The sequence below is a fragment of the Pan troglodytes genome, chromosome 15 (genome assembly GCF_028858775.2).
Source record: "Pan troglodytes isolate AG18354 chromosome 15, NHGRI_mPanTro3-v2.0_pri, whole genome shotgun sequence".
NCBI classification, from domain to species: domain Eukaryota; kingdom Metazoa; phylum Chordata; class Mammalia; order Primates; family Hominidae; genus Pan; species Pan troglodytes.
In genome coordinates this window covers 67,577,403-68,706,351 of record NC_072413.2, presented here as the reverse complement: position 1 = coordinate 68,706,351, position 1,128,949 = coordinate 67,577,403, and the positions used below count along the sequence as shown (strand labels likewise).

The 1,128,949-nt window shown below is 42.7% G+C and overlaps 13 protein-coding genes, 8 long non-coding RNA genes, 3 other non-coding genes and 2 pseudogenes across 85 annotated transcripts; 15 read left to right on the top strand and 11 right to left on the bottom strand.

Moving 5' to 3' along the window:
• Positions 1 to 8,693: 8,693 nt before the first annotated feature.
• LOC104002093 (uncharacterized) lies at positions 8,694 to 23,515 on the bottom strand. Its single transcript, XR_002939310.3, has 4 exons — positions 23,357 to 23,515; positions 21,998 to 22,203; positions 18,319 to 18,411; positions 8,694 to 10,143 (listed from the first exon to the last, which is right to left on the bottom strand). It is a non-coding gene; the product is annotated as an uncharacterized LOC104002093 (long non-coding RNA).
• Positions 23,516 to 46,876: 23,361 nt separating this feature from the next.
• On the bottom strand, positions 46,877 to 80,690 carry TTC9 (tetratricopeptide repeat domain 9). Its single transcript, XM_016926274.4, has 3 exons — positions 79,745 to 80,690; positions 54,518 to 54,700; positions 46,877 to 51,176 (listed from the first exon to the last, which is right to left on the bottom strand). The coding sequence occupies exons 1-3, from the start codon at positions 80,148 to 80,150 to the stop codon at positions 51,097 to 51,099; spliced, it is 669 nt and encodes a 222-aa protein (XP_016781763.1). The 5' UTR covers positions 80,151 to 80,690; the 3' UTR covers positions 46,877 to 51,096.
• A 300-nt stretch (positions 80,691 to 80,990) lies between these two features.
• Positions 80,991 to 113,362, top strand: LOC134808372 (uncharacterized). The gene is made up of 3 exons (XR_010151193.1): positions 80,991 to 81,281; positions 88,424 to 88,520; positions 110,810 to 113,362. It is a non-coding gene; the product is annotated as an uncharacterized LOC134808372 (long non-coding RNA).
• Positions 113,363 to 121,423: 8,061 nt separating this feature from the next.
• Positions 121,424 to 137,895, top strand: MED6 (mediator complex subunit 6). 3 transcript variants are annotated; one of them, XM_510038.8, is made up of 8 exons: positions 121,424 to 121,529; positions 124,364 to 124,523; positions 125,439 to 125,530; positions 128,764 to 128,846; positions 129,154 to 129,262; positions 130,746 to 130,861; positions 136,337 to 136,364; positions 137,182 to 137,895. In XM_510038.8, exons 1-8 carry the CDS (start codon positions 121,508 to 121,510, stop codon positions 137,310 to 137,312), a joined length of 741 nt encoding a protein of 246 aa, XP_510038.2. In that variant the 5' UTR covers positions 121,424 to 121,507; the 3' UTR covers positions 137,313 to 137,895. The 3 variants fall into 3 exon arrangements, with proteins under 3 accessions (XP_510038.2, XP_063649694.1, XP_009426345.1); XM_063793624.1 differs by having other exon boundaries at positions 129,133 to 129,262; XM_009428070.5 differs by lacking the exon at positions 130,746 to 130,861.
• Positions 137,896 to 140,778: 2,883 nt separating this feature from the next.
• On the top strand, positions 140,779 to 202,650 carry ADAM20 (ADAM metallopeptidase domain 20). 5 transcript variants are annotated; one of them, XM_063792750.1, is made up of 3 exons: positions 140,779 to 166,575; positions 178,464 to 178,609; positions 193,383 to 202,650. In XM_063792750.1, exon 3 carries the CDS (start codon positions 193,409 to 193,411, stop codon positions 195,737 to 195,739), a length of 2,331 nt encoding a protein of 776 aa, XP_063648820.1. In that variant the 5' UTR covers positions 140,779 to 166,575; positions 178,464 to 178,609; positions 193,383 to 193,408; the 3' UTR covers positions 195,740 to 202,650.
• LOC107968202 (uncharacterized) lies at positions 176,885 to 192,003 on the bottom strand. Of its 2 annotated transcripts, none has more exons than XR_001709228.3 (3): positions 191,903 to 192,003; positions 178,645 to 178,714; positions 176,885 to 176,989 (listed from the first exon to the last, which is right to left on the bottom strand). It is a non-coding gene; the product is annotated as an uncharacterized LOC107968202 (long non-coding RNA). The 2 variants fall into 2 exon arrangements; XR_001709227.3 differs by lacking the exon at positions 191,903 to 192,003 and adding an exon at positions 180,944 to 181,044.
• A 19,460-nt stretch (positions 202,651 to 222,110) lies between the features above and the next one.
• LOC112205542 (U6 spliceosomal RNA) lies at positions 222,111 to 222,214 on the bottom strand. Its single transcript, XR_002939480.1, has one exon. It is a non-coding gene; the product is annotated as a U6 spliceosomal RNA (small nuclear RNA).
• An 11,956-nt stretch (positions 222,215 to 234,170) lies between these two features.
• On the top strand, positions 234,171 to 249,489 carry LOC467495 (disintegrin and metalloproteinase domain-containing protein 20-like). 2 transcript variants are annotated; one of them, XM_054666673.2, is made up of 2 exons: positions 234,171 to 234,859; positions 247,020 to 249,489. In XM_054666673.2, exon 2 carries the CDS (start codon positions 247,148 to 247,150, stop codon positions 249,341 to 249,343), a length of 2,196 nt encoding a protein of 731 aa, XP_054522648.1. In that variant the 5' UTR covers positions 234,171 to 234,859; positions 247,020 to 247,147; the 3' UTR covers positions 249,344 to 249,489. The 2 variants fall into 2 exon arrangements, with proteins under 2 accessions (XP_054522648.1, XP_009426343.1); XM_009428068.5 differs by having other exon boundaries at positions 246,945 to 249,489.
• A 7,494-nt stretch (positions 249,490 to 256,983) lies between these two features.
• On the top strand, positions 256,984 to 264,870 carry LOC107968201 (uncharacterized). Its single transcript, XR_001709225.4, has 3 exons — positions 256,984 to 257,872; positions 262,984 to 263,054; positions 264,424 to 264,870. It is a non-coding gene; the product is annotated as an uncharacterized LOC107968201 (long non-coding RNA).
• ADAM21 (ADAM metallopeptidase domain 21) lies at positions 258,506 to 300,332 on the bottom strand. 2 transcript variants are annotated; one of them, XM_009428067.5, is made up of 2 exons: positions 300,113 to 300,332; positions 258,506 to 261,063 (listed from the first exon to the last, which is right to left on the bottom strand). In XM_009428067.5, exon 2 carries the CDS (start codon positions 260,910 to 260,912, stop codon positions 258,744 to 258,746), a length of 2,169 nt encoding a protein of 722 aa, XP_009426342.3. In that variant the 5' UTR covers positions 260,913 to 261,063; positions 300,113 to 300,332; the 3' UTR covers positions 258,506 to 258,743. The 2 variants fall into 2 exon arrangements, with proteins under 2 accessions (XP_009426342.3, XP_001145699.3); XM_001145699.8 differs by lacking the exon at positions 300,113 to 300,332 and adding an exon at positions 266,139 to 266,278.
• Positions 300,211 to 350,707, top strand: SYNJ2BP (synaptojanin 2 binding protein). Of its 3 annotated transcripts, none has more exons than XM_009428050.5 (5): positions 300,264 to 300,401; positions 328,586 to 328,722; positions 336,003 to 336,050; positions 341,440 to 341,535; positions 344,094 to 350,707. In XM_009428050.5, exons 1-5 carry the CDS (start codon positions 300,338 to 300,340, stop codon positions 344,232 to 344,234), a joined length of 486 nt encoding a protein of 161 aa, XP_009426325.2. In that variant the 5' UTR covers positions 300,264 to 300,337; the 3' UTR covers positions 344,235 to 350,707. The 3 variants fall into 3 exon arrangements, with proteins under 3 accessions (NP_001230053.2, XP_009426325.2, XP_009426324.2); XM_009428049.5 differs by having other exon boundaries at positions 336,000 to 336,050; NM_001243124.4 differs by lacking the exon at positions 336,003 to 336,050 and having other exon boundaries at positions 300,211 to 300,401; positions 344,094 to 344,234.
• A 5,393-nt stretch (positions 350,708 to 356,100) lies between these two features.
• LOC112205514 (U2 spliceosomal RNA) lies at positions 356,101 to 356,297 on the bottom strand. Its single transcript, XR_002939460.1, has one exon. It is a non-coding gene; the product is annotated as a U2 spliceosomal RNA (small nuclear RNA).
• A 780-nt stretch (positions 356,298 to 357,077) lies between these two features.
• On the top strand, positions 357,078 to 390,924 carry COX16 (cytochrome c oxidase assembly factor COX16). Of its 4 annotated transcripts, XR_010151186.1 has the most exons (6): positions 357,078 to 357,672; positions 363,982 to 364,098; positions 374,477 to 374,548; positions 388,030 to 388,092; positions 388,983 to 389,099; positions 390,751 to 390,924. XR_010151186.1 is itself a non-coding variant. In XM_009428065.5 (5 exons), the coding sequence occupies exons 1-5, from the start codon at positions 357,604 to 357,606 to the stop codon at positions 390,865 to 390,867; spliced, it is 438 nt and encodes a 145-aa protein (XP_009426340.1). In that variant the 5' UTR covers positions 357,150 to 357,603; the 3' UTR covers positions 390,868 to 390,924. The 4 variants fall into 4 exon arrangements, 3 of the variants coding, with proteins under 3 accessions (XP_009426340.1, XP_009426341.1, XP_003952582.1); XM_009428065.5 differs by lacking the exon at positions 388,983 to 389,099 and having other exon boundaries at positions 357,150 to 357,672; XM_003952533.6 differs by lacking the exons at positions 363,982 to 364,098; positions 388,983 to 389,099 and having other exon boundaries at positions 357,337 to 357,672.
• Positions 373,815 to 461,667, bottom strand: LOC104002090 (uncharacterized). Of its 6 annotated transcripts, none has more exons than XR_010151188.1 (7): positions 459,189 to 459,533; positions 441,815 to 441,879; positions 425,633 to 425,722; positions 403,343 to 403,397; positions 402,780 to 402,879; positions 401,962 to 402,073; positions 373,815 to 374,534 (listed from the first exon to the last, which is right to left on the bottom strand). It is a non-coding gene; the product is annotated as an uncharacterized LOC104002090 (long non-coding RNA). The 6 variants fall into 6 exon arrangements; XR_010151191.1 differs by lacking the exons at positions 401,962 to 402,073; positions 402,780 to 402,879 and adding exons at positions 451,661 to 451,714; positions 454,662 to 454,706 and having other exon boundaries at positions 459,189 to 459,523; XR_010151189.1 differs by lacking the exon at positions 401,962 to 402,073.
• LOC129136930 (uncharacterized) lies at positions 418,170 to 424,819 on the top strand (annotated as a pseudogene).
• Positions 459,664 to 478,774, top strand: LOC104002086 (uncharacterized). The gene is made up of 4 exons (XR_001709221.4): positions 459,664 to 459,751; positions 460,417 to 461,141; positions 477,381 to 477,558; positions 478,424 to 478,774. It is a non-coding gene; the product is annotated as an uncharacterized LOC104002086 (long non-coding RNA).
• LOC467493 (disintegrin and metalloproteinase domain-containing protein 21-like) lies at positions 469,424 to 471,590 on the top strand. Its single transcript, XM_016926273.4, is given in 2 exon segments — positions 469,424 to 471,294; positions 471,296 to 471,590. Coding segments are annotated over 2 exon segments (2,166 nt in total).
• Positions 478,775 to 478,803: 29 nt separating the features above from the next.
• LOC104002089 (histone deacetylase complex subunit SAP25-like) lies at positions 478,804 to 493,352 on the bottom strand (annotated as a pseudogene).
• Positions 493,353 to 493,554: 202 nt separating this feature from the next.
• On the top strand, positions 493,555 to 511,034 carry LOC107968200 (uncharacterized). Of its 3 annotated transcripts, none has more exons than XR_001709220.4 (5): positions 493,555 to 493,642; positions 496,125 to 496,185; positions 504,405 to 504,729; positions 506,494 to 506,585; positions 510,925 to 511,034. It is a non-coding gene; the product is annotated as an uncharacterized LOC107968200 (long non-coding RNA). The 3 variants fall into 3 exon arrangements; XR_001709219.4 differs by having other exon boundaries at positions 510,866 to 511,034; XR_008539261.2 differs by lacking the exon at positions 504,405 to 504,729 and having other exon boundaries at positions 510,866 to 511,034.
• An 18,846-nt stretch (positions 511,035 to 529,880) lies between these two features.
• Positions 529,881 to 675,033, top strand: SLC8A3 (solute carrier family 8 member A3). Of its 11 annotated transcripts, none has more exons than XM_009428038.5 (8): positions 529,881 to 530,644; positions 550,504 to 552,349; positions 655,324 to 655,430; positions 663,434 to 663,451; positions 667,133 to 667,257; positions 668,140 to 668,239; positions 670,212 to 670,484; positions 672,927 to 675,033. In XM_009428038.5, exons 2-8 carry the CDS (start codon positions 550,566 to 550,568, stop codon positions 673,301 to 673,303), a joined length of 2,784 nt encoding a protein of 927 aa, XP_009426313.1. In that variant the 5' UTR covers positions 529,881 to 530,644; positions 550,504 to 550,565; the 3' UTR covers positions 673,304 to 675,033. The 11 variants fall into 11 exon arrangements, with proteins under 11 accessions (XP_009426313.1, XP_009426314.1, XP_009426312.1 ...); XM_009428039.5 differs by lacking the exon at positions 655,324 to 655,430 and adding an exon at positions 658,313 to 658,416 and having other exon boundaries at positions 529,883 to 530,644; XM_009428037.5 differs by having other exon boundaries at positions 529,883 to 530,644; positions 670,209 to 670,484.
• Positions 675,034 to 686,848: 11,815 nt separating this feature from the next.
• Positions 686,849 to 836,132, bottom strand: SMOC1 (SPARC related modular calcium binding 1). Of its 8 annotated transcripts, none has more exons than XM_054666670.2 (13): positions 835,771 to 836,132; positions 766,840 to 767,005; positions 765,611 to 765,723; positions 743,388 to 743,487; positions 741,237 to 741,284; positions 726,735 to 726,791; positions 724,728 to 724,808; positions 718,464 to 718,511; positions 708,261 to 708,453; positions 707,640 to 707,722; positions 705,716 to 705,821; positions 695,765 to 696,009; positions 686,849 to 688,970 (listed from the first exon to the last, which is right to left on the bottom strand). In XM_054666670.2, exons 1-13 carry the CDS (start codon positions 835,867 to 835,869, stop codon positions 688,957 to 688,959), a joined length of 1,353 nt encoding a protein of 450 aa, XP_054522645.1. In that variant the 5' UTR covers positions 835,870 to 836,132; the 3' UTR covers positions 686,849 to 688,956. The 8 variants fall into 8 exon arrangements, with proteins under 8 accessions (XP_054522645.1, XP_016781757.1, XP_016781758.1 ...); XM_016926268.4 differs by having other exon boundaries at positions 686,849 to 688,973; positions 726,735 to 726,824; positions 835,771 to 836,018; XM_016926269.4 differs by having other exon boundaries at positions 726,735 to 726,824; positions 835,771 to 835,959.
• A 63,400-nt stretch (positions 836,133 to 899,532) lies between these two features.
• Positions 899,533 to 988,381, bottom strand: SRSF5 (serine and arginine rich splicing factor 5). Of its 20 annotated transcripts, none has more exons than XR_010151174.1 (10): positions 948,330 to 948,641; positions 947,328 to 947,472; positions 946,936 to 947,006; positions 946,714 to 946,812; positions 946,359 to 946,428; positions 945,070 to 945,143; positions 944,504 to 944,614; positions 944,065 to 944,415; positions 903,482 to 940,897; positions 899,533 to 900,363 (listed from the first exon to the last, which is right to left on the bottom strand). XR_010151174.1 is itself a non-coding variant. In XM_009428026.3 (9 exons), exons 3-9 carry the CDS (start codon positions 947,451 to 947,453, stop codon positions 944,148 to 944,150), a joined length of 819 nt encoding a protein of 272 aa, XP_009426301.1. In that variant the 5' UTR covers positions 947,454 to 947,472; positions 948,330 to 949,473; positions 988,021 to 988,381; the 3' UTR covers positions 943,601 to 944,147. The 20 variants fall into 20 exon arrangements, 7 of the variants coding, with proteins under 7 accessions (XP_009426301.1, XP_063649691.1, XP_009426302.1 ...); XR_008539260.2 differs by having other exon boundaries at positions 899,533 to 937,730; positions 940,773 to 940,897; XR_010151176.1 differs by lacking the exons at positions 899,533 to 900,363; positions 903,482 to 940,897 and adding exons at positions 945,568 to 946,099; positions 988,021 to 988,381 and having other exon boundaries at positions 943,601 to 944,415; positions 948,330 to 949,473.
• Positions 911,201 to 911,327, top strand: LOC112205496 (small nucleolar RNA SNORA11). The gene has a single exon (XR_002939448.2). It is a non-coding gene; the product is annotated as a small nucleolar RNA SNORA11 (small nucleolar RNA).
• SLC10A1 (solute carrier family 10 member 1) lies at positions 918,377 to 939,581 on the top strand. The gene is made up of 5 exons (XM_510035.6): positions 918,377 to 918,732; positions 929,266 to 929,476; positions 936,242 to 936,420; positions 937,072 to 937,268; positions 939,214 to 939,581. The coding sequence occupies exons 1-5, from the start codon at positions 918,377 to 918,379 to the stop codon at positions 939,318 to 939,320; spliced, it is 1,050 nt and encodes a 349-aa protein (XP_510035.2). The 3' UTR covers positions 939,321 to 939,581.
• Positions 988,382 to 1,000,088: 11,707 nt separating the features above from the next.
• Positions 1,000,089 to 1,103,740, bottom strand: SUSD6 (sushi domain containing 6). Of its 5 annotated transcripts, XM_063793619.1 has the most exons (8): positions 1,103,371 to 1,103,609; positions 1,056,573 to 1,056,773; positions 1,046,080 to 1,046,196; positions 1,044,778 to 1,044,969; positions 1,011,635 to 1,011,832; positions 1,010,488 to 1,010,626; positions 1,006,137 to 1,006,564; positions 1,000,089 to 1,004,293 (listed from the first exon to the last, which is right to left on the bottom strand). In XM_063793619.1, exons 4-8 carry the CDS (start codon positions 1,044,821 to 1,044,823, stop codon positions 1,004,268 to 1,004,270), a joined length of 837 nt encoding a protein of 278 aa, XP_063649689.1. In that variant the 5' UTR covers positions 1,044,824 to 1,044,969; positions 1,046,080 to 1,046,196; positions 1,056,573 to 1,056,773; positions 1,103,371 to 1,103,609; the 3' UTR covers positions 1,000,089 to 1,004,267. The 5 variants fall into 5 exon arrangements, with proteins under 5 accessions (XP_063649689.1, XP_063649690.1, XP_016781756.2 ...); XM_063793620.1 differs by lacking the exon at positions 1,046,080 to 1,046,196; XM_016926267.4 differs by lacking the exons at positions 1,044,778 to 1,044,969; positions 1,046,080 to 1,046,196 and having other exon boundaries at positions 1,103,371 to 1,103,740.
• Positions 1,103,676 to 1,128,656, top strand: LOC112205387 (uncharacterized). The gene is made up of 2 exons (XR_002939304.3): positions 1,103,676 to 1,103,767; positions 1,127,134 to 1,128,656. It is a non-coding gene; the product is annotated as an uncharacterized LOC112205387 (long non-coding RNA).
• The last annotated feature ends 293 nt before the right edge of the window (positions 1,128,657 to 1,128,949 follow it).

Genomic DNA, 1,128,949 nt, shown 5'->3' with positions numbered 1-1,128,949 from the left:
CACCACGCCCGGCCTCTTTTTACTTTTTAATTAAACTGAAGGCCATGAGCCTCTCTCCTCTGTTTCCAGCCTGCAGGTGCTCAAGTAACTGAGCTGTTTCCAGGGAGTTTTCATATGTAGGAAAGAAAGAACTGGAGAAAGACGGAAATGCTGTAGAAAAGAGGAGGTGGGTGAGAAGCTTCTCTGAGGGTCTAGGAGCCTCCAGCAGGACCATGGGAGCCTTTGTGAATGATGGTGCTGAACGGTGCAGTCTCTGCTCACAGTTGATTTTCACACAGCTCGTGGATTTTGGCTTTCAGAGCCACTTGTGAATATGTGCTGTCTCCTACTCCCTACAACTAACCATGCTGACATTCCTGGTGAAGTTGTGAATGGAGCTAAGAGGACAAACAGATGGAGTTATAGACATGTGAATAGGATTTGCCGGCTGTGAGTCACAGATTCCTTGTAGCTCTGATGCTCTTAATGGCACTCGTGAGCTGTGTGACCTTGGCAAGGCACTTAACCTCTCTGGGCCTCTTCTGGAGCAAGCTGATCACAAAGCAGCCTTTGTGCTCTCACTTTCCGTGATTTTGTGTTAGGTGGGGATGAGGATAAAAGCAGACAGGATGAATCTTGTTTGAGGCCATTCTTCACTGCTTGAATCCTCTATTTCATCACTCAGCTACATGTGGAAGAAAACGACTTCTGAACTTAAATATTCAGACACCCTCGTGTGAATGCTGTAACCTTTCATTTCTCTCTGACCTCTTTACTCTTTTCTCTGACACCTGGGGAGGGGTGACTCCGAGGTGGGGTTCTGTGCTGGATGCTTGGATTGTGAGGGCAAAGCTGACCTTTTGCTGAGCCTTGAGGTTAGTTTGACCAGGATCCGGATAACCTTTGTAAAGCCAACTGGGCAAAAATGAAAAATTGACCAATCTCCTTGCTGGTGCCATATGGAAAGGTGCCATACTATTTTTGTTTTGTTGAGACAGAGTCTCGCTCTCTCACCCAGGCTGGAGTGCAGTGGTGCCATCTCAGCTCACTGCAACCTCCGCCTCCTGGGTTCAAGTGATTCTCATGCCTCAGCCTCCCCAGTAGCTGGGATTACAGGCACATGTCACCATGCCCAGCTAATTTAGTATTTTTAGTAGAGATGGGGTTTCGCCATGTTGGTTAGGCTGGTCTCAAACTTCTGATCTCAGGTAATCTCCCCACCTCAGCCTCCCAAAGTGCTGGGATTTCAGACATGAGCCAGTCACCCGGCCAGGCACCATATACTGTTAACATGTATACAAATTGCTGCATGTTTCTGGAAAGCAGCTTGGCCATATGGTATTAAAAACTACAACACAGGCCTAGTAATTCTGTTACTACTCTATAGTAATAAAAACTAGTTTAATGTGTCAACTGTTGCACTAAGACCTGACCTATGTCATCTCATTTACAATATTTCAACATCTTTAAGAGTACATCCATTATTATCTCCATTTTACATTGAGGAAAGTGAGGGCCGGAGGGTTGAGTAACATGCCCAAGACCACACAACTGGCAAATAGTGGAGCTGGGACTTGTCTGATTCTGGCATCTGCGTTTGTATCATAAGATTGAGTTGGGGCCTGGCGCGGTGGCTCACACCTGTAATCCCAGCACTTTGGGAGGCCAAGGCGGGTGAATCACGTGAGGTCTGGAGTTTGAGACCAGTCTGACCAACATGGTGAAACCCTGTTTCTACTAAAATTACAAAATTAGCCGGGTGTAATGGCACATGCCTATAATCCCAGCTACTCGGGAGGCTGAGGCAGGAGAATCGATTGAACCTGGGAGGCAGAGGTTGCGGTGAGCCGAGATCGCGCCATTGCACTCCAGCCTGGGCAACAAGAGCGAAACTCCCGTCTCAAAAGAAAACAAACAAAAAAAGATTGAGTTGGATGCAGACAAAGATTTACAAGTCATCCCAATGTTATTTACAGGATCATTCAAGAGACTACAAATGACCCAAATAAGAATGCGGGTCTTCTGCCAGCCTCTTCCTCACCCAACAACATGGAATCTGATATAGTGAGAGCAAGAAGGCTCTCTTTACAAACTAGAAAACTGTCTAAATGCCTGACAACAGGAGGTTGCTTAAAATCTGCTGCTTTTCAAGGCATTTATTGAGTACCTTCCTGTGCTAGGTACCATCTGGACACTAGAGATTTGCAGCTTCTTTAGCCAGGTTCTCAAAGACTATATTGTCTGGTGGGAAAGACCAAAATATGAAGAAATCTGTTTAATATAATGTAGTCAGCGCCATGATGGGGTGCTAAAGGAGCACTGTGGGCTGGGTTTAGCCTGAGCTGGGGCTTCACCTCATGGAGGAGACAGAACCTGAGCTGAGTCCTAAAGAATAAAAGATACCAAGGCGGGAGATGGTGAGATGCTCCCTCTCCTCTCAGGCAGCACAATTCTGTGTCCACCTTTTTAAAAAAGTGAACCTTGTAATGCCTCACCCTGGGTTCCTAGCGCTGATTTTATCATGGACCATGTGAGATATTTTGTGGCCATTAGATTATTCATGAACAGGTTATTCATGAAGCTAAATTTTTCATGAATAATTAAGAAAATGTGAAAATGCTCATGATAAGCTAGATGGTAGGATATAAAAAATTTCAAAAGCAATTGGATCCCTATTATATACAGAAAATATATTTACATTTAAAAAAATACACACCTGATAGGCTCAGGAAAAAGACTGGGAGAAAGTCAGCTATCTTTGTGGGGAGGTATCATAGATGGTTTAAAAATGTTCTTTTGGAATTTATTAAACTTTAAAAAAAAGAATATATGTTACTTTTCTATTCAGCAAAACAATGGCAAATAAAATAGTTTGAGGATGCTTTCCCATGCTAACCAGGTTCCTTTGCAGGTGTTCCAGAGGCCACTGGCTTCAAGGTTGTCCCCTGCCCTAAGCAGTATAACAAGGTGATTCCAGAAGCCCTGCTTATGGAAGGTAGAACTGGGGCCAACTTCCTGGTCCCCCTCACCCCTTTCTTCATCCCTTCCCTCCAGTGGAGAGATGGTGCTGGAATGGTGAGCACCTGCAGACTGCTAGCAGAATCCAGTGAGGGCACATGTACAGAGAACGTTCTAAGAAGGAGGTGCTGTGGGGGTTTCCTAGGGGCACAGCTGGTTAGGGATGTCAGGTCCTGCACAGGCAAATAGCACGTTCCTACAACACAAGTGCACACCCCTCTGTGAAAGGAGCTGCGCCAGGCCTGCGTCCACCACACCCTGTTTACGTGCCTATGGAATGTGGTTCATTCAAGGCTGGGGCTGATGTCCTAATCCTCTGAGCCCTTGGTCCCCACCCGATCTAGTCCAACTAGCTCAAGCTGGAGAACATGTTTTGGCATAAGGGGGTGGGGTGGAGATGAGGGTGGGGGTCTGCCACTCTGTCCCCTCCTCCTCTCAGTCATTGGTCACACTGCTGCTATCCAACCAGGAGTGCCTGTTATGGGGTCTCAGTGGGAGGCACTGGACACTTCTTTGTGACGTAAGGACAATGGGGAGGCTTGAGAAAGATCAGCCTAGGAAATGTGCTCATGGAACACAGGTTGGATCACGCCACGCCCAATGTCTGCAGGAAAGGATCCACATTCTTGAGCACGGCCTTAAGGGCCCCACCCAATCTGACCTGAGTCTACCTTCCCAAATGCCCACCACAATATCCCTGCCTCCAGTCCTTCCCCATCCCTAAGACTCAACACTTCTCTGCTTCCTGAAACACTTGATTTTCCAGGAATGGAGGCCTCCTGCTTGAAAGAGTATTATCCTCTTTATGAACTGACTTTCTGGCTATCTACCTAGGTGTCTAAGAAGACTGCAACCTGTAAGTGGTCACCATGGGTGCCGTGGCTCACGCCTGTAATCCCAGCACTTTGGGAGGCAGAGGCGGGTGGATCATCTGAGGTCAGGAGTTCAAGAACAGCCTGGCAAACGTGGTGAAACCCTGTCTCTACTAAAAATACCAAAAAAAAAAAAAAAATTAGCTGGGTGTGGTGGCATGTGCCTGTAGTCCCAGCTACTCTGGAGGCTGAGGCAGAAGAATTGCTCAAACCCGGGAGGCAGAGGTTGCAGTGAGCCGAGATGGCACCACTGCACTGCAGCCTGGGTGATACAGTGAGATTCCATCTAAAAAAAAAATAAATAAATAAGTGGTCAAATGTGAGGGAAAGAGACAAGGCAAGATGGGAAAGAGAAGAAAGGAATAGAGATCAGATTTCATCCCCTAGAAGATGATAGTCTCCCTGGTGAGACTGAACACACTAGGACGCAGTGGAGAAGGGTACCAAGCACCACGGAACACCTGTAGATGGAGGGACATCCTGAGGGCCATGGCTAGTGTGGAGTGGCCCGATAACGTAGCACCGATTCCCACCTAGTTCTATACTTTACCCAACCTGAAAAGACTCATCCCTCCAATCCTCTGACAAATGGTTATCGAGGGATGACTCTGGTCCCAGTTGCAGTGTGACTGGCAAATTCCAGTTCTGTGTGGGACCAGACAGGTCAATGAGTGAGGCACTCTTATGACAGTAAGACGCAGTGGGGAATGGTGCTGTAAGGAAAGGCATTCCCCATCTAAAAGCATGTCCTTAACTCATGCTCAAACACATCATCTCTGTGTTTTAAAACCCCTGAGGGTGAATGGGACAGAAAATGACTGCCACTTTTTTGGAATTTGCCATCTAGTGGGAAAATCAGCTTACCCAACAATTAAGGCACTATGATAATCTATATTTCAATATCTATCTATCTGTTAATGTCTATCTCTGTCTCTATATCTGTATTTCCTATATGGAGAGAGGGAGCGAGATAGGCACAAATAGGCAGACAAGAGGTGAGAAGTGATGTCCCAGTTGAGACCTGGAAGATGACTAAGACTTAAATAGTCCTGGGAGTGGTGTTAATGGGGAAGCCAGGTGTTGGGAGCAGCTGTGTGAAGGGGATTTTATCCTCTGCCAGCTCACTTATCTTAAATTCCTTATCTCACAGAGCACTTTGTTCTTGCAGCCTTTTCTTTGTGATAAGCACTAGTGTTAGGCGATATCTGGTAGGGAAAAAAAGATTAATTTTTACATAGGTGGGAGATGAAGAGGGTGCTTCCAGCTGGGTTCTGCCTGTGCTATTTAGTTTGCCCTGGGGTAAGGAAAAAAATGTGTCTCTCAGGACACATTCTATGCAGAATCAGAAAAGGAAATGGAAAATAACATGTGGGGTGAGAGGTTTAGGAGATAAATTTCAGGCATAGGGGATCTTTTCTATGCTCCTGTCTCTGAGCAAATGATATTAAAGTCAGAATATAACAGCCCCTCCCTCCTTCCTCCTACAACCCATCTTGGGAGTTTTGTCCCAGTAATGTAACAGTTTTCAATGTTTGGCCCGTTGATCCCTGGAGATAGGTGAGGTCAAAACTATTTTCACAATAACACTAAACTGTCGTTTATCTTTTTCACTGTGTTGACATTTGCACTGAAAAGCACGGCAGGTCAAACTCCTGGCATCTTGGGACAGGCAGAGACAGCAAATGGGACAGCACTCCTTGTATTCTCCATCACCAGGCACTTGAAGTAATGGGAATGCCAGTTTCACTTAAGAATGCCCTTGATAAAGCAATAGTTACTTAGTAACATTACTATGTTAATTAAATCCTGACTCTTGCTTAACTATATCTTTTTAACATTCTCTGAGATGAAATGTGAAGTCACGTCGTCACATCAAGTATTTCTGCTGTGTATTGAACTACAAGGTTGCCTGGAGGAAAAGCACATATGTGATTGAGTTGTGAGCTGAACTAGCTGCCTTTTTTTTTTTCCTTTTTCTTTTTCTTTTTTTTTTTTTTTTGAGACGGAGTGTCTTCCTCTGTCACCCGGCTGGAGTGCAGTGGTGTGATCTTGGCTCACTGCAAGCTCTGCCTCCTGGGTTCAAGCGATTCTCGTGCTTCAGCCTCCCAAGTAGCTGGGATTAGAGGCACGTGCCACCACACCTAGCTAATTTTTGTATTTTTAGTAGAGATAGGGTTTCACCATGTTGGCCAGGATGGTCTCGATCTCCTGACCTCGTGATCAGCTCACCTTGGCCTCCCAAAATGCTGGGATTACAGGCGTGAGCTACCGTGCCCAGCCTTTTTTTTTTCTTTTTTAAATGAAACACTGTTTTTACTTGAAAGAATAATTGTCAAGCAAACTATGGTTATTCAGGATTGAGTATTTCACAGATATTTTCTTGCAAGTGAACAAAGTTAGCCTGTCACTTCACTGAAAACAACTGTATTTGTTGCCAACGATGAAATTCAAGCTTTCAATTGAAAATTAGAATTTTGGAAAATTTTTGTCTATCATGAACTTGACCCTTCCCTTCCCTTTCTCCCTTTTTCCTCTCTTTTTCTTCCCTTTTTCCTCCCCTCCTTTCTTCCTCCCTGATAGGATCTTACCCTGTCACCCAGGCTGGCGTATAGTGGCATGATCAGGACTCACTGCAGCCTTGACCTCCTGAGCTGAAGCAATCCTGTCTGAGCCTCCAAAGTAGCTGGGACTACAGGGACTGCAGGCACACGCCACCACACCTGACTAATTTTTCTTTTTCTTTTCTACTTCTTTTTTTTTTTTTTTGGTAGAGATGGGATCTTGCTAAGCTGGTCTGGACCTCCTGGAGTCAAGAAATCCACCTGCCTCAGCCTCCCCTGCTGGGATTACAGGCATGAGCCCTCACCATACCTGGCTTTGGCAGTTTCTTGGTACCTAAAGATTTTTTTAGGAAATTGGTAACAGTATCAGTCAATGTGATTTTTTGATGTCATATAATGAAATGTGTCAACACTGAAGATCTGTATAACTCGAGGAAGCAGTATTTCCCAAATGGCAGTGAATGAGATTACAAAATCATGCATGCAAAAATGCATTCAAAGTCGAAGATAGAACAGCAGGTTTTAACATAACAGTACCAAAAGTTCATGGATGTGGTTTCAGATTCTCCATTCCAGCTAACTTTTAAGAAACCATAACTTGTGGAGTTTTGGAATAATATCAAAGAAGAATACCCACAATGATCTTAAAAGGCTATTAAAATACTCACTTCTTTTCCAACTACATATCTGTGTGAGGCCAGATTTTCTTCATATGTTTCAACTAAAACAAGATATTGGAACAGATTGAACACAGAAGCAGATATGAAAATTTAGGTGTCTTTTAAGTCAGACATTAAAGAGATGTGCAAAAATGTAAAATAATGCCACTCTTCCTAAATTTGTTTTTGTTTTGGAAAATACAGATTTTTAAATTAAAATTTGTTATTTGTGTTAAGCATTTATTATTGTTATTTTTAAATGGATCAATAAATGTTTTCCAAAATTTTTCAGTTTCATTTTTCTTTTTTTCTTTTTAGAGATGGAGTCTTGCTCTGTCGCCCAGGCTGGAGTATAGTGGCACAATATCAGCTCACTGCAACTTCTGCCTCCTGGGTTCCGGTGATTCTCCTGGATTGAATGCATTTTGAATGCATGATTTTGTAATCTCATTCACTGCCATTTGGGAAATATTGCTTCCTTGAGTTATACAGATCTTCAATGTTGACACATTTCATTATATGACATCATTTCATTATATGACATCCATTGATTCTCCTGCCTCAGCCTCCCGAGTAGCTGGGATTACAGGTGCCTGACACCGTGCCCCACTAATTTTTGTATTTTTAGGAGACACAGGGTTTCACCATGTTGGCCAGGTTGGTCTGGAACTCCTGACCTCAAGTGATTCGCCCACCTTGGCCTCCCAAAAATGCTGGGATTACAGGCGTCAGCCACCGTGCCTGGCCAGTTTCATTTTTGAATAGGATAACTGTGATAGATATGACACATACTCAGGTGCTCTTTGGGGTCTTCAATCTTTTTTTCTTTTTTTTTTTAAGGGTACTGAAACATTTGAAACACCACCAGATGGCGCTGATGAGACCAAAGAACAGATTTTGTGTGCGTGAGAAAGGAAAAGATGGAGAGAGGGAAAATATGAAAGTGGGATCATAGTAGTGAGTTTTATGATGTGAAATTTCCTAATGGCAGTGATATTTGTAGTCGCTATAGGGAAAAAGTGACAGGCTTGGGAACCTAATCAATAGGTTTCTACAATCTAAATTAGATGAGTAGATTTATGCCAAATAATATGTTGGGCTTTTTTTTTTTTTAACTTCCTCTAACAAAAGCTAAGCACATTCCTTGGAGGAGTTCCCTGCAGCCTCAGAAACTCAGCAGATTAAACTGAAAGGGTTCAGTCTTTTCCATTTTGTGTTGCTAATAAGATAACATGAATCTCTGAGGCTTAAAGGTGAAATGTAGGCAGAGTCATTCCAGGAAGGAGTGTACTATAGAAACCTCACAGCCTGCAGCTTATCCTCATGGGTCCTTGGAAGCCCTAAGTGGGGAGGAGGAAGTTGGAGTGGAGGCTGCTGAGGTGGGGACGGGAGAGGCTGCCTCTGAGACAGAGTTAGCTGGGTCTCTGGGTGACAAAATTGTATAAACGGCGGAGCTTTGTGTGAGGAACTATAAACAGGCATGGGAAAACTTGGAGCCAAATTTATTTTTCTTTCAAGGGCTGTCGGAAATAGCTGACAAAGGCCAGAATTCTTTTCCAGAGCTGAAGTTTTTATTGGCAATGCTCTTTTAAGGGCCACTAATAAGAAGAAAAGCAAGAGTCTGACCTGAAGGCTGGCTTCATAAGTGGGTTTATGAGCTGCTGAAGAAGTGGGTGCAGTGGGGTATCAACCCTCCCTCCCCTGCAGGCTGGGGGGGTACTCACATATTCACAAACACTTTTGGGAAACCCACTATGTCTGCACTACGCACTATGCAAGGTGCTGGAGCTACAGCGGAGACTGAAATAGACATGGTCCCTACCCTCAAGAAGACTTGTTTGACAAAACAAAGTCAATACTGAAGAAATCTAAACACTTTCATGCCAATGCCCCCACCCCCTACCCTGCCCCACAACTGAGATTTAAAGTGTTTTCCTAGTCCACTCGGCTCATTCTCCGGTAAAACATAATCAGTGCAACTGGCCAAGTCGAATGGCAGGTTTTCCACACGAAGATGAGAGTCAGCATGATACTGAAAGGGGCTCAGAAGGGCAGGGGTGCTGCTTCACCTTGACTGCCTTTTCTTCTTGCCCTTCCCCCTTCCTGCCCTTCTTCTTCCTACAAATATTTATTGAGCATCTGCTAAGTGGTACATGTTGAGACAACAAAGTTGGACAAGACATACTTTGTCCATAGCCCGGTATGTGGAGCTTACATGTATGTAAATGACAATAAGAAGGGAATTGCAAATTGTGGTTAGAGGTATGAAGAGCATAGGGGATGGGAACCAATTTGAGATAAAGATGGTCAGATAAAGTCACTACAGGAAAGTGATTTTAAGTCAGGATTTCTTAACTTTGGCACTTCTGATATTTTGGGTCAGACAATTCTTTGCTATAGGGGACTATTCTGTGCATTGCAGAATGTTCAACAGCATCCCTGGCCTCTGACCGCTGGATGCCAGTAGCACCCCCTGACTTCCACTTATGACAACCAAAAATATCTCCCAACATTGCCAAATGTCTCTTAAAGGGCAACACTGCTCCCTTTTGAGAACCGCTAATTTAACCTGAGACTTAAAAATGATGAGCTCATCCAGAGAGGATTGCACTGAGGGTTTTATAGGCCACAGTAAAGAATTTGGGGTTCATTCTAAGTAGAAGGCAATCAGCATTTTCCACTGGGGTGTCATTACCTACTGTGAATTTTGAAGAGATCATTCAGGCGGTGGAGTGGAGGATGGATTAACTGGAGTCGTAGAGAAAGTCACAGCAGTCATAGGTGGCTGTTGCAATTGTCCACCCAAACCCAATAAATGATGGTGGCCTCAGTTGGGTGTTGATACTGGAGATGAGGAGAAGATTAATGTTCAACATTTTCAATGTTTCACATTTCCAAGAACATCCAGGTCTTGCCAATGGATTTGATGTGGAGATTCCATCCCTAAGAATACCCCCACAGTGTTCTCTTTGCTCCCTGAGTTCATGGTGCTCTGTCCCTCATGATTCTGCTTGATAGTGAGTATCTCTTAAGCAATGGTTTCTGCTCATAAACCTGGAAAGGTAGAGAAAGCAGCACTGATTAATGAATGAAGGCCAATCACGGCTAGATCCCGATACTTCACTTCCAACTTTCAAAGCCACTGATGAGGCAAAATCCACTCAGCATCCCCAATGTAGTTGAGGAATCTTGTGTTCCTCAGTAGGGATTAATGGAGGCATAGTTATCTGGAAGCTCAGAGTGGGAATAAGCAAAGCTGTTGGTTTGCATGACACTTGGCCATGGGCCTCTTGACAGAAGCTGGAGGGTGACTGACAGGCATTTGGGATGTGGGGACTGAGGCTCTTTGGTGAAAAGCAGTGTTCCCAGGAAAGTGGGTGAGCAGCAGGGACAAACTCTTAACAACATATTAGAGGCACAAGTAAGGCCTGTTTGTGAGTTTGTTTTTAATTGCATAGAACATGGTTGCCAGGATTTTAAATTGTAGTGCTCTAAGCATGTAATTAAGCGAGAAGGCTTAGTTGGCACCAGTTGGGATCCCAAGTTGTTGATGCAGCTTATGATAATGATCTTCTGATATTAAAATTCAGAAGCTGACTGTGTGTATGTCCCAAGCCCTATTTGTATGTTTTTCCTCTGGGCCTCCAAGCTCCAGGTAAAAATAATCAGGCTCCTTAAGTGTGTTTTTCATTGTTGGTGTGAAAATCCCTGTCTAGGTCTCGGTCTGGCTTGTGGCAGTGAGGTTCAGGTGAAGAGGTTTCTGGATCTGAAATAAAGGTCGATCATCTCAGCCCAGTCATGAGCCATCCCAGTCACTAAAATGCTCCATGCAATCTCTTCTTCTGCCTAAAATCACAGGATTTTAGAGCTGGGTGTGAACTGAGCAATTATCTTCTCATTTTCTATATGAGAAATCTGAGGGCCGGAGTAATGAACTGACTTCCTCAAAGCCACTCAGCTGATGCATGGCATCAAGAAATAAACAGGGGCCAGGTGCAGTGGCTCACACCTGTAATCCCAGCACGTTGGGAAGCCAAGGCGGGTGGATCACCTGAGGTCAGGAGTTCGAGACCAGCCTGGCCAACATGGTGAAACCCCATCTCTACTAAAAATACAAAATTAGCCAGGCATGGTGGTGGGCCCCTGTAATCCCAGCTACTCGGGAGGCTGAGGCAGGAGAATTGCTTGAACCCATGAGGCAGAGGTTGCAGTGAGCCAAGATCACGCCATTGTACCACTGCACTCCAGCCTGGGTGACAAGAGCAAAACTCTGTCGAAAGAAAGAGAGAGAAAGAGAAAGAAAGAAAGAAAAAGAAAGGAGGGAGGGATGGAGGGAGGGAGGGAAGAAAGAGAGAGAGAAAGAAAGAAGGAAAGAAAGAGAAAGAAAGAAAGAAAGAGAAAGAGAAAATAAAAGAATCAGGCCTGGAACCCAGCGCAGAGTCCCTTCTTGTGTAACCCTGAGGTCCCTCACTGAGCTCCAGAGCAGTCTCTCTCTTACCCTCCCTCCCCTACCTCCTTCCACATAAATTTGCACCCTCTTTGAAATCAGTGGCTTGTTTTCCCAGTCTTTCTGCCGGAAGTGTGATGGCGACCCTGCTGCAGAGGTTTCACGGAGAGAAAGAGGGAGCATCACAGCTCGGTAACCAAAATGCAGTGTGAAATGGTAGGAGACAGTTCACTCTTCAAGTCATCAGGGAGACATTTCACCTGGCACAAAGGCAGCTTACTTAGTGGACCATAATGGCCTGGAAGAGTTCCTGCCCCTCCCTGAAGTGAGCAATTTCCTCTGTTCAGCTCTGTCTGCACTGGCCCATTATATCCTAAACACACGGTGCGTTTACCTAGCAATTATCTGGAGTGGGAGCCAGCCCTTTCAAGAGGTCCTCTTTGATCCTTCCTAGGAATATCCTGGGAGGTGGGTGGGCAGACGGAGGGCCTCTTGCAGGAGGAGGGAAAGTAAGGCACACAGAGGGTTCCGAGAGTGTCCCGGAGTCAGGACTGGGTCTCTGGGACCCCTGGCCACCTAACCCCCACCCCTGCATTCTGCCCTCTTGGACTTCGCTGCTGCCCTGGCAGGTAGAGGACTTTAAAGAATCCCAGCTTGCTCCTCCCCAGGCCAGTGAAGGAGGTGCTTCTTATTAGAGGTGGATAAAGGTAAAGTGCCTGAGGATCTTTCGGATGGAAAAGCTTTTGTGCTCATTCGAGGTCCTGGATATCTTGGATGCCCTACGTTCAAATGCTCTGTTCTACCTGCTTGTAAGTTCATGTACTTATTGAAATTTATATTCTGATTTTTGGTTCCGAAGATAGAGACATTACACTTTGAAATGGAATTCTTCACCCCCACTACCTGGTACCCAGTGTTGGACCACACAAAACCCTCTCTAGAAAGAACAGAATCAACTCAATCACACCAGCCTGTCATCTAGGGTGCCTGCAATGGGGCTGAGCAAGGACTTGGGAACTAGTTCTGAGTTTGAATCTCAGCTCCCAGCACCATAATTAAGGGTGTTTTCTAACTTCAGCGCCCATGGCTCCTCCCTGCACTCCTGTTTCAGAGCACTCGCCTCCAGGCTCTCCTTTGCTTGCCTCGGAGCCTTTGCACGCACGCTTACTTTTCTCTGGAATGCTCTTCCCTGTGAGAGCCACAAGCCTACCCCCTTCCCTTCCTCAGACCCTTGCTCAATGCCATTGTAGCGGCGTCATTTGTCTGGGGTAATATGCGAGCTTTGTTGCCTCACACCAGGGAAATCAAGGACGCAGATGCACAAGAAGTGAGTTTAAGAGCAGACATTTAATAGGCGAAAGAAAGAAAAGAGAATAGTTCTCTCTCTCCTACAGAGAGAGAAAGAAGGACTCCTGAGTGGGTTTTCTGGTTCTGTGGTGAAATGCACGGAGTTTTATAGGCGAGCTTGAGGAGGTGGTGTCTGATTTACATAGGGCCTGCGAGATTGGTAGGACCAGGTGCACTATTCGCATAGCGCACAAAGAAGCTGGCCATCCCACCCTAATCTTTTATTATACAGATGGAGTCTCTACCTGGCTGGCATGGGTTGCCTGCCTTTCTACTTCACATGTGGTTACAAAGAAAAGGGAAGAGGGAACCTCCATGTTGAACACACCTGGCCCCCAGGTAGCCTTTTCCTATAGGCACAGCTGCCGGCATTTACCTATGCAAGCTTCCAGCTTGCTTATTTATGTCTGCAGATTGATTTTACAGGTGGCTCTTTGTTAGAAAAGAAATGATTTGGGGCCTGCTTTTTGTTAAAAGGGAAGCCTGACTGAGGACTCTCTTACCCTCATCAACTGCCTAAATAATTTCTTTTTAGCTTCTTTATCAGCATCATGTGGAGGCTTTCCATGACCACTCTCTCTAAAACTGCAACCCTCCCCTCCCTCTCTCCATCATCTCCCTTGTTTTATGTCTCTCAATGACACTTATCTCCCTCTGGCATTTCATATAATTCACTTGTACTTTTTGTTGATTGTCTGTCTGCCCCAACTACAATGAAAGCTCCATGAGGGCAGGGATTTTTGTTGCCTTTATTCATTGCCATATCCCCAGAGTCCAGAATGGAATCCAGCCCCTTGGTAGGAGCTTAACAAATATAAATGAATACATAAATTCGAGCAAGTAACTTACCAAGCTCATGTCCTGTCTCTCTTAAAAGGATGGCATGAGAATTAAATACAATATCATTGCTATAGGGAAAAATAATGGCCAACATATATTGAGTGCCTATTCAGTGTCAACTTTTAAATGCACTAAGTGCTTTACATAAATCACCTTATTTAGTCCCCACAAAAATCCTATGAGGCGAGTATTCTTTTAACCTTCATTTTACAGGTGAGGAAACTGAGGCTTAGAAAAGTTGGGTCACCTATTCAAGGTCACGCAAAATTCAGACCCATATTTGTATGAGCTCAGAACCAGTATTTTTTTTTTTCTTTATTATTTTAAGTTTTGGGGTACATGTGCAAGATGTGCAGGTTTGTTACATAGGTAAACGTGTGCCATGGTGGTTTGCTGCATCTATCAACCCATCACCTAGGTACTAAGCCCCACATGCATTAGCTATTCATCCTGATGGTCTCCTTCCCCCACTGCCCCCAACAGGCCCTAGTGTGTGTTGCAGAACCAGTACTATTGACCCCAACAATGTATGGCCATGGCCTTGTGTGTAACCATAGCTTGACTAGTGCTAATTCTCTTCTCCAAAGCACATAGCACAGCAGACCTGCACTGTCTGTCTGGCCTCTTCTTTTGGGAGCCTGTTCCTTCTACTGAAACCTGACATCTTGGAAGCATCCCCTGGTCTCAGGAGGCGGTGTGGTGTGGCAATGAGATGGCAGGTTTATTAACTGGGTGACCTAGGTTCTAACACCTCCTTTGCCCCCAAATTACTGTGTGATCTTGGGCAATTGCTTCCCCTCCGTAGGCCGGGTTCTGATGGTATAATGAGCACTGAGGTCCCTCCCAGCTTGAACAGTGCTGGGACTATTGGAGGACTCCACAGGGGTGTGTGGTGTGTGACTCATCTCAGAGGATCCTGCCCCCCCGGCTGTGGCCTTGGCCCAGATCTGCTCATGAATGTAGAGTCTCCTGCTTTGATGATTGCTGGGCTTTCCCTCCCACACCTCTTGAGCTTGAATTTCAGGTTGCTGGATTTGAGTGGGAGGTTGGAGGAAGTAACCATCTAGTGATTTTCTAATCCCTTCTCTAGGGGAAAGCCCAAGAGAAAGAAAAGGGAGGCATGAGAATCATTCCCACCCAACATGGCACAGAGTCATTGCAGGAAATACAGTTCTCTCTGGGGAGCCCAGCACCCTGCAAACCTCAGGGACTGCTATAGCAAAGGACATCTGCCCAACAGCCTCTTTCCCATTCCCCAGACCTGCCTTCTGCCAAAAGCGTCCCAAGGATCCCCTTCTTCACTGACCCTAAAACTGTCTCATTTGAATTTCAAGTTCTTTTGTTGTTGTTGTTGTTTGTTTGAGACAGGGTCTCACTCTATCACCCGGGCTGGAGTGGCATAATCACAGCTCACTGAAGCCTCGACCTCCCAGGCTCAATTGATCTCCCCACTTCAGCCTCCTGAGTAGTTGGGACTACAGGCACACGCCACCACCCCCGGCTAATTTTGGTATTTTTTTGTAGAGAAGGGGTTTCGACATGTTGCCCAGGCTGGTCTCAAACTTCTGGGCTCAAATAAGGTGCACACCTCGGCCTCCCAAAGTGGTGGGACTACAGGTATGAGCCACCATGCCAGACCGAGTTTCAGGTTCTAAACTGAGAAATCATTTTTTTCTCATTGTGAAATGGAGGATGAATAAGCCAAGCTAGGCAATGGCTTGAGTTGTTTTCCTCAATTCATTTATTCATTCATCCATTCATTCAACATTTATGTGCTAGAATCTTTGCCAGAAACTAAAAGAGGAAATTAATTGGGTCCTGGCAAACTTAAATTGGGTAATTGGTAATTTGAGGAGAATTTAATAAAGAGACTATTTTCAAAGGGGAGGGCAGAGTGCAGGAAAACAAGGGGTAGTGCCGTCTCTTGGAGCCAGTAACATCAGGAAGATATTATCAAGCCTAGGCTGAAGGGATAAAGGGAGAGACAATTCCCAGAATCCAGAAGTAATGAGTCAGATGGAGAGGGCCACTGGGCAGAAGCTGTGCTTTGGTTGAAGGGCTCATGTAGCTGGTGAAATGATGACCTTGACCTTGACTTCACCCTCTTCTCTGCAGTGGCTGAATTCCATTTATGTATTTACTGCAGGTCAGCCTCCTGGGGCTCACAGGAGGGCAGAGAAGGGCAGGGAGGGGATATGGAAGAAAAAACAGATGACTTGTAGCACAGAAACCAGACAGTTTCTGTCCCCAAGGAGCCTGCATACAGTGGGGGAGCAGCAGTACAAAGCTGAATGAATGCTTTAATAAATATATGAACACAGTATAAGAGGAGCGCAGGTGTTAGGAAATGAGCTGTCAGGAAGGGGTTAATGTGCCTGAAGGTGAGGGAGACAGTTGGTTCCAGGGAAGAAGATCCAGAGGAATTGGTTCTCAAAGGCTGATTAGGTTTCTTCAAGGAGGTAATGTCTAAACTGAGATTTGCAATATCAACAGAAATTAGCCAGGAGGCGTCCAAACATGGTGAAAAACGTGTAAAAGCTGGAGGTTGAAAGAGAGTATAGAGCTCTTTGGGAAACTGTAAGTGAAGAATAAAGAGTGTAAGGTGTGTGGGGGGTGGGCGGGAGATGAAGTGGAGTAGAGAAGAAGGACCCAGGGATGAAGAATTATTTTGCCCGACTAAGGACTTTGAAAATGTGTCTAAGGCCAATGGCAAGTTTTTAAAAGGTTTTCATCAGAGGAGTGGTAGCATTGTGTTTATGTTTTAGAAAATCACTTTGATTGAGGGGAAAAGAGTGGGTTAAAGACAGGTGGATTAGAAAGAATATTGTTTTTTAATCTAAATGAGAGATGACAGCAGCCCAAAGTAAACTGGTAGAAGAGGGGATGGAAAAAAGGTATTAAGAAGTCAAACTGGATGGGATTTGGGGATTGAATATAGGAATTTAGGAAGACTTTAGTTCTGGGGAGATGGTGATATGGTTCACTGAGATGACGAGCTTAAAAGAAGGAACAATGTGTGTGTGTGTGTGTGTGTGTGTGTGTATTGAGGAGGAGAGTGAATCATGGTGGAGAAGATGTAGGGGATTGATAAATTATCCAGTTTAGAGCATATTGAAGTGATGATACTAGGAGGATAACCAAATAGACCTGTTAGTGCTTTTTTTTTGAGATGGGGTCTCACTATGTTGCCCAGTCTGGAGACCAGTGACTATTCACAGGCATGATCATAGTGCCCTGCAACCTTGACCTCCTAACCTCAAACAATCCTCCCTGCTCAGCCTCCTGAGAAGCTAGGATTATAGGTGCACACCACCATGGCTGGCTCTGTTAGTGCTTTGGACAAGCTGTTTAGAAGAGGTGTGAGTGGAAGCTATGGATTTGAGAACCATCAGATGCAAACAATGATTGCAGCAGTGGAGTCCATGAGATCACCGTGGAAAGAGCTTAGAGTGAGGAGAATAAGACTATAGAATGCTGACTTTTAAAGGATGGCCAGAGGTAGAGGAACTCAGGAGATGAAGGAGTGGCCTGAGAAGAAGGAAAAGAACTTAGAGAGAGTGGAGTCTTAACAGCCAAAGAGAATATTGAGTTCTAAGGGGAAGCAAGAGGAGGAGTAACATGTCAAAACATTGCTGAGTGGCCCTGTGCACAGGAGTTAGTTAACAGTATGATTAGCCTTTCTCTTTCTGAGTCTTTTAATCTGATAGATAAGAAGTATTTCCTGGGCATCTACAGTATGCTTATTATGGGCTAAATTGTGTCCCCCCTACAAATTTATAGGTTGAAGTCAGAACCTCCTGTTCCGCAGAATGTGACTGTTTGGAGGTAGAATCTTTATCTATATGCTTGGGCTGCCGTAACACAATACCACAAACTGGGTGGCTTAAACACCAGAAGTGTATGTTTTTCTCAGTTCTGGAGACTGGAAGTCCCAGATCAAGGAGTAGCAGGGTCCATTTCTGATGAAGGCTCTCTTCTTGGCTTGTAGATGACTGCCTTCTCTTTGCGTCCTCACATAGTGGGTGGAGAGTGAGTGATGTGTCTTCTTTATTTTTATTTTTTAGGACAAGGTCTGGCTCTATCGCCCAGGCTGGAGTGCAGTGGCGCAATCTCAGCTTATCGCAACCTCTGCCTCCTGGGCTCAAACGATCCTCCCACCTCAGCCTCCTGAGTAGCTGGGACTACATATATGCGACACCATGCCTGACAAATTTTTGTATTTTTTGTAGAGATGGGGTTTTGCCATGTTGCCCAGGCTGGTCTGGAACTCATGACTTCAAGCAATCTGCCTGCCTCAGCCTCCCAAAGTGCTGGGATTGCAGGCATGAGCCACTGAGTCCAGCAGATGTCTCTTCTTATAAGGACACTAATCCTATCAGAGAAGGGTTTCACCCTCATGACCTCATCTGACAATAATTAATTCCCAAAGGTCCTATCTCCAAATGCCAGCAACATATGAATTTTAGTGGGGATACAAACATTCAGTACCTAACATTTCCCAATATTTGTTCTCTGATCTGCGATAACAGAAGGTTCAGCTGGGCACTTTGCCACATAACTAAAGATATTTCTGGGCCAGGTGCAATGGCTCACACCTGTAATCCCAACACTTTGGGAGGCTGAGGCAGGAGGATTTCTTGAGCCCAGGAGTTTGAGACCAGCCTGGGCAACACAGCAAGACTCTTTCTCTACAAAAGAAAAAAGAGAAGAAAAAAATTAGCCAGGCATGGTGGTGCATGCCTGTAGTTCCAGTTGCTTGGGAGGCTGAAGTAGGAGGATCACTTGAGGTGGGAGGATGGTACCACTGCACTCCAGCCTGGGTGACAGATCAAGACTCTGTTTCTCAAAAAAAAAAAAAAAAAAAAAAAAAATATATATATATATATATATATATATATATATATATATATAGTTAGAGCATATTGAAGTGATGGTACTAGGAGGATAACCAAATAGACCTGTTATTACTTTTTTTTTTTTTGAGATGGGGTCTCACTATGTTGCCCAGTCTGGAGTCCACACTGGCATGATCACAGTGCACTGCAAACTTGACCTCCTAACCTCAAACAATCCTCCCTGCTCAGCCTCCTGAGAAGCTAGGATTACAGGTGCACACCACCATGGCTGGCTCTGTTAGTGCTTTGGACAAGCTGTTTAGAAGAGTTCTGGGTGGAAGCTATGGATATATATATATATCTCCATGGATATATATATATATCTCCATGGATATATATATATATCTCCATGGATATATATATAATATAGCTATGGATATATATATAAATATATGTATATATTTCGCAGTCTCCTTTGTAGTTGGGTGTGATCATGTGACTAGGCTCTGGCCAATAGAATGTGAGTGGAAGTGATGTGTACAGCACCGCAATGGTACCCACATAAGGAAAGAGGCATATTCCCCCCTTTTGCCCTTCTTTCCTTCTTGCTGCCTGGAAGGGCAGACATGTGGTGGTGGGAGCTGGAACAGCCATCTTAGACCATAGGATGGAAACCTTGTGTTGAGGATGGCAGAACATGAAGCTGGAAAGAGCCTGTACACCAGACACCACGTGGGCACTCTATCAGCCAGGACTGATTTTATGTGGACTATTACTTGTTTAATCCACTATTATTTTGTTCCTTATAATAACAAGTAAATGGCTATTCTAATATATCTAGGATGGGGCTAAACCATGGTAGAATCTCCGGTTTGTACTGTACACAATGGGCCCCATCCCATTGTGCTATTATCATGTGCTAGGTATTGTGTTAGGTCTGTGTTACATATTAGAATTATTTTATCTAATTCTCCCAATGGCTCTGTAAGGTAGGCATTATTAGCCCTGTGTTAATGTTGAGGAAACTAGGCTTCAGAGAAGTTATGTCATTTACCCAAAGGAGCTCTGTCAGTAGGTGACAGAGTCAGGGGTTGAATCTAGGTCAGTGGTTCTTAACCAGAGGCAATTTTGTCACCCAGGAGACATGTGGCACTGTTGAGAAATTTTTGGTTGTCACAAGTAGGAGTGGGGAGGGATGCACTCAAGGGTAGCAGGAATGCTGCTGAACATCTAAATATGCACAGGACAGGTCTCACAGTGAGGAATTATCTGGCCCCAAATATCAACTGTGCCAAGGCTGAGAACCCTTGAGGACCCGTCTATGAAAAACTCGGGCTCCTTCCATTACACCAAATTGGGAAATGGAAGTTAAAGAGGGAGTTATGAAAAATAATAGAGAATAATGTCGTGAAAATAATATTTTAGGAAGCTAAACCTGGAGTGGTGAGAGGAATGAGCTGGAGATGGGAGAAACTGAAGCTAAGAAGACTATTATTGGAAGCCACAGACTGGTCCAGGTGAGAGGCAGGAAGGACCTGGTGGGGTGGATGGCTGAGGTCCATAAAGGGAAGACAAGTTAAGTGCCAGTGGCAAGAACTTGACTGACAGCAGGTAAAGGATGCGAGAGGCAGGGAGAAGTGAAGGCAGACAAGGCAGTGGTGATTTCTCTTCTCCACGTGCATCCCCTCTTCCTCCCCTTCCTCCTCCTCCCCTTCCTCCTCCTCCCCTTCCTCCTCCTCCCCTTCCTCCTCCTCCCCTTCCTCCTCCTCCTCCCCTTCCTCCTCCTCCTCCCCTTCCTCCTCCTCCTCCCCTTCCTCCTCCTCTTCCTCCTCCTCCTCCTCCTCCTCTTCCTCCTCCTCTTCTTCTTCTTTCTTCTCACCCCTCCTCCTCTTCCTCCTTTCCCCTCTTCCTCTTGTTCCTCCTTCTCCTCCTCATCCCCTCCTCCTCCACTTCTTCCTCCTTTTCCCCCCATCCCTCCCTCTTCCCCCTCTTTTCCCTACAGCTCCCTGCCCCATTGGCATCTGCTTCTATCTTCCTTCTCGCTAACCCCTTTGTCTAATGGGCATGCTCTGTTTTCCGCTGACCCCTAGTTCTAGGCCATGGGTCCCACCCCCAGCAAATGCATGGAAAAATCTTGGTTTCCTCAGCTTTGTTCACTGTGACAAGAAAGAGTGAGCTCCCACAGTGACAGCAACAGACTCTGACACATCTTTTCAATCTTTCTTCTCTTTCCATTTCCTTTAAAACTTTTGGCCTTAAAAACTTTGACGAGTGTGTAGGATTGTTATAGAGACAGACAAGTGGTCCAGGAAAGAAACTCAGGGAATTTCCGACGTGAGGGAAGAGGAAGGAAATCCTTTGTCTCACATTTGTTGTTTCCTTTGGAGTGTTTTCCAAAGGACACTGGCCTGTTGACAAGGCATCCCAAGGGCTTTGGGGCTGGCCCTTCCTTTTCCTTGTCCCTGGTCTATGTCTGTCCTTGTAGCCTGGTGCCTGCTTCAGGGCTGGGAGCTGGGGTTGCCAGATGTGCTCTGAGCCCTGCTAGCAGAAGCACTTGTGTTTGGCCTCTGTCTCTGCTTCCCTGCCCTTCTCTTCCCCAGGTCCTCGGTAGCCCTGTTGAAAGGCCAGTGGCTTCTCATGCCTTCAGAAAAATTTAGACAATAAAGAGGCTGCAATGATGAGCTGATTGCTTTCAGGCTGACAGCTAAAGTCTGTGACAGCCTGATTGCTTTCAGGGCTGACAGCTAAAGTCTGTGTCGGCACTGAGTCAACCATCAAGAGGGAAGGTGAGCACCTTCCAGCTAATGCTGGGTTCCCAGCTCCTCCCATTGGCTTGTGAGACATGCTATGTCCATTTTGTCTCTTCTCTCCCTTCAGCCTGTGTGCATTCCTCTCCTCTGGGCCCACTGCTCACCTGCTCTCATTCTGTTCTTTAGTATTCTGTTCTCTCTCTCATCCCACACTATCTTCAAAGAGAGCCAGGCCTTGGAGAACAGAGGGAAGTCCAAGTTCCCCTTTGGCTTCTGACTCCCAATGTCCCCTTTCTGTGCCCTTTGCTCACCCTCTTTCCAGGATCTGCCTCCTCCATGCTTCTCCACCCATAGCATCACTGCCTATTCCTAGGAAGGATTTGGATACCAGTCATCTGTATCTTCAGCAGCCTCATGGCATGATGTTTTGGAACACACATGCACTTGGGAACTTAGTAGCTTGGGTTGAAATCTGGGCCCTGTTCCTTACATGCAACTTTGAATATGTTAACAAAAGTCTCCATGGGCAAGTTTCCTCAATCTGTAAATTGGGGGTAACAGTATATATCATGTGATTGTGAGGATTAAATGAGTAATGTATGTAAATACTTTGGACAGTGCCTGGCACTTGAGGAGTTTTATAAAAATTAGGTATTACTACCATATGAATACAAATGAATGTGCTGTACCTCAATAAGGAGATCGGTGAGTAGGAGAGGCCCCCTTCCGTGCCATGGCAAGCTCAATCAAGGGCCACCATGGGGTGACCAGGCTGTGGGAATGGCCAGATCCATGCGTGCTGCCATCAGCATGGCCAGGTGAACGTTGGTGATGACCAGAAAAGGCTGAGCCAAATGCTCAAATCAGCACAGTGGGCTTGAGACTTTGGGAGCCACTGTGGAGAAGAAGAGCACAGTTGAGATAGGGAATGGAAGGTAGGTTCTGCACAGGCAGGCGTGATGTCATTCCTCCTGTCACTGGGCTGCAGGGTGAGCATCAAGCCAGCCATGCAGGAGAACAGAAAGTGCACCCTGCTGTAGAGGGGTGTGGGGGTGTGTGCATGGCCAAATAGAAGACGTGTTGCTTCCCTAGGAACCTGCTAGCGGACTGGTAGGAGGGACCGCAGTGTGTGGAGCACTGATTGCCAATAAAAACCATTTCGTTGTGACCTCCCTCCATATCCTGTGCCCTTGTTCTGGTCCTCAGTGCAATTCATAGGCTTTTCTTTCCCCTCCCAGGAAAGGTCCCTGGGCAAAGCCTGTGACCACAGCCACACCTGTAGGTGTGTGAATTACAGTCTTCTATGTGTCTTCTTTGCTTTCTCTAAAAGGGAGGGATGGAAAGCTTTTTTTTTTAATTTTTATTTTTTTGACAGGGACTCACTCTGTCTCCTAGACTGGAGTGCAGTGGTGTCATCATAGCTCACTGCAGTCTCTGCCTCCTGGCTCAAACGATCCTCACACCTCAGCCTCCTAAGTAGTTGGCACTAATAGGCACATGACTGCCATGCCCAGCTTTTTTTTTTTTTTTTTTTTTTTTTTTTTTGTAGAGATGAGGTTTCTCCATGTTGCCCAGGCTAGTTCTGACTTTTATGAAAGACACAGTATCATTACCCAGCAGGATGACAGATGTTAGAGATCCAGGACCTCCTCCTCGTGCTCCCTGGCTCAGTGGTGGGGCTATCTTCCCAAGGGAGGAGTGGCAGATGGCACACAGGGTTCCCCCGCTCAAGGCTTTGGGGGCACCGTTCATCCTGGGGCATCACTCACATCTGCAGTCCCAGGAGTTGCACAGGGTGCAGATTTGCCCGGGGACCCCAGCCTCAATTGGGGTCAAAGGGACTCTGCCTCAGGATCCCTTCCTCCCTGTTCTTGGCTGTCTTTTGTGAAGAGCTGTGGGTGGGGGAAGGTGACCGTGGGGACTGAGAGCAATCAAATTGAAATGCAGGGCTAAGAGAGGCCATTGCTTTGGGCAGAAAGAGAAAATTCATGGCAGAGGGAAGAGCAGGTCCCAAGCTTCCCCACCACCCCCCATGTCCCCGGTCTCACCTCAAGCTTCAGAGGGCAGAATCCTGCCTTGGAGATGATGTACCAACACAGCTACCTCCCCACCAGTTCATTAGGAAGACAAATGCCTGAGCCAAATTCCTTAGGATTTGCCAAGAACCAATTCCTTAGGATTCTTTTTCTGGCAACTTCCATAGCATTGCCAAGCTAATGGAGGGATCTCAGGGATATATCTGATGCCTGGAGCAACAGGAAATGCGGGAGCCCACAAGACGATCAGTCAGGTGTGTGCACCTAGCACAGTGGCAATGCCCAATGTCCTGATACAGACTTTTGTAGTTCCCTTGGGCTCAGGAGGAACCATAATGCCAAATGACACAGTCACATGGAAGGGCAGGGCTGCAGCCACAGTGACTCAGCAGGAAAAGAATTAGTTCCCCAGAAGGATCTAGCTTGAGGAATATCTGAGGCCAGAGTGTAGTGGTTGGTGTGTTTGCTTTTACATTCTGCAACCCATTTATTGATAAAACTGTTGTGTTTTTCAATGTTAAGTAAAATGCTATGCAAAAGTATCCTCAAGCCAAGTCCCCTAGCTCCAGGGGTGATTATCAAAATAATGCCAGAAATTAATCCTTTTATGCAAGGATGTCGAGGAGGTCCTGAAGTCCAGGGGAAGGGGCCTTGGGTGGTTCAGGGTAGTGCCATTTACCAGCCTGGAGGAAAAGCAGTTTAATATTTTCAACAACCTATATTGATACACACGTGTTGGCTGAATGTCAGCCCTGCCTAGCCCTCACCTCAAACTGACCCTCACCTCAAATTGAAGCTTTATTGCATAAGCATTGTGGTACTTACTCTTGCCTGAATATTGAAGAAACCCCATTCCTCATCTCCAAATCCCTCATATGGCTGTTTCTCCAATGTGAGTTTCAGAAGACTCTGAAGTGTGAGAAATCTCTCTGCTTTGACCAGTCTTTTGGGCAAGGCCTCATGTGTCAATAAGGGTGTGTCTCCTTCCTTTCCAGCTCAGTCCCAACTATTTTCTTTCATATAACACGTACTGTCCAGTGGAACTTCTTGCTCTTTCTTTTCACACACACCCTAAGCATTCATGTCTGTAAGCCTTTGCTCCTGCAGTTTCCTCTACCCGGGTGCCTTTTTCTCTTCTCTCCTTGTGTCCAACTCATGGTCATCCTTTAAGGCCTTTGCAAATGCCACCTTTTCCATGAAAGTCTCCAACTATTCCTCTCTTCATAAATGATCTCTCTCTGTCCTGTGACATCTTAAAACAATTTTTTAAAACTTCAGTATGGCACTTTAGAATTTTGTCATCATCATTACTGACATCATCAACATCATCATTATTTGGCTGGATTCACTGAGAATCTACTATGCGCCATGAAAATATTCTGTGCCCTACAGTCTCATTTGCTTTTCTGTCTTGTAAAAATAATTATGTATGTATGTATGCATGTTTTCTTCCTTTCTAGCATACAGTAATAAAGCAAATGGAATTTGGAATCAGATTTGGGTTTGGACCCGAGTTCCATTATTTGGTTGTAGGACTTTAGGCAAATTACTCAGGCTTCCTAAGCTTCAGCTTTCTTGTTGGTAAAACACTGATAATAACACTTACCTCATAAAGGGTAATTGTATTACATCAAATAATAATAATAATTGCCAGCATTTGTTCAGTGCATACTATATGCTGGGCAGTGCTCCAAGTACCAATTCTGTATTATTTAATAATTTAAATCCTCACAGTAACCCTATGAAATAACTAATAGTACCCTTACTGTACAGAGGGAGAATCTAAGGCAAAGAAGCCAGTCAGTGGAAAGCTAGAATAAGAATTTTGACTTTAGAATCCTCACTTTTGTTTTTTTTTTTTAACTGAGTCTCACTCTATTGCCCAGGCTGGAGTGCAGTGGCACTACCTCAGCTCACTGCAACCTCTGCCTCCCAGGTTCAAGCAATTCTCCTGCCTCAGCCTCCCGAGTAGCTGGGACTACAGGCACCCACCACCATGCCTGGCTAATTTTTGTAGAGATGGGGTTTCACCATTTGGCCAGGCTGGTCTCAAACTCCTGACCTCAAGTGATCTGCCCACCTCGGCTTCCCAAAGTGCTGGAATTACAGGTGTGAGCCACCACGCCTGGCCAGAATCCTCCCTTTTAATCATTACCAACAAATGCCTCTGTAGGGTGGATGATACCTGGCCTGGGCTGGATATTGGATGGTACGTAGCCCAGTATCTGGCAAGTATTTCAAAATTGGCAGCTGTAATTCTTATTCCCATTCTTACTGCTCAGGGCTGGGGTCTATCCTGTGCATCTCTGTTTCTCCACAGCACCTCATAACACTAAGAGCTTGCATTTGTTTAGCATTTTCCATGTGCCAGGGACTGTGCTAAGCCTCTAGCCCTAGCAAATGAATAAATGAGTGATTGAATAAATGAATGGATGAAAAGATTAGACAAAAGCTCTTGAACAGTGGGCAAAGACTATCTGAAAAGAGGATTCATCCCTTCCAGTTTACTTGCCAGGCAAAAAGATGAAGGGATGGAGGACAGGCCTCCCAGGGACCTGAATAACTCCCAGTATTCATCAGTATTTTCATTAACGACTTGAAAGACGGAGTGCAGAGTATGCTAATCAAATTGGTGAAGCCTGCGAGGCAGAATAGAAGCTGAGCACTTATGAGGGAAGCTGGAGCTTGCAGACAGTACTTGACAAATTGGAGAAATAAACAGAGTTAATAAACAGAGCTTCAGGAGCTGCAGACTTCAAGTGGCTCCAAGGGATCAGCTGTCACTAATGGATTTGCCCAGAGAGATCTTTGACCTTCTTTTCCTTGGTCTTTGCCTGGCTTGACTGCATCTTTGGAGCAAGCCTGCCTGAGGGGTACACAGTTTCCTTGATGAGGGGACTTATTTGGGCCTGGAAGCCTGATGGGCAAAGTCCCCACTTCAAAGGCTAAGCTGTCCCCACACTTCTTCCTGGACTGTGCCTTGCTCACCTAACCCATCTGCCTGGCTGTGTCTCCATGGAGAGAAGGGGCTGGCTCCACCTGCTCCCCAAAATAATCAAGACTCAGTAAAACCATAAACTGACCCCACGTTGCCTGACCCCTACCCACCAAAACGGTGCTGCCCTTCTCTACTTCCTGTACATTCCTGTCGTCAACTTCTTTTCCCAATTGAGGCTGCCCTGGAGGTGATTCTGACCTTGGCTTTTCTTGGGAAAATGTACTGGCGTGAAAGGAGGGGAAATGAGACGGTGCGATCTGCTGGGGAAGCTCCACCTCTGCCCTGCCAACCTCTAGGAAGAAGACAAAGTCTGAGTGGTTTGGCAGTTATAGGAATGTGCGGGCGTTAGAGTCCCAGCTTCATCCTTCTTAACTTACGTGGTGTTAGGTAAGTTTTTTAGCTTCTCTGAGTCAAGCTCTTTTGGTTACAAACAACTGAAAGACACTTGGTTTATCTTTTTTTTTTTTTGAGACGGAGTCTCGTTCTGTCGCCCAGGCTGGAGTGCAATGGTGCAATCTTGGCTCACTGCAGCCTCTGCCTCCTGGGTTCAAGCAATTCTCCTGCCTCAGCCTCCCGAGTAGCTGGAACTACAGGTGTGCACCGCCACATCTGGCTAATTTTTTGTATTTTTTGTAGAGACGGGGTTTCACCATGTTGGGCAGGATGGTCTTGATCTCCTGACCTTGTGATCCGCCCATCTCGGCCTCCCAAAGTGCTGGGATTACAGGTGTAAGCCACCTCACCCGGCCTTCTTCTTTCTTGATTGGCCTCAGGGTGCCTATGACCAGACACTGATGTTCCAGTCCCACCTTTATGAAGAGGCTAACAGGGAGGACAAATATCTCTGTATCCAAATCCATATTTCTGGGAAAAAGATACTGACTGGCCCCACTAGAATCAGGTTTCTACATTGGCCCAATCAGTCAGGGCTGGCCTGAGGAGTGGAGGGTGGTGTTGCTGGGTACCAACAGGCCAGCAAGGGCCCATCTTTGTGGGTAGGTGAAAGTTCTCAGAGAAGAGAAAATCACCCAATTAGGTGTTCAATGCAGTCTCTGAGCCTCAATTTTCTCTTGTGAAAAATGGGGATAATATTACATGTCTCATAAGAATTGAATAAAATATTCTATGTAAAATGCTTAGCATAGTGGCTGATACATAGTAAGGGCTGCCAGTTGAACAATTGCTCTTTATTCAAGATAAACCTCACTGGAGTTGGTAGGAAGATCCCTGAGGTAGTGTGGGCTTGGGAGGGGAAGGGTAGCACAGAAGGCACAGGCTGGAGTGATGAGAGTGTGGGGAATGCATCTCCATTCATTTGTCCACTGGGGGAAACAGGGTTGTAAACCATCGGGGATGTGGACACGCAAATGTTGTTCCTTCAGGAGGCCTGACTCCTAATTCCCAGCTGGAGAACAGGCCAGTGCTACCATGTCATGGGTTTAAGCACCCAAACCATCCGTTCATTTATTCTTTCATTTAACAGATATCAATTGAATACCTACTATGTGCCAACCTACTAGTTGCTGGAGATATAGCATATTTGCATTCTAGTAGGAGAGAAAGACAGTAAATAAAGATAAACAAGTAAAATATATGTTACTGGCAAGTGCTAAGGAGAAGGCATAAAGTGGGAAGAGGTATGTGACATGTCAGCCAGGTAAGTGAATGTTAACATTTTAAATGGGGTAGCCAGGGAGAGCCTTACTAAGAAGGTATCTTTTGATTAAAGACCTTGAAAGAAGTGATGGAGCTAGTCATGTTGTCTGGGGGGTGGGTGTTAGGGTGGGGAAAGATAATTTCAGGTAATGGGAACAGCCAGTGCAAAGGCCCTGAGGTGGGAGCCTGCTTGGCACCATTAAGGAATCACAGAGAGGCCAGTTATCACTGAAGCAGATGGAGAGAGCAGGTCAGATTATTATAGGACCCAATGATGTTGGACCCTGTAGTTCATAGTAAAGTACTTTAGCTTTTACCGTGAGTGAGGGGGAAGCCATTGGAGGATTTTAAGCAGAGGAGTGACATGATCTGAATCAGGTTTAACAGGATCGCTCTGGAACAGAGTGCAGGGGTCAAGAACAGAAGTAGTGAATCCAGTTAGAGGGTAATGCTAGGGGAGCTAGAGTTATGTCTTGGAGTGGGGTGGTAGTAGGAGTGGTAGAAGTAATCAGATTCCAGATATATTTTGAAGTTAGAACTGACAGAATTTGCTCAACTACTGCTTTGGCCTGATAGCAGTGACATCAATTCCAATTCCGGGCCCCCAAGGTGTAAGTTGGTACACAATCCTTCTTCCTGCCACCCGGTCCTTCCAAAACATGTCTGTCAAACACTCTCAGAGGTCACCCCCATTTCCATGGAGACCTGAGGTTTAGAGGACTCCCTGGGGTCACAGCCATGGCTACTGGAGTCAGGAAGCTCTGAAGCTCTCAAGAAGCATGAGGGATTTTGATGGTGGCTGCAGCTCTCTTTCAATTTAGTGACCTGACGGTGGTCTCCGAAAGTCACATCTTCTTTCCCTTTTTAGTTTTGGGGTGCCTATTTAGGGGTCCCAGGATTGAGTTGCCAACCCAGGAACAAGTTGCCAACCTAAAAGGGCATGGAAGAACCAAGAACCATTAAGAAGTACTGAACTTGGAGTCTCCAAAAAATCGGTTTGTGTCCCAGCCCTGTCACCATGGGCCTTAGTCTCTTTAAAGGGGGTCCAATTAGATGAGCTTCTTTCAAGCTCTAAAGGTCTGTGAAATTTGGGCAAGAAAAATGTCTTGTTGGCCAGGTGTGGTGGCTCACGCCTGAAATCCCAGCACTTTGGGAGGCCGAGGTGGGCAGATCACCTGAGGTCAGGAGTTCGAGACCAGCCTGGCCAACATGGTGAAACCTCGTCTCTACTAAAAATACAAAAACTATGGCCGGGCGCAGTGGCTCATGCCTGTAATCCCAGCACTTTGGGAGGCCGAGGCAGGCAGATCACCTGAAGTCAGGAGTTCAAGACCAGCCTGGCCAACATGGCAAAACCTCATCTTTACTAAAAATACAAAAATTAGCCAGGCGTGATGGTACATGCCTGTAATCCCAGCTACTTGGGAGGCTGAGGCAGGAGAATCACTTGAACCTGGGAAGAGTAGGTTGCAGGGAGCCAAGATCGTGCCATTGCACTCCAGCCTGGGCAATAGAGGGAGATTCCATCTCAAAAAAAAAAAAAAAAAAAAAGTTTTGTTATCGGAGATATTTACATCTGTGGACTTTGGCTCCATCAGAGTCCTCATTTTTTCAAATTGAGCCTCCTATACATCAAGAGAGATAGGTGAATTGCATTTTTCTAAAATGGCATGATGACAGAGAGGATGCCTTCCAGCTAGACTAGCAGGCCTGGGCTAGGAAAGCTCATCACGCTTCCGTCAACAGGCCTCACTTCTGAGCTGGAGATGCTCATCTCGGAGGCCAAGGAGTGAGTCAACAGAATGAGGAGCGCGGGAAGGCGACACCAGCAGTTTCGTTTCCTTGTTCCTAGTTGCCTTTACTCTCATGTTTCTTGTGAGTTGCCTTTTCAGAAAACAAACGAAACTTTGTGATTAGCCCCAGGGCTGTATGCACGACAGAGGCACTGGGAGAGTTCTTGGGAAGGGAGCCTGTCTGTATTTTTGGTGCCACCAGGTCATTCTCCTTTCACTAGCTCTTTTGGGGCATCTGTCTGATGGGGGGAGCTGTAGAGAATTTGAGCTCTCCTAGCTTTGGACAAAGGGAATCCCTCTTTTATGACAACACAGGGCCTGCCAGCCATCTTGAAACCAGCTTGGGAGTTGCTCCTTCAAGCTAATGACGTGAATGCCCCAATTCTCCCTTTGATGCTCCCGAACTGGTCATCATGGCCCTTAAGACTGAAAACTAAAAAAAAAAAGTCCTAAGCCCCTCAACCATATGAACAGAACCCCTCTTGGCCAAGGGAACCCTAGAGAAACCTTAAAAACTGAGTTCCCAGCCAGGATGGGATGGGAGGTCAGACACGCCTCCTTGTACGCCCTCCCTTTTGCAGTTTAGACACTGACCAACATTAATGTTAAAATAGAGACCATGGCTGGGTGTGGTGGCTCATGCCTGTAATCCCAGCACTTTGGGAGGCTGAGGCGGGCGGATCACGAGGTCAGGAGATCGAGACCATCCTGGCTAACACGATGAAACCCTGTCTCTACTAAAAAATACAAAAGAATTAGCCGGGCATGGTGGTGGGCGCCTGTAGTCCCAGCTACTTGGGAGGCTGAGGCAGGAGAATGGTGTGAACCCGGGGGGCGGAGCTTGCAGTGAGCTGAGATCGCACCACTGCCCTCCAGCCTGGGCAACAGAGTGAGACTCCATCTCAAAAAAAAAAAAAAACAACAACAAAAAAACAAGAGACCATAAGACTGATAGAACAGATCCATTGTGGTAATAAGATATCAAGTTACAGGCCAGGTACAGTGGCTTACGTCTATAAGCCCAGCACTTTGGGAGGCTGAGGTGGGTGGATCACCTAAGGTCAGGAGTTTGAGACCAGCCTGGCCAACATGGTGAAACCCCGTCTCTACTAAAAATACAAAATTAGCCAGGCGTGGTGGCACGCACCTGTAATTCCAGCTACTCGGGAGGCTGAGGCAGGGGAATTGCTTGAACCCGGGAGGCAGAGGTTGCAGTGAGTCAAGATTGTGCCATTGCACTCTAGCCTGGGTGACAGAGTGAGACTCAATCACAAAAAAAAAAAAAAAAAAAATAGATACCACGTTATAAACAGGACCTAAGGCAATGCCAGGCAAGATTAAGTCATTCACCCCTACATTTAAAGAATAAACTATATCCCAACTGCCACAAGGGTTTTCTTCTCTAGTAATCAAGCACTGGCCTCTGGATAAGCAATATTGAAACAACTGTAGCTTGTCCACTGCCAGATGCTAATGGACTGACCTGTTCCACAAGCCAAAACTACAGCTTTGATTGAACAAGAGGCTGATTTCAGTAACTTTCTCCTGATAAGTGCCCACTCACCATGGACTGGTTCTGGCATTTACAGAGCCTGTGCACTTGTGTGACATCGTGTCCCTGCTTCAACTTTTGGACATATAGGGCTTAATTGCAGTGCATTTAAATGGTACGTCTCCACCCCAAAATGAACATGGGACACATGTAAAATGCATGTTCAGTATGCATGCATCAGGACCCCCTTCATGAATATTTATAGTTCCTCCCATTACTTATTGAATATATACACTCAGCCAAATTTATCCTTCAGCATAAATTTCTGTTCCAACTTCTCCTCCCTTGAAGTGCCTGCTAACAGTCTCTGCCGAAGGCTACTTTCCAGCTTGTCAGGTTGGCCACCCTGCAGGCTGTAAACCTGTACCAGAAATAAAGCCTCTTCTCCAAACTTAGAGATCTCATGATTTTAAACCTGACAAGACCATATTTCCTGAATGGCCCCCGAATGAGTGATGCGGGCTTGCTGATGATGCTGCTTGGGTGTCTTGGAGGAAGATTCATGTACCATAGAGTTGTTTTTTTTCCCAATTGAGACTCGGTGAACAAACTATGTCAGAATTACAGCTCACTTAGGGATTTTGCTTTATGATGCAAAAGCTGGGATGCTTAGACAATAATGAGATGGGTGAAATGCAAAATGAGAGCAGTGGAGGCTGAGGAAAGGAGAGGTTTTCATTAGGGCAACTTTAGGGCATAGGTCTGCCCTCGTCTTAAGCTTTGTGCAGGAGTAGGTGAAGCCGAAATGGCTCTAGCTATTCAACTTATTTTCTTTGCCCTTAATTTTTACTGAAACTCTTTTCTTTTTTGTGACACAGGGGCTCACTCTGTTGCCAAGGCTGGAGTGCAGTGGTGCAATCACAGCTCACTGTAGCCTCAACATCCCAGGCTCAAGCAATCCTCCCACCTCAGCCTCCTGAGTAGCTGGGACTACCAACATGTACCACCATGGCCAGCTATTTTTTAAAATTTTTAGTAGAGATGGGGTTTCACCATGTTTCCCAGCCTGATCTTGAATCCCTGGGCTCGAGTGATCCTTCCACCTTGCCCTCCAAAAATGCTAGGATTACAGACATGAGCTACTGCTCTGGGCCTATTGTAAACTCTTTCCCCTGGCTATTCACTGTTGAGATCTCAGTGGTTTATGAACACTATTATATGCCTATCACCAAGGATGCAAAAATGAGTAAGACACATGGTCTTACTGGGCCTAATAGCATGTGCCTGTAATCTCAGCTGCTTGGGAGGCTGAGGCAGGAGGATTGCTTGAGCTCAGGACTTCAAGACCAGCCTGTGCAACATAGTGAGACCCCATCTCAAAAAAAAAAAAAAGAAGACACATGGTCCCTGCCCTTGAACTTTTGTCTAATGTGACAGACAAACATGTAAACTAATAATTAGATGCTCAACCCTTGGCTGAATAGCCAGAGATTACCTTTTAAAAATTCAAGTTTGTTGTTCTTAGAATAAGCTAATTCTTATTCAGGTCACTGCCCAAATATTTTGTGGATGAACCTTTCTTTTATATTTTTAGCAAGATGCTATACTGGTTAAAAGACTTCGTTTAAACACTTACCCATACTCTTATCCCACACTTGCCTATGTAAAAGCTCAAAATTTCCCCTCTGAACACCCATACTAACACCCCCATCTTGCTCTTTGTTCTTTTGAGTAGGCCCTTACCAGTCAAACGGTTTTGGTTCCCACCTCAAGATCATGGTATGTCTCAGTAGATGATAAAGAACTATTTGCTCCAGCTCCTATTATTGGCCTATACCTATGATCACAGCTTCCCAGTGCATCCCAGGTTCCTCTTCCTTAGTCTTCTACATTCCATTCTGTTCTGGTCTGGTCTACACTATTCTTTTTTTGAGACAGGGTCTCACTTTGTCGCCCAGGCCGAGCGCAGCTCACTATAGCCTCGACCTCCTGGGCTTAAGCAATCCTTCTCTCAGCCATCCGAGTAGCTGGAACTACAGGCATGCACCACACCCAGCTAATTAAAAAAAAATGTTTTCTGGCTGGGCGCGGTGGCTCACGCCTGTAATCCCAGCACTTTGGGAGGCTGAGGCAGGTGGATCATCTGAGGTCGGGAGTTCGAGACCAGCCTGACCAACATGGAGAAACCCTGTCTCTACTAAAAATACAAAATTAGCCGGGCGTGGTGGTGCATGTCTGTAATCCCAGCTACTCAGGAAGGCTGAGGCAGGACAATTGCTTGAACCTGGGAGGCAGAGGTTGCAGTGAGCCGAGATTGTGCCATTGCACTCCAGCCTGGGCAACAAGAGCGAAACTCCGTCCCAAAAAAAAAAAAAAAAAACTCCTAACTCACCCTCCCAAAGTGTTGGGATTACAGGCATGAGCCACTGTGCCTGGCTGGCACTATTCCTATTTTTTTTTTAGATTAGGGTCTCACTATGTTGCCCAGACTGGTCTTAAACACCCGAGCTCAAGCAATCTACTTGCCTTATCCTTCCAAGTAACTAGGATTATAGGCACATGGCTGTCACACCAGTGAGACCATGTGTCTTCCCCACTTTTGCATCCTTGATGATAGGCATATGATAGTGTTCATAACCCACTGATCTCTCACCAGTTAGTAGCCAGAGGAAAGAGTTTAGAATACAGGCCAAGGGCAAGGAAAAGAAGTGCACCTCGAAAGCTCTTTTTTTTTGAGATGGAGTTTTACTCTTATTGCCCAGGCTGGAGTGCAATGGCGCGATCTCGGCTCACTGCAACCTCCGCCTCCCGGGTTCAAGCGATTCTCCTGCCTCAGCCTCCCAAAGTGTTGGGATTACAGGCATGTGCCACCACGCCCAGCTAATTTTGTATTTTAAGTAGTGACAGGGTTTCTCCATGTTGGTCAGGCTGGTCTTGAACTCCTGACCTCAGGTGATCCGCCCGCTTCAGCCTCCCAAAGTGCTGGGATTACAGGCGTGAGCCACTGCACCCGGCTATTGAATACTGTTCTATTCAGAGGTGCAAAGCCATCAGCCAATTCTAGACCCCTTGAGCTGCCTGAAATTTAATGAGAAGCTGATTTTGTTACCGTCTTCTTGCTTGTTTGCTCTTAGAAAAGCATCCATAACTTCCCGTAACTCAGACAAGTCAAGGGGTTGAAAAGTGAGGCAAGAAAACGGAGCTGCACAGAGACAATGGGTAGAGCTGCCAGGTTATGAACTAGGCCAACATGTGACCTTCCCAGCAAAGCTCAAGATTCTGGTTCCCATTCCTGATAGGGCTCCAGAGGTCAGAGGCCAGACCCCAATCATTATGCAGCAATTCCAGACGGAGAAACTGTTTGGGGGCCTGAATAGCCAAATGTGCCAGTGGGAGGGTAAAGGAAGCACCTCCACCTTATTCTCTTAAAACAAGCACCTTTTGGTTGGAAATCATAGCTTTTCTTTTGTTTAAGTGGTAACTGGTAGAATTTTTATATTTACTTTTAGATTAACTATTTAAAGGAAAAATCAACTCATATGGTCAGGGGAGGAGAGAAGACACATATTATGGTTTTTAAAATCCAACTGTCTTTTCTTAGAGTTGGATAAAAGGCAGGAAGGGAGGCCAGAGGTTTTGCAGGGAAATCCCTTAAATATGCCTCTTTTCTTTGCTTTGCTTCATCAGCAAACATTTATTATGATATGCATATTACAATATGCAAGAATAGGTCCTTCTGCCTGAAATATCCTTCCTTCTCCTCCTTTCCTTTACAGCTTGGGCCTAATCAACAACCATTTATTCTTCGGACCTCAGCTCCCTGAGACTTTTCTCCCTTGAATAGTGATAAGGCTTAAAATGCAAACTGCCCCCAAAACCTCAAGTACGTGGAGGTATTATTAATCATTTGTAGATTTTTTGCTGAAGGCACTTTTGATGTGGAAGGGAGGAAGGGTAGAGAACAGGGGCTTGAAGTGAGTGGGAGGTGGGGGCTGTAAGGTGGTCCCGTAGAGGGTAGCAGGGAGGTTTAGGAACGGGAAGCTGGGGATCTCACAGATTAATTTGGCCAACTTCTCAAGTTCTGAGGATGCTTGAAATTTAAATCAGATTTTTATCCTGGACATTCAGAACCTGATGTGGTTTTATTCCAGGTGAAGGAGAGATTAAAGTAGTCAGAGTGGGTTAGTACCAGATACAATTTAGGCTGAGAAGAGGATGTGCAAGCCCTTGACATCCTGGGGAGAATGGAGTGCTCACCATCTTGGGAAACAGTTTCCAACATCACAGTGGGCCAAGAATGTGGGCTTCAGAGTTGGACAGCCTGGGTTCACACCTTGGTATTTCCACTTATTAGTTGTAAGACTCTGGGCAATTTATTTGATCCCTCTGAGTCTCAAATCTCTCATCAGTAATATAGAGGTTAGAATAATAAGTACCTCATAAAGTGACATTTACAAACCCAATAAGGATAGCAAAAAACAGTTCTGGCACACAGTAGTCAACAGATGTTTTCTATTATAGGATTGGATTATTCTGTAGGGAGGAAAATGGGGAATGAAATGGTAGGGTTGGGGGGACGGATTATAAGGGATGGATTAGGGTTGTGCAAAGAAGGACTTAGAGTTTAGTCGGGGGCAGGTGGTTGGAGGCAAAGGTGGTGTGTGGAGTCCTTACCTTGGTCCTCAAGATTTTTGGAATGGTGACATGCCAAAAGCCTTAGCGACACTTAAGAATACTGTGGTTTATTTATAAACAATATGTGGCTAGATAAAGGAATGGTCAGAAGGAGTATCTGGATACAGGGCTGGGGATTAGCTGACTCTGCAGGCTGTCGGCCTGTGCTCAGGAGTCAGGCCACTCTATCCCCTCCTGCTTAGTGTGGTCCACAGACCAGCTGCATAGCACCACCTGGGATCTTGTTAGGCAGAGCCTTGGGCTCTGCTCCAGTCCTGCTGAATCAGAATCTGCATTATAACAAGATTCCCGGGTGATTCATGCATATATTTAAGCTTGGGGGAGATGTGTGAGCTGCTGAGATTTAAAAACTCTTTACACCAGGACAGAATGCCATCAGGTGATGCTAAGAACCTGATTACATTCTAATTGTAAACCAACTTTATACTTTAGTGGGCTCATTCTTGAATAAAATCTTTGTATATGGACCAATAGCAGGAGGAAACCATATTACCAATGTGCCTTTGACATATTTAACCTTCTTGACCCTGACTCACGTGGGTACGCACACATGCATGCATGTACACACACGCACGCACACACACACACTATAACATCAGCACTATTCAGCATGAATTTTGATTACCAGACATAATTCCTGTATTAGTGATTCACTAGACATTCTCTAATGCATAATTTCTATTAATAGTCTTATTAAAAATTCCCCTATTGCCACTTACCAGGGGAGGCAGGAAATCAATTCAAACAACCTTCAGCAGTCCTGAAGGGAAACTTTTAGGTCTCTGTGCAGAGAATCCAATCCCAGAAGGACTGAGAGCCAGGTTAAAGAGTCTCTTGCTGTGTCCAGCATGGTTCCTTGAATACACCATTGCTCTGTGCCTCAGTTTCTCTTCTCCAAATGAGCCACATGATTGACAAAGAGGGTTTTAGCTTATTGAACAGACTCTCCCTTTCCTCTTTTGTTTTACTCTTCCTTTTTCTGGGTCCTAAAGAGACCCCAGGTTCTTTTAACTAGATGCTGGTGTCAACCTGAGAAGGTGTAGATTTAGACTCAGGCTAAGACAGTGAGGCTTAGAGGCTCAAAAAGTAGTTTGGTTACAGGGAGTGAAAGGGGAATAGAAGAAGCTAAAGGATTTAGTCCTTCTGCAAGCTCAATGCCAGCTCGGATGATACTTAAGAGTCCTAAATTATCTCATGCTCAAAGGTTTACAGTTCAGTCCACTGTGGATGAGGTATAAGTACCTTGCTTACACTGAATTACATGCCAAATGGGCCACTGGAATGCCTTTTTAATTTCTTCATTTCTTTATCATAGATGTTTCCATAAAATGAAGTCTACCAAGAACCTGTAACCATGCCTGATAGTCAGATACCCTGTCCCCATTGTTCTCACCTCCATCCCTTCGTGTTTTCTCAAGCCCCTTTACATGGACCGGGAAGGATCAATTCCATATGGAGTTACCTAGGATATCCTACCACGTATTTATGGAATATTAGGACTGTAAAAGACTTTACAGTTCAGTAACTCCCAAATATCAGTTTATGAACCAGTACTGGAGTTCTAGCTTCTAAATAAAATAGTTTCCTAGACCCCATCACATATATTTTTTAAAATGCTGGCTGGCTGATTCTGACACTCTGACAGATTTCTGACTCACCTTTTCCCATTTATAGGTGAGTATAAGGCCTGCCACAAGCTCAAATCCCACAGCCAGGGATGGCAGATCCAGGTTCACACTTCCTCAGGTGTGGGTCAGGTGCCTACCTGCATTTCTAAGCCCATGTGTGTGTCAGAGAAGCAGAAGCCCTATAATGCTGAATCAAAAATAATCAAAAAGTAAAAATGTAAGGAACATTTCGATAAGGTGGCCTTGACTTTACCAGAGTTCTCCCCTGAAAGAAGGGAAGATCGATGTGTTTCAAACGTCCCTCCCTGACCCCTGCCCCCAGCCTGTACTCTGCCTGTCCCCGAAGCCTCACTGCTCCGAGGTTGGGGGAGTGAGGGAATGGACTATGTCTCTCCATGATTGCACAATTTCAGTTACTTCTAAATCTAGAAATATCATCTGCCTTATAGGCTGCCAGACTCCACTTAGGACTTATCAAAACAAACAAAGCAAAGCAAAACATAAAACCAGACCAAACAACAGCTTTCACTCAAGACTCCTCAGATGACCTTGGAAACCTTCGAGGCCCTCTCTTGTAGGTGACTGACCCAGCCCTCGGTTCTTCCCTTTGGGAGCTCTTTTCCTCCCTCCACATTGGTAACTTCTATGCAAGTGACTCTCAGACCTTCTTCTGAGCCGTTCCCCTTCCCTAGCACACATCCCACCAGGATGTCCTGTCATCACCTCCCTCTTTACTGCATCCTAACAGAACACAGCCCTCTCCATCCACATGTGTTATCTCCAGGTGCCCCCATTTGGCTGGCGCTTTCACAATGCTTCTCATTTCCTAAGCTTGAAAATTGAAGGGAGGTTTCTAGTTAAGTACCCTGGACTCCATCATTGGTTTTGTCTTATGTTGGATAAAGGACAGAAGGAATTATTAAGTCTGTAGGTGGCATAAAGTTAGGGAAATTAGCAGATATGGTTGGCAGAACCAAGATCAAAATGTTCACAAGAAGCTATGAGGAAATATGGAAAGCAATATGATTATATTTAATAGGAATGAAATTGTATTGCATTAAGATAAAAAAGTTACAATACTGTATTTTTCCACTTATGTGAATGTCAGAAACAATTTTTGTTTTTGTAAAATGAATCTATAGGGCTAGAAATCAGAATAGTGGTTGCCTCTAGGAGTTTGAAGAGGAGATTGACCAGAAAGGGACATGAGAGAAGTTTCTAGGGTGATGATGATGTCCTATATTGTGATTGGTGTATTGTTGCAGGAGTGTATTCACTTATTAACTAATGCTTGAGATCTGTGCATTTTATGGCACATAATTATAACTCAGTAATACAATATATGAAATTTCTTTGGAGTAAATATTGTTTTATTATTATTTTATATTGCATTATTCTTTAAAAAGTCATGGTATAAGTAAGAGATGGGGCCACAAGCATGCTACATTCCAACTGTGGAATGATTGGATAAAAAGGCAAGGCATTTTGCAATCCAGAGGTAGGGAAATGATGATGGTTCCCTGTTTTCTGTGCTGGCCAGTATAGTTCTGTGTGCCGTATCTAAAGAGGGACACTAGGCCAGGTGCAGTGGCTCATGCCTGTAATCCCAGAATTTTGGGAGGCCTAAGCAGGAGGCCTGTTTGAGCCTAGGAGTTTGAGATCAGCCTAGGCAATACAGTGAGACTCCCATCTCTACAATAATAATAATAATAATAATAATAATAATAATAATAATAATAATTAGCTGGGTGTGGTGGCATGTGCCTGTGGTCCCAGCTACTCAGGAAGCTGAGGTGTGGGAATCCTTTGAGCCCAGAAGTTTGAGGCTGCAATGAGCCGTAATTGTGCCACTGCACTCCAGCCTGGGCAACCTCATCACAAAAAAACAAAGGACACTAATAGACTGAAAAACAAAGCTCAGAGCTGAAAAACCTGTTAGGAGAGGAGTTGAAGGAACTGAGAACATATAGACTGGAAACTAGGAGATTATGAAGACAGCTCAGATGACTGACTGTCCTTAAATATTTGGAACAATGTTATATAGAGGAGAAGACTGTCTTTCCCTGGGCAGGGCCAAGGCGATTGTGGATAAAAGCTACTGAAAGGCAGATTCAGCCTGATATAAGAAGGTCCATTCTATAAGGCAAAACGAACTAAATATGGAATGTGCTGTCTTTGACATAGGACTCCCTGGAAGTGTTCAGGCTGTGGCTAGAGAGCCAACTGTTGAGGACATCATAAGATTCTAATGTGAAGACCTATGGTTTCCTGAGAATCTGCTATGTGCCAGGCACTCTGCTAAAAGCCAGAGACAATCAACACCATAAGACATGGCAAAATAAATGAACAAATAAATAAAACAAAAGCCAGAGACAAAAATTAATGATACGATTATTATTCCCCAATAATTACCTAATATCAAATAATGCTTACTTCGTACCAGACACCATCCAAAGCAGTTTACATACATTATGACATTCCATTCTCAAAATAGTTATGAGGGAATGGTACTATTACATTCCTATTTTCATAAATGACACACACCACTCATACATGTTGAAGTCTGAAGTTGAACCTGACAAAGGGTGTGTGCACCAGCACGGGGACAGAAGTGGAGGCTCACCGCACAGACCGTGGAGCCTTCTTCCCCGCTAGGACTCTCTCTCATGCAGACTGCAATCTTGACTCTGTCTTGATTCAGCGGCAGCGGCTACAGAAAGGTCTGGGAGTGGGCGCACTGGACATTGCATGAAGGAGCTGGGTTAAAAGAACCAGTTGGCCCCACCAATCTGGTAACTGTTTGGTCTTCATAGGATCTTCCTGAAGGCTGTACAACTTTGGTGTCCCATATGATAGCCACTAGCCACATGTGACTGTTGAGCAATTGCAATGTGGCTAGTCCAAATGGAGATGTGCTGGAAGTAGAAATTACACATTGGGTTATGAAAAAAAAAAGTAAAATGTATCATTTGTAGTTTTTATATTAAGGATATGCTGAAATGGTAATATTCTAGGTATATTGGGTTGAATAAAATATATTATTTAAATAGTTTTATTAAGACATAATGCACCATTTAAGATGTACACTCCCTTATGCTTTTAGCATATTTACAGAGTTATGCATTCATCACCACAATCAAGTTTAGAACATTTTCATGACCTCAAGAAGGAACCCCGCACCCTTAGCTACCACTTCCCAGTCCTCTCATCTCCCTGACCCCTTCTGCTAGGCAACCACTAATCTGCTTTCTGTCTCTATGGATTTGTCTACTGTGGAGATTTCATGTGAATGGAATCATAAAATATGTGATACTTTGTGCCTGGTTTCTTTCACTTAGAATAATGTTTTAAAAGTTCATCCATGTTGTAGCATGTATCAGTACTTCATTCCTTTTTATTGTGTATAATATTCTGTTGTGTGGATATATACCAAGTTTTATGTATTCATTCATTGTCAATGTTGATGGGCATTTTGTTTTTTTTCTCTTCGACTTTGATGAATAATGCTGCTATGAACACATATATATAGGTTTTTGGGTGGACACATGTATTCAGTTCTTTTGGGTATAGACTCAGGAGTGGAATTGCTGGGTCATAGGGTCACTCTATGATTAACCATGTGAGGAACTGCCAGACTCTTCCACAGTAGCTGCATCATGTTGTGTTACCACCAGCAGTGTATGAGAGTTTCAGTTTCTCTACATCCTCACCAGTACTTGTTACCTGTCTTATTCATGACAGCTATCCTAATGGTTGTGAAGTGGTCCTGCATTGTGGTTTTGATTTGTATTTCTCTAATGGCTAATGATGTTGATGATCTGTTATTGTGTTTATTGGCCATTTGCATATCTTCTTTGGAGAAATGTCCCTCAGATCCTTTTCCCATTTAAAAATTGGATTGTCTTTTTTATTATTGAGTTGTAATAGTCCTTTATATATTCTGGACACAACTTCCTTATCAGATGTGGGATTACACACATTTTCTCTCCTTCTGTGGGTGGCCATTTCATGATGGTGTCCTTTGAAGCACAAATATTTTTAGTTTTAATAGATAAAAGGCCTAGTTTTTCTACTTTTTCTTTTGTAGCTTGTGCTTTTAGTGTCATATCTAAGAAACCATCAACTAATCCAAGGTCATGAAGATTTATACCTATGCTTTCATCTAAAAATTCTATAATTTTAGCTCTTACATTTAGGTCTTTGATCCATTTTGAGTAAATTTTTATATATAGAGGTAGGGGTCTAACTTCATTCTTTGGCATGCAGCTATCCAGTTGTCCCAGCACCATTTGTTGAAAATACTCCTTTTTCTCCATTGAACTATCTTGGTACCCCTGGAGAAAATCAATTTACCATAAATACTAGGGTTTATTTCTGGGTTCTCATTTCTAGTCCATTGATCTACTTATTGTCTGTCTTTGTGCCAGTACCACACTATCTTGATTACCGTAGCTTTGTCATAAGTTTTGAAATCAGGGAGAGTGGGTCCTCCTACTTTGTTCTTTTTCCATATTATTTTGGCTCTTTTGAGTCTCTTGAATTTCCATATGAAGTTTAGGATCAGTTTATCATTTTCTGCAATGACATCAGTTGGAATTTTATAGAGACTATGTTGAATCTGTAGGTCAGTTTGAGGAGTATTGCTATCTTAACAATTAAATCTTCCAATTCATAAACATAGGATATCTTTCCATTTAATTTAGGTACCTTTAATTTCATCCAACAATCTTTTGCAGTCTTCAGAGTGATAGTTTTGCACTTATTTTGCTATTTATTTCTGAGGTTTTTTTGTTTGGTTGGTTTTTGAGAGACAGAGTCTTGCCCTGTTGCCCAGGCTGGAGTGCAGTGGCGCTATCTCGGCTCACAGCAACCTCCACCTCCTGGGTTCAGGTGATTATCCTGCCTCAGCTTCCCAAGTAGCTGGGACTACAGGAATGTGCCACCATGCCCAGATAATTTTTGTATTTTTTAGTAGAGACAGGGTTTGGGTTTCATTATATGTTGGTCAGGATGGTCTTAAACTCCTGACCTCAGGTGATCCACCCACCTCAGCCTCCCAAAGTGCTGGTATTATAGGCATGAGCCACCGTGTCTGGCCTATTCCTGAGTATTTTATTCTTTTTAAAATTTTATTTTAAAGAGACAGGGTCTCGCTCTGTCGCCCAGGCCAGAGTACAGTGATGTGATCATAGCTCACCATAGCCTTGAACTCCTAGGCTTAAGGGATGTTCCCGCCTCAGCCTCCCAAGTAGCTAGGGCTACAGGAATGCACCACCATGCCTGGCTTATTCTTGAATATTTTATTCTTTTGGTTTGTTTCCATAGTTTTATTTTCACATAGAATGTATTATTGAAAGAAATTTTCTGTATTTCTTTTTACTTTTTAAAATGTGACTATTAGAAAATTTAAAATTATATAAGTGGCTCACACCACATTTCTAACGGGAAGCACTGCACTAGAATAAAAAGGCTGAGATTAGAGAAAACAAAGGAACATAAAATAATGGGATATATTCAAGGTACTCATGACATTATGCCCCTGGAGCTACATGTGTGAGCTAAACTTGGTCTAGAATTTTCCCTATTATAGAAATCACAAATGTTGAAGGGTTCTGACTGCACTCAGAGAAAACACACATAGCCGCTTGTTCCTATTCTACGTGGAGACGCTTTAATCAGATGTAACCTGCAGGGTCTTCTGTGATTTCTCTGCTGTTTGGGCTTCCAAAGGTAGTAAAAGTGACATTGCTTGAGCCCAGGCATGAAAAAACAGAAAAAAAGTAAGAAGACAGCTCACGTGATGTTTCTCTCAAGTCTTTTCACATTATATCCAGGAAAAGGAGTACTAGTGTATTGTCATAGGCACCAGTCTGAAGCTTACTTATCTCATCGCTCCTGCCCGCCCCACCCAGTTGGCTCCCCTCAAGAAATTCTTCCTGGAACCTCTGGAGTTGGTATAGATTCCCTTTTCTGTGTGTTCCCATGATTTTTTTTTTTTTTTTTTTTTTTTTTTTTTTTGAGACAGGATCTTGCTCTGTTGCTCAGGCTGGAGTGCAGTGGTGTGATCTTGGCTCACTGCAACCTCTACCTCCTGGGCTTCCATGATCCTCCTACCTCAGCCTCCCAGGTAGCTGGGACTACAGGCATGCACCATCATGCCTGGCTAATTTTTTATAGTGACAGGGTTTTGCCATGTTGCCCAGGCTGGTCTCGAACTCCTAGGCCCAAGCGATCCGCCTGCCTCGTTCTCCTAAAGTGCTGGGATTATAGGTGTGAGCCACCGTACTGAGCCTCCACGATGTTTTCTAAAACACTTCCTACACAGAACTGACACTGCTCATTTACTTTTTGCTTCCCTATACACTGTAAGCCCCTCAAGCAGAGACAACACCTTGTTACCAATGAACCACCTAATGAAGTGATTGGAATAAGTACTGAGTGCGGGAGTAAATAAATGAGTACTATGCTCCTTCTTTCTTTAGAACAATTTTACAGCATACACACACACACACACACACATATATATATACACATACGTACACACATATACATATATATGTGTATATATATTTTGGAAGTGTACTTTGGTTCAGTGGAAAGAGTATTGTTTGTTGTCAGGAAACTGACCTGAGTTCCAGTTCAGATTTGCTGCTTACTATCTGTGTGACCTTGAATAAATCTCTTAATCATCTCTGGACTTGATCTCTCATCTGAAAGAAAAGAGGGTTGAACTACTGAGCTTCAAGCTTCTGTCCAGCCCTAATATTCTGTGAAACTTGGAAAACAAGGCAAGTCTAGGGGTCAAACGTAGGCTCCCTTTCAGACAGGCAACTCAACGGAGCAGCTGAGATGCCCAGCCTTTCTCAGGGGCTTCCACCGCCTCCCCCTCCTCCGTGTCTTAGCAAATATTAATAGTCAAGGGCCTCGCTGAATGTGGTTTTTAATAGAATCCAATTTCAGTCCATTTAGAGTGGGACTTTTCATGCTGACTTGGTAATTTGAACTATGCCACGCCTGATGGACTGAATGCATTTTCCCTGCCTCCACTGCCCGCCCTGGGCTGCTGTGGAGAGAGTGCTGGCACTGGGACCAGGGAGTGGGGCATCTTAAAGCAGCTGCTGACCAGCTATTTGACCTCACAGCCAGTCTTGTCTTTCCTGCCCTGAGGCATGTGATGAGGATACCAAGGGCACTGGAAGGGGAGTGGGCAATGGCTGTTCTATTTCCCGGCAATTGCCGTCTCCTTGCAGCTCAGAGGCTGCTGGCCTCTGGGTGGACTGTTAGGAAGAAAACAGGGTTTATCGTTGGATGTGACTGGAAGACAGCTGATTCCGAGAACCGTCAGAATTTTTCCAACTGATTGCTGTGGAGTCTCTTTGAAGCCTGGAGACGCATGGGTTGGAGTATGAAGCTTCCTCTGTCTTTATACTCCCCACCTCCAAGTACTTGTCCTGCTTGAGCAGAGAGTAACCCAAGGGCCTCTTGGAAGGTTCCCTTCCTTCTACAGTGCAGAGAGGGGGAATGTGGAAGGTGAATGTGCAAGTATTAGCAGCCACACTTTAAACAAGGAAACTGAGGCCAGGGAGGGTGGGGGAAGGAAATAAATGTTTTTTCTGTGCTTATTCTGTGCCAGCCACTGAGCTGGGAGATACTTATTTCTTAGTCCTCCCCACACCCTTTTAAGGGATAAAACATTTTCCCCCAGCCTGCCCAAATTGGTGAAAGCCTCTCTCTACTAAAAATACAAAAATTAGCTGGGCATGGTAGTGTGTGCCTGTAATCCCAGCTACTCGGGAGGCTGAGGCAGGAGAATTGCTTCAATCTGGGAGGCGGAGGTTGCGGTGAGCGGAGACCGTGCCACCACACTCCACCCTGGGTGACAGAGCAAGACTCCGTCTTGGAAAACAAAACAAAACATTCTCCCCATGTATGGGCGAGGAAAATGAGGGTCAGAAAAGTTAAACAACTGCACCAGGGTCACACAGCTAGCAGATGTTAAAGCTGGTATTCAAACAAAACTCCATCTATCCACTGTAAAATGTTACATGGTTTGAAATGGTGGAGCGGCGTGCTCTGAAGTTTGCTGGGCCTCAGCAGTGGCCCCTTAACCTGGCTGGTTACCTCACGGCATTCAAAAAACTATCCTGAACACTATTCCTGTGAATCTGATTCAATGGGTCTAAGGTAGAGCCTGAGATTATGTATTTTTAAAAAGCTCTTCCAAGTGATTCTGATATCTTGGAAAGCACAGGGCTGCAGCACGTGGCTTCTCTTCTGACCCAAGTCTCTTAGGAGATCTTCATTTCTCAGAAGCACAGATCTAGTTCAGCCCTGCATTTACCTCCAGTAACATTTGCCACTGAACCCATTATTCCTTCATTCCAGGCTGAATGCTCAACGTTTTCTGAGTACCTACAATGTGCCAGGCATGGTGCTCGACATTCTGGCTGCAAAGATGAATATACCACAGTGCCTGCCTTGAGGGACACCCAGGGTGTGCGGGAGATGAATGTAAACTAGAAACTCTAATTTGTTGTAGCAAAAGCTAGGCTGAGGTAGGCTTGTGTTGCTTTAAGAATTCAGACTAAAGGACCAAGGAAGGCTTTCTAGCAGTGATCCTGAATTAAGGCCTATAGGAGTTAGCAAGGTAGAGAGGACTGAAGGGCTAAGGAATAGCCGATGAGGCAGAGGGAAGGAATAGCGTGGAAAGGCCCAGAGACCCAGCACAATGGCTCAGGGCAGCACAAGAAGCTGCACAGCAGTGGAATGTAGGATACTTTGGGAAGAGGACCAGGAAGTGAGGCTAGAAAGATCAGTGGAGACAAAATATGAAAGACCGTGTGTGTTGTTAAGGAGTTTGGACTTTATCCTAAAAGTGACGAGGCGCTACTAAAGATTTTATTTTTCCTGAGACAGAGTCTCACTCTGTTGCCCAGGCTGGAGTGGAGTGGCGTGATCTCGGCTCACTGCAACCTCTGATGCCCAGGTTCAAGTGATTCTCCTGCCTCAGCCTCCTGAGTAGCTGGGATTACAGGTGCCTGCCACCGCACCCAGCTGATTTTTGTGTGTGTGTGTATTTTTAGAAGAGATGGGGTTTCACCATCTTGGCCAGGCTGGTCTTGAACTCCTGACCTTGTGATCCACCCACCTTGGCCTCCCAAAGTGCTGAAGTTGTGGAGTGACATGGTCAAATTGTGTTTTGGAAGGGTCACTCTGATAGAAATAAGAGAATGAACTGTAGGCAGGAGAAGCTGGCAACAGAGGAACGAATTAATTGCAGAATTAAGAATTTATGTATGTCAAAAAGCACCATAAACAAAATTTGAAAGCAAAGCACTTGGAAAGCATATTTGCAGCATTTCTTGACAAAAATAATATTCTTAATAAAATTACAAATTGATAATAAACATACCAATATCAAATAAATAGAAAATTCACAAAGAAAGAAGTACAAATGGTCAATAAGCATATGAAAATGTTATTCGCGAAGAATCAAAGAAAGTTAAAATAACATTGACATACTATTATCCCAGCTATCAAATTGGCAAAGATTTGATAAGTGATGATACCTAGTGTTAGGGTGCAGGAAACAGGGTACTCTCTAGGATCCAAATAGGAGAGTGTTTTGGTACAAACTTTCTGGAGGGTGGTTGGCAACATGTATCAAAATTCTTAAAAATAGCCAAGCAAGTCTCTTCTTGGAGTTTATCCTAAGGAAATCGTTATAGACATGTGCAAAATTTAGCTACAAGAATGTCAGTTGCAACACTATTTACAATAAAGATTGGGAACAAATGAAATAATCACTATTTTGGGATTGATGATAAAAAAAAAAGGGTCCATCCATATAATGAAGATGCTGTTGAGAAAGTTTGATATGCCAAAAATGTTTGTGATATTATTAAGTGAAGGAACAGAAGGAGCAAAAAACAAAAAGTGTCCAATATGCTGCCATTTGTGTGTGATAAAAGAATATATACATATGTTTGACAATGTGTAAGCATCTCCACTAGGATACAAAATAAATTAGAGGGAAACTAGATGCTGGCAGACGGGGTAGGGAGAAGATTTACTTCTGACTACAGAGCAGTTTGTACTTTTTGAATTTTGTATCTGTGTAGTATTACATATTCTAAAATATAAATACACATTTGAAAAGTTATTAAAGAGTATATTCAGTGTATCCAGTTTTTGTTTAAAAAAACCCACAACTGTGTGTGCATGTGTACATTTACACCAAAAAGAACTAAAAGGTATATTCAAAAGAATACACGTTTGTCTTGGGTGGTAAGCTTACGGATTGGATTTTGTCCTTTTTTTCCTAAAACTTCTACAATACACACATGATGCTTTCACAATAATTAAAAAGCGTTAGTTTTTCCCCCAAAGAGTCCATCGCAAAAGTCCAGGCAGGGGATGACAGTGCAGGTCAGATGCCTGATTAGTACTCCAGCTACATAGGTCAGCAGTGACATCTGCAACGTATGGAATTAAATCACAGTTCTTGTTTTGGGGGGGATGAGGAGAAGGAAGCTGAAGATTTGGTAGGGAGAATGAACCTGGTTTTGTGCTCTAAAGCCTTTGTTGGACAAATGCACAGAAAATTCAGCCCTATCACCCCAAACATCAACCAATACCCCAGGTAGCTTTTTTTCTTTGGGATTATTTAACTTCAGGTCACAGTGAATGGAGTTCCAATAAGCCTGTATATCTAAGTCACCAAACAAGCAGATGACCTGGTTCTATGAGGTTGTTCTATGAGGTTCTGAGAGGCTGTCTTCATTTCGTTCTGGTTTTTGATCTTTCTACATGGGATGGCTACAATCATATCCTGGATTGTCCAGCCCTGCCCCAGCACACTCATGTAAACAAGACCTCTCTCCTGTCTCTGCATAGGGAATAATTACTCGGAGTCCTTCCTGACGCACAAAGACCAAGGGAAGACCCTGGCAGTTTGAACTCATTCTCCAGGTGACCTCTGCCCTTCTCTTCATCCTTCAGATCCTAACAAACCATCTGCCAAATCACAAACGTTCTAAGTTGGAGGCTTGGGAATGGGGGTGGGGGTGGGGGTCGGGGGGTTTGAACACATTCCCGTGTGGGGCCATAGGGTAGTTTTGGGTTAGGGTCATGTAAAGCCAGCTAGGAGGAAGAGGAAAGACAGCATAATATAGTAGGGATTGGGGAGAATGTGGCAGCTGAAACAGCTTCTTCCTTTTCCTCTTCTCCAGAGAGTGAGCTCTAGGTGAGTAATGGCAGGCCCCTCAATATTTCTAGCACCTTCCTGTAGCCCCTGTTGAAAGCCCTTGGGGAACTATGTGAATATAACTTACGCTGCTCTCTTCTGGGCCCCTCGGCTGTGATTGGATCCTGCCGTGGTGGAGCATCTGCTTACATAATTAACCCATATTTAACTTTGTGTTTCCTTTCGGTCTTAATTGTGACCCTTTCCCAATGCTGGGGATGGGTGATGAATGCTAGGTGAGTTGTTGAGATACATGCTGGCTCCATCAGTAAGTAGAATGAGCAATACACAGACATAACTATTGGACCTCAGCTGCCTTTTTCTGACCTGTCACTGCTCTGACTACTAGGGATTCTGGCCTCTGGTCTTTTTGGGCCCTTGAGTAAATACATAAGGAGGCCATGTACTATCACTGACATCATGAACACTTTTCAGGTTAATACATACTGTCCTGTTCTCAAATGGTTATAATTGCCCAATATTATACTTATAGAGAGGCAACTAAGTATAGCATAGATACTAGCCAGAGCTCTGGAGTCAGGCAGGCCTGGTTCAAATCCTAGCTATGCCACTAAAGGCCATGCAACCTTGGGATAATTAATTTTTCTGGTTTTCAATATTCTTACCCATCAAATGGGAACAGTATCCCAGAGTAACTGCATGAAAGAAATGAGATTATACATGTAAAGATCTGAAGATAATGCATTTAATAAATCCTAACTATTCACATTATTGCATCTGTATATATTTTAATTTTGTACAACATTGTCTTTTTCACTAGTCACACGAAAAATACATGAAAGTGCTCTGATAATTTTAAAGCATCATATAAATTAAAGGTGTCATTGGTAATAATCTCATATGCATTTCTTAACCCTTCCATTTCCTTGAAGACTGAGACGACATCCCATGTCCCACAGCATATTGCACAATGATGGGCAAACAATACGCCCTCAGTAAGTGTTTCTTGTTTGACTGAAGCAACATGGCATAGCATAACGAGCACAGACATCAGGAGACTAGGCTGGGATGAAATTAGTTTAAGGCAGGAGAGCCAGTCTGCAGTCATAATTTATTCATTCAACAAGCATTTGTTGAACACATTCTATGTGCTAGATGTTGAGTTCAGATAATTTCATCAAAAGAAGATTGTACAAGTTCTGACAAAGCCAAGCCCCTGGGCAGTCTCCACAATCCCAGCCCACTCTTAAAAGCACAAAGGCTGTAGCCACCATTGTCTGCCACTGGACAAACGGCCAATTGCTTTGGGGAAAGCCCCATCCTGCCTGGCTGTAAGTAGCTCTGATTGAGGGTTGGAGGAAGGAGTAAAAGTGAGGGAGTGGGCTGCTTCCAACAGAACTGACAGGAACTACTACCTGTTAATTTATTTTTATTTACACTGAATCAGTCCACAGTTCAATCCCCTAGCCTATATGATGCTCTTTCCCCTGGCCATCATCTTTCCCTCCCTGTCACCTACACAGTCAACCTGTCCCAAACCTTGGCCCACTTCATCCTGCCCTTCTGCGGTCACAGCTGCCTGCTGGGTGGGAGTCCGGGGGAATGGTATGTGTGGTCACCAGAGGGCACTGAGTGGGCTTCAGTGGCATGTGAATCCTGGCAGAGTCTCAGATCCCCGATGGGGAGAGGAGAAAGCACAAGCCAAGACAACGAGTGGGGGAAGGAGGCAGGGGCTAAGTGACGGGTGGGGGGTGGGGGTGGGAACTCCAGTGTACACATTGACAGTCTCTATGTTGGCTTCACCAGCGCTTCTGCTGTTTGTCTCGTCCCTGGATTTCTAACAGTTGCCTCCAGATGCTCTGGTTCTGGTCTGTCAGGAAGGTGTGGAAGGATCCAGCCCATGGGCTGTGTGCCTGCTGCCTGTGGGATGGTACACTTGCCAGGCTCCGCCTCTGTCAGAAGCACTGGCCAAAGTCAAAGCCACAACAGCATCCCAGCCCATGAGACTCCTCTCCAGCTGTCCCAGCAGAAGTCAGGCCCCTCTCAGTCGCTGACCTGCTAGAGGAGAGGATGTCTCCATTGTCTGGGCGACCTACCAGATTCCAAATTTGCATCTCTCCTTTTCGTACTGGGAGGAGACAAAGAGCTGGGGTGCAACAGGAGGAAAAATGAGGAGCCAGAAGAAGTGGGGAGAAAGGGACAGAACCCAGGACGGGGCTCTCTGCCAGGGGATGCCTGGAAGTCCCCGGTCAGGCGTGGGCGCAGCTCTGGAGCTGCTTCCTGGTTACATGGCTTCTTTTTCTCTCTGGGAGCATCGGCTGAGTTTCATCTCCGTCAGCTGGATATACCGAATCACGTTGGTGTCTGTGAGGAGAGAAATAAACCTTAGGGAACACCAGGTGAGGGCAACTATCACATTTACAAGGAATTAGCAAAGGCTGTGTCTGCAGACATCCAACAGGCCAGGCTCACTCAACCAAGGTCCCTTCTGCCTATCCATGGTGGCTGAGAGGGCAACTAGGTGTCGACCCTCTCCTTCACTGTCTCCCCTTAGCAAATGTGGACAGGTTGGCATGACCCAGGGGATGTGAGAGAGAATGGGTGGGAGAGGAGAGAGAATTTCTCTCCCTCTTTCTATGCAGCAGCGTATCCCAGTGGTTTCCCAGCCGGCGCAGTTAGTTTAGTGAGACCCCAGTTGGAGTTTAACATCAGGCAAGTTGCCAACTTCTCTGAGCCTCCTGTACCATCTGCAAGAAACAACCTCTATTTTTTTTTTTGTTTGTTTGTTTTTTGAGATGGAGCCTTGTCCTGTTCGCCAAGGCTGGAGTGTAGTGGTGCAATCTTGGTTTGCTGCAAACTCCACCTCTCAAGTTCAAGCAATTCTCCTGCCTCAGTAGCTGGGATTACAGACACATCCCACTGCGCCCAGCTAATTCTTGTATTTTTAGTAGAGACGGGGTTTCATCATATTGGCCAGGCTCGTTTCGAACTCCTGACTTTAGGTGATCTGCCCACCTTGGCCTCCCAAAGTGCTGGGATCACAGGCGTGAGCGAGCCACCGCGCCCAGCCAACAAGCTCCATTTTTGAATGCCAACCTTGTGCCAGGTTTCCAACCTTCATGATCTCATTTAATCCTCACTACAATCCCGCAAGGTATGTATCCTTCTCCTCACTGTGACAAAATGGAATAGGGACCTAGCGAGATTGAGTCAGATGCCAAGGAGACACAGTAAATGGTGTGTCTGGCTGCAAAGCCTGTCTCTCCTGAGGACTGTAATACCTGCCTCATGAAATTGCTCTGAAGCCCAAAATAGGTAAGTCTAAAAGTGCTTAAAACAATGATCAACAAATATTAGTCTAATGTAATTTTTTTAAGCTTGAAGAGTTTAAAATGACTTTGCTTTATTGTCTTATTTTTGTCGTTATAAGCAGGGTCAGATGACCACCTCACCAAAACTGGGGCATTTCTTCCCAGTTCCTGTTATTAGTGAGGATGGCATGGCAGGGAACAACTGCTAAGTTCCACAGACACCATAACATAAGAGTGACAGGGCTGCCTGGAATAGTTACTTCTGGAAGTAGAAATGAATACTATATCATGCTAAAAAATGCCAGGCGTATCCTCCAGAACCGTGCTGGCAGATAGCAGTGCTCCAGAAAATTCTATCGAATGAGTCCAATGCTTAGTCTTCAAGCTGCTTACAGTTGGTGGAACACGATTTATGTACAGAAAATAAATCAACAACAAGGTGTTCTTTAAAAAGATAAAAAAAGTATACATTTGGACATTTGTGACTTGATTCTAAAGTTCTTTAAAGACTTTTGAAAGGAAGATTGCGTTTAAAATTAAAAAAAAAAGGCTGGGTGTGGTGGCTCATGCCTGTAATCCCAGCACTTTAGGAGGCCGAGGCAGAAGGATTGCTTGAGCCCAGGAGTTCAAGACCAGCCCTGGCAACATAGCAAGACTTCATCTATACAAAAAATAAAAAACATTAGCCAGGCATGGTAGTGCATGCCTGTAGTCCAAGCTACTGGGGACGCTGAGGTGGGAGGATCATTTGAGCCCAAGAGGCGGAGGTCGTAGTGAGCTGAGATCATACCACTGCACTCCAGCCTGGGCGACAGAGTGAGACTCTGTCTGAAAAAAGAAAAATTATTAACCATATAAACAACAAAAATAGCAACATCAAGTCAAAGTTGTTTAAATGTTACTTCCTCAGAGAGGCTCTTTCTGATCACTTGGTCTAAAATAGCTCCCCCCTCTTTACTCTTTTTTATTTTTTTTGAGACAGTCTCGCTCTGTCACCCAGGCTGGAGTGCAGTGGCGCAATCTTGGCTCACTGCAACCTCCGCCTCCTGGGTTCAAGTGATTCTTCTGCCTCAGCCTCCTGAGTAGCTGGGACTACAAGTGCGTGCCACCATGCCCAGATAATTTTTTGTATTTTTAGTAGAGACGGGGTTTCACCATGTTAGCCAGGATGGTCTTGATCTCTTGACCTCCTGATCCACCCACCTTGGCCTCCCAAAGTGCTGGGATTACAGGCATGAGCCACCGCGCCCAGCCTTACTCTTTTTTTTTTTTTTTTTTTTTTTAGACAAGGTCTTGTTCTGTCGCCCAGGCTGGAGTGCAGTGGTGCCATCTTGGCTCACTGTAGCCTCCGCCTTCCAGGTTCAGGTGATCCTTCTGCCTCAGCCTCCCAAGTAGTTGGGATTACAGGTGTCCACCACCACACCCAGCTAATTTTTGTATTTTTAGTAGAGATGGGGTTTCACCATGTTGCTCAGACTGGTCTTGAACTTCTGAGCTCAAGCGATCCACCTGCCTTGGGTTCCCAAAGTGCTGGAATTACAGGCATGAGCCACCACGCCCAGCGCCCCCATTTACTCTTGATCTCTTTATTCTGCTTTATTTTCTTCACAGCGTTTATTACTACTAAGTATTTCATTTGTTTACTATTTGTTTGCTTGTTTACTGGTTGACTTCTAGCGATCCCTTGGTAGAGAGCCCCTCCCTGGGTTCTGTCCCCTCTCCACACTTTTTTTTCCCACTTACAATAGACAGTGAGCCATTATAATATAAGCTCTTTGAAGGCAACAACTTTCTTTTGTTCACTACTATATACCTAGCAATATTGTACCCCCTCAATAAATATCTGTGGAATGAATGAACGAATGACTGGTGGATATGATCTAAGTGAATGCTATAGATAACACATGTCCTAAGGAATAGCATCTGACTGGAGAAGTCAGAGCATGCTTCCTGAAAGGTGCTGGGCTTAGCATCAAATTTGCCTGTTTGTATTCTGTGTCATCAACCAGATGTGAGCTCCTCATGGGTAGCGGCAGTGTCTTTTCATTGATTCCCTTGGTGCTTAGCACAAATCTTGGCACATAGTATGAATTCAATATATATATATATATTTGTTGAATAAGTGAAGACAGCTGGATTCTGAGTTGAAAAAGATGAGGAATTCTATACTCTATTTGAAGAGAAGAGGGGCCTGTGCCCCCTGGAACTCAAACCCTAGGCAAATGCATGGGCTGTGTGCTCCTCTTACTTAGGTCTTATCATATATATCTGATCACTAATTTTGCCATCTCTGTCCCTGCCTGGCCCTCCTAGCCAAGAAAACTGCTGAAATGAGAAGGTCCCAGGAGCCACCAGAGCAGGGAGGAAGTAAGAAAACAGCTATTTCCGCCTTACCTGTTGGTTGTTGGGTCCTTGCTTCTTTCAGGTAGTAGAGTGCTTTGTCATAGTCCCCAAGGTGGTAGAAGGCCACACCAGACCGGTAAAGGGCCTTGAAGTTCTCCCCTTCCTTCTTCAAGACTTTGAGGCAATATTCCTTGACTCGTTCATAGTTTACCAGCTCAGCCTGGAGCAGGCAGGCTATGGAGGAAGGGAGGGAAAATGCCATCAGCACAACAGTGGCCAGCTCTGCATGTTTCCCTTGAGTTGCTTCTCTCCAGAGGTTTAGCAGGGTTGGGGTTTTCCACTGGGGTTTACATCTTGGGATTTGTCTTCCAATAATCCTAGCCTCCCTGACCAGTTTCATCACTAAAAAGCCATGTTAACAAGGCTTGAGCAAGTCACTTAACCTTGTATTATGGGTTGAATTATGCCCACCCTTCCACCACCAAAAGATATGTTGAAGTCCTAACCTGCAGTACACAAGAATGTGACCTTATTTGGAGACAGGATCTTTACAGAGGTGATCAAGTTGAGGTCATTACAGTAGGGCCTAATCCAGTGTGACTGGTATCCTTATAAAAAGGGGAAATATGTACACAAAGACAGACACACACAGAGGAAAGACGACATGATAAAACATGGGGAGAAGAGAGCCATCCATAAGCCAAGGAATGCCTGAGGCTACCAGAACCTCACAGAGAGGCATGGAACAGATTCTTCCTCACATCTTTCAGAATAACAACCCACCAGCACCTGGATCTTGGACTCCTAGCCCCTGGAACTGTGAGATCATACATTTCTATTATCTCAAGTCACCCAGTTTGTGGGACTTTGTTGTAGGCAGCCTTAGGAATAAGCTACCAGAGGCAATCATCATCTCTTCATCATCATCATCACCATCATGGCCAATATTTGTTGAGTGCTTACCTTGTACAGATGCTGGTCTCATTGTTTTACATGTATTACTGATATAATCCTCAGAATACTCCAATGTGGGTACTATTACTGTTTCAATTTTATAGGTGAGGAAGCTGAGGCCCAGAGAGCTCAAGAAATTTCCCAAGTCCACACAACGTGAAAGAGACAAAGATGGGATTTAAGCTGAAGCTGTCTGGCTCCAGAATCCAAGTCCTTCCTAATCTAGTTGTTGGAGGGATTATATAAAATAATGGCCATAAAGTACTTAATGTGGGCTTGGCACATAGCAAGCATGAAAAAAATGTTAGTTAACATTCTTAGAATTCTTTTTAGTCTTGTACCAGTAACATCTGCCTCTGACTTCCCTCAAGTTCCCTTTCATGTCTATTTGTCTCTGCAGTTCCTGAGAGAGGGGGCTTTCTGGTAGGCTAGTGACCAGCTCATACAAGCCACATGTCTGGACATGAGAGACCTAGGTGTCCCAGGCAAGAGGAAGCTATGGCAGGCAGGTCTCATGGTGGAGAGCTTCCCCATCCCACAAACAGCCATCTTTGAGTAAACCATGTCCCTTTGAGCTTTCCCTTACCAGCCCTGAGCCACAGGGAGCCACAGGGCTGGGACTAGAGTGATGACACACCTGGAGGATGACTAAATGGCCTTGAAGAATGATTGAAATTTCGTGCCCTAGGCACCTCCCTCTAATCCCAACCCTGCTGAGCCACCTCGCCTCCATTTAACCACTCAAATATCTAGTAGGCATTGACCAATGGCAAAGTATGTTGTATACTTTGGAGGGAGTACAAAAAAAGAGACAGGAAAAAGGCACCTGTCTGCTTCTTCAAAGCAAATAAAAACAGAGACTTAGGAGGCAAAACTGGTGCTTCTGTTCACAACCCGGCTGGGTGGCTGGGGGAGAATGCTGATGCTCTGTTCCTTCTTTGTGCCCAGACTTTTCCACACTGACAGAAGACACCTCAGGATAGAGACAAGTCACTGATTTCAATCTTCAGGGGTCTAACGTCAGTCATTCTGACCCCTTAAATAACTTCCCAGGTATCAGAATTGCTGAGATTTTTTAAGAGACTAGATTTTTTTTGAGCATTTAGGACCAAAAAACTCCATTCTTTCACAGAATGAGGAGAAATACACAGACTGTCAAGATGAAGGTATGAGAACCAGGAAGTGAAAGAGAATCAGCCCAGATCTAGAAACTGACCTGTCAGGTTTCACTGGCTGCAGGGCAGAAAGCCAAGTCAACAGAAGCAACAGGCTGCTAACCCCCAAGGGCAGCTCTTGTTCACCCAGGACTACAATCTTCTGGTGCACCAGGGGGTCCTTCTGATAAGCTGATGCTACAAGCCCCCCTCCCCTCTCCTCCCTCTCCCTCCATGGTAGGGTCTTAGGCCCTTCTGTCCCCTTCCTCACCTGCATGTTGTCAGAGCCTGTGCTGGTGCTTATACAGCTGTACAGAGAGAGAGAGGGGTTTCTGTAAAAAGGTTCCTGGATGTGAACCTCACTGACTGCTACCTGTGTGTGACTTGGCTCCAGCACCTGCTCCCAGAGCTAAAAGCTGTCCTGTCCACAGCTTCCACGCTCCCTGCCTGAAGTCCTCTCTGACCGGGCCTAGCAGCCCTCTTCCCGTCCAGCCCTCCCTCTTAGAACAGACACTTCTGTTTGCTGACCCTGGCAGTCTAGGAAAAGGACCATTTAACAAATAAAAATAAAAATAAAATAAAATAACAGTTTTTGAATGCATAAAATGGTGGTGACAGGGGCAGGGGAAGCAAAGAGGCCTGGAAATGGGGAAGCCTCCCCCTTCCCACAAAGGGTTAAAGGAACCACAGCAATCAATTTCTGGCACTTATTTGGTAAAAATATTTCTAGTTCCCCTGCAGATCCGGTGGGAACTGGCATACCTGGCTGTGGACCAGGGTTCAGACTTTGGGGGAGGCAAGGGAGGCAGGGCTAGGCTGGTTACAGGGTGTGGAGCCTCAGCTGACACCACAGACAGGGCCCAGAAAGATGGAGAAATAGCTGGGCCAAGAGGTAGAATCTGGATAAGAAGTTGGGGTGCTAGGCCAGGACTCTTTTTTTTTTTTTTTTTTTAAATGGAGTCACGCTCTATTGCCTAGGCTGGAGTGCAGTGGTGCGATCTCGGCTCACTGCAACCTCTGCCTCCTGGGTTCAAGCAATTCTCCCGTCTCAGCCTCCCAAGTAGCTGGGACTACTACAGGTGCCCGCCACCATGCCTAGCAAATTTTTGTAGTTTTAATAGAGACAGGGTTTCACCATATTGGTCAGGCTGGTCTCGAACTCCTGACCTCTGGTGATCTGCCCGCCTCAGCCTCCCAAAGTGCTGGGATTACAGGAGTGAGCCACTACACCCGGCCCAGGCCAGGACTCTTAAGGGAATCCAGGGGTGGAGGGGGTGACAGCCAGGCTGGAGGCTGGCCCCAGCGCTACCTGCAGGTGATTTTTAGGCACCTCTCTGCTTTGGGTGGGTGGCTACTGGTACATCTAATAAGCCCATGGGATAGGTAAGATGGGATGACAGCAGGCACGTGTGAGGGCTGAGGAAGTTAAGACGACGTGGACTGGCTGCCTCCTGATTGCTCCTTCCCCATCCCTGTAGCCATTAGCCAGGACCTGGGGTTGCAGTGGACCTCAGGATAAGTGGCATCGCCCCACAGTGTGTCCTCCTCATGGTTATTAATCCCTTCTCTGGTGTCAGAGGTGCTAAATACTTCACATACACTATGTCTTTTAATCCTCACATCAACTCCATGAAACAGGTTCTATTTTTATCCTTCTTTTATAGATGATGAAACTGAGTTCCAGAGAAATGAAGTAACTTGCTGAAGGTCACCCAGCTGGAAGGGGGTAGAATTAGGATATCAGCCCACTTCTGTCAGGCTTCCAAGACTGTGCACTTGACCTCTGGGGTGTCTGTGGGGATGCATTTGAAGCCATCGGAAACCCACACAGCCCCTGGGGAGAAAGAGAGGTCATCTGTGGAAACTCCCTTCTGCTGTGTTCCAAAGCTAACAAGCAAAAATTGATGCCTAACTGCTGGGCACTGGGCGGGGCAGTGGGATCAGCTGATGAGCTGACACCCGCCCCCCCACCCACCTGGGGCTAACAGATGGGCAGGGAGGGCAGAGGTCATGTTATCTCAAATATTCACATGTGGGCTAACTGCTATGAAGGACAAAGGTAGAGAAGGAGCATACCCAGGCAGGAGGGGCCTTACCTCGATCTAAAGTATAATGGGAGGCCTTCTTGGAAGAAGTAGCATTATAGCTGGGATCTAAAGATTGGGTATTTCTCAGCCTCGGCACTATTGACATTTTGGACTAGATGATTTTTTGTTACATGAGGATGTCTTGAGCCTTGCAGGATGCTTAGCAGCTCCCCTAGCCTCTTCTCACTACATGCCACTTGTGACAACCAAAAAATGTCTCTGGAAATGGCCAAGTATTCCCTGGGTGGTGGGGTGGTGGTAAAATCACCCAAGTTTGGGAATCACTGATCTGGGTGAAATTGTGACTTTTCAAGGCAGAGCCAAGAAAGAGAGGGAGCGAGAGGGGAATGGCCTATTTCAGAAAGTTTGGAAAGCCATGCATGCCAGGTTGGGGCAGAGAACCAGAGGGAAGGGTAAAAAAGGTGAAGCTGGAAAAGAAAGAAACCATGACACAGAGACCCTTCTGGTCCACGTAGAGGATCTGGGACTTCATTGTGAGGCAAGAGTGGATTTGGATGATGAAATGATGGTGACTCAGGTGACCAGAGTGGAGGCGGATAAGCATGAAAAACGGATCAATGTAAGTGGCATCCAGGAGGCAGAGGTGACCAGCAGCAGGGAATTTCTGCAATATTTTCTCTCTGCTGTCCACATTTGCAAGGTAGAGCCGTTCATCTGGGAGATCTTTATTGTCATTTTGGATTTCCTGATTGTCGAGAAGTGTTTCTCCATGTTGTGGTGACCTGGTCTCTGTTTGAATTAAGGATTATCATGTCACAGTCTCTATACTCTGCCATTTGGCATGCATCGATATTTTAAAGAGCACTGAACTAGGAATCATAAGAGCTGGATTCTAGTCCCATCTTTGCCACTAGCCAACATTATGAAAATTACTTTCCCTTTCTGGGCATCTGCAAAATGAGAGATCTAAATTTTACTAAATGATCTCTACCGTCCTTTCAGATCTCACAGCCTCTAAATACAAATGTTTGCCACTTAATAGAAGGACAAAATTGTTTCACTGGCTCCTCTTCAAAAGGATTTCCTTTCTCCCTATTAATCAAGGTCAGGTATCTTTTGTTGGGGAGGACAATCAGACTGGTAAAGCAGTGATCAAGAGGGCTTCTGTAAGACAACAATTAGATTCCTGCTGTGTGGATTTTTTTTTTTTTTTTTCGGCATAGAGATTGGATTATGTTCTGATGTGGGTCTTCCCAAGTCATGGCACTGGGGTGAGACCTTCCCTGAAGGGAGTAAACATCTCCACCATTAGTCGTCATGAGCAGAGGAGGCTGTTGAGTTGGAAAGGTAGGTTTTGGACTGACTGGCAAGGGAGCCTGGCCTGGACTCTGTGGATATACTTGGATTCAAAGATGTAGTCACTTGGCAGCAGAAGAGGTACAGGGTGGAAGATGCATGGCAAAGGGCCTGAGCTCTCAGACAACCATATCTAGAGGCTCCATTGAAAGAAGTATTATTAACTTTCTGGCCTTTGGGTCTTCTGAAAAGGCTGAATAAATGCAGTGGCCTGGAATCAGCCAAATTGTGGAGAATGAAGACAAGCCTCTATCAAGGCGTGGGAAGAAGTGCTAGAGGAGAAACAGCCTTCCTTGAGCCAAACAGGGTGATAGCAGAGGTGGCCAGTGAACTTACAAGAGAAAGGCAAATCTGGGGGACAAGAATTGAAGCTGCAAATCTCCAACCACCCCTCCCAAGTACAGATTCCTCCACTGCCAGCCTTAGGCGGTTAGGGTGTGATCTTATGAAAAGAATTGGCAGGCCTTCTGAGGCCCACAGAGGGGTCGTGTTTAGCAAATAGAGAATCAGCTACTCAAAGAGCCCCCGGGACACTCATGCACACAGACGGAAAATCCTAAGTGTGATGTTCCCCCCAGCAACCACGCTGAGACCTCAGGCTAAAGCATGTTGAGTTCTCACTCTGGCACCTGTTTTGTTTTTGTGTTTCCTGGTGCATGCAGGGCAAAACGCCACCCACTGGCATGAGATAAAGGGAAACCAGATGAAAGGAAGAACAAGTTCATGCAATCACTGGTTTTCTTCTTATAGCTAACTCACTATAGTTTGCTTTTACCTGCTGAACAGAAGGGAAACATGGGCTAAATGGAAGGAAGACCAGACTCATCTGGGGCCAGCAGCGAGAAGGAAGAACCTACTCTACAAGGCTGCCTCACTGTTTGGGGTTGCACCGTATCCATTTGTACAGGATACGTTACAGTCCTCACCCTCAGTACCTAAGAATGTCACTTTATTTGGAGACAGGGTCTTTGCAGAGATGATCAAGTTAAAATGAAATCGTTAGAATGGGCCCTAATCCAATTTGACTAGTGTCCTTATAAAAAGGAGAAATTTGGACACAGAGACAGATACAGAGTGGAAAGATGATGCAATAAGATCTAGGAAGACGGCCATCTACAAAGCCAGTGAGTGCCTGGGGCTACCAGAAGTTAGGAGAGAGGCTTGGAACAGATTCTTCCTCACAGCCCTCAGAGGGAACCAACCCTGCCGACACCTTGATGTTTCACTTCTAGCCTCTAGAATGACAAGACAATGAATTTCTGTTATTTTAAGTCACCCAGTGTGTGATATTACAGCAGCCTTAGGAAACTAATATACCTTGCTAGTCACTGCTTTGTGAGATGGGCCCAGGAAATGGCCATTGGGTTCCTAGGGGAAAATTTTCCCAAAAGTTTGCCAAATTATTTGATTTGCTTTCAAATTTATTTCAAGAAGCAATGACATAGTAGTAAAGTGGAAGAAGTTTGGGATCTGGACAGAGCTGATATTAAGAATATTGAATGACTGGTATAGATCATAACCAAACCAAATAGGCAAACAGTATTGTACCAGCTCTGGGTGCCCTGGCTGAAGACTAATGCTGGGTCTAGAGATACAGTCTTGAGCTGGAATCTGAGCTCTGCCACTCACTAGCACAGGCCCGAGGGCGAGTTATATGATCACCCTGGGTCTTATTCTTCCCATGTTAAATAGGAACTTTGGGGGAACGCTTATGATGATGAAATGAGATAATTAATGCACATTACATGCTTCTCACAGTGCTGGGACAAAAATGGATTCTCATAAATACTAGTTCTTTAGAAAGCCACTTATCAAATATGGTTTGCCCAGCAATGTGTACATGAATTGGAGAAAATTTCCATCTTGAGTCCTATATACAATATGTGGTACATAAACAAAGCTACAGCGTAATTTAAAGTAGATTTTCTATCTAAAGTAGATTTTCACCCACTACCCACAAGGGCAGACAGGTATCAGATGGCCAAGTCCTAGAGCTGGAAATCTGCAAATGTGTGCAAATAATTGTTCTCTGTTACGCTGTCAACTTGTGACATCTGGATACTTCTCTTGTTAGCGATTTGAAATATTCCCCTGGAGAATAAGAACCCCGGCCAAGGAGATGGGGAAAAGGAGCAGAAGGATGAGGTGCTGCATGATGCACTCAAGAGAATATGGCCCTGCACCAGTGGACAGTATCCATCCATCCTCCCAGAAAGGGAATAAGAGGAAGAGCAGGTCATCTTTATTTAGCATGAATGGGCCAGGCACTGCTCTGAGCATTAACTCATTTAATCTTGACAGCAATCTATTCTAGCTTCTAGTATTTTGCCCATTTTTTTCAGATAGGAAAATGGAGGCCCTAGGAAGTCAAGTCACTTGCCCAAAGTCACAATGCTAGTAAGTGTCAGAGCCAGGATTTGAATTTAGGTCATCTGGCACCTGAGACTGTGCTTTTAACCATCACACACACTGCCCTCCTAGGATGCTTACCTGCCTGTAATGATTCTAACTCAATTCCTTCATTAGACATATTTGAGGCATGGGTACTGCTTCCTGTAGGGCTTAAGTGTGAGACCCTAATTGTGCCAAACTGTTCTCACTTTATACGTAAATACTTCTCATCCGGAAACTTCCTATATAACCCTCCAGAACCTTCTCTCCCACTAGTTCCTTTACATTCAGAGAGAAAAACAAAAAACAAGCAAACAAAACCAACTGCAAAGTTTCCCCTCCTCCTGCTGCGGCTGCTTTTTTTCCTAAGTTCTAAAACCACCAGCATCTCCAATTCCATTCAGAGTCTACTGTTATCCTAACAGGGCTGACATGACACGTTTCTGGTTTCTTCCTGAAACAACACCTATCTTTGCTTAGCTAGTGCTTGCAAAACTAACCCCCCAATTATTATTTTTTACTTGAAACTTTTATTGTGATAATTGTAGATTCACCTACCGTTGTAAGAAATACTACAAAGAGACCTCCCATACCCTTTACCCATTTTCCCTTAGCGCTAATATCTTGTAAAATGATAGTACAACATATTGGCTATGATATTGACACTGATAGAATCCACAGATCTTATTCAGGTTTCCCTAGCTTTACTTGTACCCAGTGTGTGTGTGTGTGTGTGTGTGTGTGTGTGTGTGTGTGCGCGTGTGCGTGTGTGTGTTTAGTTATATACAGTTTAGTTATATACACAGTTATATCGTGTGTAGGTTCCTCTATCATCTCCTTCCTGTCCCACCACTTCCTCTTTAACCCCTGACAACTGCTAACCTGTTCTCTATTTTTAAAATTTTGTCATTTTGAAAATATTATATAAATGGAATCACATAGCATGAAATCCTTTGGAAGGCGCTTTTTACACTCAGCATAATTTCCTTGCAATGCATCCAAGTTGTTGCATGCACCAATAGTTCATCCTTTTTTAATTGCTCTGTAGTATTGCATGGTATGGATGTACTACAGTTTGTTTACCCATTCATCTGTTGAAAGATATCTGCGCTGTTTCCAGTATTTGATTATTACGAATAAAGTTGATAGGAATAGTCAGGTATAGCTTTTATTTCTCTAAGATAAGAGCTCAAGAGTGCAATTCCTGGATCATAAGAGAAAGAATTCCATTTCTTGTCATCAACTATGATGTTGGCTTCAGTTTTTTTTGCAGATGCTTTTAACTGAGATCAGGCAATTTTGCTCTATTTCTAACTTGCTAAGAAATTATTATTTTTTAAATATCTGTGAAATTATAGCACATCCTTGCCTAATGGTAATGCTTTGCAGAACCTGTTAGGGGGTCTCCCTAATGAGTCAGATCTACAGGTACAATCATCAAATGTGCCCTTTAGTTTTACAAAGAATAAAATTATTTTTCATAGCTACATTCTCAAATCAGGATCATTACTGTTCTTTATGAAATGCGTCTCCCTTGCTCTTTCAGACAAACATCTCTAGAACATCTTTAAATTCTCACACAGCACCTACCACAGTGGTTATGCCCAACTGGCAGCAAGACCTAACATATATACGGTGTTTTACAACTCATTTAACTTTCATGGAGACTCCGGGAAATAGCTATTATTAGCTCTGCTTCCAGGAGCTGAGGCTTGGGGAAGTTAAGTGACCCGCTGAGCCCACTTAGCTCTTATGGGGAAAGAGCTAGTGCTACTTAACCCCAAATCCCATATTGGTTCCAATCCAACAGAGCTGGTGGTAATGGTGGAAACCCGGACTGGCTGATCTCTGAAGGTCTTTATCAAGTCTGAGGACTGAGAACTCTGGCTCAGAGAGTTAGCACCCTCCAAGTGGCTGTTTCTTTGTTTGTTTGTTTGAGATGGAGTCTCGCTCTGTCGCCCAAGCTGGAGTGCGGTGGCACTATCTCAGCTCACTGCAACCTCTGCCTCCTGGGTTCAAGCGATTCTCCTGCCTCAGCCTCCCAAGTAGCTGGGATTACAGGTGCCTGCCACCAGGTCTGGCTAATTTTTGTATTTTTAGTAGAGATGGGGTTTCACCATGTTAGCCAGGCTGGTCTCGAACTCCTGACCTCAGGTGATCTGCCCGCCTCGGCCTCCCAAAGCACTGGGATTACAGGTGTGAGCCACCGTGTCCGGCCCACAAGTAGCCGTTTCTTTGTTCACTCCAATACCAATTTCTCCTGCCTGCTGCCCAGAGAGTCTCCCACTACTGCTGCTGCTATTTCTACTGCCAGGAGCTGTTTGGCTTTATCTAGGGGGCTAAATCTCCTTTGATTCCATTCACATTAATTTCTGACCTTCCACTTTTCCATTCTAGTATGTGCTTGCACTAGATTCAAACAAACACTGTCAAGTGTGTCTTTTGTTTTCTTTGTTTTAGCAACACTGTCTTTGGAGATCTCTCCTTTTCATCATAATCAAGCTGCTCCCTTGAATCCCTCTGATTCTTCACATGGATGCCCCACCTTTGGGATCACTACCAGAGCTGCTGCTTCCCACGCATCATCACTACACAATTTCGGGTAGGCACTCTTAGTAAACTTAGTCAATAAGGATTCACTCATCGTGGCCTGTGCCCAGGGCTTCATAAGGAATATGGAAAGCATTCAAGAGATATTGATATCTTCAAGGAGTTTATATTCTTTTTAATTACCCTCTGTTGGCAAAAATAGCTGTCAAAGTGGCAGGTAAAAGAACTGCATGGAAAGTCAGTATAAAATCCTGTAAGCTGAAAGCTTACATTGACAGTCCTTTAAAGCATATAGGAATCTGCCCAAGGGAGTTGTAATGCCAAAGCTTAAGGTCATCTCAGCCCTTTGGCACCAATCTGGGTGCTATGGCAGAACACTTAGAAGTTATCCCACCTATGGCCCCTTACTCTCACTCTTGACTTTGGTGTAGTAGACAGAGAGGGAGAAGGCAGTAGTGAAAAGTTGGTAGGACAGAGCTGTTGTTTGCTGGAATCTTCATTAACACCCCTTCCTCAGTCTGGAAGCGGGACTTTGGAGTGGCCAGATTGGCCATTTGGAATGTGAAGATGAGTGTATTCCCAGAAATATTCAGAAGAAACCCATCGCCCCATATTATCTTTTCCTTCTCAGCTCTGGCCAAGTACACACGTCACGTTCATTGGCAGAAACTCTAAGCCAGAATGGGAAGACCTTAGAAGCCAGAGTTCTATCCTGTTCTCTTTTTGGACATTAAAGAACGTCTCCCCCGTTTCAATCCCCTCTCCTGCCCCAGAGACATGTTCCCTGTTCCTATTGCCTCTCCCACCATCTTTCCCTCATGTCCTCAGATGTGTTTGGGGATAGGATAATTAACAGGCACATGTATAGTGGAAAGAGCACGTCTTTGGCAGCATTGTGCTGTAATCACAGAATGCTGGAAATAACCTAAGTATCCATCAGTAGATTAGTTAAATAAATAATGGGACATTGGTGCAATGGAACATTACACAGCCATTACAATCATGCTGTGGAACGTTGAAAAATATTTTCAATGAAAACACTGGTGGAAAAACATGAAGGTTGCTAAAGTTTGTACAGTATAAACCTGAATGTTGTGAAAAATAAATGTGTGTGTGTGTGTGTGTGTGTGTGTGTATCAGGGTGAAGAATTATTTTTTCTTTTAAAAGTTCTGCTCCTTCTGTATGGGTGAAGAATTTGTAATATCTATAGCAGAGTTTAAAGGAATAAATTATCTTTTTGGAGGAGACTGGCTTCATCAACTGCTTCAGGTGGGGAAGGTGAAGCTTAGAGGTCAGTAGCAGGCACACACGTAGATGAAAAGATGCCCAGACTGCTTTGTATATGAAATGAAGGGAATCTGAGAGTGGGGAAACCTAAGAAGCTGAGAGGAGCTGGCGGGGAGAAAGAGTCCAAGCAGCATGGCGGGGAGCTGGAACCTGCCAAAAAATGTGAGTGGTCCATTCGAAATTCCTGGTGGTCTGATGGCCAAATGAATTTTAGGAGGAAGAATTTCTACTATTCAACTTTTGAGATGTAAACTCCTTCTGCATCTCATAACCTTCAGTAAAGTCTAGTGAAATTATACATCTGGGTGTAGTGGTGCCGTGGAATGTGAAAAGGAAGTAGCAGCAACAGGAAGTCGAGTGGCCCCTTGGTTGTCATGCAAACAGAGTGAGCAGCATCCTGTGGGAGGGGAGGGGAGAAAAGACAGGAGGTCCCTGCAGTGGCCCCAGCCCACATGAGAACAACCCCTTGTTTCCTAAATACAGTGGGAAAGGTAGACCTGAAGGGGGTTGGCTGATGTTTGTTTTACATATAAATGATCATACACCTAGACGGAAGAAAAACGGCAAGGAAATAAACCAAAACGGTTAACTGTTGTCATCTTGGGGTGGTAAATGACAGAGTTTTACCTTCTTCTTTGTTTTTTTTTTTTGTTTGTTTCTTGAGATGGAGTCTCGCTCTGTCGCCCAAGCGACGCTTGGAGAGCAGTGGCGCGATCTCGGCTCACTGCAACCTCCGCCTCCCACGTTCAGGCGAGTCTCCTGCCTCAGCCTCCCGAGTAGCTAGGACTACAGGTGCACGCCACTGCGCCTGGCTAATTTTTGTATTTTTAGTAGAGACAGGGTTTCCCCATGTTGGCCAGGCTGTTCTCAAACACCCAACCTCAGGTGATCCACCCACCTCGGCCTCCCAAAGTGCTGGGATTACAGGCGGGAGCCACTGAGCCTGGGCTTCTTCTTTGTAATTTCTTATATTTTCAATGCTAAATTAAATTTAGCCTAAAGCTGCCTCCTTACATATTCTAAGTTTGGCCTAAAGGTTTCTTTGTACATAAGGAACCATAGTAAACTGAAAACTAGCTGGATGTGTAAACAGTCTGCAACCTACTCTTATGCCAATCAACTGAGTTTTAGCCAATCAAAGGCAACCAAGTGTTCAAACTGAGTTCAAATAAGGCAAATGCAGAGCTGTTAAGTATCAGCTGTTTCTGTACCTCGCTTCCATTTTTTTGTACGGTGGCTTTCCTTTTTCTGTTTCGTAAATCTTCTTCCACCATGTGGCTGCACTGAAGTCTCTCTGAGCCTATTCGGGCTTGGGAGGCTGCCCGATTCACGAGTCATTCTTTGCTCAATTAAACTCTGCTAAATTTAATTTGTCTAAGGTTTTTCTTTTAGTATCAATACCTTCTGCAACTATGATGCTTTACTTTTGTAATTAGAAAAAAAAATTTTTTTTTTTTGAGACGGAGCCTCACTGTTGCCCAGGCTGGAGTGCAGTAGTGCAATCTCGGCTCACTGCAACCTCCGCCTCCCAGGTTCAAGCAACTCTTCTGCCTCAGCCTCCTGAGTAGCTGGGACTACAAGCATACACCGCCACGCCCGGCTAATTTTTGTATTTTTAGTAGAGACAGGGTTTCACCGTGTTGGCCAGGCTGGTCTCAAACTCCTGACCTCAGGTGGTTCACCCACTTTGGCCTCCCAAACTGCTGGGATGACAGGCATAAGCCACCACTCCCGGGGAGAAACTATTTTTAAAAAGTCACCACTAACCATTATCATCCCTTCAGAGAGAGCTGGGGGATGAGGGGAAGAGGAACTTGGGAGGAGAGGTGTGAAAAGGGATTCAGAAGGGTTTCCTAGGCAGAAAGCACTGCCTCTTCATGGGGCACTGTCCTGGGGATGCTTAGGGTCATGAGGGACCCTGGGTGTTTTGGTGGAGGAGCAGCTGTGAGCGGATCCAAGGGACACACCTGCTAGTGCTCTCACTCCCAAGATGCCTGATTAAGCCAAGGACTTTCTTCATCCTACCTCAATAAGGAAGCTCAGTAAGCTGGCATCTGCCTGATGCACAAGAGGGTGGGTGGGGCAGGCCCGAGGCTGCCAGCCCCATGGCTTCTCTGTCGGATGTCTCCTTCTACGAGCCTCTGCCATCCTCTGTTTCTCTTCTCACCAGAAAGCCTTCTTTCTTGTTAAGCTCCCCTGGGGACTCAAATGATCACAGCATGTATCTTCTCTTCCCAGCAGGCAAATCCTTATTTTCCGCTGTCAGATTCTCAACTGGTCTGACTTGTGAGAGTGCCTGAAGTTCTTTCCCTGCTGTTTCATTTCAAAGACAGGGTCAGGGGGAATCCTGGGGCAAAGTGTGAAAAGTGGCAGAGAACAGGCACTGTCTAACTGAGCCTTATTCACTTGGAGAATCTCAGGCTGGAGATGATGTGTGCCTAGAACCCACAGTTTCTAAGTGTTTCTTAGACTGACCCAAATCCTGAGAAGCTGGAAGGGGCATAGACCCCTGACCCATGGGTTCTTTCTTGGTCATGGTGGAACTCTGTGGTCTTTCAACTAACTGATGAGTTATATGTTCACTCAGCCTCCCTTGACCAGGAATACACCAGGCATGGTGGTAGACAATGTCCACACCAAAGGCTGTTGGCTTATACCTTCTCACCTCTCCTGTCTTGCAGACACTTACGGAGATGGCACTCTTTCCCCTGGCCCCTGTTTTGTCCTCACCTTTTTGCTCACTTGCTTCCCGTGTTTCCCCATAGCCTTCTTTGCTGCATTCTTTCCCCCTCTCTTTCCCTATATTTTCCTCTGTCTTCATGCATACTGGAGTAGGAGTTAGATTCAAATATTAACTAGCATCTGTTAAGCATCTGTTATGAGCCAGGCACTGTGCTAGGCATGTGTGCATGTATCATTAATTTAATCACTATAACAATCCTATGTGGTACATTATTATTACTCACATGCTGTCATGGAAACAGAAGCCACAGTGGCTGGGTCCTGTCCAAGGTTAATGAAGGAAGAAGTAGGGAAGCTAGGATTCAGATTCAGATTTCACTATGTAAAGACCTGTTTCCATTATGCCACATTACCCCTCAGGTTTTCTGAGGTCTAGGTTGCTTCCTGTCTTTTCCTGTGTGTTCTATCTTCCTTCCATCCTCATGGGCACTCATGGGATACCCCCCTCTCTGTATAGGCATCAGAGTCCATTCAAGTTTCCAATGGTCCTGTGGTCTCCACAACCTGGAGGTGCAGATCCATTAGAGAAAGGAGTGCAGTTCTGATTGGATATAAGCAACAGGCCCAGAATCACATCCCCAAATGCTCAGATCCAGCCCAGAATCCCCAGGGCTTTCCAGCCTTGAGCCATGGGTAGGAACTCTCTGAGATGCTAGAACTTAGCCAGCAACTGTTCTCTCAAACTCTTGCCAGTCTGTTTATCAAAAGCTTTTGTTTTGTTTTGTTTTTTGTTTTCACTGCTACCAGTACTTCCTGGCCTAATACAGCTGGCATTGCCAGGTTTCTGATGCTGAATGGCTGCTTGATTAGTTGAATTTGGGGATAATCTAGGGAGATACAGCAGCAATGAGTACTATTTGGTGCCATCAATTTAGATTCCAGGGCCCAGATAATATTTTACATAGGCTTCAATTCCTACTCATTTTCTCTCAGAAATCCAGTGCCTGACTGTATCATCCAAGGAGGCTTTGACGTCCATTTGGTTTACCCCCAGATTTGCAAGGGTTGCCTTGGAAATCTCATTGGGATCATTTAATACTTATTGTCAGCACATACCAGTAAGCTGGAATAAAAGAGAGCTTGTCTCCTGTTTCCTTCCCCAAATCCGACTGCTCCCAGAAAGATCAAGGCAGGGAGGGGGTTGCTAGAAGCCTTTTGAAATCCTGGATAGTTCAATGCTTCTGAAAGAAAGCTTGGCAGGAAGCTGATCTAACCCCCAGTGTTTACAGATGGGGAAACTGAGGCTTAGCAGGATGTGACTTGCTCAAAGTCACAGAACAAGTTAGCAGCAGAGCCTGGACTAAAACCCTGGTCCCAACTGCCCCCACTCCATGTATTTTTTTTTTTTTAAACCAGAAAGGATTTAGATTTGGGCTGTGGAGAGACATAGCGAGTGTCCAGTAAAATCCAATGAATGGAATGACTGAGCTTCCTTCCGGGTGCTCCGGCTGCTCTGGCTGAGCCTCCAACATGCGGAATTTCTAGACTCAGGAGCTAACAAGAACCTTGGATGCTGAGCACCTACACCATGCCTTCCTCGACACCAGAGACATATGACTAACATTCAGAACCAGTTTACATCACAAGTGCTGACTCAACTCTCTTCTTTGCCTCACCAGAAGATTCAAACTGTCACTAATGTGCAACAGAGTCTAGGGGGCATGCTCCTACTCTGTGGGGTACCATGCTGCCAGGATCTAGCCCTTTGTGTGGACTGGGATGGTGGCCACTGCAGAAAGGGAGACAAGTCTTTTTATGAGATATTAAGAGAAAGTTTGAGGCATTCAAACTTTTTTTTTTTGTGGGATAATGTTGCTCGACAAGTATAGACAGGGCATGATAATACCCAGAATGGCATTAAAATTATGTTTGTAGGTTATGTTTTCTTCAGGAATATTTTTAAAATGCAAATTACTCATAATTTCTCTACACAGATAACCCATGTCATCATTTTTCTTAAAAAAAAAAGTAATAATGTATGTAGGTAGAGAAGTCAAACATTACAGAAAGATTTAAAGTAAAAAGTTAGGTCGGGTGCAGTGGCTCACGCCTGTAATCCCAGCATGCAGGGAGGCCAAGGCAGGGGGATCACTTGAGGCTGGGAGTTAGAGACCATCCTGGCCAACATAGCGAAACCCCATCTCTACTAAAAATACAAAAAGTTAGCTGGACATGGTGGCGCACGCTGGTAATCCCAGCTACTCGGCAGGCTGAGGCAGGAGAATCGCTTGAATCCAGGAGGCAGAGGTTGCAGTGAGCTGATAACGTGCTACTTACACTCCAGCCTGGGTGACAGAATGAGACTATGTCTCAAAAAAAGAAAAAAAAAAAAAGTTAAAATCTCTCTGTCCTATTCCTTGCCTAGCCTCTTTTTTCAAAGGTAACAGTTAACTGCTTCTCTGGTATGACTTGAGACAATTTTCTTGAATGCGAACACTGTACTAGCATATGTGTTTATTCTCTTATTAAAATTCTACACAAAGAAAATCATATTAAAGACTGTTCTACACTCTGCCTTTTCAAGTAATATAGGTTTTGGAGACTAGTATCTCTAAGCACACATAGAACTTCTCTATTCCATGTAATGGCCACACAGTTCAGAAAGAATGATGTGGAGAATTTTTCTTTAAGACCTGGAAAGGAGATTAGAGATCTCAGAATTCAACCCTTAATTTTCTGAAAATCAGAAAACCATGGTCCAAGAGGTAAAATTCTTTGATCCAAGGCACACAGAAAGTTAGAGACAGAACTTGCAGTCCAGGTCCCTTTTCACTAAGCCCCACTTCTGCTACGTTCTTAAGAAGATGTCTGAAGAGAATTGGGGAAATTTTAGCCTTCAAAGAACACCCCTTTTATTTTCCTCATCAAGTATATTCTTTTTTTTTTTTGAGATGGTGTCCTGCTCTGTCGCCCAGGCTGGCGTGCAGTGGTGCAATCTCGGCTCACCGCAACCTCCGTCTCCCAGGTTTAAGCGATTCTCCTGCCTCAGCCTCCCCAGTAGCTGGGATTATAGGCACGCGCCACCATGCCCAGCTAATTTTTGTATTTTTAGTAGAGACAGGGTCTCACCATGTTGGCCAGGCTAGTCTCAAACTCCTGACTTCAGGTGATCTACCCACCTTGGACTCCAAAAGTGCTGGGACCACTGCCGTGAGCCACTGTGCCCAGCCAAGTATATTCTTTAATGGCTGAAATGAACTCCTACTATTCACATTTCTACTTCAATTTCTCAAGACCTCTTAACTGGAATTCACACACCCTAAAGCAAGGGAGGAAGAAAAGAGGAGAGACATGGGCGGGGATTCTGCAGTCTCTATGTTCGTTAGAAATTATGACTCACAGGGCTTCTCACTCCCCACTGTCCATACAAATTCAGGTCACCTTCCTACTGACATGGCAGGACCTAGGGAAACAATGACCTGGTTTCAGAACACAGGACACTTTCCCCTTAACCACCCAGGATGGCCATGGAATGGAAGTCCTAATCACACAAGGCACGTTCACAGTAAAAGGATGTCTAACCGCCAGAAGGAAAGACTGGAAGATGGGCAAGAGAGTTACCCTAAAAATGTCAAAGCTTGTCTTTGCTACAGAGATGATATATACTCTGTGTTGCTTCAAAGAGTAGAATATTGATGGATTAAAAGAAATTTCAGTGAGACAAGTTTTATTATCTAAGGAAGAAACCCCTAAAGATGGAGGTGGTAGGGTGAATGGCTAAAACTGCAGGCTTTGGAATTACAGACCCAGTGGTTGAGAGATCCCAGTTTGCCATATACCACTATGTGACCATGGGCAAGTGATTTAACTGTTCCAAGGTTGACTTTTCTGTCTCACAGAGTTGTACAGATCAAATGAAATTATATATACATAAGTTCATGTAAGGCGGGGATCTTGTCCTTCATATTAACTGCTCTATACTCAGCCCCCAAGCCTGGAGTCTGGTGTATAATAAGTGCTCAATAAACGTTAATGGAATGATTGAATTTATTGGATCCCTAACAAGAGACAGATGCTGGGAAAAGCATTTCCATTCATTTCAAACACATTTGTGGAACATCTACTATGTGCTGGGCTCATCATGGTAATCCTTTCTGTCATTACTGATACCATTATTATTATAGTTGTTTTGGTGGTGGTGGTTGTCAAAAAGTTTGCTTCAGATGGTGGTGAATATCCCTATGATTGGAAATGCCTAGCTCATGTGGGATGACAAGCTGGTAGTATTGACAGGTGAATCCACGTACCTATATAGGGTTTGGGGTCATATCCAAATCCAAAATCAAAATTCTGATTTTACAGAAATCTTGAGCTTGTTAGTACCACTTCACACTTTTGGTGGGGATATGACATTGTATGTCTGTATAAGATAGTGAGCTTTACAGTGGTAATAAATAATTCCAAGGCCATATAAATACCACAGTTAGGCTAAACTCCTTTAATCCCTGCAGCATTATCTTTGGCTTTTTTAAGTCTGGTACCATTGTCCGAGCTAGACCTTAGAGTTGCTGCTCCGTGCCTGGGCCACACTAATCATCTGGGTGAAACGGAAAATTTTGTTCCAAATATGGACATCTGCCTTCCCAAAGGGGCTTAGGAAATCTCTAGTTGGTTGATTGAAACATTCAGTTTTCATCCTAGCTGTTTGGAGTAGGCACAGTCTGGTGGTGAAAGAGAACAGCTGTGAGGAGAGGATTTCCTTATAGTGAATCTGGAGGTCACCCACAACCAGTGAAAGCTCTGGGAGCTGCTTTTGGCTGCTCCACATCTTGGCCTTCCTGTCTGCTTTGCAGATGAATTTCCTTGCCTTGGAGGGGGCACTCCCATGTATTTTGGCTCTAGGGACTCTGATTTCAAGATGTCCTAAAGAGTTCCTGGCTAAAAGCCACCTGACTTATTTCCCTTGGAGGTGGACTAAGGAGCTTCCAAATCCACTTTAGGAACTCAGCCCAGTGTCTAAATTTGTAATGTTCTTCCCAGTACCTTCCTTGAAAGCATTCTGCAAGTTTCAATTCTCACTTTCTTCCTTGGAAGAAGGTATTACAAGCCCCATTTACTTGACCCTTAAGATTTATTGGTCAAGGTGCTACCTAAGGAACAGCCCCAGGTCAACAACAGCTTAGCCAGTCAAGCTCTCCCATCGGGATGGCAAGATCTTGGCTGAGCATCTTGGCATGAGGCCTATATTCTTTTCCCTTCTTTTGACCAATCCTTACCCTAGGAATTCATCCTCTGACTGCAAGGTTACTGCTTGTCTCTAGCCCCTGACCTCCTTTTCACCACTGAGTTTTTAAATTTGTAATTCATCCATCTTTACACCAACATCTGTTGAATACCCTTTGTTCTTAGACTCTGCCTTAGAGTCTGTATCCAATTTTGTCCACCTCAGATGTATCCATCCAGCCATCTTCTGGTGTCCCATTGAGGGCTGGCTTCAAGGGTGGGCAACTTGTGCTGTTGCATAGAGCCCCACACTCAGAAGGAACCTGTACTTCATTTAATACTCTGCTATTGCCTTCTTGAAATTCTTAGTCACTTTATCTTTAAACTTGTGTTTTGTTTAAGTGAAGTCTGATGGGATAACACAGCATGAGCAGGGACAGAGGAGATGGGCACAATACCACTCTCTGCTGCCCCATTTGCATATAGCATTCACAATGCCCCAGGAGCAAAGAATTCTAGGAGCCCCATGATGCGTGAGAGTTCATCAAGACTTAATTATGCCCATAACTAAATGAATATGCTGCCAGTCCCAAACGGCCATTCTTTCCATTCAAACTAGAAATGGCTTCAAACATGGAAAAAAAAATAATGTTCTCAGAAACACAAATAATCTAGGAACCCTATCATATCCTTTCCTACCTATGTTGCTTTCCCATATTAGCCAACCACTCATGCTGAAAATGATGACACAGAAGGAAAGGGTAGGGTCACGTGTATTCCCTTTTCCTTTCCTGGCTCATCTGAAAGCCTGGTGGAAAGTGCACATATGAAGTATGCATATAAAGTACACATATAAAAAAGTGAAATAAAAATAGTTTAGTTTATTTGGTGCAGCATTTCCACTGTTCTAGTAAGAATAAATACATATGCATGTATGAGCTACAGAAGTATAAATTGTATAATTTTTATAATTCCTCATATAAGTGTTCTTATAAGTTCATTTAAAACTGGCACCACACATCATAAAGAATAGTAAAATCTATGCTAATAATTAAATTTTAAAATTTTTTATTTGCAATGACATCAAATAGCAAATACAAAACACCATGTCAAGTCGAGAGAAAGAGAGAACAAAAGAAAGAAAAAAGCTTTATCTTTCAGGATCTTTAGCGACACTTCCTCCCTGCCTTTTCAACAAAGAGTCCTACATTTCATTTCATGCTGGGCCCTGCAAATTATGTGGCTGGCTCTGATCCCATGGCTTTAAGACATGTCCACAAGCACTGAAAAGCTTGTTTCAAACCAGCACCATCCCAGGCATTTCCCAGTGTGACTTCCTTCTAGGCCTTGCCACATCCCTATCCCAAGGCTTCAATTGGGATCAATGGATATTAGCTGCCCCTTTGGTAAGATCAACAAAAATCTCCTAAACATAGCTCTGAGTAGATGGGAAAATGGAGGTAAAGTAAAATGGCAGGGGCTTATCCAAGGTCACAAGGTATCCCAGGGACAGAGGCACAAGCTCCTAGCCTTCAGGTCCAATGCCATGGTTTGTTGATTTCCATCTCTACTGCTGGCATTCAAGCCTTGAACATCATTTGAAAATACCAACAAAGTTATTGTGTGTTGTATCCCTTTGATCACACTTCAGCTAGGGCCACCACAGCCCCACAGGAACAGATGTAGGGCAAAAGACTCTGCCCTTCAAAGGGTTCTACACTGAACATTCCAAGGCCCCAGGGGAGTCCTGTGTCTTGTTCAATGTCAAGAAGAGTCCATCAACAGGCCAATACATGCTTCCTTTGTAGCCTCTGTAAAGATCAGATTCCTATGTCTCCCCAGGAAGGTCAGGATATCTTTTCTAATCATTGTATCAGGATCATTCAAAATTCCGTAGAAACAGAACGATCCCTACCTATTTCTTTGAATTTCTTGGAAAACAAGATATGCAAAAATCACATCCAGGGGCCCAGCACAACTGGCCAGATCTCTTCCAACCAAAAGGAAATCCCAGCCAGAAGAGACCACAACCTGGTGCCCTTTGCAAATTGCCTGCACACCCTTCATGCATCCCCTCAAGTCATCCAAATAGGTTTTTAGACTGACATCTCTTAGCACATTCTAGCTGTCCTCTTGCTATTCTTTTGGAGGCTTCCATGTGGAGTACAAGGGTTCACTGAGCCTAGATGTATTCCAGAAGCCTCATAACCACCCTTGTTTGGAGCAGCGATGCCCTTAGCAACACAGCTTAATTTTCCAGGTACTTCTGGGCTAGTAGTCCAACTTCCTCCTAAAACCCAGTCCTGTCTCTCTATGCACAGCTTTGTGTAGAAGGAGGATGGATCCTTGATTAAATATATTCAGACTCCCCCAGAACCTGGAGCTTGTTGGGCTACTCAGCCGGTGCTGCAGACCTGGTCGAAGGGTCAGCGGCCTTTCTTCCAGAATAAACCTCCAGTTGCTGGTCTCCTTCCTTTTAGCAGGCACACAGGGGAAAAGATATCTCATGGGCCATGCTGCACTGTTCTGGCTCTAACAGCAATACCAGTGATCATCTTTCCTTCCTTTCTAGCCAATGAGAAGTATAAATACACATGTAAAACTTTTCTGTTGCTATTTAAAATAATCTTCATGAAAATATTTTCATGAAATGTGAAAATGCTTCTGACATAAATAAATGGGATTAAAAGCAGGATACCTGATTGTATACACAGGAGGACCTCAGCTTTGTAAACTGTTTACATTTATTCACAGAAAAAAATACAGGAAGGAAATACACCACAGTGGGTTTCTAACTGGATTAGAGGTAATTGTGTATTTTCTTCTTTAAACGTTTTAGTGTTTTACAAAAGAAAATACATATTATAGGCATTGATTATTTTGTAATCTGACAAGAAAGGATACTTTCCTATTAGCTGGGACTTCTGAAATAGTCATCACTGATTTTATACATAGCCCTGAAGGAAACAAACATAAGGCTTCTACTTCTCCCCAGAGTGACTTTTTTATTTTTTATTTTTTATTTTTTGAGACGGAGTCTCGTTCTGTCGCCCAGGCTGGAGTACAGTGGCACGATCTCGGCTCACTGCAAGCTCCGCCTCCCGGGTTCATGCCATTCTCCTGCCTCAGCCTCCCCAGTAGCTGGGACTACAGGTGCCCGCCACCACACCCGGCTAATTTTTTGTATTTTTAGTAGAGACGGGTTTTCACCGTGTTAGCCAGGATGGTCTCGATCTCCTGACCTCGTGATCCGCCCGCCTCGGCCTCCCAAAGTGCTGGGATTACAGAAGTGAGCCACCGCGCCCAGCCCCAGAGTGACTTTTAAGTTGAACCATCCTCCTAGCTGAATTTTCTATACAGGATACAGATTTTGGCTTTGACAAAATTGCTTTGCTTATAATCACTCTTTTCTTTCTTTTGTGAGACTTGACATTTGGAAATAGCCCGTTAGAGCCTTGAATCAAAGTATTCTATTTCTTTCTCCTGGTTACCAGGCCTGAGATCTCCCAAAGGAATTTCCAAAGTGCAAGGCTTTGGAGCCCACCTGAAATTGGGCTCAAGTGAGACAGAGGCCCAGAGGATGCTGACTTTGTGCATCGAAGTATGATGACAAGAACATTGCCTTTGGAGAAGAATGGCTCCGGAGCCTTGAGCTTTTTCTCTGCAAAACTGATGATCATATTTCTTTTACATAGATTATAAAGATTTAAAGAGACAATGTATGGAGGATGCCTAACAGCACACACAATTAATTATTAATATAAGTGGTGAGCACTGGAGAAGGCAGCAGAGGGGGAATATCTGCTATTGCTACTTTCCATTCTCTCACCGTTGAAGTTTTCCAGTGTGTGAGGTGAGGATGGGAGTGGTGGAGCTATCCAGATTTCAGTCCCGCCCTGACTGGGCTGGCCTGACCAAGGACACATCTTTGATTTCACCATGGAAAAGTAACCACGTCTGGGGTGGAGGGCAGGCAGTGCTAGCCACTGGTTGGCAGCCCTAGAATGTCCATGGATAATACTGACTAAATATAAGATTCCATTACCACTCCAAAGTCACCGCATTAGCAATCCACAGTGCCTCGTTCTCCACCCATGGCTGCTCTGCCCTTTAACTATTCATGGGGCAGCAGCCAGTATGCCAAAGACTTACAGGAACTAAAGGACTCAAGCTGTATCTTATAATGGATTGAAAGAGTCCATTTTTGCTGTACTACAATTTTATCTGCTACTATTACTGCTAGTATTGCTATTAGCACCACCACTCCTCCAACTGCTGCTACTACTACTCTATTAATCCTTTAAGTCTGTAAAGTACTTTACAATTTACAAAGTGCCTCCGTAGCCTGGGTTTTACCCGATCAAAGATGAGACTGGGCATGGCATTCTGGGAAGACAGAGGTAGGCTGGTACTAGAAACCTCAGAGGGAACAGAGAGATCTGCATTTAAGAACAGAGCAGAATTGCCAGTATTTATTTTTACTCCCCCACCACTGCCTCGGCTTCAGACACATTCACCATTCCCTGCCACACCCAGTCACTCTTCCACCCCTACCCTGCTCTAACTGTCCATAGACAGTTTAGGCAACCTCACATGTCAGGAACTAGGAGGAACTGCCCTTTGTTTGGTCGGAGAAGGTTGACCATGCCAGAATCTCACCAAATGGGGCAAGAGAAGAGGAGAGAATGCTTTTCAAGTTGCCTTTGCCAACCTCTCCCACCTTCTCCCAGGAAGGCCCTGGCAAGAGCCAGACTCTTCTTTTTTTAAGAGACTTTAAATATTCCTGCGCCTAAATTAAACAATTTTTAAATCCCTGATTTTGGCTCTTATCCCCAAAGGGAATGTTGGAATGTACACCTTCTTTGCCCAAGAGTAGGGCCCCCTTTTCCTTCACCCCTAGCAGCCAGCTGGCGTGAGGACTGATGCTACACATAGTGAGAAACGGGCAGGGAGGAGAGGGAGAATGCAGCATAGTTCAAGCCCAACCATGAACCAAGCTTCTTTTGAGATAGAGATCTTCACCTGGCAACCGGGAGCCCCAGCAGAGCTCAGAGAGAAGAAAGTGGCATTCTGGAATCCATTTTGCTCAAGATGCTGAAGGCATGGTGTCAAACTCCCCTTTGCTACTGGGGCCAAAAAACTTGGGGAAGATCTTACCTACAGGGATGCGGTTAGTTGGGTAAAAGGCGAGGACCAATCCTGGTGCTCATGCTACCCAAGGAGAGCAGACAGGTGCGTGGCCTCCCTTGGGACCCACCCGCAGGAAAAAGCTGGGCTAGCGGTGGCTGCGGGGGCCCACCCCGGGCGCTGCTTCCGCATTTTGGACCCAGGTCCACTGGTGAGCAGTAGCAGCAGCAGCCATAGCCAGGCCAGCTGGGTCCCCTTCTATCTATCCAGTCATTTCTAGGTGAGATTTACGATGTATGCTAGCGAAGGGACAAGAGATGACTATGGCCTTTGAAAGGCATAATCCTGAAAGTCACACTTTTTCCAAAGCGCCTCCCTCCCGGGTTCTCCCCAGAGCAACACAGTCACAGCAGGAGAATCTGCACCGCGGAAGCGCCGCAGTGGTCCGCGGAGGGACCGGGCCAAAGAACGGGGACCGCGGGATCGGGGGCGCGGCGCGGCTCACCTGCCAGGCTGTTGTAACAGTCGATCTCGATGGCTTCCACCGTCTTGCTCTGCTCCTCCGAGAGGCGGCCGGGCTTCAGGGCCCCAGCCGGGGAGGCCGCGCGCGAGTCCCGCTCCCGTTCCCCGGGGGGCGGCAGCAGCCCCTTCAGCTCCAGCAACGCCCGGTGGTATTTGCCGATGGCTTCACGGAATTTCTTGTCCTTGTAGCACTGCGCCCCTTGGCTTTTGAACTCGTGCGCTCGTCGGATGAGCTCGGCCGGCTCGGCCGCCGCCCCGACCTGGCCCCTCGCTGGGGCTCCTCCGCCGCCGCCCGGGACGCACAGCGGCGGCGGTGGCCGCTGCCCCTCTCCGGCCGCGGGCGGGCTCGGGTTCCCCTTGGCCCCGGCCGCCGAGCCCTTTCTCTCCATTCGGCCGCCGCCCCGGCGCCTGGTGCGCGCCGCGATCTGCCCGCCGCCGCCGCCGCCGCCGCCGCCGCCGCCGCCGCGCCTTCCCGGGTTTAAAAGCCGCGGGCGCCGGCCCCGCGCCTCGCAGGCTTCGTGGCGGCCGTGACACCCCGCGGCGGTTTGGCGCCCCGCACTCCCATTCTCCCCGCTGCTGCCAGAGGCTGCTCCAGCCGCCGCCGCCGCCGCCTCGGACGCCGGCCCCTCCCCCGCCTCCCGGCTCCGCGCCGCCCGCTCCCGCCCTCCTCCCTCCGCAACCTGCGGGTGGCGGGGGCCGGTGCTCGCGGGCCCGGGACTAGCGCTGCGGGGGGACCGTGGCCCCGAGTGGGGTGGCGGGGATGGTCGCTGACCCGGAAGAAGCTTGGCTTGCCCGAAGGAGGGGAGGATTAATGACAAAGACGGCCCCGCTCTTTCCCATTCAATCCCGCTCTGCGAGGCGCGCCTAGTCTGAAAGGAGGTGGGGGGAGGGGGGTAGGTGTAGGGGAAGGGGAGTGTGTGTGTGTGTGTGTGTGTGTGTGCGTGCGTGTAGGGATGGGGGGCGGCGGCGACGAAATGCGTGCAGAAATAGATTTCTTAACTGCAAGAAAAGGTGCGGCGGGGAACAAGGGGCGCAGGCGCAAGCCGTAGCTGCTAGTTCTTTGCAGTAAGGTGTTAGTATTTTTTAAGGGGGCAGGGCCTCCTTTTTGTGGATCCAGGTTGTCGCTGAGGTGTGTCTCGGTGTGTGTGGCCGCCGGGGCGTCCAGAACGCAACGTGCTGTACAGCGTGTGGGGCGCCGTATTCTGGGAGCCTGTGTATGCGTGTGCTGTGTGCGCGCAGCTGTGCAGGATGAATCACAGACATCAGAGATGGAGAACACCTGTTACTGTGGGTCATCGGCTTGGCGTGCGTCCGGTCTAGTTTCCATTTACAGGACAGTTCTGTGCCCTTCCTCAGGAGGTCCCATTCCTTCCTTCTTTTGGTCGGTTCTGAGTGTCAGCTGTCTACTGGGGATCTGCTAAGGCTAAGAGGCAAAGATAGGCAAGTCACTCCCCTGACCTCAAGAAACTCCCAGTCTACAGGCGAAGATACACCACCCACCGGTAGAGTCGCTGGACCAGGTACAGATGGTGCCTGTCATTGGGGAGGAACGAAAAGTGCTGTGCAGCCCTGAGGGGGGGAGGGAGAGGTAGCTTTTTGAGTAGTGGTAGATCAGGAGGCTTTATGGAGGAAATAGCATTTGAGGACCTTGAAGGCTGGGTAGGATTTGGCATGAAGAAATAGAAGGAAGTGGCATAGCCGGAGTGAGGAAATCCAGCGGCAGTCCTGATGTTTGAAATCTCAGGTGTGTTTAGGGCATAGTGGTTTGATTTTATAGCCTAATGAGAAGTAGTGGGAAATGACTGGGTTGGATTATGGGGGCTTTTGGATGAAGAGTTTGGATTTGATTTTGGAGGCAATGGAGAAGCCTGACATATTTTTTAGTGCCCTCCCTTCCTTAATGTTAAGAAAAAGAAAGATTCTAGAGCACCGGTTGTCAGAGTGCTGTCCCCAGACCTGCAGTGTCAGCATCACCTGGGAAACAGTTAGAAATGCAAATCCTAGGATCCTACTCCAGACTTAAGAAATCAGAAACTCTGAGGGTGGGTCTCAGTTAACCAGTATATTGGTTCAGATATGCTGCTTTAAAACCTTCCTACTCAAAGTGTAGACCTTGGGCCAATATCATCAGCATCACAGGAGAACCTATCAGAAATGCAGAATCTGAAAATCCCACACCTACTAACCCAGAAGCTGCATTTTAACGAGCATACTGGGTGATTTGTTTACCTATTAAAGTGTGAGAAACACTGCTGTAGAGACTTTGGAAAATACAGTAAAGTATAAAGAACCCCCCAGTCTACACCCAGTTGTATTCTTTGTTAATATTTTGATGTAATTCCTACCAGTTGTTTTCTAGGCATCTATATTTGTAAAAAGTGCTCTTTTAGCCAACGTAAGTGGTATGGAACAATATACACAATTCATTTACTGTTTGTTGTTGTTGTTGTTGTTTTCTTTTCTTTTTTATTTTTGAGTCAGGGTCTTTCTCTGTCACCCAGGCTGCAGTGCAGTGGCATGATAATTGCTCACTGCAGCCTCAAACTCCTGGGCTCAAGGGATCCTCTCACCTCTTACTTTAGCCTCCTGAGAAGTTGCAACTATAGGTGCACACCACCACCCCTGGTTAATTATTTTTTTTGTAGAGACAGGGTCTTGCAATGTTCCCCAGGCTTGCTTCCTGTGCTTTTTACTTTACATTATATGTAATTAAATATTCTTTTAAAGCCTAATTTTTAATATTCTGTACAATATTCCATTGTAAGTGGCCGGGTGCAGTGGCTCACGCCTGTAATCTCAGCACTTTGGGAGGCGGAGGTGGGTGGATTACCTGAGACTAGAAGTTCAAGATCAGCCTGGCTAACATGGTGAAACCCCATCTGAACTAAAAATACAAAAACCAGCTGGGCATGGTGGTGGCTGCCTGTAATCCCAGCTACTTGGGAGGCTGAGCAGGAGAAACGCTTGAACCTGGGAGGCAGAGGTTGCAGTGAGCCAAGAGCGTGCCATTGCACTCTAGCATGGGCCGCAGGTATCTCAAAAAAAAAAAAAAAAAAATTCCACTGTAAGTGTACCATAGTGTACTTAAGCATTCTTCTATAGTCAGAAAGATTTTGCCATTATAAATAACACTGAGATAAAAATAATAGATATCACTTACATATAGTATTTACATTGTGCCAGGCATTGGGTTAAGCACTTAACATATAATAATCCACTGAATCTTCATAATAACTTAGTGAAATCAGTGCTATTGTTATCCTCATTTTAGACACCAAGTCACAGAGACTTGCCTGAGATTACACTGCTAATGAGTAGTGGAGCTGGGACTTAAACCCAAGAAATTTGGCTCCAGAATCTATGCTCTTAACTATCTTTATACTCAAATTTTTTTCCTAATTTATTTTTTCTTACAAAACATTATTTCAAGTTTTAATAAAGTCTCGAAACACATTGTCAACTTGCTTCTCAGAAAGATTGTACTAACTTGTGCTGCCACCAGCAATGTGCTAGTTTCACCACCTCCTTGCCAACATCAAGGGTGAGCTCTTAAGAAATATTTTCTAATTTGATAAATTAAAAATGTATATAGAATTAAATGAGATAGCTCTAATTATAAAGGTGAACATTTTTCACATATACCGTTGTCATTTATAGAGAACCTAGGGCTTTTAGTTGGACACAATTTTAGCGTGCTAAATTATATCTTGCATTTCTTTACTTTCCTAAATGCTTTGACATTTTTCATCTCATTTGATCCTCACATTATCCCTGGAGAGGGGGGATGATTCTCTGCTCACACAGTGCGTTTGCAGTGGTATCTTACAAGTGAGACATCATATAAGTTCAGTGGTTAAAAGATTCTAGACTCAGACAAGTGTTATCTGGAATTCTATCTTGACTATTTCCTGGGCAAGTTATTCAACTTCTGAAAACTTAATTTCCTCATTCATTAAATGGGACTACTGCTTACTTCATAGGGTTGTTGTGAAGCATATCATAAGTGCTCGACAGATGGTAACTTTAATTATTGCTCTTAAATCCTGTCATTGTTGGATCCCATAAGAATGTTGTGACAGAACTCCAGTTAATTCATAAATATTTGCCAACTGCCGGCTCTTTTTACTTTAAGGTATTGCATCAGGTAGAGCAAAGAGAAGAAATTAGAGGTCGGGCACTCCGAATTTTTGTTGTTACCAGTCCTTAAAATAACTTAGATAGGACAGGCTACAGGAGGCAAATATTGGATAAAGACCCAGGCCTGGGATTTGGCTCCTGTCAGAAATAAGACATGAATTGGGTCACAGTGGTCACAACCATTTAAAGGTAAGAAATATTGACATGCCAAATTGCTTTTTATTTTCCCACTGTGTGCTGGCTTAATGGTGCAGTATCTTACTCTCAGATTTTGGGTTTGAGGACACGGCTCTGAGAAACATGGAACCCATGCATTACTAACCTGTGTATGAAGCAGAACTCAGCACAAGAGCTTAGTAGTAGCTCCGATAAAGGCGAGCATGAACGAGGAAGGGAGGGAATATTAAGAGTGGTAGCATGGAGTGAGAGTAGAATTACTACGCCCATCTGTCCTGTTCCACAGAGTTGTCTGTGTAGGTCTAGAACCGTTCTGTTTGCTTGTTGTTAGTATGCTTCTGTCTCTGTTTAAGCCACTCATTGGTAAACGTGTTTTGGCTTCCCAAAAATGGTCTTCTTCCTTCAAATGGAATTAAATAAATGCCAACAAGAATTTCTTAAATGTTCTTTCATTAACCGTTGGCCATATGCAGAGCACTATTTTAGGAAGTGAGAAAAGACCCAAATGACAGAAAATCTGAGCATGAACTTCAGAGTCAGAAACTCAGTGCTTCTCCATGCATGTTTATAGCAGCACAGTTCACAATTGCAAAGATGTGGAAGCAACCTGTGTTCCCATTGACTAATGAGTAGGTAAATAAAATGTGGTGTGTATATACCATGGAATACTGCTAAGCCATCAAAAGGAACGAAATAACGTCTTTTGCAGCAACTTGGATGGAGTCAGAGGCCATTATTCTAAGTGAAGTAACATAAAAGTGGAAAACCAAAAACCGTATGTTCTCATATATAAATGGGAGCTAAGCTATGAGTACGCAAAGGCATACAGAGTGGTACTTTAGAGACTCAGAATGGGGAGAGTGGGGAGGGCCTAGGGATAAAAAAAAACAAAAACAAAACTATACATTAGGCACAATGTATACTACTTGGGTGATGGGTGCACTAAAATCTCAGAATTCACCACTATACAATTCGTGTAACAAAAAACCACTTGTACCCCAAAAGCTATTGAAATAAAAAAATACAAAAAATATAAAAAAGAATCTCAGTGCTTCTCAAACTTTAATGTGTATATGAATTGCTTGGAGATCTTATTAAAATGCAGTTTTCTGACTCTTAATTTAGGCTGGGGCCCAAGATTATGTTTCTTTTTTTTTTTTTTTTCTTATTTTGAGACAGAGTCTCGCTCTGTCACCCAGGTTGGAGTGCAATGGCATGATCTTGGCTCACTGCAACCTCTGCCTCCTGGGTTCAAGCGATTCTCCTGCCTCAGCCTCCCAAGTAGCTGGCGCTACAGGCACGTGCCACCATGCCTGGCTAATTTTTTTATATTTTTAGTAGAGACGGGGTTTCACTGTGTCTTGATCTCCTGACCTCATGATCCACCTACCTCAGCCTCCCAAAGTGCTGGGATTACAGGTGTGAGCCACTGCGTGCGGCCCCAAGATTATGTTTCTAACAAGCTGTCAGGTGCTGCTGATATTGCTGGTCCATGGACCACATTTTGAGAAGCAAGTGTTTAGAGGGAAGGGAGTGTAGGATACAGTAAATTCCTCTTCAAAGTTTAGCCTGTTAACTCCCTTTAAAATTCAAGAGGGAGAAAAATTGTTAAGTACAATGAGTTCTGAGTTCCTCTTCAAAGAACCAATATGTCAGTATGTTTAGCTTCCCTGTTCTTTGTTTTCCATTTTAAAGTTTAACTTCCTTGTTCTTTATGCCTCTTTGCCCCTAGTTTCAGTAAACAACCTCCTCCTAGCCTCTGTCACCTCTTTTGTCTGTAGTCATCCTTAGTCACCTGTTCTGTCCTTAGTCATTCTTAGTCATCTGCTCTGTAACCATCCTTCCCATGGAAACTACTCACCTTGCCAGTCCAGCTTGTACCCTCACTCTCTTTAAAATAGGCAATTGGAATTAGCTTAGACTTTGTGGTCCAACCCTAGCCAATAGGGGAAAGACACAGAGGTAGGGACTAGCTGCGTTAGGAATAAGACCGCCTTACCCTCCCTTGTCCGGTGTGCTCTTGCCGTTGCTCCATCTGTGAGACGCAGCCTTCTATAGAAGTAAATTGCCTTGCTGAGAAAACTTTTGCCTGAGTGCTGTTTTCACTTGGCGGCATTGAGCGTTTACTTCCAACAGGAGGCTCAGTATCTTCCCTTCTTTCCTAATCTTCACCTTTTCCCAGAGAGGGGTTGTTTACAGATTGGCCAGATTCTAGGGAATCAATTGATCCATGTTTAACATGAACAGAGTTATGAACCTCCATTCAGCTTTCTCTTAGTGCAGCAGGAATAGGTAAGCTGAATCAGGGCCTTCCCTTGGGATCTGGCCATGTTTTTTCTTCCTCAAATGCATAGCTAAGTGTACATTTTTTGCTTGCATCTTGTCTAATGTGGCAGGAAAGAAAGTGAGATTTTGGTATGTCACAGGGAGACGAAGGCCCTTGTAGGCCTTTAGTATAGGCTGCTTGCTCTAACTTTGTTTTTTTGTTTTGTTTTTTCAGAGACTGAGTCTTACTCTGTCGCCCAGGCTGGAGTGCAGTGGCATGATCTCGGCTAACTGCAACCTCCGCCTCCTTGGTTCAAGCAATTCTTGTGCCTCAGCCTCCCGAGTAGCTGGGATTGCAGGCACATGCCACCACGCCTGGCTAATTTTTGTATTTTAGTAGAGAGGAACTTTCACTATGTTGGCCAGGCTGGTCTCGAACTCCTGACCTCAAGTGATCCGCCCACCTCAGACTCCCAAAGTGTTGGGACTACAAGCATGAGCCACTGTGCCCGGCCTCTAACTTTGTTTTTAGAAGAGTTCTACACTAAGAAATTGGGCATTTATTCAGGTAACTGTAAAGTGGTATTTTAATTTCTCATCTGTCAGTGGCACATGCATATATGGATTCTTCATGAACCTCATGAAGCAGAAAGATGACTGGGCCACACGGCAAGTTTCTAGTACTCATGGTACTTTGGCCCAATGTCATCAAAACCTGTTTCTTGTTTCCTGACAAGCTAGCCTTGAACACACCAGTGAATCCTGTGGATGCTCACACCACTAGCAAACAGCTCATTACTGCTGAGATATGCTGGAAGATTTCCTAGAGAAGTGTGTGGAACTGTTTTGAGGGAAAGACCTTTGTATGGTCAACAGTAGAAGGCACAGTGTTCCTTTACAGTCTTCAAGCATTGTGTCTGCCCCAGTTCTGGATCTTGTTTCTGCCTGTTGGAGTCTTTGACTCTTCTGCTACCCACTGGTCTTGGAAGACTGGAGGCCCCTTTCTCTCCACACTCACTCTGGAGCTTGCGTACCTTCTAAACAGATGGCTTGTGCTGCTTTGTCTCTTCCTTCAGCTCAATCTCTTGAGCATATGTGAGACATGTATTTGAATATCTTTTGTACTAAGCTAAGCTAGTCAGGGTTTGGTCACATGACAACCAAATCAAAGCTGTTTTGGGGATGTTTTTCTAATTGCATCAAACATTACAATTTACCTGAAAAATTATAGCATTTTCATTAAAAGTTGTTATCCATATTCAATCTTCAAATATCCCTCTATGGGAAAGCAGGAGATTTTTGAGTATTTTGTGTCCAGATGTAGCTAATGTGAGATTCATATTTTCATTCTTTCTACCTTCTGCTCACAACCCCAACCCAACAACAAATTTCTCTATGATTCCAGAGCCTGATTCAGCCTGACCTTATTTAGAAAAATAAGGCCTTTCTACCTATCTCCATTGTCTCCTACCACCCAATCCATTCTCTGACTGCCTCATCTCCAGTATCAGCTGAAGCCCTCCTTGGGGCCATGATATTTATTTGGATCAGCCACCAACCTTCCTTAGGACACTCTTCTTTCCCCTATTCCATGTGGTCGGGTGGAACTGTCAATCATGGTGTCCTCTAGCTCCCTACACTGCCCCTATCACCTCCCCCCGACTTGCTAGTACCTATTCCAGGCTTGAGCCCATTATGTTATTCTGTCTTCCTACACCATAGTGATTGGTTTCAGGGAGAAGCACATGGACCAAGTAGAGACAATCAGAGCTTTCTCTGAGATTTATATATATAGACATTGGAAGAGAGAAATTCTTTTTTCTATTCTTTTATACTCATTAAAACATAGTTTATTAATTTATTCTTAACTTTGTATTATGGACAAATTTAAACATACACACAAAAAAGAGTAGCATAATGAATCTTTAAGAACCTATCACCCAGCTTACACAGTTACCAACAACCAATATTTATTGCCATATGTTTAGTTTTCCAGATGTACTATTCTTATATCTCTATGCCTTTGTACTTACCGTTTCCTACATGTTTCGTGTTTCTGTATTTCTCATTTGCTTGCTCTTAGAATATTAGGTCTTCCCGTCAAAGTCACCCGGATTTGCCAAAAGACCTGGCACAAATGTCACTTCCACTATGAAGTCCCACTGACTTCCATATACAAGGTTGGTGTTCATTCTGTTATGTTCTGGTAGCTCCCTTTTCATGCTTTTATACTGCATAGCACTTATTTATTCAACATTCATTCAACAAACTTCTATTGAAATATTTCACGTTTTAGGTGTTGGAGATCAATGAATTAAAAAGGCAAAAATTGTCACCTTTGTAGAATGAGGGAAGACTGAAAATAAACATCATAAATAAATAAATTACGTAGGCTGTTAGAATGTGATAATTGCAGTGGGAAAAGAGCTTAAGTGGAATTGGATGTGTGTGTATGTCTTCACATTTTAAATAAGGAAAATAAGATAAGCCATACTCATTACACTGCATAATGGTTATCTGCTTGCTTTTTTGTCTTTACAACTAGACTGTAGCTATTTGAAAGCAGAGATTGTGTCTTATTCTTTTTGTAGCCACGCACCTAGTATATATATTAGCAAGCATTCTGTAATGGTTGTGGAATAAATGGAAAAAATAGAAGAATACAAGACACCAACTCTAAAGACTCTTGGTGTCAAGGAAGGTTTTTTTTTTTTTTTGAAGTGGAGTTTCACCCTGTTACCCCAGGCTGCAGTGCAGGGGTGTCATCACTGTAACCTCCAACTCCCGGGTTCGAGTGGTCCTCCCACCTCAGCCTCACAAGTAGTTGGGATTATAGGCATGTGCCAGTATGCCTGGCTAATTTTTGTATTTTTAGTAGAGATGGGGTATTGCCATGTTGGCCAGGCTGGTCTCAAACTCCTGACCTCAAGTGACCCGCCTGCCTCTGCCTCCCAAAGTGCTGGGATTATAGGCGTGAGCCACTGCACCTGGCCTTTTTAATTTTTTTTTTTAAGGATAGTATAGGTACATGGGAAAAAATTCAAACAGTATTCTATATAATGGAATATATATTAAAAATACTATGTGTTCCTTCTCCCCTGGCCCCAGCCCTCCAAAATCTTTCTCAATGGCATCCACTATTACTTGTTTTTTATGTATCACTCCAGAGATAGAGATTATCTGTCTCTCTAGCTTTCAATGTAATATATCTTCAATCATAACTATTATCTTGGAAATCACTATATTTCAGTATACAGAACTGCTACATTTTGAAATATAGCTATATAGTATGTGTTTTTATGAGTGCATCAGAATGTATTTCATCAGGCCTCAGTCAATGGGTATTTAAGTAGTAACAAAGATGTTTTGATGAACCACTTAACTAGTTGAAAAGTTAGGTTGCAGTGTGACTCTGATGCATCAAATCTTTCATATTTAACTAAGTCAGTAGCTTACCTGTCAGGGAGAAGGCCAGTCTCCACACCTCTGTGTATATCAGTTAATTTCACCCATACCCATGAGGTTGTTATTCTGAGGCTCAACTTAGAAGAAGCCTGAGGTTTTCAGAGGTTCGGTAATTTGACCAAGGTTACACAGCTTGGAAGCAGGTGTGCCTTACCCCAAAGGTCATGCTTTTTGCCTCCCTTAGAGTTTTTGCTATTCCTGCAATAAAGAGGATCTCTGCAGAATGCCTGGATGATCATCCTGGATGATCTTTGATTCTCTCCAATCCAAAGATGCTCCAACACTGTGCCACCCTCTGCTGTCCATTCCCTGTTTTTTCTGTTGGCTTTATGTCCTGGGAGGTTGACCTCTGCACCAACTGGGCTCTTTGCCCTCTTATTGAGCGTCAGCTTTGGCAAAAGGGAGGCACCAACATGAGACCGGAGGATGAGAGAAGACAGATTAACATTTTTTTTCCCACTTCCTCCCTGCTTTGGCACCAAGGTTTTGGCAGCGGTCGATTTTTTTTTATCACTATTATAACTGGGGGGCCCTTCCTCCTTGAGTCTACCTCTTAATGGGTTCTGGTAATACAATTTATTTCTCTCTCTCTTTCCCTTCCCTTCCCTTCTTCCCTTCCCTTCTTTTCTTTCTTTCTTTCTTCCTTTCATTTCCTTCCTTCCTCTCTCTCTCTTTTTCTTTCTTTCTTTCTTTTCTCTTTCTCTTTCCTTCCTTCCTTCCCTCCCTCCCTCCCTCCTTCCTTCCTTCCTTCTTTTTTTGCCTAAATATCTTCCCTCTCTTGCTAATCTCTGGATACTTCAACATTCTTTCTTGGTTTCTTTAACCATGCCCACACTTATATAAATAGTCTTTGTATCAAAAGTCTCTTCAGATGAACCATTCATTAGTTAGATTTTTGTCTTCTGTCATAATCCTATTATAAATACTATTTTAAGATATAATCCCATCCAGGAGAACTTTAAAGACCTGATGCTATAAGGTTCAATGACATTAATCTCTAATGGTAAAATTTCAGGCTAATTAAGGGTAATTGGAACTTTTAACTCTCAAATTCTATCTACTTGGCAGCAGCCTATTTGGCCAAGTGCTAAGACTGGCTCTGCTGTTGGTTATATGTAGATTTTTTTGGTCATTGTCTTGTTCCTCATAAATTTATATGAAACTCTGATCCTGTAACCTTGGGTTTCCATTAGCAGGCATTTAACATTTTAGCAGTCTTTTTTAAATCCCCCAATCCCGCCAATCACACAACTTTTTTTCCTACAGAATTGCTAGAGAGATATCTTAGTTATCTGTAGCTGTGTAACACATTACCCCCAAACTTAGCAGCTTAAAATGTCATTTATCATTTTCAAACAATCTCATGGTCTCTGTAGGAGTCTCTTAGTTGTGTAGTTTTGGCTAAGTTATTTTAAGATGTTGCAGTCCAGCTGTTGGCCAGGACTGACATTATCTGAAGGCTCCACTAGAAGAGATTCCAGCTCCAGCCTCAGTCACGTAATTGTTGGCAAGCCTCCGTTCCTTGCTGGCTATTGGCTGAACATCTTGGCATCTTGATGATCTACTGCATCATAGGCCCTGAGTGTCCTCACAATATGGTACCCAGCTTCCCCCAGAATAAGAGATCTAAGAGATCCATAATCTTTTAAAACTGAGTCTTGGAAGTGATATATCATCACTTCTGATGTAAAGTTGACCCTTGAAGATTGGGTGGGGGGGTGGTTAGGTGTGCCGACCTCTGTGCAGTCAAAAATCCTCGAACAATTTTTGACTCCCCCAAAACTTAACTGAGAGCCTACTGTTGACCAGAAGCTTTATGATAACACATAAACAGTTGATTAACACATATTTTGTGTTATATGTTTTATATACTGTATTCTTACAATAAAGTAAGCTACAGAAAAGCTAATGTTATTAAGAAAATTGCAAGGAAGAGAAAATCTATTTACTATTCATTAATTAGAAGTGGATTATCATAAAGGCCTTCATCCTTACAATCTTTATACTGAGTAAGCTGAGGAGGAAGAAGAAGAAGAGGTGTTGGTCTTGCTGTCTCAGGCGTGGCAGAGGAAGAAGTGGTGGAGGAGATGGAAGGGAGGTAAGAAAGGCAGACACACTTGGTGTCACTCTATGGAATACATCATAATTTTTATCTGACATTTTTGCTTTTCTGTTTCTCTAAAAATGTTTCCCTGTGGCACCAATGCTTCTTCAATCATTTGCTTTATCTTCAGTGCCTATATCATGGAAGGGTCCCTGTGGTGAAAGAAGTCAAAGACAGTCTTGAATAATTGGAAACCTTCTCCCAGATTTTCTAATGTCAATTAACTTTCTCGCACTGCTTCTTCTATTATGTCTTCTTCCTCATCATCTAGCAGTGATTTGGAAGCACTCAGCTCCATCAAGTCATCTTTATTAATTCCTCTGGTTTGGTATTTAATCACTGTTGAATTTCTCTGAGATCCATATCTTGAAACTCTTTATCCCCTACTTTTTTTTTTTTTTTTGCCATATCCACAGTCTCTTTTCATGATTTCCTCGACTGGCTCTGCTGTAATTCTCGTGAAGTCATGCACAGCATCTGGACACAATTTTCTCCAGCAGAAATTTATTGTTCCAGGCTTGGTAACTTTCACAGCTTTTTCTGTAACACTGATGACATCTGCAATGGTGTAATTCTTCTAGACTTTCATGATGTTCTCTCTGTTGGGGGTTTCTTCCTCAGCACTAACAATCCTTTCCATAGAGTACCATATTTAATAAGCTTTAAAGGTCCTTATGACCCCCTTATCTAGAGGCGAAATTAGCAACATTGTGTGTGTGGGCAAGTAGGCCACTTTAACACCTGTAGTGTTGAACTCATAGGGTTCTGAGTGGCCAGGGGCAATGTCCAATATCAAAAGAACCTTAAAAGGCAGTCCATTACTGGCAAGGTGCTTTCTGACTTCAGGGACAAAGCATCAGTGGACCCAATCCAGAAAAAGGGTTCTCATTATCCAGGCCTTCTTATCAGCCAAAAGATTGGCAGCTGGTGTTATCTTTTCCTTTCAAGGCTCAGGGGTTAGCAGGTTTATAGGTAAGGGCAGTCATGATTATAAACCCATCTGCATCTCCATAAAACAGTAGAGTTAGCCTATCCCTTCCTGCCTTAAATTGTTGTGCTCACTTCCCTTCCTTACTAATAAATGTCCTTTGTGGCATTTAATTTTTAAATAGGGCACTTTTATCTGCATTAAAAACCTGTTCAGGCAGATATCCTTTCTCCTCAATGATTTTCTTTCTTTCTGGTTTTTTCTTTTTTGTTTTTTTGGTTTTTTTGTTTTTTTTTTTTGAGACAGAGTCTCAGTCTGTCACCCAGGCTGGAGTGCAGTGGCACGATCTCGGCTCACTGCGAGCTCAGCCTCCTGGGTTCCCACCATTATCCTGCCTCAGCCTCCCAAGTAGCTGGCACTACAGGCACCTGCCACCATGCCCGGCTAATTTTTTTTTGTATTTTTAGTAGAGATGGGGTTTCACTTTGTTAGCCAGGATGGTCTCCATCTCCTGACCTTGTGATCTGCCTGCCTCGGCCTCGCAAAGTGCTGGGATTACAGGTTTGAGCCACTGCGCCTGGCCAGTATGAGTGCCACATTCATAATGACATAAGTTCATCTAGTACTTTGTGGCTTATCAAGCATTTTAGCCTCATTTAGATCCTTACAATACTACCTCAATGTGTAAGGCGAGGCAGTTTTTTATTTGTTTGTTTTTGTTTTTTTTTTCGAAATGGAGTTTCACTCTGTCTTTCGAGATGGAGTGCAGTGGCGCGATCTCGGCTCACTGCAACCTTTGCCTCTTGGGTTCTCCTGCCTCAGCCTCCCAAGTAGCTGGGATTACAGGCGTGTGCCTCCATGCCCAGCTAATTTTTGTATTTTTAGTAGAGATGGGGTTTCACCATGTTGGCCAGGTTGGTCTCAAACTCCTGATCTTGTGATCCACCCACCTTGGCCTCCCAAAGTGCTGGGATTACAGGTATGAACCACTGCACCCAGCCCTGAATAATATTTTATTGTATGTAATACTTTTGCTTATCTGTTCATCTGTTGATGGATATTTGGATTGCTTTCCCCTTTTGGCTATTGTAAATAGTACTGTTGTGAACATGGGGGTACAAATAGCTCTTCAAGACCTTGCTTTCAGTTGTTTTGGATTTATACCCAGAAGCTGGAGTGTTGGATCATATGATAACTTTATTTTTAATTTGGTGAGGAAAATCCATACTGTTTACCATAGTAGTTGCACCATTTTACAATCCACCAACAGTGCACAAGTGTTCCAATTTCGCCACATCCTTATCAGCATTTGTTATTTTCTAAGGTTTTTTTTGTTTGTTTTTTGGCTAGTAGCTAAATATTACTGGGTGCTCAGTAATATCTCACTGTGGTTTTGATTTGCATTTCTCAGATAAACAGTGATGTTGAACGTCTTTTCATATGCTTGCTGGTCATTTTTATATCATCTTTAGAGAAATATCTATCCAAGTCCTTTGCCTATTTTTAGTTCAGTTATTTGATTTTTTGTTGTTGAGCTGTAGGAGCTCTTTATATATTCTGGCTATTAAGCCCTAATTAGATAATGATTTGCAAATATTTTATCTCATTTTATAGATGTCCTTTTCACTATGTTGATTCTGACTTTTGATGCACAAAAGTTAAGTTTGATGTAATCCCAATTGTCTATTTTTGCTTTAGTTATCTGTGCTTTGGGGGTCATATTTCAGAAATCATTGCCAAGACTAATGTTAAGAGATTTTTCCCTATGTTTTCTTCTAAGAGTTTTATAGTTTTAAATCTCATGTTCAAATCTTTAATCTATTTTGAGTTAATTTTTGTATATAGTGTGAGACAGGTTTCCAACTTCATTCTTTTGCATGTGGATATCCAGTTTTCCCATCACCATTTGTTGAAGACTGTCATTCCCCCATTGAGTGGTTTTGTCATTCTTGTCAAAGATCATTTGACCGTATACATGACAGTTTATTTCTAGGCTCCATATTCTATTTCATTGTTTTGTCTGTCTTTATGCCAATAGCACACTGTTTTGATTACTGTTGCTTTATAATATGTTTGGAAATCAGAAAGTTTGAGTTTTCCAAATTTGTTCTTTTTCAATTTTTTTTTTGTTGTTGTTATTTGAGGTCTCTTGAAATTCCATATGAATTTTAGGATGGATTTTTCCATTTCTACAAAAAATGCCATTAGGATTTGATAGCCTTTGCATTGAAGCTGTACATTGCTTTGGATAGTAGGAACATCTAAATAATATTAAGCCTTCCAACCATGAACAAGAAATGCCTTTCTATTTATTTCTATCTTCTTTACTCTTTTCAGCAATGTTTTATAGTTTTTAGTGTACAAGTCTTTCACCTTCTTAGTTCATTTTATTCCTAATTTTTTTTGTTTTTGATGTTATTATAAATGGAATTGTTTTCTTAATTTCCTTTTTGAATTTGTTCGTTGTTAGTGTATAGAAATGCGACTGACTTTTGTGTGTTAATTTTGTATCCTGCAATGTTGCTAAATTTATTGATTAGTTCTAATAGATTTTCTCTCTCTCTCTCTCTCTCTCTGTGTGTGTGTGTGTGTGTGTGTGTGTGTGTGTAGTCCTTAGGGCTTTCTATGTATAAAATTATGTCATCTGTGAACAGAGGTAATTTTACTTCTCCCTTTCTAATTTTGATAACTTTTATTTCTTTTTCTTACCTAATTGCTTTGGCTAGGATTGCCAATCTATGTTGAATAGAAATGGAGAGAGTAGAAATCCTTGTCTTGTTCCTCATCTAAGAGGAAAAGCTTTCAGTATTTCACCACTGAGTATGATTTAGCGGTGAGCTTTTCATAAATGACCTTTGTTTTGTTGAGGCAGTTTCCTTCTATTCTTAGTTTGTTGAGTTTTTTTTTTAATCATGAAAGTATGTTGAATTTTGTCAAATGCTTTCTCTGCATTGAGATGATCATGTGTTTTTCCCCTTTCCTTCTGTTAAGTGGTGTATTACATGGGTTGATTTTTATATGTTAAAGTATTCTTACATTTCAGAAATAAATCCCACTGGGCTATGGTGTGTAATTTTTTTTAACATCTGACTGAATTCAGTTTGCTAGTATTCTCTCGAGGATTTTTGCATTAATATTCCTCCAGGATATTGGTCTATAGTTTTCTTTTCTGGTGGCTTTTTTTTTTTTTTTTTTGGCTTTAGTCTCAGGGGTAATGCTAGCCTCATAGCCTTATAGAATGAGCTTGGAAGTATTCCCCATCTGCCATTTCTTAGAAGAATTTCAGAAGAATTGGTGTTAATTCTTTAAATGTCTGATAGAATTATCTAGTGAAGCCCTCTGGTCCTATACATTTCTTTGTTTAGAGGTTTTTGATCACGAATTCAACATCTTGTTGTTGATCTTTCATATTATCTATTTCTTCAGTATTTGATTCAGTCTTGGTAGGTTGTATCTTTCTAGGAATTTATCTGTTTCCCTAGATTATCCAATTTGTTGGTGAAAATTGTTCATAGTATTATCTTATAATTCTTTTCATTTCTGTCATATTGATTGTAATGTACCCCCTTTAAAAAATTTTGTTATGTGAGTCTTCTCTTTTTTTTTTTTTTAGTATATCTAGCTAATGGCCTGTCCATTTTGTTGATCTTTTCAAATACACATTCTTAGTTGTATTGATTTTTCCTATTGTTTTTCTATTCTTTACTTTGTTTACCTCTGCTCTAATCATATTATTGTTCCTTCTCATAGCTTTGGGTTTAGTTCTTCTTTTTCTAGTTTCTGAGTGTAAAGTTAGATTGTTGATTTGAGATCTTTATTCTTTTTTAATGTACGCGTTTACAGCTATAAACTTCTGTTGTGCTGGACCCATATTGATTCTATTGATTCATATTGATTCACAGAGGCTGAAGAAGAGACCAGAGCCAGCGAACAAGACATAGGGTTTATTGGGGACTTATGCACACAGTGGTCCAGGACCAGTGAGCTGGACAGGCAAACCACTCCCATTTGTATCATGCATGTTATACCACATTTTCATTACACTCCCATGTAAATCAAGTATGTTATACCACATTTTCATTTAGCAACCTCCACTTAACAACCTCCACTTGGTAACATCCATTTAACTCAAAACAAAGGGCCTTGATCCCCTGTACAGCCTGCATTCGAAGGGATGGACCAAGGGTTTGGATGTTCTTCATAGTCAAGGAGTGAATTTCCAGGTTGGCCACTCCTGAATTCCTTAGCTTGAAACTCTGAACACACATTCTTCCTAGACCATAGGGTCATTCTCAGGGTATGCTTGAGTTATTGCTGTCACATGTGTCTGCCATACAACTTCCCTCTTAGCACTGTTTTCACTGCATCCTGTAAGTTTTTGTATGTTGTGTTTTCATTTGCAGTTTTCTCAAGGTATTTTCTAATTCCTCTTATGATTTATTTTTTGGCACATTGGTTGTTTAAGAGTGTGTTGTTTAATTTCCACACATTTGTACATTTTGTACATTTGTGGTTTTTTTTACAGTTATCCATATGAACGACTTTTTGTTTTTTTTTTTTTTGAGGCAGGGTCTTGCTCTGTCACCCAGGCTGGAGTGCAGTGGCAAGATCTCAGCTCACTGCAACCTCTGCCTCCCAGGATCAAGTGATCCTCCTGCCTTAGCCTCTTGAGTATACGCATATACTATAGGGACTATAGGCATGCACCACCACACCCAGCTAAGTTTTGTATTTTTGGTAGAGACAGGGTTTCACCATGTTGCCCAGGCTGGTTTTAAACTCCTGGGCTCAAGCAATCCTCCTGCCTCTGCCTCCCAAAGTACTGGGATTACAGGTATAAGCCACCATGCCTGGCTGAAAACATTCTTTGTGTGATATCAATGTTATTGAATTTGCTAAAACTTGTTCTGTGGCCTAATTTATAGTCTCTCCTGGAGAATGTTCCACGTGCATGCAAGAAGAATTTATATTCTGCTGTTGTTGGATGGAGTGTTCTGCTTATATCTGTTATGTTCAATTGGTCTATAGTGTTGTTCGAGTCCTCTTACTGATGTTATTGATGTTATTTGGTTGTTCTACTCATTATTGATGTTATTTGGTTGTTCTATTCATTATGAAAGTGACCTTTCTCCTTTTAATTCTGCCAAGTTTTGCTTCATATGTTTAGGAGCTCTGATGTTTGGTACATAAATATTTGTAAGTTATATCTTCTTAGTGAATTGACCATTTTATCATTACATAATGTCCTTCTTTGCCTCTTGTAACAGTCTTTGATTTAAAGTCTATTTGGTCTGATATTAGTATAGCCACTGTTGCTCTATTTTGATTATCATTTGCATAGAATACCTTTTTTCATCCTTTCACCCTCAATCTCTGCATGTCCTTAGATCTAAAGTGAGTCTCCTGTAGAAAGCAAACAGTTGGATCCTATTTTTAAAAACTGATGTAATCAATTTCTGTTTCTTGATTGGGGAATTTAATCCATTTACAGTTAAAGTAATTACCCATAGGGAAGGACTTACTATTGCCATTTTGTTCATTGTTTTGTGTATGTCCTATAGCTTTTTTCTTCCTCATTTCCTCTGTTATTGTCTTCCTTTTTATTTCATTTTTTTTTGGTAGCAATATGATTGGATTTACTTCTCATTTTCTTTTGTGTATATTCTATAGCTTTTTGTGGTTACCATTGCAGTTATGTAAGGCATCTCAAAATGATAGCCTTCTACTTTAAATTGATAACAGCTTAACTTCATTGCAGACAAAATTCTGCTCCTTTGCAGCTCTACTCTCCCCAGATATTACTGATGTCATACACTACTTCTTTATACATTGTATACTCATTAACACAGATCTATTTTTAAAATATTTCTGTCATTAATATTTTATGCACAAAAATTATAACAGTATAGGTTTCTATATTTGGCTATGTACTACCCTTACCAGAGAACCTTCTATTTTCATATGGCTTTGTGTTGCTCTCTACTGTCCTTTCATTTCAACTTGAAGGACTCCCTTTAGTATTTCTTATAGAGAAGGTCTAGTAGTAATAAATTCCCTCAGCTTTTGTTTATTTCAAAGTCTTAATTTCTTCGTAATTTTGGAAGAACAGTTTGCCAGATACAGTATTCTTGGTTGACTATTTTTTTCCTTTCATCACTTTGAATATATCATGCCACTCCCTTCTAACCTGTAGTTTCTGCTGAGAAATCTACTGATAATCTTATGGAAGTTTCCTTTTATGTGACAAATTGCTTTTCTCATGCTTTCAAGTTACTCTCTTTGTCTTTGACTTTAGAGTTTGATTACAATGTGTTTTGGTGTGATTCTTTTTGGATTTATTCTGGTTAGGGTTCTGAATTGAGCTCTTGAGTCTGTATGTTCTTCTTTTTCCTCAGATTTAGGAAGTTTTCAGCCATTATTTGTTCATATAAGCTCTCTGTCCCTTTCTCTCATTCTTTTTCTGAGATTTTAATAATACATATATTAGGCTACTTGATAGTGTTTTGTAAATCCCTTGGGCTGTCTTCACTTTTCTTCATTTTTTTTCTTCTTGCTCCTCTGACTCAGTGACTTTACATGATCTGTCTCTGAGTTTGCTATTTCTTTTGCCTGATCAAGTCTGCTGTTGGATCCTTCTACTATTTTTTGTACCGTTATTATATTTTTCAGCTACAGAATTTGTTTGGTTCTTTTTTTATAATTTCTATCTCCTTGTTGATATTCTCATTTTGTTCGTGCATCATTTCCCTGATTTTATTTAGTTGCCTATCAGTGTTCACTCGGCCCAGTGTTTGTTATCTTTTAGATAGCATCTTTATGATAATGTTTGTTATCCTTTTGGTAGCATCTTTATGATAGTTATTTTAAATTCCTTTTCAGGCAACTAGTAGATCATATTTCTTCAGAATTGATTTCTGGAGTTTTATTTGATCCTTTGTGCCAAATTTCTCTGTCTCTTTGGATGTCTTAAAATGTTTTGCTAGAACTTGGCCATTTGAAGACCTTTCCTAGTCTTTGGCTTCATACAGGGAAAGACCTTCACCAATCAACCCTGCTGGAGGATCTAGGACCTCTCAAACCTTTTCTGATCTCTTACTCCTTCTGGTGTCTGCCTGTGGAACTGCGACTCTAACCTGCTACTCACCTCTGTTTTTAGTGGCTTCCAAATGCTTGACCTGGTCCTGTCAGCACTGATTTCTGTTAGGTGAGACAGAAACTAATCCCTTGGGCAGCCCCCAGATAAGCCAGAACATTCAATGCATGGCTCATTCTTCTGTTTCCATCCCTGAGGGTGGAGCCTTGGAGTAAGGGGTTTCTCCAAAGTTGCTCAGGTTTATGCCACGTAGAGGAAAGGACACAGATGGGCATGCCAGATGTTGCAAAATTGTCTATCCATTTTGCCAGAATCTCTTCTTGGTTTTACAATGACCTGGGTGCTGTAGCTTTTCAACCTGTCTCTAGAGTTCATTCTGATCTGTATATTGTTAACTCAGTGTCCCTGTGGGGAAAGGAGGGCCTGTATCTTCCTATTCCACCATCTTGCTGACAACACTCCCTCCCGCTAAAGTCTTTCCATCAATTCCCTTTGGATTTGAGTACCTGAATGGTATAATGTGGTTCCTTTGGTGTCCTAATGTTGAAACTAGGATATCATCAAGGTTTGATGTGTGAAAGGGGCATTTCAGACCCAGTAATAGAGACCTCTTTCTGAACAGATGGCTATTTCCATGTTCCTCAGATCACTCTCTTGTCTACCACACATGTTTGAATTGTGTGGGATAGCTCTGGTTGCCCTGTGAAAACTATGGAATATGCGTTCATAATCATGGAGCTCCTGCATATGGCCAGATTTCCTTTCCCTTCTCTTTTACCCAAGATCTTTTCGGATCTGCAGAATTGCATCTGAACTCCTGCAGATTCTGCTAGTGCTACAACAGTCTGTCACCAGCCAAGCTAATCATCCATTATTTATTCCCTGTTCTTGCATTCTGCCCCAGCCCTCCCATAGGTAGAGATGCTGAGACTTTGTTGGTAAACTCAGGACTAGAGTGTGGGCCAAGGAGGAAGGTATTTGGGCACAAGGGTGGGTAGGACAGAAAGAAAAAACTAGGATGAACATACAGCTTCATTTCCTCTTAACTCTCTTACATGAACCAGATAATCTTACACTAGGAATGTAAAATACCTGACTTGTCAAAACCAGAAACTCAGGGCTCTCTAAACTCCTCTAGTAAATAAAAGTTTAGGCTCACTGGTGGGGATTAAAGAGGCTGTTTAAGGATAATATTAAGAGAACCATAAAAGTACATATTATACCACAGACAGAATTTATTAACAGTTTCCCTTCTTTCTTTACCTCTTTCTTTTTTCTTCTTCGAGTTTTTTTTTTTTTTTTTTTTTTTTGAGATGGAGTCTTGCCCTGTCGCCTAGGCTAGAGTGCAGTGGTGCAATCTCGGCTCACTGCAACCTCTGCCTCCCGGGTTCAAGCAATTCTCCTGCCTCAGCCTCCTGAGTAGCTGGGATTACAGTTGTGTGCCACCACACCCAGCTAATTTTTGTATTTTTAGTAGAGACAGGGGGTTTCACCATGTTGGTCAGGCTGGTCTCAAACTCCTGACCTCATGATCTGCCCCTCTAGGCCTCCCAAAGTGCTGGGATTACAGGCGTGAGCCAGTGACCGGCCCAAGTCTTTCTTTACTTTGTATTTGCCAGCAACTAAGTTGCGTCTTAGTTGATAGATACATTCTATCTTCATTAAGTACTTTTCTGTGCTAAGAAGTAAAGAGACTGCATTGTTTTAAGTTGGCTGTTACTTAAGTTTCAAAGTGAATTCCCTCTCTTCTTCTACATACTAAGTTGGCTCTGATAATGCTACTACTTTGTAATATGGGTTCATAATCATGGAGCTCCTGAATATGGCCAGATTTCCTTTCCATTCCTATTACAAAGTAGGAATGCTACTACTTTATAGCATTATCAGAGCCAACTTAGTATGTGGAAAAAGAGAGGGAAGGTCTAAAGAAAAATTCAGAATCAGAATCGTTAGATCTGAATTGTGGGGCTGAAGAGCAGTTCAAAGTTGTGGGAATTGGGGCCTATCAGACAGTTAGAGGGAAAGTATAAAAAAAGAGGCCAAGTGTTCATTTTCTAGTCTAACCCATTAGCTTAGAGACTTTGGGGAGTACCATGCTCAGGATTTATTTAAAATATTTTTTAAAAAATTATGGTTACTTCCTTTACCAATCCTCTTTCAGTTAAAAAAAAAAAAGCCAGAGAAAGGTGAAATATTTTTCTTTTTTTTTGTCCCGATATATCTGGGGTTTGGAATTCTTCCTGAGCACTAACAAGGAAATCTAGCCAGGCTTATGCTTCTGTGAGCCAAAAGAAGAGCCAATAGAATACTGCTTGGTGAAGCAGAGGCTGCCATTGGCAAAGGAGGCTTCTGCTGTATGGAAAGGTGCTAGATTTTTCCAGAATCTAGCTAGGGAGTGTGGGGTGACTCAGCCCTTTTCCTGTACCTTTAGGGTTGAAAAATAAACCTTTCTGCCTCATTTTGGTCCTGAGCCAACCTGTGATGGTTCACCTGCCCCTTCCTTCTCAGCTACTTCCAATGATTAGGCCAAAGAACTTGTTAAACCAAGTTGAATATAAAGTTTCTAAACTTAAATATCCTAATATTATAAAGTCAATATATAATTCAAAGCCATAATTTTAGCAGTATATCTTATGTGAAATGAAGTGTGATAAGCCACCTTGGTACAGGAACACATCACGGAATCTTTGTATAGATGGCCGGGGGTGAGTAAGAGAAGAGGGTCCTTAGAGGTCACCTAGGCCAAAGTGTGGTAAGTACAGTGAAGTCTCTGAAGTTAGACTTTTCATATTCAAATCCTGGTTCTACCACTTGTCACTTGTGTGCAATTGAGCAGGTGACAACTTCTCTAGGCTTCAGGTTCCTTGTCTTAAAAATGGGGACAATTGGCCGGGTGCAGTGGCTCATGCCTGTAATCCTAGCACTTTGGGAGGCCAAGGTTGGCAGATTGCTTGAGCTCAGGAGTTTGAGGCCAGCCTGGGCAACATGATGAATCCCCATCTCTACAAAAAATGCAAAAAAATTAGCCAGGCATGGTGGCTTGTGCCTGTAGTCCCAGCTATTTAAGAGGGCTGATGCAGGAGGATGAGTTGAGCCTGGGAGGTTGAGGCTGCAGTAATCCATGTTTGTGCCATTGCACTCCAGCCTGGGTGACAAAGTGAGACCCTGTTTCAAAAAATACAATACAATACAATACAATACAATACAACAAAACTGTTGGGAGGATTAAATGCTAAAATCCTTGTCAAGTGTTTTCATTGAATTTCTAGGGCATAGTAAATACTTCACACAAGTTAGTTATTGTTGAGGTAAGTATTGTCACTGACACAAGTAAAAGACAAAAAAAAGGAGCCAGGATAACATTGTTGTTAGAGTATCGGCTCTGTGACCTTGGGAACACTATTTAACCTCTCTAAGCTCCAGTATCCTCTCAAAGCATTGTTGTAAGGCTTACATGAGAGAATATTGTCTCTATTTAGTTTAATATCAGCCTAACATCAGTGGTTACTATTTAGTCAAAACTGAGACATAGAGAGATTTACTGCCAAACTAGAAAAACACTGTAGTGTTCCCTAAAAATGGAAGTAGGGGCAGGGGGATGTAGAGGAGGTGGTGTTGAAGGAATCCCACTAAAGTTTTGTGGTCAACCTAACTTACGTTTAGGCAAGGGCTTGCCACCATGCTAGTCTGGGCTGGGCTCTTCTTCCCTGGAAGAATGCCTAATTTTTTTGCAGTGATGAATTAGCATTAGAGAAGGGAGTTCATGGGACTATTTATGTGTCTGTGGCAGCTGCAAAGAAAGGAGAGGTTTGGGCATTACCCTAGTTCAAACACTTAAAAAGCCAGCTGCTGTTGTTTCTTAAAAACAAGGTAACCTTCATTACCACTCTCTCTAAGTCACTTTTTTCAAATATAGCCCAGTGTAGCGATTACAGTGAGGACTCAGTGATATAGTGAGCTGCCTGGAATGAAAAGCATCTAGAAGAGCTTGGCAGATAGGACTTGCTTCGTAATAAACACCAGGTTTTGGGAGGTCTTCATTTAGCAAAAAAGGCTAGGATATCAGAAAAGTATTTTAACTCAGGCCCACAGCAAGACAATAAAAAATATCTATACAGCCGATTTCCTTTCATATTATTGACTCAACCACCACAGTGTTCCACTATATCCTCAGTGGCTGCTAGGACTCCTAAGTTTATATATGGGATTCATGGATTTTTCTTAGTTATATTTGTCCAGTTGACATCTTCACTTGGAGGATCCACTGGCACTTCAAACACAACACACCTAAAACTAAACCCAACTATTCTACCCTCTTTTCCAAATTGCTCTTTCAACTGTTTTGTATCTCAGTAAATCACCCAATTGCCAAGCTAGATATTTTGAATTCTTTTCCTCCTCACCCCATGTTTTTCGCCAATTCCTATCCATTCTACCTCCTAAATATCTATCATTTTAGTTCATTTCTTTTTACTGTTACTGTTACTTACTTAGCATAGGTCATCGTCTTTTCAGGCTTAGATTATGATAACACATTTCTAAATTGAAATCTTGCCTCCTTGTCACTTGCCTCCTTAAAATCTTTCTTTAGTGTCCCACTGCTCTCAATTCCTTGGCATAGTTTACAATGATCTTACTTCTGATTTCTGCGACAATCTACTCTCATCCAGTCTTCTCATATATTCGATGTTCCAGCTATTCCGAACATTTTCCATTTTCTTCTTCTCTCTTGCCTCTTGGCTTTGGTTCATGCTCTTCCCTCTGCTTGCATTTTCTTACCTCTCCTTTTCATTTGGCTAACTTCTACTAGTCTTTCATTGTTTCTGCTTAAACATCCCTTCCTCTAGGAAGCCTTCCCCTTTCTCCCGTATGTGTTTAGTACCCTCTCCTCATGCTCTCAGACTACTCTGCTTCCTCCCTCATAGCTCTGATTACAATACGGTTTATCAGTGTTTTTGTCTGTATCCCTCGCTAGACTGAAATGTTGAGACTATGTCTATCTTAGTCACTGCTATTTCTCCATCACCCAGCACAGTGATTGGCACATTATAAATACTTTTTGAGGTTACATCATAACTATTTTTTGAATGAATGAATAAATAATAACACAAAAATATCCTTTTATATTGCAGGGCTTTTAAGGTTAAATAAGCCACACTTAGTAATGTTAACATGTAATCAGAAATGGAAAGATTCTGAAGTTCTCTCTTGACCTGCATTCCCTGCAAGTTCATCATTGGGAATTATCATCCCATCACATGCTCCGGTGCATGTAACCTATAGACAAGAGGGAGTGAGCCAAGTGCGTGATGCCTGAGTCTTGGGTTATAACAACAGCTTGAGATGTCAAAAGTTTTCATTTTATACAGATTCAAGAACCTACAAAGTCACTGAGATTCTCATGAGAAAACTTGGAAATGACATTTGACCCACTATTTTGCAATGAATCACCAAGAACTATTTACTGAATGTGTCACAGTATGTGTTGCACCATATTCCCAATATCAGACAAAAATCCTGGCCTTTGAGCTTTTATTCACACACAAACACACACACACACATACCTTTTATTTTATTAAAAAATTTAAATTTATTGTTTTAATTGATATATTGTTATTGTACACTTTTATGAGGTTTATTTTGATGTTTCAATACCTATTTATGTTATAGAATGATCCAATTAGAGTAGTTAATGTATCCATCATCTTATGTATTTATCATTTCTTTGTGGTGAGATCATTCAGAAGCCTCTCTTCTAGCTATTTTATAATATATGATATTTTACTTTTAACCATATTCACCCTACTGTGCAATAGATGACTAGAATTTATTCCTCCTATCTAATCGTAACTTTATACCTATTGACCAACCTCTCTTATCCTCCCTTCATCATTTCTCTCCCCAGTATGTGGTAACCACTGTTCTGCTGTTTCTATGATACCAATTTTTTTTTCTTTTTTTTTTTTTTAGATTTCACATATGAACCATGCAATATTTCTCTTTCTGTGTCTGGCTTATTTCACTTAACATGATGTCCTCCAGGTTCATCTATGTCATCACAGATGACAAGATTTCATGCTTTTTTATGGCCGAATAATATTCCATTGTGTCTATATTATACCACATTGTCTTTTTCTTTTTCTTGTTTTTTTTTGTTTTTGAGATGGATTCTCGCTCTGTCACCCAGGCTGGAGTGCAGTGGCACCATCTTGGCTCACTGCAACCTCCGCCTCATGGGTTCAAGCCATTCTCTGCCACAGCCTCCTGAGTAGCTGGGATTACAAGCACCCACGACCACGCCCGGCTAATTTTTTTTTTTTTTTTTGTATTTTTAGTAGAGATGGGGTTTCACCATGTTGGCCAGGCTGGTCTTGAACTCCTGACCTTGTGATCCACCCGCCTCAGCCTCCCAAAGTGCTGGGATTACAGGTGTGAGCCACTGCGCCCGGCCTTCACATTTTCTTTATCCATTCATTTGTTATTGGACATTTAGGTTAATTCTGTATCTTGTTGAATTCGGCTGTGAATCCATCTGGTCCTGGACGGGGATTTTTGGTTAGAATTTTAAAATTACTGATTCAATGTCATTACTCATTATTGGTCTGTTCAGGGTTTCTATTTCTTCCTGGTTCAATCTTGGAGGCTTGTATGTTTCCAGGAATGTATCAATTTCCTCTAGGTTTTCTAGTTTGTGTACATAAAGGTGTTCATAGTACTCTACGAGGATCTTTTTTATCTCTGCGATATCAGTTGTAATACCACTTCTCACATTTTTGGTTGCATTTATTTGAATCTTCTCTTGTTTTTTCTTGTTTAACTAGAAGTCTATCAATTTTGCTTATCGTTTCAAAACACTAGCTTTTTGTTTTGTTTATCTTTTGTGTCATATTTTTGGTCTTGATCTCATTTAGTTCCTTTCTCATCTTTGTTTTCTTCCACTAGCTTTGAATTGTTCTTGTTTTTCTACTTCCTTGAGGTGTGACATTAGGTTATTAATTTGAGATCTTTCTATCTTTTGATGTAAACATTAAATGCTATAAACTTTCCACTTAACACTGCTTTTCCTCTATCCCAGAGGTTTTGGTATATTGTATCTTTATTTTTATTTCTTTTGAAGATTTTTTAAAATTTCTGCCTCAGTTTAATTGTTTACCCAAAAGTCATTCAGGAGCAAGTGGTTTAGCTTCCAAGTTTGTGTAGTTTTGAAAGTTCCTCTTGCTATTGATTTCTAATTTTATTCCACTATGATCTAAGAAGATACTTGGTATGATTTAGTTTTTTTTTTAAATTTATTGATACTTGCTTTGTAGCCAAACATATAGTCAATTTGGGAAAATGTTCTGTGTAGGGATGAGAAGAACGCAAATTCTATGGTTGTTGGATAGGATGTTCTTTAGATGTCTATTAGGTCCATTTGGTCTAGAGTCCAGTTGAAATCCAGAGTTTCTTCATTGATTTTCTGCCTCAGTGATCTGTCTAGTGCTGTCAGTAGGATGTTGAAGTCCTCCACTATTATTGATATTCTGTTGAAGCAGCACAAAATGGATTAAGATACCCCCAGTATCCAAACATAGGGAAATGCTTGCAAAACTTTGAATATGTCGGGATGCTTTATGCTCACATATTTCTTTTCCTCTTCCTTTCTCCTCTCTTGTTCTCTCTCAAATGTCATCTTGTATATGAAACCATTGCTGAAAACCCCACCTCGTTGCCCTCATTATTTCCTAGGTAGAATATTTTAATGCCTAGAGTATAGTAATTGTATAATAATAAATATTCACAATGACTAATTTTCGAACAAATAAACAAATGGGTATGCCCCTCATTCACTGGTAGGGAAATTTTTGGCAGGAGCAGTGGCTCAAGCCTGTAATCCCAGCACTTTGGAAGGCCAAGGTGGGAGAATTCCTTGAGTCCAGGAGTTTGAGACCAGCCTGGCAACATAGTGAGAATCCATCTCTACAGTTTTTTTTTTAAAGTTAGCCTGGAATGGTGGTGCATGCCTGTAGTCCCAGCTACTCAGGAGGCTGAAGTGGGAGGATTGCTTGAGCCTGGGAGGTTGTGGCTGCTGCGAGCCATGATTGTGCCACTGTACTGTAACCTAGGTGACAAAGTGAGACACTATCTCAGAAAAAAAAAAAAAAAAAAGGAAAAGTTGTTTGTTTGTTTCTAAGGCTACACCCCTGTCTAGGAGAGCTCGTTCCTTCCTAATGGGTTTCAATTACCACCTCTACACAACTAACTTCTAAAGAAGTTCCAGTTCTATATCTCTTATTGCTTGACAGATATTCTGGTGGGAGAAATAAACCAGAAGCAGGGATAGTAATCAGGAGTCTATTACAATAACCTAAGTGAGAGGTAGTAAGAATGAAAACTGGGGACATGGCCAGGCGTGGTGGCTCACGCCTGTAATCCCAGCACTTTGGGAGGCTGAGGCGGGCGGATCACGAGGTCAGGAGATCAAGATCATCCTGGCTAACACAGTGAAACCCCGCTCTACTAAAAATACAAAAAATTAGCCGAGTGTGGTGGTGGGTGCTTGTAGTCCCAGCTACTCGGGAGGCTGAGGCAGGAGAATGGCGTGAACCCGGGAGGTGGAGCTTGCAGTGAGCCGAGATCGGGCCATTGCACTCTAGCCTGGGAAACAGAGCGAGACACCGTCTCAAAAAAAGAAAAAAGAAAAGAAAAGAAAATTGGGGACAGGTTTAAGAGATATCTGAGCTATGAGTTGCCTCCAAGGCAGACGGTGGAGACTCTTGCCAGCGCTCTGAAATTACACAGTATGTGCTGCTGCCTACTTTTCCTGTGGCGAAGACTGACACAGTGAATGCTGACAGGACTGAGGAAGGTCAAATATTTTCAGAGCCCCATTCTTTTTTCCTTTATTTTTCTTTTCAAAGTCTGACGGGTAGGGAATCAGCAGAGTTAGGAAATGAAAAAGAAAATTTCAGTTTCTCTTTTCTGTACCCAAGCCCTGGGTCTGATGTTTGGTCTTTGCTTCCCAGATATATAAAATCAAAATAGCCAGTGCCCCTAGAAATTGCCTGACATTAAGCCAAAGCATTCCCTTATGCTTTTTATTCACAATGTATGGCTTTTGGCAGATTGGCATGCAGGACACCTGAATCCACCTCCATTTATTACCAGATATGGATACTCTTGGAGTGTGAGTCCAGGACTCAGTCCCATGTGTGATCTTTCAGGCCCTCCACAGGCAATTACAAGGTGATGCATGGCAGGCCTCATAGGAGAAGCTGCTCTCCCCACATCTGACTTGTTGTACCACCAGTGCCTTGTAGTTTTCTGGAGGGAGTTGCAGTTGAGGACCTAGGCCCCTTTGAGCTGCAATGCTAGTATGCATAACTGCATTCCCAGCTCAGGCACCTCCATTCAGAAGCCTCTTGACTGGGGCCTCTCTTGAGACACTTCCCAGGCACCTTTGCTGAGACCTTGTTATTGTGGGCCTTGGCTGAGACAGTTTTATCCACTTTGACTCCAGACCTTTTCACTCCTAGTCCTTCTCCCACTTTCTTTCCATGGCCCTATAAGTCCATAAAAAGCAGGAATCTTTTGTTTGGGGCTCCTTGGTAATGAAATGATTTCCCTTACCTGTGCTTCCATTTGACTATTGCCTGGCACTGTTCTATTGGGAAAAAACACTAGGGAGCCAATGCCTTTCTCTTTTGACTCTTGCCTGCACTGTCACAACAAATGAATTGATTGTTATTTTCAGTTTGGCTTGTTGTCTTAATTGGTCACCTCAACACATGGTAGCTTGGCACACATCTGTTTGGTTTCCCTGTCTTTTAAGTAGGAATAAGAATATTCCATTTTAACCCTCTTCTTTTTTTTTTTTTGAGATGGAGTCTCGCTCTGCTGCCCAGGCTGGAGTGCAGTGGCGCGATCTTGGCTCACTGCAAGCTCCGCCTCCCGGGATTTTAACCCTCTTCTATTATGGGCTCTGTGCTCTTTGAAATGAGAACTTTAACTATTATTATTATTATTACTTTGAGACAGCGTGTTACTTTATCACACAAGCTGGAGTGCAGTGGCGCAATCACAGCTCACTGCAGCCTTGACTTCCCCAGGCTCAGGTGATCCTCCCACCAGACTCTGGAGTAGCTAGGGCTACAGGTGCGTGCCACCATGCCCAGCTAATTTTCTCATATCTATACACACACACACACACACACACACATATATATACACATATATATACACACACACATATACACATATACATATATATACATATATATGTGTATATATACACACACACACATATACATATATATGTGTGTATATATATACACACACACATATATACATATATATGTGTGTATATATATACACACACACACACATGTATATATATATATATTTGTGGAGATGGGGTTTTGCCACGTTGCCCAGGCTGGTCTCCAACTCCTGGGCTCAAGCTATCTGCCCACCTCGGTTTCCCACAGTGCTGGGATCACAGGCATGAGTCACCACACCCAGCTGAGAACTTTTATTGAATATACCATATATTCTACTTTATCTTTTCATTTTAGTGAGATTCAAATATTTCAAGAAAAGGAGAACGAAGAATTCAGATGTACATTAGACTACATTTGATTGTATAATAAAACCTCTAAAATGAGACAAATATTTTTCTTGGCTCACAGAATAATGTGACTAATTTTAGCCAGATGGAGTATGATTATGAATTAGCTACATGTAAACGAGATTTGAGACACTAAGCAATGACCCACTTTATAACTTTAAATTATACAGATGAGAGTCTTTGCCCCATGGTGGTTTAATTATTTTCTTGGAAGATATTACACATCTTCATTCAGAAACTTAATGAATTTTACAATTACTCTTTCCTCCGAAGTCACAAGTGATGATGCCCCATCTGGATTGGTAAAGAACTCACAGCAAGAAAAATCACTGATGTGGAAAAACTCAGGACAGCATTCTTTTGCTGACCACTTACCACTTTTGCACGTACCCAGCAGCCCACTGAAGTGCTTGTACCTGTGTGCCTGGGGAAGATGGGGAGAATATTTCTTCTTTTACCCCTCCAAGGTCTGTATCTTTATTACTTTGATAGTTCCTGCCTTAGTTTAGTTCACCATCACCTCTCGTCTGGATTATTAGGAACTATTCTTAATATACATCCAATCCACCCTCCACACTGACATCTGAGTTCTCATTCTCCAAATGCAAGCCTTCATTGACTAGCCAATGCCTTCAGGATCAAGTCAAAATTCCTAAATGCAGAGGAGCCCTAACAAACTCGACCCAAGTGTCCCTTCCAGTCTCATCTTCCAGCACCATCACACTGTATGCACAAGGCACCATGTATTTGCTCCTCTTGGAAGAAAATCCCTCCCACTTCTGTGACTCTTTACCAGCTCCCTGCTCTCCTCCAGCCAGAGAAAAGCAACCTTTCCCTTTCCTCTACCAGGAAAATCATACTCGACTTTCAATACCTAGTTCAAATTTCAGTTGCTGTGTTCAATATGTTAGAGGCAGAACAGCAAAATGGGAAAGAGTAAGGATTCTGGACACGTGTGCTCCTCCATTGATCACATTTGTAAGATTGAGTGACTTGTTTAACTTCCTTAAGCTTCTGTTTTCTTATATGTAAGTTGGAGATTTAACAGTAACTACCACATCAGGTTATTGGGAGGATTAAATGTGACAATATTTCTAAAGCACTTAGGACTGTGCCTGGCATATCAGAAGTACTTAACATGTAAACATTAACTATTATTCTAGTTTTGCTGACATTTTCTCAACCCAGTTATATTTTGGCTTAACTGACTTTAAGAAACTTAATTTAATTAATTTATTTATTTTTGAGACAGGGTCTCATTATGTTGCCCAGGCTGGGGTGCAGTGGCTATTCACAGGCACCATCCCACGACTGATCAGCATGGGAGTTTTGACAGAGGTTTCCAACCTGGGCCAGTTCACTCCTCCTCAGGCAACCTGATTGTCCCCTGCTCACAGGGGTTCACCATATTGATGCCAGACTTAGTGCAGACATCCAGTGGGCTTCAGGCACTACAGCCTAGAACTCCTGGACTCAAGCAATCCTCCCCTCAGTCTCCCAAGTAACTGAGACTACTAGCATGCACCACTACACCCAATTAAAACGGCTTTTATACCTAGAATTATATTAGCTTGGGTGAATTGAATAACCAAGGTAACCGCGTTACCCACTCTAGTTCATTTATTCCTTAATATTTACCACAGCTGCATCTCATGGAGTGTGGTTTGAACAAGTTATATTGAACTGCCATGTGGCCGTGACCCTTGTAAGTATAACTCTATCAAGAACTATTAATCTGGGCTCCAGCTTTTGTATTTTGGGAATTCTGAGAGTCTGGTCAGGTATTTCTAGTGCTTTGCTTTAATAATAAGCAATATGAACATCACCAAATAATTTAAAGATTCTACCTGTTCCATGAAAGGGCAAAGCAACTCCTAAATGCCAAAGGAGATGAAAAACCAAAGAAGGAGGTGAACAAATCCACTTTGTTGGTTTTGGGTAATTTATTATGGGGAATTTACAGGCACAAGTGTGGTTTGGGGCATACGCAAGATAGGTAGATCTCCGTACCTCAAGCCCCCAGACCCAGGGCTTATATGTTGAGAAGAAAGCATACATGCTCTGGAAGGAATGTGTAGCCAGTTTTGGGCATCACAGCCTGTAATTTCTGTGATAACAAGCGTTGTTTTGGAGGAAACCTACAATAAGTGGATGTTTCTACATAAAGAGTAATACATCAGCTAGCCATTTTGGAGGCATTCCCCACCTCCTGGTTAATTAGAAATTGCATGGCAGATTTGCTTTTAAAATAAAGTAACTCTTGTCCCCATAATACCTTTGTAAAATCTTTCCACCTATGTTTGCTATGCCTGTAGGGAGACAAATACTTTTATTGAATTTGTACATACAAGGCTTATTTTCATTACCACTTTGAACTTATTCAATCTAATTTCACATCTGATTTATTTCCATTTCAACTATACCTCAAAGTCAAATTTATTTTCATTCTATATTAAAATATACAATGATCACTCTGATTTCCAATCTTGCTTTTGAGATCTGACAAATTCTTATGTGTAAATATAGTTTTCTGGTAAGGGGAGTAATAGATTTGCAACAAAAATTATGAATTACTTGTTTTATCTTTGAGTGTATATACGTATACGTGTATGTCTTATTTATCTAAAATACAAATTTAAGCATGTTAAGAATAGAAGCCTTTCCCATTATTCCACACCTCCATGGGGGCTTTAGAACTGACTGATATTCTGTAAACTGATAACATCTATTACATCACTTTTCACTTTGTATTACAATATTGGATTATATGGCCATTCTGTACCCACCCACAACTGAGAGCTGAATGCATAAATAAATGAAGACTGCAAATTGTTTGTTTGAGTGATTTGTCCATGAATCAGACAAATATTTTCAGGTTTGTACATAGAATTTTTTTAAAGCCCTGAATGTTAACACATATACAATATGGTTTTACATTGTTTACATGGGTTTACTGTATATCCAAAAATTATATACATTGGTACTCTTCATTTGCTTATAACTTGAAGATAACTTATAGCACAAACTGGAGAAAAGAAAAGACACTGTATTATAAAATCTATTATTTTCAACCTTTTTTTCCCTGCTGCTAAGGTTTATTTGGCTGATAGTGAATATTTAAAATCTTCTTATATTTTTTATTTTTATTTTTATTTTTTGGTTTTTGAGACAGAGTCTTCCTCTTTCACCCAGGCTGGAGTGCAGTGGCACGATCTCAGCTCACTGCAACGTCCGCCTTCTGGATTCAAACAGCTCTCCTGCCTCAGCCTCCTGAGTAACTGGGATTACAGGCATGCACCACCATGCCCGGCTAATTTTTGTATTTTTTAGTACAGACAGGGTTTCACCATATTGGCCAGGCTGGTCTTGAACTCTTGACCTCAGGTGATCCGCCTGCCTTGGCTTCCTAAAGTGTTGGGATTATAGGCATGAGCCACTGTCCCGGCCTAAAATCTTCTTTTAACCCTGATCTGTGAAATGACATTGAATCTTACTCTTGACCACCCACAGAAATGTAAAGAATTAGCTCACTTTATGTATGGAAATCACATAAAGCCACAGCCACAGGGACAGACACTGGTGGGGGAAGGGTCACTTTCTTCTGGCAGGAAATGGAATAAAAACCCAGAAATTTTCTTCCTATTAATAAATATCTTGTAAATGTTCTCATATAAATATACACTATACATGAGCCTATGAAAATAAAATATTTCTTTACGTCCACATATTGTAGGTTTAGAAATAAATGTAAACTTCAGGAAAACGCAACAGGAGATAATTATAAGAGAATACAAACAACATAATTACTAGGAAGACAAGCCTGGGATCAGGGTTACCAGGTGACCAAACCCAGGGGAAAGTAACATGAAGGTGAATTGGGATATAGAGTCATCCATATACAGTTATCCAATTAGCCAAGTGCCTGGGCAGCTAGGTGTCTGAGAAGAAGTGGAACTGAACATGATATTTTATGGTGGCTTAAGAAAATTTCCTATCAAGTCAACACAGAATTGATGAAGAGAAGGGGACTATTTGCTGACATGTTATTTCCTGTTTCCTGCCTTATCCCTACCCACCTATTTGTCTCCAACTAAAATTTCATTAATCATCAATTGTCAACATCTACAGAATAACAAACTTTTTTTTAATTTTTTTTTTTTTTTTTTTTTTTTGAGACAGAGTCTTGCTCTGTCGCCCAGGCTGGAGTGCAGTGGCACGATCTCGGCTCACTGCAAGCTCCGCCTCCCGGGTTCACGCCATTCTCCTGCCTCAGCCTCCCGAGTAGCTGGGACTACAGGCGCCCGCCACCACGCCCGGCTAATTTTTTTGGTATTTTTAGTAGAGACGGGGTTTCACTGTGTTAGCCAGGATGGTCTCGATCTCCTGACCTCGTGATCTGCCCACCTTGGCCTCCCAAAGTGCTGGGATTACAGGTGTGAGCCACTGCACCCGGCCAGTTTTTTTTTTTTTTTTTACATAGTCTAATCTTGCTTGCACATGAGTAGAATTTTCCAGATAAATTTATGTTTGTGTGTATGCGTGTGTGCATACACATTTGCTCTCTTGTGTGCTGGGTTAAGGGTGTGAGGGAGGATAGAGACACAATAGCATTCCAAGTTTCCAGGTAGAACCATGTCCAAAGACCTAGAGATATAAACATCTCAGACAGTCTGGGGATCTGTGAGAAGCTCAGTGTTGCAGGAGTTCAGTGTGTGCAGTGGTGATTTGGGGTTGAGAGATAATGCTGAAAAGTAGGTTGGGGCCCATTTACATTTCATGTTGTGGGCTGAAAATAGAGTCGGTAAAGCTTTTAGAGCAAGAAAACACTATTTATGGAAAAATTACCCTGGCAACAATGTTCAGGCAAGACAGAATGGGCACTGGGATGGAAAGAATAGCAGTGGAGATGCAGAGGAGAAGCCCGATTCAAGAGAGGAGCCTGAGAAGAATGGACAAGACTTGGCACTAGATTAGTGTGGGAGGTAAGGAAGAGGGAGTGGCAAGGTTTCTTAGTAAGATCAAGAATACAGGTAAGAGTGAATCTCTTGTACTTTGAAACAGAACAGCAAGTTGGAGCTATCCAGTATGCAGTTACAAATATGTTCCTGGGACTCAGGAGAGAGGTCTAGATTAGGCTGTTTTGTGAGCCATGATAACATAGACGAAAACTGCAGCCACAGTGTGAATTAAATCATCCAGAGAGGAGAGTGAAAAGCAGAAAGATAGGAAAGATGAGGGGTGGGTCTGAGGATTAGAGGTCTTATAGGTAAAACAGAGGAAGAGAAGCCAGTGTAAGGAATAGGAAAGGAATAGTCTGAGAGGTGGCAGAAATACTAGTGGAGGGTAGTGCCATGGAGACCAAGAAAAGACAGTATTGAGAATTTGGGGTGTCTAACACTGCCAGATTCTGTATCCAGCACTTAGAGAACGCATTGCTTTCTTAAGCACACATGATCATATAAGGCATGAAGCAAAACCAAATAAAAATTAAAGAATAGGTATTATGTAGAACATGTTCCTTGAGGACAACGCAATTGAGTTAGAAGTTAATAACAGGCCGGGCATGGTGGCTCATGCCTGTAATCCCAGCACTTTGGGAGGCTGAGGCAGGTGGATCACCTGAGGCCAGGAGTTCGTGGCCAGCCTGGCCAACATGGTGAATTCCTGTCTCTACTAAAAATACAAAAAATTAGCTGGGTGTGGTGGTGCACGCCTTTAGTCCCAGCTACTGGGGAGGCTGAGGCAGGAGAATTGCAATGGAGCGAGACTCTGTCTCAAAAAAAAAAGTTAACAAAAAGATAAATTTTAAAATTCCATATACCTGGAAATTAAAAAAATAACCCACAAATCAAAGAAAAAATCAAATCAAAACTTAAAAAACACTTAGAACTAAATGATAAAAGAAATACTATACATCAAGACTTAAGGTATACAATGAAGGTGTTTCTTTGGGGGAAAATTTATAGCCTTACATGCTTACTTAAGAAATGAATAGAAGGCTGGGAATGGTGGCTCACGCCTGTAATTCTAGCACTTTGGAAGGCCAAAGTGGGGGCAGATCACTTGAGGTCAGGAGTTCGAAACCAGCCTGGCCAACATGGTGAAACCCCGTTTCTACTAAAAATACAAAAAAAATGGCCAGGCACGGTGGTGGGTGCCTGTAATCCAGCTACCTGGGAGGCTGAGGTAGCAGAATTGCTTGAACCCCGGAGGCGGAGCTTGCAGTGAGCCAAGATTGCACCACTGCACTGCACTCCAGCCTGGGCAACAGAGGGAGACTCCGTCTCAAAAAAAAAAAAAAAAAAAAGAATAGAAGCTGAAGATTAATTGATTAATGTTCATCTCAGTAAATTAGAAAAAGAACAACAGAATAAAGCCAAAGGAATTAGAATAAAAATATGAACAAAAAAATGAACAGAAATAAGTGAAACAGAAAAAATACAATAGAATGAATTAATCAAGAAAAAAGTTCATTCTTTAAAAATACAATCAAATTGGATAAATCTTTGGTGACATTCATCATGAAAAAAAGAAGAAGGAAATATAATTAAAAAGGGAGATGTGGGTTTAGATATAGCCCAGATTAAAAGGACAATATGAGAATACATTGAGCTACTTTATTACTGTTAAGGTCCCAGAATTACTACTTTCTTCCCTGCATTTTTCTTCAGGAAACTGTCTAATCCTCTATCCACAGATCCTTAAGAGTAAAGCAAGAACTACCAGCAGATTTCCAAGATACTGCCACAGCCACCTCCCTTTTGGGGTTTGCTGGGATTGTTACTTCAGATACAGCAATTTGACTTTGAGCCCCTACCTGCCGTATTGAGTTGGCAGTCAAGGATCTTCCTTGGGATGCTTCTCTTTGCTCTCCTCCAGAATTAACCAAGCATCTCAGGGGCATACTCACCCCAAAGAATGTGGGGGTTATTAAATATTTTCTAATGCCATACTGGAATATGATTATCTAGTTTGCCTTTGTTATTGCTTTTTGATGCCTTGATGGAGTCTTGCTTAAAGTTAGTGCTGTGTAATCTCATGGGCCCTTGACAACTATCCTGCAATGAGAGGAAAATCCACAAAGGTTCTTTGAGGGAAGATAATTCTGTTTGGACTAAGCTTATTTGTACTCTATGTTTAGGATTCTAGGGTTAAAGCTTTATGAGTAGATTTTTTTTGTTTATGATTACAGCCACTTCCGAAGGTGAACAGCTGCTTTCAGAATTACTGCCACAGGTCAGGTTTTGGCATTTGCCTTAAGGGGTTGTGTAGCTTTTCTTGTAACCCTTAAATCACAAAAAAATTGGTACCATACCTCTCCCTAGACCACTGGGGCCAATCTCAGAGCTTCCAAGGTAACTTTTCAGAGATAATTCCTCAGTATTTCTAAGGCAATTTTCTGCTTTGTATAATGAAGTAGCTGGACTTTTCCTCACTAAATAAGAAGGAAAAACACCCCACACATTTGTCATTTGCTAAAATACTTTCCTGATAGGACACCAAACAAAATATAACCATGTTGTTTTTATTTAGAATATTAGTATAAATAAAGTTGTGCGTTTGGCATCATTCTAACATCAGGAGAGATTTTAAGAATTTTCTTATAACTTCCCATAAATCAATTTCCATTAACAATTTCATATTTCATTTATTATTGAATTAATGAAGTTTATTATTTATCTGAGGGCCATCATATCATCCATTCATTTATACATGAATTTGTTCATTCAACAAATATTTGTTGAACACCTACTATATCAAAAACACCCTGCCAGAGACTAAGTAAGTAACACCAGGCAAACACAGACATGACCATGTCCTCACAGAGTTTACAGTCTAGAGAATTTTTTTTTAGAAAAGAGTCTGAATTCAGGCCAGGCAATTATAGAGGTATTCCTATAAGGAAGGGCACACATTTCTATAGGTACAGAGTGGGATGACATGACGTGTAAATTTAGAATATTGGAGAGAATGTTAGAGAAAGAAAAACGTAGTAACGAGGATCATGGTGTCAGGTATTTAAAGGGAGCGTGTGTGAAGGAAAGCTGTTTTTCTAGATGGTGATCTTATGGAGGAAGATGAGTACCACACATTATCAATTATCCATGAGCATCATTTCATCTTTAACCAATCAGAAATCATTCCCACTTCCATACTGAAGATCTTGTTTTTTCTCTTTTACTTGCATTCTGACACTTACATATTAAATTATCTAAGTTTCCAAATCCTAAAGCCTCAAAAGGTCATACTGTATATAGTGGAGGCAGGTACACATTTTAATATATCCTACAGAAAATAGATTACACCAGTATTACTGATTTTATGGAGGAGACAGTACATAGCAATTTTGTGTGCATGTGTGTGTTTTAACATAATAAAATCTTATTTCTTGCTTTGGATCCAGTTTAGGTCAGCAAGGTGGCTCAGCACCTGTGGTCAGTCATTCAGAGACCCCAGCCCCCCAACTCCCCATCACCACCACTTTCAATCCATGACCTTAGGTTTTTCTGGCATCTAGCTGGTGAATACAGAGAGAGAAAGTGAAGATGGAACCAGTGTTTTTCACTGTCTTGGCCTGGAGGTAACACTTATCACTTCCATTCACAGTCCCTTGATGAGAACTGGCTACGTAGCTCCATCCAGGTGCAAGGGTGGTGGAAAATATAGCTTAGCTGTATACCCAAGTAGATAATAAGTTTGGTGAAAAGCTAGCTCATCTGCTTCAGTCCGTCTCCTCATTTAAAAATGGGAGTAATAGCTTCTGCCTCATAAAATTGTTTTGAGGGAACAACTAGATAGTTCGTCAAAGTGCTTAGCACAGTGCCTCGTCCATAGTAAGTGGCTCAATAAGCACAACAAATACTTTTGACATCCATAAACAAATTTCCAGTCAGAACCTTTGTGGCATTCTACTCATTCAAATCTTTTAATAGCTTCCTATGTTCTTTGAATAAAAAATAAATTATTGACCAGGCTCTCTATCATCTGGCCCCTGCCTTCATTCCCAGTCTCTTTTCCCATCATTCATCCTTCACTCATACAACCCGGCTTACACTGGCCTTTCTGTGGTTCTCAGACCAACCCCTTTCCCACTGTAGGGTCCTTGGTCCCCTCTGTCTGATACGCTTGTGCCCCAGCTCTTCACATGAGTGATTTGCTTTCATCTTCCAGGTCTCATCTCAGGTATCACTTCCTCAGAGAGGCCTGTCCTGACTGTCCTACCCAAAGTGGCTTCCTCCCTATCTTGTCTTCTCTTGTTTTTGTTACCACACTTTTTTATTTATATTTCTTTATTAATTGAAACAATTAATATAAAAGAAATAGAGATGGGATCTCGCTATGTTGACCAGGCTGGTCTCCAGCTCCTGGGCTCAAGCAATCCTCCCATCTTGGCCTCCCAAAGTGCTGGGATTACAGGCGTGAGCCACCTCGCCCTGTCTTCCTCAAGTTATCTTTCTAAAATGGAAGCTTGATCACATTTCTCCCATTGCCTACAAAATAAAGGTTGAGCTTCCAGGTCTTATTTACCATGCATACCATATGTTTTATTATCTACAGATCTGCATTCTGTCACTATTCTTCCTAATCTCCTTCTAGCCTAATCAAAACACAAGGAAACAAAAAACTAGAAAAACAAAACAAAAAGCTTTATGGATCACACTTTTTATTGGATACGATACTCCTCCTTTTTGCAATGTCCTCCCACTAGGCTCCCAACCAGGCCCTCCTGAAAAATTCTCTCTCAAAACTTTACTCTGTGCATGCACATACTTCTGTTGGGACACCTATTTTATACATACCATCTCAGGCAGAAAATTCCCAAACTGAAATGTACAGGCAATGTACTTTTATTCTACGGAGTTAACAAATTTTTAATTCCTTGTCTATGAGGTTGAAAATCCCAATTAAATTTATGGTCTTCCCCTCTTGCTCCTGGGTTGTGGTTAAATTCTTGGGGAGTCTTCACAGTACCTAAGTTTTGGAGAAGATGTAGGCACCCGCCCTCATCCCTCCTTCAGATTTTGGCATCCTCTTCCTAGTATCTGTGTGTTGTTTTCATATTTCTGTATCGTTTTGCTTTTACAGAGCCACACTGAAGCTTGAAAATCTGAGGCTTTCTGTAGCTTCCCCGTACACAGAATCATTCCCTCTTTGGAGCCTTGCTACCTACTCCAGACTACTTGGAATGCAGACATTTGCTCATTACTCTGGGACCCAGGGGTATTCCCTTTCTCTTAATCTTATTAATATTTCACTTCAGAAGCATTTCCTGTGTTGTGAAATTTTTCTCAGAGGCTTCTTTAATTGGTTTAGATTTTTAATGGATTTAGTCACATAAAAGCCAATGACTCCCAAATTCTTAAGTCCTGTCCCATCCCAATACCTGAGGCAGGGAGAAAAATATAAATGACCATCGTTCCTAAATCTGATAGCTCAGTGGATACACCCGGGGAGCTTTTAAAATTAAAGAGACACTCCCAAGCACAACTCTACAGCATCAGAATTTGTTTTCTTGACGATCACAGACGATCAAGACAGAATTCTTCCATCAGTGGTGGGCGTGGGGCGGGACTCAACTCGGTCTTTCTGTCCTCTAAGTCTTCTAATTTTTTTCCCAGTAATCCGCCCTCCCGTTCTCCTTCTTTGGCCCATCCCTCTTCTAGTCTTTCCCTGCTCCCCTGCACCAACCTTTCTGCGTCCCGTCCCCTCCCATCCCCTCCCATTCCCCTACCCCACCCCACCCCATCCCACGTTTCCCGCCTCCCGCGCCTCTCCCGCTTTCCGCCCCCTCGCCTCTCCTCCCCTCCCACCCGCACCTCCACCCCCTGCCTCTCTCCTGCCCGCCCCGCCCCCTCTTCCGCTCTACGTCCCTCCTCACCCATGCGCACTCTCTTCAACCCGCTGCTTCCGGCGGCCTAGGCTTACGTTTACTTTGCGCCGGAAAGAGAACCTGTAAACGCTTTCGGAATTATGGCGGCGGTGGATATCCGAGGTATACTGTATTGCTATATTTTGTCTCTTGATTGTCTATGGACTAGTTTGGGATGTTATAGCTCGCGGTTTCAAGGTTTAGGTTCCTTTGTGTGAGGTCTCAAGCTTTTTTGAGTGGTTTTTGTGGACAACCCAAGGCTGTGATCTAGCGAAACGTTGACGAGTTTTTTTTTTTTTCTAAGTTCTTGGAGCGTCTCTTGGAAGCGTCGGAGAGAAGGGGTTGGAAGAAGCTCTGGGTTTTGAACTTTCAGAGCTGGAGTTTTGTTCTACACACGTATCTCTGCAGCAACATTAGGGCTATTCTATTGGAGTGAAGGAATGGCGTTTAGGCAGAGAAGGGAATGGGGTAATAAGCCAACTTGATTTGATTCATCTCTTGGGACTTGGCATGGTGGCTGCCTAATTCTTTAGACCGCGCCACACGGGTCCCTGAGCATGAATCCCAGATATTTTCTTTTTTTTTGAGTCGATAATACTTTACATCGAACGTCCAGCAATTATTATGGGCGGGGTCGTATTTTTTTCACAGCTGAACTGTAGAGGTACTCAAATATTGAATCAGTCAGTGAATAAATGTATGGAGATGTCACCCCTTAACTGCTGCTTGATCTTGGGGAGCATGTAGAGTTGTTTTTGTGTATATAGTACTTGATTTTTAAAGGGAGATGTTTGAGATGCCTTTTTTAAATATTAACTGGATTGGGGTCTAACACATTTATTACAAATACTCTCATTTATAGTTGTCTGGCGATCTGCAGCACTTCTGGATCATGATTTTACATACGTGTCTTTCATTATTTATTTCATCACTTGCTGATGGTTAGAATGCTGTTAGAATGCTTGGGCTATGTCAACATGTTGCCTTGCTACAGAATAAAAAAAAGAAATATTTAGTTTATAAAATGTTTTACTTATAATTCAGATTGTTAGGATCATGGCAAAGACTCTAAAATAAGAGTGTGTTTGGTGTGTTAAAGGAACAGCAAGGAGGTCAGTGTGGCTGGAGGGTCGTGAGAGAGGATGTGGGAAGGAGATGAGGTCAGAAAGGTGTTGAAAGCTATGATAAGGTCTTTGGCTTTTCCTCTGAGTAAAACGCAGAGCCATTGGAGGGGTTTCCATCAGAGGAATGATGTGATCTGACTTTTTTTTAGGACTACATTGGCTGCTGGGAACAGTGTAGGAGGGCAAGGGTAGAATTAGGAAAACCAGTTAGGAGGCCATTTCTGAAAATGTTATTTCCTGGCCTGTTGTGTATTTGGTTATTGCATGATCCAGTTATGATGAACTATCTAAATGGTCTATACTAATTATTTGGTTATTAACGCACTTCATCTGTCTCCTCCTTTATTTTATAGCACACAAAGTACATTTTACCTTTATATAATTTTTCTCGGTTGAGTCACTTGGCTCAAAACTGCCTGTCACCTTGAATTAGGTCTGACTTCTTTGAAGATGCCTGAGGTAATGACAGTATAAGAGAGATTGAAGTTTTTCAACCAGTATTGTATAGGCATTTTGATGTTCATGATTTACACCTAGTGGTGTTCAGTACAGTCAGTGGTATGAAGCATCATGAAAGCCAATAGCCAATACAAGCTCATTTATTAAAAGTATCTAGCTCTATCATGTCTTTTTAAAAGCTATGATTTAATTCTATGCTAAATATGAAACCGTGTGGCTGTAGTTAAGGGAACTCTACTTCCTGTTTATCCCTTAGCTTTTACATCATTATCATCTCATCTACAATAATAGCTTCCTAACTTCTCTATCCCTAATTGAGAGATCTCAAACTGGTAGCTATAGATGTGTTCTCTTGGGCATACATGTTATTTAAAAATTTTGAATTCCTTGCCAGCATTAAGGATTTCCAATAAAAAAAAAGTCCTTTCTAAATTTTAAATCTTATCACTTCTTCACCTAATGAAATTATTCTCTAAAGATATAATATACTTTATATTTTTACACCTCTGTATATACATTCTCTCTGCTTGGAATTACTTTGCCCTTTTCTCTGTGTAAGTTTCTATTTATTCTTTAACATATCGTGCTAAAACCCACCTTCTCACCACATGAAAAATGATTTTCGTTTCCCCAGGTCCTCTGTAGTCTCGTAACACATTTCTTCATGTCTTTTTTTTTTGAGACGGAGTCTCACTCTGTCGCCCAGGCTGGAGTGCAGTGGCGCGATCTCAGCTCACTGCAACCTCCGCCTCCTGGGTCCAAGTGATTCTCCTGCCACAGCCTCCCGAGTAGCTAGGATTACAGGTGTCCACCACCATGCCCGGCTAATTTTTTGTTTTGTTTTTTTTCTTTTTTTGAGACGGAGTTTCACTCTTGTTGCTCAGGCTGGAGTCCAATGGCGTGATCTCGTCTCACCACAATCTCCACCTTCTGGGTGCAAGCGATTCTCCTGCCTCAGTCTCCCAAGTAGCTGGGATTATGGGCATGCACAAACACGCCAGGCTAATTTTGTATTTTTAGTAGAGACGGGGTTTCTCCATGTTGGTCAGGCTGGTCTCAAACTCCCAACCTCAGGTGATCCACCTACCTCAGCCCCCTAAAGTGCTGGCATTGCAGGCGTGAGCCACCGCACCCGGCCAGAATTTTTTGTATTTTTAGTAGAGACAGGGTTTCACCATGTCTTTATCATAAGACTTAATCATGTTATTGCTTTCTTGCATAATCTCTTCTGTTACATCATGAGAGTGTGTTGGTTAGGATCTTTGTCATCCTTATATTCATAGTGCCTACTACATTTGATGTATAATAAATGTTTGTTGGATTGGATTCTTTGTATTTTTCTAATCCTTTATCATTTTGTTTTCTTTCCCATAGACAATCTGCTGGGAATTTCTTGGGTTGACAGCTCTTGGATCCCTATTTTGAACAGTGGTAGTGTCCTGGATTACTTTTCAGAAAGAAGTAATCCTTTTTATGACAGAACATGTAATAATGAAGTGGTCAAAATGCAGAGGCTAACATTAGAACACTTGAAGTAAGTTATTTTAAGAAGGTAGCACTTTTTCCAAATACAAGTTTTGCAATGAACAGTTCTTTCAAACTGTGGATCATGAAGTGCAGAGTAGAACTTTTAGAAGAAAAACTGGAGTTTTGTTTGGGTTTATGCAAATTTGACATGCAGGGTAACTATTAGTATTCACTTTTAACAGAGGTCTTTTCTGTATAACTTCATAATGTTTAATTACAATATAACAGGTTTAGATTTGGATCTGATGAGTGATTTTGGCAATGCTACTGTTATTCTCAACCAGGCAACTATAATTATTGTCTCTTTTATATCTAGTTTATATTACAAAAGTATTTGAAACAACTGTTGATATAATTTTCCTGTTAGCTACATATTGAGGAGGAGCTTATAAAATTAAATATCTGTTATATTTTAAATGGCTTTTGTTATGGGGCAAATACAGCTATTGAGACAACTTATTGTTGCTTTTAAACATAATCTGTCAGGTAAAAAAATTTGTTGGGATGAGGATAAAGTTTTTGATGTTTTCTAGTTTGGTAGTATATATAGTTGTGTCTTCATGTTTATTTTTATATTTTGTATGTATTCGTAGATTTGGTCAGGAAGCATCATGGCATTTTGATTGCCTTTTTGAAACGGACACTCTTTGGTGTACTTTCCTGACTGAAAATACTTAGATTTAAATTTATAATACATTGTTGTAGAGAAATTTTGTTGTTTAGAAACAAATCTTACTTTATCTATATGCCACCTGTCTGGGAAAACAGCCAATTTTACTGAACAGCCAGATTATAACACCAAACATAGGCAGTTTTAATCCTATTTAAAGTGTTGCTGCATTTTTATATAATAATTTGAATGTCTTATAAAATTATTTGTAGGGCGTTTATAGATCTTTGGATGTCTGTGTTCTGTTTTCAGTCAGATGGTTGGAATCGAGTACATCCTTTTGCATGCTCAAGAGCCCATTCTTTTCATCATTCGGAAGCAACAGCGGCAGTCCCCTGCCCAAGGTAAAATGTGTAAACTTTAGGCATTGTTTTCTTTTTAAAATACCATAATTTATTTACTTCCTGACCTAACTTGTTTTTTTGATTGGTTTCTGTTTGGGGGGTCTCCAAGACCACATACATGTTCAGTACTATGCTGGAGGACTCACCAGACTTAGCATATGGTTGTACTTACAGCTAAGATTTGTTATGACAACACAGTAAGGGTACGCAGCCAGATTAGTACTGGAAAAAGACATGTCAGGTGGGGTCTGTAGGAATCCATGTGCAAGTTTCTTATGCTTTCTCTCTTGCTTGTGAAGGGCCACAGAGTGTGCCCTCCATCCAGCAGTGAAATGCAGCTGCATTCAATATGTCTGCTCAGGGAAGTCCATATAAGACTCTGAGCCAGGGATTTTTATAGAGGGTTGGTTGCTTGGACATCCTCTGCCCACCAGATTTTTAGATTTTCCAAAAGAAATCTGGTGTCTACTATAATCACATTGTTTGTACAAATTGTCTGCAAAGGCTGGTACAACCAGCCTAACTATCATATAGGAAATGTTTCAAAAGCCAAGTTCCACTAGTTGTATACTTGGATACCAGGACTCTTCGAGCACGCCCAAGGACAGCTCTTCAAGCACTAACAGTCAGAGCGACTCACTGCATCAAAGCTACCTCTTTCTGTGAGCACAGTTGGTATACCGACTGAACGTCAAGCATCCTAAGTAATTTTGTTTTGTTTTTTGACCTCTGAACTTTTTATTGGCCTCCTGCTCCTCAAAGGGTACCCTGCTTCTGCTGGCTTAATGTCTCAGAATTTTGATGTTGTTGGTCTCAGACACCACTCTGCCATCCACTACCTGGCGGGTGGGGTCTTTTGGATGGTTTGCATGGAGTTGCTGCTGTCCAGGGCATCACCAAGATTGAAGTCCTGGCTGTCTTCCAGCAGGCGGCGGTAGGTGGTGATCTCAGCCTACAGCTTGACCTTGATGTTCAGCAGGGCCTCGTACTCCTGGGCCTGGTGCTGCCTCTCTGCCCCGGCCTGTGCCAGCTCCAACTCCAGGTACAGCAGGATCCTGTTGAGCTGCTCCATCTGCAGGGTATAGCGGGCCTCCACCTCCCTCAGGCTGTTCTCCAAGCTGGCCTTCAGATTTCTCGAGTCCAGGTCAGTCTCCAAGGACTGGACCGTACCTCTCAGCTCTGTGAGCATCACCTTAGCAACCCCAACCTTGGCAGACTGCATAGTGACCACTGTGGTGCTCTCCTCAATCTGCTGAGACCAGTACTTGTCTAGCTCCTCTCAGTTCTTCTGAGCCAGCTCTTCGTATTAGGATGTCTCCTGTGATCTTGGCGAGGTCCTGAGATTTGGGGGTATCTACCTTCATCATCAACCCAGAGCTGGCAGTCTGGGCTTGTAGGCCTTTACTACCTCTTCACGGTTCTTCATGAAGAGCAGCTCCTCTTTGAGAGCCTCAATCTCTGTCTGTAGCTGAAGCCGAGTGACATTGGTGTCATTGACCTTGCAGAGCCCATGGATGTTGCTCTCCACAGACTGATACATGGCCAGCTCTGTCTCATACTTGACTCTATCAGCAGCAAGATGGGCATTGTCGATCTGCAGAACAGTGTGGGCATTGTCCACAGTATTTGAGAAGATCTGAGTCCTCAGGTCCTCGATGGTCTTGAAGTAATGGCCCCAATCTCTGACCTGGGGTCCCTTCTTATCCAGGTGCTCCTGGATTTTGCTCTCTAGCCTCTGGTTCTCGGTCTCCAGGCTCCTCACTCTGTCCAGGTAGGAGGCCAGGCATTGAACCAGGGTAGGTTCAGGCTTTGCATGGTCTCCTCCTCGTTCTGGATGCCTCCCATTCCTGCTAGAACCCTGGCCATCCCATGGCCAGGCTCCTGTACCCCAAGCTGCCCTGGAAGCCGGTGGAGCGGGACACGGAGATCTGGGAACCAGAGCCTCCGGTGCCTGTATAGACGCTTGCCGTGCTGCTGACTGGCTGGGTGCCGCAGCTGGGCACCTGGATGGAGCCCAGGGACCAGTAGTTGGAGAAGGTGGAGTGAGTGGTGAAACTCATGCTGTCTGGGGAGGAGAGTGAGAGGACAGGACTCAGGCTTTGCTGATGACCACAATTAACTTTTTTTTTCACCTCAGTCCACTGAGTTAATTCTTTTACAAAATGCATGGTAGATCTGGTCATATCAAATTAATAGAGGATCAGTTGAAAATCCTCAGTGATGCATTCAACTAAAAGCCTTGCGTGGGTTATACTACCTACTGAAAGCTTGGTTTAGAAACAACACTGAAGAGTGTAGAGTCCAGATTTGGTTTTGAATCAAAGAGCTAGACACCTTTTCCAGCGATGACCAGAAATTGAAGACATTAGAATCAAGCCAAGACCATGGATAAAGTCATACTGAAGAGAAGATTCAAGATAGGGGAGCCAGATGAATGTTATTCTAGCTACATCTCTCAATTAGATACCCTCATTAAGACATTTATGGACAACCTTTAACTTGGCATTGTTTTCAGAGAATGACTTGATAAAGAAGTTGTGATTCTGGAATCCAAAATCAGTTACAAAATCAAAGATCTAGAGTCCCTGCCCAGAGTAAAAGAGAACCTTAGAACCAAGGCAAACCAGCGACAAGACAAGATTTCCATAGTGAGAGGATTCAAGGTGTAAAAATTACACAAGACGGCAGTAGCCTCACTAGCAGCTATCTTATTCCTTAGGACCCAGCACTGGGGCACAAAAGCAAGCTCATTGCATTTGATATCTTTACACTGGACCCCCCAGTCTGTCTTGCTCCAAGGTCTTACTCCCTTAAGTAAGGTTGACTGACAACAGTATTGGCATCTTTTGGGAACTCGTTAGAAATGCACTATCCCTACTGAATAAGAATCTAATTTTAACAAGGCCCCCAGGTAATTCAGATGCACATTAAAATTTGAGAAGCACTGCTAGAGGGCAACAGTGGGCATACTTTTTCTGAAAAGGGCCAGTGACTAAATACTTGGGGTTTGTGGGCCTTGTAGTCTCTGTGACAATGCTCAATTATTGCCAGAGCAGCCATAGATAATATGTAAATGATTGGATGTGGCTGTTTTCTAGTACAGCTTTACCAAAACAGTAATTGCTAAACCCTGCCTTATGGGAAAATGTCAGATTTTATTTCTTTTTATGAGAATCTGTTTAGCAGTTTGTGTCCATAGCTGTATTTATAAACCTTTTTTCCCACTGTTTTAGTTATCCCACTAGCTGATTACTATATCATTGCTGGAGTGATCTATCAGGCACCAGACTTGGGATCAGTTATAAACTCTAGAGTGGTAAGTGTCTTCACATTCTTTAAGCACTAAAGAAAACTTTTAATTAGCTACCTTGCTTCCAGTAATCAAACTAGAGCTCCTCTGCCTTGTGTAAGTTGCTATAAAGTATTGACTATTAGAATGTCTTGAACTTTGGTTACTGTGAGCCAAGTCGGTGCTCAAAGTATATTTCATAGTCTCAATTATATAGTAATTTAGGTTCTGAAAAATAGGTTCTGTCTTTGCATATGTAATATTTTGTGAGTATTTACTTTGGAAAGTTTGGTCGACCTAATGATAAATTTAGAATTTATTTTCCTTTTACAAGCTTACTGCAGTGCATGGTATTCAGTCAGCTTTTGATGAAGCTATGTCATACTGTCGATATCATCCTTCCAAAGGGTATTGGTGGCACTTCAAAGATCATGAAGAGCAAGGTAAGTAGAACATCCATACCCTCCTAAAACACTTTTTGATCCTCTGAGAATGAAGCTGTTTTCTTTAGGAAAATGGCTGTTGATCTTTTCTAAGTGTGTTTCACTTTTTCATGGGATGATGGCTTTGTTGCAGCTGAGATTCATGTAACTAGATGTGGTAATAATAGCTTTCACATAGGAACAGATGCAAGTTCACTCTGTTAGGTAACTGGTAGTCTTTGTTAAGGTGATTCAAGGTTTTAAAATATTTGGGGCCAGGTGTGGTGGCTCACTCCTGTAATCCCGGCACTTTGGAATGCCAAGGCAGGTGGATCACCTGAGCCTAGGAGTTCAAGATCAGCCTGGGCAACATAGTGAAACCTGGTCTCTACAAAAAAAAAAAAAAAAAGGAACATAGGAGAGACAGTGGTGTGGAATGAGCAGAGATGATATTCCTTTCTTACCTGACTGTTGAGTTATCTTGGTATCTGGAACTCTTTATTCCTCCAGTCTTCAAAGCAGAGGAGATGAGAGAGATTGCTTTTTAGAGCCCTATCCCCAGATGGCCAGTCTGTTTTCTGATCTTTGCATCTCATCACCTCTTGTGGCTCCAGGTCCTCTAAGTTTCCATGTAATCTGCTACTGTCTTCATCATATTTTACTGTTCGACTACCTCCAGAAATGTGCCTGTAACAGCATACTTGTATTCTCCATTTCCTTTTCTGAGAAATAGCAAGTCAGAATAAATTACTGAGGGAAACAGCATTTGTATAGAATTCAGACCTGTATCTTCTTAATAGTAGGTATAAGCAGGAACATTTGATGAAGGAAAGTTTGCCTTTGTTGACTAAAATTGGCCCAGTGGCTCTTTTCCCCTACGATAACCAAGTGTTCGGAGTAACACTTATCTGGAATCCTTTGCTTAGAGACAGTTTCCCAATACACCTCCCTCCCAAGGGCAAATCCCACATGTGATAAACTTCAGAATTTCTCTTTCAGGTTCTTTTCTTTTTTGTCTTCATAATTTTCTGTTTTATTATTTTTTTTTAGTGAATTACAGTCTTAATAATTGAATATGGTAGCTTGAGTTTGTGAAACCTGCATTTCCATTTGTTGCTAGTAGGTTTTGTGAGAAAAGACCATTTAATACACTTAAAATAACAAAGGTAATTTCAAGCCAATAATTTGGATTGTGATTTAGGTAATTATGAAAAACTTTAGCTTTAAAACTCTTACGGTTGTGCGTGCTTATATACCAAAACTGAAGTATCTTTAAAAGACATATGTATCAGCTTAAGTGTTAGAATTTAACTTCAGTTAAGAGGGAGAGTTAACAACACTTCTGTATATGTGCTGTGTTTACCTTATTTTGGGAATTATCTTTGGTATAGCAGCCATTAAAAATAATGAAGTTTGGGTATATTCATGGTGGATAAAGATTTGTAAAATATGAGACACCAAACTAAGTAGGCAATGTTTTGATTTGGACTTCGTATTTTAATAGATAAAGTCAGACCTAAAGCCAAAAGGAAAGAAGAACCAAGCTCTATTTTTCAGAGACAACGTGTGGATGCTTTACTTTTAGACCTCAGACAAAAATTTCCACCCAAATTTGTGCAGGTAATGAGAATATGTGTGGTTAATCTTGGTTTGACACTTCTTTATGGCATATATATTAATTTTTAATTGAGAACTGTTTCAGATGTGACCTAAAAGTACAATTTTCCTCATTAGTTAAAAAATGATCTCTGTATCAAAGGAAAGGTTTCGAAAGACTTAATGGAAGAAATGGGTAAATGGAATGGAATTAACACTGTTTTGTGTTTCTTACTGAATCTTCACAAACTATGAGGACTGCATGTAGATAATATTCTCATTCAAAAGGTTGCTGAAAGTGTCACAAGTGGTAACAAAACTAGAATATGAAACTCATGCTCTTTTTACTCTACGTGCCACCTTCCAGCCTGATGTAGTAGATATCTGAACAACCTAAATGATAGAATAGTGAACACTTGTGTAACAAAAAGAACAGAACATCTGAGGTAGAGTGTTTGGCATAATAAACAGAGGAGACAGGAGTGATGAATAGAGATACCCTATGTTGGGGTTTTAAGTTATATGAATTCCACTGTGTGATTTGGAGGGGCAGGGAGATTTCTAACAGCAATAGCAAATCCACCTGCCATTCTACTAAATGAGCTTTTGGAGTCTAGTAGATATGGAATGGAATAGATGAATATGCTGTTCTCATGGCTAGTCTCAATTCTTCTGGACCTTTACAATGTACATACAAGATCATATACCCTGTTTTTGTTAGGAGCTCTTTAAGGGATTTTCAAGGGAAATTTTAAACTAATTGACATTTTTCACATGAGATGACTTTAGAACAGGCCTCCCGTTTTCTCTTCCCTGACTCTGCTGTAGTGAGAGATAGGTGCTATTGGAATTGTGATGTAGTGGTGAAGAGAGCAGAGGACACAAGACGGAACTCAGGACAGGAAAGCCAGTTTAGAGGAATCTCATCAACTGTACTTGAAGATGGAACATAGTCTGTTGAATAAATAAATAAATGAATTATAGCTGTAGTAGGGTGATGAGTGACCTCTACAGAATGTAAGAAGTTAGGTGTAGTTGACCATTCATTTGGTGAGTACATAGTGTATGCTAGGTAGGCCAGGGGAAGACACCTAGACATGTGCTGTCCAGTACGGTAACCACGAGGCACATGTGACTATTAGCATTTGAAACACAGCTAGCCCAGATTGAGTTGTGATGTAAGTGCAGTATACATACTGGATTTCAGACTTGTATGAAAAAGAATGTATGTAAAATATCTCAGTAGTTTAAAAATATTGATTATATGTTGAAATAATATTTTAGGTATATTTGGTTAAATAAAATACATGTTTCTTTTTAAAAATGTGACAAGAAAATTTAAAATTACATGTATAGCTTGCATTTGTGGCTCACATTTCTTTTGAACAGTCGTGATCTAGAAAACGGTAATAGAACATGCAAAACCAGAAACATGAGTTAGTGAACATATGTTCAGAAACCAGAAGAATCCTCTGAAGGTTTACTCTGTGTTTGTGGAGGGGAAGAGTAATGGAAGATGAGACTTAAAAAATGGATTAAGGTCAGTTGAGAAGGATTTTGTATGCTATGCAAAGGAGCTGGGATTTAATCCTGGAGGCCTATGTTTCTTCTCTATTTTAAACTTACAACCCATTACCACTCCCATAAACATAACAGGCCTCCAGATGCATTCAGAGTTATTTTAAGTTTTAAACCAATAGCTATCATAACCAAAGGCAGACCAAACCAGGAGAAATTTTGTATAATGTTTTTCAAGTATATACTCTAGGAGTGTATTCTCACTAAAAACTCCTCTATCTCATCTTCAAGTGACTAGTTGAGAATTATTGCTGATGGTGATAAGGACCCATTGGGTATTTAAAAGTAGTTGCAAGGGAGTGGTGTAGTCAGTTTTGTGTTTTAGGAATGTAACTAGTAACAGTATGGGGGGGATGCTTAGCAAATCACATGTGAAGTTTGGAGTCAGGGCACTTAAATTGTGGAAAACTTGAATTCTGTGGCCATAGGATAGAGAGGAGACAGATTCAGGAGGTATTTCGAGTCAGGATTGCTTTAATTTGGTGGTTGGATTTGGAGAGATTGGACAAAGGGTGATTCTGGGGTTTTAGGCCTAGAATTAGACTAGGTATTGTTAACTAAAATTCAGAATACAGGGAAAGAAACAGATTTTGGTTGAAATAACAGTTGTTAGGGGTTTGGTTTTCATTGACCGACCTAAAGAACATTCGGTAGTTTGCTGTTGTATTTGAGTCCTGAGGTACTCCAGTGAAAGACAACTTTTTTTTTTTTCCCCCCTGGCTAGGGATGCTGCCTTGATTCTGTTTGCTGTCCTGTCCTGGTGAGCTAGGCTAGACGTTACAGAAAGCTCAAAGACTCTCTTGATTCTTAAAATAAAAACTCTTTACTTTATAGAAAAGTATGGTAATTTTAAAAACATGAAAGCAGAGAGAATAATTAAAAATGAAACCCCCTCTACCCTTTAGCCTGCCTCAACAGTTATCAAAATGGCCAAGCTTGTTTTATCTCTTCTTCCCCTACTTCCTCCCAATTATTATTATTATTATTATTATTATTATTATTATTATTATTATTTTTGAGATGGAGTCTCACTGTGTCGCCCAGGCTGGAGTGCAGTGGCACGATCTCAGCTCACTGCAAGCTCCACCTCCCAGGTTCACGCCATTCTCCTGCCTCAGCCTCCTGAGTAGCTGGGACTACAGGCACCTGCCACCACACCCGGCTAATTTTTTGTATTTTTTAGTAGAGATGGGGTTTCACCGCGTTAGCCAGGATAGTCTCAATCTCCTGACCTCGTGATCTGCCCATCTCGGCCTCCCAAAGTGCTGGGATTATAGGCATGAGCCACCGCGCCCGGCCCCTCCCAATTGTTTTTAAGCAGACTGCAGATTTCATATCATTTCAGTGAGTTTTTTACCTTTTTCTTTTAAAGGTTTAGCCACATTCATACTTATATCATCATATTCCTGAACCATTTCTTTTACCATCCAAGGGCCAAAAACCAACTCCCAAAGATAGAGTATATCCAGCTCTGTGTAACATAACTAGGAGAAAGATGGCTTTCTCTAGAACTATTAATAATCTTTTTGCTTTTCCTAACAAAAATTTTTCCAGCCTCAGATCTAGAGAAGAAAATAATCTACTTCAAGTCTCCCAGAACTTCTTTTAGCTCATATGAACTCCTCTTTACCCATTGCATCCTCCAGAACTACCTGTAGTTCGGATAAGGATACAGCAGGTATTCCTACTAATCAGTTTTATCGAGCAATTGGGCTTGTGGTACCCAGGGATGTTGCCCCTGTAAGGGGATGCTCAGGAGAATATTGGAGAAGTCCTGTCTGCTTCTTTGAAGCTCCTTTTTCCATATTTTAATTCTTGTTACTGCTGGAAGTTGCACTAATACTGATGTGATGAGAGTTTCGGTCCTTGGAGCCTTTTATGAGGACTGTCTTTTTATTGCTGGTTTTAGAAGCTGCTAGAATACCATAGGATATTACTTCAACTAGGATTATCTAAACCAAAGCCACCTGATTAAATTTGCTCCAAGAAGTACTCTTGTTATATATCCCCATCTCAGACCATGTTCTACTAGTCTGGCAGGATTTACTAGAAAAGATTAGATAGTGTATTATGTTGGGTAAATAATGACATTATTCCAATGTCCAAATATAGTTCAGTGTCCAATATAGTTTAAATGTAGTTCAATGCTGACAGCAGAAAAATCCCCCTTTTCAAATTTTTTACTCTCCTCAATGTTCCTCCCTATGTTTCCTCTCCTATTTTAAAGAAAAACAATTTATTCCCTCAAAATTACTTTGGACATGTTAAGTATTGATATTTTCACAAGATAATGTGATATGTGGCTTTGTTGGGGGTTCTCATGACGACTCCCGTATTTGGGGATTGCTAGCAGGACTCAGAGGACTCAGCATGTAGTTGTACTCAGCTAAGATTTATTGCTGTAATATAGCAAGGATATATATAGCCAGATCATAAGGGAAAAGGACACAGCAGAGTCTGGAAGAATCTATGTGCAGGCTTCCTTATACTTTCTCCTTCCCTTAAGAGGTTACACAGAGTGCACTCCTCTCAACAGTGAAAATGCAGCAACATACGTGTGATATTTCTGCCCAGGGAGATCCATTAGAGACCTGGTACCCAAGGTGTGTTTTTGGAGTTGGGGGAGCTCTTCATGTAGGTATCCTCTATCTGGCACATACCAAAATTCCACAACCTCTGAAGAAAGCAGGTATTCAGCCTAAATTGCATTGTTTGTACAGTCTAGGCACAGTGAGCCACTATTACCAGGGAATGGTGGGAACCCTCCAAAAATCCAAGTTTCTAGACACTAGCCAAGGGCCAACCTTGCAAACAGGCCTTTCTAAGTATAGCAGCCTCAGGCCTTCTGTGGTAACCTTTTTATTGCACAGTGGATAATAATGTGAAGCTCAGTTTTGGTCTTGTTAAGTGTAAAGATTCCCAGGACTTGCAGTTGGAGTAGGATAGTTGGCAGTTGTCAGCATGAACCTGGAACATGTAATATCAGAAAATTTTGTAGTTGTTAGAAGTGGGAATAGGTAAGAAGGCCTAGGGAGGGCATGTAAATCCAGAAAGATTCAGCACACAGATGGAGGCATTAGAAATGAAGAGACTGCTTTTTTCTTCTAAGGTGATATGGAAGTAATAAGGTATTTTAAATATATATGTGTATATGTATATAAAGTTATAATAAGTTTGAAGGTAGATGGTAAGGAAGTTGGTGGTGTTGGCATCCTGGTTTTGTTGTTGTTGTTTTTAAACATGGGAGACAGTGTCATCGGATGAGGGGTAGAAGAAGACAAGAATGTCGTAGAGCATTTAACTTGGGGAATGGGGCAAAGGAGATGACAGAGCTTAATCAAGTGAAAGAATTGCTTGCAGAGTGAAGGACCTGACCTTGTTTCTAACCTCTAATGCTCTTATCTTTTTTTCCTATAGATTGGTTTTTAATAATAGACTCATCAGAAATCTCTTTTCCCTCCAAATTTCCCATGCCTGCCAACTTTAAAAGTCATGGTTCATCCATACTTCATTCTCCCTTCCCATAAGTCATAACCCCTAAGGAAATAAGACTCTGGAGTATTGAAAGACTTATTATTTCTTCCCATTGGATTCTACTGAACTGCTTTTTATAAAGCATTGTAGCCTGGGCGTGGAGGTGGAAGTCTTTGTTAAATGTTCAAGTGTTTTTGTGGTTGGTTGACTATCTTGTTCTAGTTTTTGATTTGTATCTTTTCTGGAATGGGGAATAAGAAGTAGAAAATGATAAATTTACTTTATAGTACATACATAGTAGCTTTTCTTCACAAAGTCATTTGAAATGTAATTTGAATGAAGCTTTCATTTTATTAATATGACATCAGGAAGAAGAAATTTTGCCAAGTTGACCTGTTTTCTTCTTTTTCCTCTTCCTCTCCCTCCCTTTTTTCTAAAAAATTATAGCTAAAGCCTGGAGAAAAGCCTGTTCCAGGTATGGTTCATGTAATATTCTTATTAAGCTTGAAATAAGGTCAAACAGCTTGTAAATCAATAACAACTATAGCATGTGAAATGAGCTGTGGTCATTTTGTCCTTCTAGAGCTGGGGCTGGGTCTCATTGGAAGAAGAATTGTCTTGGGTCACACATAAAATAACACTAATGATGGCTGATGAGCTGAAAAAAAAGAAAAAAAAAGTCTCATAATGTTTTAAGGAAGTTTACAGATTTGTGTTGGGCCACATTCAAAGCCATCCTGGGCCTCATGCTGCCCGTGGGCGGTGGGTTGGACAGTCTTGTTCTAGAGTCTCCCATTGTAGTTTTTTACTCTTAATCTTTGAGATCTGCTGAACTGTCAGCAGGTGGTGCCATTGTGGTAGTGATTGTGGTAGTGAAAAGATGAATTGGGAGGGAAAAAGTAGGTATTGAGGAGGTGTGAGGAAGCCACTGTAATTCGAGGTTTCTTCATCAAATCTGTATTTTTACACAATGATGTTTTCTGTTACATTATTGAAAACAGGTATTGAACCATCATGGTACTGGGTTAGAATAATTATATATCTTGTTTTTACATACTGTCTTACTTAAATGCTATGTAGTTTTGTCTAGTATCATTAATTTCCTTGAGTTATCAGGTTGTTAGGTTTGTAACTGGGTTCTTGTATACATCTGCCTGGGGAAACAGCTAGATCTAGAACTTGAGATAAGCAGTTAAAAATGAATTTGAAAATGTGAGCCATTCATATTAACCATTTATCTCATTCCCCCCACCCATATCTCCCTCCCAAAAAAATCTACTTTTGATATCTAGTGGATCAAACAAAGAAAGAGGCAGAACCTGTACCAGAAACTGTAAAACCTGAGGAGAAGGAGACCACAAAGAATGTACAACAGACAGTGAGTGCTAAAGGCCCCCCTGAAAAACGGATGAGACTTCAGTGAGTACTGGACAAAAGAGAAGCCTGGAAGACTCCTCATGCTAGTTATCATACCTCAGTACTGTGGCTCTTGAGCTTTGAAGTACTTTATTGTAACCTTCTTATTTGTATGGAATGTGCTTATTTTTTGAAAGGATATTAGGCCGGGTGCGGTGGCTCATGCCTGTAATCCCAGCACTTTGGGAGGCCAAGGCGGGTGGATCACTTGAGGTCAGAAGTTCAAGACCAGCCTGACCAATATGGTGAAACCCCGTCTCTACTAAAAATACAAAAATTAGCCGGGCGTGGTGGCGGGCGCCCGTAGTCCCAGCTACTCAGGAGGCTGAGACAGGAGACTTGCTTGAACCCGGGAGGTGGAGGTTGCCTTGAGCTGATTATCATGCTGTTGCACTCCAGCCTGGGCGACAGAGCGAGACTTTGTCTTAAAAAAGAAGAAAAGATATTATTCCCATCATGATTTCTTGTGAATATTTGTTATATGTCTTCTGTAACCTTTCCTCTCCTGGACTTGAGCAACCTACACACTCACATGTTTACTGGTAGATATGTTTAAAAGCAAAATAAAGGTATTTGTATATATTGCTTCATCATGACTTTTTTCTTCATCATAACTGATATTTTTCAGATGCACTTTGAAGACACAAAGGATGTTAAAGTAGTAACTAAGCATATTTCTTTTTGTTCAGTTACATAATCCTCAGTATTAAACAGTTGCTGACATTTTGGAAGATGAAGAAAAGGAAAAACCTCACTCACCAATACCATTACCCTATAAATACTGTAACAGTGTTGTGAATTTTAATCTTATTCTGTGTGTAGATACTTCTTTTTTCAATAAAGAAAAGGAATTTTATTTTTTTTAAAGTTATGGAGGCTGAGAAGTCCAGCATTGATTGGCTCCATCTGGTGAGGGCCTTCTTGCTGGTAGGAAGTCTGCAAAGTCCCTAGGCAGCACAGGGTATCTCATGGCAAGGGGGCTGAGTGTGCTTGCTGCATGTAGATGCTTTTAAAACTGTACTTTAATCATTCCTTTCGTACAATTTTACTTTATTATATCTGTTGTAAGCTTTTCCCCATATTTATGTAGTTTTTATAGACTGTTTTAGTGTCCGAATTTCTGTAAATGATTGTATCTCAGTTTTCTTTCTGTCTTATATTTGAGATTTTTTCCCAGTTTACATTATTTTAAATAAGACTGCTGTGATTATATCTTTGTATAATGCCTTTTCAGTGTTTGGTATTTATTTCCTTAGGATAGAGTTCCAGAAGTGGAATCACTAGAGTCTCTGCATTTTTATTGCTCTTAGTCCATATTGCTAAGTTGTTCCTCAAAATGTTGGACTAGTGATCACTCAAACAGCGAAGTTTGAAAGTATGTATCAGGTTTTCCAGAATTGCTACCACTGAATTTTGTCATTTATGTTTTTAGTGTTAAGTAGCAAAAGTGGTATTTTAGTATTTAAAGTAGTTGAAGAATTTCTCATCTTTTTCTGCTTTTATGAAATGTCTAATTTTATGTATTGCGTGAGATTTTTATCTTTCAACTTCTTATTTCGACATAATTTCCGGCAAACAGAAAAGTTGTAAGAATAGTACAAAGAATTCCTATATATACCTTTTACCCTACTTTTCTATCTGTTACCATTTTTCTGTATTTTAGTCTTTATTTCTCTCTTTCTTCTGTCTCTGACTCTTGCTCTCCTGTCACTTGCTGTTTCTCTCTTTCTCTCTCTCTCTTTCGATGTGATTTGTGTTTCACCAGTGGTGCCAATAATGTCATTTACAACAGAAGAAAATCCTGAGTTATGGGCCACATTTAGTTGTCCTGTCTTTTCAGTCTCCTGTAACCTGGAATAGTTCTTTAATCTTGCTTGTTTTTCATAACCTTGATATTTGTAGTTGAAGCCATGCATTTTGTGGAATGTCTCTCAATTTGGGTCTGTTTGATATATTCTCATGATGAAATTCACCTCATGCATTTTTGTGAGGAATGCCATAGAAAAGATGCTTACGGAGGCACATGCTGTCAATTTGCTCTGTTTCTGGTGATGTTAACATTAATCACTTGGTTAAGTTAGTGTCTATAAGGTTACTCCACTGTAAAGTTATTTTTCCTTTTATAAGTATCTTGGAATATTTTGAGGCTCTGAGTATCCTGTTATTTCTCAAACTTTTACCCACTGGCTAGCCTCCATTGATAAGTCTTGCCGAATCATTTATTACTCTGATGGTTGCCAAATGGTGATTTTCTGATTTCATTGTTTTATGTTATTAGTTAGCTTCCTGCTATAAACAGCTTTCATTTCTCCTTCCTTTCTAAAAATATCTTTGTGGACTCCTGGATTCTTATTTTCTTCAGTGTGTATATTTCTTTACTATCATTCATATTGATGCCCAAATTGTCCTAAATCAGGCCAATGGGAGCTCCTTCAAGCTGATCCTGTGTCCTTTTGATATGACTTAATCATCCATTGAATGATTTCTTTGCTGTTTAGCACAATCAGATATTCCAGGCTCATTTCAACGCTGGAGCCAGGCACTTCTATTTCTTTTAGTGGAGAATAGCATTTGGAAATCAAGATCTGTGTGCTGGGTATGTTCATTGCTACTGGGGTGTCATTGCTTCTAGGCCTTTTCAACTGACAGGGTCAGTAATGGAGTAAAACTCATTGTAATCGTGTAACTTATGTGGGTTAAGAAATTGAACTTTGCTAGTACCCCAGAAGCTCCTTTATGTCCCCTCCTGATTTTAACGCTTAATCACCTTCATCCTCAGTTTTATGGTAATCACTTGTCTTTGCAGTTTTAGTCTGTAACCATGCATCCCTAAATAAATGTTTAGATTGCCTATTTTAAAAATTTAATATAATTGGTTCAATGTGTGCATTTCATGTATGACTTCTTTTATGTCTGTGATGTTCATCAGAGTTGTTTCATTTGTAGTTATTTTAATTTCTGTGTAGTATTATATTGCATGAATATATTACAACTTTAGAATTCATTCTAATGGTGATAGACATTTGTGTTGTTCATAGTTTCTGGCTATTAAAATTGCTTTTATAAATATTCTATTTTTATGAACCTGTAAGATGCAATTTCAGGAATATTCTAATCATGTGAATATTATATTGCTTTTTGGTGTATATTATGGGCTGAATTGTGTCATCTTCTTCAAACAAGGTATACAGAAATCTTAACCCCCAGTACCTTAGAATGTGACCTCATTTGAAAACAGGGTAATTGCAGATGTTATGGGTTAAGATGAGGCCATACTGGAGTAGAGTGGGCCTCTTATCTGATATGACTGGTGTCTTTATAAAAGGAAAGCTGTGTGAAGAGACAAAGGGAGAATGCCATGTGAAGATGGAGGATCGGAGTGATGCGTCTACAAGCCAAGGAATGCCAAAGATTTCCGGCCAGTCACCAGAAGCTAAGAGGCAAAGAAGGATTCCCCTACAGGTTTCAGAGAAAGCATAGCCCATATCCCTGCTGACACTTTGATTTTGGATTTTCAGCCTCCAGAATTTTGAGACAATAAATTTATTGTTTAAGTCCCCCAGATTGTTGTACTTTGTTAGGGCAGCTCTAGGGAACTAATGCAGTGTACATAGGCTCATTTTACTATTTTATTCAAATTGCTGGCTCATGAAGCTCCCTTTATTCAACTTTAGTTGATGATGTGAAAATACTTACCAAAGTGGTTATACCAGTTTATACTCCAGCCAGCAGAGAATAAGGCTCCAGTTGTACCACACCTTTGTTGACCCTTGATATTGCCAAGGAAAAATTTAGTCATGTGTTCAGTGGTATCTTTTTGGGGCTGCAGTTTACATTTCCTGGTAATTGGTGATGAACATTTTTTCCTATGTTTGGCTACTTGGATACTCATTTTTGTGTTTTCAGGTCTTCTGCACATTTTTTTTATTGGTTCATCAATGTGAAGTACATTCATGTTGTACTTTCACTTCACCATTATTCATCTCCAGAACTTTGTTATCCCAAATGGAAACTCTGTACCCATTAAACAGTAACTCCACTTTCCCTTTTTCCTCTAGCTCCTGGCAACCACCATTCTACTTTCTGACATTGACTAGGTACCTCATATAAATGGAATCTTACAGTATTTGTCGTTTGACTTAGCATGATGTCTTCAAGGGTTATTCTGTATTGTAGCATGTGTCAGAATTTCCTTTTTAAGGCTGAGTAATATTTCAGTATCTGTGTGTGTGGACACACGTCTTGTTTTGTTTATTCATCTTTCAGTGGACATTTGAGTTGTTTCCATCTTTTGGCTGTTGTGAATAATGCTTCTATGAACACTGATGTACAAATATCTGTTTGAGTCCCTGCATCCAATTCTTTTGTGTGTGTATTCAGAAGTGGTAATTCTATTTTTAACTTTTTGAGGAACCACCATGCTGTTTTCAATGGCAGCTGTACCATTTTACATTTCAACCAGCAATCCCTGAGGGCTCCAGTTTCTCCACATCTCACCAATTCTTGTGATTTTCTGTTAATACCTATCCTAATAGGTGCAAGCTGGGATCACTCTGGTTTTGATTTGCAATCCCTAATGACTAGTGATATTAAGATTTTCATGTGCTTATTGGCTATTAGTTTAGCTCCTTTTGAAACATCTATTCAAGTGCTCTGAACATTTTTTTAAATTTAATTTTTTAGACTGGATGTGTGTGTGTGTTTTATTATTGTTTATTTTTGTTGACTTTGTCAAATATCAATTGATTGTAGGTGTGTGGCTTTATTTCAGGGGCCTCTATTCTGTTCCATTGGTCTATGTGTCTGTTTTTTTACCAGTACTATGCTGTTTTGGTTACTGTAGTCTTGTAATATAGTTTCAGTTTGGATAATGTGATGCTTCTGACTTTATTCTTTTGTTTAGGATTGCCTTGGCCAATCCATGAGTGTGGAATGCATTTCCATTTATTTGTGTCATCTGTGATTTCTTTCAGCGATGTTTTGTGGTTCTCATTATAGAGATCTTTTGCCTCCTTAGTTGGATGATGTATTCTTAGGTATTTTGTTTTGTGCCTATTATACATGGAATTGCATTCTTGGTTTGGTTTGCAGCTTGAACATTATTGGTGCATAGAAATCCTACAGACTTTTATATGCTGATTTTGTATCCTGAGACTTTGCTTAAATTATTTATTATGTCTAGGAGTCTTTGGCAGAATCCTTAGAGTTTTCTAGGTATAGAATCATATTGTCACTGAAGAGAGATATTTTGACTTCCTTTTTTCCCTATGTGTATGCCTTTTAATTCTTTGTCTTGCCTAATTGCTCTGGCTAGGACTTTTTGAGCAGACACTTCCAAAAAGACATACAAGCAGCCAAAAAACGAAAAAAATGCTTAATATTACTAATCATCAGAGAAATGCAAATTAAAACCACGATGAGATACCATCTCATGTCAGTCAGAATGGCTGTTATTAAAAAGTCAAAAAACAGATGTTGGCAAGGATGTGGAGAAAAGGGAACACTTACACACTTGGTGGGAATGTAAATTATTTCTGCACCTGTGGAAAGCAGTTTGGAGATTTTGCAAAGATCTAAAAATAGAAGTCCCATTCGACCCAGCAATCCCATTACTGGGTATCCTACCAAAGGAAAGTAGCTCATTCTACCAAAAAGACACCTGCACTTGTATGTTTATTGCAGCACTATTAACAACAGCAAAGACATGGAATCAGTCAAGGTACCCATCAACAGTGGATTGGATTTTAAAAATGTACCTATACACCATGGAATACTATGCAGCCATAAAAATGAATCAAATAATGTCCTTTGCAGCAACATGAAAGCAGCTGGAGGCCATCATCCTAAGCAAATTAACACAGAAATGGAAAACCAAATACCACATGTTCTGACTTACAAGTGGGAGCTATACATTGAGTGCACATAGACACAAGGATGGGAACAATAAGCACTTAAGATTCCAAAAGTGGGGAGGGAGGGGGGCAAGCGTTGAAAAACTTATCAAGTACTATGTTCCCTACTTCGGCAACAGCATCATTAGAAGTCCAAACCTCAGCATCACACAATATACCCTTGTATCAAACCCCCATGTGTACCTCCTGAATCTAAAATTTAAAAAACAGGCATCTGTTCATGTCCTTTGCCCACTTTTAATGTTATTTGTTTTATTCTTGTTCATTTATTTAAGATCCTTATAGATTATGGATATTAGTCCTTTGTTGGATGCATAATGTGCAAATAATTTCTCCCAGTCTGCAGGTTGTCTGCTTATTCTGTTGATTGTTTCTTTCGCTGTGCAGATGCTTTAGTTCAAGTGAGTCTCATTTGTCTATTTTTTGTTTTTGTTGCATTTGCCTTTGAGGTCTTAGTCATAAGTTCTTCACCTAGGCCAATGTCCAGAACAGTTTTCCCCAGATTTTCTTCTAGGATTTTTATAATTTGAGGTCTCACATTTGAGTCTTTGGCACATCCTGAGGTAGTTTTTGTATATGGTGAGTATTAGAGGCCCAATTTCATTCTTCTGCATATACCTAGTCAGTTTTTCCTGCACCACTTACTGAATAGGGTATCCTTTCCCCAGCATTTATTTTTGTTGACTTTGTCAAAGATCATTTTAAAAAATGATTTTTTTTGGTGGTTTTGAATTGTAGAAGTTCTTTTATATATTCTGGATGTGAATTCAGTATTAGTTTTATGATTCACAAAGATTTTCTCCTATTCTGTGTGAGTTGTTTTTCATTCGGTTGATAGTGTCCATTGATGTACAAAAAACTTTAATTTTTCTAACGTCCAATTTGTTATTTCTTCTATTACCTGTGCTTTTGGTGTCATCCAAGAAATCACTGCCAAATCCAATGTCATCAAGTGCTTCCCTTATGTTTTCTTCTAAGTGTTTTCCAGTTTAAGCGCTTACATTTAGTTCTTTGATCCATTTTGAGTTAATTTTTGAATATACTGTAAAGTAAGAGTCCAGCTTGTTCTTTTGCATGTGTATATCCAGTTTTCCCAACTCCATTTGTTGAAAAGACTATTTTTCCATTGAATAGTCTTGGCACTTGTCAAAAACGATTGACCTTGTATTTGAGAGACTCTATTGTATTCCGTTGGTCCATACGTCTGTCTGTATACCAGTACTACACTGTTTTTGATTACTGTAGTTTTGTGGTAAGTTTTGAAATCAGGATGTGTGAGAACTCCAATTTTGTTATGTTTCAAATGAATTTTAGGGGTTATAGTTCTGCGCCAACCATTTTTCTTTCAAGGCTTGAAAGTAGTTGTTTCATATATTTGTTCTAGTGTTCTAGTTCTTATGATGTGAGGACGTATTTGGTGCCAGTTACTCCACTGTGGCAGACAGTGGAAATCTAGTAGTTTTCAATTTTATCAAACACATTTTATATGTACGTTTTTGGGAGGAGCATCTGTTGAGATAACAGATGATACTTCTCTTTTCTTCTGATAAGATGATGGATTACACTGTTTTCATTTTCATCCAAATGTTAACCGATGTTGTGTTTCAGGAATAAACCCCACTTTTTCATGATTTTTTTTTATGTACTATTGAGTTTAATTTGCTGAGATTTGGTTTAGGATTTTACACTTGATTTAACACTTAAGATTAGCCTGTAATATTCTCTTTCCTGTAAGTTCTTTTTTATTTTGGTAACAAGGTTACGTCAGCATCATGTGAGTTGGGAAATATTCTCTTCCATGAAAGAGTTTGCATACCAAACAGTGCGGTTCCTGGAAGGGCTTCTAAGACCTTTATGTGTTTGAATGCTTGTTCTTGTACCTAGGCTTTCTTACCCTTTTCTTTGCCTTCCTTCTTCTTGCTTATTCTTCACAGCCCAGCTCAGGGAACATTTACTGTGGGAAACATTTCCTGAGTTTTCTGGTCTCACTGGGTTGTGAATCCCCCTTCTGTCTATTGTGAAGGCAGCTTAATCCTAGCTCTTTCCCTAGTGGGAAAACGTTAGCAAGTCATTCTATTATTTATTTTTGTAAGTGTTTCAGTGGCATGCTTAACACAGGGCACTGCTAATACCTGCTACAAAGCCCATTCTCCTTCCCCCTCATGTCCCTCTTCAACCCTCTTTATGTACCCTACGTAGTTCTGAACTCCTTCTGTTACCCTGCTCTCTGTGAATTACTCCATGCACATGGCACATGTCGGATATTACCATCTGCTTGTTAGTATCCACTGTTGATCTTGAGTTTCTGAGGGTCAGTTGTTTATGGCTATTGAGTACATGAATGAATGAATGAGTTTTCTTATTTCTTTCTCCAATGTGGTAGAATCTAGCAATGAAACTTGTATTATATTTGGATAGAAGACTTTTAGTTGTAGATTAATTTTCTTTCCTATTCAGATTTAAAAAAAAAAATTTTATCAGCTTTTGTAAATTATATCTTTCTAGTTAGTAATTTGTCTATTTAAATTTAAAGTAATTTGTCTATTTAAATTTAAAGTTAAGGCTAAATTAAAGTTAAAGTTAAGGCTAAAGGTTGTTTGTAATAGTGTGTGATATTTGAACATCTGCAGAAGCTGTTATGCCCCCTTCTAAAATTTCTGACAGTTGCATTGATAGTTGTCTCTTTTTCCGATGAGTGTTAGTAAAGTTTTACTTTTTTTTTCTTATCTTCAAAGAACAAACCTACACTTTTGTTGATATCTTTGTTTTATTTTATTAACTTCGGATCTTTATTATTGCCTTAATTCTACTTTCACTTATTTTAATTTTTATTCTTTTTAAACTTTTTGAGATGGATACATAGCTTGTTGATTTTGCCAGCTTGATTTTCTTTTGCAGTTTTAGAATTGAGTTAAACATGCTAACTGCATTCCGTAAGCTTTTGTTACGGAAATACATTCTGTTGTATTTTCCTTAACATGTAGTTTTAAATATTTTTGAAAAATCTCACGCAATACTATTAATTGACTCTACTTGGGTCTTCTGTCTATCCATATTGTATATTCAAATTTTTGTCTCCTTTTTAAGGCTCATTTTGAAATGCAACCTTTTCTGAGAAGCCTTTCCAGAAAACTTTCCCCCTTCTAAAGATCTATAGTTGTCTGGTAATACCTTCCTTATGACACTTATTTTTACCTAGAATTATAGTTACTTATGTATATCTCAGATCTCACTTTGAACAGCATGTCCCTTGAGAACAAACTCTCAACTGAAAATTTTAATAATATGCATATGTTTTAGGTTTACTGAGGTATAATTTTAAACAAAATTTTACAACTTTAATATATATGTCTTGTTTAGTTTGTATATATGCATATACTAGGTGATACCATTACCACGAACAAGGTATTAGACATATCTGTTGCCTCTAGATTTTTTTGTGTGTTCTTTTGTGGGTATGGGTGTGTTGTAAAGAATAGTTAACGTGGGATCTATTCACTTAATGTATTTAAAAGCAGACACGGGGTTTCACCATATTGGCCAGGCTGGTCTCAAACTCCTGAAACCCCATCTCTACTAAAAATACAAAAATTAGCTGGGTGTGGTGGTGTGCACCTGTAGTCCCAGCAACTAGGGAGGCTGAAGCAGAAGAATCGCTTGAACCTGAGAGGTGGAGGTTTCAGTGAGCTGAGATCACGTCACTGCATTGCAACCTGAGTGACCGAGCAAGACTCTGCCTCAAAAAATATATATATATTTATATTTTATATATATATACATACGTATATTTTAAAGTACACAATACAATATTGTTAACTGTAGGTACTATGTTGTGCAGCAGATCTCTAGAACTTATTTATCTCGTGTTACAGAAAATTTATACCAATTGAAAAACAATTTCATGTTTCTTCCCCCTCTATCCTCTGGCAACTGCCATTCTACTCTCTGCTTCTGTGAGTCTAGTATTTTTCTTCGGTGCTTCATTAAAGTAGATTCATCTAGTATTTGTGTGTGTTTGTGATTGGCTTTTTTTACTTAGCATAATGCCCTCTAGGTTCATCTATGTTACTGCAAATGGCAGGATTTTCTTATTTTTTAAGGTTGAATGGTATACCATTATATATATATGCTGCGTTTTAAAAATTCACTTGTTTCATTTTTTTTTCTAGTCTCTATTTCATTTATTTCTGCCCTGATCTTTGTTGTTTCTTCCTTTTGCTAACACCAGGCTTCATTTTTCTCTAATTCCTTGAGATGTAACATTAGCTTGTTTATTTGAGATCTTTCTTCTTTCTTTCTTTCTTTCTCTCTTTCTCTCTTTCTCTCTTTCTCTCTTTCTCTCTTTCTTTCTTTTTTTGAGACGGAGTCTCGCTCTGTCCCCCAGGCTGGAGTGCAGTGGTGCGATCTCGGCTCACTGCAAGCTCTGCCTCCCGGGTTCACACCATTCTCCTGCCTCAGCCTCCTGAGTAGCTGGGACTACAGGCACCCGCCACCATGCCCGGCTAATTTTTTGTATTTTTAGTAGAGACGGAGTTTCACCGTGTTAGCCAGGATGGTCTCAATCTCCTGACCTCGTGATCTGCCCACCTCGGCCTCCCAAAGTGCTGGGATTACAGAGCCACCGTGCCTGGCCTCTTCTTTCTTAATGTAGCATATATTGCTATAAAGTTTCCCCTTTGTACTGCTTTTGCTGCCTGTTATAAATTTTGGTATGTGGTGTTTTCATTTGTCTCAAGACATTTAAAATTTTTTTCTTTGACCAACTGGTAGTTCAGGAGTATTAATTTCCACGTTTGTGAATGTTTTACCTTTCCTCTTATTGATTTCTAGTTTCATATAATTGTTGAAAAAATATTTCAGTCTTCTTTAATCTGTTAAAACTTGTTATGTGGCCTAAGGTGATCTTCTAAAGAATGTTCTGTGTGTGCTTGAGAAGAACTGCTGTTGGCTAGACTGTTCTGTATATAATCTGTTAGGTCTATTTGATTTAATGTGTTGTTCAAGTCTGCTGTTTCTTTATTGATTTTCTGTCTGGATGACCTTTCTATTGTTGAGAGTGGGCTACTGAAATCTGTTATTGTATTGGTATCTACTTTCCTCTTTGTTCTATTAATATTTGCTTTATATCTTTAGGTGCCCTGATGTTGGGTATATGCAATTGTGTCTTCCTAATGAGTTGACCTTTTTATCATTATACAATGATCTTTTTTGTGTCTTGTGACAGTTTTTGATGAAAGTCCATTTTGTCTGATATAAGAATAGCCACCTCTGTGCTCTTTTAATTACCATTTTCATGAAATATCTTTTCTATCCCTTCACTTTCAGCTTAAATGCACCCTTATAGCTAAAGAGAGTCTCTTGTAGGCAGCATCTGGTTGGATCTTGTTTTTGTAGTCACTCAGCCACTCTGTCTTTTTTTAAAAAATTATAAATTCAGGTGGTGCTTGTTACGTTGGTGTATTGGGTAATCCTAGGGTTTGGGCTTCTAATGAACCCGTCACCCAAATAATAAACATAGTACCCAATAGGTAGTTTTTCCAACTCTTTCCCATCTTCGTCCCCCACCCTTGGAATCCCTAGTATCTATTATTTCTATCTTTATGTCTCCTGTGTATCCATTGTTTAGCCAACTGATAAGTGAGAGCATGCAGTATTTGATTTTCTGTTTCTGCATTAATTCTCTTAGGCTAATGGCCTCCAGCTGCATTCATGTTGCTCCAAAGGACACAATCTCATTTTTTATGGCTGTGTAGTATTCCATGGTATATATGTACCACATTTTCTTTATGCAATCCACCTTTGACAGAAACTTAGGCTGATTGCATGATTTTGCTATTGTGAATAGTGCAGTGATAAACATACAAGTGCACATGACCTTTTGATAAAATGATTTCATTTCCTTTAAGTATATACCCAGTAGTGGGATTGCTGGGTCAAATGGTAGTTCTATTTTAGTTCTTTGAGAATTCTCCATACTATTTTTCTGCAGGGGTTGAACTAATTCACATTCTCTACCAACAATTTATAAGCATTCTCTTCTCTACAGCCATACCAACATCTATTTTTTTTTTTTTTTACTTTTTAGTAATAGCCATATTACCAGTGTGAATGATATCTCATTGTGGTTTTAATTTGTATTTTTATCTGATGATTAGTGATGTTGAGCATTTTTTCATGTTTTTTGGCTGCTTGTATGTCCTTTGAGAAATCTCTGTTTATGTCCTTTGCCTACTTTTCAATGGTTGTTTTTTTTCTTGTTGATTTATGTTCCTTATAGATCATAGATATTAGTCTTTGTTAGATGTGTAGTTTGCAAATATATTCACCCATCTGTAGGCTGGCTGTTTACTGTGTTGAAACTCTTTCTTTTGCTATGCTGAAGCTCTTCAGTTGAATTAAGTCTGATTTGTCTATTTTTGTTTTTGTTGCATTTGTTTTTGAGGTCTTAGTCATAAATTCTTTGCTTGGGCCAATCCAGAAGAGTTTTCCCTAGGTTTTCTTCTAGGATTTTTATAGTTTGAGGTCTTACAGTTGAGTCTTTAATCTGATTTGAGTTAATTTTTGTATATGGTGAGAGGTAGAAGTCCAGTTTAATTCTTCTTTATATAGCTAGCCAGTTTTCCCAGCACCATTTATTGAATAGGGAGTCCTTTCACCATTGATTGGTTTTGCCAACCTTGTCAAAGATCAGATGGTTGTAGAGGTGTGGCTTTATTTCTGGGTTCTCTATTCTATTCCATTCATCTATGCATCTGTTTTTGTAGTGTAGCAGTAAAATTTGAATTTGGGTAATGTGATGTCTCCAGCTTTATTCTTTTTGTTTGGGATTTCTTTGGTTAATCAGGCTCTTTTTTGGTGCCATGTGAAGTTTCCGTAATTTTTTTGTAGTGCTGTGAAAAATGACATTGGTAATTTCATAGGAATTGTGTTGAATCTGTAGATATCTTTTGGCAGTTTGGTCATTTTAGTTATATTGATTCTTCTAATCCATGAGCATGGAATGTTTTTCCGTTTGTTTGTATCATCTATAATTTCTTTCAAAAGTGTTTTGTAGTTCTTCTTGTAGAGGTCTTTTGCCTTCTTGGTTAAACATATTCCTACTTATTTTTTGTGTGTGGCTATTTCTAGATGGAATTGAGTTCTTGATTTGGTTCTCAGCTTGAATGTTATTGCTGCACATTCCACTGATTTTTGTACATTGATTTTTGTATCTTGAAACTACTGAATTTGTTTATTAGGTCTAGGAGTCTTTTGGATGAATCTTTAACGTTTTCTAGGTACAGGACTATGTCAACAGTGAACAGAGATAATTTGACTCCCTCTTTTCCTATTTTGATGTCTATTGTTTCTTTCTCTTGTCTGATTGCTCCAGCTAGGACTTTCAGTACTATGTTTTATAGGCGTGGGGAGAATGGATGTATTAGTCAATTCTGATGCTGCTTATAAAGACATACTTGAGACTGGGTAATTTATAAAGGAAAGAGGCTTAATTGACTCACAGTTCAGCATGGATAGGGAGGCCTCAGGAAACTTACAATCATGGCATAAGGGAAAGCAGACACATTCTTCTTCACATGATGGCAGGAAGGAGAAGTGCAGAGAGAAGGTGGCGGGGGAAGCCCCTTATAAAACCATCAGATCTTGTGAGAACTGATTCACTATCCCAAGAACAGAATGGAGGTAACCACCCCCATGATTCAATTACCTCCTACCGGGTCCTTCCCACACCACATGGGGATTATGGGAACTACAGCTCAAGTTGAGAGTTGGGTGGGGACACAGCCAGAGCATATCAGTGGACATCCTTGTCTTGTTATCATTCTTAAGGGGAATTCATTCAAATTTGCCCATTCAGTATGATGTTAGCTGTGGGTTTGTCATAAATGGCTTTTATTATTTTGAGGTATGTTCCTTCGATGTCCAGTTTGTTAAAGGTTTTTATGAAGGGATGCTGGATGCTATTGAATGCTTTTTCTGTGTCTGTTGAGTAATCATACAGGTTTTGTTTTTAATTCTGTTTGTGTGGTGAATAATATTGATTTGTGTATATTGAATGATCCTTGTTTCCCAGAAATAAAGCCCACTTGATCATGATGAATTATCTGGTTGATATGATGTTGAATTAAGTTTGCTAGTATGTTATTGATGATTTTTGCATCTATGTTCAGAAAGTATATTGACCAGTAGTTTTTTTTTTCTGTGTCCTTGCTAGATTTTGATACCAGGATGATGCTAGTTTTGTAGAATGAATCAGAGAGGAATTGTCCTTGATTTCCTATAACAGTTTCAGTAAGATTGGTGCCAGCTTTTTGAACATTTGGTAGAATGTGGCTGTGACTCTGTCTTGCCCAGGGCTTTTTTTGGTTGGTAGATTTTTTATTACCGATTTAATTATCTAACTCATTGGTCTGTTCAAGATTTCAATATCTTTCTGGCTCAATCTTTGGAGGTTGTGTTTTTCCAGGAATATATCCATTTCTCCTAGGTTTCCTAGTTTGTGTGCATAGAGATGTTCCTAGTAGTCTCTGGTGATCTTTTTTCTTTCTGTGGTATCAGTTGTAATGTCACCTTTATCATTTTTTATTGTGGTTATTTTTCTTGAGTAATCTTGCTAGCACTCTATCAATTTTGTTTCGATGAACCAACTTTTCATTTTGTTGATGCTTTGTTGTTGTTGTTTTGGTCTCAGTTTCATTTAGTTCTCTAATATTTCTTTCTTTTTTTTCTGATACCTTTGGATTTGGTTTGTTTTCCTAAGTCCTTTAGATATGACCTTAGGTTGTTAATTTGAGATCTATCTTTTCACGTAGGCATTTAGCACTATAAACTTTCCTTTAAACACTGCTTTTGCTTTACTCAAGAGGTGTGGGTGTGTTGTCCAAGAAGATACTTGATATGATTTCAGTTTTTTTGCATTTATTGAGACTTGCTTTATGACCGAGCTTGTTGTCAAATTTAGAGAATGTTGCATGTACAGATGATTAAAGAAGTGGGTATTTGCGGTTCTTGGGTGGAATATTCTGTAGATGTCTATTAGGTACTTTTGGTCAAGAGTCCAGTTTAAGTCCAGAGTGTTTTTTTTGTTGTTGTTAGTTTTCTGCCTCAGTGATCTGTCTAATGCTGTCAGTGGGGTAGTGAAGTCCCCCACTATTATTGTTTCACTGTGTATCTCTGAAGTCTACTAGTATTTGTTTTATAAATATGGGTACTTTGACATTGGGTGCAGGTATAGTTAGGATAGTTAAGTCTTCTAATTGATTGAATTGAATGTTTTATCATTAAATAATGCCATCTTTTTCATTTTCTTTTTTTAGCTTTGTTCATTTAAAGTCTGTTTTATGTGCTACAAGAATAGCAACTTATCCTGTTTTTTGTTTGTTTGTTTTCCATTTGCATGATAGATGTTTCTCCATTTCTTTACTTTTAGCGTGGGAATGCCGTTCCCTGTGAGATAGATCTATTGAAGGCAGCAGAATACTGTTTTTTAAATCCAATTTGCCACTCCGTGTCTTTTGAGTAGGGTATTTAGACCATTTACATGTAAGACTAATATCGATATGTGAGGTTTCATTTCTGTCATAGCTTTCTTAGCTAGTTGTTTTGTAGTCTCAATTGTGTAATTGTTTTGTAGCATCTGAGAACTTTGTACTTATGTGTTGTTTTATGGTAGCAGTATCATTCTTTCGTTTCCATCTTTAGAACTTCTGTGAATATTTCTTGTAGGGCTTATCTGGTGGAGACAAATTCCCTTAACAGTTGCTTCTCTAATAAAAGCTTTATTTCTCCCTTATTTATGAAGCTGTTTGACAGGATATGAACTTTTGGCTGCCATTTTTTTTTCTTTAAGAAGGCAAAAATAGGCTTCAGTCTCTTCTGGCTTGTAAGGTTTCTGCTGAGAAGTCTGCTGTTAGTCTGATGGGACTTCCTTTATAGGTAATTTGGGCCTTTTCTCTAGCTACCTTTAAGGTTTTTTTTTTTGTATTAACCTTGGGAATGGTTGTGTTGTATAGTATCTCTCAGGTGTACTCTCAGTGTCTTATATCTGGTTCTGGACCTCTCTAGCAAGATTAGGGAAATTTTCCTGAATTATTTCCTCAAATGTGTTTTCCAATTTGCTTGCTTTTTCTTTGTATTTCCAAAGGCTTTGTTCTTTTTTTTGCTTTTATCTGGGTTAATTTGAAGGACCAGCCTTCAAGTTCTGAAATTCTTTCTTCGGCTTCGTGTAATCTGTTATTAAAACTTCCAGCTGTATTTTGAAATTCCTTTAGCAAAATTTTCAATTTCAGAAGTTCTATTTGTTTTTTTCTTAATACAGCTATCTTGTCTTTCATATCCTGAATTATTTTTCTAGTGTCTTTGTATTGGATTTCAACTTTCTCTTGGATCTTACTGAGTTTCCTTGATATCCTTATTTTGAATATTTTATCATTTCAAATTTTTCAGTTTGGTTAGTATCCATTACTAGAGAGTTGGTGCAATCCTTTGGAGGTGTCAGGACATCCTGGCTTTTTATACTGCCAGAGTTCTTGCTGATTCCTTCTTGTCTGAGGAGCTGCTACTTCTCATTTTTGAGTTTGCTGTCATTTGCATGGGATCTTTTAATTTTTCAATCCTTTTTTCCCTTGAGGGTATGACTGTGGTGTATGTTGTGTATGATCTTTTTGTTTCATTTATTGGTACTTTCAGTGGGCCAAGGCTGTATATGGGTACGTTGGTTGCGGATAGCCTCTGTGTAGTGACTTTCTTAGATGCTGATTGTTGTAGCGATGTATTGAACATATGAGCGGACACTCTATTTCCTGTGGGATTGAGAGTGCAGGTGCATAGGTCTCAGGAAACTTATCTCAGACTAGCACTAAGCCCTTCTGGTAGCAGGTTTTTTGTTTGGTGGTGCAGTTCAGGCTGTAGTCCAGTAGATGGAGATGACACTTAAGAGTAGGAGACAGCTCATGCTCAGGCTGATGTCAAGTGGTAGCACCTGTGTTGACAGGAGGCATGAGAGGGCTTAGGGGGCCAGTGGGAACAGGAAGCAATCTTGTTGGGGCCCGCTGAGATCTTGGAGGAAAGGTTGGGGAGGTGCACCAGGTCCTCATCCTGAGTCAGCAGGAATGCCATCTGCTTCCCTATCTTGCCCCTGTTGCAAAGCTCACGACCTTAGTTCATAAATACTTTTGGTTCCTGGTTGCAGAGCAGCTGTGGGCCACCGAAACACCCTCTTGAAGGCTGGGACAGAGTCTCTTACCCCAGTTCAGGGCAGGCAACTCTGTGATTTCTCTGTTCTCTGTTGCTGGGATGCTGCCATTCTGTGTAGGGAGGGCGAGTTAGGCCCTGCCATTCGAGTAAACCCCACGCAGCATGGGCTTACTTTGAGTAGGGATGGAGCTGCCATGAAAAGCTTAAAAAATGCTTTCTCCGAATGCATTCCCCAGCCCCCAGTGGGAAGAACCTCTGCTGTGTCTGCAATAGTGTATGGCATTGGATGGGTGGGAGATGTCCCTCTCTCCATGTTCATTTCCTGGTGTTGGCACTGCCTCCTTCAGCAATCAGTGCTGCATCCACATTCCCTTTGTCCTAAGGGGACTTTGGCAGGCTGCACTCCCTTGTTGGTAGCCCATGCTGGTGGTTAGATCTCCAGGGGCCTCACAACTTCCTGGGGGCCCATCAGTCTCCTGTGCTTGCCAAAGCCAGAGTGGGTTGTAAGTTATATTTGTGAGGGTTCTGGTGGTGTGATGACTCAAGGGCGGAGAAACCCTAGGCAGGGCAGAGGTCCACTAGGTGTCTACACCAGTATTGCACCTGTCATCTCAGTTTGGGTCAGGGGAGTACATGAATTCCTACAGGAGCTAGCCAGCTGGTTCTCTATCCCTGGGAAATTCCCAAGTCACCACCAATAGCTTTGCCCTAGGTCATGAGGACAGAGGGGTTCCCAACAGTTTAGTGGTCAGCAGATTGTCAGAGGGGTGAAGGGAGCAGAGCAGCATTCCCACCTCCTTTTTTTTTTGAACGGAGTGTCGCTCTTGTTGCCCGGCTGGATTGCAATGGCATGATCTTGGCTCACTGCAACCTCCGCCTCCTGGGTTCGAGCAATTCTCCTGCCTCAGCCTCTTGAGTAGCTGGGATTATAGGCACCTGCCACAATGCCTGGCTAATTGTTTTGTATTTTTAGTAGAGATGAGGTTTCACCATGTTGGCCAGGCTGGTCTTGAACTCTTGTCCTCAAGTGATCTGCCTGCCTCAGCCTCCCAAAATGCTGTGATTACAAGTGTGAGCCACCGCGCCCGGCCTCCCACCTACTTTTTCTGCAGGACTCCAAGTTTCTCTGGGTTTGATCTCTGCCAGATTCTTCCTCTTTGTCTTTTGTTTGGGGAATTTAATTGATTTACATATAAAGTAATTATTGATGGGTAAGGGCTTACTATTGCTATTTCATTAAATTTTTTCTGTCTATTCTGTAGTTCTTTTCTTTCTTTCTTCTCCTTCCCCTTTTGTCTTCTTTGGTGACTTGATTTTTGTAGTGTTATGCTTTGATTTTTTTCTCTTTCTCTTTTGTGTATCTCCTGTAAGTTTTTTCCTTTCTGGTTACCATGGGACTTACATAAACATATTCTAACAGTCTATTTTAAGCTGATAACAGCTTAACTATGCTCACATACAAAACTACCCATTTATTCTCCCTTAATTATTTGTTATTGATGTCACAATTTACATCTTAAATTGTGTATCCATTAATTGTTATAGTTCTTAGTACTTTTGTCTTTTGACATTTATATTAGGGTTAAAAGTGACTTACATACTTTACAATATTAGAAGATTCTATATTTACTTATATATTTACCCTAACCAGTGAGTTTTATACTCCTGTGGTCTTTCATGTTGCTATTTAGTGTCTTTTTGTTTCAACTTGAGCAACTTCATGTAGCGTTTTTCATAAGGTAAACATAGTGGTGATGAACTTCCTCAGCTTTTGTTTGGGAAATTTTTTCTTGCCTTCATTTCTGAAGGACAGCTTTGCTGGGTATAGCACTCTTGGTTAGTAGTTTTTTTTTTTTCTTTCAGCACTTTAAATATGTAGTGATCCCCTGGTACCTGTGGGGTTATCCAGGAAACTCCACAGATAATACAATCCACAAATTCTAAAGTCTGTTGTATAAAATAATGTATTTGCATATAGACCATGTACATCTTCCTGTATACTTTACATCAGCTGTAGATTACTCATTATACCCAATAAAATGTAAATGCAACATAAATATTTGTTCTAACTATATTACACTTTTTATTTAAATTTTTAATTGTTAGATTGTTTTTTGTTTTGCTATACAGTTGCTTGAATCTCCAGATGCAGAACATGTGGATATGAAGGGCTGACTGTATATATCATCTCACTCTCTTGGCCTGCATAGTTTCTGATGAGGAATCTGCCAGTAGTCTTATGGAGCTCCTTTGCCTGTAATGAGTCACTTTTCTCTTGCTGGTTTGAAAATTCTGTAGTTGTCTTTGATTTTTGACATTTTGACTATAATGTCTTGTTCTAGACCTTTTTGGATTTATTCTGTTTGGGCTTCATGAATCTGGATGTTCATTTCCATGCCCAGATTTGGGAATGATTGAGTCATTATTTTTTTAATTAGGGTTTTTACTGCTTTCTCTTTCTCTTCTCCTCTGGGCTTTCCATAATGTATATATTGGTTTGATGGAGTACCATGATTTCCTTAAGATTTCTTCACTTCTTTTAATTATTTTTTCATTTTGCTGTTCTGACTGTAATTTCAAATTGCCCATCCTCGAGTTTTCAAATTCTGTCTTCTGCTTGATAAAAGTTTGCTGTTGAACCTCTCTTGTGATTTTTTAAATCCAGTTATTCTTTAATAAAATCCAATTTTCTAGTATTTTAAAAATTTAATTATATTTATTTTATTTTATGTTATTTTTGAGATGAGGTCTTGCTGTGTTTGTTGCCCAGAGCTGGAGTGCAGTGGTGTGATCATAGCTCACTGCAGATTCAAACTCCGGGGCTCAAGCAATCCTCCTGCCTCAGTCTTCTGAGTAGCTGGGACTACAGGCATACACTATCATGCCTGTCTATCAAAAAAAAATTTTTTTAGACAAGGGGTCTTGCTGTGTCACCCAGGCTGGTCTTAAAATCCTGGCTTCAAGCAGTCTTCCCACTTCAGCCTCTTGAGTAGCTGGGATTACAGGTGTGAGCCACTGTGCCTGGCTAAAAAAAAAAAAAAAAAATTGCGTCTATCTCTTTGTTGATATTCTCAGTTTGTCCATGTTTTATTTTTTGATTTAATTTAGTTGTCTATCAACATTCTCTTTTATCTCACTGAGCTTCTTTAGGATGATTAATCTGAATTATTTTCAGTATTTGAAAATTCCCATTTTCACTTCATAAATTCCCATTTATTTTGGGTGAGTTGGTAGAGATCTATTTTCTTGCCTTTTTTCAATGTTTTCTTGATTCTTCATGTTTCTTATATGATTGTATTCATGTCTGCACATTTGATGAAACAACACTTTTTCCCTGTGTTGCAGAGCAGTATAAGCTGTAGAGAGGCACCCTCCCTTCGTCTCTTGTTCCTGGCTGGTCCAGTCATTTAACTGTCCCAGGCATCTAGATTCTACTGTTTTTAATGCTAAGTATGAGACAAGATAGAAATCAGGCCCTTGGAAATGCACTGAAAGTTTGGGGACAAAGCTCAGTTTGTTTTTCCCACTCACTCCTGAAGAGAAAGCCTTAGTTCTCTGACTTTTACCAATCTTGCTCAGCAGCGCTGGTGTAAGAGTTACCTGCCCCCTCTGTTTTGCTCCTAGTTGTCTCAGGCTCACAGGCTCTACCAGTCTTTCAGTGCTTCAAATGTGAGATGACAGAAATTAGCCCTTGGGGAGTACACTGAAATGGCAGTAGGCCAGGCAGCTGGCACACTCTTCACTGTCTCCTTCCCACTCATGGGAGAAGTCATGGGCTGAGGTGATCCTCTGGCTCTGAACTAAGCCAGTTTGGGGGAGGGACTGATGTGGGAAAATTAAGTTTGCTGTTTGTATTAGGCCCTTCTTTCATTGCTATAAAGAAATACCTGAAATTAGGTAATTGATAAAGAAAAGTGGATTAATTGGCTTATGGTACTGCAGGCTGTACTAGAAGCTGCTGGCATCTGCTTGGCTTCTAGGGAGGCTTCAGGGAGTTTTACTAATGGCGAAGGTAAAGTGGGAGCTTGCATGTCACGTGGCAAAAGCAGGAGCAAGAAATAGAGTGGTGGGGGGCAGGTGCCACACTTTACAGCAGCCAGGTCTTGGGAGAATACACTCACTATTACAAGGATACCACAGAGCCATAAGACATCCAATCCTGTGACTCAAACACCTCCTAACAGGTTCCACCTCCAACGCTGGGGATTACATTTCAACATGAGTTGCAGGCGGGGACAAATGTCCAAACTATATTACTCTTCTTCCTATGTTGGTTGCAAGTTTTCTCAGCTTTGTTCTTGTGTAGAGTAACACAGTTTTTAAACTGGATTAAAAGTTTCTCACACAGGTATTTCAGTCCAAATATTATTTTTGTGTTTCTGAGGGTAAACCAACACCAGAGTTCCTGCTCTGCCATCTTGATGTCATCTCTACACATCTACTTTTTTTTCCCTAGAATGTCTCTCTCCCCTGCTTGCAATATAGCAAACCTTTTCCTTTGGGGAATTGTTCATTTCTGTGTACTCCAGTCATGTGGTTGTAATGAGGGCTGCTAATTACCTGTCACTCTCCTTCTGGCTTCAGGGAAGGGTGTGTGGCTTAGACCTGGCCAAACGGGTCATCTCATTTGGTCCAGTTATGGTCATGTGACTCAAGCAGTGACAATGTGTTCATTTCTGGATTTCTAAATGGCAATTGTGAGAATTCTTTTCTTCTCATATTGCTAAGGAATATGAATCCAAAGCTGATTGAAAGTTGTCAAGTTTCGTTAATGAATATCCTACTGTAGGGAGTATGGTTGGCAGACATTGAAATAGATGTAATTTAGAGAAATGACAAGCTACCAACATTGAGAATTCTTACTCAGAAACATATATTTCTCCATTTATTCAGAAGTTGTATTAGTTTGTTCTCACACTGCTATAAAGAACTACCTGAGACTGGGTAATTTATAAAGAAAGGAGGTTTAATTGACTCACAGTTCCACAGGCTTAACAGGAAGCATGACTAGGAGGCCTCAGGAAACTTACAATCATGGCAGAAGGCGAAGGGGAAGCAAGCACTTTCTTCACTTGGTGGCAGGAGAGAGAGAAAAAAGGGGGAAGTGCTACACACTGTTAAACCATTGATCTTGTGAGAACTCACTCACTATCATGAGAACAGCAAGGGAGGAATCTGCCCTATGATCCAGTCACCTCCAACGAAGCCCCTCCTCCAACATGAGATTTGGATGGGGACACAAATCCAAACCATATTATTTCACCCCTGGCCTCTCCCAAATCTCATGTCATTCTCACATTGCAAAAATACAATTATTCCTTCTCAACAGTCTCCCAGCCTTAACTCATTTCAGCATTAACTCAAAAGTCCACAATCCAAAGTCTCATCTGAGACAAGGTAAATTCTTTCCATTTATGAGCCTGTAAAATTAGAAACAAGTTACTTCCAAGATACAATGGAGATACATGCTCCCATTCAAAATGGGAGAAATTGGCCAACACAAAGGGGCTATAGGCCACATGCAATTCTGAAACCCAACAGGGCAGTCATTAAATCTTAAAGCTCCAAAATAATCTCTTTTGACATGATGTCTCACATTCAGGGCATGCTGATGCAAGGGATGGGCTCCCAAGGCCTTGGGCAGCTCTGTCCCATGGCTCTGCAGGGTACAGCCCTCCTCCCAGCCGCTTTTGTGGGCTGGCATTGGGTGCCTCTGTCTTCTCCATGTGCTCGGTTCAAGCTGTCCATGGATCTGCCATTCTGGGGTCTGGAGGATGGTGGCCCTCTTCTCACAGTTCCACTAGGCAGTGCCCCAGTGGGGACTCTATGCGGGGACTCCAATCCCACATTTCCTCTCTGCATTGCCCTAGTAGAGATTCTCCATGAGGGCTCTGCCCCTGCTGCAGACTTCTGCCTGGACATCCAGGCATTTCCATACATCCTCTGATACCTAGGCAGAGGTTTTCAAACCTCAACTCTTGCCTTCTGCATCCTGCAGGCCCAACACCATGTGGAAGCTGCCAAGGCTTGGGGCTTGCACTCTCTGAAGCCATGACCCAAGCTGTACTTTGGCCCCTTTTAGCCATGGCTGGAGCTGGAATGGCTGGGATGCAGCCATTCCCACGTCCCAAGGCTGCACAGAGCAGTTGGGCCCTGGGCCTTGCCCACAAAACCATTCTTCTCTCCTAGGCCTCCAGACCTGTGATGAGAGTGACTGCCAGGGAGGTCTCTGAAATACCCTGCAGACATTTTCCCCATTGTCTTGGCTATTAACAGTCAGCTCCTCTTTACTTATGCAAATTTCTGCAGCAGGCTTGAATTTCTCCCCAGGAAATGTTTTTCTTTTCTGCTGTATGGTCAGACTACAAATTTTCTAAACTTTTATGGTCTGCTTCTCTTTTAAATACAAGTTCCAATTTCACACCATCTCTTTCTTCATGAATATGTGCATACACTTTTAGAAACAGCCAGGTCAAATCTTGAATGCATTGCTGTTTAGAAATTTATTCCACCAGATACCCCAAATCATCTCTCTCAAGTTCAAAGTTACATAGATTTCTAGGGCAGGGGCAAAATGCCACCAGTGTCTTTGCTAAAGCATAGCAAGAGTGACCTTTACTCCAGTTCCCAATAAATTCCTCATCTCCATCTGAGACCACCTCAGCCTGGACTTCATAGTTCATATCACTATAGGCATTTTGGTAAAAGCCATTCAATAAGTTTCTAGGAAGTTCCAAACTTTCCCATATCTTCCTGTCTTCTTCTGAGCCCTCCAAACTGTTCCAACCTCTGAATGTTACCTAGTTCCAAAGTCACTTCCACATTCTTAGGTATCTTTATAGCAGAGCCCCACTCCTGGTACCAATTTTCTGTATAAGTCCATTCTCACACTGCTATAAAGAACTTCCTGAGGCTGGGTAATTTATAAAGAAAGGAGGTTTAATTGACTCACAGTTCTGAAGGCTTAACAAGAAGCATGACTGGGAGGCCTCAGGAAACTTACAATCGTGGTGGAAGGTGAAGGGGAAGCAAGCACTTTCTTTACATGGTGGCAAGAGAGAGAGAGTGAAGGGGGAAGTGCTACACACACTCTTAAACCGTCAGATCTCATGAGAATCATTATCATGAGAACAGCAAGAGGGAAATCCACCCCATGATCCAATCATCTCCCACCAGGCCTTTCCTCCAATTCAACATGAGATTTGGGTGGGGACACAAATCTAAACCATATGTTTTCTGATTTTTGAAAAAATTTTATAATTTTTTTCTATGAGTCTGTCACGTTTCTTTTCAGGTTTACTCATAGGTGTTTTATAATTTTAGTTGATATTGTGAATAAGATCTCCCTCCCTACCCCCATTACATTTGCTAAGTGGTTTTTGATATGTTACTGGAAAGCTGCTGGTTTTGGAGTGTTTATTAGCATCTTTATTCAGCCATGTGCCTGGACCATTATAAAATCTTTTTTGATTGAGCCTTTTTTGTATTCTAGGTAGACTATCAGAAAGTTCATAAATAGTGATAGTTTCATGTTTTTATTTCTATTTCCTTTCTGTTTTAGTAATACATTTAAGATTGCCATTAAAATATTGACAAACAGTTATTCCAGGCAACATCTTTACCTCATTCATGAATGTCTTTTAATACTCCAGATTATTTTCTATGAATATTTTTTATTCACAGCTTTTAATAAATTTTATATTGGATGAGTATTGAGTTGGATGAAAACATATTTTGAGAATGCTTTAGATTTTCCTACATTTTCTCCCCTTTATTCGTAATGTAGTGAATTAGGTTAATGGATGACACAATAACATAATAATTATTATTAACACAGCAATAATAGAATAACCTCCCTATCTTGGTCATAGGCTAGTCATTTAAATACATTCCTTTATTCAAATGGATTTACTTCATGGATCATCCCTCCCTTGCTTTCTTCTTTCCTTTCTTCATCTTTACCTCTCTCCTGCTTTCCTTCCCTCCATCTACACAGGTCAAAGGAGCAGCAAGAATAAAGACCCTGAGGTGGGTGTATGCTTTGGTCTGTTAGTGGATCAGCAGGGAGACCAGCTGAAATGAACAAAGGGAAGAATAAATAGGACATGAATTAGGTAAAAAAGGAGAGAGCGATAGTGATGGCAGGAGGTATATTGGGTACAACCTTGTAAAGCATTGTACAGACTTTTACTATGAATAAGATGGGAAGCCACTGGAGCATTCTGAGCAAAGTAATGATATGATATGACTCATATTAAAACAGAATTTCCCTGATATATGGGAATTGAGTGTCGAGTATAAGAATGGATGCAGGAGACATGTTAGGAGGCTAAGGCAATAATCAAGGTGGGAGACAATGGTGAATTTGACCAGGGTGATAATGATGGGGATGGTGAGAAGTGATTAGATTTTGAAGGTTAAAACAACAGGATTTGCTGACAGATCGGTTGTGTGGTATGATGAAAAAAAAAAGGAATTAAGGATGACTGTAAGCTTTTTTTTTTTTCTAGGCAACTTGAAGGATAGAGTTGGGATTAACTGAGATGGGGAAGGCTGTGTGTTAAGCGGGTTTAGGGAGGAGGTGGTGGGAGGAGGGAGCTAAAGAATTCACTTTGGACATATTTATTTTCAGATGCCAATTAGACATTTCAAGTGATGATGCCATGTAGGCAGTTTTTAGGTTGAATTTAGGTTTTACAGAAGTCCCAGGCAGGAGCTATACATTTTGGCATCATAGAATATATATGGTCTTTAATACCATGAGATGGATGAGATCATCAATAGAATGAGTACAATAGAATGAGTACAGAGAGAGTTAAAAAGATGTCCAAGGACTGAGCACTGGAACTCTAACAACACTTAGTGTTGGGGAAGATAGGGAAGATATAAAATAATAGCAAATGAATATGAGAAGTAGCAGCTACTGAAGTGATCCCATGGAAACCAAATGAAGAAAGCAATTCAAAGAGGAAGAAGTCATCAACTCTGTCAAATGCTTAGTTTTTTGTTTGTTGTTTGTTTATTTGGCAAATGTTTTTCCCTTTGCCTGAAATGTGTGTATTCTGCCTCCCCACTTTTATTTGTATATTTGATTTATTTTTACTTCATTTTCATGTCTCCCCTCCAATAACTTGTACTTCCAAGAACACTGTGCACACCCATGTTATAGCATTTACCCCACTCCATTGTAGTTCTGTACTCTTATCTGTTTCTCCCCACTGGACAATGAGCAACTCTGAGGGCAGGAGAGTCTCTACAACTCTGAACACTGTACTTGGCACCACACACACACACACACACACACACACACACATTCATACATGTATAACACACAGACACACAGATATATATGTTTGAAAGTTAAGTAATTCACCAGCATCATTATCCAGACATCTAATTGGCAGCTAACAACAGCTAGAATCTCCAGGTTTCCTTTCTAGTAGCCAGGGTAGTAAATATCAAATCCGATCTATGTATGTTTTCTTACCAGATTCCTTTTTGAAACTACTTCACTGGAGATCCTGGGCTTTCTACAAAATCCTTGTATTTGACTACAAGACTTTTTATATCTCTTTATAATTTTTTGTCCCTTTATGGCTATTTTGTTATTCTTTGCTTTGATTGCTTCTACCATTTCTCCTTCAGATTTTACAAAGGGAAGCTGTACCTGTCAATATTCTGTCTCTGTGATTGTGCCACACACTTGTTACCTTATATCTGGTTAAGGTATCCACAGAGCTAATATGATAAAAATAGTGGAACACATTCCAGGATTTCCTACTGAGTGCAATCCTACCTTAAATGGAAAGAAATGAGTCCTTTTTAAGGACAAGATGTTTAATTTAAAAAATTCAGTGCCTGTTTGTCTTTCAATTAAATACAAGGAACCAAGAAAATCTGCCTTTGATCATATCTTCTTAATCAAGGGTGTCCAATCTTTTGGCTTCCCTGGGTCACACTAGAAGAAAAATTATCTTGGGCCACACATAAAATACACTAACAATAGCTGATGAGCTAAAAAAAATTGCAAAAAAAAAATCATGTTTTAAGAAAGTTTATGAATTTGTGTTGGGCTGCATTCAAAGCCATTGTGGCCCACATGCAGCCCATGGACAAGCTTGTCTTAATTAATGACCTGGAAGTCACTGGACAGTGATCATGCACTATCTTCTCTTTCCAAAAATGTTTTCTTTGAATAAGTGAATACTTTGTAATACTTCTATTTCCTATTTAAATCCTAATGACATTTTCTTGAGTAAAAACTTTGTTGAAAGCAGTACTCTGATAAAAGTGTAAGATAATGAGGCAAGGCAAAAGAGTGTGAATAGAATTACGGTGCAAAGAATTGTTAATAGTTGGGGAAGGAGACTACCCCATAGAGCTGAACCACTGTTTGAGCTTCTTCCGTAGCCGGTAAACTCACAGTAGGTAGGGTCCACCCATATAAACCGTGGCAATCTTATGACATTTCTCCAATTTGCAGTCATATATAGAATAATTGACATAGCTCCTTCTCATATATATCTTTTCTAGACCACACAAAGTGCCATCTTTTACTTGCCCAATATCAACTGTATCCCTTCCAAAGTAATAGTTCCCCAACACCTGGGACCATTAACTGATTTTTTAATTATAGCATTATGTTGTTTTACCTTGGAAATTGTTTATATGTTTTCACAGTGCACTCTCACACAAATTATTTGACGAAGGGCATCTTTTGTATATTAAACCTTCCATGCCACAGGGACTGAAATGATCTTCTTGTATATTAATTTTTATAGCAGCTCAGAGAGGCATTCCTTGCTGTCTGGCCAAAAATATATCAACATTGTTTATTGTGACTGTTGCATATTTTATGATAGGAGTAGACACTGTAGACCACAAAGTGTCCTCTCTGATACACAGGGATCCTCAGGGCACCACCTTGCACTTTCTTTTTTTTTTTTTTTGAGGTATACTCCCATGTATACCTAAATCCATGCATACTTAAGTCTTGTAGTTGGCCCTGCAGAACCTGTGTATACAAAAAGTTGGTTTTCCATATATGTGGGTTTCACATTCTGTGAATACTGTATTTTCTGCATCTGCGTTTGCGGAGGGCCGACTGTATTTATTGAAAAAATCGCACATGAGTGGGCCTGTACAGTTCAAATCCACGTTGTTCAAGCGTCAACTGTATTTCCTCTTTTGTTAAGCCAATTTCATGGCGACAATTGAATCCTATCTTATCTGGTGTTCGAACATATGTGGTAAAATGCCTTATGGGCTCGATTTCATAAGTTTGCTTGGTTATCTGTATCTGTGCATCCCTCCATAGTTTTCCAAAGGGGTGCTGAGAACTCCCAGAGACTCGGGGCTGGGGCTCCATATAACCGTGATAGTAGCAGTCATCTTGGACAAAGGGCTTTTCCTCGTGGGGAGCGTGCTGCTCCGTGCAGGTGAACACTAGGAGGTGCCTGGAAAGGAAGAGCCTTTTAGGCCTTAAACGAATGATGTGGGTATGGCGCCGCAGGTGCAGGCCATTAAGACAGCCCTCAGACTTGTTGAAGGCCCTACTTCGCCGGGGAAAATTCTGGGGAATCACCACTTGGGCGGGGCAGAGCGCCAGTAGGGCCTGGTTTGTGCGCCGCTGGCAGGGGCCAGGAGCGTCTCCCGAACAGCAGGAGAGCGTCCTGCTGCAGCCTTCCGGCTGCCCATGTTTCAGGCAGCTGCCTTCTGGAAAGACTTGGTTGGTGACTGCTAGGAAAGTGGGCGTTGGAGACTAGGTCGGAAAATGCTCTTCGGAGGAGGGAGCCCTGCCTCGTGGGTTTGTTGGCCGCCACCCCATCCGGGGAGTGGTTTCTCGTCCTTGGTCCGTTAAAAGGAACTGTTGCAGGTAAGGCTGGGATTCTAGGGAGAGGAAGCTGGCAGGAGAGAGGTTTAACGGAGAAAGTAGATGGTGAAAACAAGAGGGAATTGAACCAGAAACTAAGTGGTTTGAAAGGGAGAAGTAAGAGGGTGCAGAGGGACGAGTAGAGACAGCAGAAAAAGTTGGACTGAGGTGATGGAAATTAAAGTAAATTCGGAAGAGAGAAACGTAGGGAATCTTGGCCACACTGTAAGAGGCTATGGAAAATTAGAGCCAAGGCTGGTTCACGCCTTAATGTCTGTCGTGAAAAAAAGAAGGTAAAACTAAATTTTCAGTAAGTTGTTTCCACAGAGAACTGATAAAGGTTTGCTAAATCTAGCTGCTGGCTGTCCGTAAAAGGGATTTAATGCAAGAGTTTCCCAAGAAAGACTAAGAGGGTGTTCGTATATTTTCACCAAATTCCTGCAGTAAATAGTGTGCGTGTTATAGAAAATTCTCTAAACAGTGTGATTTTTCACCTTTTTAAAAAAAATTGACAGTTAAAATTGTATATATTTAAGGTATACGACTTGATGATTTGATATACACTTGCCTTATGAAGTAATCACCACAGTCAAGCTAATTAATGTATCTACATCTCACACAGTTATCATTTCTTTTCTTTTCTTTTTTTTTGTGGTGCGAACACATCAGATCTACCTGCTTAGTAAATTTCAAGTATAAAATACAATACTGTTGACGATAGTCATATTGTTTGTTGTACATTGCATTTCCAGAACTTATTCACTTTCGTTACTGAAACTGAGGCAGGTAAATAGGGTCTGAAGGCCAGGAACATAAGGGCGATTCACACTTCAGCTATAACTGGAAATATTCTCTCCATCGGGCGTACACCGTAAATGACTTCGTAACTTCACTTCATCCTCTCCATTTACATAGGGCATACCCGAAGCAACCAATGGAATATTCTAGCGGGTATTTAAACTCCTAAAAATTCTGTCACGACGCCTTTGAGCCCCCATGCTCGGGCCCTCTCCCACACTGTGAAGTGTACTTTCATTTTCAATAAATCCGTTCGTTCCTTCCTTGCTCTGTTTGTACGTTTTGTCCAATTTTTCAAGATGCCAAGAACCTGGACACCCTCAACTCTTAACAAAACTTTGTACTCCTTGACCAACGTCTTCCCATTTCCTCCTACCCCTAGCTCCTAGCAACCACTATTCTATTCTCTGCTTCTGTGAGTCTATTTTAGATTCCACTTACAAGAGATCAAGCAGTATTTGTTTTTCTGCATCTGGCTTATTTCATTTAGCATGATGTCCTCCAGGTTTATCTATGTTGTTGTAAATGGCAGGATATTCTTCTTTGTTAAGGCTGAATAATATTCCCGTGTGTGTGTGTGTCTGTGTATGTGTGTCTATCACAATTTCTTTATCCATTCATCTGTCGACAGACATTTAGATTATTTCCATATCTTAGCTATGTGAATAATGCTGCAGTGAACATGAGAGTGCAGTTATCTCTTTGAGATCCTGATTTCAGTTCCTTTGGATATATATTTATAAGTGGAGTTGTTAATTGTTCTAGTTAGTAGGTAGTTCTATTTTTAATTTTTTAAGGAATCTCCATACTGTTTTCCATAATGGCCATGCCAATTTACATTCCCACCAACAGCGTACAAGGGCTCCATTTCTCCACATCCACACCAACATTTGTTATCTTATATTTTCCTGATAGCAGCCATTCTATAAGGTATTTTATTTTATTTGTGGCTATTGTAAATGGGATTACTTTTTTATTTCATTTTCAGATTGTTCACTGTTATCATATAGAAATGCTACCAATTTTTATACCCAGCAATTTTACTAAATTTATCAGTTCTAATAGTTTTTTGGTGGAGTCTTTAGGTTTTCCGAATATAAGGTAATATCATCAGTCAACAATAATCATTTGACTTCTTCCTTTCCAGTTTGGATGCCCTTTACTTCTTTCTCTTGTCTGATTGCTCTAGCTAGGACTTCCAATACAATGTTGAATAACAGTGGTGACAGTGGGCATCCTTGTCGTGTTCCAGACCTTCAAGGAAAGGCTTTCAGTTTTTCCCCATTCATGATGCTAGCTGTGGGTCTGTCATATATGGCGGCTTTTTTTATGTTGAGGTATGTTCCTTTTATACCAGTTTTTTTTTTTTTTATCATGAAGGGATGTTGAATTTCATGAAATGCCTTTTCAGCATCAGTTGAAATGATCACATGGTTTTTGCCCTTCATTCTGTTGATATGATGTACCACGCTGATTGATTTGCATATGTTGAACCATCCTTACATCCCAGTGATAAATCCTGCTTGGTCATGATGAATGATCTTTTTAATATGCTTTTGAATTTGGTTTGCTAGTTTTTTTTTTTTTTTTTTAGGATTTTTGCATTAATATTGATTAGCGTTATTGGCCTGTGGTTCTCTTTTTCTTGATGTGTCTTTGGTTTTGGTATCTGGGTAATACTGGCCTTGTAGAATGAGTTTAGAAGTATCCCTTTCTCTACTTTTTGGAACTATTTGAGCAGGATTGGTATTAGCTCTTTAAAGCTTGAGTAGAATTCAGCAATGAAGCCATCACATCCCGGATTTTTCTTTGCTGGGAGACTTTTCATTGTGGCTTAAATCTCGTTATTTTTTATTGGTCTGTTCAGGCTTTGGATTTCTTCATAGTTCAATCTTGTAGGTTGTGTGTGTCTAGGAATTTATACATTTCTTCTAGATTTTCCAATTTATTGGCATATAGTTGCTCATAGTAGCCACTAATGATCCTTTGAATTTCTGTGACATCAGTTGTGATGTCTCCTTTTTCATCTCTGGTTTTATTGATTTGGGTCTTCTGTCTTTTTTCCTTAGTCTTGCTGAAGGTTTGTCAATTTTGCTTAGCTATTCAAAAAACCAGCTTTTTGTTGTTGTTGTTGTTGTTTGTATTTTCTTCATTTCAATTTCTTGAAATGTTGATCTTTTGTATTTTCTTCATTTCAATTTCATTTATCTTTGCTCTGATCTTTGTTATTTTTTCTTTTACTAATTTGGGGTTTGGTTTGCTGTTGCTTTTCTAGTTCTTTAAGAGGCATTGTTAGGTTGTTTATTTGAAGATTTTCCTTTTTGTTGATGTAGGTGCTGTGAAAGGAAAGTATCTTGGACCCCCAAAATCACTAAGCTAAAGGGAAAATTCAAACCCAGAACTGCTCAGGGCAAACATGCCTTCCATTCTATTCAAAGTCATCCCTCTGCTCACTAGATAGATGCATATTCTGATTGTCTCCTTTAGAAAGGGTTGTCAGAAACTCAAAAGAATGCAAACATTTGTCTCTCACCTATCTGTGACCTGGAAGTCCCCTCTTTGCTTTGAGTTGTCCCCGCCTTTCTGGATGGAATCAATCTACTTCTTACATACATTGATTGATGTCTCATGTCTCCCTAAAATGTATAAAACCAAGCTGTGCCCCGACCACCTTGGGCACATGTCATCAGGACTTCATGACACTGTGTCATGGGTGCACATCCTCAAACTTGGCAAAATAAACTTTCTAAATTAACTGAGACCTGTCTCAAATTTTGGGGGTTCACAGTGCTTATATCTGTAAACTTCTCTCTTAGTATGGCTTTTGCTGTGTCTCATGGTTTTTGTATGTTGTGTTTCCATTACCATTTGTTTCAAGAAATTTTTCAATTTTCTTCTTAATTTCTTCATTGATCACAGTGGCCATTCAGGAGCTTATTGTCGAATTTCCACATGTTTGTACAGTTTCCAAAATTCCATTTATTATTGATTTCTAGTTGTATTTCATTGTTGTCAGAGGAGATATTTGATGTTATTTCAGTTTTTTGAATGTTTTCAGACTTGTTTTGTGGTCTTGTCCTTGAAAATGATCCATATGCTGAGGCAAAGAAGGTATATTCTGTAGCCATTAGATGAAATGTTCTGTAAATGTCTTTTGGGTCCATTTGGTCCATACTGCAGGTTAAGTCTGATATTTCTTTTTTATTTTCTGCCTGGGAGATCTGTCCAATGCTGAAAGTGGCGTGTTGAGGTCTCCAGCTATTATTGTATTGGAGTCTATCTCTTGCTTTAGCTCTAATAATATTTGCTTTATATATCTGGATGCTCCAGTGTTAGGTGCATATATATTTACAATTGTCATATCCTCTTGATGAATTGACCCCTTTATCATTATGTAATGACCTTCTTTGTCTCTTCTTTTTTTCTTGAAATCTATTTTGTCTGATATATGTATAGTGACTCTTGCTCTTTTTCGGTTTCCATTGGCATTGCATATCTTTTCCCATCCCTTTATTTTTAGTCTCTGTGTGTCTTTATAGGTGAAGTACATTTCTTGTAGGCAGCAGATTATTGATGCTCCCTCTTTGGGCAGGTGTCAGGTGAGCACAGCCCAGTTCTGCTTTCTGCCGTGATAGGGAAGCACTGAGTTCAATGCAAAACCTCACAATCTCTGCACTATCCCTCTCCCAAGTGCGCAGATTCTCTGTGCCAGGTGGGATGGGGGAAGGGTCATGTCAGCAATTCAAGATGGTCTTTCCTACCCTCTTCAGCAATAAGAAGTCAAAACGGGGCACTGTGAATGCTCACCTGATTTTTGGTTCCTATGAAGGTGCTGCCTTTGTGTAAATAGTTGTCAAACTTGGTGTTTCTTCAGTGGGGATGATCAGTGGAGCTTTCTATTCAGCCATCTTGCTCCACCCAAAAATATTTTCATTGTATTTTTAAAGGTGTTTTCTCATGTTGCTTAAATTTTCAAATTTATTGCCATAAAGTTGTTCCTTAGTACCTTCTCATTGTTTTGAAAATATGTATAGGAACTAATACTTACAATTTTTGATTTCCCTATTAATATTGATCAATATTGCTAGATATTCATAAATTTTATTATTCCTTTCAAGAACCAGCTTTTGTCTTTGATTTTTAAATATTTTTTTAAAATTTAAACATCTATTAATGTTGAAAATTTATTTTTAATTGACATGTAATGACTATACATATTTATGGGATATAGTGTGATGTTTGATATATGTTTATAATGTGTAATAATGAAATTGGTGTAATTAGCATATCTGTTACCTTAGACATTTATCATTTCTTTATGATGAGAAAATTCAATATTTCTAGCTATTTTGAAATTTACATTATTGTTAACCCTACTGTGTAATGAATTATTTTGTACTTTCATTCTTAGTTTTTATTTTATTCTGTTAAAGGTTTAATTAGGTATTTTCTCTGTTATTTTTAAAAATCACTTTTTATATAAAATATTTTCAGTCTTTCTCCTTTCTCATATATACCCTGAAAGCCAGAAATTTCCATGTAAGCACTGCTTTAGCTGCATCCTACAAGTTTAATATGTATTTTCCTTACTAGTTATAAATTTTCTATTATGCATTTTGAATATATTTGGACCATGGTCATTTAGAAGGATGTTCTTTAATTTTGAGGCATGTAATTATTTTCTACCTGTAAGAGTTAAAAAGGAAAGAAACATGAAAAGCGGCTCAACAGTCAAAGACAGGTTTATTTTGGAGAATAAACCTGAGAGGGGCTTCTGGCCGATTTTGGTCAGGAGTGCTCTCTCTTACAGACTAAGAGTTTCTATTGGTTTTAGGATAAGAGAGCTTATCACAGGCTTGGAATGTTTCTGTGTGGGGGAGAAGTTTGTGGCAGGGTTGAAATGTCTCTGGTCGGAGGGGAGGTTATCTTGGGGCTGACATCTCTCCAGCTGGAGGGGAGGTTATCTCGGGGCTGGCGTGTCTCTGGTTGGAGAGGGGCTTATCTTATGGTTGGAATGTTTCTGGTTGGAGATGTCACTTGTGGTTTATGGTCATGCTGACCTTAGCCATTAGGCTGATGCACTTTGGATTTAGGCAGTTTTTGATCAAGATGAACCTTAAAATGGCAGTGCTTGTCCAAGATGGTGATGCTCCTGCTCTGTCAATCCAGACCGTATAGTTATAAAAAGGACGAGGGATGGCGTGTTCTTTCTGGCTACTTCCTGTGGACAGGGGTGGGAGAGTTTTCTGGTCTCAGAGTGACTGTAGGAGTAATGCCATCTCTAGATGTTTTTGAGTAGTTGTCTGTGAAATGGCCATGATCCTGTCAGTTAAAAATCTTTGAAAAAGGTTTAGTAGGCAGGGTAAGAACATTAGTCCTAGGCATATTATTAGGAAAGGGCCCAAGAATGGGATGACCCATGCTATTATTTTGTTCCCAAACCAATAATCTATTTGGTTGTTTTGGTATTCCTTTAGCTTTTTAGCCCTTTCTTTAAATTATATAGCAGTGTTTCATACTAGACCCAACTGGTTGAGATAGAAACAACATTTCTCACCCAATAAGAGGCAGAGATGCATGTTTGGAAAGGCCCATGTGTTATTTTCTATTAGTAATTGTTATTCCTGCTACGAGGATAATAATTAAGCAAAATGCTACAGTAATTGAGATTCTGTCTGCTATTCCACCCTAAGGGTGCTACAGTATATAGTCCTACTGCAAATAGTAGAGTCGGTAAAGCATTCCCCCAAGGGTAGCATAGTAAATAATTTCCATTAAAAAGTTTTAATATTTGGCTTAAAAAGAGAGGTAGGAATGACAAGAAGTATTTGGTGAGGTAGGGGGTATTGGAATGTAATTTAAACAGTAGAAAATAATAAAAATTGAAGAACATTAGGCAACACTAGAATTTAGCAACAGGTGTGCAATAGTTTTTGAAACATAATTTTCTTTCTCCAGTTTCCCATTTTTATTAAAAGACAAATCACAGTAGGACTGGTTTGCTTTATTATACTTGGTTTAATTATTTGCATACAATACAGCAAGAATAATTATTTGTTACATAGGCCTCTTTTTTTTTTTTTGAGATGGAGTCTTGCTCTGTCCCCTAGGCTGGAGTGCAGTGGTGTGATCTTGGCTCACTGCAACCTCCACCTCCCGGGTTCAAGCGATTCTCCTGCCTTAGTCTCCCAAGTAGCTGGGATTACAGGCATCTGCTATCACACCCAGCTAAGTTTTGTATTTTTAGTAGAGACAGGGTTTCACCATGTTGGCCAGGCTGGTCTTGAACTCCTGACCTCAGGTGATCCGCCCACCTTGGCCTCCCAAAGTGCTGGGATTACAGGCGTGAGCCACCATGCCTGGACATAGGCCTTTTAAATTGGCTTTGACGGAACTTTGTTCCATAGTTGGAGTCTGATAAGACCATTTTAAAGCCAAGCCCAGCCATGGATTTGTACCATCAAATACCTATGAGTTGGGTGAATTCATCTCCTCTTGAGGTTCCAAGATAACTTGGGGTTCCTGGCCTGTCAGAAAGTGACATTCTTTACTTAATCACAGGTCAGAAACCCTGTACAGGGACTGTGTACACAAAATATGAGGCCAGTTTCCAAAGGGGTTTATTAGCTTCATAAGTCAAGTTTGATTCCTTAAAGGAAAGCACACCATTCCATTCAAAGCCTTGGTAAAAATAACCAGTTTTTCCAATTGTGTCCTCTTGTAAAAGAAAACAGATTCGTATTGAACTTATATATGTAACTATATTGCCATAACTTAAGAATACTCACAGATAGTTTCCAAATTCTGGAGAAAATCAGGTAGAGAGAAACAAGTATGCTCCAAATTTTGTTCATGGGAGTATACTAAATTTTAAAAGCTGTCAGTAGCTCAAAAGGAAAGTTTATTTGACTTTGAAAAGCAAAACAAAGGATTAGCAATATTTTAAACAAAACATCAAAAAGATCACTCTAGTCTCCCTATTAGTTCAGTTCATGCAGTTAATTCCTGTCCTACTTTTTATCAAAATCCTTCATTCAAGGGCACCTGTTAGAGCTTCACAGCAGTTATAAAACCACTTATATAAACCAGACAAGAATTGTTTATGGATGACAAAAAGTTTTAGGGTAGCCAAAGTTAAAGACACAGTTACCTTTGTGGCACACAATAATTTGAACATAACAATTATAATTATTACTGTACTGATAATGTATAGTGTAATTATTACTGATAATGTACAGTAAGATATCAGAATTATAAGAGTCTCCCATAACTTTGGAACACATACCAATAACATATTTATACAAATATAGTCCAAAGAAAACCAAACACTATTTTATATCTGACAGTGCTTCCTGTATGCTTTTATACCAAATAAGCCAAGTTTTACCTTTATATTATTATGCTATTAATGTTAAACTCAATTTTTAATAAAACCTTTTAGACACATGTACCTCATTCTAATGTTTGACCGTAAGGTAAGATTTTTATAGACCTTTTTTTAACCCTGTATAATTTTTGTAAAAGAGCAGGTTAGTGTTTTTAAAAAACCCATTGTGCTTTTAATGCTCAATTTACAGAATTTCCTTTACAATTAACTTTTCAAAACTCGCTTAACCCTTCATTTTTATTTTATTCAACTTAAAACAATTCTTTAACCTTTTAATCTAGGTAAAAATGTGTCCTAGGTCTTACCTAGCTGCAAACCGTGCAAATTGTACAGCTAAGCTTATTAGTGGCATTTTATAAAGCATTGAGGAGGCCTAATCACTTTTAAATTGTACATTTCTTGCATAAATTGCCTTTTATAAAATTTTTCGTGACCTTCAGACAATCTCTCACATGCCTCGAATTTCTGACTTGTTGTAAACATTCCTTTCCTTAACCAGTTAATTTACTTTAGGACAAGAATTTACCATATAAGATTATTTTTTGCCTGGGCGTGGTGGCGCACACCTGTAATCCCAGCACTTTGGGAGGCTGAGGTGGGTGGATCATGAGGTCAAGAGATCGAGACTATCCTGGCCAACATGGTGAAACCCTGTCTCTATTAAAAATACAAGAATTAGCTAGGCGTGGTGGCATGTGCCAATAGTCCCAGCTACTCAGGAGGTTGAGGCAAGAGAATCTCTTGAACCCGGGAGATGGAGGTTGCAGTGAGCCAAGATCACACCACTGCACTCCAGCTTGGCAACAGAGCAAGACTCTGTCTCAAAGAAAAAAAAATTACTTTTTATATAAATTCTCTTTAATATTAAAGATGATGATAGTCCTTTGCCAAAGCAAACTTCCTTCATGTCTGTGGACTAGACTGCCTAAGGCCACAAGATTAGAAGTTAGGGCATTTCACTAAATAGTTCAAGATGTAGCTATCTTTATTAAACCAATATTAATGTTTCATTTGTTAAAAAAATTACACAAGCAAAGATTATTCTGTTTGGGCTGAGTTATAGTCTTGTAGCCTCTATGACAAATTTTGATACCTTATAGTATTTGGCAGAGATAAGTATAAAATTGCTTGATCGATAAATGCAAATAAAAATATATGGTGGCAACTCTTAAGACATTTCTAATCTTACTGTGCCAGTAAGTTTTAAAGGTTAAAGTCATGTGAACTGAAAGTTTCCATGGCTTTTACTTTTCCCTTAAAAATATTTGGTTTAAGCACTTATTTTTCTTAGGCCAATTAATTAGAGCTTTTTAAAAATAGACATTGCACACATAACACATATATAGCCACACACAGACAACCAGAAGAAGATCCAATAGTTATAATTTTTTTTTTGGCTAATTACCCAATTGGATTATTGGCCTTCGGGTGAGGCCCTTTAAGAACAGGGCTAGGGGCCAGGCACAGTGGCTCACGCCTGTAATCCCAGCACTTTGGGAGGCCAAGGCAGGTGGATCACGAGGTCAAGAGATTGAGACCATCCTGGCCAACATGACGAAACCCCGTCTCTACTAAAAATACAAAAATTAGTTGGGCGTGTGTTGCGGGACCTGGCCAGCATCCCACAATGCAACAGGGCTCTCTCTTTGTTCCCAGGCGGATCGGCAGGTTGAGAAATAATAGACACACCCAAGATAGTGAAAGCTGGGTCCAGGGGGGTCACCGCCTTCTGGTCCCATGGTGCTGCCAATGCACTGAATATACTAGCATTTATTATTAAGTTTAGTGAGGGCAGGGGTAGGTTAGTGAAGGATTTATGGTCATTTGATTATGAGGTGAGATGGTCACATGGGGATGAAGTAATTCTTTAACATAACATCTGTATGCAGAAGTACAGTATACAGAGATAAGAATTTACAATATAGTGTGTGCATCAGTAATTTCTAACAGAGCCTTAAAACAGAAACACAGTCTTTCCATAACCTATGATTAGCAAGATATTAATCAGCAGTAACAGTTGCAGCAAAAGCTGGTTACAAACAATCCATAGAAACAGGATGTGAAGCTAGACAACCAGTTAGACCACAAATTCTCTGAAGGGAGTATGCCTTAACCCTAAAGAGGCCTAGAAGAGCCGTGGCAAGATGAGGGCGTTTATAGCCCTATCTTATCCACATGGACAGGCGCCCCTCATGCGTCCATTTATAGGCTCCCCACAAGGGTCGCATTCCATTCCCAGAGCTATGAACATCTGCTTTTCTAGGATAGGAATCTTGGTGATGTGAAACCTCCCTGACTGCACATCCATTCATAGGCTCTCTGCAGGGGGAAGCACATCGCGCGTTGTTGGCTCGTCTGCCAGGCCAACCTGGCATTGTCTTTACACAATCCTGCATGCAATTTTGTATTTACAATAATCAGGAGCATTTCATCTTTTATTCCATAGCAGTAGTTTCAGGGGGTCTCCCTACAGGAATCGGTGATGTGAAACCTCTCTGGCTGCACGTCCATTCATAGGCTCTCTGTGGGGGGAAGCACATCATGCACTGTTGGCTCGTTCTGGCAGTCCAACCTGGCGTTGCCTTTACACAATCCTGCATGCCATTTTGTATTTACAATAATTAGGAGCATTTCATCTTTTATTTTATAGCAATAGTTTCAGGGAGTCTCCCTACAGGCATGGTGACATGTACCTATAGTCCCAGCTACTTGGTAGGCTGAGGCAGGAGAATCACTTGAACCCGGGAGGTGGAGGTTGCAGTGAGCTGAGATCGTGCCACTGCACTCCAACCTGGTGACAGAGCAAGACTCCATCTCAGAAAAAAACAAAACGAAACAGGGCTAGGAAAACAGTTTCCAGGGCCTAATAAACAAGTATAGCTGGAAGACAAAGATGATTTTGAGAAGTACTTATCCACCTCTAATTCCAGGGGTTCTGTGAGGAAAACATTTTTCCTGAAACAGGATTTTTGGTGCCTTTTCTGTTTTCCCAATGAGTCCCAGGACACCAGAAGTCATTTTAGTGTTCTTCATACATGCACCAAGAATGGGAAGACAAAGTGGACAAAAGTAATTCAGTTAACTGGGAAAAAACCTTTTCCAGGAAAACAAGATTTATGAAGAGAAAAACATAAAGGCCTTTTGAATATACTCAGCTTGGATATTCATTTTAATTAAGCTGAGCACTCTTTTTCATCGGGGTGAGGGTGGAAGTTAGAATTATATAAATATCATGCCAAGTTAAATGAAAGGATTAGGTTATGTGCCAGGAATTCCCTGAGATAATGAGGGGGATTTTCAGAGAAAGATCCCAGATGCTGTTTGATCTGTGACAAATCAGATATGGAAAAAGGCATATGAATGCGAGCAGTGCCTTCAAACCTAGCCACTTCTCAGAAACAGAGAATAGCAGAGATGGTTTTTGAATGGGTAGCAGGTGGAGAAGGAGGAGGAGTGGGATTTGGGGCTGAAGGCTTGGGGGCAGGGCGGGACACCGGGGCAGAGAGTTCAGACAGATGAGGAGCATCATGATGCAGGGGGATGAGAATACGGAGGGGATTCATCTGCAGGGTCAAAAGGGATTTTGGAGGAAGGAGTTTTGAAGGAAGAAGTTTTGGAGGAAGGAGAGACCCAGGGAGGGTTTTCATTAAGAAAAAGGATTTCATGAGGGGTACAAGCTTGACACAGGGAGGGTTGGGATCTAAGGTAGAAGAAAGCCTGAATATAGAGAACCTCTTGCCGTTTACTGTTCCTGGTTATAAAGTTGTCAAGGTCCCTGAGAATTTGAAAGTTAAAGGTGCCATTTTTGGGCCATCAGCTGTCATTATTTAATTTGTATTGGGTCCAGGCCATGTTGCAATAAAAAACTAAATGCATATGTCAAGTTTGGCGAGGTTGTGAAGGAGACAGCCCAGTGGAGAGGATAAGGAATGTGGGATTGTTTGGCACCCATGTAGACTGGCAAGAAGAAGCTGAGGGTGTCTGTTTTTGTTCCAGTTGTCCCCAGACAAAAGACAGAAACCTGGAATCCTCTTTCTCAAGAGGACGTCAAGCTGAGAAGAAACTGGACATACCCAAGATTTCTTCCAGCTTAGTCCCACTGATCCTCCAAGGACTGGGACAGCAGACCTGACTTTCCCCAGGTACTGTAAGAACAGCAGGTGAGGGCAGATCTTACCAGCTGGCTGAATTAGTGGCCGATGTTGGATGTTGCGGTTGGAATCAGCAAAGGGCCTCTTGGACTGGAGCTGTACAAGGAAGAGAGTGAAGGAAGTATGAGGAAAGAGGAGAGGAGAAAGCGAAATACCTGTTATGGGTGGTCAGAGGTGGATTCCTGAGACCTGAGGATTTTGAGGGCTCACTGGAGAGTAGCCCCAACCTGAGCCCTCACAGTCCCCTTGAGGTTAGTTGTCCTCCTCATGCAAATTGCTCAAAAAGTGAAGTGAGAGACAAGATGAGGTAGGTGGCCAGAGACTCTCAGGATCCAGCGGGATGAGCAGCTGCTGTCCACTGCTTCCTGGGTTGCATGACAGCCTGTATCCCCAACACCCATCCCAGGTTTCAGCACCAAATGTAAGAAGTAAAGAAAGAGAAAAGAAACATGAAAAGTGGCTCAACAGTCAAAGACAAGTTTATTTTGGAGAATAAACCTGAGAGGGGCTTCTGGCCAATTTTTTTTTTTTTTTTTTTTTTTTTGGTTAGGAGTGCTTGCTCCTATGGACTAAGAGTTTTTATTGGTTTTAGGGTGAGAGAGTTTATCACAGGCTTGGAATGTTTCTGTGTGGGGGAGAAGTTTATGGCAGGGTTGGAATGTCTCTGGCTGGAGGGGAGGTTATCTTGGGGCTGACATCTCTCCGGCTGGAGGGGAGGTTATCTTGGGGCTGGCATGTCTCTGGTTGGGGAGAGGTTTATCTTATGGTTGGAATGTTTCTGGTTGGAGATGTCATTTGTGGTTTATGGTCATGCTGGCCTTAGCCATTAGGCTGATGCACTTTGGATTTAGGTAGTTTTTGATCAAGGTGAACCTTAAAATGGCGATGCTTTTATAAGACAGCGATGCTCCTGCTCTGTAAATAGCTCTTTGTAGTTATATAATTTTCTTTTTAAATTCTGTAGTCATTAAGGGACATACACTGTGCAATTCTTTTTTTTTTTTTTTTTTTTTTTTGAGACAGAGTTTTGCTCTGTTGCCCAGGCTGGAGTGCAATGGTGTGATCTAGGCTCACCGCAACCTCTGCCTCCTGGATTCAAGCAATTCTCCTGCCTCAGCCTCCTGAGTAGCTGGGATTACAGATGCCCACCACCACGCCTGGCTAATTTTTGTATTTTTAATAGAGACAAGGTTTCACCATGTTGGTCAGGCTGGTCTCGAAATCCTGACCTCAGGTGATCCACCTGCCTCAACCTCTCAAAGTGCTAGGATTACAGGTGTGTGAGCCACCGTGCCTGGCCCCAATTCTTATTTTTAGGATTTGCAGATACTTCCATTATGCCCATGGATATTATGTATTTTGGTATATGTCCCATGCACATTTGAACTTCATAACTGTGCTGCAATTGTTGGATGTTTTTACATGTGTACATTAGGTTAATTTGATTAACATTTCTTAAGTTTTCTATTTCCTTACTAATTGTTTTTTAAATTGTTCTATCAGTTACTGAATGAAGCGTGTTATACCAACAAGTAGACTTTGAAGTTTTCTATTTATCCTTTTATATCTCTTACAATTTCGTTTATATATTTTGAAGCTATTTTGTTAAATACAAATTCCTGTTGAATTTCATTCTATAAAGTATATCCACTTTATTTTTGTTGCTGTTTCATCATTTCTGTTATTAATATGGTTTCTTTGGCTTTCTTTTGCTAATATGAATTAGTAAAATGTTGCAAATATTTTGGAGTAGAAGTTATTTCCTTCCAATTCAGATTTGGAACTTTTTGCTCTGGAGCGTGTTGAGATCTGATTCTTCTTTGCATCTAGAGACAATAAGGAGTGGTAGGAGTATGTCTTGAGGAGTCTAGGCATCCGTTTTCAGGATAAGTTCCCCAGCTGAGCTCATTGTAAGGTCTCAAGCTTGAGGTGCATAGACTTCTCAGACAGGAGAGCTCTGGGCTCTTTCACTAGTAAAGGAGACTAGGGGATATTTTGGAGTGTTTACATGTTCAAAATCATCCAAATTCACCAGGAATTCTCTATTTCAAGTCTCAAGGCTTTCCCCCTTCCCAGTCAGTTTCTTCCCTTTCCCTTGACATATCTATGTATTCAACTTATGTTGTCACTCTGCAAGCATTTCAATTAAATTTTGTTTTCAGTGAGCTTGGTTGTATGGTTAAAACAAAGGAGAGATTCTTTTAGGTCCACCATTATAAGCTCCCTGTTTGAACTGTGAATTTCAAGCCTTTGGCCTCATCATGTAAATTTCCCAGTTTACATTAAATTAGCTTAATTACATTAAATTAAATATAGCTATTTCACCTCTCAGTCTTTGAGGTACTCATAGTAATTATCACAGCAGTCACTTCATCCTCTTACACACTTGGGTCAATAGGGCAGTTCACTGCAATCAACATTGAGTAGTAACTAATTGTGATGTCATTACATGCCATTCTCCATTGGATGGGAGTTCAGCAGTGTGTTTAAGACTAGGGTCATGCCCACATCAATCTCAGATTCCCATTTTATCTTTCTTTTTTGGTATCACTCCTAGTACCAAGTCTTGTGTCTGTCAATATCCTGTCCAAAAAAGAAAAACACACCAAGGAAAATTAATATAGGAAAAATTTAAAAAGTTATTAGAGGACTGAAAATATAAAAATGGAACACTGAAAGACACAGAGGTAAGATTTGCTAGAAGGAGCTACAGTATTATTAATTATATGCACATTATTGTACAGCATACCTCTAGAACTTTTTCATCTTGTATGACTGAAATTATATATCCATTGAACAGGAACTCCTCATTTCCCTAATCCCTCAGCACCTGGCAACTAACATTCTATTTTTTTTCTTCTAAGAATTTTACTACTTTAGATACCTTGTAAGTGGAATCATTCTGTATTTGTCCTGTGACTGGCTTATTTCACTTAGTATAAAATTCTTAATGCTCATCCATGGTGTAGCATATGACAGGATTTCCTTCCTTTTTTGGGCCATGCGTCTGTTGGGAAATATTTACATTTTTTTTCCACCTTTTGGTTATTGTAAATAATGCTGCAGTTAACATGGGAATGCAAAGATATCTTCAAGAGCCTGATTTTGATAATTTGGATAAATACCTAGAAGTGGGATTACTAGATCATATGGTAGTTCTATTTTTAATTTTCTGAGGAACCTCTATATTGTTTTCCATAGCAGCTGTGCCATTTTACTTTCCTACCTCCAGCATTGGAAGTCACATTTTTTTTAAGCATGAGAATTTTATGTGATACATGGGAAGGCTTCTATAAGTATAAAATAAAACATAAAATAATTTAGGATAAGATTAATACATTTAAGTGTTTTTGTGTGCGTGTGTGTGTGTGTGTGTGTGTTTTTTTTTTGAGACAGGGTCTTGCTTTCTCGCCCAGACTAGAGTACGGTGGCCCGATCTTGGCTCACTGCAACCTCTGCCTCCCAGGCTCAAGTGATTATCCTTCCTCAGCCTCCTGAGAAGCTGGGACTACAGGTGCCCACCACCATGCCTGGCTAATTTTTGTATTTTTAGTAGAGATCGGGTTTCACCATTTTGGCCAGACTGGTCTCGAACTCCTGACCTCAGGTGATCCACCCACCTTGGCCTCCCAAAGTGCTGGGATTACAGGCATGAGCCACCGTGCCCAGCCTGAATGTTATTTTTTCTAAGAGGGTTTTTTTTTTTTTTTAATTTTAGGTTCTAGGATACATGTGCAGAACGTGCAGGTTTGTTACATAGGTATACATGTGCCATGGTGGTTTGCTGCACCCATCAACCCATCAGCTAGGTTTTAAGACCCACATGCATTAGGTATTTGCCCTAATGCTCTCCCTTCCCTTGCCCCCTCATCCCTCAACAAGCATTGGTGTGTGATGTTCTTCTCCCTGTGTCCATTTGTTCTCATTGTTCAACTCCCACTTATGAGTGAGAGCATGCAGTGTTTGGTTTTCTGTTCCTGTGTTAGTTTGCTGAGAATGGTGGCTTCCAGCTTCATCCATGTCCCTGCAAAGCACATAAACTCATTCTTTTTAATGGCTGCATAGTATTCCATGGTATGTATGTGCCACATTTTCTTTATCCAGTCTGTCGTTGATGGGCATTTGGGTTGGTTCCAAGTCTTTGCTATTGAAAATAGTGTTGCAGTAAACATACGTGTGCATGTGTCTTTATAGTAGAATGATTTATAATCCTTTGAGTATATACTCAGTAATGGGATTGCTGGGTTAAATGGTATATCTGGTTCTAGATCCTTGAGGAATTGCCACACTGTCTTTCACAATGGTTGAACTAATTTACACTCTCACCAACAGTGTAAAAGCATTCCTATTTCTCCACATCCTCTCTAACATCTGTTATTTCCTGACTTTTTAATAATTGCCATTCTAACTGGCATGAGATGGTATCAGAAGTCACATTTTAACATGAAATTTGGAGCGTACAGAACATCCAAGCTAGAGGTGAGATCTCTTTGTGGTTTTGATTTGTATTTTCTCATGATTAGTGATGTTGAGCATCTTTTCATGTGTTATAACATTATTCATAAATGGTGTTGGCCATATATATATATTTTTGGATAAATGCCTATTCAGGTCATTTGCCCAACTTTGTATTTTGAAAAAACTTAATTTATTGCTTTTGAGTTTTATGGGTTTCTTATATATTTTGGATAGTAACCCTTATCAGGTATCAGATAGATGTTTGGCAAATACTTCTCCCGTCATGTAGGCCACTGTGAATTTAGGGCCTTGGGCCTTATCATGTAAAATGCCAATATAGTTAAGTATAGCTATCTCACTCCTCCATCCTTGACGTACTTATAATTACAGCAGTCACTTGGTCACCCTACATACTTGCATCAATAGGGAACTTAATCACAATTAACATTGGGTGGTAATTTAAATAATTATGATGCCACTACATGCCCATCTGTTTCCAATCTGTTGATTGTCTCCTTTGCTGTTAAGAAGATTTTTAGTTTGAGGTAGTCTCATTTTTGCTTTTATTGCCCGTGCTTTTGGTGTCATGCCCAAGAAATCATTGCAAAAACAAATGCTGTGGAGATTTTCTCGTGTGTTTTTTTTTTAGAAGTTTTATAGTCTCAGGTCTTATTTTTATGTTTTTATTTCATTTTGAGTGATTTTTGTGTTGTATAAGGGTTCAATTTCATGCTTTTGCATGTGGATATCCAGTTTTTCCAATACTGCTTATGGAAGAGACTATTTTTCCCCCATTGTGTAGTTTTGGCACCTTTATCAAAGGTCATTTATTCATACATGTCTGGGTTTACTTCTGGGCTCTGTATTCTGTCTATTTTTATGCCAGTACCATGCTGTTTTTATTACTGTATATTTATAATATATTTTGAAGTCAGATAGTATGAGGCTTCCAGCTTTATTCTTCTTTCTCAAGATTGTTTTGGCTGTTTGGGGCCATTTGTGCTTCTTTATAAATTTTGAATTGTTTTTCTAATTCTGCTAATAATGCCACTGAGATTTTGTTAGGGATTCTATTGAATCTGTAGATTGCTTTGGATAGTGTGGACATTTTAACAATATTAAGTCTTCTAGTCTATGAATGAGATGTCTTTCCATTTATTTATGTCTTCTTTAATTTTTTTCAGCAAGGTTTTGTGATTTCAAGTGTACATGTCTTTAATTTTTTAAATTTAAGATTATTCCTAAGTATTTTATTCTTTCTGATGCTATTGTAAATAGAATTGTTTTCTTATTTTTCAGGTGATTTATTGTTAGTATATAATTATGCACGTGACTTTTGTAGTTGATTTTGTATCCTGCAACTTTGTTGAATTCATTTATTAGCTATAACAGGTTTGTTTTTTTAGAATCTTTAGAGTTTTCTACAGATCAAGTCATCCGGGAACATAGATCATTTTACTTCTTCCTTTCTGATATGGACATTTTAATTTCTTTTTCTTGTCTAATTTCTCTGGCTAGGACTTCCCATACTGTTTTATAGAAGTGGATAAAATGGATATTCTTGCCTTGTTCCAGATCTTAGAGGAAAAGCTTTCAGTTTTTCATCATTGAGTACAATGTTAGCTGTGTACTTTTCCATACATGCCTGTATAATGTTGAGACCATTTTCTTGTATTCCTAGAATGTCAAGTATTTTTTATCAAAAAAGTGTGTTGGATTTTGTCAAATGCTTTTTCTGCATCTATTGAGATGATCATGTAATTTTTATCCTTCTGCCTGTGAATGTGATATATCACAATGATTGGTTTTTGAATGTTAAACTATCCCTGTATCATAGCAATTTCTTTTAGACCTTTTTATTTTTAAGTCATTAGTTATAATGTCTCCTTTTTCATTTCTGATTTTTGTTTTGTTTTTCTCTTAGCTGCTCTAGTTAAAGGTTTGTCAATTTTGTTGATCTTTTCAAATACCAATTTGTATTGATTTTTAAATGGTCTATTCTCTATTTTGTTTATTACTGCTCCAATGTTTATGTCTTTTTTTCTGTTGACTTTGAGCATAGTTTTTTCTTCTTTCCTTCTAGTTCCTGAAGGTGTAAAGTCAGGTTGTTTATTTGAGATTTCTCTCTCTCTCTCTTTTTTTTTTTTAATGTCAGTATTTATCTCTGTAAACTTCTCTTTTAGGACTGCTTTGCTGCATCCTATAAGTTTTGGTATGCTGTGTTTTCATTTTTATGTCAAGATATTTGCTAATTTCCCTCTTAGTTTCTTCTTTGACCCAATGGTTGGTGTTGTTTAATTTCCATCTGCAGATGAACCACATAAGAATGTTTTGGGCAATGATGGATCGCATATATGACAGTGGTCTCATATTACAATGGAGCTGAAAAATTCCTATTGTCTAGTGACTTTGTAGCCATCTAATGTCACATCGTAATGCATTACTCATGTGTTTGTGGTGATGCTGGTGTAAACAAACCTATGCATTACCAATCATGTAAAAGTATAGTACATGCAATTATGTGTAGTACATAAAGTTGATAATGATGATAAAAGATTTCCTATACTATACTTTTTATCATTATATTAGAGTATACTTCTACATATATTTTTTAAAAGTTAGCTAACTGTAAAACAGCCTCAGGCAGTTCATTCAGGAGGTGTTCCAGAAGAAGGCATTGTGATCATAGGAGATGACAGCTCCATGTATGTTATTGCCCCTTCCAATGGGACAAGATATGGAGGCAGAAGACAGTGATTACTGATGATCTTCACCCTGTGACGACCTAGGCTAATGTTTGTGTTTGTGTCTTAGTTTTTAACAAAAAATTTTAAAAGTAAGAAAAAATAATTTTAAAAATAGAAAAAGCTTATAGAATAAGGATATAAAAATTTTTGTATTTTTAGTAGAGATGGGATTTCACCATCTTGTCCAGGCTGGTTTCGAACTCCTGACCTCGTGATCCACCCGCCTTGGCCTCCCAAAGTGCTGGGATTACAGGCGTGAGCCACCATGCCTGGCTACGATGTAAAAATTTTTGTACAGCTGTACAATGTTTTTATGTTTCAAGCTAAGTGTTATTACAAAACAGTCAAGAAGTTAAAAAATTAAAAGTATATAAAGTAAAAAAGTTACAGTAAGCTAAGTTTAATTTATTATTAAAGAAATTTTTGTTTTTTTTGCTTTTTTTTTTAATTATACTTTAAGTTTTAGGGTACATGTGCACATTGTGCAGGTTAGTTACATATGTATACATGTGCCATGCTGGTGCGCTGCACCCACTAACTGGTCATCTAGCATTAGGTATATCTCCCAATGCTATCCCTCCCCCCTCCCCCCTCCCCACCACAGTCCCCAGAGTGTGATATTCCCCTTCCTGTGTCCATGTGATCTCATTGTTCAATTCCCACCTATGAGTGAGAATATGCGGTGTTTAGTTTTTTGTTCTTGCGATAGTTTACTGAGAATGATGGTTTCCAATTTCATCCATGTCCCTACAAAGGACATGAACTCATCATTTTTTATGGCTGCATAGTATTCCATGGTGTATATGTGCCACATTTTCTTAATCCAGTCTATCATTGTTGGACATTTAGGTTGGTTCCAAGTCTTTGCTATTGTGAATAATGCCGCAATAAACATACGTGTGCATGTGTCTTTATAGCAGCATGATTTATAGTCCTTTGGGTATATACCCAGTAATGGGATGGCTGGGTCAAATGGTATTTCTAGTTCTAGATCCCTGAGGAATCGCCACACTGACTTCCACAATGGTTGAACTAGTTTACAGTCCCACCAACAGTGTAAAAGTGTTCCTATTTCTCCACATCCTCTCCAGCACCTGTTGTTTCCTGACTTTTTAATGATTGCCATTCTAACTGGTGTGAGATGATATCTCATAGTGGTTTTGATTTGCATTTCTCTGATGGCCAGTGATGATGAGCATTTTTTCATGTGTCTTTTGGCTGCATAAATGTCTTCTTTTGAGAAGTGTCTGTTCATGTCCTTCGCCCACTTTTTGATGGGGTTGTTTGTTTTTTTCTTGTAAATTTGTTTGAGTTCATTGTAGATTCTGGATATTAGCCCTTTGTCAGATGAGTAGGTTGCGAAAATTTTCTCCCATGTTGTAGGTTGCCTGTTCACTCTGATGGTAGTTTCTTTTGCTGTGCAGAAGCTCTTTAGTTTAATTAGATCCCATTTGTCAATTTTGTCTTTTGTTGCCATTGCTTTTGGTGTTTTGGACATGAAGTCCTTGCCCACGCCTATGTCCTGAATGGTAATGCCTAGGTTTTCTTCTAGGGTTCTTATGGTTTTAGGTCTAACGTTTAAATCTTTAATCCATCTTGAATTGGTTTTTGTATAAGGTGTAAGGAAGGGATCCAGTTTCAGCTTTCTGCATATGGCTAGCCAGTTTTCCCAGCACCATTTATTAAATAGGGAATCCTTTCCCCATTGCTTGTTTTTCTCAGGTTTGTCAAAGATCAGATAGTTGTAGGTAAGCGGCGTCATTTCTGAGGGCTCTGTTCTGTTCCATTGATCTATATCTCTGTTTTGGTACCAGTACCATGCTGTTTTGGTTACTGTAGCCTTGTAGTATAGTTTGAAGTCAGGTAGTGTGATGCCTCCAGCTTTGTTCTTTTGGCTTAGGATTGACTTGGCGATGCGGGCTCTTTTTTGGTTCCATATGAACTTTAAAGTAGTTTTTTCCAATTCTGTGAAGAAAGTCATTGGTAGCTTGATGGGGATGGCATTGAATCTGTAATTTACCTTGGGCAGTATGGCCATTTTCACGATATTGATTCTTCCTACCCATGAGCATGGAATGTTCTTCCATTTGTTTGTATCCTCTTTTATTTCCTTGAGCAGTGGTTTGTAGTTCTCCTTGAAGAGGTCCTTCACATCCCTTGTAAGTTGGATTCCTAGGTATTTTATTGTCTTTGAAGCAATTGTGAATGGGAGTTCACTCATGATTTGGCTCTCTGTTTGTCTGTTGTTGGTGTATAGGAATGCTTGTGATTTTTGTACATTGATTTTGTATCCTGAGACTTTGCTGAAGTTGCTTATCAGCTTAAGGAGATTTTGGGCTGAGACGATGGGGTTTTCTAGATAAACAATCATGTCATCTGCAAACAGGGACAATTTGACTTCCTCTTTTCCTAATTGAATACCCTTTATTTCCTTCTCCTGCCTGATTGCCCTGGCCAGAACTTCCAACACTATGTTGAATAGGAGCGGTGAGAGAGGGCATCCCTGTCTTGTGCCAGTTTTCAAAGGGAATGCTTCCAGTTTTTGCCCATTCAGTATGATATTGGCTGGGGGTTTGTCATAGATAGCTCTTATTATTTTGAAATACGTCCCATCAATACCTAATTTATTGAGAGTTTTTAGCATGAAATTTTTAAAAATAAATGTATTATAGCCTAAGTGCACAGTGTTTATAAAGTTTACAGTAGTGTACAGTAATGTCCCAGGCCTTCACATTCACTCACCATTTACTTACTGACTTACCCAGAGAAACTCCTAGTTCTGCAAGCTCCATACATGATGAGTGCCCTAAACAAGTGAACCATTTTTTATCTTTTATGCCATATGTTTACTGTTTCTATGTTTAAATGTGTTTATATACACAAATACTTACCATTGTATTCCAGTTGCCTATAGTATTCAGTATAGTAGCATGCTGTACAGGTTTGTGGCATAGGAACAATAGGCTATCCAATATAGCCCAGGTGTATAGTAGGCTATACCATTCTAGGTTTGTAGAAGTACACTCTATGATGTTTGCACAATGACGAAATCACCTAACAACACATTTCTCAGAATTTGTCCCCATTGTTAAGTGATGAATGAGTGTATTTGTGAATTTTTCAGATTTCATTACATTATTGATAGCTAGTCTCATTCTATTGTGGTCAGAAAGATGCTTGGGGTGATTTCAATCTTAAATTTGTTAAGACTTGTTTTATGACCTAATATGTGAACTATCCTGGAGAATATTTTGTGTGCCCTTGAGAAGAATGTGTGTTCTGATGTGTTGGGTAGAATGTTCTGTGTGTGTTTGTTAGGTCCATATGGTCTATAGTGTGGCTCAAGTCAGTTTCTTAAATTGATTTTCTGTCTGGATGTTCTATCCATTATTGAAAATAGGGTATCAAAATATCTTACTATTATTGTGTTGCTATCTATTTCTCCCTTAAATTATGTCAATGTTTGCTTCATATATTTGGGTTCTCCAATGTTGGGTGCGTATATTTCTAATTGTTATATCTTCCTGATAAATTGAGCCCTTTTATAATTATATAGTCTCATCTTTTGTCTCTTGTAACAGTTTGTTTTGCTTTTAGATGCATATGAAATTATTTTTACTACAAACAAGATGTAGTCAAACCTGCTTTAGGAAGCTTCAGTCATTGTCTAACACAGATGTTCCAGGTGATTGCCCATTCTGTCAGACTCAAGGAGGTTCTCTCTTCATGTGGCCATCTATCAGCCTGTTTATAGTTTTCTCTTCTTGATAGCATCATCTACTGTGTCCTTGTCAAAACCTTTCCAGGTTTGGGTTTGTGTATTTTCCCAAGCCTCTCATTTCTTGGACAATTTCTTTCATCATTGTCAGTCAAATCTGGCATGGTCAGATTATCTCCACTAAGCTCTGGAATGAGGAAACCTTTTTGTTTAACACATCCTAAGAAGGATTCTCCAATTCTACCTGGACATATGGAACAGTTCAACCCCCTATACATTAGGGGAAACCTATGTATCCAGCGATTAATATAATCATGAAAAGAAATAAAGTATCCAGTTATTAATACAATCATGAAAAGAAAATGAAAAGGACTTTCTTAGAAGATGGACCTTATCTATTCACTTTCTGATCCATTTCCTCACAACCATATCTAAAAAAGAAGATAGTAGATGGCAAAGATGTAAAATTGTCTCCCAATTGTTGTTCCAAACTCCCCCACCCACTGCAAGTGCATCATCATTCAGTTGCTTTTAATATTGTATTGAACTTCACATTCACCTTTGTTTTATGCAGGTTTAACATAATTATATTAAGGATACTAAGCTTTCTTTAGCCAAAAGTATGAACATTTTATATCAATAACAATATTTCTGCTATATTTTTCTACAAAATTATAGTTTAACTGGTGATGTGGTAGAACCACACATAAAAAAGCAGACCATATACATAAATATTTCAAACACAGGATATGATGCTTATTCAGAAGTTTACAGAATATTAATGATGCAAAGCAGAAGTTGAATTTAATCTAAACATTGAAGGATACTATAATGTGGTTCAAGAATGAGGAAAGGTTTAGATGATTTAGATAAGGGTAGAGCATGAACAAAGTTCCTAAAGCAGAAGTGAGCATATGCTGTGTGTGGAGCTCATAAGATGGGGTTGAAGAGGCTGACCTGACACTTGCATGTAGGGGAGGGATAGAAAAAGAAAACTGGATAGAGGTGGTGGAGGCAGAGTCAATTGACTTTAAGAGCCACATGGTGTGATCTGTAACTGAGAGGACCTTGTTGCTGAGCAGCGAGATTAAGAACTTAATCCTCTGTGAGATCTACAGAGATTTGTTTACTTTTGACATGTGAGATGTCAGTTCTTATATTTGTTTTTTGAGAGGGGCAATACAGACCACTGATGAGCGTGGCCATTAAAAGAACTATGGGCATAATTGTTCAGTTTGCTGGTAAGTGATTCTTGTCCATTAAAGAGAGAAAGTTCTAGTGGCAAGGTGGTAGCCATGGGAGTATGTGAGAATAAAGGAAGATAAATATTTTAAGGTTAGTAGAGATTTGAGTATGTTCATGTACTGGAAGTAAAGAGAAAGTAATGAAGGAAAAGTTGAGGATAAATCTGACAGTTGAGTCAATCTTCAAGTAGGTAAGGCTATAGGATTCATAGCACAGATAGAGGGGCTATGAGCTGGAACTGGAGGAAGATACATCTTTCACTGAAATTGAATCCAAGATCCCAGGGAGAGATAAGAATGACTGTAGTTTCAGATAGGATTTTATTTTCAGCAAAGAAAGAGGGACAGAGTTTTCCCCAAAATCTTTCATTTTCATTATTTGGCTACTGCTCTTCCAGTGGATTTTGACTGTGACCCACAATAAGAAATTTAGCTTAGTTTACATTGAGACTCAGTGAGCATGGGAGTGTGCAGATACAAACACAGACACAGAAAATTAAATATAAACTCTGGTTACAGTGTTTGAAGGTCTTGCTAAGGATCTGTGTAAAACCCTCTGATATTTTCAACACAGTTGTGTTTCCTTTGGTTGTGGCCCACTACATTGATTTACAGTTTGTGACCTGAGTTTGAGAAACACAAAATTAGGCTGTGACTGTGAGTGAGGGGAGAGATCATAAGATAGGGTGTTGATGAGTTTTAAATTGTTACTGGAATTAGAAGAAAGAGTTAATTACTGATGCAGAGGAAGATTCTCACAGTGGTTGAAATCCCAGTAATATTAGAGGAGAGGCCTTCAGAATACACCCGTTCACAAAATTAATGGGAAGGCAATGTTCCTTTAAGACTTGTCTTTGGAGTAATGCATTGATGACAAGGACTGGCCTATCACAGATTCTTTGGAATAAACTTTTGTATTATAACCTCATCATATTTCTGACTATATGTAATATAGGTTTTATCTTCTCTACAAGGCTTTTTCTGTCATGATCCTCTCTCAATTCACCCATTTCCATCTTAATGTTCCAAACTCTATGACACATACCAAGGATATTATGAGGAGAGCTATGGAGAGGAAATCTAAATTGGGATTTCACCTCTATCAGATATACTTTACCTAAGAGGTCTCATCTAGTGATCCTGATTTCCTCTTGTGGCATCCGGTGGCCATCCATTAGTTCTGGACACCCACATGGAGGGATACAGGTTTTCTTGACATCATAATGCTAAGGATGTTGCACATGCTCATTTGTGCTCTTAGAATATTGAGGCCACCAGTATGTGTTAACAACGTGTCTCCAAATTTCTTTTAACATTTTGATTTCAAATATGAGCAAATCATTAACAACATTTTTAAGTGAAAGTCAGGAACTGAGCAAAGTTAGCTTTTACTTGAGCCAAAATTTGTTTTCAACAGTAATGAGGTTTTTAAGTCTACTCAAATTGTGGTCTTCTGAACATTAAAATGAATGGACTCTAGGCTTAAGCTCCTCTGTGTAGGCTTTCTTTGGAACATTGAGATTGAAATGTGTAGATCCAGGTAACTCATCAGCCATGTGAAAAGTAGAATCAAATCTGTATTGACATGACCAGGAGGAGCCTCTTACGATAGAGATCATGATGCTAGTTGGCTGTGTGCCCTGTCCCAAAACAGCTGCCTCACTCCCTGTTACCCCATCACATGCCTTCCTTCCTTAGAATGCCCAGGGCTTTTCTGCAGATAAGAATATATTATAAAATTAAAAAGTCTTGATTGGAGGAGGTTTCTCAATACTAGTAAGCCCTTTTAGTGGGGCTTTTTTGACTATCAATTTAGAGCACAATTAGGTATACATAAAATGTCTGGGATAGAAGAGCGGAGATGGAGCAAACTACATGAATAAAGGAACAAAGAATGGTGGATTTTGGATGTGTTGTCCATATACTTATTGAATGTGCAGGTTGCCAGTAGGTTTTTGGTTGGAAGAAAGATTTGTGTCAGAATCCAGTGTCTTTAAAATGAACAATTTTGCTCGGTATGGCAGCTCATGCCTGTAATCCCAGTACTTTGGAAGGCTGAGACAAGAAGATCACTTGAGACCAGGAGTTTGAGACCAGCCTGGGTAACATAGTGAGACTCCATCTCTATCCCCGCAAAAAAAATCAAAAAGAAAAATTAGCTGGCTGTTGCAATGCATGCCTGCAGTTCTACTTGGAGGCTAAGGTGGGAGGATCTCGTGAGTCTAGGAATTTGAGGGTGCAATGTGCTGTGATTGTGTCACTGCACTACAGCCTGGGCAACAGAGCAGTACCCCATCTGTAAAATAAGGAAATAATAAAAGAAATACATACATTAAAATAAAATGGAAAATGTCTTGCCATTTTACATATTTTAAGAACAGTATATAATGAATCTTTAGGTATCCATCATGAAAATTTGGTAATAACTCACCTATGTGCAATCTCCCCTATCTGGAAATCTTCTTGGCCATATGTATTAAGAGAATCCTAATGCATTTTATTGCTTCAAATATGGTCCAAATGCAGGAATCACTTTGCCTTTTTTCTCTCTCTCTTTCTCCCTTTCTATCCCACCCACCCCATCCTGGCTCTTTCAGTTTTTATTTTCAGCACTGCAGCTCTGATGGTCCAGCTCCACCAGGACACAGATCCCCAGATCCCTAAAGGTCAGCCATGCACCCTGAACAGCTCAGAGGGAGGAGCCAGACCAGCAGTGCCTCACACCTTGTTCTCTTCTGCTCTAGACAGATGGCTCCATAATGACAGCTTCATAATGGCAGTGGGTGAGCCCCTGGTGCACATCAGGGTCACTCTTCTGCTGCTCTGGTTTGGGATGTTTTTGTCTATTTCTGGCCACTCTCAGGCCAGGCCCTCCCAGTATTTCACTTCTCCAGAAGTGGTGATCCCTTTGAAGGTGATCAGCAGGGGCAGAGGTGCAAAGGCTCCTGGATGGCTCTCCTATAGCCTGCGGTTTGGGGGACAGAGACACATTGTCCACATGAGGGTAAATAAGCTGTTGTTTGCTGCACACCTTCCTGTGTTCACCTACACAGAGCAGCATGCCCTGCTCCAGGATCAGCCCTTCATCCAGGATGACTGCTACTACCATGGTTATGTGGAGGGGGTCCCTGAGTCCTTGGTTGCCCTTAGTACCTGTTCTGGGGGCTTTCTTGGAATGCTACAGATAAATGACCTTGTTTATGAAATCAAGCCAATTAGTGTTTCTGCCACATTTGAACACCTAGTATATAAGATAGACAGTGATGATACACAGTTTCCACCTATGAGATGTGGGTTAACAGAAGAGAAAATAGCACACCAGATGGAGTTGCAATTGTCATATAATTTCACTCTGAAGCAAAGTTCTTTTGTGGGCTGGTGGACCCATCAGCGGTTTGTTGAGCTGGTAGTGGTCGTGGATAATATTAGATATCTTTTCTCTCAAAGTAATGCAACAACAGTGCAGCATGAAGTATTTAACGTTGTCAATATAGTGGATTCCTTCTATCATCCTTTGGAGGTTGATGTAATTTTGACTGGAATTGATATATGGACTGCATCAAATCCACTTCCTACCAGTGGAGACCTAGATAATGTTTTAGAGGACTTTTCTATTTGGAAGAATTATAACCTTAATAATCGACTACAACATGATGTTGCACATCTTTTCATAAAAGACACACAAGGCATGAAGCTTGGTGTTGCTTATGTTAAAGGAATATGCCGGAATCCTTTTAATACTGGAGTTGATGTTTTTGAAGACAACAGGTTGGTCATTTTTGCAATTACTTTGGGCCACGAGCTTGGTCATAATTTGGGTATGCAACATGACACCCAGTGGTGTGTGTGCAAGCTACAGTGGTGCATAATGCATGCCTATAGAAAGGTGACAACTAAATTTAGCAACTGCAGTTATGCCCAATATTGGGACAGTACTATCAGTAGTGGATTATGTATTCAACCGCCTCCATATCCAGGGAATATATTCAGACTGAAGTACTGTGGGAATCTAGTGGTTGAAGAAGGGGAGGAATGTGACTGTGGAACCATACAGCAGTGTGCAAAAGATCCCTGTTGTCTGTTAAACTGTACTCTACATCCTGGGGCTGCTTGTGCTTTTGGAATATGTTGCAAAGACTGCAAATTTCTGCCATCAGGAACTTTATGTAGACAACAAGTTGGTGAATGTGACCTTCCAGAGTGGTGCAATGGGACATCCCATCAATGCCCAGATGATGTGTATGTGCAGGACGGGATCTCCTGTAATGTGAATGCCTTCTGCTATGAAAAGACGTGTAATAACCATGATATACAATGTAAAGAGATTTTTGGCCAAGATGCAAGGAGTGCATCTCAGAGTTGCTACCAAGAAATCAACACCCAAGGAAACCGTTTCGGTCACTGTGGTATTGTAGGCACAACATACGTAAAATGTTGGACCCCTGATATCATGTGTGGGAGGGTTCAGTGTGAAAATGTGGGAGTAATTCCCAATCTGATAGAGCATTCTACAGTGCAGCAGTTTCACCTCAATGACACCACTTGCTGGGGCACTGATTATCATTTAGGGATGGCTATACCTGATATTGGTGAGGTGAAAGATGGCACAGTATGTGGTCCAGAAAAGATCTGCATCCGTAAGAAGTGTGCCAGTATGGTTCATCTGTCACAAGCCTGTCAGCCTGAGACCTGCAACATGAGGGGAATCTGCAACAACAAACAACACTGTCACTGCAACCATGAATGGGCACCCCCATACTGCAAGGACAAAGGCTATGGAGGTAGTGCTGATAGTGGCCCACCTCCTAAGAACAACATGGAAGGATTAAATGTGATGGGAAAGTTGCGTTACCTGTCACTATTGTGCCTTCTTCCTTTGGTTGCTTTTTTATTATTTTGCTTACATGTGCTTTTTAAGAAACGCACAAAAAGTAAAGAAGATGAAGAAGGATAAGAGAAATGGGAAAAAGAAGGAGACTAAACTTTATACTTCATTTTTAATATCCAATTTTTTAATAGAAAAATATGAAGGCATGTCTCACTGTTTAAATAAAACTTCATGGACATTTCATGTCAGGATTGCAAGCATTAGCTATCACAGCAAAGGATTCCTAGCCTATTCTTACTTACTCTACAGTGTCTTAAGCAATATTAAAGGTTCCTTTTCCCAGAAGTTGTGTCTTTATGTTTCCTGAGCAAAGGCACAGAAAAGATAGTTTCAAGCTGTTGTCCCTCATTGTTAACTCTCCTCTCTCTCTCTCTTTTTTTTTTTTTTTTTTTTTTGCTGTACTATGTAATGTTCAGGATGTGCCTGTACACAACTCATTTCTGTTTGGCACATTCAGCTGTGCCAAAGGGGGCAGTAGAAGTAGCCTGGAGTGATGATGAGGGAAGAAGGGAGCTTTCTTTCCTGTGTGCTTACCATGAGTGTCACCATTATTTTGGCTGGGGCCATTCACTCTGGCAATTATATTTGGTTTCAGATTCCAGTTCTGTTGTCACTTTTAGAACCACCCTCATTTTTCCTTAGAAATACCAGCAGCAGTTGGACACTGACCTCCTCAGGGGTCCGGGAGTGAGCAGGGTTGTGGTCCTCTGAGTTCTTGAAGCAGCAGCAGCTGTTCACTGTGCCATCTTTAGAGGTCTGGGTCCTTGCTCTGCGGGGAATATTCTTTAATCATCGCCACTCTAGTAAACCCAACTTCTTTCTTCTGTTCTCCTGGCCCTAGGAGTGTTAGGTGCCTTCTGTAGCTACTTTGTTGTTGGTTGAGTTCTCCGGAAGCAGATACTGAATTGGAGTTTCAAGTACAAGATTTTGTTAGGGACCAACAGCTGTGAAAAAAGGCAAGGAAGTTGGTTGTGCAGATGAGAAATACAAGTACAGGCGTACCTTGGACATAATATAGGTTCAGTTCCAGACCACTGCGATAACAGGAATATCACAATAAAATGAGTCACACAAAATTTTTGGTTCCCAGTACATAAAAAAGTTATATTTACACTACACTGTAATCTGTTAAGTATGTAGCATTATGTCCAAAAATGCAATACCTTAATTAAAAATCTTTTATTGCTGAGAAATAGTAACAATCCTCTGAGCCTTTAATGAGCCATATGTTTTTGCTGGTGGAGGTTCTTGCCTCATTGTTGACAGATGCTGACTCTTCAGGGTGGTGGTTGCTGAAGGTTGGGGTGACTGGAAATTTCTTAAAATATGACAACAATTAAGTTTGCTGCATCGATTGACTCTTCCTTTCACAAATATTTATCTAGCATGTGATGCTGTTTGATAGGATTTTACCCACAGTAGAACTTCTTTCAAAATTTGAGTCAGTCATCTCAAATTCTACCACTGCTTTATCAACTAAGTTTATGTAATATATTAAGTCCTTTGTTGTTATTTCAACATTGTTGACAGCATCTTCATCAGGAATCAATTCCATTTCAAAAAACCATTTTCTTTGCTCATCTATAAGAAGCAACTCCTCAACCATTCAAGATTGATCATGACATTATGGCAATTCAGTCATATCCTCAGGCTCCACTTTTAAGTCTAATTCTCTTGCTATTTCCACAACATCTACAGTTCTTTCCACCACTGAAGTCATCTGTGAAGGTTAGACTCAATGTCTTCCAAACTCCTTTTAATGTTAATATTTTGACCTCCTCACATAAATCAGGAATGTTCTTAATGACATCTAGAATGGTGAATCCTTTCCAGAAAGGTTTCAATTGATTTGCCCAGATCCATCAGTGGAATTACTATCTATGGCAGCTATAACCTTATGAAATACATTTCTTAAATACAAAGACTTGAAAGTCAAAATTACTCCATCCATGGGCTGCAGAATGGATGTTGTGTTAACAGGCATGAAAACAACATTAATCTCCTTGTACATCTCCATCAGAGCTCTTGGGTGGTCAGGTGTATTGTCAGTGAACAGTAATATTTGAAAAGATGTCATTTTTTTTTCTGAGCAGTAGGTCTCAACAATGGGCTTAAAATATTCAGTAAACCATGCTGTGAACAGATATGCTGTCATCAAGGGCTTTGCTGTTTCATTGACAGAACACAGGCAGAGTAGACTTAGCATCATCCTTAAGGGCCTTCAGATTTTTGGAATGGCAAAGGAGCATTGGTTTCAATTTAAATTCACCACCTGCATTAGTCCCTAACAAAACCGTCAGCCTGTCCTTTGAAGCTTTGAAGCCAGGCATTGACTTCTCCTCTCTAGCTGTGAAAGTCCTAGTCTCCTTCCAATAGAAGGCTGTTTCATCTACATTGAAAATCTGTTGCTTGGTGTAGCCACCTTCATCAGTGACCTTAGCTAGATCTTCTGGATAACTTGCTGCAGCTTCTACATCAGCACTTGCTACTTCATCTTGCACCTTTATGTTATGGAGATGGCTTTTTCCTTAACCCTCATCAACCAACCTGTGCTTGCTTCAAATTTTTTCACCACAGATTCCTTACCTCTCTCTGCTGTCATAGAATTGGTGAAAATTAGGACCTTGCTCTGGATTAGGCTTTGAGTTAAGGGAATGTTGTGGCTGGTTTAATCTTCCGTCCAGACCACTCAAACATTCTGTATATCAGCAGTAAGGCTGTTTTGCTTGCTTATCATTTGTGTGTTCACTGGAGTAGCATTTTAAATTTTCTTCAAGAATGTGTCCTTTGCATTCACAACTTTGGCTGTTTGGTACAAGAGGCCTAGCTTGGCTTTTGACATGCCTTTCTCATTAAGCTTAATCATTTTTAGCTTTTGATTTAAAGTGAGAAATGGAAGACTCTTCCTTTCACTTGAACACTTAAGCTATGGTAGGATTATAAATTAATGGGCCCAATTTCCATCTTATATCTTAGGGAATAGGGAGGCCCAAGGAGAGGGAAAGAGATGGGGAAATGGTCAATTGGTGGAGCAGTTGGAATACACATAATTTTTTTTGCTTAAGTTTGTCTTCTTATATGGTTGGGATTTGTGGCACCCCAAAACAATTATTATGGTAACATCAAAGTTGACTGATCACAGATCACCACAACAGATATAATAATAATAAAGATTGAAATATTGTGAGAATTACCAAAATGTGACACAGAGACACAAAGCAAGCACTTGCTATTGAAAAAACGGTGCCAACAGATTTGCTCAACAAAAGATTGCCACAAACCTTCAATTTGTAAAACAAAAGCAAAAGAGTATCTGTGAAGCACAATACATTGACGTGTGATAAAATAAGGTATACTTCTATATTGCAGCTTTGGCCAATCTGGCAGTGAGCTCCGGACTGAATATTGCTTGACAAATTTGTCTGAGTTGGGCCAAAATGGTCTGGTCTTCATCCCTTCAGTTTGTTCATTCCCTTGGATGTGGGAGAAGGGCATGAGCTTGGTAGGATGCCTCTTTGTAACTGAGGCTGACCCCAAAGAGCTAACATCTGGATGCTGTCTTCTGATCATAATTCCTGCAGACGGTCAGCAAGTCCTCTCTTGAAGGAGGATCCAAGGGGCATATTTGTGTATTCTACAGTCCAATATTTGCACTGCTCTGACCCACTTTTTTGAATATATTGTGGGAACAATGCCTCCAGGATTATGGTGGACATCCCTTTCTGTGGGGAACCTTAGGAGAAGGAAGTTAATGGGATAAACCATAGTCCCTCTGTAGCATTTGGGATTGAGGCTGAAATGGATACTTATTGTCTCACTCCTCCACTGTCCATTCTAGTTTCCTTGACTGTGTGATATGACCCAGGTCTTTATCTCCAAAAGCTCTGAGCACCAGAGCACCTTCTCAGGCTGTGATTGCTGAACCTGTCCATTTATATTCACAATCAGGCTGGGGAGTACCATTAGGCACCTAAGGAGATCACCTGGGTTCTACACATACACTCTTATGTTTCCATCTTGTGACAGAAGCCCTGCCTCCTCCTGATGATTAGAGTCAATCACTTCTGTCAAGAATGTGATCATCTTCTTGGTTGGTGCAAGGACACAGTGAGTTCTAGTGGCAGCTTTAGCTTATAATTTATTGGGACTCTAGCTTTGCCCTGGTGAAAATATAACCCATTTGGGGACCAGGACCTTTGAGCCACAGAGTCCGGAGTTGCAGTAGGCAAGAAGCACAAACCACCCCAATGAGTCACTGTGAGTGACAGTAAGTGGGGCCACTCCTGTTTCCAGGCCTTGGTTCCCAGACCCATGTAAAGATCTGTAGTTCAGTGCACACAATTCATTCTGTGAAATGGTAGTATATTGCCTCTGAACAAGCGCTTCAGCTTTAGCTCAGTTGCACCATCAGTAGATATTTCCAATGCTTTATTAGGCTGGCAGCCCCTAGATTATGTTGTCTGATATACAGCCAGTATATACCATGTTCTTTGGTCCCCTTCCAAAACTTCTTCACTGTAAAGTGGTACCTTGGTCTGATATGATATTATACAGAAACACCAGACCAGTGGGTCAAATACTCCAAATGTCTTTGAATATTGGTGCTCACTGAGGCTCACTGCCTTACCTCAGTGAGATAAGGCAAATTCATATCAAGAATATGTGTTTATTACTGTACGAATGAACCACTGGCCCTTCCAGGATGATAATGACCAATTGTAGTCAATTTCCCTCTATGTGTTCTTCTAGAAATTATGCCAGATTAGGGGATCAGCTTGGTCTTTATTGTTAGTTGGCTGATGGCATGCCTCTGCTGCAGAATCCCAGAGGCATACACTGTGATTCTTTCTCTGGGGCTTACCACAAACTCCACCCAACAACCTTTTCTGTCACAGACACTTTCAACATCATAGGGTCTACTAGGGAGTATGACCCCAGTGGAAGTCTGTTTGCATCACAACCTGGACCTGGTGCAGAGCTCTTTCCTTCTATGGTTTCCACTCAAAGATGACATCATTATATGTTACCAAATATAAGGACCAGAGTTGTGGTCCTAGGTATCAAATTTGCTGCCTCCAGGAACCAAAGCAATCCCCAGGCATTGTGTTTCCTTCTTCATGATAGGAGATGCAGAAAGGAATAATTTGGCCTTACGTTGGAAGGGATAACCCAGCATATTCCTGGCTCTTAGAAAACTAAAAATTTTACTGACACATCATGTCCTTGATTACAATGTATTATTTTTCACAGAGCTTATCTTCCATTTTCTGAGCTCATGTGTTTTACCAAGGCCTTCAATGTCATTACCACCTCTTGTACACCTGGCTTGATCAACATAATGTCATCAATGTACTCGATCAATGTGATGTTATCTGGGATATCCAGACAGTCCTCTCACTATACTATGTTATGACAGAGGGTAGAAGAATTATCATAGCCCTGTGTCCATAAGACCAGTAACCCACTGTAAGTCAGAGTGTTGCTAAGACTTTATTTATTACCCTGTCCTCATATATGTCTTCATTCTAACAGGAAGGTCATCAAAATGTTTTGAGTACTTGGACATTAATGTCAACTCAGTCCCTGTGTTCAATAGTCCTTGAAATGTATAGATATTCCCCCTTCCTTATGCACAGCTATGTAAGTGGCCATAGTTCCCTTTGGTGAAGGGCTGGGGGAATCATTATTATTTATATATTTGCCATGGTTTTATAGCATCCTGGGCCCAAGGCTCTGTCCACGTCATCAGGGAGTGAGTTCCAGGTTTGAAAGAAGTTCAAGTCCATAAACTGGAAAAGTGATTAACTTTTGGGGAGGCAACTGCTTTTTGCTTCCCAGTCATCTATCTTTGGCTTCTTCTATTGGCATAAAGTAAGTATCCTTGTTGGCTGCCTATCTATTTTACCCTTAAGGATTCTAGAATCCTTCCACTACCATCTCCTTAGGTCCTGGCTGCCATTCTGACCTTGCCAGTCTTTATGACAATTGCAACTTCTTATTCTTATTCCTTGGGATGGTTATGTATTGCTCGCTGACCTCTAGGTGTCAGAGTCATATTATCACCAATGCTATCAGCAAGCAAATTTCTGTAACACCCTCTCCTACTCTGAGCCTGGCTTGCAAAGACTTAATAATGGACCTTTTGGTAATGCCAGTGCTTCCTCTTATTAGCACATTCTTTATGCCTTTGGTAAATGGTGTATTTTCTGGACATTCCTATGGAACATTGTCATCTGAAGGCCATGTATAATTCCATTTCAGCATGCCCATTTCCATGAACCTTTTAATCCCATAATCATTATGGCAATTCTGGCATTTTGGCTTCTCTGTATGAGCATTACTTTTTCCATGCTTCTAGAAGACATCCCAGGAACAAATTTACACCATGCCCTAGGGTTCTTGCCAAGATGTAAAATCCTATATCTTGGGAGAGTGAACATTTTTCCCTTCCCAATTTAATGTTTGTTATTTGATTTTGCATCTCAGAATGGAGTGCCTTTTCTCTGAGCATGCTGAGCACTTTTCCAGTTGATTATGCTGTGACTCAATCCTAGCTTTATGCCTAGTGGCCAAAAAAGGAGGTGGGGGAAGACTCTGCAAAAGACATCTATAGCCTCATGGTGGAGTGGCATCTGCATTCTCCTTCACTATACAGGGGTGAATCACTCCCGTGGATGAGTATATGGAGCGTGAGTGTTCAAAGGATCTAGTCAGATGTTCCCATCCTGTGTGTCAGAGTCTCAGGTTTTCTCCACCAAGGTCCTGATTACAGCGCTCCCTTGATTGGGCATTTAACTTTTATTTATTTATTTATTTTTAGGTTCAGCCACTTGGATTTCTTTATCCTCCCCTGGAAGGAAATGAGGGTCACTTTGTATGCAGTCAGAGAGGATACTGACATTCATGCCTGGATTTTAATTGCCTGTTGCTCACCATCAGCTGTTCACTATCTTGCTATAGTATATCGAAGGCACTTAGCAATCCAATGCTTTTATTATTCTAGCTCCGATTTCCTCCTTACCTCTTGTGGCAGGCAGAATTCTAAGATGCCCCCGTTGCATCCCATCCCCCTGGTATCTGCCTTTATGTATTCTTCTCCCCTCAAGCTTGAGTGAGACCTGTAACTTGCTTCTAACCAGACTATCGCAAATGTGGGAATTTTGCAGATGTCATTAAGGCCCTTAACTAATTGACTTTAAGTTAATCAAAAGGGAGATTTTCCTGGGTAGGACCAGGTGATCCCTTTTAAGAAGGGTCTGGAGGTAAGACTTAAAGCTGCAGACACTTCTGTTGGTGGCTTTGAAGAAGCCAGCGGCCATGAGTTCTACAACTGCCAGAAAATGAAACCCGCAACAACCTGAGTGAGCTTGGAAGCAGATCTTTCCCCAGTCCAGCCTTTGATGAGAATGCAGCTCAGCTGTGCCTTGATTGTAGCCTTGTGGGACCCTGAGCCAAAGACCTAGCTAAGCCTGCCCCAACTCCTCACAAATGGAAACTGTGAGATAATAAATGTATTTTGTTTAAGACACTAAGCTTGTGGTAATTTGTTATATAGTTTAGAAAATGAATACAACTCAAACCCTTGCCCTGTCTCATCTGTCAGTGATTTCTTCCTCAGTGGCACATATCCCTAGTCACTACTTATGAGAGTTTTAACCATTGGAATGCCCACCTTGTGCCAGGGGCTGTTTGTGCTCCACCTATCACCAGAAATAGAGTCCTTGTTACCAGTTCTTGGGGGCAGGCTAACTCACTGCAGCTGTGTCAAACCGTGAAGTAGCTGAAAGCTCAAGTCTGGCTGCTGACCCCTGGGGACACCTTGTCCTTCCATGAGAGAGAACCTGGGCTTCTCATCTTCTGTTATGTTTTTGTTATCTTAGTGTTTACTTTCCACGTTTCAGTCCTCTGATACTTGTTTAGCCACTTTTGTATTTAACCATTCTGTATGTTGAATTATTGCTTTTAAAGTAACTGACATGCTGTGGTTTTCCTATCTGGGTAATGACTCATATAGCATCTTGAATATATTCTTCCAATTTTTAGCAGGCATGATGTCCTTTTGTCACTCTTTGGCTTCATGGTGCCCTCATGTAATCCTTGAAGTCTACAGACAGACATGGAGAATTGGCTTCTGGGAAGCCTGTCATTAGGTAGCTGGGATTCACCCATTCAGTTCTCCTCAAAGTTGATATGTAACTGAAGCTGATAGAAGTACATAAGTCTTTAGTTCCTCAGAGGTCCTAATCTTAAAGTGACTAGGGTACTGGTGTCATAACCTTGATGGAGACTCAAGCACAGAGAGCAAGGTAGAACCCCACTAGTCAACATTAGGGAACAAGCTAGCCTCTAATCTCAGGAGAAAGCAGAGAAAATAAAACTTACACATGAGTGCAAGGAACAGCTGGCTAGGAGGAAGAGGAATTTTATATCGAGCCCAGGATGTTAGTCTAAAGCTGTTTAGCCAACATCAGTCTCCATTCTAGAAAGAGGTGCCAGCGTTGGACCTTCCTGCTTGGGTTACGGCTGGAGCTACAGGAAGAATGCAGAGACTGGGGAGACAGGGACTGACGGAATAGGGAAACCACTCACTTTGGACATGGGTATAGGTGGCTAAGTGACCAAAACAAAACAAAACAACAAAAAACCTTCCCTTCCATTCTCACGTGAATTTCTTTTTAAAAAGTTTTTATTTAGATTCAGGGGGTCCATGTGTATGTTAGTTACATGGGTGTATCTCATACTGATGGGATTGGGCTACTAGTGTACCCATTAGTGAACATTATACCTGATAAGTAACTTTTCAACTCACCCCACTTCCATCTTCCTCTGTTTTGGAGACCCTGGTGAGTATTGTTTCCATCTTTATGTCCATGTGTACCCATTGTTTAGCTCCCACTCATAAGTGAGAACATGCAATATTTGATTTTTTGTTTCAGTTAATTCACTTCCTCCTCCCTTTCACCCTCCGCTTTCTTTCTCCTCATCCTATTTTTCCTTTTTCTCCTCTGGCTTCCCTTTCTTCTTCCTTCTGTTCTTTACCTTCCTTACCCTGTTCCTCTCTGTCTTCCCTGTTATTTTTTTTTATTATACCAGAAGTAAAGACATGAACATTCATTTTGTGAAACATTAAAATTTTGTAGATAGAATTGTAATCCCATTTTACTGTTCGCCTGTCAAGAGGAAACTTTATCAGCTTATTTGGCAAGATTCCAGACTATTTCCTTTATACATACATTACAAAATAATACATAATTTTGATGGACATGTAGATGTCCATTATTTGGATGATTTTTGTTATCGTTATAGATTTTCATAGTAACCAGACTGTTCTATTTTATACTATCTATGCTTTTTCACCAAATTAAAAAATATCCTTTACTTTGTTTATAGTGATAGAATTTAAAATTTGTTAAGTAGTTGTATTTATTTTCTCTAACACTGAACTTTTTAAAAAAGATTCTTAGACAAGAATTTTTTTTTTTTTTTTTTTGAGATGGAGTCTCACTGTCACCAGGCTGGAGTGCAGTGGCGCAGTCTCAGCTCACTGCAATCTCCGTCTCCTGGGTTCAAACGATTCCCCTGCCTCAGCCTCCCGAGTAGCTGGGACTACAGGTGTGCACCACCATGCCCAGCTAATTTTTTGTATTTTAGTAGAGACAGAGTTTCATCATGTTGGCCAGGATGGTCTCAATCTCCTGACCTCGTGATCTGCCCCCCTCGGCCTCCCAAAGTGCTGGGATTATGGGCATGAGCCACCACGCCCAGCAGAAATATTTTTCTACCCTCAGATCATAAAGACATTCCTTATTTTTCTAGTAGTTTAAGAGGAGTTTTTTTTTCATATTTAGGTCTTTATTCTTTTTGAAATATGTTGTGTCTCTGTGATGTATAGATAGAATTTTATTTTTCCATATGGAAAGCCAATTTTGCTGAACCCTGGTTTTATATGTGTGTGTATATATATACATGACTATTTCTAGTGATTTAAATCTTTTTTTTTCTTTTTTTAGGTAGAGTCTCACTCTGTTGCCCAGGCTGGAATGCAGTGGTGAGATCTTAGCTCACCACAGCCTCTACCTTCTGGGCTCAAATGATCCTTCCACCTCAGCCTCCTGAGTAGCTTGGACAGCAAGCACATGCCACCACACCCGGTCAATTTTTCATATTTTTAGTAGAGATGGGGTTTCACCATGTTGCCCAGGCTGGTCTTGAACTCTTGGACTCAAGTGATCTGCCTGCCTCAGCCTCCTGAAGTGCTGGGATTACAGGTGTAAGCCACCTCACCCGGCCTACATTTTAAATCTTGTTGTATGTTTGTCTGTTCCTATACCAATTCCACATTGTTTTAATTATCATACATTAAAAATAAATCTTGATATGTAGTTGGTATAGATGCCAATCCCCTTGTCTTGATTTTCTTTTCAATTTGTTTGGTTTTTACTTAATGTTTTACTCTTTCAAATATATAATTTTAATATTTTTAAATTTTCTTCAGGTTTTTTGGGGCATGATTGAAAAAAATTGCATGTATTTAGGGTATACAATGTATTTTTTTTTTTTTTGAGACAGAGTCTTGCTCTGTTGCCCAGGCTGGAGTGCAGTGGTATGATCTTGGCTCACTGCAGCCTCCACCTTCCGTGCTCAAGCGATCCTCCCACCTGAGCCTCCCAAATAGCTGGGACGACAGGCATGCACCACCACACCTGGGTAGTTTTTTTTTTTTTTGGACTTTTGTAGAGATGGGGTTTTGCCCTGTTGGCCCGGGCTGGTCTGGAACTCCTGGGCTCAAGTGATACACCTGCCTCAGCCTCATAAGGTGCTGGGATTACAAGTGTGAGCCACCACACTCGGGCTGATGTTTTGATATAGGTATACATTATGAAATGATTACCACAATCAACTTAATTGACATATCCATCACCTCACATAGTTTGAGTAAATTTGTCTATCCTATGAAATATTCCCTTGGGATTTTGACTAGAATTTGACTTGTTTTAATCACCAATATGATACATATCTCAATTTCCCCAGTTCTTTTTTGTGCTTCAATAGTGTTTTAAAATATATGTCTAAAGGTATGTACATCCTTTTAAAAAATATTTATTCCTCAATAAGTTAAGACATTTTATTTTGCTAATGTGTGTATTTTTTCTACTGCATTTTATAATTATCTCTTGTGTATAATAATGGTATTTACGTTTGCATGTTGGTCTTGTATTTAGGAAATTTGTTTAGCTCTCATTAGTTTTAATGGTTAGTTTCAAGCTTTTTCTGTTTGATTTCCTATATGGACAATCATATTATCTGCAAATAATGATATGTTTTCCTTCCACTGCAAGCATTATACCCCGTTTTGTGTTCTTGGCATGTTTGTCAAAGGTCAATGGACCATAAATATGTGTTTATTTCTAAGCTCTCTATTATGTTCCATTGGGCTATGTGTCTGTTTTTATGCCATTACCATACTGTTTTGATTACTATACCTTTGTAGTATATTTTGAAATCAGGTAGTATGATGCCTTCTTCAGCTTTGTTCTTTATGCTCAAAATTGCTTTGGCTATTCTTTGTGTGTGTGTGTGTGTGTGTGTGTGTGTGTGTGTGTTTCCATACAAATTTTAGGGCTGTTTTTCTATTTTTATGAAAAATGCCATCAGGATTTTTTTTTATTATACTTTAAGTTCTGGGATACATGTGCAGAACATGCAGTTTTGTTACATAGGTATGCACGTGCCATGGCGGTTTGCTGCACTCGTCACCCCATCATCTATATTAGGTGTTTCTCCTAATACTATCCCTCCCCTAGTGCCCCCACCCCCCAACAGGCCCTGGTGTATGATGTTCCCCTCCCTGTGTCCATGTGTTCTTATTGTTCACCTCCCACTTATGAGTGAGAACATGAGGGGTTTGGTTTTCTGTTCCTGTGTTAGTTTGCTGAAAATGATGATTTCCAGCTTCATCCATGTCCCTGCAAAGAACAGCTGAGAATGATGATTTCCAGCTTCATCCATGTGCCTGCAAAGGACATGAACTCATCCTTTTTAATGGCTGCATAGTATTCCATGGTGTATATGTGGCACATTTTCTTTATCCAGTCTATCATTGATAGGCAAAAAATGCCATTAGGATTTTGAGAGGGATTGCATTGAATCTATAGATTGCTTTGAGTAGTATGGACGTTTTTTAATTCAATTCATGAGCACAGAATATCTTTCCATTTATTTGTGTCTCCTTCAATTTCTTTCATCAATGTTTTATAGTTTCCAAGGTACAGATTTTTTTCACCTCATTGGTTAAATTTATTCCTAAATATTTTATTTCTTCATAGCAGTTGTAAATGGGATTGTTTTCTTGATTTATTTTTCAGACAGTTTGCTGTTGGTATAAGAATGCTACTGATTTCTGTATGTAGATTTGTATCCTGAAATTTTATTATATTCATGTATTAGCTTTTGATGAAGTCTTTGGGGTTTTCTGTACATGAGATCATGTCATCTACAAACAGATAATTTAACTTCTTCCTTTCTAATTTAGATGATTGTTTTTCCTTCGTCTGATTACTCTGGCTAAAAGTCCCAGTACTATATTGTACTGAATTAGCGAGGGAGGGCATCCTTGCCTTGTACTGTATCTTAAAGAAAAAGCTTTTAGTTTTATCTTACTGATTATGATGTTAGCTGTGAGCTAGTTATATATGGCCTTTATTGTGTTGGGGAAATTTTCTTCTATATCTAAGTTGTTGGAATTTTTAATCATGAAAGGATGTTGAGTTTTGTCTATGCCTTTTCTGCATTCATTAGAGAATCATAGTTTTTACCCTTCATTCTGTTAATGTGATGTATTGCATTTACTGATTAGTGTGTTTTGACTATCCTTGCATCCCAGAGATAAATCCCACTTGATCATGGTGAACAATCCTTTCAATGTGCTATTAAATTTCGTTGGCTAGTATTTTGTTGAGCATTTTGCACCCATGTTCATCAGATATATTCGTCTGTAATTTTCTTTTCATGTAGTGTCCTTAGCGGGCTTTGGTATCAGGGTAATGCTGACCACATAAAATTAATTTGAAACTATTTCCTTCTCTTCAATTTTTTTTTGAAGAGTTTGAGTAGCGTTGGTGTTAGGTCTTTTTACATGTTTGGCGGAATTCATCAGGGAAGCCATCAAGTTCTGAGGCTTTGATGGGAGATTTTTTATTACTAATTCAATCACCTTACTTATTGGTTTTTTTCAGATGATCTTTTTTTTTTTTTTTATAATTCTGTCTTGGTAGGTTGTAATGTTGTAGGAATTTATCCATTTCTTCTAGGTTATCCAATATTTTGGCTTATAATTGTTCACAGTAGTCTCTTATGATCGTTTGTATTTCTGTAGTACCAGTTGTAATGTCTCCTCTTTCATTTTTGATTTTATTTATTTGAGTTTTCTCTATTTTTTTTAGTTAGTCCATCTCAAGATTTGTCCATTTTGTTTATCTCTTCAAAACCCAACTCTCAGTTTTGTTGGTCTTTTCTATTTTCTATTTAATATATTCCAGTCTCTATTTAATTTATTCCTCTCAGATGTTTATTATTTCCTTTCTTCTGCTTGCTTTGGGCTTAGTTCTTGTTTTTCTAATTCTGTCAAGTGTCAAGTTAGGTTGCTTTTTCAAAATCCTCCCCTTTTTTGATAAAAGCATTTATTGCTATAAACTTCTGTCTTAGAACTGCTTTTGCTGCATTCCATAAGTTCTGGTATGGTCTGTGTCCATTTTTGTTTGTCCCAAGATATTATTTAATTTCCCTTTTTAATTTCTTATTTGAAGAGCCATCAGTTGTTCAGTAACATGTTTAATTTTCACGTATTATGTAAATTAAAAAAAATTCCTCCTGTTATTGATTTCTAGTTTTATTTTTTATTTTTTTAAGGATTGTTAAAAATTTCATAATGGTTTTAACATTAATATGTCTTGTCTTTTGGATACATTTACTTTTTTCTTTATTTATTTATTATACTTTAAGTTCTGGGATACAAGTGCAGAACATGCAGGTTTATTACATAGGTATACATGTGCCATGGTGGTTTGCTGCACCTATCAACTTGTCATTTAGGTTTTAAGCCCCACATGCATTAGGTATTTGTCCTAATGCTCTTCCTCCACTTTCCTCCCACCCCTGACAGTCCCTGGTGTGTGATGTTCCCCTCCCTGTGTCCATGTGTTCTCATTGTTCAACTCCCACTTATGAGTGAGAACATGCGGTGTTTGGTTTTCTGTTCCTGTGTTAGTTTGTTGAGAATGATGGTTTCCAGCTTCAGCCATGTTCCTGGAAAGGACACGAAATTCTTTTTTATGGCTGCATAGTATTCCATGGTGTATATGTGCCACATTTTCCTTATCTAGTCTATCATTGATGGGGATTTGGGTTGGTTCCGAGTCTTTGCTATTGTGAATAGTGCTGCAATAAACATACATGTGCATGTGTCTTTATAGTAGAATGATTTATAATCCTTTGGGTATATACCCAGTAATGGGACTGCTGGGTAAAATGATATTTCTGGTTCTAGATCCTTGAGGAATTGCCAGACTGGCTTACACAATGGTTGAACTAATTTACACTTCCATCAACAGCATAAAAACATTCCAGTTTCGGCCGGGTGTGGTGGCTCACGCGTGTAATCCCAGCACTTTGGGAGGCTGAGGTGGGTGGATCATGAGGTCAGGAGATCGAGACCATCCTGGCTAACATGGTGAAACCCTATCTCTATTAATATACAAAAAATTAGCCAGGCGTGGTGGCAGCTGCCTGTAGTCCCAGCTACTCGGGAGGCTGAGGCAGGAGAATGGTGTGAACCCAGGAGGCGGTGCTTGCAGTGAGCCGAGATCGCGCCACTGCACTCCAGCCTGGGCGACAGAGCGAGACTCCGTCTCAAAAAAAAAAAAAAAAAAAAAACAAAACAAAAAAAAAAACAAAAAACGTTCCAGTTTCTCCACATCCTCACCAACATCTGTTGTTTCCAGACTTTTTAATGATCACCATTCTACCTGGTGTGAGATGGTATCTCATTGTGGTTTTGATTTGCATTTCACTAATGATCAGTGATGATGAGCTTTTTTTCATATGTTTGTTGGCCACATAAATGTCTTCTTTTGAGAAGCATCTGTTCATATCCTTTGTCCACTTTTTGATGGGGTTGTTTGTTTTTTCTTTTATATATATATATATTTATTATACTTTAAGTTCTAGGGTACATGTGCACAATGTGCAGGTTTGTTACCTATGTATACATGTGCCATGTTGGTGTGCTGCACCCATTAACTCATCATTTACATTAGGTATTTAGGTATATCACCTAATGCTATCCCTCCCCCCTCCCCCCACCCCACAACAGGCCCTGGTGTGTGATGTTCCCCGTCCTGTGTCCAAGTGTTCTCATTGTTCAATTCCCACCTTTGAGTGAGAACATGCGGTGTTTGGTTTTTTGTCCTTGCAATAGTTTGCTGAGAATGATGGTTTCCAGCTTCATCCATGTACCTACAAAGGACATGAACTCATCCTTTTTTATGGCTGCATAGTATTCCATGGTGTATATGTGACACATTTTCTTAATCCAGTATATCATTGTTGGACATTTGGGTTGGTTCCAAGTCTTTGTTATTGTGAGTAGTGCCGCAATAAACATATGTGTGCATGTGTCTTTATAGCAGCATGATTTATATTCCTTTGGGTATATACCCAGTAATGGGATGGCTGGGTCAAATGGTATTTCTAGTTCTAGATCCCTAAGGAATCACCACACTGTCTTCCACAATGGTTGAACTAGTTTACAGTCCCACCAACAGTGTAAAAGTGTTCCTATTTCTCCACATCCTCACCAGGACCTGTTGTTTCCTGATATTTTAATGATCGCCATTCTAACTGGTGTGAGATGGTATCTCATTGTGGTTTTGATTTGCATTTCTCTGATGGCCAGTGATGATGAGCATTTTTTCATGTGTCTGTTGGCTGCATAAATGTCTTCTTTCAAGAAGTGTCTGTTCATATCTTTTGCCCACTTTTTGATGGGGTTGTTTGATTTTTTCTTGTAAATTTGTTTAAGTTCTTTGTAGATTCTGGATACTAGCCTTTTGTCAGATGGGTAGATTGTAAAAAATTTTCTCCCATTCTGTAGGTTGCCTGTTCACTCTGATGGTAGTTTCTTTTGCTGTGCAGCAGCTCTTTAGTTCAATTAGATCCCATTTGACAATTTTGGCTTTTGTTGCCATTGCTATTGGTATTTTAGTCATGAAGTCCTTGCCCATGCCTATGTCCTGAATGGTATTGCCTAGGTTTTCATCTAGGGTTTTTATGGTTTTAGGTCTAACATTTAAGTCTTTAATCCATCTTAAATTAATTTTTGTATAAGGTGTAAGGAAGGGATCCAGTTTCAGCTTTCTACATATGGCTAGCCAGTTTTCCCAACACCATTTATTAAATAGGGAATCCTTTCCCCATTGTTTGTTTTTGTCAGGTTTGTCAAAGCTCAGATAGTTGTAGAAGTGTGGTATTATTTCTGAGGGTTCTGTTCTATTCCATTGGTCTATATCTCTGTTTTGGTACCAGTACCATGCTGTTTTGGTTACTGTATCCTTGTAGTATAGTTTGAAGTCAGGTAGCATGATGCCTCCAGCTTTGGTCTTTTGCCTTAGGATTGACTTAGCAATGCGGGCTCTTTTTTGGTTCCATATGAACTTTAAAGTAGTTTTTTCCAATTCTGTGAAGAAAGGCATTGGTAGCTTGATGGGGATGACATTGAATCTATAAATTACCTTGGGCAGTGTGGCCATTTTCACAATATTGATTCTTCCTATCCATGAGCATGGAATGTTCTTCCATTTGTTTATGTCCTCTTATTTCATTGAGCAGTGGTTTGTAGTTCTCCTTGAAGAGGTCTTTCACATCCCTTGTAAGTTGGATTCCTAGGTAGTTTATTCTGTTTGAAGAAATTGTGAATGGATGTTCACTCGTGATTTGGCTCTCTTTGTCTGTTATTGGTGTATAAGAATGCTTGTGATTTTTGTACATTGATTTTGTATCCTGAGACTTTGCTGAAGTTGCTTATCAGCTTAAGGAGATTTTGGGCTGAGATGATGGGGTTTTCTAGATATACAATCATGTCATCTGCAAACAGGGACAATTTGACCTCCTCTTTTCCTAATTGAATACCCTTTATTTTTTCTCCTGCCTGATTGCCCTGGCCAGAACTTCCAACACTATGTTGAATAGGAGTGGTGAGAGAGGGCATCTCTGTCTTGTTCCAGTTTTCAAAAGGAATGCTTCCAGTTTTTGCCCATTCAGTATGATGCTGTGGGTTTGTCATAGATAGCTCTTATTATTTTGAGATACATCCCATCAATACCTAATTTATTGAGAGTTTTTAGCATGAAGGGCTGTTGAATTTTGTCAAAGGCCTTTACTGCATCTATTGAGATAATCATGTGGTTTTTGTCTTTGGTTCTGTTTATATGCTGGATTACGTTTATTGATTTGCATATGTTGAACCAGCCTTGCATCTCAGGGATGAAGCCCACTTGATCATGGTGGATAAGCTTTTTGATGTGCTGCTGGATTTGGTTTGCCAGTATTTTATTGAGGATTTTTGCATCAATGTTCATCAGGGATATTGGTCTAAAATTCTCTTTTTTTGTTGTGTCTCTGCCAGGCTTTGGTATCAGGATGATGCTGGCCTCATAAAATGAGTTAGGGAGGATTCCCTCTTTTTCTGTTGATTGGAATAGTTTCAGAAGGAATGGTACCAGCTCCTCCTTGTACCTCTGGTAGAATTCGGCTGTGAATCTGTCTGGTCCTGGACTTTTTTTGGTTGGTAAGCTATTAATTATTGCCTCAATTTCAGAGCCTGTTATTGGCCTATTAAGAGATTCAACTTCTTCCTGGTTTAGTCTTGGGAGGGTGAAATTTATCCATTTCTTCTAGATTTTCTAGTTTATTTGCATAGAGGTGTTTATAGTATTCTCTGATGGTAGTTTGTATTTCTGTGGGATTGGTGGTGATATCCCCTTTATCATTTTTTGTTGTGTCTATTTGATTCTTCTATCTTTTCTTCTTTATTATTCTTGCTAGCCAGTCTATCAATTTTGTTGATCTTTTCAAAAAACCAACTCCTGGATTCATTGATTTTTTGAAGGGTTTTTTTGTGTCTCTATCTCCTTCAGTTCTGCTCTGATCTTAGTTATTTCTTGCCTTCTGCTAGCTTTTGAATGTGTTTGCTCTTGCTTCTCTAGTTCTTTTAATTGTGATGTTAGGGTGTCAATTTTAGCTCTTTCCTGCTTTCTCTTGTGGGCATTTAGTGCTATAAATTTCCCTCTACACACTGCTTTAAATGTGTCCCAGAGATTCTGGTGTGTTGTGTCTTTATTCTCATTGGTTTCAAAGAACATCTTTTTTCTGCCTTCATTCCGTTACCCAGTAGTCATTCAGGAGCAGGTTGTTCAGTTTCCATGTAGTTGAGTGGTTTTGAGTGAGTTTCTCAATCCTGAGTTCTTGTTTGATTGCACTGTGGTCTAAGAGACAGTTTGTTATAATTTCTGTTCTTTTACATTTGCTGAGGAGTGCTTTACTTCCAACTATGTGGTCAGTTTTGGAATAGGTGTGGTGTGGTGCTGAGAAGAATGTATATTTTGTTGATTTGGGGTGGAGAGTTCTGTAGATGTCTATTAGGTCTGCTTGGTGCAGAGCTGAATTCAATTCCTGGATATCCTTGTTAACTTTCTGTCTTGTTGATCTGTCTAATGTTGACAGTGGGGTGTTAAAGTCTCCCATTATTATTGTGTGGGAGTCTAAGTCTCTTTGTAGGTCTCTAAGGACTTGCTTTATGAATCTGCATGTTCCTGTATTGGGTGCGTATATATTTAGGATAGTTAGCTCTTTTTGTTGAATTGATCCCTTTACCATTATATAATGGCCTTCTTTGTCTCTTTTGATCTTTGTTGATTTAAAGTCTGTTTCATCAGAGACTAGGATTGCAACCCCTGCCTTTTTTTGTTTTCCATTTTCTTGGTAGATCTTCCTCCATCCCTTTATTTTGAGCCTATGTGTGTCTCTGCACATGAGGTGGGTTTCCTGAATACAGCACACTGGTGGGTCTTGACTCTTTATCCAACTTGCCAGTCTGTGTCTTTTAATTGGAGCATTTAGCCCATTTACATTTAAGTTTAATATTGTTATGTGTGAATTTGATCCTGTCATTATGATATTAGCTGGTTATTTTGCTTGTTAGTTGATGCAGTTTCTTCCTAGCATTGAGGGTCTTTACAATTTGGCATGTCTTTGCAGTGGCTAGTACTGGTTGTTCCTTTCCATGTTTAGTGCTTCCTTCAGGAGCTCTTGTAGGGCAGGCCTGGTGGTGACAAAATCTCTCAGCATTTGCTTGTCTGTAAAGTATTTTATTTCTCCTTCACGTATGAAGCTTAGTTTGGCTGGATATGAAATTCTGGGTTGAAAATTCTTTTCTTTAAGAATGTTGAATATTGGCCCCCACGCTCTTCTGGCTTGTAGAGTTTCTCTGAGAGATCTGCTGTTAGTCTGATGGCTTCCCTTTGTGGGTAACCGAACCTTTCTCTCTGGCTGCTGTTAATATTTTTTTCTTCATTTCAACTTTGGTGAATCTGACAATTATGTGTCTTGGAGTTGCTCTTCTCGAGGAGTATCTTTATGGCATTCTCTGTATTTCCTGAATTTGAATGTTGGCCTGCCTTGCTAGGTTGGGGAAGTTCTCCTAGAAAATATCCTGCAGAGTGTTTTCCAACTTGGTTCCATTCTCCGCATCACTTTCAGGTACACCAGTCAGACGTAGATTTGGTCTTTTCACATAGTCCCATATTTCTTGGAGGCTTTGTTCATTTCTTTTCTTTTTTCTCTAAACTTCTCTTCTCGCTTCATTTCATTCATTTGATCTTCAATCACTGATACCTTTTCTTTCACTTGATCAAATCGGCTACTGAAGCTTGTGTATTCATCACGTAGTTCTTGTGCCATGGTTTTCAGCTCCATCAGGTCCTTTAAGGACTTCTCTGCATTGGTTATTCTGGTTAGCCATTCATCTAATCTTTTTTCAAGGTTTTTAGCTTCTTTGCAATGGGTTCAAACTTCCTCCTTTAGCTCGGAGAAGTTTGATCATCTGAAGCCTTCTTCTCTCAACTTATCAAAGTCATTCTCTGTCCAGCTTTGTTCTGTTGCTGGTGAGGAGCTGTGTTCCTTTGGAGGAGAAGAGGCGCTCTGATTTTTAGAATTTTCAGTATTTCTGTTCTGTTTTTTTCCCCATCTTTGTGGTTTTATCTACCTTTGGTCTTTGATGATAGTGACGTACAGATGGAGTTTTGGTGTGGATGTCCTTTCTCTTTGTTAGTTTTCCTTTTAACAGTCAGGACCCTCAGCTGCAGGTCTGTTGGAGTTTGCTGGAGGTCCACTCCAGACCCTGTTGGCGTGGGTATCAGCAGCAGAGGCTGCAGAACAGTGAATATTGCTGAACAGCAAATGTTGCTGTCTGATCATTCCTCTGGAGGTTTTGTCTCAGAGGGGTACCTGGCTGTGTGAGGTGTCAGTCTGCCCCTACTGGGGGGTGCCTCCCAGATAGGCTACTCGGGGGTCAGGGACCCACTTGAGGAGGCAGTCTGTCCGTTCTCAGATCTCAAGCTCCATGCTGGGAGAACCACTACTCTCTTCAAACCTGTCAGACAGGGACATTTAAGTCTGCAGAGGTTTCTGCTGCCTTTTGTTTGGCTATGCCCTGCCCCCAGAGGTGGAGTCTATAGAGGCAGGCAGGCCTCCTTGAGCTGCGGTGGGCTCCACCCAGTACAAGCTTCCCGGCCGCTTTGTTTACCTACTCAAGCCTGAGCAATGGCGGGTGCCCCTCCCCCAGCCTCACTGCCACCTTGCAGTTTGATCTCAGACTGCTGTGCTAGCAATGAGTGAGGCTCCGTGGGCGTGGGACCCTCCGAGCCAGGCATGGGATATAATCTCCTGGTGTGCTGTTTGCTAATACCATTGGAAATGGGCAGTATTAAGGTGGGAGTTACCCGATTTTCCAGGTGCCATCTGTCACAGCTTTGCTTGGCTATGAAAGGGAATTCCCTGACCCCTTGCACTTCCCGGGTGAGGCGATGCCTAACCCTGCTTCAGCTCATGCTTGGCGCACTGCACTCACTGTCCTGCACCCACTGTCCGACAAGCCCCAGTGAGATGAACCCGGTACCTCAGTTGGAAATGCAGAAATCACCCATCTTCTATGTTGCTCATGCTGGGAGCTGTAGACTGGAGCTGTTCCTATTCGGACATCTTGGAACCACCCCGCAGGGTTGTTGGTTTTTTCTTGTAAATTTGTTTCAGTTCCTTGTAGATTCTGGATATTAGACCTTTGTCAGATGGATAGACTGCAAACATTTTCTCCCATTCTGTAGGTTGCCTGTTCACTCTAATGACAGTTTCTTTTGCTGTGAAGAAATTCTTTAATTAGATCCCATTTTTCAATTTGGGCTTTTGTTGCCATTGCTTTTGGCGTTTTAGTCATGAAGTCTTTCCCCATGCCTATGTCCTGAATGGTATTGCCTAGGTTTTATTCTAGGATTTATATGGTTTTAGGTTTTATGTTTAAGCCTTTAATCCATCTTGAGTTAATTTTTGTATAAGGTGTAAGGAAGGGGTCCAGTTTCAGTTTTCTGCATGTGGCTAGCCAGTTTTCCCAGCACCATTTATTAAATAGGGAATCCTTTCCCCATTGTTTGTTTTTGTCAGGTTTGTCAAAGATCAGATGGTTGTAGATGTGTGGCATTATTTCTGAGGCCTCTGTTGTGTTCCATTGGTGTATATGGTTACTGTAGCCTTGTAGTATTGTTTGAAGTCGGGTAGCATGATGCCTCCCACTTTGTTCTTTTTGCTTAGGATTGTCTTGGCTATACAGGCTCATTTTTGATTCCATATGAAATTTAAGGTAGTTATTTCTAGTTCTGTGAAGAAAGTCAATGATGGCTTGATGGAAATAGCATTGAATCTATAAATTACTTTGGGCAGTATGGCCATTTTCACGATATTGATTCTTCCTATTCATGAATATGGAATGTTTTTCCACTTGTTTGTGTTCTTTCTTATTTCCTTAAGCAGTGGTTTATAGTTCTCCTTAAAGCAGTCCTTCATGTCCCTTGTAACTTGTATTCCTAGGTATTTTATTTTCTTTGTAGAAATTGTGAATGGGAGTTCACTTACGATTTGGCTCCCTGTTTGTCTATTATTGGTGTATGGGAATGTTTGTGATTTTTGCACATTGATTTTGTATCCTGAGACTTTACCCAAGTTGCCTATCAAAGTAAGGAGATTTTGGGCTGAGATGATGGGGTTTTCTAAATATACAATCATTTCATCTGCAAAGAGAAATAATTTGACTTCCTGTCTTCCTATTTGAATATGCTTTTTAAAATTTCTCTGACCTGATTGCCCTAGCCAGAACTTCCACACTATGTTGAATAAGAGTGGTTAGAGAGGTCATCCTTGTCTTATGTTGGTTTTCAAAGGGAGTACTTTCAGCTTTTGCCCATTCAGTATGATATTGGCTATGGGTTTGTTAGAAATAGCTCATATTATTTTGAGATATGTTCCATCAATACCTAGTTTATTGAGTGTTTTTAGCATGAAGGGGTGTTAAATTTTATCAAAGCCTTTTCTTCATTTATTGAGATAATCATGCGGTTTTTATCATTGGTCCTGTTTCTGTGATGGATTATATTTATTGATTTGCATATGTTGAACCAGCCTTGCATCCCAGTGATGAAGCTGACTTGATCGTGGTGGATAAGCTTTCTGATGTGCTGCTGGATTCTGTTCGCCAGTATTTTATTGAGGATTTTTGCATCGATGTTCATCAGGGATACTGGCCTGAAATTTTCTTTTTTTGTTGTGTCTCTGCCAGGTTTTTGTATCAGGATGATGCTGGCCTCATAAAATGAGTTAGGGAGGAGTCCCTCTTTTTCTATTGTGTGGAATAGTTTCAGAAGGAATGGTACCAGCTCCTCTTTGTACCTCTGGTAAAATTTTTCTGTGAATCTGTCTGGTCCTGGGCTTGTTTTGGTTGGTAGGCTATTAATTACTGCCTCAATTTCAGAACTTGTTATTGGTCTATTCAGGGATTCAACTTCTTCCTGCTTTAGTCTTGGGAGGGTGTATGTGTCCAGGAATTTATCTGTTTCTTCTAGATTTTCTAGTTTATTTGTGTAGAGGTGTTTTTAGTATTCCCTGATGGTAGTTTGTATTTCTGTGGGATCAGTGGTGATATCCCACTGATGGGGATCCTTTTGTAGGTGACCTGTGCTTTCTCTCTAGCTGCCTTTAACATTCTTTCTTTGATTTCAACCTTGGAAAATCCTTGATTTTCGGAATGATCTTATGTAGAATCTTGCAGGAGTTCTCTGTGTTTCCTCAATTTTACTGTTGGCCTCCCTAGCAAGATTGGGACAATTTTCATGGATGATATCTTGAAATATATATTCCAAGTTGTTTGGTTTCTCCCCCTCCCTTTCAGGGACACCAGTGATTCATAGATTTGGCCTCTTTACATAATCCCATACTTCTCAAAGAATTTGTTCACTTTTAAAATTCCTTTTTCTTTATTTTTGTCTGACTGTCTTATTTCAGAGAATCAGTCTTCAAGTTCTGAAATTCTGTTTGTTTTTGTTTTTTGTTTTGTTTTGTTTTGTTTTGAGACAGTTTTGCTCTTGTTGCCCAGGCTGGAGTGCAGTGGTGCAATCTTGGCTCACTGCAACCTCTGCCTCCTGGATTCAAGCAATTCTCCTGCCTCAGCCTCCCAAGTAGCTGGGATTACAGGCACCTGCCACCATGCCCAGCTAATTTTTGTATTTTTAGTAGAGAGGGGCTTTCACCATTTTGGCCAGGCTGGTCTCGAACTCCTGACCTCAGATGATCTGGCTGCCTCAGCCTGCCAACATGCTGGGATTACAGGCGTGAGCCACTGTGCCCAGCCTGAAATTCTTTCTTCAGCTCGATTTATTCTGCTCTTAATACTTGTGATTGCATTGTGAAATTCTTGTGTTATTCAGCTCTGCCAGACCTGTTAGTTTCTTTTTTATACTTGTTATTTCATTCTTCATCTCCTATATCACTTCATTGTGATTTCCATTTTCCTTGGATTGAGTTTTGCCATCCTCCTGAGTCTTGGTGATCTTTGTTCCTATCCATATTCTGAATTCTATTTCTGTCATTCCAGCCAGTGCAGCCTGGTTAAGAACTGTTGTTGGAGAACTGCTGCAGTCATTTGGAGGAAATATGACAGGTACCGAAGTTCTTACCTTGGTTCTTTCTCATCTGTGTGTGTGAGTGTTCCCTTAACTGCAGTGCAGATGGAACACAGTCAATAGATTTCTTTTCTGGATGTTTTCACTGGACCAAGACATTGTGTAGGGTCTTTATTTGAAGCTGACTTCTTGTCTCTGATTTCAGAGGGAGGTATGTTAATGAGGTATTTTTGGTGTTGAAGCCTTGGGGTGTGATCCAGCAGGTGACACTTAGGCTTATTGGTCAGTTGGTAGACTCTTGCCCCTTTGTGTGGCTCCCCTGTGTTTTCCTGCAGTTGCAGTCATGTTCCCTCTCAGTGCTCTGAAAATGTGGTTCCTCTCCCCCTTAAGTACAGGCTGTTGTTCACGATTTGGCAGTCCTGGGCTGCCCACTGCAGCTCTTGGGTGATTTCAGTGTTTATGTTCTTTTCCCAGCTTAGCGGCGCAGAGGAAGAGATCTTAGTAGTGGTTGTGGCCAAGGGTCATTTGCTTGATTCCTTGGGACTCCAACTCAGAGAGATGCAGGTCAGCAATTGCTCAGTGCAGTCAACCCAAGATGGAGAGTTTGTGCTGTGGGCCCAAGCCAGGGATTCCCTGTCTGTTGACAAGCCATGGGGGCTATATGGGACCCGTGGGAGATGGACTGACGTCCTCCCCTTGGGTCAACTGCAGCTCACTGGAGGTATGAATAAGGCACTTAGGGTCTCTACTTCTTCACTAATCTGAGGGTGGCAAGGGCAGTTCCCTTGGGAGCTTTGCCAAGGGAGGTATGGACCTGTTGCTGGCCCAAAGACACCTATAGGAAGTGGCTAGAGACCCTGGTTGGGAGGTCCTGCCCAGTAAGGAGGAATGGGATCAGGACCCATTTTAAAAAGCAGTCTGGCCACGTTTTTGTAGAGCAGCTTTTCTGTGCAGCACTGGGGGTCCACTTCAGGGCCCAGTCACCCCAGACACTCCAAAGTCCAAAGGCTGGAATAGCTAAGTCACCCAAACAGTAAAGATGGTGGCCTTCCCCTCCCTCTGGGAGTGCCATGCCAAGAGTAATTCAGATCTCTGTTGGTTGGAGTGCCTAGGTGGGGTGGCTTGAGGCCTGAGTTGGGAGGTCCTGCTCAGTAAGGAGGAACAGGATTGGGCACCTGCTTAAAGCAGCAGTCTGGCCACATTTTGGTAGAGTGGCTGTACTGTTCTGGGGGATCCCTTCTGCCCCAGGTCAGCTCAGACTCTCTAAAGCCTGAAGGCTGGAATGACTAAGGTGCCTGAACAGCAATGGTGGTGGCCCACCCCAACCCCAGGGATCTCCTTCTTAGGGAGGTGCAATGCCACTACTGGTAGCTGCTGGAATTCCAAGTCAGTGGGTCTTATCTTGTGAGGTGCTGTGGAAGTGGGGTCCGTGGGCTGTTGCTGCTCAGCCCCCTGGATTCATCCTCTTTCCTAGGGACATGCACAGGAGTCTAACCTCCCACTTTGCTGGAGCTGCAGCTACGTTTTCTAGAAAGCCTCAGCATCTAAGGCTGCAGGGTCTCCATGCATGCCTGAGCAGCTGCTATGCCAAGACTCCACCTAGTTCTGTCTGTCAAACTGAAGACTGAAGGCCCTGGTGGAGTGCGTTCACAAGGAGACCTCTTGACCAGCAAGTTGCAAAGATCTGTGGGAGAAGCATGGTTTCCCAGGGCTGCTCATTCACTCACTGCTTCCCTGGGCAGGGAGGAATCCCATGGCTCCATGTTGCTGCTAGTTGGGCCATTGTCCTGTCTTGCTTTTGTTTGTTCTCTGTGGGTAAGGCTGTTTCCTTGATTAACCCCAGTGCGAGTACCTGGATGTTTCAATTGAAGGTATTGTATTTATTCACCCCTTCTCTTCCTCTCCATGAGAGCCATGCACACTATCTGCTTCTATTCGGCCATCTTGGCCACTCCTTTTTTTTTTTTTTCTTTTTACTATGCTATAAGAAGCAGTTCTTACAGCATTGGTCTATTTTTACTTTTATTTTTGGAAATTAAAAATTATTTATTATGTTATTTTTCACTATGGGCTACTTAGAAACTATATAGCATGTTTTTCCAAACTGTGTATTAAAATTATTTAGTTTTTAAAAATTTTTAAATAATAATTTTATTTAATATAAAAATATAGAGTACTTCACAAATTTGTGTGTCATCCTTGTGCAAGGGGCCATGATAATATTCTGTGTATTATTCCAATTTTAGTATTTGCTTCCAAAGTGAGCATTGCTAGTTTTTTTAGTTTTTTTTTTTTTAATTTTTGTGGGTTCATAGTAGGTATATACATTTGTGGGGTACATGAGATGTTTTGATACAGGCATGCGATATTAAATAATCACATCATGGAGAATGGAATATCCATTCCCTCTAGCATTTTTCCTTTGTGTTACAAACAATCCAATTACGCTTTTTAAGTTATTTTAAAATGTAGAATTAATTTATTATTGACTATAGGCACCCTGTTGTGATATCAAATAGTAGGTCTTATTCATTCTTTCTATTTTTTAAAACCTATTAGCTATCCCAACCTCCCCTCCGCCACCACGTCCCCTTCCCAGCCTCTGGTAACGATTCTACTGCTGCTCTGTGTCCACAAGTTCCATTGTTTTGATTTTTACATTCCACAGATAAGCGAGAACATGGGATGTTTGTGCCTGGCTTGTTTCACTTAACATGACCTCCAGTTCCATCCATGTTGCTGCAAATGAAAATTACAGGAGCTCGTTGTTAATGGCTGAGTAGTACTCCATTATGTATATGTACCACATTTTCTTTATCCATTCATCTGTTAATGGACACTTAGGTTGCTTCCAAATCTTAGCTATTGTAAGCAGTGCTGGAACAAACATAGGAGTGCAGATATCTCTTTGATATACTGTTTACTTTCTTTTGAGTATATACCCAGGAGTGGGATTGCTGGATCATATGGTAGCTCTATGTTCATTTCTGTGAGGAACCCCCAAACTGTTCTCCATAGTGATTTACTAATTTGCATTCCCACCAACAGTGTACGAGGTTTCCCTTTTCTCCACATCCTCACCAGCATTGGTTATTGCCTGTCTTTAAGATAAAGGCCATTTTAACTAGGGTAAAAAGATATCTCATTATAGTTTTGATTTGCTGATGATCAATGATGTTGAGCATATTTTCATACACCTGCTTGCCATTAGTATGTCTCCTTTTGAGAAAGGTCTATTCAGATCTTTTGCCCATTTTTTAATTGGATTGTTAGATTTTTTTTCCTATAGAGTTGTTTGAGCTCCTTATATATTCTGGTTATTAATCCCTTGTCAGATAGGTAGTTTGAAAATATTTTCTTCCATTCTGTGGGTTGTCTCTTCATTTTGTTGACGGTTTCCTTTGCTTTGCAGAAGCTTTTTAACTTGACGTGATCTCATTTGTCCATTTTTGCTTTGATTGCCTGTGCTTGTGGGGTATGCCTCAAGAAATTTTTGCCCAGAGCATTGTCCTGGAGAATTTCCCCAATATTTTCTTGTAGTAATTTCATAGTTTGAGGTCTTAGATATAAGTCTTTAACCCGTTTTGATTTTATTTTTGAATACATTGAGACATAGGGGCCTAGTTTCATTCTTCTGCATATGGATATCCAGTTTTCCTAGCACCATTCAGTGAAGAGACTGTCTTTTCCCCAGTGTATGTTCCTGGCACCTTTGTAAAAAATGACTTCACTGTAGGTGTGATGATTTGTTTGTGGGTTCTTTATTCTGTTCCATTGTCCTATGTGTCTGTTTTTACACCAGTACCATGTCATTTTGGTTACTATAGCTTTGTAGTATAATTTGAAGTCAGGTAATGTGATTCCTCCAGTTTTGTTATTTTTGCTTAGGATAGTGTTGGCTATTCTGTGGTTCCACAGAATTTAGGATTGTTTTGTCTATTTCTCAATTTTTTTTTTTTTTTTTGAGACAGGGTCTTGCTCTGTCACCCACTCTGGAGTTCAGTGATGCAATCCTGGCTCACTGCAACCTCTGCCTCCCAGGCTTAAGCCATCCTCCCACCTCAGCTTCCTGAGTAGCTGGGACTACAGGCGCATGCCACCACACCTGACTAATTTTTGTATTTTTTTGTAGAGACAGGGTTTTGCCATGTTGCCCAGGCTGGTTTCAAACTTCTGAGCTCAAGCAATTCACTCACCTCGGCTTCTTGAAGTGCTGGCATTACAGGCATGAGCCCCTGCATCCTGCCTTTTTTTTTTCCTTTGAATAATCTTCACAGATGATAAAAATATAAATTCTATATAAATTTTATGATTTTTTTATTTCTGTGAAGAATCTTATTGGTATTTTGATAGGCATTGCACTGAGTCTGGAGTTTCCTTTGGGTAGTATGCACATTTTAACCATTTTGATTCTTTCAATTCATAAACATGGAATATTTTCTATTTTTTGGTGTCCTCATCAATTTATTTCATCAGTGCTTTATAGTTTTCATTATAGACATCTTTCATTTCTTTGGTTAATTCCTAGGTAGTTAAATTTTTGTTGCTACTGCAAATGGAATTACTTTGTAAATTTCTTTTTCAGATTGTTGACTGTTGGCATATAGAAATGCTACAGATTTTTGGATGTTGATTTTGTATTCTGCAATTTTACTGAATTTGTTTATCAGTTCCAACAGTTTTATTGTGGAGTCTTTAGGTTTTTCCAAATATAAAATTATATCATCTGTAAACAAGGATCATTTGACTTCTTCCTTTTCAATTTGGATGCCCTTTCTTTCCTTCTCTTGTCTGGTTGCTCTAGCTAGGACTTCCAGTACTATGTTGAATAACAATGGTGAAAGTGGGCATCCTTGTCATGTTCTAGACCTTAGAGGAAAGGCTTTCTGACTTTTCCCATTCAGTATATACTAGCTGTGAGTCTGTCATATATGGCTTTTATTATGTTGAGGTATGTTCCTTCTATACCTAGTTTTTTGAGTCTTTATTATGAAGGGATGTTAAATTTTATCAAATGCTTTTTTAGCATCAGTTGAAATGATCATATGGTTTTCATCCTTCATTCTGCTGATCTGATGTATCACATTGATTGTTTTGCATGTATTGGACTGTCCTTGCATCCCAGACGTAAATCCCCCTTGGTCATGATGAATGATTTTTCTAATGTGCTGTTGAATTAGGTTTGCTAGTATTTTGTTGAGGATTTTTGCATCAATATTTATCAGAGATATTTGCCAGTAGTGTTTTTTTTTTTTGATGTGTCTTTGGTATCAGGGTAATACTGGCATTATAGAAAGAGTCTAGAAGTATTCTCTTCTCCTCTACTTTTCAGATAGTTTGAGTAGGATTGGTATTAGTACTACTTTAATGTTTGGTATAATTCAGCAGTGTCACCATTGAGTGCCAGGCTTTTCTTTACTGGGAGACTTTTTATTACAGCTTCAATCTCATTACTTGGTTTTGTTCTGGACAGGTTTTGGATTTCTTCATGGTTCAATTTGGTTTTTTTGAGACAGAGTCTCAAAAAAAAGGAGTGCAGTGGTGTGGTCTCAGCTCACTGCAATCTCCACCTCCTAGGCTCAAGCAATTATTGTGCCTCAGCCACCCAAGTAGTTGGGATTACAGGCACGTGCCACCATGCCTGGCTAATTTTTTGTACTTTTAGTAGAGACAGGATTTCACCATGTTGGCCAGGTTGGTCTCGAACTCCTGGCCTCAAGTGATCCACCCACCTTGGCCTCTCAAAGTACTGGGATTACAAGCATGAACCACTATGCCTGGCCCATGGTTCAATCTTGTTCTCATAATAGTGAGTTCTCACAAGACTTGATGGTTCTATAAGTAGAAGCTTCCCCTGCTCTTGCATCTCTCACCTGCCCCCATGTAAGACGTGCTTGCTTCCCCTTCCCCTTCTGCCATGATTGTAAGTTTCCTAAGGCCTCCTATCCATGCTTCCTATTAATCCTGCAGAACTGTGACTGAATTAAACCTCTTTCCTTTATAAATTACCCAGTCTCAGGTAGTATCTTTAAAGCAATGGGATAATGGACTAATACAGTAAATGGGTACTGGTAGAATAGGGTACTGCTATAAAGATAACCTGAAAGTGTGGAAGCAACTTTGGAACTGGGTAATGGGCAGAGGTTGGAACAGTTTGGAGAGCTCAGAAGAAGACAGGAAGATGTGGGAAAGTTTGGAGCTTCCTAGAGACTTACTGAATGGTTTTGACCAAAATGTTGATAGTGATATGGACAATGAAGTCCAGGTTGAGCTGGTCTCAGATGGAGATGAGGAACTTATGTTTAAAAGGAAATCAGAACATAAAAGTTTGGAAAATTTGCAGTCTGACCATGTGGTATAAAAGTAAAACCCATTTTCTGGGAAGAAAGTCAAGATGGCTGCAGAAATTTACATAAGTAATGAGGAGCCAAATGTTAATAGCCAAGACAATGGGGAAAATGTCTCCAAGGCATGTCAGAAACCTACTGGGAAGCTTCTCCCATCACAGGCCTGGAGGCCTAAGAGGGAAAAATGGTTTTGTGGGCCAGGCCAGGGACCTGCTGCTTTGTGCAGCCTCGGGACTTGGTGCTCCATGTCCCAGCCACTCCAGCCTTAGCAGTGGCTAAAAGGGGCCAAGGTATGGCTTAGCATTGCTTCAGAGGGTGCAAGCCCCAAGCCTTGGCAGTTTCCACATGGTGTTGGGCCTGTGGATGCACAGAAGGCAAGAGCTGAGGTTTGGGAACCTCCAACTATATTTTAGAGGATGTATGGAAATGCCTGGAAGTCCAGGCAGAAGTCTGCTGCAGGAGTGGAGCCCTCATGGAGAACCTCTGCTAGGTCAGTGCCGAAGAGAAATGTGGGGTTGCAGCCCCTATGCAGAGTCCCCACGGGGGCACTTTCTAGTGCAGCTGTGAGAAGAGGGCCACCATCCTCCAGACCCCAGACCCACTGACAGCTTGCACTGTGTACCTGAAAAAGCCACAGACACTCTGGGTTTTGAACTTGCATGGGTCTTGTAGCTCCTTTATTTTGGCCAATTTCTCTCATTTGGAATGGGAACATTTAACCAATGCCTGTACCCCAACTGTATCTTGGAAGTAACTAACTTGTTTTTGGTTTTACTAGATGAGACTATGGATTTGGACTTTTGAGTTAATGCTGGAATGAATTAAGACTTTGGAGTATTGTTGGGAAGGCATGATTGGTTTTGGAATGTTAGGACATGAGATTTGGGAAAGGACGGGGCAGAATGATATGGTTTGGCTCTGTGTCCCCACCCAAATCTTATCTTGAATTGTAATCCAAATTGTAATCCCCATGTGTTGAGGAAAGGACCTGGTGGGAGGTGATTGGATGATGGGGGTGGTTCCCCCATGCTTTTCTCATGATAGTGAGTTCTTATGAGATCTGATGATTTTATAAGTAGACGTTTCCATGGCTCTCATGCTTCTTGCCTGCCACCATGTAAGATGTGCTTGCTTTCCCTTAGTCCTCCACCATGATTGTAAGTTATCTGAGGCCTCCTAACCATGCTTCCTGCTAAGCCTGCAGAACTGTGAGTCAATTAAACCTCTTTCCTTTATAAATTACCTAGTCTCAGGTTGTATCTTTATAGTAGTGTGAGAATGGACTAATACAGATATGGACAGTGAAGTCTGGACTTAGGAGGTCTCAAATGGAGATGAGGAACTTATTGGGAACTGGGATAAAGGTCACTCTTGTTCTGCTTTAGCAAAGAGACTGGTGGCATTTTTGTGCCGCTGCTCTAGAGATCTGTGGAACTTTGAACTTGACAGAGATGATTTACGTTATCTGGCAAAAGAAATTTTTTTTTATAAGACAGGGTCTCACTCTGTCACCCAGGCTAGCATGCAGTTGCGTGATCTCAGTCACTGCAACCTCTGCTTCCCAGGCTCAAGCAATTCTCCAGCCTCAGCCTCCCAACTAGCTGGGCCTACGGGTTCACACCATCACACAGAGCTAATTTTTATATTCTTTATAGAGAAAGGATTTTGCTGTGTTGCCCAGGCTGGTCTCAAACTCCTGAGCTCAAAGCGACCTACCCACCTTAGCCTCCCAAAATGCTGAGATTATAGGCATGAGCCACCGTGTCTGGCCAGGTGGAAGAAATTTCTAAGTAACAAAGCATTCAAGCTGTGGCCTGGCTGCTTCTAAAAGCTTATGCTCATTTGCATAAGCACTGAAATGAATTGAAACTTGAACTTATATTTAAAAGGAAGCAGAGCATGAAAGTGTAGAAAATTGCAGCCTGGCTATGTGGTAGAAAAGAAAAACTCATTTTCAGGGGAGGAATTTAAGCCCAAGCTGGCTGCAGAAATTTGCATAAGTAAAGAGGAGCCAAATGTTCATAGCCAAGACAATGGGGAAAATGCCTCCAGGGCATTTCAGAGACCTTCACGGCAGCCCCTCCCATCACAGGCCCAGAAACCTAGGAGGGAAAAATGGTTTCATGGGCTGGGCCTCGGTCTTCAGGCCTCACTGCCCTGTGCAACCTAAGGACACTGCTCCCTGCATTCCAGCCACTCCAGCTCCAGCTGTGGCTAAAAGAGCCCCAGATATGTCTCAGATCACTGCTCCAGAGGGTGCAAGCTGGAAGCTGCCAAGACTTCTATGTGGTGTTAAGCCTGTAGGTGCACAAAGGGCAAGAGTTGAGGCTTGGGAGTGAAGTGACACAAGCACCCCTGTGGCCACCACCACTGTGACTTTGTTGGGTCAGACCTGCAGCCAGAACAGCACTGAGTCTCACCCAAGGCCTGCTGTAACCAATCCCTTGCTACTGTCTGTGTTTACACAAGGTCCTGGGGCTGTACAATTAGCAGGTGGAAAAGCCACCCAGGCTTGTGTTTTTTTTTTTTACTTCAGGAAAGCAAGTTCCTCAAAACCTCAGGTGGGTCCAGAGATGCTCTCTGGGAGTTGAGGACTAGAGTCAAAAGCTTTAGCAGCCTACCTGGTGTTCTATTTTACTGCAGCTGAGCTGGGACTCAAACTACAAGATGCAATCTTTTTCACTATTCCCTCCCCTTTCCAAAGGCAGAGGAGCCTCACTCCATAGCCACCACCATCACATGCCACAGGGAGTACTGCCAGACTACTGGTAATGTTCCCTTAAGGCTCAAGGGCTCTTAAGTCAGCTGTGGTGAATGCTGCCTGGCCTGGGACTCACCCTTCAGTGGGCTCCCCTCCAGCCCAGGGCAGGTCCAGAAATGCCATCCAAGAATCCAGTCCTGGAATCAAGGACCCCAAGAGCCCACTTGGTGCTCTACTTCTCTGTGGCCATGCTGTTACGTAAGGTAGAAGACAAACTCCCCTTTACTTTTCCCTCTGCTTTTTTCAAGCAGAAGGAGTTTCTCCCAATAGCCACCACAACTGGTAATGTGCTATGTCTCACCTGAAGCTGGCAAGTCTCAGAGGCTCACCCAAGATTCTTGACATAGTACCTGGGTATTGCTGCTGATTATTCAGGGCTTAAGGGCTCTGTAGTTAGCAGGTGATGAATGCTTCCATGTCTAGGCCCCTTTCTTCAAGGCAGCAGGTTTCCTTCTGGCCCAGGATGTGTCTAGAAATGTTGTCCAAGAGCTAGGGCCTGAAATGGGGGCCTCATGACTCTGGCCAGTGCCCTATCCTGTGGCTGAGCTGATATCCAAGTTGCAAAACAAGTCCTCCCCATTCTTCCCACTCCTCTCCTCAAGTGGAAGGAAGGACAACCAGGTCTCTTGCAAGCTGTGAAGTCTGATTTTAGAGGAGGAGTGATGCCAGCACTCCCTTAGCCACCCTGGCTGGTGTCTCAGTTGGTCACGTGTCCCCCACCCCCTTCTCCCCCACCACCAACCCAGTCCACTGACTCTGGGCCTAGTTCAGCACTAGGACTTATCTTAGAGTTGCAGTCCTTATAGCCTATACTGCCTTTCAAATTTACTTAGAGACATGCAGCACTGTAGCCCTCAGTGGTGAGGTTTGCAGGTACTCAAGTACAGACTGCTAGGACTAGCAGTTCCCCTCTGGCTAGGGCTTATTTAAATGCTCCCTCTATGGGCAAGTGTCAGCTGAGTTTAGTCTGATTTTCCTTTCTGGTCTAACAGGACAGCACTGAGTTTAATCCCTCCAATTGCTGTGCTCTCTCTCCCCCAGCATCCAGAGATGCTCTCTGCACCCCACTACAGTTGCCTGGGGCAGGAGTGGTGGTGTCGGGAATTCAAGACTGTTTTTTTCTATTTCTTCGGTCCCTCTTTCAGGGATACAAAGTAATATGAAGATAAAACCAGGTACTAGGAGTGCTCTTGTGATTTTTGGTTCTTATGAAGGTTTTTTTTGTTTTTGTTTTTTTTTCTGTGTAGATAGTTGTTAAATTGGTGTTCTTGCAGTGGTGACAATTGGTAGAGCCTTCTGTTCCACCATATTGCTCCCCCTCTGCTCCTGCTTTCACATTGGGTTATTTTTTAATTTTTTAAATTAATATACTTTATTTTTTGGAACATTGTTAGGCTTACAGAAAAACTGAATAGAAAGTACAGGAAGCTTCCATTTACTTCCTTTCTCCCCTACCCACATTCTCCCCTATTATTAACATCTTGCATTGGTAGGTACAGTTGATACAATTGATGAATCAATATCAATACATTGTTACTAACTCAATTCATAGTTTACATTGAGGTTCACCCTTTGTGTTGTACATTTCTATGGATTTGAAAAACACATGTCATGTATCTACCATTGCAGCACAATACAGAATAGTTTCACTCCATAAAAATCCCATGTATGCCAGCTATTCATTCCATCTCTTTAACACTGCCCCCCCAACTCTGGAAGCCACTGATATTTTTAATCTCTATAGTATCGCCTTTTACAACATTGGAAACATAAAAGTATGTCAGCATTACACCTATTCAAGGATATCTTTGTTGCTTTCAATTTTTATCAATTATGAGTAAATCGGCTATAGATATATGTACACAGATTTTTGTGGACATAAGTTTTCAATACATTTGTGTAAATACCTAGGAGTGTGATAACTGGATTATATGGTAAGACAATGTTTAGCTTAGTAAGAAACTGCCAAAATGCCTTCCAAATTGGCTGTATCATTTTGCATTCCCGCCAGCAATGAAGGAGAGAGTTTCTGTTGCTCCACAACCCTACCATCATTTCGTGTTGTTGGTGTTTTAGATTGTAGCCATTCTAATAGATTATGTGTGGTGGTATCTCATTGTGGTTTTAATTTGCAATTCCCTAATGACATGTGATGTTGAGCATCCATAAATATGCTTATTTGTTATCTGTATATCTTCTTTGGTGAAGTATATGTTCAGATTTTTTGCTTATTACTTAATGGGTTGTTTTTTCTTACTGTTGAGTTTTAAGAGTTCTATCTATATTTTGGATACAAATGTTTCATCAGATATGTGCTTTGCAAATATTTCCTTCCAGTTCATGGCTTGTCTTTCCATTCTCTTAACAGTGCTTTTTACAGAACTGAAGTTTTTCATTTTAAAAAAGTCCAACTGATCATTTTGTTCATTCAAGGAACATTCATGCTTTTTGTATGGTATATAAAACTCATTGCCAAATCCAAAGTCGTATACGTTTTCTCCTATATTGGTTTCCAGAAGTTTTAAAGTTCTTTTAAAAAGTTATTTATTTATTTAATTGAAATGTTGTAATTGTATATATGTATGGAGTACAATTTAATGTTTTGATACATATCTATGTTGTATAATGATCCAATCTGGGTAGTCAGTGTATGTATCACCTCATGCATTTACATTCCTTAAGGTGAGAACCTTCAAAAGCCTCTCTTCTAGCTATTTTGTAATATACAATATTTTAATGTCAACCATAGTCATGATACTGTGCAATAGAACACCAGAATTTACTCCTTCTATCTAATTGTAACTTCCTACCCATTGACCAACTTCTCCTATCCTCCTCTTTTCCTCTATCTGAAGTCTTTGGTAACCACTGTTCTATTCTTTGCTTCTGTGATATCAGCTTAAAAAAAATAGATTCCATGTATGAGTGAGATCATGCAGTGCTTGTCTTTTCTGTGTCTGGCTTATTTCATGTATCATGATCTCCTCCAGGTTCATTCATGTTGTCTCAAATCGTAGGATTTCATTCGTTTTTATGGCTGAATAGTGTCCCATTGTGTATATATACCACACTTTCAATATCCATTCATCCATTGATGGACGCTTAGATATGTTTCATATCTTGGCTATTGTGAATAGTGCTGCAATAAACATGAGAGTGCAGATATCTCTTCAACATATTGATTTCCTTTATTCTGGGTATAAACTCAGCAGTGGGACTGTGAGGTCATATGGTAGTTCTATTTTTACTTTTTTCTGAGGAACCTCCATACTGTTTTCCATAATGGCTGTACTACTTTACATTCCCACCAACAGCATATGAGTATTCTTTCTCTCTATCCTTGCCAGCATTTTTAAAAAATCTTTTTGATAATAGCCATCCTAGCTGAAGTGAGGTGTTATCTCCCTTTGGTTTTGATTTGCATTTCTCTGATGATTAGTGATGTTGAGCATTTTTTCATATACCTATTGACCATTTGTATATCTTCTTTTTAAAAATGTCGATTCAGGTATTTTTGCCCATTATTAGGTTGAGGTATTTGGTTTTTAGCTGTTGAATTGTTTAAGTTCTTTATATATTCTGTATATTAACCTCTTGTCAGATAAATAGTCTTAAAATTTTTTTACATTCTGCAGGTTGTCTCCTCACTCTGTTAATAGTTTATTTTGCAGTGCAAAAGTATTTTAGTTTGATATAATCCTGTTTGTGTATCTTTGCTTTTTTTGCCTGTGCTTTTGAGGTCTTATTTTTCCAAATTCTTGAAAAATTCAGCCCAATATTGGGAAGGATTTTCTTTATGTTTTCTTCTACTAGTTTCATAGTTTTTGTGTTTTATATTTAAGATTTTAATCCATTTTAAGTTAATTTTCGTATACGGTGAGAGTTAGGGATCTGGTCTCATTCTTCTGCATAGAATATCCAATTTTGCTAGCATCATTTATTAAAGAGACTGTCTTTTCTCCAATGTGTGTCCTTGGCACCTTTGTCAAGGATTGTTTCTGGGTTTTACATTCTATTCTATTGGTCTATGGATCAGTTTCTATGTCACTACCATGATGTTTTGGTTACAATAGCTTTGTAATATATTTTCAAGCCAGGTAGTGTGAGGCCTCCAGCTTCACACTCCAATGGAATCTTTTATGATTTCACATAAATTTTATGGTTTGTTTTTTCTTTATCTGTGAAGAATGTCATTGGTATTTTGATAGGGATTGTATTAAATCTCATTGCTTTGGGTAGTATGGCCATTTTAAAAACATAAATTCTTCCAATCTATGAACACTTCTACTTATTTGTATCCTCTTCAGTTTCTTTCATCAAAGTTTTATAGTTTTCAGTGTAGAAATCTTTCACCTGCATGGTTATGTTTATTCCTAGGAGTTTGTTGTTGTTGTTGTTGTTGTGGTTGTAAATAAAATTGTTTTCTTGATTTCTTTTTAAGATAGTTCACTATTAGCATATTGAAATGGTAATAATTTTTATGTTGATTTTGTAGCCTGTAACTTTTAATTGAATTTGTTTATTATTTCTAGAGGTTTTTTGGTGGAGTCTTTAGGGTTTTCTCTATACAAGATGAAGTCATCTGCAAACAGGACCAATTTGACTTCCTCTTTTCCAATTTGGATGCCTTTTACTTCTTTCTCTTACCTAATTGATCTGGCTAGGACTTCCAGTACAATATTGAAAGTGGGCCTTCTTATTTGGTTCCTGAGCTTTTCCCTGTTCACTATGATGTTAGCTGGGAGTTTGTCATATATGGTCTTTATTGCGTTTAGGTGCATAACTCTGTACCTAATTCGTTGAGAAATTTTGTCATGAAAGGATGTTGAATCTTGTCAAATTATTTTCTGCATCTATTAAAATATCACATGGTTTCTGTCACTCTTTCTTGTAACGTGGTGTAGTGCATTTGTTGATTTGTGTATGCTAAATCATCTTGCATCACTGGCATTAATCCCACTTGATCATATTGAATAGTCTTCTTAATATGCTGTTGGATTTGGATTGCTAACACCTTACGAAGAATTTTTGCATGTACATTCATCAAGGAGTTTTTGTTGGCCTGTTGTTTTTGTTGTTGTTGCTGTGTTGTTTGGTTTTTGAATCAGGGCAGTAGTGGCCTGGTAAAACTAGTTTGGCAATACTCATTCCTTTTCAGTTTTCTGGAATAGTTTGAGGAGAATAGGCATTAGCTCTTCAAATGTTTGTAGAATTCAGCACTGAAGACATTAGTTCCTGAGCTTTTCTTTGATGAAAGACTTTTTATTACTGATTCAGTTTCCTCGCTCATGTATTACTGATTCAATTTCCCCACTCATCACTGGCCTGTTCAAATTTTCTATTTCTTCATAATTTAATGTTGGTAGGTTATATCTGTCCAGGAATTGATCCCTTTCTTCTGTGTTATGAAATTTGTTGTCATAATAGTCTCTTATGACCCTTTATATTCCTGTACTATCAGTTGTAACATCTCCTTTTCATCTGTGTTTTATTTATTTCAGCCTTCTCTCTCTTTTTTTCTTAGTCTAGATAAAGGCTTGTGGATTTTGTTTTTTAAACCAGCTCTTCATTTCATTGATCTTTATTTTAGTCTTTTTTTGTTTATTTCTTCTCTGAGCTTTATTATTTCCTTTTTAGTTTGCCAATTTTGCCAATTTTGAGTTTGGTTTGTTCCTGCTTATCTCTCACCTAAGTCTTAAAGATTAAGAGCTTGTGAACAGAATATTGGCAGAAATATGGACAATGAAGGCCTTTCTGATGAGGTCTCAGATGGAAATGAGAAATATCTTATTAGAAACTGAAGGTAAGGTCATCCTTGTTATAAAGTGGCAATAAACTTGGCTGAATTATCCTCATGACAGAGGACGTTGTGGGAAAAATAATTAAAAAGCAATGAAGCAATGCACTGGCCAGGCATGGTGGCTCATGCTTATAATCCCAGCACTTTAGGAGGCTAAGGCAGAAGAATTGCTTGAGCCAGGAGTTCAAGACCAGCCTGAGCAATATAGTGAGACTTTGTCTCTACAAAAACAAACAATCAAATGATAGATAGATGATAGATAGATAGACTACATATATATGGTATATATGTACACATGAATATATAGACAAAAATATTTTATTAATATTTTGCTTAGATATTTCTGTTATATATATACATACACACATATACACACACACACACACATATAAACACATATATAAAAAACAACCAAATAAAATAAAAGTAATACATTTTATATATATATATATATAGACATCTGGCCATAGAAATATCTAAGCAAAATATTAATAACCTGTATGGCTTCTATCAACTGCTTAGAGTAAATGCTAGAAGAAAGAAAGTATTTTTTTTATTTTTTATTTTTATTTTTATTTTTATTTATTTATTTTTTTATTATACTTTAAGTTTTAGGGTACATGTGCACATTGTGCAGGTTAGTTACATATGTATACATGTGCCATGCTGGTGCACTGCACCTACTAACTCGTCATCTAGCATTAGGTATATCTCGCAATGCTATCCCTCCCCCCTCCCCCCACCCCACAACAGTCCCCAGAGTGTGATATTCCCCTTCCTGTGTCCATGTGATCTCATTGTTCAATTCCCACCTATGAGTGAGAATATGTGGTGTTTGGTTTTTTGTTCTTGTGATAGTTTACTGAGAATGATGTTTTTCAATTTCATCCATGTCCCTACAAAGGACATGAACTCATCATTTTTTATGGCTGCATAGTATTCCATGGTGTATATGTGCCACATTTTCTTAATCCAGTCTATCATTGTTGGACATTTAGGTTGGTTCCAAGTCTTTGCTATTGTGAATAATGCCGCAATAAACATACGTGTGCATGTGTCTTTATAGCAGCATGATTTATAGTCCTTTGGGTATATACCCAGTAATGGGATGGCTGGGTCAAATGGTATTTCTAGTTCTAGATCCCTGAGGAATCGCCACACTGACTTCCACAATGGTTGAACTAGTTTACAGTCCCACCAACAGTGTAAAAGTGTTCCTATTTCTCCACATCCTCTCCAGCACCTGTTGTTTCCTGACTTTTTAATGATTGCCATTCTAACTGGTGTGAGATGATATCTCATAGTGGTTTTGATTTGCATTTCTCTGATGGCCAGTGATGATGAGCATTTTTTCATGTGTTTTTTGGCTGCATAAATGTCTTCTTTTGAGAAGTGTCTGTTCATATCCTTCGCCCACTTTTTGATGGGGTTGTTTGTTTTTTTCTGGTAAATTTGTTTGAGTTCATTGTAGATTCTGGATATTAGCCCTTTGTCAGGTGAGTAGGTTGCGAAAATTTTCTCCCATTTTGTAGGTTGCCTGTTCACTCTGATGGTAGTTTCTTTTGCTGTGCAGAAGCTCTTTAGTTTAATTAGATCCCATTTGTCAATTTTGTCTTTTGTTGCCATTGCTTTTGGTGTTTTAGACATGAAGTCCTTGCCCATGCCTATGTCCTGAATGGTAATGCCTAGGTTTTCTTCTAGGGTTTTTATGGTTTCAGGTCTAACGTTTAAGTCTTTAATCCATCTTGAATTGATTTTTGTATAAGGTGTAAGGAAGGGATCCAGTTTTAGCTTTCTACATATGGCTAGCCAGTTTTCCCAGCACCATTTATTAAATAGGGAATCCTTTCCCCATTGCTTGTTTTTCTCAGGTTTGTCAAAGATCAGATAGTTGTAGATATGCAGTGTTATTTCTGAGGGCTCTGTTCTGTTCCATTGATCTATATCTCTGTTTTGGTACCAGTACCATGCTGTTTTGGTTACTGTAGCCTTGTAGTATAGTTTGAAGTCAGGTAGTGTGATGCCTCCAGCTTTGTTCTTTTGGCTTAGGATTGACTTGGTGATGTGGGCTCTTTTTTGGTTCCATATGAACTTTAAAGTAGTTTTTCCAATTCTGTGAAGAAAGGCATTGGTAGCTTGATGGGGATGGCATTGAATCTGTAAATTACCTTGGGCAGTATGGCCATTTTCACGATATTGATTCTTCCTACCCATGAGCATGGAATGTTCTTCCATTTGTTTGTATCCTCTTTTATTTCCTTGAGCAGTGGTTTGTAGTTCTCCTTGAAGAGGTCCTTCACATCCCTTGTAAGTTGGATTCCTAGGTATTTTATTGTCTTTGAAGCAATTGTGAATGGGAGTTCACTCATGATTTGGCTCTCTGTTTGTCTGTTGCTGTTGTATAAGAATGCTTGTGATTTTTGTACATTGATTTTGTATCCTGAGACTTTGCTGAAGTTGCTTATCAGCTTAAGGAGATTTGGGGCTGAGACAATGGGGTTTTCTAGATATACAATCATGTCATCTGCAAACAGGGACAATTTGACTTCCTCCTTTCCTAATTGAATACCCTTTATTTCCTTCTCCTGCCTAACTGCCCTGGCCAGAACTTCCAACACTATGTTGAATAGGAGTGGTGAGAGAGGGCATCCCTGTCTTGTGCCAGTTTTCAAAGGGAATGCTTCCAGTTTTTGCCCATTCAGTATGATATTGGCCGTGGGTTTGTCATAGATAGCTCTTATTATTTTGAAATACGTCCCATCAATACCTAATTTATTGAGAGTTTTTAGCATGAAGAGTTGTTGAATTTTGTCAAAGGCTTTTTCTGCATCTATTGAGATAATCATGTGGTTTTTGTCTTTGGCTCTGTTTATATGCTGGATTACATTTATTGATTTGTGTATATTGAACCAGCCTTGCATCCCAGGGATGAAGCCCACTTGATCATGGTGGATAAGCTTTTTGATGTGCTGCTGGATTCGTTTTGCCAGTATTTTATTGAGGATTTTTGCATCAGTGTTCATCAAGGATATTGGTCTAAAATTCTCTTTTTTTGTTGTGTCTCTGCCTGGCTTTGGTATCAGAATGATCCTGGCCTCATAAAATGAGTTAGGGAGGATTCCCTCTTTTTCTATTGATTGGAATAGTTTCAGAAGGAATGGTACCAGCTCCTCCTTGTACCTCTGGTAGAATTCAGCTGTGAATCCATCTGGTCCTGGACTCTTTTTGGTTGGTAAGCTATTGATTATTGCCACAATTTCAGATCCTGGTATTGGTCTATTCAGAGATTCACCTTCTTCCTGGTTTAGTCTTGGGAGAGTGTATGTGTCAAGGAATTTATCCATTTCTTCTAGATTTTCTAGTTTATTTGCGTCGACGTGTTTGTAGTATTCTCTGATGGTAGTTTGTATTTCTCTAGGATCAGTGGTGATATCCCCTTTATCATTTTTTATTGCATCTATTAGATTCTTCTCTCTTTTTTTCTTTATTAGTCTTGCTAGCGGTCTATCAATTTTGTTGATCCTTTCAAAAAACCAGCTCCTGGATTCATTAATTTTTTGAAGGGTTTTTTGTGTCTCTATTTCCTTCAGTTGTGCTCTGATTTTAGTTATTTCTTGCCTTCTGCTAGCTTTTGAATGTGTTTGCTCTTGCATCTCTAGTTCTTTTAATTGTGATGTTAGGGTGTCAATTTTGGATCTTTCCTGCTTTCTCTTGTGGGCATTTAGTGCTATAAATTTCCCTCTACACACTGCTTTGAATGCGTCCCAGAGATTCTGGTATGTTGTGTCTTTGTTCTCATTGGTTTCAAAGAACATCTTTATTTCAAAGAACATCTTTATTTCTGCCTTCATTTCGTTATTTACTCAATAGCCATTCAGGCGCAGGTTGTTCAGTTTCCATGTAGTTGAGCGGTTTTGAGTGAGATTCTTAATCCTGAGTTCTAGTTTGATTGCACTGTGGTCTGAGAGATAGTTTCTTATAATTTCTGTTCTTTTACATTTGCTGAGGAGAGCTTTACTTCCAAGTATGTGGTCAATTTTGGAATAGGTGTGGTGTGGTGCTGAAAAAAATGTATATTCTGTTGATTTGGGGTGGAGAGTTCTGTAGATGTCTATTAGGTCTGCTTGGTGCAGAGCTGAGTTCAATTCCTGGGTATCCTTGTTGACTTTCTGTCTTGTTGATCTGTCTAATGTTGACAGTGGGGCGTTAAAGTCTCCCATTATTAATGTGTGGGAGTCTAAGTCTCTTTGTAGGTCACTCAGGACTTGCTTTATGAATCCGGGTGCTCCTGTATTGGGTGCATATATATTTAGGATAGTTAGCTGTTCTTGTTGAATTGATCCCTTTACCATTATGTAATGGCCTTCTTTGTCTCTTTTGATCTTTGTTGGTTTAAAGTCTGTTTTATCAGAGACTAGTATTGCAACCCCTGCCTTTTTTTGTTTTCCATTTGCTTGGTAGATCTTCCTCCATCCTTTTATTTTGAGCCTATGTGTGTCTCTGCACGTGAGATGGGTTTCCTGAATACAGCACACTGATGGGTCTTGACTCTTTATCCAACTTGCCAGTCTGTGTCTTTTAATTGGAGCATTTAGTCCATTTACATTTAAAGTTAATATTGTTATGTGTGAATTTGATCCTGTCATTATGATGTTAGCTGGTTATTTTGCTCGTTAGTTGATGCAGTTTCTTCCTAGTCTTGATGGTCTTTACATTTTGGCATGATTTTGCAGCGGCTGGTACCAGTTTTTCCTTTCCATGTTTAGCGCTTCCTTCAGGAGCTCTTTTAGGGCAGGCCTGGTGGTGACAAAATCGGTCAGCATTTGCTTGTCTGTAAAGTATTTTATTTCTCCTTTGCTTATGAAGCTTAGTTTGGCTGGATATGAAATTCTGGGTTGAAAATTCTTTTTTTTTTTTTCACTCTTTTTTTTTTTATTGATCATTCTTGGGTGTTTCTCGCAGAGGGGGATTTGGCAGGGTCATAGGACAATAGTGGAGGGAAGGTCAGCAGATAAACAAGTGAACAAAGGTCTCTGGTTTTCCTAGGCAGAGGACCCTGGGGCCTTCCGCAGTGTTTGTGTCTCTGGGTACTTGAGATTAGGGAGTGGTGATGACTCTTAACCATCATGCTGCCTTCAAGCATCTGTTTAACAAAGCACATCTTGCACTGCCCTTAATCCATTTAACCCTGAGTGGACACAGCACATGTTTCAGAGAGCACCGGGTTGGGGGTAAGGTCATAGATCAACAGCATCCCAAGGCAGAAGAATTTTTCTTAGTACAGAACAAAATGGAGTCTCCTATGTCTACTTCTTTCTACACAGACACAGCAACAGTCTGATTTCTCTATCTTTTCCCCACATTTCCCCCTTTTGTATTCGACAAAACCGCCATCGTCATCATAGCCTGTTCTCAATGAGCTGCTGGGTACTCCTCCCAGACGGGGCGGCGGCCAGGCAGAGGGGCTCCTCACCTCCCAGAAGGGGTGGCCGGGCAGAGGCGCCCCCCACCTCCCGGACGGGGCGGCAGCCGGGCAGAGGCGCACCCCCACCTCCCTCCCGGACGGGGCGGCTGGCCAGGCGGGGGCTGACCCCCACCTCCCTCCCGGACGGGGCGGCTGGCCAGGCGGGGGCTGACCCCCCACCTCCCTCCCGGGTGGGGCGGCTGGCCGGGCGGGGGCTGGCCCCCACCTCCCTCCCGGATGGGGTGGCTGTCTGGGCGGGGGCTGCCCCCCACCTCCCTCCCGGACGGGGCGGCTGGCCGGGCGGGGGCTGCCCCCCCACCTCCCGGACGGCGCAGCTGCCGGGTGGAGATGCTCCTCACTTCCCGGACGGGGTGGCTGCTGGGCGGAGGGGCTCTTCACTTCTCAGACGGGGTGGCCGGGCAGAGACGCTCCTCATCTCCCAGACATGGCGGTGGGGCAGAGGCACTCCCCACATCTCAGACGATGGGCGGCCGGGCAGAGACGCTCCTCACTTCCTAGATGGGATGGCAGCCGGGAAGAGGCGCTCCTCACTTCCCAGACTAGGCAGCCAGGCAGAGGGGCTCCTCACATCCCAGACGATGGGCGGCCAGGCAGAGACGCTCGTCACTTCCCAGACGGGGTGGCGGCCAGGCAGAGGCTGCAATCTCGGCACTTTGGGAGGCCAAGGCAGGCGGCTGGGAGGTGGAGGTTGTAGCGAGCCAAGATCATGCCACTACACTCCAGCCTGGGCAACATTGAGCACTGAGTGAACGAGACTCCATCTGCAATCCTGGCACCTCGGGAGGCCGAGGCTGGCAGATCACTCCCGGTTAGGAGCTGGAGACCAGCCTGGCCAACACAGCGAAACCCCGTATCCACCAAAAAAATACGAAAACCAGTCAGGCGTGGCAGCGCGCGCCTGCAATCGCAGGCACTCGGCAGTTTGAGGCAGGAGAATCAGGCAGGGAGGTTGCAGTGAGCAGAGATGGCGGCAGTACAGTCCAGCTTCGGCTCCACATCAGAGGGAGACCGTGGAAAGAGAGGGAGAGGGAGACCGTGGGGAGAGAGAGAGGGAGAGGGAGAGGGAGCGAAAATTCTTTTCTTTAAGAATGTTGAATATTGGCCCCCACTCTCTTCTGGCTTGTAGGGTTTCTGCCAAGAGATCCGCTGTTAGTCTGATGGGCTTCCCTTTGAGGGTAACACGACCTTTCTCTCTGGCTGCCCTTAACATTTTTTCCGTCATTTCAACTTTGGTGAATCTGACAATTATGTGTCTTGGAGTTGCTCTTCTCAGGGAGTATCTTTGTGGCGTTCTCTGTATTTCCTGAATCTGAACGTTGGCCTGCCTTGCTAGATTGGGGAAGTTCTCCTGGATAATATCCTGCAGAGTGTTTTCCAACTTGGTTCCATTCTCCCCATCACTTTCAGGTACACCAATCAGATGTAGATTTGGTCTTTTCACATAGTCCCATATTTCTTGGAGGCTTTGCTCATTTCTTTTTATTCTTTTTTCTCTAAGCTTCCCTTCTCACTTCATTTCATTCATTTCATCTTCCATCGCTGATACCCTTTCTTCCAGTTGATTGCATCGGCTCCTGAGGCTTCTGCATTCTTCACGTAGTTCTCGAGCCTTGGTTTTCAGCTCCATCAGCTCCTTTAAGCACTTCTCTGTATTGGTTATTCTAGTTATACATTCTTCTAAATTTTTTTCAAAGTTTTCAACTTCTTTGCCTTTGGTTTGAATGTCCTCCCGTAGCTCAGAGTAATTTGATCGTCTGAAGCCTTCTTCTCTCAGCTCGTCAAAGTCATTCTCCATCCAGCTTTGTTCCATTGCTGGTGAGGAACTGCGTTCCTTTGGAGGAGGAGAGGCGCTCTGCTTTTTAGAGTTTCCAGTTTTTCTGTTCTGTTTTTTCCCCATCTTTGTGGTTTTATCTACTTTTGGTCTTTGATGATGGTGATGTACAGATGGGTTTTTGGTGTGGATGTCCTTTCTGTTTGTTAGTTTTCCTTCTAACAGACAGGACCCTCAGCTGCAGGTCTGTTGGAATACCCTGCCATGTGAGGTGTCAGTGTGCCCCTGCTGGGGGGTGCCTCCCAGTTAGGCTGCTCAGGGGTCAGGGGTCAGGGACCCACTTGAGGAGGCAGTCTGCCGGTTCTCAGATCTCCAGCTGCATGCTGGGAGAACCACTGCTCTCTTCAAAGCTGTCAGACGGGACATTTAAGTCTGCAGAGGTTACTGCTGTCTTTTTCTTTGTCTGTGCCCTGCCCCCAGAGGTGGCGCCTACAGAGGCAGGCAGGCCTCCTTGAGCTGTGGTAGGCTCCACCCAGTTGGAGCTTCCCGGCTGCTTTGTTTACCTAATCAAGCCTGGGCAATGGCGGGCGCCTCTCCCCCAGCCTGGCTGCTGCCTTGCAGTTTGATCTCAGACTGCTGTGCTAGCAATCAGCGAGACTCCGTGGGCATAGGACCCTCCAAGCCAGGTGCGGGATATAATCTCGTGGTGCGCCATTTTTTAAGCCCGTCGGAAAAGTGCAGTATTCGGGTGGGAGTGACCCGATTTTCCAGGTGCTGTCCATCACCCCTTTCTTTGACTCAGAAAGGGAACTCCCTGACCCCTTGCACTTCCCAAGTGAGGCAATGCCTCGCCCTGCTTTGGCTCGCGCACGGTGCATGCACCCACTGACCTGCGCCCACTGTCTGGCACTCCCTAGTGAGATGAACCTGGTACCTCAGATGGAAATGCAGAAATCACCATCTTCTGCATCGCTCACGCTGGGAGCTGTGGACTGGAGCTGTTCCTATTCGGCCATCTTGGCTCCTCCCCGAGAAAGAAAGAATTTAAAGACAGTTTATCACTAAAAGGGAAGCAGAGCATAAAGACAGAAAATTCTCAGCCTGGGTTTTCTTCTCCATCTAAGACTCCCATAATGCATATGTTGTTTAGCTTGATGGTGTTTCACTATTTCTTTATGTTCTGTATACTTTTCTTCATTCCTTCTTGTTTCTTCTACTTAGATCAGATAAGTTCAATTGTCCTATCTTCAAGTATTTTCAAGAAAAGAAGACTTTTTTTCTCTTTGAACAAATCTGCTGTTGAGCAACCCTACTACATTTTTCATTGTAGTTACTGTGCCTTTCTGATCCAGAATTTTCATTTATTCCCTTTTTGTAATTTTCTTTGTTAAAAATGCTTATTTTGTTCATATATTAGTTTTTTTATTCTTCTGGGTTTTTTTTTTTTTTTTTTTTTGTCCATGTTTTCCCTTAGCTCTTTGACTATACTTCAAACTGTTGTTTTATGGACTTAGTCTAGTAAGTCTGGTGTCTAGGTTCTATTGGGGATGATTTCTGTCAATTATTTTGTTCTTTTGAATAAGCCATGTCTTACTGTTTCTTTGTATACTTTGTACTTTTTGTTGTTTATGACAATAGGGTATTTGATTATTACAATGTGGTAACTGAGAACATATTCTCATTCCTTCCGGTAATGCTTTTGAAAAGTTTAGTTGTTGAAGGATATAAGGCGTTTGTTTAGATATTTTTCCAAACAAATTTAGTCAAGACTATCTGGTTTTGTGTGCTCAGTAAAGATGCTGTTCCTTTAGCTTGCATTAACTAATGTTTTGGCAAAGGTTTCTTTAATTATTGGAGTATTTTGAAGATGGCATTTTCTTGATGTATGTTTGTTTGTTTGTTGTAAACCTTTGAATTTTTTTCCAAAGCTCTTACACAGTTGATTCAGATAGCTGAATTTCTAGGTTTTTTCTTTTTCAATGTTTCTATGGGGGAAGGAGAGCTTGCAGTTTTCCAGCCTGATATTTTACTGATGTCACTCTCACTTAAAACTTTTTAAAACATCTATGATTTCAAAAATAATACATACTAATTCATGAAAAGCCAGATGAGACACACAAAGAGAGAACTAAATTCAAGAAGATTTTTAAAAGACTAAACACAATACACACACACAGACACACACACACACACGATTACTCAAACGTAACTCATTTCTAGAACTTCTGTGTACCCCCAAACAGTCCTCTTCACGTCATTGAAATAGTCTGCTAATTTATACAACATTGTGACTAGGGGGTTTCCTGGCTGTATATTTTCAGTATCTGTGATATTATGATTTTATATATATATATATATTTTATATATAATATATATACACACACACACACACACACACACACATATATATACACACACAGGTTTTCATCCATAGTTCCTGGCTTACAATGCCCACAACCTTGTTATAGTTTTGTTATAATTAATGTTGGAGTGCTTTAGGCCTCAGAAACAGACCTGAAGAAACAGAATCCCTCTTTCTCTCTCTGACCTTTTCCTGTCCTTTTTCACCTATCCAAGGCAGGACTAATCTGATTATGGGGCAGAAGACCCTCATTCCAGAGGGGGTCCTACCCAATATCCTAAAGGAAGAATGGTAAACACAGAGGCCAAGACTGAACAGACAGGCCTTGCTGCATTTAAACCATGCACTTTTTCCAATCACATTTCTGTGTGGTTGTCAATCATGCCTATGCAATGAAGCCTCCATAAAAACTCAAAAGGGTAGGGTTCAGAGAGCTTCTGGATAGCTGAGCATGTGGGGGCTCCTTGATGACTGTGCACAAGGGGGGCATGGAAGCTCTCTGCCCCTTGCACCATACCTCACCCTATGCATCTCTTCTTCTGTATCGTATATAATGCCCTTTATAATAACTGGGTAAGCGTAAGTGTTTTCCTGAGTTCCATTCCAACAAATTAACCAAACTCCAAAAAGGAGTCATGGGAACGCCAAATTGAAGCTTGTTGATCAGAAGTTCTGGAGGCCTACACATGTGACTGGTAGCTGAAGGTGGGGACTGGATGCCTAACCTGGGGAATCTGACACTATACCCAGGTAGATGGTGTCAGAATTGATTTGAAGGACACACAGCTGGTATCTGCTGCTTGGTGTGTGTGAAAAACAAAAACAAAAACACTTTTGGTCACAGAAGTCTTCTTTAGTGTTGATTGTTGTTGCAGTGTGAGAGCAGAGGACAAAAACGGTTTGACAGATTGCTGAAAACAGTACCTGAATATAAAAAGCAGCCTAATTATCTTTCTAATATCACTTCCCTCATGTCATCCCCATTCTTACAGATTTCAGTCAAAATTTCCCGTCATATCAAATAATAAATGGATAACTAGCTATTACTCCTCCCCAAAGGGCTCAATCCTTTCTATCTGTTCCTATTTTTCAATAATTCTTAATATACATATAATGTATAAATTAGTACATTTTATAATTCTTACCATTACAATTACTTTTATTCCTCTTTCTACTTTTATTACATTACTTTCTTCTAGAAATTATTATTTTTTTTATTGTGGCCAGTTAATTTCAGGCTGAGATCAACTCATTCTTGTACTTTTAAAGTATTTCTGACTGCACTGAATTTAAAACAAATCTTTCAATGTTGCACACATTTAAATATTAATATATTCTTCTTTTCTAAATATTACTTTGTGTAAATCCTCCCAACTAAAAGGTATGACTCATAAGAGGAGAAAAATAAATGAGGTAAGCTGCTGTAGGTAACTTCCTTATACCAAATTGAGTCTGTTTTCATGCAATTCTATGTTAAAACTATTTTTGAAAAGGAAAGGCAGATGGTTTCTGAGATAATTTCATGATGTGCTAATTCTGGATTGAGTCAGAAAGAAGCTAAAGTCAGATCCTTTATAGAAAATTAACTCTTGAGGTGTACTTAGCTTATGATAAAATACACAGATTTTAAGGGTGCAGCTTGATGAGCTTTTATTTGAAATCACCATTGCAATCAAGATATTTGACTGATACTTTACCTTTTTCCAGAAAGGTCCTTTTATGCCCCATTCCCCTGCTCACACATCTAGAAACTAATAATTACATTTCTATTTCCATAGATTAATATGAAGTATCCTAGAACTTCATACAAATTAAAACATAAACTACTCCATTTGGTCTGGCTTCTTTGTCTCATAATTTCTTTGAAATTCAACCATGATCTTCCATGTTTCAGAAGTTTGTTCATGTTATAACAGAGGAGTATTTCAATGAATGAATATATCAGTTTGTTTATCCATTCACCTATCAAGGACTGGTTCTTGGTTTCCAGATTGTAGAATACATTTATGAATAATACTGCCATGAACATTCATAGACAAGACTATGTGGTAAGTTCCTAGGACTGAAATTGCTGGATCAAAGCGTAGGTATATGTTTAACTTGATAAGAAATTATAGTTACACACCCTAATTTTTCTCATGACATTTTACTCTCCAGTTCATCCATTACCCTCAGCTCCATTTGATTTCTATAACCTCTAAGTCTATCCTCAAAATTCTTTTAAGAAGTTTCTACTTTCCTTATCATTGTATATGCTTCCCTCTTTTAATTACATGTTGAGTCCTTCCCTCATTTAGGCTTGAGAAAAATGTCCTTAAGTGTCGTAAACTTGCATCAAACCCACTTACTCATCAAACCCCACTTATGACTTCCCTTAGAGGACAAGGGACATTTCAGCTCAGTTATACACTGCTTTTCTCAATTCCTGCCATTTTTTTCTCTTCCTTTGCCCCCTGGCCTACGTCTCCAGCTCACTGAAAACAGCCTCCCCTGATGAGCACACCATTGTTATGTAATAGCCTAACTCTTACCCCTTGCCTATCAGGGGGTGCCAAGCCTGCAGACTCACTCTGCCTTCCTCATAACTGCCCTGAGGAGAAGGCTGAAGACTGAGGAATCCTCTTTCTGCCTCCCATTTGACTGCATTTTCTTTGGTCAAAGGCTTCCTTATTCATGGGACCTGCCTGGGTCCAGGACCCCTTGACAGGTGCTCTCTGGCTGCCTGTCCTCTGGGCACTCTTGTCCCAGGTCTATTGTTTTCATGACCCACCAGGATGGCGCTTCACTTCCTCAGAAATTGTGATCCCCAGGAAAGTGCCCCACAAGAGGGGTGGAGTTGAGATGCCAGACCAGCTCTCTTACAGCATGCGTTTCCGGGGCCAAAGACACGTGATTCACATGAAGCTCAAGAAGAACATGATGCCCAGACATTTACCTGTTTTTACTGATAATGACCAAGGGGCCATGCAGGAGAACTACCCTTTTGTCCCACGAGACTGTTACTATGACTGCTACCTGGAAGGGGTTCCTGGGTCTGTGGCCACATTGGACACCTGCCGTGGAGGTCTGCATGGCATGCTGCAGGTGGATGACTTGACGTACGAAATCAAACCCCTGGAGGCTTCTTCCAAATTTGAGCATGTAGTATCTCTGCTTGTGTCAGAAGAAAGACCAGGAGAGGCTAGTAGATGTAAGACTGAAGGGGAAGAGATAGATCAAGAATCTGAAAAGGTAAAACTGGCTGAAACTCCCAGAGCAGGCCACGTTTATTTGTGGAGGCATCATAGAAAAAACTTGAAAATTCACTACACGGTTACTCGTGGATTATTCATGCGGAACCCTAATGTGTCACACATAATAGAGAATGTAGTGATTATTAACAGCATCATACATACCATTTTCAAACCAGTTTATTTAAATGTCTATATACGTGTTTTGTGCATATGGAATCAAAAGGATGCAGTACTATTTTCTGCTAGCAGGCCGGGCCACGTTGCTGTAGAACTGTTTGGTGTGTGGAAATATCACAATTTGTATTCAGAAATTTCACATGATACCTCAGTTGTTTTTACATCAAATCGACTTGGAAACAGTGAGTGTTATGCCAGCTTTGACGGAATATGCAACCCCAACTGGGGAGCAATGTTTGTGTATATAATGAGGTATCACCTATTTAGGGGGGCATGTGTTACAGCACATGCACTAGGTCATAACATGGGCTTGACACATGATTCTGTTGGTTGTTATTGTTTTCGACGAACCAACTGTCTCATGGCTCCTGTTCCTGATCTTAATGATATGATGAGCAATTGTTCTTATGAGATAATTCAACGCAAGTTTAATCAATGGGATCCTTGTTTGAGTGCTCCAAATGTTCCATACACTAATTTTCCGTACGTAGCTCCTCATTTTGGAGACAAGATCAAAAATCAGAGGGAAGAATGTGACTGTGGCTCCCTTAAAGATTGTGCCAGTGATAGATGTTGTGAGACCTCTTGTACCCTTTCTCTTGGCAGTGTTTGCAATACAGGACTTTGCTGCCATAAGTGTAAATATGCTGCCCCTGGAGTGGTTTGCAGGGACTTGGGTGGTATATGTGATCTACCGGAATACTGTGATGGGAAAAAGGAAGAGTGTCCAAATGACGTCTACATCCAGGATGGAACCCCATGTTCAGCAGTATCTGTTTGTATAAGAGGAAACTGCAGTGACCGTGATATGCAGTGTCAAGCCCTTTTTGGCTACCAAGTGAAAGACGGTTCCCCAGCGTGCTATCAAAAATTGAATAGGATTGGTAACCGATTTGGAAACTGTGGGGTTATTCTACAGCGAGGGGGAAGTAGACCTTTTCCATGTGAAGAAGATGATGTTTTTTGTGGAATGTTGCACTGTAGCAGTGTCAGCCACATTCCCAGTGGAGGTGAGCACACTACATTTTGTAATATATTAGTACACGACATAAAAGAAGAAAAATGCTTTGGCTATGAAGCACACCAGGGGACAGACTTGCCAGAAATGGGGCTGGTAGTGGATGGTGCAACCTGTGGCCCAGGGAGCTACTGTCTTAAACGCAATTGTACTTTTTATCAAGACCTGCATTTTGAGTGTGATCTTAAAACATGCAATTACAAAGGAGTATGTAACAACAAAAAACATTGTCATTGTCTGCATGAGTGGCAACCACCAACATGTGAACTGAGAGGAAAAGGAGGTAGTATAGATAGTGGCCCTCCACCTGACAAACAATATCGTATTGCAGGCAGCATACTTGTAAATACAAACCGAGCACTAGTTTTAATATGTATTCATTACATCCTTTTTGTGGTTTTGCTTCTCTTTGGTGGCTTTTCACAAGCAATACAATGTTAGGGAAGAGAAAGGGAAAGAGCCCACACAATGGAGTAAATTACATTGACACTTACTGGGAGATATAATCAATAGTCACTCTGACAATTACATCATCTTTTAGCAATTCTGATGTCATCTTGAAATAAAATCACTTGGCAATTTAAAAAGGTCTGTGTGTTTAAATTTACTTAACATTTCATGTCTGGTCATATTCTCAATACTTCTATAGATGATGGCAGAAACTCCTAGATTCACTAACAAGAGGACTTGTACTCATGTAAGATTTGGGGTCTAATGTTTTCTAGATACCCCTGTGGCAAATCCTGTTTGCACTAATGTACATTTGCTTTGCTTTAACACTCTTAAGGTCTTTTTCTTTTTCTTATTTTTTGAGACAGGGTCTCACTCTGGCGCCCAGGCTGCCAGGCTGGAATGCAGTGGTGCAATCTTGGCTCACTGCAACCTCTGCCTCCTGAGTTCAAGCAATTCTCCTGCTTCAATCTCCTGACTAGCTGGGATTACAGGCACACACCACCATGCCTGACTAATTTTTGTATTTTTAGGAGAGAGAGGGTTTCACCATGTTGGCCAGACTGGTCTCAAACTCCTGGCCTCAAGTGATTCCCCTGCCTGGGCCTCCCAAAGTGCTGGGATTACAGGCGTTAGCCACCGCACCCAGCCTTAAGGTCTTTTTCTGATTGGTTACATTTGAGATGTTTGCTATTTGTCCATTTTATTGTTAGTGTTAAACAAATAAACATAAAAGGCTACTTTGGCACTTATATGGTAGGAAGATTTTAAAAATCTTTTGTGTCATAGGCTCCTTGAATTTCAACAGTGGTTCTACCAACTGCTGATTGTGTGATTATAGGCAAAGTCTTAATATTTCAGAGTTTCAAGGTCCACATTTTACATTCCCAGTTGAAATGTACTTTTCCAAAGCATTGTGACAATCAAAAGAAAGCACTTAGAAAAGCCTGAAACATTTTCGGCACTTGGTACATGCTGTCTGCTATCATTTTCATTATTCTCAGTATTTCTGCATTGTGTTAAGCCTGGGGAATCCCATATGTAATTTCTCTGGCTTTTTGTCTTTACCGTTAAACTATTACAGAAAGGGTCATTATTCACTGATAAATCACTTCTCAATTTATCTGGAAATTAAAGGTATGGGACATCATATTTTAAATCTCCAGGAATTGCCTAAGCCCAGCCTATCTATAAATTACAGGATGGAACTGACAGTCTGATAAATGTACAGACACAAAATCTTACCTAAAGGGAAACAGGAAGAATCACTTCAGAAATAGTGCACTAAGGTCGGGCACAGTGACTCATGGCTATAATCCCAGCAATGTGGGGGCCTGAGGTGGGAGGATTCCTCGAGGCCAGGAGTTTGAGACCAACCTGGGCAACCTTGTGAGACTCTATCTCTATAAACTATCAAAAAATAAAAAAAAAATACCCAAGCATGGTGGCATACACCTGCAGTCATAGCAATTCAGGAGTCTGAGGAGGGAGGATCAGTTCGAGACCAGCCTGGGCAACATAGTGAGACCTTGTCAACACAAAATATAAAGAAATTGGCTAGGCATGGTGGCATGTGCCTGTGGTCCTAGCTACTCAGGAGGCTGAGGCAGGAAGATCACTTGAGGCCAGGGGTTCAAGACCAACCTGGGCAAGATAGCAAGACCCTGTCTCTAAAAAAAATTAAATCAGCCAAGTGTAATAGTGTATCTCTATAGATCCAGCTTCTTGGGAGGCTGAGGCAGGAGGATCACTTGAGACCAGGAGCTGGAGGTTACAGTGAGTCATGATCCTACCACTGCACTCCAGCTGAGTGAAAGAGTGACACACTGTGTGTGTGTGTGTGTGTGTGTGTGTCTGGGTGTGTTTTAAAAACTTCTCCCTTGTTTTTAAGGCTTATCATATCCAACAAGAGGTGATGTTCCAGGTCAAATAATAAGAGGGAGCTGGAGATGTGGAAGAAAAGAAGCAAGGGGGACTTTAAGAAGATAGGGATCAGGATAGAAGGGAGGTGAGAATCAGAGGCATAAACTGAGGTAGACAGAAGGGAGGAGGCCTTTGGGAAAGGAAGACCATGGAAGTTGTTGGAAACAGGACTCAAGACTAGAGACTGTTCAAAATATTTCTTTTCTTGGTTTCTTCATACCAATTAAAGTAAGTTATTCGTGGAGTGTCGGCTATTCTGCTACCCTTTTCTTCTAAGGTGACACAAAAATGCACAAGTTTGACATGTCCCAAGTAACCAAAGGCAGTGCATTTCAAATTTATTCCTGATGAAATCACACCACTTAAGAATTTAACAGATCGATCAACGTTGCACCAGACCATATGTCTACACAGATCTGGCCAGGTGTTTGGGTTGAATAGGAGTTTCCGTAGTAGAAGAAATTTGAGATAATAGAAGAGTCTTGTCCCACCTTAGGAAAGTTGCCTAAACTCTCTGCACATCTAAAGAACTCTGAAAGATGGAAGGAAAATGCTGACTTCAGTCTGACAAAAGGGTACCTAGAAAAAAGTCAAAGCATGCAACCACCATGCTCTGAAAGAAAGTCAGGTGATGGGATGATCTGTGCAGCAAACCACCGTGACAGTGTTTACCTATGTAATGAACCTGCACGTCCTATCCTGCACATGTACCGCTGACCTTAAAATAAAAGTTGGAAATCAAGAATAAAAATTTAAATGAGGGAAAAAAAGAAAAGAATCAGAGACCAAGAGCAGGGCTTATCTCTCCACCCAAGGATATATATATATCTATAGATATAGATATATATAGATATAGATATAGATATAGATATCACTTGAGACCAGTTTTTTTTAAGTGACTCAGACAGAGGTTAAAGGCATTATTCAATTGAACTACATGAGGGAGTACCTGAAGACCAGTTGATGTCACAAGTGAAGCAGTGTCAAGGTTTTTACAAGATGGGAATGTTTTGGGTAGCTGTCCTTGTCCTTTCAATTTTACCATCAGTGTTCACCTTAACCAAAGCTTGTAGATGGAGACTATTCATATTTCCTTGTCCCTTCTTTGGAGTCTAATAACCAACAGAACAATAATTCTGAGAACTGTCTTTACAAACCTTGTGGGTTTTTGGATAGCCATGGGCTGTGAGAGATATACAGTTAAAAAAAAAAGGGGGGGTTGTGGGAAGGGTGCTGGGCACGGTTACTCATGCCTATAATCCTAGTACTTTGGGAGGCCAAGGTGGGAGGAATGCTTGAGCCCAGGACTTTGAGACCAGCTTGGGCAACATAGCAAGACCCCACCTTTATAACATTAATTTTATTTTAACTTTAAAAAAATAAAGAGAAGAAGGAAAAAGAAAAAGGACAAAAGTGGGAGTCAGGGAGGACCCAGAGCACTTGCTGTAATGTTTGTTTTAAATCTTTTGCACCTTCATCTCAGGAGGTCAACACTGCTGCACATATCCATTCACAGTTACCATTGCGTTGGGTGGTTCCAAGTGGCTCCCAAGTGAGTCCTCTAGTTTCTCCATATAATCCTCCATGCCTCTACTGGGGCTCAGCAGCCTTACCTCCCCCTGCTATCCAGGGTCAATTACTCCTGCCAAAATGACTCTTCTTTTTACCTGCTTGTCCTTGGACAGAAGATGTCCCAGATGCCCTGAGGGCAGCTTGCAGGTCTATGGGACTTATACTGGGTCCCCTGGCAAAGATGCATTCTCTTTGTGGACCAAGACCTGCCTAGAGAACAGATAGTTGCAGGGAGGGAAGCAGATCAGTGGATCATCAAGTGTGATGATAAGTGAGGCCACCCAGCTTCTCTTCCTTGGTTCTGGGCCCCATATATTCTTTCTATTGCATATACAACACCATGTAGGAATCTCTGACTAAATATACACAATGCATTGTGAAGGCTGGCACTCAATTCTATTCTTTCAGAATATTGTTTCTGAGCTGGCACTCTGGCCCTGCCTTCTGCAGGCCATTCTAAGCAGTCTAGAAGAATAGATGCTACTAAATATTTGATATATGATACAAACAATATAGTTCATTGCTACATGCCATTCTTGCACCTCATACACTAAAGAGTGAATGAATCCTCTATTCATATGCCAAGTTGCACGAGATTCCATGCTTAAAGATCCCACAATCCATATACCCCCAGTAGTGGTGCCGGCTCAAGTTCTGCAGACAATATCATAACTAGAATATGTATATTTTCTTGTGTGAACTAATCTCTGGCCCTCCCAGGATAAAAGGTGCACAAAGTAGTCAATGTCTCACTAATTTGCTCTTTGGTTTCCTCGAAGAATTGTACCTTCCCAGAAACTCAGCCTTGATCTGTGTCACTGGCAAGTTGGACATTCATGGCAGAAGTGTCTTGATTAATTCTCTTGGCAAGTGGGAGTCCATGCTATTGAGCCCAGTGTACCTGTATCTCTGCCACCATGGCCACTTGTTTGTGTGCCCCTTGAAGAACTCATATATATAGATATCCTCTCAAGAGTGTGAAGACCCAAAATAATGGCTAAAGCAGAAAGCTTTTTTACCTTTAGAAAAAGAACAATATATTTGTCAAGAAATGACAAAAGGATCTAAGCTAGGGACAGTGAATTCCAGGGAAGTCACTAGGAGATATATTAGTAGGGAGGAGGAGTTATAAAGCTAGGGAGAGATAAGAGTTACTTTATTTGTACAGGTCTACTGAAGCAACAATTTCCAATCTTTGGGGATAGGGTTATTTTCTTGTCCTGGTACAGGGAAGGCATCTTTCTCCATGGAATTTTTATGGCTTGCTATATGTGGGAAAAGGCAGGTCAGATAGTCACTTCTGGAAATACAGTTTCCAAAGTGCTTTGAGCTTTGAAGTAATCATATACTAATTTGGCATATTTTAGAGCAGCAAACTTTTAACTCCTTTATTTTCCCTGTCTGAAACTTCCCTAACAGTTTCAAATTAAAAGCTGAGTTAGTGTTTGTGGAGAGAAGAGTTGTGTTAGTAGCTGAGTGGCAAGGGGTCTGCAAAGGGAGAGAAGAACACAGATTAGAAGGAGAATTAATAAGCAGAAAAGAACAAATCTAAACACATTTACCCATACTGCATTCAACCAATCTCCTATCACTGGCAATGGGTCAGTCCAATTGAATGGTTTAGCCTCATTTATAAGATGAAGAGTGTTTATTTTGTCTTTCAAAAAGTTCAGATTAGATTCTATCTGTCCCTAGTGATTTACACATAAACAGGGTTCCTCACCAATGATTGCATAAGCTCCTCCTTCTTGGGCTGTCATTGTATCCAGGACATGGTGATTCTGAAGTACAACAGAGGCTAAACTGTTCACTTCTGATTGGAGTCTTCTCAGTGCTTGCATAGTAATACTGACTCCTGTTCTATTACTATGGAAACATTGAGAATTGCCCTTTCCCTCTCATAAGTTCCAAAGCCTGGGAAAATGGATCTCAGCTGGAAAGGAACTTAGAATTGTGACATATAAGTGGATTTTCTATAAAATCTCATTTAGTACGCTTGTGTATCACTACTTTATAAACGAAGGAGCCCAAGTTTATAATTTGGCTGGCATTGAAGGAGGAGTACCTGGTGGCAAAGTGTTAGGTATCTGAGTCCCCATCATTCTGACCATGTAGGTGGGAACCCTTCATAGACCTTGTCACCACACAAGATAAAAAGACCAGTGTGGTTCACAAATAACGTTAGAGTGAAACTTGTGACCCTACAGATTGGGGTTTGTTGTGCTTTGTCTTCCGTCATATTGGCATCTGTGTATCTATATGTGCCCCTGTCAATCCGAAGGAGTAGAATAGATTGCAGAATATCAATTTAGTTTGGTTTTGGCAGCTATAGGACTTGATTTCGTCACCTGGCCAAGTTATTCCACATTTTTTGAATACTCACCATGCTATCACCATGTAATCTTTGGTACCTATCAGTCTAATGAGAGGAGCAAGTGAGCAAATCCAAGTTGCACAGGGCTGACTTCTGGGCCATCCATAACATGTGGTGATGTGGCAAGTGTTTGTACCATAAGATTCAGTGTCGGGACCATTTATGACCTTTGTGAGAGGCTTATATGTGTCGTCTGTGGCATCAAGTCACAGGGTTTGATTGTACTACTGCCTTGGGAAGTTACCTATGAAAGGTCCTGCACCATCTCTGCTTTCAGTACAAAGGGAAAAATCCCTTTCTAATGTCTTTACCTAAACAAATGACAGTCCTCAACCTTCTATAGAGATGTCCAACTCACCAGAAAGAGAAGTAGTGTGACGTTGTTTTCTTTTCATGGAAGCCATACCTTGTCATGCGTCCGTGCTCCGGACTTGACCCACCAGGCACTTGCATCAGCAGGAACAAAAATAAGTTCACATAGTTTTGCATAATCTAGATGCTGATATACCCAGTAATCAGATGGCTTAGTTCACGTGGCCACGGTTTGGAAAACTCATGCAAAGGGATGTCATGTCAGTTCTGTGCCTAAACTGTTATGAAAACAGTAAGGGTTAATAACAATAAGACACAGTTTGAAAGAAAGTCCATAGTGGAGGATCACAGGGAGAATTGAATAGACTGAGACAGTCTCCAGTCAGCTTTTTCAATAGGTGCTCAAAGAACAAAGAAGACTTTGTGAAGAAAAGAACAGAGTTTTTTGAAGTTTTCTTTGGGGGGAGAGTAGAGAGACCCAGTTCCTGTTATACTAACAATGAACAGCCTCACTTGGGCCCCAACACCACAGAGAAGTTCCATGAGGACTGGGGAAGCTGTCATGCTCATTCACACATTTCTTATCAGTTGAGAGTTGCTTTCACATGCGTTAACTCCTTCTTGCTTCCAGCCTGCTCCGTGAATGGGCTGAGCTCACCCCCATAAAGTAGAATGCCATTAGTGTACATAGTTGTCATCAGTACTACAGACAACCTCAAGGTTCAGCCTAAGAGGATACAGGCAGGTACCACTAGAATCTGCTGTACCAGACTTTCCAGCCCTAAATACCTTTACTTTTACTCTCATTTCCCTAGGATTGTATTTTCCAAATAAACCATTTAGATTTATTCCTTGCTTCAGCATATGTTTTCTAAGGAACCTGGGTAGAGTAGATGCTGAAAGCCCACCCTACATCTTCTTGTCCCACTTGAGTTCACTTGCAGCCACAGTAGACAATCTTCATGCTCTGAGAGTTTACTACTTCACATGCTTATATCTCAGATATTCTTTTCCTTACAGCTTTCTCCTGAACCATGGAATATTAATCAAAGGTGTGTTTCACATGACTTCTCAGAAAGCCTACAGGGATGACTCCAGTAGTACACAGAGAAAACTTGTTCATTAGTCTGCCCTGTTTTGTGCTTCCCCAGAAAACTAACTCCACCTAAATCCTTGTCTCTGGGTCTGCTTTTTGGGCAATCCAAATTAAAACAGGTGGTAAGACTCTATGCTTCTTATAAAAAGGTTAATTCTACCCACCAATCCTGATATAATTGACTGATATAACTCTAATTAACTCAATGAATATAAAACAACTATGCAGCTTTTCTTAAAATAAGAATATTGCAAAATGCACTGCTTCTTGTAAAAATTTACAAGTAAAATAAGGTGACTCTAACAAATTAACTTTAAAATACAATACAGGATACCAATTTACCAGCAAAGCAGTGATAAAGGATTTATTCTATGAAGTGTATCAGGACAACAGGCTACCCATTTGGAAAAGTATACAATTAGATACCTATCTCATTCCTTATAGCAAAATAAATTCTACAGTTAAGCATAAGAGCTGAAACCAACATAATCCCAGAAAAGTAATCGCAAGCAGAAATACAAAACTCGGCAAATATAAAAGAACATTAGGCTGACAAATTTTATCGTAATCAACTTCAATGGCTTTTTACCATAAAGCTTTTCAAAAAAGAACCAATAAACTGGAGCAGCTATCTTTTGTCTCCATATGGATGTGTACACTTACAACATGTGGAGCTTTCTCTGATTTGACCAGATTGTATTCTTGATTCACTCCTCCCTCCTTGTATGGCTCCAGTAGCTGTCCTCTGCTTCTTTTTGCTAGCACATTGTTGGACCCTCTCCATCTCTATTCCTAGAGGACATCAAACCATAAAGGGGTGACCACAAAGTGATGGGGCACACAAGTGGAACACTTACCATTTCATAAGGAATGCTTCTACGAAGATATAACATTTAACCTCTATTGAGAGAAAATAGGAGTTTTCCAGGGCAAGGGAGTAGGGGCAGGGTGGTAAACAGCATTTTGGGAATGGGGATTTCATGTACAAATATGCAGAGAATGACACAGCCAAATATATTCTAAACATGAAATAGATAGAAGATGCAAAGTTGGCAAAGCATAATGAAAAATGATATGCAAAAGGTATTTTGACTCAATTTACAGAGTGCCATTCAGAAGTTAACTGATCAATACAAAGGGTATCTGACTCACTCTGTGTTTTCAAGAGACAGGCTTTCCAAAAGCACTGAGAATAGACGGAGAAGATACACTGGGGGAAGAAAAGACCAGCAAACTGCACCAGGTACAAACAGCAGCATTTTAAATATTCAAAGTTTAATTTTGAGCAAGAGCTCCAGTAGTTTAAAAAAGAGGATCAGAATGACATCCCAAGGTATCAAAATATTATTTTTACTTTTCATAATTTCATTTATTTAATACTCCATTCAGATTCATGATTTCATTTAAGTATTTATTGTGTAGTAAGCACTGTGCACTGTTCCGGCTATCAAGGATACAATGATGAGCAAAACAGATGAAAACAACCCCACCCTCATGGAGATTATATTTTGGTATGTGAAGCAAGAAAATGCTCCAAAAGGATATCCAAACTGCCAAATTAAGACAAAGAGCTAGGAAGCACACAGGGAGCAAGATCAGGAGATTTCATCAGATAACAATCTGTTTATACTTAACAAAAATTCACTTATTTCTCTCTTTTGGTTACCAAATAAAACCAAGAAGTTGGGTGGGACAAATATTATTATGACCCCTACCCCTTTTCAGATTTTGAAGCAGAACATCAGAAAATTTAAGTAATTTTCTCACATTGATAAATGTCAGTAGAGAGGTAAGCCTCACCCCTGGACACTCTGAGGCAGACACATCTCATATATTTCCCATAAGTCATCTCTATGCACAAGAAACACAACAAGGACTAAAGGGAGGGAAGGATGTAGCTTTATTTGCTGCTTAAAACAATAAACAATAGATAGAAACATGTTAAGAATAACTTGAACTTAATGACAATGTTTGTGGTACTAATGTAAGGGAAGATCTTTGCAGCTTTCTGGAAATGGTCAGAAATGTGCTCAGTTTCAGGGATGTACTAATGTTTCTACTGCCAAGAGACTAAAGTGTACTAATGCATGGAATATTAAGTTAGAGACATTTTCTTAACCTGATGAATGAGCCTTAGTTTCTTTGGGACCAGAACATTGTCGTAGATACATAAGAAGCCCAACAGTAAACAGGAAAATCAAAACAGACAAAGAAGGAATCACAATCAGCGGCAAAAAAACTCCTCTCTTTGCAGATGCTGGGCCACTGTCAATACTGCCCCCATAGCCTCTGTGCTGGCAGTAGGGTGGGGACCACCCATAGCTACAGTGGCAGTGATGTTTGTTATTGCAGATCCCCTTCATATTGCAGGTCTCAGGAAGGCAGACATGTGACAAGACAGACAGACTGACACACTTCTTGTGGATGCAGATCTTTCCTGGGCCACACACAGTACCATCTTTCACTTCACCAATGTCAGATATGTTCATCCTTAAATGATAGTCAATACCCCAGCAGGTGACACCATTGATATGAGTGTGCTGCAAAGTAAAATGATCTTGGAGAAGAGGAATATCTCTCACATTCTCACATTGAACTCTCCCACAAAAGACATCAGAGATATGACATTTTAGGTATGTTGTGCCATTTATACCACAGTGACCAAAACGGTTTCCCTGAGAGTTGATTTCTTTATAGCAATTCTGAGATGCACTTTTTGCATCTTTACCAAAAATCTCCCTGCAATGCTGGTCATGGTTATTACACCTCTTTTGATAGCAGTAGGCACTGTCACTACAGGGGATCCCGTCCTGCATATATCTATCTTCTGGACACTGATGAGATGTTCCATTGCACCATTCTGGAAGGTCACATTCATTGACCTCTTGTCTACAGAGTTCCCCTGATGGCATGAACTTGCAGTCTTTGCAACAAAGCCCAAAAGCACAGGCAGCCCCAGGCCTCAGAGTGCAGTTCAGCAGACAACAGGCGTCTTGTTCACATTGCTGTACGGATCCACAGTCACACTGCTCTTCTCTTTCAACCACACCATTCCCACAGCGCTTTAGCATAAAGATTTCCCCCAATCTTGGAGGATTATGCAGACATGATCCCTGGTTTAAGGTGGTCTTCATAAAATCAGCGTAACTGCAATTGGTGAATTTCTCTGCTGGCACTCTAAAAGTATTCATGATGCAACCTCTTTCCCCACAAAAACAGAATTCTTCATCATGCTGCATACCCAACGTATGACCTAACTCATGGGCCACAGTGTTGGCAAAAAGAGACCAGGTATCTCCTTGAAAATTATCAACTCCACAATCAATAGGTGGACGACATATTCCTGCAACATAGGCTAGGCCAAGTATACTTATAAGTGAATTTTTTATGAACATATGTGCAGCATCATGCTGTAGCTGGGAAAGACTGATTTGTTTCCATTGAGAGAAATCGTTCAGGACCTGTTCTATGCTTGTCATTGGAAAAACATTTCCTTGATTCCAAATTTCAATTCCAATCAAAATTATGTAAGTACCTAACTGCTTATACATGGAATCCACTATGTTGACAACAAGAAATACATCCTCTTGCACCTTTGAGATGTTGCTTTGAGAGTAAATGAAGAAATCATGGTTCACCACAACAACTAGCTCCAGAAACCATGCATGAGTCCACCAGTCACCAGCAGATTTTGGTTCCAGAGCTGAGTTCTCAGCCTCTTCAAATTCCAACTGTTGGCGTGCTACTTCCTTCTCTGTTAAGCCACATCTCATAGCTGGGAATTGTGTCTCATTACTGTTTATCTTATAAACCAGATGTTCAAATGTGGCAGAGTGCCTGATGGGTTCAATTTCATAAGTGAGGCCACTTATTTTTAATACTCCTCGAAAGCCCCCAAAACAAGCACTGAACACAACCAGAGACTCAGGGGCCGCCTCCACGTAACCATGATAGTAACAGTCATCTGGGATGAAGAGCTGATCCTCCAGGAGGGCATGCTCATCTGTGTAAGTGAACACTGGGAGGTGTCTAGAAACTAAGAGCTTCTTGACCCTCATATGAACAACGTGTTTCTGGCCCCCAAACCGCAGACTATAGGAGAGCCATCCAGGAGCCTTTGCACTTCTGCCCCTGCTGATCACCTTCAAGGGGATCACCACTTCTGGGGAAGTGAAATGCTGGGAGGGCCCAGCCTGACAGTAGCCAGAAATAGACAAAAATACCCCAAGACAGAGCAGCAGAAGAGTGACCCTGATGTACATTAGGGTCCCATCCACTGCCATTATGAAGCTGTCGTTATGGAGCCATCTGTCCAGAGCAGAAGAGGACAAGGTGTGAGGCACTGCTGGTCTGGCTTCTCCCTCTAAGCTGCTCAGGATGCAGGGCTGACCCTGTGGATCTGTGTCCTGGCAGAGTTAGATCAGAACTGCAGTGCTGGAAGTAAAAATAAAAAGATGGGTTGGAAAGGTGGTAAGTAAGGAATCAGGAGAGAAAAAGAATGGAGTAGTGAAAAACTGGTTGATGAATCAAGAAAATGCTTTGGATTTGCTTTTAGTAAATGAGGGTGGGGATTTAGGGGGTATAGAGGAGACAACATGGGCCACGTGGTGATAATAGTTGAAGTTGGAAGATGGGTACTTAAATAGTTATCTCAATCTTTACAGGCAGTATGAAAATGTCCATAATAAAAAGTAAAAGCAAAAGTAAAGAAACTTAAGAGTAGGGTGACTCTATATATCAAATTGTCCAAGATAGTATTAGTTTATGCCTGTTGCCTTTGCAATAACTATTGATAGTGTCTTCTTTGACTGTCAAAACTGGAGACATCAAAAATAATCACAATTCTGTGTCAAGTTGCATCAGTCTTATGATTTACTTTAGTTTCTTTATCTCAAAGTTATTTACTATTCCTCATTGTATTCATCTTTACTCATAAGTTCATTAGACTGAAAGATTCTTGACTGCAGGGTTTATGATTTTCATTCATTTTAGTATCCTCTGTAATGCCTCATATAGCTCTATGTACAATGAAAAATGGAAAAACGGAGGAGGGATTGCGAAATGTCTTGGATTATAAGTGAATGCAACTAAAATGTGTTCATATTGTAGTATAATTTTTAGAAAAGAAAAAAAATTCATGAAACACTGACATCACTTAAGGATATGGAGAGAATAATGTTGTTCTCTCCAGTTAGCTACAGGAGAGTCCCAAAGACAAAAGGAAATGCTTTCAGAAGAGAAAATGAGAATCTGTGCAGTTTAAAGGTCTTTGGAAAAGGAACTCTTTTCTTATTAGGGCAAAAACCACTGTAGAGTCTAGTATTTTAGGATTGCCAGGGAAGAGTCTGAGTGTTTGCTCAAATATATTTACCAACAGTTTTTGAAAGTGGGGAATTTCTGCACCTGTCATACAGTCTGGCTGGCAACACTTATCCATTTCTTTTTCTATTTATTAAACAAGTCTTTACATGTTTGGAGCATACAAAGTGCAGGACATTGTGCTAGATATTAGAGAAAGAAAATCAAAATACAGAGCATTAAATAAATTATCAATTTAGTGCAGAAACTGTGGCAGGAGCAAGAATAAGCTTTAGGAGGTCAGTAATATTGTATTCAATATTTTATGTATTTCATGACTTTTTTTGCTGAGGAGAGTGTCCATATATTTCATCATAGTCTCAAATGACTGTCAAAAGTGAGGCTAATAAGCACTGAGCATGTGTAGAAACAAACAAAAAAATAGATAATTATAATATAATATGATCAAAACCGGACAAAGTTTATGCTTCAGGGATCCTCACTGTACAGACCTCTATAAAGACCCTGTAAGGGGCTCAGCAATGGACTTTATGAAAGTCATATAATTATGAGTAATCAAAATTAGTCCCTATACAAGAAAAATCTCAAACACCCTGAAATATTACATCGCATACATAAAAGACAATAGAGGTTTTCTAAAATTTGACAATAGTAAATTTAATTATTTATCTCATTACCAATAACAAGCTGTGAAGCTGAATTTTCTTTTCTAAACTATTAATAATACCAAATGAATTTTTATTAAACATACTAGGGAAAGGCAAATGCCTTTCAGTTCTTGCCATAGAAATTATAACAAAATAATTCTCTTAAGGGAGGTAATTAAGCAATTTAAAAACTGTTGGGAAAAGGTATCATAAAAGTGAGTTAGGAAGTTGATTAATGTAATAATGAGGGGATTAAATTTTGTGATGTTTATGGTGTTTTCAACCTTTTAATATTTATAGTTTGTTGCAGCTTCTTTCTTATGCTAAATAAATCCTGATTTTCATACTGATTTTCTGCAATTGTAACTTGGTATTATTTTTCTTAAAGTGGGCCCCTCATCTTGCATCAGGCCCAAAAACTTAACTTCACCTCTGACTGTGATCAACATATTGATGAAGGTAGGTGCTGTTTCTTATAAGAACAAAAAGGAAAAGCATTTAAATCAAGCTAATCTAAGAGGACTTACACAGAAGATATAAAAATGAACATGCCTGACCCAACACCAATCATCTCCTGGATTTTGAATCCATTTCTAATCAATGCTTTCTTTGCCCTGATTCAAGTTTCCTTATATTCTCTTCTTATACCTTCCCTTGTGCTTTCTGGAGGCTTCCTTTAAAGACAAAAGGAGAGAGAGAACCAACTCCATCCTGTACCTCTTCACAGAAAGCTCCCTACATCTACTTACTGTATTGAACCTGAGCTTTAATAGAATTTACTGCTTGCCTAAAGGCTTCCTCTTGAGAAACCCCATCCTCAGAAGTCACATGCACCACAAGGTCCAGAGTTCCTGTTCTCCACAGCCCACAACATCAACACCAAATCATTTATCCTGCAATATCTGACTACACTATTTTTAGATGTCTCTTCAACCACCCTTATCACACTTGGACAAAATTCAAAGGCTCTGGCCCCTGACTGATAAAATTATTCTCCACCAAAATTCCTACCCTCAACTTAAAGTAATATTAGCAAGTATATAGAAAACCCATCTGAAAACAAGACAGGGTTTTTTAAAGTTTTTTTTAACCTCTTCAATTCATCTTCAGTGTAATTCAGCCCACCCACTCATAGTCATAATGTATACCTTGTCAACACACAAAAAATTCATATATCCTAATCAATTTACCAACACTTTTAGTTCTCCCAGCTCTCCCCCTTACTTCTGCTATACCTGTTTCTCAAACCCAAAGAAAACCCAAATACTTTTCTTTCATCATCCCGCATTTCTCTTAATGTTCTTGTCTTCCAATCCATTCAAGCTCTGCTACCAGTTTCATCCCTTCAAGCACTGTATGCCAAAATCTTTGACTCTAGAGAGTCCTAAATGTGACAGAGACTGTCGGGGGATGGGGGGTGGGCAGGAACTGCATTAATCCTTCACATACTTTCTCCACTCCTACATCAAAGCTACTAATGCTGCTCTGAAAAAAAAAAAAAATCCCAAAACCAATGTGTTTGTGAAAGGCTTAAAAAGAGAATATAGAAATCAAAACTGAAATGGCTTGTCCTGGATCCCCAGCCTAAGGAATAGAGATATAAAATCCAGTAGATATTTCAAAACTTCCTATGCCATATTGCTCTTTTCTTTATTCTCCTGGATATTGCATTTGCACCTCCTCAATCTTCTGAGTTTTCCTCATTTATGTATAGTGCCAGCAGCTGAAAATCCATTCTCATTGTCTCTCAATCACAGTAGTTAGTTAACCAAGTACCTTTCCTTTCTAATATAAAGTATTTAAGGCTTTTTTCCTTTTCTTGTCCTAGACTGGCTATGTGGATGCTGGAAGATGGGGAAAACTTGTTTCAAGCTGAACATTATCCTTGCCATTAACTTGCCTAAAGAGGCTGGATTCATCTGGGCAGTTTTCACTGCTGCAAGTTAGGCACCTTATTCCACAAGGTGCAAGTAGCATGGAAGAGAAAAGCAAAGTTCATAGGCAAAACTTCCAAGAACAAAGATCTCTGAATTGGGATGAAATTCTAACTGCCAGATTTGCTCTCTATATCTCTCTTGATATGTTTTCTACTTACTGTGGAGTGACAGTTGTTGTGGATGGGAGGATTGAAAATGGGAAGAACTAATCAAAGATATAATGTTGTGGAAAGGACTGATAAGCTACACAAACCTGTGTCATATTATTCTTTTCCTTGGAGCTCAGCATGACAGCAGGCAATAACAGGAGAATAACTTCAAAAAAATCTTTAAAGCCAGACTCATTGTCTTCATTCCTAGGACTTACAGAGACCAAAGCTCCTGAAGTACCATCATTCTACCATGGATACTGTGAAGTGGTACCACTATAAATCCGTGTCCTCTAATGTCAGTGGACTATCAAGAGAGCCAACAGCCCTCTTCTGCATGTTTGATAAACTCTTCCTTTCCCCACAGCTATTTCAAATTCATCAAGACCGCTCTCTACCCATCTTCCCTCTTATTCCAATGCCCTAATGCACTGTTTTCCTATCTGTCTGTCACTAATATCTGTCCCATTAGAGTCATGGAAGTAATTCAGCTGGCTATAGCCTGCAGTCTTTTTCCTTAAGGAAATAGAACAGAAATATCAGAAGGCATCCCTAGAAGATCCTTAGCAACCCTTGCACACACAGTGCCAAATATGTGGGGTGTAAGTGTGTGTAAGGCCACAATGTCACAATATAAAATGGATTTCTTTCTCTGGAATATGATACACACACACACACACACACACACACGCCAAATTCAAAGACAAAATGGTTTCTGGGCCTTTCACCATCTGAATCCACCTATATCTACCTCTTCTCTACCTTACTACCTCTCTAGTCTCATTAGCCCCTCATGGTTCCAGATCATCTCTCCCACCTACTTGAGGACTGTTTCTATCAATTTTCCCTAGTCTCAACTGCATCTTCATCTTCTACTACTTTATCTATTCCTTACTGGCAATTGAGGTGACTACCTCATCCTGATTTTCCCAGGACTGTCCTGGTTTTAAAACTGAAAGTGCTGCACCCAGCAATCCCCTCAGTCTCAACCAAACTGGAATGGTTGGTCACCCTACCTACATCCATGCTCAAGTCACTCATATCTTTAAAAATGAAAACACGCCGGGCGCGGTGGCTCACGCCTGTAATCCCAGCACTTTGGGAGGCCGAGGAGGGCGGATCATGAGGTCAGGAGATCGAGACCATCCTGGCTAACATGGTGAAACCCAGTTTCTACTAAAAATACAAAAAAATCAGCCAGGCGTGGTGGTGGGCACCTGCAGTCCCAGCTACTCAGGAGGCTGAGGGAGGAGAATGGTGTGAACCCAGGAGGCAGAGCTTGCAGTGAGCCGAGATCGCGCCACTGCACTCCAGCCTGGGCGACAGAGTGAGACTCCATCTCAAAACAAACAAAGAAAAAAATGAAAACAAAACAAAAATTAAGAGACTTCACATTATCCAGTGGACTACTCTGGATACCAAATTATGCATAGAACCAAACTTTATGAATGACTTACCATCAGAAGAAACAGTAGTTTCCATGGCCATTTCTGTCTAGATGGTTTATACCATGCTTTATCAATGGTTTGTAGCTGAGGCCACAGAACAAAGGGAAACATAAGCCCTCTCCCTGTTGTCTCTCAGGTGACTAAATTCTAGATTTAGCTACTTAGCAACAAGGAACTTTCAATTCTACAGAAATAATAATACGCTCTGAAGAATATCTTGCTCTCATCCTGCCTTTTCTATACTCATTTCCAAATTTAATACAATTGGAATTGGGTTGTCTCCTCACCTCCAGTCTATGTCCCCTGACAGCACAGGTTCGTAATTTTGCTGGTGCCATTGCATTGGTCTAGACCGTCTAATCACTTTTCCCATTGAACTGAATTATAGTAACTTTATAGGGCAAGATCAAATTCCACTTCCATTATCAAATCTTTCCTAAATAATCCAGAAAACATTAACATCCTGTAACTCTCTTTATAACTTTAATATGCAATACATTTTTGTGTGACAAAATTTATATCCTTGCTATTTTCTGTTTCATACGTGAGTTTTAAAAATTGCATCTCCTATTAGACTATAATGTTTTGGAGAAAAGTATGCTCAAAATGATTGGTGGAGAATTTATGGTATAGTGTTTGGTAAAATATATAATCAATAAGATGAGTTCAATTTATAAAAACTACATAGGATAAAGACTAATTTAAAAAAATATTAACTCTAACTTTGGGAATTTCTGTTATAGATTTTTGTCAACTCCTAATTTACCTGGTAGAATCAGAGCCTCATGAGATAACCATCAATTAGAAGCAGTTTTAATTACAGACCCCTTCCATTTCCTGCCAGGAAAAGATTCTACTATTTATGCTGGTTTCTTTAGAAATCTGACAAGGTTCCTTTTTATAAACTGTTTTGCTCATATATGCAAAACTGGAGACACCTCTGCCTTAGGAGGGGTAGATACAAAGAGGTTTGTCTTCTGCTGGACTCAGTGGATAACATCTACTTCTATACCAGACATCATTTACAATGAGGTATACATAGCCCCAAAAAATTAGAGTAGAGGAAACCACATACATTCAATCATGGAAAAAGCTTAGTAGCAAGCCAGTAGCACTAGTAAGCAGAGCGAAGAAACTCTACGCAGGGAGAAAGATAATTGAGGAAGAATAGAATGCCTGCTTCAGGCAGAACAAATAGTAACCTGCAAGATCCATAGGTGGGAAAAGAATGAAAGCTTCCCAAAGGAGCTTGGCTTGATCTCTCTAGCTGTAAGAAGGAGTAATATTTATTTATTCTTCTTCTTTTTCTTTTTCTTTTTTTTTTGACAGGGTCTCACTCTGTCACCCAGGCTGGAGTGCAGCTGTTTTTTGTTTGTTTGTTTGTTTGTATCTTTTATAGAGATAGGGTTTCTCCATGTTGGTCAGGCTGGTCTCAAACTCCTGGGCTCAAGTGATCTGGCCTCCCAAATTGCTAGGATTACAGGCACCCGGACAACATTTATTTCTTTGTAGAATCAGCACTAAGAACTTCTGGTTCCAGAAAAGATAGAGTAGACACATTTCTTCCTATTATTCCTAGTAAGTATAGTAAGTCCTCAACGTCATGAATAGGTTCTTGGAAACTGCAACTTTAGGTGAAACAATGTACAGTAGGTCCTGAAATAACATTGTTTTGTCCAATGTGTTTCATTATAACACTGATGAGACAAATAAAAATTTGTTTTGTTGTATGTTACTTTGCATTGTTAAAGTCACAGTTTCTGAGAACCTATTGCTGATGTGAGGACTTACTGTGCAAGTAAAAACACTGTATTTTAAATAGAAAACAAACATAAGAAGGTTAAGAAAGGTAGAGAAAATCATGCAGAGAAGCTACCTACCCTGGGATCTAAGGAATAACATAGTGGTGAATCCCTGAGTTTTCTTTTAACCTCAAGCAATCTGGAGAAGCCTATAACATTTTAATGCCAACAGACATAGAACAAAAAGACTCAAGAAGTTTGCTGTCTCTAGCCAAAGGACTCAGAAATGAGCAGTCTGGTGAGACAGAAAACTTTTAGAAAATAACCATCCTTCTCCACCCAAATGTCATGGGAAAACTTGTATTCCCACATGCACTTCATCAGCAAAAGCCACATGGGGAGCTTCAACTTTCAAATCTTCCCAGCTGTAACGTGGCATCCCCTCCCCCACCCCACTCACTGGGGTGGTGTCAGAGAAGGTCAAGTTGAGTTCTGAGACTTTCCTCCTTGTCATGCAGTAAATGAGGCCCTGATATAGTTTGAATGTTTGTTCCCTCAAAATCTAATGTTAAAGCATGATCCCCAATGTTACAAGTGAGGTGTGATAGAAGGTGTTTGGCTGGATCCCTCATATATGGCTTGGTGCTGTCCTTGCAGGAATGAGTGAGTTCTTACTGTATGAGTTCACATGAGAGCTGGTTGCCTAGCCGAGCTCTAGGAACAGGGCCACCACCCTTCAGACCCCTGAATGATAGAGCCACCAGCAGCTTGTACCCTTAGCCTAAAAACACTGCAGGCACTCAATACCAATCTGTGAGGGCAGCCACAGGCGCTGCATCCTGCAAAGCCGCAGGGGCAGAGCTGCCCAAGGCCTTGGGGAACCCACCCCTTGCACTAGTGTGGGCTGAATACAGGACATGGAGTCAAGGATTATTTTAAAGCTTTAAGGTTTAATGTCTGCCCTGCTGGGCTTCAGACTTGCATGGGGCCTGTTGCCCCATTTTCTTTTGGCCAATTTATCCCTTTTGGAATGAAAATGTTTGACAAATGCCTGTGCCACCATTTAATCCTACAGGCACATAGGTGGAAGAAACTTGCCTTGAGTATCAGATGAGACTTTGGACTTTGGACTTTTAATTGAATTGATGCTAAAATGAATTCAGACTTTAGGGGACTACTGAAAAGGGATAATTGTGTTTTGCAATGTGAAAAAAAAAAAAACATGAAATTTGGGGTCCTGGGAAAAAATGATATAGTTTGGATGTTTTTACCCTCCAAGTCCGATGTTAAAATATAATCCCCAATGTTAGAGGTGGTGCCTAGTGGGACACGTTTGGAGCATGGGGGTGAGTCCTTCATGAATACATTGGTGGTGTCCTCATGGTAATGAATGAGTTATTCCTCTATGAGTTCATGTGAGATCTGGTTGTTTAAAAGAGCCTGGCACCTCCTCCCTCTCTCACTTTTTTCCTCTCTCACCATGTGACACACTGGCTCCCCTTTGCCCTTTGCCTTCAGTCATGATTGTAAGCCTCCTGAGAACCTCGCCAGGAGCAGATACAAGCACTAGGCTTCTTGTACAGCCTGCAGAACCATGAGCCAAATAAACCACTTTTCTTTATAAATTACCCAGTCTCAGGTTGCTTCATAGCAACACAAAACAAACACTGGCTCCTATTTCACAATGTCAATGGAGGTCACTTGGACAGCTGTAATGAGGCATCTTTCAACTTCCCAGCTAGGATGGCATCAACAGAGGCCTAGAGAGGAGGATGAACTTTTCCATTTGAACAGCAGATGTGAGCTGCCCTTTACCCCTGGCATATCAACAGAAATTAAGTGGAGAACCTGGAAAGATGCCAGCGTTTAGCAACAGCAAAGTAATGCCGTTCTTACCCTACTGGTGCAACATCATAAGGATCCTGATAAAAGAAAAAATTTAATAAGATCTAGGGCCTCACAACATAACACCCAAAGTGTTCAGAATACAGTGGAGGCCAGGCGCAGTGGCTCACGCCTGTAATCCCAGCACGTTGGAAGTCCAAGGTGGGCGGATCATGAGGTCAGGAGTTTGAGACCAGCCTGGCCAATATGGTGAAACCATGTCTCTACTAAAAAAAACAAAAAATACAAAATTAGCCAGGCATGGTGGTGTGCACCTGTAATCTTAGCTAATAGGGAGGCTGAGGCAGGAGAATCACTTGAATCCTGGAGGTGGAGGTTGCAGTGAGCCGAGATCATGCCACTGCACTCCAGCCTGGGCGACAGAGCAAGACTCCATCTCAAAACAATAAAAAAAGAATACAATGAAAAATCACTGGTTATTTATAAAACCAGGAAAATCTTAACTTGAATGACAAAAAGACAACAGATGCTGACTCTGAGATGATGCAGATGTTAGTATTATCTGATAAGGATTTTGAGACAGACATCATGAACTGCTTCAATGAGCAATTACAAATCCGACTAAAATGAAAAAAATAGAGACTTGGAACAAAAAAATGAGAAAGTCTCAGGAAAGAAATATAAAATATAAAGATGAAAATAATAGAAATTTTAGAACTGGAAACTACAATAACCAAATCCAAACTCACTGGATGGGCTCAACAGCAGGACAGAGAATAGAGAAAATTATCAGCAAACTTGAACATAGAGAAATAGTTAATACCAAACCTTTTGTTAGATTTATACCTAAGTATGTCATTTTTGGGAGGTGTTAATATAAATGGTTATATTCCAAAGAGATCAAATCAGATCTGTACAAAAATGTTTATTGTGGGATAATGTGTACTACCAAAGGTTTGTGCACAATTCTAATTCCATCATTAGAAAGCTATTAGGTAAACAGCAATGCTTCTACATCATGAATAATATGCAGTCATAAATGAAAAAGGATTATCTCTTTACATTAATATTCAGTGATTTCCAGGGTCAGTAAGCTTAAAAAACAAGATTAAGAGAAGTATATATGGCATACTACATTTTGTGTTAGGAAGGAGAAAAAGGAGAATTCTGAGAAGATGACAATGTTGAGACTTCGATCCATCTATTAGGAAAGATAGAGCTGATAGATGCAGGAGGCAGATAAGGGAACCTGCCCAGGGTCTTGCCTGGGCATGCTCACAATGAACTGGGGGCCTGTATGTTCACTGGGAGAATGGGGTGGAGCCACCAGGAATTCACACCTTATGCTGGGAGAGGGGCCTGGCCTCTTCAGCTTGTGTGAAGTGGTCTAGTCTTCAATCTGTGAGGTGGTAGCATGTTGGCGGGACCACTTCTTTCTTTGCTGAGCTTTCTTTTTGCCTAATAGATCTACCCTCCTCATCCTTAATTTGTCCACGTGCCTAATTTTTCCTGGTTGTGAGACAGAAACCTGGATTTTAGCTGAACTAAGGAGCAAAAAATCCTGCATCATTTGGTAGCCTGTAGAAGGACATGAGGAGGGGTGAGTAAAGTGCGGACCCAAAAATCTCCTTCCCTTTCATTTCTGAACCTTTTTGTCCTCACACTAAGTCTGAGGGTAGAGGAAACTGCTCCCCCGCCCCCCAACACCCATCGCTCTTGGTGGTCAGGAACTTTGGCCCTGGTCCAACCCAGTCTTTTCTATGGCATTTTCCTTCTTTTTGGGGGAACTGTAACGGCATCTATCATTTCTTTTACAATATTGGGGATGTTTTACCCCCACCCCAGTGGCCTCAGGTACACGTACAGGATTGACAGGTGAGCAGTTGCTCCCCGCCCCTCTTCCCTTTTGGCTGGGGCACATGGCTGTGTCTGCTGCATGTGCGTGCCAAACACACACACACAGGCCAACAGCCACGCAGGGCAAAAATGAACCACAGCCACTACCCAGGCCCCAAGGCAGCCTCAGGGTCCCATGCCCTGCACCAACAGCTGGCTAGCATTCCCCACCACATACCCCTGGAGTCTTCCCCTCCCCTGGCCAAGGGGTCCAGCTCAGTCCAAACCCCAGGGAAGAAATAGCAATTAAAAGTTTCTCTCCCAGTTGAAGAAACTCATTTGCATAAGAATAAGAGGTTTCTTCCCCAGGCATCTTTTTCTTTCCTCCATTTTTCAGCAATTAACACAGCGCTGTATTTAGTTTTTTTTTCTCCTTTCTCCACCAGGTCAGAAGTTAACTTTTATGTGAGAGGCATTTTTTTTTCCTTTTAGAAGACGTTTTACTAGGTTGGGACCCCAATTCACAAGACACCCTTTTCTATCCCTTGTTGGAGGAAGACTCAAATCCACAGCTTCACCTTAGCATTCTACTTATAAGGAGTTCATGCAACCCAACCCCCCAGAAACATTTTTGTCCCAACTTCAATTCCAAGTTCAGGAACTCAAAGGCTACTGACAGCAGGGGAGATAGGGCATACGTGGGTAAGAGAGGATGATCCCACCCCCTAGACCCCTCTGTTAACATGGGTGAAAGCTGCTTTGATACCCATGGGTGGCAACCTGTTGTGATTGCCAGAACTCAGAAATATAAGGATGGAATAAAGAAAGAGGCATGCCTTCCTTTCTCTACCTCATGTACCATGGGTATTCGCTAGGAAAAGAAGGGAACTGGGGACACCTTGCTCCTCTCTTTCTAGATGAGTAGCCATTCATCTTCCGTCTGTACCACTTTGAATGCATCCTGAGTCCTGGGTCTCCTTTGAAAAAATGCCATATTTTTCCTTTTTCCTCCTCTGTCCTCTGTTCACAGATGGATGGTTGTGTCCCCGTGCTGCAGGACACTCCCCTCAGATGTAGCCTCCAAACTGGGAAAAGTTAACTTCCCAAGCTTTAAACTAGTTGTCTTGGGATTGAGCTCAGTGGGGAGGGAACACAGAAGCCTGACATGCTGGCAAAAGGGGCCTGACATGCTGGCAAAAGGGTAAGAATGTTTTTTTTTTTTTTACCAGTTGAGCTTTTGGCCCCACTCTCCCTGTGCAAACTGGTAAAGGGAATGATAAGGATCACTGTTTATATTCTCTGTAAAGTTTGTAAAGTTTTAATTATGAAAAAGGATTCACGAGGTTGGTCTTAAGCTGTAGCCAATCTGGTGTGCTTTGCATGCTTCTCTATATGGTTCTGTAAGAAAGAGGGGTACCTTAGGTTGGGATGTGGGCCTAGGACTCTATAGGCCTTCTGCTCAAGCCAGCCTGGAAAACTGGTCAGTGGCAAACTTTGCTGAAGGCCTCCATCATATTTTATGTACTTGGAAGGATGACCTGTAACCATGTGGCAGTGCTTTGTTTTAGCCTCTGCCATTTTACAATGGTGGCCCAGGTTCAATCCTGGCTTAGGGAATGAGTTCTTTCTGGTTCGATATCTGTGACCTTTACCATTTGTTGATTCACTTCCCCTCCATGAACTACCTTGAATTTTCCTTTCTGTGAGCACCTGGGAAGTTACCTTTCATAAAGTTCAAAAGCTAGAAATATTGGCTGCTTGGCATGGCTAAAGTTGCGTAATAAGGAATTTAAAAGGACTTTCTTAAAGAGTGCTTATCTTAACTAAAAGTGGATATCCAAGTTATAGGTATATTTAAAAGGCCTTTATGTTTTTCTCTTCTTGGATCTTGTTTTGCTGGAAAAAGGTTTTTTTTTCTCAGACAGCTGAATTCTTTTTCTCCCTTAAGGCATGCATGAGAGGCCCTAAAATAATTTATGATGGCCTGGGGCTGCTTGGGCAAAACAGAAAAGTTGCCACAGATTCCATTTTGGGAGAGACCTCTGTTTTCCTCACGGAGCCCCAGGAATTGGAAGCAGATGAATCCCTCTCAAAATCTGATTTTGTCTTCCAGCTATACCTGTTTTTTAGGCCCTAGAAACTGCATGCTTTCCTAGCCATGCTCTCAAAGGGCCCACTCAGAGGTGAACAGTCCAATTAAGAGATTGCAGAACAGAAAATCTGATAACTACTGGATCTGCTTCTGCTTGTCTGTGTGGTTACATAGGTGTAGTGTGTGATGTCTATTTTTAAAAAGAGCTCTAATTAATTGACTTGAAGGATAAGCACTAGGATCAAATATTTTTGAAGAAAAAATAAACACTGTAATGCCTTTTAGTTCATGTGACTTTAATCATCAAGAAATAAAAAAAGACTTATGGATTCTGAACCCCAAAAATTTGAGACAGGTCTCAGTTAATTTAGAAAGTTTATCTTGCCACGGTTGAGGATGTGGCCATGACACAGCCTCAGGAGGTCCTGAAGACATGTGCCCAAGGTGATTGGGGCACAGCTTGGTTTTATACATTTTAGGGACATATGAGACATCAATCAATATATGCAAGAAGTACATCAGTTCCATCCAGAAAGGTGGAGACAATTCAAAGTAAGGCCCCCCCAACTGGGGGCTTCCAGGTCACAGGTAGGTAAGAGATAGATGGTTGCATTTTTTTGAGTTTCTGATAAGTATTTCCAAAGGAAGCAATCAGAATATGCATCTATCTCTGTGAGCAGAAAGATGACTTTGAATAGAATGGGAGGCAGATTTGCCCTGAGTGGTTCCCAGCTTGAGGGGGCCAAGATATTTTCCTTTCACATTTCCCCCCTTTTCTTTTTAAAAATCTTTTGGAGAAAGTATTTTACAAGGAAATGAGTCTCTGGTCTTGTTTCATCTGATCTCTCATGGCTAGGATGGTTTATTTCTAGATGTGTAGGTTGCAATAGCTCATTTTTAGCAGGTTGTATAAAGTCTCATGTCCTGTGAAGAGAAAATAGTGGTGTGATGGTTAATACTGAGTGTGAACTTGATTGGATTGAAGGATACAAAGAATTGATCCTGGGTGTGTTTGTGAGGCTTTTGCCAAAGGAGATTAACATTTGACTCAGTGAGCTGGGAAAGGCAGATTGGGTGGGCACAATCTAATTAGCTGCCAGCACAGCTAGAATATAAGCAGGCAGAAAAATGTGAAAAGAGAGACTGGCCTAGTCTCCATCCTCCTGTGCTGGATGCTTCCTGCCCTTGACTATCAGACTCCAGGTTCTTCTTCAGTTCTACAACTTGGACTGGCTCTCTTTGCCCCTCAGCCTGCTGATGACCTTGTTATCATGTGAGTTAATGAAGCAGAAAATGTAAAAAGAAAAATAAGTAAAGGGAAAAACAAGTTTTCCTGTACTTGGCTAACTCACTCCAAGGCCAGCAATAGGCAGAGCCCTAGTGGGGCCTTGATAATACTATCTGAAAAGCCAGAGCCCAAAGGAATGAGCTCCAGAGATTCTCCGAACACCTCCCCACCCAGAGCAAGAATAAGAAAAACAAGTTCTTCTTATCAGTTTCCCCCTTTGAAATTCTTTTCCTATACCATTATCCTTTGATCTCTTCTCACAACTACTTTTGTAACTATTTCTGCAAGTTTGCAAGGATTTTGTAAGTTCCTGTTTTCCAGCTGTGCAGTATGGCAATGGTCACAAGACATGCCTGAGTTGTAAAACCTGTCACTGTTTGATAAACTGCCTTTGTTCTGCTTCTGTAAGCTTGCTTACCCATCTTACAGGTTTCGCACCCTTTTCAGATGTATATATAAAAGTCAAGCCCTGTCTTTGTTTGGTGCTCAGCCTTTGGATATGAATCCGCTGAGTTGGTGGCCACCTAATAAAATCCTCCTATTCCAACCATTGGTCTCTCTCATCTCCTGATTCCTGCAACATTTTGGTGAGCCAGCCAGGGGCGGAGACAACAGGTTTGCTGTCTCCTTTGCCTGTGGGTCTGGGCCCCTGGGCTGGGGGAGAACTGTGACCTCACGTGCCACTGGGGGAACTCAAACCCAGAGAAGGAAGCAGCTCTCCCACGACTTGGTGCCCCTCCCTGACATGGTGTTAATCCTTACCATCCTGCAGACTGAGGAATGGAGACTATACACAAAAAAGACACAGGCACCAGACCTGCCTCATATGCTGGGGATAGAGGAATTGTTTGGGTTACTTACTAAAATTCCTGGAGTATGGGCTGAAGATAACCCTCTGGGATGGCTGTAAATTAGGCACTGGTAGTAGTAGAATTAAAACCAGGAGCAACTCCGGTTCGGGTTCACCAGTACCCACTCCCCTGAGAAGCCATTTGGGGCATTTACAACCACTTAAAGTGGCTCTATGATCCTGGAATCTTAGTCCAATACCAGTCACCCTGGAACACTCCACTTACCAGTACAAAAACCAGGGTCTGGTGAATATAGGCTGGCGCAAGATTTACATGCTGTAAATCAGGCTACAGTGACCATCCCTCCAGTGGTACCAAACCTGTATACTTTAATGGGACTCATTGCGGCAAGTGCTGCTTGGTTTACTTGCCTAGACTTAAAAGATGCCTTTTTCTGCCTTTGCCTAGCACCAAGTAGTCAGCCCCTCTTTGCATTTCAATGGGATGATTCAGTCACAGGCACAGGGGAGCAACTCACCTGAACTAAGCTCCCACAAGGATTCAAAAACTCTCCCACAATTTTTGAGGAAGCATTGGCCTCAGACCTCAAGGCCTACACCCTGCCAAATAATAACTGTGCCTTGCTCCAATATATAGATGATCTCCTTTTAGCAGCCCCAACCCATGAGGACTGTTACCAAGGAACCCAAGACTTCCTCTACCTCCTATGGAAAGCTGGTTATAAAGTATCCAGAAAGAAGGCCCAAATTTGCCAGGAAAGGGTTAAATATTTAGGCTTCCTAGTGAGTCAAGGGGAATGCCAGCTCAGCAATGAACAAAAGCAGCCTGTTTGCGCACTCCCAACTCCAACAACTTGGCACCAAATAAGAGAATTCTTCGGGGCAGCAGGGTTCTGCCATATCTGGATCCCAAATTTCTCAATAATGGCCAAGCCCTTGTATGAAGCCACAAAGTTGGGGGGAAAGGAACCCCTCCTCTGGGAGGCTGACCAGGAGAAGGCGTTTAAACAAATTAAAGAAGTCTTAACCCAGGTCCCAGCCTTAAGACTGCCAGATATAACTAAGACTTTCTTTCTATATGTCCATGAACAAAAGGGAATAGCTATAGGGGTCCTGACTCAAGTCATGGGATCACGGCATCGCCTGGTGGCACACTTATCCAAACAATTGGACTCTGTGGTGCTAGGATGGCCTCCTTGCCTCAGGGCACTAGCTTCCACTGCCCTATTGGCACAAGAAGCTGACAAAATGACTCTAGGGCAGCAACTAACCATCCAGGTACCACACTTGGTTATAACGTTAATGGATCAGAGACGGCACCATTGGTTATCGAATCCGAGGATGACTCAGTACCAGGGGCTCCTACGTGAAAATCCCCACATAACTTTGGAAACAGTAAACATCCTTAACCTGGCTACCCTGCTCCCAATCGAATGGGGATCCCCCTCCATGACTGTGTGGAAACAGTAGACGAGGTGTTCTCAAGCCAGGGAGACCTTACAGACCAACCCCTCAGGGACCCAGATGTTGAATTCTTTACAGATGGAAGCACTTTTATGCTGGAGGGGGTCCGCCAAGCTGGGTATGCAGTAGTAACACTGGACTCAGTGACAGAGGCTCAACCTTTGCCTACAGAAACTTCCACTCAGAAGGCAGAGCTAATAGACCTGACAAGAGCTCTTTTGCTGGCAAAAGACAAAAAAGTCAATGTTTATACAGATTCCAAGTATGCCTTTGCCACATTGCGTGTTCATGGAGCAATATATAAGGAGAGAGGACTAATAAGTGCTGGGGAAAAATAAATAAAGTACAAAGAGGAAGTTTTACAGCTCTTAGATGCTGTATGGGCCCCAAAGAAGGAGCTGTTATGCACTGTATGGGGGCACCAGAGGTCCAGGACACTAGAGGCCAAAGGAAACAGAAAGGCAGACAGGGAAGCAAAACAGGCTGCAGTGACAACTTCGCATCCTGGAGAGGAAGCCCTGGCTATGCCTCTTCTCCCAGAACCTCCCCTCCTAGAGGTCTCAAGTTACTCTCCAAATGAGAAGGCCTGGTTTGCCCAAGAATCCGGAAAATATATTGAGGGAGGATGGTGGAAATTCTCTGATGGGAGACTAGCCATTCCTGAAATGGTGGCTTCCAAATTTGTAAGACAATTCCATCAAGGAACTCACATGGAGAAAACAGCACTAGAAATGTTACTGGGACACCATTTCTATGTGCTGCAGCTCACTGCCATCACCCAAGCTGTTTGTGAACAATGTCTAACTTGTGCCCAGAACAACCCATGACAGGGGCCCACTCGGCCCCCAGGGATTCAGGAAATGGGAGCCACACTCTGTGAAAACCTGCTTATGGACTTCACTGAGCTGCCCCGAGCAGGGGACTATCGGTACACGTTAGTACTCATCTGCACCTTTTCAGGATGGATTGAGGCTTTCCCCACCAGAATAGAGAAAACATGAGAAGTGACTAAAGTACTGTTAAGAGACATTATCCCCAGGTTTGGACTGCCCCTAACTCTAGGGTCAGACAATGGACTGGCATTTGTAGCCACAATAGTTCAAAAACTAACACAGCTGTTAAAAGTAAGATAGAAATTACACACAGCCTACCGGCCACAGAGCTCAGGCAAAGTGGAGCACGTGAACCAGACACTCAAACAGCCACTGAAGAAATATTGCCAAGAGACCCATCTAAGGTGGAATCAGGTCCTACCCATGGTCCTCCTCCGAGTCAGGTGCACCCTTACCAAACAAACTGGGTATTCACCCTATGAAATCTTGTTCAGCCGGCCACCCCCAATCATAGGTGAAATTAAGGGTGATCTCCGGGAGCTAAGGGAATTAACCTTAAGAAAGCAAATGCAGGGCTTAGGGATAGCCATGCAAGATGTCCATGGCTGGGTACGGGAAAGAATGCCCATAAGCCTGGCAGACCCAGCACACCCCTTTAAACCCGGGGACTCTGGGTCAAGAAATTGAATCCAACCACTTTGGGACCCCTATGGGATGGGCCCCATACTGTAATCTTGTCCACTCCCACTGCTGTTAGAGTTGCAGGAATTGTGCCTTGGGTCTACCCCAGTTGGCAGAAACCAGCAGTCCAAGACAAGTGGACCAGCCAACAGGACCCAGACCATCCAACCCGGCTAATCCTATGATGGGACTGAGTTGCCATTAAGGATGGTGACAGCCCTGCTCTCGTCACTCCAGAAGCTGACCAGTCTACACATGGCTGAAGCTTGAGGAGACAACAGCCATGCTCTAGTTACCCTGGAAGCTTACTAGTCTATGCATGGCTGAAGCTTAAGTTGTCATCAGGGAAGTAATGTGGCTAGAGATCTTAAGCCTAGTAATTTTCCTTGTAATATTAATTGTTTTACTGTTGTTCTGTTGCTTTGCTCAACCTCCCCCACTGGGTAAAAACCTCTTTTGTCCTTGCTGGGTATAACGATGCTGCTGTTTACTTTGTTCCTACTCCTCCCCATCAGAGCACTCCCTTTACCTGTGCCAGGGAATGGGCCCATAGAAGGGTGCCCCCACTGTACTCACACCACATGGTCGGGGAGCACAGTAACTAGAACCCTGTTATATCACACTTACTGTAAATGTACAGGGACTCGCCGAGGAACTTGTATTCACAATCAGTCGACCTACTTTGTCTGTGACCTGGGAAATGACCAGCCTTATATATGTTATTATGCTAATTCCTCACCTTATGAGTCCATCTGGTTTGAGGTCTATGTCAGGCTAAAAGAAGGGACCCTTCTAACCCTAACCAAAAAGGTCCCTCCCTCCTACAGGGGGCCTAATTCCTTGTATTTTGATGCCTGCCAAGCTGCATACATCAGCTACTCTTATCCTGTAGTTTCTTGTGACGGCCTATCATGGGAAAGATACTATAGTAACTGTCACAAGTATATATGCACACCAAGGAGAGGAAGCTTTCAAGAGAAGACCCCTCTTTGCTCCCTGAGGTCTCTGGAAGCAGACTGTCAGGCCAGCACAATGTGGTCCATTGACCCTGTAGAAAGTCAGGGATGACCACAGGAGACAGTCAGGCTTACCAAAATGCCAGCAAAACCATATTGTAAGACGAGAACCTACAATCCTTTAAATTTTACCATCTTGGAGCCAAATCTGCCCATACGGACTACAGGTTACCCCATGACATTATGGATCAGTGGTCAGGGAACTGACCCAGGAGTCTATTTATATATTATAAAGAAAACTCGGACCCATTCAACCCAACAATTCTGAGTTTTTGAGTCATTCTATGAGCACATCCACCAGGAGTTGCCTGAACCTTCTACCTTGGCCAGACACCTCTTTCCCCAACTAGCTAAAAATATAGCTAGCAGCTTGCACAGCTCCTCATGTTACATCTGTGGGGGAACCAACATGAGAGATCAATGGCCATAGGAAGCAAGGGAGCTAATGCCCCAAGATAACTTTACTCTGAATGTCCCCTCCCCCAAACCAATGCTCACAAGCTTGAGCATCTGGCTCTTAAAAACTTCTATTGTTGGGAGACTCTGCATTGCTCACTGGGGAAAAGCCTTTACAGACCCGGTAGGAGAATTAACTTGCCTGGGACAACAATATTCCAATGAAACAGTAGGGAAAACTTTATGGTGGGACGGGAAATATAATTCTGCATTGCCCCACCCAAGCCCATCCAGTTTCCCTTCCTTAAACAACTCTTGGTACCAACTTAATGTTCCAAATATCTGGCAGGCACCCTCTAGCCTCTATTGGATCTGTGGACTGCAGGCATGTCAGCAGCTGCCAGCTAAATGGACAGGAGCTTGTGTACTAGGAACAATTAGAACGTCCTTCTTCCTAATCCCTCTAAAGCAGGGAGAAGCCTCAGGTACCCTGTTTATGATGAAACTAAAAGGAGAAATAAAAGGGGCATAGCCATAGGGAATTGGAAGGATAATGAATGGCCCCCTGAGAGAATAATCCAACATTATGGCCCAGCCGCCTGGGCAGAAGATGGAATGTATGGATACCACACCCCTTTTACATGCCCAACCACATCATAAGGTTGCAGGCAGTGCTTGAAATCATTACTAATGACACTGCAAGAGCCTTAAATCTGCTGGCCAAGCAAGCCACAAAAATGAGATACGCTATTTATCAAAATAGATTGGCCTTAGACCACCTCCTAGCCCAGGAGGGAGGGGTATGTGGAAAGTTCAATCTAATTGTTACCTAGAAATTGATGACAATGGAAAAGTCATTGAAGATATAACTGTAAAAATCCAAAAATTAGCCCATGTTTCAGTCCAGATGTGGAGGGGATGGTCTCCAGACTCCCTCTTCGGGGGCTGGTTTTCATCCCTCGGAGGATTCAGGACCTTAGTAGGAATAGTTCTGGCCATATTAGGAGGTTGCTTAATATTCCCTTGTCTCTTACCCCTCCTTGTCAAAAACATCCAATCAGCGATAGAGGCTCTTCTAACAAGCCAAACTACTCAGCTAATGGCTCTAACCAAATAGCAGCCCTTGCCAAGTAAAGAACTAACTCCCCATGAAGAATTAAAATTTGATGATGATGCTTTCTATTAAACTTCATTTATAGGAAGCATCAAAGGGGGGAATGAAGCAGAAAACGTAAAAAGAAAATTAAGTAAAAGGAAAAACAACTTTTCCTGTACTTGGCTGACTACCTCCAAGGCCAGCAATAGGCAGAGCCCTAGCAGGGCCTTGATAAAACTATCTGAAAAGCCAGATCCCAAAGGAACGTGCTCCAGAGACTCTCCCAACACCCCCCCAACCCCGAGCAAGGATAAGAAAAACAAGTGCTTTTTATCAGTTTCCCCCTTTGAAATTCTTTCCCTATAGCATTATCCTTTGATCTGCTCTTACAACTACTTTTGTAACTATTTCTGCAAGTCTGCAAGGATTTTGTAAGCTCCTGTTTTCCAGCTGTGCAGTATGGCAATGGTCACAAGACATGCCTGAGTTGTAAAACCTGTCACTGTTTGATAAACTGCCTTTGTTCTCCTTCTGTAAGCTTGCTTACCCACCTTACAGGTTTTGGGCCCTTTTCAGATGTATGTATAAAAGTCAAGCCCGGTCTTTGTTTGGTGTTCAGCCTTTGGATATGAATCTGCTGAATTGGTGGCCGCCTAAAAAAATCCTCCTCTTCCATCCATTGGTCTCTCTGGTTTCCTGATTCCCACAACATTAATACTTAATAAACTCCTATCTATCTATCTATCTATCTATCTATCTATCTATCTATCTGTATGTATGTATTCCATTAGTTCTGTCCCCCTGACTAATACAGATTTTGGTACCAGGAGTGATTCTAGAGGAACAGAATATTAAGGATGGAGTTCTTTTGTTGGTTTTGGGGTTTCTGTGGTTGGTTGCTTAATATGATTAGACCCAAAAATGCTAAGGACTCTACTTCTGATAGTATGGAGAACACTGATAGTACTTGGCATGAACTGTTTAGAGAGTTATGCAAAATAAATGCATTTGACACTCCTGATTCATTGCTCATGAGAGGCAAGGAGTTTAGTGACTCAATACATAATACCTTTGACCATATGTGGAGAACAAGGGAACATAATGAAACTGGTTGGTTGCTCCTAAGTCTAGCAGACAAAGTGATGAAAGAAAATGATGAACTCAGGGATTTTATCTCCTGGCCTCAGAGGCAGATGGTGAGCCTCAAATCTGCTAAGATTGCCCTGAGTGACAGTTTTATCTCCTGTAGAGAAAGAGCTGAAATTATGGAAAAACAGAGACAAGCTCTTATCATGTGAGTGGCTGACCTGGAACAAAAGTTGCATACACAGCCTTGTCAGGTGTCTACTGTTAAAGTGAGGACATTGATTGAAAAAGAATGAGACCCTGCATCTTGGAATGGGGATGTGAAGGAGGACCCTGATGAAGCTGGGGACACTGAGTTTGTAAACTCTGATGAGACTTTCTTTTTTTGCCAGAAGAAACAGCTACCCTATCCCCAGTAGCAGCAGCATCGCCTCCCTGACCCATGCTGCAATCAGCATTTCCACCTTTGTCTGAGGAGATAAACCCTGTGCTGCCTGAGGCAACAGTGATAGCCTCCCCTGAGGCAATCACCAGGCAAGATAATGTTTATTCTCCTCAAGAGCCACTCCCAATGCCCCTGTTTGCTTCTAGACCTATAACTAGACTAAACTGGCAGGTACCTAGAGGTGAGATTGAGAGTGTGACCCATGAGGAAGTGTGTGACACTTGAAAAGAACTGCTTGAGTTTTCTAATTTACATAAACAGAAATCTAAATAACAGGCATGGGAATGGATATTAATGGTGTGGGATAATGGTGGAAGGAATATAGTGTTGAATCAGGCTGTATTTATTGATCTGGGCCCTCTAACTAGTACTCTGCATTTAATGTTGCAGCTTGGGGAGTTAAAAAAGGGTCTGATCAGTTTTTTTTTTTTTTTTTGGTTACCTGAAATACGGATTTAAAGATGGCCCACTATGAGTGAACTGGAAATGCCTGATCTCCCTTGATTTAATGTAGAGGAAAGGATCTGAAGGCTTAGGGATATTGGGATGGTGGACTGGATTAGTCTCTTTAGACCTACTCATCCCAGCTGGGAGGATCCAGAAGATATACCCTTGACCAATGTCTTGAGAAATAGATTTGTGAGGGCAGCACCTGCATCTTTGAAGAGCCCTATAATTGCTCTTCTCTGTATGTCAGATCTAACCATGGGAACTGCAGTCACTCAACTACAAAATTTATATACAATGGGAATAATTGATCCCAAAGTGGCAGAGGCCAAGTGGCAGCCCTCAACCATCAAAGTCAAGATGGGCATAGCTATTGTAATGGACAGCAGAGGCAAAGCAGCAATCAGAATAGTGTGACTTGTGTAGACCTCTGGCATTGGCTAATTAATCATGGTGTTCCTAGAAGTGAAGTTGATAGGAAGCCTACTGCATGTCTACTTAATTTATACAAGCAGAAAACTTCTAGGTCAAATGGACAAAAGACTAATTCAAATGATAAAAACAGAGAATCACAGCCCCTTAATCAATTTCCAGACTTGAGCCAGTTTACAGACCCAGAACCCCTTGAATGAAGGGGAGTCCGAGTCCCCTTGAGGAAGGACCCCACTACATCACCAACAATTTATGCAGTTAATCTTTCTCCCATCCTTCCCCAAGGAGATCTCCAAATCCAGCCTTTTACCAGGGTAACTGTGCATTGGGGAAAGGGAAAATGATCAGACATTTTGGGGACTACTGGACACTGGTTCGAGAAGGTCCTGAAGGCACAAGTAAGTTACATGAGGAAGTGGCTCAAATGCCCATGGTCTCCACTCCTGCCACCCTGCCTTCTCTCCCGCAGCCTGCACTGATGGCCTCATGGGAAATTCCCTATGATCAGTTGACAGAGGAAGAGAAGACTAGGTATGGCCTGTTCACAGATGGTTCTGCACGATATCCAGGTACCACCCAAAAGTGGACAGCTGTAGCACTGCAGTCCCTTTCTAGGACATCCCTGGAGGACAGCAGTGAAAAGGAGTCTTCCCAGTGGGCAGAACTTTGAGCAGTGCACCTGGTTGTGCACTTTACATGGAAGGAGAAATGGCCAGATGTGCAATTATATACTGATTCATGGGCTGTAGCAATGGTTTCGCTGTATGGTCAGGGACTTCGAAGAAGCATGGCAGAAAAATTGGTGACAAAGAAATTTGGGAAAGAGGTACGTGGACGGACCTCTCTGAGTGGTTAAAACTGTGAAGACATTTGTATCCCATGTGAGTGCTCACCGAGTGACCTCGGCAGAGGAGGAAGAGGAGGATTTTAATAATCAAGTGGATAGGATGACCCATTCTGTGGACACCACTTGGCCTCTTTCCCCAGCCACTCTTGTCATTGCCCAATAAGCCCATGAACAAAGTGGCCATGGTGGCAGGGAAGGAGGTTATGCATGGGCTCAGCAACATGGACTTCCACTCACCAAGGCTGCTCTGGCTATGGCCACTGCTGAGTGCCCAATTTGCCACCAGCAGAGACCAACACTGAGCCCTTGATATGGCACCATTCCTCGGGGTGATCAGCCAGCTACCTGGTGGCAGGTTAATTATATTGGACCTCTTTCATCATGGAAAGAGCAGAGGTTTGTCCTCACTAGAATAGACACTTTCTCCAGATATGGGTTTGCCTATCCTGCATGCAATGCTTCTGCCAAGACTACCATCAGTGGATTCATGGAATGCCTTATCCACCATCATGGTATTCCACACAGCATTGCCTCTGACCAAGGCACTCACTTTATGGCTAAAGAAGTGGTGGCATAGTTTCATGCTTATGGAATTCACTGGTCTTACCATGTTCTCCATCATCCTGAAGCAGCTGGATTGACAGTAAAATGATCTTTTGAAGTCACAATTACAACACCTACTAGGTGACAGGACTTTGCAAGGTTGGGGCAAAGTTCTCCAGAAGGCCATGTATGCTCTGAATCAGCATCCAATATATGGTACTGTTTCTCCTATAGCCAGGATTCACTGGTCCAGGAATCAAGGGGTGGAAGTGGAAGTGGCACCACTCACCATCCATCATCCCTAGTGATCCACTAGCAAAATTTTTGCTTCCTGTTCCTATGACATTACGTTCTGCTGGCCTAGAGGTCTTAGTTCAAGAGGGAGGAATGCTGCCACGAGGAGACACCACAATTCCATTAAACTGGAAGTTAAGATTGCCACCTGGACACTTTGGGCTCCTCCTACCTTTAAGTCAACAGGCTAAGAAGAAAATTACTGTGTTAGCTGGCATGATTGACCTGGACTATCAAGATGAAATCAGTCTACTAACACACAATGAAGGGAAGGAAGAGTATGCATGGAATACAGGAGATCCATTAGGGCATCTCTTAGTATTACCATGCCCTGTGATTCAGGTCAATGGGAAACTACAACAGCCCAATCCAGGCAGGACTACAGATAGCCCAGACTCTTCAGGAATGAAGGCTTGGGTCATTCCACTAGGAAAAAAACACGACCTGCTGAGGTGCTTGCTGAAGGCAAAAGGAATACTGAATGGGTAGTAGTAGAAGGTAGTCATCAACACCAGTTACGACCATGTGATCAGCTATAGAAATGAGGACTGTAATCGTCATGAGTATTTCCTCCTTCTTTGTTAAAAACATGTTTGTGCATGTATACACTTGTACTAAGAAAACATCTTCAGTTTATTTCCTTTCTCCTTTATCTTGTGACATAAGATTTATTGACTTCATATCGGCATTTAAGTATTGTTAACTTTATGTAATAGTATTTGGGTTGGGGATTGGTGCGTTTCTGGTTGTATGAAGAATAGTTGTGTTATGTTGGGTGTAATTATGACCTTACTATTGTCTTTATTTGAAGATTATGTATGATCTCAGGAGTTGTATATGGGTTCAAGTTGACAAGGGGTGGTCTTATTGTTAATACCGAGTGTCAACTTGATTGGATTGAAGGATGCAAAGTATTAATCCTGGATGTGTCTGTGAGGGTGTTACCAAATAAGATTAACATATGACTCAGTGGGTTGGGAAAGGCACACCCATCCTTAATCTGGGTGGGCACAGTCTAATCAGTTGCCAGCATCGATAGAATATAAACAGGCAGGAAAATGTGAAAAGAGAGACTGGCCTAGCCTCCTGGGCCACACCTTTCTCCAGTGCTGGATGCTTCCTGCCCTTGAACACTAGCCAGACTAATACAAGAAAAGAGAAAAGAATCAATAAATAAACTAGAAAATCTAGACGAAATGGATAAATTCCTGGAATTTATCCCCTCCTAAGACTAAACCAGGAAGAAGTAGAATCCCTGAATAGATCAATAAAAAGTTCTGTAATTGAGGCAGTAATTAACAGCCTATCAAGCAAGAAAAGCCCAGGACCAGACGGATTCACAGCTGAATTTTACCAGAGGTACAAAGAGGAGCTGGTACCATTCCTTCTGAAACCATTCCAAACAATAGAAAAAGGGGAACTCCTCCCTAACTCATTTTATGAGGCCAGCATCAACCTGATACCAAAACGTGGCATAGATGCAACAAAAAAAGAAAATTTCAGTCCTGATGAACATCGATGCAAAAATCCTCAATAAAATACTGGCAAACAGAATCCAGAAGCACATCAAAAAGCTTATCCACCATGATCAAGTCAGCTTCATCCCTGGAATGCAAGGCTGGTTCAACATAGACAAATCAGTAAACGTAAATCCATCATATAAACAGAACCAGTGATGAAAACCACATGATTATCTCAATAAATGCAGAAAAGGCCTTCGATAACATTCAACACACCTTCAAAAACACTCAGTAAACTAGGCATTGATGGAACATATCTCAAAATAATAAGAGCTATTTATGACAAATCCATAGCCAATATCACACTGAAAGGGCAAAAGCTGGAAGCATTCCCTTTGAAAACTGGCACAAGACAAGGATGCCCTCATCACCACTCCTATTCAAGATATTATTGTATGTTCTGGCCAGGGCAATTAGGCAAAAGAAAGAAATAAAGGGTATTCAATAGGAAGAGAGGAAATCAAAGTGTCTCTGTTTGTAGATGACATGATTGTATATTTAGAAAACCCCATGGTCTTAGCCCAAAAACTCCTAAGCTGATAAGCAACTTCAGCAAAGTCTCAGGATACAAAATCTGTGTGCAAAAATCACAAGCATTCCTATATACCAATAATAGACAAACAGAGAGAGCCAAATCATGAGTGAACTCCCATTCACAATTGCTACAAAGAAAATAAAATACCTGGGAATACAACTTACAAGGGACATGAAGGACCTCTTCAAGGAGAACTACAAACCACTGCTCAAGGAAATAAGAGAAGACACAAACAAATGGAAAAAAATTCCGTGCTCATGGATAGGAAGAATCAATATCATAAACATGGCCATGCTGCCCAAAGTAATTTATAGATTCAGTCTATTCCCATCAAGCTACCATTGACTTTCTTCACAGAAATAGAAAAAGCTACCTTAAATTTCATATGGAACGAAAAAAGAGCCCATATAGCCAAGAATCCTAAGCAAAAAAAAAAAAAAAAAAAAAAAAAAAAAAAAAAAAAGCTGGAGGCATCACGCTACCTGAGTTCAAACTATTCTACAAGGCTACAATAACCAAAACAGCATGGTACTGGTACAAAAACAGATATATAGACCAATGGAATACAACAGAGGCTTCAGAAATAATATTACACATCTACAACCATCTGATCTTAGACAAACCTGCCAGAAACAAGCAATGGGGAAGGATTCCCAATTTAATAAATGGTGCTGGGAAAACTGGCTAGCCATATGCAGAAAACTGAAACTGGACCCCTTCCTTACACTGTATACAAAAATTAACTCAAGATGGATTAAGGACTTAAACGTAAAACCTAAAACCAGAAAAACCCTAGAAGAAAACCTAGGCAGTACCATTCAGGACATAGACATGGCAAAGACTTCATGATTAAAACACCAAAGAAATTGCAGCAAAAGGCAAAATTGAAAAATGGGATCTAATCAAACTAAAGAGCTTCTGCTCAGTGAAAGAAAATATCATCAGAGTGAACAAGCAACCTGAAGAATGGGAGAAAATTTCTGCAATCTATCCATCTGAAAAAGGCCTCATATCCAGAATCTACAAGGAACTTAAAGACATTTCTAAGAAAAAAATAACCCCATCAAAATGTGGGTGAAGGATATAAACAGACACTTCTCAAAAGAAGACATTTATGAGGCCAACAAACATGAAAAAAAGCACATCATCACTGGTCATTAGAGAAATGAAAATCAAAACCACAAAAAAATCAATACCACCTCACACCAGTTAGAATGGTGATCATTAAAAAGTCAGGAAACAATAGATGCTGGAGAGGATGTGGAGAAATATGATTGCTTTTACACTGTTGGTAGGAGTATAAATTAGTTCAACCATTGTGGAAAACAGTGTGGCAATTCCTCAAGGATCTAGAAGCAGAAATACCATTTGACACAGCAATCCCATTACTGGGTATATATGCAAAGGATTATAAATCATTCTACTATAAAGACATGTGCACACATATGTTTACTGCAGCACTATTCACAATAGCAAAGACTTGAAATCAACCCAAATGCCCGTCAATGATAGACTGGATACAGAAAATGTGGCACATATACACCATGGAATACTATGCAGCCATAAGAAAGAATGAGTTCATATTCTTTGCAGGAACATGGATGAAGCTGGAAACCATCATCCTCAGCAAACTAGCACAAGAACAGAAAACCAAACAATGCATGTTCTAACTCATAAGTGGAAGTTTAACAATGAGAACACAGGGAGGGGAACATCACACACTGGGGCCTGTTGGGTGGTTGCGGGTAAGGGGAGGGAGGGCATTAGGACAAATACCTAATGCATGCTGGGCTTAAAATCTAGATGATGGGTTAATAGGAGCAGCAAACCACCATGGCACATGTATACCTATGTAAAAAATCTGCACATTCTGCACATATATCCCAGAACTGAAAGTAAAATAAAAATTAGAAAAATTAAAGAAAACTTTCAGGAAAAAAAATCAAAAAGTAACAGACGCTGGTAAGGTTGCAGAGAAAAGGTAACCCTTATACACTGTTGGTGGGAGTGTGAATTAGTTCAACTATTGTGGTAAACAGTATGGCGGTTCCTCAAAGAGCTAAAAGCAGAACCACCATTCAACTCAGCAGTCCCATTACTGAGTATATATCCAGAGGAATATAAAGCATTCTACCGTAAAGACACATGCACGTGAATGTTCATTGCAGCACTGTTCACAATAGCAAAGACATAGAATCAAGCTAAATGCCCATTAATGACAGACTGGATAAATAAAATGTGGCACATATACCCCATGGTATATTATGCGCCAGAAAAAAAGAATGAGATCATGTCTTTTGTGGGAACATAGATGGAGCTGGAGGCTATCATCCTTTGCAAACCAACGCAGGAACAGAAAACCAAATACCATGTGTTTTCACTTATAAGTGGAAGCTAAATGATAAGAACTTATGAACACAAAGAAGGAAACAACAGACACTGGGGAATACTTGATGGGGGAGGCTGGGAGAGAGAGGAGCAGAAAAGATAACTATTGGGTCCTGGGCTTAATACCTGAGTGATGTAATAATATGTACAACAAACCCCCGTGACACGTATATCTGTGTAACAAACGTACACATGTACCCCCAAACCTAAAATTAAAACTAAAAAAAAAAAAAACAAGATTCCAAATTCATATTCTGAGGCTGCCTAATCCTGATAATACAACTTCATAGTAAAGCATATGTTATGTGCTTTCATTTTAGCCTCTTCACCAGAGAAGTTAACATGCTGGATCAGATTAATACGGTCTTGGGTGCATAGGATGCAACCAATGAAATGAAAATGTGTTATTTTCTATTCCAAAAATAAAAGAGCCATCAGAAAAAAATCTGCACTCATATAGCGTGGACACAGATATTTATTTATAGGCTTGCCTCCAGGGCTATGTTATTTCACCTGCCTCTGGCATAATATAATCTGAGGAGATCTAGACTGTTTGAACATACAGAAAACCTTATATGGATTCACTTCATTGAGTATCATGCTGATGGGGCTGCATTGTTGGTTCACTGGAGGTCTTATTAAGAGATATGCATTCCAGGGGTAGGAAAGATTTGGGGACATGATACTTTATTAGAGTATTTAAGGGTATAGTGGTTAAAACCATGGTGGGATATACCCTCGAAGTAAAGGCAAATTGCTGCATTTTGCATTCCCTAGCACAAAGAAAAAGGTGGTGCCTGCTATATGCCTCCATGGGTTTTTGAAGCAAACATTTCACACCTATGAATACTACTCTGGCCCATATACTAGACAATAATGAAGTGATCATCTTTGAGTAGGGCCCAAAACAAGAAATGACCTTGCTGTGGGTCCAGGTTGTTATGTGAAGGAGTTAAGATATGCCACCCCAAAATATGCCAAATTGGCATATTGATTATTTCAAGCTGAAAGCACTTCAAAAACTGCATTTGCAGTAACAGCCATTTGACCTGCTGTTTTCCATATGTAGCAAACCATAAAATTTCCATATAGACCAGGAGGTCAAGACCAGCCTGGCCAACTTGGCAAAACCCCATCTCTACTAAAAATACAAGAATTCCTTTGGGAGGCCGAGGTGGGTGGATCACTTGAGGTCAGGAGTTCGAGACCAGCATGGCCAACATGGTGAAACCCCATCTCTACTAAAAATATAAAAATTATTTTTTATATTTTTATATATAAAACATACAATATAATATTTTATATAAAACATACATATAAATGTATATAAAAATACAATTAATATTTTATATGAAATATAAAAAATATACGGGCATGGTGGTGCATGTCTGTAATCCCAGCTACTTGGGAGGCTGAGGCAGGAGAACTGGAGAACTGCTTGAGCCTGGAAGGTAGAGGTTGCAGTAAGCCAGGATTGCACCACTGCACTCCAGCCTGGGTGACAGAGTAAGACTCTGTCTCAAAAAAAAAAAAAAAATTTAGCCAGGTGTGGCAGCACATGCCTATCATCTCAGCTACTCAGGAGGCAGAGGCATGAGAATTGCTTGAGCCTGGGAGGTGGAGGTTGCAGTGAGCTGAGATCACACCACTGCACTCCAGCCTGAGTAACAGAGTGAGACTCTGTCGAAAAGAGAAAAAAAAAAGTTCCATAGATGTTGGGAACAGGCCCCCAAATCGCTATAAACTGGCCCCAAAACTGGCCATAAGTAAAATCTCTGCAACACTGTGACATGTTCTTGATGGCCATGACACCCACACTGAAGGTCATGGATTTACTGGAATGAGGGCAAGGAACACCTGGCCCACCCAGGGTGGAAAACCACTTAAAGGTGTTCCTAAACCACAAACAACAGCATGAGCGATCTGTGCCTTAAGGACATGTTCCTGCTGCAGATAACTAGCCAGAGCCCATCCCTTTGTTTTGGCGCATCCCTTTGTTTCCCATAAGGAATACTTTTAGTTAATCTATAATATATAGAAATAATGCTTATCACTGGCTTGCTGTCAATAAATATGTGGGTCAAACTCTGCTTGGGGCTCTCAGCTCTGAAGGCTGTGAATCCCCTGATTTCCCACTCCACATGCTGTATTTGTGTGTGTGTCTTTAATTCCTCCAGCACCACTTGGTTAGGGTCTCCACGACTGAGCTGGTCTCAGCACATAGAGGAAGATGGTTTTCCTGTACTAGGACAAGACAATAACCCTATTACCAGAGACTGGAAATGGTGCTGCAATGGACCTGTACAAATAAACTTAATAACCCTTACCTTCTACTAGGTTTACCCCTCCCCAGTATATCTCCTAGTGACCTTCCTGGAATTACTGCCCTTAGCCTAGATCCTTTTGTCCTGTTATTTCTTCATAGATGTATTGTTCTTCGTCTAAAAAAATATAAAAGCTTTCTGCTTTGGCCATTTCTTCAGATCTTCAATCTCTTGTGAGGATCCCCCTGTACATGTAAAAAGTAATAAAACTTGTATCCTTTTCTCCTCTTAATCTGTCTTGCATCAATATCATTCCTAGACCCAGTCAGAGATGGGTGGAGGTGATCCGTAACATTCCCTACAAATTTTGGTGCCCAATGTGGGGCATCCTTCACTGGCTGGAACACTGCTTGCTCGAAACTGCTGCACCTGAAATCCTGGCCCTCTGACAAAAGGCCAGCAAAGGTAAGAATTCTTAATACTGTTAGTCTGCTGGATCTCTGCCTGTGGAGAATGGTCAAGGTGAGAGTGGTAAGACTCTTTTCTTCCTCTTTCCCTCTCTAAATTTAGACTGGCAGGAGAAAATATTTATGTGAACTAGTTTTGGGGGCAAAGTGACTTTGGTGTTTGTGAGTAGTCTTGTTTTCTATTTGATCTTTTCCCCCCAGAGTTAATCTTTGCTTTCCTTTTGTCTTTTGGGGTAGTTTGTTATAAGGGGGAAAATCATATGAAGATTCTCATTTCATCTTGTTTTATGTCTTGAGAGCTTGGCTTTGTAACCAAGTGAGAAGTTCTCTCTCTCTGGTCTCTGCCACTTGGGGAACATGATTGTCAAGTCATGTCTGGCAGCCAGCCAAAAGGCTGGGAACTTGAGATGCAAAGTGACAAGCAGGACTCTCCTCGTCTGACTGTGCCAGCTCCCAGGGGTGTTTTCTCTTAAGAGGAAGCTCTAATTTATAAGCAGCTTTTGTCATCTCAACCTTTGTTGCTTAGTGCAACATGGAGGTCACACATAATGACCTCCATTGTATGTCCACATATATGTAATTGTATATGTATTACATATATGTACATTCTATACATATGTGTACATTGTATATGTATATGTATTACATATATGTGAACGTACAATGTATTACATATGTGGACATATATTATGTATATGTATATGTGGGCATATACTTACATGTGTACACTGTATATGTGTATGTATATGTATATATATACACAAAATTGAGCACTATAATACATATACACATACATTGTATAGGTATGCATATACACATACATTGTATAGGTATGCATATACACATACATTGTATAGGTATGCATATACACATACATTGTATAGGTATGCATATACACATACATTGTATAGGTATGCATATACACATACATTGTATAGGTATGCATATACACAATGTAGCACACCATAAAAGTTCCATAGAGACTGGAGTTGTGTAATACATATACACAATGGAGTACTATTTTCCTTATCCATTCATCTGCTGATGGACACTAGGTTGCTTCCAAATCTTGGCTATTATGAATAGTGCTGCAATAAACACAGGATTGCCGACATCTCTGATATACTGATTTCATTTCCTTTGGCTAAACACCTACCAGGGGGATTAGTGGATTTTATGGTAACTGTACCTTCAGTTTGTTGAAGAACCTCCAAACTCTTCTCCACAGTGGTTGTACTAATTTACATTCCCACCAACAGTTACAAGGGTTCCCTTTCCTCCACATCCTCGCCAGGATTTGTTACTGCCTGTCTTTCGGATAAAAGCCATTTTAACTGGGGTAAAAAGATATCTTATTATAGTTTCCATTTGCTGATGATCGATGATGTTGAGCATCTTTTCATATACCTGTTTGCCATTAGTATGTCTTCTTTTGAGAAAGGTCTATTCAGATATTTTGTCCATTTTTTAAATTGAAATATTAGATTTTTTCACTATAAAGTTGTTTGAGCTCCTTACATATTCTGGTTATTAATACCTTGTCATATGAGTGGTTTGAAAATATTTTCTTCCATTCTGTGGGTTGTCTCTTCATTTTGTTGATAGTTTCCTTTGCTTTGCAGAAGGTTTTTAACTTGACATGATCCCATTTGTCCATTTTTGCTTTGATTGCCTGTGCTTTCGGGGTATGACTCAAGAAGTTTTTGCCCAGAGCAGTGTCCTGTAGAGTTTCCCCCAATATTTTCTTGTAGTAGTTTCATAGTTTGAGGTCCTAGATATGTCTTTAATCCATTTTTAAAATTTTTATGTATGTTGAGAGACAGGGGGTCTAGTTTCATTCTTCTGCATATGGACGTCCAGTTTTCCTAGCACCATTTATTGATGAGACTGTCTTTTCCCCAATGTATGTTCTTGGCACCTTTGTCAAAAAATTAGTCCATTGTAGATGTATGGGTTTATTTCTGGGTTTTCTCTTCTGTTCCACTGGTGTATGTGACTCATTTTGAGCGCATCAGCAATGTCAGTGAGAACAGCTGAGAGGAATTCAGGCAGTAGAACTAGTACACTATTGACTGCAGCAGGTGATGAGACAGCAAATGACAACTGCAGTGTGATCTTTAGCAAGTGACTGAGTTTAAGTTTCATCATCACTAAAATTCATTCATTCATTGAAGGCCTATTATAAGGCCAGACACGATGGCTTATACCCATAATCCCAACCCTTTGCAGGGGCTGAGGCAGGAGGATTGCCTGAGGCCAGGAGTTTTAGATCAGCCTGGGCAATACAGCAAGACCCTGTTGCTACAAAAAATAATTTAAAAAAATAAACAAAAAGAAAGCCAAGTTTGTGTTGGCAACTCTTATAGGTACTGGAGATAAAGCAGTGAACAAGAAGCAGTGGGGCAGATGGCACAGCAAATGCAAAGATCTAAACTAAACCAAATGTATTTGTTTGAGAAACAGAAAAAAGTTCAGTGTAGATGTAATGAATGAGGGAAGGGGGTTGTGGTAGTAGACGAGCTAGAGAGCTTGACAAAAGCCAGATTATCTGGTCTTAGAGGCAATGTTAAGGATATCGATTTTTTTCTACATGAGATGGAAATGACTGAAATATTTAGATTGGGGCATGACATGATCTGATTTACATTTTTGTAAGATTGCTCCAGCTGAGGGAAGAATAGATGGGGGATATCGAGTGAGCAGCAGAAAAAACTTTCAGGAAGAACAGTAGAAGTAGAGGCAATACATACTGGTGGTTTGTAATAAGCTGGTAGTATCAGAGATGGTCAGATAGACTGTATTTCATACATAGCAACAACTATACTTTTGATGGGTTGAATGTAGAATGCAAGGGAAAGAATGGAATCAAAAGCTGTTCTTAAGATATTCATATGAACTGAGTAAACTGAGTTACTCAAGGAAGGGGAACAGCTAAGAGAGGTATCAGTTTAGGGGTATAAGGGTTAGAAATTCTCATTTTATCATAATTTAAGATGCCTGCTAGGCATCTAAATTTTGAGATGTTAGGTAGGCAACTGGGTTACACAAGACTGAAGCTCAGTGAAGAGACATGACAGCTGGCATATTAATGGCATTAGAGCCAGGGGTCTGAATTAGACTTTTTATAAAGATAGCATATATATACAGAAGAATAAAGAGTACCAATCAAAAAGGACAATAGAAGATAAAATAATTGTAAATGCCTTGTGGATATCTGCTGTCATCAATAGCTGGGGTCAGCAGTGCAACTTGCAGCAAGAACTTGAAAATTAAAGCAATAATACTGCTATCAGGTCTAAACTTTAAAATCAACATGTAATGGGCCAGAGCAGAGATATGCAATGCCAAAGGCTGTGACTTCACTGTAATCTGTGTTATGGGCTGTGTTGTATGCCTGCAAAATTCATCTGCTGAAGTACCTCAGAATGTAACCATATTTGGAGAAAAGGTCTTTAAAGAGGTAAGTTAAAATGTGGTCCTTAGGGTGGGCCCTAATCTAATATGAATGATGTCCTTATAAGAAGAGGAAATTTGGAAACAGACATGTGTGCACACAGAGGAAAGACCATGTGAAGACAGAGGTAGAAGATATGGCCATCTGCAAGCCAAGGAGAGAAGCCTCTGAGGAAACCAACTCTACCCGTACCCTGATCTTGGACTTCCAGACTCCACAGCTGTGAAAAAATACATTTTCATTGTTCAAATTACACAATCTGTAGTATTAGTTACAGTAACATTAACAAACTAATATCGTCTGATTAAATGTAATAATAATACAACAAAGAAAAAAGTGTGTCAATCACAAAAGAGTTTTGTCACCTAAGGAAGCATAGAAAAAATAAAATATGCAGGAATTTGAAACTAAATAGGTAAGGGCAAAAAGTTGGAACAAATGCTATGTCAAAGGAGAGGTGGATAAGTCCCAAATACAAACATATTCATGAGTTGGTCATCAAAGAGGCTGATAGAATAAAATACTGAAGTAGGAGGGGACTGAAGCAGACAAGAGAGATTAAAAAGACAAAGTGAATATCTGACAGGAAATGTGCAAAAATAGAGCAAGGTGTGATTAAGGTGAGGCAAGGTTTCCACTAATTTTGTAAATGGTAGATTGAAGTTTCCACTACATTCTACATTTTTTACATAAGTCAAGGTCATAAGCAGAAAGGTTAGTTCAGACAGAAAGTGTCACTTCTTGTGTCAGAGACTGCCAGTGGCCTCCCAATATCCATTCTCCCATTTTCAGTTAATAATAATAAGCTTGATTTTTATGGTTGGCACATTTCTATCCCTGAGATTACAAGAAGACTATGACATTTCCAGGAGGTCTTCTTTGCCCTTCCTTCATTACCTTCCTGGAATGTAGATATGATGGTTGAAGTTCCAAAATCCATCTTAAGCATCTTGGACCACGAAGTAAAGGCTACACTCCAGGGGTGAGCCACTGCACCCGGCCTGATTCCATAATTTTTCTCAATTGTTTCCTCTGAGTAGAATCTCATTTTCTCTGTCATTTGCTTTCCTACATATTAAAGCTCCCTCATTGTTTTTTTTAAAATTTATTTACTTTTATTATTTTTTAATAGAGATGGGGTCTTGCTCTGTTACCCAGGCTAGAGTGCAGTGCTTCAATCACACCTCACTGCAGCCTCAAACCCCTGAGCTCTAATGATCCTCCTGCCTCAGCCTCTAGAGTAACTGGGACTACAGGCATATCACCACGCCCAGCTAGCTTCCTTGTTCTTCCATTGTTACTGGAAAGGGGTCCTGATCCAGACCCCAACAGAGGGTTCTTGAACCTTGTGCAAGAAAGAATTTGGGGCAAGTCCATAGAGTAAAGTGAAAGCAAGTTTATGAAGAAAGTAAAGGAATAAAGAATGGCTGCTCCATAGGCAGAGCAGCCCCGAGGGCTGCTGGCTGGCTATTTTTATGGTTTTTTCTTGATTATATGCTAAACAAGGGGTGGATTATTCATGAGTTTTAGGGGAAATTGGTGGGCTATTCCTGGAACTGAGGGTTCCTCCCCTTTTCAGACCATATAGGGTAACTTCCTGATGTTGCCATGGCATTTGTAAACTGTCATGGCGCTGGCAGGAGTGTCTTTTAGCATGCTAATGCATTATAATTAGCATATGATGAGCAGTGACGATGACCAGAGGTCACTTTAATCGCCATGTTGGTTTTAGTGGGTTTTGGCTGGCTTGTTTACCACATTCTTTTATCAGCAAGGTCTTTGTGACCTGTACCTTGTGCTGACCTATCTCATCCTGTGACTAAGAATGCCTAACTTCCTGGGGATGCAGCCCAGTAGGTCTCAGCCTTATTTTACCCAGCGCCTATTCAAGATGGAGTCGCTCCAGTTCAAAAGCCTCTGACACCATTATTCCTATACTTCTATTAGGGAATAAAGGCAGTTTACATATCCCATCTCTCACTCTACTTATTACCAGCATTTCCTCAACTTGTTTAGGATACTTTTTTCTTTCACTGCCCTATGTATTTCTTTTGAAGCTGTGTGCTCAGATGAAAAGGACAATTTTCCCAGGTACTGAGAGATGATTCCCCCACCACTATCCCCACAGTGGTCTAAAAGAAACCTTGTGTTTTTTTCCTTACAAATCTCCTCACTGATGACTTCTTGATTTTTCCCCTATTTCTATTTGATCTTTTCTCTCTTGACATTCCAGTGTCATTTATTTTATTTTATCTATTTATTTTTTGAGATGGAGTCTTGCTTCGTCACCCAGCGTAGAGTGCAGTGGCACGATCTCCACTCACTGCAACCTCCGCCTCCTGGGTTCAAGTGATTCTCCTGCCTCAGCCTCCCATGTAGCTGGGACTACAGGCCCACGCCACCACGCCCAGCTAATTTTTTTGTATTTTTAGTAGAGATGGGGTTTCACCATGTTGGCCAGGCTGCTTTGGAACTCCTGACCTCAAGTGATCCGCCCACCTTGGCCTCCCAAAGTGCTGGGATTACAGGTGTGAGCCACCCCGCCCAGCCCCCAATGTCATTTATTTATATTACACATTTTTTTCATTTATCATTCTCTGCCTTTTATAATGATCATTTTATTCACTCATCCAACCAACATATGAAGAGCTACTATCAATCCCATTTTAAGATGGGGAAACAGAGTTCAGAGATGTTGGATTCCTTGCTCAAAGACAGACAAGTTTAAGGGAATGGAATGGAAACTTGAGCCCAGGTTGTAAGTCATAATCTGTGTTATTTCCACTATCCCATCTTTTTTTTTGAGACAAAGTTTCGCTCTTGTTGCCCAGGCTGGAGTGCAGTGGTGCAATCTCGACTCACTGCAACCTCCGCCTCCCGGGTTCAAGCGATTCTTCTGCCTCAGCCCCCAGAGTAGCTGGGATTATAGGTACCTGCCACCACACCGAGCTAATTTTTTGTATATTTAGTGGAGACAGGGTTTCACCATGTTGACCAGGCTGGTCTTGAACTTCTGACCTCAGGTGATCCACCCGCCTCGGCCTCCCAAAGTGCTGGGATTACAGGCGTGAGTCACTGCGCTCAGCCTCCACTATTCCATCTTAACTTCTCTCGGAGTGAGCAAATAAGAGGTCTTCCTGCCGAATCTGCCCCTATCTCCTTCTGTTTGGTAAACATAGTAGCTGCTGCTTTGGTTTTTTACTCTAAATTTAAATGTCTTTACATTGGCCTTGCACTTTCTAGTCCTCTAAGATCCCCACCAATCCCTGTGGTCTAACTCCAGGTTGCTTCACAAGGTTGTCACCTTCCTGGCTCTTTAGGCTTTTGTGTTTTTGACCCCTGAAGTTTCATTCAAGTTCAGTTTGGAATGTCTCATTCCAAAAGTAAGGAAGACTGGCCTAAAGTTATACCTAAGCCGTGCGTTAACCTTATTGTAAGAGTTAAAACATTAAAAAGATTGAATTTTCCCAGTTGCCAAAAGAATGAGACATTCCCCCACCCCCCTTTCTTAAAACATTTTCTTGAGCAAATTGTAATTATAATCCGTGTGTAGTGTGTGTGTGTGTGTGTGTGTGTGTGTGTATCTTTTTAAAAGCTAAATAAGCCTCTTGTCAGATAAAACCCAGGAATTGTTTTCGTCAGGTCCCGGGAGCCAACTCCTTGAAATTTAAGTATCAAGGTAGACAGTGCCCCTATGTTCCAGGCTTGCGGGAGTTACCCGAAGCGCCTTGCTCCAAGCCTAAGTACCTGTTTGTCACAGAGATAACGTTTTATTTTTCCTCTGGATAAAGGCAATTAACCAACACAGGCGGCCACTCCAACGGTGAACTACCAAAAATTGAATACCAAACCATGTTAACTCGTCTTACATGAGAACATGCGTGTGCTTTGGCTACATAAAAGGTGAGATTTTTGTCTCTCTTTGCAATCTCATTAGTGGATTGCCTGTAACACCCATTCCAGTCTGGTTCCATGCTTACAGAATAATACAACTTTTTTTTCTTTTCTACATTTGTGGAGATTTTCTAGGATGGCAGGAGATTTTTTAAAAAATTTTTTTCTCGACAATATCAATTTATTTAGGTCCCTTACTTTTACTAGCAACCCCCTTCCCACTTGCTTCCAATGGCAAATTAGAATGGTAACTTGCCCCTTGCTCACCTCATGCTTGGCTTTGGGAACCGGTGAGAAACTGCAATCCATTGGCGGTAGGAACCACGATTCCCAGCATTCCCAGTGCTCCGAGTCCTTCGGGCTTCCTTTTCCGGGTCTCGAGGCTGCTGAAACCGAAACCGCTGTGCTGTGGGCGCAGCGCCGAGATTGATTCACCTTCACCTGTGCTGCACTCCAGCTGACCCAAGTAGGAAGCCAGACGAGCTGTAAAACATGAACGGAAGAGTGGATTATTTGGTCACTGAGGAAGAGATCAATCTTACCAGAGGGCCCTCAGGTATGTGCGGAACGGGTCATATCTGATAGTAGGGGATTAGAGGGTGTAATTGCAGACACCTCTGCTGCTGAGCCGGATTCACCTGGCCTCGGGGCGGGCAGGCCCCAACCTAGAGGTTTCGTGCAACGCTTTGGGGTGCTTAGAGAAAATATACTGAAATCCATCATTAGCCAGATACGGGTCTGAGGAATCCACCTCAAAATCCAGTCGGATGGCCACAAATATATATAGTCAAGAAGGGGTTCTTTGTGCAAATCGTGCTAGAAAAGCCTTTTTAAAAGCCTGCTTTTTTAGCCTGCGTATCGTGGACACCACATCCTTCTCTCCGTTGCCTGTTCTATCCCTCCCCCTATGAGGGACCGTTTAGTAAAATGGGAGCATAAACGGTGTGGACTCTGAATGCATAGGCGTTTTCCTGCAGCTAGGATCCCTCCCTCGCTCCTTTGATTTCTGGGAAATTCATTTACAATGTCAACTAGAATGTTAAGGCAGGAAGAGCCCTTAGAAATCTTTTATGACACAGGTTCCCAAACTTGGTTCCGCCACAAAATTACCCAGGGCTTTAAAAAAAAAAATAAAATAAAAAGTTAAATCTTATCTCCCATCTGCAGGGATTTGGATTCAATACAGATTTATTTTATTTATTTATTTATTTTTTATGAACGCCTCATGTGATTTTGAGCAGCCGAACTGCTATCCTCTTCCCCCACTGAGGCTCTTCATTAAACCGGGCTCTTGACATTACTACATTCTGCCTTCTTTCGACTTTGTTTACTTTCCTTTACAACTATTTAGTTGATCAATTAAGAGCTCTTTAGCTTTGGAATTACAGTATCTGGGTCTAAATCTTGTATCTAACCTCTTACTGATTCTTGATACTTATTGGCTAACTTAACTTATGTAAGCCTTAGTTTATCATCTCTAAAATGGGGATGGTTATAAATATACCTCATAGTGTTGTGAGAATGAAATGAGTTAATCCATGTAAAATGTTTACAACATTGCTTGACCTATGGTAAACAGTATGTGTTTCCTACTATTGTTACCGTTAATGGATAAATAGCTAAACTGACACAGTAAATCCTACTAATACTGTATTCCAAGAGTCTCTAATAAATCATCAAGTACTCTGAGCTCCATCTCTGAAATGTTCCTGAAATTCTTTCACTCCTGTTTCCCTTGCCACTACCTAGGACAGTCCATCACCTTTTCTCATCTGCAGTTCTGCAGTAGCTTAATCATCATGGATAGATTATTCTTTATAAAATATAACTTTCAGAATTATCCATACTTTGTGTCTTCTTTTCTTTTCTTTTTTATTTTTTGAGACAGGGTCTCACTCTGTTGCCCAGGCTAGCGTGCAGCGGCACGATCTCAGCCCACTGCAGCCTCTCCCTCTTAGGCTCAAGCAATCCTCCCACCTCAGCCTCCTGAGTAACCGATACCATGGGTGTGCACTGCCACGCCCGGCTAATTTTTTTGTATTTTTGGTAGAGACGATGTTTCATTACGTTGCCCAGGCTGGTCTCATTTAAACTCCTGAGTTTAAATGATCCACCCACCTCTGCCTCCGAAAGTGCTGGGATTACAGGTGTGAGCCACTGTGCCCTGCCTTCCTTTCTATTATTAAAAATTGGAAGTTGGTTTTACTTATTGGAATATAACTCATCACTAATACCATTCTTAATATTTTTTTTTTTTTTAGAGACGAGGTCTCACTTTGTTGCCCAGGCTGGTCTTGAACGCCTGAACTCAGGCAGTCCTCCTGCCTTGGCCTTCCAAAGTGCTGGGATTACAGTCATGAGCCACCATGCCTGGCCTATCACTAATCTTAATGGATTAGTGTCATGCTCCATATGTGCGCCTAAACTTTTGTCAAAGGCTCATTTGGTATGCCCAAGTTTCTTGGATTCATTTTTTTGCTATTGTATATAAATTTATACTTCACTCACTGTTAATATTTATTGACTTTTGAGGCTAACGTAGAAAGTTACTTTTCAATCAAAGTCTGTTTTTTTGTACTTTTCATCCATTGATAACTTGTTCTCTTAGGACCAATTAAAACAATGCTAGTTCCTTTTCTGATTGCTGCGCAAGTATTTATTTAAAGGCTCTAGTTGTTCTGCTCCTGTTTTGCCTCTTTCTTCTTTATCCTAAATATCTTCAGTTATTTTACTACCTCTTGAGATGTTTGAGATTTGATTCTTGCCTTTTGTTTAAGAATTTAATGTACTTTGACATAGTCCTTTTGCTCTGGCATCCACAGTATTTTCAGATCTCCTGTCTAAAGCAGAGCAGGACCCTGATATTATCTCTTGTTCTAAACATGAAATCTTTTTAAAATTCAATATAATATCACTTCATCTTTTTTGGCATTTGCAGTCATAAATTTCCTAGTGTTAGTATTTTCCCAAAACATTGGCATTCGGACAAGCTTCAAGGACTAATTAAAGGGAATAATTATATCTAGCTAATATATTTCACCCAAAAATGGTTTGATTTCTGTATCACATATTTATTACAAATGAATGTATTTATTCACTCAGTGGCTTCCTAAATTTTCATAAGCATTTCCATGTATTATATAAGTCAGTGAACTTACTGGGAGAGTAAAGCCTCAAGTTTAGGAATGAACTTGGGTGAAAACAGTCATTTGAAATTTGGTTGGTTCAGTTAACAAAGAAAGGTTTCAAGTTCATGTTAATCACTTACCAGAACTGGTTTCCTAGTATGTGATACTCTTCTTCTCAGGGTCTAATTCAGCTTTTCTTCATGGTATCATCACGAAGATATATAGGGAGGAGACTGTGTCTCAAAATACCACTAGAAACAAAATACCACTAGAAACTAATCACCACTAGAAACTTCCACATAATTTTGATAGTCCCATAAGGATCTTTCTATCTATGGAAGAAATATGAAAATCCTCTAAGTATGCATTTCTTTTGTAGACAGCATTGCCCACTCTTTGTGTTTGTATAGCTGTGTACTCAGGAACCTGATGTTTAATCAGATCCGAGAACATGTGTACCATTGCCCCTTTGTGTTCTGTCAGGGACAAGAATTGTGGATATTTCCAGTGTTTGGGCCCATATTATAAGGCAGTCGAACCTGTTCCTGACTGATCTGCTTACTGCAAGGGAAGTAATGAAATCTTGGGGAAATTATGACAACAGAGTGAAGAGGCAAAAGAAGCTTGACATGTATTAGGTTGGTGCAAAAGTACAATTACTTTCTTTTGTTCTTTTTTTTGAGACGCGTCTCACTCTGTCACCAGGGTGGAGTGCAGTGGCACGATCTTGTCTCACTGCAACCTCTGCCTCCCAGGTTCAAGCAATTCACCTGCCTCAGCCTCCTGTGTAGCTGGGATTACAGGCATTTGCCACCATGCCCGGGTAATTTTTGTATTTTTAGTAGAGACAGGGTTTCACCACGTTGACCAGGCTGGTCTTAAACTCCTGACCTCAAGTGATCCACCTGCCTTGGCCTCCCAAAGTTTTGGGATTACAGGCATGAGCAACCCCGCCCAGCCATAAGTACCACTACTTTCAATGGCAGAACTGCAATTACTTTTGCACCAACCTAATAGCATGGAATCTCTCCTGTTGTCTGCTTTCTCAACTGTAAGGAGGGACTTGGGCTAGATGACTTCAGAGGTCTCTTCCATCTCTAAGAGTTCATCATTCTTTGGCTCATTCCACATGTTATTTTATGATTCCTACCATTTGGAACTTCGTTTTGTTTTTATTTCCTGCCATTTTAGACTAATAGTATGAGCTGAAGAATTTCAAAGGCAGTGGCTACAATCTCAAATGTCTTCAAGGGTTGAACAGTTTACCTTTTATCTTTAGTGGAATGTTGTTTTTTTCTATAGGAGTCCAGCTTGATTATAGTGTCTAAGGCTCTCACTTTTTCTTTATCAAATTGAAAGTCTCTTAATGAGTCTCAAAACTCAGTTACTCTAAAAAGTGTGACAAGACTGTTTAATATGTTTTTTTGCACTGCAACAGGTAAGAGATTGGCCATAAAGACAACCTTACTGTACATTGAGTACTATGATTAGGAATCTTGTTTTTAGGTCCGAGTCCTCAATGGGTTTCAGCAAGTTACTCCTGATATGCCATCTTTAAAGAGGGAAGAGAATATTTATTTTCTTACTTTCTTTAAAGGCCTTGGAAAAGATGATGGGTTGATGGCAGTGTTTTAATAATGAATACTAAAGGAGGTATTGTCTTTCTGGTAGTGTGCTAGTTACTATATATACATATATATACTGTATATATACTATACATACATATATACTGTATATATACTATACATACATATATACTGTATATATACTATACATACATATATACTGTACATATACTATACATACATATATACTGTATATATACTATACATACATATATATACTGTATATATACTATACATACGTACATACTCATTTAATCTTCACAGCAACCCTGAGTAATAAATATTTAATCCACATTATTAGATTGGGAAATTGCCTTAGAGAGGTTAAGGACTTGCCCAGTTTCTAATGCCAGTAAATTTCAAAGGATTTTTAACCCAGGTGTGTTAATTCTGCTATACCATATACTACTTTCCACTGCAGTAGCCATGTTTAAGAAGTTGACTGCCAACCTTTCCCCTGACCTTTATTTTATTATATCATGCCTTATTCCCAGAAGCATTTGAGGCATCTTAAATGACTAATACAACCTACAGTGGAAAGTTTTTATTGCTTGCTCTTGATAGAGCTGAGGGCATATCAAGGTGAGTACCTAAAATCAAGATGCCCTATTAAGTTCTATCATTTAAGCCCTTGTAGACCTGTCATAGGCTTTGGGTTTCATGCTAACTGAAACTGTTGCTAGCAGTTTTCTGATCTATTCCTTTCTTCACATATCAAATAGATGTGAGACTGAATGCTATATCCTTGCCCTATTTTCTCTTGCTTACACAAAGTCTCGCCTTCATGGAGTTTACAATCCAATAGAGATATGATGTTCACATATGAAAAATTAAATCTCACTGCAAAGGTGCAGATAGTTAAGGAAAATGATGAGCAGGTAGTTAGTGGGAGGGCAAAGGAAGTGCGGAAAGGAGCATGGTAATCTGACCCTGTGTTGGGAAAGTTCAAGAATGCAGACACTGCTGAGAACCATTAAAATGGTCAATTAAAAGAAGGTGGAACTTGTGGGTCTTCTGGAATGGACAGGCTTTAGGCTAGGGCCAGAGTCAGGGATGAGTATGGCCTAAGCAATAATAGAGAGAAGAAAATAAGCAGAGCATATTCTGAGGTTAGTGAGTAAACCAGCCTGGACAGAAGGAAAGTTTCCTTTAGGAGATTCAAGAGAGAAGAGGTAGCTGAGTAGTAACCTGAGTAGGTGGAGATCAGATTATGGAGTCTTTAGTGTTAGTATGGAAACTTAATCTTTCTCTAAAGTTCTATCTGGATTCTTTCTACTTCCTAGCCATTGATTAGGACTCAGTTCAACAGTTAGCTCCTCCAGGAAGCAGGCTTTACCTAGGATAGATGTTCTCTTATTGTCTATATTATACATCATTTACAGATTGCCTGTAATGTATTCCCATGTATTGCCAAGCTAAGCACTATATCTTGTCCCCTTGTAAAAAGGAAGAGATGAAATGGTTATTATCCCCATTTCAGAAATGAGGACGCCTTGACTTCTGCATTATACAGCTCTTTAAGTGAAGATTTCGATCCAGGTCTGTGTGACTTAAAATTCCAAGCCCTGAATCACTATAAATAACTTTTTTTTTCTATATGCTTTCTCACTTATGTCTCCTCCTTCTACTTCACTTTGAGCTCTTCTGAGTCAAAGAACGTATATTTTATTTCTTATTTTCTTTCATTTAACTATTATTTTAGGTTCAGGAGTACATGTATAGGTTTGTTATATAGGTAAACAGTGTCATGTGGGTTTGTTCTACAGATTTTTTCGTCACCCAGGTATTAAGCCTAGTACCCATTAGTTATTTTTCCTGATTCTTTCCTCTCAATCTCCACCCTAAGTAGGCCCCAGTGTCTGTTCTCCTCTATGTGTCTATGTGTTATTATTTAGCTCCCACTTATAAGTGAGAACATGTGGTATTTGGTTTTCTCTTCCTTTGTTAGTTTGCTAAGGATAATGGCCTCCAGCTGCATCCACGTTCCTGCGAAGGACATGATCTTGTTCTTTTTCATGGCTGCAAAGTATTCCATGGTGTATATGCACCACATTTTCTTTGTCCAGTCTACCATTGATGGGCATTTAGGTTGATTCGATGTCTTTGCTGTTATGGATAGTGCTGCAGTGAACACACGCATGCGTGTGTCTTTAATGTTTTTTTAATGCTTTGTCTAGTGCATGACACATAGTGGTCAGTAAATGTTCATTAAATGACTGAGCAAACTGATAGATATCATAATAATATAATGGAATGTTTTTATATTTATTTATTTATGACATAGGGTCTTACTTTGTCACCGAGGCTGGAGTGCAGTGGCACGATCTTGGCTCACTGCAGCCTTGACCTCCTGAGTACAAGTGATCCTCTTGTCTCAGCCCCTCAAGTAGCTGGGACTACAGGTGTGTGTCACCACACCTGATTAATGTTTTTATTAGCCATATTTTTCATAGAGACGGGGTTTCACCATGTTGCCCAGGCTGGTCTCCAACTCCTGAGCTCAAGTTATTCACCCACCTCGGCCTCCTAAAGTGCTGGGATTACAGGCGTGAGCCACCACACCCAACGTACTTATTTATTTTTGAGACAGGGTCTTGCTCTGTCCCCCAGTCTGGAGTGCAGTGGCACTATGACCGTTCACTGCAGCCTCGACCTCTTGGGCTCAGGTGATCCTCCTGCCTCAGCTTCCTGAGTAGCTGGGACTACAGACATGCACCACCACACTTGACTAATTTTTTTTTTTTTTAATTATTTGTAGAGACGAGATCTCACTATGTTGCCCAGTCATGCCTTGGACTCCTGGGCTCAAGTGATCCTCCACCTCAGCCTCCCATAGTGCTGCGATTCCAGGCATGAGCCACTGTGCCTGCCATAATGGGATGTTTTAAATAAAGAGAAGCAGTAACATGATCTGTTTCAGCTTTCAAAAAGTGGTAAACATGGTTCTTCACTAAATACAATTTGAGAAAGAGAGAATGAGGATGGACACATTGTATTATGATGGATAGGAAACTGGCTAAGATATCAGAAACAAGGAGAAGGAGTAGATGGAACACCTCTTGGAGAGAGTCAGGTAAATGGAACAATTCTCTAAAGATTGCTTCAAGGATCAGTATTAAGATCTTTTCAAAACAATACTAAAGAAAAACTGTACAGTAAAATATCTAGGAATTACTTTGGGGAAATAGAAAGGCAAGCCGATAGATGTTCAACTGCAGAAACATTTTGCGAAGCCATGTGACTAGCCAGAAAAGTGGTCAATGATTACATGTGATAAGTACACAATTATTTATTGAGGGAAAAATAGCCAAACTATACTTAGATGATAGGGTCAGAACTGCTGGTTTCAGAAGACTGAAAAGTAAAGTAAAACTATTTTTTAAAATTTATTTAGCATTTATTATGTGCCTACACTATGATTAGGAATCATGGACACTAGAATAAAGAATAAGAAATGATCCCCATTTTTAAGAATTTTGCAGTTCAAGCCAGGCACTGTGGCTCTTGCCTGTAATCCGAGCACTTTGGGAGATCAAGGAGGAGGACTGCTTGAGGCCAGAAGTTCAAGACCAGCCTGGGCAACATAGCAAGACTCCCATCTCTGCCAACAAAACAAAACAAAACAAAGCAAAACAAAACAAAACATTAGCTGTGTTTGGTGGTGCATGCTTGTAGTCCTAGCTACTTGGGAGGCTGAAGTGGAAGAATTGCTTGAGCCCAGGAGTTCGAGGTTGTTGTAGTCCTAGCTACTTGGGAGGCTGAGGCAGGAGAATTGCTTGAACCTAGGAGGTGAAGGTGGCAGTGACCTGAGATCGTACCACTGCATTCCAGCCTGGGCGATACAGCGAGACCCAGTCTCAAAAAAGAAAAAGTGCCAGAATGCTTGAGTTCAAATCCTTACTCTATCACTCACTAACTGTGTGACCTTGTGCAAGTCACCTCACTTCTATCTGCCCCAGTTTCCTCAGCTATAATATGAGAGTATTATTAGAATCTACTTATAGAGTTGTGAGGATTCAATGATTTTTTTTTTTTTTTGAGACGGAGTTTTGTTCTTGTTGCCCAGGCTGGAGTGCAGTGGCGCAGTCTCAGCACACTGCAACCTCTGCCTCCCGGGTTCAAGCGATTCTCCCGCCTCAGCCTCCCAAGTAGCTGGGATTACAGGCGCCCGCTACCACACCTGGCTAATTTTTCTGTATTTTTAGTAGAGATGGGGTTTCACCATGTTGGCCAGGCTGGTTTCTAACTCCTGATCTCAGGTGATCCACCCATCTCGGCCTCCCAAAGTGTTGGGATTACAGGTATAAGCCACCACGCCTGGCCGATTTTTGTTTTATAAATAATTTGTAGTGACGATTCTGTACTGTCTTAAGCACTTTACCACAAAACAACTCATTTAATTCATTGAAGTGCTTTAAGGATACTGCTATGTGGGGAGTAGACTTTATGGGGCAAGAGTTGAGTCATCTAGGAAGGGTAGGGTAAGCTGTGTCAGTAATTTCAGGGATATGGGGCTTCTATTTCTCTTTTTCCCTCCTTTTATGCCTTAGTTTATTAAAAAACCCTATTACTGCAATAGTCCTTCCCCCTCCTCCAAAAAAAAAAAAAAAAAAAAAACCTGTTAGAAGCTCCCAGAAACATTTTTAACCTTGTGAGATTTCCCTAGAACTGGAAATGTTAGAAATTCCTGACCTAGGTGTAATTTTCAATTCCAATAATAGTCAATTGACACCAGTTGGGCTTTGTGTATGTACTAGGTACTATATTGGCACAGGAGGTACAAAAATGAATATAAGCTAATTACATTGTCTTCTAGGAACGAATATTGCAATAGGGTAATGAGACAATTAAACAAGTAATTTCATGTTTTCAGGCAAAGGGAAGAAGACATCCAAAGTCATGGAGATAAGCAGTAGCTGTGGGCGGGGATGATAGGGTGAAAAGCGATAGCAAATATTAAATTTTGTTTACTGTATAATGCAAAGTAGAGAATGTCCAAAGATGGCTAGAAAGGTAGATTATGGTGGTTTTGAGTTTAAACTTCATCTTCTATGTTTTTTTTTTTACTTTGATTTTATCTTGGGGATATACTTAGAATTTATTTAAAAATCATTTTATCATATTTGCATAGGAAATAGTAGAAAAAGTCTACTGTAAGGAGGATACTATAACAAATTTTTTTTTGCTTAATTAACACAAAATTGGTGCTTTGAGAAACTTTAGCCTTTTATTATTGACTAAGTTGGTGCAGAAGTAATTGTGGTTTTTGCCTTTTTTTTTTTTTTGAGACGGAGTCTCGCTGTGTTGCCCAGGCTGGAGTGCAGTGGCACAATCTCGGCTCACTGCAAGCTCCGCCTCCCGGGAGATCACGCCATTCTCCTGCCTCAGCCTCCCAAGTAGCTGGGACTACAGGCGCCTGCCACTATGCCTGGCTAATTTTTTGTATTTTTAGTAGAGACATGGTTTCACCCTGTTAGCCAGGATGGTCGTGATCTCCTGACTTCGTGATCCACCTGCCTCGGCCTCCCAAAGTGCTAGGAGTACAGGTGTGAGCCACCGCACCTGGCCAGTTTTTGCCATTTTTTATAGCAAAAACTGCAATTACTTTTGCACCAACGTAATAAGTAGGAGTCATTAATAAATGTTTAAAATGCTTGCATTTTTGTACATAATCACCAGGTTCATCTCAACTTTTTTGAGGCATGATTCACATTCAATGAAGTGCAGATGTAATCACCCAATGGGTTCTTCTTGCTCGCTGCCTAGACTGAGCCAATTTATCAAGGCAAGGGAATTGCAATAGAGAAAGAGTTTCATTCACACAGCACTAGCTGTACAGGAGACTGGAGTTTTATTATCAGTCTCCCTGAAAACTCAGGGATCAGGGTTTTTAAGGATAATTTGTCAGGTGGGGGATTGGAAAGTGGGGATCACTGATTGGTCAGGTCAGAGATGAAATCATGGGGAGTTGAAGCTGTCCTCTTGTGCTGTGTTGTTTCCTGGGTGGGCACTACAAAGACTAGATGAGTTAGTTTATAGATCTAAGTGGTGTGCCTGATCCATTGAGTGCAGGGTCTGCAAAATATCAGAAGCACTGATCTTAGGTTTTACAATCGCGATGTTATCCCCTGGAGCAATTCGGGGAAGTTCAGAATCTTGCAGCCTCCAGCTGCATGACTCCTAAATCATAATTTCTAATCTTGTGGCTAATTTGTTAGTCCTGCAATGGCAGTATAGTCCCCAAGCAAGAAGGGGGTTTATTTCAGCAAAGGGCTGTTATCTTTGTTTCAAAGTTAAACTGTAAGCTAAGTTCCTCCCAAAGTTAGTTTGGCCTACACCCAGGAATGAACAAGGACAATTGGAGATTAGAAGCAAGATGGAGTCAGTTAGGTCAGATCTCTTTCACCATCATAATTTTCTCAGTTACAATTTTTGGAAAGGCAGTTTCATAAGCATTTTAAATGTAAAGTTTATTTTGTAGTTGTTGGGTGTGTTATTCTGCAAAGGTAACCTGACGTTCCTGGTGTGTGTGTGTGGTGGTAGGCCCCCTCCTGCCCTGCTTATGCGTGACTAGCTACCTACTATAACAATATGATTTTAACATATAAGCTTAATACGTATCTGTTGGACTTCCAGGGGTTCCTTTTGGAAAAGGCTTAATGTTAGAATTTGAAATTTAGTTTTGGAAAGCATGTCAAATAATGCAGGTTGAAAACACTTAATCAAAACAGGATCACAAGACACAATAAATAATAGTCATTAATTAAGTCAAGGTGATAATTGAAAGCAAAGACCTTTACTCTTGAATAGAAAGGAGACTTGGTTTCCCAAACAATCAAAAGACCTAATAAAGACAGCACAAGACCAACACATCTTTTTCTCTTTTTATTTTTGTAGATTACTCAAAAGGTGAACAAGTCTTTTATTATCTCTTAGTATATGAAAATATTGTTTAAAAGAGAGAACCATATTCTACCTTTGCATCAGTATGTTGTTAATGCTAAAGCTAACTTTAATAAACAAATCCATCTAATCTCAATCAGCTTTGAACACACAAGATTCCCATAACCCTTTTTTAATCTATTAAAGAGCAGATCAGTGGCCCCCAAAACCCATTATTTTGAGTCTGGCCTTGCATCAGTGTGCTTTTGATATTAATGCTCAATTTTGATTTTGATGCTCAGTTTTTTAAAAAGTGAAATAATCCCCTTCTAATTTTAGCCAACTTGATCACTCACAAAATTCATAAGATTCATGTTCCACAAAACTTCTATTAGGTTGGTGCAAAAGTAATTGCAGTTTTTGCCATTACTTTTGCACCAACCTAATACAACCTGTTCAAACCTTCAGTTTTGTCCTATACTTCCTTTTTGATATTGGCATTCTACCTTAGGACAGAAATTTATTATACATTTATTTCCCCATTATCATTCATTCATTCATTTATTTTTTTCCGTAGACATTCTACAACCTGTTTAAATCTTTAGTTTTGTCCTGTACTGACTTTCTGATATTGGCATTCTACCTTAAGACAGAAATTTACATTTCCTTCTTTCCTATCATTGATTGATTTGATTGATTGATTGACTGACAGGGTCTCACCCTGTCACACAACTTGAAGTGCAGTGGTGTGATCACAGCTTACTGCAGCCTCATCCTCCCGGGCTTTGATGATCCTCTCACTTTAGCCTCCTGAATAGCTGGGACTACAGGCACACACCACCACACCCAGATGATTTTTTGTATTTTTTGTAGAGATGGGGTTTTGCCATGTTGCCCAGGTTGTTCTTGAACTCCTGTACTCAAGCAATCCACCCACTTCAGCCTCCCAAAGTGCTGGAATTACAGGCGTGAACCGCTATACCTGGCCCTCCTTATTTAATTTACATTTCTTTCCTCCTTATTTTGTCCACACAAAGTTACCATGTAAAGAAAAGTGATCTCTATTGTCAACTTTCTTCACATCTTACTTTCTTTATATGCACTGTATTTAGAATTGTTTCTCTTGTGTTCAGTAGTTGTAATTGTATATATTGACTGTAACTTTAACTCTTAGTAACCCTAATTTCCAGTGAAGAACCTAGGAAGTAAGGTAATTTTGAACAGTTTTATACCAGTATTTGTAGATAGAACCATTTCATAATTTCTAGAAAGATAACCTTCTCAATCTGTTTGTTAACAGATCTAAATATATTTAGCTTTTCTATACCATGTAAATGACTCAGACATTTTATAATTATCTGTTACTTAATTTAGCATAACATGATTTTAAGTTTCTGAAAAAGATTCTTAAAATTATGAAAAACTTGCTTATACACTTTTATACCATTTATATTCATTTAATTTATTCATTTTTAAAAGTTAGACTTGTATAGATCATTAAACAAAGCTGGCCGTCATCCCAAGTTACTTATTTTTTTGTGTTTGTCTTTAAGACAGGGTCTTGCCCAGTCACCTAGGCTGGAGTAGAGTGGTGCTATTATGGCTCACTCCAGGCCTACAGTAGTGCACCACCATGCCCTGCTAATTTTTTTTTAATTTTTCATTTTTGTAGAGACAGGATCTTGCCAGTTGCTCAGGCTGGTCTTGAGCTCCTGGCCTTATGGATGTTAGCTACCATGCCTGGCCTTAAGTTATTTCTTTGTTAATAGTTTCCACAGCTTGTGAAAGAAACCCTGACGTTACATACATGCATATTTTGCTGATCAGAAGAAACAGCCATTTTCATTAAACCAACAAAGTAGTCTTATTTTTGTAATGTGAACTAAAAGGCATTTGAGTTACTTTCTATATTTCTGATAAAATACTTGATTTAAGTGCTTACCTTTAAAGCCATTTTGTTACCGGAAAGGGGTCCTGATCCAGACCCGAAGAGAGGGTTCTTGGATCTCACGCAATAAAGAATTTGAGGCGAGTCCATAAAGTGAAAACAAGTTTATTAAGAAAGTAAACAAATAAAAGAATGTCTAATCCATAGGCAGAGCAGCCCTGAGGGCTGCTGGTTGCCCATTTTTATGGCTATTTGTTGATTATATGCTAAACAAGGGGTGGATTATTTATGCCTCCCCTTTTTAGACCATATAGGGTAATTTCCTGACATTGCCATGGCATTTGTAAACTGTCTTGGCGCTGGTGGGAGTGTAGCAGTGAGGACCACCAGAGGTCACTCTCATCACCATCTTGGTGGCTTTTGGCCAGCTTCTTTACAGCAACCTGTTTTACCAGCAAGGTTTTCATGACCTGTATCTCGTGCCAAACTTCTTTTTCACGCCATGACTAAGAATCCCTTAACTTACTGGGAATGCAGCCCAGCAACCTTATTTTACCTAGCTCCTATTCAAGATGGAGTTGCTCTGGTTTAAACGCCTCTGACAAATTCATTAGAATGTTTTCATGTATTTTGGTAGTGAAATATCACATACACATGACACATAAACATAGAGACATACAGACACAGTGACAGAAACAGATCTTATAGCTTTATAAGATTCTTCATTTGCCAGTTTGCAGATAATCTCTCCCTGTTTAGACTACCAGTTCCTTGATTACTTATTCCATTGCCCTAAACAGTTGTTTAGCTAGGTAACCCTAAATTGCAAACATTACTCTTAGGTGAAAATTGATACCCCTAGAGGCATAGAACTTATATCTATATACCATTATTTGCTGAAACAAAAAGAATCAGTCAAGATAAGATTGCCAGGAAAAGTATCTTTAAACATAGGTAAGGTTTGTTATGTCAACTTTAAGCCAGTGTCTTTCCCATTGTAAAAATTTCTAGTTGCTTGGGTATAGGGGGATGTCCTTACAAATGGAGATTTCCTTTATAGAAGTAAATTTATTTTACATAGAGTTTCAAAGTAGCCAGCTAAGTGCTAGAAAGTTGTATTTTGGAGACTATAATCTTGTTAGATACTTAGTTCGTTTCTTGATTAGATTACTGACTTCAAAGTGGAGCCCTTTCATGAATGGGACCAGGAAAGAATTTGCAGTTTCCAGGGCCTAATAGATATATATTTTAAAAATTTCTTTCTTTCTTTCTTTCTTTTTTTTTAAAGCAGGCTTTCATTATGTTACCCGGGCTGGTCTTGAGCTCCTGGACCCAAGTGATCCTCCCACCTCAGCCTCCCTGGGACTACAGGTGCACCACCTGTTGTCCCAGTGAGGACTGCCTCAGGGCCTGATATTAAGTGTCTAAAAACCAGGCAGATTTGCAGGGCAGTGCATCTGGATCTTTAAAAATCAAGGAAACCACTTTTACGGTGAATCTTGGGTCTCCACAAAGAGCAAAATGCCATGATACCAGGCCACACAAACCTCTACAGCGCACCTCACTACAAAGACATTAAGCCACACCTTTCTTACCTAAATGTTTAAAAAATAAAATAAAATGAGTAGCTGCGTATAGTAATAACCATTCACCATAAACAACTGCTGTTAGTCACCTCCAATACTGTAGCTCTTGTCAGTGACTTACCAGCCATAACATACACAAAGGTCTCTTTCACAGTACAAAGTAATCTCTGGTACTCTCAAAAGCCAACAAGTAATGCAGTATGGAAGAGAGCAGAGTTTTAGACCTGAGAGGAACCTGTCCATGACTTTTCAGACTCCACGAGAAGACAGAATACCCCAAAAAGGGAGTGAATGGTGTGTTTTTTCTGCGTTCCTTGAGGGGTCTGAGTCGTTAGAAGTCTCCTTTAGATTTCTTCCTGTGGTATCAAAATAGCAAAAGGAAGGAAGAGCAGAGTGGAAAGAAATAGAACAAGTTTAGCCAGGAACAGTGGCTCATGCTTGTAAGCCTAACTGTTTGGGAGGCGGAGGTGGTAGGTTCACTTGAGCCAGGAGTTTGAGACCAGCCTGGGCAAAATAGCAAGACCCTGTCTCTACATAAAAAAAGAAAAGAAAAACATTAGCTGGGTGTGGTGGTGTGCTCCTGTAGTCCGAGCTATTTGGGAGGCTGAGGTGGGAGAATCACTTGAGCCTGGGAGATTGAGGCTGCAGTGAGCTGTGCCACTGCACTCCAGCCTGGGCAACAGAGCAAGAGCCTGGAGATTTTAAATTTTGTAAAAGGCCAGTGAAGTTTTATATTTTTCTCAGCAAAAATTATGCCAGCAAGATTGGAAACAAACAGAGGACTCAAGGTATCAAACATATTTAAAAAGGGGTCTCAATTGACTGAAAAAAAAAAGCCAAGAACCAGGATCCAAGAGAGGAAAAAAGCAGAAAGTCCTTTCCCCCCCACAAAATATAGCCTAAATATTACTTTTAATTAAGCTTTTTTTCTTTTATTAAAAAAAAATACATTGCCCAGGCTGGTCTCAAACTCCTGGCCTGAAGTGATCCTCTCTCCTTGGCCTCCCAAAGTGCTAGGATTACAGGTGTGTGAGCTGCCATGCCCAGCCCTAAGTAAGCTGACTTCTGACCAGAGAACTCTAAAAAATAATCTTTTCAAATCTCTTATTATCAGATTTTAACCAAGACAATTATAAAGTAGGTCTCTCATTCAGTTTGTACGGTTCTAAAACCAGCTTTTTTTTCCCCCCTCTTGTGCTTGCAAATGAATTATTTTATACATTTCAGAGGATCCCTGTTTTGGCTGTTGCTGCTTATCAGCATCCCAAGTTAAGTGAGTCCACTTTCCTAGATATTTACAAGCGGATGTCCCATAAGTGTTATATATAAGTCATGCTGGTGTTTCTAAAAAGAGCACTCGAATTTTGAAGCTTAATTTTTCATAATTTACGGACTTTTCAAAAGTCATAAACTGCTTCTTTGGCTTTTGAAAATTCTTCAACTTGCCTGCTTTACAGTTTGGTAAGGCTGGGGAACATATGCCACACCCCTAGCTATGTTAGAAATAGACCTTATCAGCATCTAAGTAAATAATTAAAATAACTTACCAGATTTTTCATCAAAATTAAGAATTGCTAACAGTTACCATTATAACATGTAATTGAGACTACTGAAGATAGATTTACATGCAAGGTGTGTAAAGAATGTAAAACGTGTCTTTAGTAAAAGTATAAGAAGGCATGGGAATATACATTTTTGCCTAGTTTAGGGGGTTAAATGATTGTTTTAAATTAGGTAAGATAAAGCTAAATGTTTAAACAAGTTGTGGAAGATTTGTAAAGGTTAATCTTAAAAACAAAATTCTGTGTGGGAATACTAAATTCAAAAGGGTATTTTTTTTTTTTTTATAAAGTGAACTTGGGAATAAAACCACAAGGGTTTCTAAAGGCACTGTTCTACTCTTTAACAAAAATTTGTAAAGGGATTGTCAAGATAAAGATAGGGTTTAGTCTTCTTCAGGTTATATTTTGGTGAATAATACTGGTGTATGTTCCAAAATTGTATGGGACTTCAAAAATCCAAATGTCTGAGTATATGCTGTCAATCATAATTAGGGTTATCGTATTGGGTTATTGTAATCCACAGAGGTTACCAAATTTCTTAGTCATTTGTGTTTTTGAATGAAACGACCCTAGGATATTTTGGCATTCACAGACAATTGTTGTCTTGTTTTGATCCTCTTCAAAAGATGGATTATAGTCCTTGAATACAGGTTTCTGATAACTTTGGAGATTGTGAACAGGAGTTGACTGAGTGATCTGAGCTAATGGAAGACTGAAATAATCCTTTTTGACTTTTTGCTTGGAACATTGCTGATCATTTGTTTTGTATTTCAGAGTCAAGGAAACTTTTCTCTTTTTTGCAGCTTTTGACAATTGTAGGGGTGAACCAACCAGTGATCTCTGACTGCAGCTCAAAAGAAATAAAAGGAGTGGGCTGTCAAACTCCAAATGGTCATGGAAATGGAGCCTCGGATGATGGCTCCCTTTTACTGGGGACCCTTAGGTAGGACCCTGAGAGAAAATCTGCTGTTTTCCCCAGAACAACACCAATCAGCATGAAGCTGACCCTTAGATAGGATCCTGAGAGAAAATCTCCTGTTTTCCACAAATTAACACCCTCTGTCAGCATGAAGCAGTTAAGAGCAGTCATCGTCCCTATCTTAACAGCAGTTAGATGTTCCTCTTCAGAGGGGGAATTGATGGCAGTGCCATCACACTGGCTGCAGCGGGGAGGTGTGGGCGGTGACAGCAGGAGTGGCTGCGGGAGCAGCAATGGCAGTGGTGGGTCCCCTATGCCTTGCGTCCCTGAGGCAGCCAACTGTGTGTCCCCCACCCTCACATGGCCAGGCAGGACCCATCCCCAGGTCCGGAGCCTCTGTTGCTCCAGACCCTGGCCCTGCATTGCCTCTCTTGCCTGCTGCCACTGCAGGGAGAGCGTGGGGAGGAGGCAGGGCTGGGCCCCGGGCAGTGCCTTGCTCCATGGAGCCAGCGGGAGCCAGGGACAAGCAGGAACCCCACTGGAGCCTGCTGCCCTGGGGGCTGCGCTATGGGGCGAGGCCGAGATGTGTGCCAGCAGGTGAGCAGTGCGGTCGAGCAGAGAGGGGCCGTGAGGCCACAGTGGGCCTGGGGCAGTGCCACGCTTCTACACAGAGCATGGGGGCTGGGCCAGGGGTGCAGAGCTGGGGCCGCACTTTGGGGCCCCAGGGTGGGAAGTGGGAGTGGCGCCTGCTTTGGGGACCTGGCCAGCGGAGCACCCACCACACCCACCCACCACAGGCACTGCAGTGGGTTCTTGCACCTTGGGAGCAGCCTCCGCGGGGCCGCATCCCCGGGGTCCACCCTGCATCTGGGTGACTTCCGAGCCTGACACTTGCGATGGCCAGGACTGGGGCCCACTATCTGCTCCTGGAGGCCCCCTATAGGCAGGGCTGTGAGCCAAGCGACAGTGAGTCCCAGGCCACCCCTCAGTGCCAGGGCGACAGCAGGGAGCTTGTGGTGATGTCACTCCTGCTCTGAATATTTGCCCCGGCCCAATGAGGACCTGGAGCCCCCACCCCAGGCTGTGAGGAGGCACAGCTAGTGCTGGCTGCACACTTCATGGAGCAGATGAGAGCTCTGCCCTCCCAGGTGCAAAGACCTAGGCATTTCTGCACTCTTCACCCTCAGGGGCCCAGGAAGGTTCCCCCTGCGCCCACAGGCTCAGGGGTGTCTTTTCCTGCTGCCTGGCCTCTCCCTGCTCCCAGTGCCTGCTCTGATCTCAGTGCAGGGTTTGGGCCAATCTGAGTGCTGTCAAAGCCCGGCCCAGTGTGTACACACTTAGGGCAGTGCTGACACACCAGCCCCCTGCTGCCTCGGCCCTCTCTGGACTTTGGGCACCAACAAGCATGAGGGGAATCCTGGGGGTGCTGAGGGCAGCTCAGCACTGGCCTGCAGGTGCCCCTTGGCACAAACAGCCTGGTCGCCATGGATGGTGGCAGGAGGCAGACAGTCTCCTGGGTGGAAGGGGGTTGGTCCCTGGTGAGGCCCCACCTTCAGGCCAAGGTGGGCCTGAAGGCTGAGGGCTGGGCTGCCAGTCCCACAGACTGGAATGGGTACTTGTGGTGCCTTTTCTGGGCTGTCTGTGGCTGCCCATGGACCAGTCGGCATACACTTCTGCTCTGAGGCCCATAAATGCCCCAGGTTCAGCCACAGCAGAGAAGATGGGATGACCAGCTCCAGAGAGGAGCTACCCTCTCTGCTGAGAACTGAGTACTTGTTGAGATGACCTGCCTACAGAGAGGAGCTACCCTCTCTGCTGAGAGTTGAACACTCATTGGGATGACCTCCCTAGCAGAGAAGAGCTACTGTCTCTGCTAGGAGCCGAACACTCATCAGCACACCCTGGATGCTGAAAGGAGCTGCCCCCTGCAGGTCCCCTCTGAGCTGTTCTGTCACTCAGTAAAGCTCCTCTTTGACTTGCTGACACTCCACTTGTCTGTGTATCTCATTCTTCCTGGTTGCTGGACAAGAACTCAGGATCCATCGAATGGTGAGGCTAAGAGAGCTGTAACACAGTCAGGGCTGAGACATGCCCCTTGCTTGCCACATTGTGGGTGAAGAGAAAGAGAGAAGAGCTGCAACCCTTCATGTATCCGAGACCTGGGAGCTCCCTGAGCCAGGGCTGTGACTTTCTCCTTGGGATCCTACGGTTCCTGGCATCTCCAAGCTTCCAGATGCCATCGTGTTCCCCAGTGCCAGCTGTAGAAGCTGCTCGTGCTATGCCTGGTCCAGCTGTAGCCTTGCAGAGAGCCGGCACCTGGAGCTGCCCACCCTGCTGCAGCAGCCACACAGAGGTCTCCTGCCAGAAAAGTGACACCCCAAAGTTCCCATAACAAAACAACAGAGTGCCAAAATGTATCAAGCAAATGTTGAAAAATTGATCTGGAGAAGTAGACCATTTTATAATAATAGTTAGACCTCAGTATCCTCATTTTCAGTAATGGATAGGACAACCAACAGAAAATCAATAAGGAAAGAGAGGATTTGAACAACACTGTAAACAAATTAGACCTAACAGGCGTATATATATATATATATATATAGAACACATCATCAAATAACAGCAGAGTACACATTTAACATATGGTGTTTGGAAAACTGTATATTCACATGCAGAAGTATGTGAAAGTTGGATTTTTGCCTTAACATTATGTACAAAAATTAACTAGAAATTTATTAAATACCTAAATGTAAGAGCTAAAACCATAAAACTCTTAGAAGAATGGAAAAAGCTTCAATACCTTCGATTTGGCTATGATTTCTTGGATGTGATACCAAAAGCACAGGCAACAAAACAAAAGATAAACCGGGCTTCATTAAAAGTAAAAAATTTTGTGTTTCAAAGGACACTATGAGGAGAGTTAAAGATAGCCCACAGAATGGGAGATAGTATTTGCCAATTATTTATTTGCTAAGAAGTTAATATCCAGCATATATAAAGAACTTTTACAGCTTAGTGACAGAAAACAACCCAATTCAAAAATGAGCAAAGGACCTGAGTAGACATTTCTCCAAAGAAGGTAATACAAATGGCCGATGGCCAATAAGCACATGAAAAAAATATTTAACATCACTAGCTGTTAGGGAAATGCAAATCAAAACCACAATTGGTTACCACTTCACACCCATTAGGATGACTATTTTATATACATACATATATACATACACATACATATATATATAAACATACATATATATACATACATATACACACACATACATACATACACACATATCATTGGGGTAGCTGTGCATTGTTTGTGAGGATGTAAAATGGTGCAGCCACTGTGGAAAACAGTTTATCACCTCCTCAAATTATTAAATATATAATTACCATGTGATTCTGCAATTCCACTCCTAGGTATATACGCAAAAGAATTGCAGGAAGGGGCCGGGTGCGGTGGGTCATGCCTGTAATCCCAGCACTTTGGGAGGCTGAGGCGGGCAGATCATGAGGTCAGGAGATGGAGACCATCCTGGCTAACATGGTGAAACCCTGTCTCTACTAAAATTACCAAAAATTAGCCAGGCGTGGTGGCAGGTGCTCGTAATCCCAGTTACTCAGTAGGCTGAGGCAGGAGAATGAGTGAACCTGGGAGGCGGAGCTTTCAGTGAGCGGAGATCGCGCCACTGCAGGTCAGCCTGGGCGACAGAGCAAGACTCCATCTCAAAAAATAAAAAAAAGAATTGCAGGAAGGAACTCAAAACAGATATTTGTACACCAGTGTTCATAGCAGCCAAATGTGGAAACAACACAGATATCCTCTGCCAGATGAATAGGTAAATAAAATGTGGTATGTACATACAAAAGATTATAATTCAGCCTTAAAAAAAAGAATGAAATTCTGAAATGTGCTGCAATGTGAATGAACCTTGAAGACATTATGCTAAGCAATATAAACAAGACACAGAATAACAAATATTGTGTGATTCTACTTATATGGGATACCTAGAATACACAAATTAATATAGACAGAAAGTATAATAGATGTTGTCAGAGTTTGGGGGAGGGGAGAATAAGGAACTATTTTTTAGTGGGTATAGAGTTTTTATTTGAATAAAAAGTTCCAGATATAGGTGGTGGTGATGATTATACGACATTGTGAAGGTACTTAATGCCACTGAATTATGCATTTAAAAATGGGTAAAATGTTAAATTTTATGTTAAGTTTATTTTACCATGATATAGATAAAGACAGACAGGGGGATTGTGTATCCAATGGAGTTTGATTGATGTCTGGGAGAAAATTAGTCGGATTGATCTTGGGAAAGAAAAGGGAGACTTGTTACTCTAGTCTTCATAACTCAACAAGTGGCTATAATCCTTGGTGTTAATGAACTATTTTGTTTCATTTTAATTATGTCCAGAATTGTTATTTCTAGAATAACAGGTTAACACTGGTCATTTACTTTATAACTTTTAGATTTTGTAGATAAGAATCTGAATGAAATGAAGGGCTTTTCCTTTTCTGGTCTGAAGGTAAATAATAGGAACCTTGACAACAGTTACAAAACTCTATAGTGGTGAATTCTTCCTCTAGAATATATTACCCTTGGAGATTGTTCTACAACCATTATCCCAGCATTGCTTGTTCAGAGCCAGCCTGGAGACCAGTTAGCTCCTAAGATAGCCAGCAATGCTTAGAAGACTTTTTTTCTTAAAGCAGTTTATGTTTTCTGCAAAGATGTATTGTAGCAAAATGGTTAAAAATTCATGCTTTGGAATCACACAGCCTGACTTAAGTCTTGGCTTTGCAAAGAGCTGTGTGACATTTTTATAAAGTTGCTTAACCTGTCCATGCCTCACCTTTTAAACTCTTTGAAAAATGAGTACTTGTGTTTGTCAAGAAGATTAAATGAGATAATAAATATAAAGTACATAGCATATTATTTGGTACATAATAAGGTCTTGGTAAACATTAGCTGTTGCTTCTGCCATTGCTCTTTTAAACAGGCTTAGGGTCCAGACCTATAGTCAGGAGTTCAAAAGAAGGGATTTCTTGTTTAACTTTCCAAGGTTCTTCTATTAGGCACACTTTCTTTCTCTCTTAATCCTATAGTGGTGTCATTCTTATGCTACCTTTACTATTTTGCATTTAGACTGCAAAATAGACACCCAGCAACCCATTTTAATCTTGCCATATTTTAAAATTTGTTGGCACATTATAACCAGAGCTCACTAAGCTCTTCATTCATTCACTGAAAAAAAAAAAAAAAAAAAAAGTTGAATCCCAGTCTTTTTTCTTCCTGCCTCTCCCCTCAACTCCTTTTGGACCTTAAATGCTAAGAGCTGAATTAATTATACCCTTTAGCTCCAAAGTACACTGTTATCATCAGTATGTTCCTCTCAGGTTCTTTTTTCACCCTTCATACCTAAACTCTATCCTGTATCTTTCTCCCCATAAGTACCCACTCTAATGTGTCTTTATATTTCTTTAAATATGCATGCATTTTTGTAAATAGTTAATATTTGTGTGTATGTTTTTATTTATAGGGAGGTGTTGTGTTATGAATATGAACATTACATTTTAAAACTCCATGTTTCTTTTTTTTTACATTTTTATATTTTTACAAGCCTGGTTACCTTGTAAATAGCTGTAATAGGTTTCTGTCTCATGGGTGGTCAGACTTTTCCTGTGAGTTAATGAAAAACTAAGAATATATTATTAAGGATCTTTTTTTTTTTCCTTTGGTTTCAAATCTTTTTTTTTTTTAATTTTACTTTAAGTTCTGAGATACATGTGCTAAACGTGCAGGTTTGTTACATAGGTATACATGTGCCATGGTGGTTTCCTGCACTATCAACCCATTATCTAGGTTTTAAGCTCCGCATGCATTAGGTATTTGTCCTAATGCTCTCCCTCCCCTTACCCCCCACCCCCTGACAGGCCCTGGTGTATGATGTTCCCCTCCCTGTGTCCATGTGTTCTCATTGTTCGGCTCCCACTTATGTGAGTGAGAACATGCAGTGTTTGGTTTTCTGTTTCTGTGTTAGTTTGCTGAGGATGATGGTTTCCAGCTTCATCCATATCCCTGCAAAGGACATGAACTCGTTCTTTTTTATGGCTGCATAGTATTCCATGATATATATGTGCCAATTTTCTTTATCCAGTCTATCGTTGATGGGCATTTGGGTTGGTTCCAAGTCTTTGCTATTGTAAACAGTGCTGCAGTAAACATATGTGTGCCTGTGTGTTTATAGTAGAATGATTTATAATCCTTTGGGTATATACCCAGTAATGGGATTGCTGGGTCAAATGGTATTTCTGCTTCTAGATCCTTGAGGAATCTCCACATTGTCTTCCATAATGGTTGAACTAATTTACACTCCCACCAACAGTGTAAAAGCATTCCCATTTCTCCACATCCTCGCCAGCATCTGTTGTTTCCAGACTTTTTAATGATCACCATTCCAATTGGCATGAGATGGCATCTCTTTTGATTTGCATTTCTCTAATGACCAGTGATGATGAGCTTTTCTTTATATGTTGTTGGCCGCATAAATGTCTTCTTTTGAGAAGTGTCTGTTCATATCCTTTGCCCACTTTTTGATGGGGTTGTTTGTTTTTTCCTTGTAAATTTGTTTAAGTTCCTTGTAGATTCTGGATATTAGCCCTTTGTCAGATGGATTGATTGCAAAAATTTTCTCCCATTTTGTAGGTTACCTGTCCCCTCTGATGATAGTTTCTTTTGCTGAGCAAAAGCTCTTTAATTTAATTGATCCCATTTGTCAATTTTGGCTTTTGTGGCAATTGCTTTTGGGATATGTGGTCACCCTACTTATGCAAGATTTTTCTGGGCCATACCCAATAATTAGCAAGATACGTATTGAATAGCCTTTCCCTTTCTGGTGGTTTCCAACTGACATCTGTTTCAATTGGTTGGTCCATATGCTGGATGATTGCCGCAGAGTTTAGATATCACACTTGCTAGAAACTACTCTTAAGGGGGATTTCTAGGTCACATGCCATAGACATACTTAATAAGTTTGAGTTCCTGTTTATAGATGGGTGGAATTTTAAAATCTGTCTTCCCATTTTTTAGGAGATTTTGCATTTCTACTGTATATTTATTCATCCTTTCTCTGTCAAACTATCTAGTTTGGAGCTTTAGCAGCCATTAGTTTATTGACAACTACTCCTAGCGCCTTATCCCAATAGAGCAACTACTATGTAGTTTATGAAGATTTTTTTTCATATTTTATGTTATTGGCCCCTAACACTTACCCATTGAGGTAGAGAGGGCAGAATTTATAATTCTTATTTTATAGAAAAGGAAGCTGAGGATCAGAGGTAAACTGGCTTGCTTCAGTCCACATATCTGGTAAGTTATAAACTTAGAACCAAGTCTTCTGACTTTGATTTGCTTCTACAGTATCTAAAAGGGACAGGGAAAAGGATAAATTTGGGTTTGTGGTTAAAATAGGAACTGTCCAGGTTAGCTTTATATCTTCCTCAGAGCATAACATAATGCCTAACACATAGTAAATGTTGATTTGCTTCTGCAATATCTTAAAGGGACAGGAAAAAGGAAAAACTCCAGTTTGTGATCAAAGCAGGGAGTGTGCAGTTTAACTTTATGTCTTCCTCAGATGATAACACAACATCTTACATATAAGATTCAATGAGTAATTTTTACTGAGCAAGTGAACTGGGGATTATGTAGGTATCCGTACAGCCCAGGTTCAGTTGGTCATGCCACTACTTAATGCTGTGGTGACTGTTTTATTGCAGCAATGCTTTGGCTTATAGATACACCCAGTTCTGTAAATATTCTGGCTGAACAAAGGGCTTCAGGTCAGTCCAGGAGTTCTCATGTTAAATAGTTTGGTTCATTTACAACAGAAGTAGCAACGGGTTATAAATGTACCTATATAATATGACTTCGATGGGGTGTGTAGTAGACGGCTCTTTTTTGTTTATGGTAAATCTCGGTAAAATTTCTTCTACTCTTCCTTTTTTTTTCTACAGTTAGCTTTGAATAACCAGTAGCAAAGTCCTTTCTGTTGCTAACTACTATATTGCATTCAGCTGCTTAACATTTGCTTCCTGTTCCCAAGATCACCAGAGGCAACTGTAGGGTTTGATGAGGGTGTTGGATTTCATCAAAAGATTTTTCTACATAGTTAGTTCCAGCTTGGGAGAGGCGGGTTGGCCTTGGCCCCCTTGTTCAAAGCTGTCACAGTTTTGAAGTCATTTCAAAACCTTCGATAATCTTGTTCCATTTGCTTTTCCACCTTATCTTACATTTCTGTACCTTCTCCAATACTTCCTACCTTCTATGATACAAATTGATGGTGCTCTAAGAAAATCATTTAGTAAGTTAAGCTACTATTTTTAATACCCAGCCCTTCAAGGAAGTTAAAATAGCATCTTCCAGAAGTAGCACCTTCTTATTTATTTTTTTAGAGAATAGGGTCTTGCTATGTTGCCCAGCCAGGTCACAAACTCCAGAAGTAGCACTTTCTATTATGTATATTATTTTAGAGAATAAATTCTTTCTATTCTCTAGCTGCAGAGATTTTATGCACAAGGTATGCTTTTTATGTATTTTATTTTATTTTTGAGATGGGGTCTCATTCTGTCACCCTGGCTGGAGTGCAGTGACACAATCTTGGCTCACTGCAACCTCTGCCTCCCAGGGTCAAATGATCCTCCTACCTCAGCCTCCCAATGTTGGTCATGTGCCACCACGCGTGTCTAATTTTTTGTATTTTTGGTAGAGACGGGGTTTCACCACGTTGCCCAGGCTGGTCTCGAACTCCTGAGCTCAAGTGATCCACCCACCTTGGCCTCCCAAAGTGCTGGGATTATAGGCGTGAGCCACCATGCCTGGCTAAGGTATGCTTTTTAACTTAAATGTTTCCTGTTGTGTCTTTGTTTGGTCATGTTTTTCTTTAAATTACAAATTGATTTGCTAGTGCTTATGTTAATACTGTGAGCTTCAGGTGTAAGCTTTTCTCCTACCAATGGGGAGAACTTTCAGAAAGCCCGCATATGTCTCTTTTTTATTTTTTTTTTTGAGATGGAGTCTTGCTCTGTCGCCCAGGCTGGAGTGCAGTGGCGCAATCTCAGCTCACTGCAAACTCCACCTCCCGGGTTCACGCCATTCTCCTGCCTCAGCCTCCCGAGTAGCTGGGACTACAGGTGCCTGCCACCATGCCCAGGTGATTTTTTGTATTTTTAGTAGAGACAGGGTTTCACTGTGTTAGCCAAGATGGTCTCGATCTCCTGACCTTGTGATCCGCCTGCCTTGGCCTCCCAAAGTGCTGGGATTACAGGCGTGAGCCACCACGCCCGGCCCCCAGCATATGTCTCTCTAAGTATCTTTTCTATTGAGAACAGTGTAGGCTGGTGATTATGGTTATTCCTTCCAATTGCACCACTAGATTTTTGGTTTGTTTCCAAACTATCTCCTTTGTCTTACACTGTGCCCCTGAATTCTACCAGTAGCTGACATTAAGAAAGCCCTAGAGAAGTTCCTTTTTCCTTTTTTTTTTTTTTTTTTTTTTTTATGCATAGGTAAAATCCTTTCCTAACAACGGTTTCTGTACAGTAAAATCCTTTCCAGCACTTAGTCATTGGTCCATGGAAATAGCACTTTGGTACTCAGTTTTCTTTCCTTCTCTTTTTTCTTTCTTTTAATATTTTGTTTTACTGTGGTAGGAACACTTAACGTGAGATCTACTCCGAACAGATTTTTCAGTGTATGATATAGTATTATCTGTAGGCACAATGTTGTACAGCAGATCTCTAGAACTTAATTCATCTTGCATAACTAAAATTATATGCATTTAAAATAGTTAAACTCATAAAAACAAATATTAGAATGGTGGTTTCCAAGGACTTAGGGAAGAGGAACTGGGGAGTTGCTAATCAATGAGTAGTCAGTTTTTTCTACAGTGAATAAAAGTTGTCAATTACTATGCCCAAGTATAGATTGAGTAGCCCAAATCCAAAAATCTGAAATTTGAAATGCTTCCAACTCCAAAATTTTTTAAGGGCCAACATGACGTTCAAAGGAAATGCTCATTGAAGCATTGCAGATATCAGATTTTTGGATTAGGGATATTCAACTGGTAAGTTTAATTCAAATATTCCAAAATCCCCCAAATTCAAAATTCAAAACACATTTGGTCCTAAGCATTTTGGATAAGGGATACTCAACCTATATATGGTTGTACTTGAAGTAGCGAAGGAAGGGAGAGTAAATTTGGTGATTTAGTCCTACCATGAAATAGCAGTTACCTTTCTGGTTCTGAGGTTTCTCTGCCAATACCTACACCACTGCCTCCACCAACCAAAATGGAAAAAAAAAAAAAAAAAGAAACTCTCAAGAGATTTTTCTAAAGCACTATCATACATAAATTCTCCAGAAGCTTGGGAGAAGGCAAGTGTGGAAGGGAAGGTATGGTTAGAAATCTCTCACACTAAATTAGGAACAGTTCATTTGATAATTGGTAAAAATGCATAGCTTCTTCTGATGAACACAACTAACCCTGCTGTAGTAATATCAGGAATGTCAGGAATTGGGTCCTTTGAATACCATCAACAGGATCAAAATTAAATGTGAGTAGAAGAACTTACATCTAGGCTGGGCATGGTGGCTCACACCTGTAATCCCAGAACTTTGGGAGGCCAAGGCAATAGTGATTGCTTGAGGCCAGGAGTTCATAACCAGCCTGGGCAACTGAGCTATGAACTCCTGAGTAGCTGGGATTACAGGCGCCCACCACTATGCCCACTAGCAAGACTCTGAAAAAAAAAAAAAAGAAAAAGAAGAACGAACTTAGAGTAATCACCATTATTCTTTAAGTTCTATATAGATCTTTCTTTATATATTGAACAAAACAGGTGGATCACTGTGTTTATATTTTCAGTCGTGCCTCATTTGAGTGAGCAACTCAATACTCTTGATATGGCTGACCTTGTTCATGACCATTCACCAGCTCCATCACAGGCTGACTCGCCAGCATCTCCTCTCCATCAGCCTTTCCTCCCCAGTAGGCTTTCCCTCCCTTTCTCTTCATCTTCTCTAATCTCTTTCTTTCTTCTTCACCCCCATCTTTTTACTCCTCCATGATTTTCTCAGGGCTGGGCTTCAACATCGTCGGTGGGACAGATCAGCAGTATGTCTCCAATGACAGTGGCATCTACGTCAGCCGCATCAAAGAAAATGGGGCTGCGGCCCTGGATGGGCGGCTCCAGGAGGGTGATAAGATCCTTTCGGTGAGAATGGGCTTCGGCCTCCTTCACTGTCCTTTGCTCCCTAAGCCCTAGGTCCTACCCCTAACCCTTTTCCTTGAAAAGATTTGGATCTGGAAATATATAGGTTGTAGAGTTGAATGGGAACAACTTTGATCAGTCATTCTTTCCAACCCTATCATTGAGCATGGAGGGCAACATTATGCTCACCTGATAGATGAGAATGTGAAGCCCAGAATGTGAAGTTACTTGTTCAAAAAGCACAAGGCAGGAAGCAGCGAGGGACTCATATGGGGAAAAGAGATTTAAAATCCACAAATTTTGTCTTTCATCCATTACTTTATCACCTCCTTTTGTTGATTAAAACACTAATGTGTATCTTCCTTTGGGGGAATGTCAGCCCTTATAATTGGATTTAACTTCAGAAAACAGAAAGAAGGAAGGTTGGAATTAAGTGTCCTTTTCAGACTCAGAGCCCTTTTTCACCCATTATTAACATGAAAATTTGGAATGCAGTTGATTTGGGTATCTGTCCACTGTGTTCCCATTTCATCCTGCTAATGTCTCTACGAAGACATACTACATGGTAATTATTAATCTTACTATTTTCCAGAATATTTCCTCAAGGGCAGATCCGTTTTTTGTTTTTTGTTTTTGTTTTTTTTTTTGAGATAGAGTCTTGCTCTGTCACCCAGGCTGGAGTGCAGGGTCGTAATCTTGGCTCACCGCAACCTCTGCCTCCCGGGTTCAAGCGATTCTCCTGCCTCAGCCTCCTGAGTAGTTGGGACTACAGGCCCCTACCACTATGCCCAGCTAATTTTTTATATATTTAGTATAGACAGGGTTTCACCATGTTGGCTAGGATGGTCTCGAACTCCTGACCTCATGATTCGCCCACCTCAGCCTCCCAAAGTGCTGGGATTACAGGCGTGAGCCACTGGGCCCGGCCTAAGATCTTTTTTTAACCTTTTGAATCATAGCACAGTGCTTAATAATGTTTAAGAAATGAACAAGTTAAGAAATTCAGGCAAACCTAAAAAGGTTGACTGATAAATATGGGCCCACAGACCTCAGGTCTTAAAATAAATTAGAACAAGCATACAGTCAAAACTATTAAAATGCAAAATATAACTCTGGCCCTATTGTTCATTTCTCTACCTTACCATGGGCCACAGTAATCCTATGATACTATCAGTTTGCTGGGGGATAAGGGAGTATAGTTGGAGATAATTATTCTGTAGAATTTCTTTTTTTATTAATCTTCAGGGCTAGTGAAAAATGGCCAGCTTATTACTTGTATGGAAACAGTGCAGATGATTGGTATAAAGAATGGAAAAATGCTGAGGGGGTGAGATATTATCTAGAATATTCTTGGGAGAGCTGGCTTCAAAGGGCTAGACTTAAATAAAAGGAAATTGAAATAGGATAGGGCTTCGGAGCCCTATCCTCTCCAGATGGGCCATAAGCCCATGGTCCGAAGAGGAGAAAACTATTCCCTGTTTTCTTTTAGAACTGAATAGGGCAGGATGGCCACGTTGGGAAAACGTTGAAATAAATGAATGAAGTACAGACAGGAGAAGTCTTGATTGGCAGAATTAAGTATTGGTCTCAGATACATGATTTTGAACCTACCTCTATAATGAGTTAGCTTCATCCCTTAAAAATTTTTTGCTATATAGTTTCATTTGAATTTTCCCTTTCACATTACTTCTCATGCAGTTCAGGTGATTAGTGATTAAACGTCATATGTGTGAAATCTCTTGCTCTTCTTAGTTGTCAGCTTATTGAACACCTCTCTGCCATGAAGCCCATTTGGTAGCAGAACCTGAAAGCGGAGATACAAAGGAAAAGAGAGAGAGAACATCCACCTTTTCTTCATTTGGCATCTGAGTATTTGAGTGATCAGGCTCAGCAGTATGGTTCTGAATGCCTCTTCAGGAAGACTGTGACTCCACTTAGTCCCCCAAAAAGAAAGAAAATCAGAACAAGTAGCTATTAGAGCCACCTAAATTAGCTCAAGAATGTCTAAGCATGTGTCCTTGCTGATCCATAATATAAATATAGTATCAAGCACTGCAGTATTTCAGTCCTTCTCATTGACTATTCTGCCTCTCTTCAGTCCATTAAGCTTCTCCTAGACCCTGTTTATTAATCAGTGAGACGGAGACAGTGATAATATACCTGTCTTCTCAAAAGGATAGTGAAAAGTTTAGAAGCAGATTATTTCCTTTAGCTCCCAAGGAAAGACATTCATCCAATATGAATCAACTTGGCAGTGGTACTGTAAGGAAATGCTGAGAGTGGGTTGTTAAAATAAAGGTGTAGCATTTAGTTAGAATCTATGCAGCTTAATATTTTGACACATAAATTACATTATCCTCAGAACACTGGAACCTGGGCTCTGTGGATGAAGAATAGTATAGGAGTTAAGAAGAGAAAGAAGAGAGCTGTATTATTTTAAAAGCTTTGGTTAAACGTAGATTATTGCAAAATGAGAATGGTGAGAAGTATTTGAGCACTAAATGTCAGGTAACATGCTAAGAACTTGAAATTTATTTTGTTTAATATTATAGTAATCCTATGAGGTGGGCATGATTATTGTGCCCAAGCCATTTGCCCAAGGTCACACAACTAGTAAGCAGCAAGGGACTCAAACTGGTTTGTCTGAATTTGTAGCCTTTTTTTAAACCACTGTGTTATACTGTTATACTGCCTCCTAAAAGGTAAATGAGGAGCTAGGATTAGTTATCCTAAAGACAAAGTTACATGGTGAATTAATAGTAGATTGCATGTATGGTTTTATATAAAAACTAAAATTAGCCCAGGTACAGTGGCTCATGCCTGTAATCCCAGCACTTTGGGAGGCTGATGAGGGTGGATCACTTGAGGGCAGGAGTTCAAGACCTGCCTGGCCAACATGGCAAAACCCTGTCTCTACTAAAAAAAAAAATACAAAAAATTAGGTGGGCATGGTGGCACACGCCTTGGTGCACACGCCTATAGTCCCCCAGCTACTCAGGGGGCTGAGGCACAAGAATCGCTTGAACCTGGGAGGCAGAGGTTGCAGTGAGCTGAGATCATGCCAGTGCACTCCAGCCTGGGCGACGGAGTGAGACTCTATCTCAAAATAAAATAAAATAAAAAAATAAAATAAGATAAAAACTGAAATTCATCTTTCTATAAAGGGTAGAATCAGAAATAAGGAAATAAACCTCAGTGTAAAGCAGATTATTAGATACAAGTTGAGAACCTTATGTGGACCATTTCCTCACAGAGAAAATAAATTATTGAAAGGCCTGTCAAGTTTTAAAAAAGGGCTGGGGCTGCTGATAAATGATGGGAGATAAATGTCAGTGAAGAGAAAAGTAGATGTCTAAATTCATAGCAAAGAGGATTTTACTTTACTAAAATATAAGAAATATAAAGATGTAAAAAGATATTAAATATTACAAAGATATGTTACAAGGAATGATATGTTTATGTTCTGGCCATTTAAGGAAAAGGCATGCAAAAGAAGAGAGGGGAAAAGCCAGGGGAAGGAGAGGCAGAGATAGAAGACATATCAGGGGCTGTATCAATCTGTTTTCACACTGCTATAAAGATACTACGTGAGACTGGGTAATTTATAAAGAAAAGAGGTTTAACTGACTCACAGTTCCACTTGGCTGGGGAGGCCCCAGGAAACTTAAAATCATGGTTTTAAGTTTTAAGTTTAAACTTAAAATCATGTTTTTAAGGTGAAGGAGAAGCAAGTACCTTCTTCACAAGGTGGCAGGAGAGAGAGAGTAGGGGGAAGTGCCAGACACTTATCAAACAACCAGATCTAATGAGAACTCACTCACTATCACCAGAACAGCATGAGGGAAGTGGCCCCCATTATCCAGTCACCTCCCACCAGGTCCCTCCCATGACATGTGAGAATTACAAGAGTTTGCTTCAAAATTCTTCTTTCTAGATCCCATTCGTTAAGAAATACTATGAAACAGCCTGTTCCATCACTTACCCGTGACATCGTATTCCCTCTCTGTCCTTAAGTGAACTTCTAGGCCATAACTATGAAATGTACTTAAGTATTCATTTATTATTGGCTTTGAAGTCTCTGTAAAAATGATGCTAAATTATGTATTAGTCTAAATTCTCATTGAGTTTTTATGTATTTTCCTATTCTCCACGCATAGGTTATTTCTCCATGTTATAAAATATGCCCCATTTTTCCCCTAGTAATGTTTGCTAGATAAACTAAAAATGTATCTCTTCCTTAGCACATATCTATTTTAGATAGCTGATTTAAGTAACATTATGTGACATGTAAATTTCCTGGAGTTATTATTAGCTAATAATTTAACCTTTTCATTCTCCCCAAGTAATTCCCACATATTATCTTGCTTTCAAGTTCTAAAATTAAATAACTGCGTGGTTTATCATGTAGTTTCATGGCGTGAACCCGGGAGGCAGAGCTTGCAGTGAGCCGAGATCGCGCCACTGCACTCCAGCCTGGGCAACGGAGCAAGACTCCATCTCAAAAAAAAAAAAAAAATAGTTTCCTCTTTCTCATCAAAAGTGAAATTTCATTTTTTATGATCACTGTAGATGATTTAAACTTAAGAAAGAAAAATTTTCTTAAATAATGACAGTAAATGATTTTTAAGGCCATGTTGCATCTGACAACCATGAAATAAAAATGGCTATTACGAAGGCTGGAAATTCGTCACCCATGGTTCATTTTGTGTGTGTATGCTGGTGAGAATGGTTTATTATTAGAATAAACCATTATGGAACCTGGAATAATTTAATTTTTATTTTTAGAAAAGTAAACTAAGTTTCTCATTCCTTGTGTGTCTGCCTAAATGAAGGGAGGTGAAGAATAGTCATTCCTCAGTGAACATGACATTTTTATTAAGCTAAGGGTGATGTAGCTGGTCATACTACACAGTTGAATGTTCCATTTTAACATGGAACAAACCCCTTATATAACAAAATGGCACAGATTGAGCCATTAGCCAGCTTCATTTCATATTCTGTGTGAGTACAGTTTTTAATTTGGTGAATGAAAGAGTTGGTTAGTCATCAACATTTATCAACTATTGTACTTAATGGCCTTCAGAGCACTGTGCCAAGTGCTATGGGAAAGTTACAAAGGAAATGAAACACTGGTCTCTGCGCTTACCTTAGAAATCAGTGAGAAAGACCCAGCAGAAACCCCCATCCAATCAGCTGCAGAGATGTTGAAATATACAGCAGCATTCTTTAAATAAAATACCTCCAGGGAAGGATCTTTGCCTTATCATCTCTTTATCTCCAGCATCTAGTCCTGTACCTGGCCCTGAGTAAGCATCTAATAAGTTAGTTCCGTGAATTAACCCCTGCATTATAACACACTGACTTTTTTGGATTGGATCTAAATAATCTATTTTTATGGTTTCTTCAAAAATTGATGAAAAAAGAGACCAAAAAATGTGGTTCATTGCAGGATCTTAGTAAAAAATTACAATATCCAGAGTATATTCTCACATCTATTGCTTATTAAATTGAGCCCATTCTTTCTCTATGTCTCTACATTTACAAGTCAGAGATCTTGTTTTAGATTATCCTGAGGCAATTCAAAATTCTTAATCAAAGAAAACTAATTTTAACTCAGCTGATTTCATAAGGCAGGAAATAGGAAACACATTTTAACATGCTAACAACCAGAGTTAAAGTAAAAAAAAGTATGTTTCCTCATCAGTTAACTAGAACAACACCATGCTCATTCTCTGAACCTTCAGAGTCAGCGAAATTTTCTAGCACATTGCAAATGTGCCATATCTTAGGTTCAATAAATCTTATTATGTCATGAGTTAAGGAAGCTGAAGTAGCAAGTTAATTCTGGGATTACTCAGCCGAGTAGCTCCTGGTACTAAAAGTGAGGTTCAAGGACCAGCAGTCTGGCCATCACCTGGGAGCTTGTTAGAAATGCAGAATCTCAGGGCCCTTCCCAGACCTACAGAATCAAACTCTGCATTATGAGATCCCCTGGTGAGCCTGTGCACAGTAAAGTTTGAGAACCACTGCTGTAGGCAAGTGTTTTTCAGACCTTTTAAATTATAACCTATAACAGGAACGACATGCATTTCCTATTCATCAAATAAGTGTGTGTGTGTATTTGAAGCAAAAGTTTAACACAACAATACTTTTCTATATGTGATGAATTTTGATATTTTGTTTTCTTCTAATTTCACTTTTTAAAAAATAAACAACTGTTTTTTGTTTTGTTTTGTTTTGTTTGAGACAGAGTCTCCCTCTGTCACCTAGACTGGAATGCAGCGGCACAATCTCAGCTCATTGCAAGCTCTGCCTCCCGGGTTCACGCCATTCTCCTGCCTCAGCCTCCCGAGTAGCTGGGACTACAGGTGCCTGCCACCACGTCCAGCTAATTTTTTGTATTTTTAGTAGAGACAGGGTTTCACCATATTAGCTAGTATGGTCTCGATCTCCTGACCTCGTGATCCGCCTGCCTTGGCCTCCCAAAGTGCTGGGATTACAGGCATGAGCCACCGCGCCCGGCCAAACAACTGGTCTTGACCCACTGGATTGATTTCACAATATTTGAAAAATTACTACTCCAGTGAATGGAAAAGTACTAATGAAATCTGTAGATGCAAGGGATATGTAGAAAGGGGTATATTAAATAGGGGAAGTAGTCTGGGAGTGGAGACCAGTTAAAAGACTGTTTCAGGCAGATTAGGTAAGAACTAACTCAGACTTGAGAATCACTTTGAAGGAGTGTTAAAGTGCAGCTAGGATGAGGCCTAAACATTTGCATTTTTAACAGGTTCCCAGGTGATGCTAAGGCTGCTGGTCGTGGGACCACACTTTGAGAACCACTGGTCTATGTTAGTAAGGATGGTAATAAAAAGAGTGGATTCCACAGATACTTAAGGGTGAAATCTACATAACTTGGTGGTTAGTCACTGAGCAGCTGGAATCTAAAAATGCTTAGAGGATGTCAGTATTGGAGAGCAAATTCAATTTTGGAGTAGAAATGATATTGTCAAGGGAGAAAGTCGTAATCATGACATGTTTTAGGGGCTGGTTTACCTTGGGTAAAGGATGAGAAAGGGTTCTTTAAGAAAGAATTATCTTTGCATTTCTAAAAGGTCTCTTATTTGGGGTTTTAAAGTAGTCATTAGAATAACGTCTCTTAAATTAGAATACCTTTAGCCTTAACTAGGAGGGTTGAAAGGCATAATTGGCTTAACTGGCCTATGCCCTTTATAACATCTTCTTTTGCCTGATGTACCAATGTCTTTCTTCCCTGTTAGCAGAAGGAGACTCAGATGGAGGGGCAGGATTACACACTGAATCATTGGCAGGTAAAGCTACTATTAGAATCCAGGCCTTGCAGCTTTATGTAGTACTGAGATTATGTCAGTCAGGCTTTGTGTATTTATGGCTTTTTCAGGGTGCACTCTGCAGCCAAACTTCAGGAAAGCATGTGCTATTTATTATGCTCAAGTGTACAAAGTTCTCTTAGGTATTGTAGAGTTATAATGATCAGCTGAGATACATGTTAAAGTTATAATAGAATGTAAAGTGGTGTCAGGCAGAGTTCAATTTGGACTTTAAGAGAGTTACACAGTATTCAAAGTATATAGTTGCATAGTATTCAGAGTTACAGAGTATTCAAAGAAGTAAATCAGTCATATCTAGTGATGTTATCTAGAAAGGCCTTGTCAGTGAAGTGGCACCTAACTAAATTGCTTTTTTAATTTTAATGCTACTTCTGTATATACAAATGAATAGTAATATTAATATATAAATACCTTGTTTTTATTCAACTCTAACTTTTTTTTTTTTTTTTTGAGACAGAGTCTTGCTCTGTTGCCCAGGCTGGAGTACAGTGGCACAATCTTGGCTCACTGCAACCTCTGCCTCCCGTGTTCAAGTGATTCTTCTGCCTCAGCCTCCCGAGTAGCTGGGACTACAGGTGTGCACCACCATGCCCAGCTTATTTTTGTATTTTTAGTAGAGACGGGGTTTCACCATGTTGGTCAGGCTGGTCTCGAACTCCTGACATCATGATTCGCCCTCCTTGGCCTCCCAAACTGTTGAGATTACAGGTGTGAGCCACCATGCCCGGCCTCAACTCTTAACACTTTTTAAATGTGTAACATTAAATACAAACTAAATGGCAAAACCAATAAAAATTTAATTTACAACATATATGTGATAGGCAGTAATATGTTGCTGAAATAAAATCCTTGCTTGCCATGTAAATTCATATAGGTTAGTGTTTTAAAGTGAAGGCTTTTGGGCCAGCCTGCTTGAGTTTGAATCCTTGGCTTTGCTGCTTTCATTCTGTTTGCTCACAGATAAATTGATAGCCTTTCTACACTTCAGTTTTATCACTTATAAAATAGGGGTTCCTAACTTACAGAACTATTGTGAAGACTAAATGAGTTAATACATGTAAGATGAACAGACAGCTCCAGACATGGTTATGTTCAATAATTCTCTGCAATTATTACTGACTACTATGGCAAAGATTATTTTAAGCCCAGTATTTCTACCATTTAATATAGTGACCCAATTATCTCATTTGCATTTATATTACTATGAAACCTTGGCTCTGAGCTGTGACATCATTTGGCATTCATTGACATGACTGCATCATTAACTTACTTGTCTGCCTCTAAAGAAAATACTTATTTCTTTATAATGAGAAATACAGCTATCACATGGGCTAGATTACTTAAGTGAGCATTCCCATGACGGTCAGCAATCTCACACCTATTCTGTCAGGAGTTAACTAGAAAATTGAGTCATTGAGAATTCATTGTGATAGTTATAGAAATCCTGAAGTTCTTTTCCTACAGCATATCTAACAAGAAAACCAAGGCATAACATGAAATTAAAGTCCCTCAACTAGAAAACTGTATTCATTTCTACACTGTAGGTAGCAGGACTGATCCTTTTTAAAGATCAATCTTGGAAGATAAATAGAATTTTTTAAAAGGGAAGGGCATTTAGGTGGTAGATACAGTTTGAGCACAGGTATAAAGGTAAAAAATATGTTTTATGTCCCAGTCAGTGAGTTATGTGACTTAGCTAGAGTATAGGATATAGGAAAGGAAATAGAAATTAACCTGAGAAGATAGGTTAGAGTCATTTCCTGGAAGACTTTCCATATCAGCATAAGAAACGAGGTATGTACTCTTTCCTTGCTCCCCAGTTTTGTTTTTGTTTTTTGAGCAGTAAAGTGGTAGTAACAGAATTGCACTTTAGGAAGATTAATCTGGAGACCTAGTATTTGAATCGGTTCCAACCTAGAGAAAAGTAAATCAGAGAGAAGTGATCACAGTAGTTCAACTAAGAGTATTTTAAACCAAGAGTCTTCTAAATTGATTGAAGTTTCTTTTGCCAAGGTTAAGGACATGCCTGGGAGACAGGTATGTTCCTTTCTCCAAAGATGATTTTGAGGGCTTTAATATTTAAAGGGGAAAAGTAGGCTGAAGAGCAAAGAGGGAAGGTATGGTAATCCACATGTTGCCAGAGGAAAGGAGCAGGCAAGGGAATAGTCAATTATGTATTTTCTTTTGCTTAGTAAGTTGGGACTTTACATAAGATAAGGTGAACGTAGAGTAATTACCTGTGGAGATATTTAACCTGTTATCTGTAGCTATCTGCTTGGGAACAAAAGGAAAAGCAGTTTATTGCATGACTCAGCTTGCAGCTTAATTTTTTCTCTTGACATAGTGGATTGGGGTCCCAAGTTTTTGTTTTGTTTTTAGTGTCAACAGCCTAAAATAGGCAATAGGAAAGAAAATACTATATGATAGATGTCATAGTGTTAGACTGTGGAGTTTGGCAATCTATTGTATATGAAAGTTGACAGCAGAGAGAGTTTAAAACTATTATCAAAATTTTAGCCTGGGCTGGGGCACAATGTCTCACACCTATAATCCCAGCACTTTCGGAGGCTGAGGCAGGAGAATCACTTGATCCCAGGAGTTCAAGTCTCCAGTCAGCCATGATCACACCACTGTGACAGCCTGAGGGACAGAGCAAGACTCTGTCTCAAAAAAAAAAAAAAGTTTGAAGGAATGATAGTGGCAATAAGAAGCAAGGTATGTATTCTGATTTTTGTGGGAAGTAATAAAGAGGTTTTGGATATGTTGAATTAGGGTCTAGCAGAGTATACAGGTGTAGGCATCCAACAAGAAACTGGCAAATCCAGAAGTACAAGTAGGGATACAAATTTGGGAGTTATCTTACAGATTATGGTTGAAATTGTTAAAGCTCACAGTGGGAGAGAAAGAAAGAAGATAGAGGACTGACATTGAACAACCTTGACTCACCTTAAGGAGAAAGAAAGGGAAGAGGAAATCCGGAAAGGAATAATTTAAGAACAAAGAATGCTAGGTGTTCATATGCCAAGATAGGAGAAAATTCCAAAACGGAGGAGGTGGTCTGAAGACAAAAACGGCTATAGGATTTGGTGATTGGAAGTCATTGGTGACCTTTAGAAAAACATGTTCTTCCCTTCTACCCCATACATTGTGAGATTACAGGGGAATAGAGAATGAATGCTGAAGAAATAGAGGTAGTGCATGCAAACAGTTCTTAGAACAAATTTAGCAGTCAAAGAGGAAAGAAGATGGGAAGAGAGTGATAATGCGTTCCAAGAAATAGTTGTATTGTTTTCTTTATAGAGGTGTATAATTTTAGTTGAGAGAAGGAGCAGAGAAAGATAATAATTAAGTAATCAAGAGGACAGAGTGTCTGTGTGAGTTTTGTAAGGAGGTTAGAAGAAGTATGATCAAGATCATCAGTGGATGGTTTCACCTTGAAAAGGAAATAGATCTAATTCAGAGACTAGGGGAAAGGAGTAGTGAGAAGATATAAAGAAACTTTGAGGGAGAAGGAAAGAAAATGTAGAAAGCATTTATCAGAAGTCCTCAGTGTTCTCACAAAAGATAAAGGAATCAGCCAGGGAGAGAGGTAGAAATGGGGTTGGAGATGGTGGTGGAAAAAGGTCTGGAACAGCTATCACTGCGTGTTTATTAAGGAGTTCAGTAAATGAGTAGAAGGGGTTTTAAGGATGAGCTGGAGTCAGCTAGTATGGGTCTATGGTGGAGAATGAGAATATACCTTTCTCCCAGAATATACCTTTCTCCCAGAATATTCAACTTAATGATGGCAAGAAAAGGATTGCAGAATATGGCCCAGGACTGGAAAGATGGCAGAAGATCATGGGGACAAAGGATTCTAATGATTTACCAAGTGCTTTGTTGAAATTACAACAGGAACTCCTAGATGGGCAAGGATGCAAGTAAAGTCTAAAAAGGTTACAAGGAGGAAATTCAGTAGATGAATAGAAAGTATGAAAAGAGTGGAAATTGTTGTCAGGTTTTTAAGAGTTTGAGATATTGGAGCTGAAGCATGTCTAATATTGAAGTCTAAGTTTACGTCAATTGGTGACTGAAGTGGAATGGAGTTGGAAACTATTGGTTTACAAAGATAGACTGTCTATAGGGCAGAAGTGTTGGGAGATTCATTCACCAAGTGTATTGGCAAGAGAGAGAGTAGAGGGAAGATTATGAGTGCCTTGGAGAAGGAAGATTGTGACAAGGAAAATGAGAGAGTTGAATAAGGGAGTGACTTGAGCATTAGCTGAGCAGAGGATAGTTGGTGAGTCAAGATGGAAGAATAACAGTGCAGAAGGAACAGTGAAATGCAAGGACACTTTGATCTTTCTTTCATTATTTACAAATCCTAGCCCTAGCTCCAGCACGAATCTCACTGAGCTTCAAGTTTCTTTATCTGTGGAAACGAGATAAAAATAATGTCTACCTCATAGGGTTATCATGAGAATTAAAAGAGATAATGTATGTCAAGTACAGAACCTATCAACATAAATATATCAGATGTTCTTATTGCTGCTACTGTTAACGATGACATTGACATGTATAAAAGATATGTAATCTTGCACTAAGTGGGCTGTGCTGTGTCACTGAATACAGCATAGGATAGATAGATTATTACTTGTGGCCGATGTCACTCCTAACTGCAAAAAGTATTAATACAAGTATTCCTTCACATCTCTCACCTCTAAGTGGTAGGAGTGATCTACACTGAAATTTTTTTAAGGATTTATATCATCACAGGAATATGGTTTTTACTAAATTTTGATTTAAAAATGACTAATTTACTAATTTGGATATAATGGATAGGAGTATCCGTGGAATCACAGGAAGTTGTTCACTATGAAAAGCCCAATAGAATGGGCTAGTATAGATTTATATGACATCAAAATAAATTGGTGGAGAGTTTCATAGAGTTATATTTCTACAGTTGCAGCTGGCAATGCCAGGGCTTAGGAATATAAAGGATAGGGTGGTAACCTGGAAGACCATGCTATCTGTAAGGAAGCAGGTTAACACTCATGGAAGAAATACTAATACAGTAACAGATTCCCAAGTGTCAAAATGAGACAGGCATAGAAGCTAAGAGGAAGGAGAGACCACTTTTTATTTTACCTAGGTTCTCTTCAGATGGCCTGTGGAACTTCAGTTCTAGGAAAACATAGTTTTGAAAATGAAAAAAGTTCTAAGTTCTGAGCTCTAAGTAACTTTGCCCATACTCCTAGTCCTTGCAATTTGCTCTGAAGGAGTTTGTTATTTAAAGTTTGGCCATTTGAAAATAAATTGTTGACTTATAATAGCCTTCTTCCTTTCTTACTACTCTTTGGTGTTTTGACAGGTAAATGGCCAAGACCTAAAGAACCTGCTGCACCAGGATGCTGTAGACCTCTTTCGTAATGCAGGCTATGCTGTGTCTCTGAGAGTGCAGCACAGGGTAGGTATCACTTCGAGCCAGAAACCTGGCACCAGGCTTTTGCACTGTACTTCTGAATAAACCCAGTGTGTGTAATCTTCAGTGTTGCTTTTTGTTTGTTTTACCCTCACTCCCCTGAAGAGTTTCTCAGGCAAAGGGAGGGGTCCATTGGTACTTCTGCTTATCATTGAAGGACATTCAGGCCAGGCACGGTGGCTCACACCTGTAATCCCAGCACTTTGGGAGGCCAAGGTGGGCAGATCACTTCAGGCCAGGAGTTCGAGACCAGCCTGGCCAACATAGCAAAACCTCATCTCTACTAAAAATACAAAAAATTCAGGCACGGTGGTGCACACCTGTAGTCTCAGCTACTTGGGATGCTAAGGTGGGAGGATTGCTTGAGCCCAGGAGGTGGAGGTTGCAGTGAGCCAAGATCATACCACTAGACTCCAGCCTGGGCAAGAGAGTGAGACCCTGTCTCAAAAAAAAAAAAAAAGAAAAAAAGAAAAAAAAAAGAGAAATTCACAACAGTATGGCTTATAACCAAGGTCCTTGCTTCAAGATAATATGCCTTAAAGATAAAGCTTGACAACCAAATTAAAACAGATGATTAAAGAAAAGCCAGGTGTGGTGACTCACATCTGTACTCTCAGCACTTTGGGAGGCCAAGGTGGTATGATTGCTTGAGCCCGGGGGGTTCAAGACTAGCCTGGGCAACATAGAGAGACCTCATCTCTTAAAAAAATAATAATAAAAAAAAAAAATAAAAAATTTTATGAGTGACATGGACCAATGGAAAATAAATTAATTAGTTAATTAATTAAAAAGATGGTAAAAAAAGTAGGCAATTTTACTTTTTGGTAGGGAAGGAACCGTATGTCTACCGTTGAAAACTTATTTATAAAACCATTGGATAAAACACTACAAAGATGGTGGGTTTTCTGGTACCCACTATATGCTTTTCCCTGTCACTGCCATGAACCCTTCATTTATCAACTTGGTGACCCTCTTAACCAAATCTTTAGTGTTCATAGGAGAACTCCAGGAAAAAGGAAATGGAATTCAGAATTCAGTCAAGGCAGCACCTATCCCTGCATCTGTTTCTTATTTCCTAGTGTTTTATAATTTGGATGATGATGTAAGGGAAGCCTGGGTAGATATAATTCCTCCTGTAGCATTGAGAATTTCTGAGCATATTCACAAAACAGGTTCCATGTGCCTTTAAATTAAATCAATTTGCTACTTCTTAAATAGGTGCACTCTTTTCCTCACTCAGTGGCTAAGGATTTAGAAGCTTAAGAACATTTAGAGGAGTTCCTAAAAAAAGTAGAGAAGGCAGAACGTGAAAGATACCTGAGAAAACAACCAGTTGCAAGCAGAATCTGGGTGTAATGGATTAGAAAACAGGTTAATAAGAGATAATATTGGTCATCAGTTGCTTCTGCCTTGGCTCTTCTCTTTCTAAAGCATGGGAGCATTTGTGCAGTAGATAAAAACAAGTAAATATAGGGACACACTTCAATATGATTACAATTCTTTTGGAAGGTATGTGAGAAGTTATTTCCAGTGTTCACTTTTAAGGAAACATCCATAAATAATTCCTAATAAAAAAGACCCTTATGTTCAGGGAATTGGCCTAGCCCTAAAAACCATGCCTTCTTATTGAGCATGTCCTTTCAGGACAGCTCATCAGCAAATGAATGAAAAACATAGAGGTGGAATAGAGGGTATAATGGTATTTCATGCAGTCTTGCCTTTCAGATTGAAGTGTCAGTTTTATGAGTTGTAATGAGGAAGTTTAACTGAAATACGATGGTGCCATAATTATTGCAAGTTAGCCACTAAAAGTTGATATTAAGAAGAGCTACCCTGAAAACCATCACTAAAATGAAGACCATCCAGCCTCAAAAGGAAACACTTAGCCAATAGAAAATTATAACCACTAGGATATAATTTCTTTTTGCTTTTTTACATCTGTTCCATATAGATTCACCTTCATCTCTCTCTAGTATTAGAAATGAGCAGATGAAGGGCAAAACCCCATCTTTGGAGGGAGTTGGGTGCCTTCTGGGATATGGAAAGCATTTTTCAAGTAATGGCATTGGACGTATGTTGGTATTGCACCTATGTTGACATTGCCCACATCTGCTCTTACTGCATTTTGATGACTGATTATCTAAGTAAACATTTCCAGAAAGATTCCCCTTCTTCCTCACCAAGTAATATCCAAGTTCCCTATAAGATCATAGGTTTTATCTCATGTCTTCATTTTCCTGATACGATACACAAATAGCAAGGTAGAGGCAGTACAGAAACAGAAATTACCTGACTTGCCTTCAGGGGTCCGTTTAGGTCAGCAAGGTTAAATGCCTCCCCATTAGACCTATTTTCTTTCCAAAGACCCTGTGACACTGATGCATCAGCTCAGGACAAAGAGAGGACTCCTTCTGCTAGGTATTGCTGGGGGTTACAGTTTTGGGTGGTCTAGAGTCTACAAACCCAGGTGATGTATCAACCTGGGCGTTTCAGTTGCAAACACACATTAGTCACTAGAGTTAACATTTTTCTTTCCCTTCCAGTTACAGGTGCAGAATGGACCTATAGGACATCGAGGTGAAGGGGACCCAAGTGGTATTCCCATATTTATGGTGCTGGTGCCAGTGTTTGCCCTCACCATGGTAGCAGCCTGGGCTTTCATGAGATACCGGCAACAACTTTGAAAAACTTGCTCTCTTTCAATACTCCCAATGAAGATACATTTCACTCACCCTCCACCCCTGCTATTCTGCCATGTCTTTCCCTCTCTCTGCATAGCCAGATTTGAAGTGACTGATACCCACCCCAAACCTTGCTGTTCACAGTCTCCAATTCTTCATATTCTAATGGGAAAGTAAAGGTATTGTTTGAAGGAAAACTGAAGAAAAGACTTGGCTTAGAACAAGTGAGGAGTTATATATTTTACTAGGACTTTTGATAGAAATTCAGCTACAACCCAAAGAGAGAAAGATTGAGTCTTCCTGTCACCATAGGCAATACCTTTTTTCTTAGCTGGCATGCCATAAAGGCCAGCTATGTGATATTAGAGGAAGAAAGGATTTTTCTTTTTAATGATCTTCCTTGGGAAATTATTGTGGCCTTTATTTAATTTCTAACTACATACCTGGGTGCCTATATCGACAAAGAGTGAGAAGAGCATTTTTACTTTTTAAAAAAAGCAAATACATATATACACATACGTATGCAAATATTATAGTATAATAGTGATCCCTATGGAGAATTAAAGGTGAGAAAGCTACTTTGTGGTGTCTAGGTTTCTGATAAAAGGGATGATCTTAACTGAAGAATTTAAAGAGATACTTAAACAGAGCAAATGTAGTAGGAACAAGGGAGTGAGCCTTGTAAGAGGACGTTCAGTCTCATTTATTAAAATAATAACTGAGACTGGGAGAGGTGGCTCATGCCTGTAAATCCCAGCACTTTGGTAGCCTGAAGTGGGAGATTGCTTGAGTCCAGGAGACCAGCCTGGGCAACATAGCAAAACCTCATCTCTATTTAAAAAAAAAAATAGAAAAAAATGTAATAACTGAAGCAACTAATTAAAAATCTTAGAAGAACAATATTTATTCTTATAACAGCCGACTATGGTGAGTTATTATAAGGTAAATTGCCATAATCCAGCGCTGCTCACATCTAAAAAACTTTGAGGTGTAAAGGTAAATTGTACCAATCTCTGGGCTGCCCTAGTGACTTTTTTGATACCTCAGAGTCCTATTGAAGAACCAGGTGGAATGATTGTGGTAAGGGCTATAGTGCTGGAGCCAAACACCCCAGCAAGAAAACTCTAAAAGGACAAAAGATAAGGTAGTGCCTCCAAGGTGGCACCTGAACCCTCTCAGGCTACTTTTTGGTTTCTACTAACAAACCTGAGGGAAGGAACTGCCTCCCTGGCAGGATGGGCGTCAAATCAACTCTGGCTTCAGATTTAGTTAAAATGAGGCCGGGTGCAGCGGCTCACACCTGTCATCTCAGCACTTTGGGAGGCCGAGGCAGGCAGATCACAAGTTCAGGAGTTCAAGACCAGCCTGGCCAACATGGTGAAACCCCATGTCTACTGAAAATACAAAAATTACCTGGACATGGTGGCGCGTTCCTGTAATTCCAGCTACTCAGGAGGCTGAGGCAGGAGAACTGTTTGAACCAGGACCTGGGAGACGGAGGTTGCAGTGAGCCAAGATCACGCCACTGCACTCCAGCCTGGGCTACAGAGCAAGACTCCATCTCAAAAAAAGAAAGGCATGGATTGCTAGTATTTTTGAAAGGCTTTATACACTACATACGGCTTTTAATAAACCTTTTTGCAGCAAGAGGGAGGAAAAGAGTTTTGTTTGCTTTAGGAGGTAGGGAAATGTGGTAGGTGTTTCATGCGGCCTAGGAGGAGGATATGAATGAATGGATACTATGGAATGCCAGTGATCTTGATAAGGTGGGAACCATCCTGTTCATGTTCTTTTAAGGCTGGTTTTAAGCACTATGGGTAGCTGAATTTTCTGGCTTTAAGAAAATCATTTCCATTAGCCAAATATATTGGCCATACTATAGGCCTTTTATAATTTTGTTAGCAAGATTATCAGGACTCAGGCAATCAACTGTATTTCATTTCTAGCTTGGACAGTCTGGTAATTAAATGTTGATTGGACATCAGCTGTGTCAAGACACTTTTACAAAGAAGTACAGTGCATATTCTCCATCCCATAGGGCTTTTGGGTTCCAACTGCGAAGACAACACTCTTATTGGCCACATAGGTAGGACAGTGTAAGTAGGGGTCGTGTTTATATTACAGACAGCAAAAGAGAAAAGTTACTGAGAACTGGGGCATTTGAGAAAGTTACGTGGAGGAAAGGGACAAGTTAAAGACCCTTAAGGACCTCACAGCCTAGTTAAGAGAATTCATAAACAGGTGAGAAGTTAAAAGTATATCAGCAGGCTAAGTATTGAAAACAATATTAAAGGGGTACCATGCAAAACACGATGCAGCAACAAAGAAGATATGCAGGTAATCATCACATTTTCTTTTAGAAATTCAGGGGAAAAAAGATGTCACATAATGGCATCAGGCTCAATTGGAAAGGGAAGGCTTTTGAAAATAAGAGGTCCAGTAAGACCTTGCCTCTGGGTCACTACTGGTATAGGGAGAAACTTGCTTTAAACAGTCCTGACATAAAGTGCCTTTTGACATCAACTATTCAATACCTTTGAGACTCACTTAGACAACTGGACTCATTGTAGGTTCCACAGAAAATCACAGACAACATTCTAGTTGTCACTCCAACCAGCCACACTAGGAGGGCACAGCCTCTGGTACCCTTTCTGTTCCTGAAGGCATGTACAGCGGCTTCTACAGCAAGCTTGCTTACCTCCCAGGATTCACCTCATGGTTTGGACACTGATTCCTGAGAGAGCCTTGAGACACACAAAGTGAAAAAAATGTCAAGCAGGAATGAAAGCTCTAGTTTTTTGCTTGTTGGTATATGTAAATTTGTTTTAAAAGTATCCATCCTGTCGTTGGTAGAAGTTTTGCTTTGGTTGATAATAGAGATTCTGATGTACTCTTATAACTTAGGTTTTCTCAGAAATTAAATAGCATTGAAGATCAATGTAATACAGTTTTAAGCAGGTACACTAATTATATTATTGATTCTATAGAAAACTAAAATTATAGATGAGGTATCAGAATCCATTATAGGTTGTAAAAAAATTCATGTTCTTCATAGATTGAGTCTAATATTTCTTCTATAGATTGCATCTAATGTTCCTACTACCTAAATTATTACGTTCAAAGTTTTGAAAATTGAACGAAGGTATTTTTCAGTACTTAAAACATTTCTCTATCATTCTGTATTACATGTATAATTATAAGATATTGTTTGCTTCAACTAGCTGTACTTTGTTTTCCTGTGAAGTTTCAACTTATGTGTTATCGATTTAACTTAATTGTTCCATCTAGCCATGTATAATGGAAAAAGGAAGTTAATATTTGTTATTGTGTTCTATGCCAGGGACTGTACCAAACTCTGATTGGTACATTATTTCATGTCTCACAACTCTGGGATCTAAGTATTGTCACAAAGAGACTAAAAATGAGATAAAAAATTACTTGACTAGGATTACATAGGTGGTAATAATAGAATCAGGATTTAAACTCAGGACTTCAGATGCCAGCATCAATGATATTCTCTCACTGGAAGTGGTTCTCAAAGCAAGGTCCTGACAAAAGCATCAGCATTACTAGGGAACTTGTTAGAAAAGCAAGTTCATAGGCTGGGCATAGTGGCTCATGCCTGTAATCCCAGCACTCTAGGAGGCCTAGGCAGGCGGGTCACTTGAGCTCAGGAGTTTGAGACCAGCCTGCACAACGTGATGAAACCCTGTCTTTACTAAAAGTCAAACAAATTAGTGGTGCATGCCTGTAGGCCCAGCTACACGGGAGGATTGCTTGAGCCCAGGAGATTGAGGTGCAGTGAGCCGTGATTGCTCCACTTCATTCTAGCCTGAGCAACGGAGTGAGACCTTGTCTCAAAAACAAACAAACAAACAAACAAACAAAGAAACAAAAAGCAAGTTCCCAGAAGAGAAAAAAGAAGTTCCAGACCTAGTGAATCAAAAACTCTGAGCGTGGCATCTCACAATCTGTGTTTTTGTAATCCTTCCAGGTGACTGATTCATGCTAAAGTTTGAGAGTCATTGCTCTATGCCAATCATCATTCCCTTTGCTCAGGTTAGAATCATCTGGAGAGCTTATAAACGTCCCCATGCCCAGGCTGCACACAGATCAATTAAAAGGAACCTCTGAGGGTGGGACTCAAGCAGCAGTAAAATAAAGTTCATTGAGTGATTCTGGTGTGCAGCCGCAGTTGAAAATGTTATATAGCATTTAAACAAGACACTATTTAATTAAACTAAACACTATTTAAATTATTAAATTACATACATTGCTTCAGGCAAAACAACAACAACAACAACAACAACAAAAACTTGGGCCTTTAGAGCCCAGCTTTCTGAACTTCTGCACGAAGTAAGTGGAACATTCATTTCTTCCTGATTTGCTAAGGATTGATCAACCTCCAGCAAAATGTATGATTAGTGAGTGTTTCAGTTGGTGCATCGATTAAATGAGAACCAATCATAGAATATTGAAGCTAAAAAGGACCAGAGAGCTTCTAGGATGAATCTGTCTTAGAGATGAGAAAAATAAAGGCTCAGAGAGGGAAGCTAACTTAACTCTAATCAGACTTAGTTTGTTGCAGAAGTGACCTTTCTGTCTCATATTTATGTCTTGAATATATTCACTACATGAATACACAGACTACCCATTTTATCTTAGTCTACTTTCTTCTCTCTTTGGGCCTGAATAAAGATCAGAACTGATAGACAGCTAAAGGATATTGCAAGCATCATTATTGGAATTGGGAGATTCCACAGAACAATCTGAGAATGATCTCATCTTATTCTGAGACTAATTCCAATAGTTCTAGAGACTTTTTTTTTATGGTGGACATTGTTTTTATTGTGTAAATAAGCAATTTTTAAAGTATATTTAAAGAAATGAAACATAAGGAAGTATATAGGCTGTCAGGTATGTGGGGAAGTGAAGTTCATGTAGTTTTCATGTGGAGCCCATACAGATTTTATTATAGTCAATTTTAGTGAAATTTATCCTTGGTCAGATGAAGGTTTTTTTCCTTCATTCAGCAAATAACTAATGAGTGCCTACTATGTGCTAGGTGCCGAAGATAGAGAGATAAATAACACTTAGTCACTCTAAGCTGAAATTGCTCAGCATATGAAAGTGGAGGAATATTTGTAGGTGATTTTGATGTTAAAGTATTTTTTTAACATCACCTGGTAGTAGAAGATTGAGTTATGAAGCTGTCTACCTCTCACCTATAATAGTTTTAGAGTTGGTTGCTATTTTGGTGTAAGTCTCTTTTGCTGTTCCTCTTTTAACTGCAAATCTTTTTGAGACCAGCACTCACATCCAAAAGGGCAATTGTGATAAAAAAGAAGACAGTATTTTAAGGATTCTGATCAGAACCAGATTCTTTTCTTTTCTTTTTTTTTTTTTTTTGGAGACGGAGTCTTGCTCTGTCGCCTAGGCTGGAGTGCAGTGGCACGATCTCAGCTCACTGCAATCTCTGCCGCCCGGGTTCAAGCGATTCTCCTGCCTCAGCCTCCCCAGTCGTTGGGATTACAGGTGTGTGCCACAACGCCTGGCTAATTTTTGTATTTTTAGTAGACATGGGGTTTCAGCATCTTGGCCAGGCTGGTCTTGAATTCCTGACCTCGTGATCCACCCATCTCGGCCTCCCAAAGTGCAGAACCAGATTCTTAACTGCCACAGACTCTTGTATTATGTAATTTATATACAGAACACAAAGCACTTGATTTGCTTAACTGATGTACTTGATGATACTATAAAACCTATATTATGAGAAAGCATTGCTCCTTCAAAGGAATCAAGTGATAGCAAACACTCGGTCCTGTTTCCAGGTTTTCCTCACTGTTCATTTTGCCTTTGTTCTTGCAGGGGGAGAATGAGAGGGGCGAGAGCTAAAGTGTGTTGTCAATGCAAGTCAATCATTAACCAACAATAATTTACAAAAGAACTTTATATTTGCTGTAATCATTAAATTTAGTTACTAATCCCAGGAAAAGGGTTAGTCCTTCTTCCTAGTTTGTAGATTTGCAAATGGAGATGAATAATTGAATCCTATTTTAATCTTTTATCTGCAGTAATCTGGGCTTCTTATTACCGGATATATTTGCATTTTACCTCCAGGCCATGTTAGTTCTTAGAAGATTATTTTCCTCATGAACCCTATTTTGTTTTGCTTCCTTTCTGCTTCAATTCTAATGTCACATTGCATACCTGGATGTAAACAGCAGTCAGTTTCTCAGATCAAATAGAGCCCTGTAGCAACTTGGAAGACACAGAAGACACACGGACATAAAACTGTATTTATTATCCAGGGAATGTCACTACAGATTAATTATGTTAATGAGGCCATCAAAATCTATGGTAATCTTTCAGGCTTTGTTGTTTGATATCAGATACAGCAAATGAGATAATAATGTGTCTAATTGTGCCTAGCCAGTATTGGTATTTAATAAAACTTTGTCATTGAATCTTTACAATCTTTTTTCACCTTATTTTGAAGACCGTTGATTAAATATCTCATTTTTTTTTCTTCCAGATGAGGGTTTTTTCCTTCATTCAGCAAATGTCTGATAAGTGCTTACTATGTACTAGATATTCTTAGGGTAACACCTCTGACAGAATTGTGGAAAGAGGAAGAAATCTAAATGATCAGTTTGAGGCTTTGACATAGGAGATAAGGAACAGGACATTGATATCCTGTTAACAATTATGGAGCTCTTATCAATATTCCAGCTTTTGTTCTAAGGCCTTTGCATGTATAATATTTATTTAAGCCTCAAAACAACTCTTAAGATAACTGCTGTTGTTATCTTCATTTTATAGATAAAAGGCATAGAGAGGTTAAGTAACTTGCCCAAGTTATACAGCTACTAAGTGCCAAAGCTGTGATTTAAACCCAGGCAATCTGGCTTCAAAACCTGCATTCATAACTATAACACCTTACTGTCTCTACTTCCCATGGTACCAGGCACTGCATTAGGCTGCCCTTTTGTATAACTTAATGCCAAATTCTCATATCTGTGCAAGGCAGTGTCAATATTCCATTTTTATAGGGGAGGTAACTTGATGCTTAAAGAAGTTAATAACTTGCTCAAGATACATAACTAGTCAGTTCCAGACCTGGGAATTTACTTCAAGCCAATGAGGAGTCCACTGCCCTTCCACTATTCTAGAAAATTAAGGTTTACTATACTCAATTTGATTCAACCATGCTATCACATCCTTCCATTATGGATAACAGGAAATTGACTGCACTAGGTTAAATGTTCTATAATAGCAGTAGCAGTATCATTGTGTATTTATTCGCAATGTTTGCAAGCAATTGCCAACATTTACCATCTTACTTGTATCCCCTTCATCCCCCAAAGCCTTATAAGATACATAGAAGGCAGAAGTGGGTTTGTGCCACAGCATGAAAAAGGACTTGTCAGAACTGAATATTGTTGACCTTTATTCTAAGTTAGTTTGCATACAGCTGACTTTGATATGAAGAGAAAAGGCAGTTTACATTGGTCATCATTGCTCCGTCACCCATGTTAAGCAGTTCAGGCCTGAAATCAAATTGGTAGTCTACAGTATGTATAGAATGGCCATGTTCTTGATAGGCAAAGGTGTGTCAGTTACCAATTATGTAACAAACCACTGCAAAACTTAAGTGGCTTAAAGCATATTAATAATTTTTTAAAAGATTCTGTCAATTGACTATTTGTTCTGCTGATATCACCTGAGATGGTTTTACTAATCAATTCTTGTATTTTTGCTTGTTTCCTATTTTCTTAATTTAGCTTTTATTTTGGTTAATTCCCTCATTATGCTTTCCTTTGTGTTTTTGGTTTTGGGCTTTTTTTTGTTGTACTTTTCCTTTTCATAAGTTGGATATTTGTTTTCAGTCATGTGCAATCATAGGACTTCATATGAAGTTTTTTCCTTTTTATTAACTGCCATATAACATAAGTTCTATTTTGATATCCTCCTCAGTTTGGGGGTTATTCAAAATGTTGTTTGATTTGGAAGTGATTATTTTAGGAAATAGATTCATTTTTGAGGCATCAAGTTCCAATTCTATTGGATGTGCATTGTGTTTTGTTTTATAGGAAACTTTGTGTGTACAATGGTATTTGACTAATCTTTTTTTAAAAAAAACAGTGGTAGACAATAGATGTTATTCAAGCATTTAAAACAACACAAAACACACATACAGACAGGACATTTTTTAGTGGTTTCCTTTCCAGGAAGTTTATCTTGAGATAAAAGTGCACTTCACTTGCTCTCAATTCAAACATTTGTCTTCATATTTCTAAATATAAGTGTTTCTGTAAAGTTTTTTTTAAACATAAAGTTCAATAGATAAAATCCTGTTTCACCACTGACTTATATTACAAAAGCACCCATCCACCTACCCAAAAAGGAAACCCTAGTTAATTAACAATATTTAGACAGAAAGCTTTCAGATAGGGCTTAACCCTGTGACAACCAGCAGGCTAGAGTTCCTGCTTTGCTCTACCTGATGAAATTTGTAATCCAAGTAATAGTGTACTTTAGGACATTGCCGTTGTCTTTGAATTCCTTTCGGTTTCTTTTGGCTGTCTGTACAGAAGAGACCTCTAGCACTTTTGTATGGAATAGTTACCTTTGATTCTCTCCAAAGTGTTACAAAGCAGATTTTTGTTTGGTTTGAGAATTACTGGCCGGGCATGGTGGCTCATGCCTGAAATCCCAGCACTTTGGGAGGCCAAGGTGGGAGGACTGCTTGCGCCCAGAAATTTGAGACCAGCCTGGGCAACATAGTGAGACCCCGTCTCTACAAAAAATGAAAAAAAAAAAAAAAAAGCCAGGTGTGCTGACATGGACCTGTTGTCCCAGCTACTCGAGAGGCTGAGGTGGGAGGATCACTTGAGCCTGGGAAGTTGAGGCTGCAGTGAGCCATGTATTCTTCATCCTTCACTGTATAGCATGATATGGGAAGATCCTGCCATTTCCTTGTTTTTGTTTGTTGGTTTGTTTTATTTATTATTATTATTTTTTTAAGACAGGGTCTTGCTCTGATGCTCAGGCTGGTCTCAAACTCCTGGGTTCAAGTGATCCTCCCGCCTTGGCCTCTCAAAGTTCTGGGATTACAGATGCGAGCTACCACTCCTGGCTGCTCCTGTCATTTCATTTGTTTTTCCAGAAAATTATGCATTGTGATTTTGTACTATGAAGGAAGTCATGGAAAACAGAAATGTATTAGACATGGTCCTGTTTACCCCATATCTTATACTCCATAAAAAGTAATAAGGCAAATACAGCAATAATTCTAAAATTGGAATGTTCATGATCACTATCATAAGAGAAAGTGCATTAAAGAAGAAACAGTTGATTTTCTAGCTGAACAATATCAAGGACAATTTTAACTGGTTTCAAGTTGGACTGAACTAGACCAACTCTTAGCTACTCTAGTTCTAGCCATAGAAATTAGATTGAATGGAGAAAAGGATTAAAATAAACCTTGGTGGCATGTTGACCTTGAGGTGTTAGAAAATCGTTCAGGCTCCTGGAAGTGTACCAGAAGTCTTCCACGCTGTGATAAAATTTGAAGCCAATGTGAAAGTGGAGTTTACCTAGGGAAAGAGGATGGAGCAGTGGTTGTCAGAGTGTGGTCCTCAGACCAGCAGCATCACCCAGAAGCTTGTTAGAAGGGCAGATTTTCAGGCCCCATCCCTGATCTACTAAATCTGAAACTCTGGTGATGGGGCCCAGCAGTCTGTTTTAATGCTCTCCCAGGGATTCTGGTGCACACTAAAGTTTGAGAGTAACTGAGACAGAGGGAAAAAATGGGACTAAGGACTCCAGTTTAAGGTTTGTAAGTCTGAAGACAGCAAAAAGAAGTCTCACCATTGGAGAGGAGCCATGGCAGTGAAACTTCCATAAAAGCCACAGGAGGAGAGAATTTCAAGGAGATAGTCAGTATTGTCCAATTCTACAGGAAATTTAGTTCTGTTTGGGATATTTGTACCACTTCCAAAGTGAGACCTTGTGTTTGCCTCTTAACTTTTCTGAGCCTTAGTCTGTTAACCTATAAGATGAGTCTGGCATCATGTTCTGCCCCCATCGTAAGGTTTTTGAGTGAATCAAATTAGATGGTAAGCCAAGCATGGTAGCACACACCTGTAGTCCCAGCTACTTAGGAGGCCAAGGCAGGAGGATTGTTTGAGCCCAGGAGTTCAAGACCAGCCTGAACAATATAGCAGACCCTGTCTCAAAAAAAACAATTAGTAGATTCAATGGCATTATCAAAGTAAACAAAGATTCATGAAGTAACTAATCTTTCGATTACCATAGCCATGAATTCTGGCCATAATTCTGCTCTGTTGCCCAGGCTGGAGTGCAGTGGCACCATCTCGGCTCATTGCAGCCTCCACCTCCCGAGTTTAAGTGATTCTCCTGCCTCAGCCTCCCGAGTAGCTGGGATTACAGTCATGCGCCTTCATGCCCGGCTAATTTTTGTAGTTTTAGTAGAGACAGGGTTTCACCATGTTGGCCAGGCTGGTCTCAAACTCCTGACCTCAGGTGATCTGCCTGCCTTGGCCTCCCAAAGTGCTGGGATTACAGGTATGAGCCACTGTGGCTGGCCAGTTCTGGCCATAATTCTAAAACCTAACTTCAGGACTAAAGCTCTCAAGAAGACTGGTGTTTTTGTTTTTGTTTTATAACAACGCTCCCATGTACTTGCATGAGTTAAATGCTGGTAGAGCAGATACTAGAGGATAATATAACCTGCCTGGATATCAAGTACATACCAGTCCTCAGGGACTGGCATAGATGGTGGAGACGCCCCATTTCCTGAATATACATTTTTTGTAACTTCTTACAGTTAAGATAGCTGAGTCAGCATTTTAACTGTTTATTAACAATGGAAACACATGGAATTTGAGTCATATTTCTGGGAAGGCAACAGATTCCATACTGGTAAGAAATTTTGTGTTCCCTTTTTGTGAGAATCGTAAACTGATGACAAATATCACTCATTCCGATTTAACAGATGGAAAAACTGAAGTATACAGTAGTGATGCTTAAGAAGGGCGCTATGCATAGATGGTAAAATTTACCACCTATGTAGTATGATTTGATAGGTGCTTACATTCCTCAGTGTCACAGATTTTGTCCCCTGACAATCTGCCAGCATACTTGTAATTCCTACTGTTCACAGTTACTCCTTCAGGGCCATTTCAAGGTTCTCAATAAATGCTTATTTGAGTGATTGAACAAACAAGATACTAAAGACATAGAGTGCCTTAAATTGGATAGATGCCTTATCTGAAAAGTGTAAGATTATCGACTCTAGCATTATTTTGAATATATGTATACGATTTAACCCATTATTAGCTACTACTTAGGTGCCGGGTTTTGATGGAGTAGTATCCAGTAGGCTGATGTTTTATGTAGTGAAGATGTAGGAAAACGCTAGAGTTTTAGAGCAGCGCCTTTGGCTTCTAGGATCTTAGGGAAAGTAGGAGATGTGATACGCTTAACTAACCTGGATGCCACGTGAGATTTATTTATTTATTTTTGAAACAGGGTCTAGCTGTGTCACCCAGGCTGCAGTGCAGTGGCATGATCACGGCTCACTGTAGCCTGGACCTCCTGGGCTCAAGTGATCTTCCCACCTCAGCTTCCCAAGTAGCTGAGACCCCACCATGCCTGGCTAATTTATTATTATTATTATTATTTGTAAAGATGGGGTCTTGCTTTGTTGCTCAGGCTGGTCTCGAACTCCTGGGCTCAAATGATCCTCCTGCCTCAGCCTCCCAAACTGCAGGTATTACAGTCATGAACCACCATGCCTGGTCTGCATGAATTTTGAAATATCAAAAGGAAGTAAATAAGATGGGAGAGATGCACCGTTCCTGGGTTTCTGGAGGTATTGAAATACAGGTTGATGTGTAGAGTGGTGGAGCAAACTCCTATTCCATCTCCTTGCTTCAAAAACCCATTTAACATATTTTCCTTGGATAGAGAATGTGTCAGATATTAAACTGTTAAGAACAGATACTACACTTGATCTTAGCCAAAAGGATAAGTTTCACTGGAGTAGCCTGTAGTAGATCTGGAGCTTCTCTTCTGGAGACCACTTAAGAGGCTACTTTAATAGGTGAAAAGATGATAAGGAATTAAAAAAAGGAACATTTCAGTGGTAACAGAGAGGCAGGGACAGATGGAAATATTTCAGGAATAGCATGGAAGATAATATTCCGCATCACCTGCACTCTGATTCACTCTGGTAAATGGGACACGTGGGGGATCGGCTTCCTAAGCTATCCCAGTACTTTACACATGTTTGTTTCTGTGCCCATGAAATCGCCAGTGTCTTTAAGGTAAGGATCATATATTTTTATCTGTGTTCCTAGAACCCTTTCAAAGACACGCTGAAAGGTGGCCTGTATGGTTGCTGAATCATTGGAAAATAGACATTCATAAATGACTAAAGATTACAGGTTATCTCACAGTAAAATCATTAGCATTAAAAGTTCAGTAATGACTGATGAGACACTACACTGATTACATTTCAACCTAATCTTTCAAAAGCGATTTATTTTTAAAAGTCTCCATTAAACTGGTAAATTCCTCATCCCACAAATAGCCATAAAGACTGGAGTACCAGCTTCAAAATACTTTTTTTTCTTTTTTCTTTTTGAGACGAAGTCTCGCTCTTGTTCCCCAGGCTGGAGTGCGATGGCGCGATCTCTGCTCATTGCAACCTCCGCCTCCTGGGTTCAAGCGATTCTCCTGCCTCGGCCCCCCAGTAGCTGGGATTACAGGCGCCTGCCACCACGCCCGGCTAATTTTTGTATTTTTTTTTTTTTTAATAGAGACGGGGTTTTACCATGTTGACCAGGCTGATCTAGAACTCCTGACCTCAGGTGATCTACCGGTCTCGGCCTCCCAAAGTGCTGGGATTACAGGCCACCCACCCAGGCCACCGCGCCCGGCCTCAAAATACTTTTTTCCTTAGCTGATTTTATCGAGTGGCTATGTGCCTAAGGGAGTGTTCTAAGCAGACGTTAGTTAGGACCCAGAACGTGGGAAGTACTGGTTTCCAGATCAATTTGGTGGTGATCGTAAACCGATTCAAATCTCTAAATCCCAATTGCACGCCGACGTTACGGAACCAAAAACGCTGACGCCCACATTTCTGGGCGGACGCACAAGTATGTTACGATGGCTCGATTGCTTTTGCCTAGCGGAAACCATTCACTAAGGACCGAGCACCAAATAACCAAGGAAAAGGAAGTGAGTTAAGGACGTACTCGTCTTGGTGAGAGCGTGAGCTGCTGAGATTTGGGAGTCTGCGCTGGGCCCGCTTGGAGTTCTGAGCCGATGGAAGAGTTCACTCATGTTTGCACCCGCGGTGATGCGTGCTTTTCGCAAGAACAAGACTCTCCGCTATGGAGTCCCCATGTTGGTGAGTGGAGTGAGGAGAATCTTCCGCAAGGGGTTGGACCCTCCTCCTTGGCAGGATCAAGACCTGGGAGGGAATCTGTAAAATGTGAAGTTAAGGGCTGGCACTCGGGCTAGGAAGGAGCTAGCGACGGGGTGAAAGCTTTCCTAAAAGCTCTTCTACCAGTCTTTTCCACACCCCCCACTTCCCCGCCGCTGTCCCCCACTCCCGGTTGGATTTCAGGTGTACTAGGATCTGTCTGCTTGTGAGCGTGGCGTCTTTCCCATCGTCGAACGCGGTCATTGTTACTACCCTTGATTCACAGTTAAGTAAATTGAAGCTCAGAGAATTCAGTCAGAACCACACTTTAAGCCAAGTTTGGATGATTATTAAGCTTGCTTCCTCGCCCCCAACTTAGCTATGTTTTGACGATACTGTGGATCATTGGGACTAGATGTATTCCATTTAACTGCACGAATTCCTGGTATCTTTCTGTTTCATCTTTCTAGTTTGTGAATTAGCTTAATTCTTAGAGTTGTGATGAACTAATAACACCTTGTGAATAAAGTGTTGAGTACGGTGCCTGCCACATTGTAGCCAGAATGGTTGCTGTGTTATAATTTCTAAAGCACGTTGAAAACAGCTTCCGTGTTTATATAGTTTCATCCATTTCCACACTGAGTTCCCTAAGGATGTCATGAAATGCAGGCTGAGGCTGGCTTAAGACAAACAGAGTTGAAATCCAGATGACTCTTATTTGCTTTTTGATCACGGGCCAGTTATTTTGCTTCAGCAAGCCTTGATGTGTTAGTAAATGAAATAATTAAAGCATATGAACAAAAGCTGCTTTTAAATACAGACTGTATTTTTATTTTGTATGAATGTTGGCGCAGATGAAATTACCAGCTTCTCCATTTAAGCAGACTAAAGGAAAGAAGTGATCTTAGAAAGGTAATGGATATTTTACACAGTTTTGAAAAATCCAGATTCATCAAATGTGGATTTTAGGAATCTCCAAAAGATTCACCCATTTAAAGTATCTGGGCCAAGCACGATGGCTCACACCTGTAATCCCAGTGTTAGGGGAAGCCAAGACAGGAGGATCGCTTCAGGTCAGGAGTTCCAAAGCAGCAAGACCTCTGTCTCTCCAAAAAAAAAAAAAAAAAAAAAGTGTTCAATTTGTTGTTTTTAGCAAATTCGATATTAGTATACTAATATATTTGTATATTAGTATATTCTTAGTTATGGAGCCATCACCACAATTTTAGAACATTTTCATTACCCCCAAAAAAGCATCATAACTAATAGTAGTCACTTCCCATTTCTTCCTACCTCTTAATGCTGGCCTGGTAAACCACTAATCTACTTCTACCCGTAAATTTGCTTATTCTGCACATTTCATATTAACACACTAATACAACGTGGGTTTTTTGTGACTGGATTCTTCCACTTAGAATGTTTTTAAGGTTCATTCACATTGTAACATATATCAATACTTCATTCCTTTTGATGGATATAATTCCATTGTTTGGATATATTTTATCAATTGATGAACATTTGGGTTGTTTCAATTTTTGACTATTATGAATAATGCTGCTATGAACATTTATGTACACGCTTTGTGTGGAAGTATGTTTTCATTTCTCTCGGGTAGGGAATATACCTAGACGTGGAATTGCTAGGTCATATGGTAACTCTTCAACTTTTTAGGATGTGCCAGATGTTTTCCAAAGTGGCTGCATCATTTTACATTCCCACCAGCAATATATGATTTTCAATTTCTCCACATCCTTGCCAACACTTGTTATTGTCCATCTTTTGAATTATTACCCTTTCTAGTAGGTGTGAAGTGATACCTCATTGTGGTTTTGATTTTCATTTCCCTAACGACTTATAATGTTGAGCATCTTTTCAAATGTTTATTGGTCATTTGAATATCTTTTTGGAGAAATGTCTGTTCAAATCCTTTGCCCATTTTTTAATTGGACTATGTTTCCTTTTATTGGACAGAGGTTTCTTTAAAACCCAAAACCAACAAATCTGCCAGTCTTTGTCGAGAGGCTCTGCATGCTTTTTTGGGCATGCTTTCAACATTCAGCCATGCAATTTACAGCTCCATGTATAGCCTTCACTTCTTACTTGCTCAGAGCTTCAAAATTAGTCATAAGTTGAGAATTTAGGGCCTTCTCAGGTCTTTCTTGGGCATATACATTGCTCTGGGCATGTACACAGTTCTAGTTATTTGCATGACTTTCTAAATTCTCAGGAATATATTTGAGCTTTTCAGAGTCCTCTAAGGACACCTTATTCCTATTATCTACCACATCAGACAGTCATAATGTTAAACAATTACCTCTGAATTTTTTTTTTTTTTTTTTTTTTTTGACAAACGCTTCCTAGGAGAAGTCTGTTCATACTAGTTGAGCTCCATGTCAGGTAAACTACAGAGAGCTTTGTGAATAGCATCTTCCAGGAAGTACCAGACTGGTGAAATGATGACAATTCTCACAGAATGGTGTTTTAAAGAGCTCCAACCTCTCTACCCTCTTCACTTGGTGCCAGGCTTTACATCATGTTTGCAGGCTGTTGGTTTTCATGGTTGTTACGGAGCTTGGGTGGAGGGGTGAGAATATGGCAAATTAAAAATGCCACCAAGCTGTTCTTCCTGAGATTCAGGCATTTTTCTTAGGTAAATACTGTGCACATTGTTGCAAGTTTTTGCTTAATTTTCAGAGTTCTAAAAAAGTTTATTTGACAATTTTTTACAAATATTCTCATTGTTTTTGTGGAGGAAGGGATTTTTGGAGATACTCCACCATGTCATTGATATCACCCTTTGGTTCTTCTTTATATCTTCTATGTCTTTGGCGAGATTTTCTAATTTTCCATTTGTTTCAAGAAAATCTGTTGTTGTTTGAAGTATTTTTATGATGTTTCCTTTGAGGTCTTTGTCATCTTTGTCAGATAATTCTAATCTCTGATTTATCTCTGTGTTAGCATCTCTCCATAGCCTTTTTAAAATTCAAGTTTGTCTTAGTCCATTTGTGTTGCTAGAAAGCAGGGGTCCTCAACCCCTGGGCCACGGACTGGTACTGGTTTGTGGCCTGTTAGGAACTGGGCTGCACAGTAGGAGGTGAGCAGTAGGTGAGTGGGCATTACTGCCTGAGCTCCACCTCCTGTCAGATCAGAGGTGGCATTAGATTCTCATAGGAGCACGAGTCCTATTGTGAACTGCACATGTGAGGGATCTAGGTTGCATGCTCCTTATGAGATCTAATGTCTGATGATCTAAAGTGGAACAGTTTCATCCCCAAACTGCCATCCCGCCCCCCACCCCCGCCACCATCTGTGGAAAAATGGTCTGCCATGAAACTGGTCCCTGGTGCCAGAAAGTTTGGGGACCACTGTTGCTATAAAGGAATACTAGAGGCTGGTAATTTATAAAGGAAAGAATTTTCTTTTGGCTCATGGTTCTGCAGGCTGTACATACTGTGAAGCACGGCACAGCATCTGCTTCTGGTGCGGGCCTCAAGCTGCTTCCACTTGTGGCAGAAGGCAAAAGGGAGCCAGCATGTGCAGAGATCACATGCCAAGAGAGAGGGGAGGGAGGTGGCAGGCTCTTTTTGACAACCAGCTCTCAAGGGAACTAATAGAATGAGAACTCACTCATTACCACAAGGACAGCCTCAAGCCTTTCGTGAGGGATCTGTCCCCATGACCCAAACACCTCCCACTAGGCCTTCCCTCCAACACTGGGGGTCAGATTTCAACAGGAGGTTTGGAGGGTCAAATATCCAAACTGTAGTAAAGTTATTTTCCTGGTTCTTGTCATGACAATGGAATTTGTATTATATCTTGAACATTTTAAATATTAGGAAATGATATCCTATTTAAGTCTTCTAGTTTAGCAGGATGTCATCATGTTTAACTTGTAGGCAGTAGCCTACTATAATATTTTGGGCTCCCTTTCCTGGAACTTAGGTTCCAGATTTTGCAGTACTAATCTGGTCTGCTTTGTTCACCTGGTGGTACTGGGATTCATGCTTGATCATGTCTGTATGGAATGTTGTAATCAACATATGCTTTTAAAGCCATAAGATTGATTAAGATTACAAAATAAGTGAATAGAGAAGAAGAGAAAACATTGTGCCCTGAGGTACGCCAACATTGGAGAGTTGAGGTATACAGGAGGAAACAATCAAGGAGACTAAGAAAGAGTGACTCTGTGGCAAAAGAAAAACCAGATATGAGGGAAGAGGAGGAGAGTGTGATCAATTGTATGAAATTTTATTCATGAAATCAGATGAAAATAAGTAAATCACCAGATTTAGTAATGTGGATGTCATTGATGGTTGGAATGGATCTAAGAGAGAGTAGGAAGAGCAGCTAGTATAGGCAACTCATTTGAGAAATTTTTCTGCATATAGGAACAAAGAAAGAGGTTGGTATCTGGTTGGAAAGTGGTGTCCAGGAAAGTTTGTTAATAAGATAGGAGAAATAATAGCATTTTTATGCTGGATCCTGCAGTGGTGAGCAAGATTTTGATGATACAGGAAAGGAGAGAACTGATGAATCAGTGTCCTTCAGTAGATAAGAGAAGATTGGAGATAAATGAAGATATTTAGTTAGGAGTGTGGATTCTATGGTAACAGGCAATAAGTGTTGCAGTGCAATTCAAACACCACACACACACACACGCACACACACACTCTATGCATAGTCCTGCACAAAACTCCCCTAACTTCCTACACCAGGCATAACCCCAGGATTCTCAGGCCACCCGTGCTTCTGACCAGCTGGTTACAAATTTGGGTGTTTAAGCCACCCCCTCAGGTTCAATAATTTACTAGAACTACTCATAGAACTCAGGAGAATACTATACTTATGATTACAGTGTTATTATAAAGGATATAAATTAGGAACAGCCAAAAAAAGAGACTCATATGTCGAGGTCCAGGAGGGTCCTGCATGCAGAGCTTCTGTGTTCTGTCCCCATGGGATCAGGGCATGTCACCCTCCTTGCACATTGATGTGTTTACCAACCAGGGAGTTCAACCAAGTTTCACTGTCCAGAATTTTTACTGGGGTTTCATTATATAGGCATGGGTGATTGAACCATTGGCCATGTGACTGAACTGTCTCCAGCTCTCCTCTTCTCCCTTGAGGTTTGGAGGTTGGGTTGATATCACATAGCTCAAAGCCCCAGCCCTCTAGTCACATGGCTGGACTTTTCAGCATGGCCTGCCTGTATCTTTTCATTGAAACTGAAACAAAAGTTATTTTGCGTATACAAATCTTACATTTTGACATTGCAGGTATTAGCTGCTTATCTATAACAGATATTTTTTCTGATTTGTTCTCTTTTGATTTTATGTTGTTTTTATTTCATTTATTTGTCAGCATTGAAGTTTTATTTATTATTATTATTGTTGTTTTTTTAAGAGAGGAGGTCTTGCTGTGTTGCCCAGGCGGGTCTTAAACTCCTGGCCTCAAATGATTCTCCCACCTCAGCCTCTGGCGTAGTTGGGATTACAGGGATAAGCTACCATACCCACCCAGAAGTTTTAAATTTTTATGTGGTCACATATACTTGGTTTTGAAATTTATAGCCTCTGATGATAAAATCTTGTGATGGGAAAGAAAATGAAATTCATAACCTCAAGGTTTTGTTGGTATTCTCAACTTCAAAATTATAAACATTTATGTTTTATACCTTTTAATATTTAATTCTTTAATTGGTATATAAATATATTTATTAAAAAAAAGGAAGGTAGGGGCCGGGCGCAGTGGCTCACGCCTGTAATCCCAGCACTTTGGGAGGCTGAGGCAGGTGGATCACAAGGTCAGGAGTTTGAGACCATCCTGGCCAATATGGTGAAACCCTGTCTCTACTGAAAATATAAAAAATTAGTCGAGTGTGGTGGTAGGCGCCTGTGGTCCCAGCTACTCAGGAGACTGAGACGGGAGAATTACTTGAGCCTGGGAGGTGGAGGTTGCAGTGAGCTGAGGTCACACCACTGCACTCCAGCCTGGGTGACCATGCAAGACTCTGCCACACACACAAAAAAATGTGTATATCTATCATCTATCTATCTATCTATCTATCTATCTATCTATCTATCTCTATGTGTGTGTGTATGTATATATATATTTATATATGTGTGTATATATATGTGTATGTATATATATATAAAATTATATATAAATTAAATTAAAAGAAAGGTAGGGATCAAACTTAATTTTTTTCCAAATGGCTACATCTTTCAGCTTCAGAATGACGGATTAAAGCTAATTAGATTTTTTTCTTTTTCTTTCTTTTTTTTTTTTTGACAGAGTCTCACTCTGTCACCAGGCTGGAGTACAATGGCGCAGTCTTGGCTCACTGCAACCTCCACCTCCCGGATTCAAGCGATTCTCCTGCCTCAGCCTCCCGAACAGCTGGGACTACAGGTGCGTGCCACCACACCCGGCTACTTTATGTATTTTTAGGAGAGATGGGGTTTCACCGTATTGGCCAGGCTGGTCTTGAACTCCTGACCTCGTGATTCTCCCGCCTTGGCCTCCCAAAGTGCTGGGATTACAGGCATGAAACTAATTAGATTTTTGGATGACATGATAAAGTAGCAATGACAACTTGGGGATCTTTTAAGGTTACCACATACTGAGAAGTGTGGTAAATTTCATGAGATTTCTTTTTTTCTTTAGAAAAAAGTGGCAGTATTTACTTAAGGAGTGAAGATGTCATTTATCTGACCCAGAAATTCCATTACTGGATATTTTTTCTCCAGTATATGTGTACAAAAACAAATGTAGTTGGGAGGCTGAGGCAGGAGGATCTCTTGAACCCGGGAGGCAGAGGTTGCAGTGAGCCGAGATCGCGCCACTGCACTCCAGCCTGAGTGACAGAGCGAGACTCTGTCTCAAAAAAAAAAAAAAAGAAAAAGAAAAGAAATATATTTGTGTTAGAAAATGTATGAGTAGTGCACATAAATAATGTATGTAATATGCATTATGTTTACATATATATAATTATATAACATGTAGTTATAAAAATATCATATGTGTGACACACATACAAATATAAAAAGATCTCCACTGGGTGTGGTGGCTCATGCCTGTAATCCCAGCACTTTGGGAGGCTGAGGCGGGTGGATCACTTGAGCCCAGGAGTTCAAGACCAGCCTGGGCAACATGGTGAAACCCCGTATCTACTGAAAATACACAAATTAGCTGGGTATGGCAGTGGATGCTTGTAATCCCAGCTACTCGGGAGGCTGAGGCAGGAGAATTGCTTGAACCTGGGAAGCGGAGGTTGCAGTGAGCCGAGATCGCTCCTCTGCACTCTAGCCCAGGCAACAGAGGGAGACTCGGTCTCAAAAAATAAATAAATAAAAAAAAAAGTACAGACCAGTATTATATACTACACGTAAGTATCAATTCCTGGGTCAAATAAATGACATCTTCACTTCTTAAATAAATATTGCCAGGTTTTTCAAAAGAAAAAAGAAATCACATGAAATTTACCACACTTCCCAGTATGCAGTAATCTTAAAAGATCCCCAAATTGTCATTGCTGCTTTATCATGTCATCCAAAAATCTAATTAGCTTTAATCCCTCATTCTGAAGCTGAAAGGTCTAGCCATTTGCAAAAAAATAAAGTTTGATCCCTACCTTCCTTTTTATATAAATATACTTGTATTACCAATTAAATGATTAAATATTAAAAGGTATAAAACACTATAAAACATAAACTTTTATAATTTTGAAATTAAGAATACCAACAAAACCTTGAAGCTGTGACATTATTCCAGAAATCATTCAACTATCAAACAAGAGAATGAGTAAATAAACTGTGTTCTGTTTTTATAATGGAATACCATATAGCAAAGAAAATTAACTATAGCTGCATACAATATACTTTAATCTAAAATACATAATTTCTCACTAAAAAAAGTTACACCAAAGAATAGTTTTAATAAAATTCAAAAACAGAAAAGGCTTAATTATAGAATTTAGTTATTATATATAGATGGTAAAGTAAAGAAGAAAATCAAGAAGTGAATGCAATAAAATCTAGCTTTTGTGTTAACGGTAAAGAGAGGAAGGTTACCCTTTTATTTGCAAGGGGCATATGTGTTGGCAGTATTCTATTTGTTAAACTGGGTAGTTAATGCATTGTAGTTTATGTTACAATTATCTCTAATGCTTTATATACACTTTTGTGTGTGTTTATTAATAAAATATTAATGCAGTGTGCAAGATGGTAAGCACGATGCATATTATGTCTCCGTTTGTATTAAAGGGAGAGTGTGGTATGTTTAAAATGTCTGTGCTTATACATGGATTGACGATTTTTTGAAGGACAACCAATAAGTTGGAAACAGTGGTTATATTGGGGGGAAAGACATAAATAAGATAGAAATTGTACCCTTTGAGTTCAGGCAAAATACTACCCTAATGAGGGCTCCCTACCCCCTTTCATCCCCCCTTGAAGAATGGCTTCAGTCATTTAGTAGAAGGGCTAAGCTTTTGAAAATATTATTTTCTTCTTTTGTTAAATCAGCAAAATGTCAGGTATGTCTGCTTTTTCTGAGTTGTGTAAATTCCACAGTTTGGCTGATGCAAAAATATTTGAAGTCCAGTCTATAGAAGTTTTCAGTTAGCTACTTTGAGATACAGCATTTGGTATTAACAAAATTCCACAACATAAACCTTTGTAATACATTGCAGCACTGAAGATAGCAAATTGACCTAAAAGCACAAAAAGATGAATTAACCAAATGAATTGGATGAATTGAACTCAAATTATATTTCTTAATTTATTAGGGGAAAATGATGGGAGAACAGAAAGTAAAATATTAAAAATTAAAATTGTTATTCTACTAAACACGTATAGTTAGGTGTAAATTGGACAAAATCATTTGTGTGTTGTTGTTTTTAGAGAATACATTTATAAATGCAATGACAGTATTGTAAATATGTTTTCTTTGCATAGAACATAACTCTTAGTTAGCTGTCACTGCTGTATTGCTTCAGTATGAGGTGAGAGGTGACCCAGCTGACTATTTGTAAGGTTCTTGTATTGGTTTGAACCCCGAGAGCGCGCCAATGGACAACACTGAGGCGGTGTGGAGCAACATGCTGTTTTAATGAGCGCCTGGGTGCAGGCGGGCTGAGGCCTAAAATGGCGTCAACCCCAAGTGAGGACGGGACGAAAGTTTTACAGTCTCCTGTAAACAGGAAGTGTCCTAGTCTGACATAATTGCTAAGTTGTAACTGGATGGCCTCTTTCTGGATCTTCAGGGGTATGTGTCTTCCGGCCGGCTCTCTTCCTGCTTCTGCTATCTTGCTGGCGCAGCCTGCTGGCGCAAGTAGCCTTGAGCCTTGGGACTGGGCCTGAGAAGGGAAGAGTTTTTCTTTCATCTCCTTAAGCTTTCAGGCCCCGGGGAGAACCTTACATTCCTGTCTATTTGGTTATAGAAAAGGGAAAAGGGATGACTTTCTCAATAACTACTTCAGGCGTGACATAGGGGTGGCGTGGGCACCTTGGAAAAAGAAAACCTTAATTTTTTGGGTATTCTTGAGAGACGGCCTGGTGTCCACCATGTCGTTGTATCAGGAGCATCATCTGGATTGTCTGGAAACACATCTGTGCCTGCAAGACAGTTATGTTGAGAGGACAAGGCGATGTGGACAGGGAGAGGCATGGCCTCATTTGCTGCTTCACAAATGAAAGACCCTGTCTGGATTAAGGAGGGAAGGTAATTCCTGAAGGGCTCAGAGTCTGGTAAGGGTGGAGGCCCCAAGACAAAAGTTCAGCCATACATGATTGCAAAGGGACTATAAAAAGAGGGTGCTTTTGATGTTGCGCAGAGCCTTATGAGGGCAAAAGGGAGATTTTTTTTGTCCACGACTGCTGGGTTTTTAGAGCCAGCTTGGTGAGTTGGGCTTTAAGGACAGAGTTAATTTTTTCAACTTTGCCTGAAGATTGAGGCCTGTAGGGTGTGTGGAGAACCTACTTTATTCTTAAGGATGTAGAGACACCTTGGATAATTTGGCTGATTAAGGTGGGCCTGTATCGGACTGGATGGATGTTGGGAGGCCGAAATGGGGAATTATATGCATGATGAGAGTTTGTGTGACATTTGCACCTTCTGAAGTTGTTGGGAACACTTCTGCTTACCTGGAGAAGGTACAGACCAAGACTAGAAGATAGCGGAGCTGTTTATTGGGCGGCATGTGAGTGAAGTTTACTTGCCAATCTTGCCTGGGTACCTGGCCCCGGGCTTGGTGGGTAGGAAAAGGCGGTGGCCGGAGGGAGCCCTGGGGTGACACGGAGTGGCAGATAGAGCAGGACTGGGTAATTTCTTGAACATAGCTGGAAAGGTGAGGACAAGTGAGAACAGGGCGGAGAAGTTGCAAGAGAATTTGTAACCAACATGGAAAGTGTTGGGGAGGCTTTGGAGATGAGGAAGGCTTTGAGAGTGAGGAAGAATGAAGTGCCTTTCCTTGACATACCATGGTCCTTGCTTTTGAAGGTTTTGGGCTCAGAAGTCCTCCTTTTCTTCTGAGGAGTAAAGAGGAGAGAACAAGGACAGGGACAGAAACTGGCCTTGCATGGGTTGCAGGGCTACTTGTTTGGCTACCTGATCTGCTAGCGCATTTCCAGCCGATATAGGATTGTCCCGGGTTTGGTGGCCCCTGCAATGAATGAAGGCAGTTTTCTGCGGGAGTCTGGCAACTTGAAGGAGCTTGCTGGTAAGAGAGCCATTTATGACAGGAGTGTTTTTTGCAGTTAAAAAACCTTGTTCTTTCCACATAGACGAGTGTGAGTGTACTATATGGAACGCATAATGAGAATCTGAATATATGTTAATTTGTTGTCTGGCTTCTAGAGTGAGATCTTGAGTGAGAGCAGTGCATTCAGCTTTTTGGGAGGTGGTGCCTAGGGGGAGCGGATTGGCTTCAGTAGTGTGTGTGAGGGGGTGACACTATATCATAGCCAGCATGCTGGCATCCTTGACATAGGAAGGAGCTGCCATCTACAAACCAAGTAAAGGAGGCATCTGGAAGGGGTTGGGCTGTTAGGTTTGGAAAAGGTGTAAGAAAGGTTTGAACAGTGTTCACACAGAAGTGTGTAGGGTCTTGGGCGGTTGTAGCTTCAGGAAAGAGCATGGCAGGGTTTAGATGAGAGCTGGTTAGCACGGTGATTTGGGGGGTTTCTATGAACAGAGCATACAGTTGGAGGAGCCGTGGGGCAGAGATGAGACTTAGTACACTGTGGTGAGCTAGCATGTCTTTGATATTATGGGTTGAATAAACTGTTAGGTTGGCATGGAGAGATAGTTTTAGGCTTTCAAGGATGAAGACAGCAGCTGCCTCCAGTGCTTGGAGGCAGGCAGGCCATCTGAGAACTGTGGCTTCAAGCTGTTTGGAGAGGTAGGCGATAACCTGGAGGGTGGGTCTCTTAGACTGGGTTAGAACACCTAGTGCAACTCTACACGTTCGTCGGTATAGAGGGAGAAAGGTTTGGTGAGGTCTGGGAGAGTGAGGATGGGGGCTGAGATGAGAGCCTTCTGGAGTAGATGGAAAGGTTGGGTAATAGGCTATGCAGGGTTTGAAGGCTCATGGAGAGGGCCTTTAGTGTCTTGGTATAATGGTTTGGCAAGTAGAGCAAAGGAGGGAACCCAGAGCCTAAAATACCCCACTAGTCCTAGGAAAGAGAATTTCTTGCTTAGTTTGCAGAGGTGGGAGAGACTGGAGGAGGGATATGTGGTCGGTTGTGAGCCCTCGGGTTCATGGGGTAAGAGCCAGGTCTAGATAAGTGACTAAGGGGGCTCATATTTGTGCTTTCTTAGGGGAGACCCGATACCTCCGTTCTGCCAAGAAGTTTAAAAGAGAGAGATAGCATGGGCGTTGCAGTCTCTTTGAGAGGGGCTACACAGGAGCAGATCATTAACACATTGAAGGAGAGTGGACGGTTTTAGGGATAAGGTACAGAGGTCATGAGCAAGGGCCTGTCCAAAAAGATGGGGGCTGTCTCTGAAACCTTGAGGTAGTACGCACCAGGTGAGCTGATGTGAAAGGTGGGTGTCGGGGTTTTCCCACGTAAAGGCAAAGAGGTTTTGGGAATCAGGGTGTAAAGGAATTGTGGAAAAAAGCATCCTTTAGGTTTAGAACAGGAAAATGGGTGGTATTGGAGGGAATTGCAGAAAGTAAAGTATATGGGTTAGGAACTACTGGACATACTGGGAGTATAGCTTGGTTAATGAGCCTGAGGTCCTGGACTAAGTGATAAGTTCCATCTGGCTTTTAAACAGGTAGAACTGGTGTGTTAAAAGGAGAGTTTCTTGGGTGGAGTAGGTGACTGGTGAGGAGGTGAGAAATGATAGGCTTTAGGCCTATGAGAGCTGCTTGGGGGATGGGATACTGCTTCTGTGATAGGAACTGGGTGGACTCTTTAAGGGTAATGCGGACGGGGGTGTGGTGTTTTGCGACTGAAGGTGTGGAAATATTCTAAACAGCGGGGTTAACTACGGATGGGGGATAAGGTAAAGTTGCATGTTTTAAGGTGGCAGGTTGGAGGAGTAGAAGAAAGTTAGATGCCCCGAGGGGTCTGGGTTGATGCGTTGGGTACTATGGGGAATGTGCAAGTGGAGAGTAGTGTGGAGTTTTGAAAGGATGTCTCTGGTATGAGGGCAGAACTAAGAAAGGGTGACTGAAGGAAAAGGTGTGCAGGGAGCAGAAAAGTGGAGGGGTGGCTCAGGGTTTGGAGTCTTGTCTGTCAATTCCCACAACGGAGAAAAGGGAGGACTGGGTGTGTCCTGAAAAATTAGGTAAAGCAGAGTAGTTTGCCCGGTATTAATTTTAAAAAAAATACTGGCCTACCTGCCACCATTAGGGTTACCCTTGGCTCGGATGAAGCGATGGTAGTTGCCGGGGCATCCGTTCCAGGGCACCGTCAATCTTCAGCGGCAAGGCCAATGAGATCCAAGTAGGAGGTTTTGGCCGGCTTAGGAAGTGATGGGGCCGCCCTTGCAGGGGCCGCTCACAGTCCAATTTCCAGTGGGGTCCTCTGCAGAGGGGGCATGGCCTGGTGGGCTTACCTGGATTTGGGCATTGTCTGGACCAGTGGCCTTCATTGCCGCACTTGAAAAGGTGCCAGGTGGAGGTAGGTTGCTAGGAGGCTTCCGTGTGGAGCTGCGGACCCGTGGGCCTGCAGGACCCCTGATGGCGGAGGCAAGCATTTGAAACTCCGCCTGTTTTTGCCTTTTACTTTCCCTATCACGATTGTTAAAGACTATGAAGGCTAAATTAAGAAGGTCTTGTGAGGTTTGAGGGCCATCATCAAGCTTCTGAAGCTTGCGCCGAATATCGGGGGTGGATTGGGAGATGAACCGAAGGTTTAAGATGGTTCGTTCTGAGGGTTTGAAGGGGGAAGGAGGGTTAACAGGCAGTGGAGGATAGGCAGGGGCGTAAGGTGGCGGGATGAGTTTACAAGCTTTAGGAGAGGGCAGTGGGGGAGGAGAATGGGTACAGGCAATACTAGAATTGTCCCGAGGAGGGGATGGTGTAGGAAAAGAAGTGGATACAGCTGACTGGGAAGATGGCAGCTGGGAAGATGGCAGCTGAGAAGACAACGAGGAGGCTTGGGGGGTTAAAAAAGATGGTTGAGAGGAAAAGGTAGGGGTTGGGAGGGGTGGATAGCAGTCAGTTGGATCAAACGAGAAAAAAGAGGTAGGGTCGGGAGGAGAAAGGCGATCAGGGCGGTGAGAATGGAGGGGAAGGATTTGAACAGGTAAGCAAGAATTGCAGAGGTTGGGTTGTGAACTGAGTGCAAAAAGGCCTGGACATAAGGAATTTCTTCCCATTTTTCCAGTCGTCGGCAATAATTGCTTAAGTCAGTTAAAATTGTAAAGTTGAATGTTCTATTTGCAGGCCATTTGGACCCATTATTTAATTTGTACTGTGGCCAGGCTGTATTGCAAAAAAGACAGGTACTTAGAGCGAATATCTTGCCCTGAGGCCTAAGGTTTGCAGGTTTTTTATGAAGCAGCCTAGAGGGCTGTTGTTTGGAATGGAGGACCGGAGTTTCCCATAACAGAGGGTAGGCTCAGGAGAACAGGGAAAAAGGAGACCATCCTGGAGGGAAATGATAAAAGGAGCAACTGTCACCGCTGCCTTTTTCGTTCCTGGAACACGATCAAATGGCTTAGAGGCATCCCCCTAAGACCAGATGATCAGCGAGTGCCTGGCACACGCCGGCGCCTTCTTGGACCAACACTGGATATTCGGACCAGAGAAACTAAGAGAGGCCGTGTGAATTTTCCCGGTTAACTGGGCCCCTGAGGAAACTTACCAGTAAGCAAGATCAGTGACCAATGTGCATGCACAGAGAGGCAACTGGAGATCGAGGAGCTTCCTTTGTCTGGCTGCTGTGGCCTGCTGTCTGGGGTGGAGGGGTAGGTTCACAGGGGACGTGGACCAGAACCTCTCCCGGGTTTCAGCACCAGATGTAAGGTTCTTGTATCGGTTCGAACCCTGAGAGCGCACCAACAGACAACATGAGGTGGTGAGGAGCAACATGCTGTTTTGATGAGCGCCTGGATGCAGGTGGGCTGAGGCCTAAAATGGCATCAACCCCAAGTGAGGATGGGACAAAGGTTTTATAGTCTCCTGTAAACAGGAAGTGTCCTAGTCTGACATAATTGCTCTGTTGTACCTGGATGGCCTCTTTCTCAATCTTCAGGGGTACGTATTTTCCGGCCGGCTCTCTTCCTGCTTCTGCTATCTTGCTGGTGCACACTGCTGGTACAAGTAGCCTTGTGCCTTGGGACTGGGCCTGAGAAGGGATGAGTTGTTCATCTTCTTAAGCTTTCAGGTCCCAGGGAGAATCTTACACTATTCATCCCTGCTCTGAGATGTCAGGGAAATCTACAGGTGTCTTCTGAAATCCAAAGTCCATTCTAAGCTTGTTTTATAAGAGCGACACACAATAAGTAATGGTGAGTGAGTTTCTCCTTGTGGTCATGAACTTTTGTAGCAATACTGAAACCGCCTTTGCAAAATTATAACTGAGGAAGTTATGACGATGAAAGAAATCAGACCTAACTGACTCCATCTTGCTTCTAACCTGTAAGCTGCCCTTGTTCATTCCTGGGCATAGGCCGAACTAACTTTGGGAAGGAATTCAGTTCATGGTTTGACTCTGAAACAAAATTGATAATAGCCCTTTCCCAAAAAGACTCCCTTCTTGCCTGGGGACCAGTCTGCCTTTGCAGGACCAACAAATTAGCTACAAGATTAGAAATTACAGTTTATGGGTCATGCAGCCTCTGGCTCCAAGAGTCTGAACCTCCCAAATTGCTCCTGGGGATAACATCCCTATTGTAAAACCTAACATCAGTTCTTGAGATATTTTGCAGACCCTGCACTGGATGGATCAGCTGACATTACCCAGACGGGTAATTGGGCTCAACCAGTTCTGCCATCCCACCCAGTGACAGAAAACAGCAAGGAAAGCTCACTTTGCCCCCTATGAGTCCATCTCCAAACTGACCAATCAGCACACTCCCCACTTCCCAAGCCCCTACCCGCCAAATTATCTAAAAACTCTGATCCCTGAATGCTCGGGGAGACTGATTTGAGTAATAATAAAACTCCGGTTTCCACACAGCTGGCTCTGCAATTCCCCATTGTTATTCCCCATTGTAATTCCCCTGTCTTGATAAATCAGCTCTGTCTAGGTAGCACGCAAGGTGAACCCATTCGGTGGTTACAATTCTTTATTATGAAGTTTAAATCTTTTGAAAATACTGTGCCTCAAATAGGTGCCAGCAAAAAAATGAAAGTGATTCTGTATATCTTAAGATGATGTTTCAGAATTTCACTATATAGTAAGAATTTGAAGACTTTCTTTACCTGTGACCTGTATAGCCATATTGTCCCTGGGAATACAATGTGATATACAGAATATTCTGCAGCAATTTTTCATGAGATTTCTTTATCACTTGGTAAGGTAATGAGAACTCCAATTGCCTTATTTTGAAAAATCATAAAATCAAAAGAATTCTGGTCTTGAAGGAAAAAATGGCAAGTTTTACTGCTGGGTTTACCTTGTGTAATCATAGTACGAAAAGAAAGAAAAACCTTAAACAAAAAAAAATAATGTTATAGAGTTTATTTGAACAAAGAAAATTCATGAATCAGGCAGCACTCAGAACCAGAAGTTGAGAGAGCTCCATTCTGCAATATGGGCAATGAGTATAGACAAAACAGGAAAGTGAAGTACAGAAATAGCTTGGTTGGTTATAGCTAGGCATCTGCCTTATTTGGACATGGTCTGATCAGTTGATCAGGTTTCAATTTCATTACTTACTAAGGAAGATCGCATAACAATGGAATTACAGAGACATCCCTGGGAAAAATTTAAGTTAACAATGGACAAGTCATTTAGTTGGCTGTGCTTTTATTTCCTCATTTGTTGAATTTGTTTTTGTTTTTGTTTTTTTCTTAGCAAAAAACAAAAATAGGTCTATTGTAAGAGTCAAATAATATAATGCTTGTTATGATGTCATTTAAATCATAAGGTCAAATACAGGTATAGGGTGACGATTTTGGTATTTGGTAATGATGTGCTATAATGATTTCCTAGCCAGTATATACTGCATTTACTCTAAAAGATGAATGGTGACTCACCAGGAAAAATAATCTATAGAATTTTTGTATAATGTGCCTCTATTGTTGTTTAGAAAAGCAATCTATAGATAGGCTGAATTTGAATTCTGGTCTTCTGTTTTGCTTAAATGTTTCCTTTCTTTGTTTTAGTTGCTGATTGTTGGAGGTTCTTTTGGTCTTCGTGAGTTTTCTCAAATCCGATATGATGCTGTGAAGAGTAAAGTAAGAAATATAATTAGAGTTTGACATGTGTCTGTCTATATGTATGTTCTGGTTTAGGAGAATTGTATACTCAGTATACTAAGTAGTCTGAGTTTGTCTTGCTTTTCAACACTAAGATGTGATCTTTGTTTTTTTCTTTAAAATAACATTAGTGATCACATGGCAGTGAATCATGAAATGTAACTAATTTCGTAATCTTTCTTTTTTTTTTTTTTTTTTTTTGCCACGGGGTCTCAGTCTGTCACTCAGACTGGAGTGCAGTGGCCTATCCTGGTTCACTGCAACCTCTGCCTCCCAGGCTCAAGCAATTCTCTTGTCTCAGCCTCCCGAGTAGCTGAGATTACAGGTGTGCACCACTACCACCTGGCTAATTTTTGTATTTTTAGTAGAGATGGGGTTTCGCTATGTTGGCCAGGCTGGTCTTGAACTCCTGACCTCAAATGATCCACCCGCCTTGGCCTTCCAAAGTGTTGGGATTACAGGTGTGAGCCACTGTGCTCAGTCTAGTAATCTTTCTTATTTCATTAGGAAATCTGCAATGTTGTTAGCATTCTCCTACAAAATATGATCTGGTGTAGCTGTTTTTAGAATTTAGAAGGGATTAAAAAACAGAGGTCAATAATTTTGCTTTATTTTATTTATCTTAATTATATTTAATATTAATATCAGTAATTGTATAAAGTATATTGATATGTATCTTTAATAACTGTTACTAAAAGGAAAACTATTTTTCAGTATAAATAAAGACACCTACATTTATAGTATCTACTTTGTAGTAGGACTATATTAGTTCATACACACACACACACACACTCACACACACACAGATGATCCTTGACTTATAATGGGGTTATGTCTTGCTAAACTCATTGTAAATTGAAAATATCATAAGTAAAAAATGCATTTAATACCTGATTAAATGGATCGTAAAGTAAAAGAAACGTACGTTGAAACATTGCAAGTTGGGGCTATATGTTATCGTCTTTATTTTACAGGTGAGGAAACTGAGGGGGTCTATACATTAACTATAGTGGGTCTTTACTTGAAAAAACTGAAGAAAAATAAAGCTTATCTAAGTTGGCTAAGGTCACATGGCTACTTAGGGGTAGAGCTAGGATTCTCACCCTCTGTAATCACACAATTGTGAAATTCAGGACACATAAGAACTCTGGTTTTTTCATTCAGAAGTACATAGCTTTTGTTTATGGCACATATCTGATATTTGTAGTTTTTTTCTCAAGTAATATATGTATTTTATTAGCAGACCTCAGTAATATTGATAGAAAAGTAGAGTATAAAGTCCTATTCAGTTTCCTCAGTTAATTTTATGGTTTTAGAGAAACCAACATCAGCTAGTTTTAAGGACAGTAGGTATTAGGGTAAATTTTAAATTTAAAAAAATGTGTACTTTCTATGAAGGATTAGAACAATTTTATTTAATGAGCAATTTTACTTAATTTTCAGTTAACAACTTTCAATTTAACTGTGTTAAAAGCTTTCAGTTAGCATCCCAATTACTTTATCAAGGAATTTTTTTCTTTTTCCCTTTAAGATGAAAATTATGGTAGTATATGACATTTGGAAGGGAGAAAATAAGTATATATTTGAAAAATAATTGAATAGTGGTCATGTGTTAATACTTGTTAGATGCTGCAAGTAAAGTATTCAGAAACTAGTACTTATAAAGTTTATAATTGAGGCTGGAAGACAGCTAATTAAAAAAATGTACCCAGACATATAATATAGCAATGCCAGTAAAATGCCATTACTAGACGTTCAAGGAGAGGTGTATAGTTTTAACTTGGAAAAGGAGAATCAGAGAAAGTTTTCTAAAGGCATTAGCCTTTGAATTAGGCTTTAAGAATGAGTAGGAATTAGCTAAATGATAGAAATGACTTATATTCTATAAGGTAGAGGGATTATTGGGCACATGGTCAGTGTTTCATTTTAGAACTAACTCTCTGGCAGTGGAGTACAGGTGGATGGGTATTGGGGGAGCAAGAGAGAAGAGAAAATATTGTTTAGGTTGGAAGTAAAGAGATCTGTTAGGATTCTGGGGCAGTAGCATAGATGAACAATAATGGAACCTGAAATAAAATATTTGCAACGATGATAAAGAGAAATTAATGAGTTCCAGCAATAATTTTAGCAGCAAATTGATAGTATTTGATGACTAATGTATGTAATACAAAAATATGAATAAATCTAAGATGTCTCAAGGTTTTGGTTTTGAGGACTAGGTAAATGGTGGTGCCAATAACCCAGTGTATTAGTCTGTTTTCACACTGCTAATAAAGACCTACTCAAGACTGGGTAATTTATACAGAAAAGAGGTTTAATTGACTTACAGTTTCACAAGACTGGGGAGGCCTCAGGAAACTTACAGTCATGGCAGAAGGGGAAGCAAACATGACCTTCTTCACATGGCTGCAGGAGAGAGAAATGAGAGCCTAACAAAGGGGGAAATCCCTTATAAAACCGTCAGATCTTGTGAGAACTTACTATCATGAGACTAGCATGGGGGAAACCACGTCCATGATTTGATTACTTCCCACCAGGTCCCTCCCATGACACATGGGAACTACAATTCAAGATAAGATTTGGGTACAGACACAGCCAAACCATATCACCCAGTTAAGGAGAACAGGGGAGGTTGAGCTACCAGATGAGGTTTAGGAAATGGAGTCAAAGTAAACGGAACAAGATTAGGTAAGGTTAAGAGAATGAGGTTGATTGAAGTTGTGAGGACAAGGTCAGTTGAAGTCAAGGGAATGAGGTTAAAAGAAGGAGGATGGTTAAGGTCTGTAGGAGGAAGATGAGAGGACATGGTTGAGGTGAGAAGGATCAGAAGACAAGGCCTATGACATTTAGAGGCCGAGGTTGGTTGATGATGTTGAAAAGTCAAACTCAGGTGATCAAGAGTCAGTGTTTGGGTGAGGTTGAGTTCCAGTTAGGTAGAGAGGATGAGGTAATGTTGAGTTAAGAGGTTGAGTTTTGTTCTTCAGGATTGAAAGGATAAGATTGTTTGAGGCTGATAGTGGTTGCATGGGTTGAGAGATTGAGGTTAGGGTGGTCAAGAGGGTAAATTGCTGAGGTCAAGGGGGGTTGACACTGTGGTCTAAAGGAAAAAATTGGATCAAGAGAGGATGGGTTCAGTTGAGAAGTTTGGAAAAGGATGTAGAAAGCACAATATGGATTTGGGGTGACCAACCATCATTGTTTGCTTGAGACAGTCCTGATTTTTGTACTGAAAGTTTGGCATCCCAGGAAAAAAAAATCTTGCTTCTCAGTAATGGATGTGCAAAGTTCATGGGAAAGTATAAGCCTAAAAAAGTAAGAGCTGGAAGCAACAGCTTTCAAGTTTTAGAAAATGATTTGGAATAGTTTATCTGCTGTCCCTAGTGGCTGTTGCTGTTTTTTTCTCGTGAGTGCTGATTCTAACAACCAAGGATCCACAATAATGGGTCATACATTGTTGGATCACACCAAAAGATGTGATTTAAGTGTGCAATATAAGTACATTGCAATTGCGAGCAGTAAGTCTTCGACTTTGCCTGCCTGTTGTGCTTTGTAACAGATGGTGTTAGTTTAATTTTTAACATTATAAATATTGTGACCGTGTTTTCTAAGATTAGATAATGAAAATGAGAACAATTATAATATCAGTGCCAGTATGATTCAGACATCACTGAAAAAGAAAGCTAAATGACTCTGTTACTTTAATGACATATGGAAGGACACATACAACTGGATTAAGGAGTTAAATAACCAAAATGGAGCATACTGCACAATACGCAAACAAGAAATTAGATTGGGCATGGTGGAGACAGGAATGTGAAAACAGATATGAAGACTGAATCTCACAGGTCCACGATGAGGCAGGCAAGTACTTACAAATCAATCATAAGTTTACTCATCTCCCCAAAATACAACACTATACTCAGTCTAAAATAGAGCTGCTGAGTTAGCTTGTGTATACCATACCAGTGAGAACATGCATTATCATATTGTTCTCTTGATTGCTCTATGAAACTGACTAAAGTGACATTTTTCTGATTCAGAGGTTAGAACTACTAAAATATCCTATGGGTGAACAAAAGGGGGACTGGTACCAGGTTTGTTGACTTCCTATGTATACTGTTAAATTTTACCAAGGATCGTGCTTTCTATAGTATATCAATGCTAAACAGAAAAATGGCACCAAGAAATGTCCGCCTTAGCTCTTAGGTACTTGATTTAGAAAAAATTGACTTTCAAATTATCTTCTGGGGCCAGGCATGGTGGTTCACATGTGTTAATCCCAGCACTTTGGGAGGCCAAGGTTGGTGGATCACTTGAATCAGGAGTTCAGGACCAGCCTGGGCAATATGGTGAAGCCTCATCTCTGCAAAAAATGCAAAAAAGTAGCCAGGCGTGGTGGTGCGTGCCCGCAGTCCCAGCTACTCGGAGGCTGATCTGGGAGGATTGATTTAGCTCAGGAGTTTGAGACTGCAGTGAGCTGTGATCGTGCCATTGCACTCCAGCCTGGGTGACAGAGCGAGACCCTGTCTCAAAAAAACAAAAGACCCAAAAAGCCAAATTATCTTCTGATTTCTTTGAAGATTTTAATGAAACCACAGAAAATGTAAAACCAAAAATTGTTCATATCTTGTCAGTTGTTGCTTTTGCCGAGTTTTCTTTATGGGATACCAATCAGATGTGTGTTATATTCTTTATGCCCAACATTTCTATTATGATTTTTCAATGTTTTGTTTTCCCCTCATTTTTTTTTGTACTTTATTTTGTATATTTTCTATTGTGTTATCTTCTAGTCACTAAACCTCTTTTTTGCTGTGTTCAATCTCCACATGAAGCCATCCCTTGATTTAGTGATTTCAGTTACTATATTTTTCAGTTTTAAAATGCACATTTAATTCTTTATTACACATTCTAGTAGTCTGGAGAAATCTTCTATGATGCCATATTTTAATCTATTTTTTCCTTTGATATCTTGAACATATACAAATTATTGTTACTTTAAAGGCCTGTCTCCAACATAAGGATCACTATAGATCTGCTTTTATTATTTTTCTCTTGTTTTTTCAGTTATATGATTCTATCTTTAAACATGCCTCATAATTTTTAAATTAAATACTAGACATTATTTATAAACAATTATAGAGTTTCCAGATGGTATTGTTTTCTTCCATAAAAGGCTTATCCTTTTTTCTGCAATGCAGATAGATTGAGGGCTGCTCCATCTTACTATCATCCAGGAGTGAGCCAGGTCCTGGCTTGACTTCAGTTAATTAAGACTTAGGCTATCCTCTCTGTTTCTTCACTATTCCTAGCCCCCAATCTGTCTGTATTGCAGAAAAAAGGATAAGCCTTTCCTGGAGGAAAACAATATCATCTGGAACCTCTATAGTTATTTATAAATAATGTCCATGGACCTACATGGCTTTAAATTGATACTCCAGGAAATTCTGCTCTACTTTTCAGAGAATTTTCAACCTAGTGGTATACTTCTATCTTATGCAGTTCTAGAATTTCAAAACTGTTGTATGTTTTGATCTCTACTTTTTGTCATTATAGCCCTGTGTGGTGGTTTCTGTGACCTCCAGTAGCAGCCATCTGCCTGGTTTCAAACCTTTGTTCTTATCCTATGGGTTTACCAGGTGTGTCAAGGGTTTCCAGGGAAAAAATGGGCTTTCAACTCTAAGCTCTTTTGGAACCCTTCCTTTAGTGGGTCTTTATCTCTTAAACTCCAAGAGACTGCAGTAATAGCGTTTTTTGGTTGATTATTTTGTTTTGCAAATTACTTTGACATTATTGGATAAATTTTAGATTATTGGATAAATTTTGTACAGAAAATAAAGATACAGGAAGAAAGTTTATCAAAGCATTATACAGTAGAGTAGCATCTTAGGTAGAGGTTTGATTTTAATGTATGCTGGTAAGGCAGAAATTTCACACAATCAAAATTAGCACTAAAAATTTCTTTTAAATCACACAAAGTACAGACATATCTCTCAATAATACAGTCAGTTCCTCGTGCCCACCAACAGTAGGTCATTTGCTGTTTTCTTAGTTGAAAGCATATGAGGAAGTTAACTTGTATTGTAGGTTTGTGTTTTATCCCTTTTACATACATGCAATTATTAATATAGTAATTCATTATTTTATTTTTATTTATCTAAGTTGTTTTGTTGTGAAACACAATACAGAAACCAAGGAGTATATTGAACATACATGTACAATTTAATAAATTATCATAAACTGAAAACCCAAGTAACCACCATCTGTGTCAAAAAGTAAAAATTGTTAAGCATTCCAGACCCATTCTGTGTGCTGCTTCCTAATCTCTCCTCCTGCCGCTCCATGTCTTCCTCTTGGCCCTAGCATAAACACTACTGCGCTTTTTTGTTTTTGTTTTTTTGTTTTTTTGAGACAAAGTCTCACTCTGTGGTCCAGGCTGGAGTTCAGTGGTGCAATCTTGGCTCACTGCAACTTCTGCCTCCTGGGTTCAAGCGATTCTCCTGCCTCAGCCTCCCGAGTAGCTGGGACTACAGGTGCATGCTACCATGCCCGGCTAATTTTTTGTATTTTTAGTAGAGACAGGGTTTCACTGTGTTAGCCAAGATGGTCTTGATCTCCTGACCTCATGATCCACCTGCCTTGGCCTCCCAAAGTGCTGGGATTACAGACATGAGCCACCACACCTGGCCCTACTGTGCTTTTTATAGTAATTACTTCCTTGGTTTTACCATTTTAGAATACGTCCCAAAACCTTTGATTAATTTTCTTTGTTTTGAATTTTATATCAGTGGAATTATATATATTCTTTTGTGCTGACTTCTTTTATTCAATATTATATATGTGAAATTCATTTGTGCTTCAAATCTAAGTCAGGGATCAGCAAGCTTTTCCTGTAAAGAGCCAGATAGTAAATTTGAACTTCTGCATTTACTCAAGTTTGCTGTTGTAGTACAAAAGGCAGTCATAGACAAAGGTAAACAAATGAACATAGCTATGTTCATGTTTCCATTTTTATTTGTTTCCATAAATTTTAAAAATTTGGTCCTTTTTTTTTTTTTTAACTCTTTGGTCATTCAGGAGCGTTGTGTATAATTTCCATGTATTTGTACAGCTTCCAAAGCTCCTCTTGTTATTGATTGCTATTTTTATTCTGTTTTGGTCAGAGTAGACACTTGATATGATTGATACTTTTTTGAATTTGTTGAGACTTTGTGGCCTAACATATGGTCTATCCTGGAGAATATTCCATGTGCTGATGAGAAAAAGTGTATTCTGCAGCAGTCTGATGACACATTCTGTAAATTTGTCTTAGGTCCATTTGGTCTAGGGTAGAGTTTAACTTTAATGTGTCTTTGTTGATTTTGTACCTAGATGATCTGTCCATTGCTAAAAGTAGGTTGTTGAAATCCCCCAATATTATGTATTGCAGTCTGTCTCCCTTTAGATTTGTTAATATTTGCTTTGTATATCTGGGTGCTCAGCTGTTGGGTGCATATATATTTACTGTTGTTATATTCTCTTGCTGAATTGACTCCTTTATCATTATATAATTTCCTTCGTTGTCTCTTTTTAGTTTTTGACTTAAGTCTATTTTATCTGATATAAGTATAGCTACTTCTGTTCTTTTTTTGGTTTTCATTTCCATGGAATATCTTTTTCTATTCCTTCACTTGCAGTTTATGTGTATCTTTATAGATGAGGTGAGTTTCCTATAGGCAGCATATACTTGGGTGTTATATTTTAATTCAGTGAGCCACTCTGTTTTCTAACTGGAGAGTGTAGTCCATTTACATTCAGTGTTATTATTGATAGGTAAGGCCTTACTACTGCCATTTTGTTGCTTGTTTTCTAGTTGTGTAACTCCTCGCATCCTTTTTTCATTCCTTTTTATGTGATTAACTGATTTTTATCTGGTAGTATATTTTAACTTGTTGCTTTTTATTTTTAGTGTATCTGTTACGGATTTTTGCTTTGCAGTTACCTCAAGGCTTACAGAAAACATCCTATAGATATAACAACTTATTTGAAATGGATACCAACTTAACTTTGATTACAGAAAAAGGAAAAACCAAAATAAAAACCTATACACATTAACTCTCTTTCCCCCAACATGTTGAATTTTTGATGTTACAATTTATTTATTTTTGAGATGGAGTCTTGCTTTATTGCCTAGGCTGGAGTGCAGTGGTGCAATCTCGGCTCACTGCCACCTCTGCCTTCCAAGCGATTCTTCTGCCTAAGACTCCCAAGTAGCTGGGACTACAGGTGTGCACCACCACAACCGATGAATTTTTGTAATTTTAGTAGAGACGGGGTTTTGCCATGTTGACCAGGCTGGTCTTGAACTCCTGACCTCAAGTGATCCATCCACCTCGGCCTCCCAGGATGCTGGGATTACAGATGTGAGCCACTGTGCCTGGCCACAATTTACATTTTTGTATTGCCAATCTCTTAGCAAATTGTTGCAGTTACTATTTTTAATAGTTTTGTCTTACTAAAGATAAAAGTGGTTTAAACATCATGATTGCAGTATTAGTATATCATGCAGTATTCTTATCTTTTAGTATGAAGAACTCTCTTTAGCATTTCTTTTGGGACAGGTCTAGTAACAATAAATTCCCTCTGCTTTTGTTTGGCAGTCTTTCATCTCTCCATTTCTGAAGGATAACTTTGCTGGATACAGTATTTTTGGTTGTTACAGTATTTTTGTTTGTTTTCCTCAGCACTCTAAATATATTGTCCCACTCTCTTCTGGCCTATATAGTTTCTACTAAGAAGTCTGCTGCCAGGCATATGGATGCCCCTTCTATCATTTGCTTCACTTCTCTTATTGCTCTTAGCCTCTTACCTTTGACTTTGGTGTTTGAGAGTTTGATTATAATATGTCTTGGGGTATTATTTGGGTTGAATCTGATTGGTGACATTTTACCTTGCTTTTCCCAGATACTTATATATTTCTCCAGGTTTAGAAAGTTTTCTGTTATTATTTCTTTGAATAAGCTTTCTGCTCCTTTGTCTTTCTTAGTTCCCACTTTAACTCCAATAACCTGAATATTTGCTGTTTTTATGTTGTTCCATAGATCCTGTGAGCTGTTTATTACTTTCATTCTTTTTCCTTTTTTCTCTTCTTACTGTGTATTGTCAGATCGTTTCTCTTTGAGCTCACTGATCTTTCATCTGTTTGCTGAATTCTTCTGTTGATGCTTTGTAGTGCATTTTTTTGTTTCATTCGTTGTATTTTTCAGCTCCAGGATTTCTGTTTGAGTTTTAAAAAATTATTTCAACCTCTCTGTTCAATTTCTCGATAAATTTCTAAATGGCTCTCTGTCTTTTCTTGAAGTTTATTTAACTTCCTTGAAACAGCCATTTTCAGTTCTTTGTCTGAAAGATTACACATCTCCATCATTTTAGGGTTGGTTTCCAGTGCCTTATTTGTCCATCTGATGAGGTCATATTTTCCTAAATGTTTCTGATACTCAAGGAAATGTGACAATTTGTGTACATTGAGAGCCTCTGTATTTATCTTAGTCTGTGCAGTCTGGTTTTGTTTGTGCCTGTCCTTCTTCAGAGGGTGTTCCAGGGATTCTAAGCACACTGACTGTTGTCTTCCCTGAGCCTGTGTCCACTTGAGCTGCCTCAGCCCTAGAGAGTGCCCAAAGCCCAGGCTTGCCGTGAGTCTCATGAAGGCTCCAAGGTTGGCATGGCTTTTTGGCCCAAATGGATCTGTGGAAGATCCAAGGTAGGTACTGGGGCTGTGTGGGAATGCTGACCAGGTACTTGAGTCCAGAAGACTGTCTCAGCGTACCAGACAAGCATGCCTCCCAACAGTTCTCTGCATAGGCAGGATGGGTTCTTGACTGTAGCAAAAGGGACTGGAGTTGAGACTGGACCCCTTCTGGATCTGCTGTGGGGAGGCTGATGATCCCCTCTCATTGCCACGGATGAGCATGTGTCACTTGGCAGGTCACTGCATCAGTGGGATAGTTCCTCAACTTCCACAGGAGGGGCTGAAGCTGAGACTGAGCTGCCTCGGGATCTACTGTAGAAGAGAGGATGGCATGCCTGTCACATTGCCTCAGGTGGGTGTGCATTTCCCAGCAGGTCCCTAGACAGACAGGATAGTTCCCCAACTGTGGCAGGAGAGGCTGGAACTGAGACTGGGCCCCCCTGGGATCTGCTGTGGCCTGGAGGCTAGAGAGCTGGATCTTGTTGGCTCAAGTGGGGCACTTGTCTCCCTGGAGGATCCTGCACAGACAGGATCGTTTCTCAACTACAGCAAGAGGGGCTGCAGCTGACGCTGGGCCCCCTCAGGATCTGCTGTGACAGGAGGTTGGCAAGCCCACAGGGGAGGCCTATACTCCTGGGCTGCCAGATATGTTGAGTCTCCCTTTGGGTCCTTGTGTAAACAGCTCTGAGCTGGGACCTGCAGCTGAAGGCTGGAGCAGAGCCACAGGGTCACTTTCAGGCTCACTGTCAAGACCAATATCAGCAGGCAGACAAGCCTTTCTGTTAAGTCAGTAGCATGTATGATTCCTTCTGGACCTCTTGGCAGCTAGTTTTGGTTGTAGACTGAAGGCCAAATGGGGCTATAGCTAAGCCCGTTGAAGGACTGGGCTGTTTCCAGGCTTGAACTTAGAAGCAAGCTCAGTGGATCATCCACCTAGGTGTGAATGCATTCAAAACGACCTTCCTAGGTCTTTGGCTCCATCAGGGTTTGACAACCTCCTACCTGAATTCTGAGGTTCCTGCAGCGAGACTTTTTACTGTGGATAGGTGCAGGATTCTTGTTGCTATGGGGGGATATGAGCAGGTTACCTTCTATTCTGCCATCTTGGTGACATCCTGAACATTCCATTCTTGTATGCTTTTCTCCTGTACATGTACAAAAAGGAATTGCTAGATTATAGGGTGTTGTATCATACTTCAATTTTATTTGATAATTCCAAACTGTTTTTCAGAATGACTATCCATCTATACTGTTACCAGCAATTTATTGTTAAGGCTCCAAATACTTTGTATTGTCAGTTTAATTTTGTTTTGTTTTTTAAAATCATTCTGGTGGGTGTGTTACGAATTGCTATCTAATTATGAGGTGAATTTAAATTTTCCATGGTGACCGATGAAGTTAATCACTTTTTATATGTCTGTTGGCCATTTTTGTATTCTATTTTGTATATTCATTTTTGTGATGTGTCTATTGAGGCCTCTTGCTCATTTTTTCTACTAGATTATTGGGTTTTTTTCCTACTATTTTTTAGGAGTTTTTTTATGCATGCCAGATTATAAACCTTTTAGTCTTCACTTTCTTAATGGTATCTTTTGATGAACAAATTTTCTTAAGTTTAATACAGTTGGTTGGGTGCCGTGGCTCACACCTGTAATCCCAGCACTTTGCGAGGCCGAGGCGGGTGGATCATGAGGTCAAGAGATCAAGACCATCCTAGCCAATATGGTGAAACCCCGTCTCTACTAAAATACAAAAAATTAGCCGGGCGTAGTGGCACATGCCTGTAGTCCCAGCTACTCGGGAGGCTGAAGCAGAGGAATTGCTTGAACCCAGGAGGCAGAGGTTGCAGTGAGCCGAGATCGTGCCACTGCTTTCCAGCCTGGTGACAGAGTGAGATTTCCATCTCAAAGAAAAAAAGTTTAATACAATATATTTTATTCTTCTTTTACTTTATGATTTTTAAGAAACATTTTCCCTACTCCAAAGTATAAATATTTTTCTATGTGAATTACTATAAGTTTTGATTTTTGCCTTTCATATTTGGGTCTACATTCTATCTGGAATTGATTTTTTTCTTTTTTTGTATGTGATGTGAGGAATATATTCTCTTAATAGATAAGAAATTGTGCAATCCTCAAATATTGACAATCGCATTGTTTCGTGACTGCTCTTCTGTGCCTAATTTGTCATAAATCAACTGTTCATATAAGTTTTTAAGTCTGCTTCAGGATTCTCTGTTCTGTCACATTAGTTTGTTTGCAAATTACATTGTGATTTCCAAATTAACTTCGCCTTTCTGGAATAAATTCAACTTGATCATGGTATGCTCTCTTTTTGGTATGTTGCTGAATTCTTTTTACACTATTTAAGAATTCTGCATTTGTGTTCATATATGAAGCTGGCCTGTTATTTTTATTTTCTTGTGAAATTTGATATCAGGGTTATGCTTACCACATAATTCATACAGAGTGTTTGTTACACTGGCATTATTTCTTCCTTGGGAGAATTCACTGGCAAAGCCATCTGACCCTGGACTTTTCTTTGTGTGAGGTTATTCATTATAGATTTAATTCTTTATAGATTGTAAAACTATTCAAGTTGTCTATTGTGCCTTTGTCAGTTTTGGAAAGTTGCATTTTTCTATTAATCTGTCCATTTTATCTAAGTTTTCAAATTAATGGCATAAAATTATTCATATTATTATACTATCTCTTTATTGCCTATAGAATTTGTGCTGTTGACCTTTTCATCTAAATACTCTTTTCATCTAAATACTCTTTATTTGTGACTTCTCTTTTTTCTCTTAATCAACTTCACTTTGATTAAAAATGTTTTTGTTTTGTTGTGCTTATTTCTTATGATGTTCTTTCAGTCTGAGGACTCATTGCTATGTAGTGGGGAATTCTTTGCTATTTTTATTTGATTGTTGCTCTCCCTCCCCTTTATTTTCTAATTAATTCTGGAACTTCTAGCTATGTGTTAGAACTTTTAGGTCTAGCTTTTGTAAAATACTTTTTTTCATTCATCTCATTTTTATCTCTTCATGCATTACTCCAGTGAAATCCTCTGGTTATGCTTCTATTTTACTTATTTGATCTTTGCTTTTTTGTAGTTGTTGTTTATTAATTTCAGCCATCATACTCTTTTCCCTGAAGGTTTGCCACATACAGAAAGGCTTTTTATACAGGTAATATAGCATTAGTTCCTTTTTACCTCTATGGATTTTTTTTTTTTTTTTTTTTGGTAGATATCTACTTCTGGCCCATGGAAGGTATTCCTTTTTGTTTTCAAGTGCAGCATTATATTAGTATTTTTGTTATTTCTCCATAATATAATTTAGATTGGTGGTTAATAGTGTGAACTCTGGAGGCAGAGAACTAATACTTAAAGCCAAGCTCTGCTTCTTTGACATGTTATTCAAACCCCGTGTCCCATATTCCTTACATATAATACAGATAAAGATAATACATATCTCATGGATTTTGTGAGGATGAAACAAGATAATATATGTCAAAATGCCTCTCACATAACAAGTAATCAGTAGATATTAACTCTTTTTAGTTGAATAATGGTGGCAGTAGTACATTAGTTATCATTATGTGATCAGAGTAGATGGTGGAGATTTTGCCATGTGTTTGTATTTGGCTATAGTATTTCAGCCATCTCTTCTATAACTTAAAATTGAAAATTGAGTCTAACAGACTTAGATAACATTACTTTTTTTCCTTTTCTACAGATGGATCCTGAGCTTGAAAAAAAACTGAAAGAGAATAAAATATCTTTAGAGTCGGAATATGAGGTACAGTATGTTAATATAGTCTCTGTCTTATAACAATCAGTTACTGGTTTTATCTGCCTTAAAAGTATTAGTAGTACAGAAAAAAATTATGTTGAATATATGGTATTTGATAAACTGTATATTCATTTGAAAAGAAAATAAAAAGATGGATCCATACTTAATATACTACAAATAAATAAATTCCAGATGGATCAAGAATTTGAAAGTAAAAAACAAAATGCTAAAAGTACTAGGAGAATATAAATGGAGAATTTTGTTTGTTGTCTTGAGTCAAAAAAGCCTATTTAAATGTGATATAAAACCCAGAAGCTCTAAAAGTAAAGATCAATGGGTTCATACATACAAATTCAAAAGTTAAGAATAAAAAAAGTATATAAAGTCACAGGTTACATGAGAAATCCTACAGATATAGTTTAATCTTATCATGGCACATTAATTTACTTAAATATGAAGACCATCTCCAAATCAATGTGAAAAAGTTCAACAATTCATTTGTTCAGTAAGAACATGGGAAGGCATAGCATGTAAAACTTTTGGACAAAAGGAAATAAGTATCATTCTTAAACATATGAAGAGATGCTCAATTTATCATAATAGGAATGTCAAAGTCTAACGAGGTATCACTTTTCACCCATCTAATTAGCAAAAATCAAGGAGTTTAACAGCACGCTATATTATGGGATGTGGTGAGGATGTTCTTCATGTCTTTGAGTTTGTCATTTTTTTGACTGGATTATATTTTCCTGTTTCTTTGTATATGTCTGGTCATTTTGTATTGAAAGGTAGTCATTGTGAATAATACACTGAAGAAAATTCTGAAGAGTGTTGATTTTTATTTTGACAATTTAATTGTTAGCTAATCACCTTAAACTTCATTTTGTGCTTTGTAGGGAAGTATCTGTTGAAGGGCTACTATCTTTCCTTGGCCCTTCTCCCTTGTTGGGACTCAATCTCCAGACTATCTCCCCAGAGAATCTTGTCAAGGCTTGGCTTTAAGCTTTGTTGGGGTGAGTCTAAAGAAAATCTTATTCTCAGGCATAATTTTTACTCCTGAAGAACAGTCCTTTTGGTGTCTTAGGTGGATGTCAGGGTAGCAACAAAATGTTAAAAGAAAGGTCTCCACTCTGGCAGGCCTGGAAACTCCATATTCTTGACACTGTTTTTTCTCAGCATTTCTTGACACTGTTCCACACTCAGGCCTATACCAGTTAGCTGTGAAGTGTTATGTCTTGGGTGGTTTTTCTCAGCACATTTACATAGCCCATTCTTCAGCCACTGTGCACGTTTTGTAGAATTCTACAAGGAATCTCCTTCACCAAAGATCTGTAAAGGCTAGACTACTTTTACATGAACTTGTTATTTAAGAATTTCCTTCAGTTCTGTTAAGCATATATATCTTACATTACCTGGATAGTGGCCATTATTCTTTATTAAAATCTTTTAATAACTTTAGATCATTTCATAACTATACTTATGAAATAATCTAAATTCTTCTTGTATGCTAAATTAGTTGAATTTTGTTCCTTCATGTATATATGTAATACAGACTCCTGGTAAAACTATAAGTGAACAGTATTTTCATTTACTACTTTCCCATTGATTAAAAAAAAAAATCCTGTAACTTGCTAACTTGTAGTTCTACAAGTGCTATACCAGTAATATACCAGTAATGATGCTATGAAGAGTTTGTCTGGGAGTAGATTTTCCTTCTAGTTCTTCTAGGACCTGTAGAATTTGAGAGCTGAGGACTCTCAAATGTAGAGTATTTGGTCCAACCTTTTCATTGTTACTTATGAGAGAGTTAATGCCCAGGTGGCTTAAATCACTTTCCAAAGGTTATATAGCTAGTTAGTAAGAGAGTAATGCTTAGTATCCAAGTGTCAAGGTAAATTTATTCCATTTTCCCTGTCTCTGGATATAAGCTATCCTGTGTTTTCACAGCTTTTTTTTTCTATCTTACTCAATTATTTCAGAACAACCAAAACAGCAGATATGTAAAAGTTAATGTCAGAGTGGTGGTCAGTAGGAGAAAGGTGAAGAAACATTTATTTCTTCCCTTTTATTCCAACTATTTTTGTGCTTGAGAGGTACTTCAGACTAAATGAAGGTAGGATGATCCATAATGTAGTTGCAGTTAGTTTCAGTTGCCCAAAAGTGTTTTGCTTATGATAGATAGCTGTAGGAAAGTCTTTTCATTCCTAAGTCCAGGCATAAGACAAATTATCTTGGTCTCTTTTCTTTTTTGTAGAAGACTTTAGGGTCTCCACCCTTTGTTCTTTTCTTCTTATTTTCTACCATCATCCCTGATAACCCTTTCAGTCACTGTGCTGGATCAGCCTTCAGATTTGTACTTTTGTTTTCCCAGCTTCAGCTTTTTTCCTTGTCCTCTCAAAAATAAGGCATGTAGACTCTTTCTCTATTTTAATAGTTTTATGGTTAAGGTGGCGTAAGATAGGCATTAACATCAGTAACAAATGAAAAGTTCTAAATCTTAAGATGACATTTCATCAATGATTGTAGTTGATTTATTTGCTACAATTGTAATCGAGGACCTATCGGATACTTTCTACTCATTTATTCATTGAGTTAGTTGTGTCCTAATCAAAGCCACAGGCTCTTATACTAATATTTATACTTTAATTTTTTGTGGTTCTATAGAAAATAAAAGACTCCAAGTTTGATGACTGGAAGAATATTCGAGGACCCAGGCCTTGGGAAGATCCTGACCTCCTCCAAGGAAGAAATCCAGAAAGCCTTAAGACTAAGACAACTTGACTCTGCTGATTCTTTTTTCCTTTTTTTTTTTTTTAAATAAAAATGTTATTAACTGGACTTCCTAATATATACCTCTATCAAGTGGAAAGGAAATTCCAGGCCCATGGAAACTTGGATATGGGTAATTTGATGACAAATAATCTTCATTAAAGGTCATGTACAGGTTTTTATACTTCCCAGCTATTCCATCTGTGGATGAAAGTAACAATGTTGGCCACGTATATTTTACACCTCGAAATAAAAAATGTGAATACTGCTCCAAAAACAGTCACGTATTCCACTCTCCAACTACCCACATATTCCTTTTGCAATAGCCACTAGGGCATCATTTTGATATTTCATTCTGATTTCTGATTCCTAATGAGGACAGTAGGTCTGGATCCAAATTCTCACAGTAAAATCAAGCAGTAATTTTCTCTCATATCTATTAGGGAAAGAAAAATGATCACAATCTGCTAAGAGTCTTGATTTTCTTTGTAATGCCTCACATAGTATGATAATCAGTCTCCAAAGCATCACATGATAATTACAATACCATTAACATGTCAAGGAAATTATATTATTTATGGTTGTCAAAAATTATGAAGTAGTGTATGATTATAAGCAGATATGGCAAATTTGTTCAGTAAATCCATAGATGACTACATTTTGAGAAATACTAAGATAATACTAAAAATTATGCCTTAGCATAATTTGCATGCAAAATTGCCCTCTAGTGTTTTTGTTTTGTTTTGAGACATAGTCTCGCTCCGTTCGCCCAGGCTGGAGTGCAGTGGCACGATCTCTGCTCACTGCAAGCTCTGCTTCCCGGGTTCACACCATTCTCCTGTCTCAGCATCCTGAGTAGCTGGGACTACAGGCACATGCTGTCATACCCGGCTAATTTTTTGTATTTAGTAGAGATGGGGTTTCACCACGTTAGCCAGGATGGTCTCCATCTCCTGACCTTGTGATCCACCCACCTCGGCCTCACAAATTGCTGGGATTACAGGTGTGAGCCACCACGCCTGGCCGAAAGTTAGTTGTTTTGAACTCATTTTCTTCTGTTTACGCCTGTCTTTATCAGCTTCTACCTTCTGGTTTCATGCTGAGTTCTAGTTGCCTAAAGTCTCCATTGAAACACTCCTGTTATAATTGCCATAAAATCATAAATCCACTCCCCCTTTCTCCTCCTAGTCAAAATTTGTATTCTTTTCAGCAGGTTGGTTTTAATAAAAAGTAAATTAAGTTGATTAGTGATAATAATTTGTGATAGACATGATTCATAAGATAGTTATCTGGGGGAGCAATTGGATTTCAGAGAAAAAAAGAGTCTCCACTTATTATTCACTCATTAAACAAGTAACTTAAAAAAGGATCATTGATTTAAATGTAAAACATAAAAGTATAAAACTTTTAGGAAAAACCACAGGAGAAAGGCTTCAACTTACCAAATAGCTCTTACCAAAGAATATTGATAAAAGAAAAACTTGACAGATTGACACATCAATATTACAAACTTTTGTTTGCCAAAGGCCCTGTTAAAAGGATGAAAAATGTAGAGACAGAGAAAACACATGTAAACCACATATCTGGCAAAAGACTCATACCTAGAGTAAAGAACTCTGTAAACTCAGTTAAAAAATATCCAATTAGAAAATGGGCAAAAAACATAGAGACATTTCACCACAGAGGATACACTGATAGCAAATTAGCTCTGAAAAGAATGTTTGACATCACTATGAAGGAAATGCAATTTTAGACTACACTGACATCACTACACATCTATTAGAATACCTAAAAAAAAAAAAAAGTTAGTGACAGTATGAAATGCTGGCCAGGATGTGGAGAAATGAAATCTCACATGGTGGTGGTATCATGTAAATGGTACAACTCATCTGGAAAATTGGCAGTTTCTTTAAAAGCATAAGGGACTTCTGGTTTCCAGTTTGATATGTAAAAAGTTTGAAAAATTTAATTGCCATCATAACAAAGAAAAAAGCTGAACAACTAAACTCTGACTTTGAGTTGAAGTCACAGGACAAACTACCACCCTGAAAACTGGAGACAAAGGCAGGTCCAGAAAATCATATTTTACCTGGAGGAGCACCTGCCCAGAAACCACCACTGGAGCCAGCATTGGGTAGGAATATCTAAAGGTAATTGAATACTTCCTGGAGGCTGATCATGGACTAATTGAGAGAAAATCTCTTGAGAGGAGGCCAAGCCTTGTGTGGATTGGAGAAGGCACACTTGTGAGTTTTACCTCTAAGAGTCCCACCTGGTTTTCATAGTGAATATCAGAAAAATCCCCTTGTGCTTCTAGCAGATGTAGGTGAGAGTAACTATTCTGAAATAAGCCCAGAGAATTCTGTTTTATTTAATGTAAGCCTGGCCCCAAAGTAAACTCTTTTGCTAGAACCTAATTGCATTGGGTTTTACCAGTGCCTAGACAACTGGAGGAAGGGGAATAACCAACTCCAGCCTCCTCCAACCTTCCTGTTTTACCTAAATGGGGGTGAGGAGAGGTGGAGGAAGACTGAAAAACACTTGTGAATGTCCAGTCCGGGGACCTAGGCTTATTAAGAAGCCTAATCACAGGACTTATAGAATGCTCCCCACTGCATGTATTACCACCACATCACTAAAGGCCTATTCACTCGAGTTCATTTTACCCGGTACATCACGTCCAACAGTCAACAAAAACGAAAGACAAAAAGCACAGTTTGAAGAGAAAATGGGCATCAGAATCAGCTTCAGACATGGCAGGGATGTTGCAGTGATCACACTGGGAATTTAAAATATGATTAATATGCTAAGAGCTCTGATGGAAAAAGTATACAACGTGCAAGAACAAATGGGCAATAAAAGCAAAGAAATGGAAGAATTAAAAGGAAATTCTAGCATTAAAAAACTAACAAGAGAACAGTGACTTTGATGAGGTCATCAACAGAGTGGACAGAACTGAAGAAAGAGGGAGAAAAGTACATATAGTATGTTAACAGTAATCAAAAAGTTTGAGTAGTTATATTAATCTCAGACAAATCAGACTTTAGAGCACTGAAAATCATGGAAGAAGAGGGGCATTACATAATAATAAAGGGGGCCCACCCTCTCCAAGAAGACATAAAATTCTTAATGTATATACACTGAACAAAGCAGCAAAATACATGAGCAAAAACTGGTAGAGCTGCAAATATGTGAGAAATATAGGAATAGACTTACAGAGACACAATCCTCTTATCAGCAACTGACAAATCAAGTAGGCAGAAAATCATTGAGGACATAGTTGAGCACCATCAATCAGCTATATCTAATTGACATCTATAGTGTACTCCACAACAACAGAATAGGCATTCTTCTTAAGTTCAAACAACATTCATCAGTATGAACAACCATATAACACACCTCAACAAATTTGAAAGGATAAAAATCATACAAAGTATGCCTTCAGACTATTATGGAATTAAACTAGAAATCAATGACAGAAAGATAGCTAGAAAATCCCAAAGTACTCGTAGATTAAATGACACTCTTCTAAATAACACATGTGTAATGAAATTTAAATAAGTTAAAGATATTTTGCACTAAATGAAATAGAAAATAAAACTTACCAAATTTGTTGGATGCAGCAAAAGAGGTGCTTTGAAGGAATTTTATAGAATTGAATGTGTTTAATAGAAAAAAATATATACATTAGAGACAGGGTCTTTCTCTGTTACCTAGGCTGGAGTACAATGCCACAATCATAGCTTACTGTAGTCTCAAACTCCTTGGCTCAAGCAATCCTCCTGCTCATCCTCACTGGTCATTAGAGAAATGCAAATCAAAACCACAATGAAATACCATCTCATGCCAATTAGAATGGCAATCATTAAAAAGGAAACTACAGATGCTGGGAACATCACACACCAGGGCCTGTTGGGGGGTGGGGGGCTAGGGGAAGGATAGCATTAGGAGAAATACCTAAAGTAGATGATGGGTTGGCAGGTGCAGCAAACCACCATGGCATGTGTATACCTATGTAACCTGACAAAAACAAGCAATGTGGAAAGGATTCCCTATTTAATAAATGGTGTTGGGAAAACTGGCTAGCCATATGCAGAAAACAAACTGGACCCCTTTCTTACACTTTATACAAAAATTAACTCAGGATGGATTAAAGACTTAAATGTAACACCTAAAACCATAAAAACCCTAGAAGAAAACCTAGGCAATCCCATTCAGGTATAGGCATGGGCAAAGATTTCATGACTAAAATACCAAAAGCAATGGCAACTAAAATACCAAAAGCCAAAATTGACAAATGGGATCTAATCAAACTAAAGAGCTTCTGCACAGCAAAAGAAACTATCATCAGAGTGAACAGGCAACCTATAGAATCCGAGAATATTTTTGCAATCTATCCACCTGACAAAGGGCTAATATCCAGAATCTACAAAGAACTTAAATTTACAAGAAAAAAACAACCCCATCAAAAAGTGGGCAAAGGATATGAACAGACACTTCTCAAAAGAAGACATTTATCAGCCAACAAACATGAAAAAAAGCTCATCATCACTGCTCATTAGAGAAATGCAAATCAAAACCACAATGAGACGCCATCTCACACCAGTTAGAATCACGATCATTAAAAAGTCAGGAAACTACAGATGGTGGAGAGGATGTGGAGAAATAGAAACACTTTTACACTGTTGGTGGGAGTATAAATTAGTTCAACCATCGTGGAAGACAGTGTGACGATTCCTCAAGGATCTAGAACCAGAAATACCATTTGACCCAGTAATCCCATTATTGGGTATATACCCAAAGGATTATAAATCATTCTACTATAAAGACACATGCACACATATATTTATTGTGGCACTGTTCACAATAGCAATAGACTTGGAACCAACCCAAATGCCCATCAATGATAGACTGGATAAAGAAAATGTGGCATATATACACCATGGAATACTATGCAGCCATAAAAAAGGATGAGTTCGTGTCCTTTGCAGGGACATGGATGGAGCTGGAAACCATCATACTCAGCAACTAACACAAGAACAGAAAACCACTGCATGTTCTCACTGATAAGTGGGAGTTGAGCAATGAGAACACATGGACATAGGGAGGGGAACATCACACACTGGGGCCTGTTGGCGGGTGGAGGGCTAGGGAAGGGATAGCATTAGGAGAAATACCTAATGTAGATGACGGGTTGATAGGTGCAGCAAACCACCATGGCACGTGTATACCTATGTAACAAACCTGCATGTTCTGCAGAACTTAAAGTATAAAAAAAATAACATACTCTTAAAACTGTTTCAAATAAGAAATAAAGACAAAATTACAACAAATATTGAAGAGTCTTTAGGATATGTTGCAAATATGAATATATATGCCACTAATCATCTCCACGTAAGCAGTTCCTCTCCAGTAAATTTACATTGCAGTAAAAAGTGATGTCTCACAGTTCTCACATATTTTTTCATCATGTTTACTGCAATATCTTAAACCTTGAATAACACCATGGAACCCATAGAGTGCCACTAATGATGCTCAAAGTGCTTTAAGAAGCAGATAAAAGTCATGACATTATAATAAAAAGTGGAAATGCTTGATAGGTACCATAGATTGAGGTCTGCAGTGCAGTTGCCCACGATTTCAAGATACATGACTCCAGCATAAGGGCCTTTGTAAAAAAAAAAAAAAAAAAAGGAAAGAAAAAGAAAAAAAGAAAAATTGTGAAGCCATCACTGCAGCTATGCCAGCAGATGTGAAAATCTTGCACTTTTTACAAACTATCTTTTTATCTCATTTTGAAACTGCAGCTTTTATGTGGTGCTGGGTTGCTATAAGAAAGACATACCTATAGACTAATATGAGCCAAGAGAAAGTGAAGTCATTATATGACAACTTAAAGCAAAAGGAAGGTGAAGAATCTAAAGCTGAAGAATTTAATGCCTGCAAAGGATAGTCTGATAATTTTACAAAGATGTTTGGCTTTAAAAACAAAACAAAAAAACAGTCACTCCCAGCCTGGCCAATAAGGTGAAACTCCATCTCTACTAAAAATACAAAAATTAGCCAGGCGTGGTGGTGGGCGCCTGTAGTCCCAGCTACTCGGGAGGCTGAGGCAGAAAAATCGCTTGAACCCAGGAGGCAGAGGTTGCAGTGAGCCAAGATCGTGCCACTGCACTCCAGCCTGGGCGACAGAGCGAGACTCCATCTCAAACAAACAAACAAACAAACACTCACCCATAAGTGTGGAAGTACACTGAGAGTTTCCTTATTTGCTGCTTGACTGTCCTAATCATACTACAGCAAAGAGGTAGAGATAATGAGAAATAGTGCTCCAACCCTACTGGTCAGTTGCATAGGAGGCATCAGCCCAGGACTGGGTGTTTCATGGAGTATAAAGGGTAGAACTGAGTGTTGGCATATCATTTGATTCAATGGGGCCTAAAAAGCAGGGCACTTGGGAAACTGGGAGTTTGCGGAGACGTAGCCAAGTTGTCGCCTCCTTCTGGACTTCATTTTCTCTAACTGTACAACAGAAGGTGGGGTAGTAAACACCTACAGGAGTGGCATTAGGATATGGTAAGACTGTAAGCACAAGGGCAGGGAATGTTTCTTTGAAATGTTCTGCCTCATTTCTCTTTCTCTCCTCTCTCTCTACCACAACAGCAAAGCTGAGCTGACCTGATGTGGAAGGTATTTTTCTTGGGCTTTCCAAGATCCTGGTAAGGTATTAACATTTCAGTTTAAGATGTGGATTTCTTTTGTTTTTGAAAGTCCATGGGAACATTTAAATTTACAATGCAGTTAATTGGTTGTTTCCTACCACTGTCTTTGAGTTCCCCACCCTAAAAAAAATTTACTTCAATACAAAGTATTAGTAATCAATGTAACATTTACTAATAATTTCATAGGGAAGAGAGGAGATGGTTTATACTGTACCACACAAGAAGTAACTCAAGAAATCCCCCTATTGGCTGGATGCGGTGGCTCACACATCTAATCTGGCACTTTGGGAGGCTGAGGCGGGTGGATGACTTGTGGTCAGGAGTTCAAGACCAGCCTGGCCAATACAGTGAAATCCTGTCTCTACTAAAAATACAAATTAGTGCTCACACCTGTAATCCCAGCACTTTCGGAGGCTGAGGCGGGCAGATTGCCTGAGGTCAGGAATTCTAGACCAACCTGGCTAACATGGTGAAACCCTGCCTCTACTAAAAGTGCAAAAATTAGCTGGGTGTGGTGGTAGCTGGGTGCCCGTAATCCCAGCTACCTGGGAGGCTGAGGCAGGAGAATCGCTTGAACCCAGGAGGCGGAGGTTGCAGTGAGTCGAGATCATGCCATTGCATTCCAGCCTGGGCGACAAGAACAAGATTTTGTCTCAAAACAAAAACAAAAACAAACAAACCCAAAAACACACCAAACAAACAAAACAAAACAAAACCACACAGCCCGGTTTGGTGGTGGGTACCATGGAGACTGAGGCAGGAGAATCGCTTGAACCTGGGAGGCGGAGGCTGTGGTGAGCCGAGACTGCCCCACTGTACTCCAGCCTGGGTGACAGAGCAAGACTGTCTCAAAAAAAAAAAAAAGTTCTTATCAAAATGTCACACCTAAAACAATATTTTAATAACATTACTCAGTAGTCTGTTCAATTAGTAGCAATAAATTCTGTGTGGGTGGAAGGATCTATCTAAGTGTTTTTGTATATCTCTTTTCTGCAAACAGTGAAGTTCAGTGGAAAACCATGTAAACTGGTAGCCCTGAATTGGACTCTGGACTTTGTCACTTACAAACTGTGTAATCTTACACAAATTACATAACCTCTTTGAGTTCCAGTTGCCTCATCTGCAAACTGCAGTTTTGACTGTGTCAACAGTTGTGTGACTGTGTGAGGTATACATGGAACTCAGTGGAGAGACAGGAAAGATAAGATAGGTAATAAAGGAGTAGTTATTGATCAGTACAAGGAAAATAGTCTGCTTACAGATGATAGATTGTTCTACAAGCATTGCTTCATATAATACAGTTTTTAAAAAAAATTTCTGGTTTTCTGCCTTCTGAAACTTAAACAATGTTTAGCCTACTGTAATCATTACTAGAATAATAGAAGGAGAGTGGACAAAAGGTTTCTGAAATAGGACTTTCAGTTGGATGACATTTGTGTGCATTCCTTTTGTGAGAGTGGAGACCAGATTTTGAGGATGGACTTTGGTCTATGATACTCCCAACGGAAATGATACTGGTCTGGGCAAGCCTTCAGGAGTCACTGCTCACTCCACAAGAGGGTGCACAAAGACCACACAATACTGAGTTTTGAAGCCAGAACTCTTAGATGATGTCCAACTTTTGCTAGGGCCTTGCCCTCCACAGGGAGTCCCATAATCAAGAATCCTGACTTGTTCTCTCTGCATTTTCCCTTTAGATGCTGTGAGGCCAGAAGATTCCTGGCTGGATGAACTGGCTCCTCCAGCTACTGTATCCTTTTTGTGCAGAGCTGCCTCCCTGAGGGGTGGCTGATGCCTGTAGTCCAGCAGAGCCTCACAAACCCTGGACCCCAAAGGAACTGCTCAGGAACCCTCAGGGTTCCCAAAGGAACCCTGAGGAACTGCTAATCACCTGTGTCTGAGCTGGGCTCTTCTGTCTTCTTTCAGCTATTTCCTCCTGCCTTCATCCTTTTTGCTCAACTTTCTCTGATTCCTTCTCAGCTCCCTTTTCCTTGCCCAGGTATATCAACCACAAGAAACCAGGGCTCCCCTGCGTCAGATGTCTCTAGGCAGTAATAATCAAATCCTCCTGCTGGTCCCTTGGACTGCCTGCTTCACAGACATACTGACACAAAACACCAACATACACACACACACACACACCAGCTACAAATCCTCCTGCTGGTCCCTTGGACTGCCTCCTTCACAGAAATACTGACACAAAGACACAAACATACATACACACACACACACACACACACACACACACACACGTGCGCGCTAATCCCTCCACAGTGGCTGGTGTGTGGGAAGGGGCCATCTGGGACAGTAGCCTTGGGAGGCAGCTGTGAGGCCTGACCTCAGCATAAGTCTCAAGTCTGTGCCACACCTGAAGGGGGCATATTTACTCCCATGCACCGAGGATACGATGTCAAATAGCATTGCCCTGGACCTGGGCAGTCTTTCTGGGGCAAATCAAAGTTTTCCTCAGGTGCTAGGAAAACAAGGTAAGAAACTCCAAAGCCAATGCTGGCCACTGTGTGTGAGAAGATACCCAGCTTCCAGAAATCCTAGCACTCTGCTGGCAAAGTCCCTGCAGTAACATTCTTCCAGGCTTGTTTGATGATTTTTATGGCAGGGGGTCTGGGTGAGCAGACTAATTCAATTGTAGTATAACTCTGTTTAAACACACAGAAAAAAGAATCTTGACAAAACCCTCTTTCTTGGACTTCACAACACTGTGAAGCACAAACTGCCCCAAGGGCAGCCTTGTCTGCCCCACCTGCTAGATTCCCCTTCCCATCTCATCAAGGCGGGGCAAGAAGCCACTACAGTTGTCACCTCTCTTCTCTTCCTTTGCTATGCTATATTAATTGCTTGTAATGTGAGCTTTCTCTGAAGTTTGGGTATGTGAAGGTCCGAGAGGCCTGTACTATACCATTTCTTGAGCTCAGGACACAGTTCCTGATGTGGCTCAGAAAATATACTAGTCCCTACAGTTCACTAGGAAAAAAAATCTAGGTTTGTTATCAATTTCCCCCAGAAAATAATCTCAGCTTTTCCTACAACAGATACAGGGCCTATATTTATTAAAGAATGAGAGAGTTACAAAATGTGAAATTGAGAAAGAAACGTAGAGATCACCCATCCTAGACCAAGGGTCTCACTTTACAGAAGACGAAGATGAGGCCTGAAAAGAGAGGTGACTTGCCTGAGGTCCCATAGCTGGTTGGTGGAAGATTCTGGGCTGAAACCCAGTTACCCTGACTACCAGGTGAAGACAGTCTTGTTCACCTTAGTTTAAAGTGTTGTGTAGGAGCCAGTTAATTTTTTTTCCAATAAAGTCTGTATGTCCCTATTTGTGAATGTGGCTGAGAATACAAGGCCCTGAGAAGAGGTACAATATCTCTGGCATTTATAACCATGCTTGGCAGGTACATGCTAAGAAAATATTTATTGAATGAATGGATGGGCCTGTGTGAACGCAGAGAAAGGGAGTGGCTATATGCCTAATATTACCCATGACTCAAGACCCAACAAAAGCAGACAAATCAGGGACATACAGATATCAGGAGCACATTTTTCCACTGGGTATGAAGCCTGAGTGAGGGAAGGGAGTATCTATTTATAAGTGATGTCTGAAAGCTTCATGTGTGCTGAAAGTCCAGTCTATGATCCCAGGATTAGACTTAACTTTCTTGGGCTCCATTTCCTAATGTTCCTTAACATTAAGTAACTAGAGTGTATCTCCCAGATTGTCCCAGATCTATGTCAGGCCACAGACCTCAAGGAGGGAATGGATTTCACAGGAAAGTCATCTTATCTTGCGATGGTGTGCTCTTTGGGTCGTGGGTCCCTGTAGTGGGTAGAAGGCCAACATTTCCACCTCTTAGCCTCTAACACATCTATTCCCAATCCCAAGCTTCATTTCTCCCTTTCCTCTGTTCACAAAAGTTCATTCTCTGGACTGAGAACTTGGAAGAGAGATGCAGGATTCAGTTGTGAATTGCGTGTATCTCGTGAAATAATCTTGGTATAACAAGTGAACTATTAAAATTCTTAGCACCTGTCTGGACATTTATTTCATTTCATATACCAGTCCATATCCAGTAACAAAGTATTGAAATCCTGTAACCATTTATTCTTCTCTTATCTGCTATAGAAAATATCTCCCCAACCTCCGCCAAAGAAGCTGGTTACTTAAATTGCATTTCATACTTCCCTCCCTGGACCACCCTCCACCACTTAGGAATACATCTGCCACAAAGCTCCAGCGCTGCTGCATCAGATAGATAACAGGACTAGAAGAGGAGGGCCAGCATAAAATGGCCCTTCTCTTTTGGGTATTAGGTTCTAGACACTTGACAGTTTCCCTAAGGATTGCTAGGCAGATTCTGCTGCTTACTTTCAGTATCAAGGAGCAGGCTTGGCCTGGGTCCATAATCCCTAGAATGAGGAACTCTACCATCATGGCTGGAGAGCATCTCAGGTGCGGAGCCAAATTATATTGTGTTTCTCTAGACATGGGAATTAACCGGAGTTAGTCTTATCTTTGTAAAGTAAAAACCAGATGAACTACAAGTTCAGATACTCCCACTCGCCATAATATGCACTGAATTTTGTATGCAGAATGGGTTCACTTAAGTTCTCTATGATCTTATCACTTAACGGATAACATGCTTGTGAACCCCAAAAATCTGAGACAGGTCTCAGCTAATTTAGAAAGTTTATTTTGCCAAGATTGAGGATGCATGCCCATGACACAGCCTCAGGAGGTCCTGAAGACATGTGTCAAAGGTGATCAGAGCACAGTTTGGTTTTATAAATTCTAGGGAGACATGAGACATCAATCAACATATACAAGATAAACATTGGCTCGGTCTGGAAAGGCGGGACAACTCAAAGCAAAGGCGGGAGGACTCAAAGTGGGGAGGGGGCTTCCAGGTCATAGGCAGATAAGGGACAGATGGTTGCATTCTTCTGAGTTTCTGATTAGCCTTTCCAAAGAAGGCAACCAGATATGCATTTATCTCAGTGAGCAGAGGGGTGACTTTGAATAGAATGGGAGGCAGGTTGGCCCTAAGCAGTTCCCAGCTTGACTTTTCCCTTTAGCTTAGCGATTTGGGGGCCCCAAGATTTATTTTCCTTTCAAATTTCCCCCTTTATCTTTTTAAAAATCTTTTGGAGAAAGGACTTTAGAAGAAAATGAGTCTCTGGTCTCACATTTTCTCTATCTTTCATGTTTAGGATGGTTTATTCCTAGACAGGTAGGTCCCGAGTTATTAGGAAAGCTCATTTTCAGCAGGTTGTGAAGTCTTATATTCTATGAAGAGAAAATAGGGGGAGGAAGGGAGAAAAGCAACATCAAACTAAAGAACAATCCTGGGAAATCAATATAGGCCACATTACTATGAAGTCCATATATCAGTAGGCAGGTATGAAAGTGGCTTATGTATGTAAACAGGTTGCTGTTACTTTCTTCTGAAGTTTAGTTGTCTAGCTTCAGTTCACAGGGCTTTACAAAAGCACAGCTTAGTTTTTGGTGGTTCCAAATTAGGAAAAATGGGGGAAAAAAAGAAGGAAAAAATGGAAAACATTATTTTGCAGGCTTGTAGCCAAGAAAAATTAGAATTCAGTCCAAACTGTAGAAAATAATAAAAATTGAAAAACATTAGACAAGACTAGAATCTAACAACAGGTGTTGTATTCATCCATTTTCATGCTGCTGATAAAGACATACCCAAGACTGAGTAATTTATAAAGAAAAAGGGGTTTAATGGACTCACAGTTTCATGTGGCTGGGGAGGTCTCACAATCATGGCAGAAGGCAAAAGTCATGTCCTACATGGCGGCAGACAAGAGAAAATTAGAACCAAGCAAAAGGGATTTCCACTTATAAAACCATCAGATCTCATGAGACTTATTCACTACCATGAGAACAGTATGGGGGAAACTGCCCCCAACAACATGATTCAATTATCTCCCACCAGGTCCTTCCCACAACGTGTGGGAATTATGGGAGCTACAATTCAAGATGAGATTTGGGTGGGGACACAGCCAAACCATATTAAGTGTACTACAGTTTTTGAAATATAATTTTTCTCTCTCCAGTTTTCCATTTTTACAAAAGACAAATCATGGTAGGACTGATTTGCTTTATTATACTTGGCTTGATTATTTGTATATAGTGCAGCAAGAATAATTATTTATTTTTTACATACGCTTTTAAATTGGCTTTGATGGAACTTTGTTCCATAGAAGGAATCTCACATAAGACTTTTTTAAAGCTGAGCCCAGCCATGGATTTGGACCATCAAATACTTATGAGTTGGGTGAATTCCTCTCTTCTTCAGGTTCCAAGATAAACTTGGGGCTCCTGAGCCTGTCAGAAAGTGACATTCTTTACTTACCACAGGTCAGGAACCCTGTACAGGGACTGTGCAGACAAAGATATAAGGCCAGTTTTTCCAAGGGGCTTATATTGGCTCCATAAGTCAAGTTTGATTCCTTAAAGGAAAGCACACCATTCCAGTCAAAGCCTTGGTAAAATAACCAGTTTCTCCAATTGTGTCCTGTTACAAATGAAAACAGATTCTTATTGTACTTATGCAAATAACTATTATCATAAATTAAGAATACTCACAGGCCAGGTGCAGTGGCTCACACCTGTAATCCCAGCACTTTGGGACGCCGAGGCGAGTGGATCACAAGATCAGGAGTTTGAGACCAGCCTGGCCAATATGGTGAAACCCCACCTCTACTAAAAATATAAAAATTAGCCAGGCGTGGTGGTGGGTGCCTGTAGTCCTAGCTACTCGGGAGGCTGAGGCAGCAGAATTGCCTGAACCCGAGAGGCAGAGGTTGCAGTGAGCTGAGATCACGTCATTGCTCTCCAGCCTGGGTGACAGAGCAAGCCTCCATCTCAAAAAAATAAAAAATAAAAAAATAAAAAAATAAAAAAAAAGAATATTCACAAATAGTTCCCAAATTATGTAGAAATCAGGTAGAGAGAAACAAAGGGAATATACTTTACTCAATTGTTAAAAGCTGTAAATAGCTTAAAAGTCTTTTTGACTCTGAAAAACAAAACAAAGGATCAGCAACGTTTTATTCTATTAGTTTAGTCCATGCAGTTAATTCCTATTCTGTTTGATATTCAGGAGCATTTCAACTCTCTATGAGCCCTGAAAGTTTCTCCTCTATTCTGATGTCACAATCTCCAAAGCTATCAGAAAACTGCATTCAAGAGCACCTGTTAAGAGTTTTATAGCTGATTATAAAACCACCTTCTAAAGAGGACCAAAACAAGACAAGAAGGGCAGCCATAGTCAAAGACACAATTGACAAGGAAATTTGTTACCTCTGTGTCACACAATAATTTAACATAACAATTATAATTATTACTGATAACATACACTAAGTCATATCAGAATTATAGGAGTTTCCCATAATTTTGGAACACATACCAGCAACATATTTATACAAATATGGCCCAAAGAAAAACCAAACACCATTTCATATTTGACAATGCTTCCTGTATAATTTCTATATCAAATAAGCCAAACATGTCATTTTTTTGACTTTAGGGATCCTACTAATAATATCTTAAAGGATTAATTAGGTCAGAAATGACAATGTATAATTTGATTTTGGAAAGTTCGTCAAATATCAAAGGTTTAAAATACTTGATACCAGGCCAGGCATGGTGGCTCATTCCTGTAGTCCCAGCACTTTGGGAGGCCAAGGTGAGTGGGTCACCTGAGGTCAGGAGTTTGAGACCAGCCTGGCTAATATGGTGAAACCCCATCTCCACTAAAAATACAAAAAATTAGCCAGGTGTGGTGGTGCACTTCTGTAGTCCCAGCTACTTGGAAGGCTGAGGCGGGAGAATCGCTTGAACACAGGAGGCAGAGGTTGCAGTGAGCTGAGATCATGCCATTGCACTCCAACCTGGGCAACAGAGCGAGACTCCATTTTAAAAAGTAATAATAATAATAATAATAATTAATAAATAAATAAAACACTTGATATCACAAAATGGGATTACAGGCCATTGTAAAGTAAGTCATTCATTTAACCAAAGTGATAAGGATTTCAAAAAAGAGAAAACCTTCATTCTTTGAGAGAGAAGACTTAATTTTCCAAATAATAAGCCCTAATAAAAACAGCATGAAGCCAATTAAATTTGTTTTTCAAATGTTACCCATATGCTAGTCTTGCAGAGGTGTGACTTTGACATTAATGGTTAATTTGTAGAGAAACTGAACTTATTTTATCTCTTAAAATCAGCCCTCACAATCTCACATGCCCACCTCTTCCACAATAGTCCCTGGGCCTTGTGGAGTTGAATGGCTTTAATTTCTGGGCCTGTGTCTCAAGAATGTAGTTTATTTTGATTGGCATCTTCTATGGGGCCTGAAGATGAGGCTTTAATTGCTGTCAGTGTTTAAGAGTTAGAAAGGGATGGCCGAATAGGAACTGCTCCAGTCTACAGCTCCCAGTGTGAGTGACGCAGAAGATGGGTATTTCTGCATTTCCAACTGAGGTACAAGGTTCATCTCACTGGGACTTGTTGGACAGTGGGTGCAGCCCATGTGAGTGTGAGCCAAAGAAGGGCGGGGTATCACCTCACCCTGGAAGCACAAGGGTTCGGAGAATTCCCTTTCCTAGCAAAGGGAAGCCGTGACAGACAGTACCTGGAAAATCGGGACACTCCCACCCTAATACTGCGCTTTTCCAATGGTCTTAGCAAACGGCACACCAGGAGATTATATCCCATGCGTGGCTTGGAGGGTCCCATGCCCATGGAGCCTTGCTCACTGCTAACACAGCAGTCTGAGATTGAACTGCAAGGTGGCAGTGAGGCTGAGGGAGGGGCGTCTGCAATTGCTGAGGCTTGACTAGGTAAACAAAGTGGCCGGGAAGCTTGAACTGGGTGGAGCCCACTGCAGCTCTAGGAGGCCTGCCTGCCTCTGTAGACTCCACCTCTGGGGTCAGGGCACAGCTGAACAAAAGGGAGCAGAAACTTCTGTAGACTTAAACGTCCCTGTCTGACAGCTTTGAAGAGAGTAGTGGTTCTCCCAGCACGGAGTTTGAGATTTGAGAACTGACAGACTGCCTCCTCAAGTGGGTCCCTGACCCCCGAATAGCCTAACTGGGAGACACCTCCCAGTAGGGGCCGACTGACACCTCATACAGCCGGGTGCCCCTCTGAGACGAAGCTTCTAGAGGAAGGATCAGGCAGCAACATTTGCTGTTCTGCAATATTTGCTGTTCTGCAGCCTCCGCTAGTGATAGCCCGGCAAACAGGGTCTGGAGAGGACCTCCAGCAAACTCCAACAGACCTGCAGCTGAGGGTCCTGACTGTTAGAAGGAAAACTAACAAACAGAAAGGAATAGGATCAACATCAATAAAAAGGACATCCACACCAAAACCCCATCTGTAGGTCACCATCATCAAAGACCAAAGGTAGATAAAACCACAAAGATGGGGAGAAACCAGAGCAGAAAAGCTGAAAATTCTAAAAGTCAGAGCACCTCTTCTCCTCCAAAAGAATGCAGCTCCTCACCAGCAATGGAACAAAGCTGGACGGAGAATGACTTTGACAAGTTGACAGAAGTAGGCTTCAAAAGATCAGTAAGTAAAACAAACTTCTCCGAGCTAAAGGAGGATGTTCAAACCCATCGCAAAGAAGCTAAAAACATTGAAAAAAGATTAGACAAATGGATAACTAGAATAAATAGCGTAGCGAAGACCTTAAATGACCTGATGGAGCTGAAAACCATGGCACGAGAACTACATGATGCACGCATAAGCTTCAGCAGCCGATTAGATCAAATGGAAGAAAGGGTATCAGTGACTGAAGATCAAATGAATGAAATGAAGTGAGAAGAGAAGTTTAGAGAAAAAAAGAGTTAAAAGAAATGAACAAATCCTCCAAGAAATATGGGACTATGTGAAAATACCAAATCTTTGTCTGATTGGTGTACCTGAAAGTGACGGGGAGAACCAAGTTGGAAAATGCTCTTCAGGATATTATCCAGGAGAACTTCCCCAACCTAGCAAGGCAGGCCAACATTGAAATTCAGGAAATACAGAGAATGCCATAAAGATACTCCTTGAGAAGAGCAACCCCAAGACACATAATTGTCAGATTCACCAAGGTTGAAATGACAGAAAAAATGTTAAGGGCAGCCAGAGAGAAAGGTCGCGTTACCCACAAAGGGAAGCCCATCAGACTAACAGCGGACCTCTCAGCAGAAACTCTACAAGCCAGAAGAGAGTGGGGGCCAATATTCAACATTCTTAAAGAAAATAATTTTCAACCCAGAATTTCATATCCAGCCAAACTTCATAGGTGAAGGAGAAATAAAATCCTTTATAGACAAGCAAATGCTGAGGGATTTTGTCACCACCAGCCTTACAAGAGCTCCTGAAGGAAACACTAAACATGAAAAAGAACAACTGGTACCAGCCACTGCAAAAACATGCCAAATTGTAAAGACCATTGATGCTAGGAAGAAACTGCATCAACTAACAAGCAAAATAACCAGCTAACATCATAACGACAGGATCAAATTCACATATAACAATATTAACCTTAAATGTAAATGGGCTAAATGCCCCAATTAAAAGACACAGACTGGCAAATTCGATAATGAGTCAAGATGCATCATCAGTGTGCTGTATTCAGGAGACCCATCTCATGTGCAGAGACACACATAGGCTCAAAATAAAGGGATGGAGGAAGATCTACCAAGCAAATGGAAAGCAAAAGAAAAGCAGGGGTTGCAATCCCAGTCTCTGATAAAACAGACTTTAAGCCAACAAAGATCAAAAGAGACAAAGAAGGCCATTACATAATGGTAAAGGGATCAATTCAACAAGAAGAGATAACTATCCTAAATATATATGCACCCAATACAGGAGCACCCAGCTTCATAAAGCAAGTCCTTAGAGACCTACAAAGAGACTTAGACTTCCACACAATAATAATGGAAGACTTTAACACTCCACTGTCAACATTAGACAGATCAATGAGACAGAAAGTTAACAAGGATATCCAGGACTTTAACTCAGCTCTGCACCAAGCAGACCTAATAGACTTCTACAGAACTCTCCACCCCAAATCAACAGAATATACATTCTTCTCAGCACCACATGGCACTTATTCCAAAATTGACCACATAGTTGGAAGTAAAGCACTCCTCAACAAATGTAAAAGAACAGAAATTATAACAAACTGTCTCTCAGACCACAGTGCAATCAAATTAGAACTCAGGATTAAGAAACTCACTCAAAACCGCTCAACTACATGGAAACTGAACAACCTGCTCCTGAATGGCTATTGAGTAAATAACTAAGTGAAAGCAGAAATAAAGATGTTCTTTGAAACCAATGAGAACAAAGACACGACGTACCAGAATCTCTGGGACACATTTAAAGTAGTGTGTAGAGGGAAATTTATAGCACTAAATGCCCACAAGAGAAAGCAGGAAAGATCTAAAATTGACACCCTAACATCACAATGAAAAGAACTAGAGAAGCAAGAGCAAACACATTCAAAAGCTAGCAGAAGGCAAGAAATAACTAAGATCAGAGCCAGAACTGAAGGAGATAGAGACATGAAAAACCCTTCAAAAAATCAATGAATCTAGGAGCTGGTTTTTTGAAAAGATCAACAAAATTGATAGACCACTAGCAAGACTAATAAAGAAGAAAAGAGAGAAGAATCAAATAGACTCAATAAAAAATGATAAAGGGGATGTCACCACCAATCCCACAGAAATACAAATGACCATCAGAGAATACTATAAACACCTCTATGCAAATAAACTAGAAAATCTACTTTCCTGGACACATACACCCTCCCAAGACTAAACCAGGAAGAAGTTGAATCCCTGAATAGACCAATAACAGGCTCTGAAATTGAGGTAATAATTAATAGCCTACCAACGAAAAAAAGTCCAGGACCAGATGGATTCACAGCCGAATTCTACCAGAGGTACAAAGAGGAGCTGGTACCATTCCTTCTGAAACTATTCCAATCAATAGAAAACAAGGGAATTCTCCCTAACTCATTTTATGAGGCCAGCATCATCCTGATACCATAGCCTGGCAGAGACACAACAAAAAAAGAGAATTGTAGACTGATATCCCTGATGAACATTGAAGTGAAAATGCTCAATAAAATACTAGCAAACTGAATCCAGCAGCACATCAAAAAGCTTATCCATCATGATCAAGTTGGCTTCATCCCTGGGATGCATGGCTGGTTTAACATATGCAAATCAATAAACGTAATCCATTATATAAACAGAACCAAAGACAAAAACCACACGATTGGGGCTGGGCGTGGTGGCTCACGCCTGTAGTCCCAACACTTTGGGAGGCCAAGGTGGGCAGATCACGAGGTCAGGAGATTGAGACCATCCTGGCTAACATGGTGAAACCCCATCTCTACTAAAAATACAAAAAATTAGCTGGGTGTGGTGGTGGGTGCCTGTAGTTGCAGCTACTCAGGAGGCTGAGGCAGGAGAATGGCGTGAACCTGGGAGGCGGAGCTTGCAGTGAGCCAAGATCGTGCCACTGCCCTCCAGCCTGGGCAACAAAGCGAGACTCTGTCTCAAAAACAAAAACCAAAAAAAAGCCCCACATGATTATCTCAATAGATGCAGAAAAAGCATTCAACAGCCCTTCATGCTAAAAACTCTCAATAAACTAGGTATTGATGGGACGTATCTCAAAATAATCAGAGCTATTTATGACAAACCCACAGCCAATATCATACTGAATGGGCAAAAACTGGAAGCATTCCCTTTGAAAACTGGCACAAGACAGGGATGCCCTCTCTCACCACTCCTATTCAACATAGTGTTGGAAGTTCTGACCAGGGCAATCAGGCAGGAGAAAGAAATAAAGGGTATTCAGTTAGGAAAAGAGGAAATCAAATTGTCCCTGATTGCAGATGACATAATTGTATATTTAGAAAACCCCATCGTCTTAGCCCAAAATCTCCTTAAGCTGATAAGTAACTTTAGCAAAGTCTCAGGATACAAAATCAATGTGCAAAAATCACAAGCATTCCTATACACCAATAAGAGACAAACAGAGAGCCAAATCATGAGTGAACTCCCATTCACAATTACTTCAAAGAGAATACCTAGGAATCCAACTTACAAGGGACGTGAAGGACCTCTTCAAGGAGAACTACAAACCACTGCTCAACAAAATAAAAGAGGACACAAACAAATAGAAGAACATTCCATGCTCACAGATAGGAAGAGTCAGTATCATGAAAATGGCCATGCTGCCCAAGATAATTTATAGATTCAATGCCATCCCCATCAAGCTACCAATGACTTTTTTTCACAGAATTGGAAAAAACTACTTTAAAGTTCATATGGAACCAAAAAAGAGCCCACATTGCCAAGGCAATCATAAGCCAGAAGAACAAGGCTGGAGGCATCATGCTACCTGACTTCAAACTATACTACAAGGCTACAGTAAAAAAAACAGCATGGTACTGGTACCAAAACAGAGATATAGACCAATGGAACAGAACAGAGCCCTCAGAAATAATACCACATATCTACAACCATCTGATCTTTGACAAACCTGACAAAAACAAGAAATGGGGAAAGGATTCCCTATTTAATAAATGGTGCTGGGAAAACTGGCTAGCCATATGTAGAAAGCTGAAACTGGATCCCTTCCTTACACCTTAAACCAAAATTAATTCAAGATGGATTAAATACTTAAATGTTAGGCCTAAAACCATAAAAACCCTAGAAGAAAACCTAGGCAATACCATTCAGGACATAGGCATGGGCAAGGACTTCATGACTAAAATACCAAAAGCAATGGCAATAAAAGCCAAAATTGGCAAATGGGATCTAATTAAACTAAACAGCTGCTGCACAGCAAAAGAAACTACCATCAGAGTGAACAGGCAACCTACAGAATGGGAGAAAATTTTTTACAATCTACCCATCTGAAGAAAGGCTAGCATCCAGAATCTACAAAGAACTTAAACAAATTTACAAGAAAAAATCAAACAACCCCATCAAAAAGTGGGCAAAGGATATGAACAGACACTTCTCAAAAGAAGACATTTATGCAGCCAACAGACACATGAAAAAATGCTCATCATCACTGGCCATCAGAGAAATGCAAATCAAAACCACAATGAGATACCATCTCACACCAGTTAGAATGGCGATCATTAAAAAGTCAGGAAAACAACAGGTTCTGGTGAGGATGTGGAGAAATAGGAACACTTTTACACTGTTGGTAGGACTGTAAACTAGTTCAACCATTGTGGAAGACAGTGTGGCAATTCCTCAAGGATCTAGAACTAGAAATACTATTTGACCCAGCCATCCCATTACTGGGTATATACCCAAAGGATTATAAATCATGCTACTATAAAGACACATGCACACGTATGTTTATTGCGGCACTATTCACAATAGCAAAGACTTGGAACCAACCCACATGTCCATCAGTGATAGACTGGGTTAAGAAAATGTGGCACATATACACCATGGAATACTATGAAGCCATAAAAAAGGATGAGTTCATGTCCTTTGTAGGGAGACAGATGAAGCTGGAAACCATCATTCTGAGCAAATTATCGCAAGGACAGAAAACCAAACACTGCATGTTCTCACTCATAGGTGGGAATTGAACAATGAGAACACTTGGACACAAGGTGGGGAACACCACAAACCGGGGCCTGTTGTACAGTTGGGGGATGGGGGAGGGATAGCATTAAGAGAAATACTTAATGTAAATGACGAGTTAATGGGTGCAGCACACCAACTTGGCACATGTATACATATGTAACAAACCTGAATGTTGTGCACATGTACCCTAGAACTTAAAGGATAATTTAAAAAAGGGCAAAAAAAAAAAAAAAGATTTAGCAAGACTTGGTGTCCTTTTTAGACCCAAGTATCAAAGCCCTGTAACTTAATGTCACAAGTACTTTAAAATCACATACAGAAAGATACATGGATGTAAGAACCTCAATTTTTAAAAAAAATTAATCTCAGTTTTTTCCTAAGCAAAGCAAAACTTTAATAATAATGATATAGAAATTATTTTAATAAAATGTAAAATTTGTTAGGCCAGTTACCAAAAGGAAAAAGACCTTCTGCAATGTACATAATATTATTTTGTAAGAAAACATTTCCTTTACATTTTTAAGAAAGTATTGTTAGCATCAGGCTACAACAAACAGATCTTGAAGAAAAAAAAATATGAGCTGAAAATGAGTTGAAGGAGATTGTTATTATTTCATGCCTTTTAAAAGGGGAGAGAAAACCAGAAACAGTAAGATGCACTAAACATTAAACTTTGGGTTAAAAAATTAAAATCTCTTATAATTTATTAAGAGTAAATCAATCCCTTTAGGGAATTTTATTGTTCTAATCAATTCTTTAGTGTACAAGTGTTTTTTTTTTTACATCAAGCCCAATCTCTAGAAAGACCATTATAATTTCCCTTTAATTATAGATAACTTGATCATATAAATGTTTTTTTTAATAAAACCTTTTATTGTGACTTACACAGACCATTAATGATATGTTTGGACTTTCTGGTTTATCCTGAACATTCCTCTTTCTTAAACAACCAGTCATTTTATTCTACGTCTAAATTTACCATACAAGATTCTGTAACTGCCCAAGGGGTTCGCTTTATCTGCTGCCTAGACAGAGTCAATTTATCAAGACAGGGCAATTGTAATAAAGAGTAATTAATGCAGAGCTGGCTGTGCAGGAGACCAGAATGTTATTATTACTCAAATCAGTCTCCCTGACAACTCTGGTATTTGTGTTTTTAAAATTAATTTGGTGGGTGGGGGATGGGGACAGTGAATTGGGAGTGCTGATTGGTTGGCTTGGGGATGAAATCATAGGGAGTCCAGGCTGTTCTCATCTGCTGAGTCAGTTCCTGGGTGGGAGCCACAGAACTGGTTGGCAGATCCAGGTGGGGCCATCTGGTTGTTAAAAATGCAAAAACCTGAAAAGATATCTCAAAAGGACGATCTTAGGTTCACAATAGTGACGTTACCTTCAAGAGTAATTGGGGAAGTTGTAAATCTAATGACCTGTGGAATAATGGCAGGTAATATTTAGAATTCCAGCCCCTCTCATGTTGACTTGGTGGCTGGTGGCCTTTCATTTGTTTTATAAGAACAGTTTAGCCTTTTGGGGAGGGCTATTATATAAACTATACACTAAATCCCTTCCCAAAGCTAGTTTGGCCTATGCCCAGGAATGAACAAGGACAGTTTAGAGGTTAGAAGCAAGATGGGGTCAGTTAGGTCTGATATCTTTCATTGTCATAATTTTCTCAGTTATGATTTTTAAAAAATGGCTTCAATGCTTTCTCATGTAAAATTATTTCTTTTTAAGCTTTCTTACCAAAAAATGCCTCTTTATCTCATACCGTTCTTTACATTTCCCCTATTTCCTGGTTCCTTTAAACTTGTTTTATACATAACCTTTAAATACGCTTTTAATTAGACGAAAATTGTTCACCTTTTTAAAAAGGACACTTTTTTTTAGAAAGAATGTTTTCCTACAATATATTTTTATCGGAAAATACCCAAATAATGAAATATCATTTAATTTAACTTTAGATTCTAAATTATGACATTTGTCTACAAGTATTTATCCCATTATATTTACCTAATTATTTTATTTTATTCATTTACCTAGATTATTTATGAAAACTATGATAGTCATCATTTAAAGTTATGAAACTCGCCATTACAAAATTCTAACTGAGGCAGTGAAAAATATATGACCTAACTTACTCCATCTTGCTTCTAACCTCCAAGCTTGTCCTTATTCATTCCTGGACTTTGGGAGGAACTTATAGTTTAGCTTTGAAACAAAGATGGTAACAGTCCTTTCCCAAAACAAATCTCCTTACTGCCTGTGGACTATGCTGCCTAAAGCCACAAGATTAGAAGTTATGTTAGTTTTACTAAATAATTCAAGATGTAGTTATTTCCATTAAACCAATATCAATGTCTTATTTATTAAAGATCACACAAGCAAAGATTATTCTGTATTAGGCTAGGTTTATAGTTTTGTAACCCCTGTGCCAAATTCTGACACCTCATAGTATTTGGTAGGGATAAGTATGAAATTGCTTGATTAATAAATGCAAATAAAAATGTATGCTGGCAATTCTTAAGACATTTCTAATACTACTTTACCAATAATTTTAAAGCTAGTTTATTTATTAATGATTTTAAGTCTCATAAACTTGAAAAAGCATTTGACTAGTCTTTCCTTTTTCGGATAAAGTATTTGATTTAAGTGCTTTTATTTTTATTTAGCCAATTAATTAGATCTCTCATATATTTTCAGTAGTGAAATGTTGTGTACACAACACATAAATACATAGATGTATTAGGCTTGCTGATAGAAGAATATCTTATAGATTAATAAAGACCTTTTTCCCCCTCATCTTAGACTTTCAGATTCTTGATAACCTGTTTCATAACTCAAGGCAGTTGTCAGATAAAAAGCCTTAAATGTGCATATTAAAGGAAACAACTCAGGTGAAAATCAAATAGCAAAATTTACATCATAAGGTACAGAAAGAAAAAGGCTAGTGGTGCTAGAGGAACATTAAAGATGGATGCCAAATCAAACATAACATAGAAATCTATCATAGGATTGTATAAGGAGACCAATTTTATTTAGACAGGAACTATCTGTCAGGCCTCTGAGCCTAAGCCAAGCCATCGCATCTTCTGTGACTTGCATGTATATGCCTAGATGGCTTGAAGTAACTAAAGAATCACAAAAAAGTGAAAATGCCCTGCCCTGCCTTAACTGATGACATTGTCTTGCAAAATTCCTTCTCCTGGCTCATCCTGGCTCAAAAGCTCCCCTACTGAGCACCTTGTGACCCCCACTCTGCCCGCCAGAGAACAACCCCCCTTTCACTGTAATTTTCCTTTATCTACCCAAATCCTATAAAACAGCCCCACCCTTGTCTCCCTTCACTGACTCTTTTTGGACTCAGCCCACCTGCACCCAGGTGAAATAGCCATGTTGCTCACACAAAGACTATTTGGTGGTCTCTTCACATGGACGCACACGAAATTCAGTGCCATGACTCTGATCGGGAGACCTCCCTTGGGAGATCAATCCCCTGTCCTCCTGCTCTTTGCTCCGTGAGAAAGATCCACCTACAACCTCAGGTCCTCAGACCAACCAGCCCAAGAAACATCTCACCAATTTCAAATCCGGTAAGTGGCCTCTTTTTACTCTCTTCTCCAACCTCCCTCACTATCCCTCAACCTCTTTCTCCTTTCAATCTTGGCACCACACTTCAATCTCTCCCTTCTTTTAATTTCAATTCCTTTCATTTTCTGGTAGAGACAAAGGAGACACGTTTTATCCGTGGACCCAAAACTCCGGCGCCGGTCACGGACTGGGAAGGCAGCCTTCCCCTGGTGTTTAATCATTCCAGGGATGCATCCCTGATTATTCACCCAGGTTTCAGAGGTGTCAGACCACGCAGGGACGCCTGCCTTGGTCCTTCACCCTTAGCAGCAAGTCCTGCTTTTCTTGGGGAGGGGCAAGTACCCCAACCCCTTCTCTCTGTGTCTCTACCCCTTCTCCGCCATTCTGGGGGGCAAGAAACCCCCAACCCCTTCTCCTTCACCCTTAGCAAGTCCCGCTTTTCTGGAGGAAGGGCAAGTACCCCAACCTTGTATCTCTGTGCCCCGTTCCCTTATTTCCATGCCCTGACCTCTTATCTCTGCACCCAATCCCTTATTTCTGTGCCCTGACCTCTTATCTCTGTGCCCCAATCCCTTATTTCCATGCCCCAACCTCTTATCTCTGTACCCCAATCCCTTATTTCTGCGCCCCAACCCCTTTCCCGCTTTTCTGGAGGGTAAGAACCCCCGAACCCCTTCCCTCCTTGTCTCTACTCTCTCTTTTCTCTAGGCTTGCCTCCTTCACTATGGACAACCTTCCACCCTCCATTCCTCCTTCTTCTCCCTTAGCCTGTGTTCTCAAGAACTCAAAACCTCTTCAACTCACACCTGACCTAAAACCTAAACCCCTTATTTTCTTCTGCAACACTGCTTGGCCCCAATACAAACTTGGCAATGGCTCTAAATGGCCAGAAAACGGCACTTTTGATTTCTCCACCTTACAAGACCTAAATAATTTTTGTTGAAAAATAGGCAAATGGTCTGAGGTGCCTTATGTCCAGGCATTTTTCACACTTCGTTCCCCTCCTAGTCTCTGTTCCCAATGCGATTCCTCCCAAATCCTCCTTCTTTCCCTCCCGCCTGTCCCCTCAGTCCCAAACCCAGTGTCACTGAGTCTTTCCAGTCTTCCTTTTTCTACAGACCCATCTGACCTTTCCCCTCCTCCCCAGGCTGCTCGTCACCAGGCCAAGCTAAGTCCCAATTCTTCCTCAGCCTCTGCTCCTCCACCCTATAATCCTTCTATCACCTCCCCTCCTCACACCCGGTCCGGCTTACAATTTAGTTTGCGACTAGTTCTTCCCCACCTGCCCAACCATTTCCTCTTAGAGAGGTGGCGGGAGCTGAAGGCATAGTCAAGGTACATGTACCTTTTTCTCTATCAGACCTCTCTCAGATCAGTCAGCGTTTAGGCTCTTTCTCATCAGACCCCACTAAATATATACGGGAATTCCAATATCTCTCTGTCCTACAGTTTAACCTGGAGTGACTTAAATGTCATCCTGACTTCTACCCTCCCCCTAGATGAAAGGGAAAGAGTTTTTTCTCTAGCCCAATCTCACGCTAATAACCACCAGCTTCACGAGCCAGACCTCCAGGAAGGCATTAGAGCAGTTCCCCAAGAGGATCCCCAATAGAACTATCAGGCAAATTCCCCAGGTATAGCTAGGCAAGATTACATGATTTCCTGCCTAGTTGAAGGGCTTAAAAAGGTAGCTTACAAAGCTGTTAATTATGACAAGCTTAAAGAAACTACCCAAGGTAAAGATGAAAACCCAGCCCAGTTCATGGCCCGCTTAGCAGCAACCCTTAGACGCTATACTGCCCTAGACCCAGAAAAGCCAGAAGGCCGCCTTATTCTTAATATGCATTTTATCACCAAACCCACTCCTGACATTAAGAAAAAACTTCAGAAATTAGAATCTGGCCCTCAAACCCCACAACAGGAATTAATCAACCTCGCCTTCAAAGTGTACAATAATAGAGAGGAAGCAACCAGACGGCAACGCATTTCTGAGTTACAATTACTTGCCTCTGCTGTGAGACAAAACCCGGCCACACCTCCAGCATACAAGAACTTCAAAATGCCTAAGCCGCACATGCCTAAGCCACAGCAGTCAAGCATTCCTACAAGACTTCCTCCATCAGGATCTTGCTTCAAGTGCCAGAAATCTGGCCACTAGGCCAAAGAATGCCCGCAGCCCAGGATTCCTCCCAAGCCATGTCCCATCTGTGCAGGGACCCACTAGAAGAGAGACTGCCCAGCTCATCCGGCAGCCACTCCTAGAGCCCCTAAAGCTCTAGCCCAAGGCTCTCTTACTGACTCCTTCCCAGATCTGCTTGGCTTAGCGACTGAAGATTGATGCTGCCCGATTGCCTCGGAAGCCCCCTAGACCATCACGGATGCTGAGCTTCAGGTAACTCTCACAGTAGAAGGTAAGTCCATCCCCTGTCTAATCGATATGAAGGCTACCCACACCATGTTGCCTTCTTTTCAAAGGCCTGCTTCCCTTGCCCCGATAACTGTTGTAAGTATTGACGGCCAAGCTTCAAAACCCCTGAAAACTCCCCCACTCTAGTGCCAACTTGGACAACACTCTTTTATGCACTCTTTTTTAGTTATCCCCACCTGCCCAGTTCCCTTATTAGGCCAAGATATTTTAACCAAATTATCTGCTTCCCTGACTATTCCTGGACTACAGCCACATCTCATTGCCACCCTTCTCCCCAATCCAAACCCTCCTTCGCATCTTCCTCTCGTATCCCCCCACCTTAACCCACAAGTGTAAGACATCTCTACTCCTTCCCTGGCAACCGATCACATGCCCATTACCATCCCATTAAAATCTAATCACCCTTACCCCGCTCAACGCCAGTATCCCATCCCACAGCACGCTTTAAAAGGATTAAAGCCTGTTATCACTCACCTGCTACAGCATGGGCTTCTAAAACCTATAAACTCTCCTTACAATTCCCCCATTTTACCTGTCCAAAAACCGGACAAGTCTTACAGATTAGTTCAGGATCTGCGCCTTATCAACCAAATTGTTTTGCCTATCCACCCTGTGGTGCCCAACCCGTAAACTCTTTTGTCCTCAATACCTTCCTCCACAACTCACCATTCAGTTCTTAATCTTAAAGATGCTTTTTTCACTATTCCCCTGCACCCCTCATCCCAGCCTCTCTTTGCTTTCACCTGGACTGACCCTGACACCCATCAGTCCCAGCAGCTTACCTAGGCTGTGCTGCCGCAAGGTTTCAAGGACAGCCTTCATTACTTCAGCCAAGCTCTTTCTCATGATTTACTTTCTTTCCACCCCTCCGCTTCTCACCTTATTCAATATATTGATGACCTTCTTCTTTGTAGCCCCTCCTTTGAATCTTCTCAACAAGACACACTTGTGCTCCTTCAGCATTTATTCTCCAAAGGATATCAGGTATCCCCCTCCAAAGCTCAAATTTCTTCTCCATCCGTTACCTACCTCGGCATAATTCTTCATAAAAACACACGTGCTCTCCCTGCTGATCCCTGCTGATTGTGTCCGACTAATCTCTCAAACCCCAACCCCTTCTACAAAACAACAACTCCTTTCCTTCCTCGGCATAGTTAGATACTTTCACCTTTAGATACCTAGTTTTGCCATCCTAACAAGACCATTATATAAACTCACAAAAAGAAACCTAGCTGACCCCATAGATCCTAAATCCTTTCCCCACTCCTCTTTCCATCCCTTGAAGACAGCTTTAGAGACTGCCCCCACTCTAGCTCTCCCTGACTCATCCCAACCCTCTTCATTACACACAGCTGAAGTGCAGGGCTGTGCAGTCACAATTCTTACACAAGGACCAGGATTGCGTCCTGTAGCCTTTTTGTCCAAACAACTTGACCTTACTGTTTTAAGCTGGCCATTATGTCTCCGTGCAGTGGCTGCTGCCGCCCTAATACTTTGAGGCCCTTAAAATCACAAACTATGCTCAACTCACTCTCTATAGCTCTCATAATTTCCAAAATCTATTTTCTTCCTCACACCTGACGCATATACTTTCTGCTCCCCGGCTCCTTCAGCTGTACTCACTCTTTGTTGAGTCTCCCACAATTACCATTGTTCCTGGCCCGGACTTCAATCTGGCCTCCCACATTATTCCGGATACCACACCTGACCCTCATGACTGCATCTCTGTGATCCACCTGACGTTCACCCCATTTCCCACATTTCCTTCTTCCCTGTTTCTCACCCTGATCACACTTGGTTTATTGATGGCAGTTCCACCAGGCCTAATCGCCACACACCAGCAAAGGCAGGCTATGCTACAGTACAAGGCACTAGCCGGCCTCTTAAAACCTCTCATTTCCTTTCCATCGTGGAAATCTATCCTCAAGGAAATAACTTCTCAGTGTTCCATCTGCTATTCTACTACTTCTCAGGGATTATTCACGCGCCCTCCCTTCCCTACACATCCAGCTTGAGGATTTGCCCCCACCCAGGACTGGCAAATAGCTTTACTCAACATGCCCCAAGTCAGATAATTAAAATACCTCTTAGTCTAGATAGACACTTTCACTGGATAAGTACAGGCCTTTCCTACAGGGTCTGAGAAGGCCACCGCAGTCATTTCTTCCCTTCTGTCAAACATAGTTCCTCGGTTAGGCCTTCCTACCTCTATACAGTCTCAAAACAGACCAGCCTTTACTAGTCAAATCACCCAAGCAGTTTCTCAGGCTCTTAGCATTCAGTGGAACCTTCATATCCCTTACCATCCTCAATCTTCAGGAAAGGTAGAAGGGACTAATAGTCTTTTAAAGACACACCTCACCAAGCTCAGCCTCCAAATTAAAGATTAGACAGTTTGGGCAAGACTTTTACCTCTTGCCCTTCTCAGAATTAGAGCCTGTCCTCGAGATGCTACAAGGTACAGTCCATTTGAACTTTTATATGGATGCACTTTCTTGCTTGGCCCCAACCTCATCCCAGACACCAGCCCTCTAGGCGACTATCTTCCAGTCCTCCAACAGGCTAGACAGGAAATTCGCCAGGCTGCTAATCTTCGCTTGCCTACTCCAGATCCCCAGCCATATGAAGACACCCTAGCTAGATGATCAGTTCTTAAGAATCTGACCCCTCAAACTCTACAACCTTGATGGACCGGACCCTACTTAGTCATCTATAGTACCCCGACTGCCGTCTGCCTGCAGGATCCTCCCCACTAAGTTCACCGTTCCAGAATAAAGCTGTGTCCATTGGACAGCCAGCCTAATCCCTCCTCTTCCTCCTGGAAGTCGCAAGTACTCTCCCCTACTTCCCTTAAACTCACTCGTATTTCTGAAGAACAGTAATAACCCTTATGAGCCTAATACATCCCTTCATTCTATTAGGTCTGTTCGTCCTTACCCTACTTTTTGCAACAAGGCTTTACGAAGTCACCCCCACCACTTAGGCCGAGCCCCAAAAAAACCTGTCATCCCTACTATTTTCTGTCTAGTCATACTCCTATTCTCCGTTCTCAACTACTTATAAATGCCCTACTCTTGTTTACACTGCCAGTTTACACTGTTTCTTCAAGCCATCACAGCTGATATCTCTTGGTGCTATCCCCAAACCGCCACTCTTAATTCCCTCTTAAAGTAGGTAGATGATCTTTGTTGGCAGGGCACCCTCCAATACTTCCACCTTGATGAAGTTCTATTCTTTACTTTTATACTCACTCTTATTCTCATTCCCATTATTATGCCACCCTTTACCTCTCCCCAGCTATCTCCACCACACTATCAACCTTACCCATTCTCTCCTAGCCGCTTCTAATCCCTCCTTAGCGAACAACTGTTAGCTTTGCATTTCCCTTTCTTCCAGTGCCTACACAGCTGTCCCCGCCTTACAGACAGACTAGGCAACATCTCCTGTCTCCTTACACCTCCGAACTTCCTTTAACAGCCCTCACCTTTACCCTCCTGAAGAACTCATTTACTTTCTAGACAAGTCCAGCAACACTTCCCCAGACATTTCAGATCAGCAAGCTGCCGCCCTCCTCCGCACTTATTTAAAAAACCTTTCTCCTTATATTAACTCTACTCCCCCCATATTTAGACCTCTCACAACACAAACTACTATTCCTGTGGCCGCTCCTTTAAGTATCTCTCAGCAAAGACCCACTAGAATTCCCCTAGGTAATCTTTCACCTTCTTGATGTTCCTTTACTCTTCATCTCCGAAGCCCAACTACACACATCACTGAAACAATTAGAGCCTTCCAGCTCCATATTACAGACAAACCCTCTATCAATACATACAAACTTAAAAACGTTAGCAGTAATTATTGCTTAAGAAGACACTTACCCTGTATTTCACTCCACCCTTAGCTACCTTCCCCTTGCTCGTCAGACTCTCCTCCCAGGCCCTCTTCTTGTTTACTTATACCCAGCCCCGAAAATAACAGTGAAAAGTTGCTCATAGATACTCAGTGTTTTCTCATACACCATGAAAATCGAACCTCCCCCTCTACGCAGTTACCCCATCAGTCCCCATTACAACCTCTGACAGCTGCCGCCCTAGCTGGATCCCTAGGAGTCTAGGACAAGACACCCCTTTCAGCACTCCTTCTCACCTTTTTACTTTACATCTCCAGTTTTGCCTCGCACAAGGTCTCTTCTTCCTCTGTAGATCCTCTACCTACATGTGTCTACCTGCTAATTAGACAGGCACATGCACACTAGTTTTCCTTACCCCCAAAATTCAATTTGCAAATAGGACTGAAGAGCTCCCTGTTCCCCTCATGACACCGACATGACAAAAAAGAGTTATTCCACTAATTCCCTTGATAGTCAGTTTAAGACTTTCTGCCTCCACTATTGCTCTCGGTACTGAAATAGCAGGCATTTCAACCTCTGTCACAACCTTCCGTAGCCTGTCTAATGACTTCTCTGCTAGCATCACAGACATATCACAAACTTTATCAGTTCTCCAGGCCCAAGTTGACTCTTTAGCTGCAGTTGTCCTCCAAAACTGCCGAGGCCTTGACTTACTCACTGCTGAAAAAGGAGGACTCTGTATTTTCTTAAATGAAGAGTGTTGTTTTTACCTAAATCAATCTGGCCTGGTGTATGACAACATAAAAAAACTCAAAGATAAAGCCCAAAAACTTGCCAACCAAGCAAGTAATTACGCTGAACCCCCTTAGGCACTCTCTAATTAGATTTCCTAGGTCCTCCCAATTCTTAGTCCTTTGATACCCATTTTTCTCCTTCTTTTATTCAGAACTTGTATCTTCTGTTTAGTTTCTCAATTCATCCAAAACCGTATCCAGGCCATCACCAATCATTCTATATGACAAATGTTTCTTCTAACATCCCCACAATATCACCCCTTACCACAGGATCTCCCTTCGGCTTAATCTCTCCCACTCTAGGTTCCCACGCTGCCCCTAATCCCACTTGAAGCAGCCCTGAGAAACATCGCTTATTCTCTCTCTCCATACCACCCCCCTAAATTTTCACCGCCCCAACACTTCAACACTATTTTGCTTCATTTTTCTTATTAATATAAGAAGGCAGGAATGTCATATTCGCCCAGATGGCCTGAAGTAACTGAAGAATCACAAAAGAAGTGAAAATGCCCTGCCCCGCCTTAACTGATGACATTGTCTTGTGAAATTCCTTCTCCTGGCTCATCCTGGCTCAAAAGCTCCCCTACTGAGCACCTTGTGACCCCCACTCTGCCCGCCAGAGAACAACCCCCCTTTGACTGTAATTTTCCTTTATCTACCCAAATCCTATAAAACAGCCCCACCCTTATCTCCCTTCACTGACTCTCTTTTTGGACTCAGCCCCCCTGTACCCAGGTGAAATAAACAGCCATCTTGCTCACACAAAGCCTGTCTGGTGGTCTCTTCACAGGAACGCGCATGAAACTATTTTTTAACTGGATCTCTGAGCTCTGAGCAGAGGAATTATTTTGAGGTGAGACCATGTGATGCTTTTACAGTACACTTAAAAAAATTTTTTTAACAAAGACATTTCTAAGTGTCTAAATTACACCCTTTCTTAAAAACCCCAGAGTAGCCTCTGTTGCAATAGCTATTAATGAAGAAAACAAAATCCATTCAACTGAGAGGAAAAAACTTTTGCTCAAAAATAAGACAGGGTCTTAGGAGGACAAAAAATAACCCCATGAAGGCCTTTTAAATACAAACACGCGCGCGCACACACACACACACACACACATATACACACACACATCTTGGATATTAGCTTTTAATTAAGATGACTTTTAACCATTGAGCTCCTTTGAAAAAAATCTTTTTAAATCTCATTACTATATTCCAGCTAGGACAAATTGCTGCTATTTCAGCAGTACCAAGTATCAAACCGGAAAAAGTTTGATTTAGGAACCAAACCCAGGCTGTCGTGGTGGAAAAAAAAAGAAGGCAGAACCTTAGCTATCAAACTGCAGTACGGGGCAATATCCATTTCAGTTTGTCCTAGCTAGCAAAAAGGCGGCCTTGTTATGTAAATAAAGCTACTGTAGTAGTCAAAATAAAAAACCTTTCCTCTTTTTGTTTTCCTTGGTTGGCCATTTTTCTCCCCCACCATACCACCTTTTTTTGTGTGTATGGGAATTTAGCCACTTCAGAGGCCTTGTTCCCCATAATTTGGAACTTCCTTTGGATTTGATAAAGTCAGATAGAGTTGATCAAACCCAATGGGAAAAAGACCAAAACAACAAAAAAACAGTTAAGCAAAACAAACGATGGCACAACTTATAAGATCACTGAGTGCTCTAATGGTAAGGAGAAATTAAGAGTAGCTGGTTGTTAGTCTTAAATTTAACCAAGACAAACCCTAATTCAGGTACTTACCTAGGGATGGGTCTCAGGCTGTAGACTGCTCTCTACCATCCTTAGAAGCAGGAAAAAAACCTCATCTTCCCTGTTGGAAGCGAGCTCAAACTCCATAAAGGAATTACCTGCCTTCCATCATCATGGAAACAGGAAATCTTGCCTGCCTTGTTGGAAGCAAGTAAAACTCCAAAAAAGAGGAGTTGTATTAGCTTAGTGATTTGGGGACCCAAGATTTATTTTCCTTTCACATGCTTTATTGGCAATAAAAACATTACAGATTCTGGACTGAATAAAATATTAGGACAACACTGGTCTGGCAGATCAGGAGGCTTCTATCATGGACAAATTCCAGCACAGAAGAGATGGCAAGGATTAATTAATGTGAGAGCTATTAACTGAGTGATTACCATGAGCCAAGCAACAGTCTCCCATTTGGAATACAACAATGTTAAGAACAGAAAAAGATCCCTGACTTCATGGGCCTTATATTCTCACAGACAGATATAGACGTTAAGCAATAAATATATAAATAAGTAAATTCTTATTAGAATTAGTATATTAGAAAGTGATTAATTGTTATAGCAAAAACTAAAAAAAGATGACGAAATTTGAAAGCTTGTAGGGGGAGGGAACGGCAGGTTACAATTTTAAATAGGGTGCTCAGGGTAGGCCTCATTGAGAGGATGGTATTTTAGCAAGCACCTGAAGAAAGTAAGGGAGGTAGCCATGTGCAAAGCTGGAGCAAGTGGGGTCCAGGCAGAGGAAACAGTCAGTGCAAATGTCCTGAAATGGGAGTGTAATTGAGGGAACATATCAGGCAAGTAGGACTGAAACCAAGTGAGTCAGGGAGAAAGATGAAGTGAGGTAGAGGGAGGAGGGGGGTGCAGATCATAGGCTTTGTTGGCCATTTTAAGTCCTTTGGCTTTTCTCTGAAGGGAATGGTGAGCTATTTATTGGAGAGTTTTGAGCAGAAGAATGACATAATCTGACTTACATCATACAAGTATCTCTTTGGCTCTGCTAGGTTGAGGCATGCATTTGACTTGAACCAAAGCTCTCCTTCAGATGATCTTACATTTCACATCTAGATAAGGAAACAAACAAATGAAATATGGAGATGTGTCACAAGCAGCAGGAGAAGGAAAGTTAAAAACCAGCTAGGGGCTGCTCTGCCTATGGAGTAGCCATTCTTTATCCCTTTACTTTTCTAACAAATTTTCTTTCACTAAAAACAAACAAACAGCTAGCGAGTCAGCTATGGAGAGGCTTGTTTTGAATAATCCCATGCAGAAATTCCAGAAATGTTTCCCAACATGTAATAAGCTTTTTTGCAGTGATTGTCAATTTTTGTGCCCTAGAAAGTGTGCCTACTTCAAGAGAGCCACTCCAAGGATGTTAAACAGGCCCTGCTTGGCAGAGTACAGGCTCCTCTAGTGGGCAACACAGAGCCAGAGGCCTTAACACCTCAATTCACCTTTCTTTTTTTGGCTCATTACAGTTGCTTTTTTTCCTAAACAGGAAAGAAACTGCCTTCCAACAAGCAAAATATACCTCAAAACTCATTCACAGCACCAACTCGATCAAGGCACTGGCACAGAACACTCTTATTAAAATCATCTACATCATCATTCACTCAAAGGACATTTATCAAACACTTGCCATATGCTAGGGACTTTTCTAGATGCTGGCGATTCAAAGAGGAAGATTCTTTCCTGTCTTCATATTGCTTATACTTTAGTCAAGGCACCAATTTATACGTTAAAAGTGTTTATAGACTATAAGTGCCTTTCTAGATATAGGAGTCAAAGGCTCTGAGGAGAGAGTAATTTACATTGTCTGAAGAATGGGGAAAATGTCATGAACCTGATTTCACTAGAGCTGCATTTTGAAGTTGTGGAAATTCATGGTATACTCAGGAAATGTTGTCTTCCCTAGGATGGAATATGAAGTTAATGGGAAACAGTGGCAGAAAGGCAGATCAACATCATATTACAAAGGGCCTTAAATTCCTTGCTAAGAAAATCAGAGTGAACACTTTCAGGCAAAAGCAGAAGAATCCCATAATTATTTATCTCTCTTTGGTAACTTTCAGCAGTGTCAAAGGTAGACTTGAGAATCACAGTGAAGTTTCTTTTTTCTCTGTTTTAACCCTGTAATCATGGGTGTAGAGATCAGGAGTTTCTCCTCTGGAGACTCAATGGGGGTCCACTCTAATAGGTGGAAAGACAAGGGATTAAAACAGAAACCTTTCAATGGCAATAGAGAAGCTGGGACAGATGAAAAGACTTCAGGGATACAGCGTGGTAAATATGTCACTTGCACTCTGTATGATTGTCACCCCAAATAACTGGTGAGGCTCTGACTCCCCCTGGCAAATGGCATGTGTTGGGGCTGTTTCCTAACCTAACACTGTAGACAAACGTTCATTCGGGTGCCCATTAGATTACTAGATTCTTTAAGACAGGGCTCATATCTTTTCATCTCGGTATTCCTAAAGCCTTCCAATCACAGGGCACAAGGTGGGCTGGATGTTCATTGAATGAATGGAAAATAGGCATTCCTAGACGAAGATGACAAACCGTTTCTAAGTGTAAGCATTCATTGTTGTTTTTTTCTTTTTCTTTTCTTTTCTTTTTTTTGAGACCGAGTCTTGCTCTGTTGCCCAGGCTGGACTGCAGTGGCTCGATCTCAACTCACTGCAACCTCCGCCTCCTGTGTTCCAGCGATTCTCCTGCCTCAGCCTCCCAAAGTGCTGGGATTACAGGTGTGCACCACCACGCCCGGCTAAGTTTTGTATTTTTAGTAGAGGTGGAGTTTTGCCATGTTGGCCAGGCTAGTCTCGAACTCCTGACCTCAGGTAATCCACCCACCACACCTGCTGGGATTTCAGGCGTGAACCACCGTGCCTGGCTTTAGTGTAAGCATTTGCATTAATGGTTCAATGATAGCAAGACATTATGTTTGTTGATCAGGGTTCAACCTAAACTTTCCTCACATTTTTATAAATAGCTTTTATTAATTTGCTAAACTTCCCATCTGACAAATAGCCATAGAGGCTAGAGTACTAGCTTCAAAGTACCTTTTTTCCTTAGCTGATTTTATCGAGTGGCTATGTGCCTTGGAGTGTTCTGAGAAGATGTTAGAAAAGGGGAAGTACCGGTTTCCATATCAATTGGATGGTGACAGCGAACCTGATTCAAGTCCCTAAATCTCAACTACACGTAGGCGTTCCAGAATGAAAACGCTGACGTTCCAATTTCCGGCTGGACCCGCAATATGTCACGGTGGATCGATTGCTTTTGCCTGGCAGATGCCTCTTAGGAGAGGGTTGGGTTCCCAGAGAGAGCTTCTCTGGGAGGTAAAATCTGGAGACTTAGTTCCACGTGAACAGGTGAAAGCTTTTTAAAATTTTATTTATTTATTTTATTATTTTATTTTACATTTTTACCTAACCTCAGAAGTAATCAGGTTCATTTCTGTTGCACTCTGGTAGTTACAAACAACCACTAAGGCCAGCTAAGCCCAGATTCAAGGGTAGGGTAATTGAGATTCCACCTCTTGGTGGCAGAATAGCAAGGTTACATAGCATAAAAAAATGTGGGATGGAAGCTATCTCTGGAAAATACTATCTGCCATATACACACACACATACATGTATATATATTTGTGTGTATATGTGTGTGTATTTACATACAGATAGTTTTTCTGTCTAAAGAACAGAAATGTTAGTAAGTTAGTCTGACCTTTATATCTCTGTTCTTTTGTAGGAATCAAAGTTTTTCCCCTATCAGTGCTACTTCCTTTTCTCCCCATTATTTTTGTGGTAGCCCACATAGCTACTATACACAAAAACATGAAGTAGCCAACTGTGTGGGCAAAATGGCAACTGCCATTTTAATTATTTTTTTGAGACGGAGTCTTGCTCTGTCACCCAGGCTGGAGTGCAGTGGTGCAATCTTGGCTCACTGCAACCTCCGCCTCCCGGGCGCAAGCAATTCTCATGCCTCAGCCTCCTAAGTAGCTGGAATGATAGACGTGTGCCACCACACCTGCCTATTTTTGTATTTTTAGTGGAGATGGGGTTTCATCATATTGGCCAGGCTGATCTCAAACTCCTAATCTCAACTGAACCTCCTGCCTTGGCTTCTCAAAGTGCTGGGATTATAGGTGTAAGCCACCGCTCCTGGCCCATTTGCCACTTTAAATACTTGGATGAGAAGCTAGGCTCATGTCTTTAACCTAGTAAGTGAACCTGTGTAGAGAGGAAAGTGGTCTGGCTTCCCAGCCTCAATCATTAATTAAAAGATGAAGAACAGAGTGCCTTCTTTCTCTATAATTTGAGCGATACATGTAATCTCAATTTACTGGGATTTCCTTGGAGTCCAATAACAGATTGCCAGTCCTTTTTATCATGCCCTGTTTTCTGAATTCCAACTAGGAAATTTTCCACCATGCATATGTTGCTTTTCACCATTGGATAAACATTGCTTGAAATTATATTGATAGGCAGGTGCAATGTTGAATGTAAAAAGGATTTTGATATTGTTATTGTAGTCTCCTAAAGTGGGCCTTACGGCCAGCAAGAGAAGGTGCTTCATATTCTAGTTAACTTCGGTTTGCTATAATGTAGTTAGGTTAAGAGAAAGTTTCAGCAGAAGAGTGAAATTCCTAACTCTGTCCACCTCCAAGCTAATCCTACTTTCCATGGACAGTTATGCCCCAGACATGCATATGTACCTCAGTATCTTCTCAGCCCATAGTGCTTCCCAAATTCCACGTGCTGCTTTCTATTTTTTGCAATGTGTGTGTACCACCCTACTATCTGTATTAGATTTCTATTGTGTTAACAAGCTCTCACAAACTTAGTGGCTAAAACAACACAAATGTATTATTTTACCAATTCTTGAAATCAGACATCTGACATAGGTGTCACTGCGCCAAAATAAAGGTGTTGGCAGGGCTGCATCCCTTTCTGGAGAATCAAAGAGAAAATTTATTTATTTGCCGTTTCCAGCTTCTGGAGGCTGCCCTCATTCTTTGTTTGCATTTCTCTTCTATTTTCAAGGGCAGCAATGGCAAATTGAATCCATCTCACATCACATCACTCTGACCTCCACTTCTACCTCCCTTTTTCACCTTTAAGGACCTTTATGATTACACTGGGCCCCCCAGGATAATCCAGGATAATCTTCCTATCTTGAAGTCAGCCATCAGCAACCTTAATTCCATCTTCAACCTTAATCCCTTCCTGCCATGTAAAATAACATATTTAGTGTCCAGGGATTATAAGGTAGACATCTGCCTACAACAAGAAGATTTTTATTATTTTGGAGATATATATATCTCAACACACTAAAATACCTGAATAGCAATTATAAAGCCATCTACAAGTTATCACTTAACCCTTAGGTTCTTTTCAACCTTCATAATATCCAAAGCACTACTGTATTAGTCTGTTTTCATGCTGCTGATAGACATATCTGAAACTGGGAACAAAAAGAGGTTCGATTGGACTTTCAGTTCCACATGGCTGGGGAGGCCTCAGGATCGTGGCGGGAGGTGAAAGGCACTTCTTACATGGCAGTGGCAAGAGAAAATGAGGAGGAAGCAAAAGCGGAAACCCCCGATAGACCCAACAGATCTCTTGAGACTTATTCAATATCACCACAATAGCATGGGAAAGACTGGACCCCATGATTCAATTACCTCCCCCTGGGTCCCTCCCACAATTCATGGGAATTCTGGAAGATACAATTCAAGCTGAGATTTAAATGTGGACACAGCTAAACCATATCAACTATGAACCAATGAGATTTTAAGTAGAATTCTCTACCTGTCAGATAGGCAAAGATGAAAACATTTGACAATGTACATGATTAATGAAAATGTGTAGAAATATGCACATTCACTGTTATTAATTTGATGTTAATTTGATAAGTGTACCAAAAATTTTAAATAGCTATCCTTTTTGGCCTACCATTTCCACCTCTGCAAAGTAAATATTGAGATGTTCTTTACAATATTGTTTGTAATTTTGAAGAAAAGAAAAAAGAGTATCTCTCTATATAAATATATAGATTATATCATAAATTATATATACCATATATGTCTGGCACACATATATCTCTGATATATGTATATAGAGGTATATATAATTATGATATATCTATATGTTAAAATAATACCTATCCCTTTAAAAATGTATGGGTAGAGGACTTCTAGTTTTGTCCAAGGTGGAGTATCCCCATTTATCCCTAGTATCCCCCTTTACAACTAAAAAACCCTGGACTTAACAAATATAGGAAGACTCTGAAAGATGGAAAGATGACAGACTGCCTAGGGACTTCATAAAACTTTATTAAGAACTGAGATGAAGTAATCACCTAGCTTCTGAATAATGGATATTTCTCTCAATTCTTGTTGCATGAAGACATTCTGGTAAATAGCAAAGAGTCTTTTCCAAACAAAAAAAATTCTTAGGGATAAATGGCAAATTCAAATCATCCCAGATCTCTACACATTTACTTCTTAGTTTTGGTGTGGATGCACTTGTGGGATGTGCATCGTAGGATGGCAGAAAACCAGAGATCATCCCTGGGAAGCCCCAGGCTTCTAAAGAAACATCCTTATTATAAAACTGTATCCATGTAAGTGAGTGAGAAATATAGCCATCATTTTAATTAACACATCTCTAGTTCTACTTGAAAGGCATTTAAAGAGGTTGGTAGGACACTTGGCTCCCTTAGCAGTTGCTGAGCAAATCCTTTGAAAAGCAGTGGAATTTGAATAGCTCAGAGGATGACAGAGAAGGAACATAAGGATTTTGGAAAAGAAAGATATGAGGAATCCATCATGATCCTTTTTAGCAGGGGATGCCAAGGCAAGGAAAGGAGGTCTCAGTGGATTCTCTGTCTTCCTGGACCATTTTGTTCACCTGTATCATCTACTTAGTTTTTGAAACTGCAATGATTCACTCTGGAATGACTCTGGGAGTCAAGAAGAGTGTATCCACCTGTGTCAAATGCTTCTGAGACATTACATGAGAATAGGATACAGAACTGATCATTGAGTTTGGCAACATGGAGGTCATCAGGATCTTTACTGAGGAAGAATAGGCATGAAACCTCGTTGGAGTGGATTGAAGAAAGAAAGGGAAGTAAGGAATTGAAAACAGTGGATGTGGGAAACTTCTGAGAAATATTTTGCAGTTAAGGGGGACAGAGAAGTAGAGTGGTATCCAGAGACAGAAGACTAAGTTGGTTAGGGTCATTGACATGGTTTGGATTTGTGTTCCTACCCAAATCTTATGTTCAACAATTAATTCCCAACATTAATTATAATATTGGAGGTGGGACCGGGTGGGAGGTGACTGGATCATGGGAGTGGATTTCTCATGAATAGTTTAGCACCATCCCCCTTGGTACTGTCCTCGAGATAGTGAGTTCTCATGAGATCTGATTATTTAAAAGTGTGTAGCACCTCCCACCTTGCCCTCTTGCTTTTGCTCCTGCCATGTGAGACATCTGGTCCCCCTTTGCCTTCTGCCATGATTGGAAGCTCCCTGAGGCCTCCCCAAAAGCAGAAGCCGCTACACTTCCTGTGCAGCCTGCAGAACCGTAAGCCAATGAAACATCTTTTGTTTGTAAATTACCCAGTCTCAGGTATTTCTTTAATGTGAGAATGGACGAATACAGTCATATTATGGAGAACCTTTTTTACATTGGCAAAGGGTAACCCTGAAGATGTCAAAATCAGAAAATTTGTTATAAGTGTAGGTTTGGGCTGGCAGCGATGGCCCATGCCTGTAATCCCAACACTTTGGGATGCCAAGGCAGGGAGATTGCTTGAGCTCAGGAGTTTGAGGCCAGCCTGGGCAATGTGGTGAGATCCCATCTCTATTTATAAAAAAATTTTTAAATAGGAAGGGTAGGCTTGGAAATGGGAATGTGGCAGGAATAACTTGAAGGAAAGGGTGATGTTGAGAGACTGGTAGAGCAGTTGCAGCAGTAGTCCAGGAATAAAGGGGTAAGAATATGAGCCTGGGTGGCAGCCACCAGGATGGAAATTAACAAACAGAAATAAGGGCCATTATAGATAATGGTGACATTTACTGAAAGACTTTGAGCAGCATGCTCTAATCACTTGCTCAGAGATGAAAATGTGGGGCTGAAAGGGATCTTAGTATAAACTTATTTTACAGAAGGGGAAGAAACAGTTCCAGAGAAAGGAAGAAGTTAAAGCGTATATTTTACATAAAAAGAAATTAAGTGTACACATAAATGTAGCCAGGCACAGTGGCTCACACCTGTAATCCCAGTACAGGGCTAAGGTGGACAGATCACTTGAGCCCAGGAGTTTGTGACAAGCCTGGGCAACATAATGAAACCTTGTCTCTACAAAAAATACAATTAGCCAGGCATGGTGGTGCGTTACTTGGGAGGCTGAAGTGGGAGGATCGCTAGAGCCTGGGGAAGTTGAGGCTGCAGTGAGCTATGATCACACCACTGCAATCCAGCCTGGGCTACACAGCAAGACTCTGTCTCAAAAGAGTTAATGAAAGTATACACATAAATTTACATATATGTGTGCGTGTGTGTTCAGAGCATACTTGTCGCTGAGAACATCCCTGTTAGGGGTCCTGGATGAGATCGTCTGAGCACTTTGCTTCTTGGTCTTCAACATTCCCCATTGCAAAGGGCAGGACTTAAGGATTTCCCCATTTGTGTCTCTTACATGGACCACAAAGGGCAGGACCATTGTACACATTATCAAAAGTTGCCCTTTGCTCTGGTGAATGTCAGCTTAAACTGCTGGGCTCTTGGGCCTTTGCTCTGCAGTTCTACCATATGGTCATCTTGAATTCGTCAGCTTTCACACTCTCCTCTACACTTCTCTTGTCCTCAGCCCACCAACTCTCCTGACATTCCTTTGTGTTGGTGCTGGCTTGCTCTCTGCCTCCAAAGCTATTTAGAGTTCAGGCACCTGCCCTCCTTGTTGCTACCACCCAGAGATGCTCACTTCTGAATTAGCTCTGTTTGTAGGGAAGAATTATTTAGCCCTTTTGGAAGGGGAGCTGCTCAGGCTCTGGCGGCACAGCACTTTAATGTTTCATGTTTCCCACATTCTGCTCTTCCTGGGTGCACAGATGCTTCCTTAAAGGGATGGGGGAGGCTAAGCGAAGGCACGCACAAGGGCAGACTCACATGGCATTGGGCACACTGCCATTGCCACTCAGGCACCACGGTTAACTCCAACACAGGATGTCTAGTTCCTTCATTGCTTATGGAGACCTGCTTTCCCTCCCTCTAGCTTGGCTACTCTCACCATCAGGTAGGAATGAATATATTTTAACTCTAAGTGTAAACCCCAATAGTTATTTCCCAGAGGCTTCTGAGCTGCACATAAAACCCAGAATATGGCTAGTCTTATGTTGTGTAGAATCAACCATTCAAGGACAATTAAAAGAAACGTTGTCAGGAAGCCTCCTCTCACCTGGCACTCATCTACTACCTTGGGCAAGTTATTTAACCATTCCAGGTCTCATGTTCCTCACCTGGTGAGGATGAAGTGAATAAATATAAAGCATTCAGAACAATGCGTGGCATTTTGGCTCTGTTCCAAATAAGGAGGGGATTATAATCACATGTGTATACTGCACATCAAACATTTACATACACGCACAGCCACTTCGATTGACAGAGATCCACTTGGCCAGAGCCTTACAGAAGTGAAACTGGAGTTTAGGTGAAAATGTTTCCAGATGCTGCCACTCCTTTCTCATTTGTTTTTTTTTTTGTTGTTGTTGTTTGTTTCCTGGATGCCCTGCGTATGAGTCCTGCCTATAGGAAGATTCTGCACTCCTCTTAGCCAGGAGAAAGAAGGCAAGTGACACTAGGGCAGGAAAGCTTGCTGAGGAGGAGAGGTAGGGAACATCTGAATGCTAACAGCCTAGGACTGCTGTTTGAGATCTCCCTCTCACATTGGTTGCTTTCTGTGCAAGAACACCATGTGGTGGGAGTAATGAGGACTTTAAAAGGCAGGCTGATGGCCGGGCTCGCGCATGTAATCCCAGCACTTTGGGAGGCCGAGGCAGGTCGATCATGAGGTCAGGAGATTGAGACCATCCTGGCTAATATGGTGAAACCCTGTCTCTACTAAAAATATAAAAATTAGCCAGGTGTGGTGGCACGCGTCTGTAGTTCCAGCTACTCCGGAGGCTGAGGCAGGGGAATCGCTTGAACCTGGGAGGTGGAGGTTGCAGTAAGCCGAGATGGTGCCACTGCACTCCAGACCGGCGACAGAGCAAGACTCCGTCTCAAAGGAAAAAAAAAAGGCAGGCAGACATCTATGGCAGACAGTGAAAGAGCCCTGTGAGAAAGGGACTGAACAAGGAGCATCATAGGTAACCAAGGAAGCAGTGCCAAGTAGCCCCAGCTGGAGCTTAACAAGAGGAAGCTGGCTGGAACCAGAGCTCTGGGTAGAATGGGGAGGTGTTTATAAAGTATAGGTACTCAGCTTTCTCTTTGTTTATGAACTCTCAGATGGAAATGAAGAAACTTGGAACCGTGTGTGTGTGTGTGTGTATGTGTGTGTGTGTGGTGTGTCAGAGGAAATATGAATGAACAAGTTGGGGTGATCTTTAAAACATGGCTAAGACTGATTTAAACCACCATTCCTGAATTGCAGAAATTCTAAATCCCTCCCTAAGATTTCTGTGAATTTCTGGATGGGCCCATGTCCACTAGGATCCCCCATTGACTCCACATTCCAATTCCACTGAGTGCATTCCATTTATAGATAATTTCCACACCCTGTTTACCAGCCTGCCGAAGTTAGAATCTAGTTTTGCCTCTTACCTGCTGCGTGACCTTGGACAAATCACTTAACCTCTCTGCTTCTGGTGCTTCACTCACAAAATGGTGAAAATACGATTGCTTACCTTATAGGTTTGCATTGAGTTTTATTAAATAAGATAGTTACTATAAAGCATTTAAATATGTTAGTGTATGTATGGATGTTAGAATTCCACTTGGCACATAATCAACATGTTAACATTATTATTATTATGCTGAGGTGATTATTATGCATTAAAACAGATGTTGAACTCAGCCTCTTTTCTTTCCACTCAAAACAACCCTCTCAAAAGGGTCTGTGTGTATGTGTTTGTGTGTTTATGCATGTGTTTGTGTGTTTGTGTTTGTGTGTGTGTTTTTGTGTATGTGTGTGTGTGTACAGAAGACTTTATTAAATATTAGAGTGATTAACAAGTTTTCATTTAATTTGTGCCAACAATGTGTAATTTCAGGGTATATATTTAATAATTGTGTTCCTAAAAGTTCCTCAGACATTTCCAGTTTAAACTCACCCTTTCTCATTCCTCCTGCATTCCACATTTCTAAATCTTTGTGAATGCAAAGTAATTGAGCTGCCTGTTACTCCACCTTTAGCTCTACTGACTGATGTTCTTAGGGTCTCATCTTCCACCCCCAACCTGTTTATCAAGAACTGCCTTAAGCATAGGTATTTCCTTTGTACATATCATGCAGTAGATACAGTTCCCAGTGGTTCTCATGAATTCTTTAATATTGAAGTATGTTAAAAGCAATCTGATTAATTATTTTATCATTTGAACTTTTACTCCGGCTGCAGTTTTTCTATAAATCCACATTTTCACACTTCAGGCTGCAAAAGTAATACAAGAGACCGTGAGCCCCTAGAGAGCAGAGATCAAATCACTTTCATTGTTATACTCACAGCATTACCCAGTCTGTGGATCAAAAAATGATATACATTTGTATTTCATTGTCTATATATATATATATTTTTTGTTTGTTTGTTTGTTTGTTTTTGAGATGGAGTCTTGCTCTGTCACCAGGCTGGAGTGCAGTGGCGCAATCTCGGCTCACTGCAACCTCCGCCTCCTGGGTTCAAGCGATTCCCCTGCCTCTGCCTCCCGAGTAGCTGGGACTACAGGTGCATGCCACCATGCCCGGCTAATTTTTTGTATTTTAGTAGAGATGGGATTTCATCATGTTTGCCAGGATGGTCTTGATCTTCTGACCTCGTGATCTGCCCGCCTCAGCCTCCCAAAGTGCTGGGATTGCAGGCGTGAGTCACCGCGCCTGGCCATCTATATCTTTCTAGTAGGAATGAAATACCTTTTTCTGGGAGAAGGCTTCAAGCCTGGTGTTCATTTGCAATTAGTAGATATACAGGTGTGGAATTTCTTCACTATCATGTCAGTAAAGCAAATGATTCCTTTTGGCCTCGACTAGATAAAGGCCCAAATGATATCTATTCCACTGTATAATCCCGGGAACTTTCGAACATCACAAGTAATTCTCATTCTTTTCACTCCACAGGATTTGGTTTATAACTTTGTGTTGTTGTAGTTAACCTCCTTGATATTTGATTTTTCTGAGGCATAGTAAATAAGTTCAATTTCTTTTTCCTTCTTTTTAGGAAAATATATTTTTTATTGTTACACCAGCAGTGATACAAAAAGTCTAAACAGAAAAGTGTTCTTTTTTGTTTTAAACTTTTATTTTAGGTTCAGGGGTACATGGGCAGGCTTATTACATAGGTAAGCTCATGTCACAGGGGTTTGTTGTAACAGATTATTTCATCACCCAGGTATTAAGCCCAGTACCCAGTGGTTATTTTTTTCTGCTCCTCTCCCTCCTCCCACCGCCCACTCTCAAGTAGACCTCAGTGTCTGTTGTTCCCTTCTGTGTGTCCATGTGTTCTTATCATTTAGCTCCCACTTATAAGTGAAAGCATGTGGTTTTTGGTTTTCTGTTCCTGCATTATTTTTCTAGGGAAAAATAACTTCTATTTCTACCATGTTTAACATTGTGACTACAGTTATTCCTCCCAGTGGGGAATTCCTGGGAGAAGAAAAGATAAAAGAAATGGTTTCTGAAAGGGAAAGGTGACATTCTTTTCTCCATAGACATGTTATTTTTAGAACGGCAGATGTCTCTTTTGTTTCATACACAATTTTGTTCAAAAAATATTTGTGACCGGGCACGGTGACTCATGCCTGTAATCTCAGCACTTTGGGAGGCTGAGGTGAGCAGATCCCTTGAGGTCAGGAGTTTGAGACTAGCCTGGCCAGCATGGTGAAACCCTGTCTCTACTAAAAATACAAAATTAGCCAGGCGTGGTGGTGGGCACCTGTAATCCCAGCTACTCAGGAGGTGGAGGCAGGAGAATTGCTTGAACCTGGGTGGTGGAGATTGCAGTGAGCCAAGATTACGTCACTGCAACTCTTCTGGGAGATAGAGCAAGACTCAGTCTTAAAAAAAAATTATAATAAAGAGTCTGACGTCTGACTCTATGTTTCATCCTGACATCTTTTAAACCTTGCCTCTTCTTCTTTCCCTCTGTCCCACATACGGAAAACTGATTACAAAAATAAAGCCCAGGTGATGTCTTCTTTGGTACCAGTAGGAAGTTCAAACAATGCATAGGAACCCTTGACTTAGTCTCACTCCCCAGTCACCATAAAAACCCCAACCCAAACCACTTTCTCTGCTTTCTCAACACATTTTTGGGCCTGCTTGGGAGCCACTTCTTTCCCCAGAAAGCCTTATTATGTGAGTATTAAATCTTTTCATACTCTCTTGGTAGGGGGTAGTTTACAACAAATTTCTGGTGGAGATCTATCTTGATTCTACAGAGTGTCCACAACAATTTAATTCAATATTTAATGCATACGAAGAAATATTTATATGTTTATGTATATGTTTACAATAGAAAAGTAGCTGTCTTAGTCTGTTTCTGCTACTATAACAAGATGCCTTAGGGTGGGTAATTTGTAAACAACAGAAATTTATTTCTTACAGTTACAGAAACTGGCAGGTCCAAGATCAAGGTGCCAGTAGATTCAGTGTCTCGTGAAAGCTGCTCTGTGCTTCCAAGACGGTGCCTTGGTGCTGTTACCTCAGATGGTGGAAAGGACAGAAGCTGTGCCCTCATGTAGCAGAAGAGATGGAAGGACCAGGCAGCTCTCCGAAGCTTCTTTTAGGAAGTCTTTAATCCCAGTCACAAGGATGGAGACCAGATGACTTAATCACTTCCCAAAAGACTCCGCCTCTTAATATCACCACAATGGGGATTAAGTTTCAACGTAAGGATTTGGGAGTGACACAAACATTCTTAAGCCATTGTAGTAGCAATTATATACAAAAAACCTCTAGAAGTATCATAAGAAATAGAACATTATATTTGCATTGCTTCTCCCTGATTTCATGCTTCACTCTCCCTAAACCTATCCCCACTGCAGCTCATCAGGGTATTAATTAGCCTGAGTTTGTTATTTATCACTCCCTTTGTTTCACTTTATGGTTACATTTTTAACACAGATGTAAGTATTTATTTATTTGACATGGAGTTTCGCTCTTGTTGCCCAAGCTGGAGTGCAATGGCACGATCTGGGCTCACTGCAACCTCTGCCTCCCAGGTTCAAGCGATTTTCCTGTCTCAGCCTCCCGAGTAGCTGGGATTACAGGCATGCGCCACCATGCCTGGCTAATTTTGTATTTTTAGTAGAGATGGGGTTTCTTCATGTTGGTCAGGCTGGTCTCGAACTCCTGACCTCAGGTGATCCACCCACCTCGGCCTCCCAAAGTGCTGGGATTATAGGTGTGAACCACTGTGCCTGGCCAGATGTATTTATAAATTGTGTGTGTTTTTTTTGAGTTGAGGTCTTGCTATGTTGCCCAGCCTGGTCTTGAACTCCTGGGCTCACAGGATCCTCCTGCCCCAGTCTCCTGAGTAGCTGAGGTTACAAGCATGTGCCACCATGCCTGGTTTATGTTTACTGATTCATTATAACTGAAATCTTATGGTATATACTATTTGGGGACTTTTTCTTCTCAATGTTGTCTTTGAAAGTTTTCTTCACATTGATTTATGTAGCTGCATGCATTCATTGTCTCTACCATATTGTATGTCCATTGTCCGTAATTTACAAATTATCCTTTCAGTGGACATGTTGGATTTTTCCCCTTATCTTTTAATCTTACATACAGTATTACTATGAGGATTCTCGTACATGAGCTCTGGTGAAAATGTGCAAGTTTCTCCAGCATATATGCCCAGGAGTGGAATTTCTGGATCATACAGTATGCGCAGCTTTAACACATTTGATGATGACAAATCGATGTTCAAAGAGGCTATAAAAATTTACATTCTGTTTTCATACCTAACCATTTGGATAAACAATTCTCCCAGCACCATTTGTTGAAGGATTCTTAACCTACTGAGCCACAATATCACCTCTGCCATAAACTAAGCTTGCATACGTATGTGGTTTCTGAGTTCTCCATTCTGATCTATTTATTAGTCTGTTTTCATCTGTTTCTGTACAAGTGCAATGCAGGCTTATGAATATAGCTTAGTTATAAGCTTTGATATATAATAGAGTAAGAACCCCACTTTATTCTTTTTCTTTAGTCATATCCAAACTATTCTTGACCCTTTGTTCTGTAAAAATTTTAGACATAACTTATTGAGCCACTGACCCCCAAAACCCAAAATGTGTTAAGCTTTTGATTGGCATTGAATTGAATCTATAAATCAATTTTAGGAAAACTGATATCTTTGCATTATTGAGTCTACATATGTATAAACATGGCATAACTCCCCATTTAAGGAAGTCTTCTCCAATGTCCTTCAGTAAAGTGTTACAGTTTCCCCCCAGGAAAGGCTTGTACATTTTTGGTTTTATTTATTCCTGTCTTATTTTTATATGCTATTGTAAATGTAATCTTTTTTAAAATTAAGCATTATGTTTAAATTGTCTGTGGATTTGATGGTGCTTGATGCTTTATATATAAAAGAACTGACATGCATGTCTTGGTTTTGATTCAAAATACAGTAACCTTGCAAGAATCCCTCATTAATTCCAATATTTTACTAGAAATTATTTTGGTTTTTATCTGCACCTCTGAAAAATAACGGTTTTTCCTTTATTTCCTTTCTGGTCCTTGTAACTTTTGATTTTTTTTTTTTGCTTTTTACTGGCTAGAATTTTCAAAACAATGTTCTATAGCAATGTCTTCTTCCTGATAGTAAGAGAAGGTTTTTACCATTATGTATGTATGTAGACTTCTGTAGATACTTTACACTGGCTAGTGGCTATCCTGAGAGTGCTCCTTGGTTGCCTGACAATGCACTGTCTAGGACTGGACAATGCACTATCTAGGACTGGGAGCACTGCCTCTCCCCAGCTCAGCAGGAGGGAGTAAGGCTGAGCCCAGCCTGAGGACTGAAGGTGCTACTTCCCTGAGATGCCTGAATACAATTTCCCCAAGATCACCAGTAAAAATGAAAACATATGACCACACAAACACATAAACATAAATGTTCACAGCAGCATTATTCACAATAATCAAAAAGTAGAAACAACCTAAATGGCCATCAACTGATAAATGGATAAATGAAATACGGCCTATTCGTACAATGGAATATTATCGATAAAAGGTAATGAAATACTGATGACACATGCTACAACATGGATGAACTGCAAAACCATTATGCTTAGTGAAAAAAGCCAGTCACAAAACACATATTGGATGATTCCAATTACATTCAATGTCAAAAAATGGATTTATAGGTATAGCAGATTAGGAGTGGAAATAGAGAGTGGCTGTAAAGGGACATAAGGTCTCTTTTTAGGGGGACGGAAATGTTCTAAAGTTCAGGTGTGATAAAGGTAAAATTAGGTTATTGTGCAACACTGATAATATACTAAAATTCACTGAATTATACACTTAAAACACGAAAATTTATGGAATGTAGATTATATCTCAGTGAGGCTGTCTTAAAGACGGATCAATAAAAGCAGCCGATGTTCCATGACAACTGATTGGCTGGCATCTAACCCTAGACCTCTTGGTGTCTAGGTCCTGACTGCTTATTTGCTGCATACATGGCTGCTCTGATGCTTGCATAGAGAGTAGAATAGCAATGGGGCTGGGCATTATCACAAATCACTGAACAGCTAGTATCTACCCATTGCTTGCTACATAAGTCCTAATTGTATTTCCTGCACTAAAAGCCACTCTCTCTCTTACACAATAAGCCTGTAGCAAGGCTACAGAATACCCATCTCCCTTACACTCAGAGCAGAGCCACATCTCTATCCAAGAATGCTCTGGCCCCTACTTACCTCTGCATTGGATTACGAGACAATGGAAGAATTGGACCTTATCTTGAAATATTCCAGATTCCCCCCTGCACAAAAAATAAAATAAAATCTGTTTTATATACCCATATCAGATAGCCATCATGGTGTTTATCGTCACCTACTTCTTCTAATCCTGGTCTGCCCACAGTTTCTACGAGATGGGTGTTGAATAACTGAATGTTTCTTTCCCCATATATTGAGGTGCATATCCTATATTTCTCCTTTAAAAATGCTAATGTGGTGAATTACACAAATTAATTTTCTAATGTTAATCCAACCTTCCATTCCTGAGACAAGCCCAGCTTGGTCAATGTAACAGATACTGTTGGTGCCCTGCCTAGATCCCCTGGGATCCTTTTTACCGGCTTGTGCCCATTCCCTAAATGCTACAGTGATGCTGCTAATAGCTCACACCTGCCTCATTCTCAGGAGACACACCCCTGTTTGATTGGAATTGCCTCACCAGAAGGTGCTTACAAGTTATACCCTGCAGTGATCCTGGGAGGTATCTCTAGTAGAGAGACCATGTGGGGGTCTCTGGCAAATACCAGTAAGAAGATTATAGTGCAGGCATCAACCAGCCACAGTCTTTGGCTACTACAGTGCTGACGTAATGGGCTCATGAATGGAGTAGGCATAATGGTAGAGATGAAGGCTATGCATGGGCACAAAAGCAGGCCATCCCTCTCACCATAGCTGACCTAGCTACTGCTGCCACCCTACATGTCAATGACGGAGACTAACGCTGAGTCCTTACTAGTGCATGAATCTTTGAGGAGACCAACCAGCTATTAGTGACACTTGATTACTTAAGACCCCTTGCACCCTAGAAAGTGCAGCAATTCATTTTGACTAAAATTGACATGTTTTCTATGTATGAGTTTACCTTTTCCTGCCTGTACTGACTTGGCTAGCACCTCCGCTCATGGGCTCGTAGAGTATCTGATTAACTAACATAGGATCTCTCATATACTATTACTTCAGATTCAAGGAACAAAAGTTATGACAAAAGAGGTTCCGCAGTGGGCAAATAGCTGTGTAATTTGCTGATCTTACTGCATCCACATTGTCTGTAACACAGACAATAAGAGTCTACCTAATAGAGTAGTGGAGTCTTCTATTCCACTATCTTGCTTCACCTCTCAGGACACTAGCCTGATAGAGTAATGGAATGGCCTCTAAAAAATGCACTTGAGGCCACAGCTTGGGGATGTTGTCCTACAAAGATGAAGCACCATCCTTCAGGATGCAGTATACAAATTAAATCAGAGGTTTGCAAATAATGGTTCTTAGGCCAAATATGGCTTGATGCAGTTTTTATCAACAGAATTTTATCGAACACAGTTACCAGTCATCATTTATATATTATCTATGGTTCCTTTTATGCTACATCAGCATAGGTGAGTAGCTGTGACACAGACCATATGCTGTACAAAGATTAAAATATTTACTGTCTCACCCTTTGCAGAAAAAGTTTGCCATTCTTGCATTAAACCAGTGGTCCTTATGTAACTCTTCTTCTCAATAAAATATGGAGTCTCAGAGCCAAGGGTTGGGAGGTAGGATGGCCCTGTGCCAGCAACCCACTTGGGAAAGTTTTGCTTTCAATTTTGAAACTCTAGCTCTTTAGTTTAAGAACTAGAAGTGCTGGTTTGTAGAAGGGGGATATTAATGGTTCCACTAATCTTAAAGCCATGGCTGCCACTAACCATTTTAGGTCCATTGTGCCAGCACACCAGCAAGACACGAGTTACCGTACTTGAAGGGGTAGTTGTCTTCGATAACCATGAGGATTCATGATAATTATTATGCTACATAATGGTGGCAGGGAAGAGTATATTAAGCACTCACATGAGCCACTTGGGGTATCTCTTGGTAATGCCAACCCCTATTTTAACTGTAAGTTGGCAAGTAGAGCAACTACGGTCAGATAAGTTCATGGTAACCAAAATCTCATCCCCCTCAAGAGACACCACCAGGCAAGACACCTAGACCAGCAGAAGTGCCAGCTAAGGGTGAGAGAGAAAGAGAATGGGCAGTAAAGAAAGGAAACAGTATCAGTTCTGATCTCAGGACCAACTGCAGCAGTGGAAGCTATAAGCTTCATCACACTAACTAGGAACCCATCATAGTCCTAAAAGATACAATCCTGAATATTGAAATCCCAAAAAGAAAAACTCCTATAAGTCCCAAATCCCCAAAGTCACAACCTTGAAAGATCAAAATCCTAAAAATACAATTCTGGAAAAAATAATAAAAAATTCCTTAAAGTATATTTATTTATATTTTTAAAAAAGGATTTGAGAAACATGAAACATGAAAACATGAGAGAATACTTCATTAGCCACTTTATACAATAAAATAAGCCATAAATAACATTTTTGCAAGTAAAAACACTCAGGTTACCTAATGATGGGTACACTAATGACAGTCACAACATATAACCTAGGTAAAGAAATAGCTTATATAACTGCAGTAATATGAAATATCGTGATGGACAACCTAAGTCTTTTGACGAGACCCCAAAGAGCCAAGATCTCAAGAAATTTTATCTTTCACAAATGTAGATGGGCAAAAAGGGCATCTCATTTATTGTGGAGCTTTCAATGTTTTTATGTACACGCACAATGTTTGCACACAAAGTCAACATTGTGATAATGCATCTTTGTGGAGTCAAATTTGCAAAAACTTCATAAAATAAATTAGAACTCTAAAAGTCTTTACACAATTTATACCTCCAGTATTGGAAATGATGCGAAGATATAACAGCATGGCAAACTTTATTTATTTTTTGAGACAGAGTCTCGCTCTGTGGCCCAGGCTGGAGTGCAGTGGCGTGATCTCGGCTCACTGCAACCTCCACCTCCTGGGTTCAAGCCATTCTCATGTCTCAGCCTCCCTAGTAGCTGGGATTACAGAAGCCCGCCACCATGTCTGGCTAATTTTTGCATTTTTAGTAGAGATGGGGTTTTGCCACATTGGTCAGGTTGGTCTTGAACTGCTGACCTCAGGTGATCTACCCGCCTTGGCCTCCCAAAGTGCTGGGATTACAGGCGTGAGCCACTGTGCCTCGCCATCATAGTAAATTTTTTAAAATAATGATGACAATTTAAAATAGCAGGGAAAAAACTAAAAAAAAAAAAACTAAAAGGAAAATTAGACAAATGAAACAGTGTATTACAGGAATAGATTATGGGTAATTGCACAGAGGTAGTTCATAAGAGCTGGCCAACTTCCATGATCATTATGTTTTGAAGTCTTGCATCACAATAAATAGCTGTTTTTTTTCTGTTAGGGCATGGCTCTCCTCAGAAAATACACTCACATTTTCTATGTGGTGCTGCTCTTTTTGAAATTCTCTTTGTGTTTCAATATACATGAACATAAGCATTCCCTTTGAAACTTCCCATCTTCCATGCCATGCTTCCATGTTGTTTTAGGCACTCAGAAATCCATTTCCCATGCACTTGTATACAGACTACAAATCTGGCAGAAACAACACTTGTGATCGAATAGCAACACCCTTGCATAAAGTGTCTTCTTATCCTACCACGCTCATAATAATTATTTTTGAACCAGTCAATAACTTCACTATATTCTTCAGGTCAATTCCAATTTAACTTATTAAAGCTTCTGGTATGTCATTGGCTGGAAGGAAGGCCAATGCAGGCAAATGACATATTTTTTTTTTCTTTTGAGACAGGTTCTTGCTCTGTCACGCAGGCTGGAGTGCTGTGGCTCCATCACGGCCCACTGAAGCCTTGACCTCCTGGGCTCCATTGATCCTCCTACCTCAGCCTCGAGTAGCTGGGATTACAGGCACACATCACCATGCCTGGCTAACTTGTATTTTTTTGTAGAGATGGGGTTCTAGCCATGTTGCCCAGGCTGATCTCAAACTCCTGGGCTCAAGCATTCCTTCCGCCTTGACCTCTCAAATTGTTGGGATTACAGACATGAGTCACTGCACCTGGCCCAAATGACACATTTTTAACTGAAGTTTTCATCTAGCAGTATCACATGGCCAATCCACTCATCTGAATTTTCTGCCAAATGCTTTGGGCTGAATGAAAAAAACAAACTTTATTGGTAACACCTTGAAATTCACTTTTAGAAGATTTGATTGCACTTAATTCCAAATCTGCCATTATAGTTTGGAGATTAAATTGAAATTCATTTTCTGCTCAGGGGCAGTGGTTCATGCCTATAATCCCAGCACTTTGGGAAGCCAACACAGGTGGATCACTTGAGTCCAGGAGTTCAAAACCAGCCTGGGCAACATGGCTAATGTATTTTGTAGAGGATACAATTTTTTGTATCCTCTACAAAAAATACAAGAATTTAGCTGGGCATGATGGCCTGCCCCTGTAGTCCCAGCTACCCAGGAGGCTGAGGTGGGAGGATTGCTTGAGTCTAGGAGGTCTAGGCTGCAGTGAGCCAAGATCGCACCACTGTACTCCACTCCAGCCTGGGTGACAGAGGGGTACCCTGTCTCAAAAAAAAAAAAAAAAAAAAAAAAAGGAAAAGGAAAAAGAAATCCGTTTTCTTCTGTGAAGTCCACCAAATCTTTAAATAAGTGTTTACTTCACTTTTCCAGTCATTAATATGTAAGTAGGCGGATAAGTTTTAGTATTTTCTGATCCAACAGGGTCATGAATTGTATCTAGTTGATAAAAAACAATGGTGACACTTTTGAAGTACCATCCATTAGCCAAAGTAAAACGTGCTAGTTTTTCTGTTAGATTCAGTGATAAATATAAAAAGTCTATCTTCTTTGACAGTCAAATCCCTAATCAAGAGTAGTTCACCATTTCATGTATTTTGTAAGATGTGGAGGAACCTCAGTATCAGTTAGTGTCTTTGGTTTAGAAGGTTATTAAGGTTGTTAAATTCTTTTAATTCTCTGACAAAGGATATTTTTTGAAGGGAAGCATGGCACTATGTGTGAAGGAGCAGAAGTCATACACGATTGAATCATTTGACAAGGAAGATTTCTTCTATGTTCCACTTAGAGTTTCACTCCTTCTATGATCGTTGAAATACTTGCTGCACTTGTATTTTGAGAGAGGTTGTGGTCTACACATTTTCTAGCTATATGCTGTCCATTTGAAAGTCTGGTTATTGCTCAGTTGTTGCAATTAAGTGATTTTCTGCTTTCAAAGCACCAATTAGAATTAGCTTTTAAATTTTTATCTTTCAACATTAAGTAGCCTCATACACTTAACTTATCACTGCCTTATTTCAAGGGAACAGTTTCACAGATCTCTTCCATTGTGTTGTAAGGAATATAGTAAGAAGGAATGATACTCAGCTTCCCCATTACCAAATCTACATTAGTCAGGGTTTTCTAGACAGAACCAATAGGATCTGGATGTAGATATATGAAAGGTGATTTATTAGAGGAATTGGCTCATGCAATTATGGTGACTGAGGAATCCCACAACAGGCCATCTGCAAGCTGGAGACCTTGGGATCCTGATGGTGGGGCTAAGACCAAGTCCAAAGGCCACAGAACCAGACAAGCCGATGGTGTAACTCTCCATCAGAGGCTGAAGACCTCAGGGCCCAGGGGGCTGCTGGTATAAGTCCTGGAGCTCAAAGGCTGGCAAGCCTGGAGTTCTGATGTCCAAGGCAGCAGATGAAAAGTCTGTCCCAGGTCTCAGAGAGAGTCCAATTTGCCTTCAGTATTTGTTTTCTTTGGTCCCCTCACCTATTGGATGATGTCCACCAACACTTCCCCACCTAATCCATTCAGGCTCACACTCTATCTCCTTTGGAAACACCCTCACAGATACACCCAAAATAATGCTTTACCAGGTTTCTAGGTATTCCTTAATCCACTCAAACTGACACCTAAAATTAAGTCCACCAGTCCAATCCTTGTCAATTTGGCACCCATAGACATATCTTTAAACAAGACTTAATTTCCAAATAAAGACAATAGCATGTCTCTATTTGGTTTTAACATGTATGCAACTGTCCTGTGTTTGTGATTTTCAGGATTTTAGACATTAGGGATTTAGACTTTAGGGATTTTGATCTTTCAGGATTTCAATATTCAGGATTATGGTATTCAGGATTGTATCTTCTGGGATCATATTCCAACCCCCTACTAACTTTCTATTTTAAGATTTCCTAGAAATTGTAATCAACCAGAATCCTGGAGAAGTAAAAGCATGAAAGGAACCTAATGTGTGAGGGAAGTGGACCTGAGTGATACAAGGAATGAAGCATAGCAGACAACGCTGGTGTTCTGTCCAGATCTCCTGGGTTTCCTTCCATTGGTTCAGCATGGCCATTCTCCAGCTGCTGCAGGTTCTGTTGCTAACAGCTCACACCTGCAATAGTCTCAGGAGGATTGCCCTTGGCAGATTGAAGCAACACCACCAGGAGGTGTCTGGAAGTTATGCACTCATCTCTGTAACAGCCTGTAAACAATGACTGACTGATGCTTGATATGGAGGTACAAAAAAAGCCTCACTCCCTTGCCACCAGGTAGGAATGATCCCTCAGTATTTCGGAGCTCCTGGACATTTCAGGCTAATGCTATAGCTGAAACTATAGACTTGCTTCCCTTGACCTCTTCTGTTTTCCTCATTCCCCCACAGATTTCTCAGGTAATCGATATGCAATTTCTCTCTTAATAAAATGCTTGATTATCTCAGTCCTGCTTTTGTAAAGTTCATTCAGTAATTTCTCCCTAATATCTAAAATTGGAATTCTTAGTTCATAATTCTGAGCCTTTTTGCTTACTTGAGAATATGTAATGATCCATTTTGCTCAAAGGGAGACTTTAGCAACATTCTTCATCATTCAGTTCTAAGAATTAATTTCCATTATGAATTTTTTGGCCCACAAATACACTTAAAAATTTCTAAACACCCATGGGGAGATTTCTATTTGTCGTTTTGTTACTGATTTTTAAACTTACTTTTATGGCTGTCAGATAAGTATTTTGTATGATACTAATTAAAAAAATTTATTAAGTTGTATGCATTGCCACAAATATTTTGTTTTGGAAAAGTGTATATTCTGCAGCTGTTGAATACGGTTTTCATTAAACTTGTTAATTGTGTTGCTCAGATTCTCTACATTCTTGTGTTTTTTTTTGTCTCTTTCATTTCTTATGTGGAATTAGTTAAAATCTTCCTCTGTGATGGTAAATTTGTCTCTATATTTTGAACTGTTATTAAATGTACAGAAGTTTAGAATTGTTATATTTTCCTAATGGATTGAAGCTGTTATCATTATACAGTGACCATCTATATTTCTAGAAGTGCTTTTTGCTTTAAAGTCTATTTTTTTGTCTGATATTAGCATAGCTACACCATATTTCTTTGTTTAGTATTTTCCTAATCTATTTTTCCCATGCTTTGACTTTCATGCTTCCCATGTCCCTATGTTATAGTTTTATAGGTGAGGCACTTACAAAGAGCATAGAGTTGTATTATTTTTAATCCAGTCTGACATCTTTGACTTCTAATTGGATAGTTTAGACAATTTCTATTAAGATATGTTTTATATTTGGTATGGCAGAAATTTTTATCAAAATATTCACTGACCCTTCCTAGCAAGGACTGCCTCTTCCATGCTGAAAGTATATTCTCTGCTATATCCCTGCTGAAGTATAAATTTCCAGCTCCATTAACATGTAAACCCATTAATAGGCTTGACCATGTGATTTTTTTTAACCAATTAAAACTGAGTAGAAGTAAATGTGCCACTTCTGAGTAGGGCTTTTTTGTTTTGTTTTGAGACGGAGTCTCACTCTGTTCTGCAGGCTGGAGTGCAGTGGTGTGATCTTGGCTCACTGCACTGCAGAAGAAGGGATTCTTCTGCCTCAGCCTCCCGAGTAGCTGGGATTACAGGTGCCTACCACCACACCCGGCTAATTTTTGTAGTTTTAGTAAAGATGAGGTTTCACCATGTTGGCCAAGCTGGTCTCGAACTCCTGACCTCAGGTGATCTGCACGCCCCAGCCTCCCAAAGTGCTGAGATTACAGGCGTGAGCCACCATGCCTGGCCTGACTAGAGGCTTTTGAATCAACATTCAAAAGCTGAGTTGTTCTCTGCCACAATACCTGCAGTATTCTACACTGAGGCTGCTCTTTCGTTGTGTCCCAGATTGGATAGCTAAAGCTAACTGAAGACTACCGTGTGATGTGAGAAATAAACCCTGGATTCCATAAGTCACTGATATTTGCAGATGACTTATGATTCTGACCTTATAAAGTCAGGATAATATATTTAAATGTATTTCTACCATATTATTTGCTGTTCTTTGTATATTGCTTCCTGCATTCATTTTCTTCTATTGTGCCTTCTTCTTGATTGCTCTTTAAATTTTTAAATTCCTTTTCTTCTCTAAGCATTTGGAATTATGTTCTATATCCTTTTAAGTTACTTCCCTATGTATTTTAACTTGTATACCAGTATTTATTAGGATAAGCTATATTATGCACTGGGAATACACAATTTCAAATTCTCAGTAGCTTAGACCAACAAAGTTCCCATTTTTCCTCTGTAATATATAGGCGGATGGAGGATCCAGCATGTGGGAGCATCACCAGTTGTAGTAGCAGAAAGAGAGAACAGAGTTTGCAGTGGCACTTAAGTGTGTCTGCCTAGAAGAGACTTGGGTCACTTCTGCTCAAATTTCATGGAACAAAAGTTCCATGATCACATCCAAATTCATGGGAGCCAGGGAAGTTCAATCTTCTTGTGTGAGTGGAAGGGGAAGAAAACTTGAAATATGGGTGAAAAGATGTAACGTCTACCACAGAAGATGCCATTCTGCTCACCAAAGTTTTGAGTCACCTTCTCCCATGCAGAACACTCACCTCCAAAAAGGCAACCCAAAAGTCCCATCTAGATAGAAAGTTTAGCTTTGAGTCAGGTTTCCTCTGTATTTTGGAGAAATATAGAGGATGCACAACAGTCTCTACATCAGATCTTGATATGGTGTGTGTTTGTTTTTTGAGACAAGGTCTCACTTTGTCACTCAGGCTGGAGTGCAGTGACATGATCATGGCTCACTGCAGCCTAGATCCTCCCACCTCAGCCTCCGGAGTAGCTGGGACTACATGCATGAGCCACTATGTCTGGCTAATTCACTTTTTTTTTTTTTTTTAAGAGATGGGGTCTTGCTATGTTGCCCAGGCTGGTCTCAAACTCATGGGCTCAAGCAATCTTCCCACCTTGGTCTCCCAAAGTGTTGAGATTATAGGTGTGACCCACCTCGCTTGGCCTGGTTACTCTTGATATAAGCCTGTTGGGCCAAAAAGACAAATTGGATTCATTACAAGCACCCAATGTACAATGACAAAACAAGTACAACATAACCAGAAAAACACTTCCACTTGGAAAAGAAAAACTCCATGATATAACAATCGCTGGTCCATAACAATTGAAATTCCAGTTGGCGAGTATTGTTAAGGCCTCTATCCTTGCAGGGATGGGAAGTTTATGTGAATATTCCTTGATTAAATCTACTCTCTAGTGGGTGGAGGGACTTATTTTTCCATTATTCTCTGTGGCCCTGACTCTACATTCTGAAAAGTTATTCCTTTTTCATTATCCTTGTTGGCCACATCTGAAATAGAGGAAAACAGAGCTACTTGTGGGCTAAGCAGCCTTCTCAGCTATTAGATGTCACCGGGAAAGACACACACTTTAGCTCTTTACCCTGAGCTGTTTTATTGAATGAAGCAGTTTGTTAGGTACCACACCCTTAACTTTGGCTTTTTGCCCTGTATATTAGCCCGTTTTCGTGCTGCTGATAAAGACATATCTGAAACTGGGAACAAAAATAGGTTTAATTGGACTTACATTTCCACATGGCTGGGGAGGCCTCAGAATCATGGTGGGAGGTGAAAGGTACTTCTTATGCACCAGCAGCAAGACAAAAATGGGGAAGAAGCAAAGGCAGAAACCCCTGATAAACCCATCAGATCTTGTAAGACTTAATCACTATCACAAAGAATAGCAAGGGAAAGACTGACCCCCATGATTCATGGGTCCCTCTCACAACACGTGGGAATTCTGGGAGATAGAATTCAAGTTGAGATTTCGATGGGGACACAACCAAACCATATTATTCTGCCCCCGCCCCCCTCCAAATCTCATGTCCTCACATTTTAAAACCAATCATGCCTTCCCAACAGTCTCCCAATTTCCTAACTCATTTCAGCATTAACTCAAAAGTCCACAGTCCAATGTCTCATCCAAGACAAGGCAAGTCCCTTCTGCCTATGAGCCTGTAAAATCGAAAGCAGGCTAGTTACTTCCTAGATACAATGGGGGTACAGGTATGGGGTAAATACGACCATTTCAAATGCGAGAAATTGGCCAAAACAAAGGGGTTATTATAGGGCCCATGCAAGTTTAAAATCCAGTGGGGCAGTCAAATTTTATTTTGTTTTGTTCTTTTTTTGTTTTTGAGACGGAGTCTCGCACTTTCGCCCAGGTTGGAGTGCAGTGGCGCGATCTCGGCTCACTGCAACCTCAGCCTCCCGGGTTCACGCCATTCTCCTGCTTCAGCCTCCCGAGTAGCTGGGACTACAGACACCGGCTAATTTTTTGTATTTTTAGTAGAGATGGGGTTTCACCGTGTTAGCCAGGATGGTCTCGATCTCCTGACCTCATGATCTGCCTGCCTCGGCCTCCCAAAGTGCTGGGATTACAGGCGTGAGCCACCTCGCCTGGCCTGGGGCAGTCAAATTTTAAAGCTCCAAAATGACCTCCTTTGACTCCATGTCTCACATCCAGGTCACACTGATGCAAGGGGTGGGTTCCCATGGTCTTGGGCAGCTCTGCTCCTGTGGCTTTGCAAGGTACGGCCTTCCTCCCAGCTGCTTTCATGGGCTGACATTGAGTGTCTGCAGCTTTCTAGGTGCACAGTGCAAGCTGTCTGTGGATCTACCATTCTGGGGTCTGGAGGACGGTGGCCCTCTTCTCACAGCTCCACTAGAGAGTGCCCCAGTAGGGACTCTGTGTGGAGGCTCCAATCCTACATTTCCCTTCCAGACTGCCCTAGCAGAGGTTCTTCATAAGAGCCCTGCCCCTGCAGCAAACTTTTGCCTGGGTATCCAGGCATTTCCATACATCTTTTGAAATCTAGGCAGAAGTTCCCAAACCTCAATTCTTGACTTCTGTGCACCTGCAGGCTCAACACCACGTGGAAGCTGTCAAGACTTGGGGCTTCTGTCCTCTGTAGCCACAGCCCGAGCTGTACGTTGGTCCCTTTCAGCCACGGCTGGAGTGGCTGGGACACAGGGCACCAAGTCCCTAGGCTGCACACAGCACAGGGACCCTGGGCTCGGCCCACAAAACCACTTTTTCCTCCTGGGACTCTGGGTCTATGATGGGAGGGGCTGCCGTGAAGGTCTCTGATATGGCCTGGAGACATTTTCCCCATGGTTGTGGGAATTAACATTAGGTTCGTTGCTGCTTGCGCAAATTTCTGCAGCCGGCTTGAATTTCTCCCCAGAAAATGGGTTTTTCTTTTCTTGTGCGTAGTCAGGCTGCAAGTTTTCCAAACTTTTATGCTCTGCTTCCCTTATAAAACTGAATTCCTTTAACAGCACCCAAGTCACCTTTTGAATGCTTTGCTGCTGAGAAATTTCTTCTGCCAGATACCCTAAATCACCTTTCTCAAGTTCAAAGTTCCATAAATCTCTAGGGCAGGGGCAAAATGCTGCCAGTCTCTTTGCTAAAACATAACAGGAGTCACCTTTGCTCCAGTTCCCAACAAGTTCCTCATCTCCATCTGAGACCACCTCAGTCTGGACCTTACTGTCCATATTGCTATCAGCATTTTGGGCAAAGCCATTCAACAAGTTTCTAGGGAGTTCCACACTTTCCTACATTTTCCTAACTTCTTCTGAGCCCTCCAAACTGTTCCAACCTCTGCCTGCTACCCAGGTCCAAAGTTGCTTCCACATTTTCAGGTATCTTTTCAGCAATACCCTATTCTACTGGTATCAATTTACTGTATTAGTCCATTTTCACACTGCTGATAAAGACATAACTGAAACTGGGAACAAAAAGAGATTTAATTGGAGTTAGAGTTCCACATGTTCCACCTCAGAATCATGGCAGGAGGGGAAAGGCACTTCTTACATGGTGGCAGCAAGAGAAAAATGAGGAAGAAGCAAAAGCGGAAACCCCTGATAAACCCATCAGACCTTGTGAGACTTAATTACTATCATGAGAATAGCACGGGAAAGACTGGATCCCATGATTCAATTACCTATCCCCGGGTCCCTCCTACAATACGTGGGAATTCTGGGAGATACAATTCAAGTTGAGATTTGGATGAGGACACAGCCAAACCATCCTCACCCTGAGATCCCTCCTTAATCCATCTGGTGGTTCTCACAAGGGTATAATGTCTATACTGCTTGACCTCTGCCTTAAGGCTGAGTTGTAATCGGCCTTTGCTTCTCAAAGATTTTCTTACATTTACCTTTTACTTTTTGGGGTGGTGAACTAGTTTTCTATTCTTGAAAGCTCATGGAGTTTGTATTCTATTTGCTTTTATTCCTGTTTGCAAACAAATTCCTTACTGAACTTGGAAATGGCCAAATGCAGCCAACAACAATGCTTCTTTCTCATTTTTCTCTTGCTGCCACCATGTAAGAAGTGCCTTTCTCCTCCCGCCACGATTCTGAGGTGGAACACGTGGAACTCTAACTCCAATTACATCTCTTTTTGTTCCTAACACTCACTAGTAAAGTTTTTTTTCCATCCTGTTTCTCTAGAGCTACATATATCTTTATTGGATACATAGTATGACTCCCAAGTTATTTTGGCATTACATCTTTCTCACCTTCAATATGCATTTCTTCACTGCTTCCCTTACCAATGCTTGTTTCTGTTGGGATAAGGCAAGTCATACTGTCACACAAATAACTCTGAGTTTTCAGAAGGAATTAGATTTCACCCAAGATTTCACTCCGGATTACAGGCTATGAAGGTTCAACAGGAATAGTGCCAGGCTCTGGTAAATGTGGCAGTGAAAGAGAATGGTTCCTCAAACTAGGTCTTAAAATACTCTCTGGCAAGTGACACTTTCATACTTCATTGATCAAAGCTAGTTTTTAGGCAAGGCTAACTTCCAAGTAGGCAAGGAGGTCCAGAACCCTGCATGCCCCAAAGGAGAAGAGAACCATAAATACTGAAGGGTAACGTTAACATCTGCAACAACGTTAATATCTTTAGCCACTTTTACAATAATATAAGGACATTAGAAGATTTTAATTCTGATTTCTCCTAATTTACATAAAGGTTTCTCAGGATATTAGTTTTATCTTTCCAATTTTTTACCCCCCTATTAGATATTGTTAATATTATTGTCTTCTACAGCCAATCTTTATTTAGATTGATTCAGGTGTTTACCATTTTCTTTTTTTTTTTTTTTTGAGACAGAGTCTCACTCTGTTACCCAGGCTGGAGTGCAGTGGTGCGACCTTGGCTCACTGCAACCTCCGCCTACCAGGTTCAAGCAATTCTCCTGCCTCAGCCTCCCAAGTAGGTGGGATTACAGGTGCCTGCCACCATGCCTAGCTAATTTTTGTATTTTTAGTAAAGACAGGGTTTCACCATGTTGGCCAGGCTGATCTTGAACTCCTGACCTCAAGTGATCCACCCACCTCAGCCTCCCAAAGTGCTGAGATTACAGGCGTGAGCCACTGCACCAGGCCATGTTTACTACTTTCTTCCTTCTCCAATATTACATCATAATGGGTTTAATTTTGTGTGTGTGTGAAATATACCCTTTAGAATCCTTTCACTGATAGTCTGTTGGTAGTAAATTGTTTATTTTTGTTTGTCTGAAAAGGTTTTATTTCACCACCTTTTCCTTTTTTAAAGTGAGAGTTTATTTTCCTAGGCACTCAATTCTAGGCTTGCATTTCAGATTTTGAAAGTATGATTTTACTGTCTTGACAGTACCATTGTTGTTGAGAATTCAGCTATAAAATTAACATTTATCTAATCTTCCTTTCCTGCGAGCTTCTTTTCTTTGCTTTTCTGTAGTGCACTATAATTTGTCCGGGTATAGAAGATCTTTAATTTATCCATTTTGGGGTTTGGAAACCTTAAATCTGTAGAATCTTGTCTCTCATCAATCTGGAAAACTTTCAGACTTCATATCTAGGATTATTGCCTTTGTCAATTCTGTGCTGAAACTTTGATTAGATGTAAGATAGATCTTACTCTAATGTCTAGGGATTTTTCACCTATCTTGCGTTATTTATCTCTTTGCCTGCTTTTTCTCTATACTGTATAATTTCCTTAGAACTATGTGTCAGGGCCGGGCATGGTGGCTCATACCTGTAATCTCAGCACTTTGGGAGACCGAGGCGAGTGGATCACTTGAGGTCAGGAGTTTGAGACCAGCCTGGCCAACATGATGAACCCCATCTCTACTAAAAATACAAAAACTAGCTGGGCATGGTGGCACACAACTGTAATCCCAGCTACTTGGGAGGCTGAGGCATGAGAATCGTTTGAACCCGAGAGGCAGAGGTTGCAGTGAGCTGAGATCATGCCAATGCACTTCAGCCTGGGCGACAGCATGAGACTCTGTCTCAACAAAAAAAGAAGAACTATGTGTCAGTTTACTAATTTTGTTTTTAGTTGTATATAATCTGCCATTACACATTTTCATTTTTTGTTTCTATGTATATTGAATGTATATATATTTATATATTATTTAAATGTACACATTGATTATATATGTACAATTCAAGTTCTATTTGGTTTTCAAAAAAACTGTCTAGCCATTGTTATTGTTTGTTACTAATAACCTCCAATACTCTCTCGTTGAAATTATAAAACATATTTTTATAATATTCTATCTGATAATAGGGGCAGCAGAATTATTTGTAAGTTTCATTCTGCTATTGTTTTTATTGTTGACTTATCAATGGGACTTTGTTTCCTTCTGTATTTTGTAATATTCAAAAACTCAAGTGGGAATTTTATGAGGCCTAAGTTGAAAATGTATTTTTCCAGAGAGAGTTTGCATGTTTTTACGTCCATGCTTTGAAAATATCACAACTGAATATCCCTTCAAAATAGATATTGCTCAAAGTTTTTGGTGCCATATAAGTGGTATCAATTTATTCCCCTAAATGGCACAAAGTCTAGCTTATACGTGTAGGGAAACACAGGCAATTTGTCTCCTCTCCTCCCACCATCAAAGGTAAAAGGTGGTTTTCCTTGTTATCTTCATCTGTAGGTTATATTTTCTTTTCATTTACCCTGTTTTTGTCCTATGGCTCTCCTAACAACATCTCCTCCTTGGCAAAGCTGAGACATTGCCTACTGTTCCCATCATTTCATGCAGCCATCAAAATATAAGCTCAATTTCACCAGGGAGGGACAGATGCCTCAGAGAAGGTACCAACTTCAGGGTCGCTTTCCTTTCTGGGTTCCTGCTTTTATTCCATTTTTGGTCTTCGAGAATTTCCCTTACCTTATCATAGCACATAATTTTTTTCACCCTCCCAATATTTTATATTAAAATTGAATTAAAATATTGGGAGGGTGAAAAAAATTCATGTAGAATTTTGAATTATTTTGCTGCGTGAGCTAGGAACTGGACATGTTGTCTGCCATAGTGCCAAATATGGAAGTCCAGTTTTCCAAATTTTGTTTTTTCTTATCATTTATTCTGTTATTTTTAAACAACTACACTAGAAAGACCATTAGAGAGCTGGTGTTTGTTTCACAGAGCTTTAAACTACACTGATCTATCCAGGAATAGATCTGGCTTTGATCCTTTAAGAAGAATCTCTAGCATTTCCTGTTCTAAGCAATTACCTTGACCCTCTATTACTTTGTCCATTTCCTTGTTTTTGCCCCCACTTGAATCTAGATTGTACTCAAGAGTCTGACCTTTGTCTTTTTCATTATAAACCAAAAATTGACCAGAGTTGAACACAAATGTAGCTTTCTGAGTTTTCATATTTTGATACTTCCTAGAATTTGCCTTTGCTGACATCATTGATGTTTCTGCTTTTTACATTCAAAACTAAGCATTCCACTTGAGCAGATCCTGCACCAATCATCCTACTCTGTTATTAGCCACCTGACCTGTGCCCTAGAAAAGCCTTCTCCACTCAAGAGAAGTCAGAAAAACACCACTAGTTTGACCTGTAACCAGTCTTCTGACAGTGATCAAATTTTAGTATCCAAAGCCCAATATACTTTAAGAATGTTTATTTTACTATTAGCAATATTAGTATTAATATTATGACATCTCTTATTATGTACTATATATTGATCTATTCATATTCCTACTTCCTATTCCACAAGTGTCCTCAACCTCTTATTTTAAGTGGCTTCTTTTTCGTTCTTCTTTTGCGACACAGTCTTGCTCTGTCACCCAGGCTGGAGTGCAGTGGCACGATCCCGACTCACTGCAACCTCCACCTCCCAGGTTCAAGTGATTTTCCTGCCTCAGCCTCCGGAGCAGCTGGGATTACAGGCACGCGCCACCACACCCGGCTAGTTTTTGTATTTTTAGTAGAGACGGGATTTCTCCATGTTTGCCAGGCTGGTCATAAACTCCTGACCTCAGGTGATCCACCCACCTCGGCCTCCCAAAGTGCTGGGATTACAGGCTTGAGACACTGCCCGGCCCTCAGTGGCGTCTCTATAGGTGATTTTTACTTGCACAGATTTTACAGACTTTAGCATTGCAGTTTGTGTCGGTGTTTCTCACATGGTACACAGTTCCAAGGAAACACCTTCTCTTTGTGTGCATGTTTTTCTCTTAATAAAATACTATGGACGGAGGAATGCAGTGCTCCTATCAGATGGGCTTATGCCATATGACAACTGCTAAGCCAGGAAAGGGTTTAGCTTTATACAAGGCAAAAACCTGAGTGGAAGAAGCCACGGTGCTTGGATCAAAATAAGAAAAAATAGGTTCAGGATAAACAAAAAGTTTTTTTTTAACTATCATTTTTCATTGCCCTTTGAACAAAGTCTAGCTACAAAAGGATTCAGTAGAAAATGTCTCCTCACCCTAAAAGCCTCCAGGGCTTGAACTTTTATCTCCTTCTACCTTGAAGCAGTTGATTGGATTTTATTTATATATATATATATATATATATATATTTATTATTATCATTTTTGACAGTCCTTTTCTGTCGCCCAGGCTGGAGTACAGTGGCACGATCTCGGCTCACTACAAGCTCGGCCTCCCGGGTTCACGCCATCCTCCTGCCTCAGCTTCCCGAGTAGCCGGGACTACAGGCGCGCACGGCCACGCCCAGCTAATTTTTGTATTTTTAGTAGAGACGGGGTTTCACCATGTTGGCCAGGATGGTCTCTATCTACTGACCTCGTGATCCGCGTGCCTCGGCCTCCCAAAGTGCTGGAATTACAGGCTTGAGTCACCGTGCCCGGCCAGTTGGTTGGATTTGTAGATGTCCTCCCCTCCCTTTGTGATTTAGACAGCTTGGACCTTAAATACCTGAGGGGTAGCCAAGGCACCTGTTGCCTAGAAACTTAGCAGAATCTCCACCTCTCCCCAGGCCTAATTCCATTTCTTGGGATCGTCCATCCTCTGACTCACGACAGGGTACAGGAGGCCTAACCAATTATGAGCACAAAGGAGAGATTAAGTGAACCAATAAGTGTTTAGTCCCAAGTGGGCCTGGATTCAGTTTGCCAATCCTACCACATGGCGGCGATAGGAAGCAAGAGGGGTAGTCACAATATGCCTTTCTAATACGCAATGACTGCCAACGGTAGCCCAGACAGTATTCTAGAAGTTGACAAAACATAGACGCTCCTCCTTGGGACTGAAATGTATGGGGGCGGGGGGAAGAGCGAGAAGGGAGAGTGAAAGAAGAGGATAGAGATTTTCTTTCTACTTCAAAATACATCTTTCCAGTCACTTTGGTAAGCATAAGGGATAACGTAACGTTTAGTAATTTTTTTTTACTTGAATCTATTTTCTATGTCCTGAAATGTTTGATAACATAGAATTTTTAAATTACTGGATACAATTCCGCTCAAAGGGTATACTTTTATATATCTAATTAAAACACTTAGAGAGGTGCTTATCTATGATGTGAACACTTGGTAGTTTATTTTCAATCTTTGTCAATTTGACTTTTATATTTCTAAAATTGTAGTGATTTTGAATACTTTGACATATTTATTGCCTGGTTTTCTTTTTTTGAATTTCCATGAGTATCCTTGATCCAGAAACACTTACTTTTTCTGAGTCATTTTGCTCCAATTTGGATATATAGCACCCCATCACCCCGTCTTAACCCCCCAGGATGAGAAAGCATTCGCAAAAGAGGAATTTGTCTCATTGCATTTTTGAAAAGGCACTTCCTTTTCTTATGGCGCATTTTGTTCAAGCTTTCTTTTCTTCTCCCACCTCATAATCCCCCTGGCTCTCTCTTCTCTTTCTGCCTCACAGGGCTGCCCCTGTGAAAAGTTTGTGGAAACATCTAGGTCAGACCCATTCAGAGTCCTCCCAACAGGAAATTGAGCCCAGCACTCTACTATGAAGGGTGACCACCTGACAAAGCATCCTCTTCTGTTCTTTCCAGGTCCCCTGGTTTGTGATGCAGAGTCCTTCATTCAGTTTCCAGTGCAACCCTTTCTGATGAATTCACCCCAGAGTCACTTTTACTATCATGGGATCCATCATATTAAAATGGCACTTAGGAGCTGGGTGAGGCAGTGAGGAGGAGGACAATGGAAAGACTGAGCAGCAAGAAGAGAGGAGGGTGAGGTGTGAACCCACATGGCTGAGGGGAAAAAGTTAACTGAACTGCCTTGGAAATAGGCTCCACATATTTTTGGATCAAGCCTTAGTGTTCTATCTCGTGTGTTTGACAGATAGAGCGGATTATGTTTTAACTTTTCTTCCTCTACATGACAAAGTTATTTTGAGGAATAATCATGAAATGAAACAAATAATTAATGGCCAGGAAACTTTAAATGGTGAACATTTTCTTTTACTGACCCTTATATGGTCATGTCAGTAAAAATAAATAAATGAAAATAAACATGCCATTTCAGATTAGGAAAAGAGAGTGAATTTTTTTCATTGACCTTTCCATATACAATCATACCACTGCAAAAGTTTTTAAAAATAAAAAGTAAAATGAATAGAGTAGTACCAAATAGGGTAGTGAAAAGGTAATAAATTCTTATTAAATATATTAATATATATTTTTAAAAGACATAGGAAAACTTACTTCATATTGTGTCCGGAATTGGTGGCTTCTTGGTCTCACTGACTTCAAGAATGAAGCCGCGAACCCTGGTGGTGAGTGTTACAGTTCTTAAAGGCGGCGTGTCCGGAGTTTGTTCCTTCTGTTGTTTGGATGTGTTCGGAGTTTCTTCCTTCCGAGGTTCGGATGTGTTCGGAGTTTCTTCCTTCTAGTGGGGTCGTGGTCTCGCTGGCTCAGGAGTGAAGTTGCAGACCTTCGCGGTGAGTGTTACAGCTCTTAAGGCCGCGCGTCTGGAGTTGTTCGTTCCTCCTGCTGGGTTCGTGGTCTCACTGGCTTCAGGAATGAAGCTGTAGACCTTCACGGTGAGTGTTACAGCTTATAGACGCAGTGTGGACCCAAACTGTTAGCAGCAGCAAGATTTATTGCACAGTAAAAGATCAAAGCCTCTACAGCACGGAAAGAGACAGAGACGCATTACCACTGCGAGCTCAGGCAGCCTGCTTTTATTCTCTTATCTGGTCCCACCCACATCCTGCTGATTGGTCCATTTTACAGAGAGCTGATTGGTCTGTTTTAACAGGGTGCTGATTGGTGCTTTACAATCCGTGAGCTAGACACAAAAGTTCTCCACCTCCCCACTAGATTAGCTAGATGCAGTGTCCATTGGTGCATTCACAAACCCTGAGCTAGACACAGGGTGCTCACTGGTGTGTTTACAAAACTTGAGCTAGATACATAGTGCTGACTGGTGTATTTACAATCCCTTAGCTAGACATAAAGATACTTCAAGTCCCCACCAGACTCAGGAGCCCAGCTGGCTTCACGCAGTGGATCCCGCACAGGGGCCGCAGGTGGAGCTGCCTGCCAGTCCCGCGCCATGCGCCAGCAGTCCTCAGCCTTCGGGCGGTCTATGGGACTGGGCGCCCTGGAGCAGGGGGCGGTGCTCGTCGAGGAGGCTCGGGCGGCGCAGGAGTCCACAGCAGTGGGCAGGGGGTGGTGGGGAAGGGGCGGGGGCTCAGGCATGGCGGGCGGGCAAGGGGCGGGAGCTCAGGCATGGCAGGCGGGCAGGGGGCGGGAGCTCAGGCATGGCGAGCTGCACGTCCCAAGCCCTGCTCGTGGAGAGGCAGCTAAGGCCCGGTGAGAAATCGAGCACAGCAGCTGCTGGCCCAGGTGCTAAGCTCCTCACTGCCCTGGGCTTGTGGGCTGGCCGGCCGCCAGCGGGGCCCGCCGAGCCCACGCCCACCCGGAACTCGCACTGGCCGGCAAGCGCCGCGCACAGCCCCGGTTCCTGCCCGCGCCTCTCCCTCCACACCTCCCCGCAAGCTGAGCGAGCCGGCTCCGGCCTTGGCCAGCCCAGAAGGGGACTACCACAGTGCAGTGGTGGGCTGAAGGGCTCCTCAAGCGTGGGCAGAGTGGGCGCCAAGGCCGAGGAAGCACCGAGAGCAAGGGCTGTGAGGGCTGCCAGCATGCTGTCACCTCTCAATATTGGCCTATCATATAAATAAATCACAACATTACAGTTTCTGTTCTTGAGTTTTAACTTCCACAAATTTGTCCATGACTTCAACAAAATTGATCTTCACATACCTGCGCTTGAAGGACCGCTCGCAGGAAAATAATTTATCCATTAATTTTTTATTTATTTTAACTTAAAAAGTTTTGCTAACATGAAGATTGAAGATAATAAAATGGTTAAGAAAAGCTTTAAACAAAGGATAAGCAGACATTCATAAGAATCTAATTTCACAATAAAAATGAAAAATTTCAAACTGTCCATGTCTTTATTTTTTCGGTATCAACTCTACCAGTTTTGAAATATGTCTATAATCTAAAATTATAAACACGAATAAAAATTTATCACAAAGAATGACAGAATTGAAGTAACTCAAGTTTTATTTCTTTGTCTTTATAATCATTGTGCTACAATTGTTTTTTTATTTTTTATTTTTATTTATTTTTTAAATTTTATTTTATTATACTTTAAGTTCTGAGATACATGTGCAGCATGTGCAGGTTTGTTACATGGGTATACATGTGCCATGGTGGTTTGCTGCACCCATCAACCCATCATCTACGTTAGGTATTTCTCCTAATGCTATCCCTCCCCTAGCCCCCAACCCCCTGACAGGTCCTGTTGTATGACGTTCCCCTTCCTGTGTCCATGTGTTCTCATTGTTCAACTCCCACTTACGAGTGATAACATGCAGTGTTTGTTTTTCTGTTCTTGTGTTAGTTTGCTGAGAATGATGGTTTCCAGCTTCATCCGAGTCCCTGCAAAGGACACGAACTCATCCTTTTTTATGGCTGCATAGTATTCCATGGTGTATATGTGCCACATTTTCTTTATTCAGTCTATCATTGATGGGCATTTGGGTTGGTTACAAGTCTTTGCTATTGTGAACAGTGCTGCAATAAACATCCGTGGGTATGTGTCTTTATAGTAGAATTATTTATAATCCTTTGGGTATATACCCAGTAGTTGGATTGCTGGGTCAGATGGTATTTCTGCTTCTAGGTCCTTGAGGAGTTACCACACTGTCTTCCACAATGATTGAACTAATTTACACTCCCACCAACAGTGTAAAAGTGTTCCTATTTCTCTACATCCTCTCCAGCATCTAAAGCTCACATATAAAACAGAAAATAGCAAGGACATAAATTTTGTCACACAAAAATGTGTTGCATGTTATAGTTATAAGAGAGTTATAGGATGTTAATGTTTTCTGGATTATTTAGGAAAGATTTGATAATGGAAGTGGAATTTGATCTTGCCCTAGAAAGTTACTATAATTCAGTTCAGTGGGAAAAGTGATTAGACAGTCTAGACCAATGCAATGGCACCATCAAAATTACAAACCTATGCTGTCAGGGGACATAGACTGGAGGTGAGGAGACAACCCAATTCCAATCATATGGAATTTGGAAAAAAGTATAGAAATGGTCAGATAAGAGCAAGATATTCTTGAGAGCCTATTATTATTTCTCTAAGAAGATAAAGATCCTTGTTGCTAAGCAGCTAAATCTACAATTTAGTCACCTGAGAGACAAAAGGGGGAAGGGCTTACGTTTCTCTTTGTTCTGTGGTCACAGCTACACACCTTTGTTCATTGATAAAGGGTGGTACAAACCATCTAGACGGAAAGGGCCATGGAAACTACTGTTTCTTCTGATGGTAAGTCATTCATCAAGTTTCGTTTCAGTTTGATTGGGACTGAGGGGATTGCTGGGTGCAGGACTTCTAGTTTTAAAACCAGGACAGTCCTGGGAAAATCAGAATGAGGTGGTTACCCCAATTGCCAGTAAGGAATAGGTAAAGTAGTGGAAGATGAAGATACAGTTGAGTGTGGGGAAAATTGATAGAAACAGTCCTCAAGTATGTGGGAGAGATGACCTGGAACCATGAGGGGCTACTACCTGAATCTGGGGTAGGATCACATTTCCACTGAGACTGGAGAGGGAGTGAGGTAAAGAAGAGGCAAATATAGGTGGTTTCAGATGGTGAAAGGCCCAGAAACCATTTTGTCTTTGAATTTGGAATATATATATATAATTCCAGAGAAAGAAATCCATTTTATATTGTGACATTGTGGCCTTAAACGTACTTACACCCCAATTTTTGGCACTGTGTGTGCAAGAGTTGCTAAGAATCTTCTAGGGATGCCTTCTGATATTTCTCTTCTATTTCCTTAAGGAAAAAAACTGCAGGCGGCCGGGTGCGGTGGCTCATGCCTGTAATCCCAGCACTTTGGGAGGCCGAGGCGGGCGGATCACAAGGTCAGGAGATCGAGATCATCCTGGCTAACACAGTGAAACCCTGTCTCTGCTAAAAAAAAAAAAAAAAAAAAAAAAAAAAAAAAAAAAAAATTAGCCGGGTATGGTGGCGGGCACCTGTAGTCCCAGCTACTCGGGTGGCTGAGGCAGGAGAATGGCGTGAACCTGGGAGGCCCAGCTTGCAGTGAGCCAAGATTGCCCCACTGCACTCTAGCCTGGGCGACAGAGCGAGACTCCGTCTCAAAAAAAAAAAAAAAAAAAAAAAAACTGCAGGCTATAACCAGCTGAATTACTTCCATGACTCTCTAATGGGTCAGGTATTAGTGACAGACAGATTGGAAAACAATGCATTACGGCATTTGAATAAGAGGGAAGATGGATAGAGAGGGGTCTTGATGAATTCGAAATAGCTGTGGGGAAAGGAGGAGTTTATCAAACATGCAGAAGAGGACTGTTGGCTCACTTGACAGTCCGCTGACGTTAGAGGACATAGATTTACGGTGGTACCACTTCACAGTATCCATGGTAGAATGATGGTACTTCAGGAGCTTTGGTCTCTGTAAGTCCTAGGAATGAAGACAATGAGTCTGGCTTTAAAGATTTTTTTGAAGTTATTCTCCTGTTATTGCCTGCTGTCATGCTGAGCTCCAAGAAAAAGAATAATATGACACAGGTTTGTGTAGCTTATCAGTCCTTTCCACAACATTATATCTTTGATTAGTTCTTCCCATTTTCAATCCTCCCATCCACAACAACTGTCACTCCACAGTAAGTAGAAAACATATCAAGAGAGATACAGGGAGCAAATCTGGCAGTTAGAATTTCATCCCAATTCAGAGATCTTTGTTCTTGGAAGTTTTGCCTATGAACTTTGCTTTTCTCTTCCATGCTACTTGCACCTTGTGGAATAAGGTGCCTAACTTGCAGCAGTGAAAACTGCCCAGATGAATCCAGCCTCTTTAGGCAAGTTAATGGCAAGGATAATGTTCAGCTTGAAACAAGTTTTCCCCATCTTCCAGCATCCACATAGCCAGTCTAGGACAAGAAAAGAAAAAAACCTTAAATACTTTTTATTAGAAAGGAAAGGTACTTGGTTAACTAACTCTACTGTGATTGAAAGACAATGAGAATGGATTTTCAGCTACTGGCACTATACATAAATGAGGAAAACTCAGAACATTGAGGAAACTCAGAACACGATACATAAACGAGGAATGCAATGCCCAGGAGAATAAAGAAAAGAGCAATATGGCATAGGAAGTTTTGACATATCTGTTGAATTTTATATCTCTATTCCTTAGGCTGGGGATCCAGGACAAGCCATTTCAGTTCTGATTTGTATATTCTCTTTTTAAACCTTTCACAAACACATTGGTTTGTGATTTTTTTTTTTTCAGAGTAGCATTGGTAGCTTTGATGTAGAAGTGGAAAAAGTATGTGAAGGATTAATGCAGTTCCTGCCCATCCCCCACCCCCACCCCCCACAATTTGTGTTATAATTAGGACTTTAGAGAGTTAAAGATTTTGGCATACAGTGCTTGAAGGGATGAAACTAGTAGCAGAGCTCGAATGGATTGGAAGACAAGAACATTGAGTGAAATGGGAGACAATGAAAGACAAAAGTGGGTTCTCTTCGGGTTTGAGAAATAGGTATAGCAGAAGTAAGGGGGAGAGCTGGGAGAACTAAAATTGTTGGTAAATTGCTTAGGATATATGAAATTTTTTGTGTGTTGACAAGGTATAGATTTTGACTATGAGTGGGTAGGCTGAATTACACTAAGACAAATTGAAGAGGTTTAAAAAAAAACTTGAAAAAACCCTGTCTTGTTTTCAGATGGGTTTTCTATATACTTGCTAATATTACTTTAAGATGAGGGTAGAATTTTTGGTGGAGAATAATTTTATTAGTCAGGGTCCAAAGCCTTTGAATTTTGTCCAAGTGTGATAAGGGTGGTTGAAGAGACATCTAAAAAATAGTGTAGTCAGATATTGCAGGATAAATGATTTGGTGTTGATGTTGTCGGCTGTGGAGAACAGGAACTCTGGTCCTTGTGGTGCATGTGACTTCTGAGGATGGGGTTTCTCAAGAGGAAGCCTTTAGGCAAGCAGTAAATTCTATTAAAGCTCAGGTTTAATAAGATAAGTAGACGTAGGGAGCTTTCTGGGAAGAGGTTCAGGGTGGAGTTGGTTCTCTCTCTCTCTCTCTGTCTCTTCCCTTTTGTGTTTAAAGGAAGACTCCAGAAAGCACAAGAGAAGGTATAAGAAGAGAGTATAAGGAAACTTGACTCAGGGCAAAGAAAGCATTGATTAGAAATGGATTCAAAATCCAGGAGATGATTGGTGTTGGGTCAGGCATGTTCATTTTTATATCTTCTGTATAAGTCTTCTTAGATTAGCTTGATTTAAATGCTTTTCCTTTTTGTTCTTATAAAAAACGGCACCTACCTTCATCAATATGTTGATCACAGTCAGAGGTGAAATTAAGTTTTTGGGCCTGATGCACGTACAAGATGAGGGCCCCACTTTAAGAAAAATAATACCAAGTTACAATTGCAGAAAATAAGTATGAAAATGAAGATTTATTTAGCATAAGAAAGAAGCTGCAACAAATTATAAATATTAAAAGGTTGAAAACACCATAAACATCAAAAAATTTAATCCATTCATATTTATATTAATCAACTTCCTGACTCACTTTTATGATACCTTTTCCCTACAGTTTTTAAATTGCTTCTTATTTAATTGTCTCCCTTAAGAGAATTATTTTGTTATAATTTCTGTGGCAAGAACTGAAAGGCATTTGCCTTTCCCTGGTATGTTTAATAAAAATTTATTTTGTATTATTAATGGTTTAGAAAAGAAAATTCAGCTTCATAGCTTGTTATTGGTAATGAGATAATTAAATTTACTATTGTCAAATTTTAGAAAGCCTTTATTAAGTCTTTTATGTATGAATTATAATATTTCAGAGTTTTTCAGTTATAATATTTCCGATTTTTCTTGTATAGTGACTAATTTTGATCACTCATAATTTGAGGAGTTTCTTAAAGTCCATTGCGGAGCCCCTTTCAGGGTCTTTATGGAGGTCTGTACAATGAGGATCCCTGAAGCATAAACTTTGTTATCTTCAGATTAATCTGGTTTTGATCATATTACAATTACCTGTTTGTTTGTTTCTACACATGCTCAGTGCTTATTAGCCTCACTTTTGACAGTCATTTGAGACTATGATGAAATATATGGATGCTCTCCTCAGCAAAAAAAAAGGCACAAAATATATAAAATATTGAATACAATATTATAGGCCTCCTAAAGCTTATTCTTGCTCCTGCCACAAGTTTCTGCACTAAATTGATAATTTATTTAATGCTCTGTATTTTGATTTTCTTTCTCTAATATCTAGCACAATGTCCTGCACTATGTATGCTCCAAACACATACAGACTTGTTTAATAAATAGAAAAAGAAATGGATGAGCATTGCCAGCCAGATTGTATGACAGGTGCAGAAATTCCCCACTTTCAAAAACTGTTGGTAAATATATTTGAGCAAACATTGGGACTCTTCCCTGGCAATCCTAAAATACCAGACTCTCCAATGGTTTTGCCCTAATAAGACAAGAGTTCCTTTTCTGAAGACCTTTGAACTGCACAGATTCTCATTTTCTCTTCTGAAAGCTTTTCCTTTTGTCTTTGGGACTCTCCTGTCAGTAACTGGGGAGAAAAACATTATGTTCTCCATACCCTTAAAGGATGTCAGTGTTTCATGAATTTTTTTTCTTTTCTAAAAATTATAATACAATATGAGTACAATTTAGTAGCATTAATTTATAATGCAAAACACTTCACCACCCTTCCTCCCATTTTCATTTTTCATTGTAAGCAGAACTATACAAGACATTATAGAGGATACTAAAATAAATGAAAATCATAAACCATGCCGTCAAGAATCTTGCAGTCTAATAAAGTTGTAAGTAAAGATGAATACAATGTGGAATAGTAAATAACTTTGAGATAAAGAAACTAAAGTAAATCATAAGACTGATGCAACTTGACACAGAATTGTGATTATTTTTGATGTCTCCAGTTTTGACAGTCAAAGAAGACACTATCAATAGTTATTGCAAGGGCAACAGGCATAAACTAATACTATCTTGGACAAATTGAGATATAGAGCCACCCTACTCTTAAGTTTCTTTACTTTTGCTTTTACTATTTATTATGGACATTTTCATACTGCCTGTAAAGATTGAGATAACTATTTAAGTACCCATCTTCCAACTTCAACTATTATCACCATGTGGCCAATGTTGTCTCCTCTATACCCCCTAAATCCCCACCCTCATTTACTAAAAGCAAATCCAAAGCATTTTCTTGATTCATCAACCAGTTTTTCACCACTCCATTCTTTTTATCTCCTGATTTCCTTACTTATCACCTTTCCAACCCATCTTTTTATTTTTACTTCCAACATTGCTCTGCCAGGACACAGATCCACAGGGTCAGCCCTGCATCCTGAGCAGCTTAGAGGGAGAAGCCAGACCAGCAGTGCCCCACACCTTGTCCTCTTCTGCTCTGGACAGATGGCTCCATAACGACAGCTTCATAATGGCAGTGGATGGGACCCTAGTGTACATCAGGGTCACTCTTCTGCTGCTCTGTCTTGGGGTATTTTTGTCTATTTCTGGCTACTGTCAGGCTGGGCCCTCCCAGCATTTCACTTCCCCAGAAGTGGTGATCCGCTTGAAGGTGATCAGCAGGGGCAGAAGTGCAAAGGCTCCTGGATGGCTCTCCTATAGTCTGCGGTTTGGGGGCCAGAAACACGTTGTTCATATGAGGGTTAAGAAGCTCTTGGTTTCTAGACACCTCCCAGTGTTCACTTACACAGATGACCATGCACTCCTGGAGGATCAGCTCTTCATCCCAGATGACTGTTACTATCATGGTTACGTGGAGGGGGCCCCTGAGTCTCTGGTTGTGTTCAGTGCTTGTTGTGGGGGCTTTTGAGGAGTATTAAAAATAAACGGCCTCACTCATGAAATTGAACCCATCAGGCACTCTGCCACATTTGAACACCTGGTTTACAAAGTAAACAGTAATGAGACACAATTCCCAGCTATGAGATGTGGCTTAACAGAGAAGGAAGTAGCACGCCAACAGTTGGAATTTGAAGAGGCTGAGAACTCAGCTCTGGAACCAAAATTTGCTGGTGACTGGTGGACTCATGCATGGTTTCTGGAGCTCGTTGTTGTGGTGAACCATGATTTCTTCATTTACTCTCAAAGCAACATCTCAAAGGTGCAAGAGGATGTATTTCTTGTCGTCAACATAGTGGATTCCATGTATCAGCAGTTAGGTACTTACATAATTTTGATTGGAATTGAAATTTGGAATCAAGGAAATGTTTTCCCAATGACAAACATAGAACAGATCCTAAATGATTTCTCTCAACAGAAACAAATCAGTCGTTCCCAGCTACAACATGGTGCTGCACATACGTTCATAAAAAATTCACTTATAAGTATACTTGGCTTAGCCTACATTGCAGGAATATGTCGTCCACCTATTGATTGTGGAGTTGATAATTTTCAAGGAGATACCTGGTCTCTTTTTGCCAACACTGTGGCCCATGAGTTAGGTCATACGTTGGGTATGCAGCATGATGAAGAATTCTGCTTTTGTGGGGAAAGAGGTTGCATCATGAATACTTTTAGAGTGCCAGCAGAGAAATTCACCAATTGCAGTTACGCTGATTTTATGAAGACTACCTTAAACCAGGGATCATGTCTGCATAATCCTCCAAGATTGGGGGAAATCTTTATGCTAAAGCGCTGTGGGAATGGTGTGGTTGAAAGAGAAGAGCAGTGTGACTGTGGATCCGTACAGCAGTGTGAACAAGACGCCTGTTGTCCGTTGAACTGCACTCTAAGGCCTGGGGCTGCCTGTGCTTTTGGGCTTTGTTGCAAAGACTGCAAATTCATGCCATCAGGGGAACTCTGTAGACAAGAGGTCAATGAATGTGACCTTCCAGAATGGTGCAATGGAACATCCCTTCAGTGTCCAGAAGATAGATATGTGCAGGACGGGATCCCCTGTAGTGACAGTGCCTACTGCTATCAAAAGAGGTGTAATAACCATGACCAGCATTGCAGGGAGATTTTTGGTAAAGATGCAAAAAGTGCATCTCAGAATTGCTATAAAGAAATCAACACTCAGGGAAACCATTTTGGTCACGGTGGTATAAATGGCACAACATACCTAAAATGTCATATCTTTGATGTCTTTTGTGGGAGAGTTCAATGTGAGAATGTGAGAGACATTCCTCTTCTCCAAGATCATTTTACTTTGCAGCACACTCATATCAATGGTGTCACCTGCTGGGGTATTGACTATCATTTAAGGATGAACATATCTGACATTGGTGAAGTGAAAGATGGTACTGTGTGTGGCCCAGGAAACATCTGCATCCACAAGAAGTGTCAGTCTGTCTGTCTTGTCACACATCTGCCTTCCTGAGACCTGCAATATGAAGGAGATCTGCAATAACAAACATCACTGCCACTGTGGCTAGGGGTGGTCCCCGCCCTACTGCCAGCACAGAGGCTATGGGGGCAGTGTTGACAGTGGCCCAGCATCTGCAAAGAGAAGAGGTTTTTTTGCCATTGATTGTGATTCCTTCTTGTCTGTTGTGATTTTCCTGTTTACTGCTGGGCTTCTTATGTATCTACGACAATGTTCTGGTCCTAAAGAAACTAAGGCTCATTCATCAGGTTAAGAAAATGTCTCTAATTTAATATTTCATGCATTATTACACTTTAGTCTCTTTGCAGCAGAAATGTTAGTACATCCCTGAAACTGAGCACATTTTTGACCATTTCCAGAAAGCTGAAAAGATCTTCCCTTACGTCAGTACCATAAACATTGTCATTAAGTGCAGGTTATTCTTAACATGTTTCTACCTATTGTTCATTGTTTTAAGCAGCAACTGAAGCTACATCCTTCCCTCCCTTCAGTCCATGTTGTTTCTCGTGCTTAGAGATGACTTATGGGAAAGGCATGAGATGTTTCTGCATCAGAGTGTCCAGGGGTGAAGCTTACCTCTCTACTGACATTTATCAATGTGGGAAAATTACTTACATATTCTGATGTTTTGCTTCAAAATCTAAAAGGGGGTAGGGGTCATAATAATATTTGTCCCACCCAAATCTTTGAGTTTATTTGGTTACCAAAAGAGAGAAATAACTGAATTTTTTAAAGTATAAAAAATTGTTGTTTGTCTGATAAAAGCTCTTGACTTGCTCCCTGTGTGTTTCCTAGCTCTTTGTTTTAATTTGGCAGTTTGGATATCCTTTTGGAGCATTTGCTTTGCATACCAAAATATAATCTCCATGAGGGTGGGGTAGTTTTATCTGTTTTGCTCACCATTGTGTCCTCAATAGCCTGAACAGTGCACAGTGCTTACTACACAGTAAATACTTAAATGAAGCAATGAATTTGAATGGAGTATTAAATACATGAATTAATTATGAAAAGCAAAAATAATATTTTGATACCTCGATGATGTCATTCTGATCCTCTCTTTTAACTACTGGAGCTCTTGCTCAAAATTAAACTTTGAATATTTAAAATGTGTTTATTTAAAATGCTGCTGTTTGAACCTGGCGCAATTTGCTGGTCGTTTGTCCTCCACTGTATCTTCTCTTCAGTCTATTCTCAGTGTTTTTGGAAAGCCTGTCTCTTGAAAACAGAGTGAATCAGATACCCTTTTTATTAATCAGTTAACTTCTGAATGGCACTCTGTAAATAGAGTCAAAAAACTTTTTGGATATCATTTTTTATTACACTTGCCAACTTTGTGTCTTCTACCTGTTTTATGTTTACAATATATTTGGCTGTGTCATTCTCTGCATATTTGTACATGAAATCCCCATTCCCAAAATGCTGTTTACCACCCTGCCCCTACTCCCTTGCCCTGGAAAACTCCTGTTTTCTCTCAATAGAGGTTAAATGTTATATCTTCGTAGAAACATTCCTTATGAAATGGTAAGTGTTCCACTTGTGTGCCCCATTACTTTGTGGTCATCCTTTATGGTTTGATGCCTTCTAGGAATAGAGATGGAGATGGTCCAACAATGTGCTAGCAAAAAGAAGCAGAGGACAGCTACTGGAGCCATACAAGGAGGGAGGAGTGAATCAAGAATACAATCTGGTTAAATCAGAGAAAGCGCCACATGTTGTAAGTGTACACATCCATATGGAGAAAAAAGATATTTGCTCCAGTTTATTTATTCTTTTTTGAAATGGTTTATTCCCACAGAAATACAAACTGCTATCAGAGAACACTATAAACATCTCTATGCAAATAAACTAGAAAATCTAGAAGAAATGGATAAATTCCTGGCCATACACACCCTCCCAAGTCTAAATGAGGAAGAAGTTGAATCCTTGAATAGACCAATAACAAGTTCTGTAATTGAGGCAGTAATTAATAGCCTACCAACCAAAAAAAGTCCAGGACCAGATGGATTCACAGCCTAATTCTACCAGAGGTACAAGGAGGAACAGGCACTATTCCTTCTGGAAACTATTCCAAGTAATAGAAAAAGAGGGACTCCTCCCTAACTCATTTTGTGAGGCCAGCATCATCCTGATACCAAAACCTGGCAGAGACACAACAAAAAAGGGAAATTTTAGGCCAATATCCCTGATGAACATCGATGCAAAAATCCTCAATAAAATACTGGCAAATCGAATCCAGCAGCACATCAAAAAGCTTATCCACCATGATCAAGTTGGCTTCATACCTGGGATGCAAGCCTGGTTCAACATATGCAAATCAATAAACATAATCCATCACATAAACAGAACCAATGACAAAAATCACATGATTATCTCAATAGATGCAGAAAAGGCCTTCGCGAAAATTCAACACCCTTCATGCTAAAAACTCTCAATAAACTAGGTATCGATGGAATGTATCTCAAATTAATAAGAGGTATTTATGGCAAACCCATAGCCAATATCATACTGAATGGGCAAAAGCTGGAAGCATTCTCTTTGGAAACCAACACAAGACAAGGATGCCCTCTCTCACCACTCCTATTCAACATAGTATAGGAAGTTCTGGCCAAGGCAATCAGGCAAGAGAAAAAAAATAAGGGGTATTCAAATAGGAAGAGAGGAAGTCAAATTTTCTGTGTCTGCAGATGACATGACTGTATATTAAGAAACCCCATCATCTCAGCCCAAAATCTCCTTAAGCTGATAAGCAACTTCAGCAAAGTCTCAGGATACAAAATCAATGTGCAAAAATCACAAGCATTCCTATACACCAATAACAGACAAGCAGAGAGCCAAGTCATGAGTGAACTGCCATTCACAATTGCTACTAAGATAATAAAATACCTAGCAATACAACTTACAAGGGATGTGAAGGACCTCCTCAAGGAGAACTACAAATCACTCCTCAAGGAAAGAAGAGAGGACACAAACAAATAGAAAAACATTCCATGCTTATGGATAGGAAGAATAAATATCATGAAGATGGCCATACTGCCCAAAGTAATTTATAGATTCAATGCCATCCCCATCAAGCTACCATTGACTTTCTTCACAGAAGTGGAGAAAACTACTTTAAACTTCATATGGAACCAAAAAACAGCCCGCATAGACAATCCTGAGCAAAAAGAACAAAGCTGGAGGCATCATGCTACCTCACTTCAAAGTATACTACAAGGCTACAGTAACCAACACAGCATGGTACTGGTACAAAAACAGATATATAGACCAATGGAACAGAAGAGAGGCCTCAGAAATAGCACCACACATCTACAACCATCTGATCTTCGACAAATCTGACAAAAACAAGCAATGGGGAAACGATTCCTCATTTAATAAATGGTGTTGGGAAAACTGGCTAGCCATCTGCAGAAAACTGAAACTAGACCCCTTCCTTACACCTTACACAAAAATCAACTCAAGATGGATTAAAGACTTAAATGTAACACCTAAAACCATAAAAATCCTAGAAAAAAACCTAGGCCATATCATTCAGGACATAGGCAAGGGCAAACACTTCATGTCTAAAACACCAAAAGCAATGGCAACAAAAGCCAAAATTGGCAAATGGGATCTAATTAAACTAAAGAGCTTCTGCACAGCAAAAGAAACTGTCATCAGAGTGAACAGGCAACCTACAGAAGGAGTGAAAATTTTTGCAATCTATCCATCTGACAAAGGGCTAATATCCAGAATCTACAAATAACTTAAACAAATTTACACACAAAAAAATCAAAAAGTGGGCAAAGTATATGAACAGACAGTTCTCAAAAGAAGACATTTATGCAGCCAACAAACTTATGAAAAAATTGTCATCATCAGTGGTCATTAGAGAAATGGCAATCAAAACCACAATGAGATACCATCTCACGCCAGTTAGAATGGTGATCATTAAAAAGTCAGGAAACAACAGATGCTGGAGAGGATGTGGAGAAATAGGAATGCTTTTACACTGTTGGTGGGAGTGTAAATTAGTTCAACCATTGTGGAAGACAGTGTGGTGATTCCTCAAGGATCTAGAGCTAGAAATACTATTTGACCCAGCGATCCCATTACAGGGTATACACCCAGAGGATTATAAATCATTCTAATATAAAGGCACATGCATACGTATGTTTTTTGTGGCACTATTCACAAAAGCAAAGACTTGGAACCAACCCAAATGTCCATCAATGATACAGTGCATAAAGAAAATGTGGCACATATACACCATGGAATACTATGCAGCCATAAAAAAGGATGAGTACATGTCCTTTGCAGGGACATGGATGAAGCTGGAAACCATCATTCTCAGCAAACTAACACAGGAACAGAAAACAAAATACTGCGTGTTCTCATTCACAAGTCGGAGTTGAACAATGAGAACACCTGGACACAGGGAGGGGAACATCACATACTGGGTCTGTTGGGTGATGGAGGGCTAGGGGAAGGATTGCATTGCAAGAAATACCTAATGTAGGTGACAGGTTGATGGGTGCTGCAAACTACTATGGCACGTGTATACCAATGTAAGAAAACTGCACATTCTGCACATGTACCCCCAGAACTTAAAGTATATATAAAAGAAACCATTGAAGTTGATTGTAGTAATATTTGTCAGCCTATTGTTCTGTTATATTTGCTGAGTTTTGTATTTCTGCTTGAGATTACATTGAAATAATCCATTTTTTCTGGGATTATGTTGGTTTCAACTTTTATGCTTAATTGTGGAATTTATTTTGCTATAAGGAATGAGATAGGTATCTAATTGTATACTTTTCCAAATGGGTAGCCTGTTGTCCTGAAACACTTCATACAATAAATCCTTTATCAGTGCTTTGCTGGCAAATTGGTATCCTGTATTGTATGTTAAAGTTAATTTGTTAGAGTCACCTTATTTTACTTGTAAATTTTTACAGGAAGCAGTGCATTTTGCAATATTCTTATTTTAAGAAAAGATGTATAGTTATTTTATATTTGTTGAGTTAATTAGAGCTATATCAGTCAATTATAACAGGATTGGTGGGTAGAATTAACCTTTTTATAAGAAGCATAGAGTCTTACCTCCTGTTTTAATTTGGATTGCCCAAAAAGCAGACCCAGAGACAAGGATTTAGGTGGAGTTAGTTTTCTGGGGAAGCACAGAACAGGGCAGACTAATGAACAAGTTTTCTCTGTGTACTACTTGAGTCATCCCTGTAGGCTTTCTGAGAAGTCATGTGAAACACACCTTTGATTAATATTCCATGGTTCAGGAGAAAGCTGTAAGGAAAAGAATATCTGAGATATAAGCACTTGAAGTGGTAAACTCTCAGAGCATGAAGATTGTCTACTGTGGCTGCAAGTGAACTCAAGTGGGACAAGAAGATGTAGGGTGGGCTTTCAGCATCTACTGTACCCAGGTTCCTTAGAAAACCTATGCTGAGGCAAGGAATAAATCTAAATGGTTTATTTGGAAAATACAATCCTAGGGAAATGAGAGTAAAATTAAAAGTATTTGGGACTGGAAAGTCTGGTACAGAAGATGCTGGTGGTACCCGCCTGTATCCTCTTAGACCGAACCTTGAGGTTTTCTGTAGTACAGGAGATCTACACACTAATGGCTTTCTACTGTACGGGGGAGGGGGTGTGCTCAGCGCATTCATGGAGCAGGCTGGAAACAGGAAGGAGTTAATGCATCTGAAAACAACTCTGGACCAATGAGAGATGTGTAAATGAGCATGGTAGTTTCCCCAGTCCTCATGGGACTTCTCTGCGGTGTTGGGGCCCAAGACAGGGTGTACATTGTTAGTATAACAGGAACTGGGTCTCTCTACCTTCCCTCAAAAAAACCCCAAACAAACAAACAAACAAAAAAACCCAAAACCCTTTTCTTTTCTTCACAAAGTCTTCTTTGTTCTTTGAGCACCTATTGAAAAAGCTGACTGGAGACTGTCTCAGTCTATTCAATTCTCCCTCTGATCCTCCACTATAGACTTTCTTTCAAACTGTGTCTTATTGTTATTAACCCTTACTGTTTTCTTAACAGTTTGGGCACAGAACTGACATCCCTTTGCTCCAGTCTTCCAAACCCTGGCCACGTGAACTAAGCCATCTGATTGCTGGGTATATCAGCATCTAGATTGTGCAAAATTATCTGAACTTATTTTCGTTCCTGCTGATGCAAGTGCCTGGTGGGTCAAATCCGGAGCCGGATGCATGACAAGGTATGGCTTCCATGAAAAGAAAACAACGCCACACTTCTTCTCTTTTTGGTGTGTTGGACACCTGTATAGAAGGTGGACTGACAGGGACACATACGGATACACAGATGCCAATATGACAGAAGACAAGGCACAACAAACCCCAATCTGTAGGGTCACAAATTTCACTTTGACATTATTTGTGAACCACACTGGTCTTTTTATCTTGTGTGGTGACAAGGTCTATGAAGGGTTCCCACTTACATGGTCAGAATGATGGGGACTCAGATACCTAACGCCTTTGTCACCAGGTACTCCTCCTTCAATGCCAGCCTAATTATAAACTTGGGCTCCTTTGTTCATAAAGTAGTGCCACACAAGTGTGCTAAATGAGATGTTATAGAAAATCCACTTATATGTCACAATTCTAAGTTCCTTTCCATGCTGAGATCCATTTTCCCAGGCTTTGGAACTTAAGAGAGGGAAAGGGCAATTCTCAATGTTTCCATAGTAATAGAACAGGAGTCAGTATTACTATGCAAGCACTGAGAAGACTCCAATCAGAAGTGAACAGTTTAGCCTCTGTTGTACTTCAGAATCACCATGTCCTGGATACAATGACAGCCCAAGAAGGAGGAGCTTATGCAATCATTGGTGAGGAACGCTGCTTACATGTAAACCACTAGGGACAAATAGAATCTAACCTGAACCTTTTGCAACACAAGATAAACACTCTTCATCATATAAATGAGGCTAAACCATTCAATTGGACTGACCCATTGCCAGGGATAGGAGACTGGTTGAATGCAATATGGGTAAATGTGTTTAGATTTGTTCTTTTCTGCTTATTAATTCTCCTTCTAATTTGTGTTCTTCTCTCCCTTTGCAGATCCCCTGCCACTCAGCTACTTATACAACTCTTCTCTCCACAAATACTAATTCAGCTTTTAATTTGAAACTGTTAGGGAAGTTTCAGACAGGGAAAATAAAGGAGTTAAAAGTATGCCTGCAGCTCTAAAATATGTCAAATTAGTGTATTGATTACTTCAAGCTCAAAGTACTTTGGAAACTGTAGTTCCAGAAGTAACTATCTGACCTGGCTTTTCCTGCATATAGCAAGCCATAAAACTTCCATGGAGAAAGATGCCTTCCCTGTGCCGGGACAAGAAAATAACCCTATCCCCAGGATTGGAAATTGTTGCTTCAGTAGACCTGTACAAATAAACTAAAGTAACTCTTATCTCCCACTAGCTTTATAACTCCCCCTTGACACTCCCCACCAATAGATCTCCTAGTGACTTCCCTGGAATTCACTGTCCCTAGCTTAGATCCTTTTGTGTCACGCCCCAATCCCTGTTGGACTGAACAAAGGGGGACGAACGTGGGAATAAAGACAAAGACAAAAGAGTATTTTTGGTTGAAGGGGTCAGGGGGCTCCTTGCTTCTAGTGAACAAGGGCTTTGAGTTTCTAGCTCCCTTCATATTTATTGAGAAAAGAAGATAGGGAGAAGGAGGTGGTTGTCAGTAGGCTGCTTGACTTGGTGCAGGCCTGCATGACTGCATTCTCTGAACAGTAGTCTCCAGATGTTCCAGTAGATAACCTCAAGGAGCATGGCGCCAGGGAGTGATTGCACCCAGCATATCTTCTGGCAGCTGTGAGTCTGCCCACATCCTGCATTCATGATAAACAGTTTGCTGTTTGATCATATAGCCTCCAGTGGAATGCTGAGTTGGTTACTACCCACAGGCTTTTGGCTCTCTACACTTTTGTCTTGTCATTTCTTCACAGATTTATTGTTCTTTTTCTAAAAGTATAAAAACTTTCTGCTTTGACCACTATTTTGGGTCTTCACACTCTTGAGAGGATATCTGTGCATATGAGTTCTCCAGGGGGCACACAAACAGGTGGCAATGGTGGCAGAGATACAGGTACATTGGGCTCAATGGCATGGACTCCCACTTGCCAAGGGAGTTAATCAAGACACTTCTGCCATGAATGTCCAACTTGCCAGTGACACAGATCAAGGCTGAGTTTCTGGGAAGGTACAATTCTCCAAGGAAACCAAACAGCGAATTAGTGAGACATTGACTACTTTGTGCCCCTTTTATCCTGGGAGGGCCAGTGATTAGTTCACACAAGAAAATATACATATTCTAGTTATGATATTGTCTATAGAGCTTAAGCCAGCACTACTACTGGGGGCATATGGATTGTAAGATCTTTAAGGATGGAACCTCATGCAACTTGGCATAAGAATAGAGGATTCATTCACTCTTTAGTGTATGAGGTGCAGGAATGGTACGTAGCAATGAATTATATTGTTTGTATCATATATCAAATATTTAGTAGCATCTATTCTAGACTGCTTAGAATGGCCTGCAGAAGGCAGGGCCAGAGTGCCAGCTCAGAAACAATATTCTGAAAGAATAGAATTGAGTGCCAGCCTTCACAATGCATTGTGTATATTAAGTCAGAGATTCCTACATGGTGTTGTATATGCAATAGAAAGAATATATGGGGCCCAGAACCAAGGAAGAGAAGCTGGGTGGCCTCACTTATCATCACACTTGATGATTCACTGATCTGCTTCCGTCTCTGCAACTATCTGTTCTCTAGGCAGGTCTTGGTCCACAAAGAGAATGCATCTTTGCCAGGGGACCCAGTATAAGTTCCATAGACCTGCAAGCTGCCCTCAGGGCGTCTGGGACATCTTCTGTTCAAGGACAAGCAGGTAAAAAGAAGAGTCATTTTGGCAGGAGTAATTGACCCTGGATAGCAGGGGGAGGTAAGGCTGCTGAGCCCCAGTAGAGGCATGGAGGATTATATGGAGAAACTAGGGGATTCACTTGGGAGCCACTTGGAACCACCCAACGCAATGGTAACTGTGAATGGATATGTGCAGCAGTGTTGACCTCCTGGGATGAAGGTGCAAAAGATTTAAAACAAACATTACAGCAAGTGCTCTGGGTTCTCCCTGACTCCCACTTTTGTCCTTTTTCTTTTTCCTTCTTCTCTTTATTTTTTTAAAGTTAAAACAAAATTAATGTTATAAAGATGGGGTCTTGCTATGTTGCCCAAGCTGGTCTCAAAGTCCTGGGCTCAAGCATTCCTCCCACCTTGGCCTCCCAAAGTGCTAGGATTACAGGCATGAACAACCATGCCCAGTGCCCTCCCTGCAACCCTTTAAAAAAAAAAAAACTATATACCTCTCACAGCCCATAGCTATCCAAAAACCCATGAGGTTTGTAAAGACAGTTCTCAGAATTATTGTTCTGTTGGTTATTAGACTCCAAAGAAGGGACAAGGAAATATGAATAGTCTCCATCTATGAGTTTTGGTTAAGGTGAACACTGATGCTAAAATTGAAAGGACAAGGACAGCTACTCGAAACATTCCCATCTTGTAAAAACCTTGACCCTGCTTCACTTGTGATATCACCTGGTCTTCAGGTACTCCCTCATGTAGTTCAATTGAATCAAGCCTTTAACCTCTGTCTGAGTCACTTAAAAAAAACTATATATATATTTAATAATTTTGTGTTGTTACTTGGAATAGTTTGGACAAAACGCCAACACTGCCCAGTTTTGTGTCAAAGACAGCATTATCAAAGCACCCTAATTTCCTTGGATGGAGACGTAAGCCCTGCTCTTGGTCTCTGATTCTTTGCTTTTTTTTTTTCCTTCATTTAAATTTTTATTCTTGATTTCCAACTTTTATTTTAAGGTCAGTGGTACATGTGCAGGATAGGACGTGCAGGTTCGTTACATAGGTAAACACTGTCACGGTGGTTTGCCGCACAGATCATCCCATCACCTGACTTTCTTTCAGAGCATGGTGGTTGCATGCTTTGACTTTTTTCTAGGTACCCTTTTGTCAGACTGAAGTCAGCATTTTCCTTCCGTCTTTCAGAGTTCTTTAGATGTGCAGAGAGTTTAGGCAACTTTCCTAAGGTGGGACAAGACTCTTCTATTATCTCAAATTTCTTCTACTACGGAAACTCCTATTCAACCCAAACACCTGGCCAGATCTGTGTAGACATATGGTCTGGTGCAATGTTGATCGATCTGTTAAATTCTTAAGTGGCATGATTTCATCAGGAATAAATTTGAAATGCACTGCCTTTGGTTACTTGGGGCATATCAAACTTGTGCATTTTTGTGCCACCTTAGAAGAACAGGGTAGCAGAATAGCTGACACTCCATGAATAACTTACTTTAATTGGTATGAAGAAACCAAGAAAAGAAATATTTTGAACAGTCTCTAGTCTTGAGTCCTGTTTCCAACAACTTCAATGGTCTTCCTTTCCCAAAGGCCTCCTCCCTTCTGTCTACCTCAGTTTATGCCTCTGATTCTCACCTCCCTTCTATCCTGATCCCTATCTTCTTTTTGTTTGTTTGTTTGTTTGCAAACCAACACTGTTTTATTGTCAACACAACCAGCCCACTCTGCCCCGAGAAGGCTATGGACAATGGGTGTCTGGGGTCTGTGGGAGAGAGAGGTCAGCACTCTGAAAACTGCTGGGGCTACCACTGGGGCTGGGTGGGTCAGAGGTAGGGTCTGGGGGGCCAGCCGCGGAGGAGCTGGGCCTAGGCTCCCCCTGGCTCACCTGCAGCCGGCCAGTGAGAGCGATCAGCTCCGGCCCGCTGAGCCAGGCCGTGGAGGGGCCCAGGGAGGGACAGGCGGGGGAGAACCTTGGCAGACATGATGGGGGGCGGCGGCAGCAGTTTCAGGGAGCCCATCATCTGCTGGGGGGCCTTGGACAGGTACAGGGGGACACTCTGCCCCCGGGGCAGCAGAGGGTCCGAGAGGAAGACGTCTTCACAGCACATCACCGGGAACCCTGCATCCGGGGGCGCCCGCTGTCCATTCCAATGCCCTGTGGCAGGGGCCACGGGCCTGAGACCCCTGCCCGAGGCTGCCTCGTACAGCGGCCAGAACGAGGGGTGACACACCGTCCGGCCTGAGAACGAGGCTCCTGAGCTACAGTTGGCCCCCACACCAGCCGAGGTCCTGCTTTGGCTTCGTACTTGGGGTCCCAGGGCGCTAGTGGAGTCATCCTCGAGGGGGCCACCTCCCAGGCCACCTGGGGGGAACGAGGATCTGGGGTTCCGGGGGGCTGCTCAGTGGCCGGGCCTGGTGGGTGGTGGGGCAGCAGCAGCTGCTCTCTCCGGGTCCAGGAAGGGCTGTCCCCTGGGGGTGTCCCCAGCTCCCTGGGGGCGTCCGCTCCGGAGCTCCAGGGCTCGCCTCCTGGTCCTTGCCCGCCGCAAGGCCTGGTCCCTCGGGCGCCTCCTCCGGGCCCGCGCCCCACCGCGGCGGCGACCAGGGCAACATTCCGCGTTCCCGAGCGCAGGACCGTACCGCCGTGTACCCGCCGCCCGGCGTGGCCCGCTCAGCCTCCCTCCGAGGTGCGGCGCGCACCTGCCGTCCTGGTGAACCCCCTCCAGAGGCCTCGCGGCAACCCCTGATCCCTATCTTCTTAAAGTCCCCCTTGCTTCTTTTCTTCCACATCTCCAGCTCCCTCTTACTATTTGACCTGGAACATCACCTCTTGTTGTATATGACAAGCCCTAAAAACAAGAGAAAAGTTTTTAAAACACACACACACACACGCACACACACGCACACACACACTGTCACTCTGTCACCCAGGCTGGTGTGCAGTGGTACAGTCATGACTTACTGTAACCTCCAGCTCCTGGTCTCAAGTGATCCTCCTGCCTCAGCCTCCCGAGTAGCTGGGTCTATAGGGACACACTATATTACACCAGGCTGATTTCTAAATTTTTTTAGAGACGGGGTCTTGCTATCCTGCTCAGATTGGTCTTGAACTCCTGGCCTCAATTGAGCTTCCTGCCTCAGCCTCCTGAATAGCTAGGACTACAGGCACGTGCCACCATGCCTAGCTAATTTCTTTATATTTTGTGTTGATAGATTCTCACTACATTGCCTAGGTTGGTCTCAAACTGGTACTCCCTCCTCAGACTCTGTAATAGCTAGGACTACAGGTATGTGCCACCATGCCTGGATAATTTTCTTATTTTTTAATATTTTATAGAGACATGGTCTCACAATGTTGCCCAGGTTGGTCTCAAACTCCTGGCCTCGAGAAATCCTCCCACCTCAGGCCCCCAAATCGCTGGGATTATTGGCGTGAGTCACCATGCCCAACCTTAGTGCACTATTTCTGAAGTGATTCTTCCAGTTTTCCTTTAGGTAAGATTTTGTGTCTGTACATTTATCAGACTGTCAGTTCCATCCTGTAATTTATAGATAGGCTGGGCTTAGCCAATTATTGGAGATTTTAAATATGAGATCCCATACCTTTATATCCAGAGAAACTGAGAAGTGATTTAACAGTGAATAATGATCCTTTCTGTAACAGTAAAGACAAAAAGCCAGAGACATTACATATGGGATTCCCCAGGCTTAGCATAATGCAAAAATCATGAGAATAATGAAAATGATAGCAGACAGCATGTACCAAGTGCCCAGAACTTTGGGAGGCCAAGGTGGATGAATCACTTGAGGCCAGGAGTTTGAGACCAGCCTGGCCAAGATGGTGAAACCCTGTCTCTACTAAAAATACAAAAAATTAATCTGGCGTGGTGACGCGTGCCTGTACTCCCAGATACTCAGGAAGTTTAGGTGGGAGAATTGCTTGAATCCGGGATGCAGAGGTTGCTGTGAGCCGAGATTGTGCCACTGCATTCCAGCCTGTCAGCCTATGCACCAGAGTGAGAACTTGCCTCAAAAAAAAAAAAAAAAAAGGAAATTAAGAGTGTGAACAAATGTATATTAGTGTACACGGGATTTGCCACAGGGGTATCTAGAAAACATTAGCCCCAAATCTTAAATGAGTACAGGTCTTCTTGTTAGTGAATCTAAGAGTTTCTGCCATCATCTATAGAAGTATTGAGAATACGACCACACATGAAATGTTAAGTAAATTTAAACACACAGACCCTTTTTAAATTGCCAAGTGATTTTACTTCAAGATGACATCAGGATTGCTAAAAGGTGATGTAACCGTCAGAGTGACTATTGATTATAACTCCCAGTAAGTGTCAACGTGATTTTCTCCGTTGTGTGGGCTCCCATTAGTATTTACTCATTAGGTTCAGTAGTTTTCATTATTTTCTCTTCCATAAATTCTATTGCTTGTGAAAAGCCACCAAAGAGAAGTGAAACCAGAAAAAGGATGCAACGAGTAAATATTATAAGTAGTGCTCAGTTTATATTCGCAAGTGCGCTGGCTGTAATATGATATTGTTTGTCAGGTGGAGGGCCACTATCTATACTACCTCCTTTTCCTCTCAGTTCACATGTTGGTGGTTGCCACCCATGCAGACAGTGACAATGTTTTTTGTTGTTACATACTCCTCTGTAATTGCATGTTTTAAGATCACACTCAAAATGCAGGTCTTGATAAGAAGTACAATTGTGTTTAAGACAGTAGCTCCCTGGGCCACAGGTTGCACCATCCACTACCAGCCCCATTTCTGGCAAGTCTGTCCCCTGGTGTGCTTCACAGCCAAAGCATTTTTCTTCTTTTATGTCGTGTACTAATATATTATGAAATGTAGTGTGCTCACCTCCACCAGGAATGTGGCTGACACCGCTACAGTGCAACATTCCACAAAAAACATCATCTTCTTCACATGGAAAAGGTCTACTTCCCCCTCACCGTAGAATAACCCCACAGTCTCCAAATCGGTTACCAATCCTATTCAATTTTTGATAGCACACTGGGGAACCGTCTTTCACTTGGTAGCCAAAAAGGGCTTGACACTGCATATCACGGTCACTGCAGTTTCCTCTTATACAAACAGATACTGCTGAACATGGGGTTCCATCCTGGATGTAGACGTCATTTGGACACCCTTCCTTTTTCCCATCACAGTATTCCGGTAGATCACATATACCACCCAAGTCTCTGCAAACCACTCCAGGGGCAGCATATTTACATTTATGGCAGCAAAGTCCTGTATTGCAAACACTGCCAAGAGAAAGGGTACAAGAGGTCTCACAACATCTATCACTGGCACAATCTTTAAGGGAGCCACAGTCACATTCTTCCCTCTGATTTTTGATCTTGTCTCCACAACGAGGAGCTACGTACGGAAAATTAGTGTATGGAACATTTGGAGCACTCAAACAAGGATCCCATTGATTAAACTTGCGTTGTATTATCTCATAAGAACAATTGCTCATCATATCATTAAGATCAGGAACAGGAGCCATGAGACAGTCGGTTTGTCGAAAACAATAACAACCAACAGAATCATGTCTCAAGCCCATGTTATGACCTAGTGCATGTGCTGTAACACATGCCCCCCTAAATAGGTGATACCTCATTATATACACAAACATTGCTCCCCAGTTGGGGTTGCATATTCCGTCAAAGCTGGCATAACACTCACTGTTTCCAAGTCAATTTGATGTAGAAACAACTGAGGTATCATGTGAAATTTATGAAAACCATTCATAATATTTCCACAAACCAAACTCTCCTACAACCAGGTTGGCAGGCATGTTATACAACATTACTATATCCATATCATTCCATATGCACAAAACACGTACATAGACATTTAAATAAACTGGTTTGAAAATGGTATGTATGATGCTGTTAATAATCACTACATTCTCTATTATGTGTGACATATTAGGGTTCCGCATGAATAATCCATTAGTAACTGTGTAGTGAAGTTTCAAGTTTTTTCTATGATGCCTCCACAAATAAACGTGGCCTGCTCTGGGAGTCTCAGCCAGTTTTACCTTTTCAGATTCTTGATCTATCTCTTCCCCTTCAGTCTTACATCTACTAACCTCTCCTGGTCTTTCTTCTGACACAAGCAGAGATACTACATGCTCAAATTTGGAAAAAGCCTCCAGGGGTTTGATTTCATAAGTCAGGTCATCCACCTGCAGCATGCCACGCAGACCTCCACGGCAGGTGTCCAATGTGGCCACAGACCCAGGAACCCCTTCCAGGTAGCAATCGTAGTAACAGTCTCGTGGGACGAAAGGGTAGTTCTCCTGCATGGCCCCTTGGTCATTATCAGTAAAAACAGGTAAATGTCTGGGCATCATGTTCTTCTTGAGCTTCATGTGAATCACGTGTCTTCGGCCCCGGAAACGCATGCTGTAAGAGAGCTGGTCTGGCATCTCAGTTCCACCCCTCTTGTGGGGCACTTTCCTGGGGATCACAATTTCTGAGGAAGTGAAGTGCCATCCTGGTAGGTCATGAAAACAATAGACCTGGGACAAGAGTGCCCAGAGGACAGGCAGCCAGAGAGCACCTGTCAAGGGGTCCTGGACCCAGGCAGGTCCCACGAATAAGGGAGACTCTGACCAAAGAAAATGCAGTCAAATGGGAGGCAGAAAGAGGATTCCTCAGTCTTCAGCCTTCTCCTCAGGGCAGTTATGAGGAAAGCAGAGTGAGTCTGCAGGCTTGGCACCCCCTGATAGGCGAGGGGTAAGGGTTAGGCTATTACATAACAATGGTGTGCTCATCAGGGGAGGCTGTTTTCAGTGAGCTGGAGACCTAGGCCAGCCGGTCAAAGGAAGAGGAAAAAAAATGGCAGGAATTGAGAATAGCAGTATATAACTGAGCTGAAATGTCTCTTGTCCTCTAAGGGAAGTCATAAGTGGGGTTTGATGAGTAAGTGGGTTTAATGCAAGTTTAGGACACTTAAGGACATTTTTCTCAAGCCTAAATGAGGGAAGGACTCAACATGTAATTAAAAGAGGGAAGCGTATACAATGATAAGGAAAGTGGAAACTTCTCCTTAAAAGAATTTTGAGTGCTGCAATAAACATACGTGTGCATGTGACTTTATAGTATAATGATTTATAATCCTTTGGGTATATACCCAGTAATGGGATTGCTGGGTCAAATGGTATTTCTAGCTCTAGATCCTTGAGGAATCGCCACACTGTCTTCCACAATGGTTGAACTAATTTACACTCCCACCAACAATGTAAAAGCATACCAATTTCTCCGCATCCTTTCCAGCATCTGTTGTTTCCAGACTTTTTAATGATCACCATTCTAACTGGCGTGAGATGGTATCTCGTTGTGGTTTTGATTTGCATTTCTCTAATGACCAGTGATGATGAGCATCTTTTCATGTTTGTTGGTCGCATAAATGTCTTCTTTAGAGAAGTGTCTGTTCATATCCTTTGTCCTATTTTTGATGGGGTTATTCGTTTTTTCCTTGTAAATTTGTTTAAGTTCCTTGTAGATTCTGGATATTAGACCTTTGTCAGATAGATAGATTGCAAAAATTTTCTCTCACTCTGTAGGTTGCCTGTTTTCTCTAATGATAGTTTCTTTTGCTGAGCAGAAGCTCTTTAGTTTAGTTAGATCCCATTTGTCAATTTTGGCTTTTGTTGCCATTGCTTTTGCTGATAAACAACTTCAGCAAAGTCTCAGGATACAAAATCAATGTGCAAAAATCACAAGCATTCCAATACACCAATAATAGACAAGCATAGAGCCAAATCATGAGTGAATTCCCATTCACAATGGCTACAGAGAAAATAAAATACCTAGGAACACAGCTTACAAGAGACCTGAAGGTCTCTTAGAGGAGAACTACAAATCACTGCTCAAGGAAACAAGAGAGGACACAAACAAATGAAGAAAACATTCCATGCTCATGGATAGGAAGAATCAGTATTGTGAAAATGGCCATACTTCCCAAAGCAATTTAGACATTCAATGCTATTCCTATCAAACTACCATTGGCTTTCTTCACTGGAGAAAGCTACTTTAAATTTCATATGGAACCAAAAAAGAGCCCGTACAGTCAAGACAATCCTAATCAAAAGAACAAAGCTGCAGACATGACGCTACCTGACTTCAAACTACACTAAAGGCTACAGTAACGAAAACAGCATAGTACTGGCACCAAAACAGATATATAGACCAATGGAACAGAACAGAGGCCTCAGAAATAACACCACACATCTACAACCATCTGATCTGTGACAAACCTGACAAAAACAAGCAATGGGGAAAGGATTCCCTATTTAATAAATGGTGCTGGGGAAACTGGTTTAGCCGTGACAGTAGATTTCTCATCAGAAAACAAGGAAGTGAGAAGGAAGTGGCAAAACATTTTTCAAGTACTGAAAGAAAAGAGCTATCAACCATGAATTTTATATCATGTGAAACTGTCCTTCAGGAATGAAGAGGAAATAAAGACATTCTGAAAGGAAGGAGAATTACAAGAGTTTGCAGCTAGCAGATCTACTGTTAAAGATTGGCCAAAGGACACTGTGGAAAGTAGTTTGGAGATTTCTCAAAGAATTAGAAACAGAACTTCCATTCAACTGAGCAATCCCATTACTTGGTGTATACCAAAGAAAAATAAATTGTTTTACCAAAAAGACACATGCATCTGTATGTTCATTGCAGCACTATTCACAATAGCACAGACATAGAACCAACATAGGTGCCCAACAATGGTGGATTAGATAAAGAAAATGTGGTACATCCACACTATGGAATACTATAGAGCCATACAAAGAATGAAATCATGCCTTTGCAGTAACTTAGATGCAGCTTGACATGATTCGTATCTGTGTCCCCATCTAAATCTCATGTTGAATTGTAATCCCCAGTGTTGGAGGTGGGGCATGGTGAGAGGTGATTGAATCATGGGGATAGATCCTTCATGAATGGTTTAGCATCATCTTCTCAGGTAATGGTGAGTGAGTTCTCATGAGATCTGTTTGTTTAAAAGTGTATAGCACCTCCCCCTTCACTCTCTTTGTCCTTCTCCAGCCATATGAAAAGTGATGGCTTCCCCTTCACCTTCTGCCATGATTGTAAGTTTCCTGAGCTCTCACCTGAAGCCAAGCGGATGACAGCATCTTGCTTCCTGTATTGCCTGCAGAACTGAGTCAATTAACTTCTTTTCTTTATAAATTACCCAGTCTCAGGTATTTCTTTATAGCAGTGCATGAATGAACAAATACACACCTGGAGGTAACAGAAAACCAAAAACCAAATACAAATAAGAATTAGTTATAACAAATAGAAATAGATAATGAAATGGAAGGCTTAAGAATTAACAATAATTACCTTAAATGTAAATGATCTTAATATACCAATCTAAAGACAGAGAGAAGGAGAGTGGATAAATAAAAATGACACAACACTATGCTGTGTATAAAAAATTCACTTCAAATCTAATTACATAGGCTGAATGTAAAAGAACTGAAAAAGATTTACCATGCAAACATTGATTTAAAAAAACCAGGAGTGGCTACATACTTTCACACACAAATGGGTACAAATATAACTGAGGAAATCTGAGTAAGCCCAGTGAATTTTATTGATGTTAACAACCTAGTTATGTTATTGTACTATAGTTTAATAACTATATTTTTCTTCCATTGGGAGAAACTAGGTAAAAGCTGTATGAGATCTCTGTATTATTTTTATAACCACCTATAATTACCTCAATAAAATTTTCAATTGAAAATTTGAATGAGTAGTTTAAAATCTTCCTAAAAGGAAAACAAACTTTGATGGTTTTATAAGCTAATTCTACCTAACAGTCAGGAAATAAATAACTCCAATGTTGTACCACTGAACATTCTTCAATTCATTTTAAGAGATGGTATAATCATGACACTTAAACCTAAGAAAGAGGGCACAAGAAAGAAAATTATAGCTTGCCCTCAATAATGACCATGGATTTAAAAATCCTACACAAATATTAAGTCAGATATAGCAATGTATAAAAAAGACAGTACATTACAACCAAGTTGAATTTATTTTAGTAATGCAATATTGTTTCAACATTTGAAAATCAATATAATTCAGCATATTAAAGATTAAGGAAGAAAGACTATATAATCAGATCCAATAATGCAATTACTTGGCTAAAATCCAACATCTATTCATAATTTAAATAAAAAACAACCATTAGCAAACTAAAATGAACCTACAACAAACATCATACTTATCTGTGCAACAATGAAGCATTTTCTTTAAGATTTATTACAAGACACAGATTAGGTATTACCACTTTCATTAATCACTGTTCTGGAGTTCCAAGCCAGCACAGTAGGCAAGAAAAGAAATAAATGTATAAGGATTGAAAAAAAAAGTAAAACTGTCATAATTTACAAAGGTTGTGATTTTCTTTGTAGAAAATCCAAAATAATCCACAGATAAATTACTCAAGAGCAATTAGAATGTCTATTACATAAAATACAGTTACATAAAATAATTATGTTTTATTATGGCCACAAGAAACTAAAAATAATATTTACAGGATCCTCAATATGTAAGTACCTAGAAAAAGCTAGCAAAGGTACACAAGACCTTTACTAAGGAAATTATAACTCTTTCACAAATTAGTTACCAAAACAAGAGATACACCATATTCATGGATTGGAAGACAATATTATAAAGATGTCAGTTCTCTGTTAAATTGATGTATTTATTTACTGCAATTCCAGTGAAAACTTTAAAAAGTATTTTGCTGATATCGAAACGGGAAAGTTCACTTGTGCCCCTAGAAGGGTGTGCGATGGGGGTGTGGCTTGCTTCTTAGGTGCCTGGATGCTCAAACCTCTAGCAGGATCATGCAGATGGGTAGGTTGTGGGGCTCTGAACCCAAGGCAGCGTCTAGGGGTGAATGTTTACAGCTGAAGCCCTAGTGGGCGTGTGTTACAGTATGCTCTTTCAGTTTAGCTGTCCGTAGGTGGCTTGTGTTGCTCAATTAGACCCCTTCCCTTATCTGTCCCTTAAGGACAGAGGGCTTTCTGTATCCCAGGGTTTCCTGCCTTGGTGTACAGGAAGAATTAGATTACACATGGGTTTGAAGAATGAGTGCAAGGTTTTATTGAGTGGAAGTAGCTCTCAGCAGATGGGGGAGCCAGAAGGGAGATGGAGTGGGAAAGTGGTTTTCCCCTGGAGTTGGGTGCACAGCAGCCGGGCTCTCCTCCGACGCCCCAGCCAAACTCCACGTTGTTCCACCAGTCTCCTGCCAGCATCTGTCTGTGTGCTCTTATGCCCATGTGTTCCTCTCAACGTCCAGCTGCTTGTGTCTCTGCCCACTAGGGTCTTGGGGTTTTTATAGGCACAGGATGGGGGTGTGGCAGGCCAGGTGGTCTTGGGAAATGCAACATTTGGACATGAAAACAGAAATGTCTGTCCTCACCTAGGTCTGTGACCGCAAGCCTGGGGTGGAGCCCTAGCCAGGGACCATGCCCTTCCCTTCCCAGCATTTCCCTGCGCCCCCGTATCAATATTACAGGAAGAATACTGTGGAAGAATAAAGTGCCAAAAATAGCCAAGACACTCTTGAGAAAAAACTTCAAGATGGGAGGAATACCTATCAGATACAGAGAGTCTTTATATAACTCTAGTAATTAGGGAGAGTGTGCTATTAGTGGAGATGTAGACAAGTATTTCAGAAGAATAGAATGGAAGCCTTGGAAAAACTCATCCAAATATTGAAACTTGGTATATAATAGGGTTGACAGCAGATAAATAGAAAAAGGATATTTCTTCCATAAATGATGCTGTAATCATGGAAAAAACAACTCACATTATACACAAAAATTAATATCTATCAGATGGCTCAAGAATCTAAATGTCAAAGGCAACTATAAAAGTTCTCCAGGGCCTTTATACACGCTGGTCCTTGTGTTCAGAATGTTCTGTTATAACCTCTGTCTGCTTAACTGCAACTCACCCTTCAGATTTCAGCTTATATATGACCTCCTCAAACAAGCCTCCTTGGTTGTCCAGGCTTAATTAGATTCTCTTGTTATAAGTGCTCAGAGGTCCTCTCCTTTTGTTTTTTCCAAACTCTTTCTTTGAGATATACTTTACATAAAATAAAGTGAACAAATCTTAAGTGTTTAGCTTGATGGATTTTTTTACGTAGGTAAATGCCTGCGTAACCACCACCCAGGTCAAGACACACAAGATGCTTCTCTTAAGTTTAGGCACTTGATTTCTTTCTATTGTCAAATAAAAGAGGAGGCAGCGAGGATTAGATGGAAGTTTTGCTAACTGGTCCTGGAAAAAAAAAAAAGCCTGTTTACACTACTCAAAGCAACTTCTAATTTAAAAATTATGTCACTTCCACACTCTCCATTCTCTTGTGGGTCTATTTTTATATGAATTCCATTCTTATTTCAATATTATAAACTTACCATATCCTCATATACGATTCTGAAGGTACCCTTTCCATGTATTTATTCAGTATTGTCATTTTTCTTTTGAGAAATTTTTCCTTTTTTAATAAATATTTTTCTTCTAGATGACTTTCAGAAATCATTTTATCAAGCAGCCATAAAATCATGAAACATTCTAGGAACATGTCGTACCTTTAGTTTGCTTAAATTTTTTCATTCATGTCCTTAGTGGCAGAAACTGCTATGTGAATTCTGGTCACTGGAATGTGGATTAAATTGACATATGGGATGTCCAGCCTTGCCCCTAAAATCAGTGTCCTTCCGCCTCAATGTCCTTCCCCTCAAAATTCTCCATACTCATTTCCCCATTTGACATGGCTGGAATAAAGATGGAAACGACCTCGTATCAATTTTGGAAGCCATGTATTGGAGATAGGGGACCCACAGTGATACAGACAGGGGGCGGCCAAGGGTCCCCTGCAAAACCCGCCTTCAAGCCTAAAACAGCCTGAAGGCCGAAAAATCCGACTACCGACCTGGAGAATCTCCCACTGGCCTACGCGCTGGGAGGAAGCGGTGGGGCCTCGGGAAGCTCCCGCTGTTTGCATGGGGAGGAGTCGGCCCCTCCCGTTCCTGTGCGGTAACCGGCAAGTTAGTCTGTGACATGGGGGCCTGTTAACAGGAGTCTCTCTCACTCAGGAGCCCCTCTCACTTTGTTGAGAATCTTTTTCCTTTTCACCCAATACATTCCGTAACTTCTCACCCTTCAAAGTGTCTGCGTGCCTAATCTTTCCTCGTCGTGTCTCAAGAACCGAGTTTTTCCTACAAGAAGAAGGAAGTAACCTGGGTCCCTGAATTTCATCCGAAGAGCAGCTGCCCTCTGATCTGAAATACTCATTTTGTCTTTATGTGAGGAAGATATAAACTTTCACTGGGGTAAGCTGCTGAAATTTTGAGGCTGTGTATTATAACAGCTAGCCAGTTATGACTGATGCATTTTTTAGGAGGTTCTCTAGAACTTTTCATCATTGAAATTTTATGTTTATAATTTATTTTTAATAATATATTGGTTATAATTATGTATTATATTACTTTTAAAAACATATAATAATGTAGGAAAAATGAGAAATTAGGAAAAGTAAATTAAAATCACGGTAACATTGACATTCAATAACAGTTTTTAACATATCATTTCTATCTTTTCAGTTGTCCATTAGATGGTCACTCAATTTCTGTGCTTTCCCATGTTGTAATTTAAAAATAAGTTTACATTTCTTAAGTTCCCACTTGCCCGTAGAGTAGTTTCCAGATTTAGAAAATAAAAATATAGGATCCCTAGTTCAGTTTGAATTTTGACTAAATAATGAATAATTTTTTAGTATAAGTATGTCCCATGCAATATTAAAAATTACATTTTAAATATTACATTAACAATTTGTTTACATTACTTAACATTAAAAATTTGTTGTTTATCTGAAACACAAATTTAACTGGGTATCCTGAATTTTACTTGTTAACCCTAAAATGCAAGGAATCAACATGAAAATGTGCCCCCAGTTGTTTTTTCTAAGTTTCATATATTAAGAAACAGTCCAGCATGGTCCTTCCCTGTTGTCATTTTTGCTGCCCTACTGCTGTCATCCTTGCTAATGGTTCTCATAAAAAAGCCTAGCTAAAGCTGTCTATATAGCTTGTTAGAGATTCATAAACAACAATAAAATAAGACTACAAGCTTGAGTCCATCTCAGAGTCCCTTATTGGGTACCACTCTTTCAAGTTCTTTACCTACCTTCATATGGTACAGTGAATTCATTTGCATCATTGGGAAAACTCTGAGTATCTCTGTGTCCCTAAATTCGGATTCGACTTCCCTGACACCCTTGTGAACACTTCTGCATCCTAGGCATCATCCTAAGTACTTTACATGCATTGCCTTATTTAATTGACTGAAATGACCAACGATCCTGGTTTGCCCAAGATTGTCCCAGTTTTAGTATCGCAAGTGTTGGTCCCATGAAACCCCTCCCTAGGAAGAAAAGCCCCAGTTTTCAGTGATGGATGTGGAAGGTTGGGGGAGAAGTACAAAATTCATACAGTGGTTCAAAGAACAAAGGCTAAAAACAACATTGCTTTTATTATCAAATGATACAACATAAATTATCTCTTTTTCATAACCACTGTCTCTGATTTCCCCTTGCCCGCTGATGCTGGCAATTGTAATTTGCATTTGCAATAATTAATCATGTGTTATTGCATCCTCGAGTAATGCAGGTTAAGTGTGCAGCTTTAGAACTTAAAAAAAAAGCACTGGAAAAAGCCAAGTTAAACAGGACTTCTCAATGATTTTTTTTTTTTACCACCTTGTAACTTACTTGGACTCCAATTTCAATTTCACAAGTGCAAATTACCTATATGCCTCAAAACCATTTTCCCTGAGAAAGAAAAGTTCAGCTTAGGATGGCATCCAATGTGTTTTAAACTTTTTTTTTCTGAGCATTTAAACCATGAATAGCCTATATGATGAATTTATAGATGCAAAGGGCTTGATTGACAAAGAACTAATCTGTCAAAACAAGCCTGTAGAAACAAAGTGGATAGGCATTTTTGGAGAGCTGGAAACTAATTCCTACAAGTCCAAAATTTCTGCTGTTGGCAGGAAGTAAAATCCTAAGCGTTCCATGTTCACATGCTTTTGTGAGAAAATATTTAGCTTTATGTCATCACATTGGACTGATATCCAGATTCAGCACAATATGGGCTTGCTAAGAGCAGAGCTGCAAGTCAAAGTGAATTTTATGCTTCACTGCTCAGTACTGATATTACACAAAAGAAAAGAAGCATGTTCTAAATGCTACAAGCAGTTCAGACAAGGGTTATGGTAAAGGAAGGAGAAAGTAAAAATATAGGACAGAAAGAAATGTCATTATTATTTTTTATTCAATATAGGCAATATGTGTTAATTAGTCCTATTGATTTACATGAGCACTTTAAAAAACCTTACATTTATATATCTTAGAAGATACATCTATGGTCAACTTATAGTTGACAAGTGTGCCAAGACCATTCAATGGAAAAAGAATTGTCTTTTCAACAAATGGTGCTGGGACAGCTGGATAGCTGCATGCAAAAAATGGAGCTGGACCCTCATATGATTTGAATATATGTCCCTGCCCAAATATCATGTTGAATTGTACTCCCCAGTGTTGGAGATGGGGCCTGGTGGGAGGTATTTGAATCATGGGGACGTATCCCTCATAAATGGCTTAGCCTGTCCCCTTGGTGATAAGTGAGCTCGCACTCTGAGCTCTCCCGAGATATGGTCATTTAAAGGTGTGTGGTACCTTGCCCTCACTCTCTCTCTTGCCCTGTTCTCACCATGTAATGTGCCTGTTCGCCCTTTGCCTTACACCATCATTAGAAGCTCCCTGAGGCCTTCTAGATGCAGATGCCACTATTCTTCCTGTACAGCCTGCAGAACTGTAAGCCAATTAAATCTCTTTTCTTATAAATTACCCAGTCTCAGGTATTTCTTTATAGGAATGCAAAAAACAGCCCAATACAGACCACTACCTCATGCCTTTTTTTTTCTTTTCTTTTTTTCTTTTTTGAGACAGAGTCTCGCTCTGTCACCCAAGCTGTAGTGCAGTGGCACCATGTCGGCTCACTGCAACCTCCACCTCCTGGGTTCAAGCAATTCTCCTGTCTCAGCCTCTCAAGTAGCTGGGATTACAGATATGCACCACCATGCCCAGCTAATTTTGTATTTGTAGAGACAGGGTTTCACCATGTTGGCACACTGGTCTTGAACTCCTGATCTCAAGTGATCTGCCCGCCTCGGCCTCCCAAAGTGCTGGGATTACACGCATGAGCTACCTCACCTGGCCAGATTTGGCAAATAATTCTTAGATATGGACACCATAACCATGAGAAAAAATAAATTAGAAACGAAAAAAAATTAGACTTTATCAAAATTAAGAACTTTTGTGCTTCAAAGTACATCACGAAGAAGGTGGAAAAGGCAATCCACAGAATGGCAGAAAATATTTGAACATTACATATCTGATAAGGGACTTGTGTCTAGAATATATAAAGAAGTTTTAAATTCAATAATAAAAAGACAACTCACTCAGTTTAAAAATAGGCAAAGAAGCTCTCCAAAGAAGACATATAAATGGCCAACAAAGCACATAAAGAGATACCCAAGGCCAGGCACAGTGGCTCACACCTGTAATCCCAGCCATTTAGGACAGGAGGATTATTTGTCACCTGACACAGGAGGATTGTCTGTTGCCAGAAGTTTGAGACCAGCCTGGGTAACATAGCGAGACCATCTCTACTATATATATATATGCTGGGCTATATATAATATATATGTTAATATATAATATATAATATATATGCTAATATATAATATATAATATATATGTTAATATATAATATATAATATATATGTTAATATATAATATATAATATATATGTTAATATATAATATATAACATATATGTTAATATATAATATATAACATATATGTTAATATATAATATATAACATATATGTTAATATATAATATATAACATATATGTTAATATATAATATATAACATATATGTAATATATAATATATAACATATATGTAATATATAATATATAACATATGTTAATATATAATATATAACATATATGTTATATATAATATATAATATATGTTATATATAATATATAATATGTTATATATAATATATAATATATGTTATATATAATATATAATATGTTATATATAATATATAATATATGTTATATATAATATATAACATATATGTTATATATAATATATAACATATATGTTAATATATAATACATATATTAAGATATAATATATAATACATATATTAAGATATAATATATTAATACATATATTAATATATAATATATTAATATATATGTTAATATATAATATATTAATATATATGTTAATATATAATATATTAATATATATGTTAATATATAATATATTAATATATATGTTAATATATAATATATGATATATGTTAATATATAATATATGATATATGTTAATATATAATATATGATATATGTTAATATATAATATATGATATATGTTAATATATAATATATGATATATGTTAATATATAATATATGATATATGTTAATATATAATATATGATATATGTTAATATATAATATATGATATATGTTAATATATAATATATGATATATGTTAATATATAATATATGATATATGTTAATATATAATATATGATATATGTTAATATATAATATATGATATATGTTAATATATAATATATGATATATGTTAATATATAATGTATAATATCTAATATATATGTTAATATATTATATATGTTAATATATAATATATAATATATATGTTGATATATAATATATAATATATATGTTGATATATAATATAATATATATGTTGATATATAATATAATATATATGTTGATATATAATATAATATATATGTTGATATATAATATAATATATATGTTGATATATAATATAATATATATGTTGATATATAATATAATATATATGTTGATATATAATATATGTTAATATATAATATATGTTAATATATAATATATGTTAATATATAATATATAATATATGTTAATATATAATATATAATATATGTTAATATATAATATATATGTTAATATATAATATATATGTTAATATATAATATATAATATATGTTAATATATAATATATAATATATATGTTAATATATATGTTAATATATAATATATTATATATGTTAATATATATGTGAATATATAATATTATATATGTGAATATATAATATTATATATGTGAATATATAATATTATATATGTGAATATATAATATTATATATGTGAATATATAATATTATATATGTGAATATATAATATTATATATGTGAATATATAATATTATATATGTGAATATATAATATTATATATGTGAATATATAATATAATATATGTGAATATATAATATAATATATGTGAATATATAATATAATATATGTGAATATATAATATAATATATGTGAATATATAATATAATATATGTGAATATATAATATAATATATGTTAATATATAATATAATATATGTTAATATATAATATAATATATGTTAATATATAATATATATGTTAATATAATATATAGTATATATCATATATCATATATGATATATCATATATCAGATATCATATATGATATATCATATATCAGATATCATATATGATATATCATATATGATATATCATATATCAGATATCATATATGATATATCATATATCAGATATCATATATCATATATCAGATATAATATATGTTGATATATCATATATATTATATATGTTGATATATCATATATATTATATCTGTTGATATATCATATATATTATATATGTTGATATATCATATATATTATATCTGTTGATATATCATATATATTATATATGTTGATATATCATATATATTGTATATGTTGATATATCATATATAGTATATGTTGATATATCATATATTGTATATGTTGATATATCATATATATTGTATATGTTGATATATCATATATATTGTATATGTTGATATATATTATATATAGCCTAGCATGGTGGGGTGCACCTTAGTCCCACCTACTCAGGAGGCTGAGACAGGCAGCTCATTTGAGCCCAGGAGTTCAAAGCTGCAGTGAGCTATGATCACATCACTGCACTCCAGCTTGGGTGACAGAGGAGATCCTGTCTCTTAAAAAAAATAAATAAAGATGCTTGACATTATTAGTTGCTGGTCATCATTCATCATCATGGAAATGCAAAGCAAAGCCACAGTGAGATACTACTTCACCCATACTACTACCCATAAGATGCCAAGAATAAAAAAGATAACAACAGGCATTGGCAATATGTGGAGAAACTGGAACACTCATATGCTGCTTGTGGGAACATAAAATGGTCCAGCTTCTTTGGAAAAGTCTCGCAGTACAACAATAGATTAAACATAGAGTTACTATAAGACCCAGCAATTCTGCTCCTAGGCATATATTCAAAAGAAATGAAAACACATGCCCACATAGAAACTCATACATGAATGTTTATATCAGCATTATTCATAATTTCTTAAAGTGGAAATAACCCAAATGTTAACAAATGGATGAACAAAATATGGTGTATCCATATAGTGAAATAACGTTCATTCCATAAAATGGAGTGAAGTAGCGATACATGCTATTACATGAGTGAACTTTTAAAGCATGCTAAGTGAAATAAGCCACACACAAAAGGACAAATATTGTATGATTCCACTTATATGAAATATCTAGAACTGACAAATTCACAGAGACACAAAGTAGATTAGCGGCTGCTTAGAGCTGTTATGGGAGGGGAGAGGGATGACAGCTAAAGAATATGGAATTTCTTCCTAAGGTGGTGAAAATGTTCTAAGACTGACTATGACGAAGGCTGTACGTCTCCGAATATGCTAAAAATAATTGAACTGTAAACTTTAAGTGAGTAAACTGTGTAGTATGTGAATTAGCAATAAAACTATTTTAAAAAGAATACACAATATTATAGTCTACTAAATTTAGAAATCCAATACGTTTTCAAAGGAGTTAAAATAAATTGCCTGTATCAGAAGGCAGAAAGCAACATTGTAAAAATATTGTTTTATTTTTCTTACATATGATTTATTTAATTAGTCCTATTATTACTAATTCTATCAATTAGTCCTATTGTTGTTTTGTTTAAATAATAGCATTATGTAATAGAAAAGTAATACACAATGATGCATAATTTCAAATAACATTGATTTTCATATTTTTGTTAAAGTAATACAACATAATTGTGCTAATTCTAATTATATATAATATATATGTATAATAATACATTATTATATAAAACATATATGTATTAATTTATTTTGTTCTGGTATGGCTGTGTCCCAGGTTGGCATTGTAAATAGTTGGCTACTGATTTAACTCCCACATAAATTCTATGATGTAGCTAATACAATTATCCACTCCAAACTCCTGACCCCAATTTATAGATGAAGGAACAGAGGCTCAGAGATATTAAGTAACTTGCTTAAAACAACAAGAAAATAAATGGAATTTTTTCTCCCTCCCATATAAGGTTTATCTACTCAATTATTTCCTCTTTTTAGGGTGATTGAACATAAAAATGTCCATTCTCTTTAATATAGTTTTCAAAAACTACTAGTCCATGGTAGTGTGAGTTTCAGTGTGTGCATGCATACACTTGAGTGCCTGTTTGTGTGTGTTATTGTTCAGCAGCACATTTTAAAACTGGGAGTTTTCATATATAAATCCAGACTTTTTCTCTTGAAAACGCAAATGATATGGCAACACTGGGTCCACATTCCTCCACAGCAGCAGTTGCTAGCCTGTAGCTATCTCTTTAGTCGGGAGATTCATCTTCAATTTGCCCAGTTTGCCATCTCCTGCAGCTTCGCTCAAGGACATTACACTTCCTTTAAAGAGGTAGCCTACCATAATGGCTAAAGACAGGGCTGTGGAGCCAGATGGATTCAAATCTAAGCTCTGCTACTTATTGGTTCTATAACAATAAACAAATTACTTAACCTTTCTGTGTATAGATTTCTTCATTTTTACAACTAAACTACAAATAATATCTTCTTCTTGGGGTTTTTAAAGGATCTATTGTAATAATTCAAGTAAAACCCTTGGAACATTCCTTGTCATTTATATATGTTTCCTATTATTATAATTCCTACCTGTCACAGTGTAGTCATTTCACTCTGGATCCCTTGCTGTAAAGGAAACTCCATCCCTCCACCCTCAAAGGGATCACCTCAGCCAGACAATTAGATCAGATCATAATAGTCCAGCAACTGTGCCTTTGGGGGTGTTCTGTCCTAAGTCATTCCACACATGGACATCAATCATCCAGCCCATGTTGAGCTGAACCATGGCCAGTGCAATTAGTTTTTATAGTTTCTATTCATCAGGGAAGATCCTGGTTCATGTCCCTTCTGCAGTTTTTAGTTTCCCAGATTTAGTTAACCTGCATATAATTCATCAAAAAGGAACATCAATAGCTTCACCACAACAAGCAACATGAGGCAAGGCAGTCTCTAAATCCACATCTCTAAATTCACACAGGCAAACAACATTCTTTCCATCCTCATCTTGAACTCCACCCCAAAGAAGTTACGGAGTCTCAGAGGCAGCTCTGATTCAAACACACTTGAGAAGACCCATTACCAAACAGAATATTGAGCATTCCATCTAAATCATTTGAATGAGGTTAAGGGTGTCCCACCCGCTCCCTCCACTCCATTCCCTCACCCCTGCCTCCAGAAGATAAAATACACTCTCTACCTCCTTTAGGACTGAAAAAAAAAAAAGCTGACAATTTTTTAAAGATTCAACAAGAATCTTAAAGGTCTGGCTTTAAATAATCACACCTATATATTAATATAGATTGTAAATATAAATACATGCAGTTTTAACAAAATAGATTCTGCTCTCAATGATATCTTAAAATCTGCTCTTTTCACTACAGTACTAATATATTTTAATGTCAGTGCATTTACTTCTGCAGTGTTCTTTTGGTGGATTTTTGTTATTCAGCGGTATGAATGTGATCAATTCCCTGTACCTGGACATTTGAATTGTTTCCTGATTCACTCACTAAGAGAACAACGATGTGATAAACATCCTTGTGAATTACATTTATTTACCCTGGAAATTTTTCCTAGATGTTATTCTCCTAAGTTCTTCTCACTTTTGAAAATAGTTTATTTGTAGGAAAAAAATTTGTTTGTTTTTTGTTTTTAATTTTATTTTAAGTTCTGGGGTAGATCTGCAGGATGTGCAGGTTTGTTACATAGGTAAACATACGCCGTGGTGGTTTGCTGCACCTATCAACTCATTGCCTAGATATTAAGCCTGGCATGCATTAGCTATTTTTCCTGATGCTCTCCCCTAAACTGCCCTCCCCCAACAGGCCCCAGTGTTTGTTGTTCCCCTCCCTGTGTCCTTGTGTTCTCATTGTTCAGCTCCCACCTATAAGTGAGAACATGCAGTGTTTAGTTCTCTTTTCCTGCATTAGTTTGCTGAGGATAATGGCTTCCAACTTCATCTCTGTCCCTGCAAAGGACATGATCTCGTTCCTTTTTATGGCTGCATAGTGTTCCATGGTGTATATGTACCACATTCTCTTTATCCAGTCTATCACTGATGGGCATTTGGGTTGATTCCATGTCTTTGCTATTGTGAATAGTGCTGCAGTGAATATACACATGCATGTATCTTTATAATAGAATGACTTATATTCCTTTGAGTATATACCCAGTAATGGGATTGCTAGGTCAAATGGAGAAAAAAATCTTAAAATATCCTAATTAGAATATTTCATCTATTTCCGTTAGACCCTAATTGACATAGAAGATACTACTTACCAATATCTACTACGCATCCTGTACTTTACATTTTTTACTTAAATCACCCAATGGCCTTTTTGTGATTAGTATTATTTTCATTTAAGAAATGAGGGTGAAAAAGCAAAGTAATATGCCCAAGGTGGCATATAGTTAGTAGCAGAACTAAAATTTGAATTCTTACTGGCCTCACTTCAAAGATCAGGCACTTTCCTTAACACCATATTCCTGAAGAGATTTCATGATTCAATTTTTGTATACATCCAATAATATTTTAGATGCTGTGAGAAGAGGACCATTTAAAACTGTCAATGAATGAATTTACAAAATGAATAACTACTCACCAACAAAACATTTATGGAAATCAAAATGTTTGGTTATCAGGTAACTGAAATCAAGAGGCATTTCCAATTTGTACCATCTGCTTTGAGATGGATACAACTCCACGCTCTTCCTCAGCACCTGTTCAAAGCTCTTTGGGAGGTCTCTCTATTCATTAATCTAACTCTTTTCTGTTAGTTATTATCAAAAACATAAGTACTAATTTCAACCTGTTTTAGACTTAACAACAAACAACACATTTAAAAGTCTGTCAGCCCCAGGCGCAGTGGCTCACGCCTGTAGTGCCAGCACTTTGGGAGGCCAAGGTGGGCGGATCACGAGTTCAGGAGTTCAAGACCAGCCTCGCCAACATAGTGAAACCCCCATCTCTACTAAAATACAAAAAATTAGCCTGGTGTGGCAGCATGCGCCTGTAGTCCCAGCTACTGGGGAGGCTGAGGCAGGAGAATTGCTTGAACCCAGGAGGTGGAGGTTGCAGTGAGCCGAGATCACGCCACTGCACTTCAGCCTGGGCGACACAGCAAGACTCTGTCTCAAAAAAAAAAAAAAAAGTCTGTCATGTCACCTATACTCAAGGCATTGTGGAATATAGATTCTGGTTGGTTCTGCTTTGCCCACTCTCTAATGTAAATCTGTCCATCTTCTAGAGAGGTCAGTTTCCACCAGTAGAAGCACAAATCCATCTTGTTAGCCCAACTGATCAACTCTCGAAATTGAATTTGTTTGTATTTGTAGTTTGCAGGTACTATAATATTGAGGCTGCCCTTCAGAAAAGTTGGGCTTTTCCTTTATTGACCACCAATGGCATGTGTCCATTAAGACAGGTTTACCTGCAAGAAAGAGTTTCTTAAGCCATAAGAAATTCTCTCTCTCTTTTTTTTTTCCTTAAGAAGGATTCCTGAAGTAGGCAGTTCCAGAGCTGATCAGCAACTCACAAATGTGATCGGGAGTCCAGACACTTTCCATCCTTCAACACCAGCATCATTAGCAGGCTGGCTTCTCATCCTCATACTCATCATCTCACTGTCATGAGCAGGCTGCCACAGCTCTAAGCATCAAGGCTTCATGCTAATTACATTCAAAGATGAGAAAAAGAGGGCAAAGGAAAAATACCTCTTCTGTTCATCAGGAAAGAAGAATTTCCCAGATTTTCTCCTGTTCCCATGGTGGGGACTGAATCACATGGCCATCTCTAACTGTAAGGCAGGCCAAAATGTGAGTATCTGGCAAAGAGGCTTCAGAGTCCCATGATTGGCTTAGACCAATAAAAATTACAATTTGTATTTATTGAGCCCTTTAATTCCTACCTTTTGGGTGCCTTTTTTGATCTTCACTCTTACTGCAGTCAAGGGAAAAGAAAGGGGAAATGGATGTTAGGCAGCTAACAGTCTCTGCTACTCATGTGATGTCGTATCTCATACCATCTTCTGAGCTCTGATAAGCAAGAAAGGGCAATAAAGTTACCTACCTATATGCTGTGATTAGGGCTGGTCAAGAAGTGGATTATGTCTCTTTGTGGTTCCTGCATTATCCTTGGCCACAGAATGAAAAAGATAACAAAGACACCAAAAAAGGTAAAAATGTGAAGACTAAAATCTTCTATAGGCTGACTCATTCCAAAGACCAATAAGAGTCTCAGCTGGGCCAAAAATACGGAGGGAACTGAAGTTGTGGTTATAAGTCAAGCAGAGAACAGTAAATCTCTGCTAGTATTTTAGTTGAAGACAGCTCCCCTTATCTTTTAAGACTAAGAATCAGCCAAGTCCCCTGATTAGAAGGGCCAGCTTATTAGGGTAAAAGTCAGGATGTGTATGCCATGATGGGCAGTTTTAAATGCTTTGAATGCCGTGTGTGTGTGTGTGTGTGTGTGTGTGTGTGTTCCTCAGCATGTGTTATGCACTGAAACAAGTCTGACTGACAGCTACACACCAAGTATAATAATCTGCTCTAAAAACCAGTCCCCAAGTCTGAGTCTCCCCTATCTACTTTGGATGAGGTCTTATGAATTGGGGAGGGGAGCCAGGAACCTGCCAAGGTTGTAACATGACATTTACCCCAGAAAACGACCACATGGAGCATAATTTTGGCTTTTGCCAATCCCAGCCTCTCCCTGCACTATTTTCTTTGGTGCCTCTAGAGCCTAGAGGCCAGTCTGTGAAATTAAAAGGCAGTGTCAATGGGAAATTGATTACTATATAATGCAAAATTTAAAATTAGAATACCAAATTGTAGCTACCAAATGACCTCAGATATATCCACATATATGTGTGTAATTATATAAAATTAGAAACTTTAATAATAGTTATCTCCAGGTGGTGGTATTTGGATGATTTTTCTTTATGCTTTTCTGCATGTCTAATTTCCCAACAATAAATATGCGCTGCTTTCATAATCAGGTAAAATCATAAGCTTTTTTTTTCTTTTTTTAATTAGTGTCATGGAAGATGCTGTCACAACAGCTGGTCTATGCACCATCTTGGGAAGGAGCATATCTTTCAAAAGTTGTTTTCTTTTCATCAAGTAGTGCATTTCTCACTGGTGAAAGGGAGATTAATAAACAGATCAACACCAGAAGTTCTGTGATGATTTCCTAGGGGAAAGACTGCCCAGGGTGCTTGAGGCCTGGCTTGTTTGGCCTGCTGCTGCTCCTGGCCCTCCAGGGAATTTAACAGATTAATCACTGTGCTCCATTGGAGACTTTGCTATTTTTAGCTGTTTTGACTTCTAAACTGTGAGCAAACATGTAACAGGCTGAGTACCTTGCAGGTAGGTAACCAAGGCCCCATGAAGGGTAGCAGCCTTCCATTAAAAAGAAGACTACTTAAATCAAGAATGATGTCATATCTTAGGTAGAAAGTATTTAGAGAAGATGAAATCAAGCTAAAAACCTCTGGGATTATAGGCTATCCAGCTTTACCAGCAGCCAGAGGTGCAGGTCTTCCCTCATCATCTCTCACCACTCTCTCTATCATTTGCTAGGTTCTGTTAAAGACAGCTTCTTCTTGCTCCTCAGAAACACTGGCTGCTCATCTGGCCCCAAAATCTGCACATGGTTCATTCCTTCATTTCATGTAAGTCATGGCTCAAATGTTACCTCCTTATAGAGACCTTCTGCCTTAGTCACTTTGGGCTGCTATAACAAAACTACCATAGGCTGGGTGGCTTAACAACAGATACTTCTTCCTCATAATTCTGAAGGTTGGGAAGTCTAAGATCAAGGTGCTGGCCTATTCAGGTTCTGGTGAGGGCCTTCTTCCTGGTTTTCTGTGGAATGCCTTCTTGCTGTATCCTCAAATGGGGAGAAGAGAGAGAAATTGCTCAGCCTCTTCATCCCCTTACAAGGGCACTAATGCCATCGTGGAGGCTCTGCCTGCATGTTTTCCTTTAAACCTCATCACCCCCTAAAGGCCATACCTCCAAATACCATCACATTGCAGATTAAGGTAACATATGAATTTGGGGGCCACACATTCAGTACATAGTAGCTTCCCTAAAATTCAATCTAAATTGCCACCAAAACATATCCCACCACAGTCACTCTCTAATACCCAGCTTGAGTTTTCTTCATATCACTGATTTTTATCTGAAGTTTTATAAAAATATACCCTACTTTACTTGTTTATTATCCCTCTCCTCCATTATACTAGAAGCATGATGCAGTGGGAATTTTCTCTTATTTACTTATGTATCTGGACAGCTAGAACACTGCCATATACAGACATACTTTGTTTTATCACACTTCATTTATGTTTTTTACAAATTAAAGGTTTCTGGCAACCATGCATTAAGCAAGTCTATTGGCATCATTTTTTTTTTTTTTTTTTTTTTTTTTTTGACACAGGGTCTCGCTCTGTCACCCAGTTCTGGAGCACAGTGACACTATCATAGCTCACTGCAGCCTCAACCTCCTGGGCTTAAGTGATCCTCCCACCTCAGCCTCCTGAGTAGCTGGGACTACAGTTGTGCACCACCACACCTGGCTAACTTTTTTATTTTTATTTTTTGTAGAGACAAGTTCTCACTGTGTTGCCTAAGCTAGTCTCAAGCTCCAGGGCTCAAGCAATCCTCCTGCCTCAGCCTCCCAAAATGCTGGGATTACAGGCATGAGCCACTGTGCATGGCCGTTGCATCATTTTTTCAGCAGCCTGTGCTCATGTTTGTGTCTTTGTGTCACATTTTGGTAATGCTTGCAATATTCCAAACTTTTTCATTATTATTTTATCTGTTATAGTGATTTGTGATCAGTGATCTTTGATGTTACTATTGTAATTATTTTGGGGTGCCACAAATTGCATATATGTAAGATGGCAAACCCAATTGATAAATTTTTGTATGTGTTCTGACTGCTCCACTGAGCAGCCATTTTCCCATCTCTGTCCTCTCTTTGGGCATCCCTATTTCCTGACACACAACAGTATTGAAATTAGGCCATATAGTAACTCTACAATGGCCTAAGTGTTCAAGTGAAATGATGAGCTGCACATCTCTCACTTTAAGTTAAAAGCTAGAAATGATTAAGCCAAGTGAGGAAGGCATGTTAAAACCTGAGATTCTAGGCCTCTTGTTTCAAAGAGTTAGCAAGTTGCAAATGCAAAGGAAAAGTTCTTAAAGGAAATTAAAATTGCTACTCCAGTGAACACAATAAAACATCATTATGGCTGATATGGAAAGGTTTTAGTGGTCCAGATAGAAGATCAAACCAACCACAAAATTTATTTAAGCCAAAGCCTGTTACAGAGCAAAGCCCTAATTCTCTTTAATTCTGGGAAGCCTGAGAGAGATGAGGGAGCTGCAGAGAGAAGTTGAAAGCTAACAGAGGTTGGTTCATGAGGCTTAAGGGAAGAAACCATCTTCCTAACAAAAAAGTATAAGGTGAAGCAGCAAGTGCTGATGGAGAAGCTGCAGCGAGTTACCCAGAAGATCTAGCTAAAATTATTGATGTAGGTAGCTACACTAAACAACAGATTTTCAATGTAGATGAAATAGCCTTACCACCTAGGACTTTCACAGCTAGAGAGGAGAAGTCAATGCCTGGCTTCAAAGCTTCAAAAGATAGGCTGACTGTCTTGTTAGGGGCTAATGCAGCTGGTGACTTAAGTTGAAGCCAATGCTCATTTACCATTCAAAAAATCTTAGTGCCCTTAAGAATCATGCTAAATCTGCTCTGCCAGTGAAAGCCTGGATGACAGCACATCTGTTTATATTGTAGTTTACTGAAGATTTTTTTTTTTTAGATGGAGTTTCGCTCTTGTTGCCCAGGCTGGAGTGCAGTAGTATGATCTGGGCTCACCGCAGCTCCACCTTCCTGGGTTCAAGCGATTCTCCTGCCTCAGCCTCCAGAGTATCTGGGATTACAGGCTTGTGCCATCATGCCTGGCTAATTTTGTATTTTTAGTACAGACGGGGTTTCTCCATGTTGATCATGCTGGTCTTGAACTTCCAACCTCAGGTGATCTGCCTGCCTCGGCATCCCAAAGTGCTGGGATTACAGGTGTGAACCACCACACCTGGCCAGTTTACTGAAGATTTTAAGCCCACTATTGAGACCTACTGCTCAGGAAAAAAGATTTCTTTCAAAATATTACTACTCATTGACAATGCACCTTATCATCCAAGAGCTCCGATGGAGATGTACAGGGAGACTAATGCTGTTTTCATGCTTGTGAGCGCAACTTCCATTTTCGGCCCATAAATCAAGGAGTAATTTCAAATTTCAAGTTTTATTCTTTGAGAAATAAATTTCATAAAGCTATAGTTGCCACAGATAGTGATTCCTCTGACAGATCTGGGCAACATCAGTTGAAAGCCTTCTGGAAAGGATTCACCATTCTAGGTGCCATTAAGAACATTCATGATTTATGGGAAGAGGTCAAAATATCAATATTAACAGGAGTTTGGAAGAAGTTGAGTCTAACCCTCATGGATGATTTTGAGGAGTTCAAGACTTCAGTGGAGAAAGTAACTGCACATGTGGTGGAAATAGCAAGAGAACTAGAATTAGAAATGAAGGCTGAAGATGTGACTCAATTGTTGTAACCTCATGATCAAACTTGAATGGATGAGGAGTTGCTTTTTATGGAGGAGCAAAGAAAGTGGTTCTTGAGATGGAATCAACTCCTGGTATAGATGCTATCAACACTGTTGAGATGACAACTAAGTATTTAGAATAGTACATTAACTTAGATGGTAAAGCAGTGACACAGTTTGAGAGGATTGACTTCAATTTTGAAAAAAGTTTTCCTGTCATTAAAATATTGCACTTTCTCTCTTCTCTAGGTATATATATATATACACACACACACACACACATATGTCCAAACATCATGCATATATATACATATATATGTATACACACATATATATAATATATACACATATAATATATACATATATAATACATATAATATAAATTCAATACATTTTTGTTTTGCAAAGCAAATGCTATCAAACAGCATTGTGTACTACAGAGAAATCTTTCATGAGGCGAGTCAATTGATGTGGCAAACTTTATTGTTGTCTTATTTTCTGAAATTGCCACTACTACCCCAGCCTTCAGCAGCCACCCCTGTGATCAGTCAGCAGCCATAAACATTGAGTCAAGACCCTCCACCAGCGAAAAAGATTACACCTTGCTGAAGGCTCAGGTGATTGTTAACATTTTTTAGCAATGAAGTATTTTTAATTAAGATATGTACTTTTTAAAAGACATAATGGTATTTTGCACTTAATAGACTACAGTACAGTGTACACATACCTTTTACATGCACTGGGAAACAAAAAAAATTTGTGCAACTCTCTTTGTTCTGATCATTGTTGTGATCTTGAATTAAACCTGTAATGTCTCTGAGGTTGCCTGCATAATTGGCTTTCAAAAAGAAAATTCTGTAATCAATGAATGAATGAATAAATCATCCCCCACCCCACCTCACTTATGAAGGGGATTTTGTAGCAGCTTTACCACCTCTCTAAGTCTGGTGTTGGAGATGCACTTACCTTTCATCTCCCTCTCTCATCACCATGATGTGTCATCACTACTGAACAACATATCCCTGTCCTTAACCTCACTGTCTTTTGTTTTTGTCTAGTTCATTTCTTTCATCTTCTCCTCTGGGGAATCCCTCTAGAGCCCCAGCCTTTTTCTGAGTGTTTCCTTTGTGTTCTTTTTCATGACACAAACCTATTCTTTCTGATCTGGACCTAGCCTCTGAACCTCAGAGACCATTACTAGTGTCCAAGGGCAGTGATGGGAGAAGACCTCAATGGCATCCTTGCAGCTGCAGAAACTTCTGTGGAGTTTTATGCATCCCAGGCACTTAACATGGCACTGTGACAATATTTTCTTCTCTTGCAGTTCTGCATTGAAACCTCTTACTAATGGGAATGCTTTTTTTTTTTTTTGAGCAAATAAAGACTACCAAAGACTGCAAGACTCCTCTGCAGAAAGGAGTGTACAATGGAAGAAACAATCCTGAGCTGGAAGTCAGAGCCAGGGGTTCTGGTCCCAACACTCCTCTAACCATGTACTCTTAAGTAAATTGCTTAATAGTTTATGAGCCTTTGTTTCCTTATCTGTCAAATGAAAGAATATCTACCTTTGAGGATTATTATTAGTTTCTAAGGAGATGATATCTATGAACATAATTTAAAATTGTAAAATGCTATGTAAATGTCAAATAATTGTTATATATTTTCTAAGTCAAATCATACAAGATCAGGAAGCAGTTTACCTCCATTTTAGACCAATTGTCATTCTATTCTTGGTGATTACGTTTCCTGTTTATCCAGGTTTCTGTCTCAGTTTGGCTGTCATACCCTCTCCCCACCCTCTCAGTGCACCATGACCCTGAGGACATTCAAAGGGATAGAAGATCTTTGCTCATCTTCTGTGGAAGAGAGCAGTTCTCTTGAAGAGGAGCCCTGAATTTTATGCCTTTGAAGCCCCTCTTCCTGCTGTGTTCTTCTAACCCAAGTGTGCCTCCCTAAATGAAATGTCTATGGGATACTTCAGAAAGGTGGAAAGGGCTGCCCCTGTAGCCTGTTTTTGCCAACAGTGGATAGACAATGATTGTCATGGAATAAGAAGAATGCCCTGCTTACAGTGTTACAGCATCCTCTTTGCCTTCTTTCCCTAGATTCTGACATACATATTCTTTTCTAGTCATAGGTTAAACTTGACATTTAGTGACCTTCTTAAAAACATATAGGCATCCTCATCTGACATCCAGCAACACATCCTTTTACCTTTTATATAATTATGACACATGTTTAGAAAGATTTCGTTGGAAGACTGTGAGTCACTCCAGAGAAAGTATTTCCATGGTAGAACAGATAGGCCTTGTTTACCGATTGGATAAAGGATGAGGGAGAAGGAGGAGTCCGGCATGACATCCAGGTGTCTGGCTTGAGGAACTAGAAAGATGGCAGCACTGACTTGGGAAATATGAGAGGAAACATGTTTGGAGGGCATGGAGCACTGATGAACCTGGGGAGCTGGCATGATATTTGAAGGAGAAATCTCAGAGGCAGCTGGAGATATTCACGGGAAGCTCAGGAGGGAAGGCTGACTGGAGACACAGATTTGAGACCTTTCAGCATCTAGGTGGTTTTTGAGCCATGGGAACAGGCCAGAACACCCAGGGAGTGTGTAAAGTGAGGAGAAAAGAAGGCCAAGGGCAGAACTCTAGAGAAAATAGGTATAAAGGCCGGGTGCGGCGGCTCACGCCTGTAATCCCAGCACTTTGGGAGGCCCAGACGGGCAGATCACGAGGTCAGGAGATCAAGACCATCCTGGCTAACACGGTGAAACCCCGTCTCTACTAAAAATACAAAAAATTAGCCAGGCGTGGTGGCGGGTGCCTGTAGTCCCAGCTACTCGGGAGGCTGAGGCAGGAGAATGGCGTCAACCCGGGAGGCAGAGCTTGCAGTGAGCCGAGATCACGCCACTGCACTCCAGCCTGGGCAACAGAGCGAGACTACGTCTCAAAAAAAAAAAAAAAGAAAGAAAGAAAAAAAAGAAAATAGCTATAAAAAATATAGACAGAAAGAGGGGAGCCCACAAAGATGTCTAAAAGAGTTGGATAGAGAAGAAAAGTAGAGCTAAGAGCATGGGTTATTGAAGGCAAAGAGAGAGTCCTTTCCGTGAAGAACGTCATGACCAAGTCAGATGAGGAATAAAAAGTAGCTATAACCATGTAGTTTAAAGTAGCTTAGTCCCTTTGATGAACTTAGTCAATTGGTTGAAGCAGGTGCCAAACTTCCAGTTAAGGGTTCAGGGGAAATCGAGACATGGATTCATGAAGGACAGCTCTTTCGAGAAAGTTGGTTTTGACAAAGCAGAGAGGGAGATGGCAATGAAGCTACATACCAAATACAATAATCTGCTCCAAAAACCAGTCCTTAGGTCTCTGAGTCCTCTCTACCCTCTTTGGAAGAGGTCTTTTGAATAATTGGGAGGGGTGGCCAAAAAACTGCTAAAGTTGTTACATTATAGTATTTACTCCAGAAACCAATCACATGGGTCTGTTGGCTTCCTGATAACCATTTGCACCCCACTCTTTTCTTTGCTAACAAAGCCCTGCTTTTGTTCAGGACGTGAATCTGCCCTGCCTCAGTAGATAGATCTGATGGACATAAACTAAAAATGACAATCCCATTGCCCTTTGCCAGATACAGGCCTATAATCCCTTATCTGAAACCCCTGGGGTCAGATATGTTTCAGAATAAACTTTTAGACACTTAGAAGGGTAATAAAGTGATACCGTGCCTATGTCGTGTATGGGTTTTTTTGTTTTGTTTTGTTTTGTTTTTTGTTTTTTTTTTTTTTGGATGGGGACCCACTTTGTTGCCCAGGCTGGAGTGCAGTGGTGCAATTATAGTTCACTGCAGTCTCGAACTCCTGGGCTCAAGGGATCTTCCTCAACTTCCTGAGTAGCTGAGACTACAGGCATGTGTCACCACATCTGGCTAATTTTTTGTTTTTTATAGTGATGGGGTCTCATCTCACTGTGTTGCCCAGGTTTGTTTCAAACTCCTGTCATTAAGCAATCCTCCTGCCTTGGCCTCCCAAAGGGCTAGGGTTGCAGGCATGAGCCACCATGCCTGGCCCTGTACTGTATGTCATTTAACACCACAGTAAGTGTTAGACAGCATCCTGTTTCAAACATATTAATAATTCTGTATTAAAACAGAGAGATTGTCACATTAATTATGATGAATAAGGACTATAAATAGTGTCATCTCTGTTTGGGTCAGATTTGCCACTGTATTAGTCCATTTTCACGCTGCTAATAAAGACATACCCGAGACCGGGCAATTTACAAAAGAAAGAGGTTTATTGTACTTACAGTTTCATGTGGCTGGGAAGGCAAGGAAGAGCAAGTTACATCTTACATGGATGGCAGCCTGCAAAAAGAAAGCTTGTGTAGGGAAACTCCCATTTTTAAAACCATCAGATCTCATGAGATTCACTCACTATCATGAGAACAGCATGGGAAACACCCGCTTCCATGATTCAATCATCTCCCACTGGGTCCCTCCCACAACACGTGGGAATTATAGGAGCTACAAGATGAGATTTGGGTGGGGACACAGAGCCAAACCATATCAGCCACCAAATGCATTTTGACACCAAACTTATAAAGGACTTTTAAGTTTTCAGACTTTTTTGGTTTCAGAATTGCCAATAAGAAATTATGAGCCTGTGATCATTTTTTCCAGCCTCTTCTGCAGGTAGAAGGGTCTTTGTGACCCTGATGTAGCCAATGCATTTTTTTTTTAAGTCTGCTGAGGGGGCTTATTACAAATAGGGTTTATTTATTGATAAAAGGGTATAGAACTTCCTTCCCATTTCTTTTTGCCTTGAACTTGGAGATGATATCTGGAACTCTGGTTGCCATCTCATGATCTTGCCGTTACAAGCATGAGGGGAAGTCAACAAGCTAAGGAGGGTTGAGCAGAAAGTACAGGAAGATCCTGCATCCTTGATGACAATACTGAGCTCAAATACCCTGAGATCACATTCTTCTGGACTTATTATGATTTAAGCTGCTGTTGGTTGGGCACTTTATTACTTACAGAAGGAAGAAGAACTAAAAGAGTTGTGGGGTTGAGCAAGAACTTCTTTGAGGATAAATATACTTGCACAAATTTTTATGTATAAATCCTTTTGTTTTTTCTTTTGTTTCCTAGTTACTGTTAATGTTATTATTATTATTTGCAAATAGACTCTTTATCAAACTATCAGTGTACATTTGGGTTCAGCTGTAATTTCTCTTTACAACTGTTGTAGGGAATTCTTATACTTCTATGTTGCTCCAAGTCCATTTTGAATATGAGTTGTACTATCTTATATGAGGAGCAGGGCTCAGTCTCCCTTCACACAGTTTCCAGTTCTACTCCTTCTCCCGGTTCCTCAAGGTGGTCAATCCATTTATCTACCTTAAACAACTGCCTACTGGTGGCCACTACCCTGAGGGACAGCTAGATACAGCCTACTTACCTGGCCCCACTGACTCACCCTGAATGGACTGTGCAGATATGCAGCACTGACCACCTCTCAGTTACACAGTGAGCCCATGTAACGTGTGCCTGTTTGTTCTAAACCCACCAACTAGAACTGTCAGGAAACCTGCCTGGATAATGCCCTGACCCCAATAAGGGCTTTAGTGCCACAGATTCTCTCTCTCTGTCACCCTCTACCTGCTGGCTGGGCATGCTGCCGTCTCCAGACTTGCTGCTGGCTGTCATGGGCACCCTTCTTCTCCTATGGATCTGTGAGTAACAGAAGGTGTCTGTGATTTCCTGTGTTTTATTATGCAGCCTCTTCTGCATATCACCTGGCACATGCACCTGAGCCTAACTCTTCTCCTGGTGTAGGCTCTCCTAGAGAGTGGCTACTGGGGAGTCCTTATGGTCAGTCTCAAGATAAAGATAAACGTTAATTTAGAAAGATATTACGGTTTCATTAAAATCAGAAACAACTCAAATATGTCTACTATTTCTTCTGTTATTCAATATTGTCTTGTAAGTATTGGACAATCCAACAAAAAAATACAATGAAACAATCAGTATAAATATTCACATATAGCAAATTTTTAATTTTCAGATTAGATGATTGTTTTCTTAGAAAAATTAAGAAATTCTACTTTAGACCTCAGTTTCTTCGTCCATGGATCTGATATAATAGTATCTGCCTTATAGAGATGTTATAAGGTTTAAATGAGCTAATACACGTAAAACACTTAAAACAGTGCCAGATCCATTGTAAGTTCTCCATAAATGTTAAAGATTGTTATTAAAAGAATTGAATAGGGAAACTGAATACAAAATAAAAATACAAAAATTAATAGGTTTACTTTTAGTAAACAAACTTAAATGTCACAGGGAGGAAATCCCATTTTTAATAAAAATGAAAACTATAAAATACCTAGAAATAAAATTCACAAGAAAGGCAAAAGACCTAAATAAGTAAAACTATAAAATCTTACTAAAATATGAAAAGAAGATATCTAAATGGAATGACAACTTTCTAAGATAGAATGATATAACATAAAAATGTGTCTATATTTTTTATATTAAATAATTATATTTTTAATTAAATTAATTTATATATTTAATTAAATTCCAACCAGAATCCCAGTTTGGGATTCTTCACACTGGATATAATAATCTTAAAGATCACTGAAAGAATATCTGAGAGGAGTACATTTTTATGGAAAGATACAAGGATGATAACTTATTATATATTACAATTAGCTCTAAATTTAATGCAATAAAAATATGGCATGGAGGGGGATAGGAGTGTATGAAAACTCTCTACTTTTTGCCCAATTTTGCTGTGGACCTAAAACTACTCTAAAATATAAAATTTATTAATTTAACATAAATAAATAACAATGCCAAAAATATAGACTTGGCCACAATATAGGCCAATAAATCAATGAAACAGAATCCAAAGTTGATTCAAGTAAATATGAGTCTTAGTATCTGACAAAGTGGGAAAGGATGATGTATTTAGTAAATCATGCTGACAGAATTGGCATGTGAAGGAAGGCAGACCAGACCCCTGCATCATACCATGCTCAAAAAATTCTAGATGAAGTAAAAATCTAAATGTAAAATATAAAATAATAGAATGAATTTTAGAAAAATATTTTTGTAAATTTAAAATTTTGTAAATTGAAAGTGGGAAGACCTTAAGCAAAAGGATCCTCCCCCAGAGCCTTCGGAAAGGACTGCCGTCCTGCTAGTACCTTGGTTTTAGGCCAGGGAGACCTGTGTTGAACTTCTAACCTGTAAAACTTAATGAATTTGCATTGCTTTAAGCCATTGAGTTTGTTGAAATTTGTTTCAGCAGCCATAGAAAACTATTAAAATGTATTAAGTATGTTAATTCCCTCATTTGAAAATCTGACTTTACCAATGTTACACAAACTTGTCCAGAGAATAAAGATAAAACACTTCCTAACTCTTCTGATGAAGCCAGAAAACCCTGATACCAAAATTGGATAAGGATATTACAAAAAAAGAAAATTATTGGCCAATCTCTGCTATGAATGTAGATACAGAAGTCCTTTACAATTTAATAGCTAACCAAATTCAGTAATACACTTAAAAAGATAATTCAACACAACCAATATGACTTTATTCCAGGAATGTAAAGTTGGTTAGTCATTAGAAAATGAGTTAATTATAATTTATCACTTTAACAGATTAAGTAGAAATTTCATACAATCATCTCAATAGATGCAAAGAAAGCATTTGATGAAGTTCTGTTCATCAAAAGACACAATAAAAGGAATGAAAAGGCAAGCAAAAAAGTTTATGACTAAAATAAGAGAAACCTTAAGAAACTAGGAAGAGAAGGGAACTTCCTTAATTTGATAAAGATATTCTAAAAAAAAACAAATATCATATTTAATGGGAAAATATTGAAAGCATTTCCATTGAGATCAAGAAAGAAACAAAGATTCTTGCTATGTCCACTTCTATTTATTGATGTATTTGAGATCCTAGTCATTGCAAAAATCAAAGATTTGAAAGGAAGAAATGTGTAAGCATAGTTATGTATGAGGGAAAAAAACCTAAACAATCTACAAACTTTTAGAATTAAAGTAAATTTAACAATGTTGCTGGATACAAAATCAGTTTACAAAAATCAATTTAATTTTTAATCATAAGAAACAATTTTACATAAAATTTTGTTTAATTAGAGGAAAAAGAAAATAATACCATTTATGTGACATCACAGAACCCAAATACCTAGGAATACATCTAAAGAAACACAGTTGTCTCAATAAATATGGGGAATGAGTTCCAGGAACCCCTGCATATACACAAATCCAGGCATACTCAAGTCCTGCAAGTTGGCCCTGTGGAACATGCATATGTGAAAAGTTGCCCCTCAGTATAGGCAGGTCTCACATCCTGCAAATACTGCATTTTTTATCTGCTTTTGGTTGAAAAAATATATACATATAAGTGGATCCTCAAAATTCAAACCCCTGTTTTTCAAGGGTCAACTGTGTGCAAGACCTGTACATTGAAAATGTTAAGACATCACTTGGAGAAATTAAAGATCTAAATAAATAAATATTCCATGTTCATAGGTCAGAAGACTCAATATTGTTAAGATGTCAATTCTCTCCAATGTGATCTATAAATTCAGTGCAATCTTAATTAACTTCCCAGCTGGCATTTTTACAAAAACTGACAAGCTGATTCTAAAATTTATGTGTAATTGCAAAGGGCCAAAAATAACCAAGATACTCATGAAGAAGAACAAAGAATAAACACTCATTCTACCAGATATTAAAATTTCTTGTAAGCTACAGTAATTAAGACAGTGTGATGTCGATACAAGAGGAGAGAAATAAACCAATGAAACAGAGTAGAGAGTCCATAAATAGACCCATACATACACAAAACTTGATTCATAGGAAAGGTGACATTGCAGGTAAAATGAACTCTCTTTAATAAATTCTACTGGGTCATTTATATATTCATATGGAAGAAATAAAATTCCACACCTACTTCATATTAAATACAAAAATGCAATCCCAGAAGAATTGTAGATCTAAATTTTAAAGTTAGAAAGTAAGAGTTCTAGAAGCTAACACAGAAAAATATCTTCATAACCTTGAGTAGACAAAGGAACAGGAACCAGACAGCATTTAGGATAGAAAAGAAAAAACATGATAAATAGACTACATTAAAAGTAAGAACTTCTGTTCATCAAAAGACACAATAAAAGGGATGAAAAGGCAAGCCACCAACTGGGAGAAGATATTTGCAATGTGTATGATGACAGAAGACTCATCCAGAATATGTGAAGAACCTTCACAAATCAATAAGAAAAAGACATTATGGAAAAATAGGCCACAAACTTGAGCAAATACTTAACAAAAGAGGGCATCCAAAATCAATACGTGTATGAAAAAGTTTCCACTTCAGTAGTCACTAGGAAAGTGCAAATTCAGTAGGTGGTTTTCCCCTGACAGTGCTAAGGAGGCTGGGAGGTCCGGACTGGGTGGAATTCACCACAGCCCAGTAAAGCTGCTGTGGCCAGACTGCTTCTCTAGATTCCTCCTCACTGGGCAGGGCATCTCTGAAGGAAAGGTAACAGCCCAAGTCAGGGGCTTACAGACAAAACCCCCATCTCCCTTGGACAGAGCACCTGGGGAAAGGGGCGACTATGGGCACAGCTTCAGCGGATGTAGTCACTCCTGCCTGCTGGCTCTGAAGGGAGAACCTGATCCTGGTAAGAGGGATTCTCCCAGCACAGCACACCAGCTCTGCTAAAGGACAGACTGCCTCCTCAAGTGGGTCCCTGACCCCCGTGCCTCCTGACAGAGAGACTTTCCAACAGGGGTCGACAAACACCTCATACAGGAGAGCTCCAGCTGGCATCAGGCTGGTGCCTCTCTGGGATGAAGCTTCCAGAGGAAGGAAAAGGCAGCAATCTTTGCTGTTCTGCAGCCTCCACTGGTGATACCCAGCTGAACAGGGTCTGGAGTGGACCTCCAGCAAACTGCAGCAGACCTACAGAAGAGGGGCCTGACTGTTAGAAGAAAAACTTACAGACAGCCATAACATCAACATCAACAAAAAGGAACCCCATACATAGAAACTCCATCCAAAGGTCATCAGCCTCAAAGATCAAAAGTAGGTAAATCCACAAAGATGAGGAAAAACCTGCATAAAAATGCTGAAAATTCCAAAAACCAGAATGTCTCTTCTTCTCCAAATGATCGCAACTCCTGTCCAGAAGGGCACAAAACTGGATGGAGAATGAGATTGATGAACTGACAGAAGTAGGCTTCAGGTCGTGGATAATAAAAGACTCCTTGGAGCTAAAGGAGAATGTTCTAACCCAATGCAAGGAAACTAAGAACCTTGATAAAAGGTTACAGGAACTGCTAACTAGAACAACCAGTTTAGAGAGGAACATAAATGACCTGATGGAGCTGAAAAACACAGCACGAGAACTTCGTGAAGCATACACAAGTATCAGTAGTGGAATCGATCAAGCAGAAGAAAGGATATCAGACATTGAAGATCAATTTACAGAAATAAGGTGTGAAGACAAGATTAGAGAAAAAAGAATGAAAAGGAATGAACAAAGCCTCCAAGAAATATGGGACTATGTGAAAAGACCAAACCTACAACTGATTGGTGTACCTGAAAGTGATGGGGAGAATAGAAGCAAGCTGGAAAACACACTTCAGTGTATTATCCAGGAGAACTTCCCCAACCTACCAAGACAGGCCAACATTCAAATTCAGGAAATACAGTAAACACCACTAAGATATTCTTCAAGAAGAGCAACCCCAAGACACATAATTGACAGATTATCCAAGGTTGAAACGAAGGAAAACATGTTAAGGGCAGCCAGAGAGACAGGCCAGGTTCCCTACAAAGGAAAGCCCATCAGATTAACAGTGGATCTCTCTGCAGAAACCCTACAAGCCAGAAGAGAGTAGGGGGCAATCATCATTCTCAGTAAACTATCGCAAGAACAAAAAACCAAACACCGCATATTCTCACTCATAGGTGGGAATTGAACAATGAGAACGCATGGACACAGGAAGGGGAACATCACACTCTGGGGACTGTTGTGGGTTGGGGGGAGGGGGGAGGGTTAGCATTGGGGGATATACCTAATGCTAGATGACGAGTTAGTGGGTGCAGCACACCAGCATGGCACATATATACATATGTAACTAACCTGCACATTGTGCACATGTACCCTAAAACTTAAAGTATAATAATAATAAATAAAAAATAAAAAAATTGAAAAAAAAAGAAAAGAAAAGAATTTTCAACCCAGTATTTCATATCCAGCCAAACAAAGCTTCATAAGCAAAGGAGAAATAAAATCCTTTACAGACAAGCAAATGCTGAGGGATTTTGTCACTAGCAGGCCTGCCTTACAAGAACTCCTGAAGGAAGCACTAAATATAGAAAGGAAAAACTGGTACCAGCCACTGCAAAAACATACCAAAATATGAAGACCAATGACACTATGAAGAAACTGCATCAACTAAAGTGCAAAGTAACCAGCTAGCATCATGTTGACAGGATCAAATTCATACACAACAATATTAACCTTAAATGTAAATGGGCCAAATGCCCCAATTAAAAGACACAGACTGGCAAATTGGATAAAGAGTCAAGACCCATCAGTGTGCTGTATTCAGGAGACCCATCTCACATGCAATGACACACATAGGTTCAAAATAAAGGATGGAGGAATATTTACCAAGCAAATGGAAAGAAAAAAAAAAGCAGGGGTTACAATCCTAGTCTCTGATAAAACAGACTTTAAACCAACAAAGATAAAAAAAAGATAAAGAAGGGCATTACATAATGGTAAAAGGACCAATGCAACAAGAAGAGCTAACTATCCTAAATATATATATGTACCCAATACAGGAGCACCCAGCTTCATAAAACAAAAAGTGACTTAGACTCCCACACAATAATAGTGGGAGACTTTAACACCCCACTGTCAATATTATACAGATCAACGAGACAGAAAATTAACAAGGATATTCAGGACTTGAACTCAGCTCTGAACCAAGCAGACCTAATAGACTACCTACAGAACTCTCCACCCCAAATCAACAGAATATACATTCTTCTCAGCACCACATAGCACTTATTCTAAAATCAACCACATAATTGGAAGTAAAACACTCCTCAGCAAATGCAAAAGAACAGAAATCATAACAGTCTGTCAGACCACAGTGCAATCAAATTAGAACTCCACATTAAGAAACTCACTCAAAACCGCACAACTCCATGGAAATTGAAGAACCTGCTCCTGAATGACTACTGAAATAAAGAAGTTCTTTGAACCCAATGAGAACAAAGAGACAATGTACCAGAATCTCTGGAACACAGCTATAGCAATGTTAAAAGGGAAATTTATAGAATGAAATGCCCACATCAGAAGGCTGAAAAGATCTAAAATCGACACCCTAACATGACAATTAGAATAATTAGAGAAGCAAAAGCAAACAAATTCAAAAGTAGCAGAAGACAAGAAATAACTAAGATCAGAGCAGAATTGAAGGAGATACAAACACGAAAAACCCTTCCAAAAAAAATCTATGAATTCTGGAGCTGTTTTTTTTTTAAAAGATTAACAAAATAGATAGACCACTAGCTAGACTAATAAAGAAGAAAAGAGAGAAGAATCAAATAGACACATTAAGAAATGATAAAGGGGATATCACTACTGTTCCCACAGAAATACAAACTACCATCAGAGAATACCATAAACACCTCTATGCAAATAAACTAGAAAATCTTGAAGAAATGGATAAATTCCTGGACACATAAACCATCCCAAGACTAAACCAGGAAGAAGTCGAATCCCTGAATAGACCAATAACAAGTTCTGTAACTGGCGCAGTAATTAATAGCCTACCAACCAAAAGAAGCCCAGGACCAGATGGATTCACAGCCAAATTCTACCAGAGGTACAAAGAGGAGCTGGTGCCATTCCTTCTGAAACTATTCCAAACAATAGAAAAAGAGGGACTCCTCCCTAACTCATTTTATGAGGCCAGCATCATCTTGATACCAAAACCTGGCAGAGACACAATAAGAAAAGAAAATTTCAGGCCAATATCCCTGATGAACATCAGTGCGAAAATCCTCAATAAAATTCTGGCAAACTGAATCCAGCAGCACATCAAAAAGCGTATCTACCACAAGCAAGTCAGCTTCATCCCTGGGATGCAAGCCTGGTTCAACATATGAAAATCAATAAACGTAATTCATCACATAAACAGAACCAATGACAAAAACCACATGATTAACTCAATAGATGCAGAAAAGGCCTTTGATAAAATTCAACATCCCTTTATGCTAAAAACTCTCAATAAACTAGGTATTGAAGGAACATATCTCAAAATAATAAGAGCTATTAATGACAAACCCATAGCCAATATCATACTGAATGGGCAAAAGCTAGAAGCATTCCCTTTGAAAACCGGCACAAGATAAGGATGCCCTCTCTCACCACTCCTATTCAACACAGTACTGGAATTTCTGGCCAAGGCAATCAGGCAAGAGAAAGAAATAAAGGATATTCAAGTAGGAAGAGAAGAAGTCAAATTGACTGTTTGCAGATGACATGACTGTATACTTAGAAAACCCTATCATCTCAGTCCGAAACTCCTTCAGCTGATAAGCAACTTCAGCAAAGTCTCAGGATACAAAATCAATGTGCGAAAATCACACGCATTCCTATACACCAACAATAGACAAGCAGAGAGCCAAATAATGAGTGAACTCCCAATCGCAATTGCTACAAAGAGAATAGAATACCTAGGAATACAACTTATAAGGGATGTGAAGGACCTCTTCAAGGAGAACTACAAGCCACTGCTCAAGGAAAGAAGAGAGGACACAAACAAATGGAAAAACATTCCATGCTCATGGATAGGAATAATCAATATCATGAAAATGGCCATACTGCCCAAAGTAATTTACAGTTTCAATGCTATTCCCATTAAGCTACCATTCACTTTCTTCACAGAACTAGAAAAAACTAATTTAAATTTCATATGGAACCAAAAAAGAGCCCATATAGCCAAGACAATTCTAAGCAAAAAGAACAAAGCTGGAGGCATCACACTACCTCACTTCAAAGTATACTACAAGGCTACAGTAACCAAAACAGCATGGTACTGATACCAAAACAGATATATAAACCAATGGAACAGAACAGAGGCCTCAGAAATAACACCACACAACTACAACCATCTGATCTTCGACAAACCTGACAAAAACAAGCAATGGGGAAACAATTCCTCATTTAATAGATGGTGCTGGGAAAACTGGCTAGCCATCTGCAGAAAACTGAAACTAGACCCCTTACTTACACCTTATACAAAAATTAACTCAAGAGGGATTAAAGACTTAAATGTCAAACCCAAAACCCTAAAAACCCTAGAAGAAAACCTAGGCAATACCATTCAGGACATAGGTGTGGGCAAAGACTTCATGACTAAAACACCAAAAGCAATGGCAACAAAAGCCAAAATTGACAAATGGGATCTAATTAAACTAAAGAGCTTCTGCACAGCAAAAGAAACTATCATTAGAGTGAACAGGCAACCTACAGAATGGGAGAAATTTTTTGCAATCTATCCATCTGACAAAGGGCTAACATCCAGAATCTACAAGGAACTTAAACAAATTTACAAGAAAAAAGCAAACAACACCATCAAAAGTGGGTGAAGGATATGAACAGATACTTCTCAAAAGAAGACGTTTATGTGGCCAAAAAACATGAAAAAAAGGTCATCATCACTGGGCATTAGAGAAATGCAAATCAAAACCAAAATGAGATACCATCTCACACCAGTTAGAATGGTGATCATTAAAAAGTCTGGAAATATCAGATGCTTGCAAGGATATGGAGAAATAGGTACGCTTTTACATTGTTGGTAGGAGTGTAAATTAGTTCAACCATTGTGGAAGACAGTGTGGCGATTCCTCAAGGATCTAGAACAAAATACCATTTGACCCAGCAATCCCACTACTGAGTACATACCCAAAGGATTATAAATCACTCTACTATAAAGACACATGCACACATATGTTTATTGTGGCACTATTTGCAGTAGCAAACACTTGGAACCAGCCCAATGCCCATCAATGATAAACTAGGTAAAGAAAAATGTGGCACATATGCACCATGGAATACTACGCAGCCATAAAAAAGGATGAGTTCATATACTTTGCAGGGACATGGATGAAGCTGGAAGCCATTATTCTCAGCAAACTAACACAAGAACAGAAAACCAAACACCACATGTTCTCACTTGTAAGTGGGAGTTGAACAATGAGAACACATGGGCATAGGGAGGGGGACATCACACACAGGGGTCTGTCAGTATTTGGGGGGCCAGGGGAGGGAGAGCATTTAGGACAAATACCTAATGCATGCGGGGCTTAAAACCTAGATGATGGGTTGATGGGTGCAGCAAACTACCAGGGCAATGTTATACCTATGTAACAAACCTGCATGTTCTGCACATGTATCCCAGAATTTAAAGTAAAATTTTTTAAAAGTGCAAATTAAAGCCACAAATTAAAGTCAAATTTATACCCACCAGAATGACTAATTTTAAGTAGTCTGACAATACTAAGTGCTGAGAAGAATGTGATCAAACAATCTTGGAGAGGTAGAGTGTAGGCAAATGTTCACAGCAGCATTATTCAAAAAATAAAAAACCAGAAACAATTTAGATATCAAGAGCAGAATAAAAAGTTGAGTTGCATATTCATTCAAAGGAAACTATACAGCAATGAAAAATCACAAATTGCTGCTACACACAACAATATGGATGAACATCACCAAAATTATGCTGAGCAAAGAACCCCCAAAACAGTACTTTCCATCTGCTTCCATTTACGTAGAGTTCAAAGTCACATAAGATTAATGTGTGGTTTTAGAAGTCAGGAGAGCCGTTCCCTCTGGAGAAGAGGAAGAAGCATCGCTGGGAGAGGCACGAGGGGAGCTGCTGGGGTACTGGTAATATTTATTGTTCTGGATGATGATTAAATAAAATATATTCACATTGTGAAAATTCTTTGAGCTATAGTTATGACTTGTGCACATTTCTGTATGTATATCCTACTGCAATAAACTTCATAAAAGGAAAAATAAATAATTGACAAATTTTTGAAATACAAGTTATAACGAGATTAAAAATAATATAACACATAGGGAAGAATTATGTCTCACTAAATAAATACCCTATTATCAGACAGGGTTTACTAAACTTCCATCTTCCCTACAGAGCTGTTCCAGAACTTACTTTTAGCTTCCACTTGACTGCTGTTGTTTCTCAACTGCTATCAGATTGTATAGTCCAAGGGCTGTGGAATGCTGGCACCTAGGTTGCTTGTGAGAAGAGACACTATGGCTTGTGTGGGATGCAGTGCCACTGGTGGCCAGGACTGGCAGGTCGTCTGCTTATGAAGTGCCTGAGGCCCCGCTTTTGGAGAGGCACTGACTTGTGGAGTTCTGCAGCATAATGGCAAATACTGGGGCCCCACCAAGAAGCCACGTGGTCCCTTCCCACTATTCATCCCATCTGCCCTATTACTTGCTGCTCAGCCTCTGGAGAAAGGGTATTCTATGACAAGGACTCACAGAATTAGGGCTACTATGACAAACTACCAAAGACTGAGTGGCTTAACTAACAGAAATTATTTTCTCATAGTTCTGGAGGCTAGAACTCCCACATCAAGGTGTCAGCACATTTGATTTCTCTCTCCTTGGCTTGCCTTCTCGCTGTGTCCTCACAAGGTTGTCCCTCTGACTGTCTGTGTCCTAATCTCCTCTTCTTATAAGGATAGCAGTCATAGTGGATTAGGGCCCACACTGACGGCACTGTTTTAATTTTATTACCTTTTTAAAGACCCTATCTCAAAACCCAGGCACATTCTGGGTACTAAGGGTTAGGGCTTCAACACACAAGTTTTGGGACACACAATTCAGTCCATAAAAGAGTCTGTCTAGCTCTTACCAAGCTCTGTGACTGGGCTGAATCCTGTAGCTTCTCGGGTCCTGAGTTTCTTCCCAACTTGAAAGTGAGGTTTGTGGCTCTTGCTCCCAATGCTGATGTTACATAGCTTGCTTTCCATCTTCCCTGTGAACATCTCCTTGGGTTCCAGTACAGCTAGATATCAGTAACAATGGCAGAAGTGCAAGTACGGTGTCATTACATTTAATGTTTTCCAACCCTGTATGCATGTAGTGGGGAGAAAAAAAGAAGTGAGAATGTCCAGAGTTAAAAGCAGTCTGAGACTTCATAGGCCACATGAAGGTTGGCTGTAGAACTTAAGATGGGAGAGAAGCAGGGTTGGGGGAGAAAAAAAGTAGGGGAGAAGGAGAATTGATATATATTTGGGGATTGGTCTGTACCAGAAACTGTAATCTCACTGAAGCTTCACAACAACCTCATGAGGTGGGTATTATTATTATTATTCCCATTTTACTGGTGAGGACACTGAGGCTCAGAATGCAGAGTTGGGCTTTGCTATTTCAGTCTACCTAGAACTCAGAGGAACCTACGCAAGTCAGCTCTGCCGACAGCGTTGGTTGAACATGCTTTGGCACCTCTTGCCTTCCTCCCCCCAGCATTGCCCTGTCACAGGTGACAAGAGGAAGACAAGGTTCCTGTCTGTTTTGTTTGGTAGTTCTAAAAAAATGACATGACCAATTCTGTTGTTGTTGCTGGTTCAGTTTTAGTGAATAGGTAATGTTCACTGAAAATATATCAATAGATATTAACAAGCAAACAAATAAAATTCTGGCACAAGCAAAACTAATCCACAGTGACAGAAAGCAGATCAATAGTTGCCTGTGGGAAGAGCGGATGAGTATAAAGGGGCCTGAGAGAACTTCTTGGGGAGATGAAAATGTTCTATGTCTTGACTGAGGTTGTTGCTCTACCTGTATGTACTCGTATAAAAACTCTTCAAACTATACACTTAAAACAGGTGAGTTTTTAGTAGTAGTAGTGGTGTTTGGATACCTGTAACTTTATCTCCATTAGAAATGTCAGATATTTTAATATCATCGTTAGTTTTTGCAGGTATCTTGAAATATTTTTCATGTTCCTCACTACTGGGATAGTTTTGCAGATTCATGTTCCTCACTACTGAGATAGTCGTTTAGCCTGTGCACTAGACCTTGCTTTTGATGCCTTCATAAAGCATATATCAGAAAAAAGGTGAGTTGTTGTATGTAAATTACACCTCAATAAAGTTGATTGATATAAAGAGAAACAAAATCACCAGAAATCCCACCACCAAGAGATAACCACTACCATTTTGGTGTTTTTATGCTGCCAGGGCATTCATCCCCACCCTGCCACCCCCGCACATGCTGTGTTACACTGTGTTCTGGGTTTTTTTTTCTCTCTGTCTACGATATATTATAAAAACCTTTCCACACCAGTACACAGAATGCTGCATCGGTATTTTTACAGTGGTAGAATACAGCATTATGTCAACAAAACATGTTTACTTCACCAATTTGTTGTGTTGGAAAATTAAGATGTTTCCAATTTTTTACTCTTAAAAACACTACCATGAATATCCTTGTAACTAAATATTTGAGCATATCCTTAATGATTGCCATAGAATAAATTTCTTCCAGTAAAATTACTGGGTCACAGGCATTCACGTTTTTAAGGAATTTGATGTATCTTTCAAAATTGCCCTACCTAAAAACTCTATCAATTTAGGTGCCCATTAGCCATCTCTTTGTCTCTACTGTAGACTCTCAATGTGTAGACTCAGCATTGTGACTCTCCATGGGAGCAGACACAAGGTAAGTCCCAGTAACTGACATATCCTGAGATCCCACAACTTTAGAAGCTATTGAAACCTTTCAAAGTCAGTCCCAGCCCTAACTTTAAATGAAATTCAAGACCCATAAAGGTTCAGGGGTCTGAAAACACTCCTACTGCTCCTACTGAGCACATCCAGGATTCTGACTCAGGACTCAGGCCAGAAACCACCACACAGCTTGCTAACGGAACATTGAGTCAAAGGACCAGCAAAGACCGCCTGCCATCTCAGGCTTAGAGATTCCCTAGTCTCTACACCCACTTAATCTGTTTGAACCAAGCCTTGCTCCAGAGCAGCCGGGCAAAGGAGCCAGGGATCTCAGGAGTCACACACACTGTTGAGGTCTCAGCACAACTCCGGTTGGTTGCATTTTATTTCAACCCTTGGTTCTGCTGCACGTGGCCTTGGGATGGTTATTTAACCTAAGGCTCAATTTCCTCAACAAAAAAATGGAGTTGGTCATTGTACCTAGCTCACAGAGTTTTAGTAGGATGGCATGAGGTAATACAATCAAATTCACTAGCACCACTCCTGGCCCTTAAAATGTGCTGATATTTGGTAAGTATTATTATCATTTGTTGGCCCCTCACACTTAGCCTCAGGCAGCAGAGAGGCCTGAAAGAGAACAACTTCCTGCCCTTACATTCTGACTTTTCTGCACTGGTGTCGCTACAGAAGGCCAGCCACCAGGCTCATTTTAGATCTGCCTAATGCCACCGATAAGCTAAGGGCTTGAAACCCCATTCTTAGGAGTGGCTTGCCCACCCCGCGTGCCTCTAGGACCAAGCCTGACAAATATAGCAGAAATTACAGGCATCTGATTTAAGGCTACGTGTGTACACTTCGCCTGAGCCAAGCCCCAAGCCCTTGTCCCGCTGCTGCATCAAAGGACCAGCTCTCTTCCAGCCTCCAGGCCCAGAGTAAGCAGCAATTTGGGAGGCAGCCCCCTCTTATTTTTAGCTTTAGAAACCCGAAAAGCCAACATACCAGAGCTCACCCAAGCGTCTCTCACAAACTGTTGTTTGACTTGGGTTGAGAAAATGACAGGCTGGGTTCTGCACCAAGAAGAGAAGAAAAAAAGAGGGGGGAAAAAGGAGTTTTCTTTTCCCTCCACTGCCAATCTCCATCCCCCTCAACTCCTCCCCTAGGCCTGGGTGGACCCTGCCTGGGTAATAGTTCCCTGCTATATTTAAAAACCACAGATGTGTTTGGTGGAGACTTAATTTCGGAATTGCAGGCAGCGTCTTCTGAGGACAAGGGGAAAGCCGGTGCCGCGCGCCCGCCTGCTGCCTGGAGCTCCCAACTCGGCGGAATCCAGGTCAGGACGCGCCGCCGTTTTGACGTGCTGCCGGCCGGGAGGCGCGGGCGCCAGGCTCCAACGACTGGGGTGGGTGGCCGCGGGGCAGGGGTTGGATCTGAATTCGTCCCTCGGGGGCTCTGGATGCGGGATGCGGGATGCGGGATGCGGGCTCGACTTCCTCGCTGCTGGTCGAGGAGCGTTCTGAGAGTCTCCCCTCCGCGCGCGAGGATAAATATGCGCGGCTTGTCAGTCAGTGCGGCGCTGTCTCCCAGCTGATAGGGTGACGTTCCGTTTGGAGGCTTGGAGATTGGCTTTTTGATTTGGCTTCTTGCGGCAGCTTAATGGGCAAAGCTCTCCGCTGGCCCAGAAACCAGCCTCTCCGCGCGTCCCCTCTGCGCGCGGCGAGGCCGAGACGTCTCCCGCGGTGACAGCGTGCAAGGCGGAGACCCGGCGCGCTCCCAGCCCAGGGAAAGCCCAGGCGACGCGACCGCAAGCCCGAGCCCAGGTCCCTCGGAGCCGCCAGGGCGCGCCGGGCTGCTTGCCTTCCTGCCCCTTCCGGCAGGAATCCCCTGCCGCCCGCGGCCGGGACTCCGGGCCTCTCCGGGGCGTAGATTCCAGTCACCGCTCTGGGTCGGGGTCTCCCTCTTTCTGAAATCCGTGCGGAAGGACCCCTCCCGGGGCCCCTCGCCCTGGCCCCAGACACCCTCCCTCCCAGACCCCGCGCTCCAGATGCGCTGCCCCGCAGCTCCCTGACAGCTGCGAGCCCACGAACCCCGGCGGGAGGGCGGCGGCGGCGGACTGACATGCCCCGGACGCGGCTGCGGCCGGCGGGCAGCCCGCGGGGGCGATGAGCCGCTGCGACCGGTGAGGCGCCGGGCGGCGGGGGCATCGCGTACCTTCCTCACCCCCCTCACTTGCCCACTCCGCTCGGGAGGCCGAGAGGAAACGGTGAGTAATGGGGTGAGCCTCCTGCCCTTCCCCCTTAGCGGCCAGCCGAGACATGGGAGGTAGAGGTTGGGGGGCTTGGGATGCCCTAAGAGGATCCCTGATTGTGAATAACGGGGTTAAGTTATTTCTCAAGATCATTCATATGAACCGCCTTCCTGTGGATTTAGTGCCAGGAGAAGTGGGGTAAGGGTGCCCCGGAAAGTGTACATTGTGTATGCAGTGTTGGGGGGGCAGATCTGGCAGAGTGGGTGTCTACAGGAGGGTGCCGCCGGGTGGGGAAGGGCAGAGAGAGATGCCTGGGCAGGTGGGTACAGTTGGATCGTGAGCATGCTGGGTTGGTAGCGGGTGCTGTTTGGGGAGACTGACTGCTGTGTTGTGTGTGCTGGATGCATGTCGGCATATGTGTGCCGCCTGGGCCAGGGCGTGTTGTGCTTCTGGTGCTGTGAGTGTCCGCCGGGTTTGGGGGCTAGCAGGGAAGCGCGTTATCCACTCGGCGCGCGCCCGCGTGCACATACGCATGCACGCGCTCACCCCAGTCTCGGGACTCCACCGCCGCGGGTCCGGAGCTGCAGCCCCAGAGCACCCACCGCTGGGGCCAAGGGGGCGAGGGAGAAGGAGGGTTTCTCCAGTGCTGCACTCTCCAGCCTCTGGTGGTCTGCGTGATCCGGGGCTCGGTGGAGAGAATTGAAATATATAACTAACCCTCCCCTGATCCCCCAACACACACACGCGCGCACACACACACGCGCGCGGACACATACACACACACACAGTCAAAGCCCTGATTCAGAGGCTAGCGCTGCTGCTCCTACAGGCCCTGGCTGACCTGCCCAGAGGACCCGAGCCACTGGGAAAGATGATGAAAGCAATTTGCTCCGGGGAAAAAAGCAGTTTTTCGTCTTAATTCATTGTATTTTATTTTTAACCATGTGGTAGTGGTGGTGGTGGCGGGGTGGGGTTAAATAGAAGAAATGCCTTTAATGCAGTACCATAAATTTACCCGCTCATCGCAGCTTCCTTCTCTCTCTCTCTCTTTCTCTCTCTCCCCCCGCGCCCCGCTTCTCTTCTCTTCTCTCCTCCTTCCCCCCCCCTCCCCCTTTCCTGGCGATTAAAAAACATACCTCCGAACGCATTCAGCGGTTAGGTCTCCCGGGCAGAAGAATTAAAACTGGTTTCAATTTATCAGAAACGCAGACTGCAGCAGGCGCAGCCAAGCTCCTGGGTGGTCAAGAAACACCCGAAGGGGGTGGGGGGAGGAGGGAGTTGAGGGGGAGTGGAATGTGGGTACGTGATAGGAACACATCCGGCCTTCTGGTGGGGCACCAAAAGGGAAGCCTCCTCGGCCCCTGGCGACCCGGTGACTTGCAGCGGCGTGTGATTAATCTTCCACAGCTGTCGTGCCCCATCCACTTGAGCTGAGCTCTTGTTTACCTTGATTTTCAAATATAGCTGCTGCGCCATGCTCTTCCCGAAATAGGGGGATCAGTTCACCCTTTATGGGCTCTTGGCCTCGGGCTGGGGCTTCTTTTTGCTGGCGTCACTGGCTGGATCCAAGTTTGAGAGGAACCTGCCCCTTCATGCATTGCAGGTCTCCAAAGGAGGATGGCTGATGGTCAAAACTTAGGGTAACTAGATGTGGACTGATCACCCCAGCCCCTCATTGCAATCTACAATGCCCAGCAGCAGTCCCCACACACAAGCCCACTTTGTAGCCTCCTTTTTCTTTAAATGAAATGTAGATACTGGATTGAGAAGAAGCAGATAAGGCCTATAGAACTGAACTAGGTTGAAGTGGTTCTTTCTTTAACTTGATGGAGAAGGGAAGGCCATTCATGCAGTTTCCTCCACTTGGAATGCTTTATTCTTCTTCCAACATACTCCTAAAGTACTCCTACTCAAGCTTCAGCTCTCAGCTCACTAGTTACTTCCTCAAGGAAGCCTTTCATATCCTCCCTGACTAGGCCACATCCCTGCTTATTATACACCTGTATTAGTCCGTTCTCACACTGGTAATAAAGACATACCCAAGACTGGGTAATTTATAAAGGAAAGAGGTTTAATGGAGTCACAGTTCCACAGGGCTGGGGAGGCCTTAGGAAGTTTACAATCATGGTGGAAGGGGAAGCAAACATGTCCTTCTTCACATGGCGGCAGCAAGGAGAAGTGACGAAAAAAAGGGGGAAAAGCCCCTTACAAAGCCATCAGATCTTGTGAGAACTCACTGTCACAAGAACAGCAGCATGGGGGTTACTGCCCCCATGATTCAATTACTTCCCTGGCTTCCTCCCAGGACACGTAGGGATTATAGGAACTACAATTCAAGATGAGATTTGGGTGGGGACACAGCCAAGCCATATTTGGCCGTGGAGTCCATTGGACTCCAAAAGAAAAATATTTGTTTATTCATTCGGTTAGCCATTTATTCAATAAATATTCAACAGCCACCTACTCTGTCAGGCATGTGCTAAGTCCAGATGCAAGTAAAATAGAATGGACCCTTTCCTCATAAACACTCATAATCTGAACTTATATTTTTGAAGTAATTTAAAGACGCCCATTAAATTTATGTATGTGATTAAGTAATGCCAGGCACACCTCTAGATAACAGACTCCACAAAGGGAGGAAAGTGTGTCCCCAAGGCCTAGCACTGTGCCCGGCATAGGATAGGTGCCCAGTAAATGTTGGTTGAATGAGTGGAATTGGAGGAACAATTACATTCTTTCCTTCTCTGTTCCTGCTCTTCTGAGCTCTCCTTTACACCGCCACCTACAGCTTCCTGGTCGGAGAAGGGAGAATATGCTTACTGAACTGACCCTGTTAAAACTATTCCCATGCCCTGTGCTCCCCCAGGGGATGGGACCCTAAAGCCGATAGGTTGTCCTCTTGCCCTAGCCCTGCCTTGTGCCTGTGCAGGATGGTTCCTCTTGCATTCTCTGGGCACAGTTGTTGGTATTACTTATGGGCACTGATAGTGGGCATGTTCCCCAGCCTGCATGATTCAGTCATTGCCCATGATCAGGATTTGGGAAATGTGTCACACATCTGGATTTCTTTTCAAACTATTGAGATTAGATAAAAAGAAAGGAATAGGATGGGCGTGGTGGCTCACACCTGTAATCCCAGCACTTTGGGAGGCCAAGGCAGGCGGATCACCTGAGGTCAGAAGTTCGAGACCAGCCTTGCCAACATGGTGAAATCCCGTCTCTACTAAAAATACAAAAATTAGCTGGGCATGGTGGCAGGCACCTGTAATCCCACTTACTCAGCAGGCCGAGGCAGGAGAATCGCTTGAACCTGGGAGGCGGAAGTTGCAGTGAGCCGAGATTGAGCCACTGCACTCCAGCTTGGGCGACAGAGCAAGACTCCATCTCAAAAAAAAAAGAAAAGAAAAAAAAAAGGAATAACCCCCTTCACTTAAGCCTGGTTGCTTTGCCTAAGAGGTTCAAATACGTAATGAGGCTCAGAAAAACATTGAACTCCAAAAGAAAAAGCATTCATTTATTCATTCAGCTAGCCATTGATGCAATAAATATTCAACAGCCACCTACTCTGACAGGCATGTGCTAAGTACAGAGGCAAATAAAATAGAATGGCCTCTTTCCTCATAAACACACATTCCAGCAAGGATAACCAGCTAGTGAATGGACAATTACTGTATAAAGTGATTTATGCCAGTAGAGGGTAAACCCCATGATAATGGAAGCATATAGGAGGAGCACCTCTTCCTATGGGCTTAATGAGGACTTGTAGGGACAGCTAAGCCCAGAAAGGGAGGATAGGTAGGAGTTAGCTTTGGTGAAAGAAAAGAGGAGAGGAAGTAAAGAGGAGAGGAGAGTGGAGGGAGAAAGTGTTATGAGTGAAGGGATTTGTATGTAAAGACCTAACATGGATAAGAGCTCTTCCAAATGACTGAAGACAGAGATTAAAATGCAGTGGGGAGTTGAGTGTGGAGAAGGCATGGGGTCAAACCTTAAAGGGCTTGTACTCCATGCTAAGAATTTCCACTGAGTTTCCAGCACGGGGTTAGGAAAATGTTGACTACTGATTTGAAAGGTCAGACTTGCATTTTAGATAGTATACTGAAACTGGAAAGTGGGAGAGAGAGGAAGGTAAAGAGGAAGCTGTATAGAAACCCAGGTGTATGGTCCCGGCAGTCTGTGAAGGTGAGGGCGGGGGTTTCTTCTTTCTGTTTCAATGTACAGACTCCCATGGGTAGCGACTATTTGGGGCCAGTGTCGCGTGGGAGGTAAAAAGAATTTACCAAGACAGTTGTAGGTAAAAAAGAAAATAAAAGGCAGATTTATTAGAGAACATGTGAAGATAGATTGCAGTGAAGCAACAGGCAGGTCAGCAAGAGAAGAAAGAGCTGACTGCAAGGACACAAAGGCTTGCTGGGGACTTTATAGGATGGAGCTTGTGCTGGAGAAAGCTATGTGCAGCACTGATAATGCCAAGGTTGCAGTGAGTTAACTTGCACTTTTCTATCAGCCGATGGTCTGGTGATAGCTGGGTACAGGAAGATTGTGAATTATTTGCACAGGAGGGCTATGTGTCCTGGACCATGAAAACAGGCAGACTTATAGCTTATCTGCTTTCTCTCTTTGCTTTCCTCTGGTCCTGCCAGCCTGACCTCTTTTCCCTAATTAGGTCTCCAGACAAACCAGAGATACCCTTCTAGGAAAAAGTTTCACTAATTTTCTCTAATGAGATTGGTTTATGTTTGGTTGTCCATTTGTGTTTTGAATGGGCCCTCTAAACTCAACACTGGGCAGATGCCTTAGGGGAAAAGAGAAAGGGCTCCACAGAATGTGAGACATATTTCCTGGCCAACTGAACTGCAGAGCAAAGCAGACTCTCAAAGATTTGAGATGGAGAGATCCATGAAGGCTGAGACAGGCCTGAAGAAGGAGCCTGGAAGGGTAAGAATTTAGGTCCATGGAGACTATAGATCAAGACATCTAGACAGGAGACTCACATATGTATGTACGTAGGTATTTAAAAATAATATGGTGAGTGAATAAAAGCTAATTCTAGAATCCAGGGTACTTGGATATGGCATACAGAATCATATCTAGTAAGAAGAAAACAGCTCTGTTTCATCTATATGTAATTTGGAACAGACCAAATAGCATTTACTGCCTTGATATTTGGAAGGACAAATAGGGCTTTCCTAGTTGTGTGCAGGATTGCTGGGTCATGTGGGGACTAGATCTGGAAGTAGGACCAAAAGCTGTGCTCCTGCCATGGCTTCCATGTGATAATTTCCAAATCACTAGACAGGAGAGGACCTCGAAGTCCAAAAGAATGAAACCAAACAGTGTGAGCTTGGTCAGCATTATTCCTTTGCACCCTGATTTCTCCACTGGGTTCCTCATCCTTCCCTGTCACTAATCTTAGAGTAAAAAACAAACGAACACAAACAAAACCCTTCATTTCCTGCGCAGTGCCCAGGAGCTCACCCTTGCCTTACTTTGGTAAACTGCCCCAGTTCCATCTCTTATCTGAAGTGTCTTTCTTCTTCAACACAGAATCCTCTCCCTCCACAAACTCTATCTTAAAAAGAATATCACTTCTCTAATTCCTTTTCCCCATTATACTCTTTCCCCATGATGCCTTCAACAAACTCTTGAAATTTTAATCATTTGTCCCTATTTTCTCATCACTCATCCACTCACTTCCCACTTTTCTCCACCTTCTCCCCAAGTCTCATCCAACAAGGACTGCTCATTCCCCAAAATATAATGACTTATTCCAAAGAGCTGCCCGCTGTCCTCCCTCTTTCTTTCTCTCTCTCTCTCCCTGCACCAGATAATATTGACCATTAGCTCCTTAAGTCTTTCCTCTTTCAGCTTCTTTCACACAGAGCTCTCTAGGTCTCACTACCTCTACATGGCCCCTCTTCCACTTCTACTCCAAGATTCTCTCCTCTCTCCCAATTTTTCCTTTCTCCATTATCCCTTGGCAGTCTCCCTGAATGGTTTGTGCTGTTACTGCAGTGTGGATAGTTCCCAGAGTCTGTGACTCTAGCTCTCCAAGCCGGGTGTCTTGTTTCCAGCCGTGTGCACAGTATCTCCAACAAGATGTCCTGTTAACTCCTCCTGAATTTTTACTAACCTGACATCATCTTTGTCCTTAGGAGCTTCTCCTCCTGACTTCCCACTTTCTCTTGATGGCACCAACAAACTTCCAGTCACCCTGGCTCGAAAACTCCAAGTTTATATTTGAACTCCTCTCCCTTGTTCCCCAAGTATTGCTTGATGTATTTTATAAGCCCATGCCCCTCTTCTTCATCCCAAACACCACTACTCAACTGCAGATTTTATCACCTCTTGTATAAAAAAATAATAATAATGTGTGTGTGTTTACCATCTGTCAGCTACTCTGTTGCAAAGTGCTTTGTGTTGATTTTCCCATTTAATCCTTACCATGACTGTACGAAGTAGTTACTATTATTATACTGTGAAAAACAGCTTTCTGCCATCTTCCCAACTTCAACCTTTCCCTCTTTCAATTCATTTTCATCAGTTACAAGATTCACCTCCTAAAATGCTCTTGTAAACTTATCATTTTTCTGCACAAAAAACTTTGAAGGGCATTCCATTTTTTGCAGTTCCTTGTATTCAAGGCCCTGTATGAGCTGGTGCCCCACTCCATATCTAGCCTCACTTTTTACAGTTTCCTTGCCCTTTCTGCTTTTGTGCATTTGTTCACAGTTTACCTTCCCCTAAGACTTGTGCTTGTTCTTCAGTGTTCAATTCAAATGCCTCTGCCTGATGGGAAGGCTTTATGGAGAAGCTGTCCCTTCCTCCTGTGAATTTTAATAATGTGACATCTGTTTTTCATTAGCCCTTTACACTTTCTGAAATGCATTTTTTTTTTTTTTTTTTTTTTTTGCGTGTGGCTTACCATCCCTCCTGGAGCAAGTGCTTTTTCTGTCTCCCACTCTATGTCACATGATGCCTGAAATACAGTAGGTGTTCAATGAAAAAATGGAGTGAGTAAATGAATATACTCCCTCACCCATGAAGCAGGTGAAACAAGGTCAAGAAAGGGGATCTATACTATTTCCTAAAATAAGACAGTGGTGGAGTCAAAATTCAAACCAGGGACAGGAAAATGGTGTCATAGAGGAGGCAATGAATTGGTGATAAAAGGTTATGTTCTAATTCTTATCACTTCTGACAACCACAGGTAGGACTCACCTCTGTTCTCTGGGCTTTGGATTCCTTATCCATCAAAAGAGTTTGTGTTGGATGTGTTGACTTTTATGCTCCTCCCTGACCTGACAATTCTGTATTCTGTGAGTCTTGTTTCATAGCATACAGATTGTCTCCTGCTAAGAATACTTTTAGTGCTGACAGTATCTTTCATTTCAGGACCTTCCAGCTGTAACTTGAAGCCTCTAGTGTATCTGTTATCACATTGAGTCTCTAGAGATCAACTTGGCCAGTCAACTCAGCTGTCCAGCCAGTAAGGTGCCCTAAACTGGTTAGAGTGCCTCAAGGGCCCCAGGTTGGCACTCCTCAATGTGCAGTCACCAGTCAGCTCCCACTGCAGTATTCTAGGGCATTCGCAGAATGACTAGTAGTGCTCTAGGCTCCCAAATGTTCCAGACATCCTATCTCAACTCCTGCACTTCTGCCTTTCATAGAGCCCCCAGAAAAGATGTGTTTAGAGCCATGTAGATTCTGTTGAGAGTCTAGTAAAACCACTCTGTTCAGTGGCTTTCTAGATGCTCCACCTACCCCAAACATACCACTGTACTCTCTCCCCAGTGAGACAGGAAGAATCCTCTTGAGCCAGTGCCTTTTAGCCCCTGAAAAGAAACTAATAGAGGAATCAACCTCAAGGGGAAATCATTATGGAAGAGCACATCTGTGAAGGCAGTAGCTAGATCTGCTGGGAGTCTGAGGAATCTGCTCCTAGCACCCCCTTGTAATAGGAGGACCCAGAGCATCCCTAGAGTTGATTATACAAAAGAACTACCCAGACTTGTCTCAGAGAGATGACTTTGACTGCTCGCCAGGTTTTATTTGTTCTTCAATCAGGCAATGATATGATTTAATTACATATTTCAACATTTAAAAAATTAAAATAAATTAAATGGCATTAAGATACATCTGGCTTCTGGAGAATAGCCTGAGAAATATGTACATAAAAGAGGCTGATCACCAGCATCCCTTGATGGCTTTGCAACAGGGCAGAAGGATGTCAGCCTCCCCCATGGGTAACCTCAGAAGATAGAGCCCAGGTGGTTCTCTCTTGGCAACAGGGAAGGGCAGGAACGATGTCGGCCTCAGGCTGCCCTGGGATTCTTGCTCCTTTGACTCCAGCCCTGACTTCCTTTCAGTTGCAGGGGATGCTTCCTCTTGGTCCTTCCCGACATGACACACTCCTTCAGCCTGCTGAAAGGAGACCTCTGGCATTCACAGCACGAAGGTTTGGTTCTGGCTCCATTATTTATTGGCATAGCAACACTCAGCAATAAATGAGCCCCAATTTCTTCTTCTGTATGATCATCCTCATAAGAAGGATTAAATAAGATCCTGTGAGTGAAAAGTTCTTTGTAAACCCCTGGCACATAGCATTGCTTAATATTTATTGAATGAATGATGCAGTATAAATGCTGATTATCATTATGCCATACTCTGAAGGAAAAGTGAGGTGCTAATGAGAGGACTAAGACTGGGAGAAGGGGCTGTGTTTAGAATTAGACTCACGACTTCTGTCCAAACACTATGTGGTCCCATTGGTTCTTGAGAATGAACAAAACTCTCTGAACTCTGAGGTCATTGGCTTTAACCATATACCTCTCTACCCTAAGGCTTGCCAGGAAGTTTGAAGTCTCTTCCTAGATGCATCTTTCCAGAATCACTTAATGAAAACTCCTGTAGAGTCATTTTGCATCCACTCAGCAAATACTTACTGAGTACTCCCTCTGCCAGCACTAGCCAAGGCACTGGGAATACTGTGGTGAACAAAAGGGACCAGATTCCTGCTACTATGGAGTATATATTCTATGATAAACTAGTAAACAAGCAAACAAAAACAATGATGATTTCATCAAGTGAATATGGGCTGTAAAGAAAACGAAAAGTGATGTTACAAGAGAGTACTGGAGGGGGAGATTGCCTTTAGATAAGATGGGTGGGGGAAAGCCTCTCAGAGAGGGGGCATCTAAGGCCTGAATGAAATTTAAAAGTGACCTATGTGGATATTTAGGGTAAGGTTGTTCCAAGTAGAGAGAACAGTAGATGCAAAAGTCCTAAGACACATGCTTGCCTGTTCTAGAAACTTCAAAGTATTTCATCTAAGTTGGAGTGGAGTATGGGTGGAGCAAAACAAAATGGTAGGAGATTTGAAAGGTCAGCAAGTTAGAAGCTAGACGAGAAGTCAGTAGGGGGTGGGGTGCCACAGAAAGAGAGAGGATACAAAGAATGGCACGATCTATCTGATTTACATTTTAAAGAGACTTTCTGGCTGTTTTGTGGAGAGTAGATTATAAGGGGTGGAGCAAGGTTGGCAGCTGTTGCAGTAGTCCAGGTGAGAGATGTAATATTAAATATTAAATCTCCAGCAGCTAGAATGGAATGTGACACACATTTGGCACTCAATAAATTTGAGAATGCATCCAGGCAGAAATGATCTTCAAAGAACCTACAACTGTGATGGGCACATAGTAAGTACTCGACAAATACTTTCGTTCATGAATCAATGAACAGCGTCATGCTTTCTTGTAGCCACTCTAGATTAACTTGAAGTTAATCTCAATATTTTGGGTCTTTTACACATAATTCTTATCCTTCTAGCTAGCATTTTTTCTTAGAAGCAATATGTTCCATGGGTTCATTTTATCCTGTGTGAAACTGCGGTCATTTGAAACAGATCTGAGATGTCTGACTCCATAACCTTTAGGCAGTGTTCATAAGTCCCCAAACCCTTTGCTTACACTTAGATACTGATCTCATATACCTTTCTGTGTGTCACTCCAGAGGGGGAACCAGACCTGCTTCATTAGTGCATCTTCAGAGCTTATCACAATCTGGTCTATTGAATCCACAAATGGTTATTCCCTTGACTAGACTGAGGAACACTCTAAGGCCTTGATTGGTTTCCATTTGTCCCACAGTTACAGGAAGTCCTAAAGCTAAGAAGATATCTAAGTTGGATGGTTTTGTGTTGATTCCTTCAGCTTTCATTTCTTGGGGCCTGGAGATCTCAGGATCGGGATGAACTTTGCAGGGCCAGTGGAGGAAGGGGCCTGATGTGGAATGGTCCTTGCTAGGCCTCTTCATTCCTCTTCACCATCATCTTCTGTTTCCATTGGTCTCCAACTCACATGGATTCTCCTTTCAGTGCCTCTGAAATCCACGCCTTCCCCAGCAGCCCTTTTCCCACTGCCTTGGTTCAGTTCTCCATTGCCTCTCATCCCAGTCCTGGGAGAGTCTGGACTGGTCTTCCTGCCACCAGTCTTGCCCCGCTTTCATTCACCTATCCTGTTCCCACACTGTCATCACTCTAGGTTGCCTATCCAAAAGAAAAACATTGATCTTGTCCCTCCTATGATTAAAAACCTTCAGTGCTTCCTTATTGCCTCCAAGAGAATGCCCACATTCCTTGGCCAGGCACACAAGGCCTCTTACCAGCGATTCCTCACTTATCTCCACAGCTTCTCTCAAGTTTTTCAGCCATACTGCTCATCCTTCTGGAAACAGACGCTACTTGTTCAGGCTTCCATGCCCTTTAGCATGGGATTCCTGTGGCCTTTGTTTGAGATGCACTGGCTTCCACCCAATTAACTCCTGTTCATTCTTTAAATCCTAGATCTAATGTTAGCTGGTTCATGCAGCTGGCCCCAGTGATCCCAAGAGGTGCTATACCTTCCTTTCTTGTGATCTCTTGGCATGTTGCACATGTTTCAAAATCTGGTAGTTGTTTTGGTGTAATTATTTGGTTTTCTGTCACTGTTCTCCAGTGAAGTGTGTGCTTCTCTAGAGGGATTATATTTTGTTCATATTACTCAAATTCAGAAAACCTTGCTCACAGCATCCCTGACAGATGGTTCTCCAGCCTCCAAGTTGAACACTGCCAAAGATGGGAGAACTCACTGGATATTATCCCTTCTATTTTTGCACATTCATTCGATGTACTCCTTCATTCAATAAATATATACTGAGCATCTGTGATATGCCAGGCACTGATTTAGGCACTGGGGATACAGAAATATCAGATAAAAATTTCTACCCTCTTGGAACTTATAACTTTTTTGAGTGTGTGGAAAAAAATGAGTTTGGAACAAATTAACCTTCTCAGCATAATTCAGTGAAAGTCAGCCTGTGACACATAAGCTGGGTTTCATACAAATGCATGCATGCATGCATGAATGAATAAATGAGTAAGTGAGTGAATGAACAAAGAGGCCATGAGGAAGTGTGAAGAAGTAGACCTAAGCTATTATCAGTGAAAGGAAAAATAATTAGAAATACAACTTGCTGAAAATGGATGAATAGCATCATTTTCCTACAAAGACAAGAGAATTATGGATTTTTTATATTTCATGAGTACAAGTATAAACCAAGTAGACAGCAAGTTTAGGGAAAGATAAAGGGAAAATCTGCTTATGTGGGTAGAGAATTGATGCTGACTATTCTTGGCAAGGTATGAAAGGAAATGAGACTTCAAGAAGGTGAGATGTTTGTCCAGCGCATAGAAATGTCTTGTGGTACCCATTTGTGCGTCAACGCATGATCTGCTATGAGTCCTTCTCCCAGTCCAAAGAAAGTCTCTAATGGCTGGAATACCTGGGATGCAAATGTCATAGTCAGGTGAGGTTCCTTCTCTTCTCTCCCAGGATTTTCAATCTTGTCTGTATCTTAAAATCAATAAAGGAACTTTTCAAAAACATAAGTATTTAGGCTCCTCTCCCAGAGAGTTCAAAACTTAGGTCTGGAGTAGGATCTAGATTTTTTAGATCTGTATTTTTTAGAACTCCATGGTTATTCAGATGTACAGCCATCTCTAGAATGTGATCCTGGTTCCATCACTGTCTCCAACAGGAGGATGACCTAAACGCAGATGTAGACCCAGCCATGGGAAAAACAAAACTTAAATTAAGCTGAGCTAAGCCCTGTCTCTTCCTAGCTCTCTGGCCCACTCTCAGTGTTTGTAACTCCCCAGATCTGTCAAGGATTTGGAGAGGGCAAAGTCCTCTGGTTTACACAAGTCTAGCACATTTCAGGCATCTTTGAATCACAGAATTTTAGAGGTAGAGAGGGTTATCAGAGGTCAAGTTCAACCTCTTAGTCCTATCAATAGAGTTTCACAGAGTGTGATGATTCATTTTTACAAACAAAAAAGCTTCCCCTTTGGGAGGGTGAGGTGGGCGGATCACTTGAGGTCAGGAGTTCGAGACCAACCTGGCTAACATGGTGAAATCACGCCTCTACTAAAAATACAAAAATTAGCCAGGTGTGGTGGTGCACACCTGTAATCCCAACTACTTGGGAGGCTGAGGCAGGAGAATCGCTTGATCCTGGGAGGCGGAGGTTGCGGTGAGCCGAGATTGCGCCACTACACTCCAGCCTGGGTGACAGAGTGAAACTGCCTCTCAAAAAAAAAAAAAAGAAAGAAAAGAAAAAGCTTCCCTATATTGAGTTGAAATTTTTCATAGAGCTTCCAGAAGAGTGTGGAAGATGGATAGGTAAACAGATAAGCCCAGTACAGTGTGACAAGTGCTTCAGGGGTAACCAAAGTGTTAGAGGAACCCAAGAGAATAAATGACTCACTTTACAATTAGAGGAAGATGCATTTTTGGGGAAGGCTTCCCAGAAGACACAGAACTTTCTGGAGCCCAAAGTTCTTCACCTAAGGGATCTTGATCCCTAGCCTACTCTTCCACCATCCCTTTCATCTCCTGGAGCTTAAAAGCAGACTTTAGAATTTGACACACCAAGTTTCATAGCCCCTCTTTGCCACTTGCTCAGCTGGTAGACCTTGGGTAAATTATGAATCTTTGAGGCCCCTATCTCCTCATTTCTAAAACAGATAACAAGACATGTCTCATGGTGGGTTTGTGAGGTATTAAATAACAGATATAAAAGTGCCTAGAGTAGTGTTGGCTATAGAGTAGGTGCCTGATGAATATATATGATCATTGCTGTTGTCATCACTTTTTTAAAGTCCTTGGTCCATATAAAGAATGAGGAGACGGAGGCCTGCTGATGCCCTGGTCTGTCTAGGAAGCTTTCTTTTCTCTTCTGTAGTAGTACCTGGGAGAGTGTCAGCAGGGTTTCATGAAACTGTCAGATGGTTCAGAAGTCATTAAAGGTCTGAGAGACTTCAGAGAAGGCAAAATATGACAATTGCATGAGATCAGAGAAACAAGAACAGTATAATATTATCTCACATACGACTGCAACATTCTCTACATTAAAAGCCCTGCTGCAGTGCAGCCACTGCCCACACGGGTTGAGGCAGCCATAGAGCCACCAACCTGAGCGCTTAGAGCAGCAGAAGAAAATCATATTACTTTCCAAGACATAGTTGTAATCAATTATTCCGATAATTACTTGTTTGTCTCCACCCCTCATCAGAAAATAAACTCTCAGAGGTTGGAGAAGTGGTTCATGGCTGTACCTGCAATTGCTAGCACAGTGTTTGGCCTTAATAGGCAAAAAAAAAAAAAAAAAAAAAAAAAACGGATTTGGTCCAAGGGGCTTTTTGGTAAATCCAGAATGTAGGCTCTCCTTGACTTTTCCCTGGTCCCCTCTTCCTACCACCCCCTCCTAGCTTATTCTCTTATCCTCTGAGGTCTCTGTGGGAGTCTAAATTCCACACCTGGCTTTCACGTGGCTCTGGGCCCATCTAACATAAAATGTGTCCCTTCACTTCTTTCCTTTCCTGTCATCAAAGCATGTTTGACTGGAAGGAACTATAGCGATCATCTAACCCAACCTGCATTTTATGGGTGAGGAAGCTGCTGCCCTAAGAGGGTCACTGACTTCCCAAGGTCTCACACCTCATTGAGGCGAGGCTGGAAAGGAAGTTCTTGTCCATTTTCAAATCCAGGGCTCTACCATGGATCCATTCTGCCTGTATGTAGAGCTTCCAAGCTTGTCGGGGGCCTCCACATCTAGAAAGACTCAGCCTGCCCTCCTCGAGCCTTTGCTTGAAGGGGCCCTCAAACCTAGGGTATGTGTCAAGCACAGTGGTAACAGCATGTGTCCTGGAGGTGGACTGCCAGAACTCAAATGCTTACCTTTCTGTTTACTAACTGGGGTATTAGGCAAATTCCCTAACCTCTGTGAGTTCCAATTTGCCATCTCTAAAACAAGTGTGGTGATAATAGCACCTCCTTCATTGTGAAGATTCAAAACATTAATAATGCAAGAAAAACATTTAATATCATTATATTTTCCTCCTTGGATACAGGTTCCAGTTGTGGCAATCAAGCTACCTAAGCAGCAGAGGTCACATCTTTCCTACTCTTGAGAGAGTCAGGAGCTTCATTCCTGTGTCTCTCGAGGAGTATTGCCGAGGACAGGACTGCACTGACTTCCACCCACCGGAGGCAGAGGAAGTGCAGGAGAATATGCAGTGTGCTTGGACTCGGGTGACACAACGGAGCCAGTGCAGCCTGGCTGGTCCTAAAACTTTCATGTAAATTGGCTATGACGCCTGTGCAGGGGCCCAGATTTAGAAGCAGAGTGGGACAACTCTACCCAGGCTGGTGACATGCCCGGAGCAGTGTTCCAATTGGAGAAAGTGGAGGGCATAGCAGGAGGGAGAATTTGCTCAGTCTGTCCTGGTGGCACTGTTTTATTAATGATCTGGAAGAGTGGAGGAACGGTGACTTTAATTAAATTTGCCAGTGATATTAAAAGATGTCAGGAGCCACTGCTAAGGACACAGACACCTTGCAGATGGCCTCAGGGGCGTTAGGAAGATGGTCCGGAAAAGAGATGAGAGGCTCGGGGCTGAGCCAGGGCATCAGTTTGACTGAGAGAGGGGAGTGTGACATGGGGACAGACGGGCATCATGAGCAGAATCTACCCAGGCCCACCATGCTTGTCTGTATCTGTTCAGTTTGCAGTAGAGTTCTATCTGACCTTCCTGCTCCTGTCTTGCCCACTTACAGCCATCCTAAACCTTTAGGTGAAATTGGTATTTCTGAAAGACGAATCATACCATGTCATTCTTTGGTTTACAACCCTATCACTGGCTTTTCATTGCCCTTAGAATAAAACCCCGTCTTCTCAGCCTGGCATCTAAAGCTTGCCATGAGTGAAGTCTTCCCTACTGTCTAGCCTCATCTACTGGGCCTCCTGCCTCACACTGCATGTCTTGTAATCCCATGCCCACAGCAGCCTTTTCCATCATGTTTCCATGTCTTTGCCTTTGCCTGGGCTGTTCTCTTTGACTTGAATGCCCTTCCCACTTTCCTTTTTTTTGCCTAAAGCTCACTGATGCTTGAAGTCTCATTTCAGGAATCACCTCCTTCAGAATGCCTCCCTGAATCCCCAGGCTGGCTCAGTGCCCTATTCGCATTCTCATAGCATTCTGCCCTACCTCCTCTTTTTACAATAAAAGTGTTTATTTGTACATCTGTATACTTCTGCTAGATTGTACCTTTGAGGGCAAACGCGGCGTCTCTTTTTTTTTTTTTTCTTTTTTAATCCACCAGCGTCTAATACCAGGTCTAGCAAATCACAGGCTTTTGTCAATGTTTGTCAAACTGAACTGATGGGAAGAATATTTGGATGGGAGGCTGCAGCAGGCAGCCAGAACAACCCCAGTAAGCCTGGGAACTAGGCATCAAAACAGTAAGTTTCTCCTCTGAGCAGGTGTGGGACAGTCACCTTGCTTCTAAGTCCACATCAGACTGGAAACTGATTGGAGGCCGTGGACGTTCTACAACAAAGTGGGACAGCTTAGTAAAATAGGGTGGTTAAAACCATACTTTATGTCATCTGTCTGTGAGTTCTAGTTCTACTATTTCCTTTGTACTTTGAGTAAATGACTTAGCTAAGACTCAGTTTCCCAAAATATAAGATAGGGATAAAAATATTTCTAACCTCATAGGGTTGCTATGAAAATTAAGTGAGAAAGCACTCAGCATTATGCACATAATAAACACTTGTAGATGCTAATTACTGTTATTAATGTCTTTATGATTTGGGGTGGTCCTGGGGGGGGGAAAGATCTCAAGTTGAGTCATATCCCTGAGTATGCCTCAGGGTTAATAGCCTTCTGGAACCACAGAAGATTATCTGGGTCTCTAAGGGGTTGAGCTGGACCCCCAGGATGTTGGGATCTATCTCAATTGGGGTCTGGGCCAGGGGCAATTGCATAAAAAATGATGACTGGCTTGGTCATTAGAGATGTTCCTGCTTTCTCTAACATCTCAGCCAGAAACCATTTCCTGGCAGGGCTGCAAAGAGGAACTAGGCATTCACAGGGCATTTTCCACCTTCAATTTCAAAAACTGAGTGCCTGCATTTACTAGCCATCTTACCGCTTTGCCTTCTTTTCTTTTTCTTTTTTTGTTTTTGAGACGGAGTTTCACTCTTGTTGCCCGGGTGGGAGTGCAATGGCGCGATCTTGGCTCACTGCAAACTCAGCCTCCTGAGTTCAAGCCATTCTTTTGCCTCAGCCTCCCAAGTAGCTGGGATTATAGGCGTGCACCACCACGCCCAGCTAATTTTGTATTTTTAGTAGAGATGGGGTTTTGCCATGTTGGTCAGGCTGGCCTTGAACTCCTGACCTCAAGTGATCCACCTGTCTCAACCTTCCAAAGTGCTGGGATTACAGGTGTGAGACACTGAGCCAGGCCTTGCCTTTTTTCCTTAATCTTTTCCTTCAGTTCATTTATTTTCTCATGGAATAGTCTTTTTAAACTGGCCTCTGATTCTGATCATATGATAGCACATTGCCCAGAAAAACCTGTTGCCACAAAGTGTCTACAGGGCCAAAGGAAAACAAAGACCGTCATCCTCCTTAATTCTCCTGGTCCATAAGATAAATACGACTCCAAGTCCCCTGTTAATCAGGATGATTCTACCATCCCAATGTTCCATGTCCTTTCACTCTGGAAGACTGGCTCTCTTCCCTCCCCCATGGATACTCACCCTCTTGGGATTGGTTGGCTCTCACAGCAGCCACCTCCTGTCACTGGGTTGGCTCTTGATGAAAGAGCTGCTCAGCTGTGCCTACCATCTGTCATTGCTGCATAGGGCTCATTGGAATCCACAAAGTGTCAGGGTTTTCAGAGGTCAAAGTAAGGAGCCAAGATCCTTTTCTCTCCACATTTCTCTAGGGTGGGTGAGTGTCAAACCTCTGAATGAACGCCTTTGTGCACATCATTGATGACAAGAGCTTTCTTAACCTTTGAAGATGGATGCTGAACATCTTCAACCACTCTATTCCTCCACAGTCATTCCCATAACCTCTTCTCCTCTGAGTGAGGTCAAAGGCACAACAGGTCCCAGCACCTGTTGTGGTGCCCCCAGCACCTGGACTAATGGAGAATGTGGGCTTCAGAACTTGGCTGCCACTCTAGGGATTAAACCAAGTAAATCCTCAGCTCTTTGGGAGGGAGGTCTTCATGGGGACAATATGCACCCTGATGTTTTGTGTCCCGAAGAGAATTTCTCTTTGAGCACAGGCTTTGGAAATTTAAAGAGGTCCCACATAGCCTCTAAAATCCAGTCTGGTTTTGTCTATGAAATGTATATGTATTTCCAAAGCAAATGGCTACAATTCAGATAAAAAATAAAGAAGGCTGTCGTCCAAGGAAGCTTCATTGGTGACTACATTTATTCATTCCAAAAACATACAGTTACTGAGAACCTACTAACCATTCAGGATACCATGATAAACAGAAGAGACACAGTCTTTGCTCTTATGTCATTCACTGTTTATTGGATGAGATCTAAAGCATTATTAAGAGTGGGGAGTGCAAAGAAGAAACCCTCATTTCAAAGATGAATGAGAATAATGGCACGTACAAAGGTCCTGGGGTGGACAGTCACTTGGTATAATCCAAGAGTGAACCTGAAGGCTATTGTTGTTGAAATGTAATAAGGGAGAGAGTGACGGGATGAAGGGGGATGAGTGGGAAGCAGTGAATTCATGCAAGGCTTTGAAGGTCATGGGAAAGAATTTGGTCTTTATATCAAGAGCAAGAGAAGACTACTAAAGGGCTTCAAACAGGGGAGTGATATGCATAAGTCTGTTTGTTTGTTTTTTTAAAAAAAGATTACGGTGGCTATATGAGGAAAGTGGAATTGAGAACTAGCGAGAGTTGGAGTGGTGAGCTCCATTAGGAGGCTACTGAAGTAGATTCATGAGGTAAGGAGTGATGGTGGCCTGGGCTGGGATGATGGTGGTAGAAATGGAGAAAGAGTTGATAGGATTTAGTGATTGGATAAGGGACAGAAGAGAGATGAAGGCTTTCAGACTAACATCTGCTTTCTAACATGAGTAACTGGGTGGCTGAAGATGCTATTTTCTGAGCTGGGAAACAGGAGAAAAAGGAGCAAATATGGGGGATGAAGACTGAGTCTTTAAGGTGCTGTACAAACACAAATCAGCATTCCTTTATTACTAAGGGTACCCCACACAGTTGTAGCAGAGGGAGAAAGATCGCCCCCCCCACTTTTTTTTTTTTAGCTATTCCATGGTATTTTCATTCTCATCCCACCCAAATGAGGCAGTGAGTGGTAAGATGAGTATATAATAGTTTCAATTGCATTTCATCCCATTCTTCTGAGCTCAAGCTCACCTTTTAGTGGTTTGAGGCCAGTAGATGAAGCTGCATATCACCCCCAAAATCTTGTCTCCAGTTTAACAAAACTTATTTCAGAGACATTTGCATGTTTTATTAATAATGATTTTTACCACTTGTTCCTTTCCATGTTTGGGTTTGAAATTTGAGTGGCTGGCAGATGATCATCTTCCTGTTACTGCCTGCTTAAACTGCTCATAAGCAGGTTTTACTGGAGGGCTCAGAGCTGCTGTGAACTTGGTCTTGGGCACAACTTACATGGCCTCTGTTTGGCTATGGGGTGGGTGGCATTCACCATTTATCAACTCTTTTGATTTCCCAAGCTATCTCAGAATTATAGCTTGCCTCCAGAAGTCTTGCATTCGGGGAGGAAGTTTCTTTCCAAGGGAGCTGAGTTTTCAAGGTTTATTGCTCTGTTTAATGGATGAGATCTAAAGCATTATTAAGAGTGGGGAGTGCAAAGAAGAAACACTCATTTCAAAGACGATTGAGAATAATGGCATGTACAAAGGTCCTGGGGTGGACAGTCACTTGGTATAATCCTGGAGTGAACATGAAGGCCAAGGAAATACGTATACATTAAACAGAGCAAGGTTTTCAATTTTCTGGGGACTAGTCCACGAAAATTCAATTCAATATACTCTCTTGCAAACCTATGTTATCCAAGATTCTTGAGTATAATGACAACAGGGTAAGGAAGTCCGAACACCCCAGAAACAGTATAAATGGGCATGAAGATTCAGGTTACACATGGCCTATTTTAAGTTGCTTCTTGAGAACTCTCACAGGTAATACCAGTTTGGGAGACAGGACTTGAAGGCTATTGCTGCATTTCCATCCCCAGTATTCCCAGCTATTTCAAGCCATTTTTCAACGGAGTCTCCACCAGATGGTTTGGAGGACAGAGCAGCTATTTGTGCCTCCCATTGACATCTATTTTTCCAAGTGAGAGACTGCCCCATATGTTAGTGCAATATGTCACTGGAGGTGAAGCATCAGTTGTATTGGTGGGAACCTGCCGTTTGCTGTCCCCTTTTTCCTCATGCCTTTTCCTGCCTCTCTGATCTTTTCTAGGTCTCTGGCCTATCAGGAGGACAACTGGTGCTGCAATAGAAGCCAGTGGCTAAGTCTCGTGTATGGCGTGGTTAAGGTTGCAGCCTCTCACCTCTGCCTTCCTCCATTTTGGGCTGGTTACCTTTGTGCTCTTTCTGAATGGTCTTCGAGCAGAGGCTGGTGGCTCAGGGGACGTGCCAAGCACAGGGCAGAACAATGAGTCCTGTTCAGGGTCATCGGACTGCAAGGAGGGTGTCATCCTGCCAATCTGGTACCCGGAGAACCCTTCCCTTGGGGACAAGATTGCCAGGGTCATTGTCTATTTTGTGGCCCTGATATACATGTTCCTTGGGGTGTCCATCATTGCTGACCGCTTCATGGCGTCTATTGAAGTCATCACCTCTCAAGAGAGGGAGGTGACGATTAAGAAACCCAATGGAGAAACCAGCACAACCACTATTCGAGTCTGGAATGAAACTGTCTCCAACCTGACCCTTATGGCCCTGGGTTCCTCTGCTCCTGAGATACTCCTCTCTTTAATTGAGGTGTGTGGTCATGGGTTCATTGCTGGTGATCTGGGACCTTCTACCATTGTAGGGAGTGCAGCCTTCAACATGTTCATCATCATTGGCATCTGTGTCTACGTGATCCCAGACGGAGAGACTCGCAAGATCAAGCACCTACGAGTCTTCTTCATCACCGCTGCTTGGAGTATCTTTGCCTACATCTGGCTCTATATGATTCTGGCAGTCTTCTCCCCTGGTGTGGTCCAGGTTTGGGAAGGCCTCCTCACTCTCTTCTTCTTTCCAGTGTGTGTCCTTCTGGCCTGGGTGGCAGATAAACGACTGCTCTTCTACAAATACATGCACAAAAAGTACCGCACAGATAAACACCGAGGAATTATCATAGAGACAGAGGGTGACCACCCTAAGGGCATTGAGATGGATGGGAAAATGATGAATTCCCATTTTCTAGATGGGAACCTGGTGCCCCTGGAAGGGAAGGAAGTGGATGAGTCCCGCAGAGAGATGATCCGGATTCTCAAGGATCTGAAGCAAAAACACCCAGAGAAGGACTTAGATCAGCTGGTGGAGATGGCTAATTACTATGCTCTTTCCCACCAACAGAAGAGCCGCGCCTTCTACCGGATCCAAGCCACTCGTATGATGACTGGTGCAGGCAATATCCTGAAGAAACATGCAGCAGAACAAGCCAAGAAGGCCTCCAGCATGAGCGAGGTGCACACCGATGAGCCTGAGGACTTTATTTCCAAGGTCTTCTTTGACCCATGTTCTTACCAGTGCCTGGAGAACTGTGGGGCTGTACTCCTGACAGTGGTGAGGAAAGGGGGAGACATGTCAAAGACCATGTATGTGGACTACAAAACAGAGGATGGTTCTGCCAATGCAGGGGCTGACTATGAGTTCACAGAGGGCACGGTGGTTCTGAAGCCAGGAGAGACCCAGAAGGAGTTCTCCGTAGGCATAATTGATGACGACATTTTTGAGGAGGATGAACACTTCTTTGTAAGGTTGAGCAATGTCCGCATAGAGGAGGAGCAGCCAGAGGAGGGGATGCCTCCAGCAATATTCAACAGTCTTCCCTTGCCTCGGGCTGTCCTAGCCTCCCCTTGTGTGGCCACAGTTACCATCTTGGATGATGACCATGCAGGCATCTTCACTTTTGAATGTGATACTATTCATGTCAGTGAGAGTATTGGTGTTATGGAGGTCAAGGTTCTGCGGACATCAGGTGCCCGGGGTACAGTCATCGTCCCCTTTAGGACAGTAGAAGGGACAGCCAAGGGTGGCGGTGAGGACTTTGAAGACACATATGGGGAGTTGGAATTCAAGAATGATGAAACTGTGTAAGTAACCTTCCTGTATTCTGCCCCTCCCTGACCCCATCTTTTGCCATCTCTTTCTGTCCTTCTGTACTGCACTTTACAACATTTCCTTGTGTTTGTGTTAATGTCAAACTTTGGTTCCATCACAGGTATGCAGGATCAGCAGACACCACTGGACAGGTTCTGCTTCCAAACTCTTCTTCAGTTTTCTCACTTTAAATTGCTTCTGGGCAAGGAATCCTGTGACAAGAGCTAAGGACACAAAACATTTTCTTCTCTGAAACACAAAATGATAGCTGGTGGAGCTGTGGGATGACAGAAGTTTTGTGATATCAGATTTTGGAGAATTCTTGTGACTAAGAAGGACTAGAGAACTGCTTGGGCCTCTTCTTCCTCCCTTCCTCATGTGAAGGGTATCTGTGAGCTTTGAAACCAATCCTTTCCATTCTGGGCAGCAATAGCCCATCAGAACATTCTAAAGAAAACAAGTGGCATTGGCTTTGTTCCCTGGTACTATATTGCCAGTCTCACTGTGTAACCAGATTCCAGGCACATCTTCTTTAATTTGGAAATTGCAAAATTGATAGAAATTTGGCAATCTTTTTAAATGACCATAGACTATTTAATGGTGTGAGGCTTGCCCAGCCTAGTTGAATTGAGTTAGTATGGTTTGGATACTGGAAAGTGTCTTGGAGAAGCAGAGCTCCCAGGGCAGTGGCTACTTGTCTTTAGTCACAGGTCTAAGCTCCAAAATCTGGTGAAGCAGTGAAGGAGAAACATCCTAGGAATTGTGGGAGGAAATATATCTTCTGTGTGGTCATCTCTTTTCACAGTCTAGGACTCTCCTGAAGTACCTCTTCTTGGGCTACTGCCCCATTCAGCCCTTCAGAAACTGTGGGTATTACACTTCTGTCACCTCTATTACCCTAAGGCCTCTGCCCATTGAACCCTCTTGCAAATTGGTTATTCTGTCCTTTTTCCAGTTGGATAGCTTTAAAAGGGAAAGCAGAATGACTTTCCTCAGGATTTGTAGCTTATGAGAAAGTAGACTTTCTTGGGTGGCCTAGAAGGTTGGAGAAGACAAATGGGAACTTCCTCTGAATGACTGAACATATCCACAAATAATAAGCGTGGCAGGAGATGGTGTGAAGAGTAAAAGGAGCATATAGGAAGTTGTGTGTGTGGGGTGTCTGTTTCAAGAACCTGCTAATTACACCTTCAGTGGGAAATGAAGCCATACAACCTCTAGAAGAGGAGGAGGAAGGAACTCATGGAAAACTGGGGAGCCATAGAAGCTAGGGAGAGGTGTCCTAGGAGTGCTTCTGCCCAGGTCCAGCCATGAGACAGAGCTCAAAAAGAGCTGGGCACTGCTGGTGACAGAACTGAGTGACCCGGGGGATCCTGCATCTGTTCTTACTCAATCCCTTCTTATAATGTGACTTGGGGCAGGTCATTTATTGGTTCTGGAACTTAACTTTCTGATATGCAAACTGGGAATAACAATACTTTCCTTGCCTGGAGGCAAGGTCAGTCCTTTTTGCAGTTCCTTCCAGCTCTAAGATTTTCTGAACCATAGGCATAAGCACTCAGTGTAGGTCATATTCGCACTTGCCAAAAATGGATCAGGGGATATTGTCTCCTGAAGGGAAATGGCCATTGACAAATTGATTTATTAGAGCTCTGTTTAGTCATTTTGCTGGGAAGGATAATCATTTGTTAACGTAAGTAGAAACCTGTGCCTTCCGGAGAATACTATCCATTTATATGTACTCTGGGGAGAGTGTTTATACATACAAATGAAGGACAGGGCTTCACTGGGAAAACAAACTCCATGGAATTTCACATGATTATGGCGATGTCAGTGTGGAAGAAGATATGGTAAGGCATTAAATGACATTAAGACCACAAAATTTGCCATAATTTGACGGATTTGTGGTTCTTCTGATTCAGAACCCTTTCTACCCATGGCACGGATAGGTAGTTTTTCAGAGATCAGAGGCTTAGTTCATTCTATTAATTTCATCATTCTATTAATAATCAATTATGCACTAGGGTCTCTGAATACGACCAAACCTTCCTCAAACTTATTTGCGTTTTCAGTTTGTATAATATCTTGGTGCAAATGAGCCTCGCAAATTATCACTTCTGGGTAATACTCATTCTAAAAGTATGTCAACCTTGAGAATTCTGGTCTAGATATTCTAGGGTTTGGTGAACAAATCTATGTTCCCATCCATCCCTTTTCATTTATTTTTTAGACTTCATTCATTGCAGAATAATGAGTCCAAAACCTGCTCATCTGTTCTCACGTGGCACCCCTATTCTTGATATTTTAAATTGCAATTTTACAACTAGAGGCAGTATTATGGAGCAGAAAAATTGTGGGTTCTAAGTACTCTGGGTTAGGATTCTGGCTCCACTACTGATTTAACAATGTAGTTTGGGGAAATTTTATTAATCTATGAAATTATTTCCTCGTTGGCAAAATGGGGATAATAATATCTCTTTTGCAGGGCCATTATGATGATTCAAGGTATTGTATGCGGTGTACCTGGTACACGGTATATGCTCAGGAAACAAGACTCTTCATAGTAATATTGACGAATTAACAATATTCTTCAGAAGACACTGTGGAGTTGTTTAGGTTACTTGGCTCTTTGTGTGACCCTAAGTAATGAGCATGGCAGTTTGGGGTTACTATGAAGAGTACTTACCTAAACTCATAAAATATTAGAGCTAGAAAGGACCTTAGAATATCTTCTGCAGTCATGGTTCTTAAATTTTAATGTGTTGCTCAATCATCCAGGTATCTCACTGAAGGGCAGATTAGGATCCAGGAGGTCTAGGGGAGGGATTGAGATTCCGCATTTCTAACAAGCTCTGGATGCTGCTGGCCCCAACTTAGAGGTGAAAGGTTCTGAAGCTCTTGACCAAACCAGGAGACCCAGCAAAGAAGTGGTTTTTCAGACAACTTGCTTAATTGAATAATGATTGTTTGCTCTTTAATTCCAACTTTCGACCTCAACTTAGCAAGAACCAGAGGCTGTGCTAATTGCCACACCAGTCTGGAAACCGAAATGGATAGCTTCAGGGTACTTGGACAAAGTTGGAACATCTGCTTTCTAATCTCTCCCTCTTTATATAGCTTTATTTGCCTACCAAGCCTGGTAGTATTGAAAATCTGCCCTCACTATACTCCCCTAAATATAATCAAGTTGAGGCCAGGCCTGTGCTCTATCAATAATATAGGATCCACGAATTCACATGTTTGGTTTTATGCTTTACTTCTTCAAAGGTGCTTTTAGCAGCATGGAAGAATGGAAAAGCACAAGCTTTGGAATATGAAAGCAGATGTGAATCCATCACTCACCAGTAACTTTTAACAAGTCACATCACTTTTCTGAGTACCAGGTTTTTGTTGGACAACAGAAATAATATTCTCTATCCTTCAAGGGAATACTAAATATAAGTATGAAAAAAATGCAGAGTGGTTTCTCATAGATGGTGTTCAGTCATTCAACAAACATTTGTTAGATATTTGCTATGTACTAGCTACATTACTAGGCACTGGGGTTAAATAAGTGAATAAGACAAGCTGACATTTCAGCTCTCAAGGATCTTACTGTCAAGTGGAGAGGATCAAAGGGTACAGACAAATCAAGGAACCTGAGAGAAGTGGTATGGCTGAGATGGATTGAATAAAGGAGCAATGAGAGCTCCCTGCAATGTGTGTGGTACCACTGAAGATTCTAAATTAACCTTCATTAAGGACGTAGTAGTGACAGAGGTGAAGTGGGGATAGGTACATGATTAATTTACATCCATATTACAATGAACCCTTAACATTTAAAAGGGATATTATTGATGTCTTCATGATCCAGAAGAATCCTCACCTTTGCAACCATCACTATAGTCACTTCTTGAGAATTATGGCCTTTAAGACTGTAGCATGCAATGACAAAACCTCACAGAGGTATGGGTTCTGCCCGCACACTAATTTCACTCATTAAACAAGTGACTGGCTCCTATATCCCAGGCTCTCAGCACGCCTTTGCAAAATAACAGATTATTGCAGCTCTTGGACCTTTGATGCCTCTGGGAATAGTCAAAGCCACAGATGTCAAATATGTAAATGCCAAGATCTATTATAATTAAATAGTGCAGGCCTCCTTCAAAGAAAAAAAGCATGTTGGCTGTGCTGCACGTTCTCCAACCAAATCAGAATGTTAAAGCTCGAAGGTATCTGACCTCCCATTTTTTAAATTATGAAGATGAAATTCAGAAAGGGAAGGTAACTTACCCAAGATTACATGGCTAGCTATGATAGAAAGTTACAGTTGGAAAGGACGTTAGAAAGTGAGGGTTTGAAAGGACTTTAGAAGCTGCTTATTCAATGTTCTCTCTGCCCTTTCCCATCTTAGGCTTCTCCATTTTACTTTTATCCATCAATAAAATGTTAACTTCGAAAAGAATATGGCAATTCTTGGGTAAAAGATGCTCTGGAAGTGTGAGTCCGGGAGTATTATGTGACTAATGTCTTAACTAAGAATAATAATATATTATGGACTATTTTTAATCTCTTGGTTCACCTTGAACTGTTCAGGAAGGAAAATAGTGAGCCCACAGAAATTTTTTAAAAAGTCTTTCTCTATCTGAATTGAGAAAAGGTGACAGGCATAGTTGGAACATCTTTTAGGCAGTGCTGGTGAACTTCAGGCTAGGCCTTGTTCCATGAAATAATAAAAATTTTCAAAATAATGCAGACCATTCCCTTCCAGGGATGCTTTCTCTGTAATGTTTTAACCCCAAGAAATCTTTCTGTAAAAATCTATAAAAATCTGTAGTGTTCCAGGATACAATTTGCACATTCTCCAATTTAACTAAAACACAATCGATTTTTTGTTTTCTTTTTCTTTGGCTTAGCAAGGTTTTAAGATAGTCTCTTTCTGGCCACAGAGGGAGATGATTTGCCTCTAGAATACCCTTTCTGTGCTTGAGAGAGTCACAGGCTGCAAGCTCATGGAGGATGAGAGTCAAGTAGAGGTGGTGACATCTCTCCCTTGGCCAACATCCCTCTCTTTCTCTTTCCTTCTGCCTTCAGTGGCAGTAGCAAAAGTCCTCCTTCTCTTTAGGTAGACAGTCAGCCACTACAACTGTGGCTTCCTGAAATCCTCAGTGGAGCTATGTACTTGGCACAGATTTGTCTTCAAGAAGGGACTCCATTTCTGAGCCAGTTGTTGAATGGGGATACTTAGCAGTACAGTGAGGCATTTCCAGTAGGATTGGTCAACCACAATTGCCCACTTTCCAGGCCCAAAGGAATAATTGAAGGCTATGTAGACTTTTTTTTTTTTTTTTTGAGATGGAGTCTCGCTCTGTCGCCCAGGCTGGAGTGCAGTGGCACATCTCGGCTCACTGCAAGCTCCGCCTCCCGGGTTCACGCCATTCTCCTGCCTCAGCCTCCCGAGTAGCTAGGCCTAATATATATATATATTATACATATATATATATATTTATATATATATTATACATATATATATTTATATATATATATATTATACATATATATATATTTATATATATATATTATACATATATATATTTATATATATATTATACATATATATATTTATATATATATATAATACATATATATATATTTATATATATATATATTATACATATATATATATTTATATATATATATTATACATATATATATATTTATATATATATATTATACATATATATATATTTATATATATATATATTATACATATATATATATTTTTATATATATATACCACCACGCCCGGCTAATATATATATATATACTTTTTTTTTTTTTTTTAGTGGAGATGGGGTTTCACCATGTTAGCCAGTATGGTCTCGATCTCCTGACCTCGTGATCCACCCGCCTCGGCCTCCCAAAGTGCTGGGAGTACAGGCGTGAGCCACCGTGCCCGGCCATGCTATGTAAACTTTTTAGCAGAAGCTTTAGCTATTGTGTCCCGAAGGGCCCCAGGTCCTGATGAAATGTCTTTTTTTTTTTTTGTCTCTTTTCTTCTTAATTACTGAGACTGTCAAAGAATATGTCAAAGCATGACATATTCCAACTCCAGGATCCATAAAACACCCCAAGTTCTGTGGAGACCCTATCACATCTGCAAAACTCTCCAGGAAGTCCAGAGCCCTCCTGGTTAATTTGTTTTAGGGACTAGGCATGCGGTATCCCCTGACAACACTGGATCAGCAATTCTCCTTCTACCTAAGTCAGTCCCACACCATGTGCAGCAGAGTATCCAGTGCCCCTGCCCTGGTCTGCTCACATTGGTTTGCTCTCCAGAATAATAATTCCTCAATATCCACAAGAGATTGATTCCAGAACTACTCCGAGGATACCAAAAATCCTCAGATGCTCAAGTACCTGGTATAAAATGGCACAGTATTTGGCATATGACCTAGGCATATTCTCTCCCATATACTTTATTTATTTATTTATTTCGGGACAGAATCTCATTCTGTCGCCCAGGCTGTCGCTCGCTTATTGCAACCTCTGCCTCCCAGGTTCAAGCAATTCTCCTGCCTCAGCCTCCTAAGTAGCTGGGACTACAGACGCATGTCACCACGCCTGGCTACTTTTTGTATTTTTAGTAGAGACAGAGTTTCACCATGTTGGCCAGGCTGGTCTCAAACACCTGACCTCAAGTGATCCGCCCACCTTGGCCTCCCAAAAAGCTGGGATTACAGGCGTGAGCTACCACGTCCAGCCCCCCATATACTTTAAATCATCTCTAGATTACTTATAATACCTAATACAATGTAAATGTTATATAGTTGTTTTAATGTATTGCTTTTTTTATTTGTATTGTTTTTTATTGCTGTATTATCCTTTTTTATGTTTTATTTTTTCAAATATTTTCTACCCGTGGCACCCACAGTTGGTTGGTGGAACCTGCGGTTGGTGGAGCCCATGGATGTGAAGGGCTGATAGTATGAGAAAACTCAGAGGTGCAGAGTTGGAGAGCCCATCGGGGAGAATGTCAGCGTGGGTTAAAAAAGACACACTGTGGTTGGAGATGATCACATGAATGGCCACTTCAAAAATGAATGGGTCTCATCCTCAAAGCAGGCTCTCCTGGGCACTGCTTGGGAAGGTGCTAATTGGAGCTTCAGGCAACAATAATAAGGGGATACAGGTGGGGATCCTGCCATGGGCGTAGCTTACTTTCTCTGGACTCTTCTGGGTCTTAAGGCCAGTTTCCTCATCTACTCAAAAGAATGACAGCAAGGTGAGCAAAGCAAGGCAGGTAAATGAGGAGGACTCTTTCTGGCTGTCCAACTTTTCATCAACTTCCCAAAGGTTTTTGGATGGGACATGAGCACTCATTCCTTCTCCACCCTTTAGCTAGGCCCTGTCAACTCCAGGAGGAAGGTAGAAGAGGTCAGAGCTGTGGTCTTTCACTTATTCAAGATGTTTCCTTAGTGTTTTGTGTTTGGGTTTTTTTTTGTTTTTTTTTTTTGACAGAGTCTTGCTCTGTTGCCCAGGCTGGAGTGAAGTGAAGTGGCATAATCTGAGCTCACTGCAACCTCTGCTTTCGAGTTCAAGCGATTCTCATGCCTCAGCCTCCTGCATAGCTGGGAGTACAGGCATATGCTACCACGCCTGGCTAATTTTTGTATTTTTAGTAGAGACAGGGTTTTGCCATGTTGGCCAGGCTGATCTCAAACTCCTGACTTCAGGTGATCCAGCCACCTTGGCCTCCCAAAGTGCTGGGATTACAGGTATGAACCACCGCACCTGGCCCCTTATTGTTGGTTTTTAAAAGAGAAACTAAGCTGTGCTTCCAGAACCCAGTTTGAGAAAGTTTGAAGACCTGGCATAGAGCCAGTGACATATAATTGTTAGTTGAAGAAAGCGAGCTCCTTGATCTGCAAATAGAGCACGGCCCCATATTTAAATTCTGCACATTCTAGAAGCATTTTGCAAGAATCAAATGCTTTGAGGATTTTGCTAAATAACCATGGAGGAAAGCACTAGACAAATATTTTCAGATGGCATGAGAGTTATCATTCATAGGAATTATATTTCCACTCCTACCACTTACTGGGGACCCAAGTAAGAAATTACTTGGATAAGCAGAGGAGAATTTAAAGTTGAATTTGGTGGAACTTATTATGGAAAAAATGTGTTTTTCTGAAAACTGGATATGTGTATATATTTAAGTTCAGTTGTCATTTTGGAACCATCCTTACTCTTCCTAGCTAAGGATTAGCATACATAGGTGCAACTTGACTAACCCTGCCTGGACCCAATTCAGTTACCTTTTGGTGGGTAGGGTTCATGAAGAAGCAGTTATTTGCAGAGTGTATAGAAACCACTCTATTGTAGGTTCTTTAGTTGGTACTTTCAAAATAAGTGACATCCAAATAGTAACTTAATATTCCGAATATGGCTGCAAAACAAATTGTCGATTATGGATGACTACTACTGCCATCTCTCCATACCAGTCCATCTTCTGCCAGGCTGTTTGGTCTTGATTTGTCGACCTTTTAGGTTTCTCTCCATGTATTCCACATGACCTTCACCAACCCCACTTCTATCTCCAAACGTCTTTCTGAGTTGTGGGGATGCAGATGTATTCTGCCACCATCACAAGGGCTAACCGAGCCCTGGCTGCAGATCTTCATTGATGTTCACATTATTTCCATTCTTACACCCTACTTCATGTTTGTACACTATTTTCTTACATTTGCTGTCTCTTCTAAACATTCTTTGCTGCATCCACTTTTTCTCTATTTGTGCTCTAGGTGCTGCAGAAGCTAATGCTGGGTTTCCTTTCATTCCTCCTTGCACTCAGCACCTCCCTTCTCAATTCCTTTTGCCATGTCTCCACTTTAAATCTTAACCTACTCCAGATAGTCTTTTCCTTCACACTATTGGCATCTGTACTTGGGTTGCTTTCAGTCTATTCTCTGATCTGTGATTTCTTTGCATGATCAAGAAGGTGCCATGAAAGGATCCCTTAAGAAAGCCTGTCATTTGGCCAGAACGAACTAGCTTCATGATAGCACCAGGAAGACTGATATCTCCCAGGAAACAAACCACTCATGGTGGTGCTCTTTTTGCCTTCACTATGAAGTGTTTGTCTGCCTGTATGTGAAAACGAGAGGGTTTAATTGTAAGGATGCAGCACAGATTGGGACTGGCATCAGAAAGCCATTGGGGACTGAGGTAGCTCTAGAGACCGCTTTCTGTCTCCAGTGCTCTCCCTCCTGGGTGACATGCTTTCTGTCTCCTGGCATCTCTGCTTCTCTCTATGGGCTTCTTTATTATTTGCAGCTTGCAATGGTACCCCAAAGTCCTAGCTCATGGCTCCTCTCTGCATATATGCTTTCTGTTCCTACCCACAAAGCTCTTTCTATTCTTCTAGTTTAAATTTTCAAGAGAAGAAATCTGATTTTTTTTTAACCTGGTCATGTCAAAGACCACTGACCACATATGAGTTGGTTGCCCTGTGTCAAGTGCCTCCTTCTCCCACCCTCTTCCCCTCCCCATCTGGTCTGTCATAACTGAATGATGGAGTGGGAAATTGAAGTTGCCATGGGAATTCCATGATAAGCTATCTAAACAGTTTTATCTATAAGTGGTAGACAGAGTCACTTAGAAGGGAGTCCCAGGTGAGACAGGCACCTGTCAACTCCTAACTGGCACACATTCTAAGGTCTGCAACACCCCAGAGAGAGCATTGATTTTGTAGTGGCCTGTATTGGGGTGGTAGGCTGGAGAATGGGAGAAATAGCCACTTCAGAATCCCCCAGCCCAAATGCATCAAGCTCACTATAGACTGCAGCCAAGATTCAGCTGGCTTCTGCTCAGATCAACAGAAAACATTCTTAGTGAATGATGCTTGTGGCACATATCTCAAGGCTACCAGGGTCATTTCTCCCCGTTTACTTTTTCTCTGATCTATCCTCTCCAGGACACTAGCTTCAGAAGATAATCTTCCGTCGTTTTCAGGTACACTATTTGGGTACTGAGTCACTTTCAAAGCCTCTTTCTGGGTTTGGATTTCCAGAGCAGCCTGTGCTGTAAAGCAAGACAGAAAGCTTCCCTGCCATTCATGCCTGCCAGGGATAGAATGACAGTACTCCTGAGGCTCTCCCTCCCCACCCCTCCCCTGCTGGACAGCTGATCTGCTGGACTCAGCCAGAGCCAGCAGGCACCCCCTCTTTATCCTAGGAGCTGCAAACTTGATGCCTTTCCAGGAAATCCCCAGAAGCTGGAGTATCCTCATCTACATGTGGCACGGTGTATGGTTGTGTCAGGTGCTCATGTCCCATTGCATAGGACTGGGGTGGAAAATAGGGACCGTCCTTTTGTGTCAGCTCCAGTCAATGAGTAGTGGCCATCCAGGGGGCCATCTTGGAAAGGACTTGTGAGGCTGTATCTGCGCTCAGTTGTAGATGTGAGAAGAAAAGGCCAAATATCTGCCAATCCTAGTCCTGGGATTCGAGATAGAAAGAACTGCATGGAGTGAAGAAACTAGGAGTCTCCATTTCACTGAGATGCATAAGAATGAAATTATTGTCACTATTTCTTCAATACTGCACCAATCCTAATAAGAAAACCCTTTTTGAGTCTCTCTTTTCTTTATCCTACATATAACACAGAAGCTTTTTCTATTCCCTGGATGAACCCACAGGGACAGAAATTCTTGTTGGACACGTGAAGCAGATAATTTCTTTATCAGACTAGAATCTTCCAGAAGCACTGCTAACCTAGTGAGTTTTGTACTCTAGACAGGTGGTTCTCAAGCCAGCTCCCCACCGCAGGCCTTTTTCATGGTCTGCCCCTCCCTGTAGAACCCATGTTTTAGGTTATTAGCTGATAATTGGATTTCTATTTTTTCTCATAAAATACAGCAAAAGATAGCTAGTGATATTATGATGAGTTAATGTAATTATAGCCAAAGCAGAGAGAAACAACATTTTAATTAACCTGTGTGGACTGCTGGAAGAATATAAACTTTCCATTTCAGGGGTTGAGTAGAGACAGAAACGAACACAGCCAAGGGCTGACTGTCAGAGACATTTAACTGATGTAAAATGCTTTGAAATTATTGGGCACTCATTGTTTAAAGTTGTTTTTGATGACGGTAACTCCGTAAGGGGATCAGAACATGCTGGAAAGAATGGGCACAGCTTTGGTTATCTGGGCCTTACCACTGTTATTCAGGCCTCTGAGAAAGCTTACTATTGTTGTTGCTATGTTTCTTACATAATAAAACTTCTAATATTTGTATGAAAACATAGAATTCCACTTTTAAAGATGTAAGGATTTTGTCATACCATTAGGGTTACTATGATCACTTGATTCCAGGTCTAAGAAATATTAGGTAATTTACCCGAGAACACAGAGTTTTAAGGGTAAGTATCAAAACCTTGATCTTCTAATACCACATATTCTCACTCATATGTGGGAGCTAAAGATATTGAGCTCAAAAAGGTAGAGAGTAGAATTGTAGTTATTAGAGGATGGGAAGGAGGATAGGGAGAGGTTGGTTAATGGATACAATGTGAAGTTATGTAAGAGGAGTAAGTTCTAGTGTTTTGTAGCACTGTAGGGTGAATATGGTTAACAGTAATTTAGTGTATATTAAAAAAAATAGACAGGATTCTGAATATTCACAAAGAAATGATAAATATTAAGCTGGGCGTGGTTGCTCACGCCTATATTCCCAGCATTTTGGGAGGCCAAGGTGGATGGATCAGCTAAGGTCAGGAGTTTGAGATCAGCCTGGACAACATGGTGAAACCCCGTCTCTACTATAAATACAAAAAATTAGCTGGGCATGGTGGCGCACACCTGTAGTCCTAGCTACTTAAGAGGTTGAGGCAGGAGAATCGCTTGAACCTGGGAGGCAGAGGTTGCAGTGAGCCGAGATCACGCCACTGCACTCCAGCCTGGGTGACAGAGTGACACTCTGTCTCAAAAAAAAAAAAGAATGATAAATATTTAAGGTGATAGATATGCTAATTACCCTGATTTGATCATTACACTTTGTATACATGTGTCAAAATATCACTCTGTATCCATACATATGTATAATTATTATGTGTCAACTAAAAATAAAAGGAAAAAAATCATTTCAGTGTATTTACAAAACATAAATTATGTAACCATTAAGAATAATGTTTTAAATTATATCTAAGGGTGTGATAAAATTACAGTATAAGATTGTGCTTGAAAAAGTGCAATAAGAAGTAAATATGTACAGTTGAGAAAAAGTGCAAAGAACTGAGTCCTAAGCAGACTATACCTTTCCTACTGCATGGTACTTCTCTGGCCTTTTGCTTTGAAAGATTTTGCACCCAGCATGGCAAGTGGTTAGCAGAGGCAGCCATTCTCACTTGTGCGTTGGCTTTGGGAGCCATATATGTTGTTCAGCTGGGTGTGGAGTGGAAAGGCTGCATGTTGTATTAATGCATTGTTAAGAACCTCTAAGAGTGATTTCTTTTGGGAAGTGGGACTGACGGTCCGAATGGTGGAAAGACAACTTTTAATCTTTTACTTTACACTTTGTGTGCTTTTAAATGTTTAACATGAGCATGCCTTTCTTTAATAATAAAAATACAAAAAAATTTTAGCCCTAGATCTTCTGATTTTAAACTGCATATTCTTTCTATTGTGTTACATATTTTAGCATGAGAATAAGGTTATGAAGCTGGAAGTAGCAGGCTCCCTTTTCCTCATATGTAGGAAGTTAAGAATGCATTCTACGTTTCTTCCTTAAGGAGTTGGCTTCTTTCCTTTTAACATAGGGGTAACTGGGCCCAGGGAGTTTGGCAAGGGCCAAATAAAGTCCTTAATGCCCAGCTCAGAAATCTGGATTCACCATCCTTGACTGCTGGCTCCAACCCACCCTCACCTGAGCTGGTCTGCAGAGGATTCTTGTTTGTGTCACTTCATCACCAGCAACTACCGACAGATGATGCTTTGGCCTGCTGCCTGGGTAACAGGGCGAGGCTGGCTCAGGACCATGTTTTCAGATCAGGGGGCCTCCTTTGATGCCATGTCCATGGTGTCCGAGGGCAGCCAGGATCAAGGGCTAGACGGCGCAATGATGAGATGAGAGCAGGAGGGGCTCAGCTGCAGCCCCAGGAGAGCCTATGCCAGCCCTGTTGACCAAGGAGGACAGAAGCAACAGGAGAGCGGAGGCAGAGGGGTGAGTGTCCATCGCTCAATGTACAATCGGCAGACATTTGGGGAGCTCATACTGTGGGCTAAGCACAGGGAAGAAAGGCACAGTCCCTGTCCTCAGGGAGGTCACAGTTGATAGGGAAGACAAGCATATGTGCTAGCTGCTATAGAAGGGGGAACCACTGAGGGCTGTGGCCACACAGAGGCAACACCCCCTTCTTGTTTTTTTGTCAGGGATTCAGTTTGGCGTCATTAGAAGTGACTTGCACAACCCCCTCCTCCAGTCAATTCAGAAGGACTTGTTAAGCAGAAATGATGAATTAGCTTCAGCTTGTGGGGCACACACAGATGGAAGTATAAGGTGGCCTCAGGAGTAAGTAAATCCCCATGCAAGCTGTGTCCTTAGACCAGAGCAGCACCCAGTTCTTCCCCATTTCTAGTAAAGGTGCCTCACACACCACCAGGACACAATTTATGCCTGCAGAATGAATGAATGAATGAATGAGTGAATTCCTGGAACCTCTTCTGCTTATGTGCCACACCAGGTTGCAGCAAGCCCAGGGACACCTGGGACTGGAATGTGGCTCTCAGGTATAAGGACCAGGGAGCACCCACCATTTTGCATTCTTCAGCCCTTCCTCCTCTCCTGTCCCAGCTTCAGCAATATCCACAGAGCCCTCTGAGCAACTGTGAGCCTCTCCACAGCCTGACGCCTGCCCGGGCACCAGCTCTTCAGAGGGTGTTTCTGTGCTGCTCAGCTACCTCTGAGCCTGGGCTGCCTTTGATGCTCAGGAGACACCCTGTAATTCAATTAAGGCTTCTCTCCAGGGAGCATGTAATTATGTCCTATCTGGGCCTTGTAATGACAGCCCCCTGCCACTCTACAGGGAGTTGCCCTGCTCAGCTGCCCAGAACCTTTCCCTGAGAGGAAACTAATCTGCTTAGCCCAGATTGGACGCAGTTCTGCACAGCACTTTTCCGAATGCCTCTGAAATGAGTCCTCACTGACAGAATGGGCCCACTTTGGGGGAACTGAGGGCTCTCTTGGTCCTGCACTGCTCTTTGCCATACAGATCTGTCTGCCCAGGATTTTTCTTGGGTATGTAGGAGGCTGAGAGAGCTCCCTTTTCTTCTCATGGCTAAATCCCTTGCTCTTTCCAGCCCTCCTGGGGGTTAGAAGGGAGAGGGAAAAAAAAAAGACTGAACTTGTTGTTGTTGTTTTTGTTGTTGTTGTTGTTTGCCTGTTTTCTATGTTGTCTTGTGGGGAGAGGGTATAAGATTGATTGACAGAGTGGCACACTTGCCCCGCAAATTCGTCATTTGAATTTCTCAGGTAAGATGTTCACATTTCTCTGTTAAGATGCTCCAATTTCTCTGGTTAAGATTTCTCTGGTAAGATGCTCATGAATTGGTGGAGGTGTTGGCGGGATGTGGGAAGTGTGCCTGCTCTTTCTGAGTTTTGGGGGAAGTTGCCTTAATTCTCTGCATGACTTTCTTTGCTCCTTTGGGCTTCATTTCTGTGCAATGTAGTCTGACATGAATACTGCTCAGGGAGGTGTTGCTTCCCACTGCCCACGCCACTGGAAACCAGTAGCCCAGGTTTACTTGAGTCCTCCTTTTGAGGAACCCAAATTCTTTCATTTCTTTTATGTGAGATCTGCCCAAAATGCCATTGGCAAGCTGTACTGGGTTGAATAGTGTCCTTCCTCCTCCCAAATGTATGTCTACTCCAAACCACAGGATACTACCTTGTTTGGGAATAGGGCTTTTGCAGGTGTAACCATTAATAGTTATGATGAGGTTATACTAGATTAGAATGGGCCCTAGATCCTATGACTGGTATCCTTACAAGAAGGCCATGTGATGACAAAGACAAAGAATGGAGTGAGGCACCTAAGGAACTCCAAGGATTGCTAGGAAACACCAGAAGCTTGGAGGAAGGCATGGAACAGATTCTCCTCTTGGACCTCTAGAAGGAATCAGTCCTGCTGATACCTTGATTTTGGACTTCTAGCCTCCAGACCTGTTTGGGAGAATACATTTCTACTGTTTTAAGCTACCACGTTTGTGGCGATTTGTCACAGCAGCCATAGGAAACTAATACATACAACCTGCACAATGCCTACTCCAGCATTCCATAGCAAGTCAAGGGCCTCACAATTATGTCCAAAGGACTGATAGAAGAGCGACCTCTGTGCTACTTGTCCCTCAGGACGCTGACCCACAGCTCTCAAGGCAGGAGTAGGCCAGAGCTCATTCAACAACTTTGTTATATAGGGGTTCCAGTTGTAAACCTTTTGAATTCCTGTTTGCAAGTAGATGAGGGTTGAAAAATAAATGGCCACTTTCTCTAAGCCACGTACCCCAATCTGTTTTGTTAATTCATTACAGCTGTTATAATGGCCACCTCTTCTATCTTCCAATCTCCTTAGCCCTGGTTCCTTGATAGTTCTTTTTTTTTTTTTTTTCTTTTTTTGAGGCGGAGTCTCGCACTGTCGCCTGGGCTGGAGTGCAGTGGCACGATTTCGGCTCACTGCCACCTCTGCCTCCCAGGTTCAAGCGAGTCTCCTGCCTCAGCCACCTGAGTAGCTGGGATTACAGGCACCTGCCACCATGCCTGGCCAATTTTTTGTACTTTTAGCAGAGGTGGGGTTTCACCATGTTGGCCAGGCTTGTCTTGAACTCCTGACCTCGTGATCCACCCACCTCAGCCTCTCAAAGTGCGGGGATTACAGGCATGAGCTACCGCGCCGGGCCAGATAGTTCTTAAACAACTGCCCAGAAGTTCCAGCCTAGGCAGGGGCAGCCATGAACTGCATTGCTCATTTCTGCTTTTTGACCTTTTCGATGGCTGAACTCTAGGCCACGGAAAACAAGGACCCACTGTATAATTAAGAGTCATTTTGTGACTAGGGAGACTAAAAAGGGCCTATTCTCCAAATCCCCTTTCCCTCTGGAGTTCCTCGGTGCCTTAAAGCTTGTCCTGAGCTACAGGTGTGTTACCTGCTTATCCCAACATGCAGGCATGTTACCTGCTTTCCTCTGCAAAGAGAGGCAGTCCTGGCTGGGGCACAGCTGAAGATGTCAAGGCCAACCTAAGGGCAGCCAAGCTATGGCTGTCTGTGACAAGAGGAGAGCAGCAGTGATAGGAGGGTAGGAGGCATTGAGTTCATGTCAGGGTTTACCTCCTACCCTCCTATCACTGCTTGATGATCCTATCACTGTCTTTATGAGTTCAAGACAGAAGTTTGCCTCATCATTGCCACAATAAAATCACCAATAACAGAAGTGTGAAAGCAGCGATGTGAGTGGAAGCCCATATATACACAGGGGGTAATAGAGCAGCATGATTAAATATGTGGCCTTGTTATCAGACAGGCTGATTTGGAGTCCCAGCTACTTGTTGGTGACCTGAACTAGAGGAAGTTACCTAACTTTTCACTTTACTCATTTACATAACATGGCTAATAATAGCACCTACCTTATAGGGTTATTGTGAGGATTGAATACAATTATGCAATATAAAACGTTTAGCATAGTGCCTAGTCTAAATTCCTCACCAGGGGTATGATGTACTAGTTTTTAGTTAAGTAATTAGTATCCTGGACATGTCACAGCCATTTGACCTATCTGGGCCAGGGTTTTGCTCAGGTTCCCCCAGCAGTAATTGTATTCCCTCCCGAATCCCAGGATTAGCTTTTAGGAAGAAACAGTTGATCTAAAGATAGAAAGTCAGAGTACTGTCTGGAGGAAGGTAGAGGGAAATGTCATTATCTGGGTTTTCTTTGATGATGTCAGGGAACATGACAGGCTGCTCCCAAAGACAGAGGAGCCCCAGGACAGGGAAGAAGGTGACCTTGAGGTTGACTCCTCTGCATCCTGATGTGGACGTTATGGACTTGTTTTGGAGATGAAGGGAAAGAAAGATGGAATGTAGAAAGTGAAGGAGAATAAAAGAAGAGGGAGGAAGAAGGGCTGGGAGGAGGATGGGCAAAGTCTTTCTGGTCTCAAGGATAATTACATGTGAAATCACTTGCCAGTGGGACTCTGGGGCTGGAGCAGCTACAATAATTACAGTACAGGCTGCAGAGGGCTCTTGGGCATGTCTCGGAGCAGCCTGTAGGCAGTACTGAGGCCTCTCCCACTAGACCCGTCTCCCAGACCACATAGTACACACACCTTCCACCCCCGGGCCTGTTAATGATCAAAAAGCTTAAACAGAACAATTACAGCTTCAGAGTGGAACCATATCTCTGGGCTCCTGTGATGAAAACCACAAGCCTGTCAGGCCGGGGCTGCTTCACATGGAGGGCCCTGCTCTTAATGGCCAAGTGATCTGGAGCAAGACCCGTGACTCTCCCATAGTGCTGTGGATGGTGCTGCCTCTCCCCATGCATTCCCAGAAGAGGAAGTTCAGTAACTAAGGAATTAACTATTCTCCAGCCTGATTCTGCTTTTCCCAATCAGGGCTTTATACCTTTCTTTTTTATCCCTATATTTGGAGATGAGTCACCCTTGCCTTCATTTTACCTAAGCAAGGCAGTTTCCTGTAACCTAATGAAGTGCCAAACAATACTGTGATTTATTTAGTACTTACTGTGTGCCAGGAATTCCAGCAGGTGTTGGACATTTGTGATGTATGATCCTTACACTAAGCCTGCAATGGTGCAACCCCAGCCCTGACCACTCTGTGCTTCCCTTTTCACAACACAGCTTGTCACTAAATCCAAGTCAGGAATTCCAGGTTAGGCTTGAGTTGTGCAGAGCCCTTAACTGAAATTTGCCATGGTTGAGGCATGATTGCAATCACTGACAACTCCTCCTGGTGCTACACACCTACTTGTCATATTCACGCCCTGATCACGGCCCCACTCGCATCTCTTCCCACTTTAGAAGTTCTTTCCTATAGAACACTTTGCTGCTGCCCTGTTCTGGTCACTGATCAGCCCTGGTCTAACCACTGGTTAAGCTTTGTGCTTGCACATAGCTGGTTGAATCGTATGTATTGCTGTTTGTGTACATCAAAAATATAATAATAATATTGGCAATTTTATGTGTTTCATTCAACATGAGGGACCCAGCATTCTTACCTTGTCCCTTTGTAAACCCTGCTGCTCTCAAATCTCCACTAGCTGTTTCCTGAGCAGAAGGAGATAAAAGGCTGGCTCACACCCCCATGTTTTTACTGGTCACAGTTACTGCCACCATCCAAGGCTGAAGAGACTTCCTTTGTGTTAGGGCTAAAACCTTAGTCATTGTATCTAAATGTCTTCTGTATTCCTTTCCTCAAAAGAAAAAAGTACCCTCTTCTGCCAACCCTCTCCCATGCCAACTAAACAAGCAAGCAAGCAAACAACAAAGAAAAGGTGATATTACAGATGCTGCTCAGCCTGTGATGGGGTTACATCCTGATAAACCCATCACAAGGGACGTAATTCCATTGCAAGTTACAAATACCATAAGTCAAAAATGTATTTATTTCATATAACCCACAGAACGTGATAGCTTAGCTTAGCCTACTTGATCATGTTCAGAAGACTTATATTCGTCTACAGGTGGACAAAAACATATAACACAAAGCCTATTTTAAAATAAGGTGTTGAATGTCTCATATAATTTATTGAATATTGTACTGAAAGTGAAAAATAGAATGGTTTTCTGGATACTCAAAGTATAGTTTCTACTGAATGCATATCACTTTTGCACCATCATAAACTTCAAAAATTGTCGGTCGAAACATCCTGAGTCAGGAATCCTGTTTGTACAGGGTATAAAGGAGGAAAGCATCAGCTTTGGAGGCAGGTGGACCTGTGTTTGAACCCTGATTCTGCTAGAGCTTGACAATGCATATTCGTTTTCTATTGCATAACTAATTACTACAAACAACACATTTATTTCTCAGTTTTCATGAATCATGAGTCCAGGCACAATTTAGCTGCAGTTAAGGTGTCAGCTGGGGCTGCTGTCTTATCTGAAGCATGGGGGTGGGGGTGTGGATTCCAAGGTCAAGTGGTTGTTGGCAAAATTAATTTTCTTGCAGCTATAGAACTCATGTCTTGCTTCTTCAAGGACACGGGGAGAGAGGATCTCTCACATCTTTTAAAGGGTTCACCTGATTAGGTCAGGTCCACTCAGGACAGTTTCCCTTAAAGTCAAGGCTTAATAGTCAACTGATTAGGGACCCTAATTATATCTGCAAAATCCCTTCACCATTGCCATGTAACATAATCATGGCAAATAATCACAGGTCCCAAATGTTCACAGTTCCCACTCACACTTGAGGGAGGGGATTATATAGGGCATGTTCTTGCGGAGAGAAGGAATCTTACAGCCACATTGGAATCTGTCTTCCATGCTATTTGACCTCAGGCAAATTGACTAATCTCTTGAAGGTTCAATTTCCTTACCTGGAAATAAAAGGACAATAAGATCAGCCATATAAGGCTATGACAAAGACTAAATGAGATAGAATAGGCTGGAAAAGTCTTGCAGATAGCAGACACAAGTATATAACAATTTCCTTCCTACTGTTCCTTTTGTTTTTCACCTATCCTGCAGTCTCTGTCACTTCAAATACCATAGAAAACCTTTCCAAGTAGCCCAAATCATGCCCCCAAATAGTCACGTCTCATTATTCATAGCAGTTATCTTCCATAAAGTTAGCACAAACTCCGAATGAGTGAATCCTAAAGCGTTGCTCCTGGAGGAAATACAGGCTGCTGGTCACAATATTTTTATCAACTGATCAATATATACCTTGTCTTATGTGTGTTTCTGCTTCAAGACACTTTATTTAATATATACGTTGATTCATTAACTCTGAACTCTCCAGGCAACAGCATTATAACTCCTGCCTTCACAAAGCTTATCTAACACACACATTTCCTCCTCAGGCACATCCCAGCCTTCTTGCACTTAGGATTCAGCAGTATGCTTAAGGGCCATTTTCAACAGCAAACTCATCAACACAAACACAAACATGTGAAAAACGTAGCACTAAAGAGACTGCAAAAAGGACACTGGCTTACAGCATGGAAGCTGGAAGGAGAAGGCAGAGAATCACCTTGTTCCACTTCAGCTATGAATAGGCAGTCAGGTCACCCAGTCATTCAAATTTTATAAATATACTCTAATATATATATAAATACCAGGCAGGGTTATTTTTTTCCTCAAGTCATTTTTCTAATTTTTTTTTAAATGAATAGATAGAAGAGCTGAAGTAAGGGTCAGGAGCAAGAGCTCTGCTTCCTTTTCCCTTGCTGGGCTTCGTTGGAGAGCCATCATCTCCTCAATATGTCTCCCAACTCTTCTAGGCATTGGATGAGTTTGCTGCAGATACAAAACCCAACTTTGCCAGTCACTTCATACTAACAGGTGAAATGTAGTGGAGGAGCCTTTTGAAGACAGGGACTCAGCCCCATTAGCCTCATTGCAGACCTAGATTCCTGCCAAAATTAATTTGGCTGGAACTTCCCAGCCATGGCATTGTCGACATTACACATCTTCCACTGTAATGTCAATTACCATTTTATTCAGCCGAATGCTGGAGAGTTAATGTTCAAGTGGTTAGAGCTGGCTACGGGTGGGCTGAACAAGATGTCTTTTCCTCCATTTCCCCTGCCTGTGGTGAAGGATTGTAATCAGCCCCGGCTGGCAGCGCTTTGAAGCTCACCCAGAGTGCTCCTGGGGACATCTTCTACAGAGCCTGTCATTTGGACATGCTGTCTTCTGGGCCTGTCTTCCTTCCTTCCTTCTTCCCTCCCTCCCTCTTTTCCTTCCTTCCTTCCTTCCTTCTTTCCTTCCATCTGCTTTAAAACCAGCTGCCTTGAGTGCTTGTCTTGGCGCCCCTCATTAATGCCATTGCAATCATCCCTCCTGCCTACCCTGCTAACCGCAGCTTGTTAGTCCACAACAGCAACAGCTGTGTGCTGGGGTGCAGTAGCTGGAGGGCCAAAGATAGGGCTGGGGCACAGGGTGTTGGGATGGTTTTCTGGGGCAGATGAGTTTATATGTTTCTTTCATGTCCTCTTCCTCCCACATAGACTTTTATTTCCCCAAAGGAAAACAGAAAACAATGATCTGTTTGACAGCGTTGCTGTCATTGGGCATCAAACCTGTCATCTAAGGGGAATCCCCCTGTATAATCAGTCAGTCAAATGGAGCAGGACCCTGTGTTTTGTAGCTGATACAACAGGGCAGCATCTCTAGTGAGGGGGCCAGGGCTTCTATTTCCTTCACTAAAAAATGAAACAGCAGACCTGATTCCATATTTAGAGATTACACTTAGATGCCACTGTGGGTGTGCAGGCATCAACCAAACCCAGTTGGCACCGTTGTCTTTTCTCTGCAATGATGTATTGAATTTAATAATGGAGGTATATGAAATTCAGAGTGATCAGAACTGAAGGTTTAGGGGCTTTGTGTAAAATTGATATGTAAGGGATTTGGAAGTAGGTGAGGGATTCTTCCCCAATACTTATTCAATTTTGGAGTCAAATAACCAAGCATTTACAAATAGCCAAAAAAGAAATTGAAAGAGGGTTTAATCCAATAAATTTCCATGCCTCATATGAACCACATCTTATAATAAGAATTATGCTTTTTCATTTCATACTCAGTTAACAAATATGATTTATGAGCACCTGGTAAGTTCAGGGCACTAGGCTGAAAGGGGTTACCAAATGTCTTCATTTAACAAAGTCCAGCTGAGCTCTTACGGGTGCCAGCACTGTGCCTGGGCTGTCATATAAAGATGAATGTAAGAGCGTGTCAGGCCTTCAAGAGCTTACAGTGTGTCAGGAGACATCAAACAAGTGAGCCAACAAAATGATACTGCCATTTTAGAAATAGCCTGAAATTCATGGAGTTCACAGTCTTGTTAGGAAAGTGAAACATAAACCTATAAGCATTAAAAAATAACTGTTGAAGACAGTAACAGAAGAATGCAACTGGCAACTGAATGATATAGGTTGTGATGACTGTTAAATATCATGAAGAGACCATGATGAGCTGAGGCACTTCAAGAGACTTCTTTTTGGAGATATGTTTGGAGCCAAATCTTGAAGATTTAATTGCTTTTTTTTTTTTTTTTTTAGGTGGAGTCTCGCTCTGTTGCCCAGGCTGGAAGTGCAGTGGCATGATCTTTGCTCATTGCAACTTCTGCCTCTGGGTTCAAGCGATTCTCCTGCATCGGCCTCCTGAGTAGCTGGGATTACAGGCGTGTGCCACCATACCCAGCTGATTTTTGTATTTCTAGTAGAGATGGGGTTTTGCCCTGTTGGCCAAGCTGGTCTCAAACTCCTGACCTCAAGTGATCTACTTGCCTTGGCCTTCCAAAGTGCTGGGATTACAGGCATGAGCACTGTGCCTGGCCTTTTTTTTTTTTTTTTTTAAATAAAGCAGGAAGTTTTTGTTTGTTTTTTTGTTTGTTTTACTTCCCATAAAAAATCTTTGTGTCACATGGAGGTGAATGGAAAGAGAGGCTGTGGCAACAGATGGAGACTTTTCTGATATCAGAAGCCAGTCCCATAGACCTGAATGTATGCTTTCAATCCACATTGTCTGGGTCCATCCTATTGAGTGCCCTGTCCCCACAACGGGGTATGGAGAAGAGTCAGACACAGCCCCAGTCCTCACATAGCTCACAATCCAGTGGAGGAGATGGACTCAGAAACAGATAGAGATGAAGCCATGAGATCAGTACTGTCTGAGGCCATGGCCACGGTTTTGTGGGAACCCATGACAGGGAATGACTAACTGTGGGGAAGAAGAGGGAGAGGACCAAAATGCAGGGGAAGTGCTCACAGAGAATAAGTAAGCAGTGAGGTGCCGTGAAATGAGTATAACCTGACAGCCGTGTAACAGCTCAGAGCCTGGGTAGAGGGGAATAGAGCTGCTGGTTCTCTGTGGGGAAGAGAGGGGTATGGGATTCTGGAACAGGAGCACCAAAACCAGCAGGTTATTGGAGCTGTTAGTGCTCAGATCAGCAATGTGTGCACAACCAAACCATTTTCCTAGGGATGAGTTCTTTCCTGTGGATGAGGGCTTCTCAGCCTGGCTTCTCCCGAGAATTTCCCGGGAAGCTTGAAAAGTACTGATGCCTGGAACCTAACTCCAGAGAGTTGGATTTCATTGTGTTGACGTGTGGCTGGGATATCAGTATATTTTTAAGCACTCCAGGTGATTCTGATACGTAGCTGTGACTGAGAACCCTTGCCCTAAGCTATCCATCTGCTCTCCAGGGGTGCTCCCAGGCCCATCTGTTTGTAAGTGGACAGGTGTCTTGAGGTAACAAATGTGCCAAGGCTCTGAAGCCAAGCACGCCTGGCTCCTTAGTGCCTACTTAGTGACCTCAGGCAAGTTACTAAATGGCTTAAACTTTACAAATCCTTAATTTGTAAAATGTGGGCAATGATAGTACCTCCTCACAGGATTATTACGAGGTTTACACGGAATACTCTCAGCTCATAATAAGCACTTGCACAGGCCTCATGGGCTAGGCCCTCAAAACTTAACACATCTACAGGCAACAGCCATATGAAAGGAATTTTATGCCACCAAGTCAAAAAATCTGTGAGCACTGCTCAGAAACAAAAGCCTTTTTCAATAGCGCTCATTTAAGGGGTGGGCGAGCTACAGAGAGAAGAATGAGCCCCCACAGGGTAAGCTGGGGGTAGCTGGGGACAGAATGAGACTCAGGAAAACACTTGAATATTGATTATATTTGTGCTCAATAATAAAATAACGAAATGAGTACAGCCCTAGACCTAAACATTGTAGGTGAGGCAAAGGCAATGCGTTAATTTTGCATCCATTGAGGAAAAACTCTAAAACGGTGACTTCTTTTTTAAGGGACCAGAAGAATCTAGATTATATTTAGTCTAAGTCAATACATAGGACAGAACCTTGCCCTCTAGACTTGATGAGAAAGAAGTAAAATAAGAGAAAGAATAAAAAACCCTTCCACCAAAATACTAACATTCAGATAATGACTTTTTAGTTAGGTCTCCTGGAGAGGAGGTTCCCTCAGAAATGAATAGATTTCTCTTCCAGTGCAATCATCAAAAGGTAACGCATGGACTTAAGTGTGATCCCCAAGAGAAAATCAATGACCTTTCTGTGTTTGCCTTTGAGAAAATCAGCCAGTCTATGGTTAAATTAGACATATTTTTTCTCCTTGGTCAAGATTAGTGGGACCAAGAATGCAGTCTTACACTCCTTCTAGCAAAGAATTACCTGATGCCTTATTTCACACAAATTTGCAAAGTTGTATGGACGTTGTATCTTATTTTAAGGAGAACTGGTGATCAAATGATGACTATTTCAATAGTGGTTCATTTACACCACCACCCTCACCCCACATCCTGCTTTCACCTGAATCTGAACGATCATAGTCAGTCTGAGATTCTGAAGGTTTGAAATTCCTTTTCTGAGCTCTGCAAGAATAGCATCTCCCAAGAGAGCTCAGGGCAGACTGTCTGGGAGGGATTGGAAACCTGTCTGTTGCAGTAACATGAATTGGTTGAATGGTCACTCTCCATATCAGGCCTGCTTCTCCCATTGGGTTTCTGATCAGCCCAACTTGGGTCTCACCCTTCTGATTTCTCTCTCCTGGCTCACATGGGGCTGCACTGGCCATTAGGTGCCAGGCTTGGCTCCGTGGAACCCATTGGCCAGCTGGGCTCTGTGGAGCCCTAAGGCAGGGCTCTGGTCACTGGTGAGAGGGAGGCCATTGGAGTCACTGGGGTGGATCTACAGACCCTAGGGTTAACAGCTAGGTGGGTGTCCTCTTCAGAGAAACGGGTTACAAAGTGAAAGAAAGTTACACTGTGAGGTCAGCCAGGGAGGAAGACAGAGAGCTGGTATAAGATAGGTACTGATTCCCTGGGGATGTGAAAGGAGGGTAATATTCCTAAAATGATAGCATTTAGCTTCTAGTATACATTAATTGATTCCTGATATTCATTAAAACTAAATGCTATTTCCTTGGTGTCTCATCCAAAGCCCCACCACTCTTCCCACTAAGTCTGAGGGGAGCTTGTTTTGTTGACAAGTGTAAGAGGTTGAAGAGGGACCCATGAACTCTTTTGTCCTACTGAAGAGATCCACAGATGGAAACAAATGCTCCTACCACATTTATGAACTGCTGTTTTGCAGTCCTGCTTCTGCTATCATGCACAGGAACTGACTAAGCTCCAAAGCCAGAGGATGTAAATCTCCCTGTAATAAATGTAAGTCATTTATTAGCTACATACACTTCAGCAAGTCACCTAACCTGCAAATTTCAAGCATGTGAATCTTGGATCTTTCATGTGCTAGCTGTGAGACTGAGAAATGTATTTAATGTGTCTTTGCTTCCTTTTCTACCCACACAATGGGTATAATAGTGTCTACCATATATCTCTGCAGCAAGGTCTAAATGGGGTGATACATGCTGAATACATTTCCAACAGTGTCTGTGCAATGATAAGCTCTTTCCAAATGTCAGTTAAAGCTAACCAACTAACCCACCAACAAACCAACCTCTTAGCCAGGACTGATGGAAGGAGTCTGTGAGAGAATGCATTTAAAACACTTGGCACCATGCCTGACAAGAGTAAGTACTCGATAAATCAGTTATTGTTATTATCGCATCGGTATTATGACCATTATCCTCTTCTCTATAGGCTTCAGGTTTTCCTGTCTTTTTATCACAGCAGTATTCCAGCAGAAGCCTTTGATTTAACTAAGTCTCTACTGTGTGTGTGGCTAGATGCTATAAAGCATCCAGAGAAGTGAGAATTTCGTCCTGCTTTTAAGTAGCTTATAGTCTAATTAGGGGGAAGTAATCAGATAGAAAGGAAACTCATAGTTTGTGGTAAATGCCAGGTGCTGCTGATAGTGGCTTCAGAGAGATCTCGTAGATGCTGTAGGAGGTCAAGGGAGAAGGGTGCAGCTTGAACTAAGTTTTCAGGGAAAAGGGTGAAAGAATTAGTCATTAATGTACACCTACATTACCTGCCAGACTCCATTCAAAAGTATTCTTACCAAATCATCACAATACCTTGTTGGTAGGTACTATTACTATTTTACAGAGGAGGAAAGTGAGGCAAAGACACATTAAATAATCTTCCCAGAATCCCAAGGTGTGAGGTGGAGCAAGGACACAAATCCATGGCTCTAAGTCCCTCCTAGTATATCCTGCAAACACATCTGGAATTAATGCAGAGAGGAAGGGGGGAGGCAGTGTTCTGCAGGAGTTCAGAGCCACGATAACCCTTCTTGTGTGGCTTTTGGTAAGTTATTTTACCTCTTACCCTCTGTTTCCCCATCTGTTCAATGAAGGTTGTATATACACACATTATATGGCCACTGAAAGTGTGCAGTGATATGATGCATGGGGACTCAGTTCATGAGGCAGAGTGAATTCTGAAGGTATCACAATGGGACAGGTGTTTTTTTCTCCACTCATTGTCTCCAAAAGTCTTTTGTTTTGTTGCCCTCCCTCTTTGGGGCATCTGCTTTCAGCTCATACCTTAATGACATCAGAATCTGCAATTTCCTGGCAACTTTTGTGGTCAAAATTATTCTGCCCATCCATTTTAAAGCACTAATATCAAAGGTATTAGGTGCAAAATAATGATAAAAATAATTGCAATTTTTACCATTAAAAGTCATGGCAAAACCACAATTACTTTGGCACCAGCTGAATATTTTGAAACTCCCTACCCTGATGTTAACCAAGTTCATGATTCAACGAACTTGCAGAGGGGTAGGGGAATTTCAAGGGAAACGGGGAGATGCCTGGGGTTGTCACACACTGTCTTTCATCCTCTATTGACATGTTGGTTATTTGGAGATGGTATTCAGTTCCACTATAGCCCCTCAGTCACCGTAGACCCTCTCAAAGGGGCAATCATACTTCCCTTAAGTCAGGTGCATTCATCTAACCCCTCTCCCGGGGGCATCACCTTGTTTGTTCCAGCAGCTGTCTGGCCAAACTCACACCTCCTCCTCACCCTCTAGCCCTTATGATCTGCTTTGGGGAGCCATGGGAACCCCTAGTTTCCTCTTTCATACCCATTGAGATTCACAGGTAACTAAGGTCAAGGCGGGGCTTCATTCCCTTTCTGCAGATACCTTACGCTACTCTTCCTCCTCGCCTGGCTGGCTCCACACTCCAGCAGACCTTCTGCTGGGCGAGAAGCTGCAGGCCTGAATCCCTGTGTTCTCATATGGCCCCAACTCTTGGGATTACTCCAGCTCTTGTAAGAACTCAATGCTCTGTTCTGCTCATTTTGATGCCACCAAAGAGGGCTTGCAAGTTACCAGCTGGGAGTGAACACCAGTGTCCTCTTTTTAGAGGTACCCCTAATCTTTCTGAACAATTTTGCTGGCACCCCTTCACTTGGCTTTGCCGGGGTAAGAGGGGGCACTTCTCTCCTTTCCCTCATGAAAGGAGGGGGAGAAGCCAAAAATCTCCCTACTAGCCAACAACTCAGGCACCCCTCCTTCTCTCCTCCATTTTATAGACTGGGAAGGGAGTGATGGTTGTTGGAGGTGGCAGAGCCAGTTCAGCTGCCTTTTGTGAAGTCCTGAAGGAGGTGTCTATCCTCAACTGCTGGCTTCTCTCCTTAAGCCTGGGGAGAATTAAGTCCTCTTTGCCTCAGTTTGGCACTCCAATTGCCAACATTGGGACAGCAGGAAAAGTTCCATCCAACATCCCATTAAATATGTAATGTGTATTAGCACAGCGCCTGGCACTGGGCAGGTGTTTTCTAAGTGATAGCCAATGGGAAGCCTACTTTATTATTTTCCTCTTTGCTTAACCTACAAGGTGTCTAAGACCATTTGTTTGTCCACACATAGTAAGATAAACAGCACTGAGACTGTGGTCCTTTCTGCCCTGTGTCCTTATCCCACCTGGGAATCTGGAAAGCCAAGCCTAGACACACTCGTTCCACAAATGTTTACTGAAGCTTGTTCTATTCAAAGCACTGTACAGCTACAGAGACCATCTTTTCTGAACTCCAAACCAGGCCACATGGTTGGAATAACTTCAAGTATGGAGACCAAGAGAAAAGGTTGTTGTTGTCAGCAAAGCTCCGAGTCCACACCTTCCAGGAACTTATAGTTGATGCAATGGTGGGAGAAGTCTGAACCTGGATTCAATCTGCTTGATTCCGATGAATGGTGCAGTAGGCAGAGCCATGAGTTCAGAGCAGGAAGAAACCACTGGTTCAAAGAAGCGTCTGTCACATCAAAGCTGCTTTATAGTCTGTTGGGAAGCCTGCATAATAATTTATTCTTTCTTTCTTTCCTTTGGTCAACAAAGATTTCTTGAGTCCCTACTATGTGCCAGGTACTCTTTTAGGTACTGAAGACGCAGCAGTGAACAAAGAAGATACAATCCCTGCCCAGCGGAGCTTACATTCTAGTGATCGAAAGTCCCTTTCTCAGTGGCTGCTCTCTTTATTTGAGAAACCATGGGCTCTTCTCCTCCCATCCTAGGGCTGCTGGCTCCACAGAGGCACACAGGCCATCAGGATGCTCTGCCAGCCACCCACCCACTCAAGACCAAGGGCTACGCTGGCAGTGTGAGCAGGGACGCTCCCTTCTCTGCTACCTCCTTTCTCCTGAAAACAAGATCTCAGGGAACATCTGCCATCCATTTTCCCTCCCTGGGGAGTGACAGGAACGGTGTATGGAGGGGATTGAGCGGAGTGATGGATCGAGGCACTGTGAAAGTGAATCATTGCCTGACACGGGAATGAGGAGACTTGCTTAAAGGACAAGCCATGCTAAGTCATCCATCGTTCTCCCCTAAGGAGGTGAATTGAAGTTGCCATTTTTCCCAGGGAGCCAAATTAACAAGGTGCTGGGAGATTTCCAAATTAGAAAAAAAAAAAAAAAGGCACCACCAGCTCTCAAATCAGAGAGGCTGTTGAGTTGTTTTTTGGAGCAGATCATTGTATTTGGCATCTAACCTTGAAATAGAGGAGAAAGCATGGAATTTCTGCTGAAAACTCATCCTCCTCTGAGCAGGTGGTACAAATAAGCATCGTTGTGTTCTCAGAGGCAGGAACCACATTTGCACCTTGATACCAACTACCTCAATAACCACAGTGCTGAATGTTCACAAATTGCGAATTAGGAAATTGTTGCTCATTTTACAATTTGGTTTCCCTCAGGATTCCTTTTAAGTAGACAGCTACCCCAGTACTTTTGAAATATGACTTGCTTATAAAAATTTGATAGGCTTGGCACGGTGGCTCACACCTGTAATCCCAGCACTTTGGGAGGCCAAGGTGGGTGGATCACGAGGTCAGGAGTTCAAGACCAACATGGTGAAACCCTGTCCCTACTAAAAATACAAAAATTAGCCAGGCATGGTGGCACATGCTTGTAATTCCAGCTGCTCGGGAGGCCAGGCAGCCAGGCAGGAGAATCACTTGAACCCAGGAGATGGAGGTTGCAGTGAGCCAAGATCATGCCACTGCACTCCATCCTGGGTGACAGAGCAAGACTTCATCTCAAAAAAAAAAAAAAAAAAGATATATAAACAAGTTTTTATAATATTCTCAATATGAACTAGTAGAAAAAAAGCATGTGTTTTTAGGTCTTAGAGGCCTGGTTCCCAGTTTTATCTCTGACTCTAATGAGGTATAGTATTACCTACATTGATTAGCCCTTCTATACTTCATAGGAGATGCTCCAAGACTGCTAGCTTTCTTCATTCAATAAAGAGAGATATAACAGGATGGGCCTTAAAAGTAGCGTGCATTTCTTCTTTCATTCACTCATTCGAAATATTTTCATGCATGAAAATGCCAAGGATGTTTGGTCAACCAACTCTTCCCAGACCCTGGCCGTGAGCCTGGCTTAGAACAATTCCATTTTAATGGTCCATGCCCTCAGGCAACTTGTATTCTAGTAGAAGAGCAAGGTAAGAAAACAGCTTAAAAAGTTAGACAGTTTTAGGTTGAGATGGGTGTTGTGAGAAAAATAAGCAGGATGCTTTGAACCTATGCAGGTAGGAAGGTCTGGAAAGGCCTCTCTGATATGGTGATGGTTAAAGCAAAACCAAAAAGACCAAGAACACATGGAACACACGAAGGGCTGGAAGAACAGTGTTTTATGGAGAAGGACTAGTACACACAAAGGCTGCAAAGGCGAGTGGGCTCATTATGTTCTAGAACATGCCAAAAAGTGGATGCGGCTGGAGAGGGAGTAAGATGGTACAAAAGGTGAGTGAGGTGGACAGGAGCCTTATCACGCAGGCTTACACAGGCTCTCAGAAGCCCTGCGTGTTGGTTTCTTGGGACTACTATAACAAAGCTCCACATACTGGGTGGCGTAAAACAACAAAAATGTATTGCCTCACAGTTCTGGAGGCCAGAATTCCAAAATCGGATGCTGGCAGGGCTGTGCTCCCTCCAAAACCTGTAGAGGAGAATCCTTCCTTGCCTGTCCCTAACTTCCAGTGGGTTGCTAGCAATCCTGGGCTGGGTGACTCCAGCTCTGCCTTGGTTGTCACAGGGCGTTTTCTTTGTGTGTCTCTGACTTCACATAGCCCTCTTCTTCTTTTTGTGTGTGTCCACTCTGAGGCACAGAAGTTTTTATTTATTTATTCATTTATTTATTTCATTGATAAACATAATAGTTATGCATAGTTTTGGGGTACATGCGATATTGTTTACATGTGTACAGTGTGTGATAATCAAATCAGGGTGATTGGAATATCCATCACCTCAAACATTTCTCATTTCTTTGATTGGGGACATTATAATTCTTCTAGCTATTTTGAAACATACAATAGATTAGTTTACTATAATTTCCCTGCTGTACTATCGAATACTAGAACTTATTCCTTCTGTTGAGGGTGTACTTTTGCACCCATTAACCAACTTTTCTTTATGTCCTCCTTCCCACTTCCCTTACCAGCCTCTGGTAACCACCAATCTATTCTCTACCACCATGAAATCAACTTTTTTTTTTTTTTATAGCTCTCATATATGAGTGAGACTATGCAGTGTTTGTCTTCTGTGCCTGGCTTATTTCACTCAACATAATGACCTCCAGTTCTGTCCATGCTGCTGCAAATGACAGAATTTTATTTTTTTATGGCTAAATAGTATTCCATTTTGTATGTATATCATATCTTCTTTATCCATTCATCCAGTGATGCATATTTAGGTTGATTCCATATCTTGGCTATTGTGAATAGTTCTCCAATAACCATGGAAGTGAAAATATCTCTTCAACATACTGATTTCCTTTCTTTTGGATATATACCCAGTGGTAGGATTGCTAGATCATATGGCAGTTCTAACTTTAGATTTTAAAGGAACCTCCATACTTTTTTTCCATGGTGGCTGTACTACTTACATTCCCACCAACAGCATATGGGCATCTCCTTTCTCCACATCCTTGCCAGAATTTGTTATATTTTGTCTTTTTGATAATAGCCATTCTGACTGGGGTAAGATGATATCTCACTGTAGTTTTGATTTGTGTTTCCCTTATAATTAGTGATGTTGAGCGTTTTTTTATATACCTGTTGGCCATTTATATGTCTTCTTTTGAGAAATGTCTATTCAGGTCTTCTGCCCATTTTTAAGTGGATTATTTGTTTTTTTGCTATTGAGTTCTTTGAGTTTCTTATATATTCTGATACACAGCCATCTTCTTATGAGGACTCCAGTTATATACGATTAGAGAGGTCCACCCTATTTCAGAATGAAATTATAGCTTAACTAATTACATCTGTAGTAACTCTATTTCCAAGTAAGATCACATTCTGAGGTACAAGGGTTTAGGACTTCAACATATGAATTCCAGTGGGACACAGCTCAACACATGACACCATGGTAGGGAACTTTATTCTATTTGCAAGTTCTGAGTGTCTTACGCAGGTAGATGGCCTGGTGTGATGTATGCTTTAAAGACTGCTGCGTGAAGATGGCCTTAGGGTGATGAGGATGGAAGTTGGAGACAAATAAAGGACTAAAAAAATGCTAAGAAAATCCAGGTGAGAGGTGATGATGGCAGAACTAAGGTGATAGCAGTAGAGAGAAGAAAAGTGGATGGAGATTAGACATCTTTTGCAGAACGAATGACAAAATACCCCTGTAGATTGGACATGGGATGAGGAAAAGGAAGGACTCGAGGGTGGTGTCTAGGCTTTTTACTTTAATCGTGAAGGGAAGCTGGTGCCATTTACCTTGTTCGAACAAACCTGGAGAGGATCAGGTTAGGGACTATGAGTGGTATGGATGGCAAAGGAATAGGAAGAATGCAGGGATTAAAAACTGGAAATCCCCCTCCCCAGTCAACAATATCTTACTTTTATCTGAAAAATACTAAGTAAAAAAGCATCCTTTTGTTGGAAAGCTCAATCCTTGTTAAAATGCAGACATCTCTGGGAGAGGAAACATAGTGAGCACCTTTCCCAAAAGCAGCCACTGATTTGGAGATGAGACAGAGTAGCACACAGGACATCAGAGAGAACATGCTCAGGACAGAAAGAGCAATGTAGGACAAGGTAGTGTCTTGGCATCACAGTCTTTCCTCAGACTGGCTGTGAGCAAATGCTCAATTTAATTCCATCTCAGTGCTGGGTCAGTACCAGTGCCCAAAAGCAAATTGCCAAAAGTACCAGCATGATGGAGTTAGAAGGTAGCAAGTTCCCTCCACAGAGCCCAGCTGGAAAGGAAGATAGAGGGGAAGTTGACCCCTGGGGATGGGGAATAGGGTAAGAGGAGCACATAAAACTGAGAAAAGGGCTTTGAGTGAAATCTAGGCTAAAAGCTAAGGTTTCTTTAGAAACCCACCATTGACCCAACATGACCAGGGCTTTCTCTTGACTTGATTATTTTTGATACCCCATCTTCTTCTGTATTCCTGGAACTAGCTCTCCCAAGCCCCAGAATTGTGCTGCTATCAGAGCTGGGTTTTCATCAGAGCCTCCCCTTTATCCTGTATCTCTGTTGCCCTATTTTGTTTGAATTCCTGCCAGGTCAGCTGAATTTGGGCATTTGGGGTGAAAAACCATCAAGGGTGGCATCCTGGCTTTGGCACCTGGCACAGTGTGACCCCATTGGTCTCTCCCTCACATTTGCTGTGGTCCGTGCACGGACTTTGTCAAAAGACATCCTCAGTATCAGCTTTCCTGCAGCCTCAATGCACCTTGTTCTGAATAGGATATTACCCCCCAAGAGTATATTAGGGCATTTTCCTATGCCAGAAGGGGTCCTTAGGCCTCTTGCAGTTTTTTTCTGGGTGACAGTGAAGGAGGAGGTGGCTGCAGAGCTTACTGCCTGTGGACTGACCACCCCAGGGCCTGGTGTCAGGACCATTTGTCCAGCCTGTTGAGTGAAGGTCATTCTGCCTAAACTGTAAGCACAAGAGAGAGTTCAGCATCATTTGCATCCTATTTTATTGTATTTCTTCTCTTTTCTTTCAAGGCCTCATTTTTTTGGCTTGAACAAATGGTAAAGGCCATTTTATTACAGGTACCAAGCCAAACTTTCCTTGGTTTTGTGGCCATCCTGCTGGGGAAGGAAGTACTCCTTTACTTTAAATAACTTTAAAAACATCTGTTTGGTCTCAGGGGCTGCAGCTGGAAAGATTTTCTAACTAATACTTGTTTTATGGGGGTGTTTTTGGGGGGGGGGTTATTGAGTGTCAAACCTGGCAGTAAATTAGAATCAGAAGACAACAGTTAGTGATAAACAGAGAAGCCAAGGATGTTACCATAGGCAGGCAGCAGAGAGAGGGGAATTGGTGGCTGGTCCCCCAAAAACAGATTTGAAGATCTCCTTCTGTCATGTAGTGAATCCCCAAGTGCCTAGGGTGGGCTGTGATTACTTGAGCTCCTGTCTCCACTGTCTTAGCTCACTTGCCTTGGGGTGGACACACAACACACATTTGCTCACAGCATCAGGTATTCAGGAGCAAAGAGCTGAATTTATCTGGTTAATCTAGATACCCCTACCCCCTCTTTTAACCCCAGATTGCCAGGATCATGACCTCAAAAGGCTACCCTGAAATGCAATTGACAAATGGGATGAAAGATTTCCCGTTTCATCCACATTTGCCTCCTGAGCTACTTACAGCAGCAGGTCACCGCAGCCAGGGCCCACCTGCTTGCCCACCATGCCCGCACACAGACAATGCTGCTTCTGTGGCTGGAGGTCGGAACACCTCAGCACTATCTCGGTTTGGCTGCAGATCCTCTGTGTGCTTGGTAAACAGGTTTCCTCATCTGTAAAATGAATTGGCTCTTCCACAACTTTTTTAAAAGCACTAACATATTAGGACTCTCACTAAATACTCAAATGCTAAACTCAAATACTAAAAGAGTGCAAAGGGATGGGCCCCCAAATATTACAGTGAAGGCTGCAGCATTTTCTGACCTTGGCACTTTTTCTGGTGAGTGGCATTTATTTCTTAGTTTGGTTTCTTCTCTCCCATTCTAATCAAGCAAGAAGTGACCACCAAAAGGGGCACTCACCAAACCAGGACAAGCTAGTTCTTTCATCTTTAATTCATTGCAACCAAACAGATGCCACAGAAAGAGCCAAGGGCTCCAGGCTCTAGCTCCAGCCTTGCCATTAACTACATATGTAAGTCAGCCATGCTGGTCTGCAGGTTCTTCCTTTGCATGATCAAGGGACAACTTGGAAGGTCTCCAATCACTCTATTCCCCCAGATGGAAATGTATTCACTTATTTCCTGGAGATGTCTGTCCTCCTCCCAGTTAAAGACAGACCTTGACCCACCTCCACTTCCTTCTCTGTGGCCCTGTCCTATCTGTCCTCTTGTTCTTGCCTCTTCAATTGTTCTCTCACTGTGCTTGTCACTTCTGAGCTATCACTATGATCCCCCTGATTGTTTTTCTAATGTCCCTGAACTTCAACCTGATTTTCACGTATATACAATGTCTTCCTAAACACTTATAGACTCTGACACATTCTGTAACTGACACATTTCCCTTTATCAAATGCAATCTAAGAAGCTCACAGTTTCTCTCAGTTTCAACAAGAGAAATCAGGAGCACTTGAATTATACAACTTGACATTATTAGGACTGATGTCTGATTTTGTCCCGTCTGCCCCTGTCATTTCTGTACTATCTTTTACAAAACCTCTCCTATGACCTGTGTCCTCCTCCAGCTCCATTTGAGAACACCTGCTGTATACCCTGTGGGCTAGCTTTTATTATGTTCACCTCAATGATGAAGAAACAGGCTTGGAAGTTAAATTATCTACCCCAGGCCCACAGCCTGGAACCTAGGATTCCAACCAAACCTTGTCTGATTCTAAAGCATAGCAGAGGCTCCATGCTCTGCCTCCCTCTTCTACATCATTTCAGTTTCTTCACTTTCCCACCTCCAATTCTCACCCAAACTGAATGTCTCACAGTCTCTGTGCCCCCACTTGGCTCCATCCCTTGGCCTTCTGCAGTCCAAGCTCCATTCTGAGATCATCCAAGGCTTCTCTTCTGTGTTGATCCCTGGCCTTCTTGGAGTCTCTTTCTCCCATGTTCTCCACAACAGAGCATTCTCCTGACTGTTATCTTTCTGCATCTCACTCTTTCATCAGTATCTTTTTCTCTACCATGCCCCATAAATTTGGGTGCTCCTGAGGGTCCTGTCCTTGTCCCCTGCTTTCTTGTTGTACAACCTCCTTGATCTACTTCATCTACTCAAGTTTGGTCCACAATTTCTATATTGTCAAGATTCAAACCTGCATCTCTAGCCATATATCCATTTGCCTGCTAGGCATTTCTACCTGAATATTTTATAGGCATGCCAGCGGCTCTTACTCTATGGCTCTTACTCTAAGTCCAGACTACAGCAGAAAGCAATGCTCTTTTTATTAAGGCATAGTGCCTCTTTCAGAATAATTTACAGCATACAACCAGGCCTGCTGTGCAGCATTACAATTTGTCATTAAAACTCCATTCCTCTTGCCAGAGTAAATGAGCCATTTACAGCCAGGGCGCCAAGATGGACTGTTGTTATTTTTTCTGCCTTTGTATTATGAGTGTTCATGGCTCTCCTCAGACAAGCTCCTGGGGATTCCCAGTGGAGTTGCCTTAACATGCAGGTCAATTAGCCAGGCTCAAGGGTAGTTTCCTGGATATTGGTATCCCCCTTGCAGAGGACTGCAGGAAAGCTGAACAGGGTTCCCTCAATGTGGGTGGTGATCCTGAGAAGTATCATTTGTATCTGCATGTGCTGTCTCACACACACTAGCTCACATGTGCACATACACGTGCATGCACAGGACAAAAACAAACACAGGGCAACCCAGCATCTGCCCCCCAGCCATCAGCATTGTTACAGCTTTATAGGGGGCGGGAACAGGTTGGTCAGCAGGTGAACTTCAGGTGAGTTGAGAAAAGTTATTAAATCTTAAATCCTTAAGGAAAGTTATTAAATCTCTTCTAAAATGCATGCATAGGCAGGCTCAGTAACTAACATGCAAATGTTTAGGGTCTGAAGCTCCTTCCAATAATCTTTCAGATCTCAGAATTCCAGCCCATGGTGCTGTTCTGGGTTGTCTGACACAGATGAAGCAGAGAACAGTAGAATAAACAGCTCAGTAAACAATTCATTGAGGGAAAGAGAGTGAGAAGATTCACTGGACAACTAGAGGAGGAAATACTGCTGGTGACTATGGAAGAAGTTTGCCCTAAGGCCTGCAGGCAATAGCTTGGTCTTATTTATCCTGGTGTCCCACCCTCTCCTCCAACACATGCTGCCCTGGCAGGTACATAGAAGATGCGTGAAAATATCTTTTGAATTGAGCTATGCAAAAAATACTGGATTCTGCCCTCCAAGAGTTTACTGTTTCGTTTCAGAGAAAGCACATGCCCTCCTTTCTCTGCCTCTTGAAGACTGACCTATCTTTCAAGGCCACTGGCCCAATTCTGTTTTCTAAGTAAGACCACTGAGTCAGTGGTGACCTCTCCTTCTCCCTAACAAAGTCTGATTTACTTGAATATACAACTGTCTCCCTCTTGGCCTGTGAATTTCTTGTGTTAGGGAACATATCTGATTTATCCTTATCTCTTCCACAGTACCTGGTATAAAATGCCCAATAAATGCATTGAAATATTCATGAAGCTTACTAAATGCTCTGCCTTATGAGCCATGAAATATAAAGTGCCTTAAACTTTGTTTTTCTCTTATGTAAAATAAGGATAACAATAATGACACCCCTATAGGATTGCTGCAAGGATTAAGTGTGATAATATATATAAAACTCTTAGCACAAACACCTGGCTCACAGGAATAGTAGCTACTACCATAATGGTAACTTCGAGGGCAAGTTTTCTCAGAGTTATTTAGCCCTCCTTCACCCTGTGTCCAGGAGTGCAGATCAGAATGGTCAGATTCCAGGACACCAAGTTTTCTGTGGGAGCTTCCCTAGGAATATAACTAAGGAATTTAAATCAGGTTCAGCTCATGCTGTTACACTCTCTTCCTCCACTCAGGCATTGGGTGTGGCTTTTCCAAGCTTGAGAAGGGTGTGATCTGAGATGGGCTTGGGTATAGAGGGGAATTATATTTAAGTCTACCCTGTATAGGAAAAAATGCCTTCCCAAAGTCTCCCTGGCCTAAAGTATAGGAGATATGTGTTGGGATTTAGACCCAGAGCCCAAGCCAATAATGGGACCCCCTTCTCACACGTGGCCACCTCCTGCTATCACCACAACAGCTATCATGCCCATAACTACAACAGAGGCCAATTAATGTGGTGATAATTGACAAATGTCAAGACATCCTACGTTGAGGCACACTGTGCGTTTTGCGTGAGCTTTTAAATTGGTAGGGAAGGAAAACTTTTATACCTACACCTATCATGGAAGGCAGAAGGTAAGAGCTAAAATAAAGGTATGCCAAGAACAAAGGCAGGAAAGAAGGGTTTTAACAATTTGAGGCCTGATCCATTGATTAGTGAAGAGGAAACATGTTCAAAAACCACCCTATAACCACCTTCTCCAAGTTTTTTATAATTTTGCTTCTTTGGATATCTTCTCATCATAGTCTTAAATGCCATCAAATTAACTGAAAAATGCAAAAAATGCAACCACTGTAAGAGAATGGGTGAGATGGGAGATGGCTTTGTTAAAGAAGTCGGTCTTAAAGCAAAAGTAGGGCTTTGTCATGGTAGTATGGAAGGAAGGACATTTTTGGTCAAGAGAAGAAAGTGCAGGGCCTGTTGAGGAAGGAATGAGTAGTAAAATATGGCTAGAACAGGGTGCAGAGGGAAAGAACTTCAGAGAATGACCAAATAAACAGGCTGAAAGGTGTAGACATTATAGGCAATAAAGCAACCACAGAGGTTTCTAAGCCATAGGGTGACATGATAGATCTGTATTCTAGAAAAGTTAGTTTTGCAGCAGTTGTGTCCATTGAAAGGGACAGGATAAGGGAGATAGATAAGAAGACATGCTATGATGATAACTAGATTTGGATACCAAGTGGTATGGTGGAAAGGAATGAGAGAACAGGGTCAAAGATGAATGACTGCCCAATTTCAATCCATTATAACAGGATGTATAGGATTGCCCTTAAGTAAGATGGGGAATCCAAAAACGAGGAACAAGTTTGTAAGGTTTTGGGGGCCAATGATGAATTCCATTTGGGACATGTTGCTTTGGATATACCAATGGGACATTCATGTGAAAATGATCTCGGCAATCCTATCCTGGAATTCAGGATAGGATCAGAATGAGGGACACAGTTTATAAGGTAAACAGAATGGAGGTGATATAGAAGATAAGGGTATAGATGAGCTTACCAAAGGGGAGAGTTTAGAATGAAAAGAAAAGACCAAAGGCTAAGCCTGTGCTATTCTTTCTCCTCACAATACCCTTCAGACCTGGGCACAAACCATCAGTGAGTGTCATGATAACACTACTGTGGGCAAGTCCCCCCTCTATAAGGGCCTGATTTCTTCCTCTATAAAATAGAGGGTTGAACAGGGTGGTCCATATCCTGTTAATTGTGTTTGGAGAGCACACAACAAACCAGCTACTATCCAAAGGGGACATCCCGAGGCAGAACTAAGCAAAGGAAATCCAGCACAGGGAAAACACTTTCTGGTGCTGGTCCCAGTTAGGCAGCGTTCAGTTTAACCCATCACCATCACCATCAGTAGCTTTCAGCTTCTACTGACCACACTTATAGGAAGAAAAACAATTAGAATGGAGAGCTGACTCTTTGGAAATGGTCAAAGAACACGGGTCTACAAAACCGTCAATAAAGCGCTAAGATGCCTGGGCGGGGTCAAAAAGTCTACCTGGGCGGGGTCAAAAAGTCTACCTGCTCAGCATATGGGGCCCAGACATCTGACCTTTACCAACTCCACAATAACCACTTCATCTATGGATCCAGTCTTGGTATCACCTAGTCGCTGTTTTCAAGTAACAGAATATTTGGTTCTCAATGGTAGGTGACTGGAATACAGCTTACTTTCTCCCACCCCTACCCCCAATCCTTTCTGCCCCCTTATAGTTTAATTTGCTTGTAAATTACTTGGGAATACATTTGGGAGCCATTATAGGGAAATAGAAGGCAGACATGATGAACAGAATGCAGGGTGTTTTTTGTTACTTCACATTGTGCTCAACAATTAGGAGGAATTCTAGAAGCCCCTCCCAGTGGCTAGGAATTGGTCATAGCATGAATAAACTCAACATAGGTTGAGTATTCCTTACCCAAAATGCTTGATACCAGAAGTGTTTTTGGATTTTGGATTTTTTTTTTGAATATTTGCATTATATACTTACCAGTTCAGCATCCCTAATCCAAAACTGAAACCTAAACTGCTCCAATGAACATTTCCTTTGAGTGTCATATTGGCACTCAAAAAGGTTCGAATTTTGGAGCATTTTCAATTTTGGGTTTTGGGATTAGGGATACTCAACCAGTGGTAGGTTTGGGATGATATCAGCGTGCTAAGGTCAAAGAGACCTAGCTGGGAAGGGTGGGAGGAACATGGAATTTTCATTCTCTGGGCACCCCTTGAACACTCTTACTATTAGGGCCCCAAATTTGTTCTAAGTGTGTGTGTGTGTGTGTGTGTGTGTATGTGTGTGTGAGAGAGAGAGAGAGAGAGAGAGAATTTTCTTTCTTCCTTTATATTCTAAGTTCCTCAGGACAAAATTTTGGGTTTCTTTGTATTCTCCCTGCAGCTCCTCATGTAGTTCTAAGCAAATAAAGGAATTCATTAGGTCCTTGATTTCAGAAGCCTCCCAGTTCTCTACGTAGGAGGAGTCTTAGGGTGGCAAGATAAGTGGAGGGACTTTTCTTCAAGCACATTTCACAAGTAAGAGAAAATGTTGACTGTGTATATCTAAGAATGGGTGGGGCTCAATGATGCCCCCATAAGTTACTCTTTACTATTATTGATTGATTGATTGATTGATTGATTGAAGAAGCAATGTTTTGATTGATTGAAGAAGTAATGTTTCCAATGGCTACAGCAGACTGGAGCAAAAGAACAAAACAAAAGAAAATACATTAGGCTTTCCATTTCTTCTAATTCTGGGGCATCTGATGAAGCTTTGGATCCCCCAAGGTAAGAGCTGGACTCTGCTGGTGAAAACTCTTTAGGAAAAACAAAAGAATATTGTCAGAATCTGATGCACCTTAGAAATGATGCAGCAGTACCGCTTTATTTTCTAAAAGGTGAAATGGAGACCCAGAGAAGCAAAGTGATTTGTTCATGATCATACAGCTATTCAGTAAAGCCAGGACTTCTGTGATCCACTGTCCTTTCCTTAAACCAGTGGTTCTCAACCTTGGGAGCTTTAAAAAACTGCTAGCGTTGGATCCATCTCAGACTAATTAAATCAGAACCCATGGGGATGAGGCCCAGACATGAGTGGGGTTTTTTTTCTTTTTTTAAAAAAGGCTCCCTAGGAGATTTCTCAAAGAACTGAAAATAGAACTACCATATGATCCAGCAATCCCACTTTTGGGTATGTACCCAAAGGAAGATAAATTATTATATAAAAAAGATACCTGCACTCAAATATTTATTGCAACACTATCCACAGTAGCAAAAATATGGAATCAACCTAACTGTCCATCCATGGATGACTGGATAAAGAAAATGTGTATATATACACACACAATGGAATACTATTCATTCATAAAAAAGAACAAAGTCTGTCTTTTGCAGCAATATGGATGGAACTGGAAGCCATTCTCTTAAGTGAAGCAACTCAGAAACAGAAAGGCAAATTCCGCATGTTCTCACTTACAATTAGGAGCTAAATAATGCATTTGCATGGACACAGAGTGTGGAATAATAGACATTGGAGACTCGGAAGGGTGGGGGGAATGGGAGAGGGTCAATGATGAAAAATTACTTAATGAGTACAATGTACATTATTTGGGTGATGAATACACTAAAAGCCCACACTTTACCACTATGCAATATGGCCATGTAACAAAATTGCCCTTACACCCCTTAAATTTATACAAATAAAAATAAATAAATAAAAGCTCCTTAGGGCTGAGAATTACTGCTCCTATCCTATGGGTCCCCAGCTTTATTTTAACTCAAAATGAGTTTAGAAAAATTTATGAACCCATTTAAAAATATTTATTGAGTATCTCCTGTGTGCAAGGCACTGTGTTATGTTAAGTGGCTGAAGGGAAATTAGACTGGGGAAAAAGACAAGGTCATGGCCTAGGTTTCAAACTAATATAAAAGACATAACAAATAAGGAAGGATGCCACCTTCTTCCAACCCTCAGCCCTCTTCCTTTTGATAGTTGCAGATGTTGCTAATTCATTTTGGCACCCTTTTTCTCTGACCCAAATATAGTCTTATAAACCTTTTCAACCCACGGCCCTAGGCAAGTATCACCTTTTGCTCTCTTGGCACCAGATCTCTTGAACACTATTTACTGGTTTTGGAAAGATTATACATGTATGTCTGGAGTTGAATGACTGAACAGAGCAATAATAAGAGTTAAAGCAAGAAAGACAGGCCTACAGGAGGTGGCAGAGGGTCTTGCCTGTGAGGCATTGATTTTGAACTTCATTGCATAGGCAATCAAGAACTATTGAAGTTTTTGCACAAAAGACTATAGATGAGATTAACCTGGTTACTGTAAAGGACAAAGTGATCGCAGGTAGAATGAGGGCAGCTTCATAAATGAATCATCAGGATATGAGAAGCAAGGGCTTGAACATGAGGGGCCATAGTGGGAATGGAGGGAAAGGGACAATGTGAGAAGCAGTGAAGGAGAAGGGCTGATTGAGTAAAGCAGTGGAGAAGACAGTGAAAGATGTCAGATGACTACCATGTTTGGCGACTGAGTGAGGGAAGAGGTGGTGATGATATTACTGAAGAGAGAGGCAAGGGGTGGTCACTGGATTTAGAGCAGACATTATCAACTTGTGGTGTCCAGACGTTTCACTCTGAGAGAAACCTGTTCTGAAGTGGCTTCAGCATTCCTGAGGTCAGATTCCTAGTTCTACTATTTTTCTACTGACTGAAATGGAAATGGAGTAGGCAAGGCTTTTGATTTGTCTCAGTTGTCTCTTCTGTAAAATGGGGGTGTTGATATCCATAGTCTTATCACAGGGCTATTTGGGGGATTAAGTAAGATAAGTGTGGCAGACCTTTGTAAACTGTAATACACTGTGTACAATTGGATAATTATGGATTCTTCTGACTCATCCACATGGATGTCTGCTGACCCTGGGGGACCAGAGCCTGGGAGGGAGGCCAGACCTGGAAATGGAAAGTTGAAGATGTTCTCTGTAGAAAAGATAATTAACATTTGAGGATGGTTAAGTCCTCTTAAACAGATGTCAGAAAAAATGGAGGTCATGTAGACAGAATGTTGGATAACACTACTTTGTAAAATATTTTATCTTATTTCCGTTATAAAAGAAAAAAAGCTGGGCTGGGCACGGTGGCTCACGCCTGTAATCCCAGCACTTTGGGAGACTGAGGAGGGTGGATTACCTGAGGTCGGGAGTTCAAGACCAGCCTGGCCAACGTGGTGAAACCCTGTCTCTACTGAAAATAGAAAAATTAGCCGGGTGTGGTGGCTGGTGCCTGTAATCCTAGCTACTTGGGAGGCTGAGGCCGGAGAATTGCTTGAACCCAGGAGGCGGAGGTTGCAGTGAGCCAAGATTGCACCATTGCACTCCAGCCTGGGCGACAAGAGTGAAACTCCACCTCAGAAAAAAAAAAAAAAAAAATAGACAGGAAAAGAAAAAAAGCCACCTCACATAGTCTACTACCACCAAACACATCATTAACATTATATTTCTTTATTCCATGATCTTAGTTTTTAATATAAACAATTACTTTTAAGGGAAAATGAGAAAAGGAGAGAGTGATAAGACTTTATTTTAAAAGGTGGAATAATTCTAACCATGGAGGGTATTTATAAATTTTTTTTTTTGAGACAGAGTCTCGCTCTGTCACCCAGGGTGGAGTGCAATGGCATGATCTCAGCTCACTGCAACCTCCACCTCCCGGGTTCAAGCGATTCTCCTGCCTCAGCCTCCTGAGTAGCTGGGATTACAGGCAACCGCCACCATGCCCTGCTAATTTTTTTTTTTTTTTTTTTTTTTTGGAGATGGAGTCTTGCTCTGTCGCCCAGACTGGAGTGCAGTGGCATGATCTTGGCTCACTGCAAGCTCCGCCTCCTGGGTTCACACCATTCTCCTGCCTCAGCCTCCCAAGTAGCTGGGACTACAGGCGCCCACCACCACGCCCAGCTAATTTTTGTATTTTTAGTAGAGACAGGGTTTCATTATGTTGGCCAGGCTGGTCTTCAACTCCTGGCCTCAAGCAATCCTCCTGCCTCAGCCTCCCAAAGTGCTGGAATTACAGGTGTGAGTCACCGTGCCAGGCCCATAAAATATTTTTTATAGAGAAGTGAGAACAGAAATCACAGGTTCTTATGAGCAGGAAAATTTTGAAGGTCATCTACTCTGAACTTTTTTTGTTTGTTTGTTTTTGTTGTTTGTTTGTTTTTGCTTAGTTTACATTTATTAAATACCCGTTATGGTCCAGGCCCTTGGCTAAGTGCCATCCATGCAATATATCACAAGATATGCCCAGCAATCCTAGGAGGTAGGGGTTATTACTACCCATCATACAGAGGAGGAAACTGAGTCATAGAGTTTTAGTGTCCTGATCCTGGTCACAGAGCCAGGAAGTGGCAGAGCAGGCCAGGCCAAATCTGTCTGACATCAGAGCTCATCAGAGCCCTCCCCATTGTCCTTGAACCAGTAAAGATGGAGTTCTTCTACAGGGGTGGTTGGGGGACAAGGACCCCATGGGTGTGTCTGAGTCAGAAACATCTGCGAGTGGGCTGAGAAATGAGTCTTCTGTGAAAAAGAGCAAAAGAAAAAATGGGTCAGGAGCCAATAATCATTGTCCATCTTTGTGTGAATGTATGGTGTGGGAGTGGGAGCAATAAACGATTCTAAGGTCACACAGAAAAGATGCCACCTTCTCCAATCACATACCGCCCCTCGTCCCCCCAGTTTTCTCTGAAATAGCTCTTCTTTTGGCTCTATCCTGGCTTCTTCACACAGGGGTGTCCAGTCATCTCATTCTGGTGGGACAGGGATAGAGCTGTGGCAGTGGAGATGAGGAAGCTCGCCTCCTAAGTGAGTCTGAATTCTTAAATATGGAGCCACTCCATAATCATTTGGAGTGAATATTGGGCCATGGCCCTTTTTCTTGCCAGCTGAGCTATGAAAAAAGGATGTCCTAAGACCAGAGGCTGTGGGACCATTCCCAGCCCCTGCAGGAATCAGAGGAGCTGACAGAATTGTTTGTTTTTTTTACAAATTGAAAAAAAATGTAAAATTTTTGAAAAGAAAGCCTCATTGAAAAGAAATCCCTCTCCCCAGCTGGGCTCCCAGGCAGCCTCCTGCAGAGCATCCTTAGCATTGCAGAGTTGTTCCCATGGCAACCGAGTAAGGGGCTTTTTGTTTTCCTTAGAAGATTGAATCCTTTCAACCAGAAGGTAACCACTGGTTCTTCCCCACAATCCACACTCCAAACCCCCTACCCTTATTTGACTACATGACTAGTTTTGCATTTATGGATTTTTTTAATGCTTAATTGAAAAAGGCTAAATATACAGAAACTGAGGCTGAAGTGGTTTAAGGAGGCAACTGGCCCAGTGGTTTCTCAGGAACCGCATGTCAAAGCCGTGGACGTTAGACTTGATGAGAGCAAGACATATCAGAATCTGTAGCAGGAGCATCTAGAGTCTCCCAGTTCAATAGTGTCCACAAAAGAAATCCAGAGGTTTTCGAAGCAAGGAATTTGGGTGGCACTGCTGTGAGAAACAATCACCTGGCTCCTCCATGGGTCATAGAGTGGAGATGCTTCTTCAAATACCCCTTCCTTTCCAAGGCCATGACTCAGGATGACTGGCGTAGGGAGCCTGGACCCGATCTCTTCAAGGAAGGGGCCTCAGATGAGCTGTTTAATCTCTCTTGTAAAATGAGGGGTTATGAGATCATAGGCTCATTTTGGGGGGGGGTCTAAAATGCAGTATTTTTTGAACTGATATGGGGAAAAAAAGACATTTCTGAATTGTTGTCATGTTGCAGATTCTGGGCTGTTCCAGCATAAGCACCTTTCTTAGAGTACTTGGCTTTGTGAAGTAGTCCTTATCCCCTCCTTCCTCTACTTTACATCAAGTTAAAATAGAGGAAGATGCCTAGAAATGGCCGTATAGACAGAGAAAACTGCACTAAAACTCCCTCCGTCATGCCTGACTCCTCTCTAGACTATGACCATCGTGGGGCCAGAAATCATATCTTAAAGATCACTGTGCCTCCAGTACCCAGCACAGTGTTTAATAAATGTTTGTTGAATGAACGAACTAGTAAAATTTTCAAATCATTAGAGCTGAAGTATCCTTTAAGATTCTTTAGTCCCTCATTTTACAGATAAGGAAGCTAAGGCTCAAGACATTGTGTGGCTTGGCCAAAGGCACACAGCAAGCTAAAGGCAGAGGGAGGACAGGACCCGGCTGTCTCAACCCCCTGGCTGCTACACTTCCTGCAGCATTTCTAATTCTTTTACCATTCTTGCGAGGGATTTTACAGGCATGTACTGCTAGAGCTGAAATAATTAGAAGCCTCTTACTACTCATCAGAAAAGCTATGTGAGCCCCTAGGGAGGACACAGCTAGCCTAGACTCTGCCTCTTTGCCCTCTGCTGCTTATTAGGAGAATGTAAGTGGTTGTGTATGATGATTAGTGTAAGTAGGATGGGCAAATGCACACCTTTCCCACCTTCAAACTCAGAAGTTGTAACCAAGAGTCACACTGACTAAACACTCCAATTTCCCTTTCTGTTTTCTTAACATATGTCCTATTTTACCAATAATAGCCATGGTATATTAGTCATGGTATTTCACGCTAGCTGCAGAAATAACTTCCAAATCTCATTGGCTTACTCAGTGAAAGTTTATTTCTTACTCATATAAAGTTGAATGTCCTGGTCAGGCAGTTATCTAAGCCACAACTTGGGGATGGGGATGCAGGCAGCTTCCATCGTATTGGCTCCACCATTCAGGGATGGCAGAGTTGCTCTGGCATAATCCAACCAATAGAGGGGGGAGGTTTGGCACTTGTCACTTAACCACCTAGCCTAGCATTGACACACACCACTTCTACATACACTCCCCTAGTCATCATTCAGTCATGTGGCCCAACCTAGATGCAAAGGCATCTGGGAAATGTAGCCCCAATCTGGTCAGCAACAACTTTGCACTTGGAAGGGGGGCCTGAATCGTTATTGGTCTCCAACACATGTAGCTAGCAATTATACAGAACATTATTTGTCAGGCAATGTGCAAAGAATTATTTCATTTAATCTTCACAACAATCCTATGAGGTTATTATCCTCTTTAACGTATAGATGAAAAAGTTGATGGTAGAGATGTAACTTAACTAATGCAAAGTTGCATAAGTGGTTGGTAGCAAATCCAAAATTCAGGCTGTTCACTCCAGAGCTCAGGCTCATAATTGCTGCATTCTACTGCTTTGAGCTTCTGGTCTGAGAAAATGCATCAGCCACTAAGTAGCCTGTGTAGTCTCCAGCAATTATTTTCCTCCCTCTGGATCTTGGTTTCATTCTCTGCAAAGTGAGTATGTTTAACTGGATAAAATCTGATGTCACCTGCCAGCTGGGACATCATATGATTCTCAGGGTAAGCAGATCAGGTGGGTGGGGTCCCCAGTGATGCTTGACCACAGCAAAGCCCTTTCAAAGGTTTCTTAGCACACCACATAAATGGAAGCCTCACAGTGTCCATGTAGGAGAAAGCAGGGCAAAGTATTTCCATTTACCCAACAAAGAAATCAACATATAGTAAAAAGAGAGTGTTTTCCCACCAAGGCCTCAGATTGACTAGCGGTAGCCTTGGAAATAGGACTTTATTTTGTATAGTACTTTTGCCACCAGGGTGGGGGGAAAAAGAGTGCTTCTTTGCCCCAAATGCTGGTTTCATAAAACCTAAAGATGTCACATGGAAACACACCATTCCCCCAATCCCCCCCCAAAAACTACTTGCACTTAAATGAAAGAGTAAAGCTGTAGGACTTTACTGAGCAGTGTGCTGTGGGATCCTTGCACTGCCATGCTCTTGAGGGGCTCGAGGTGTATGAATTCCCCAGCATTACTTCTCCTTAGAGGTTTCAGATGAGCAGTATGAGCTCCAAACTCATGCTAGACCCAAGTATTTCATGAAAGGACAATCCTTGAATGACTTTATACAGCAAAGCTATATTTCACTGTGTCCTAGAAAACCAATTGTGTGTGTTTGTGTGTGTGTGTACAACTGCTTGTGTTCTTTCTACCTATGTCCCCCTGATGCCTCCACACAGAACATCCCAAACTCCATTTCAGGTTCCTCTTGAGATTCCCAAACTTGGAAACAGGAGATGCTTCAAAGGCCTCTTGGAATGTCTTTTGAGGCTTTATATTGTGATATGTTGGACAGATGGTTAAGAAACAGAAGAAGAGCATCACCAAAAGGATTTCTCATTTTATGTGGAGATGTATTAATATTTGCCACTAGCAAAGGCATTCTTTCTTGGGAATGAATTATGCCTCTAGAATCAGATTGACCCCACAGAAACAAGGGAGAATAAATAGAGACTTGAGCTTAGACCTTACAACATGTCCAGAGCTGAAAAGGCTGAGCTCTAGGCAGAGAAGATGCAAGAGCAGCTTCAGAAGACCTGAGAGCTTATTTGGGTAGGTTCCTCTGGTGTAAAGGGTTCTTGTTCATGCTTTCTTCCAGAATAAGAAAAGAACACAAGGAGTCAGAGGGTGGATGGAAACAGGGTATAAAGCAGGAGCATTTGGAATCTGCCCTTTGTAGCGTGGCCCAGAGAGTGTCAGGCAGCTTGCTGGGGAATAAGTAACACTGGCATTTTTCCCATGGTTCTGTCATCTTAAAGAGCAGGATACATAAAGGGATTCAGATGTCTTGTTGGTTTGGAGAAGCTTCTTTTTAATACCTTGTTTTAAAATTTACCTGGAATTTATTTTAATCAGGTGTGGTAAGATGCACAGACATGGAGATGACAGTCATGAAGGAAGAAGTATTTATACTCACAGATCCCTGTAAATAGGAAGCATGGCCTCCATGCAGGCCAATGGGGAAGCACCAGGGTCAGCCGCAAGGCAGAAGGAGCAAGAGGAAAACACGGACAAGAGGCTCTACTGTGGATTCAGTGGCAAAGAATGGGAGGGGCAGAGTAAGCAGGTTTAGGATTATCGGGTTTGAATGACTTGATTGAGCTGTAGGGTGTAGAGACTGCCTCTACTGTCTGGCACCAGGGGTAATTAGGGCAGCTGGATAGTGGTCTGGAGTGTGAGAGCTCCCTAAAGGAGGTGGTTGGAGGTGTAGGCTTTGGATTGGTTGATCTGTATATGAAAGGTGCACGTGCAGGGTGAGTCCTCTACTATCACTAGAAATTGGCTGGTCCCAAGAGAAGTAGTCTCTCTAGAGACAGCAATGCCCCAGATGTCAAAGCATCAGAAAATACAGAAAAAAAATTAAAAGCATGATTAATTCATACTCACAGGTCTAGTTTTTGTGTAGTTAAGAGCAACCTAAAGAAGTTGATAATTGGTGTTGCAGGTCAGGTTTCCCAGAAATCATATTCTCAGATGAAGATTTGCATGAAGGAGGTTTAATGCTCAAACTAAGCCCTAAGGCTCCATACCTGTGGAGGAAGCCCAACTGGGCACAGAAGGTGGAACACAATGCCAGTCACACAAAGACCTCAGTGGATCCTGGGCCATGAGGAGCTCTAAGCACAGATGGCCCTTCAGAAATGTCTCCAAGTGGGGAAAGGAATCATGCTAGTCACTGGATGTGGGCTTCCCACTCCGCCCCATGAGGGCATGACCTTAAGTGAGAGAGCTCTTTGGACACAGGGCATCCTAAGAGGGGCACTCAGCAGCCACATTGGGCACCAAGACTCTCAGCAGCTAGAAGAAGAAGGTATAGTCCCAAAGGGGAATCTGGGCTGCACACCTTAGCATCCATTAGAACTGGAAGTAGGCTGAATCCCAGGCAGGGATCCCCTGGAGAACACAGGTAATTTTTTAAAAAATCAAGCTATGTGTCTGAGGCTATGTGGTAAGACATCTCAGTCTTCTGCTAGGAAAAGCCACCAAACCAGATTGGCTTATTCATGTTGAAAAGTCTGAGAATCACGCTCAGATGTTGTTGATAATTCTGCTTGGATAAAATTTATCTATTGGTATGCTTGTGATATAGCAGTACCATTGCTAAAAATTCCATGGGGAGAATCCAATCTGCATCATTTTCTTTCTCAATGATTTGTTTTTAAAGGCAGAGGTTCGGCTGTGCCCCTTTAAACCTTCTGTGCAAGTGCCAGCTTCCTTTCAAATGGAGAAGCAGCAGCCCTGTCAGAAAGGGTGGCTGGAGCTCCCCTTTTGTGAGAGGAGGAAAACTTATTGGGAATTACCTGTTCGAGAGCCACACATAAAGGCATACCACTGCTTCCTCTGACCTTCCAGCCGGTATATTAACGACTTACTGTTGTACCTGAGAACCAATGATGAAGGCCTTTAAGTGCCTGGCACCTTAAAGGCCTGGGCCTGCTTTGACAGGGGAGATGATACACAGCGTGGCTGTTAGCCAGCTCTCACTGCATCTGGAAGCACCATGTTCCTTAGAGCCAAAGTTCTCAAACTGTGCTTCCTGCTGGGTCCTTCCCGTTCCACCCTGCACACAAACGTGCACACACACACACACACACACACACACACAGTGTTCTCAATGCTCGCCATTTAGTTAGTATGCACCAAATATGTGTAGTATCTGGTTCCACCCCTGGCCTCTCAGACAATTATTAGTATTTTTGGGAGAGGGGAGGAGAGTCAGGAAGACCCAAGCACCATATTTATTATTTCCCCAGCCACCCCGACCCAGGCTACATCCAAGTTCAAAGTCTATGACCCCCTTTCTGAGCTTTCAGCACTACCTCCCTTTGTGGGGGAGGGGGGTGCCAATTCTCTTTCTTCTCATCATCCCCTGTTGCAAAATAAAAGCCTAGGCATTCCTTTGAGAAACTTGGGCCTGGCATTGGAAGGCGTCTGACAAAGGCTTTGTTAAATGAGTGGAGGGAGGGACGGTCTGGGAGATACTTTTTCAGGTGGCATAGGACCTCTGCTTCTTCCCTTCTCACATGAGAAGGAAGATTTTTCTAGAAATCTACAGGTGTTTTAGCTGGAATGTGCCTCAGACATCATCTGGTTGGACCCTTTCATTTTGCAGATCTGAGGCCTAGAAAGATTTGGTAACTTGCCCCAGGTCACAGTTGACAGAATTGCTAAGTGAAAAGTCCAGCATAAATACCCCAGCCCATGTGGCCACTGGCTGTGTGCTCAGCTAGTGAGGCACCCTTACTTCTTAATTTGTGCCACCCACTTTTCAGGCTCCCTTAGGACAGCCTCCACCTGCGCCTGCTGTGCTTCCCATCGTCCCTCTCCTCATGCACAGGCTGAGGAGTAATAAGAGCACCTGATATGTATCAGGCCTTACTGTGTGCTAGGAATTGTGCTAAGTACTTCCTATGAATTTTCCATTTATTCTTTATAATAACTTTGTAAAGTTGGAGCCATTATTCCAGAAGGGAAAACCGAGGCAATGGGAGTCAAACCAAAGAATTTGGGCTTTTAACCATTACACTATTTTGCGCAAGTAGCCAGTAATGAAAAGGCTGCTATCCGGATTCATCTTTGCAAAAGGTAATTTCTTTAGCACTTTATCAGAAGAAGGGGAATCCTTCCTCAAATTCTGAGGGGAGAGAAGTGGGGAAGAAAAGATGACTGAATCCAAAGCTCGGGCAGGGAAAGCACATCGAGTGCCAAGTGCGCTGCGCTGAGGTCTAGTCCTGACTCAGCCGCCATCTTCCCAAGTGCTTCCTGGAATTCTCTCCTCTCCTGGGGCCTCAGCTCCTTCATCTTAGGAAAGAAGGGTAAAGATCTACAGACAAAATGATCTTTAAGTGTCCTTAGAGCACTACCATTTTCAGAATCTAGGATTCTATATCCTTCCAATTATCTCTGTGTAGGGAATTATTGGTCGTGTCTCCTGATGAGGGAGCCAGACACTCGTCTGTCAGCCCCACCTGGCTCTGCAAAGTCCCTTGTGTATCTGCCCTGCCTGGTCACGGGAGAGGAAGAGACAAGGAAACACCACCGCTCCGACTCTGTGGAGCACGTGCTCTCTCCCACCCACACACCCGCTCAGGAGAGGAGGAACCTGCACATCTGAGTCTCCTCAGAGCCTCTGCAGACTCCCAGCAGGGGTCTGGCTTTCCTCTCAGGTAGCACAGTCATGCTGTAAACTCATTTGGGTCTTGCTTGGTATGATAATGCGTTTAGTTGAAGGGTTACATAATTGCAGAGTCGATGATGATCTCTAGGCCAATTTAAAGTCAAAGCTATTTTTAATGGAATTGCCAGAGGAGGGTAGGGATGGGGGCAGGGAGGAGAGATGGTTAGAGAGTGCTTTTGAAACCAACCTCCAACAATTTCAGCCATTGCATTTCCGAACCTGAATTTTCAGGGCAGAAATTGGACAATGCCAATTAAATCAGAGCAGGTGTATGTGAGAGCTGGGTTCACCTTCTTGCAGCTACAGTTTTATTTTGAATACTGTTGCAGGTAGTGAAAATATGACTAGGCTGAGTAAGAGATCTCAGTCTATTCCCAGCTCAGCCAAAAGCCCTTAGTGTGTCCTTGATCAAGTTACTTCCCCTATCCATTTCCTTACCTGTAAATGAGAAGCTTGAACCAAACTATCCTAATGTCCCTTTCAACTCTAAAATCCTAGATGATCCTCAGATGTCAACAGTGCTGAAGCCCAGCACTGTAAGATGTCAGGTGGTCCACAGAGGGTGAGGCTCTTCCTGCTCAAATTATTTCTTCCACCCAAGACTCCTCAGTTACCTCTGTACACAACCTTGCAGGCCCATCTAAGTATCCAATAACCTGGGGCTTTAGTTTACAAATTTTCTTGGGGAAGAAGGTAAAAGGGATCTAGCTTTCTGGGTTATGAATGCCATGTAGGGAGGGCATGGTTTGAGTTAATCCTGGTGCTGGGAGTTCATGAGACTTACTCTCAAATCTTCAGAGAAGAAAATTCCGTGAACACCTGGGAACGTCAGAAAAAAAAAATGTCCCCTAGGCTACTGTCAGGTTAGGCTGCTGGTTCTGATTTGACCTTGAACTTGCTATAATTGAACAAGATAGGCATGTGACCTAATGAAATACTTTAAAACTTGTAGCTTCCTTCAGCACAGAAGTGGCTCTCTGAACCAATTTTAAGCAATCCTGGCTCTATCTGTGCATGTTGATTTAGCCTGTGGTTATAGTGTTAACAATTTAGTGATTCACCTCGTTTTTAATCTCTCTTTCCCTTTAGCAGGATCATTTTCTCTGTGTTAAGGGACCAACATTGAGGTAAGAATGGCTAAATAACAGCATCTTCTGGAATACAAATGACTTTATAAATAAAAGAAGATAAAAGGAAGAAGTAGGATGATTTCTCAGCTCTAATACACTTGGCAAATGCCATATGCTTTCTCCTGCGTGTACTGGTCAGGCCAGTTCTAGATACAATCATGCGCTGCATAATGATGTTTTGGTCAACAGTGGATTGCATATGTGACGGTAGTCCTTTAAGATTATAACACCATATTTTTGCTGTGCCTTTTCTAGGTCTAGATACGTTTAGATACACACATACTTACCATTATGTTCCAATTGCCTACAGTTTCCAGTACAGTAACCTGTCATACAGGTTTGTAACCTAGGAGCAATAGGCTATACCATACAGCCTAGGTGTGCAGTAGGCTATACCACTTAGGTCTGGGTAAGTACACTGTATGATGTTTTCACAGTGATGAAACTTCCTAATGACAAATTTCTCAGAATGTATCCCAGTTGTTAAGTGAGGCATGACAGTACTATATCTCAAGACTGTCCCCAAGCTGAAGTCTCCAGTGGACACAAAGACCAATGTATTTAGTTGAATCGTGGACCCCAAAAGTTCAAGTCCACCCAGAACCTCAGAATACAAGTTCAAGTCCACCCAGAACCTCAGAATACAGTTTTATTTAGAAATAGGGTCTTTGCAAATGTAGTAAGTTAAGATGAGGTCATACCAGAGTAAAGTGGGCCCTAAATCCAATATGACTAGCATCCTTGTAAGAAAAGGAAAAGGAACACAGACAGGGGAGAAGGCCATGTGAGAACAGAGACAAAGACTGGAGTGAGGCATCTACAAGACAGGGAACACCAAGGATTGCCAGGAGCCACCAGAAGCTAGGAAGAAGCAAGGAAGCATCCTCTTCTGGGGCCTTCAGAGACAGGATGGCCCTGCTGACACCATTGTTTCAAATGTCTAGCCTTCAGAACTGTGAGACAATAAATGTATATTGTTTCAAACCATCCAGTTGGTGGTACTTGGTTATAGGAAACTAATACATTCAGGATGGAGAGGTGTCTGGGAAGCCCATGAGAACAAATGGAAAGAGCCAGAAGCCCTCAACCTTGGCTCGTCTACAGCCCATTTTCTTCATTCCCGCATCCAGGCTTTGAGATGACAGGAAGCTGTGAAACCTGTGAATTGTCTCCACCGCAAATCCTGCTCCCTGGTCCCACCTAGACTGTCAGGGTTGTGTGGCAAGGCTTTCATGCCTCTCACTGACTGCCTAGTACGTCCCCTCAATGACTGGTCCACATCTTTCTCACCTTTCTCATGCATGGCCCCAGATCCACCCCAGTGCCTCATCCTCAAGAGGTGATTTATTCCAAGACACTGATGAGAGCACTGTCCTTCCTGTGTCTGAGGGAAGGCATGTAACTCTTGCTTATCTTCACCTGTGCTCTAGATCCTGACCTTTTCTGGCAACCTCAGGGACCTTGCACCATCCATTCTTCTCGCCTAATGGCGAGACTCAGTCTCTCCCTCTCCCCTTCCACTCTCCCTTGCCATTCTTAGTATCTTTCTACAAGCAGGTCTTCCAAAGTACTGCTTGAGGTCTGAGTTGGAGGGAACATGCCTCTATCCTACTAAAAAGAAAAATTCCTCTGCAGAAGACCCAAGCTGACGGACAAATCCCTTTACTGTAACTGCAGCTCTAGCTCCCACCATTTTCCTGTGCTTACTCTCCTGCTCAGGTTCCCTGGCATAGCTGATGTTTTTCAGCCTTTGTGCCTTGGCCCCTTTCCTCCTCTCCCCTCATCTAGCACTACCTGTCAAAATCAAGGACTTACTTTAAAATTTATCCCAAATTATCATTGCCATCATCACCACTGTCACCTTATCATATGTTTGAATAGCGTTTCCATTTCCAAAATGTTTTCGCATGCACTTTCTCAATTGAGCCTTACGAATCCTAGAGTTGAGAAGGGTAAGAATTTATGAGTCCTTTGACAAATGTGGAAACTGACATCACAGAAAGTAAGTTGCCAGCCAATATGTCACTGTCTTCAAACTCTTCTTTATATTTTTATTATCTCCCATTATATTCTGCCTCTTGTAATGATTATTTCTACATTGGTCATATCTTTCCTTCTGTATTGATCTTCGCTTATGATAACAAATAATAATAGTTTACATTTGCATCACACTTGAAGGTTTACAAAATGCTTCAAATTCAACATGGCCCTTGATCCTTAAGATATTTATCACTTAAGAATCATTATCGCCATTTTAAAATACAAATTTATTACTTGGGCTAAATTTTCTTATTATAGTTGGAATAGGGCTTCATCCATAGGGTGAATGCAGTATTTGTAGACTGTCATGGCAGCTTAAACATTTAGTACTTGAAAATCTGATGCATTGATCATCAGAGAAATGCAAATCAAAACTACAATGAGATATTATTTCACCCCAGTTAAAATGGCTTTTAGCCAAAAGACAGGCAATAATGAATGCTGACGAGGGTGTGAAGAAAAGGGAGCTTTCATACACTGTTGGTGAGAATGTAAATAAGTACAACCACTATGGAAAACAGTTTGGAGGTTCCTCAAAAAACTAAAAATTGAGCTACCGTGTGATCCACCAATCCCACTGCTGGGTATGTACCCAAAAGAGAGGAAATCAGTATATGAAAGAGGTATCTGCAGCTGGGCGCGGTGACTCACACCTGTAATCCCAGCACTTTGGGAGGCCGAGGCAGGCAGATCATGAGGTCAGGAGATCGAGACCATCTTGGCTAACGTGGTGAAACCCCGTCTCTACTAAAAATACAAAAAATTAGCCAGGCGCGGTGGCGGGCGCCTGTATTTCCAGCTACTCGGAAGGCTGAGGCAGGAGAATGGCATGAACCCGGGAGGCGGAACTTTCAGTGAGCCGAGATAGCACCACTGCAGTCTGGCCTGGGCGAAAGAGCGAGACTCCGTCTCAGAAAAAAAAAAAAAAAGAAAGAGGTATCTGTACTCTCATGTTTGCAGCAGCACTGTTCACAATAGCTAAGATTTGGAAGCAACCTAAGTGCCCATCAACAGATGAATGGATAAAGAAAATGTGGTACATATATACAATGGAGTACTATTCAATTAAAAAAAAGAATGAGATCCAGTCATTAGCAACAACATGGATGGAAATGGAAATCATTGTGTTAAGTGAAATAAGCCAGGCACAGAAAGAAAAACATCTTATGTTCTTACTTATTTGTGGGATCTAAAAAGCAAAACAGTTGAACCTATGGACATAGAGAGTAGAAGGATGGTTACCAGAGGCTGGGAAGGGTAGTGGAGGGCTTAGGGGGAAGGTGGGATGGTTAACTGGTACAAAAACAGAAAGAATGAATAAGGCCTACTATTTGATAGCACATCAGGGTGACTATAGTAAATAATAACTTAGCTGTACATTTTTTAAAAACTTGAGTATAACTACATTGTTTGCAACTCAATGGACAAATGCTTGAGGGGATGAATATGCCATTATTCATGATGTGCTTATTTCACATTGCATGCCTCTGTCAAAACATCATATGTACCCAATAAATATATACAACTACTACATACCCACAAAAATTAAAAGTAAAAAAAAAATTAAGAAAATAAAAGAACAAAAGTAGATGTATTCTACATGTCTCCATATTGTAAAACTAGAACCAGTCAGTTAACTTTAGAGAAAGGGGATTGTGGACTTGATATAAAGACAACTTTATAACATGCAGAGCAGCCTAATCCTACAACTGTCAAAAAGTATAGTGGATTCTTTATTTATTTGTCCATGATATTATAGAGGTCATTTCTGCTTTAACAAGTGGGTGGGAGATAGCTAGGTAGGATATATTTTGTTTTTATTTTTTATTCTAAAATATTGGGCTGTGGCTGGACATGGTGGCTGAAACCTGTAATCTCAGCACTTTGGGAGGCTGAGGCAGGCAGATCACCTCAGGTTAGGACTTTTCAAGACCAGCTTGGCCAATATGGTGAAACCCCATCCCTACCAAAAATACAAAAATTAGCCAGTTGTGGTGGCATGCACTGTAGTCTCAGCTCCTTGGGAGGCTGAGGCAGGAGAATTGCTTGAACGTAGGAGGTGGAGGTTGCAGTGAGCTGAGATTACGCCACTGCACTCCAGCCTGGGAAACAGAGTGAGACTCTGTTATATATATATACATGTACATATACATGTATATATATACACATTATTATTGAAAGCAGCCAAAGAAAAATAACACATTATATATAGAGAAAGAGCAAATAATGAGTGACTTCATATGTATATATGTGTGTGTGTATATATATAATGTGTATATATATACATATATATATATAGATTAAGAAACTTCAGCACATGTATACCTATGTAACAAACCTGCATGTTCAGCACATGTATCCCAGAACTTAAAGTGAAAAAAAAAAAAAGAAGAACCTTCTGTATGCCAGTAACTGTGCTAAGTGATTAGGATGCAATGGTAATAAAAACAAAGTCCCTCTCCTTGAAGAATTTTCTATTTAGAAGGGAAAACTGGTAAATAAAAAATAAATATATAAATTACAATTTGTGAAAAGTGCTACACATGAAAGAGTGCTGAGACAGACATCAATGGATAAACTTTAGATTGAGAAGGGCTCTTGACAAAGCAACATTTAAGGTGCAACCTGAGAGAATAGAAGTTAAACAGGCAGATATTGATGAAAGAGCAGTCTAGGCAGAGGGAACATCATTTGCAAAGGCCCAGGGTAAAGAAGAGCCTGGTAAGGAAATGACAGTGGAAGAAGGTGAGTGTAGCAGGACTGTGGCTAGGGCGGAGAGGCAGGGAAGTAGTTTAGAATTTCAATGCAATAGGAAATATGGAAGATTGAAGGCAGTTTTGCATTATAAAATAATATGATTGCTATTTTAAAGCTACTTTATCTAAGGATGGAAGATTCTTAAATAAACTTGTGTATACTTGGACCACACCACCATGAGCAGCAGCTGCTCTAATTCAGAGCAGTCCTCCTGCCAAACACTGTGTGAGACAAAGCTCTGATTCATAAAGGGGCATTTTTCTCTGGGAGAAAACCAGTGATCCATCTGTAGAAGTACCTGAGTCTAAGGGGAGACGAAGCAGCAAAAGAAGTTGGCTTGTGAGGACAGGGACATTGTAAGAATGAAAAGAGGAAGGGAGGTGCTGAGCCCTTTTTCTTTTTTCTTTTTCATTTTTCTTTTTCTTTTTTTTTTTTTTTTGAGACGGAGTCTTGCTTTGTCGCCCAGGCTGGAGTGCAGTGGCGTAATCTCAGCTCACTGCAACCTCCGGCTCCCGGGTTAAAGCGATTCTCCTGCCTCAGCCTCCCAAGTAGCTGGGACTACAGGCCCTTTTTCTTAATCCACAACCTTCAGTTGGATTTTGCAAATGAGTCTGTCTTCACTGTTTCCATTCAGTGGCTGGAGACAACTTGGAAGAGAATCTCAGAAATAACTCTGGCTGCTCACCCAGTTGTTTGTAAATTTTTATTGAGACTCTACTGTGTGCCAGGCTGTACCAGGCACTCAGATATGACAGTGAATGAGATAGGCAACATCTTTGCCAGTGGAGAGCCTACACTGAAGTGGACATGAGGGAGTTGAAAGCAACTCTTATAGGAAATCATGGTAAAGACGTCCAAGAGAAGAAAGATGAAGGACAAACACATGCACAGATGCCAAACATCTATCAGAGAGAAAGGAATTTTCAGACCTGACCTGAATGATGAAAGGAGATTTTTGGAAAGGAAAATAGAGGGGAAGGACAAGGGAAATTATCTGGGCAGCAACATTTATCTGCTGTGGTGCCTCACTCTCTCTCTAATCCTTTTCCACCCCAGCCCCAAATTGGAAAGGATTGCAGGGAGCTCCTGCTGGAGTCATTTCTGGTATTAAAAATGTACAGAAAGGAAAGCTTTGGTTCTGAGTTTGCAGGCTTCCCTGTCTTTCATCCCTATTGTAGAAAGCAGCTTATATAAAAAGATGTGCTGTGTGGCCCTTTGAGCTGCTGTGATTGTGTTAGGACCCCACTGGATGATATTCGCATGAATTAATCTACTGTAGCATCTCTACAAATCAAGAGGCTGGCTTCTGTTTGAAATGTCCCAAGGCTTTGTGCACAGGGCAAGCTAAATGTCTCCCTACAGTGAGACTGAAAATGCCTTGGGTGCCCTTGTCGATAGGATCTGATGTATAGATGCATGTCTACAGTTGCACAGTGGCTGCTGGCAACATTTATTACAATCTGAATGTGAAATGGCTATTCTGTTCAAGGATTCTGATAAAAAGAAGTATCAGCCACAGTAGATGTATAAGGAGCCTGGTTTCACTGCAACTGACTACAGTTATCTGATTTTTTTTTTCTGGTTCACTTTTAGTCTGTGGAGCAAACAGAGATTTCCTCCCCAAATGATGTCCTTTCTCAGTCACCAGGGTGTGGTTATTTGGTTTTATGTAGAGGAGATAGAAACCAATCAGTCTAAATCATATTCTGTTGAAATCAGAACCAAAGGATCCACAATCTGGCTCCAATCTAACTTTCCAGCCTCAACTCCTACCTGTTCTTTGTTACTCTTACTCCTCTAAACCACTTGTGGGATCCTGAACTTGTAACCTGTGCTCAGACTGGTACTTTTGCACTTCTCTGATGGGAAAGATTTCTCTCATCTTTTATGATTCAACTGAAGTTTCAATGCTTCTGAAAATTTTTCCTGCTCCTGCTGGAGAGCTTGTTTCTTCTGGATTCCCATAGGTCAGGTCCTGTGTTTGGCATTGGGATACAAAGCCAAGTAACATAGCATCCATATTCTCAAATCCTCACAATTTGGTAGGAATATAGACAAGTAAATACACCCTGTGCAACCTTTTGTAACAGAGGTATAAAAGGGAATGAAATAAAGAATTTAATCAAATCAAACTGAATATGGGCTTCAACTCTGAGATCTTCTTCCATGATGAGGTTCCCAGATTACTCTAGTGAGGTCATGATTCCATACTGGCACTCTTCTAGGCACATAAGGCTCTATCCTATTATTAAATAAAGATTATTACCATTCTCACTGCAAGCAGCAGCAACCTGACACCATCATCATCATAAAATAAGTAAAACAGAGTTAATTAAGTGTGAACTTTCTAAACCAACATTGTATGAGATAATTACTTATAAAAATGATTCTTCACTTTCCAAAGGTGCCTCTAAATACTAAGATTTCTGTTACAATAAAACTTAGATCCAATTTACAGATATTAAATATAGTCCATTTTCCAAGAATATTTTCTTTTCTCATAAAATACAAAAAGTATGTGAGAATATTAGCACAAAGGGGTTGCAAAATAAACTTTATTTATCCAGATGTGAGATAAGAGGCACATGCGTCTTTTTTCTTGTTTTACTGCACTGGTTAGGACCTCTAGTATGTTGAATAAAAGTGGTGAGAATGGACATTCTTGCTTTGTTTCCAGTTTGCTTTCCAGTTTGCTTTAATATGTTTTCTGTCAGTTTTTCATAGATCCCTTTTATCAGACTGATTAATTCAGTCTATTATTATTTCAGTATGTTATTATTCAGTTTATTATTTCCTAATAATTTTTTAAACCATGAATGAGTTTGAATTTTGTCATTCCTTTATGTATCTGTTGAAATGATCATATCGTTTTGCTTTCTAAAGCTTCTAATATGGTTTAATCACATTTATTGATTTTTCAAATGTGAAGCAAATTTAAATTCATGGCATAAATCCTACTTGGTCATCGATGTGTTGTCCTTTTTGTGTGCTTCTGGATTCAATCTGATACTATTTTGTTAAGTATTTTTGGTGTCTTTTCATGAGAGATGTTGGTCTGCAATTTTTTTTTCTTGTAAGGTTTTTGTAAGGGTTTAAGAAAGCAAGGTCAGGTAAGCTTCACAAAATAAGTCAAGAAGTATTTTCACCTTTATCTTCTGAAAGAATTTATGCAACGTTGAAATTATTTGTTTCAGAGATGGTCAACAGAATATACCAGAGAAACTATTTGGACTTAGAGCTTCCTTGGGGGAAGGTTTTTGATAAATAATGCAATTTCTTTAATACATAGTACTTATATTTTCTATCTTACCTTGTGACAATTCTGATGAATTGTGTTTTTCAAGAAGTTTGCCCATGTCATCTGAGTTGTTAAACTTACTACAACAAAGTCTTTGATAATATTCCTATATTAGCCTTTGAATGTCTATAAGATCTGTCCTGATGTTCCCTCTCTCACTTTTTTAAAGAAGTCTTGCTAGAGGTTTACCAATTTTATTTTGTTTTGTTTTATTTTATTTTATTTTATTTTATTTTATTTTATTTTTTCTTATTTGAGACAGAGTCTCGCTTTGTCGCCCAGGCTGGAGTGCAGTGGCTCGATCTCGGCTCACTGCAAGCTCTGCCTCCCAGGTTCACGCCATTCTCCTGCCTCAGCCTCCCGAGCAGCTGGGACTACAGGCACCAGCCACCATGCCCGGCTAATTTTTTGTATTTTTAGTAGAGATGGGGTTTCACCACGTTAGCCAGGATGGTCTCGATCTCCTGACCTTGTGATCCACCTGCCTCGGCCTCCCAAAGTGCTGGGATTACAGGCGTGAGCCACCGCGCCTGGCCGAGGTTTACCAAGTTTATTAATCTTTTCAAAGGACTACATTTTGGCTTTGATAATTTTTCCTATTTTTTATCTACATTATACTGATTCCAATTCTTATCTTTATTCTTTTCTTCCTTCTCCTCACTTTGGGTTTAATTTGTTCATTTTTTTTCCTGGCTTCTTGAGATAGAAGCTGAGATCATTGATTTTGAACCTTTCTTCTTTTCTAATAAGTGCATTTAAACTTACACATTTCCCTTTAAGCACTGCCTTAGCTGTATCTCACAAATTTTGATATTGTCTTTTCATTGTCTTTTATTCAATATATTCTAATTTTTCTTGTGATTTCTTCTTTGGCCCATAGGCTGTTTAGAAATATGTAGTTAGTTTCCAAATATTCGAAGACTTTCACGGATACCTTACTATTATTGATTTCTAATTTAATTCCGCTACAATCCAAGTATATACATTATAAAGTTTCAGCCTTTTGAAATGTATTAAGAATATTACCAGAGTTAGGAAGATAAGAATATTACCAGCGATAAGTAGGGACATTTCATAAATAATAGACAAATTGATTCATCAAGAATATACAACAATCATAAATGTGTATGTGTCTAATAACAGAGTCTCAAATTATATGAAATAAAACTGACAGAACTAAAGAGAGAAATGGCCAATCCCACAATCTTTATCTTTATCAGGTGATTTATCTTGGTGAACATTCCTTGTGCTCTTGAAAAGAAAGTGTATTCTGTAGTTATTGGGTATAAAATTCTATATATGACAATGAGGTGATTGATAAAATTATTTAGATTGTCTATATCCTAAGTTTTGTAGAATTATTTCATGAATTACTATGACAAGGATGTTAACAACCTACAGCTATGATTGTGGAATTGGCTATTTCTCTCTTTAGTTCTGTCAGTTTTGTTCCATGTAATTTGAAACTCTGTTATTAGACACTTATACGTTCATGATTGTTGTATCTTCCTGATGAATTGGTTCTGTTATTACTTATGCAATGTCCCTCTTTATCTCTGGTCATATTCTTTATCTTGAAGTCTTTTTAACTGATATGAATGTAGCCACTTCATCCTTTTTATGCTTACCATTTGCATAGTTTATATTTTTCCGTTATCTTACATTCACACTATTTATCCCTTTATACTTAAGTCCATGTCTTGTAGACAGTATGCAGTTAATTGTGTCTTGATTATTTTTACTCCTTTCTGGCAATTTCTGCCTTTCCATATAATATGCTTATCAATACAGTTGGAGTTAAATCTACCGTCTTGTTATTTGTCACATCTCCCATCTTTTGTTGTTGTTCCTCATTTCCTTGTTTATTACCTTCTTTTCAGTTAATTTTTTTGTATTCCATTTTAATTCCTCAATTGGCTTTATAGCTATATATCTTTGTATTATTTTTTATTGTTTGCTCTAGGGGTAGCAATATGTATACTTACCACAGACAATTTAGAAATCATATTGTACCACTTCACATAAAATAGAAGAAGCTTGCAGCAGTCTATGTCCCTTTACACTCCCATTCTTTGTGCTATTGTTTCCGTGTGTATTACATTACGTACATTGTAAAATCCACAATAGAGTGTTATAATCTTTTTCCAAATCCTCGTGTGAATTAAAAATTTTATGAGTAGAAAAATACATATAACATTTTATTCTTACCTACATACTTACCAGTTCTGCTTTCTTTTCATTCTTACCTGTTTCAGTCTTATCTGTAAACCCGTTTTCATTTGGTGTCATTTCCATTAGCATTTCAGTGCAGAACTTCTAGCAACATATTCTCTATTTCCATGTATCTTAAAATATCTTTATTTTGCCTTCGTTTTTGAAATATATTTTAATTGGACATAGAAATCTAGGTTGGCAGTTTTCTCCTATACTCTTGGGTTTCATTGTCTTCTGATTTCTGTTGTTTATGAGTAAAAGTCATTGATTATTTGCTCTTTCTCTATACACAATGTGTTATTTTTCTTTGGCTGTTTCAAGATATTTATCTCTTTATCTGTGGTTATAAACACTGATTATGATGGCCTAAGTGGTATTATTGTTGTTTGTATTTATTCCTCTTGGTGTTCCTTGAGCTTCTAACCTCTGTGAGCTTTTTTTTCCTCAGCAAATTTGGAAAATTTTAAGCCAATTATTATATATTTTTTCTTCTCCATTCTTTCTACTCTCTTTGGAACTCCAGTTGTACATAGGTTAGACTGCATGACGTTGTCCCATAGATCACTAAGACTCTGTTCATTTTTCAATTTTTTTCTCTATGTTCTTCAGATTGGACAATTTATCTTGATCTCTATTAATGTTCACTTATCCTTTATTATGCCACCTTCAATCTGATATTAAGGCCATTCAGATCCAGAATTTCTATTAGATTATTATTTATAGTATTAATTTCTCTGCTAAGATTTTTTGTCTGTTCATTCATTATGACCACAATATTAAGTTCTTAAACATATTTTAATAGCTGCTTTCAAGTCCTTGTCAGTTAATTCCATCTGAGTCATCTTGGGGTTATTTTCTGTTGAGTGATCTTTACCTTATCTGTCGGTCACATTTTTTTCTGTTTCTTCACATGTCTAGTAATTATTTATTGTTTGCTGTATATTGAAATGAAATATTATAAACAGTATCAATTACATTATCTTCCTTTTAAGGGTATTGAGTTTTGTTCTGGAAGTAGTTAAATTACTAGTAGAACTTTTTGTTCCTGTCAAACTTGATCTTATTCTTTGTTACAGTGAGCCTATTTTAGTTTTAAAGTTAGTCCTAGGGTACAACTCTTGCTCTATTGTATGCTCCTTACTTCTATCACATTTATTTCTATTGCCTGAGATAGTCAATGAGTTCTCACCTGAGCAGGAACTGCAACATTTCTTGACATGGTCTTACCTATGTATTCATCATTCATCTCTCAGGCCTGTAAGAAGAGATCTCTGTTGGGTCCTGTGGAATCTTGCTTGCACTTGGACAGCTCAGCCTTCAGCCAAAGACTTGCAGGAAAACCCCATAGAAACATCTGGGCCCTCTCAATATTTGATGTTTAGGAAGCTAAACGTCAAGTATAGCCTCCTTTTCTAGGGACCCTATCTTGTGAATTTCACTCACCTTAACAACTCAGAACTCTTATCTTCTGCCTTCTCAGGGGAGCTAAACTGTCACTTTCTGTGGGCTCCATCTTCCTACTCCACAACAGGAAAGTATCTGCAGAGAAAAGGCTGGACAATTGTGTAGTAATTGCTTCACGCATTTCCCTTCTCTCAAAGATTGTAAGTTTGCACTGTTTGCTGTTCAATACCTGAAAATGATTTCTACAAATTGTTTTTCCAGTTTTATGATTGTTTTCAATGGGAGATCATTTCTAGTACCAGTTCCTCCATCATGGCCAGAGGTACAAGTTCAACTTGGATCATTTTAAAAATACAAACTGGGGCATGTCACTTCCTGCCCCAAACCCCTTGGTAGCTTTCCATTGCTCTTAGAATAACTTTGTGATCTACAACATTTTCTTCATGGCCCCGCATGATACAAATTCTGGCTATTTCTCTAGTTTCTTATTGCACCACCTTGTCCCTCATCCACCTTTTTTTTAGTCTTCTCTCTTTCTTTGAACTTCTACCACCAGGTTTTTTCACACGTTCTTCTTTCCCCATTAACAATGATCCACCATTCTCTTTCTTTATCCACTGTTACTTATCCTCATAACTGAAACATCATTTCCTAAGGATGGCCATTCCTGGTTCAGTCAGTCTATATTTCATCCCCCATCACATACTCTTGTTTTACACTACATTTTTCCTTCAAAGCACTTATTTAAGTTGTAATTATGTGTTGTTTATTTTATGTCTGTCTGCCTTCACAGAATCCACAGTCCAGGAGAACAGAAGTCCTGCCTCTTTTATTTATACCACATCCACAGTATTATTAGTGCTGGCACCTAGTAGGTATGCAGTATGTACCTATTGAATAAATGAATTGACTTCTGTCTTTTAGATCGTCTACTCATTTTATCATTGATGGCAAACATAATACCTTACATTCGTATAGTCTTTTTTACTCCTCAAAGAGGATTTTCTGCATAGCTCCTCTGAGCCTCACAAAACCCTTTAAGGAAGATTGTGAATATTATCAGATAAAGATTTTGAGACACAGAAAAGCCAGATGATTTGGCAATGCTCATAGTACCAGAGGCAGAAATATAGCTAGAACAGTCTCCTGGCCTCTAATCAGGAGTTCTTTCCAGAACACCGCTTCATCTTCCATTCTCTTGGGTTCTTTCTATCCTTACTTTATAGGGCAAAATGTGTGCAAAGTATAATCCCTCTTTTGCAATATGTTTTTAGTTTTTCAGATTGGAATCATGTAGGCTTTTTATGCCCTTAATAAATATCAGTGAGCACAAAGGAAGTCCTGTGAGGGCTTATAATCATTTTGCTCCCATTAATTCCAACACTGAGCAGTTTCCCCATTTCCATTCTTGGCCTTGTGAAGCTCTTTGCCATCCCTGTTAAAATATAAAGTTGCTTGAACCTTCTTATTGCAAAAATGCATCTTAAACATTCTAATATCTCTTTTTTAAAAAACCAATAAAGACTACATCAAAAATCACCATCAATCGAGAAGCCCTGCAGTCATTTGTGTGCTGTTGTCCCTAAGTAGAAGTGAATGTGCTGAGCTCTGCATTCCCTACCTAGCTCCTCTGTGATCAGTGTGGACATTCCCAGGACAACTGGGCCGAGGCTGGAAACACCATCTGAATGTCTGACCACACAAAGTTGAGTGGCTGATCCAGGTTTAACCTTGACCTCATCAGCACCACCTTCTCAGCACCACTTTGGCTCAGAAGCCCAGTTATTTATTCCAAGGGATGATTGAATGCAGTGCTAGTGTTTCTTCAGGGCTTTTGAACTCATTTATTTATCCAGTCATTTATAAAAGATGAAGAGGAGAAGAAGGTAGGCCAAAGTGGCTTTGTACTATTAAAGGCTGCTTGATTTCTAAGTACATGTTCTTTGCCACCTTTCTGCCATTCCACATTCTAGAAGCCATGGGTAAGTCAGCACAGGGATCTTAACATGATAACATTGGTTTTAGGAGGTCTCGTGCATAATGGACCAGACTTAGAGCACAATGCTGTAAGGTAGTGATTTAGGTGAGCAGCAGATTCTGGCTTTAGGAGTTTATTATCAAATGCTTTTTAAACAACTTGTGGCCCAGGATCCCTGCACCCATGGGAAGCATTGTAGCCTTAGAACTCTGGGAATTCTGAATATAATTCCTGAATCAATGGTAAGGATGCATATCTGATGCTTAGTGCAAACCAAGGGGCAGAATATTTGCAGGCAGTGTATCCTTGAAAAACAAATCTAGGTCATTTTCCTGCCATGCTTCAAGCTTACTTTTCCATCCTTCCTGATGGTAGTACTAACTACATGTGTAGACCATTTACGTGGTCAACACTGTGCTAAGCTGTTAGCTTCATTCTCTATGAGACAGGCACTCTTAGCCCAACTTTACAACTGGGAAAACTGAGACTCAATGAGATAAAGTAAATTCTTTACAGTCATTATGCTAGTCCATGAAGGAGCTGCGATTTGCAACTAAATCTATCTGATTCCACAGTCTTTGCTTTTAACCAGAGGTTAGCAAACTACTTCTGTAAAGGGAAGACAGTAGGTATCTTAATCTTTGTGGGCAACATATGGTCTCTGTAACGTATTCTTTCTGTCACAATCTTCTGGAATGTAAAAAACATTTAAAATTTACAAACCTTACAAGAACAGCTCATGGGCTAAATCGGACCTGGATTTAGTCTGTGAATCATAGTTTGCTGACCCCGCTTTTTAACCAGTATGTACCCTCCTTCTCAGGATGTGAAAAATTAGTGCAATTGCAATGGAAAATAGCAAGAAAATGGTAAGGGCCTGGAAGAGGCAGCAGGATTACATCAGGTGCTATCCCTGCTCTGGTGAGATGAAACTGGGGATCATTGAACCACCTGGCATTTGTTAAAGAGTTCTGCTTTCCCTCTGAGATTCTTTCAGGAAACTCACACCTCCAGCAACCCAGAGAACCGTGGGCTGCAAGGAAATGCCCCCTCAAAGGAGTAGAAAACCTGCAGGATAGAAATCATCACATCTGTCTGGCTTTTCTCAACCTTTCTTTTCTGCACTTTCTTGGATATTATCAAAGCACACCAGGAACTCCAGAGTCGGCACCTTTTCATTTTTGTGTTTTCATTTAATTATTTCTCAGCTGCTAAGTGTTTGACTGTTTAAGGGACTCTAGTGGTAAATATTTGTCTTTAGCCTGGCAGAAGCTGTGGTTTCCTTTGATGAGCTCACACGGTGTGGCTTTTAAGATGCTGCTGACCAGGACAGCTGACTGTCCCCAGTGGGTGCAGTCCCCAGCTGTGGGCTGGACCCCTTCCAGAAAGCGCTGCTGGGCCAAGAGGCTTCCTCCAACTTCCCGCTGCCCCCATCTAACCAACACCTTAGTCTCTTCTCCACATGCTTCCCTGCCCTCTTCCTTTCCCTCGCAGACACTTTCTTCTGCCTGGCAAAAGGAATCTTGTTTCCATGGAAGCCTCATTAAATCTGCATCTTGCTCAGTTTGGGTTTGATCACGGCTGCCAGAAGTATTTTTAGCCCATGCAGTTGCGTAATGAGATAGAGATTGGGGAAAGGGGGAGGGGACTGTACGGGCAGAGGGTTTTTTTTTAAAAAAGTGAGAAAGAGAAGGAAAACCTCTAAAGAAAAGGGTTTTATGGAATTGGAAGAAGGATGGAGCACCTCTTTTGGGTGCATGAGGCTGGTGTTCTCTGGTTAGCTCTTCCCACTGGAAGCCCACGGACACTTGCCATAACACCTGTCCTGGTTACATGTCAGGGGAACCTCTGATCTCCCTTTCCATGAGCTTAGTTGGCCCAGCCAGGGTGACACTTATGCTAGGGAGTGTGATTGATGTTGCTGCTCACAGATTTCCCCTCCCACAGACCTGATGGGGCAGCCAGGATAGTGGCAGAGAAGAAGACAGAGCAATAGCAGGAAAGAGAGGACAACACTAACACATTGGAGGTTTATGTTCAAAGACGGGATCTAGGGGGTCAGAGATAGCACACCTACCATGTAATTGGTGCTGGAATCTGATGCCAAGTGCACCCTTGGCTGCTGAGGTTCTGAGAACTCTTGCTTGTGCTTTTCAGCCAGACTATGCCCTCACCTGCCCCTGTACTTTAAAGAGCTCTTTAGGCTGGAGTGGTTGTTTGCATTGGATTGTTGGAGTGTGTGTGCATGTTGTTGTGTTCTTGTATTACAAGACAAAGAGATTAAAAAAAAAACACATGCAGCTGTCACAGCTAATGTTTATTGAACTTTTACTATGCCACATGGTGTTTTAAGCATTCTATATGTGTTAACTCATTTTCCCTAATTCTATGGACTAGACACTTAAACAGTCTCCATTGTACAAACAAGGAAACTGAGGCACAGAGAGGTTGGGAAACTCATCTGAGGTCCTCCAGCTAATTAGTAGTGGAGCCAGGTTTTGTACCCAGACAACCGGATTTGAGAATCTGCAGTCCTAGATTAGTAACATGTTGTTGGCCTGTCATACATTTTAAATGACATTCTGTACACAGAACCATTTATAGTAACTTTGTATTGTTGAGCTGAAAGCAGTCTGCAGAAGTGCTGCTGGGATTTCATTCATCTTCAAAGAGGTGGTTTTTTTTTTTTTTTTTTTTTAAAGAAAAAAGCTTTTCTGAGGGTGGTATCTAAATTCATAAAAATCTTTACGATCAAGATTTTCACAAGTTTCATTCTGACTCTGTTGCATTGCCCTTCTTCCCATATTCCCAGTTAGTTTGTATTGATTGCTGCATCTCCCTTGAGCCCATGGTCCCCCACAACATTTCTTGCAGAACTGTGTCCTGCCTTCACACTGTCAGGCAGCAGGAGCCTCTCTAGCGGCCAGCCCACAGTCCTGCAGCTCCTTCCTCAGGACGTTTAATTTCCCACATTTCTATCCAGTTACCTCACAGAAGGATGGCTACGAGGGCCTCACTTGGCTTGGCAAGGTGGTCCCCTTTTTACTCACAAGACTCTGTTTATCTCTTTGTTTATCTTTGTTTATCTCTTTATTGACCTGCCCCTCTTCAAGGCCTCAGTTTTCTCTGAAGTTTACAGCTTCCCTCCTCATCCCACAAAAGACCAAAGTGGAAAAGATGAAACCAGAATCCACTGCAAGCCCCAACTGCCACAGCCTCTCCTCTAAATGCATTCTCTGTTCTGCTTAGGACATGAGAATGAAGAGGGACATGAATTGAGGATTTGTTTATTATTCTTTACAATATCCCTGTGAGCTGAGTACTGTAAATACCCCCATTTGATACATGAGTAAACTGAGGTGTGGAGTGATAGAGGAATTTGCTCAAGGTCACATAACTAGTAAGTGGGTGGAGCTGTGATGTGAAACTGGGCAGTCTGATTCTGGGACCTGTGCTCTTAATCACCAATCTATATTGCCTCCTACTTGAAAACATCCAGGGAAAATGTTGAGATAGATCAGCTGAAATCTTCTTGCACAGTAAAGCAGGGGCCACCTGTCCTGGAGTTACATTCATCTTGTTCATTGTCAATGATTTGTGTTCAGTGACACCCTCTTCAGCCCAAGAACTTATCTGGGTGCTGTGACAATTGGACATGACTAGGAACAACCAGTGACGATGTAGCCCATCCAAACACAGGGTAGGAAGTGGATGCTTGTCACTCTCTTTTGGTTATAAGAAGCAGGAACCCAGTAAAGGCACCGTTTATATATCTATAAAGTTGAATATATAAGATATATGGGGGCCAGGCACAGTGGCTCACACCTGTAATCCGAACATTTTGGGAGCCCAAAGCAGGTGGATCACCTGAGGTCAGGAGTTCAAGACCAGCCTGACCAACATGGTGAAACCCCATCTTTACTAAAAATACAAAAATTAGCTGGGCGTGGTGGCACACACCTGTAGTCCCAGCTACTTGGGAGGCTGAGGCAGGATAATTGCTTGAACCCGGGAGGTGGAGGTTGCAGTGAGCAGAGATTGCGCCACTGCACTCCAGCCTGGGTGACAGAGCAAGATTCCACCTCAACGAAAAAAAAAGAAGATATATGGGTATGTGTAGAACTCACAGAAGGGCAAACAGGCCTTAACAGGTGCTGAAAACAGGAACTGGGAAGTTGCCAGTACCTTCCTGTCTTTTCCCCTGGAACCAAATGGTTTCTTACTTGCTTCTCTCTGCACCTCTGTCTCATTTCCCTCTCTCTTCAGATGATTTTTCATTGTTGCATCATACACATAGAAAAATCAGGATCCACCCTCCCAAGTTTACATATCGTTGTTTCAGGCAGCCATAGTATCCTTAAAACTCCACATTCCAGGGAGAAAGCTTGGGTCAAGGATTCAGCCAAAGGGCAGGGAAATGGAGTAAAGATGCAACTGCCAGGTCTATGGGCAGCAAGGAGGCCGGGAAGGAAGCCGCTGTCATGGTCCAAGTGACAATTCAAAAGCTCAAAGCATAAGTAAGTTGTGTGCTTTTCACAGATGGAGAAACTGAGGCACAGAAGGAACTTGGCTGGGGTCCAGGTCTCTGGCCTTCGTGTCAATGCTAGGTCACTGGACGTGGCATCTGATTTCTACAGGAAATCTGGTTTCTCTACTTTGTCCCAGAGCCCAGTCAGAGCACTGGCTGGCTAGGGGGTCCTGGGGCCCTCTTAGGATAGTCTCAGGCCAACAGCCCCAGGACAGAAGCAACCAAAGTGAATTTATGGAAGAAAGCTCTTTGCTGATCTGTCAATGGCAACCTTGTAGAGCCAATACTTAGAACACCTGGATTTGAATACTCATCTCCAAAACCTGTGTTCTTTCTACCATGTGACAAGCCCTCGTAAACCTCACAACGTCTCTATGAGGTGAGCGCTTGCAGATCCACACTTTAGATAAGCAAATGGAGGCTCAGAGGGTAAGCAGCTAGATCAAGGTTATGCACCTGAGCCAGGATGTGGACACAGCTCTGTGTCTGATTCCTAAGGGCCTGTGCTTTAGCCACTTTGCAATACTGCTGCTGTCTGCTTCATTTCCTCATCTGTCAGATGGGAACGATAATACTCAACTCACATGGATACTGTATGAGGAAAAACAGATAAAAGAAGAGAAAAAGTGCTTTGAAAACATAAGCAGCCCCGGCAGATGGGAATTATTTTTGCTGCTGACACACATCCTCAGCCCTGAGGGCTCTGCTGAGCCATACCCAGCTCAGAGCTCTGGAGGCACCTCGTCCCCATCAACAGCAGGGGGGACATTCTGTCTTCATCCTGAGCAGGCTGACAAACTGAACCCCACTCCTCCCTCAATGTCCCCATGCTGGGAAGGAGTATAGCTCATGCTGTGTTCTGTCTTGTTGCTGAGAGAATGCAGAACCCAGAATTTGGGTCTCAGCAGGTTGGGGAGATAAGGAAATGTATTTCTTCTCCCAAGATTTCTTTTTGAAATATTTTCGTTTGTGGAATCAGATTGTGCATGCAAGTTTCTTCCAGAAATGTAAGACGTCGTAATGATGGGAACTGTTGGTTTTATAATTGAAGGATGGGAAAGGAAACTGATATTTATGGAGCACCTGTTCTATACCAGGCAGCTACCCAACCATCAGCCATTGTTGCAATGTTATGCAAGCTTTATTATCCACATTTCACAGTCTGAGAGTCTGACTCAGCAATGTTGTGTTCTATGTGCTAGTTCCCACAGGTAGGTGACTGCAGCGCTGGGATTTGAACCCATCTCCAAAGCCTCCATCTTTCTACCACTGCCTCCCATTGGTGGGGAGGCCATGGACTGGCTGTCAGAGATGTCCTTTCCAGTCTAGCAGACTAGGAAGCTGCTGGAAGCTACTTATGCAAAGGTCAGCAAGGAAGGAAACAGAGTTAGAACTAGATGGGGCTCCCCTGGCCACTTTTCCATGCTGGCCCACACGTCCGGCTAGCAGTCAACATTGGGTCTTATGCAGAGCCACCTGTGTTCAATGGAAACATCCTGGACACTGCACAAACTAGTGGGAGCCTGTGAGGGAACAGCCTGTCGGGTTCATTGAGGTTCAGTCCAACTCATGAGCTAGGGCAGGTACCAGAGGGTGTGTTCCACCCAAATGGGGCAGGTAGGCAGGGGACACAGGCTCCATTTTCATGACCAAAGACTGAGCAGAGAGGCTCTCTGAGCAGTGGCAGAATGGGAAGTGTCAAGAAGCTTTGTTTGACAATTGAGTCAAGAGGACAGAAAAGACAGAAAGCAGACATCAGAGTTGGGAAGGCTCACCCCAGCTCCTTGACAAAGGTGCATGAGGCCAGTTCTTGAAGCAGTGACCCTGCCTTATGTCATGTGTTTATCAAAGCCGGCCCATTAACCCATGAGGTGGCCTCTGTGTTTAGAAAAGGGCCTGACATGATTCTCTGAGAAAGGATTTGACAACAACAAAGTGTTGCCGTATGTGTTGTCTCATCCTCTCAATAGTCCTGTGAGGTATGTGAGACAGGTGTTACTCTCTCCACTTGGCAAATGGGGAAGAGAGGGCCCAGAGAAGTGAAGCTGCTTTCCCAGGACCACACAGCTGGTAAACAGTGTCCATCTCAGCTGTTCTGTCTCCCACACCCAATACCCTGTGCACCACGCAAACAGAAAGACAACTGGACAACCAAGTCATCTAATGAGTATGCATGCTATGGTCTCTCTCATTTTGTCTTTCAGGGCTATACCCTAGGAGAGCTAATCATTCTTGGTTAGATAAGAAATAGCCAACACTTCTGCAGCATGGTAGGCCAAATACCACCAGAATAAACTCAGACCCAAAGAGATGCTCAGAATATGTGGAGTTAATACTTCACTATACAGCTCTAAGGTATAAGCCTTGTACATCTGTCACATTATGACATGTGCTTGCTCCCACCTCAATTCCTGATTCCACATTACAACAAATACAATTTCAGGCTTTGAACTAACAACGCCAATGTTTCTGAAGCCCATATTAAATGCCAAAACTTGAGTCAGCTACTGGAGGTAGAGACATGAATAAGATGGTCCATATTATTTTAGAGGATTCTTTGGTTGCAAAGGGCAGACACCCAGCTTGAATTCACTTTGGAGAAATTGGGATTTTTTTGGCTTGCATAAGCAAAGCATGAGAAAGAAAGTTCCAGGGATGATGAAAACCAGGAATGCAAATGTCTCCAGAATTCTTTCTTTTTTCTTTTAGGCCATCTTTTTTCTCTCAAACTGGTTCCCTCCACTGGGCTGGAGACATAACTACCGGCAGCACTCAGACCCACATCTTCAGTTTAAATGTTGGAAATGGACTGTCAGAGAATATTTAGGCCATTCATTCTGTGGGAGAGATAGGCTATGTAAAAAGATAGCCACTCCCATGTGAACAATGTGGTTAGGATTAGAGGCATGAATATACCCCAAACCAGGGGTGTGGGAAGGAGGTTGACACTCTAGGTGATAATACCCAGACCTTAAGGAGCTTTCTGTCTAGAGGGAGGTATGGACATGGACAAGTAATCAACAGCTACAAAGCAGAGCTGCCAGCTCTGCAACACAAGAGCCCTGAGAGGCATGACAGGGGCAGGGTGGGGATCCATGTGGGTCTGGATTGAAGTGAGGAGGGGCATCAGGAAAGCATTCCAGGAGAGCTGAGGGACACTTGAGCACACCCTCAAAGAATGACTGGGGGTCATGAGGTATACAAGGGAGGAAGTGCACCCGAGACAGAAACAATCACATAAGCAAAAATGCAGAAGAATATGAGGATCTGGGAAGGGCAAGTAGCTCAGTAGTGCTGGAGGCCAAGGGACACGAAGGAAGGTGATAAAGCCCTGATGTTAAGGATAGAAAAATCAAAGTCCTTTGAAAATCATGTGGAGTTAGGATCTCAAGAACCCTACAAGGATTTCTTCAGAATAGAATCAAAGAAAAACAAAGTTTAAAGTCTGTGAGGGTTGGATAGGAAGTAACGTGGTGAGAAATGTTGGCTTGAGAACCGCATATCCATAACACAATGGTGTTTTAGAGGATTTGGGGGAAGGGAGAGAAAATCTCAAATTGTCTCAGTAACTAATGAGCTTTCATGTACATTTAAAATTTTAATAAATGCAATTGTGAGGATGATGGTGAGATGAGCAAAATAATCCAGTTTGTAATTGTAGTTATCAGGCTGGCATATCCTGCAGGTCACACTTCTAAACATGACTTCGAAAAATCAAAGATCAGCTAAGTTTGAAGTAAGTATTGAAAGAGGGAGATTATGTTGCCTCAAGTTAAAATAGAACGTAAAAGATGGTGATTCAAATGATCAAAAGCACCAAGCTTCCCTGTTAGGATTCAAGGGAGGGGTGCGTGGCTCCGATACCAGATATCTGCAAAGCAATATGAAATGAGATCAATAGTAGACATTGAAAGATTGAAACTGATATAGGATATTCAAGTACCAGCTTCAAGAAAATGAAATGAGACCTAATAAAAGAGAGTAGGAGTCAAGGGGGTATACGATATTAAAGAAAGTGAAGAGCCAGGGTTTGTAGGAAGGAAGGGAGAAGAGGCAAAGAGAGCAGCTCTTTTAACACAGGAGCTTCCTCCTTTCCCATCCTCCCTCCTGCTAAAAGCCGAGTTTGTTTTAGCTGAAATGATTGTAAGACAAATTTTTATTATTAAAAAAGGAGCTATTTTGTGTTGGTTTCCATTATAAAATCAGAGCTCTGCTGCCATAAAATTAAATCCCATAATAAAATGAGTAGAAAACGTGATGTCCTGCAGAAAGGAAGATGGCAGCCCACTCAGTGCCATGCTGGGCTTGACTATATACAAGCCGTGCATCTCCTGCTGCGAGTTGTAGCTGCTGCCCAGCAGTGCACATTTTCGTTGCAGCTGTTTTCCTCACATTCTGAGGTTTATGAAATCCCTCATCCATCAACAATTGATCTTTAGCTCTTAGTCCAGGGGTTGTCAACTGGCATTCCATGGACCTTTAGAGGATTGATGGCTAGGTTTTCAAAGATCTTTGAACCCCCTGAAATTATATACAAAATACTGTGTGTGAGTATGTGCATTTTTCTGGTAAGAAGCACCTGAATTATCGAAGCAGTTTGTGATCCCCCAAAAAGCTAAGAACTACTTCCTAGAGCAAAGGGAGATTTTGCTACACTTAGAGATTTACACATTTTACCAGGGCAGCTCACGCAAGTGGGATGCGGTTTCACATTTCATGGCAGATCTGCTTCCAGCTATACAAATTCATCAAGGAAATATTGTAATACTTCTATATGAATCAGGAATTCACTATATTTAACTTATTTGGAATAAGAACCACTATATATATACAAGTTTTTCCAAAAGACTGAAGGTTCTTCCTGTGGCAGGAAGGAATATGATTAGATTCATGAAGCGCCTTTATGTTTATATTTCAACTCTGAAAGATAATTGTGACTTTACTAAATCAAACCTGTATACCACGATTAGGAAAATGTGGACTGATTTGGGGTTCTAGGGGTAAAATGTGACCCCTGTGAAGTACCAATGCACCGTTCTTTTATCTGTGAACGGGCACTGAGCTTCTGAAATTAATTAGTAGGCAGGAGGACATGCGCATATGACGTGATAGTTTAAGTACTGATAATTATTCACTTGGAAGGGAAGAGAATAAAATTCAGAACACAGTATTCCTTAATGGGAAATCAACTTAGAGGAGGTAGGAGGGAGAGCAAGCAAGAATATTTCTGGTAAAACATGCATAAATCAATGGTCAGCCAATGTGTTGATCAAAGAAATTATCTTTCGGGGAAAACAGTAGAAGGCAATTGAAAAACAAGCATCAGGCTGCATAAAAACAGCAAACAAAAGTCACAATGGCTTGATTGTGTGATGAGGTAATTAATGGCTGCAGTTAGCAAAATATGTTCAAAAAAAGACAGAAAGGGTAGTTACAGGAGAAAAACATCCCCGCAGATCTTCAAAATCAGAAACAATGAAAATAATTATTTCAAAAATTAAGAAAAAAACTCTCTAATTTATACCTGAATTACCTGGATAATTGGTAAAATTTCCTGCGTATACAAATCTTGGTCCTCTGCTCCTGTCTCTATAAATAAATAGAAATGTATGAATCAATAGTCAGCCAATGTGTTGATCAAAGAAATTATCTTTTGGGGGAAAATTGGTAGAAGCCAATTAAAAAACAAGCATCATATTGCATGAAAACAGCAAACGGAAGTCACAATGGCTCGACGGTCTAATGAAGCCACACAATATGTATTAAACACATCATCTACACAGATGGATTCAAAGATACCTTCTTTGTGTCTAAGTCCCAAATCTGTGTTTCCTGGCTCTGTTCCCTCATATCTAGTCATTCTCCAAGTCAGCATGCCCAACTTGAAAGTGTCATTTTCAAAACCTGCTTCTTCTCTTCTGGAAGTTCCTCCTCTGCCCATTGCTCCACAATCCCCACCTCTTTCACCCAGTAGCAAACCTTAAATTTATCTTTTACTTTGTCTTACTTCCCCTTCTTATATTCAAAATGTTTCTCGCTTGCATCTCTTTTCATTCATTTCATAAGCATTTATGAGCTCCTGTTATGGTTTGGAAACTGTTCTTCATGCTGGAGGTGGTCTTATAAACAAGTAATTTTAATTGAGTATTTAGTATGTTAAGTGCCATCCCAAAGGCAAACACCAGCTGTGGGAGGCTCCCCAAATCAGTCTAAGGAAGTTGGGAAAAGCATCTCAGAGAAGATGGTGTCTGAGATGGGGAGGACGTGTGGAACTGGGCAAGGAAGAGAACAAGTAACATTCTAGAAAAAGGCCTCTTTCAGCATGCTAAGAAGTTTGGAGGACAGAGGAGTTACCATTCAAAATCTGGAGGAAGGAAGAGCATACTGAGGTTTGCCACTTGAACAGATAACTTCAGCTGTGTTGGGTGAGTGAAGTTGAGTGGGTACAAATCAGGTCAGGAATATAAGTTAGGAGACTGTTACTAGAATCCAGGCCAGAGGTGATGGTGGCCAATATATGAGAGTTTCAGCAGGGAATGAAAAAAAGAAAATGTGTTCATGAGGTAGAAGTAGGTAAAAACAACAGGATCTGGTTCCTGATTGGAAATGGGGGTAGTCTGGAGAGGAAGCCAGAAAGCAGGCAAGAATGCATAGTGGTACCATCCACTGACATAGGGATTAAAGGAGGAGAAGAAGCTTTGGTAAAGAAAATAAGAAGTTCAGCTATGGAATGTTTGAATTTGATTTCTCTGATGAGGAGTAGTTCTAGGTGATGATAATGCTCAGGGTGTAGACTTGAGAGTGGATGGGTAAAGTAAAGGTTGAGGCTATTAAAAGGGAAAAGGTCAAGGAACTGAGGGCCAAGGATTTATAATAAGTTATCTTGGGCCACTAAAGCCACACAGGATGCTGGCAGGAAACCTATGAGCCAGGTCTTCAATGTTGAGTCCAGTGACTCAGGTGTCAGAAGCAGCAGAAGAAGCATTGATAGCCTGATGGGGAAGGAGCCGTTACCTGAGAGTAGCAGAGAGAGTTATCCTAGCTGACACAGCTCTCAGGGATTTGCTTCTAAAGCAATCCTTAGGAAAGAAAGAGCAGTATCCACAGGAGACTGGTGGGCACTGGCTTCCCCAGAAAACCTACCTAGATGAATTCTATTCTCAAGGGACTCCTATTTAGATAAGGGGCTTTGTTAGTTCTCAGAGCAACACCAAACAGATGTATATCTCATTACTTGCCCCCACAACCTTTCTGCTCTGGCCACATGGGCCTACCCACTGTCTGCTAAATGCACTTCATATTTTCTTGTTTCAGTGCCTCAGTATTCATAATCTTCTTTTCCTAATCTCTGCACCTCACTTACCTGAATCTTTTGTATTCTCAGTGACCTGCTCCATCCCAGCCCTTTCAAGAACCTTTAATACCTACCAAGTGAACACTCTCTCCATTGATTACACACTTCCTGTAGCACCTGTTCTATAATTATGAAATATTATCTATTGTACACATATATTTCAATCTCTTGGTGGACAGAGAATCCAATTTATGCCTTGTCAATTTGTAGCACATTTCCTTGCATATGTAGATGCACCATGAATATTTAGAGAACTTGTTAGTTAATTTCCTGTTTAACATGGGCTGCAAAGTTCTGGTCCATGCACGTCTTTTACAAAATAGAAATGACGGATGGTGCATGGAGCTTAAATTCCATGAAGCAGAAACATATGAGAGATGGAGCTGAATTTGTTTGCCTGTACAGCTCTTACAGCAATTGCTTCCAATTTGTTTGATTTACCTAAGAGCTAAAATTGTAAATGGCAGCTCAAATGATTTTTCTGTACATTCAGAAAATGAATTTGAATATTTGTTGGAGAGTAACTGCTTAAGACAGGAAAAAGGGGGAGATTATAGCATTTAACTTTTTTTTATGGCAGAGCATTAAGGAAAAAAAAGTGCAGATAAATGAGATCAAATGGCAAGTGTCTGAACCTGCTGGACACAAGTCCCGGTAGCCATTGATAGACAGTGTTTATATGACTTCTGGGCCATCAATAGATAGATAGGGTACGTCAGCGGCCAATGTTCTAGGAAGTTTGAGAAGATAAATGGAAGTTGCACAGCAGCCTAAGAGCTTCCTTAGGAGGGCTGTGCTCCTCCAGAGCGCCATCTGCCTGTGTCTTCCTGTTCTTCTTCTTCACATTAAATGCTTTTCCTTTTCTCATTTTTATGATGGTTATCCTAAAGATATGCTAGCCTGGACTTTGACGAGGACATCTGGAGATAAGAAAGATTCTGAATTATTTTTTCCTTTGGGCAATTGTAGCAATTTTAAAACTATGTTAGATGGCTAGAGATTCTTGAGAATATTTCTTTTCTTGGAAAATCATAAGGCTTTGGATAGTGGTACCTATAGAAGCTGACATCAGCAGCAGCCTGCCTCCAGTCGATCAGGGCCTTTGGAACTTCACGGGGCTCCTCTACTGACAGCCCCATCGGTTTCCCTCCAGCACACGTAACTCAGCATTGACTCTGGGTAGTAGAGGGTGGTTTATGGAATCTGATTCATCTCAGAAAGAGGTTGATGCAAACACATTCCCAGAGCAGAAGGCTTGGCATGTCTGGTCTTAGGCAGAGGGAACTGGAGATACTTGTCCTATTGTTCTTGAGATTCCAGCAAAAATAGCCCATTACAGAGGAAGAAGATATTCAGGTCAAATGAAGGCTTTGGTACTATAACATTGTCTTAGAAAAAAAAAGAAAGAAATTGGCCAAGTGCAGTGGCTCAGCACTTTGGGAGGCTGAGGGGGGCAGACCACTTGAGATCAGGAGTTCGAGACCAGCCTGGCCAACATGGCGAAACTCCGTCTCTACCAAAAAGTATAAAAAAATAGCCGAGTGTGGTGGCGGGCTCCTGTAATCCCAGCTACTCGGGAGGCTGAGGCCGGAGAATCACTTGAACCTGGGAGGCGGAGGTTGCAGTGAGCCAAGATCGTGCCATTGCACTCCAGCCTGGGCAACAGAGTGAGACTCCATCTCAAAAAAAAAAAAAAAGAAAAAGAAAAAGAAAAAAGAAAAGAAAGAAAGAAATTAAATTTAAAAAATTGTTTTTTAAACAAAGGAAGGCTTTGGGCTTGGAGTCCAACTAAGCTAGGCTGGAATCCCGGTTTCATCTCGCTTCTCTGTGCAACTTTGGATTTTACTGAATCTCTCTTATTCTCAATTCCCTCCTCTGTAAAATGAAGATAATGCTAGTACCTGTCTCATCAAGTTGAATGAGACTTAAATGAGATGTGTTGAAAGCATTTAGCATAGTATCTGGCACATAAAGAACACTCAATAAATGCTGGCTATAAAGAAGCCAGAGAGAGACTCGGAGGTGATGAGAGAGGCCACAATTCCCTCCATTTCATTGAAAAGCAATTTTTATTATCTCATTTGAAAGGCAGTATAGTATAGTGGTTAAGGACATGCACTATGGAGCTAGACCTCCTCAGTTCACATTCTGTCTCTATCATTTATTAGCTGTGACTTAACCTTCTTGTGCCTCAGTTTTTATCATTTTTGAGAGAGGAGTAATAATAGTTCCTACTCTGGTGTATTGTGGAGATTTGATGAGTTAATACATATAAAGCACACATAGTAGTGCCTGGAGCATATTAAATGACATGTAAGTATTAGCTGTTATTTTATTAAACAACATGTGGCATAGGACATATTGAAACACTGAAGTCTTTGAGGCTCTTCCCAGTTTCATAAATCAGAGACTACAGTATAAATATCTGCTTACATGTCTGCTTTCCCCATTGGACTGCGAAATCTTGAAACTGTTTGATTCATCTCTGCATAGTGTTGGCATCGTATTATGATACCTGACATTTACCAGGTGCCAAATGGGACTGGGCATGTTGTAGGGATTCAGTCAATGTGGGTCATTGCAGGCAGGGAGGTGGGTCGGGTTAAAGGTAAGAGAAGGGCCTTGGGGCATCACATTAAGTAGTTACCAGATTGAACTGCAAACATTGCTATCCAGGAGAAATCAGGTCAATATTTCACCTTCATGGCAATACCAGTACAGTCCAAGGAGAATGCATAGAAGGAAAGAAATCATAATCTGATTGTATGTGTTTTTTTAGTAGTAAATAATAATAATTATTACTATTGCTATACAATTTTGTGTGTTGGTGTGTTTTGTTTTGTTGTGCATGAAAAATGGGGTGCTAATCTATTCCCCTTCCCAACACCAGTGCTCAGAAGAAATTTCCACAGATAGAGAATCTATAGGTTATGAATTTGGCCTTGATGGATTCTGGGTCACTATTTCTCAATGTTTGTCCATGTCATGTGAAGCTCTTAAGATAAAGAACAATGTCTTACTCGTCTTTTTAACTTCTTTACCCCCTAATGCCTATCACATACTTTGCCCATGGAAACTCAATAGACATTTGTAAATGGAATTTAATTTCTGAGGTCCAGTAAAGCCTTTTTCCATCCTTCCCCTACTACACAGTTTGTCTAACCATGTCTTCCCTTCCATCTTCCACCTTATAAACATTATTCCTTATTCTTCCATCACATTCTTGACACCTCCCATGTCCAATGTCAAACAGGTACCATTTGGGAAACAGAATTCTAGGAATCTGGAGACCTAGAGCTCTTCAGACCCTGAAATCCAGTTTTCTGAGCTGAGACAGTTTCTTAATTTCTCACTCCAACTCCGTTTCTCCTCTTTCTCAATGGATATTTTCCAAGTCTCCATTAGGCATATAGCAATTCCAGAAAACATTCAATTTTCCCTTCTCTTAATGCCATGCTCCAAAACACCACATTCCCTCTAGACATTGAGCATTGGAGAGAGATGGAAAAGTACTTTGAAAATGTGTGCATGTGAGAAAAATGCTAAGTGTTCTGTCTGGTCACTTCAATGACAAGTTTGCTACTTTAGAAACTTGACTAGACAGAGTGTGAGGAAAAACATGAAAAGAAAAAAATGTGTTCAGCTTGGCTGAATAATGACCAGCAGGGTGAAAAGATAAGATAACCACCCACTCACAGGATTTCTATCCTCAAGCCCTAGAAGGTTGACAACAGCAGACATTGAAACTACCCTTAATGGAGGGTGTGCTAAAGAAGCAACATTATAGCCGCTTTTAGGAAAGCAAATAGGAAAGTTGGTGAAATAGAGAAGATGTCTAAGCATGTGAGATACCACCTCCATCTTGGAAAATAACCAAGGTGATACAATGTTATGCAGGACCCCTTAATTAAAACAGATTTAGTGATTAATATCAGGAGCATTGTCAAGAATCACAACAGCAATTAGTTAATATTGAGCAATTTCTGCTAAGTAATTTGCAGGAGGGCATCTCACTTAATTATCACATCCTTTTACAGATAAGAATATAGAGGCTTAAAAAGGTGCTTTTCCCAATGTTATTCAGCTATAAGTGGTCAGTCATGACTCAAACATAGGTCAACCTGACAACAAGTTCTTCACTCTTAACTTCTCTCCTGTGTTGTAATACCCTTGATCCATGGAAATGGACCATCTTCATATACTGCTTTTGTTGCCTCCAGAATGTCCAGGTATGGATTGGGTAATGCTCAAAGACAGAGAGGAATAGAGTATTAAAAAGATCCCTGGCCTCATTTTCTGAAGACATGAGCCTAAGCTGAGCTGTACCATTTACCATCTATGTGAACTTGGGCAGATTTTTTGACACTGCTGGGTCTCAATTCCTGTAACTCTCAAGTGGAAGTGAGCCTAACTGCATAGACTTCACTGGGCTGTTAAGAGAATAAAATGAAATAACTGTAAACAGAAGTGCCTAGTGCACATGCAAAGGATTATTGGGGCTTTCTACCCTTCAGGGATTAGAAGTTGATAGCAGGCAACAAGTTATAAGAAATACAGTCAATTGTCTGCTGACCAGGGCTAGAGTTAATTGTCTCTGGAAAAAAGGACTCGCCTCTCTTTCTCTTCTTCCTCCAAAACTTAAGACGTTTGCAGCTGAATCCCCAACAAGATTTTGTTTTCCTTTGGGAGAGAGGAAACAGACCAATATACCCCCAAAACTAACCCCATAATTTCATTTCAGCAGTAAAGTAAGGTCCTTGATAACTGCCCTGCCCAACCTGCAGGGTGGTTGGGAAACTCTGAATGGTCATGCATGGGGAAGCATTTCGTCGACTGTAAAGAGCTCTCCAGAGATGATAAATCTCATCAGAAGGCTTCATGCTTGAGGCATGGATTCTTGGAAAAACAATCACTCTACGTATGTGGTCAGAATCTAAAGGAGATGCTGGGGAGAGGAGCTAGGTCAGTCTCCAAAGTGGAACAGTAGAAACTAATCATGTGGAGCCTAAACTTATGAAGGTTTTTAAAATCAGAATTGGCCACCTTCCTTTGGACCATGAGCTCAGATTGTGAGTTGTGACTAGGTCACGTCTCCTTCCTGCCCCTGTTTCCCTCCTCTCCCTACCTGTCCCTCCTTGACCCCAGGAAAAATTGCCGGGATATGAAAGTTAATTATGACCCAAGGGAATTGGTACAGATGGGGAAGAAAGAAACGCATTCAAGAGCATTTCCATCAGTATTGAAATTACACAGAAGGCTGGTGAATTTGGGCTATCCATTCTTGCCTCCCTCTGTGCCCATAATTCCTTGGCCTCCTTCAATTTCATTTTCCCTTTGGTTCAGAGGAATGCTTGATGGCTTAAGCTAGCCTCAGTTGGCCAAGCATTGGAGAAACAGAGAGGTGTATGACACAGCTACACTCCCATGGGGCTCACAGGGCAAGGTGAGAGAAGACAGAAGTTGTATGTGCTGGGTGCCACGTGGTAGCTACAAACTAGAAATGAGACCAGGTTCAGAAGAGGAAGAGGGCTTGCAGACCTGAGTCATGGGGAAAGTTTCTTCAGGAAATGGGATCTCAGCTCTGCCTTGTATGCAGGGCTTACATAATAAATATGTTTCATTGTTGTTGTTGTTGTTATTGTTGATTTAATAAGATTTTGTTTTAAGAAGATTTTGTAAAAACAACTGAACAAATGCAATCTCCTGCCAGAGCAGGCAGCAGCAAAGGAGATTAGGAATATAACCCCCTTGGAGACGTTCCTTCACCTACCTTGTGCTGGATTACCTAAAAGCTTCAGCTAAGTAGGGTCACCCCCCCCCCCCAAGAAATTATTTTAAAAAAATTAAAATCTGATATTTTTAGAAAATCTTATCAAGGATATTTAATTGGACTATTTACACCTATTTAGGGTCAGTCGGTTTTGGACAAGTATGCAGGGGTCTTGGAATCAGACCACTGGGGTCAAATCCTAGTTCTGTCACTTCCTAGCTGGGTGACCTTGGACAAAGTTACCTGACTTCTAATAGCTTCAGATTCCTCATGGGCAAAATAGAAATGCTACTAGTACTTAATAGTGCTCTGAGAAGGATTCAATGAGAAGGATTAAATGTATGTAAAGCACAGTGTTTGCCCATAGGAAGCTGTTATTTATAAGGGAGGGGAGCATCCTAAGGTCCTCCGAATTTAGGAGAACTAAAAATCTTACACTGACTTCTCCCTTCAACAGCACCTTCAGAATCTCCTTCATTTTTCGTACTGTTCTTTCACCCCTTTGATGAATGAGAAATTAGGCATTCTTTCCCTGCAGATTTTCCCAAACCTTCTGCTTTGGCCAATAAACATATTTTTAGTCCCAATCTTGCATGCTCCTTTGGGACTTTTCATCTGATAAACATCCCCTCCTGTGCTCTTGAATCCAATACCCTTCTTCCCTGCCCTCCACCCAGAGTCTCCTTGTATCTGCTGTTAGGCACAATGATGACCCCACCAAGGTCAGACAATGGCTGTGGCCTCACCTGGACCTTGATGACCCACATAGCCTAGAGCCCAGGGATCAGCCACTGATGGAGGCCCAGAGGGCAGTTGGAAAACTTCACAAGACAATCCAGCCTGATTGTTTTGACATGCCTGACCTCAGGCTGCTAAAAATGAGCTCGAGGAATCAGATAGGAAAAAGAGATAGGTGATGCAATTTTATTCCATCTCCCAATTTTCTGAGTCAAGAGTTGTTTGTTTAACTCCAGTTAAATTAGTATTTATCCAAATTTCCTGGGTGCTTGTCCAAAGAAAAGTACCCCAGATCTACAAATTAGAATCTGGGACTGGGACTTAGAAATTGGCACTTTTACAATTATACCAGATGTTTCTAATATGGGTACTTCAACCACTACCCTTATAGAAGTGCTGCCTAGGACCCTCTCTTCTGGCAGGTGAAGTGGAAGGAGGTTTTGTCGAAGGGAGATTCTCCACTTCGACTTGAGTTTCTCTGCTTGTATCCGCTTTGTTTGGTTCTATTTCACCAAAGGCTTTCATCTTCACATAAATTTTCTTCAGCTTTAAATAATTAGTTTTGGTAACCATTGGTATACTGGAAAGAACATTAGATTTGGAGTCCAGGTGGCTTGAGTTCAATTCTCTGCTCTGCCATTTACCAGCTGTGTGACATTGGGCAAGTTGCCAACCTATCTATGTCATTTCCTCATGTAAAGATAATCCCACTTCACCAGGCCACTTTTGAGGACCCAGTGAAATGATGTGTAACCATTTTAGGAACACTGGATCATTCTACAGTGCAAGTTTTTACATCAGCTTGGAGCCTACCATGCAGACATTCAAATCCACTGAGTGTATGGAGCTCCGTGCACAAATAAAAGGACTTCTCTTTTCTGCCCGTGTACAACTTTGGTTTCCTTAATCAATAGAATCCATGACAATCCTGGGCCATGGTATAAAGATCAGACTTTCTTCCTGTGAAGGAATCTGGTCTGAACATCTTCCAAACTCCAACATAACTGATGTCATTTCTCCACCCAACCCCGTTTGCTGTCTCCTGACTCAATTGCTAGAGAAGCCACTTAAGGAAGGTTCCTGGAGTTAAGGCTGTGTCTGGGCCAGTGTAGCGAGCAGTTTTCAACAGTCAGTCCTCTTTATCTTCTCTTTTCCTGCGAGCCTTTACTAAGCACTGCCTCCTCCTGTCTCCTTACTGCATCTCCTGATGGAATGCACAGGTAAATCTCCTTGGAGAGTACCAGCCAGGAACAGTCCACAGCCAAGGCCACCGATCCTCACCGCTGAGCTCCATCTTTCCTTTCAAGCTGTCCTTCCCCTCCCCTCCCCACCATCACCATAGCAACACAGTGGTATAAAAAAATGAAAGCGCTAAGGCATCTAAATATAGTCTGAGTATCAACTCTTCCAGCATGGAGCCGAAAACCTAGGGAATGACAGCTAGAGGCATCCAGACGATAACTGGCAGCCAGGAGGGTGGATAAGTCAAAGGAAGGGGTCAAGGAAAGAGGGGAAGGAAAGGGAACCATCATTTACTGAGCCTGCTGCCTGTGCTTTCTCATGTCACCCGCACGACAACCCAATGTGAATGTTATCATCTCCAGGTAACTGCTGAAGAAACGGAAGCTCAAAGAGGTAAGAGATTTGGCCAAGGTCACACAGCTATAAGCAATAGAACTAAGATTTTAACTCAAGTTTCTATGGCCCCAGAGTTTATGTGTTTCTCTCTCCATACCACAGGGACAGGTGCAAGTGAGAGATTTTGCTGGAAGCACTGGGCTTTTTGAGCAGGCCATATAAAAATTCTGAGCCCAGAGCTCAACTAAATTATTGGAAGAGACTGGGCCAAATATAAGGCTTCTATCTAAGCAGCACCTGTGTTTCTCAAGGACTGAGGAAAATGAAGAGGGAGGATTGGCAAGGCTGCATTTCCCAGGGTGCGTGATTATATGGCATGGGGGTGGGGGCCATTATGATGCCCGGACATGGAACTTACACCAGTGCAGAAAAGGTGTGATTAGAAGCCCTAAGCCAGAGAATGTTCAGTGTGATAAATGCCATTATTTTTTCCCTCATTCATTCAATAGATTTTTTTTTTAGACGGAGTCTCACTCTGTCGCCCAGGCTGGAGTGCAGTGGCACCATCTCAGCTCACGGTAACCTCTGCCTCCTGGGTTCAAGCAATTCTTGTGGTCCAGCTTCCTGAGTAGCTGGGATTACAGACGTGCACCACCACGCCTGGCTGATTTTTTTTTTTTTTTTTTTTGTATTTTTTAGTAGAGACAGGGTTTCACCATGTTGGCCAGGCTGGTCTCGAACTCCTGACCCCAAGTGATCCACCCACCTCCACATCCCAAAGTGCTGGGGTTACAGGTGTGAGCTACCATGCCTAGCCTCATTCAACAGATATTTTTATTAAGCATCTGATGTGTGCTTAACTCTGGAAATATAGGGGTGATTAGAACAAATGCAGCTCCTGCCCTTGTAGAGCTTATTAGGATAGTGGAGAAGACAAATAAGGAAACAATTATACAATTGATTGATTCTTTACAACTGTAACATGTACTGTAAGTACATAACAGAAGAATATCACTTGCCTGATGACTTCAGTGAAAGGGAAATACAGAAGTTCTTACAAATCAAAGCAATCCCCTGGGCCAATTGTAAAGGTGATGCCCACTTTCAAGGTGGACAGAGACTGTGCTAGAAGCTTAGCCTCAACCATGGGTTTATATGATTGGTAGACCCTGCAGATCCATTCCCAATGGTGTATCTTCATACTAATCATGAAATCCATCTAATAGCCATACAAGTGAGGTTTTAAAACCCAACAAACTAGACTCAAATGAAATCTGATGAGGGAATTTATGATTTGTTCTTCCTACAGCCTTTGGTATCACTGACATAAAACTGAATGTATGTGCTGAGGGTGCTTGTGTCTTGGTGATAGACAAGGCAGGTGGTCCAGCCCATGGTACTGGCAGCTTAAAGTCAGCCAGGCCACCAGTGGGAAGTGCCTGTGAATTATGCAGGAGTGGGAGGGGAGGGAGTAGGCAGTAAAGTAGTGCATTTCTGTGGATCCAAAGCTTTCCAAACTACCTGCAAGTCAGCAAATATGGGGGATGTTGTATGACTAAGTGAGAATCAGATAATATAATGTGTATGGAGCTCTTTAGTTCTTCAGAAAAAATGCTGTCTAAACAAATAGTGCTGATATCAAAGATAATGATACAGTACCCTAATTTTAATGCTCTGCTACCTACCTGCCAGCTGTTTCCCAGGGACGTGGTAAAGATGAATGGGCAAGATCTGGGAAAGTGTTTTGAAATCCTTGATTAAAGGCCCTCCAGGCAGATGTAGAATTTTAAATGTGTTATATTACTGCCACTATTGTTATGCTTTCTTTTATCACCCCAGAGTTTCACCATCTCCTGTTTCAGGTGAACGAGTCTGCCTGACTCTTTCCTGCCCTGAATGGCATTGGAAAGGTAGCAGCCCTGAGATGTGCCATATAAACAAACATGTTTTTAACCGAGGGATCAGGAGGCCTTCCTGGCTGGCTCCTGTCAGCTGGTCATCACCTCTCTATAACTCTAGGCTTTCCCAAGCTTATTTTATTTCCATCAATAGGACAGGAATATGTAAATGTCCTGCTTGAAATGAGTATTGGCTACAAGCCATCTGCCTCTGAACAGAGGTGAAAAGTGGAAATCGGAGGAAGGGCAGATGTCTTTTGCAGGGGAAACAGACTGTTTTCTGCCACTGCACTCTGCCCAGGCAAAAGAGTAAAGGAACAGCACTCAGGAGAATTCACTGAAGCGAGGGCAGGGTGCAAAAGGAACTTGAGAAATTGGTACTGGGACCCAAAATCAGATTCTGGCATTTCTGGGAAAAGAAATGGGCATGGGTGGGGGTTTTATCTGTCAATAAAAGCATCCAGAATGGGGCTAGAAGGAAGTAAATTCAGTTGCCACCTCTACCTACTGGACAGCCACGGAGAACTTCTCCTTATCCAAGGTTGAGGAGCCCTCCGGAGTACATACTGATACCATTGGTTCTCCCACACATACCCCCATGGAGATAAAAACAGGACCCTGGAAGGCCTGTCCGTGTTTAACCAATGGGATTGAAACATGGAAATGAACTGCCCCACAATCCACCCTGTGAGAGACCAAAGAGCAGTGTTGGATTAACAGGGAATGTTACCCTGAAAAGGCATTCAGCTTCCACTGGGGCAGCAGGTACAGTGCAAAGATGATCCCACTTAAATTCCTAAGACAGGAAATAAGGAAAGATGTTGCGGAAACTCAAGACCTCTCAAAGCATACTCCTTTGTCTGTAGTTCTTCCGCAGACCAGACCACGGAATTCAGAAAACACCCTACCTGGTTCCAAACCAGCACGTGCCAAACTTCTCACCCTCTTCTGACCCTGTCCTGGGAGTTAAGAAAAAAAAATCACTTTATTGGTTGCTCCAGTTATAACTTAAACAGACAGACCATCATCAAATTAAGTGACATGTACGACTGCTTATTGTATGCCAGTTACTGTGCTGTGGGGTTTTGATTCCATTATCTCATTTAATCTTCTCAAAAACCCTGTTAGGTAGGTTTTATTATTGCACTCATCTTAGATTAAGGAAACTGAGGCTCATAGAGATTCGGTAATTTGTCAAAAGCCCTAAAACATAATTACTGCCTCCAGACGTCTCTGATTCTAAGGCCCAGGCTCTTAATCAGTAAATGATCAAATGAATAATGATTTTCATGGCATCTGTCATCGGAAAGAACAATGGAGAATATGCTTAACCAAAGTCATAACCAAATAAATGAACTTGACAGCAGAGCCGTGATTCTAGCCAAGATGACTATTTTCATGCATGTTTTGAAGGCCAGGAAAAGGAGGTTAGACTTGTTTGGGAAGGGAAACAGGAGCTATCAAGGTGAACTTTTCCTAAGAGTAGCCCAATAATAGTGCTCAGGAGGGAGTAATGTGTGCAAGAATAGAGTCAGGGAGACCAGCCAAGTGTGTGCCTCAGCATCCCTAGCACAAATCACACACTAAGCATTAAGATTGTCTCTGCAGTGAGAAAGGCCTGGGACCAAATTTGGGCTCCACCACTTACTGGTATTCATTAATCATTCATGCATTTATTCAACAAATATATATTGCGTGTGGTCTATGTGCCAGAGACTGTGCTGGGTGCTGGCAAAGAACACAGACAAGGTTCCTGCTCTCATGGAGCTTTTATTCTGATGAAGGAAACAGACCACTTACAGATAAATAAATAAACAAGATAAAGGGAAACAGATATGATGGAGAGTAGCTGGAGGGCCAAGCAGACCGGGCAGACAAGGTGGTGGCATGTAAGCTAAGACATTTAAAAAGAACCTGGTCATGAGACTATCTGGAGAAGGAAAGCTCCAGGCAGAGGAAGCAGGTAGTGCAGAGGCCCTGAGGCAGGAATGAGGACAAGATATTTGAGAAAACAGAACAAAGGCAGGCATGACCAGGCCGAGTGGGTGGTGGAAAAGTAGTAGAAGGTGAGTGGGGGAGTGGGGGCATCAAGGTCAGGCTTTGCAGGCTTGATCAGCGTTCTCACTGTGGTTCTGGAGCCAGCAGCATCAATGTTACCTGGGAACTTGTTAGGAATACAAATTCTCAGGCCCCACCCAGACCTGCTGAGTCACAAACTCTGGGATGGGGCACCTCATTGTGTTTTATCGAGCCCTCCAGATGATTCCGAGTATGCTAAAGTTTCAGAATTCCTAGGTTGGATTATGCAGTTCAATTTTAATTTTAAATGCAATGGGAACCTATGGAAGATTTAAGTAGGGGAGCAGCATGTTATAATTTTCTTTAAAAAATTGTTTTTAAGCACTCCTGCTGAGGAGAGAATGGACCATAACAGGCTAAGAGAAATGGAAGCAGGGAGATAAATTAGGTGGTTATTGCAAGAGGCCAGGTAAGAAGAGAAAGTGGTTTAAGTAGGGTGATGTGGCAGAGAAGACGGTTCCACGCAGAGAGGGACCACGCTGACAAAGAAGCGCGGGCCACTCACGCAAGCCCAACAAGGCAGAAGGCAGGAGGCAAAAGTGAAGGCCAGAGAAAACTGGACAACACCTTTCCAGAGCACAGTTCAAAGGCAATGTCCTCAAAGAAGACACTCCACCCTCCTCCCATTTCCTCCCTATTGCCTAAAAATAAGAAGGATATGCAGCCTATGGCAAACCTTGGGCAGGCACGTGGGAGCTGAGCTCTTGCAAAGGGCAGATAGTTCCTCTGGTGAGAGAGAAAAGGAAGGGCCAGTGAAGAGTGAAGGAAGAGACGAACAGAGAGCCCGAAAGGCTGAGAACGTTGTCTGGCTTCCTGAAAGGCTTAAGGGGTTAGCTCTGGAGGGTGAACTAAAAGCCCTAGTTATATTAAACACACACGCACACACGCACGCACACACATGCACATGCACGCACACACATGCGCGCACATATACACTCACATACACACAGTTGAAGGAGACCTGCAGTTTCCAAAAACAAGAGTTGTATTTTTTTTGTTCGTATCATGACCCATAACAATCTCAAAAAAGAAACAATCTCTTGTCTTCTTTGTTTAGGCTTAGGAGAACCTGTAGTAAGTAAGCAGCAGCAGCGGAACTCAAACTCGACTCTTTTCCTACTGTCATTCTCTCTATTACACCACAAGGCATCAGAGGACCACTAGAGTCGCCTCCCTAGGGTTAGGGTTAGGGCAAGGTAAATGAAGTGAGTCAGCAAGGGCAGGATAGGAACCTGTCTTTATTTAACATTTTGATATTTTGTTTATCATGGATTTGTTGCATTAATTCCAACTTTTAAAAATCATTGCATTAAAATATTATTGATCTTGATTACTGAGTTTTTAGGTGTACCCTTAAATGTTGCACCTCTGACTTACTGGTCTCACCCTGATCCCTGTCCTGGATCTATGCCTGTCTGTTCTATATCAGCCTCTTGCTTTGACCATAAGAATAACTTCAGACCTTTAAGCATAAAGGAAATAGGATTTCTGTCTCCCTTCCCCACCTTTGTGAAAATCTCAGCTTCTGCTTTTAAAGTCTATCTCCCAAGTAGTTTGCCTACTATGTTCCTCCCAAGGTCACCAGGTTCTGTGAAACTAGCAGCAGGCTAGATTGTCACATTAGCACAAAGGATCCACTATTCCTGCAGCCGAGCTGGGACAAGCACTTAGGCCCACTGACTCCAACCCTTCAATAGCCTGGGACCTACGTTGTCTCCAGGTGGTATAAAACAAGAATTTCCCCTTTGACTGGGAGAAGAAGGGAAGAACTCTAAATTGGAAAACAGGTCATCTCGAATTCTCACAGGTGGAAATTTCTGACAACCCCTTTGGGACCCACAATTCAACACACCCCAAATGGGGACAGTAGCTAACATGCAACCTGTAGGCTGTTCTGTCATCCGGTGCCACTGTGCTGCACACCACCAGGGGGCAGCATTCTCATTGGCTTCTGTGTGCCTGGAGCCCAGTGCAGTTGTGCAACACTGCAGCTTTGCTTTAGTGTAGTCCCTGATGGGTTCAGTCAAGAAAATGTCTATAGAATCAGCTAATCTCCCATGCAGTTAAGTCTCTAATTGAACTATTTTCTCTGCTCAGCCCAGGGACAGCAATCTTTCCTGGATTTGCTATTTACAAGGATCTCTAGAAATTATCCACCAGAAATATGGGCTTTCTCAGAGCTTGAGTGGACAGGGAATTAAGGTGGAAGGCAGGGCGTTTTGACCGCATTTGACCCAAGTCCTGAAGAGCCAGCTCCTCTCTCTTCCTAATTATTAGAAGGTTTTGTTTGGACCCAGTGTTTCACGTGTATACAATACAAACTTCTCTCTTTTCTACTTGGATCAAATTTGTTCTCTCAAAATGAGATTCCCAGCAGTGAGAGAAGACAAGACAGAGAGATCCAACATCTCTAAAGCCATGAATCAGATAACCAGCCACTTGTTCTCTTCAGTGCTGGGAACAGATACACTGTTAAATAAAATGATTTTATAGATTCTTCTCACTGCCTTTCCAAGAAGGAGATTTATCAACTTCAGGGCACAGCAATCATTTATTCCCAGACCACTGGCATGCATATATATATATATATATTTACTTCTCTTGACTTAGAAAAAAGAGAGAATTGGAGTTGTGAATATTCCTGTCTCCCTCACCCCAGCCCCCTTGAAGTGAGTCAGGACAAACTTGGGGCCCAAATGGAGCTGTAAGTAACTGAGTCACATGCAGAGATGAAACCTTCACAGACCCACTGATATGGAGGTTGAAGATTAAATTCCCCTTTGAGAATAACTGGGTAACACTCATATAGAGACTACTTTCAAGAAGGCCAGATCCTCTCTCTAATGTATAGTGCAACGTTCCTAACCCTCAGCCCACTCCGTCATACCCCCACTCACATGAATACACACATAAGCAGTAATATAAAGCACTTCCCACCATAGAGCAGCAAAGAAGGAGGGAAATCTTTATTATGGAAGAGTGGAAGGAAGAAAGGGAAGGGAAGGGAAGGGAAGGGAAGGGTAAGAGGAAGAATTCTCAGGGTGAGCAGAGGAATGACATGTTTGGGGCATAATGAAGATAATTGAAGTGCAGAGTTTGTATGGAAAAATTTGAAAATATCAGGTGGCAGGCCAGGCATGGTAGCTCATGCCTGTAATCCCAGCACTTTGGGAGGCCAAAGCAGGCGGATCACCTGAGGTCACGAGTTTGAGACTAGCCGGGCCAACATGACAAAACCCCATCTCGACTAAAAATACAAAAATTAGCTGGGTTTAGTGGCTCATGCCTGTAATCCCAGCTACTCGGGAGGCTGAGGCAGGAGAATCATTTGAGCCTGGGAGGCAAAGGTTGCAGTGAGTCGAGATCATGCTACTACACTTCAGCCTGGGTGAGAGAGCTTTCTTTTTTTTCTCTCACAAAAAAAGAAAAGTTCAGGTTGCAGAGATGGATGGATGGATGGATGGACGGATAGATAGACATTACAGAGAGTTTCCAATTCTTAGGATGAATTGGAATCCTTAAGTCTTTATTCTGTAAGAAAGGAAGGGGAGAATAAAATTTTGTGATTTTAAAATCTTTTCTACCCTGTAGAGCTACCCTACAAGGCATGAAAACCTTAAAAAAAAAAGGCATCTACTTTAAAAGACTAATGTCTAAAAAATTAGAAATTCCCTCATTTTGCCCTGACCTTTGGGAAACAGAGTGAGTGATCCCTTTGAGGTTTTTGGCACTGCCTTGCCTGTGATCATATCCTGAACCCCAGGTCCATAATCATGCAGTTACCTCAGATGTCCCTTTCCCTCTAGCCACAGGTAACACGCTCTCCAGGCACTGGGAAAGTGGGTAATTAGGAAAGCAGAGGGGTACCCATGGGCTGTGATGCCCAGTTATAAACCCAGACATTTCAGAATTAACAGAATGAGCATCAAGTCCTCAAATGGGTCTACATCCATAAACATGTCCAGCAGTCAGGTCTTTACTGTCAGTAGAGACAAAATGTTCCTACACTTTCCCTAGGGGAAGCCACATCCTCAGTAGGTTATCTCTGATGAGTTCAGCTAGTCACAGGTATGTAGAAGCTGCATGCAGTAGAGGGCTCAAAGGAGGGTCCAGAATAGATACCAAAGCAAAAGGGGAGTCTGTGCACGTTCTCACACGCACCCCGAAACACTCTTTCTGTTCACAAAATAGATGGTGTAGGGTAGTTCCAAGAGATCATTTAGCTCAGGTTCCTGCCTCCATAAAATAAATAAGCCTTCCATATTAGTTGTCTGTTGCTGTGTAGCAAATTGTCAGAAACGTAGAGGCTTAAAGAAATACCCATTTATTATCTCGCAAGTTCTGTATCTCAGAAGTCCAGGCAGGCTTGACTGGGTTCTCTGTCCAAGTTCTCGTGAGACTGAAATCAAGGTGTTGGCCAGGCTGGGATCTTATCTGGAGGCTCTGAGGACATATACGCTTCCAAGCTCATTCAGGCCATCAGCAGAATCCCGTCTCTTGTGGCTTGAGGTTGGAGGTCCCCGTTTCCTTGCTGGCTGTCATCCAGGGACCACTCTTTGCACCTACAGGCTGCCTATGTTCCTATTCACAAGACACCGTTCATCTTCAAACCAAAGCAGCATGTAGAATCTTTCTTGTGGCTCGTGGCTTTCTGGCTTTCCCTTCTTCTTTAGCCAGAGAAAGTTCTTTGCTTTTAAGGGTTCATGCGATTCAATCAGGCCCACCTGGATAATGTCCCTATTTTAAAGGTAACTGTGATACCGTATAACATTTCAGGAGTGATAACAGCACATTTACAGGTTCCAAGGATTGGGGCAGAACATCTTTGGGGGAACATTTTAGAAACTCTGCCTCCCCACTCACCCATAATCCTTTTAAAAACCAAATCTTGAAGCCTTTTTTTTCCCAAAGGCCTTTTTGAATAAGCACATTTATACCTAACTTCATCAGACACCCACTTTGAGCAAACACTAGCATGTGGCAAAATAGGCTGTAAATCAATCAGAACTATTCTTTCCCACCACAATCTTTCTCAAACACATTGGGAGAATCTGACACTGTCAGTGGTATACCAGAGCAGACTCCTACCATCTCACAAGAGCTGACTGTTAAATGTTTAGTAATTGTGCACATTGGTTGTTAAACTATTAGTAGCCTGAAATTGACTATAGTGAGAGTATTTTCACCATGGAAAGCAACCGTTCCAAATCAGGGTTTCTCTTTATTCCTGGGAAGCTGGTTTATTAGCTCACCACTGGCTGTAGTCCTTTAGGGGTCATTACTTGACCTCCTGTAGCATGCAGGAATCCTCTCCATGGCCTTTTTTATGCATGGACATCATCCTATTTTTTAATACCAGGAATGGAGTGATCACTCTCTTATAAGCTAGTTCATCTCCCTGATGGAATGGTATGTGGTAGAGTTGAAACCCACCTCCCTGGAACTTCCCACCAACTTCCTTTGGAAGCAGCACTTGTGACAGCCCCAGAACCATTTGGAGTAAGTAGCATTTCCTCCGGGAGACATCTCTCCTCTGGATCCACAAGTCAATAGTTAGATGCAAAATCTTTAGAGCCACACTGTTTGAATTCAATTCCCAGCTCTGCCACTTATTTAGTTATAACCTTAGGCAAGTCTCTTAACTTTTCTGGTCCTCTGGTTCTTCATGTGTGGGAATGGGGATAAAAATAGCACCTACCTCATAGGTTATTATGAATATTAAATGAGGTAATGTGTGCAGAGAAAATAGCACCTGGTCTGGCCTCTACCTATCTCACAGGTTAGTTGTGAGGATTAAATTACTTAATATAAGCAAAATGCTTAGAGCTCTGCCTAGCACAAAATAAGCACTATGTAACTATTGGTAAGTTAATTTGAAATGTGGTTTCTCGATCTCTCATCATCCTAGTCACCCTACTCTGGATGTACTCCAAAGTCCCTCTCAAGATATAGTGTCAGAATTGACCTAATTAGTCCAGCATTTGACTGAAACTCTAGACTTTGACTCCAGCCCCCGATCCTTGACTGGCACTAGCATTCAAGCCGCTGCTCCTCTTTCCCTGGGTCTTTAATAGAGTCAGAGCGACTTCTCCAGGGGATCTTTTGGCCATGGACCAGTAGCATCCACACACGCTGGGGCCTTGTTAAAAAGGCAGGCTCTCAGGCCCCACCCCAGGTCTACTGAATCAGAATCCACACATTAATAAGATGCTTGGGTGATTCATGTGCACATTAAAGTTTGAGAAGCACCGCTTTCAGGGATGAGATGACACACTTATTTTAAAGAGAACACCAATTAGAGACCCTAAGCCTTCTCATGGAACAGGGGCCTTCCCCTCAGACCTTGGGAGAGGGGTCAGGGAAATGTCAGTGTTGGGTTGTTGGTGACAGGTGGCGGTGGGGGGTTCAGTCCACGTTCAAAGAGCCAGAAACCTGGCAGGGGAAGAGATGGGGCAGTGACACTCAACCGGAAAAATAAAGGAAACTACAAGAAGAACCCAGCTAAGAGATGTGAGGCTTCTGAAAGCTCCCATGGAAAGGTTCGCAGCTCCTCCACCTGCTCGGTCCGGCTGCCCCAGGTCAAGGAAGCTCTGTGAGTGTTAGCTGACCTGGAGCAGCAAGGATACATTCAGAAGTGATGAAAGGAAATGCTTCTTGACAGGGTAAAGAGTCATTCAGTAGGAATGAGACAGGAAGAGGTCACAGAGTCAGAAGCCCAGCCTGTACTCAGAGATTATTTCTGGCATGGGAGGGCCGAAGGGTTAGGAGGCCACCTACTCACGATACAATACAGAGGCAGATCCACTTATTACCTGCCTGTGCTGCTGGGATTTCAGTGTGGAAATTCTGTGCCTCCTCACTGTGGCTGCAGCTTGGGAATGACATCCAGAGCTTACCCACCTGCATAAGAAATAAGCTATAGGTGTAATAGGGGGACATAGGCTAAAATCCTAGCTCAGCTGCTTAATAGCTGTGTGACTGAGCAAGTTACTTAACCTCTTTGAGCATCTGTTTTCTCATCTTTAAAATGGAAGTAATCATAATTGACCAGGCCCAGTGGCTCACACCTATAATCCCAGCACCTTGGAAGGCCGAGGCCAGTGGATTGCTTGAGCCCAAGAGTTTGAGACCAGCATGGTGACACCTCGTCTCTAGAAAAAATACAAAAATTAGCCAGGCATGGTGGCAGGTGCCTGTAGTCTTAGCTACTCAGTAGGCTGAGGTGGGAAGATCATATGAGCCTGGGAGGTTGAGGCTGTGGTGAGCCAGATTGTGGCACTGCAATCTAGCCTGGGAGACAGAGTGAGACTGTGTCTCAAAAATAAATAAATAAAATAATAATATCTATGTTAATAAAGCAGAAATAAGAATGAAATAAGAGGCCTGACATGGTGACTTATGCCTGTAATCCCAGCACTTTGGGAGGTCAAGGTGAGAGGATCACTTGAGCCCAGGAGTTCAAGATCAGCCTGGGCAACTTAGTGAGGTCCCATCTCTACCAATAATAATTTTTAAAAAATTAGCTGGGCATGGTGGCATGCACCCGTGGCCCCAGCTACTCAAGAGGCTGAGGCAGGAGGACGGCCTGAGCACAGGAGGTTGAGGCTGCAGTGAGTCATGATCACACCACTGCACTCCGGCCTGGGTGACAGAGTGAGACCCTGTCTCAATAAATAAATAAGAAGAATGAAATAAGAAAGTTCTTCTGATGGTTCTCATGGTGGTGAGCACAATGTAAGCATATATATTATCTTAGAATTCTTCCTTCCTGTATAAAGAAGGCCTCCTCCAATGTATTAATCATCTGTTCAACTAATAAATGCTGCTTACTCCCACTTTCACTCTAAAGGAACTCAATGGCTAAAGAGAACCCTTCCCCTTTGCAGCACCCTGAGGATCAGAGGCCTGATTCGAATGTCCTCGATGCAAAGGACTATTTCAAAAGGCCAGCCAGGCAGCCCAGACATGTGTTTCCTAATCGTCTCCAGGTTGTTTGATAGAAGATCTCCTGGGAGCAGGTTTCCGCAGCAGCTCAGCCAGGTCTGTTCTGGGAACGCTGTGTGCATTGGCACCTCCCTTGGCAGAAAGCTTGGAGGAAAGGCAGGTGCAGGTCCTGGAGCCTCTGACAGCATTACTGGCTCTAGGAGTAGCTGCTCAGGATAATCTGTCCCCATGACCATTAAGTAACTGCCACTGTGCGGGAAGAAGAACTGGAAATGGGGGGCCCAAAAAAATCTGAAAACCCTCACTTGAACCAGTAAGTTATATCCTGGGTTGCTGTTGGAGAGAGCTTCCTTGGAGTAGACAAATGTGGTATGTTAAGTAAACTGGGGATCTAGGTTTGATGATACTGCGTCTGCAGCTTCTTTGTCCCACTGAAAATCCTCGGGCATTCCATGAAAGTAGCCTTCAAAATATTTTTGTCTCTAGTGACATATTTTTGCTGCAAAAAGATGAGTGGATTCATTTTACGAAGTCTCAAGTGTGTTAGAAATTCACCATGAGTCACTCAGCAAGTTATGTTTGAGGGCGTTCTGTATGCCAGGCACTGTGCTGGGCACTGGAACTACTGTAGCAAGTCAGATAGACAAGAACTTGCTTGATCTTGGAAGTAAGCAGGGTAGGGTCTGGTTAGTCCTTGAATTGGAGACTGCCTGGAGATACTGGATGCTGCAAGCTTTTGAAAAAAGACAAGTTCTCTGTACTTGCAGAGCTTACATCCAGTAACTAACTAACTAACTTCAGGCTGTGTTGAGTGACTGAAAGTGGTGGAGCCGGGAGTCCTCTAGATAAGGTAGCCATGGAAGGCCTCTCCGAAGAGGTGATAAGTTTACTCAGAGACACAAACGATCAGGATAAGCACAGACCCCGGTGAAGAGCGTCCCAGGCAGAGGGGATAGCAAGGGGATTGCCCTTAGGTGGGAAAGGGCTTGATTTGAGGACTGGGAAGACCAGTGTGTCTAAGACACATAAGCAAGGGGAGGACGTTATGAACGAGGTCTGAGAGGTCAGCAGCGACTGGATCATGCAAGCTCCCATAGGCCATGGTAAGGGCTCTGTGTGTACTACAATTACAGCATGCATGATAGGACCTGGGCTGCATTTTTAATAGTTAACCCTGGCTATAATGTGGGGAAGGGATTGAAGAAAGAGGGCAAAGGCAGGAACAGGAAAATCTCTTAGGAGGCTACTGCAAAGCCCAAGGGAGAGGTGATGGTGTTTTGTTGTTGTTGTTGTTTGTTTTGTTTTGCTTTGAGAAGGAGTCTCACTCTGTCGCCCAGGCTGGAGTGCAATGGCACAATCTCGGCTCACTGCAACCTCCGCCTCTTGGGTTCAAGCAATTCTCCTGCCTCAGTCTCCCAAGTAGCTGGGATTACAGGCATGCACCACCATGGCTGGCTAATTTTTGTATTTTTAGTAGAGACAGAGTTTCCCCATGTTGGTCAGGCTGGTCTTGAGATCCTGACCTCAAGCGATCCACCCGCCTCGGCCTTCCAAAGCACTGGGATTACAGGTGTGAGGCACTGCGCTGGCCAAGTGATGGTGTTTTGATCTGGGTCTTAAAGGCAGAAGGAAGGGGGGTAGTAAATTAACTGTGCTGGGGAAGAGAGGGAGGCCTGAGAGTGAGGAAAGAATGGGGGGTGATTCCAGGTTTAGGAAAACTGGGCAATTTGTTAGATGATGGTGCCATTGACAGAAATGGGAAAGAACAAGTTTGGAAAGAAAACTCAAGATCTGGCTGGTGACTTGTATTAAACTTAAAGCCTCATTTGTGACTTGAGCAGAAGTAAGGACTTTCTCCAGTGTTCAAGAGCTGGAAGGGATTTTTCTAGCCTCCAGGCAAGGTAATACGGTAAGTCCCAACAGTGATGCCCTCCCTGGGAATGATCTCAATGGGAGAATCCTATACCCTGCCTCCTCCATTCATTCCTTGCTCTGATGGTGGTTCTGGCTGGCTAACCTAAGTTACTCTTGCCACTAGTTAACACCTGTCCTTATTTCTCTTGTCCCCACCTAAGATGTCAATCAAAACAGCACGAGCCATGCTATGTCACATGACATGTTGTCTGTCCAGCCCAGAGCTTGTTGCTGATGGGGGCACGGACTAGATTTTGAGAGAAATCTCTCTGTTACCACCCTTAACATTCCAACCCCCTCTAATAGCCCATTTAGGATTTATCATACTGTTTCATCCAAACCTTTCATGACCTGATTTCTATTTCCAGCTTGAACCACCCCTTGGGTCACCACCTGTACTTATTGAGTTTCCCTAGTTTTCTGAATTAATGACTGAAGATGATAAGCTTCCCTTACATATGACTCTCAAACCACCAAACTGGGATTGTTGTTACTCTTAGTGATAATGGTTGCTATTTATGAAACTTTCAATAGGGAACACAAACCCTGCCCAGAAATTCATATAAATTATTTCATTTAAGAACATCACAAATTAGGTGCTATTATTCGACCTTACATGTGAGACTTGAAGAACTTTAGAGCATTGCCCAAGGTCACCCAGCTAGTGAGGGGTGGAGGCGGGATTTGAATCCAGCTCATCTGTCTCCATTACCTGGAAGAAGGAAGGCCAGAACATCATGGCCTTTCACAAGTTGAAGAGCCACGGGCTTTCTACGGTAGCCAGCCATGTTTTTCCGTGACTGGGGTGGGTGTGGCAAGTGATGAGGGTTTGGAGTTCATGTGGTGGGGTGGCGGGGACCAGGTGTCTTGGTAACTGCTGTTGCATTCACTTCAAGAGCAAAGGACCAGATCTGATTCTGCAGGATCAACAATATGGACACTGCAGGCTCTGTAGACATCCAAAGCTCTAATGGTGACTTGGGGAAGCTCAGGAGGGCAGGGAGGTTGTACCCATTTAGAATGTAAAGATTCCTATTTTATAAAAAAGAAAAAAAGGAGGTGCTGAAGGCCTCAGTCTCCTCCAACAAAGCCAGGCTGTGGGGTAGCAGAGTCTCAAAGGGTGCAGGCCCATGGCCACTGCCCAGGGCTCCTGCTCAGGCCTCCTCACTCCCACAACTGAGGGGAGACCCAGTTCCACACCCACCCACCTAGCAGTGTCTCACACCCACCGGGAGAGGTCTAAACATCTTCCCTGGGAAATGGTCCCAAAATGTCCCTGCAGTAAGCAACCATCTGGAGAGGCCCAGGTCTACATCTGTTTTTAAAGCTCCAATAAATAAATAAATGAAGGAAGAAAAAAAGAAGAAATGCAGAACAGGGTGACTAAAATTGGCATGTATTTTTAAATGTTTATATTAACAAACTAACACCTTTTAACATGAAAAGCAATATAATTGTGCTAGCCACAAAATCATCGTAGGACTGAGAAAGGAATCGTAATTCTGAGAGCCCTAGAGTTAATGTGATCCAGCTGGCTCATCCCTGTGACTGCAGAAGCCTGTTTGGAGATAGTGTCAGTAGCTTTTCAGGCCCTCTGTGAATTGCCAGAATGTGTGACATGAGCCAAATTTCCCCCCGGCACCCCCCCGCCACCGCCACCACCACCCCTGACCCAACCCTCCCGCCGGCTCCCATGGAATAGTCACTGCCATACAGAAAAAGAGAAGTTCTACTATTTCTGGGCAAGATTTCCACAAACCAGTTTGTCCCTTTCTGCTTTCATGAAATAAACCATTTGGATCAACATCAGCTGATTGCAAAAATTTTCCCTTGTCTCAAAAGCAAGACTGATAAGGAAGCAAACATGGGAGGACCTTAGTGGCCGAGCCTTTATGTGTATGTTATTTCATTGCTCTCATAACTGCCCTGGGATGCTGTAAGCATGATTCATCCTGTTTGTTTATCAGTTAAATTATTTATCCAAGATTACACAGCCTATCCAGGATTAGAACTCAGAGCCCTCGGCTGTGAAGCTTGAGCTCTTTCTTTTCAGTCTTCAAATATGATCATGCCGTGAAGCAGCACAAAGCCCAGGAGGAGCCCAGTGAGGCTGGAGGGGTCCACTGGCAGCCACTCTCCTCCGTGCCCCTGTGGTGTTGGGGCAAACTTGGATCTTTCTGAATCTTTTAACTGTTTCCTTCTCTTCCTGTTTTTGTCTCCTGGCTGACTTGTCCTACACTCTACTCCTTGCTTATGATACTTATTTTTCCATCCACAGCAAAACAATTCACATCAAGGTAATTGATGATGAGGCGTATGAGAAAAACAAGAATTACTTCATTGAGATGATGGGCCCCCGCATGGTGGATATGAGTTTTCAGAAAGGTGTAGTACCCTGTCCTCCACACTAACACTAACATTCTTCTCTCCTCTTCTGTTTCTTCCTCTCCAACCCATTTGTCTCCTCCTCCTCTTGTCTTCCACCTCTCTGGTTCCCTTTCCCTTGTCTCCTCTCTTGCTCTCTCTCCTGCTCTCTTTTCACTCCTCCCTCTACTCTGTCCTCTCTCTGCCCCCAGCTCTGTCCTAACACCTGCCAGCCTGACATATGGCATCCATACGAGGGATGCTCAAGACCGATGGTAATTGTTCTGGGATAAGGAAATGAGTATGGGGAAAGAAAGAGCCAAAATGCTGGAGTATCATGTGTGGCTCTTGGCTTCTCCAGAATGGCTGGGCATAAAGGGGGGAAAAGGGACCACATAGCCCAGCACCAGACAGAAGAGCAGCACTGAGAAACAGGCTTTCAGCACAAATTTCCATGGGGCAGTTATTCTCAGGGCTAAACTTAGAGTCCCAGGAAGTTGAGAATCAATGTATTTGGATTACAGTTCATTCCCCTCCCAAAAGCAGGCTTTAGGAGCCACCTTATCTGCCATGTTGCTACTATCAAGACTTGTTTCTCCTCCTGACCTTGAGGAAGCTGAAAGTACAGGTTTGAGTTCCAGATCTAGGTCAAATATCCATTTGTCTTCCTATGTTTTTCCTATTAAGAACACCCAGGTGTGGAGGCAGAGAGTTAGAATAGTGGTGGAGATCATCCTGACCCAAAAGGAAGCTTCCCCAAGAGGTCCATGGGGCTTCTCAGAGTGGATGGAATCTTTGCCTTCAACTTCAATGACCCCATACATCCCATGGCCTCCAATAGACAAGTCAAGAAGTCCTTTCCTGAATAGATCATACTGTGGAGCAGGGAGCTGCCAGTACTGAGGGCAATGTTCCTTCCTCTTCCAAGCTGTCCCTCATGCCCTCCAGTACATGCCTGTTGTCACAGAGCACCCCAATCCCATCCCACAGCAGAGTTCCTGCAGCAGAAAAACAGGCTCACACCTTGTAGACAGCCCTGGGGTCCCATATCTAGGGCCAACAGAAATATTCCCAAAAAAATGCCTCTTGACAATCAATGAGCTTTGTCTTTTGTCCACTGAGCAAGGTGTAAAAAGATGTCAAAAGAAGTACCCAAAAAGGTAATAAAAACGTACAGTCGTGCATCACTTAGCAATAAGGATACATTCTGAGGAATGTGTCCTTAAGCAATTTTGTCATCGTGGGAAAATTATAGAGTGTACTTTCACAAACCTAGATGGTGTAGCCTACAACACACCTGGACTATGTGGGCCTATTGCTCCCAGGCTACAAACCTGTACAGCATGTGCTTGTACTGAATATTGCAGGCAACTGTAGCACAATGGCATTTGTGTATCTAAACACATCTAGACATAGAAAAGGCACAGTAAAAATATCGTAGTATATAGCCTTATGGGACCACTATTGTAGATGTGGTCTGTCATTGAGCGAAACGTTTTTATGTAGCATGTGACTGTACTTGTAAAGTACACACACCACAAATGCACAGCAAGTCCTGTGCCCTACAAGCCCCTTTGGGTCAGTCTACTACATTATAAATGGCAAAGCCGAGCACGCCCACAGAAGGTAGCAGGAACATCAGAGGATCTGAAGAGACATTTAGGTAAATGCTCTTTACCCTTTAGAGCATTTAGTTCTTAGGCCTCCCCTCCCCCAATCTCCCCCCCGCCCCCCGCCAAAAAGAAAAAGAAAAAGAAAGCAGAAAATTACAATTCTGGCTCACTAGTAGGACCTGCTAGCCACCAATATGATTCCATGAAGGACCAGAAGAAACCATATAGGAAGAATCAGGCCCACACGGCAACCTCTCCACATGACAAAGAGCCAGTCTTTGGAGGGCAGTGAATTTCAAGGAAACTTTTCTTCCCTGGGTGACTTGTTTTTAAAAGATGTTATGTTTTGTTGAGATACCCAGAGATGAACAGAAACTTCCATCACCTTGTGCCCCAGACCCGTGATAATTCACATTGAGGAAACCAGTTTTGGAACACATCACCCCTAAGTGATAGAAGCCCAAAGGTGATTTAGAATTTGATGATTTACATCATTTTCTTCACATTTTCCCAGAAATGCATCAGCTGTAAATAGTAAAGGATTCCTATGTAATATTGTGGTTAATACATATTTATTTTAGTTCCCACCACTGAAGCCCTATGAGATAAAGAATGAGAAAGATCACACAATTCTACCTCCCTTTCTTCTCTCTCTCTCTCTTTCTCTTTCTCTCTCACTCTCTCTCTCTCTCTCTCTTCTCTTCCTCTGTCTGGATTTCCTTCCTCATAAATACTTTTCTTTTAAAATTTTCTTTCTGAAACTCACAATGGAAGTGAGTATAGACATAAAGAAGGGACACAAGCCCTGGGTTCTGTTGACATATTCCCTGTTGTGGGAAGACCCTGGGTTATTCCCAGTGGGTTAGTAGTTTACCTGTTGCCCAGAGAAATGCCACTGTTATCATGTGACACCCAGTGGAATGTGCTGCCTGACTCACTTCCTACTAACTGTTGGCAAGGTCTAAAATGACTCCTCCTCACCATTACCCGCCTTCTGCCTTCTCCTCCCCTTCTGTCCTTCTGGCTGCCTTCCTTTGCCCACCTTTCCTTGCCTCCTGGATCCCTGCCCCCTCACCCGTAAGAACAACTATGACCAAGAAGACAAGAAAAACTAAGACCATTTATTACCTGAGAACAACACAATCCACCATGGTCCTGTCGAAAGCCACCATGGTGGGACTGGACTGCATGTGCCAGGAATGACGGGGAATGATTTTAAAGGCTGTGCTCCAGGTGACCAACCAATCTACCGACCCAGTCGACACACTCTCTCTCTTGTTGTCCCTACAGGAAAACCATAAGGGTTAAAATAGTAGATGAGGAGGAATACGAAAGGCAAGAGAATTTCTTCATTGCCCTTGGTGAACCGAAATGGATGGAACGTGGAATATCAGGTGTGAGATTCTTTAAAAACAAAACAACAAAAAAAAAGAAAGAAAAATTAAAACAAACTGAAAAACAACAACAAAAAAGAAAAAGCAACTATATTTTTGTCTCCCTCCTTTTCTTCCCTTCTCCTCCTTTCTCTTTTTGACCACTGGATTTTTTTATTCTTTTCCCTCCTGTATTCTCGCTCTCACCCTGTTTCGGTATCATCTCTGCCTTCTTAGCCTTAGCTTATTCCAAATTCCTCCTTTACCGCCTTCTGGGCAGCACTGCAGCCTCAACTCCTCATTACCCTAATGAGTTATTTCCCTGTTTTGCTACAATTTTCAATTATTCAATTGCCATGGGCCCCTGCACTCTCCCCCACCCCACCCCTACACTGTAACCTGTAAATGTGAAAATTCCTTGGTGGGTGGGGAGGAGAAGAAAAAAAAGCAATGTGATGCGATGCATGCCTGTGCCCCTTCCTGCCTTCCTCCCCTGCCACCCCTCACTCTTTAGCCTGGATTGAATGTGGGAGGGTCTGGGATGGGGGTTGGGGCCTGGGTTGCAATGATGCTTTGACAGTTTTCTGCTGCATTCCCCAACTTCCTTTGAATGCTTGGCAGGTTATTCACTTGTGGAGTGGCCCATAGGCCCCTCTGCCCTTCGAGGAGGTAAGTGTATTTTCTGGCTGTTTCACAGTTGGGCAGACCGTGGCATGGGAAAGTGTACCAATTGTCAGAGGCCACGGCTTCTGAGAGCTCTGAGAGAGAGAGTTGACTTCTGGGGTAATCATGCAATCTGGAATTCTGAGCTATTCTTCCTCCTCTGGGCATCCCACCCCATCCCATTCTATGTTCCTAGCCCAAGGTTGGGTGCCTCATTCAGGCTACTTTGGGACAATGCAACCTCTAAAGCAGAAAATTGAGAGTTCCTGAAGGGAAGGAAATAGTTCCAGGTATGAAAATTCCCGTAGCCAAGGGCCCCAGAAAAGGACTGACATTGGGCAGGCATGGAGTGTTGACTTGTGGATTTTCCAACAGAAGAGACTCTAAATGATGCAGTTGGTGCTGATCCCTGACAGACAGGTGTTGGAAAGGTCACAGATGTCTGCCTTTGCTTGGCATCTGCAAGAGAACGTACCACCCAGATCCCAAGATAGCCCTCATCCCACACTAGAGAAGTGGCCTCATCTCCTGCTTTCCTCAGGACCTGCATCTGAGAATACCTGCCAGGGGCTCATCCCTAAGGGACTGATTATGTTGCAACCAGGGTAGAAGTAAGGAAGGATTTCTTCCCTTGAAGAAAATGACTGGAAGCCACTACTTTGAATGGCTTCCAATCATTTGGAGGCATAGAGGTGGGAATGGGTTAGGGTGCTCCTGGGAAATAACAAGAGGACGTTCACACTCCCATTCAGGAGAGATATGCTGCTGGGAGCCTCCTAGCAAATGAAGCAGTGAAATCCACCTGTTTGTCAAAAAGGGGTGATCATACTGCAATTAGTTCATATTCATGTGACAAAGAGCAGCATAAAACTTTCCACGCGAGGACAGATCTAAGAGATTCAGCAACAACATTCCCAAAGGATCCTCTACAGGCCTTCTCAGTGTGATTGATCAGTTCTCATTGTCTGCTGGGGACTCTCCTGCAGAGCTGACCACTTCTGTGCCTGCACTGGTTTGGACACACCTGATGCTCTAGGGGCAGAACTCCTCTCCTTCTTCACTGCTGGTTCTCTTCGTTACCACTCAATAAAACGTTCCCTCAGCCTGACTGCCAAAAAGTGCTGGCAGAAAGAAATTATCTCTGGTTCTATTGTTTCCCACATTGTATTCTTGCCCAACTTCCAGTTCTTGCCACCAAAAATATTCTCAGAGGTTGCCTCAGCACCTGCCCTACCTCATTCCCACCTCCCTTGAGCATTTATTCCACGTATTCATAATTGGTTGGAAGCAGCAGATACCCAAGGCCAATTGTAAGTCACCTTCATCAGTTTCCACAGTCCAAGCTACTTAGATGCAAACGAAAGCAGCACATGTAGAGCGTACAGGAAGGAAGGCAGTGGTTCCAGACAAGAGGAAGAGATTGGAAGTCCATACATGCCTTTATTCCACCAGTAAAAAGGCTCTTCTCTTATGCCTCCCTTAAAACCTCTACCAACAGCAGGACAGAGAGTGACCCAAGGTAAGTCTTCAAGAGACCTAACCAAATGCAAATGTCTTTGGCTAATCCCCATTTAAGGACATCTTCCTGTTTTGCACAGATTCTTTGTCCAAGGAAATGTCAGCAATGCCCTCGTGGAGGGAGTAGGTGAGAAGACAAGGATTTCAGCAAGCTATCTGTGTGGTGTGCCCCCAGATCTCCCCAGTGACCGAGATGCCAAGATGAACAGTGCCAAGAAGAAATTGGTCAATTTTCCAGCTGCCTATTTTATTGTCTATGTTTTCTAGGCGGTTAATTTCCAGTTTCTTCAGTACTTCCCGTATTTTGACATTAGACCATAAGGTGAAAGGTCATAAAACCTGATTGTCTAGACTCAGAAGCAAATGGAAACCCATCCAAATTTCCAGAATTCCCTGCTGTTCTCAGAGTGAGAAACAGAACAGTGGAAATTGCTTTTCATTATCACTACTGCATGGGAGAGTCTGAAACATTCAGAATGGCATAGTCTTTGCATGGTCAAAATGACAATTGCATTAAAAAAATGAAAGACTGGATTTGAAATAGGAGACTCTATTTTTGGCAAACAAAACAGACTTCAGAGTTGAGATTAAAAGCTCTGGATGAGCTGGGGGATGGAAAAAAGGGAAGGAAAAAAGGGAGACTGAATAGGAAACACAGTTGCTCTGGAGTCTAGAAGTGGACTTCCGAGAGCAACACTGAGCAACATAATCAAGACTGTTGGGCCTGGGCCTGGACATTGGAAGCCTTCGGATAGAAAGGAAAGCTCTCTGTCTCTCGCTCTCTCTCTGAAGAATGGGGCCTGTTTGGTCCTCCTTTTTTGACAACCGTGGGCTCATCTTGACAAGCTGCCCAGATGCTTCCTAATTACTCACAGTCCTATGCTCTTTCCAGCTTGTCCCTGGAGTGTCTGAGCAGGAATAAATGACTCTCACCTGACCCAGGGGATCAATACAGGGGAAAGTTCAGCTCCAGCTTCTCTCATGAGCAGCAGCAGGAAAAACACCCTCGAGGTATTGTGTCAGTCAAAGCTGGCCTACCCAGGTCTTGCTGACCCATCTATAACTGCTGAGCAGAAAGTCTTGGATTCATGGAGACAATGACCAGAGAATGATGGAATTCCAGCCAACTGCAGGCCTTCTCACTACTCTAGGGATGGGCCAGATGTTCGGTGGCATGTATGAGTGAAAACCAGGGCATCAGGGACCTTTCTGGAAGAACTGCCTTTGTCTGACCCACCTGTGTTCATTTATGTGCTGGGATCTCTGATCTCCCCTGGAACTTGGGGGAAGCTCTTCCATGCAAACTCCTGGGAGGAGCAGAATAAACAAGCTCCTGCCTATCTATCTATCTATCTATCTATCTATCTATCTATCTACCTATCTGCCTATCTATATCTATCTATCTCAATGTAGTGAGGAAAGCCATTGATCCATTAACCTTTGGAATTCTACATGGGAGATACCTAAAAAAGTGAACTGCCTTGTTTATGTATCGTGCAGACTCTGGATCCACATATATCTCAGTGGCTGTGAATATAGGATGATTGATCACAGGCCTGAGTTGCATTCCTACAGATTCTTAGGGAAAAAAATGATTCACAGACATGTCCCCCCGGTTCCCCCACAACACACACTCCTTCCTCAGCAATCTCTATCAGTCACCAACTACACGATGAATATGTGGCAAGCTCTTCCCAGACCTTTATCTGAGAGCCAAGGAGTGAAGGGCTGTACTAAGATACCATAGAAATGAAAATGTGGTGTGTCACAAGTTTCCTTAATTCTTAGATCTTAAACTCTAAGAGGGTTCAGCATAAGTACAAATTCAAGGGCTAGAGACAACCTGTATTGGGTGTGTCTTTAACTCAGTTTCCCAATCCACATAGGGACCTTGCATTTGTCATCTCTCATCTATGTATAGCTGTTGGTATGACAGTTTCTCTGTTCCAGAATACCTGAACTCTGACTTAGCCTGTCCTTTCTGAAACAGAAAGATCACCCAACCAGAGATCTATGAGATCTATGGAAAAGACAGTTGCCAAAATAGACAGCAAACAGCCAAACTTAATTGAACACTACCACATGCAGGGACTTTGCTAAGCAGAGGTGATACAAAATGGGAGGAGCCCATAGCCCTAACTTCCAGGATATATCTATGGTAAAGACAAACCATTCAAGGAAAACATTCTGCAGGACTTACCTTTTTGCTAAGTCATTCTTTTAGGGGAAATCAAAGTTCTAGTCAACGTGGCAGCTAGGAAGGCGTTTGTGGTGATGGAAACCTTATGGGCACTGAGAAGCTGAGCATGAGTTCAGCTAAGTCGTTAGGGATGGAAGACATAGACCTGGGCACTGTTCCACTCTTGCGCAATGCTACCCATTTCCTTGAGCTCCCATTCAAGCCCCATGGTCATTTTTGCCACTCATAAGTTAGCTACTCTGGCAGGGTTGCAACTTACACAGTTTTCATGATTACTGGATTCTCACTCCTTTTTTTACAGAATGGATGTGATAACCTGGTATCCTACACAGTCATGAGTGACCAACCCACCCATTTGGTTCCCCATCCTCATTCCTCCATTCCTAGCCCTGAGGGTAGCTGGGAAAGCATAGGAGCAAATGCCCTTACCAGGGCCCTGGTGCTCAGCAGCCTCTCCGGCTGCTCACACCTCTTGCTGCTGCTCTGTGCATGCTCCAAAGGCTGCTTTTTGCGTATGGCTGCTGAGCTGTCACCTACTAAGCTCTCTGCTTTCCTTATGCTGCCAGCAACCACAAAACCTGGTGATACTTTCAAGATGGGACATTAATGCTCTTTCCTTTTCTTTCTTCCATTTTTCTGGTATCCATTTGCAAACAGCGCTCCTGTTATCTCCAGGTAAGAGGTGTCTTGTCCCCCTCTTTTCTTTCCACTTCTTGCCAGTGCCATTATTTGGTTTAAGACCAATGTCCTTTGATTTATTGAATAAGAACTGCAGGCTCAAGTTAACCTGACAATTTCTCCCAAGGACTGGGAGATTTATTTTCCCACATGAAGCAATTATGAGAAAGCAATTGTGAGGAAGGCAATTCCTTGAGCATCACTTCTGTCTGTGGATGTGGGTTAAGGCATAGCTGATCCTCTCTGGGACCAGGAAGAGAAATTAAGCTTAACAAGGAGATGGTGGGTCATAGACTTCTCCTGAGTCTTAATTCATCTGCCATCTCATGTTGTGGGGGAAGAGACAGTGAGATTCAGAGCTGGAATCTCCTAATATAGTTGTGACAGGATTTGAAAAAAAAAATACTTTAATCCCAAGGGATCCAGGAAATAACCAAACCTGTTGTGGGAATAGGAAATGCAATTTTTAAAGAATCTGGAATTTTACCAGTCCTGGAGATCTTCCATCTCATCACAGCTGAGACTTAAATTGCTAGAATTTTGGTTCATTTGTCATTGACCCTTAAAGTCCTATGTGCCGTGAACAAGATGAATTAGGATGGGGGATTGGGGAAGTGTTCTGGCTGGAAATATAAATTTTAGAGAATTTATTTTGAAGAAATTCTCATGCAGAATCTAGGTGCTATAGAGGACACACACCTACTTTGAGAGTATGCTTGCATGAGTGGAAACCAATCATAAACAACATTCAACTTCATGAGCGGATATGAAAGCATTTTCAGCATATCTAGCAATACTATAACTCTTTGTGCAAGCAGAGTGGCCTACACAAGACAGTTTCAATATATTTTAAAAGAACGTCTTACATTTCATCAGTCCTTTGAACACAGAAAAAAATGTTAAGGCCACTTAAGAGGCAAAACATCTTACAGAGTTCATTGATATTCAAAGTCACCTACACGCTACATCTTGGGTTCAGGAAGGGGCAGTGTACATAGTAAGGACATACGCCTTCTGGGAGCCTTAAACAAACAAAAAAAATGTAGGTAACTCCTACATTTTTCTTTTGTGGAAAAAACACAGTTACTCCAGCTTCCTTGGCTTTTTGCTTCTTTTTTATACCAACAAAATAAGGGCTACCCTCAACCCTCTGTTCTTCATTCTTCTCCCAGGGTATTGATTTCATAACATTGGGTTTTTCTTCTCTACTTCACTCATCCTCTTGCCTGTGAAGGTATGTAAGGTTTCTTTGTTCCAACTCTTTCCTCCACCCGCCCCCCCTCACATAAATGCATAACAAAGATTGTGATTTAATTTAAGTTTCTTTCTACTTTTAACATATTTGCAAACATCAATAGAAGCTAAAATGGGAAAAAGGAAATGTTTCTTTTCCTAGCTCTTTCAATCTGTAAGCCTTTAATTTAGGAGCGCTGATTAGCCTTTCAATTCGTTGGAAATCTTAAATACTGGTTTTAATTTTCCTAGGTGGACAGAGACAGAGGGAATATGTTCATTCTGAGCTAACCACCCCCCAACCCCCAAGCTCAGGCGCCTTGCTGGAAGAGCACTAGCTACATCACTCTGCAGAGTGTTCACAACATCCTATTCTTGTCTGGCCTGGCAAGCTCTTTGTCCTTCCAATATTTGTTCAATCTTCCATGCTATTCATATTCTATCTTTCTCTCCCCTTCCAGCCTCTCTTCCTGTTCCTAGAACTGAGAGTTTATTTAGTCAGTCTGAATATCTAGATCACCTGCCATTTATTCTCTTTACTTGAAATTCTGAGGAGTCACATAAACAAGATATCAGAATCACTATGGTCCTCTAAATTGAAGACTTATAATTCTCTCAAGAAATTAACAACATTTGAATTTAAAGGAAAGATCATGACAAAAATAGAAAAAGGCAGGAATTATTGCCAAACCAAGAAACTAGAAACTAGAATTAACTTAAAGGCATGTGACTCAATCAATTAACAAATATATACAGAGAGCCTCTGTGGGACTGTGGGAGATCCAAAGATAGAGGATTGGTTATTGTCAAAGGGATTTTTGCAGAAAGCTAGATGGAAAAACTGACTGTCACCACAGAGGTGGACAGGTCAGTAAGTAGATCAATATCCTGCCAGATGGATATAGTGCTAGATTGATAGGTAGACAAGGGGTTAGACAGGTACATTTATATGTCACTGGAGAGCTCATTATATTGGTATAAAGTTATTGTGTCACATGTAAAGTATGACATGGGGGAATTGGGGAGGAAGGAGTGGAATAATACTGTCGCTGCTAAGATAGGCATTGTGATATGGTGCTTAAACCTGCAAGTAAAGGAAAAGAGTATGGAATCTGTGTGTCTTTTTCTAAGGGCTTTTTCCCAGAGCAGCTTGCAGTCTGGCTTCTAGGGTTGCTGGCCTCATAGCCAGAACCCTAGATTCACCCAGATTTACCTTCAGAATTAACTAATCAGAGACTCAAATTCAATAGACTAAATGAAGTCAGGCTGCTAGAGGATGTCTGCTGACTTGGACATATGCAGAAAGACATGGATCCTTGAGAAAACATTGTTTCCAAAAGTGGCCACCAGCACTAGAGGAAGGACAGCACCACGGACAGCTCCCAGACATTTTAGGATTGCCTTCTGTGTTTGGTGCCCGAACACTGAGCAAAACAGCGAACTCAGGAAGTCTCCACACACTCTCATACCATCTTCATGCAGTCCAACTAAGAAAATTCTTACATAAAATATAAGGCTGTCTGCTTGGTAATTTAAACTCTTGGCTTATAGTCTTTTCAGTGAATTTCTTTCCTTGCAAACTCGAGAGTTGGAGTCTCACGACTGCCCTTGCTTCACCAATTCCCCAGCTAGAGACAAAAGACCTTCTTGGCCTCTGACCCATTTTGTCCTTGAGATTATCCAAGGACTACAGGATTCCCCTAGGAGGTTTACTGTGTGTAATGAAAGCAATTAAGGAGCTGAATAAAAGAAATAATTGCATGTGAGAATGTGGACTTGGATGGGAAGATGTTTAAATGAGCTCTGAAAGAAACAAGCTGCCAAGAGCAATTTTCTAATCAAAGGGGAATAAAAAGATTCAATCTCTATTTCACTCTAATCCAGAAAACATGTCTTCATGGAGAAGTGGTCTTAAAATGGACTCATCAGCCAAAGTGGAAAAACAAAAAACAAAAAACTGTTCAACATGAGAAGGGACCATTGGTAAATGAGTCAAGATGCTGTGAAACCAGTAGACATTTCCTTTGAATAAATGTACTTCTGCACCTTCAAGAACTCTTACAGGAAGTGGTTGAACAAACAGGCCCAAAAGTTCAAAATAGTTCAAGGTCAAAACACTTGCCCTTTCTTCCCAGTTCCCCAACATCTCACTGAGTGTCTTGAGAACTTCACTTGATGCTATTTCTCAGGAGATGTTTAGGTCAGGTTGTCCACCCAGGTATAAAAGAGAAAGAGGAATGCTTATCCCAGTCTGCAAGGCACATTCTCATGGTCTGGTTATAAAGTGTTTAGTACTTCATAAAAAAGGCACTAAAAATATATATAAACTCCCCATTCCCAAGAGTTATTTGCTTTGTACCCACTGCCCATGCCTAATACTCTGAGCTGTATCCTTCCAGGGAATGGAAAAGGTGTTAAAGCGAGTCTGATTTTGTTTTGTTGCAGATGTGACAGACAGGAAGCTGACTATGGAAGAAGAGGAGGCCAAGAGGATAGCAGAGATGGGAAAGCCAGTATTGGGTGAACACCCCAAACTAGAAGTCATCATCGAAGAGTCCTATGAGTTCAAGGTCAGGCAAACAGTGAGGTCTAATTGAATAATAAATAAATTAAAGTGGGAGGCAGAAGACCTGGGGTGTTTTTTTCCACTTTCACTAGTGAATATGTGAAGTTGAAACTGAACAAATCACTTACCCACCCCAGGTCTCAGTTTCCCCATTTGTAACATGAAACAAATAGTGCTGACCATTTGTATGCTAGGAATATTGTTAGGAAACATAATATAGAATGTGAAATAAGTGGACTAGAAAGTCCTGAGATGTATTATCATTATTGTTTAACTGTATTTTTAAAGCAAAAATATTAAAACTCACTACTACAGGGTAAGATATATTAACATCATTATTATTATTCATTATTGTATTATTCTAAATAGCCAATTTCAAAAGTCACAACCAGGCCAGGCAGTGAGGGACTCACGCCTGTAATCTCAGCACTTTGAGAGGCCGAGATGGGAGGGTCACTTATACCTAGGAATTTGAGACCAGCCTGGGCAACATAGGGAGACTCCATCTCTATAAAAAATAAAACAAAATAAAAATCAGCTCAGTGTGGTTGTACATGCCTGTGGTCCCAGCTACTCAGGAGGCTGAGGTGGGAGGATGGCTTGAGCCCAGGAGGTTGAGGTTGCAATGAGCCATGATTGCACCACTGCACTCCAGCCTGGGTGACAGAGTGAGACCCTGTCTCAAACAAAACAAAACAAAAAGATTACAACCAAAAACAAAGGGAAATAGAAGGATTGCCTCAAAAGAGATCGCCCAAGGCCATTCCATGCATAACTGTCAGAACACCTTGGAGACAGGGCATCTTTCACTCCTTTGAAGAACCAGACTCCTCATTGGTTCTGAGCATTCTAACCTCATGGTTCCAAGTTTTTCTCTTCTTAACAGACTACGGTGGACAAACTGATCAAGAAGACAAACCTGGCCTTGGTTGTGGGGACTCATTCCTGGAGGGACCAGTTCATGGAGGCCATCACCGTCAGTGCAGGTGAGAAGTGTCTCAGGCTGGCCTTGCTGGGAGAAGCAGGCAACCTCTGAGAAGGAAGCGTAAAGCCACGTTAACAGCCTGCCAGTCCCTAGGAAGGCCTGTGTGTTCAGTCTTCCCAGCTCTGGTCCTAGGTGCCTGCTTGGAAAAGAATCATGGCGTATCTGAAAAACATGGTTATCTCTGGTTTCAAATCGTTGTTCTGCTGTGTGAACTGGAACAATGTACCCTCTCTGATCTCAATGTCCTCTTTCCAAAGGGGAACTATTGCTACCTTTCTCAGAAAAGTAGAAAGGTACAGAGTCTTGTATAAAATCCAAACTCAATAAATTCTGATTTCTGTCATTCTTTCTTTTCATGGGTTTGGTCCCGCTCTTCTGTAAAATGTGGGACAATTCTGATTTAGAGATGTGGGAGTTAGGAGTTTATAAAATGTGTTGCATTGACTCTCCAACAAAACACTCTGGATGATTCCATACCCCTCCCTCGGCATTTACTGACAGGCTCCCTCAGTAGTGACCCACAGCACAGCCGGGAGTCCTAGCAGCCTGTGGGGACTGCTGGTTGGAACAGGGACGGAAAAGGTCTCCCAACCACCGTCACTATCACCTCTCAGCACCACTGAGGCCTCCTGGCCTTGTCGTTTATTGAGAGACTTTGTTGTCATAGCAACCCACAGGGTCATATCCCCAAGGCCCCAGAGCCAGAGCAAAAAGACAGCCAGGAAGAGAGGTTTGCTGCTGCTGCTGCTGCTGCTGCTGCCCCACTTTTCTCATCACCTGCTTTAGATCTTTCTAGCTCCCCCTCTGATGACCTGACTGTGCCCCTCAAGACAATAAACGGAATGTAGGCCACATCATCTACCCTGCTCCTTTTACAAAGGAGGGGCCTGAGGTTCAGAAATAAGAGATGATTTACCCCAGCTTACAGGTTTTCTTCATGGCAAAGCTGGAATGAGAACCCAAGTGTTCTGACTCCTGTTCTTTCAAAACCCAGCTTCTACCGGTTATGCCAAAACATGACAGAAGTTGCCGTTGGCAAGGCACAGGCATGCCTCAGCATACCCTCCCCTCCAGGGCTGCTGAGTGGGCAACTCTGCCCACATTTCCTGGCAAGGACAATCAAGGCCCATCCTGCTTTTTCCCATGAGATGTTTGGAGGAGGGCACTGGCTCTGCAGTATATTCTCATGATCTGGAATGACAGCCATCCCTCAGGGGACAGATAATGACCAGAACCACAATGGTTATTGCAGCAGTCAGGTCAGAAAATTTGAGAGGAGCCCTGCTGGCATCCAGTGAAGAGTGGCCACACCGAACTGATTTCACTTCTCTCCTTAGACAACAAAATGCAGCCTGTGCATTCTCCTTTCTTTTTTTTTTTTAATTATACTTTAAGTTCTGGGGTACATGTGCAGAACATGGAGTTTTGTTACATAGGTATACACGTGCCATTGCGGTTTGCTGCACCCATCAACCCGTCATCTACATTAGGTATTTCTCCTAATGCTATCCCTCCCCTAGCCCTCACCCCTGACAGGCTCCAGTGTGTGATGTTCCTCTCCCTGTGTCCATGTGTTCTCATTGTTCGACTCCCACTTATGAGTGAGAACATGCAGTGTTTGGTTTTCTGTTCTTGTGTTAGTTTGCTGAGAATGATGGTTTGCATCCTCCTTTCTTTCTGCTCCACTGTCTTGTCCCTCTTAATCTCCTTCTTTCTTCTCTTCCTTATTCCCTGGCCCTCTCTCTCCCACTCTACCTTGGTGCCCTGCATTCAAATTGACCTATGAGGCAGCCCAAATTGTTTCCCCACTATTTTCTGGCACCCTGGCCCTGGCCCCCACCAGCTGCCCAGAAGACAGCTGGAGTCCCCTTCTAGCGGATGATGCCTGTGGTACGGGTTGGGCTTGACTTTCTCATGAATGATTATCTGACTTCGTTACCCGTTCTCTTGCCTGTTTATCTTGCCTTCAGCAGGGGATGAGGATGAGGATGAATCCGGGGAGGAGAGGCTGCCCTCCTGCTTTGACTACGTCATGCACTTCCTGACTGTCTTCTGGAAGGTGCTGTTTGCCTGTGTGCCCCCCACAGAGTACTGCCACGGCTGGGCCTGCTTCGCCGTCTCCATCCTCATCATTGGCATGCTCACCGCCATCATTGGGGACCTGGCCTCGCACTTCGGCTGCACCATTGGTCTCAAAGATTCAGTCACAGCTGTTGTTTTCGTGGCATTTGGCACCTCTGTCCCAGGTGAGAGTGAGAGGTGCTTGAATTTGCAAAGAGGATTTTCCCTGGTTCAAATGACCCCTGGACTCCATTTCATTATCTTCCACACCATCTCAGATCTGAACTTAACAGAGCCTCTGTCCTTAAAGTGCACAAAAGTCAATCAAAGAGATGAATAATGACATTAGTAATGACAGCTAATATTTCTTGAGCACTTTCAATGTGACAGGCACCATGTGTGTTCAGCAATTTACACATTTACATTTTCCCCCGTAATGTTTCCCAAAGCCCTATTAAATAGGGTAAGTTATTATCCCCACTTCACAGACAAAGAAACTGAGGCCCACAGAGGTTAAGCTACATGCCCAAGTAAGTGGTCCAATTTCTTAACCTCCACATTATGTGAGTAGACCACAAACAGTGAAATTAAAAGAATGTAGATATTGTTCTCCTTCTATTTACCTCTGGCGATCTCTGAGAGGTTAAAGATTAGCCAGCTCAAAGATATCAAAGGAGAAATGCCCACATACATTCTTGGCCTCCTCTACTTGGAAGGACACTGTGAGTACAAAGTATCTACTAGCAGGACAGCCAAAGGAAGTTCCACAGCTTTTATCTTTTTATAGGATGAATTACATACTCTTTCTTTTTCTTAGGAACACTCAGAGACAAACAGAAAGGAGCGGACATTCCTTTACTCATTGAACAAATATTTACTGAGCACCTATTATGTCTGTTACAGTATTGTGCTAGTTTTTGGGACTATAGTGAAAGGCAAGATACACATGCTTCCTTCTCCACGTGGAGTTTATAATCTACTGAAGGAGGCAACGCTCAACTACTGTAATTAAAGTTATCTTGTTAAATCCTAGGAAGAAAAAGAAAAGGTACTGCATACGGAAGGAAGTTGGGCCTGAATGTAGGAGTTAGCAGGTAGACAGGGGCTGCACTAGCCCAGGTTCTTTACTTAATTCAGTTAGGGGCTTTGGGGCCTCTGAACTCTGAACTTCTGCCAGGGAGCTGGCATCCCAGTTGCCCCAGAAAGAAACAGAGCACATCATCCTGCAGGGAAGTTAGGCTGAATCTCATCAGACAGGACTTTCCTGGCTGGGCCAAGGGAAATCTTTCCTGTACCAAGCAAACATATCCTTCAAGAGAGTAGCTGAATCCACATCGAATTCTAGGAAAACCTCTTTCCAAAACCCCAGCGCAGGCCAGCGGTATTATTTGTCCATTAGTGATGCAAGAGATTTAGCTATTGTGGAAATGCATCAGAAGGTTGGAAATTAGATGGATGATCCCAGGAAGGCCTGTGGATGAGATGCCCTGTGATCTCTGTTCTCCAAGCCTTGGGGGACCTGAACTATCAGAGGGGAGGGAGGAAATATGGGGGAAAGCATAGAGGTGGGAAGAAATATCAGAGGATCAGAAGCAAAAAACAACAATAACAACAGAAACAAAAACAAACAAACAAACAAAAAAACAAGGCCATAGGCAAGAAAGGGTAAGAGGTTTTCTCTGGGAGATCTAAAAAAAATGGCAATAATGAGGTAAGCCAGGCAGATACCTTTGGGCATCTCCAAGTCCTTGCAATTGGCCAAGACAACAGCTAACAACATTTGAGGCTTTAAGAAGGTTACCCTGTGATCCACTCATCTGATTTAGTGGCTTTGGCTGAAGCTCTTTGGATATAGTTGAAGGTATGGAAAGGGTCCTTACATGAGGACTTTAGGGTCAAGTCTCTTGCTAACATCCTATGTGACCTTGGGTAAATTCTTTGACTCTTATTTTTCTTACCTGTAAAATAAAAGAATTGGGCTAGATGTCTCTGACAGTCCTCCCTGTATCTACAATCTGTGCCAAGATCTAAAGTCAAACACCCTGCAAGGCCCTGTGATACATATATAAACCACAAAGACAGAGCCCCGTCTTCTTTGAGTCCACAGTTCACCCTGCATGTCCCCATCATGGTTCCCCAACATGTCCTCTGTCCCCAAAATCCAGTACCTCGCCCAGTGCTCAATCAGTAGGCATTGCTCAATAACTGTTGGTGGTTCGTGAATAAATGCCCCATATGACAGTTAAAATCAGGCATCTACTCCAAGCAGCTTCCCAGGGTGTCAAGGTTCCCTGGGGAGATATTATGGGATGGCAAACTTCCCTTACTGAAAAAGTAGTCAAAGGAGAACAATAAGCCCACTCAGTAAATAAGAGAACTGGAAAGCCCTTCAGAATCTTTCAGATCACTGCAGATGAGGAATGGGAAGCCCAGACTAGGGATGTGACCTACCCAGGGCCACACGGCTTGCTTGTGGCAGAACTAGGAGTTAGGAGTGGCCCCCTAGCCCTTGTCTCTCATTCCTGGGTTCAGCCCACCAGCTCAAGCTGCTTTTTGGGCATACTGGAAGACAAGCCCTGCACACCTTAGCCTCCTACCAGTTCCCATGTGTCTTTGTCCTTTTCCAGATACGTTTGCCAGCAAAGCTGCTGCCCTCCAGGATGTATATGCAGACGCCTCCATTGGCAACGTGACGGGCAGCAACGCCGTCAATGTCTTCCTGGGCATCGGCCTGGCCTGGTCCGTGGCCGCCATCTACTGGGCTCTGCAGGGACAGGAGTTCCACGTGTCGGCCGGCACGCTGGCCTTCTCCGTCACCCTCTTCACCATCTTTGCATTTGTCTGCATCAGCGTGCTCTTGTACCGAAGGCGGCCGCACCTGGGAGGGGAGCTTGGTGGCCCCCGTGGCTGCAAGCTCGCCACAACATGGCTCTTTGTGAGCCTGTGGCTCCTCTACATACTCTTTGCCACACTAGAGGCCTATTGCTACATCAAGGGGTTCTAAGCCACACAACAGAGCCTCCAGCAGGGCAGGCCTAGGACTTCTCCTGAGAGAAGGGCACTTCCCCACCAGTGATCTCTCCCGACTGCACTGCCCTGGAGAGGCAGCATCAGGACCTAAGCCCCAGGAACTTCACCCAACTTAGGCCCTGGCAATTAACTGAAAGGGCAAAGTCTTAATCAATCAAACAATGGAGGAATCACCGACTTTACACAGTATTTAATTAAATACAAACAAGCAACAGCAACAAATCCACCTCCACCCCATCTCCCCCTCATATCCCTGACCCAAAGCAAAGGTCAGAGCCTTTCGCCTCCTTCTATTCCATCTTTTGATTATTCCTTTGCCTCTCATTTCTTTGGAAGCAGGGTTTCTCCTCTCTGCCCAATTCCATACGTCCCTATTATCTCACTCAGCTGACAAGACGTGAAAATGAGTCACATTCATGTGGCTGGGGTGGGGTTCTTTTTTCATTGTAATCATTATTGTGGTTGCTTTCGTTTTGCCATTAGGTTTTGCTTATTATTTTGTTTTGTCTTTTTTTTCTGAAGTGAGTGAAAAAGGTGCCACAAAGGAATTCCGGGTCCGAGCCAACAGAGAGAAACATGAATTTTTAGACACATGCTCTCCTGCCACCTCTTGGCTCCATCAAGATCCAGTTCCCCATCTCACTGTTTTCTCTGAGTTCTTGGGAGGAGTGATGGCGTTGGGGTAGAAATAAGCTCACTCACCCACGCAGGGTACTAAAGATCTTACAGGAGCTTCAACTGGAGCAGGAGGAGCTTTTTATGCTTATGTTGAATCAAGTCAGATACAAAAAGCAATTGTCCCTCTTTGCCCAAGCCTTTCCAATTCTGTGTGTCTTGTTGTGTCAGTGTCCACTTGTGTATCCTTCTGCAGGAAGACCCGCCAAATAGAAGAGATGGGACAAAAATAGGAATGGTGCGTGATGACAAAGGGCTACTGGAAGAACAAAAGGGATACAGGCCTTCTTGATTATCTTTGGCTTTGTACCTGAGGCAGGAGAGAAGAGATATCCAACCAGTGAGATCTTTAAGAGAAAAGTTTGTATTTTAAATGTCAATGTGCCTGAGAAATGTCAGCTTCACCACGCTCTTGCTTCCTAATGCTCTATACAAAGAGGGCTGACTATATTTCTTGAAGTGGTGTAAAAACTTAGAGATTTTATAAGAGAACCAGGGGCTCCCTTCACCTCTCCTGGTCCCTCAGGTCACATATGAAAGCATTTTTACAAGATAGGAACTGGAATTCCTCATTTCTCCCATGTTCCTGCTTGTTTTTAAACTTCATGAAGCTATTTTTCCAGCCTATGGGGTAGTTCTTGCTCCAGTAAGAGGAATCTTAGTTGTCATAATCCCTTGGATCCTGGGTTTTTGGAGAAAGAGATCTCCGTGCCCTACAGACCTTTTCTCAACGAATGTGGGAAGGACCTGGCTTTAAAACACACACACAAACACACAAATAAACAGACATAAGATGTCATCACGAAACTGCCCACGGATCTTTAGGCTTTCTGCATTGACATAAATACATTTTCTAAGGGGGGGGGGAAGAAATTAAAAAACACCTGTTAATTTTAAACACACTTTTTAAGAAAAATATAATTAAAAAAGAAACAGTGCTCATGTCATAAGCTATGTTGACAGTTGCCAGTGGAAATGTTGGGTTGGTTCAAAAAAAAAATAAAAGCTATACTTATATCTCTCTACATACAGCTTGCTTCTCCCTGTGTTTCTTCAGTGAAAGGTCCAGGGGGCCACTGTGGGCTTCTTGTGAGGAGACGTGACTCAGGTGAAGGTGTCACCTCCTCTCACACTCAGGTGCCAATGTGTCAGACCCAGTATATTCTAAGCAAAAATACTTCAGGAAAATGCCACTTGTCAAAACCTGGACTTTGTGAAATTGGAAGATCTAAGTAATAGTAAAAGCTGTGGTAATTATGGAGGAAGGAGGTTTCTGTATCAGAAAGGCATTGGCCGTGACAGACTCCAGCTAGGAAAACAGTGCCCTGCACCTATTACCAACAGACATGTCTTCACTCATTCATTTACTCATCATTCATTCAACAAAAAATTTAGGAGCATGTTGAATATATTGAATGACACTCTGGTGATACAAAGAAGAGCAAGACATAGTTCCTGACCTCAGGAAACTCAGTCTAGGCTGGGCATGGTGGCTCATGCCTATAATCTCAGCACTTTGGGAGGCTGAGGTGGGTGGATCGCTTGAGGCCAGGAGTTCAAGACAAGCCTGGCTAACAGCTCTACTAAAATTTTTAAAAGTTAGCCAGGCATGGTGGCACATGCCTGTAATCCCAGTCACTCAGGAGGCTGAGGCACAATAATTGCTTGAACCCAGGAGGCAGAGGTTGCAGTGAGCCAAGATTGTGCCACTGCACTCCAGCCTAGGCGACAGAGCAAGACTCTCTCTAAAACAAAACAAAACAAACAAACAAACAAACAAAAGAACTCACAGTCTACATGGGGCAAGCGATCCAGAAGCCCACTAAACTTGTTCAAAGAACAGGGGCAATGCTGCGAAGGCCTGGTGGTGGGATCTTGTGGAACCCAAGGCAGGAGGCACAGCCAGGCCGTAGGAGCCTGAAAGCCATCAGGAACTGAGCCCACTTTCCCCACCTCCCCCAAGCCACCTGGCCTCTCTTACCCTTGCTTCCCTCTGCCCATTGGGCCCATCCTCTTCCTTTATCTCCCAAGGTGCTTCCTCTGATTTATTTTCTTGCACACAGCCCAGCACAGTCACCAGCCCTGACACTATATCATGACCTCACAGCTTTGATCACCACAATGAACTGGAACTTCCCTCTTTTCCTCTGAGTGCAAATTCTCTATCAAGAGAATATGGTCAACTCTCCATCTCCAGAGGGCCATTCTGAGAAGGCAGAATCCTTTGTAGAAGGCAGTCACAGTGCCTATGGACTGGGTGCTTTGTGTCAAATGTTCACTTCTGGTACAAACAACCCAGGTGTGGAGAGGAGGGTGATGATCACATTGTAGGTACTATTGCCCCTTCTAAAAGCCAAGTGATGGGAAGAGGTTTATGATGCATGTGGACACCAAAGTGCAAATGCTAATGGCAGTCCTATGCCCTGAACACTCTAAGAGTGACCTAAACAGAATGCCATGGGAACACAATGGAAGGAAACATTAACTCAGCCTGGAAGAATTGGGAAAGACTTCACAGAGAATGTAACAGGTAAGTAGGATCTTGAAGGAAGATGAAATCATGATTTACTTTGGTGAGGGGCTTCATATTGAAGGATGGACAAAAAGTGAACAGCACATTCAAAGGCACAAGGGTAAAGCATGACATGGCACAGTCATGGAATGGCAGCAGTAAGCATGGCTAGGATAGAGGTCAAGAGGAAGGCTAAGGGTAGGTGGATCCTACCTGTGGCCCCTCTGTGCCCACTGCTGAGGTTTAGAAGGTGTCTGCAATAGGGTCCTGGGCTTAAACTTATGGCCAAAATTGGGGCTGAGAAAGCAGCATCAGGAACACAATTCCTACCATGGAAGCTGAGAACAAGATGTCAATGGGATTTGTGAGTGAAACAGATTAGGACAAAAAGCAGGCAGGGAAAAATGGTTGGACTAAAAGCCTCATTCAGTTTTTTGCCAGCCACTAAATTAAAAATGAAAAAAAAAAAAAACCTTTTAGCAGATTAAATGGTAGATGCAAAATTACAAAATCACAAAATCCATTTGTGTCCATCATCGCTCCCATTTTCTGAGTCCTTTCTGGGTTATCCAGGTGTTAGGCTTTGTCAAAACAGAAGCTGGAATGAACCATAGGAGGAGAATTGAGGAATTCATCCCAGGAATCTGAAGCCCTGGGTACTAGTTTAGATGCCCCCACTAACAATCCATCTTCTCTTTGGATGCATTGTCTCCCTGGATCACAATTTCCTGAACTATAAAGTTAGGTTTTCATAAATGACCTCTGAAGTCAATTACTTCTAGCTTTAATATTGTGATCCTAGAATATATACAGAAGTAGTGTGTGTGCGTGTGTGCACACATGCACGCACACATGCATGCACACACTCAAACTGCCTGGCTACCTTAATTGACACACCATTGCAGATGCCCATTTGCAACTCCTTGGCCCTATGGCCTGTGTATTATTCAATATGAAGAAGACATTGTTAGCCATTATGCACGTGTTCATTTTCAGCACTTCTTACTGATTGAGCCACAACATGCCCATCCCTTTGGCTCATTTTTCACTAGGGTCATGTTAGCTGCTGTAATAAACCCCAATATTTCAATACCTTATCAAAATAAAAGTTTATTTCTCACTCCCATAATAATCCAATAAAGATGTTCTTGGTCAGCAGGTGGCTTTCTTCCATGTGATGATTCAGGGACTCTGTTTCCTTCTATTTTGTAACTCTGTCGGCCTCTGGGGCCCTGGAGTGTTTTTCATCTATCAGTAGATGGAACAAAAATTAGAAAAAGCACACACACACTTCTGACTACCTTGATTTTGAAGTAGTACTCATTACTTTCGCTGATATTCTTGTATTAGTAAAAGCTGGTCACTTCAACCCACTCACATGCAAAGTAGACTGGGAGATATCATCCTTGTGGGGCAGCCACTTCCCATTGACCATTCTATACTACAAAAGGATGAAATGTGTTTGAATGTTTGCCTCTGCCACACTCCCTTTGTGATTAAAGATAGATATTTTTACTATCGATGGCCAAGAGCAATCTGACCTATGTCTATGTGGGTTTTCATGGTTCACAAAAAGCTTTTCATATACATGTGTTTGAGTCTGATAAGAACCACAAGTGGTAGATATTCTTATTTTATCAACAAAGTTCTGAGAGGTTAGATGACTTCCCAGGAGAAAGCAGATAGTAAGAGGCAGACACAAACACAGGTCTTCTGATGCCAAATTCAAGCTCTTCCCAGAATGTTATGAACCCTTGTGACAAACACCAGAACAAAGAATGAGACTTAGAGGAAGCTGGATCTAGCCAGCGAGACAGAGTTCCCTAGAGAGGCAGCCAGGGTCCAGGTGGGGAAGGTGAGGGAAGGCGAGGGAAGGCGAGAGAAGCCAGTCAGCACTGGTTCTCTCACCCTCCCACAGTTCCCTTTTCCTCTCCTTTGTCTCCATTCTTACTAAGCGAGGCACTTCCCCTGGGGGCACCTGAATGGATGATGTGCCAGTAAAAGCCAAGGGCAGACTGATGGAAATTTCCAAAAGAGAAATTTAACTGTGATAAAGCTATTTGGATTAAGGAGCCTGATTACAATTTTCTAATGGAGAGTCATCTGGCCCCAGGAAGGGGGTGATTCAAAAGACATCTTCTTGGGAAAGGGAATCCAAAAAAGACTCCTGGAACATGGCCCTGGTAGGTGTGTCATATGGCATTTGTGGCATTTTCAGGAAGGAACAAAGGAGAAGGGAAGTCAAACTGACTTTACGAAAACTAAGATCAGCCTTTACTAGTAAACTTGAAGGCAATTCATTATTCTTTCTTTTATTTTTTCTTACACTTTTACTGAAGTGTAACCAACAAATAAAAATTATATATATTTGAGGTCTACAAAATAATGTTTTGATATTTGTTTACATTGTGAAACGATCACCACAATCAAGCTGATTAGCATATCTGTCACCTCATATAGTTGCCCTTTTTTGCGATGAGAATACTTAAGATCTACTCTCTTAGCAAATTTCAAGTACTCCACACATTATCATTAACTATAGTCACCATGCTGGACATTAGGTCTCCAGAACTTGTTCCTCTTATAACCTCAGGTATGTACTCTTTGAGCAACAGCTTCCTCTCTCCCCAACCCATCCCCTGGTAACCACCCTTCTATACTCTGTGTCTATGAGTTCCAACTTTTGTAGATTCCACATATGAGTGAAATCATGCTGTAGTTGTGTTTTCTGTGCCTGGCTTATTTCACGTAGCATAATGTCTTCCAGTTTCATCCATGTTGTCACAGGTGGCAGGATTTCTTTTTTTTAAGGCCAAATAATACTCCATTATATGCATATTGTTTGTGTGCATATACACATACATACACACACACACACTACAACTTCTCTACTCATTCATCCATCAACAGACACTTGGGTTATTTCCACATCTTGGCTACTGTGAAGAATGCTGCATTGAACATGCATATACAGATACCTGTTCAAGATGCTGATTTCATTTCCTTTGAATATATTCCCAGAAATGGGATTGCATCATTCTTTCTTAAAAATCTGGAAAGGAGGTGCAGCCCAAGGTAAACTATTCTGGTACCTCAAATCTTTAGATTCCGATTTCTAATCTTAGTCCTTTCTGCTGTTTCTCAAGTTCTTTCTAGCTTCTACCTCAGCAAAAACACAATGGGAGTGGTAGTCATTCTGTCATGTTTACAAACTGCAAATTACATCAATGGGATTGCTTCTACAGTGCATGATAACTATTCTTTTTTTTTTTTTTTCGCTATGATCATCACCTCTGGCTCAGTCCTCACTCAATCAATTTCTCCTTCCATGACTGTGGGACTGTGGGGCAGACATTAAAACCTGGTGGCCAGCAGACTTGATGTGTTTGATTCTTACAGTGCTTTTTCAAAACTGGAATAGTTCTCAGTATTTTGAAACAGAAACATGTTGTGTAAAAATCTGGATTTTGGCTTCTCTGGCCACACTGGGTAGGCATTCCTGTGAGGCAACAAATCCAGTGGCGCTACTAAGTGGCCACCCTATCTATGTACACAGCGTTTACTCTCTCAGTTTACCAGAGTTCCTACCCAATCCACATCTCTTATTCATGTGACCAGTCCAGTCCTGAAGCCATTTGTACACATGACACCTGCTATGGACCAAGGCTTGAGGTATTGCATTTTTGCCTTTGCATGTTGATGCTTGCCTCCAGCGTTCTGTGGGGTTTGAAGCCCAGCTCTACTATTTTTACCTGTTGTGGAATTTTAAGCAATTGACTGCCTCCCTGAGCTTCAGTTTCCCTGAACCCAAAATACACTGTTGCAACGATTAAAGAAACCATTCTCAAGTCAATTGCCATAGGGTTTAGCACCTTCCATACACCCTAGAAATGTTAAACTTGAGTATTACGATTTGGAGAGATGGTCAAGGGACACCAGGACCTCCAAGTCATGTGAGCCTTTAGACACAGTGGAGAAGAGAGACAGACATGTTTGGTGTCAAAGAAAGGGTGACATAGAAGAGGCGGCAGGCCAAAGGAGTTCATTAATGCTAATAAGTAAGTCAGATAATGGTAGGCCTGAAGAAGGGAGTGAAGCTTTGTGAGAAGTTATGTCATCTGTCCGAGGCCATTCCACAAGTAAGTGGCAGAGCTGGGCTTAATATCTAGATTGACCATTATCTTCACATGCACCTGCTGGGTAGGTAAGATAGTTATTATTTACTGTCAGGGTGGTGAAGAAGAAAGCACAAATCATAAGTAGGATAACTTGTCTGGTTTGCCCAGGACTTTCCTGGTTTTAGCACTGAAAGTCCTGTGTCCAGGAAATCTCTCAGTCCTGGAAAATTGGGACAGTTTGTCACCCTAAAATATTGAGTCTTACAGAGCTAGTAAGAGATGGACTGTCTACATGCAACTTCTACTCTGTTGTGCTGCCATATTTTCCAGCCATTCCATATCCTGTTACTCTTAGCTAGCATCTCAGTTACCTGAGGTTCTTTCCTTGGTAGGATAACCCAAACTTTCATTCCCACAAGATTTGAATTATTGGCATGTTGCTCAGTTTTCCGTTGACCAGTACTTTTGGGCAAGGGAGTATGAAAAGGTACATCAGATGAATTCCTACATTGCAAACCCAGTCCTTCATATTCTCATTATGCAACAGCAACCTGATTTCCCCCAGGTAATTAGGACATTTGCCTCACCAGTTCAATGAACCCAAAATGACTAGGAGGCAGTATCTAATTCTAATTCATCAGAACCAGAACTCTTCCTTGGTGCAAGCATTTCTCCATTGTCACTGGGACTTCCAAACCTGCTGAGACCAAAGCTATAGAAACAGAAAGTAAGATTCTTCATGTAGGTTATTAGGCATAATAATGAGAGGCATCACCCATCTCTACCGCTTAGTCTCCAGAACTATGATCCCATCTATGGATAGATTGCACTAGATATTGGCCCCCAATTACAGCATATACTGCATTCAGTATGATAGCATCTTAATATCACAAGGTATTATCTTCTATGTGATGCTGTAATTGAGCCTGAATCAGGTCATTCCACCTTTGGGTAATGGGAAAAGTGGTAAGACCAGTGACCCTGGTAAGACAATGTTGTGAAAGATATCATTGCAATGGATAAAACATTCAAAGTCCATAAATGGACATGCTAGCAGAAACACTATGGGCAAGAAAGGCAAATTCATACCCAGAATATGAGTCTATCCTCTGTGAAGAGACTGAGTGCTACATTTTCTATAATGGCAATTGTCCAAGGAAATCAATCTGACACCATATAACCTGCTGGCCTTCCTGGGAGATATTACCACGTCAATGGCTCATCCATTGCTTCTGCTTTGAGCAGGTCATACACTCATCAGTGGCAGTAGCCAAATGGGCCTTGGTGAGAGGACAGCCAGGCTGTTGAGTCCAAGTACAGCCTCCATCCCTGTTGACATGCCATTTTGTTCATGGATCCACTGAGCCAGCATCAGGGTGGCTAGAGAGAGGGGCCAACTAATATTAACGACAGCATGAGTCATATTAAGAACATCTACCACCATGGTTGCTCTCTGATAGGCATTTGTATGGGGCACTATATCTTCACACTATGGGGCCCATTCCATACATGGAATTCCTAAATTCCTAATTTTTCTTGCCACCAATTAGCTTCAAGTCCTCAATGAGCCAGTCACTCATCATCCACTGCAAGAGTTGGTGTAGATCCATGATTCAGGCCCAAGTGGACAGTTCAATGTACTGCCTGAAGTTCTGTCCACTGGGAAAATTTCCATCCACCACAGTCTTTGAGGGTCTCCTGTGAGTAGGGCTATAGATGGCGCTGTCCACTTCTGGCTGGTGCTGGCATGCTGTGCAGAATTAGGTTCATATGCTTTTTTCTCATTTATTCACTGGTCACAGGGAATTCCCCATGAAGTCAATGTGTGGTTGAGGGAAAGGCAGCAAAGCTGTTACCTGGAGTTACCACAAGAGTCAAAACTGCCTGTTTGTGCAGGTTACTGGTGCTTTCTTGACATGAATGGGCTGTTTTCCCTATATACATACCACTTCCATTTTATAATAAATATTTCTGAGCAAGTTCAATTTTATAATCTATTGGGAAAGGTACCCAGTTCTACATGGGTAGGTTAAGTCATATGTTATTTGGTGTTACTCCTTCCATACTCATGTCCTGAAGAGTCCTAATGGGGTCCAGCATTTAATTAATGCTGCAACTTGGGCTTGGTCCATATCCCTATGGTCCCTGCAGCTATAGGAGAGGAGGGATGCCTTTAAAGTTTCCTGGGAGGACTTCCAGTTCTCCCTGTGCATATTAATAGCTTTTAATTTGTCTTTTCCCCCATGTATGTTCGCAAGGGTCATGCAAAGAATAAGGTGATGTCATAATTTTTGAAAATACTGCAATTGCTCTAGGAACAAAGCATTAGAACCACTTGATCCCCCAGCATCTTGCCCTCCACTTTATTCTCTACCCCATTCAGTGATAATTTGAGTATTGATGATGCCACCCTTTACCATGAACTACCTGGGTCTTATTTGCCCTCATCAAGGAAGTTATCCTTGAGCTGCTCATGACCAGCCCAAACCCAGAGTTCCACTTTATGAGTTTGCTTCCTCCTAGGCCCAAGTGGAAGGAGAGGAGAGGTTTCAGGAACTGAGAAGGAGAGAGAATCAGGTAGATAGGCCTCTTAGAGAGGAGTGATACCTTTCAGTCAAAAAACAAAGCCAGCCCAAGGCAACCCTCCCACTCTCCCATCTCCCACTGGACTCCTGGTCATCCAGAGAGCACAAGAACTCCATTGATGCCATGCATAAAAGTTAGTCCCCCAGGCAGAGCACGCAGCAGGTGAAGAAGGGGGAAGAATGGCTCCAGATGGGGTAGGCAGGAGATTTCTGCACACCATATAGAGTTGTTGCAATGATTTCATGAGATAACAGGCTTAGCAAAATGTCTGACATACAGTGAGAACTCCTGGGCAAAAACACCAAGGAGGCCCAGAGAGGTGAAGCCAATGGCTCAAGGACACACAGCTAGTTCATAGCAAAACCAGGCTGAAGACTCCTGTAGTAGGTGCTCTCTCCACTGGCCCTGACTTTCCTGCCAGACCATGTGGTTTTGCTGCTGATATTAATCTGTTCCTCCATTTTTAGCTTTCCTCCAGAAGTTACAACTCCATCATACAGCCCGCATCATAATGCTTTTTGCAATGGCATGTGCATCCCATCACTCTATCTCTACCTCATTTCACTGCCTTGTCAGGTATATTTCATTATACCTTTCCCTAAACAACTCATTTTTTAGAATCTGATACAGTGAACTACTCAACATCTCAGTAGACACACTTCTTTCCATCATTTAATGGAATTTTCCATCTATATATGCTGTATGCCTCCTTAAATGTATAGCAAAGTAATTGCTATTAAGAATGCTAAATTAGGAGTTGACAGAAGTGAATTCTAATTCTGGCTGCATCACAAGCCAAGTATTTGACCTGGAGATGGCCACTCCGCCTATCTATTGAGCTTTTAGATTTTTCACGTATAACCATTAGAATAGGTGATTTTTCAGGCTCCTCCCAGTGCCAACGCTCACTGATGATACAAGTAAGGAGGAAGAGGAGGATGACTGACAGATACTGAGCTCCAGTTTTGTACCAGGCACCGTGCTGAATACATGACTCTTGTTATCTCACTGCTGTGTCGCAGCAGTGAGAAAAACACCTTTCTGTTTTGAGCCAGAGAGGTTGGGAAGGGTGTACTTACTGAAGCTTATCCTGGTCTCTCCTGACTGAGTCTTATGAGCAGTTGAGCAACGTGTCCATCATTGTGTGGAGAGACCACATCCAAGTATGCAGTGCATGTGACCATCAAGTGTGTGAATTCTCAGGGTTGCCCTGGACTTGTAGACAGGCCTGGTCTGGGGTACCACATACAGGACCACCGACCAGTAGCTAGAGTTAGTGCTCTGGCTAGGAGGATACAGGCAAGACAGCTTTCACAGAGTGCATCCTGACAGAGGAAAAAGGGGCAGTGCAGAGCAGGAGAGGGAGCAGGGGCTGCTTGGGTGAGGTGTTGGTTGGGGGTGGCATAGAGGAGTAGAAGGAATTGGCCAGAGTGCCCCACCAAGACTTGACGAGAAATGACAAGACAGACTTGTGCCCCATACGTAGCACAGACACTTGCAGGAGTAGGCAGGCATGGAACCAAGGTCATGGCCCTTTTCCTTATCAACTCATGAAAGGCACACAAAGGGGAATGTTGATCCAGGCCCTAGGTTTGAGAGCTTGATTCGGCAGTGCTGCATGAAAAGATCAAGCTTCACCTATTTCCACCTGTGTAGTAGAAAAAGGCCTAACACCACAGACCAGAAGGTCATGGTGCCTGGGAAGGTCTTCAGCCTCCTTGGTGGGCACAACTGTGGCCTTGCAGGTCTTTCAGGAACTTGGGAGTAAATAGCCAGATGAACAGCCTGGTGAGCCAGGGTTTTTTTGGTTTTGGTTTTGGTTTGGTTTTTTAGTTTTTGGTTTTTGTTTTGTTTTGTTGTTGTTGTTTTGCTTTTTTTTATTTTTTGGTGTTTTGTTGTTGTTGTTAATCTACAAGGGGGTTGGTGCTGCCAGCTTCCCATCCCACTTGGATCCTTTTGGGGACCAGGAGTAAGGATGGGCCTGGGGCCCCTTCTTTGTTGGCATCACAGCAGCCCTGAAAAGATGCCTGGCCCCAGCAGGAATTACTTCTCAGCATCCTGACTAAAAATGTCCCCATTCTTCCCCGCCCCACAGAGGCTGAGCATAGCTCAGGAATCTCCAGGTGGAGGAAGAAATGGGATAGATCTATCTTGCACTTTTCCTTGACTCTTGGTCCTACTGTCCTTGGTGAATGCAGGGGAAGGCAGAAGGGGCCTGCAGCTTGCCCTGCAGTCAAGCGTAAGCTCAGACCCGCCCCTTCCACGCCAGGCTGGGTATCTCTGCTGGAGCCAAGGTCAACCCCAAACCTCCCAGTGAGGGACAAGTCCCTCCCTGAAGGGACAAGTGCCTGCCTTATTTCTCTTCCCCAAACCCCCAAAGCCTGTACAGGCCTCAGCAAAGTGGTGGCTTTTAATAAGACCCTTAACTGCTCTGGGGAAAAAATGCACTCACTGCTGGGTGGAACTCCCACCAGGACCCAAGCTGGACAGGAAGGAGACGGTTGCAGTTCTAACCCTTCAAGGAAGGCAGCTGAGGAGTAGGCAGAGCTCCAGGCCTGGAGTCAGAAAATCTAAGTATGATTCCTGCTCTGCCTTTCCAGCTGGGTGACCCCAGCAAGACACTGAACTCTTGAGTCTGAGTCCACACTTGAGAAATAGGAACAATGATGCCTGTGTCACTGGGTTGTGGTACTACATACATACGACAGGGCCTGTATACATAGCAGGCAGTGTCTGGCACTCGGTAAGTGTGCCGTGAACCACCTGTCTTCTCTTCTGAGCTGCAAGGAAGGACCAGCCCTGGACAAGGAGTGGCCTGCGTGATCAAATTCCAGGGCTTAGATCCTGTCGCAAGAAAGCCTAGCTGGAGCAAAGGCTGGAGGAGAGTTTTACAAGGGGAATTATCTTCTGTTCACCTGCAAAGACAAGGGGGCAGAGTATGGCACAAGGAATCTGGAGAAGGTTCCCAAGGGGATGGCTGAGGCGGTCATTTCCAGGGACAGCTGTGTGTGCAGAGAGGGAAAAAGGCAAAGAGGCCAGTCACGCTGGAGAAAACCTAGAATCTCCACCCCTGCGGCCAATCCTCGTCTGGGAGTTCTCCAGCTCTACAAACCAGACCTGCAGCCTCAGCCAGAATAGATACCCCACAAAACTGGGGTACAGGCTGAAAAACTCCACTGGGGGTCTGCTCCCCACCTATGGCTACATTTCAGCCTGGCGTCTTGTCATCTGGATGATGGCAATGTACCCACTTTCAACAGCCTGAAGCCATGGAATAGGCTCTTCCCCAAGCCCTGCCCCCAAAGCTCTGCCAGCAACATTCCCTACATTCCAGTGAGAGGAAGGGAATGGCAGTCAGGGAAGGGCATCCCGTGGGGCAGACATGTGGGTGGAGGTAAGAGGAAGAATTACAGAGAGTGCACAAACACCTTTAGCAAGGGAGTCCCCTCTCTAGGTGCAGTACCACACTGGCCACTTCCGGGTCCCCTGCTAGGTTCATCATTGGCAGCACCTCAGATGTCCTTGGATGGAAGTGGAGAGCACCCAGGCCAGGGAAACGAACTAAGCTTTCTAGGAAATAAAGCCTTTTCATTAAAGGAAGCCACCCAAAGAAAGAGGCAACAGCCGCCAAGGTTTACCCATTTTTTATTTTTTATAAAACAAGCTACAAATAGTTTCCCTCTCTCCTTCACAAAGGAAAACCACACAACACCGCCTACACACACGATCCTGTGGGAGACAAGATGCCTGGGGAGATCTCGAAGATCCAAACATCTACAGGCAGGCGCCATCTCCATGTGTGCATGCTTCCTCCAGGCCTGAAAGTGGGGCCAGGGTCTCGTGCAAGGCCCACTCAGCTCCGGCACGTTGAGTTCTCTCATTGGGACTAATGGGAGGAGGCTTCCTTCCCACCTTTCCACGTTGGGGCAGGGCCACCAGTCATTCCTGAGATAACCTCTAGGACTTTCTCCAGGACAGCAGGGACCTCCTTTAGCTCAAGACCCCATCAGATCCTGTCCCGAGAAGGTTGTGCTCCTCCCACGGGGACAGTGCTTGTGGTGCCAACGCCTTCCAGACCCGGAACGGGTGGAGGTACTTTTAGGGATGTCGGGTTGGAATACAAGATGAGGCCAGATTTGCAAGGGTGATCTGAGGAGGGTACCAGTCCAGGGCTACCCAACCTCCCTCACTGCCACCACAGCTGCTTATGGGAAGGGGCGCTAAGGGCTACTTGCTGCTCTGCCTGAAGGCCACTTGAATAGGCACAGCACCTGGGCAGAGGGAGCTGCGCCTCAGACCAGAAGGCTGGGCAGCCCACCCTAGAATCTGCGGAAGATGCCTGTGATGCCTGTGGAACGCTGGGCCGGGATTTCCCTGTAGCTGGGTTATCACCCCTGCCCTTCTAGGGGAGGCAGAATAGGAAACCCAAGATCAGTTTTACTTCTGGAATTAGCTTAAAGCCTGGAAGCCCATAAGAAAACTTGAGGGAACAGGAAGAACCTCAGTATTGGGTTTTTTAAAAACCAACAAAACAACTTTAGTGTTACCAACAAGGTGACTGACACCTCCCCCAACCCACCCACCCAGGCCTGTGATAGCCACTAGGACAATAGCGGGAGATGGAGGAGTGGAGAGGTCACACCCAATCTGCCCCTGGCACTGAGACAGCTGCGTCTCTGGGAGCCTCACTGGTAGGTTTGCAGGGAGGTGAAGAGTTTCCCTGTTGGCACCGCACCCCTCAGTGCAGGCTTTCTGTCCTGTCCCCTCCCCTGCTTAGATATTAAATATCTACTTTTTTAAAGGCCCTTCTGTGTGTCTTTTTCTTCTTTGCCTCCCCTCTCATGCGTTATACAGAGTAGATGCTAAGCATGGATGAAAACGTTTCGAGTGACGTAATGCAAATCCTTTGTGGATAATTTGCTCCGAGGGTCACTAAGATACTGGTGCACCCACCAATGCTGGGCCCTTTGGGGGTCCGGAGAGCAGGAATGCACGGACCCTCTGAGAGCCGGTACCTGTGTAGGCTATTCATGGGATCTGGACTCCCTTCCTCTCCCAGGGCAGTTTCCATCTCTCCTTAGCCCAACCTCCCTGGACAAGGCCGAGAGCCAAATGACTTATCAATTTTGACAACTAATGGCATGGGGCAATATAGTCCTCCCACCAGAAAAGAACTCGTGGAGTCCGCAGTACAATTGCAGGACTCCCGTCTTTATACACAAGGGTCAGTCTCCAAACAGAAGTTTAGTAGGCCCAGGATAGAGTCCTGGATTTTAGAAAGCTGGACTATGTGTCCAGAGTGCCCACCACCCACAGCAGGCAGAGGGAGAGAAATAAACAAACAGCAATGCCAATGCCTGTACAAAAGAACTATACAATTTACATATATATTTATATACAGCATATAAATCTCTTTCTTCTCAGCCCCAACAACACCCTCCCCCACCCCCCCAAAACCCCCTAAAAGTTGTCAGTAGCAGATCCAAAAACTTACAATAAGAGAGAGAATAAAGTCTTTCTTCCCTTTCCTTTTCCCACTGTGGTATTAGATATTGGTGTTTTAAACTGAAACCAAAAACAAAACACGCAAGTAAGAGTTATTAAAAGTGCAAACATGGTGGGCACCACTTATGTTACACGGGATGTGGCAGGGCCATGGGCAACGCTGAAGGTTAGGTGTCTGGTGGTCCATCCTGCCTCCCTGGACTCTCCACCTGCCCTTGGGTTTTCTGCTCCTTAGACGAGGCGTCCTACTGAGAGAAGGAAGGAGAATGCAAAAAAAAAAAAAAAAAATGGTCGGGGGGAGATATAAGCAAGAAGTTAGAGTTGGGCTTGTGAGAAATCCAACTATGTCCATCAATTTCCCCACAAGTGCAGCCTTTTCCACCTGCTGTCCTCTATGAGGCTAGGTGGGGCACAGGTTGCCTGGACTTGCAGATGAGTATGTTTTACCAGCCTGTCCTTTGCCACTATGAGGCACCACCGCTGCAGCTGAAATAAGTCTGGCATTGGAAAGAACAAGGCTTGGCCTAGGGAAGTGTGGGTTGCAGGGTGTGCACTCTGTTCAGATCACACTACTCTCACATGCCAGCTTTTCAACCTGGGGCTGGGGTGGAAACGACAGGGGTTTGTTTACAGGTGGGGATGGCAGAATCCCATTGGCACTGACCCAATAGTTCTCTCGTGTCCTCAGCAAACAACCTGAAAATGGGAGCTTAAGTCACCTGGCCAATCCCTTCACCCCTGAGGAGCCCAGAAAGGGGCAACTTACTGAATGGGTTTGTGCCTGCTCATTTTGCCTGGGGAAAACTGCCAAGGCTACCACCTGCAACAAACCAGGAACATGTGACATTGAGTGGCCTTGACCAGAGAACTGGCACCTTCTCCCGTATGCTGGGTCTCTGTCCTCTCTGACCCTCAGAATAAAGAGCAGACTTGGGAAAGAGCAAAAAGTTGTTTGGCCCCTACTTTTTGCTCTGTGAGTGTCTATGGCTCAGGTGAACTTATTACTGGCCAACGCCTTCACACAAAGTCCCTTTTCCATAAGGCCTGGCTCCTGCTGGGCACATCTTTGCAATCCCTCAGCTATCCACTAAGAAGGGCTCTGGTGCTGATACACCTGGACAGAACTGTCCCAGGTCTTGGTTCCCCGAGTCACAGAATGTCAGAGGTAGAAGGAATCCAGCAGCAGCTCAGAGCAGAGGGGCGACTTACACAAAGTCCCAGGCTTATTCTGCTGACACCCACATCTCCCCACAGGGTGCTGAGCCATTGTGGAAACTGCCACGCCTGCTCCAGCAGGTCCTGGCCTCTTGAAGAGGAGCGAGGAGCTGGGGGCAACCACATCAAGAGCTGCCCCCCGCCACCACCCCGAGATGCTTAGGGCCACGTGACTCTGTGCACGCCCCTGAACCTCTCTGGATCAGTCTACAGCCTGGGAGCTAGAACCACAGCTGTACGGCTTCTGCTCTGCCTCCCTCTCAGAATTGCCTTGAGGGTCCACTGAATTCATGGAGGAGGAGAAAGGGCTTTGAGGAGTGTACAGCGCTGCAGAACCCAAGCCCACCCGTTGGTCATGTGAGCCACAGCTCCATGTCCCCTGGGTTATGCCAATATTCCTTACAACTGAAGAAAGGAGAGCGGACATGGGGTGGAGTGGGCGTGGGGTGGATATCGGTTTATCCAATTTTACAGAGGAGGACATGAACTCTAAAAGAAGGTGACAGCCCCAAGGCAGGCAGGTGGGAAGCGGCAGAGTCAGGCTGCTGACTTCAAATCCCACCCTTCCTCCGCTCCCTCCAGCAGCTGCTTCTCTCCTTGCTGAGTAGAAAGGTCAGCACATCTAAAAAGGAGGTGAACAGCAGTCCTGCCCACCAGGCTGAGATGTGTGAAGCAAAATGGACAGCTAGCCATAACCAGCTCTTTTTCATGGAGGCTTATGTGCTAATCCTGTTACCTAAGTCCTATCAGTTAATCCTCAGAGCGACTTTATTTGAGAGTGATAAAATTATCTCCATCTCAGGATGATGAAACTGAAGCTTGGAGATATCAAGTAACCCACCCAGGATGGCACAGCTTCCATGTGGCAAAGCGAATTCCGACCTAGCTAGCTGCCTCCAGAATCATGCTCTGAGCCACCAGGGAGGATGGAAGAGAAGAAGGCTGAGCCCCAGGCAGTCGGCTGAGCATCCTCAGACAAGGCAAAAGAAGAGCTGATAGTTCTGAGAAAAGGAGGCAGTAGACCCCACCCCGCCTGCCTCACAGGACGGTGACAATGATCCCAGTGAAGGTGCTTTATAAATTGGGAAAGTGAATAAAGAGGCATGTTATGCAGAGAATTCAGCTCTCCAGGGAGGAGTCTGGTTGGTAAAATATCTGTGTTCCAGTGGAATTTCCAAAAATTCAGTCCCTTGGACCCAAAACTCTACTGGTCCCCAAGCTCTGTCGGCATCCTTCCCCTAGCCAGCTTCTGTCCCCACCTAGCATGCAAGCCCCTCGCAGCCCACCAGGGGGCACCGCACGACACGGGATGGCTGACCGACGCACAGGCTCTGCTCCCGGAACCCCTGCACACCATCGACCACAGGGGCTTTTCTGCCGCCCTGCAGAGCAGAGGGATGGAGAGGGTAGTTCTGAAACTCAGGCCTTCATTCCCGGACATGTTCCTCTACCGCTACCAATTTCTTTTGTGCCTTCACTATGTACCAGGTACCGTGCTAAGTTCTTCACACACATTATCTGATTACATCCTCACCAAATCGTTGAGGTAGGTACTATAATCTCCACTGTGCAAATGGGGAAACGGAAGCTTAGAGAGTTTAGGTAACTTGCCAAGGATTAAAGATCTGGTAATTGTCAGAGCTGGGATTAAAATCAAGCCAGGCCCATCTGACTTCAGGGCCTCTGCACTTACTCCAGCCCCTACTTGTGCCTGATCATGGTATCCCACACTGCTCCTGGGCCTCTCAATAGTGGTCCGTCATCCCACAGGCACTGCCTGCCTGGAAACTGTGGGCTTCCCCACTCAGGTTGCTGGTGGCACCCTCACCCCCTTCAACACCTCTACTCCTGCCCACGCTGCCCCCAGGCTGGTCTGCTCCCCCTCTTCCCCAGACTCCCCCACTGGCCACTCCCTTGGCTTCACCAGACAACCAAGACCGGCCTGCTCACACAAGGCGACATCTTCAAACACACTGGGGTCCTTCTCCTGGAGGGGACAGCAGTCTGGCCCAGGAATCCTGAGGCTGGGCCAAGCGCCAGCAGTGGTGGTACCTCATATGTACCCTTGAGCAAATCGCTACTCCTCTCTGGGCTAGCCTTGACTCCTAGACTGCAAAATGGATTAGAGGACCCACAGAGCCTTCTAGCTCTGGGCTGCTTGGGTCCAGAGCAGTGTGTCCTGGAGAGTGTGTTGAAATGGAGAGTGGGGACACAGGAATCCTTTCTGCCTCTGCATAGGCTTTAAGTCTACTCAGCCTCCACTTCACCCCACCCCATTGATTAATCCTACATACCCTCTTCCTCTTAACTCAATGTTCTACTCTCCCTCACTCCATCACACTCATACACACACATATGCAGACACATGCACAGACATACACAGACATATGCACGATGCATGCACACATATGTATAGACATGCACACATAGCCATACTTAAAGACATAAGTGTAGACCATGTACAAACAGACACAGACATGAACACAGACAGGTGCACACTGAGGCCTACCCACGGAGACATGCACAGACATGTGTATATACATTCAGAGACATGTCACAGACACGGGCTTTCTGGCCAGACTTTCCATAGTCCTACCTTTGAGGTGAGGGGTTCAAGAGGGTGTACTGGGCCAAGAAGAATGACAGTTGCACTCCAAAGCACCCTAGGGGCCTCTGTGGGCAAAGCTATGAGGATAACTGAAACTAACACTTGTCTGCAGCTGAGCCTGGATTGAGGAGGAACATCCAGATGACCAGGGATCCCTAAATCTACATTCTACTTCAGTTTTCTCTGGATGCTTCTGTCAGGTCCTGTATGTCAGCTGGGACTGGCAGACACCTGGTGCCTGGAAAGGCTTCAGAGGAAGGCTAAGAGGAGTCCCTGAGCTCGGTGGATCTGAGCTCACCACACTCAGCCATTGCTTGGCTTCCGTGTGCTGTGCAGACCAGAACTACTAGCACGGGAAGGGGGCCGAAGGCAGGGGCAGTACAGAGCATCATCGCTCAGCCCAGGAGTGCCCCTGGTATGCCTGGGGTCTACATTAACACTGGATGGTCTCTTCCCGACATTGGCCATCTGACTGTGCTCTGCGAAAGGACCACAAATTCCAAGTGTGTCAGAGCATAATGTCACCGGAAGGGGCAACCCCCTCATCCATTCATCCCTTCACTTATTCATTCATTTAACAAGGACTTAATGAATTACCAGGTGCCATGTACTGTGCTAGAGGTTAGGAATTGAGAGAGAGAATCCTTTTGGCTTCAAGGGGTAATCGGAAGAGTAAACTGCAACACAGTGTAAGTTCATCTTACAAAGAAGAATAGTAATATTGAACTTCTATTGAGTTATTTCAATTTCTCAGGAACTTTGGGAATGCTTTAACTCACTGTCCCATTTAATCAGCACAACAGTCCTATGAGATAGACTCTAGCATTTTTCCCATTAAGCAGGTGAAGAAACTGAAATGCAGAATGGTTCAGTAATTTGTACTGAATTGAAATCCAAAATGCTTCAAAATCCAAAACCTTTTAAGTGCTGACATGATGCTCAAAGGAAATGCTCACTGGAGCATATCGGATTTCAGATTTTGTGGATTTGGGATGCTCAACCAGTAAGTGTAATGCAAATATTACAAAATCTGAAAAAGTTCCAAACACTTCTGGTCCCAAGCATTTCAGATAAGGGACACTCAAGCCGCATGTGGTGAAAGAGCGAGGCCGGGACAGAGGCAGGGTTTGAACCATTGACTCATTGCTGAGTCCTGGAGACTCAGAGTACTATGGGAACAGAGAAGCATCCGCATCAGACAGGCATGCCCAGAGTAATGAAGTCACACACCAGTAAGCCCCAGAACCAAGGCCAGAAACCAGCCATGGTGGGGCAGGTGGTGGGAAGTGGATCCCAAGCCCAGGTTCCTATGGGAACCCATCCATTTCCCATGCTATTCTTTGGGTTTACTCTGACAACTGAGGAAAAAGGAAAAGGCCTTTTTGTCTTCTTCTGCTAAACTCTCTCCTTAGGAAATCTCAGCTTTTCCAAAGCTTCCATTTCAAATAAGTCGGCATCACCCAAATCTGCATCTTCAGACCCTTCACCTGCATTACAGAGCCACTCATCCTTCATGTGCATCCAACTCAACGTGTCCAAACCATACTTGGGCACCCTCTACATCCCTCTATACTTAACCTGCTCTTCCTTCCATGTTGCCCATCTCAGTGAGCAGCCCTGCCTCCAGCTGAACAAACCTACCTTTGTCCCATACCTAACTTGATCTCCAATCACCCACTTCTCTCCATTCCCCTTACCCTGCTGTGTTTTCATAACTTGGCCCTCCATCACTCTAGCCTGGACTGTGCCATGCCTCATATTGGATGACCCTGCCTTGCTCATTTCCAATCCATGTCCCACCCTGAAACCAGAATACTTTTTAAAGAAAAACTGATACTATCAATTCTCTGAACGCCTTCAACAGCTTTCCACTACCCTTATAAAGTCTAAAGTCTTTCACCTGAATTTAAAAACTCTCCAACTTCACCTTGCCTCTTGTCACCACCCCTGCTCTTCCTATCACTGTTAAAATATTCATTTCAGTCACACAAACATCCTTCAGCTCATTGAAAACTGTTTCCTTGCCTCCAGAGCTTCACTCCTCATTTGCCTCGGCTTAGAACACTCTTCCCTCTCCTGACCTCTCTGCTTGGCCATCTCCTACTCATGTTTCCAGTAATGGGTTAGACCATGGGTTGGCAAATTTATCTGCAAGAGACTAAATAGTAAATATTTTAGGCTTTGTGGGCCATATACAGTCCCTCTTATATATTCTTCTTTCAAAAAAAACTTACAGCTCTTTACAAATGCAAAAATCATTCTTAGTTCACAGGCTGTACAAAAACAGGCCACAGACTAGATTGAGCATTCAGGCCATTGTTTGCTGAGCCCTGGTTTAGGCATCGCTTCCTTCACAAAGTTTTTCAAGGCTGTCTGTCCCTTAGAGTCTTGGGTGCCCCTATATATGTTGCTACAATGCTCTGCACTTGCCCTGCTGTGACAGAGCTTATTAGGTGTTCACCAGAATTCATGCTGCTCTCTTCTTGGGTTCCCTTCCCCTAGTGACTGAGTTCCAGCCAATGAATTATGACCAGGAATGTGTGTCATTTCCAGGGCTGGCCCATAAAACCCAGCCTTCCTAGTGACCGAGCTCTGGTCAGTGAAATACCAGCAGGAATGAGTGTCATTTCCATGACTGGGCCATGAAACTCCCTCACATGCACTGCTTCATGTCTACTCCATCTGGTTGACTGAGGATGGAGATGACCCCCAGAGTAACCTTGGAAGCCACATGATGAAGATGGCAGAGTCACTCTCAGCCTGGATCCCAGAGTGACTGCATAGAGCAATCCCTGCCCCTACTCCTTCCCCTATACACACACACACACACACACACACACACACACACACACCCTACAACCTGCGACCATGCTGAACTATTATATGGGAAAGAAAAATTTTCCACTGTGTCAAGCCATGATGTATGGGTCTACTTGTGACTGTAGCCTCATCCTACAGTCACCCTAGCACACTCTCACAGCATGTATCACAGCTCATGTGAGTGCTTATTTAAGCTCTGTCTTCTGTGCAAGGATAGGGACCTTATCAGTCAATTCCACCACTGTCTCAAACATCTAGCATGAAGCATAGCACACTTCCAGCAAATAATTGATGAACAGATGAGTATCTGGAATCTCATTTATCAGAGAGCCCTTGGTCCCATGCCTGGGTGGGGGCAAGTATTGAAAGGCCAGGAGCACAGGGGAGAGCACTCACCTTCTTTGCTAACACCCAGGCAGCCCTTCAGCTCAGGCAGTGAAATGACCTTGTCTTTGTTCAGGTCACAGTAGTCGGTGAAACGCCGGGCACATTTCTTGGGCTTGGCTTTCTTCTTCACATAGCGCTTGAAGGGCTTCATCTCCCGCTTGTTAATGTCGTTGCTGCTATTGCTGTCCAGCTGGCTGAAATACCAGTGCACTACCCGCTCCTCCAGGGTGTGGCTGGGGTCTGGCTCTGAGAACCTGGGCCATGGACAAACACCCCCACCCCAGAGAACACCAATCAGGATCTTGCAGGAACCATCAGCCCTGGTACGACTGCCCCCAGAAAGTCAGGTAGAAACAGCTCCTCCAAGCCAAAGTCCACCCAGAGCGGCTCAGCCTGTGGCAACATTAAGCCATCCTCTCCGACTCAAATCCTAAGATTGGACCATTCTTTTCTCAGGACTCCCCAGGTGGGTAATCTTTATTACACAAACATGCCTCACCCTCTACCAAAGCCAGAAATGTTCTTGTACATGATGGGTGCTCAAGACAAATTAGCTTGATCTAATTCGCTGAATAAACCAGAGCTGGAATCCAAATTGTCCTTCCCCTGGCCTAGCACTCACTGCGGACAAGCTGCTCATTACACGTAAACATGTGCCCTGGGGTGGACTGACTGTGGGGAAGGTGCTCTGAGCATCCACTGTACGCCCAGTGCCAGTCTGGGCCCTGGAGGGTGCACCCCTGGCCTCAAGTGGCTCACTGTCTCTATGAGACAGAGCCAAAAAGGTGAAAATAGTCATGACGACTGAATGTGGGGTGTGAGGTTCCCATGGTCCATCACTGCTGGACATCCAGTGCAGTGGGAATTGAGAGAAGAAAGCAACTGGGTCAGACACCAACAGAAGTTCCAAAACTGGAAAAGCCTGGACCTACTGGGGATGAGTCTCTCCAGCCTGAGGTTTTAGTCAGGGGATCTGGGGTGGACCCAGGAAACCATGTATTCACCAGCACTGCCAGGTGATTCTGCTGAGAAATGCTAGACTAGAGTCACCAAGAACACTTCCTGGCATCCAGATGCAGAGTCACAAGCACATCTAACACAGCCCCTCATCAAGTTACAAGGCCAACATCTACGTCTACATGTGTACCTGTATGTAATGGCCTACTCATCTATGTTATTTACTTAACTGTCTCCTATTTTCTCCCAAAACGGAGTCAGGGTGATAACTACTATTTACAATTTTTAAAGCCAATAATGGGTCTATTACAGAGGGGCTGCCTGGGTTCACTAACCAGGAGAATGGAACCCCATCAGCCCCATGGCTCCTGTTCCCAGGCCTTGGCACTGAGTGACTGTGATCTAGGCCCTTGTGCAACTTCCCCTGGGGAAGGAGAAAAAGATTGATGTTGGGAGTCCCACACATTCACATCCTCAGTGTGCAGGGCACTGGGACAGAGCACATGACTACCAGAGGTCAGAAGTGGGGCAGAGGGCTCACTGTTCCAGAGGGATCCTAGATCAGGGTCCAAGGCCTGTCTGCACATTCTGAAGCTGTTCCTGGTGGGGAAACTATTCAAGGCACTTGTCATGCCACCCTGTCTTCTCTGGGGTTTGCTGAGTTTTCCAGAAAGGAGATAATCTCTGACCCCTCCCCTGTGAACAAGCCAGCAAACTCCCTCCTCTTCCACCCCACCAAGTAACGTCCAAGTTCAGGGAAAAAGAAGTTCCATTATGGGGGGGAATAAAAGCCAGTCATCCATCCCTGTTAGATGCCTATTCCTAATTAGCTGAATTTCAGTCTTGAGCAGGTAATCCGGGCATCCTGGACTGATTCCAGGAGGATGCAATTAGTGGATCTGCCAAGGGGACCTCATCGTGACAGGTTTAACTCAAAGAGTACCTGGCGGAAGGTGTGAGGGAGCCGTGGGAGAGCTGCCAGCTGCCTCTAACTTTTAGGAAATCTGCTTAGTCTGTCATGGAAACCAGGCTCAGGAGGTCTTTGAAACAGGCATGAAGTTATTCACTGAAGAACTCAGATTTTGTCTCTGCCAGCATACACAGTATTCTGGTGTTTTCCATCTTTCCCTATTTTACCTGCAATATTCACTGTTAAGACGGCCCCTGCAGTGCATACCAGATGCAAAGGCAGAAAATTTTGTTGGAATGCTATTGGTGCAGGTAGGGGAGTGACCTGCCTCTCCCTGCCTTTCCCCAAACAGCAGGGAGGACACAGGCTGTGGAGGAGAGACAGAAGTCCCCCAAGGAAGGAACTCAGTTCTCTCAAGCAATGAGGGAGGCAGTCAGGGACCTTCCTGCTCAGCCCCTCCTGCCAGGGAGCCATGAGAGTTCCAAGGCAAAGGCAGCTCTTCCTTTAACCTTTAGGCTCAGTATAGCGTAATGTCTACCTAGAGGCTGGAATAATAAAGCCTCAGTCGCTGAGACGGGAAGGGATGAGGTCATCCCACCCAGAGGCCCTGCCAGGGGAGGCGCGCTCCCTCCAACACGTGTTTCTGGGGCTCCCGCCTGTCCAGCTTTCAGCAACTCCATTGATAGAGCTCTGCCACCCTCCTTTGGGCTATTTTGCAGCAAGAAGCAGTTCTTCTTCTGACTTTACAACCTCCAAGAGTTTCCTTCCATGCCTGAGAGTGACCATCATCTGACTCCTGCCCCTTTCCCTGCCTTTCTTCTGATTTTCCCTTCCTGACATCTCCTTGCCAGAAGAACAACATTTTGACTCTCTTCCCTCCCATCAAGGCCTCCCAGTGCAGGGCAGCCACAACTTCTGATTGCTGCCCCCCACCCTGCCTGGCTCCCAGCTGAGCCACTGGGCTGAGATGTGCAGCATTCACTTCCTCAGGAGAGATCCTCTGAGCCCCTCCAGGCAGTGCCTCTGGGCTCCCTCTAACACGGGCATGACTCACAGCCTGCCCTGTGAGGCCTGAGGGTCCTGCTGCCTTCCTTCCTCCTTCCCAGCTAGCATGATATTCTCTGCTTCTGAACTCCTTCGGCTGCCAAAACAACCCTCAAATCCCTAAATAAGAGAGCCCTACCTCTACCTGTAAGCTGGGTAGCCCTAGGGTCATCTTTGGAATCCAACACTTTGGCCAGGCCAAACTCCAAGTACATTAATAGCAGAAAATTTCAGCTTTGAGTCCATGAGGGATTGTGAACCCTCTGAGAGCCTACACAAAGATGTGAGCTCTCTCTCTAGAGAAATGGACATACACAGAGAAGTCTGCAGATTTCAGATTAATGGACTCCCTAAATCCATTCAAAGTCCATGGACTCAGGTTAAAAAAAAAAAAAAGACAAAAACAAAACAAAACAAAACCCTTGATCTAGAGGAATGGAGGCTCTAGCCATGGCCCAAGAAGAATATTTAAGCATGATGCTTGAAGAAGAAGATGGAGTCAGACAAAAGACAGTAGCTGGAGGGGTTTGGGGATAGTTTCCCTACTTCCAACAAAACTATTGAAGGCAATGGATTTAAAAACTCTGTAAATCAAGTTTCTGGCCTGGCAACAGCCTTAAGTCACAGATGAAGTTGACAGCAGGTACCCACTATGCTTTGTACAAGCTCTTGGCTAAGACTTAGATCCAGCAGGAGTCCTAGCACAGCAGTAAGTGTGTGCAAAAGAAGACCCAAGAGGCCTCTGTTAACTGAACAAAATCCGAGATTTTTCCTGGGGGAGTGCTGGATAGGCATGGAGCAGGGAGGCCTCCCCGAGAGCTTCAGGAATCTCTCAAGCAGTCTTTGCTGGAGACTTTCCATCACAGTTAGACCCCCTCAACCACAAAGCCATAGCCCAAGAAAGCCCAAAGCCTTGCCCCTTCCCCTCCCAGCTCCAGGATTGCACTGGCCTCAGGCTCCCAACCTGTCTCACACAAGCACACATATATTCCACTGGAGGTCAGGACTGCTGAATTCAAAGCTGGTCATCAGGCAAAGGCTGGGGACCTAAGTTGGAGGGAGCAAGAGCTCCTTAGGATCAGTGTAACAGCACTCACTTGTCCACACTGCAGACTTCTCCATGGGTAAAGTACTACTTCTACTAAAAGGGCTCACTGGGTAGGTACAGTATCCAAGTTTCCTTGGATATGGTATGAAAAGACACACCCAAATGATACCAGATTCCAGATTTTAGAAGACTATGGTTCAGACAATATGAGCCAAATAACGTTGGTGTCTGCCCTACCTCTGGGCTGTTTTTGTGACTGTCCTGTTGACTTCTGCCTCCAGGGATGAGGAAACCCACTAGAGCCAAGTTCCTCCCTAAACTGGCCCCACGGAGCCTTCTCCCAGTTTCAGAGGTGGCATAGGCTACACTTCTCCCACAGCACTTTCAGTTTTGCTTCTGCAGCCTCAGCCCCGCCAGGCCTTGGCTGCAATGCACAGCTGGAGAGCCAGCTCCGTTTACCACAAGGAAACCTGCTTTGGCCACGATCTCGGGCCCAGTTCTGCTGTCCTAAGCAGTTTTAGAGAAGGTAAGGCGGGACGGCCTGGAGGCACTAGCCAAGCCAAGCAGACCAACTGAGCCCCGTCTGGAGTTGGGTCCAGGCCCCGCCAGCTGTGCGGGTGCGGCTGGGAAATGCCAAGTCAGCCACATTCCAGCCTCTTCCTTGCAAAGCCATCAACAGGCAACCACACTGGGCAGGAAGGAGGAAGCCACAGTACAGTCTCCCCTCAGGGGACCACGTGAAGGGCCAAGAGGCTCACACAGCCCTTCCCACCTCCCCTCAAAGTTGACTTTCCCTGGGGGAGGGTGAGGCCAGGAGAGGGTTCCCCTGCTCTAGAGGACTCTGCCGGCTGAGATCTCAGAAATCTTCCTTTGGGACTGATAAATGCTAATGGGTGCTGTGGGAAGGCTGTTCTAAGGGGGAACACTGCCTCCTGGAGCCCTGGCCAGAGGGGGCACAGGATAACTCACTCACACAGAAAACATTCACCAAGAGGGACTATCATCCATTGATATTTGCAATGCACACCCTCCCATGCACCTGCCATAGAGTTTTCACAGACACCCCATTCTACTCTGCCTATTTTTAGATCTTTGTAGCACTGTTTTTTGCTAATAAATCAGGCCAGAAAAGGGAGTAGATGCCTCCCACTCTTCCACTCCCTGCATGTAGCAAGTCTTGAAATCCTATTGATTTCTTTACAAAAGCTTCAGCAAATCATCCCTTTCCCACGGTCCATGCCCTCATCACCCTTCATGCTGACACTTGCTATCATCTTCCTGCCTGCCTTGCTCCCCTCCAATCCTGCTTCCATAGTGCCATCAGGATGACTCTGCAAAAATGCCCACCTAACCCTGCAGCTCCCTTCTGCCCTGCATCTTGACTCCCAGGGCCTGGCACCAGCTGGGCTCTGCTCAACTCTGCAGCCTCATCTCCTACCTGTCCCCAGCCTGACTCCCAAACATAAACCATACTACTTCTTACAATTCCTTCCACACTTCCTACCCTGTTCACACCTCACTACCCACATGGTCCCCTCTGCTGGAAGGCCCTTACCCCTGGTCCATCTAGGTCAGGCATTTTCCCACTCATAAGGGAAGATGGGGCTCCACTGTTGCTCCCATGGAAGGCCTTCCCTCACATGCTCTGGCTCCCCAGGGTCCCTGCAACACTTTCTCAGCCTCTATTATCCTACCGACTTTATACTGCAGTCATATGGTTGTTCTGTATCTCCCTTCCAGACCAAAAACTATCCCCTTTTCTTCAGATGCCCCAGAACCTAGCATGGAGCTCATACCAGGGGCGGGTTGAAACGTGAGAGCTGATGCAAAGCCAACATCTCCATGCCTGACAGGAAGTAGACTGGGAGGAAGGCACCTTTTTTCTGCACTGTCCAAACATCTTCTATCCCTTTTTCCCACTGTCCCTAAGTGAGACTGTTTCCCTGGCCCCAGCTGATGTCCAGCTTTAACTACTAGAGTCTGAGAGGATAAAGGAGGGATCAGATGCGGCTTCCTTAACCTCATGCCTGTAGCCCCAACTCTGCCTGAATTCCACAGCCAAGGCCAAAACTCAGAATGCCTGGATTTCCTAATTGTCTTCGTCAGTCCTGTTCCAGACATGCTACCTGACCTCCAGCTGCCTCATACCTCTGCTCCTCCATCAAACAAGAGGGACAACTGGCCAGGGTCTGTCTGCATGGCGCTCCAAGTCCCTGGGTCCTGGCCAGGGTACCCTCGGGCCCTGGTTACAAAATAGCACCACAGTAAACTTGACAGCTGGCTCCAGCCTTATACTTGGTCTTGTGGTGGTTGGTTGACCCTCTGATGTGTGCCAGAAAGAGGTCTTATCAAGACAGGGATCCATCCATCTATCCCCCGTCCCTCTAGCTATTTATTCATTTATCATATTTTACTGGGCACCTACTATGTTCCAGGCACTAGTCTAAGCTCTGGGAATACAGGAGGGAAGAAGACAGAAAATGTTTCTTCTCTCATAGAACTTAAATTCTCCTTGGGTTTAGGGAGACAGATAATATATCAACAAGCCAGCAAAATATCAGACCGTGATATATGCTAGGCTGAGTTAAAAAGGGGTGCTGAGGTACAGGGTGAACAGGCAGCTCCTACAGATTGAGTGGTACTTGAGAAGGTGACATTTAAATAGATAAGCAGGGGCCAGTCATTGGAAGATGGGGAACTGAATTCTAGGAGCAACTGACATAGAGGTCCTGGAACAGGCAAGAGCTTGACTTGTTTGAGGAACCAGAACTGAGGGGAACCAGTACCTGAAACATAATGGTGGGAAGGAAAGGAATATGCGAGGAGAGGTGGGGCCGGCAAAGTTGTCCTGAAGGGCCAGCCCAGGTCAGAGTTAGGGCTTATGCTGAATACAGTGGGAAGATCTGGAACAGCCTTAAACCCTGTTACTACACTGGTAACCCTGACAGCTACCTTCCTGGATAGCAGTTTCTCTCTTTCTTCTCCCTTTCCCCACCCACTTCCTTGATTTCTAAACTATTTCTTGAAGCATCTTGTCTGTCTTTTGATTAAAGTCCATCCTCTAGGTAACATAACTACCAAAGGCAGTTCAAATCTTCATTCCCATCAAAACCAAGTATGGTCAAGCTAATATGAGCTTAAAATGAAAAACATGTTTTGAAAACAATTTTTTTGAAAAACCTCTTCCAACTCTAAATGACGCTTAAAATAGAATGGAAAAAAGATCCTCTTCCCTAAGGACACACTGATATTAAAAAGTTATAAATTTCTCAGCTTTCATTGCCTGTAAAAATCCCTTCTGTCTGTCATTTGAGGATAAGGCACAAATCCTACCTTCCCCTGGCAGCAGGGCCCATCTGCGTCCCCCACCTGCGGCAGAGCCCACGCAGTGCTCTTGGGAAAGCAACCAAGAGGAGCTTGAAGTCCTGCCTCCTTAGGACTCAGGCAGAAGTGCAGGTGGGACCCCTGAGCTGGAGGGCAGTGCCAGGAGCCTGCAGGAAGGTGTAAGTGGGAAGCCCCCAGACCAGAAACTTTTAATTCCATGGACCTCCTTTTTTTCCTTTTTCCCTTTTTCCCTCTCTTCTAAACATAAATATAAACGTAAAACATAAATCTTTCATGCCTGTTTTTGCATGAAACAACAGGTATTTTTTTCATATTCTAAACACAAGTAACATCAAGGCCAACAATACTGCCTTTTCAAAATTCACCTTCTCCCCTCTTCTTGGAGATCTGGATGCTGTCCTCTCTATCTCGGAGACTGAGCAGCTGAGTGCCACGGGCCGCCTCCAGCAGCTCCCGTCTGTGGGCCTGTTGAACCCTGTCTTCATCTTTCTCAGACTTAGTGCTGTGCTCCTCCTGGAGGAGGCCTGGCCCCCACCCACAGGGGTGGCAGAAACAGAGCCACAGCCAGAAACCAGCCTCAGAGCTCACGGGACCATGGGGGGCTCAGGGCAAGCACCCCAACAAGCAGTTTCCAAGACGGGCAACCACTGCACTCACTTTTTTCTTTTTTCTTCTTTCGTTTTTTTTGTTGTTGTTGTTAATTTTATTGTGGTAAGAACATTAAACAGGAGATCTAGCCTGTTAACAAACATCTAAGTGTATAGCACCGTGCTGTTAACTATAAGGACAATGTTGGATAGCAGACCTCTGGGACTCATTCATCTTGCTTTGCTGAAACTTGACACCCATTGGTTAGCAACTCCCCAAACCCCTGGCAACCACCATTCTGCTCTCTGCTTCTACATGTCTAACTGTTTCCGGTACCTCATGGACGTGGAATCATGCAGCATTTGTGCTTGTGACTGGCTCATTTCACATTGCATAATGCCCCCAATATAACAGGATTTCTCTCTCTTTTAAGACTGAATATTACTCCACTGTATACAAATACCGCATGTTCTTTATCTAGTCATCCATTGATGGGCATTGAGGTTGTTTCCATATCTTGGCTATTGTGTGCACTCACTTTGATTTGATATAAAATTGGGTTTTCAAAATGGCTGCCTTTTTCTGCCTCAGGATGCAGAAACGTCGACAGCTCCACTTGGAGCCCTAAACTCCTACCCTAAACACATACCACATGGTCCTGCCAATCACCACTGAGGGAGCTATGCTGGGGTCCTTCCAAGGACTAGGCTTGTTCTCTTTGTGGCATTCCTTGCCTTATGGATAACAGCTCTGCCTCTGGGCAGATGCCGGGGGACTAACGCTCCCTCCTCAGTGAGCCATATAAGTTCAGAGCAGGCTGCCCATCCCTGCCAAGCCTAGAGTACCTCCCCTCCTGCTGTAAGGAGCCTAGACACTACCGCACTTGTCTCCAACAGTCTCTGCTGTGCTTCCCCTTCTGGCTTCATGAGCATGAGCAGAAATCTTACTCAGCATGTCTCACAGGACTTTCGGGATCTGAGTCCTGCCCACCTCTTCCATCTCACGATTACCACTCTTACCTCCTCCGCTTCCTCCTCCTCCGCCTATCCACCCCAGCCCAAGCTAACTGAACCACAGACATGCACTCTCTTGGAGCCACAGTATCCTTTCCTTCTCTCTGGAATGGCTTTCTCTTTTCTTTATCTACCTATCTTTTCTTTGATAGTAGATAAGTCCTACCCATTCTTTAAAACTCAGCTCAGATATCACCTTCTCCAGGAAGCCTGCTCTGACTCCTCCAGACTGAGTGAGACAACCATTCTCCATTCTTCCACCTCTGTCCTAGCACTCACCACAGATTTTGTAAGTATCTATCTATGGTCTAGTATCCCCGCTAAGCTGCATCCTTTGAAGGTGGGACATGCCTCTATCCCCAGATACCTCATCCTTAGCCCAGTGTTTGCTGTGTTTTCCATGTTCAAAAGGTGGTAAGCGGATGGATGAATGCGTGCATGCATCTCCAACCGACTGGCCTAATGGGCCCAAACTCATGAGAGCCAGCAATGCTGGTTACTGGGGAGCATGTGCATTTCAGCCTCACATCAGGACTGCCTCAGCTACCACCTCAATTCCTGACCTGAGCTGTATTTGGCTATATGAGTGTCCAGTTCCATTGCCAAGAGCTCCTTGGAATTCTCAGGATGCCAAAAAGGCATTTGGTTCCTGCCTTCTAGGAGAGAAGAAAATTGCAAAGTGCTTTGTGCTCCCTCTCTGCCTCCCTGTCCCCATGATATAACCATCACCCTTCCTGCCATTCAGAACTCTCACTCCAACCCATCACCTTCTGAGATTAAACAGCTGGAAGTCCCAGACAGCCCTGGACTTTCCTATAAATCAGGTAACTAAAAGCTAGGGACAAGCAGCTCCCAAAGAATAGGGAAGGTAGAGGGGCAGGAAGATTTTTGACAGAAGGCGGGTCAAAGCTATGGGTACATGGTTTCAGGAAAAAGATCAACTTCCAGCCCTTGCCCTCCTCAAACCCTGCCCACTCTCTCACCCTCCCTCAGCATTTGAAAAGTCAGGGGCCCCACATTTTTCTCCTGGGCCTGATTCCTGCTCACATTCTCACCTCCCACCTCCAGTGGGCGCTGCTGAGTTAATGGCCTGAACCATGTCAGTGGTGAGAGCATCCAGTAGGCTGGTGATAAACTCCATTTTCTTCCCTTCTGGACAGCCTAAAAGATAAAATGAGATTTGAAGGTAGATGCCAGATAATAATCAAGTCAACAGCTTTCTCAACTACCATCCTTTCCTAAACTTCTCAAAGCCCTTCTTGTCCAGCCAAATCCACTTTAGTGATTTGTTTACTGATCAGATGAGTCTCATAAACTTCCATAGTTCCTTTACCCATACCCCACAAAGGACCATCAGACCAAATAATGCTTTCAATTTTCTTCCATTCCACACATTTTTGCTAGACATCAACTCAGGCACCATGTTAAACGCTAGAGATACAGAGTTAACAATACAGAAGGTCCTTATCCTTGTAAAGTTCACATCTACAGGGGAACTCAAGCTAATAGCCAAGCAGTCGTCCTAAAGTGAGAAAAATACTGTGCTAGGGGTAAGAACTAGGGGCTGTGGGAGCACAAAGGAGGGAGAGAACCCCCAGTGGTCAAAGTTGACTTAAGTACACCTACCACCAGATCCATCCAAGAGCCTCCTCCTTTTTTCACTTCCCTCCTCATCCATCTTACATTATAACTACAGCATCTCTCTTGTAAATACTCCCAAGTCCTTGTTCCTTTTTTCCTCCTTGTATTATTCCAGGAAAACACAGTAAAGCACAGACGAACCTTCTATAGATACGCCTTTTCCATGTCTACACCATGTAGCTGGGGAAAACACCACCACACAACTGGATAAATGGGTGTCCTATAAAGTCACGATCACCAGCACCAAATGGGCCCTCTACACTACTCCCAGTGCTCCTCTCCAAAGCAACTCCACATAGAAATTAGCAACTAGCTCATTCTCTTCTGTCCCCAAATCCTCCAGGTCTCAGGTTCAACACTTGCTTCTCAGAGAAGCTGTGGAATCTAAAGCAGGTTCTCCCTGCCATTCTCACAGCATGTTCCGCTTTTCCCTCAGAGTACCCACCACGACTATCTATAAATGCCCGTATTCATTTATTCATATCCAATCTGTCTCCTCCACTCTGTAAGTCTCATGTCAACTTTGACCACTAGATTATACCCAGTGCCTGGCACATAGTAGAATCTCAATTCACATTTGTTGAGGGGTTAGCTAAAAGGGGTACCCTGGCCACCATGACTCCATTCTTGTGATGGGGTGATTTCTACAAACCTCGTGTGGAAAATCCCTGACTCTTAGAACTCTCTGCTTTCAGTTCTCACTTGGAGTCCTGATAGGTCATGGGAAGGTGGCCCATTTCCCACCAGCACTAATCTGACTTTGTGCTGTGTAAAGACAATAAGATTCCAAGCCACCAATATTTAGTAATGTTACTGTAACTTGCAGGCAGAGATTGCTATAAATAAGGGAAAACCCGCACATCAGCCATTTGGAGGTACCAGGGCCCTGCCTATGTGTCTTGTGTCACACTCCATGGTCGTCCTGTGTCACCAGGGGTCATCTGCCTCTTCAGAGCAAGCAACAGACACTGTCCACATCGCTCAGGACAGCCCCTCCCTATAAGCTATCTTATCCTCACAGCTCTGGAAAAAATAACTCACAGTGCTCAAAACATTGTCCTCATGGACCTCAGATGGACAACGCATTGTGGAACTGCAGACGGGATTTTAACCCGATGACTACATTATAAAGACGAAGAGGCACAAGGAAGAGAAGCAATGTGCACAAGAGCAGAGCTAATTAGGGATAAATCCCAGACCAGGATGTAGATCCCACGGCTCCTGGCTCCATCTTACACATGGGGAAACAGACAAAGAGGAGACAGCTTCTTCTGCATAATGAGAGGGTGGAGGAACAGAAGGAGGTGATGGCGCCAGCAGGGCAGCATCGTCTCCCACCTGGTAGCTCCCTGTCCTTGAAGGGGTCATCCGCCTCTGTAGTCTTGGCCCTGGCGTCGCTCTCACAACTGGGCATCACGTAGCTGGGAAAAGAGAGATATGGGGGGGGTTGGGAGGGGCTGGCAACTGAGCCTACTTCAGTCACTACTGCCCAGCAATGATCTATGTTGTCACCAAGCCTAAAGCACTGAGGGTGGGCAGCACGATATCTCTTGCGCTGCCCGGCAGCTACAAGGCAATCTTAGCATCAATGTTCCCATTGAGACATGTTCAGGCGTGTCATTTCAACCACTCAAGCATAATAACAATGATACTTGAGCTGCACGCAGTATCTTTTTTGACCCATGGAAGCTAGTGGCTTAGAAAGGGCAATAATCTCATCAGGAAACTGACGTTCAGAGAGGTTAAGTACTGTTCCAAGGTCTTAAGTTAGAAAGAGACAGGCCTGTGACCAGAATCCAGGTCCCAGGGTCTTTCTACCTGAAACTCTTCTACTCATTGAAAACATGGCTCTGCCAGGCACTCATCTCCCACCAGACCAGGGCAGGAACACTGGGAGATGCCAGCATGGATAACAGCCAGCAGGTGCGTTTTTCCCAGGACCCAGTCTGGGGGGCTTACCGTGTGGAGGTCCCAGGCAGCGGGCGCCCTGTGTCCACCAGCACACACCAGCAGTAGCCAGTGGACTGGTGGCATTGCACTGGCTTATAGAGTCCCCCAGGGGCACATTCAGGGATGACAATACCCTCACGGGGATTCTGCCGGGCCTCTTCCAGGGCACTCTGCCTCTCCTGGTCACACGAGTAGACTTTCTCTGCAAGAGAAGACACAGCCTGTGGTGACTATCACTCCTGTGATTTAACACTCCTGTCTTCTGTGCCCAGCATCCAAAGTAAGTAGCAAGGACCAGGCCTGGACCCAGGAACTGATGAGCTGCCCCATTGATGAATTACCACAGAGAGCTGTCTCCCATGCCAGCGCATGCTGAGGGGCCTGGAGGTTCAGAACCTCCCTGTGGCCATCTCTGCTGCCAGCATTCATTAGCATTCCCACCAAATAGGTTCAACTGCAGCAACAAGCCAGCCAGGGACTCCAGGGATGCCCCTTCTCAGAGTGGCAGCTTGTCCCAAGGGTGGAATATCTCACTGTTTTCAGAGTGGCTCCTGCTGATGTTCTGTCTGTGGACTGCAGGAGAGGTGGGTGCAGGAGCCTGGCTATGCTGCAGGCTGATGCAGGAATGCTTGTGCATGTAGACCCTTCCAAGCCCAGACACAGCAGGATGGAGCCGTGGCCATCAGCCTCATGTGGAGTGATGCTCGGCACCCAGGAGGAGCAGAAACAAGGTCCAGCCTTGGCTTCTCCCCACCCTCCAAGGCTGCTGGACAAAGTAGGCCGAGTGAATTTCAGTGAATTACACAATGCTGCTTCCATCCAATTGGAGAGAAAACAGGCCCAGCCGGATGGTGTCTGCACTCAGCAGCCTCAGTAACACATGAGCATGTCTGAACAGCCAAACCTGGTTTCCCCCAAGCCAGTCCCCGGCTGAGACAGAGCGTGGTGCCCTGTGTCCAGCATGGCCAGCTCCAGGGCGTCTCACATCTGCACAGCCACTTACCTGAAAATTCTTCCCAATCAACCACTTAGCCTGCCTGGCTTTGCTCTTTGTCTTTTTTTTTCTGGTTTTGTTTTTGTTTTAATTATTAAAAATAAATAGTGTTGGGTTTCTTATTATAAAGAAGTTTTAGAAAAGAAACTGGAAAAACCTACAATCCTGCCAAAGTTAAACACTGTACCTTCCCTAGATTTTATGTACATACATACATGGAAATACAGGTGCACACATCTAATTTTTTGATAACAAAAGAATCACATCATAAACCTGTACTATTACTTTATTTTTCATTTACTTGTTTATTTACCTACTATATTTTTTTCATACCACTATTCTACAACTCTTCTCTTGAAGAAATTGACAGGAATGTAGTCTTGGGCACCCACTGAATGTTTACAGATTGTTACAAAAATACCCTTCTTAAGAGCAAGGAATTTGGTATCAGCAACCTGGAGAACCATGCTGTGCACTGAACAACAGCACTCAACTCCACTTTAAAGAAGCCAACTTCCTTGAAATAATGGCTCTGTTAATGACACACATATAGGTAAAGCACGCATGTTTAAACAAACCATAGGAGTACACAGAGACACAAAGTAGCTCAATGCAGTTTTACAGATAAGTCAGATGATAGAAAAACAATGCTATGTCTCACGGCTAGGAAAATGCTCGAAAACAATAGCCTGGTGATTCTCATTGCAGGGTAAAAATATTTCCTTAGGGGCATAAAAATATCTGAGGGCCAGGAGGCAGGCACATATAGCATATTCACTATTAAAATAGAAAATGTTATTTTGAATTTGGGAAGTGAAAAAAAACTACTGTTTTCATAATGCAAGTATAGAAAAGCTAAACAGAATCTCCTTGGCTAGAGGAAGAGGAGTTTAAAACAGCTGACAGACATCAGACTTGGGATTCTGCCTCCAACTGTGACTACCACCAGAACAGCATCTAGAGACAGGAAAGAGACAGAAACTGAGCAGGGAGAGGGGCCTTGGGAAACCTGCTTTAAAGATCCAGCATTTTGACTTCAGCCCCTGGCTGGGAAGGTGCCATGGCAACTTCAAGGGGATTATGCAAGAATTTTTCAATAGCTCCCCCAACCCCAATTTGGTAGCCTTATTTTCCTACCTCGTATTTCATGCCATGAAAGAGGCAATAGAGGAGCAAAACCAAAGGAAAACAGCTTTTTACTGACACCACGTTCATGTAACAACCTCTGACAGAGGCTTTAAATTAAGACTCTCCAGGCCAACCTTCTAAAGCCATAAATCAGACCGAAAGCAAGAGGCAAAGAGAGAAGGGGGGCGCTTCCCCAGGGGCAGAGCAAATAATGAACCTGACTTCACACCACTGGGGGTCCCGAGACCCTCAGAAATGTGGGCAGAAGCCATCTAAGAAGAGGCACAGACTCGTGGCTTGGGTCCTGTTGATGGATTTCTGGAAGTCCTTGAAGGCTGTTCTGAGCTGTTTATAGTCAGTGTCTATGAAGTTCCATGGAGAATAAAATCATTAAAATGCCAGGCTCAGTGGCTCATGCCTGTAATCCCAGCATTTGGAAAGGCTGAGGCAGGCAGATTGCTTACCCCAGGAGTTTGAGACCAGCCTGGGTAACATAGCAAAACTCTGTCTTTACAAAAATAAATAAATAAATACAAAAAGTAGCCAGTGTGATGGCACATGCCTGTAGTCCCAGCTACCCAGGAGGCTGAGGTGAGAGGGCCACCTGAGTCCAGGAGGTTGAGGCTGCAGTGAGCCATGATCATGCCACTGCACTACAGCCTGGCCCACAGAGTAAGACCCTGTCTCAATAAAATAAAATAAAATAAAATAATAAAAATGATAAAGCTCACTAATTTGGAAAAATGGGGGATAGCAAAGAATTTTTTAAAAGCCTGACTGCAAGGTTTATTACTTTTTTATTTTATTATTTTTATTATTGATTTACTACTTCATTACAGTATCTGCAAGTCCAGGTGCCTCTAAGAAAGAGACAGGAGTGATTTATCATAATAGCACTAACCCTCTGTGAAGAGTACACAGAGAGTTTGTCTTACAGCAAAGAGAAAATCTCCCTTAAAATCATCTTTGCAACTAATAACAATAAAAATAAACATTCATTGAGTGATATGTGCCAGGCAATAGACTAAGGGCTTTACCTAATGAATCCCTTTGCCCATGTGAGGTAGGCACTATTATTACGCCCATTTTGTAGACAAGGAAGCTGAACGTTGGAGAGATTAATGGATTTTCCCAAGTTCACTCAGCCAGGAGAGAGAAAGGCTGGGGATCCTGACAGTCAGGCTTGACTTGCTAACCTCTAGACAGTGTTGCCTCTAACCATTTGCTCTAGGAGACAAATAAATTTATTTTTACAGTGAGCTCTTCTATGTCAGTGTCTTTGCAGACTATCCCAAATCTGCTGCATTCAAAATCAAATGTGCTGGACACAGCACAGCTTCTTCTGACCAATGATGTCTTCTCGACCTAAGCACGCTACAAATTTTGTACCTGGATATTTTTCTCTCTTTGCCTGAGAAGCGGAAAACTTAAAACCAAATTTAACTCATCCACCATTGCAGAACTCTAAAATGCATAACAATAGCTAACATCTATTTGAGTATTTACCATGGGCCAGACTTGGAATTAGGTGCACTATTTGTATTAACTCACTTCAAACTCATTACAAGCCTTTAAGGGCAGTGTTGTTATCCTCGTTGAACAGAAAAGGATGCAGAAACACAGACTGGCTGAGAAATTGGATGATCGTAGAACTAGGAAGTGGCAGAGCTGACATTTCAGCACTGGCTGGGTGCTTCACCCCTGCAAGATCATCTTCTTGCCACAGGCTAATCTGATTTTTATCCTAACCTATATTTTTCTTTTACTCAGTATAGGTCATCTCATTACAAAACAGTCCCCACTGAACTGTGCCTCCCCGTGATCATGGCCTTGTGTGGACCCCTCCACGTGGACTCTGGTTTGCTTTGGCCAATAGAATGTTAGAGGCAATGCTGATGTTGTGTGTCAGGCCGAGGCCTCAAGAGGACTTGCAGCTCTCGCTTTCACTTTTGTGGAAGCTGCCCTAAGATCATCACAAGGAAGCTGGTCTCGCCTACTGGAGAACAAGAGGCCACAGTGAGGAAAGGGGAGCAGCTCAGGTCACAGCAAGTACCAACTGCAGATGTGAGAGGGAGGTCACCTTGTACATTCCAACCCAGCTGATCCTCCCCTACCTGGATGAGTCCAGGATTAAATTCAGGCAAAACAAGTATCCGGCCAACCCACAGACACATTAGAAAGAATTAATTATTTTTATGGTAAGCCAGTACATTTCGGAGCAGTCTGTTACACAGCAGCAGATAACTGAAACATCTAGACCTCCTTAACTATTCATCAATTTACCCTGTACGTATTTTTGTAGCCCTGTAAGCCCTTCAGTCAACCAATCAATTATTCTTGAAGGGCTTCTCTAGAGGTTATGGGTCATGCATATGCTAATCAGTAAGTACCACAGGGCATAATAAGCTTATTCCATATCTGAGGACCCAAATTTGTAACTCATCCACCATTGCAGAACTCTAAAATGAATAACAATAGCTAACATTTATTTGAGTATTTACCATGTGCCAGACTTGGTACTGGGCAGTTTGCTTGTATTAACTCACTTCAAACTCAAACAAGCCTCTAAAATAGTGTTCTTCTTATCCTCACTGAATAGAAGAAGATGCAGAAACACAGACTGGCAGAGTCATTGGATCAAGATCACAGAACTAGGAAGTGGCGGACCCAAAAAGCCAGACCACCCATGGGGCCACTATCATCCTCTTTCCTTCTCAGTTACCTAAATCCCAAATGTGTCTTAAACTTCACATCTATCAGTTTTCTTAGGTACCAAGAAGTCCCCTTCCAGAATGCAAGACAGGGGGCCTATTTCATGGGTCTCTTCATGATCATGGGTTCAGAGAGGGAGATCCCCAGAAGTGAACACACACTATTCTAAAATAATCTGTGCTCAGGAACACTCAGGGAGAGATGACAAGATTAGAAGGTCTGGCCAGGTATCTATGAGAATGGGCCAGGACCATCTGTAAACACCTGGAAGCCATAAACGGAAGGGGAGAGGGAACAATCAGGGCTGTCCAGGGGGGCATGGAAATGCATGGCCACACATACACACTCACACGCCCGCCCCTATAATCCTGTCCCTCAGATGGTGCAGAGAAGAAGTGAGAGTCAGGTCATTCCGCACTTGGCAATGAGTGGTTAAAGTTTCACTGACAAACCTTTGACTGCCTAAGAGAAGAAACACAATAGAAAAAACATCCAAGCAAACTGTCCAGTACCTAGTCTGGCACATGGTAAATACTCAAATAGAAGTGAAACCATGTCCACCCCTTGTCACCAGAAGGCACACAACCCTGTCCACCACTAATTGCACATAGCAAAGAAGGACCAAAGTCCAGCAGGAGTGGGCAGGGCAGGAGACAGGAGAGGAAAAAAGAGGTTGGACCAGACAAACATGAACCCTGTCTCCAGGCCCAGGGCACGGGTTCTTTCACATCCCACCAAGAGAGGATAAGCCTGGAGCACAGCTCTGTCGGCTAGGACTAGCCCAGGCCTCTGTGCCTCTCAATTACTCATGGTGATTAGGAACAAAGGAAAGCATGGATAACCTAAATCCTCAGCTAATCCCCAGACTTGACTTTAGCCCAGAGTTTAGTCTTTTATCCCAGAAACCTTTTCTTCTTCATCATCTTTTTCCTTTCTCTTCTTTTTTTGTTTAAAGCAAAAATGGCCAAAAAACATAAACATTACAAGATTTGAGTTTCAGATCTTTGGGCTGGCCTTTCTTTCTAGACACTGCCTTCCAGAGGAGGAACTGCTGAAGAAAGGAGCAGACAGAAAAGCTGAGATCCTGGGTAACCCAACACCAAAGCACCCTCTGCACATGCAGTCAGCAGTTATTGGTAGACCAGCTATGCTGTAAGCTTTTTGGAGAAAGAACATGGGAACCTCATGGTGATGGAGGAAGTGGAGGTCGAAGGGGGAGACGGGTGGAGAGAGCAGACAGTAGACAGAGAAGGCCTGTGTCACTCAGGGTTCTGCAGAGAAAGAGAACCAACAGAAGACAGAGACAGGCGTATATGTATGTGTGTATCTTTATATCTATTTGTTTTGGAAGGGCTAGCACAGGGACAAGTGCTAGATATCTACAGATTATAGATACACACACATATACATAAAGAGAGAGAGAGAGAGTGATATTTTAAGGAATTGGCTATGTAATTATAGGGGCTGGCAAATCTAAAATATGTTGGGCAGGCCAATAGGCTAGAAATTCAGGTAAGAGTGATGGGGCAGTCTTGAGTCCAATATCAATAGGTCAGGTCAGCAGACTGGAAACTCAAGAAGGATTTCCATGTTACACTCTGGAGAGGGAATTCCTTCTTCTGGGGTAAACCTCGGTCTTTGCTCTTAAGCCCTTCCACTGATTGGATGGGACCCCCCCACATTATGAAGGGCAACCTGTTTTATCTGAAGTCAATTGACTGTAAATGTTGACCACATCCACAAAATACCTTCACACCAATATCTAGATGAGTGTTTGACCAAAGAACTGGGCAGGATGGCCTAGCCAAATTGACCTATAATATGAAGCATCGTAAAGTCCATCTGAAAAATAAGTGCAAGAAAAAAGGCTAATCTTACAGAGAACCATACGCAGAAGAACTGAAGAAGAGCCACAAGCCATGAAAACATGGACTGGGAAGATGCCTTGATGATGCAGTCTTCCTGGAGAAAGAATCAGAAGCTCTCCCAGTGGAGGCTCGTTTGGTAACCAAGGTGCCTACTCTGGCCATCCAGACAGGGAGTTCCTTACACTACAGAAAAAGTAAGCTGACATGGTCCTGAGAGAGGAGGACCTAAAGCAGGATCCTGAGTAGCAAATGAGATTAGGGCCCAGGAAGAGGACACAAAAAAGGACTGGGACCTTGTAGACCCAGGTTCTCACCCAGGATATTACTGGTTGTATATGTACTGGGTGCTGGCATCATGTCAGGTGCTGGAGAGGCCAGAAAAATCCTCTAAGATGTAGCAAGCAGAAAGAATAAACCATGAGATCTTTGCCTACCCTCATTCTAGGCCATCCTCCATCCCTGAAGCTTTCCCTGAGGCCCCGCCTGGAACAAGGCTAGAAGCAGTGTGGCCGCTGTGGAGGATCTGCCCTCGTGGGCCCCTTGTCCTCGGTACCCTGACTTCACTGGATGCAAGTTCCTGGAAACTAGGACTCTGCACATCCTTCCTGAGCCTTCACCACACCCGTCTCTGGTGGCCATAGGAGAGCCATGGAATCTCTGGTGTAAAAGATTCATAAAGGGTACTTGGTCCAAGAACCCTTCTATTGCTTGAGTCCCCATTATGTCACCCCTCTCACAGAATTCTAGTCTGACACTTCAGAGATGGGGCTGCCTACTGTTGAATAAACCGTAGGGATGAGACCACAGAGACTGCAAAAAGAATATCTATCCCTTTGACACATCCTGGGAAATGCTACACTCAACCCTCAGACCATCAAGCACTGGATTTTCTTGGGGGGAATATCAATTAAAATGTTACCCAGACTGAAAAATGAGAGGCACTTACTTGGGTTTCATTGCAAAAGGAGTTGTCCCACTGAGCCAAGAATATTAAAGAAAAAATTAGCATTGTATCACCTACAGTGACCCTGAAACCCCATCAAATACTTCACACCCACCTAGTCTCTTATCAAAAATGAATGAAATGCTGAAAGATAACCCAAAATATCAAACTGTGTGTTGAAAACAACCTTTCTAAATTACAACATGAAATTCCAGAGGCATAAGAAACCACATGGCTCCAGCCTCAGGATTCTCTAGGTCAGCGTGCGAGCATGTGAGAGTGTGGTGTCGGGAGTGTTCCAGAACTGTAGGGTGGCTGAGAATTTGGCAGAGGAAGGCACTACAGGAGTAAAAGAGAGAAAGATAGGACCAGGTTGTAAGGAACTGACTTTGCTGTTTCAGAAGGGTTAGCACAGGGACTAGATGCGGTGCCCCAGGGAAGGGTTGCTGCACTCCATGATTTATGGGACATCACTGAGCAGGCCCTTGCTGTTTATTTAGCCACATGGGGTTTTAGCACCTATGGTTTCAAGCCAACTATGTGAACAGGTTATTTTTCTTACTTGTGGACTTTGCACTTTTTCACAGGAGGGGCTAAGTGGCCCCCAGAGGATCATTTTTCCAAGCACCATTTGCTGGGCCGACTCTGCCCTGCTACCATGGCTTTCCATCACGCACACCACTCAGTGCCACTTGGCCATCGCCAATTCCCAATTCCCAATTTCTCAACATCTATGTGACTCAGAGTTATGCAGGGGCTCTGGGAGCCCCTGAGGAGGGGGAGAGCCCACAGAACCATTGCTCAGGGCTCCTTTCCAAATAGAGGGTAGACAACTGGCCCAGAAAAGGAAAGGCTCTACCAGGGCAAGGAAAAAGCAAACATCACTGGCAAACAGAACAAAGTCAGCCGCCGAAATTGTGCTCAGGTTTGTATCAGGTAGAGGGAGGGTATGGGGAGAATAGAAACAGAATTTGCACGAATTAAAGTCACACTTCTGTTGACATGGGTTTTTCCATCCCCTTTAAGCTAAAAAGCCCTTTCCCCCACAGAATAGGCAGCAAAAGAAAGCAAAACTCTAACATCATCCCTCAATTGTAACCTACAAAGGGACCCGGGAGGACCCCCTGGAGGGAGCACCTTTCTAATTAACTCACTGGCCAAGAGAAGAACTGTCTCCAGCTCCAGCCCAGATGGAGATGTGAGGATGGTCTAAAAGCTCAACTGCCAGAGAGAACTCAGGGCAGTCAGAGGGAACTAGAGGTAGGGGATGAGGGAATACTAGGGCTTCCTTGGCAAGGCTAAAAGCAGTAGTAAGTGCCTATCACTCCTCCTGCATACTCCTATCCAAGGGTCTGGCATGTTAGGAGGTTCTGAAGTCAGCAACAGTTGGAATAGAGGCAATATAGGCAGTCAAGAGCATGGGCTTTGTGGTCAATGATTCAGGCTCTACCCCTTGTTTTCTCTGTGACCTTGGCCAGTTCAGGTTCCTTACGTGTAAAAGTAAGGTAACTCTTGCACATGCCTCACAGGGTCATTGTGAAGATTAAATGCAATCGTGTGTGAAAAACATTAAACCTGGTGGCACAGTAAGTTGCTAAATGGTAGCTACTATTCCTATTAGCTTGTCTAAGGTAGCATTGTGGAGCAAACATGGTCTTCCTGCCCTATCCCTGTGAATGACCAGTCTCCTCAACAGGACTCCAGTAGCTGACCAAGGGCAGGGGAATGGAGCAGTATGCTCCAGAGGCAGGCAATAAAGGGGTATTAGGTCTGTAGGTAAACTAAAAAAAATATGCACATATAGCTAAGAGTCTATCTGCTTTTTATAATCACTATGCCAGCAATTCAAAACAATGTCAGTGATAAAATACTCCTCCCCACTGGTATGGACCACACCATCGCCCCCCATCCCTTTGGTGCACCACTGCCCAGTGGTCAGCTCCTGCCTTAAATGTTCCTTGTATTTCATCCTTTGACCCCTCAGTGGCAAACAGAGGCCTTAGCACATGATAGTTCTTGATGGATCTATGACCTTGGACAAGGCCCTTAGCAAGTCTGGGCTCCTGTTTTCTCATTTAAAATTAAGCGGCAATGCTAGATGACTCTCAGGCCCTTCTCACTCTAACGGCCCACAGTCTTACAATTAAACAAAATCAGGTGCACTTCCCCGTGACTCAGGGGCCAGATCCAAACTTAGCTTCCCAAGTCCCAGTGGAACAGAGCACCAGGAAGGGGCTGGGTTAAGGGGAAGGCTGCTTGGTGCTCTCAGGTTCTCCCTCGTACCTCATACCTCTTTCCACAGCCCTGCTATGTGACCTGTGAGCCACACCTAACCTGCTATGTCTCGGAGATCCCATCTTCAGCACAAAAGTAACACCGTCCACCCCATATCCCTGATGTTGGCCGAGGCCACCTCCTCACAGGGATGTTTACAGTTGGCACTGTAAGTAGGGCATGCTGCTGGGATGAAGTGTCATGGGTGAGGAGGTGTAAGGGAAAATTACAAACAACCAGCCTGTCTAAATAGTTTCTCTCTGTGTAACCCAAAATGGTCATGCATGGCTCACCATGGTCTGAAGTGGTGACCGCTTCCTTCCCACGCAGAGACTGAGTTCCTACAGGGTAGGGAAGAACAAGATCGAAATTCTACAGACGATATTTCATCCAGGATGGACTGTCCCAATATAGCATGGAGGCATTTTTCTTTTTAACTTTTCCCCCAAGGCATCACTGACTCGCACCCGCTCAAATTTTAGAAAAGTTCCCATCTCTATTGACTCATGGCATTCAGTGAGCAGATATGACCCTTCCACCAAAAAGAATATGAAATACTTCACAGTATCTTTGCAATGACAAGTACCGAGAAATAGCAATCTGCCTTTTTTCTAGTTTTTCTCAGTAACTTCATTGGCTTTAACCTGACAGTCTCTGTACTTTCATTGGCCTTAAACTGACAGTCTCCGTACTTTTAAGAGCAAGTTCTAGCAAATAAAAATTTAGACAGAAAGGGAGGAGAAGGCACAGACAAAGGTGGAAGATGGAAAAGCTATTTAAATTTATCAAAATAAAGTATCACAACTTCACTCTTTACTCCCCAAAACATGAGTGTTGCCTGTGTGAGTGTGTTTATGAGATGTAGACCCCGTCTACTTCCAAAGCCACTTTACAAATAAACACAGAACAAGGATGCTCAGATCTAAGCAGAGACTGTAGTTGACTTCCAGAAAATTGGAATGAGCCAATGACAATACCTGGGCAAGATCTTCAATTTCAGTGTCTTAGCAGCAGAGGCCAAAAGAAAAATACCAGGGCACGTAGTTTTGCTATCTAACATTAAAAAGCAGACACACTCACCTCCAGAAACAGAAACAGAACCCTTGCTGGTGCAGCACGTCATCCCAGTGCTGGGTCCTGCAGCACAACCCTCCACCCTCCCACACCTTTGTGTTCTAAGCAGACAACATGGGGCAAAGGAGCAAGGCGACCAGGAAAGCTAATTTTAAAACAAGGTAAAAATGGACTGTGCAGCTAGGCTTCATGGGGCCTCCAAGTGTGTTTATTGCTTCTCTCCGCAAAGGGAAATTTTAAGAAAGAAAAAGGCCTTTGTTGCCATGGAGAAAGCCATAGGGATGACCACCCATCCCCCATCCCCATCTCAATTCTACTGGCCATGATTGACCAAGGCACCTGCATCAGAGAGATGGGCAGACATCCAGAAGGCCAGTTATGGAAATAAATATCCAGGGTGTGTTTTTATATAGATATTTTAAATGCACACAAGCCCAGACCCATCCTCGGCTGCTAACGTTAGTGGATTACTCATTCTTCCTCCCAATCACGTCATGTGCGAGATTCCAGGTGGCCATGGGGTATTTGCTTACGATGGCTACCGCTGGTTTCCCTGCGAGTTGTTTATTTTTCCAGGCCTCAAGTCATTACATCAGCCGGTGGTTTCTAGGCGGGCCAAGAGTGCTGGCTTGGGGGGTGGGGAATCCAGCCAGGAGGTGCAGTTGCCTCAGTGACCCCAAGTCCCAGTCATAGCAGCTATCCCAGCAGGAACTTCCTGGGTGAGGAAGAAGCAATCCAAGACGTGGCCAAATGGCCTGAAGCAGGCCTAGAAGAGCAGCACTCTGATACTGTGAACAGCTTACCTGTGACAGGTAAGATGACATGAGAAAACACAGTCACAGTCATGCACGAGGAGGCCAGGGTGTCACTTTCATGGTAAAACTTAAAAGAAATGCATTTCCACCTTATGTCTGTGCTGATGGCTCTATCTCCAGGGAGCAGAGTCACCATGAGCTGCTCCATTCAATGATGTAGAGAAGGGAGCGCTGTGGGTTAAGAGGCAAGGGAGGAAAGGCATGGCCCTTTCAGATTTAACTCACAGGGCCAGGGTCTAGGGCCTCCTTGAGGTCCTTGATCAGATCATGGAAGAAGTTAACTGGAAAAAAACAGGGACAAAGGAAAGAAAGAGATGACAAAACAAAGAGGGAAGTCACACCTCTCTACTCCACTTGAGGCCACAGAGTCAAGCCCCCAGGGCAGAAGGAAATGAGTGGTGGGCCTTGGGAGCATTACTTTGCTGCACAGAGAAGTGCATGAAGATATTTCCTGAGAGATTATACTTGCCCAGAAGAGAAAGGGTGGAAGTTCGTCATATAGAAACAAAGATGTAAATCAGAGCCATAGGAAAGTGCCTGCACATAGTCAAATTAGAAACATGAGAAGATGAGGTGAAGAATTAGATGAAACCTAATTCTTGTCACTTATTTCATATCTTTATCTTCTGTAACACATAGATGGTTAAAAAATATTTTAAACACTAGGTATATTAAGAAATGCCTTGGTAGCCAACCCCTGATTTAAAAAAAAAAAAAAACTTAGCAAGAGTTCATATTTCCTTATAAAAGCAGAACAGAGGCTCCATCCAACACTCATCTATGGGAAGATGCTGTTCTCAAGTTCTAGGGTATTAGCTGGCCAGGTACATTGTCTTCCTGAATGCAAAAGGAATTCCTGGTGCACTGGAGATGCAATGGAGGAGAGGTTCAATGGAGGCGAGAACTGAAGAGAAGAGCAAAGAAGCAAATCTGTCAATGCTGAACCTGCCAAGTACTCAAAAGGCGACACTGACTATAGTGAACACATGACAAAGCCTTAAAAACAAGGGCCAAAACTTCCAGGAGCAGAGAAGGAGACTAGGAGAGTCTGTAGGCATATGTGTCATGTTATTGCAAAACTTCAGCTGCCCAGTGGAACCTTTCCAACATCAACAATCCCCAGGCCAGAAAACAAACCTGGCGTCACAGGGTCTGAGTGTGAAAAAAGGATGTGTGGGGTGTAAAAGAAACTGGGATAGCCTTTTTGCCTCTGAGAGACAGCTGAGAAGAAGAGCTCTCACCCCGATGGGCTTCACGGAGTCCCATGGCAACCTCCCCGGGGATGCAGGCTGAAGCACACCTGAACCCAGGATCATCCATCAAACTCTAATGAAAAACTGTCTCAGGTGTTTGGCCAAAAGGCTCCAGTCCCTACCAGAGCCAAATATCCAGACATAAGTTATCATTAAGGTATATCTGACTTCTCATTAAACCAAATATGATAACATGTGACAAGTGGCTAGCAGAAGACATAAAGATATTCCACCAAGAGTCACCAGTGTTTTGTTGGGTTTAAAAAATCATTTATGGTATACCTACTATGTGCCAGGCATTACACAGATGCTCTTGAGTGCTCACAAAGAAATCCTGTAAGGCACTAAAACTTTGTTTTACATATAAGGAAATCAAGACTCAGGGAAGTTAATTAACTTTCCCAAGCTCACCAAACCTCTAAGTGGGAAGCTAGCATTGGAAACCAGGTTATAGGTTTGTCTGACACCAAAGCCCATGCTTTTGCCATTACATGATTTATCTCTGCTACATGCAAAAGACTCCCTACCCACTACCTAAGAAAGCCAAACATCAAGATGCTTTTTTGGCAACCCGTTTGTGGGAGCATGCACCAGAACCGGACATTAAAGCTTGGAAAAGGTATGTGTGAGATGGTGAAGAGCCTTGTGAGCTGCCTCAGAACTCCTGTGCTGATGCAGGCTTACCTGGGCATGTCAGGAAGCATCCTCCTGCCTGGACTATGAGAGGGGCCAGAAAACTTAAGTAAGACATCCCCATACACACACTCCCATCCAAATGCTTCTATTTCAATCATATATGCCAGAAGCCAGAAAGCTTTTCTGTAAAGGGTCAGATAATAAATATTTTAGGCTTTGCAGGCCATACAGGGTCTGTCACAACTATTCCACTCTACTATTTAGATGAAAATGGTCACAGACACTACACAAATATATGGCTGTGGCTGTGATCCAACCCAACTTTATTTTCAAAAAAAGGCAAGAGACCATTTGACAACCCCTGTTACAGGCCTTCGTGGCACCATATATTTTATACATAATTATATCAAAGAGATTGATAGGCATTCAGTCAATATTACCAGTTGATCAAGATGGAAAAAGTCTCAGTTGAGTAGGAGATTCCTAAGTTATCAATCTCTAACAGTTAGCCCTGGTCTCAGTTTCTCCCAGAGAACTGTTAGGTCTCTCCCAACTATCCTGTCATATACACGAACCTTACAGATATAACTGGGGTCAGCCAGAGAAAAATAAACATGGCCAGGCCACCCCAACAAAAGGAAAGTGGATGGACCTGCCCAGAATCCATTTCTCAACATGACCCTATTCTCATCTAATTGGAGAGTAGGAATGAAAGCAGAAGAACTTCAGCGGAAGCAAAGATTATCAACTGACTTTGACCTCACCAGTTTACTACATGCAGAGAATACAGCCCAAGAAGACAGGCATTCTATTCCCAAGGATAACTAGTTTTCTCCAGCCCAACCACTCCCTAGCTATGACTCAGGACAAGTTACTTCCTCTGTCTCAGCCTCTGACTCTTCATCTGCAAGATGGAGACAAGAACAATAGCTATCTCATAGGGTTATGGGGAAGCTCAAGTGAGATGACACAAATGTAAAGTTCCACAGGACCTGATACAAAGTAGCTATTATGACAGTGCTATTCTAATTTTGATGATGATGATGATGATCTTTTCTCCTCCATCGTTCCCCAAAGCAATCAAATGCATGGGTAAGTGAAAAAGAAATTCAAGGAAACAATTGTTAAGGGCCAAGTGAGTGTTTCAGCCAAAAAAGTGCTGTATGTTATAATTCAGAGAGCTCACCTTCGTATCTTCCACTTGGTCACAGAATGAGAATTAACTCATGGGGGTCTTGCAGACCTTCCAGGGCCTCAGGGACTAGGAGACCAGTTGCAAGTGTTACTTCCAGCACCAGGTACTACAGGCACCAAAACCACTTCTATTTGATTTGTATTTGCCTAACAGGGAAAGGGGAATAGAGGGGGTCCTAAGAAGAAGCCTAATAGATGCCTTTGCTTAAGGTGACAATCATAAATTCTTTCTGATTGAAGAATTTTCAAAATAAGCACCATCATTACTATTCCCGTTATTCATACCAATAATAATGATAATAATAAATATATGTACTTACAATTTATCAGTTAGCCAGGCATCAGTTGAGTGCCATATAGACCTTATCTTAGTTAACTTTTAACCATAGTCCTTTGAGGGAGAGATTGTGATTCCCATTTTATGAACGAGAATTGAGGCTCAAAGGAATTATGTGACTTGACTGGGGTCACTAAGTGTTGGAGCTACAATGTGAACCCAGGTTTCACTAATTCCAAAGCCTGTGCTTTAACCACTGCACTATTCTGTCAAAGACTGACCCAAGGGGGTTCACAGTCTCCTTTCACTCCACCATCCCATATCTCCAACTTTTATCAGTGAACAGACACATGAAAAGGCAATGACCAGCCCAAGTCACAGAGGAACTCAACTGATGGCGTGTGAATTCACCCCCTGGTCTATATAATTCCTTGCATTCTAATGCCACATCGCCACCATTAGGACAGAGCTGGTGAACAGGTCAACTTAAAGGGGACCAATGACAGGACACTCATTAATTGATTGTCATGTAAAATTCTGCCTGCTGGTTCAAAGTCATATATCTTTTGTTCATAGTCTTGCCACTTATAAGGAAAAGAAGATAGGGCTAAATTCAACAACCAGGCATAAATTATGCAGAGTGGTATTTCGCATAATGAAGTCTTCGGTTGAAAAGATGATCCTCCTTGATAGAGATACAGATTTCGCTTGTGAACACATTTTCCTGTTGATGAACATTCAGTCTTTATTGATAGTAAATAGACTTTACTGACTCTGGTCTTTATTGTTATTAAATAGGGTCTACAAAAAAATCCTACAAATATGATCACCCCTCAAAAATTATCACTTTCTACAGAGGGTTCAGCCAGTGCTCAAACTTGACCACTCACAAGACCCCCTACCAAAAGATCAGACCAGAGAAGACATGACTGTAAGCAGCTATTTAGAGCCTTCAAAACACACAGAATCGACTCCCTCCAGGCTGGAAGTCCAACTTCTTTATGTCCAGTCATTCTTTCAAATTCTTCTGCATGGCATATGGAAAGTTAATCAAAATATTATAATATACAGTCAAAGAAATTTGTTAAGAGGATCAACGACCTAAGAAAGATGATCTCTGAGATGATAATTGAAGAAAATTAAAGTTGGAAGGGATTAACTCATCCAATCTCTTTATTTTATAGCTATAGAAATTGACAACCAGACAGATTAAATGATTTTTCCAAACCCACACAATGAGTAGTCACAGAACCACGGGTCAAGGAAGGATGGACTGGGTACATATATGATCCAAGGAAGGTTATTTACCTGAATTTCTTATGTTGGTGTTGTTCAGTTTGGAGTCCTTGATCACCAAGTGTTTAATCCATAGAGTTGGGGCTGTGATTTCTAGGGGTGAGGAAAAGGAGAGAGAAAAAGTCTGGGCAAAGAGACTATGTGAGTGGAAGTGTAACCTCAGACTTCTTAATAGTCATTTTTCAAAGTCTGAGGCATTGAGGCTTCAGCTCTCTCCCACATCCACTCCTCCCAGTTCCCCTCCCTTCCTCACAACGGAAGCTTCTCTCCCCAACAGCTCATAAGAGCCGATCAGGGCATCCTGTGCTGGGAAGCAGAGTGGTCAGAATGCAGAGGCACTGAGCACTCCATCCAGGAATAAAAATATTATCCCAGGAGGTAAGGAACATGGGCCAAGCCAAGTCCCTCTCAGCTGCTTCCCTGGGAGAAGATTTAAAGGGGATAAATCAACAAACGAATGCCAAACAAACCACAGAGACCATTCTAGGGGAAATGGCTGAGCCGAGATTGCTCCAGATGGGAAAGAAAGGAGTGCGTCTCATGTGTGCTTCAATCCCCTTTCTAATGGCTTCTCATGGGCAGAGGCTGAATTCCTCCATCCAGAGAGTGCCAGGGTGCCTCCAGCCTCTCCAGGATTTGGTCACCCAGTGGACAGGTGGGAATCCTAAGTGACCTGAGCATACTGTGGAGTGACCTTCAATGAGGGTATTGGGGAGGTCTCCCGAGATGAGACAGTCTCCATCCCTCACCTGACCCCCCAGGGTCCCAGACTTGTCAGTGATCCAGGACCTTTGTGGATCACAGAGACATCTCCATCTAAACTTTTAGACATGAACATACAAAACTTCCCATAAGTGAGCTGATTGCAAAGGATATTGCACATTTCAATCCTCCTCAGAGCTAAGCTTGTGCTAGGGACATCCATAGCCACAGTGTTAACCCGTGGCATGATTTCTTTTTATTCTTCTGTCACTCTGCCCAGTCTCATGATCCAGGGCTGGATACGCTTAGCTAGGAGCTGCTCAAAGTTTGCTACATATTGCACTAAAATCCCAACCTTATTGTCATACTTTAGAGACTTCACTCTGCCAAACTTCCAGTTCCTCATCAAGGGAATATGGAGTACTCAGTACAGTACACTGAAGAGTACAGGCCCTGAGCACCTCCAACTTGAACCTTCTGCACCCCGCACTCCTATCCTCTCTCTATGCCTCCAGAGACTTCCAGCCTCTCTTTTGCCACCAGCCACAATTTCTCTTGACCTAGAATTTCTCCTCTCCAAAATGTCCTGCCTCGACTCTCAATGTCCCTACAACCTACACAAACCAGTCCCACTGGCCAATCTCCTTCCTGCGACTTTCCTCACTGTATCCCATCCCTACCTCATTCCCCTCTTGTCCATGCCAGCACCCTGCCTGGAACACTCAGACTCCTCCCCACCACTTTCAAGATCCAGCTCAAGTCCTGGCTCTTCACAAAAGCTTTCCCCAGACCATGGTGATCTCTTTCTTCCATAAATGTCTATGACAATAAGAACGGAGACCCCGTAATTTAAAGCACTCTAAGAGTTGCAGCTGTCTTGACAGCAAAGGTTTACATCTCTAAACCTCCTTTTCATCCCCCAGAGGGGCTCACACAGTGCCAGGCACAGAGTGGACACTTGCAAGTGCCAATTAATTTACTGAAGGGACACTGCCGGCCTGACTATCTTTCTCAGCTGTGATTCCTGGGTCTTGGCAGCTCCAAGGGTCTGTCCAGGCTGTGTTATTGTTGGACACCAGGAGACAGGCAGGAAGCCTGAGAGAACAGAGGGCCCTTCCAGAAGTGGAGAGTGTACCAGTTCCTGGGAGGATCTGCATTTTTTAAAAAGGTTAAAACAACCCAGCTTACACTGGGAAAAATTGAAATTAAAAAAGAAAATAATAATAATAAAACTTAAACAAACATCCAACGTTAAGACTTTTCCCAAACCTGAAAATGAGTGGGAGAATGAACATCAGAAGTAATGCAAGATCTTACCATCTCCATCGAACACCGGCTGGGTCTCCATCGTGGGTGTCGGCTTAGACCCGTCATCTGAATTGAGGGTTAAAAAGAATCGAAAGGAGACTACCATTATTGAGGTAAATACTATCTACTCTCCAGCACTGTTGAATGGTTGGGGTTTGTACAAGGCCCGGCCAAGTCCCAGTGAAGAGAAAAAAGAAAAAGAAACAAAAGAAGAAAAGGGCAAGAAGGAAAAGAGAACCATAGAGAGACAAAACAACAAAACAAATCCAGGTGTGTGTTCACCATCCCAAGGCATGGACGAAAGGAGCTAAAGCTTCGTGGCTTTGGGGGACCGTTTCTCACAAATCTGAGGATACCAGTATGACTCTGCTGGCCCTTGTTCCCGCAGGAAAACTGGGAGGCAGTATCTCCCCCTCAGCCCTGAGTTATGGCCAGGCATGTTAGGATAAGGTTGGCAATCCTTATGGCATCAAATTACGGTGTCCCCAGCTCCTTTCCTGCCCTAAAGCTACCAGCTCAGTGGCCCTGATTAAAGAGCTCAAGGAAAACAAGAGACCTGTGTGCTATTCCCTTCCAATGTCCTCACTGTTTCTCCACTTTCACCTAAAACAGATAAGAAGGCAGGAAGAACCATTCTCTCTCCAGCACACGGAACTGAAGAGAATCAGGAATCATTAGAATGCTTCTAACTGTGAAATAGCAAACACCCCAATTCCCAGTAAGAGGGAGGGCAAGCAAAATGGGAGAGGACATGGGACTTTGCAGAATTCACCCTAGACTTGCTTTGAAATTTCTAACATAGATGATTGGAGCAGGGAGCTCCCAGTAACAAAGTCCTAATGCTTATCATTCTAATAGTGTTGGCAGTCCTCTCTGCACAGCAAGAACCTCTGCAGGTCAGGAGTTAGTGCAGACTTTATTTACCTTCCAGGACTCTGAGTTCTTTCATCAGGGCCCCAAAACCCTTAGCTTATAGCAGTATTTCTCAACCTTTTTTCCATTATCACTCATCTAAGGAGCATTTTTAGGTAATTTTTTCCTAATCATCTCCCTAATGAAATTTTAATAATGCAAAGAAACTGTATATATATTTGTGCTTCATATGTAAAATGAGTAAGTGTTTTTCATCCCCTAAGAAATAATTTTACCCCCTTAGAGAAGGCTTGGAGAGGGTATCTTTGTCCCTCTTAAGGATATATAGTTTAAGAGATTTCTCTCCACGGGGGGAGGGAAGGAGAGCACTGTTGTCTCAGGTGGTTTGATGATTACACCATCCCTCTCTTCTCAAGACCTCTTAGAGGTCTTTTAGGATGGAACACTATATTCTCTGAGCATTAACTATTTATGCAGATTGCAAGTTCTCAGATAGTCTCTGTGACGCCAGTCAGATCATCAATAATAACAACCCTCTACCATTTGGAGCTCTCAGTACCTTTGGCCGACTTTCGTGCATCTTATTGGGGGAGGGAGAGAGAATACAGAGTCCTGATCTCCTTTTTGCATCAACATCTCACCCTTGGGAGCTTAAGATTCAAGAGCTATGGAGACTCTAACCCTTGCTAGAGGCTGAGGCCAGCAGCTGAGCTGACAGTCGGGTGACACCTGACCCTGATATTATTCTCATGTACTGACACCAAGACCCAACTCTTGCAGAAGCCAAAGTGATCCTGAATTATCTGACAATCATCCCAAGAAATGAGATGTAGCAGGAAGAGAAGAGTATCTATGCTGGATATACTATTTGCCTCAAACTGGAGTCCAAAACAGGCATCTTTTGATGCCAAACTGTGTGAGTTTGATCTGGAAGTCATTGAGGGAGAATAAACACAGAACAGAGCCACACAATGTCATTTTTTTAATAGCATCACTTCCCCTGACTCTATTAACACCTCTTTCCATTGAATTCAATGAGCCACTGAATTGAGTCTTTTGGCAGCTGCAATGCACATTTGGTTGTGCCTGCCAGATACAGAGTTCACAGTCTAAATAGTCCAGCACAGTGTGCTCAGCCCTTCGACACAGGGTGGCTTCATTTTAGGAGTCTTACAGGCTAACAAAGGGAAAGTGAAAAATCAAACATTCCAGGAGGGATGATAATGAGAACTCAAGTGCATATGGCTTATGTAATATTTTAATATTCAATGTAGGTATGAAAATCCTCCCATATTACAAGAACTGTATCTCTTCTCTGGAGCAAGACAACTGAAAACATTCTGTTTATTTCTCCCATCATCCAGATGAAAATCTTGGACTGCCCATCGGGCCCAGCCATCAGCAAAGAAGGTCTGCACTCAAGTAGGGCAAAAAGGTTTTTTGGGGAAGCTTTGCCCTTTTGCAGGTCAAGGACCTCCGCAGATTTCCCAGATGTAGTCAGAGAAGCCCATGAGGCATAAAGCCACGTGCAGGGAAGGAATCTTCCTGCAGGGTAGGGTCACTGAGGGTGAAGAGATACAGCTGCTCTGCCACGGGGAGGTCCTAAATGGAAATCTTTATGAAGTGAGAAAAGACAAGATGCCCTGCTGCCAGGAACCACCTGTGAAATCCAGCATGCTCAAAGGCTGGGAAGCCAAGCCAAAGCGAACAGCACCCTCTAACCATCATCTCCGGGCACCTGGGCTCCTGGCTTCTGACCCAGCAAATAAGAGCACCTCTTCTACCAAACACAAGTCCAAGGCCTAGGTCCAAGGTCTACATCAGTTCTGCTTCCAGGCAAGCCCTGGAGCAACACCAGGCCCCACACTGGGCACTGGGGAGAGAACAAGGTTTCTATATGTGCTCCTGCCTCCCAGTCTTAAGGGGAGTCACACTCCAAATCCCCCTTCACATGTAATAAGTTTACTCTGGATAAGTTGAGCCCCTCCTTTTACTTCTCTGGATAGCAATATCCTCTTCTAAAATTGAAGGACACCTGCCTACAAAATCTCGGGACACTTTTTTGTGTAGGTGTAAAACACTTTAAAGGCCTAAAGGGCATCTATAATTCCATGAGTGCAAACCATCTTATTCAACTGCTTACTTTTAAAATTGGGTTTACAAAATTAAAATCCTATCAAAGTTTTTAAATTGAAAATAAGGTAAACCTTACAACTCAATAACAAGCAACCTTATTTAAATATGGACAACATATTTTAACAGACATTTCACCAAAGAAGAGATACAGATGGCTAATAAATACATGAAAAGATATCCAACATTGTTAATCATTAGGAAGGTACAAATTAAAACCACAACAAGATACTTCTAAACAGCCACTAGAATGGCTAAAATAAAAAGATAGACAATATTAAGTGTTGGTAAGGATGTGGAGGAAATGGAACCCTTGTTCATTGCTGGTGAGAATGTACAACTGGGCATCCACTTTGGAAAGGAGTTTGACAGTCTCTTTAAAAAGCTAAACATCAACTTTTAACCCCAAAATTCCACTCCTAGAATCCATCTAGGAGAATAAAAACATGCCCCCACAAAGACATGTATAGAAATATTCACTGCAGCATTATTCATTAAAGCTTCAAACTGAAAACAATCCAAATGTCTGTCCACTGGTGAATAGATAAATTGTGATATATCCATATGATAGAATACTATTCAGCAATTAAAAGGAATGAATAACTAATACATGTGACAATGTAGATGAAGAATCTCAAAGACATTATGCTAAGTATAAAAATCCAGATGTAAATATCACATGTTATATGATTCCATTTATATGAAATGTCTAGTAAGGCTAAATCTATAGACACAGAAAACAGATCTGGGGGTGCCTAGAGCTACAGGTAGGAGTAGAAAATACCTGTGAATGGGTTCAAGGTTGCTTTTTGGGGTGATGGAGATGTTCTCTGGTGACAATTGTACACTATGAATTTATTAAATTCATTGGGTTGTATATTTACAATGAGTGAATTTTACGGTATGTAAACTATACTTCAATAAAGCTGTTAAAACAAAAAGGGAGGTGTGCCCAAGTCATCACAAATAAATCATGAGGCAACAGCAGCTAGATTATTTGAGTGGTCCTTAATTTGGGGGAAGACTCTTCCACTGTTTTAAAGAAAAATGTATCTGAATCTGTATATGCATGTGATGATGTTTGGTGTATATTCTTCGTGATTCTTTTGGACCTCAGAGAGTATTTCTCTTTAATACTATAATAATCTTCCATATTAAAAGGAAGAGGATAAACACTGAAAAAAAAAAAGCCAATTCAAAGATTATCCTTTTTCTTACAGGGAGGGAGAAAAAAGGCAAATTTGGAAACATGAAAACAAACAACAAATAAGGCAAACTGAAAGAATTCTCAAGGAGGATGTCAAGAGCAACGGTAATAATAGTATTACCACATTTTGCAACAATCAGTTCCTGGCAGGTAGCTTTCCTCATCTATTCTCACCACCAGCCAGGGCGGAGGGAGAAACCAGGCAGATAAAAAGAGAATTGAATAACAATGCAAGTAAGTGATTTGATCAAGGTCCCAGAGGCAGCAAGCAGCTTTGGAAACTGCCTGGTCCCAGAGCCCTGGCATTTGGCTTCCGGAGATTCCCCAACCCCCAGTCACGCCTTGTCCTTGCAGGTGCAGCCCCAGAAAGTTGCAGCCCCCGCATGGGCTCTGTGAGCCTATACAGACAGTGGGTTTGTGTGACAGCACAATTCCTTGCCCTGCGAGAAGGCCTGGCCCACGCACAGACAGCTGGAAGTCACTTCGACCCCCGATGACACCGTTCAAAGCCTCCTCTGTTTGGCTTTTTGATTCCTGATTGACATTCGCTGGCGAGGAGAGATAAATGCCAGGCTGAGGACAATGTTGATCCGCTCAGACTATTCTCAGGGAAAGACTTTTCAGAATAACAAACAAAACAAAACAAAAACCCAAAAACATTGGTGTGCTTAAGGGACTGAATAGAGCCCAAGAGGTCCAGGGACGCAGGGCCAGGCCTTTCAAGGGGCTGGCAAGTCCATTGAGGAGTTAATTGTTTGGGTGTACAATGAGTTTATTCTGGCCACATACAAAGAGCTTTCTCTTCCAGGTCCTTCAAAAGCAAATGTCTCAAAGGAGCCAGAGGAGGAATCTGTATTAATGGCATCTCTTGGGGTCTCTGAGACTGAGAAGCCTTGGAGAATGAGGAAAAAAGAAACCACTTCCCCCATTCTGAGATGTGGAAGGTCTGTCAACAATCCCAAGTCCCCTTCAATTCTTGGGCTCTCCCCAAACCATGTCCATCACTGGTGACCCTCCCTCATATTCTTTCAGGCTGCCATTGTCCATCTTTGAAAAAGACATGGAGATAAACTTCAGCCTGGTAGAAGTGCTGGAAGGTTCTTGCTTTGAAGGGACCACATTTATGCCAGAGCCACCATCCCCCTCCACATGTGATTCTGAGGCTCAATGTGGAAGTGGAGACAACTCATTCTGGGCATCGTAAGGAGACAACAGTGTCTGTTTGCAAAAGTCCCTTAAGAGCCTGCCCTGAATCAGACCCAGAGGAGGATGGAATGCTAGGCCACCTCAACATTTCCTGAGATGCATGCGCCATGACCAGCGAGGCTCAGAAATGGATGGTGAACTGTCCTGATTCTGATCTGTAGGAGCAGAAGTGGTCGGGCATGTCAGGTTCTTTCCAAAGCAGGAGGTCAGTGTTTTATATTCCATATACCTACCTGCATGTTCCCTCCCAAAAGAAGTGAAAACAAGCTGAAAGCTGCCTTTTTGCAGGCAGTTCTCACATCCTTGAGCTGAAGAAGAGCAAAAACAGAAGGCTGGGGAAAAGGCAAACTGGGGACAGAAGAGGAAGAGGAAGCACTGGCAGCAGAGGAGCCTGGTCAGGGCTGGGTTCACACAGAAGACTTGGCTAATGTTTTTTTAACTTCTTATTTTGAAATGATTATCGATTCACAGGAAGTTGCAAAGATAATACAGAGAGGTCCTGTGTACCCCTCACCCAGTTTCCCCCAATGGTAACGGCTTTATAGTTAGCATAATGATATGGGTAAGCTCTTTAATTATCTGGGTGGAATAATTAGTAAAAAATCAAAATTGGGACACTGATATTCATATAATCCATGGACCTTATTCAGATTCTACCAGTTTTAAATGCACTCATTTGTGCGTATCGTTCTCTGCAATTTTATCCACGTGTAGACTCAGGTAACCACCACCACCATCAGCCGAGAACTATTCCATCAGCACAAAGATCTCCCTTGTGCCACTTTTACTGTCACACTTTCCCTCCTCCACCCCATTCCTCACAACTGGCAACCACTAATCTGTTCTCCATCTCTATAATGCTGTCATTTCTAGACTGTTATATAAATGGAATCATGCAATATACAACCTTTTGAAATGGGCTCTTTTCATGTTGCATAATGCCCTTGAGATCCACTCAAGTTGTGGTTGCATATATCAACAATTCATTCCTTTTTATTGCTGAGTATTTTTCCAGGGTATAGATGGATAGGGGATCCCACCTTACTCACAGCAGATACCTTCCAAGACCCCCAGTGGATGCCTTCAACCGCGGATAGAACCGAACCCTATACATCCTGTTTTTTCCCCATACATACCTATGATAAAGGTTTATTTATAAATTAGGCAAAGTATAGATGAACAATAATAACTAGTAATAAAATAGAATAATTATAACAATGTACTTTTATAAAAGTTATATGAATATTGTCTATCTCTCAGAATTTCTGATTGTACTGTATTCATCCTTCTTCATTTTGCAATCTATCCACTTGATAACAGAGCTGGCCCCAAGTGACAGGGAGGGTACACAGCATGGGTATGCTGGACAAAGTCATGATTCACATCCCAGATGGGAGGGAGCAGGACAGTGTGAGATTGCATCACACTACTCAGAATGGCTCACAACTTAAAACTTACAAATTGTTTATTTCTGAAATTTTCCATTGAATATTTTCAGACCATGGTTGGCCGTGGGTAGGGCAGTACTACTGTGCCACAGTTTGTTTCATCCACTGAAGGACATTTGGGGTTTTTTTTCTACTTTCAGCTATTACAGATAAAGCTGCTTCTTGTTCGTGTACAGGTTTTTTGTGTGTGTGGCCATAAATTTTCATTTCTCTGGAATAAATGCTCAGGAGTGCAACTGCTGGATTACATGGTATATGCATGTTTAGTTGTTTTTCAGAAACTTCCAAAGTATTTTTCCAGTGTGTCTGTACCATGTTACATTCTTGCCAGCGATGTATGAGAGGTCCAGTTTCTCGGCAGCCTCACTATCATTTGGTGTTGACACTACTTTTTCTTTTAGCTCTCCTAATAGATATGTAGTGACATCCTGCCATGGACTTATTTTGCATTTCCTGTGGCTAATGATGCTGAGCCTCTTCTTGTGTGCATATTTGCCCTCTGTTTGTCTGTCTTGGTGAAATGTCTATTTGTGCATTTGGCCAATTTTTTTCTTTTTTTTTTTTTTTTTTTTTTTGAGACAGGGTCTCACTCCATCACCAAGGCTGGAGTGATGATCTCGCTTGCTGCAACCTCCACCTCCTGGGTTCAAGTAATTCTTCTGCCTCAGCCTTCCGAGTAGCTGGGATTACCGGTGCACGTCACCATGCCTGGCTAATTTTTTGTTTTTGTTTATTTGTTTGTTTGTTTGAGATGGAGTCTCGCTCTGTCATCCAGGCTGGAGTGCAGCGGCACGATCTCAGCTCACTGCAACCTCCACCTCCTGGGTTCAAGTGATTCTCCTGCCTCGGCCTCCTGAGTAGCTGGGATTACAGGCACGTGCCACCATGCCTGGCTAATTTTTGTATTTTTTTTTTTTTTTTTTTAAGTAGAGATAGGGTTTCACCATGTTGGGTAGGCTGGTCTTGAACTCCTGGCCTCAAGTGGTTTGTCCACCTTAGCCTCCCGAAGTGATGGGATTACAGGTGTGAGCCACCATGCCAGGCCACCATTTTCTAATTAAACTGTTTTTTAGCTGCTAAGCTTTAAGAGTTGTTTATATTCTCTAGATATGAGTCCTATGTTGGATAGACGGTTTGCAAATATTTTTTCTCAGGCTGTAGTTTTTTTTTTAATTCTCTAACAGCACTTTTTGCAGAGCAAATTTTAAAGTTCAACTTATATATATTATCTTCTAGATTATGTTTTTGGTGGTGAAGATTTTCTCTTGTTTTCTTCTAAAAGTTTTAATAGCTTCACATTTTACATTTAAGTCTACGATCCATTTTGAATTCATTTTCATATCAGGTCTGAGGTTTAGGTTGAGGCTTTGGGGTCGATTTGTTAATTTTATTTGTTTGGTCTGTGGATGTCCAATTGCTAGAGCACCATTTGTTTGTGGACCCAGATGTTTCTGGGTCCTCTATTCTGTTCCATTGATTTATGCATCTGTTACTCCACAAATACCACACTATCTCTAGAACTCTAGCTTTATTCATCTTAAAATCAGATAAAATGGTTCCTCCCACTTTAGTTTTCTTTTTCAAAATTGTTTCAGCTATTCTAGTTCCATTGCCTTTCCGAAGAAACTTGAGAATAATCAGCCCTTGAATCTCACATCTTTCTTTCTGCGAGCACAGGATCACTGCAATGGAACCTGAGAGTGACAGTTCCTCGGCCTTTACCACACGAGTTCTGTGGCCCTCTGAGCTGGAGACCAGGGGTCAGAAGCAGGCCCAAGGCCTGTCCACCTATGTGCCCATATCCCTACCTCTCTGCAAGCTGCTGTGCCACACTGGAACTTAGGCCGGGAGCAGGGAGCAAATGAACATACTCTCATTGGCCTGACAAGCTCTGAGCCCTCTCACCTGGACTTCAGTGGCCCCACAAAGGCACTAGTCAGAGGGCTCAGGAACCTGGCAGAGGGCTTTGCTCAGCTCAGGCCACCCGCTCCAAGGGGCTTTCCCTAGAGGCTCTGGCTACAGGAGCTACCACACAGGGTTGTTTGGAGGGGCCATCTGCCTTCCCTCCCCTGCAGAGGTGGCAACTTCCCAGAGCTTACAGAAGCCTGTTGCTCCGCTGGAGGTTTTCCTCCACCTGAAGATGAATAACCTCCATCATAAAAGGCTAAGAACAATTAGAATGTGAGCTCCAGGAGGTGAGGCCTGGACTCGTACTGTTATACTCATCCCTGGGTCCTTAGTGACGATAACAAGCCTGACATTTAGTAAGTTCTCCATAAATATTTGCTGAGTAAAAGCACCAAGCATAAAATATCAATGGTTACTAATAACACCAGGGATTCAAATGAATTTATGTCTAAGAGGCTTTTTCCAGATCCCTAAATCTTATTCTCTCTCCAATCCTTGGAGATGAGGATATGGCAGGAAATCAAACTCTCAGTCTAGTGCTGTTCATGCATAAACTTTTCTTCAGAGACCCTGGAATACGGGCCAAAATGGAGGCGGTTGAGTAGCTGGAGCCAAGCTGGCGGAGCAGTTAGCTATGGGAAGGAGGGAGATGTGGTACATGTGTGAGCATGCAAGCACACCCCTTCTGAAACTGACCTCTGCGAAGCTGGTATATGAACATTCCAGGCTTGGTGGAGGCGGCTCGGAGAACCAGAAAGCAAATGAGCTGCCTCTCTCAGGCTTGGAGCTGCTCAGGCACAGTTCTGTTTCAGCAGGCACAGAATCAGAGAGAATCCTTCTCCAAGAAAAGCCATGTGAGCAGAAGCCAACAGCATGGAGGTCGTCAGCTGCCCATCTCCATTCAAACCCAGCCCAGCCCACCTGATGGCAATGCTAAGAGATCAGCTACAGATTCAGCCTCCCACACCCCCGTGGTTGCTAGGGGAAGAGAAAAAAGAGGTAGTCGGGAAGAGATTTAAGTCATGTGAGCAGGGGTGACATTTCACATGTGGAATGTCCCTCGACAGCCAGCCCAACACGGCTCTGCCAGGCTCAGGGCAATGAAGCACCCCTCCTTCAGGTGTGTTAACACCTTATGAGGGCTGAGGCTGGGGGGCCACCCAGTCCCCTTCGTCTGGGATGTTTGCCAGCCATTGCCTCTGTCCTAAGCCTGCCCCTCAGAGCTGCTCCATCCATTGCTTGAGTGACAAGGTCTCCAAGTTGGCAACAACCTGTAGACCCAGCTCTAAAAATAGAGATACAGACAGGGACCTTGGAGAAATAAATATGACTCACTCTTTACTTGGAGCACATACTATGGAACAGCCAGTGGGAGATCTTCTTTTTAAACTCTGCAAATTAAAGCTGGGTTGGATTTTTGAAGTTCTGCCCCTCTCCAAGACTAGCTTGACAAATACAGAAGCCCATGCAGAAAAGTTTAGCAGAGTATATTAGTATTTTTATTTTTCTCTTACTTTCCTTAAACAACTAACTCCCAGACTTCTTATGGGAAAAAGGCAAACCGCAGAAAATTCCTGGTGACCCTAAACTTTCACTTGCCATTTATCACAGCATCACCCCATGGCCTCTGATGCTCTGGGCACTCAGAAGTCAAAAGCTCACAGAGAACTGCCAGAAATCATTTCACAAGTGCTTTTCCATATCCTTTCATTTAATCACTCTTCACCACTGCCCCCCTTCACCCCACCAGAGGCTAAGAACTTCCTTCCCTCCTTGCACTTCACAAGCAATGAAGGGCAGGGCCAGCCCCTGAACCTGTGTTCAGTTATCCTGGAAGCTCCTCAAATCACCTATAGTAATTAGCATTGAGACCCCAAAAAGAGTCACATCAGAAAAATCCATAGGCCTTGGTACAGCCAGGTAAAGCTGCTGCAGGATAAGTTCTTGATCTCTGAAACCATTCTGCTTCCAATCTACTTTCCTTTGGATGACTCCAGTGAAAACCAAAACTTTACCTCTATCTCTACTTCTTCAGCCTTCAACTGTTTTAGCAGTGCATTTTCAGAGCTAAAGGGGCTGTTTGGGGCCCTCTTCCTCTCTTCTGATATTCCTCTGTAGCATCCATAAAACACATGTGAATGCACATGTGCACCGTCCCCCTCTCCCACACACACAACACACACACGTCTCTCTTTAAGGGCCAGGACCAAAGGAGAAGAAGGGGAGGGGGCAGCCAGGATGGGATTGCCCCAGATCAATGGATATTTGAAACTCAAACACATGGTCCAGGACCTACACTGCATTTGTTAATTACCACACATGTGCCCATAAAGGAGTTCGTTAAACACAAGGGGCCCAAAGAACAGAGTGAGGAAAGGACATTCCAAGGGATTAAGTAAATAGTCTGAAGTTTTGACCCTCCTCCCCTCCTGGAGCACGTGCATCTGGGTAAGATAACAGTGCCTCCCCCTCCTTCCCCCACTTCTTCCCTGGGGCCTCACACCTGTGGATCCAGGAGCCACAGCCACTCAGGCCTCCTGTCTTAGACCAAACGGCTGTGACCACCCAGCCTCTCTCCCTCCTCCCTTCCTCCTGCTATCTCTCTGGGCCTCCTCCCCCAGCCTCCTTCTGCTCTGCCTTTCTCCTCCTCTCCTTCAGAGAACTAATTCCTGGCTGGCGACCAGACTCTCCGTGGTCACACAATACATCTTTTCATTCCTTCCAGCCTGGGAGGGACAGCCGATCCCTCCCAGGCCGGTCAGTGGAGGATATTCAAAAAGGCAAGAGGCTAGGGAAAGAGAAGGCTGGGTCCCGGGTCCCGTCCTTGCCCTGCCGTCCCCCACCACTCACACCTCCAGACCTCTGGCCCCACCTCTTTTCTGGCCATACCCATCACCCTGCACAAGGGTGCAGACCCAGCACCTCTTTGCAGCAGGCCTCAGGGAAATAGATGCCTCCTAGGAGAAGCCACGTGCGGGCACAAGCTCAGACAAGGGGCCTTTGTGTCTTCCCACCTGCTGCCTTCCAGAGCACATTCCATTCTTAAGTGGCAGCTGAAAGAGGAACCTTGGCTAGTCGACACAGGATATTACTAATGCCCTCTCGCACCCTGTCCCCATTCAAACCCCAGCTTCCTGGACAGGTGTGGCTTCAGGTGTGGCGTCCTACAGGTGGCCCAAACCTGCTCTTCACTGCGCTGCCCATAGCAGACAAAGAGAAGAGGATCCAACACCTAATCGGATCCTTCAAAGTACAGGGAAAGAGAGGCCACTAAATAGGATTTAAGACTCCAGGGGAGAATGAGTCCTAGCATTCCCCACCAGAGCCTTGTCCTGACCTTTGCACCAAAGAGGAAGCCTCTGCAGAGCCATCTTGGAGGAAGGGACCCATCCAGGGCAAGGGAGTAAAGAGCTGGGAACTGAGAGCAGCTTATCCCTCTGAGATGAAGGCTTCAGTTTCTATCCCCCATTTCCTGCATTGCCCCTGGAGGAACCAGGCTCCTCTACCCTCTTTTGGCTCTGGAAGCTGACCCTAGAGCTAAAAAGGAACAAATGGTACTCACTGCTTGACTGTAAAAGGGAACAAAGGGTGCTCACTGTTGACTGTAAACTGACATCCCCAGCCACCCTCACCCCCCCACTTCCAGCTGGACCAGTGAGAGCCTGGGATGACCATGGGTCTGTCTGTCATTGTTGTCCACAGGGTGCAAACCACATCCCCCTGGAAAGCACTTTTTGTCCAGTTTAAGAACCAGAATCCCATGGCTGGCAGTTGTTTAGTGTGTGTGCACTTTATTCAGCATCATACAATCAGCTCCCTTTGGAGGAGGGGAATCTGGGTGGTCAGTTTTGCATGATTGCCAATTTTTCTTTCCTACTACCAGGACCTCATGCCCAGGAATAAAGGTGATGTTCCTGAAGATTTCCATTGCAACAGGCAAAACTAAAAGCAGTGCATGCCTGTAGTCCCAGCTACCTGGGAGGCTGAGGTGGGAGAATTGCTTGAGCCCAGGAGTTTGAGGCAAGCCTAGGCAACATAGTGAGATCTTTTCTCTAAAAGATAAAAATTAAAAATGCTCTGCTAGAAAAAAAACAACACACACACATACACGCAATAGAAAACTTGAAGGCATCTTCCTTTTCCAATCCCAGTAAACACACACTACTCACAGCACTGGTGATTTCAGGTCTTTGTAGATTCTCTCCCCACTTTCCCACCTAGGAGGGAACCACCCACACTTATGGTAGTCTCCTCATGCCCTGGGAAGGACCTGAAGAAGCACTTACTTCCCTTTCCAACCACTTTCTCATTTTTGCCCAGGGAAAGAGCAGTAGCCCATCTGGCCCATTGGTCCCTGTTTTCTGGTGGGTGGTGGTATCACCTGTTCCACTTCCACATCTTCTTGGAGCACCTGCATTTGGGAGCAGCAGGTTCTCCAGATCCTTATCTCCTGCATTCAGAGTGGGTGACTTCGCCTCTTCTTCCCATCCCATGGCATAAGCACTGGAGGCAGGGCCCAGGGCTTTACCTTGGTCTCCCTGCAACTGTGTGTGCAGGACAAGCCTGTGAACTTCACAATGACCCTCAGCAAGCCCAAGGCTCCACATGGGCCCTGATGAGCATGTAGTTTCCAAGGCCTAGATGCAGGTGGGAAGCCTCAAACTCAGCCTGAGATGGGAGTCCTGGAGAGGCTGCACACGAGATGAAATGCACACTTGCTTTCCATTCAACTACCAGCTCTGCACATATGCTGTCCTGGAGGTCAGTGGCAGTGAATCTTAAGCCTCCAACTGTCTTCCATGCTAAAAACTATGGTCGGCATATTCCAGGGACCTATTGCTCATGTTGGCTTGTCCAATAAACAGCCCTCAGACAGATGCCAGCTATGTCACTTGTGGGGCCCAGTGTAAAGTAAAAATGCAGGGCCTTTCGTTCAAAAAGCAGGGAAAAGTGCCATTAAAGGCACTAAAATACAAAACTTTGTCCTTTATTCCATAGTCTCTCTCTCTTACCTTGTCATGGTGTTATTTTAACTTGCTACTTAGTATTGTCCTAGATAAAGAAAAATTAAAATTTTAAGCATGCTATGGAAGCCACATAGTACACCTCACAAAAACTTTGTGCTAATGAGGTGACAAGGTTCAGCAGACACTCATATGACGTGTCTCTCCTCCACTCACTCACATCTTCACTGTCCCATCAGACTCAAAGACAGAATTATTCAGAATTTCAGGATAACAATTGCACAGGTCGCATGCCCACAAAGCCAGCCTCGCCTTAGTGAAGAGAATCTGGATGTGCTGGGACAATTATGAAGGAGCATCAGCGAGGGGGGAAAAATGCCCAAATGTGCTTACACAACAAGAGAGCCAAGGGCAGACTTGGGCACCCTACCTTCCTCATCCTCTCTGGTTTAATGCTGGCTACACTGGTAGTTGATTGACCGAGCTCCCCAGGGAACCAATATTCCTAGGGCTCACATTCTAAAGGTGCTTCCCAGCTCTGGGCTCTATACTCAGTCACCTCCCTTGGGAATTCTGGGAGCTTGGTGTCCATCACTGTATGAGCCTTACTTACCTCGGGTGCTTCAGAGAGGAAACATGGAATAAGAATGGAGAAGATGTTCTGCGGGACACCTTAGGCTTTCACCCCAGGCTCCTTCTATCTCATCTAAGAAATCCTGCTTGGACCACCTTTGGAAGCAAACATTTAGATAAAGCATAAAACTCCACTCACCTTTCCTTCCTGAGTTACCCTGGCTCAAGGGCTTGTCGGTGACTGAACCTTGGGTGAGAAGGGAAACAAAAACATAGCCACTCAGAATGCATTGTGGTTGGTTTCTTTCAAAGAGTTGGCAAAACCTGATGTTATGAGCATATGGTCATGTATATATGTATTGTATACACATCTAAGGATATTATATACAATGTTAGTACATATACACATGTTGAGTGGGGTTTGTTTAACATCAATGTCACTGATAACCCAGCACTGTTAAGATGAACTATGATTTCTAGGTTCCCTGGCAACAGTCTTGACCACATTTTTACAAAATTCCACACTCATATAACTCCCTAGTTGAATATTCCAATATCTGCCCCTCACCTTTACACCCCCATCTCCCCAACTTCTCACCAGTTCCATGTTTGGAGCCATATTCAGTCAGCAAGGCCAACTGAAAAGAAACTCCCTTTTACTGCAAAGGCAATGATTGACATCCCTTGCTGGTTAGGACAGGAAATCAGCGATTTTCCATCTGCATTAAGTAGAAAATTGTTGGCCCAATTGTACTGAATGGGCCAAAATAGTCTAAGGCATGGAAACAATTTTCTAGGCACAGCCTGTTCCTCCAGGAGCGGGTAGCAGGTATGTTTGCCCAAGCATTTGCCCTGCATATACTAGGGTGCTCTGTACATCCCCTCCTCCAGTCCTGACCCTGTGGCACCTGTCTTCTGCTGAGGTCCAGCCTCACACAGGCAGGGTACAACCAGCCCATGCACAGAAGGGCATCTGTGGAGTCCCGCCAAAAGAAAAGAATCTCTATTTCCCTAATCCATGTCATACTCCTTCTCCATATACCAGTTTTGTGAGAATTCAAACATATTATCCTGCATGGCTTGTTTCTAGTCGTTTGTTTGCTTTAAATGAAACTTTCCAGGTCATTTGAAAGGAGGGCTAATTCCTGTACCTCCCTACCCCAACCCCAATTAAGGTTTCTAGTTTCCATGTAAACCACAAATAAAGTAAACTTCCCTTTTTGACCTGTAAATTTGGGTTTCCTGATGTAGATTCTTATAGCCCTTTCCACTTTCTTTTTCCTTCATGTAACAGAGCAAGTAGAAAAAGCTATGATAGCAAGACTGTCAGCCTTTGGAATTTCCCATAGGTTTTAGCATAATGTTTTATACTTTGCACTTAAAATGAAAAATAAGTAAATCAATAAAACCCTATGCACACAGATATGAAGAAATATGAATCAGCTGATGGGTGAGACAGGCTTTTTTGAGAGAGCTGAGCCACATAGTGAATTAAGGGAGCGACTCAGAGTCTTTTACCATCTGAATGGAGGTGGACACTGTGGGGCTTGTAAAAATCCCTAATCCACAATCCCATGAAATGGACCTAAAAAGCACAATTTCTCTATGTTTATTAAGTTGGGAATAGAAAGGACTTAATTTTTGCTATGGCCTAACCCAATGGATCACTATAAAGCAATAGTTTGCTAACTTGTCTAATCATCAGAATCACCTGAGAGACTTCATAAAAACAAGGACCTCAGGTCTCCCTCCAGGCCTCCTGGATCAGAATATACAAGAGGAAGCCTCGATATCTGGGTTCTCTTTAATTTCCCAGACATTGCTGTTGATCAGTCAGATTTAAGGGCCACTGTTACGAAAATTTTCCATTTCTCTACATTACATTCTTCAGGGGTGGTGAGTATATGACACAGAAGCCACCATTCTTCTCTCCTGATCCCATGACAGACATCACTAATAGATAACTACAGCCTTGGATGCTGAGCTCCCAGGTGGTCTCAAAATCCAACTCAATAAAGCACTTCAAGAGCCACTAGCAATCAGAATCAGCACAAAAGCTAGTAACTCATATGCCACCACAGCTCTATGAGATTACAGCCAGTGCTTAGAAGGAGAGCATTGAACCAAAAATCTAAACTCAAAATCCGTAAATACACACACATGGCATACACTGTCATGCCTTATCATTTGCTGACTTCCGAGCAAGCATGTTAGAGTAGAATCCTCCCTGATCTAGAAAAAGGTTCATCACCACCATCAACCTTCTAAAGGTTCTCCCACAAGATGCAGGAGACCAACCAACGGGTCTCTCTCCAACCCTTTTCATTCTTTCCGCCCCTCCCTACGGTACCTGAACATACAGGAGTTTTATTCTGCACAGAAGAGCCACTGATGGGCTTCCCATCCGGGGTGACACACCAGCAGTACCCAGTGTAAGTATGGCACTGCACCTGTTCAGGGAAGTGAAAAGGGAAGAAAACCATAAGTCTCGGTCACAATATCAAGACTCATCTCCAACCCCTTTCAAAGCATCACCCATACGGTGAAAGAGCATCTTCCACCTCTCATCCCCACATCTGTCTCCAGAGTGTCTCTCATGGGTGGTCCAGTCAGTGAACAGCACTGGGTACATGGTTGCTGTGGGACTCCCATGCAAACGACAGCATTTTACCCGCTTCTCTCTTATTCCTCTTCACACTTAATACCTGTATTATACTGTGTTTTTCCTGAGATGTTTCTCACCAATACCTGTACATTTGTTTTCTCTAGCACTGGCATACGCTCCCATCCAACTGTAAAAAATTCTAACCCACCCTATTTTTGAGACACAGTTTCACTCTGTCACCCAGGCTGGAGTGCAGTGGCATGATCTCAGCTCACTGCACCCTCTGCCTCCTGGATTCAAGCCATTCTCCTGCCTCAGCCTCCCAAGTAGGATTACAAGCGTGCACCACCACACCCGGCTGATTTTTGTATTTTTAGTAGAAATGGGTTTCGCCATGTTAGCCAGGGTAGTCTTGAAGTCCTCACCTCAAGTGATTCACCTGCCTCGGCCTCCCAAAGTACTGGGATTACAGGCGTGAGCCACCGCACCCAGTCAAAAATTCTAATCCTTGAACTAATTTGGCAAGTACAAGTTGGAATGACACCACTGCAGATTGAAATGACATTTCTTTAACAAGCAGAGACAAGTGGTAAGCTTTTCTTCTTTGTCTAGCTTCTCCTAGCATCCATTCATAGATCAGCTTGCCTATTGATCTTGTGACTGTCTTGAGATGGGGCACACATGACGGGACTAAGGCAAGGGTAAAACCTGCAGGTTTTATTTCTAGATGCCCCACTGCACCACTGTGTGATCTTCCTCAAGCCTCCAAGATCAGGTCTGCCTGCCAGGGAATAGCAAAAAGGAATGAGGCTTTTTTCATCCTTCAGGGTAGCTCTTCTTTCTCTTCCAGTAGCTGTCACCCTACCCACCGCCTCCCGCCCCACCCCACTATCCTGCTTTCAATCTGGAGTTCCTAAACACACATTAAGGCCTACTTCCCTGCTTAGAATCCTTCAGTGATTCGCGTTGGGATCTAGGATAGAGATGAAACTCATTGGTATGCACAAGGTCCTCTGTGATCTGCCTCCATCTATTCCCGTAGCCTCATTTCATGCCCATGTCCCAGCACACACCCTCCACTCTGGCCACAGAACCCTCTGATGCTCCCAAACACATTCTAGTTTCTCCTGATTCTGAGCCTTTGTTTGCTCCAACCATTCCATTTGTCTGGAATGCCCTTCCCCAACCCATCTCCCACCCACTCCTAATCCCTCGTATTCCCCTCCTCCTTTGTGATACACCTCCTCAAAGCAGTCCCAGCCTCCCCTGCCTCCTTCCTCTGATCCTCCCACACACCCTGGGGCCCCCAAAATCACAGCCTTTATCACTGTGAGCTCTAGCTGTTGATTCATCCAGTCCATTCCCCCCTCTCAAGATCGTGACCTCAGGGACTGCATGCTAGTTATTTCTACATTCCCAGAACCTAACATAATGCCTGACATTCATTGTAGGTGATTGATGGGTTGAATAAAGGCATCCATTATCATATTTTCTCAATTCTTGGTCTCCATCAATTATAAAAATGCAATGTCAATTTAAACAACCCCACTACATTAAATGTAGATCTCAATTACAAGACGTGTGCCAATTGCAAAGATATTAAGGTGTGAAGAAAATGTGCTTCTTGAAATCAAGGACATATTGAAATCAAGGCTAGACAGTAATAGCATACAAATTGAGTGGTAAGGGATGGAAGGGAGCAGTGAGAGGAGACATCTGACAGCCTTGGTGAAATCCAAAAGTTATCACAAAGGCAGAAAAGCTGTAGAAAGGCTTCTGCTCTCGTGTGGGCACCAAACACCATCATTTTCCCCAAGATAAGTTGTTTCGCTATGGACCTATCGACAGAAATCAAGGATAAGACAAGATAGGGGGAACCTTGTTCCTACCACGAAGGTGCATGCTGTATAAATGAGGCACTTCCCGCAGCTCCTGCATCTGAGACCCTGCTCGGGTCTTCTGGTCAATGCCTTTACCCCAGTACCATGTCCCACGCCCACTTCATCTCATGGCCATGGTTGCTACCCAAAATGTTCATCCAAGAGCAATATCTTGGGGTCAGGTCAACGCTACTTTCTGAGGAGCCTTAATGGTGGAATGGAAAAAAATCCAGATAGACCTGGATTTGAATCCTGGTCCAGCCAGTTATGAACTAGATACATCGCTCAGCTCTTTGAGCCCATCTATAAAATGGGGATAACAACGTGAAACCTGAAGGTAAGGAAGTCCATTGTCTGGCACCCAGCGAAGGCTGGATATGGAGTGGCGGTGGTGAGGATTGTTCCCAGCTATGCCAGAAATGCCTGGCAAGCTGGCCTTTTCCAGGGCCAGATCTCCTCTAGTAACCTCCACAGACTTGGGTGGGAAATGCTGCTGGAAATGTGGAGTTGATCCCTTCAGACTCCATCCACCCTACAGGGGATATTTCCTAAAGACAGTTCCTTGCCAGTGGCAGCAATTTAATGGAGCCTGGCAGGCTGCTCTCTCCTCCTTGGCCAATAATCACCTCTGGGGAAACATGTCCCAGGAGCTGAATGGCCACGCTGACTCACTCCCAGGGCCCTTGACTCCCATGGCCAAGGTAGGCCTCTGTCTCCATGAGGACTGTGCCCTCAAGTCCATCGCCCGAGGCTGTGTCTCTGGCCCAGTGCTGTGCTGCGGGAGCCAGGCACTGCAGTTAAGCAGGCTGCAGAGAACGGGCTGGTTCAAAAGCTGCCTCCTCTCAAGCATGCACAGAGTGCCAGCAAAGGCTAGTGGGGACAGAAGCAAATTCATGAGTAAGAGGCTAAGCCCAAAGCTTTGTTTCTGGGGATATAATCTGACCTGTGGGCTCAGAGGGTCCCAAGGGCCACATTCTCACTGAGTGTGCCCATTGTATCCCAGTGGGCACATGAACACTGTCTCCCAGCTCCCGGCTGGCCCAGAGGCCCAAACACAGCTCCTTTCTCCCCAGAGCCCTCAGCATTTTTCTCAGTCCAGGCTCCAAAGTAGAGAGCCCAGATTACAAAATCCCAGGCTGGGAGCTCCTTCCAAGTCCTATAAAACTGAAATCAAATGAGGAATTGTTGCCATGTGCCTGTGAGGGCTGGGGTATACAATAATGGCACACCTACCCCAGGTGTGCCGCAGGTGTGGGGACAGCCATGGGCAAAGGGTGGCACAGAAGACCCGAGCAAGGTCTCAGATCCAGGAGCTGAGGGAAGTGGCCGAGCACAAGCTCTTAGCTGAAGGAGCCCCGAGTGAATCAGCCCATGATTCCACAATGAGAGGTTGTTTCTAAGTTGTCTAGGGAGTTTTCAAGGTGACTTCTTGCAGAAAAAGAAGTTACATGGAGACAGTCTGCAGCCGGCCTTCCAGCACCTCCCAGCTCCGCCACTTAACTCCTTCTGCAGCCTTGAAAAGCTTTTCAATCACACTAAGCCTCGGTCTGTCTGTATCTTTTTAAAAAGGGAAGATAATCATGACAATAATACTTATCTTAGTTGTTAAGAGAATTCAATTTGATAATGTAAATAAAACACTTAGCTCACAGGGTAAGTGCCCAGTTAACTTTCAGCTATTTATTTTTATTATCATTGTGTTATATTTTAGCAAACTATCTGTACACTCAAAAATGCCAGAGTCAGATTATCTGATGAGGACAAAAGAACATCCTATTCTGAGCAGCCTGAGGGGAAGTGGCAGTCTAAAGTCAGCAAAACGTTTGCAAAGGTTTGGGTGCAAGAAGGAGATGTTTGTTTTCACATAGAAATAGTTCTATTGCCAGCAGAGGAGAGAAACGTTTCTTGCAGAAAAGCGATCAGGGTGTAAATTCTTTGAATTGATGGTTTCTATATACATGATCAAGATGTAAACTCTACCTGGCTTAGCTTCCTCCCTTGCAGATTTATCCTTTAAATTAATAAGTAATACCCTTCCTTTTTCCCTAAGAGCCTCAAGTTGGTCAACTTTTAGACTTAATCTCAGAAAACCCAGGGCCAAGAGGATCCATGAGGCAATTGGCTATTTCAAATATCTCCCTGTGCAGTTCTCAAAACTCATGGTTGTTCTGGCCCAAAAGGTACAGATACAAACAGTGAAATCTGCTCCTATCCCACTCCGAAGCATCCTAGGAAGGCTGAAGTGTCAACAGATGGCTCCTCCTTAAGGGACAAAAAGTGTTTACTCATCAACCTAAGTGAGGTTACCTTCTGCTTATATTGCAACTGTACGGTAGAATGTAACCAGGGGGAGCGGGGCCAGGTGCGGTGGCTCATGCCTGTAATTCCAGCACTTTGGGAGGCCGAGGCAGGCAGATCACTGGAGATCAGGAGTTCGAGACCAGCCTGGCCAACATGGTGAAACCCCGTCTCTACTAAAAATACAAAAATTAGTAGGCGTGGCGGCAGATGCCTGTAATCCCAGCTACTCGGGAGGCCGAAGCAGGATAATTGCTTGAAGCCACGAGTTGGAGGTTCCAGTGAGCCAAGATCACACCCCTGCACTCTAGCCTGGGCAATAAAGTGAGATTCCGTCTCCAAAAAAAAAGAATGTAACTAGGGGTCTCAAAGGTCCTTTAAGGCAGTGTGTTCCTAGATAAGTAAGTTTCATCTCTGCCTCATACACTTTAATATTTTTGGCAAGAAGCCCTTTACATAAACAGCCTAGTGGTATATTTCAGGCCAACCCCCATCCAGATAAAGACAGATCTGAATTATTTTAATCCTGCTAATCTTCAACATTAGCCCAAATTCTGAACACCTGGAAGGATGTGGCAGGCTACCACTCCCAACAAGGCAGGTGAGCAACCAATGAGCAGAGAAACCTCAGCTCCTGGGGGTAAAGCAAGTCAGGGAGCAAAGGGGAAGAAAGCAAAGAGAGAAATGGGGCTGACAGATGAACAACACATATAGACAACTATCACCCGCAGGTGCCATGTCCAACGCAAAAAATACCACCTTCCACTTTCATGATGGCTTCTCAGTCACCATCAAAGGTCTATGCATTATCTCACTTGGGCCTCAAAGCCACCCTGTGTGCAAATCTTTTATAGGAGAGGTACAGAGAGCAGAAGTTATTTGTTCAAAGCTAGTTAATAACAGCACAGGACACTGGAATCCCAATATCCAAGCAATCATAAAATTTCAGAACTGATGGACTGGAAAAAGCCTTAGAGGTCACCAATCTAACCCAAACACTTCAAAAATGAGGAAACTGAGGCCCAGAGACAGAGTAGTAGTTGGCTCCCAGTACCTTGTCCCGGCAAGATGGAAAGCTCTCAGACCTCGAGGAAGGAGGAAGAGACAGGAAGTGACTGAGTCTCTTTGAGCCTTGTAATTTTCTGGAAAATAGAACTCTTTGGGGTCATGTAAATATGCCCACCAGGGAAGCAGCTGGAAGAGAGTCTTCTGCTGCCGTTTCAATGAGAGGCCTTTTCTGGAGTAGCATTGGCGCCTCCACCTGCTGCGGGCTGCCCTGCTTCCCCTGGGATGTTCTCTGGTGGTTTCTATGGCAGGGGTGAGGCCTCACCTCCCCGACCCGCTTCTTTGTTGCTTGTTCTTTTACTCTCCTACCAATCACCCCTGCTTTCCTAGGAAACCAGAGAGGAAACCAGTCTCTCTGCAGGTGCCCACTTTCTTCTCTTTTCTCCAGAAATGTGAGGCTGCTGTTCTCTCCAATTTGATACACTGATGAATGAATGCAGCTTGTGTTCTGTGAGGTGTGAATAGAAATAATGAGGGATAAAGGTGTCCTCTGGCCAAATAACTTTGGAAATATTGGGTTAAACAAAGTTAAAAGATTTCTTTACTGCAGAACTTGTCCTAGCTTTACATCAATTAATGATTTATCCCTAAGAGGAAGATACCATTTGCAGCAATTCCTAAACTTATTAAACTAGGGGACTGATACAGTTTGGATGCATGTCCCCACCCAAATCTCATGTTGAAATGTAATCCCCAACGTGGGAGGTGGGGCCTGTTGGGAGGTGACTGGATCATCGGGCTGGGTTTCTCATGAAAGTTTAGCACCACCCCCTTGGTTTTCACGATAGTGAGTGAGTTCTTGTGAGATCTGGTCGTTTAAAAGTGTGTGGCACCTCCCCTCCCTCTATCCTGCTCCTGCTCCTGCTCTGGCCATGTGATTTGCCTGCTTCCCCTTCCCCTTCCGCCATGATTGTAAGTTTCCTGAGGCCTTTCCAGAAGCGGAGTAGATGCCAGCATCATGCTTCCTGTACAGCCTGCAGAACTGTGAGCCAATTAAACCCCTTTTCTTTATAAATTACCCAGTCTCCAGTATTTCTTTATAGCAATGCAAGAATGGACAAATGCAGGGACCCTCCCCTAACTTTTACACAGGGAGCATTGGACAGGACAAGTGTTCTCTGAAACGTGCTTGGGGTCAAGGGAAAAAGCAGTATAATGAATTACAAGGCCTTGCTGTATTTTTTCACTTTGTCCCATCCTACTTTTTTGCAGTCTAGATATCAGGCTCTCAGTTCACTATGCTTGAAATAATTTCCTTCCGATGACAACCCCTCCTCTCTTTTTGTAATGCTTTGTCAAGCTATGTATTTGCTAAGAAATCCATCCTGAATTGCCTCAGAACTTCAAGGACAACTGGGATCCCATGGAAGGCACAGTGCCTTCTCACCCTGTGGCTTCATTTCTCCCCATCTGTCTCTTTGTGCTTCTTTTGCAAAATAGAAATCATGAACCATATGCAATGGGACAGGCTTGATTCAGCATGCCTGGTAGCAACTACAAAACATGTAATGAAAGGACTGCTGTCATGTATATGAACATTTCCTAGTGGAAAAAGGTTAAACTACAAGTAAAAGGAATGTGAGTATTTTTCTAACTCTCTTTTGGCAGTGAGAGTATGAGACTGTTTTTTCTTTTTAACCTGCCCATTACTCCAAATCGGTTAGCAGGGTTTTTGGATTAAGCTAATGCACAGTGAAATTTAAACATCTTGCTGTTGGTCCTACTGATGGCTTCATGTCAGAGCAGTATTTTCAGCTGCTCTGTTTTCCTTTCGGCTGCATTCCCTGTAGGATGTCTGAGCAGTTGTGGTTTTCCATGGGTGCCATGGGCTCTGGCTGGAAGACTGATCACCTCAGATGGCCACTTATGTCCCCACCCCCAAGAACATCTCTCTCCATCAGAATCTGAGGGAGAAGATTGTTTATTGGGTATGGATGAGAGTCATCTGGAGGGCTTATGAAAACATTGCTGGGCCTCACCCACAGAGCTTCTGCATTCATTGAGTCTGGAGTCATCTGGAGCATTTGCATTTCTAACAGGTTCTCTGGCGATGCTCTTGCTGCTGGGTCCAGGGACCACACTTCATGAGCCACTGTGTCAAAGGAGCATCCCACCCTCTTTCTGGCATTTATCATGAAATACTCAAGAAACAAGTACTTTTCTACGTGAGAATTTGGGAACAAGGGGCCTTGTGACCCTATTTGTTTCCAAAGCTTTTATATTCCCAATGTTTTAATGACATGGTATTTTAATGCATGAATCTAGTGATTGCAGTATTAAATCTTCTGGGTGATTTCACACATGGACAAGAGTTTGACTGCAGTGAGAAGTGGTTAAGGGGGAGAGAAGGAAGGGATGGTGTAATTCTTTTGGTCTGTCTAGCATGAGCTGTCCTTTCCTCAGTTTGAAATAGGTTATCGCACAAATCTTCTCCTCATCTTTAGTCAGGTTTGGCTGAGAAGCAACAGGAGTAGAAGGGAAAACATGGTTTTGGAGACAAAAAGACCTCAGTGTAAATACCATCTCCACTACTAGCTGTGTGACTTCAGCAAAGTCACTTAACCTCTCTGAGCCTATCTATGAAACAGGATTCATGGTACCACCTTGAAGATTATTAAGAAGACAAAATGAGACAAGATATATAAAGCATCTAACACAGTGTAGATATAGGATATGTGCTTAGCACATGCTGATTTTATCCTTTTCCCCTACCTTTTGCAGAGGATCTAGGCCAGGGGTGTCCAATCTTTTGGCTTCCCTGGGCCACACTGGAAGAAGAACTGTCTTGGGGTACATATAAAATACACTAACACTAACAATAGCTGATGAGCTTAAAAAAAAATCTCATAATGTTTTAAGAAGGTTTACGAATTTGTGTTGGGCCTCATTCAAAGCGATCCTGGGCTGCATGTGGCCTGCGGGCCATGGGATGGGCAAGCTTAATCTAGGCCATAGCCTGAAAGCACTGCTATTCTTATTGACTGTAGACATTGTCTCCCACTTTATGCCAAGTCTAGGGAGGATTGCCTGTTGGGGAATGAAGAATTTTTCCTTTAAGAGTATTTACCTCATCTGCCAGAATTTAAGAGGAGATGCAGGAAAGGAAGCTAATCCTTCAATTTCAAATCCTCCTAAATATGGGAGTCTTTGTCAACTGCATTTTTTATGAGTTGATGGTGTGATATGGCTGCCAACATGGCATTAGTTAGGAGTGGTGTGTTTAGAACAAGAGATGGCCTTGTTCTTCCCCAGCCTGCTCATGACCACATCTGAAATCTTGTGTCCAGTGTGAGGAAGGATGCTATAAGGAAGGCCCTATAAGAAGGGCCTTGGCAAATTAGACTCAGAAGAAGGAGGCCAGATGGAAAGATATATAAATCCCTATGATATGGGAATGAGTGCTAGAACTAAGGATTTCTGCCAGGGGAAATAAATTGTTGGCTGAAAGAGAAGATTTCACAAGGATATAATGGTGCTCATCTTCAAGTCTTTCTGTGGATTCTATAATTCCCATAGCTAGAACTGAAGTCATCTCTTGGAAGTTATAGGAAGACAGCTCTCAAGTCAAGGTAAAGAGGACTTTCCAAAAAAATTGTCCCAAAATTCACTATGGATTTTTTCATTGTGGGAATAAGCTTCCTGTCTCTGAGAGCAATTGAGCAGAAGGTGGAAGACTACTTGGGTAGAGACTGTAAGTGGAGCGTGAGCCCTGGATTGGAGTGGGGTAGGTAGAGGAAGAAGATAAACCAGATGTCTCTGAGGTCCTCTTTAATCCAGAAGGTCCATAATTCCACAACCCTGCTGTAAGGTGAACTTTTGCTCCTGAAGAGTAGGGAGGAGATTTATAAACTAGTACCTAATTGTCAGTGTTAAGACCACCAATCCAATTATATGGTGAAGAATATTTTTTGTATTTTCCAAAAAGTTTGAACAGCATCCCCCACAAAGGACATATAAAGACATTTGGAACACCCGAGTGTTAGGGCTCCGGGGACCCAAGAAACTTCACTGTCTTCACTCCTGTTCCTCTGTCTGGTGCCTAGAATGGTCCAGGTTTTGTAAACAGCAAATATGATACCTCTCGTTCCTTTAATTTTATTTCTATCTTGGGGGTTAAGTATCAAATATATTTTTATGTTTAAAAAGTACATAATAAGAAAGTCCCTCATAAATAGGAGCATTTATTCAGATGAGAACTGTGAGAACGCTGGCTGGTGGGGAAGACAAAAGTGGCCTGCAGGAGTGGAGCCTTTCCTTGTTCTCCTGTCTGACTTCACTTTTAATAAAACTTTTCTGTCTTCACACCTCCCACCTGAGTTCCTATTATTCTTCCCTATTTTGACATGAAAAAAAATTCTGATCCCTTCAATTTTGCAGAAGAGTTTAGTTGACTGACCTGCCGGGTCACCTCCCAGCATGTTACGTGCACTCACAGAGCAGTGGCAAAAGCCCTAAATGTGTGTCTTAATGGCTCTGCCTGAAAGTTTCCTGAGTAAATGTCTGTTGTGGGCCTACTGTGTGCCTAGCCACCTGATTGGACATTAGCTCTTGTTTCATAAAATCCTAAAAAGTGGTGTTTTCCTCCTCAGAGATCAATTAAACCCCCTTCCCAATGTAGGAACACTCCCTCCTATCCCCATGGCACAGCTGATGGATATCCACTTGGTCTCTGCTTGCCCACTTTCCGGGATGGGAAGTTAAGTCCTCTTTGAGTCAGACATTCTGTCTGTGAGCTACTGTACTTGTCAAAAGTTCTTCCCTATTTCGAGTCAGAATCCTACTCTTTATATACTGTACTCAGTGATCCTGGGTCAGCTCTGTGGGACTACACTTAAAAGACTTATTATCATTCACAGCCAAAGGTTTGGATCTGGCTCTCAGGTATCCCTTTGGTCATCTTTTTATTATTATTATTATTATTATTATTTGAGAGTCTTGCTCTGTCACCCAGGCTGGAGTGCAGTGGCGCCAACTCGGCTCACTGCAATCTCCACCTCCCGGGTTCAAGCGATTCTCCTGCCTCAGCCTCCCAAGTAGCTGGGACTACAGACATGTACCACCACACCTGGCTAATTTTTTGTGTGTTTTTAGTGGAGACGGGGTTTCACCATGTTAGCCAGGCTGGTCTTGATCTCCTGACCTCAGGTGATTCACCCACCTCGGCCTCCCAAAGTGCTGGGATTACAGGCGTGCGCTACTGCACCCGGCCTAGTCATCTTTTTATCCATCCTTTGGTTGTTATCTCTGGCTCCATTGGATATTCCTCACATGACATCATTTCCCAACTTTACTCACCTGAGTCACCCTCCTGAATATGCCCTAGTCTGGCAACATCACTTTAAAAGATGGCAATGTCTCTTAGAGGGGCAGTGTGGAATCATGGTTAGGATCAAGAACTCTGGAGCCAGGGTACTCGGGTTTGAATACTGACTCTGCCACTTGCACACTGTGAGACCCTGGGCAAGCTACACAGCTTCTCTGTGGTTCAGTTTCCACATCAATAAAATGGGAATGTAACAGTGCTTATAGTGAGGACTGAATAACTTAACATGTGTCAGGCAAATATAAAACAGCCTGGCACCTTGTGTATAGGTTAAGAAAGTGGTGTTGTTGATGATGATGATTATCTAAAAAAGAAGAGCAGTTCCTTTAATTCCACCACTTTGGGAGGCCAAGGCGGGCAGATCTCGAGGTCAGCAAATCGAGACCATCTTGGCTAACACAGTGAAACCCCGTCTCTACTAAAAATACAAAAAATTAGCCGGGCGTGGTGGTGGGCACCTGTAGTCCCAGCTACTTGGGAGGCTGAGGCAGGAGAATGGCGTGAACCCAGGAGGTGGAGCTTGCAGTGAGCCAAGATCGCGCCACTACACTCCAGCCTGGGCGACAGAGCGAGACTCTGTCTCAAAAAAAAAAAAAAAAGAATACCAGAGAGAGTGACTGAAGCCTCCCATTACTGAGCCTCTCGTCTCCCACAGACAGCAGGAAAGCCAGAGCAGGAGGCTTCCATCTTTCCCTCCCTCCCTCCCAAGCACACTGCATTGCAGAAGAGCAGCTGCAGATACCGCCCAGAGCTCACTCCTTTCATTTCCACAATAGACAAATTGTAGGGACAGAATCACTAAGGGCTACAGGGAGCTCGGATGCCCAGCTGGGAGCACCCAAACCTTGCATGCTTATTCCAAAGCAAATGATGCCAGCCAATCTGAGAGAGGACTCACAGTGGCCATTCAGCTAGAAAACAGCCATTGAAGAGCAGGACAGAGCAGAGAGTGGGATAGGCGAGTCCCCAGAGAGCACAATGGAGACAGTGTTCTGAGCACAAAGCATGCTCCATCCACCCTCATCTTATCACACATCCTTGCACCTGATGGGTGATGGGGGCATGGGGACCAGTTCTTCCATTGAAAACATGATAGTAGAGGCTCCCAACACATGCAAGAGATTAGACCAGTCACTTCCTAGACAAGTCCTTCCTGCACATGAATGGGTCAGACCCTGCTCTTGCCATCACTGACAAAGTTAAAAATTAAATTTCATAACTGCATAACTGAGATTGTTCACTCACTGCAAATGATATGCCACCTTGACCTCCCACAGGAAGGCAAAAGTAAGGTGCCCTTGGGAAGCTGGCTACTGGCTGCTGCTCACGGGGGCTCCAGCTTCTACCTCTCCCAGATCTTGATGTGCTGAGAACCTTAATGCCCACAGAGGATACGCCACTGGGGGAGGGGCGGGAGGGACCAGCACAAGCCCACCGCTCTACTCCGAAAGGCAGTAGCATTTCTCCTCTACAGTTTCAAGGCTCCCTGTAACCCAGAGTTTCTAATTTGAAAAGGAATTCCCTTTCCTGCTTGTAGATTCAAAGAAGTATTGGCCTGTCAGAGACTGAAAGCTCTTAGGGATATACAATGCTCATCTTTGGTGATTCTAAAAAGTTTCCCACCCCCATTTGGTACCATTCTCTCCCAACCTTTCCCTTTTCTTACAAATATCATGCCAAGGGTACTGACATTGTCTCCAAACCTAGGACCACAGCACAGGCTACAGGTTCCTGTGCATTCCCCCTACTAGATGCTCTGCCTCGGTGAGTGGAGCCAGCATTAACCCCATACATGGGTGCAGAACAACCCTCATCTCACTGTCCAATTACAAAGAAAAAATAAGATTTCAAAACTTACTACAAGGTTATAGTAATCAGGAGAGTGTGGCACTGGCATAGGACTAGACATATAGATTAAGGAATAGAATTGAGAATCCAGAAATAAGCTTATTTTTGACGAGAGGACCAAGACAATTCAAGATGGAAAAATAGTCTTTTCAACAAGTAGTCCTGAGACAACCGAATATACACATGAAAAGGAATGAAGTTATAAGAAATAAAAGAGAAAAAAAGATAAATTGAACTTCAAAACTAAAGCTTTTTGGCCAGGTGCAGTGGCTCACGCCTGTAATCCCAGCACTTTTGGAGGCCAAGACAGGCAGATTGCTTGAGCTCAGGAGTTCAAGACCAGCCTGGGCAACATGACAAAACATCATCTCTACAAAAAACACAAAAATTAGCCCTGCATAGTGGCATGCACCTGTAGTCCCACCTACTCAAGAGGCTGAGGTGGGAGGATCGCTTGAGCCCAAGAGGCCGAGGTTGCAGTGAGCCAAGATGGTACCACCACACTCCAGCCTAGGTGACAGAGTGAGACCTTCTCTCAAAAAAAAAGAAAAGAAAAAAGAAAAAAAGAAGCTTTTGTGCTTCAAAGGAAATTATTGAGAACGTAAAAAGAACCCACAGGATGGGAGAAAATATTTGTGAATCATATATCTGATGAGTCTTGTACCTAATGCCCAGTGGCTCACGCCTGTACTCCCAGCACTGTGGGAGGCTAAGGCAGGCAGATTACTGAGGTCAGGAGTTTAAGACCAGCCTGGCCAACATGGTGAAACCCTGTCTCTAATATAAAAATACAAAAATTAGCCGGGCTTGGTGGCACGCGCTTATAATCCCAGCAATTCCAGAGGCTGAGTCAGGAGAATCACCTTAACACAGGAGGCAGAGGTTGCAGTGAGCCAAGATGGTGCCACTGCACTCCAGCCTGGGTGACAGAGTGAGTCAGACTCCATCTCAAATAAAAAAAAGAGAGAGAGAGAGAGTCTTGTATCTAGAATATATAAAGAGCTCTTGTAACTCAATAATGAAAAGATAAGTAACTGAATTAAGAAATGGGAAAAGGATCTGAGTAGACATTTCTCCAAAGATATAGAAATGGCCAAAAAGCACATGAAAAGATGCTTGACATCATTAGTCATTAGAGAAATGCAAATCCAAACACCATGAGATACCACTTCACACCCACTAGAAAAGATACTAATAAAAAAGATGGAAAATAACAAGTGTTGACAAGGATGTGGAGAAATTGGAACCTTCATACATTGCTGGTGGGAATGTAAAATGGTTCAGCTACCTTGGAAAACAGTCTGTCAGTTCCTCAAAAGCATAAACATAGTTACCATATGACCTAGCAATTCTACTCCTAGGTATATGCCAAGAGAATTGAAAACAGATAAACACAAAAAAATGTACACAAATGTTCACAATAGTACTATTTATAACAGCCAAAAAAATGGAAACAGGCCGGGAGTGGTGGCCCACACCTGTAATCCTTTGGGAGGCTGAGGTGGGCATATCACTTGAGCTCAGAAGTTCAAGAACAGCTTTGGCAACATGGCAAAACCCCATCTCTACCAAAAATACAAAAATTTAGCCAAGTGCGATGGTGCACACCTGTGGTCCCAGCTACTCAGGAGGCTGAGGTAGGAGGATCAATTGAGACCAGGAGGTAGAGGTTGTAGTGAGTCCAGATGATGCCACTGCACTCCAGCCTGGGCAACAGAGCGAGACCCCATCTCAAAAAATAATAAAAAATAAAAATAAAAAATAGAAACAACCCAAATGTCCATCAGCTGATGAATGAATAAATAAAACAGGATATATATATATATATACACACACAATAGAATATTGCTTGACAATAAAAAGGAATGAAGTACTGATTCATGCTACAACAAGGCTGAGCCTTGAAAACATTATGCTGATTAAACTAAGCCAGGCAGAAGGACCACATATTATTATTCCATTTGTATGAAATGTCCAGAATAAGCAAATCATAGAAATAGAAAGTAGATTAGTGGTTGCCAAGGACTGAGGAGAGAGGTAATGGGAAGTGAATGCTAATGCGTACAAGATTTCTTCTCGGGTGATAAAAATGTTCTGGTATTAGATAATGATGATGGTTACATAACTCTGTGAATTTACTAATAACCACTCAATAGCATATTTTAAAATGGTAACTTTTATGACGCACAAATTATATGTCAATACAGTTATTATTTTAAAGAATAAATAAAAACAGGTGGCTGGTCCACAGACCACAGTTTGCCAACCTCTGAACGAGTTCAACTCTTCCAGTTTACAGTTGAGCAAACCAAGAACCTAAAGATGAAGAAAACTGACATCTGCTAAGCAACAATTATGTGCTAAATAGAAGACATTTTGTATAAATTATCACTGTACATTAACTGGTTGTTTGGAACAAAAGCAATTCACTGAAAAACACACGTAAAACAAGTAGTAAGATGCTCTGGACACAGTAGATGTTCACACTGTAATAATAATATGTTTTTTGAGCATGTAACAAAAAAGGAAAAAGAAAAGCAATAAGTGCCCAACAGTGGGGTCCATTTACCATTTATACCATCTGTACATAAAGGATGGGCTTGAATTTTTGGCAGTATGACTGCTTTAAAAAAAAAGCTGGCATTGTCCACAGACCAAAAGGCAGGAGGTCTTTATAAAGCAGGGCACCATCCACTAAACACACACAGAGCCCACTTTTTCTGCAGCATCCAAAGGGGCCAACTGTGGCTGAAGAAGCTTGGAAACATTCCAGCTCACAGATGCACCCCAAGTCTCAGTACTTCACCTAGAGGGTCCTCTACACCGTCTGAGAGAGCCACACTGTTGCTCTAGGCAAGATCTATCCACATGAAGACAAAAAGGCCCTTGGCCCCTGAACTCCTATTAGACTCCCAGGTTCATCAAAGATAGGACAAACCCCTTCCACCCTATGAGGATGTTCAGCCTGCCAACGTTTCATCAGTCCAGGCCAACAAAGTTTCACAGTTCATGTCAAGCATCCAGACCTTCAGTACTTGCTGGGAACGTGAAAGAAGAAAAACCAGACAGTAAACCAAGGTGTTCCCAGGGCAAGCTAGTCACACAACTCGAGTCTACAGGGGTGACGTCAGGAAGATGCGGTTCTACACTGTGGGGCTGGGGAGCTAAAAAGGAACAATAAGATCTGCTTCATAGCTCAACCCCAGGCACTTAGGAAACAAGTGTGTATTTCCCTAGGTTTTAGGAAATACAATAGTAAGAACTACGGAAATGACAATAGAGCCCAGTGCCTTTGTCAAAAAGCCACAGAACATTTTTTAAGCTTCCAACTTCAGAACAAAGCATCATCAAGAAGAAGTTACATCTCCCCAGATCCCTATATGCAAGGGATCCATGCATATAGATCCCTATATGCAATGACTTCAGGAAATAAAAAAATCAGGTACATGTGTGCACTGTTGGAGGGGAGCAGTGGTTAGAATTAGAAAATGGGAGAAGTGGTGGTGCCCATACAGCTATATCAAGAAAGATTGTTCCTGGACCATGGAGCTCAAAGACAGGAAATATAACACATTTTTTTCCACACAGAAGTGACATAATGAATAGAGTTTTATATTATATATTATTAGAACTATAATCCGTCTACACAAAAAATTAAAATATCTTGGGAATGAGTCTGATAACAACCAATAATCAACCACATGGTTGCTCAACATTTATGGAAAGCGACGTGGTAGTATGCATCAAATGCCTTAAAAAGTGCATGGCCTTTTGACACAATAGAGAGCTGCTGGAAAGTTAATCTCCAAATTTTTAGGATTCGTGATACATTCATACAATGAAATACAATGCAGACATTTTTTAAATGAGACAGTGTTGCATGTAACTTACTGGGAAATAAGCCCATAATATACTTAGCTAAGAAAATATTGTAAAACAATATATAACATTACACCATTCTTGTCCTAAATAATGACAATAAGTACACACAAGGAAAAAAATCTAGAGGGTTAGACTTAACTGTTGCTATTTCAGGGGCATGAAATCACTGGCTTAATCTTTCTACCTTATATACTTCCGTATTGTCAGAATTTTTTTAACAGAATGTGTATAGCTTTTCTATTTAGAAAAAAATGAAAATATTTATCATCTTCATTATCTGGTTAATTAAATCCCTAGTACACAGACCTACACAAATATATTACATAAGCCTCTACAACACATGCATTTGGAGGTTGCATAGTGTGGCTATGTCATTTGTTTAAGCAATTTTCTAGTATTGGATATTTAGGTTGTTTCCAATTTTTTGCCATTATAAACAAAACTTGGATTGTAATCCTTGTGGCTAAATAGTTTCACATATTTTTAGTTACTTCCTTAGAATAAATTCCTAGAAGTGGAATTGCAGGCCCAAAATGTGGACACGATTGAGGACTTTTGACCCATATTACAAGACTATCCCACTAAAAAGTCAGTGCCAATTTACTTTCCAAACTGCAATAGAAGGGCACCCTTTTCCCTTTATCTGACCCTGAATATCATCATCTTTTCCCAGTTTTTGCTAATTTAGTAAGCAAGAGCATTCATCATCATTTTTATTTGTATTTCTAAAATGACAAAAGAAGATAACATCATTCAGATTCACTTATTGACTATTATTATCATATGACTGGTTTTTTGCTATCTCTTGCCCACATTTTCACTAGGATCTTTTTCTTTCTGAATTGTAAGAGTTCTTTACATAAGATTAGCTCTTTGTTGTTAAGGCTAATGTGTGTTGTTTGCTTTTAGTTTAGTTTTTCTCTTTTTAGAAACAGGGTCTCACTATGTTATCCAGGCTGGAGTGGAGTGGCTATTCACAGGTGCAATCATAGAGCAATATAGCCTTGAACTCCTGGACTCAAGCAATCCTCCTGCCTCAGCCTCCCAATTAGCTAGGACTACAGGCTTGTGCCACCATGCTCAGTTTTGCTTTTAGTTTTGTTTAAGGTATTTGTGTCCAAAAATTTAAAATTTATATATATTTTCTTAACAATAAAAGGCATTCAGGATTCCAAATAACTGACTTATAAATGAGCTTTTGAAATATTATTGTTTGTATATTGTCTTTTATATAGTTACTTTATCATATGTCTTAATCTCTTTTCTGGGTGTAAACTCCTTGAAGGCAGAGGTCATGACATTTTTTTGAATCCTCCCTAGCAACTAGCACACAGCCCACAATATAGCAGAGCTCAAAAATGTCTGGGATGAAAAGATATTGTGCGTGGGGATTTGCTTTGAAGCAATCCAGTTTGGGGGCAGGAGTTGGAAATGAGGTAAAGATGAAACAGAACTGGCCATTTGTTAATCATTGTTGAAGCTGGGTGATGGGTATATGTTCATTATACTATTATTTCTACTTTTTTGTATCTTTTTTTAATTTCCATAATCTAAAGATTGTGTTTTTTAAAATGTTTGTTTCATTGATTGGTCAATAGCATTAGAAAGAGAACTTCTGCAACAACAATGGTGATAGAAATGGAATACATATGTATCAAGGCCACTTCTGTAGCCCAAAAAAGTTAAGAGCACAGCCTTCGATATTAGGCAGGCTTGAGTACAACTTGTCTTAGGCTCTCAATATTAGGCAGGCTTGAGTACAAATTGTCTTAAGCTTAGGGACCTCAAGTCAGCTATTCAACCCCACTGAAACTCAATTTTTCTTTATACATAAGCATATTAATAACTCTCAAAAGGTTGTAGTAAAGATTAATGGGTGTAAAACACAGGGCCTAGCACCTGATAGCACTCAATAAAAAGCGGGTGTCATTGTCATTCAGTGATGCACACACTTGCCAAGCTCCAGCCAACACAGCCTGATGGTGACAGCCCAACACCCTTCCACTGCAGCTGAGATTTCAGTTAATCAGCTTGGGCACCAGACAACTGCTTGGCAGAGGACTTGATAGAACAGATGTCAGGAGTTGTGTTCCAGATACCCAGAACAGAAAACAGACAAGACCATAGCAAAGGACAAAGCCTATAGCTCCTGACCTTACTCAACAGGTCACCAAAGAGGCTAAATTCCACATCTCAAGGATGCAATCGAGAAACAAGAGTGATGAAGTCCTTACAAAAGTGGTTTGAAACTTTGATCAAACATTGGCATCGCCTGGGGAGCTCGAAAAAACACAATGTCTGTGTCCCATTCCCAGATATTGATTTAATGGTCTGGGATATGGCCTAGGTTTCAAGACCTTTAAAAGTCTAACATGGTCTAAGGTACAGCTTTAGTGTCGCTGCTGTAGAAGAAAGCTGAACCACTCCTGTGTGTGAGTTGGGGTTGGAGGTAGGGAGGGAAGAGGACAAGGGAAAACAAAGGGAAAGAACAGAGGCCAGCGAGTCCCACAAGAAGCCCATTAAAGCCAAGTCAGTCATGTGGTCTCAAGCTGTGTCCCATGCCAGACAAATCCAATCCCATTAGAGTCCCATCACTCCCCCCATAAACTTCAAGAGAGGGTTACTGTGTAATAATTCCCAGGGCTAAAATATGTTAATACCGGGATGCGTGCATATCTATATTCTAAAGAATATTAAAGCAATGTAGTTTATCTCTGGGTTTTGGTCTTAGGAGAAAAAAAAAAAAAAGCCCAGCTAAGTGATGGAGGTTGGAGAAAGGAGAAAGCATTCATCTCCCGGCATTTTGGCAGCCAGTCAATGTGACTGAAGCATACTCAAAGAGGCAGCCTTATTTTGTGAAGTTATTGCAGTGTCTTTGATCAGCGGGAAAAGCACATCCATTTCAATCACTGTAGCTGGGATGGGCCCACTGTCTGGCCGTCTGGCTGCCCACCAGAGTGAGCTAGCCTTCAGCCTACAGACACATGGCAGTGCTTAGCATGTCAAACAAATGAGGGGGTTCTTGACTATCTACACAACTCTTGCTGAACTTCAGGGACTCTCTCGTTTAGCAATTTAGCCTGGACTAATCTGGAAGTTCCTTTCCCTCAGTAAACACCACCTGGTCTGGCCTGGCCTCACCAAAACAAAAGCTGGCCAATGGGCTGTCTGTCACGAGGTAGCCAACACTTCAGAATCAGGAGGGCAGGGGTCAGCCATTCCTATAACCAACACACCCAGGATCACACAAGCCTGGAGAAAGAAAAAGCCAATGGCCACAAACTCCACTCTCCTCCTTTACCTTCACCCTGTCTCAGCCCCAAACTAATCTGAGAGAAGTCTGATTCCTCCCCACAGACATGAATTCTTTGCAATGCAGTTTTAAATATATACAAAGATCACCCACATTCTTTTTACCAGAATAAACAGTTTTTAAAAAATTGATGGAAGAGTTCATCCATTTTCCAACTTGGGGATTTTCAACAAAAGGTTTGGTGGGTTTTTTTTCTTAAGCGGTATAGTGGTATCGACATGATAGAAAGATTTCAGTAGTAGAACTACAGTAGAGATGGGAATAATAATGATGATAATGACAAAAATTTATATATTATTTATGAGTTCCAAGTGTTTCATGTGTGTTAACTGATTTTATCTTCATCACAACCCAATGAGGGAAGCTATAATAATGATCATTAACAATACTAATTATAGGAATATATAATATATAACAATTATTATTACATATAATAATAGTGAATAACAACAGATAAGCAATCATAATAATCAATCTCCACTTTTCAGATAAGGAAATTCTGACCCCAGAGAAGCTCAGGGACTTACCTGAGGGGTGGGGGCTGAGCTTCGTGCCCAGGTGTCCGGCTCCAGGAGCAGCACTCTAACCAGACCACCAGACTGCCTCCTTCCAGAGCACACCTCAGAGCCTCCTTTAGAGCTGCCAGCTCAGAGAGCCAACAGAGTATGGAGGGCTTCTGAGGGCTCTGGACTTAGGGATTTGTGAGTCTGAACCCCAGCTCTGCCACTCCACATCCCACACCTGTTGCATCATCTATAAATGGGGATAAAGACACCTACCTCACAGGCTTGTGGTGAGGCTTAAATGACAAAATGAATTAAAAGCACCTCTCCCAGGGTCGGCAACAAACGTCAGTTTAACCCAGTGACTATCAAGCCTGGCTGCCCATTTGAATCAACCAGAAAACTTTTAAAATGCTGATATCCAATCCCCAACCTCCTCATCCCACTACATTTCTACCTCAACAGAAAGTTAGTCTCAAATCAGTAATCCACTGTGTCCCACCTGGAAATGAAACCTGAAGCCCCTCAGACCAAAGACCAGCCTATATACCCTTTGCCATATTGATCGAGAATTACAAGGGAACTTTTAAACCCCTGAAGCCTCTGCCCCTGGCTCTAAGACAACAGGATTCCCCCAAATGTCGTTTGATTGGACAAAGAAATTGCAGGTGCCAGGACCATTCCCAACCACTTGGCTAAGCTCATCCTTGTCCAGTGACCTTCCACACTTTCATCAGGACAGCACCTTCACTCAGCTGGCATCATATCTGACTCTCACAGAAGCTGCCCACCGCCCAGGCTGCCTCCCACCTCAGCCACAAGCCCCTGCATAGGAGGAAGCAGCCCAGAAGCTTTCCTGAGAAGCACCTTTCTGTCCCACCGTTGCCTGTGTTTTAGAAATAGTCTGTGCCAAGGCCAGGTGTGATGGTTCACACTATAATCCTAGCACTTTTGGAGGCTGAGGCGGGAGGATCACTTGAGGCCAGGACTTTGAGACCAGTCTGGGCAACATAGCAAGAACCTGTCTCTAAAAAATAAGCTGGGTGTGGTGGCGTGTGCCTACAGTCCCAGCTATTCAGGAGGTGTGGGTGGAAGGATTGCTTGATCCCAGGAGTTCAAGGCTGCAATGAGCTATGATTGTGCCACTGCTCTCCAGCCTGGAGTGAGACCCAGTCTGCAACAGATTGAGACCCTGTCTCCAAAAAAAGAAAAGAAAAAAGAAATAGTCTGTGCCAAGATCAACACAGTCAGCATTACTTTGACAATGCGCTAACCAGAAGATCATGCAAGATGAGAGGTAGGACTGCCTGACTTAGGTTTTAAAATCTGAGTATATGCATACCTGTATGTGTATACACACACACACACTCACACACTCACACACTCCAAGAACCATAGTACACTTTGTGCTCAAAGAGGGCTCTGCTTCGTTCAAGGACTGGGGATAGAAAGCAGGGAGGGCAGGGGGTAGCAATAAACAGGGAAGGGAATACCAGGGTTGCCCATGGAAACTGGCAGGAATAAGAAAAATAATCAGCTCACATTTAACAGAAGAGAAAAGCACAGGTCTGGCCCTCCAAGGAGACAGCCAGCAGGGAGGATGGGGACCAAGCAATGCCGGTTTCCTGGCTTGGGCTTCCATGCGTCTTTTCAGGACCTACTGCCAGTTGGCAAGAGGTGGCATGGAGGGACGGGGAGGGCAAGAGAGGGGGAAGGCAGCACAGAGGGGAGTTGAAGAGCCACTCACTCAACTGTTTCCCAGAAAGTGAAGGCGCCAAGCAGCCCTCGCGCTCTCGGGACACCTCCCCTCTGCCTCCGTCCAGGAAAGAGCCCAAGAGGATTGTCTGAGGCCTCACCTGGGTAAAGGAGCCATCCTCGCCACACTCTGGGACAAACACAGCTTCTTGAGGCTTCTTGGCTTGCTCCAGGGCTTGAGCCCGCTCCAGGCGACACTTGCTCTGGCCAGCATCTGAAAGAGGAGAGGAGCAGATTTCATATTTCACTTGGATTCGACACTGGGGCCGAGGGACAAAATGGCTGAGAAAACCACTCCACCTGTGCGGGAGCCCACACACAACCAACTAGCTTGTCCAACCCTAAAAGGGCCGTGGCTAGTAACTGCTGCACAGCCCCCCTTCCCCGTATGTCATTTATAGAAAAGCAGAGGAGTCGTGTTTATCCCAAGTTCTGCCTGTCTTTTCTCCCAAGTACCTCTACCCTGGCCCCATAGAAAAAAAAATGTTTTACTTCCATGATTTTTCACTGGGTTTATTCTAAAAGTAGTAAGCCTAACAGGGGCTCAACCATGTCTTATGGTTCAAGAATTGCAACCATTTTCTTTAGAAAATCAGAGGCTCTAGCGCAGCCTGCTTAGCCACCTACAATTCCTGTGATGGCTCTAAGCAGTCCGGGGTCACAAATTCAAATATGTACAGAACTCAGGAAAAAGATATAAATTAGAGAAACCAGCTGGATATGAGAGGAATGACATTCAGTTCTGAGAGACTATAGGGAGTGCTGTAAGGCTGTGGCAAACTGGACAACAGGCTCCCCTTTAAAGCGGTAGCTGTTATGCAGGTCTAGCCATGTGTTGCTTTGCAGGAACACAGACCTAATGTTACCAGACCTTCCAATTTTGGAACAGAAGGACAAAAAGCCAGATTTTTTTTCATTGAATCTCCCTATTTTTAAATGTTATCCCAAATGTTTTTTGCTGTTTTTAAACAGGCAAACAGACCAAACAAAACACATCTGTTGGCCAACAATTTGGAATCACTATTCAGGAGCCAGCAATAATGTCTTGCGGTTTTAAGCATCTCCATAAAAAGAAAAAGGAAAGCGCTGGCCAGATAGCAGCACATCTCTTTAAGCCCTAGCCTGGGGGCAGTGTTTGAAAGACAGAAAAATGCTCATTCCTTCAGGTAGACCAGGCTTTCTTCCCTCGGCCCTGGTGGAAGGGGTGGAGAGATAGGAAAGCAAAGTGAGTGGACAGACTTACTCCAAGCTTCCCTGTTGCAAATGCATAGTGAGGGAGCTGGGGTGCCCAGGAACCTCTCCTTGGCTGGGCAGGGGTGCACACACTCACCTTTGCATCTACCTCGATGCACCACGCCCAGGGTCGGGTCTCGGCACTTGGCTCGCTGGTACTCACACATGGACTCATAGGACCTGCCATCAGAGGCACAGATGGGTTTGGGTTGAGTCCTGGAGCAGTGGAGGTTGCACTGTGGGTCACGGTCACTTATTAGAAACTAGGTTGGAAAAAAGTGAAAGGGTACAGAGGTTACTTTTGCAAGAAAAGTAGGGGCTAGTCCATGACTTATAGTACTTGTTTGCCTTTAGAAAGTAAGTCCCTAATAAACCCAAATAAAACCCTAAAGGTGAAGGGGACGGAGCAGCCACAAAGTCTAACCAAGGAAGGCATCCTCTATGCATCATAAGAACAATAATGTCTAACAATTACTGACCATTAACAGGCATTGTGCCAAGTAATTCACATCCAGGATCTCAGTCCTCACAACAACCCTATAAAATAGAAACTCTATTCTGTAGACGAGGAAACTGAAGCCCAGAGACGTAACTTGCCCAGTGTCACACAGCTATAAGCAGTGGAGGCTGAATTAGAACCTAAATCTGTCAGAAGTAAAATCAAAGCTTTACCCTCTAGGATGTCCAGCCTCTCCATCCATGCAGATGGCCATGCAGCCTCTATTTGGGTGTATCCTCAAATCAGGAATATACCATAAATCTCCAAATTCCATCTCGGGAAAGTTTTATTTATTAGATCGTAGTGAGCTCCAAATCTATCATCCCTCCAATTTTTGCCCACCTCTCTCTGGCAGAATACAGAAGTTAAATAATCTTCTGTGAGAAACAGATTTCCTGATTTTTAAAATAACAACAATAATCAGCTTGGAAAATGCTGAGTTAAGCAGATTTTCTTGGTGAAGGGCTTCTCAGATGACTCTGATACATTCTTATGCATTGTGAACCTCCAAGACGCATAGTAAATTAAAGACAGCTACAAATTATTTGCTACTCCTCTCATTGAGCTATGGAGTCTAATTTCCTCTCCCTTGAATCTGGACTGGCCTCAGAAACTTGCTTGACCAAGAAAATACTATGGGAGTGGTGTCTGGGGACTTCAAAGTTAGGTTACACGAAGCCTTGCAGCTCCTTCCTGGGCCTCTTGTAATAATCACTCTTGAGGAAACCAGCTGCTGTGTAAGAAGCCTAACAACCCTGAGACCACCATATTATGAGGAAGCCCAAGTTTACCCATGTCAAAACCATGCAGAGAGAGAAATGCCCAACCAACCCAGGCACAGAGACATGCTGAGTGAAGAAGCCTTCAGGTGAGTCTAGTCCCAGCTGTCATCTAATTGCAACTCAGAGAGATGAAAATAAATAATTGCATGAGAGACCCCAAAGTCAGAACCACCCAGCTGAGCCCAGTTAACCCACAGAACTGAGAGAGATTATAATAATAAATTGTTTTAAGCCGTTAAGTTTTGTGGTAGTTTGTTACACAACAATCAACCAGATCAAGGGGCATATACAATGAAGCATCTTCCAGTTACTTAACCATGAACCCCTATATCAGGGAACCCCCTGTTAACAACAACAGAATACAGTTGGAGAACAATAATTGGGCTATTACAATCCATGAGCTTCTGCTCCATAACCCATGATTAGATTGTACAGGCCTTGAGACCTGGGTCCACCCTTATCTACTCCCATATAGCAGAGTCCTGAGCACACAGAACGAGGCTCTTCATCAGACTGGGTTGAGGGAATGAATGTCCCACAATAATGAATGGCAATGTCATGAGCACAAATCAGGCCATCGGTAATCGTAGAGTTGACTATGTAATCAAACCAAGCTCATAGAGGTTTTGGGAAGGCGTGAACACAAGCTCTGTCTCTAATGTATTTGTGGGCCCTTTGTGTGAAGCAAATAGATGAGAACTTGTTGACCCTTTTCCAGAACAGCAGAGAAAGTTTCAGAGGTGGTACCACACCCTTCAAGGGAGTACTGGAAACACACACCCCACACTAGCCAAACTCAAAGAGGGCCCGAACCCGTCCATAAATACACAGACCACATCCCAGCTATAAAACCAGTCCCTTCTTGGGACTGGACCTCATGCCTGGGTGCTGGCTGCCCAGCACAGGGATGGAGCAGCTGAGGGCTGAAACCACTGCACAGGCCTTGTCCAAATGGACAGTGAAATTGCGCTTTCTCTTCAGACACCTTGGGGTCCCACGCACTCACAGGTCACACCTGAATCTTGCCCAGGGCCCAAAGGGAAATATCCAGATAGTGTCTCATGAGCACAGCATTTGATAGAGTACAGTGCTCACGGGCAAAAATAAATAACTCAGATCATCATCTCCAGAGGAAGCCCACTGCCTCCAGGGCTGCCCCACAGAAGAGGGGTGAGCTGACGGGGGGAAATGGGAGAGGACAGCATTGTTCAGTCAAGCCCTGCACACGATCCCCAGCCTCAACCCCCCTCGAGTTGCCCCTGCTTTAAACCCATGAGCTCGGGGACCCTTACATCGTCTCCCCGGCCTGGTGAGAATCAGACCCGGGGGCCCCTCTCTGGCCCTTTGCTCTCTCTTCCCTGCTCCCCCTTGCTCCCTGCTGGTGGGGCACATGGGCCTGCTTCCCATTTATCAAATGAGCTACCTCTGCTGCTACTTCCAGGCCTTCAGGCACGCTGTTCCTTCTCCATTCCCTCCCACCCTGCTTCGGATTTTGGCTCAGGCGGTCTCTTCCAGGAGGCTCTCCCTGACTCTCCCAGGTGAGGACGATCTCCTGTAATACTCTCTCACACTTCATTTTTCCTTCATGGCTCTTCACATAGTTCGTAATGAAGAATTCATTTGCATGATTTGGTTACCAATGGAATCCCCAACTCTGAGCTCCATGAAGATGAGAACGATGTCTGCTTTGCCTGTGAACACCTCCCCCGAGCATCTAGCACAATCCTGGGGCCCTCCGTCATGTGTGGGAGGAGTGCAGCCCTGTAGCAGCATCTCATGCCTGCCATTCCCTCAACACCTGCCAGTGGGACATCACAGGCCTGGCTTTCCGGGCTCCTGCCACCCCCAGGGATCGCTGGGGCCACTCCTCATGCCCCTGTGCTTACAGCCTTGCCGTCCTCAGCCATGTTCTCCCATCCCACTTCCGCATTGCACGTGGGCAGAGGTGGCCCAGAGCCTGCCATCTTTACTCCACCTCAGAACAAGAACTCTCATCAGGAGTGTCTTGAGCTGGGCCTGACTTGCCTGGAGGGCAGGGCTGTCTCACCTGGATGTTCAGCATCTGGTGTCTGGCACACAGAGTAGGTGCTTGGTCAACAGTTTTTGACTTTGTGAAGTCCTTTTTGCAGGTGGGCCGGTGTTTCTGTTTGTTATAATGAAAGGCAGTGGGACCTAGTGATTAGAAGCTTGGCTCTGGAGCCCAGCCATGGGTGTCAGTACCAGCAACAGCACCCACATGCTGTTTAACCTTGGAAACGTTGCCTAGCTTCTCTGGGCTTTTAGTTTTCTCATCCGTAAAACAAGAGTAGTAACAAGCCTTGCCTCATAGGGTGGTGTGAAGATTCAATTATTAACATATCCTAAGTCACGTATAAGTTCTTGTTCATCTTCTTTCTTTGGAATTTAATTGAAGGGGGGCGTGGTTTAAGAGAACACACAGAAAAAAGAGGGAGAGGAAGACAAAGTTTCTTTTCAAACCCACTGAGGTTGCCTAGTTGCCTATGCTGCAGCTCACGGGACAGGAGAGCTGCCAGCATCCCCGTGAAGTTGAGCTACAGGCCAAAAAATCGGTTTGAAAATGGATTGCTCTACGCTGAGAGAGAGGCCACAGCAGCTGTGCCAGAGACCAGCTTCCTAATAAGGGGAACACTCTGTCAGCAAACGGACAGGTTAAAGAACTTCAGAGGCCCCACCCATCCCAACACACAGAGATCATTCTCAGCTTCAGAAGAGCACCCAAAATATTCCTGTCTAGAAATTACTGGTCCCTAAGGCCAAATAAAAAGTTCAGAGATAGCATGGGGTCATTGACAATCTTCAATCAATTATGGTGTCACATTTTCATCTGTTTTAGGAACTGTGTGTATTTGTGATTGTTTTCACACACACAAAAATGAGCTCTATAAAATGAAGCTTTAACCAGATGACTACGCCCTAATAAGATCACCCAAAGCTCCAGGGCCCCAAAGGGATTACTCTGTGTCCACAAACCCTCCAGTTCATTCCTTCATCTGTTCAACTGCTCTGTACTCAATAAGTGATCACCAACAGTGAACCCAACACTGTACCAGCATAGGAAGCAACATGTAACCAACATGGTACCCACCCTCAGTGAGATTACCATTTAGGGTGGAGACAAGGAGCATGTTAACAGGACACCATGGAGCTATTAAGATAAAGGCAATAAGAGAAGACTTAATCCTAGAGACTCTGGAACGCTCCGAAGCCACACAGTTCAAAAGAACTTCTCACCATGATGGACATGTTCTATATCTGTGCTGTCCAGTACAGCAGCCACAAACTACATGTGGCTATTAAGCACTGCAATGTAGCTAGTGCAACTGGGAAATCAAATATTTAGTTACGTTTAATTTTAGTTAATTTAAGTTTAAATGACCACATGTGGCTAGAGGCTACCGTATGCAACAGCCCAGTTATAAAGTAAAAAAACCAAGAGGAGAAGAGAGAGGAAGGAGCATAGTCTTCAATCGAATTTTTCTCAGTTGAGCCAGGTGAAGACTGATTGAGAGAAAAACAAAAAAGAGAAAAAAGAAAAAGAAAAAAGAAGCTGATCTGGAGAATAATTTCTGCATTTTGAAATTAGACAGTATGTTAGGCCATTCTTGCATTGCTATGAAGAAATACCTGAGGCTGGGCATGGGGGTTCACACCTGTAATCCCAGCACTTTGGGAGGTCAAGAAGGTGGGATTGCTTGAGCCCAGGAGTTCAAGACCAGCCTGGGCAACAGAGAGAGACCCTGTCTCTACAAAAAATTTTAAAATTAGCCAGGCATAGTAATGCATGCCCATGGCCCTAGTTACTTGGGAGGCTGAGATGAGAGGATCACTTGAGCTAAGAGGTGAAGGCTGGAGTGAGCCATGATGGTACCACTGTACTCCAGCCTGGGTGACAGAATAAGAATGAAAGAAAAGAAAAGAGCAAAGAAAAGAAAAGAAGAAAAGAAAAGAAAGAGGGAGTGAAGGAAGAAGGAAGGGAGGGAAGGAAGGAAGGAAGGAAGGAAGGAAGGAAGGAAGGAAGTAAGGAAGAAAGGCCGGCCTGAGACTGGGTAATTTATAAAGAAAAGAGATTTAATTGCTCATGGTTCTGTAGGCTGTACAGGAAGCATAACACCGGCATTTGCTCTGCTTCTGGGGAGGCCTCAGGGAGCTTTTACTCAGGGCAGAAGGTGAAGCAGGAGCTTGCATGTCACATGGCAAAAGCAGAAGCAAGAGGGATAGGGGGGTGGATCAAACACTTAACCAGATATCACAAGTACTCACTATTGCAAGGACAGCACCAAGCCATGAGGGATGCACCCCAAGGACCAAAGCACCTCCCACCAGGGCCCACCTCCAACATTGGGGATTACATTTCAACATGAGATTTGGGTGGGGACAAATTTCCAAACTATGTCAGATAGAAAATCAGTTCACTATTTATGGGTCAAAACCAGGATATTCCAGGAGTTTGGAGTTGCTCAGGAGCAATCATGGTTGGTGGAAATTTGGGGGATTGGGCAGGAGCAAGCCATCTCTCCAACAAGCCAAACACTGAGACATTTCCTTCTAGAGGGAAATAGCAGTTTTACAGAAATCTTCACTTATATTCCTTTCCTTCTTCCTAACCAAAAGACACTAAAAATAAAATAATAATGTTAAATATGATTGCATAATACAGAAACCAAACAAAAGGAGCTGGGATAATTGTATATCTGCAGTTGTCTCTCCTACCCATTCTCCTTGCAGAGTGGATGACTCCAAACACTCTGTGTTTTGTTCACATTTGTAAAGTAGGATGGATACTTGATATATACATAAACAAGTCATTTTTCCTATTGGAAAAGTAAGCTACTGACTGAGGGCTGCCTTTGCCATGGAGGAGATCAGGGTAGATGAAATCAATTTTAGACTAGTCATCCCCTCCATCTGAAATGCACACATGCTGATTCTTCCCCTTCAGTCTCCAGCATAGTAGAATGCAAGCCCTGCCACACAGCTTTTGCTCAGGGAGACCATCCCAATACCACAAGCTGTGTTAGTTTTGACTGACTGCCAAGTTTCCATGACAATATAGGGAATAAAAGAGCCAGCCTAAGGTTCCATCTGGGAGGAGATGTTTAATTCTTTATAATATAGATCTGTTCTCACCCTCTTAATTTCCACCTGTTAGTATAATGCTGACTTAACCAATATCTAAAATCTAAACAGGTATTTTTCTGGTAATATGCATACTCGTATATTTTTCCTGGGTGTAGAGAAGGAGACGATAGCCATGCTAAACAACCATGTCAGTGGTCTATCCACTGGATTTGGGAGAGTGAAGTCCACAATTTGGAGCAGCAAGTGACATTTCTCTCTGTGATACCATACTCAAAAATCACAGGCCAAACTCAAATTAATTTTAGGTTTTTCTTTAATAAATTCATATGTAACACAGCTTCAAGTACTCACTTTCAACCTTTTTGCTTCACTTATCTATTGGAGCAAAACAAATCACCCCTAAACTTAGTAGCTTCAAACCACAATTTATCATTTCTCATAATTATGTGGGTTGGCTGGGCTCAGCTAGGAGGTTCTTCTGCTCCACATGGTACCACCTGAGGTAACAGATTTGACTTCAATCAGTTGGGAGCTTGGCTGGGGCTCTGTCTCCAACAGGCTTTCCTGTCTTATCCATGACGACTTCATTTAGTCCTTTATCTCTTGCCTGGGCGTTTGATTCTTTGGCACCAAACTTCCGCCCCCATCCCTACCCCTAATCCAAGTTCAAATTCCACATTGCCACTGAGGTTATCATCCTAAAAAGCAAATACTTTCATATTTTAAACACCACCATTAGCTTCCTTGGCACTCCTGCTGCACTGTGTTTATACTTCTATCAAAACCCTCGATATACTGCATTATCATTTATCTATTTACACGTCTATAAAAGATTGTGTCTTATTCCTCTTTATATACATAGGGCGTAACACAGCACCTTACCAAAAAAGTTTGTTCAGTATATGTTTGAGGAATGAATGAATGAATATCAAACCTTACCTAAAATATATCATGAAGAAGTAGCTCTTTTTTCTGTCACTTACTGTGAAAAGAAATATTCTTTGTCCAACTACCAACAATACCTTAAAGCTCTCAAATGTATAGTGATTAAAGGTATTTGTTCCTTTCTTTTCTTTAAAGGAACATCTATCTCTTAGATAATAAAAGTCACATCTTAAACATGGTATTTTTTCCTTGGAATAATGGAAATGAAAAAAATCTCTAAGAGGATATACCAGTATGGCTGAGATAGTACCCACATATCACTAAATCATCATGGAATTCATTCCCAATGAACCTGGCCTTAGCCTCCAGGAAGCCTTTCCACCATCCCAGAGATGTCATCTCACCCATAACTCGGGCAGTATCTGAGACTCTAGATTGATGAGCCTGAAATTAATATATGTCAAGGTGGAAAACTCTGACAATTTAACAGCCAATGTGATTAGCACTCTAGTTTTTCGGGCAGCTACCATACGCATGCACTTGAGTAAGAACAATAGCCAGATGGAAAAAAAAATCAGTTATAAGTCAATTTTTTGACACCCTAAATTCACTTTTCTATAGCCTCAACATCGTAAATAATGGTGAGTTTTCTCCACCTGCAAATGTCCAATCTGCAAATGCCTATTTGGAAGGAAAGGGAAGGAGAACAATCCATACATGTATGCCTGCTGGGTGGTAACAGGCAGGGCAGAAACCACAGCCCAGCTCTGCAGCTCCTTCCTGCCTCTGGACTGTGCACACGCCGGCCCCTTTCCCTGGAATGTGCTTCCACCTGATGAACTCCAATTCCGGGGTAAATGCTGCTGCCTTCCAAAACAGGTCGGGATCCCTGTAATGAGCCCCCAGAACACCCACTATGGTCCACTGTGGCCTGTGCCATAATTGTGATTAAAATGGCCCATCATTTAATTTTACATTGCTTGTCCATGCCCCTCCACCGGACTGTAAGCTCCCTGAGGGCAGAAACCAAGATCTGGGTGTGACACTGCTGCATCCCCAGTGCCCAGATGAGGCATTTAATCAATATGTATGGCTTGAATGAACGAGGAGAAAACCGAGGCTGAGCAAGGTTAAGTCAGTAAGTGGTAGAGCACTCCTCTAAGTCTGATCCTCACAGACCAGGTTCTTTCTTCCACACCACACTGCCTTCCTCAATGTAGGGATATCAGACACTATGCCCCAGATGCCACTGAGGGGCAGAAAGGGCTTTGCTGTCAGCTCTGGCAACAGTGGTTTGGGTCTATAGTAGTTGCCCCCAGGAGAACAGAAGAGGAGAAGGGCACCAGAAGCAAAAAGAGCTCTCCCAAGAGAGGGGATGTTTTTCTGTCTTGTTTGTAAATCATGGTCCAGCTCAAGTTTTTAGAACTCAAGTACTAAAAAGCATTTCTGGGAGGTAAACCTGCTATTGAAAGGGGGGGAAAGCCACTCTTGGAGCCAATGCCTGGAACAAAAAGCAGAGAATCACATTCCAGACGTCTAGCTGCGGCTCAGCCACTTGCTCTCCAACCTGGGACTGTTCGCCTCTCACCACATCCTTCGCCATCTGCAAAACTGGACTTTGGCCTTCTTCTCTGGGGCCTGCATCTTTGGGAATGGAGAGTAGTTTCCCATTAAAACATCACTCACCCACCCACTATCAAATTCGTCATCTGCATTAAAAATCCACATCCCTATATCTGCCAGCTCGCTCTCACCCTTCCCTGACCCCATGACCACTGCATTTACACAGGTGCAAAGAAGGGCCTCGACCTGCTGGCTTCAGAGGGGGGCTCTGTGAAGATGGAAGAGGGAAGATAAGGGAGGTCAAAGGGAAGGAGAGGCCTGCCAGCAACAGCAGCATCTGCTCTTCCTCCACACACCTCTGCGACAGAGCCTGACAGCAGCATGCCCGATTAAAGGGCTTTTCACGCTGCTGAGGGAAAGCAGACACCCCCTCCAGCTGTTGGGCAGCTGGAGCCACTTCTGTTGTTTTAGCTAGGAGAGGCCTGACCTTCATCACCCCACCACCACCCCCTCCCCAAGGGAGGAATTTAGCGGTCACTTCACCCCACCCACCCGACTTCCCTCCTCCACTGTGCCCCCCACCACCAGCAGCCACAGGGATGATGGGCCAGGGCCCAGGGGAGAAGGCTCTCTTACACCAGGTGCCACTGTGTAGGAAGGCAGGAGAGAGGAGAACCCATGGGTTTGACAAAGCAGCTGAGACCCTGGATCTAAAGAGACCCTAATAAGAACGCAAATGGGGCCAAGTTAACCTACATGTTCCCAATCCACACAGAGTCTGTCTGCAGCCCCAAACCCATGCTCCTTCTCAATCTTTCAGAAAAGCAGGTGCACATAAAGTGAGGGTTAGGGCCCAAGTCATCAAATTTCCAAAAAAATAAAAATAAAGCATTATTCCAAGTGAAAGAAGCCAGACTCAAAAAGTTATATACTATATAATTCCATTATGTGACATCCTGGAAAAGGCCAAACCAAAGTGACAGAAATTGGATTAATGATTACCAGGGACTGGAGATAAGGAGAGAAGCAGGAGAACATGTTTGTGGGCGATGGAAATATTCTAGATCTTGATTATGGTAGTGGTTACACAACTATATAAATTTGTTAAAATTCATAAAAGTGTACACCTAAAAGGGGTCAATTGTACCCCATGTAAATTACAACTCAGCAAACAAACAAGATAAAAACAATAAACACAAAACTAAAGAAAAAATTCCAAAGAATGTTTGCTTTGAAGGGCACATCAGACACCCCCATAGGCACTCAGAGAAGTTTCTGGCGATTTCTCTGCCCACCCCCTTTAATACAAGCCACCATGCTAGGTACATTGAGGATTATGAAAATAAACAAGAACACAGGCCCTGCCCCTACAAGCTGATCTAGTTGCAAAGACTGACATGTGGACATATCTCCACTGGGGCTGCATTTTTGAAACCAGGAAGCAAAGCCTAAGTCACAAACAAACAGATAGGATATGGGAAAATGGGATGCCAGACAATCCAAGATGTGAGATGGTCACAGCAAACTCGTAGAAAGGAAAAGAGAGGAGAGGAGAGGCAGGGAGGAAGGAAAAAGAACCATCCATTTGGCAAAGACTCACTGAGCACCTATTATGCTTCAGGGCTCTGCTGAGTGCTGGACAGAGCAGCTGACACTGTGTTCTGTAGGGCTAGAAGGAGAGGTAAATTCAGACTGAAAAGATCCAGGAGAATTTCTCAGGGAAGGAGCCATAAACTGGATCTTAAAAGATTTTCACAAGTAGGAAGGGATGTTGAAAGGACAAGCTAAGAGAATCACAACAGGTACACCTAAGTAGACAAGCAAAGTAATTTCAAGATAGAGTTTAGAAATGACCATTCATAGAAGAAATCAGCCCCTAGGGCCAGGTTGGGGAGAGATCATAGAGGATCCTAAAAATTCCCAGCTGTCTTTGGTGTTTTGTTTTGTTAAAAAACTGAAAGCCAATGAAGGAAGTAAAACACTAACTCAGACCCGAGCTGTGGAAATCTTTGGCAAGGGTATGAGAGACAACAGAGAAGACACTTAGGAGGTTAATAAGCTTGAATAAGGCAGCAGTGGGGATGGAAAAGAAGGGGCACATTTGGGCCAACGAAGTGGCTGGGTGTCCTGGGTAATAAGTGTGGCCACACTGTAGATGATGAGCTTAGCAAACCCATCAGCAGCCCCCAAGAACTACAGCCTAGTCAAAGGCAATGAGTTTCTGAGTGCTACACTAGGCATCTACATGCACGCTGCCTCCTCCTGAGAGGTGGTTACCCCAGGCTGAAAAGCAAATGCACCAGGTGGAATCTGGACCAACTGGATGAAATAAGAGCACCAAGAACCAAATCCTATCACTGTCTTATGGAACAGAGTTGCTGCCCACAGAGAATATCAGTGGGCTTTGTCGCTGCCCTACAGGACTTCCACGAGGCTAGGTAGGGCAGGGCGGGATGCCAGAAGCATGCATCCTCGTGAGAAAGAAGGAGAAAGGAGGACAAGTGGAGATCAAAATACTTCTTTGCATGAGTGGAGTCCTACAACTTAAATGCCCTTTAGGTTTTAGTCCTCCTTGATCACCGACAGGGCATCAAACCTTTTACTCAGAGACGGAAGGCATTTATTTTTATTTTCTGCTTGTGCACACACACCCCTGCCCTGTCACTAAATACTAGGGAAGCAGAGGCTGGAGAAAGTCACATGCCCATTCCCTCTCCTCATCCCTCAAAGTCTGCCACCAGCACAAAAACTCCTCTCACTCCAAATCAAATAAACAGAGAGCTCTCCAGGACCCAGGATCCAGATATTTTTAATCCTCTCAGCCCACTAGCATTGAGGGAAAAAAAATAGAGATTAAGCTGATGGTATTAACAAGGAGCCACAAAATGGTCTTACACTTGGGGTGCATCCAAGAGATCATGGATTATAAGAGAGGACTTAGACTTGTGGGGGTGCAAAGGCAAAGAGGACAAAGAAGGAGTTTCTTCATGCCTGTTTGTTTCTAAGCGTCCTGCCCTTCCTCCCAATGACACACACATCTGATAGGAAGGGTTTGTTAAATTAGCACCATCGCTCCACCTGGCAGGAGCAATTTATTCAGCCAAGGGTAGTAACTCCTTATAAAGTTATCCTGAACACTCCTATGAGCTCTGACCAGCAATATGCTCTAAGTTTTCATTGAGCATTACTAAGAACACAAATATCTAGCATGTCACTGAGCCTGCTGGCTTGTGGCAGTGAGCGCTGGATACTCCTGTGCCACCTGACCCTGGGCCACCATCCTCAGCTCATCATCACTGGTAGCTCTTTGCACCCAGTGATATGTGAGATGTGTTTTACCACTAGGGGACCGAGGGAGAAGTTCAGTGGGGAGTGGGGAAGATGGCTGGGGTTGATCTCAATACAACTGGGTGCTGGGCAGTGACTGAACCCCTCTTGTTGGAAAGACAAGATCCCAAAACAGACAGAATTGTTTTCGCAAGAGACTTGTGGAGATTCTGGACAAAGTGGGAGATGCAGAAGCTGAAAGTGGCATCCAAAAGATTCAAGTTCCCCTTGAGAGATTCTGGGCACTCACAGAGCTAGATGGCAAAGAGAAACAGAAATGAGGTGGGTCCTTCTTCCCACCTCTGCATGAAGCCCATCCCTGCTCTGGCACCTGAATCGACAGCTTTGGCAGCAGTGGGAGATAGTCCCACTCACCTGGACCTGGCTCTCACCATGGGCACAGCCAGCAATAAGCATCCTTTGGGCAAAGGGGAAATTATAACTTATTTCTGCAAGTATCCAAGGCACACCAAAGTGGGGACTAAGGGGAGTTACTGTTTGAGCAGATGAGGGTCTTAGAGTCATTGTAATTTAGGAGTAAATGTGAATGTGGCACTATTGTATAATCACAGACAGAAGAGAAATGGAAATACCAGTTATCAAAAAGTTATCAGAATAGAAGCTAAGGGGAGACTGGGTCCCTTTAGCAGACTGTGGGATTCCAACAGGCAACCCCAAACTTAGAGAGAACTTGCAAAAGCCAGTAAGATCCAGAGATTGGTTTTCCATAAAGATGACACTGGAACTGGCTGTGAGACAAAATGCCTTAGTGACATGGTTTGGCTATTTCCCCACCCAAATCTCATCTTGACTTGTAGCTCCCATAATCCCCACATGTGGTAGGAGGGACCCGATGGGAAGTAATTGAATCATGGGGGTGGTTTTTTTTCCCATGCTGTTCTCATGATAGTGAATAAATCTCACAAGATATGATGGTTTTATAAAGGGCAGTTCCCTGCACACGCTCTCTTGCCTGCTGCCATGTAAGATATGCCTTTGTTCTTCCTTTGCCTTCCACCATGATTATGAGGCTTCCCCAGCCCTGCTGAATGTGAGTCTATTAAACCTCTTTCCTTTATAAATGACCCAGTCTTGGGTATGTCTTTATTAGCAGCGTGAGAACAGACTAATACACTCAGTAACTCACAATGTGGCTGAAATGAAGCTAACCTGGCCCAGAGTCCGACGGAGAGTTTGAAAGGGGTGGGAGTTGGATAGTGCTTTAAATAAAAGGGCTGATCAGCTGAACCTGTTCATGAGCTAAGGCATGTGTGCTTCCATCAGATGAACACAGTGACATGCGTGCACACACCCTCACACTGAGAAGAGCCCTTAGGAAGTCATCGTTTGGAGGGCACAATCACTGGCTCTTGTTCAAGAGTCTAGGACCAAGAATGTGGAAGAAGAAAGCTGCCAGCTAAGTTACTTGCAAAAACAATAGCACTGGAAGTCTTTGTTTTCCTCTCCTCTGGATCTGCTCTGCATCACCAGACATAAGCCCTCCGATATCACAGTATGTTCCCCAAAGGAGGTGAATGGAGACCTTATCAGTGTCCTATAAGAGACCCTCACGCCACCGACAGAAGTCATGGACACTCCTTGTCCCTCCTTCAATGAGCCAAATGGGCCAGGTGAGCCCCACCCAGTGTGCTTCCTGCTCCATCCCCAGTACAGCAGCAGCCCAACAACATCTTAAGGGGTAAGAAGCCCAAAAGCCACTCTCCAGGCCTGAGCCACTGAACCTGCAAGACAGACTCTCCTCTTGTCTGGGTCTCCTTTCTCATCCTGCTGCAGAGCTGCCGTTAGCCCTCACGACGCCACTAATGGGATTCTTGGTGTTGCTGCTATTCGTTTTCTAACCTTAGAAAATATTTATCCACTCGCATATTGTGCTTTTACCACCGACTGATCGCCTTATCAATACAAAAGGGCCCAAAACATCCTCAACATAGCCCACCCACGATAAAAGACTTCCACACAAATTCTAAACATAGCAGGAAGAAGAGGCAGAGTACTATACTCTCCCAGCCCCTGGGGAGTATGTCATGGCTCTGTAATAACTAAATGGAGAACTGGTATATTTCAGTGTCATAGGATTATCATGAAGGAAAATGTCATTTAAGTGCCTGTTTAATTTGGGTGAAATCCTATGGCATACACACAGGCTCATCTTCATTTCCACTTACACAGTGGAGAGATTTACACTGGCAAGGGAGATAACAGAGGAAGAAATGCTTTATCCACAGCACTTGAGGAAATCCACTCCCTTACAGCACTAAGCCCTGGGAATGAAGCTGAGCAAGTGCAGACTAAAACAAACAGAAGAGGAAATCCCAGTCTTGCTATATCATCGAATTCTGTTGGGGCTGTGTGTGTTTAACTCGTGTGCTTCCTTTCATTGCTATTTCCACTGTCATTTGAGATCCTGCTGTACTGATTGATGCCTGGCTTCAGATCACCAAACACACAAGCACATACATGCACACATGTGAGCATGCATGTGTGCATACCCTCAAACACACACACAAAATGCTTTCAAAGTCACAGGCAAAAGAGGAGAGGAAATAGCTTGGCCCGTGTGGGACTGGCGGTGGCGCTGGTGCTGTCAGACCATCTCAAGCTGAAAATCCCCACTGCGTCGCTCGGACAAGGATTGATGACCGCTGCCCAGGCCCCAGGCTCACGTCTGACTTCGCACAACTGTGAGGCTGTTCTGAGCAGGAGAGAAATCCTGTTGACCCAAACTGGGCCAAGGAAAAGTAAATAAAACCATGTCAAATTCTACAGGCAGGAACGGGAGATCAGTGGAAAACCAAAGCAAACCCACTCCTGAGGGAGAGAAAGAATGGTTCTTCCATGTACTAACCCTTTCAGTTCCAGGGCAGAGCAAAGATCTTTCTTTTAAGGACAAAAACCTGTATTTGACTACGAGGATCTTTTTCTATTAGTCCAGACATTTATAACCCTTAAGGTCAGATTTCCCTCAAACATGGGATTAGGCAAACTGATTGAGAGGACCCTTGCTTTTGCACTTAGCAGATCCCATCTGTTAAGCAGTCCTGTAGAAACAAGATAGCAAGGGGTGCGTGGATCTACTCCCAGAGAGCATGCAGGGCACACTAAGCAAAGCCTGCACACTCTCAAAGAACGGGAACTCCACAGGCTTTTCTGATGCGAAGGATAGCACCCAAAAGACTCAGTACTAAAGACTTTTCACCCAGCCTTCAAAGCAGTTCTCAAGACTTTTTATTGACCGGGGAAATGCTCACAATATAAAATTAACTAAAACCAAAGCAGCATATCAAACATGTATATAAATATACATACATATAATACATACTTATGTGTGTATATATGTAAGTAATCTTCCTCCCACTCCAGACAGAAAAAGAGAAAGAAAAAAGATAGGAAATACACCAAAATGTTAATAGTGACTGTCTCTGAATGGTAGGAATACAGATGGGTTATAGGTGGGTTTGGCTTTTTTCTTGGCACTTTTCTTCAGTTCTAAGTTTCCTAAAAAACACCTGTTTTAAAGGGATGAGAGTGAGGCACACACAGAATCCAAACAGATTGACCCAGACCTGCCTTTAGCCAAGTTGCACCCAAAGTTCTACACCAAATTCTGCTGTCACCTCGAAAGCATCCAACGCTGGCCGGCAATGGCCCACACAAGGCCGGGGACTGAGTGAAGCTTGCCCAGACTCGCAGTGGGAGGGGAAGGAGGAAGGATGCCTTCTCGGCTTCTTGATCTCTGGAAGTCGGATGGGGTTACTTGTTCCTCTGTGTCACACCTACGGTTCTCAGTTCAGCACAGAACAACTCAGTGTCCTTTCTCAACAGTGTCATTAGCATTACAGGCCCAGATGCCCTCTCGGGCAGCGTCTACCCAGGCAACTGCATCCTCACCACGTAGTCTCCCTCTTCAGCTCAGATGACACAGACAGGCAGTCTTCAGCCTTCCCTATGATGCAGCTCTGAATCTCACCAGTTGGGATGAACTCTAATGTCCCAAGCCAAAGTGGTGCTGTGATAGGGGCTGCCAGCAGCACTCAGCAGCCTCTCTAGGGCACACATGTAACCTGTATGGGCCCTTAGACTAGAAGGTGACAAACGGTGGTGATATGTCGTCAACTGGGAGAATGGGGGAGAAATGAAAATCACAGGGCCAAAAATAAGACCTTGCAAGACATGCAGCTCTAGCTTCAGGTAGGGGAGGGATGTGGAGGGACATTGGCTCTCCCATCATTGCTGAAAGATGCCCTTAGGACAAAACTCCCCTGGCATTCGTTTCCTTGCAAAACAATTCAAAACCTGAAGGTAGTTTCATACACTAGCTCCACAACTTGCCACATTCATTCATTCCATAAAATTTACTAACCCCCTTCTAAGGTCAGCCACTGTGCTAGGCACAGGATCTGCAGGGAGGGGCACACTGCCATAGTTCCTGCCCCTCATGGTCTTGTGGACGCAATCCTCACTGTTCCTATTTCACATCCTTCTAGGGCCTTAGTACCCTTGAGCTGCAGAGTCAGGTCCCAGGCACAGACTTCAGAGTGGGGATACACCAAAGCACAACCACCCCTGTGCTGCCACCCATATGTAGCAAGCTCCTTGGAGGAGGTTCTTCTTGGTCTGGGTCACAACACAGGCGCCTCTTTAAAAGGCAATTCCATTCCTGACCTGATCCAGAAAAACATATCAACTCTAAAGAGACCCCAGCAAACTAGCTGGAAGAGGGGCTCGGGAGGCCACAGGCCAACTTCTGAAGTTGCTCAAGCTAATCAGAGTACTTAGGCTAGGTTAAAATACAGGGCTGACTGCCTTCTGATCGGCCTCCAAAAAGATAGGGCTAAGGATGACTTGTGCTGGAGTGTTTGGTCTTGTATAAGAAACTATTTCTTCTAGGGAAAGCAGAAAAAGACAATTTTAAATTTTCTCCTTTTTACCTCGATAGGGTATATCTCCCCAACTTTTGGTGCATTTAAAAGCATCTCTGAAGGAGACACTTAAAATAGAGTTTGCTTTACCTTAAACAGATTCCCCATGCCAGATCTAAATCTATTTGGGGTCCCTGTCTCCACCAGAAAACTGCCTTAAAAATTATATTTTAGTACAGAAGTTCCAAGAAAGAAGACTACGTTTATCTAAAACCTAGACTATAAAGCACCCAATTGCACTGCTGAAATTTTACAGCATTCTAAGAGGGAATTAGAGAGGAAGAAGTCGTAGTAGAATAGAAATAAGTTTCCAGGGGATTCTCATTTATTGTATGCCTTCTATGTGCCAGGGGCAGGGCTAAGAATTTTAAATACATTATTTTAATTGATCCTGACAACCACCCAAGAGGTAATCTTCTGCATCACACTTTGCAGATGGAAAAACTGAGACTCAGAAAAGTTGAGCAATTGATCAAGGCCATATAATCAGAATTCAAACCCAGACCTATGGCTCCATTATATGTCAGCCAACAAGGACAAAGGAACTGTGTGAAGATCCAAAGGAGCTAAACCCTCAATCCAGCCTTGGACTACGTAAAGGCTCAGCAAATGATGTTTTTGCATAGTTTAGTAAAGAAGATGTAGGTTTCTAAGATCCTGCCACCACATTCTTACCTCCTCCCATCTATTGCCTTAAAAAGGAGAGGAGTAGGACTAAACAAAGATGCTGAGTCCTTCAAAGGCCATAACACCTGGACCTCAGCAGCAATTTTTCTAGGACCCAACACTTCTCCCCTGTGGTTCAGTCCCACCCCATCCTTCCTGCCCCATCTGGCTAGATTGGAGATTGCTCTGTCTCTCTCCTGGGGAGCTGCTCTCTAACACAGCAGGACGAAAATATGAGGGACAAAATTCAGAATCAATGCCATTCTATTTCTGATGTGGGGGAAGGGGCTGTCCTCATGTATGCCTCAGTGGATGGAGATGGATGCCAGACTAACTCAGTGTCAAAGCCCTGGGCCAATGACAATACCCCAGTCGTCAATCAGGTGTGATGCTTCTAACAGAAACAAGATGTGAGCCTTCAACGGGACACAGCAAAGAAAGGGGTGCTGCTTGGGAAGGTCCTCTGTACTGGGCAGAAAATGCAAGGCAGGCGGTAAAAACATGGACTTTCAGTGAGACACACCTGGGATCCAGTCCTTGGTCCTTGGACCTTGATCAAGATACTTACCTCTATGAGCCTAAGTTTCCTCATCTGTTAAGGCAGGGAAATATGGCAGTTACAGTATCAAAGATGTTCTGAGAATAAAGGAGTGGGTTGGCACATAAAAACTGTTTGAAAAATCTTAGATGTTACTACATTAATACTTCTATTATTGACTAAATCAGTTTTTTAAACTGCATTCCATGGTTTCAACATACTTTCACTGAAGTTAGCAAGGATTCTAGATATTGGTTTGCAAACAAAGTCAAAGTTCGTATATTTTGTGAAATAGCCAATTTTCTGGCCAGGCGCGATGGCTCATGCCTGTAATTCCAGCACTATGGGAGGCTGAGACAGGCAGATCACTTGAGGTCAGGAGTTCAAGACCAACCTGGCCAACATGGTGACACCCTGTCTCTACTAAAAATACAAAAATAAGCCAGGCATGGTGGTGTGCACCTGTAGTCCCAGCTGAGACATGAGAATCGCTTGAACCCAGGAGGCGCAGGTTGCAGTGAGCCGAGATCACACCATTGTACCCCAGCCTGGGCAACAGAGAAGGAATCTGTCTAAAAAAAACAAAAACAAAAAAATGTCTTTTACATTTGTGTGAGCTCATTTCTTTCTAATTTTGTATTACAGTGATTTTTAACACACAGCTGTATAAAGAACCATGACAAAAAGAGGTGGAAGTTTTTCGAGTTTTAAATTCAGAAACAGTACATGCGTTACTAACCGTAGTGAGAAAAAAAGTCTTTCATTTTTCAGAAATAGCCATAATGAATTTTTAAAAATAATGAACATTTTAAATGGGAGAACGATGTTATTACAAGCCTACAACTGCCATCCTGTTTCTGAAAATAAACAAAATACTAGTACACTAAACATCTACTTTTTATTTAGACCTTTCCCAGAAGGGCCACTGGGTTGAAGTAAAAGAGTAAGATAAAAACTATATCGTAAAGATGTATTTTGTAAGAAAACTTTACCCTTTTTCACCTGCGCTTGCTATGGGTAAAACTCAGAGAATCGATCCGTTTAAACTTTTGCTCTGCACCCCATAATGTATGTCACCCTAAGTATACTCATCGTTAAAACTCTCTCAGTGGTCTGGCCTCCGAGGATACAGTCTGATTTGATGTAAGAAGAGTTCCATGTCTTCAAGAAATTTTAAAACTGCTGCCCTAGGTTGGTGTAGTCTTGCACAGCTTCCGTCAGAATTGCTCAGAATGTTTCATGGGCTTACAGAAGGTGACAGAAGAACTGCTGCCAGCATCCCCAAAATACTTCCAGCCCTGCCAGAGCTGCCTTTGCTCTGTACCCCCCGCCCACTCCATCACAGCTCCTGTAAGTGGTCACCAGGAAAAAGCCACACTGCCCTGCCAGTGTCTCTCCATCATCCGGCACAGGGGCTCCCAAAGCACAAGGGTCGGTCCCCAGGACCACAAAGCTGCCTTTGAATGAATAGAGCAGAGGCCGGCTGTAATATCAGAACAAAGACTGAATGTGCCTAATCCGGCCTTTGGGAGCCGGAGGAGAGGGCTGCACCTGTATGAACAATGCTGCATCTGAAGCCCAAATGGCACGGAAAGGTTCCTCCAGCTCCCACTGCCCCCATTCCTCCTGATGCCTTTGTGGCGGCTTTGTTCCTCACTTTCACCACTCCTTTCACTCAGCACACCCCCAGCCCCAGGGACAGGAGGAGGCATGTGGGGCTGAGGGTGGCGTGGTAGTAAGGTCCCGGAAGGCCCCAGCGCAGCAGAGGAAGCTCATCACCTGTAACACAGTCGTGCATTCTACAGCAAAACAGCAAGTTTACTATAAAGCCACTGACCCCCTCCTGAGCCCTTCAGGAAGCTGTTCCTGTTCAGGGGCTGTGCCTGTGGCTTCACACATCTGCAGGCAAAACAAAGCACCCCGCTGGTGGACTCGTGTTTTGCGAAACACAGAGGGTAGTGGTGAAGAAGGGTGTTCCCGTTCCCTTGAGCATGCCTTCACCATACAACCCACCACGCACCTGGTGGAGGGTTGAGGAACAGCTCGGTTTCCGAGGAACGGGATGGCAAAGCCACTCTTTGGACTGCCAGAACAGGCGGATGCTCCGTGGCTTTGGCCCAGGTGAGGTCAGTGCCCCGCTCCCTGCGCGACACCTGCTCCACTTCTCATCCCACGCCTTGAGGTATAGCTTGACTCAAGCTGCGTCACAGGAGGGAAAAGTGAAGAAAGCCTTCAGCTAATGACAAGAATCAGAAGTAGAAAGGCAGATTCCAGCCAAAAGTCTGTAGTCCTTTAACTGGACACTAAAGCGTGGCCATTTCTTTCTCTCCTTCCCCACCTTTCTCCATGTAAACCTTGACAGCTGCCACCGCCACATCCCCTGATTTTCAGGAGAATCTTCTCTTATTTTTCATAATTGTGGTAAGACCTGGTACTGCCATAGTCTCCCTCAGCCATCCTTTCTAAACATCTAATGGCTCTCTAGAAATCCTTCCTTAAATCCAACCTAAATCCCTTGTGCTGCAATCTAAGCTTATTTCCTGTTGATCAATTCAACAATTATTTCTTAAGTGCTCATTAGAGGCTTGACCCAGCGCCTGCTCTCGGCTCCCAAAGAACATGATCTGGCTCCTTCCTCCAAAAGCCAATGCTCCGGGTCAAGAGAAAAGACCAACAAACAAGGAAGAGCTATACACTGCCCGCCTGTCATGGAATTGTCCAGAGGATGACAGCGAGTGGAGCTGAAGGTCTTGGAGAAGGAGGAGTTGGGGCAGCTGGGAAGACTGCCCGGAGGGAGTGGGACTCAGGCTGCCCCTTGAAGGATAAATAACATTTGGCCTCATGGCTGAGACGAGGAAAGGCATGTCAGGCAGAGGAGAGCACCCTGAATAAAACGGCCATGCGTGCGCAGGAGACAGAGGAGACGCCCATGTGGCTGCTGCCAGATGTGTGTGTGAAGGTGGGATGGCTCCCTCAAGACAGCCGAGCCTCAGTTCTGTGGCCCAGAAAGAACCCGTGGAAGCTTGGGTAGGAAAGTCACTCCATAAAACTGATGTTTTCAGCTGCTTGTTCTGGCCACAGAGGGCAGAACAGAATGAAGGGGAAAGAGAATAAATGCAAAATGGACAGTTAAGAGGCACTGGCACAAATGCAAGCATGAGGTGTTGACAGCAGCCCGGGCTACACTGTGGCAGTGGAGATGGAAAAGAAGAATCAACACAGGAGATGGTTTAGAGGAAGATTCTGGAAGCAGCTGTCGCCATCTCTGGTTCCAGCCTACTTCAGCAAATGCAATGGAATCAGGTCACCCCCTGCATTCCCAGCTCCAGGCCAAGAGCTGCATCAGGCACTGGGGTGCGAGTGTCCTTGCCTGGGAAGCCGGCTTCAGAAGCCACTAGCTGGCCAGGCTCTCAAGGTCCTCCCTTGACAGAGCTTTTCTGAGGCCTAAGCCCTGAGGCCCAGGAACTCCCATTTCCTGACCCTTTCTCTTGCATACCCAGGGGCCCCTCCTCAGACCTCCTACTCCTGAAACCCCAGCCCAGTGACCTGGCTGCCATCACTTACCCAGAAAAAGTGGCTGGAACTGACTCGGTGTTTTTCCTCTGCACCCAGTCAGCTGCTAAGGGGAAAAACAGCCCTGCCCCAAAGCCACAGTTTGGTTCAAGCAATTTAAACATAATGTTGCACAAAAGAGGACTCGGTTTCTGCTCACCCTCATGCCAAGAGCACATCCATCCATCCTGAGCAATGTTTTTGACACATCGCAAGTGCCCCTACAGACCTCTCAAGTGAGGTGACCCAGCAGCTGACGGCCTTCTGGGATGGGCAGTGTGGTGGGATGGGCAGTGAGGTCCCTCGATAACTGGCTGGAGAGGTGCAAAGGTGGGAAGGGTGCTGTCAGGGGGGTGAGAAGGGTGCTGTCAGGGGAGTGGGAAGGGTGCTGTCAGGGGGGTGAGAAGGGTGCTGTCGGGGGTGAGAAGGGTGCTGTCAGGGGAGTGGGAAGGGTGCTGTCAGGGGTACAGTCACTGGGGATGAAAGGGGTGAGGGCAGAGGTGGGAACAGAATCAGGAATGATCCAGAAGCCAAGCAGCAGAAGCACATGTGGATTCCACAGCCCATCTCTGAAGTGGATAGAGGGGTTAGGGCTGCTCCCCCAGCCACGTCTCTGCCTCCCTAGGGGAGGGTCACCACAGATGTGGGGCCGAACTCTCAAGTCCTGTACCAGACCCTACTTGCATCTCCAGAAAAGAGACTGAGCCTAGCTTGGCCCAGACACCAGGAAGAGGTTTCTGAGTAAGAAGTCCTCTCTTTTCCTTCGTCAGCCTAACGCCTCTGGGGCTGCCTCCTTCCCTGTCCGACCAAGAAACAAGCCCCACAATCTGGCCAAACTCCCAATTACCAGTAAGAAGCAGTTCCGCCTGTGTTTAATCCAGAACCAAGAAGCTCTTTATTGAGTTGTACTTTTCCCCCGGGAGATCATATCCCTCCCTTCTTCTCCAGGGGCTTGGATTCCCAAAGAAGCCTCCAAGATTCAATACTCTGGCTTCCCTGAGCCCCAGGCTTCCCTCTCACACAGCTTCCAGGACATGTCTCTAAAACACCCCAATGTCTTAGAAAGCACTCGGTTTCTCAGGCATCTCTGTGGCCAACGTAGCACAGTAGTTAAGAGTATGGCGTTTAGAATCAGACAGACCAGGATTTCAAATCCCAGCTCTATGACTTACTTGCTGCATGACCTTAGGCAAGTCACTTAACCTCTCTGAGCCTCAGCTTCTTCATCTGTAAAATAAGAATGCTCATTCCATGGATTGGTCATGAGGAATAGTGAGATGATGCATGTAAAGCTTGTAGCCTGGCACACTGTAAATACTCAATAAATGGTAGCTATGTTTATTAGGACTCTTCCACAGCCCTCAGACTGAAATTGTTTGGGGGAGGCAGATGGAGTAGGGAATGGAAGGGAAAGGCTTCAGCAAATGGGATGCCTCCTCCCTCTTCCTTCCATAATGGGTGAGCATAGAGCCTCCAGGGATCTCTGATGTGGCAGATGCTGGACAGTCACTATAAAGACATGAGATGCCACCTCAAGAAGGTCTCTTCCTACGCAGCTTGCAAGCTTGCCACCCCAGGGAGACTCCCAGCTCCTGGAAGAGACCTTCCTGAGGGATCAGGACCCTCCAGAGAGTTTCACTCCAGTGTACAGAGACTTCCAGATGGTCATTCCTTCTCCAGAAAGGTATCTTTCCCTGTCCAATATCCCAGCATCAACACCACCTAAGAGTTGGGGGCTTGACCCCAACTGTTAAATTTATGACAAGTGTAGAAAATAAGAACATACATAAGCAGAGGAAGCATTATATTTAATATATGCATGCTTTAACTATTCAGGCTTTGAAGATATATAATATTAATAACTCTACTCAGATGGGGACATTAATTAGGCAAAATGGAGTTCAAAGAATTCTCCATTAATCTAGACTTTCCTCCCAAATTGATATGTGAAGCAGGCTCTTGTTTCACTTGTACTCTGAAATAAAGTCCTGGGAAGCAGAAAAGGGACCCCCCCCAATGAGCACCTCTAAAGTAGTGCACATAGAAACCCCAAGGCACCCAGCCACACCACACCAAGGATCAGGAAGATCCAGAGCTGGAACCAAGCTGGAGTCTGCAAATCCAGCTATAAAGCTGTCTGGGCTGGGTCGGACCCTCACCCCTGGCTGGCTCTGGCTCTAGCCTCAAACACACTGAGCCTGGATAAACAAACAGGGGATTACGCTGACCCAGACTACGAGGAGACTGCATTTTTGCCTTCTGAAAAAGTCGCAATTTGCCAAGAAAAACCATCTCTGATTCAGACAAGGAAAATCTCTAAATAAATCAGAGCTGCACACAGACCCGGCATAGCTGAGGAAGTCTGCCTGCTTCCTGGAGGAGGAGGGCTGACTCAAGGTAAGCCCAACCTCCTGCTTTCCAGCCTGGCAAGCCAGTGACCAGCACCAGCCATCTGGGTGCCAGCCTGAAGCATTCAGATACACAGATCCTCCTCCAGGCCTGGCCTTGGGCAAGTCCCTTCTCCTCACTGGGCCTCAGATCTGAAGCTTCCTGGACTTCATTCAAAGCACCTTTTCTCTTTGGCAGGAATCGCACTGCATCGTGCCCAGCATCCCTCCTTTCCCTACTTGCCCAGTTCCCCACTGCCTTCTCTTCCCTGCACTGACCCCTTCACCCCTCTGTTTATTCCCCTTCTAGTTTCCTCAAGGGGTCCCTCTTAGCTTCAAGTTACAGGACACAAAGGAACTTGGATCCATTACCCCTGGAGGAGGTGACCTGAAAGTCCCTGCGGAATGCTCAGTCCTGCCAAGTACTTGGTTCAGAAGTGAGCAGTCAAGTACTAGCACCAGGCCCTGCTAGCCTCCCTTCAGAAAACCAGAGCAATGGCTGGAGAAGTGTCTCCACCCCCAAGCAATCCTGCCCCTCCTCAGAAGTTTCCCTCCTACCACCTTTTTGTTGTGGTGGTTGAGATGGAATCTGACTCTGTCGTCCAAGCTGGAGTGCAGTGGCGCAATCTTGGCTCACTGCAACCTCTGCCTCTGGGGCTCAGGCAATCCTCCCACCTCAGCCTCCCAAGTAGCAGGGACCACAGGCACTCACCACCACACCCAGCTAATTTTTTGTATTAGCCAGAGACAGGTTTTCATGTGCCCAGGCTGGTCTCAAACTCCTGAGCTCAAGCAATCTGCCCGCCTTGGCCCCTCAAAGTGCTGGGATTACAGGTGTGAGCCACCACGCCCGGCTCCTCCTACCATCTTATTTAGCCCTACTCCCTATCCTCCATCCCCTCACATTCTCAAGCAATTATAAAGCCTTTCCTGTCCAGCACTTGTAGGCCCCAGCACAGACACACAGCCAATGCTCAGAAGTTGATGACCTGCAAAACCAAACCCAAAGCCCAGACTTTTTGAAGCCTCCTTGCATGCTGGAACAACTGGAAGTCAGTCAGCACAACATGAAGCATGTTCTACACATGTTACCTCAATAAATCCTTAGCTCTAGTTTTTGCCCTTGGGCATGTTGTTTAGCTTCTCTGTGCCTCAGTTCCCACATCTGTAAAATGGCATGATAACGGAACCACCACATAAGGATGTTCTAAGCAAAGTGAAGTGCAAGTGAAGACACATGAAGAATTTAGAATTGGGCCTGGCATGGGTTGAGTACTCAGTTAATGTGAGCCATTGTTGTCATCATCATCATCATCACCACATCCAGGTTTTCACAGCAACCTATAAGCAATCCTGGGCAAATTAACTGAGGTTCAGAGAGGTCAAGTGACTTCCTCAAGGTCACCATGTAAAGAAGTGCTAAAACATGGCTTTCAATGCGGTCTGCTGACTCCAACTTACTTTTCACCATTCCACACCCAATTATGGCTCTTTGGAGCCTATGTGCCATTTGGCTACAACAGGGAGCCAGCAAGCTTCATCCCTGATGGGGCCCCAGTGAGGAGCAGAGAGTGTGAGGGAAGGAACATGGTTTCTCAGCAATTTGACAGGATTGGTCAGAGGAGCTGGCCACAGGACAGAAACTGGGGTTCTGCTGCCACTGAACAAAAGACCACTTGATCCTCTGCAGAGCCCCTAGGACCTGAGGCCACAAGAGAGAAGCGCTTTAGCAGGAGAAGGAATCCAAACCTCTCCTGCATCTGCCGCCTGGCCCTTTAAACACTAATTTTTCCACTTTTCCTTCCCCAGCTCTGAAAGTTTACAGGACTGGCGGTCTGTCCCGCCCCATGGCCTAACCCAAAGCTTGAACCCAGAGAGGCTTACTCCTCCCTGGTCCCTTGGTACCCAATTAAATGCAAAAATCCGATCCAGCTGGCGGCAGCTGATTGATTGGCCCTGGTATTGAGCCTTCTCCTTGCAAAACTTGCCAAAATCGGAACACAATTCAGAGATCTGAGTGGCTTAACTTCATCACTGCCCTCAGAATCTCCAATCCGGAAAATCCTGCTTCTTGTTCTTCAAACAAAGTCATCATCCAGGAGAGAACATAATTTGTGTCTGTTCCCTGGACATGCAACTCGCAGACTTTGTCAGGATTTTGGTAATACCAAGTCAGGAGCCAATTCAGGAGACTGGAAAAAAAAAAAAAAAAAAAAAAAAGCTTCTGATATTAACCAGCTCCTTGGGCCTCGGTGACAGAGAGTTCCTGAGGGGAGCTGAGTAAGTCTCTGCGGGGGGGTCAGGAAGAGCTAAGACTCCTCTCCAGGGTGTGCGCAGTCTTCTCCAGATGTGTCTGTCTTTCGTGGTGGTCTGAGATATAAGCAAGAAACAGGGTTTGATTTCCTGCTCTGCCCATTCTGATAAGAAAATTGGAAAAAGAACAACCTCTAACCTACAATGAACTTTCTGGATGGAGACTACCTGGTCTACAGTGAACCCCTCCAGGTTCCAGAGAGCCAGCAGCCCTGATTCACATCTCTTTGTTCGCTTCCTCCAGTGTTCAGTCTTTCAGCCAACAAATATTTGAACCTACTATGTGCCCAGTGCTGTTCTTAGTGCCGGAGACGGAGACACAGGGAGTAAGACACACAAGCCCCGGCCCCGTGGGCTCTACATTTAAGGCGGTCGGGACAAGCACACACATAAATGGATAAAACAATGTCGGGTAGTAATCTGTGCTCTGAAGAAAATAAAATGGGGTGACAGTACAGCAAGGGACTGGAACTTGTGATTGCAAAGAGACTCTAGGGGAGGAGGTGACATTTGAGCACACACTTGAATGTCAACCTTGGGTGCTGCCCACACAAAATCTAGGGACAATCATGGTTCCTCCCCTCAAGAGCCCTCCAATCTACTAAAGGAAAAAAGATGGACACACATGTGAGAGTCACATCTTACCTCCCCTACCTCCCCTACCTCCCCTCCTCCCCTGCCTCCCCTCCTCCCTTACCATCCCTTCTCCTCTAGCTCCCCTCCCCCCCAGCTCCCCTACCTCCCCTACCTCTCCTAGCTCCCCTACTCTCACTCCTCCCCTACCTCCCCTCCTTCTCTAGCTCCTCTCTCCCAGCTCCCCTACCTCTCCTACCTCCCCTACCTCTCCTCCTCCTCTACCTCCCCTAGCTCCCCTACCTCCCCTACTTCCCCACCTCTCCTCCTCCCCTACCTCCCCTAGCTCCCTTACCTCCCCTCTCCCTTACCTTCCCTAGCTCCCCTACCTCCCCTACCTCCCTAACTCCTCTACCTCCCCTGTACAAGACAGGCAGAAGAATGTGGGGGAGGGGAGAGGGGCAGAGGTCAGATCATGTAGGATTCCACCCAGGCCATGGTGAGGAGTCTGAATTTCATTCCCAGGTGCCATAAGAGGGCACTGGAGGGTTTCCCATTACGGAATGTGGGATTCGATATCCACTTCTAAAGAGGTTCAACCCAGCTGCTGTGTGAAGAAGGATCACAAAAGGAATGGGAAGTATAGACCAGTGATTTCCAGGGCTGAGTAGATTGTAAATGTTCTCACCACAAAAAATGACAAGTATATGAGGTCACGCATATGTTAATTAGCTTTCTGGAGAGACAGCAGTGCAGACAGTGTGCATGCAGCCAATGCATTTGGGAGGTGAGGTCAACAGGATCTGCCGATGGACCAGATGCAGGAGCTGAGGGAAGGAAGGACCAAGAGTGATCTCTAGGCTGGGGCCTGAGTGCATGGGTGATGCGGAGTTGCCATTTGCTGAGACAGGAAAGTCTGTGGGAGGTCTCAGTTTGTGAGGGAAGAGCAACCAGAGGCATATTAAATTCTAGAGGCTTCTTGGATATCTGTAGCGGATGCTGTTGACATTCCACCGAGATCCCCTTTTTCTGGTTGGTGCAGTTCAGTTGCTGAAAGTACTGTGAATCTTCTCTCTAGAGAACTGCCTTGGTGAAGGCAGCCCAACCAGGGGACCCTAGGGAGGTTACACTGCCAACTGCCCACCCCACCAGTGGCTCAGGCCAAGGCAGGACATTGCCAGGCACCACATCTTTACTTAGCCTCTTCTCCTGCCCTATTCTGCCTCCCTCCTACGTAGGATTGATTGAGGGCATGCTCTCAGGAGAAAGGGCAGGATAGGTATATCCCTGCCTCAGGTACTGTCTGCAGCTAGAAAACCCAACTGAGACCACAGCTAAATGAAGATGTCAAATCGACAGCAGGTCATAGGAGTCTAGAGTAAGGGCTAGAGATACAGTAAGAGTCACCAGGGTATGGATCTAAAGCCAAGGGACTCGATGAAATTATCTGGGGAAAGAGCACAGCTGGCAACAGAGGATCCAGGATGAAGGCATGGGGTTGTCCCGCACTGAGAGAGAACAAAGCAGGACAAGGCAGTAGAGCAGATTGAGAAGAAAAATCCAGTGAGATAAAGGGAACGAAACAGGTCTCTCTTTCCTTCCGGTCCATGCTATTACCCACTGTGCTCCTACCACCCCAACTCCTATGTGTGCCTGGGTTTCAGAATCAATGAGAGGGAACTCACATTTACGTAGAAATAATTAAATAATTTAAATAATTTTGCTGCGTTTACTCAAATATGTATTCAGTCCTGAGAGCCAGGGAGGGAGCTTGTATGGAGGGTGCACAGTAAAGAGGGCTGAGCCGGGTGCGGTGGCTCATGCCTGTAATCCCAGCACTTTGGGAGGCCAAGGCAGGTGGATCATGAGGTCAGGAGATCGAGACCATCCTGGCTAACACTGTGAAACCCCGTCTCTACTAAAAAATACAAAAAATTAGCCGGGTGTAGTGGTGGGTGCCTGTAGTCCCAGCTACTCGGGAGGCTGAGGCAGGAGAATGGCGTGAACCTGGGAGGCGGAGCTTGCAGTGAGCCGAGATCATGCCACTGCACTCCAGCCTGGGCGACAAAGCGAGACTCCATCTAAGAAACAAAAAAAAAAAAAAAGAGGGCTGAGACCCAGCTCTACGACCGCCCCTGGGAGAAGAGAAGTCAACAGGTGATAAGAGTCGATGTGACAACAGATGGGATGCACACAAAGTCACAGGTTAACTTCTGTTGGTTTTCAGTTATCTCATTTGTTCATCCTTCCCCTCCTTTTCCCTACACACACACCACACACACACACCATACACACCCAACACTAGGGCTCTATCCCCATAAGCTGATACAATGTCAAGGCACTTCTCAAAGTTTGGGTGCATATGATCACCTAGAAATCTTGGCAGCATACAGGTTATCATTCACTAGGTCTGGAGGGGGCCCAGGGTGCTGCATGTCTAAGAAGGATGCTGGAGGCTGCATTTCTTTTTTTTTTGAGCCCAAGGGTTTTTTTTTTTAATTTTCTTATTATACTTTAAGTTTTAGGGTACATGTGCACATTGTGCAGGTAAGTTACATATGTATACATGTGCCATGCTGGTGCGCTGCACCCACTAACTGGTCATCTAGCATTAGGTATATCTCCCGATGCTATCCCTCCCCCCTTCCCCCACCCCACAACAGTCCCCAGAGTGTGATATTCCCCTTCCTGTGTCCATGTGATCTCATTGTTCAATTCCCACCTATGAGTGAGAATATGCGGCGTTTGGTTTTTTGTTCTTGCGATAGTTTACTGAGAATGATGATTTCCAACTTCATCCATGTCCCTATGGAGGCTGCATTTCTATGTGATGCCAACGATGCTGGCCAGTGGCCCACACTTTGAGCACCCAAGGCAAAGAGGACACATTACACCGGACAGCAATAGTCAAGGTCAACCTGATCCACGACTTTCCCCAGGAAAGCCAGTTCTTGTAGCAGAAAGAGTTCAGCTAGCCTTGGGCCACACTCCCACACTTCAAGCAGCAGCACGTACTGTGCCCAAGCATTTAATAATGCACAAGACCTTTACGCCTGAAGCATGATGAAGAGAGACAAAAAAAGCAGATAACAACATCACCACTGTTTATTGGGCTCGCTGACTTTATGCCAGGCACTGTGCTAAGAACATTAAGTGCATTTTTCAGTGTATCCTCCCAGCCTGCAGTATTTGCACTTTTATTTTACCAATGAGAAAGCTCCAGAGGTTGCATTACTAGCCCAGGATGCCACAGCCAAAACCCAGGCAGTCCTACTTTGAAGCCCGAGCTCTGTATCATGACTGCTGAGCTGCCTCTTCAGTGAGCTAATGGAGTCTGAAGCCCACTCACTCTGACCTGGGGCACTGCCTGATTCTCAACAGATGGCTGGATCCCGGAAAGGGAGGAGGTTGGGCAGGCAGGAGCAGTTCACCCAGGTGAGGCACCCCAAAATCACAGCCAGCCCAATTCATCCAGAGCACTTCAGGGGTCCAGGGGTGGAAAGGGGGCCCCTTCCCTCGGGTACCTTTCTCTATCTTGATTCCTAACCTGCTGTTTCTGGTTCCCATTGCAAAACACCAGTTACTTCCAGACCCTCTGAGCCATTTTATAAAAGGAAAGGAACACATAAGAAGCATTGGTTTGTTCTCCAGCTGAACGATGCAGTGAAACCACCCAAGTTAGGGCCCAGCCCAGGCCCTGGGAATGCTCTTATGTTAAAAAATGGAAGACTCATAAGATTCTCCTAAGGTTTATGTCAGCCCTCACCCTCCCCAGAATACAAAACCCCGCACAGACCAGGCATTTCTTTCACGCCTCTTGCAGACTAGTCCACTCACCTGTGAGGCCCCAGGACCCAGAGGCCCGGGACTCAGCATGTGACACATCAGGGATGTACAACAACTGTTTGTTGAATGAATTGATGTCCCCTTCTGCCCTACTGAAAAACTTGGCCCAGAATAGGGAAGAACTCAACATTCAATTTTATAGTGAGTCAGTGGAAATGAAAACCAGTGCAGTCTGTGAGCCTCATGTCCCAACAGCCTCCCCTGGGAAGGTCCAGGCCTACTGCGTGAGACATGAGGGGTTGGTCAGGCCCTCCCCAGGCACTCTGTCTCTCCACCAGCCTGCAAGATCTTGCCCACGATGTAATGACCAAGGCAGAAGTCTGCGGCGCTGGGGGCTGTGGAGTCTAGCTCACTCTGACCATGGCCTCCCTGGGCTGTGAGTCACAGCCGAGGCGATGCTCAGGAGGCATCTGGCCAGCCCTGCAGTGGGAAGTCTGTGCGAGAGAAGGTTCGCGGCCCAGGTGCTCTGAGAAGCTCTCAGGACACCCAGGAGGACCATGGGCTTTGGGTGACCAACTATGGGTCCTCACCCACAAGGAATGGAGTGAGGGACCAGGCAGTTTTTGCACCCTAAGAAATCCAGGACTAAGGAGCACAGAGCAGGGTTCCCCATCTTACAGTGACTGTGAACTAGTTTAAACAATGAGAAGAATTTCACCTCCAGCCACCAGGCCTTTCACTGTGCTGTGCCCTCTGCCTAGAACGCCTCCCTCCCTCTTCACTGGGCAAGTCCTCTTCCTCCAGACCATACCTCAGGCATGGAATCCTCAAGCCAGCCCTCTCTGACCTTCCAGACAAAGCCCCAGGCAAAGCAGATCTCCTTTGTAGCTCTTATCCCACGTAAAGTTTTATTTTATTTGCATGATTATTTTATTGCCTCCCCCCCACCAGACTGTAAACTCCATGATGGCAGCAACTGTTTTTGCAGTTGTCGTTGTATCCTTACCTGGCGCTGTGTCTGGCACAGAACAGAAGCTCAAAATAAGTGTGCTGAAGGAATGTTTGCATTGGGATGGGAGGACAGAACCATGACAATTGGGGAGGACAGAGCCATTTGAATATGACAGGAAGCTGTTGAGATGTATGAGCACATAAATTATGATTCTACGTCCTAGTTCTAGCAATAGCCCCTTAATAATAATATGAGGGCTGTCTGCTGCCAGGAAGAGCCCCACATCTTATCTGCACTGCCTAATTTACATGTCCATAAAACCTACAGAGGTAAATGGCAGTAATATATCCAGCACTGGCTCTAATCATATCTAGGATCACATTTTGGGGTTCACTCATTCTTACAAGGTCAGCCATAGCAAAGACCTAGAGATCACAGAAGGAGTTTTCTACTGCCAAATAGAAGGGGCTCTAGGCTTTTGGGCTTCACTGGCTTTTGTCCTGAGTGCAGGGGCACATGCTGTCCTTCTGTCTGAAGATCCAGTTCCTGATAGAGGCTCTGGGCCTTGCTCTGAAGACATCCCTTTACTAAATCCAGTCCATAGCAACAGCCTAGGCAACTGCCAAGGAGAGAGAGCATGCATCCATGCCTCCCAGGAGACTAATGGATGATGGCAGGCACCTACCTCCAAGTTAAGATGCAATGTATGTGCCTTTTATCCCTACTCCAGGGGAGAAAGGGGGGGGGAGGTATTTGTGTTCATAGGATGATTTAGTCCAGATGGTTGTATTAATTTCATATTGGATAATCTTTACCCAATATAAGTTATCCAAAATTATGTTGGCTAATTGTAGAGTTAAAATACATTTTTTGAAAAGTCTACCTCTGGAAGGTTTCCACTGATTTCATCACAGCCAGGAGAGTGAATGAGGCAGGATTCCCTGTAGATCTTAGGCCCACCCAACTCCCATTGCAGCTTTGATGATTGTGAGTTGACAGCATGAGATCTGAGTCCCACTGGGCCAAGCTTGAGGCCCAGCTTCACATTCACAAGGCTAGCAATTATGGGTTTTGTAAAGTTTAATACCTCCATTTCTTCTGCAGGTCCATAACTTGTAAAATCATCACAGATGTGTTACGATATTACATGTGTCTGCTACATTCTAGGTCTTGGTAAATATTAGTAGTGATAATTGAAGTGGTTAAAATTATAACTATTATTTTTTAAGTACAGAAGTGAAAAGGTTCAGGGTATATGTGGGAAATAGAGTAACTTCCCCCTTGGCTGCAACACAGGCTGAACAAGACACAGGGCTGGAAAGGTAGAGTCTAAATCGAGGGAAAGGGGCTGTGAGAGCGGCCCAGGGCTTTATTTTTCATCTCCATGGGGGAATACCTGAGTTTCTGAGCATGCTCTCTGTCCCAGAATATGAGAGGGTTGCTTGATGTAGCTCTTTTATGGGCTTGACCTGGCTATATAAGGCAGCAACAGGAATTCCCAATGTGAAATACCAACCACATGGGAAAGAAGACTCTACCCTCTTCTGCAAAAAGTAACCCTAAGTCAGAACTTCTCAACAAACCCACCTCAAGTGTGTGCATTCTCAGAGACAGCAGCAAAGAATACACACAGCTAAAACTCCGGAGAAGCAGGAATCAAAAACAAACAAACAAACAACAAAAAAACCCACGATCACCACTTCTCCATTACCCACATAAATAGAAAGAGGCTATTTCCTTCTGCCTGCACCATTTGCCTGGGTTGTATGTGATCTTGTGAGGACTACCTGAAGCACTTCAGGACACTACAAGTCAGAAGGGACAGAGAAGCTTTGTTCTTGGCTCAATATTCTGTGGCAGCTGGGCAGCTATGAAAAGTGTTACCTCTCAGAATAATAACAATAATAATAATGGCAAGTTTTTTGCCAGGTTCTAGGTGTCTAACATGTTAATCCATTTAAACCTTAAAACAGTCCTGTGAAATAAGTGCCTTCTACAGATTTCAAAGATGAAGAAACCAAGGCACACGGAAGTTCTGTTACTTAGCCATGGTCACCAGCTGGTAAGTGATGGAGCCAGGAGTTGAATCCAGCCAATCTGACCCTAGGGTTCATGGTCAAAATAGACAGGATCAGCCGAGCGTGGTGGCTCACACCTGTAATCCTAGCACTTGGGGAGGCCAAGGTGGGCAGATTGCTTGAATTCAGGAGTTCAAGACCAGCCTGGGCAACATGGTGAAACCCTGTCTCTACAAAAAATAGAAAAACCAACCAAGTATGGTGGTGCACACCTATAGTCCCAGCTGCTCAGAGGTGGAGGCAGGAGGATCACCTGAGCCCAGAAGGTCAAGGGTGCAGTAAGCCGTGATTGCACCACTGCACTCCAGCCTGGGCAACAGAGTGAGACCCTGTCTCAAAAATATATATATACATATATAGGGTAAGTTCTGGGAACCTATTACACAGCACGGCAACTCTAGTTAATTATAATGTCTTGTATACTTGAAAGTTACTAAGAGAGTAGATGTTAAGTATTCTCACCACAAAAAGATGATAGCATGTGAGATGATAGATATGTTAATTAGCTTGATTTAAACATTTCACGATGTGTACATAGATCACTGCATATATACATTTTTGTTAATTAGACCTTAATAAGGCCAGGGATGGAGAGCTGGGGACCACATTACTAGAGGCAGGAAGGGAGGTGAAGCAGGTTGTATTTTTTTTCAAAGAGGACACTGTGTGTTGCCTCCCATTCTGCCTGCTGCTGTGTTCATTCAGCATCCAACATTCATTAATGGTGTGTCCACTATGTGACTAGAAACTGTCTTTGGAATCATCCCTAAAGGCCCTTTGGAAAGACACCAAAGATCACTGGCCTGCTGCAAGCCCCTCAGCAGATTTTGTTCATATAGAAACCTGAAAAACAATGTTTGCCATTTTTGAAAAGAAGGTGAAGAAAGAGGAAAAGAACAGCATGACTATTTTTAAAACTATTGTTAAATGAACAACCGATGTGTTACCATCCGAAGTGTAACCCGCTGAAGACCGCCAGCACACACACTGTCTTGTGTTCTCAAGGTATTTACACAACACTCACTAACAAAGCTTCTCCCAGGCCATTACACTGTATGTTTATTTAAATGTTTTCTAAATGTGTCATTCATTGATTAAGAAGCTGTACCTCTACGTGTTTTGTTTTGTTTTGCTTTTAATGCAAGCTACACATGTCTGTCCACATGAAATTCTAGAAGCAAGTAAAGTTCACCACAATGGCCCATGTGCACTATAGGCAAACGCTGGGCAGGGCTCAGGCACACAGGCTCCGTGAGCATTGTCAGCGAGGTGTTTGGGCCAACTGTCTAAGAACCCCTGAATGTTCCACTTTGAAATAAAATTATCTTACTACCCTTCCTTCAAAGTTCCAGCCCTGTTTAACTGAAGAACATTCTGCTATTGCAAAGTGAGCTGTTACCATTTGCAATGTAAATCAGGATTTTCTCACACTTTGCAAAAACACAACAAAAACAAGATGAAATGAGATACATTCAAGCTGATCAAATATCATTATCTGTCCTACAAATTGAGGCTCCTTCTGAATTTGTTTGGAAAAAGAGTTGTCCTGCTGTTTAAAAGTATGAAAACCACCACCGTATTATAATGCATGGTCAGTCTGAGAAATGAGAATTCATCCACTCAGCATGCTTCCAGCATGTTCTAAATCTCAGGCACTGTTCTAGGCACTGGGCTTCTGGCTCTCATGAAGTTTTCATTCCAGCAGGAGGACAGAACCAACTGACAAGTACGTGATAATCTAGCAGGTAGTGGTATGCCCTGCTGAGAAAAATAAGGCAAGACAAAGGGAATGTAAAGGGTGTAAGGAGGGTGAAGATGGCAGTTCTTACCCATAGGCTGGCCAGGAAAGAGTCTCTGAGAAGGTGACATTTGACCAAAAGCTGAAGGAAGTAAACAAGTGAGCCATGCAGTTTTCTAGGGAGAGAACATTCCACACAGAGGGAACAGCAAGGGCAAAGGCCCTAAGGAGGAAATGTACCCAAGTGCTCAGGAAACAGCAAAGAGGTGGAGCAGCTGGGGCAAAGAGGGCAGCTTCAGGTCAGATCAGAGAGGCAGCCAAGGAGAAAATTACATGGGGCCTGGAAGCCGCTGTAAAATGGGCAGCAGAGGAGTGAATGATCTGATCTACATTTGAGAAAGCTCCCTCTGCTGCCATGCTGCTTACAGAGGGTAGGGCCCAAAGGCTGAAAAGAGAAGACCAGTGTAGCAACTACTGCAGTAATCCTGAGGAGAGAGCCTAACGGCTTGGACCAGGCTATAGCAGCAGAGGTGGCAAGAAGCGGGTAGATTCTGGACACATTTTTAGAGTAGAATCACTAGGATGTGCTCATGGATATGATTTGGGATATGAGAGAACGAGGAGGGTCAAGGATGACTCTGAAGGTTTCGTCGCACCTCTAAAGATGGAGCTGTCATTTATTGAGTTGAGGAATGGGTAAATGGGTTTGGTAAGGTTTGTAGGGAAAATCTGGGGTTTTGGTTTCACGTTGGTTTCAGATGCCTATCAGACGCCCACATAGAGATGTTGAGCAAGAAGGCAGATATGTAGGTATGGCTATATCCAGACTAGAGACATAGATTTGAGATATGTCTGCATAGAGATGCTATTTAAACCATAAAATTAGACAAGATAAGCAAAGGAATGAGAATAGGGAGTGTTCCTAGGGCTGAGCCCTGAGGAACTAAACCATTTACGGGTGAGAGAGATGAGGGGGAGCCAGGAGATAAGACTAACTGGGAGCATCTAGGCAAGTAGGAAGAGAACCAAGTAATGTCCCAGAAACTGAGGAAAGTGTCCCATGACGGAGGCAGTGATTAACTGTGTCAAGAGCTGCTAAAAACCCAGTACAATGAGGTCTGAACATTGCCTGTATCTGCACATTAGCCAGCTTGGAGGTCATTGGTGACACTGACAAGTTGTTTCAGGGACGTAGTGGAGACACAAGCCTGATAGGTGTAAGTTCAAGAGAAGACAGAGGCAAGGGATCAGGGAAAGCATGTATAGACCATTACAGGGAGTTTTGCTGCCAAGGACAGCAGAGAAATGGGATGCTAACAAAAAGGTGACAAGGTAGAAATTATAATAGGTTTGACAACAAGGAAATGATCTAGTGGGAGGTGGTGGATAGTAACACAGAAGACAGGAGACAGTGGCTACAGTAATGTCCTTGAGTAAGTACGAGATATGACCTAGCACAAAAGTGGAGGGGTTTGCCCCGTACAGATGCAACAGCAGTTCATCCACAGTGACAGGAGGTTCAGGGCACAGACATGGGTAGATTCAGAGATACAGTAATGGTAACCTGAAGAAACTATCTTCCATTGCCTGGATTTCTCAGTGAAAGAGGAAGCAAGGCTGAGATTGAAGAAGGAGGACCAATGTGTTGGAAGTTTGAGGACAGAATGTGTAAACTGGCCGGGCGCAGTGGCTCAAGCCTGCAATCCCAGCACTTTGGGAGGCTGAAGCGGGTGGATCACCTGAGGTCAGGAGTTGGAGACCAGCCTGGCCAACATGGTGAAACCCCATCTTTACTAAAAATACAAAAAATTAGCCGGGCGTGGTGGTGGGCGGCTATAATTCCAGCTACCTGGGAGGCTGAAGCAGGAGAATCACTTGAACCCAGGAGGCGGAGGTTGCAGCGAGCCAAGATCATGCAATTGCACTCCAGCCTGGGCAACAGAATGAATGAATGAATGAATGAACGAATAAAATAAATTAGAAAAAAGAATACGTAAACTAGTCTTCCAGCACACCAGAAGCATGAACGGACTAGAGGAAGAGAACAGAACTGTCAGGCAGTACTTGGGATAAGTAAGAACAAATTTCTAGTGAGAACAGTCAGAAAGGTCTCATTAATAAGCATTACAGTTGGAAACCAGGTAAGACTTAGAGAGGGACAGATATCTCTGGTCACTGGGCATCTTCTCGCATGATAATGGCTACTTCACCAGACCTAGGCAGCTTTGTGTTTGTTTGTTTGTTTGTTTCCTTCCTATGGTGTCTCCCACTTCTGATCGTGTGGGTGTTAAGGAGCATTTTGAATGTATCACTAAATAGACGAGGCAAGTAACAAGCAAGTCTGACTACTCTGAAGATGCCTTTTAGTTTTTTCAGGGGTCTGCAAACTACTGTGGGGAAATGGGTGCACAAATCTGGCCCAGCTCCCCAATTTTGTAAATATAAGGCTTTATTTACTTTATAACTTAGCTATGCCCATTCTTTTCTTTTACATATTAACTGTGGCTGCTTTTGCACTATAGTGGCAGAGTTTACTATTTGCAACAGAGACCCTATACCCCACAAAGCCTAAAATATTTGCCATCTGCTCCAGAAAAAGTTTACAGACCCCTAATTTATAGCAGTGGTTCTCAAACTTTAGGAGCATCAGAATCATGCCAAGGGCTTGTTAATGACAGCCTGCTGGGCCCCACGCCTAGACTTACTGATTCAAGGGGTCTTTGCTGGGGATCAAATCTGCACATCTTCAAAGTTCCTTGGTGATAATGATGCTGCTGGTCTAGTGACCATACTTTGAGAACCACTGGTTTAGGAAGCCCATTATACCCACATGATCAGGATCTTATTCATGACTCTGTAGTGAACTTGAGCATTTCCACTCTAACTCTAGGTTCCAACGTATAAACAGACAGAAGACATATACTCTAAAAAGCTTCTCTAAACAGGCAAGGAATGAGCCAAGGAGATAAGGAAACATAAACCTCATGTCATTCCTAGGACTCTTAAAACTCTAGCCAGGGTTTTTCTCAGGGCTGCTGTATTGAGCTAGCTTATTAGCAGCCATGAAAAGAAATTTATTTCCTCTTGCTTCAGAAGAGCATCAGAAGTCCCACACTCAAGAGCAAAATCGGATCAACAAATATTTCCACCACTGTGCCAAGGCTGTTTCATTTAAATCAATTCTACCCCACCAACTGCAGGGCCTTCTCCTGACACTCATGTATTCCAAGTAAGTTGGTCAGATTTATCAAATAAAAATACACAATGACTAGTTACTCTGAATTTTAGAAAAGCAAGGAATATATTGTTTAGTATAAGTGTGTCCCATGTACTGTTTGGAACACACACACACACACACACACACACATGCCAATTCATTGTTTATCTGAAATTCGAATTTAACTAGGTGCCCTGTATTTTATCTGGCAGCCCTAATGCTAAGGTTCCCTGAAACATCCAATCATATTTTGCTTATTTTGTCTTCCTAGGAAGCTGGTAAGGAGTACATAATTCACATGTATAAGAGTACATAGAACACTGGATATCAGTGGAAAATGTACCATGTTCCCACCCACAGGAGAAGACACACAGTCTAGCAGAGCGGAAAGAGATAGAGGAATGATTTTGTTACCAGCAAGACAACCCTACAGATAGAACCACACAATCAAGGTGCCAAAGGCTTTGAAGCCATGCAGAGCTGTTTGCCCCCACACTCACTGGCCTTAAGCTATAATCTGGGTTTTTTCTACCCTTCTTCATTGTCAAACTGTGCATGATCTGTGTCTCCACATGCCAGCCATTAGCCATCGTTCCTCCCACTTTCTAATTTGAAGCTTCCAGTTTTCAAAGGAACTGAAAGTAATAGGCTTATTCAAATTGTGTTTAAAGTGAAAAATAAACAGGCGTGGATATTTCCTAGTGAAATAAGGGAAAGCCTGACAATTTCTCCTAAGCAGAAAGTAGCCACACAAACTGAAGGTTAAAGACAAACTGCAGCCTGAGGAGGGACGCAACCAGGAGGGTGAAAGAATGCAAGGCTCTTCTACCATGAGGAAAAAAAAACTGAGGGCCTTTTCCTTTTCCCTCTCTCCCGCCTGGAAAGCAAGTGTTATGGCTGGAGCTCCAGCAACCATCTTGTGACCTTGAGAAAGCAAGCCACAACTGAAGGATGATGACACAGAAAGTGGGAACCTGGGTCCCTGGCCACCTATCACCTCTGAATAGTCTACAGCTGGAATTCCTTTATGTGAATGATGTATAATTATGCCTTGGCTGGGTACAGTGACTCATGCCTGTAATCTCAGCACTTTAGGAGGCTGAACACGGGAGGACTGCATGAGGCCAGTAGTTAGAGACTGGCTCAGGCAACACAGCAAAACACCAGCTCTACAAAAAATTTTTTTTGATTAGCCAGGTGTAGTGGTGCATGCCTTTAGTCCCAGCTACCCAGGGGGCTGAGACAGGAGGATTGCTTGAAGCCGGGAGTTCAAGGTTGCAGTGAGCTATGATCATGGAACTACACTCCAGCCTGAGTGACAGAGCAAGACCACGCCTAAAATTTAAAGGAAAAGGAAATTGTGCCTCATCTATGGTTGAGCATCTGTTAACAGCAGTCAAAAATACAATTCAATATACTTGTGCTGTTTACTTCTTTCAATCCTGACAATAGTGACTATACACATGACTTCATTTGGAAACAACATCCAAAACATTTAAATAGAAATGCAAATTAAAATCATAATGAGATACCACATGCTATTAGAATGCTAAAAATAAATATAAATACATAAAAAATATCAACAATACCAAGTGCTGGCAAGGATGCAGAGCAACTAGACCCCTCATACATTGATGGTGGGGATGCAAAATGGTACAGTCACTCTGGAAAACAGTGTGGCAGTTTCTCATAAAGTTAGCCATACATTTACCATGTGACCCAGCAATCCCACTCAAAGTATCTACTCAACAGAAGTGAACACTTATGTTCATACAAAAACCTATACTTTAATGTTTCTAACAGCTTTATTCATAATTGCCAAAAACTGGAAACAACCCAAATGTCCTTCAACTGGTGAATGCATGAACAAACCATGATACATTCACATCATGGAATACTACTCAGCCAATAAAAAGGAACTACCAATATATGCAAGAACATGGATGAATGGCAAATGCATTATAGTACATGAAAGCAGCCAGACTCAAAATACTACATAATTCCACTTACATAACATCCTTTTAGAAAAGGTGAAACTCTAGAGAAAGAAAACAGACCACTGGTTGTCAGGAGTTAAGGTAGAGGGAGTCAATGAAAAGGAGCAAACAAGAGATTTGGGGTGGGGAGCAAGGATGGAACTGCTCTGTGTCTTGATTGTGGTGGTTACATAACTGTATGCATTGTCAAAATTCATGTAACTGTTCACCAAAAACTGTGTTGCATTTACTGTATATTAATTTTGAAATAAACTTTGAAAGTTTAAATATGTGATCCCTGGGCCACATGGCTCTCCTGGGCCTTCTACCTTGGGCCCAGTCTCAGTATCTGCCCTAACCTATTCCATCTCCAGCCTTTACCCCCAGGCACAGTCTGGATATCCCTCCAAAATCTAATACAGTGGTAGACAGAGAGGATTCTCCATCCAAATCCTGGACACATTTTAACACCAGCCACTAACTGGCACTCCTGAAACACAGAACAATAGCTATATTGTATGCTGCGCCATACAGGCCACTGCATAAACATTAGCAACAAGTTCCATGATGACTCCCTGCTACTGGCCTTTGCAGCTGCCCAACTCCCAGGACTTGAGGATCTGCCCACGGTAACATGGAGTCTGGATACAGTTCAATGTGTCAGTCTTAAATCTATAGCTTATAACAGTCTCCATCCTTGGAAACTCCCTGGTAATAACACAGACAACAGACCCGCTCCCACTAAAGTCCCCAGTCTCAGGCTTCCAAACAGCTATCCTTGATGGCCTCCCAGAGGACAGCATACCCTCAAGTCCTGAATATCCAGGGTTAATCCCTACAAGTCAGGCCATGGAAAATCCGTCTGCTCAGGAGGGATCCTGACCAGAGGTGCATTTGACTTGACACCTCCTCGGCATAAACACAGTCTGTCTCTCTTGACCCTATGCAGCTGCTGAGCCCAGTTTATTAAAAATTGAGTATCCAAGGCTTATTGCAATAGAGGCATTTTTGTCAACCAAAAAAAAAAAAATCCTTCAAACATAAATCATTTAAGCCACTCTCCACATTCTCTGGCATGAAATAAACAGAGGCTGTCTTATAGGCAGAAGGTGCCAAAGTGGCTTTGCCAGCTTCATGCCTCCTGCCTGGCCATCGTATACTCCACCCTAGATGTTCAAAATATAATAAAAACCTGCCCAGAAAGGTTTCTTCCCAACCGTTTCTTTCCACCCACCTGTGTGGGTGACCTGAATCTTGCTGTGCTGTGCTATTAAGGCAGCATGGTACATTGGAAAGCACAGGACTTTGCAACTAGACAGACTCAGATTCAAATCCAGACTCTTCCCAGGGGCCTAAGTACTTTTCTTGAATTCTCTGCACCTCGGTTTGCTCAATAGTAAGTGGGAATGAAAATCGGTTCCTTTTGCAGAACCAGTTGACAGAAATAAATGAGAGTCTATGTAAAACACCTAACATGGGACTTGATCCATAAAACATGTTCATCATATTAAATCTTTTTTCCACTAAGTAATTTCCTCTATCTAGAATTGTTCCACATAAACCTGAAAACATAAGCTAACACAGAAAGCAGAGGCAGATGATCCGTCGCCAGGAGGAAACCATCTGCTCCAGGCTAGGAAACATGGTTCAAAGGAGTGAATGACATGTGAGCAAAGAAAAAGAAATTTGGTCTCCAATCACGTCCTCTTGACTAATAATCAATGGAGTCCTGTCCTGGGGAGTGCTAGACCCAAAAACCTCTGCTGTCTCACTCCCCAATCCTCATTCTCACCCAGTTAGAATTATTTTTGGCCGAAGAATCAATGATAAACAAATTAAATGGCCAATATCCATGAGAATACAGATTTTTTAAGTGTTTTCATTGCTTCTACCTCCTAGGGTACCTTTGGAAAATACCCTGACATTTTCTGGAAGCTTTTTACACAGCATAACATAAAATCTAAGGTTGTTCTCCAATGGAAAATAGCTCTTTGCAAAAACAAGAAACTGAGTATTCATTTAAGATACAGTCATAATTTTGAAAAGCTTTTACATAAATCCTTGCCAGAAATCATCCTTTCCCAATGCTACTCTCTGAGCTTAAAGCTGTCTCCCTGCCATTCCAAACTTTCCACCACCTAGACACTGCAGTGGGAACTTCGGAGGTCAGCATTGGATGTACCTGCCTGTAAACTCAAAGTGAAGTCCATCAGAGGAAATGTATTTGCTTAGAGAAGTCTACCACAAAAAATAAGGAAGAGCTCAGCCAATTCCTGCTATCAGACACAGTGTATTACATGTTCAGATCATAAGGCGATATTTCACATGCTAAAGTAAAATAACAAAGCATATAGAGTGAATATGCACCATGATTCAGGGACACCAAAAACTCACATATTTATGATGATATGCTGCTTGGTGCCATCACCAATAGATAATTTTTCAGCACTTGATAAAGTGCTGAGCCCTAGGAGTATGGAGATTTAAGACAGTCCCTGTCTTCTGAGTTCTTTCGGTATAGTTGGAAATATGGAGTCCCTGACCTGAAGGAGTCCACCCATAGTCTAGTGGAGCAAAGAGATAAATCTACAGTGAACGAGCCAATCCATCACCATAGAGGACTTTAGAAGAGGTGAGTATAAAGTGCTGGGAGGCAGAGAAGAAGAAGAGAGGGACATTTCAAAGAAACAATTGGGAGAATACAGTTCTTCCAAATAGATTTGTCTCACACACACACACCCCCACACCCCAGAACCTAAGATTAAAAGAAAAGAGGCAAGGAAAGAGAAACAAAACTGAAAAACAACTCCCCTACACTGTTTTGAGCCCAGCCTGCCCCAAGTCCTAATTGTACCTCAGGAGGTTACCACAATAAACCAGAATGGTCTCCTCATCCAGCCTCCAACACTAATAGGAAGACCTGTCAGAGAGCACTGGAAGGCCAGCACGGCACCCACAGATCCCAAGGCACTGTCAAAAGGCCAGATGAGGAAAGCAATCACCTCCCAAAGGCCTCCTAATACTATTGGGGGTGGGGATTTCAACATATGAGTTTTGGAGGGACATACACTTTCAGACCACAGCAATAGGTGAATCAACTGTGGCACAGATCTATGGCACAAAAATCTATAAAAATGGTGTTGTGTTTTTGACATGTATAAGTTCACAATGGATTCAGTGTGGGGAAAAAAGTAGGTTGTAAAACATCATATTGTAGAGACCCATTTTGTAAATGACCAATATGCACAGAAAAAAGAGTACACACCAAAACATTGCTTTTGTAATTAATTCATAAGTGGTCTCCCAGCCTGGAGTCTTGCACCCCCTCCAAACTACTCACTGCTTGATCTTTCTAAAACATTATTCATGTTACTCTCCTGCTTAAAATTCTGTAATGATGCCCACTGCCTACAGCACCAAGTTGACGTTCCTTTGTGGGTAGGTGCCTTGTCCCTCATGATGGGTCACCACCTCCCTTTCCAGCTACCCTCCTTCTATTCCCTCACAATCAACCTACATCACAGCATCCTGAACTTCTTGCAGTCTCTAGAACATACTTTCTCATACTTCTATGCCTTTGCATATGCGTTCCCTCTGCTTGGACGTTCCTCTCCAACTCCTGCCTTAGAAATTCCTGCTAGGTGTCAAATACCTACATCAGGCGGGACTGCTTTGACTCTGCCTTCAGAAGACTCTCAGCCCCTATGTCCTATGTGTTGCCATAGCACCTCTTCCCAACATCATCATATTGTTCTTACACATAACGTTTTCACATGATGTTATCATTTGTTTGTATTATCATCACCATTCTGACCACCATCACGATATGAGTCTGTATTTGAAAGGAATGCTATCAGAAAACACCCCCTTCATTACAGGGAACCGGTTACAAACTTGATAACAAATCAAACAAGACATGATTCTGTCTAGTGTTAAGAATGAAATAAACATGATGGGCAGTGGTGGGGTGGTGTTCTGTGATATCCTGCCACCTTCAAGAGGAACAATGTTGAAGGATCGCTGCTAAATCTGGGCTACCAACACTGCATGGGAGGCATCTCCTCATGTTTTGGTCACCACAACCCCATGAAGGAAGTATGATTACCTCCCATTTCACCTATGAGACCGAGTTTCAGACAGGCTCCATGATGAGCACAAGACACTCAGCAGCAGGTGGCAGAGCCAGACTTTGAGCCCACTCCAGGGCCCATGCTATTGCACTGCCTCTACTACTTTCCTTAGTCTCAAGTAGCTGATGCTTCACCTCTCCTGGGCATTTTCAGGACAGATCAGTAACCCCAGAAGTCACATGTGTGAGAGCCTATGAAGAGGAGCTACAACAAGGCTGAGGAATGCCAAGTGTTAAACCCCATAAGTGACCAGTAGAGAAGGATCTGTTGAAAGGTCTTCCCTTAAGGGCATGTGCTGGAGAAATCCACCCCTTCGGAGACAGTGGCACCATTGTTCAGATAAGTTACACAAACATGAGCAAGAACTAGATCCCACCAGCAAGAGAATTCACACATGCATGCTTGGCAAGTGAAGCTCCAGATCAAGGCAGCTGGTTTCACTCATAGGTGGGAAGAAGTTCCACAGAGGTACATTTCTGATAAGGTTTAGTTCATTACAGAAGTGTATCAGTCCTAACTCTCTGTTGTGAATGACAGAAAATAAAATCAAACGGACTCAAGCAAATAAAAAATTTATCAGCGAATTTATTAAAGTATAATGAGCCACCCCCAAGACCTTGTGGCTTAAAATAACAACTCTGATTCTGTGGGCTGATGGGGCCGTCCACCTGCTGGTTTCACCTGGGCCCCCTAGTGCAGCTGCATTCAGCTGGAAGGTCAGCAAGGCTGAGGTCCGAGACGACCTCACTGACATGTGGGGCAGCTAGGGGACTTCGGTTCTGCTCCACGTGACCTCTCCTCCTCCACTAGGTTAGATGGTTTTCTTTTTTTTTTTTTTTTAATTGATCATTCTTGGGTGTTTCTCGCAGAGGGGGATTTGGCAGGGTCATAGGACAATAGTGGAGGGAAGGTCAGCAGATAAACAAGTGAACAAAGGTCTCTGGTTTTCCTAGGCAGAGGACCCTGGGGCCTTCCGCAGTGTTTATGTCCCTGGGTACTTGAGATTAGGGAGTGGTGATGACTCTTAACGAGCATGCTGCCTTCAAGCATCTGTTTAACAAAGCACATCTTGCACCGCCCTTAATCCATTTAACCCTGACTGGACACAGCACATGTTTCAGAGAGCACCAGGTTGGGGGTAAGGTCATAGATCAACAGCATCCCAAAGCAGAAGAATTTTTCTTAGTACAGAACAAAATGGAGTCTCCTATGTCTACTTCTTTCTACACAGACACAGCAACAATCTGATTTCTCTAGCTTTTCCCCACATTTCCCCCTTTTCTATTCGACAAAACTGCCATCATCATCATGGCCCGTTCTCAATGAGCTGTTGGGTACACCTCCGAGACGGGGTGGCGGCCGGGCAGAGGAGCTCCTCACTTCCCAGAAGGGGCAGCCGGGCAGAGGCGCCCCCCACCTCCCCGATGGGGCGGCTGGCCGGGCGTGGGCTGCCCCCCACCTACCTCCCTGCCAGGGCAGCTGGCCAGCCAGGGGCTAGCCCCCACCTCCCTCCCGGACGGGGTGGCTGGCTGGGCGGGGGCTGCCCCCCACCTCCCTCCCGGATGGGGCGGCTGGCCGGGCGGGGGCTGCCCCCCACCTCCCGGACAGGGTGGCTGCTGGGCGGAGACGCTCCTCACTTCCCAGACAAGGCAGCTGCCGGGCGGAGGGGCTTCTCACTTCTCAGACGGGGCGGCTGCCGGGCGGAGGGGCTCCTCACTTCTCAGACGGGGCGGCCGGACAGAGACGCTCCTCACCTCCCAGAGGGGGTCGCGGCCGGGCAGAGGCGCTCCTCACATCCCAGACGGGGCGGCGGGGCAGAGGGGCTCCCCACATCTCAGACAATGGGTGGCCGGGCAGAGACGCTCCTGACTTCCTAGATGGGATGGCGGCCAGGGAGAAGCGCTCCTCACTTCCCAGACTGGGCAGCCGGGCAGAGGGGCTCCTCACATCCCAGACAGGGTGGCGGCTGGGCAGAGGCTGTAATCTCGGCACTTTGGGAGGCCAAGGCAGGCGGCTGGGAGGTGGAGGTTGTAGCCAGCCGAGATCACGCCACTGCACTCCAGCCTGGGCAACATTGAGCACTGAGTGAACAAGACTCCATCTGCAATCCCGGCACCTCGGGAGGCGGAGGCTGGCAGATCACTTGCAGTTAGGAGCTGGAGACCAGCCCGGCCAACACAGCGAAACCCCGTCTCCACCAAAAAAAATACGAAAACCAGTCAGGCGTGGCGGCGCGTGCCTGCAATCGCAGGCATTCGGCAGGCTGAGGCAGGAGAATCAGGCAGGGAGGTTGCAGTGAGCAGAGATGGCGGCAGTACAGTCCAGCTTCGGCTCGGCATCAGACGGGGACGGTGGAAAGAGAGGGAGAGGGAGACCGTGGGGAGAGGGAGAAGGAGAGGGAGAGGGAGAGGGAGAGGGCTAGATGGTTTTCTTAAAGGGTGGTCTCAGGGCAGAGGTCCCACAGAGTGAAGGCAGAAGCTGCAAGAACCCCAAGGCCTAGTCTCCACAACTCACACAGTGTCACTCCCACCACCTTCAAGAATCCAGGCAAGTCACAAGGCCAGCCCAGATTCAAAAGGTGTGGAAACAGACCCCATCTCTTAATGAAAGGAGCCACAAAGAAATTGTGGCTATATTTAATCTACCGTAGGAAGCTACTGGCTCATACAAACAACAGATTTAAGGAAGTTTTTAGCAGAGTGGGATCCAGGTGTTCACAATATATTATAAGAAACCTGTCTCTTTCCTCTCTCAGCTTTCTTTTGCTCTGTGTTGGATTTATTTTGAAGCAAGCTTTTCCTTCATAGTGACCAAATAACTACCAACAACTACAGGCCTACATCTTTAGAGCATACAAACTCCAGGGCTTGTCTTTCTCCAGAGTTTCAATAAAAAGTCTCCAAATTGAATCCACTGGTCCAGCATAAGTCACATGACCATTCCTAAACCAGAGGAGGGCATACACTGATCAGGCCTGGGTCATGCATTCACCCTAGAACTGGGAGGTGGGATCGGTCCACTCAAGTTATGAAGAGTAGAGTGAGGGACGGTGTTCCCCAAAGGAAAGTAGAGATTCTATTGCCAGAAAAGACACAGTAGAGGCTGGGCAGACCAAAAAAACAGATGTTTCCTACAATAGGCATCTCAAGATGGTGACAAGGCAAAGAGCCACCAAAGAATGCACTGAATTTCCCTCTCCCAATGCATCATGGAATTTTGCCAGCTGACAAGTCCCTGTTTCCCAGCGGGGTGGTGTGTGCACCACTGAACAGCTTCTTGTGCATTTGAAAAACAAAGACATAGGACAAAGCCTTTTGCAATATGCACTTGCACAATTCTTCAGTCTGGCAAAAGATATTCTTCCTCAGACATTTGTCAAATTCCTCCCTAAGATGTCCTACCTTAATGGGAATCAGAATACTTTTAACTCAGAGTTTTTTTCTGGAACAGATGCAAACACAACATCCCCCTTACTTTCCACAGCCCCATTATAGGCCAACTCATAAAATCTTAGAAGCAACTGGGCCAGAACTACATGAAGACTGAGGGACAATGTGAAGATGTGTGCCATCAGTAAATTAATAATTCCCAGACCACCTCAGATAGTTCCATCCCCAAGAATATTTACAGTTTAAACTGCAGAAATTAGGATATCCACAACAAGTGAATGAATGAGTCAAAGGCTGAACGAAGGAGTGAGGAAATGAGTCAAAATGCACCTCCTGGTTAGAGCTGCGCTTAAGGCCCTGAACAAAGATGGTCAGAGGGCAAATGTACCTTAACAATTCAAGCAGCCCTTCTCTTTGGACCCTCATGGACTATTACTAATTTATGCTATAGCACTTCTCTTCATCTTCCTGGACATCTCCTGAGTATGGGAGAAGGAGCTGAGAAAAGATATCTCTCATTTTAAATTTCATCACATGGTATAGCAGTTGCATGTGACCCTTAAGACTTGGTCTTCCATGGAATTGGACATCATCTTTTTAGAACTGCAGCTGCCCAGTTGAGATTCCCAATTTCATGTCAGTAAAGGAGCAGCTCCAACCCAAAAACAAGAAGAGGGTAAGAAAAATCTGACCTCGAAGAAGAGGATAAGATTTTGCTAATAATGGCCAGTTACAGGCTGGCATGACTAAAGGTCATGCTAGACCAGGCCATTGTGGCATGTGGCCATGAGTATAATCAGCTGTGGCAAGCACAATGATGGAGAAGTGCAATTCACCTTGTTTTAGCAATAGGGAATGCCTGGTTATCAGGTTTCTCATAATTAACACAAGAGGAGAGCCTTTGGGTGTTGGGGATAGGCAAGAACATGTTTGTTTTCTTGACACCTTCCAGCACATTATTAAGCTGTGAGTAAACACCCTGCTGCCTGAAGTAAGCATCTCAGGTCAATGAATCTCTGTGTGTCCCAGTTTCCTCCTCTGTAAAATGGGATGATAATAATGTCTTTGTCATCAGAATAAGATGGATTAGTATGTGCAAAGGGGCTTAGAAAAGTACCCGGCACATAAGAAGAGCCAGATAAGTGTTATAAGTGCTGTCCATTATGTACTGCTCCATAAACAAGGGACTATCTCGTTCCCTGTTGTATTTTGTTTCCCAGTGCCTAGAACACTAGCTGGCACATAGCAGTAGCTCAATAAATTTTTGTAGAATGTGTTGATTTGAATAGCAGAAAACACTAGCGCTGTGCCGGGTTCTTTGCTAGGAGTTTCAACATGAAATAAATGGCACACACACTCCCTACCCTCAGCCACATCCCATAAGGACTAGGTAGTTGGGTGGCTGCTTCCCACATGGCTGGCTCTAGGAGGCACAGGTGGGCCTTCCTCCTCTCTTCCTAGGCCTCCCTCCACATTGACAACTTTAGCAAAGCACAGCCACCTGAGCAGGAACTGTGAAAAAGTTTCCATAATCCACCACTGAGCACACTCTGTTTGTGTGTGTCTGGAGTGAATAGAAATGGGTATGGCGAGTATGTAAGAAGCTTGGTAGCCTCCAGTCCATCCTAACAACAAGTAAAAAGCTGAACAAACTGAAAATCAACAATTCTCATTTCACATGGCACACCACTGCCCCCAAAATTGGACAGACAGGCAGATACAGAGAATCACAGCTTACCAGGGCAGAAATCTCCACAGGAACCAGTATGGTAAGAAAACCTAAACTGGTATCTAAACCTCAACAGTTTAGGTAGGAAAGCCTAAACTGTAACTGACAACCTGCCAGAGGCTCAGTAGGAACAAGTCTGATGGTCAAAAACTGCAAGGGCACCTAGACTTAGGGGGACCTCCACATTTTAGTGAGTTTTACCTCCAGGAGCCCTACCTGGTTCTCACAGTGAATATCAAGGAAAAATCTCCTTGCCATTTGTATTAGTCCGTTCTCACATTGCTATAAGGAAATGCCTGGGGATTGGACAATTCATGAAGAAAAATGTTTAGTTGGCTCATAGTTCTACAGGAAGTATAGTGGTGTCTACTTCTGGGGAGGCCTCAGAAAACTTACAATCATAGCAGAAGGAAAAAGGGAAGCAGGAACATCTTACAAAGTTGGAACAGAAGGAAGAGAGCCAGAGGGGGGAGGTGCCACACACTTTTAAACAACCAGATCTCATGAGAACTCTGTCACGAGAATAGTACCAAAAGGATGATGCTAAATCATTCATGAAGGATCCAACCCCATGATCCAATCACCTCCCACCAGGCCCCACCTCCAACACTGGGGATTACAATTGAACATGAAACTCAGGTAGAGACACAGATCCCAACCCTTCCAGCAGAAGAGGGAGAAGGCAGCCATTTTGAACCACAGCAGAGCATTCTGTTCCCGTAACAAGGCCTTTGCCATCAGGAGAAACTATTTTACCAGAGCCTAATCTGTTGGGATTTTATCAGAGACTAACCTACCTGGGAGAAGGGAAATAAACTCCAGCCCACCCTAGCCATCATGTTCCACCTAAGGTAGGGGGAAACACTGAGAAGCACTTATGAAGTTCACAGCCCAAGGGCACAGGCTCACCAAAAAACTGAGACCTAATCATAGGACTATAGAATGCTTCTCCTCCCCCCACATCTTACCACCACATCACTAAAGGCCTATTTACCACAAGTCCTTTTGCCCAATACGTCATGGCTGGCTTTCAACAAAAAATTACAAGGCATACTAGAAGGCAAACAAACAAACAAAACACACAGTTTGAAGAGATAGAGCAAGCATGAGTAGCAGACAAACATGGCTGAGATGTTGGAATTATTAGATCAGGAATTTTTTTAAAACTATGATTAATATGCTAAGGGCTCTAATGGAAAACGTAAACAACATACAAGAACAGATGGGTAATATAAACAGAGAAATGGAAATTCTGAGAAATAATCAAAAAGAAATGCAAGAGATCAAAAACACTATAAAAGAAATGAAGAATTCCTTTGATGGGCTCATTAGTAGACTGGACATGGCAGAGGAAAGAATCTCTGAGCTTGAGGATATGGCAATAGAAACTTCCAAAACTGAAAAGCAAAGAGAAAAAAGACTGGAAAAAAAAAAACAGAATTGAATACACAAGAACTTTGGGACAACCACGAAAGGTATAACATGTATAATGGGAATACTAAAAGGAGAAGAAAGAAAGAAACAGAAGAATTATTTGAAGCAATAGTGACTGAGAATTTCCCCAAAATTCATGCCAGACAACAGACCACAGCTCAGAGAGAACACCAAGCCAGGTAATTGCAAAAAACAAAAACCCTAGTCATATCATATTCAAACTGCAAAAAAAATCAAAGATAAAGAAAAAAATCTTGAAAGAAGCCAAAGGAAAATACACCTTATGTATAGAGGAGCAAAGATAAGAATTATATCCAACTTATCCTCAGAAACCATGCAAGGAAGAATAGAGTGTGGTGAAATACTTAAAATGTTGAGGGAAAAAGTCATCAACCTAGAATTCCATATTTTGCAAAATTATCCTTTAAAAGTGATAGAGAAACAGACTCTGAGGCAATTAAAAACTGAGGAAACTTGTTGCCAGTAGACCTGCCTTGTAAGAAATGTTAAAAAAAGTTATTCAGAGAGAAGGAAAAAAAACATAGCTCAGAAACTCAGATCTACATAAAGAAAGAGCATTAGAGAAAGAACAAGTGGAGGCAAAATTAAAACTTGTATTTATTATATTCTCAATTAATTTAACAGATAATAGTTTTTTCAAAATAATAATATTAGCAACAATGTAGTCCATGAGTATAGCTTACATATAAGTTAAATAAATGACAGCATGATACAAGGGATGGGAGAGAGGAATTAGGAATACTTTATTATAAGATAGTTGCACTGCCCATGAAGTAGTATAGTGTTACTTGAAAGAGGACTTGGATTAGCTGTAAATGTTTATTGCAAACTCTGGGGCAACCACTTTGAAAAGTTTTTTTTTTAAGTATAATTGCTACACTAAGAAAAGAGAAAATGAAATCATTAAAAATGCTCAATTAAAAACACAACTGGCAGAAAAATGAGTTGAAGAGAAAAATAGGCAGAAAGAACAAGAGCAATAAGTAGAAAACAGTAGCAAATATAGTAGATATTAATTCAACTACATCAATTATCACTTTAAATATAAATGGTTCAAATATACAAATTAAAAGTACTTAGAAGAAAAAAAAGTAGGTGTGGCTGGCCCAAGCCACCTTATCTGGAAATATCCCTCCAGGAAGTCATGCTAACAACAAGGAGTTATTGTTTCTGAACTGCAGTTCTGAAAGAGACCTGGCGGGATGGTGTGTGGTTACACAACAGGCTCTGCCTTTACTGGCTTTCCAACCCCCAGACAAGGGGAAGGCACATGTGGGTTGAGAGGAGGGGGGGCCAGAAAAGCCAGGCACTGCCCCTCCAGCTCCATGGAATGTTCCTGGATCACATCTGGGAGCATATCGAACAGTCACTAGCCTGACCCCCGACCCCAGAAATCTTGAGGAGGGCACATCAATCAGCAGGACCTTCCACTTACCTCCTGATAGCAAAACTGTTTCTCAAAGTCTCACAGACTTCCTATGATTCCTCACAGTCTTAGAGAAATATGGAGAAGGTGATCAGGACTACTCAAGCTTCCTTTAGATGCTGAAGTCAGGAAAACAGCCTACCATGCCAGGAAAAGGGAAAAACGAAAAGAGACTTCAAGAAAGACAGAGCATCCAGTTGCCTGGAAGAGAAGCCATAGCCACACGGCACATGGAGGAAGACCATGCCAAGGAGCATCCTCCCTCCACTGACTTCCATTTAAAAGGATCCTCCTGACCTATATCAGATTGGGAAAGTGAAGGAATTTTATTTATTGCACACAAAAAATGAGCTTTATTTATAAACAAAAGGGAATAAAACCACAGATTATAAATCTTCAATGTGTTGATGGTATTCTCTTAGCTTTAATTCCAAGGGGGAAATCTAATTTTGGGTTCTTACAGGGATCTCTCATATTTTCTTGTTACAGCTATTATTTTTATGAATAGTTAACATTTATTGAGCTTCCTACCATTACTTCATTTAAGCTCCTCAATTACCCAGTGAGTTAAATAACATCTTTCTTTTCTTGAAGAGGAAGCTGAAGCATGGAGCTTAGTTCATTTGCCCGAGAACACACAGCTAGAAAGTGGCAGAGCTAGAAAGTGGCTTTTCTGAGAAAGATACCTAATCTCAGGTCTCTTTGACCCCAAGCCACTATGCTACACTGCCCTCTAGGTAGGCAAGAAAGCAGGCAGCTAGTCAAATGGTATTAGCTCAGACTTCTATCCTCCAGCATTGAGATGGGAGGTGAATTTCATTCACAAAGTAGATGCAGCTTTAAGAAAAGAAAGGTACACACTGGGGACCAAGTACACTGGCTCATACCTGTAATTCCAGCCCTTTGGGAGGGTGAAGTAGGAAGACTGCTTGAGCCCAAGAGTTCAAGACCAGCCTAGACAATATAGCAAGACTGTGTCTCTTCAAAAATTTAAAAATTAGCCAGGTGTGGAGGCACATCTTAGTTCAAGCTACTCAGGAGGCTAAGGCATTAGGATCATGTGAGCCCCAAGAGTTCAATTGCACCCCTGCACTCTAGCCTAGGTGACAGAACAAGACCCTGTCTCAAAAAAAAAAGAAAAAAGAAAAAAAGAAAAGGAAGGAAGGAAAAAAAAAAAAGGTACAAACTGGGAATCAGCAATATTGGGACAAAGGCTGTGAGCCCAGTCTTTTCCTAAGGCTCTACCTTGATGGGGGGAAAGAAAGTATAATGCCATACCACCAGGAAAAGTTACATGGTCCTCAAAGCCAGGGAGAAGACTAGAAGGATGGAATGATGCATCCTGATCTCTGTTCATTTCAGCTGTCAATCTTCCCTAAGGTTTTCTGAAGTCACTGGCAGAGATGCAGGGAGAAAGTATCCAAAGAAGGAGGACCCTGGCCACTGTCAGACCCTCCTCAACAAAAACAAAGGGTTTCTACTTCTACTCTCAAGATGGGTATTGATTTTAAAACCCACCTAGGAAACTATCATGTCGACCTTCAGATCAAACATGCTCTCACTGCTGCAGAGCATTTGCCATTCAGTTGGGTGGATGTTTACATTGATCTCATTGCTATTAACCAGCATCAAGAGTCCTACACCAAGATCTACCTTTACTTCTTCAAACAGAATCGCTGGCTACTTGTTCTATCAGCTCTACTTCACATTTCCCAACTGAAACCTTCGACACTGGCAGAAACCAGAAACTCACCCCTTTTCAGGAAATGAGAATGCTATGAAATGCATGCATAGTCAGGTGGCAAGGATGGGGAAGATTCCACATGTTCTGAGGTTTTGGTCACCTTTCCCAACCACTGGAAATTGGTGAATTGGCCAAAGCCAACTTAGAAACACAATCCTCTACAAAAATTCAAGCTATTTCCTCCCCACAGCTGGAATTGTGCCACTTTTCCAGGTGTTCCAGGGCATCTTTGAAAGGAAAAGGCATGCACAGAGCAATAAAGGGACATATCTAGAAGCTGGCTCTGGCTCTGCCACTAGCTGGCCAAGTGCACTGGGGATAGTCCTTAAACATCTGTAAAATGTAGGTATCCATGGGAATCTTTCAACTGCGGGCCTATTATCCTTATTTTGGGCTTTCTGGAATCATCTTCACATGGCCTATCTATTCTATTCTGAAATTTTCCAAACTCTTTCTATGTTCCCTTTTTCCTGTCAGCTCCAACTCTTGGAACATCTGCACTGGGAGAACCCTGGAAAATCATTTAATCCCCTTAATAGATGAAGCAACTGGTCACCCAGAAAGAGGGAAGCCCCCTCTCTGGGCTCTGACCATCCATGTCCATCACCCTTCTCACCACACAGCCCACCCCACCGTTCCACTTGTCTCCAAATGTCACAGATCCCAACACAAATCCTGTGGTTGTTGCTCCAGCATCCCTTCCACTCTCTTACCTTGTCCAGTAGCCATGTGGTCAGGAGAAGCTAACAGGATTAACCTGACCCCTTGTACCAGAAATGGGTAATCCTATCTCCCACCCCTGCCACAGTGATTGGTCTAAGAAACCTGGGCCCAAGTCGAGCATGGCATTCTCCTGGCCAAAGGGATTGGTTAAAAGAATGGCTAAGTTTCCTGAGACCATCTAGGAATGAAGACTCTCCACCTTCTGAGAGAGCTACTGAAAGCTAATTCTCTTTTCCCTCTTCTAGAAAGGATGATGTTTAGATAGGAAGGATGGAATCATTACAGCCATTTGACTCCATGACAAAAGCTGGACTTGGGATAAAACATGCACCACACAAAGCAGAGGGAAGCTACATAAAGACACTGTATATTTGATGATGCTACTGAGCCACTGAATCAAACCACTTCTGAAAGTCACTGTATTAGTTTGCTAGGGCTGCCATAACAAAATACCACAGACTGAGTAGCTTAAATCACAGAAATTTATTTTCTCACAATTCTGGAGACTGGAAGTTCAAGATCAAAATGCTGGTAGGGTTGGTCTCCTCTCTGGCTTCTCTCCTTAGCTTGAAGATGGCTACCCTCTTGCTGCCTTATCACATGGCAATCATGTCCCTAGTTTTTCTCTGTGTTCTAATCTCTTCTTATTCGGGCACCAGTCAGACTGGATTAAGGGCCCACCATAACAGACTCATTTTAACTTAATTGTTTCATCAAGGCCCTATCTCCAAATACAATGACATTCTGGGTCCTAGGGGTTGAGACTTCACATGAATTTGAAAGAGATAGAATTCAGCCCATGGCACCTGTCTTACCTCTGTACTTTCTGCTACTTCAGCCAATGAATCTCCTTCACTGTATAAGCCAGTTCAAAATGCATTATCTGTTTCTTGTAATATAAATATCCAACTGATATAAATATACCAAAGATCACACAAAAAGCAAATCTATAGTTACATCCAAAAAACCTCCCAATTAGCAGTAAAAAGTAAAACCAGCTCCTTTATGCTCTTACCACTTCAACCAGAAACCAAGGTGGTTCCCCTCCCAAGGCCACCAACCGAGAACTCAGGGCATAGTTTCCCCCTCAGAGCTTTGCAATCGCATGCAGCCTCCCCACTGACAGAGCCTTGAGAAGGGAACTTTAGCACCAAACCCCCTTCTCTATCCCTCCATGGCAACACCAGAGACAAGGAAAATGATGGCAATGCCTCCCAAAAGTTAGAATCTCTTTTCAGTAGAGCCTGTTACTTGCTTAAAAATCAGTGAATTAACAGGTCTAGCAATGATCATCAATGGGTGCTAACATCACAGATGTTGTATGTCTCCTGAAAGAAGCACACACCAACTCCCATGAAATATACTTAAAAATATATATATCAAACCTATACCTGATCAAACCTATTGATTTAACTATCATTTTACGAGAAATATAAAGGATAGAGGAACATGTTACAAAATGCAAAAGAAATGCAGGCAGCAAAATCTAGTGCGGAAACCCCAGAAGACCTGTTTACTCAACAAATAAATTACAAAGTAAAAAAGAGGTAGAGGAGAAACTCATAGATTAAAAGAGACTTAGGAGACAAATCAACCAATTGCAATATGTGGACCTTATTTGGACCTTGATTCGAAGAAACAGAATAGCATATTTAAGGGATCATCAAGGAAATTCGAATGTTGATTATTTGATTGTATTATATTACAGAATTATTGCTAATATTTTTTGGTTGTGGTATGGTATCATGGTTAGGATTTTTAATGAATCCTAAACTTTTACAGATATATATGAAAATGTACATTTTACAGATATATATGAAAATGTACAGATATATATGAAAAGACACAATATCAGATTTGCTTCAAAATAATCTGAGCAGGGGAATAGGGAGATGTTTGCTTCAAAATAATCTGAGCAAGGGAATAGGGAGACTGGTAGAAGAAACAAGATTGGCCATGAGTGGTTCATGGTCGAATGTGGGTAAGGGGTCCATGGCAATCCATTGTACTAGTCTCTCCTTTTGTGTATATTTGGAAGTTTTCATAACAACAAAAAAAAATTTAATGACTAGATAGGACCTAAAGATGGACAGTCTAAGTCCTTTGCCAAAGTTCTAGTGTCATTTCCGATACAGCTTGCTTACCAACACGTTTTACATAAATTTCCCCAATTACCTTCACAGAATCTTCCAGTTGGCATATATTCTTTCCAAATGTTACTGGAATTTCTGAAGCATGGAACAAGTATGTTCTCCAAAGGATTACATTTAGAAGTTCCATTCAGAACATACTAGAGAAACTTACAGCAAACATTAATCGGTGACCTGTGTGTCATGCATTTGTTGCTGCTTGTGCAACCCAAGTCTCTAGAAATTTATTCACCCTAATTTCTATAATCTTAGTAGAAGGCCTTTCTCAGCCTGACACCAAAGACAGAAACCATAACAATAGATTAGCCACATAAACATGTAAAAGTTCAGTGGATTGAAACCCTCATCCTTTCATGTAACATACTGAGACAGGCCTTTGCCAGACTTGACAGAAAAACAGATTAATATCTTCAGTATTTTTTTTTTTAATTTACCATCCCTATTTTTTAAATTAGCCGAAACCCTGGGCAGGTAATTTACAAAAGAAAGGAACTAATTTAGGATTGGCAGATACAATAAAAGATACTCAGTTCAATTCCAATTTCAGATAAACAATGAATAATTTTTATGCGGGTCATACTTACGCTAAAACATAATTTGTTGTTTATCTGAAATTCCAATTTACCTGGGCATTCTGTATTTTTATTTTCCGACTTTGGAAATCTTAAACCGACGGTGAATAACTTGGAGAAGATGAAGAAGAACCTTATTCATGATCATCCAGGGAGGGCAAGGATGACAGGCAAGCAGAGGCCTGGGGATAGCAGAGACGAGCACTAACGCTGGCAGGCACAGGCCGGGAGAAGGGAGCAGCAGCCCCTCCTGGCCCTGAGGAGGGTAGGAGGGAGATGCCAGCAGATGCAGTTCAGGGGGTAGGGAGGGAAGAGGGATTGCAACTTTGGTTAAACACCCCTGAGCCTGTCCTTCAGATGAAAGGAAAGTCATGCTCAGCTTCATGCAGCTGAGAACTCCTTCCAGAAGCATCACTTTTAACATTTGTTCTTAAACCCTGTTTGTGCTCTATGTAAATGCATTTTAATGTCTTATGAAAAATGTATAATGTATTCCTTAATATATACAAAAAGGAATTTAAGAATATATGTATTCACCACCCAATTTAAAGACAAACAATATTACCATTCAATCCAAGCCTTCTATGTGTCCCTTGACATATTCCAGTTTGCCCTACTTAACAATTAACCTGAGCTCCACACAGCATTCATCACTGCTCTTAATTTTATTTTACATTTTTTACATCTAAACAATATAGCTTTTGCATGCTTTCAACCTTTATGTAAAAAATAGCATTATGTATTATTCTGCAATTCGCCTTTTTCATGCAACATTGGTGAAATTCATCTGCAATAATGAGTACAGCTTTAGATTAGTCATTTTCAGTACTGTGTAATAGTTCATTATTTGTATATACTTTAATTTATTTTTCTATTCTTCTGTTGGTGGTCATTTGGCTAATTTCCCATGTTTTACCACCACCAGAAAATGCTGCTATGAACAGTCTTGAACTTATCTCTCCATATACATTAGAATTTCTCCAGGGTATGTACCAGAGCAGAATTACAAGGTCAAAGAGTGTGTACAACTTCAACTGTAATTGTACAAAGTTATACTAATTTATATTCCCACCAGCAGCAATAAATATATTTTTTACAGTTATGTCCTGCTGAGGTTAATTGAAAACTCTCCTTTAAAGCAGTCTGAGCTCAAAGTATGCTGAAAATGAGCAGTCCTGGCACTAATAGTTATTAGCCCTAAAAGTTAGCCCAACATGAATACAGGCCAATTGTGTCAGATGTAGACTGAATGCCAGGGTGACTCAGGAATCAGGATGGACTGAGGCAGGTTTAGGGGGCATTTTTCAATCATGCATGTTTTAATCTTTATTATTTTGCTCTAAGATTAAAAGATGCTCATTGTAAACAAAATTGTGTTAATAGTTACCAAAATGCATCTCTTGGAAATTGAACATCCCCATGATCACCACCACTAACAGCATGACATATAATCTACCTAATTTTTTAACACATAAACCATCTTTCTTTTTTGCCTAAATGGGATCATCTATTCCCTTTTTTGCATATTACTTTTTACTATCCAATATATCTTTAGAAGGAAAGACATATCTACCTTTATTGAAAATTCTATTATTCAATAAACATTTATTAAGCACCTGCTTTCGGGCAGGATGGAGTCTATAAAGAAAATTAAGCGACTTCATCATTAAGAGGCTCCTACCCTAAAGGAAAGAAACTAACAGATGCTGGTCATAATGATGGCTTCAATTGTAAAGCACTTTCTATGAGCCAGGCACTGTACCAGGCCTTTAATGAATGTGGTAGGCAGAATCACGCTCCCCACAAAGATGTCCATGTGCTAATCCTAATAATGCTATGTTACAGGGCAAGGAGGTTTGTTCTAATCAGCTAAACTTAAAATAAGGAGATTAGTTTGAATTATCTGGGTGGGCCCACTGTAATCACAAGAGTCCTTAAACTGCAAAGAGGGACACAGAAAATTCAGAACCAGAGAGACCCTGGCAGCATGAGGAAAGATTTGGCCAATGATTGCTAGCTTTAAAGGTGGAAGGGGCCACAAGCCGAGGAATGCAGGCAGATTCTAGAGGCTGGAAAAGGCAAGAAAATAGATTCTCTCCAAGAGCTCCAGAAAGGAACTCAGTCCTGCTGATTTTTTTAGCCCATTAAGAGCCATGTCAGACTTCTGATCTCTAGAAATTTGTGTTCTTTAAGTCACTAAGTTTGTGTTCATTTGTCATGGCAGCAATAGAAAGCTAATACAAGGCACATCATCCATTTTCCCCACCACCCTGGAAAAGAGGTGCTGTGACCTCCGTTGGACAAATCAGGGAAGAGAGGACCTAAGAGGCCAGATTACTAGCCCGGGTGCCCAACAGCAGAGCCAGACTCACACTTAAGTCTGTCTGCCTCTGAGCCTATGCTGAGGCTGCTCCTGGTTGGCTGGGATACAGGGAAGATGGTGACACATGCCATCATAGGGGTAAGAAAATGATTCTTTGCTTAAAGGAAGCTGAGAGAATTCTTCCTGGGACCAATCTAGAAGGACTGCGTGGAGGTAACATCTGAACCTTTTGAATGATGGGCAGGATTCTGACAGACAGAAATGGGGAAGGAAGGAGAGATCAGGAAGTACAGTGGTTCAGCCCTGCTGAGGTCTAGGGCACATGGGGGTATCCAGCAGAAGGTAAGGTTGGACACACTGGTCAGAGTCCAGCACTGTCCAATATGATAGCCACCAACCACATGTGGCTATTAACATTCATATTTACATTAATTTAATTTAATTTAAAATTCAGGTCCTCAGTGTACTAACCACATTTCAAATATTCAATAGCCACATGTGGCTAATATTGGACAGTGCAGTTATAAAACATGTCCATCCTTGTGGAAAGTTCTGTGGATGAAGGGAAGTCACTGGCATCATCGTTTTTAAGCAGGTCACTGGCACTTTGGAAGGAGGAAGTGAAGGAGTAATACATGTCCTTTTATAACACTCCTTATCTCACTCTTTTATTTGTTATCTACAATGTGTCCTCTCCCCAGGGGTTTGGCAGAAGTTTCAAGAATAAATGCATAATGAACATCCATAAAAATTATTTAAAACTCCCAGCACTGCCTTAGAATGCATATCTAGTTCTAAAAATAAACCACTCTGGGAAGCAGATCCAATTTTTCTCCACTGTCAATACTTTAAAAGAAAAAAAAAGGGCTTTCAGCCCTTATCTTATAGAATCCAATCAACACCGTAGTGTAAAATAGATTTTAAGGAGGCGAGGCGTAGTTGTTCAAATCTCTAGATAATTTGTCAGGTTTCAAAACACATTATGCCTGACCTCATGGAACTTTGCTCAGTCCCAGTGCTCCCTGGTGGTGGGAAAGGCTCTACTGAGATGAGAGCTACCTTCCCTGTCTTAGAGAGGCTGCCCCATTCTGACTCAAAAAAAGGATGCTGAAATCAACCAAGGTGACGTCCAGGAAGTATGTAGAGCTCCATACCTAACAAGCTTAGATGTGGCCAAAGGTAAGATTATTTTGTGATCTAGCAATTGAATTCCGAATGATGTTGGATGCAAAAGAAAACCCTATAGTCAACTATGTTGCTTTGGGGTCTTCATGGGGACAGTTGGAAGTGATTCATGGCAATCCAATCTCTGAACCTCTCGGTGACTCATGACTCACGCAGAGCACATACTGTACAAATCTAACCCTGTTTGGTGGCCTCACAAGCAGCTCCGATTGATTTCTCATCCGCAACTCAACCTTTGTCCTCCCCAAACATGGAAGGAGGGGGCCCTCCACACTGACATCCTCCACCACTAGCAGCAATACCAGGACTTGGCTGCCTAAACAATAAATCTCTATGTGGCCCAGAGAGAAAGGGTGCCCTGTACCTGCTAAGCAGGACCATGCATCCCAACCCCAGCTCCTGCAAAAGGCGGTGAGGGGAGGTTGGAATGAAGACAGGCATCAAACTAGAAACAGGCCTTCCCCTAGCCCAGACACTACCACCACCCACAGGCCCCACTGGCAAATAAAGTTTCTGACCCAAGCATCAGCTCATGAACACTTCCACTCTGCAGGGTGAATCACCCTGAGCAAGGAAAAGGGAAGACTGCCCACTGCCAGCTTAGCTTTACAAATGAGCCCTTAGGCCACCTGATGCAGACGTTTATGCCAGGGCCTGGGTCTGCTCTGGGTCTAGAAGCCAAAATCACTCCCCAGTGGGGTTACTTTAGATAGAGCCACATGCACATCTTGAAAGGTGGGGAGGAAGCAGAAGGTGGCAAGAAAGGAGTCCCTTACTCTGGGACTTTTTGTTTGACCTCACATGCAAAGAATTGAATTAATTTTAATCTTTGGCTCATGATACACTTAACATTGGTTTATGCAGGGCTCACTTTTTTATCAGCTATTAAATCTTGAATAATGGACAAATGCCTTTAGCCCATCCTCCCTCTCCCCCAAAAAGGTAGAGTATCAACACCAACCCACACCAACCATATGGTTTTACCCATCCTATCCCCCTGCCTCACCCTAACTTCACCCTGAATCTGTATCCATCATTACTTTACTTTGCTTTTCATAGCATTTTGTTGTAGCTGTATGTAGTCCTAAAAATTTTTTTTTAATTTTAGTTATTTATAAGTTACTGTATCTTTTGGTAATTTTCTTTCACTTAATATCATATTGCCAAGATTTATCCATATTTTTGCATGTCACTGTTGTTCACTTGTTTTGGCTGAGTATAATTTTACACTGTGAATTCATCACAGTTTACTCATCTGCCCTCCCACTGATGAGCATCTGGGCTCTTTCCAGGCATGTGATATTATAAACATAGTTGCACAGGACATGAGTTTCTCCTGGGCACATAGAGCCGGAGTGGAATTGCTGGGCCATAAAAAATGTGAATACTCAACTTCAGAAGATAATTAGATCATATCAATTCTTTTCTATTTTGATTGCATTTCCTAGAGATTCTAAGATGATTGTTTCCTCTTCCTGTCCTTTTGTTTCTATAAATTTCACATGTCAGCTCTACCAAAATGTTTAAATCTGGTCCTTGGCCTAACACTTGAGTAGCACTTCAGCTAAATCCCCCCATATGGAAAAGAAGGATTCTTGTCAGGGGCACAGATAATAGGAAAAGCATCTAAGCAGACACAAGGACCCACCCTGGACCAGATGCTGGGATGGGCTAGTCAAATGGAAGGAAACAGTTTAGAAGCTGTTTCACTCTTGGCAAATGCAAGATACAAAAAAGGACTGGGGAGGAGCTATAAAGCCAGTTTCCCTATTCAAATTCGCATGTTGAGTCTCTCTTCCCCCAGCCTTCCTGTAACTACCAAACACGCTTATTTTTAAACAAAGAACAAAAACTCAAAAATGGAAAAGCCAGTTTGTAAGTAACCAATTTCAGATTTAAACAACAGCAGGGGTCCAGGTTGGACATCATTATGCAGTCCACTTCATTTCAATATATATTTACAGAATGCTTTACAATGTGACAAGCACCCTGATGAATGAGGTCTCTATTCTGTCCTCAAGGGGCTTGCAGATTTGTTCATTTAACAAAACAGATCGTGCATGAAATGCAAAGGGCCAACTTGGTGCTAAGAAGAGAAAGATGCTGGCCTGATATTAAGATGCTCACTGCAGGAGGATTAATACAAGTTAGAATACAAGTGGACCAGATATAGAAGTTGTTCAAAGGAGACAGTAATCATTCCTAAGCAAAAAGAATGCTCTGTAGAAAAGTTCCTAGAGAGTAATGTTGGAACTGGGTTTTGAAGGATGAATCAAGTGATCAAGAGGCGAGAGAAGAAATAACAAATACCTAAAACATTTAAGAAATAAGTTTCAGGTTGAAGAATACACAAATGAATGGAAAGAGATGTCACGTTCATGAATTGGAAGAGCAAATGTTGTGAAAATGTCTATACTTCCCAAAGCAATCTACAGATTCAGTGCAATCCCTATAAAAATACTAAGATGTTCTTCATAGAAATAGAAAAAACAACCCTAAAATTTTTGTAGAACCATAGAAGACCCTGAATAGCCAAAGCAAAGTGAAAAGTAACAAGAACAAAGCTGGAGGCATCACACTATATGACTTCAAAATAAACTACAAAGCTATAGAACCAAGACAGCATGGTACTGGCATAAAAACAGACACATAGACCAATGGAACAGAAGACAGAGCCCAAAAATAAATCCACGCATTTACAGCCAACTGATTTCAACAAAGGTACCAAGAACACACAATGGGGAAAGGAAAATCTTCAATAAATAGTGTTAGGAAAACTGGATATCCACATGCAGAAGAATGAAATTAGACCCTCATCTCTCACCATATACAAAAATTGACTCAAATGAATTAAAGACTTAAATGTAAGATCCAAAACTATGACACTATTAAAAGAAAACATAGGGGGAAAGCTCCATGACTTTGGTTTGGGGACCTCAAAAGCATAAGCAACAAAAGCAAAAACAGACAAATGAAATTATACCAAACTAAAAAGCTTCTGCACACCAAGGAAAACAATTAACCAAGTAAAGAGATAACCTAGAGAATGGGAGAACATATTCACAAACTGTATATCTGATAAGGAGTTAATATGCAAAGTACACAGAGAACTCAAATCACTTAATAGCAAAAAAAACAAAAAACAATGCAATGAAAAAATGGGCAAAAGATCTGAATAGGTATTTCTCAAAAGAAGACATAGAAATGGGCAATAGGTATATTTAAAAATGCTCAACATCACTAATCATCAGGGAAATGCATTCAAACCACAATGAGATACCACCTCACTCCAGTTAGAATGGCTATTATCAAAAAGACAAAAAACAACAAGTGCTGGTAAGGATATGGAGAAAAGGGAGTTCTCACACACTGTTGGTGGGAACGTAAATTAGTACAGCCATTATGAGAAACAGTAAAAACATTCCTCAAAAAATTTAAAGCAGAACTAGCATATGATCCAGCAATCTCACTGCTGGACATTTACCCAAAGGAAATGAAATCAGTATGTTGAAGAAATACCTGTTCTCCCATGTTTATTGCAGCATTGTTCACAATAGCCAGGATATGAAATCAACCTAATTGTCTATCAGTGGATGAATGGATAGAGAAAATATGGTATATATACACAAGGAATACTATTCAGCCACAGAAAAGAATGAAGTCCTGTCATTTGCAACAATGTGGATGAACCTGGAGGACGTTAAGAAAAGTAAGCCAGCCACAGAAGGACAGATACCGCATAATCTCACTCGTATGTGGAATCTAAAAAAATTGGTCTCATAGAAGTAGAAAGTAGAACAGTGGTTACCAGAGGCTGAGGAAGGAAGAGGGGAGAGGGGAAGGAGAGAGGTTGGTCAAAGGGTACATAATTATAGTTAGAGAGGAGTAATAAATGCAAGAGATCTATTCAAAGTGACTATAGTTAATGACAAATTATTGTATCCTTGAAAAATGCAAAGAGTGGATGTTAAGTGCTCTCACCACAAAAATGATAATTATACGAGGTAATGCTATCATTAATTAGCTAGATTTAACTATTTCATAATGTATATATACTTCAAAACATCATGTTGTGCACAATAAATACATACAATGCTATCTGTCAAATTTAAAAAATAAAAATCCATTTCTGACTCAGACCTCTTGATCTTCGCATCATCTCCTATTTCTCACACTTCTTAAATCTAGTTCCTGCCTCCAGTCAAAGTGGAACCTGTAATCACTCTCAAACACACATTATCTGCATTTATTTGTTCATTCCACCAGCACCAACAACGTAAATATTGACAGGTGTCTGGCCCCTTGCTGAGCTCTGGAGATAAATCCCTAGACAAGACAGAAACAGTTCCTGCCTTCACCCAGCTTTCTGTCTTCAAGGGAGACACAGAATTTAACAAAGACAGGCAGTTGGCTTGACCATCGGCCAGACACCATCAGCTAGGGAGAGCCCCTCCCCCATCCCATCCTCCCCTGAAACATTTTCAGTAAATTGTGCAGGATTAAAGAAACGGCTGCCTCCTCAGTAATTAAAAGAATCCTGACCAACGTCCCAGCTAGCCAAGCAACCACTCACAGTTGAGAGACCCCAAAATCAGGTGCTTCCTACATAATAGCCTCCAATCTGATACTTGATAGCCTCTGGTTTCCAGAGTCAAACAAATGTCAAGAATTTTATGAAGGAAGGCAGGAAGCAAATAAGGGGGCAAGGACTGGGGTCTAGGCCTCGGGGGAGCTCAATTAGTGAGCCAGATAAAGTTAAACTGAAAGGGCATGCTCTTGGTTTCCTAGAAAGCCAGCTGGAAAAGATGCCAATCCTTAAGCCTCTGTCACTCAAAAGATTAACAGAAGAGACTTAGGAGCGCCCACAGGGAATAGTGCAACAAGCCAGATGTTTCTGCTCCTCGGATGACGCCGCTCTCAACAACCAGAGCTACACTTTTGAGGCCCCCAGTAAGCCATAGAAAAGAACTGGAGTCTTTGGGGACAGGTTGAAATTCAGTCATTTGCCTTAAGTGATACAGACACCAAAAAAATATTAATAATTTCTCTGCAGACTCCCCTGATGTATCCGGGTTCTGTATTTCTCATCGAGCCATCTCTTTCTTTAACAGAAACAGCATCACTCGGATGAACACTCACTACAGCTGCCTGGTGGTGGGGAGTGCACACAACTTTTCAATCCATATAAACTGGAAGCTCAGGCAAGTCGATTGGCCACCCTGAGTCTCACTTTGTCATCTGTAAAATGGCTTTTAAAAGACCCAACTTCTTGTTCTCATTCGAGTAAGAGATCATGTAAAGTGCCCAGCCCAGATGTTCATAAGTGGTAGCTCTTATTGTTATCTATAAACACAACCAGGTAACCACATGCTCGAGACAGCACCTTCTCCTTGGTACTTTCTAAACACACCAAGATATGTGTGCACATGTGTGTGTTTGTGCATGTATGTATTTGAGTGAGAGAGAGAAAGAGGAAAAAAAAGAAAGAAGGAGAGAGAGAGTGTGAAGCAGCTTGGACATACACCAGCCTATTTACAATTCCTGCTTACGTTCCATCACTTCTATCAAATTAATAAACTAGAGGAGCTGGAAGGAACCTAACCACGGTGCCTGATTTCCCCTCAAGTCCCTAGCTTTCCCCTAAATGTTGCTTCCTCTGATTCCAGGAGGCCAGGAAGGACAGCCATATGGCTTGAGACTCTACACAAGCCCAGCAGCAAACAAACGAGCCCCCCACCATTTGTCTCAGGGCCTCTCTCCTTTCGACCCTCCTGTGGGCGGCCATCCAGATTTCAGTCGGGGTGCTCTGGTCTGCATCTCTGTCTTGACTGTTCCTAATTATTGGAGGGAACGCATGGCTCGCCTGACCTCAGAGTTTAAGAGCTCTGAGTCCTAATATCAAACCAAGCAGCTTCATTTAAAAGGCATCCTCATCTGCATCCATAAAAGTCACTCCTGGAGCCCTTACTTGCCCCAGCTTTGGGAATGCCTGCTGTCGAGGATTTATGACACGCCCTGGATCTAATCTGCCACACTTTAACTGCTGCTGTTGCACATCTGGTCATAAAAGCAAGGGCTGGCCCAACACGGGGACAAACACTTTTCTTTCCTAAGTGGCAGCAAATCTGATCTCACAGTGATAGCTGGGCTTGGATGTAATCAACCCAGCATCTGGGCAGTCATTAAGACTTGTCAAGCATTGCAAGACTTTTTCTCCACACGACAGCTATAAAGATGATTCTCATATAGTAAAAGCTATGAATAAACAACCTGCAATCTGAACAGGTGGTAAAGGGCCAGGCCCAAGGATGTTCAAGAAAGAAAGCACGAGTTGGTTGAGCCAACCTTGTTTTCACAAAGATCCTAGCTACTTTCACATGGACTCTCAGGCTGCCAGTTAAGAGGCAATTGCCCTGACATAAACTGATGCTTGGCCAGAGATTGCCTGGATTAAGTTTGGTCAAAAGAACCACTAGGTCGTTTAATAGTACATGTTTTAAGGCAGTGAAATTCTTTATTAGACCAATTGGTGGGGGGTGTTGCGGGGATAATCTAGACCAGAAATGAACACAATACTGTCGGTTCCAGGAGATTTTACAATGCCCTGGACAATCTGTCCTGTGCACAGAATTGGCAGGTTTCATGTCGTTCAGAAACCCCAATCAGACCAAGGTTCAACGAGTAATTCAACCCCAGCACTGAACCCAGGGGAAGAGACCCCTGAACATTGCGCAACTCTTCCCTCCCACCTCTTTACAGTACCCCACCTCTGACCCTCTTCCAGTGCCTGCCCGGCAGGAGGGGACATTAAAATTATCTGCTGTGGGTTTTACGAGCAGTGATCGCTTTTTAAAACAACAACACAAGGTCCTTGTGTGGCTCGCGGGTAACCTAAAACTCTCCAGGCAGAGCTGCACCCGCCCCCGTCCCAACCCCCGCGCCTGCCAACAACTCCAGCGCGCTGGACCGGGCGCAGCGTGAGACCACAGGGAAGCCCTGCATGAGCGGAGAGCTAGCTTCTCTCCGACGCAGGAGGCACCTCTGAGGGTCTTGAGCAAAATGCAGGAAAGAAGAGATTGGGAAAGAAAACCAACCAGTGACAGTTCGGGGGCAGGGGAGGGATGGTGGGTCAAGAAAGGGAGTGGTGGTGGCTCCAATGGGAGAAAAAAAATATTTCAGCAACTTCACCAAGCCCGCAGGGGACCTGGTAGTAGACAGAGGACAACAGGTCTCTGACATCTCTCTTCCCCCTCCTCCTTCCCTCAGGGATGAGGGGCGAAGCAACCTCCCCTCCCTCCGCAGGTGGGCGCAAAGCTGGGGGCGCACTTACCCTGGGGCCTGTGGTGCGGTGGCCGCGAGCAGGGGACAGCTGCACCAACACCAGCAGCAAGTGGGGCGTGAGCAGGCGGGCGCAGCGCGCGGGCAGCATGGTACCAGCCAGGCTGGGCAGCCGGCAGCGAGCGGGGTTCGCGGGCTCCGCGGGGCGCACAGCGCGCCTCCCTTCCTTCCTTCGCTCGGGGCCCTCGCGGCGGCGGGGAGCGGGCCGCGGTCCTGCGGCGGGGGCTCGCAGAGGCTGCGGTCAGGGGACACAGTCATGAACCGCGCAGGAGGGGAGCTGGAGCGCGAGCGTGTGCTCTGCGCGCGGCGCTAGCTCCGCTCGGCGGGGCCCAGGCGGCAGCAGGTTGGACGCCTGAGCCCGGGCCATGGGAATTCCCGTTATAAACCCCCGGGAGGGGCGGGGCGGAGCACGGCGGGCCTGATTGACGGGCCAAGAGGCCTGTTGAAGCCGACCCTCTGGCAGGTGAAAGCCAATGGGAGAGGGGCAAGAGGAGCCACTCGTGGTCAACCCCCCGCCGAGGAGCTCCGCGGGAGTAGGCCCCGGGAGAGAGTGGAATAAAGAGTAACTTTCTCGCGGCACTCCTGCCCGAGGAAGCCTGAGAGAGCCCCAGCAGCCGGCACCCACCAGAAGGCTCACCTGGCTAATAATAATGCCTTAAGCATGTATATTTCTTAGCTCAAGCTCGTGATTGTCCCAACAGCCTGGTGAAGTAGGCAGGGAAAATACTCCTAGCCCCATTTATCAGATGAGAATGCTGTGACATGAAGGCGCCGAGAGATCTGCCTCCCTGCTGCATCTGGGAAGAGCAACTGGGAAGTCGCTGGATGACCCGCACAGGGTGGGCTGTGGCGTTGGAGTAGGGAATGGGAGCATCCACTTCTTTCAAAGACTCTCCCTGGGAGGTGACATCCTGAGTCTCACAGCGGCTGCCCCGGGAGAAGTCGCAAGGGACAAGGTGAAGCCTGTGCTGGGCATTGGCCGCTGGGGAGGGCCTCTTGGGTACGGTAACCCCCTAAACACACACACACACACACACACACACCTCCCAGCCCTATGGTCCGTGTGATCCAGGATTGGAACTCAGGAACCCCTCTGAACTGGAGGGCAAGGGGCAGCCTCTCTATAGCCCAGCAGCTCTGGAAGAGGCGGGCAGAGAGGCCCTGGTCCCCTGACGGGAGACAAGGAGGAAAAGCATAGATGAGGAGGAGGCAGTCTGAGGATGCAGAGATCCCAGAGATGGGGTAGAACAAGGAGAGGAGATCTCTCCCGGGTGCCCGACCCTCTTGGAGAGGACAGCTCAGCGGAGCTTCAGTCAGATGTTGGGGGGCTCTGCCCAGGGCCATTCCCGGAAGGCCATCTTGGGAATGGTCACAGCTGCATCACACCGGCTCCTCAACAGAGCAAGGTGTTCGGCTGCCTTCAGTGAGACTGACATCTCCAGGAAATCACAGGGAAGGGGGCAGGGGGGCGCAAAATGAAACCCAGAGCGATCTCCTTATGTGGAGAACAACCTTTAGTGCTTACTTCCATCAATATGGGCTACTTCGCAGGGAGGGATTCTTTTCTATAATTTGATTGTAAGCATCAGTGCCACACTCCTCCTCCCTATCTGGTCTGAGAGGTCCTAAGATTAGCTCTACTCCCTCAGGGCTTCTCTCCTGGATTCCATGAAACAGCTTCCCACCTGACTCCTGAATTCAGTTTTGCCCTCTCTCCACACTGGCCCCATCCAGCCTCCACACGGCAGCCAGTGTGTCTATTCGCTATTTAGAAGCCAGTGATCCTTTTAAGCAGCAAACCGGAACTCACCATTCCCTGCTTAAAAGACTTCCCCTCTCCCCATTGCCCTCAGACAAGAAAGCTCAGACTGGATGCTGGAACAATAACAAAGTACTTGTGGTTCTCCAAACAAAAATGAAGCGCACTTCTAAAAGAATAGTCTATCTTTTCCTCCACTGGGAATGAGTGCTTTAGTCAGACAGACTCTGGAGCTGTACAGCAGGGTTCAAATCCTGAGTCTGCCACCTAGTGGTATAAGCTTGAAGAAGTCACTTGACTCATCCAGGGTCCCGTTTTTCTCTCTGTAAAATGGGGATAAAAATAGTATCCCCTGCCATGAAATGTTGTCAAAATTAAAGGAGATGGAGTCTTTAAAGCCCTTAAAATAATTAAGTGAAAAGTATCACAATATGGCATTTGAAGAGGACAGGACAAATGCCTTATCTCATTTTATCCTCAGAACAATCTTCTCTAATAGGTCAGACATTCCTACTTTACAGGTAGATAAGTGAATACTCCATGAGATTGTGACTTGCCTGGCCTCATTTGGCTGGCAAATGACAGAGCCGAGACTCCGAGACTCAAGTCAAGGTTTTTGGAGTCTAATTCTGCTTCCGTCATGTGATGGCTGCAATCTCCAGTCTCAAATCCCATAGGGTTGGACGTTCCTCTGTGCTAATTGGGAATTTCTTCAGTGGCCTACAAGGTGAACTGAGACTGGTGAGCTCCACTGAGCTTCAGAGGAAAAGGATGTAAACATCAGGGGTCAGCCCTTCCTGGAAACAGCCCTTGTGACCTGGCATCCTGGAGTTTGCCCAGCTGGACTTGTGACACTTGTCCAGTACCGTGCCCTGTGCAGCACTGACATCAATATCCATGTGTCCACCTAAGTGTTCACCCTCCAGGGGCTCAACAGGATGGAACTGTTACCATCGGGCTCAGCAGTGTGACAGGCTTTTCCTGACTCTACCACCTGGCTACATTCACCTATCAAGCTGGTCAACTCCTTCCTGTTGCTGGAACTATTGAGAAATCTGCTGGAGTAAGTAAATATGCTTCAGATGGCCCTGAGTATCTGGCAGCACAAAGTGCCCAGGGAAAAAGCATTGCAATAGCCCTTTCCATCCCTAACATCAAATGCTGCTTTCCAGCCAGAAAGCTTATTTCCAAGTGTTCACTGGTCCAAAAATCTACATTATTCTGGATTTCAATCATGTAGCTTAGTTCAAACTATGAGCAACCGCTTTCCAGTTACTCTGCTCAGCAAGTATTTTCTTTCCCTCTGGTTGGCATATGAGGCCTGTTGTAACCATGGCCATCATTCAGATGATGCATTTTCTTCTCCCAACTCCTCCCAAGCCCAGAGAAGGTTAGGAATTCCAGAGAACCACTAGTCCCAAACAGTATCTCTCTGCCAGGCTTAATCTTCTGATCCAAGCAAAAAAAGTAAAATTGACAAGTTTCTTCTTTCCCTGGAGACCAGACTCATGGTCCAAAAATAATCTAACTATCTTGGCATCTGGTTTGTCCAGTTTCAGTCATACTCCTTGTCTTGTGGGACTTCTATTTGCAATGGGATATTTCAGTAGATGAAAATTAATACTTTATATCACAGATTGAGGTCTGAAGGCCTCAAATATTTAGTACTAACTAGAAATGCCAGTTTCAAATATATCTGTGTTTCTGGCCAGGCGTGGTGGCTCACCCCTGTAATCCCAGCACTTTGAGAGTCCGATGTGGGCAGATCACTTGAGGCCAGGAGTTTGAGACCAGACTGGCCAGCATGGCAAAACCTCATCTCCACTAAAAATAGAAAAATTAGCTGGGTGCAGTGGTGTGCGCCTGTAATCCCAGCTACTCGGGAGGCTGATGCAGGAGAATTGCTTGGGAGACGGAGGTTGCAGTGAGTCAAGATCATACCACTGCCCTCCAGCCTGGGCAACAGAGCGAGACTCCATCTAGAAAAAAAGAAATATATATATCTGTGTTTCTATACAGTCCAGAGGATTCTTTCCTCATCTCATCTTCAGAATAGAATCTTTTCATCCATTTTTAGTAAGCACTTTGATGCACCTCCTTCTACGCCTTGCACAATGTTCATTATTATGATGGATCTTTGGATGCACACCCAGCCCTCTGAGAGGTTACCATCTAATTTAAGACACAGACCAGAGAGATACCTGGGGACCACATTTAAGAGTAAAGCTGGCCAGGCACGGTGGTTCATGCCTGTAATCCCAGCACTTTGGGAGGCCGAGGAGGGCAGATCACAAGGTCAGGAGATGGAGACCATCCTGGTGAACACGGTGAAACCCCATCTCTACTAAAAATACAAAAAATTAGCCAGGTGTGGTGGCGGGCGCCTGTAGTCCCAGCTACTGGGGAGGCTGAGGCAGGAGAATGGCGTGAACCTGGGAGGCGGAGCTGGCAGTGAGCTGGGATTGCGCCACTGCACTCCAGCCTGGGCGACAGAGTGAGACTCCGTCTCAAAAAAAAAAAAAAGAGTAAAGCCTGCAGTGTGTTGTAGGAACTCAGAGTGAGATGACCCACTGTAGGCCTAATGGGCAGGAAGGTCTCATGATGGAGGTAGATCCTGAATGAGGCTCTGGAGCAGAGTGCTTCTATAACATAAATATATCCTGATTTATATTTGCTTCATTTGTTACAATAGCTACCAATGGAAAGAGGTACACTGTATCTAAGGTCCAAGACTTTTGTCAAAAACACTAGTGAGCTTAGAAGCTTGAGACATTAAGATTCCTAGGTTCTGCTTTTAGATTTATGACTAACTTGCTGTAACCTTAGCATTAGGCTAAGGTAAGTATTATTAGTCCCAGTGTGCAAATGAAGTTTACCCGCAGACATTTAACCTTACCAAAGTCACTCCTTAAGCTTTAAATACACATGACAAAAATAATTCAAGTGACAAACAACTTAGAAATTTAGCTCTCTCTTTGGTACACAACTCCATTGAAAGTTTCAGGCAGCTTCCTCCACCCCAGGCTCCTTCTATTATTTCTCTGTCATAATAAGCAGCTCTACCTGGTGGTACAAGATGATTGCTTAAGCCCCAGCCATCATATCTATTTTCCAGCCAACAGGAAGGAAAAAGAGGAAAGAAGAGCATGCTCCTCTTTTTAAGGACACCTCCCAGAAGTCACGTTTCATTTTGTCTCATTGGCTAGAACTTGGTCATATGACCACATTCAGCAAAAAAGGGCTTTAAAAAATGTAATCCTAATTGGAGGTGACCACATGTGTACAGCTAAAAGTCAACGTTTATGTTACTAAGAAAGGATACAATTCTGGGACACAATTAGAAGTAGAGGCCATCTTCATGAGTCGTCCTTGAGTTGCCAAACAAAAGGAGGCCACAGCATTCAAGCTGTGGTTTATCTCTAGTTCTGCAGACCCAGCTCCCTGGTACTCGAAAATATTAGTGGCTCTTATGGACTAAATATGTCTCCCTGAAATTCATATGTTGAAAGTCTACCAGCTCCATGTGATGGCCTTGGGAGATGAGTCCTTTGGGAGATAATTATGATTAGATGATGATGATATACAGTCAAAAAAAAAAGGATTAGGTGAGGTCATGAGGGTGAAACCCTCATGAATGAGATTAGTGCCCTTATAAGAGTCACAAGAGAGTTTGCTTTCCCTGTCTGCTCTCTGCCATGCGTAGATACAAAGAGAAGTTGGCCATCTGGCCTCACCAGAACCCAACCATGCCAGCACCCTGATCTTGGACTTCCAGCCTCCAGAACTGTGATAAATACATTTCTATTGTTTGTAAGCCACCCAGTCTATGTTAAGGCAGCCTGAGCTGACTAAGACACTGGCCTTACTGCCAGACACCCAGACTCTTCGTGGCCACAAAAATTTCCTTCTGGTATTTCCCTTAGGCAAGTTCAAGTGGGAGGAACTGAGAACATACTGGAATGAAGCTCAAGCCATGTGGTGCCAGGCTGGCAAAAAATAAGCCCCTAAAGAGACCAGTGGTCAGTTATAGTCACTGGGAATAATGCACATCTTGTGAAAATATTTTTGGCAATTGTCTATATTCTTCTGTTTCTATTTATTTCCCCTCCCTCTTCCACCTATAAAGGGATCTTTCTCTTCACCGGGTTGTTTTTCTGTAACCTAGTTCAAAATTAATAATAATAGTGGTAGTAACTATGAGGGCTTAGCAAATGCCAAAAATGAAGACCTTAGTATACACTCTTGCATTTACTCTACGAGGTAGGAAGCATTATTTTCTCCATTTCACTAATGAAGACACTGAGACTATGGGAGGTTAAATAACTCACATAGCCAGAAACAAAGAGCAGAATAAGAATCAAACCCCAATCCACCTTGTTATGAGGGTGGAGGGTACTAAAAGCTAACCTTTTGCTAAGCACTTTCCCTACTTTATCTCATATCCTCAGACCCAACTTATGAGGTCGTTACTATTGGTCCCATTGGATAGATGAGGAACTGAGGCTTAACAACAAAGGTCAAATTTACCAAGGGCAGTTCTTAAATTTTGCATTCACATCCAAAAATTTGGCATCCTCTTAACCCACTTATGCCTAGTGTTCCATTATTGGAATGCTGAGCATGTGAGGGTTATTTATATCCTACTTCTCAAGGTCATCGCCAAGGTCTGATTTTGCAGTTCAAAAAATTGCAATCTCCAGCATAAATGGGTTAAATCTCTCACCCCTAAGAGTCAGAAGCACATACTGTTTTTGTGCATGCTATTTTGTTCATTGCTGAAGGCTGACTTCAATATCCATGGGTATGAATTTTCCCCATTCACCTGCTTTAATAGTCTGTGTTGTTTATACAAGAGTCCAGTTGGAAAAGGGGCATTTCCCTTGTATTCAGGACCAGAACCACCATGTTTAGATGCTCCAGAGAAAGCATTACCGCAACGACTTCATTCAGCCTGTGGTTTAATACTCCATCATAAATCATCATCATGTGGTCCTAATCCATTGGCATAGAGGCAAACCAGTCAATCAAACAAATTTTGCTGCATTCCTACTGAGTGCCAAGCACTGCACCAGGGTCTAGGTATGCAGTGTGAACAAAGACAAAAGGCAAATGACATCAAGGAACTTACAGTCTAGTGGGAAGACGGATATTAAGCAACTAATTATCAACAATTAATTCACTAATTACAAGTATCCACGGTACTGCAAGGAGGCACAGGTGTTTGGGGACTTTATTTTAACAGGTATGTAACCCAGTCTGGAGAGTCAGTAATAATTTTCCTCAGGAAGTGATGTTTTGGGGGGCGTTTTTTGAAATAGGGATCTCACTCTGTTGCCCAGGCTGGACTGCAGTAGCACAATCACGGCTCACTGAAGCCTCAACTTCTGGGCTCAAGCAATCTTCCCACCTCAGCCCACCAAGTAGTTTGGACCACAGGAGTATGCCACCACACTTGGCTAACTTTTTATTTTGTAGAGACAGAATCTCTAGAGACGGGATCTCCCTATGTTGCCCAGGCTGGTCTCGAATTGCTGGGCTCAAGCAATCCTCCCTCCTTGGCCTCCCAAAGTGCTGGGATTACAGGCACGAGCACTGTGCCCTGCCAAAGTGATGTTTAAGTCAAGACCTGAAGGCTGTCTGATTTAAGCTGGATAAAGCGTGAGGGGAAGAGCATACTAGGCATAGCAAACAGCATATGCAAAGGCGTTGAGGTAGGAGAGAATATGAAACTACATTTGTGACTAACTAAATCACTCTTATCCCTTTAACCCTTAGCAGCTCAGGAAAAATAGTTATAACTATTTACCATCTGAGTATTTTTTTAAATTTTGATTACATAATTGTTCTGAAATAACTGTCTTTGACTATAAAGATTAGTAACAAAGATAACACCAGTTCAAGGTTAAACAGACAGTTACTGGACAGATGTCCTCACAAAAATACGGCCTTTATAGAAGGTCATGCTTTTTATGATATTTTATTATAGCTTTTATGATCAGACATACAAATATAAAAACCCACTCCTCATGGCCTTCCTCAGCTCTATTTGTCAGGGTTTTCTTAACATTAGCGATTCCATTTTGATTTTGACAACTTTCACAATACAAAGAGAGGGTGCTTTGAGGTTTCATAGTCTCTTTCTCTTCAAAATGACTTTCTTTACATAGCTGTTCTCTTTTCATTTTCATGGTTGCTCATAGGAAACTATATATAAAGAGAAGAATTAGGGCCTTGTAAAAGATTAAGAGGTAAATTGAATTCACCACTTTGAAAGGAGGTTCTGTCTATAGTCACAATATCCAAGAACAAGCTGAAAATCCATTTATTAAATAGGACCCAGGAGAAAATGGGAAGTAAAATTCCATCTTTCTTGGCATTTTTTTTTCTTTTAGGTAAATCACATATGCCGCTGGTGATCTGTGTGAGTAGAAAGTTTCTTACTGAGAGCAGTTTTAAAATTCATCTCGCCATATGGGTATTTTAAAATCCTTTTACAAATAACTTATAGAAGCAGTAATAAAGGGATAGTATATTAGTTGCCTATTACTACATAACAGATTGCTCCCAAAACTTAGCAGCTTAAAACAGCAAAAATTTCTCATCTCGTGGTATCTGTGGCAGGAATCTTGGAGTGGCTTAGTTTGGTGGTTCTGGCTTGGGGTCTCTCATGAGATTGCAGTCAGGGCCAGCTTCATGGGCAGGCAAACGGTACAATCACAAAAGGCCCTATACTTGGCTTAATACTCTGCTGTTGCTGTCTTGATTTTTTTAGTAATTTTTGAAAAAGGAGCCCCCATTTTCATTTTGCACTGGATCACAGTCTAAAATTATGTAGCCAGTCCTGGTTGCACTCAAGCTGTCAGCCAGGATTACAGTCATCTAGGGCTGGAGGATCCTCTTCCAAGCTCACTCACATGGTCATTAGCAGGCCTTGGTTCCGCACCAGCTGTTGGATGGCCACCTCCATTCCTCTCCACATGAGTCTCACAACAGGATAGCTCACTTCCTGCCCAGAGGGGGTGGTGAGAGAGAAAGCCCACCTGTCTTTTATAACCTAATCTCAAGAGTGATGTACCATAATGTCTTAACCCGTTCTTGCTGCTGTGACAGAATACGTGAGATTGGGTCATGTATAATGAGCAGAAATTTATTGGTTTACAGCTCTAGAGGCTGTGAAGTCCAAGATCAATGGGCCAGCAACTAGTGGGAGCCTTCTGGATATGTCATCCCATAGTGGAAGCAGGACGGGCAAGGTTAGAGGGAGACAAACTCACTCTTTCATAACTACACCAATTCCACCCATGAAGGGGGAATCCTAATGGCCTAATCACTTCTTAAAGGTCCCAACTTTTCATAGTGTTTCCATGGTGGTTAAATTTTAACGTGACTCTTGAAGGAGGCAAACATTCAAACCATGGCACATTATTTCTGCCATATTCTGTTGGTCACACTGACCAACCCTGGTACAATGTAGAAGGAGACTGCACAAGGTGTGAATAGCAGGAGGCTAGGATCATTTAGGGCCATCTTGGAGGCTGACTACCACAGACAATGAAAGCCAGCTTTGTTAGAAATGTTAATAAGAATTTAAATATAATAAACCCAAATTGTATTCATTTTCCTACTTTTGAAGATAGTATACCTGAGGCTGGGCATGGTGGCAGCTCACACCTGCAATCCCAGCACTTTGGGAGGCTGAGGCAGGAGGATCACTTGAGGCCAGGGGTTCAAGACTAGCCTGGGCAACATAGTGAGACCCCCATCTCTACAAAAAATAAAATAAAATAATAATAATAAAGAATATAGCATACCTGAAATAGAAAACAAACTTTGATTAAATCATTCATTGATCCAGTGTCATAAACCTGAAACATATTCATCTTATAAATACTGATTCCAGATTTCAAATGTATCTCTAATTGGTTCTAACTTATTCCTTACGGTTCTTCTGTTTGTAATTGAATCATCAAAACACAATACTTTTGAAAGCTTTAGTGGCTCATAACTTTGTTGAAGAGAGAATGCTCATCTTCTTTCCCTAATGATTGCAAAACATTGTCATTTTTTTCTTTCTTAGGTCTACAAACACAATTTTAAATCTTCAATTCAATTAATAGTTTTCTTTCTATACTATTTCCTCCTTATGTACACACCTGCCTACAGCATTTGTCCATTTCAAGTAAATTTTCCACAAAAACCTGAAAAATTAGAGTATTACCATATATCTTTTTAGCAAAATTGGAAGACCCAGGAATATTGGGTCCTAAAATATTGTGTAATTAAGTTCATCATATTGAGTGACAAACTGGATGAAAATACCATATTTCCTTTTTGTCTTTAAAAATATGTTCCTTGGCTTTTATTAAAAAGTCAAAAAATAACAGATATTAGCAGGGCTATGGAGAAAAGGGAATGCTTATACACTGTTGATGAGCATGTAAATTCATTCAGCCATTGTGGAAGGCAGTTTAGAGATTTCTCAAAGAACTACAAAATAGAGCTACCATTCAACCTGGCAATCCCACTACAGGGTATATACTCAAAGGAAAATAAATCCTCCTACCAAAAAGACACATGTACCCATATGTTCATCGCAGCACTATTCACAATAGCAAAAACATAGAATCAACTCAGGTGCCCAGCAGTGGTGGATTGGCTAAAGAAAATATGGCACATATACACCATGGAATACTATTCAGACATAAAAATTAATGAAATCATGTCCTTCGCAGCAACATAGATGCAGCTAGAGGTCATTATCCTAAGCAAACCAACGCAGAAACAGAAAAGCAAATACTGCGTGTTCTCATTTATTTATAAGTGGGAGCTAAACCTTGGGTACACATGGACATAAAGACGGGAACAATAGGCACTAGGAAATAAAAAAGTGGGGAGGTTGGGAGGGAGCCAAGAGTCAAAAAACAACCAATTGGGAATTATGCTCACTACCTGGTGACGGGTTCAATTGTCCTCCAAACCTCAGGATCATGCAATACACCTTTGTAACAAACATGCACATGTACCCTCTGAAACTTTTGAAAGAAGTATATATTTTTTAAATTCGTTAACTCTCAAGTTTGAGAAAAATCTTCTAGGCTTTTGTCATCTGAAGACTCATAGGCTAGGTTATGCCTCACATAATCAATTTTGCCAGCATTTGTCTGGACTCTACTGTCTCTTTGAATTCATCTTCTGTTTGTCTAATGATTATGTAACCTCTTCCCCTATCACCTTTCCTCTGTCATAATAGGCGGAAAGTGAAAAATCCGTATTTCTGAACTTCTTAATAAAAACTAAAAGCAGACAACAAAGATAGTATCCCGAGTCTTATATGTTCTTAAAGACAATGTAACATTTTAAGCAATGAAGCAAGAAAACTGAAGGATGACAAAATTCTGATGATTTATTACACTACATTGCATCATCCTTCTAGATGATGCTATCATTCTTCAGTGTTCTTATTTTAGTCTTTTTTCAGCATTTTGGGATTAATTGATAAGTAATGATGAAACGATTCCTAAGATGACAAACTAACTACATAATCACCCATGGGTTCTTCCTGCCCACTCCACAAACAAAACCAGTTCACTGAGACCATGGTGTTGTAGTAAAGAAACAGTGTAATTGACATGAGGCCAGCCACACAGGAGATAGAGTTATTACCCAAATCAGTCTCCCCAAAGACTTGGAGGCTAGGGTTTGGTGGGCAGGGGACTAGGAAATGGGTGCTGCTGATTGGTTGGGGATGCCATCATAGGGGTGTGGAAAATGGTCCTCATTTGCTGAGTCTGCCTCTTGATGGGGGTCCACAGGACCAGATGAGTCATTGGTCATGAGTCCCAATGGGGTCCATCAGTTGCCAGAATGCAAAAGCCCGCAAAAACATCAAAAGGCTGATCTTAGGTTCTACAATAGTCATGTTATCTATAGGAGCAACTGGAGAAGTTACAAATCTTCTGACCTCCAGCACAATGGCGGGTTATCATTTAATTATGCTTACATTTTAGCAGAATTCAGGTGCCTCTCATAATCCTAACGCTGTGGCCTTTCATTAGTTTTCCAAAGGTGGTTTAGTTTTGGGAAGGGCCATCATCATCCTTGCTTTAATTTTAAACTATAAACTAAATTCCTCCCAAAGTTAGCTTGGCCTATGCCCAGAGATGACCAAGGACAGCTTTGATGTCAGAAGCAAGATAGAGTCAACCATGTCAGATTTCTCTAACTGTCATAATTTTTCAAAGGTGGTTTCAATTACATGTTTCAAGATACAGGAAAGAATAAGATCACTAAAATCTCATAATGTATCTTACATTTATGAAAGCGTCCAATATCACAATTACAAGTTAAAATGAGTTTTATTCTTTTAAAAAATAAGTAAATTTTACAGTCATACTTTTTGAAAGATATCTAAGAAAGAAAAAAGTCAAAAAATGTTGTGAGAAATGCTCTTAAAAATTAACTAAAATTGGGTCCAAGGGATCGTAATGGTATTAACACAATTAGTCTAAGGATTTGGGAGAAATGATAGCACTGGCATGACCAGAAAGAGACTCAGATCCCTCAGACCAAGAGTTCTCTAGTGGCTTCTAACCTCACATACCTCCTTCCTTTTGCCTGACAGCTTCATCTGGCCACTGGCGCATGCTGACCATATGCATGGGCAGGCCAGAAGTGCCTCAAAAGTGATAACCTCAGAAACAACCTCAACCACTGGAGAACCAGAATTCACGGATAAATTCCCCAGCTTCCTCACTCCTCTGCAAGGCACTTCTGAGGTGTGTCTCACACAGTCTCTCAGTGGGTTCCCATCAGGATTGAGCCCCAGTCACCCACAGAGGTAGCCCTCTCATTAATGAACCACTCATCGGCTTTTCTCCCTTCCCTATTACACTTCCGCACTCCCTTACTCTACTTCTTGGGTCACCTCCAAATAAACTACCTGCGCTAAAATTGCTTGTCTCAGAATTTGCTATTGGAAGAACCTAAACCAAGACACACAGGGAAAGCCCACATCATGATAAAGCAGCCACAGCTTCAAACATCACTGGTAGGGCTATCCTTGTTTATCAGGAGACCTCACCATAGACACCATCAACTCAGAGCAGAGCAAAGTAGGCAGATGCAAGCAAACCAAACAGCAAGTAGGGTAGATGGCAATTTAGAAGAAAGAATGCTTTTCATGCTTTTAGAGGTCATTGGAATGAGGAGCTGTCAAAAACCATCAGAAATCCTTTACCCATTTGAAAACAAAAGTTGGAATGGACTTGGTGATGGGGAAATGGACAGTTTGATCTTGTTTAAGAAACAGCCCAAGGCACTGAAATAACCCTGGGCTTGCAGATGGAAGACTTGAATTCCAATCCAGGCCTCTGACGTCAATTGCCACTTCTACAAAAGGGAGATAATAAAGACTTCCCAAAGTTGCGGAGAGTACTAAATGAAATCAATCATGGGTTACAGTAGAGAGCCCTATCAGAGTTTAAACTTGTGTTTTTAATCTTCAGCAAGATAATTTTCCAGCTACCTTAGGGTATAGACAGAAGGAAAAAAAAAAACCTCAAAGCAGGTCTTCTTTGTTTTGGAAAAATCCATCAGTTTGTAAGTGAAGGGTCAGTAAGCAGGCCTTTGTGTCCTGGGAGAAGGGTATAACAACGTTTTTGTATAGTAAGCAGCTTTTTAAGACTGTCTGCCTCCTTTAGAAGAATCTGATCCCTGGAGAGGAAGAAGGACCCTGGTTCTGGGCCTGCACAGTGGCCGAGCTGGGGACATTCTGACTTGCAGTCCTCCTGGAGCTGCTTGCACCCTGGGATTGGCTGCATGATGGAACCAGAGCTTGGAGAGCTGGAATACCAGAACTCAGTTCTAAGGGTCAGCCCCACCACACTGTGCATGGCTGGGGAAGTAGGTGCCCTCCATGGAGGTGTTTCCATACACACAGCAGCAGCAAGATCAGACTCACCAGCACCCAGGCCCTGCCTTCCACCTTAGAGGACTCCTTCACCAGCTCAGCTGGTATGTCCCTTCCCTCTGGCTGCCACAGAGAGGAAGCCTCTGCCTTGTCCACCAGCTGCCTACTTCACCCACAAACAGCACTCTGATGCCTTGCCATCCATGGCCAACAGCACCTGACCTTCCTGCTCCCAGGGCAGCATTCTGGGGACTTGACCCATGAGAGCACTAGGGTTACCCTCTTACCAGCGTTGGTCCTGGCCACCCTGGCCGGTTGATCACTGTCAGCCATGGAGAAGCGTAAGAGACAAATATGACTCCTCCCCATGTGAAGGTCACAAGCACCAAGGGATCCCTGGGTGCATAGTGAGAAAGAAGAGAGAGGCCTGATCTGGAGTCTTACATCTATGTCCAGCAGGCTAGGGTTTGTGCATCACAGCCTCAAGCGTGGAAGAGTTAATTTTATGTGTCAACTGGATTAAGCCATGGCATGCTCCAATATTTGATCAAAGGTTGTTCTGAGTGTTTCTATGAAGGTGTTTCGGGACGCAATTAACATTTAAATTGGTAGACCGAGTAAAGCGGCTTGCCCTCCCTGATGTGAGTGGGCTTCATCCAATCTGTTGAAGACCTGAATAGAACATAAAGGCTGACCCTCCCCAGAATAAAGAGACCCTTTCTGCCTCAGGGCATTAGAACGGGGACCTCAGGTTTTGGATTTGAAATGCAACATTGGCTTTGCCTGGGTCTCAAACCTGCTGGCCTGAAGATGACTGAAACTACACCAATAGCTCTCCTGGGTCTCTAGCTCTGGAGAACTCTGACTGATACAGTCTCTACACCCCAAACTGTACTAACACATCTCAGTAACCTGGTGAATCCCCCACACTGTGCCTGGTCACTGTGCCTGGTCAGTTCCATCCATGTGTTAGTTTCCTATTGCTGCTATAACAAATTACCCCAAACCTAGTGGCTTAAAACAACACACATTTATTACATGACAGTTATGGAAGTCAGAAGTTCTAAATCTGTCTGAGTGGGCTAAAATCAAGCTATTGGCAGGGCTGCATTACTTCCATAGGCTCTAGGAAAGAGTCTATTTTCTTGCCTTTTTTCTGGAGACCTCCTGCATTCCTTGGCTTGCAGCCTCATCCTCCATCTTCAAAGCCAGCAACATAGCATGGTCCATTCTCTCTGTGATGCTGATCCTCTTGCCTCTCTCTTATAAGGCCCCTTATGATTACATTGGCACACCAGATAACCCAGGATAATCTCCCATCACAAAATTATTAATCTAATCACACATGAAAAGTCCCTTTTGCCATATAAGGTAGCATATTCACAGATTTCAGAGATTAAGGTGTGGACATCTTTAGTGGGGATGTTATTAAACCTGCTGCCTTCCTCCACACCTCATTCCTTTCTAGCTCCCTCCTGATCTTTCTCCTTTCACTGGAGTGTCACCAGCTCCTGGCCTTGCCCATCTCCACCAACATGCAATCCCTTTACCTGGAGGCTGTATTACTGTCACAGCCTCAGTGACTTCTTGTGCTTTGGTGATGCTCAAACTAATGCCTGCAGCCCATGCACCTCCCCCACTCTTCAATCCTATTCATTTTATGGCCCTCTTTGGTTTCAGCTTGCATATCCAGAGAGTACAGGATCTCCTCACCCCCTCAGAGTCTCACCTCACCCCTATGCCTGGACCACCACCTACAGTGCCTCCAGACTCCTGCTCTTCCAGGCTCAGAAGCGCTCCCACCCCGCCTCTTCCAAATCCTACCACTTTTCCTTGGATTTGCAGTTACCATGTTTGTAGTCCCGACTCTGCCACATGGTTTTCCCAAAGTCCAGTGGTTTCCTGGGGGAAAAAAATCATCAGATATTCTCTCCATTGTATCATTTTCCTGTTCAAAGATCTTTAATTATCTATAATTTTTATTTTTTCTAAATGTCCATACATTATATTTGTGATAAAGTGAGAAGTGTCACTTAAAATATAGAAAGGAATGATCAAATCCAGTCTCCTCTGCCTTCCCACTGCACACTGAGCCTTTAAATTCCATACCCCTCATTCTCATGGCTCCCCATCAGGAAACCCCCATTCCAACTGACATATTGATTTATCCAACAATATGAGTGAGCACCTGCTCTGAGCAAGGCACACACCTTGCAGAATTCAGCATCCATCCTTCCTAGGTCATCTTCTCTCCTGCTCAACAAGGAAACTGACCTCCTTCTGCAGAGGTTAAGCATGATAATATAGCCAAATTGACAAACTGCTCCACAAAGAGGAGAAATAAATACAAATCTAGTAGGTTTTCCTAAGAGCTTTTTAAAGCTACTACTAAACAGAAAGAGTAGCTCTTTAGTAGTAGCTTGAAAAAACTCGTAGGAAAATGAGTTTTTAACAGCTACTACTTATTGAGCACTTACTACATGCTAAACACTTTATAAATGTCTCCTTCCATCCTCATGACAACCATATTATCTCCTATATTATTGCCATACTTCAAATGAGGAAACTGAAGCTCAGAGAGGCTAAGAAACTTTCCTATGGTCCCACAAGCCCCAGTGGCAGAGTTGTTTTCCAACCTGAACACGTCTGACAGCAAGTCCACATTCTTTGCTGCCACCCTGTGTTAGAACAACTGGACAACCAGATTTTGGAACTCATCCTGAGAATCAATGTAAAGGCCCGGCTAGCACCAGAGGCTGGAGCCAGGCCATTTCCATGGGATCATAGTTCAAAGTCAATGGTTCAATCTGAGGGCTCTGGCCTTGGGCAAAGTGGCACTCAGAAAGGAGCTGGAGTCTAAGAGGTAGGGCGATACCAACCGCAGCCTCCTTCTCTAGGTTGCACTTCATGGAGTCATGCCAGGCCTTGCACCCAGCCAAAGAGGCAGCATTGCCCTCAGCCAGGAGAACGCCCCACTAGCCACAAATGCACTGCAATTGCTGCTGTCTGCCCCTTGGCCTCAGCCCCTCTGCTCATCCTTCTAGCAACCCAGTGTTTCCTGCGGTCCATGCATCTGTGGCTGGATAATGCCTCTTAGATGGCCACATCTCTCTGGCCACTTAAACCTCAAACATGTTGAGATTAAAGTCCTTATCTTCTATCATCTAGCTTCTCTATCCTCCCACTCTCCAACAAGGTCAAAGTCCATACCCAAACCCACTTGCTAGGCCATTAAAATGACCAGATGATATCGGGGTGAAAGATTACAGAGAGGCCAAATTGAATAGATTATTTTTCAATAACTAGGATGAAATGCAAATTAAGGGGAAACTGTTATTGCTCTTTTCCCATGTGAGAGGTACAGTTTCAATAAGAACATGTAAAAACTCCTTTGACATATTTTCTTTCTAGGTTTGAGCCTTTACCAGATGTCTTGCACAATTAGACATGTGTCCAAAGACAGAAAAATTTCCATTTGGATGCTTGTATCAGAGGCAGGAAATATAACATAATAGTTAAGAGTCCTAGATTGGGAGTTAGACCTTGATTCAAATTCCACCTCTGTGACTTGCTGGCTGACCATAGACATGTGTCTCCACCTCTCTGAACCTCGGTTTTCAGTTTTCTCATTTGTGAAATAGTAATTACAATTAAACCTGCCTTCCTTGTTTACACCCATTGGGATGGCTATTATATTTTTTTAAGTGCTGGCAAGGATGTGGAGAAATTGGAACCCTGTGTGTAGCTGGTTGGAATGTAAAATGATACAGCTGCTATGGAAAACAGTATGGCAGTTCCTCAAAAAATTAAACATAGAATTACCATACGACCCAGCAATTCCACTTCTGGGTATATACTCGAAAGACCTGAAATCAGGGACTCAAGCAGATATTTATACACTAAATCTTCATAGCAGCCTTATTCACAATAGCCAGAAGATGAAAGCAATCCAAGGGTTCATTGATGGATGAATGGATAAACAAAATGTGGTGTCTACATGCAAAGAATATGATTCAGCCTTTAAAAGGAAGAAGACTCTGACACATGCTACAATGTGAATGAACCTTGAAGACACCATGCTAGGTGAAATAAGACATATTTTAAAGGATAAATATTGTATAATTCCACTTATATGAGGCATCTAGGTAGTCAAATTCATCACAGAAAATAGAATAGTGGTTGTCAGGGCCTGGAGGGAAAGGAGAATGGGTTTAATGGGTACAGAGTTTCAGTTTGGGAAGAAGAAAAAGTTCTGGAGACAGATTATGGTGATGGTAGTACAACAATGTGAATATACCAAACGCCAACGAACTATACACCTAAAAATGGTTAAAATGGTAAATTTTATGTTATGTTTATTTCACCACAGTAAAAAAAAAAAAAAAAAAAGTCTTCCTTGTAGTTTTGTTGTAAGTGTTAAGTGATTAACATCGGTAAAGCAACCAACAGTGCCTGGCACATGGGAAGCCAGGGAGTGACAAAACTGTAGACAAGGTATCACCACCACTGTTCTTAGTCCTCAGACACAGTGGCTGAATTTTGACCAACCCAGGGCCGACAAGTAAGACTGGACCAGGTGAAAAGGGAGAGCAGATGAGGAGAGCTATCCCAGACTGAGAAATGAAGGGATTATAACAAGACAGAAAGATGGAGTACAGGGCCCCAGGGAGACCTAAGTCCAGAAAGCACCCAGGAAGAAAAGAGGAGGGCCTAACGGAGATGAAGAGGGACCAAGATCTGCATGAAAAAGGGCCGGAGCACACCTGCCGGGTAAAACACAGGATGCCTTGTTAAATCTGAATGTCAGATAAACAACAAAATGTTTAGTGCAAGTACACCCCAAATATTGCATAACTCTGCCTTATTGCATGGGTTATGCTAAGAATGTATTTATTGTTTATCTGAAATTCAAATTCAGCTAGGCATCCTGTATGTTTATTTGCTAAATCTGGTGATCCTAGGCCAGAGGCAGGGCTCATCCATCAGGACTTTATACTAAGTCACTTTAGGATGATGCAGACTCTAGAATAACCTGGTATCTAAAAATCTGGTCAGGGCAGTGGCTGGGAGCAGGAATAGGACAGGATTCTTCACTTTGCAAATTTATTCTTTCACAGTTGGGGTCCCACACATAGCAAGTTCCCCTAACCATAATGTAGAAATTCATTTTTAAAACTCAAATTCGCAGTCTCCTCTTTGAAGGAGCCCACCTATCAAAGCTCAAGGCAGGACGGACCACATTCCCAAAAGCTATGGTTCTTCCGGCTTCCAAGAGCAGAAAAGGAGACTAATAGATATCATTTCCACTGCAGAGGGGTCTGGCTAATAAAAGCCAAATCCCTACCCTGCGCCAAGCGGGTCCAGTCTCTTCCCCAGGCCCTGCTGAACAGCCCAGCGTCTCCAGCCCAGGGTTCTGCAGCCGTTTCAGAAAGGGCAGTCACAGATTCCTCGGAAAGCAGAGACCTAAAAAGGGCTTTGTCTATGTCAAACCAAACACAATTCTCCCGCCCCTGCCCTACACTGATTAAAAGCTGGAGTTGTTCGTTTTGTTTTGAGAAGTGCCAGGGTTTTATGCTCGACGTCCCCCTTCCCGCCTCACTATTTCCAGCTGCTGAGGCACATGAATGAGAAGGACCACACACCAGCAGCCCAGCGGTGCACAGGCCTGGCGGAGATTAAACCCCAGGCGGCAGGGGAGGGCCCCCTTCTTGGGAATGGAGGGCCCAGGGAAACCCCGGTGCAGAAGAGTAGCTGAGCACGGAGAGGGGAGTTCAAGGAGAGAGCCGCCCTGCGCCCCTGATCCCCATCCACCCAGAGGCCAGCATCTTGTCCATCCTACAGTCAGCCCAGCAAGCAGGTCAAAGACCAGGCTGCAGGGGGGAAGCAGCACACAATCTTGAATGCTGTGAAATGTGCCTTCCCCTTCTACTTTTTTAAAATCTAAACCAATGTATTGGCCACATAACAAATTTAATTTGCAGGGGAATTCTGAGGGGTAGTGGGGGTGACAGAAAGGAGGCATACATTGGGTTTTCCTCCCAGGCCTACCAGCTAAACCGGCGACCTTAGCCGATTTTGCTGAGCCTCTGCTGGGCCATCTGCCTTGCTTTCCAATCAGAGAGGCCACAGACCAAGATGGAAAAGGCAGAGACATGTGTGATTGGGTTCTTTCCCTTGTCCTACTTAGAACAATCTGCAGGGAGCATGTTTCTTTGCTGACTTTTCATTGCCTGTCTCACCCACACCAGAACGTCAGACTGGATACCCAGCAGCTGGCACAGAACCAGGCGTCGGCTCAGGGAGCCCTGAATACTGTCGATGAATGAGTTGAGCGTGGACCATGCGCCGGAGGGAGGGAGGAAGCGCTGCCTGGAATGAGGCTGTCCTTCCCACCGGAGCACACCTTTTCTGTCCCTGGCGACCCGTTTTCTCGGGGTCGGAAGGGGATACTTTTTAGTGCTTGGGGATCCTCAGTTTTTCTCTTACACCAAGTTTTGAAGCAAACTTGGGGGTTAATTGCATGGCATCGGGCCCCAGCTTCTTACTCTTCTCCTTTGCCTTTGGATCCACTGTCCTCATGCTGAGGGGAGCCTGGGGACTGCGGGAGTGTGGTTTCTGAGGCCACAGAAGGGGGCCTTCAAGGCACCCTCTTTCTGACCTCACCTGCCAAGCACCAAAGAATGGGGTTGTCAGGAGGTACAGATAATAAAAATAAGTCAGAAGGTGCATGAGGAGGAAGCCCGAGCTTCTGGTCATCCGGGCCCCAGCAGAGCGGGCCTAGGCCCAGCAGCATCACATCTGCACCTCTGTTCTGGGGAAGACTGGGAGGCTTTTCCACCCCCACCTCATGACTCCCCGTGCCTCCCCGCTCCTCTCTTCCTCCTCCACCCCGACCCCCACCTCCACCCCGGTGCTGTAATGAAAAGTTCATGTTCAAAGCTTTACATGAGATCTGATTTTCAACACTTTAATTGGATTAATAGAAGCAGGGAGCGGAGAGCACCACAGCCCTTCATCCTGGGATGCCCCTCCTCCCACCTGCCCCCTTCACCTCGGAGCTCAGCTCTCTCCTCTCGGCACTCCCTCGCTCAGCCTCTCCTCTTCGCACTCCCTGCTATTCTCCAGTCCATCTCTCCCCTCTCACCCTCCTGCCAGCAGCCTCCTCTCCGTTCCCAGCACTTTCTGAGCACTAGTAAAATCCTCTGTCTTCCCTAATTGAAGGAAGAGCAGGCTAACTACTGAAAATCCGGATGAATGGAATAGTTCTAAAGAAATTCTATTTTCAGCTGGGTGCGGTGGCTCATGCCTATAACCCCAGCACTTTGGGAGAACAAGGTGGGTGAATCACTTGAGATCAGGAGTTTGAGACCAGCCTAGCCAACATGGTAAAACCCCATCTCTATTAAAAATACAAAAATTACCTGAGTGTGGTGCTGCGCACCTGTAGTCCCAGCTACTCAGGTGGCTGAGGCAGGAGAATCACTTGAACCGGGGAGGCGGAAGTTGCAGTGAGCCGAGATCGTGCCACTGCACTCCAGCCTGGTGACAGAGTGAGACTCCATCTCAAAAAAAAAAAAAAAGCAATTCTATTTTCTTAGGCCCTGGAAATACATACTACCTACTAAGAGAGGTAATGGATAACAGCACTGAAAGTCTTTAAAAGGTACAAATCAAGTATAATTTATATATTGGTTATTAGTGGGCAAGTGCTACCATTAAAGGCCTTCATTCTTGAGGTGACTAACATTTCTCAGACATAATCCTGGCCTTGACACTCCTGCTCCATTTTTTTTTACAGATATAGCTAAAATACACAGCTGGGGAATGACACCCTCAGAGCTGTTCCCATGATCCAAAGTCAATGCTTTGGGGCAGGGAGATGCTGTATCCTTAATAACGACAACAAAATCCCATATCACTAAAAGCTCTGGACAGGCAGTCACCTGAGTCCTGGTGCCTGCTCTGTGCCCCAAGGCTAATTCACATTGAGATCCTGCACACATGGCTTATTTCTCTATCCTCACTTACTTCATCTATACAATTAGAAGGTTACTCTTAATCAGTGGGCTCCAACTTTTTTTATTGTATGCCTCTAGCAGAAGAAGGTTTTGAGCATTCACCCCTACTGTATGTATAACTAGTTACAGTGTGCTACCTGGGTGCATATAATATACACAATGTCTAGAAAATTTAAAGGCTAAACTAAACACTGGCTGGGTGCAGTGGCTCACACCTGTAATCCTAGTACTTTGGGAGGCCAAGATGGAAGGATCATTAGAGCCTAGGAGTTCCAGACCAGCCTGGGCTGTAACATAGCAAGATCCCATCTCAACAAATAATTTTTAAAATTAGCCAGATGCAGTGGTGCTTGCCTGTAGTCCCAAACACTCAGGAGGCTGAGGTGGGAAAATTGCTTGAGCCCTGGCAGGTGAGGCTGCAGTGAGCCGTGATCACGCCATTGCACTCCAGCCTGGGTGACAGAGCCAGAACTCATCTCAAAAAATAAATAAATAAAAACAAAATAAACATGAAATAAATGATATTTTATGCTATTAATCATGGCAGTTTGAATTTATCACTCACTGATATTTAAAGGCAAAATATTTATGTAAAGCAAGACATAATTAATGATTGTTGCTGTAAATCCATATATCAGGCCAGGCACGGTAGCTCATGCCTGTAATCCCAGCACCTTGGGAGGCCAAGGTGGGCAGATCATTTGAGGTCAGGAGTTTGAGACCAGCCTGGCCAACATGGTGAAACCCGGTCTCTACTAAAAATACAAAAATTAGCCAGGTGTGGTGGTGCATGCCTTGTAGTCCCAGCTACTTGGTAGGCTGAGACAGGAGAACCGCTTGAATCCAGGAGGTGGAGGTTGCAGTAAGCTGAGATCGCACCATTGCACTCCAGCCTGGGCAACAGAGTGAGACTCCACCTCAAAAAATAAATAAATAAATAAATCCATATATCTAGATTTCAAAATCACTTCAACTTGCTTTAGTCGCTGATTTCTTGCCAGATCATTGTTGTACCTCACAATGCGGGAAAAAGAGAGTTCATATAAGAAATTGGAGGTGGTAACTCAGCCATCATTGTTGTTTTAATATTTTGCAGTTTTAATACTGTCTATAAAACAATTTTTTTGCTTTAAAAAGGAAATTTTTAGGCTATTTTGTGAGGCTAGGCATTCAACTAAACAATATACTAACAGGCACAAATATACTGTTGTAATACATCACAACACGCTCAAAGCGCAGGACAGAATGAGGGCAACCCGCCCCTACCCTTGATCCAGGGACTCCCACTCCTACATCTGCTGTGGTGCGTGCTGTCTGATGAATGGACTAAGTTGGAGAAGAAGAGCCACTCTGTGAGTAGATATTAATGAGCACTTTTGTTTCTTGTTTTTAGTAGATTACAAATAGAAATGGATTCTAACCATTCTTTTGCCACCATCCAGAGGATTGCCCTGAGGCCGCCCTTTAGTGACCACCGCTCTAGGATCCCTCATCAGTCATTCTTTGATTCTCCAATGTCTCTGTAGCTGGAATCTTTCTGGGCTCTTCACTTCACCTGCTGCTGGTCAGCACTGCCGACTTGTGAACTAAGCAAAGCCAATATAAGCAATGCCTTGCACTGAGGTATACAAACTGTGATGGGCTGTGCATCTGGAGTGAGCAGCACTTAGTGCCCTTGGACATAGATGGGCCCCAGACTCCAGCCTCACACAGTGGGCCAGAGCGTATAGAGATCTCTTTCTCCACTGCTCTCTCACTGCACAACCACTCTCCATCCTTAATTGGTCCCTCCCTTCTCCAAAGCATGTGTCCCCTTCCCTTTCCCTACCAGGAACCCTGTCTTTGCCCAGCCAACCCTTATTCTCCTGCCTGGAGAAAGAAGAAGAAAGCCTCCCATTGGTGTGCATAGGGGTGTTGACATAGCAGGGACCACATTGGACTTGGTCACAAAGCAACTACAGGACAAAGCCAGAATTTAAAGCTAAGGTCTAGATGATTCCAAATCTCATACTGTTTCCAACTTTCCAAAGGCAGGGAATAAGTATGGTTTGTATGCGTATCATGTGTTTGCATATGTGCACATAAACATACATATGTGCAGTCATACAACATCGTTGAATACAGGTCACTGGAGTAGATAAACAACTGCAATAGGGTAAGTCTGACGGCCCCAGAAAAGTCCTAGGTCCCAACATGGGCAGACAAATTGAGAGCCCCTGGAGCGGGCAGTCGCCCTGCCAACACCTAACGCCGACTCTTGGTGGCTGGAAAGAGAATGAGGGTGTGCCCACTCACAACATCCTAGCGACACTGAAAAAAAGACTCGGATTTGTCTGCTTGTGACTCATCTTTTTGGTCTCTTTGAAGGGATGATATTTACTCTGGTCTTAGCCAGAAATCTATTCTGGTTTGAAAAGAAATCAGATTCCTTGTCAAGGTGATAATGACCCAAATACCATTTGGAGACCTTCTGCACCAGCTGTCCAAGCTCGAGGAAATAAACTCAGTGAGGAATTTGTGGTCCTTCTTATCTACAAGACTATGTGATGAGCAACCAAGTGCAAGTTTCAAAAACAAGACAGCAGAGGAATAAAAGCAGTAAAACAGGGCTTAGCTCTCCCCTCCCTAAGTATGATTAGTTGGTGGGGGTTATTTCAAAATAAAAGTCTACACTTGCCTCATGGCATTGCCTGTCCTTAGATCAGCCCCACTCTCAGTTAAGGGTGGGGGGGTGGTCTCAGCCTCAAGATCATGAGGATGACGATGACCACAACAGCAATGCCATCCACTTTTTGATGTACACATACTTTGTGCCAAAAATCCCCATAAACACTTTTCAAACATTATCTTAATTCACACAGGAGTCCTATGAGGTAACAATCATTGTTACCTTCAGATAAGGAAACTGCAGTTCAGAGGTGCTCAGCAATTATCCCCAGTTCCCCTTGCCGTGGGAGGGTACAGCCAAGACTATCTGGCTCCAAAGCCATGACCTTAACTCCTACTCTAGGAACCGCAGGTTGGAAATGAGAGAAGGGCCACTCTTTTCAACGTGTTTATTATGGAGTAACTTGACCCAACAAATATTTGGGAGCAGGTATTCTCTTCCTGTTAGGTGATGAGAAGGTGTTGCCATCCCCGAACCCATTCATTCAATAAATACTAATTGAGCATCTGCTATGTGTCAGGCACTGTTCTAAGTGCTGTGGATACAACAATGAACAAAACAAGTTCCTGTTCTCATAAACTCAGAATGTAATAAGGAAGAGAGATAACAAACAAATCAACTCATATATAATATGTTGGGGGATGACATGTACCATAAGGAAAAATAAAGCAGGTGAGGGAGATAGAGATGGGGAGGGGAGGTTGCTATTTTGGATAGGGTGCTCAAGGAAGCCCACTCTGATGCAGTGATATTTGAGCAGAGGCTTAAAGGAGTGAGGGACATGCAACAACCGGGAGAAGAACGTTCCAGGCAGAGGGAACAGCAAATACAAGGCGGTAAGCATGAGACCCAGCCTGGAACCCAGTCTCGCTCAAGCTTTTAGGTTCTCAAGCCTGCTTCTCGCTTTGCTAATTTGCAGGATTGTGTTGTCTTATTTTGCCGTGAGGAAATCAGCTTGTATTCTGAAAGTTATTCTTCTCACTGGTTTCACAGAGAAAGGAAAAGAAAGTAACTTTTCTTGTGTTTACTTACATAAGTGCATTTATCCTTATGACGCTCTGAAAAGTCAGTATGTTAAAGTTACAGTCTGTGGGCCTCAAAGTCTATGCTCTTTCCACCACACCACGTGGAAGGGAACCATCTGATTTCATATTGAAGGAATTCCTTCCTTTTTTAAGAGCTCAGAGCACCTGGACACCAGAACCTGAGGTCCTCAGCCATCCCCCCGATCAGACATTAGCTGGGAGCCTCCCGTGTGCCAGGCTCATGTTGGGTACTGTGAGGGAACAGTGACAGCAAAGCAGGCATGGCTCCTCCTCCCAAGGGTGGCTCTGCCCACTCAGCAGGGCCAATGGCGGGGCAGCTTCCAAGGCATGCTCCATGCGCTGTCATTCCCCCTCCAGCCCTAGGCCAGGACCCAGAGGAATTCCTTTAGGCTCAGCTCTGAGGGAAAATGAATTCTGAGTCCCAGGTCGTCAGCCTACTTTGAGCTGTCAGCTGGGGCTCAGAGTCTGCCACACGCCCCCTGTCACCTTCCACTCTGCAAAGTCCTCCAGCCAATGGGCTGGTTTTCAAGCTGAACACTCCAGGTCTTGCCCATTGACTGAGGTAGAGTGAATGAGGTAACTAAGATCCCGTAGCTTCCCAAGGAATGGAATTCAAGATACTCTCCAAGGTATCTTGGCCAAGCTTCTGGAAGAACCCAAGATGGGTTTGGGGATTCAGGCAAAAGTCTAGCCAGTTCTCCTTTGATCCAAACAATAAGCCTGAAAAGAAGCCCACCCCACACCCTGCCTCCAGAGGAAATCAGACTTCATGGAGTGTTGCCAGGAACCCATCTCAAGTTCTCCCACAGTGGGACATAACTTCTAAACCCAGTGGATTAACAGATCCAGGGACAGCAAACAGAAGAAACATAAGTCTGACTGAAAGCCATCAAAGATTATTCTGAAAACAGCCTATCAGCCCACCACTTCCCTCCATTCCAGAAAACTAAGCAAGGTGGTTGGAAGTCAGACAGGGAGAGATGGCAAAGGGAAAGAGTGGAAAATTGCAGCTGAAACCCACCTCCCCCTCCCCCAACCTTAAAGGCTTCCCTTTCAGTGTCTACAAATATGCAACCAATTAATGTAATTGCAGAGTTATTTATGGTGCCCAGCAAAGTGCAGCTGGATCCTAAAAGACAAAGTTGGAAGCAAGAGAAAAACTTTGTCTCCGCTTTTGGTGTGTGGTTTTGCTGGTCGGGCTCTTGAGGGGGAGGGGAGGGGCTCCTTTTCTTTCAGATGTTTCAGTCAACTTGTGGTATCCATGTGTCTGGTGGTCATGGCCCCTTCCAGGCAGTTTGCAGGTGTTCCTGCCTGGGGCAGGGGGAAAAAATAAGGGGGCAGCTAGAGGAAAAAAGCTAAAGGTCTTCCGATTTCAAACTGTGATCTGACGTCGAAGACTTTTTCAAGGTTCCCCATTCTGACTGCACCCCTGTCTTAATCCTCCTGCATTGACCCTTTCCATAACAACCACCACCAAAAATTGCACAGAGACCTTTTTTCTCATAGCTGTTATGTGATTGTCTGGGATGACAGCTGTGTTGCCACTCAGCGCCTCGCACAAGACAGGTTTTAATTAGAGTTATTGAGGGGTTTGAATTGGCACAATTAGGGCCAGCATTAATGGGGTCTCCATGTGTTCTTTTGAAGAGTTTGGCCCTATTTTTTGTCCCAGGGCAGGAGGGGTTTGCAGCTAATGAAGTTGGAGAGTGCAAATTATCTCAGCAAAAGGAGGGCAAATGTAAACCACCCAGGGGAGGGGGAGACACTCAAAGGAAAGAAACGAAAAGAAAGCAGTTACATGTGGTGGAGGCACAAACACATTCACACACATGCTTACTTTCATATCTTCCTTTTCTTAAATGGTCCTTTTAGAAGGAACTTTTGTCCACCAAATATATATCATTGGCTAAGAGGGAAAGCAGGAAAAATGTGTATGCTATACCAAACTAAACTGAGGATGTGTGCATGCACATGTCTGCTTCTATGCTAACCCCTCGAAAGCTTATGAGCATATTAAAAGAAAAGAGAGATGAAACAAACTTCAGTTATCAAAAATCCTAATCCCTCATCCTCTGAGATGCTGGTTGCTTTTTACTGTCCCAGTTTCCTATTTCCTTTCTTTCCAGATGTCTGTTCCTCTCTTTGAGCTCCTCAAGCCCTTATCCTCTATGTTCCTTAGAGCAGGCTCAATTTAAAAAGATAAGCCCTATCCCCAAGTCTCTGAGCCCCCCACCCATGAGCACGTCCAATAAAGTGCTGGGGACAGGCCTGAAGTCCAGTAGGCCCTGATGCCTCTAACTTCCCTACGGACCTGACACTCTTCCAAGAGGTACCTTTGGTAAAAGTCATTTCCAGTAAAAAGTCAATCTGGGGAGTAAGAAGGCCAGAATTGGAAAAACAAATATGATGGAGCCCAGTTATAAATCAACTCTGTCTATGTGAGAAGAAGGCAGTTGAACTGAAACAGGTCTCCGTTCAGTGTGTCCCCAGAGCCTGGGGCTGGATTTGGGTGGCCTCTGAACTTTGGGGACTGGGGAGTGGAACCATTTCATAAGCCAAAGCAGCAAAAGGCCACAGTATGCTGCAAAGGCAGAGGCAGGATCATGCACAAGTTGCAGCCAAAAATGAAATCAGGTGAAGCCACCTCCCCAGCACTGTGGGCCAGTGGTGGGGCCAGCTGCCTGCAACAAAGTCCTCTCCCTACTCATTTCAAGATGAGGCTCCTGCTCCATTTTTGCATAGGTGACATCTCCTTCCTTCACCAGGTGTTTTCCCTGATGTTTTAGCAATTCCAGTGGCCAAGGCTAGTCTTGCTACCTGGCATAATGAAATGGCAGGGGGGAATGGGGCAGCGTGTTGGCTCACCCTCTGTGGGACAGTCTTGGCAGAGAGAAATGGGAAGCATAGTTGAAGGAACTAGAACCACTCCCAACCCAATGAGGCCCAAGAAATGTAGACAGACAGATACCCAGTTTAAAATGCCTCAAGTACTCCACAGATCCTCAGGTGCTGGTACACAGAGGTTGACCTTGTCTGCTGCAGCCAACTCTTCTCCTGCCTCACCCACATGAACCACGTGGGGCCGAACTGTAAGAAAAGAATCCCACATGGCCAATTGGTTTTCCCAAAAGATTAAATTCCTGAGCCCAGCAAAGATAAGTATGCCAGCACATGTAGCATGACAGGGATGCTTTAAAACAGTGGTTCCAACAGGGGGCAAATTTGCTCCCCAGGGAACATTTGGCAATGTCTGGCCACATTTTTGGTGATCCTATCTGGAGGATAGCGCCAGGGATGCTACAAACATCCCACAAGGCACAGGACAGGCCCCACAACAAAAAATTATCCAGGCTAAAATGTCAATAGTGCCAAGGTTGAAAAACCCTGCTTTAAAGTTAAACAGACCTGGGCTCAAATTCCAGCTCTACCACTTCCTAGCTGTGCGATTTTAGAGGGCCAGTAATCTAAGTCCTGGTTTCCACATCTGTAAACCAGGGATGGTAAACACCTAGCTCACAGTTAAAGCAACTCACTGGAGAGGTTCAAGAAATAGTAATCTTCCCTTTTTTTTTTTTTAACTTAAAAGAATGTTCTAGGCTATCTTTACTAGAATCACTAAAAGAATGTGGCATTTGGGTAATCACTGATGAAGTCTTCCAGCCTTGAAATTGCCCTTTGCTCTTGCTGCTGTCACCTGTCTCCTTTTCAAACAGAAACTAGAAGCCTGCGCACGGAGCCTTTTTGGGAGAAGCCTTCAGGACACCTTCTATTCTGAGTCACAGCAGCCTCCGCGCCGCCTGCGGCCAGCTGCACTATGGTCCCTGGCTGCGCCCCCAGAGACCCAGCCATGGCGGGGCGGCAGGGGAGGGGCCGCCTGGTTTCCGGTGGAAGTGGACTTGAGTTCGGCCTTTTCTTTTGAACCACGCAGCGGCCAAACGTCAATTAGCCGAGCCCTGAAAAATGAGTGCGCTCTGCGCTCTCCGGGAGGAGGGCAGGGTGCCCCCGGCCAGGCCTGGTGTTGCTGCCCTGTTCCCCCTATTGTGCCTCCAACAAGGGCGTTTTATTGAAAAGAGCTGAGTGCATCTAATGCAGTTATCCGTGTCCGCCTCATCGGGCTGTGGGCTGGGGGGCGAGGCACGCAGCTGCCGCCGCCTCACACGCTCGCAACAAAGGAGCGCGCCGTGGAGAATTTGCTCCTCTTTGAACGGCTCATCTGGTTTCCATTTTTGAAAGGTTCCCCAACCCTTCCCTTCCACCCAGCCCCCACCCCACCTTCACCCCCTCCTTTCTCTGCTTTGCTGTAGCTGTGCCCCTTGGGGGAGGGCGCCCCACGACCCCCATACAGTCACCCCCTTATGCGTGTTGGAGGCATGGGTGTCCCCTCTACACCCGGCAGGGCCACACGTCCGAGCTGGACAAACACACGCGGCTTCATGGCCAGCCTGAACCGCGTTCCCTGGCCTGGGCCTCAGTTTCCCCACCTTCAAAATGCCATGATTGCATGCCAGCTGAGTAATGGTCTGTGAGTCAACGAACTGATTTGTAAAGCATGTGGCAAGTACATAATAGGATAATTCAGAAAATTTTAATTGCCTTTAATTTTGCTGGAGATAACCACCATCAACTTTCTATTTTCTTCTAGTCGTTTTCTCTGTATAAGAAGTCATATACAAAATTACCTTTCGATTGGGATCAGGTTGTTATGCAGTTTTATATCCTGCTTTTAGTTATATCTGGAGGCATTATCCCATGCTAAGAGTCTCTGAAAAATGTGAGATTCTTAACTGCCAAATATGCCATCATGGGCTTGTACCATAATTGATTTAACTGGTTCCCCCACTGTTGGACATTCAGGTTGTTTTCCTGTTTGCTTGGGTCTTGGTGGTGGTTTTTACCCCACTATTATAATTACAAGGCCATTTTTAAAAATAGAATCCTCACGTGGCTTCCCAAGTTGACAGCTGGATCTAAACCCCTGCTCCACTATAAATCAAAGGCATACGGCAGGCACTTCCACCTCTTCTGAGGGCTGGCACGAGGGGAAAGGTCATCACTGGCCTCCTCCTCCCCTGCCTGACACCTCCAGGCACCTGCAAGTTGGAAATTCACATTTGAATCATGGCCCCTGTAAATTATGGCCTTGGGCAAATTGTATAACCCTCAGTGCCCTCAGCTACACAGTGAAGATAGAATCACGCTGACCTCAGAAGGCTCTTGTGAGAACTAAATGAAACAAGATACACAATGTGCTGAGCATGTGACTAGGACACAGCTGCCAGGCTGTCCCACTTACTCACTGTGCGACCTTGGGCAGGTTTCCTAGTCCCTCTGCGCCTCAATTTCCCCACCTATAAAATGGGGAGTTGTGAGGATTAAATGAGGTAATACATTAAAAGTACAAAAAGCTATGCCTGGCACATACTAAGAACTCAGTAAATTTAGCTATCATTATTGTGCACCTGCCTGCCCTGCTTGTGAAGAGTAAGGTCAGCTCCCCCACCCCAACTAGTTTTCTCTTTAATCTCCCACAACTAGCCCATTCCAAACCCTATCAGTACAGGTTCTCCTTCCAACCTCAGGCCCAGCTCCACTGGAGGAATCCTAAGCCCTCAGAAAACAGGATCCCAGATGAGATACTGAGCTCGAGCAAAAAGCCCAGGTCCCAGAGAGATCCTCACAGAGCACCCCAAACCCCCTCCACACCCCCCAGCCTCTGCTTCTGGCATTAGCAGTCTCCCCAGCTCAGAGAAGGGGACTGGGTGGGAGTGAGGGGGCTGCCTTGTCATGGCTTTCGATCTCCTCTCTCAGGACATTCTGTTCATTTGTCCAAATAAGAGTAACATCAATAGCAGTGGCCACCATTGACTGAGTCCCAGGTGTCAGACCCTGCAAAGTGTTGTGATGGCATCTGTGAATTCTCAACCCATTGTACAGCAGCAGATGGAGACTGACCTCAGAATGATCAAACAAGTTTCCCAGAGCCATGGAGCAGAGATTTGACCTCATGAGACTCTGACCACAAAGTCCTGTTCTTCCCAGGACACTACATGGCTCAGGTTCCTTTATCACTGAAATTGAAGTGGCAGAGTCACCTTTTCTGGAGTGTATGCCCTGAGAAACCTAAAAATGAGAGGCCATTTGGGGTAACATTGCCAGGTTTAGTAAATAAAAATACAGGACACCCAGTTAACTTTGAATTCCAGATAAACAACAAATAATTTTTTAGTGTAAGTATATCCCCATGTAATATTTGAGACATACTTATAATAAAATTTTTCATTCGTTATCTGAAATTCAAAGTTCAGTGGGTGTCCTATATTTTATCTGGCAACTGTAATTTGGAGGCTTCATTAAACTCACCTGCAACTGGTTCAGCAGATCAGAGGTACAGTCTTGGTGTCTGGGTCACATCACAATGATGTGGTCACCTAATCCCCTCCCATCTCTGTACCCCTTTTATAGCTCAGAGGTTAAGTGACTTGCCTAAGATCATAAGACTAGCCCTTGAATCGCACCCAGGCCCACGATCCCAAGTCCCCGGATACAGTGCCCAGCAAAGTGACCACCGCAGCCCCAGGGAGGATCTGTGCTTTCCAGGATAAAATTTTCATTCAACTGCATTGACACAAGAAAAATGTGGACAACATCTGAAAGTTTCAACAGATAATGCAACCTAAAGACTCTCGAGATTTGTTGATAATCTTTTGGTTACACGTGACAAAACCTTTGAACTAAACTGACTTAGACTAGAAAGAAATTGATAGCTCATGTCTACCGACACATCCAAATGACCACACTGATGGCGGTTTGTCAAAGGGACACAGGAGCCAAATGAAAGATCTCCCAATGCTCAAAGATGGAACAAATTGAGCAACAAAATAAAGTAGTATTGGATAATAACCCGAAGTATAAAATAAATAGCCAGGAATCCGTACTTACATAAATAAATAATTGAATAAATAAATGTGAGAGGAAGAGACAAATCTTCCATGCAGAGGAATTCCAAACAATTTATATACATATTGCACCCTCAAGGGGAGGGAACATAACTCCCACTCCTTAAGCATGGGATCCACATAGTGACTTCCTTCCAGAAAGTACAGCATGGAAGCTGGGCACGGTGGCTCATGCCTGTAATCCCAGCACTTTGGGAGGCTGAGGCAGGCAGATCACTTGGGGTCAGGAGTTTGAGACCAGCCTGGCCAACACAGTGAAACCCCTGTCTACTAAAATTACAAAAAATAAAAAATAAAAATAAATAAAAATAAAATAAACCGCAGCATGGAAAGGATGAAAAGAGCCATAAAAAGAACGCATTCATGATGCTGAAACCTGACAAGCCCTGCCTTCGCCAGGTGATCAAGGTCAACATCGACAGTGATAAGTCATGTGGACAAGAGGGACCCTCGATATGTCATGAGAGTGGCACTTTGTGGCCTTCCTCCAAAAACATATAACCCAGTCTAATTGTGAGAAAAACATCAGAAAATCCCAGTTGAGGAGCATTCTACAAAATACCTGACCAGGACTCCTCAAAACTGTCAAGGTCACCAAAAACAAGAAAAGTCTGAGAAACCATCACAGCCAAGAGAAGCCTATGGAGACATAAGGATTAAATGTAACATGGTGTCCTAGATGGGATCCTGAGTCAGAAAAGGGCATTAGGGGAAAACTAAGAAAGCCTGAATGAAATATGGACTTCATTTCATTATAATGTACCAATATCAGCTCATTAATTGTGATGAATGTGCCATGCTGATATAAGATATTAATAATAGGGCTGAGCACAGTGGCTCATGCATATAATCCCAGCACTTTGGGAGGCTGAGGCAGGCAGGCTGCTTGAGCTCAGGAGTTCGAGACCAGCCTGGGCAACATGGCGAAACCCGGTCTCTACAAAATATACAAAATTTAGCCAGGCATGGTAGCACACACCTTTAGTCCCAGCTACTCAGGAAGCTGAGGTGGGAGGATCGCTTGAGCCCAGGAGGTGGAGGTTGCAGTGAGCTGAGATCACGCCACTGTACTCCATTCTGAGTGACAGAGCAAGACTCTGTCTAAAAAAAAAAAAAAATATATATATATATATATACACACATATATTAGGAGAAAGTGGGTATGGAGTCTGGGAACTCTAATATTTTCACAATTTCTTGTAAATCTAAAACTATTATAAACCAAAAAGTTTCTTTAAAAAAAAAAAGCCAGGGGCTTCAAGGGTGGTTGGACTTCGAGTTCAGATGACCTCATTGTTTGACTCTGCCTTCCTCCGTGCTGCCTCAGGCTCCATGTGACAGCAGCCCGGCAGCAGCACCTTCACCACTACATCCTCTCTGGTTAGAGTTCAGCAGGAGGGAGCCGCCATGTCTTTCCCAGAATTTCTGCCAGACTCTGTGTGCCTCACTGCTTCTGGCTGAGCCACATACTCAATTACTGGAGCCAGAGGAATGAGAAGCCCTGACTAGCTTCCACCTGCCACCTGCTTCAGCTCTAAGTTGGGGCCTGATTGTGAAGGAGCGATGGATGCACCAAAAAATTGGGGGCTGTCACCTGAAGCAGGTGAATGGATGTCAGGTGGCAAAAAATAATCGATGTCCAATACCCGCTTCAACTCTTATAGTACTAGTATGTCCATATATGAAATGCTGATGATGACTCTTTAATATCCTTACTTGCCAAACTTGTTAGCTACTCTATATCCATCAATTTTTAAATCTGATTCAAGAAATGGCAGCATAGAGGAACCACTGTTCAAGTCTGGCTCTGGAGCTAAAGCATGGCAGGTGAAAGAGCAGGAAGAGTGAATTGCAAAACCATCAAGACCTCTCTTTAGGGCTTCATCATGAGAACCCAAGAAACTGATCTGACAGCCTAGACAAGGACCAATAGAGCAGAAAACCCAGAGGGCTCCCCCAAAGAGCTCCACGACTGAAGCAGGAAGGGTTAGGGAAACCCCTGTTGTCGTAGTAATATATGGTCATGCTGGCTATGAGCCAGACACTCTCCAAAGCAAGTGCATGCATGAACCCATCTGATCCCCACCACAGTGCCATGTTCTAGGTATTATTATCCCCATTTCACAGGTGAGGAGAATGAGGCAGAGAGGGCTTAAGTAAATGTTCCCAAAGTCACACAACTGGCAAATGATTGAGCTGGAATCTGATCCCAGGCTGTGGATCCAGAACTATACTAGAAACCATTATTAAGAACTAAAATAGGAAAATGCCCCAAAATACAGATAGTACTTAATACCCAGCTTCTCACCCCAGCTTTTTGTTGTTGTTTTTGTTGTTGTTGTTGTTTTGTTTTGTTTTCGAGACAGAGTCTCGCTCTGTCGCCCAGGCTTGAGTGTAGTGGCGCAATCTCAGCTCACTGCAACCTCTGTCTCCCAGGTTCAAGTGATTCTTCTGCCGCAGCCTCCCTAGTAACTGAAACTACAGGTGTGCACCACAACATCTGGCTAATTTTTTTGTATTTTTAGTAGAGACAAGGTTTCACCATGTTGGCCAGGCTGGTCTCAAACTCCTGGCCTCAAGTAATCTGCCTACCTCAGCCTCCCAATGTGCTGAGATTACAGGAGTGAGCCACTAGGCCTGGTCTCACCCCACTTTTTAAATCCAGGTTACCATTAACCTTCCTTTGATGGGAAAGTCACTTAAGCTTTTAACTTTACTTCAAGTGCCTAAACCCTGCAGGGAAAAAAGAAATAATCTCTCCCTCTAAACAGAAAATAAAAACAAGCCAGCAGGAGAGACTGAACTGGGATCTGAAGAAAACACAGATTCAAGGTAGTGGGTTCAGTTTGCATCTGTATGTTATTTTTTCTTGGTTTATGCATGAGATTTTCTAGTGCCAACTTGACTTTTTCCTCTTCTGAGCCAGTTCACACTGCCTGCTCCCAGGGCTGAGCCCCCATGGGTGTTCAGGATGAGCTTGGCATTGCCAGGTGGGAGCACTCCCTGCAGGGACACGCAGCCTGGCCCAGGGCTCTTGGCCGACAGTGGATGTGGGGACCCAGTATCCTGACCCTCTTTCAGGAAATCTCCATAGGACTTTTTTTTTTTTTTTTGGCTCTCAGTTATTCAGCATTACAGCCTTGATTCCACAGTAATCATCAGAAAGAAAGCCATTCCAAATCCAACCCATTATCCTCTACTTTGAAACTGCTCCTCCATCTGTGTTCCCCACTGGGCACACAGACATTGCTGCCACCATCAAGTAGGTTGCTCAGACCAGAACCTTGTGCCTGCATACCCCAGAGCCAACCAGTCCTGAAGTCCTGCAAATTCATCTCCTTGATGGTTCTCAAATGTGCCTTCTCTTCCCCAGCTCCACTGCTGGTCACAGGTCAGACTCTCCTCACCTGGTTTGTTGCAACTCCTTCAAACCCCTCTACCTCCCAGGCCTTGCTCCATACCTCAGCCATCACCCTGTGGCCGGTATTATCCTTCTGAAACCCTATGATGATCACCTATCTAAAACAGTCCATGGGCTCCCACTGCCTGCAGGATAAAGCCTGAACTCCTGGGATTCCCGAGGGCCCAGCTCATTCTAGGGATCGTGGGAAAGGGAAGAGAAAAGGGGGGCATTGCCCTTATCCTCAGAAAGTCACAACAGGAGTGAAAAGACAAGAGAAATATAGGAAACAGCTTTGGAAAGCCGCTTTGAGATTCTCAGATGAAAGATCTTCAGATATCTAGGCTTTTCTGGACTTGTCTCAGCACTCTTCCAATTCCTCACCACCCCCATCACCCTGCCCTGACACCTCTCCCACTCAGATCAGGCTGGGGCCCCCGGGCTGGTTCAACATTGCCTGGCCTTCCCCGGGCACATCTTGGGGCTCTGTTGGGAGAGAGAAGACAGGGGCTCTGGAGCATCTCTCAGTTTCCCTATGACCTGGCTTTGCCCAGGTGGATGGCAAGCCCAAGCGCAGTCCCAAGCTGCACAGGTCTGACCCCCTTCATTGTTATTAAAAATCCAGCCTTCCTTTCCAGAGAGTCTGTGGCTTGGCTAGGGGCTAGGCCGCATGCAGGCAGTCCACAACACCCACACGCACCCTACAGTTCATCTCCCAGGCCTCTGCCCTTCCAGTCCCTGCCCCTCTTCCACTCTGCTCTCGGCCACTTGCTCTATGCCAAGCTCCAACACCCTCAACGGTTTCCCAACTGTTTCCACTAATCCTGTTCTGGGGAGCAGGTCAGCAGTGGAGGAGCTGCAGCTCGTGTGAAAACAGCCCGGGTTGGCCCCAGCGCTCACACCTGCACACTCCATTCATCCCCACTGTTTACACATTGTCATCCGCAATTAATGCTTTCCCAGGAACTGCAGCAGGCTGATTGCCCCACCGCCGCACAGGGACCCCATTCTGAGCCCTTGTGTCTGTTAAATTGAGCATGGGGCCCTGTGATTAAATTAAGGTTTGTGGCTCTGGCACTCTGCTTACACTCCATCCCACTCTGCCTTGCTTGTGCCGCCACTGCCACCTCCTCCACCTCCTCCTCCTCCTCCTCCTCCTTCTCCTCCTCCTCCTCCTCCCCACCTTCCGCTTTCCCCTCCCATTCATCACTGGGCCTCTTTGCAGCTTGATGGGGGGAGGTGGGCAAGGGGGAAATGGCCTGGCCTCTGGACAGGGAGGAAGAGTAGCTGTCTTCCATTTAAAACAAGGATGAAAGGGGATGCATGACCCCTTGGTGAGAGGGGCTCTGGAGGGAGGGGACAGTGCTGGAACTAGAACAAAGAGGGTGGTGTGGGGCCTTTGCTAAATTCATTAATCAGCCCCTAGAACCAGCACAGCAGAGTGGTTAAGGGTACAGGCTCTGAGGTAAGGCAGACCTACGTTTGATTCCTGGCTCTGCCACTTTCTGACTCTGGGATCTTACTCAAGAATAACCACCCTGAGTCTTGGTTTCTCTGAGCCGGACAGAGGGATCAGAACAAGCAAGGAAACAGAGGCAGCAAAGGGAGAGGCACTTTTAGACGAAGGGAAGCAGATCAGAAGGGCTAGACATTAATCTTTCTCGGGTGATACTTGGGTTTGATAGTCTGGTGACCATGGAGATCCATGAAGGTCACATTGTCTGGAGACAGAGTAGAGGTAGGGGTAGAAAGGATTTAGGTACCAGCTACAGGGCTTGGAGCCAGGGTTTGCAAACATCACTATACATCAGGACCTACTAGGGAGCACATTCAAAAATACAGACTCCCATTTTCTGTTTTCTGATTTCACAGGTCTGGGGTTACCCCTGGAATCTGCAGTTTAACAAGCATCACAAGTGATTCTCATGCACAGGGCTAAAGAAGCCACGTGGAGAAGCGTAGCCAGGTGTTGAAAGACCATTCTAGGATTTTCACAGTGGAAGATTATTAGATTTGCCTTCTAGAAAGAAAATTAGGGACAGTTGAATTAGGGAGTGGGAGAAACCGGAGGCAAACAGAACAATTAGGAATCTAATGCTACAGTTCAGATGCCAGATGGCAAGGACCCGAACTAAAGCAGTGGCAGGGAGGCTGGAAAGGAAGAGCAACATCTCAGCGTCAGCAGGGCACAGTCACCAACGGATATGAGAGTGGGGGAAAAGCCAAACGTGAGCCTTCTATTTAGCCTGAGTGAGCAGATGGAAATAGCCTTAGAAAGGGGAAGAGAGAAGAGTGAGGCTTGCAGCAAAGCAGAGGGACAGGGGAAACATGAGTTCTACTTCGGCCCTGTTGATCTGGAGTTTGTGTGTGTGGCCTTCCAGTAAGCAGATGGAAACATGCATGTGGGGCTCAGTGGAGGGACAAAAGTGGAGAGATCCCCTGGGGAATCATTAACACGGAAATTAAAGGTCTCCATCCTGACTGCTCACCAGAGCCTCTGTGGAGCTTTGATCAACAGAGACACCCAGGCTGCATATTTAGGGAATCTGATTTAATGAGTTAAGGGAGGGGCCTGGAAGTCAATACTTTTTGGAAGCCCCCCAGGTGATTCTGATGCACAGCCATGGAAGAGAACCACGGATGGGCAGGTGCTACATCTTGAAGGTTGACAGTATCCCCCAGGTAGGAAGTGGAGGGTGAAGGTCAGGGAGAAATAGGAGCCAGTGAAAGGAGCCAAGACGGAGCGGGGAGGGAGGAAGATAGAGAGCCAGGTTAGAAGAGCATCCCTCCCTGAAGCCAGAGGTACAGGAAAGGCCAAGAGGGAAAGAGAGAACCAAAGGGGAAATGCTGTCCTAAGATGGGTCATATAGGACAGTGAAGAAGAGACCACTGGATACGGTGATTCTTTCAGAGAAGAGTTCCAGGAAAGTGGCAGATAAGGCAGAAACAAGTTTGTGGGCACAAAGGAGGAAGGGCAGCCACCAATACAGTTATCAAAGTTGTCTTTCTCTGAAAGTGCAATGGAGAAAGGGAAGAGGAGAGAAGTAGCAAAACAGTGAAGGGGAGCGGTCATGTAAAAAGGGGGGTGTGTGTTTTTAGGATGAGGGACATTTACACATGTTCAGAGGCAGAGAGAAGAAAGCAGTGGTGAAGGGGCATTTCAGGACACACAAAATTAGATCACCGATGGAGCAAAATTCTAGAGAAGATTAGAGGAAAGAGAAACCTCCTCCTGGTGATCTGAGCTAATGGAAAGACTGGCCTGGAAGGAAGGCAGGAAAAACACGCATTCTCTGAGACGACAGAAGGAAGACAGAAAGGAAGGGAAAAACAAAAGGTGAGCAGGTGGGTATAAGACTCAGCTAAGTTTGGAATTGTAGGGAGGGAAATTTAGGGTCTGAACCCCTATTGGTCTCCATTTTCGTGGTGAAGTAGGAGGCTATGGCCCTTGCTACCCAGGCAGTAGGTAGGACGGAGCACAGGGCAGGGGCGGGGAACAGCCGTCTTAGAGAGTGGTAAGTTTTCCAAGCGACACAGAGAGCTCCGCAGACCTCCCAGCACCTCACAACCTCAGGGCAAGACCAAAGTCCAGGTCCAAGATTGTGAATTGGGAGGACAAGTATACTGCATGGACAAGGGATGGTAGGGTCGAGGGCAGCTCAGCCATAGAATCCAGACAGGCAGCGAAGCAGGAAAGAAGTAGGCCCTGAGGGAATGGGGAGGCCCAGAAATAGAGGTCACCAGTATGGGTAAAAAGAGAGGGAAAGCATCCCTAGCACCCAGCTTTTAATTTCTAATACTGTTCTCCAGTCAAAGGAACCAGGGCTCCTTGGAAAAAATGGTTGGTTCAGGACTCGGGAAATGATGAGCCTGGAGCATCTTGTAGTGCCAGAAAGTAAGAAAGTGCTCACACACACATGGACACACACACAGACACACACACACAGAAACGCACATACAGACACATATATACTCACAGAGATGCACACAAAGACACACACACAGAAACGCACATACAGACACATACACATACACACACAGAGACACACATACACAGACACATACACACTGAGACATACACACATACACAGACACAGACACATACACACTGAGACATACACACATACACAGACACATACACACACAGACACACAGAGAGACACACATACACAGGCACAAACAGACACACAGACACACAGAGAGACACACACACAGACACAGACACACACACATGCACACACATACACACAGAGACACACACACAGACACACATACAGACATACACACACAAAGACGCATGCACACACACAGACACATACACATACACACAGAGACACAGACACACACAGACACAGACACATACACAGACACGTACACATACACACAGAGAGACACACATACACACACAGACACATACATACACATGCACACAGAGACACACATAGACACACACACAGACCCATAAATATACACACAGAGAGACACACAGACACATAGACACACACACACACACACACATAGACACAATAATGGGGGTGTATCAAAGGGACACAGGAACCAGCTGAAAGAGCTCCAATGCCCCAAGCTGAAACAGTTTAAGCAACAAAATAAATAAAGCAGTATTGGATTAAAACCCAAAGTATAATAAATATTCAGGTTCCATTCTGACATTAATAAATGATGAAATAAATCATATAAATGGGATAGAGGAGACACATCTCCCATGCAGAATTTTCATAATGTACGTAGACCCTCTACCCTCCAGGAGGTGGAGCATAACTAACCCCTCACTCTCCAAGTGTGGGCTATACACAGTGACTTCCCTCCTAGGTGGACAGAATGGAAAGGGAAGAAAGAGTAACTTCACAGTGGAGAAACCTGACAGATGATCAAGGTCAACAGCAACTGCGATAAGTCATGCTGACAGGATGCACCCTTGATATAAGGAGAGGAGAGTGGCACTTTACCTCTGTGGTCTTCCTCCCCAACTCCCACAGTTCCAGTCTCTTCATGAGAAAAACATCAAATTTCAATTAAGGGATCTTAATTGAAATGCCTGACCAGTACTAATCAAACTGTCAAAGTCACCAGAAACAAGGGAAGTCTGAGACACTGTCGCAGCCAAGAGGAAGCTAAGGAAACATAATGACTAAATATAACGTAGGCCAGGCATGGTGCCTCACACCTGTAATCCCAGAACTTTGGGAGGCCAAAGTGGGTGGATCACTTGAGCCTAGGAGTTTGAGACCAGCCTGGGCAACATGGTGAAACCCAATCTCTACAAAAGAATACAAAACTTAGCTGGGCACTGGTGGCATGTGCCTGTAGTCCTATCTACTCAGGAGGCTGAGGTGGGAGGATCACTTGAGCCCAGGAGGTTGAGGCTGCAGTGAGCTGAGATCACATGACTGCACTCCAGCCTAGGTGACAGAGTGAGACTCTGTCTCAGAAATAAATAAATAAATAAATAAATAAATATAGTATCCTCAATGAGATCTTACAACAGAAAAAGGACAGTAGGTAAAAACTAAGGAATATGAATAAAATGTGAACTTTAGTTCATAATAGTGTATCGATATCATTTGTTAATTATACTGAATGTAGCACGCTAACGTAAAATTTTAATAATAGAGAAACCTAGGTGCAGAGTGTATAGGACCTCTATACTATCCTTGCAATTTTTCCATAAGTTTAAAACTGTCTTTAAAAATAAAATTTGTTGGCCGGGCACAGTGGCTCAGGCCTGTAATTCCAGCAATTTGGGAGACCAAGACAAGAGGATCACTTGAGCCCAGGAGTTCGAGACCATCTTGGGCAACATGGTGAGATCTCGTCTCTACGAAAAATTTTAAAAATTGGCCAGGAGTGGTGGTGCATGCCTCTAGTCCCAACTACTCAGGAGGAAGAGGTGGGAAGATCACTTGAGCCCAGGAGGTTGAGGCTGCAGTGAGCCGTGATCGCACCACTGCACTCCAGCCTGGGTGACAGAGTGAGACCCTGTCTCAAAAAATAAATACAAATAAATAAATAAATAAATAATAAAGTTTATTAAAAAGTGGAGGTAAGCAAGTGGATTCTGTAAAGATGATGGCGACAGCATAGTTTTTTAATCTCCCCTAAAAACAGAGAGAGCAACCAAGATAGCAAAATCAAAGACCCACAGACAATATCTACAACAATATTAAGTGACAGAGTCTCTCTACAAACCGCTAAGTACATGTTCATGGGAACAAGCCTTCAAAAGCATGAGACTTGCATGGTATTGGAATCTGCTGTTTCAGCAGGAGCAGAAGAAAGGTTCTGAGAACAGAAAAAAACCCAAATTCACCGGAAAATATGGTGAGTCAATCTAAGAAGAATAGCTGAAGTAGAATGGCGCTTTCGTGAGATCCAATCTGTGGGTCAGGGCAGGAGGACCACCATGCAATAACGACTCATGGTGCTGGAGAGTAGCCTGGGCCCTATAAACTCTCAGGACTGACAAGCATAAGCTCATTTCCGAAAAAAAAAAAAAGCCCCACATTGAAGAGAAAATACTGCAAATAGTACCCACATGGAGCTGGATTAGACAATAGGAGTAAAGGATGAAAAATGTAAAATAAGGCCGGGTGCTCGTGCCTGTAATCCCAACACTTTGGGAGGCCAAGGTGGAGTCTTGACTCCTGAGGTCAGGAGTTCGAGACCAGCCTGGCCAACATGGCAAAATCCTGTCTCTACTAAAAATACAAAAATTAGGCAGGTGTGGTGGTGCTGGTGTGTACCTATAGTCCCAGCTACTCGGGAGGCTGAGGCAGGAGAATCACTTGAACCTGGGAGGCAGAGGTTGCAGTGAGCTGAGATTGCACCACTGCACTCCAGTCTGGACGAAAGAGTGAGTGAGACTCCATCTCAAAAAAAGGAAATGTGAAATAAAAATAAGAGAGTAGAACAGATGAAACAGATCTCAGAAAACACCAGACCATATTTTTATCATTTTGCAAAAACAGACGAGAAGGCTCTAGAGCCAAGAAGCTAGAAAAGCTCTCCTGACTCAACCCTCTTCTCCAAAAATACCCAATTCACTTAAAAAAATTAGTAACAGAAAAGGATCATTTGAATATCCAAGATCAAAGACCAAATCACTTATAAGAGGAAAAAACGAGATTCTCATCAGACTTTTCTACAGCAATGCTTTATGCCAAAACACATGGAATAACATATTTAATATACTCAAGAAAAAAAATATGAGCTGTGGATTTTATATTAAGCCAAAGTGATCTCTAAGCACAAAGGCCACAGGCAAACTTTTTATTTTTTTAATAGAGATGGTGGTTAGGGATAGGGCGTCTCGCCATGTTGCCCAGGCTGGTCTTGAACTCCTGGGCTCAAGCAATCCGCACACCTCAGTCTCCCAAAGTGCTGGGATTACAGGCATGAACCACAGCACCTGGCCCACAGACAAACTTTTAATAACATGCAAGAATTCAGGAATATGTTTGCCATAATCCCTTCCTGAGGAATGAACTAGAAAATTAGTTTCAGGAAACAAAAAATGACTGCAAGGTTACCTATGTAAGTACTGATGGTAGACATTAAGTATGCACTTGCCTATACAAATAAGACCAAATAGCGATTAAAAGTGAGACAGGATAGCATGTGATGGTTATGTCCTCTGACAATGTAAACACAACTCTCACAAAATGGGGAAGAATGGAGAGTGTGTATGAAAACTAGAATGAGCTTACCGATTGCCTTATATGTAACATCTAGGAGAAAGAGAATATTACTTCAAATATTGGTGTGAAAGGAGGGGACAGGGAGAAGAGGTTACTATGTGAATTTGGTATTGTTCATATTATGGCACCAAAGACCATAGTCCACCTCCATAAAAAAAAAAAAAAAAGACAAAACACTAGAGGAAGTATAAAGTCCCAGCACTTTGGGAGGCTGAGGAGGGCGGATCATGAGATCATGAGATCGAGACCATCCTGGCCAACATGGTGAAACCCCATCTCTACTAAAAATACAAAAATTAGCTGGGCATGGTGGTGCATGCCTGTAGTCCCAGCTACTCAGGAGGCTGAGGCAGGAGAATCACTTGAACCCGGGAGGCGGAGGTTGCAGTGAGCCGAGATCGCACCAATGCACTCCAGCCTGGTGACAGAGCAAGACTCCATCTCAAAAAGAAAAAAAGATAACCATTAGAAAAAAATTAAAACTTTCCTCAATACCAAAAGATATATTGAGAGAGGGAGAGAATGAAAAAAATCCACAAAGTGAAAGACAAATAAGATATTGATAAAGTGAAAGACAAATAAGATATTGATAAAAGAGACATATGACGTATATCATGATAATACGACAGAACTGAGCCAAACACACTGATCATATCAATAGTGTAAATATGTTTAACTCACTCATTAAAAGGAAAAGATTTTTAGGTTGCCAACAAAGCAAAATGAAAATCTATGCTATACGTAAGAGACACACCTAAAACAAAGAGATTAAGGTAGGTTAACAATGTTTAAATGCACAAAGATATACCAACTATATGTAAATCTAAAAAAACACCAACAATAGGAGTCACAATCTTGCTATCTGATAAGACAGAACTTAGATCCAAAAAAAAACATAGTGAAAGAGACAAAGGCATTTTATAATGATAAAACCTATCATTCACCATGAAGATATACAGTTATTAGCATATAGCAATCACTTTCATAAAGAAGAAACTATAGTATTTGCAAGGAAAAATAAAACTAATAGGAGACTTTAACACATTTATCTTAATTCAGGACACATTAAGACCTTATGATAGTAAGGTAGGTCTTATTAGTATGTATCCAATTCTGATCCCTAATAACAGAATACAGCTTCTTTATTTTCTTTTTATCTTCCTTTAAAACTTTACTTTAAATTAACAAATAATAATTGTATATATTTATGGGGCACAATGTGATGTTTTGATATATATGTATACTGTATATTATGGAATGATTAGATCAAGCTAATTAACATACCCCTCATCTCACACTTATCTTTGTGTGTGTATGTCATGCAGACATTTAAATTTTGAAGTGTACATCATTATTAACTATAGTCACCATTCTGTGCAACAGATCTCAAAAATGTATTCCTCCTCATTGAAACTACAGTTTCTTTTTAAGTGCACTTGAAACAGTCACCAGATTGACCATATCTTTGGTCGCACACAAAAAAACTCAATTAAGTCCCAAAGAACACAAATAAAAACACAAACATTATCTCTCTACAATTCTACAAAACTAGAAATTAATAATAAAATTTTAAAACCAGAAGATTTTTCTACCTAGGAACTAAAAATCACATTATTAAACAATCCTTGAATCAAATGAAGAAATACCAGATGAAGTTACAGAATTTCATGAAAGTAATTATGAAGAAACCATGACATATCATAATCTGCGGTATACAATAGATACAACAAAAGCAGTTAGTGGGAAATTTATAGTATTAAATATCTATATCTATGTGAATCAAAATAAGGGAATAAACACCAACTCAAAAAGCTAGAAAAAAAAGCAATGAGGTAAACAAAAAAAATCAGAAAATAAATAAAGATTAAAACAGAAATCAATGAGTTAGAAAATAAAAAACAATAAATAAATTTTAAAACCTGCTTCTTTTTTAAAAAAGAAATCAGAAACAAAATTAACACAAAATGTAGGTAATGTAATCAAGAAAAAAAATGAGAATGGAAGGAAATACAAATGTTCAAAATTAGAAACAAAGAAAAATAACTAAGAAAACAAAAATGTTTCCCCAAAAACAGATTACCTTGCATGACAATAGGCAAATAACCTTCAAACCTATAAAAATGGATATTTTTAAGAAAAATATAATTTGCCAAAATAGACAGTAATAGAAGTTTTTCTAAGAAAAGTTAAGCAGATCAATTGTCATAGAAGAAATAGAGAAAATACTTAGAGACCTCCTCCATAAACAAAAAAAAGGAATCTTACCAAACTTTTAAAGATCAGATAATCCTTATGCAATTTAAACTATTACAGAGTATAGAAAAAGAAGGAAATCTTCTAATTTTGTTTTATGAAGTGAGTGTAATACTGATAGCAAATTTGGCAAAGATTACACACAAAAAAATCAGTCTTGCTTATGAATACTGTTACAAAAATCTTTAACAAAATAACAAACAGAATCCAACAGAACACATATAAAATAATACATTATGACCTAATGGAGTTGGTCCATAAATACAAAGACAACTTAATAATAGGAAATCCACTAATAGGGTGGGCGCAATGGTTCATGCTTGTAATCCCAGCACTTTGGGAGGCTGAGGCAGGTGGATCACATGAGGTCAGCAGTTTGAGACCAGCCTGACCAACATGGTAAAACCCTGTCTCTACTAAAAATACACAAATTAGCAAGGTGTGGTGGTGGGTACCTGTAATCCCAGCTACTCAGGAAGCTGAGGCAGGAGAATCACTTGAACCCAGGAGGTGGAGGGTGCAGTGAGCCAAGACTGTGCCACTGCACTCCAGCCTGAGTGATAGAGTGACATTCTGTCTCAAAAAATAAGAAAAAAGAGAAATCCACTAATAAAATCCATTCTATTAATAAAGCTAAAGGAAAAATCAAATGATCACTTCCATATTTACAAAAAATATAAATTTTTTTCTAATATTCAATGTCCATTCATTTTAAAAACACTCAATAGAATAGAAGCCAATGGATACTTTCTTGATATAATTATACAGAGAAAGAGATATACTGCATAGTCATATAGGGGAAAAAATGGAACTAATGCTTATATTGTAAATCAGGAAAAATTCCAAAAATATCAGAGATTTCAATGTTTTAAAAAAGACACTACAAAATACTAGAAGAAAATATGGATAAATTCTTCTGTGATGTTGGAGTAGGAAAAACTTTCCTATGACTCAAAATCAGAACAAGAGGAAGTTTAACATAATTACATAAAGCATAAAAAGTACTGCATGGCAAAAAGAACTATACACAAAGTAAAATGACAAATAATAAACTGAAAAAAAGATTTCGAATTTATACCACAAAAGGGTTAAAATCTCTAAAATGTAAAAATCTTCTAAAAATAGGGAAGAAAATGGCCAAAAACTCTACAGAAAAATGAGCTAGAGGACAGGCATGCTGGCTCATTCCTGAGGCCTCAGCTACTTAGAGCGCTGAGGCAGGAAGACTGCTTGAACCCAAGAGTTTGAGACTTTACTGCACTGTGATTGCACCTGTACTTCAGACTGAACAACATAGTGAGATCCTATCCTTAAAAATAATAAAAAAATTATATACACACACACACACACAGTATGCTACCACGTTTTCAAAAAAGAGTAGACTATGAATACATATATTTGTATTTTTTATGGAAGGATCAACCATAACACTTTTTAAAATAATTACCTATGAGGGATGGAGGAAATGGGGTTGAGAATACAGGGATTTAAGACAAACTCCTTTGAATACAACTTCATTTAAAATATTTGACTGTGGAATTATGCAATTTACTTATAAATTATACAACAAAAATATACTTACAGAGTAATACCTAGAAATCAAAAGTAAAATGTAACAGGTGACTCCAACTATATATTCAATTTGTAGCATTAACCATTCCAAATAACAGTACAAAAATGTGTACGTCCCTAATGAAATATACCCTAGAACCAAAAACCCTACAAAAACCACAACCTCTTGAGTGGTTTTCAGTATTCCTCATGTTGGTATGTGTATTGGTATTCATATTCTAAAATTGCTGTGTGTGACGTGTGAAATAAACCAAATAATCAATTTGATGGTGACACTGAAAACCAGAATGTGAGTTGTGGTCAAAGGTGCTATTGATGGGAGGCTGGGGCAGGAGAATAACTTGAACCCAGGAGGCGGAGGTTGCAGTGAGCCAAGATTGTGCCACTGCGCTCCAGCCTGGGTGACAGATGAGACTCCATCTTTAAAAAAAATCTACAATCTTGAATTTGAACTAGAAATATCAATATGAATTCATGATTAATTTTATCCTAAATATCTACATATGTACACTCATCTTTTCTAGTTCTGTCCACACAAAAGGCCCAGCTATACTAATGAACTAAACAGTAATGAACACTCAAGCACAAAGATTATGGTCTCTAAATGTCATTCCCATTAAAAGGAGTTGGAAGTCTTGACAAATGGATAATTCTGAGGCAGGAAATGTACAAGATAAATCTGAAATATCTTATGGTATCAGATAGCAAGGAAACTGTCAAAGACTACTAAGATTGTGTCAAAAAAGACTCAGGAATCAAACCAAGTAAATCCTCACTGGCTGAAGATAGGACAATTTTACCATTGATAAAGATAATAACTGTAGGATTGAAACACATCAAGTATATCTAATTCATTAGCTCATATCAATACTAAAAAAATCATTGGTAACCTTTGGAAGATGCTAGAGAACCAACTTACTACCTTTAAAACTGGTAAATAAGTAAAAACAAAGAATAAAGATTTCGTCCTACTTTTTCTATAATATTTGTTATAATTAATAAACTATTTAGTTGATTAAGACCAATTCTCTTTACAAGATTACTCTAGCTAAACAACACAGAAATATTGGCAGAATATAATCATTTTTCCAACCCATAATGAGTCAATCTATTAAGCAATGATCATCAATGACTGGCAATATGATTTTATTTATTTATCTATTTATTTATTTATTTTTGAGACAAAGTTTCACTCTTGTTGTCCAGGCTGGAGTGCAATGGCGCGATTTCAGCTCACCACAACCTCCGCCTCCCGGGTTCAAGCGATTCTCCTGCCTCAGCCTCCCAAGTAGCTGGGATTACAGGCATGGGCCACCATGCCTGGCTAATTTTGTATTTTTTTTTTAGTAGAGACAGGGTTTCTCCATGTTGGTCAGTCTGGTCTCAAACTCCCTACCTCAGGTGATCCGCCTGTCTCGGCCTCCCAAAGTGCTGGGATTATAGCAAATCCAAGTTCTTGTATTATATCATCTGTAAACATTTGGTTATGTGTCACTAAAATTTAAAGACTCTTAAAAAAAATAACCCAATACCATTTTCATATATATATATATATATATATATATATATATTTTTTTTTTTTTTTTTAAGAACCTGGATTTGCTTGAAAATAAGGGAATAGGGAGAGTGTATGAGGTATACATGAAACAAAGTTGGTCACTAATGTTTGTTGAAGTTGCATAATGGGTACAGCAAGTGATATGGGTTGGCTGTGTCTGCATCCAAATCTCACCTTGAATTGTAATAATCCCCAAGTATCAAGGGTGGGGCCAGGTGGAAATAATTGAATCATGGGGGCGGTTTCCCCCATACTATTCTCGTGGTAGTAAATAAGTCTCACAAGATCTGATGGTTTTATAAAGGGGAGTTCCGCTGCACACACTATCTTCCCTGCCACCGTACAAGACGTGACTTTGCTCCTCCTTTGCCTTCTGCCATGATTGTGAGGCCTCCCCAGCCATGGGGAATTGTGAGTCAATTAAACCTCTTTCCCTTATAAATTACCTAGTCTCGGGTATGTCTTTATTAGCAGCTGGAGAGCAAACTAATACAGCAAGTTTAATGAACAATTGTTTTACTTTTGTGTATGTTTAAAGTAAAAAATATAAAACGAAAGAAAGAGTAGGGTAGGGGGAGGATGTTGATCTGCCAAGATCTCTGACACTCACACTTCTATGAAATGAGGTAATTATTCATCTATTCCACTTAAAATCAGTCAAAGGTTCTCCCAGAATTTCTCTGTTGGCTTACATGTAGGTAGAGCTCTAGGTAGAACACAGGGAAATGAGGCATCGGGGGTAACTGAGATCTCATCACCTGGGCCCTGGGCTCCATTCCTCGCTTCTGTGGATCATTTTGCCTGTATGGCAGCTTACTGTTGCTTGATTCAACTTTAAATCTTGATTTGACTCTATTTTCTATGACCAGACGTCTTGCTGTTCATATTTACTTCCACAATACAGTACCAACTATGGCAAATTGTTGAATCTTAGTTTAATTAACACGTTAATTCTTTCAGAAATTTCTATTTAAACGATCAATAAAGAAAATATATAATTGAAAAAGAGAATAGGTCAAAGGACAGGAGAGGTAAGGTAGGAACTGTGAGGCCAGCAGGCTGGAGGGGTCCTTAGTGTGGATTCTGAGGTTGCTCCGGGAGTGCAACAAAGAGAAAACCCAAACCAACCGATTCAGGCATCATCTCCAGTGTCGCCCAGGATCAGCCTCCCACCCTACCCGAGCGGGGCCCAGATCCAAGTGCATGGTACACTTGGGACGCCAACATTAGATACTCAGGGGAGCTGAGTACAAAAGCCTAAGGCAGGGGCTCTGAGCGTGCAGGGTTACCACCCACAAGGAGTCACAAGTGTCCTGGCACAGTGACCCACTGAGAGCTGACTCTGTGAACCTACTTGGCCCCACACCTGGTCTCTGCTACATACAACTAATCCACAGCCTCAGCGCTGGCTGCATGTGAAGAAAGAGAAGCAAGAAGCCACAGGGTACAGAGGTGGAGAGCCATGGCTTAGAGTCAAGAAAGTTGATGGGAGCTCATTGAAGGCCAGGCCTAGATTATTACTGTCTTTATGTCTTCAGTGCCTAGCACAGGACATGGCACCCAGATCAATACACACACACACACACACACACACATATATGTACACATACACACATACACACACACACACATATACACACACATATACACACACATACATACACATATACATATACACATACATACACGCACACATACACATACACGCACACATATACATACACATATACATACACACACAACACACATACACACACATATACACACATACACACATACACACACATATACACACATACATACACACACATACACATATATACACACATACATATATACATACACACACTACACACGAATATACATACACACACATATACATACACACATATACACACATATACATACACACACACAGGCACACACACACACACACACACACAGCAACCCTAGCAATAGACAAACAGAAAATGAGATTAAAAGGCAGAGTTCTGATAACAGTAAGAAAAAAAAGGGGGGGTCATGTATTATTTTAAACATAAAATTTTTTAAAGAATGTCGGAAATTTAAGGATGAGTTTCAGTTTATAAAAATAATATGCAGATCGTATGCAAATGTAGGTCCCTAGGTGTTGACCATGACAAACCAGACTGGCTTTCCAGGCTTGTTTGCCCACACTCCCACTCCTCCACCCATTCCAAGCACCCAGGGCTTCTTGGCCAGCCCTGGCAGCACATAGCTCAGCTCCAGCCTTGCGGAAGCACCAATTATCCTTGGCAGCAAGGCCCAGGCTTGTGACCAGCCAGAGGAGGTCTAGGGTCATTTCACTGTGAATTTCTTGAACTATTTATTTCCTAGCAGGCTGAGTATGAGGGTAGGGATATGTCTAAGATTTGGGGAAAACATACACCTGTTTCATTTCCCTACCTGGCAATGCTACATGGCTCAATGGTACCCATGGAGTCCACAGATCTGGTTTCCAAAAAATCGATTCAGAAAAGTAAGATGGTTCATGGGGTAGAACAGCTTAATGGGCACAGGGTTCTATTTTGGGGTGACTAAATGTTTTGGAACTAGACAGAGATGGTGGGTGCACAACATCGTGAATGTACTAAATTCACACTGAATTTTTCACTTTAAAATGGTTAAATTTCTGTCATAAGAATTTCACCAAAATAAAAAAATAAGGTGGTTCAATACAGCGGCTGAGTAGAAAATTTTCACCCAAGAATCAAATATCAAGACATAAAAAGGAAAATCCAGTTAGAAAAGAAAAGTGAGGGGAGGGGTTCCACTTTGAAGCAGTAAACAAAGCTAAAGCTATGAAATACCAAAGATTAAATTTAACAAGAAATAGATGAGATGCATGCATTTAAAAGTATTTAAAACTGGGCCAGGCATGGTGGCTCACACCTGTAATCCCAACACTTTGTGAGGCTGAGTCAGTTCGAGATCAGCCTGGCCAACAAGGTGAAATCCCGTATGTGATGGTTAATACTGAGTGTCAACTTGATTGGATTGAAGGATGCAAAGTATTAATCCTGGGCATGTCTGTGAGGGTGTTGCCAAAGGAGATTAACATTTGAGTCATGGGCTGGGGAAGGCAGACCCACCCTTGATCTGGTGGGTACTATCTAATCAGCTTCCATCGAATATACAGCAGGCAGAAGAATGTGAATAGGTGAGACTGGTCTAGCCTCCCAGCCTACATATTTCTCTCATGCTGGATGCTTCCTGTCCTCGAACATCAGACTCCAAGTTCTTCAGTTTTGGGACTCAGACTGGCTCTCCTTGCCCCTCAGATTGCAGACAGCCTATTGTGGAACCTTGTGATCATGTAATAAACTCCTATATATATACATATAACTATATGTATATATACACACACATATATGTATATGTATATTCTATTACATATATATATATATATATATATATATATATTCTATTAGTTCTGTCCCTCTAGAGAACCCTGACTAATACAGATTTTGGCACCAGGAGTGCTTCTAGAGGAACAGAATATTAAGAATGGAGTTCTTTCGTTGGTTTGGGGGTTTCTGGAGTTGGCTGCTTAATATGATTAGACTCAAAAATGCTAAGGACTCTACTTCTAATAGTATGGAGAGCACTGATAGTCCTTGGTGTAAACCATTTAAAGAGTTATGTAAAATAAATGCATTGGACTCTCCTGATTCACCGCTCACGAGAGGCAAGAAGTTTAGTGACCCTATACATAATAACTTTGACCATATGTGGAGAACAAAGGAACATAATGAAGCCAGTTGGTTGCTTCTAAGTTCAGTGGACAAAGTGATTAAAGAAAATGATGAACTCAGGGATTCTGTCTCCCAGCTTCAGAAGCAGATACCAAGTCTAAAATCTGCTAAGATTACCCTGAGTGAGAGTCTTATCTGCTGTAGAGAAAGAAGTGAAATTGTGGAAAAACAGAGACAAGCTCTTATCACGCAAATGGCTGACCTGCAATGAAAGTTGCATACACAGCCTTGTCAGCTGTCTACTGTTAAAGTGAGGGGCACCAATTAGAAAAGAATGGGACCCTGCAACTTGGAATGGGGATGTGTGGGAGGATCTTGGTGAAGCTGGGGACACCGAGTTTGTGAACTCTGAGGAAACTTTTTTGCCAGAAGCAACAGCTTCCCCATCCCCAGTAGTGGCAACATCCCCACCCGGACCCATGCTGCCATCAGCCTTTCCACCTTTGTCTGAGGAGATAAACCCTGCCCTTCCGGAGGCAACAGTGATGGCCTCCCCTGAGGCAGTTGCCAGGAAAAATAATGTTGATTCTCCTCAGGAGCCACCCCCAACACCCCTGTTTGCTTCTAGACCTGTAACTAAAGTCCCGGCGGGCCCCTAGAGGTGAGGTTGAGAGTGTGACCCATGAGGGGGTGCGCTACACTCAAAAAGAACTGTTTGAGTTTTCTAATTTATATAAACAGAAATCTGGAGAATAGGCATGGGAATGGATATTAAGGGCATAGGATAATGGTGGAAGGAACACAGAGTCGGATCAGGCTGAATGTATTGATTTGGGCCCAATAAGTAGGGACTCACTTTTAATGTTGCAGCTCAGGGAGTTTAAAAAAAAAAAAAGGTTCTAATAGTTTATTTGCTTGGTTAGCTGAAATATAGATTAAAAGATGGCCCACTGTGAGTGAGCTGGAAATGCCTGATCTTCCTTGGCTTAATGTACAGGAAGGAATCCAAAGGCTTAGGGAGATTGGGATGGTGGACTGGATTAGTCCCTTTAGACCTACTCATCCCAGTTGGGAGGATCCAGAAGATATACCCTTAACTAATGCCTTGTGAAATAGACTTGTGAGGGCAGCACCTGCATCTTTGAAGAGCCCTGTAATTGCTCTTCTCTGCATGTCAAATGTAACAGTGGGAACTGCAGTCACTCAACTATGAAATTTAAATACAATGGGAATAATTGGATCCCGAGGTGGCAGGGGCCAAGTGGCAGCACTCAACCATCAAAGGCTAGGTGGGCATAGCTACCGTAATGGAGAGCAGAGACAAAGCAGCAATCAAAATAGTCTGACTCATGTAGAGCTCTGTCATTGGCTAATTAATCACTGTGTTCGTAGAAGTGAAATTGACAGGAAGCCTACTGAATTCCTACTTAATTTATATAATGAGAAAACTAGATTGAATGGACAAAAGACTAATTTGAATTATAAAAACAGAGAATCACAGCCCCTCAATCAATTTCCAGACTTGAGCCAGTTTACATACCCAGAAACACTTGAATGAAAGGGAGACTGGGTTCCCTGGAAGAAGGACCCCACTACATTACCAACAATTTATGCAGTGAATCTTTCTCCCATCCTTCCCCAAGGAGACCTCCAAATCCAGCCTTTTACCAGGGTAACTGTGCATTGGAGAAAGGGAAATGATCAGACATTTCGGGGACTACTGGACACTAGCTCTGAGCTGACATTGATTCCAGGGGACCCAAAACATCATTGTGGTCCTCCAGTTAAAGCAGGGGCTTATGGAGGTCAGGTAATTAATGGTGTTTTAGCTCAGGTCCAACTGACAGTGGGTCCAGTGGGTCCCCAGACTCATCCTATGGTCATTTCCCCAGTGCCAGAATGCGTAATTGGCACAGACATACTTAGCAGCTGGCAGAACCCCCACATTGGCTCCCTGACTGGTAGGGTGAGAGCTATTATGGTGGGAAAGGCCAAATGGAAGCCATTAGAGCTGTCTCTACCTAGAAAAATAGTAAATCAAAAACAATATCACATGCCTGGAGGGACTGCAGAGATTAGTGCCACCACCAACGACTTGAAAGATGCAGAGGTGGTGATTCCCACCACATCCCCATTCAACTCTTCCATTTGGCCTGTGCAGAAGACAGATGGATCTTGGAGAATGACAGTGGATTATCATAAGCTAAGCCAAGTGGTGACTCCAGTTGCAGCTGCTGTATCAGATGTGGTTTCATTGCTTGAGCAAATTAATACATCTCCTGGTACCTAGTATGCAGCCATCGACTTGGCAAATGCCTTTTTCTCCATTTCTGTCCATAAGGCCCACCAGAAGCAATTTGCCTTCAGCTGGCAAGACCAGCAATATACCTTTACTGTCCTACCTCAGGGGTATATCAACTCTTTGGCTTTGTGTCATAATCTTATTTGGAGAGAACTTGATTACTTTTTGCTTCTGCAAGATATCACACTGGTCCATTACATTAATGACATTATGCTGATTGGCTCCAGCGAGCAAGAAGTAGCAAACACACTGGACTTATTGGTGAGACATTTGCGTGCCAGAGAATGGGAAATAAATCTGACTAAAATTCAGGGACCTTCTACCTCAGTAAAATTTCTAGAGGTCAAGTGGTGTGGAGCCTGTCGAGATATTCCTTCTAAGGGGAAAGATAAGTTGCTGTATTTGGCTCCTCCTACAACCAAGAAAGAGGAACAATGCCTAGTGGGACTATTTGGATTTTGGAAGCAAGACATTCTCATTCGGGTGTGTTACTCTGGCCCATTTATCGAGTGACCCGAAAGGCTGCCAGTTTTGAGTGAGGACCAGAACAGGACAAGGCGCTGCAACAGGCCCAGTCTGCTGTGCAAGCTGCTCTGCCACTTGGGCTATATGACCCAGCAGATCCAATGGTGCTTGAGGTGTCAGTGGCAGATAATGATGCTGGCCCCCATAGGTGAATCACAGTGGAGGCTTCTAGGATTTGGGAGCAAGGCCCTGCCATCTTCTGCAGATAACTACTCTCCTTTTGAGAGACAGCTCTTGGCCTGTTACTGGGCTTTGGTGGAAACCGAACGTTTGACTATGGGTCAAGTCACCATGCGACCTGAACTGCCTATCATGAACTGGGTGCTTTCTGACCCATCTAGACATAAAGTGGGTCGTGCACAGCAGCATCCCATCATCCAATGGAAGTCGTATATACTTGATCAGGCTCAAACAGGTCCTGAAGGCACAAGTAAGTTACATGAGGAAGTGACTCAAAAACCCATGGACTCCACTCCTGCCACCCTGCCTTCTCTCCCCCAGCCTGCATGCATGGCCTAATGGAGAGTTCCCTATGATCAGTTGACAGAGAAACAGAAGACTAGGGCCTGGTTCACAAATGGTTCTGTACGACATGCAGGCACCACCCGAAAGTGGACAGCTGCAGCACTACAGCCCCTTTCTAGGACATCCCTGAAGGACAGAGGTGAAAGCAAATATTCTCAGTGGGCAGAACTTCGAGCAGTGCACCTGGTTGTGCACTTTGCATGGAAGGAGAAATGGCCAGATGTGCAATTATATACTGATTCATGGGCTGCAGCCAATGGTTTTGCTAGATGGTCAGGGACTTGGAAGAAGCACGATTGGAAAATTAGTGACTAAGAAATTTGGGAAAGAGGTATGTGGATGGACCGGAGTGGTCAAAAACTGTGAAGATATTTGTATCCCATGTTGGTGAGCACTTGCTCACCAACGGGTGACCTCAACAGAGGAGGATTTTAATAATCAAGTGAATAGGATGACCCGTTCTGTGGACACCACTCAGCCTCTTTCCCCAGCCAGCCCTGTCATCGCCCAAAGGTCCCATGAACAAAGTGGCCATGGTGGCAGGGATGGAGGTTACACATGGGCTCAGCAACATGGACTTCCACTCACCAAGGCTGACATGGCTACGGCCACTGCTGAGTGCCTAATTTGCCAGCAGCAGAGACCAACACTGAACCCTCAATAACCATTCCTCGGGGTGATCAGCCAGCTACCTGGTGGCAAGTTAATTATATTGGACCTCTTCCATCATAGAAAGGGCAGAGATTTGTCCTCACCAGGTGGCTGGGGTGATTGACGTGGACTATCAAGATGAAATTAGTCTACTACTCCATAACAGAGGTAAGAAAGGGCAGGCATGGAATGCAGAAGATCCATTAGAGCGTCTCTTAGTATTACCATGCCCTGTGATTCAGGTCAATGGGAAACTACAACAGCCCAATCCCGGCAGGACTACAAATGACCTAGACCCTTCAGGAATGAACGTTTGGGTCACTCCACCAGGGAAAAAAACCACGACCTGCTGAGGCGCTTGCTGAAGGCAAAGGGAGCACAGAATGGGTAGTAGAGGAAGGTAGTCATCAATACCAGATACGACCATGTGATCAGCTATAGAAACGAGGACTGTAATTGTCATGAGTATTTCCTCCTTCTTTTGTTAAAAACATGTTGGTGCATGTGTACACCTGCACTAAGAAAATATCTTCATTTTATTTCTCTTTTCCTTTATCATGTGACATAAGATTTATTGACTTCACATCAGCATTTAAGTAGTAAACTTTATGTAATAGTATTTGGGTTGCGGATTGGTGCGTTTCCAGTTGTGTGAAAGATAGTTGTATTATGTTAGGCATAATTATGACCTTACTCTTGTCTTTATTTGAAGATTATGTATGAGCTCAGGAGATGTGTATGGGTTCATGTTGACAAGGGGTGAACTTGTGGTGTTAATACTGAGTATCAACTTGATTGGATTGAAGGATGCAAAGTAGTAATCCTGGGCATGTCTGTGAAGGTGTTGCCAAAGGAGATTAACATTTGAGTCAGTGGGCTGGGGAAGGCAGACTCACCCTTAATCTGGTGGACACAATCTAATCAGCTGTCAGTGAATATAAGCAGGCAGAAGAATGTGAAAAGGCGAGACTGGCCTAGCCTCCCAGCCTACATCTTTCTCCTATGCTGGATGCTTCCTGCCCTCAAACATCAGACTCCAAGTTCTTCAGTTTTGAGACTCAGACTGGCTCTCCTTTCTCCTCAGCTTGCAGACAGCCTATTGTGGGACCTTGTGGGACCTTGTGATTATATAAGTTAATACTTAATAAACTCATATATATATATATATATATATATATATATATATACACAAAATAAGTTCCATTCCTCTAGAGAAGAACTCTGACTAATACAAATACTGTGACAAAGAAAGGAAAATCCAGTTAGAAAACTGAGGGGAGGGGTTCCACTTTGAAGCAGCAAACAAAGCTGAAGCTATGAAATAGCAAGGATTAAATTTAGCAAGAAATAGGTGAGATGTATGCACTTAAAAGTATTTAAAACCATGCCAGGCACAGTGGCTCACACCTTTAATCCCAGCACTTTGGGAGGCAGAGGTGGGCAGATCACTTGAGGTCAAGAGTTCAAGACCAGCCTGGCCAACATGGTGAAACCCTGTCTCTACTAAAAATACAAAAATTAGCCAGGTATGGTGGTGCATGCCTGTAATCCCAGCTACTTGGGAGGCTGAGGCAGGCGAATCGATTGAACGTGGGAAGCAGAGGTTGCAGTGAGCTGAGATGGTGCCACTGCACTCCAGCCTGGGTGACACAGCAAGACTCCATCTCAGAAGAAAAAAAAAAAGAAAAGAAAAAAAAACCTACCTCATAGATGTGAAGATTAAATAAAATTATCATACATGCATGCTTAGCCTAATATTTGGTGTGCAGTGACTCTTAGCATTTAGTAAATGGTTACTATTACCTCTGTATAAATATATGATAGCATATATGTGATTGTATTATGTATGCTGTGATCTCGCTTTTTAAACTTAATGTTCTATGATGGATATCTTTGCAAGTCAAAGCATGTTTTTATTATCCAGGGTTTTACTCAGCACTAACACATACCATAGGCTCAGAATATACTTGTCATGTGAATAAATTACTCTTGGCTCATCTTTTTTTCTCGTTTTTGTTTTTTTGAGTCAGGGTCTTGCTATGTTGCCCAGGCTGGACTTGAACTCCTGGGCTCAAGGATTCTCCACCTCAGCCTCTCTAGTACCTGATACAAAGACGTGCATCACCACACCCAGTGTGCCTCATCTTTTTAAGTTTGCTGCTGGCTGTAATGGTTGCCTTGGGTTCCAGCATGCGGATGTGCTATAAATTTATAACCAGTCCTCTGTTGACAGATATGTATTATTTATTGTGTTTAAACGATTGAAAGCAACATTATAAATACCCATTAATGGGTGCAGCACACCAACATGGCACATGTATACATATGTAACAAACCTGCACGTTGTGTACATGTACCCTAAAACTTAAAGTATAATAATAATAAAATTAAAAATAAATAAATACCCATTAATGAGAATTATGAGTAGATTTTGTACTTCAAGTATTTGCAAATGAGTTAAAACATTTCCACACCTCTATTACTTGTAGTCAAATATGCCTGTAAGTCATTTCAATGATTTCCTCTAATAAAAATAGTAAAGCTATTTCCATTGGGGGGGCTACAAGCCATGATTTCGACTGCTTCTCCACTGGAAGGCTGTCATGAGTGAGGGTTCCTCAGTGGGTAAGAGAGCCTGGCTGAGCCCCTCTTCTCCATATGCCTTTGTTGGTTTGACTCCTGTCTGCTTTTCCAGGAGAAAAAGAGTGACTTTTGTAGGTAGGAAATGACCACCAAGTGAGCAGTAAACATGGTGAAAACTTCCCTAAAGAAACATAATTCAGGAGACAGCCTGGAGCCCTAACAGCCTTTCTGTGTCGGCAGACACGGTGATTCTGAGGTCTTCAAACTGGGGTGTCACAAATGTATCACCTACAAGCACATCTCCCCCAACTACCCCAGCCGCAGGGGTCTGAAGCAGGCCCACCCTGAACTAGTCAAGATACAAATGGAGACCCTGGCCCACAGCCCATCACCCTTCTCTTCCCACCTCTGACAGCATCCTCCAGCAGAGGGGCCTTGCATGCACTTCTGTATCCAGATAACCTAGTTCCCATGTCCAGCTCTGTCTACCGCCCTCCCCACTGGCTAGACACCCTGGGCACACTCCAGGGGTAGAGGTGCACACTCCAGCAGCCAGGAGAACCAGCAACAAGCCCAGGGAGGCCCTGGAAAATAGAATATGGTGCAGAAAAGTGGAAGTGCAGCAGGTAGGTACCGTGGATGCCTCACTCTAAGAGAGCAGCAACTGGAAGACAGCTGGAGCGGGACACTTGGAAGGCCAGCGCCTGGACAGAGCCCTGGCTTCCTGCTGTAAGGCAACACTGGTCTGCTGCATCCGGAAGCCCAGCCAAGGCTTTTCTACATCAGCGGTTCTCCCCGATGACGGTTTGCTACCCAGGGGCCTTGTGGCAATGTCTAGAGACATTTTTGGTTGTTGCAACTAGGGAAAAGAGTGCTGCTGATATCAAGTGGGTAGAAGCCGATAACGCTGCTAAACATCCTGCAATACACAGCCCACAGTCCTTGCCCCCAAAAAAAGAACTATCCAGCCCAAAGCGGCAATAGGGCTGAGGTGGAGAAAAACTGGGATACATGCATGAGTGGGCAGGCCAGCAGATTTGGGTTCACATCCTCACTCTGCCACTGGCTTGTTCTGGGACCAATGATTTTATCTCTCTGTGCCTCCGTTTTCCCATTTGTAAAATGGGGTTAATGGTAACTGTTTCACAGGGTTGTTTTGATAAATAAAAAGGACTTGATATGTAAAGTGCCTGGCACATAGCAGGCCTTCAGAAGGCGCTATAGGTGTCCCTTTATTAAATGGGGAAGGAAGTGGACTTCGTATTCTTAAATGTTGCTTTATGAACCAATTAGAAGTCTTGGAGTTGGGAAGAGAAGATCTGAACCACATAAGCAAGAGAAGTGTATATTATTTCAGAACTACTGTGGTTGAAAGATCAAGGGGAAATTTGGATGTATAGAAAAATCAATACGAAAGTTGTGTTTATACACAGTGCTTTAAGAAGCTGTGAATCATGTCAAGCTGAGTTATCCCTCTGGCAGGTTTTTCCGGCTTCCACAAAGGATTATCCATATGAAAACATCTTCCTTATCCCTCCCTTCCCCCGCATCTGCACTCCGCACCCACCTCCCCGCCTCCCCAAACACCGCTGATGGGATTGCCCTGCACCTAAGGGACAGCAGGGCAATCCCATCAGTGATGACTTACTGCCCTCTGGTGGTAGAATTTATAAGTGCAGCTGAGATTTTGTCCGTTAGTTTGATTCCGGTGAACACAGCAAGTGCCCTACCACGTGTAAAGCATCACTTATTTAACAGCGTTCTAAGAGTTACAGGAAATGTAAAGACTGACCAACCCACACTCCTTTATAGAATCAGATGGAGACATGAGGGCTTCTGGGCAGCGGATGATAACTTGGGGCCCCTTCAAATCTCTTTAACATTTGTTTGGCTGGAGAAGGGATTCTCTAATAAAACAAAAATCATGTAATCCCTTATGCTTAAATAAGGAAATTCCTACATGTACCCATGTAAAGCTTTAATCATTCACACTTAACCAAAGAAGCTCATTTACAAGCATGTAGATATAAAGCAATGTCCAAAAGTTCTCAAAAACTTTTTGTCAGCAAAATGTTTCCAACTTTCTTGTAATTTTTCTTTTCTCTTCTGTTTTCTTTTGCAATTTTTTTAATTGGGCGATTTTTTGAGAGGCAAATTTAAGAATTTTAAATGTGGATAACAAGTCACCACTTATTGATAACACTGCCAAAACTAGTCCAAAACCTGAAAGCTGTCACGCAACTGGGTGCCCAGAGAGTTGCCCTGCCGATCCACCCACTCACGTCTCTGCTCCTGTTCCAGAAGCTTATCCTCCGGTGGGGAAGCCATGGCAGGGAAACAAGGAACAGAAGAGCCTATGGAAGGTGTCCTGAGGGTTTCCAGATGTTTACCAAGCACCTTCATGGAGCACACACAATTGTGGCAAACCTTTAAGGAGGAAGAGAACACTCTCCTCCAAGGAGAGGTGCGCCCCCCCAGGACAGGAAGGATTCTGATCGGGGTCAGATCAGGGAAGCCCTTGGACGTCTTGCTAAAGAATTTGGATTTTAGGCCGGGCGCGGTAGCTCACGCCTGTAATCCCAGCACTTTGGGAGGCCGAGACGGGCGGAGATCGAGACCATCCTGGCTAACATGTAAAAATACAAAAAATTAGCTGGGCGTGTTGGCGGGAGCCTGTAATCCCAGCTACTCGGGAGGCTGAGGCAGGAGAATGGCGTGAACCCAGGAGGCAGAGGTTGCAGTGAGCCGAGATCGCGCCACTGCACTCCAGCCTGGGGGACAGAGCGAGACTCCGTCTCAAAAAAAAGAACTTGGATTTTAATCCGTTTCACACTGACGGCTGCTAAATGGGGTGTGTGTGAGTGTGAGTGTGCGTGTGTGTGTGCGTGTGTGTAAGTAAGAGAGAGAGACAGAGAGAGAGAGAAGGAGGCAGAGAGAGAGAGAAGGGCAGAGCTGGGCTTTGAGAGATTCCATGTCCCATTCTGTGTGGTAAAATAGACTGGAGAGAGTAAGATTCAAGTGCAGGAGAATTATCGGTTATGAGGGTTGAACCAATTCAGCCACTCTGGATTCTTGGAAGAGAAAGGCGAAGGCAGCAGGCATGTGGGGGCCATCTCCATGCCCCTGGCTTCTGTGGAACTCTCCAGGCCCAGGTCCCTCCTCTCTGCTGCTGTGTAGTGACTGATGGGAAGGGTGAGCTCGGGATAAGGAACCAAGCATTGCAGTGCAGCCCTTCCTTTCCCCCTCCCCGCGGGGGACCTGCTTCCAGGGGGCAGCAGCCACTTAGGTCCGGTCCTCCAGGTGGTTTTTCAGGGCGTTTTGACACCACACTCTTCTGGGTTTCTGTGGCCTCACTAGTCATTCTTTACCAGTCTTCTTTGCATCTTCTTCCTTTTCCCCAACTCTAAATGCTGAAGCACCTCAGGGTTCTGACTTCAGTCCTCTTCTCTTCCGTTTTCATGTTCACTTCCAGATCATCTCCTGTAGTCCCAGCACTATAAATGCCACCCAAACGCTGATGACTTCCATTGTGCATCCTGACTGCCTCTAAAATCCAGCCCCATACTCCACATCTCCACCTGGATGATGAAGGGACCACTCAACATTTGCACATTTTATTCATGAATGGCCTCTCCCCAGACGTGTTTCTTCCCCAGGATCCCTCATTCCTAGAAAACCGATAAATCCATGGCTCAGCTCTCCCTCCTTTACCCCTGATGCTCTCCTCAGCTCTATTTCAGGATCAACACAGATCCAAGCCTTTCTTGCCACGCACTGCTAGCACTCTAGTCCACTGCTGTCCACTGGAAATATCACACAAGCTACAAACACAAGCCATGTATCTAACTTTAGATTTTCTAGATGACAGATTTTAAAGTAAAATGAAGCAAGCAAGATGAATTTTAATAAAATATTTAACCCCATACAGCGTGGTGGTCAAAATACAGTGTTATTTCCACGTGTAATCAATAGTTTTAAAAATTATCCATGTGATATTTGATGTTCTTGTTTCTGTACTAAGGCTTTAAAATTCGGTCTGTATTTTACACTCACAGCACATCTCCATTCAGACCAGCCACATTCCAAGTGCTCATAGCTAATGTGGCCAATGGCTTCCATGTGGGACAGCACAGCCGTGGCCAAGCCGCCCTCAAGCCACCTTCATCTCTGGTCTGGATTATCGTCATCTTCCTTCTTCCACTCTTAATCCCTGGAAGGCATTTCCCACAAAGCAGCCAGAATGAATGATCATGTTGCTGCCCTCTTTAAAATGTTCAATGGCCCCCACCACTCTGAGAATACAATCACAATCAGCAGTCCCCTCCACAGCCTACACCGACCAGCGTGCCCCTTCCTCCTTAACTTTTCCTCTGCCCCTTCAGCCAAATGAGCCCCAAACCAGGCCCGCTCCACTTGTTCCCTCCGCCCAGAACACTCCTTCCCTAATCCCAGTCCTGAGTCCTGCACTATGCTTCTTCTTATCCCAGCCCTGAAGTCCCTTCCAAACCAGCCAGTTGCACGCCCATTTGTAACCTGCAAGGACCTAGGGGAACTGAACAAAGGAGGCAAATGCGGGAATAAAAGACAAAGACAAAAGAGTATATTTGGAAGAAGGGTCAGGAAGCACCTTGCCTCTAGTGGACAAGGGACCTGACCTTGTACACAGCCCTCCGTATTTATTAGGCAAAAGAGATAGTGTGAAGGGAAGTGGAAGAGGGGGTCAGCTGCTCGGTCCAGAGTAAGCTTGCAAGACTGCATTCTCTGGATGTCCCAGCAGATAACCTCAAGGAGCTTGGCGTCAGGAAGCGATTGCCCTCAGCAAACCTTCTGGGGCAGGCACAGTCATGAGTTTGCCCACATTCTGTATTCATGATAAACAGTTTGCTGTTTGATCATATAGACTCAGTGGAATGTTGGTCACGTCCCATGGGCCTTTGGCTCTCTGTATATCCTCCTTTCTGTTTATGTATTAATTGAAGGAGTGTAAGGCCAGGGTGGGCAGCTCTCATTTTCCCATTGGTGGTCCATCCAATTTTACAGACTGTCCCTGGTGCTCCAGTAGTTTCTTAGCTTCCTGTGTGGTTTTTTGAGTTGTCCCCAGGTTATGGGGGTTGATGTCATGACTGTGGTCGGCCTTCTCTCCGTCTTTGCACTCAGGCTCAGCTGGCTCATGGCTCACACCAGAGGGACCGGACCCATGGTTGGCCACCCTGGGTTCCTCCAGTCTCCCATTCCATGGTTGCACACACCTTGAGGGCACCCACACGGCTTGTCCATCTCCTGTGAAAACACAAGCATACCCTCTTCTCCACGTCAGTAAATCCATCCGACCTTTCCATTGTCCTTCCAGGGATTTCCATAATGCTTTCAGATAAACTTTCCTCTTTTCCTCTAACACTTGCCAATGTCTTTCTGCTGGAGTCTTACCATCTGTACAAGGAGTCCAAAAATGTAAAGTAAATAAGGCTAAATGTAGTTTTGATTGAGGTGGTAGTTGGCCTCCTATACCCCCTTTTTGTCTTTTCAACATGTGTTGTAATGCTCAATGTGCCTGCTCTATAATGCCTTGTCCTTTAGGATTATAAGGAATTCCTGTTTTATGGGTTATAGCCCAAAGCTGTAAGAAATTTTGAAAAGCATGACTAGTATAAGCGAGTCCATTGTCAGTTTTTAATTGTTTAAGTATCCCCATATGAGCAAATGATGACAGACAATGTCACTGTACATGACCAGCTGTCTCACCTGTTTGGCATGTAGCATGGCAGCATTTGAGAATAAGTGAAACAAATTAAGCAGTTCTGGGTCTAGTGTACTTTTAACTGTAGCAGTTTCCATATGAATGTGACTGGCTACGTTTACAACATAAGCTGAATTACAGACAATGTTGATAGGATCTGAAGCTGTGAGCTGTAAAACCTGAATGACTGCAATTAGCTCTGAGCATTGCGCTGAAGCACCAGAGGTATCTAGCTTCTCCTGTGTTAGGGGCCATTGATCCACCCGCACAGGTTTGTCACTAAGCCATTCTAATGGTAAGGCAGTGGGCAGGGGAGAAATATCAATGACCTCTGTCAGAAATCCTGATTTCCTAGCCTTTTTCTATCTGTTTTTCCAGTTACTGATATCAGGTTAGGATTTTCCTGTAGGAATTTCCCTAAACCTTTTTCACTCTGATATCCATGTCCTTCAACATTTTAAATCCTGGGTTATCAAAGTTTTCATTTGTAAGTCTCATCTCCCATGCTGTAAGTAAGTCTCAGCCCCATAAACTGATAGCTATATTTGCAACATAAGGCTGAAAAGTACATGACTGCCCATCCGGACCAAGACAAGGTAAAATCTCAGCACTCTGTTGAACACTTTGAGCTGTTCCTACTTCCACTAGGGATGTAGAAGTTAATTGCAAGAGCCAGGATGGGGGCCAATTGTCTTTAGATATTACTGATACATCAGTTCCTGTATCCATAAGCCCATAAAATTTCTTTCCTTTAATTTGTACTACACAGGTGGGTCTATTAGAGGCTATGGGTCGGGATAGATAGATTTCCCATGTAGTTGTGCTCCCAAACCCTTTATTTCCTCGTTTCTCCTTTCATGGAGAAGGGTGTAATTTGCAGGGAATAAGCAATAATTGAGCAATATATTCTCCCAGTTCAAAAACCCAAAGATCTTGTGACATTAAAACTACTTGAGTTTCTCCTTCATAATCAGAGTCAACAGCTCCTGGGACTACAGTCATGCCTTGCAAGTTAAGGCAGCTTTTGCCTAAAATTAGTCCCATGTATCCTGCTGGTGAAGGTCCCCAAATACCAGTGGGAACTTTGATGGGTTTGTCTCCCCCGACTAATGTGATTCTTTCTCTGGCAGGTAGATCTAATCCTGCACTTCCTGGTGTTCCTGGGGTGAGGGAATCAATGCGCCTCCGGGAACCCATGCCTAAAACGGGGTTAAGGTCTGGACTGGGAATGCCCTCACTGTTTGTGGGACCCAAGTCCAGGCCCCCATCTCATTTCCCGACAGGGGGGTGCCATTCCGATGAAATTTTGAGCGGCAGTGATTAGCCCAGTGATTTCCTTTGTTACAGCGAGGACAAAGTCCTGGCGTTTTTTCCGCTGGTGGAGGAACTGCATTGTAAGATCCTTTCTGTCCTGAGATCTGGTGGCATTCCTTTTTTAAATGTCCAGTTTTTCCACAATTATAACATTTTCCCATTTTAGAGTTTGACCCTTGGCTCCTTTTAGATTTGTCAGCTACTAAATTAGCCATTGCTTCAGCTAACATTGAAGAGCGATGAAGCTCAGTTCCTGCAACTTGACAAGCTCTGAGAAAATTTCCCAAGTTTTTTGTACATCTCACAGGTGCCAGTGCACTTTTACAATCTGCGTTTGCATTCTCAAAAGCTAGAGTTAAGGTTAGCATTTCTGCAGCCATGGTATGAGGAATCTGATGCTTCACTGCGTCTCGTAATCTTGCAAGAAACTGTGCATAGGGTTCCTATGACCCGTGCATGATATGTAAAAAGGATTGTACTGGGACTCCCTCTTCAGGAATTGTGGCCCAAGTGCATTTAGTGGCCTATGCTCACTGCTGATAAGCAGCGTCTGGGAGTGCCATTTGACGTTCCAGGTCTGAATAAGGGCCATTACCCAATAGCATATCCTCTGTAATGTCTCCGTTTCCAGCAGCACAGTTCTGTCTAGCCTGCTCTGCACACATTTCTTGCCAATTGAAATTACACATCAGATATGCACTCGCAGACAAGCAAGTTCGCGCCAAGTGTTTCACATCAAAGGGTAAAAGATGTATGGCACCAAACACTGATTCTAGCAATCCTAAAGTGAATGGGCTCTGTATGACATTATTTACCACACTCGCTTTTAATTCCTTTAACAACTTAAACTCTAGTGGAGTGTGTTCGTGGATAACCTGCTGCAGATTATTTGGATCAGGCGTTACGGAAATAGGAAAAGCGCAAGGTCCTAAGGGCTCTCCGGCTATGACAGCAGAGCATAAATTCTCTGTATTGGGGGCTCTCTATTTTTGCCACCAAAGGAGGCAGTACAGATGTTTCTGCAACTGGAGGAGGTGGTATAGGCCAATTTTTATTCTCCCTCTCCTGTCTTTGATTTTCAATTGGATCTGTGGGTGGGACAACAGATTCTTTCAGATTTTTAGATTCAGCCTGCTACCCCGCAGAATAGTGAGATAATGGCAGAAGTACAAACTGAACTCTGAGTGGAAAAAACTGAAGAATCAACTTTAAAACCTTTTTGATGAGCCTGTTTTAATCCTTCTGCTCTATCCCAATTTTCCACATCAAGAGTGCCTGCCTGTGGAAACCATGGGTTATGCGTAATAACCTCCGGCAGCATCTTAATGTCTGAGAACTGACCTGAGCACCAGTTTGTTTCAACAAAACTTTAAGCAACTGCACATAATGTTTTTCTCCAACAGACAAATTCTGCCTCATGTTACCCTGATTCAGAAAACTTCCCATTCCCAGTACTTCTTTAAAGCACTGCTCCCGGTACCTCTTTAGGGCACCGACCTTATATCCCTGTCGGCAGACTCGGCCTGGGGTCCCCGTTCACCTTCTCAATTTCAGTTCCTCTGCTCCAGCAGACCTTCTTCGTTTACGTCCTTGAAGTCCCTGTTCTGCGGCGCCACTATGTAACCCACATGGACCTAGGGAGACTGAACAAAGCGGGCGAATGCAGGAATAAAAGACAAAAGCGTATATTTGGAAGAAGGGGTCAGGGGGCACCTTGCCTCTAGTGGACAAGGGCCCTGACCTTTACACAGCCCTCCGTATTTATTAGGCAAAAGACATAGTGAGAAGGGGGGTGGAAGAAGGGGTCAGCTGCTCGTCCAGAGTAGTCCCGCAAGACTGCATTCTCTAGATGTCCCAGTAGATAACCTCAAGGAGCTTGGCGCCAGGAAGTGATTGCCCTCAGCAAACCTTCTGGGGCAGGCACGGTCGTGAGTTTGCCCACATTCTGTATTCATGATAAACAGTTTGCTGTTTGATCATATAGACTCAGTGGAATGCTGAGTTGGTCACGTCCCATGGGCCTTTGGCTCCCTGTACCCATTGAGCCACGGGAGTCTCAAGGAGGAGGACTTTGCCAACTTGTGGCCTCTCTGCCTCAGTGCTCCATCCAGCAGTCGTCAGACACAATGACAGCTGACCAGACAGGGTACTCCAGGATCTCAGCCAACTTCCCCAGGCCATGCTTGGGAAGGAGCACAGGTCTTCTCTGGCCTCAGAGTCCCCACATTTATTCTGGTGACTGTCTCCAACCCAGGATTGTGACCTTGGGTGGGATAGTGGGTCAGGGTGCAGGAACTTTGTTTCTCTCCAGCTTTCCCTCTGATTCTCTTCCCTTCCCCAACCCAGCTCTTCTTTTGCTATTTAGACAACTGTTTAGATTCTGGTCTTTGTTTTTGTTGTTGTTGTTGTTGTTGTTTTGAGACAGAGTCTCACTCTGTTGCCAAGGATGGAGTGTAGTGGTGCCATCATGGCTCACTGCAGCCCCTACCTCCTGGGCTCAAGGGATCCTCCTGCCTCAGCCTCCCAAGTAGCTGGAACAATAGGCACACGCCACCAAGCCCAGCTAATTCTTCATTGTTTTGTAAAGATGGGGTCTCCTTATGTTGCCCGGGCTAATTTCAAACTCCTGATCTCAAGCAGTCCTCCTGCCTTGGCCTCCCAAAGTGCTGGGATTGCAGGCATGAGCCACCACACCTCGCCTAGATTCTGGTCTTGAAAGCCATCAATACTTTCCTCTGTTTTCAGTTTCAATGAGAAAGCTGAGTATCCTCATGCTTCTTTCTCTCCACATTTCTGAAATCCTCCTCTAAAGGCATGAGGGAACTTCCCAGCCAGGTAGCTGAGGGGCCACAGGTTACAGGATATTGTGGGCTTGGGGTGGGGAAGGTTAGTACTCAGCATTCTGTATCCTGCCACTTATTGAAATGTATTTCTATTAAGAGGTATTTACCATACCTCAATAATAAAAATAAAAGACAGGTGCTAAAGTGATCCATAATACAATGGAATCACACCACGATGTGTTACAAATTCACTTCTTACACACCCCACGATTTCCTCATGAGGTGAACATACAGAAGGTAAGGCCCTGAGCCCTCTGATAGACGTGTGGGTCTGCAGGGCTCCAGCCTTCCAACCAAGGCACATTCATGACAAGTGCAAATAACCACCCAGGGACAGCAGGAGGAGCTGGGCTGAGGCTGGCAGAGACACACACGATCACATGCTGGTGGTCTCCATGAGACTGCTGTTTGCCCCAAGGTTGCTGTTTTTTTTTGTTTATTGCCATTTTTATGTCAATAAACAAAATATTGTTTTGTTTATTTTCTACTTTGATTAATTTTTTTTTATTTTCTACTTTGATTAATTTTTTTTTTTTAATGGAGTCTCACTCTATCACGCAGGCTGGAGTGCAGTGGCGCAATCTCGGCTCACTGCAACCTCCGCCTCCCGGGTTCATGCCATTCTCCTGCCTCAGCCTCCTGAGTAGCTGGGACTGCAGGCACCGGCCACTAGGCCCGGCTTTTTTTTTTTTTTTTTTTTGGTAGAGATGGGGTTTCACCATGTTAGCCAGGATGGTCTCGATTTCCTGATTTCGTGATCCACCTGCCTCGGCCTCCCAAAGTGCTGGGATTACAGGCATGAGCCACCGCGCCTGGCCTATTTTTTTTTTTTTTTTTTTTTGTATTTACAGTAGAGATGGAGTTTCACCATGTTGGCTAGGCTGGTCTTGAACTTCTGGCCTCAGGTGATCCACCTGCTTCGGCCTCCCAAAGTGCTGAGATTACAGGCATGAGCCACTGCACCCGGCCATTCTTTGGTTAAATTCTAAGTATTTAAGGCGTCTTAGAAGCACCTCCATAGAACCCCAGGACATCTAGGAACCCAGTTGGAAACAGTCAGACTAAACCATGAATAGCACTTATCTCTGCGTGGTGAGATTTTTGTTTTCTTTTTTGTGCTTATCTTCATTTTCTGCCTCCTCCATAATGCAACTCATGTTGTTTTGTTCAAGCTGAAGAGAAATCAATGTTTTAAAGGACTTCTGACCGGGTGAGTCCTGCTGCTCTCTGCCCTCCCACAGACTTTGCTCCCTTCTGGCCATGGAATGTTTGCTTAAAGTTGCAAGGGGGAAAGAAGTGCTTCAGAGGGTAGCTGACCTCCACTCCACCAGCCTCACCATTTTCCAGGCTGAGTGGTGGAACCATAGAGAGTGTGGCAGTAATCACAACTGGCGTGATTCCAGGAAGATAATTGAAAGAGCTCCCTCAGCAAAAGTCATCAAACACTGATAGTTGTTCCCAAGAAGGCAGGGTGAGTCCTTTGGAAGTTTTAAAAAGCAGTAAAGCAACCCAACAAGGGTCAGGAAACCCATGCACCCAGAAGACGTCACTGACACGTGGCAGGTAGCGGCAGCCAGCAGCAATGACCTTCCCCATTCCCCAGTCCTCGCTCATAATCATCAAATCAGCCAATTATGGCCCAACAAAGGCCTAATGCCCTCCACTTGCCACTGCCTTTTCTCGCCAGCATCCACCTGACCTATCAGCTCTCAGAAATGGGCCAAGCTCTCTATTGTCAGTATTCACTGACCGCCTAAACCTGCTGTGGCCCCCAGCTATGCAGCACCAAATGCAGAAATTTACAAATGTGCTTGATGGCACAGAAAGAGTTCAGAAGTACTCGTTGAGTGATATTGCTGCTTCAGCCATAGGAAGCGAGGGGACAAGCTTGCTGTCCCTTCAAAGCCCCACTTGCTACCCTACCTTTCAGGACTTTTTTTTTTTTTTTTTGAGACGGGGTTTTGTTCTTGTTGCCCAGGCTGAAGGGCAATAACATAATCTCAGCTCACTGCAACCTCCGCCTCCCAGGTTCAAGCGATTCTTCTGCCTCAGCCTCCCGAGTAGTTGGGATTACAGGCATGTGCCACCACACCCAGCTAATTTTTGTATTTTTAGTAGAGACATGGTTTCACTATGTTGACCAGGCTGGTCTCGAACTCCTGACCTCAGGTGATCCACCCTCCTCAGCCTCCCAAATTTCTGAGATTACAGGCATGAGCCACCGCGCCCAGCCACTTTTCAGCATATTTTACGCCTACTTTGGAATGGGATCCATCCTCTAAGAGCTTGTAAAAAGCAACTTGTCTGCTATCTTCACTGAGTTAGTAGCTTGTATACGCATTTCCCAACCACATGTTGGAACACTGGATCAGTACCATTTTGCTTTAATTTTGACAGATACCTAAGAGACAACGCATAGGATTGTATGAACCCATTCTGTTCATCCCCCTTCTCTAACCCACCACTTTCCAGCTAGTCTAACCCTAGAATCCCAGGTGAGAAAATAACTTGGTAGTCTCCTTGTCCAACTCTCTACTTGGTACTTGAGTCGCCTGAAAAAACGGTCATCTCTGCTTGAATGTCTCCCACCCACCTGAGCCCCAGTGGCAGGCACTTCCAAGGGACTTCATTTCTTTTTTAGACAGTTCTAGGTTGAAATTTTTCCTTATGTGGAGCCCAACACAGAGTCACCTTCCCAACTCTGAAATATCCTAAATCCAAAATGTTCTGATTTCTAAACTTTTTTTTGTAACTCCTTTGACAGCAAACTCTGTTCTAAACTGATGTAAGACTAGTTATGGTTTTTGCTTCCCGCATCATATGGTTCACTGCAGAAATACCAATGTGTTTCATTATGAACCCCAATTAAGATATTACATAATATTCAGTATATGTATTATATCAGCTTTCCACACTTTGAAAAACTATAGAGAGTTTTGGAAAAGACATTGTAAACCTGTATCTGCTTTTCTAAATATGATATTTAGGTTTTCTATATCCTAATTATTTTTTTTTCAGTTGATCCATCATTGACTGTGATGGGTGAATTAAAGTTTCCTACCATTTGTTTGTCTGTTTTTACCCCCTGTATCTCTTATAATTTTAGCTTTATGAATGTTGTGCTTTGCTATTTGGTACATAGATATTCAGAACTGTTGTATTCATTGTGGATTCCATCCTTAAGTATTATAAAGTGACTTTCTTTCTTTTTTTTTTTTTTTTTTTTTTTTTTTGAGGCAGAGTCTGGCTGTATCACCCAGGCTAGAGTATAGTATAGTAGCTCTATCACTGCTCACTGCAGCCTCAGCCTCCCTGGCTCAAGTGATCCTCCCAGCTCAGCCTCCTGAATAGCTGGGACTACAGTTATGCAACACTACTCCTGGCTAATTTTTTTTTTAATGTTTTGTAGAGACAGGGTCTATGTTACCTAGGCGGGTCTTGAACTCCTGGGCTGGAGTGACCCTCTCACATCAGCCTTCCAAAGCACTGGGATTACGAGCATGAGCCACAGCACCCCACCTTAAAGTGACTTTCTTCATCTCCATCTAGTGTGATATTAATATTATGACCTGGGCTTTCTTTTGTTTGTCTTTTGTTTTGTTTTGCATTTGCCTCACCTATCTTTGTATGTACTTTTATTTTCAACCTTTTTTTTTTTTTTAAGATGAAGTCTCGCTCTGTCACCCAGGCTGGAGTGCAATGGCACAATCCCAGCTCACTGCAACCTCTGCCTCCCGGGTTCAAGCAATTCTTCTGCTTCGAAGCCTCCTGAGTAGCTGGGATTACAAGCATGTGTCACCATGCCTGGATAATTTTTTTATTTTTAGTAGAGATGGGGTTTCACCATATTGGCCAGGCTGGTCTCAAACTCCTGACCTCAAGTAATCCACTCACCTCGGCCTCCCAAAGTGCTGGGATTACAGGCATGAGCCACTGCACCTGGCCTATTTTCAGCCTTTCTGAAAACACCTATTGTAGGTGCTCACTTGCTTGAACTCAGCATGAAGGTGGGTGTTGCCTAAGAATACTCTGAAATATTGTTTATTTTAATAGGTGAGTTAAGCCTATTTCAACATCTATTCATATGTCAAATAAATTAGCGTTAGTTCTAACATAGTAACATTATGTTCTATTTTTGTTTATATATAGTTTTTTAAAAACATTCACTATGTAGTCTGTTGTCTTTGTTGCTGTGAATAATTCTTTTCAAATTTCAATAGGTTTTCATTTTTGCTCTGTTACTTTTATAATAAAACTTTTAAAAAATACCTCTAGTCTTCTATTATTCAAGAAATGTCTATTAGTGCCTAGGAACAATGAAAAAAAAAAGCACATTTCCTCTTCCTCTCTTCCTCCTCTCTCCTACCAAAGAGAACCTCTTTCTCTGAGTTTCATTTTGTACTATTAAAAATGTGTATGCTTCTATTACTTGGTTTGTCAGTCTTGAGTAATATTTTTTGACTCCCACTTATTACAGATGTAACAATCAGTTACCTTAATCTACCTCTCACCTACTTTCCCCCTTCCTCCACGAGTATTTGTTCAGTGCATGTATTTATACATTGTCAGGACATGTCATTTTTACATTATTTTCAATCACTCTAAAGTGTGGAATTATTTTTGCTTTAGTCTACATTACATATATTCAAAGTTGCCTCCAGTCTTTTTTCTATAATGTCCTCAGTTATCTCTTTGTTGGCTGGCATCCATCCTCTGATTGTTTCTTCAAGGAAGATTCAAAGAATCAACATCCCCTGAATTATTTTATGATCGAGGATATCTGTAGTCTTTATGGTTGAAGGATAATTTGGCTGGATTTGAACTCCATGTGTAACACTTTTTTTTCCCTTGGACATCTTTTTTAAGTATTGCATGACTTTCTTCTGACATTGAATGTTGCTGCACGGAACTCGGAAACAAGCCTGCTTCCCCCGCCCCTCAGTGACTTGATCATTTTGCTTAGTTATCTTTGAAGTTTAATAACTTTACTAGGACACATCTCTAGGTTGGCTCTCCTGCATTAATTTTCTCTGATACATAATATAAATTAATGTCTCTATTTCAGAAAATTATATTTTTGTCCCTTGCTGTGGTTTTTTTAATTGCCTATTATTTGCACCCCTTCCATTTCATCCTTATTTCTCTGATACTTTGATCTGAGTTCTGCCCACCCATGCTTCATCTCATTCTGTTATCTCACAATCTCATCCCTATGTTCTTTTTCCCTTCAACTTTTCATTTTGAAAACTTGCAGAGCTACAGACATGTTGAAAGAATAATACAATGAGCAGTCATATATCATATACTTCACATAGATTCACCAATTATTATTATTTTGCTATATGTGCTTTCACTGTCTCTATACTCACAAACAATACATACATGCATTTTTCCAAATCATTTTTAAATAGATTGTAGACATCAGAACACTTCAACCACAAAAACTTTAGTCTGCACCTCCTAAAATAAAAACATTCCACTATATAACCCCTATCTTAGACCATTTGAATTGCTAGAATAAATTACCATAGACAGGGTAGCTTGTAAATAACAGAAAATTATTTCTCACAGTTCCAGAGGCTGGGAAGTCCAAAATCAAGACACCCACGATTCAGTGTCTGGCAAAGGCCTACTTTCTGGTTCACAGATGGTACCTTCTTGCTGTGCCCTTAGATGGTGGAGGGGGCAAGGCAGCTCTATGGGTCCTTTTTTATAAGGCCACAAAACCCATTCATGAGAGCTCTGCCCCCATGACCTAATCACCTCCCAACAACCCCACCTCCCATCACATTGGTGATTAGGTTTCAACATATGAATCTTAGGGGGGCACAAGCAGTCAGACCATAGCAACCATACTAATTTAACAATAACTTTATAATATCATCTAATATATAATCTATACTCAAATTTCCCCAATTACCTCAAAAAATGTTTTTAAATACTATTCCAACCCAGTATCCAATTATACATTGCATTTGCTTGTTGTGTCTCTTTATTCTCTTTTTTTTTTTTTTTTTTTTTTTGAGATGGAGTCTTGCTCTGTCACCAGGCTGGAGTGCAGTGACGAGATCTCAGCTTACTTCAACCTCCACCTCCCGGGTTCAAGCAATTCTCCTGCCTCAGCCTCCCAAGTAGCTGGGACTACAGGTGCCTGCCAGAATGCCCAGCTAATTTTTGTATTTTTAGTAGATATGAGGTTTCACTATGTTGGCCAGGATGGTCTCAATCTCTTGACCTCATGATCCATCAGCCTCGGCCTCCCAAAGTGCTGGGATTACAGGCATGAGCCACTGCGCCCAGCCTTTATTCTCTTTTAATCTAGACTAGCTCTCCAACTTTTGTTATGACATTTACTTCTTTAAGAGTATATGCCAGGGTTTGCTTAGGGCAGGGAGGTTGAAGAGTGGCTCCTCTGTTTACAATACACCAAACGGGAATCTGGGGTCATTGTGACAAGGGGCACAAAACTTGTGTCCTCCCTACATGTGAAAAAAAAAAGAGAGAATCCATGCCAGTTGTTTTATAAAATATCCCATAGACTAGATTTGTCAGGTTGTTTCTTTATATTTCATTTGTTTATCTAGCATTTGTATTTCTGATAAATTGCCAGCTAGGTCCAAAGACTTGATAAAATTCAGATTAAACATTTTGCCTGTAATGATGTTGTGAATTTCATATTGCATTCCATCAGGAGGCACATGAGTTTAGGCTGTCTTGATATCAGTAATTCCAAGTTTGACCACTTGGTTAAAATGGGTAACTGCTAGGTTTCTCCAGGTACATATCTTCCCTCTATAATTACTCCATGTGGTGATACTTTATCACCATAAATATATTATTCCCCAATTGCCTTTTACTCAAGGGTTTTCACATCTATTGATGATCCCTACCTAAACCAATTGCTATATTAGGGGTTGCAAAATGGTAATTTAAAAAAAATCTGTTAATGTATTTCTGTTTTGTGGTCTTCCTTCATAGAAGCAATTACTGCATTCACTTTTTAAAATTCAATTGCCTAATGCTTTTTTCAGCTGCTCTATGTCAATTTTTTCTGGTAAGTATTCTTCAATTGTTGGAAATGTTTGACACTCTTTTTTCCTCCTTCACCTTATAGTGGATTTAATTTGATACTATGTGTCACTCATTATTGAGTGGGCAAGTTATTTGCATGAGGCTCTGTTGTGGGGTGGGACAAGGTATCCTTTTAGGATAGCTGGCTTCCCTCCACCACCATCAGCCATAGACACAGACTGCTTCATACAACTACTGCTCATCCATTTGATTTTTTGTATAGCCCCATGTGGACAGTTAATGATGGTCATAAATTCTTTGCTACTCTTCCCATTTAGAGATGGAGTCTATTTCTCCCATCCCTCAAATCTGGGACACTCTTAGTAAATTGCTTGACAAAATATAATGTGCTGAAAGTGACATTGTAGGCCTTCCATACTAGGTCATAAGATGCCTTGCAGCTTTGACTTAAGCCTCGTGGAGCAATTGCTCTGGGGCCATCAGCTACCAGATAAAAAGTCTGACTACTCTGAGATCACGATGCAGATGACTTATCCTCAGCAACCATATGAGGACCCCAAGCAAAAGCCATCAGCTGAACCTGTCATATCCCAGAACTGTGAAAGAGAATAACAAATAAATGTTTAAAATCACCAAGTTTGGGGGTGGTTTGTTATACAGCAATGGATAGCTAAAACGTCCGCTTCTACGGGCTGTATGAACCTGAGCGGGGTATAAGATGGCTTCTGCTGTCAGCCTTGCTCACCCAATTCCCATAGCTGTTGTTACAAAGGAAGGAGATCTCTTTTGCACCTGAGGTTGCATCCTCCACCTGCAGGAGGTATACATATTCCTAGAGCTTCCTGACATCCACCCCCTCTGCATTCTCTTTCTCCCTAGTGAGTGCTGCCTAATGGTGACACTGGCAGCCTTTTCACGCATTCTGGAGTCTGCAAATGATATGTGTCCCCGTTTCACCAAAAAATTATTGTCTATGGAATTTTTCCCCATTTTCCTTGTTGCTTTTGAATGATTTCTAGAAAAGGAAGGGAGAAATAGCCTCTTTCTTTCTTTCTGATTTGTTTGTTTTAGACAGGGTCTTGCTCCGTCACCCAGGCTGGATGCAGTGGTGCAATCACAGCTCACTGCAGCCTCCATCTCCTGGGCTCAAGCAATCCTCCAATCTCAGCCTCCCAAGTAGCTAGGACTACAAGCATGCACCACCACACACAGCTAATTTTTAAAATTATTTTTTGTAGGGACAAGCCCTCACTATGTTGCCCAGGCTGGTTTCAAACTCCTGAGCTTGTGTGATCCTCCCACCTCAGCCTCTCAAAATGCTGGAATTACAGGCATGAGCCCGAGCCCAGCCATCCAGCCCCTTTTTTCTTTTTCTTTTTAGCCTCAAGGTTCACTCTGTCGCCCAGCCTAGAGTGCAGTGCGCAATCATAGCTCACTGCAGCCCTGACCTCTCAAACTCCTGGGCTCAAGCGATCCTCTTGCCTCAGCCTTTTAAGTAGCTGGGGATATAGGTGCCTGCCACCACACCTCGCTAATTTTTTATTCTGTGTAGAGACTAGGTCTTATTATGTTGCCCAGGCTGGTCTGGAACTCCTGGACTCAAGCAATCCTCCTGCCTCAGCCTCCCAAAGTGCTGGGATTACAGGCATGAGCCACCATGTCCAGCCTCTACAGCCACATTTATACCATAAGTCACTACCATATTTTTTAATGGCTACATTCTTTTAAATGGGCCATAACCAATCACCTACTAATAGATATTTAGGTTATTTCCAATAGTTCACTATTACAAAGCAATGCTGCAGTGAAAATCTCTTTACGTAGATCCTCAAGCAATTATCTCTATAGGATAATTTTCTACAAGTAGAATTCTGCTGTCAAGAGCAATGGCTGACTGAAGGCTTTTTATGCCACTTCAGAATCTGGGAAAATAGCTGACTTTTGCCAGAGATGAAATTAAAATGTCCCTTAAGTAAAATTTACACAGCCACCACTACCCCCCCATGATTGTTTGGGTGTTGTGTTTGTTGTGTTGCTTGCTACATCCAGCCTGTGAAAGAACAAGTCTAGGCCAGTTTGGAAAAAATATGCAATCACAGGATCTTTTCCAGTCAAAGCTTTCAGGTCTCAAAAAGCAGGTTAACTCGGGAGACAGGATGAGGCAAAAGAAGGAGCAGGTCAGAAGAGCAGCTGGGGCCCGGAACCAGGCTGGGCATGAATACCAATTGTACCACTCACTAGCCATGCAAATTGGGCAGATTATTTAACCACTCTAAGCCTTTTCCTAACCTATAAAATAAGGATAGCAATAGCATCTTATCTCATAAGGCTATTGCGAAGACTAAATAAAAACGTGGGCATTTAGTGCTATACATTTCCCTCTTAACACTGCCTTAGCTGTATCCCAGAGATTCTGGTATGCTGTATCTTTGTTCTCATTAGTTTCAAATAACTTATTGATTTCTCCCTTAATTTATTTGCCCAAAAGTCATTCAGGAGGAGACTGTTTAATTTCCGTGTAAATGTATGGTTTTGAGCAATTTTCTTTGTACTCAATTCTATTTTTATTGCTTTGTTGTCCAAGGGTGTGATTGGTATAATTTTATTTTTGTTTTTTGCATTGGCTATGAATTGCTTTATGTCCAATTCTTTGGTTGATTTTAGTGAATGTGCCATGTGGCAATGAGAAGAATGTATATTCTGTTGTTTTGGGGTGGAGAGTTCTATAGATGTCTACTAGGTCCATTCAGTCAAGTGTTGAGTTCAGGTCCTGAGTATCTTTGCTTTGATGATTCATCTTGCCTTGATGATCTGTCTAATACTGTCAGTGGGGTGTTGAAGTCTCCCTCTGTTATTGTGTGGGAGTCTAAGTCTCTTCATGGGTCTCTCAGAACTTGCTTTATGCATTCACCCCCTCTGGAGGATGCAGCAACAAGGCATTATCTGCAGAGAGCAGCCCTCATCAGATACTGAATCTGCCAGCACCTTGATCTTAGACTTTCCAGCCTCCAGAATTATAAAAAATAAATTTCAATTATTTATTTTTTAAAAAGAACTTGCTTCATGAATCTGGGTACTCCTGTGTTTGGTGCATCTATATTTAGGACAGTTAGGCCTTTTTGTTGATTTGAACCCTTCACCATGATGTAATGCCCTTCTTTGTCTTTTTTCATCTTTGTTGGCTTATAGTCTGCTTCGTCTAAAATTAGGATTGCAACCCCTGCTTTTTTCTGATTTCCATTTGCTTGGTAGATTTTTCTCCATCCCTTTATTTTAAGCCTATGGGTGTCATTGCATGTTAAATGGGTCTCTTGAAGACAGCATGCTGTTCGGCCTTGCTTCTTTATCCAGCTTGCCACTCTGTGCCTTTTATTTGGGGCATTTAGCCCATTTACATTCAAGGTAAAGGGAACACTTATACACTGCTGGTGAGAGGGTAAATTAGTTAAACCATTGTGGAAAATAGTGTGGCAATTTTTCAAAGAACTAAAAACAGAACTACTATTCAACTCAGCAATCTCATTACTGGGTATATACCCAAAGGAATATAAGTCATTCTACCATAAAGACACATGCACACGTGTGTTCATTGCAGCACTATTCACAATAGCAAAGACATAGAATCAACCTAAATGCCCATCAACAGTAGGCTGGATAAAGAAAATGTGGTACATATACATCATGGAATCTATACAGCCGTAAAAAAGAATGAGATCATGTTCTCTGCAGGAACACAGATGGAGCTGGAGGCCAATATTCTTAGCAAACTAATGCAGGAACAGAAAACCAAATACTGCATGTTCCCACCGATAAGTGGGAGTTAAATAATGAGAACTAATGGGCACGAAGAAGGGAACAACAGACACTGGGGCCTACTTGAGGGAGGAGGGTGGAAGAAGGGAGAGAATCAGGAAAAATAACTATCAGAACTATCAGGTACTATGTTTAGTACCTGGGTGACAAAGTGGTCCATGCACCAAACCCCCATAACACAAGTTTGTCTGTAACAACAAACCTGTACATGTACCCCTAAATCTAAAATAAAAGTTAAAAAGAAATGTAATTTAAATCACAGCATCCATCACACAGCATGTGCTCAACAACTCTCAGGTATCATTAACATAACACAAAAAGATCTTCCTGTCTCCAAAATTGTATTAAATTAGAGTAGATTCTGAGGGGATATGGGGAAAAGAATGGAGGGTGTCAGGTTCCTGGAAGAGATTTTTCCATTCTCTGCAAAGTCACATTGCTAGGAACAGAGGGAATGGGAAGGAGTGGGAGGAGGGGCAGCCAGGGCAAGAAACTGTGTTTTCTCAAAGGGAAAAACTCACAGTAGGAGGTGGAAGGATTTTGGGTTCCTGAGAAGAGGTGAGGAGGAAGAGTTGATAGAGACTACGTGGTTTAGAATCCAGGTTACAAATGTGTTCATAGGAACTCTTCTCTTTGGATGTGCACAATCAGATCAATAGACACATGCCCAGACCCTGATCTTTAACAGATATTGGTCAATTCCTCCTCACCCTTTGGCATCAGGCAAATGTGTAAAAACCTAACGTCTTCCTTTGACTTCAAGGCCTCATGTACGGTTGCACAAGACATCTGTAGAGTGGCGTCCCTAGCATTGTGTAGTGCCCAACCTGAACAGGTGTACCTGGCAGCACTGCATGGCCTCCACCCTCACGTGCTTCCATATTGCATTGTGTACCATCTGGCCACCTGTGGTCTTCTACAGACCATCAGGTCCCTGAGAACAGGAACATGAATTATATAGTTTTTTTTTATTTTATTTTATTTTATTTTTTGCCTCCCATGGTGCCTGGTACTCAGTTAGTGATCAATAATTCTCCCCTAGCAACTCTGTTCCCTTCTGATTAGCCCCAGGGAGAGGAAGCAGCCTCCTCTGAGACTCAACCCTACCCTGTGGGAACGCTCAGTCCAGGCATCACATCCAGTGCCCAGTCCTCTGCCTGCCCTCCCTTTGATACCAGCCCAACTCAAGCACCAGGAAATCATTAGCAGAGACTCTCAAAGGAAAAGAGGCTTCAAGTTCATGTCAGCCAGGGCCACAGTATACGGCCCCGCAGGCTGCCCACCGCGCAAGCCCAGGGAGCAGCCTTTTCATGGATATGATGCAATATGTATGGATCCTGCCATCCAACCCTTACCCAAGCAGGATTCCAGAGGCCTCAAGGCCATTCTTGGAGAGCTCTCATTTTCAGGTAGTTCCTTGCACCAAGCCAAAATCTGTCCCCACCTCCACCCAACAGTGGTTCACACCCTGGTCCCTATTCTGCCCTCTGGAGTCCTACATACAAAGCCTAATCACCTGTTTCAGACCCCACCCAGGCCTCCTAGGTTCCAACCAAGCCAAGAAGCAATTGTGTTTCTGAAGGAGACCCCTCCTCCCTTGTCCCACCTCTGCAGTGGGGATAGATGGAAAGAGCAAGGCTTAGGATAACCTCACACACTAGGTGGCCCCGCCCCTGGCATGCCCACCTCTCTCTGCTTCTGCTCCACGCCCCAAGCCTGGCTCCCAGCCTGAAACACACAGGCCCAGTGCAAAAGTAAAGCAATCAGGAAGTCAGGAAGAAAAGACTGCATTCCTGCTTCCTTCTCAGCAAGTTTCGCAAGCAATGGGCCTCCTCGGGCACAAAGCAATCTCCACAGCCGGGGTTCTCTCAGGTTGCTTTTCGGGGAAAGAGCCTCCAAGCTTCCTGAGAGGCCACCCACCCTCCCAGCTGGTTATTCCCTCTGATGGTAAGCATTCCAGGTAGTGTGGAGCAGCCACCACCAGTATTCCTCCCTGGGACTCATACAGTCCCAGTTTGGGGATAAAACAAACATTTCACCAGAACAGGCAGGGAGGATACTGGCATCCTCTCAGCTCCCAGGAAAAGGGTCATGGACACATCCCCTCCTGGAGGCCAGTGACATTGGCTGTCCCACACCCCCTTGGACTATGCTACCTGTATCTAGGAACCAAAGGCAACACCCAGCTCCTTTCACTCTCATGGGTTCTGGGGACAAATGATAACCCACTGGACATGGGGAGGTCACCTTCCCCCAACCAAGAAACTAAGGAATCAAGAGCGGAGCTGGGAAAAGGAGCTGCAGGGAAGGAGATGGGCTGGACCTAGATTCAGGTGGGCCCTGGGCCGGTCCCCAGTAACTGAATGAATGCCCATGAGGCACACTCAGTGGAGGGCAAAGGGGAGAAATAAGCCCAGAAGCAGCAAAGTGACAGGGGAGGAGTACAAGTAGCACCCAGGAATCCAGCAGAGGTCAGGGAGCTTGGGAGAGCTAGGGCAGGCAGATAAGGTTCTGGGCTGTTCCTCTTTGGGGCGACAGCCAGAGAAATAGCTCAGATAGTTGCATAACCCTTCTATTTGCCCAGAGCTTTTGTCCAGAAACTCTCTGTCCTGAGAGGTGATTAAAGAAGGCATCCAGCAAGAACTGCACAAGAAACGGAGTCAGCCGGAGAACAAGGAGTGGTCTTCCACTGCCTCACAGGAGGATGGAGGCCCACAACGTGTCTGCCCCATTCAACTTCACCCTGCCACCCAACTTTGGCAAGCGCCCCACAGACCTGGCACTGAGCGTCATCCTGGTGTTCATGTTGTTCTTCATCATGCTCTCGCTGGGCTGCACCATGGAGTTCAGCAAGATCAAGGCTCACTTATGGAAGCCTAAAGGGCTGGCCATCGCCCTGGTGGCACAGTATGGCATCATGCCCCTCACGGCCTTTGTGCTGGGCAAGGTCTTCCGGCTGAAGAACATTGAGGCACTGGCCATCTTGGTCTGTGGCTGCTCGCCTGGAGGGAACCTGTCCAATGTCTTCAGTCTGGCCATGAAGGGGGACATGAACCTCAGGTAGGCCTGGGGGTGAGGAGGGAACAGCCTGGGACAGGAGCTACATTAGAGATGTCACAATTGAGGGGAAGAGCTGGGCTAAAGCCAGGAAAAGGAGTGAATGCAGGCTGGGTGGAGGCTAGGGCAGGGGAAGTCTGGCATTTATTGCCAAGAGCTTATGCTGGGATGGCGGCAGGAGTTGGGGTACGTCTGGTTTAGGCACCAAGCCAAAGGGACCATACTGGTCCAGGAAGCTCGTGGTGATCTCCTTGCTTCCAGAGGTGTCTCAAGGATTGTCTTAAAGGAGCACTGATTAAAGCCAAAGGAACCTCTGGAGAACTGCATCCACCTACAACAGTGGACAAGTTGCCTGCTTTGAGCCCAGAGATTTAAAAGGTAGTGTGATTCGTTCCAAACATCATCAGGGAGATCAAGGTGACTTGGAACCAAATGAGCACCTCAAATTCCTGCAAAGCGGGCAAGAATTTCCAAAAGGTCCTCCCAATTACCTGGTCATCTAAGATGTTTTCTCTTTAAAGTCCCTCATTCCCCATCAGATGCAATGACATTTCCATGCAAAGGCACAACCAGGGAGATCCTAGAGTTTCCCAGCACCCACTCCAGATACGCCAGCCCCATCTCAGCCACCCTGATAAGGGGAAGACAGCAGCACCCCCTAACCCGCTGCCCAAAGCATTATAAGCAGAAATCAGCAAGGGCTCGCTCCTGGAGACGCAGCACACAGGGGCTGGTTGATGCTCATCCTTCCAAACTGGGGAGACTCTAGTCTTGAACATCTGCCAGAGGAGCTACTTCAGACCTGCTCCAGCTCCAGCAGCCTGTGCTGAAGCTAAAGAAAACTCACTAGCAGAAGCTCTTGCTTTCAGTGAAACCTCAGTCTCAAGCCAGTCCCCCCTGGTTTAGTCCTCCGTGGAGACGCTATTCAATGCCAGGTATAACAGCAGAATCCAGAAAGTCCACCTGCTTGTGTCTGTCAGCACCCTACTCCTAGCCAAACTTTCCTAGGAAAACTAACCAAGTCAAGAAGCCCCTCCTAGTGATGCAAAATGACACTGGGACAGATTTTTTAAATGAAAAAAGTGAGAATGGCTGGGCACGGTGGCTCACACCTATAATCCCAGCACTTTGGGAGGCCAAGGCAGGAAGATCACTTGAGACCAGCAGTTTAAGACCAACCTGGGCAACATAGCAAAACCCTGTGTCTACAAATATATACATATATATTTAATTAGCCAGGCATAGTGGCACATGCCTGTAGTCCTAGCTACTTGGGAGGCTGAGATGAGAGGATCTTTGAGCCTACGAGTTCAAGGCTACAGTGAGTCATGATCACACCACTGCACTCCAGCCTGGGCAACAGAGTGAGACCCTGTCTCTCTCTCAAAAAAAAAAAAAAAGGAAATAAAAAAGTGAGAGTGAATGAGAGTTGAGGTTTAACAGGATCTGCCATCTGAGAAGCTCTGGGCTCTTTTTCCATATGATTCAGCCCTCACTTTAGTAGTCAATGGGAAGAGAGGCACAAAGAGGGCATTTGGCTTGTGCCATCACCCACGGAAAGGTATTTCAATGTTCAACTACCTCACTGTGAGAAAATGCTTTCCTCTGTCTAATCCACATCCTCTCTGCTACAAAGCAAGCCCTTGGTCTTGGATCTGGCTTCTGGACAAGGCTCATGGCAGCCTGTGTGTCCCAAGAATCCTAGAGTATATCTGAATTTTGGTGTATGAGGGATGCAGGAAGTCAGGGGCCTGCGAAGGGGTACTCTGAGGGCTTTGTGTTTCTGTGGAAGAAGCAGAGCAGGGGACGTGGAAGGCAACTGTGCTTTTAAGTGTGAGTGGCCAGATGTCCCAGCCCCATCGCCAGTGGCCACTATTCAGGCCTCTGCCACAATGCCTACATTGCTGTGGCTCTAGGCCCCACCCAGGCAGAGCCTCTGGTGACTCAAGAACATGACCCCTCATGCTCTCCTGCTCAACCTCCTTGTCCAGACCCCTGATGACTGTCATTTTTACCTAGACCCCCACAAGAGATAAGCTCTGCTGGGACAGCCACCTTCTGCCATAAAACTCCTTCCCAACAAACAACCCTCCCATGCACATTAAACCATGTCTCAGATCCCACTGTCGGAATGGGAATCTGGTCATCTACCTTCATGTGCTGCCAGACTTCAAATCCCATTCCAATTTGGGACAACTTGTTACATGCATTATAATAATGACAATGATTATAAGAAACAGCCAGGCACAGTGCTAAACACCTTACCTAGATAAGTATATGTGATCCTCCTACAGCACCCTGGGGGACAGCATGTAACAAGTAGCATTTAGAGGTAAGGAAACTGAATCTTAGAGAGGTCAATACATTGGCTCCAGGTCTGGGTGGCTCCAGAACCTGTGCTTTTACTGAAATATCTTCCAGGTCAGCATTTCCACAAACAAAATGGCCAGACAGCCTCAAAGGCATGGGCAGACACCCGTGTCTCAGCAGCAAGTATTGTGTGGGAGCCAGAGCTTCCCACTTTTCAAAAGAAGGTAAAATATCCATTTTATGTGAAATCAGCAACTCATTCCATTTTTTTAAATGTGCAAACCAAACAATACATGTCAAAGGGCCAGCTGTAGCCCAAAGGCCCCAGTTTGAGATAAGCACAATACTCTACATCCCATTTAGAACTGGAAGGAATTGTAAGACACAGATCCCATTTTACACATGAAGAGGCTGAGGTCAGAGACTTGCCAGAGGTTTCCCAGAGTTTGTGGGAAACTGTGTCTCCCTCCACTCACTCTGCCTCATAGGTGGAGTCAGTCTGGGGACAGCCTGCCATCCCAGGAGGCCAGGCCACCAAGCAGACCCCTCAATGCAGCCAGGGACGGCAGCTCCCTCCTCAAGGAAGGCCACTAGACAAGTTTCAAAAAATGTAGGTGACAAACAGGCAAGAGAAAACGCCCTCACAGTTGAAGTGAGTATGGCTTGTCAGGCACAGAGAAGAGAGTGCTATGCCAGCAGGAACTGGCCTCTTTTGACCATCCTTGCTGCCCCAAGTTCATCTGCTCCCCCTGCCACCATCGGACTCACAGCAGAGCCCAGAGCCAATGGCCATGGGGACAATGGGCTTGGACACAACCCAAGCACTTCCACAGGTCTCCCAGCCATGATGTAGGAAGCTCAACCAGGACAAGATGGAAGCCACTGGGGTCCCAGAAGTTTTCCACTTCATAGAGACTGTGTTGAGGCTCCTCACAGCTCCCTCAGCTTCTGCCTCCAATCTGTGCATTGACGGACGCTCGAACGAGTCCCTTAAATGGGGTACACAGATATCCAAAAGCAAGGTCTATGCTGTGCTCTTGGAACTTAAGCAGGAGGGAAAAATAAAAAAAACAAATGTGCCCCTTTCCCCCTGAAAGGCAACCAGGCCTACAATCTCAGGAATCTAGAGTCTGAAAAAGTCCTTGCCCGTCCCTGTCCCTTGGGGTAAACCAAGGATCACAACAGTCACGGATGCCAGCAGGCTAGGAGATGGACGTCCCTGACCTGACCCCAGCACCTGTGCAAGTGGAGGAAGTACCTGGGGATCAGGGAACATGGCTCCTGCATACCCAAGCTGACAAGGCACACCAAGTCCAAACTCCAAAACTCCTGACACACAAGCCAAAGTAAGCATGATTCCTCTGCTCTAGGACACCAGAACAAACACACAAGTTGTGTTTGGCTTTTCCCTAAGAGAAGATCAACAGTAGCATTGAAACCCCCTGTATTCCTATTCCCAATCTCATTACCCTCTACCACTTGCCAAAGGGAGCATCCCTGGGAATTTGGTGTTCGGCATTTCCACCGACCCTTTTCAACTATTATATATGTATATATTCATAAACAAGATAGACTGCGGGATTTACGTCTTTTAATTTTGTACGAACAGTATTATACTGTCCACATCACCTAACAGCTTGCTTTTTTTTTTTTTTTTTTGAGAAATAGGCATGTAAAGAAAATAGCTACCTCATGTATCTGAACTGCTGTGCAGTTTGCTTGCATTTATCCATTCTCCTGTTGTCAGATTCATGTGGATTTTACGTCTCGCTTCTGTGAACAGACTTGTGTGTGTCCCTCTGCCCACATATGAGGGCATATGCAATTGAAGCAGGACTGCTGGGTCGTGGGAGTCACACATCTTTAAGAGGTCTCCAAGGTCATTGTTCACTTCACACGTTCCCTAGCAGTGTCTGAAGATCCCTGTTTCTCTGTGCCTTCATCTATATTTGGAATTGTCAGACTTTTTAATTTTTTCCAAATGAAAACAGTGAAGCAGATCACAGTAGTTTTAAATTTGATTTCATGGGAGGCCTACCACATTTCCACGTGTGCGTTGGCCATTCATGTGTCCTCTTCTGGAAACATTGGGTCCTTTGCCTGTTTTTCTATGGGATTGTGGTTTGGGTGGGTTTTGAAAATTAATTTGTAAAGTTATTGTTTTATATATGTTGCAACAGTCTATTCACAGTTTGGAGCTGGTCTTTACACTTTGATAATAATGTCTTATAGATTGCTTATGTTAATTTAGTCAAATTTGCCAATATTTTTCCTTTGTGGTTTATGTTTTTTAGGGGTTTCTTTAAGAAATCTTTTACTATCTACAAGCCTGTCCAACATGGCAAAAGCCCGTCTCTACTAAAAAATACAAAAAAATTAGCTGGGCATGGTGATGTGCACCTGTAATCCCAGCTACTCAGGAGGCCGAGGCATGAGAATCACTTGAACCCAGGAGGCAGAGGTTGCAGTGAGCCAAAATCATGCCACTGCACTCCAGCCTGGGTGACAGAGCAACACCCTGTCTCAAAAAAAAAAAAAAAAAAATTTTACTGTCTACAAAGTTACAAAGATATTACCCTGTATTTTCTTTGAAAAGTTTTAAATGTTTGATTTTCACATGGAGAGCTCCAATCAATGTAGAACTTCTTTTTATGTATGGCATGAACTAATTTTATCTTTTCCATACAAATAGAAGATTCCAAGCCACGTTGAGTGAATTTTTCTCCAGGTATTTGTAATGACATCTCTCTCATAAATGCAGGGCTTGTGTCTGGATCTCTCTTCTCTTCTACGGGTCTATGTGGCTACCCTTGTACCAGTTCCACACTTTCTTAATTACAATTTTATAAGTTTTGTTATCTGAAAGTTAAGTCCCCCTACTTTGTTCTTGAAAATCATGGGCCGGGCACAGTGGCTCACGCCTGTAATCCCAGCACTTTGGGAGGCCAAGGCGGGCCGATCACGAGGTCAGGAGATCGAAACCATCCTGGCTAACATGGTGAAACCCCGTCTCTCCTAAAAATACAAAAAATTAGCTGGGCGTGGTGGCGGGCGCCTGTAGTCCCAGCTACTTGAGAGGCTGAGGCAGGAGAATGGCGTGAACCCGGGAGGCAGAGCTTGCAGTGAGCCAAGATCACACCACTGCACTCCAACCTGGGTGACAGAGCGAGACTCTGTCTCAAAAAAAAAAAAAAATCATGTTAGCTATTCTTAGCCTTTTACTCTTTCACTTGAGTTTCAGTATCAGCTTTCAAGTCTACAAAAAAAATTATAAGTCTGGAAGTTTTATTAAATGTGCATTACATTTATATATAAATTGAGAGACTATCTTTATAATATTGAATCTTCCCATCTATAAATATGATATAGCTTTTCTTTTACTTAGGCCTTTTTTAATACCTTTCTATAAAGGTTTGTAATTTCTTTCATAAAGATCTTACATGTCTTTTAGATGTATAAGTATTTTCTAGTTTTGTGAATATCATAAATGGTGTCTTTTAAAATATATATATATTTGTTTCTAGTATATCAGACCCAATTGATTGACTGATGCTAATGTATTTAGAACCTCATACATTTTCTTACTTATCAGTTATAATGGAAAATTACTTAGATTTCTTCTGTGGACAATCCTATCATTGGCAAAACAAGAAAGTTTCATTTCTTCTTTTCCCATCCCTATACTTTTTCTATTTCTTGTTTTGCTGTGCTTACTAGGGCCTATATATAGTATAATTTATAAAACAGGTAATAATAATGACTATCTTTGCTTTATTCCTCTTGTTAAAGAAAATCCCTCTAACTATTTACCATTAAGTTTAACGTTTAATATACTTTTTCTAATAGATTTCCTTTCAAGTTAAGGAATTTTCATTCCGTTGCTAGTGTACTAAATTTTTATTATGTAAGAACATTAAATTTTGTTGAATGACTTTTCTATAGCTACAAAATTATACCATTTCTTTAATAATATAGTAATATGTATTAATAATCTAATATTAAATCATTCTTACTCATCTTGTTCATTGTATTTTTTTAAAACACTTATTTGCTAATATTTTATTATTTGTTTCTATGTTCATAAATAAGAGTGGTCCCCAATTTTCTTTTCTCATAATATCATTCTCCAGCTTTTGTTCCAAGATCATATTAACCTTATACAATAAATTAGGGCATGTTTCCCCTTTTTATATTATCTGGACAGATTTGCATAATATTGCAACAATCTGCACTTTGCATGTTTAGTAGAACACTACCGTAAGACAGTACAAATCATGTGGGGTTCTAGAAGATAGGTTTTGAACTGCTTATTAAATGTCTTAAATGATTCTAAGTTGAATCAGGTTTTCGGCTTCATATTGACTTGGTTTTGTAGGTTATATTTCCCATGAAATTGTCCATTTAAGTTAAAAATGAAAGTATGAAAATGTCCTTAGTTTATTTTATGACTTTTTAAAATCTTCATTTTCTCTGTAGTTATGTTCCCTTTTTCACACTAACCTCATCAATTTGTGCCATCTCTCTTTTCCCTGGTCTGTCTTGCCAGAGGTGCCTATTTAATTGGCCTTTAAAAAAAAAAGAAAAACAAAAAAAAAAACCCTATTTTTGGTTTTACTGATTCTAACAATTTACAAAACTTAAACAATTTCTTCCTTTTCTTTTTATTGGGTTTTGCTCATTCTAACCTCTTGAGTAAGGTGCTTAACTCATTAATTTTTAATCTTTCTTCTTTTTCAATATAAATGTTAGGCTATAAATTGCCCTTTAATAATTGCTTTATTTGCTCCCTGCATGGTTTTTAATTACTATTTATTGAGATATAATTCACATACCATAAAATCCATTCTTTAAATTGTATGATGCCTTGGTTTTTAGCATATTTCCAAGCCTGTGAACCTATCACCATTATCTAATTTCAGAACATTTTCAATACCCCAAAAAGGAACTCCATCCCATTTAGCAGGAGTCCCCATTTCTCTCTCCCGCTCCAACCCTTGACAACCACTAATCTACTGTCTCTATGGATTTCACATAAATGGAAGCATTCAATATGTGACCTTTTGTATCTATACTTCTTTCACTTAGCATATTTTCAAGGTTCATTCATGTGATAGCATGTCACAATACTTCATTTGTTTTTGTAATTGAATAATATCCCATTGTATGGATATAATACATTTTGCTCATCCATTCATTCAGCTGATGGACATATGGGTTGTTTCTACTTGTTCCCTAGTATGAATAATGTCTACGGAAGCTCACAGGCAAGTTTTTGTGTGAACATGCTTTCTGTTCCCTTGGGATATATACCTAAGAGTAGAATTGCTGGGTTATATGGTGACTCTGTGTTTAAATTTTTTAGAAACTGCCAAACTATTTTCCAAAGCACCATTTTACTTCCCACCACCAGTGTATGAGGATTCCTAATTTTCCATATACCCTCCAACACTTGTTATTGTCCATCTTTTTAATTATAGCCATGTTAGTAGATATAAAGTGGTATCTCAAAGTGGTTTTGATTTGCATTTTCCTAATAAGTAATGAAGTTGAGCATCTTTTCATGTGCTCATTAGCCATTTGTATATCTTCTTTGGGAAAATATCTCATTCAAATCCTTGGCCCATTTTTTACTTGTTTTTTATTATTGCATTATAAGAGTTCTTCATATATTGGCCGGGCGCGGTGGCTCACGCCTGTAATCCCAGCACTTTGGGAGGCCCAGGCGGGTGGATCACGAGGTCAGGAGATCGAGACTATCCTGGCTAACACGGTGAAACCCCATCTCTACTAAAAATACAAAAAAAATTAGCCGGGCGTGGTAGCGGGCGCCTGTAGTCCCAGCTACTCGGGAGGCTGAGACAGAAGAATAGCGTGAACCCAGGAGGCGGAGCTTGCAGTGAGCCGAGACTGCGCCACTGCACTCCAGCCTGGGCGACAGAGCAAGACTCCATCTCAAAAAAAAAAAAAAAAAAAAAAAAGAGTTCTTCATATATATTCTGAATATTAGACCCTTATCAGATATATGACTTGCAAATATTTCCTCCCATTCTCTTGTTGGCTTTTCACTTTCTTGATGGTGTCCTTTGAATCACAAGTTTTTAATATTAATAAAGTCTGATTTGCCTTTTTCTTTGGCTGTTCGTGCTTTAGATGTCTTATTCTAAGAAACCATTGCCTAATCCAAAGTCCCCTCTCCATGTTTTTTAAATATGTATTTTATTATTTTTATATTCTAAATACTGTTTCCACCATGATTTCATATTTGATGATATAATTAGAAAGTTCCCCTCCCCTCATCCCATGATCCTTTTATTGGTTGCTCAGTTTCAATGCTCCTCCCATCCCAGGTCTAATACCTCAATTCTGGTCCCTTCCTTGGGCATTAAAGCCTCCACAGTGCCAAGACTAACACCCCACTCCCCTCCAGAACCCCTCTATGAAGCTTCAGCTTGAGCTCCCCCACTACTTTGCATTTGTTTCTTGTCCGTGGGCACCTTTTTTTTTAGTGGAGTGGCGCTAACATAGCTCACTGTAACCTCAACCTTCTGGGCTCAAGCCATCCTCCTGCCTCAGCCTCCCACGTAGCTGGGACTACTGGTGCACACCACCACACCTGGCTAATTTTTGTGTGTGGTTTTTGGTTGGTTTGTTCATTTGTTTGTGTGTAGAGACAGGGGTCTTACTTTGTTGCCCAGGCTGGTCTCAAACTCCTGGCTTCAAGCAATCCTCCCTCCTCGGCCTCCCGAAATGCTGGAATTATAGGCATGAGCCACTATGCCACACTTAAATTGAGTGTTAATTTCTTACAAGCTCAAGTGTGTATTTAAGTGTTCACGGGGGTGGGGGAGTTCCTATTACCTAGTTCACAATTTTCTTTGAGGGACTCTTCTCACCTCTAACAGCTCTTATCCTTATGACATGTCTACCTATTGTTCTTGATGGCTACGCTCTGGAACCTTTGATACAGGCTGCTCTCTTCATGCATATTTAAGCCATATTCCATCTTTATAGAAATAATGAAAGAAGTGTAGATGGAGGGTAGGGCTGTGGGGAGGAGGAGGGACACACTGAGTGTGGTTTTCCTAAGATCTTGCCAAGCCCTCACCTCCCAACCACCTTCCCACTGGAATAAAAGTCAGAGCCATATATTGTTAATGTAAATGTCCATAAATCTAAGGAGATGCCCTATCAGCTTCCTTCTCAGTTGACCTTTCTGGAGGGCCTCTCCCTAGACAGGGTCCTGGGACTAACATATATAAGATTCCAAATGGAAAAGGAAATTGGACAAGTAGGATACATATTAGAGCTGGAAGGACATATTATTCAGGCTCTGAGTGTCATAATTTATTTTAAATAATATCAAGAGGAACCAGAAAGTAAAGAACATGAGAACACCAGAGTTGGGGACTGGAATACTATCCAAGATGCAAAGCAAATCTGACCAGGTTATCTTGTCACTTACTCAACATGGGTATCTATTACTGCCTTCTCTACTACCCCACCATTATGGCCCTTCAATTATTCTGTTTCTTACTGCTTCACTATTTCTTTTACAGTCCTTTTAATCATGGTATCTGTTTATTGATTTTTCTAGTAGGGTTTTTGACTTCTGCCTGACCATCACTCCCATGCCACCCATCCCCAAAGACCAAGTGTCCTGTCACTGTGTCTCACACTCAGACTCCCCACGAGGTAAAATGTGCTGATATAGCTAATTGTTATTGTCTCCGTTGGACAAAGTCACTACAAGAAGCCATTCCCTAGGCTCTAAACCAGACATTTAGTAACTGTGGGTCAGGTGCCATTCCATGGTCCAATGGGCTAATGACCAGAGTAATGGAATCACACAGTTAGCTTTCTACAAAATGGGCTTGGCATGGGGGAGGTGCTCAATGCGAAAAGGGTTCCATTACAGAGGAGGAGATCAGAATGGCTCCTTCCACAATGAAGCACACAGGGATTGAAGCAGTTGAACCACCCTAAGTTCAAATGCTGCCTTGGCCACTTACTACCTTGTGCGACTTTGAGCAGGACACAACTCTTCTAGTCCCCAGCTTCCTTGTCAGTGAAAAGAAGATAGTATACTTACTGCCTAATGATATGGGGAAAAGGAACTGAAGCCACATATGTCAAGCACTTAGCACAGTGGCACTTAGCAGGCACTCAACAAAATAGTCTGTATTTATGGGCTCTCTCTCTCCCCCCTCTTCCCATGTCTCCCACCAGCATTGTGATGACCACCTGCTCCACCTTCTGTGCCCTTGGCATGATGCCTCTCCTTCTGTACATCTACTCCAGGGGGATCTATGATGGGGACCTGAAGGACAAGGTGCCCTATAAAGGCATCGTGATATCACTGGTCCTGGTTCTCATTCCTTGCACCATAGGCATCGTCCTCAAATCCAAACGGCCACAATACATGCGCTATGTCATCAAGGTAAGAACCTGGGGGGCTTGACAAATTAGGGCAAAAGAGTAAAAACACCATATACAACTATAAGATATAATCATTATATTAATAATAAACATACATATGCTCCTACTAGATGCTAAGTTTTACGCTATGCACTCTAAGGATTCACTGTCACCAGAGTTTGATGTTTGCAGAAAGTGAAGTAACACATGAGGCTGGCGTGGTGGCTCACGCTTATAATCCCAACACTTTGGGAAGTTGAGGTGGGTGGATCACTTGAGGTCAGAAGTTTGAGACCAGCCTGACCAACATGACGAAACCCCGTCTCCATTAAAAATACAAAAAAAAAAAAAAAAAAAAAAAAATTAGCCGGGCATGGTAGCGAGTGCCTGTAATCCCAGCTACTCAGGAGGCTGAGGCAGCAGAATCGCTTGAACCAGGGAGGGCAGGGGTTGCAGTGAGCCAAGATCGTGCCACTGCACTCCCGCCTGGGCCACAGAGCAAGACTCCATCTCTAAAATGAAAAAAAAAAAAAAAAAGAAAGAAAGAAAGAAAATGAAGTAACACACGAGAGAAACAAGATCCAATTCCAGTGTACACGCAAGTATTTGCAGAAGGCAAGGAGATGGGAACAGTGAGGGCTGGAGTGGTCAAAGAGCCTTCTTAAAAAGGAAGGGCTTGAGGCATTTAGGTAAACCTGGGGAGAAGCCTGAATAGAGTTCAGCAGGCACTAAGGGCAAATTTGGCTGATGTGGCAAGAAGCTAGAGGAGACAGGTAGTGTACCCATTCCCAGCATTTCAAGAGAGGGATGGGGTGGGAAGCGGAGTGAATTAAGGCCACAAAGGTTTTGAGAAGCACTGTGGTCACAGACAGGGCATCATGCCACTGCTTTGTGTGCAGAACTCCTAGAGTGCAGCTATGGTCTCTCCACCAATATTTTCAACCTTGGAGTTTGGTCCCTGCCAGCCTCCCCCTTGGCTCACTATTCATCCCCCAGGGCCAGGAGGTCATCCTGGTCCTCAGGAAGGACTTGACCTCCTGACATCCTGTACCATCTCTGCCCCTGGATCAATGCCTCTGGCCTGGTCTGCAAGGCGTGCTGCTGAGAACCCCAAAGTTTGGCAGCAGCTTTGGGCCTGGAACAAAGAAGTCAAGAGTCCAGTTTTCAGGGGGGTTTTATTTTCACACTACCATTGTCTCAAGAGTAGTTTTTGCCCTTGCCCTGTCCCAGTGCCATGGCCACAGCTCCCCTTCCCGCCTGCTGGAGGACATGGAGGAATCATCCCTCCTCCTTTCTGTGGCCAGTCACCCCACCTCAGCCCTGGATTGCAATCATTCTCTCTACCTTTGTACTCAGAGACCTCCTTTTATTGATTATGCCCCTGGCCCAGCAGCCTCCCCTCTCTCTCACTTCTAAAATATCTCTGTATTGGTTCTTCACAATCAGCTTTGATACGAACTCACATATCTTCTATCTTCAAAAAACAAAATAAAAAGTGTCTCTCACTGGGATTTTTTGTGGAATCCACCTCCCATTCCACCTAATATCTCCCTTTGCTCTCCTTCCTAGCCAGGTTTTAGGAGTAGTCCCCCTCACTCCTCTCTCTCTCTCTGTCAATCGCTTCCTCTCAAACACCTTCCATTTCCCCCATGCCACCGCCAGAGCTCTCTCATGAGTGACCAGGCCCTCAGCAATTCGTTTCCATTATTTGAATCCCTCTCTTCTCTCCTTGGTCTCCCATCCACCCAGCATCTTGATGACCACCTGCTCCACTTTCTTTGCCAAATCCAATGGACATTTCTCAATCCTTCCTTGACCTTCTAGCAGCATTGGACATAATTGACCACTGCCTCCTCAAAAGCCTTCTCTGTCAGCTTTAGTGACTCTAAGCTCTGCTGCTTTCCTCCTACCTCTCATGACCTTCAGACTCCCTTATGAGTTCCTCTGGTCAAAGGCACTTCTCTGCATTCAGACCAAGCTTTCTGCCTTTCTCACCAGACCTCTCCCAGCGCAGGATCTGGTCCCTCTCAGGTCTGCAATTACCTTCTGCAAACTGAGACTTCCAGAACAGCATCATCAGATGTCAACTCTATCCTCACTCCAGAATCCATTTATTATCTACCAGGTCTTTCTATCTGAATATACCTCAGACATTTAAAACTCAATATACGTTAAAGTCATCTCCTCCCCATGTGGTTATCTCAGTCGGTGGCACTGTGTGTGTGCCCAGTTGCCCCAACCAGAAACTGGAAGTCATTCTCAATGTTCCCTTCTCCCTCACCACTCACACCCATCTAATCAATGACTGTCGATTCCACCTTCTGTTGCTGGAATCCATTCATTCCTCTCCATCCTTACCTCTCACTAGACAACTCAAATGGCCTTCTCACCCAACCTCCTCACCCAGTTCTAACCTGAGGGTGAAGATGTAAAGTACAAACTCTATCATGTCACTCCACTGCTTAAAGCCTCTCATTGACTCCTTCCCCCTAGGATAGTTTAAACTCCTTAATGTGGCACTTCTTGATTTGGTTTCAACTGACCTCACCAGTCTCAGCTCTTTTCTCTTTGCACGTGCCCTTCTCTTCACCTGGAACACTCTTCTTCCCAATTCTCACCCCACTCACCATCTTTCACTGGATCACTCCCATTCATCCTTTAAGTCTCAACACAAATAGCGCCTCCCCCAGGAAGCCTTCCTTAACCTCCTAAGCCTGAGTGAGATGCTTGTCCTATTCACTCCCATAACACCCAACACTCCAGCTAACCCCTGTAGCAATTATTACACTGCATTAAGAACATCTGTTCATTTTTATTCCCCACTCATTTATCAAGAAGCAAGACCATAAGGCTGTCTTAATTAACACTGAATCCACAGCACCTATCACAGTGCCCCCATAGCTAATGCCTGAGAATAAATAAAGGAATGAAGGGCAAGTCCTGTCTGCTGCTCTTCCACACACCAGCAGAAAAACAACATACACAGAGAAACAAGTTTGTGTGCATCATTTCATTTTTTTAAGATAGTTTGTGGGGTGCATAAGATTGCTTTTTTAAAAAATCCTATACACCCATAAACGATCTTAAAGAAATGCATATAAAATATAAAGAATATTAAAATGTGAAGTGACCACTGCTATCATTTAATGCTACTCTGCCCTCCTCCATTTTATAGGTGGGAAAACTGGGAACCAGAATACCAAGTCATAGTGCTAATGACAACTGATGTGAGAACATGTCTCTTTTCTACCTCAGAGTAGCTTTAAAAGTGTTTCTCTGAGGTTGCAAAAAGCAGAATCTCAGACCTTTTTTTTTTTTTTTTTGAGACGGAGTCTCACTCTGTCGCCCAGGTTGGAGTGCAGTGGCGCGAGCTCGGCTCACTGCAAGCTCCTCCTCCCGAGTTCACACCATTCTCCTGCCTCAGCCTCCCGAGTAGCTGGGACTACAGGCGCCCGCCACCATACCCGGATAATTTTTTGTTATTTTTTAGTAAAGACGGGGTTTCACCATGTTAGCCAGGATGGTCTCGATCTCCTGACCTTGTGATCTCCCCACCTTGGCCTCCCAAAGTGCTGGGATTACAGGCGTGAGCCACCACACCTGGCCGAGAATCTCAGATCTTAAAGCTGGAGAAGCCTTTAAGATGAAGTTCAGTCTCCTGCCTTATTCCCAATTTGCAAATAGAGTAACCGAGGCCCGGAAAAGTTACTTGGCAGAGCCAGGATTATTTCAACCAGTCTGTTCCTGTTGTGTTGCACATTCACTACTCAATGCCACAGACGAAATGAAGTCAAAATGAAGCCAGAGAACATTAAAAGGGCTAAGAAATACCTTGGCTGGAAAAAGAGAGACTAGTAGTAAGGGACTACATAAAAGGTAATCTAAAAAACCCAGGCATGCCCTGGACCCATTTTGCCCCTGGCTAAACCTCCAGGGTTAAACAACCACAAAGTCAACAGCTACACTGATCTTCCTATATTCCAAAACTGGAATCACTCCTGTGAGGATGCAGAGACTAACATGTGGGTCAAGCTGCAAAGGCTAAGGTTTCCTTGCTTCTATGGCTCTTCGAGGACTATGCTCATCCTTTGTCACCCTGTCCCATAAATAATATAGTGAGTGCCAAACTGGAAAAAGAACAAATGATTGTCCTAGCCTCTTAACGCACACATAACCCTCCTTGGACCTTGCAAATCAAAATAATCCAACTTTCAATAACTAGCTCTGGCAGCAGGTATCTGCTCACACCGGGTTCAACCAGTTGCATTCGCTGGTGGAAGGTCACATTTAGATACACCAAGATACAATTTCAGGCATGCTCATTTTGAAAGGCAATTCAAGTAATTTTTAACTTACCCATGCAAGGGTTTATCCAAAGGCTACGTGGCTAGAAGGGTGATGAATCTGAGAATGACATGGTCCAGGAGCCACTTTCACCATAAGCCATCCACCACTCTTTAATAAGGATCCTACCATTTCATTGACTCAACACTCTACTCATGCATTTCCCACACCTGCTGCTACTGTTGAACTGACCCCTAACTCTCCTTTGTCTTACAACTTCTGCCAACTTGCGGCTATTGCTCCCAGACCTCTGTTTTGACACTTGTCCCTGCTATTGCTTCCCTCTCTGTAATCCTGCAAATTTCCTAAATGAGAGAATCTGATTATTTCTACCACTCACCAGCCTGTGCGGGCCACCTTTGTGGGTAGACTGTGGACATGTCATCTCATGTGTAAGCCAATGGATTGGCTGCCCATGAATGAGCACTCATCCCAGCTGTGAGCAGGGTAATGAAGTCAGGTGGTACAAAATGTGGTAGCCTATGGAGAAGCAACTACCCAGGGCCACTTGTCTCAGCAGGAGACAGGGGTTGTAGACAGGATAAATTTCCAGAGATGGCAGCAGTGAGTGTGACAGGAACCTCTAGAATGTTAATTCCTCCCCCTTGAGTAATAATAGGAGTTACAGTTTAGTGAGCGGTTCTTATATGCCAGGTCCTATGCCGTCAACCTCACTCAGGTTGAGTGACTCCCCAGAGCTTACACACCTGGAGACTAGCAGAGCCAGCTTTCCCACCTGGATCATATCAAATTCTGTGCTCATAACCACAACTGTGCAGTCCCCAAGAGTCAGAGAACATGAGTGAGAGAATAAGAGTGAATGCCTATACAGAAGAAGAGGGCTTCTGGATTCGTGGACAATTCCTGTAACTCAATGTCTCCTACATTATCCACTCCACTCTTGATAGAGATTAAAAATTATTTGACTGTTGGGTAAAGGACAAATTCGAAAGACAGAAATCTAAAAGGGGAAATCAACTAAAAATGCAAAGGTAAACTGAGAAGTTCATTAGCTAATAAGTCTTTTAATAAAACTTGAAGCACATGGTTATGCAAGAGATGTGTGAAAGTCCTTCCTATGCTGGGATAGGACCACTAATTGGTATAGGTGATGTTTTATATGATCATATCAGTTGCAACAAGTATTAAAAATAGAAACACAAAGCTGTGCAGCTGAAATTTGAGCAATATAAATGTTAAAATGTCGTTAGGACATTATGAATGTACTTAATGCCACTGAACTGTACACTCAAAAGTGATTAAAATGGCAAACTTTGCTATACATATTTTACTACTTTTTTTTAAATGTTACTAGGAAATATAAAATGCAACACATGTGAATGAACCAAAAAATGAACCAACACATGTAACTATTACAAAATAACATGGTAAGTTTGAGAAAAGTTTGTTAAGTATTTCTTTACTCAGGAGATAAAAGGGACAGTCTTAAATTTACACATACCTGTTTATCATTTTGGAGGATGCAATTCTCTAAAATGCACACTGGAAAGTACAAAGTGCATGGAGTGCACATGCACTTTGAAAGGTTGCATCCTATGTTGCACAATGAAAAACCCTATAATTTCATTCAGAGTAGACCTGCATAGTTTCCAATGATGTTGTTATCACCCAAGATATTTCTGAAAGTTCTTTTGGGAACTTCCTTCATATTCAATTTGCAGGTCACTCAAGAAAGTAGGTTTGTCCCCTTATTATTAGACATCATTTTGGGTTTAAAACCGTATTTCCGGGCTTGATCATCCACCTTGTTTACCAGCTTTGTTTCAAATGACTCTTGGCAATTTCCAGAATTGATCCTAAAATGGATAAAATCCCTACCTGTAATCAAGGTATTTGAAGCAAATATGTATGACAAGTTCTCATGAGTTTCAAAGTATGTGGAACAATGACAGTATTGTAGGAATGTGTATATAAGTTCCAAAAATACTTGACTTTTAAACTTTCATAATATCCATTTTGCAGGAGTCCTGAATAGCCTCACAACACTTCACTGAAAGTCTGCTATCCAGAGATGTGTCAAAAGCAGTAACTGTGCTTGGCTGAGTTTGTAATAATCAAAGTGTTAATCAGCTGTCCCCAAGCTTCCTAGCTACTGATAAGAAATCTAAAAAGATGGGCTGGGTGCAGTGGCTCACACCTGTAATCCCAGCACTTTGGGAGGCCAAGGCAGGAGGACCGCTAAGAGTCCAGGAGTAAGACCAGCCTGGGCAACATAGTAAGACCCTGTCTCTAATGTTAATAATTTTAAAAAATTTTAAAGAAAGGAATCCAAAAAGAAGATAAAGGTCTTTCATATTCCTTTCCACTTCCAGTGTTTTATTGCAATGTTTCCCACCTCCAATTTCTACCTGTGCTTCCCCACCTCTGTTCCTCTCTATCCTCAACTCTTCTAATTGCCTTTTCTTCTTGTCTTCATTCCCAGGGAGGGATGATCATCATTCTCTTGTGCAGTGTGGCCGTCACAGTTCTCTCTGCCATCAATGTGGGGAAGAGCATCATGTTTGCCATGACACCACTCTTGATTGCCACCTCCTCTCTGATGCCTTTTATTGGCTTTCTACTGGGTTATGTTCTCTCTGCTCTCTTCTGCCTCAATGGACGGTAGGTTTTTTTTTTTTTTTAAGAAAGGGTCTCACTCTGTTGCCCAGGCTGGAGGGGAGTAGCACATTCTCAGCTCACTGCAGCCTCAACCTCCAGGGTTTAACTGATCCTCCTGCCTCAGCCCCCCAAGTAACTGGGACTACAGGCACAAGCCACCATGACCAGCTGATTTAACTTTTCTGGAGACAGGGTTTTACCATGTTGCCCAGGCTAGTTTTGAACTAATGAGCTCAAGTGATCGGCCTGCCTCAGCCTTCCAAAGTGCTAGGATTACAGGTGTGAGCCACTGCATGCCTGGAGATAGGTATTATTTTAGGTCCCACTGTCCCATGGGCTTCATTCTTGTCCTAGTCTTTCAGGAAACGAATAAGAAGCTAGGAACCTGAAATCTGGGCAAGACACTTTCCTGGCAATATGTTCAGATGCACTAACTGGACAAGAGACTTTAGACTTGAAAAAAATTGAATGAAGGTATTAAACGGGTTAAAAATCCAGACACCAAAGGTATCCAAACACCAGCAGCAATAGCAAAGTACCCCTGTCCACGGTCTAGATTCCATCTGCTGCGAAACTCTTTGGTAGCAGCACTGGGACAAAGTTGCTCCCTCCAGTTCCCTCTGAGTGTATGTGGGGTTTTCTTCACCGGCACAGGTGCAGACGCACTGTCAGCATGGAGACCGGATGCCAAAATGTCCAACTCTGTTCCACCATCCTCAATGTGGCCTTTCCACCTGAAGTCATTGGACCACTTTTCTTCTTTCCCCTCCTCTACATGATTTTCCAGCTTGGAGAAGGGCTTCTCCTCATTGCCATGTTTTGGTGCTATGAGAAATTCAAGACTCCCAAGGGTGAGTACTGAAATTATCCCCACTTCAAGTTCTGCTCCAATATTAGACCTGAGCCTGCCAACAAGCAAGTTTCTAGCAGGGACTTTTTGGATAGGGCTTTAACTCTTATCAAGTCACTAAGAACCAGGTAGCCCCAAGAAGCACCCAAGAAGCTTTAAAGATCCAAGGCTACTTCCATCAACTGCACTCCATTTCTTCCTTCTAGCTGGGAGAATGAAATTGCAGATGCAGTTTACCTCATAAAACTGAAGCAATTTGGGCTGCTTTGTCTCAGTGGGGAGACATCATAGGACAAAACTGCCTTGGACAACTGAGGTTATTAGTTGTGTGAAAGGCCTCTATTCGCAAGAGTTGGGGAAGTTTCCATTTCTCAGGACTAGGTTCTCATTTCCTGGAACCAGATCAGAGCCACAGCACCACTGACACCTCCGTATGAGGAAAAACATATGAAAGCAATGCAGCCTAATATAACCCAGAATAAAGAAAAAAAAAAAAAAGATTCCTCAACTCTAGTTACGCTGTAAAGGAAACTTAAGCATAAGGTTGTTAAACAGTAACTACCTCCACAATAAACTTAATATGATTTATACTTTACTCTGATCACTATGGGGTTAACATAGCATCTCTTCTCTAAAATGCTCAGAGTATTACCTTTCAAAATAAAATTGAACCTCAAGACAGACCAGAGAACAGAGTGCCTTCCTCAAAGTGCACTTTAACACCAATTTAAAAAAAAAAAAAAAAAAAAAAAAAAAAACAGGACATTCAAACCCACTTTATAACACATTTCATTATAACTCTCAACATTAGTATATTCTTCCTAAGTACTTACCCAAATCCTTCAACTGTCCCTTCATGTCCATGAATTGAAGTCCCCTTCAAAACCTTTCTAGACCCTAGGGACTGTGATTTACACCCTAGGAGAAATACACAACTTTCCCTATTGGAATTTGTTACATTATACTAGCAAATGCCGATTCTCTCTCCCTTTGCAATTAGCTAAGATGTAATTAGGTTGCCAAGCAGCCAACACGAAACAAGTACAGGCTGACCATACGCTAGAACCATTTTAGAAGCTTTGGTTCAAAGCTACAGTAGAGTTGTGAGAAAGAATCTACTCTGATGCTTATCTGAGAGGAACGCAAGAGATTTGCTGCCCTCTTACAAAAAGTGCACAGAAGTTTCTAGACCAACCAAGTTCCCAGATTTGAGGTTTTAGTACCAGAAAGACCTGAAGTGACCACAAAGGACAATACTCTATGGATCTTTAGCTCTCAAGACTTGAAAAGAACTTTCCTCACAGTGTATCTCAGAAGACCCCAGTGGAAACACTAAATCAAAGCAACGTATTTCTTTGGACCTAATGGCCCCAAGAAGCTATTCTCAGGGGGAGGAATCTGTCAAGTTTTTATACTTTTCATTCCTGCACCTGATGGGAGAACAACTCTGTATAGAGAACTCTTCCATCTGTACAGGAAGGTGCAGGAATCAAAGCTATCTTCAAATTTGCATCACCGCCTACACCACGGACAAGAAGAGGTAGATCAATTGGGGGTTGGAGGGAAGAACTGGAAACTCTCTTGGTTAGACTTTCTCGAAGATCTTTCCTGCCTGCCTCCTCATTCCCTGAATGCAACACAGACCTTGCATACATAAACTCATCTCCTGTTGTTTTACTGTATAACAAAGAAGTTAGAAGTGAAGTGCTGATGAAGACACAATAGTCTAATTCATTAGGACTGTTACTACTAGTACTACCATTAGGGAGACTGAGGGGAAAGTGAGTTTAAAGAGTAAACCATGGGAGAGACGACAGAGATGGAAAATATATACTTAGCACACCCTAGGGCTGAGTTGGTATTTTTGTACTTTCCAGATTAAACAAGCTTCATTGTTCACTCCTCTTGTTCTCTCTCTACACCTATAACCCTTTTTAACTTTACAGATAAAACAAAAATGACCTACACAGCTGCCACAACTGAAGAAACAATTCCAGGAGCTCTGGGAAATGGCACCTACAAAGGGGAGGACTGCTCCCCTTGCACAGCCTAGCCCTTCCCCTGGTGGCCTGGGTTCTGGTCCCAAAGCAATTCTGAAAGCCAGTGTGGTAAACTAGAGAGAGCAGCAAAAACACCAGTCTTGCCTGAGTCTTTCTCCAGCATTTCCAGTACATCTATCAGAATCATCAAGTCTTGGCCGGGAACACAGACAGGGTGTCTACCCAAGAAGCCTCACCTATCCCCAACTTAGAATTTGCTACTTATTTTAAAGACTTGTTCAGTGACTGTAAACTCTATAAAACCAGAAACCGAATCTGCCTCTTGCTGGGATCTCTAAAAGTGTCTGATAAGCATCTTAAAGTCACTCAATTCCTGAACTAATCAATATATATGTTTAACCCATTACTCAAATACCCAAATCCCATTCCAAGTTTTGTGACCCAAAAGAGAAATAAATGCTCACAAGTGCTGTAGAATTAAACTTCAGAGGTTCTAACCTAAAAAGTTCAGATCCTATTCCTTCCCTTTTGACATTATTGGGATGATGCTCCCGAAAAGTCAAATTTGACATCAAGTATGCAAAAGTGAACACAGTAAGATGCAATCAGGTAAAATAAACTCAAAAAAATAGCTAATGAAATGAAAAAACTGGGCGAATGCATGTTAGTAGAGGAGAAAAACTTTTGACAAGGAAAAACCAGGAAACAAACACATACATTAACACAATGTTACCTCACTAATAATCTCTTTTTTAAGTTCAGTAGGTATTTGGTTTTAACACAAGGCGCCCCCAAAACTGGGTACAGCAAACTACTGCCAAAATGAGTCATTTCCCAATTCAAAGAAAAATGTTCAAATACCTAGAATTCACAAATTTCAAATTGTCTCTAATAAAATTTAAACATTTTGCATATCATATGTAAATAAGGATCAAGTAAATGATTAACAACTAATATTAACAATTACAAAAAGTCAATCATGCTTATTAGTTACTTGGGATTTTTATCATTTTGTATGGTCAGGTACAAATGAAACCAAGACAATATAGTTTTCGGATATCAGTTTGGCAAATGTGCAGGACTAACAAATACTCCCAACACCAAAACGAGAAACACAGATTTGGGTCACTAACATCCTCTTAAAAACGCAGATTTTTGACAAGGCTACCACCTATCATTTTTACTTATTATATCCATATATACCTACCTGTTCAAATTGTTTTCTCTATTATCTAACCAACATCATCTGCTAGGAGACTTGGTTACATACAAGTTATGTAAGAACACATTTGTTTAGCTTTTGAGGAAGACAGGGTTGGCCTCAAACCATTCTTAGAAAGGAATAAAGATGGCCGGATGCAGTAGTTCACACCTGTAATCCCAGCATTTTGGGAGGCCGAGTCGGGCAGATCATGAGGCCAAGTGATTGAGACCATCCTGGCCAAAATGGTGAAACCCCATCTCTACTAAAAATACAAAAATTAGCCAGGCATGGTGGCACACACCTGTAGTCCCAGCTACTCGGGAGGCTGAGGCAGAAGAATCACTTGAACCCCAGAAGCAGAGGTTGCAGTGAGCCGAGATAGCACCACTGCATTCCATCCAACCTAGCAACAGAGCAAGACCCTGTCTAAAAAAAAAAAAAAAAAAAAAAGCAAGGAATAAAGATGAAACGAATATAAACATAGAAAACAAAGGTTAAACCATGCGCTACAAAGGCAGGTCCTAAACCTTTCCTTAGGATTACATCCACACTCCTCATGGTATCTCAAGCCTGGTTTTGAGAGTCCCTTTTTGAGACATAATCGTTATCTCCCTGCCTTTTTTCAAAAGAAGGAATTTATCGTACTCCCTAACACCTCTAAGATTAAAAGTAGCTTAATTCTTGGCTGGGCACAGTGGCTCACACCTGTAATCCCAACACTTTGGGAGGCCAAGGCAGGCAGATAGATTATTTGGAGTCAGGAGTTCGAGACCAGCTTGGCCAACATGGTCAAACCTCATCTCTAATAAAAATACAAAAATCAGCCAGACATGGTGGTGGGATATTCCAGCTCCTGGGAGGCTGAGACATTAGGATCACTTGAGCCTGGGAAGTGGAGGTTGCAGTGAGTCAAGACACCACCACTGCACTCCAGCCTGGGTGACCAAGCAAGACTCTATCCCAAGAAAAAAAAAGAAGACTGGCAGAGTGGCTCACGCCTGTAAACCAAGCACTTTGGGAGGTTGAGGTGGGTGTATCACTTGAGGTCAGGAGTTCGAGACCAGACTGGCTAACAGGGTAAAAACCCCGTCTGTACTAAAAATACAAAAAAAAAAAAAAAAAGCTGGGCATGGGGATGGGCACCTGTAATCCCAGCTACCTGGGAGGCTGAGGCAAGAGAATCGCTTGAACCCAGGAGGCAGAGGCTGCAGTGAGCCAAGATCGCCCAAACTGGGCAACAGCAAGACTCCATCTCAAAAAAAAAAAAAAAAAGTTTGTCTGATTGTCTAGGGGTAGAGGGGAAGAACATCAACATACTACCATACTGCATTGAGGAGCATGTTTTAAAAGCCCAAGGGTGAGAAGCTGCTTTTGATAGCAACTTCAGGCTAAGTACTGCCTTCAGAGACGCTAAGAAAATCTAGATTTAACCATTTATTAAAATAAACCTAGTTCTCTCAACTAATTCAACAGGTATACCAACTCCTAAACTCAGCCTCTTACTGCAATTAGCAGTTTTAAGCTTCCGTGGCCTGTTCTAGTCTTAGAAACAGCCGGGGAGTGGCCTTTTAAAAATTAAGGATACCAAAAACCTTTCAATTCTCCCAAATGGGAGATTCCCACTTCCCAATCCGCATGCTTTCGGGAAGCTAAAAGCTACATTTTTCTAGTGCTTCTAATTCTGCCTTCTTCCAAATCCCTGAAAAGCTAGGAGCAAAAATCTTTACGTCAACAGTGACAGTGTGGTGTGGGGGTCTTAGGAATCAGACTTTCTAGATTTTAACACCAATCCATCCCTGTTCTTTGAAAAATTCCTGAATTCCCACCAGTAAAATGATGGTATTAGATTCAGTCAACACAGAGGTAATGGCACTTAAAACAGTGCCTGACTATTACTATCAGATGCTATATAGATGTTATTCACTGGTTCCCAGTATTTATGTAGTCTAGCCCCCACAGAACTAAGAATATATCTAAGTGTCTTGAGACTCCTGTATTAACAAAGCTCATTTTCCACACATCTAAGACAGGGCTTGAATGATCACATATAGAAGTCTAAGGTTAATGTGGATATAGGACCTTAGGCATTTTGCACTATTGTTTTCCCTTAAACATGTACTATCCCATACATATCTCAAGACAAAAAGTAGTATGTCAAAGCCCCTTAAGCATTCACGTTATCTGACCACCAAAACTGCATCACAACTGGATAAAGTGGTTCACACCTATAATCCCAGCACTTTGGGAGGCCAAGTTAGGAGAATCACTTGAGTCCAGTTCAAGACCAGCATGGGCAACACAGCAAGACCCTGTCTCTAGAAAAATAAAAAATTAGCCACACACAGTGGTGCACACCTATAGTCCTAACTACTCAGGAGGCAGAGGCGGGACAATTGTTTGAGCCCAGGAGGTTAAGGCTGCAGTGAGCAGTGATCACACCACCACATTCCAGCCTAGACAACAGAACAAGATCCTGCCTCAAAAAAAACAAAAACAAGGCCGGGCACAGTGGGTCATGCCTGTAATTCCAGTACTTTGGGGAGGCCAGGCAGATGGATCACCTGAGGTGAGGAGTTCAAAACCAGCCTGGCCAACATGGTGAAACCTGTCTCTACTAAAAATAAAAATTAGCTGGGCATGGTGGCACATGCCTGTTCTCTCTGCTACCTGGGAGGCTGAGGCAGGAGAATCGCTTGAACCTGGGAGGCAGAGGTTGCAGTGAGCCAAGATCGCACCATTGCACTCCAGCCTGGGCAACAAGAGCAAAACTCCATCTCAAAAACAAAACAAAAAAACCTGTCATAATCTTTAAGGTAGGCAAGAAACACTGCTTCCCGCACTATCCTCCTCTTGGCTCTGGAAGCTTAAGTAACCTGATGCCAATAAAGTCAGGAGATAGAGAAAGAACTTTGGGGGATAGGGGGGCCACGGACACAAAACTCAACAATTGTGATTTTGGCATTCACTTACTTCTGTATCTTTTCACTAGCCTGGAGACGTCAAAAACATTATTTTTAAAAAGAGACCATAACCAACTCCAGGATTCTGGATGTGTTCTGTGTTTTAAATCTACTGTATAAGGATGAGAAATAATCAGCATAGGACTTCTTCAGACAAACAGACAAAAAATAGTTTTATAATATTTTATTATCAATAACAAACAGCTGCTTTAATGTGTCTGTCCCGCAGCTGTTAAAGAGTGGAGGACACCCTTGACCCTAACAAGGAAAACAAATTAAGCCTTTATGTACAAGCAAATTTAGAGCTCTTTTTAAGTGTCCAAAGCTATTAATTAGTTTAATTAAGGCATTAAACTAATTCTGAATTAACATATTTTTATAACCAAGAACTAAAATGTTCAAATTTTTTTCTAGTACAAAAAAATTAAATTTGCTTTAGTTATAAAAGAGCTCTGTCAATATACACAAACTATATACTTCAGACATTCACAAAAATGTGAGCAGAAGGCTTATCAAAAGACATTTAATACAATTAGTTTTCAACAACCCCTTGGTGGTCCACATCTACAAAGATATCCAGCCCAACCCAACCCCCCTTCCAAATCCCACCCCCACAGAAAAGCACATACTTACCAGAATTTTTAGCAAGTATGGTTTGGGAATTTTTGTGGTTTTTGTTTTTTAAAAAAAGGCCCCCAGGGCAAGTTATTTACAGTTTAATTGCCACTGTCAACTGATCTGGACCTTGATCGGGACCGGGACCTCTGGCGATCCACAGATGCTGGAGACTTAGATCTACTTGAAGAACCACGTTTCTGGCTCTTCTCAGGCACGGGAGACCTACTAACAGAACGGGACTTGCTCCGGCTCCGGCTCCTGCTCCTGCTTCTTGACCGGCTGTAAGATTTGCGACTACGGGAACGGGATCGGCTACGAGACCTAGAGGAACTTCTGGTCCGGGATCGAGACCTGCTTCTTGACCTACTATGAAAAATGAAAAGAAATCAGCCTAGATAAGACTCTACAACAAACCCATTAAATACAACTTTTGACTTTAAAAAATTAGAGATACCTGTGCCTTTTGCTGCCTTCAATTAATTTTATTTTTCTCCCATTTATTTCCTTTCCAGAAAGTTTTTCAATAGCATTCTTTAAGTCACCATAAGAGGCAAACTCAACCACCCTAAAATGGAAAACAGCCACTTTGAAAGTATATACATCCTGTAGTCTCACACATTGCACACAGCAGTCTAGGTTAAGTCGTTTCTATGTTCACTTTTGCTATTGCTACTATTGAGTCTTATTTCTGGATAACACAGCATTAAAAGAGCAAGGTTTTGGCACTGTTATACTTTGAGCCAATTCATTGTTGAGCGGGTTCCCTATGCACCGTGGGATGCTTAGCAGGATGCCTAGCCCCTACTGACTACATGCCAACAGCATCCTCTCTCAACCAGTTGTGACAACCAAACTTGTCTCCAGACACTGCCAAAGGTGTGGGGGGGAGAAGGGAAGCAGCAAAATTGTCCCTGGAGAATCTCTGCATTCTAACATATTCAAATTTTAAGTCCTCAAAACTAAGTTCACAGTAAAATTTTCAGGATATTTTTAAAGACTTTCACAGTTTCCAGTACATACCCTTCATTTAATTTAGGTCGGTGTGCATCCGCAAACGTTACTTCCCCAGCTTGTCTCATGAAATCTTTGAGATCCTTAACACAAGATAATTGTGTTAAGCAAAGAAGAGGAAAGGGGACACACAAACAATCACATGATATAAAAAAAACAAGACTACTGAAAGAGAAGATGTTAGATAAAGTACAAACATGGCATTTACCACACTTGTATTCTATCAGAATTCAAAAATTATCTATGTCAGGGCACGGAATAAGCAAATAGCATATTGCTTTTAAGCAAAATGCTAAAAGAAATTCAGATTTTAACATTAAGGTAGTATTAGTCTATGCTGAGCTCAGTACAAAAGAAAAAAAAACAAACAAAAAAACAACAAAAAAGGAAACAGTACATATTTTTAAAGTAAAGACTAAAGTAGAGAAGTTTTATTTAAAAAAACAGAACATTTACAAGACACCAGTTATTTTGTGCCCCATATGTCATTAAAAAAGTTTACTTTACCTTTATTATTATTTCCCTAGGCTAGTCAAGCAGCAAACCATTAATCGGTCGGAGAAACCTTCATGACATATGCCCGACTGGCTCTTCGCCACCCACTTGAAGGACACTACCCAATCGATGGAAGCCTTTAATCGCACAGCCCTCCCTATTAGCGGACTATTGGCGGATGCAGACATGTTCTACTCGAGCAGTTACCAAGGACCACTTTACTGCGATCAGGATTCCAACGACCACCTAATTTCGTATCTTTCAACTCTTTTCGACCGGACCTCTTATTCGGAAGCGTTACAGGAAGACAGGTCTCAACTTAGGGATCAGATCACGTTATCAACGCTCTGGGATCGCTGCAACCTGGCACTTCAAGGAAGTGCACCGATAACGTCTAGACCGGCAAACACAGATCTAGAGGTGGCCAACTGATCACTGTAGGAGCTGACTGGCAAAGTCAACCAGGCCCAACCAAGAGTGACCAAGACAACGATTAGGATAACCCACAGGCACTCCTCGTCATAAGGCCAACGACACAGACAGGCTGGCAAATAAAGGGTTTAATATTTGGTTAAAAATTGATTTTAAAAAACAAGAAAAATATCCTCAAAACATTTACATTTGATCACTAATATTAAAGTTCAAAATATCCCCCAAATTACATTTAATTAAATGTTTAAAATTACAATTCCATTAAATCCATTAATTTAAAACTACGTTTAATAAAACAATCAAACATTAGCTACCCATTAACTTTTTTAAAAAGCCACATCAAAATAACTCAAAACTGTATTTCAACAAACCTGCCAGCTGACTCTTGAGGATAAATTCTCAACTATAAGACGATTTTCTGTTCTTACAGGTGGAGCATTTCTGAGGAAGAAAATTCGTATTCACAATGGAAGAAATGCAATGACAGCACTTGTGTTCAACTGTGGGCAAGTTCAAGCCATCAAATATCACAAGCCATTCTAATGACTTCCGTCAATAGATTTGTGTTCTATGACTCACATAGATTCATCAAGAACAATGGGCTAACGTGGGAATAGACGAACAGATTATACGGCAGGACCCGGAATCATCACTGCTAATGACTCCTGAATCTTAAATGCTACCCCTACAATAATTGTTCAATGCAGCCATCCACCCTTCACATACCGTCTATCATTTCGAGGTCTGCGACTACTAAAACGGTCAGAGTATCGTCCTCTACCTCTTCCACCTCGTGACCGAGCCCTAGCATGTTCAATAGTAACCCTACAAAAAGGGAAGAAAAATCTCCGTTACACACTTAAGCTACATAAATCTACTTAGAAAAATATGCCAGCAGACCCAGTCTGCTCTATGTCCCAGGGTTATCTAGTTACACAGAAATCTCACCTTTCACTACAGAGTTCTTTTCCATCAAGCTCATACACAGCATCATCTGCATCCCTTGGATCCTCAAATTCCTAAAATGTAAGCGTAAGACTCTTAACATTGGCTTTAGAAGAGTATTCTACAACACATTAAGAGCACTGAAATCAGGAGACAGAACGGGAAGAGTATCTTAACGACACTGCCATACAGTCAAACCTAATCAAGGAGCCACTGGGAGTGGGGTTCCAGTGAGCCGGCGAGTTAAAGTTGTTTTCAGCCTCAATAAAATTCAGACATAAGGCTGGGTAACATTTTCTGAAGGCAAATATTCCACCCGGACTCAAGATCGAAAACAACTGCTTATCAAAACTCTACCTACTTAGCAGATAATTCACCCAGTTCTAAATACTTACCACAAAACCAAAGCCTCTTTTCAGATCAATATCTCTTATCCGTCCATATCCCTTGAAGAATCTTTCCACGTCCTTCTCCCTGGCCGCTGGATTTAGTCTCCCGATGAATACCCGACAGCCACTCATGATGTCCGGCTAGTACTTCCTATTAGAAAGTAATTCAATCGAGATAATAGCAATGACTGTCACAGACAAACGCCAGATTAAACAATCAAAAACATCAACGGCATAAAATGTTTACACAGTGATGTTATGAACGAGATTGCCAACAGCGCCTCTAATGAGGCCAGGTTACTTGCAGACAAAATGAAAACCCAGCTCCCTCCCAACACGGTCCGCTACTGGGCCCAGACCGCAGCAACCGCAACGCCCACTGCCACCTTTCCAACTGCGCAGCCGCACACTCTCCGGGCTCTCCGGCCCCCTCCCATCTGCCGCAGTTAGGAAAGGCCGAGAAGTGCGGGCGGAGCCGCCCGCGCCCTCCGCAAAGCCAGCCCAATGGCGGCCTCGCGGGCGCGTCACAGCGGGTGGAAGCCGGAATCTCGCGACGCCTCGACCGCGCCTGCGCCAACAGCAGCGGGCGGGCACTCTGCGGCCACAAAATGGCGGCGGTAGAATCAGCGGCAGCAGAGCTGCGCGTGCCAAATTCCCTTTTCCCTCCTCCTCCCAGCAACCCCCTTCTGGGGGGTCACTGCGGCCGCTCTACAAAAGGCCCAGCCGCATCGCCAGCAAAGTCAGGGAGATCCCGGCCCACTATTCTACGTGTCCAGGAGATGAAGACATTGAGAATGGCAGGGAGGGGCGCACAACCGCTGTGTAAAAACGACCCTAACAGTGACCGCCCTTTCACCTCAGTACCCCTCAAACAGTATGCCAAAAGGGAGACGTGCCCCAGCGCCCACCTCGAATCAACTGCGCTCATTAGACGCCATCCTCCGCAAAGAGAGCGGCCATGAAGAAGCCTCGATCCGAGAAGGCTTGCCCTCAAAGTGAGCCACTCACCTACCGGACGGGGTCTTTGGCGGCTGAGACCCAGACAGGTCCGTAGTCTGCGACGGAGTCGTCGACCTCCACGCAGACCAGGACTTAACTCGTCTACGCCTCTCCACAACTGACGCACTTAGCAGCTCTGGCGCTCCACAAAATGGAGGGCGCGTCCTACGTCACTTCCGGGGACGCCCCTGGGCCTTGGGTCCACCCCTTTGGACCTACGGAAGACGGAAGTTTTGGGAGGGCCGGAAATTTAGGAGGACGTGGGCCTCTCTGACACTGCGAGTGACCGAACCCTGCTCCCGCGGTGGGTGGGGTCGGGGGCGAGAACTCGTTTGGGCTCGGCCGGCTGGTGCCGGAGTCTGGAGGGACATCTGTTGACGTCGTTCGCCCCTGCTAAGTCCTTGGCGTTCGGTTCTTTCATCATCTCTCCCAGAAGAGTCTCCTGAGAAAAGTGGCAACCCTTTTTGTATCTAAAGTTTTTCTTAGACACCCAGAAGATTACTAATTAGGAGAAACTTAGCTTTGCAGAAATACCTGACCTTTCCTTATCTCTTGCTGCTTGCAATTTAAATTTGCCCTCAAAGCAGGGAGCTCCTAGATGTTCGAGTTCTTTTTTCAACCATGCCACAGCTGTGTGGTTTTGTTGTGGTGAGAAGACTAAGGCACTGAAGTATTTTTTAAATGAAAGGATTTTCACTGATGAAATGTTGAAAATGGGACTGCAGCTAGAAGGCTGTCTTGAATTGAGGCTGGAATACAGATTTCTGCATGTCCGTCACCCTGGGAGAGTGGCTGGAAGAGGTTTCAAGCTGTTTTTTGTTGTTTTTTTTTGAGACAGTCTTGCTCTGTCGCCCAGGCTGGAGTGCAGTGGCGCGATCTGGGCTCCGCCTCCCGGGTTCACGCCATTCTTCTGCCTCAGCCTCCCGAGTAGCTGGGACTACAGGCGCCCGCCACCACACCGGCTAATTTTTTTGTATTTTTAGTAGAGACGGGGTTTCACCGTGTTAGCCGGGATGGTCTCGATCTCCTGACCTCGTGATCGGCCCGTCTCGGCCTCCCAAAGTGCTGGGATTACAGGCATGAGCCACTGCGCCCGGCCTCAAGCTGCTTTTAAGTCCAAATGGTATTTGGTTAATCCTCTCCGTTCAGATTTCTGTAATGTAACACATGAAAGTTTACAATTCTTTAGAAACAGACAATGCCGTGCTTTCAAAGTGGGTGTGAAACACAGCCCTCCATATTAACTCCCGCGTTGTCCCGATAAGGTTGGTAGACCTAGAAACTTAGGCATAAAGAGATTGCTTAACTTTGCTTTAATGCTTTTATGTAGAACCCAGTGCACCCCATTTTTGAGAAGTGCCTGGAATGTGGAGTTGCATGCTTGCAACTAGAGTTAAACAGAGAAAAAGTAGTTCAGGAAGGAGAGCAACTGACCGTTAACTCGACCTCAGGGGCCTTTAGGCACTCAGAACTGAAACTTGGATAGTTTGTAAGGGATAAGCTTGTCCATTCATAGTTATATGTACAAATAAAAAGAGCCTCAGTGAAGTTAGTTACCTATAATGTGGGAGTTAAGGATGGGCTTATAACACAATATGTATTTAATGTATTTGTTCAATGAAAAGAAAAAAATGTTACCTAGTTGTTGGCCTGATGAACATTGGCATTTTATAATGCACAAATTGTCCCAAACCAGTTGGTAATTACATTTGTTTGGTTTCTGCATAATAAACAAGTCTTCCGATTACTTTCTACATTTATGTTTACTGTGAAAGCAACTCTTTTTATTTCACTCACTACCACTTTTTTTGTTTTGTTTTTAAGGCTAGTAAAGTGAACCAGTGCGACTGGAGAAGGAACAAACAACTACACTTTATTTTGGCTGCAATAAGAAAAAGTAATCTGGAAAAGATTTTCTGGCGGTGAAAAAAAAAATGGTGCTGACTGGGCGTGGTGGCTCACGCCTATAATCCCAGCACTTTGGGAGGCCGAGGCGGGCAGATCACCTGAGGTCAGGAGTTCGAGACCAGCCTGAGCAACATAGAGAAAGCCCGTCTCTACTAAAAATACAAAATTAGCCGGGCATGGTGGTGAATGCAAAATTAGCCGGGCATGCTACTTGGGAGGCTGAGGCAGGAGAATCGCTTGAACCTGGGAGGCGGAGGTTGCGGTGAGCTGAGATCACGCCATTGCACTCCAGCCTGGGCTCGAAACTGCATCTCACCAAAAAAAAAAAAAAAAAGATGGTGCTGTACACCATGGAAACAGTTGCTACCTTCAGCTCATGGTGTTGATTTTCTTCAGGACCAATTTTTTAATGAACACTTTTCTCTGATTTATTTATTATTTAAAATTTTATGAGTCCCACAAAAGTAATTTTTCCTTAGTAGTGCCTAGAGACAATATTTTAAAACACTTGTCTTCTGCAGTGTTGGCTTTTGCCATGACAACCATCTAATCTCAAGTCTCCCTATTTGTGTTAGTCTGTTCCCACACTACTATAAAAAAAAACTATCTGAAACTGGGTAATTTATGAAGAAAGGAGGTTTAATTGACTCACAGTTGCATAGGCTGTACAGGAAGCATCACTGGGAGGCCCAAGGAAACTTACAATCGTGGCAGAAGGCAAATGGGAAGTGAGCACTCTCTTCACATGACGGCAGGAGAGAGAGAGAAAGCAAGAAGGGGTGGAGTTCCTCACACTTTTAAAAACCATCAGATCTTGTGAGAACTCACTATCACAAGAACAGAATGGGGGAAATCCGCCCCATGAGCCAATCACCTACCACCAGGTTCCTCCCCGAACACTGGGTATTACAACTCAACATGAGATTTGGGTGGGGACACAGAGCCAAACCATATCACTATTGGACTGTTTCTTACCAATTTCTCTAATAAACACAAAGTCATCTTCCATGATCAGAATTACTCTTCCTCCTATGTGATCCTAAAATATTCTGTTTATACCTCTGTTATACAGTCATCACTGATTCATATATGTTATTCATGTTTTCCAGAAATGCACAGCACCAAAAAGACTCAATATTTATAGACCTGGATTTGCATGAGCATTTTTTTCAGGTCGTCCTATTCCTATATTAATGTTTCAACAAAATGGCTTGGCATCTTTTTCTTAAGACATCCAAATTAGAAGCAAATCTTTTTTTTTTTTTTTTTTTTTTTTTTTTTTTTGGAGACAGAGTCTCTCTCTGTCACCCAGGCTGGAGTGCAGTGGTGTAATCTCGGCTCACTGCAACCTCCGCCTCCCGGGTTCAAGCAATTCTCCCGCCTCAGCCTCCCGAGTAGCTGGGACTACAGGCACACGGCACCATGCCTGGCTAATTTTTTGTGTTTTAGTGGAGTGGTTGTGGGAGAACAAAAGAAGAAGAATATCTGATAGCACATGAAAATTATATGAAATTTAAAGGTCAGTATCCATAAATGAATAAATTTTTGGAATACAGCCACTCCTGTTCATTTACTTATTGCCTATATCTGTTGTGCTACAAAGGCGGGGCTGAGTAGCTACGGTAGAGGCCATATGGCCTGAAAGCCTAAAATATTTACTGTCTGGTCCTTTACAGAAAACATTTGCTGATGGGGTGGGGGAGATAAGAGAGATTGATTAGTAAGTACAAACATACAGTTAGATAGAAGGAATAAGATCTAATGTTCAATCGCAGAATAGGGGACTATATACACAACAATGTATTTTATATTTTAGAACAGCTAGAAGAGAGGACTTAAAATGTTCCCAACACATAGAAGTGATAAACCCACAAAGTAATGAATATCCTAAATACTCTGACTTGATCATTACACATCCTATGCATGTAATAAAATATTTCATATGCCCCCAAGTATGTAGAAATAATATGTATCAATAGAAAAATTTTAAATTATTTTTAAAAATCATTTTCTGACCCTTGAACTGATTCCTAGATTTTCAACTGCTCTATGAATGCTCCACCCAACCCCCTTTGTCAGATAATAAAACTGTAAACAAAGAAAAACTGAAAACAAAGAAACAGGATTTGATCTTTATTTTTAAAATAAAGTTTGATTCCTGTTATAAAAAGAAGTATACATATATGCTTATTATAGGAAAAATGTTCAACAGGAAAATATTGAAAGAGGAAAACACAATCCTGTCTCACCAACTCAACCTCTGATTGTAGTTTGTTGTATTTCCTTCTTGTGGGTTTTTTTTTTTTCTGTTTCATGTTTTTCAGTACAAAAGTAGTACCTCATCTTTTTTTTTTTTTAGACATATTCTCGCTCTGTCGCCCGGCTGGAGTGCAGTGGCGCGATCTCGGCTCACTGCAACCTCTGCCTGGCGGGTTCAAGTGATTCTCCTGCCTCAGCCTCCCCAGTAGCTGGGACTACAGGCGCATGCCACCACGCCCAGCTAATTTTTTGCATTTTTTAGTAGAGACAGGGTTTCACCATATTGGCCAAGCTGGTCTCAAACTGCTGACCTCATGATCTGCCCACCTCGGCCTCCCAAAGGGCTGGGATTATAGGCGTGAGCCACTGTGCCCGGTCAAAAATATTGAAAGAATGAAACACAACCCTGTCTCAGCAACTCAACCTCTGATTGTAGTTTGCTGTATTTCCTTTTTGTGGGTTTTTTTTTCTGTTTAATGTTTTTCAATAAAAAAGTAGTACCTCATCGTTTTTTAAAACATAGATATGAGATTTTTAAAAGTCATCCCTATTCCCAGCCCCTAAGAGAAAACTACTTAGCATTATTGAACTTTCCCTTTCGTGTTCTTCTATAAGAACAATTGTGTTTTCAAAATATGAATCATCGTCATACATATACTTGGTTTTATGAGGGCTTCTTAATTCCTAAAACTTAACCATGTGCATTTGCCATGTTTCTTTGTCTTAATATTTTATGATCATGAGTATATATTCAAATTTTTACTGTTATTTTCACTTTACACAACTACATGCTTGGGGAAAATATTCATTCTGACCAACTTTTCTGTTTTTCTGAAAATGTCTTAAATATCAGCAGATGCTTAAAAATTGCTATCCAAAAAATCCCAACATGAAGAAAAAGTGTTACTTCCTTGCCTCTACCTTATAATTCTAAAGATTTTTCAAAAGAATAACTATATTTAAGTAATTTCTCTTAGAAATATATGGGGTTTGTTAATGTCCAGTTTTTTACTCAGGTTCACCTTTATATACCTACCTGACTTCCTTAGATTGTTACATTCTGATTTTTGTTGTTGTTGTTTAACTCAGTGTACAATATTTAAAATACCTATGAACTTACTAATTTGAGTGCCTAGATTAGAAGGCATCCCATAGCAAGGAGTGTGTAAGAGACAGAGCAACAAAGGGCTGAACTCACTTTCTTTTTTTTTTTGAGACAGAGTCTCGCTCTGTTGCCCAGACTGGAGTGCAGTGACGCGATCTCAGCTCACTGCAAGCTCCGCCTCCCGGGTTCACACCAGTCTCCTGCCTCAGCCTCCCGAGTAGCTGGGACTACAGGTGCCCACCACCATGCCCGGCTAATTTTTTTTTTTTTTTTTAGTGGAGACGGGGTTTCACCATGTTAGCCAGGATGGTCTCGATCTCCTGACCTCGTGATCCACCTGCCTCGGCCCCCCAGAGTGCTGAGATTACAGGCGTGAGCCACCGCGCCCGGCCTAAACTCACTTTCATGAGAAACCCACTCTCTCAATAACAAACCCACTCCCATTATAACGGCATTAATCCATTCACGAGGGCAGAGCCTTCATGACCTAATCACCTCTTAAAGGTCCTACCTCTCAACACTGTTACATTGGGGATTAAGTTTCCAATACACAAAGTTTAGCCAACACGTTCAAACCATAGCAGCACTCAAGGATTTATGAAAAAGAGAAGTAACCAGACAAGGGCCATATCTACCCAAGGACCACCCCCTAATGCCTACCCTCTAAAACTCCTCCACCCCCACAAGCTATTAGGAACTGGAAACTGACTAATTACTGGGCTATTTCCTTTTTTGATATCAAGAGGGAAGCCTCAAAAGCATAAACTCCCTAAAGCAATTCGTAACAGTGCCATTGTAGAGACCCTGCCAAATCAGCCCCAATCCTGGAAATTATTCCTTCCCTGATATAATTATTAGGGGCAAGGTACACAGAATTAATCCAGTGAAGAACATTTGATACCTTATCTGTTCTATAAATCAGACCACCCACAAGTGGGCGATGTTTAGTCCAGAAAAAAGTGGCTTACTCTTGCACAAAAAGTATGGAAGGGAATGGGAAGCTCTGCCATATTTTTCTTCCTGGCTACTGTACCTAAAACAAAGTGTCCTCTTTTAAGAGCTTGGATATTGAGTATTCATCCAAATGGGCCATGGCTTGGGTTAAGGAGAATTGAACTAAGATATCCCACTGCTGAAGCAATTAGACCATCCTGTTGAGCTCTGTAGAGAATTGGTTGAATTCACAGCGAAATACCTTTAGGAATACAGGGCTACAGAAACCAGGAGCCTGACTAAAAGCCAGTATCTTAGTCTGTTTGTCCTGCTATAACAGAATACCACAGACTGAGTAATTTATAAAGAAAAGAAATGTATTTCTCACAGTTCTGGAGGCTGGGAGTCCAAAACCAAGGTGCCAGCATCTGATGAGAGCTACTCTCTGTTTCCAAGATGTCACCTTCAATGCTGCACCTTCTAGAGGAGAGGAAAGTTGTGTCCCCACATGGCAGAAGACAAAAAGGCAAGAGGAGTAAGTTCCCTCCAACAACCTCCTTTATAACATCATTAATTCGTTCATGAGGGTGGAGCTCTCATGACCTAAACCCTCCCCAAAGGCCCCATCTCTCAACATTGTTGAATTGGGAATTGCATTTCTAACACATTAATTTTGGGAGATAACTTCAGACCATAGGTGCCAGTGACCAGGAAAGGCCCAGCATCTCCATCATTAGCACATAAAACTAAGACAGCTTCTGGGTCTAGGTGTGGGGCATATAGCTACCTTGATCAGGCTGGGTATAGTCCACTCTCATGGCTTCTACTGTCCTAATTCCTGATTAAGCCTCATGAGCTCCCAGCCAAAGACTCTATTCATAATGTCAGGGTATATTGTATAAATAGCTGAGTGTTGCTTAAAACAGAAGCAAGGAAAAAAGAAGCTGAAGGTGGACATTAGGAGGATGGTAGTAGATCTTAACTACCATGTTAATGAGCTTGTACTCTACCCAGTGGGCACCAAGTAGATGCCACAAGGTTTTACACAAGAGATAACATGATCAGATTTATGTTTTAGGCGGGAAAGGCTGCGTGGGGGACAGTGGCCAAACCCAGTTAGGACTCTTTATGTAACAAGGAACAGAATCCCAGTATAACCACCTTAAGAAAAGTTTTGGCTGGGTGTGGTGCCTCATGCCTGTAATCCCAGCACTTTGGGAGGCCAAGGCAGTCAGATCACCTGAGGTCAGGAGTTCAATACCAGCCTGGCCAACATGGTGAAACGGTGTCTCTACAAAAACACAAAAGCTAGCCGGGCATGATGGTGGGTGCCTGTAATCCCAGCTACTTGGGAGGCTGAAGCGGGAGAATTGCTTGAACCCAGGAGGTGGAGGTTACAGTGAGCTGAGATTGCACCATTGCACTCCAGCCTGGGCGACAGAGTAAGACTCTGTCTCAAAAGAAAAAAAAAAAAAGTTGTATTTGTTGGTTAGTATAACTGAACATTTTATACACAGGCACACTGTGGGCTTGGCTTGATACAGAGTTCAAGTGGTGTCTACAGCATCCATCTCTCGGCTCTGCTTCCCCTGAGAATCAGCTTCATACCCAGGCTGGTTCACCTTGCGTTGGCAAAATGCCTGTAGTTCTAGCCTCATGGCCTCACACCACGTAGGCCACAGGAGGAGAGTGCGTCCCTTCCAGGAGCTTCTGTTGAAGCTTCTTAGATCCTTTCCAGAACTCCAGCAAATACTTCCTGATGTCACTGGCTTTCTGTGGGGTTATCTGCTCATCGCTGAGTCTATTACTAAGGCCAGAACGACTGTATCTCAGTCAGTTTGGGCTGCTATAACAAATTACCATAGACTGGATGACTTCAGTAACAAGCATTTATTTCTCACTGGTTCTGGAGGCTGGAAATCTAAGATAAGGGTCTCACCATGGTTGGGTTGTAGGTGAGGGCCTTCTTCCTGGTTATGGCCTCACGTGGCTTTTTTTGGTGCATGCACAGAAAGACAGAGAGAAAGCCTCTACCTCCCAGGCTCAAGCTATCCTCCCACTCCAACCCTCCAGAGTAGCTTGGTCTACAGGCGTACACTACCATGCCCTGCGAATTTTGTTTATTGTTTTTTAGAGACGAGGTCTCACTATGTTGCCCAGGCTGGTCTCAAACTCCTGTGCTCAAGCAATCCTCCTGCCTTGGCCTCCCAAAGTGCTGGAATTACACCTAGTATGAGCCACCACGCCCAGCCTCTTCCTCTTTTTTAAGGGCATTAATCCCATAGGGCCCCACACTCATGACCTCATCTAACCCCAATTACATCTCAAAAGCCCCACCTACAAATACCATCATATTGTGGATTAGGATTTCAACATGTGAATTTTGAGGGGACACAGCATTCAGTCCACAGCAGAACGGATGCGCTGATCAGCATTAGCCAGTCAGGACCCATGCTATAAATGGGGACCTACATCAGAAATGAAGGAGGGGCAGCCCCACTCATACTATAGCTTGGCAATGTGGGAGGGGTTGTTTCCCAAAGGAAAATCAAGTGATTGTTTTACCAAAAGAGTGAATTGACATTGTGGTGGCCAAACCCCAAAGTGACCCCTAAGGATCCTCACATGCTGGTCTTCACACACACCCTCCCACATGCACTAAGTTTATTCTATGTAACCAATAGAATATGGCTGAAGTGAAAACGTTGGCAATTAGGTTTTAAAAAACTATGACTTTCCTCTCTCTCTCTGTCTCTCTCACAAACACACACACACACACACAAATGTATACATTACTCACTTGAGGAGAAGCCAGCTGCCATGTTATGACACTCAGACAACCTATGCAGAGGCTGACTGAAGCCTCCAGCCAACAGCTAGCAAGGAAAGAGTCCTGCCCACACCATGTGAGTGAGCTTGGAAGCAGAGTCTCCAGCCCCAGTCGAGCCTTGAGACGATGGTGGCTCCAGCTGACAGCTTGACTGTAACCTCACAAGCAACCCTGATGCTGAACCATCCCACTAAGGTGCTCCCAGATTCCTAACCCCCAGAAACCACATGAGATAATATGTTTGCTGGTTAAATTGGGGGGTAATTTGTCACACAGCAATAGGTAACTAACCCAGACGGTGAGGCAAAAATAGTTGTGCATTAAGTCAATCGTGGGATTGATGGGGCAGCAGCAAAGGGTGGAGACGAATTGGAGAAATATTGAGAAGACCAAGTATAACAACTTGGTGATCAATTTGACATAATAGATAAAAGAGAGATAAGAATAAAATTTCAAGCTGGGCACAGTGGCTCATGCCTGTAATCCCAGCACTTTGGGAGGCCAAGGCAGGCAGATTGCTTGGGCCCAGGAGTACAAGACCAGCCTGGGCAACATGGTGAAACCCCATCTCTATAAAAACTACAGAAAAATTAGGCTGGCATGGTGGCACACACCTGTAGTCCCAGCTACTGGGGAGGCTGAGGTGGGAAGATCGCTTGAGCCCAGGAGGCAGAGGTTGCAGTGAACCAAGATTGCACCACGGCACTCCAGCCTGGGTGATAGAGTGAGACCCCATCTGAAAAAAAATTTTTTATTTAAAAAAGAATAAAATTGCACTTCCAGGCTGGAGTATGGGTATGTAGCATGGGTGCAATAGAGGGGTCAGAGAATAGAGAATGAACAGGTAATGCCCACGAGTCCACTCAGGCTCATTGATTTGGAAGTTTCTGGGCCATCCTAGGAGAAGATTCCGTCAGGCAGTAGGATGCATACGTCTAAAGCATAGGAGACAAATATGAGCCATTTTTTTTTAAGTTGAGAAAAATCCCCATATATGTGACAGTTGATACCACGAAAACAGATAAAGTCACCCAGGTTTTTGTTGAGGCAAAGATTTGAAGGGAGAGCTGGGCACAATGGCTCATACCTATAATCCTAGCTACTTGGGGGGCTGAGGCAGGAGGATCACTTGAGTCCAGGACTTCAAGACTAGCCTGGGCAACATGACGAGACCCAGTCTCTGAAAATATTTTAACATTTTAGAAATTAAAAATAAATTGTTTTTTAAAAATTCAAGATGTGGAGGGAGTATTCTGTGCACAGATTAAGAATGTGTTTGCCTTGGAAGGAGCCTTCTAATGACCAGTGTGAAAAGGACCATGAGCCCAGAAGAGCACACGTACAAATACTATGGGGGTGAGAATTCAAGGGAGATAAGCCGACCAAAGGCTTATAATCAGGGCTGGGACTAAGGATCACAGGAATGTGATTAACTTGCCTTAGAATTCAGACAGAACCCTGGCACAATTGGTTTGTGTCCACTCTTTACCTGGTACATTTGTATATGTCAGTGTGGCTCACATGCTATGGATTAGTCCATCAAAAACACATTCCTGCTTTATTGCATTTTACATTTAATTTTAAATAAATGCTCCTTTTGGTTGTTATTACAAAGCATGTTAAGTGCATATTTAGTGTTTTGTTCTGGAAGCCATTTGCCAACCGTGACCTGGTCTGACATCTGGGCCACAGTCACCACAGCTCAAATGTATGCCTTTCTCTAAATTTCTGTAGCACTTTATGCTTGTACATCTCCTCTAGCAGTTATCACAGACTTCCTTGGAATGTGATTATTTGTAGACAGATTATAAATTCTTTGATGTTAGAGACCCTGTTTTACAGATCTTTGCACCCCTCTCAGTGAGAAGCACAGTTTCCTGCTCATAATAAGTTGTAAACAAGTGCGCAAACCAGCTTGTACAGGACGTCACTTGGACTGGCTGATCAGTGCCACTCCCTGTCCTTGGATAATGTCATATGCTGTTCTCATGGTTAAACTCTCTTAAGCAGCTATGTCTCTGCTGTCTAAAGCTACCCCTACTCATTACTAATTGTCTCATCATAGAACAATGCGTTTCTCTCTACCCTATGAATTTGCAGTTTTGAACTGAGAGGCCCAAAGGTGAAGCATCTTAATGACAGCAGGTGAGAAGAAAGGTGGCTTTCCCATCTGTGGCTGAAGTACCCAGGGCTGCCCTTGTACCAGCACCTCCTAAAATTGGGTTGTTTAAACCTCCCAGATCTCATGAGATGCCCCCAGCACCTTCCACTAATTTCCTCTCTCTCCTTAAGATGGCTCAAGTTGGCTTCTGTAACTTGAGAGCAAAATAGCTTAACATACAACATGATCCAGTGTAAGCAATCAAAAATGGATTTATTGTTAAGGATTCAGAAGTGTCTCATGAAATCCAAAGGTCAGAATGTGCTCAGGCCTGAGGAGGAGTCTGAAACAGGAAGTGGGAACTGTCAAGAACTCAGATACATACAATCTCCACCTCCCTCCTCTGTTTTTTTATGTCATTTGCTCACCTCCTGCAGCTTGGCTTTCCTTGCCTCTCAATCCATATGGGAGAAGATGACCACACCCTATCACCCAGTTTTCATATCCCTTCCATTCAAAAGTAGATCCCAGCCGGGTGCAGTGGCTCACACCTGTAATCCCAACATTTTGGGAGGCCAAGGCAGGAGGACCACCTGAGGTCAGGAGTTCAAGACCAGCCAGGCCAACATGGTGAAACCCCGTCTCTACTAAAAATACAAAAATTAGCCAGGCATGGTGGCAGGCGCCTGTAATCCCAGCTACTCGGGAGGCTGAGGTGGGAGAATTACTTGAACCTCGGGGGGCGGAGGTTGCAGTGAGCCGAGATCACACCACTGCACTCCAGCCTGGGCAAAGAGCAAGACTCTGTCTCACAAAAAAAAAAAAAAAAAAAAAGGTAGCTCCCAGAATGAGCATGTGAGTCTCAATTCCAAGTTCCCTGGAAAGGAAAATCTGATTGGCCCCGTTTAGGTAAGGTGTCTATTCTGGTCCAATCAAAGATGAGGTCACATGGTACAAACATGGCTGCCAAAGAGCTCACCTCATAGATGAGGATGATGTTTCTCAGTATTATTGTCAACAAAGGTGAAATCCCAAATGTTGAATAAACAAGCAGCTCCATTTCAAAATGGCCCTGACTGCCCTAGATTAAATTCCCAAGCACCCACCAACCTTTCACCAAAGCAGGCCAAACCCGCTTTATCTTCCAGCACTAGGCCCTGCTTTGGCAAAGACATGTGAAACCGTCTTATCTGCCCAGGTCATGCCTATCTTCCTTGCATGATTAGGCACAAAAAGATTTCCTAATGGTTACCTACTGTAATTGTAACATTCAGGAATAATTGGAGGGCTGATACATGCCCAGGTACTGTTCAAGGAGTTCCATAGGCTTCTTTCATTTGACCCCCTCAACAGCCCTAAGAGAGGTACTGCTAATCCTGTTTTACGGTAGAGGAAATATATTTTGAGAAGTTTCTTTCCCAAGCTCAATAACTATTAGTGACAGTGTAGGATTCAAGCCCAAGAGCTCTTCCAATGGGCCAAGGTCAACTCTGGGGTGGAATGGAGGAGTGAACAGAGTGGAGTTGAGCACCTTGGCCAGGGAAGCAGAGGCTAAAATGGAAACCGAGTTTAGGCTGAGGGGCTCAGACACTGTGGATGCCCTGCTTAGTTTCTGAGGCGCTGACACTCCCCACAGCCCTAACTCAGCACATGCCTATCTTACTCAACCTTCCCCAGTAAAATAGGGCTAATAAGGAGCAGAGTAGCATGATGATTACAGTGATTTATCTTTTGAGTCTCAAAGCATTTTATAAGCATTTCCTGTCCTGGGCAGATTTAAAAGATAGACCAAATTTAGACCACATACCCATATTAATAACTCACATTTATCAAGTGCTTACTGTTCCTGACACATGCTCAGAACTTTGCATTAAACCACCTACTTCCCCAAAACACAACAAGCTTTCATAAGAGGAGACTGAGGCTTAGAAAATAACTTCGAGGCAGGGTGTGGTGGCTCACACCTGTAATCCCAGCACTTTGGGAGGCTGAGGCAGGCAGATTGCTTGAGCTCAGGAGTTTGAGATCAGCCTGGGCAACATGGTGAAACTCCATCTCTACAAAAAATTAGTCGGGCGTGGTGGCACGTGCCTGTAGTCCCAGCTACAGGGGGGCTGGGATGGGAGGATTGCTGCCGAAAGAAAGAAAAAAGGAAGGAAAGAGAGAAAGGAAGGAAGGAAGGAAGGGATGGATCCAAATTTCAACAGCAAGTATGCATTCGAACCCAAGCAGTTTATCCCAAAGAGCCTCAAACTTTTACTATGTTTCAAACAAATAAATATTGGATGTAGGGCTGAGCACAGTGGCTCATGCCTGTAATCCCAGCACTTTGGGAGGCCAAGGTTGGAGGTTTACTTGAGCCCAGGAGTTTAAGACCAGCCCAGGCAACATAATGAGACCTCATCTCTACAAAAAATTCAAAAATTAGTCAGGCATGGTGGTCTGTACCTGTGGTCTCAGCTACTCAGGAGGCGGAGATGGGAGGATCGCCTGAGCTCACAAGGTCGAGGCTGCAGTGAGCTGTGATCGTGCCACTACATTCCAGCCTGGGTAACACAGTGAGACCCGGTCTCAAAAAAAAAAAAAAACAAAAAAAACTCTAGATGTAGGCTGAATAAAAACTTAAGGACATATCCAGAGAAGTTTAAGAAAGGAATTTGCTACACAAGAGGAAATAAGGCCAAGGAGACATTCTCTCTAAAGGGGAAAAGCAGAATGGCAAGGCAGCTCTGGGTTATGAAAAGCAGCTTCCACCTCCTCTCCAGGAGGTCAAGGTTATCTTTACATCAAGCTCTTAACCATGGCACCTGCTCTGCTCAGCATGCCTGTGTGTGAATGCCTGGGGTATGTGAACCCCTGGGGAACACAGCATGACTTTCCAAGGGGTACTTGGAATTCCATTTTAAGGGACCCACCTACTATTCTAGGTCCTCCACTTTGAAAAGAACTCTTTCCTAATTTGATTTGATGGTGAACTCTCCCGTGGTCCAGGTGTCTCTTTTTTTTTGAGACAGAGTCTCACTCTGTCACCCAGGCTGAAGTGCAGTGGTGCAATTTCCACCTCCCAGGTTCAAGTAATTCTCATGCCTCAGATTCCTGAGTAGCTGGGATTACAGGCGCACACTACCATGCCCAGCTAACTTTTGTATTTTTAGTAGAGATGGGGTTTCATCATATTCAAGGCCAGGGTGATCTTGAACTCCTAGTCCCAGGTGATCTGCCTGTCTCAGCCTCCCAAAGTGCTGGGATTACAGGCATGAGCTACTGCGCCTGACCCAGGTATCTCCTTTTTAACAGCCCTTTCCCCTCCAGACAGAGATTCAAGATGACTGAGAGGTTACCTTTCTTTTTGTCAGATGATAAAGAAGCACCTCGGAGGCCCCAAACAAAGGGACAATTGGAAATATTGGGTGGCATTGAGAAAGCCAGTGAGTCTCATGATAAGATAACAAATCCTTTCAGAAATCAAATGGTTTTCAATCTTTTTGCTTGTTTTGGAGACAAGGTCCTGCTCTGTCACCCAGGCTGGAGTGCAGTGGCACAATCATGGCTCACTGAGCCTCAACCTCCAGGGCTCAAGCGATCCTCCCCCTTCAGCCACCTGAGTAGCTGGGACTACAGGTGCATGCCACCATGCCCAGCTAAAAAAAAAAAAAAAAAAAGACAGACATAACCAAGTTGCTGGCTAATGTATCAAGTATAATTTTTTATCATTCAAGGAATTTTAAAAATTGAGTGACATTGCTGTAATAAAACTCTATCCATCCCCACATACTTGTTTATATTAATATAAACGTTCCTTAGCACTTTCATGTATAAATATCTTTCTCCCAATGAACATTATTTATCCACAGTTGTATTTTAAAAGCTCTATCTACCTCATTAAGAGATGTATTTCTAGTAAAATTACTTTGGAAATGAAATAATTCTCAAAATTTTTATTATGTTTATGTTGTTTTGCTCATAGGAAATTAAAATTCACTATATACATTTAGATATACAATTTTAATGCATAGAATATGAAAGGGAGTTTTAAAACACTTTCAGCTATAAAAACATATTGTGATAAAAGTCTGCAGGTCAAGTAGAATGACAATGAGTTCAAATGGAAAAGGAATGATATAAATTTCTGTCATATTAGAGAAACTGGTTTCTATGTATTAAAATGAATCTGCCAGGCGCAGTGGCTCACACCTGTAATCCCAGCACTTTGGAAGGCCGAGGCAGGCGGATCACGAGGTCAGGAGATCGAGACCAGCCTGGCCAACATAGTGAAACCCGGTCTCTACTAAAAATACAAAAATTAGCCAGGCATGGTGGCAGGCACCTGTAGTCCCAGCTACTTGGGAGGCTGAAGCAGGAGAATCACTTGAACCTGGGAGGCAGAGGTTTCAGTGAGCCAAGATCACACCATTGTACTCTAGCGCAGGTGACAGTACGAGACTCTGTCTCTAAAACAATTTTTTTAAATAATAAAATATAAAAAATAATAAAATAATAAATATAAAAATATATTTTATATTTTATAAAATATAAAAAATAATATAATAAAATTTAAAAAATAATAAAATGGATCATCATCAGTATCAAATTGTGATGGGGCCAAGCATGGTAGCTTATGCCTATAATCCCAGCACTTTGGGAGGCTGAGGCAGGAGGATCACTTGAGGCCAGGAGTTGGAGCCCATCCTGGGCAACATAGCAAGACCCTGTCTCTTGAAAAAAGGAAAAAAATGGTGATGGTATGCAGGTCTCAAGGGATTTATTTAAAAGAGTGATATAACAGCTTTATTCTGAAATGTCAATACTGTTTTGTTTTGTTTTAGCCTTTTAGCAGCCTGAAGCCAGGGTTTTTAGTTTCTGTCTCTAGTGATAAGCAGAAAAGAGGGATGAGGAAGGGGCTTTACTGGTCCAACCAGAAACAGAAACTAAGAACCCATGACTGTATTCTCTCTTGGACACTTAAAGGGTAGGTGAACAATAAGATTGGAAGAGCACAGGCCTGAGCCAAGGAGCTCAACACACTAACACAGGGAAGTGGGCTTAAAGGGTGAGTGTTACGGGAGTTACCCTGCCCCAGGGACAGTGTAGACACCTGGCCTCACATTAAATCCTCTCCCTGACTTCCCTCATCAGATGACATTCTGTGAAGCAGATGGCTTTTCTTAAAGGGCCATTTCATGCCCTCTCTTGGGCACCTCTTTCGTTCTTTGCAGTGGGTCACCAAGCCTATAGAAGCACTTTCAAAGTCACTGATTCTCAAACTCAGAGACCCACCAGAGTTGGACCCATTGGAAGGTCTGCTTAATAATGCAATTTCCAGGCCTTCCTTAAACCCATGGAATCAGATTCTCTAAAGTCTTTGAAAGAAACTGTCCCAAACATAAGCTGGAGTAGAGCGCTGTGGTTGGTGTAAATAGCTGTTTCTTCCTGGAAGAACTTTGCATTCCCAACAAAACAACTGAGCAAATTTTTAAGAGACTTTAATGGTTTTAAGATCCCTTTCTAGGAGCCTCATCCGGCTATGTGTGGCCTTGGGAGGAACCTAATGACCTTTCACCAATTCTAGAAGGGCTCTGATAATCTTTAACCAGACATTCTTTTTTTTCTCCCTGGTCTCTAGTCTAGCAATGATTATCTAAACTAGAACTGTCCAATAGCAACATAATGCAAACCACAGATGCAAGTGATACCCTGGTTTCTCCTGCCTCCTGAACAAATATTCCTGAGAAACCCAACTGCCAAATTGTCCTTGCTTCACTGTGACACTCAATCCACTCCCTTATGAGGAGATGCCCAGGGATGGTCATAGTATGTGTCTTTCCTTATCACCCTAACTTTTTAAACTGTGGGTACGTTGGCCAGGTGCAGTGGCTCATGCCTGTAATCCCAGCACTTTGGGAGGCCGAGGCGGGCAGATCACCAGGGGTCAGGAGTTCAAGACCACCCTGGCCAACGTGGTGAAACCATATCTCTACTAAAAATACAAAAATTAGCCAGGCACGACTGTAGTCCCAGCTACTCGGGAGGCTGAGACAGGAGAATTGCTTGAACCCAGGAAGTGGAGGCTGCAGTGAGACTGAGATCACACCACTATACTTCACCCTGGGTGACAGAACGAGACTCCATCTCAAAAAATAAATAAATAAATAAATAAATAAATAAACTATAGGTATGCACCAGTGGGGTTTAATGGGTCTTATCACAACACTGTGAAGTAGAATGATGTTATCCCCATAGTAAAGAGGAAGACTCTGAGTCAAGTAATGTGTTTAGATCACAACTATACATGGTAGAACCTGGTTATGAAGCCAGGCTACCTAAAAATAGCAGCCATGGCCCAGTCCACCATGCACAGCTGGCCACCAACTTGGATGTAAATGTGACACGGACTAGTTAGAAGAGTGATCCAAAAATTGAAGTGTGCACAAGAATCACCTGCAGCAGCTGTTAAAAGGCAGATTTCCAGGAACCCACCCCACTCCCCACCAGCAGTTAAAGCAACTTTTCAGACACACTGATTACAAATACATGTCAACGTTTTGTTTCAAACTTGCTGCAAGGCAGGAGGCTTTCTAAAAGAAGAAGAAATGAACTCAAAGATTTCTCTCTTGGCAGAGACTTTTTTTTTGAGATAGAGAGTCTCACTCTGTCACCCAGGCTGGGGTACAGTGGTGCAATCATGGCTGACTGCAGCCTCGACCTCCTGGGTTCAAGTGGTCCTCCCACCTCAGCCTCCCAAGTCGCTGGGACTATAGGCCTATACCACTACATCCAGCTAATTTTTTTATTTTTTGTGGAGATGAGTTCTTGCTATGTTGCCCAGGCCGGTCTCAAACTCGCGGGTTCAAGTAATTCTCCCACCTTGACCTCTCAAACTGCTGGGATTACAGGTATGAGCCACCTTGCCTGGTTTGGGCAGAGACATTTTAAAAAGAAAAAATAAGAATGTTTAAATATTTGCTGGCCAATATGGAACCACAAGCCAGACGTGGCTCTTGAGCACTTGAAGTGTGGCTAGTCTGAATTGAGATATGCTAGAAGTGTAAAATGGGATGTTCCATGTTCATTGAAAAAATTTGTAGTAGCAACACTTCTCATTGTCCATGATTTTAGAGAACAAGGTTTCTCAGCACTAGGTCATTGATGTTAAATAACAAAAACAGCCAGGCACGGTGGCTCACACCTGTAATCCCAGTGCTTTGGGAGGGTGAGATGCTTGAGCCCAGGAGACTGCTTGAGCCCAGGAGACTGAGACCAGCCTGGGCAATATGATGAAACCCCATCCCTACAAAAAATACGAAAATTAGCCAGGCATGGTGGCATGCACCTGTAGTCCCAGCTACTCAGTAGGCTGAGGTGGGAGGCTCACCTGAGCCTGGGAGATTGAGGCAGCAGTGAGCCAGGATTGTGCCACTGCACTCCAGCCTGGCAACAGGTGAGGCCCTGTCTCAAAACGAACAAATGAAAAAAGCATCATAGAGGATCCTGTCCTAAGACTCCCAGCAAACTTCCCAGAGCTAAAGATTCTCTTTTTGGCTGGGTGCGGTGGCTCACGCCTGTAATCCCAGCACTTTGGGAGGCTGAGGCGGGCAGATCAAGAGGTCAGGAGATCAACCTGGCTAACATGGTGAAACCCCGTCTCTACTAAAAATACAAAAAATTAGCCGGCCTGGTGGCGGGCGCCTGTAGTCCCAGCTACTGGGGAGGCTGAGGCAGGAGAATGGCGTGAACCCGGGAGGCGGAGCTTGCAGGTGAGCCAAGATCGCGCCACTGCACTCCAGCCTGGGCGACAGAGCGAGACTGCGTCTCAAAAAAAAAAAAAAAAAAAAAAAAAGATTCTCTTTTTGTCGTAATCATTGCTTTCTTTATCTAAGAATTCTTTTTTGACTCAGTCAGGGCTTTGATCCTGGACTTTTTGTTTTCCATTGTGAAAGGAAAATATCTTGGGCCCCTGAGACCTGTCTCAGATTTTCTGGGTTCACATGTTGGTAACCATGTAGGGATTCTGAGTGGAGATGCCCCTGACCTTTGACAAATCTCCTATCAGTGCTTGGTACCAGCATGAGCTAACTTTATGCCTCAAATCAATAGGACAATTTGCTGAGGTCTGAGAGCACCCCCTCCAGAGAATCTCTGATCTCTCAAAATGTGGTCGAGATCATAAGTTTATTTTGCTGTACAACTCCTCTCTCTTTTTTTTTTTTTTTTTTTTTTGGAGTTTTATTCGCTTCCAACACAAGGAAAGCAAGTTTTTTCTGCTTCTTTGATGATGGAAGGCAGGTAACTCCTTTATGGAGTTTGAGCTCACTTCTAACAGGGAAGATGAGTTGTTGTTTTTTTCCCCTGCTTCTAGGATGGCAGAGAGCAGTCTTCAGCCTGAGACCCATTCCTTAGGTAAGTAACCGAATTGGGGTTTGTCTTGGCTAAAGTTAAGATTAACAACCAGCTGGTCTTAATTTCTCCTCATCATATTGTTGAGGTTTTTTGTTGTTGTTATTTGTTCCCATCTAAAGTTGTTATCCTAACTCTAGTTCAGAGATGCATTTTAAAGGGTCTTCTTTATTGCGTTTTCTCCTAAATTTAATCTTAATTTGGTTTGTCTGTGTGTATTTGCATGAGGAACTGAACTGTTTTCATATGTTAATAAGAGACTGAGTTTTCTCAGCTCCAAAGAGAAAGGGCATTTTGCTCCTTCCAGCTGAAAGGCACTCCTGGGTGACTGGGGGCCTTGTGAGAGTGTCTAGGGGGTTGACCCCCTGCTATGTGCAGCAGCCCTGCGGGGAGATCCCCAGCAAAAATTAATTTTAAAAATGGCTTGTTAGCCGGGTGCAGTGGCTCACGCCTGTAATCCCAGCACTCTGGGAGGCCGAGGAGAGTGGGATCATGAGGTCAGGAGATTGAGACAATCCTGGCTAACACGGTGAAACCCCGTCTCGACTAAAAATACAAAAAATTAGCTGGGTGTGGTGGCACGCACCTGTAGTCCCAGCTACTCGGGAGGCTGAGGCAGGAAAATCACTTGAACCTGGGAAGTGGAGGTTGCAGTGAGCCAAGATCGCGCCACTGCACTCCAGCCTGGGCAACAGAGTGAGACTCCGTCTCAAAAAAAAAAAGTCTTGTCCAGGAAATGTATATCAGGGCTGATGACACAGCATTCTGAGCCCTCTCCGAGGTCATAGACCTCTCGAGAGAGAAACCGAGACACGTAAAAGGATGGAAACGACTCAGTGGTGACAGACTCTAGAGTCCTGCCAACAAGCAGCACATGTCAATCTACCACACAAAAACCCTAGACCACAGCTCAGGTGCTCCTTTTAAGAAATAAAAAGAAGCGTGAAACAATCTAAAAATGAGGAGAAAACAAGGAGAATGACCCCCTTTTCAGCACTCCATAGATTTTATGGCACCTCTACTTGCCAAAGTTTATGTAAAATGAAAATAATAAGATCTTTGTGCACATTTATATTAAGGAAAAAGAGCCCTAAGGTTGACCTGCAAACTACAGAGTTCCTAAGTCCTCTTTTTCTCTGTCCTTTTCTGCCTGCTCTAAATCTGCTGTTATTTTTCTATTAAGACAAAACCATTGTTTAGATCCAACAAGTTCTTTTTGCAAGCCAGTAAATTTGTATTTATCTCATGGCTAAAAGCTCTGAAATAAAAGCTGCAGGGGGTGTGGGTGGGTGTGTGTGTGTGTGTGTGTGTGTGTGTGTGTGTGTGTATTTAAAAGGCCTTTATAATTTCTATAATCCAAATTTTTCTCTCTGCACCTTATAATGTAAATTTTACTATTTGACTTCCCTTAATATGCAAATTTAAGGCTATTTAGCTGACAACTGCCCAGGGTTGTAAAACAGGTTACCAAGAATCTGAAAGTCGAAGGTAGGAAAAAAAAAAAAGAAACCCCTCCCCGCCCCGCACCCCCCCACCCCCAGCCACTGCTCTGTCGCCCAGGCTGGAGTGCAGTGGCACAATCACGGCTCACTGCAACCTCTGCCTCCCAGGTTTAAGAAATTCTCTGCCTCAGCCTCCCGAATAGCTGGGATTACAGGCACGTGCCACCACGCCCGCTAATTTTTTTTGTGTGTGTGTTTTTAGTAGAGATGAGGTGTCACCATGTTGGCCAGGCTGGTCTTGAACTCCTGACCTCGTGATCCACCTGCCTCAGCCTCCCAAAGTGCTGGGATTACAGGTGTGAGCCACCATGCCCAGCCAAAAGCATTTTTATGAATCTGTAAAATGTGCTTCCATTGGCATGTCGAATATGTCTGTGTATTTATGTGTTATCTACACAATGTTTTACTACTAAAATAATACATAAAAGAGCTCTAATTAATTGGCTTAAAAAAATTAAAGTGCTACTAAAAAAGAAAAGACTAGTCAAATGCTTTTTTAAATTTATGTAACTTAAGTAAAATCTTTAATGAATAAGCTAGCTTTAAAATTATTGGTAAAGTAATATTAGAAATGTCTTAATTGCCAGCATACAGCCTGGGTGTGGTGGCTCACACCTGTAATCTCTGCACTTTGGGAGGCCAAGGCATGTGGATCACCTGAGGTCAGAAGTTCGAGACCAGCCTGGCCAGCATGGTGAAACTCTATCTCTACTAAAAATACAAAAATTAGCTGGGCATGGTGGCAGGTGCCTGTAATTCCAGCTACTCAGGAGGCTGAGATAGGAGAATCACTTGAACCCAGGAGGCAGAGGTTGCAGTGAGCTGAGATTGCACCATTGCACTGCAGCCTGGGCAACAAGAGCAAAAATCCGTCTCAAAAAGAATTGCCAGCATACATCTTTGTTTGCATTTATTAATCAAGCAATTTCATACTTATCCCTGCCAAACAATAGAAGGTGTCAAAACTTGGCACAGGGGTTATAGCAAAACTATAAACTGAGCCCAAAACAGAATGGTCTTTGCTTGTGTAATTTTTAATAAATAAGACATTTATATTGCTTTAATGAAAATATCTGCATCTTAAATTTAGTAAGATTACCATAACTTCTGATCTTGTAGCTCTAGGCAATCTAGTCCACAGGCAATGAGGAGGTTTGTTTTGGAAAAGGACTGTTACCATCTTTGTTTCAAAGCTAAACTATAAACTAAGTTCCTCTTAAAGTTAGTTCAGCCTATACCCAGGAATGAACAAGGACAGCTTGGAGGTTAAGAGCAAGATGGAGTCAGTTAGGTCAAATCTTTTTTCACTGTCTCAGTTATAACTTTGCAATGGTGGTTTCATAACTTTAAATCATATCACAGTTTTCATAAATAATCTAAGTAAACAATTAAAATAATTAGGTAAATGTAATGGGATGAATACTTATAGATAAACTGGTCAGAATTTAGGATACAAAGTTAAGTAACAGAGATTTCATTATTTGGGTATTTTCCAATAAATATATATTGTAGGAAAACATTCTTGCTAAAAAAAAAAAAGTGTATCCTTTTTTTAAAAAGGTGAACAAGTTTTTTCTAATTCAAAGCTAACTTAAAGGTTATGTATGAAACAAGGTAAAAGGAACCAGAAAATAAAGAGATGTAAAGAAAGTTATAAAAATAAAGAGGTATTGGCCAGGCCCGGTGGCTCACACCTGTAATCCCAGCACTTTGGGAGGCTAAGGCAGGCAGATCATGAGGTCAGGAGACTGAGACCATCCTGGCTAACACAATGAAACCCCGTCTCTACTAAAAATACAAAAAATTAGCCAGCCTGGTGGCAGGCATCTGTAGTCCCAGCTACTCGGGGGCTGAGGCAGGAGAATGGCATGAACCCAGGAGGCAGAGCTTGCAGTGAGCCAAGATTACGCCACTGCACTCCAGCCTGGGTGACAGAGCAAGACTCCTTCTCAAAAAATAAATAAATAAAAAATAATAAAAATAAAGAGGTATTTTTTGTCATAAGAAAGCTTAAAGAGAAATAATTTTACGATAAAGAGGTATTTTTTGTGGTAAGAAAGCTTAAAGCGAAATAATTTTATATGAGAAAGAATCTCGTATGGTAAATTTAATCCTAAAATAAAATGGTTGTTTAAGAAGGAGGGATGTTCAGCACAAACCAGAAAGTCCAAGCGTGTCACAAATGGTTGGTGTAAGTCACAATAAGAGGATTTATATTAAAAAGCAAAAACTTTAATATGATCAAGTTGTCATCTTATTATTAAGTTTTGGTTCACTTAGGAAAAAAACTGAGATAAAAAAATTTTTCTTGGCTGGTGCATGGTTCACATCTCTAATCCCAGCACTTTGGGAGGCCAAGGTGGATGGATCATTTGAGGTCAGGAGTTTGTGACCAGCCTGGCCAACCTGGGAAAACCCCATCTCTACTAAAAATACAAAAATTAGCGGGGCGTGGTGGTGTGCGCCTGTAATCACAGCTACTCGGGAGGCTGAGGCAGGAGAATTGCTTGAGCCCAGGAGGCAGAGGTTGCAGTGAGCCAAGATCATGCCACTGCACTCTGGCCTGGGCAATAGAGTGAGATCCCATCTCAAAAACAAACAAACAAACAAACAAATCTTCTCAATTAAGGTTATTACATCCATGTATCTTCCTGTATGTGCTTTTAAAGTCCTTGTGACATTGAGTTACAGGGCTTTGATTCCTGGGTCTAAAAAAGACACCAAGTCCTGCTAAATCTTAAACACTGACAGCAATTAAAGCCTCATCTTTAGGCCCCATAGAAGATGCCAATCAAAGTAAACTGCATTCCTGAGACATAGGGCAAGAAATTGAAGTTATTCAACTCCTCAAGGCCCAGGGACTATTGTGGAAGAGGTAGGCACCTAAGATTATAAGCGCCAATTTTGAATGATAAAATAAGTTCAGTTTCTCTATAAATTAATCATTAATGTTAAAGGCACACTGTGATGCAAGACCAGCATATGGGCCTATGTCAGATTAACAAGGTTTTCTTGAAGCATTATCCAACTCCTTAATAAAGGTTATAAAGGCTATAAAAGGTTTATGGAAGTTATATCTTATGGTCAAGATTAAAATTTTATAGATTGTTTATAAAAGTTTGGTTTCATGCTGGTTTTTTTTTTTTTTTGACAGAGTCTCGATCTGTCGCCAGGCTGGAGTGCAGTGGCGTGATCTCGGCTCACTGCAACCTCCATCTCCTGGGTTCAAGTGATTCTCCTGCCTCAGCCTCCCGAGTAGCTGGGCCTACAGGTGCGCAGCACCACACTCAGGTAATTTTTGTATTTATTTTAGTAGTAGAGACCGGGTTTCACCATGTTGGCCAGGATGGTCTCTATCTCTTGACCTTGTGATCCTCCCGCCTCGGCCTCCCAAAGTGCTGGGATTACAGGTGTGAGCCACCGCGCCTGGCCCATGCTGTTTTTATTAGGGCTTATTGTTTGGAAAATTTAGTTGTCTGTCTCAAAGAATAAAGGTTTTCTCCTTTTTTTTTTTTTTTTAATCCTTGAGTTATCACTTTGGTTAAATGAATGACTTATTTTACAATGACCTGTGATCCTATTTTGTGATATCAAGTGTTTAAAACCTTTGATATTTGACAAACTTTCCAAAATTGGATTATAAATTATGTCTTTTTTCTGACCTAATTAGTCCTTTAAGATATTTAGGTTCCCTAAAGTCCAAAAAAAACCATAATTTGGCTTATTTGATACAAAAATTATACAGGAAGCATTGTCAAATATGAAATGGTGTTGGGTTTTCTTTGAGCTATTTTTGTATAAATATGTTATTGGTATGTGTTCCAAAATTAGGGAAAACTATAATTAGGATATAATTTAGTGTACATTATCAGTAATAATCATAATTGTCATGTTAAAATTACAGTGTGCCACAGAAGTAACAAATTTCTTCATCAATTATGTCTTTGACTATGGTTGCCCTAAGACTTTGTCCATCCATGGACAATTGTCTTGTTTTGTTCTCTTTAGAAGGTGGTCTTATAATCAGCTATAAAACTATAATAGGTGCTCTTGAATGGAGGTTTCTGATAACTTTGGAGATTGTGACATTAGAATAGAGGAAAAACTTTCAGGACTCATGGAGAGCTAAAACGTTCATGAGTATCAAGCAGAACAGGAATTAACTGCCTGGACTGAACTAATCTTATTGACTTTTTGCTTAAAATGTTTGCTGATCCTTTGTTTTGTTTTTCAGAGCCTTAAAACTTTTCTTTTGAGCTATTGACAGCTTTTAACAGTTCAGTATAATTCTATGAACAAAATTTGGAGCATATTTGTTTCTCTCTACATAATTTCTCCAGAATTTGGAAACTATTTGTGAGTATTTTTAACTTATGGTAATATGGTTATTTGCATAAGTGTAATAAGAATCTGTTCTCATTTGTAACAGGACACAATTGGAGAAACTAGTTATTATACCAAGGCTTTGACTGGAATGGTGTGCTTTCCTTTAAGGAATCAAACTTGACTTATACAGTCAATAAAGCCTTTGGGAAACTGCCCTCATATTTTGTGTACACAGTCCATGTACAGGGTTTCTGACCTGTGGTAAATAAAGTATGTCACTTTCTGACAGGCACAGAAGCCCCAGGTTTATCTTGGAATGTCAACAGGAGAGGAAATTCACTCAACTCACAGGTATTTGATGACACATATCTATGGCTGGGCTTGGCTTTAAAAAGTCTTACCTGAGATTCCTCTTATGGAGGAAGTTCCACCAAAGCCAATTTAAAAGCCTGTGTAAAAAATAATTATTCTCGCTGCACTGTAGGCAAATAATTAGGCCAAGTGTAATAAAGCAAACCAGTTCTAGCATGATTTATCTTTAGTAAAAATGGGAAACTGGAGAAAAATTGTTTCAAAACTGTAGTACACCTGTTGTTAGATTCTAGTCTTGCTTAATGTTTTTTCAATTTTTATTATTTTCTACAGTTTGAACCAAATTCTAATTTTTCTTGGCTACAAGTCTTCAAAATAATATTTTCAGGTTTTTTCTTTTTTTTCCATTTTGCCTAATTTGGAGTCACTGAAAACTCAGCTGTGCTTTCTTAAAGCCCTGTGAACTGAAGCTAAACAACTCAAACCTCAGAAGAAAATAACAGTAACCTATTTACATACATAAGCCACTTTCATACCTGCCTACTAATGTATGAACTTCAGAGTAATGTGGCCTATCTCAATTTTTCCAGGATTGTTCTTTTGTTTGTTGTTGTTTTTCTCCCTTCCTCCCCGCATTTTCTCTTTATAGGACATGAGACTTCACAACCTGCTAAAAATGAGCTTTTGAGGCCTACCCGTCTAGGAATAAACTGTCCTTACCATGAGAGATCAGATGAAACCTGAGACCAGAGATTCACTTTCTTCTAAAATGCTTTCTCCAAAAGATTTTTAAAAAGAAAAGGGGGGAAATGTGAAAGGAAAATATCTTGGCCCCCTCAAGCTGGGAACCACTCAGGGCAAACCTGTCGCCCATTCCATTCAAAGTCATCCCTCTGCTCACAGAGATAGACGCATATTCTGATTGCCTCCTTTGGAAAGACTGATCAGAAACTCAAAAGAATCTCCCATAGATCTGTGACCTGGAAACCTGGGGGTGCGAGGGACGGGGTGGGGCGAGGGTTGCTTTGAGTTGTCCCCGCCTTTCTGGACGGAACTAATGTACTACTTACATATATTGATTGATGTCTCATGTCTCCGTAAAATGTATAAAAACATGCCTGTGCCCCGACCACCTTGGACACATGTCATCAGGACTTCCTGAGGCTGTGTCACGGGCCCGTCCTCAACCTTGGCAAAATAAATTTTCTAAATTAACTGAGACTCGTGCAGATTTTCTGGGTTCACTCCATGTACAAGCTGCTTAAAGTCTCCTTGGGAAATGGAACCTTATTTTACGAGGAGCCAAGCACTCATTTCAACCCTGCTGCACTAGATTAGGGCCATTTGCCTAAAGTGCCACTCTCTTGTGTGTGCCCATGCACAAAGGACTCCCTAGGTTCTGTTGGGTGTTTTGTTTTGCCTGTGCAATGCCCACACCTGTAACCCCATCTCCACCCTCTTTGATACCTGAGGAAACAAAGCCATTTCCAGTGTCCTCTCTCAAACCTGTCTGACAAAGACGGGTTTTTCATCAGACAGGTTCTTCCTCAGACAGGTTCTTCCAGCTCGGGACCTTAGGTAGAGCACCCAGTTGCACTTCTTGCTTTCATATGCAATGGCACTGAGATTCATAAAATAAACCTTTATTTATTTTGAATGTTTAAGTTGCTTTCATTTTTCTATATGCACCACATAGGAAAAAAAAAGTAGACTATAAAAATAAGCAAGAAGAATCCAAGCTATCACAGAAGCCCAGCCCACATAACATTACTGCTAACTTTTTGGCATCCATCCAAGCCTTCTTCCTATGCTAATATTTTATCAGAATCAAAATTAGGATCATCCAGTTGACAGCATTATAACTTTTTTTTTAATTTAGCAAGAATAGCCAGGTGCAGTGGCTCACACCTGTAATCCCAGCACTTTGGGAGGCCAAGGTGGGCGGATCACGAGGTCAGGAGATCAAGACCATCCTGGCTAACGTGGCAAAACCCCTTCTCTCCTAAAAGTCAAAAAAAAAATCAGCTGGGTGTGGTGGCACACACCTGTAGTCCCAGCTACTCAGGAGGGCGAGACAGGAGAATCGCTTGAACCCGGGAGGCGGAGGTTGCAGTGAGCCAAGATCGCACCACTGCACTCCAGCTTGGGTGACAGAGCGAGACCCGGTCTCAAAAAAAAATTTAGTAAGAATATCCAGCAGACACCTTAGTCAAATATATTTGGACACCATGACTTTCAGTGGCACCTAGCATTTATGAATTCAGTTTGCAGTGTTACTGAAGCCCCAGTCGCTTTCTGTCACAGTGCTGTTTTCTTCAACACCAGAAACATAATGCTGAGTGGGTGAATGGTACATGGCAGAGTGTTTTGAAGCAGGTGACAAACAGCTGTGCATCTCTCTGCCAGGATAAGAGACTGCCTCACCCTGTCCCTCTAAACAGGACACATTCTTTTTTAAAAAATAAGCCGCCAGAGGCTCACAACTGTAATCCCAGCACTTTGGGAGGCCAAGGCGGGCAGATCATGAAGTCAGGAGATCGAGACCATCCTGGCTAACATGGTGAAACCCTATCTCTACTAAAAATACAACAAATTAGCTGGGCATTGTGGCAGGCTTCTGTAGTCCCAGCTACTGGGGAGGCTGAGGCAGGAGAATGGTGTGAACCCAGGAGGCGGAGCTTGCAGTGAGCCAAGATAGCACCACTGCACTCCAGCCTGGGTGACAGAGTGAGACTCCATTTCAAAAAAAAATAAATCAATCAAAAATAAATAAAATTTTAAAAATTAAAAAAATAAGCCACCAGAACAAGCCACAGATACTAAGTGCTCAGCAGTAGTCCATCAGACACATTTACCTTGTGGTAATCTGCTGTTCCAAATGTCTAAAAGTGCATTTTAACATGACTGAAATCACACTACCATAACTATTAATATTTTATAAACTGTCTTTTTCCATAAACCAAGAAGATCTTTCCCTGGCAGTAAACATGACTTCAAAGGCTCATTTTTTTAAATGGCACAAAATTAATAGAATATTGATAACTGTTGAAGCAGAGCAATGGGTACATGAAGGCTCATTGAACTATTCTCTGTTGTGCCTGTTTGAAATTTCCCATAATAATTTCTTTTTTTTTTTTTTGAGACAGAGTCTTGCTCTGTCACCCAGGCTGGAGTGCAGTGGCGCGATCTCAGCTCACTGCAAGCTCTGCCTCCTGGGTTCACACCATTCTCCTGCCTCAGCCTCCCGAGTAGCTGGGACTACAGGTGCCGACCACCACAGCTGGCTAAGTTTTTGTATTTTTTAGCAGAGACGGGGTTTCACCTTGTTAGCCAGGATGGTCTCGATCTCCTGACCTTGTGATCCGCCCGATTTGGCTTCCCAAAGTGCTGGGATTACAGGTGTGAGCCACCGCACCCACCATAATTTTTTAATAGGATATAGTTTGCTTTTACATTGCCTCTTTTGTTTTCTGAGACCACACCCCAGGGTCAGGGAGATTAAGGAATCCTCAAATTCAGTAGTTGAGTGGCAGTATTCTTCCCCAAGCTGACACTTGGAGGAGAAAACCAATCACAAGGTATGGAGCTGGCGTTTCTCACTCTAGAAAAATGATTGTACAATCAGCAGGGCAGGGCGAAGAGAGGATGCAGAGGTGGAACTAGTTATTCTGTGTAGCTGCCCAGGTCTCTTCCTGGCAGGAGCCACAGTTGCTCACTTTCTTCTGCCTCCTGAGCCAGCCCAGGCTTCAGATGCCATGACCTGTCATTAGCACCTGGGCCCTCTGGAAGGAGCTACCCTCTGCACCCGCTGGAGGCAGGCCATGGGTGACCCAAGGATGCTCGGGAATGGGGATCAGGTGGAAAAGACGTTCCCAGGGAACACTTTTCACCTCCTGCTACCTAAGGCACTCTTTGCCTCCAGTGACTCTGTGGTTGCAAAGCTAACCCAGACATGCTGAGTGAGGGAGGGGTGCTTGCAAACAAGACTGGGCTGAGGAGTGGGTCTGGAGGTGAATTAAGCAAACATGCGCCCTGTTCTAGGCACAGGGGTCTTTCTGGCTGTGATTCTGCTGAACTGATTTGATATAGACAGGCTGGCAAAGATGAAGAAAAAGAGGATTGATAATTTACGTAGAGAACTAAACCTCTGGCCATATAGGTTTCTCTCTCTCTCTCTCTCTTCCCTGCCACCCCCCTCCCCTGCCCGTCACTGGCTTACTTGCACAGTATTCAAAAATCAAAATGACAAACTTATTATATTGGATTTAAAACCAGAGTTAATACCTGCTAACTATTAAAAATTGGGACCTATTTCACCTAAGACACTGTATTTTGGGCTTGTTTAAAAGCATCTGGAGATCTGCCTTCCAACCTGCTGGCTGTAGGGGCCGAGCAGGACATCACCCCTGCTTCCTCCCTGTCCACCCCTTCATCCCTCAGGCCTGGCCCTGGGAATCTGAGCTCAGGACCATTGGTTATACACCCGCAGAATGTCAGTGGATCATTTAGCCCAAAGATTTCCAAACTGGGGGTTTCAACCCATTGGTGGCTCTTGAAATCACTTTAGTGGGTTTCAACCCGTACTTTATTTTTAATGACTTGCCTTGTCTCAGATGAGACTTTGGACTGTGGACTTTTGAGTTAATGCTGAAATGAGTTAGGACTTTGGGGGACTATTGGGAAGGCATGATTTGTTTTGAAATGTGAGGACATGAGATTTGGCAGGGGCCAGGGGCGGAATGATATGGTTTGGCTCTGTGTCCCCACCCAAATCTCATGTTGAATTGTACTCCCATAATTCCCAAGTGTTATGGGAGGAATGTGGTGGGAGATAATTGAATCATGGGGGCAGTTCCCCCATACTGTTCTCATGGTAATGAATAAGTCTCATGAGATCTGATGGTTGTATAAGGGGTTTCCGCTTTTACATCTTCCTCATTCTCTCTTTGCCTGCTGCCATCCATGTAAGATGAGACTTGCTCCTCCTTGCCTTCCACCATGATTGTGAGGCTTCCCCAGCCATGTGGAATTGTAAGTCCTATTAAACCTCTTTCTTTTGTAAATTGCCTAGTCTCAGGTATGTCTTTATCAGCAGTGTGGAAACAGACTAATATAGAATGAAACAAATAATAAAATGGCCAGAAAAGGCCGGGCACAATGGCTCATACCCGTAATTCCAGCACTTTGGGAGGCCAAGGTGGGCAGATCACTTGAGGCCAGTAGTTTGAGACCAGTCTGGGCAACATGAGACCCCTTATCTCTATAAAAAATAGAAAAAAATTAGCCAGGCGTGGTGGTGGCACCTGTAGTCCCACCTACTCAGGAGGCTGAGGTGGAAGAATCACTTCAGACCAGGAGGTTGAAACTGCAGTGAGGTATAATTGTTCAACTGCATTCCAGCCTGGGCAACAGAGCAAGACTCTGTCTCAAAAGAAAAAAAAAAAGACCAGAAAATAAATAGGCAGTGAAGTTTTTCTTGTATTAAACTTTGTATAAACAACCATCCAAGGCTGGGTGCAGTAATCCTAGCACTTTGGGAGGCCAAGGCTGGCAGATCACCTGAGGTCAGGAGTTTGAGACCAGCCTGGCCAACATGGTGAAACTCCGTCTCTACTAAAAATACAAAATTAGCCGGGCATGGTGGTGCGTGCCTGTAATCCCAGCCACTTGGGAGGCTGAGGCAGGAGAATTGCTTGAACCTAGGAAGTGGAGGTTGCAGTGAGCTAAGATCATGCCATTGCACTCCAGCCTGGGCGACAAGAGCAAAACTCCATCTAAAAAGAAAAAACAATCTTCCAAGCAAAATTCAAAATAAAACATAAAATAAATATTACAATACAGAAATAAATAATGAGTTAAATATTTGTTAATTACATTAATTTTTTTTGTTTTTTTGTTTTGTTTTGTTTTTTTACAAAAGAGGGGAAAACAGCCAGGCCTGGTGGTTCACGCCTGTAATCCCAGCAATTTGGGAGGCTGAGGCAGGAGGACTGCTTGAGCCCAGGAGTTTGAGACCAGCCTTGGCAACATGGTGAGACCCCCCATTTCTACAAAAAATACAAAAATTAGCCAGGCATGATGGCATGTGCCTGTAGTCTCAGCTACTCAGGTGGCTGAGACACGAGAATTGCTCGAACCCAGAGGGTGGAGATTGCAGTGAGCCAAGAGCATGCCACTACACTCCAGCCTGGGAGACAGAGCAAGACTCCGTCTCAAATAAATAAATAAATAAGAGATAACTAATAAAAATGAGCTAGTCTGAAGCTTACCTGTATTTTATTAAAATTCAACAGTAATGGCAGCAATTGCATAGAACTTAGCCTGACAATGGAGTTCTTCCAGGGAGAAGTCCTTTATCACTGCCATTGTTCAGAATTGCCAGCACATGGTGTTGCTAAAAGGCAGGGTGACTTTTAGTCAGTTTTGTTACTGTTTGTGAATTCCCTGCAGACAGTGCACTCTCTGATTGTCTACTGACCCACAAGTCATGCAGCTATCAAGGCCTATGAGGATCAGCCCAGGTCTTGCAACTTCAAGGCTAGTGCCTGCTTTGTCCTAGGTCAGCCATGGGGATTGACCTAAGTAGACCCTGCTCAGGTCAAAACCTCATGACTAGAAAGAGGCTGGAGTTGACTTTACCCAGGCATCTGCATCTTCTGCTTGTCCACCTTCACACAGAGGTCATTGCTTCCCCTCCTCTTTGGCAGACTCAACACCTTTTCCTTCTTGTACATTTCTGCTGCGAGGAAGGCTGGTCTGACTCGCTCCCCAAACCACTGCCCCTTCCCCTGTGCCCTTGGCCTCTCTCTGCCTCTTTCTCTTTCTGCAGCTCCAAGAGGAACTTCCTACCATCCTTGGTTCCCTTTCTTCTCACATGTTCGTAAAACCAGAATAATGAGGTTCATGAGGAGGATGCAAAGGACTACCATGCCCGGCACATAATAGGGACTCAGCAAATGATTGGTTACCACCCAGGGGATAGCCACTGAGTGCCTACTGTATACCAAGCACTTCTTGGTCCTTCATGCTCCCCTGGCCACCTGCTTTGGCCATCCTCATCCCAGGGTAGAGTGGGGTCAGTTGAGATGCACTGCCCCTTATGGAGGTTTTTCTAGGCAACTAAGGGAGAAAGGGGTTTCCAGGACAGCACTGACAGCCAGCCACTGCCTCTTCTCAGGGGAGTGTCAGACCAACTCCTCAAAGGAATCCACCGGTGTAGTAGAAGAGACTAATAAACAGGCACTCATGTTTCCAGTTTTACCATCTAATGTCAATAAAATCCATAAGCATCTGTTGAGACAATTAATACTGGCAGATTTATTAAGCATCTACTATGTGCAAGTCACACTCTAGAGATCACTTTTTTAGACTGGCCCCTTCAGTTCCTTTCCTAAGAGAAACCTGTTGCCTACCCTCTTATCTACCCAGTGCCCACAGGGCATCGTGGGCAGATCCAGACTACAGTGAGGTGCTCTGCCTCTCACACCTGTACGCAGGAAGGGGTCAGAGGCCACCTCTCTCTAACCTTCAGGGAGTGTCACCCCCTGTAAATACCCGGCACACAGTTCTCAACTGGACCTGTATGTATGCATCTCCTAAGAGCTGCATGCCTCCATCCAGCTTTCAACTATGAACATTTCCCAACACCCTGAAGAGCTGAAAGAACAGTACAATAAACACGCTCCACTTAGATTCAGCAATTGTTATCCATTTGGCATGTTAGCTTTAATGACTCTGTATGTATGTGTGTGTGCACGTGTGTGTTTGGCTAAACAGTTTAACAGTCAGTCGCATTATCATGACACTTCACCCCTCAACACTTTAGCGTGTGTCTCCCAAATATAAAGACACTCTCCTACATAACCACACCACCATTATCACACGCAAGAAAATTAACAATGATTCTTTAACATCCCATCATATGATATGCATATTCAAATTTCCCCTATTGTCATATTCAAATTTCCCAAAAAATGCCTTCAAGAATTGCTTTTCCCCCTAATGCAGGAGCCAACTGAGTTGCACACACTACATTTGTTTGTCTGTGTCTCTTTCGGTGCTACCTGTTAGGTGCTACCTGTTAGCTGCTTCCTTGGAGAACGAGTAGGATACAAGGGCTTCCAGTCCCGCCCCCATCACACCCCTTCCCTCTCCACACACCCCAGTATGCTTTCTTATTTGTTTTGGCTGCCGTTAATTTCTAAAATATTAAACAGGGCTGGGCACTGTGGCTTATGCCTGTAATCCCAGCACTTTGGGAGCCTGAGGCAGCTGGATCACTTAAGGTCAGGAGTTCAGGACCAGCCTGGCCAACATGGTGAAACCCTGTCTCTACTAAAAATACAAAAATTAGTGGGGCATGGTGGTGCATGCCTGTAATCGCAGCTACTTAGAAGGCTGAGGCAGGAGAATCACTTGAGGTGGAGGTTGCAGTGAGCCAAGATCACACCACTGCACTCCAGCCTGGGCAACAAAGTGAGACTCCATCTCAAAAAATGAAATAAAATAAGCCAGGCATGGTGGTTCATGCCTGTAATCTGAGCACTTTAGGAGGTTGAGGTGTGCGATCACCTAAAGTCAGGAGTTCAAGACCAGCCTGGCCAACATGGTGAAACCCCGTCTCTACTAAAAATACAAAAATTAGCCAGGCATGGTGGCAGGCTCCTGTAATCTCAGCTACTCAGGAGGCTGAGGTAGGAGAATCACTTGAACCCAGGAGACGGAGGTTGCAGTGAGCCAAGATTGCGCCATTGCACTCTAGCCTGGGAGACAGAGCGAGACTCTGTCTCACAAAATAAATAAAAATTAAAATAAATAAATAAATATAAATAAAATAAAATATTAAATGTATTGATATTTAAATGAATGCCAAAATCTCTTTCCAAAAGTAAATAATAAAATCTGGAGATATTCTAAGATTTTGCATTTTCTCTCTAGGTGATCTAGTTCTCAACTAACTTCTGCTACTAAACAGCAATGTGACCTTGGCAAGTCCTTGGTGACATTCAGTAAATACTGGATGGATGGATGGGTGGAGGGATGGATGGATGGATGGATGGATGGATGGATGGGTGGATGGGTGGATGGTTGGATGGGTGGATGGATGGATGGATGGATGGGTGGATGGATGGATGGATGGATGGATGGATGGGTGGATGGATGGATGGATGGGTGGATGAATGGATGGACCAAAGCATTTGTCTGTTTCATCACTCTGGATTGATTATCTCTGTAAAAACAAGCAAGTCAGGCTGGACGCGGTGGCTCACGCCTGTAATCCCAGCACTTTGGGAGGCCAAGGCGGCCAGATCACGAGGTCAGGAGTTCAAGACCAACCTGGCCAATGTGGTGAAACTCTGTCTCTACTAAAAATACAAAAAATTAGCTGGGCGTGGTGGCGGGCACCTGTAATCCCAGGTACTCGGGAGGCTAAGGCAGAAGAATCGCTTGAACCCAGGAGGCGGAGGTTACGGTGAGCCAAGATTGCACCATGGCACTCCAGCCTGGGCAACACAGGGAGACTCTGTCTTAAAAAAAAAAAAAAAAAAAAAAAAAAAAAAAAAACAAGCAAGTCAGAGGATCCAGTTCAGATCTCACATTCTGCTGTTATAAGGTTCTGGTCCTGGTACACACACACACACACACACACACACAGGATATTGGCTATGGACCTCTCATCTTTCATTGAAAATCCCCCATTCCTTCTTTTTCTTACTGGAATCTTGGGTTCTTGTCCAAGTAGTTGGGTAGACTGAACTCCGAACTGTGTGCTTACTGCACCACCTGGTGAAAGAGTTGCAGTATCTGCAGTTTTTATCTCCTTCAGTGAGTGGACGAGGCCACAGACGTCAGAAAGCTCTCCCCGTATTCTGAAACAAGGGCCGTCCTTCACTACCAGATCCCTTTTCAGTGCCTGACCATTTTATGAACCCAAATCTGTTTCTAACCTTCACCAGCATTTTGATTTTAATTTGAAAGAGGACCATGTGCCTGAGCATCAAACCATTCAAATGGAGCAAATAAGAACAGAGCTTGGCGTGAAAACAAAAGAAAGACATGAAAAATCCATTTGGCACATGTTTATGATAGGAGCATAGGGCAAGCAACAACTGACAAACTTCAGGGAGAAATAGGTAAGTCAACAATTGTAGTTTGAAATATTACCAGGCTCCTCTATGGTCAAGCAGAGGTGTTAAAAATAGGGGCAATATACTTAATAAGATTGAGCTATTAGCTCTATATAGCACTTTATACTTGGGGATAAAGAATATGCATTCTTTTTGAGATATTCAACATTTAAAACAATTTGGTAAGCTATAATGGAAGCCTTTACAAATTCCAAAGGATCCTTATTATTCAGACTATATTATTTGATAATAATGCAATATAATTAGAAATTTATAACAAAAGTCAAATTTTTTAAAATTTCAGGACAGACAGGCCAATGTCTATAAATTTTGGAGGAGGAGAGAAATAATGAATAACTTCAATTTGTTTAAGAAAAAGTTGGGTGATGTAGGGGCGGAAAGGGGATGATCTCTTTTCTCCTCATTATAAAGAATCACAGAAGGCCGGGCGCAGTGGCTCACGCCTGTAATCCCAGCACTTTGGGAGGCCGAGGCGGGTGGATCACCTGAAGATGGGAGTTGGAGACCAGCCTGACCAACATGGAGAAACCTCGTCTCTACTAAAAATACAAAATTAGCCAGGCGTGGTGGTGCATGCCTGTAATCCCAGCTACTTGGGAGGCTGAGGCAGGAGAATCACTTGAACCAGGGAGGCGGAGGTTGCAGTGAGCCGAGATCGCGCCATTGCACTCCAGCCTGGGCAACAAGAGTGAAACTCAGTCTCAAAAAAAAAAAAAAAAAGAATCACAGGAGACACTCCTATAATGAAACACAGATTAACAACAGAAAACACATGCATGGGAGTCTACAAATATGAAAACTCAAGTACAGGGCCAAAGGACTGACACTTAAATACCCTCTTCATTAGGGAGAGGGAAGTGAGGAGTGTAAGAATAAATGATTTTCAGGGGAAATGAATGGACCTGGAAAACAGAAATTAGCTTGTAAATAATTCTGTTTGGAATTTGGATGCGCACAAGAGGCAGACATCATCTTGTGAAAAAAGCTGGGTGTAGTGGCTCAAGCCTGTAATCCCAGCACTTTGGGAGGTTGAGGTGAGAGGATTGCGTGAGTCCAGGAGTTCAAGAATAGCCTGGGCAACATGAGGAGATGCCGTCTCCAAGAAATATCAAAAAATTAGGCATGGTGGCACACTCTTACAGTCCCAGCTACTCAGGAAGCTGAGGCAGGAGGCTCACTTGAGCCTGGGAGGTTGAGGCTGCATGAGCCATGTTTGGCCACTTTACTCCAGCCTGGGTGACAAGAGTGAGACCTTGTCTCAAAAAATAAATTAAATAAATAAATGTCTTGGGAAAAAGTTCATCCAGGTGTGGTTACATTCTTCAGTCTTGCTTTTCTGAGATAATGAGATTTCAGGGAGAGGACGGAAGGCAATTGTGGTCCTATTTCGGGGTCTGGTTTCTAGGTAGATAAGAGAACTTCATTAAAAAATTTTTTTTTAATTTTATCAACTCCCAAGCACCTGGAAACTTCAGAAAATAGCCTCATTCTGTGCTTTGAGAGAAACAAAGAATTCAGAAACAGGAGTTGGAGGAAGGTCAAAGAGATCATCAGCCTGCTTCTTTAGTCCAGCATGTCAAAGAACCATTGGGATATCAGTTTCTGAGTCCCAACATTGACTTCCAAAAGAATCGAAGTACAATCTTACAGATTTCGTCCAATGGAAAAATAGAAATTGTAGAAAATTGATAACATTTTTAATCCAAAAGAAGATAGGAAAAAGTAAAAAGAAGAAAATAAAGAGCTCATACAAAATAAGATGGTAGATCCAAATGTATTCATAACTATAAGAAAGATAAACATATTTGTCAGAGGCGTTCAAACCAGAATGACTCCATCTTGAATAGGGGCTGAGTAAAATAAGGCTGAGACCTACTGGACTGCATCCCCAGATGGTTAGGCATTCTAAGTCACAGGATGAGACAGGAGGTCACAAGATATAGGTCACAAAAACCACACTGATAAGACAGGATGCAGTAAAGAAGCCAGCTAAACCAGCTACTCAGGAGGCTGAGGCAGGAGAATCGCTTGAACCCGAGAGGCAGAGGTTGCAGTGAGCCGAGATTGGGCCATTGCACTCCAGCCTGGGCAACAAGAGCGAAACTCCATCTCAAAAAAAAAAAGAAGAAGCCAGATAAAACCCACCAAAACCAAGATGATGATGAAGGTGACCTCTGGTCATCCTCATTGCTCATTATACATTAATTATAATGCATTGCCTTGTTAAAAGACACTCCCACTAACACCATGACCATTTACAAATGCGATGGCAATGTCCAGAAGTTACCCTATATGGTGTAAAAGGAAGAGGAACCCTCAGTTCCAGGAATTCCCACCCCTTTCCTGGAAATCTAATGAATAATCCACCCCTTGTTTGGCATATAATCAAGAAATAACTATAAATATACTCAGTCGAGCAGCCCATGCCACTGCTCTGTCTATACAGTAGTCGTTCTTTTATTCCTTTACGTTCTTCATAAACTTGCTTTCACTTTACTCTGTGGACAGGCCCTGAATTCTTTCTTGCGGGAGATCCAAGAATCCTCTCTTGGGGTCTGGACTGGGAGCCAATAACATATTTAACTCAGATATTAAAGGACAGAACGTATCAGATCAGATCACAGTTCTACACTGTCTCAAAAAATAATAATAATTTTTATTTATAAGGTAGGATATTCTATGGACCTCTGTTTCATGGGTCTCTGCCTGTTGCCCCGTCTCCACCCCTGGTAATTATGACACCTAGCACATGCTTTAAAACCTTCTCGGTTGCCCACCTACAAGATACTTCAAACCAAGAGAATGGCTCTCAAAGCCCTTCACCATAGAGCCACAGTCTCCAGGTCTGGACCATTTGACAGCACCTTTCCCCCACACCCTCCCTTCCAACCACACCTGGCTCCCAAACTCCCCAACCTCACGGCCCCACTCACAACTGGGCATTGCCCACCTGTTAGCTCTGCCTAGAAGGCCTCTCCCCCTGGCCCATCTCTTCGGCCTGGCAACCAAACTACTATTGGTTCAAGACCCAGCTCCAACAGCACTTGCTCTGTAAAGCACTAGCCAAATGCTCTGCACCCCCTTCCCCGCTGCGTGGTCTCCCTGCATCATTCCTGCAGCCCTTCTTTCCTCTCTCCTGCCCTTCCTCCATCCTTCCTTCCTAATTCAATGAAATACAGGGCCTCTGGGCCGGCCCTGCTAGGCACTGAGGAGTCAAGGTTGAAGGGGGACAGAGATCGGTAATGACACTATTAGTGCCAGTCGTGAGAACCTCAAGGACAGAGCAGCTCCATGTGCCCAGCCCTCAGCACCAGCCTGGCGCCTTACAGGTGCTCGGGGGACATCTGTTGAGCTGAAAGATTCTTTGGAGGGTGTCCTAACCTCTGGTTCCTGTGAATGTGATCTTATGTGGAAATAGGATGTTATCAGCTTAAGATGAATCCTACTGGATTGGGTGGGCTCTAATCCTATAACCCGTGTTCTTATAGGAGGGAGATGTGGGCCTGGACATACAGGAAGACAGAGACTGGAGTGAGGCATCTGTAAGCAAACCCACAACAAGAATTGCGGGCAGCCGCCAAAAGCTAGAAAGAGGCCAGGAAAGACTCTCTCTAGAGCCTGCGGAGGGGGCACGGCCCTGCCCACGCCTTGATTTCAGACTTCTGGCCTCCAGAACTGTGAGAGAAGACACCTCTGCTGCCTTAAGCCACCCAGTTAGTGGTAATTTGTTACGGCAGCTCTAGGAAACAGAATACAGAGTCCAAGCAGGAGTCAGTTTCTCATAGACTCCTAGGTCGCATCCCCTACCCGCTGGAGGCCCTGGCTGTCACACCCCCGACTCTCCGCTGACCCCCGCTTTGCATAACCTGGAAGCTAACTCACCACACGCCCAAGCGTCTCCTCCAGCCGCAGAGGGTCGCCTCCTCATTCGACACTAGATGGCGCTAGCGGGCTGAGCATGCCCGGCTTCGTGGGATCCTGGTGGGAGGGGTGAGTCGCCCGCGGGCCGAGACCCCAAATCCAAGGTGAAGATGAGACATCCAACTTCTTCGAGTTCTTCCCAGGGAAAGTGGCTTTTTTTCCGGTCAGAGGGAGGAAATCGGACCCTCTGCCCTGCCCGCCCGGCGCGCCCTTGCGGCCTCAGGTCTGAGCCGCCCGTGGCGCTTCCTCCGGCCTCTGCTGCAGGCCCGGGCGCTGCTGAGCCTGCGTGGGGGCGCGCACGCGGACCGCGAGGGCGTCGAGCACCCTGGCCTGCGCAGGCAGAAGGATATGCCCTTGTGCTGTGGGCTGAGCCGAAGCTGGGGCTTTCCGGGCGTGGGGACGGCTGCCTGCCAAAGGGCATGGCAGCAGGGAAGGAAGACGGGGTGGATCCACTCCTCTTCGTGGACCCTGTATTTTCTTCTTTTTTTTTTAATTTTAAAATTTTGCATCATTAGTTTTGTTTTGGTTTGTTTTTTGTTTGCTTGTTTTGAGACAGGGTGTCACTCTGGCGCCTAGGCTGGAGTGCAGTGGCGCAAACACTGCTCTCTGCAGCCTCGATCTCCTGGGCTCAGGTGATCCTCCCACCGCAGCCTCCATACTCCATCCCAGGAATGAAAAACTAGGCCTGCAACAGACCTGGCAGAGCCATGGGCGTGGTGCCTCCAAGATCTGGCCATGGAGAAAAATGAGAGGGGTTTAAATTACTGCCTCTCGCAGGTGGGCTATACTCTGGTCCTTCAAGTTCCCTTACATCTTCCTGTGGGAGACACACCACTTCCATTTCACCCCAGAAGCAATTTCCTGAAACAGGCTTTGGTCCTCCCCTCTGAACAAGTGTGATGGACCCTGCTCCGCATCCTGGTCACAGTCCACAGACCCATGTCTCCCAGCCCTCTGCACAGGTTCCCTGCACACTCTTTTCCAAATCAAAGCAATTTGTTCATTCCTCTGTCCTTCCCGCCTTTCTTCTCCTTGCTATGCATAGACATAAGCAGACTTTTTGACTCCTTTGTCTGTTTCTCATTCCTTTCCATACAGTCCGCCACAAAGCTCAAGACCCCTTCCCCTGAATGATTTTCCCAAATACATGAGCAATTCTGTCAACTCTTCCTAGCTAAGTCAAGCCCACCTTGTGCTCTCATCATCTGAGGGCTAATGAACATCTTTTACCAGATGCCTACAGTGGTCTTTCCAGTTGGTGTCCACTCCAATCCATTGTCCATCAAGTTCTTTCCTGATATGTTACACTGACAGCACACCATTCTTCTCTTCAGTATCCTTCAATGGCTCCCATTTGCCTATGGAATCACATCCATATCCTTAGTATGGCATTCAAAGTCCTGCCCCACTGGGTGCTTTCTTCCCTTTCTCACTAGTTCCCTCACCAGCCCCTTCCATGCTGGCTGCCTGCCCATTCTCTGGATGTGTTCCTTTTTTTTTTTTTTTTGAGACAGAGTCTCACTCTGTCACCCAGGCTGGAATGCAGTGGCGCCATCTCAGCTCACTGTAACTTCTGCCTCCCAGATTCAAGTGATTCTTCTGCCTCACCCTCCCGAGTAGCTGAAACTACAGGCATGAGCCACCATGCTGGGCTAATTTTTGTATTTTTAGTAGAGATGGGGTTTCATCATGTTGGCTAGGCTTGTCTCAAACTTCTGACCTCAAGTGATCCACCCACCTCAGCCTCCCAAAGTGCTGGGATTACAGGCATGAGCCACCGCACCTGGCCTGGATGTGTTCTTGTTGTGGGAAGAAGCCCTGGTCCAGCTCCCACTTCTGAGACTGAATGCATGGGTTTGCTAGGGCTGCCCTTACAATCTTCCATAGACCGGGCAGCCTGAACAGTCCATAGACTATCGTTTAAACAACAAAAATTTATGTTCTTAGATTCTGGAGGCTGGAAGTCCAATATCAGGATGTCAGCAAGTTTGGTTCATCCCCAGGCCTGTGAGGGCAAAATCTGTTCCAAAACTCTCCTTGGCTTATACAAGGCTGTCTTCTCCCTGTGTCTTCACATCTTCTTCCATTTCCTCTTCTTGTAGGGACACCAGTTATATTGCATTAGGGCCATCATAGTGACCTTATTTTAACTTAATTACCTCTTTAAAGACCCTATCTCCAAATATGATCACATTCTGAGGGACTGAGAGTTAGGATTTCAACACTCCAACATAGGAACAGGGGGAAGGGGGCACAATTCCATCCATAATACTGAAAGTCCCAACAAATAATTTTATTTTTCCGGGTTAAGTAGATGAAAATAGCAGGCAATAAGAATTGTTCATTGTTCTTAAGCAAGGCCCTGCAGGGAGCTGTGCGACCTGTCCCAGAAGGCAGATTACTAATTTGTAACAAGAGATCAGATAAATTTTTTAAATTTCCTGTTAATTTATTCCTTCTATTCCTTCTGTGTCTAGGTAGCATGCCATTTTGTTTTGTTTTGTTCTGAGACAGGATCTCTCTCACCCAGACTGAAGTGCAGTGGCATAAACACAGATCACTGCAGCCTCAACCTCCTGGGCTCAAGCAATTCTTCCACCTCAGCCTCCCAAGTAGCTGGGACCACAGGTGTGCACCACCATGACCAGCTAATTTTTTAAATTTTTGGTAGAGATGAGGGTCTCACCATGTTGCCCAGGCTGGTCTTGAATTCCTGGGTTCAAGAGATCCTCCTGCCTCAGCCTCCCATGGTGTTGGGATTACAGGCATGGGCCACTGTGCCCAGCGCATTTCACTTTTTAATATATAATTTTAGTTTAATTAATTTATTAAACAGGTAATACATGCACTTGCTTCAAAATTCTGAAGTACAGAAGGGTGTAGAAGATTCTTCCTCCCATGTCACTCTCCCAAGCACCAGAACCTCTCTCCAGAGTCACCCAGTGGTCTCAATGTCTGGGGTGTATTTACAGAGATCCTCTGTGCATACAAAAGCAAGCACATTGACACTGTTTATCTCTTTTTGTACACAAATGATTGCATTTCTATACTTGGCCTATTCTATACTTGGCCTATTTCTTCTATTCCTCCATACTTGGCCTTTTTCATACAATGTATTCTGCAGATTGGTGCCAGGCTGTATTATTCGTTTTTTTTTTTTTGTATGCATTTTATGTTTGGATATATCATATGTATTTAACCAGCCCATGTTGGTGATTATTTAGGTTATTTTCAAATCTTTGCTTTATTAAACCATTGCATTGAGTAACTTATACACATATGAGCAAAGATATCTCTAGAAAAAATTCCTGCAAGTAGAATGCTATGGTTTGAATGTGTGCCTCCCTCCAAAATTTATATGGTGGAACTTAAACCCCAAGGTGATGGTATTAAAAGGTGAGGCCTTTGGAAGGTGATTAGGTCATGAGGGTTCCACCCTGGAGAATGGGATTCATGCCCTTATGATAGTGCTGGAGGGCAGTAGCCAGGCCTCTTTAGGCCCTTCCATCTCTTCTCCCACGTGAGGATGTAGGAATCATCCCTTTTGCCCTTCCACCATGAGAGGATGCAGCCAGAAAGTGCCATCTTGGAAGCAGAGAGCAGCCCTCACCAGACACCAAATCTGCAGGTTCCCTGCCCTTTGACTTCCCAGCCTCCAGCCTTCCCAGCTCACTGCAACCTCTACCTCCCAGGTTCAAGTGATAACTTTCTATTGTTTATAAATTACTTAGTCTAAGGTATTGGGTTATAGCAACAGGAACAAACTAAGTCATACAATTTCCAGGGTGAAAGAATTTTGTATCATTTCAAAGAGTGCATTATCTACATAATGTTGTTTAGAAACAATCACAAATTTGCAGATCATTTCCTGAAGCATTTGAGAATACTTTTCCCAATCCCCTCCCAATACTTTAATGTGTGTTTCCCACTGGCAAGGATATTCTCCTGCATAACCACAACTGTCAAATCAAGAAGTTAACACTGAGACATTACTACCATTGAATCCTCAGACCCTGTTTGAGTTTTGCCCCACTAACATCTTTCATGGCAAAAGGACACAGTTCAGAATCATATGTTAATTTCTTTTTATTCATGTCTTTTAGTCTCCTTCAGTCTGCAACAGTTCCTCAGATTTTCCCTTGATTTTCATGACCTTGACATTTTCAAGATTACAGGCCAGTTATTTTGTGAAATATCACTCACTTTGGGTCTGTCTCATTTTCTTTTCCATTATTAGTGTAGGTTGCATTCTGTAGGAATATCATGGAAGTGATGCTGTGTTCACTTGGTGCCTCCTGTCAGGTGGTACACGATTTTGATTTGTCCCACTGATGAAAGCAATGTCTGCTGGGCATCTCCACTGTAAAATTTATCTCTATAGATTCATGGTTTTCTGTTTTATTCAATGGATTATAATCCATTATAATCATTATTTATTCTGATGCTCAAAATGTCCCTGATGTGGCCAGTAGAAGCCCCTTCAGTGGGAGTCTTTCGGGCATGTCCCTATCATTCTTTGAGCACTTTCTTGCTTCCTGATACAATATGTTCCAGGCTCATCTCGCAGTCTTCCTGCCTCAGCTCTGGAATCAGCCATTTCTCCAAGGAGCCTGGGTCCTTTTCACGGACAATATTAATTAATTAATTTACTTATTTATTTTTTGAGACGGAGCTTCTGTCGCCCAGGTTGGAGTGCAGTGGCACCGTCTCGGCTCACTGCAACCTCCACCTCCCAGGTTCAAGTGACTATCTTGCCTCAGCCTCCCAGGTAGCTGGGATTACAGGCAAGTGCCACCACTCTCAAGTAATTTTTTTTTTTTTTTTTTTTTTTTGTATTTTTAGTAGAGATGAGGTTTCCCCATGTTGGCCAGGCTGGTCTCAAACTCCTGACCTCAAGTGATCCACCCGCCTCGGCCTCCCAAAGTGTTGGGATTATAGGCGTGAGCCACCGCACCTGGCTGAAAATACTATTTTAAAGCAAAGATCTGAATGACAGGTATACTCACTGCTGTTGGGGTGTCACTGCTAACAAGTCCTCTGGGAAGAGCTGGGGAATTTCTCTGTGTGTGTGCATGAGTGTGACTGTGTGTATAACAGCAAACCCACAATACTTCTATATTTATTTCTATATCAATTATGTATATAGAAAACCATAAATTCACATCAATATCTCCAATTCCAATCTGGCATTGTAGGGTTCATTCTGTTTGTTTTGGTTGGGGTCGTTCCCTCTTTCTGAACGTGTAACTCTCTTGTGTGCCCTCACTTACTGTCTTTAGGACTGAATGAGTTCAGTAAGGGAGGAAGATTGTAATTTTTTTTTTTTTCGAGACTGAGTCTCTCTCTGTCGCCCAGGCTGGAGTGCAGTAGCGCAATCTCAACTCACTACAACCTCCGCCTCCCAAGTTCAAGTGATTCTCCTGCCTCAGCCTCCCGAGTAGCTGGGATTACAGGCATGCGCCACTACACCTGGCTAATTTTTTTTATTTTTAGTGAAGATGGGGTTTCACCATGTTGGCCAGGCTGGTCTCAAACTCCTGACCTCAGGTGATCTGCCCTTCTTGGCCTCCCAAAGTGCTGGGATTACAGGCATGAGCTACTGCGCCTGGCCCTATGTTGTAATTTTGATGGTTGTGGGCCGAATTGCCCTCCATAGACAATGTACCAATTTACACTCCTACTAGATACCTTTAAGCCTTTTCTTTTCCCAACGTGAGGTGAAAAAATATTATTTCTGATGTTTTAATATGTATTACTCTTATCATAAAATAGCACGTTTTTTGAATGTTTCTAATAAAAAATAGAAAAAGTTAACAAGGAGAGAATGTTGTAAATGGGTGTAACTTCTGTCTCTCATTTTCTGCCCTATGGAAAACAATAAAAAGGGTCAAAACACATCTGCATTGGAATAGCTGCCCGGCTGTTGCTGGCAGGAACTTAGTTATGAGTTGTGGGTGTCCTTCTGTTGTCCACCTGGAAGAACAAGTACATTGGTGCTGTCCTGGAGACTTGAACGGCTCATGTGATTTCTCAAAACGCCTCCTGCAGTCAGCCGACAGGAGCTGGCTCATGGTAACCAAAGAGTCAGCTATGCTCAGTGCTCTGTTATTGTGGGGCATAGACTCCAGGACAAGAAGACTTTGGACACTTTGTTTGGGTGTCCTGGAATTTCCTTCTTGTGATTAAAATAATTAAAATGTAGTAGTCTAACTCAGAGAAGAAAGGCATCCCTAATTTGAGCAGATCTTAAGACAATTATATGTTAGGTTAAAATTGCCCATATCTGAACTTTTTTTTTCAACCTGCAAAAATGACAGTTTCATGTGGTTCATGTTTTAGATGTTGGTACACTTGGCCGGGCGCAGTGGCTCATACCTGTAATCCCAGCACTTTGGGAGGCCAAGGTGGGCAGATCGCTTAGGCTCAGGGGTTCAAGACCAGCCTGGGCAACATGGTGAAATCTCATCTCTACCAAAAAAAACACAGAAAATTAGCTGGGCGTGGTGGTGGGTGCCTGTGGTCCCAGCTACTCGAGAGGCCGAAGCACGAGAATTCCTTGAACCTGGGAGGCAGAGGTTGCAGTGAGCCGAGATCGCACCACTGCACTCCAGCCTGGCAACACAGCAAGACTCTGTCTTAAAAAAAATTAAAAAGATGCTTGTACATTTGCTTCTATGGGTCTCTACAGCCTGAAAAGTCCTCTTCTTCCCATCCCACAGCCCCTCATTTACTTACTTCTCTACGAATAATATCGAAACACAACAATTTAGACCCAATGCGAGTGGCACCTTTCCGGGGAATCTTTGTTCATACCCTAAAGAAATTAGCTCCTTTCTCATCACTCCCAAGCACTTTTCGGGGTGTATCATTATAGGTTTGTTTTTTGCTTCTTTGTTTCAATTTTAAGTTGTGCCTTAAGTTTTAGATAGCTGTTTAATCTCTTTCTCCCCTATTGGTCTACAAACTCTTTGAGGGCAAAGACTGACTCTTGTTCATCACTATGTTCCTAGAACCTAATACTAGGCTTTGTGTAAAGTCCTCAAAATGAATGAATAAATAAATAAAAGTTTGTTGAATGAATTAGCAAACAAGTCAATGAATGAGGATTGCAGCAGGAATGGGGAATGGCCGTCCCAGAGAGAGGCTACAGCACCAAAAGTCCCTAAAAGTCTCTGGACCCCAACTGCTCAAGGCCCTCAAGAGGCCAACCCCAGAAGCCAGGGCAGCCCCCACGCTGGGTGCATTTGTGTTGAGCCATAGTCTTCTCGCATACCCCAGTCCCTTCAGACGCTGAGCCCTGCTGACACACTTCATCTGCAATAGGCTGCCTTTGCTGCAGGCAGGGCTACTTACTCCCACAGAAAACTCTGCTATGGGGAAGTCCATGCTTGCCAAAACCTCTGCAGGAGGAACCATAGAATCATCTACTCCCCCAGGTTCAGAACAGTGTATACTGTCCCAGACAGCCTGCTCGGGACATTCCTAGCTTGTGAAATTTCCTTTTCTAGGGGCACTGGAGCATCACAGGAAATGCCGAGCAGCTGTTTGCCTCTTGGGTGTGGGATTGGATGGTCCCCAAGCCCGGTAATGCTCCTTCATCACCAGGCAGCTTGGAGGATGAACCTAGGCTCAACTTGGGAATGTGTCATGTCTCACCCCAGGTTCACAGCTGATGAAATTCCCTTTTCAGTAACAGAAAGAGAAAAGCCTGGCAAGTGCCCCCAGCTCTAGTCCCAAGGAGAAGCGGGAAGACCTGAGAATACAGAGCATTCTCCTCACCTTTCAGAAGCAAGGCCCAGGGAGGAGACAGGGGCTGCCTGGGTCTCCTGGCTTTGCCTGATCTTTCCAGGGACCCAGAACCCATCCTGACTGCTGAGACTGCTGAGCATCTGGGACTGCATTTTTCTAAATGGCTTGGTGTCCTGGTTTTGGACATTGCTGAGAGGGATTCTTGGGCAGGATAGTAGGTGTGAAGGGGTCAGGTGATCAAGAACCCAGGGAGAAAAACTGGGGAGTAGAAGAGGTGAGCAAGTGAGCAGCGTGAGGTGAAGAGGCCAGGAGTGGCACACCTGAATTCAAACCCCAGCTCAGCTGAGGATGCATGACCTATGTGGTCTTGGACTGTACTTGAATCTCTCTGAGCCTTACTGTCCTCACCTGTAAAAAGGGTAATGACATCTGCCTTGCAAGACTGGCTGAGTTGATTGATTAAAATAACACCTCTCTCTCTCTGTCTCTTTTTTGTTTGTTTGTTTTGGAGACAGGGTCTCACTCTGTTGCCCAGGCTGGAGTGCAGTGAAGCAATCATAGCTCACTGCAGCCTCAACCTCCTCGGCTCAAGCAGCCCTCCCACCTCAGCCTCCTGAGTACCTGGGACTACAGGTGCAAACCACCTCACCCAGCTAATTTTTTAAAATTTTTGAAGAGATAGGATCTTGCTCTGTTGCCCAGGCTGGTCTCAAACTCCTGGCCTCAAGTGATCCCTCCCACCTCGACCTCCCAAAGTGCTGGGATTGCAGCCATGAGCCATTTCTCCCGGCCTAAAATAGTATCTTTAAAGCACCTTACCCAGTCCTGGGAACCTATTAGGTGCTCAGCAAACATCACGGAAGGTTGGGGAAAGGGAAGCTGTGTGGTAAATGTTCTGTGGAGCCAACACTCCCCCACGTGCTCCCCACCAGACCAAAGTCCCTATTGGGGCACAACTGCATTTGCTGCTGTCGCCTCTCATCTTGAAGACAGACCGTGAGACCCGCTCTGTATGCAGCTTGGCTTCTGGGATCACTTGAGTGGGCAAGGTTGGGACAGTGCCATTTCCCCCACCCTGGGCCGCTGCTGGGAAGGCAGGCCAGCCAGCTTCTACCATGGACTGGGCCACTCAGAATCTCCCTGTGATCCCTTCTTCTCATTCCAAGGCCTGTGGAGAAAAGAAGGAGTCTCCTTTCAGCTGGGCCTTCCCACTACCAGAGTGGGGGATTCAGCAGCAGTGCCTCTGGCCAGCCAGAGTCTCACTACCCTTGCCTCTGAGCTCCCTCCTCTCCTGCCACTTCCAATGCAGGGGAAAGAGGCCGCCTGTCACCCAGTGAGGTGGAAGCAGGTGATAAACAAGGCAGCTCTCTTCCTTCCCTAGTCTCCTCTCCATAGTCTAGGCTGCAGATGGGCCACAGCCTCAGGTTGAGATCAAGACAGGAAGGAAAATAAAGTGCTGCCCCAGGTCTTGAACTCTGGGAAGTATTCCCTATTCATACTGGGGCCCTTTTCCTTGCCTCCTGCCCAGCTCTGATCTGAAGGAACTAGGAAAGGAGTGAAGAGCTTCTCAGAACTTCCCCCAGACACCTAGGCTGCCTCAGGAGGTGATATGGTTTGACTCTGTGTCCCCATCCAAATCTCACCTTGAATTGTAATAATCCCCACATATCAAGGGCGGGACCAGGTGGAGGTAATTGAATCATGGGGACAGTTTCCCCCATGCTGTTCTCATGACAGTGAATTCTCACAAGATGTGATGGTTTGTTTTTGTTTTTTGTTTGTTTGTTTTGAGACTGAATCTCGCTCTATTGCCCAGGCTGGAGTGCAATGGCGCAATCTCAGCTCACTGCAACCTCTGCCTCCCAGGTTCAAGCGATCCTTATGCCTCAGCCTCCCAAGTAGCTGGGATTACAGGCATAAGCCACCAGGCCCGGCTAATTTTTGTATTTTTAGTAGAGACGGGGTTTTGCCATGTTAGCCAGGCTTGTCTCGAACTCCTGACCTCAGGTAATCCATCCCCCTCGGCCTCCCAAAGTGCTGGGATTACAGGCATGAGCCACTGTGCCTGGCCGATGTGATGGTTTTATAAGAGTCTTCCCCCTTCGCTTGGCACTCATTCTCTCTCCTGCTACCCTGTGAAGAGGAGCCTTCCCTCATGATTGTAAGTTTCCTGAGGCTTCCCCAGCCACGCAGAACCATGAGTTAATTAAACTTCTTTTCTTCATAAATTACCCAGTCTCATGTTATTTCTTCATAGCAGCATGAGAATGGACTAATACAGGAGTTTGTCCTCAGGTGTCACTCTTCCTTCCAACCTCTCCAGGAGCAGCATTCAGGGCCAAGGGAGCCACGGTGACTCTGGCGCAATGAGTCATAGGTGTTCAGGATGCAGAGGGAAGTTGTGTTGGAGAACAGGATGGGGCTGGGCTCCAAAGCCAAGCAGAAGAGAGTGGACTTGCTGAAGATGGTGGGACAGGGACACACACTGGACTTGGACTAGGGGCTTAGAATTTCAGCCCAGCTCTGCCACCAACTAGCCATGTGGTCTTGATCAAATCAGAGTACAGCCATGCACATCAGTGCCCTCGTCTGTAAAACTGGGCATTTGAAACAAATGACTACTGAGGGTTTGTGGTTTATTTTCTTTCCTGCTCTAAACAATAAAGCAAGACTCATGAAGAGTTTCTGAGAAAGAAAATGATGTCATTCAAGCCAGGTCTTGGTAGAATTAGCCTGGAAGTGGGGTGCTGGGTGTTGAATCAGCTGCGCATTGTGGCTTAAGCCAGTGGGGTTTTCTGTTCTTGCAACATAAAGAAGCCTGCATGCTGTGGGCAGTGTTCTTTGAGGCAGATATTAAGACACTGGGCTGTGAGACAATCATGTTTGAGTCCCAATTTCCATCATTTCAGAGCTGTGTGACTTTATAATAAAGCTTCACTACACTATTTTGAGCCTGTTTCTTCACCTGCAAAGTCAGGGTTAATCAGAATGCCCACCCCCTAGTGCAGCTGCCAGATCTGGAGTTACTGCAGGCCAAGAGCCTAGAAGGGCGCCTGGTACATACGGAAGCACTCAGTAGACGCTGGCTCGCATCAACATGAATCCTGGCATGCTGCCAGCTATCTTTTGCTTTTGGCTTCCCTGAATGCATTCCCACCACTTCTCCCTGTGTTCCTGCCCTCCTCACTGCTCCTGCCCACTGAACTGCCGGCAATGCCTACTGTTGCCATAGTTTCCCCAGATAAATAGAATGCTTCCCTTATTTTAACTTGGACCTCACTGCCTTCTTCCTGAAACCCTTGGTGTTTTGGGAGCCATCACCACAGTTCCTTCTCTCTTCCCGTCTGCTCCAAGACATCTGCCCTTTCCAGGAATATAATCCAAAGCCTTGCTTTTGTGAGCTCATTTCAAATGTCCTCCTTGCCACACTGAAGCTGTGGTGGCTTTCTGCCCGGTTTGAACCTCCCTTTGCTGTTGTCCCTCCCTTGCCCAAGCACCTGCACCCCACCATACTGAAGATTTGGTGGTCAAGACTTCTGTGTTTTGTTTTGTTTTTTTGAGACAAGAGTCTCGCTCTGTTGCCCAGGCTGGAGTGCAGTGGTGCGATCTCGACTCACTGCAAGCTCCGCATCCTGGGTTCACGCCATTCTCCCGCCTCAGCCTCCTGAGTAGCTGGGACTACAGGCACCCGCCACCATGCCGGTTTTTATTTTTTGTTTGTTTGTTTTTTTTGTATTTTTAGTAGAGACAGGGTTTCACCGTGTTAGCCAGGATGGTCTCCATCTCCTGACCTCGTGGTCCGCCTGTCTCGGCCTCCCAAAGTGTTGGGATTACAGGCGTGAGCCACCGCGCCTGGCCAAGACTTCTTTTTTATATTTATTTATTTTTTGAGACAGTCTCGCTCTGTCGCCCAGGCTGGAGTACAATGGTGCAATCTCAGCTGGCTGCAACCTCCGTCTTCTGGGTTCAAGCGATTCTCCGGCCTCAGCCTCCCAAGTAGATGGGATTACAAGCATGCACCACCGCGCCCAGCTAATTTTTGTATTTTTAGTAGAGATGGACTTTTGCTATGTTGGCCAGGCTGATCTCAAACTCCTAGTCTCAAGTGATCCAACTGCCTTGGCCTCCCAAAGTGCTCTCCATCCTGGCTCCTCCACCTCTTGCCAGGCACCCCTCCCTACAGAGCTAGTGCCTCATCCTTCCATGACCTCCTGCCCACATATGCTCTTTCAATCTAAGGTTTCTGCAAAAACTTTCAGGAAGGATCACATCTCCCAGAATTGCCTTCATAAGAACTTTTTTTTTAATTATTTAGAAATGCAGTTATATACATAGAACAATTAAAATTAAATTAAACTTTGTACAAATATTAAAATACTATCTTCACACCCACTGCAATGTACAGGATACCAAAAAATATATATATAAAATAAAATAAAGCAAACCCAAACTGATTGAGTGACATCCTGCACAGAGTCAATTATGAATGTGTTGTTTTAAACCATTATATGAGTACCATTCTGCAAAGGATTCCATAGTGGTGCGATAACCTGAAGAAGCCAGGGCAGGGTGCGGGGACTGCCACACAGCCCACGTACATCTCTCCTCCTTGCTTGGCAACTGAGTGCTTTGCCCCTGCATCCCCTTCTACTAGCTCTGCTGCTTGGCAGAGGGGCTCAACCTTGAGGTTTTCATTCACAATTCTACTAGGGTTTCAACTGGAAATTAAGAGCCATTTCCCAGCAAAGCTGGGCCTGCCACCTTTTCCTCTCTAGGGAACCAGCAACTACACCATTCAGACCAAACATATGCCAAGCAAAATATTCTCCAAGTCCCATCTTGGGGCACCAGTAAGGACTGTCCCTATTCCGAGAGCTGACAGACCCAGCAGGCCCAAGAGAAGCTCCCAGCCTCACTCGCTGTCCTTGGCATTAAGCTGTGAAGCCTGCAGGCTGCTTCCCTGCTAGGCCTTTTTTTTTTCTTTGGGGGTGAGGAGTAAGGATGCAGAAATGATTGCAGCATATTTCATTCTCTATGCAAGGATGTTCCTCGGAAATGGAGGCGACATTGTTATGTGGGAAGCAAGTGGTCTGAGGGCTCAGCTGGGACTGGGAGGGAAAGGGCTAAGGGCTATCTATTCCCATGCCACCACCCATGAAGCAGGAAGAGTATACCTTTGTCTGAATTGCCATCTGGCTTCTCCACTGAACTTTAAAGCTGGCGGGAGGAGGGGGAGGGCAAGATGAATGGGAAAGAAAATATTAGCTTAAGATCTGTTTGCAAATGGAGTGCTTGTATTTATAGAAGGTACATTGAAATGCCTTATAAAACCAAACAAACTCATAAAGTGGCCAGGATTCAGTCCATTTCACAGTTCATACCCAGTGAAACGGGAACACAGCACATAAAATACAGAAATGGCAAAAGATAGAGCCTACCTGCTAAACTAAGGCATGGAAGGGACGGATATTTTAAGTGATTTTCACCATATTCTGGCCCTTGAAAGTCATTAGAATGTGACTGCAAGTCACCAGGATATTAAATCTGCACTGAGTCAGCTCAAGTGTGCCAAAAAAAAAAAAAAAAAAAAAAAAAAAAAAACAAAAAAAAAACACCAACAACAAACAAACAAACCCAAAAACTCTTTTAAATGTCCTTTGGTGCTGGCCATTCTCCTGCATCAGCCTCTTGCTGGAATGCCCTAGAGGTGAGCCCGGGAAAGCAGGGCTGTGGCCGGTTTCTTCCACCTGTTTCCACCTGCTCCAGGCTCCTCAGGCAGCCTGTCTTTTAACAGCCTGCCACCTGCTGCTACCCTTGTCTCTCAGCCAGGCCCCACCTCAAGGCAGCTGTGGAGTCCCTAATCTCTCAGTAAGGGACAAAGCCCAGAAGCCCTAGAAATAGCAGCACATGGCTGATGGTTAAGAAATTGCTTTGGAAGAAAGAAATAACTGGAGGAAGAAGCTGTCACAGACTTCAGCAGTGAGGGGAGAATGAGCTCCTGCACTCACAGGCCCAGGAGCCTCTGGGAAGTGGGCCTCATCAAAGCCAGTGACAAGAAGGAGGGGAGGAGACGAGAGGGGAGCCAAGGCTCCCATTGTTCTAATTTCTTCCTTTCTTACCAGGTGGGCAAGCCTGGGCTTGTGCTCCTCAGTGTTGTTAGTGGAGGGCAGGGCGGAAAGAGGCTTCAGGAGAAGGAAGGCTTTTCATTTCACCAGGGATCAAGCTGGTCACCTATGCAGCTGAATAAACCCCAAACAAAAAGTGCAATCTCTTAGGGGGACAAAACCCCAGAGTAACAAGATAGAAAAAGGTAAGATCTTCCATTTTAAAAACCATTCTAGAATAGAATGTGGGTTTTGAAACAGTGAAAAATAAAAGCTGAAGGCTCAGCAGTGAGACTTCAGATTACCACCCCTCCCCCTTTTGTCCCTGCTTTCTGTTTTGGAGGAAGACAAGGGCACTGCTGTGGGTGAGGTAAGGCGACTGGGGCCATTAGGGACAGCCCTCCAGGTGGGCCCATGCTAGTCTCATCTGCCTTCTATTTCTAGCACCTTCTCCAACCAGCTCCCTACCTAACTATGCTTTCCTGGACTCAGCACAGCAGATGAGGGCTCCTGGGGGAGGGGAAGTGTGGGAGTGGCCAACAGGCACAGCAGGCACTGCCCTTACCCTGAGAGGAAGGAAGGAAGACTACAAGTGGCAGCAAGAGGCCAGGGAATGACTGGGTGGTAAAGTGCGTGTGTAAGCGCGGAGGCAGGAGGCAAGAGGGTAAAAGGCTGGGAGAAGACCACTCCCCTCATCTTCTAGGCCACCCACGCCTGGAGCCAACCCTGTTAGGTAAGGTACTGAAAATATACTGGGATTTTTATTTTTACCACCCCCAAGCAGAGAGGCTCAGGGGAGGAGCAGACATGCAGCACAGGGTCCGCTTCGAAGTTTCCCAGCCACAGTGCTTCAGAAAATTTCAGAAAAAAGCAAAACAAACATTCCTTACTGCTGCATCTATCTTCTAAGATGACAGCAGTTGGCAGAGTTCGTCCACCCCAGCCTAGTTAGCATTCAACACATGGCTATGGGAGAGCGCCCCTCATCAGTGGGCTCCTCCCCCAGGGCCCTGTACTCCAGGCTGCTCCACACCCCTCTGCCCACCTCAGGCCATTAAGGTCGGGGTGCACATGGACTGTTTCTCAGCCCTTCCCCCAGGGGGCCAGGGAAGACAAGGAATTGCTTGTCAGCTGTGACATGCGAGGGGTGGCAGGGAAGGGCAGAAGTAGGAAAAGCAGCAGCACAGCAAGGAGCAGGCCACTTCCTGGGCACAGTTACTAAGGCACGTGACCATGGTGAGGAGGATCCTCAGGACCGGGCTGGAGCTGCCTGCAGCCACCCGGGGACTTGGTCTGTGCCTCTCGGCCTCCCCTCCGTCACCACAAACCCAGAAAGGGGCAACCTGCCCAGACTGCCAGTGACCAGATGGGCACTCCATGGCATCTCAGCAAGTCTCCTTCCTGCCCCAGGCCCCTGTGGGCAGCAAGAAAGCCAGAGCTATCTGGGATAAAACCCAGGAGGCAGCATGCAACTTCCCCTTATACTCCAGGGAAACAAAAAAAGACAAGGCCAGGAAGGCCGATGCTGGAAGTAGGAAGTGAGAACTTGCATATTAGGAAGACAATCATTATCAGCCATTTTCCTTCTCTCCCTTGGGATCTTCTGGATGCTTCTTGGAAACTCTCAACTCAACAGGGCCAGGAGCTTGCGCCTTTGGGCCAGATGGCTGGGTCCTGGGCCAGCGTGGACATGATTCTCCAAATCTTCCATCCTCGGCCAAGGAAATGTGCCACCAGGGTCAACCCAGGGCAAGCCCAGGGACTACACTCTCACCCCAATTAGAGCCACTTCTGCCACTCTTGACTCAAGAGCTCTCACACCTGGATCTGTTCCTGCAAAGGGCAGTAGGGGCAACCCTCAAAGGAAACAGGACAGACCCAGGCCCGGCCCCCTGTGTGGCAGGGGGCAGCAGTGCAGCCACTAAGGCTTGTGGACAGCAACAAGCCTGCATGACAGGGAAACTGGACAGGGTGGGGGAAAGGCACAAGTAAACACAGCAGCACTCAGGCCCACAGGAGCTGGTGGGGGCTGCCGCCAAAGAGCTGGCTGGAGGGGACCCAGAGGCTTAGGAAAAGGGAGGGCTTGATCCAGCACATTCAAATATGTCTCTGACAGATGGGAAGGCGGGGCCAGGCAAAGAGCCAGCTCCTCCAGCTGTCCAACAGGCAGATGGCGAGAATCTTCCTTGAGTTTCCAGCAAGGTGGGCCTATAGGGCCCTCAGAGATACACAGATACACAGGTGGCAGCTCAGGTATCCAGGTAAGGTGGCTGGAGAGTACAGGGTGCTCAATCCACAGGGAGAGGGAGGAAGGGCTGAGAGAACCTCGCAGAGAGGAAAGGCTGGCCGCTGCCCTCATGCTTCTTTCAACAGTGGAATATCTGCAGGAAGACCAGAAGAAAAGCACAGTGGTTACCTTGTGTGGATCTCCAGAGCACTCTCGACCCCACTGCAACTTAGGGGCTATCCCACATAGCCCCTAATTTAAAGAAAGTAAATGTCCCACTCATACACTTCTAGGTAGGCAAAAACTCCCTACCTCCTTTTTATGACTTTCTAGCTTATCTTTCCCAGTGCCTATGTGAAAAAACTCAATGTTCAGCCTGGTATTCAAACCATCCTCCTCTCTACCTTAGCTCTGCTGGTCTAGTCACTTCTCTTTCTCTCCTAATTCCACCCTATGAGGCTACAAAGCCCTGTTAAGTCCCACTGCCTCCTAAAGCCATCTGCCAGTCGTGTGACTTTGGATAAATCACTTCCCTTCTTTTGGTTTCAGCTTCTTCATATGCTGTGGGCCTCAAGCTCCCAACTTCCTAGGGTATTATCAGTCTCAAACAGCTCAGGCATGGCCTGCAAGGAACTCACTGACTTATGTGTCTTGTTTTCTGAACCCCTCATTCTGACAGACACTACAATTCCTGGTTCTATTATTTCTTGAGTATAGGCCCCACCATCTTCCCAAATGGCTGATACTCCATGCAGGAAGACAGCACATTTCAGATTTCTCTGTATCACCCCTGAAACCTAATCCAGCATTAGGCACAAGATGGCCTCTCAAAATGCTTGTTAAATACAAAAAAACGAAGCTAGGTAGCATGGAAGAGGAGGAAGAGGAGGGCCCCACCTTGGCTCCTTGGGAGGATAAGGGCTATGATATACACTTACACACATCTCACAATATGTGTGGCTGGCTGACTGTGGGGTTACTGGCTTCCAGATTCAAACCTGGGTCAACTATTTTAATGGCCAACCAAGAAAAATGAAAGCAAGATGTTGATAACCAGGAAGCTCCATAAACATGATCTGCTTTCAATAATTTCCAACTTCTTTGCTTTGAGATATTCTAAACCTTAGACATTTACTATGCCCAAGAGACCCAGGAAGCATAAAGTTTCCTCTAAGGCTCTTTTAGGGAGGCTTTCTGAGTGTACAAGTCTTCACTATAGAAAGGGGCATCTAGGGTTAGTCTCATCCTGAACTACATTGGGATTAAAGACAGCTTTCAAAGTGACAGACTCAAGCCCAAGGTAAACTGGCCTCTGGCAAAGGCAGAAACATCAGGAGGCAGTAATTTCATTCTGTGATTGTTTGCCACAACGGCGCTAGAGCCACCTGGAAGGCAGAATCTGGCTTCAAATCCCAGCTCAGCCATTTACCAGTGGGCCAAGTGACTTACCTTCTGTGAGCCTTAGTTTCCTCAGCTGTAAAATGGGGATGTCAATAAATACCTGTGTCTTAGGATCACTGTGATGTTTAACTGAGATAGTGCAAGAAAACAAACTAGCATAGTACCCGGAACACTCCTGTTTAGAAAGCAGCAGCTGTCTGCTCTGGAGAGGCTCTCATTTTTCTGTAAAATAACCTATGCCTCCTTGTCATTCCTGACCTTTCAGGAACATAACATTTATAACAAGAGGACAGACCCCACCCCCAACTCCAGCAAGCTGTCTATCTTTTGATTTAGCAAGGCTCTGTGACTATGAATGGCCTCAGAGACTCCAAACGATCAGAATTCACAGGCATCAGTGAAAAGTCTCACTACAGAGAGCCCAAAGCCCTACTCAGTACTCTGAGGGTGAAATTCTATTTTGTAGGCAAGTACCCCAGGTACTATACTTTTTTTGCTAAAAATATACCAATTATTTAGAAAGGCTCACAGTCCTTCCTCACTCCCAGCAAGGACCCTAAGCAGCTAATAATTCATGTTCAGCTTGGACCACTCACCATCTGTGTACTCCTCTGACGTGAGGGATAAAAGGCTTTGTATGTCACTGTTCTCTGAATCTGCAGTTTCTTTGTGTGCCAGTTGGCGGTTCCCTGAGCCGGCCACCCAGGAAGAGGTGGTTGCCTGATGCACCATCACAGTCTCTGAGCCCCGAGAGCCCCAGGCTTCACATAGTCCAGACTGGCCTGGGGCCTCATCTTCTCCACCTGCAGAGGAGCAGGCCCCTTGGTCCGGCAGCTGTTGCTCCCTTGGCACGCTCCTCCCACTGGGCCCAGACCCTTCTGACAGCACAATCTGTACTCTGGGGTCAGCGGGTGGCACACAGTGACCAGAACTGCCATATACAGCCTCCTCGTATGATGGTAGTGCAACCTGGACTCCATCCACCATGATGGAGACCTGGTCCCCAGATACCCCCTGGTCACGCCTGGAGTGGAGGAGGAAAAGACAAAGGATGAATTAGAATAAACGCACAGATAAACAAGCATGATAATAATAATAGCAGCAGCCACCATTTTTGAGTACTTACTATGTGCCAGGCAAAGCACTAGGAATTTTAAACACCTTATCATGCTGGATTCTCACCTGAGCCCTTTCAGGTAGGGATTCACCAAGAATGCAAATGAGGCTCAGAGAAGTTAATTAACTTGCCCGCAATCACACAGCTGGTAAAGGATGGAGCTAGGATTTGAATCCGATTCCATCAGCCTCCAAAAACTGTGTTCTTAACCTCTGGGTACACAGGCACCTGGCCCTTTTACCCTGTGGAAAAACTAGGAGCCTAGAGACCCAGAAATAAAGGCATTCATTCAGCACAGCTAAAATAAGGAAGTGAGAGAATGATGGTGGCATATATCTGTGAATATACTAAAAACCACTTCACTGTACACATTAAATAGGTACGCTGTATGGTATGTGGAATATATCTCAATAAAGCTGTTAAAAAACAGGGAAGAGTGGGATACTGGACTAGAAATCACAATAATTTTGTTCTGACTCAGCCATACTGCTTTTTTAAAAAGTTTGTAAACTTTTTGAAAACTTTGAACACAAATACAGAAAACAGAACACAAGAAAAATCTGTGTATAGTTAGCTGATTTACTCCAAAAGTAACAGTGGTATAAAACTCCTATATAGGTCAAGAAAAAGAACACTGCCCAGAACCTAGACCCTTTGCACCTGTCCCAAAATCACTCCCATTGCCTCACCACAAAAAGTAACCACTATCCAGACTTTCATGAAAATCATTTCTTTGCTTTTTATTTGAACAGTTCTACTACCTAAACATGAATCCTTCAACACTGTGGTTTAGTTTTGCATATATATTTTTTTTAATTAAAAAAATTGTTTTTCTTTTGAGAAAGGGTCTTACTCTGTTGCTCAGGCTGCAGTGCAGTGGCGTGATCACAACCTACTGCAGCCTCAACATCCTGGGCTCAGGTGATCCTCCCACTTCAGCCTCCCAAGTAGCTGGGACTAAGGCATGCACCACCACGCCTGGCCAATTTTTTGTAGAGACGGAGTTTCTCCAAGTTGCCCAGGCTGGTCTTGAACTCCTGGGCTCAGGCAATCCTCTCACCTCCTCCTCCCAAAGGATTACAGCGTGAGCCACTGTGCCTGGACAGTTTTGCATATTTTTAATCTTTACTTGAATGGGATAACAAAGTAAATTTGTGAGAGTATATATCTGTTTCTGGCTTCTTTTACTCAACATCATACATGTGAGGCTTATTCATGCAGATATCTTTTTGGGGGATCACTTTTGTTACACACATAAACATGCCTTTTTTTTCCCTGAACCATCTAAAAGTAAGGTGAAGACATTATTTAACATATACTTCCTAAGAGTATCCTTTCTGATACAACTACATTATCGGATCTCAGAAATTTAACATTGGTGTAATACAATAACACAAATTTTCCTAACTATCCAAAAATATATCCACTTCAGCTGCAGTCTTCTTTGTTTTCATCCAGGACCCAATTAAGTAACATGTATTGCATTTAATTGTCCTGTCTCTTTCATCTCATTTAATCTGTTAAACAGTCCACTATAGTTTTTCTTTCATGACATTGGCTTTTTTCTAAGAGTCCAGGCCAGCTGTCTCAAAGAATGTCCCACAATCTGGACTTGTCTAATAGTTTCCTCAGCATTGGATTCAGGCCAATCCTAGGTGACGCTGTGTCCTTTCAGCTCATCAGTTCAAGAAATATAGATGGTCTGCTGCTAGACCATATTATTGTTGCTAGATTGTTGTTAGTAGTTCTCAATTTCCTCACCTGCTCTTGGCAGTAAAATCTGTGCTACATACACTCTGAGAGGAGAGAAGTGGCAGAGGTTTTTGGAAGGAAGGGAAAGTTTGATGGGAGCACTTTAGGAGGCTGAAGTGGGCAGACTGCTTGAGACCAGGATTCAAGACCAGCCTGGCAATGTGGCAAAACCCATATCTATAAAAAATACAAAAAAATTAGCTGGGTATGGTGGCACATGCCTGTGGTCGCAGCTACTAGGGAGGCTGAGGTGGGAGGATCACCTGAGCCCAGGGAAGTCATGGCTGCAGTAGGCTGTGATCACGCCACTGCACTCCAGCCTGGGCAACATGAGTGAGACCCTGTCTCAGAAAAAAAAAAGAAAGCAGTGTGTAAACTGGCATGTGCTTGACTTTTGTTACTCAAAATAGTGTTTGGCTTAAAAAGTAATATACATACACAGCACAAAATTTAAATGGGGTCTACAATGAAAACCAAATCTCTCCTCTACTCAAATCAAGCAAAACTAGCCAGTTACTTTTAACAAACTTACAAGTTAACTATAGGGGGAAAAACTCCCTAATTTAGATGAGATGCAGAACTGATCAGTTTGACTTTAGGTGGAAATAGCTGATCATTTCAAGTAAACAATCCCCTTCAAATCCTCTTCATCCTATTAATTAATAGCCTTTAAAAATAACTGCTAGCCTCTTCCCAAAAACAAAATAAAAGAAAGAAAATCACACATAGTACACAGAGATTAAATCTAGCCTGGTCCTTGTCTGTAAATCCAAATTTGGAACATTTTACTGAATGCAGTTTACTTTGGCCCTTTATGTTTGTGAGTTATAACAGTGACTGATGAAGGACTGTGAAGATATATAAAAAATGTTACTCCTCAAGAGGGAATGAGGAACTGCCAGGAAGGGCCAAGCAACTGCAGAAGCCACAATGGCCTGGAAGAAAAGTCCATGATCGGGAATCCACTCAGGGCCAGCACCATCAGCCCTGCCCTTCATGCTCCTCGCCCCTAGACAACTTGTGGCTAAAGCAGTAGACTGGAAAAGGAAACTGATAAAGGCAGGCAAGAAAATCCACTTCCTTTGTTTCTCCTCAGTGTGGTGCAGTGGTTCTAAATCCTAGCTGCACAGAAAAACTAAGCTTTTTATAAAAAGCGAATGCCAGGGTTCCATTCCAAACCAAATAAATCAGAATGGGAATGGAGGCCCAAGTGTTGATATTTGTTTTTAAACTCCCCCAGGTGCCTCTATATTGCAGCCGGGACTGGGAACCAGGAGTGCAGGATAGTGGCTCACAAACTTAAGTGTTCATCAAAATCACCTGGACAGCTTGTTAAACAATATTACTGGGCCTCACCCCTAGAGCTTCTCATTTGGTTGATCCTAACAAGTTCCATGATCCTGACGCTGCTGGAACCACGCTTTGAGAACCACTGGTGTAGGGGAAATGACATGGCTTTGGAATTGAACAGATTTCCGTGTTTTTTTTGTTTTTTGTTTTTAATGGGACAGAGTCTTACTCTGTCTCCCAGGCTGGAGCGCAGTGGTGTGATCTCGGCTCACTGCAACCTCTGCCTCGTGGGTTCAAGTGATTCTCCTGCCTCAGCCTCCAGAGTAGCTGGGACTACAGGCGCGCGCCACCACACCCGGCTAATTGTTTTGTATTTTTAGTAGAGACAGGGTTTCACCATGTTGGTCAAGCTGTCTCAAACTCCTGACCTCAGGCGATCCGCCCACCTCAGCCTCCCTAAGTGCTGAGATTACAGGCATGAGCCACCGCGCGCAGCCTCAGTTCTGAGCTCTGTTGTTATCTAGAGGTATAACCCTGAGTGAATAACCTCTCTGAGCCTCAATTTCCTCATCTGCAATGGTCCTATGAGGATTAAGATAATGTATGCAAAGCAATAAGCACAATGGTAGACACATCTAGGAGTTTAACACATGGCAGGGCCCTCCCCACTCCCTGGACACACACAGACCCACAGAGATTGGGGCCACCAGCAACCCTCCACCAAAGACTGGCCCCCACAGTAATGCTTGCACCTGCCTGTCTCATGTCAGCTCTGTCACTGGGCTCACCTGCTATGATGGAAAGACTTCAGCTTTGGCTGCAGCAGCACAAACAGCACCACGAGGAGGAGAATGAGCGCCACGGAGCTGGCAGTAGAAGCCACTATAGACAGCGTGGGGACCCCAAGTGATGTGTGGGTGTCTTTGTCTATAAAAACAAGCCATCATCAGAAGGGTTTTGTACCCAAATACACAAAACAGCTGATGGGCCCCACAGCTGATCTTGTCAAATGCCTCCTGAATGGTGCAACACAGACATCCTATGGTCAGGGTCATTTCAGGAATAACAGCTTAGAATGACCTATGTATACACAGTTCTTTTGGAAAAGGACCATTTCCCTATCCTGTTTCTTGAATAAAAAATTCCCCTCACTTCCAATCTTTGAGGTCCATCTGACACATAAACTCACTTAACCCTAGAGATTTTACCTTTATAAACTACTTTGATGCCATCCTCAAAAGCAAGTTTGTAAACATCGACCATTTAACTGGGCATGTCATTCCACCATCTTAAGTTCTACCTATGTTCTTCCCAAGTGGCAGGATTAATTTACAGAAACTGGACTGTAATAAAACCTTGTCTTAAGATCCACAGCTTTAATTGTAACTCTCAGGTTGGTTCCCACCCATTTCTGGGGTGTCATGGGTTAAACATGCTCTGGTCTTGAAGCCTGAGTGGGAAGCACAAAGATGGTTATATGACACACTTTCCTGCAAGCAGGTGGATTTTCCTGTCATACAAGACAGGAGGAAGCAGGAAGGGTGGGAGGTCTTTTGTCCAGCTGGTCTGTAGCTCCATTCAAGGAAAAATGAAATGGAAGAGACATTAGAGAAGGTATTAGCATTGTGCTCACTGTGAGAGCAGAACATGGTCAAGGGTCACCAACACTTGGCCATGCAAACAAGAGATATTGAACATCAAACGGGCTTTACAGAGCAGGGCAGATGGCTCAATGAAATGCAATAGGACATGCACCAGCAACCTCAAGTATCTTCCACAAAGACATGAAGACCCAAGGAAGGGAGGCTGCAGAGCATCAACTGGGGCTGGGCTGCACCACAGCAAAGAGTGCTCTGGAGGAAGCATGCTTTGCATCCTGTGAGTTAACAGAAAGCAGAACCCCAGCAGCATCCCTTTTTCATCTGCCAGACTGACCCTCGTTGAGATGGCAGCTAATCTCCATGGCTGGTTTCCACTCGCCATTCTTACACGTCAGGTATTTGTAATCGCCCTTCAACATGTAGCCTTCAGCACACAGGTATTCGATGACACTGCCTGCTGTCAGGGGGTCTCTGCAGGGCCGGGGGTGGCAGATGTAGCCACCATTCTCTGGCTCCGGTGGTAGGGGGCACACTGCAAAGACAGGGAGAGAGCAGCGGTACAGTGGTGAGGTATCCAGTAGGAGTCTGCTCTCAGTGACGCAGCTCTGAAGGCCTCTACAGGAAACACAGGAGGAGCAAAGAACCCTTTCCTTGGAGGAGTTGTTAACCAAACCCTGGAAACTCAGGTTGCCACTGACAGAGGGGAAGTACACTGGCAACAGGGGAAGTGGCTGCTTGCAACATTTCCCCCTCCCTCCCCACCATGCCTTAAGAGAATTCCATCCATAAATGAACGGCAGACTCTAAATCTTGAACCTATAGAGATCTAGACATAATAGTTTTAATAAAGCCTGTATTATGTAATAAAGCCTGTAACACACACAATAAATCACAGTGAAAGGAGGTAAAATGTTGGCCTTGTTTCCACTATCAATGTCAGAAAAGACTCCATTGTATAATAAAAACGTGCACTCTTGGCCTGAGAGGGGATTTCTGATAGATTCCCTGGGAGGCTTCCCAAACCCCCTGTGCATCTTCCATTCTCTGACTATAGTAGTCAATGGCACCACCTGTCTCTATCCCATAATAAATTCCACATTTTCCACTGATATACAGGACTGCCTAGTTTCAAAAGCACCTTCACCTCCCGCCTTATTTGTCCTGACAACTCTGTGAGACAGCTATCGTTACTCTCCTTTGAAGAAGAAGACACTGAGGGCCCCAAAAGTTAAGTGACTTTTAGCCAAGCTTACAGCAAGGTAAATGGCAGGCTTGGGGTCACAGTCAAATCTTCTGATTCTAAACCTCTGTTCTTTCCACCAGCAGACATTGCTTCTACCCCATGAGCTGCATGGCCTTTAAGGGGTATGGGTGTCAAGGTTACCTCCCCTTTGCCCTCTTGAAACTGGTCAGTTAGGGAGATGGCTGGCAGTGCCTAGGTATGGTGGGAACCCTGATAAGTTGCAGTAATGGTAAGTCAGAGGATCTGGAAGGTCTGAGTGGACCTGAGGAGGAAAAGGACAACCTCTGATTCCACTCTGGACTGACACTGCAAAACTGAAGCCCCCAGGTAGTGGACTGCCGGGTATTACCAGCCAAAACAGTAAAAGTGGGGGCACTACAGAATCACTGTTTGGAATGTTGGGCTGAGGTAGAATGGCCAGGCAACCATGAATGCAATAAAGACCAAAAGTTTTCCAAAGGAAATTCAATTTTGCTGACAAATAACCTGCCCCCATCCTGAATATCACAAGGACATCTGTATGAGAATAAGAACGGTCGTTTTCTTTTTCTCGTTTCCTCTGACAGGCCTGGAGTGACTGAGAGTCACACCACAGTGCCTGACTGTCCAAGATAAGGCAGTTTCTCATCCACGAGAGGGGCAGACCACACCACCCTGCAGCTGTGCCCTCACAGCCTCTCTCACCCATGCCTCTTCTTTCCAATCTACAAATGGCTGTTAAGCAAGCTGACTGCCAGCCAGGTTGGGGAGTGGACACCAAATGGAAAAGAGATGATTGGCTCCCTACCCTCAATTTGCTTATCACTTGAGATGGGGAGAAAAGACACTTTTTCTTTTCTTTTTTAGGTGATGCCACTAAAAAAAAGATGCCATTTTTAAAAAGCTATTAACAAAACAAAGCTGGGTAGGTGCCACAGGGATCCAGAGAAGTCTGGCAGCTTCTCTGAAACTAGGAGATGAACTCCAGTAAGCTCCCCCCAAGTCCCCTCTAAGGACCCAACTTGTCCCTATTCTCCTCCACCACCAGAGTCTTGAACAGGAGGAAGAAAAACGCAAACACTCCTTCTGGTGCTCTTTAACTTTGGCCAAGTAGTTCAGAGCGCTGGCCAGCTAGATTTCCAAAGAAACCTCCGCAAACTGCTTTAGCCTTTACACTTTCCCTCTTTTGTTCAGGGCAGCAGGCCTGCCACAGATCTCCCTGACTTACTCCCTGGCTCTCCTTGGACTGTGTCTAATTGGTTCATTTCCGTGGCATAATTAATGCTGAGCACCCCATGGCAGCTCCTGAAAGCAGGCAGGACCCACACACAAGTCCAATGTGCTGGGAAGGACAGTCTCAGGGGAAGAGCTGCTGATTCCAAAGCCACTCCTGCTTTGCTGGGTATCTCTTTCCATAAAACCCGCATCTCCACAGAATCTTTGAGTGGGATCCTGGAGGTCACCTAGCACTCATAATAAGTCAAAAAAAAAAAAAAAAAAAAAAGTGAGGACTGCAAAGAAGTGACTTGCAATTCAGTTTAATTTCAATTCAACTAATGCTTACTGATTCTGAGTAGGGGGTCACTGTGCTATGCTCTGAAAAAGGACAAAAATATAAGCACCTCAGGTCCTTCTTGCCAAATAGGGATATGACCATTAATTAAGTGCACACATATATTTAAAAAATCATTCTCTTTATGGCTTCTGGTTTAAGGACTCTTTCTCTACTCTGAGGTTATAAACATACTCTCCAGTATTTTCTTGTAATGCTTTAGGGATTAGGTTTTTGTTATTTAAAATACTTTTACAAAACAAAACAAAAAAAACAGACTCATGGGAAATATACAAGGTATTAAATTCAAAAAGGGTGCACAGTGTCCCCTGTCACTGGGTTCCTCTTTCCAAAGTCACTGCACCAGTTTCTACCATATTCTTCCAAAGATACTCTATATACAAATTTATTCTAACACATGTCAAATAATGTGATTTGTGCCACAAGAGAGGAAGTTCAAAGCAGGAATAGGGGAGCCTAGGAAAGGATCTCCGAGGAAGTAGCACTTCAGATGGGGCTTCACTTCATCAGGAAGGGAGGTGATAGTTTGAAGTAAATGCACTGAAGTGGGAAAATGTAGGTTAACTTCTGAGAACAGCAAGCAGCCCAGTTTGGCTGGGTTGAATAATTTTTTTAAAGTCCAAAAAAATAACATGAAGAGTGATGAAACCATCTTGTAGAGGACCTTCCTTACAAAAGGAGATATTTATAATTATAGTCAAAGAAAAGGGGGAGCCGCTGAAGGTTCTTGAGGAGGGTAGCATTATAAGAAAAGCAAATTTATAATTTGATATAAGATGGACTAGAGGTAGGAGAGACCCCTTAGATTATGTCAACATTATAGCAATCCTAGTATTGATACAGGAGCTAGAAAGAAATTATTTAGGCAGATAGTGACGGCAAAAGAGTCCTCAGCAAGGTTTCCCTTTTAAGGAAAAGCAGCCTCAAAATCATTTCTTTTCTAACAAAGAGCAGCCTGAAAAATCGAGCTGCAAAGATAAGCAAGCTGGAAGCTTGCACAGGTGAATGCCAGCAGCTGTGCCAATAGAAAAGGGCCACCTGGAAGCCAGGTGTGTTCAGAGTGGAGGCTCCATGTTCCCTTTTCTTTGTCACCACGTGTACAGTAAGGACCAGGCAACATGGTGCCGGCCAGGTAGAGAACCCATCTGCATAATAAAAGATTAGGGTGGGACGGCCAGCTATTTCACAACTATGCAAATGGCACACGTGGTCCAACCAATCTTTCGTCCCCTATGTAAATGGTCTCCTCAAGCTCATCTATAAAACCTTCTTCATTTAACTGCAGAAGTGCAACCCATTTTCTCTGGGACCCCTCTCTGTGCAGAGAGCTCTTCTCTTTCGCCTATTAAACTTCCACTCTTAACCTCACTCTTGTGTGTCTGCATCCTAATTTTCCATGGCTGTGGGACAATGAACCTCAGATATTACCCCAGACAACAACACCGCCTCAGTATGGCAAAATAAACTCAGTACAAAAATTATTTTATGCCCATCTATGAAGGTCATAGAAAAGAAAAAAGCTGAAGTATGTCATAAGATGCTCCAGGTTCAAAGAAGAAATAAGGATGCCTAAGAAGAAAGGGTCCAAAAAAAAAAAAAAAGGCAAGTCATTTTAAGACACTAAGAACATGTGAAAAGGCTGGGTACAGTGGCTCACACCTACAATCCCAGCGCTTTGGGAGGTCAAGGTGGGCGGATCACTTGAGGTCAGGAGTTCGGGACCAGCCTGGTCAACATGGTGAATCCCCATCTCTACTACAAATACAAAAATTAGCCAGGTGTGGTGATGCACACCTCTAGACCCAGCTACTCAGCAGGCTGAGGCACAAGAATTGCTTGAACCCATGAGGCAGAGGTTGCAGTGAGCTGAGATTGCACCACTGCACTCCAGCCTGGGCGACAAAGTGAGACTCTGTTTAAAAAAAGAAAATAAAAGAAAAAGAACACATGAAAAAATACGATCCTCTTGACCAAGAGCAGAGTCCTGGCCAACAGCAGGTGTTGAAGAGGACCCTCTCAGTGATGCCTGGGAAGAACACTAAAAAAAGGCAAAACCCACATGGCAAAGAAATTGTTCAGTGGCTTCCAGAAGCCACAGTCTAGGCAAGAAACTGTCTTGATCTGTGCACCAGGATCATTCTCTGACAATTCCACGTTCGCAGAAGGAAGCTCCGTACTTAACTCTGGGAAGACAATGAACTCACCTGATTTGGCAGTGCCACATAATTTTAAAAAGAAAAGGAGAAAGCCAGACAATTTTACAGGGGGAAAAAAAAATCAATGAATTATCTTTAGCTTCCTCTCTGCTTTCCATTCTGTCCCACAGCCACATAGGCTTTCAGTGAGCACAGGGAGTGCACACAGTAGGCATTCAGTCAAAGTCCACCCTGGTAACAATGCAGATGAGACGCAAAATGATCTAGCTGATACTTCCACCACCTCCATCGCCTCAGCCTGACACCCTCAGCAGAAACTAACTGCTGAGGACCCTCACCAGCCTTTCTAAAGGTTCCCTGGTTTTGTTGGTTTTGCAGGCCAACCTTTCAGAAGGAGGCAAATTAAAACAAAACAAACTTTTACAACATTCCAAAACAAGCAAAGCAAAATAAGCTCCAGGAAAGGCCCCAGGGGTCAAAGCATTCAATTTAACAAACAGAACAAAATGGGGTCAAAGCATTCAATTTAACAAACAGAACAAATACTTGAGCTCCTTCAAAACAAGGTGTGGAAAGCAGGGAATATAAAGATCAGTGTGACATGCATGCAGCCTCAAAGGGATTAGGGTTGAGTAGGAGAAGGTTACATTTAAATTATCTATAGTGCATTTTTTGTTTGTTTGTTTGTGATGAGTCTCACCCTGTCCCCTGTCACCCAGGCTGGAGTGCAGTGGCAATCTCAGCTCACTGCAATGCCTGCCTCATGGGTTCAAGCGATTCTCCTGCCTCAGCCTCCTGAGTAGCTGGGACTACAGGCGTGCGCCACCACACCCGGCTAACTTTTGTATTTTTAGTAGAGACAGGGTTTCACCATGTTGACCAGGCTGGTCTCGAACTCCTGACCTCAAGTGATCTGCCCGCCTCGGCCTCCCAAAGTGTTGGGATTACAGGCGTGAGCCAGCGCATCCAGCCCCTTTACTTTCCTAATCAACTTGCTTTCACTTTACTCTATGGACTTCCCTAAATTATTTCTTGTGTGAGATCCAAGAATCCTCTGTTGGGGTCTGGATCTGGACCTCTTTCCGGTAACAGAACCATGCCCCCACTACAAGCCTACAACCTAGAGAAGACAGACATGGTCACAGCCAACTCTACCCTAAACCAATGAAGTAAGTGTTAAATGTGACACAAGCTGCTCAAATATGAGCTTTTCTAATAGCCTGGGGTGTCCTTCTGGCTAGGTGATCATTCATCGGCACCCAGGGAGGGTAACAGCCTGAGGCAAAGAAGAAAAAGAGTAGAAACTAAGGAGAGGAGGAAGGAATGGATGGAAATCACAAACCTAGCACAAAGCTGTCCAACAGAAATATAACATGGCCACAGATGTAATTTAAAATGTTCTAGTAGCCAATTAGGAAGATAAATGGAAACAGGTGAAATTAATCTTAATATTTTATTTAACCCAACATATGAAAAAATATGTTGACTGATTACATCTCAACATGGAGTCAACATAAAAATTCACTAATGAGATACTTTATATTCTTTTTCTCATAGTAGTCTGTACACTTATATAAGAGGCATCTGAATGACAGCGACTCCATCTTGAATAGGGGCTGAGTAAAATGAGGTTGAGACCTACTGGGCTGCATTCCCAGGAGGTTAGGCATGGCATTCTAAATCATAGGATGAGATAGGAGGTCACAAGATACACGTCACAAAAGACCACACCAATAAAACAGGTTGGGCAGAGAAGTTGACCAAAACCCACCAAAACCAAGATGGTGATGAAAGTGACCTCCGGTGTCCTCACTGCTCATTATATGCTAATTATAATGCAGTAGCATGCTAAAAGACACTCCCCCACCATAGCCATGACAGTTCACAAATGCCACGGCTACATAGGAAGTCACCCTATATGGTCTGAAAAGGGGAGGAACCCTCAGTTCCAGGAATTCCCACCCCTTTCCTGGAAATCTAATGAATAATCCACCCCTTGTTTAGCATATAATCAAGAAATAACTATAAATACACTCAGTCGAGTAGCCCATGCCACACTGCTCTGTCTATACTGTCTATACAGCAGCCATTCTTTTATTCCTTTACTCTCTTCATAAACTTGCTTTCACTTTACTCTGTGGACTCGCCCTGAATTCTTTCTTGTGGAAGATCCAAGGACCCTCTCCTGGGGTCTGAATCTGGACCCCTTTCCGGTTACACTTATAGCACATCTCAACTCAGACTAAACACATTTCAAGTTCTCGGTCACCACATGCAGCTACCTAGTAGTGGCTATTGTAGTGGACAGCACAGTCTTAGTGAAGGAGTCCTTGGCCAGCAGTCAGGACAGGTCTGGGGATCTGAAAACAGTGGAAAAGGTTCAGAACCACACCACAGGGCATGAAATGTGAGGCTGAAGATGTGGAAAGAAAGAGGCATTTAGCACTAAGGGTCTCTTAAAGTTATTTAGAAAAGCACTATTTATGTGCTTGCTCTCAAAACCCTTTCTTATATATAAAGGTTATATTTCTACTTCTAGCCTTCAATGGTTTGTAGAAGCAAAGAGATCCAGAGAAAAAGCAAGGTCAATACAGAGAACAAAGGTGTTTAAATGTATAGTTTTGTTTGTTTTGGAATAAGGAAAACAGTAATTATTGCAAACAGATAGTTTATTACCTGTGCCAAGTACTCTTCTGGGTTCTCGCTCTACATGAAGCAGGTACTATATTTTCTCCACTTTACAGATAAGGACAATAAGGCTTAACTGAGTTGAGTGATCTGCCTCAAGCCACACATTTGTAATTGGCAGGGCTGGATTCACCAGGAACTCTGGCTTCTAAGCTGCAAGCCTGACCACTCAGTTAAGCCGGGGCCTGCTGAGGGGGGCAGGGCATCAGGAAACCTGCCAGGTTCTGTTTTGTGGCTCATTTCCCCATTTGATGTGCCCAGCCTATGGCTTTGGAGACATCCAGCTACTTTGTACAGCATATAAAAGAAAGAGTTATACCCAGTATGAACAGCCTTTTTCAAAGGGGAGGTGATTCCCCTAAAGAAAGCCTCCCAGGCAAGTTGGAATTAGAGCATTCCAGACAAATACAAAGAAGAAAAAACAAATGATGACATCTGATATGGTCAAAAGGTTTCTTCTGAAGCCTCCTAATAACAACAGCTTGTGTTCACTGACTACAGGCCAGGCACTATCTGAGCACTTTACATGTGTAACTCATTTAAGTTTCACAAAAAACCCTCTAGAAACATAACAATGCATTACACAGATGAGCCAGGGGTTGAGATACTTGCTCAATTTCACCCAGCAGGTGGGTGGCACAGTTAGGATTTGAACCCCAGAAGGCTGTATTCCCATTCCACAGCACTGGGCAGTATCAGAGGGTCTCGGAGTCAGGCTTCTCTCACACCCATAATCTGTCAAGGGAGCCACAGACGGCAGAGTCCAGTGACAAGGACAAACTGGGTACTGTCCAGTGACAAGGACTCTGGGCCTCAGTTTCAATACATGAAGGCAATGAACCAGATCACCTCTGAGATCTCTTCCGACATTTGCAAATTTGTCTAAAGTTGGCGGGCCTCACTACCTCTCCAAGGTTCCTTCGCAAAAGTCCTGCAACCATTGTGGTTTTGGATACAGCACAAGGTGTGAGGGGCTAGAGATCATCCTGTCCATGCAGAAATTCCTGCACTGGGACAGATTCCTGCTGTGGACTTGTGGTGAGAGCCGGAAAACAGGCAGGAGTCCCACTACTTAAGAGATACCTGGGGCTGCTCTGGTCCATGGCTCTGCCCAGCCTTCTGGCTTCCCGATCCCGCCAAATAGTCAAGTCTAAAACAGGCTGCAGTGAGAGGGAAGTGAGATGGTTTCTCATGCCATTTGCAACCTTCCTCTCCTATGAGACAAATCTTCCTAGCAGTCAGACAGGAAGCCTATTGTCCAGCCAGGATCCCTTTTCTCATGAGAACTTCCCACTCACTGGGGGAGAGCCAGCCTGCAGTAGCTCAAGCCTTTTTCAGGGTGTGGCACCAGAGCTGGGGTGGGAGAACACAGGGAGAAACCACCCATGGCTCAGGATACCTCCTGTGGCTCTTCTCGGGCCCCCACCACTGCCTTCCTAAGAGAGGCTCAACCTAAGCCCTCCTCGGAAGATCAGCAACTGACAGGTGGGACAGGCCTCGGACCTGTCCATCTTGTTTTAGGCCTGGGCCCCTCACTTCCTCCCCCTCATAGGAGAGGGAAAATGCCAGCCGGAGGCCTCAGAGCCAACAAGCACTTTCTTTTACTGCACCCTGCCTCAAACATAAAAACTCCTGTCACCTGGAGTTTTCATGTTTGAGGCACAGCGTTCAATAAAAGAAAGTGCTTTTAGTGGCACCTAAGCCTCTAAAGTCCTTAGTCATTCAGTAAAAAGTACTGTTTCTCTCCCAGCCTAGAAACCCTGAACTGAAAGCACATGCAGTCAGCTGGAACCCCACCCATCTCCAAGGTTCCAAGGCCACCTTCCCAGGCATGGCCAGAGAGAAACAATGAGCAGCACAGGGTGGAGCTTACCAGCTTGGGCTGAGACTTACACGGCCTGGGGTTGCACACTGCTCCAACAGTTACCCACTGGGTAGTCCTGGGGAGATCTTCCTATTCCTCAGTTTCCTCATTTTTAACATGGGGATTCAAAAGGTTAATCACCACTATGCAGGTAAAGTACCTGGTAATGGGTCTGTCACATACTAAGTGTTCAATAACAGCAGCTTTATTATTCCTCCTCTGTGTTCCCATTACATCATCTTCACTCCTATTTGTAACCTATCACCATGTTGTAGTCTCTGCAGGTTTTCTCACAGGTTGGTCCTTCCTCCACTTCCCCAATAACCACCAACCCACACATCTAAGCCATAGGGCAGAGACTTGTTCTGCTCATTTTTGTATCCCTAGTACCTGACAAATAATCCAGCAGATAGTAGATGCTTAGTAGAAAACCAACGTGACTTGCAAAATTTTGTCCTTATTTCAAAACACTGTCTTGTTTTCAACTGCAATGAGCCACAATGATTTTTGATTTGAGATGAGTCAATAACAGACAACGGCAAAGAGCATCCCTCTCCAGGGTACAATTTGTATTCTCCAAATTGGTACCTAACTGTGAAAATACACTGCCTACCTAACAGGACCAGAGCCACATGGAGTAAGAGCATAGTCTTGGGGGTCAGACAGATGAATCTGGGTTTGACCCAGGGGCCTGCTCTGCAGCCCTGTCAACTGTCATAACTCCTCTGAGCCTTAGTCCTTAGCAGCCAATATCCAGCTCCATAGGTTTTTTTAGAAGACTAACAAAACTGCATACTTGAAAGGGTCTTGTATCATGCCTGGCACATTACTAGGCACTGATAAACTTTCATGTAGCAAACTAAACCCTTATCTCTGATTTTTGGAATGGGCAAAGGCTTTGGTAAAAAGAAAAAGGATTATTTCAGAAATTTCTGGATATTTGGAGAGGGGGCAGGCAGAAAATAGAGCAGGATAAGCACTTTGGGGGGTGTTGTTTGCTCTCTCCTTGTTCCAGTTCAGTAATAAGCCGGCTCCTTTTTCACTTCCCGTTTTCGACAATACAGCCCAGGCTGCTCTTGGCTGACAAATGGACTCCATATGGCCTGTTACCCTTTCACCTCCTCTTGTTCTTGCAGCTCAGGGACCCAGGGAAACAGGCTGCCAGCTGGGGCTGGGAACCCCTCCCCCTCCCACTGTTACCACTGCTATAAGGAGGGGCAGGCCAGAGGACCATTCTCCTTTATCCTGCTGCTCCAGGTACAGGGCTAGCCCACTCAGTGCCCAAAGCCACTACCACTGCTATAGGTCAGTACAGTGACCTATAGAGCAGAGCCCACAGCTGTCTCCTACCTCCACCTCCAGATGGTGGGATGACAGTGGAGGTAGGGAGCCAGGCTATTCCACGTGTATTAGCAAGTGTTACTGTTTCCCTTGACAGTGGCAGTTAAAGGCTTAAGAAAAAGCAGAGAATGCTTATTTTTCCCTCATCAGCCATTGTCACTTCTTGTTCTCATCTCCTTCACCATATTACCTACCTGAGCTAAAATATGTGTTTGCTCTCCCCTCTCAGAATTCCTCATCTCCCAGAGGAGATGACGGGTCCTCTCAGGAAAGGCCCAGATGGCTGTTTACGGCAGCTCAGAAGGAAAGCTGATGAGCAGGTGATAACTGACTTAGGAGTCTGGCTTAGAGTTTAAAACAGGGTTGGACTCTTGGGTACAAAGGACAAAATCGTGGTTTCATTTCCAATCCTACCAGCTAATGGTAACTCCTAATGCCAAGTACAGTCCCAGGCATACACAGCAGGGCCTCAAGAAACACACAGTCAAATTTAAAACAAATTTAATGATCTCTGTTGCCAAAAGGATACAAGTAAGGAAGAGAATTAACATTTATCACCAGGCACTGCCCTGGTACTTTAAAAGTGTTATCCTATTAAATTCTTCCACCCTAGGAAGAAGGTGGTATAAAACTTGATTTGTTCAGAAAAAACTGAGGCTCTGAAAAATTTAGTAATGGACTGAGGTCACCTGGATTCTAAGTACTAGAGTCTGCATTCAAATTCTGGCTGGCCCTTCTACAAGGAAGCTTCTTGATTTTTTCTGATGCCACCAGAAAAAAATTTACCCCAAGACCTACAAAGTATAACATAGGGGTGGGATACATATGGACAAAAGCTGCTATAATTCCTGTTTGGAGAAGAATATGGCCTGGTGAGTTTAATTGTGCCCAGAGGACTCAGTTCACATCTCAGGTGGGGCCACATTTTTCCAGAGAAGTGGAGGGAAAAGGCAGGACAGTTTCCTTCACTAATTTCTGTGTACTACACACAATGGAGCTATTTAAGGATCACAGACAGCAAAGTTGCAAGTGGGAGAAGATACGCAGGCATTTTCAGCTGAGAACACATGACTTCTTTTTTTTTTTTTTTGAGACGGAGTCTCACTCTGTCACCCAAGCTGGAGTACAGTGGCATGATCTCAGCTCACTGCAACCTCCGCCTCCCGGGTTCAAGCAATTCTCCTGCCTCAGCCTCCTGAGTAGCTGGGACTACAGGTGTGTGCCACCACACCGGGCTAATTTTTGTATTTTCGGTAGAGACAGGTTTCACCATGTTGGCTAGGCTGGTCTTGAACACCTGACCTCAGGTAATCCACCCGCCTCAGCCTCCCAAAGTACTGGGATTACACGCGTGAGCCACCATGCCTGGCTGAGAACACAAGACTTCTAAGACGGATATGTGAAAGGTAGGTTGTCACTAAATGCAGAATGGGGATGTGACCTGGAATTAGAGGGCTACCTTTCTGCCACTGCCCAGAACACACAGGGCCACTGGGTTATCACTGCCAAAGCCTGAAATAAACAGCCTCTGCCACATACTCCCAAACAGGGGGTCAGGCAGCGTGCTGATTCTCTTAGGCACTCAACAGGCCACTGCTACTCACAAAGGCCTAGACAACCGCAAAGAAAGAAAGGAAACACCAGTAAACTCTAGTTATGGATGGTAACAGAAATCCACTGAGGCAATGGCCCCAAATCAGCAAAACACCGTAGGTCTTTGAGAAACACCAGCAGTTGAGGGGTGGAGGTCTGAATGGGTTTTTTGTCGTTGTTGTTTTGAGATAGAGTTTTGCTCTGTTGCCCAGGCTGGTGTGTAGTGGCACGATCTTGTCTTGGCTCACTGCAACCTCTGCCTTCTCCCAGGTTCAAGCAATTCTCATGCCTCAGCCTCTTGTATAGCTGGGATTACAGGTGCACACCACCAAGTCCGGCTAATTTTTTGTATTTTTAGTAAGGACAGGGTTTCGCCATGTTGCCTGGGCTGGTCTTGAACTCCTGACCTCAGGTGATGCACCTGCTTCAACCTCCCAAAGTGCTAGGTAGGATTACAGGTGTGAGCCACTGCACCCAGCCCTGAATGGTCTTTTCTGAAGAAAGAGATGTGACTGGGTCTAAGGCATACCATGAAGTGAGCCCTGTACATTCTGGGGGGGTGGGGTCCCACCATGAGACAGGGACTACAAATACAAAAGAGACAATAAAAGGTGTGTGGTTTTTTGGTGCGGGGGGAGAAGGCTGGACGAAGCCACAAGTCTCATCTCTATTGCCTCTGAACCAACAAGCCTAAGGAACTCTGTACTCGCTGTGCACAGGCAGGTGGAGCGGAAGTTACCAAGTCCATTGACCTGGATATTCTTCCTCCTTCATCTTGTGCGGGATGAGATTCTCTGTTTTGAACAATCTTAAATCACAAAATTTTAAACCACCTTCTCTCAAATGACCACCACGGGAAAAGCAGTTTGCCATGCCTTCTTGGTTTCCTTTGCACTTCTCCAGAGGGGAACTTTCACCAACTGATTCTGGACAGTGAGGAGTCAAATCCCCCTAGGAGTTCTCTTCTTCACTACTTTGAACTTTTGCATCTTGCTCAGCATACAGTGCTCCTGGAAGATCCCTCTGCTCCTCTTACAAGCTTTCTCTGTGAATCCTTCCCACATGCTTTTCTCTGAGGAAGTCACATTTAAGCCTCTTTAAGGATCTTTAAAAACAACAGGAATGCATTCAAGCCTGCTGCAAAGTCCAAAGAAGGATGGATGCCTGGCCCTGAAGGTCTAGGACTGGCCTTTGATGTTAGCCTGTGTACATACTGGTCTGGCTCTAGTAAAACAAAACAACCTCAAAATAGTGAAACTTGGGCCTAAGCTAGCTAACAGTCAGGAGTAGAGTCTCAACCATGCTTATTTATCAGGGTGAGGACCATGCCCCTGTCACCTGTCATGGCCTCTCTGGCTCTTCGGACCCTAGTCTCTCGCAAGCCACTTTTGACTGACCAGTCTGAGATGCCCAGTCAGAAGACAATGCCTCGGACAGCCTCACACACACTGCATGTTGGTAGATAACTATGTCTAAATGCCACATTGATGTACAGAAAATACCTTTAATCTCTTGTCCTCCAGACAGCAAGTTTAATAACTATTAACTTTCACTCAAAAGAGAGTAAAAAAACACGGGCATGGTGGCTTAGGCCTGTAATCCCAGCACTTTGGGAGACCAAGACAGGTAGATCACTTGAGGCCAGGAGATCGAGATCAGCCTGGCCAACATGGTAAAACCTTGTCTCCACCAAAAATACAAAAATTAGCCAGGCAACGTGGCACACACCTGTAATTCCAGCTACTTGGGAGGGCTTGTCATGAGAATTGCTTGAAGCCAGGAGGTGGAGGCTTCAGTAAGTGGACATCATGCCACTGCACTCCAGCCTGGTGAGAGCGAGACTCCATCTCAAAAAATTAAACAAATTTTAGAAAGTATTTACAAGTGTTGATTCTTATTCTCTCCAGGTTTCACTTTCCTAACAAATTCCTTCATTAATTTAACAAATTTCTATTAAGCACTATGTGTTGGGCTGCTGCTAGAAATTCAAGGGCAAATAATACACATGGTGTGCCCTTGAGGAGACTTCAGTCTCTTTGGGAATACAGATAAGGAGCCCCAACAAGATTAAAATAATAGTAATATCTACTGCTTCTCTTCCAGAATCCATGTAAGGATTATATTTATCCATTCATTCTTTTTTTCTCTTCCCTCAGCTTAATTCTGCCATTCATTTTTTCAACAAGTTTTTACTAAGTACCAAAAGCACTGTGGCAGGTGAAGGTAGGCAGGTGGAAAGATAAAAAGATATTGGTCCTACACTCTAGGAGCTTTCTAATAAACGACTATAATAGATATATGTTAGAAATCAATATGGGCTACAGAAAGTTCTGAAGAAGGATTAATCCAATGGGGAAGAGACCAAAGAAGATTGTAGAAATGGTATCAGAGCTCCAACTTCACGGGAAATAGGATCATGAGTACGGGATAAAGGATTATGACGGGGATAAAGGAGAGTGGGAAGAACATGGTGGGGGAGATAAAGGCACAAACAAAGGCAGAGAATCAAGAAGAGGTGGTATGTGTATGGAGAAGTTAGCAAATGTTTCCAGGTTTAGCAGGAGATAACTGAAGATTTAGAAAATCAGGCTGGTGCCAGAAGAGGGTAGGCCCTGAATGCAAGGCTGAAGAATGTGGAATCTTGGGTTCCTCTTCCATGAGATGAGATTTTAAGGACACTTCTAGGCCTATAATGCAAAGCCATGCTATTCATAATAAAATGAAAGCCTGCTAAATAGTACCAATCCCACTGAAGAAGCTGCCCATATAAGTCTGCCTACATCCCCTGGAAACTATTTTCCAATGGGCTGGATGTGCTGACAGGGTGGAGTGGGGAAAGGGGAAGAAAACGGAAAATCCATTGCGAGTTTTCCAGTGCAGATTCATCATGCTTCTCAAGTTTGCCTAGGTGAGAGGGGACAGGAAAGAACTAAAGGGGCTGGAGCACACAGAAAAGGAATACAAAGATATCTTGTGGTCAGTTTCTTTTCCAGGGTTCTCTCACATGGCAGCAGATGGCCTATCCCTGGAGGACTGGATCCAGAAAGCAGCTGCTCCCAGGTCCTGGTTCTAACAGCTGGGGTCACAGGTCCTCTATGCACAAGCTGAATGCCAGAAATCAATGGGTCCCATTGTGCCTGCATGCATGCATGAGCTCTCACGTCCAGGCTCATGCTCTATAACTGCCCAGAACAGAGGACTGGGAAAAATAACACTACACACTTTGAAGGACTACATTTGCAAACTAATGGAAAGATAAGAGTATTATACAATCCAATTTTATTCAAATTACCTTGACTTTGCTAGGTAGCTACTAAGATGCTAATTATTTGGGAGATAGAGGGTCAAGAGGGAGGTGGAAGAGGAACAGAAGTAGGGCAGATCATAATCAGAAGCTAATCAGTAAATACATCTAGTCTTCCTCTTTCTGCCCAATGCAGAGAGGAGTCTGGCTCTACCACAACAACCAAAAAGCAGGCTAGATGTTTCATGTATTAGAAAAGGGCATACAAATTCATAAAACAATGTGTGTGTACACAGAAGAGTATAACTGTATAATTACATAATTAGGCACATTATAAAGTATTTATACTGCTGAGACTAAAAGCCCCTACTCAAAGGCATTCCACCAAAGTTGAAAAGGGAAAAAAAAGAAAAAAAACAAAAAGAAAAAAAAGCATCTAATTGCAATCTTCCACAAAGCCAGACATCCCCAGCTGGTGCCACAGCTGAATTCTCTTAATTAACATGTTGTAACGGCAAGTACGAAAGACACTGTATGCTTATCAACTCCATGTCGTGGCCAGCCAGGCATGGGAGAAGCCCACAATACTGCTATAATTAGAGAGATTTTTCTCTATTATAATATTACCCCAGTGTGGAATGTTGGTTAGTTTTTCTTAAAAACTTTGTCGTTTAAAGCACATACATAACAACTCTACCTACCCACAGTTACGGATTGAAACCAGAGAGTTTGAGAAAGTTCACAGTCTAAGAGCTGGTTTATTTTTTGGTGGTTTTCTCTTAACTCCCCAAACCTGGGGTTTTATGTTATAGAAGGCTAGCAATGTTTGAGCAGGCCAGTCTTTTAAATAAAAGCCCATCTGACAGCTTAAAATCATAAGCTAGGCCGGGCACAGGGGCTCACGCCTGTAATCCCAGCACTTTGGGAGGCCGAGGCAGGCAGATCACCTGAGGTCAGGAGTTCGAGAACAGCCTGGCCAACACAGCGAAACCCCGTCTCTACTAGAAATACAAAAATTAGGCCAGGTGCAGTGGCTCACACCTGTAATCCCAGCACTTTGGGAGACCAAGGCAGGCAGATTACCTGAAGTCAGGAGTTCGAGACCAGCCTGACCAATATGGTAAAACCCTGTCTCTACTAAAAATACAAAAATTAGCCAGGCATGGTGGCAGGTGCCTGTAATCCCAGCTACTCGGGAGGCTGAGGCAGGAGACTCGCCTGAACCCAGGAGGCGGAGGTTGCAGTAAGACAAGTTCGCACCACTGCACTCCGGCCTGGGCAACAAAGCAAGACTCTGACTCAAAATAAAATAAAACAAAATCATAGGCTAAATGTATCTAAATAGAATAAAGATGGCAGAAATTAGCATATAAATGAGTACAACATGTGGGGGAAAGCATTAATTAATACATGAAGAGACTAGGTCAATGATATGGTTTGACTCTGTGTCCCCACCCAAATCACATCTTGTAGCTCCCATAATTCCCACATGTTGTGGGAGGAACCTGGTGGGAGATGACTGAATCATGGGCGCAGGTCTTTCCCATGCTGTTCTCATGATAGTGAATGAGTCTCACAAGATTTGACGGTTTTAAAAAACGGGAATTTCTCTGCATAAGCTCTCTTTTTGCCTGCTGTCATCCATGTAACATGTAACTTGCTTTTCCTTGCCTTCCACCATGATTGGGAGGCTTTCTCGGCCACCTGGAAATGTAAGTCCAATTAAATCTCTTTCTTTTGTAAATTGCCCAGTCTCGGGTATGTCTTTATCAGCAGCGTGAAAACAGACTAATACAGTCAAAATATAATGTATACTCATGGCTCTAGAAGGGCCTTTCACACTTACAAAAAGGGCTTTGTTTTTGCACGACTCTTACACCAGAACCTGTTGCAGGTAGTCCCCCTACTTCCCTAGCAAGGACCCTCATAGTCAAACAATAGGTTTACATATTATAAGAAAGTCAACTCAGAAAGCCAAAAAAGATCATAAAATATCTAATTATAGCCTGCCTTTTAGAGACAATCTTGGACAACATAACCTGGGCATTTTAGACATTATTCTTTGGCTATGTGTGTTTTTTTCTCTTCACAACTGAGCAGGGCTGTTGACTTAAGTCAATGAGTATCAACTGACACTAAAGATTTCTTACTTCTGGCACATTCATTGAATTTAAAAATCGTCCAATTCTATCAACTTTAGAAGACCTACCCTTACAACTACCATTAGTCATTTCATTTTTCCATTTTCAACTCATCCTTACAAAATCAAGGTCTGATAATGCAAGTTACCGCTCCAGCACATGCGGCTGCACAGAGGGAGCTGGCGAGGCTGCTCAGAGTGTGCTGCTGACTGGCAGGCAGCCACACCTCACGACTGCTCAAGAGGTTCTTTCTCAGCTGCTGCACAAAAGTCCAAATTCATTACACAAAGGCAATCGGGGTGTCAATTTACAATTTACCAGAGTACAGGTTGTTCCCATGACAAATGTTTAAAAGCAGACTGCTTGGAGTTGCTTCAGAATCCCCACTACTTCTACCCTCTCACTCTCCCACCACGGGTTTAGCAAATTTAAGATTTCTTGACCGGCCCGGAATCACTTTGGTGAACCTAGAGAAAATATATTCTTAGGTAGGTCCACATACAAATGAGGAAAGTATCGAGGCTCCAAAATCTCTGGTACTCAGCAACACACACACACCTGCATTTTACTAAGAGACCAGGACTGCATCCAGGGCCCCAAGGTTTGCACTGAATCAAGGGAAGTCAAGCTAGTCAGCACCTGCACAAGCCTGTTACTCAGAATGACAGCTCATCCTGGGTTTCCCCGAACTCTATGCTTTGTTGATGGAAAAGACTTGTCAAATGTGCAATCAGGGCCCTGAAGAGTCTTTGCAGATGCCTCCAGCCAGACCTTGCAGTGGAATAATATTAGTAGCACAATGGTTCCTTCCTCAACGGGGAGCAAAGTGGCCTATGGGAAACAATCAATGTGCCTCATGGCTCTATGCATGTGGGTAATGTCCTTTAGGGCTAGTCCATTTGTACTTGCAGCCCTTCACTTGAAAAACCAAATGAAATCACCCACCACAAAAGGACAAGCTGCAAGGCAACCGATTCTGAACTCTGGGCTTGCTGCTTTCTCCCTCAACCCTTCCTGAGTCCTCTCAACTGTCCCATCTTAGAAGGACAGAGAAAAATGTGAAAATTTCCCACTGTGACTTCTGCAAACGTGGGCAGAGCCACTGAAAGTCAGGCCTGTTTAAGGGCCACCCTGCTACTCAGCCCTAACAAAGTGATAACTCAGAGTGGTATGAGCAGTTTATATACCAGCAGTTTGAAACAGAGGATCAGGGACCTAGAGGCTTTCAAGAAAAGTGGGAAAGAAAGTGCTGGTCTTTAAGGAGAGTAACTTGAGGTGAAAGTTGAAGACTCAAGGCTCCAAGCTAGGTGTTTCTCCTTAGCTCCTCTTCTGCCATAATGGCCCCACATCTCTTGGCAGGGGAAGTCAAGGCTAACAGTGGAGCCTCGGCCTGACCTGCCCCCTGGCCTGGCAACATGCTGAGCTGACCCCCAAAGAGGAACTGCTCATTCACGGGGCTACAGACACGGTGTTTCCACTGGCCACACCACGGTCTGTGCCAAGGCACTTGGGGCAAGTCAGCTGGGAGTGGCAGGCCCAGCCCAGGGACAGCAGCTGAAATTGAAACTGTCATTCATTTTCTGACCATTAAGAAAACTGGGCAGTATCTCCCTTGGCAATAATTTACTCTCCCTACTTCTACTGGAAATTAATAGATCTTGGGATAAGCATAACATGTTTATGCTTGCTTGTCCCCACTGATAGAATCTCTCTCAAAATATTTTCCCAATTTCCATTTTTCACAAAGAGTGACTGCTAGATACATATTCTACTAAGAACACTTTTTGACTGATCCTCCTTTATTTCACATATCAGATTTCTTATTTAAAATCTTTAAGGGGGTCCAAGGCACAAAGGAAGGTAGTAACACCCAATATCAGCAAAGGTTTCAGGAAACCGCACTTTCACTGCTGATTAGGCATGAAATGACTGGAGTCACCTGGACCTGGACAGTATCTCCTGGCCAATCTCATTCTCCAATGACCAGCAGAGGCTTGAAACCTGCTACACATTATGCTTGACCCCACTGGGTCCGCTAGGAGACATCACTTCCACCTGCAGCAGGGCCTGATCAAAGCTTTACTCAGGGTGGTGCCTGAGAGCTGATCCTACTCAGCCAGCAACAACCTGATGGCTCCAACTGCTGTGCCCTGCAAGGGGAACTGCAGAAGGCCACTGGGCCACAGGCACCACTATGGGACCACACTCACCCAAGACAAAAGGAGACTTCTACCAGGCCATTTTCCCCTCCCAGTATCTTAAAGCATGATCTCCTTCCAAAAACCATGGACAGAGTTGGGGCTCCTTCCTGCAGCCCACCTGGAGGCATACTATAATTTATCCTCATATGCAAATCTTCCCCCAAAAACACATTTTTCCTCATGATGATTTCTTTTCAGAATCTTCCAAAGGCTGCCACTTTCTACAAGTCTAAATGCTTCTGCTGGCTATGCATGTCTCCACACTTTGGCTTGTTCCATTTCTCCAACATCAGGTCCAACTAGGCAGCCCCCACTGGCCTCACTCACCCATGATCATGGCCTCAGCTCAGCCTTCTGGCCCCTCTCAGAGATTTCTCCTTTCCCTCTCCCTCAACATCCTCTAGTTTTTCCTCCATCAACTCAGACCCAATCCATAATGCAAGGCCCAATCTTAGTGCTCTCTTTTACAGGAATATCCTTCCTCTCTAAACAAAAGCATCTATGTCTCCACAATCTAGTAGTTAAATACCATTTTGTTCACCATTTCTAAATGTGACGTGGTCCTCCTCATGAGCTCCTCAAAAGGGCAGAATGCCCACCTTTACCATCCTGGACATATTTAAGGCACTAGACAAATACCTGATGGTGTCTGTGTCTGGAAGGGCTGTTACCTCTCACAACATATATAAACTAAATGCTTAAAAAGATCCCAGCTCTTGCTTCCCAGGGAGCCTCTCCTCCTACACCCCATTCCAGACCCCAGTCATGGCAAACTCTGAGACTTCTGCCTGTAGACAGCCTGCATTTCAGCTCACATCAAAGCATGAAACAAAGGACTTCACAACACCCCTAGCCCCCTTCAGGCTCCAGAGCTCTTCAAGGGCACCCTGTTTAAACAGGAGGTACAGTATATTTTTGGGAAATGATGAAGCAACTTCCCATAAGAGGAAAGTAAAAATTCCCCAAGTGGAAAAAAAAAAAAAAAAAAAGGCTTCTTGGAAAACAGAACAGATTCCCCGCCAGGGCAGACAGAAAGGATTTGACATTCAGGCTTTTCATCCTTGGCAAAGCCTGTTCTAGGAGAGACAGGGCTGCAGGGGAAAAAAGGGAGGCAACTTCTTATGACCAGATGTGGAACTCAGCATAGTTTTCAGAGTTGCAGTCTCAACCAAACACTTCATCTGATATTGCCCAAGGTGCCACTGGGACTCCACCCTCCTACTTTCTCTTTCTCTTAGATGCCTTAAACAACAAATGTGATTATGAAAAATTAGGGGAAAATGTAATCTTATTATAGATAAACCAGAGCCCTTGCTCTTTAAAACAATTGCACAGTGACTCCTTCAGTGGATGGCAAAATCTTTTTGCAATAACTATACTCTGTTTTTTTTTAATTGGGGAGAGTTTTAAATTTGTATTTCATACATTTGGTTTGATTACAAGGATTGTTTTTCTCATATGTACCAGAGGGCCTGGGTTCCAGGGGAGGAGACATGGGCAAAGTAGGGCAGAATGAGAAAATTGGTACCATTCTGCTTGATATGCAAGGCTTACCTAATTACTTCTCGTATTTTACCACTTCTTCTTTCTCTCTTTTTTTGAGACAAGTTTTCGCTCTGTCACCCAGGCTTGACTGCAGTGGCATAATCATAGCTCACCAATGCCTCAAACTCCTGGGCTCAAAAGATCCTCCCGCCTCAGCCTCCCGAGTAGCTGGGATTCCAGGCATGCATTACTATGCATGGCTAAATTTTAGAATTTTTTTCTAGTAGAGATGGGGCCTCGCTGTATTGCCCAGGCTGGTCTTGAATTCCTGGCCTCAAGTGGTCTTCCCACCTTGGCCTCCCGAAGCGCTAGGATTAAAGCGTGAACCACCCCACCAGGCCTATATTTCATTTCTCAAACTACTACTAATCAAACATTACAGCAACATTAGCAGTACTCTTCAACTAACAAGACAAGCATTACCCACAAAAGAAACTTCTCTCTGATGCATGTCCATATGAAAACATATTTTTCAACATTTAACACAGTATTTAACACAGTAACCCAGAATTTGTGAGTGCTCAGACCCCACTTCTTTAGCCGTAAGCCCTTTTCATGAACTTGAGAATTCATACCCACCTAGCCTGTTTGCAACAGACTAAAAGGCAGCATGCAACAGATCCAATCCTACCTTTGCCATGATCACTGCAATGTGAGCCAAGGAAATAATTTTTCCCCCATTTTACTATCTTACTTTTCCCATCTTTATAGCGACCATTCTCAAGAAGTAATGAAAAGGCTATAAACAAGTTGCCAAAGAAAGTCAACTCTTTCAGATGTTAACAATGACATGAAGATTCCTGCAATCAAAGTCTCCCACTTCAGATCCCCCTACGGGGCCGTCCCCTTCTCTGACCCACCACAACCCTCCTATTGCAGGCCACTTACGTCAGCAGTCTTCCAAGCAGGAGCCCCCTTTTCTCCACATCCATGTGGATTTCTGCTATAAAGCTCTTTCAGAAAATAAGTTAATCTGCTTAATTTGCATGTCTAACAGATGTCCAGGGTTTACAAAGTTTTATTTTTTTAGGCTGCTACTAAAGGGGAGGCAGGAGGCTAGGTGTGGCTAAATGGGAAAAACAGCACCATCCAGAATTCTTTCCCTGAGCAGGACCTTTCTGCAGACAGCATTAATGCATACACGTATTTCATGTACCATTTTTAAAATATGACAGATGTCAATGTACTACTTTTTCAAAATGCACAATAATTGGTGGTAGCAAAGGGTGAGGGACTAGTTGTTGCCATCAGACTGTTCAGTGCATTCCCTCCCTGCAGGAAAGGCATGTTAGAAGACAATTTATAAGGATATCAACATCAGCTCTTAACCACAAAAAAGGCATCTTCCTTTTGTGCAGCTACTGAAGAACTAGGCTGCAAAACAACTGGGGCCAACTCTGTAAACAAAATTTATGGGTAGGAAACTTTTGGGGAAGGGATGGAGATGTATCAGCCTTCCCCAAACAAAGCTACAAGTGCAACAAAGACCAAGATAACTTTGCTCAGTCTTCGTTTTGACTGGAAAGGCTATCAGTGGGAAGACTAAAGGAATCATCCTCACAGAATTCATACTTGTTGAGTTTTGTAGGGTCTGAGAGACAAAAAAGATCTCCCCCAGCAGACAAAGGGGGAACAACATTTGAGTTGGAGGGAACAGCATAAGCAAGGCTTTGGGGGCACATACCACAGTATATCAGGAAAATAAATAAAAATGAGATGCCTGGTGAGATTCCAGGACAGAGGATAGGATACAGAAGCGGCTGGCAAGAAAGCTGAAAGCACAGATGAGGGTTATATTGCTAAGAAGAATGGACCTTACCATAAGTCTTATGGGACCCTGAGTTTGTTTTCTTTTGTTTTAAGAGGAAAAGTAGCATCATGCCAAGTATGAGATTCTGAGAGTTATTCTGGCAGGGTGGAAGACAGATTTGTGGGAAGAAGGGTGAGAAAGACACTGGAGACACGGAAACCAGTAAGAGCCTGGTGAGAGATGATGGGGCCTTGGATGTCAGCAATGTAATTTTTTTCCTTAGAGGAGGCCATTGTTTATATCCTTGACTGCAGTTAACCAGTCAGCTGCCTACACACCTTCCCACTCCAGCACAAACACAACCAGGAGTAAGGGCACTGCTGCCTTGACAGAAACTCAAGTATCCAGTGGAAACTGGGGCATGCAGGTTAGGGGGTGCAGAGAGGGATTTTGCTTCCAGAATCCCTGTCACTGGTGGGTTCTGGGCCTCTGAACAGCCAACTGCAAAACCAGTGAACCCAAGGATCCAAAATGAGAGTGTACACCATTCTTAAGGAGAGACTGCTGAACTCTGCAAAATGCTAGGAGGCTCTCTTGAACAAAAGGGATCTGAAGAAGGTGGCTAAATCCCTATTCCCACATACTGCCCTTCCAAAAAATTATATTCAGATAGGGAAGATGTTCCATTCAGGCCATATAAGTGTTTCTGAGAAGGCATAAAATTAAAAACTATTCCTAGTGGTTGAAGGGCCTGGGAATTGGCAGACGCCACCCATAAAAATACTTTCCAAAACTTCTACGAGAAAATATAAAAGCCCATCTTTATGAAATTTGGATAGGAAATAATTTCTTAAACAAGAAACCTACCAGAAACGAAAAAAATATTTTAAAAATTGACATAGTAAAATAATAGTGGTTCTCAAACTCTTTGCTCTCAGGTTCCTTTACACCAGGGGTGTCCAATCTTTCGGCTTCCCTGGGCCACATTGAAAGAAGAATTGTTTTGGGCCACACATAAAATACACTAACACTAACAACAGCTGATGAGCTTTAAAAAAAAAAAAAGCAAAATAAACTCATAATATTTTAAGAAAGTTTATGAATTTGTGTTGGGCCACATGCAGCCCATGGGCCGTGGGTTGAACAAGCTTGCTTTACGCTATTAAAAATTATTGAGGATGCCCAAAGAATTTGTGTGTTACACCTATCAATATTACCATATTTGAAAATAGAACTAAAAATTTTACATATTTATAATTCATTTTAAAATAACAATAAACCCACAGATGTTAACATCAATGATCACAACACATGCCATATAGCTTCTGTAAACTCAACTATTCACTCATGAAACAATGAGTGCAAAAAAGGCAAACAGGATCTTAGTATGTAATATAGCATCTTAATATGAAAATAATTTCAACCCTGTCAATCCCCTAAAAGGATCTCAAAGGTCCTTGAAAACCACTGCTGTAAGAAAAGTTCAAAAAATCTACAAATTGGGAGAGGATAATCAAGGAAATACAAAATTAAAGCCTTAAGGAGATTCCATTTCATGTCCATCAAACTGGCAAAAATTAACACCTAACAATACCAGTTGTAGTAAAGCATATGGAGATATAAGAATCTTCTTATACATCAGTAGTAGTGTAAACTGGTACAATTACTGTGAAGAATATGCAGAAAGTTGAAGTGCATTTCCAACAATCCGGAACTCTCCTGCCAGGTGTAGATACCAGAGAAATTCTGCACACATGCTTAGGACACATGCACAAGGATGTTCCTTGCAGCATTGTTTTTTTAACAACTTTTTTTCTTTTGTTAACTCTTTTTCTTTTTCTGAGATAGGGTCTTGCTCTGTTGCCCAGGCTGGAGTGCAGTGGCACATTCATGGCTCACTGCAACCTTGGCCTCCGGGACTCAAGTGACCCTCTCACCTCACCCTCCCGAAGAGCTGGGATTAAAGGTATGTGCCACCACACCTGGCTAATTTTTGTATTTTTTGTAGAGACAGGGTTTCACCATGTTGGCCAGGCTGGTCTCAAACTCCTGGGCTCAAGCGATCTGCCCACCTCGGCCTCTCAAAGTGCTGGGATTACAGGTGTGAGCCATCATGCCCAGCCGCAGCATTGTTTTTAACAGTGAACAACTGGAGTCGCCCATAGATCCATCAGTGAGAGAATGGTTATAAATATTTTGTTATTAATACAATTATACTGTTACATATCATCACTGCAAATAATTGCAACATATAATTTACAACTATAGTTTGTAATCAATAATTATAAATATATATTTATATAATTATATATAATTATAAATTATGTTACAATATGTAATATACACTTATATTAACACAATGGAATGCTATACTGCAAGGTAAAAGAAATGTACTAACATAGCCAAATGTCAAAAGAAATCTTGAGTGAAAAAAGTATGCTACGGAAGGTTACATACTTTTTTTTTTTCCCAAGAGAGTCCCTGGATCTGTTCCATCCAAACACTGTTGAAGCAGGAACACCAAATGCACTGCACATTTTTAAACACATAAAACAATATTCTGTATTTCTTAGGAATACATGTTTAAGTATCCAAAAACAGAAATGGTTGGAATGATGCACATCAACTTAGGATACTGGTCATCTCTGGAGGAAAAGGTCTGAAGCAAGTATGGCAAAATATTAAATCTGGGAGGCAAGTATCCATGTGTGATTACACTCGTCTCCATTTTTTAAGTTTACAGTGGAACACATTACATGTTTATAAGTGTTAATTCTTTTCACCTATAGTATTTTTACAATGCCTCCAACCTAAGGCATATCACTTCTTAACAGGGTATTTGGTAACTTGGTGATTGTTTTCTAATCTTTATAACCACCCTAGGTACCATATGGTCACAAAATATAGAAATAAATCATTAGATTCATCAAGACTGCTAAATCCTCTGGCAGATCTGTTTCTACTCACCCCCTGATTGACCATGCAGCTGTCTCCACTGCTGCCACCCACCCCACCCACTCCCCTCTGCAAAACAGTCATCTGAAAGCTAAGCTACCAAACAGGTCTGTAAAAACACTTTTCTTTTTTTTTTTTTTTTTTGAGACGGAGTCTCGCTCTGTGGCCCAGGCTGGAGCGCAGTGGCGCGATCTTGGCTCACTGCAAGCTCCGCCTCCCAGGTTCATGTCATTCTCCTGCCTCAGCCTCCCAAGTAGCTGGGACTACAGGCGTCCACCACCACGCCCAGCTAACTTTTTTTGTATTTTTAGTAGAGACGGGGTTTCACCATGTTAGCCAGGATGGTCTCGATCTCCTGACCTTGTGATCCAACCGCCTCGGCCTCCCAAAGTGCTGGGATTACAGGCGTAAGCTACCGCGCCCGGCGTAACAGAGTAACATGAGTAACTCTGAGCAAGGCCAGAACTTTGTTTCAAAGGTACTCAGACTCAGTGGGTTTCCCCACCTGCCTTCAAATCAAGCTGGCAGACAGACTGACCCAGGTGCTGTCAGAGTCAACTTAACTTACACAATTTATTATCCACTGTCCCCATTCCTCCTTGGTTTCATCCTAAACACTCTTAGTCCTCTTCTCATCAAGTAAGACCTCTATGATATCAAAACCCAGGTCCCTGGTTCCTAATGCTTTCTGCAACACTAAGGGCATGAGAACACCTTGGGTTATGGTGTTTCTCAAAGCCTGGGCCACCTCACCACCTTCACCATAACAACGGGAGCAGCTGATTGACCAAACAGTTTCTGCCTCTGGAAAGGAACAAATGAAATCTATACCTCTGGGTTCTTCTCTTCAGGCAGGAGACCTTGAGAGGCTGGGGAACTGTTCTACATTATTAGCAAACTTTTAAAGAATGCAGATTGCTGGGCTGTACAGAGATCTACTAAATGGTTCTTTGTGGGCAAAATATGTGGGAATCTCATTTTAAAAAGCACAGTAAAGGCTGTGGGCGGTGGCTCATGCCTACAATCCCAGCACTCTGGGAGGCCAAGGCATGAGGACTGCTTGAGCCTAAGAGTTCAAGACCCACCTGGGCAACATAGTAAGATGTCATCTCTAAAAAAACATTTTTTTTAAAAAATAAAAACATTAGCCAGGCATGGTGGCATGCACCTGTAGTCCCAGCTACTCAGAAGGCTGAGGTGGGAAGACTGCTTTAGCCCAGGAGGTGGAGGCTGCAATGAGCCGTGATTACCCACCACACTCCAATCTGGGAAACAGAGCAAGACCCTGTCTCAAAAAGAAAAAAGGAAAAAAAAAAAAAAAGAAAAAGCACAGTAAAGTTGGAGGAGCATCACCCCAGAGGATACTGGTTTTCTAAGTCTGAAGAAGGAAACAAACCTTCTTTGTATCCCCGAGTCTGAGGTAGTCATATAGGAACCAAAACTCCTCCTCACCTTTTCCGTTGGTTTGAGTATTGCCTTTCCACCATGCCCAATTCAAGTCTTGGCTCTTCTGGGGAAGCCTCCCTAGACAGACATCAGGGTTAATTCTCTTCTTTCTAATAGCATTCAGTACCTGAATCACTCAAGGGCAACTAAGGTGAATTCTGTCTTATCTTTTCCCCCCATTAGATTGTGAGACCCTGACTTCCTTGCACAAGACCCAATGCATACATAATGGGTTCTTAACACTTAAGTGGTTGAAGTCATACTAAAGACAATAGCATGGGAAGTCAGCGTTAAAAACAAAACCAAACCATCAAACAAAACAACATAGTACAAAAAGCAGAGCCAGGCATGGTGACTCCCACCTGTAATCCCAGCCACTCAGGTGGGAGAACGGCTTCAGGCCAGGAGTTTTAGACCAGCCTGGACAACACAGTGAAACCTCATCTCTAAAAATAATAACAATAATAAACAAAAAGTATTTGATTTGTAATGGGAAGGCCTAGGTTGAATTCTGGCTTTGTCCTTTACTGGCTGTGATGGTTTACCGTGAGGACAACAATATGACATGATATACAAGCAAGTGTTCGTACATCTTGTCAACTGCCAATAGTGATTAGCTGTTACAGCTATTGCTACCTGCTATTTCTCTGACATCAAGCGGTGGTTCATATTATTTATTCCTCTTCAGGCCCAAGAAAAAAAAAAAGCACAGAAACTGAAGTTGCAACTATAAAAACAGATAGAGAAAGAAAGCCCCAGAGACTACAGTTCCCAAGGTTTGAGTTTAGCCACCATCCTGCTGGAATCTCACCTACCTAGGCCTCTGGACGTCCACCAGGGCCAGGAGGAGGTGCTGGGAACACACTCAGTTACTAGGACAGTGCCTGGCACACACCCCAGGCAGTCTGTAAATGTTGAGTGATGAAAATGAGTAATGAAAAGCTTGCATATATATTGCCTGGGATAAAAAGAGAATTCTCATGGGGACCCTCTTCCACCTGCACACCAAGAACTAAGCAGTTTTATAGAAGCAAGGTGAGCAAAACTGAGGCCCCCAGGTAGGTGTGAACTTAAGCACAGCAACAGTCTCAGCTTCTGGAAATAGTGTCAAAGCCAGTCATTAAAACCATCTTCAAACCATTCTTTCAGTAAATGAAAAAGCTGAGTGCAGTTTCCAGCTGTCTCAGATTAAAGCAGAGGGGTGGGGGGGAAATGAGAAAGAGAGTCGGGGTTTCCAATTACTGCTAACAGGAGGATGTTCAGAAGGGAGGAAATTAATGAAATCATCAAAAGCCTGCTGATTTTACTTCAAATGAATCAAATCAACTTTAATCTTCCCTGTTTCAACAGAGACTTCAGGCTAGTCAGTGCCTGAGCTACCTGAAAGTTGCCCAGGCTGGATCAGAGGGGCTAAGTAACAATTAACCAAGGCCGAAAAATTTGTTTTGCCCCTTCAGATAGAGGCTGAAAAGACAGGGCCAGACAATGGTTCTCAGGCAGGCTGTACTAACTCTAATTCTCTCCAAGCCAGGAGTCTTCTGGCTTGCCAATACAAACACCATCAGGCTCTGGTGGGAAATAAAGGCTGAAAACGGGGTCAAATTCAATCTGAAGAACAGCAAATTCCCCTAGGACAGTGAAAACATTCACAGCTACCCTAGACAAAGTGGGCAGAAGAGACAAGGAGGAAGAGTGGGGAGCTCTGGAGGAACCCCTCACATAGATGGCCTGCATAGGGTCTTTTATGACTGTCTCGTATATACTTTTAACCCCCAAAGCACTCGACGTACATGCTAGCTCTGCCAGAGTGCTGAGGAGTAAAAATGAGTACAAAGGAAGCAGGGAAGGAAGGATGGAAGCGAGGAGGGCAAAGGAAGACAACTGTACCAAGTTAAGAAGAAGCGAGAAAAGAAGAGGTAGCTGGATACAACCGCTTATTCCATCCATCCAGTAAGCATGCACACAGGCCTACCATGAGCCACACACTGTGCCAGGCAGTGGGGAATGTCGAATAACAATCCTGAGCACCCTGGAAACCAGAGCTGATCAGACAGCCTGTGAAGCTGGCAGTGGGGTAAGATAGGCAGGCACGACAGTGATGCAGTCATTCTCTCTGTAGGCAGGTGTTATGGCAGCAGCACAACTGCAGGTGCCAATGACTCCAAAAAGAAAAGTTATTCTCTCCAATTCCCAAACTTGTCTCTAGTTTCACTTTTGGCGAGCCAGTCTCTGGATGGGATTCTGATCAACAGAAGTTCTCATACACGGAAAAAATAAAAAACAAGTAACAAGCCAGCAGAAGTTCCTGACCCTGAGGAGGAAGCTGTCAGGGTAAATCATTAAAGAACCCAGAATATCAGAGCACAAAAGGCACCAGAGAGCTAGTCCACACTCACATTACCCTTGAGTAACATGAGGTGCCTTCAGTTACTGTCCATTAGAGGCAGTGCTAGGGCCGATGCCCAGGACCCCGGCTGAGGGTCCCGTTCTTCATACCACAGAGCCCAGATTGAGGAAAGGCATCCGAAAATGCAGACTTTTAGAACTCACTGCTGCCTCAGGGGGCAGAATAGGAAATGAAAATGACCCAGCCCCGGGGCTCACCAGGTCTGGCTCCTTGCTGTAGGGTAGTATGCAAGGACCAGACCAACATGGAGAAGAGATACATCTGCCAGCATCCTCCCTTAACCTCTTCTCAGTTTTATTAGGTTGGCCCACCTGCAGTAGCCTATTTCTGAGAGGGCCACTTGTCTCCCTAGTGGGTTCAAGATTTCTCCACCCACTCTGTCCTCACCTCAGCAAAATTTGCTCTGAAAAGAGTCAGACAGGTTTTTTTCAGCCCAAGTATAAATTGGTGGTTCTCAAAGTTTGGTCTTCAGACCAGCAGCAGCTGCTGCTTCATGTCTACCAAGTTCTTCTTTAGAGAACTTGGTAGACATGTACATTTTTAAACCACATCCCAGACCTACTGAACCAGAAACTCTGGGGATGGGACCCAGCAATCTGTGTTTTAACAAGCCCTCTAGAGGAATCTGATGCTAGCTCAAATTTGAAACTCACTAGTGCAAATAACCTCCAAGGTCCAGCCTGTTGGTTCTCTCATGAGTATGTGCCTCTTCACTGGCACACCTGAATGACCTCTAGAGTTTCAAACCTGGGAGCCCACACATCTGCCACTGGAGGAAGGAAGAACTTCCCAACTCAGTATATCCTCCTCCTGCTTCCAGGGTTCAAGATTCTGTGCAAGAGAGTACAAAAGGTGAGGACGGAACTGCCCTTTAAGCCTTGACCAGAGGCAGGGAAGCACAAGCTTGGAAAAAGGTCCTGATGACTCTGAATGGCCTCACCTAGTACTGTGAACAAAACAGGACCTTTTCATGCCAGCTCTAGGCTGGTGAGACCAGCCTTCGGAAGGGACACAGGTGGACCAATGCACCTAGGCCTTTCCTTGACTGGAGAGTCGGCCTAAGGCTGATCTGCTCAGATCCCACCCTGCCAAACTGGACTGCAATACTTGGTCTGCAGCAAAACTGGCCTGAGCAGGACACTCGGGGGTGCTCTGTGAAGTTTCAACATGAGACCTGCAGAATACACCAAGCACCTGCTGTGGGTCCCCCTGACACTTCCTGGTACACATCAGAGGGGAGAGTGTGTTCCCACTGCCATGTGCCAGGCAGTTAGCACTGTGATGCAGAACCTGGCATCTCAAGTACTTCCACCACAGCCTAACAGGACAGAATGAAGAAATCTGCCAGCCCCGTCTCTGCTTCCCTGTTCTTTGCCCCAAAGCTGCTCTTCTTAGCCTTCTGCTTCTCCAGCTCCTATCAAGTTTCATTTCCAGCAGGAACTCTGGCTTCTCAGAGGAAAATGACTGACTGACTTCTAGGTCATTCAAAATCCTGACTATGACAGCCTTGTCTGACATGACCAATTATTCATGAAAAAAAAATTTTAATGATCCCTCCTCTCTCTTCTCACCTTCTTTATTCCCAGGAATGAGGCATTATCACATTTAGAAGTCCAAGCTTTAGATTTAGATTCCATAGGTTTGGGCTTCAAGCTCAAGATGTGGGGGTTTGTTGGAAACTTGTGTTTGATCTTGCATACAAAGGGGGGCTATTAAATGCCAGCCTCCAACCAGGGATGGATGGTGGATTAACCAGTTAGTGTTAACGAAGTGCTCTGAGCAATTCAGAAAAGAGATGCTGACTGAAAAAATAGTATTATAATAATCCTTTCCATTGAAATAGACTTTTATTGTTTACCCGGGACTTTTACATATATTATCTCACTTAATCCTATTATTCACAATCTTAACTATTCCTCCAAGGCCAGGGTCTGCGTTACTGGTGACAGATTTTCTGAATGCCAGAGAGAGGAGCCAGTTGAACAGCAAAGCCTCTAAACTGCCTAACAACAAGGTATTGAGAACAATAGCACCAAGAAAGGGTTCCTTTGCTGAAAGCCACTCTAAGAAACCTGAGACACATCTCTGCTGGAAGTCACAATAGTTCTCTGCACCCCTGAACACATCAAATCACAGACAGTCCTCACCCCAACTTCTCCAATTACCCCAGCCTGATCCAAGATGACAAATCCTGGAATACATCTGAAGGGCCCAGACGCCAGCTGCTCCTCCACTCTTCTCCCTTCCCCAAGCAATTAAGAACCTCTGACACCCTCCAGCCTCCCCATGGAATTTGTGACGCCAGCTAAGACCCACATGGGACCCCACGCGGTGCATCAGACTTGCTGAAATAAGGAGTCTTTGTCAGACATGCCTCCTACGAGTTGGCTGAACTGAGGCCAGGTGATGAGAGTCAAGAAGCATGCACTCCTGTGGCCTGTCCTGAGTGACCTCTTCCCTCGGACCAGAAGGGCAGCCTCACCTAGCCCATCACTTCCTGTCCCATAGGCAAATAGGTGCCCACTGCTATTCTTCTCATCCCCAATCCTCTCCCACAAATTGTACCTAAAATTAACATCCTCCTTCCAACCCTCTTTCCTTTCCTGTTTAGACTCATTCAACTTCTTGATTCATTAGCTAGAGTTTGTTTTTTCTTTAACTCTTTGATCCTTAGGATACTCCAAGAGAGCTTGTTTCTCTTCTTCCTCCTCCTCCTCCACAATTCTGACAATTCAGCCAGGACAGGCACCTGCCTCCACTAGCAGCATCTCAGTCCTATCTGGGTGCTTCCTCAAACTGTGCTTTTGGTGTGCTCAACCTAAATCCCTGAATTCTTAGGCTAAGGTTAGACTTTATTTTTCTTTTTTGAAACTACAGCTACTGAACATACTCCACCAGAGTGAAAGAGAACACTTCTTCATTCACAGGGCAAGAAACAAACTAGTTTAGGGAATACAGTATATTGGACATCCAAAGTTTCAACAGTGACATGGGAAGTTCCCAGGAAAGGAAGTGCTGAGATGAGCAGAGCAGACACCATACTCTCTTCCTCTCCTCCCTCCAGACTCCCCGCAACAGCGGGCTGTACCTGCCACTGGCAAGTGCCACATTTTAACAACGATGATGATGATAACAGCAACATTTCATCTTCGCCACAACCCTATATGGTATGTACGTTATCATCCCAATTTTACAGATATGAAGAACTGAGGGACGTAGAGTTCGAGAAACTTGCTTAAAATTACACACTACTGGCAGAACTAGGATTCAAACCAGCATGTCTGGCCCAAGGCACTGCCTTCTTCACCTGACTATGCCACCTTGTCTCCCCATACTCGTTAACTCACTTGCCTTTAGATCTCAGTGTAGACTTCTCTCCCTCAGAAAAGCCTTCCATGACCAATTCAAGCTGAGTCAGGAGACCCCCTAATGAGTATTCCTGTGTAGTGCAGTACTTTCCTGATTATAGCATGTATCACATGGAATTGTTCTATTTTCAGTAGCTGGCACAGTCTTGGCATTCAGCAGGAATTCAACGAGTACCTGTGGAATAAATCAGAGTGCTAAACCATAACTCTGCATTCCTCCAGTGCAGAGCACAGTTCCTGGCTGCTGCTGCCCTCCTCTCACAGGCTTACTACATATGATTAACTTCTGTCAAGATCCAGCCTAGTACCTCATCCCCAGAAAGCCCTCTGTGGCATTACATAGCTCCTGCCCACCTTATGTCAACACATACTTGCTTAAGGAGTTAACACTCATGAAAATACAAAACCCAATCTGCCCCACAGCAACCCTACCAAAACCCAGGGTCATTAGGGTTTGGAGCAAGGTCTATAGCGTTCATGTACCATGATGTACAGAACAAAAGGTTCAAGTTCCCCAAAGCTGCAATTACCAGAGGTCATAAAAAGCTGGCCAATCCTTTCAAATCAAGGTCAGTCAAGATTCTAAGAGTTGGAATCCTGCTCCTAGGAAAACCTGTCTGACATCCTCCCAAGAGAAAGAACTAAGACTAGGAGCTCTTGTTAATTCCATTCAATAAACACACACAAAGCCCACTCTCCTTCCTTCAGACCCTATTAATTCTAGTGGTAAGAGAGATGGGTGATGTTCCACAGAAGAAGCTAAGTTGGACTTTGAAGGATAAAGAGAAGTATGGGAGGAAAAGGCAGGAGGTAGAATTCTAGCCACAGGAAGAACCAGGTAAGAATAAGCTTGAAGATGTTTAGGGGAGAAGGAGTTGTCCCTTAGCCTTGATCTTTAGAAACAGACGTAGAGGTAGAGGAAGCTGTGGCTGCAAAGGCAGTAGGCAAGAAAGTGAAGCCAAACCCCACCCAAGTGGCACTTCTCATGCCCCTCTCTAATGTCAGGATATGTTTACAGCCAGCATGATTTTCATATACATTCCTCCTTCACTTCCCACTGGTAATGAAAGCGTACCTTTCCTCCCTCCTTGAACTAGGCAATTCTTACTCTGCTATAAAGAAATACTTGAGGCCAGGAGCACTGGCTCAGGCCTGTAATCCCAGCACTTTGGGAGGCCGAGGCAGGTGGATCACGAGGTCAAGAGATCGAGACCATCCTGGCCAACACGGTGAAACTCTGTCTCTATTAAAAATACAAAAATTAGCCAGGCATGGTGGCACATACCTGTAATCCCAGCTACTTAGGAGGCTGCGGCAGGAGAATCGTTTGAACCTGGGAGGTGGAGGTTGCAGTGAGCCGAGATCGCGCCACTGCAATCCAGCCTGGCGACAAAGCGAGACTCTATCTCAAAAAAAAAAAAAAAAAAGAAAAGAAAAGAAAAGAAATACTTGAGACTGGGTAATTCATTAAAAAAGAAATTTTTTTTTTTTAACTGGCTCACGGTTCTGCAAGCTGTACAGGAAGCATAGTGGCATGTGCTTCTGGGGAGGCCTCAAGAAGCTTTCAATCATGGTGGAAGGCAAAGGGGGAACAGGCACATCACATGGTGAGAATGAGAACGAAAGGGAGAAAGTGGGGGTGGGGAGGGGGTGCTACATATTTTTAAACCACCAGATCTCATGTGAACTCAGAGAGCTCACCATCAAGGGGATCGCCCAAGCCATTCATGAGGAATCTGCTCCCATGATCCAAACACCTCCCACCAAGCCCCAACTTCAACACTGGCAATTACAGTTTAACATGAGATTTGGTAGGGGTATACTTTCTTTCTTTTCCTTTTCTTTTTTTTTTTGAGACGAATTCTTGCTCTTATTGCCCAGGCTGGAGTGCAGTGATGCAATCTTGGCTCACTGCAACCTCCACCTCCCAGGTTCAAGCGATTTTCCTGCCTCAGCCTCCCAAGTAGCTGGGATTACAGGTGTGCGTCACCACGCCCGGCTGATTTTTGTGTTTTTAGTGGAGACAGGGTTTCACCATGTTGGCCGGGCTGGTCTCAAACTCCTGACCTCAAATGATATACCCGCCTCGCCCTCCCAAAGTGCTGGGATTACAGGCATGAGCCACTGCGCCCAGCTGGGGATATACTTTCAAACTATATAACTCTTCATCACCTAACAGGATCCACACTGGGTTCGAAATCCTCACCCAAGCTAAAGGTAGCATACTCTGCAACGTACTCTTCTAGGCAGGTTGCCTGGGCCCTCTCTTTTCTCCACAGAAGAGCCCCACCACCTGCATCCCTGAGGCATGAAGACACTTTCACGTGCTTCTCCACTTCCTCCCCAGAAGGCTGGGGACAGAATACTGTGAGGAACCATCACTCAGTGGGAAGCCCCCACACACTGCTACTGCTCACTGGGCCCTGGACTTGCTCCTGCTTTCCTCACACAGAGGACAAGCCATGATTCTGGATCGTCCTATGGGGTAAACCCACCTATGGAGTACCTTTCCCACAATGTGTGTGTTGGATCTACTGGGATGATCACTGGCCTGGCTGTAGCAAAGGAGCAACATAAAAAGGATTTTGTCTCTGTGTTCAACGAGCTTATATGCAAACACATATGGAATCAAGAACAAAGAACAAGAATCAAAAACAAAGAGCAAAACCAAAGAAATAAAACCGAAAGCAGTGTGTACAGATATCAAAGCTCAGAGAGGTGTGTGAGAGGTATAAAACAGACAGCCACACAGCCTACTGAAGGGCTCCAGCTAACTTCATGGGCCGCTAATCAGAAACTGAGCAACCGCCAGGCACAGTGGCTCACACCTGTAGTCCCAGCACTTTGGGAGGCTGAGGCGGGCGGATCACAAGGTCAGGAGATCGAGACCATCCTGGCTAACACGGTGAAACCCCGTCTCTACTAAAAATACAAAAAAAAAAAAAAAAATTAGCTGGGTGTGGTGGCGGGTGCCTGTAGTCCCAGCTACTCGGGAGGCTGAGACAGGAGAATGGCGTGAACCCAGGAGGCGGAGCTTGCAGTGAGCCGAGATTGCACCACTGCACTCCAGCCTGGGCGACAGAGCAAGACTCCGTCTCAAAAAAAAAAAAAAAAGAAACTGTGAGCAACCATGCATTGTTATCAAGGAGCCTTAGTGGGGCTGCACTGGCTGAAGACTCCACTGGGTCATTTGCAATCCAGCCTCTGGATCATAATGAGATCAACTGGGAAGAAGAGAAATCCAAGACTTTTCTCCTGTCTGCCACCAAACCTCTCTGTGCCTAGACCAGTGATCAGGAAACACTGACAGGCTGATCCTCACACCCACTCAGTCATAGTCTAGTGTGCAACAATCCCAATGACATTCTCTGGTGCCTCTTACCATAGCCAGGGTCAACAAGGCCGAATCATCAGAAGCCAAGCCAGTGACAATAAACACAAAGGTCCCACCCTCTCCCAAGGAGACATGTGTCTACTACATGGGAAGAATTGATCAAGCCCTTTGTATTTCATAGAGTGTCACTTGTTACTCAGAATAACAAAGGATGAAGCAGAATTATTTTATAGCCCTGTTTTTACTTGGTCATAACTTCCTGAAACACATTTTGTGCCCCCTCCCCACTGAAATACCAAAAATACTTTTGTGATTTAAAAAGAATGAAAAAAAAAAACTTGGCCAAGAAATCTTGAAGACAATCTGTTTACCTTCCCTGCACTACTTCCCAGAACTTTGGATGACTAAACAATTCTCCTTTAAAAGATCTGGTTACTGGCAAAGCTAATAAGTCAAAGAAGTTAAACAAGAAAAAAATCTCCATCACCAGGGATGCCAATAAATCTAGGTAGAAAGGGGCTCCTAAAAGAAGAAATACCAATATAGCTACGAAAAGCAAGAGGAAGCAAAAGGACTACCAAATGGGAAAAAGACATTTCTTATTTTTTAATTCTAATGTTATATTCTCCCAGTTGTGTTTTGGAATCATGTAAAATGCAACCTTCCAATCACATCACTGTGCTGACGAAATAAAAAATGTCTTTAAAAGAACAGATCCTTGGCATTCTCATATTTAATATGTAAAGTTTCAAAACTGACTCCAAATGTTCCTAACAAATAGCATCCCTGAGGAATATCAGCTCTGAAATACCAACAGGGCAGCCTCCCTGAAGAGAACAAATAGTTCACAGTGAGATCACTTAGCTGATCTCACTCCAGCACCAACATCTCAGAAGGGCATTTACCACTCTTTGCTACTTGTCTTCATGTATGGGAAACCAACATTTGAGAATTTAGGGACTCAGAAAACCTCACCAATATCAAGGATCTAATTCTACTCAGTATGCACTGAATTGATTCAAACAGAATCCAAGAGATATGGAAGAAACAGGGAGCACGTTCCAACCTGAGTCTGTCTGAACCAAGCAGCTGTGGCGTCATAAAACCAGAAGTGTGGAATGATATCAATTGGTGCTAGGATCTGATCTTCCAATATGGGAATATTTATTTGTGTACCGAGCAATGTTCCAAATGCCTTACATATACTATCTTATTTGATCCTCACTACAATCTTATAAAGCAGACATTATCATCCCCATTCTGGTGAAATACAGACAGTGAAGTCACAAAAATTATCCAAGGCAACACAAGCAGCAAGGAATGCAGGCAGTATTCAACCCAGACAATCTGACTCCAGAGTACATGCTTTTCATCAGACTATGCAGTCATTCCAAAAAACAAGGTGAAGAGTTGAAGCATAATGGTACCTAGATATAATACTGAGTTATACTCATGATCTCAGTGGCTCCATGAGAGCTGCAGGTGGTATTTACTATTTTGAGGTGTACATGAATTGAATCCCACTCCACCTCATAAGAGACAGCTATGTGAAGAAATCCTAGGGACAATCCTGTTCTTAAAAAGTTATAGTCAGTCAGGTGCAGTGGCTAATGCCTGTAATCCCAGCACTTTGGGAGGCCAAGGCGGGTGGATCGTTTGAGCCCAGGAGTTCAAGACCAGCCTGGGCAAACCCAGCAAAACCCATCTCTACAAAAATATTTTTAAAAAACTAGCCAGGTGTGGTGGTGCATGCCTATAGTCCCAGCTACTCAGGAGGCTAAGGCGGTGAGGCGGGAGGATCACTTTAACCCAGGAGGCAGAAGTTGCGGTGAGCTGTGACAGAGCCACTGCACTCCAGCCTGGGCAACTGAGTGAAACCCTGTCTCAGAAAAAAAAAGTTACAGTCACACCCTCATCTTTCAGTGAATTCGGATTTTCATGTGTTAAATTAGCTGAAGATGAGGTCGATGAACAGGGCTGGAAAGAAGTCAGCAGCCAGGGAACTCCTCATTCACATTGCACCATGGAAACGTTGTCTCTAAATGTTTCTGTCCCTCTGGGCCCCAAAGCTAAATCTGAGGCAGGCCAAGGTCTCTCCTGATCTGATCCCAGTCCAGGCAGCCAGGCACACCAGCACAGGCCACCTGGAAGGGCTCCTCACACCCTCTGCAGGCTCCCACTCCCAAGTGATGCACTGCACTCTTCCAGTGGGTAAGAAGTGGTGAGCGGTGTTCATCTGGAAACCTGCCTAGAATCATTGAAGATTCTAGTTAACCCTAATTGAAGATAGTGTTAACCCTAATTTTTGTTTTATTAGCATCCTGTGCCTCTCTTTTGCAGAAAGTCGGGTAGGTAAGAAGAATAACCTCTAAGCTGGCAAGTTAGCAGGGTAGTGGGGCACCATTGCTCAGCAGATGGAATCTGTGTTTAATGAGGACTTTAACCCAATAGAGACCCAGTTACGTGGACTCTGGGTTTCTTTTATTAGAAAGTTACAGTGCGAGGGTGGTACCATGTGTTGTCAATGTTTTAAACATGGCACAACAATTAGTGTGCAGAGGGTAATTTCTCAATGCCTTTTCATGACACTAGGGTTCATCAAGAACTATAATGACCCATCCAGCCTCCTACCATAATCCCTAAGTTTTTTTTATAGTCACAGGTAATTACACCATGGAGAGATTACATCACTTTCATCAACAGGGTTTGCAGCTGACAGGAAGATGCTTTGCGGATGTTTTGGGAACTATATCCTCATTTAGCAAACAATTTACTATGTCCCTATTGTTCCTTTCCAAGAATAGAACCACCTTGGCAAACCTTGTGCCTAAACTGGAACCAAACAACCAAGAGCCACTGTAGATGAGAACAGAAACAACCACAGAGGGCCAGGCGCAGTGGCTCATGCCTGTAATCCCAGCACTCTGGGAGGCCGAGGTGGGAGGATCATGAGGTCAGGAGATCGAGACCATCCTGGCTAACACTGTGAAACCCCATCTCCACCAAAAAATACAAAAAAATTAGCTGGGCGTGGTGGCGGGCGCCTGTGGTACCAGCTACTCGGGAGACTGAGGGAGGAGAATGGCGTGAACCTGGAAGGTGGAGCTTGCAGTGAGCCGAGATCGCGCCACTGTACTCCAGCCTGGGCAACACAGTGAGATTCCATCTCAAATAAAAAAAAAAAAAAAGAAACAACCATAGAGGGAAACATGGTGACCCAGAGATGACTCCTGTGTCCTTTTTATCCATCAGGAGAAAACATCATCTCTTTCTCCCTCCATCAGAATAATTTTCTGGAGGCTGATCTGAGCACTTCAATCAGGAAATACAAAAAACAGGTCTCAGTGAAGCCTGTCACTCAGCACAGGTAGCGTGGCTCCCAGAAAAGACCATAGGCAAGAGTCAGACATACTGAGCACAAATCCCAGCCAGCCTCACCACTTAAAATCATCAGTTTCTGAACAAGTTATTGAACCTGTCTCTGGTTCAGTTTCTCCTTTATAAAATGGTTGCACAACTGCCTAGCTGGGGTGTTCTGAGAGCTTTATATGGAACGATAACAGAGCCTGACACATAAGTGATGCTCTATACACATTAGTTTCCCATTTGTTTTCTCCTCTCAACTCAGTGTACATTCTCTCTGACTCGAGGGTCCTTCCAAGATGAGGTGAGCCAGGGCCACCTGCCAACATCTCTCTGCTACAGGCTAAAGCCAAGTCATCTCCCAGAGAACCTAGTTCTCAACACTTTCCATTTTCAATGAAAACTAACTGCCTGGCTTTCTGTCATGTAAAAATGCAGATGGCTGTTTTCCCTGCTATTCTAAAATTGTTTTAGGTGATTGTGTGATGTTTAACACGGCCTAACATGTCATGGCAACATTTTAAGGGGAAAAAAATCAGAAACAAGTAAAATACTGAGTTTGTTTAGTAAATAAGCTCAGGAAAGAAAGAGAATGCAAACAAAAACTTTTTATGAGTCATCAAGCCAGTTGGATTAAGATCAAACTATGCAAACATGAGCTTTCTGGAAAGCAATGGGGATTCCTGAAGTAAATTAATCCCTCCTTACTGGTCAAATTTGATAACTGCTCCAAAAATCTCTTATCCCCAACTCAAACAGTACTTTGCACCTTAAGTTTTGTGTTTCAATGACAGCAAAGAATATCAACTGCATAAAAAGTCTACTGCACCTTGTAACTCAACAGTAGGTCACATACCAATTCTGTTGTTGTTATTTGGGAATTACATCACACACTTCATTTTATATGCCAAGTGCCTGCCTTCCAATCATTTTTATTAGTCTACACAACACCAACTTAACATTCTTAAGGATTATTGTTTCTGTTTTGCAAAAGACACAAAGAGGTCATGTGATTTGCCTCAGGTCATACAGCAAGTTTCTTAAGACTACAGGTAAAATGAAAGACTTGGAGACCTGAGAAAGGCTGCTACAGAGAAGAGATCTTAATTCTGCCTAGTCCAAGAAAGGCAAATTGGGTAGCATGTGCATAGATTTTATTTTTAATTCTGGTCTATCCACTGCATGGTGTGACTAGGTGTGAAGAATAAGATACGCTTCCTTTTGCCACTCTTAAAAAGGAAACTTATCAATAATTCTCCCCATTTAAAGGAATGACCAAAGGAAAGCTGGACCCAATGCCTCTCTAACACCTTTTCTGCTATAACTGCAAATCTCGAGCTGTAGATGAGAGAAACCAGTATGGAAACTGAACTTTAAACATGATGTAATTTTACTCCAGAACTCTCAAGTACCTGATTCTTCCTACCTTAGATTGTGATCAAAACTGTGATATTTGATGATGAGATGATACAGATTATGATGACTGTGGTATCTACGACCAGAGACGATGCAGACAAATTGTCTCCAGAGGATGCCCAGTTACCTATGTCTAGTGGTATTCTCAGAGTCATGAATGTGCCTGTACACACGCATATAGCCAGGGTCTACTACAGCCCACTGGATAGCAAGGCTATATATTTTACAAGCACCCATTTAAAAATGTCTCTGAAGTGGGTGTTCAGGAGCAGCTATAAGAACAGGTAAGAAATGCAAGAAGGAGGCCAGGCGCAGTGGTTCACACCTATAATCCCAGCACTTTGGAAGGCAGAGGGGAGAGGATCACTTCAGCCCAGGAGTTCGAGATCAGCCTGGGCAACATAAAAAAATTTTTTTTAATTAACTGGGCATGGTGGTGCATGCCTATGGTCCCAGCTACTCAGGAGGCTGAGATGGGAGGACTGCTTCAGCCTGGGAGGTCAAGGCTGCAGTGAGCTATGACTGTACCACTGCACTCCAGCCTGGCAACAGAGTAAGACCTCATCTCTAAAACAAATAAAAAGAAAAAAGAAACACAAGAAGAGGAAAAGAGGCTTTTCCTGAATTAAACTGCCTTTCCTCGGCTTCAGAGTATCTGAGATCCTGGTTTCTGGACAAGCCTGCTTGGCATGCTGCTTATGGCAGGCACGGCCATACAGGTGTGCTTTGGGTTTCAGGCCTAGAAAGGGCACCTACTCCCCTAGAAGCTACTCCAAAGAAAGGGAAAAACATTGGTAGCAACTTAGTACACAGGATCTAAGCAAAGGTGAACCCCTTTCCCCTGCCAGTACACATGTTTTATGGGGAGTAGAAAAGACTTGGAGGTTGGGGTGGCAGGGAAGGAGCATTCTTTCAGGTGGGGGAGGGGAAAGAAAACAACAGAGCCAACTTTCCCATCCTGGTCTGAGCCCACACTATAAAGAGACACATTTTTCCACAGTGGAAAATAATAATCCCTTTATCCAGCCAGTATGGAACCTGATAATGGATTTCGGATCTTGAGTGGGAAGCTGGGAAGGTGTGGGTAGTTGGAAAATGAGGTGGAGAATGGGAGGGATGAAGCCAACAAAAGGGAGGTTAGGGGTAAATAGGATAGCTTAATGACACTAGAGAGGCTTAAGGCAGACATTATGCCACTAACACCACACGCCAGGGCAGTTTCCTTAGAGGAGCCTTGGAAGAGGCAGGTCACAGTGGTATGCCAGGCACCAGGCTAGGTCCTGGCCCTACCATTAGCTGTGAGATTCTGGGCAGCAAGTGCACAGTTCTCTGAAGCCCAAGCTGGTTTTGACTAGTCCTTCCTTCCTTCCTGCTCTGACAGTCATTCCATTCACATGCATACTTATTGAGCACCATTTGTTCTGGGCTGGGGAAGAACCTCTTTTACAAAGACCCAAATATTTTAAAGCCTCAACATTTTAGGCTTTTCAGGCCACATGGTCTTTGTCATAACGACTCAACTCTGCCACTGCAGCACAAAAGCAGCCACAGACAATATATACATGAATGAGCACTGCTGTGTTCCAATAAAACTTTATAGACATTGAAATTTAAGTTTCATATACATTTTTACATGTCATGAAATATCTTTCTGATTTTTCCAACCATTTAAAAATATAAACAGTTAACTGGAAGGTTCTACAAAAGCAGATGGCAGGTAGGATTTGGCCTGTGGGCCAGTTTGCCAACTTCTGCTCTAAAGACACAGTGGTGAATAAGAGAGTCACCACACTCTGTGGTTCTGCAACTAGCACTTCTAGAGGCCTCCTCTGGTTTTGGGGTGACCCTATGAAAGGAGGCTCTGCTTCATTTTGTTGCACATTGGTACAGCCTGGTCTTCTCTTCCTTTGAAACCTCATATAACCATGATGGCCACATTGTGGGGTCCCAATCATCATGGCCCCCTGGGCTGTGCCAGGGGCTCCTCATGACTAGGGGGAAAAGGCTTGGGTTAAGTGTCAGAATGGGGTGGAAGGAAAGGCACATCTATACGTTGGTAGTGGAGAAAGCTACAATGAACAAAAAAATCTGTAATTGTTTCTTCCAACAATTCAGAAAAGAAAAGAAAAAAAAAGATTAGCTGAGACTGTGCCATTATCTGTTTATGTTGGATAAGTGGGTGGTGGGAGCTGATAGAGAATGAAAGAAGTAGCACTAAACTATGGAGGCTCTACAGCCACAATATACCACTCCCCTACTGTCCCCACCAAAGTCCCCTTCCAGGATCTAGTTCTGAGATCTCTCTCCAGGAAGCACTGGCCAAGGAAACTGCCATGTATGTGTTTCTAACAAAGTCCAGTAGGAACACCAGTATTGGTGAGTTCAATGATGATTCTGGAGCGTAGACACAGAGGTAGGTTGTGGCACACCACCCAGAGGCCTACCGTACACACCCAAACATGTCCTTTAAGGACATTTTGTCTAGAAGATCACACAAAGACTGCCTAGAAGGGTCTCTGGAGAACTGTTGAAGGCAACAAGGGCTGTACAAACTCAAAAAGGTTCAATGGGCCGAGCACGTGGCTGACGCCTGTAATCCCAACATTTTGGGAGGCCAAGGTGGGTGGATCACCTGAGGTCAGGAATTCAAGACCAGCCTGGCCAACATGGTGAAACCCCATCTCAACTAAATAATAAAAAAATTAGCTAGGTGTGGTGGCATGAGCCTGTAGTCCCAGCTACTCGGGAGGCTGAAGCAGGAGAATCGCTGGAACCCAGGAGGCAGAGGTTGCAGTGAGCCACGACTGTGTCACTGCACTCCAGCCTGGACAACAGGGTGAGACTCTCTGAAAACAAACAAACAAACAAACAAAAAGGCTCAATGGGGCATGTCTAGCCCCTGCTAGGGCCCGTCCAGCTCACCATCTTCAACCACAAAGTCCTTAGAATCATCAAAGCATTTACTGAGGGGCAAAGAAGTGACTTTAAATGTTATTCCAGGTAAACCCATTCATCTGACGGAGGGAAAAACTGAGCCCTAGAATGGTTAAGTCGCTTGCCCAAGATCACAACATTTGTAGTGTCAGTGACCAGGTCTTATTTTCACTAAATTACAATACTTCAACTACCCACTCATTCTGAGAAAAAGCGCAGAAAGACGAACAAACAAAAGACAGCTAACAATCATTACATACTTATTTTATTACCTCAATCTTCACAACCACCCAATGAGGTAGGTATTATTATTATCCCATTCTGCAGCTGAGGAAACAGAGCCTTGCAGCAGTAAAATAACTTGTTCAGAGTCACAGGGCAAGCAAGTAGTGAGAATGGGCACTGAACACAGGCAGTCTGATTCCAAAGTCTGTCCCCTTAACCTGCATATTGTGCTCTGAACCTTACACCTCTGTCCTCCTGATGATGATTATGGCTGGGGGAGAGGGGTGACAAGGTTACCACCAGCAGGCTCCCACACGCCCCTCCTCCAGGTGACTCATTAGACCCCAGAAGGACTGGCTCCCTGCTATATTTACCACAAAAGCCCTCCACCCTCTGCTCTCCCTGAAACCGCCTGCCAGGAGGAGAGTCCCCTGTCCTAGTCTTCGAGAGAAACAATGGTATTAAATATTTTCCCACCCACACACAGAAGGCAGGTCAGGACTTACCGGAAGCAAGTCCGTCTCCAAGCAGGGTGCAAAGGATCACTAGCGGAAGGAACACTCCATGTCCCACGGAGGCCACGGCAAACACTGAGGTGCTCTTTGGTGCTATCCTGCCATGGCACATCTTTTATCCGTCCAAGTTTTTTTAAAAAGAAAAAATTTAAAATCCAGAAGAATCCTAAAGTCGGCCAGGAGCTGATTCACCTGTAACAAACAAACAAGGACATAAAGTGAAAACTTCAGCCATAAGTTAGTTAAAAGCAGCCACTTTGGTAAGGAAGCCATAATCACACACAAAGTTGAGAGAATTCTAGCAACTATTCGAATCCCTGCTGCCAGGAGAGGCAAGCACAGAAGTGGCTTTTCAACTCCTCCCTGGGGAAACAAGGCCTGCAGCGTGCAGAAGCCAGGAGGTGAGCTCTGTCTCACCTGGATGGCAGTCAGGCACAGCAGGGCTTTCAGAAACTGCCCAGCTCTGCCCCACCGCCTGCCTGGAGGCTCCAGCAGAGAGACGGCTATTGACACAGAGCTGCTACACCCAAGTCAGGCTTTGCCTTTGCCACTTGGACTCAGAACAAGTTCAACTAACCAAAAGGAAAAAAAGAGAGAGAGAACACGTGTCGTAAAGAGAGAATACACCGCCTAGAGAAGGAATGCAGCAGTGGGAGCTGAGGGCCCCAGCCTGCTTGCTAAACTGCCAAAGGCTGATGAGCCGGAGGACCTGCCTCGACAGCCGTGAATCTCATTAATCAAGGCTCACCCAACACACCTGTGACCACATTCTGTTGGCTGTCCCTGAAAAAGATGAGACGGGGGGAGGCATGGAGAATGGGCTGCAATTGCTAACTAGCCCTACCACCCACCCACTCTAGTTCAGACAAAGACTTCAGAAAAATAGGAACCAGTAGAGAGAGAGAGAGAGAGAGTGAGAAAGTGTGTGTATCAGAGCTCAAGACTTTAAAGATTCTTTTCTATAAGCCTTTAGGGAGGTAAATGGGTTGACGATACATTACAATACATTATGGTGTGGGCCTATTATATTTCAGTTAACTTATTTAATTTCATTTGCCAGTTATTTTAGTTTACAACAGGTATTCCATATAATATTACACTTCTTTTTTTTAAGTTACACACACACACCCCCTTCTCCATTAATAAGGCTTTATATGCATAGATTAGGGAGTCTGCCATCTATAACCCTAATAAAGGATGCCCCTGGGACTCTGCCAGGGATACTACCCAGATCTGATTTTGTTTTTTTTTTTTTTGAGACACAGTCTTGCTCTGTTGCCCAGGCTAGAGTGCAATGGCACAATCTTGGCTCACTGCAACCTCCACCTCCCGGGTTGAAGTGATTCTCCTGCCTCAGCCTCCCAAGCAGCTGGAATTACAGGTGCCCGCCACCACACCCAGCTAATTTTTGTATTTTTAGTAGAGATGGGGTTTCACCATGTTGGCCAGGCTGGTCTCAAACTCCTGACCTCGAGTGATCCGCCATCTCAGCCTCCCAAAGTGCTGGGATTACAGGCGTGAACCACTGCACCTGGTACCAAATCTGATTTTAATCTGTGTCTGAAGCATGACTCAGGCCTACTCTCCCCTCCTAAAGAGGGTAACTGAAAACAGCAATGTAAGTTGTCTCTGTCCAAAACAAGACTCTCTGTGAGAATTGTCAAAGGTTCATGAACAGAGCTGGCCACTGGTCCTCACCCATTTCCCTCTAATAATTGTGACTATAGCAGTCTTCTGTCCCCAGGTTTCACCCAGACTCCAGTTTGAGCCTTTAAAACTGTAGAACAGGGATGGTTCATGCAGAGGTCTGGGATGGAGTCTGTGAGTGACCACCAAACAGTACACAAAACTGTGTGTCGAATGTGTGCCCATTTATGTGGCTAAGAACAGTAAAGTCAGAATGCCTGGATTCAAATCTGTTTCTTTATTATGACCTTGTGGTCAAGTCATACAACCTCTCTTAGCCTTAGTCTCCTCATCTGTAAAATAGGGATAGTAACCATACTAACTTCGTAGAGTTGATGTAAGGATTAGGATAGACAAAGTGCCTGGCAAAGTGCTTGGTGCTTTGTAAGTCCTCAGTAAACACTGGCTGCTGCTGCTGTTGTAATCATTAATAAGACCTGCACAGCAGGGGCCTTAGAGTTCCTCAAGTTCCACCATCTCATTTGACAGATGCCAAATTAAGGTCCAAAGTGGTTAAGGGATATACTCAGAGGCCCCAGCTGGTCAGTGACAGAACTGGCAATGGGCCCTTTGGTATTGCTGTTTTAGGTGCAGTCACACCAGGTAACCCTACCGGGCAGTTGTCATCCCCTCAAGGCAATAACCAGTGGATCATCAAGAATGACACCTGCATGTGCCACATCACAGCACGTGTATAAAAAATATTTAAGCAGTGAATAAATGAGGCCACATAAGGTAGTGCTTAGGTGTTTTGTGCATAAGTGGTGGTAGTCAGGAAAGACTGCCTAGAGGAGGTGATGCTGAGTCCTAAAGGATGTGAGAGGGAGGGAGGGAGGGAAGAATGGAGGAATAGGGAGGGAGGGAAGAATGGAGGAAGACGGAGGGAGGGAAGAATGGAGGAAGGGAAAGGAAAGGAGGAAGGAAGGAAAAGAAAAAAAAAGGAAGCACCAAATACAAGTGGATCAGAGTACTATGGGAGCACATTACTCCTGGCAGAGGCTGGAGGCAGGGGCTAAGCAGAGGGGTTTAAACTTTACCCTTACAAGGATTCTAAACAGGGAAATTATAAGACTAAACTCATTTAGGAAGATCATACTGGCAGGGATTTTAGAGGATTTTGGTGGGGTGTGAGGGGACAGGTAAGGGAAGAGCAGTGGGGCCGGCCAAATGGTAAAGAATCTTAAATTTAGTTTTTTGGTGTTTTTTGGTTTGTTTTTTAAAAGACAGGGTCTCACTCTGTCATCCAGGCTGGAATGCAGTGGTGTGAGCACAGCTCACCTGAACCCCTGGGCTCAAGCAATCCTTCTGCTTCAGCATCCCAAGCAGCTGGGACTATAGGAGCACGCCACCACACCTAACTTTTTTTTTTTTCTTTCTTTTAAAGAGAGAGGGTGTCTCACTATGTTGCCCAGGCTGCTCTCAAACTTCTGGCCTCAAGTGATACTCCTAACTCAGCCTCCCAAAGGGCTGAAATTAGAGGGATGAGCCACTCTGCCTGGCTAGCATTTTATAATCAATATAGAATCCTTCGGAGAGCAACTTGTTAATAACTATTCCAAAAAAATGCACATATACTCTGACTTATCAGTTCTAGAATGTGCCCTAAGAAATCACATGTGCAATGACATATATGAAAGATATTCATATATTGTTTGTAAAGGCAAAAGACTGAAGTAACCTAAAAGTTCATGAAAGGGGAGTACTTAAATAAGTTATAGTACACCCAATATAATGGAATACCGTACAGTGGTTTAAAAAGAACAGGGCAATTCAACCTGTGCTAATATGGAATGACTTCTAAAATTAGTATGTGAAAAAAATAACCTGGGTATATGCATGTATTTTTGAAAGACAGACACACACACACCCCCCTATAAGCACGGAAAAACTCACCTGGAATAAAGCATAAGAAATTGGTAACTGCCGGGCACAGTGGCTCATGCCTATAATCCCAGCACTTTGGGAGGCCGAGGCGGGTGGATCACAAGGTGAGGAGTTCAAGGCCAGCCTGGCCAAAACGGTGAAACCCCGTCTCTACTAGATATACAAAAATTAGCCAGGTGTGGTGGCGGGCACCTGTAATCCCAGCTACTCAGGAGGCTGAGGCAGGAGAATCACTTGAACCCAGGAGGTGGAGGTTGTGGTGAGCCGATATTGTGCCACTGCACTCCAGCCTGGGTGACAGAGTGAGACTCTGTTTCACAAAAAAAAAAAAAAAGAAAAAAAAAAGAAATTGGTAACTAATGATCGCCTTCAGGGAGGGGAACTGAGTGGTTAACGGGGAAGGAGAAAAAAAATTTTTAACTGCATATATTCCCGTTTACTATATTGAGTGTTGTACTTTGTACATGTATTATCTATTCAAACAAAATGTTAAGTTAATGTAGCAAGGCCTTCCTATAGACCACCTGTCTCCTCTCTCAACAAACTGCCATTAAAACAAATCCCAAAAACCTAATTGCTCCCTCTACCAGGAATAGAGTCATTTTAGGGGCTCAGCACAAGGGTCATCTAGAGGAATTCTTTCCTGACACTTCACACCACACCCACCTCCAACGTAGAAATGACCCCTTCTTACCCTGCTATGACTGTACCTTTAACAGGTTATCGTATCTATTTGTTTATCTGTCTCACCACACCAGGCTGAGACTTCCTTGAAGGCAGGGACAGTGAATTACTCAACTCGGAATCTTCAATAGCCAGCACAAGGCCTGGCATCTGACAGGCAGGTAGCAAAGGTTTGCCAAAATCATGAATACTGTGGGGAGGAGCCGGTATGGAAATGGAGCAGACAAGATGTACATGTATGAGTTCCTGATCGGTTTTAGGTTTTTTGTTTGTTTTTGGTTTTGCTTTGCAGGAACAGCTGGCTCCTCCCTTACTGCTTAAGCAGCTACCTGAGTCGAGGAACCAATTCCACCCTGAAGCCTAAGACGGGACAGGTGCAGAACAGAGGGGGTGATGGAAATGAGGGCTTTGCAAAGAAAAGATAAATAGAAGGTAGTCAGTGGGGTGTTTATATGTAAGGCTAGGCCAAGGGTTACTGCTTCAGAAATAAAACAGAGGAAAGCTAACCCCTAAATCTCCAAAGTATTACCCAGAATGGGAGAACCCAGCTACTGTGGAGAAAGGGCCACAGTATAAATCTAATCATTTTAAGAAATAATCTGCCTTGAATATAGAATTTAAAAAAACAAGACTTGTCCTTGGATTGTGGCTTTAGTACACCAAGCAAAAAAAAAAAAAAAAAAAAAAAAAGTTTCACTAGGTATTCATTATCCCTAGAGAAATACTGGGGCTAAAACTTTGTTTAAACAAAAAGAATCCATTTCACTTCAGTATTCCTTTGGCATGTTAGTGACTACTTCTCCTAATTAAAAAAAATTATCACTGAAGAGGAACCTAGAACTAAGCATCAAGTTCAAAACTAGCACTCGGCCATCCTCACAAGGAATATCACATCTGAACTTAAAGGTGAGACAGAGGAGAGGGCCTCAATGACTCAGTCCCACCTCCACCACCAGCCAGGGAGCTGGTCATGAAGGCTCTCTGCCTTCTGTTTCCACATCTGAAAAAGGCTCTAAGGCCACAGAATTCTTTACCGCTTCTACCCTTCTCTTGCTGTAATCCATCTCTTACCCCAATAGCCGGCTTTCCTCTTCAAAACACAGGTAAGGAGAGTCACCGTTCTGATTTTATTTCTTGGGAACTAGTGCTGCTGCCCCAACACCTGGTGGTAGCAGGAGGCCTCAGCTCGACCGTCAGCCCCAAAAGGGCAGCCTCTCCCACCTCTGTAAACCTAGAACATCAACAGCTGGGTGACTGCCCTACTGAATGTGATGTCGTGGACACTCACTTCCTGTCCCTAAGTTCCTCCAATGAGGAAGAAAACTGCCCTCAAGCCACAGCTCTGACCTTGAGGAAGTCACTTACTTCATCTCTGCCCCTGTTTCCTCATTTGTAAAATGGGGCTGTTACTTGCTTTGACTATCTCCGTAGACTCTGTGGAGGCTCAAAAGGAACAAAATATGAGGAAATGCTTTGTAAACTAGAAACACCTGGGGCTTATGTTTATTGTCTTAGCCAGAAGCCAAGACAGCAGAGGGCTGAGAAATGATGACACGCATGGTGGGCTTCTGGTAAGGGCCTGCAACACAAGCCCAAAGTTCACATGGTTTACTTGCTTGTTGTTGCCACAGATGCTTCCAAGTTAACCCAAGAGCCTGCTAATAAGTTTAAAGGTGCCCTGGAGTCACCTTCAAAAATGGCTCTGGCCTTGGGAGGCAACAGCAGCAGCAGCTGGGGCCAGCCAGGAAACAGCCAGGGCCCCCTGTTCCCTAGGCAGCCAGGGCCCAGATCTCCTCAGTCCACGTGCCTGGGGCCCACCCCTGCTGAGAATGCCATAGTCCTGCTGAAGGTGCAAGGTCATCTCACACTATCAAACACTTCTCCTAAAGGCAAGAGGGTCTGATTCAGTCAAGCGTGGCTCCCAGGTGCTGCGTGGGTAAAGTCAGACTCCGTTTACATGTAATTTTTATTTTTATTTATTTATTTTTTCCGAGACAGAGTCTCACTCTGTTGCCCAGGCTGGAGTGCAGTGGGAGTGGCACAATCTTGGGTCACGGCAGCCTTTGCCTCCTGGGTTCAAGTGATTCTCGTGCCTCAGCCTCCTGAGTAGCTGGGACTACAGGCGCACGCCACCATGACTGGCTAATTTTTGTATTTTTAGTAGAGACAGGGTTTTGCCATGTCAATCAAGCTGGTCTCTAACTCCTGACCTCAAGTGATCTGCCTGTCTCGACCTCTACATGTAATTTTTAGAACAAATTTTTTCCTAAACCATGGCTCCTCTGTCCATTAGTTAAGAGAGGGAACTGGGATGATAAAACCAACATAAATCCTTTTCTTGCCTCAGACTAATCTAGACAGAGGATAATGGTAGCAGTGGTGAGAGTCCAGAACAACAGAGTTTATTCCTTTAATTAACTATGTTCACCAACCTTGATCCTGCCACATGATGAGAAAGGACAAAGAACAGTTCCAGAAACATGAACAGAATTTAACCAGCTAATTACATTTCAGGTTGTAATGATAACAAGTCCTAACACTTTGAAGTCCAAAGTTCCCCAGAGGGGTGTGATAAGTAAGAGAAATGACTAATACAGCCAAAGCTGCCCAGGCCCTTCCTTAACCTCTCTTTCTTCCCTGCAACATCTCCCCTCTGTACTCCTACTCACCCTGAAATGGCCAGGCTACAGCATCAAAAGATATCTAAACACTTATTGGACCTTAATGCCTCCTACCCCCCAAAATTCAGTTATTTATAGATGCCTTCTATCTTCTCCCATTGTGGATCAATGGATTCTTCTAGTCCTACTAACTTCTGTATCTTCCCCTTTCCTTTTTGCCACTAACACTTGAGTGCTTCGACAGCCACATATTTTACCGGACTCTGACATCCTTTCAGGCCAGAATATTAACTTATCCATTTCCTTTCATCTCCAGCTCCTACTTGAAAAGGCAAACATCAAACTCCTGTTAAAATCACACGGCCTCCAAATCACAAACATTACCCTCAGCTTTCCTCTTAAGCCACCTAAGCCATTATACAGTGTCAGAGGTTTTTTTGAATTGCTTTGATATTCCCTGCGCCCTTGTCTTCCACCCCCAGAACTGCTCACATCATCTGGGCAACACGCTTTCCCCAACTTCAGAGAACAGGAAAGCCAGCAGACACACTACCACCCCACCTAAGTCTTCTCTTTAACAAGTCTCTAGCACCTAACAGCAGGATGACTGCAGCAGGGACCTGATCACAGGACAGGAGGGACAGCCTAGGTCCTAGCCACTGAAAAGCGGTTTGGCCTCAGGCAAGTCAGTGAGTCTTTCTGTCTCAGGGGTGAACCTGGATGATCCCCAAAGGACCTTTCAGCTGTAAGAAAACTGGAATGTCTTCTAGGGAATAGGAGGGGCCCAAAAGTATTTCCTCTAAAAAGTAAGTCAACACGGGCTCTGACTGGAAGGAAGCAACATTAACTCTATCCTCATTGTTCTGACTGAGCAGCACATTCCCCTACATCTTCCCAAGACGGATCCCTACCATCCATATCCCTCTGCATTGCAGCAAACCCAGGACAGTCCACTTTCCCTTTAGGGTTTAATCAATCCATCAGCACATTTGTATGGACTATCCGTACACAGTGTTCCTAAAATGCTTTCCAAAAATAACACATCTTAACAACAACAAAACCCAGCCTCTGCACACTGCAGAGATACAGGGGCCCAGGGAGAAAGGGAGAAAAGATGCAAGAGAGAAAGGCAAGAGAGAACAAATAAGACCAGACAGAAAAAAAGGGGGGAGGAGGCAAAGTGCCTGTGAGCAGGAACAAAGCCTGTCATAAGTTCCTGACCTGAAGGTAGGAAACCCCTTCTCCAATCCCAGCTTCAACACGACTGAGGGGCCAACCTTGGACAAGCACTTTGCTTCCAAGCCTGTTTTCTCATCAGTAAAACAAAACAGTTGAACTACGTATCTCTCAGGGAGGCCAGTATCATGGAAAAATTATGGCAGATACTATCAATTGGGTGGTCTAGGGCAATTGGGTGGTCTAGGTACAGTCGCCATCTGTAAACTGGATAAATGATACCCACCTCATTGGGTTGCTGTGCAGTGAAATTAAGACAAACGTGAGACACATAGGACGATGTATGAAACAGTGGGTGCTCAAATTCATGCTGGCTAAGCCCCTTCCTGTTCTAACAGGCCATGACTGACCCCCACTAGACTCCCAAAGGGCACTGTTTCAGCTGGTTTGGAAACACTGCCTGAGACTAGGCTCAAAACACAATGTTAGTTTAGACAAGAGAACAGCCAACAGGTTAAACAAGTGAGCCTCCCACATTCTTTCCCATCAAATTCTAAAATTTTTTTAAAGCACTTAGTACTACCTCCCCTCCAAATTAAACAGCTATTGTCTGTGACTATCCTAAAATAATATTAGTTTCTGGGAGACTAAGGGAATATACACATACACACACTCAATACCTCATTAAATAGGTGGAATCAGCCCCATTTTACAGATAAATGGAATTCAAGAGGCCTGGAAGTCTTTCCTCCTCCTGCTTCCCTAATAGGGCTCCCTGCTCTTTTGTTTTCCAAATAAAAGGTCAAGCTTAGTTCCCATCTTAGTTTAGGGAGAATTTCTCAGTTCAGCCCAAAGGCATGGAAGGCTCTTCCAAACCCTCAGCATCCCTGCCTGGACCAGGAATAGGACAGTCAATCATATCCCTCCCCAAAGGCCACTCACAGTTATTTAACTTTTGTATGCTGCATTTCCGCAGGTAATAAACTCCTGCAGAGACCACCAATTCTCTGCCCCCAAGTGCTCAACAATACTTCTCGAGTGAATGAGAAAAAAAGATAAACTCACAAGATATAATTTGTATAGAAAAATACAAAATGGCAAAATAACAGCATGTATAAAACAAGAGGGAAAACATTATATAAATCCTGAAATTTTGGCCAGGTAGCAAAACAGATGCTTGGCAGAGGCGACTGTAATTGGTTCCTAGACCCTAGAGATATATCTCATGTGTCATCACATCTCTCTGCTTGGTTCCCATCAGGGCTGAGTGGAACAGGCTTCAATACCCAGTTGGCAAATAAAGTCCGGGAAGCCGATTTGCTAAAGCTGACTTCTTAGGGCTCTGTGTCTCCAATGACTATACTGCAATTCAGCTAATATTTACTGGCTGTCTTCTATGCAAGGCTTGGGTGATCACAGAGATGAATTGGGGCACAGTTCAGTTCTTACTCTCAAGGAATTCGCAACTTACGTGAGAGGAATTATGTTTATCTATATAACACTGTCAAATTGTTACTAGGGCCCCAAAGAAGGTTTTTTAAAAAGTGCTATGAGAACACAGAGGACACAGGAACAAAGACTTCTGATGGGAGTAGGGAGAAGTGAAAGAGAAAGCTTTGAGTTGGACCTTGAACCCATGCACAAATTTAGAGCTCCCAGGACAGTGTTTTGCATGCACAGTGCTACTTACAAAGAAAGATAAAGAAATGGAAGAACAACTCACCAAAAGGATGGCAGAGAGAGGAGGGAAAAAAAACTTAATTTTGTCTGCCTACAGTCACTGAATGCTGCTGTCTGGTAACAAAAAATGTCTGTCTGTCTATATACCTTCACTCAAAGAATGTTTAGGAGCTAAATTTTGGTATTCCGAGTACTTACAGCTATGCAGGAAACACCTCCTCCAGGTCAAAAATAGCAAACCCTAGAGAGCTGGCTGATGCAGTTATGTTTACTTTTTACCATCTCTGTGGATCGTTTTCCAAAGGCCTGGGAGTGGGATGGTATAAACAGGTCTGTGTCACTTCCTGGTTCTCAGGCCTTCTGCTACATTCCCAGTCAGTCTGGGAAAGCTGCCTATTTAAAAATAAACTTTAAAAACTCACCAAAAACCCCAACTCTAAACCATCCTTCCCTCTATTTCATTCAATTTCACTGAAATTAAAAGGATAGTGAGAAATAAGACAAAAATGACCAGAGAAAGTGAGTTCTCAGGTCAAAACAAAAAATAGGTGCTCAACTGAGCTCAAGGTCAAGAGACTTGGATTCTACTTGTGTTTCTCCTTTAACCGGAAAACTTGACCTTGAACAAGGAGGCTGCTTCATCTCTCTGCGTGATAGCTACTTCAGCATTCTCTTTACCTCAATGTAGTTACGCAAGCTTTCCGGACCTCTATTTCCTTTCTATAAACTGGTACTTAATAATGCCTATCTCACAGGGATATTTTAAGTATTATATGGGGAAATATATATAAAGTACATAGCATAGTGCCTGTGACTTAGTAAGTCATCAAAAATAGTAGTTACTATTATATTCATCACCATCTATCATTATTATTGTCATCATCATCTGAAAATGCAGGGCTGGACCAGACGATCTCTACTTGAAGAGCTTCTCTGGTTCCAAATCCTGATATCCTGATTCTTTATTATTTTTTTCCTGAGATGCTCTGTCGCCCAGGCTGGGGTGCAGTGGCGCAATCTCGGCTCACGGCAACCTCTGCCTCTCGGGTTCAAGTGATTATCACGCCTCAGCCACCCGATTAGCTAGAAGTACAGGTGTGCGCCACCAAGCCCGACTAATTTTTGTATTTTCAGTAGAGACAGGGTTTCACCATGTTGGCCAGGCTGGTCTCAAACTTCTGGCCTCATGTGATCTGCCTGCCTTGGCCTCCCGAAGTGCTGGGATTACAGGCGTGAGCCACTGTACCCAGCCCAAATCCTGATTCTTTAAGTCACTTTCTCCTTTTTTCCTTTTTTTTTTTTCCAGGGGGTTGGACAGCAAGAAAAGGGAGATAAACTTGGCAAAACGGTTAAATACACATCCTCAGCCTTTATGTTAGAAATACTAGCATACAATTAGGAAATCCATTAGTGAGTGAAATGGGGCATATTACTTCCCCCAGCAGAAAAGCTTTGCCTATTTCTTGCATTAAATCCGTAGCATTGTGGCAAGTTCACCAACACACTATCTGTACTCCCATGAGCACCATGGACAACCCCACCCCCACTCCACCAGCCAGCACAATTTGACTTCACCCACCTCACCTCTAACTGTATAAACAAACTTCTCAGCAGTTCCTTAGAGAGCCCTAAAAGATAGCAGAGTGACCAATCCACCCCTTTCTAATAATGACTAATCCTTCCAACAAAGTATTTATCTTTCAAAAGAGTCTTCCTGATATAATTTCAGTGTGGCCAAAAATCAAATGACCTTCCCAAAAGTTAGTGTAACCAGGAGCATTCAGCTTCACCAAGGCCAAGGTACTTAATTGTAATTAAATTTGGATGAAATAAACAAACATTTTCATCCATCCATCCATTCATTCATTCAGTGCCTGTGATGTGCCAAATGCTATAGAATATATCAAAAACTAATAGGATGAGGTGAATGAGAACAATAAAGGATGATGCCTGGGGCTGGGCACGGTGGCTCATGCCTGTAATCCGAGCACTTTGGGAAGCCAAGGCGGGCGGATCACGAGGTCAGGAGTTCGAGACCATCCTGGCTAACATGGTGAAACCCCGTCTCTACTAAAAATACAAAAAATTAGCCGGGCATGGTGGCGGGTGGCTACTAGGGAGGCTGAGGCAGGAGAATGGTGTGAACCTGGGAAGCAGAGCTTGCAGCGAGCCAAGATTGCACCGCTGCACTCCAGCCTGGGCGACAGAGTGAGACCCTGTCTCAAAAAAAAAAAGATGGAAAAAAAAAGCCTAAGTTTTTGGCCTAACTGCATAAATGGTAGAAGCTACCACAGGAGAAAAAGAATACAGGTGAATAAGCAGGTTTGGTCAGGGAACATAATGAATTTCATTCAGATGATTCTTTAATATGTTGAGCTGGGGTACCTGAGGGATAACTGGTAGAAAGGTCTAGCAGGCAAATTAGAAATCAATGTGAAACCCTATAGAGCACTCTGAGCTTGGGATGTAGCCCTGGAGTGATGTAGCCCTGGAGTGATCAACCTGTAAGTGACAGTTGAAACCATGCAAAATAGATGAGCTCACCTAGGAAAGAGGACAGGTTGAGAAGAAAGTTAAGGACAGAATCCTAGGGAGAATGCTAACTTATAATGGGCATACTGAGGAAGGAAAGCCTATGAGAGATACTCCAAAAGGTACATGGAAACCAGGGGCATGTGCAACACAGATGTCAAGAGAGGGACAGAGAGACTCAAGGAAAACATGAGAAGTGGCAGATACAGCAAAGGCCCAGAAAGACGAAGACTGAAAAAGGCCCACTGGATCTGGCCACTAGGAAATCACTGGTGACCTAATCAAGAACAGTTTTATCGGAGTGGTGAAGGCAGATTATATCAAATTTAACGTGAATTAAAAGTGGGAGGCCAGGCGCAGTGGCTCACGCTTGTAATCCCAGCACTTTGGGAGGCCAAGGCGGGCGGATCACCTGAGGTCAGGAGCTCCAGACTAACCTGGCCAACACGGTGAAACCCCATCTCTACTAAAAATACAAAAATTATCCAGGCGTGGTGGTGCACACCTGTAGTCCCAGCTACTTGGAAGGCTGAGGCAGGAGAATCGCTTGAAGCAGGGAGGCGGAGGTTACAGTGAGCTGAGATCGCCCCATTGCACTCCAGCCTGGGTGACAGAGCGAGATGCTGTCTCAAAAAAAAAAAAAAAAAAAAAGTGAGAAAGTGGACATAATAAGGGCAAAACTATTTGGGGAAGGAAGTGAAAAAGAAGGGAGAAGAAAGACTGGATGATAACTAGAGGGGGTTTGTGTCTTATAAGGTATACCTTCTCAATTAACCCAATGATTTGAGTTAAGGCTTCCTAAATGGTCCAGATAGCTCAGAGACACCCTCCACCTCTTCCATGGAAAGTCTCTCTGAACTAACACTTCCACACTCTGTGTTTAGCAAAAGCTAGGTAGAAGTTGGGGATACAGCTTAAAGTTTCCTGCTTCCTTAGTGTTCAACAACAACAAAGTCTCTCTATCCCATCATCCCCTCCCCTGAAATTGTTACCTCTTCTATAGGATTCATGAATGGAAAAAAAATAGCCTAGTGGCAGGGCCAAAGAGGTGACCTTCCCTAATACATCTGAGGCCTTAAGGTTCTCCATACATATGGTCCCAGTTTCTGCCATTTCCCTCCTTTCTAGTCAGAAACTAACCTGAGTATTTTCCCCTGAGTTTCAGGTTTAGGATTCCAGGGACATGTCTTCACCTCCATCTAATGAAGCTTAACAGCCCCAATGAGGTGCACACTCAAGCCAAACAAGATCCTGTCTTCTGGCTCCAAATATTCTCCATCTTGTGTAACTTCCAGGAAGCCTCCTAATTTATAACCAAACCATGATTCCTCCTGTCCTCTTCATCATAAATTACCCAAGCTTCCTGTAAGCTGTCAAGGTGGGACTGTGAGGTACAAGCAAAAATGAGAAGTAGGAACTTGCCCACTGTTCCTTCCCTTTGATTAGCCCCATGCCCCTGCCGCCACCTATACCCTTACCTCACCTTCTAATTGTACAAAGTCCCTCTGCCAAGGTCTATATGTTCTAGTTCTAGCTCCAGTCATACTTCCAGTTCCCTGCATGTGGGGCCCTAAATCAGGAATCAAGGAGTTTGCTTAAACTAATTAACATAAAGGAGAGTCCTTCAAACGTCTAAATAGAGATTCCAAAAGTAATCCAAATTAGGCAAAGTTCAGACAAAGGCACCAAATGAATAACTTTATAAAATCCAGGCAAATCAGATGACGACACGTCCTGAGAAATAATTAATTTTTTTTTTTTTTTTTTTTGAGACAGAGTCTCAGTCTGTCGCAAGGCTGGAGTGCAGTGGCATAATCTTGGCTCACTGCAACTTCCTGCTTCAAGCGATTCTCCTGCCTCAGCCTCCCGGGTAGCTGGGACTACAGGCACACGCCCCCAAGCCCAGCTAATTTTTCTATTTCTAGAAGAGACAGGGTTTCACCATGTTGGCCAGGATGGTCTCGATCTCTTGACCTCGTGATCCGCCAGCCTCAGCCTACCAAAGTGCTGGGATTACAGGTGTGAGCCACCGTGCCCAGCCATAATTAATTAATTAATTCAGGCAACATTCTGGAATATGTTAAAAGGGATTATGATAAACACAGAGAAGATGAAGAAGAAACATCATAAATTAATGAGAGAATTTGATATTTCCCTCCAGACAGGGCTTATGAACTCATTCCTAACATGCTTCTTTCTTAAGGAACTCAGTGACTATTCAACACATACATTGGGCACCTACATGTACGAGATTCCTTGAGAGGTAAAGGAAGCATACACCCTTAAGAGTTTACGGTCTATTGTATATTGTGTATATATATAAGACACAAACACAAATAATTACAACATGAGGTACGAAGTGAAAAGTCATGGGAGATATACAGCCAACGTGTCAAAGATAAAACAGGAAGATAAGCTGGAGTCCAGAAGAGGGAAGTGACAGAGAAAATTACAGGGTCAATCAATGTAGTCTAGTGAATAGTACATAGTCTCTGGAGTCACACAAAAGGGAATTCAAATCCTGACTCTACCTCTAGCTTCTCACGGGGCCTAGGTATGCTGCTTTACTGTTGTGAGCCTCTGTTTGTCACATATAAAATTGAGGTAACAGACCTATACTTCATGGAATTACAGAGTCAATGAGTCACACATTTTTGAAATTGAATATAGTATCTGGCACAGAATAAGGCCAGGTAAAATGGAGGTGCTCACCCACACACAGAGACTTAATGCTCTCTTCCCTCCCCACACACGGCTGTCTGGGCCTGACTCATGAATAGGCAGACAGCCAAGCACCTGCTGTTTGCTCACCAATTCTGACTAGTTAGTTCAGTTGTTTGCCCAGGTTTAATGGGACCATGATCAGGAGGTACAGGAAGAAGACTCAAAGTGTATTTGTGTCACATGCATGTCAGGATGCACAGAACCTTCTGCTAGAAGGTGCAGCATTAGAATATGGGTAAAGTTACAGATTATACCACGTTCAGCAAGATACTGGCTATACTATTCTTTTGGACACAGCAGGTGCCAGATAAATATTTGGCAAACTGACATGATGTGAATCTGGCTGAATTACCATAAGATTTGTCTAAATGATCCATGTTTCAATAAGTGAACACAGAAGGAAAAGACATCCAAGGTTAATACCTGATTTGAGGGACAGCTGAGGAATATCTACCTCTAGTCATGGTGGAATAATGGGGACTCAACTTATTCTCCTTCCCTAAACAACTGAAAAACCAGATAAAATAACGGTTTTCAGACATTGGACAACAGGCAGCACAGGGCAGTAATCCTTGAGAAATGGGGGAAAAAACGCAGTGAGCCCTACTACTGCCCCACTTAACTCCCTTGAGAGTTTCCAGACCATAGGGTAGGGCAGAGAAACCTGAAAGAGTTCAGCAATCTCACTCAGTTGAAAAAACAGAGTTGGAAATTTGGAGAGGCCCAGGTGGCTAGAATTTGCAGGGCAAATTAATTGAAAAGGAGAGAGCTGCAAAGAGCAAAACCACCAAACATCTGCAGATGGACCCCTTTGAGTTTTGGGCTGAGTACTGATCTGTGCATGCCTCTGAGGAAACTAGCAAGGGTGGGAAAATAATGATCAGAAAGAAGTGGGTGGCACAACCCCTAGAACTCACTCAGAGTCAGAAATAGTTCATGCTCTGATATGGTTTGGCTGTGTCCCCAACCAAATCTCACCTTGAATTGTATCGCCCAGAATTCCCTCGTGTTGTGGGAGGGACCCGGCGGGGGGAGGGGGGGGTGGGTAATTGAATCACAGGTGCTGGTCTTTCCCATGCTATTCTCATGATAGTGAATAAGTCTCACAAGATCTGATGGGTTTATCAGGGGTTTCCACTTTTGCTTCTTCCTCATTTTCTCTTGCCGCCACCATGTAAGAAGTGCCTTTCACTTCCTGCCATGATTCTGAGGCCTCCCCAGCCATGTGGAACTGTAAGTCCAATCAAACCTCTTTTTCTTCCCAGTCTTGAGTATGTCTTCATCAGCAGTGTGAAAACAGACTAATACATGCTCCCACCAGCCAAGGCAGAAAAGTCTTCTAATACACAGGGCACTGGATGGAATCTTCAGAAGGGTTTTGCCTCCAAGTGGGACCAGCTTAGTTATGTTAGCTATTCCGGACTCACCCTAACAAAGCTTAAAAGTAAGCCATGAAAGGATCAAACCAATTCCAAGTAACTGAACTGCTCCTGAGAACAAAGCCCAAAAGTATTTTAAAAAATACAAAAAGTTCCAGCACCCAGCAAGGTAGAACTATGATTGGCTTTCAATAAAAAATTAACAGGCATGCAAAATAAAGCCCAGGAAGATATGAGCCAAAACTAGGAGAATAATCAAACAACAGAAACAGATCAAGAAATGACAGATGACAGAACTAGTAGACAAGGATGTTAAATCTCTATTATAAATATACTCCATGTGTTCAAGAAGAACAAAGCACGAGCATGATGAAGAGAGAAAAGTCATAAAGAATATTTGAAGTGGCTAGGCACAGTGGCTTGTGCCTGTAACCCCAGCACTTTGGGAGGCCAAGGCAGGAGGATCTCTTGATTCCAGGAGTTCGAGACCAGCCTGGGCAACATAGGGAGACCCCCCCTCCTCTCTACAAAAAAAAAAAAATTTTTTTTTAAATTATCTGGGTGTAGTGGCATGCACCTGTAATCTCAGCTACTCAGGAGACTGAGGTGGGAGGACTGCTTGAGCCCAGGAGGTTGAGGCTGCAATGAGCTATGATCGCAGCACTGCACTCCAGCCTGGGTGGCAGAGCGAGACCCTGTCTCAAAAAAAACAAAGATTCAAATATTCAAATTGAACTTCTAGAGGGAAAAATACCAATACCTGAAATAAAAAGTACACAGGATAGGATTAACAGCAGATTAGACAATGGAGAAGAAAAAAATAGTAAATTTGCAAAAGAAATTATCCAAAATTATACACTGAGAAAAAAGACTGAAAAAAGAACAGAACATCAGTGAACTGTAGGATATATCAAGCAGCCTAACAGAACAGGAGTAATGGTTGGGGAGAGGTAGCAAGGCACAGAAAAAATATTGAGAAAAGAATGCCCCAAATTTTCCAAATTATATGAAAATTATACACAAACAGATACAAGAAGCTCATCAAACCCCAAGAAGAAGAAGAAACACAAAAAGAAAACACAAGGTACATCATAATCGAAATGTTAAACAGTGATAAAGAAAATCCTAAAAGTAGCCATGGGGCAGGGAATTAGACACATGGCAGACAGAGGAGCAAAGAATTACAGCAGATTCAGTGTCAGGAATAATGCAAGCCAGGAGGCAATGGAGGCTCCATTCCATCACTAATGCTTTTTGTGCACTGGAATAATATTTAGGAAGGCCTAGTGTTGAGTACAAGGGTGAGAACTCTGTGGCTTTAAAAGCATTTGCAAGTACAGTATCCTCTGAAACTGAAAAAGGATAAAAACCCTTTCTTAGACTCACATCTAAAAAGGGCATTTACCCATGTTTTATATCTATGTCCTCAGAATGTTACAGACTGTAATTCCAGTCTTACAGCAATAATCACTTAACACACTGGAAAAGAGACAGGAAAAGCTATCAGAGGATTCATCCCATATCAGAATAAAATCAAGTTAGAAATAAAAAATAAGGAGTTAGTCTACCAATGTCAGGCTTGAGCTGGTCTCTCTCCCTTCAAGTGTAGATATTTGTTGGTTAATGTGTCTCACTGCCCTCTACAAATTCAGATAAAATTTATTTTTCACACCAGGTGCAGTGGCTCATGCCTGTAATCCCAGTGCTTTGGGAGGCTGAGGCAGAAGGATCACTCAAGGTGAGGAGTTTGAAACCACCTGGGCAACAGAGTGAGACCCTGTCTCTACAAAAAATAAAAAGAAAATCAGCCAGGTGTGGTGGTGTGCACCTGTAGTCCTGGCTACTCGGGAGACTGAGACAGGAGAAATCACTTGAGCCAAGGAGTTTGAGGTTACAGTAAGCTATGATTGTGCTACTGCACTCCAACCTGGGCAACAGAGTAAGATCTTGTCTCCAAATATATATATTATATATTATATGTGTGTGTGTATATATATATAAATTTTTTTCAGAATGGAAGAATTCTCTTAAGGAGTAAGTGAATGATAGTTACTCAGTTCTTAGCTAAGCAATCCAGCCCAGGACAGCAAAATCTCTTCCTCATTAAGCACTCTGGGCTTTGACCCCATTCTTCAGAGTCCAGCCTGGGTCTCTACACATCCTGGAGGAGGCATTAAGGTGGGAGCTTTCCCGGGAGTCTATAGTTAATAGTTTCGTGGTTCCTCCCTCCCCAACTAAACTATAAACTAAACTGTAAATAAACTCCCAGGAAGGCTGGTACCCATGCTACCTTTATAATCTGAGACTAATGCACACTCCCCCCCGCAAAAAAAAAAAAAAAACAACCCAGTGTAGGTGCCCCAGAGGGACTCTCTTCCCCAAAATACTAGTTGCCTGAACCAGTGGTTTTCTAACTGGGACCAATTTTGTGCCACCTCCCCCATTTGGCAATGTCTAGAGGCATATTTGGTTGTCACATCTTGGGGGTAAGGTGCTACTGGTATCTAATGGATAGAGCAAGGCATGTCAACTAAACATCCCACAACACACAGGACAACCCCATACAACAAAGAATCACTTGATCCAACATCAGTGATGCTGCAGATGAAAGCCCTGGCCTAAGTGAACAAAGGATGGGCTGCCAAGATGTCAGTTGATCCACCTTAGTTGTACATGTGGTGCAAAACTCCCCCAAACCACTGGAAAGCCTTTTTGTCCAACCAGCATGTCCCTAGACCAACTCTGTGATTCTCTCATCTCTAACTCAGGTTTACACTCCCTCAGAGAGGGGCTTGGGAATTAAGATATCTGGTTTTTCACCCCAGCTCTGCCCCTGGCTGTGATTCTGGACATGTAACAAAACTTTTCTGGGCCCATTTCCCCCTCAGTAAAATAAACTGGAAAAGAGTAAAAGTTCTTTCAGCTCTAAACTTCTATTTTAAATGCTAGGTTTGGCCTTCTTTCTTTTTTTTTTTTTTTTTTTTTTTTGAGACGGAGTCTCGCTGTGTTGCCCAGGCTGGATCCCGGCTCACTGCAAGCTCCGCCTCCCGGGTTCACGCCATTCTCCTGCCTCAGCCTCCCGAGTAGCTGGGACTACAGGCGCCCGCCACAACGCCTGGCTAATTTTTTGTATTTTTAGTAGAGACGGGGTTTCACCGTGTTAGCCAGGATCGAGACCTCAATCTCCTGACCTCGTGATCCACCCGCCTCAGCCTCCCAAAGTGCTGGGATTACAGGCGTGAGCCACTGCACCCGGCCTGGCCTTATCTACTTCTAATGATCCAAAGAGAAACGGGCAAGGACCCAATCTTGTTGTGAGTAAGCACACACACCCTCTGAAAGGCTGTGGTTCTTATACCTTGGAAACCAAACTGGACCAAAGGAGCTCAGAGAAGCCAGGAGCTTAGATAAGAGGGGCCCGCCTAAAAGGCTCTGTAGACACTGGCTGAGAGGCCAGCCCAGGACCCTGGGTTTAAATTATGCAAGTCCTGACTAGCCCCTGTCTTGCCTTCCCTAGGTCAATCTTTTAAATCAACTATTAAAAGGTGGAATAGGAAGGACACAGCCTTACTATTCAAAGTATGGTCCATTAACAGCAGCACTGGCAGCACCTGGGAGCTTGTTAGAAATGAAGAATTTCAGCCTTCATCCCAGATCTACTGAATCAGAATCTTCATTTTAGTAAGGTTCCCCAGGTGATTCATATGCATGTTAAAGTTTGGGGAAGTCCTGGTTAGGGTATGCTGCCCTTCCAGTCCCTGCTTTGTCACCTCTTCATTTGGTAAAGGTGGCTTTTAAGACTGTCCACAACCCTCATCCTTCAATCCCACACACACACACACACACACTCCCCACCCCACCCCAGTTCAGAACCTTCAAACTCACACCAAGAGTGATGGGGGTAGGTTACTTCCTTTTTGTGTCTTTCTTAGGTCCTTACAAGGCCAGAAAGAGGCAAGGTTTGAAGCACAAGCTAAATTACAGTCCTTCCAAGTGAGTGATTCAGCCCATCCCTGCCATTCAAAGGCTCTCCAGGAGGAGGGACAGAAAACGGGGTGGTAAACAGAAAGGTATAAACTCTGATGGAAAGAGATTCATCATTTGCATCTGAACAGAGAATAACAAGGGTCCAAAGTTTCATTTCTAACATTTTTTGTTTTTGTTTCTGTTTTTTGCTGCTGCTGTCTTATGTAACATAAAGATTCTTGGAGGCATAGGCAAAAGGGCAAAGCACACACACAGAGTTAACAAAAACACAGCAAGAGTTCTCCTAGCAGAGTGGTGGGGGGCAGCAGCTGGAACAAAACCAAGACCTGGATGAAGCATAGCATAACTGAGCACTGGAAAAGAAGATAGAACGTGGGGAGAAGGGGGGCTGGACTCTGTCATGCAGTCAGTGCACTGAAGTGACTATGCTGCTGCCCCACACTCCCTCCCCTGCACAGATCACTCACCCCTCTCACCCCACCCGCTGTCACAAGCAGCAGATGGCCCAGCCCTGGGCAGCTGGTCAGAGGACAGCAATCTGCACGTGCTTGCCTGCCCCTCCTCCAGGGCTGGAGATGAGGAGGACCAGGGCAAAGTCAATGCCCATCCCTGGTGGAAGCAATTCTTGCAAGAGTGTCCTGGGGGCGGGGATGGCAACATCACCCAATGCTTTGCCACAATGAGACACACTTCAAAAACAACTCAGCATTATCCAAGGCTCTCCAGCACCCACACACAGCTCAGAAAGAGAGAGCCTTAGGCAGGGTAAGGGTGGAGAGGGTCAGAGAACTGTTCCCAGAGCACACTGGGGTATGCTGACCCTGGTTGGGGGAGGACATTCATTCCTTCAACATTTGCTGTGTATATACCACATCCCAGGTGCTGCACCAGCAATGAGGGATACAGTGGTGATAGCAGACAGTCTCTGCCCTCAAGAAGCTCAGGTAAGGTCAGGAAGAACAAGGAAACAGACGGTAATATGGTGCGGTAAGTACTGAGCACAGGGTGTAATGCCAGCACCAAGGAGAGGCACCCACACAAGTATGGGGCAAGCGGCAGTCTAAGCTGATACCTGGCTTTAGAAGGTATTAGCCAGACAGAGCAGAAAGAGGTGGGTACAGGGAGTGGTGGGGCATTCCAAGGAGAAGAAACACATCAAAAAGCTGGGAGGCAAAAGAGACCTGGGAACTGCAATCTGTGCTGTCCCAGCCTTTGCTAACTTTGGTCACCTAGACCAGGGGCAGACTCCCGGGTTTGTCATGGAATCCTAACACATTACTGCCTTAAGGAACTTTGGGATCATCTTATAAAGTCCAATCTACCCATTTTAGGAGAGGAAAACTGAGGCCTATCAAATGATCATGACTTCTTGAGAGAATGGCTGAACCAGAACTATATTCTCCCAACTCTCACCAAACAAAGTTTCCTCATATATCTCCCAATCAGAATCTGACCACTGACTGAGCCCTTCTGGACACAGAGCCAGGCCCAGAACTGTTCTCCACTAGGCTAGGTCTGTTCTGAGAACCCAAGGAATAGCTCTCGTCCAGGCCTCTGCCAGACTGGAGGTCCAGCAGCACTAGCCTCCAGGAACTCCAACAAGGCAGGAACAGCTCATGAGAAAAAAAGAGTGGCTACCTGCCTCTTCTGGAAAGGAGGCAGAAAGCACACATGGCAGTACCGGAGATAGGCTCTGTGAGTGTATATTGGCAACAATGGGTTCCCCCTGGAAATGAAGAGTTGTTCTAAGGGCTGAAGGAAATTATCAGCCAACACAGAAACAGGAGGCGAGTCTGAGGTACTGCCAAACCAGGCAGGCTTAATTAAGGCTCTCCCACCCTCTTCCCCAGGAAGCCGGTCCCCACCCCTGGCTGGTCACACTACCTTAACAGTGAGAAGCACTCATTTCAGGGAAGCTGAAGGCCTTCCTCTTGGTCTCACCTCAGGAGGTAAGCCATCAGCCAGGGGTCTGAGCCACTGGAATTTCAGGGCCTAGCTGCCCTTACTGTCACCTCCGTCTATGCCTTCAACAGCAACAGTACTTGCTCTATTGTGGTTCTATAGCCTGCCGCCCACTCCAGGCAGCAAGAGTGTGTGCAGAGTGGAAGAAAGCACTCATTAGCTTTGAGTGTAACCCTCTACAGAATCTAAATAGAAGGCACAGTTATTCAACTGCTAAGGCACAATTCCTCCTCTTCTCATAGTAAAACAAAGATGCACGTCAACACCCACTCGCTGACTAAAAACTGTGCAGAAAGAGAATAAGAGGCACTGGGGTTAAACCAACTTACTAAATTCATCTCAGTCCCTGGCAATCCTCAGTTCTATGACCCTGAAGCATAGGTGTGATGAAAACAGCCTAATAATCAGAAATCTTTCCTGTCCAAAATGCCCTCAGATGCTGTCCCTGACCACATGCTCAAGTGCAATCCCCAAAGGCTGGCCCTGGCCTTCAGGGCCAATGCCAGCCCAGGGCCCTAGACATGGATATAAAGGCCAAGAAAGTGGCCTGCCAGAAAAAGATTTACTCTGGGGCTGAAAAGCCATGTTTGGTCTCGTACAACAAAGGGGTTATAATGGGAACCCTGTGTTCTAAACTCCTTCACATCTGCCACAAGGAACCTCTGGGTGGAGGTGAAAATGTATGTGTGTGTGTGTGTGTGTGTGTGTGGTGTGCCTTGGGTGGAGTGGGGGCAGAGGAGATGACTTCCTTCTCTTCCACCCAAAAAACAACTCTTTAGAATATGTCCTCCTGAAAGGCATGTAAGTACAGTTCTGATTTCCAAACCTCACTGTTTGAGAGAACTTGTTTTCTCTCCCTGCTTTTTAAAACAGATGAATGCTCCCCTAGGGGAAAAGCAGCTGTAAATATAGAAGAGGGTGGAAAAAGAATCCTGCTATGAGTTCCAGAGGAACTATTGTACTATTGTAAAAGGCCTTCTCAAAAGAAGCAATACACCCTATTCCAAAAAGAAAACACACAACTTCATCCAAAGTCTTTCTCTAAAGTGTACCTTTGGGCAGATGATTTCTTTACACTCCACAGCTGCTTCCTCCTCTACCTGACACTAAGGCCTTCACATATTAAGTGAGTTAGCAATTTTCTTCCTGGGAGCCTTAGAAAGAACTAGTCCACAACTCAGTCCACTGCTACTGAGTGTCCTCCATCATCATCAACATTATCATCATCTTCATCGTCGTCATCATCATCATCAAAGGACTTAATTCATTACCAAACTACTGCTGACATTTAAATAAACTTAAGCCATTATCTTTTTAGGCAAACTGAGGCCATAGTATTTACTAGCTGAGAATAGAATGGGAAGAGGGTATAAATCTGAAAAAGGTGGCCTGGCTTCTATATTTATTACTTTTCAAAAGCAACAGCATTTTTCAAAGGCTCAGCATTCTGTGAAATCACCCTCTAGCTTGTTATATCCCTTCATCCCAACAGTAGTGGGGATGCCACCCCAAAATCCATTTACCAAAAATAAAAGATGTAAAGACATGTTTTGGATAAAGTTTGTGAGAAAAAAATTCAAGCTGCTTCTATTTTCATACAAGCTACAATCACAAAGAGTTTTGCCTTTGCAACCACACTTCCTACCTAGAATTCCAGTAAATTTAGATGTGCCTCATAAATCTAAACTGTGTAACAGGGAATTTAGCTGGCTGAAACCGTCCTAGCCCACAGATGTTACCAACCTATTTCACAGTCCTAGGTGGATCTAAGAAATGAAAGGGAGATGGAGGGGAAAAGTTAGCACGATGCTTAAAGCCCTACCAAGTCAGAAGTGGAGGATACTGCTTTTAATTTCATGCAAGATTCTACTATTCAAAGAAAAAATGCAACATAAGCCTATAAACCACATCAGTGACATGACAAAGAAAATGTTTGTATTTGCAAAATACATTCAAATCCCCAAACTCCCCAGAAAAATCAATACAAATGCCAATAATACAAATAAATCAAATCCTCAATCTGACAGGTCTGCTTACCATTGCTCCTAAGAGTTCATTCCCTGAAGCTATAAGCTTCCCTGTGGCCAGGCACCTTTCACACCCTCCTTCTGGGGTGATTCACCATGCAGAGAACCTGGATCAAACAGAGGCATCTGGCCTCACCATCATTCCCCAAGAACCCTAGTCAACTTCTAGGATAAGCACATTTTCCACATGAACCAGAGTTTCAAGAGAATCCCATGATAATATAAACTCTTGGGAGACAAGTCTGACCCTTCTTGACCTTTCCACTTTCTCTCAGGTCTTGGTCACCAGAGTCCTAAAACTGGATGGTCCCCAGCCTCCAGCTGCTGCTGTGCTCCAGGCCACCCAAAATCCTACTGGGAACTGCACTCCCAAAGTACTATCAGGTCGCCTTTCACCTCCAATGGTTCACATTTGTTTATTCCATGTATCATCATTTCCTGACAATCTTCTATATACAGCTTTAAAATGCAAAGAAGGCACAATCCCCAGCCTACCAAGAATTTCAGTGGAGTTGAGGAGGCTGCAAACCCAAACAGCAAACAATCAAAACACACAATAAGGCAAGCATGTCTATTTCAGTATTCTACATGGGTGCAATAAAATGCTAACCAGTGAGATATGAGTGATTAGAATATAAGGAAGAATAAGCTGCAGCTATTTGTGAGTTATGAACAAAATAATGAAAAAATAGGAAAAAAAGAAATTAATCTGAACCAAGATAATCAAAGAGCGCCTTAAAAAGGAAAGAAAGGAGATCTGACCTGAAAGCTTTGAGGGCTGAATAAGTATGAGGGTGTAAAGAGGGAACATTCCTTCTGGGGCAGGAATGCCGAAGCAAACATGCTAGATAGGGGGTGGCAGGGTAAGGTCGGGGAGAGACGCCAAGGATCAGGGAAGAACAGAAAATAAACTCCATTCTGAAATCTGTCAGGGCAAGGGACAGTTCTTGCTGGTTTTCTTAGCATCTGTCACATAGCAGACTCTGGCTATTCCACAAAGTATTGAGTATTCAACTGAATATTTAAGGTAAGGCCAGTTTGCACAGCAATGAAAAACAGGCAGAGAAATTCTGCCTTGGATCAGTAAGTAGTGGGAAGTCAACAAATATTCTTGAGCAGGAAACCTGACCTAATCCAGTTCAACAATCATTTCCTAAAGGCCTCCTATATTTGAGGACCAAGAATATCCTGAAGGAACACCTCTACCATAGGAAGGGATAGGAATGCTACCTCATACACATAGGGCTTTTTTCTCTTACCTAGTCTCACCGGAGAGGAGAACCGTGTTCTAGCAGGGTGAACCTGGCAAGAGAGACTGAAACAGCCTGGAAGGCCAGCGGATGACAAGGTCTGGTTAGGGTGGTGGAGATAGGAACCTGTGAAAGAAAGAACTGGGAGGGCGGGTCACTGACTAGATTGGAGAAGCTCAAAAGAGGGGAGTTTTGGATGAGAGCAGGAAGACTCAGGTTTTGATTTCCAGACGGTGTCATTATCTTCAGGCAATGCTTTGGCTCAGTGAACACCAAATGCTAGGGTCAGTCATCTCAGCCATTCTGCCTGTTTCTGGGAACAGGGGTTACACATTTCATCCTTCCCATCTGCCCAGTGTTTTGCTTTTTTTTTTTTTTTAATGCTAGTTGTGATTTCCTGTAATTCTCATTTGCAAGGGGGTAAAGGGGGATCAATGAGATGATACAGAAAGGAGGAGCTGACAATTCTTTTGTCCATCACATCATGACAAATACGTCTCAACAGTCCTGCACTGAAGTTTTACTGGCAGCTCTTACTCTGGGAAGAAGAGAAAAGGGAAAGGAAGCATTACATTTTAAAAGCCACGAGGGAAGTGTTCTCCTTACACGATGAGTTTTCCCCTTCTAGGCAACCCTCTCCAGCTGCATTTACTGAGGGAGGAGGGATGAGACAGAGAAGTGTCAGCCCTGAGAGCAACAGGAGGGCCAGCCTGGCTCCCAGAAATGCAGCTCCTCCCTCTGAAGCCTGACCCCTCCACCCCGCCACTCTGCCGTCCCTGACATCCTAGACCAGGGAGAGAAGCAGCAGGGCAATAGCAGGGTGAACAGTGGTGCTCTCTGGAAGGGTTGCCATTAACCTGTATTTCCTAATCTTTCTTCCAAAAAGAAGTATAATTTGTCATGTCTTAAAACTTTTTAAAAAACAAGCTACTAGGGGAAACAAATTTGAGATGTGCACCTTTACAAAGGAAAAGTACAATTTAGCCCTCTTTCCTAACCATTAAACAAGCATAAGGGGAGGAAAAAGCCCAGAATGAAGAAGAAACTGTTGTTGGTATTAACACCTTGGTGGATTCTCTGCCATATTCTAAACAAGTACTTCCCTCCCACCTGTGACAGATTCTGACCACCCTAGAACAGTCATGCTGTACCTTTAAACACAGGGGCCTCAGAAAACTAAAAGGATGTGACCTGAGAATATCTGCTTTTGCAAGCATTTCCCAGCGCCCTGTGCTAGGCTTCCTAGGGATGGCAAACATTCTTTTGCAAGCCCGTGACTTGGGGCTGTGTCAATGGGGACAGGGATGTTTTGTCATCCTGCAGGACTTCATTCTGTAAATGTTGTGGTCATAATCCTACTCCAGAAACATGAAACCTCAGGATAATCACAGAATAATTATTATTAACTGGCATTTGAGTGCTTAGTCACTGCGCACAGATGTAAGCATTTTACATCTAATATCTTATTTAATCCTTGCAACAACCTTAAAAGGTAGGTACTGTTATATCCATTTTAGGCAAAACAAAACAAAACAAAAAACAGAAGCAGAAGGGCTAAATAACCTATCCAAGCTTACACAGATAGAAAGTGATGAGACCAAGATATCAAACTAAACAGTCTGACCCAAAAGCATGCAATCTTGGTAGAGTTGAAATTTATTCCATGTTATATAACATAATTCATTTTAAATGTTAAAATTATCCTAGATATACTATGGACTAGGAGGCATCATTATAAAAAGAGATGGGAAGGTCTGAAGATTGTTCCCCTGCTGCTTGCAGCTATGCACCCCCTTGAGGTGGGGTGGGACTTGGACTTGGCTTGAGCAAGCAGCAGAAAGCCAGCTGAACATGCACATGTGAGGGCTGATTTTGAAAGTCTAAGGTGGCCCAGGTGATGCTAAAGCATACTTTGAGTGACACTGCCTTGGGGCATTCTAGGAGACCTCTGAAGCCACAGCAAGCTTTGGGGACACAGGTCACTAGATGATGGTTAAGTCCCCTGAATTGCTAAGGAAACAGATAATCACTTTAAGTCACAGGCACCTCATGTTAAGAAAGTTGTTGACAGAATGGAGTGGAGTAAAACAAGAATTCAGAAACATGAACTCTCAGAGTCCTCTTTACAGGCGTGCATTTAAGATTGCTTTTTCCATGATCAGCATGTACGCTTGACCCCAATTCTCCACAACTGAAACAACTTGGCTACAAGTTGCCTCAAAAAATGAGCCAGATTTTTCTGGAAAATAACTGACAAAGATGGATACATTGCATATTAATGCTCAAATTAATATATTCTTAATAAAAACTTAGAAAAGGGTTGAGAGGGGAAGAGGTTTTTTTCTTTTTTTTTTCCATGTGTGTTCTTCAAGAGTCCAAACATGAAGCACGCTGCCTGGGTCTTTGCACTTGTTTGGAAATTGAATAAACATGATTCACTTTAAGGTTTTTCCTCTGTGTTTTAGTCAGACGTCATTACATGTCCATCTACATATGTGAGCTCACCAATTCTGTCCTTCCTCCTTGGCTTAAATTATCTGTTTCAATTGTATTACTCTCCAAGAAAGATGGCTCCAAGCTCAGAAAAGGTTTCAGTAATTTAATTAAGTTGTGCAGAAATGCTGATGCTTTCTGAGGCACCAGCCTGACCTTTCTCTGCTCCTTGCTGGTCTCTGACGGTAGGTCCTGGCTGCTGCCTTCACTTGGGGGAGAGAGACCACCTCTACTCCCTGACTTCCACAAGATCTTTACAGTGGCCAGTGTTTGGCCAAACGTTCAGACTGCCTGGCTCTGCTACTTACCTGCTGTGCCATCCTCGGCAAGTTTTTTTAATCCTCTTTTAAGTGGGTACACAAGCAATCTACTTCAAAGTTGCTATAAAGATTAAATAAGCTAATATATAGAAAGCACTTAGGGCAGTGCCTGGCAAATAGAAAGCATTCAATATATGTTAGCTTTTATTATCAGCCTGCCTAGTAATACTGAAGAAAGTTTTACATAAATTGAGAGCTTAATACCTTTAGAAGCACTCTCAATTCATTACCACTACATTCAAACCTCTCAACAACCATGCAAATGAGACAAGACAATGTTTATGGACACTTCCTACGAGAAAGAATAGGAACTGGTTCAACCGCCGACCGTGGGAGCTGTTTGCCCACCCTCCCTCATTTAAGGCAGAGACCTGCCTCCATCATTTTCATATACCACCCCCAACACACGCACATACTAGCAGGTGCTCAATAAATCCACGGTGAATTGCACTGACTTTAGGGTTGGTTGTGCTGTAAACACAGCAACCCCAGCCTCACGGCAAGAAGCTGGCAAAACAGAATCATCATTCCTGGGCATTCCTGGCCAACTTGAACAGAAACAAGAGGGCTGCCTTTCCCAGTCCCAGCTCCGACTCATCCCTGAGAGGAAAAGGAGCATCTGCAAGAGAGTGGCAGCCAGAGGTCACTCAGAGGGAAACAGCAGAAGTGCCCCTGAACAACCTCTGAGGTAGCAGGGAATTAGGATAATATAATGGGCATTATCCAGACCCTCCCATTGGGCCAAATGGTAATCCATGGAGGTGGTGTTTCAAAGGCAGATAATATTGCCTTTGCTGACTGATATGGGAGCTGCCTTTCAGTAGAGTACAGGCCAGTCTATAAATACCAGGGATTAAAAGGCTTCCTGTGGGGGCCCAACGGCCATCTACCTAAATACAGAGGTTATCTGGTCCTCCAGGCTCCTCTGGTCCATCCCTCGCCCCTCAGGGAAGAAATGCCATCATCCAACATTACACCCCCTCCAAGGGACCCCCAACCTCTCTTCCACTTCAGCTTGTTTTTGCTAACCAACCCCTCCTTTCCACACCCTCACCAGGACCATTCACTCCCAAGTGCCCCTCCACTGCAACTCCCACCTGGCCCTACCCTCCTCTCTCCAGGCATTTGTTCTCTGCCTCCCTCACCACCTCATCCCCCACCCAACTTTCTAATCCACATATTCTTTACCTGCCATAAAATAACCATAGGCAGAACCGAGCTCAGTGGCTCATGCTTGTAATCCCAGCACTTTGGGAGGCCAAGGCTGGCAGATCACTTGAGCCCAGGAGTTCAAGACCAGCCTGGGTAACATGGCAAAACCCCATCTCTTCAAAAAATACAAAAATTAGCTGGGTGTGGTGGTATGTGCCTGTAGTCCCAGCTACTGGGGTTGGGGGCTGAGGTGGGGAGGCGGAGGCTGCAGTGAGCCTACATAGCCCCACTGCACTCCAGCCTGGACAACAGAGTGATACCCTGTCTCAAAAAAAAACCCACCACAGGCTTTAGAATCACTCCAACCTTGGTTCTAGTTCCAATACAGTAATTAACAGTACTGAAATGTTTCAGAGCTTGGTTTCCTGATTTATCCAGTGAAGATTAGCCTACCGAGTTAAAGCACTGAGCACACTGCCTGGCACAGGGCACACATTCAATACTTTCTGCCTTTTCCCACTCCCCAGGGGATTTTTCTTCTTTCTTTTCTGGGATACTCTGATATAGACACTCCTTCTAGGTATAATACCTGCTAAATACAGATGTCTTAACCCAAAGGAATAACAGAAATGTCATACACTTTCATCACCAGCAGTATCTCTGTAGCAAGCACACAGCCCCATTAGTAACATAGCCCCATCAGCAACCTTCAAATTCTATGAGAGAGAAGGCTGGTCACTTTGTACTTTGCCACCACAAATGACCCATGTGGTGAGAGAAAGTGATCAGAGGGGATGGGAAAACAGAGTTCAGAGTCACTTTGGGGCCGAGCGCAGTGGCTCATGTCTGTAATCCCAGCACTTTGGGAGGCAGAGGTGGGCGGATCACCTGAGGTCAGGAGTTCCAGACCAGCCTGGCCAACGTGGTGAAACCCCGTCTCTACTAAAAATCCAAAAATTACCTGGGCGTGGTGGCAGGTGCCTGTAATCCCAGCTACGTAGGAGCTGAGGCAGAAGAATCGCTTGAACCCAGGAGACAAAGACTGCAGTGAGTCAAGATCGCGCCACTGCCCTCCAGACTGGGTGACAGAGCGAGACTCCATCTCAAAAAAAAAAAAAAAAGTCACTTTGGGTAAGAGCAAGGGATAGATAAAATCTCTGTAAAGTAAGAGCAGCACTTCCATATGAGACTAAGACCCCCCAAAAAAGAGTCCCATAATCCCACATTTACATGTAAAAAGATTAAAATTAATTCTGACAGCAAGAACATCTGCCACTTTTACTAGAAATACCATCTGGGCCGGGCACGGTGGCTCACGCCTGTAATCCCAGCACTTTGGGAGGCCAAGGCAGGCGGATCATGAGGTCAGGAGATCGAGACCATCCTGGCTAACACGGTGAAACCCCATCTCTACTAAAAATACAAAAAATTAGCCAGGCGTGGGGGTGGGCGCCAGTAATCTCAGCTACTCAGGAGGCTGTGGCAGGAGAATGGCATGGAGCTTGTGGCGAGCCAAGATCCTGCCACTGCACTCCAGCCTGGGGAACAGAGTGAGACTCTGTCTCAAAAAGAAAAAATAAATAAATAAATAACATCTGTTTAATTTCTGATAAGGCCCAGGCACAACTTTACATAGACCAAGGATTGCCTACAGTATGTCCCTAAAAGGTAGCAGCATCCTAAGGACAGCTCCAAGGCAGTGTGCCATGCCTCTCCCTGGTGTCCTGAAGCTGCTCCTGCAAATTCATGATTAGCCCTGAAATAAACCCAGAGCTTCATCCTTTTCTAAACACCTCCTCCAAAACTTTTAGTCATCACTCTTGAAATCAGAATTTAAGCAAGACTATCTTCAAAAACCAGATAAATACTAGAGCAACATAATAAAAGTCCTGAACAACTTGTGTTTTAGAGGGACTTCCACCATGGTGGTGGGAGGGTTTCTTTTCCAATGAACATTCTTATTTTGCAATTAGTTAAGAGGGTCCCTTCCATGAGGTCTTTAACATCCTCTAGGATCCACCTGTTGCCAAGCTAGTGGGAGTCAGAGCAGAGTCCTCTAAAGAAGTGGGACAGGCCAGTTGCAGTGGCTCATGCCTGTAATCCCAGCACTTTGGGAGGCCAAAGCAGGAGGATCACTTGAGGCCAGGGCTTCAAAACCAACCTGGGGAACACAGCAAGACAAAAAAAAAAAAACACGTTTTTTTTTAAATTAGCCAGGTATAGTGATGCGTGCCTGTAATCCGAGCTGCTTAGGAGGCTGAGCTGGGAAGATAAGCACTTAAGTCCAGGAGTTCGAAGCTATAGTGAGCTACGATCAAGCCACTGCACTCCAATTTGGGCAACAGAACAAGACCCTATCTCAAAAAAAAAAGAAAAAAAAAGTCTGGTGACTTAGTTGGTATTAAGCATGAAAAAAATGGGTGCTTCATAGGTAGGCACCCTCATACTTTTCAGATCCTGATGGGGAATTATTAAATGTAAGCCCAATACCCATAGCAAGGAGATATTCAAAGAATATCTACAACGAAAAATGAAAAGTGAACTATGGGGGTTTGCCAGCCACCATTAAATGCAAATTTGGAAAAGGAAATATTTGAAACACATGCAAACACAAAAACGATCAAGTCCTGCAAGAAGATGGCACATGCCATCTTCCAGTCCACTGTGCAAACTGAGATTGGTAAAATTTGACACTGCATTGTCTGTATTTTTCACTAATTGGTAAGTATTTCATGACCCCTGTGCAGCAGGAAGAGAGCAGGGCACATGTGGGAAGGTCTGATAAGCAGAGAACAGAAAGGGCAAGGATAAGAAGTATACTGTAAAAACCCAAGGTGGGAAGGTGGGAAGCCAGGGGCTTAATCAGCTCTGGCCCCAGGACTGAGTTTGAGGAGGAGAATCTCGCATTCTCTGGAAACCGTACTAGGCAGAAATCACTCAGGGCTTTTTTCCCCCCTCTCAAAATGCAAATATACAGAAGAGGAGCCCACAGAGAAGTTCAAAACCTATTTCCCACCAAGACTGGCTTCAACTCAACCATTCAGTCCCACAAACAGGCAGATTGTTCTGGGAGCAGGTGGAACACCATGGGGAGCACTAAAGTGGTATAGGGAGAGAGGCCTTCCTTAGAGAAGCAAAGCCGTCCTCACACAGGCCATCCAGGTTGAAAGCCGGAGAGGATGAGCAGACGCGGGTGGTGTGGCTGTCAGTGCGGACTCCAGCAGCAGGGATGGTTTCACAGAGAAGGCCAGACCTGAATTTTCTGGATGTGACAGAGTTCAGAGAACTGAGCCCACGAGGGGAGTGGTAAAGAGTGTGCCACGTACAAGACCAGGAGGCGGAGAGAGGAAACAAGCCTCTCCTTTTGATCACTCTGGATGTGGTCCATCTGCCCTGGAAGGTGGAAAAAGGATGTGGTTCTAAGCTGGCTTCTCTCACTCACTCAGCCCCACATTGACCCTTGCTAACCCCCTCTGTCCAGACCGGCCATGTTCTGCTGAGCTTCACATCCGCAGTCCTGGCCAGTGCTTCCTGTCTGCACATCCGAGAAGCCTCCGTGGTTTGCTGCCACCCACTCTGACAGGGCTGCACTGAAACATGAAGGAGACCATATAGGCGTCAGCCCCGTTTCTGCTGCTAACCCAACATCTAGCCTTAGGACAAGTCACCCACTACCCTGTGCCTCATTTTCTGTAACTTTAAAGTAGGTAAAGTTACACTCACTGCCTCCTCTCTTCAAGCATAGTGAGGATAAAAGCTGATAACAGTTAATATTTACTGGGTACTTAACTATGTGCCAGATACTGAGTTAACTGCTTAACCATCTAGAATCATTTAATCCTCAAAACCCCCCATGGAATACACACTACTCTTAACTCCCAATTTCAGTTAAAGAAGCTGGAGCTTAACAAAGTTAAGAGACCTACCTAAAGCCACACAGTCAGACAGAACATTTAACACTACAAAAGGGTCAGCCACTAATTAATACTTCCCCAAACTGCCATTTAAGTATCTTTTAGTTGTCAGACACATACCTATCTTTTTAAATATCCCATTTCATTTGATTTTCATAAAATTCTACAAGGGAGTACTTTTAAATGTAATTTTAATAAATTATTCAAGTTATACATGCCAATAGCAAAAAATTCAAATGAAACAAAAAGCAAGTTTAAGAAGTTAAAGTTCCCTTTATCCTTTACCATTCACATCCAGAATTCCCCACACCAGGCAATAATCAAAATTTTGGTAGCCACCCTTCTATAGATGGGTAGTGTTAACATCATTTCTATCCTACAAATGATAAAACTAAGTATCGGCCAGGCACGGTGGCTCACGCCTGTAATTCCAGCACTTTGGGAGGCCAAGGCAGGTGGATCACCTGAGGTCGGGAGTTTGAGACCAGCCTGACCAACATGGAGAAACTCCGTCTCTACTAAAAATACAAAAAAATTAGCCAGATATGGTGCCACATGCCTGTAAGCCCAGCTACTTGGGAGGCTGAGGTAGGAGAATCGCTTGAACCTGGGAGGCAGAGGTTGCGGTGAGCCGAGATCAGGCCATGGCACTCCAGCCTGGGCAACAAGACCGAAACCCCCTCTCAAAAAAAAAAAAAAAACAACTAAGTATCAAAGAGGTTAAATTTGCTCAAGGTCATATGGCTGATACATGGCAGAACTGAGACTGAAGCAGGGTCACTCTGATTCCATGGATACTTTCTGAGAAATGTGTCATTAGGCAATGTTGTTGTGTGGACATCACAGAGTGTACTTACATAAACCTAAATGGCATAGCCTACTATACACCTCAGCTACATGGCATAGCCTAGGCTACAAACCTGTACAGCAGATATGTTACTGAATACTGTAGGCAACTCTAACATGATGGTAATTGTGTATCTAAACATACTTAAACATAGAAAAAATACAATATGGTATAAAAGATAAAAAATGGTACATCTGTATAGGGCACTTACCACGAATGGGGCTTGCAGGACTGCAAATTGCCCTGGGTAAGTGAGTGAACGGAGTGTGAAGGCCTAGGACATTACTGTACATTACTGTAGACTTTATAAACACTGTACACTTAGGCTACACATTTTTTTAAATTTTTTCTTCTATAAATTAACCTTAGCTTACTGTGACTTTTTTACTTTATAAACTTTTTAATTATTTTAAACTTTTTGACTCATTTGTAATAACACCTAGGTTAAGACATACAGCTGTGACAAAATATTTTCTTTCTTTATATCCTTATCTATAAGCTATTTTCTATTTTAAAAAATCTTTTTTTGTTAAAAAACTAAGACACAAACACACACATTAGCCTAGGCCTACACAGGGTAAGGATCATCTATATCACTATCTTCCATCTCAGCATCTTATTTCACTAGTAGTCTTCAAAGGCAGGAACAGAACTGTTATTTCCTGTAACAATGCCTCCTGGAAAACCTGCTGAAGGATCTGCCTGAGGCTGTTTTACAGTTAACTGTTTTTTTGGGGAGTTTTTTCCTAAGTAGAAGGAGTACAGTCTATATTGATGACAAAAAACATGGTATAGTAAATATATAAACCAGAAACACTGTTATTATCATCAAGTATTATGTACTATACATAATTGTATGTGCTAGACTCTAATACAACTGGCCATGCTGTAGCTTTATTTGTAACAGCATCATCACAAACAGGTGAGTAATGCATTGTGCTATGACCTTACCATGGCTACAATGTCACTAGATGACAGAAATTTTTCAGTTCCATTATAATCTTATGGAACCACCATCATATATGCAGCAAAATGTTATTACACTGCACATGACTGTATGCACATGTTCGTATTTTTGTTCCATTAGTACACAAATACATGCTGACTTTAGGGTACCTGTAACGAGATGGGGATGGAGGAACCAAAAAGGGGCTGTTGCTATCATGTTGCTGTTTGCTGTTCCTTGGCAAGTTAATCAAGTCTGCAATCCTAGGAGGTTTCCCACCTCTCAACATGTGCTATCATACTGGTGTCTGATTTAGCATTTGAACCCCAGCTGACTTAACATCACTACTACATACAAGTACAGTTGCTGCCATATGCATACTGGTTGCCAAAGGTCTTATCTTTCCCATTTGTAAAATGGGAGTACAATCTTCCTGACAGTATGCGATGTCTTACATGAAAGCAGTTTGGCCGGGCGCTGTGGCTCACGCCTGCAATCCCAACACTTTGTGAGGCCAAGGTGGGCAGATCACTTGTGGTCAGGAGTTCAAGACCAGCCTGACCAACATAGTGAAACTTCATCTCTACTAAAAATACAAAAATTAGCCAGGCGTGGTGGTGGGCGCCTGTAATCCCAGCTACTCGGGAGGCTGAGGCAGGAGAATCACTCGAACCTGGGAGGCAGAGGTTGCGGTGAGCCGAGATCGCACCACTGCACTCCAGCCTGCGCAACAGAGTGAGACTCCATCTCAAAAAAACAAAAAGCAGTTTGTAAAATGAAGAAATCTTTACTGCTATCAATATGGATGTCCAGTCTGCACAGTAAACACAGAGAAACGTAAACCATCCTCAAGGCGGTTGAAATCTATGAGGAGAAGAGACTAACCAAAACACTGGGCCGGGGTGGTAGCGCATGCCTGTAATCCCGGCACTTTGGGAGGCTGAGGCAGGCGGATCACTTGAGTCCAGGAGCTCAAGACCGGCCTGGGCAACATGGCAAAACCCCGTCTCTGCAAAAAAATCCAAAAAAATTGGCCGGGCATGGTGACACATGCCTGTAGTCCCAGCTATTCAGGAGGCTGAGGTGGGAGGATCGCATAAGCCCGTAAGGTCAAGGCTGCAGCGAGCCGCGATGGTACCACTACACTCTAGCCTGGGCGACAGAACAAGACCCTGTTTCAAAAAACAAACAAACAAAAAAGCCAAAAAAACACTGGAGAACAACTCAAAATGTATAATTAAGTGTTAAACTTTTGTGCTGCAAAGAATTCCTTTGGGGAGATAATTAGTATATAGGAAAGAGCATCTGATAAATACTTGATCAATTAATGAGTTCAGATGTGTTGCCTGAAAACCACCTCACCTGCTGCCTTAACATTAGCCTCCTAATACCTTCACTATTCACAGAAAGCTATACCAACACCAAAACCCTGAAGTCTGTTCATTCTACCATTGCTCACGTATAACCCAAGAGAAAAGCATGTCAGCATTTGTACAGAGCACCCTTCTTTCAATGATGTGCTTTAAAAAAAGCATGGACAGACCTTCAAAGGAGATGACCCACACAATTATGTAATTCCAGAAGCAGTAGAACTGCCCCCCAAAAACAGTTCAATTGTGGAGAACAAAGAAAAAAGTGTTAACTACTTCCTTGCCTGCAACCTGACACACTGGATACTAAATTTATTTCTCTCCAAACTACAGAGGCAAATGTGTAAGTTGACTTTCAGGAATGAATGATGCCTCCCAAGGCTTTTAAAAGAACAGAATTCTAGAAACAAAGATCTGCTACCTAAAAATTAGCAGGGATGACTTTCTGGTCTTCAGCCCCATAATAAGGGGGCCCTATAGTTTGTTTCTGATTGGCCTTGCTAAAACATTCTGGACAACCTCCAATACCCTCTCTCTCCTTCACCTCCCACTGCCATGGTTCCTGAGCTGACTTCTTTTCCTGCCACCAGACAGGGTAAACTTGGTGAATGTTAACAGCTTTTTAACACCCTGTTTATATTTGTTTTTCACTCAAACCAGGCCTCCCTACAAATGACTCCATTTTTAGAATTTCATCAATAATACCACTCTTTCATTCCTTATCATCAAGGCTGATAACCTCAAAGTCACCCTGCCCTCCTATACTTGTTATTTTAATCCCCTACACCTGGTCAATCATTTATTAATCATCCAATTAATCCAGGAGGGGGTACAAGGAAGTGGATCAGTCACCAACCTCAGGGAACTTCCAATGTCAGCCTGGAACCAGGGCCTACACAGAGATGGCCACCCAAAGAGGTAAAATATAGGGGGAGGGCATACGTTTACTGGGAACTAGGTCCTTTACTGCCCCCAGCAGGTTGTAAAGCCACAAATATATCAGGAAAAAGATCTCACAAATCAACATTTCTATCTAAAATTGAGGCTTGAGGGTCAAGATGGAAGACAAAAGATTCCCTAAGGAATTCATGCCACTGATCCTCTTATTCCCCTTCTCCCAGTTTCTCATAGTTAAACCCACATCTCCTTTTTTCTTTTAATTAAAAATAGGATATGTCAGGGTCTGAAAACATTCCCAGATTAAAAACTAGTTGATTAAATAAAGCAAGAAACAGGAATCCTCAAAGCACACCAAACTCTTAGACCTAGCTCACTGCAGAGAAAGACAATTCATTTATTTAACGGGGGGACTAGGGGAAACTCTCTAACGATACTTTTCAAGTTCTTCCCTTCCAGGATGACTGTGGTTTGGAGCACAGAAGTAACTGACAAATCCCAAACAATCAAGCTGAAAGTCTACCGTACACAAAAAATTCCTCCAACACTACTCTCAAATTAAAAACCTCGTGAGTATTCCCGCAGTATGCTAACTCCATGCCAGCAAGTACTATGTCCATTTTGTTCTTTGTTCACAACTGTATACCTACTGCCTAGAACAGACATCCACTAATTATTTGCCAGACAACTAGACTTACTTCCCTTTGGTTTCTGCAGCAACCACCTACCAGCCTCCCACCAGTCTGACATCATAGCCTAACCAGATTATCGGCTCACAAATTATTATGACTTGAGGGTACATGTAAAGGAAAGATGGATCGATGAATTCTTATGAAACTCAGAGCCTGTTTTTCTTGCTATTCTGCTGTGTAACAAGCAAAATTCCCACAGGACAGAAACAAGGAGGTAGACGGTCTTCCCATGGCAGAGTTTCTACCTGGAGGCAGATGGAGGATTGATAAAGGGGTGGACCAGATAACATATCATTGGTTACTTTTCTAGCAATGCCTCAAGCATGCCAACTGAAACAGCAGCACCCACTAAACACAAGACTCTGTTCACTGGCTTTCTGGGATGGGGAAAGCCAGTATATATGACTTGCTTCCTTTGTGCCTGGTTAGAGACATACAGTTATAGATGTGTGTTCACGCTGCATTTAGGTGGGTAGCTGATTCCACATACAATAAGCCCAAGGAAGTCGAGACACAGCTCTGAAGGGTTTGGTCGGTTGATGGGGTGTAGGTGTGGGATCAGTTCTCCCAGACAGAGAACACATCCCATTGGCCTGGGGTCAGGTGGTTTTTTTTTTGTTTGTTTGTTTGTTTTGAGACAGGGTCTCAACTGTGTCACCCAGGCTGGAGTACAGTGGCACCATCATAGCTCATTGCAGTCTTGACTTCCCAAGCTCAAGTGATCCCCCAACTTCAGCCTCCCAAGTAGCTGGGACTACAGGTGTGTGTCACCATGCCCAGCTAATTTTTAATTTTTTTTTTTTTTTCTGTAGAGATGTGGACTCTCACTATGCTGCCCAGGCTAGTCTTGAACTGGTCTTGAGCAATTGTCCCACCTCAGCCTCCCAAAGTGCTGGGATTACAGGTGTGAGCCACCGTACCAGGCCAGGTGGCGTTTTTGAATGGCAAAGATACACAGCACAGAGATTTAAAAGTTAAGCAGGCACAGCCTAAACACAACTACACCGATTTTTTAAAGTGAAAGCAAGTTTATTAAGAAAGTAAAGGAATAAAGAATGGCTACTCCATAGGCAGAGCAGCCCTGAGGGCTCTGCACCCATTTTAAGAACAGTTTTCTTTCAGAAGAATTGGACTTAATGACTCATTGCCTTTGTAATTTCACTATTAGACTCAAAACTACAATCACAGAAGTAACTTGAATTTGTTCCCAAAAATATGAACCACGACACCCTGCTGGACTCCCAACCCCCATTCCTGGACCAGGCCCAGAAGAGGGGGAGAAACAAAGAGGTGATCACACCAGGAGGGAAAAGCACTAGACTAGGAATCAGGGGCCCTGGCTTCTCCACTAGCCCTTTCACCTCTCAGGCAAGTCAGCTCTGAGCATCCATTTCCCACTTGCATTTCTTTAAAATGAGGAGGTAGAATAAGAAGAACCCCAAAGGCCCATTTTTCCAACTCTAACATTTCATGAACCTAGAGCCTCTCTTCATATACTTTGTTGTGCTGGGAGTTTTGGTAGCATCTAGATAGCAACAGTGAAGCATCTGGATCTTCAACTAAGAGTCTCGTCTCACTTCACTCAACCTTTGGAAACTCTTAGGATTTGAGAATCAAATTTGCATTAACAGGTAAGGCCTGCTTCAAATCACAAAATTTTTGGCAATGAATTTTGGCAGGGAAGTTATGGCTGCATTCACACACATTTACACACACACACACAGGAGGGAACTTTCTAGAACTGATCCTTGGCCTTGGCTCCAGATACAGGAATCCAGAGAAGAGAATTCAAGTTCCTAGTTTTTGTCTGTCTTGCTGGACAAAGGGCATATGCCCTATCCCTCCTGTTTCTCTGCAGTGTAACCATCTTGATCCTCCGTTAAATCATTAGGTAGCCTGCATATGCACACTTTCAAGAGCTTTTAGTAGGGATCTAGGATCAGGGAAAGCAAGACTAGCTGTTGAAAGCAAGACTAGCTGTTGGTCACAAGTGCTAGTACAGGCTGAGTGTCCTTTATCAGAAATGCTTGGGATCACAAATGTTTTAGATTTTCGAATATTTGTATATACATAATCAGGTATCTCAGGGATGGGACCCTGGTCTAAACACAAAATCCATTTATGTTTCATTTACACCTAATACACATAGACTGAAGGTAGTTTTGACTGTGACCTAAAACATGAGGTCAGGTGTGGAATTCTCCATCATGTGGGTGCTCAAAAAGTTTAAGATTTTGGAGCACTTCATATTTCAGGTTAGGGAAACTCAACCTGTGGTTCCAATTGGAACAAGGGCAAAAGGAGACATTCTGTTGCATTATTTCATTAATATGGTTGGCATGATGTAAAACCACACAGGGACACATCCTATAGAGGAAATGACAGTCCAAGCAGCACCATCTGCTCCTTTTTGTGTCTGGCATGATCTGTTTTTAACCTCGGGTTACACCTGAGGTCCACCTGGAAAAGCCCTGTGGGGGCTGCTCTAAAGAGCACTCTTTCTCAGATCTACATTTTCAGGGCACTCACAGACCCTCTCCCTCCTCCCTACCTTGCTGGCTGGCTCTCTGTTCAATAAGCATTCCACTCCCCAGCCTAGCAGAAGCCTTTGAGCAGGTGCACAGAACCCTGGCATGGAATTTTTCACAAGAAAAGGAAAAGCTTCTGAGAACTACAAATCACATTTGATAAGGAAGGCTTTGGGGGTTCATGGTAAAGTCCTCTCTATAAAACACAAAGATGAGATTTAGAGCTGAGGCTTCGCATTGAAAATCCTCTTTATTTGTTTAAAGCAGCAGTACATGTGCACTGAATTTAGGCACTATCGCGTCTGTCAACTCTCACCAATGGTTAAAGTTCTGCACCAAATATTTGGAAACAATGCTACTGGAGAGTTCAAACTTAAAAACAGGATCCTCTCTTTTTGTTTTTGGGTTTTGGATTTTTTTTTGGTGGCACCTTTTCTTGATTCAGGGCAATATCCGCAACACCACAGTAGGATCAAGAGTTTACTAAAACACTGTTCTTCCTCAAACTGCATAACCTAGGAGAATGTTAACCGCAAAGCAGAGATATGGATGGATGCAGCTTTAAAGATATCTCCTTGAGAAATGAAAACATATACCCACAGAAAAACTTATACACACGTTCTTAGCAATACTGCAATATTATTCATAACCAAAAAACAGAAACCCAACTGTCCATCAGCTGATGAATGGATAAACAAAATGTGGTATATCAATACAACAGAATAGCATTCAGCAATAAAATGGAATGAAGTACTGATACATGGTAAAACATGAATAAGCCTCAAAAACATTATGCTAAGTGAAAGAAGCCAGTTATTAAAGACCACATATCATATGATTCCATCTATATGAAATGTCCAAATAGGCAAACCTATATAGAGAGAAAGATGAGTGGTTGCCTAGGGCTAGGTGGGATTGTAGAGAAATAGGGAGTGACTTTTTGGGGTGATGAAAATGTTGCAAAATTAGATTATGGTGATAGATGTACAACTCTGTAAATATACTAAAAACCACTGAATTGTACTTTAAATGGGTGAATTTTATGACCTGTTAAAAAAAAAAGCTAAGTGAAAAAAATACAAAGCTGAACGTACAGGTACTACCATCTGAAGATGGAAAAAACAGAATACACATTATGTTAGGGTGGTAGAATCATGCTGATTTTTTTTCCCTTTTATTTTCCAAGCTATCTGTAATCTTGTGCCTCCCCACCAAAAAACATCTCTCAGTCTTCCTTCAAACAGTTTGCATAGACTGCTATAATTTAAAATGCAAATTAAGCAAAATCACCTTGTACCCATTTTGCAGTTACCTTTTACAAGCCTCCGTCCACTTAGTTTGCTGAGCTCAACTGAGAACAATCTAAAGGAAGAATTGGATAAACAGGCTCTTATGCCATTCCCAGAAGCCAGTTTCATTTCACTGTCTTTGTCAGAAGCTGAAGCCTAGTCTAGTCAAAGAAAATTTCAGCAAGGACAGTTTACATAAAGGGCAATTCCACACTCTAATCTTAAATTTCTGTGGGTGAAGGCAAGTCACTGCTGGCAGTAGGTTGGACTTAGAAATATGAGACATTCCCTCTCCTCTACAAAGGGTAGCAAGAAAGGGGAGGCTGAGAAAGATCTCTATTTGTGTCCCTTCTCTGAGGTTTTGTATCCAATCTCCAACTGCAGAATCCTGAATCACTTTTCACCAGAGAAGATCCTCTTCTGAGTAAGAAAGAATTGTCAGTCACCACCTCTGCCGTCTGCAAACCCACTGAGAATCTATTACTGTCATCAGGAATCCCAGGCTCACTTCCCTCAAATCAAGCAAGGAGGCTTTGCCAAAAAATAAAATAAAATAAAACACTTGTGTATGTGTGTAGGAGCGGGGAGTACATTTAAGGGCACACTGCTGTCAGGTAATTTTAAGGATCTACTAACACTGGCGACAGTAACAGGGAACTACATCTGTTTCTGTTTGAGAAAAATGCTTCAGTAATATCCTGTTTCAGGAGTACTGTGTGAATTCTTGGCACGCAGCCTTCAGATGTTTCAAGGGTGGCTATTTTCCTTTTTTGAGATACAAGAGCCAGGGAGGGAGACTACATCACAGGCAACACCACAGTCTGTGAAATTAGTTTCAGTTCTCACTGCTGCACTTCCTGCTGTCGCTGTATCCAGTACCTTCACAGACGCTTAACTGTCCCAAGCCTTGACAGTAGTACAGTTGGCCTTTCACGGCTGAAGTGACCCAGCTCAGTGCCACTGCAAGGTCCACCAGTGGAGCGACTTCCACACTCAAGTAAGAACCAGAGGATGAGAGAGCAAATGGAGGCACCCTGCTGGTTTCCAGGCCAAAAAAAACTAAAAAGGGAAGAAAAAGGACACCATCGCAGACACATCAGCCCAAGAAGAACACAGGTGCCTAACAGGCTCTGCTGCGAAAACCTAAGCCTTGTAAGAGGCACCTTTCCCCAGAACTTGTACTTTTTAAGGTGAAAGGTTCTTACACAGAAACACAAACTTATACTCATCCAAGGGACACACAATGGCTGTTGCCTTGAATCCAAGCCAGGGGTGGAGTGAACAGATCTTGACCCGCAAGGACAGTCCACCCAAAGGTTCCTGAGTACTATGGAGCTCGTGAGAAACCTGGGGAAAGAGTCTCTATTTCCCCTAGTTTTGCATTTGTCCCAAAGCTTACATTTAACCAAATGTCCTAATCCTCAACATTCAAGTCTGCAACAAAGCAATGTTTGCTCTCAAAGTTGAAAAGAAGACAAGACATGGGGCTCCTTCCTCTATTGGCTCCTTCTGATCTTTCTCCCACTGCTTGAGCGAACACCCTCTAACAAGACTTCCATAGTGTCCAGACAGAAAGAAGAGGGAAAATAAATCCTGCTTGTCAGCTTCAACTAGGAGATAGCATGTCATTTCAGGAGCTTAATAACTCACTTCATGTATGGCAATTACACAACCTGGGCCCAATGGATCTGCTGACATTCAGGCCTGCAAGTGTGAATTATCTCTTAATAAATGGGGAACTAGAGGGGAAAGACAACCACGTGTGCCCTCTGGCCTTCCCTCTCTGCTGGCAAGTGGTTCTGCTTCATTCTCCACAGTTCACTTGTTTGGTACTGAAATGAGGAAGAGTATGTACCTCGCTATTTTTTTTTAAAGATGCTGTATTTCTCCCAGCCTACAAATGATACCAGTAGTAACTTGGTTGTCAGAAGAGCTAAGGATATGAAAAAAGGGCAGAAGAAAATATTTGAAGCAAAAGCCAAGTTCTTATGTGGGAAATGGACAAGTGTGGAGGGAGTGAAACAATGCTTAGTAGCAATAAACTTGAAAGAAGTTCTAACTTTAAAGAAACCGGGTGAATTATTACCTTTTGGAAGGGGTGTGTGTGTGTATGTAGAGGGAAGGCTGCCGCAGGAATTGCTGCCCCACCAAAAGAGCAAAGGAGGATATCCCCTACTGAGAGATGCAACATTACATAAGAACACAAGTTCAGGCCGGGCACGGTGGCTCATGCCTGTAATCCCAACACTTTGGGAGGCCAAGACGGGCAGATCACCTGAGGTCAGGCGTTCGAGACCAGCCTAGCCAACATGGTAAAACCAAGTCTCTACTAAAAATACAAAAATTAGCCAGGCGTGATGACACGCATCTGTAGTCCCAGCTGCTCAGGAGGCTGAGGCAGAGAATCGTTTGAACCCGGGAGGTGAAGGTTGCAGTGAGCCAAGATCGTGCCACTGCACTCCAGCCTGGGTGACAGAGCGAGACTCCATCTCAAAAAAATAAAAAATAAAAAAGAACACAAGTTCAATCACCACACCTCAGAGACTGGCCAGGAAAACAGACAAAGTGCTGAGGTCTCTTTATCTTCCAGCCTGTATCTGTAACACCTCATTCTACCCTTCTTTCTCTTCTATCTCACCAAATTCTGGGCTTTCAGAAGGCAGGCTTCAGGGAAAGAAGTCAAACTTGCCCATTTGACAGTGGGTTTGCTCTCACGGTTTAAACACTGAGCACCCTGGCACCTGTCTCTATCTAGGTGTAAGTGAGGATTTGTTTCATATGCCATTTCTACTACAGTATCCAAAAAATTACTCTGTAGACAGGAAGTCCTATCTATCAGGACTCATACCAATACTGTCCTCTGTTTAACTCACTGGGCAGAAGTTCCTTCAGCAGCAAATGGCTAGCAATGAAAGCTAACAACATAAACCAAAACAAATTGACTTAAAGGCTGTGAGTCCATGAGAGCTGGATTCTGACTTATTCAATGCAGTACCTGCAATACCTAGCACAGTGCCTGGCATACATTCGGTATCACATAACTACTTGGGAGTACTGAATGAAAGAATGAACAAATGAATCTTATGCAAACATACCGTAAGTGTGTACCCAGGAGAAAGAGTTTAGAATGCTCATGATCTGAGAAACAGCCTGAAGCAGCAGTGCTTTCAGAAGGTTTTAGAAAGACTCCAGGTTCAATTTTACCAAAAGGTAAACAAACCAGAAACTAGCAGTATAATCTAGTAGTTCAGACTGTGGGCTCCACCATGAGATACCTATGTGACATGGGCGAGTTATTTAACTTGTTTGGTTTGGGTCTCAACTAGAAGAATGGGGATAATAATATCTACATCAAAAGTCTGTTATTAAATGAGTTCAAAAAAGTAAAGCCCTTAGCACAAAGGTTGGTACTCAGTAAGTCCTCAAGAACCTTTCCATATTATTGCTGCTTAAATACCTTCTTTCCTGAGATGTAGACATACCTCCCCCAACTCCAGGAAAATTTTAATTTCTGGTTGAATATGCTTCTAGCTAAAAACACAAAACCCAGAGAACTCAGAAGTCAGTGCCAAGCACATGTCTCTACTAGCCTCCACTAGATGGTGACAGTTTGGGTGTGGAATTCCCAAAACAGAAAAGGTGTGTGTGCGTAACTCCTATGTATGTTTTTACACCAGAGGAACGAAAACAGCAAGAAATGAATTAACTACTGTGAAGGAAAGACATACTTCCCATCTCTGTAGATCAAAAAAGGGAGTAAATCCCTAGGCCTAATTGAACTGAGTAATCTTACTGCACCTCTGGAAGAGCACACAGGAGCCCAGTTAGCGAGAGCAACAAAGCCCAGCATGTCGCCTGCCACCAAAAGAAAATTCTGTGGGAACAACAGCTTTAGGCCTCCTTGCCCAGACGCCAACTTCCCTTTAACCAGCCCAAGACTTTATTTTGACGCCTCTTTGCTCCTGGGTCTTGCTGTCCCCATAACCACCTCCCCCTCCTGCTCCTAAATTCGTCCAGGGTAACTTTTCTCCACTTCAGCAGCTCCCCAGCCACGACTCCCATGAGGGAGAGTCAGATCCACACTCATAGCTGGGGTCTCAAAACCAAGCGAAAAAAAGGAAAGTCTGTATTTACGTGCCTACTTTTTGAAAGAAAAGAGCTGGTTTCGGGGAGTTTAGCCTGGTTAATAAGAGAAGTTTTTGAGATTAAAGAGCAGCCGAGGCGCGGGGGCTCCCGAATGCTGCGGTGCGCACAGGCGGGCTCTGAGATTTCCTCAGGAAATCCACCTTCTCTAAGCCAGCCCTGCCCCAGCGCAAGCCCCGCAGCTTTGCTGGGCTGAGGGCAGTAATGACAGTGGCACAGAGGGCCTCTGCCTACCTCCTCTGCACCCATCGGCACGGCGTCTGGCTCTTCCGGCGCTGCCCGGGCAGCGACGCGGGACGGCGCGCCCCGGACCGCGGGTCACCAAGTTCCCGGCCGCAAACCAGCCGCCGGTCCCCCCGGCCGCGCAGCCCCCACTGCTGGCCGGCTGGCCGCGCCACGCCAGCGCGGGGCTCCCAGCGGCGCGGCTCGCGGCCGGGTGACAGCGGGCCGGCGCAGAGAAACGCGGGGAGCCGCCGAAGCCGGCCCGGGCTCCGGCCAGCGTCACTCCTGGGCGGTGCGCGCTGGTCCCGCGCCCCTGACAGCCGGCCGAGCGCGTCGATGGCACAATGCCGGCCCCGCCGCCCCCCGGCCGCGGTGACAACTCACCCGGGAGCCGGCGGAGACCTCCGGGGTGGGGGCGCTCACAGCTTCCACGCCGCCGCTTGCGCGCGCCCGCAGTCTTCTCGGGTCTAGGCGAGGCCCCGCGTGCCCTTGTCTAGCTCGCTCTGGCCGGCGCTGTGGGCAGAGGAAGCGGGCGGGAGGGAGGGAGGAGGTGGGGCGGTCGCCGGCTTCGGAGAATAGAACGCGGCGGTAGCGACGGCTGCAGCGCCCGCGTCACTGACCCAGCTGTACCGTGCGGGCGGGGGAGGCCCCGCGGAGGGGAGGGGGCGGGGAAGGGGCGGGAAAGGGGCAGGGCCAGGCGCGCAGGCAACGGCGCCTGCGTCGCGCCGCCGCGACCGCCCCGCCGGGAGGCCCTGCACGCACGCGCCGCCGGCCGGGCCAGGTACCCAAGGGAGAAGCGACGCGGTTGGGGAGGTGGGGGGTCCTTAAAGAGACAGTCCCTCTGCGCTGGAGTGGATGGGGCGGTGGCACCGACTCAGCTGGACTATGCGGCGTTTGCAGTGCGCTCTCTATTCGTTTACTATTATTATTTGCATTATTGAATTACTATTATTTGCAAAGAATTGTACTGCCCTCAGGTTTACAAGGCTTTTGGCGCATGTTGCCTTGTTAGCTCTTGAATTGCTCGTCTGACCTAGCTCTGAAGCAGGTTATTATCTCCCTGTTAAGCAGTACTCCGAACTGTGGTTCCTAGCCTGCCAACATTAAAGCTGCCCGGGGGGTGGGTGGGGGTGAAAATGCAGATTCGGGGCCCCGAATGACCTCCAGCCATTGTGATTCAGTGGGGTCGGTCTTGGGAATCTGTATTTTCACTAGCATTCCGAAGTGAGTGATCCTTCAGCATACTAAAAGCACACAAGGGATCTCAAGGTTGAGAAAACCGCAGTTCAGAGCCAGGACTGGCAGAGCCCGGGCTAGAAGCCTGCCACATTCCTAACTGTATTTCCCCTCTTGAGCCTTGCCTTCTGGGGCTATTTTCTAGCACATACTGAGTGAGCAGTTTGTGCACTGTATGGCTACATCGTTTATTGGTGATCTCTCATGCAGTGTGTCCTCGGTTTATGTGTTTACAGGGCCCGTGGCGCCTTGATGGGGAGGACTCTGGCTTTTTATCTTTGTACCCCAGGGCCTTGCACCGTGTGGGTCTCAGAGGTCCTCCATAAGTGTTAAGGAACTCCTACTTGTAAATCAGTGGTAGAGTCCATATCTGGACCTACAGACTTGTGTCTTTGCTGCAGCTTGGGTCAGGCAGGCCTCTTCTCCCAGATGCTCTTGGACAAAAGGATACACCTTCTCAGGGCCTCTCACCAGGCCTAGTTCTAGTAGGCTTTCAGGAAAAGCACTGTGAATTAACAGGGCATGTCCTTGTGAAGTAGCTTGAACCAAATAAACAGGATGCTCCTCCCCATGCACACAGACCCATCCCCAAAAGACCTTCCCTTCTGGGCCCCACAGCAACCTGTGGCTCGTTGCTATAATGCCTTTTTCATAAGCCTATCCTTGTTCTGCCTTCTTTCTTCCTTGCCTTCTTGGGTCCAGACTCATTAGAGAAGATGGGCACCCCTCCCTTCCTGCTCATTTGGGGCCACACTGCCCAGACCACTAGAAGATTGAAAAGCACACTTCAGAACTACCTGGGTCTGCAGCAGAGCACAACCAAATCAGTGTGGGCAGCAGGAACACGCCAGGCAGACCCAAGGCTCAGGGAGGGGACAAGGGGGAAGGAAGCAAGGGAAAGGGATGGAGGAAGAATTGGAGAAGACGAATGGAGAGAAGGAGAAAAAGAAAGAAAGGAAAAAGGGAAGAAAGCAGGCATGGATGGTTCAGGTCAGATCAACTGCCAAAGTAACTGAGCCCCTGGCTGTGCACTGAAGTCAGTTTGGCCATTAAGAGGCTCAGTAACTTCATACAAGAACTGCCACCTTATAAAATCCCTTGTGAGACCCTATGCAGGTCTGTCCATCACTACCCAAAAATCCTCAGTCGGGCGCGGTAGCTCACGCCTGTAATCCCAGCACTTTGGGAGGCTGAGGCAGGCGGATCACGAAGTCAGGAGTTTGAGACCAGCCTGGACAACATGGTGAAACCCCTTCTCTACTAAAAATACAAAAATTAGCCAGGCGTGGTGGCACATGCCTGTAATCCTAGCTATTCAGGAGCCTGAGGCAGGAGAATCGCTTGAACTCAGGAAGCAGAGGTTGCAGTGAGCCGAGATCGTGCCATTGCACTCCAGCCTGGGTGACAGAGTGAGACTGTCTCAAAAAAAAAAAAATCCTCTCCCAGACCTTCAGGGTCCACAGAATGAACTCAAACTCATCAGCAAGGACTGTAGTATCCTGTGCTGTCCACAGTCCGGCCCAAATGCTCTCCATCCCTCCACACACCCCACTCCAGCCTCCCCATACCACCTGCTGGTCTCTAACAAGCCATTCCTGTCACAAACCAGGTGCCCATGCTGTTTCCTCAATCTTGAAGGCCTTCTCTACTTACCCTTCAGAATCTTCCCAAGGCTGCTGCTTCTACTTTTCTGTGGCACTTTGGTTGAGCCCCAAAGTGCCACAGAAAAGTATTAAATTAAAATTTTTAAACATTTTAAATATTTATTTATTTATTTATTTATTTTGACGGAGTCTTGCTCTGTCGCCCAGGCTGGAGTGCAGTGGCATGATCTGAGCTCACTGCAACCGCCTCCCGGGTTCAGGGGATTCTCCTGCCTCAGTCTCCCGAGTAGCTGGGTTACAGCTGGGATTAGCTTCCATTTCCTTCTGCTTTGAATTGCCAGAATCAGGGTCAAGTCTCCTCCCTTTATAAATGCCGGCTCACCAGCCTTTCCTGTCTTCTCATCCCCTCCTATCTGAAGTTCCACTGGCCTCTTTGGTAGAGCTGACGAAAAGCCCCTGTTACATTCTACGTATAGGCCTTGCTCTTCTCACCCGCAAAATGGAATGGTACTTCCTGGCCTGGGGTGAATATTATCTTTCTGCCATTGAAAAGATCTCACAAGATGAAGGTTAAGAATAATTTAGACTTAGACATTCTCAAGTGGGAGGGATCATAGATTTTTTAAAATAAAATTCTTTAAAATTTTTAAGATTTTTTTTTTAATTTAACAGCTTTCTCACACCTGTAACCCCAGCATTTTGGGAAGCTGAGGCAGGCTGATCATTTGAGGCCAGAAGTTCAAGACCAGCCTGGCCAACATGGCAAAACCTCGTCTCTACTAAAAATATAAAAATTAGCCTGGCGTGGTGGTCACCTGTAATCCCAGCTATGTGGGAGGCTAGTCACAAGAATTGCTTGAACCTGGGAGGCAGAGGCTGCAATGAGCTGAGATTGCGCCACTGCACTCCAGCCTGGGCGACAGAGTGAGACTGTGTCTTAAATTAATTAATTAATTAATTAACAGCTTTATTGAGATATTCACATACCAGCAATTCACAGTTTAAATTTGTAGATTTATTTTGTATAACTTTACAAATTGTACAAATTTGCACATGTACAATTGTACATTTAGAGTGAACAATTCAATGGTTTTTAGTATATTTACAGAGTTGTACAATATTTTAGAACATTTTCATGACCCTAAAAAAAACTCCCATACCCATTAGCAGTCACTACCATTTCCTCCCTCCCTACCACCTTCCCGGCCTCCCTCCCTAGGCAACCAACAATCTACTTTCTGTCTCTATAGATTTGCCTATTCTGAGCACTCTCTATAAATAGAATCATACAAATATGTGGCCTTTATAATTGATTTTTTGTTTCTTCCACCTAACATAATGAATTTTAAACCAGAGCTAATTTTTTATTTTCACTTTTCAATTCAGACCCTGCCTTATTCTAAAAGGACTTAAGATGGCTCTTTGAGCTAATATTCCTGGTCCTTCCAGATTTCCAGCATAAATCTTTTTTTTTTTTTTTTTTTTTTTTGACGGAGTCTTGCTCTGTCGCCCAGGCTGGAGTGCAGTGGCATGATCTGAGCTCACTGCAACCTCCGCCTCCCAGGTTCAGGGGATTCTCCTGTCTCAGTCTCCCGAGTAGCTGGGACTATAGGTGCATACCACCACACCCAGCTAATTTTTGTATTTTTAGTAGAGACAGGGTTTCACCACGTTAGCCAGGCTGGTCTCAAACTCCTGACCTCAGTGATCAGGCCTGCTTCTGCCTCCCAAAGTGCTAGGATTACAGGCGTGAGCCACCACACCCGGCCAATTTCCAGCACAAATCTTAATATTCTGCTCTAAATCTAGGTGCTGGAAAATGGCATGGGGGTTAGATTAGTCCCAGTTGGTGGTGAGTAGAATAGCCAGCCATCCCAGTTTGCCTGGGACTAAGGGGATTCCTGGCACATGGGACTTCCAGTGCCAAAATTAGGACAGTCCTGGGCCAATCAGGATGAGGTAGTCACTCCTATGATAAGAGTCAGGAGGCACGGTATTCCTTTCATCTCCCAGGAATATAACAAGGAGTGTGTGCCTTTACTGCTTGCAGGGCAGGACAGAGGAGTTTGGCTCTCTGAAAGTGAGAGAAAAGGTTCAGAATAAGTACATGGAATCTCAGTTGCTATGGTTATTACATACAATAGTAGTAATGACAGCTACTATTTACAAAGCACCTACTGTATGTCAGGTGCTTGGTAGGGACTTGATACGTGTAACCTCTAATTTTGGCAACAGTCCTCCAAGTTAATTAGCATTAACACCATTTTACAAGCAAGGTTTAGAGAGATTTTTTTTTGACATATCAAAACCACATAAGTATGTATGTTGCAAAACCAGAATTCATTCTTGTTTGTCTGTTCCAAAGGTCACACTTTCCCAAATAAACCATGTGCTTCCTCCCACCCCCAATAAAAATAGCAAATAAAGATTGAAATTGTCCTCATATATCTCTTGCTTTTTAAAAAAGTGCTTTTTTGCATACCAGCTAGTTTTTTACAACATCCCCATAAAACGAAGAGACATTATTGTCCCCAATTTTACCTATAAGGAAGTTGAGGCACCGAAAGGTTGCTAGCTTGTCTGATCTCATATAGAAATTAGCATGAGTTTCATGTTTTGATTCAAGATTCCTTGGGCAGCTTTCAAAGCCCTGTGAAGGTAAACCCGTTTTACCCCAGAGGAGGTGGACGGTGAGGCCACCCTCACCGCAGAATGTCAGAGTCCAAAATGGGTGGGCTGTACAGGGCTAGGCCAACAGGAGCTGAGAAGCAACTCCCACTCCAGAGGAGGAAGATCTAGGCTCAGGAGGTTATCTGAATTTGTGAGCCTGCACCATCACCAGGGGCAACCCTTCTTGCAGCTTGTCAGGAGCCTGTGAGAGCCAGGCTTGGTGACGCAATCCCTGCAGGCCACTGGTCGGAGGGAGCTTTGTAGAGGTCAGAGTTCAGGGCTTAGATCTGGGCTATTCACAGCAGCAGCTATGATTCCCTATCCACCCCAACTCTGAACCTAGCCTTAGAAAATGTGCACTTGAGGCTGCCCAATTAGCAGATACATATAAGAGGGCAACCCAGCCCCACCTGCTTTTCTGAAGCATGTCTTTGACAACATTCTTTCCCTAATACAGGTCAGGTTAACTGGTAAAAGTGTTGGCCCCATTTTTCACACAAGGAAAAGCCAAGGTAGAAAGGGAGCATCCACCTGCTATGTCTCCAGATGGTATCCCAGTGGAAGATGAATGAATATCAGATCCCCCCCACCCCTGGTGCCAACCAGCCTGATGACCTGCTGCTTGCCCTTTGCCCAAGGGCTGGGCAGTGACTCTAGGAGACAATCTGCAGGGAGGAAGGAAGGGACTGGGGATAGCCTAGGGCCTGAGGCCTTTCTAGACAGAGCCAGCCCACAAACCCCTCCCACATACACACACACACACACACACACACACACACACACACACACAGCTCCTGGTCATTGGACACTGTATTCCCTCCCTGATGGTTCATTTTCATGTGATTTAATGGTGAGAAGACAGAGCTATATGATTGGCCTTGCTAGCTCTGAGCTGCCAGTGCATAGAGGAATGGAGTTGCTCCCTCCTTCAGACTGTCTGGGGAGGCAGGGATAGGGCTGTGAAGCTCTGGCAGACACAACACCTCAGAAGGTTCTTGGCTCCAGGACTTGTTGGCTGGATCAGTAGGGTCAGTCCCTCTTTTGGCTGGCCCGGGACCTTCAAAATCAGGGTATTTTGATACCTCCAAAATCAGGGTATTTTGAAGGTGCTGACGATGGACCCCAAGGTGCAGCTTTGCCCCCAGGCATGTCAATGAACCCCCTGAAAAAAGCTCCAATACATTAAAAATGTACTGTCTGCCAGATACTTTGCTAGTGGCTCCACATACATGATTTTATTTAATCCTTGCAATAGCCTCTGAAATAGGTATTAATACTATTATCTTCATTTTGCATATGAGGAAACTGAGGTACATAAAGTTTAAAGATGAGGCCAAGGCCACAGTTACTAGTAGCATGTCCTGCTTCTTAGGGAATACAGCTGTAATTTGCACTGTAAAAACCAAATGTGATTTTTAAAGGGGGACCAGAGCAGGTTACCTGCAGTGGTGTGCTGAAGAGTGCTCAAACTGTCAAGAATCAATTCTAAAATGTTCAAGATTTTTGTAAGCTAGTTGTTAAACACAGCCTTTGTTAAAAATTAAATTATGGCTAGTAGCAGTGGCTCACGCCTGTAATCCCAGCACTTTGGGAGGCCAAAGCAGGAGGATCACTTGAGCTCAGAAGTTTGAGACCAGCCTGGGCAACAGAGTGAGACCTCTTTACAAAAAATACAAAAATTAGCCAGGCATGGTGGCACACGCCTGTGGTCCCAGCTACTCAGGAGGCTGAGGTGGGAGGATTACTTGAGCCCGGGAGGTCAGGACTAAAGTAAGCTGTGATTGCGCCACTACACTCCAGCTTAGATGACAGAGCAAGACTCTGTCTCAAAAAAAAACAAAAAAATTAAAAATTAAAAAAATTAATTATATATGTAAAATTAAATTATAGTTGTTAAAGTAATAAATACTCAAGTTACCACTTCCTAATTATTAATTATTTTACTACATTGTATTTTTTTACTTTTTCTGCCTCCCTTCTCTTACACTATACTCTTATCTATGCTTTCAAGTTTATTTACATCTCTTATGAAGTACTACATCATATTATGCCACTTCTCATCTCTTCTCAACTCCACATTCAGTGACATCACATTGATAGTTTGAAATCAGATACAGTGGAAGTATTTACACCACAGAAATTACTAAATATAAATCAGCTCCCACCTATAGAACAAGTTGCTAAACATTTACAATTGAAATGTGAAACATTTACATCTGGAAAACTGAAAGCTTCCAGCACCAGGGTCTGTAGCAGTAGTGGAGGAGGTGAACCCAGGGCTAGCTGAGCTCACCAGCAGAGCCAGCAGGGTGAGTGGGTGCAGGGCACATGTGGAGTATCTCTAGGAGGCAGCCAGACCCCATAGTCTCCATTTTACAGGGAAGGTGAGTTCTGAGGCCAGGTGAGAAATGTTTGATGCCTCAAAAGTGTGTCGGTTCCGGCCGGGTGCAGTGGCTCATGCCTGTAATCCCAGCACTTTGGGAGGCCAAGGTGGGCGGATCACCTGAGGTCGGGAGTTCAAGACCAGACTGACCAATATGGAGAAACGCCATCTCTGCTAAAAATACAAAATTGGCTGGGCATGGTAGCACATGCCTGTAATTCCAGCTTCTCGGGAGGCTGAGGCAGGAGAATGGGTTGAACCTGGGAGGCGGAGTTTGCAGTGAGCCGAGATCATGCCATTGCACTCCAGCCTGGGCGAAGAGCGAAACTCTGTCTAAAAAAAAAAAAAAAGTGTGTCGGTTCTATTTGAGATGCACTCCACCTAGATGCACCATAAAGATTTCTTACTTTCCATATCCCCCAATAGAGTATGTTCTCCAGTTACCAAGGGAGATGGAGGGACAGGAACCTGAGAGGAAGCCTGCCTGGAAGAAGGGGGCTGCTGGTCCTCAGTCCCTTGTGAATGCCTGGCCTCTAGTGGTGGGATTAAGAATGCAGCCTCTGCCCTCCAACCTTACTTAGGTCAAGACGCTCAACCAGAGTCTCCCTCCACAGAGTACCATCATGGCATTTCCCAGCACAGAGCACAGGACAGCTGGGACAATCCTTGTGGGACAAATGGACGATGGACAGAAGCATCTGCTTCCAACAGGAGGGTCTCAACCATCCCCTTAGAACCTATGCCCCCTTTGGATAGTATTTTATGACATCCCCCATCCCACTACCATGAAATGAAAATCATAGCATAATCTGCCTACACACATAATTGCAAAAAATAAATGCATGCATAGGTTCACCAAAAGACACGTACAAGAATGTTCACAGCATCATTATTCATAATGGCCAGACACTAGAAACAACACAAATGGATATGGTATGTCCACATGATGAAAACGAACAAACTTCTGCCAGGCATGGTGGGCACAGTGGCTCATGCCTGTAATCCCAGCATTCTGGGAGGCCAAGGCAGGCAGATCACTTGAGGTTAGGAGTTTGAGACCAGCCTGGTCAACATAGTGAGACCCCATCTCTACTAAAAATTCAAAAATTAGCAGGGCATGGTGGCAGATGCCTGTAGTCCCAGCTACTCGGGAGGCTATGGCAGGAGAATCGCTTGAACCTGGGAGGCGGAGGTGGCAGGGAGATGAGATCGCGCCACTGCACTCCAGCCTGGGAGACAGTGAGACTCTGTCTCAAAAAAAAAAGAAAACGAACAAACTTCCAATTCACACAACAACATGGATGAATCTCACAAATATGATTTTGGCTGAAAGAAGTCAGACACGAAAAAAGCATGCATGTATGTTTCCATTATATCAAGTTCAAAGGTAGGCAAAATTAATTTAAGGTGTCAGAAGTAAGGAGAGTAGTTACCTAGAGGAGTTGTGACTGGGAGGCACCATGAGTTGCACCTCTAGGGTATTGAGAGTGTTCTGGTTATGAAGGTGTGTTCATTTTGCAAAAATTCATAGAGGTGTACTCATAAGATTTGTCCACTTTTTTGAAGTATGTAGTTATTCAATAAAAAGTTTACTTAAAAAAAAACAATCAATCAATACAATGCCCTAACTGTAATATAAAAAAGAAAAGGCCACTTGCACCTAGAGTCAACTCATAGCAATTACAAATGCAGACAGATGTAGGTGTGTGATTTTAGTGATGCAAATGCCTTCAACAATGTCGCTATTATGTTCGGATATGTTCAGCTCTTGGTAAAATGCTGAAAAATAAAGCACATTTTTCCTGTAGTTGTATTCTTTTTCTTTCTTTCTTTTTTTTTTTTTTCTGAGACGGAGCCTCGCTCTGTTGCCCAGGCTGGAGTGCAGTGGTGCCATCTCGGCTCACTGCAACCTCTGCCTCCCAAGTTCAAGCAATTCTCCTGCCTCAGCTTCCCAAGTAGCTGGGATTACAGGTACCTGCCACCACAACCAGCTAATTTTTGTATTTTTAGTAGAGACAGGGTTTTGCCATGTTAGCCAGGCTGGTCTCAAACTCCTGACCTCAAGTGATCTGCTCGCCTCAGCCTCCCAAAGTGCTGGGATTACAGGTGTGAGCCACCACGCCCAGCCCCTGTAGTTGTATTCTGATCATTATAACAGGGTTTTTTGTTTGTTTATTTATTTGTTTTCCCTATAGAAACATCTAGTGGAAGGCATACAAGAGTCTATGCCTTTGTATAGGCACACAGGATGGTTCTATGCTGTGTAGGGCTATCTATTGCAGACTGACTATGCCCCCTTGTCTGTGAAATGGGAGTGACAGCAGTACCTGCTTCATAAGGCTGTTGTGAAAATGAAATGAATTCACTTCAATGAAGTGCTCAAAACAGCAGTTGGCACACACGAGCACAAAATAAGTGCTTGATATTATTTGTATCATCCTGGGCCCTACCCACTAAATGCCAATGGTGCCTTCATCGTCATAACAACCAAAAACACTCCCACAGATGTCCAAACAGCCTCTAGGGTTGACACTGCCCATAAAGAACCATGGCTTTAAACCTACTGGATGAACAGTACTTACACCAAGTAGCAGTGCTATTCATTGATTCATTCATTCATTCGCTCACAAAGCAGCCTGTGCTGAGGATTGCTTTGTCCAGCTCCTGCCCTCAAGTTTCTGAGTAGGGAGATAAACGTGTCCACAAGTAATGATAACACAGTGTGATAGTGTTTACATAGCCCAGAGGCAGCAAATTGTCTCTCAGGCTCCAGCCCCCGGCAGAGGGGTTTGATCTACTTTGTGGTTTGCTTTCATTTATTATTATTATTATTATTATTATTATTATTAGAGATGGAGTCTTGCTCTTTCGCCCAGGCTGGAGTGCAGTGGCACGATCACGGCTCACTGCAACCTCTGCCTCCCGGGTTCAAGTGATTCTTCTGCCTCAGCCTCCCAAGTAGCTGCAATTACAGGCGCTCGCCACAACACCCAGCTAATTTTTGTATTTTTAGTAGAGACAGGGTTTCGCCATGTTGGCCAGGCTGGTCTTGAACTCCTGATCTCAGGTGATCCACATGCCTTGGCCTCCCAAAATGCTGGGATTACAGGCGTGAGCCACCGTGCCTGGCCATTGCTTTCATTTTTTATTTAGTTGCCAGTATTTGAAGATGAGAAGATTTCATGCATTAAAAAGTCCAGATTTCCTGCTTCTCTTGAAAAATCCATCGCTTTCTAAACGTCAGTCCTGCATGTGTATGGTCAGGAGACCTGTGTTTGCCACAGCCCCCACCTGACCTTCATTTAGTTTTCCTACCAGGTCTCTGCAGACCCTGGGGCTTCAGGCCATCTCACAGGTCTGTCTCCTGATAGCTACGGGAACTCAGGACAACTAAAAGCTTCCAGAAGGGGCAGAAGAGTTCCAAAGACTCAGTGGAAGGCAGATAAAGCGGGAAAGGGCTTTCTGGGTGGAAGCAGTGGCATGTTCAAAGGTCCATGCTACAAGAGCAGTGGCATGCCCAAGGGCCATTCCCTCATTCATGGAGACACTTGGCAGAGTCCTTAGGCCCACTGCAGCAGGAGGCCAGGGGTAAGCTAAGAGACAGGCCCGAGCTTTAAAGTTCACAGGTCTAACACCAGCCTGCTCTCCTGCTCTGCACACTTGCTTGGCAGAGGTACAAATTCAAAATAAAAGTGAGTTCCAGGGCTGAGGTGCTGTGGGACAATACTCACAGTCTCCTTGCACCTGGGACAGCCCTAAGAGATGAGCCAGAGAGTGAGGGAAGTAGCAGGAACAGCCTGGTCCTTAGGTCTCTGCAGGGCTGACTTAACGTGGTATGAGTGAAGGGGCAGGAAAGGGCTCCCCTCACGTCTGAAACATATCATTAGGGATGTGCATCCCCTAGCTCAGTGCTTCTCAAACTTTTATGTGCACATGAATCACCCAGGGATCTTGTTAAAACACGGTAGCTCTGAAGTGGAGCCTGAAAGTCTTCATTTCAAACAACCTACCAGGGATGCTGTGCTGTTTGTCCAAAGACCACACTTACACAGTCGCTGGAGCAGGGTTTCTCAACTGCAGCAGTATTGTGTGGGATAAGCATTTGTATGGGCTGTCTTGTACCTTGTAGGATGTTTAACAGCACCCTTGGCCTCTACCCATGTGATGTCGGCAGCAGCCCCCAGTAGTAACAAGAAAAAATGACTTTGGGCCGGGCGCAGTGGCTCACGCCTATAATCCCAGCACTTTGGAAGGCTGAGGCGGGTGGATCACTTGAGGCCAGGAGTTCAAGACCAGCCTGACCAACATGGTGAAACCCCATATCTACTAAAAAATATATGAAATTATCCAGGCATGGTGGCACATGCCTGTAATCCCAGCTACTTGGGAGGCTGAGGCAGGAGAATCGCTTGAACCCAGAAGATGAAGGTTGCAGTGAGCCGAGATCGCTCCATTGCACTCCAGCCTGGGCAACAAGAGTGAAACTCCATCTCAAAAAAAAAAAAAAGACAGAAAGAAAAGAAAAGAAAAAATGACTTCAGACATTGCCCTGTCTCCCCTACCAGAGAAGCAAAACCCTCTGTTAAAATTTTAGAGGAACTCTTTTTTTTTTTAACATATATATAAGTTCCCCTTCTGTCATGCAGTGGTGCGATCACAGCTCACTGCAATCTTGACCTTCTGGGCTCAAGCAATCCTCCCACCTCAGCCTCCCAAGAAGCTGGGACTACAGGCACACGCCATCAAGCACATCTAATTTTTAAATTTTTTATAGAGATGAGGTCTTCCTATTTTGCCCAGTCTGGTCTTGAACTCCCGGGCTCAAGCGATCCTCCTGCCTCAACCTCCTAAAGTGCTGGGATTACAGGCGTGAGCTACTAAGCCCAGCCTGGAACTCTTTTTAAAAAAAAATGCCTATGGGCTTTTCTGCAATCTAGAGAGACTCCAAGACACTGGGACAGGGCTGACCATGTAATTTGTAAAGCAGAGTACAAAATAAAGATGCAGTGACCTTATTCAAAGAGCAGGAAAAAAGTGTTGCTAAAGGTACTAGAATATATAAAGCTTTTGCCTTTAAAAATATTTTATTACGGCCGGGTGCGGTGGCTCACGCCTGCAATCCCAGCACTTTGGGAGGCCAAGGCGGGCGGATCACAAGATCAGGAGATCGAGACCATCCTGGCTAACATGGTGAAACCCCGTCTCTACTAAAAAAAAATACAAAAAATTAGCCGGGCATGGTGGCAGGCACCTGTAGTCCCAGCTACTCGGGAGGCTGAGGCAGGAGAATGGCGGAACCAAGGAAGCAGAGGTTGCAGTGAGCCAAGGTCGCGCCACTGCACTCTAGCCTGGGCGACAAAGCGAGACTCCATCTCAAAAAAAAAAAAATTTTATTACTTATAAAACATAATGAGGTAATAGCGATACATGAGTAACAACATAAACTCACAAATGACAAAAAAAGTACTTTGGTGTCATATGTCATGTAATGCAATAAATCATAATACTTTATTAATATTATAGTATCTTGACCAGATTTTCCGGGCTAACTTTTCTGCAAGTTTATTTATCAGGTTATCAAAATTTACAATTTTAGCAACTTTATTTTCAATCAGTATAACTAACATTGAAAGCAATGTTAGTTGCCATTGGCAAATCCAAGATCACAAATAATTTCTGATTATTGTGAACAAATGTACTGTACAAAAATTAGCTGGGCATTGGCTGGGCGCGGTGGTTCACACCTGTAATCCCAGCACTTTGGGAGGCCAAAGCGGGTGGATCACGAGGTCAGGAGTTCGACGCCAGCCTGACTGACATAGTGAAACCCCGTCTCTACTAAAAATACAAAAATTAGCCAGGGATGGTGGAGGGTGCCAGCAGTCCCAGGTACTTGGGAGGCTGAGGCAGAAGAATCGCTTGAACCTGGGAGGCAGAGGTTGTGGTGAGCTGAGATCTCTCCACTGCACTCCAGCCTGGGCAACAGAGCAAGACTCTGTCTCAAAAAAAAAAAAAAAAATTAGCTGGGCGTTGTGGCAGTCACCTGTAATCTCAGCTACCCGGAAGGCTGAGGCAGGAGAATCGCTTGAGCCTAGGAGGCAGAGGTTGCAGTGAGCGTGAGATCACGCCACTGCACTCCAGCCTGGGCGAAAGAGCAAGACTCCGTCTCAAAAAAAAAAAAAAAAACCCAAAACAAATAATTTCTGATTATTTAATTTTTTATTTAATTTTTTTTTTTTTTTAGCCCAGCTAATTTTTGTATTTTTGGTAGAGACAGGGTTTTACTATGTTGGCTAGGCTGGTCTTAAACACCTGACCTCAGGTGATTCACCGGCCTCGGCCTCCCAAAGTGCTGGGATTACAGGCATGAGCTACCACGCCCCGCCAAATTTTATTACATCTAGAGATGATGATTCTCATGGAACAATTTTTCCAAACAAATTTAATTCATACAAATCAGCTTCATGCAGGTCTGAATTAATTTACTTTAATTACTATTTTTTATTTTAAAAATTAAAATTATTTTGAGCTCATCTGTGGAAGTGGCATAAATTTAGTTTTAAATGTAAGTTTACACGGCTGGGCACAGTGACTCACGCCTGTAATCCCAGCACTTTGGGAGGCCAAGGCAGGCAGAATACCTGAGGTCAGGAGTTCGAGACCAGCCTGGCCAACATGATGAAACTCCGTCTCTACTAAAAATATAAAAAATATTAGCCAGGTGTGGTGGTGGGCGCCTGTAATTCCAGATATTTGAGAGGCTGAGGCAGGAGAATCGCTTGAACCCTAGAGGGAGATGTCACAGTGAGCCAAGATTGTGCCATTGCATTCCAGCCTAGGCGACAGAGTGAGATTCTGTCTCAAAAAATAATAATAAATAAATAAATAAAAATAAATGAAAGTTTATACAATGGCTTTTTTTTTTTTTTTTGAGACGGAATCTCACGCTGTCACCCAGGCTGGAGTGCAGTGGCATGATCTCGGCTCACTGTGACCTCTGCCTCCCTGCTTCAAGTGATTCTTTTGCCTCCGCTCCCCGAGTAGCTGGGATTACAGGTGCCTGCCATCATGCCCAGCTAATTTTTGTATTTTGCGAAGAGACGGGGGTTTCGCCATCTTGGCCAGGCTGGTCTCTGAAACTCCTGACCTCGGGTGATCTGCCCACCTCAGCCTCCCAAAGGGCTGGGACTACAGGCGTGAGCCACTGCGCCCAGCCCCTCAATGGCCTTTTCATATCTCCTCTGACATACCCCATAATTTGTGGAGGTCACACAGCAAAAGTGACTTCATCTTTTGTGTATAATTTAAAACACCTACTATGCATTCTTTCATTGTATCTTCTATTACAAGAAAAATTAATTTTGAAATTGTTTTGCTTGTTAATAATTGGTTTCTCCAAAGCTTCATATCAAAGTATTCTTTTCCATTGAGTACAATGACCTTTAATTTCTCTCTGTAAGTCTATGAATATTTGCTTGCAATTTTGCAGCACTTTTCAAAACTGAAAATTCAAAAATTTTAAACGAATTCTAATAATTCCCTGATATGCTTTATTACGACGTCCATATATATGCTTTTATTTTCTAATCATTTACAGACAAAGTTTACTGCCTGAGAGCCAACAATTCCTGTCCTGGAGCTTAGACCCAAGAGTTATTTATCATTATTATTTTTTGTTTTTATTTTTTGAGACAGAGTTTCACTCTTGTTGCCCAGGCTGGAGTGCAATGGCAAGATCTCAGCTCACTGCAACCTTCGCCTCCTAGGTTCAAGTAATTCTCCTGCCTTAGCCTCCCAAGTAGCTGGGACTACAGGCATGCGCCACCATGCCCAGCTAATTTTGTGTTTTTGGTAGAGACAGGATGTCACCATGTTGGTCAGGCTGGTCTCGAACTCCTGACCTCAAGTGATACACCTGCCTTGGCCTCCCAAAGTGCTGGGATTACAAGTGTGAGCCACCATGCCCAGCCCTATGAGTTATTTTTTATACAGCCAGGGACAGACAAGCAGGCTTCCCAAGCAGGGTTCCAGCACTGGTATCTCATGTAGCCCCTTCTCTTTCCTGTGGTTGCTGATGCTGTCACTGTTGCTGCCACCAGCCTGGGCTCAGGTTGTGGCCACCTTGGGGCCCAGCGGTGCTCCAGACTGTTTCAGGCATGCATGTGCTTGCCGGGCCATCAGGCTCTTTGTTCCATGTTTCTGGTGCTTTCTCTGCCCTGTGTGTGCTGTCACCAGGTGTCTAATCCCCACTGCTCACATCCAGCCTGCATCGACCCACTGGATTTCACTTATAAAACCCAAATTCAGAGATAAAATTATTAAGAATTTCAAGATAGAGACAGCAGAGGATTAAACCAAGACAGAGTCCTTCTGGTACAACTGCACAGGTCGCATGCCCAAGCTGGCTCTGCACTTCGTAGTGATGGGCAATGCATGAGACTGCTGATGCATCTCAATGCAGAATGCATGTGGCAATGCTGATTTGTATGAAGAATTAAATTTCTTTGGAAAAATTGTTCCATGAGAATCATCCCCTCTAAATGCATTGAAATTTATATTTTGAAATAATTTATCAGAATTTCGGGGGTAATTTATCAGTATTCCAATGTTGTCACATCCATAAAATACTTAGTGAGAGCAGTGCTTAATGAGAAGCTTAATGAGACCAGTTACCATGCGAATGCATTGGCCTCCCAGAGGCAGCAGGAGGGCAGATAGAAAGGGGAGCCAGAAGACTCAGGACAATTTTAGAATCTACACAGAGGCACCTTCTGCACAACTCCATGGGGGGGCTGGCTGCTTGGCATCCCAGAGGGCACAGGAGTCCTCGGTTGTGGCCAAAAGCCTGTTCATAAGGACTGCTGCTTCTCACAGTAATTCAGGGAGCAACCCACCAGCTACAAGGCCTTCTACCTATCACCTCTAACTCCCTGCATTTTCTCTCTGTGCCGCTATCACATCTATTCCTTTTCCTGACTTCCCTTCAACTTCAACTTTTTCCTTCTTCGTGCTTCTCTTCCAACCCTTCCAGAGTGCCTGCCCTACTCACCTTTGCAGAATGTCATGCCTGGGGGCAGGCTCAGATCTTCTTTGGTGGTAAGAAATACTTTCAGAGAAAAGTTAATTTCAGAGGAACTAGAGAGATGAAAACCCTTCTCTCATCAGCCAAGAGTAAATGAGAAAAACATGACAAAGGGGAACGGGCCTCAAAATGCAAGTATCTTTTAAGGCTTCAGTGAAATCCAAGCCTCCAGCCTCTCAACAGCTTTCAGGGAATGTCGTCTCAGCTTCTGAAGTCACCGCCCAAGAACAAGCCCAGGTCTTGAGCTGAGATGAACAATGACAGCAAAGAGAATTTGCTCAGCTAATGGAACATCCCAGCCCAAGACACACATTGTCAGTGATGACTCTTGGGCTGCTTCTAATAAATTACATGTGTGCTCGAGGTCTCAGTTAAAAGAGGATTTCACATTCGTAGCTACCCAATAAGGCAGGGATTACCAGCCTTACTTTAGCAATAGGAAATGAGGGCTCAGAAAAGTCAACTAACTAGTTCAAAGTCACCAGCTAGTAAGTGTCAGAGCCAGGATTCAAACCCAAATCCAATGCTCTTTTTTTTTTTTTTTTTTGAGACACAGTCTTGCTGTGCCACCCAGGCTGGAGTGCAGTGGCACAATCTCAGCTCACTACAACCTCTGCCTCCTGGGTTCAAGCGATTCTCCAGCCTCGGCCTCCCAAGTAGCTGGGACTACAGGCGCGCACCACTGCGTCCAGCTAATTTTTGTATATTTAATAGAGACTGGGTTTCCCCATGTTGGCCAAGCTAGTCTCGAACTCCTGACCTCAGGTGATCTGCCCACCTTGGCCTCCCAAAGTGCTGGGATTACAGGCCCAGTGCTCTTTTCTTTTTTCTTTTTTGAGACAGAGTCTCACTCTGTTGTTGCCCAGGCTGGACTGCAGTGACATGATCTCGGCTCACCACAACCTCCGCCTCCCAGGTTCAAGCGATTCTCCTGCCTCAGCCTCCTGAGTAACTGAGATTACAGGCACACGCCACCATGCCCAGCTAATTTTTGTATTTTTAGTAGACATGGGGTTTCACTATGTTGGCCAGGCTGGTCTCAAACTCCTGACCTCATGCTCCGCCTGCCTTGGCCTCCCAAAGTGCTGGGATTACAGGCGTGAGCCACCACCCCTGGCCTCCAGTGCTCTTTTCTCTGTACTGTGTGATAATGTGTCTTTTCCCTAAAGCTACTCTTAAGCAGATCGGTGTAGTCAGCCAAGTGTATCTTTCATCATGTTTGTTAAGGTCCCCTGGCTTCTCCTTTTTGCCCCCTTTGCCCAGACTCAACTGCCCAGTGCTTCAAACTGAAATGGCAGAATTTCAGGCAGGCCCAGGGAAAATGGCTTCTAATTGGCATACCTCTCTGGTCCCTCAAATCACCTATTCCAAAAGGCAGTAAGATCAGCTCTGTCTGAGTGGCTGGGCTTTGTGTGCAAAAACGTGGTTAATGGATACAGTGCCTACATTATTTCTACCATTTCTCAAATCCTGACTCCTTTGCAAACTACAGACATGAAGTTGTTCCCATTTTTAAAACAGGGAGGCTGAGTGTGAAGCTGGAAGAGGCAGGAATATCCGCTAAGTCCTCCGTGGGTGAGGTGTCAGGGAGGTGTTCACATTAAAACTTCTTCTGTGCCTTTCACTTTGGAAATGACTCACTGTGATTCTAGTCTCTTGGGGGGGTGCTGACGGGGGCTCCCCAGGGACCCCTGATGACAGCTGACCCTTCCTAGGTCTCTCCATTGGCGCAGTGTCTGTGGGTCTTTGTTCAATGGTTTTTTTTGAGCTATCCAAATCCCAGTCCTTGCCTGCTGCCTGCCTAGCTCTCTGAATGCTCTCGATCCACAGGCAACATCTGCTCCAGAGGCTTAATCCCCCATTTGGAAGGTTTCCCTTCTAAAATCTCTGGCCTGGCACCACTCCCAGCCCTAGTCAGCAAAGAGCTGCAGCATTTATGTGGCTTTTCCAGCAATAGCTTTGTATGGTGTAGGGGGCAGCTTTGATCTCTGTGTTGCTGGGAAGGGTTGAGAATGGAGGAGGTACAAAGAAGAGAAGAAAGGAGGGCCTGCACACACTTGTTCAGGCTCAAGACCTTGCGCCCAGCACCTGAAGGCTCTGTACAGCCCTGAGGAGTCAACAGGTGTGATTTACACATTTAAAATGCAACTTTGATACTAACCCTCAGGCAGAAATATTTATCAGTTCTAGGAGTATACTGTGGAATTTGGAGTTAAGGGGGGTGTCTATCAACGCATCTTGTTATCTTTTGGAGTTAGGGAGTGTCTATGAATGTACGTAGTTTTCATCCAGTTATGAGACATTTAAATATTTTGTGATCGTATTAACAAAGACACTATGTCTATAGTCCTACTCTCTGGATGCCTCAGCTTCGTAGATTATTCTAAAGTCTTGCTGTATAATATGCCTCAGAAGAGGACACGGCTTTTGTGACAAGTGATGACACAGATGCTCAAAAACAAGAAGTAATTTGACAAGGTTACAGAAATTTTGCAGAGAAAACCACATAATTAACAATCCAGGCTGGGCGCAGTGGCTCCCGCTTGTAACCCCAGCTCTTCGGGAGGCCAGGGTGGGTGGATCACCTGAGGTCAGGAGTTCAAGACCAGCCTGGCCAACATGGTGAAACCCCATCTCTACTAAAAATACAAAATTAGCCAGGTGCGGTGGTGTGTGCCTGTAATCCCAGCTACTTGGGAGGCTGAGGGAGGAGAATGGCCTGAACCCGGAGGCAGAGGTTGCAGTGAGCCGAGATCGTGCCATTGCCCTACAGCCTGGGCAACAAGAACGACACTCTGTCTCAGAAGAACAACAAAAAATAAACAACAACAATAACAAAAAATCCAATGACTCCCAGACCCCCCAAATTTAACAAACTCAAGGACCCAAGTTCCCCATGGGTCACCCTGGCCTCAGAACCCTGCAGCAAATCCTCCAGACCCTTCTATCTTGTCCCAAACCCCAAGAGCCCTCACTCCCTCTTCCAGCAGGCCCATCTGTAGCCTTTCTAGAGGCACCGAATGTTCAGTTTGGGAATCCATCCTGGGATCTCTCAGACTTCCCCACCAAGACACACACTCTGACTCTAGCCTTCCTAATGTCCAGTTCTCCCTAGAGCCCCTTGGAGCCACAAGTCTCAGCAACACCCACCCCCAGCCCACCCCAACCTGTACAGGACTGGCTCTTTCACTGGGTCCAGGAATAGGATTCAGTGAAAACCCATCGCCTCTGACTGGGCGCCTTCTGCAGCTTCCCTAGGGGACAAGAACACCTCCCGGGCTCTTGCACCTGCACTCTAGAGGCCTCATTTTTCTCTCCCTGAAACTGGCATTGTTGGATGGAAAAATGGTCTCACACTCCTGATGCCAGCCCTGGATAGAATCCTCTGTCCCCATAAGGCTCTCAGTGCCAGTGAGTGGTCCTCCCCTCCCATTGTCAGTTTGGTAAGGCACTGCTTCCTCTCCATTCCACATGAGATGATTTGCAAGAATCAGACCTTGGAAAAGATATCTGGGGTTCAGTGGGGGCTATGCCCATCCACCCAGAAAGACAGCCACTTGCATGTAAAGTGTGTGTTCTTTAGATTATCTCTTTGCAATCTTGGGGTCTTAACTGGCTGTTGGCCCAGCACCATCTGTAACTGTGTTTGAGTATGAGTGTCTAGGAAAACCATGCTTGTTTGCAGTCTGCCATGGTTCCCTCCACTCGGCACTGCCGTATACCTCACATGTTTACAAGAAGCTGCTGTAGAGGATACAGTTATCTGGCTGACATCTGAACATTTTTAAAACAGAGGGCTTTATGGTAAGTGAGGCAGCTCATTTTCAGTCAGATATTCTCTGGGAGGTATGAGGAAGGCATTCTCCAGCAATTGGTCCCCACCCCAGGGACAACCATTGTTAACTAGTCTTTGTACCTCTATGAGCTGATCTGGATTTCAATCCTGATTCCACTAATTATCTGGGGCTAAAAGAGGGTAGGTGTAAACCAGTGCTCACCTCTGCTAAATGAATTCTTGATAGGCATCAAACATCTTTAAAATCTCCAGTTAAATTATTGTCTGTTCTTAACAAGGCAAAGCAGCTAATTTTTTTTTTTTTTTTTTTTTTTTTTAGACGGAGTCTCGATCTGTCACCCAGGCTGGAGTGCAGTGGTGCGATCTCGGCTCACTGCAACCTCCACCTCCCGGGTTCAAGCAGTTCTACTGCCTCAGCCTCTCGAGTATCTGGGATCAGAGGCATGTGCCATCACACCCGGCTAATTTTTGTATTTTTAGTAGAGATGGGGTTTCACCATGTTGGCCAGGCTGTTCTTGAACTCCTGACCTCAGGTGATCCACCCGCCTTAGCCTCCCAAGGTGCTAGGATTACAGGTGTGAGCCACCATGCCCAGCCGAATATCATTTTTTTAAAATGGGGGTTATACATACATATATCTGCTGTTTGTACTAATTATCATTTGAAGCATAAACAAGAACCTGATTTTGGTGCCACTAAGTCGGGAAACTGGGAGACAGGAGTCACTGGAAGACTTCCTTCTTACTGTATATCCTTTTGTATTGTGTGAATGTTTTACATTTGTATGGTTTCTCTTATCCAAAAATAAACTTTTTAAATGTAAAAAAAAGGGGGGGGCGGGGGGCGGGTGCAGTGGCTCATGCCTGTAATCCCAGCACTTTGGGAGGCCAAGGCAGGTGGATCACGAGATCAAGAGATAGAGACTCTCCTGGCCAACATGGTGAAACCCCATCGCCTCTGACTGGTCGTCTCTACTAAAAAACCCACAAAAATTAGCTGGGCATGGTGGCGGGCACCTGTAGTCCCAGCTACTCGGGAGGCTGAGGCAGGAGAATTACTTGAACCCGGGAGGCAGAGGTTGCAGTGAGCTGAAACCGTGCCATTGCACTCCAGCCTGGGCAACAAGAGTGAAACCCCGTCTCAAAAAAAAAGAAAAGAAAAGAAAAGAAAAAAGAAAAAGAAAAAAATACGGAACAAAGTCCACATCCTTTAACCCAGTAATTTTACTTCTGTGACTCTATCCAAATGAACCAATCAAAAATGTGCCACTTGTAAGTAGTGGAACATGAGAAATACAGAATATCTCACATTGGGGGATGTCTCAATAAGCTATGGGAAAATATATGAAGGGATTTTATTCAGACAATGGAAAGATGTTTACGTACAGTTCTCGACGTCACTATAAAATGCTTATTGTGTTAAAAGAAGGATGGTATTTACTTATGTATTAAATATGTAACTTAGGTTTGTGCAAGCACTGTTTTTAGTGTTTATAACTACTATTGGCTCATTTACTCCTCAAATAACTCTCTGTGGTAGACACTAATATTACCCTCATTTTTTGGATGAGACTGAGGGATGGGAGGTGGAATCCCTTGCTCAGAGTCACACAGGTAATAAAAGGCAGATCTGGGATCCAAGCCCAGGCCAAGCACCCAGAGTCTGCCTCTAGCCCCTCTCCTCCACTGCCTCCCTAAACATCTAGACAAGCACAGACACATCAATAAAATCATGCATATGCACAGTATGATTTCAGTATGTTTTCTTTCTTTTTCTTTTTTTTTTCTTGACAGAGTCTCAGTATCATTTCAGTATGTTTTCTTTCTTTTTCTTTCTTTTTTTTTTTTTTTTTTTGACAGAGTCTCAGCCTCCCAAAGTGCTGGGATTACAGGCGTGAGCCACCACACCCGGTCCCAGTATGTTTTCTTAAGCCTAGAAAAGAAATTATGCCAAATGTCATCAGTGATTGCCTATAGTAGACAAGGGATTTAAATGATTCATTTTCCTTTTTCTAATGCTTTTTTTCTACTTTAGATATTGCACATATCTCTTTTGTCAATGAAAAAAAAAAGAAAGAAGTAAAAGAAATCTAATTCCTTGTAACTCCTTCCCACTGACCCTAGATTTTTCTGGAGGCAGTGATTGTGCCTCCCCAGATCTCCTCTGCCAGGAGTAAGTGGTTTTTCCGCCCCATCCTGCTCACTGTCCTGGTGGCAGTTCTCCAGGCGAGACAGTCTAATTTGTCCATGTGCAGCCCGGGAGCATGCAGATCTCCTGGTGGGTCTGACCAGCACACAGGGGAAAGAGTCCATCCCCTTCTCCACCCCAGACACTACTTTATCAGCACAGCACAACTCAAGATCATGTTAACTTTACCAGACCAACTGAGACTCCAGCCTCTCTCACTCAGCCCAGTCCAGGCAAGTCCACAGTACCCTGGGCCCAAGCACAAGACCTGACATTTATCCTAAACAATTTCTTGAAACTCAGTCTAGAAGCACAGCTCACTTAATCCATTCAAGTTGATGCTGTTTCTCAAAGATGCCAAACCTACCCCTGCCTACAGGCCTTCCCCAGACACTCCCCACCTGGCTCCTTTTTGCCACAGATGTCACTTCCTAAGAGACACCTTCCCTGGCCATTCAGTGTAAAGTGGACTTATCCTATTGCCTCACTTTATTTATATTTATATTTATTTATTTATTTATTTATTTATCAACTTCTTGGGCTCAAGCGATCCTCTCATCTCAGCCTCCCAACTAGCTGGTACTACAGGCGCACGCCACCATGCCCAGCTAATTTTTTTTTTTATATATAATCAGGGTCTCACTACATTGTCCAGGCTGGTCTTGAACTCCTGGGCTCAAGGAATCCTCTCACCTCAGCCTCCCAGCGTGCTGGGATTACAGGTGTGAGCCACTGCACCTGGCCACGACTTTATTTTTCATAGCACTTCTGTGAAATGTTTTAAAATTGGTTTACTTCTTTATTCTCGGTCTCCTTCCTAGGATGTAAGCTCCATGAGAGCAGGACTTTGTCTGCCTTACCTCACATGTCGCCCAACACTTGGAAGGAGTTCACTAAATCTTTGTTGGATGGATGGATGGATGATGGATAGCAGAGTGGAGTTTGTCAGTGCTGGTGAGACCCTCAGACGGTTTTCCAAGCCCAACTCACCGCATATTAGCTATGTGACCTTGGGCATGTAGCTTACCCCTGCCAAGTCTCTGTTTCCTCATCTGTCACCTAGGGATATCATTCCTACTTCTTAGAGTCATCATGAGAATTAAATACAATGCAAAAGTGTGTGGCAAAGTGAAACGGGCCAGGCATCTAAATGCTAACTATGATGATTTTCATTATCTCTCTGCCCAGATTAGTGTCATCTTTGATCACTCTATCTACATCCAAGTTATCAATATCCCTTCAACTGCACAGCACTCAGGACAACACTGCCACTAAAGATGCCACCATCTGGCTATGCTCTAATTGGGCGTATGTGTCCTCATCCCATCTGCAGAGGGTCTACAGGGGCTTGCCTCTTGTTGCCAGCACTGCCTGGCTCTGCAGCCTACTCAAGAAAAGAAAATGAAAGCAGCCTGACTCCATTCGTCATGATTCCTTCTTTTCCTTTTGAGGCTCACAGACAGACCGTTGGCCAGCCTCGCCCAGGACTGACATCAAGTTCATCTTTTGCCCTTGTTTGGGCTGGGTCCTCTGGCCCAGCGATGGAACACTTGTGTACCTTCAACTGGTGCCCTGGGCTGCTCCAGACCTTGGCCTCTGGCTGTGCCAAAGCAGGAAGGACAGACTCAGGGTGTTGCCTGTTTGCTCTGGTGGGGAGAGGCTAAGGATCGCAGTGACGTAGGGAGAGAAGAAAGATGGACCCGTGTGGCAGGAGATTGTGCTCAGGGTAGAGTCAGCAAAACACTGACCAGATTCCCCAAAACTCTGGCCAGAAAGTGCCTGAGATCTCCGTTTTTAGATTCTGTTCTTTAAAGATACTTCATCTGTATGTGTCCTTGAGTAGAAGGCAAGTTCTCCTTGAAGGGGACACGTTTCTCTGCTGTCATCTTAGGACAACTTCTTTGAGAAGGAGACTCTAGTTCCTGCAGCCATTTGAGAAGGGGGCTGGAGGGGCTGAGCTAGGAGGTTTTGGGGGTGAGGCCCAGGTAGAACTTTGTGGCAGGGAGTGCTGGGGTGTGCACCCACATGGGCCACCCCACAAGTTGATGGGGAAAGGGGGCAAGTAGGGAGTACAAGGATGGAAGGGGTTCTCTTCTCCCCACCCACTTTGCCTGGCTGACTCCCATTTGTCCTTCATATCTCAGTTTCGGCACCAATTCCTCAGGGAAGCCCTGCAGGCCTCAGAACAAGTGAGATCCCCCTGTCATTCCCTCCCAGAGCCCACACTTTTTATCCATAGCTCTTACCACAGTTACAGTTAAGGCTGTCGCAAGGTGTGCGGGTATCTCGCCTCCATCCACAAACTCTCTGTGATGGCAGTGGCCAGGTCTATCTGTTCACCACTGAGTCCGAGCACCCAGCCCTGGGCCTGCACACAGTAGGCACTCAGCCATATGGAGTGTTGTATGAATGAATACATGAATGGAAGAATGGACAAATATAACTGGGAGGACACAGTGCAGAGGCACTGCAGCCCCTTCTCATTTTTCCCTGGCCTAGTTGGACACAGAGGACTTGGGTAAGCGGGGGGAGGCTGACATTCCATTTCCTATGCTGGGGCAAGGGAAGCTGGTGTTTCCCAAAGATCCATATTGTCATTGTTCCAGCTGCATAATGAATAACAGCCGTTCCTCCCCAAGGAGGAAGTCATTTTCCCAGAATCAACATAAAACCCACAGGAAAAGAAATAAACATTTAATGCTCACCTACTATGCCAAGCAGTTGGGTATCTTATTTGACTCCCACAACCATTCTGCAAATCAATTATAATTCTTATTTTTACAGATAATGCAACTGAGGCTCAGAGACAATAAACAACTTGTCATGTTCATTTTTTAAAAAAAGAAAGGCCAGGCACGGTGGCTCATGCCTGTCATCCCAGCACTTTAGGAGGCTGAGGCAGGGTAATCGCTTGAGATCAGGAGTTCGAGACCAGCCTGACCAACACGGTGAAACCCAGTCTCTACTAAAAATACAAAACTTAGCCTGTCATGGTGGTGCACAC

Bases quoted from the DNA above. Each gene is read 5' to 3' on its own strand.
- TTC9 (XM_016926274.4), bottom strand. From the start codon at position 80,150: ATGGAGAGAAAGGGCTCGGCGGCCGGGGCCAAGGGGAACCCGAGCCCG. The intron at 54,701-79,744 runs GTGAGCCGCGCC...CTTCCTCCATAG, and splicing joins CTGTTACAACAGCCTGGCAG to CCTGCCTGCTCCAGGCTGAG. The intron at 51,177-54,517 runs GTAAGGCGGAAA...CTCTCCTCACAG, and splicing joins AAGGACCCAACAACCAACAG to ACACCAACGTGATTCGGTAT.
- MED6 (XM_063793624.1), top strand. From the start codon at position 121,508: ATGGCGGCGGTGGATATCCGAG. The intron at 129,263-130,745 runs GTAAGTAGAACA...GTATTTTAATAG, and splicing joins CAAAGATCATGAAGAGCAAG to ATAAAGTCAGACCTAAAGCC. The intron at 130,862-136,336 runs GTAATGAGAATA...AAAAAATTATAG, and splicing joins TTCCACCCAAATTTGTGCAG to CTAAAGCCTGGAGAAAAGCC.
- ADAM20 (XM_054665739.2), top strand. From the start codon at position 193,409: ATGGTCCAGCTCCACCAGGACACAGATCCCCAGATCCCTAAAGGTCAG.
- LOC467495 (XM_054666673.2), top strand. From the start codon at position 247,148: ATGGGACCTGCCTGGGTCCAGGACCCCTTGACAGGTGCTCTCTGGCTG.
- ADAM21 (XM_009428067.5), bottom strand. From the start codon at position 260,912: ATGGCAGTGGATGGGACCCTAATGTACATCAGGGTCACTCTTCTGCTG.
- SYNJ2BP (XM_009428049.5), top strand. From the start codon at position 300,338: ATGAACGGAAGAGTGGATTATTTGGTCACTGAGGAAGAGATCAATCTT. The intron at 300,402-328,585 runs GTATGTGCGGAA...TGATTTTCTCAG, and splicing joins TCTTACCAGAGGGCCCTCAG to GGCTGGGCTTCAACATCGTC. The intron at 328,723-335,999 runs GTGAGAATGGGC...CTTCCCTGTTAG, and splicing joins AGGGTGATAAGATCCTTTCG to CAGAAGGAGACTCAGATGGA.
- COX16 (XM_009428065.5), top strand. From the start codon at position 357,604: ATGTTTGCACCCGCGGTGATGCGTGCTTTTCGCAAGAACAAGACTCTC. The intron at 364,099-374,476 runs GTGCGTGCCACC...TCTTTGTTTTAG, and splicing joins CCGAACAGCTGGGACTACAG to TTGCTGATTGTTGGAGGTTC. The intron at 374,549-388,029 runs GTAAGAAATATA...CCTTTTCTACAG, and splicing joins ATGATGCTGTGAAGAGTAAA to ATGGATCCTGAGCTTGAAAA.
- SLC8A3 (XM_009428037.5), top strand. From the start codon at position 550,566: ATGGCGTGGTTAAGGTTGCAGCCTCTCACCTCTGCCTTCCTCCATTTT. The intron at 552,350-655,323 runs GTAAGTAACCTT...TTCCATCCACAG, and splicing joins TTCAAGAATGATGAAACTGT to CAAAACAATTCACATCAAGG. The intron at 667,258-668,139 runs GTCAGGCAAACA...TCTTCTTAACAG, and splicing joins AAGAGTCCTATGAGTTCAAG to ACTACGGTGGACAAACTGAT.
- SMOC1 (XM_016926268.4), bottom strand. From the start codon at position 835,869: ATGCTGCCCGCGCGCTGCGCCCGCCTGCTCACGCCCCACTTGCTGCTG. The intron at 767,006-835,770 runs GTAAGTGCGCCC...TTTCCAACCTAG, and splicing joins ACCGCACCACAGGCCCCAGG to TTTCTAATAAGTGACCGTGA. The intron at 718,512-724,727 runs GTAAATAACCTT...CCTACCCTGTAG, and splicing joins CACCAACATAAGAAATTCAG to GAACTCAGTCTCTGCGTGGG.
- SLC10A1 (XM_510035.6), top strand. From the start codon at position 918,377: ATGGAGGCCCACAACGTGTCTGCCCCATTCAACTTCACCCTGCCACCC. The intron at 929,477-936,241 runs GTAAGAACCTGG...CTTCATTCCCAG, and splicing joins ACATGCGCTATGTCATCAAG to GGAGGGATGATCATCATTCT. The intron at 937,269-939,213 runs GTGAGTACTGAA...TTAACTTTACAG, and splicing joins GAAATTCAAGACTCCCAAGG to ATAAAACAAAAATGACCTAC.
- SRSF5 (XM_009428026.3), bottom strand. From the start codon at position 947,453: ATGAGTGGCTGTCGGGTATTCATCGGGAGACTAAATCCAGCGGCCAGG. The intron at 946,813-946,935 runs GTGAGATTTCTG...CCCTTTTTGTAG, and splicing joins AAAGAACTCTGTAGTGAAAG to GGTTACTATTGAACATGCTA. The intron at 945,144-946,358 runs GTTTGTTGAAAT...TCTTGTGTTAAG, and splicing joins CCTCAAGAGTCAGCTGGCAG to GATCTCAAAGATTTCATGAG.
- SUSD6 (XM_016926267.4), bottom strand. From the start codon at position 1,056,693: ATGTGCCATGGCAGGATAGCACCAAAGAGCACCTCAGTGTTTGCCGTG. The intron at 1,011,833-1,056,572 runs GTAAGTCCTGAC...CTGTCTTTGCAG, and splicing joins TGGAGACGGACTTGCTTCCG to TGTGCCCCCTACCACCGGAG. The intron at 1,010,627-1,011,634 runs GTCAGTCTGGCA...TTGTTTTTATAG, and splicing joins TAGCTGCCATCTCAACGAGG to ACAAAGACACCCACACATCA.